General features: G+C 45.7%; 5 protein-coding genes and 1 pseudogene across 23 annotated transcripts; 5 read left to right on the top strand and 1 right to left on the bottom strand.

The window, feature by feature from the left end:
• Positions 1–25,110: 25,110 nt before the first annotated feature.
• On the top strand, positions 25,111–66,688 carry VSIG10 (V-set and immunoglobulin domain containing 10). Of its 5 annotated transcripts, none has more exons than XM_063785033.1 (9): positions 25,111–26,159; positions 34,228–34,509; positions 47,595–47,897; positions 50,413–50,673; positions 56,310–56,603; positions 58,834–58,944; positions 59,236–59,251; positions 61,688–61,899; positions 63,586–66,688. In XM_063785033.1, the coding sequence occupies exons 1-9, from the start codon at positions 25,844–25,846 to the stop codon at positions 63,639–63,641; spliced, it is 1,851 nt and encodes a 616-aa protein (XP_063641103.1). In that variant the 5' UTR covers positions 25,111–25,843; the 3' UTR covers positions 63,642–66,688. The 5 variants fall into 5 exon arrangements, with proteins under 5 accessions (XP_063641103.1, XP_063641106.1, XP_063641105.1 ...); XM_016924339.4 differs by lacking the exon at positions 25,111–26,159 and adding an exon at positions 26,162–26,566; XM_063785036.1 differs by lacking the exon at positions 47,595–47,897.
• Positions 66,689–69,099: 2,411 nt separating this feature from the next.
• On the top strand, positions 69,100–97,472 carry WSB2 (WD repeat and SOCS box containing 2). 3 transcript variants are annotated; one of them, XM_016924334.4, is made up of 9 exons: positions 69,100–69,249; positions 77,850–78,018; positions 86,981–87,225; positions 87,386–87,517; positions 92,004–92,104; positions 93,878–94,050; positions 95,066–95,176; positions 95,297–95,404; positions 96,019–97,472. In XM_016924334.4, exons 1-9 carry the CDS (start codon positions 69,237–69,239, stop codon positions 96,179–96,181), a joined length of 1,215 nt encoding a protein of 404 aa, XP_016779823.1. In that variant the 5' UTR covers positions 69,100–69,236; the 3' UTR covers positions 96,182–97,472. The 3 variants fall into 3 exon arrangements, with proteins under 3 accessions (XP_016779823.1, XP_054520651.1, XP_016779822.1); XM_054664676.2 differs by lacking the exon at positions 69,100–69,249 and adding an exon at positions 69,451–70,056; XM_016924333.3 differs by lacking the exon at positions 69,100–69,249 and having other exon boundaries at positions 77,816–78,018.
• RFC5 (replication factor C subunit 5) lies at positions 97,248–113,694 on the bottom strand. Of its 9 annotated transcripts, none has more exons than XR_010147795.1 (15): positions 113,450–113,639; positions 112,975–113,224; positions 112,289–112,347; positions 111,206–111,270; positions 110,574–110,710; positions 109,359–109,438; positions 107,984–108,057; positions 105,356–105,515; positions 104,541–104,622; positions 103,353–103,482; positions 102,345–102,422; positions 100,547–100,601; positions 98,710–99,188; positions 97,760–97,885; positions 97,248–97,432 (listed from the first exon to the last, which is right to left on the bottom strand). XR_010147795.1 is itself a non-coding variant. In XM_063785038.1 (14 exons), the coding sequence occupies exons 2-14, from the start codon at positions 113,142–113,144 to the stop codon at positions 99,148–99,150; spliced, it is 1,110 nt and encodes a 369-aa protein (XP_063641108.1). In that variant the 5' UTR covers positions 113,145–113,224; positions 113,450–113,639; the 3' UTR covers positions 98,131–99,147. The 9 variants fall into 9 exon arrangements, 6 of the variants coding, with proteins under 6 accessions (XP_063641108.1, XP_063641110.1, XP_063641109.1 ...); XR_010147793.1 differs by having other exon boundaries at positions 113,070–113,224; XM_063785038.1 differs by lacking the exons at positions 97,248–97,432; positions 97,760–97,885 and adding an exon at positions 99,462–99,535 and having other exon boundaries at positions 98,131–99,188; positions 113,070–113,224.
• Positions 113,695–160,816: 47,122 nt separating this feature from the next.
• On the top strand, positions 160,817–666,946 carry KSR2 (kinase suppressor of ras 2). Of its 3 annotated transcripts, none has more exons than XM_009426349.5 (20): positions 160,817–161,903; positions 269,535–269,675; positions 274,355–274,505; positions 371,715–372,228; positions 466,309–466,493; positions 551,148–551,217; positions 554,320–554,403; positions 574,940–575,007; positions 578,219–578,337; positions 593,854–594,022; positions 601,991–602,032; positions 602,684–602,756; positions 606,537–606,585; positions 608,435–608,802; positions 647,993–648,089; positions 649,135–649,268; positions 657,083–657,214; positions 662,362–662,491; positions 663,875–664,008; positions 666,480–666,946. In XM_009426349.5, exons 1-20 carry the CDS (start codon positions 161,724–161,726, stop codon positions 666,484–666,486), a joined length of 2,847 nt encoding a protein of 948 aa, XP_009424624.1. In that variant the 5' UTR covers positions 160,817–161,723; the 3' UTR covers positions 666,487–666,946. The 3 variants fall into 3 exon arrangements, with proteins under 3 accessions (XP_009424624.1, XP_063641101.1, XP_063641102.1); XM_063785031.1 differs by having other exon boundaries at positions 578,213–578,337; XM_063785032.1 differs by lacking the exon at positions 666,480–666,946 and having other exon boundaries at positions 578,213–578,337; positions 663,875–664,012.
• Positions 666,947–773,234: 106,288 nt separating this feature from the next.
• Positions 773,235–924,273, top strand: NOS1 (nitric oxide synthase 1). 3 transcript variants are annotated; one of them, XM_016924328.4, is made up of 30 exons: positions 773,235–773,349; positions 803,459–804,603; positions 823,529–823,655; positions 844,724–844,852; positions 846,931–847,076; positions 848,889–849,051; positions 849,820–849,911; positions 854,280–854,421; positions 857,054–857,193; positions 862,610–862,784; positions 867,045–867,146; positions 869,701–869,895; positions 871,209–871,294; positions 874,556–874,700; positions 876,028–876,132; positions 876,703–876,761; positions 879,123–879,224; positions 881,402–881,518; positions 887,640–887,814; positions 891,739–891,877; positions 892,471–892,549; positions 900,412–900,605; positions 903,028–903,197; positions 907,541–907,751; positions 908,412–908,499; positions 910,045–910,166; positions 912,321–912,469; positions 914,902–915,096; positions 917,006–917,124; positions 919,864–924,273. In XM_016924328.4, the coding sequence occupies exons 2-30, from the start codon at positions 803,879–803,881 to the stop codon at positions 919,877–919,879; spliced, it is 4,407 nt and encodes a 1,468-aa protein (XP_016779817.1). In that variant the 5' UTR covers positions 773,235–773,349; positions 803,459–803,878; the 3' UTR covers positions 919,880–924,273. The 3 variants fall into 3 exon arrangements, with proteins under 3 accessions (XP_016779817.1, XP_009424621.2, XP_063641100.1); XM_009426346.5 differs by lacking the exon at positions 879,123–879,224; XM_063785030.1 differs by lacking the exons at positions 773,235–773,349; positions 879,123–879,224 and adding an exon at position 917,214 and having other exon boundaries at positions 803,785–804,603; positions 919,864–920,333.
• On the top strand, positions 888,879–890,132 carry LOC107967710 (elongin-C-like; annotated as a pseudogene).
• Positions 924,274–924,503: the final 230 nt, after the last annotated feature.

Genomic DNA, 924,503 nt, shown 5'->3' with positions numbered 1-924,503 from the left:
CCTTGCGACAGTTTGCTCAGAATGATGGTTTCCAGCTTCATCCCAAAGGACATGAACTCATGCTTTTTTATGGCTGCATAGTATTCCATGGTGTATATGTGCCACATTTTCTTAATCCAGTTTATCATTGATGGCCATTTGGGTTGGTTCCAAGTCTTTGCTATTGTGAATAGTGCCGCAATAAACATACATGTGCATGTGTCTTTATACTGGCATGATTTATAATCCTTTGGGTATATACCCAGTAATGGGATTGCTGGGTCAAATGGTATTTCTAGTTCTAGATCCTTGAGGAATCGCCACACTGTCTTCCACAATGGTTGAACCAATGGTGTAAAAGTGTTCCTGTTTTTCCACATCCTCTCCAGCACCTGTTGTTTCCTGACTTTTTAAATGATCGCCATTCTAACTGGTATGAGATGGTATCTCATTGTGGTTTTGATTTGCATTTCTCTAATGGCCAGTGATGATGAGCATTTTTTCATGTGTCTGTTGGTTGCATAGATGTCTTCTTTTGAGAAGTGTCTGTTCGTATCTTTTGCCCACTTTTTGATGGGGTTGTTTGATTTTTTTTGTAAATTTGTTTAAGTTCTTTGTAGATTCTGGATATTAGCCCTTTGTCAGATGGGTAGATTGCAAAAATTTTCTCCCATTCTGTAGGTTGCCTGTTCACTCTGATGGTAGTTTCTTTTGCTGTGCAGAAGCTCTTTAATTCGATCCCATTTTTCTATTTTGGCTTTTGTTGCCATTGCTTTTGGTGTTTTAGACATGAAGTCCTTGCCCATGCCTATGTCCTGAATGGTATTGCCTAAGTTTTCTTCTAGGGTTTTTATGGTTTTAGGTCTAACATTTAAGTCTTTAATCCATCTTGAATTAATTTTTGTATAAGGTGTAAGGAAGGGATCCAGTTTCAGCTTTCTACATATGGTTAGCCAGTTTTCCCAGCACCATTTATTAAAGAGGAAATCCTTTCCCAATTTCTTGTTTTTGATAGGTTTGTCAAAGATCAGATGGTTGTAGATGTGTGGTGTTATTTCTGAGGGCTCTGTTCTGTTCCATTGGTCTATATCTCTGTTTTGGTACCAGTACCATGCTGTTTTGGTTACTGTAGCCTTATAGTATAGTTTGAAGTCAGGTAGCGTGATGCCTCCAGCTTTGTTCTTTTTGCTTAAGATTGTCTTGGCAATGCGGGCTCTTTTTCGGTTCCATATGAACTTTAAAGTAGTTTTTTCCAATTCTGTGAAGAAAGTCATTGGTAGCTTGATGGGGATGGCATTGTCAGATTCGACTTTTTAATCAGCACTAGTGCCTAAGGAGAAACAGCTGTTGTGAATGGTAAGAGCTAATGTAGAATGGAGGTGATACTTAGAGACTACAGAGGGGCCATCAAAAGCTTTGTAGGGCCGGGCAGGGTGGCTCACACCTGTAATCCCAGCTCTTTGTAAGGCCAAGGTAGGAGGATCGCTTGAGCTCTGGAGTTTGAGACCAGCCTGAGCAACATAGTGAGACCCTGTCTCTACACAAAATACAAAAAAAACTTAGCTGGGCCTAGTGGCATGGGCCTGTAGTCCCAGCCCCACAAGGCTCTTAATGGTCTCAAATTCCTGAGCTCAAGTGATCTCCTGCCTTGGCCTCTCAAAGTGCTGGCATTGCAGGCATGAGCCACTGCGCCTGGACAAACTGGTATTTTAAAAGAAGAAGGCCAGGTGCAGTGGCTCATGCCTGTAACCTCAGCACTTTGGGAGGCTGAGACGGGTGGATCACCCGAGATCAGGAGTTTGAGACCAGCTTGGTCATCATGGTGAAACCCTGTCTACTAAAAATACAAAAATTAGCCAGGCGCGGTGGTGGGCGCCTGTAATCCCAGCTATTTTGGAGGCTGAGTCAGGAGAACTGCTTGAACCCGGGAGGCGGAGGTTGCAGTGAGCTGGTATCGCACCACTGCACTCCAGCCTGGGCAACAAGAGCGAGACTCAGTCTCAAGAAATAAAAAAAAAAAGAAGAAGAAGAAAAGTAATTTGTTCATGTACTGAGATGCTGGTGGGTAATTGGCTTCAGGAGTGTCTGGATCCAGGGACTTACCTAATACCTTAGGTATCTGTCTCCCTCCTGTGTTTCCACCTGTGGGGTGGTTTCAATTTCAAGTAGACTCTTCCTTCATGTTTCCAGATAACCATTCTGGTAGACAGTTTCTAAGATGGACCCAGTGAACCCCACGTCCTGGTATTCATGGCCCCGTGTGCTCCCCTCCCCTTGAGTAACTTGCTTCTAATCAATAATATAACACGTAAACGGGATGTCACTTCTGATTAAGTTATGTAAGGCTGGGTCAGTTGCAGCAGCTCACGCCTATAATCCTAGCACTTTGGGAGGCCGAGGCAGGAGGATTGCTTAAGCCCAGGAGCTCAAGACCAGCCTGGGCAACATGGTAAGACCCCCATCTCCCCCAAAAATTTAAAAATTAGCCAGGTGTGGTGGCACACCTGTAGTCCCAACTACTGAGGAGGCTGAGGCTGGAGGATGGCTTGAGCCTAAGAGTTCAGGGCTACAGTGAACCATCATCATGCCACTGCGCCCCAGCCTGGGAGACAGAGCAAGACCCTATCTCAAACAACATATGACGTGCGGACAGGATGTCACTTCCGATTCCGTTATATAAGGCTGTGGTGGGCCGGGCGCGGTGGCTCACGCCTGTAATCCCAGCACTTTGGGAGGCCGAGGCGGGCAGATCACGAGGTCAGGAGATGGAGACCATTCTGGCTAACACGGTGAAACCCCGTCTCTACTAAAAATACAAAAAAGTAGCCGGGCGTGGTAGCGGGCGCCTGTAGTCCCAGCTACTCGGGAGGCTGAGGCAGGAGAATGGCGTGAACCCAGGAGGTGAAGCTTGCAGTGAGCCGAGATCGCGCCACTGCACTCCAGCCTGGGCGACAGAGCGAGACACTGTCTGAAAAAATAAATAAATAAATAAATAAATAAATAAATAAGGCTGTGGCTTCCATCTTGCTAGCACGCGCTCTCCATTACTTTCTCAGCTTGCAGGCCTCTGGGAAGCAAGCCATCGTGTGGCAGAGGCCCAGGTGGCAAGGAACCAAGGGCGGCTTCTGGCCAACAGCCAGCGAGGACCTGAGGCCGTAGCCCAACACCCCTCCAGGAACTGAATTTTGCCAACAACCAGCGAGTGACCTTGGAAGTGGATCCTTCCCCCGAAAGCCCGGCTTTCAGGTGAGTGGGGAGTACGGGTCGTGGCTGAAAACCTAGGTGAGATTCTTCAGGCCTGCCTGACTGTGGGCAATGACGAAGGCTTTCCCTGGCCGGCCTCGGGGAAAGCTGCCCTCCCCACACCACACTGGGTGCCCAGCCTATGCACTGCAGTGTCTGAAGGGAACTGGAGTCAGAGACTCCAGTGGCCCTGGCCGGCCATGTTCTTGAACACATTTGCATTCCTAGCCAGGCAGCACCTTTGATCCTAGGTCTCTTTATCTGGGGCCTTGGGCAGAGGTCTTCTATGGGGCTTCTGCCAAGGCCTCCTTCTAGGGATGGGAGCGGGAAACCTTGAACCCACTGTTTCCTACCCTGATTTCATACCTAGTGCTTTTCCACTCTTAGCCCTTATACCATCACAGTCAAGTGATAAAGCCTTTCCTCTTTCATTTTTGGCTTATTGCTTTCTATCTTTTTTTATTTTTTTTTTATTTTTTGAGACAGGGCCTCGCTTTGTGCAGTGGTGCACAAAGCTGGAGTGCAGTGGTGCAATCATGGTTCACTGCAGCCTCAACCATGTGGGCTCAAGTGATCCTCCCACCTCGACCTCTTGAGTAGCTAGGACTACAGGTGTGCACCACCATGCCCTGCTAATTTTTTGATTGTTTTTCTTTTTTTTTTTTTTTTTTGGAGAGACAGAGTCTCACTATGTTGTCGAGGCCGGTCTCAAACTCCTGGGCTCAAGTGATCCTCCTGCCTTGGCCTCTCAAAGCACTTGGATTACAGGTATGAGCCCAGTACACCTGGCCAATGGCTTATTGCTTAATTGGCTATTTGGACACCTGACACCTCAGCTTGCCCTCCCAGCTTGACTAAGGTTTTGACAATGAGACCCGAGACCTGGCTGACACCTTATTGAAACCTTGTGAGACCCTGGGTCAGCGGAAGACCCAGCTCTGGTATCCCCGAACCCCTGATCTACAGAAATTATAAGATAATAAAGGCCGGGTGTGGTGGCTCACGCCTGTAATCCCAGCACTTTGAGAGGCCAAGGCAGGCAGATCACCTGAGGTCGGGAGTTCCAGACCAGCCTGACCAACATGGAGAAATCCCATCTCTACTAAAAATACAAAATTACAGCTGGGTGTGGTGGCTCACCCCTGTAATCCCAGCATTTTGGGAGGCTGAGGCGGGTGGATCACGAAGTCAGGAGATCAAGACCATCCTGGCCAACATAGTGAAACCCCGTCTCTACTAAAAATACAAAAAAAAAAAAAAAAAAAGGTGAGCATGGTAGCAGGTGCCTGTAATCCCAGCTACTCAGGAGGCTGAGGCAGGAGAATTGCTTAAACCCAGGAGGCAGAGGTTGCAGTGAGCTGAGATCGTGCCACTGCACTCCAGCCGGGGAGACAGAGCTAGACTCCCTGGGTGACAGAGTGAGATTTTGTCTCAAAAAAAAAAAAGAAAGAAAGGAAAGAAAAAGAAATACAGGTAGGAAACGTAAAGGCAAAAGATGTCTTCTGCAAGTAGCAAATGAGTGATGCACACACCAATGCAGAGATCTTGTTAATCAGCCTAAGAGAGCAGCATCTAAGTAGCAGGTGAGTAAGCCCCTTGCGTGTGTACACAGCTAATATTAATTATGTATGATACTGGCCACTTAATTAAAACAGACTCCATCTCTACTTATCAAAATGTTATGAGTTTCTGCAAGCTCCGGAATTTTCCGCAAGCTCCGGAAATTAAGAAACTGTATTCATTAAAACACATCAACCTGGAATTTATTTCTACTTCCCCAACTGTTTTGACTTAGTCATGTTTATCTGTAGTGAACATTTGACCAAAAGTTCAAGGTAAGTAAACAAAGAGATTAGATTAAAAAGGGTTGCCAAGCCAATTCCCTAGAGTTGGATCAAAGTTCTAGAAGGGCAGATGTCACATATACAGAAATATGACTGGGCACCGTGGCTCACACCTGTAATCCCAGCACATTGGGAGGCCAAGGCAGGTGGATCATTTGAGGGTAGGAATTTGAGACCAGCCTGGCCAACATGGTGAAACCCTGTATCTACTAAAAATACAAAAAAGCCGCACATGGTGACACACACCTGGAATCCCAGCTACTCAGGAGGCTGAGGCAGGAGAATTGCTTGGACCTGGGAGGTGGAGGTTGCAGTGAGCCGAGATCATGCCACTGCACTCCAGCCTAGGCAATAGAGCTAGACTCCATGACAAAAAGAAAAAAGAAAAAATTCAAAAATTAGCTGGTGGGGTGGCAGGGTGCCTGTTGTTTCAGCTATTCAAGAGGCTGAGGTGGGCCAGTTGTGGTGGCTCACACCTGTAATCTCAGCACTTTGGGAGGCCCAGGTGGGTGGATTACCTGAGGTCGGGAGTTCGAGACCAGCCTGACCAACATGGAGAAACCCCATGTCTACTAATAATACAAAATTAGCCGAGCGTGGTGGCGCATGCCTGTAATCCCAGCTACTGGAGAGGCTGAGTCAGGAGAATCGCTTGAACCAGGGAGGTGGAGGTTGCGGTGAGCCCAGATCATGCCATTGCACTCCAGCCTGGGCAACAAGAGTGAAACTCTGTCTCAAACAAAACAAAACAAACAAACAAATATATATGTATGTGTGTGTATATATATATATATACACACACACACATATATACACACACTCATACACATACATACATGCCTGGCAAAGTGGCTCACATCTTTAATCCCAGCACTTTGGGAGGCCAAGGCGGGCAGATTGCTTGAACCCAGGAGTTTGAGACCAGCTGAGCAACATGGCGAAACCCCATTTGTACAAAAAATGAAAAATTTAGCCAGGTGTGGTGGCCCTCACCTGTGGTCCCAGCTACTCCAGAGGCTGAGGTAAGAGGGTCACTTGAGCCTAGGAGGTGGAGGTTGCAGTAAGCCAAGATCACGCCACTGCACTCCAGTCTGGGTGACAGAGAGAGGCTCAAAAAACAACATGTAGTGTGTGACTTTATTTATGTCTTTAAATATATATATGTTAATGTGTCCATATAATGCATATGAACATAAATGCATATCCGAAAGAATAAAAAACAAATAGTTAACTGTGGTATTTTTTAGAGTGAGATAAAAAATGTAGAAATATTTTTTTCTTTTTTTTTTTGAGACGGAGTTTTGTTCTTGTCGCCCAGGCTGGAGTGCAACGGCACGATCTCGGCTCACTGCAACCTCCACCTCCCGGGTTCAAGCAATTCTCTTCCCTCATCCTCCCGAGTAGCTGGGATTACAGGCATGCGCCACCACACCTGGCTAATTTTGTATTTTTAGTAGAGACAGGGTTTCTCCATGTTGGTCAGGCTGGTCTCAAACTCCCAACCTCAGGTGATCCGCCCACCTCGGCCTCCCAGAGTGCTGGGATTACAGGCGTGAGCCTCTGCTCCCAGCCTGCTGTGAGCTTTTTTGAGTAAGGTATGCAAAAGGAGAGAGCCCTGGTGATCAAGGCTGCTTGGGTTCCTGGGCTTATCAAACTTCTGGGTGCCATCAAGAAACTAAGGATCCGCCGGGCATGGGGTTTCACGCCTGGGAGGCATAGGCAGGTGAATCGCTTGAGCCCAGGAGTTTGAGACCCACCAGGGCAACACAGTGAGACCACATCTCTACAAAAAATACAAAAAATTAGCTGGGCATAAGGGCACGCACCTGTGGTCCCAGGTACTTGGGAGGCTGAGGTGGGAGGATAGCTTGAGCCAGGGAGGTGCAGGCTGCAGTGAGCCGCGATCACACCACTCAATTCCAGCCTGGGTGACAGAGTGAGACCCTGTCTCAAACAAAGACTTTATCTAAGAACTGTTTATCCTGAAGTAATTTAGTGTGCTGCCTCCTCCAGAGACTTCCTCTTTAAAAAAATAAAACTAGGCCAGGCATGGTGGCTCAGGCCTGTAATCCCAGCACTTGGGAAGCCAAGGCAGGTGGACTGCTTGGGGTCAGGAGTTTGGGACCAGCCTGAGCAACATGGCAAAAACCCATCTCTACCAAAATACAAAAATAAGCTGGGCGTGGTGGAGGGCGCCTGTAATCCCAGCCTCTCAGGAGGCTGAGGCAGGAGGATTGCTTGAAACTGGGAGGCGGATGTTGCAATGAACTGGGGTCACACCACTGGACTCCAGCCTGGGCGAGAGAGCAAGACCCTGTCTGAAAAAAAAATTATAAATAAATAATTAAAAATAAAAATTAAATTAAAATTAAAATAAATCCAGGAAGCACAATGTTTAGCCAAAAGAATAAATCTATGGCTGCAGAATTTTGAACAGAAACAGGCCAGCAACAAAAATTATTTGCGGCCGAGCGTGGTGACTCATGCCTGTAATCCCAGCAGTTTGGGAGGCCGAGGCGGGTGGATCACAAGGTCAGGAGTTTGAGACCAGCCTGGCCAATATGTTGAAACCCCATCTCTACTAAAAATGTAAAAATTAGCCGGGCATGGTGGTGGGTGCCTGTAGTCCCAGCTACTCAGGAGGCTGAGGCAGGAGAATCCCTTGAACCCAGGAGGCAGAGGTTGCAGTGAGCCGAGATCGCGCCACTGCACTCCAGCCTGGTGACAGAGCTTTTTTCAAAATGGGGGTCTCACTGTGTTGCCCAGGCTGTTCTCAAACTCCTGGCCTCAAACCATCCTCCCACCCCAACCTCCCAAAGTGCCAGGATTACAGGCGTGAGCCAGCCAGCCTTATTGTGGTTTTGATTTACATTTCTCTGATGATTAATGATGTTGAGCATTTTTTCCTGTTTGTTGGCTGCTAATATGTCAAGAAGTGTATTTATATTAATAATTATCAATTATTTATTATCTCCTCCCTGCTGGCAACTTTTACTGACTGCCATAAACTGAAGCTCAGAGAAGGGAAAAATATCTCTTCCTAAAGACACAGAGAAACATAAACAAACCTGACCAATAGGAGGACCAAAACCTCTGCACAGTGCCTCAGCCCTCGGAGGAGTTAACAAAAATGTAGGTAGCTGTTGGAACAAAGAAACAGTAGTCCAGAGCTATTTTGTGTGTGGGATAAAGGTCCTCTAATCTATCTAGTTCCCACAGATAGCACAGGACAGACACCAATGTTCCCGATATTCATACACAAAAGTTCATTCTTTGAATTATCACAAGAAAATATTGCATGGTGCATACTGTGCTTTGTTGAACGGGTCAGGGAGCTATATGTGATACATTTTAGAAATATCAGGATTGGACAAGCGGGTGAGCCCTGCCTTTGTCCATGAGCTGTGACCTTCAGCAAGCTGTTTAACAACTCTGGGACACTTTTCCTCCTCTGGAAGGTGAAGGCGATTGGTTGAACCAATAATCTCTGAAATTTTTGGAGTTCCATGAAGCTTGCACCAACTATTATCTCTGAGATGACCTTGGCTGTGGAACCCAGATTCTGTTCAGGGCCGAGAGCGCCACCTGGTGATTCCAGTTTGTAAGTGAGTTTTTTTCAGCCCCCCCACTTCCTGGGCCAGACTGACCCAGTTTAGAATTCCAGTTCAGACCAGCAGGATTGGCTTTTTTGTTTTGTTGGGGCTCAGAAATGGAGGCTTTGATACGCTGAACTGAAGAAGGATCTCTCTGATATTCCCTCCCATCCAAAAGCACAGGAAGTTCCTTTATCTACCTAAAATCCAGACCCCCCAATTAGAAACAATTGTTCTTTCTTTCCCTCTCTGTTATCTCTTTATCTATTGCAGAAAGGAAGACACAGAAGGTAACTGCACCTGAACAGATCCTTTCGTAAGATAATGTCAGGCTCATTCACATTTCAAAGACATCTGTTTACAAGTTAATTTCCCTTCTAGTTCCTGACCCATTCATTTCCGTAGTAATCCTTTATTTTCCCCGAATTCCTTTTTTCCCTCCAATAACCCGTTTTGCCAGGATGGAAGCCCCTGTCTTTCTGTAATCTCAAAATGATATTTAATGTTTCACATTCCCTTGAGGTGTGGGTAATTCCTCTGTAGTTTCCCCTCTTGCTCACGTTAATAAATCTAGATGCCTTTTCTCCAATTAATCTGCCTTTTGTTGAGTTGATCTTTCTTTCTTTTTATTTATTTATTTATTTTTAACCTAAAGCTGGCATCTGGTTCCAGGCTTCTTTCCTCAAAAAATTTCTAACTAGAATTTCTTTTCTTCTCTTTTTTTTTTTTTTTTTTTTTTTTTTGAGATGGCGTCTAGCTCTGTCACCCAGGCTGGAGTGCAGTAGCACAATCTCGGCTGACTGCAACCTCGGTCTCCTGGGTTCAAGCGATTCTCCTGCCTCAGCCTCCCAAGTAGCTGGGAATACAGGCGTGTACCGCCATGCCCAGCTAATTTTTATATTTTTAGTAGAGACGGGGTTTCACCATGTTGGCCAGGCTGGTCTCCTGACCTCAAGTGATCCGCCCACCTCGGCCTCCCAAAGCGCTGTGATTACAGGCATGAGCCAATGCGCCTGGCCTGTAACTAGAATTCCTATACATCTCTGAAATGCATGCATATCAAAACTCATTGTGCAAACCTTGGCTGACATTAAGGGACCAAAATGTCTACAAATGTAATCACGTATCGTGGCCTACACAGCTAATATGGTCCGAATTACCCTTAAGCTCCTGCTTTAAGGTCCATAAATACCTGGAAGGAAAATTCACCGCAGGGCACTCAGTCCTCTCGTGCTGAGGAGTCCCGCAGTACTTTTATGCAGTGTTCTTTCTAATATTTTTTTTTCTTTTTCAAACCTATGCTGACATCAGTAAATTCTTTGTACTAACCTACGACCTGCGAGCCCACCACTTGCCAATGCCGGGCCCTGACATCTCGTCCAGCATAGACGGTCTTGCTCTATTGCCCAGCTAGAGGGCAGTGGTGTGATCATAGCTCACTGCAGCCTCGAATTCCTGGGCTCAAGTGATCCTCCCACCTTAGCCTCCTGAACAGCTGGGACCACAGGAACACACCACCACACCCAGCTAATTTTATAATTTATTGTAAAGATGGGTCTAACCATGTTGCCCAGGCTTATCACAAAGTTCTTAATCTCCGTAACCCCCAACTCCAGTTTAAGAACAACTATTGGCCACGCGTGGTGACTTATGCCTGTAAACCCAGCATTTTGGGAGGCTGAGGCGGGTGGATCACCTGAGGTCAGGAGTTCGAGACCAGCCTGGCCAACATGGTATAACCCCGTCTCTACTAAAAATACAAAAATTAGCCGGGCATGGTGGCACACGCCAGTAATCTCAGCTACTCGGGACGCTGAGGCAGGAGAATCGCTTGAACCCAGGAGGCAGAGGTTTCAGTGAGCCAAGATCGTGCCATTGCACTCCAGCCTGGGATACAGAGTGAGACTCCTTCTCAAAAAAAAAAAAAAAAAGAAGGTGCCGGGCGCGGTGGCTCACGCCTGTAATCCCAGCACTTTGGGAGGCCGAGGTGGGCGGATCACGAGGTCAGGAGATCGAGACCATCCTGGCTAACCCGGTGAAACCCCATCTCTACTAAAAATACAAAAAAATTAGCCGGGTGTGGTGGCGGGCGCCTGTAGTCCCAGCTACTAGGGAGGCTGAGGCAGGAGAATGGCGTGAACCCGGGAGGCGGAGCTTGCAGTGAGTCGAGATCATGCCACTGCACTCCAGGCTGGGCGACAGAGCGAGACTCCGTCTCAAAAAAAAAGAACCACTACTGTAGGGAATGCTATAACCCAGGGCAGCATTTTATAAACATGGACTTGAGGCTATGACTTTATCTGGAAAGTTATTTCACTTCCCTGAGCCTCAGCTTCCTCATCTGTAAAACGATAATGTAACTGCCCATTGGGTTCACCTTGCCTGCTGCCTAGACAGAGCGGATTTATTAAGACAGGGGAGGCCGTGCATAGTGGCTCACACCTGTAATTCCAGCACTTTGGGAGGCCAAGGCAGGCAGATCGCCTGAGGTCAGGAGTTTGAGACCAGCCTGGCCAACATAGTGAAACCCCGTCTCTACTAAAAATACAAAAATTAGCTGGGCGTGGTGGCAGGCGCCTGTAATCCCAGCTACTCAGGAGTCTGAGGCAGGATAATCGCTTGAACCCAGGAGGCGGAGGTTGCAGTGAGCCGAGATCGCACTATTGCACTCCAGCTTGGGGGACAAGAACGAGACTTCATCTCAAAAAAAAAAAAGAAAGAAAAAGGAAAAAAAAAGGGAATTGCAATGGAGAAAGGGTAATTCATGCGGAGCTGGCTGTGCGGGAGACCGGAGTTTTACTGTTACTGAAATTAGTCTCTCGGAGCATTCAGGGATCAGGGTTTTTAAAGATAACTTGGCGGGTTGGGGCTTGGGAAGTGGGGAGTGCTGATTGGTCAGGTTGGAGATAGAATCAGGGGATCGAAGTGAGTTTTTCTTGCTGTCTTCTGCTCCTGGTGGTTGAGCCAGATTACTGGTCTGGGTGGTATCAGCTGATCCATCCATCAAGTGCAGGGTCTGAAAAATTTCCCAAGCTCTGATCTTAGGTTTTACAATAGTGATGTTATTTCCAGGAGTAATTTGGGGAGGTTCAAACTCTTGGAGCCAGAGGCTGCATGTCCCCTAAACTGTAATCTTTTTTTTTTTTTTTTTTTAGACGGAGGCTGGTGGGACCTCAACCCCAGCCAGTATCCACGCTCTTGGCACCATCTGGAGAAGGAATTCAAGAGTGTGTCAGAAAATGATGAAAGTACAAAGATTTATTGCAAAGCGAAGAATACACACTCAAGAAAGGGGAGTATGGGTGGACTCAAGACAGAGTCCGATGGGACTTGGGGTTTCTACCTTTTGGGTTTCTTTCTTTTTTTTTTTTTTTTTGATATGGAGTCTTGCACTGTTGCCCAGGCTGGAGTGCAGTGGTGCTATTTTGGCTCACTGCAACCTCCGCCTCCTGGGTTAAAACGATTCTCCTGCCTTAGCCTCCCAAGTAGCTGGGATTACAGGCAGGCACCACCACGCCTGGCTAATTTTTGTATTTTTAGTAGAGACGAGGTTTCACCATGTTGGCCAGGGTGGTCTCGAACTACTGACTTCAGGTGATCCACCCGCCTCGGCCTCCCAAAGTGCTAGGATTACAGGCATGAGCCATCGCGCCCGGCTCTTTTGGATTTCTTTAACCAAGCAGTGGAATATTCATGAAGATTCTTGGGAAGAGGTGGAGGTTTCTCAGAATTGTGGTGCTACCCATTTTTACACCAAATATGGGTGTTTCCGGATCTATCATGGCCCTGGTGTGTGTGGGATTTATTTATTATTTATTTATTATTATTATTTTTTGAGACAGAGTCTCACTCTGTCACCCAGGCTGGAGTGCAGTGGCACAATCTTGGCTCATTGCAACCTCTGCCTCCCAGGTGCAGGCAATTCTCCTGCTTCAGCCTCCCAAGTAGCCGGGATTACAGGCTCCCACCACCATGCCCGGCTAATTTTTGTATTTTTAGTAGAGACGGGGTTTCACCGTATTGGCCAGGCTGTTCTCGAACTCTGGACCTCAGGTGATCTGCCTGCCTCAGCCTCCCAAAGTGCTGGGATTACAGGCATGAGCCACCATGCCCAATGGGTGTGGGATTTAGTATATTAATGAGTGTATAATGAGGTCCTTGGTGAAACCTACATCAAATCCAGCACCGTGTTGGGTCCAGTCGGTCTTAGCCAGCTTGGTCCACACCCTGGTTTTTTAGGGTCTTATCGGCCCCTTACTTCTGCAGCAAAAGTTTCCTTTTGCTAGTCATGTGAAACTGCCACCTGGAATTTTCTATTCTCTAGTGACCACCCTGTATTATTCCTGTCTCACTGGAACCCTAAGAAATTGGGAATTCCAACTACACATCCAAAATAGTTTGACTAAAACTGTTGAAAAAAGAAAAAAATAATGGCATAAAATATTGCTTGACTAAATTCCAGCCAGGTGCATTGGCCACTTTAGGTCGGGCGTGGTGGCTCATGCTTGTAATCCCAGCATTTTGGGAGGCTGAGGTGGGAGGATCACTTGAGGTCGGGAGTTCCAAACCAGCCTGGCCAAAATGGTGAAACCCCCTCTCTACTAAAAATACAAAAATTAGCCGGAACTGGTGGCGGAAGCCTGTAATCCCAGCTACTCTGGAGGCTGAGGCACGAAAATTGCTTGAACCCAGGAGGTGGAGGTTGCATTGAACCAAGATCATACCACTGCACTCTAGCCTGGGTGACAGAGCAAGATTCCATCTCAAAAAACAAAAACAAAAATGAAAAACAAACAAACAAAAAGAAAGCCCATTCTATCTTTTTTATTTTTTATTTTTTTGAGACAGGGTCTCGCTCTGTCACTCAGGCTGGAGTGCCACGGCGTGATCTCTGCTCACTACAACCTCCATCTCCCAGGCTCAAGCACTCCTCCCACCTCAGCCTCCTGAGTAGCTGGGACCACAGGCACAGAAACCCCACTGTAAATAAAGAGAGGTAGGCTTTTAAAAATGTCACTCTGTTCACAGTAAGGCAAGCAAGGGAAGCAAAATCAATTTCTTTCTAGAGGTGGGATGATGGGTAGGGAGTGGAGGACTTTAGGAAAGAGGTGCCCCAGTTTCTGAGTCACTTCATGGCTTCAATATTCATTGACTATCAATCAACAGATGAATGGATAAACAAAAGGTGGTATCTCTGTTGCAGCAGGTAGTTTGTCAGAGCTGAGCAGGGAAGGAGAGGCTCCTCCGCCCCATCAGGAGATGATCAGGCAGTTGTTAAACTGTCTCTCTCAAATAATCATTGGTTGCAGCCGATGCCAGGGAAAGACAGTCTCCCAGTAGATTGAAACGCCAGAAACTGGTGATCAGCAGCTTCCCAGTAAGATCTCAGGAGGTGGGTGAGTGGGCTTAAGCATGTGCATGAAGAGGCAAAATGGTAGAGCTTAGCTGGTACATGACCTTCCTCTAGGAACACTCAACTGATAAGGGAAGAACACCTCAAGTGAGCACACATATAGCTTCAGTAAACACACTCACATGCAGCCCCTCCCAAGTGCTGGCAGGCCATTGTACATGCAGACTGCCAACATATAAAACCACAAGTCAAAGGTCAAACCATGCACTTGAATCTCTCAAGTTCCCTACTGGCCCTCTTTCACGTGTACTTTATTTCCTTGCATTCCTGTTCTAAAACTTTTTTTTTTTTTTTTGAGACGGAGTTTCGCTCTTGTTGCTCAGGCTGGAGTGCAATGGTGCGATCTCAGCTCACAGCAACCTCCACCTCCCAGGTTCAAGCCATTCTCCTGCCTCAGCCTCCCAAGTAGCTGGGATTACAGGCATGTGCCATCATGCCCGGCTAATTTTATATTTTTAGTAGAGACAGGGTTTCTCCATGTTGGTCAGGCTGGTCTTGAACTCCAGACCTCAGGTGATCTGCCCACCTCCCAAAGTGCTGGGATTACAAGCGTGAGCCACCATGCCCGGCTAAAACTTTTTAATAAACTTTCACTCCTGCTGTGAAACTTGCCTTGGTTTCTTACTCTGTCTTATGCCCCTTGGTTGAATTCTCTCTTCTGAGGAGGCAAGGATTCAGGTTGCTGCAGGCCCGTATGGATTCACTGCTACTAACATCTCCATACAACGGAATATAATTTGGCCATAAAATGAAATGAAGTATTGATACAAGCTACAATGTAGATGAACCTTGAGAACATTGCGTTAAGTGAAAGAAGCCAGTCACAACATATATTGCTTGCTTCTGTTAACATGAAATGTCTGGAATAGGCAAAACCATAGAGACAGAAAGTAGATTCATGATTGCTGGGGGTTGGAGGCAGTGGGGAAATTGTGAGTGTGTCTTAGCCTGTTTTCTGTTGCATATATACCACAGACTGGGTAGGGTAATTTATAAAGAGAAAAAGTATATTTAGTACATGGTTCTGGAGACTGAGAAGTCCAAGAGCATGGAACAAGCATCTGGTGAGGACCTTCTTGCTGTATCATAACATAACAGAGGGCATCACATGGCAAGAGGACAAGAGCAAGAGAGCCAGAGAGCGCTTGCTTTTATAACAAAACCACTCCCACGATGGCAACACTAATCCCTTCTTGAGGGTAGAGGGACTGAGTTTCCAACACATGAACTTTTGGAGGACACATTCAAACCATAGCAAGGTGATAGCTAAAGGGTATGGGGTGTCTTTTTGGAGTGATGAAAATCTAAAATTGATGGTAGTAATGGTTGTACAACCTTGTGACTATGCTAAAAGCCATTGAATTGTAGACTTTAACTGAGAGAGTTCTATGGGATGAATTATATCTCAATAAAGCTGTTATCAGCAGGGGGTGGTGGCTCATGCCTGTAATCCCAGCACTTTGGGAGGCCAAGGCGGGTGGATCACCTGAGGTCAGGAGTTCAAGACCAGCCTGGCCAATATGGTAAAACCCCATCTCTAATTAAAAAAAATACAAAAATTAGACGGGTGTGGTGTTGAGCACCTGTAATCCCAGGTACTCGGGAGGCTGAGGCAGGAGAATCACTTGAACCTGGGAAGCGGAGATTGCAGTAAGCCAAGATTGAGCCACTGCACTCCAGCCTGGGCTACGAAGGAAGACTCTGTCTCAAAATAAAATAAAATAAAAATAAAGCTGCTATCAAAAAAACTTTTACTGAATGTTACAAATCTGGATAATCACAATAGAGGGATCTTTATTGTTACATAAACTTTAAAAACACAAGTTGCCAGGCGCAGTGGCTCATGCCTGTAATCCCAACACTTTGGGAGGCTGAGGTAAGATTATTGCTTGACCCAGGAGTTTGAGACCAGCCTGGGCAACATACTGAGACTCCATCTCTACAAATTTTAAAAATTGGCCAGGCATGGTGGTGAGGGTCCGTAGTCTCAACTACTCAGGAGGCTGACGTGGGAAGATCATTTGAGCCCAGGAGTTTGATAAGTGTGCCGTGGCACTCCAGCCTAGGCAACAGAGTGAGACCCCAGCTCTCTAAAAAAAAAAAAAAACTGGAAAACACAAGTGTTAATGGCTGTATGATATTCCGACAGGGGCATATTAGGTAAACAGTAAAGACTGTAGTCTATGGAAGTTGGTGAGACAGCTCGTCACTGGGGAAGAAGACTAGGGGTTTGGGGTGGGCAAAAGGGTTTCTTTCTCTATTTTTTTTTTTCTTTTTTTTGAGACAGAGTTTCACTCTTGTCACCCAGGCTGGAGCACAATGATGCATTCTTGGCTCACTGCAACCTCCGGCTCTCAGGTTGAAGTGATTCTCCTGCCTCACCCTCCCGAGTAGCTGGGATTACAGGCACCCGCCACCAGGCCCAGCTAATTTTTTTGTATTTTTAGTAGAGACAGCATTTCACCATGTTGGCCAGGCTGGTCTCGAACTCCTGGACCTCAGGTGATCCTCCCGCCATGGCCTCCCAAAGTGCTGGGATTACAGGTGTGAGCCACCGCGCCCAGCCAAAAGGCTTTCTTTCAAGGAGAATTTCACTATAAATTGCTTGGATTTTTTCTTGTTTGTTTGCTTCACTTACTGTTTTTTGTCTTTTGAGACAGGATCTCACTCTATTGCCTAGGCTGGAGTGTGGTAGTATGATCATGGCTTACTGAAGTCTTGAACTCCTGGGCTCAAGTGAGCCTCCTGATTCAGCTTCCAGAGTAGTCAGGGCTACAAGCATGCACCACCATGCCTGGCTAATTTTTAAATTTTTAATAATCTATTTATTTATTGGCTTATGAACAACATAAATGTATTTCTTACAGTTCGGGAGGCTGGGAAGTCCAAGATCAAGGCGCTGGCAAACTTGGTGTCTGGTGGGGGTCCACTCTCTGGTTCATAGATGGCTGTCTTTTCACTGTATCTTCACATGGTGGAAGAAGTGAACAAGCTCCTTTGGGTGTCTTTTATAAGGGCACTAATCCCATTCATGAGGGTTCCACACTCATGACCTTATCCCCTTCCAAAGGCCCCTCTAGCTAATACCATTAACTTAGGGATTTGAATTTCAACATACGAGTTTTGAGGGGACACAAATATTCTGACCATAACACCATACAAAAAAAATAATTTGGCCAGGTGCGGCGGCTCATGACTGTAATCCCAGCACTTTGGGAGACTGAGGCAGGTGGATCACCTGAGTTCAAGAGTTTGAGACCAGCCTGACCAACATGGTGAAACCCCATCTCTATTAAAAATACAAAATTAGGCTGGGCGCGGTGGCTCACGCCTGTAATCCCAGCACTTTGGGAGGCCAAGGCAGGTGGATCACCTGAGGTCAGGAGTTTGAGACTAGCCTGGCCAACATGGTGAAACCTCGTCTCTACTAAAAATACAAAAATTAGCTGGGTGTGGTGGCGGGTGCCTGTAATCCCAGCTACTTGGGAGGCTAAGGCAGGAGAATCACTTGAACCTAGGAGGCGGAGGTTGCAGTGAGCCGAGATCGCGCCATTGCACTCCGGCCTGGGCGACAGAGCAAGACTCCGTCTCAAAAAAAAAAAAAAAAAAAAAAAATTAGCCAGGGGTGGTGGCGTATGCCTGTAATCCCAGCTACTCAGGAGGCTGAGGCAGGAGAATTACTTGAACCCAGGAGGTGGAGGTTGCAGTGAGCGGAGATCACGCCACTGCACTCCAGCCTGGGCAACAAGAGTGAAACTCCATCTCAAAAAAAAAAAAAAATTTTGTATAGGGTTACATACCTAATGATAAAACTTAAGCCATATGGCCGGGCGCAGTGGCTCACGCCTGTAATCCCAGCACTTTGGGAGGCTGAGGCGGGCAGATCATGAGGTCAAGAGATCAAGACCATTCTGGCCAACATGGTGAAACCCCGTCTCTACTAAAAATACAAAAATTATCTGGGCATGGTGGCATGTGCCTGTAGTCCCAGCTACTTGGGAGGCTGAGGCAGGAGACTCGCTTGAACCCAGAAGGCGGAAGTTGTAGTGAGCCGAAATTGTGCACTGCACTCCAGCCTGGCAACAGACTCCTCTGTCTCAAATTACAAAAAATAAAATAAGCCATACAAATTCTAGAAAAACACAGGAGCGTATCTCTGTGACCTGCAGGTAGGCAAAAGTTTATTAGACAGAACACAGAAATAATCATCTAATAAAAAATATTTATTTATTTATTTTTTGAGATGGAGTCTTGCTCTTGTTGCCCAGACTGGAGTGCAGTGGCGCAATCTCGGGTCACCGCAACCTCCGCCTCCTGGGTTCAAGCTATTCTCCTGCCTCAGCCTCCTGAGTAACTGGGATTACAGGCACCCGCTGCCATGCTCGGCTAATTTTTGTACTCTTAGTAGAGACGGGGTTTCACCATGTTGGCCAGGCTGGTCTCGAACTCCTGACCCAGGTGATACACCCACCTCAGCCTCCCAAAGTGCTGGGATTACAGGCTGAGCCTCTGCGCCTGGCCTATTTATTTTTTTGAGATGGAGTCTCGCTCTGTCACCCAGGCTGGAGTGCAGTGGCATGATCGCGGCTCACTACAACCTCTGCCTCCCGGGTTCAAGCAATTCTCCTGCCTCAGCCTCCCGAGTAGCTGGGACTATAGGCACGTGCCACCACGCCCGGCTAATTTTTGTATTTTTAGTAGAGACAGGGTTTCACCATATTGGTCAGTGTGGTCTTGAACTCCTGACTTTGTGATCTGCCCACCTCAGCCTCCCAAAGTGCTGGGATTACAGGTGTGAGCCACTGCGCCTGGCCTGATCAATTTTTTTTTTTTTTTTTTTTGACACAAGGTCTGGCTCCATTGCCCAGGCTGGAGTGCAGAGCCACGATCTTGGCTCACAGCAACCTCCACTTCCCAGGGCTCAAGCAATCCTCCTGCCTCAGCCTCCCAAGTAGCTGGAACAACAGGCACACACCACCATGCCCAATTAACTTTTGAATTTTTTTTTTTTGGCTGAGTCTCGCTTTGTTGCCCAGGCTGGAGTGCATTGGCGCAATCTCAGCTCACCACAACCTCCGCCTCCTGGGTTGAAGCGATTCTCCTGCCTCAGCCTCCTGAGTAGCTCGGACTACAGGCACATACCACTGTGCCTGGCTAATTTTTGTATCTTTAGTAGAAACAGGGTTTTACTGTGTTGGTCACGCTGGTCTTGAACTCCTGACCTCATGATCCACCCACCTTAGCCTCCGAAAGTGCTGGGATTACAGGCGTGAGCCACCGTGCCTGGCCCTTTTTTTTTTTTTTGGTAGAGACAGGGTTTAGCCATGTTGCCCAGGCTGGTTTTGAACTCCTGATGACTGCCTTAGCTTCCTGAAGTGCTGAGATTACAGGCATCTGCCAACGTGCCCAGCCTACATTAGTTCTTTCACAGACATATATTTTTCCATCAATTCTTTGCTCTCCTCCCTTTAAGAAGTGGGCTTAGCTGGGCGTGGTCACTCCTGCCTGTAATCCCAGCACTTTGGGAGGCTGAGTTGGGCGGATCACCTGAGGTCAGGAGTTTGAGACCTGGCTAACATGGCAAAACCCCGTCTCTACTAAAAATACAAAAATTAACCGGGTGTGGTGCGGGGTCTGCGCCTGTCATCCCAGCTACTCAGGAGGCTGAGGCCGGGAGAATTGCTTGAACCTGGGAGGCGGAGGTTGCAGGGAGCCGAGATCATGCCATTGCACTGCAGCCTGGGCGACAGAGTGAGATTCAGTCTCAAAAAAAAAAAAAAATCGTTTAGATGATAGATTTTATGTTATGTTAATGTTACCACAATTAAAAATTATTTTAGGGCCGGGCGTGGTGGCTTACACCTGTAATCCTAGCACTTTGGGAGGCCGAGGCGGGTGGATCACGAGGTCAGGGGGTCAAGACCAGCCTGGCCAACATGGTGAAACTCTGTCTCTACTAAAAATACAAAAATTAGCTGGGCATGGTGGTGGGCGCCTGTAGTCCCAGCTACTTGGGAGGCTGAGGCAGAAGAATTGCTTGAACCCGGGAGGCAGAGGTTGCAGTGAGCTGAGATTTCACCACTGCACTCCAGCCTAGGCAACAGAGTGAGACTCCGTCTCAAAAAAAAAAAAAATTGTTTTAATGCAGAAGAAAACTGTAAAGTGAAAGAATAATGAGGGAAAAAAAGTGACACATTTAGAAAACAGAGGATGGAGATACTCCATTGGTTTTTTTGAATTAAAAAGTGAATCAGGCTGGGCGCAGTGGCTCAGCCCTATAACCCCAGCACTTTGGGAAGCCAAGGCAAGAGGATTGCTTGAGCCCAGGAATTCGAGATCAGCCTGGGCAACATTAGTGAGACCCACCCCACATCACTACAAAAAATAATTAACTGAGGTAGTAGTGTGTGCCTGTAGTCCCATCTCTACTAAACAAACAAACAAAAAAATACAAAAATTAGCTGTGTGTGGTGGCACGTGCCTGTAGTCCCAGCTACTCCAGAGGCTGAGGCAGGAGAATTGCTTGAACCTGGGAGGTGGAGGTTGCAGTGAACTGAGATTGCACCACTGCACTCCAGGCTGGGAGACAGAGTGAGATTCTGTCTCCAAAAAAATAAAAATAAAATAATAAAATAAATACAAATACAAATACAAAAAAAATGATCCATGTGTGGTGGCTGTGCCTGTAGTCCCAGCTTCTCTGGGGGCTGAAGTGGGAGGATCATTTGGGCCCAGGAGGCGGTTGCAGTGAGCTCTGTTCATACCACTGCACTCCAGCTTGGACGACAGGGGAAAACCCACACATGCAGCACCCTGGACAGAGAAGTGTTTGAGCCCCATGGCCCAGATAGGATTGTGGGATCAGTGGCATATCAAATGACAGGCTCCAAAACCATGCTTTAGATTTTTGTTGAGTCTCTTCATACAAGTCAACCCAGTTTATCCTAATTATTTTTATTATTATTTTCTCAGAGACAGGGTCTTGCTCTGTTGCTCAGGCTGGAGTACAGTGGCATGATCATTGTTCACTACAGCCTCTACCTCCTGGGCTCAAGCAATCCTCCCACCTCAGCCTCCTGAGTAGCTAGGACTATAGGTGTGCCACTATGCCTGGCTAAGTTAAAAAAATCTGTACAGACAAGGTTTCACTATGTTGCTCAGGGTGATCTTGAACTCCTGAGCTCAAGTGATCCTCCAGCCTCAGCCTCCCAAAGTGCCGAGATTATGGGTGTGAGCTACTGCATCTGGCCCTGGCTAATTAAAAAAAAAATTTTTTTTTGGAGACATGGGGGTCTTGCTATGTTGCCCCATGGTGGTCTCAAGCTCTTGGCCTCAAGAAGTCTTCCAGCCTAGGCCTCAAAGCCCAACCTAGTTTATCTTTACAACATCCCATGAGATAAATATTAGGTCTATTTTGCTGATAGGGAAACTTGGGCTCTAAAAGGACCCTACATTGTTGGGGACCCCATGCAAAACTCCCAACTCACTGAACATTGTTCTAGGCAGGGTACTTTCTACTGTCCAGAGTGATCTGAAATGCAAGTGGACATCAGGGCAGCTCCTTACACAGCTTCTGACTCAGGGCTGGCTTGAGCCCCTGCAGTCAAAACAAAGAGGATGGTGTTTTCCAGGCCAGCTCTGCTCAGGTGAAGGCTGGTGTCTGATCATCCAGTGACACACAGAGCGTTCAGATGCATGTCCCCTTAGCCCTGGCAGCCTTTGCACATGTGACAAATGTGCAACTTTGTGGGGCTGGAGTTGCAGTCACACAGTCAGTCGTGGCTTTACCACCAGCCAGCCGGCTGTGTGACTCAGAGGTAACCTCCCAGAGCTGTAGGTTGCTCACTTATAAAACTGGATGGCCGGCCAGGCGTGGTGGCTCACGCCTGTAATCCCAGCATTTTGGGAGGCTGAGGCAGGCAGATCACTTGAGGTCAGGAGTTCAAGACCAATCTGGCCAACAAGGTGAAACCCCATCTCTTCTAAAAATACAAAAATTAGCCAGGTGTGGTGGCGTGAACCTGTAATCCCAGCTACTTGGGAGACGGAGGCAGGAGAATGGCTTGAACCCGGGAGGCGGAGGCTGCAGTGAGCGGAAATCATGCCACTGCACTCCAGCCTGGGGGACAGAGCAAGACTCCATCTCAAAAATAAATAAATAAAACTGATGGTATGTGGCACTGCACCTTAGGTCCAAGGGTTGCAGGGAGGGGCCAGTGAGATTAGAACTATGCGTCGACCTGGCCAATATGTCAGGAAGGCCGCCCTGGGCAAGCCACCATGAGGCCGTGGAGAATTCCAGGCCCTCTGCTGAAAACTGGCCAGTTATTGGTTTTATTTTTTTAATTAAAAATATTTATTTATTTATTTATTTATTTATTTATTTATTTATTTATTTTGAGCAGGGTCTCTCTGTGTTGTCCAGGCTGGAGTGCAGTGGCACAATCTCAGCTCACTACAACCGCCACCTCCCAGATTCCAGCAACCCTCCTGCCTCAGCCTTTCAAGTAACTGGGATTACGAGCATGCGCCACCATGCCCAGCTAATTTTTTATTTTTAGTAGAGATGGGGTTTCACTGTGTTGGCTAGGCTGGTCTCGAACTCCTGACCTCAAGGGATCTGCCCACCTTGGCTTTCCTGAGTGCTGGGATTATAGGCATGAGCCACCTTGCCTGGCCCAGTTACTGATTTTATTTACCACTTGTTTATTGCAGGTGAGGATGTAAGGTATTTGCCAGAAAAGCTGAGGAACTACAATATCAAAACTAATCAACTCTCATTTGTTTACTCAACAAATGTATATTAGAATGGCAACTAGCTGGCAGGTACTGAGGATACAGGAAACAGGTCTGGTTAGTATAGGATCTCCACAAGGTCAAACATGAAAAGCAAGAACCAAGTTGGGTGCAGTGGCTCATGCCTGTAATTCCAGCACTCTGGGAGGATTGACTTAAGCCTAGGAGGTTGAGGCTGCAGTGAGGTATGATTACACCACTGCACTTCAGCCTGGATGATATAGGGAGACTCTGTCTAAAAAAAAAAAAAAAAATTCCAGGCCGGGTGTGGTGTCTCACGCGTGTAATCCCAGCACTTTGGGAGGCCGAGGCAGGTGGATCACGAGGTCAGGAGATCGAGACCATCCTGGCTAACTGAAGGGGTGGGTTGCCCCTCCACACCTGTGGGTGTTTCTCGTAAGGTGGAACGAGAGACTTGGAAAAGAAAAAGACACAGAGACAAAGTATAGAGAAAGAAATAAGGGGACCCGGGGAACCAGCGTTCAGCATATGGAGGATCCCGCCAGCCTCTGAGTTCCCTTAGTATTTATTGATCATTCGTGGGTGTTTCTCCGAGAGGGGGATGTGTCAGGGTCACAAGACAATAGTGGGGAGAGGGTCAGCAGACAAACAAGTGAACAAAGGTCTTTGCATCATAGACAAGGTAAAGGATTAAGTGCTGTGCTTTTAGATACGCATACACATAAACATCTCAATGCTTTACAAAGCAGTATTGCTGCCCGCAGGTCCCACCTCCAGCCCTAAGGCGGTTTTTCCCTATCTCAGTAGATGGAACGTACAATCGGGTTTTATACTGAGACATTCCATTGCCCAGGGACGGGCAGGAGACAGATGCCTTCCTCTTGTCTCAACTGCAAGAGGCATGCCTTCCTCTTATACTAATCCTACTCAGCACAGACCCTTTACGGGTGTCGGGCTGGGGGACAGTCAGGTCTTTCCCTTCCCACAAGGCCATATTTCAGACTATCACATGGGGAGAAACCTTGGACAATACCTGGCTTTCCTAGGCAGAGGTCCCTGCGGCCTTCCGCAGTGTTTGTGTCCCTGGGTACTTGAGATTAGGGAGTGGTGATGACTCTTAAGGAGCATGCTGCCTTCAAGCATCTGTTCAACAAAGCACATCTTGCACCGCGCTTAATCCATTTAACCCTGAGTTTGACACAGCACATGTTTCAGAGAGCACGGGGTTGGGGGTAAGGTCACAGAATCTCAAGGCAGAAGAATTTTTCTTAGTACATAACAAAATGGAGTCTCCCATGTCTACTTCTTTCTACACAGACACAGTAACAATCTGATCTCTCTTGCTTTTCCCCACACTAACACGGTGAAACCCCATCTCCACTAAAAATACAAAAATTATCCGGGCGTGGTGGCAGGAGCCTGTAATCCCAGCTACTCGGGAGGCTGAGGCAGGAGAATGGCATGAGCCTGGGAGGCGGAGCATGCAGCAACAGAGAGAGACTCCGTCTCAAAAAACAAACAAACAAAATTCCTGTCAAGAATCTGATGAACAGTTATTTTATTTTTTATTTATTTATTTTTTTTGAGACGAAGTCTCGCTCTTCTCCCCAGGCTGGAGTGCAATGGCGCGATCTCGGCTCACTGCAACCTCCACCTCCTGGGTTCAAGCGATTCTCCTGCCTCAGCCTCCCAAGTAGCTGGGATTACAGGCGCCTGCCACCACACCGGGCTAATTTTTGTATTTTTAGTAGAGACGAGGTTTCACCATGTCGGCCAGGCTACTCTTGAACTCCTTACCTCAGGTGATCCACCTGCCTCGGCCTCCCAAAGTGCTGGGATTACAGGCATGAGCCAACGTGCCCGGCTGATGAACAGTTATTTAAAAATATTTGAGCAAAGAATAAAAAAGGGCTGAGCGCGGTGGCTCGCACCTGTAATCCCAACACTTTGGCAGGCCAAGGCAGGTGGATCACTTGAGGTCAGGAGTTCGAGACCAGCCTGGGTAACATGGAGAAACGCTGTCTTTACTAAAATTACAAAAATTAGCTGGGCGTGGTGCTGCACACCTGTAGTCCCAGCTACTCGGGAGGCTGAGGTGGGAGGATCACTTGAGCCTGGTAGTTTGAGGCTGCAGCGAGGTATGATTGTGCTACTGCACTCTAGCCTGGGCAACTGGAGTGACACCCTGTCTCAAAAAAATAAAAAACAGAAAAGTAAAAAAGGCAGAACTGTTCAGCTTCATTGCTCAGTTCACCAGGAGAAACATTTTTTTTTTAAGTGGTTTCAAGAGGATTTCCTCATGGAAGAAGCATTTCAATAAGGGGACCGTTGAACAACAGAACTAATGATTTTTTTTTTAACGTTAATATTTATTTTGAGATGGAGTCTCGCTCAGTCGCCCAGGCTGGAGTGCAATGGCGTGATCTCGGCTCACTGCAACCTCCGCCTGCTGGGTTCAAGCGATTCTCCTGCCTCAGCCTACCCAGTAGCTGGGATTCCAGGCGCCCGCCATCATGCCCGGCTAATTGTTGTATTTTTAGTAGAGACAGGGTTTCACCATGTTGGTCAGGCTGGTCTCGAACTCCTGACCTTGTGATCCGCCCACCTCGGCCTCCCAAAGTGCTGGGATTACAGGTGTGAGCCACCACGCCCTGCCATATTATTATTATTATTATTATTTGAAACAAGAAGTTTCTCCTAGGGCTGTTTTATGGATGGCTCTTCCTGAGGATATCAAAGCCGCATTTTCCCCAGGACAGAATGGGATGAGGGCATGGCAGGGAAGAGAGGAGCTTAGCCTGGGAATCTGACTGGGTAGGGGGTGGGAGCACTAAAAAGGGAAAAGCAAAAACAAAACTCTTGAGAAACACGTCCTGGGGACTCCTTGGCTCTCGCTGTCACTGTGTGGTCCCAGCCAGTTCACTGGAGAACCGGAGTCTCGTGGCTGCTTTGGCTGAAAGTCAGGGGATCATCTTTCTCTGGCTCCCTTTTGCAGAGGGTAAGGAAAGGAAGCGATGGCGGCCTTGGCGCCCGCCCTGCGCCCAGGGACACAGAGGGGAATCCCTCGAGACGCTCAGCGGGGACTGCCAGGGGGGTCCTGCGTTCTGCAGCTTGGCAACCGCTTCCTCCGGGTTCTGCAGCCCGGGACAGCGGCGGGGGGGTGCGTCCTGCGGCAGCTGCAGGGCTCCGTCCCGCCCGCTGTCCCCGCGACTCGGTACTGCTGTCCCGGGCGGAGTGGACTGGGGAGGGCCCAGCCTCCGCGCCCCGCCCCTGGCCCGGCGGGACCCGGCTCGGCGCGCCCTCGGCAGAAAGCCCTCCTCCCTGGCCAAGGTAGAGGAAGTTGGGCTCCCGCCTGGCTGGGAGGCGGGAGGGAGCCCGCTCCTGTTGTTTTCCGCCGGCAGGAGTGGGCAGGCGGGCGCAGGGGGCGGGGTGCGCCCTCCCTCCCCGGCCAGGGCGCTCGGGAGCGGGGACCCGAGCCTGCAGCCGAGCTCCGCTGCCGGCCCTGGACACTCGGCTCAGCCAAGCATCCTTCCTGGGGGCCACTCTGCCGTTCCGAGGACCTGGGAGGAGCCCTCGGTACCCCGGGCCCCGGGGCCCTGGGGCACACACGTCCAGCCCAGCCCGAGCCTGCGTTTCCTGAGCCGGGATCTGGGGCGAGATGGCCGCAGGCGGCAGTGCGCCCGAGCCCCGCGTCCTCGTCTGCCTCGGGGCGCTCCTGGCCGGCTGGGTCGCCGTAGGTAAGGGGCCGTGATCTGGAGGGAAAAGTTGAGTTTTCCCAGTCAGCGGTGGGGAGGGGACAGCGAGAGACCCAATTCCCTCCGACTCCGTCCGGATCCGTGGTGGCCCCAGCCTAGAAGCTGCCCCAGGAGGGTCTTGGTTTCCTGCTCGCAGCTCGGCCGTCTTTGCAGGAAGGAATTTTCCCGGGCGCCCGGTGCGGGGCGAGATACCCCCAGCCTCCTGGGGTGGGCAGCCGGTGAGGCTGCAGAGGAGCCGAGCCGAGCCGACGTGCGGGGGCAAAATAAAGAGGCACGTGTGCCGGGAAAGTGATTTTTTTTTTTAAGCGTCGGAGGTAAATTCGCGTTCTGGTTTTAGTAATACCTGATACGCTGGTGCTCAAACTCGAGACTCCCACTTTATTTTTCTCCTCCCTCTGCCCAAGGTTGAACTCGCCTTACACCTGTAACCGGTGGACTTCCCTACACACCTTTGCAAGTCTTCCTGTGCCGACCAGCGCCTTCAAAGCGGGGTCTTCCGCCTTTACTTTTGGAAAAGCTTTTTATTTTGAAATACTTGGCTGACTTATAAAAGACTTCCCCTCACACTTGACATGATTGACAAAAGGTCTGAAATGCTTCATCTATGGTCTGCTTTGCTACGAAAAAAGAATTGGGGGGGTGCTTACAAAAATATGTAGAATGTAAAAAGATTGAACTATTTATATATATTTGAATTTAATTCACCAGCATGCCTACTGTGTGCTGGGAATGTGACAAGCTGGGAGGAGGCTGGGGTGCAGGGAGAGGAGATGGAGCCAGGAGGTGGTGAAGTTTGCCAGGATGCAGGCAGAGCGCTACTTTTTGTGTTCCCGGGTCTGCTCCACCCAACGGGTCTCCTCTTGCACGTTTCTGGAGATGGGTTGTAAAGTATGCTGGAGCTTCTTAGCAGCAAGTGCCAAAAGTTCCTAATTATTAGGCTCATACAATTTTATTTTGCTTTTTTTTTTTTTTTTTTTTTTTTACCAACCATTTAAAAACAATAACATCTCTAGATTTCCAGTTTATCTGGAAAAATCTGAAGGTCTGGCAACACGGGGCCTGCTTTCCCAGTTGGAATTGGGCAGTGGTCATCCTCTTATCTAGGGCATGTGAGCCCAAATTTGTTCCACCTCTCCCTGTTGTAATATTTGCCCCGCCACCTTCAGTCATGGGTGTTACCTGCTGGCCCTGCAGGCATTTGGCTGAGTAATCACTGTGCTGGGGTGTGTGTGATGGGGGAGGACAGTTCCCAGTTGGTCATCTCTGGACGTGAAAGGTGGTTGTCAAGTATTCCCATCTCCCCAGCTGTTTGCAGTGTTTCCTGCACGATGAACACCAGGAACCTGGGAAGTGAGAAGAACCCTGGGATGAAGTCATCCTGCTGGAATGACCTGGCTTTCAGGCTGACTGCCACCCGCCCCATGGGGAACCTATCTCCACTGCTATGACCAGCTATTTTTTTCGAGCCAGGCTCTCGCTCTGTTGCCCAGGCTGGAGTGCAGTGGTGCAATCACTGCACTGATCCTCCCACCTCAGCCTACAAGTAGCTGGGACTACAGGCGTGCACCACCACGCCTAGCTAATTTCTAAAATTTTTTTGTAGAGACGGTCTCTACAATCGCTTGAGCCCAGGCTGGTCTTAAACTCCTGGACCCAAGCGATTCTCCTGTCTCGGCCTCCCAAAGTGTTGGGATTATGGGTGTGAGCCACCGTGTTGGGCCTTTGCCCAGCTATTTTGATGCCCAGACCTGCTTCACCTTTGTGTATGATGCCAGGGGGCTTCCTGAGCTTGGTGTATTTTTGTTGTGTGTTTGTTTTTTAAGTTGGGAGTTTTTGGGGAAAAAATTTTTTCTCCTGACATTCAATGCCAGACAACTTATATGCATCCACTAGCTACCCCGGATTGTAAATCCTAGGTTATTCTTGGGAAAAGTTGCTTTAAAAAAATAAATAAATGTTTGGGTATAACTCTTACTCTGTAAATAATAATACATGGGCAGCATCAGGGAGTTTATATTACTCCCTCTTCGGTTCTCTATTGTACATTTAAGGTTGGGGGGCAAGAAGGACCCTCTGGACACCATATGAATGACTTCTAAACTTGTTACTATATTTTATCATTGCATCCTGTCTGGTGCAGGAGACCAGAGTAACGTGACCTGAGTCACAATCCCACATCTCCCAGTGATTTGCTTGGGACTTTAAGTGATAACTTAATCTTCCTAAATCTCAATTTTCTCAGTAGTAAAGTGAGGAGGTTTAGGACTGCCAGGCAAGAACTACCCCCTTCCATGTCTATGTCAGACATCACTAATCGATGACTGTGTTCTTTTTCCACTGAGCCAGGACTCAATCTCATCTTCAACCCAGCCCACAGGGCAGCCACATCTCTGGACTAGATGATCTCCAAGGGCACCTTCAGATACAGTGGTTTAAAAAAGAATGGAGTAAGCCAAACCAGGAGAAGTGAAATGCCTTCAAATGGTTTCTTTTGTGATCATGTCATTCTATGCCTTGGAGGAGAAAACAATGTTAGCTCAAGTTCCAAGACTAAAGTTTCACCATGGCTTTTTTCCAAGCCACTGTTCCTTTATTTCTTTGCCAAGGAGTTAGGTTCATGCAACCTGCAGACCTGCCCCTTGCATGAACACATGTTGCATCTGTAACTCTAAAGTTCATCTTCCTTTCCCTTGTGGCGGTTGCCACTGGATAATTTGGGTTCCCAATCCTAATAATTTAAAAACAATTCTTGGCTGGGTGCGGTAGCTCCCGCCTGTAATTCCAGCACTTTTGGAGGCCGAGGTGGGCAGATCACCTGAGGTCAGGAGTTCAAGACCAGCCTGGCCAACACAGTGAAACCCCGTCTCTACAAAAATACAAAAACTTAGCGGGGCATGATGGCGGGTGCCTGTAATCGCAGCTACTCAGAAGACTGAGGCGGGAGAATTGCTTGAACCTGGAGGCAGAGGTTGCAGTGAGCCGAGATTACGCCTTGCACTCCAGCCTAGGCAACAGAGCGAGACTTCATCTCAAAAAAAAAGTAAATAAATAAATAAATAAAAAGAATTCTTACCTGCTTTTTTTTTTGAGACAGAGTCTTGCTCTGTTACCCAGGCTGGAATGCAGTGGTGCGATCTTGGCTCACTGCAACCTCCGCCTCCCAGGTACAAGGGATTCTCCTGCCTCAGCCTCCCGAGTAGGTGGGATTACAGGTGTGCGCCACCACGCCCGGCTAATTTTTTGTATTTTTAGTAGAAACGGGGTTTCACCGTGTTAGCCAGGCTGGTCCCGAGTTCTTGATCTTGCCCACCTTGGCCTCCCAAAGTGCTGGGGTTACAGGCAGGAGCCACCACGCCCGGCCATTCAGCTAATTTTTAGTAGAGATGAGGTTTCACCATGTTGGCCAGGCTGGTCTCCAACTCCTGACCTCAAGTGATCCACCTGCCTCGGCCTCCCAAAATGCTGGGATTACAGGCGTGAGCCACCACCCCCGGCCCTCACCTGCTTTTTAAAGTGATTGCTCAGAAGCATTTCTTGCTGTTTTGGAATCTCTGTCATCAGATGGCATTCTCCACCTTTCAGCAAGTGGCTTAGTTTTTAAAATTTGGTGTTTTGTTTGTTTGTTCGTTTGTTTTCATCCTGACTTGGCTGAACAGTCTTTTGGGAATGGTGTGGCCAAAATGGTGGGAGAATCAGAACTTCCTGGGGCTCCAGGCTGGCTTCAGATCTTTCAAAGGGAGCCCCTTCTAAGCAGACAAGAGGCCAAATACAGATAATGATGACTCTTTCACTTAAATGGGAAGGATTGCCAGGGGCAAGTGGCAGTTTATTTTTTCTATAACAGCTTTATTCAGATATAATTTACATGCCACAAAATTCACCCTTTTAAAGTGTACCCCTCAGGGGATTTTAGTGTAGTCCAGGGCTATACAGCCATCACCACTAATTCATCATTTTTATCACCCCAACAGGTTCTGCCCATCTTCCTATTCCTGCAGCCTCTTTGTATTGGGTCTTGATTGTGGAGGGGGCTGGACAATTGTGAAACTTCTCAGCAAAATGGGTTGCATTTGCTTCTTGTTACCTAGTGACAGTCTAATGCCCGTTAGCACCTGTCAGTCTTTTTTATGAGTCAGGGTTGGCTGGGCGTGGCGGCTCACGCCTGTAATCCCACCACTTTGCGAGCCCGAGGTGGGTCTGAGTGGAATGCTTGAGTCCAGGAGTTCAAGACCAGCCTGGGCAACATGGTGAGACCCCCCCCCAGCCCCCCCACCATCTCTAAAAAAGAAAAAAAACAATTATTTACATTAAACAAAAAAAAAGAGACAGGGTGTCTCTGCTGCCCAGGCTGGAGTGCAGTGTCACAATTGTGGCTCACTGCAGCTTCAGTCTCCTGGATTCAAGTGATCCGCCCACCTCAGCCTCCCAAAGCCCTGGGATTACAGGCCTGAGCAGGCACACCCACACCCGGACACTTGTCAGTCTTGAATGGGCGTCAGAATCACCTGGAGGGCTTGCTAAAACACAGATGCTGGGCCAGGTATAATGAATCATTCCTGTAATCCCAGCACTTTGGGAGGCTGAGGTGGGAGGATCACTTGAAGTCAGGAGTTCAAGACTGTCCAGGACATCAGAGTGAGACCCCCCCCCAACCCCCATCTCTTAAAAAAAAATAATTGCCGATTTGTTAAAAATAAATAAATAAAACACAAAGGGCTGCTGCTCTCCCGCAGTTTCTGATCTAGGTGTTTTGGGGTGAGGCTTGATAATTTGTATTTCTAACATGCTGCGGCTGCTGATCTGGGCTTTTGAACATGCTCCCTTTGCCTGGGAACCCATCCTCACCTTTTCTTGGCTGATTCCTACTTGTCCATCAGATCTCAGTTTGGCTTCCTGGGGGAAGTGTTTCCTGACATTTGCCCTAGTTGGACTTAGGAGCCCTTTCTCTGAGGCCTTATCTTGGTGTTTATCACACTGCATTGTACTTGCCAGTTTATTGTCTCTTTTCTTCACTAGACTGTGAACTCTTGGAGGTTTCTGTGTGTTGTGTCCACAGTGGGATTCCCAGTGCCTTGTCCAAAGTGGGCACACAGTCCCTACTGCCAGCCCATTCTTGCATGGGGCTTCTGAGAGAACTTGAACTCTAGGGCCATTTGAGATGGAGAGAGACAGAGAGGCGGAGAGAGAGGGAGAGGCGGAGAGAGAGGGAGAGGCGGAGAGAGAGGGAGAGGGGGAGAGAGCAGTGGGACAGTGGAAACAAAGCCAAAGCCGTCTTCTTTCTACCCCTTCTGGATTTCTAGGCAAATAAAGCCACTTGGGTTCTGTATCAATTATTGATCGCCACAGTAATGCTGTATAAGAAACAACCCCAAAATGACAGTAGTGCTTATTACCCACAGGCTGGGGTGGTTGGTTAGGTGGCTCTGCTGATCTGCCTGGGGATCGATGACTAGCTGAAGGCTGATCTAGAATGGGCCAGGCTGGAGCCACTGAGACAATTTGGGTCTGTACCATGTAGTTTGTTTATTTATTTATTTGAGACAGAGTTTCACTCTTGTCACCCAGGCTGGAGTACAGTGGTACAACATCGGCTCACTGCAACCTCCGCCTCCCGGGTTCAAGTGATTCCCCTGCCTCAGCCTCCCGAGTAGCTGGGATTACAGGTACCTGCCACCATGCCCAGCTAAGTTTTTGTATTTTTAGTAGAGACGGGGTTTCACCATGTTGGCCAGGCTGGTCTCGAACTCCTGAGCTCAGGTGATCCACCCGCCTCGGCCTCCCAAAGTGCTGGGATTACAGGCGTGGAGCCCGGCCTTTTGTTTGTTTGTTTGTTTTTTTCTTGTTTTTGAGACAGAGTCTTGCCCCGTCACCCAGGCTGCAGTGCAGTGGCACAATCTTGGCTCACTGCAACCTCTACCTCCTGGGTTCAAGTGATTCTCGTGCCTCAGCCTCCTGAGTAGCTGGGACTACAGGTGTGCGCCACCGCGCCTGGCTAATTTTTGCATTTTTAGCAGAGACAGGGTTTCACCATGTTGGCCAGGCTAGTCTCGAACTCCTGGCCTCAACTGAAACCGCCTCCCTCGGCCTCCCAGCGTGCTGGAATTACAGGCATGAGCCACGGCTCCCGGCCTCATTGCAGTTTTGATTTGCATTTCTGTAGTGATTATAGACAAACACTTTAAAGACTCTGCTTGTGTCACATTCCCAACATCCCATTGGCCAAAACAGGGCTCATGGCTGAGTCCTCACGAAAAGTGGGATGGCCCCCCAGTTATATGGGGCATGGATGGTGGGCAGACTGGGTGGACAACTGGGGCTATGTTTGTTACCTACTACAAGTTCATTATTGTCAGTGACTGGCCAAGAGTCCCAACATACCAGACGTTCTGTATGTGTTTTTTGTTTGTTTGTTTTGTTTTTAGACCGAGTTTCGCTCTGTCGCCCAGCCTGGAGTGCAGCGGCGCAATCTCGGCTCACCGCAACCTCCACCTCCCGGGTTCAAACCATTCTCCCACCTTAGCTTCCCGAGTAGCTGGGATTACAGGCATGTGCCACCACGCCCGGCTAATTTTTGTATTTTTAATAGAAACGGGGTTTTGTCATGTTGGCCAGGCTGGTCTCGAACTCCTGACCTTAGGAGATCTGCCTGTCTTGGACTCCCAAAGTGCTGGGATTACAGGCATGAGCCGCTACGCCCAGCTGCTCTGTATGTGTTATTGCATCTTAAGAACACATATGGTCAGGCACGGTGGCTCACACCTGTAATCCCAGCACTTTGGGAGGCCGAGGCGGGCGGATCAAGTGATTCTCCTGCCTCAGACTCCCAACTAGCTGGGACTACATGCCCAGCTAATTTTTTGTACTTTTTTTTTTTTTTTGAGACGGAGTTTCGCTCTTGTTGCCCAGGCTGGAGTGCAATGGTGCGATCTCGGCTCACCGCAACCTCTGCTTCCCAGGTTCAAGCGATTCTCCTGCCTCAGCCTCCCTAGTAGCTGGGATTACAGGCATGTGCCACCACGCCCAGCTAATTTTGTATTTTTAGTAGAGACAGGGTTTTTGCATGTTGGTCAGGCTGGTCTTGAACTCCCGACCTCAGGTGATCCGCCCGCCTTGGCCTCCCAAAGTGCTGGGATTACAGGCGTGAGCCACCATGCCCGGCCACAATTTTTTGTGTTTTTATTACAGACGGGGTGTCACCATGTTGGCCAGGTTGGTTTCGATGTCTTGACCTTGTGATCCGCCCACCTCGGCCTCCCAAAGTGCTGGGATTACAGGCATGAGCCTGACCTTTCCTGAGGTCAGGAGTTCAAGACCAGCCTGGCCAATGTGGTGGTGAAACCCTGTCCCTATTGAAAATATAAAAATTAGCCGGACGTGGTGGCACGTGCCTGTAATCCCAGCTACTTGGGATGCTGAGGCAGGAGAATAGCTTGAACCCGGGAGGCAGAGGTTGCAGTTAGCCGAGATAGTGCCATTGCACTCCAGCCTGGGTGACAGAGTGGGACTCTGTCTCAAAAAAAAAAAAAAAAAAAAAGAACATATACCTGATTTTTTAAAAAATCCTAATATAGGAGGACTGTCCAAAAAGGGACATTGTTTAGAAATTAAGAAGGGTGGTAACAGCCTGATCTTGCCTTGTACAGGATTGGAGGCTGTTGTCATTGGAGAAGTTCATGAGAATGTTACTCTGCACTGTGGCAACATCTCGGGACTGAGGGGCCAGGTGACCTGGTACCGGAACAACTCGGAGCCTGTCTTCCTTCTCTCGTCCAACTCTAGCCTCCGGCCAGCTGAGCCTCGCTTCTCTCTAGTGGATGCCACCTCCCTGCACATTGAATCGCTAAGCCTGGAAGATGAGGGAAACTACACCTGCCAGGAGATCCTGAATGTGACTCAGTGGTTCCAAGTGTGGCTGCAGGTGGCCAGTAAGTGGGGCTGGCAGGGACCGGGGCTGGAGAGGTGCTTGGAGCCTTGGAAAGGAGGAGACCATGGTCAGGAATATGGGTTTTGGGTTCGGATGGCCTGGAATTCATTCTGGGCCCTGCCACTTGGAAGCTGAGGGACCTCTCACACCTCTATTTCCTCACCTGTAAAATGGAGATAAAAAGAATTTCTGTGGCCAGGCGCAGTGGCTCATGCCTGTAATCCCAGCACTTTGGCAGGCCAAGGCGGGCGGATCACTTGAAGTCAGGAGTTTGAGACCAGCCTGGCCAACGTGGTGAAACCCCATCTCTATTAAAAATACAAAAAATGCCGGCCGGGTGCGGTGGCTTACGCCTGTAATCCCAGCACTTTGGGAGGCCAAGGCGGATGGGTCACAAGGTCGAGACATTGAGACCATCTTGGCTAACATGGTGAAACCCCATCTCTATTAAAAATATAAAAAATTAGCTGGGCGTGGTGGCGCGCACCTGTAGTCCCAGCTACTTGGGAATCTGAGGCAGGAGAATTGCTTGAACCTGGGAGGCGGAGGTTGCAGTGAGCCAAGATTGCGCCACTGCACTCCATCCTGGCAACAGAGTGAGACTCCGTCTCAAAAGAAAAAAAAAAGTTCGCCAGGCATGGTGGCGCACGCCTGTAATCCCTGCTACTTGGGAGGCTGAGGCAGGAGAATCGCTTGAACCTGGGAGGCGGAGGTTGCAGTGAGCCAAGATCGCGCTACTGCACTCCAGCTTGGGCGACAGAGCAAGACTCCGTCTCAGAAAAAAAAAAAAATTATTGCTTCTTAGAATTGCTGTGAAGAATAGATACCAGTTTATAAAGTGCATTAGGCCAGGCATGGTGGCTCATGCCTGTAATTCTAGCACTTTGGGAGGCCAAGCGGGCAGATCACCCGAAGTCAGGAGTTCAAGACCAGCCTGGCCAACATGGTGAAACCCCATCTCTACTAAAAATACAAAAATTAGCCGGGCATGGTGGTGGGTGCCTGTAATACCAGCTACTCGGAAGGCTGAGGCAAGAGAATCGGTTAAACCCGGGTGGTGGAGGTTGTGGTGAGCCGAGATCATGCCACTGCACTCCAGCCTGGGCGACAGAACTAGACTCTGTCTCAAAAAAAAGAAAAATAAACAAATAAAGTGCTTTAAAAGGCTCCTGGCATATTAATAAGCTTTTATTTTTAGCTTGTTGTTAATATCATCTTTGCTATTAATATCATTTTATTATGTAACAAAGTTACAGTATATCATAATCAAAGCCAGGTGCAGTGGTGTGGGACTGTAGTCCCAGCTACTCAGGATTGCCTGGGTCCAGGAGCTCCAGGCTGCAGTGCACCATAATTGCACCTATCAATAGCCACTGCACTCCAGCCTGGGCAACACAGGGAGACCCTGCCTCTAAAAAAAACATATGGAGTCAAGTCAGACTGCCTGAATTCCAGTGCGAAGGCTGTCACTGAGTTCTGTGTCACCTTGAATAAGTAGCTTCATATCTCTGAGCTCCAGTTTTCCTCATTTGTTAATGGGGGATAATACATTGCCTGCTTTGTCAGGTGTAGCGAGCACTCTTATTTATTTTTATTTTATTTTATTATTATTATTTTTTGAGACGTAGTCTCACTCTGTCGCCCAGGCTGGAGTGCAGTGATGCAATCTTGGCTCACCACAACCTCTGCCTCCCGGGTTCAAGTGATTCTCCTGCCTCAGCCTCCCAAGTAGCTGGGATTACAGGTGCCTGCCACGTCTCCCGGCTAATTTTTGTATTTTTAGTGGAGATGGGGTTTCACCATGTTGCTCAGGCTGGTCTTGAACTCCTGACCTCGTGATCTGCCCACCTCGGCCTCCCAAAGTACTGGGATTACAAGCATGAGCCACCGTGTCCAGCTATAGTGAGCACTCTTATACTACGGTGCTAAGTACAGGGCTTGGCATGAGCCACCTTTCCTATTGCACTTTCCTAAAACAGTCTGTCATATCTGCTGATATACACATATGGATTTACAGCAGGCCGGGTGCTGTGGCTCATGCCTGTAATCCCAGCACTTTGGGAGGCTGAGGTGGGAGAATCATTTGAGCCAAGAGTTTGGAACCAGCTTGGTTAACATAGTGAGACTCCATATTTACAAAAAATTATTTAAAAAAGGAATTTAGAGTGCGAGGTTGTAAACTACAGCCTGCTGTTGTATGGCCTGCAGATTATGAATTTTTTTTTTTTTTGAGATGGAGTCTCACTCTGTCGCCTAGGCTGGAGTGCAGTGGTGCAATCTCAGCTCACTGCAAGCTCCACCTCCCGGGTTCATGCCATTCTCCTGCCTCAGCCTCCCAAGTAGCTGGGACTGCAGGCGCCCACCACCACACCCAGCTAATTTTTTTTTTTTTTTTTTTTTTTGTATTTTTAGCAGAGACAGGGTTTCACTGTGTTAGCCAGGATGGTCTCGATCTCCTGACCTTGTGATCTGCCTGCCTCGGGCTCCCAAAGTGCTGGGATTACAGGCGTGAGCCACCATGCCCAGCCGATTATGAATATTTTTTATATTTTTAAATGGTTGGAAAAAAAAGGATATTTGTGACATGAAAATCATATGAAAGCCAGATGCAGTGGGTCACGTCGGTAATCCCAGCACTTTGGGAGGCTGAGGCGGACGGATGACTTGAGCCCAGGAGTTTGAGACCAGCCCTGGCAACATAGCAAGACCCCATTTCTACAAAAAGCGAAAAAACTAGCTGGGTGTGATGGCGTGTGCCTGTAGTTCCAGCTACTCAGGAGGCTGAGGTGGGAGGATTGCTTGAGCCCAGGGAGGTCGAGGCTGCAGTGAACTGTGATCACGCCACTGCATTCCAGCCTGGGTGACAGAGCAAGACCCTGTCTCAAAAAAAAAAAAAAAAAGAAAAAGAAAATCATATGAAATGAAATTGAAATGTTGGTGTTCGTAAATAAAGTTTTATTGGAATATAGCCACATTCATTTATTTACATATTATCTCTACCTTTGTTACTAACTATGGCAGAGGTGAGTGGCTGTTAACATAGATCCTATGGGCTTCAAAGCCAAATTTATTTGCTCTCTGGCCCTTTACAGAGAGAGTTTGCTGGTCACTGGATTAGAAGGACATCCATGCTCTGGATTCGGGGCATGTAGTTTAGTAGACATACCCATCGGAGGCCAGGTACGGTGGCTCATGCCCATAATCCTAGCATTTTGGGAGGCTGAGACGGGATGATTGCTTGAGCCCAGGAGTCTGAGACCAGCCTAGGGAATGTAGTGAGACCCCATCTCTACAAAAAATTTAGAAAATAGTAATTAGCTGGGCATGGTGTCATGCACCTGTAGTCCCAGCCATTCAGGAGGCCGAGTGGGGAGGATCGCTTGAGCTGGGAGACGGAGGTTGCAGTGAGCCAAGATGGTGCCACTGTACTCCACCCTGGGCTACAGAGTGAGATCCTGCCTCAAAATAAAAATAAAAAGAATAGGCTGGACGTGGTGGCTCACGCCTGTAATCGCAGCACTTTGGGAGGCCGAGGCGGGCGGATCACCTGAGGTCAGTTCAAGACCAGCCTGGCTAACATGGTGAAACCCCATTTCTACAAAAAATACAAGAAATTAGCCAGGTGTGGTGGTGTGCACCTGTAATCCCAGCTACTCGGGAAGCTGAGGCAAGAGAATCGCTTCAACTCGGGAGACGGAGGTTGCAGTGAGCTGAGATTGCACCATTGCACTCCAGCCTGGGCAACAAGAGTGAAACTCCATCTCAAAAAAAGAAATGATAATAATAATAATAAAATAGGGAAATACCCATGTGATCACTGTTCTGGATCCAAGATTCCTCATCTGTAAAATAAAGAACCTACTAATTCCTTTATTCAACATAGATTCATTGAGAGCTTGATGCCAGACACTGTTCTAGGCACTGGACCACAGGTGTGAAGAAGGCAGACAAGGTCTCTGCCCTTGAGGAGTGAGCAGCCTAGTGGGGCACACAGATGAGAAACAAGTTAATGTGATTTTTCTGAAACTTTTTTTTTTTTTTGAGACGGAGTCTTGCTCTGTTGCCCAGGCTGGAGTGCAGTGGCACGATCTCAGCTCACTGCAAGGTCCACCTTCCGGGTTCACACCATTCTCCTGCCTCAGCCTCCCGAGTAGCTGGGACTACAGGCACCTGCCACCTCGCCCGGCTAATTTTTTGTATTTTTAGTAGAGACGGGGTTTCACCATGTTAGCCAGGATGGTCTCGATCTCCTGACCTCGTGATCCACCCGCCTCGACCTCCCAAAGTGTTGGGATTACAGGCGTGAGCCACTGTACCCAGCCCCTGAAACATTTTAACTTGGGAGGCCAGAGGGGAGATTTTGGAAGTAATGACTTTTTTGTTGTTGTTTGTTTGTTTGTTTGAGACAGATTCTCCCTCTGTCGCCCAGGCTGGAATACAGTGGCGCCACCTTGGCTCACTGCAACCTCTGCTTCCCGGGTTCAAGTGATTCTCATGCCTCAGCCACCTGAGTAGCTGGGATTACAGATGTGTGCCACCAAACCTGCTATTTTTTTGTATTTTCAGTAGAGATGGGGTTTTTCCATGTTGGCCAGGCGTGTCTCGAACTCTTGACCACAAGTGATCCACCTGCCTCGGTCCCCCAAAAAGCTGGGATTACAGACATGAACCATTGCATCTGGCCTGGAAGTAGTGACATTTAAACTGATTGGTAAGTAGGGCTGGGCACAGTGGCTCATCCCTGTAATCCCAGCACTTTGAGGGGCTGAGGTGGGAGGATCGCTTGAGCCCAGGAGATCAAAACTGCAGTAAGTCATGATCACACCACTGCACTCCATCCTGGGTGACGGAGAGACCCTGTCTCTGAAAAAATAAAAGGAGAAGAATTCTGCCAATTCTCTTTCCAGGCAGAACAGGACAGGTTGAGCCGAGTGTGGTGCATTCACAGATAGGGAGAAGGCCGGCGTGGCAGGGGCCTCGCCTCGTGTGTAAGAGGGCAGGCCGTGTGAAATATGGGAGGCCAGGCCAGACTGGGGCCAAGTAGGACCTGTGCTATGGGTTGAATTATGTCCCCCAAAAAGATATGTGGAAGTCCTAACCTTTGGTATCTACGAATGTGAGCTTGTTTGGAAATAGGGTCTTTGCAGATACAGTCAAGTTAAGAAGACATCATTAGGGTGGGCACTAGCCCAGTTTGACTGACATCCTTAGTTTTTTATTTTTTATTTTTTTGAGATAGAGTCTTGCTCTGCCACCCAGGCTGGAGTGCAGTGGCATGATCTCGGCTCACAACCACCTCCGCCCCCTGTGTTCAAGCGATTCTTCTGCCTCAGCCTCCCGGGTAGCTGACTCGCACCACCATGCTCGGCCAATTTTTGTATTTTTAGTAGAAAGGGGTTTTCACCATGTTGGCCAGGCTGGTCTTGAACTCCTGACCTCAGGTGATCCGCCCGCCTCAGCCTCCCAAAGTGTGGGATTACAGGCGTGAGCCATTGTGCCTGGCTAGGAGTTGTGATTTTATTCTGTGTGCAGGAGAAACTCCGGGAGCTTCCAGCAGGGGTGTGGCACCATTTCATTTGCACATGGGAAATGTATGTGTTTGGTATCAAGAAGAGCTGATGAAATAAAACAGGGAAGCCAATTGAAGGTATACAGAGTCGGTGACCAGACAGGGTGGCGACAGTGGCCTTGGTGAAAATGCACAGGTTTGGAAAATATTTTGGAAGGAGACCAGCAGGACTCGCTGCTGGATCAGAAGTAGAGGATAAAGGAAAGAGAGGCCTCCAGGACACTTGGTTTTGGGTGATGTCTAAGGTTTCTGCCAATTCTCAAAGATTAGGGCATCGTCCATTACAGCAGTGTTTCTGTGTCTGGAGAGGCCATAGATAAATTCCTGGGTGATGCCAGGAATGAAGGGGGTGCATTAAAAAATGTCACCCATCTTGGCCCCACTGTTTGGTTCCCACTGTGAGCCTACGGGCAAGTGCTGGCTGGTCTCCCTCAGTCCACCTGCCCAAAATAATTAGTCATCACTTCCTGTCCATCTCATCAATGAATAACCTTATCTTTTATCCACAGTGGGGTAAGGTGACATTGCAACTTTTTGTTTCTTTATCATCACTCTCTTTAGTTTATGATGACTTGATCAGACACTGATTTGTTAATCATTGGCTAAGTTTATTGGAGGATGGATTAGTTTCATTATTGCCCTGTAGGGAGATAAAGGCAAGGTCTTGTTACAATGAACGTGAACTTGCAACTTTAAAAATGTCACTGAACTCATGGCTGGGTGCAGTGGCTCATGCCTGTAATCCCAGCACTTTGGGAGGCTGAGGCGGGTGGATCACTTGAGGTCAGGAGTTTGAGACCAGCCTGGCCAACATGGTGAAACTCCATCTCTACTAAAAATACAAAACTTAATCGGGTGTGATGATGCACACCTGTGATCCCAGATGCGTGGGAGGCTGACACACAAGAAAAGCTTCAACCGGGGAGGGCGGAGGTTGCAGTGAGCCGAGATGGCACCACTGCACCCCATCCTGGGTGACAGAACAAGAGTCTGTCTCACAAAAAAAAAAAAAAAGAAAAAGGAATAAAAATGTCACTGAATTCCAGTGGCACTTTGTACTCCCTCCAGGGAAGTCCTGTGCATGTCTTAGTTACTGTGCTGTGATTCATAGTATGGAAATTTCTTCACGTGGAAATACATGGGGTCCTTGACTGATGTAGGGCTTGTTTGTGAAAACCAGACACATACCCTTTGATTCAAATACACCAGAGCCGTCTGGGGTTGGTCTCCTGGTTCTCATCTTAGGAGGTCCCTGGGCTAAACAGCAGACTCCTCTCTGCCTTGGAAGCCTGTGTTGCTCCCCGACAGTGGCCAGCGGGGAGGGCGTGACATCTCTGATTGGAGTTGGCCCTCATTTTTGCGTAGATTTAGGAAAATAGATTAGGTTTGATTCAGCCTCTTTCTGGGATGGCAGTGGTATTTCGGAGTGGTCCAGATGACTGGGTTCAAATCCACGTTCTATTAGCTGTTGTTGTCTGTGTGACCTTGGGAAAGTCCCTTGAACTCCAGTGTTAGTTTTATTGTCTGTGAAATCGAGGGTAACGGTAGAAGGAGTTACGGATTTGTGTTATGCATTAATGAGATAAACTCATGTAGCCCTCAGCACACTTGAACTGGATCCAGTGGTTAAGCCAGCGATGGGATTCCCGTGGGATAGTCCATCTCAAGTTTTCAACAATCAACCAGTTTATATCTGGGTCCTTTTTTTTTTTTTTTTTTTTTTGAGACACGGTCTCGCCCTGTCGCCCAGGCTGGAGTGCAATGGCTCGGCTCACTGCAGCCTCCGCCTCCCGGGTTCAGGTGATTCTCCTGCCTTAGCTTCCCGAGTAGCTGGGATTACAGGCGTGCGCCACCACGCCTGGCTAATTTTTTGTATCTTTAGTAGAGACGGGGTTTCACCATGTTGGCCAGGCTGGTCTTGAACTCCTAACCTCATGATCCACCCGCCTTGGCCTCCCAAAGTCCTGGGATTACAGGCATGAGCCACCGCGCCCAGCCTCATCTGGGTCTTTCGAACAGGTCTTGCTGTGGGTTAGGGACTCTTTGTGCCCAGATCTTTTCACTGATGTAGTTGCTAGCTGAGTCACCTTACCTCCTTCTCTCTCTCTTTTTTTTTTTTTTTTTGAGACAGGATCTCACTCTGTCACCCAGGCTGGAGTGCAGTGGTGTGATTTCGGCTCACTACAGCCTTGAATTCCTAGGCTCAAGTGATTCTTTTATCTCACCGTCCCGAGTAGCTGAGAGTAATAGTGTGTGCCACCACACTCGGCTAATTTTTTAGTTTTTTTGTAGAGACAAGGTCTCACTATATTGCCCAGGCTGGTTTTGAACTCCTGGGCTCAAGCAGTCTTCCCTCCTTGGCCTCCCAAAGTGCTGGGCTTACAGATGTGAACCACCTCGCCCAGCCCCCTCCTTCTCTTAAGGAGAACAATTTGGAAACATTCTAACATGGCCTTGGAATCTAGGGGGAACAAATTCCAAGATATGACAGTTTGTTATCTGCAAGTGGCTGGGGATGTGTGAATGGACAGAGATGCTGTAGAAACATGGAAATGGAAGTAGGGAGGTTGCTAGATTTCTCCCTCCTTACCCCTTGGTCCTCTGTTTGTCCATCGGTGGGCATTTGGTGTCTCTGTCTTGTAGGAGGTCAGGTTTTCTGTAGGCCCGGGGCAATTCAACCTGCCTGGAATGGGCACCCGTGGTGTGATTTCATCACTCATCCCACAACAAGAGTATGCACTGCTCCCTGTTAATTGAAAGGTGAAGTTGAAGGGTCTTGCCATTAGGATTGAGACTCTGCTTCTAAATGTACAGAAATCCCTTGGTCCAGAGCAGTTAAGGGCTGCCAAGGCCGTTTCTTTCTTTCTTTCTTTCCTTTTTTTTTTTTTCAATTTTTAAATTTAGGCTGGGAGTGGTGGCTCACGCCTGTAATCCCAGCGCTTTGGGAGACCAAGGTGGGCAGATCACCTGAGGTCGGAAGTTTGAAACCGCCTTGGCCAACATAGTGAAACCCCATTTCTATTAAAAATACAAAAAAATTAGCTGGGCGTGGTGACACACGCCTGTCATCTCAGCTACTTAGGAGGCTGATGTGGGAGAATCATTTGAACCCAGGAAGCGGAGTTTGCAGTGAGCTGAGTTTTCACCACTGCACTCCAGCCTGGGTGACAGAGTGAGACTCCACCTCAAAAAAATACATAAGTAAATAAATTAATTAATTAAACAAATATTTTTGCAGAGACAGGGCCTCATTATGTTGCTCAGGCTGGTCTTGAACTACTGGGTTCGAGCGATTCTCCCGTGTCAGCCTCCCACAATGCTGAGATTACAGGCAGGATCCATCTCACCCGGCCACACAGCTGTTTATTTCATCAATTGAACCATCCCTGCTACCTCCAAATTGGAGTGGGTATGATATTGGAACAGCCATGTGTTTACCTGCAGACAGGCTGGTCAGATAGGGAAGGTGTCACAGCCTTTCCCATATCCTGGTACACTTTTTTTTTTTGAGACGCAGCTTTACTTGGTCACCCACACTGGCATGATCTCGGCTCATGGCAGCCTCTGCCTCCTGGGTTCAAGCTATTCTCCTGCCCCAGCCTCCCAAGTAGCTGGGATTACAGGTACCCACTACCACGCCTGAATAATTTTTGTGTTTTTAGTAGAGACAGGGTTTTGTTTTGCCATATTGCCCAGGGTGGTCTTGAACTCCTGACCTCAAGTGATCCGCCTGCCTCCGCCTCCCAAAGTGCTGGGATTACAGAGGTGAGCCACCGTGCCCAGCTGACTTTGTGCTTTTTTTTTTTTTGAGACAAAGTTTCGCTCTTGTTGCCCAGGCTGGAGTGCAATGGTGCAATCTGAGCTCACTGCAACCTCTGCCTCCCGGGTTCAAGCGATTCTCCTGCCTCGCCTCCCAAGTAGGTGGTATTACACACATTTGCCATCACGCCTGGCTAATTCTTTGTATTTTTAGAAAAGACAGGGTTTCACCATGTTGGCCAGGCTGGGTCTTGAACTCCTGACCTCAGGTGATCCACACGCCTTGGGCTCCCAAAGTGCTGGGATTACAGGCATGAGCCATCATGCCTGGACCCAACTTTTTTTTTTTTTTTTTGAGACGAAGTCTCGCTCTGTTGCCCAGGAGTGGCGTGATCTCGGCTCACTGCAACCTCTGCCTCCCGAGTTCAAATGATTCTCCTGCCCCAGCCTCCCAAGTAGCTGGGACTACAGGCGTGCATCACCACACCTGGCTAATTTTTGTATTTTTAGTAGAGGCAGGGTTTCACCATGTTGGCCAGGCTGTTCTTGAACTCCTGACCTCAGGTGATCCACCCGCCTCGGCCTCCCAAAATGCTGGGATTACAGGCATGAGCCATCGTGCCCAGCCAACTTTGTGTTTTTCTTTTTCTTAAAGATATTGTCTCTTATGTATGCATTTGAGGAGCTTAGCTATCGAGAGATAAATCAGCCCATGAAAGACCCCAGTCAGATTTCATGGCACACAGTGCCAGGCTCTCCCTGTGTCTGTTTTTCTCAGGCCAAACAAGTGTTTGGGGAACAATGGAACCAGCTCGCACGTGAGCAATGAGGAAGCTGGTCTGTGTCTACCTCCAAGAGGCTTAGGATTCAGTTGGGTTTGGGGGATGGGGAGCTCCTCTCTAGCCAGTGATGTGGCCTTCGGTCCAAACTTCCAAGAAAGGGAATCTCAGGAAAGATCCATGTTTCCTGGCTGATGGACCTGTCTGATATGGACCCACCAACAGCGCTTTGTCTGTGTTGGTGGTGGTGTCGCTATGTCTTCTCACAGTGTAGGCCCCTAGGGAAAGAGAATGCTGGGTACACCGAAGAAAACTTGTTTGTGCCTGGTCAGAAGGTGGGGTGATTCTTGCCCAGGGATTGATTAATTTAGGTCTTGCCAAGCTTATCTGTTTTTGTTTGTTTGTTCGAGACGGAGTCTCACTCTGTTGCCCAGGCTGGAGTGCAGTGGCGCGATCTCGGCTCACTGCAAGCTCCGCCTCCCGGGTTCACACCATTCTCCTGTCTCAGCCTCCAGACTAGCTGGGACTACAGGCGCCCGCCACCACGCCTTGCTAATTTTTTGTATTTTTAGTAGAGACGGGGTTTCACCGTGTTAGCCAGGATGGTCTCGATCTCCTGACCTTGTTTAAGTGATTCTCTTGCTTCAGCCTCCTGAGTAGCTGGGATTACAGGCATGCTCTACCACGCCCAGCTGATTTTTGTATTTTTAGTAGAGATGGGGTTTCACCATGTTGGCCAGGCGGGTCTCAAACTCCTGACCTCAAGTGATCCACCCACCTCCGCCTCCCAAAGCGCTGGGATTACAGGATGAGCCACCGTGCCTGGCCTGCCAAGCTTATCTGTAGCAGAGATTGGTGCTTATAGGAGCCTGCAGATCTCTGGGATGGACTCTTTGCATGGCAGTCACTAGGGAGATCAAGAGAAAGTGGGTTGTTGATTTTGCCTATAAAGGTGATATCACAGTCTGTAAGTCTTCCCACAGACCTTATCCCATTGGAGAAGTACACATTAACTGATTAGCACAGACTGTGTGGTGCATTCTGAAGTCATTTTCGAATAAAATTGCTGGTCTAAAGAGTAAATAGCTGAAGATAAGGTAACTTTTCCTGTTAGCAAGGAATTCAAGATACTGAGATGTAAATGAACCTTTTGCAGCTCTTGACTGGCCAACCTATATTTGTGGTGGGTAAGGAAAGAAGTGAATTCTGATGTCAAAGAGGACAGCAAAGAACAGGAAGGCAGCAGCTGTAGATTGTTCTAGAACAGGATTTGGCAAAGCTTTTCCTTTTCTTTTTTTTTCTTGAGATAGGGAGGGTCTCATTGTGTCACCCAGGCTGGAGTGTACTGGCACAATCACAGCTCACTGCAACCTCCACCTCCTGGGCTGAAGTGATCCTCCCACCTCAGCCTCCCGAATAGCTGGGACTACTTACCTGCACCACCACACCTGGCAAATTCTTTGGTGTTTTTTGAGATGGGGTTTTGCCATGTTGCCCAGGCTGGTCTCGAACTCCTGGGCTCATGTGATCTTTTGCCTCATCTTCCCAAAATGCTAGGATTGCAGGCATGAGCCCCCGTGCCTGGCCAGCAAAACTTAAAAAAAATTTTTTGGCCAGGTGTGGTGGCTCACACTTGTAATCCCAGCACTTTGGGAGGCCAAGGTGAGTGGATCATTTGAACCTGGGAGTCCAAGACCAGCCTGGGCAACATGGCGAAATCCTGTCTCTACTAAAAATACAAAAATTAGCTGGGTATGGTGGAATACGCCTGTAGTCCCAGCTGCTGGGGGCGCCTGGGACTATAGGCACATGATACCACACCTGGCTATTTATTTATTTATTTATTTTGAGATGAAGTCTCACTCTGTTGCCCAGGCTGGAGTGTAGTGGTGTGATCTTGGCTCACTGCAAACCTCTTCCTCCCAGGTTCAAGCAATTCTCGTGCCTCAGCCTCCCAAGTAGCTGGGATTACAGGTGTGTGCCACCACACCCAACTAATTTTGGTATTTTTTGTAGAGACATGATTTAGTCATGTTGGCCAGGCTGGTCTCAAACTCCTGACCTCAAGTGATTTGCCTGTCTCGGCCTCCCAAAGTGCTAGGAATTCAGGAATGAGCCACCGTGCTGGCCCTAATTTTTAAATTTTTTGTAGAGATTGGGTCTAGCTATGTTTCCTAGGTTGGTCTGGAACTCCTGGCCTCAAGTGATCCTCCTACCTCAGCCTCCCAAAATGCTAGGATTACAGTCATGAGCTACTGTGCCTAGCCCTTGCAGTGATTTTTTTTTTTTTTTTTTTGAGATGGAGACTTGCTCTGTTGCTTAGGCTGGAGTGCAGTGGCGCAATATCGGCTCCCTACAACATCCACCTCCCAGGTTCAAGTGATTCTCCTGCCTTAGCCTCCCTAGTAGCTGGGATTACAGGCATGCGCGACCACGCCCAGCTGATTTTTGTATTTTTAGTAGAGACAGGGTTTCGTCATGTTGGCCAGGCTGGTCTTGAACTTCTGACCTCAAGTGGTCCACTTGCCTTGGCCTCCTAAAGTGCTGGGAATTCAGGCATGAGCCACCACGCTGGCCCTAATTTTTAATTTTTTTGTAGAAATGGGGTCTCACTATGTTTCCCAGGTTGGTCTGGAACTCCTGGCCTCAAGTGATCCTCCTTCCTCAGCCTCCCAAAGTGCTAGGATTACAGGCATGAGCTACTGTGCCTAGCCCTTACAGTTTTTTGTTTTTTAAAGGAGCAGTGTATACTTTTGCTGTTCTGTAAAGATTTATCCCCCTAAAAAAATCTCACATAGTCACCCAGGATTAAATGAAATAATGTATCAGGGCACTTGGCATAGCATTTGTCACATAGTATTAGATAGATACCATACTCTTCATTGGCTATTTCCTGTTCATTTATATATTAGAGTTGGTAAGGCAATCGAATGAGCTCTTACATAATTAATGCCATCCTATTCCCCCTGTCATTCCCAGGCGGCCCCTATCAGATTGAGGTCCACATCGTGGCCACCGGCACACTCCCCAACGGCACCCTCTACGCAGCCAGGGGCTCCCAGGTGGACTTCAGCTGCAACAGCAGCTCCAGGCCACCACCCATGGTTGAATGGTGGTTCCAGGCCCTGAATTCCAGTAGTGAGTCCTTTGGCCGCAACCTGACAGTCAACTTTTTCTCACTGTTACTGATATCGCCAAACCTCCAAGGGAACTACACCTGTTTGGCCTTGAATCTGCTCAGCAAGAGACATCGAAAGGTGACCACCGAGCTCCTGGTCTACTGTGCGTAAGCAGCACTCCTCTGCCCCACTTCTTCCCCTTAACCCTTTGTGAACTTATGAACTGCACATTTGTGCCTCTCCCATTTGTCTTTTTTTTTTTTTTTTTTTAAGATGGAGTTTCCCTCTTCTTGCCCAGGGTGGAGTGCAAAGTTGCGATCTCACCTCACCGCAATCTCCACCTCATGGGTTCAAGCGATTCTCCTGCCTCAGCCTCCCGAGGTAGCTGGGATTACAGGCATGGGCCACTGCGCTCAGCTAATTTTGTATTTTTAGTAGAGACGGGGTTTCTCCATGTTGGTCAGGCTGGTCTTGAACTCCCGACCTCAGGTGATCCACCTGCCTTGGCCTCCCATAGTGCTGGGATTACAGGCGTGAGCCACTGCGCCCGGCCTCCCATTTGTCTTTAAGGGGGTGCCTGCTGCATGATTCTTCTGAACATGTATCTGTGGCTCCCTCAATACACATATCTGGGGCTGCTGCACTCAGGGAGGGAATCATCCCTTCTGGAAGCTTGCTGCTATGCAGGGGTGCAGGAGAGTGCTTGGGAACCATGGAAGAACACTAATGCATTATTTTTTTTTTCTTTCCCCTAAAATGAGGTGAAAGTACATAGCATTAACCATTTAGCAATGTACAATTGAATGGGCTCAGTGGCTCACGCCTGTAATCCTAGCTACTTAGGCTGAGGCAGAGAATCACTTGAACTTGGGACGCAGAGGTTGCAGTGAGCCAAGATGTGCCACTGCACTTCAGCCTGGGCGACAGGGCGAGACTCCGTCTCAACAAAAAGTAAAAATAAAAATGTATAATTCAGTGGCATTCAGTGCATTTATGCAACCATCACCTGTATCAGGTTCCAAAACATTTTGTTTTTCTTTTTCTTTTTGAGACTGAGTCTCGCTCTGTCACCCAGGCTAGAGTGCAGTGGCGAGATCTCTGCTCACTGCAGCCTCCACCTTCCAGGTTCAAGCAATTCAGTTCTCACACCTCAGCCTCCAGAGTAGCTGGGACCACAGGCAGGTACCACCACGTCCGACTAATTTTTCTATTTTTAGTAGAGACAGGGTCTCCCCACTCAGGCTAGTCTCAAACTCCTGAGCTCAAGTGATCTGCTCACCTCAGCCTCCTAAAGTACTGGGATTACAGGCATGAGCCACCATTCCTGGCCCTCCAAAACATTTTTGTCATCCCAGATAACCATTTTGTCATCCCAAATAACCCTGTACCCAATAAGCAGTCACGCTCATTCCCTCTTTTCCCCAGACCTGGACAACCCCCAGTCCGCATTCTGTCCCTGTGGGTTTGCCTGTTCTGTACACTTCATATGAATGGATCATACAATGTGGGGCTTTTTGTGTCTGGCTTCTTTCACCTGGCTTCATGTTTTTGAGGTTCATCTATATTGAGGCATGTATCAGTAATCCATTCCTTTTAATGGCTGAATAATAGTCCATTCCTTGCATGGATGCACCACAATTTACTTGTTCATCCATCCATCTGTATACATTCTTTTTGTGGACTTGTGTGGCTGTCATAGGCACCGGGCCCTCTAGCACTGTTATGAACAAGTAGCCCGTGAATCTTTATCTCAGGAGTGGGGAAACACCAACCAAACGCTCCCATACACAAATATCTTGGACGAAAACCACTGTAGAAATGCAGAGTGGGGCTGAGCGTGGTGGCTCACGTCTATAATCTCAGCACTTTGGGAGGCCGAGGCAGGTGGATCATCTGAGGCCAGCAGTTCAGACCATCCTGGGCAACATGGCAAAACTCTGTTTCTATTTAAAAAAAAAAAAATGAAAAAATAAATTAGAAATGCAAAAGTGAGGCTGGGCGCGGTAGCTCACGTCTGTAATCTCAGCACTTTGGGAGGCTGAGGCGGGTGGATCACCTGAGGCCAGGAGTTCCAGACCATCCTGGCCAACATGGCAAAACCCTGTCTCTATTAAAAAAAAAAAAAAGAAAAAATAAATAAGAAATGCAAAAGCGAGGCGAGACGCAGTGGCTCGCGCCTATAATCCCAACACTTTGGAAGGCTGAGGCAGGTGGATCACCTGAAGTCAGGCGTTCAAGAGCAGCCTGACCAACATGGCAAAACCTCGTCTCTACTAAAAATACAAAAATAAGCAGGGTGTGGTGGCGCATGCCTGTAATCCCAGCTACTTGGGAGGCTGAGGCAGGAGAATTGCTTGAACCTGGGAGGTCGAGGTTACAGTGAGCCGAGATTGCACCACTGCCCTCCAGCCTGGGCAACAAGAGTGAAACTCCATCTCAAAAACAAAGAAAGAAAGAAAGAAATGCAAAGGCGAATGAGACCCAGGTCGGAAATTTAACACCCAACAGAGGAAGCCTGACTGTTGTCAGGCATGAATTTGTGCTAGGAGCTATTAGATGCTAACACTAACTGGGGTTGATGTCTCTCTGAGACCCTGGTTCTGCCATCCTTAGAGCCAGTCCAGTGGCTGATCCTAGAGTCTGTGATTCAGCCCATGCTCTCCTCTGGTGTTTTGCAGACCCCCCTCCATCAGCTCCCCAGTGCTGGGCACAGATGGCATCAGGATCGTTCATGCTGCAGCTTACCTGTCGCTGGGATGGGGGATACCCTGACCCTGACTTCCTGTGGATAGAAGAGCCAGGAGGTGTAATCGTGGGGAAGTCAAAGCTGGGGGTGGAAATGCTGAGCGAGTCCCAGCTGTCGGATGGCAAGAAGTTCAAGTGTGTTACAAGCCACATAGTTGGGCCAGAGTCGGGCGCCAGCTGCATGGTGCAGATCAGTGAGTCTGTTTTGCTTTGTCTTGGGGTTGGAGTTTCCCTGCCTTCCTTTCTCCTAGGAGAAGCATTTGAGAGTTCTTCTGAGGAAGAAATCCCCGGATGTCAGGGTGGACTGAATTCCTTCCCTTTCTCCCTTTCTTTTTCTTTTTCTTTTTTTTTTTTTTTTTTTTGAGACGGAGTCTCGCTCTGTCGCCCAGGCTGGAGTGCAGTGGCGCGATCTCGGCTCACTGCAAGCTCCGCCTCCCGGGTTCACGCCATTCTCCTGCCTCAGCCTCCCGAGTAGCTGGGACTACAGGCGCCCGCTACCACGCCCGGCTAATTTTTTGTATTTTTAGTAGAGACGGGGTTTCACCGTGTTAGCCAGGATGGTCTCGATCTCCTGACCTCGTGATCTGCCCGCCTCGGCCTCCCAAAGTGCTGGGATTACAGGCGTGAGCCACCGCGCCCGGCCTTCTTTTTCTTTATGTTTCACTTTTTTCAAATTTTAGAGATGCTTAGCTCAAGCTTCTTCATTCTAGTCCCAGCTATTTTCCACTTGACAGATACTAATTGAGCCCCTGCTATGTGCCAGGTACAGTTTCTACGTGCTGAGGATGGAGCAGTGAACAAGACATATGAGGTTCATCGTCGTTTGTGTCTGTCCATTTACTGTTGCTGTAAAGGAATACCTGAGGCTGGGTAGTTTATGAAGAAAATATATATATATATATATTTTTTTTTTTTTTAGGCAGAGTCTCGCTCTGTTGCCCAGACTGGAGTGCAGTGGCATGATCTTGGCTCACTACAGCCTCTGCCTCCCAGGTTCAAGCAATTCTCCTGCCTTAGCCTCTTGAGTAGCTGGGACTACAGGCGTGCACCATCATGCCTGGCTAATTTTTGTATTTTTAGTAGAAATGGGGTTTCACCATGTTGGCCAGGCTGGTCTCGAACTGACCCCAAGTGATCTACCTGCCTCGGCCTCCTAAAGTGCTGGGATTATAGGTGTGAGCCACCGCACCTAGCTGAAAATTACTTTATTTGCTCATAGTTCCGTAGGCTGTGCAAGAAACATGGCACCAGCATCTGCTTGGCTTCTGGTGAGAGCGTCAGGCTGCTTCTGCTCATGACAGAAGGTAAAGGGGAGCCAGCTTATGCAGAGTTCCATAGTGAGAGAGGAAGCAAGAGAGAGAAGGGAGGTGCCAAACTCTTTTTAACAACCAGCAGTGGCTGGGCGTGGTAGCTCACACCTGTAATCTCAGCACTTTGGGAGGCTGAGGCAGGTGGATCACTTGAGGTCAGGAGTCTGAGACCAGCCTGGCCAACATGATGAAACCCCATCTCTACTAAAAATACAAAAATTAGTTGGGCGTGGTGGCCAACTACTCGGGAGGCTGAGGCAGGAGAACTGCGTGAACCCAGGAGGCGGAGCTTCCAGTGAGCCGAGATCGCACCACTGCACTCCAGCCTGGGCGATGGAGCGAGACTCCATCTCAAAAAAAGAAAATAATGACAAAAATTGTAATTACTTTTGCAGTAAGCTAATAGAATGAGAATTCACTTACCCAAACACCTTCCATTAGGCCTTACCTCCAACACTGAGGATCAAATTTAAACATGAGATTTGGAGGGGACAAACATTCAAACTATAGCTTCTAGTTATGTAACAAATTACTCTCAAACATAGTGGCTTAAAACAAGAATAACCATTTATTATCTGACGATTTCTGTGGGTCAGGAATTCAGAGAGGGCACAGTGGGCATTGGGGATGGTTTGTCTTGGCTCTGTATGTCTGGGGTGTCAGCCGGAAGAATTGAAGGTTGCAGGGCTGAAATCATCTGAAAGATCTACTTTTGAAGTCCTCACTCCCATGCCTGGCAACTATTTCTTCTCCATGTGGGATTCTCCATAAGGCTGCTTGAGTGTCCTTCCAACATGGCGGATGGCTTCCCTCAGAGCAAATGATCCAAGATGGAGTGAGTCAAGCTGATGCTATCCTTTCTATGACCTAGCCTCAGGAGTTACATGGGATCCCTTCTGCCACACTCTGTGTCTTAGAAATAAGTCCAGCCCACGTTGAAGAGGGCTGGGAAGAATTAGGCACCACTTTTTGAAGGGAAGAGTGTCAGAGAATGTCTGTACATATTAAAACCACAAACATTCCTCTTTCACAGAGCTTATATCCTGGGTGGCATGGGGGTAGAAGGAAGACAGAAAGTACAAAAACAAGTAAGATAGGTCCAGATATGATAATGATTATGAGGATAATAAAATGGTATATATAAAAGGGAGGCCTTTATAAGAAAAGGGGCACTTTTCCTAGGGTGGCAGGGAGGTCTCCGTGAGATGGTAATAATCTATCCTTAGAATGAGAAGGAGCTGGCTAGGTGAAGATCTGTGGGCTGAGTGTTCCTGGCAGAGGCAACAGCAAATGCAGAGGCCCTGAGGTGGAAACAAACTTGGTATTTGAGGACCCGAGAGAGAGAAGACCAGTGTGGCCGGGGCATCGTGTGTAAAGTACTGATAAAGCTGGATGGAGGTTGGGGGTTCAGTTGTGTCCCCCCAATAGATACGTTCAAGTCCAAACCCTAATACCTAGGGTGACTTTATTCAGAAAGAGTCTTTGCAGATGGAATCAAGTTAAGATAAGGTCATAGTGGATTAGAGTAGGCTGTAATCCAATGACTGGTGTCTTTCTTTGTAAGAAGGGAGAAGGCCGGGCGTGGTGGCTCACGCCTGTAATCCCAGCACTTTGGGAGTCAGAGGCAGGAGGATAGCTTGAGGCTAGGAATTCGAGACCAGCCTGGGCAACACAGACCTTGTTTCTACAAACAATAAAAAATAAATAAAGTAGCTGGGCATGGTGGTATGCACCTATAATCCCAGCTACTGGGGAGGCTGATGTGAGAGTATTGCTTGCACCTAGGAGGTTGAGGCTGCAGTGAGCGGTCACTCCAGGCCTGGGTGTCAGAGTGAAACTCTGTCTCAAAACAAAAAAAAGGGAAAGGTAAGAGAGATCAGAAGCGCCAGGATCAGTCAGATGTGGTAGCTCATGACTGTAATCCCAGCACTTTGGGAGGCCAAGGACGGGCATATTGCTTGGGCCCAGGAGTTTGAGACCAGCCTGGGCAACACAGCGAAACACCATGATATGGTTTGGCTCTGTGTCCCCACCCAAATCTCATGTTGAATTGTAACTCCAAATATTGGCAGAGGGACCTGGTGGGAGGTAATTGGATCATGGGAATGGATTTCACACAAACACTAACACTAACGATAGGTGATGAGCCAAAAAAAAAAAAAAAGGGACCGTGCATAATTTTCATGATATCCATCACACAGATAAACAAAAATGTCCTCACATTCAAAGCCATCCTGGGCCGAATTTAGCCCGCAGCTGCAGGTTGGATAAGCTTGCTCTGGAGCGTCCAAAAGGAACCAGCTCTGCCAACATCTTGATGTTAACCTTGTAAGATAGACTCCTGGCCTCCACAACTGTTAAGAGAATAAATGTGCTTTAAGCCACTAAGTTTGTCACAATCTATTACATCAGCAATTGGAAACAAATACAGCTGCCCTCTTGTCCCCTTGAAATCCTTGTCAGATATGTGTCCATTTTTATACGATCAGTACAGTTTTTATGTGTAGAAGTGTATAGCATAGAAGGAAGGCTTATGGATACAGTAGCCAGTTTATCCTGGTTTGCGCAGAACTCTCCTGGTTTTAGGACTGAAAACTCCTCATTCTGGGAATACTCCACGTCCTGGGCAGACTGGGACAGTTGATCACTCTGAATCCGAGCTGCATTGCCTATTTAGTTCTGTAGCATTCAGCAAATTACTTAACTTTCTCTGTGCCTCAGTTTCCTTATCTGCAAAATGGGCATAATAACAGGGTTGCTGTGAGAGTGAATTGGGTTAATACGTGTAATAGTGCCTTGCCCACAGTAAATGCTTAGTAATCTTAGGCTTATTATGATGTAAGACGAGGTGTGGTGCAGAAATTTCTGGAGTTGGCCAGGCGCGGTGGCTCATGCCTGTAATCCCAGCACTTTGGGAGGCCAAGGTGGACGGATCATTTGAGGTCAGGAGTTCAAGACCAGCCTGACCAACATGGTGAAACCCTGTTTCTACTAAAAGTACAAAAATTAGCCAGGCATGGTGGCGGGCACCTGTAATCCCAGCTACTTGGGAGGCTGAAGCATGAGAATCACTTGAACCTGGGAGGCAGAGGTTGCAGTGAGCCAAGATCACGGCACTGCACTCCAGCCTGGGTGACAGAGCGAGACCTTGTCTCAAAAACAAAAAAAGAAAAAAAGAAATTTCTGGAGTTGCTTCATTAGGAAGGAAATGTAGTGTTCCTGCCTTATCCATGAGGGATATGTTCCTAGATCCCCAGTGGATGCCTGAAACCATGGGTAGCACTGAACCCTATATATATATATATATATACACACACACACACACACATATATATATACACACACACATATATATACACACACATATACATATATATATACATATATACACACATATATACATATACATATATACATATATATACACTATGCTTTTTCTTATACATAAATACTTATGATAAGGTTAATTTATACATTAGGCACAATAAGAGATTAACAATAGTAACTAATAAAAAATAGACAATATAACTATACTGTCATAAAAGGTATGCGAATGTGATCTTTCTCTCAAAATATCTACTCAGCCTTCTTGTGATGAAGAAAGGCTCATGCAGATGGTGTGAGATTTCGTCACACGACTCAGAACAATGTGCAGTTTAAAACTTAGGAAATTGTGAATATACTTAAAAGTACTGCAAGAAAAGAAAAAATAAAAAATTTATGAATTGGCCGGGCACAGTGGCTCACGCCTGTAATCCTAGCACTTTGGGAGGCTGAGGCAAGTGGATCACCTGAGGTCAGGAGTTTGAGACTAGCCTGGCCAATATGGTGAAACCCCGTCTCTACTAAAAATACAAAAATTAGGTGGGCGTGGTGGCTCATGCCTGTAATCCCAGCTACTTGGGAGGCTGAGGCAGGAAAATCTCTTGAATTCAGGAGGCGGAGATTGCAGTGAGCTGAGATTGCATCACTGCACTCCAGCCTGGGCGACAAAGTGAGACTCCATCTCAAAAAAAAAAAAAAAATTGTTCATTTCTGAAATTTTCCATTTAATATTTTTGGACTGTAGTCAACCATGGTAACTGAAACCTCAGAAAGTGAAATCACAGATAAAGGGGACTGGGGCCGGATGCGGTGGCTCACGCCTGTAATCCCAGCACTTTGGGAGACTGAGATGGGCAAATCACCTGAGGTTGGGAGTTTGAGACCAGCCTGGGCAACATGGTGAAACCCTGTCTCTACTAAAAATACAAAAATTAGCCAGGTGTGGTGGCGCATGCCTGTAATCCCAGCTCGGGAGGCTGAGGCAGGAGAATTGCTTGAACCTGGGAGGGAGGCAGAGGTTGCAGTGAGCTGAGATCGCACCACTGCACTCCAGCCTGGGCAACAGAGCAAAACCTCCATCTCAAAAAAACAAACAAACAAACAAACAAAAAAAACTACTGCAGTTTTCCTGCAGATCTCAGGCCATGACTTGAATCTCTTTAAACATTTGTCTTTGTTTACCTTCTGATCACCAGGGGGTCCCTCCCTTCTCTCTGAGCCCATGAAGACTTGCTTCATTGGGGGCAATGTGACGCTTACATGCCAGGTGTCTGGGGCCTACCCCCCTGCCAAGATCCTGTGGTTGAGGAACCTTACCCAGCCCGAGGTGGTCATCCAGCCCAGCAGCCGCCATCTCATTACCCAGGATGGCCAGAACTCCACCCTCACCATCCACAACTGCTCCCAGGACCTGGATGAGGGCTACTACGTCTGCCGAGCTGACAGCCCTGTAGGGGTGAGGGAGGTGGAAATCTGGCTGAGTGTGAAAGGTGAGTGGTAGAACTGGGCCTGAAGGAGGAGGGTTCAGAGCTTCAGAGCACCCAGCATCAGCATGAGGACAGCCTGGTGCCTCCCTACACGTGGGTCACTGCCAACTGGGAGAAGGCATATCTGCTTGCTTATGACTTGACAAGGTGGCTGGAAGAAATTATCCAACCCTAAACTCACTAATATTTCCATAGGTAGCAAAAATTACATAATATCTATACACACCAACGAACAGATATCTAGTGTATGTCAGTTGTAAAGCATAACAGCAAAATGAACACCTAAGAAACTATCATCCCACTGAGGATACAGAATAGTACCAACATGCATTAGGTTACTTGTATGTCTCAGGGCCAGATTTGGAAACAACGATAGGGCTGGGCACAGTGGCTCACGCCTGTAATCCCAGCACTTTGGGAGGCCGAGGCGGGTGGATCACTTGAGGCCAGGAGTTCGAGACCAGCCTGGCTAGTATGGTGAAACCCCGTCTTTACTAAAAATACAAAATTACTTGGGAGGCTGAGATGGGCAGATCACCTGAGGTTGGGTGTTCGAGACCATTAGCTGAGCATGGTGGCAGGTGCCTGTAATCCCAGCTACTCGGAAGGCTGAGGCAGAATTGCTTGAATCTGGGAGGCGAAGGTTGCAGTGAGCCGAGATCACGCCACTGCACTTCAGCTTCGGTGACAGAGCGAGAATCCACTTCAAAAAGAAGAAAATAGCAATAGAACTTTAAAAACAGGATGCCTGCTTAAATTTGAGTTTAGAAAAATAAATACTTTTTTTTAAGTATAAGTGTGTCCCAAATATTTCATGGGACATACTTACACTAAAAAACTATTCATTGTTTATCTGAAATCCAAATTTCACTGGGCATACTGAATTTTACCTGGGAACCCTCCCTGTAGGCCTAGTCTCATCTTGGGCCTCTCTTGAAAGGTAACCATGGTCCTGAATTTTAAGTTTTACTATATATGTCTATACTTATTTCTTTTTATTTTTTTTTTTATACAGATGAGGTCGCACTGTGTTGACCAGGTTGGTCTTGAACTCCTGGCCTCAAGTGAGCCTCCCATCTCAGCCTCCCAAAGTGTTGAGATTGCAAGCATGAGCCACCACACCTGGCCTCTTTCTTCCCTTCCCTTCTCCCTTTCCCTTCTCCCTTTTCCCTTTCCTACCTTCCTTCTTTTCTTTCCCTCCCCTCCCCTCCTCTTTCTTTCTTTTTTTTTTTTTTTTTGAGACGGAGTCTTGCTCTGTCACCCAGGCTGGAGTGCAGTGGTGCGATCTTGGCTCACTGCAAGCTCCGCCTCCTGGGTTCATGCCATTCTCCTGCCTCAGCCTCCCAAGTAGCTGGGACTGCAGGCGCCCGCCACTGCGCCCAGCTAATTTTTTGTATTTTTAGTAGAGATGGGGTTTCACTGTGTTAGCCAGGATGGTCTCGACCACCTGACCTCGTGATCTGCCTGCCTCGGCCTCCCAAAGTGCTGGGATTACAGGCGTGAGCCACCGCGCCCGGCCCTCTTTCTTTCTTTGAGATGGAATTTCGCTCTTGTTGCCCAGGCTGGAGTGCAATGGCGCGATCTTGGCTCACCGCAACGCCCACCTCCCGGGTTCAAGTGATTCTCCTGCCTCAGCCTCCCAAGTAGCTGGGATTACAGACGTGCACCGCCACACCTGGCTAATTTTGTATTTTTAGTAGAGACGGGGTTTTAACATGTTGGTCAGGCTGGTCTCGATCTCCCGACTTCAGGTGATCCGCCCTCCTCAGCCTCCCAAAGTGCTGGGATTACAGGCATGCGCCACTGCGCCCGGGCTCTAGTACCAATTCTTAAATAGTGCTTCCTTTGCTCAAGACCCTGTCATATATCAATTATATTTACGTGTGGACCCGTTCCTGGACTCTCTGTTCTGTTCCGTTGATCACTCTGTTTATCATGGCATTGATAACTCTCACACTCTTAACTTACCGTGGCCTTAGAAATAGTCTCAATGTTTGGTAGACAGAGAGATTTTAACTTTCCATTGTTTGTTCACATTCCCTGCTCCATCTGATCCCCACAAACTCTCTGAGGTTGGGTGATAAAATATTTATCTGGCATTACAGACAGGTCATAAGCCTTACCCAGGGTCAGGAATCAAGACAAGAACTGGATCCACGCAGAGAAAGGGAGGTGTTGTTCTAATTGCACTCACATCTGATGGAAGAATCACTGGTGTGATTTGTCTTTACAGAACCTTTAAATATCGGGGGGATTGTGGGAACCATTGTGAGCCTCCTTCTGCTGGGACTGGCCATTATCTCAGGGCTTCTGTTGTATTATAGCCCTGTGTTCTGCTGGAAAGGTAAGGGCTCCCCGGGTCCTTTAGCTTCTTGTCCAGACTTTTGAAAAGGTGCGGGATGGGGAAGGATGGCCCCTGTCATGCTCCCACCTGAAGTTCTGTTCTCTGGGCTTCTTTGCTGGGTCAAGATATACAGTAATAAGTCACCTAAGTACCATCCCGGGACACCCTATCACCTGTCATATTGAGTCAGTTTTCTTATTTGTTCCTCTAGTAAATGTTTGCCTGATTAAGAATCTGTCAGGTTGAAGTGGATGTTACTGGATATTAATGATTTTTCCTTTCTCTCTTCAGTAGGAAACACTTTCAGGTGAGTGTTCCCTAGAATCAAACCAAACACCCATTCCCGCATCTGTCTTCACTTCTGTTTTGTTCCCTTCCTTTCCTAAGAACAATAATAGCAACTACCATTGAGGACCTACGATGTGCTAGACACTGGCCTAGGGATTTCATCAGGTATTCTTATAAACCCTTTCATCATCTCCTCAGGGTGGTGGTGACATCTCCATTTTCCAGATAAGGGGATGGAGGCTCAGTGAAGTAATTTCTGCAAGCTCATTCCAGAAGAAAGCAGCAGTGCCTTCCTTCAGGTCCAGGTCTAATCAATTCCAAAGTCTGTGTTCTTTTACAGCGCCAAACCTCAGGGCTGGACACATTGCAGGTCTGTCATTGAGACAGAAAGACAATGTGTACATTTTGAGCCAGTCATTCATGCATTTGTTTTATTTAATTTTCTAAAAAGAGCTAAAAGAAAGAATCAGTCATAGTCTTAAGTTTTTTTTTCTTTTTTTCTTTTTCTTTTTGAGACAGAATCTCTCTCTTGCTCAGGCTGGAGTGCAGTGGTGCAATCTCAGCTCACTGCAATCCCTACCTCCCAGGTTGAGGCCATTCTCCTGCCTCAGCCTTCCGAGTAGCTGGGATTACAGGTGCGCACCATCACGCCTGGCTAATTTTTGTATTTTTAGTAGAGACACGGTTTCACCATGTTGCCCAGGCTAGTCTCGAACTCCTGGCCTCAAGTGATCTGCCCGCCTCGGCCTCCCAAAGTGCCGGGATTATAGGCATGAGCCACTGCACCCAGCCAGTTTTACAGTGTTTTGGAAGACTACTATGAGCATGCCCAGAACCCCCTCCCAAAAGGAAACCCCAGTAGGGGCGAAGGAACCGAATGGAACTTGTGTATTTCATTTCCTAAGGAGATTCCGGGTGGGAGCGGAGTACTCTTCTCTATGATCCTATGGAAAAACAGTTCTTTACCTATTCAAAATGACAGGATATTATTGACCTGGGACCATCTTTCCTAGCAAAACATTACCTTTACTGCCCTGTATTGGAGGGCCATTCTCAGTAAGTCTGTCATTCCCTGGGCTTATTTCTCACTGGAGGCATCAGTGTGGTATAGTAGGAAAAGGCATTGAGACCACTGGACCTGGGTTCAAATGACAGCTGTGCCATTCCCAAGCCCTGTACCCATAGAAAATCCCTGACCCTTTCTGAGCCTTAGTCTCCTGATTTGTTTCACCAGGGGGTTTGTGAAGATTAAATGACAATGTAACACAGCTCCTTGGGCAGGTGACTGACCTGTGGCATTCATTCTTCTTCCTTAAGAAATGCATAGTCCAGGCCGGGTGCAGTGGCTCACGCCTGTAATCCCAGCCCTTTGGGAGGCCGAGGCGGGTGGATCACCTGAGGTCGGGAGTTCGAGACCAGCCTGACCAACATGGAGAAACCCCATCTCTAGTAAAAATACAAAAAATTAGCCACTTGTGGTGGCGCATGCCTGTAATCCCAGCTGCTTGGGAGGTTGAAGCAGGAGAATTGCTTGAACCTGGGAGGCGGAGGTTGTGGTGAGCCGCGATTGTGCCATTGCACTCCAGCCTGGGCAACAAGAATGAAACTCTGTCTCAAAAAAAAAAAAAAAAAAAGAAGAAGAAGAAATGCACAGTCCAGGCCGGGCACAACAGTGGCTCATGCCTATAATCTCAGCACTCTGGGAGGCCGAGGTGGTTGGATCACCTGAGGCCAGGCATTCGAGACCAGCCTGGCCAACATGTTGAAACCATGTCTCTACTAAAAATACAAAAATTAGCCAGATGTGGTGGCGCATGCCTGTAGTCCCAGCTACTTGGGTGGCTGAGGCAGAAGAATTGCTTGCACCCAGGAGGTGGAGGTTGCAGTGAGCCAAGATTGCGCCACTGCACTCTAGCCTGGGCAACAGCGCAAGACTCCATCCCGAAAAAGAAAAAAAAAAAGAAATGTATAGTCTGAAATGCAAAGTCTGGCTGGGTAGGCAAGCTAGTGAGCTGGTGATAAATAAACTATAGCATGGACTCTAAATGCAATCATTAATTTAGGTCTTTAGCAGGAGGGAGAGGACTTTACCTGGGTCTTCCAAAATGAGGAAGGGGAGAGATTTTGGTAAGTAGAGCAGAATGAGGGCATTTCAGAAAAGGAAAAACATTTGTCTACCTGCTGTAAGGGGACATGAAATGGTAGATGCCTGGGACAATATGGTCACCTGCCCAAGGAGCAGGGGAGTAATAAACCCAGCACGAGATACCATCATCTGAAGCAATTTGTGGCAGCATCTCTGCGGTTACCACACCATCACCTCATTACTTCACCAAGCTGTAATTTTCCATATTACTAATGGGGTTGCAAAGAATCTAGTGTTTCCTATTCAGTGAGGGCTGAAGTTGGGAAAAATAAGAAATCTTCTTGATTATTTTTCCCCTTTGGAAATTAGGGGACAAAACATGGATGATGTCATGGTTTTGGTGGATTCAGAGGAGGAGGAGGAGGAGGAGGAGGAAGATGCTGCAGTAGGGGAACAGGAGGGAGCACATGAGAGAGAGGAGTTGCCAAAAGAAATACCTAAGCAGGACCACATTCACAGAGTGACCGCCTTGGTGAATGGGAACATAGAACAGATGGGAAATGGATTCCAGGATCTACAAGGTAAGCTCTTTTTCCTTAAACAAACAAACAGAAAACAAACAAAAAAAGGCGCGTTGGCTCACGCCTATAATCCCAGCACTTTGGGAGGCCAAGGTGGGAAGATCACTTAAGCCCAGAAGTTCAAGACTAGCCTGGGCAACATGGTGAGACTCTGTCTCTACGAAAAAAAAAAAAAAAAGAAAAGAAAAATTAGCCGGTCATGGTGGTGTGCACCTGTGTTCCCAGCTACTTGGGAGGCTGAGGATCACTTGACTGTAGGAAGTCCAGGCTGCAGTGAGCTATGATCACACCACTGCACTCCAGTCTGGGCAGCAGTAGGAAACCTGCCTCAAAAAAAAAAAAAAGCCCACAAACCTCTGAACTGCTGCAGTGAGCTTCCCAGCAGGAAATCTCTAAGGGGTGAGTTTAGTTTTTTTAAAAGGCTGGGGAAGATAGCTAAACTTTAGTCTAGAACCTGAGACTACTATCAACTACCAACATGAAAATCAAATTGACAAACACTTAATCAAGGTCCTGGTCTAGGGTAGGCACAATATTGGCATTGTGGGAGAACAGAAAATAGAGACTGGTAGTGTCTGCATGCAGGGAGCTTTACAAGACCAGTTCAGGCCAGGTGCGGTGGCTCACGCCTATAATCCCAGCATTTTGGGAGGCTGAGGCAGGTGGATCATTTGAGGTCAGGAGTTTGAGACTAGCCTGGCCAACATGGTGAGACCCCCATCTCTACTAAAAATACAAAAATCAGCTGGGTGTGGTAGGTGCCTGTAATCCCAGCTACTTGGGAGACCAAGGCAGGAGAATCACTTGAACCCGGGAGACGGAGGCTGCAGTGAGCCGAGATCGTGCCACTGCACTTCAGCCTGGGTGACAGAGTAAGACTCTGTCTCAAAAAAAAAAAAAAAAAAAAAAAAAAAAGGCCAGTTTAGGGGAACAAACGAAAACCTGCAGGGGAAATGGAAACAGGAGCAAGATTGAACCAACACATTGAGAGAGCAGTAGAGGAGCTGTTGCAGGAAGATATTTGATTAATTGCCTGATGGACAACACATTTAAAAATTATAGGCACGGTTGCTCATGCCTGTAATCCCAGCACTTTGGGAGGCCAAAGTAGGTGGATCGCTGGAGCTCAGGAGTTCGAGACTAGCCTTGGGAACATGGCAAAACGTGTCTCTACTAAGAATACAAAAAATTAGCTGAGTAGGTGGCATGTACCTGTAGCCCCAGCTACTTGGGAGGCTGAGGTGGGAGAATCACCTGAGCCTGGGAAGTTGAGGCTGCAGTGAGATGAGATCGTGCCACTGCAGCAAAATTTATAGGACCTCAGAGAAAGATAAGAGCCCGGAGAGGTGTGCTGGTCAGGGGAAGCTTTATGGAAGAGATGGACATGAAGCAAGGCGTTAAGACAGCTGAGTTGGAATAAGCAGAAAGGAGAGAGGGCGTTTCAGGTGAGGGGAGGGGCGTGAGCTGAGGACATGAAGGGTGGCTGGTATCAAGCATGCCTAGAGGTTCTGAATGTAGAAAACAGGTGAAAAGGGGAAAACACACGCTGCCCTACCTTCTCCATGAGATCCCTTTCTGTGGCTCACCAGGAAAGGACTAGAAATCACTGAGATGATTGATGACTGATGGTGGAAATAGAATCACACTCTGATTACAAAGCATTGGGTTTATTTCCCCCCTGTGCAGATGACAGCAGTGAGGAGCAAAGTGACATTGTTCAAGAAGAAGACAGGCCAGTCTGAAGAAGAGGATGGTCCGTGGTTGTCTTGCTCCGAAAGCTTGGAAAGCTACATTGAAGACGAGCTCTTCATTCAGCTTTGACTCCACCTGCACCCCTGGCGGGGGCTTGCACTAACAACGTTTGGGTCTCAGCAAAAAACAAAACCAAGCACACACATCTTTCCTTCCATGTATTGAAAAACATTGGTTTGATTTGCTCTCAGTTTTCCCAATGATGTTTAAAAGCTTTGAGAAGGAAAGCTGCTTTGGTGTCTGAGGTGCCACTTCTGCTGTGAATCCTGGCTTTATCCAGGTTGATCTACTGTGATAGATGCTGATTTAGAGGGAACAGAGGTCAGGGAAGCACTGGGTCTTGGTGCCTTTTGCCACTTTTTTTTTTTTTTTTTTTTTTTTGAGACGGAGTCTCCCTCTATTGCCTAGGCTGGAGTGCAATGGCACGATCTTGGCTCACCACAACTTCTGCCTCCCAGGTTCAAGCGATTCTCCTGCCTCAGCCACGGCACCTTGCAAATATCAGCTCCTTGGAACAGGTGAAGTTCCAGGTACCAATGCCAATCAGAGGAAGGCAGTTTGGTTCAGGCTTTGGAGTTAGAAACACCTGAAGTTGAATCTGGGCTCTGTTGCTTCCTTCTTTCATGGGCTAGAGCACGACTCTTTACCTCTCTCTTGGCCTCAATTTCCTCACCTGTAAAATAGATGAGGAAATTGCTCACTTATTGTTGTCTCGTTCTGAAAGCTTGGAAAGCTACATCGAAGATGAGCTCTTCATTCAGCTTTGATTTGACCTGTACCCCTGGTGGGGGATTGCACTGGCAACATTTGGGTCTCAGCAAAAAAACCAAGCACACACATCTTTCCTTCCATTTATTGAAAAACATCTTTGTAAGATCCATTCATTGAAAAACATAATCCATTTATTGAAAAATATCTTTGTAAGATCACCTGCTAAATATGAAAATCTGACTTGAATTTGTACTCTTTAAAGTTGTGTATCTGCTCTAGTGGGCAGGACCTAGGGCTTAAAGGGGAACTTCCTTTCTCCAATTCTAAGAACTGGGACTCTAAAATGAGAAGCTGGTTGTCTGAAGTAACCCTGCAGGTGTGGTTGGGGAAGGTCTGTTTTCTTGGATGAAGGAACTAAATTAAGCATATCAGAGCACTGTCTTAACCAGTTTTATTTCCCTGGAGATAGAATTCTTTTAAAAAGAGTTAGGGAGCTGGTAATAGGAAGTGCCTTTCATTATAACTACATTTTGCAGAGCTTCATATTTATATACAAGCCTCCTAGGTGATACACTGTTAGCTTGCAGACTTTCCTATGCTTCATTTCTCCTGTTGCTTTCAAAGAAGGCAGGAGACACGTTTAATAACAGAGTATCTGGTGATAAGAATTGCTTGGGCAAGCAAACCAGCTCATCTGGACTGTTTCTTAGTCTTGGAAGTGGGAAGAGGAAAACTTGTTTCCTTCCTGCTTCTTAAGGATATTCTGAGGGTACACTGATCAATAACACTAAATTTGGAATGAAAATACCATGTGATGAGTTTAGCCTGCTGATGCTTCCAGTAGATCCTTGCATAGTTTCAAGATTTAAGTTTTCCGATTTCATATAAATTTCTTAAAGTCGAGGACCTTATAAGGGTGCAATGGATGTTTGCTAAATACAAAAAACTGACTTGAATTTGCACTCTTTAATGTTGCGTATCTGCTCTAGTGGGCAGGACCTAGGGCTTAAAGGGGAACTTCCTTTCTCCAATTCTAGGAACTGGAACTCTAAAATGAGAAGCTGGTTGTCTGAAGTAACCCTGCAGGTGTGGTTGGGGAAGATCTGTTTTCTTGGATGAAGGGATTAAACTGAGCAAATCACTAGAAGTATGCCCTGTCCCCTGCTCAGAACACTGGGGAGCTCAAGAGTGGGCTGCAATGTGTACCCCTCAGGAATAGCTGTGAATTGCAGGTCTACTGGCTTTTTGCTTTTTGTCTTTTGCTGCAAGGTACCCCATGTACTTAACCATTCTCAACAGTGTAAATCAGTGTCATTTTAGAATGAGATACTCAGCTTGCTTCTAAAGTCACTGAATTACTGAGTGAGTCTCTCCTTTAGAGTCTTCGGCAACCAAATTCCAGAATTGAAGAGTCTACTACTCAGAGGCAACAAGATTAAAAAAAGAAAACACAAAAACTGTTGAGGTGAAAAAAAAAAAACCCCTAGCTAGGAACACAGAGAATGTTTTGTAGGATCACTGGGATATTTTCCACAACTTCCTCTTCTCTAGCACACACATCTGTTGATAGGAAATATTTGAGGGTTTTTCCACTACCAAATGGGAGCTTCATGGTCCTGGTGTCAAACACTATAAACCTTTGACCAGCTGAGCTGTGACTGCTGTCACATATCTGAGTCCTGTGTGCACAGTAATATCCTGGGTCAGGTAAAATCCAGGTCTTCAAGTTTTAAGGATTTTTTGAAGAATTCGGGCTTCTTTAAGACGATCCATGCCCAAATCCACAAGCTTGTTGACAGTGGATTACAGTTTGTCTGGCAAAGTCCAAGTTGTTACACTGTGCTTTAAAAAAAATCTTATCTGCATGTATTGTTAACTTAGAGACCATGAGATCTATTTATCAGGACCAGGAAGATACACACTTCAGGTCCATTGCAACTGACTTTTTTCTTGTTTTTCTCAAACCCTGGTGGACCCTGGGAAGAGGGCCTCCACAATTCTGTGGCTTTGATATTAGCCCCAATTCTCACAAGCACATACAAGCCCCATAATTGCCGCAGGAAAACACAAGATGGAAAACTGCAATAACCCATGCACTGAGACTTAGAAAATCATCCTTACTAGGTAAAATGTATTATGATGCAATAAGTGCCAACTGATATTTCTCACGTTGGGACTGGCCAGGAACTGCTGCAAAGAAAAATAAGCAGCTCCTTCTCCATTATTTACATTTTAAGATGTGGTGGGGGGAGGTTGGGAGAAATTAGTTCTGAGGTTATCATATGCCTTTTTTAAAAGATAATGGAATAAAGCTATTTTTAAGTAAGTGCTTTTGTGATCTTGATTGAGACCTGGTTAGTAAATTGAAAGACTTGGAAACACGAACTTGCCAAAAAAAAATTTTTTTACTAGCTTTTTAAAAATTGGTAACAATATTCTTCTCACCTCAGCCCCGCCTTTTTTTTTTTCCTCCAGACGGAGCCTCCATCACCCAGGCTGGTGTGCAATGGCAAGATCTCAGCTCACTGCAACCTCCACCTCCTGGGTTCAAGTGATTCTCCTGCCTCAGTCTCCCGAGTAGCCGGGTTTACAGGTGCCCGCCACCACACCCAGCTAATTTTTGTATTTTTAGTAGAGATTGGGTTTGGCCATATCGGCCAGGCTGGTCTCGAACTCCTGACCTCAGGTGATCTGCCCGCCTTGGTCTCCCAAAGTGCTGGGATTACAGGCATGAGCCATCGCGCCCTGCGACCTTACCCTTTTATTCTTTTCCATGACGTGTACATAAAAACGAGGCCTGTAAGACTCCAGGAATCGAAGGAATTTGGGAGACAAAAAATGGAGACTCAGAAAATTAGAGAAGAGAAAAATGGGAGGGGGGAGGCTGGACAATAAAACGGGGGGTCCTCAGGAGGCAGGAAATTAGCGATTAAATGGGAGCAGAGGTGGAGGAGGCCGACACTGGTGCCAGAGATAAAAGTGGAGTCCCAGAAAAAGGGGTGCGCTGGGCCGCTTTTAAAATTGGGAAACATAAAAAATACCCAGTGGAAAATGAAGAGAGAGAACGGGGCATGCTAAAGTTAACATGGGCGGCGAGAAAGGGACAGGTAGCCAGCGGAAAAGGGGGAGACTGAGAAACCGGCAGGTTCAAAAAAAAGAAAAAAAAAACCGGCCAAGCGGGGTGAACAGGAGTGTAACCCAGGAGGCCAAACGGGACACAGGAAGGACGGGACACAGGAAGGACGTACCCAGGGCTCATAAAACAGGGGCCTGGGTAAAAAAAACCCGAAACATTAAAACGGAGAGACCATGGTGAAAAAGAACACGGGAACCTCAGTTACCGTAGAAAACATAGGTTGCGTTAGAAAGCAAAGAAATTTAAAATGGAACCACTGCGATCCGGAGCTCTGGGACCAGTGACCGGCAAATGGAGAGGGCACTTGGAGGGAAGCGAAGAAAGGCGGGGAGAAAAGAATGAGAGGCGGGAGAGTGACTTGAATGAAGGTGACACCAAGAACCGCGGGAAGAGCTTGGGCCCAAAGCAGGAAAGGGAAGCGCTCGAGTTGGGGGTAAGGGGAGGCATTTTGGGGACAATGAGCTGAGCTCAGTAAGAAATCCCCAAGCCACTGATACTACTGGGGACCGGACAACTAAGAAATGGGGTCTTTCAGGCATGAAAAGCCTCCATGATGACTCCTGCCCTGGCCCTGGAATGTTAAAAAGGGGGCGTCTGACCCAAGCGAGCCATTTCTTGAGGCTATGCAGGTAGACAGGGAGAGCAGGTTTCTCAGGGGGACGGGGACAGGCGAGGCTGTCGCAGTAGGTAGTTAAGGGGACAGTCTTCTTCCGAATCGCTCCTGCCCCGTTTTTTATCTCGTTCCCACCCCCACTCCGGTTTTCACCCTGCCCTCCTCTCCCCACCGCCCCGTTTTCTCCTCACTTCCCTCTCCCATTACCGGAGCCATTGAGTAGCCCCCCTTGTTTTACCCTAGCCTTGACCCTCGCCGCACCCCCCAATTCTTACGTCCTCCCCAGCACCTGGTTATTACACCTTCCTTCCACCCCCTCCCCATTTTCCCCTAAGCCCAGCTCTCCCCCAGGTTTCTTCTCGGCCAGTGTTCCCTCCACCCTATTTCTCCCGCCCCCATTTTTACCCGTTTCCCCCCTCATCGGCCTTCGCATGGCTCCATTTTCACCTGCCCCTCCCCTCGACTTCGCTTCAGCCCCTTTGGTTCCCCTTACCCCCACAGCCCTCAGTCCCCCTCTCTCCGTTCTCCCCGGATCGCCGCTTCCCCTGCTTGGTTTTTCCCTCAGCCCGGCTCTACCACTCTCCAACACCCCCTTTTCCCCTGAGCCCGGCTTCCCCTACTCCGGTTTCTATCGCTCCCCTTTTCCCGGTTTCCTTCAGCTCTGTTCACCTCCCTCCCTTCCCCGTTTTTATCCGGCGCTGGTTCCCCTCAGGACCCCGCACAACCCCTGGGTTTTATCCCGTTCGCGCCCCACCCTGTTTCCGCTCAGCTCCCCCCACCCCTGCCCCATTTTCATCTGGTTCGCGCGTCTTCCCCGCCCCCGTTTCCCCTCAGCAACCCCTCAGCTTTTATCCCGTCAGCGTACCGCCCCCCCGATTTTCCATCTTTTCCCTCAGCTGCCCCCCACCGTTTTTATCCCGTCCGCACCCCCCCTCCGTTTCCCCTGCGCCCCGCCCCCGCGCGTCTCCGCCCGCGCCCACCGCCATGTGACGGGAAGCAGCTGATGGCCTCTCCGGGCGGCGGCGGCGGCCTGGCCGGGGCGGGCGGCGCGGGGGCGGCATGAGGGCCCGCGGCCCGGGGGGCTGAGGCGCCCGCCGCCTGCCGCGGGGGCCGCTCGCGTCCTCCATGGAGGCCGGAGGTGAGTGGGGCCGGGCGCGCCCGTTCCCGCCCGGCGGGGCCCTGGCCCGTTCTCCCGGGGGAGGGGGGAGGCGACCCCGGGGCGGGCTGGGCGGGGTGGGGCGGGGGCTGGACGCGGCGGGGGCGTCCGGCCTGGGAGGTCCGCGCGGGGCCGGCGGGGGTGCGCGCCCGGCGACCAGCTTTGTTTCACTTTCGTTGTCAGTGGCCGCCACCCTGACTCCCGCCGGCGACAGGATCGGGAAGATCGGGCTTCTGCGGGAGGAGATCCCCCGACCGGGACAGAGGGGGCTCCCGGGTGGGACTCGGGGCGGGGGGCACCAAGCCCTAAAACGGAGATCCCCAAGGGGGTGGGTGCCCCTGGGTACCCAGGTGCCAGGGGACGCACTTGCATGTCTGGATGGGAGTCACCTCTGTCCCTCACAAGCTGTGTGATCGTGACAGTGGACAAGCCACTGAACCACCGCCACCCACGTCTCAGTTTTGATCTGCAAAATGGGATAATTCTAGTACCTTCCTCGGAGGGTGGTTGGGACCCGGTAAAAATGGGGTCTGGGGTCTGGGTTCCCTATTGAAACAATCTATTCCCAGCCTCTCCCACTGGAGATTAATTCAGTGGAGGTGGGGCGGGACTGGAGACGCTGATCCCTGGTGACATGTATGATCAGGCAAATTTAGGATACACTGATGGGTGGGGACCTTGCCTCTGTTCTTGTTAACTGCCATCCCCAGCAGAAGACAGCGTGGAAGTCAGAGGATATTGGATATACCTCAAGCCAGCCCAGATGAACATAAAATCTCGGTGGGAAAGGTGTGTCTCTTATGCAAGGGGAAAAAAACCCCAAGACGCATGCACGCCTTGGCCCTCTCCCCTCCAACGACCTTCCCTCGGAACCCCACTTGGGATAGATTTAGAATTGACTCCGGGAGTCCCAGGTCTTGAAGGACCCGAGTTTAAATGTAATTTCCTTAGGAGAAATTTTCAGAGCAGGTTCAAGGCCTAGGGCTCAGAATTTGTTCCAGAACTTCATTGTAATCTTGCAGCCAAGTTCAAGCTTTATCCTGGTCTGGAGGGTTCTGATTGCTGATGGCTTGTTACTGTGGGTGGGAAGGTTGAAATCTGGGTATTCCCTGGGGTGGTGTTACTTTTTAATTTAGGAAATGACATTTCTTTGTTTGCTGAAGTCAGGCATTGAGTTAAAGGCAGCTCTCTCTCCTTCCCATCTAGATAAGGGCTTTCTTTTCAGTGAGTGTTACCCGTAGAATTCTTTTTAAAAGGGCCCCTACTGTTTGTGTAGATCCTATGTGAATCTTTTTATAGCTTCCGTTTCATTTCCATTGCCTCCTTACAGTTCAATCTGAAAGCAATCTGTAGCTAGCCTGCCTTTTTAACAGAAATCTGTTTCCAGTTCTGGGGTTTTCCTAAAGATTGACAACTTCGTTTTGAGGGTGTAGGCAGGGTTGTTGAGAGCTGCCAAGTTACTGTACAAAAAAGGCCAGAGTTTTAACTTATTTTCAAATGGAATAAAGCCCATTGTAAAGGAAATACAATGGGCAACAGTTGAAATCTTCAGAGCAATGGTTAGACTTCACTTATTCATTCAGCAAATATTTGTTGAACGTCTACTATGTGCCAGGCACCCTCTAGGCCAGCCCCGACCAACAGAAGTCTAATGTGAGCCACGTATGTAATTTAAAATGTTCAAGTAGCCACATTAAAAAGAAAAAAGAACTAGGTGACAATTTAAAAACTCTTTCAATCCAACATGTCTAAAATATTCCTGCTACATGTAATCAAATAAATTGTAATGTTTTAGATTTTTTTGTGTGCTAAGTGTTCAAAATGTGTTGTGTATTTTATACTTAAACAGCCCATCTGAATTCTGACTTGCCACATTTCAAGTGGTTGGTAACCACATGTGATTTCCCTATTAGACAGTGTAGCCGAATAGCAGTGAACTGGCAAGTTTGGGTGGGTTCAGAAAGAGACAGACAATAAATACGTAAAAATGACAGGCAATCAAGAAAATATCAACCAAACGCGCTGGGGTGGCTCACGCCTGTAATCCCAGCACTTTGGGAGGCTGAGGCGGGCAGATCACTTGAGGTCAGGAGTTCGAGACCAGCCTCACCAACATAATGAAACTCCGTCTCTACTAAAAATACAAAATTAACCAGGCGTGGTGGTGCATACCTGTAATCCCAGCTACTCAGGAGGCTGAGGCAGGAGAACCGCTTGAACTGGAGAGGCGGAGGTTGCAGTGAACCAAGATCTCGCCATTGCACTCCAGCCTGGGCAACAAGAGTGAAACTCCATCTCAAAAAAAAAAAAGAAAAAAGAAAAAAGAAAAAGAAAATATCTAAGTGATGGTTATAAAGAAAATCAAATGGTTAAAGGAAAGTGAATGGTGCCAGGCGCAGTGGCCCAGCAGTTTGGGAGGCCAACTTGGGTAGATCACTTGAGCTCAGGAGTTTGAGACCAGTCTAGGCAGCATGGCAAAACCCCATCTCTGCAAAAAATACCGAACTATAGGCGCGTGCATGGTAGAATGCGCCTGTAGCCCCAGCTACTGGGGAGGCTGAGATGGGAGGATCATCTGAGCCTGGGGAGGTCGAGGTTGCAGTGAGCCGTGATGGTGCTACTGCATTCCAGCCTGGGCAGCAGAGCAAGACCCTGTCTCAAAAAAAATAAAACATAAAAAAGGAAAGTGTATGGTCACTTTAGATAGTGAGGCCAGGATGGTCTCTGAGAAGGTGACATGAGGACCAATCCCTGAATGATAAGATGGAGCAACTGAGGAAAGCTTTTGAGGCTGGTGGAATATCTAATATACATGTCCTGATGCAGGAAAAATCACCTAGCTTCCTGCTGGCTGGGGTCATAGCTTTCATCTCTGTGTTAAGGCTAACTGCTTTGCCTAGAAGAGGCTTATAATATATACCTTTCCACTCAGCCTGATTGTCCAAACACATCCCATTGTTTAATTAGAACACCCTGATCCAGGGCCAGGTGCAATGGCTCATGCCTGCAGGAGAATCGCTTGAGCTCAGGAGATCAAAACCAGCTTGGTCAACATAGCCAGACCCCCATCTCTACTAAAAATTTAAGTTTAAAAAAAAAAAAAATGCTGAGTGTGGTGGTATGCCCCCGTAGCCCCAGATACACAGGAGGCTGAGGCGGGAGGATCACTTGAATCTGGGTGGGAGGTTGAGGCTGCAGTGAGCTGTGATTCAGCCACTGCACCCCAGCCTGGGTCTCAAAAAAAAAAAAAAACCCAAATATATATATATATATGAATATGATATACTTGAAATTTGCTAAGAGTAGATTTTAAGTGTTCTCACCACACAAAAATAAGTATGTGAGGTAATGCATATATGGTAATGAGCTTGACTGAGCCATTCCACAATGTATACATATATCAAAACATGTTATATTCCATAATATATACAATTTTTATTTATCAGTTTAAAAAAGAAGAGGCTGGACGCGGTGACTCATGCCTGCAATCCCAGCACTTTGGGAGGCCAAGGTGGGCAGATCACCTGAGGTCAGGAGTTCGAGACCAGCCTGGCCAAAATGGTGAAACCCCATCTCTACTAAAAATACAAAAATTAGCCAGGCGTGGTGGCGCATGCCTGTAATTCTAGCTACTCGGGAGGCTGAGGCAGGAGAATCACTTGAACCCAGGAGGCGGAGGTTGCAGTGAGCCGAGATGGCGCCACTGCACTCCAGCCTGGGCGGCAGAGTGAGACTCTGTCTCAAAAAACAAAAAAAAAAAAAAAGGAGAAAACAAAGAAACCCTGATTCATAGGCCTTTTCACCAAGAAGGATCTACAAGTACCATACCAGTTGAAGCTAGATACCCCACCCCCAGCTCTGTTTTTGTTTGTTTGTTTTGTTTTTAAGTTCTGCACTAATTAGGGCTTTCTCTCCGTGTAGCCAAGTTTAGTTTGGGCCCAGACTCCAAGAGACAGGAGTCACTGGGTTTGTTCTTCTTTTAGCTCCTGGATTCCTGAACCTGAAATAGCAAGAGATTAAATCCCTAAATCACAGAAATAGAGTGTGAATTCTGAGTAGGGCTTGTGTTTAAGAAGCATTTCATGTGAAATGTTTGGCATAAGCATCATCAGAGTTTAAGGGGCTTTATTTATTTTTTATTTTTGGGGGACAGAGTCTTGCTCTGTCACCCAGGCTGGAGTACAGTGGCGCAATCTTGGCTTACTGCAACCTGCACCTCCCGGGTTCAAGTGATTCTCCTGCCTCAGCCTCCCGAGTGCGACTACAGGCACCCGCCACTATGCCTGGCTAATTTTTGTATTTTAAGTAGAGACGGGGTTTCACCACGTTGGCCAGGCTGGTCTCGAACTCCTGGCCTCAAGTGACCTGCCTGCCTCGGCCTCCCAAAGTGTTGGGATTACAAGCATGAGCTACCATGCCTGGCCAGCTTTATGTTACTTTTTTGTTTAAAGAGTTATACCATATGTATTTATTAGACAAATATTTACTCACTGCCTGCCCTCCACCAGGAACTCTGCCAGCTCTGGGGATAAATATACAAAGTTCCTGCTCCCTGGAGTTGATATCCTAGTGGAGGGGAGACAGATGGCGATCAAATGGTGATAGAGCTGTAAAGAAAATAAAGTGAGGGGTTGTGAAGGAGATTGACTAGGGGTCAGAAGAGTTCTCTAAGCAGTTGTCATTTGAGCCAGACCTGAATAAGAGTAGATGCCAGCCGAGGAGAGGCATTCCAGGTGAAGGGCATGGTTGGTGCAAAGGCCTAGGGTCAGAACTAATTGAGCATTGGCAGAGGGTAGAGAGAAGGGCAATGTGTTGGAGCCAGGGGCAGGGAGAGAAGTACAAGCCCAGGGAAGTTCAGATTATGCTGGATTTTGAGGGCAGGGTGAGGAGCTAGAGTTTTATTCTAACAGTGTTTGAAACTGACCACTCTGGAGGCAAGGAGAACCGATGGTGCGGGGCTAGAGGGGAAGCAGAGAGAGCAGCTGGAAGGTTGCCTACTGGGCCAGGCGGGAGATGATGCTGCATAGATGAGAGTAGAGATGGAGAGGGGTTAGATTTGGCAAGTCTTTTGTAAACAGACTTGATAGAACTTGCTAATGGATTTGGTTTGGGAGATTAAAAAAAAAAGACCAGACATGGTGGTTTACACCTGTAATCCCAGCACTTTGGGAGGCCGAGGTGGGCGGATTGCTTCAGTCCAGGAGTTTGAGACCAGCCTGGCCAAGATAGCAAAAACCTGTCTCTACTAAAAATACAAAAATTAGCTGGGTGTGGTGGTGCACGCCTGTAATCCCAGCTTCTTGGAAGGCTGAGGCATAAGAATTGCTTGAACCCAGGAGGCCGAGGTTGCAGTGAGCCGAGATCGTGCCATTGCAGTCCAGCCTGGGTGACAGAGCGAGACTCCATCTCAAAAAAAAAAAAAAAAAAAAAAAAAAAAAAAAAAGGATAATGTAGAGGAAGTGAACCAATTGTGAATGTTATCAGGATGGAAAAAAAAAAGACATTTTCATCCTGGTCATTTGATCCGGAACTCCTGGTCTCAAGCAATTCTTCCACCTCTGCCTCCCAGAGCACTGGGATTACAGGCGTGAGCCACTACCCCAGGCCATCCAGGTCATTTGAAAATGTTTCTCTAGATCAGTCAATGTCATTTAATACTTGACTGCATCTGGGTTTCTCAGCCTTGGCATTGTTGACATTTTGGGCCAGATGATTCTTTGCTGGGGGCTGTCCTGTGCGCTGTAGGGTGTTGAGCAGCATCCCTGGCCTCCACCCACTAGATGGCAGTAGTAGCAACTCCAGTTGTGACAACCAAAAATGTTATTGCCAAATGTCCTCAAGGGGCAAACTAGCCCCCAGTTGAGAACCCTGGGTCTATAGAAATAGCTATACACATGTGATTGTATAAATGAAACTATCACACATACAAACATACAGATTTCTAGGAGGATTTACCTGGGTCTATACAAATAGCTATTTACTCAGACCATATATATAAAAATATATTTCTTTCTTTCTTTCTTTCTTTTTTCTTTTTTTTTTTTTTTAAAGAGATGGAGTCTTACCATGTTGACCAGGCTGGTCTTGAACTCCTGGCCTCAAGCTATCATCCCATCTCGGCCTACCAAAGTGCTAGGATTATAGGCGTGAGCCACAGTGCCTGGCCTAGACCTAATACATTAAACCCAAATTTACACATAGAACCTCTGAGAATGAATAGTCTCTTTACAAAGGCTTGATATGATTTATTAACATTCTATTTAAAGACAGAAACTTCAGGAACACACACCTATTTTATATAACAAGATATACCTATGTTATTATTTTCCTATAAATGCATATACTAGAATTATTATTATTATTATTATTATTATTATTATTATTATTATTTGAGACAGAGTTTCACTCTTGTTGCCCAGGCTGGAGTGCAATGACACCATCTCAGCTCACCGCAACCTCTGCCTTCCGCCTCCCGGGTTCAAGCGATTCTCCTGCCTCAGCCCTCTGAGTAGCTGGGATTACAGGCATGCGCCACCACGCCCGGCTTATTTTGTATTTTTAGTAGAGATGGGGTTTCTCCATGTTGGTCAGGCTGGTCTCGAACTCCCGACCTCAGGTGATCTGCCTGCCTTGGCCTCACAAAGTGCTGGGATTACAGGCATGAGCCAATTTTTTTTTGAGACAGAGTCTCGCTCTGTCACCCAGGCTGGAGTGCAGTGGCACGATCTCGGCTCACTGTAACCTCCGCCTCCTGGGCTCAAGTGCTTCTCCTGCTTCAGCTTCCCGAGTAGCTGGGACTGCAGGTGCCCGCCACCATGTCTGGCTAATTTTTTTTTTTTTTTTGTATTTTTAGTAGAGACATGGTTTCACCATGTTTGCCAGGCTGGTCTTAAACTCCTGTCCTCAAGTGATCTGCCTGCCTTGGCCTCCCAAAGTGCTGGGATTACAGATGTGAGGCACTGCACCCGGCAAAAATATTTTATAAATATACACATATGCATCTCTACCATCTGTTTTATTGAATCCAAGATACCATGGATTGTATTATCATCATGTATAACTGAGAAAAAAATACTACCTATTTAACTATGAAAAGTCATTGATTATAAGATACATCCTGATTTCAGCGAGGTCAAAATGTAAGATGTATAAAGATGTGTCTTAAAATATATGAAATACGGGTTTTAAAAATGAGTATCTATCTGGTAACAGCCAGGGTCAAAGTCTTCCACATTCCACATTCCTTGTGTGGAATGTACACATCAGGAAGTGACCTTATTCAGGATGGAAGCCAGTTTTTATATTAGTAAGTATCACAGTCATAATGGTCAAAAAATTCATTCTGAAGGCCTTTAACTTATAAGCTTCATCAGCCATGAGAATCTTCCATCAGAGTAGAGAACTGAACTAGGAACTGTGGGTCAGTCAATGAAGAAGCTCCAATCTGGTGCCTACTCTTTAACAAGATGGTGTGCTAGGTCCTGGGAGAAACAAAGACAAAATGATCTGGGTGTTGGAACAAGGTGCTTAGACACTGATAACGAGGGCGGGGGGCAGAGAGAAATTGGTTACATAAGAGAGAATGAAATAAACAAGGTGCGACTTATTTCCGTTTTGATAGTGTGAGATCAGGGTATGCTTCTTAGTTGTGGATCTAGGTGGGATTATTACTTTTTTCTTTCTTTCTTGTTACTTTGAGAAGCTAGGGATTCTCATAAGCAAAAGTGGGTCCAGGTGTGAACGTAAATAAGCCCCTTGCATGTCAAGGAGATTTTGTGGCCAGAGTGTGGCCTGCAGGGAGGGGACAAGGGAAGGAGGTTGGACCGATGGGCTGGGGCAGATGGCATGTGGTGAAAGTCCTGGTCTCAGTTGCCTTTATGATGTAGGCAGGCGGGAGCTTTCGAATGTATTTGAAAGAAATGATGTGATGTATGGGTATTTCAGCTTTAGCAGCATCTCTAGGGGTAGGAAGACTGATCAGGAGACTGTAGCAAAAGATCTGGGTGAGATGAGATGAAGGTTTAACCCCAGACAGAGGACATGGAAGCAGGAGAGATGGGGAGATGGAATCCATACTTCTGAGTGTGAGGAAGCAGGGCAAGGGCTGAACGTTTTTAGCCTTGATGATGGGGAGGATGCAGGCGAGTGAGAGGGAGCCTTTGAGTTTCACATGTTCCTTCTTTGACAGCAGCAGGTTCTTTTGAAGAAACCTGAAATGCATTGGAAGGCCTTGCTATTTTGGCCCCATAATCAGCACCGTCTAGCATATTCCTGGTCTGGCTGTCTCTCCACTTTCCTCCCCTTCAAGTATTCATAGGAAAATGAGGCCTCCATTCACTGGGTTCATGGGCACAAAGGTTACTGTGAGTCATGGTTAACCAGCAGTGAGGAGTGCCAGGATTGAGTAACCGTGGTGGAATGTGGCCTGTGGCTGCTGTTATTGCCCTGGGTCATTTAAGTGACAACTCCCTCTGGGAATGGATAGTGTCGCTCTTTGCCACAGGGAGACAGTGGCTTTCCTGTGTCTGGGTGGTCAGGGAGCAAGGGGGTGTGTGTTTGAAGCATGTTGTCTCCTGCCCCAGAGGAACCGCTGCTGCTGGCCGAACTCAAGCCCGGGCGCCCCCACCAGTTTGACTGGAAGTCCAGCTGTGAAACCTGGAGCGTCGCCTTCTCCCCAGATGGCTCCTGGTTTGCTTGGTCTCAAGGACACTGCATCGTCAAACTGATCCCCTGGCCGTTGGAGGAGCAGTTGTAAGTATTCTCGTACTGGGGCCCCATCCGGCGCATTTCCAAACATTCCTTGTTCTTTTGCCATCTCTGTGCCCAAGAACCAGAGAGAGGGAAGGTGGCTCATGGTTCAGGAATTGATCATGGGGGTTTCCAGAGCCCCAAGTTCTGTATATGTGAAAGTCAATTCTGTCAAGATTATGTTAGCCCCAAGTTGGCTTTTTTTCCCATAGCTTTATTGAGATGTAATTTATATACCACACAGTTTGTCCATTTAAGTATACAATACAGTGGCTTTTAGTCTATCCACAGAGTTGTGCATCCATCACCATCATCAGTCTTACTTTATTTATTTATTTTTTGAGACAGTCTCCCTCTGTCTCCTAGGCTGGAGTGCAATGGCGCAATCTTGGCTCACTACAACCTCTGCCTCCTGGGTTCAAGCGATTCTCCTGCCTCAGCCTCCTGAGTAGCTGGGATTACAGGCACACACCACCACGCCTGGCTAATTTTTGTATTATTAGTAGAGACGAGGTTTCGCCATGTTGGCCAGGCTGGTCTCAAACTCCTGACCTCAAGTGATTCACCCACCTCGGCCTCCCGAAGTGCTGGGATTACACATTTCTCCCATGAGCCACTGTGCCTGGCACATAATCAATTTTAGAATATCTTTATTTCCTCAGAAAGAAACCCTGTACCCCTTAGTTTAGATCCCCCAACCCCCCTGCACTCTCCAGGCAACCACTAATCTACTTTGTCTCTCTAGATTGGCCTATTCTAGACATTTCCTATTAATGGAGTCATACAACACGTAGCCTTTTTTGACTAGCTCCTTTCATTTTACATAATGTTTTCACAGTTCATCCGTATTCTAGCATATACTAGTATTTCATTTCCTTTTATTGCATCATATGGAGATGCCAAATTTTGTTCGTACATTTATCAGTTGATGGACATTGGGTTGTTTTCATGTTTTGGTTATTACAAATAGTGCTGCTATGAACATTTATAGAAAACCTGTGTTTTCTATGTTTAACTATTTGAGGAGGTGTCAGACTGTTTTCCAGAGTGGCTGCACCATTTTACTTTCCCACCAGCAATGGATTCAGGTTCCAGATTCTCTACATCCAGCCGTTGTTATTGTCTGTCTTTTTTTATTATCCTAGCAGGTAGCCATCCTAGTGGTATGAAGTGGCATTTCATAGTGGTTTTGATTTGCATTTCCTTGATGGCTATGGATGTCAAGCATCTTTTCTTTCTTTCTTTTTTTTTTTTTCTTTTTTTGAGACAGAGTCTCACTCTTTTGTTCAGGCTGGAGTACAGTGGCATGATCTCAGCTTATTGCAACCTCCACCTCCTGGGTTCAAGCAATTCTCCTGCCTCAGCCTCCCAAGTAGCTGGGACTACAGGCACACACCACCACGCCTAGATAATTTTTGTATTTTTAGTAGAGACGAGATTTCACTATGTTGGCCAGGCTGGTCTCGAACTGCTGACCTCAGGTGATCCACCCGCCTTGGCCTCCCAAAGTGTTGGGATTACAGGTGTGAGCCACCACACCTGGCCGAGCATCTTTTCAGGTGCTTACTGGTCCTTTGTATACGTTCTTTGGATAAATGTCTACTCAGAGCCTTTGCTCGTTGTTGTCTTTTTATTATCAACCAAGTTTATTTTATTCATTTATTTTTTTTGAGAGAGAGAGAGGGTCTTGCTCTGTTGTCCAGGCTTGAGTGCAGTAGCTCAGTCATGGCTCACTGCAGCCTCAATCTGCTGGTCTCAAGCTATCCTCCTGCCCTAGCCTCCCAAGTACCTGATACTACAGGCGCGCCACCATGCCCAGCCAACTTCTAAATTTTTTGTAGAGACAGGGTCTTGCCTAGGCTGGTCTTGAACTCCTGGCCTCAAGAAATCCTCCCACCTCAGCCTCCCAAGTAGCTGGGATTACAGGCGTGAGCCATGGCGCTTGGCCAAGTTTAGTTTCTGATACCAGTTTTTCTTTCTTTGGGATGGACAAGCCCCAGTGTCAGAATGCCGTGAGCTCCCATTCAGATGGCCCAGCATCTGTATGTTTTCATTTGTCCCAGGGCAACTCTATGTCTGTATTTATTCATTCAGCCAGCCTTGGTTGCGTTGTTTCTTTTTTTTTCTTTTGAGACGGAGTCTCGCTCTGTCGCCCGGGCTGGAGTGCGATGGTGTGATCTCGGCTCACTGCAACCTCCACCTCCCTCCTGCCTCAGCCTCCTGAGTAGCTGGGATTACAGGCATGCGCCACCACCCCTAGCTAATTTTTTTGTATTTTTAGTAGAGATGGGGTTTTACTATGTTGGCCAGCCTTGGTTACATAGTTTCTTTGCGTAACACTGAGTTAGGGACTGAGAGTCGTGAGATAAATCAGACATGGCCCTTGCCCTTGAGGCTCTCATTTATTTTTCTTTAAGCATTTTTTATAAATAACATTAGATTTAAGGTTTTTATAAGTTGGATATGAAACTTGCCTTGATAAGAGGGAATGTTGACAGGAGTTTGTTGAGATGGGTACTCTGCATGCTGCTAGAGTTGAGGGGGATAAATTTGTGCAGTTTTTGGAAGGAAGCCTGGCAAAATGCATCAAGGACCTGAAAAATGTTCTTCTGGGCTGGGCACGGTACCTGATGCCTGTAATCCCAGCACTTTGGGAGGCCGAGGCAGGCAGATCACTTGAGGTCAGGAGTTTGAGACTAGTCTGGCCAACATGGTGAAACCCTGTCTCTATTAAAAATACAAAAAGTTAGCCAGGTGTGGTGGTGTGCACCTGTAATCCCAGCTACTCAGGAGGCTGAGGCAGGAGAATCGCGTGAACCTGGGAGGCGGAGGTTGCAGTGAGCTGAGATCGCGCCACTGCACTCCAGCCTGGGTAACAGAGCGAGATTCCATCTCAAAAAAAAAAAAAAAAATCTCAGAAATGGTGTCATCTATTTATATACACTGATCTTCATCATGAAATTAGTTGTATATTAAGAAAATTGGAAACAGTTTGAAATCCAGGGATGAGAGGATGGTTACGAAAATTTTACCATTTCCATATGATATTTTTGCAGCCATCAAATTTTGTTATGTGTTTTTAATCAGAGTTTTCAGTTTCTTCTGTGGTCAGTTTAATGATAATGCCAAGGTCATACATTGTTTACTAATTCCCTACCTGAAATACAAGGGATGCACCTTCATTTCTAGACTTGACATGTAAGTAAATTTACTATATGAATTATAAATTCTATAGTCTGCTCTTTTTAAAAAGCACAACATGGAAGATCTGTCAGTTTCCTGAAAATCACTCTTGTTTTCAAATTTGTATAGATAAATATGTCTTTTTTCTGTCACATGACCTAGAGCTGCTCCCGGGTAGAAGGAAGGGCCTGGGCTTGCATCTCCCTAAGGGCACTGTGGGTGGTTCAGGGTCAAGTGTGGAGCATGTGTTGGTTGGGGAAAGCTCCTTTACTTTAATTACTGGTATCAGTAAATGAAAATAATAACAATTTTTTTTTTTTCTGAATCCTATTTCTGAACAAAACAAATTTAAATCCTATTTCTGAACAAAACATAAATTTGTATAGAGGAATATATCTTTTCACTATTAGCTAAGGAAAATGAAAAAAGGTATTTGAGTATTAACCATTTTTTTCATATTTATTATTTAACATAATGAGCAAAGTGTTATTGTTTCATATGTTAAGTGAGAAGTTACTGGTTTTGGAGAAAAATCACATTTTTTTTTTTTTTTTTTTGAGAGAGTCTTGCTCTGTCATCCAGGCCAGAGTGTAGTGGCGCATCTCGGCTCACTTTAACCTCTGCCTCCTGGATTCAAGTGGTCCTCCTGCCTCAGCCTCCTGAGTAACTGGGATTACAGGCGTGTGCCACCACACTCAGCTAATTTTTTTGTATTTTTAGAAGAGACAAGTTTTCACCATGTTGCCCAGGCCGGTCTTTGACTCCTGGCCTCAAGGGATCTACCTGCCTTGGCCTCCCAAAGTGCTGGGATTACAGGCGTGAGCCATTGCACCTGGCAAAATCACATATTTTGAAGAACAGTATTCTGAGGAAATGTTTGCAGTATGAGGCTTATTGAAAAAAAACAGGCTATATGGCCGGGTGCGGTGGCTCACGCCTGTAATCCCAGCACTTTGCGAGGCAGAAGTGGGAGGATCACTTGAGGCTAGGAGTTCTAGATCAGCATGGGCAACATAACAAGACTTGGTTTCTACAAAAAAATTTTAAAAATTAGCCTGGCGTGGTGGCAGGTGCATGTGGTCCTAGCTACTCAGGAGGCTGAGATGGGAGGATCACCTGCACCCAGGAATTAGAGGCTGCAGTGAGCTCTGATCATACCAGGCCACTCCAGCCTGGGCAACAGTGAGACACTGTCTCTTAAAAAAACAAAAAAAAGCAGTTTGTAAAACCATGTATGCAGTATGATATCAGATTTGTTTTTAAAAGACATTTGTGTATATACACAAAAATTTATAGTGAGATGTTTAGAATGGTGGTGTTAGGATTATAGGTAATTTTTACTTTGTCTCATTTTCACATTTCTCCCATGTTTCGCTACTATTTTTATTTATTATTTTCATAATTTAAAATAATCGGGCTTTTTGGGGGGCAGAGAAAAGGTCTTGCTCTGTCACTCAGGCTGGAGTACAGTGGCATGATCATAGCTCACTGCAGCCTTGAACTCCTTGCCTCAAGTGATCCTCCCACCTCAGCTTCCTAAAGGCATAGCCGCCACACCCTGCCAACAATAGCTATTTTAAAAGTATTTTAAAAGAGAGAATTTGGGGCATTTATATTCTAGTTAGGGTAGTTATACATTTTTTAAAAATCATGTAGTGCTTTTGATATTGAGCAAATAATTGATATTAACCAAATAATTATACTGCTTTTTGAAATAAAGTTTTTAGAAACTTTAACTTCAGTGAAGCTAAATTCTGCCAATGAATCTGTCTTGCCTCATCAGCTCTTTCCCACGGTACGACCTCCCTGCTTTTCACGTAACTCATCCCTTGATTCATTAGCAAACTCAAAGTATTTGTTGAGCATTAGGCCAGGATACCTAAGACCTTAGTTCCAGTTCTGCCCCTGATTTTGTGACCCCAGGAAAGTTAATAACCCATAAAATGGAGATTTTAGTATCTCTTTCTAGAAAAATTAAATTTAGGATATTAAAATGAAATAATAAATATGCCTTAATTCTTTTGGAATAAAGTAGCTACAGGTGTATTCCTTAATTCAAATACAGAAATTAGGGCCAGGTTTGGTGTCACACGCCTGTAATCTCAGCACTTTGGGAGGCTGAGGTGGGGTGGATTGCTTGAGGCCAGGATTTAGTGACTAACCTGGGCAGCATAGTGAGACCCTGTCTCTGCAAAAATTAAAAAATTAGCTGGGTATGGTGGCATGCACCTGTAGTCCCAGCTACTCAGGAGGCTGAGATGGAAGGACTGCTCGAGCCCTGGAGTTCAAGGCTGCTGTAAGCTATGGTCACACCACTGCACTGCAGCCTGGGTGCCAGAGAGAGACCCTGTCTTAAAAAAAAAAAACAAAATAAATAAAACAAATACAGAAATCAGGATTTTATAACAAATAAAACAAATTTAACTGGTGGTTCCAAGCTGTCTTAAACCTCTTCCCATAGCCTGCCTCTTAAGTGCTGCTTCTCATGACAACAAACTCAGGGGCCAGTGCCAGGGCCAGAGCCAGGCAGGTCTGGACAGTCTGTGGAGAGGCAGCCGATCGAAGTGACATTCATGGTCACATTCAGATTGTTTGGCCAGAATAACAAGTTTTAGCCTATATTTGGCGATTTAGACCCAGAGGTTGACAAATTTTTTCTTTCTTTCTTTCTTTTTTTTGAGATGGAGTCTTGCTCTGTCATCCAGGCTGGAGTGCAGTGGTGCAACCTCGGTTCACTGCAACCTCTGCCTCCTGGGCTCAAGTGATTCTCCTGCTTCAGCCTCCCGAGTAGCTGGGAGTATAGGCACCCCCCACCACGCCTGGCTAGTTTTTTTGTATTTTTAGTAGAGATGGGGTATCACCATGTTGGCCAGGCTGGTCTCAAACTCCTGACCTCAAGTGATCCACCCGCCTCAGCCTCCCAAAGTGCTGGGATTACAGGCGTGAGCCATGGTACCTGGCCAACTTTTTCTATAAAGTAAATAGTTTAGGCTTTGTGGGCCATAAGGTCCCTGTCTTGACTGTTGAACTCCGCTGTCACAGTGTGAAAGCAGCCTCAGACAATACCTAACCAAATGCCTGTGGCTGCGTTCCAATAAAACTTTATTGACAAGAACAAAATCCTGTCATTTGCTACAACATGGATGAACCTGAGGGACTTTATCCTAAGTGAAATGCACTAGGCACACAGAGACAAATACTGCATGATCTCACTTACATGTAGAATCTAAAAATATCTAACTCATAGAAACAGAGAGTAGAATGGTGGTTACCGGGGGTGGGAGAGGGAGTGGGGAGATATTTATCAAAGGTATAAAGTTTCAGCTAAGCAGGGTGAGTAAGTTCAGAAGATCTATTGTATGGCATGATGACTGTGGTTATTAATAATGTACACTTGACAATTGCTAAGAGTGTAGACCTTTTTTTTTTTTTTTTTTTTTTGAGACAGTGTCTGACTCTGTCACCCAGGCTGGAGTGCAGTGGTGTGATCTTGGCTCAGTGCAACCTCCGCCTCCTGGCTCAAGCAATCCTCTGACATCAGCCTCCTGAGTAGCTGGGATTACAGGCACGCGCCACCAGGTCCCTGCCACCACGTCCAGCTAATTTTTGTATTTTTAGTAGAGATGGGGTTTCACCATATTGGTCAGGCTGGTCTCGAACTCCTGACCTCAGGTGATCCACCCACCTCAGCCTCCCAAATTGCTGGAATTACAGGTGTGAGCCACCGTGCCCGGCCCCTCCCTTCTAATTTTGTAAATGAGCTTGGTTAAAATTCTTTTTTTTTTTTGAGATGGAGTCTTGCTCTGTTGCCCAGGCTGGAGTGCAGTGGTGCGATCTCAGCTCACTGCAAGCTCCGCCTCCCGGGTTCACGCCATTCTCCTGCCTCAGCCTCTCCGAGTAGCTGGGACTACAGGCACCCGCCACCACGCCCGGCTAATTTTTTGTATTTTTAGTAGAGAAGGGGTTTCACCGTGGTCTCGATCTCCTGACCTCGTGATCTGCCCACCTTGGCCTCCCAAAGTGCTGGGATTACAAGCATGAGCCAGCGCACCCGGCCAGTTAAAATTCTTTTGTGTATTTCACCACACAATTGACAAAAATATGATTTACTTAGAATTTTTCAGGAACATCTATAATATTGGGTTGGTGCAAAAGTAATGGTGGTAATTGCAAATACTGCAATTATTTTCGCACCAATTAATACATAAAGATGTTCAACTACGTATGCATTGAGTTTAGGATTTCTCATGGAATCAAATCTGACCTCATCCTGGCGTTCAGCTTTCTCATCTCCATTTCCGCCAGTTTAACCAACCAGAGTGTGGTCAGGGTCACATGGAGACCTTTGTGCTGTGTACCGCAAACAGTAAGCTTCATGTTTTCAGGCTCAACCCCAGGGCCGGCCAAGTGCTTGTGCATTTGAGACATTGTTTCCTGGGCGCAGTGGTGGCCAGGGCCTCATGTTTTAGCTTATCTGGGCCTGTTTCACTGTAAGTTGAATTGTAGGAGAGGGTCGGATTAAGAGATCTTCCAGGACAGGATACCTCTACACAGCCCTGTGAATTCCTTTTCTCTCTTGACTACCTTGCTGTTTGATCCTTGTGCGGGTTACCATCAGTTAGGAAGTAAATGAAGGAGCCTCATTAATCAGTTGCAACATCGTGAGTGAAGGTGGAAATTAACATGTACCAAACAAACGGTGTTGGCAAGATGAGTTTATTTTCCAACTCCTTGGGGATTTCTAAGCTAGTGATAAGGGAACTCATCAGGCAGGAGAGTGGTGGATATTTAGCCTCTAAGTTCTGCCCTAGTTCCAAACCTGCAGTATGCTTTCTTACTCATGGGAAAAACTGAGTGTCTTTTTCCTTCCACTCATCAAAACCTGAGAGAACTTTCTGAGCAAGCATGTGACTCCCTGGAGCATCTGTTATTTAGTTATCCCACAAGGCAGGTCACCCCATTGCAGGGCTGTTGCAAATAGATTGAGCCATGGCCAGTATAGCCTGTGTTAACATCAACTCTTTTTTTTTTGAGACAGAGTTTTGCCTTTGTTCCCCAGGCTGGAGTGCAATGGTGCGGTCTTGGTTCACTGCAACCTCCACCCACTGGGTTCGAGCGATTCTCCTGCCTCAGCCTCCTAAGTAGCTGGGGTTACAGGCACCCGCCTCTACGCCCGTCTAATTTTTTTTTTTTTTTTTTTTTTTTTAGTAGAGATGGGGTTTCACCATGTTGGCCAGGCTGGTCTCGAATTCTAGACCTCAGGCGATCCACCTGCCTTAGCCTCCCAAAGTGCGGGATTACAGGCATCAGCCACCAGGCCTGGCCTACATCAACTCTTAAAAAGAAACAAAAAGAAAAGTCACAGCAGATTTCACCAAAGGCCAGCTTGTTTCTAGGATTTAAAGTCTTATGTGGCCAGGTGGGGTGGCTCATGCCAGTAATCCCAGCACTTTGGGAGGGCAAGGTGGGCAGATCACTTGAGCTTAGGAGTTTGAGACCAGCCTGGGCAACATGACAAAACTCCGTCCTACAAAAAATACAAACAAAGTTAACAGAGCCTAATGGCACATGCCAGTTGTCCTAGCTACTTGGTGGATCTGAGGCAGGAGGATCAGTTGAACAGGGAGGTCGAGGCTGCAGTGAGCCATGATTGTGTCACTGCACGCCAGCTTGGGTGACAGACCCTTCCCTCCACTCCCCAAAAGTCTTACGTGTCCCAGGATGAAAAGTTGATAGACTGGTAACAATTGCAGATTCATTAAGAAATCTCTGCTTCTCCCAGCATCCCTAAAGGGTTTGAAGCCAAAAGCCGAAGTAGCAAAAATGAGACGAAAGGGCGGGGCAGCCCAAAAGAGAAGACGCTGGACTGTGGTCAGATTGTCTGGGGGCTGGCCTTCAGCCCGTGGCCTTCCCCACCCAGCAGGAAGCTCTGGGCACGCCACCACCCCCAAGTGCCCGATGTCTCTTGCCTGGTTCTTGCTACGGGACTCAACGATGGGCAGATCAAGATCTGGGAGGTGCAGACAGGTAGGTCATTCCTGGCTGGCACAAGGTTCTGGGAGGCTCGGGTGCATGTTCTGACTATGTCGCCTCCCTGCCCCACTCATGTTGGCCAAGGGGTGTGGCCGTGGCAGGCACACCTCGTGCCCCCTCTCTGGCTGACTCAGTGCCCCTGCTCCCATGCCAGGGCTCCTGCTTTTGAATCTTTCCGGCCACCAAGATGTCGTGAGAGATCTGAGCTTCACACCCAGTGGCAGTTTGATTTTGGTCTCCGCGTCACGGGATAAGACTCTTCGCATCTGGGACCTGAATAAACACGGTATGGGAAGTGAAGGAACTACTTGGCAACTCCAAAAATACTGTATTTGCTTTCTCCACTTTACCAGTGTCATTTTTATCTAAAACAGTGTTTCTTGATGTTTTTTTCTGTGATTGCCCCTTAAGGAGCCTTTTAGACAGTTTTTTCCTAATCGCCCCTGCCCGCCCCAAAGATAATACTATACCAACTAGAGTTTAATACCAAACATATACTGTGTGTCTATTTAGGCTATTTTAATATCGAAGATATATTGTATATCTGCTTATGTGCTGAATGCATGTCTATGCTTTGTATGTAAAAAAATGTTAAGATTTTTTTGGCTACCAAGAACTAGTTTGTACCCTCTTGGGGTGAATTGCCCCTGTTAAAAATATTTGATCTAGAACAGGTTTTCTCATCGGCACTATGGATATTTTGGGCTGGATAACCCTTTGTCGTGGGCTCTCCTGTGCATTCTAAGACACTGAGCAGCGTGCCTGGTCTCTTCTCTTTTGATGCCAGTAGCATCCTCTCCAGTTGTGACAAGCAAAAAAGTCCCCATGTCCTGTGAAGGGCAAGGTCTCCCCAGGTTGAGAACCACTGATCTAGAAGTCCCTGTTGGGTGCTTCCTGTTAGAAAGAAAGACTTTCTTTTTGAAGCAGACTCTAAGCCTAGAATAATTCTCTCAGGCTACGGGGCATCAGGTTTTGTGAAATTCTGCCTCGAGCAAACTATATACAGGGGTGGCCCAATAAGGAATTCCATACATCTCTGGATTGATCCTTAACTAGAAAGGTGATATAAGAGGCCAGGCACAGTGGCTCACGCCTGTAATCCCAGTACTTTGGGAGGCTGAGGCGGGTGGATCACCTGAGGTCAGGAGTTCAAGACCAGCCTGGCCAACATGGCCAAACCCCATCTCTACTAAAAAATACAAAAATGAGCTGGGCGTGGTCGTGGGCACCTGTAGTCCCAGCTACTCGGGAGGCTGAGGCAGGAGAATCACTTGAACCTGGGAGGCAGAAGTTGCAGTGAGCTGAGATCGCATCACTGCACTCCAGCCTGGGCAACAGAGCAAGACTCTGTCTCAAAAAAAAAAAAAAAAGTGACATAAGAGAGGGGAATTTATTGCAATGCCATTTTTCAATTCCTCCAGCCCTGGATGGGGCTCAGGGGCTGGAGGGATTGGAAGGAGGCAGTGGTAAAGGGTCATGAAGAGGATCAGGGGCTGGAGGGATTGGAAGGAGGCAGTGGTAAAGGGTCATGAAGAGGATCAGGGGCTGGAGGGATTGGAAGGAGGGTCATGAAGAGGCCACTTGTCCCCATGGTGTGAAGGCACTGGCACTCTCTCCCAAGCTATGACTGTCCAGCTCCACACAGCCATGGGAGGGACCTTTCTCCTGCTCTTTTAGCAACGAGCCTGAAAACTTGTATCTTAGTCAATGCCAGAGACTGGGTGGCTTAAACAACAGACATTTATTTCTCACAGTTCTGAAGGTTGGGGAGTCCGTGAGCGAAGTGCTAGTAGTTTTGGTGTCTGTGAGCACCTGCTGCCTGGCTTGTAAACAGCCACCTTCTCTCTGCATCCTCATCTGGCAGAGATCTCTCTCTTTCATGTCTCTTCTTCTAAGGGCACTAATCCCATTCCCGAGGCTTCACCCTCATGACCTATTGACTTCTCAAAAGCCCCGCCTCCTAATACCATCACATTGGGGATTAGGGCTTTATGTGTGGGAGGCACATTTAGTCCATAGCAACTTGTCAAACAAACTAAGGCACTGCACATGCATCCTCATCTGAAGGCATCTGATCACCAAGATAACTCTAGGTGTTTTGTTTGTTTGTTTTTTCTTGAGACGCAGTCTCACTGTGTCACCCAGGCTGGAGTGCAGTGGCACGATCTCAGCTCACTGCAACCTCCGCCTCCCAGGTTCAAGTGATTCTTGTGTCTCAGCCTCCCAAGTAGCTGGGACTACAGGCGTAAGCCACCATACCTGGCTAATGTTTTGTATTTTTAGTAGAGACAGGGTTTCACCATGTTGGCCAGGCTGGTCTCAAACTCCTGACCTCAAGTGATCTGCCTACCTGGGCTTCCCAAAGTGCTGGGATTACAGGCGTGAGCCACTGCGCCTGGCCTACTCTAGGTGGTTTCTGCCCAGTACTGTGGAACCTGTAATCCCACAGTCTAAGATGTGCTGCTGATCAGGACAGCTTCTCCAAGGCAGTGCCTCTTTTTTTTTTTTCTGAGACAGAGCCTCCTCCAGGTGTGTGCCACCATGCCTGGCTAATTTTCGTATTTTTAGTAGAGACGGGGTTTTGCCATGGTCAGGCTGGTCTTGCACTCCTGACCTGAAGGGATCCGCCCACCTCGGCCTCCCAAAGTGCTGGGATTACAGGTGTGAGGTACCACGCTCGGCTGGCAGTGCCTTTTTAAATGCTGGCTTAATGTGTGTACTGAGGCAGCTTGCCACCATCTCAGGAAGGTCCATGCAGTGGCTCTGGAAATCACTTGATGACTTGGAAGGAAAGACCAAGTGAGAGTGACCAAGAGTGGGTGGGATGGAGTAGGCCAATTGTGAGAGCTTTTCAAGGAGAGGAGGGGATAAAGTTGTGTTCCCAGCTGCCAGGCGCTGCCCCACTGACCTAACATGCCTTAATTTATTCAGTACTCCCAGCACCCTGAGATTTGACAGCTGAAGAAACCATGATTGACCTTTATTTTTTGAGACAGAGTCTCACTGTGTTGCATGGGCTGGAGTGCAATGCTGCGATCTCGGCTTATTGTAGCCTCTGCCTCCTGGGCTCCAGTGATCCTCCTGCCTCAGTCTCCGGAGTAGCTGGGACTACAGGCACCATGACTAACTTTTAAAAAATATTAATTAAAGCACTTTGGGAGGCCAAGGCGGGCCGATCACTCGAGGTCAGGAGTTCGAGACCAGCCTAGCCAACATGGTGACACTCCGGCTCTACTAAAAATATATAAAAATTAGCAGGGCACGGTGGCAGGTACCTGTAATCCCAGCTACTCGGGAGGCTGAGGCAGGAGAATCGCTTGAACCCAGGAGGCAGAGGTTGCAGTGAGCCGGGATCATGCCATTGCACTCCCACCTAGGCAACAGAATAAGACTCTGTCTCAAAAAAATTAAAAAAAAAAAAAAATATATTAATTTTTGTGGATCCATACACCCGCATAAACTTAAATAAATTCATATATATGACCATGTACAGGCATATAACAATTATTTTTTCTTCTTTCTTGCTTGGCTCTTTCCTTCCCAATTCTCTCTCTTGCCCTCCCTGCTGTTGCCATCCTCCCTTCTTCCCCTGCATCCTGGTACCCTGTGTTAGGGAGTATATACCCTTCCATATTTTTCTGTCTACTTGTATAATCCTGTGCACACACGTTTGCATTCATGGCTTTTGGGTCATTGTTTGACAAAAATAGAATCATACATCTTCACGATTTTTCCCTGTATCTCGCATTTTTCATTAAACTGTAGGTACCCCATGGAAAATCTATCTCTAATTCCAACTGCATTAATGGGGTAGATATACCACCATTTATTCACCCATCCTCTATATGGATGGGCTTTTTTATTTTTAAAGCAAGAGCTGGAGAGATTGTGTGAGACACCCTGGGTTATGTGCTGAATTAGCAGGGGAGTCAGGATTCAAATCCAAGCTGTCTGACTCTAGAATGTGTGCCCCTAATGACTCCACACCACTGCTCATCTGGACATCCTGGCAAGGCTGGGAGGGTGACAGTCTGGAGCAGGATCCTTGTGATTACAGAGAAACCATTACAGAGTTTAAATGAAGATAAACACTCTCTTAAAATTGGGAATGATGCTTCAGGGTACTTGAGGTGGTTGGGGAGCCTAAAAAGAACATTCTCTGCTATCAAAGGTCCCTTTGATATGGTTTCCTATGAGGAAACCTTTAATGCAATTCAAGATTATATAAAAAAAGTGATCAGCACCTGAGGTCAGGTGTCTGAGACCAGCCTGGCCAATATGGTGAAACCCTGTCTCTACTAAAAGTACAAAAATGAGCTGGGCGCAGTGGCACATCCCTGTAATCCCAACTACTCAGGAGGCTGAGGCAGGAGAATCGCTTCAACTTGGGAGGCAGAGGTTGCAGTGAGCTGAGATCGCGCCACTGCATTCTAGTCTGGGAGACAGAGCAAGAGCAAGACTCCATCTCAGAAACAAACAACAAAAAAGTGATCAATGTACCCCTTCACCCTTACTGATCTTATAGATTGTGTTGAAGCCATAGGTACTGGTTTCCGTGGGGAATTAGAATATCATATTCATAGATTACAGGTGTTTAAATGACAAATCTGGTCATATTTCTTACTCTGAATTAAAAATTGGACCCTTGGGCCCAGCTGATAGGAGCTGATGGGTATACTGGGCTGGGGGCTGTTACCACCCCAGTTCTCCCGTTCTCCAGTCTTCCTGCTTTGTTGAGGATTGGCTCATTGTTTGCTTCTTTTTCCTGCCAGGTAAACAGATTCAAGTGTTATCGGGCCACCTGCAGTGGGTTTACTGCTGTTCCATCTCCCCAGACTGCAGCATGCTGTGCTCTGCAGCTGGAGAGAAGTCGGTGAGTCTCCAGCATTATTGCTTTAATTCACTGAGACATGGAGGTCTGAAGTGGTGGCCTGGTGTGTGTGAGTGTTCTCAAAATCGTTCGCAAATCCACCCCAATAGAAGGCATGCTGGTGGGCCGTGGCCGCCACCTGCAAAAGTCCCTTGTGACTTGCACTTTAACAAGAACCCAAAGACAGGAGGGATTTGGAAACAGGTTGCTCCTGTCATCAGAGGGCTGTTTCCCTTTATAAAATGGGAAAACAATTGCTTTTTAAATTTCTTTTCTTCTTGGAGTCTAAGATTTTAAAAGTTGCAGCCCACATGTGAATCCAGATTTCCTTTGAACCATCAAATTTGAATCCCTCTAATTCGGATTTCCCATTCAAATCATGTCAGTGCAGTTACTTGTTGAACTTTGTCCTGAAATCCTGTTAATTGAAAAAACAAACAGGTATTAGAAATCCAAGAACAATTTGAGAACAGTTCTGTTTGAATTTTGTGTTGCGTTGAGCCACTTGCTGTGACTGAAGGGAAGGTTGAGAGTTCACCATTTGGTACAGCCCAGGTGGTTCATCATTTATTTTTGTGGTTTGGAGGGTTTTCTTTTCTTTTCTTTCCTTTTTTTTTTTTTTAGACAGAGTTTCGCTGTTGTTGCCCAAGCTGGAGTGCAATGACGCAATCTCGGCTTACTGCAACCTCCGCTTCCCAGGTTCAAGCGATTCTCCTGCCTCAGCCTCCTGAGTAGCTGGGATTATAGGCGTGCTACACCACGCCTGGCTAATTTTTTGTATTTTTAGTAGAAATGAGGTTTCACCATGTTAGCCAGGCTGGTCTTGAACTCCTGACCTCAGGTGATCCGCCCGCCTGGGCCTCCCAAAGTGCTGGGATTGCAGGCGTGAGCCACCGTGCCCGGCCTGAGGGTTTTCTTAAAGGAATAAAAATAAAATCCTCTTAATGCTTCTCACAAAGGTTTAAAGTGATGAGCTAGGTCAGAGGCCCAGTCTTGGGACAGATTTCCATGGTTCCATACACAAGGTGGGGGGTGTAAAATGCCTTGGCAGCCTGCCACTACTTTGTGGGGTGGCCGCAGATTTCACTTCTGACCCTTTAAAAAAGAAATTTGAGACAGTCTTACTCTTTCGCCCAAGCTGGAGTGCAGTGATCTCAGGTCACTGCAACCTCCACCTACCAGGCTCAAGTGATTCTTCTGCCTCAACCTCCCAAATAGCTGGGCTTACAGGCGTGCACCACCATGCCTGGCTAATTTTTGTATTTTCAGTAGAGATGGGGTTTTGCCATGTTGACCAGGCTGGTCTTGAACTCCTGGCCTCATGTGATCCACCCACCTCAGCCACCCAAAGTGCTGAGATTACAGGCATAAGCCATCGTGCCTGGCCGCTGACCTTTATTTTTAAGTGGAATAAGATAGCACTTGGCTCAGGTCTTCATCAGCACATACTACTACCCTATTGGCAAACAGGACTCAGAAGCAGACTCAGAAGTCTCTGCACATGCGTTTCAGCAGGGGTCTTCCTAAGGCTGATCTGGTTTATTCTCTCTTATAGTGAGCTCCTTGAGCATGCCCATTGTTTTAAATCCTCAAGAATCCAGACCAGTTACCTTATTTAAACCTACACTACACATTCTGGAAGAGCTGTAGAAAAGGGATAGAGAATCAGCCCTGGCTGCAGGGCCTGCAGATTTGGTGGTGGTACCTTTCCCTCCCTCCGTTTGAGTCCTAAGCACTTTGCTTCTGCCCTAACCAGGCACTTCTTACTTTCCACAGGTCTTTCTATGGAGCATGAGGTCCTACACGTTAATTCGGAAGCTAGAGGGCCATCAAAGCAGTGTTGTCTCTTGTGACTTCTCCCCCGACTCTGCCCTGCTTGTCACGGCTTCTTACGATACCAATGTGATTATGTGGGACCCCTACACCGGCGAAAGGCTGAGGTCACTCCAGTAAGGACTGAATCCCTGCTATGACTTTTTTGTGGGGGGACTGATGAGGAACCTGCCTGGGATTAGACATGTCTCTTTTAGAATCTGGGACATGGGAGGGGACAAGCTGGATAAAAAGGCACAGTGGGTCTCTTTTTCTTTTGAGACAGAGTCTCGCTCTGTCACCCAGGCTGGAGTGCAGTGGCGCAATCTTGGATCACTGCAACCTCCACCTCCCGGGTTCAAGCGATTCTGCTGCCTGAGCCTCCCGAGTAGCTAGGACTACAAGCGTGCGCCACCAGGCCTGGCTAATTTTTGTATTTTTAGTAGAGATGGGATTTCACCATGTTGGCCAGGCTAGTCTCAAACTCCTGACCTCAGGTGATCCACCGCCTCAGTCTCCCAAACTGCTATTATAGGCATGAGCCACTGCGCCTGGCCTGGTTCATTGCTTCTTAGTGATGCCTTGTCAATTAAGCCCTCTCAAGTAGCTTTGAGTGTCTTCCAGTCTCCCGATTCAGGTGGCTGTGTGTACTTCTTCGGAATCAGCATTATGAAGCCTCAATATGACTCTTTATTTCCATTTACTAATAACTGTAGTAACAAGTTCAGAAAGAGCCTCTTATCGAAACTGTGCTTTCCAAAATGAGTTTCATGTTCTCACAAACTTGGTCTCCTTTTTCCTTTTGTGTCTGTTGTTTTATGAAGCAAATAATAGGCAGTCCTATAATTATCATGTATCTTAGCCTAAAAAAGACTTGCAGTTTCTACTGTGGCATTAAAGTGAGGGCTGACCTACTTTGCATAAGCAAATTAGCACAAGGAAGTGTTAGTAACCCTTCATCCACAGGACACCTGGAGCCTTCTGAGATACCCTTTTTTTTCCCAGTGTGCAAATCCCAAGCTTTTCCACGAGGGGCACACAATGCATCTCGAGCCCTTTTGTAGCCAGGGCAGTTTGGCTTCCTGCCTAGGGTGATGATGGAGGGTGGAGAGCAGCCATCACTCCAGGCCTGCCATCCTGTTTCTTTCCCAGCCACACCCAGGTTGACCCCGCCATGGATGACAGTGACGTCCACATTAGCTCACTGAGATCTGTGTGCTTCTCTCCGGAAGGCTTGTACCTTGCCACGGTGGCAGATGACAGGTAACGAAGAGAACTCTCTTTACATGGCCTCAGAACAAGTGCTTGCAAGTAATGGCAGCAAGGCCCTCTTGGTCTGGCCCTGGGTCAGCTAATATCCAGATGTTCTCTCTCCCCATCCAGACTCCTCAGGATCTGGGCCCTGGAACTGAAAACTCCCATTGCATTTGCTCCTATGACCAATGGGCTTTGCTGCACATTTTTTCCACATGGTGGAGTCATTGCCACAGGGTATGTATTAGCTGAACAGATGGGTGGTGCTTTCTGCTGAGTATACCATGGAGCTTTTTAAGGAAAGAAACCATCTAGAATTTTCTTGCCTATGAGGAAACCTTTAAGGCAATTCAAGATTATATAAAACTCAAATGATCGATTTTGCTAATAACGGTGTCCCATTTTCTCTGAATATTTAACCTAAATGTAATTAAAGATCTGTAAGTCATGCCACCTAATGGGCCAAGTTCACAAGGGAGAATAAAATTGAGATGATGCATAATATATGGGAAACGATTTAGGGCTAAAAGACCACTTTACAGGTAACATCTATAATTCAGTAGGTGGCACTCTTCCCCCTTATACTTTTGAACTAACTGTGGTCAGATTTAGAAAGGGCTGTGCCAAGAGAGAGCGCTTTGGTATCACAGGTGTCTTGAGTTTTTCTAATCCTATCAGCAGCTTTAATTATTCAGCACCACAACTTTTACATCCATTTCCACAGTCAGGGTTACATTTCACTCTCCGAAGTCTCCTGCTCTTTGCAGTCAAAACAGAAACATGAGTATTCATCCTCATGAAAACATGAACATCCAAGCTCTGTCTTAGCATCGGTTTCTGTTTCATTTCAGGACAAGAGATGGCCACGTCCAGTTCTGGACAGCTCCTAGGGTCCTGTCCTCACTGAAGCACTTATGCCGGAAAGCCCTTCGAAGTTTCCTAACAACTTACCAAGTCCTAGCACTGCCAATCCCCAAGAAAATGAAAGAGTTCCTCACATACAGGACTTTTTAAGCAACACCACATCTTGTGCTTCTTTGTAGCAGGGTAAATCGTCCTGTCAAAGGGAGTTGCTGGAATAATGGGCCAAACATCTGGTCTTGCATTGAAATAATAGCATTTCTTTGGGATTGTGAATAGAATGTAGCAAAACCAGATTCCAGTGTACTAGTCATGGATCTTTCTCTCCCTGGCATGTGAAAGTCAGTCTTAGAGGAAGAGATTCCACTTGCACGGCAACAGAGCCTTACGTTAAATCTTCAGTCCAGTTATGAACAGCAAGTGTTGAACTCTTTCTGCTCGTGTTGATTCAAAGTGCAGTTACTGATGTTGTTTTGATTATGCAACTAAGTAGGCCTCCAGAGCCTCTCTAGTGGCAGAGCAGCTCACACTCCCTCCGCTGGGAAGGATGGCTTCTGCCTAGTACCTATCCTTGTGTTTCTGATGCAGTGGTAGCATTGGTTCAAGTTCTCTCCTGCTGCGGTCAGAGTTGCTTCGATGTTGGCCAAGTGCTTTTCTTCTTGGGCTCCCTTCTGACCTGCAGGACAGTTTTCCTGGAGCCATTTGGTATGAGGTATTAATTTAGCTTAACTAAATTACAGGGGACTCGGAGGCCGTGCTCCTGACCGATCCAGACACTATTACTGGCTTTTTTTTTTTTTTAACAATGGTGTGCATGTGCAGGAAATGACAAATTTGTATGTCAGATTATACAAGGATGTATTCTTAAACCGCATGACTATTCAGATGGCTACTGAGTTATCAGTGGCCATTTATTAGCATCATATTTATTTGTATTTTCTCAACAGATGTTAAGGTACAACTGTGTTTTTCTCGATTATCTAAAAACCATAGTACTTAAATTGAACAGTTGCAAAGATGTCTTAATTGTGTAAAGAATTGGTGTAGTCATGACTTTAGCTGATACTCTTATGTACGAGATCTGTCTCTGCTGTTTAACTTCATTGGATTAATCAGCTGGTTTCAACTCTACTGCGAAACAAAAATAGCTCCTTAAAAGTACTGTTCTCCTTCAGTGGCATGTAGTTATCTAATCAAGACACCTCATTCAAACAAAACCTGCCTTAGGAAAATTTAATATATTTTAAATTATTTTAAAAGAAATACAACATCTTATTCTTTAGCTTTCTTAATCGGTGCTTTATGGAGGCCAGTGTAACGTTACATGACTCGTTGAGAAAGTTGAGGAATTTCCTCTACCACCTTTGTTGCTTGAAGAAAAACATGTCTTTTCAAAATGAGAGGCTTTCATTGAAGAAAAGAAAAAAAAAAACAGTTAAAAGCTTTTGGCTCTCTGTTTCATTTTTTTCCATTAAGAAAAAAAAAAGTCCCCTTTTAAAACAAGCAGGGCTGGGTGTGACGGCACATGCCTGTAATCCCAGCACTTTGGGAGGCTGAGGTGGGAGGACTGCTTGAGCTCAGGAGTTCAAGATCAGCCTGGGCAACAGAGTGAGATAAGACCCAATCTTTATTTAAAAAATAAATAAATGAATAGCCAAAAAAACTTAGTGTGGTGCTGGTGTGCATGGTAGCCCCAGCTACTCAGGGGGCTGAGGATGTGGTGGCATTTACCTGTGGTTCCGGCTACTCAGGAGGCTGAGGTGGGAGAACTGCTCGAGCCTGGGACACAGAGGCTGTAGCGAGCCACGATCGTGTCACGGTATTCCAGCCTGGGTGACTGACAGAGCATGATCTTGCCTCAAAAAATAAACACATAAAACAAGTAGTACAGCAGAAGAGCTGGGAATGGATTGGCCAACGTTTACATTTCATGGTTATCTTGAAGTTCCAGGTACAGCAGATGCTGAGCCTCTGGGTGGTTTGAGGCCTGGTTGGCCATCAGATAGTTAGCTTCATACTTTGCCGCTGTCCTTAAGGGGGTGAGTCCTCCATGAACAAAGGGAATAGTGACTTTTTCCATTTGACAGTTTAAGAATTTGACATTTTATAAAGGACAGCATCTAAAGAAAGTTTATTCTGTGATACTAGAGACAGAAGGTTTTCATATAAATGCAAGTTTGACAAAGTCAGCATCTTTCTAGCTGTCTAAGGAAGAGTCACTTGTAACACAGCCAGCCAGGAGGCTGCTTTGTTTTTTATTATAAAGAACACTAACACAAATGCAGCATGATTGCTGTAAAATAAATGTGAAATTTGTACAAAAGTCCCAGTCCTTCCGCAGTTCTAGATTTACAGTCAGGCTCAACCTTACTTGCCCCGCTCCTGCATGAAAACAAGTGCATTTTATACAGCCTCTACCACCCAGTGGCATAGTTTAAGGCTCTATATTATATTTAAAATTAAGGTTTTTTCCCTATCATACACATCAATTTGGAACCTGCTGGTGACTCTTCTACCACAGAGGGTAAATAAAAAGACCAGTTTTTAAAGTAAGAGGATTCAGCTCATCTTATAAAAGTATAATAGTTTCGGCCAGACGTCCATTAACATCTGTTTAAATTAGATACAGACTCAATGCCAAATATTAGAATCATAAATGTAATTTTGGAGATAATGTTTACCTTGAGTAGGAAGACACTTGGACCATATTAAATTTGAAAGTCTTCTGTTCCAGACCAAAATGGGGTAGGCTAATTCCCTGTCATCCAAGCAACTAAAAGGTAAAAACCTTATAACTTTAAAATAAAAAAGGTTATTTTTTTCCCCTATAAAAGACAGGCAGTATGAGTTAATACATTAAAATTATTTTGTACATCCCTGCTCCAAACAACCACAAAAACGGTACTTTTTAAATGCCTGCCCATCCTCTCCTGGAAGGGGTTTTTTCCAAGATTCGGGGTGACTGATTCATCCCACAGCCCCAGGCAGCAGTTTATCCTGGAACTGTCCTCTGTTCTCCCGTCACTGCTGAGCCCTGAGAATTGTGAACGGCCCTCAGAGCATCTAGGCCTCTGCAACAATCAGGTCTCTGGTGACTTGAAATGCAGCAATGAGGGAGCTCAGCTGGATCTTCTCGTTGGTGCCAACAGAAAGCCTGTACCTAACAGAAACCAAACACAGGGTAAGAAAAAAGACACCAAACACAGCTGCCTTTTCTTAAGGGACCAAGAGATCTAGGGCTGAAAATCTGTTGAAGGAGTGGGGATGGGAATTGATAGAACAAATTTGCCCTGGATGGCAATCTTGTATGTGTCCCCCTAACATTTTCTTCTCTGCCCTACACATTGATTTATAAATGTGATGTTTCAAACTTGTAAGGACAGATTCAATTTTAAAAATTATTAGGTATCAGGCCGGGCGCAGTGGTTCACACCTGTAATCCCAGCACTTTGGGAGGCGGGCCAATCACTGGAGGCCAGCCTGGCCAACATGGTGAAACCCCCGTCTCTACAAAACAAACAAACAAAAAACAAAAATTAGCTGGGCATGGTAGTGCATGCCTGTAATCCCAGCTCCTCAGGAGGCTGAGGCAGATGAATCGCTTGAACCTGGGAGGCAGAGGTTGCAGTGAGCCGAGACTGCATCACTGCACTCCAGCCTGGGCGACAGAGTGGGACTCTGTCTCAAAAAAAGAAACAAATTATTAGGTGTCAACAGCGGTGTTCTGAACTTAACTTTGTCCTAACTATACAGATATACAAAATTTATGTAATGAAGGATTATTTCGTCGGCAAAATATGTTAAGAGGGAAAGAACAGAGATTTCCTTCCTCTTAATTAAGCCATTTCATCGGGGAGTTTGGCTGATACATTGGTGGGTCTGTGGTCTAGTCAGTAAAGCAGGACACTGGAGTTCATCTCGCCACCTTCTAAATGCCCAGCCACTGATAGCAAAATCATCATATTCACAATGCAATGAGGAGAGGTGACCTAATTTGTGCCTGTGAAAGCCAATGCCACAAATTAGAGTTGGCCTATGCTGACGTCTATGTTGAACCCAATGCTCTGTCTACTTAAATGATAGCTGCCAGCTTCACTGGGGGCTAATAACAGTGTTTACGGAACCAGGCAAAGCAGAAAATTGAGTTTGTGTTTACTTTTCCCCCCAATATGCTTTAGTATGCCAAAATGCCTTAATAACAGCTGGGTGGTTGAAGCAAAGCAGGCCTCCCAAATAACAAGGGCATTTTCAGAATCAATGTGGGCCGAGCCTGTGAGGTCCAAGGAGAGGCCTTCATCTCAGATATGTAACTGATCTGTACTTGACCTGTGAATTTATCCCCATGTTCTTTAAGCAGCTCACACCCTTCCCCACATTCCATTCAATATCACCAGACTAGATTGTACCGTATGTGAACGATTTAGGAAAAAAAACTGAAACCAAGAAAGTTGAAACAAATAACTCACAACAGGGGAAAAAAGGAGGAAAAGAATTAAAACTGGGACAAGAAGTACTCACTCAATGTCTGCCATTTTGGTCAATAAATGTATTCGAACTGAAGATGGAAAGTCAACTGAGGGAAAAACAAAATCAAACGAGTTAGGTCACTCTCTACTGTCAAAAACCCACAGAGGACAAATGAGTTTCAACATCAAATCCTTAACACTGAACTAGTCCTGAGGCCTCAGCCTGCTCACTAGATACCAGACCTCTAAGAAAGTAGAAACAGTGCTGGTTTCATACTTTTTACCCACTCGATTTTGTGCTTTATAGGGTAGTCAAAAAGGAAAATGAGCAGATACCAAAGTGATCCTAAGAGCACCGAAGATCACACTGCTCTTAGCAGCTGGGTAGCTCTACAAGTTAACTTGAATGCTGAGTTCCCACTTGCTGTTTTTATTTTATATTTTACTTTATTTTGAGACGGGGTCTCACTCTCTTGCCCAGGCTGGAGTGCCATGGCATGGCATGATCATGACTCACTGCAGCCTTGACTTCTTGGGCTTGAGGGATCGTCCACCTCAAGACTCTTGAGTAACTGGGGCTACAGGTGTGCGCCACCTTGCCTGGCTGTTTTGTACTTTTTGTAGAGATGCGGTTTCACCATGTTGCCCAGGCTGGTCTCAAACTCCTGGGCTCAAGTGATCCACCCATTTTGACTTCCCAAAGTGTTGGGATTACAGGCGTCAGCCACTATACCTATCCTGTCCCCATTTAAAAACCAAGCACAAACAACTGATTTTTTAAAGTTGGTTTATGCTCAGCTTCCACAATCAAGGTGCAGAGCTGGGCCTGAGCCAACCATACCTTGGGCAGAAGGCATGGCATGGGCCAGCCAGGAAGAGGCCTGTGAAGGCCTGGGCAGAACCAACATTCATTGACCCGGTTAAGTCTCCATCTAGCAGTTGGCCACTGTGGAAGGAAGAGCTTCTCCGAAAGCCTACACAAGTCACCTGGGGAGCTTAGAGAATACGGATGCCTGGTTGTCCTCCGAGAAGCTGACTTAATTTGTCTGGAGTGCCCCTATCTGCTGCCAAGGTTGAGAACCAATTCTCTGTGTAGAAGGTACAGGCAAGTGTGGAACTTAAGATGTTTTCCTTAAGCCTGCTTTGGTTTACATGGTTTACATATCTTCTCTTTCTTTTCTGGGAATATATATCTAGATAGATAGATAGATAGACAGACTTTTTTTTTTTTTTTTTTTAGAAATCTGAATTAATATATACTACTTACTGCTATAAAATATAAACCCCTAGAGGAAATAAAGTTAGCCTCCAGGAGTTTTCACTTTCCCCAGCAGTTCTAGATATTAAAAGAGGGTTTATGGAACACGTTTTTTGTGTTTTGTGTTTTTTTTTTTTTTGAGACAAACTCTAGCTCTGTCGCCCAAGCTGGAGTGCAGTGGCAAATCTTGGCTCACTGCAACCTCCACCTCCCAGGTTCAAATGATTCTCCCACCTCAGCCTCCCACGTAGCTGGGATTACAGGCGTGCGCCACCATGCCAGGCTAATTTTTTGTATTTTTAGTAGAGACGGGGTTTCACCATGTTGCCCAGGCTGGTCTTCAACTCCTGACCTCAAGTGATCTGCCTGCTTTGGCCTCCCAAAGTGCTAGGATTACAGGCTTGAGCCACCGTACCCAGCTCTGGAACAAAATTTTAAACAGTGGCAAGACAGAACTGCTAACAAGAAGGGTCTGATTTACAATTCATTAGTTTCTTTGCTTCAAGAATGAAGCCTCCTGTCCTAACCATCCTTAACCCCAAAGCAGGCTACCTTCTCCACAGCTTCTCAGCTGGGGTATAATGTAAGTTACCTCTATGCACAAACAAGTGTATCTCTGTCAGGATATCATGCAGTGCCAACCCCTTCAGAGTTTTCAATTCTGTAATATCTAGAGGAGCAGTTAAGGCAAAGGGAACAAGTTCCAGAACAAACATACTGCAGAGAATTTTGAATCCAAACCCGGGCAAGAGACTTTAAAGTAGGGCTTTTAATCCCAACACAACTGTTTCTCTTTCAACTTGAAGCTGCACGTGTTGGACTCCAATTCTTTATTTTTCTTTGTTTCATCTTCAGTAAGGGCTTTCTGAAAGATAGAGTTGTAACTCCTTCTAGTAGAGAATAAAGCCAACTGCATTTTCTTTTTCTTTCTTTCTTTTTTTTTTTTAAGATGGAGTCTCCCTCTGTCACCCAGGCTAGAGTACAGTGGCATGACCTCGGCTCACTGCAACCTCTGCCTCCCAGGTTCAAGCAATTCTCATGCCTCGGCCTCCCGAGTAGCTGGAACTACAGGCACCCACCACCACGCCCGGCTAATTTTTGTATTTTTAGTAGAGACGGGGTTTCGCCATGTTGGCCAGGCTCGTCTTGAACTCCTGACCTCAAGTGATCTCCCCGCCTCAGCCTCCAAAAGTGCTGGGATTACAGGCATGAGCCACCACACCCAGCCCCAAATGCATTTCCAAAAAGGCTTCGTGTCACCATTCCTAGCCTTTCATTTCACAGCACAAGAGCTATCACTATCATGACCACTTGAAAATTCCTGCATCTTCAATGCCAAGGCCTAAGCTTTTCTCCCATCTGTGAGTGAAGCTGCTTCAAGCCTTACCCTGATTTGAAGGTCAGAGCCCTCCAAGAAGAACTCTGGAGTGCTAAAGACAAGTACCCACTCCACCTACAGACATCTCACTCCCACAACAAGCTGACCAGAGTCGCCTGCAGCCAGTCATCCTTTGCCAGCAAGGTGTGGGTGCTGGCTGCAACCTGAACTCCTGGGGCCACCTTCAGGTCTCGGTGGCCAGGAGGTCATGAGAAAGGATACTTCTGTAGGCTGTGGTGAAATCTCGATTCAACATCCAGTCCAGGATGTTGGCAATGTCTGACTTGAGCGGGTGCCCGGTGCAGGTGTAGACAGTCTCCTCTGTCACCTTCCCAAAGGCCATATTGGTGCTCTGTGCAGACAGAGGGGGAAAGGGGAGATCACAGTGGCTGTCACAGCCGCCACCAAGCTGCAGGGAGCCAAGAAGAAATTGCCAAGGCAGCAATGCAGGTGAGCAGCAAAGTTCTATGGGCACAAGGCAGTGGGAACCCACATATTCAATACCGGAAGAGTCACCTCATCAGAGGATGCCACAGCCTGTTGGCTATTCCAGTGCCAAATCCTTCCCTCCCTTTGCCTTCTTTGCAACAAATGATTCTTTTTGTTTTTAAAACATTTTCTTTTGCTCTCTCTTTGTTTTTTGAGACAGGGTCTTGCTCTGTTGCTCAGGCTGAAGTGCAGTGGCATGATCATGGCTCACTGTAGCCTCGACCTCCTAGGCTCAAGTCACCCTCTTGCCTCAGCCTCCTGAGTAGATGGGACTACAGGTGTGCACCGCCACACCTGGCTCATGATTTTTTAGTGGAGACAGAGTCTCACTATGTTGCCCAGGCTGGTCTCCAGCTCCTGGGCTCAGGCAATCCACCTCCCTCGGCATCCCTAAGTGCTGGGATTACAGGCGTGAGCCACCATACCTGGCCTGCAACAAGTGATTTTTTCAATTAATCAAAATACAAAGTGAGGAGGGGGAATCCTGCAGGTTATGAGACCAAGGTCTTACCAGCTGTAGATTTCAAAATTTACAGATTGATCATGCCTTTGCTTAGGTCTTTCTTCAAAAACTATTACAAAACAATGACTCAGGATTTGCTGGGACCAGGCTGGGCATGGTGGCTCATGCCTGTAATCCCAGCACTTTAGGAAGCTGAGGCAGATGGATCATTTGAGGTCAGGAGTTCGAGACCAGCCTAACCAACATGGCGAAACCCCATCTCTACTAAAAATACAAAAATTAGTAGGGCGTGGTAGCGGGCACCTGTAATCCCAGCTGCTCAGGAGGCAGGAGATTCGCTTGAACCCAGGAGGCGGAGGTTGCAGTGAGCTGAGATTGTGTTGCTGCACTCCAGCCTGAGCGACAGAGCAAGACTCTGTCTCAAAAAAAAAAAAAAAAGGATTTGCTTGAGACCATACCTGCAAAATGTTCAGAGCCCTGCGCATGTCTCCGCTGGAAAGAGTGACTAGTGCTTTCATTCCATCTTCACTTATATCAACTCTGAAAGAAATAAGCAAAAGGGATTTATGAGGCCCCCTGAGAGCACCAGCATTCACCAAAGGAACAAGATGGCCTGGAATGATTAAGGCTTTAAAGGGATGAAGGAAGGAGAGGAACAGAGTTAATAATCTCCTGATCTATATGATCTAGAATTCACTCTGGTTTTTAGGGACCTGGGCTTCACATTAGTAGTCACAGCCAACCAAAATCGAGAACAGCCTGTATTTAGGAACAAGCATTCTCCCATGGAGCCAGTCGCCTTGAATTCTGCTCTCTGGGGAGGACAGAGGCCTGGCACAAGCCATGATCACACAGCCGAAACTCCTTCACAACAAGCAGCTGCTCAGGTCGGCTACTTGCTTGGCATCTGACTACACAGAATGTGATGTCTTAGAACCTTCCCTTCTAGTCTAAAAAGGCTGGAAGCATCTTTGCAGAAGGGACTCAGCAGCCTGCAGTTTCCAATGACAAAGAAGAGTAGGAGGAAATTGGGACAGCTTCCAGGGGAGGAGGATGGAATCAAGAAAAATGAAGTACCAAATGACTTTTCTGAGGAATGGCCTTGAGACGGCAGAGAAAATGATAGCAGTGGACAGTCCCCAGTGCCTCCCCTGTGCTAGGCACTCTGCAAAGTCGTTTTCCAACATTCCTCTCCTCTACATACGAACCAGCCAGTCATCCCACAAGCCTGTTTCTACTACACTCCATCCCCAAAGGCCCACAAAATACTCACTTCTCTTCTTCCACGACATGTTCCAGGCGGGGAACCATGAGTTCAGGAGTCAGGGGACCGAACCGAAACCTCGTGCAGCGGGACTGCAAGGCAGGGATGATCTTTGACAGATAGTTACAGATGAGGCAGAATCTGGTATTTTCTGTGAATTTCTCAATTACTAGTAAGAGAAAATAAAACCACTTCATGTCAAAGTCCATTCTGATTTTTCAGAGAGCCCAGAAAACTTGAATTTTTCTGTGGTCACAAGGGTATAGGAAAAGATTCAATACTGCAAACAAGTGAGGATGTTGGCCGGGCATAGTGGCTTAGTGGCTCACGTCTGTAATCCCAGCACTTTGGGTGGCTGAGGCGGGAGGATCACTTGAGGTCAGGAGGTTTGGCCAACACGGCAAAACCTCTACTGAAAATACAAAATTTAGCCAGGTGTGGTGGCACACGCCTGTAATCCCAGCTACTTGGGAGGCTGAGGCAGGAGAATTGCTTGAATCCGGGAGGTGGAGGTTGCAGTGACCCAAAATCATTCCACTGCACTCCAGCGTGGGCAACAGAGTGAGACTCTGTCTCAAAAAAGAAAGAATGTAAACAAGTGAGGCTGCAGCCTATGACAGGGCAGCGCTGGCCTGTTCAGATCAGAGATTAGCCACTCCTCTTTTTTTTTGAAACAGTCTCGCTCTGTTGCCCAGGCTGGAATGCAATGGCACGATCTCGGCTCACTGTAACCTCTGCCTCCCAGATTAAAGCGATTCTCCTGCCTCAGCCTCCCGAGTAGCTGGGACTACAGACACGTGCCACCACGCCCAGCTAATTTTTTATATTTTTAGTAGAGACGGGGTTTCACCATGTTAGCCAGGATGGTCTCGATCTCCTGACCTCATGATTCGCCCGCCTTGGCCTCCCAAAGTGCTGGGATTACAGGCATGAGCCACTGTGCCAGGCCAATTTTTGTATTTTTAGTAGAGATGGGGTTTCATCAGTTAGCCAGGCTGGTCTCGAACTCTTGACCTCAGGTGATCTGCCTGCCTCAGCCTCCCAAAGAACTGGGATTACAGGTGTGAGCCACTGCGCCCTGCCTAGCCACCCCTCTTTGACAAACTGGTAAACATGCCTCCGTGGGATTTTACAAAATGCTTCCTTTTTACCATTTGCCATGATTCTGGCACTTTTGCCATGTAATCCCATTAAGATTATGAGACCTCTTCTTGTCCTTTTACATAAAATTATATTTGGCAGGTTGATGATTCTTCACCTTCTATGGGCAGGGAGGGGGGCGGCTTTTTGCAGACTTTTCCATGGAGACTGTCTGGAGGCCTTAGAGCACTCAAGGGAGCAATAACCCGAACAAAGAGTTGCTTATGACACCAGTTCCATTCTGTAGGTACCCAATGTTCTCACATGGGGATCTGCCCAGAATGACAGTCACTCGGCAGAACAAGATGCCGAAGAAAGGCTGCCAAGCTTCTAGGACCAGAAGATATTCTTGCTGTCCTCCTCCTCCTCCTCCTCCTCCCCAACCTCTCCTCCTCCACCTCCCCCTACCCTCCTCCTCCGCCTTCTCCTCCCCCTCCTCCTCCTCACCCCCTCCTCCTCCCCCTTCCCCCATCCTTCTCTTAACATGTGTTGCCATCTACTCCCTCCCCACAAACTCCTAAAGATCGTTCTTCTCTCAAAGCTGATTCACTTGGAATCTTAATGAGAGATGACAAGTGTCCTTTAAGAGAAAAGAACTGCACTAGGCCCCTGAAGACAGACAAATCACAGGGTGCTGTCCCTCCCCCTGCCAAATCATTCACTTGGCAAGCAGTGAAGTAATATCAGCTCTCTGGGCACCTCAACTTCAGATATGCTTTTCCTAGCCATTGTGGTTCAAAGGGTACCATTAGTAGAAAGGAAAGGGTACTATTAGCAGAAAGGACTATCTGATAGCTTAAGGATGAAAGATTTTCCACACCCCATCCCACGGAAAGATATGAATTCCCAACTCTGAAATTGAACCCAGTGTCAAAGGAGGTTGAACACCAGTGACTGGCCAGACTTAAAAGTCCCCGCAGGGCTTAGTCCCTAGGCTGCTGAAGGGGAAGTCCCGCTACAGAGGTATCTAGCCTGTATCATTAGATGGGAGACACAGAGAAAGGCATAGAGATTTCTCTGGGCCAGAAGATGAAAACTGAAAACAAGCCAAGCCATATCTCACATCCTAATTCTCCTGTCATCCCAGCACTTTGGGAAGCTTAAAGTTCCTAATTCTCCTGTAATCCCAGCACTTTGGGAAGCCGAGGCGGGCGGATCACCCGAGGTCAGGAGGTCGAGACCAGCCTGGCCAACATGGTGAAACCCCATCTCTACTAAAAATATAAAAATCAGCCGGGTGTGGTGGTGCATGCCTGTAATCCAAGCTACTCAAGAGGCTGAGGTCAGAGAATCGCTTGAACCCAGGAGGCAGAGGCTGCAGTGAGCCAAGATTGCGCCACTGCACTCCAACCTGGGTGACAGAGCAAGACTCTGACTCAAAAAAAAAAACAAAACTCCCCCCCCAAAAAAACAATAACAACAGCAACAAACACAAAGTTCCTAATTCTCCTTCCAGTGTGCACGCCAGCCCAAACGCTCCACAGTGCCTCTGCTTACCTCTTCTCAAGGCATTCTGGGCGTCCTGAGTCATGGCGTCTGCTTCATCCAAGATCACTAGCTTAAAGCCTTTCCTAGAAAAACAAATGGTGCTGTCTAAAGATTTCTTCAATCTCACCTCAACATCTGGGCTCAAACCTATATCTTCCCATTGTGCCATCGAGCCCTGTCTCAGAAACACAATTTCTTCTAGAACTTTGGCCAAGGCAGACATCTTTGGTCACTCAGAGAGGAAATGCCGCATCACTCCTTCAACCCTTGGTGGGAATGGAGGAGACTTCTCTACTTCTGTGCGCTGTGTCCTCTGGCATCTTCACTTTCCTCCACATGGCACCCTACCATGCTACTGCTTTTCCCGTCTCCCTCACTCACGCCTGAGTCCCTCACCCTTTTGCTTTTTTTGAGACTAAGTTTTTGCTCTGTTGCCCAGGCTGGAGTGCAGTGCCGCGATCTTGGCTCACTGCAACCTCTGCCTCCCGGGTTCAAGCGATTCTCCTGCCTCAGCCTCCTGAGTGGCTGGGATTACAGGCGCCCACCACCATGCCCAGATAATTTTTGTATTTTTAGTAGAGACGAGGTTTCACTATGTTGGCCATGCTGGTCTTGAACCCTTGATCTCAGGTGATCCACCTGCCTAGGCCTCCCAAAGGGCTATGATTACAGGTGTGAGCCACTGCGCCCGGCCCTCACCCTTTTTCTTTCTTTCTTTTTTTTTTTTTTAGCCACCATCCTAGTTGTCCTTCCTGATCTCAATTTATTTTTAAATTCAAACTAGCTCATCCAGTCTTAGGGCAATCTAACCAGTTCTCAGGAACTAAAAATGAAGTTAATGCTCCCTAAAGAACTTGGTAATACAGGCTGGGCTCACGTCTGTAATCCCAGCAGTTTGGGAGGCTGCGGCGGGCAGATTGCTTGAGCTCAGGAGTTCGAGACCAGCCTAGGCAACATGGCAAAACCCCACGTCTACTAAAAAATACAAAAATTAGTTGGGCGTGATGGCTCACGACTGTAGTCCCAGCTACTTAGGAGGCTGAGGCTGGAAGATCGCTTGAACTCAGGAGGTGGAGGTTGCAGTGAGCCGAGATCATGCTACTGCACTCCAGCCTGTACGATACAGGGCGACCCTGTCTCCAAAAAAAAAGAAAAAAAAAAAAAAACTTGCTAATACAAGTGTAGATAACATTTTATTTTAACAGTTGCATTATAACGCTTCTTACTACCATCCCTCTCGTTTATCTCTTTTCCATGGTTGCTTTGGACAAAGTCACTTTTTTTTTCAACCCATATAAACTGGCTAAGGAGAGGATTAAAAAATTAAGCCATATCATCTTACTAATCAAAATCAAGGGAGCGAAATTACACAAATAATTCTTACTTAAATATTGTCCTTGTGCTAGCAAAGCTCAGGATCGGTCCTCGAACGATGTCTATTCCTCGGTCATCTGAAGCATTCAGCTAAATGTGGAAGACAGAAGCCAAAACAAAAACCATGTTGCTGCGCTATCTGTGAGTTCTTGGTGTTAGTGTATTTCCTCATCAGTCCAGCTCAGCAGGCTAGCTCTCTATGTCTAATGATGGCTAAGAGATCATCATAAAATAAAAAATCAGTTTTACACAAAATTCACTAAATTAATAAAGATGGCTATATTACCCCCACCCTTTGAGGACAATGACTGACATAAATCGGAGAAATAATTAATTGGTATGGTTACACTGAACAGCACCTCTGGTATGAGCAGAATGATACAAATTTCAGCTACCACAATCCTAAGTTACCAAGTTCTTAATAAACTGAAATAAGGACATTAGTAGCAGCAAAGTTCTGAGACCTGCGTCTAAAAAGTAAGTTAAACTTTTCTTGCAATAGACAATACTCAGATTTTTGAATCTAAGTATATTAGTCAAGGTCCCAGCAATATACAGATGGCATACTCAAATGCAGCAATTTGAAGAGAATTAAACAAGATCTTTTTAAAGGTGTGATATAGGAAAACCATGGGGCTATGCAATACCTGTCACCCTTGAGCCTGAAGGGCTTAGTGAAGGGAGTGGCTGTAGGCACCTGGAGAGGGCTGCAGGAAAGATACCACCTGTGAGATGTACCCTACAGGTGGGCCATGCTGCCAGCCTGTGTCAGCCCCCAGGGAAGGCCCAGGCATCACTCACTTCCTTCCCCCACCCCTGCCAAGGCCCCTATTGGCCAAACCCAACCAGGAGCCAGAGGGTAAGTGAGCTTATAGTCAGTAGAGCTCAGCCTTCCAGGCAGGAATATGGTGGAGAAACGTGGAGAATTGATCTAGAGGGGCCATGGCAGACAGGCAGCAACCAAGTCACCATAAAGTAAGGTTTGGGGAGAAGTTGGCAAGAGCAAAGAAAAAGGTGCCAAACCCTACAACTGCCCTCTAGCTGACCAACGCTAATCCAGACCAAAATGACCATTATAGGAAAAAGGGAATTAAAATATTCAAATTTACTTCTTTCCTAACTGTCCGTGGGGCAACTTACTTTTAAAGTAAAATAAAACCAGCAGAACTGAAATTAAGAGACCGGAGTCCTAAGTTATTTGTAGAGTAAGAACAATCTTATTTACCTCCAAGACCATGGAGCCAAATTCTTTGTCTTTATATAGCTGTTTCGCACAGGCTAGGATGGTAGATGTCTTGCCTGTCCCTGGGGGACCGTAAAGAAGCAAGTGTGGCAGTCGGTCTTCATTGATAAACTTCTGAACTGAGGATCAGGAAGGAAGAAGGGCACCATCAGTCTTTGGGAGCTGCCTCATTCACCCTGGGCTCCTGAGTTGGGCTGAAAGCTCTTCAACCCAATTCAATGTCCAAATCAGAGGCAGATACAACTTGATGTAGGGGCCTCATATCTGCTTTCGTGGAACAACTGGAATTCACTCAATAGCGCAGCCAGTCAACAAGTATTTATTGAGTGCCTACTGTGTTACAGGCACCTTTCGGGGTGCTGGCAACATCTGTGAACTTAAATGATTCTCCGTAATGCTATTTTTACTCCACTGTGTTGCAATTTTATGCTCATGTTTGTGACTTACCCACTGGACTGTAGCGACCTGAAGAAAATGAATGAATGATCTTAAAGCCACATTCTACAAAGCGCAATCAGATTCTTTGAAGTTATTACTTAGGAGAGACAACATCGCTAAGAAATTTATACAAGTCCCTCAACCAGGACAAGAGCAACTGACACATGGATACTTACTGGTACTCAGAATGTCCTGATGAGAAATGAGATCATTCAGGGTCTGTGGCCGGTATTTTTCAACCCTGAAATACAATTTAGTATGTATTATGACATATATAAATGCAAGAATATTTTATGTGCAAAAGAATCCTTGCAGGTCAGGCACAGTGGCTCATGCCTGTAATCCCAGCACTTTGGGAGGCCAAGGTGGGTGGATCATTTGGGGTCAGGAGTTCAAGACCAACCAGCCCGGCCAACATGGCAAAACCCTGTCTCTATGGGTACCTCCTAGGGTCTTTGTAAGGATAGAACAACTAACAGGGTGTCTGCTAACCCGATAATATGCCATTCAATAAAAAATACCAAAAAATACAAAAATTAGCTGGGCATGGTGGCATACCCCTGTAGCCCCAGCTACCCCGAAGGCTGGGGTGGGAGAATTGCTTGAACCCGAGAGGCGGAGGTTGCAGTGAACCGAGATTGCACCACTGCACTCCAGCACTCCAGCCTGGGCGACAGAGTGAGACCTTGTCTTAAAAAAAAAACCAGAATCCTTTCATATCCTAATTTCAAAAGGAAGAATAAGAAAGCACTTTAAGTTTGAACAGACCAGTGGTTCTCAACCACAGGTGATTTTGTCTTCCTAGGAACATCTAGTGATATCTAGAAACATATTTAGTTGTCACAGGTGGGCAGAGGGTCCTATGGCACTCAGTGTGTAGTCTCTAGGAATGCTGTTAAACATGCTGCAATGCACAGGACAGCTCCCCTAAACCCACCCAGAGTATCTGGCCCAAAATGTCAATAGTGCTGAGGTTGAAAACTCTGTTCTAACTTCATCTTTCCAGCTGTTTGCCTATAATCTCAACCTGATGGGCACCTACTATTGCAAAGTGCATTTGAAACTGAACTCCTACCCAAATAGACTTCAACAGAAGAATGGATAGGTAAAATCTCTTCTGTCCATACAATGGAATATGATTCAGCCATAACAAGAAATTAACTACTGATACAAGCAGCAACACGCATGAACCTTGAAAACATGATGCTGAGTGAAAGAAACCAGACACAAAAGGCCACATAGTGTAGGATTCCACTTACATGAAATGTCCAGAATAGGCAAATCCATAGATAGAAAGCAGATTAGTGGTTGCCAGGGGCTAGAGGAAGGGGAGAATGGGGAGTAACTGTCAATGGGTACAGGATTTCCATTTGGGGTGATGAAATTTTGGAACTAGATAGCGGGAAGACTCCACAACAGTACACTGCATTCTGAATGTACTTAATGCCACTCAATTGTACATTTTAAAATGGTTACAGGATGGGCTTGGTAGCTCGCCTCTAAAAGTCCCAGTTCTTCGGAGGCTGAGGCAGGAAAATGGCTTGAACCCCAATGTTTGAGGTTACACTGAGCTGTGATCACACCACTGCGCTCCAGCCTGGGCGACAGAGCAAGACCCTGTCTCTAAAAAAATAAATACGTAAATACATAAAATAGTTACAACTGTCAATCTTCTGGGTTTTTTTTTAACCACAATAAAGACAAATTGAACTAGTTACTAGACAATGACAACTTGCAGCTTTTCGAAGCCAAGTCAAATTGCTTCAAAGTCTTGGAAGCATTGCGAGAACATAGCTGTTTAAGTAGGATGGTTAAGAGTACAAGATCTGAATTCAGACTTCCTAGATTCACCTCCAAGCCAATTTTCTCCCTTGGACCATAGGGAAGTCATTACATCTTTCTAAAATGCAGTTTCCTCCTGTGTAAAATTTGAGGCGGTGCCTACCTCCTACGGTCTTTGTAAGGATCGAACATCTAACAGGGCGTCTGCTAATCTAATAATATGCCATTCAATAAAAGTTGACCAGGGAGCGTTATTACTAGTTTAAAATGTGACCAATAGTCGCATCGCAGGTTTTGAAGAGTGGGAAGAGGGCATTTTGGCATGGAGGCCATTGCAGGTGTCAGGAGACGCGGGATCGAACCCCTGTGCTGTCACCAGGTGCGAAAGCCGCCTTCTTCTTCGGCAAATGGAGCTGGGGGTGAAAGGGTGAGAACTGGCAAAAGTCCTAAACAGAACGGACGAGTCTGGGTAGCTGGGGGGTGTCGGGGGAAACCTCTGCAGCTCGGTCCCGGCTGCAGGCCTGGGGACGACGGGAAGAGGTCGGGTTGGGGTCCGGTCACCTGCCACCCCAGCCACCTCCTCCCCGCGCGGCCGCCTGGCCCCCTCTGCCCACCGCCGCCGCTCGGCCTCCTCCTACCAGGGCAGGTTCCTGATCTTGGTCGCCGCGGGCTGCTCCTGCTGCTTGAGTGCTGAGGTCTCCATGGCGGGGAGACGAAGGTGACCAGATCCGCTGAGATCGTCGCGTCACCCAAGCGCCTGCACAGTGACCAGCCGCGACCTGACCCTGAGACCCTGGCACTTACAGTTCGCGCGCAAAAGCAACTCTCGCGAGACGCGGCCACCAGTTTCCGACTTCCTCCCTCGGTCCCGCCCCCTCGCGTTGCTAGGGCGTCGGTTGCTAGGTTACCGGAGGCGCGGGCCGCCAGCCTCCCTCCAAGCTCCGCCCCTCCAGCCTGCTCTGAACTCTCAGATACCCAGGCGCTTCCAGAGCAGGGCAGCGGCAGAGGCAGGGCCCCCTGCAGCCCCAGTCATCATTACATATTAAGATCTCAAGGCTAAAGCCAATTCCTGCCATCGCCAAGCTTCAAACACTTAAATTCAAAGGAACAAAAGCTGCCGGGGCTCAAAAAAAAAAAAAAAAATCTAAGAAAAAAAACAACCCCGAGTAAAACGGCTGGGTCTTGAATATAGATGCCTTTGCGAAAGAAGGCTTGAGATACCTCTCGGCCCCCAAGCTGGGAGGTGAATATTTGGAAATGTAAAACAACCCCAAACAAACACAACTGCAACCCACCTATCTCCGGAATCCGTGCCCCTCGCCCAAAAAATTTAGGGAACCAACCTCCAGAAAACGACTCCAGAGAAAAACAAACAGAAACTTCCAGTTGGGTTAATCTGTGTCGCTGGAAGGGTCTAGTTCATGAACACAGAGGACAGGGTCCTTGTGATCTGAGATACTGAGGAGAATCGATATCAACATTTTAGGTTTTTTTCCTGAGGCGAGGAGAATTCTAGATCACTTTTATTTTCTTCTTTTTTGTTGGTCTGTATTTTCTTTTCTTTTTTTTGGTGTCTTGCTCTGTCACCCAGGCTGGAGTGCAGTGGCGCTATCTCGGCTCACTGCAACCTCTGCCTCCCGGGTTCAAGCGATTCTCTGCCTCAACCTCCGGAGAAGCTGGGACTACAGGCGCGCGCCACCACGCCTGCCTAATTTTTGTATTTTTAGTAGAGATGGGATTTTGCCATGTTGGATAGGCCGGTCTCGAACTCCTGACCTCAAGTGATCCACCCGCCTCAGCCTCCCAAAGTGCTGGGATTACAGGCGTGAGCCACCGCGCCTGGCCTGGTCTGTATTTTCCAGCAATGAGCATGCAAAGCATCCATATTGAAGTCTTTTCTTTTTTTTTTTTTCTTTTAACATGATGAGGAAGACAAAAATCCTGGGAGGATTTCTGAGGCTGGCCTGGGGTCAGCAGTGTTCTGATTAGGAGGTAGCAATACTCTTTGCATAGGATTACATCACTGTCACCTGCTTCAGGAACACAGCAGAGGGACAGTGGCAAGTATGTGATGGCAGTTATGGCTTCACCCTAGCCCCTGCCTGGGGACCCCGAAGAAGGGGATCAGCTAGGGCTTGTGATGTGACAGTGCCCCTACTCTGCTTGCTCCCAGGAAACTTTAACACTGGGGGCTTAGATCATTAGCATGCCATTTTAAAACTTTTCTTTCTTTCTTTTAAGATAAAACTGGTTTTATTCATTTTTATCTCCAGGAAGGGAATCATAAATGATTAACAAGTTTTTCTTAAATACTAAGGCTAAAAATCAGCACATGTTTACAATTAATTTGCTGACACATGCTGAGGTGAGATATAGATGCCTCTGAATTAAAGTTATAGAAACACATTAAATATTTGTCATGTATTGCCAAATTCTGGGGTCTTTGAACACTCCTGGGGTTTTGTTCTGTTTCATTTTTGAGAGAAGGTCTCACTATGTCACCCAGGCTGGAGTGCAGTGGCACAATCACGGCTCACTACACTCTCTAACTCCCCGGCTCAAGTGATCTGCCTGCCTTGGGCCTCTTAAAGTGCTGGGATTATTGGCATGAGCCACTACACCCAGCCCACTTCTGTTTTTTAAAAGGCATAAAATACAAGTGATGGGTATAAAAATAAAGGAAAACAGCTGATACAATTTTAGAAAACAACTGATAGAATAACTAAGCAAAATTATGAAAGATTACTAAAGAAATAAATGGTGCTATACCCTCCTCACCAACGATCTAATTGTTGAGACGCAGGCTTCACACTGGGGTAAAATCCTAAAGGGTGGCTGATATGGTTTGGCTCTGTTTCTCCACTCAAATCTCATCTTGAATTGTAATCCCCAGGTGTCCAGGAAGAGAGGTGAGTGGATCATGGGAGCAGTTTCCCCCATGCAGTTCTTGTGATAGTCAGTGAGTTCTTACAAGATCTGATGGTTTGATAAAGAGCTCTTCCTACTTCGCTCTTTCTTCTCTCTCCTGCCGCCTTGTGAAGAAGGTGCCTGTTTCCCCTTCGCCTTCCACCATGATTGTAAGTTTCCTGAGGCCTTCCCAGCCATGTTGAACTGTGAGTCAATTAAATCTCTTTCCTTTATAAATTACCCAGTCTTGGGTATTTCTTTATAGCAGTATGAAAATGGACTAATACAGTGGCTTTTGAAACTAAAGGAGAAGTCATCAAGAAAGCATTGCTTTGGGTGTCAGAAGACCTGCCTCGAATCAGTTCAACTCTAAAAATCTTTACACAGCCTATGGAGAGAAACCTAAGCAAGTCCCCAAATCCTCAAGTGTTCCAGGAGAATGAAAAGAATTATAAAGGCTAAAGAATTATTAGAATCAGTGCAGTGAACATGTAGACCAAAGCATTCCTACATGCCAGGAAAATGGTGCATTTGAATGTTTTTGCCTCTCATGAGAAAGGCAATTTAAGTTGCAAGGCGAAGGCAAACTTTTGAAGATGGCCACGTGGACTCTGGATCCTTCTCTCTTTGTTCATGATTTGTTCTCCCTTCAGTGGTTTTGCTCCTTGCCAAGCATTAGGTACCCTTGGGGTGGGATGCCACTTTTTCCACTTAGCCTTGGGCAGGTTTCTTCTCTCCTTATCCAATAATATTTACTCAAAGATTGTTGTAAGGATTAAATGAAAGAACAAATGTGCAGCATCCAATACATCGCCACCCTACTCTTCCCTTCCCTCCTAACACTCTCCACCCAAACTGTTCTGGTTTCAAATTTGTCCTCTGAAACAAAACCCAAAGGATTGGCTAGTGGAACTATGCCATAATCTGCCCTTATTGATGGTTAAGGCCATCCTTACCATCATGGTACGAGCCATTCATGGTAAGAACCATCCTTCTAAGGACCTTTGCATTAGAAGCACGATGCTGCCACCTCCTTGAGCTGGAAGATTCAAACAAGAACAGAACAACTTATCATAAAACTCTGTGTGCATCTGCTGTTCCGTTAACTTGGAATGTAGAATTCTCCTGTGTTGACATTAGATTATATGTTGCAAAGTCATCTATTGTATGCCTTCCCAGTGGAATGTAAGCTCATTGGAGGAGAACCTTTGACTTACTCACCACTGTACTTCTGGGGCCTGAAACATTGCCTGGCTCAAAGGAAACACTCAACTCATAACTGTTTGATGAATGAATGAATGAAAATGGCTCATATCCATTAGGCAGTTTCTATGGCCGAGACACTGTTCTAAGCGCTTTACGTTTATTATGATCACTCAATTGTTGCAAGAAGCCCAAGTTACTATCATTGGCCCCATTTTGCAGATATGTTAGGTACCTTGCTTAGGTTCTCACCTGTAAGGGGCAGAACTGGATCTTGCTAATATAGTCTGATTCTATATAGCCCATGCTGGGACAACAGCATCAACAGCAGCCCCTGGGAACTTGTTAGACATTCTAATTATTCTTCCCTCCTCCACCTCAAACCCAAGACATCTTAAACTTCACAGGTGGGGCCCAGCCATCTGTGTTGTGACAAGCCCTTGAGGGGATTCTGAATCGCTCAGGTTTGAGAGTCATATCACTATACTACCCTGCTTCTCAGTCCTCAAGCACTCCAGGAATTTGATTTCCTATTTATTTATTTATTTGAGAGAGGGATCTCACTCTGTCACCCAGGCTGGAGTACAGTGACACTATCGCGGCTCACTGCAACCTCCACCTCTAGGGCACAAGTGGTCCTCTTGCCTCAGCCTCCCTAGTAGCTGGGAATGCAGGCGCATGCCACAACGCCCGGCTAGTTTTTGTATTTTTTGTAGAGACAGGGTTTTGCCATGTTTCCCAGGCTGGTCTTGAACACCTGGGCTCAAATAATCCACCCACCTTTGCCTCCCAAAGTGGCTCATACTGGGATTACAAGCATGAACCACTGCACCCAGCTGCAGGACTTCACTTTCTAAGAAACACAATGGATGCTGTCTAAAAACAAAATTTTATCAAATTGAATTTAATGATCTCATTGTCTGTTATTTTCTGCTTTTTTTTTGAGATGGAGTTTCGCTCTTGTTGCCCAGGCTGGAGTGCAGTTGGGCAATCTTGGCTCACTGCAACTTCTGCCTCCCAGGTTCAAGCGATTCTGCGGCCTCAGCCTCCTGAGTAGCTGGGATTACAGGTGCCTGCTACCATGCCTGGCTAATTTTTTGTATTTTTAGTAGACACGGGGTTTCCCCATATTGGGCAGGCTGGTCTCAAACTCCTGACCTCCGTTGATCCACCCACCTCAGCCTCCCAAAGTGCTGAGATTACAGGCGTGAGCCACCGTGCCCAGCCATCTTTTATTTTCAATTCATGAATTGGGCAGCATCCCATCTGTAAAACAGAAAGGTGCTCCAGCGAGCTGAGCAAGGGATGGGTTTTATATGCAGAAGAACTAAAGAAGGCAGAAACACAGGCTAGAAAGTGAACTGATCATTTCAAAGCTACTTTCCTTATAAGATTAAAGCAGAGGAGACATTGTTATGCTTGTTCAACTTGACTAGGCCCTTTTGGATTGGTTGCTGTAAATCTGGTTTTTTGAATACTGGCCTTTTTCTTTCTTTCTTTTTTTTTTGAGATGGAGTCTTGCTTTGTCATCCAGGCTGGAGTGCAGTGGTGCAACCTTGGTTCACTGCAGCCTCTGCCTCCTGGGTTCAAGTGATTCTCCTGCCTCAGCTTCCCTAGCAGTTGGGATTACAGGTGCCTGGCACCTCACCCAGCTAATTTTTGTATTTTGGTAGAGTTGGTGTTTTACCATGTTGGCCACAATGGTCTTGAACTCCTGTGGTTCACCTGCCTCAGCCTTAAGTGGTCCACCTGCCTTGGCCTCCCAAAGTGCTGGGATTACAGGCATAAGCCACTGTGCCCTGTTGAAAACTGGCCCATTTTAAAGTTCCATTTGATTGCATGGTGGTTAGCGTAGGTGACTCCATTTTGGTTTGGTCTGGTCTATCAAGGCCTAGTGCAGGAACTTAGTCCAAACAATGCCTCTCATAAGTTTTATTTAATTTTTATTTTCTGAAAACTTGTCAGGTCCATACCATAAATTTTATTTAACAGTACTCACATGTCTATTGTGGAAAAACAAAGTTGTTCTAGTATTATTATGATTAAAAAAAATTTTTTTTTTGTAGAGATGGAGTCTCACTGCATTGCCAGGGCTGCTCTCAAACACCTACCCTCAAGGGATCCTCCTGCTTTGGCCTCCCAAAGTGCTAAGATTAAAAGCATGAGCCACAGCGCTTAGCCAAGTTTTCCTACTAAATGTCATTTGTGTGTGTGGTTTTGCTTATTTCTGTTTTTGCTATTAATTAAAGATATAGCCCTCTGAGCAAGTTACTTAACTTGTCTTTGGACCTCAGTATTCACATCTGTAAAATGGGCAGGGGTAGGGACTGGACTAGATCAGTGACTTTTAGCCCAGGCTGACACTAAAAGCACCTGGAGAACTTTATTAAAAAATTCCATTATCAGAAGTTCAGCAAGACCAATTAAACTTGGCCTCTGGAAGCGGGACCCTCTGCTGACATTTTATTTATTTATTTATTTATTTTAAATTTATTTTTTGGAGATGGAGTCCCGCTCTGTCGCCCAGGCTGGAGTGTAGTGGAGTGATCTCGGCTCACTGCAACCTACGCCTCCCAGGTTCAAGCGATTCTCCTGCCTCAGCCTCCTGAATAGCTGGGATTAGAGGTGCCGGCTACCACGCATGGCTAATTTTTTTGTAGTTTTAGTAGAGCTGGGGCTTCACCATGTTGGCCAGGCTGGTCTTGAACTCCTGACCTCAGGTGATCTGCCCACCTCGGCCTCCCAAACTGCTGGGATTGCAGGAGTGAGCCACCACGCCCAGCCTCCACTGGCATTTTATTTTTCTTTTCTTTTTTTTTTTTTTTGAGACAGAGTTTTTGCTCTTGTTGCCCAGGCTGGAGTGCAATGGCACAATCTCGGCTCACCGCAACCTCCACCTCCTAGGTTCAAGCGATTCTCCTGCCTCAGCCTCCCGAGTAGCTGGGTTTACAGGCATGCACCACCACGCCCGGCTAATTTTGTATTTTTAGTAGAGACAGGGTTTCTCCATGTTGATCAGGCTGGTCTCGAACTCCTGACCTCAGGTGATCCGCCTGCCTCGGCCTCTCAAAGTGCTGGGATTACAGGTGTGAGCCACTGCACCCGGCCTGGCATTTTAAAGAGGCTTCTCAGGTGATTATAATATTCAGCCAAAGTGGAACTACTGTGCTAAATAAAGCCAATCACAGCCATCCTGGACCTCTTGCTCGTGATTGGCTTAAGAGATGTGCATGTGACCCAGTTCTGCCCAATTTTGATGTAAGATGAAATGATGGGAGGGGCTTTCAGGAAGCTTTTTCTCATTACTTTGCTGATTCTTGCACTAGGTGGTCTTTACTTTGTAAGTACCAAAATGCTTTCACTGTAAAGAGAAAGAGAGAGAAAGACTGGAGTTGCAAACTCACATGTCTCTAAGTAGCCTGGAAGTTAATCTATAAAGGACTCTAGAGGGTTGGGTGGAAACTATGGCGTGCCTCAAGGGGGTTGAAGTTTTTTTTTTTTTTTTTTTTTGAGACGGAGTCTCGCTCTGTCACCCAGGCTAGAGTGCAGTGGCGCGATCTCGGCTCACTGCAAGCTCCGCCTGCCGGGTTCACGCCATTCTCCTGCCTCAGCCTCCCGAGTAGCTGGGACTACAGGCGCCCGCCACCACGCCCGGCTAATTTTTTTTGTATTTTTAGTAGAGACAGGGTTTCACGGTGTTAGCCAGGATGGTCTTGATCTCCTGACCTCGTGATCCACCCGCCTCGGCCTCCCAAAGTGTTGGGAATACAGGCATGAGCCACCGCACCTGGCCGGGGGCTGAAGTTTTAAATATAAGATTTAAGCAGACAGGGAATGTAATAATGAAATGTTGGATAGCTTGTATAAGCAATTTTTTTGAGACGGAGTCTCACTCTGTCACCCAGGCTGGAGTGCAGTGGTGCGATCTTGGCTCACTGCAACCTCCGCCTCCCAGGTTCAAGCAATTCTCCTGCCTCAGCTTCCTGGGTAGCTGGGACTACGGACGCCCGCCACCACACCCAGCTAATTCTTATTTTTATTTTTATTTATTTATTTGTATTTTTAGTAGTGACGGGGTTTTGTCACATTGGCCAGGCTGGTCTTGAACTCCTAACTTCAGAGGATCCGCCCGCCTTGGCCTCACAAAGTGCTGGAATTACATGCATGAGCCACCGCACCCGGCCATATAATCACTATTATACGAGGCTGGAGTACTGAGCTTGGAAAATGGGGCAGACAGGCTGTGCAACTGAAACCATGATCAAAATTACTCCACCAAATCCAGTCAGTTAAGAAACTGTTGCTGCTGCCAACCATGGAATACCACTGCCCCTACCGCCCTCGCTGTTCCTAGAAACTGGATTTTGCTTTCACCATCCACTGCCAGAAATAATTCAACAATTCTTTCTTGTCCTGGATTCTTCCTAAAATTAGCACCCCATTTATAAGCCTGGGAGACACGCTTAATTGGCCAAGCCTGGTGCATGCTGGTAAGTATCGGGTATATTGCTCGAACAGTGGGAAATGACATCTGCCTCCCACCAAGACTTGTGAATTGGGGACATCCTTGAATAAAGGAGAGGGGTTCAAAAGCTGGTGACCAAAGGTATCACAGGTGTTGATCACACCAGTATTCCGCCATGAGGGATTATAGTCAAATGTTGCCAGTTCTTCGGATTTTTCAAGCAAAATCAGAAATTTGGATTTTATCTTATTTTATTTTTGAGACAGGGTTGTGCTCTACTGCCCAGGCTGGTCTCGAACTCCTGGGCTCAAGCAGTCCTCCTGCCTCGGACTCCCAAAGTGCTGGGATTACAGGCATGAGCCACCTCACCAAGCCTATTTATTATTTTAGAGACAGGGTCTCTGTGGCCCAGGCTGGAGTGGGGTGATGGAATCCTAGCTCACTGAAGCCTTGAACTCCTGGGCTCAAGCAGTCCTCCCCCGTCAGCCTCCTGAGTGGCTGGGACTATAGGCATGCACCATCACGCCCTGCTAATTAAAAAATTTTTTTGGTAGAGATGGGGTCTCGCTATGTTTCCCAGGCTGGTGTTGAACTCCGGAGCCCAAGTAATCCGCCCGCTTTGGCCTCTCCAAGCATCATGACTACAGGTGTGAGCCATGGTGCCTGGGTGAAATTTGGATTTTATATGAAATCCTTGTATATTAAATGTTGGCAACTAATTAAAAACAAACTGCTGGCCAGGCACAAACACTATACGGATCACTTTGTGACTTCCAATTTGTCAGGACAGATGATCAGGCAAAGATGTAGTCATTTCTTTTTACTTTCCCCTTCTGCCTGTGGTTTAGCCCTTCTGGGGCATTACTGGCAAGTAAAGGTGACATCTCTGTGTGAATTGTAACATTAATGAGCACAAGTACAAACTTTTCTTATATAATCACCATCAGATTTGGAAACAGTTTAATAAAACATCAAGTCCTGGAGATGGCAGGATCATACCTTACAAGCAAAATTACCAACACAAGGCATTTGCGCTTAGTATTGGATTAGAGAAAGGGAGCCGGGGATTTCACTACTCTCAGCTTTGGAAGAAACTTGGGTTTGGACAAAGCACTTACTGCCTTTGTTTATTTTATTTATTTAGTTATTTTTTTGAGATAGAGTCTTGCTCTGTCACCCAGGCTGGAGTGCAGTGGCGCGATCTTGGCTTCCTGCAACCTCTGCCTCCCGGGTTCAAGCAATTCTCCTGCCTCAGCCTCCCGAGTAGTTGGAATTACAGGTGCCCACCACCACACCTGGCTAATTTTTGTATTTTTAGTAGAGATGAGGTTTCACCATGTTGGCCAGGCTGGTCTCGAACTCCTGACCTTGAGTGATCTGCCCGCCTCGGCTTCCCAAAGTGCTGGGATTACAGCCACCGTGCCTGGCCGCCTTTGTTTATTTTTAAGACTTCTTCTTATGAGAATGGAATTCAAGGCTATCTTTGGAAGATGCTGGCAGAAGAAAATCAAACTGGGTCTTTCTCCTGAATGTGTTTATACTGGTGAAATCATGTTTAAATAAACAGGGAGGACTTGAAGGAAAAAAACATCTCAAAAGGGCAATTTGAAGAGTGTGTATAATGGGAAAATCCATTGTCTTCGATGACCACGGCAAAACCCTAGACTGACTGATCAGGACTCAAAGACCTGAGGTCCTCTTTCCCCAACTACTTTCTCTTGTCGGAAACTCTCTTGTTCATCATCCTCTAACATGTGTTGATTAAGTAACTAATAGATGGTTATTTACCATGTCCTGAATCTGATTCTAATTTTCAGATTGGAAGGAAGGGTTAACTCATATGAATTTGCTCCATATACTGGGGCTCAAGAAAATTCACATTTCATTGTTTTTCTCAGTTAAATATATCCGGCTTAATGTCCTTCACTGTTGCCCTCTCAAGCTAAGGTATTTTGGAAATTGATTCTGTTGGGAATGACGGGTTGGGTTTCTTCCCTTCCCTGGGGCCATTCAAGATGCCTAGGAGGTTGTGGAAATAGGCCAGAAAATTTGGAGAAAGGCTTTTGGTCTTCAATTCTTTTACTATTATTGTTATTATTTTTAAATTTTAGTGATAGCATCTCACTCTGTTGCCCAGGATAGAATGCAATGGTGCAATCACGGCTCACTGCAGGCTCAACCTCCTAGGCTCAAGTGATCCTCCTGCCTCAGCCTCTGGCATAGCTGAGACTACAGGCATGTGCCACCACACCTGGCTAATTTTTAAATTTTTTGTAGAGATGGGGTCTCACTATGTTGTCAAGGCTGGTCTTGAACTCCTGGGCTCAAGTGATCCTCTTGCCTTGACCTCCTAAAGTGCTGGGATGACATGTGTGAGCCACTGTGCCCAGCTGTCTTCGATTTATTTATTTATTTTGATTCAGAGTCTTGCTCTGTCACTCAGGCTGGAGTGCAGTGCCCTGATCATGGCTCCCTGTAGCCTCGACCTCCTTGGGCTCAGGTGATCCTCTCGCCTCAGCCTCCCGAGTAGCTGGGATTACAGTCATGTGCCACCATGCCCAGCTAATTTTTAAAATATTTTTTTATTTTTATTTTTTTTTGAGACGGAATCTCACTCTGTGGCCCAGGCTGGAGTGCAGTGATGCGATGTCGGCTCATTGCAAGCTCCACCTCCTGGGTTCACGCCATTCTCCTGCCTCAGCCTCCCGAGTAGCTGGGACTACAGGTGCCTGCCATCACACCCAGCTAATTTTTTTTGTATTTTTAGTAGAGACGGGGTTTCACTGTGTTAGCCAGGATGGTCTCAATCTCTTGACCTTGTGATCTGCCCGCCTCAGCCTCCCAAAGTGCTGGGATTACAGGCGTGAGCCACCGCGCCCGGCCTTTTAAATTTTTTGAACAGATGGGGTCTCACCATGTTGCCCAGGCTGGTTTTGAACTCTGGGCTCAAGTAATCCTCCTGCCTTGGCCTCTCAAAGTGCTGGGATCACAGGCATGAGCCACTGGGCCCAGTTGGTCTTCAATTCTTTTTTGTGTGTGTGTGATGGAGTTTCGCTCTTGTTGCCCAGGTTGGGATGCAATGGTATGATCTCGACTCACTGCATCCTTTGCCTCCAAGGTTCAAGCAATTCTCCTGCCTTAGCCTCCTGAGTAGCTGGGATTACAGGCATCCACCACTACGCCTGGCTATTTTTTTATATTTTTAGTAGAGACAGGGTTTCACCATATTGGCCAGGCTGGTCTTGAACTCCTGACCTCAGGTGATCCAACTGCCCTGGCCTCCCAAAGTGCTGGGATTATAGGTCTTCAATTCTTTATATCATCTGTTGTAATAGATGCTCTTTGTGCAGGATGAAACGATCCCCTTGAAGATCAGCAGATCTGTGGGTAATAGTGTTAGTTTTCTCAGTGTACAACTTAGCCACCCAGAACGTTTTTCATTGCACCCAGTGCCACAAGAGTTTGGGGTTTAAACTTCCCTGTGCTCGTCCTTCAAAGTCCTTCTTATCACCTCTCCCCTCCTTTTCCTCCAAGAGAAGTATTAATCTATGAAGACAGGACGTGATCTGCACTCTTGTTACTCAAAGCAAGGTCCAGGGAGCAGCAGCCTTCACACAACCTGGGAGCTTCTTAGGAGTGCAGTCTCTGGCTCCACTCCTGACCTCCTGAATCCAAATCTCCATTGTAACAAGGTCTCCAGGCAATTGGTAAGCACACTTCAGTTGCCAAGCCCCAGATACCACTGCATTGTATCAAGTTTTTGCCATTGGCAAAAACCACAATTACTTTTGCACCAACTTGATATCTCTAGCCCACTGTCCTGCCTCTCAAGCCTGTTCTACACCCTCACTATGAATTCTTCAGGGACTTGGGCCACTCTGCTCTCATACAACACTCCCACCTCCTCCCCTTGAAGGGCCTGGCGTTTTGACAATTCAAATTTAAGTCCCAAAGTTTCTAGGCTTTCAAGTTCCCCTGGACTAGGCAAGCCCAATATTCCAGAACTCTAAGGCTTAATTGCTTGTGGGGAAGAAATCCTCCTTAGTCTTTTGTATTGAGTCTGCAGCAGTAAATATTAATAAGTCTAGTTAATTTCTCAACCATGTTATTCTGTCACACTAACAATAGTCCCTCTAGGCTGGTAAAATTTAAAAAAGATTTATTTTGAAATTTTCCCTTACTCTCCCTACATGGAATCCCGTGTAATTTCCCTAGGCTAGAAACCCCAAAGTCGTGGGGACTGAGAAAGATAAAAAGGTGTTAATAAGGATGTGGTCAAAGTACTTACATTATCCTGGCCATGTTTGGCAGTGGTCCAGCCTGAGACCACACAGCTTTTGGGTTTGTGACATTAAAAATGCGGAGATGGGCTGGGCACGGTGGCTCCCGCCTGTAATCCCAGCACTTTGGGAGGCCAAGGCAGGCGGATCACCTGAGGTCAGGAGTTCAAGACCAGCCTGGCCAACGTGGTGAAACCCTGTCTCTACAAAAATACAAAAAATTAGCCAGGCATGATGGCAGGTGCCTGTAATCCCAGCTACTCAGGAGGCTGGGGCGGAAGAATCACTGGAACCTGGGAGGCAGAGGTTGCAGTGAGCCAAAATCATGCCATTGCACCCCAGCCTGGGCGACAGAGTGAGACTCCATCTCAAACAAACAAACAAAAAAAGTAAGTAAATTAAAAAAGAAAATGCAGAGATGAAAAAGCAATTGGGTGCATACCTATTGTAAGCTCTGTGTGCACAATAAGGGGACAGTTTATTGCCCCTCTGCCATCATACTAGGGACCCTGGGGATGTAAGGAAGTGAGAAATAGACCTTAATATTGGCAAAAGACTGTAGAATTCATTTGAGAATGCCAAGTAATAAGAAAATGCAAATCAGTAGCATTATTATGTTGCATGGCAGAGTTACACAACATTTTGTTATATAGTAGATGCTACACAAAGAATGGCTGTTTATAGACATTTTATCCCATTCCTCCAGTTCCTCTAAACTCACTCTTTCAAAACATTTGGCCCAAGTTTAATGGCTTTTTTTTTTTTTTTTTTTTTTGACAGGGTATCACTCTTGTCCAGGCTGGAGTGCGGTGGCTCTATTTCAGCTCACTGTAGCCTCTGCCTCCTGGCCTCAAGCAATCCTTTCACCTCAGCCTCTTGAGTAACTGGGACCACAGGTACATGCCACCATGCCCGGCTAATATTTTGGTATTTTTTGTAGAGACAGGGTTTCACCATATTGCCCAGGCTGGTCTTGAACTCTTGGGCTCAAGAGATCCACCTGCCTCGGCCTCCCAAAGTGCTGGCATTACAGTTGTGAGCCACTGCACCCGGCCAGGCAATGTGATTTTTAAAGTGCATATTTTAATTTTTAATTTTTATTTTTTTGAGATGGAGTCTGTCTCTGTCATCCAGGCTGGAGTGCAATGGTGCAATCTTGGCTCACCGTAACCTCTGTCTCCCAGGTTCAAGCGATCCTCCTGCCTCAGCCTCCCAAGTAGCTGGGATTACAAATGTGCACCACCACGCCCGGCTAATTTTGTATTTATCAGTAGAGATGGGGTTTCAACGTGTTGGCCAGGCTGGTCTTGAACTACTGACCTCAAGTGATCCACCCCCGCCTCAGCCTCCCAAAGTGCTGGGATTACAGGCATGAGCCATCACACGTGGCCGCTAAAATGTACATTTTAAATAAATGCAATGCTGAAAATTACAGCAAGAGAGTAAGCATTGAAAATTGGGCCAGGCCGCAGTAGCTAATGCCTGCAATCCCAGCACTTTGGGAGGCCGAGGCAGGCAGATCACCTGAGGTCAGGAGTTTGAGACCAGTCTGGCCAACATGGTGAAACCCCACCTCTACTAAAAATACAAAAATTAGCCGGGCGTGGTGGCACATGCCTGTAATCCCAGCTACTCGGGAGGCTGCAGCAGGAGAATCACTGAAACCTGGGAGGTGAAGGTTACAGTGAGCTGAGATCATACCATTGCACTCCAGCCTGGGTGACAGAGCAAGACTCCCTCTCAAAAAGAAAAGAAAAGAAAAGAAAATTGGGCCAGGCATGGTGCTGCATACCTGTAATCCTAGATTTTGGGAGGCCAATGCAGGTGAATTGCTTGAGCCCAGGAGTTCAAGACCAGCCTGGGCCACATGGCAAAATTTCATCTCTATAATAATAATAATAATAATAATGAAAAGAAAACAAAATTGAGGCACCAAGTTTGCCCCAAGTCAATATGGAGGAGAATTTTTAAGCTTGAAGATGTTTTTTGTGGTTCAAATATAGACTATCAAAATATATTTTTTAAAATGCTTTAAGATTATTCTTTTAAATGAGAAGCACCTTAGAGTAAGTCTTGCTCTGAACTGAAGAAACTTGGCAGATCTGCAGGAAATTAAAATATCTGGCACATTCACTAATATGAAGATTGGACAATTGTGTCATGAAAAAGGCTTGAAAAACATTTGTTTTTTTTTGGTTGTTTTGTTTTGTTTTGTTTTGCGACAGGGTCTTGCTCTGTTGCCCAGGCTGGAGTGCAGTGGTGGCACCATCCCCCAGTTTTGCTCCATCCTCCCACCTCAGCCTCTCTAGTAGCTGGGACTACAGGCACATATCACCACACTCAGCTAGTTTTTGTTTATTAGGACTTGAAATTTAAAGATCATTTAAAGTACAAATTTTAACAAAAGCAAATTTCTTTCTTAAAAGAGTAACTAAAGTTTCCTGAGTCACATGAGAGTAAATCATTTTATATCCTCTGCTTTAGTTTTTTTCTTAATTTAAGAGATATTGGACAAAAATAACATATTCAATATGTCATATTTTGGGAAATGTCAACCAGAACTGGCTTGTTGAATATGGGTTATCGTCAGTTTCAGCCAATTAATTAAAAATCTGTCCTTAATGCTAAACTCGAATAAGTTCTTGGTTTTGATACAACTTCTAGTTTTCTTCTGTTGCTCAGGTGATTTGAAATTATAATTGAGAATAAATTTGGCAAAATTAACACATAAAAGGGCATCACTGAAAACATTTTCTATTGCATAATTCCAAATGCCATGGAAGAAGTTGGCATATTTGGATAGTCACAGAACTTTAATTCCATACATACATATTTCAAAATTATCCATCTGCTTAACACCAGGAAGGGTTTCAATGGTAAGATCTTGGTGTACCCAAATGTGCGGAACTTGGTGTGATAAAATTTGCGAAATCAAAATCGTGTTTTTTCTTTAAAAACAATTAGTAGGATTAGAAAGTTATTCCAAGTCTGCAATATGGTATTATGAGAATGAGAAAACAAGGCTGGGCATGGTTGGCTCACGCCTGTAATCCTAGCACTTTGGGAGGCCAAGGCGGGAGGAGGGCTTGAGCCCAGGAGTTCCAGGTAAGCCTGAGCAACAAGGTGAAACCCCATCTCTACAAAAAATTAAAAATTAGCCAGGCGTGGTGGCGCATGCCTGTGGTCTTAGCTACTCGGGAGGCAGAGGCAGGAGGAATGCTTGAGCTCAGGAGGTCAATGCTGCAGTAAGCTGTGATTGAACTCCAGCCTGGGCAATAGAGCGAGACCCTGTCTCAACAAACAAACAAACAAACAAACAAACAAAACACAAGAAAACGAGATAATTTATTCACGTCTTCCATACTCCTAAGTGACCACCAGGCAGAAGACACACACAGAGGTAATAAACTAAAGGTAACCCCTCAGATCCTAAAGACTAGGATAATTTAGCTTAAGCTTTAACGTTAATTAAGTGAGATTGCTCTTTCTCACTTAAAATTGTAAGTGTTAAAAAATAACAGTGACATTCAAACACCTCCCTAAATACATTTTTATTGGGAAAGTACCTTGAGGTCTTTAGTCAAAGTACTATAAACTGGCCAGGCGTGATGGCTTACGCCTGTAATCCTAGCACTCTGGGAGGCTGAGGTGGGTGGATCACCTGAGGTCAGGAGTTCCAGACCAGCTTGGCCAACATGGTGAAACCCCGTCGCTACCAAAAATACAAAAAAAAAAAAAAAAAAAAAATTAGACCAGTGTGGTGCTGGGCACCTATAATCCCAGCTACTCAGGAGGCTGAGTCAGGAGAATCACTTGAACCTGGGGGGCAGAGGTTGCAGTGAGCTGAGATCGTGCCACTGCACTACAGCCTGGGCGAAAGAGCGAAACTCTGTCTCAAAAAAAAAAAAAAGTACTACGAACTACCCTAATACTAGTACTAAACTATAGTTTATAAACATCCCCTTTGATTGGTAGCAACTTTTTAATAGAATGGCTGCTGTCTTACTGGGGGAAAGTGACTGTGTTAGATTGGTCTGCAAAGATGGCCACCAACAATTCCTTTATCCCAGTGGGTGCGTGCAGCTTTTTCTCTCAAGAAGTGGAATCTTTTTCCTCAATCCTTGAATCTGGGCCGGCCTTTGACTTGCTTTGGCTAATGGATTGCAGTGAAAATGCTGTTGCTGTTCTGGGACTTCCAAGCTGAGGTCTGGAAGTTTCTACTGTAACTCTAGGGAATACCGTCTGCCCTGTGAGAACACCCATGCCATCCTACTGGGGAAAGAGGTGAAGAAAAGGGGACCCGAGGAACCCAGATAACAGCCAGAACCCAGGCCCCACACTCATGAGGAAGTCCAGCCAACTCCACAGGAAAAGAAGCCCAGCTATCCTCACCAGTGCCCAGTCGTTGGAGCCAATTCAGCTGAAGTGACAGCCGTGCGAGGCCATCTTGGATCTGCCAGCCCCACAGGAAGCCACTAGAGCTGACACCACGTGGAACACATGTATTAGTCTGTTCTCATACTGCTGATAAAGACATACTAGAGACTGGGTAATTCATAAAGGAAAGAGGTTTAAGGGACTCACAGTTCCACATGGCCTCACAATCATGGTGGAAGGCAAGGAGGAGCAAAGGCACATCTTATATGGCTGCAGGCAAGAGAGAGAATGAGAACCAAGCAAAAGGGGTTTCCCCTTATAAAACCATCAGATCTTGTGAGACTTATTCACTACCACAAGAACAGTACAGGGGAAACTGCCCCCATGATTCAGTTATCTCCCACTGGGTCCCTCCCACAACCTGTGGGAATTATGAGAGTTACAATTCAAGATGAGATTTCGGTGGGGACACAGCCAAACCATATCAACACAGAACTGCCCCTCTGAGCTCAGCCAGAGTCCCAGACCCACAGACTTATGAGCAAATAAAACAGTTGTTCCAGCCTGGGCAACATAGTGAGACCCTGTCCCTACAAAAGTAACAAAAATTAGCCAGGCATAGTGGCATCCCTGTAGTTCCCAGCTACTTGGAAGGCTGAGGTGGGATGATCACTTGAGGCCATGAGTTAGAGTCTGGAGTGAGCTGTGATTGAACCACTGCACTCCAGCCTGGATAACAGAGCAATACCCTGTCCCTAAATAAGTATAAAATAACATAAATTAATTTTTATTTTTAAACTATTATCTTTAAATGTGGTCTGTTATGCAGCAATAGATGACTTATTAAAATGACAATTTTCTAAATCCTTAAAATTGGGATTTACAAACTCTTAAAACTTTTTGGAGGTTGAGAAAAAAAGGCAGGTAGGTGGCCAGGTGAGGTGGCTCACTCCTGTAGTCCCCGCACTTTGGGAGGCCGAGGTGGGCAGATCACTGGAGGTCAGGAATTCGAGATCAGCCTGGGCAACATGGTGAAACCCCGTCTCTACTAAAAATACAAAAATTAGCCAGGCATAGTGGCACATGCCTATAAACCCAGCTACTCGGAAGGCTGAGGCATGAGAATTGCTTGAACCCTGGAGGTGGAGGTTGCAGTGAGCTGAGATTGCGCCACTGCACTCCAGCCGGGGCGGCAAAGCGAGACTCTCTCTCTCTCTATATGAAGCAGGTAGAATGTAGAATGTTAATTGACCCAAGCTGACATAATATACGAACTTTTTTTTAAGGTCCTTTTGAAAAAGCTTTATAGGTGCATTTACAAACTGTTTCAGCTGCAAGTGTTTCTGTCATGAAGAGTGATTTCTTTGTAAGTTAGTTAATGTGTAACTTTGATGATAGCAGTAACAAAAGCAGTCACTGCAGTACTTAACTAATTTTCACTTGGTGTCATGTAAATGAGAAATTCCAAGTAAGCTATGTGTAAGAATGTGCAGTATTAATAACTGGGTGCCCTACTATGGCACTCCTAGACTGCAAATATGATCTATATGAAGTACACTTGATATACTTGTATAACAATAGAAATATTTATATGCATACATTCTTAGATCTAAGAGCAAAAGAAACTTAACTTATCTGGGCCCAAAAGGAAGTTTTAAGCAAGTCAAAATTTTCATTAGAATTATAAATATGACTTGTGGCCTGGTGTGGTGGCTCACACCTGTAATCTCAGCACTTTGGGAGGCCGAGGTGGGTGGATCTCTTGAGGCCAGGAGTTCCAGACCAGCCTGGGAAACGTGTCGAAACCCAGTCTCTACTAAAAATACAAAAATTAGCTGGGCATGGTGGTGCATGCCTGTAATACCAGCTACTCGGGAGGCTGAGGCAGGGGAATCGCTTGAACCCTGGACTGGGAGGCTGCAGTGAACCGAGATCATGCCTGGGCGACATATGAAACTCTACCTCAAAAAATAAAATTAAAAAGAATTATAAATATGACTTGCAATACTGGTATTGAATTTTTAAAAACTTAGCTACCTAGTGCTACCAAGTTTGCCAGCATTTTGACAATGGTATTATGGAAATACCGCTAGCAGTTTTGTTGACAACAATATATACATATATATTTTTTTGAGATGGGGTCTCGCTGTGTTGCCCAGGCTGGAGTGCAATGGTGCAATCTCGGCTCACTGCAACCTCTGCCTCCCAGGTTCAAGGAATTCTCTTGCCTCAGCCTCCCAAGTAGGGATTACAGGCATACACCACCACGCCTGGCTGATTTTTTTGTATTTCGTAGAGACAGGGTTTCACCATGTTGGTCAGGCTGGTCTCGAACTCCTGACCTCAGGTGATCCACCCGCCTCGGCCTCCCAAAGTGCTGGGATTACAGGCGTGAACCACTGTGTTCAGCCAATGTATGTATTTTTTTAACTTGCAAGATTGGGATAGTATTTTCTTTGAAAAAAGGCAATTTTAGCAGATCAAATACTAGCTATATTAGGTGTCTGTTTACTGGAAATTACATAAAAGCATTGTTAGGAAAAGAGATGAAATAAAACCAGTAATGATAACCAAATACTAAGGGGGAAGAAAGAATAGTTTATACGAGGAATATGATTAGCATAGGGCATTTCGTTCTGTAATGTAACTTGTAAATATAAGAAGAGAAAAGTGGTAAATATATAAAAAATAAGAGGGGAACAAAGTGACTTTTTATAAAAATAGACTTGTGAACACGAATGAGGAAAAGCCTAAAAATTAGTCTACTGGGTTTCTATTTTTGGCAATATTTTGAGCCAGATAATCTAAAAACTTTCATACCAATAATCATCTAGAAATGCTGGATAAAATAGAGCAAACACACCTTTTTTTTTTTTTTTTGAGATGGAGTCTTGCTCTGTCACCCAGGCTGGAGTGCAGTGGTGTGATCTGGGCTCACTGCAGCGTCCACCTCCCAGGTTCAAGCAGTTCTCCTGCGTCAGCCTCCCTAGCAGCTGGGATTACAGGTGTGCACCACCACCCCTGGGTAATTTTTGTATTTTTAGTAGAGATGGGGTTTCATCATGTTGGCCAGGCTGGTCTCGAACTCCTGACCTCAAATGATCCACCCACCTCGGCCTCCCAAAGTGCTGGGATTACAGGTGTGAGCCACCATGCCCGGCCAGATATAGCAAACACACTCTTAAATGCCAGAAAATGGGGATAATCCTCAGGAATCAGAAAAAGAGGATGTGAAAACCAGACCTGGGTTGGGTGAGGTGGTTCATGCCTGTAATGCCGGCACTTTGGGAGGCAGGGCTGGGAGGATCTCTTGGCCCAGGAGTTCAAGACCAGCCTGGGCAACATAGCCAGACCCTGTCTCTACAAAAACATTTTTAAAAAAACTAGTCTCAGCTTTCAGGAGGTTGAGGCAGGAGGATCACTTGAGCCTAAGAAGGTTGAGGCTGCAGTGAGGTATGATCGCAACACTGCACGCTGGCCTGGGTGACAGGAGACTCTGTCTCTACAAGCAAACAAACAAACAAAAACAGAACTGTGAGGATGAACTGGGTCCTTATGGAGGTGAAAGGGGTTGGAAGTTTTTTTTTTTTTTTTGAGAAGGAGTCTCGCTCTGTCACCCAGGCTGGAGTGCAGTGGCGCAATCTCGGTTCACTGCAAGCTCCACCTTCCGGGTTCACGCCAGTCTCCTGCCTCAGCCTCCCGAGTACCTGGGACTACAGGCACCCGCCACCATGCCCAGCTACTTTTTTTTGTATTTTTAGTAGAGATGGGGTTTCACCGTGTTAGCTAGGATGGTCTCAATCTCCTGACTTCATGATCCGCCCGCCTCGGCCTCCCAAAGTGCTAGGATCACAGGCATGAGCCACAGCAACCGGCTGGAGTTTGAGTTTTAAAAGTTCCTAAAGGGAGGGGACAAGGCTTTGGTGGAACTAGAACTACAACCTCCACCCAAATAAGGACCCTCAAAGAGTTACACCCTTAAGGAAAATGGTCGTAAAAATCTGTCCACCCAGTGTGGGGAGATGACAAGGAAGCTTATCTGTCTTATTCTGGGTCCTAGGTGGAAAAATCTCCCCCTCTACATTTGTCATGATTATACTCTCAGTTATAAATTGAGCACGTTCTGGGCATCTAATGTGCACCATGGCGGGTGATGGATGTGTTAATTAATTTGATTGTGACAATCATTTTATATCATATACATACATCAAATCATCATGTTGTATGCCTTGAATATGTATGCACAATCTTTATTTGTTGTTTTTTGTGCTTTTTTTTTTGAGACAGGGTTTCTCTCCGTCACCCAGATTGTAGTGCCATGGTGAGATCTCAGCTCACTGCAACCTGTGCCTCCTGGGTTCAGGTGATCCTCCCATCTCAGCCTCCCGAGTAGCTGAGACTACAGGTGTGTGCCACTATGCCTAGCTAATTTATTTTTTTTTCTTTTTGCCTGGGCGCAGTGGCTCAAGCCTGTAATCCCAGCACTTTGGAGGCTGAGGAGGGTGGATCACTTGAGGCCAGGAGTTCAAGACCAGCCTGTCCAACATGGCAAAACCCTGTCTCTACTAAAAATACAAAAATTAGCCGGGCATGGTGGCACATGCCTGTAATCCCAGCTACTTGGGCGGCTGAGGCATGAGAATTGCTTGAATCCACGAGGCAGAGGTTGCAGTGAGCCAAGATCACGCCATTGCACTCCAGCCTGGGTGACAAAGCGAGGTCTCACTATATTGCCCAGGCTGGTCTGAAACTCCTAGGCTCAAGGGATCCCCCTGCCTCAGCCTCCCAAAGTACTGGGATTACAAGTGTGAGCTACCACACCCAGCCAATCTTTATTTGTTAATTAAATATTTTAGAATGAGAAAACAAGACTATACTCACACAGATTTGGAGTTCAAATTTATGCTATGGAAACCCCAAGCCAAGAAATTAACTAAACACAAACTTGGAAATGACAAAGCTTCAGCCTAGATGTGTGGGATTCCCACAGATAGAGATCTACATGTTTGAAATTACAAAGCACACAAGGGAACACTCCACCATGAGCAAGAGGCAGTAGAAATAAACATTGGATCTCAATTACTTCAGATGACTGGATTATAAAAGACTCATTTAAAATAAATGGGTTGACAATGATAGAGCCATAAATAAATTAATAAATATGAGAAAATAATTGCATCTCTTAAAATGTATAAGGCACTTTTGAGAAAGAAACTAGAATACTTTTATTTTGGTAAGTGATTGGTGTCTTTCTTATCATTGTCATTGGAACCAAATATTCAACATGAGACTGCACCTACGTGCTTGGGTATTATCTAGAAGCAGTAAATTTCCCAATGAGTCACTCAGCATCACTGGTTCAGCAAAAAAATTATTGACATCTGCAATGTGCCACCCACTGTGACACATTGCACTAGGGATATAGCGGGTAAAGGAGACAGACCCTCCTTTTGTTTGCATGGAGAATTGCAGACAAAACAGACATTGAGTAAGTTAATTATAAGTGTGAAGATGCATGGACAAGGGTGAAGGAAAGTCAAGGAAGACCCTGGGGAAGTGATATTTCAATGGAGACTTGAAGAATGAGTAGCATTTAGCCTGGTGATGAGGGAGTAGAGAAAGTTATCCAGACAAAGAAGAGAGTGTGTTGGAAGATCCAGATTCAAGACAGGCTGATGCACTTGAAAGTCTAAAGACCAATAAGGTTGAGTGAAGAGAGCCTGTGGGTCATTGGATGTATGTGTAGATTGTCACAATGCAAGGTTTTTTGGGCCAGATTCTGAACAACCTTGTATGCTAGGCTAAGCAGTTTAGATTTGAATCTATCCTGTAGGCAATAGACAAGGGGAAAATTTGGGATAGGAGAGATTGTCGCACTTATGGTTTTTTTTTTTTTTTTGTTGTTGTTGTTTTTTGACACAGGGTCTCGCTCTGTCACCCATACTGTCACAATGGGTGCAGTGGCACAATCATAGCTCACTGCAGCCTCAAACTCTTGGGCTCAAGTGATCCTTTCACCTCAGCCTCCTGAGAAGCTGGGACTACAGGCACGCACCACCACACCTAGCTGTTTTTAAAAAAGTTGTCGTAGAGACAGGGTCTCACTGTGTTGCCCAGGCTGGTCTGGAACTCCTGGCCTCAAGTGAACCTCCCAACTTGGCTTCCCAAAATGCTGGGATTATAGGTGTGAGCCACTGCACCTGGCCCAGATGATTTAATAAGGGGTAGACCTGTCACTCTTCAAGGTTGTTGTAACCAGGACTTAAACTACAAAAGGAAGTTAGTACTCTGCAAATTTTGGGGGAAAACACTTGAAACAATTTTGACGAACGTCAATAGGGGAATTAAACAGCTTTTAAAGGGAAACTAGCTTGAAACTAGATCCACTGTGCCTTCCTAAATAGAAAAACAAGAGCATATTCCCATTTCTAAAAAGCGAAAATAGACCAGGCATGGTGCACAACTGGTAATCCCAGCTACCTGTGAGGCTGAGGCAGGAGAATCGCTTGAGCCTGGGAGGCAGAGGTTGCAGTGAGCTGAGATTGCACCACGGCTCCAGCCAGGGCAACAGAGCAAGACTCTGTCTCAAAAAAAAAAAAAATTGATGTCAAGAAATTGCAGTATAACTTTCTTATTTAGAAGCATGGCAGTAAGTACCAGGTGAAAAGGTATAAGGTTTGAGGGTGGCTGCCTCTGGGGAGCAGGACATGAAAGATAGGCTGGGGAAGGATAGGATTGGAGAGTCTTTTAAATAATGCACTTTGCAACCATGTTATTATTATTATTTTTTTGAGACGGAGTTTCTCTCTTGTTGCCTAGACTGGAGTGCAATGGCGCCATCTCAGCTCACCACAACCTCTGCCTCCCAGATTCAAGCGATTCTCCTGCCTCAGCCTCCCCAGAGTAGCTGGGATTACAGGTGCCCGCCACTATGCCGGGCTAATTTTTGTATTTTGTATTTTTAACTGACCTCAGGTGATCCCCCCGCCTCAGCCTCCCAAAGTGTTGGGATTACAGGTGTAAGCCACCACACCCAGCCAGGAACCATGTTATTTTGAATACATCATTTAATACTTTGAAGATAGTGATATATACTATGTGTGACTACAGTAATGAGCTAGTAAATAACATATCTATATCTGTATCTGTATCTATATCTATATCTATATCTATATCTATATCTATATCTATATCTATATATAGAGAGAGACAAAGTCTCACTCTGTCACCTGGGTTGGAGTGCAGTAGCGTGAACACAGCTCACAGCAGCCTCCACCTCCCAGACTTAAATGATCCTCCCACCTCAGCCTCCTAAGTAGCTGGGACTATAGGCATGTACCACCACGCCTGGCTATTTTTTTTTTTATTTTACATTTTTTGTAGAGATGGAGTTTTGCCATGTTGTTCAGGCTGGTCTGAAACGCCTGAGCTCAGGCAATCCACTCTCCTTGGCGTCCCAAAGTGTTAGGATTACAGGTATGAGCCACTGCACCTGGCCAATAATATTTTCAAATTTAAAAAATTAATTAAAACTTGCTTTGGTGCACATTTATCAATGGTTAGAATATTCTCAGGAAATCAAAGATTTGACAAAATGTTTTCAGCACAGTGATCAAGCATGTAGACATTGGACTCTGACAGCTTGCCTTTTAGCCTCAACTCTGCCATATGCTGTGTGAACATGGACAAATCACTTAACTTCTCTGAGCCTTTTTTTTTTTTGCTTGCAGAATGGGGATAATAATAATCATATTGTTATAACAATGTCATAGGAATGTTTTGAGAATTAAATGAGATAAAAATAACAATACCTAATTAATTGTGCAAAGCACTTTATACATGTTATTTCATTATTATTTATTTATTTATTTATTTATTTATTTGGAGACTGTGTCTCGCTTTGTCACCCAGGCTGGAGTGCAGCGGCGTGATCTTGGTTCACTGCAACATCTGCCCCCTGGGTTCTCCTGCTTCAGCCTCCTGAGTAGCTGGGATTACAGGCACCCGCCACCATGCCTGGCTAATTTTTGTATTTTTAGTAGAGATGGAGTTTCACCATATTGGCAGGCTGGTCTTGAACTCCTGACCTCAGGTGATCCACCTGCCTCAGCCTCCTGAAGTGCTGGCATTACAGACGTGAGCCACCACGCCTGTCCTTGCCCAGCTAATTCTTGTACTTTTAGTAGAGACGGGGTTTTGCTATGTTGGCCAGGTTGGTCTCGAACTCCTGACCTCAGGCAATCCACCCACCTCAGCCTCCCAAAGGGCTCATTTTAGGCATGAGCCACTGTGCCTAGCCTTATATGTATTATCTTATTGAATCCTCGTAATCTGTCAGCTTTGTGAAGAGCATAGTTATCACAGTGTCTATTTTTTAAATTATTAACTGTTTAATAAACATTAGCAGAATTCTGTTTGTATTTTTATGGAAATGAAGATGAATAGGAGAAACAGTGAAAAAAGACAGACAAACCCAGTAACATTCTGCTTATTTCGAGACCCGATTTCCAATATCGTTCGTTCTCTTATTGCACATAGTGTTGGACCTGCAATTAGAAGAAAAATATTCCCAGATCATCAAAGTTCTGTTTAAAAGTAACACTCTTTGGTGTAGTATCAATTTTTTTAAATTATGGTAAAATATACTTGACATGAAATTTATCATTTTAGGCAGGGTGCAGTGGCTCACACCTGTAATTCCAGCGCTTTGGGAGGCCAAGGTGGGCAGATCGCCTGAGGACAGGAGTTCAAGACCAGCCTGGCCAACATGGTGAAGCCCCGTCTGTACTGAAAATACAAAAATAGCCAGGCAGGGTGGTGGGTGCCTGTGATCCCAGCTACTCGGGAGGCTGAGGCAGGAGAATCACTTGAACCTGGTAGGCAGAGGTTCCAGTGAGCCGAGATTGTGCCACTGCATTCCAGCCTGGGCGACAGAGCAAGACTCTGTCTCAAAAAAAAAAAAAAATGGAATTTACCATTTTAACCATGTTATTATTTATTTATTTATAATTTCAACTTTTATTTTAGATTCAGAGGTACATGTGCAAGTTGGTTACGTGAGTATATTGTGTGATGCTGAGGTTTGGGGCACAAATGATCCCATCACCCATGTGTGAGCATAATCACCAATAGGTAGTTTTTCAGCCCTCACCCTCCTCGTTCTCTCCCTCCTCTAGTAGTCCCCAGTGTGTATTTTTCCGATCTTCATGTCTATGTGTGCTTGTTTAGCTTCTGCTTATATGTGAGAAACTGCAGTATTTGGTTTTCTGTTCCTGCATGAATTCACTTAGCATAATGGCCTCCAGCTGCGTTCGTATCACTGCAAAGGACATGATTTTGTTATTTTTTATGAGTGTGTAGTATTCCCTGGTGTATATATACCACACTTTCTTTATCCAGTCCTCCATTGATGGGCACCTAAGTTGTGTCCATGTCTTTGCTATTGTTAATAGTGCTGCAATGAACATATAAGTACGTGTGTCTTTGTTTCGCCATGTTGACCAGGCTGGTCTCGAACTCCTGCCCTCAGGTGATCCACCTGCCTCGGCCTCCCAAAGTGCTGGGATTACAGGTGTGAGCCACCATGCCCAGCCCTGGACTTTTTCATAATAGCCATTCTGACTGGAGTGAGATAGTATCTCCTTGTGGCTTTGATTTGCATTTCTCTGACGATTAGTGATGTCGAGCATTTCGTCCTATGTTTGTTGGCTGCTTGTATGTCTTCATTTGAGAAGCGTATGTTCATGTCCTTTGCCCGCTTTTTAATGAGGTTGTTTTTTGCTTGTTGAATTCTTCAAGTTCCTTACAGATTCTGGATAGCAAACTTTCGCTGGATGCATTTTAACCATTTTAAAGTACATTCATGGCAGGGCATTTTGGCTCACACCTGTAATCCCAGCACTTTGGGAGGCCAAGGTGGGCAAATCAGCTGAGCTCAGGAGTTTGAGATCAGCCTGGCCAACATGGTCAAACCCGGTCTCTACCAAAAATACAAAAATTAGCCAGGCGTGGTGGCACGTGCCTGTGATCCCAGCTACTTGGGAGGCTGAGGCAGAAGAATCACTTGAACCGGGAGGTGGAGGCTGCAGTGAGCTGAGATCTTGCCACTGCAGTCCAGCCTGGGCAACAAGAGTGAAACTGTCTCAAAAAAAAAAAAAAAAAAAGGGCCAGGCACAGTGGTGTCTCATGCCTGTAATCCCAGCACTTTGGGAGGCCGAGGCAGACCGATCTCGAGGACCGGAGTTTAAGACTAGCCTGACCAACATGGTGAAACCTGTCTCTACTAAAAATACAAAACTTAGCCAGGCCTGGTGGCATGCGCTTGTGATCCCAGCTACTCAGGAGACTGAGGCAGGAGAACCACTTGAACCTGGGAGGCGGAGGTTGCAGTGAGCTGAGATTATGCCACTGCACTCCAGCCTGGGTGACAGAGCGAGACTCCATCTAAAAAGAAAAAAACAACAACATAGTGCTGGGTGTGGTGGCTCAAGCTTGTAATCCCAGCACTTTGGGAGGCTGAGGCAGGCGGATCACCTGAGGTCAGGAGTTCAAGACCAGCCTGATCAAAATGGCGAAACCCCGTCTCTACTAAAAATGCAAAAATTAGCCAGGTATGGTGGTGTGTGCCTGTAGTCACAGCTACTCGGGAGGCTGAGACAAGAGAGTTTCTTAAACATGGGAGGTGGAGGTTGCAGTGAGCCAAGATTGTGCTACTGCACTCCAGCATGGGTGACAGAGTGAGACTCCATCTCAATAAATAAATAAATAAATAAACAAACAGACTGGGCGCAGTGGCTCACGCCTGTAATCCTAGCACTTTGGAAGGCTGAGACAGGTGGATTGCCTGAGTTCAGGAGTTCGAGACCAGCCTGGGCAACACAGTGAAACCTCATCTCTATTAAAATACCAAAAAAAAAAAAAAAAAACCCACAAAAAACTAGCCAGGCATGGTGGCATGCACCTGTCATCCCAGCTACTCAGGAGGCTGAGACAGGCAAATGTTTTGAACCCAGGAGGCACAGGTTGCGGTGAGCTGAGATTGCACCTTTGTGCTGCAGGCTGGGTGACAGAGAAAAGACTATCTCAAAAAAAATAATAAAATAAATAAAATAAAGTACATTTATGATGTTGTGCAAGCATCACTACCATCCACTCCAGAACATTTTCATCTTCCCAAATTGGACTCTCTTAAACACTAACTTTCCTTCATTTTCCTGCCCGTTCCTGGCCACCATCAGTCTACTTTCTGTCTCTATGATTTTGACTACTCTAGTACCTCATATAAAAAAAATCATACAGTATTGGTGTTGTGTGTGTGTGTGTGTGTGACTGGCTTATTCCACCTAGCATAATGTCCTTGTATTAGGCCATTCTTGCATTGCTATAAAGAAATACCTGAGACTGCGTAAGTCGTAAGAAAAGAGATTTGTCTAGCTCATGGTTCTGCAGGCTGTACAGGAAGTATGGCAGCCTCTGCTTCAGGGGAGGCCTCAGGAAGCTTCCAATCATCTGGAAGGCAAAGGGGGAGCAGGCACATCACAGGGAGAAAGCAGGAGTAAAAGAGAGAGAGAGCGAGAGAGGGAGGGGAGGTGCCACACACTTTTAAACAACCAGATCTCAAGAGAATTCACTCTCTGTCACAGATAGCACCAAGGGGATGGTGCTAAAGCATTCACGATAAACTGTTTTCATAATCTAATCACCTCCCACCAGGCCCCACCTCCAACATTAGGGATCTCATTTCTTTTTTGGTGGGAGGTTACATTTCAACATGAGATCTGAGTGGGACAAATATCTAAACTATATCAGTCCTCAAGGTTTATCTATGTTATATTGTAGAATTTCCTACCTTTTTAAAGGCTGAATAATATTCCATTATATGTATTTTATATATTTAATCCATTGATGAACATTTGAGTTGTTTCCAACTTTTTGTTTGGTTTTGTTTTTTTGAGATGGAGTCTCGCTCTGTCACCCAGGCTGGAGTACAGTGGCACGATTGTGGCCCACTGCAACTTCCACCTCCCGGGTTCAAGTGATAGCTGGGACTACAGGCATGCACTACCATGCCTGGCCAATTTTTTTGTATTTTTAGTAGGGATGGGGTTTCACCATGTTGGCCAGGCTGGTCTCGAACTCCTGACCTCAGGTGATCCACCTGCCTTGGCCTCCCAAAGTGCTGGGATTACAGGGGTGAGCGACCGCGCCTGACCGTTTCCAACTTTTGGTTCTTGCATATAATGCTGTATGGACCTTGGTGACTGGTACACAAATATCTGTCCAAGTCTTTGTTTTCAGTTCTTTTGGGTATGTGCCCAAAAGTGGAACAGCTAGATCACATGATAATTCTATGTTTCGTGTTTTGAGGAACCGCCATACTGTTTTTTGTAGTGATTGTACCATTTTACATTCCCACTGGCAATGCACAAAGGCTCTAATTTCTCTGCTTCACCAACTAACACTTGTGTTTTTGCACATACATCCTTGTGTCCATGTGGAACAGACCCCTTGGCATAGATTTTTTAGAAGTGGAATTGATGGGTCAAATGTTATATACATCTTAAATTTTGATGCATCTAACAAATTGCCCTCCAAAAAGTTTGTACCAATTGATACCCCCACCATTAGTGTAGGAGAGTGCTTATTTGCTGTATCCTCGACAACCTTAAATAACATTACACTTTTTAGTATTTGCTATGCTGATGGACAAAAATATCTTGTTGCTTTAATTAATATTTTTCCGATGACTAGTGAAGTATATTTTGCATTTTTATTTGCTACCTATGTAATGTTGCCATACTTGACTTAATCCGTTCTCTATTGGTGGACACTTAGCTTGGTTCTCAGCCCACTGCATATTCAAGATGGCCAAGAAGGAGGGCGAATATGGGAAGTTGTTTGAAATATGTCCAAATGACAAGAAAGTGACTATGGAAGCATTCAAAAATGATAACCGTGAGTCATCCAGTAGTTACACTGCATTTAGGAAGTAGAACAGTGCTTTACAAAGAGTACTAGTAAAAGTGGTTAAAAATATAAAGCCTTGGTAATTTTTAAAAGCTGCCATTTGTTGAACATTAACTATGTGTCCTCCGCTGTGGTAGGGCTTTTCATACATCATTTTATTTCATCTTGGCTTAAACAAGCATCAGCTTATTTTATAGCTGTGAAAAAAACTAAGGTTTCTGGAGACTTGCTTAAGTTCACAGTGAGTAAGTGGGTGGTCAGATCCTAACCCAAATCCTTTTGACGCGCTCACCCTTTGAGAATGACATCTGAGAGAAGTTCTAAATTTTCATGGCAACAGAATTATGGACTACATGAACCATGACTACCAGTGGTGTCTCCAATCGCCTGGGGTCATTTTTAGTTTTGTTCTTGTTTTTTTTTTTTTTTGCAAATGCAGAGTCAGTAAACTTTCAAAGACTTCATTGAAGTTCTCCACAAAGCATAAGCTGTGACTCACTAGGAAATGATTTTAGGTGGTGCTTAGACCCAACATTAAATGACATTGAATCACCCAAGGGGGAGGTGATTCCCCTTTTAATTCCCTTCCAATCATTTCATCAAGGAGAAAGTCTCCATGTGGTGTTAGTGAGCCTGTAATACCTCTCTAGCCCTTGCTGAGTTTCTTTTTCCTTTTTTTTTTTTTTTTTGAGATGGAGTCTCACTCAGTCACCCAGGCTGGAGTGCAGTGGTGTGATCCTGGCTCACTGCAACCTCCGCCTCCAGGTTCAAGTGATTCTCATGCCTCAGCTTCCTGAGTAGCTGGGATTACAGGCATGCATCATCACGCCTGGCTAATTTTTGTATTTTTAGTAGAGATGGGGTTTCGTCATGTTGGCCAGGCTGGTCTCAAACTCCTGGCCTCAAGTGATCCGCCCGCCTCAGCCTCCCAAAGTGCTGAGATTACAGGTATGAGTCACCATGCCCGGCCAGCCATCTTCTCACTGTACCCTCACAAGGTGGAAGGGGCAAGGGATCTTTCTGGGGCCTCTTTTGTAAGGGCACCAGTCTCCAAGCTCCACCCTCATGACCTAACACCTCCCAAATTCGCTCCCTCTAATATGCCATCACCTAGGGGGTTAGGATTTTAATATATGAATTTTGTGGGAACATAAACATTCGGACCATAGCTGCTGGATTCAGTAGGTCTGGAGTGTGTCACCTGCGATTCTGCAAGTTTCATATGCAACCTGGGTGCTTCTGGTAGAACTGATATGACATTTTAAGAAATTGTGAGGCCAGGCGTGGTGGCTCACACCTGTAATCCGAGCACTTTGGGAGGCTGAGGCGGGTGGATCACCTGAGGTCAGGAGTTTGAGACCAGCCTAGGCAATATGGTGAAACCTCGTCTCTACTAAAAACATAAAAAATGAGCCAGGCGTGGTGGGGGCACCTGTAATCCCAGCTACTCCTGAGGCTGAGGCAGGAGAATAGCCTGAACCTGGGAGGGGGAGGTTGTAGTAAGCTGAGATTGTACCATTGTACTCCAGCCTGGGCAACAAGAGCGAAACTCTGTCTCAATTAAAAAAAAAAAAGAGAAATTCTGAACCAGACCTTCCCATTTTAACCCAATTTCGATATTTTTTTTTTCTTTTTTGAGACGAGGTCTTGCTCTGTCACCCAGGCTAGAGTGCAGTAACATGATCTCAACTCACTGCAACCTCCATCTCCCAAGGCTCAAGCAATCCACCCACCTCAGTCCCTGGAGTAGCTGGGACCACAAAGGTGCACTACCACTCCAGCTAATTTTTGTGTTTTTTGTAGAGATGAGCTTTCACCATGTTGCCCAGGCTGGTCTTGAACTCCTGGGTTCAAGCAATCTGCCTGCCTTGGCCTTCCAAAATGCTGGGATTACAGGTATGAGTCATAGCACCTGGCCAAATTTTTTAATAGATTGGCAAGAATGCTAGCTGGATATAAATCTGTCATGCCACAGATATGCTTCTGCCTCTATAGTGGGTTTTGTTGCCAGGCGGCAGCAGTTACATGTAATTTTCAGGCAGTATTCTAAGCACTTTACACATGTTTAATCCTCGGTACAACCCTTTGAAGCAGGTTCTATTATTACCCTCATTTTACAGGTGAGGAGACTCAGATGCAGGAGATGAGACCACTAGCCTGAGGTCACAAAGTCAGGAAGTGGCAGAGCTGGGATTTGAACTCAAGCCCTCTGGCTTAGGGCCAATATTCCTACCTGCAATGCTCAACTTCCTCTCCTGGATCCCCACCTCTATTTGTGATGATGAAAGTTCATCACACCCTCCAATTCTGCAACTTCTTGTCCTTCTAGCCTGTCAGTCTGATTTCAATCCTATCATTGACAATCAGACTATGTGCAATCAGAAATTTATCAATATTTGAATTGGATGAATTAATGAATCAGTGACATCCCAGGATTGAGGACTATAAACTTTCTAGTTCAATGGAAATCATGGGCTAGGTCTGTCTTGAAAAAAGAAAAGCCAACATGTGTATTTCCTATGATGAAAATAAAAAGTGTTCTCCATTTACCAAGAAAACTAACCCGGTAACTGATTTCTGATTCTGTGCAGAAAAGCACAAAACAGGAAAATCTGTGACCTGCTTAGCTCAGCATTTCTCAGTTCCTCCCCCCATTTTTTTTCCAAATAAAAGGAAAATTGAAAACTTGCAGAAGATCCTTGTAAAGGACCTTCGGTTCATTTTGTCAGACTGGAGTACGGGGAGAGTTCTTAATAAACCCTGGGTCTGTACCTTTCAGAAGGCAATCAAATTTGGGATGATTTGAGCTCATCTGGGACTCTATGGGCTCTTTTGTCCTCACACTACATGCATTTCTTTTTTCTTTTTCTTTTTGCCAAGTCACAGATGGGTGCTGGAAGCCGAGTCAACACTGTGCCACAAGGCGAGAGGGTACAAAGAGGAGGCACTTTCTGCTTTCACCGACCAGGCAGACAACCCACATGGGAGCTGCAGGGCAGATGCAGGCTTCCTCTCTGACTAGGGCACAGCTGGCTGCAGGAAAGGTCTGTATTAGAGTAGAAAGCATACCTTGAATATGTCCAGCCTATGGCACAGGTTTTGCTTTTTCTTCCAGCAGTTGCTATCATGTACCATGGAAGAGCTCCGGTGTGCTGGGAGAGCGCTCACAGGCAGGAGCACGTGGACGATGCATGTCCAGGGTATCAGCCATTGTGTCACGGTTGCACTTTAAGAAGGGGTGACCACTTGGAAGAGCGCACGTGTATTTACATGACAAACCATGTAAATTACATGGCTCACGCCTGTAATCCCAGCACTTTGGGAGGCCGAGGCAGGTGGATCATTTGAGGTCAGGAGTTCGAGACCAGCCTGGCCAACATGGTGAAACCGTCTCTACTAAAAATACAAAAATTAATACCAGCTCCTTGAGAGGCTTTGGCAGGAGAATCGCTTGAACCTGGGAGGCGAAGACTGCAGTGAGCCAAGATCGTACCACTGCACTTCAGCCTGGGTGTCAGAGTGAGACTGTCTCAGAAAAAAAAAAAAAAAAAAAAGAATATAGCACACTATGGACTAGAGTCATTCACACCAGTTAAACAAGCGTGGGGTAACTTTCAGATTTTATGAGATTCTTTAGATGCTGTTTTTCTTAAATAATTGAATAAATAAATACTATATATTTTTTAGAGACTGGGTCTTGCTCTTTCGTTCAGGCTGGAGTGTGGTGGCGTGATCATAGCTTATTCTAGCCTCAAAATCCCGGGCTCAAGTGATACTCCTGTCTCAGCCTCCTGAGTAGCTGGGATTACAGGTATGCACCACCATGCCTGGCTAATTTTTAATTTTTAAAATTTTTGTAGAGACAGGGGTGGGGAGGTCTCATTATGTTGCTCAGTCTGGTCTCAAACTCTTGAGCTCAAGTGATCCTCCCACCTCAGCCTCACAAAGCATTGGGATTACAGGCATGAGCTACAGCCAAATGCTGTATGTGATAATGAATCAACAGATTCTCCTCCAAAAAAAAAAAATCTGAAAATAGATTATTCATATGTTTCTTGTATCTGCCAAGATGCCTGGTGGGCAGCTGAAGATAGAATGTATCTGTAAAGGTATATACCAAGAACAACAAAACACACTTGAGTTGAAACTAGAAAGATTTTTTTTTTTTTTTGAGACAGAGTTTTGCTCTTGTTGCCCAGGCTGGAATGCAATGGCGCAATCTCGGCTCACTGCAACCTCTGCCTCCCGGGTTCAAGCAATTCTCCACCCTCCCCCCGGCCTCCCAAAGTGCTGAGATTACAGGCGTGAGCCACCACGCCAGCGAAACTACAAAGATTCTTCTGTGTAGTTGGGTCCTCGTCATCTGAGGCCAACAGAAGACAATTTTTTTAACGGAAGTTGGGGCCGGGTGCGTGGCTCATACCTATAATTCCAGCACTTTGGGAGGCCGAGGCGAGTGGATCACTGGAGGTCAGGAGTTCAAGACTAGCCTGGCGAACATGGTGAAACCTGTCTCTACTAAAAATACAAAAAATTAGCCAGGTGTGATGGCGGGCGCCTATAATCCCAGCTGCTCAGGAGGCTGAGGCAGGAGAATTGCTTGAACCCGGAGGCAGAGGTTGCAGTGAGCCGAGATCACACCACTGCACTCCAGCCTGGGGGACAAAGCGAGACTCTGTAAGTAAGTAAGTAAGTAAATAAATAAATAAAAGGAAGTTGGCTGAGCACCGCTGCTGGCTAACATGGAGAAACCCCATCTCTACTATAAATACAAAAATTACCTGGGCGTGGTGGCGGATGCCTGTAATCCCAGCTACTCGGGAGTCTGAGGCAGGAGAATCGCTTGAATCCGGGAGACGAAGGTTGCCGTGAGCAGAGATGGTGCCACTGCACTCCAGCCTGGGTGACAGAGCAAGACTTTGTCTCAAGTAAATAAATAAATAAATAAATAAATAAATAAATAAATAAATGGAAGCTGTAAAGTGGTCATTTTCAAGTTTGGCTACACATTAGAATCACCGGGGAGTTTTGAAAAATTTTGATGCCTGGGTTGTACCCCAGACCAGATAAATCAGAATCTTTAGCAGGTAGGATCCGGGCATTGATAGTTTTTAACATTTCCTTGGCTGGGCACGGTGGCTCACACCTGTAATCCCAGCACTTTGGAAGGCCAAGACGGAAGGCTGCTTTGAGCCTTGGAATTGGAGATCACTCTGAGCAACACAGGGGAGACCCTGGTTCTACAAAAAATAAAATAAAAAATAAAAAAAAAAATAAATAGCTAGGCGTGGTGCCACACACCTGTATTCCCAGTTACTTGGGAGGCTGAAGTGGGAAGATCACTTGAGCCCAGGAGGTCGAGGTTGCAGTGAGCTGTGATCACGCCACTGCACTCCAGCCTGGGCGACAGAGCAAGACCCTGTATCAAAGAAAAAAATCAAGTTTCCCAGGTGATTCCTGAGTGCAGCTAAAGTGATGAGCTGCTGCTTTAAGGGGAAATTTTCTTACCCCTTTCAGGGTAAAGACTTCAACAGTCATATAGCATTTCGGGTGAAATGGTAACCCACTGACATCTCATTTAGAAAGGAATAAAAATGGAAGTCACCATGCGTTTTGTTTCATTTCTATACTTGATTATCTATCTGTCTTCTAATTGTTCTGTGCAAGTACTGGAAATTCTACACTTTAGTGCCTATGGGGACCAGGCAGTCACAGCAGAGGTGGGAGGGAGCCAAAGTGAGGGTTGGGGGAAGGGGATTAAAAGAACTGGAAAGCATCTGTCCCCAAGGAGAGAAGCCACTCCACCCCCATCCTGATGTTGCCAGTGGGAAATGCAGCTCAAGTGGGGCCAGATTTTGGGATTTTTTGAAAATAAACTAGTGGTCAGAATTTTTAGGTGAAACATCCCATTTCCTAAATGTTAGCAGCAAACTCAGACTCTTTTAAAACTCCGTGTAGCCAAATGAAACTCATGCGTAGGCTAAATTTGACCCTGAGGGCTGCCTGTTAGTGTATCTAGTTAATAAACCCTTTGAGAGGCAGGGTTCACTCTTTTAAAAATTATTCTTACATTTTTATTGTGGTAAAATACACTTACGAAATGTATCATTTAACCGAAGTATACAATCTGTGGCATTAAGCACATTCATATTGTGCAATCATCACCACTATATAGTTCCAGAAGTTTTTCATTACCCAATACCCATTTAGCAGTCACTCCCCACCCTCCTTCCCCTGCCCCCTGGCAACCACTAATCTGCTTTCCATCTGGATGGATTTGCCTATTCTGAATATTTCATAAAAGACCTGTACAGTGAGGTCTTCTGTGACTGGCTTCTTTCACTTAGCATAGTGTTTTCAGGGTTCATCCATATGGTAGCATGTATCAGAACTTCCTTTTGATGGCTGAATAATATTCCATTGTATATATGGGCCATTTTTTCTTTATCCATTCATTCATCAATGGACATTTCTTTTTCTTTTTTCTCCTTCTTCTTCGTTTTTTTTTGAGACAGTCTTGCTCTGTCGCCCAGGCTGGAGTGCAGTGGCATGATCTTGGCTCACTGCAACCTCTGCCTCCCGGGTTCAAGCGATTCTCCCGCCTCAGCCTCCAGAGTAGCTGGGATTACAGGTGCGCACCACCACACCCAGCTAATTTTTGTATGTTTAGTAGAAACGGGTTTCGCCATGTTGGCCAGGCTGGTCTCAAACTCCTGACCTCAGGTGATCCGCCAGTCTCGGCCTCCTAAAGTGCTGGGATTACAGGTATTAGCCACTGTGCCTGGCCCACTGATGGACATTTGGATTGTTTCCACCTTTTGGTTTGTGAATAGTACTGTCATGAACATTTATGTATGAGTTTTGTTTGCATGCTGGGATCCTTCATACATAACAGTGTGTGCTCTGGTAGCACCGATCCCAACTCCATGCACACTCTAGGTGCTCGTGAACTGGGGACTTATCTCTAGGATGGAGAAGTTGTCCCAGTTTGCCTTCATCTGTCCCAGCTTTAGCATTGGAGGTCCCACATCTTAGAAACCCCCTTAGTCCCAGGTAAACCAGGATGACTGGTCACCCTGTAGTGTCTTGGCTTAAGCTAATCAGTGAAATATCCCAGTTCAGAGTCAAGGTATGAGACTGCCACATGTGATTCACCAACATAATCCTTCTTAAGATAGAATCTGATAGATTAGTATTTCAGTTTCAACTTTAAAAATAATTGTGACAAGGCTGGGCGCAGTGGCTCACGCCTGTAATTTCAGCACTTTGGGAGGCTGAGGAGGGTGGATCACTTGAGGTCAGAGTTCGAGTTTGAGACCAGCCTGGCCAACATGGCAACCAGAAACTCTGTCTCTACTAAAAATAGAAAAAATTAGCCAGGCGTGAGGGGCACACCTGTAATCCCAGCTTCTCGGGAGGCTGAGGCAGGAGAATTGCTTGAACCCAGGAGGCAGAGGTTGCAGTGAGCCAAGATCATGCCACCGCATGCTAGCCTGGTGACAGAGCGAAACCCCATCTAAGAAAAAAAAAGTGACAAGCGTATGTTTCTTGTGATTGTCTGTGATCACCAGCGATTTCTGAACTCAGAAGCCGGGTCCTCTATGTGTACCTGAACGATTCCCATTCCTTTTTAAATCTTAGCCTCTGGATCATCTCGCCAGAGCCTTCTCAGAATCTTTCCCCTTTTCCTTCCAGGGTTAAAGGACTCCTCTCCTTTATTCTCAGAATTTGTTATAATTACAGGCTCTGTTTACACAGGTCCCCCAACTAGACTATGACTTCCCCAAGGATGGTGGAATATTGCTGATGTTTTTGTCTTCCTGACATCCATCCACGCTTCTTTTTTTTTTTTTTTTGAGACAGAGTCTCTGTCACCCAGGCTCGAGTGCAGTGGTGTGATCTCAGTTCACTGCAACCTCTGCCTCCTGGGTTCAAGCAATTCTCCTGCCTCAGCCTCCTGAGTGGCTGGGATTACAGGTGTGCACCACCACGCCCAGCTAATTTTTTGTATTTATAGTAGAGACAGGGTTTCGCCATGTTGACCAGGCTGGTCTTGAACTCCTGAGCTCAATCTGCCTGGCTCGTTCTCCCAAAGTACTAGGATTACAGGCACGAGCCACTGCGACTGGGCATCCGTGCTCCTTCTGATAACAGCATCCCCACCTTTTTGGAGGGAAAGATCAGCCCTCTCCTGATCTCATACCACATGGTTTGGGTAGTGTCAGTGCTACTCTCTAGGTTCCAGGGTGGCCCTACAACCCAGGCCAGGCCCATCCACACACACATTCCATCCCCTTGGTCAATGTGACTGGCTCAGGAGTATATATGTGTCCTGAACCAGGTCAGTGCAAGTTAATCGTGCAATTTATGCTAGAACTAATGGGAGACTGTATCCCTGATAGGGTTGCTCAGCATTCTGCGGTCATCCTTGTTACATCTAGGAAAAAGCCACCTAAAAATGATGCCAACAACAAAATAGTGCTGAGAGATGCAGGCAGAAAAGAAACGTACCTATCCAGAGTAAGAGTCATCTTTAAACTTCTTGATTATGTGAGTTACTTTCTTTTGCCTAAACTGGGTGTGTTGGGGTTTTGTTCCTTGCAACTAAAAGAATACTAATGCATACACTTTATTAATATTTTAATCTCACACATACTGCATCATATCCGGCACATTGTAGCCACTCAAGAAATGTATAAGTCAATGCATGCATGCTTTTTTTTTTTTGAGACAGATTCTTGCTGTGTTGCCCAGGCTGGAGTGCAGTGGCACAATCTCAGCTCACTGCAGCCTCCGCCTCCTGGGTTCAAGCAATTCTCCTGCCTCAGCTTCCTAAGTAGCTGGGATTACAGGTGCCCACCACCACGCTTGGCTAATTTTTCTATTTTTAGTAGAGATGAGGTTTCACCATGTTGGCCAGGCTGGTCTTGAACTCCTGACCTCCTCCTGCCTTGGCCTCCCAAAGTGCTGGGATTACAGGCATGAGCCACTGTGCCTGGCTGCATGTGTGCTTTTTAAGAAGTATGCCATTGCTATGGTTTTTAATTTTTTTTAGTAATGAAATAATATTCATGCATAAAGAGTCAGGAAGTGGGAATATGGAGAAGATAGCACCCTCATGCATTGCTGGCAGGAATGTAAAATAATGCAGCTGCTGTGGAAAACAGCTTATCAGTTCCTCAAAATGTTAAACAGAATTACCAAATGACCCTTCAATTCTGCTCCTGGGCATATATAGCCAAAAGAATTGAAAACAAGTGTTCAAACAAAAACTTGTGCACAAATGTTCATAGCAGCATGATTCAAATAGCCAAAAGACAAAACAACCCCAATGCCCATCATAAGAAGAATGGATAAACAAAATGTGGTCTATCCGTACAATAGAATATTATTCTGCCATGAAAAGGAATGAAGTCCTGATACACGCTATGACATGGATAAACCTTGAAAACATTATGCTGAGTGAAATAAGCCAGCCACAAAAGGACAAATATTGTATGATTCCATTTATATGAAATGTCTGGAATAGAAAATGCATAGTCAGAAAACAGATTAGTGATTGCTACAGGCTGATAAGCAGTGTGACTGCTTAAGGGTATAGGATTTTTTTTTTTTTGAGATGGAGTCTCACCGTGTTGCCTAGGCTGGAGTGCAGTGGTATGATCTCAGCTCACTGCAACCTCCGCCTCCCAGGTTCAAGCGATTCTCCTGCCCTAGCCTCCCGAGTACCTGGGATTACAGGCACGTGCCACCACGCCCAGCTAATTTTTGTATTTTTAGTAGAGACGGGGCTTCACCGTATTGGGCAGGCTGGTCTTGAACTCTTGACCTCGTGATCCGCCCACCTCAGCCTCCCAAAGTGCTGGGATTACAGGCGTGAGCCACCACGCCCGGCTAGGATTTTCTTTCAGGGTAATAAAAACATTCTGGAACTAGGTAGTGGCAATAGTTGCACAGCATTGCGAATGTACTAAAAGTCACTAGTGGTAAACTTTATCTTATACATGTTTTACCACAAAAAAAACAAAATAATCAGGAATTTCATCAGGGCTGTCTCAGATGGATGCCACACAACTTGTGCCTGCACAGGGCGCCCAGATTGGGGTGCAAATCTGAAATCTAGATTGGGCTCTGCCCCCTGGGTTCAGACCTCTGGTACTTTTGCAAAGTGGATGCCTTTTTCTGATTCATACAAAGACTCCCTTCAGGCTAATGCTGATCTTGAACTTCATAGACAAGATGGCGTAAGAAGTGAGTGAGTTGTGTCGATGGCATTACTTTACTGCAATTTTCAATGATATTTCTTTGCTGTACATCTTTAAGTACTTGGAGAGTACCACAGTACACATCCTCTCCCATCCTTAGGGTGCTATATGCGAAAATTCACAGTGCATCGTTGAGTGCTTAATTTGTAAAGCTAGCATAAATCACTGGACTAAATTGTCCATTACTGTGAGCTCAAATTATCTCACCATCAAGAGAGTGATCTGGTTGCCTTGCTCACAATGGAAATAAAGAGACAATGAGGCAAAAAGCCAAAAGGAGAAGAATTCTAGAAAAATAAGTTTTCCGATATTGTAAAGAAAAACCTTACCAAGTTCAAGATAGGAACATTTTGCCTATCCTCATCAATAGTAATTTCTTTTCTGGAGATGGGATCTCACTATGTTGCCCAGGCTGGAGTGAAAAAGCAGTTTTCTGATGTTAGAAAAACCTTACAAGGTTAAAGATAGGAACTTTCTGCCTGCCCTCATCAAAGGTAATTTTTTTTTCTAGATACAGGGTTTCACTGTGTTGCCCAGGCTGGAGTGCAGTGGCTATTCATAGGCACAATTATAACACGTTACAGCCTCGAATCCCAGGGTTCAAGTGATCCTTCCACCTCAGCCTCCCAAGTAGAAAGGCTTTGCTTTTGTTTTTGTTTTTTTGTTTTTTTTTTGAGATGGAGTCTTGCTCTGTCCCCCAGGCTGAAGTGCAGTGGCATGATCTTGGCTCACTGCAGCCTCTGCCTCCAGGGTTCAAGCGATTCTTCTGCCTCAGCCTCCTGAGTAGCTGAGATTACAGGCACTTGCCACTATGCCCAGCTAATTTTTGTATTTTTAGTAGAGATGGGGTTTCACTATGTTGGCCAGGCTGGTCTCAGGTGATCTGCCTGCCTTGGCCTCCTGAAGTGCTGGGATTACAGGCATAAACCACCACGCCTGGCCAGCAAGTAGAAGGTATTTTTAAAAAATCATTTACGTTTCGAGGATCAGTGAGTCAGAATGAAACAATAATAATCCTCTAACAGCTATAGAAGATTTGGTTGTCTCTTAGGGGATAGCATTCTGAGATTTTTTTTTCCTCCCCACAAAAATCAGTAGAAAAAGACAAAAGGAGGCCAGGCGTGGTGGCTCACACCTGTCATCCCAGCATTTTGGGAGGCCAAGGTGAGTGGATCACTTGAGCCCAAGAGATTGAGACCAGTCTGGGCAACATTGGCAAGACCCTGTCTCTGCAAAATTTATTAAAATAAAAAAAAGAAAAAAATTCCCTGGGAAAGCAATATGGTGAACTCTTCAAGGACAAGTCAATATTAGTTTTGTTTAGTTCCAGAGGCCTTGGTAGCCCCCTCTCCTCCTAATCTGCCATTTCCCCATTTGCGTCCTCACAATGCAACTTTGAAAATATTGGGGCCAGCTCATGGCTAACATAACTGGATGTGGAATGAGACTTTTCTTGTTGACCCAGAACTTCAGCTAAAGCTTCAAAGGTGAGGGCAGTGGGTGACGACACTTCCTCATTCTATTAAGAGGTAGCTAGACTGGTCCTTTGACCATCAATAACCATCAGCCTCCAGCCTATGTAAGACAAGATCAAGATTTTGTCCAGAAGAGGTTTCCTTGACAGGTCTTTGCAGGGGATTTTCTTTTCCTCTCCCAACCACAAGCCAAGAGAAGGGGGTTCAACGAAAAGTCACTTGTGGGACTTGGGTGCACCAAGCGGATATGCTGGCACCTCATTGCCGGCTGAAGGCTGCCTGGGGCTGCCCAAGATAGCAGGGTGCGGAGAGAGGGCAGCAGGAGGAATAGCCTGCGATTACCATTCTGCAGGGCAAAGGTGTGTCCTGTTTTCTGTGAGTCAGGTGACTACCTCTGAGCACACCTGGGCTTGAGCCATCCTGAAAAGACTTACCCAAGAGAGCATCCTTTCAGCAAAGGGACCTCAGAAAGAAGATGTGGGGTACTTGCTGGAGTATAAATGGAAAACTGGTCTGCAAAAGGCCACCCAGTGTGTGCATTGAGTCCCGATAAGGTCCCCATGACGGTCTCCAAAGATTCCCCCAGTGTGCCCCATGTTCAAAAGTCAGCCTGCAAGTGCCTGGCAGGACACAGTAGGGCATCTGACTCCCTTCACCTGCTCTCCGTTGAGGGTACTTTTTCCACTTAGCCCTCAGCTCCTGCTCTCCTGCAAGGTGAGATGGAGATCAGGAGGAGAAGGACATACACACCCTAGTCTCCACTGCAGATTCCTGAGCCATCCATGGGTGAAGCTGGAAGGGGCAGGCAACAAGGTATTAAACTGGATATGAGAATGAAGTTTTGATTGGACTGGACTTTTTTTTTTTTTGGCTGAGTCTTGTTCTGTCTCCCAGGCTTGAGTGCAGTGGCACAATCTTGGCTCACTGCAACCTCTACCCTCCAGGTTCAAGTGATTTTCCTGCCCCAGCCTCCCAAGTAGCTGGGACTACAGGTGCCCGCCACCACACCTGGCTAATTTTTGTTTTTTAGTAGAGATGGGGTTTCACCATGTTGACCAGGCTGGTCTCGAACTCCTGACCTCAGGTTCAGTTGATCCACCCAAACTGGCCTCCCAAAGTGCTGGGATTATAGGTGTGAGCCACCGTGCCCAGCCTGGACTGGACTTCTAATGTCTGATGAGACTCTTAGTTGAAACTAACTGAAAAGCTAAGAGATTTACTGAGATATTGCCCAGGGCATAGGAGAGAGCCCTGACAGTGGATCTTAGGGTTAACAAGCAGTGGAAGAAGGAAAAGAAAGCCAGTTCTTGATTCCCACGTGTCTCTTCTCCTGCCAAATCCAGCTCATTCAGTAGCCCAGTAACAATAATTTATTCCCGCTATTAATAAAGCCACTCTGACACATGTGGCCTTCAGAGGTAGTATGCAGTTTCTAAAGTGAAATACATCAACAATAACAACATCATCATCAACAACAAAATTATCATCCGTCAGCTCCCGTTCTTTGAAATTGATGACATTCTTATTAGTTTGAGGTGCAAAACCCTACACCAGAGGCATCAAACTCAAATGCCTACAGGAGCCAGGGAGGAGATATAAATAATGAATGTAGAGAACTGGGTGGCACTGTAGTGGAGAGTCTGTGCCCCCATCTGAAAGGACAGTTACCTCTCTTCCAACCAATTATTGCCCAATGTAGCCGGATCTTCCCATTTTTCCAGAAAGGCCAGAGATCTGCATTTTTGGGGTAGCATCTCTTAATTTTGGAACTACTGTCAAGAGCATTAGTCAGGGTTCTTTGTTGCCAATGACACAATCCACTCTAGGTAGTTTAAGCAGAAGTATTTTAATAGGGTGGTGAATTGTGGTCCCTCTTCCCTGCACCAAATCATATGTTGAAGCCCTAACCCTCAATGTAACTGTATCTGGAGATAGGATCTTTAGGAGGTAATTAAGGTTAGATGATGTCTTAAGGGTAGGGGCCTAATCCAATAGGACTACGGCCTTATAAGAAGAGGATGAGAGAGAAGAAGAGAGAGAGAGAGTGATAGATCTTTCTCTCTCTCTACCATGTGAGGACACAACAAGAAGGTGGCCATCTGCAAGCCAGGAAGAGAGCCCTCATCAGAACCCAGAACCTGATCATGCTGGCATCCCAATTTCAGAATTCCAGTTTCCAGAATAGTGAGAAAACAAATTTCTTTTTTCTTTTTTTTTGAGATGGAGTCTCGCACTGTCACCTGGGCTGGAGTGCAGTGGCGTGATCTTGGCTCACTGCAACCTCCACCTCCTGGGTTCAAGTGATTCCCCTGCCTTAGCCTCCTGAGTAGTTGGGATTACAGGTGCCCGCCACATGCCCAGCTAATTTTTTTTTCTTTTTGTATTTTTAGTAGAAACAGGGTTTCACCATGTTGGCCAGGCTGGTCTTGAACTCCTGACCTTGTAATCCACCTGCCTCGGCTTCCCAAAGTGTTGGGATTACAGGCACGAGCAACCACGCCCAGCGAGAAAATAAATTTCTGTTGTTTAAGCCACCCAGTATTTTGTTATGGCAGCCACTAAGACAGGTGGTTGAAAACTCTGTAGAATCTCCAGGAGGACAAGAGAGCCAGGTTCTGTCTGTGCAGCCAGAAATGACTCCCAAACCAGCTGTGGGGCTGCCCCTGTGAACACGTGACATGCCTTTCACCGTGGACACCAAGCTTACACAGGGGTGGAGTACCTGGAAGCAGATGGCTTGGCTGCCAGGCTCACTATCAGATAGATTCCTCCCTTTTGTTGCTCACTTCCTGGCAGAAATCTCATGTGATCTTCTAATGGCACAGCCTAGATCACATGTGACCTGTTTGCAAGGAAGATTCTGGAAAAGTGCTTTGGCTTCTCTGAGGGAAAGGTGGAACTCATAATGTGAGGCATTTTCCAAACATAGGAAGAGTATGCATTTGTGTGCTGCTTACAGCCCTGCCCATTGATGACATCTGACCCATGGGCTACTTTCATTGTTTAAACTTCCACTTCTTCTGAGAACAACTAGAAAAACAAGATTAAATCATCATCATCATCGTCACCATCTGTTAAAAGACATTCAGAGAACTGCTGAAATAACCAGGACTAAAGGGGCCAAGATTCTGGAGACAGGAACACCATGGTGAGGTGAGCTGATGTTCTGCAGCCGATTTTCCCTGGGGATATTTGCACATTTGGGCACAGGGAAAGAGGCCGAGGTTCTAGACTCTTCCCAGGCATGAAGGCTGCTTTGGGGGAACAGAGAAACTGACAAAACTTTTAGCAACCTCATGGGGCTAGAAAGACAAAACTGGGGACTTGAGAGGCCATTATCCCAGGGAGAAGACAGGGGCAGAAAAGTGAGCCTGATAGATGGTGGTTTCCCCTTGAGATATTTGGCAAAGTTTGAAATAGTGCAGGGCAAGAAGCAAAGAAGCCAAGCAGAAGGTCCCTCAAAAACAGAGCCATTCCCACAGTCTCGCCATGCTGTGGAGATAAGGGTTAGAGCTCAGGACCAGAGAGAGGGGCCTTAGTGAACACCCAAGGTTCCTAGCTGGAACCCTGGAAAGGCACAGCATTAGAGGTAGGGAACAGAGTGAAGTGGTGTCTTATCAAAACTATAACCTGGTCTCCACCCAGCTCAGCCCCTGATTGGATTAAGATAATTGATCTGTATGCCATTTGTCTTGCAGAGAAAGGGTGCGTCCTCTCCGCGTCCTCTCCGGAGTTAGATATTATCACCTGGAGACTGTACATTTTTTCAACGTCTGACATTCAATAAAAATTACAAGGCCTGCCAAGAGACAGGACCATATCACTGAAAATAAAGGGAAAAATAGTCAATAGAAAGAGACCCACAGGTGATCAAGTTTTTGGAGTTAGACAAATGCTTTAAAATAACCATAATTAACATGTTTAAGAAAAATGAAAAGATGGAGAAAATAGATGAAAACAGATAATTTTACCAGAGAATCGGATTTCATAAACTTCATCGTCCAAAAGATTGAGAACATAGAGAACTTACTTCACCTGCTCATTGACAGATGTTGAAAATACTGACTCAGTTCTGTATACCTATAAATCCCATGGCTTACAGTATTGTTTTTCTTTCTTTGTGTTTTTTTTTTTTTTTTTTTTCGAGACAGAGTTTTGCTCTTGTTGCTCAGGCTGGAGTGCAATGGCACAATCTCAGCTCACTGCAACCTCCGCCTCCTGGGTTCAAGCGATTTTCCTACCTGGGAGTAGCTGGAATTACAGGCGCCTGCCACCATGCCAGGCTAATTATTTGTATTTTTAGTAGGGACAGGGTTTCACCATGTTGGCCAGGCAGTCTCAAACTCCTGAGCTCAGGCTATTCACCCGCTTCAGCCTCCCAAATTGCTGGGATTACAGGTGGGAGCCACCACACCGGGTCAGCTTGCAGTCTTAAAAAAAAAAAAAGTGTGTTGAGGGAGAGCATCAGGAAAAATAGCTAATGCATGCTGGGCTTAATACCTAGGTGATGGGTTGATAGGTGCAGCAAACCATCATGGCACACGTTTACCTATGTAACAAACCTGCACATCCTGCACATTTACCCCAGAACTTAAAAATAAAGGTTGTCATTCAACGTGGCCACCACTGGCTCCTGTTCTCTCTGCTTTTCAAGTGGCTTCATTTAAGAGTGACATATTATACCATGTGTTCTGAGTATCACGTCTTACTCAGTCCTCAGCACAGGGCTCTGTTCACCTAGAGAAAGAGGTGCCTTTTGCTAATCATTCTAAATACATCTGTTGGGCAATGTGTGTTGGGAATACTATTAGATAAGGTGGTTAGGGAGATGAGGCCTCTCTGAGATGATATTTGAGTTAACAGTGACAAGAAGAAACCCACCAGGAGAGGATTAGGGTGAAGCATGTTCTGAGCACTGTGGACATAGAGTACAAAGATTTAATCAAGAGTCAGCAAACTTTTCTGTAAAGTGCCAGACAGTAAATCTTTCAGGTGTTGTGAACCACCGGTCTCAGCTGCAGCTACTCAACTCTGCTTTACAAGGCAGGAGTAACCACAGACAATAAACAGATGGGTGGTGGTACTCCAATAAAACTTTACTTGTGGACACTGAGATGTGAATTTCACATAACTTTCACGTGTCACAAAATGTTATTTTCATTTTTTTCCAACCATTTTATTTACATTTTTATTTTTTGAATTTTTAGTAGCGACAGGGTCTTGCTATGTTGTTGCCCAGGTTGGTCCCAAACTCCTGGCCTCAAGCGATCCTCCTGACTGCCTCCCAAAGTTCTGGGGATTACAGGCATGAGCCACCTCACCAGGCTTCCAAAAATTTCAAAAGGTAAAAACCATCTTAACTGTGGAGCCATCGTTTGCTGATATAACGTCAGTTAGGTATGCTGGGGTCAGGCCACACAGACCTTGTAGGGCATGGGAATACTCAGAATAAGGCAAAGGCCCTTTTCCTCGCCAAACGGAAAGCCATCAGGGCGGGCCAGGGTACCAAGTCTAGGAGGCAGCTTCCTGAAATTCACGGAAGATCATCAGGTTCGCTTTATTTTTTCCCCAGTAACAAGGACAAACGAACAAAAAAGGCACACACACACAAACACACACCCAAAGGACAAACGAACAAAAAAGGCAAACACACACACACACCACCCCCGAGCTAAAGACAGACGGGACGTGCCCAGGTTCACGCCGACGCCTCTCCGGCGCGCACCGAGGGTTTTAAAGTTGGGCGCACACCTGCTCCCAGCCGGAGCGCACCTGCTGAGCAGCACTCCGGCCCGGTCTCGCGAGAGCGGTGCAGGAGTAGTGGCCCCCACCCCCTCCCCGCCACCAAATCCCTCTCCCCGCCCCCTCGCCCAGCCTCCAGGCTCGGGCACACTCCCGGCCTCCCCCCGCCGCCCCCGGGAGCAGGCTGGGCCCGATGCGCGCGCTGTCTCCGCGCCCCCGCCCGCCGATCGCTCGCTTGCTCGCTCGCACGCACTCCCGGTAGTAATTTCACTTTGCCACGCGAGCTCCGCAGCCCCTAGAAATCCCGCCCCCCGGCCAGGTGCGCGAGTCTGCGCGCTCCTCCTCCGCCTCCTCCGGCGGGTCCCTGGCGCGCCGGGGCCGGGGCCCGGCTGGGGCGGCTGCGCGCACGGCGCCTCTCCACCAACCCGCTCCCCTGCAGGTCCCTCGCTTGGTCTCCATCCCTCTCCGGCGCTCCCTCGCTCCCCCCCGCCCTTTGATTGACAGGCAAGATGTCGGTGTGGAGCGAGGCAGGAGCGATTGCAGCAACCGTCACCCCCGGAGCCCGGCGGCGGCAGCAGCAGCAGCAGCAGCAGCAGCGCGGGGAGGAGACAGCAGCCAGCCGCAGTAGCCGCCGCAGCCGCGGGAGCAATGCAGACAGCACCTTGAGAACGCGCTAAAGCACTCCAAACCGTGGACCATGCCGTGTCCCTGCAACTGGGAGGGGGGAAAACCAGATTTTTTTTGACATAAAAGCAAGCCAGCCAAAAATATATAATTTTGTCCTTCAAGGAGCCGGTGTGTAAAGAGTGAGCGCTATTTTCCTTCTCCTCCTGCTCCTCTCCCTCCTCCTCCTCTCCCTCCTCCTCTCTCTCCTCCTTCTCCTCTTCTTTTTCCTCCTCCTCCTCCTCCCTAAGTGTACAGACAGCATCACATCACCTGGTTTGCTTCTGAGAAACAGCATCTCTCCTTTTCAGGGACCAGAGACTCAGAGAGAGAGGAGACATTCTAATGGAGTCCGCTTGATATCCCAAAATAAAATAATAAATTTTGGCTCTTGTCCCCTCCTCCCACTCCCACCCCCTCAACCCTGTGTGAGATGTTGGATTTCTTCTTCATGAGACATTGTTGAGAAGTCGCAGTGGTTGGAGAGGCGGAGGGTAGACTACCTCTACTCCCCCCCCCTTTTTTCTCTCTGGGAGGAGGAGGAGGGGAAGGGGGTTGCAGAGCAAGCGATGGATGAGGAAAACATGACGAAAAGCGAGGAGCAGCAGCCTCTGAGTTTGCAAAAAGCCTTACAGCAGTGCGAACTGGTCCAAAACATGATAGACTTGAGCATCTCCAACCTGGAAGGGCTTAGGACCAAATGTGCTACCTCCAACGACCTCACACAAAAAGAAATCCGGACCCTGGAGGTAGGTGTTGCCTACGAAAAAAAAAAAAAAAAAAAAAAAAGCAATCCTTCTTTCCCCCTCCTTTCTCCCCACGGTCCCCTTTCCCTCTGATTCTGTTTATTGGGGGCTGGGGGTGGTGGTGTGGGCAAGCAAGGTGGGCACGGTTTGCTTTTCTGTGATTTCTCTCCTTGCAAAGCCTGCATTGGATATCCTTTTACTGTGCTGCTGTCGTCTGCGCTTGGCTGGGTGGTGGTAGTAGTAGTAGTAATTGTTATTCTTTATTTATTATTATTGTTGCGGCTGTTACCGTTGTCATTCGCTTCCTCGCTGAGGAGGGAGTTCTCTCTTTTTTCCGCTTGTGGATTTGTTTATATGCCACGGGGGCTTGTGTGCCGGGTAATACATTAAGGAGCTGCAGAGAACCCACGTGACCTTGCGCATTCTGCAGGTGGTCAAAAGGTGGTTTTTGCTCACAGAATGGGGCCGCCTGTCAGTGTAGACCTCTTCTTCTCTTGGCCTTCTTCCCCTCCCTCCTTTTGCTCCTTAGATTTTTTGTTTTAAATCAGTGATATACATGTCAGGAGGCAAGATGCATGAAAAAAAAATTCCTATGGAACTACCCATTTCCAATCCAATCGTTTTGATGCAGTGAGCTGTTGCAGGCCTAAAACGTATAAAAGGAAAAAAAAATATGCCTCAATCAGCACACATAGGTGGTGTGGGAGAATACTCCTGAATCTCAGTGGGACTGTGAGGAAAGAGGAAAGGGGTCGGGGAGGAGGAGTTATCTTTGGCTTCTTGTAACATTCTCTCCGGCAGAACTTGAGGGGGAGTTTTTAAACAGTTTTTTGGGGGAGTGGGATGGGATGAAGGGTGGTTGCAAAGTTACTCAGAAAGAAGATGGCAGAAATTATTTTTTTCTGAAGGCCATTTGGTCAAAGGAGGAAGATTTAAAGAGGCTTAGGAAATGCCAAATGCCTGGTGTCCACGAGATCGTTGGACATCTGCATTGTTCAAAATGTTTGAAGGGTTCAGCTCACTTCCTTCTGTCAGATCAACCCAGCTATACGCATGGGTTGATTAAATTTGGGAACTTCCATTAGCTGGCATCCGCCGAGGGTGGGGGCAGTGGGGCTGAGAGAACAGGGGTTCCCTCTGTGGTGGAGTGGGCATGAGCAGTACTGAGACGTTCATCTTGGTCCTGGCACATGAGTTCCCAAGGCCTGAACTCGTCAGTCCGTAGTGAATCTTGTAGCCTTCCTGCCCCTGTTGTAGCCTGGATGGGTGCTTTTCTCGGATTCACTTTGGGTATTTGTTTTTCTTCCGTGATTTTAAATTTGGCTGGATGTCAACATGCAGGAGGTCATCCCTTTGAAAGAAGAGAGAGAGAGAGAGGGAGGGAGAAAGAGAGGGAGGGAGAGAGAGAAAGAGAGAGACAGCGTGTGTGTGTGTGTGTGTGTGTGTGTGTGTGTGAGAGAGAGAGAGAGAGAGAGAACATGCTGTTTGCTACCCTAGGATGCATGTCTGTGTGCACCTGTCATCTGGAAATGTGATCCTCAGAGATGAAATAAGATCAATGTCAAGGTGTATCGGGAGAGTGGGAATTGTGTTGGGAGGCACAGGTATTGCCTTTCCTGGAGCTTGGGAGAGCAGGTGAGGCCGGAGCTCTGTTGCTGGAAGAAAAAGTGTGGGATGTTCTGATCCAGCCTTCTGTCTCTGCCTGAACAGTGCCCAAGAGCAGACTCTTCAGACCTGCATGCAGTCAATAAATAACCCCAAAAAAGCCACCTGAGCTCTCTTCTGTTCCTCTGAATCAGGAGTCCCAAATGCTAGTTTGTGTATTCCTGTGTAAGTTTCTTCGAAGTTTTCTTTTTTTTTGTTTCAAACATGCTCCATCCTCTGATAGCTTCCTGGATGGGGATGTGCCGCAGTGGGCATTGCCTTCTTTCTGCCTAGTGGTTTTCCTTTTAAACTGGGGGGATGGAGGCACTGGTAGGATGGCTATGGGGGAGTTGCAGTTGTAGGAAATGCATCTGTTTTCAGTTCCCTTGTCCCAGTATGCTACAGAGCATGCCAACCACTTTCGTCCATCTTGCCCAGGGAATGCTCTTGAGCAATTATTCCAATTTGTATTTCCCAGATTTGCAGGGTTAGGGAGGGCCCCTGCAGAGAGGCTGGTAACTTAGGGTCCAGCCAAGTCCAGCCAACCCTAACATTTGGGTCCACGGAATTTTCTAATTCTGTATGTCAAAACCATATGAGGGTGCTTGTTAAAATGCAGATTCTTAGCCTCTAACCCTAGAGATTCTAGTTTAGCTGGGATTAGCAAGAGGGTCGAGGAATCTGCATCTAATAAACAGTACAGGTATTTCTGATACATGTTTTCAAATGGACACTTTGAGATGCTAAACCATTAGGAGAAAGATGTGATATTTCAGCTCTTTAATGGTGAAAACTCACTGCTTGCTAACACTAATGCAAGTAATAAATTGAATAGATGATCCCTGAACAGTGCTGTGATAATGAACAGCACTTAATAGCATGTATACGCTTCTGTAGAAACAAAAATATGCAAGGTGGACTTGGCCTTCAGGAAGCATACTTCATGATATAATAATGTGTATGTGAAATAATGATAAAGTCTAAGAGGTAAATAATATGGGGGACAATGTGTGAGCCCATTAGGCATGTGTTCAGCTGCGTGAAATGGAAAACCCAATCCTAGCAGTAAGGCAAATAATGGTTTCTCTTCATGTAACAAGAATTCTGGAGACATATAGCTGCTTCAGTTGGCTCAGTAGGTTAGTAATACCAGGGCTGATGTCTTTGGGAATTCTCATGGCTTTTCTCTTATGGTTGCAAGATGGTTCCTGCAGCTTCAGCGATTACATCTGAGTTCAAGGTAGGAAAGAGGAGGACCTGGTGAGTGTGAAGGAATAAAGGGTTCCCCAGGACATCTCTTCCTCCTCACCTTGCAGATGATTTGATTATATCTTCTTGGCCAGAACTGAGTCCTAGCTGCAAGGGAGCCCGGGAAGTGGGGAAGTGGGAACACCACCAGGATCGGCTTAGATGGATCATGATCCATTGCCTGAAATGACATGTTGCCACTCCATGCAAAATCAGGGCTCTGCTAGTGTGGAAGGAGGCATAGGTAGATATTAAGTAAGTGGACAGCCAGCGATGGCAGCCATGGCACATTATCAGAAGATATTTTGGTGGAAAAGAAAGTTCATGAACTTTGAGTCAGACTGATATAGTTGTAAATTCTAGCTTGTCTTTTTACTTTATCTTGGGCTAGTGATTTAAGTTTTCTGATTTATAGTTTTAAGTTTTTGGCAAAACAGCAATAATTAAATAATATTCCCTACTTCAGAGGATGGTTATAAGGATTGAAAGAGATAACGTTTTCAAGGGTCTAGCACTATCTGGAACAGAGTGGCTGCAGGTGCTAAATGAATGACAGCTGTGATGATGATAATGCTTGGCATTACATGGTGTTGACTAGATGGCATGGAAGGGAGCAGTTCAGATTGGACAGAGAGAAGGAGGAGCTTGAGTAGCATTTCCAAAGTATGTTCTGTAGAACCCTAAATCTGTGGGATGTTAGCGTTTTTCATTCTTTCAACAAATGCTGACATCCAGGCACTGTACTTAATGCTGGTAGTCAATAAGTGTTCTGTGGACAAAACAAATTCTATGGTTAATAAGTTTGGGAAGGGTTGAGTTAAGCAAAGGGAAACAGGCATCTTTACTGCAGGACTTTTCTCAGAGCCTTTAATATGCTACCTATGTGTATTAGGCCTCCAAGAGAGGATAGAACGGAGTCTCGCTCTTGTCACCCAGGCTGGAGTGCAGTGGCGCAATCTCAGCTCACTCTGCCTCCTGGGTTCCAGTGATTCTCTTGCCTCAGCCTCCCAAATAGCTGGGATTACAGATGCCCGCCACCACGCCCTGGTAATTTTTGTATTTTTAGTAGTGACGAGCTTTTGCCATGATGGCCAGTCTGGTCTTGAACTCCTGACCTCAGATGATCTGCCCGCCTCGGCCTCCCAAAGTGCAGGCATGAGCCACTGCACCCGGCCCAAGGATTTCTCCTGGGATTTTTGTTCCATAGAATACACCTGGGAAAACATTTGGCAAAGCAGGGAAACCTTCTTGGTTGGGGAGATGGGGATTTGGAGTGAAGGATGAGGAGGGTTTAGATTGCAGCAAAAGGGGAGAGCATGCTGGACAAGAACAACACACCAGATGAAGGTATTTGAATGCCTTCATGGGGCAGCCTAGAGACCATTTTGCCCAGAATGGAGGGTACCTGGTAGCCTGTCATAGGAAATGAATTTAGGCCACTAACTTCTGGGATCCAACTAAAGATTAGAGAGTCAGACCAACAACGTTTCATCCCTTTGTGGAAGGAGATAGAAGTCTTCAAAGGTTTTGGAATGAATACAATAGAAAAGTATAAGCTTTTTTGTTTTGTTTTTTTGAGGCAGGGTCTCACTCTGTAACTCAGGCTGGAGTGCAGTGGCACAATCATGGCTTACTGCAGCCTTGACCTCCAGGGCTCAAGAGATCCTCCTGCCTCAGCCTCTTGAGTAGCTGGGACTACAGGTATGCGCCACCACGCTTGGCTAATTTTTTGTATTTTTTAAATAGAGACAAGGTATTGCTATGTTGCCCCAGCTGATCTTGAACTCCTGGGCTCAAGTGATTCGCCTGCCTTGGATGGCAGCCTACGGCAGGGGCTGGCAAACTTTTTCTGGAAAGGGACAGATAGTAAAGAGTTTAGGCTTTGTGGACCCTGCAATTTTCATCAAAGCTACTCGACTCTGTGCTGTAGCATGTAGCAGCCATGGGCAGTACATACATGAATGGGTGGGGCAGTTTTCTTTTTATTTTGAGACAGGGTCTCGGTCTGTTGCTCAGGCTGGAGTGCAGTGGCGTGATCTCGGCTCATTGCAACCTCCGCTTCCCAGTTTCAAGCGATTCTCCTGTCTCGGCCTCCTGAGTAGATGGGATTACAGGCCTGCACCATCACGCCTGGCTAATTTTCGTATTTTTAGTAGAGACAGGGTTTCAGACCAGCCTATTGGCCAGGCTGGTCTCAAACTCCCGACCTCCAGTGATCCGCCCACCTCAGCCTCCCAAAGTGCTGGGATTATAGGCGTGAGCCATCAAGCCGGGCCTGGTGGAGCAGTTTTCTAATAAAACTTTATTTATGGACCCTGAAACTTGAAATTGATATACTTTTTGCATGTCATGAATATTTTTCTTTTGATTTTTTTTTTGATGTTTATAGTTGTACAAACTGTAGTTTCTGGGCCTTACAAAAACAGGTGATGGTGGCCAGGCACAGTGGCTCACGCCTGTAATCCCAGCACTTTGGGAGGCTGAGGTGAGTGGATCACTTGAGGTCAGGAGTTTGAGACCAGCCTGGCCAACATGGCGAAACCCCGTCTCTACTAAAAATACAAAAATTAGTGGGGCATGGCAGCGGGTACTTGTAATCCCAACTACTCGGGAGGCTAAGGCAGGAGAATCACTTGAACCCGGGAGGTGGAGGTTGCAGTGAACCAAGATGGCGCCATTGCACTCCAGCCTGGGTGACAGAGGGAGACTACATCTCAAAAAAAAAAAAAACCAAAAAACAAAACAAAATAAAACCCAGGCGATGGGTCATATTGGGCCCATGGGCTGTAGCTTGCTAATCCCTAGGCTCTAGGATAGATGAGAGGGGAAAAACTCTGAAAGACAGAGACCATCCTAAGGTGAGCAAGTGACACTAGAATGGGAGAGTACTAGCCAAGTAGAGGTAGTTTTGAGCTGGATTCTGTTTTAGTTAAATTGCAAGGGGAAAAAAATATTAGGAGTTGGGGTTGAACAAGTATGGAATCTCCTTGTATAGCAAGGGTATTGTAGCTTTTTTTTTTTTTTTTTTTTTTTTTAAAGAGACAGGGTCTTGCTCTGTTACCCAGGTTGGAGTACAGTGGTGCCATCATAGCTCACTGCAGCCTTGAACTTCTGGGCTCAAGCGATCCTCCTGTCTCAGCCTCCTGGGTAGCTGAGACTACAGGCACATGTCACTGCACCCAGCTAATTTAAAAATTTTTTATAGAGACAGTGTCTTGCTTTGTTGCCCAGGCTGGTCTTAAACTCCTAGCTTCAAGCCACCCTCTTGCCTTGGCCTCCTAAAGTGCTGGGATTACCAGTGTAATCACCACGCCTGGCCTCCCATCATTTCTTTGCTCTTCATATATTCCATCTCAATTTTCTATTGCTGTGTCATGAACTATCTTTAAACTTAATTTCGTTTGGAAAACTTTGGGCTTAAGACAACAATTTGTTATTTTCATGATTCTGTGGGTTGGGCTTGGTTGGAGGGTTCTTCTGGTCTTGCCTGAGCTCCACTCATGTGGCCACATTCAGCTGGTGGAAAGGGAGGAGGATAGGAAAGCTGAGACTTTCTCTCCCTGCAGCCTGTTGGTGCGATAGCTTGGGTTTCTTACAGGTCTCCAGTGTTCCTAGAGAGCAAGAGGGAAAGTGGCAAGGAGTCTTGGTATTTGGAAATCACAGGATGTTACTTCCACTGGAGTTGTGAGATAATATAAGTCCCATGGCCAGCCTGGGTATAGAGGATGGGGAAATAGACTCCCATCTTGGTCAGAGAAGCTGCAAAGTTAGTGTATTAATTAGGACAGACTGTAAGAAATAGACCCCTAAATGTCTTTTTCTTGTTCGCTAAACAGTCCAAGGAGGGTGTTCTTGGTTTGCAGGTGGCGGGCCATTCTCTCATGCTCCAGACCCCTTCCCCTCTGCAGCATTATCATTGGTGCATCTAGAAGGGGGAGAAAGTGCAGAGAAGACAAAGCCTTATTTCCCAAAGTTGCCCTCATCAGTGCATTCCCTTATGCTTGCGTTCCCTTAGCTAGCATTTAGTCACAACACTGCAAAGAAAATGGAGAATGAAGTTTAGCTGAGCTCAGGAAGAAGAGAATAGGCTGGATGTGGTGGGTCACACCTGTAATCCTGGCACTTTGGGATGCCAAGGTGGGAGGATTGCTTGAACCCAGGAGTTCAAGACCAGTCTGGACAATGTGGTGAAGCCCCATATCTACCAAAATACAAAAATTAGTCAGGTGTGGTGGCACGTGCCTATAGTCCCAGCTACTCAGAAGGCTGAGGTGGGAGGATGGTTGGAGACTGGAAGGTGGAGGTTGCAGTGAGCCGAGATTGTACCACTGCACTCCAGCCTCGGTGACAGAGCCAGAACCTGTCTCAAGAAAAAAAAAAAAAGGAGAAAGAAAATATGGTGAATAGCTAGTAGTCTCTGCCACAGCTAATGATAAGCTGTCATATCAGTTATGTATTGCTATAGAACAACCTACCTCAAAACTTAGTAGCTTAAAACAATCATCATTTGCTCAGATGCCTGCAGTTAGGTATGGACTCAGCTGGCCAGTTCTGCAGATCTTGCCTGACTCACTTGTGGTTGTGTTTATCTGATGGCTCAACTGTGGCTGGAGGGTCCGAGATGGCCCTGCTCACACGGCTGGTGGTTGGCTACAGTGCCTCACTTCTCTGCTCCATGGCTTTTCTGGCAGGATAGCCCGGGTTTCTTACATGGTGGCAGCAACGGTGTTCCTAGAGGACAGGCGCCAGTGTGCAAGTCCTTCCTAAGCCTCTGGTTCTGCAACCTTTGCTAATGTCCTCTTTGCCAGAGCATGTTACATAGATAAGCCCAGAGTCCGTGTGACTATGGATTCCAGGAGATGTGGTTTACTGAGGGGCTAATGAACAATCTAATGTCACAATATACCACAGCCATGAAAATCAACCAAAACAAAAAGAGCATAGGGGAGCAAGGGAAAGATATGGGATGATCAACACAGGCTCTTTCATGGAGGTTTTACTAACTTCAGGAAGCCAAACCATGAAATATTTGGGGGAAGAGTGTGCCAGGCAGAGGGAACAGCAGATGCAAACTTCTTGGATGGGAACAGGCTTGGCATGTTATTGGAACCCCAAGGAGTCCACTGTAGTTGGAGAGCAGGGAGTGGGCAGGGAAAGGATGAGGAGGGACGCAGTGGGAGACAGAAGCTGGTCATAGGGAGCTTTGCTAAGACGCTAAGGTACTTGAAGTTTTTTTTTTTTTTTCTTTTGAGACAGGGTCTCACTCTGTCACCCAGGCTGCAGTGCAGTGGCACTGTCATGGCTCACTGAAGCCTCGACCTCCCAGGCTCAGTCCTTCCTCCCACTTCAGCCTCCCGAGTAGTGGGGACTGCAGATGTACATCACCATGGCTGGCTACATTTAAAAAATTTTGTAGAGATAGGGTCTCCCTATGTTGCTCAGGCTGGTCTCCAACTCCTGGGCTCAAGTGATGCTCATGCCTTGGCCTCCCAAAGTGCTGGGATTACAGGTGTGAGCCATCATGTCCAGCCTTGGATTTTGTTCTAACTGTGATAGAAGCCCTTTGAACCAGGGGTTATATTTTTAAATGATCTTCTGATTGCTGCAGGGTAAACAGACTGTAGGAGGTAGGAATCAGAGCAGGGAGACAAGTTGGTAGTTATTGTGGAAGTCCAAGCTCTCAATGACTGTGCTTTTGACTGGTATGATTGTTGTGGGGTGGATGGGGCAGGTGGCTGGATTCAGAAGATCAAGTATGTGGAAGGTGCTGATGAATCTGATGTGGATGTGAAGGAGAATCAAGAATCGAAGATTATTCCTAGGTGTTTGGCTTGAGTGCTAGGAGAATGGGGGTCCCCTTGTTTGAAATGTAAGACTGGAGGTGGAATAGATTGGGTTTGACAGTCAAGTCCTGTTTGACATGCTACATTTGTCAAGTAGACAGCTGGATGTGTGAGCTTGGAGCTCTGAGAAAGGCTGGAGATACGAAGTTCACTTAATAGACCATGAACCAATTTTTCAAATTATTGAAGTATTATTATTGTTTAATTAATACATAATAGATGTACATATTTTCAGGGTATGTGTGATATTTAGATACATTCATATAATGTATAGTAGTCAAATCCAGGTAACTGGGCTATCCATTACCTTAGATGTTTATCTTTTCTTTATACTGAGAACATTCGGATTATTCTCTTCTAGCTATTTTGAAATATACAATAGATTATTGTTTACTGTACTCACTCTACTGGTTTGTTCAACACTAGGTCTTATTTTTTCTATATATCTGTAAAAAGTATTATTTGTAATGGCTACATAGTATGACATGGATGCCCCATCATTTCTCACTTTATTTTGAGACAGAGTCTCACTCTGTCACCCAGGCTGGAGTGCAGTGGCGTGATCTCCGCTCACTACAACCTCTGTCTCCCAGGTTCAAGCAATTCTTGTGCCTCAGCCTCCCGAGTAGCTGGGATTACAGGCACATTCCACTGCACCAGCTAATTTTTGTATTTTTAGTAGAGATGGAGTTTCACCATGTTGGCCAGGCTGGTCTTGAACTCCTCATCTCAAGTGATCTGCCCGCCTAGGCCTCCCAAATTGCTGGGATTACAGGCGTGAGCCACCATGCCCGGCCCCCATCATTTCTTTAACCAAAATTCTATTGTCAGGTGCTTATGTTCATACTTTTACATTTTTATAACAATGCCACAGTGGACGTCCTTGTGGTTAATTCTTATTTTCAGCTCCTAGAAATGGAACTGCTGGATCAAAGGATATGCAAAATTTAGGACTTTCCATAGGTTTTGCCAAGTTGCCCTTCACCAGCAGTGTTGGAAAGGGTTCATTTCCCCATACCCTCAGCACAGGTGTATATTTTATTTTATTTTTTGAGTGTGAGTGTTTTGATGTCTAAGAGCTCAGGGTTAAGGAGGCTGTTGTCTCAGGTCAGAATGAGATCTTTACTGTTTTTAACTGGGTAGGGCCTGGGTACCTGGGGTAATGGGGAATACTTGATCTTCTGCACAAAGTGGTCAATCTCAGCTGGGTGCCGTGGCTCACGCCTGTAATCCCAGGACTTTGGGGGGCCAAGGCAGGCAGATCACTTGAGGCCAGGAGTTCAAGACCAGCTTGGCCAACATGGCGAAACCCCGTCTCTACTAAAAATACAAAAAAATTAGCTGGTGTGGTGGCACATGCCTGTAATCCCAGCTACTGGGGAGGCTGAGGCAGGAGAATCGCTTGAACCCAGGAGGTGCAGGTTGCAGGGAGCCGAGATTGCATCACTGTACTCCAGCCTGGGCAACAGAGTGAGACTCAGTTAAAAAAAAAAAAAAAAAAAAAGGTGGTCAGCCTGTGAGGACTTGGCCCTTTCCTTTTGCCTTGTGTTCATAAAGGTGTGCGTGTGTGTGTGTGTGTGTGTGTGTAACTCACAATTCTAAGTCATGATAAATGTTATGTCTGAAGGGTTCACTCCTCCCTCTGGGTTTTGAGAGTGGATTCTACCAGGCAATTTGTAATCCATCACCTTTCAATGAGTAGAAAACTAGGAAGTCTTTCCACCCCCAGAGAATGGGTCATTTTCTGGGCTTCCACCCATGTGGTCCCAACTGTTGGGAAGAGGGATAGGGCCTGGCCTTCCTTCTTGCCCACCATGTGCTGCTCTGGGTGCGGGGACAGGGGAGGTGTTGAGAGGCTGAGAAGGACAGGAGACACATGGCGGCCAGGCAGGAGGATGGAGAAGCTGAAAGATGGGAAGGGAAAAGGGACAAAAATAGGAGAAGAAAGTAAAAAAATAGAACGATTTTCTTCAGCAGGGCTTCTGTGATGCTTGGAATGTCCTTCCAATGGGTCGTGACCACAACCGTGGTTGTTGCTCCTTTACAGGCAGGTTTATTGAGGTTTAGAGTCACCAATTTGACCCAAACTGACCGAGTAAGGCAGCCGCAGACACAGGAACAGACAGAGGTTTACTGCTCTCCTGTGGACTCCCCAAAGGTGAAATCTCCTGGAAGAGAAGAAAGAAAGATGAGGAGAAACAGAGGGCGAAGGGGAAGTGTAGACGTTAATGGTAATGATGTGATTATAGGTGGCAGCCATAGGATTAATGACAATCACGATGATGGAATACTTTCTCTGTCTCTAAAATGCTTTCCTTGGTGACTATTATGGATGACAATTATTTGAGAGAAATAGAGGACTGATAGAAACAAAGTAGAAACATAGAGACAGGGAAGGATGAGATAAAGAGAGGGAGATATTTTAGACCTGAGCTATCCAGTATGGCAGCCACTTGCCACATGTGGCCATTGACCAACGGAAAAACGGTGAGTCCTAGTTGAAATGTGCTGTTAGTGTCAAATACACACCAGATTCCAAACTTTTTTTAAAAATTAAAAAAAAAATTTTTAAGAGAGATGAGGGTCTCACTATGTTGCCCAGGCTGGCCTTGAACCCCTGAGCTCAAGTGATCCTCCTGCCTTGGCCTCCCAAAGTGCTAGGATTACAGGGGTGAGCAGCCACCCCCAGTCCAAACTCTTAGTATGAAGGAAAAAATATATAAAATATTGCATTGATAATTTCTATTTTCTATTTTTTATTTTTTAGCGAGACAAAGTCTTGCTCTGTCGCCCAGGCTGGGGTGCAGTGGTGCAATCATGGCTCACTGCACCCTTGACCTCCGGAGCTCAAGCAGTCCTCCTACCTCAGCTTCCCAAGTAACTGGGACTACAGGTACATGCCACCACACCTGGCTAATTTTTAATTTTTTGTAGAGGTGAGGGTCTTGCTATGTTGCCCAGGCTGGTCTCCAACTCCTGGGCTCAAGCAGCCCTCCTGCCTTAGCCTCCCAAAGTTCTGGGATTACAGGCATCAGCCACCATACCTGGCCTTGATAATTTTTTTTTTTTTTTTTTTTGAGACAGAGTCTTGCTCTGTCACCCAGGCTGGAGTGCAGTGGCTCAATCTCGGCTCACTGCAAGCTCCGCCTCCCAGGTTCATGCCATTCTCCTGCCTTAGCCTCCCGAGTAGCTGCGACTACAGGCGCCCGCCACCACGCCTGGCTAATTTTTTGTATTTTTAGTAGAGATGGGGTTTCACCGTGTTAGCCAGGATGGTCTCGATTTCCTGACCTCATGATCCGCCCGTCTCGGCCTCCCAAAGTGCTGGGATTACAGGCGTGAACCACTGCGCCTGGCTGGCCTTGATAATTTTTATATTGACATGTTAAAATGATAACATTTTAGATATATTGGGTTAAATAAAATATATTAAAATTAATTTCACCTGTATATTCTTTCCTTTTTTTTTTACCCCCTGAGGCTACTAGAAAATTTTAAATTAACAAAGGTGGCTCACTGTATATTGCTATGGAACAGAGCTGTTTTTGAGCACTGAAGCGATTTCTCTGTTTTGCCATAATAGAAATCTTGGTCTTGATGAGGACTGAAAATCTGATCCCCCGAGAGTTACCAGGCAGCCATTGATTAAAGCAGTGCATGCATTCCAAAGATGGATGCGTTTGATTTTCCTGAACCAGAAAAGTGAGATCAAGACTCAGAAATAATAACCTGACTCCCTGCAAATTCAAATGGATGCTTTAAGCAATATAGACTAGTAGTTAGGAGGGCTTGAGCTCTGAGGTGAGATTGTTTGGGTTCCAGTTTGGTTCAGGACTTAACTAGCTAAGTAACCCTGTGCCAAATGATCTCTCCTTGCCAAGCCTCAGTTTCCTTGTTTATAAAATCAGGATTGTGGCTCACACCTGTAATCCCAGCACTTGGGGAGGCCAAAGCAGGAGGATTGCTTGAACTCAGGAGTTTGAGATCAGCCTGAGCAACATAGGGAGATAGCATCTCTACAAAAAATAAAAAATTAGCTGAGTCTAAGTAGTGGTGCATGCCTGTGGTCCCAGATACCTGGGAGGCTGAGGTGGGAGGATCACTTGAGCCCAGGGAGATTGAGGCTGCAGTGAGCCATGATTGTGCCACTGCATTCCATCCTGGGCAACAGAGTGAGACCCTGTCTCAAAAATAAATAAAATAAAATGATCATTTTACATGAGGTTGTTAGGTGATTAAATGGAATCATGCATTCAGGGGCTGAGTAGATTCGAGTGCCTGTTACATGGCAAATTTTTTTTTTTTTTTGAGACAGGGTCTCGCTCTCTTGCCCAGGCTGGAGTGCAGTGGCGCGATCTCAGCTCACTGCAACCTCCGTGTACTGGGTTCAAGTGGTTCTCCTGTATCAGCCTCCCCAGTAGCTGGGATTACAGGCACATGCCACCATGCCCAGCTAACTTTTTGTATTTTTAGTAGAGATGGGGTTTCACCATGTTAGCCAGGCTGGTCTCAAACTCCTGACCTCAAGTGATCCACCCGCCTTGGCCTCCCAAAGTGCTGGGATTATAGGTGTGAGCCACTGTGCCCGGCCACAAATTCTTAATAATTCTTGCTTTGCAATTTTTGATGATCATCCCCACTGCAGATTGGCAGAAGGGAGCTGAGGGTACTTGAGCCCCGTGTGGTGCTGAGCTCTGCACTGCCATCTGGGGAGATACCGTCCTTGCATGTATCATTCATTTATTCAGTAAATGTTAGCTGAGCCCCAAATGTGTGAGAAGAAGAAACCCATAGAAGGCTTCTATAGCATAGTGGCACACCCACTAGGCTGCAGGTGACAGAAGAGAACAGGATTCCTGACACTCCGTCTGGATCTTTGAATTGCCCACAGACGATGCACCTCCCATCAGTGGCTGGCAGGCCTTAGTCTTTAAACCACATGCTCATCCCAACTCTAAGTTGGATAACAAAGTATGGGGTTGGGCCTTGCAACTTCTAGACTTGTCTTAAGCTTGCATGGTGAAGAGTTAAAAACTCTGATGTCTGAGCATCTGAAAAGCATATCCTGTAAAGGTAGGGGGGACCCTTCAGAGGTTGACCAGCCCCATCTTTGCCCAGTGTCCAGATTTAGGGTGAGTGCTACCTCATCAAGCTCACTCTAAATGATTTTTTTAAATTATTTTTTTATTATGGAAAACCTACATAAAATTTACCATTTTAACTTTTTTTTTTTTGAGACAGGGTCTTGCTCTGTTGCTCAGGCTGGAGTGCAGTGGTGTGATCACAGCTTGCTGGAGCCTTAAACTTCTGGGTTCAGGTGATTGTCCTGCCTCAGCTTCCTGAGTAGCTGGGACTACAGGTGCACACCACCATGCCTAGCTATTTTTAAATTTTTTGTAGAGGCTGGGTCTTGCCATCTTGCCCAGGCCAGTCTCAAACTCCTAGGCTCAAGTGATTTTCCCACCTTGTCCTCAAAGCGGCGTTGGGAATTACAGGCATGAGTCACTGTGCCCTGCCCATTTCAACTATTTTTAAGTGTACAATTCAGTGGCCTTAAGTACACTTATAATGTTGTATAACCATTACCACTATCAACTTCTAAAAGTTTTTTTATTGTTTCAAACAGAAATTCTGTATCCATTAAGCAGTAACTCCCCTGTACTCCCATCCCCTGGCCCAGCACATGGTAACTGTCATCCTACTTTCTCTATGAACTTAATACTCTAGGTACCTCATGTAAGTAGAATCATATGATATTTGTTATTTTGTGTCTCACTTAGCATACAATTTCAAGGTTCATGATGTATCAGCACTTCATTCGTGTTTATGGCTAAATAATAGTCCATTGTATGAATAGTCAGCATTTGTGTATTCATCTATCAAGTTGAACATGTTTTAGGTTATATTCACCTTTTGGTTATTGTAAGTAATACTGCTATGATCACTGGTATGAGAGTATCTGTTTGAGTTCTTGTTTTCAATTTTTTTGGTGTATACCAGGGGCAGAATCACTGGGTTATACGGTAATGCTATTTGTAATTTTTTGAGGAACCACCATAATGTTTGCCACAGTGGCTGCAACCCTTTTACATTCCCACCAGCAATTTCTCTACATCCTTGATGACTTTTGTTATTTTTCATTTTTAAAATTATAGCTATCCTGGTGGGTGTGAAGTAGTATCTCATGGTGCATTTGATTTGCATTTCCCTAATGACTAATGATGTTGAACATCTTTTCATGTGCCTATTGGCCATCTGTATGGCTTCTTTGGAGAAATGTTTGTTCAAGTCCTTTCACAAGGCAGCCTTTAAAATTTTTTTTTTTTTTTTTTTTTTTTTTTTTTTTGAGATGGAGTCTCACTCTATTGCCCAGGCTGGAGTACAGTGGTGCAATCTTGGCTAAAGGCAACCTCTGCCTCCCAGGTTCAAGTGATTCTCCTGCCTCAGCCTCCTAAGTAGCTGGAATCACAGGTGTGCGCCACCACGCCCAGCTAATTTTTGTATTTTTAGTAGAGATGGGGGTTTCACCATGTTGGCCAGGCTGGTCTCGAACTCTTGACCTCAGGTGATCCTCCTGCCTCCAGCTCCCAAAGTGCTGGGATTTCAGGTGTGAGCCGCCACGCACGGCCAAAAGTTGTTGTTGTTGTTGTTGTTTTTGAGACAGTCTTGCTATTGCCTAGGTTGTAGTGTGGTGGCATAATCTCACCTCACTGTAGCCTCCGCCTCCCGGGTTCAAGCAATTCTCCTGCCTCACCTTCCCAAGTAGCTGGGATTACAGGCGCATGCCACCACACCTGGCTAATTTTTGTGTTTGTAAAAATATTTTACAAATATTTTGTATTTGTAGAGACGGGGTTTTGCTATGTTGGCCAGGCTGGTCTTGAACTCTTGGCCTCAGGTGATCCGCCCACCATGGCCTCCCAAAGTGCTGGGATTACAGGCATAAGCCACCATTCCTGGCCCAAAAGTTGTTTAAATTAAATTTTTTCAGCTTTTCTGAAGCATACGTAACAAAATTGCGTGTATTTAAGGTGTATAATATGATGATTTGATATCTATTGTGGAATGATCACACAATCAAGTTAACACATTCATCACCTCACAGTTGCTGTGTGTGTGGGTGTGTATGTGTATGTGTATGTGTGTGTGTGTGTGTGTGTGTGATGAGAACATTTAAGATCTACTCTCAGCAAATTTTAAGTATGCAGTATAGTATTATTAACTATAGTCACCACATTGTATATTATATCCCCAGAATTTATTCATCTCATAACGGAAAGGTTGTATCCTTTGACCAACATTTCCCCATTTTCTCCTCCAGCTCCTGGCGGCAGCCACCATTCTACTCTATTTCTATGGGTTTGACTTTTTTAGATTCCACATACAAAATCATACTGTATTTGTCTTTCTCTGTCTGCCTTATTTCACTTAGCAGAATGACAAGGCAGCCTTTTGATCTGGATAACCTATGATGGTTAGAATTGTCCTCCTTCTGTTGAGTTGGATTCGCTTCCTGGGAACCTCCCTCCTTTGATTTTGCTCTCTGGAGAAGAGGGAATGAGGCCAGTCCCTCCTTTAGTTGAGGAAATAGTCTCAAGATCTGGAACCTAGCAGGTAGAGACAAGAGATGGCCACTCCCAAAGACCTCTGATGAGTCTCTGATCCAAACTTTGCAGCCAGCATCCCCCTGCTCTGTGTGTTCCATTCTTAATCCATCTGGGGGGTCTGGAGTTGTTGGAATGGTGAATTTCCCTTTGTCTGTCCACCTCCCCTACCCAGAGTATCACACCAATCAGAAATAGTCATGTGTTTCTCTGTGTGCCCACCCACGAAGGCACTGGGATGATCCTTGGTCAGGATTGGTGGCTTGGACTTGAGCACTGAAGCCAACAGGTATAAAAGGAGAACTTGTTAAGTGGGTACTTATGGACGTTGTTTTTATCAGGAGGCCGAGCAAGTTTAGATGCCACCGTTTTTATTTTATCTATATCTGACTTGGAGAAGCAGTGTTTTGTGATAAACTCAACAAGAAATATGCTTAAAACCTAAGCTGCAAGAATGAGTTTCTTACCACCAGCTCCAAATAAAGCCCTCTTAGAAGAACCGCTGGTTGCCGCCGGGCGCAGTGGCTCACACCTGTAATCCCAGCACTTTGGGAGGCCGAGGCGGGCGGATCACGAGGTCAGGAGATCGAGACCATCCTGGCTAACGCATTAAAATCCCGTCTCTACTAAAAATACAAAAAAATTAGCTGGGCGTGGTGGCGGGCACCTGTAGTCCCAGCTACTCGGGAGGCTGAGGCAGGAGAATGGCATGAACCCGGGAGCTTACAGTGAGTCGAGATCGCGCCACTGCACTCCAGCCTGGGTGACAGAGTGAGATTCCGTCTCAGAAAATAAATAAATAAATAAATAAATAAGAAGAACCGCTGGTTGGCAGGACCTTCCTTAAATACTGTCACGCTTACCTAATAGCTTATACCAGGAGAATAGAAGTGAATGCTAAATAATTTTGTTTTCCCCCAATATATTTTTACTTTTTTTCATTATTATTATTATTATTATTATTATTATTTTTACAGAGTCTTGCTCTGTCACCTAGGCTAGGATGCAGTGGTGCGATCTTGGCTCACTGCAACCTCCACCTCCTGGGCTCAAGTGATCCTCCCACCTCAGCCTTCCGAGTAGCTGGGACTACAGGTGCACACCACCATGCCTGGCTAATTTTTTTTGCTTGTATGTTTTGTGGAGACAAGTTTTTTCAGGTTGCTCAGGCTGGTCTCCAACTCCTGGGTTCAAGCGATCCACCTGCCTCAGCCTCTCAAAGTGCTAGGATTACAGGCGTGAGCCACTGTGCTTGGCCTCAACATTTATGTAAGATTTCAAACATATAGCAGTTGAAGGTACTTTACAGTGAACATCTGCCACCTGGTACCATTAACATTTTACTATATTTGCTTTATTACATGTCTGTTCATCTATCCATCCCTTTCTCTGTCCATGAATCTATCTTATTGTTTGATGTATTAAAAGTAAATTGCAGGCCAGGCGCAGTAGCTCACGCCTGTAATCCCAGCATTCTGGAAGGCCGAGGCGGGCGGATTGCCTGAGCTCAGGAGTTCGAGACCACCCCGGGCAACATGGTAAAACCCCGCCTCTCCTAAAATACAAAAAATGAGCCGGCCATGGTGGCACGCGCCTGTAATCCCAGCTACTCATGAAGCTGAGGCAAGAGAATTGCTTGAGCCCAGGAGGCGGAGGTTGCAGTGAGCCGAGATCTCCCCATTGCACTCCAGCCTGGGAGACAGAGCGAGACTCTATCTCAAAAGAAAAAAAAAAAAAGTAAATTGCAGACATCAGTGCATTTCTTTCCATATATGTCTGTATATTTATCATTAATTAGTTCAGTATTTATTCTTTTTATGTAAAATGGACTAACAATGAAACACACAGATCTTAAGCATATACTTACTGAGTTTTGGCAAATGTATACACCACTGTAACCTAAACCTCCATCAAGATATAGAACATTTACTGTCATGTAGCTAATTCTCCCTCCACCTTTAAATCAACCAATTTTTCTGATTCTTTTTCCACCATAGATGAATTTTGCCTGTTCTAAGGAAAAGAGCTGTATATAAATGAAATCATACATCATGTACTTTTTTATTTTTGACTTTTTTGGATGTACGGTCCTGTGAGCTTTCATGTATACATTTGTGTAACTACTGCCACAATTCAGGATACAGAATAGTTCTTGTGCCCACAAAATTTCTTTCATGCTTCCCAAATATATTTCTACTGTTAACCCCTGGCAACGACCGATCTATTCTCCTTTACCATAGCTTTGTCTTTTTGAGAAGTCTCTTGCCCATGAAACAAAATTATACTATTTATTTTCTTACTGTTGAACGTCAAGAGTTATTTATGTATCCTGGATACAGTTCTTCGTGAGATATGTGAGTTGCAAATATTTTCTCCCATTCCGAAGGTTTTCTTTTTTTTTTTTCCTCTTAACAGTACTGTTTGCAGAGCAAAACTTAAGGTATGATAAAGTCCAATTTATCACTTTTGAATTTATTTTCTCATAAAATGTTTATTTTTTTATGATTTACATTCAATCTGTGATTCATTTTTTTGTATTAGGTTGGTGTAAAAGTAATTGCAGTTTTTGCCATTACTTTTATTTATATATGTTTTTATTTTGATTTATTTATTTTTTGAGACAGAGTCTCACTCTTGTCTCCCAGGCTGGAGTGCAGTGGTGCAATCTCAGCTCGCTGCAACCTCAGTCTTCCGGGTTCAAGCGATTCTCCTGCCTCAGCCTCCCGAGTAGCTGGGATTACAGGCACCCGCCACCATGCCCGGCTAATTTTTATATTTTTAGTAGAGACAGGGTTTCACCATGTTGGCCAGGCTGGTCTTGAACTCCTGACCTTAGGTGATCCACCCTGCTCAGCCTCCCAAAGTGCTGGGATTACAGACGTGAGCCACTGCACCTGGCCTTTGCCATTACTTTTAAAATGGCAAAAACTCCAATTACTTTTGCACCAACCTAATACATTTTGGTATATAGTGTGAGTTTAAATTGAAATTCATTTTTTGTGTGTGTGCATTTAAATGTACAATTTTTTTCTACACCATTCATTGAAATGGTGATTTCTTTCTCCACTAAATTGCCTTTACACCTTTGTAAGAAATTAATTGTCTGTATTTATATCTACTTCTGGACTCTATCCTGTCCCACTGATCTATGTGTGTATTCCTTTGTCAACATCACATTTTTGTGGTAACTGTAGCTTTATTATAATTTTTTTTTTTTTTTTTTGAGACGGAGTCTTGCTCTGTCACCCTGCCTGGAGTGCAATGGCGCGATCTGGGCTCACTGCAACCTCTGCCTTCTGGGTTCAAGCAGTTCTCCTGCCTCAGCCTCCCGAGTAGCTGGGGTTACAGGCACACACCAACACACCCAGCTAATTTTTTTGCATTTTTAGTAGAGAGGGGGTTTCACTATGTTGGCCAGGCTGGTCTCGAACTCCTGACCTCAGGTGATCCACCTGCAGCTGGTCTCGAACTCCTGACCTCAGGTGATCCACCTGCATCAGCCTCCCAAAGTACTGGAATTACAGGCATAAGCCACTGCACCTGGCCTATTGTAATTCTTAAAATTGACCAGTCAAATCTAGGTAAGGAAAGAAAAAAATTGAATAGTGTGAGTTCCACCTTTATTATTCTTTTTCAAAAATTATTTTAGCTATTTAGTTATTTTGTCTTTTTATATAAATTTTAGGACCAGCCTGTCTATATTTATAATAAATATCTGATTTTTATTGCAACTACATTAAATCTGTCTCTCAATTCAGGGAGGATTGACATATTAACTATATTAACTAACTAAAGTCTTCCAAACTATGAACGTGGTATGTCTCTCCATTTATTTAAGTCTTCTTTTCTTTTTTTATCAGCATTTTGTAGTTTTCAGCCTATAGATTCTTAATATGTTTTGTTAGACTTACGCTCAAGTATTTGATATTTTTTGGATCTATGTAAATGTATTTACTTTAAAATTTTTGATTCCTGATTATTTTTAGTATTAAAAATATAATTGATTTTTGTGTTGACCTTGTATCCTGTGACCTTGATAAACACACTTATAAGTACTAGGAGCTTTTCTTCCCTGGATTCCATGGATTTTTCTATGTAGTTAATCATGTTGTCTGAGAATAGGGATAATTGATTTTTTAAAAATTGTATTTATTTTTGTTTTACTAGCCAGGATTTCCATTACAATGTTGGATGGGAATAGTGGGAGTATATATCCTTGCCTTGTTCTCAGTCTTAAGGGGAAAGTGTTCAAATTTTCCACCATTAATAATGATGTTAGGTTTAGTGTTTTTGTTTTGTTTTTTGTTTGTTTATTTGGGTAGATGCTCTTTTCTCTATAAGGTTAAGAAGTTTCTATTCCTGGCTCCTTGAGAGTTTTCAATAATGAATGGATACTGAATTTTGTCAAATGCTTTTTCTGTATCAATTAGTATGGTCATGTGGTTTATCTTCCCTCCCTTCCTTCCTTCCTTCCTTCCTTCCTTCCTTCCTTCCTTCCTTCCTTCCTTCCTTCTTTCTTCTTTCTTTCTTTCTTTCTTTCTTTCTTTCTTTCTTTCTTTCTTTCTTTCTTTCTCTTTCTCTTTCTCTTTCTCTTTCTCTTTCTTTCTTTCTTTCTTTCTTTCTTTCTTTCTTTCTTTCTTTCTTTCTTTCTTTCTTTCTTTCTTTCTTCCTTTCTTTCTTTCTTTCGACAGAGTGTAGCTCTGTCACCCAGGCTGGAGTATAGTGGTGTGATCTGGGCTTACTGCAACCTCCACCTCCTGGGTTCAAGTGATTCTCTTGCCTCAGCCTCCGAGTAGCTGGGATTACAGGCATGCACCACCACACCCAGCTAATTTTTTTTGTATTTTTAGTAGAGACAGGGTTTCACTATGTTGGTCAGTCTGGTCTTGAACTCCTAGCCTCAAGTAATCCGTCTGCCTCTGCCTCCCAAATTGCTGGGATTGTAGGTGTGAGCCACTGCACCTGGCCCATTTATCTTCTTTAAACAATTAATATGATTTACCTTCTTTAGACTGTTAATATGTTTGATGTAGAATTTTTGAACCAGCCTTGCATTCCTGGGATAAACTCCACTTGGTTATGGTATATTATTTGAATATACTGTTAGATTTGATTTCTTAGTATTTTGCTGAGAATTTTTTTTGTCTGTGTTCATGAGGGATATTGATCTGTGGTTTTCCTTCTTTGTACTGCCTTTGTTTAGTTTAAGAATCAGGATAATACTGGGCCTAAGTAATTTTTTGTGTGTTTGTGGAAAGTTTTTAACTACAAATTCAATTTCTTTAATGTTTTTAGGATTATTCATGTAGTGTATTTGTTCTTGGTGAATTTTGGTAGTTTGTGGATTTTAAGGAATTGGTACATCTTATTGAAATTGTTGAGTTTACATGCATAGAGTTGTCCCCAGTATTCTTTTATTACTCTTTTAACGTCATGGGGTCTATGGTGATACTCCTCTTTTCGTTCTTGATATTGGTAATGTGTGTTTTTTTCTCTCTTTTTTCCTTTGTTAGTCTGGCTGGAAGTTTATAATTTTAATTCATCTTTTCAAAAGACCAGGTTTCAGCTTCATTTATTTAATGTTTTTCTGTCTTCAATTTCATTGATTTTCATTCTTACTATTTTTTCTTTCTTCTGCTTACTATAGGTTTATTTTGCCCTTTTCTTCCTGTTTTGTTGAGGCAGATACTTACAAATAGTTAAGACTTGAGAACTAGTTGACTTGAGAACTCTTTTCTTTCTGATGTAAGTATTGCCATACATTTTCCTCTAAGAACTACTTTAGCTGTATCCCACAAATTTTGATATATTTTCATTGTTTTCCAGTTCATAATATTTTCTAATTTTTTTCTAAGGCTTCCTTTTTGATGCATGTTTTCTTTTGAAGTCTTTTGTTTAATCTCTAAGTGCTTGGATATATTTTATTATATTTTTGTTACTGATTTCTAGTTTATTGGTTTCTCTGCTGGACTTCCAATTACCAGAAGTATATCTCCTCTCCTTTGTTTGCACGCTAGCACTCTCCCTTTGATATGCCAATCAAAGCTTACCTATTAATTCATTGCCTTGGTCCTTTCTTGTGGGAGGATGAGTGCCAAGTGTCTTTAGTTAGCCATCTTGCTGACATCGCTCCTCTAGTTTAATTCAATTATTATTATTGTTATTATTATTTTTTTGGAGACGGAGTCTCACTCTGTCACCCAGGCTGGAGTGCAATGGCACGACCTTGGCTCATTGCAACCTCTACCTCCAGGGTTCAAGTAATTCTCCTGCCTCAGCCTCCCGAGTATACTCCCGAGCTGGGTGGGAGTATAGACACCCGCCACCACGTCCGGCTAATTTTTGTATTTAGAGATAGGGTTTCACCACATTGGCCAGGCTGATCTTGAACTCCTTTCCTCAGGTGATCCACCTGCCTTGGCCTCCCAAAGTGCTGGGATTACAGTTGTGAGTCACTGTCCTCAGCCAGTTTAATTCAATTATGATCAATGAACACATTTCTTATGGTTTCAATTCTCTTAAAATGTTTAAGATTTCTTTTTTAACTCAGGATATGTTCCTTCTTGGTGAATGTTCCATGTGTGCTTGAAAAGAACGCATGTTCTGCTGTTGATGGGTGGAGTGTTCTATAAATGCCAATTATATCCAGTTGGTTGATGGTGTTTAGATCCTTGATATCCTTGCTGATTTTCTCTCTAGTTGTCTTATTGATTACAGAGAGAGAAGTGTTGATGTCTCCTACTGTAATTGTGGATTTGTCCATTTTTCTTTTCAGTTCCATCTGTTTTGCTTCCTGTATTCTGAGATATTTTGTTAAGTGTGTACACATTTAGGATGGTTATGTCTTCTTGGTCAGTTGATCCTTTGTCATTACTTAAAGTTCTCTTTAATCCCTGGTAATTTTCCTTGCTCTGAAAACTATTTTCTCTGATATAATATGGTCACTCCAGATTTTATTTTTTTAGGTTTTAATTTATTATTATTATTTATTTATTTTTTGAAACAGGGTCTCACTCTGTTGCCCAGGCTGGAGTGCGATGGTGAGATCATACCTCACTGCATCCTCGGCCTCCCAGGCTCAAGCGATCCTCTCATTTCAGCCTTCTGAGTAGCTGGGACTACGGGCGTGTGCTACCACCCTCGGCTAATTTTTTAATTTTTTTGTAGAGATGGGGGTCTTGCTTTGTTGCCCAGGCTGGTCTCGATCTCCTAGGCTCAAGAGGTCTGCCTGTCTTGGCCTCCCAAAGTGCTGGGATTGCAAGCGTGAGCCACTGCACCTGACCATTTTTTTTTTTCAGGATTTTACAAACTGAGATAACATTTCACATAAAATTCAACCTTTTAACCATTTAAACTGTACAATCGAATGATTTTTCTGGACATCACATATAAATGAAATCATGCAATATGTGGCTGTATTAGTCTGTTCTCATGTTGCTGATAAAGACATAACCGAGACTGGGTAATTTATTTATTTATTTTGAACTGGAGTTTTGCTCTTGTTGCCCAGGCTGGAGTGCAGTGGCACGATCTCGGCTCACCACAACCTCCGTCTCCTGGGTTCAAGCAATTCTCCTGCCTCAGCCTCCCGAGTAGCTGGGATTATAGGCGTGCACCACTATGCCTGGCTAATTTTGTATTTTTAGTAGGGACAGGCTTTCTCCATGTTGGTCAGGCTGGTCTCAAACTCCTGACCTCAGGTGATCCGCCTGCCTCAGCCTCCCAAAGTGCTGGGATTACAGGCATGAGCCACCGCTCCGGGCCAAGACTGGGTAATTTATAAAGAAAAAGAGGTTTAATGGACTCACAGTTCCAACATAGCTGGGGAAGCCTCACTATCATGGTGGAAGGTGAAAGGCACAATCATGGCTAAAGGTGAAAGGCACAATCATGGCAAAAGGTGAAAGGCACGTCTTACATGGCAGCAGGCAAGAGTGAATGAGAACCAAGTGAAAGGGGAAATCCCTTATAAAATTATCAGATCTTGTGAGACTTATTCACTACCACAAGAACAGTATGGGGGAAACTGCCCCCACGATTCAATTATCTCCCACTGGGTCCCTCCCATAACGTATGGGATTATGGGAGCTACAATTCAAGATGAGATTTGGGTGGGGACACAGCCAAACCATATCAATGGCCTTTTGTTTACAACTTCTTTCACTTAACATAATGTCTTCAAGTTTCACACATGTATTAGTACTTCATTTTTTTCTGACTGAATAATATTCCATTGTATGTATCTGCCCATTTTGTTGATCTGTGAATCAGTTGATGGACATTTGGTTGTTTCCACCTTGTGGCTCTTGAGAATAATTCTGCTATGAGGTTTTTTTTTTTTTTTTTTTTTTTGGCTAGGTGGATAAGGACACATAAGGAGGAATGTTCTCTACAGCAAACTAATGTCCCCAGGTTCAGGCTGGTGCACAGTTAGGATCTCTAGAGTCAGAAGTTTCTTCTATAGCTTTTGTAGTTGTACATGATGGTTCAATGTGACAATTCCCAGGAGCTCTTAAACGTATTTGAGTGGCTACTCAGGTTATATATACCAGGTTATGAATTGTTCATACTAACTTCAGAAATGCAGAAAATAGTCGTTTTAAGAAATTAATAGTCATTAAGGCAAAGTACTTTACTGTAGAAAAAACAGAATATGTACTTAGTCAGAAAAATGAATGCTGTTATGATCCTACCACCCACATATGGACATTGTTGACACCTTGTTACAGAGTCTTAGAGGGTTTTCCTCATGCAAACATGTATGTTTATGTGTCTTAAGAGTAACTGTATGGTATGTATTTTGTAGTCTCCTCATTTCCCCTGAAAAGTTGACATAAGACATTAATGTCTTTCAGTGTCAAAACTATATTTTATAGCATTTCTAATGGCTATATAACATTCCAGCATACGGTACAGCATAATTGAGTTGAACGACACCCTTTTGTGACTTAGATTATTTCTAGTTTTTCACTCTCATAAACACAGCCTTAATAAATATTTTTGAAATGGAATCTTTGTAAAGCACTCTTATTTGTTTCTTTAAGAAATATAGGCTGGGTTGGGTAGTTCATGCCTGTAATCCCAGCACCTTGGAAGGCCAAGGCGGAAGGATTGCTTGAGCCCAGGAGTTCGAGACCAACTTGGACAACATGGCAAAACTCTTGTTTCTCCAAAAAAAAACACAAAAAAATTTTAGCCAGGTGTGGTGGCATGCACCTGAAATCCCAGTTACTTGGGAGGCTGAAGTGGGAGGATTGCTTGAGCCTGGAAGGTTGAGGCAGCAGTGAGCCATGATCCCACTACTACACTCCAGCCTGGGTGACAGAGCAAGACCTTGTCTCAAAAAAAAAAAAAAGGAAAAAAAAAGGAAAAGAAAAAGAAATATACATAGAGGGAACTTGAAAAATTCATCTTATGGAGATAGTGAGTAGAGTGGTGGTTACCAGAGGCTGGGAAGGGTTGTGGGGAAGGAGAGATGAAGTGGGTTGGTTAGTGGGTCAAAAATATAGCTCAATAGAAGGAATAAGATCGAGTGTTTGATAGCGCAGTAGGCTGACTACAGTTAGCAATAATTTATTGTATATTTCAAAATAGCTAGAAGAGAAGATTTGGAATGTTCCCAACACAAAGAGATGATAAATAAATGATAAATGTTTGAGGTGATGAATATTCTAGTTACCCAGATTAGATCATTACACATTGTATGCTTGTATTAAAATAGCACACGAACCCCATATATGTGTACAACTATTATGTATACATAAAAATTAAAAGTAAGCAAAAAGAGAAAGAAATATACCTAGAAGTAGCATGAATGCATGCATGTAAGACTTTTGTTCATCTATGGCCTAATGATCCCTTGGAAAGAGCATTCTACTTCATAACCTTCTCAGAGTTTAAAAGAGTAGGCTGAGCACAGTGGCTCACGCCTGTAATCCCAGCACTCTGGGAGGCCGAGGCAGGTGGATCACTTGAGGTTAGGAGTTTGAGAACAGCCTGGCCAGCGTGGTGAACTCCGTCTCTACTAAAACTGGAAAAAAAAAAAAAAAAAAAAAAAAAATTAGCCAGGCCTGGTGGCACATGCCTGAGTCCCAGCTACTTGGGAGGTTGAGGCACGAGAATCATTTGAATCAGGGAGGCGGAGGCTGCAGTAAGCCAAGATCGTGCCACTGCACTCCAGCCTGGGTGACAGAGCAAGACTGCATCTCAAAAAAAAAAAAAAAAAAAAAAAAAGGAAAGCCTGTGATTTTATAGCTTCAGGAATGACAACTGTAGAGGCAAATGTTTCAAATAAATCTGAAACTTAATAAAAATATGTAAAGTCATTTTACTACATCTGTGCATCAACTGATCATGATGAGCTAAGAGGCTGGAAGCAGGCTTGGTTTTAAAAAAATGTACACTTTGAGTTGAAATAAATAGATTTTGAATCATGTCAATGACAAGGAAGACTAATTTAAGATGATTTTTTTTCCCCAAATGGCATCAGAAAGAGGTGTGAGTTTTATGGATGAGGCTGCTTGATTTCTAGGGGGTCACACAGTGATTCTGGGGGCCAGGCAGGAAACCCACAGGAGGAAAATGGGGCAGGAGTGGAATGTTTGGGGGTGACGTGGTGGGGAGGTCATGGTGAACTGGGCAGCATCCATTTAGAGATGTCAGGTGTTGGCAATGAATAGGGTTTGGACCTAGCATTGTCAAGTATTTCCATTTTTCAATATAACCCCAGAAATAAAAATATTATTATTATTATTATTTTTTGAGACACAATCTTGCTCTGTCACCCAGGTTGGCATGCAGTGGCACAATCTTGGCTCACTGCAACCTTGCCTCCTGGATTCTAGCGATTCTCCTGCCTCAGTCCCCTGAGTAGCTGAATTACAGGTAACCACCACCATGCCCGGCTAATTTTTGTATTTTTAGTAGAGATGGGATTTTGCCATGTTGGCCAGGCTGGTCTCAAACTCGTGGCCTGAAGTGATCCACCCGCCTCAGCCTCTCAAAGTGCTGGGATTACAGGTGTGAGCCACTGCGCCTGGCTCAAAAATCAAAATCTTAAGTGTGAAATTTTTCATACAAAACAAAAAATGCTATAAAAGTTAAAAATACATACCCGTAGGTTGGATTCAGCCCATGAGCACTTTGTGCTCTTTGCCATATTCCTTAAAAACCAACAAACAAAAATTTATTTTAATTTCAGTCTTGACTACTTGACTATTTTAAATTGGTATTGAATGTGGTTGGTGAAAAGTGGCAAAAGGTTTATACATTATGTGTGTGAACACTGCAGTACACCACTGAATTCAATCCCTGGGAAAAATAAGAATTGTTCTCATTCTTTCAAATACAGATGAAAATAAGGCTGATGGCGTCCCAAGTTCATGTACCTCACAATCAAAATTGTGCCTCACAATAAAAATACATGGGTTTCTATAATATATGTTACACACATGGATAGTAGAGAATAGATATAAGTTGAATAAATAAATGGCTTGCAATTGCTCTGAGATACCTACAAAACAGAGAGTTTGCTGGGGTGTGAATAAAAGTTACCTAGAAATTCAACCTTGTCTTGTCACTGAAGATATGGCATTAAAGAGACTTCCCATTAGGTAGATTTTCCAAGTAATGTTATTTGTGATATCCTTGGTGAAGTTACCTTGAGGCCAGAGCAACAACTTACAATCAGTGGTTCCTGAAGGACATCCAGTATTGACGTTTTTAAGGGAATATGACCGAGCCTTTGTTTCTGGCATAAACTGGTAATTATATTCCTGGTATTTTATAAAAAGCAGACAGTACCCAGTACCTCTTTACCATCTGATCAAGAACCTCACCATCATGCCTGTTAATTAAAATGTGTGTGTGTGTGTGTGTGTGTGTGTGTGTTTTTAAGATGGAGTCTCGCTCTGTCGCCCAGGCTGGAGTGCAGTGGCGCGATCTTGGCTCACTGCAACCTCCGTCTCCTGGGTTCAAGCAATTCTCCTACCTCAGCCTCCTGAGTAGCTTGGGTTATAGGCGCCTGCAACCATGCCCAGGTAATTTTTCCATTTTTAGTAGAGACGGGGGTTTCACCACATTGGCCACGTTTCACATCATTTTTTGTTTTTTGTTTTTTTTTTGAGATGGAGTCTTGCACTGTCACCCAGGCTGGAGCGCAGTGGCACTATCTCGGCTCACTGCAACCTCCGCCTCCCGGGTTCAAGTGATTCTCCTGCCTCAGCCTCCCGAGTAGGTGAGATTACAGGCGTCCGCCACCACGCCCAGCTAATTTTTTGTATTTTTAGTAGAGATGGGCTTTCACTATGTTGGTCAGGCTGGTCTTGAACTCCTGACCACATGATCCACCCGCCTCGGCCTCCCGAAGTGCTGGGATTACAGGCGTGAGCCACCGCGCCTGACCCAGCCACGTTTCAAATCTATACAAAAGAAGAGAGAATAGCAAAATGTCCCCATCACACAAATTCACCAATGATCAAATCATGGTCAATCAATGCCTCCCCATGTCAAAAATCTCCCTGGATTATTGTGAAGCAATTCCCAAACCATTATTGCATTTCATCTTCAATACATTTCAGTATATGTTTCTCATAAACAGTAAGTGCTATGTTTTAAGCACAACCAGTGCTATTGTCATACCAACAATTCCTCAATCAGGTATTTCCTGAAACAACAAAATGAAATATTTATACACAAAAGAGGACTGTATTTATTGAAGTCGTCACTGTGATTATATCTGCCTTGCCCTAGCTCTGCTGGCAGTACTTAAAATATTCTTACACGCTGTCTTCAGTCACTTTACAGGAAAACAAGTCTATTTCCTTTCCTTTTTTTTTTTTTGACCCCAGATGGTAGCATTTACTGTGTCTGCTTGACTGATTCCCAGTGATTTTTGTTCATTTAAAATGCATAAATAGTCCAGTCCACTCTTAACAAGATGTGCTGCCATTGATGATGATCACGATAATGTTCTGGACACGGTATCTGAAAGGGAACTCAAGAAGCAGCGTCATAGCTTTGGTGTTGGGATAAGAATTCAGCCATTTATAATGTCTACTTGGTAGTTATTTTTGTTTGTTTGTTTAGAGACAGTTTTGCTCTGTTGCCTAGGCTGGGGTGCAGTGGCATGATCATGGGCTCACTGCAGCCTTGAACTCTTGGGCTCAAGTGATCTTCCTGCCTCAGCCTCCTGAGTAGTTAGGACTATTGGGGTACACCACCATGCCCGGTTAATTTTTTTTTGCCTTTATTTATTTATTTATTATTATTATACTTTAAGTTTTAGGGTACATGTGCACAATGTGCAGGTTAGTTACATATTTTTAAATTTTTTGTAGAAATGAGGTCTCTCTATGTTGCCTAGGCTGATCTCGAACCTCTGGACTCAAGCGATCCTCCCATCTCTGTCTCTCAAAGTGCTGGGATTACAGGCATGAGCCCCCACACCTGGCCTATGATGTCTGCTTTGAAAGGCAAGCTGGTTGTTGAGCTCAGCATTCATTCAGTCCTTCATTTATTCCACTTTACGTTAAATGCATTAGATACACAAATGTCAGTCTGGCATGTATGGAAATAATGATGTACAAATATGTGTTGCACGTCAGGCACCGTGCTGGGTACTGGGACACAGAATACATGCCTTCACGTCGTGGATCTGGTGACGTGATGCTAAAGTGAAGACCTGAAGGATGACAGCATTAGCTAGAGATGAGGAAAGGATGTTCCAAGCAGCAGGAACAGTATGCACAAATGCCAAGAGTTAGGAGATAGCATGGGGCATTTGAGGAACCAAATGAAGTCCAACATGGGAGGAGTCTAATATGTTTCAGGCTTTTTTTTTTTTTTTTTTCTTGAGACAGAGTCTGTCTTTGTTGCTCAGGCTAGAGTGCAGTGGCACTGTCTTGGCTCACTGCAACCTCTGCTTCCTGGTTCAAGAGATTCTCCTGCCTCAGCCTCCCGAGTAGCTGGGATTACAGGCGTGCACTGCCACGCCTGGCTAATTTTTTTTTTTTTGTATTTTTAGTAGAGATGGGGTTTCTCCATATTGCCCAGGCTGGTCTCGAACTCCTGACCTCAAGTGATCCACCCGCCTCAGCCTCCCAAAGTGCTGGGATTACAGGGGTGAGCCACTGTGCCCGGCTCAGGCTCATCTGGAGACAAAGGGATAGGACCACATATTTTCCTGTCTTTAAACTGGGTTCCTTTGCGTCTCCTTCCTGCCTCATCTCCTTATTATAGGAAAATAAGGCAGTCTCATTTGCCAAATTGAATCAAACTCTCTAATATATGATCTCCACTTCTCAAATATGATTTGAAAGTATAACATTAATTTATTGGTCCCCTAAGGTAGAGGCAGGTTCTTTAACACCAGAACAAACACAAGCCACTTCATAATGATAATAATAGTAATAATAATAGTAATAATAGATGGGCAAGATCTTGAGAAGGGTAGGGTGGAGGGAGGGGAAATAAAGCCAGGAGAAAAGAGGTGGTGAAACGGAAATACATTTGAAATCTCCTGCTTTGTGGTTTATGATTAACAGCAGGGCAGAAAATGTCTCTGCAGAGTTATGAAAAATTCATTAGTAGCATGCTACAGGTCTGAGAAGCTGGTCATTGTTTGATCAGATTAACTATAATAAGAGCAGTCTTAAATTAACTTAGATTAAGAGGAGAACTTTCCCCCGCTACTATTTAGTCATATGTGTATAATCACATTTCCTTGCAGCCAGTTGCCCCTAGTTGTCTGCTAAGACGGTAGCTCGGGTCTTCAGTAAGTTGGAACCAAGAGGGGAGAGGGTGGGCTGAGCCCAGATACCACCTTGAGGCTGGGGGCAGATGGAGGAGGCGTCCCTGGGCACCCTCTGGGCTCTGGCTCATGTTTGTCTAGTCTCCCGGACACCACCCTTCTGTTTTTCAGACCTGTTTCCTTTTTCCTGGGTCAGCTTCATCCCAGCTTATGGTTTCCCAGTATGGGGCACCTGCCATGTGCCGTGCAATGTTCTAGGTGCTAGGGATATATGTCTGAGAGCAAAACAGGCTAAGAGCCCTGTGCTCTTGTAGCTCACATTCTAGGTGGGGGAGACAGACAACAAACAAATAAAAGCTGTTTTCACAGTCACTGAATAGGGAAGCTGGCCAGGCACAGCGGCTCATGCCTCTAATCCCAGCATTTTGGGAGGCCAAGATGGGACCATCTCTCAGGAGTTCAAGACCAGCCTGAGCAACAAAGCGAGACCCTGTCTCTACAAATAATAATAATAATAATAATAATAATAATAATAAAATAATAATAATGATAAAGTAGCCAGGCATGGTGGTGTGCACCTGTAGTCCCAGCTACTCTGGAGGCTGAGGTGGGAGGATCACATGAGCACAGGAATTTGCAGCTGCAGTGAGCCATGCTTGCGCCACTGCATTCCAGCGTGGGCAACAGATTGAGACCGTGTCTTAAAAATAAAATAATTTAGGCCTGGTGTGGTGGCTCATGCCTGTAATCCTAGCACTTTGGGAGGTCAAGGCAGGCAGATCGCTTGAACTCAGGAGTTCAAGATTAGCCTGGGCAACATGGCAAAACATCATCTTTATGAAAAATTAGCTGGACATGGTGGCTCTTGCCCGTGGTCCCGACTACTCAGGAGGCTGAGGTGGGAGGATCACTTGAGCCTGGGAGGCAGAGTTGCAGTGAGCTGAGATCACACCACTGCACTCCAGCCTGGGTGACAGAGAAAGACCCTGTCTCAAAAAAAAGAAGTTTAATAAATGGAATAAGGAAGCTATCAAGGATGATAGAAGGTGACAAGTACTATGGAAAAAAGAAAAAAGCAGAGCAGGCTTCATGAAAAAGGTGACATTTGAGCAAAGACTTAAAGGAACTGAGGGAGTGATCCTGGGGACCTCTGGGGGGAAAAGCACTCGGAGAGAGGCCACCGCACCTGCCAAGCCCCTGAGGTGTCTGAGGAACAGCTAGGAAGCTTGTGTGACCAGAGTGGAGTGGGACCAGATCATGAGAGCCTTTATTTATTATTTATTTATTTGAGACTGAGTCTCACACTGTTGCCCAGGCTGGAGTGCAGTAGCGCAATCTTGGCTCACTGCAATCTCCACCTCCCTGTTCAAGCAATTCTTATGCCTCAGCCTCCTGAGTAGCTAGGATCACAGGCGCCCACTCCTACGACCGGCTAATTTTTGTATTTTTAGTAGAGGTGGGGTTTCACCATGTTGGCTGGGCTGGTCTCGAACTCCTGACCTCAAATGATCCACCCACCTCGGCCTCCCAAAAGTGCTGGGATTACAGGCATGAACCACCATGCCCGGCCCATGAGAGCTTTTGAGACCAGTGTAAACATTTTACCCCATGAAATGAACACATCGGAGGGTTTTGAGCAGAGGAAGAGTGGGATCTGACTTCAGTTTTAGCAGCATCTTTCTAGTCACTGGTTGAGAACAGACTCTAGGGGCCTGAATAGAAGCAGGTGGATGAGTTAGAAGACTGCAAGCAGGGTGTGGTGGTGCATGCCTATGATTCCAGCTACTTGGGAGGCTGAGGAGGGAGGATTGCTCGAGCCAGGAGGTCAAGGCTGCAGTGAGCTGTGATCAGGCCATTGCACTCTAGCCTGGGCAACAGAGCAAGACAAGACCCTGTGTGAAAAAAGAAGAAGAATAAGAAGGCAGGGCAAGGTGGCTCAGACCTGTAATCCCAGCACTTTGGGAGGTTGAAGCAGGAGGATCACTTGAACCCAGGAGTTTGAGACCAGCCTGGGCAAGGTAGCAAGAGCCTGTCTCTACAAAAAATTTTTAAAAATTAGCTGGGTGTGGTGGTGCATGCCTGTGGTTCCAGCTACTCAGGAGGCTGAGGTGGGAGGATCCCTTGAACCCAGGAGTTCAAGGCTGCAGTGAGCCATGCTCGTACCACTGCACTCCAGCCTGGGTGACAGAGCAAGACTCTGTCTCAAAAAGAAAAAAATTTAAAATATAAATAGAAGAAGAAGACGACTGTGGCTTGCACCAGGCCAGTGAGCCATGGTTGGATTTTGGTTATATTTAGAACTTACAGTGAACAGGATTTCCAGATGTTTTTGACCTTGCCTGTTGACTGATAGAAAATGTGATGATATTCACTGATTGTATTCATCTGAGCCCCTTTGTTTGCGAGTGTGAGAAACTTATCTCAAACTGGTTCAACAAAAATGGGGAGTTCTTTGGCTTGCGGGACTGAGATGTTTATGGGTAGCACTGGCTTCAGCGTGGCTAGATCCAGGTACTTGACAAAGCAAAGCCTTGTCTACACCTCTCAGTTTGGCTTTCTTTCTGGATTGCTTTCATCCAAACAGTCTTTCCTTACGGTGGCAGAATGGCCACCGGAAGTGCCACACTTGCATTTTATCACCTTGCTTGTAGGAAGAGCGTGATTATTTCTCAGTGGCTCCAACAAATTTCTGGGGTATCCTATTCACCAGCCAGGAGTGCTTCATTTCTCTACTCCTGGAGTCAAAAGGGAGCGGTGTTGTCATGGGTCAGTTCTGGAGCCAGGGAGCGAGATCAGTCCCTTCCAAGCCCTGTGGACCAAGCAGGGATGTTCTCCAAACAAAAGCTGGGATGCTGTTACTCAGAGATAATGAGCTTGGCTGGAGGATACAATAGATTCTGTTGTTCCAATGTAGCCAGAATTCTTAATCCAGAATTCCAGCAAATGCAGAAAATTCTAAGTAGGGCATAAGGATCAAAAGGGTAAAGAACATATTACTAGGAATGTCTGGATATTCAGAGTGGGATGTTTCAGAGTTTGCAACGTCGGCTGGATTTAAATAATAGCTCTCCCTCCACTCATGCACTCTGAAGCCAAGTGTGGTCACACATCTGCCCTCCCATTTAAGAGGCGCCGTGTATCTTTTTTGGGATGGTGAGTGGATGGAGAACTGGAGCACGGTGCTGGGTCCCAGCTCTGCCACCCTCTTGCTGTGTGTCGCTTGGGCAAGTTACATAACTTTACTGAGCCACAGGATACTGGGAGGATCAAGGGTAAGAAGATTTTTAAAGTACTTGGGAAACTGTGGCCCCGCAATTTAGGGCTTGGTTGTAGTGTGCCGTAACCAGGAGTACTTTATGACTTTGCTGTTTATCGGGTTTCCTGATAAAATATAGGATGCTCTTTTAAACTTGAATTTCAGATAAACAATGCATACTTTTTTTTTTTTTTTTTTTTTTTTTTTTTGAGACGGACTCTTGCTCTGTCACCCAGGCTGGAGTGCAGTGGCATGATCTCAGCTCACTGCAAGCTCCGCCCCCCGGGTTCACGCCATTCTCCTGCCTCAGCCTCCCAAGTAGCTGGGACCACAGGCGCCCGCCACCACACCTGGCTAATTTTTTGTATTTTCAGTAAAGACGGAGTCTCACCGTGTTAGCCAGGATGCTCTTGATCTCCTGACCTCGTGATCTGCCTGTCTCGGCCTCCCAAAGTTTTGGGATTACAGGCATGAGCCACCACGCCTGGCCAACAATGCATACATTTTTAGTGTAAATATGCTTGAATACTGCACAGAACATACTTATACTAAAAATTATTTATGTTTATCTGACATTCTCATTTAACCTAATGTCTTTTTATTTGCTAACTCTGGCAAATCTAGGTGATCATAACAAGTGGAATGTGTTATCACCGACCACTCATTACTAACCCCTGACAGCCACTTCATGCTAACATTGGGAAGAACCACCAAATGGTAGACGTCACTAGTATTTTCCGATTGGGTGTGCATGATCTTTTTGTTTTTATTTATTTATTTATTTTGAGACAGAGTCCCTCTCTGTCATCCAGGCTGGAGTGCAATGGCACTATCTGGGCTCACTGCAACCTCCACCTCCCAGGTTCAAGCGATTCTCCTGCCTCAGCCTCCTGAGTAGTTGGGATTGCAGGCACCCACCACCATGCCTGGCTAATTTTTGTATTTTTAGTAGAGATGGGGTTTCGCCATGTTGGTCAGGCTGGTCTCCAACTGCTGACCTCAGGTGATCTGCCTGCCTCAGCCTCCCAAAGTGTTGGGATTATGGGCGTGAGCCACCGCACCCGGCCTATTTATTTGAGACAGGATCTCACTCTGTCACCCAGGCTGGAGTGCAGTGACGTGATCACAGTTCACTGCAGCCTCGACCTCCTGGGCTCAGGTGATCCTCTCACCTCAGCCTCCTGAGTAGCTGGGACTGCAGGTGTGTGCCACCACACCTGGCTACTACTTTTTTTGTATTTTTTTGTAGAGATAGGGTTTTGCTGTATTGCCCAGGCTGGCTTTGAACTCCTGGGCTCAAGTGATCCTCCCACCTTAGCCTCCCAAAGTGCTAAAATTACAGGCATGAGCTTCTGTGCCTGGCCTGTTCTTATTTTTGACTGTAGTGTTATGATCAAGTGTGAATTCTGGAATTTGTCTGGCCTGTGCTTCTTGTGAACATATGTCAACTTTATAACACCATGATTAAGTATCATTTTAAGATAGGTTTAATTAATTAATTAAATTTTTTGAGACAGAGTCTTGCTTTTGTCACCCAAGCTGGAGTGCAGTGGCGCTATCTCAGCTCAATGCAACCTCTGCCTCCTGGGTTCAAGCGATTCTCCTACCTCAGCCTCCTGAATAACCGAGATTACAGGCGCCCACCATCATGCCCAGCTAATTTTTGTATTTTTAGTAGAGACGGGGTTTCGCCATGTTGACCAGGTTGGTCTCAAACTCCTGACCTCAGGCGATCCACCCGCCTTAGCCTCCCAAAGTGCTGGTATTACAGGCATGAGCCACCGCACCTGGCCAGGTTTAAGTTTCAGATAGCAGTGTTGTCTTTCTAAGTTACGGAGCCATAACCTTGGGCATAATGTCCTCCATGTCTTTGAATCCCCATCTGTAAAAATAGGATGTTTACCTCCTAATGTTGGCATGAGGATTAGACAATAGGTGCAAAATGCTCAGCTCAGTGTCCTGTATGTGACAGGCACTCAATGTTAGCCATTGCAGTTATAGTAAATATATAGAAATTAATCTGGCTGGTCTAGAATAACCTGGGTTTGGTTTTCCGAATGAACTTCTCAGCTCTATTTGGAAATTTTCTGGTTGTATTGTTCCTATGGTTTGGGCTCCGTGCCTAGCAGACTGAATTCCTAAAGCAGAATAACAAGATGCAGTCTTGAATCTTGACACGTATGAGCAGCTTTCAGCTCTAAATTTTTGGGAAGAGTGACGGATGGGAAGAGAGAACGTCTAGCAGTGGTTTGGACTGGGTTGTTCCTAGAATTGGTGGACATGATTGTGGCAGTCTTGACTCAAGGTTGTGCCCCACATCCAGGCGGGCACGACCTCTTTAGCAAGGGAGATTGGATACAGGAGTGTGACCTGAATCCGAGCCATGGTGATGTCCTTCTTTTTGAGTCATTCTCTGAAGCCCTGGTCCCTAACTATTCTCATCTATTCTTCACCTGCAGGCCCTGAACAAATGGCTGAGATAGTTAAAAATGAACTCCCAGGTCATCAGAAGTATTCGATGGCTGCCTAGGAACAGGGCATGGACTGGGCTAGGCCAAAGTGCTATCTGTGTCTTATGCTTGCTTCTTTTTGGTTGAGATCCTTTAAAATGAAAATATTTTTCAAGCTTGGTGTTTTTATCCATATGACACTTTGAGAGAAATGTTTTTAGATGTCTGTGGGAGACACAGCCGCTGAAGTCTCTGCTCCGCACGACTCTCTTGGAGTTTCTGTAAAAAGAGTGTGCTTGGGGGTTTTGAGATCTCAGAGCAGATCAAAATGTGCTGCTTTCTTCTTGAAATGAGCATTTACCAGTGAAAGACAAAGATGTTTGAAAGATCCACATCAACCCTATTATTTATTTATTTGTTTGTTTGTTTTCTTGAAACAGGGTCTTCTTCTGTTGCCCAGGCTGGAGTGCGGTGGTGCAATCTTGGCTCACTGCAACCTCCACTTCCTGGGTTCAAGTGATTCTCCTCCCTCAGCCTCCCAAGTAGCTGGGACTACAGGCGCGTGCCACCACGTCTGGCTAATTTTTGTCTTTTTAGTACAGATGGGGTTTCACTGTTGGCCAGGCTGGTCTCGAACTCCTGACCTCAGGTGATCCACCTGCCTTGCCCTCCCAAAGTGCTGGGAATATAGGCATGAGCCACTGCGCCCAGCCTACATCAACTTTAGTATTAATCTCATAACTACAGCAAGAATTTAGTGTTTACTATATGCTGGGCACTCAGTGGAGCTTTATGTATGTGGCTACCCAAAGTGTGGCCCATGGGCAGGTAGCATCTCTGCCACCTGGGAGCTAATTAGAAGTGCCACATCTCAGGACCTGGCCCAGCCTCATGGAATTACATTTTAATAAAATTGGGTGATTTCTGTGCATATTAAAGTTTGAGAACACCAGTTTAGTCCTCAGAACAACTCCAATATAATGAAGAACAACTTATTTAAGAATAATTTTTTTGGCTGGGTGCGGTGGCTCATGCCTGTAATCCCAGCGCTTTGGGTGGCTGAGGCAGGCAGATTATTGGAGCTCTGGAGTTTGAGACCCGCCTGGGCAACATGGCTAAAACCCTTCTCTGCTAAAAATACAAAACATTATCTGGATGGGTGGTGTGTGCCTGTAGTCTCAGCTACTTGGGAGGCTGAGGCACAAGAATCGCTTGAAGCTGGGAGGCGGAGGTTGCAGTGAGCTGAGGCCCTCCAGCCTGGGTGATAGAGTGAGACCCTGTCTCAAAAAAAATTTTTTTTTTTAAATTGAGGTATGTATACATGATATTTATTACTTCATCACTATCATTTAATTGTAAGTGTCCAATTCAGTGACATTAAATACATTCACAGTGCTATGTAATAACTTGCCACATCATCGCCAAAAGTTTTTCATCATCCCTATTAGAAACTCTATCCTCATTAAACAAGAACTCTCCATTTGCCCTCCCTCCTGCTCCCGGTAACATCTATTCTACTTTCTGTCTTTATGAATTTGCCTGTTGTAGGTACCTCTTGTGAATGGAATTAAACAGTATTTGTCCTTTTGTGTCTGGCTTCTTTCACTTAACCTAATGTTTTTGAGTTTCATCCATATTGCAGCACATATCACTACTTCATTCCTTTTTATGGCTGGATAATATTCCATTGTATAGATACACTGCGTTTCATTTATCCATTCGTCTACTGATAGACACCTGTGTTGGTTTCACCTTTTGACTATTGTGGATAATGCTTGTATTAGTCTGTTTTCATGCTGCTCATAAAGACATACCCAAGACTGGGCAATTTACAAAAGAAAGAGGTTTAATGGACTCACAGTTCCATGTGGCTGGGGAGGCCTCACAATCATGGCAGAAGGTGAAGGGCACGTCTCACATGGCTGCAGACAAGAGAAGAATAAGAGCTGAAAGAAAGGGGTTTCCCCTTATAAAACCTTCAGATCTTGTAAGACTTATTCACTACCATGAGAACAGTATGGGGGAAACCACCCCCATGATTCAATTATCTCCCAGTTGGGACTCTTCCACAACGCAAGGGAATTCAAGATGAAATTTGGGTGGGGACACAGCCAAACCATATCAATGCTGCTATGAACATTGGTGTACAAGTATCTGCTTTCAAATCCTAGAGTATATTCCTACAAATATTAATGCTGTTTCTAACCTGAAGTAATTGAGATGCAGAGATGTGAAGTAATTGAGATGCAGAGATATATGTCTGAAGTCATACAACTACTTGGTGATGGTGCTGGGTTTCTGGGTTTACTTGTTCCCTTCCATTGATCCCAAAGGACACATGCGAGACTGCCTTAAGGCGAAGTGTTTTCCTTCCTTTTTTGAGATGACAGTGTCAGCTTGTGGGAAAGGTTGGCATTGAAGTCTACCAGATCTGAGTTCAAATCCAGGCACTTGCCTTTGCTAAGCATGATGTCGTAGGCAAATTACCTGCCCAATCTCTGGCTCCATTTGCGATGTCTACCTCATGGGGATTGTTGAGATGATTAAATGTGAAAAAAATAATTCAAGTGCCTGGCTTGTAAATATTCAACAAATATTGGTTTCCATTAAATATAAGGAGGTTCTTTAAAAAAATTAAATGTAGAATTGCCATATGATCTAGCAATTCTACTTCTGGGTATATACCCCAAAGAATTGAAAGCAAGGACTTGAACAGGTTATTTGTTCACTTGTGTTCATGACAGCATTATTTGCAATAGCTAAAAGGTGGAACCAACTCAAGTGTCCACGAGCAGATACATGGATAAATAAAATATGATATACCCATACCATACCATAGACACACCCGTATTATTTAGCCTTACAAAGGAATGAAGGCCAGGCGTGGTGGCTCATGCCTGTAATCCCAGCACTTTGGGAGGCCCAGGTGAGTGGATTGCTTGAGCTCAGGAGTTCAAGACCAGCCTGTGCAACATGGTGAAACCTCATCTCTACTAAAATTACAAAAAATTAGCCGGGTATGGTGGCGCATGCCTGTAGTTCCAGCTACTCGGGAGGCTGAGGTGGGAAGATTGCTTGAGCCCAGGAGGCAGCAGAGGTTGCAGTGAGCTGATACTGCACCACTGCACTCCAGCCTGGGTGACAGAGGGAAACCCTGTCTCAAAAAAAAAAAAGGAAAGAAGGAATGAAGTGCTGACACATGCTACACAACATGGATAAACCTTGAAAACATGATGCTGAGTGAAAGAAGCCAGATCCTAAAGGACAAATACTGTATGATTTCAATTAAGTGAAATATCTAGTGTAGTCAAAATCAGAGACAGAAAGTAGAATGGTGGTTGCCAGGGGCTGAGAGGGGAGGGCAGTGGCGAGTTATGGCTTAATGGGTACAGAATTTCATTTTGGGAGGATGAAAAGGTTCTATGGATGGATGGTAGTGATGGTTACACAACACTGCGTATGTGCTTAAGGCCACTCCGCTGTACACTTAAAATGGTGTATTTTATGTTATATATATTTTACCAGAATAATAAGGGGGCAAGGAGGGCAGAATGACTTTCTAGATGCTAATTTTATACTAGTACGCATTGATGACTTTGCTTTCACATACCAGCTTTTAGTGGGTGCCTAGGAAAGGCCTGGTTCCTTTTTTTTTTTCTTTTTTCCAGACTGAGTCTTGCTCTGTCGCCCAGGTTGGAGTGCAGTAGCGTGATCTTGGCTCACTGCCAGCTCTGTCCCTCAGGGTCAAGTGATTCTTCTGGCTCACTCTCCTGAGTAAATGGGATTACAGGCTCATGCCACCACACTCAGCTAATTTTTGTATTTTTTAGTAGAGACAGGGTTTCACCATGTTGGCCAGGCTGGTCTTGAACTCCAGACCTGAAATGATCCACCTGCCTCGGCCTCCCAAAGTGCTGGGATTACAGACATAACCACCATGCCCAGCCAAGGCCTGGTCTTTTTTTTTGTTGTTATTTTTTGAGACAGAGTCTTGCTCTGTCGCCCAGGCTGGAGTGCAGTGGCATGACCTCAGCACACTTCAACCTTCATCTCCCAGGTTCAAGTGATTCTCCTGCCTCAGCCTCCCGAGTAGCTGGGTTTACAGGCATGCAGCACCACACCCAGCGAATTTTTGTATTTTTAGTAGAGATGGGGTTTCACCATGTTGGTCAGGATGGTTGCAAACTTCTGACCTCAAGTGATCCACCCGCCTCGGCCTCCCAAAGTGCTGGGATTGATTACAGGGAAGAGCCACCGCGCCCGGCCATGGTCCTTTTTTTTAAAAAATTATATAATGACAATAAAATCATTACCCCAAAATGATCAGTGTTGTGATTGGGTGCCAACGGTGTGCCAGAGACTGAGCTAAGGACTTTCCATATGTAGTTTCATACCTACAACAGTCCTGGGAGGTAGGAACATCACATTTGACAAATGACAAAACCGAGGCACAGAGAGATCAAGTAATTCCCTTAAGGACACACAACTAGGAATTGTTGGAAGCAAGATTTTAGAACCTCAGTCTCTGCTGTCCTGTAGGCCATGCTGTGCCATCTCCCAGGATACCTGCTAAAAGGCGGTCTAGCAAGGCCACCCTTGGAGAGTTTTAACTGTGCCTCCACATTGCAGGGACAGAGGTGGGTGGTGAAGGTCATTGGGCCGTCTCTGCCAAGAACAAGGCCATCTGGGGCTGTCACTGCTGGTGACTGCTGGGTGATTTTTCTCCTGTGGATGCATGCAAACATATGACAAGGAGGATGGATCTTTAGAGAAACTTCCAAGGTGCTGAAAAGAGCTCTTAGAAGGGCCACCCACAGAGTCCCTCCAGAGAGAGAGGCCAACCGTTTTCCTCATCTGAAGCAGCCCTGATATCTGCAAGTCAGACTTGCAATTCACCTCCAGAGCAGCAGCTTCCAGCTTCCTAATTGAGAGATGCTAATTAGGAATTATGGAGCATCCATCATCCTTGGGGTGCTTTGCACGTAATGTTTGGTGCTTACAGCATCCCTGTGAACACGTTATCAGGACTTCTGTTTTTGTAGCAGAAAACAAGATGGGCTAGTGAAGGTTCACATGGTTCACTAAGTAGAAAACCAAGGCTAGGATGGGGAGAGAGCTGGGTTTTCTCCTCCCCTTTTCTCTGTTGTTATTTTTCTCTGAGACGGAGTCTCACTCTATCACCTACGCTGGAAGTGCAGGGGCGTGATCTCGGCTCAGTGCAACCTCCGCCTCCTGGGTTCAAGTGATTCTCCTGCCTCAGCCTCCTGAGTAGCTGGGATTACAGGGGTGCACCACCACGCCTGGCTACTTTTTATGTTTTTAGTAGAGACAGGGTTTCACCATGTTGGCCAGGCTGGTCTTGAACTCCTGACCTCAAGTGATCTGCCCGCCTCAGCCTCCCAAAGTGCTGGGATTACAGGCTTTTCTCTGTTGTTTGATTCCAGACCTACATGAAGAATATCCATAGGCACCCATTACTTTGTTTCTGAAAAGGCTACATTGGGCCCTGTCCCGTACTGGCTAAACCCCTACCCCAGCACACACTTTGGAATCAGTCCTGGGTTCAAATCTGATTTGCTGATTACTAGCCATGCGTCTTTGAGCAACTGTGTACCTCAGTTTTTTCCATCTGTAAAATATAGACCATACTAGACCTACCTATCAGGGTTAGGATTTAATAAGATAATACATGTAAAATGCTTAACCTTATATCAGACATGCAGCAAGTAATAATATTAATAGCCATTGCTGCTGCCATTACTATAATTATTATTATGTAAAATACCACCGTATATTAAAATAATAGTGAACAACTCTGTAATTGATTAAAAACTGTCAGCATTAATGATCTTCTCCTTTAAAGAGTAAGGTCAGTAAGAGACTATTTAAAAAGTTTTCTTAAATGGAAAATTTAAATATAAAAGAAAATATAAGCTGGACGTGGTGGCTTATGCCTGTAATCTCAGCAGTTTGGGAGGCTGAGGTGGGTGGACTGCTTGAGGCCAGGAGTTCGAGACCAGCCTGGGCAACATGGTGAAACCCCATCTCCACTAAAAATACAAAACTTAGCTGGGCATGGTGGCGTGAGCCTATAGTTCCGGCTACTTAGGAGGCTGAGGTGGGATGACTGCTTGAGCCTGGGAGGTGGAGGATGCAGTGAGCCAAGATCAAACCACTGCACTCCAGCCTGGGCAACAGAGTGAGACCCTGTCTGAAAAAAAAAAAAAGAAAGAAAATATAGTATAACAAACTTCCTTGTACTTACCACCCAGATTCAACAATAATCAACATCTTGCCAATCTTGTTTCATTTGTTTCTGTCCTACTTGTGTGTGTGTGGGAGTGTTTTGACGCAAATCCCAGAGGTCACAGATTTTTATCTGTAAATACTTCAGTATGCATCTCAAACAGGTAAGGCTTTTAAAATAATGTTACAGAAAGCTATTACCACAGCTTATAAAACAAAACATTAATTTGTCAATATCATTTAATATCCAGTCCATGTTCAAATATCTCCAGGTCTTTAAAATGTCTTGCTGCAGTTGACTTGTTTGAATTGGGATCTATACAGGATCTTACATTGCATTTGGTTCATATGTCTCTTAAGTTTTTAACTTCCATAGTTCCACCTGCCTCTTCCCCACATTACTTATTTGTTGAAGAAACGGAGTCATTTGTACTATAGATTTTTTATGCCTCCTTAGGGGCATAGTTTAACTTCTTCCTCCATGCCCATATTTCTTTCTTTTCTTTCTTTCTTTCTTTCTTTTTTTTTTTTTTGAGATGGAGCTTCACTCTTGTCAGCCAGGCTGGAGTGCAATGACACAATCTCAGCTCACTGCAACCTCTGCCTCCCGGGTTCAAGCGATTCTCCTGCCTCAGCCTCCTGAGTAGCTGGGATTACAGGCGCCTGTCACCACGCCCAGCTAATTTTTTTTGTATTTTTTTTAGTAGAGACGGGGTTTCACCATGTTGGCCAAGCTGGTCTCAAACTCCCGACCTCATGATCCGCCCGCCTCGGCCTCCCAAAGTGCTGAGATTACAGGCATGAGCCACCGTGCCTGGCCTAAATTTTTTTTCTGTATAGTTATGTCACCAACTTGATATCTACAATAGATTGATTTCTTTTAGTTTTTCAGTTTTAAGTTTTAACCTCTATTAAAAAAGCAAATATAGGCCGGGCGCAGTGGCTCATGCCTGTAATCCTAGCACTTGGGGAGGCCGAGGTGGGCGGATCACCTGTGGTCGGGAGTTCGAGACCAGCCTGACCAACATGGAGAAACCCCGTCTCTACTAAGAATACAAAATTAGCCAGGCATGGTGGCGCATGCCTGTAATCCCAGCTACTCGGGAGGCTGAGGCAGGAGATTCACTTGAACCCCGGAAGTGGAAGTTGTGGTGAGCCGAGATCACACCATTGCACTCCAGCCTGGGCAACAAGAGTGAAACTCTTGTCTCAAAAAAAAAAAAAGCAAATATATATTAATGTCAACCCCTTTGTTACACAAAACATGGAATACTACAAATACTGAATACTCTAAAGTAGCATACCCCTGTTTTCTTCTTTACTTAGTTGTTTGTTTCATTATGTTTATAGATTTGGATTACAGTCAATTCTCATTATTCATGGCAGTTATATCTATGTATATATACACATACACATATACATATATACACACACACGTATATATATATTTTAAGACGGTATCTCAAAAGTCTGTGGAGTGCAGTAGTGTGATCATAGCTCGCTGTATCCTTGACCTCCTGGGCTCAAGCGATCCTCCCACCTCGGCCTCCTGAGTAGTTGGGACTGCTGGCATGTGCCACCATGTCTGGCTAATTTTTTAAGTTTTTAGTGGAGATGGGGTCTTGAACTCCTGGCCTCAAGCAGTCCTCCCACTTTGGCCTTCCAAAGTGCTGGGATTACAGGCATGAGCCACTACATCTGGCATCATGGCAGTTATATTCTATAAAGTTTTCCTGAATCCTGAGTTAACGAATATTGAATCTGCAAGGGAGATAACAGGGTTAGGTTTCTGCAAGCCTTTGGCCCTAAATTTACCAACCGATCATTTTATATGTGTTTCTGTTTAAAGACACCTTATTTTATAGATAGATAGATATAGATAGATAGATAGATGATAGATAGTTGATCCACTAACATTTAGCTCATAGCCAACAGCACTATAACTCATGCCTGAATGAAGCTTATCTAACACACACATTTTCTCTGTGAGGCACATTCCAGCCTTTTTGAGCTTAGGAACACACTAGGTAGCACTTTATCACTAACCGGGGGCATTCTAAATAGTGAAGTCACCAAAAAAGTACAAAAATATGAAGTAAGGTAGAGCGTCACCTTTCTGGATCTCAGCTGGCATCATGTACATCGGGCAGCTCATGTTTTTCACTGTATGTTCGTATGTCCCCAGATGACCGTGAAAAGACCATGTGTATTGATATTGGGGTTACAAATAAATTTCAGTGAGTAGACAAATCTCCAAATGGAATAATCCACAAATAATGAGGACGGACTATTTTCTTTATTCTCCATTCTCCACTCAATTGTGAGCTCCATGAGGGGCAAGATCTTGCTGTTGTGCACCTTGTATGTGGTAGATGGATGAGTGAATCCCCAAGGAAGAGTGGATATTTTTTGCTTTGGGTCTTAAAGCTCTAAATATTTGTGTTTGGCTTAGGTGTGTTTCCCTTCTTTTGAAATGTAGTTCTTTCTCAGCGGAGCACTCGTCAGGCACAGATCTGTCAAATCTACTGAGTCATCAGATCTATCAAATCTACTGGTTCTGGGTCTTTAGAAATATTTAACATGAACGCAACCTGATATAAAATGTCCCCAAGTGCTTTATTTATGACTGTTATTCACCCCATCATGTGATCGACCCAGATTTTCTTTAAATAGGGAACTCTGCTAATATATGTGAACGGTGCTTTCCTTTACCCCAAAGTTGATTGACAGGCACTTTTCCAGCCATGCAGGCTTTGACCAAGGGGCTCATTATGTTGTCCTGATAGCTGATCTTGAGCCATGAACTTTAGCCTGTTAGGGAGAATTTCTCACAGAATTTCTCTGGGAAGAAGTTAAAGCATTTGCATTAGATTGGCTGATGAAAATTTTGTAGGATGTTGCTAATTTGAGACTTGCTGGGTTTGCCCTGTCTTCAGATAGGTGGGAACGCTTCTGGGTATGATTAACAGCCTAAATATACCGCATCAACACGCCTGCAGAGAAGCCAACCTTCCAGAGAGCTTGGGAAAGAGCCCTGGCTTCTGTCTGGGGACTGCTTCTATTAGAGTCTTCATCATGCTTTGTTTACATTTAGTGCATCAAATTCTAGGCAAATAAAAGTATACAGCCTCCATAAATAGCTGTCACACAAACATACATTTGCTAAACTCTTCAGGGATTTGCATTTATATATGTAAGAAGAGCATCTACTATTTACCGATTACTTCTTTTTATTTTTGTCAAACCACTTTACTAGCTATGCATCTTCTCGTGGGTACATTCTGATATTATCCGGGATGGAAAAGGGGTAAGTGAGCCCAATGCAAGGGGACTGAGTTACTGGTAATGATGGCTGTCATTTAATGAGCGTGTATTATGTGCTGAGCATGGCACTAACAGCTTTACATTGATTGCATTTAGTTCTTAACAGCAGCTCTGAGGGGGTAGTATCAACATCTCTCTTTTATAAATCAGGAAGCTGACATTCAGAGACGTGAAGTAACCTCCCTGGAGTCACACAGTCCATCAGTAGCAGAGTCTAGGTCTGCTTGACTCCAAAGCCTGTGTGTTAACTGCCTTGATTAGAAGTGTCCTGGGAAGCTGAGGCAAGAGGATCCCGTGAGGCCAGGAGTTTGAGACCAGCCTGGACAATGTAGCAAGACCCCATCTCTAGGGGAAAAAAAAAGTGTCTTGAAAAGGCTCTCTATAATAAGATCTCACTGTGTGTGGCTTCAAAGACAGCTTTATTCAATTTGCTTAATATTTACTGAACATTTATCACGTAAGTATATATGCCACCATGGTTGACATTTGTGGAATTAGGAATAACAATAGCATGTCAGTCATTTAATATTTAATGTGCCTGCCACGGAGGCACATGTAAAGTTCTGAGGACTTTATGTATATTGGCTCATGCAGTTATTTTAATAACCTTTGAGGTAGGTCTGATTATTACCCTTATTTTGCAGATGAGGAAACTGAGGCCAAGAGTGATTAAATAAGAAGTTAAAGTCACATAAGTGAGCAAATTGCAAAGCCTGGGTTCAAATAAATATGCAGGTGCTGGGGTCTCTGAACCAGACCCTTACACTGTTATTGCCTCTCAAAGATAAAATACTAGTATCAAGACTAAGAACCGTATGCAGATAGCTGTAATTTAGAGTGAGGAGGGTTGTGTTTCTACCTACAGCGAGTCCACATTTTCTCAAGTTTGCCACCCAGGAGTTAGCCATCTGTTGGCCGCAAACCCACTTTGAAGCCAGGTGGGTGCCAAATTCAGAAACTCTTGCATCTTTATGCTTGAATCCTTCCTCCCCTCCACCCTGTTGTGTAGCGTGGGCAGCCACACTGGGAAGCTACTGGCTCTACCCTAGGCACTGAGTTTACTTAGAGAAGTTAAGAGACTGGGTTATAGAATACACTCTTGGGAAAAAGATTTCACCTCTCTGAGCCACAATTTTTGTATCTAAAAAACAGAAATTATAACTGTATCTCCCCCATGGGCCTATTGTGAGGTTTCAGGTTAATTCATGTCAAGTAGCTGGTTTAATGCCTGACATATAGTAAATGCTCAACAAATGACATCAATGTATTAGCATTATTTATCTGTTTAACTTAGGAGATGGTCTTGTTCTTTTCTTACTCCAGGTCAAAGCCACCATCATAAGACCTATATTCTTTTTCTTTCATTAAAATTGTTAAAAAAAAAAAAAAAAAGACCACAGTGGTTCAGCCCTGTAATCTCAGCACTTTGGGAGGTTGAAGCAGGGAGATTGTTTGAGCCCAGGAGTTCGAGACCAGCCTGGGCAACATAGTGAGACACTCATCTCTACAAAAAATAGAAAAAATTAGCTGGGCATAGTGGCTCCTACCTTTACTCCCAGCTACTTGGGAAGCTGAGGTCAGAGGATTATTTGAGCTTGGGAGGTCAAGACTGCAGTGAGCCATGATTGTGCCACTCTCCTCTAGCCTGGGTGACAGAGTGAGATCTTGTCTCAAGATAAATTGTTAAAAATTATTACAGGCGTGAGCCACCATGCCCAGCCTATTCCTTTAATTTTGTGGATTTTAATTTCATGTATTTTGGGGTTCTGTTGTTAGGTACATATATGTTTATAATTGTTAGTCCCATCTTTTAAAGTGCTACATTGTAATCTATAGAATGTATACCAATCAGCATAGGCTAGGATATGCTGCAGAAATAAACAACCCTCACATTTCAGTGGCTTAACGTAACAAAAGTTTATTTTCTTCTCATGCCACGTGTTCATTCCAGGTCTCTGCTACTCAGAGTTACCCATGGGCTTAAGCTAATAGAGGCTTCAACTCCACAATTGCCAAGGCAGAGAAAGGCGATGGGGAGACTCCCATGCTGGTTCTTAAAGGCTTCCTCTTGGATGTGGCATGTGTCATTTCTGTTCATGATTCATTGCCCAGAATAAGTCACATGACCATGCCTTACACTAAAGGGTATGGGGAAGTATAATTTCTTGTGAGAAACAAAACAGGAGTTAGTGAGTAGCATTAGTGACTATGGATGTTCCATAGTTTATTTAGCTGTTTTCTTATGAAAGGTCATTTTAGATACTTCTAATCATTTTGTTATTACAAACAGTACTGCAACAAACAGCCTAGCATATGCTTCCTTGAAGATTCACATTCTGCCGGGTTGTGTTCAAAGCTGATGATCCCTCCACTTATTCCTTGGAATGCTTCTCTTACCTATCATCCTATATTCAAAGCAGTTGACAGCTACAGAAAGATGCAGAAGTCCTGCAAAGCAACCTTATGCTTAGGGCCAGAGTAGAAATCTGGACTATCTCTTCATTGTTAAGGGTCTGCACAGCCTAGGGGCTCTCGGACTTGTTCACTAACAAGCTACAGTTGAAGCACAGGAGTTGTTCCAAGCAGCGGCAAGAACATGCCTGGTTTGAAGGACTAGAAAAGGTTTGTTTGTTGATTTATTTATTTATTTTGAAATGAGGTTTTGCTGTGTGGCTGAGGCTGGAGTGCAGTGGCATGATCATGGCTCACTGCAGCCTTAAACTCTTGGGTTCAAGCGATCCTCTTGCCTCAGCCTCCTGAGTTAGCTGGGACTACTACAGCGTGCACCACCACACCCAGCTACTTTTAAAAATTTTTGTTCTTTGTAGAGACACCAGAGCATGGGGGGGTAGGGGGCTGTGTTTCCATGTTGTCCAGGCTGGTCTTAAAGTCCTGGCCTCAAACAATCCTCCCACCTTGGTCTCCCAAAGTGCTGGGATTACAGGTGTGAGCTACCCCGCCTGCAGAAAAAGTTTAAAAGATACTTTCTTTTTTTTTTTTTGAGATGGAGTTTCGCCCTTGTTGCCCAGGCTGGAGTGCAGTGGCGCGATCTTGGCTCACCACAACCTCTGCCTCCTGGATTCAAGCGAATCTCCTGCCTCAGCCTCCCGAGTAGCTGGGATTACGGGCATGCGCCACCACGCCCGGATAGTTTTGTATTTTTAGTAGATACAGGGTTTCTCCATGTTGGTCAGGCTGGTCTCAAACTCCCGACCTCAGGTGATCTGCCTGCCTCAGCCTCCCAAAGTGCTGGGATTACAGGTGTGAGCCACCGCGCCTGGCCAAGAGACAATATTTGAAATAGGTATTAAAAGATAGTTAGGAGATAGTAGAGGAGAAGGAATAGGGCAGGCAAGCATGTGATAGGGGCAAGGAAGTTCGAAACTTGTTGCTGTAGTTTAGGGAAGTTGGCTATCAAGACTGGGGCCATATTGTCACAAGCTTTGAATACTGTGATGGGCAGTGGGAGCTAGTGTTCTTGAGCAGGAGAGTGGCAGATTAGAGACATGTTTTAGGATTTTGCACAAACACCATGTTGGGTTTATGTTTGCAAACTGAAATGCACGGAGGTGCCAGGGAAGCCATAATGAATGAAGCTGTGTCCCCCCAAATAAACGTAGTCTGAAAGGCAACTGCCTGTTGGCTAGGTCAAGGAGGTCAGGTCAGTTCTCAGCCTCCTCTTTCAATCAGAAATACATTTCTATTGCAGTTGCCATGACCTCAGTCTGAGGAAATAAGCAGTGGGAGGTGGGGAGTTAGAGATGGGATGAACTGAGAAGTGGAGACAGCCACTACTGAGTTCCAGCTGAAGTTTTCTTCCAGAAATGTGGGCTCAGCACGGTTGGATCTTCTGCTTCTTTTTCAAGAGAAGCCAGTTATTCAGGTTTTGTTATCTCTCCTAATTTTCAAAGTCTAGTAACTAAAGCAAAATCCGAAGGACTCTTATGGGCTGGATCTGGCCTGTGAGTTGCCTATTTTCATCCTCGGGTGATGGGGGAGAATGGGGCATGGCTCGGCCATGTACAGTAAGGCTTCAGAGTATTGACCATATTGTAACATATCCACAGGTAAATATATTCATCTGTGGGTGTGTGCATTATGTTGACAGTTTGAGGCCAGGACTTTAAGACCAGCCTGGGCAACATGGCAACACATAGCCCCCTAACCCCCATGCCCTGGTGTTTCTTCAACTTGAGACGTGTTCCTTTTATAAAGAGAAAATACTTTTATTGTATTCATTTATTAAACTTTTTTTTAGAGACAGGATCTTGCCATCATCCAGGCTGGAGTGCAGTGACATGATCACTGTAGCCTCAAACTCCAGGACTCAAGTGATCTTCTCACTTCATCTTCCTGAATAGCTAGGACTACAGGCATGCACCACCACACCCAACTAATTAAAAAAAATTTTTTTAGAGACAGGGTCTCGCTATGTTGCCCAGGCTGGTCTCGAACTCTTGGCCTCAATGGATCCTCCTGCCTCAGCATTCCAAAGTACTGGGATTACAGACATGAGCCACTGTGCTCAGCCTGGAAAAGACTTTAAGATATATTGTATAGTCTTAATTTTATTATAATGTTACTTAAATATCTATCAACACAAGACTAGTTCTTAACTGGGGGCAATTTTGCCCCCTCCCAGGGGACATTTGGCAACATCTGGAGACATTTTTCATTGTCACGACTTTGGGGAGGATGGTGTGCTACTAGCATCTCATGGGTAAAGGTCAGGGATGCTGATTAGTATCCTACAATGCACTGAATGGCCCATCACAGCAAAGGATTATCCAGCCCTAAACATCGTTAGGGCCCAGGTTGAAAACCTGTGTACAAACCCAGCTGTAAATGTCTTATGTTTATAGATATCAAACAATTATGCAGACAAAACAAATTTGCAAACATTAAATACGATCTATTTTGCAAAACCAGTTCATTCTAGTAGATGACATCAGTGATGAAAAAGATATTTTGGTGAAAGTAAATGGTGCGTTGAAACTTGAATGGGGCGCTTCTATTCTGGTGCACATTATTTTGTCTTTGGTGAGCCTCAGGTATGTGTCTTTGGTGGCTTAGTTATCCTGTGGCATGAGGAAGAAAGAGTGGTAGGAGTGACTTCATTGGCCTTCACTATGGGGACCTGTTGTAGAACCAAGTATTAAATGTGCCTTGGTTCTACTCTGATTAGACAGTGATTATTAAATCAGTGCAACTTGGCACCAAAAGAATCATAAATTATAACCACTGAAATTACCAGGCAGTATTGCTTTATAAAGCAGGCATCCAGATGATCCAGCAAGTGCATATACTGTGTTCCATTTAAAAAATTACCTTTGAAATAAACACTCAAAGTTTGGCTGGGTGGGGTGGCTCATGCCTGTATTCCCAGCACTTTGGGAGGACGAGGCGGGCGGATCACCTGAGGTTGGGAGTTCGAGACCAGCCTGCCCAACATAGTGAAACCCCGTCTCTACTAAAAATACAAAAATTAGCCAGGCATGGTAGTGCCTGTCTGTGGTCCCGGCTACTCAAGAGGCTGAGGCAGGAGAATTGCTTGAACTGGGGAGGCGGGGGTTGCAGTGAGCTGAGATCGCGCCAATGTACTCCAGCCTCGGTGACAGAGTGAGACTCCATCTCAAAAAAAAAAAAAAAAAAAGGAAGAAATAAAAACTCAAAATTTAAAAAGTCTTGTAGAGAACTTTTAGACCCCCAAGAATTCATCTGCAGCCCCTCAAAGTTTCACGTGTCCTAGTTTGAGGAGCATGAATGAGGATATCAGAATGCATTGGGCTAGGAAAAAAGCAAGAAAATGGAAGTAGAATGATTTGCTAGTTTTTTAGTTGGGAAAATGAAAAATTTCCTCAAAGTCTGCTTGAGGGTAGAGAAGGTTTTGTTGATTCTGGGTGTGGGGAGCTGGTGGTAGGGTGCGCTGGGTGTAGCTGGGACTACAGGCATGCACCACCATGCCCAACTAACTTTTAAAATTTTTAAAAAAATGAGTGAGAGGACTTTAATCTTCTTCAGGTCTTGGAGAAGGCTTCAAGATGGAGGTGATATCTGAATCAGGTTTTGAAAGAGGTGATATTTTTAGAATATATCTCGAGCCGAAGTTTTTAAACTTGTCAGGATCCGTGGAGGATATGGAGATAAGACTGTTTTCCCGGGATTTCCTGGGATTTTTGTCTGTGATCAGCCTGATGGCTGGGGCCCCATCTATGTTGTCACTATTTCCCCACCACATGGCCTGAATGAGTATTCAGTTAAATGTCAGTTAAAGGAACGAATGGACTGTCATCCCAGCTGAAAACTGCCCCAATGTCTTCTTAAGTGTAATGGACTGAATGTTTGTGTCTTCCCAAAATTTACATATGGAAATTCTAACCCTTAATGTGATGGCAGTAAGAGGTGGACCTTTGGGAGGTGATTAGGTCATGAGGGTGGAGCCCTCGTTTAGAGAGATTAGTGCCTTTTCATCAAAGGGCCCCCAGAGAGCTCACTTGCCCTCTTCAGCCATGTGAGGGGGGCCCTCTCCAGAACCTGACCCTGCTGGCCCCTGATCTCAGACTTGTGGCCTGCAGAACTGTGAGAAATAAATTTCTGTTGTTTATAAGCCATCCAGCCCATGGTAGTTTGTTATAAAAGCCTGAACTGAGATAATAAGTGTCTTGGGGCTTATCAGATCTTGAATCTTCATTTTGGGGTAAGAAAAGAAGTTAATACAGACACAGCCTGTTGCTGGTACAGCTTTAGGCGACCTTGTATCCCTGCTAACATTTAGTGTTGCTGACCCTCATTGCATAGCTGAGATCTTAAGTACCTAAGTGTGTCCTTTCTTGGCTTCTTTTCTCTGAGATGCTCTGCTCCCTACAGTCTTTCATAGTTTCAGATCCCTCAGCTCACACCGTATTCAGCCTCAGTTCACACCATGTTCACTTATGCATACAAAAATTGATTGGCTGGGCGCAGTGGCTCACGCCTGTAATCCCAACACTTTAGGAGGCCAAGGTGGGCAGATTACTTGAGGCCAGGAGTCCAAGACCAGCCTGGGCAACATAGTAAGACCCCTGTCTCTACAAAAAAATTAAAAATTAGCCAGGTGTGGTGGCACACGCCTGTAGTCCCAGCTACTTGGAAGGCTGAGGTGGGAGGATGGCTTGAGCCTGGGGGTTCAAGGCTGCAGTGAGATATGATTACAGCACTGCACTCTAGCCTAGGTGATAGAGATCCTGTCTCATAAAATAAATTACTGATTATGACAGATAAAACCAGTGGAGTATTTTCCAAACACTAAGTGCTATGCTGAAGAGCTTTGCATAGATGACTTCTTTTTGTTGTTGTTGTTTGGCTTTTTTTTTTTTTTTTTTGAGACAGTCTCACTCTGTCGCCCAAGCTGGAGTGCAGTGGCGTGATTTCGACTCGCTGCAGCATCCACCTCCTGGGTTCGAGCGATTCTCGTGCCTCAGCTTCCCAAGTATCTGGGATTACAGGTGTGTGCCACCACGCCTGGCTAATTTTTGTATTTTTAGTAGAGATGGGGTTTCACCATGTTGACCAGGCTGGTCTCAAACTCCTGGGCTCGAGCAATCTGGCCATCTTGGCCCCACAAAGTAGTGGGATTACAGGCGTGAGCCACCGCACCCAGCCATAGATGACTTCTTTGTTCCTCCTGATAACAGTGTACACCCAGAATGTTATTCTTCCCAGTTTTCAGACGGGAAACTGGATACACAGAGGGGTAGGTATACTGTTTCCATATTACATGGCCAGTAAGGGGTGGGACCCCTGGGAACCCTTCTGGAGCCAGTTGCCCCATTGAGAGTGAAGGGACGGACAGAGAAGAAAAGTCATGGGAGAGGTTGGTGTGTTGGATGCTGGATTCAACGTGGGCAGACAATAAAACATGCTGCAGAGTCATCCGGCAGGTCCCGAGACTCCAGCGTGGAGAACCTGGGGGAGAGGTATGTGTGTTAATTTCCTAGGGCTGCTGTACTAAACTGGGTGGCTTCATACAACTGAAATTTATTGTCTTACAGTTCCAGAGGCCACAAGTCCCAAATCAAGATGTCAGCAGGGCCATGCTTCCTCCGAAAGCTGTAGGGGACACCCTTCCTTGCCCCTTCCAGCTTCTGGGGGCTCCTCACGTTCCTTGGCTTGTGGCTGCTTCTCTTCAATCTCTGCCTCTGTCCTCAGATGGCTTTCTTCTCTCTGTGTCTCCTATTTCTGTCTCTTACAAGGATGCCTTCATTGGATTTAGGGCCCACCCTTTTGAGTATGATCTCCTCTTCACTCTTACCTTATGACATCTACAGAAGACCCTATTTTTCAAATAAAGTTACGTTCTGAGTTTCTGGGTGAACATAAATTTGGGGGAGATGGTATTCAAGCCACTATGGTGGGATGGACAGGGGGAGAGGTTAGATATGTGGAAAGGTAGAGGACAGACAAGTCCAGGGGTCATTACAGTTCCATGGGGCTTGGCAGTGGTGACTGCTTCCTTGGAGTGGGGACCTCTTATGCTTCCCTTAACACACTGACACATGAACGGCTCACAACAGCCTAAAGAAACTAGGTCCCTGAGTCCTGGTCTAGAAACTCATTGTGCAAATCCCAGGAGATTTCTCTTCTGGGGCCACCTGGGGGTGGAGCACCCTTCTTCTGAGGCCAACTCGGAAACGGACAGGATACACCATTGATTTTCTAGTCGGAGATGTCACGGTTTCCCTGTCCCCACCTTCCTGCTTCCTGCCCCTGGTAGGGCCTCTCACCTCTGGGCCTGCTGGAGACTAATATCAAAAGGTTAATTTGGAACAAACTGTTTTCAGAACTGGCTGGAAACAGTGTCTGCCCTGAGGGGACTGGCTGCCAATGATTTGTTTCTTTTTTAACTAGGTAAGCTTCCCTAGTTGGCATTTCACTATCTTTACGGGTCCCTACTTGCCGTCTTCCTAAAATACAACATCGGAGGAGCTGCGATCAGAGAACACTGTCTTCTCTGAAGTGTTAAGATCAAATCACTCTTCTTTTTAATTTATGTTTTCCTTTTTTATATTTTAAAATCCAGCTCCTTGTTGAACACTTGGACAGGATGTAAAAGTGTTACAAAGTACAAAACAGAGTCCCGTAATCCCACCAGGCCAAGGCATTTGCTGAAACATTTTTGGTATTGAGGACGTCTGGATGGAATACTTTGCATCTTCCTTTTCATGCTTAATCTTATAGGATTATTTGGAAATGTAATTTTTCTTCATTTTCAAAACTCTCAGACAACTTTAGAATTCCTGTGGACAAACAGAATTATGGTTTTCCATAAGGGTGTATGAATTATAACACGGTTCTTTACTGGCAAAGGTCTGCTGTACTTTTCTATAGTTCCAAATGGTCTTAAGGTCACAGGTACATTTTTTATGTCTCCCAGAGGAATATAACATACCATCATTTGAATCATATAATTCTGTTTTAGCAAGGAAGGCAAGATACAGCATTAAGCAGGGTCAGAGATCCAAGTAGCTAAATACCAGTGAAGTAGCTTTTCCCATTGACCTTGGCTGTTACCAATCATTGCTTAATTTGGTCTTGGGAGAACTTGGTTTTCATATTTAGTACATAATGGCTCTGAAAAATCCAGGACTTTCGTTTATCACAACACCTCTTAGAGGTTGAGAGAGCCCTACGCCACTTTCATTCTTTGAGTTTCCTGATATATTGGAAATTAAAAAAAATTTTTTAAATGCCAAACCAGAATGATGCAAGTCGGTGATATGTTTTCAATGTTTTCACTTAGGAGATCGACATGTTTAACACACATTAGTGACTGAGGATTCACGTCCTTTGGAGATAGCATCAGATGTCTAAATTTGAGGTCCCTTCTGGATTTGAGGCCCAGGGCAAGTGGTTCTCCTGGCCCGGAGACGCATAAGCCTTGGCTTCTTGCCAAGCAATATGTTGGAGTGTTTAAAATGCTCTTTATATATGTTACTTATGCCTGTAGCGATTGAGAGTTTGCGATCCTCATGAATTGTGGTATTTGGTCAACACTGTCATTTATTCAGCAAGTATATTGAATGCCTGCCATAAAAGAGATGGGAAGAGATATGGGTCTTGCCCTCAAGGAGTTAAGTTTCTGATCAGGACATGGGCTTCTAAGGAAAAAAAAAATAAAGTAGGACAAGAAGTCCTTGATAGAGATATGTCCAAGTGCTGTCAGAGCAGAGGAGGGAGGTTTTATTTGCAGAATGTATTAGTCAGCTATTGCTGCAGTGACAAATAATCCCCAACTTCAGTGATTTATGGCAACAAATCCTTTATTTCTTGCTCATTAGTCTGTGGGCCACTGAAGCAGCTCTGTAGTAGGTTGCAGGTTGGGTTCAAGTCTGCTCCATAGGATGATCATTTTGGACCCAGGAGGAAGGAACAGCAGCTGCCTGAACATGCTCTTCTCATGACAGATGTCAGGAATGCAAGAAGCCAAACCAAACTAAGTATTTGGCTCGGATGTGGCAAACATCATGTCCTCTGATATTCCATTGGCCAAAGCAAGTCACATGACCAAGCCCACCCTCCGTAGAGTAGGCAGGATTATTCTTGTTTCTTGAGCGTGTGTGTGTGTGTGTGTGTGTGAGAGAGAGAGAGAGAGAGAAAGAATGTGTGCAAGTGAGAGAGGGAGAGAGAATATTTGCAGAACAGTAAAATGATCTACCATAGATAAGGTTTAACAGAAGAGATGACCTTTGAATTGGGTTTTGAAGGATGCATAGTTCATCAGGCATGACTTATGTGTGGAAGTTTAGAAACAGATGGTATCTTAAAGGCAGAGTAGTGAGTACTATGACCTATGACCTTGCTCTAGTTGGTCTAGTAGTGAATTTCACACAGGATCAAGTTGGGAGGCACCAAACTGTGGTCTTTGTGAGTGATAGTTTTCCCTTGGCTCATGACAAAAGAACAGAGTTGAGCCCACATATGCCCTCTTCTTAGGACTGCGCTATAGTGTGCCACATGCTAGATTCACGCCTACCTTCTAAACTGACATTCAAACAAAGTTTCCAAAGCAACATACTCCAGCACTCTCTGGGGATCCCATGACGCTATATAATACTGCACCATAACAAGAGGGTACAGGTGAGTGCCTGGCCCTGCTACTCCAAGCATTTCTCTAGTTGTCTCTAGAGGAGCTTGTGAAATCTTGAAGCTTTTCTAAAGCAAAGTAAGTTTAATTGTGGTAACATAAAAAATAGTGCCATGACTTGGGGCTCTTTGAGGGCAGGGATGCTTTCATTCAACTCTGATTTCCTGATCCTTATACAGGAGCAGGTAAAAAGCAAGACTCTCGCTTGCCAACATTGACTATTTTCTATGCCAGGTACTGTGTTGAGCACTTTTCATACCTGATTGGAACCTCACAACCAGTCTGTGAGGCAGGTGTTTTTATTACAAGTGAGGAAATGGGCACTCTCCCTTGGTTAATAGGCAGAAGGTTAGCAAGCATTGGGAAGTCGTTAAGGATCTAATGGCAATAAACTAAGACTTTCTTGGCATACTCTTTTTTTTCTTCTTCTTCTTTGAGACAGGGTCTTATTCTGTCACCCAGACTGGAGTGCAGTGGTGTGATCATAGCTCGCTGCACCCTCAAACTCCCAGGCTAAAGTGATCCTCCTGCCTCAACCTCCAGAGTAGCTGGGACTTCAGGCACACACCACCATGCCTGGCTAATGTATACTTATTTTTTTTGCAGAGACAGGGTTTCCCTATGTTGCCCAGGTTGGTTTCGAACTCCTGGCCTCAAATGTTCCTCCTCCTTCAGCCTCCCAAAGTACTGGGATTATAGGCATGAGCCACCATGCCACCATGCCCTTGCCTTGGGATAATCTTTTTTTTTCTTTTTTAGAGATGAAGTCTTGCTCTGTCACCTAGGCTGCAATGCAGTGGCGTGATCTCGACTCACTGCAGCCACCACCTCCTGGGTTTAAGTGATCCTCCTGCCTCAGCCACTTGAGTAGCTGGGACTACAGGCATGTGCCACCATGCCCAGCTTTTTTTTTTTTTTGTATTTTTAGTAGAGATGGGGTTTCACCATGTTGGCCAGGCTGGTCTTGAACTCCTGACCTGAAGTGATCCACTTGCCTTGGCCTCCCAAAGTGCTAGGATTACAGGTGTGAGCCACCACACCCTCCCTTGGTATAATCTTGATGTAATTGAAAAAGAATTGGAAAAAGATATGACTTATGTGCTATGGGATTCAGGGTTAATGCCGTGTCAGTGCACCAGCTAAAATATTCCCTGAGATTAACAGGCATGCACATACCACACTTCGGTAAATAATATCTTGGATAATTGTGCTGGAGGATAAAGCCAGTTTGAAGTCATGATAGTTGGGGGGCAGTGGAAGGAAAACTGAAGCGCCAGTGTGAGCATTGTTTCCAACCTTACCACCATGCTTTTGGCAAACAATGTCAGGTGACTTAGACCTGGTAGGGGGAAGCTAGCTTCAGAGTGAATTTGTTTTAAAGGATACAACAGTGGGGTAGTGAAGTGATGTTCAAATTTTAGTCAGGCTGAAGAGCCCCCTTTCCAAGTGAAATCTTACTGAAGACCCTTATATATAAAGTAGGTAAAAGTAAAGTAATTGGGTTGAAGCAGTTGAGGGTGTTGGAATGCTGCCTGCTGGATTCCAGCATGGGACCCTGAAGTTCAAAAACCACTGGTATAAGGACACGCATATTGGTCTTGGGAATAAAAACTAAGTTTGAGTCTTGGTGGTGGAACTAACTTGCTTCTTAGCTGTGCCTATTGAAGCCACCTCTCTATGTCTTAATTTATTCACCTGCAAAATTGGATTGGACTAGAGGTCTTCAAAGGCTCACTTTCGGTTTCAATACTCAATGTAGTGATACAGAATAAATTAAATACTGCAATTGAGTAGGACATTTCACTGCCCAACTACCTCATTGCCTTAATAACTCAAGAGAACATCCTGCGACTCACTGTGGAAACTTGAGTGTGACATATTTGAAGTATTAGGTTGGTACAAAAGTAATTGCAGTTTTTGCCTTGGATGTGTTTGATGCGTTTTGCCTTTGATGGCAAAAACCGCAATTACTTTTGCATCAACTGAATACTTTTCTTTGTATTGTGTTAGAATGTTGGCGTGTTTCTTGCAGTTGTGTGATTTCACGTGCAATGCACTCTCATTCTTGTAAGAGTGACAGCACATTGAACTACCTTTGGCCTTAGAATCACTGTGGATTCTCTGTTCAGATCCCAAAGATTAACTTTGCATATTTGTGTCACAGAGATATGTAACGATCTAAGCTGTGGACATTCTCCGGATAGTAGAAAGGGCAGCTTTCATGAATTGTGCTATTCCTGTGGCTGGTTGTTTAGGAATATTTTATTTTGATGAGGTTCCTTAAAGGTGAAGGTGGGGGTGCGTTTATGCATTTGTTTAGATTTCTCACAAAGCAGCCTTCTCAGTACACATCCCAGTGGATTCTACAATGTAATCCAGAAGAAAGCCAAACTCGGTAAATAATTAGCCTTAAAAAAAAAAAGGCGCAAACAAAGCCAAAGTTAATGAGTTTTTAAATTATTTTTCCTGAGTTTTTCAGAAATATATGTAAATGGATATATGAGATATGTGATAAGTTCATTTAAATATGTTCTCTGTTTAGCTTTTCCATATATAAATCATTTTCATTTCAACACGAAATATGAATTAAAGATATTGATGCTATATTGTATATTGATCGCTGTCAATCACCTTCTTGCAAATAACCACCCCAAATGTTTCCTTTTCTTATTTACATTCTTCCTTCTTGGAAATTAATTATCCCTTTAGTTTTACCCAACCTGAATCTTCCAATATCTTCCAGCCCTCAGTAGAAACTTATAGTTGATTTTTTTCTCTCTATAAGACAAGCAGTGTGATTATTTTAAATACTTTTTCAGTAAATTGGCAGCTCTCAAAGAGGGGCAGTGAAAAGATGATTATGAAGCTCATATTATATAGCTTTATAGGAAGAAAAAAGAAAAAAAAACCTAAAAAATTGACGTGGTTACAATTCCCCCCTTCAGATACTTCTGGAAAGCCAGCACATTAATTTCTCTTCATTTGCATTTCATGACTAAATAGTGTAAGGTTAACTCACTTTAGCCTTGTACTCTTACAGGTGGTTGGTTTCCTTACAGATTTTTCCATTCACATTTTCTGATATTCTCTCTCTCTGTGTTCTGTGCTCTCTTAATCTCTAAACAGGTCAGGGCAGGAGAGCAGTTTCCACTGTGGCTGACGTCAATCCAGCCCCATAGATTAGTTAGCGGATGGTGTTGGGAGAGGGGTGCAGCTGTTGTGCCTTCACCTAGAAACCAGATCTCACCTGAGATACCTGCTGAGCGTCGTCTTGAGCACGCAGACCCAGCACACCTGGATTCACAGGATGGAGGACTCATTTCCTTGAGCTTTATAAATCCTGGCTCAAAGAGAGTGCACCTGTTTCGTCTCTGTGGCGTCAGCATGTCAGGACGCCCCCATCCAGAACGAAGGCAGTTTGGTGTAATGGCTCATCTAGACATTGGGTCAGAAAGAACCAGGTGTGAATCTTGCTGCTGTCACTTACTTACGGTGCTCATGTAAGCAAGTAATTTAATCTCCATGAGCTTCAGCTTCCCCATCTATCCAAAGGGGGGATAATAGAATTGTTGAAGGGCAGTGGTTCCCAAAGTGGGGTTCCTGACCAGCAGCAGCAGAAGCATCACACAAGCACTTGTTAGAGATACAGAGTTTTGGATCTTTTTGGACAGGGTCTCGCTCTGTCACCCAGGCTGGAGTGCAGTGGTGCGATCATGGCTCATTGCAGCCTCCACCTCCCTGGGTTCAAGCGATCCTTCTGCCTCAGCCACTTAGGACTACAGGGGTGTGCCACCACACCTGGCTAATTTAATTTTTTTGTAGAGACGGGGGCCTCAGTATGTTGCCCTGGCCTCAAGTGATCCTCTCACCTTCACCTCCCTAAGCACTAGGATTACAGGCATGAGCCACCATGCCCGGCCAGTGATGTGTATTTTAACAAGCCCTCCAGGGGATTTGATGCTCACTGAACACTGAGAACTGCTGCTGTAAGGAATCAATGAGAGAATCATGAGCACATCAAAAGATTGTACCTCCCTAGAGTAGAAACTGTGTGAAGGCAAGCAGTTTTTTTTTTTGAGACGGAGTTTTGCTCTTGTAGCCCAGGCTGGGGTGCAATGGTGTGATCTTGGCTAACTGCAACCTCCGCCTCCCAAGTTCAAGTGATTCTCCTGCTTCAGCCTTCCAAGTAGCTGGAACTACAGGCGCGTACCACCATGCCCAGCTAATTTTTGTATTTTTAGAGACGGGGTTTCCCCAGATTGGCCAGGCTGGTCTCGAACTCCTGATCTCAGGTGATCAAGGCAAGTTTTTTTTTTTTTTGAGACAGAGTTTTGCTCTTGTCACCCAGGCTGGAGTGCAATGGCCCGATCTCGGCTCACCACAACCTCTGCCTCCCAGGTTCAAGCAATTCTCCTGCCTTAGCCTCCCAAGTAGCTGGGATTACAGGTGCCCACCACCATGCCTGGTTAATTTTTTTTGTATTTTTGTAGAGATGGGGTTTTGCCATGTCAGCCAGGCTGGGCTCGAACTCCTGACCTCTGGTGATCTGCCCGCCTTGGCCTCCTGAAGTGCTGGGATTACAGGTGTGAGCCACTGCACCCAGCTGGCAAGCGGTTTTTTTAAGTGTTTCTCATCCCTGTATCTCTTGCACCTGGAACAGTGCCTGGCTCATACTTGGCACCCAACAAATATTTGTGGAATGAATGAATGAATGAATGAATATTAACTAGTATGATCACTACTATAATCATTTTTTTTGTTAATTATTATGTACTATCTTCCTACTTTTTTTTTTTTCCAGATCATGGAATCAAAGCAGAAAAAAGGGAACTTGGTATAATTTAGTTCAAATCTTTTCAGAAAGACAAGGGTATACAATTTCTCTTTTGTGGTTATTTTATTATTTTCCTTGTATCACGGACCAGTGTCTTGTCCCCAGGCATAAGGCAGAGCAGTGATCTGAACCCTCGTCACTTGCTTCTCAGGCAAAGTGTTTTCTCCTGCTGCACCACACTGTCCTTCAGGGAAGCAGATACAATCACAGCCGTTCTTAGTTCTGCATCTTTTTTCGTAGCTTGTATACCATAGCTGTGGAATGTAACCTGCACACTTCATTAGCTTTTCTTGTTTCTTCCTCTGAACACCTGCCTCCTTTCATTGTCTTTGCTGGTTCTAGAGGTGAAGGTGTCGCAGAATGTGGTGCATTGATCACTGATGGTGCATGAAGTGATTTGGGGCTGGAGTGGAGTCCGCGGGCAAAACATTTTGCATTTTAATAGTTACGTGCTTATTTTATTTGTATTATAACAAATGTAACTATCAAACATATGGCTCCCCAGATATTATTATTTAGGACAAAGCTAAAATAAATAGTGATAGTAGGTACGTGTTAGCTTGAATACACATTTTTTTAAAATTTTTTATCATAAGCTATCTCCTATGGGAAGAATACACATTATATTTTGTTTTTTTTTATGTTATGTTATTTTTGAGACAGAGTCTCGCTCTGTCACCCAGGCTGGAGTGCAGTGGTGTGATCTTGGCTCACTGCAACCTCCACCTCCCAGGTTCAAGCAATTCTCCTGCCTTAGCCTCCTGAGTAGCTGGTACTACAGGTGCACACCACCACGCCTGGCTAATTTTTGTACTTTTGGTAGAGACAGGGTTTCATCATGTTGGCCAGGCTGGTCTCAAACTCCTGACCTCAGGTGATCCATCTGCCTTGGCCTCCCAAACTGCTGGGATTACAGGTGTGAGCCACTGTGCCCGGCCAGAATACACATTTTAAATAAGTAACAATTGCTGATTTTAAATGAACAGCAGTGATTTTGGCAAAGGTCAGAAGGACGGTGTGCAGGTGACAAGTTTTGGAAACACTAAGATCATCTTCTTGGGGGCTAAATACAGCAGGGTTTGAGTTTGGAATCTGCCACTTATCAGCTCTGTGGCCATGGCTAAGTGATTCAGCATACTTAAAGCCACTATGTTCTCACCCATAAAATGGGAATAATAATATTTTTTCTCTCCCAGGGTGATGGGGAGAATTGAGCAAGGAAAAGTATATAAAACACTTAGTAGGGTACTGGCACATAGTGGGTGTCCAATATTCGGAAGGGACTGTGATTTTTATTTAGTGTGGAACAGGGGTAATAAGGCCACCGAAATCCATTTTCTAGTTTCTTAACGACCGTCTGCATTTAAACCAAGTGTTGATGTGGAAAATGTTAATACAAATGGCCCAAGCTGCACTTTTGAGTTCTCCTGTAATGCCAATCTCCACCTGGTTGGCTGAGAACTGGCGGAACTCTATACCAGACACTTCCAGTGACACCATTCTTAGAATTTCAAACTCATTCAACGAGTTTAGATACTGAATATATCAGAAGCACCTCCAGGCATGGAGGAGATTCCTGTGAGGCTGGTGTCCCGGATATGAACCCCTGAGGGTCTGATTAAGGGGCCCGATGATCACAGCTCTTTCTTCTTTGTATAGCATCAGGGCTGCCGACATATTTCTTGTTCGTCTACCTGACAGGCGATGTTTTCTCTTTCAGGGACTACTGTGTGAACCATTTTTTAAACTTTTGATTTCTTCATTTTTTTTCAGAGACAAGATATCACGGAATCTTTTTTGACCAAGCCATTCAAAGATTGATTGATTGATTGATTTTTGAGATGTAGTCTTGTTCTGTCACCCAGGCTGGAGTACAGTGGCATGATCATAGCTCACTGCAGCCTTGAACTCCTGGCCTTAAGCAGTTTTCCCACCCCAGCCTCCCAGGTAGCTGGGACTACAGGCATGCTCCATCACGCCCAACTAATTTTTTTGTAGAAATGGAGTTTCCCTGTGTTTCCCAGGCTGGCCTCAAACTCCTGGTCTCAAGCACTCTTTGTGCTTCAGTCTCCCAAAGTTCTGGGATTACAGTCATGAGCCACAGTGCCCGGCCTCAAAGGCTTATTTTTTAAATGTACATATTTCAGAAAATATGTTGCTTCTTTAAATAAGATGATGTAAAACATTGTTCTGGTCACCATCAGTGATACAGATTGCAAGCATTCTCCCACAGTGATATGGTAGAGGTTTGACTGGGATATTTGAGCTGTTTGCCCCCAGGCAGGACTGCCAGATAAAATATAGGAAGCCCAGTAAAATTTGAATTTCAGATAAACAATGAACACTTAAATAAAACATAAGTATATCCCATGTAGTGTTTGGGATATACTTTACACTAAAAAAGTATTTGTTTATTCAAAAATCAAATTTAAGTGGACATCCTCTATTTTTATTTGCTAACTCGGGTGACTCAATGGCCATACCCTATTTGTCACTATACTGTTATATGCAAATCCACACTGTTCTATTCCTTTGCTGTGTAACCCACAGCCAGCTGTGGGCCAGCCCTGATTTATGACTCCAGATGGTCATAAAGTATGAGAGAAACTCTTATTTTCACATGTACTTTGTTTATGAATTATAGTTTTTCTTACCATAATTCTATCAAACCTGACGACAAAATGTAACTGAAAGAAAATCAAATGGAAATAACTTTATAACTATGCCTTCAGTATGGAAATCAAACTCTCGCCTACATTAACACAACTCACCTTTGTGGGGTCCTTGCTGTGTTCAAAGCTCTATTCTAAGTGCTTAAAATGTATCAATTCATTAAGCCCTATGAAGTAAAGACAACAGTTATCCTCTATGTTTCAGAGACTCAGAGAGGTTAAGGAACTTGCCCAAGGTCACACAGTTCATAGACAGTAAAGTCAGGATTCACATCCAGGTGATCTGACTCCAGAGACTGTGTTATCGTCCTCTCTGCATTGTTCAGTATATGTTTCTGGTGAATTCATAAATAAAATGTTTGCACTTTTGGAGAAAGAAATGTTTTTACTGGAGCTGGCTTAGCAGATACCTTTTTTTTATACTTTAAGTTCTGGGATACATGTGCAGAACGTGACGGTTTGTTACATAGGTATACGCGTGCCATGGTGGTTTGCTGCACCCATCAACCCATCACCTACATTAGGTGTTTCTCCTAATGCTATCCCTCCCCTATCCCTGAACCCTCAGAGACATCTTAAAATATGAGTCTAATGACATCTGTACTGAAGGTGATTCCCTTTTACTTACCTGGTAATTCTCATTTTTTTTTTTTTTTTTTTTTTTAAGACAGAGTCTCACTCTGTCGCCCAGGCTGGAGTGCAGTGGCATGGTCTCAGCTCACTGCAGCCTCCACCTCCCAGGTTCAAGTGATTCTCCTGCCTCAGTCTCCCAAGTAGCTGGGATTATTGACATGCGCCACCACGCCCAGCTAATTTTTGCAATTTTATAGAGACGGGGTTTCACCATGTTGGCCAGGCTGGTCTCAAACTCCTCACCTCAAGTGATCCACCCACCTTGGCCTCCCAAAGTTCTGGGATTACAGGTGTGAGCCACCACACCCGGCCACCTGGTAATTCTCATTTAGCAAGCATAAACATATTTTACTACATCGAGAATTTTCAAATTTTTAAACTGAGTTCGAAATCACATTCATTTACTTAGAAATTGGCCATTCAGGATTTATGAAGATGGAAGTCCTTGACTGGTGACTACATGCTGGCTGAGAGAAAGGTAGTTTTGACAGTTTCTCCTAGAGCCAAGAAGTCATATTGGATCACGAGGCCAAAGAAAAAATATTTGCCCATCTGTATACCTATTAAAATATCCTCCCATATTTTGAACTCAGTGGAAAAGGTAATAAAGCTCTACAATTAAACAAATGACTATATATAAAGCCCTGTTTTGTCTAACCTGTTTGTACGCCACAGTGAACCCTCGTAAACCCACCCAGCAGCATATGTGATGGCCCCACAGGTCTAGGAATAATGGGCTGACTGGAAATGACGGTTCTTATTGCATGGTAATGTAAGGTCTTAAAACAGCCAACCAACCACACTCCATGTTTAAAAAAACTGAATATTTTGTTTGTCATAATTTTTTTCTTTTTTGCGTTTTAATTTTTAAAAGTATTCCATTAAGGCTAGGCATGGTGGCTCATGCCTGTAATTGCAGCACTTTGGGAGGCCTAGGCAAGCCAATTGCCTGAAGTCAGGAGTTCGAGACCAGCCTGGGCAATATGGTGAAACCTCATTTCTACTAAAATACAAAAAATTAGCTGGATGTGGTGGCAGGCGTCTGTAGTCTCAGCTACTCGGGAGGCTGAGGCACAAGAATTGCTTGAACCCAGGAGGTGGAGGTTGCAGTGAGCTGAGATTGCACCACTGCACTCCAGCCTGAGTAATAGAGTGAGATTCTGTCTCAAAAAAAAAAAAAAAGAAAAAAAGAAAAAAAGGTATGGCATTAAAATATTGCATAGTTTATTTGTATTTTGGTGTATATTTATTGTATCATATGTTTATTGTCTACTTTATTGTTTATTTATCATATTCCTGAGTTTTTTTGGCAGCCCTCCCATTTTGCACCCAAGCCGAGTGCCTCACTTGTGTCACCCGGCCCTGGTTCCTCTCCTTCCATGACGCACTGTGCACTGTTTCATTCATGAGCGTTTGTCACAATGCTAATCTCTTCCCCAATGTCAAGCTGACTTTTTTTGGAAGAGTCCTTGATGCCGAAATTATTATGCCACCAGGTTCTCTGCTGGGAAAGATGAAACCGTGTTTTGGTCTTAATGGTTTGATGGCCTGCCATGCTGTTCTAAGGAATTTGAAGAGAAAAGGTGTCTTTGCCAAAACGACTGCTTGGTTTGGAGGCATGTGAATTGACAGTATCCAATCAAATATCCATGCAATCCAGAATGTATCCACCTTACACGTCATGCTTGCTTTTCACAGTTAATAATATAGAGGCACTAGCCGCTATAGTGAGTGTGTGACTCAACACATTGTCATGTTGGGTGCATTCTTAAATATGGGATTGGGTCATGATGCAGATGTTCTTAAGAAAGACAGTAAAAAGCAGTGGGTTACAAGTTGTAAGTTGGGTTTACCTGTCTCTAATATCTCGGAAACCCAATTAATAGTAATTAACTTGTTATGCCTACTGTATGATGCAACATATATATATATATATATAAAGTCTCTAGCACTGTGCCTGGCACACAGTACATTTTCAATACATGGTAGTCAACACGATTGTTAATTTTATGTCTGTTTTCCTGTTTTATTCTCCTTTCCCTTGAGGCATCTATCTAATGTTCTTTGAGGACCCACTGTGTGCGAAAGACTGACCACAGCACCTTTCCTTTAGCTGCTGTCAAGGTTTCTTTCTTATAGGGTCTGTTCCTGATGGATATGTCTTGCTAGTATTATGATTCTTATTAGCTGAGTTCTAGAAAAATATACACCTGAATTTATGTATTGAGTAACAGTCAATAGCCTCTTTGCTGGGTATTGAGTAACAGTCAATGAGTCTCTGAATAAGTAGTCAAGGGCCTCTGTATTAGTTTTCTATTGCTGCATACAAATGATCACAAACATGGTGGCTTAAAACAACACACATTTATTATCTCACAGTTTCCGTGGATCAGACATCCAGGCATGGCAGAGTTGGGTCCTTTGCTTAGTGTCTCACAAGGATACAGTCAAAGTGTTGGCTGGGCTACATTCTCATCTGAAGGCTGGACTGGGGGAGATCTGCTTCTAAGGTCATTCGAGTTGTTGGCAGATTTCATGTCCTTGCAGCTTTCTGACTGAAGGCCCCAGCTTCTTACCACTGTTCGTTGGAGATACACTTCATGTCCTAGAAGTCTTCTCAAGTTGCTCATTGCTGTGTGGCTGTGGCTCTTTTCATGTTCACAATGTGGCTGTTTGCTTCTTCAAGGCCAGCAAGAAATCTTTCTCTCCAATGTGTTAAAACAGAGTTTTAGATAATGAGTCGTAATTATGGGAGTGATATCCCATCTCCTTTGCCATATTCTATTAACTAGAAGCAAATCACTTGTTCTGTCACACTCAAGAGTTGGGGTCATACAAGGACAATACCAGGGGCAGCATTAGATATCATGGGGCCATCTTAGGCTTCTGCCTACCACAGCCTCCTTGAAGAAAACACTTCATTGTTGGTGCATGGGCTTTGGCAAAACTATTTAACTTCTTCTTTTTAAAAATGCTTTATTCATTTTTTATTTTTCTAATTTTTTTTTGAGACAGGGTCTCTGTTGCCCAGGTTGGAGTGCAGTGGCATGATCATAGCTCACTGTAGCCTTGAACTCCTGGGCTCAAGTGATCCTCCCACCTCAGCCTCCTGAGTAGCTGGGACTACAGGTATGCGCCACCACGCCTGGCTAATTTTTTTTATTTTTGTAGAGACAAGGTCTTGTTATATTGCCCAGGCTGGTCTCAAACTCCTGGCCTCAAGTGATACTCCAGTCTCAGCCCCACAAAGAGTAGGATTACAAGCATGAGCCACCGTGCCCAACCGTGTTTAACTTGTCATAGGCCTTTATCTACAGTTTATTTCACGGTTGTATCCCAAAGTGGGGCGGGAGTTGCTGGAAGCTTGACTTTGGGATAAGCAGAGATTTTTAGGTATTTTTCACATATTAAGTATCAGTGATATATCCATGATGTACCTACCGAAGATGTAATGAGATCATCTGCGCCAAGATTCTGTGGAGGGAGGGACTTTAAATAAACAGTCTAAAGAGAAAGAAGAAACTTCTAAGGTTGTCGGGCCCTGCTCCCTGCTTCCAAGTAGGAATTTATGTTAGCTAGACCTTACCCCATCCAAACGAAAACAAAGAATTCAATTATTTTGATTTTTAGATCTCACAAATAACTGAGAACATGTGATGTTTGTCTTTCTATGCCTGGCTTATTCCACTTAACATAATCTCCAGTTCCCTCCATGTTGTTGCAAATGACTGGATCTCATTCTTTTTTTTTTTTTTTTTTTTGGCTGAATAGTACTCTGTTGTGTATCCATACCATATTTTCTTTATTCATTCAGCTGTTGATGGACACTGTACCCCATAAATGTATACATCTATGTACCCACAAATTTTTTTTTTTAAAGTTAAAAAAGGCCAGCCATGGTGGCTCACACCCGTAATCCCAGCACGTTGGGAGGCTGAGGCAGGTGGATCACTTGAGGTCAGGAATTCGAGACCAGCCTGGCCCACATGGTGAAACCCCATCTCTACTAAAAATACAAAAATTAGCTGGGCATGGTGGCAGGTGCCTGTAATCCCAACTACTCGGGAGGCTGAGGCAGGAAAATTGCTTGAACCCAGAAGGTGTTCTGAGATTGTACCACTTCACTCCAGCCTGGGCAACAGAGTGAGACCCTGTCTCAAAAAAAAAAAAGTTAAAAAAAAGGAGACAAACAGCCACATAAAAACCTCCTGTTTTCCTAAAGAAAGTGGAAGACAAAATGCTTCACTGATCTCTTCTCAAACCAGAGGGCTTTTGAAATGTGATTGCATTTAACTCTGTACCAAGACAGTTATTTTAAGGGGAAGTTTGACCATTCGCTGTAAGTGTTCATGATCCCGTTACTCTTTTGAAGTGCCTTTGAGTCGCCTAACCCTCAAGATGGGTAACTGGTTGGCAGGTAGTTGATGGGCAGGAGGCTGGACGCGTTCACAGGAAGCTGTTTGGTGTGTTTCTTAATGTTGAAATTGGCCAGGAAGTCACCTGGGAGTGGTGTTAGGTTGCTGATAGAGTATACCATATGACTGTGTGTGTGTACGTGTATGAGTGCACACAGACGGTGTGTACAATAGACTGCCAACCATTTCGCGTGGGTGGCCATATTCTCAAGCCAACTAAAACTTCTGTGGGGGTGTTTTCATAGGAAAATAAAACAATATTCCCAACAATTTGGGGAATTAAGCCCATTATATTTGTATGGCATCTGCTTGGTGGTTTCTGCTGCATTCAGGTTCTCGGATCAGCAGGTTTCTTAGCCTTGCAAAGAGCTAGCACCCAAGTCACCTAGCTCACATTTAAAAAAATAGGAAAATTACCAACCTCGTGCTTATTTTTGTACCAAAGGGGATTTCCACAGGGGGAGAATTTTCCTTCCCCGCTCCAGAAGGCCATTGTTACCTCAAAGACGTGTCTGTTCAGCCAGCTAATGGGGACAGCGTGAAGACAGAGTGCGGCCCCTCTCCTGGGAATCACAGGAGACACCAGTAAGCTTTGATTATATTTTTGGATGCTGCAAAGCTGATGTGGTTTCCTAGTCAACCTTTCATGCCTACTGATAATGGAGAGTGCTGGGTAGGCTGGAGTGCTTTCTTTTTTTCTTAAAAGAAGCCGAGATCTCAGACTTGCTGGGTCAGGGAAAGCAACCTTCTCACCTTTCAGCATAGTGTGCTGACTGCCAAAGGTATTCTTAGTTGGCAAGTATTTCCTTGGCACCCCTGCCCTGGCATGTTTCCCCCCTCCAGATCATTTCTGATGTGCATAATATGGCCTGAAACTGGCATCTGTCACAGCTTGGGAGCTGGATGTTAATGAAACAATAATTCCTGATGACGAACATGTGGCCGCTCCGCTACTCCCTCAAGCTGAGCATCAGTCCCTGTAGACTTGGGCGAAGAGGAACAGGGCAGAGAGGAAGAAACCTCTTCACTCTAACACCTCCTGGTTAGGCAGATGAAGTGTCACTGCCCTGCTTGGCACAGCACCTGTCTTGTCAGGCTTTTCCAGTGTGAACACTGGATCCTTAACCTCAGAGAAGCCCTCACCTAACAGGAGGGTGACGACTGCCTACCCATTTTATAAAGATGGAGACTGCATTCCTTGACTCCATATTAGAATCACCTGGGGAGAATTTTTAAAAAATGACATATAACTCATACACCATAAAATTTATCCTCTTAAAGTGTTCAGTGGTTTTTGAATGTATTTATAAGGTTGTGCAGGCCAGGTGTGGTGGCTCGTGCCTATAATCCCAGCACTTTGGGAGGCCGAGGCAGAGGGATCACCTGAGGTCAGGAGTTCGAGCGCAGCCTGGCCAATGTGGTGAAACCTCATCTCTACTAAAAATACAAAAATTAGCCAGGCGTGGTGGCACACGCCTGGAATCCCAGCTACTTGGGAGGCTGAGGCAGGAGAATCGCTTCAACCCAGAAGGTGGAGGTTGCGGTGAGCCAAGATGGCGACATTGCATTCTAGCCTGGGCAACAAGAGCAAAACTCCATCTCAAAAAAAAAAAAAAAAAAAAAAAAATGTTGTGCGAAACCACCACTAATTCTGGAACATTTTCATCATCCTGAGAGGAACCTCACATTAGCAGTCATTCCCTAGGCCACCTCCCACCAGCCCCTGGCAACCACTAATCTACTTCTTGTCTCCATGTATTTATCTTTTCTAGACATTTTATTTCAGTGGAATCATACTATATGTGGCCTTTTGTGTCTGGCTTCTTTCACTCAGCATAGTGTTTTTGAGGTTCATCTATGTTGTAGCATGTATCAGTACTTCATTCCTTTTTCATGGCTGAATAATATTTCATTGTGTGGCTCTGCCACATTTTATTTATCCATTCATTTGTTGATGGACATTTGGGTTGCTTCTACTTTTTGGCTGTTATAAATAGTGCTACTATGAACATTCACGTACAAGTTTTTTTACACGGAGTTTCACTCTTAGCCCAGGATGGAGTGCAATGGCATGGTCTTGGCTCATTGCAACCTCTGCCCTCTGGGTTCAAGTGATTCTCCTGCCTCAGCCACTGGAGTAGCTGAGATTAAAGGCACCCACCACCATACCTAGCTAATTTTTGTATTTTTAGTAGAGATGAGGTTTCACCATGTTGGCCAGGCTGGTCTTGAACTCCTGACCTCAGATGATCCACCTGCCTTGGCCTCCCAAAGTACTGGGATTACAGGCATGAGCCACCATGCCCAGCCTTATGTACAACTTTTTATATGATATTTTTGGTTTTCTTGGGTATATACCTATGAGCGGGATTTCTAGGTCATATGATAACTCTATGTTTAACATTTGGGGAACTGCTAAACGTTTCCACAGAAGCTCCACAATATTATATTCCTCCAGTGATGCAGGAGGGTTCTGCATTCACCACATCCTCACAGATACTTGTTACAGTCTGTGTTTTTGATTATAGCCATCCTAGGAGGTGTGAAATCCTAATGGGTGTGAAGTCTAGAGGTCTTTAAAAAAATGCCAAATTCCAACACTGCCCCCACATCTCTCCATTCTGAGAATTGGTTTTATTATTATTATATTTTTAATTCCCCTGGTTGAATTCCATGTGCAGCCAAGTTAGAGAACCACTGGGCTAGGGGAACTTACTTATGCAAGTGAGATATTTGGTAAGCTTCTACCCAGAGCCTGGAGTAGGGTAAGGCCAGTGAGGCACTCCCCTTGGGCACAATGTTTGTGTGGAGGCATCAAAATGTCGGTAATATATATTTTATATAGATATTTAGAGACAGGATCTTGCTGTCACCCAACCTGGAGTGCAGTGGTGTGATCATGGGCCACTGCAGCCTCAAAGTCCTGGGCTCAAGCGATCCTCCCAGCTCAGCCTCCCGAGTAGCTGGAACTACAGGCACAGGTTTGTGCCACCACACCTGGCTAATTTTTTAAATTTTTTGTAGAGACAGGGTCTGACTGTATTGCCCAGGCTGGTCTTGAACTCCTGGACTCAAGCAATCCTCCTGGCTCAGTCTCCCGAGTAGCTAGGACTTCAGGCATAGCTCCACCAAGCCCGGGATATTAGTCCATTCTCACACTGCTATAATTACATACCTGAGACTGGGTTATTTATGAAGAAAAGAGGTTTAATTGACTCACAGTTCCATAGGATGTTTAGGAAGCATTGGTGGGGAGGCCTTAGGAAACTTACAATCATGGCGGAAGGCAAAGGGGAAGCAGGCATGGTCTTCACGTGGCCAGAGTGGGAGAGGGAGACGGGGAGGGGGAGAGGGAGATGGGGAGGGGGAGGGGGAAGTGCTACGCACTTTCAAACAACCAGGTCTTGTGAGAACAGCTAGGGGGAAGTCTGCTCCCATGATTCAATCACCTCCCACCAGGTCCCTTCTCCAACATGTGGGGATTACAGTTTGACATGAGATTTGTGTGGGGACACAGAGCCAAACCATATCACTTAGCTAATTTTTTATTAATTTTTTTTAGGGATGAGATCTCTCTGTGTTGCCCAGGCTGGCCAGGAACTCCTGGCCTCAAGTAATCCTCCCGCCATGGCCTCCCAAAGTATTGGGATGACAGGGATGAACCACTGTGCCCAGCCATATAATATTTTAATGCACTATTTAAAGATAAAAATTAATACAAAAGTTCATGATAAACAAAATGTCGACATTTTACAAAGACACAGCCTGTGACCTGGCACTTGTACAATTCATCTCACTCTCCTCATCCTAATGCTGGCACTATTATATCCTGTCTTTATTTAAGAATTTTGGCCGGGCGCCGGTGGCTCACGCCGGTAATCCCAGCACTTTGGGAGGCCGAGGCGGGTGGATCACGAGGTCAGGAGATGGAAACCATCCTGGCTAACACGGTGAAACCCCGTCTCTACTAAATATACAAAAAATTAGCCGGGTGTAGTGGCAGGTGCCTGTATTCCCAGCTACTCGGGAGGCTGAGGCAGGAGAATGGCGTGAACCCGGGAGGCGGAGCTTGCAGTGAGCCGAGATCGCGCCACTGCATTCTAGCCTGGGCGACAGAGCGAGACTCCGTCTCAAAAAAAAAAAAAAAAAAGAATTTTGTTCTTTGTGGATTTTTCTGGCTATGAATTTTGACTTTTTAAAATGCTGAGTTAAAATATATTTATCTTGGTTACTGAGTTTTTGGAGCCTCCTTAAATTTTGCACCCAAAGTGAATGCCTCACTCTCCTTACCCTATTCTTGGCCTTGATTTTACCTCTCTCCCAGATATTGTGAAAAGCAAGCACCTACTTGTTTTTGGTAGTTCTGGGTACTCCTAGGTGCTCTCTTGATCTTGTTTTATCCCACCTGAGTCTCACAACAGTTCATTTGGAGTGGGTGTTAGAATTCTCAATTTATAGATGAGGATACAAGGTTCAGAGAGATGTGGGACTTGACCCAAATCTCACAGGTAGTGGGTGGTGAGTCGGATTTGGACCCAGGTCTTCATGCAGAGAGCTTACGTGCTTGGCACCTGCTAGGGTGTATGACACTTTCAGGTTCACGGGCCACAGCCTACGCTGCAAAGTACAAAGGGTGGAAAATGTTGGTTTTTCACCTATAGATGAGAAAACTGAGCCTCACTGATTCTTTGGAGACTTGGTCACTTTTTTTGAAAAGACATTTTTAGTCTATATATGGTCTCGCTGGGCACAGTGGCTCATGCCTGTAATCCCAGCACCACGGAGGCCAGGGTGGGAGGATAGCTTGAGCCCAGGAGTTTGAGACCAGCCTGGGCAACATGGTGAAACCCTATCTCTACCAAAAATACAAAACTTAGCCGGACATGGTGGTATGCGCCTGTAGTCCCAGCTACTTGGGAGGCTGAAGTGGGAAGATGGCTTGAGCCTGGGAGGTTAAGGCTGCAGTGAGTCATGATCACACCACTGCACTCCAGCCTGGGTGACAGAGTAAGACCCTGTCTCAAAAAAAAAAAAAAAAATTACACAGGGTCTCATCCCAGTTTCCCCCTTCATTTCATTAGTAATTCATTCATTTGGCTCAGCAAATAATTGTTGAGTCCAGTTGGGTGCCTTGTCTTGTGCTGATTAGGACATGGGACAGGGCAGCCACAGTCCTGCATTTGGAGTAGAGATGCAATACTATTTATAAAAATTCACTTTAAAAGCAACTTCTCATGAGATTGATTTTTTTTTTTTTTTTTTTGCACATAGCACAGATGTCAGCAAACTTTTCTTTAAAGAGACATATAGTAAATATTTTAAGCTTTTTGGGTCATGCAGACTCTGTGGCAACTACTTAGCTCTGCAGTTGGAGCACAAAAGCAGCCACAGATGATATATATACATTAATGGTAGTGGCTGTGTTCCAATAAAACTTTATTTACAAATATAGGCTGAGGGCCAGATTTGGCCTCTGGGCAGTAGTTTGCTGACTTTTGGTATACAGGAATTTCTACCTTTTCCCAGGAGCCAGTATGGGAAAAAATGCTTTGAAAAGTCTGAAATTGGCCTGTGAAGATGGAATCTTGAAAGGCTGGAGACAAAAAGAGAAGAGTTCTAAAAGAAAGCAATGGAAGAAGTGGAGATAATGTGTTGTGAGAGCTCTTTGTTTGAGAGGCATAAGGACAAATGAGAAACACAAAAGATATTCCAATTGGTTTTTCTATGTGTATTTTTGTTTGTTTGTTTTTGAGAAAGAGTCTTGCTCTTGTTGCCCAGTCTGGAGTGCAGTGGCGCGATCTCAACTCACTGCAACCTCTGCCTCCCGGGTTCAAGTGATTCTCCTACTCTCAGCCTCCGGAATAGCTGGGATTACAGGTGCCCACCATCACACCCAGCTAATTTCTTTTTGTATTTTTAGTAGAGACGGGGTTTCATCATGTTAGCCAGCCTGGTCTCAAACTCCTACCTTCAGGTGATCCACTTGCCTTGGCCTCCCAAAGTGCTAAGATTACAGGCATGAGCCACCGTGCTGGGCCGTGTGTGGTTTTTTTTGAGACAGGGTCTCACTCTGTTACCCAGGCTGGAGTGCAGTGGCATGATCATGGCTCACTGCAGCTTCAGCCTCCCGGGCTCAAGTGATCCTCCCATCACAGCCTCTCAAGTAGCTGGGACCACAGGTGTGCACCACCATGCCTAGCTAATATTTTGTTTTATTTTGTTTTGTTTTTGTAGAGACAGGGTCTCCCTATGTTGCCCAGACTGGTCTTGAACTCCTGGGCTCAAGTGATCCTCTCTCCTCGGCCTCCCAAAGTGCTAGGATTGCAGGCATGAGCCACCACACCCAGCCTAATTGTTTGTTTGTTTGTTTGTTTGGTTTTCATCCCATGCTTCCTTCTGAGCAATTGATTTTTTAAAAAGTCATATTTGTTATAATAAAACATTTCATTTTTTAAAAAATTTAATATTTATTATAGAAATGGAGTCTCATTCTGTTGCCCAGGCTGGTCTTGAATTCCTGGGCCAAAACAATCCTCCCACCTTTGCCTCCCAAAGTCCAGGGATTTACAGGCATGAGTCACTACACCCACCTGTCTAATAAAACATTTCTTTTCTTTCTTTTTTTTTTTTTTGAGATGGAGTCTCGCTCTTGTTGTCCAGGCTGGAGTGCAGTGACACAATCTTGGCTCACTGTAACCTCCGCCTCCTGGGTTCAAGCAATTCTCCTGCCTCAGCCTCCCAAGTAGCTGTGATTAGAGGCATGCGCCAGCACACCTGGTTAATTTTTTGTATTTTTAGTAGAGATGGGTTTCACCATGTTGGCCAGGCTGGTCTTGAACTCCTGACCTCATATGATCTGCATGGCTTGGCCTCCCAAAGTGTTGGGATTACAGGCGTGAGCCACCGCACCCAGCCATAAGAAGACATTTCTAATAAAGGGGTTATTGTCTAGTAATTTGAACTAGAGGACTAAAAATTTGGGAATTTCACTTATTTTTTTTGTCCCCTGCTTCCTTCATTCTGCCATTGACCTCTTATGTGACCTTTGAATGATTTAATTTTTCTGAAGGGAGGGATGACAGTGATGAACCATGTAGCAAGGTGACCCCATGGTAATTCCTCATCAGCAAGGGAATCCAGCAGCCCTTCTCGGGAGAATATGGGATGTTGCAATATTCCACTCTGAGACTTCTTTTTCCCTTCTGCTGGAACACAAGTCTCCTGACTCCCAGTCTAATGTTATTTCCATTACACCATCCAAGTGTGATGCAAGATATGGCAGAGAGATGTCCCACGGTGCATCTAAGTGGGAAGAAAAAATTTCTAGCTTATGGGTATATAAACAATGCAAGAAATGGATCAAATGCAATCAAATGCAATCAAATGGATCTGCCAAATGCATAGGTCTTCCCATTAAGTAAATTGGGCATGGAAGCATGGACAAATATGGTTCTTCTATGAAAAGTTCTTAGAACCTGCAAAAGGCTTTAACACCGAGAGGACCTTTAAGTAGTGAGCTTATTTAAAAAGACTAGACTTCTAAGCAGTGTTTTCGGGAGAGCACTACTGCAGAATTCTAAGGTTGTTCCCTTTACTCTGGAGCTCAGAAGCTCCATTTGTTGAGGATGGTAAATGTCAGAGAAGATTCACACCAAAGGTACTATCTGGTGCTCTGTGGACATGTGGCTGGGCTCTAAAGCCTGTGGACACCCCTAGAGGCTGGAGATTGTACTGATCTTGGTATGAAGATCAAACTAGTTACTAGCTTATGGGACCCAGTGTGACTTGGGTGACTTTAGGTAACACTTCTCTTCCTTCAGAGCCTTAGATCTCAAAGACATAAGATAGGAAGAACAGTACCATTGTCTCAAGACCTTTTCGAAGATGATCCAATACAGTGCTGTTCAAAATGCGGTCCCTGGACCAGCAGCATCAGCATCACCTGGGAACTTGTTAGAAACGCAAAGTTGGATGGTTCCCCAGACCTACTGAGTCAGCAGCTGTGGCAGGGAGTAGGGGTTGGGGGGATTCTAGCAATCTGTGTTTTCACAAGCCCTCCAAGGCTTTCTAATGCATGCTCAAGTTTGAGGACTCTTCGAGTAGGAGAGGGTGTTTCAACCTTGGCACTACTGATATTCGGGGGTGAATACCTCCCTGTTGTGGGATCTGTCCTGTGTATTGAAAGATGTTGAAGAGCAATTCTGGTCTCTACCCACTAGATTTTAGTAACAGCTCCCCATCTCCCAAGCTGTGACAACCAAAATATTTATAGACATTGCCAAAGTCCCCTGGAGGACAAAATCACTTATAGCTGAGAACTGCTGGTCTAGGATAAAGCAAGTTCCTGACATTTGGCAAGCTCTGAACGAAGTGTTAACTTCCCTTGTTTTCTTCTGCAGTCTATCCATCTGAATTGAAGGGGAGGGTGGAAGAAAGCAAGATACAAATGTTTTTTACCTTTTCGAGTGTGCTGACACTATGGCCCCACGTCTCGTTATTTAAAAATAGTCACACTCTTTCAACTTTCTAACAAAATTTTCCTTTGGGTTGAAACTAAACATGGAAAATCTCAGCCCTGGGACCTGTGTTAATTTTCCCCCAAGAGCTAAGAGGCTGCGAGTGAGGATTGTTGATGGAAAGTTTGAGGTCTCTGTAACTGCAGAGCTTGCTGCTGTGATGTGGGGGCATGAGTTCCCTCCACTTCACCTTGGCTTCCCCTCCCATGAGAGTTTCACAGCTGGTCCCCTCCACACCCGGCTGCTCGCCCTGCTAATAATAACCACAAGAGATCTGGTTTCCGTTGCTGGTGAACTGCCTCTCATGCTTGGATTTTCCTTCTACATGTGGCCTGAGTTGGGAGAGGCATCTGAGCTGCGGAAGGGGCACACCATCCTTGGAGTTAGGTGACCTGGGTTCCAATTCTACCTCCACCCATAACTTGCATGGAAGATGCTGGGTGCATCATTCAAGTGCCTGATTGCACTTTGGTTTCCATACCTGTAAGACAGACACTATAAGACCTGTGGGAGCATTCATTTTTAAATATTGTGGTAAATTATATGTAATATAATGTTTACCATTTTAATCATTTTTGAGTTTACAGTTCAGTGGCATTAAGTTCATTCATATTGTTGTGTAACCATCACCACTATCCATCTCAAACTTTTTCATCACCCCAAAATGAAATTCACTAACTCCCTGACTTAGTCAACTTGGGCTGCCGTAACAAAATACCATAGACTGGATGGCTTAAGCAATAGAAATAAAATATAAATTTATTTTCCCATATATAGAAAAAAATGGAAATTTACTTCTTACCGTTCTGGAGGCTGGGAAGTCCAAGACCAGGTTGTCAGCATGGTCAGGTTCCAGGTTCTGGTGAGGGCTCTATTCTTGGCTTGCAGACGGCCACCTTCTTTCTGTGTCCTCACATGGTGGAGAGAAAGTTCTGGTTTCTTCCTGTTCCTAGAAGGACACTGATCCCATCATGGAGGCTTCACCCTCAGGTCTTCATCTAAAGCTAATCACTCCCTAGGCCCCCATCTCCAAATACCATCAAACTGGGAGTTAGGGATTCAATATATGGCTTTTGGGGACACACATTCAGAACACTCCGCATCACTCCCACTCCTAATCTCTTGTGTACTTTCTGTTGTGAATTTGGCAATTCTGGGCACCTCATGTAGGTGGAGTCATAGAGTATTTGTCCTTTTGGAGAGCATACTTTTGATATATGGTGGAACATTTATTTGTATATTTGAATACAAATATACAAATTTGTGTTTGTGTCTTTGAATATTCCCAGAAGCATTGTCCAGGGTTGAATCTGGCCTCCAAGAGAATGGTTGAAAGTGCCCTACTTAAAAACTGAAGATCAAGTATCTAAATGAAAACTGAAGAATGCTGGTAGTTTGATGGTTATTCTCAAAAGGGTTTTGGGGCTGGAGAAAAGGCTACACTTGGAAATATTGTTACGAAGCATTAAGCCCTTCTTCAGGCAGGCACTGGGTGTGGAACACACTCTGTTTGCCTATCCAAAGTCATCCTTGCTTCCTGAATCCAGTTTTGTTCTTGCTCATCTGAGCAGCCTGCTCTTGAGACAATGTCGCTCATGACTGGTCTAGGCCAATGACGTTCCCTTTGCAATCACTGGTTGATCATAGCCATGTGGCTGCCCACTCCTGGCCAGTGGGATATGAGGGGTGGCCAGTGGAGGAGAGTTTTTTTTAATTATTTTTATTTTTATTTTTTAATGCATGAAAGGAAACATTGGTGAGAATGGTCATTCTTCTGCTGATGCCCACATGGAAATGCCACAGCCATCTCAACCCTACCAGGGCCCTTGATACTGCTGATGAGCCACTGAGTGAAGCAACCCTGGCAGCCACCATGCTGCTGGATTATTGCTGTGTAACTAAACAATTCCTTTGTTGAAGCCACTTTTGGGAGGGTTTTTAGTTCCCTAACACAGAACCTCCTGTTGAAACACTGGATTCTCAGGACTGGTCAAGGGCCTGTTCTGCTCCATGTGGTTCCACCAGGCCTGGGTATGCTGGATTTGACCTAGTTGGGTTTGCATGTAAACTTCACCTGAACCTCTCCCTCCTGGCCTGATTCTTAGTCTCTTGATGGAAAGGAAGTCAAGGGGCCAGGTGCCGTCACTCATGCCTGTAATCCCAGCACTTGGGAGGCCAAGGCAGGAGGGTTGCTTGAGCCCAGGAGTTTAAGACCAGCCTGGGCAACATAGCAAGACCTTGTCTCTACAAAACAAAATGAAACAAAACAAAACAAAAACGAAAAAGAAGAAAAGAAAAAAAAATCCGGCTGGGCATGATGACTCAGGCCTGTAATCTCAGTACTTTGGGAGGCTGAAGTAGAAGGATCACTTGAGCCCAGGAGTTCGAGACCAGCCTAGGCAACAGAGCAAGACTCCATCTCTACTAAAAATAAAAAATTTAGCCCGGTGTGGCAATGAGCGCCTGTAGTCCCAACTACTGGGGAGGCTGAAGTGGGAGAATCACTTGAGCCCAGGAGGTCGAGGCTGCAGCGAGCCATAATCACACCACTGCATTCCAGCCTTGGTGATAGAGTAAGACTCTCTCAAAAAAATATAACAATGAAAAAAGAAGAAAAGGTATTCTCTGTCTTTCATAGGGGAAGACTATTTTTTTTAATAAGCCAGGTAATACATGCACATGAGATAAAATATACATAGCAAAAAAGAAACAGAAAAAGAAGGATGTAACAATTACATCTCAACATCTATATGTGTGTATGTATATTGTTATGTATAGATGTCATATAATAGACATGTGTATATTATGTACATTTACATATGTGATTATATTATATATAATTATATGTATACTGTCATATGTCGCTAAATGACGGGGATACGTTCTGAGAAATGCATTGTTAGGTGATTTCATTGTGTAAACATCAGGGAGTGTACTTACACAAGCGTAGATGGCATAGCCTACTTCACATCTAGGCTATACGATAGAGCCTATTGCTCCCAGCCACAAACCTGCACAACATGTTACTGTACTGAATACTGTAGGCAATGGTAACACAATGGTATCTGTGTATCTAAACATAGCAAAGGCACAGGAAAAGTACAGTATTATAATTTTTTGGGACCACTATCATATATATGATTTGTCACTGATAGAAACATCATTATGGGGTGCATGACTGTATGTCTATGTAAATTATGTAAATGAAATATATACTACATATATTTATAGGTATATACCTGTATAATTACATATATTTATAGCTATATAAACATACATATATAATATAATACCTATACATTTACACAAATATATTTATATATACCTATATGTATTATTTATACCTATACAAATATTATATATACACATATATACATACATATATATACATGTATATTTTTATTTTAGGTTTCAGATACATGTGCAGAATGTGCAGGTTTTTTTTTTTTGAGACGGAGTCTCAGTCTGTTGCCCAGGCTGGAGTGCAGTGGCACAATCTCGGCTCACTGCAACCTCCGCCTCCCAGATTAATGCCATTCTCCTGCCTCAGCCTCCCGAGTAGCTGGGGCTACAGGCGTCCGCCACCCCGTTGGCTAATTCTTTTGGTATTTTTAGTAGAGATGGGGTTTCACCATGCTAGCCAGGATGGTCTCGACCTCCTGACCTTGTGATCCACCTGCCTTGGCCTCCCAAAGTGCTGGGATTACAGGCCTGAGCCACCGTGCCCGGCCAGGTTTGTTACCTAGGTATATGTGTGTCATGGTGGTTTGCTGCACCTGTCAACCTGTCATCTAGGTTTTAAGCCCCGCATGCATTAGGTATTAGTCCTAATGCTCTCCCTCCCCTTACCCCCCGCCCCCTGTGTTGTTCCCCTCCCTGTGTTCAATACCTATGTATATATTATATACATATAATTACATATAATACACATATATAATTATAGGTATATAAGCATGCACATATATGTATATATTACATATGTGTTTATACACACCTATAAATATATGCATATTATAAAAAAACAGACACACACTTTTCCCCAGAGATAACCCCAGCAGGGTGGTACAGTGGCTAGGAGCCTGGGTTCTCAGCTAGACCTGATTCATCTTCTGGCTCCACCTTTCCTGGCTGTGTGGGTAAACTGCCTAGCCTCTCTGTGTCAGTTTCCTTATCTGCAAAATGTGATAAGTGAGCATGAACCCTACTTTACAGAGTTATTATGTGGATTAAATGAGATCTGCATGGAAAGTGCTTGGCATCATGCCCTCTACGTAGAAAGCACTCAATAAATAGGGGCAATAGTGACCCCTAAGATCTCTATTGGAAAGACCTGGATTCCAGGTCCAGCCATGTCACTCTCAGCTGTGGAACCCTAGAGGGGTCACTTAGCCTCTCAGAGCCTCTCAGAGCTTCATCATCCACATGCAACAGGGCTGTTGTGTGTCCCCCGGGCAGTGGAAACTGAGGCCTGGGTGGGTGAAGTAACGTATCCAAGGATATTCGGCTTGATCTGTGCTCCCTCCTCTGGACAGGAGCATCCTCTGGTGTTACCTGCTGCGTGTCAGTGGGGAAGACAGAAAGGTGTTAGTTCTGTGCAGTTTTCCTACACGGCAGGTGCTATGGTTGTTTCTAATCCATTTGTTGCTGGTGAGGTTTAAAGTAAAGAGGAACGGAGCAGATGGTAGAGAAGAAGGAAACAGAGATGGCTGGTGAATTCTAGTGCCTCCTTCCCCAAAGTGGGTTTTACAGAGGTCTCGGCAGTGCAGCACTTAGACTCTACATCACTTCTTTCCACTCGCTATGCCACAGCCACAGAGGTCAAAGGACATCTAACTTGAGTTTGTAATGCTCTTGCTAGATTGCTTTTCATAAAGGTATAACAACTTGCACATCCACCAGAATTAGAAGATTGTGTGTTTCTTTGGTCTCAAGGCAGTGTTTTTGGCATCTCTTCTGAGTATCAACTTTTGGTGGAAACTTAATATGTGGAGCTTGCTGGTCATCAGGATTCCAAGATGCTTCTCCCCCTTGCTGCTACAAGCAAGAGAACTTTAGAAATTTCCCTTTCAGAAGACTGTGTTCAGTTCTAGCGAGAGCTGGCATGGTGGAGGATTTTGCCTCTCTGATGCAGAGCTGAAAAGGTTCATGCCAACTTGAGTATGTGTCACAGAGAACATTGTGCTGAGACCTGGCAAGGTCTCATTCTCATTCTCATGTCCTTTTTTCTCTCTTCCTTTTGCCTGTGTTGTTTTGCTCTGGGATTGGGAATTGTGCCCAGATGTAATCTGCAGGAGGGGCACTATCACTTAGAGGCGGGAGCGGGGAGCACACCTTCAGCCTGGGTGAGTTCAGAGTTTGAGGTCCTAAAGACATGGAGGAGGCCCTTCATTGTCTGGAGCCTCTGTTTTTCTATTTGTAAGATGGGCACAGTGACATTGGCCAGACCCATTTCTCACTAGGTTGCTTTGCAGGACAAACGGCATTATTTTCCTGTTTTATCAGATAATGTCACTCTCTGTTTAAAAAACTTCTGAAGCTCCCCACGGCATAGGAATGAAATTCACCTGCTTTCCGTGACTGTAATAGGTTCTACTTGACCCAGCCCCTGTCTCTGCTTCTTTGACCTCATTTCCTTTTTTTTTTTTTTGAGATGGAGACTTGCTCTGTCGCCCAGGCTGGAGTGCAGTGGTACGATCTTGGCTCACTGCCACCTTCGCCTCACGGGTTTAAGCAATTCTCCTGCCTCAGCCTCCCAAGTAGCTGGGATTACAGATGCCTGCCACCACATCCAGCTAATTTTTGTATTTTTAGTAGAGACGGAGTTTTACTCCTTTTTATCTCCCTTTTGCCCATAATATTCCAGCTCTGAATTCCCGAAACATACCAAGTGCTTTCCCACCTCAGGGTCTTTGCACACCTTTCTGTGCCTGGCTGCCTGATCCCCTCTGTAGGGAGACTTTCTTTGGTTGGTCCGGGTAGTAAACTGTCCTTCCCTGTTATATGCTCTGAGCTCTTTGCTGCCACCATAGCACTTATCAAATAGAAGTTCCATGGGGGCAGGGACCAAGCCTATCTTGTTCATAATTTTATCTCAGGATTTAACCCAATGGTTGACACTTACAGGAAATCAACTTTTCGTCATCTACTATGTGCCAGGCACTGTGAGAGGCATTTTAGAAACATTATCTTATCTGATTCTACTATGTGTTTGGTTGCAAACTGTTTTTATTATTAATAACAGTAATTATAATTTGTATCACTTGGATGTAACAGTTCTGCATGGCCTGATATGCCTGATGTGATGTAATTGGCTTTTAAGATGATAGTCAATCCCAGTTTCCTTATGTTTTTAATATATGGTGCTAGATGGGTACCAGGAGTGAAATACTTTTATTTGACAGATGGATAGATAGCTGAATGGATGGCTGGTTGAAGGGATGAATGAATGGATAGATGAATGGAGGGAGGGAGGGAGAGATGGATGGATGAGTGGTTGGATGAATGGATGGATGGTTGACTGTATGGTTGGATTGAATGGATGGTTGCTTGGATGTATGGTTGGATTGAATGGATGGTTGCATGAATAATTGGATGGATGGATGGTTGGATGGATGAATGGATGGGTGGATGGATGGATGCCTGCATGGATGATTGGATGGATGGATTGTTGGATGGATGGATGAATAAATGAATAGATGGATGGATGAATAAGTGAATGGATGGATGAATAAATGAATAGATGGATGGACGGATTGTTGGATGGATGGATGGATGGATGGTTGGGTGGGTGGTTGGATGGATGGATGGATGCTTGCATGGATGGTTAGATGGATGGATTGTTGGATGGTTGGATGAATAAATGGATAGATGGATTGTTGGATGGATGGATGGATGGATAGATGGAAGGATGGATGGATTGTTGGATGGATGGTTGGATGGGTGGTTGGATGGATGAATGGATAGATGGCTAGATGTATGGGTGTATGGTTGCAAGGATGAGTGGATGGATGGATGGATGGAAGAATGGTTAGTTCTCAGATCCCTGTAACCATAAAATTCCAGGGTTAAAAGGAACCTCAAAGTTCGTGCAGTTCAACATTCCTATCCAAATGTGACTCATCTCTGCTCAGGTGGAAGCCAGTGTGGGTGTGTTTGTGTGTGTAGATGGTAGTTGAACGGCAATTTGGAAATGGGAAGTTATGAGTGCTTGTCAAGGCCTGGCTTATATGCCACCTCCTCCAGAGAGCTTTCTCAGATTGTCTTTCCCAGAAACCATCTCCCTGTCCTTTGAACACTTGGCCTGTGCTGCTACTATGGTGCCTATTGCCCCCTGCAGTGTGCTGAGGGAGCTGTGCACGTCCCTGTCTGCTCCACTGGACTCTGAGCCCCTTGAGAGCCTTGTTGGAAAGTGCAAGGTACTTTCCTCTTAGAGTGGTCTGTCCTTCTCTAACTGCCATGGCATTTCCATCCTGAGACTTACAGTTGCTTTTGAGATTTCAGGGAAATGTATATCCTTCTGTAAATATGCGCAGGACACTCCAGCATCTCTTTGGAGCAGCCCTGAATAGGAGGACTTTGGTACTGGGTGTGTGGCCCTAAACCATTCAGTCTTCTGTTCTCTCTTCTCACAACCTCAAGAAATATTAATATTAATTGGGCAAAGATGCATTGAGTCACTAACAGACCCTGCTGGACTTCAGTTCTCAACCTTGGCCTATGGCTCTGTCTCTTCCCAACTCAGATGGTCACCATGGCTTGTGGAAAGACAGCAGCTTTGGAGCCAGACAGGCTGGGGTCAGCTCTGCTGTTGTCCAGCTGGCATTGTGCAAGGCAAGTCAGCTGACCTCCATTTCCTCATTTGTAAAATGAGGATAATGTGGCCAATGTTATAGGTTCATAAGAATTTCATAAGAAGAATTCAAGATATTATACAAAAAGAGCCTGAGCAAAATGGGGAATGTTGTTGTCACTTTCTAGCTGTTGAGATTCTTGGGAGAAATGACACAGCGGGGCTTATAGCACAGACTTGGTGGGACAGTCACCATACTAACAAGGGTTACATAGTGAAAAGGATCTTTCTCTCTGGAAAGAATTGCTTTTCACTTCTGTCTGCTGACAACACCTCATCTCTAGGTAGGAGCAGCTGGTTGGAGTGGCCGGTCTGTAGTGTTTCTGTCTCTTCCTCACCAAGCCCCCTCTGTACCCTCAAACAAACCAAAACAAACACTAACAAAAAGTAACCCGGAGTTGAGACCATGAATCTGAACCCTGGACCAATTAGGCATTTGTGGTTGTTGCTTATGGAAAAGGCCTTCATTCTTGCACATCATTCATTCATTCATTGATTCATGAATCCATTCCATAGTTTTAATTATTCCGGGGAAACTCATCATGTTCATTGTTGGGAGGATGCAAAGATGTCAAAAACAAGGCCCCGGCCCTTGAGATACTTGAAATCTGGTATAGGTCGAGTATCCTAATTAGAATGCTCCAAAATCTGCCCTGGGTGATAGAGCGAGACTCTGCCATAAAAAAAATATAAAAAGGCCAGGCATGGTGGCTCACGCCTGTAATCCCAGCACTTTGGGAGGCCAAGGCAGGCAGATCACCTGAGATCAGGAGTTCGAGACCAGCCTGGCCAACATGGTGAATCCCCGTCTCTACTAAAAATACAAAAAAGTTAGCTGGGTGTGGTGGTGTGCACCTGTAATCCCAGCTACTTGGGAGGCTGAGGTGGGAGAATCGCTTGAACCTGGGAGGTGGAGGTTTCACGTCTCAGAAAAAAAAAAAAAAGAATCTGGCAAAATTCTGTCATAAAATAATATGAGGAGGGGTTAGTGGATGTTTACGGCTTCCTCCGGCAGGTTTTCTGGGTCGTCCTTGGCCTAGGGTAAATTTCGTGGCCAGCATTCTCTGCCTTGTTTTCCATCCCTCCCAGCCCAGGTCTGCCTCATAACTTGTCTCATTTTCTTCAGGAGCCTGTATTTTCCATTAGGACAATTCTGAATATAATAGAAAGAGTTAAATTGTCTCTTTGTGGGGGGGGGGGTCTTGGGGTGCTTTTTCCTAAGAGATCTGCTAAAAAATTGTCTGCAGATTTAGAAGAAACTCCCCGTGAGACGATGGCTATATTCTGTATCTGCACCGTCTAGTACAAGAGCCACTGGCTACAAGCAGGTATTGAGCATTTGAAAGATAGTTGGTGTGATCCAGGAACTGAATTTTTACTTTCATGTAATTATATTTTGGTTTTAGAAATTAATATTTAATTTATTAAAGCAAAAATTCATTCTGTTTATTCCTATGCTTTCACACAGTATTGTTCTATTCATATAAATCTTTTTTGTTTGTTTGTTTGTTTTTTGAGATGGAGTTTCGCTCTTGTTGCCCAGGCTGGAGTGCAATGGCACGATCTCAGCTCACTGCAACCTCCGCCTCCCAGGTTGAAGCGATTCTCCTGCCTCAGCCTCCCAAGTAGCTGGGATTACAGGCACATATCACCATGCCTGGCTAATTTTGTATTTTTAGTAGAGACAGGGTTTTGCCATGTTGGTCAGGCTGGTCTCGAACTCCTGACTTCAGGTGATCTGCCTGCCTCGGCCTCCCAAAGTGCTGGGATTACAGGCACTGTGCCCAGACCTATTCATATAAATCTAATAAAATCCGGCAATCAGGTATAAGGAGATTTTGTATAATGTGTGCTCCCAATTACAACGTTGGTTAATTAAACATCTTCAAAAAATTTAAACTGCATTTATAAATTTGATATACAGTTTTTTTTTCTTTTTTGTTTTTGAGACAAGGTCTCGCTCGGGCGCCCAGGCTGGAGTGCAGTGGCACAATCACGGCTCACTGCAGCCTCCACCTCCTGGGCTCAAGCAATCCTCTGACCTCAGCCTCCTGAATAGCTGGGACTACAGATGTGTGCCACCACACCTGGCTAATTATTTTTTATTTTTTGTAGAGAGTAGGTTTTGCCATGTTGCCCAGGCAGATATACAGGATTTTAAAAAACTACTCTTTAATTGTTGACAGACAAGCCTTCTCAACTACTTATGTAACCCATAAGCCTGAAAAATTAAACTTATAAATATGCCTAGCCTTAAGTTGCTTTCTATTAATAATATTGTACATAAATTGAATAGAATTTCAATTTAAAATACATGTCTAAATTAGTTATTCAGTTACACATTTCAAATTAGACTTAGAAAGGTGAACTCTTACTCTAACTGGCTAAATTATATAACATTAAAAGAACATAAAATAAAATTCCCAAAATGTATGATCTCTTTAATTCAAATATTAATATCATGGGATTATTTATCTGAAATATACCTATAATTCATTCTGGATCTTCCTAGAACTTAAAGATGCACCCCATTAAGAATACTGGGTTATGTCACACAATTCTAGGGTTAAATTCTAACGAATTTTTTTTCCAGGCAGTAGGAGGGGAGTTGAATTCCCTGATTGCCTGAGGTCACATAATGACCAGTGATTTTGGTGGGCGTGTTGTCTGGATTTTTTATCCACGACCCCGATAGGATGCATGTTGATTCACTATGCGTCTATGGCCCTTGTTTGTTCACTATGTTGATTGTTTATGTAACTTTTGTTAATTCCAGCGTGACCGTAAATAGCTGTATGTGGTAAGTTGCCTCTCTGTTGGGAGAAGTTCCTCTCTGCAGCTCTAAATGGAACAGCCTCTGTGGCCAAAGTGGGAAGCTGCTTAGCAATTGCTGCAGTGAGACCTGCTTTCAGGGCATGTGTATTTTATCCCAGATTCATCTGCTCTTACCTCGAGTGTGGGATCTTAACTCTGCTTGCTTCTTAGTTCAGCCATAGCTGATAAGGCAACGTATTGCTTACAGTAGACCCAGCAGCATGTCTCTCTGGCTGCTACTTGGTGTCCAGCTCTCAGTACCCCCAGCAGTGCAGGGGCCACAGGCGTGGAAGTCTCAGAACTTCTGCCTACCTCCTCCTAGCCTTGCCTCCCCTAGTACAGCACCTGCCACCAATTTTTATTTTATTTTTAACAACATCATCTATTTTTTGCCACTTGCAGGAGGTCCCATGGTTCAAAATGTGGGTGCTGAGGGTGGGTCCCCACCCTGCAAGCTGATATTTCTCTGTCCAGCTTGGCCCCCGGTGAATGATTAAGAGGGGGCAGGTAGTGTGTGTGTTATGTGGGGTGGTGACCAGTGGGAGGGAATTTAGGCGGATTGGCTTTGCCCTGCAAAAGCCAGCCCTGGATGAAAGCGTGTGTTATTATTGATTTACTTTTCATGAAGGGCTCTTTGGTTCCAAAAAGGCCGGGAGTGATTAGTGCAGGTTAAGTTTGCCTGAATTCTTGCATAGTGGTGCAAGTTAAGTTTGCCTGAATTCTTATTTTGCCCCTTGCTTCTCTTCCTTCTCTTTGGGATTCTTGGTCTTGCATACCCAACTCAAAGCTGCCCTCTCCACATCTCAGCCCCTCAAGACTCATTCATTTAATCAGATCACCCAATGGGAACTGTGATATTTACAACAAATAAAGAACCCATCTCTCATAGGGCCGGGCGGCAAAGCCCCATGCAGTGGTTCTGAACTCTGCCTCTGTCTGAGCTATCTGGGGACCTTGTTGACAAGAAAAGAGAAGCCCCTGTCCCCAGGAGTGCCTGATTCCGTAGGCTTGGGTTGGGGCTGAAGCTGGGGCTTGGCATGTGTATTTTTAACAAGCTCCCCAGGTGATCTTGCTACAAGCTCAAGTTTGACAACTTTGAACTGTGCTATGGAAAAATAAGGAAGGGGACAGGCTTGGGGGCAGCCTCCCTCCTTGTTTTTATCCATGTGACCTTAGGCAAGTTCCATTGTTACTCTGTGCTTCTTTTTCTCATCTCCAAAATGGGAATAATATGGTTCTTAGCCCTTAGAGTGCATATGACAATTAGATAATATTCATAAAGCACTTAGCACATAGTAAGTGCTCAATAAGACTTAGCTATGATTGTGATTATGAATATATTTTATAATAATTTATCAGTAGCAGCGTTATTAACACAAAGCAGTAGGCACAGGGCTAGCATATAAAAACTATCAACAAATGTGAGTTTTATTATTATAAATATATAATACAGGTTGAGCATCCCTAATCCAAAATTTAAAAAGTAAAATGTCCCATAATCGGAAACTTTTTTTTGAGATGGAGTCTTACCCTGTCGCCCAGGCTGGAGTGCAGTGGTGCGATCTTGGCTCACTCCAACCTCCACTTCCCGAGCTCAAGCGATTCTCCTGCCTCAATCTCCCAAGTAGCTGGGATTACAGGCACCCACCACCATGCCCAGCTAATTTTTGTATTTTTAGTAGAGACGGGGTTTCACCATGTTGGCCAGGCTGGTCTCGAACTCCTGACCTCAAGTGATCCACCTGCCTTGGCCTCCCAATAATCGGAAACTTTTGAGCACTGGCATGACATCACAAGTGGAAAATTCCACACATAAAAACTTAACACAAACTTTGTTTAATGCAACACATTAAAAATACTGTACAAAATTACCTCCAGTCTATGTGTATAAGGTGTATATGAAACATAAATGAATTTCGTGTTTAAACTTGGGTCCCATCCCCAAGATAGCTCATGATGTATAATGCAAAGATTTCAAGACCTGAAAAAAATCTGAAATCTGAAACATGTCTGATCCCAAGTATTTCAGATAAGGGATACTCAACCTGTGTATGTTGCATAATATAAATATTGTTTTATATATATATAAATATATATTTCAAATTATGTATTATATATGAATTATCACATATGGGAGATCTATGACTACTATGATGACATTATACAGTATACATATATAGTATAAATATGACATAATGTATTATTGTGTAAATGTTAAAATTATAAGGATCGTGTAAGGAAGTTATTACTACTAGACCTGCTGTCTAGTAAGTGCTCATTAAATATATAAACCCTTTTTTCTATTGTTTGTAATATCCATCAGCAGTAATAACGTAGAGAAAAGGAAAAACCATCAGCAATAGTGAGGCAGTGGAGAGGGGGGCTCTTCCTTCCTGCAGAGGCAGCTGCCTGTGTTCCAGCATTCGGCGGGACTGCCCCAGACTGTTGGGTCCCTCTGCCTGGCCTCAGGGATCCGGTTCTCATTGGGATCCAGGGCTGGGGAGAGAAGGAAGGGCGCCTCTCCCAGGCCTCCAGCCCTCCCTCAGCAGGGGATTTTCCTGTGGATGCAAATTGGCCGGTTACTTGAGACGTTCTCCAGTCAAATAATTCTCTCCCCCGTCAGCTGGGCCGCCAAGCGCCAGGGATGTTATGACAATGGTCGCCCTGGCAACGGCGGGAAGGCGTCGGGGCTGCTGGCTGTGGCTGCCGCGATTTCATTACCCGCACGGGGTCTGATCACCCGAGAACCTTAATAACACAACCAGGGACCCGGTCCTGCAGGTGCACTGTGCCCGCTTGGAAAAGGACTTGGGATTTATTTTTAGTGGCCTGGCGTTTAACCACCAAGGATGTTGGTTTATTGAAAGACCAAGAAAAATGTATTGAGCACCGACTGTATGCCAGGCACGGATCTGAACGCTGGGGAAATGACAGGCAAAGCCCGTGCTCTCTTGAGCTGACATGATGGGTGTGTGGTGGTGGTGGGGGGGAGGCGTAACCATGGAAACCAATAAACAGGATGATTTGTGAGATAGCAAAGTGCCACCAAGGAAAGAAAGCAGGGCGGCGTGATGGTGGCATTGAGAGGAGCTTGGGCAGAGGTGACACCTGAAGAAACGGAAAGGGCTGTTTATGCCTAAAGCTGACAGAAGAGCTCTAGCCGGTGGGACAAGCAAGTTCAAAGGCTGGAGCTCTTTGCTGCTCATGTGTACCTTTAGGGAGAAGCCAGCGATTATGGGGTGCTGACGGGCAGTCCTGAGGGACACAGAGGGCTCTGGAGCCTGCCTCTGTATATGTGTGACCATAAGGGCAGCCCTGTTCCATTACTGAGCCTCAGTTTTCTCGTGTGTAAAATGGGCTGAGAGCCAAGCCCCTTCCCTTGGCGCTGCTGCGAGGTTTACACCAGGGATGGTTCTTGCAAGGGCCTGGTCCCTAGAAGGCCCCCATGGTGTCCTGCATTCCCTCCCAGCTTTCACGGACTCCGCTTTCGTTCCAAAAAAAAAAAAAAAAAAAAAGCACCTAAGGGGTGAGGATTTGGAGCTCTGTCAAACCCAACGGCCAGGACGTTCCCGGAGGTCTCTGGTTTGGATTTGGGTTTAGATTCGGAGTGAAAAGTTCCCCATTTCACATTAGGGATTTCAGACACAATTATTTTTAGCTCTGTCACATGTCTTGACTTTTTGATTTTTTTTTTTTTTTTTTGTTTATGCTGCTAAATTTACCGCCATGCTAATACAGAGTACAGTAATAAGGCGCTGCGGATGCTCGGATGGGCCAAGGCCTGAAAAATTTTCCATCTGTCGTGGAAGGTGCCAGGCTGCCCCCTGGTGTGGAGATGGAAAATTACACCTCCGGGCTCCAGCTCTGTCGGATTTCCGCAACCTGTGATCCCTCTAACCCCAGGCCCAGGGGACCTTACTCTACACCTGGGCAGTGCAGAGTCAGACGGTGGGCTCGGCTTAGATGTGCTATTTCCAAAAGTCCTGTGTTTCTTTATTTGAAGATGGAACCTTTGGGTTTTTTTTTTTTTCTTCTCCTTCAGTTTGGCTCTGCATGGACTTGAATTGAGGTCGACCTAAATATCAATTAGGCCGCCTGGCAGGGTGAAGCCATACAAAGGCCCTTTTCTAATTGTGCTTCTCAACCGTTGATGGTCTGTTTCAGCAGAGAATTGTGAAGAGAGCACGGGACTGGGAACTAGAGGTCCTGAGTTCAAATCACGATCCCGATGCTGCTTTATCTGTGTGATCACAGGCACAATTCCAGCAATTCCAAGGCCTGGTTTCCCCATCTGTAGAATGATATTCACAATCGGGCCAGGTACAGTGGCTCATGCCTGTAATTCCAGCACTTTAGGAGACCAAGGCAGGAGGATTGCTTGAGGTCAGGAGTTTGAGGCCAGCCTGGGCAACATAGCAAGACTCTACCTTTACAAAAAATGAAAAAATTAGCTGGGTGTGGTGACACATGCTTGTGGTCCTAGCTACTTGGGAAGCTGAGGTGGGAGGATTGCTTGAGTTCAGGAGGTTGATACTGCAGTGAGCTATGATTGTGTCACTGCACTCCAGCCTGGACAACAGAGCAAGACCCTGTCTCAAAACAAGTTAAAAAAAAAATCTAACACTCACTTCAGCATTGTCATGATACTCAAGGAACCATTCTGGAAAATAATTTATTTAGAGATGTTGGTAGATTAAGATGAATACCTGAAATTCACCGAGTAGAAGGGTCAGTGCCTTTCCCGCCTTCTGCGGTAAAGAAAGAATCAGCTTTATCTTTTCTGACATTTTGCAGCCAATACTTTTGTGAAATAGAATAAAGATGATTTGCAAGGGAAATGAAATGGAAAAAAACGCAAACAGCATCCAGTGCTCACTTTGAAAAAATTAGATTGAATAGACATAAGATTACTCCATCAAATAGCTATAAAAGTATCTAAATGCTCTCTCTTGATTTCTGTGCTTATCCAAAGGTACAGATAAGGCACCTGTCTTCAGGTGCCACCTGAAATAGCCCACCTTAAAGGCAGGGGTGGTGTGTAGTTGATTTTTGTATCCCTTGTTGTCTGTATTTTGAAAGCACCTCAGCCAGGCGCCGTGGTTCATGCCTGTAATCCCAGCACCTTGGGAGGCCAAGGCAGGCGGATCACTTGAGGTCAGGAGTTCGAGACCAGTCTGGCCAACATGGTGAAACCCCATCTCTACTAAAAACACAAAAATTAGCCGGGTGTGGTGGCACGCACCTGTAATCCTAGCTACCGGGGAGGCTGAGGCACGAGAATCGCTTGGACCCGGGAGGTGGAGGTTGCAGTGAGCCGAGGTCATGCCATTGTACTCCATCCTGGGCAACAGAGTGAGACTCCATCTCAAAAAAAAAAAAGGAAAAAAAAAAGCACCATGAACATCTTTAAATGAACGAATGAGGCCTTGCTTCTCTTAGAATAAATGTGGAGCTCCCATTATTATTATCCTATGATATGGAACATGGCCTTTTTTTTTTTTTTTCTTTTGAGACAGAATCTCGCTCTGGTGCCCAAGCTGGAGTGTAGTGGTGCATATCGGCTCACTGCAACCTCCGCCTCCCGGGTTCAAGCAATTCTCCTGTCTTAGCCTCTGGAGTAGCTGGGATTACAGGCATGCGCCACCATGCCCTGTTAATTTTTGTATTTTTAGTAGAGATGGGGTTTCACCATGTGGGCCAGGCTGGTCTCAAACTCCTGACCTCAGGTGATCTGCTTGCCTCGGCCTCCCAAATTGATGGGATTACAGGCGTGAGCCACTGTACCTGGCGGGCACATGGCTTTTTAAAAGGCGTCTCTCTTGACTTGGCATCCTTGATGCCCGCACTGAACCCTGGCTGCCCTTCTGTTCTGGTTCCTGCCACGTGGCCTTGTGATTTGCATTTGCACATCTGTCTTCCCTGCCCACTGGGAGCCCCTTCAGGCCTGGACAGGTGCTGACTGCTTTGGAAGCTGCTTGGAAAATGAGCCTATTGTACAAATGAGCCCACAGCCCTTGGAGAGGGGACTGATTGTTGAGGGTGCTGAACCCTGGCTTCTAGAATGGGGTTTCTGCCCTGTGTTTATTGCCCAAGGACCCAGATCCTTCGGCTTGACTGAGAAACTACTTTCATTATGTAATTGTTCAGACAGTAGAGGGATGTTTCTCATGCTTGCCTGATCCTTGGAACCATTAGAGTCCTCGGTGTTTTCACAGATTCCTGGGCTGTCTCCAGATTAACTGAATCAGAATTTCTAAGAGATGGGCCTAGAAATTTGATTTTTTTTTTTTTTTTGGAGACAGGGTCTTGCTCTGCTGTCCCTGTGGGACTGCAGTGGTGTGATTCATGGCTCACTGCAGCCTGGAACTCCTGGGCTCAAGGGATCCTCTTGCCTCATCCTCCCCAGTAGCTGGGACTACAGGTGCACAGCACCATGCCTCACTAATTTTTAATTTTTGGTGGAGATGGGGGTCTTGCTGTGTTGCCCAGGCTGGTCTTGAACTCCTGGCCTTAAGCGATCCTCCAGCCTCAGCCTCACGAGTAGCAATGTTTGATTTTTAACAGATATCTTCAGTTGAAGCTTATGATTGGAAACTGAGGAAAGAGGGAAATAATGTGAAATTATCTAGTACCTTGGGCGAGCTGCCTAAACCCTGTGGTTCTCTGTTTTCACATTTGTAAATAAGATGGGGTTATTATTGAGGCTATTGTGATGATTCAGTGAAATAATGTATCAAGTACGTAGCAGAATGCCTGGCATATTTATTTAATGCCTGTCATACTTATTTAATGAGATGGCTGACATTAAGGATGGCCTGTGTGTCTTTATGATTGGCAAATGTCTGATTTTCATGTGATTTGTAACTTACTATCATATAGGTAATTCAGGTTTATAGAAAAATAAATGGGGAATAGTGGCTTGTGCCTGTAATCGCAGCTATTCAGAAGGCTGAGGCGAAAGGATTGCTTGAAGCCAGGAGTTTGAGACCAGCCTGGGCAACATAGCAAGACCCCCTCTCTTAAAAAAATCTGTATCTTATTGAAAAATTATAAGATATAGAAGGACAGAAATAAGAAAATAAATTTCACCTATCATAACCCAGAGATGCAGTTGCCAGCCTTTTTTCTCTTTTCTCTCTCTCTCTGTGTGCAAATATATATATATATCTGTATAAATGCATTTTGCATTCAGAAACTAGGGTTATACTATACCTTTTGTTTTGGCTGCTGTGTGGTTTCATCTGACTTTTTTTTTTTTTTTTTTTTGAGACAGGGTCTCATTCTGTCGCCCAGGCTGGAGTGCAGTGGCACGATCTCGGTTTCCTGGTTTACTGCAACCTCCGCCTCCTGAGTTCAAACAATTCTCGTGCCTCAGCCTCCTGATAAATGGGATTACAGGTGTACGCCACCACACCCGGCTATTTTTTGTAGTTTTAGTAGTGACGGGGTTTCACCATGTTGTCCAGGCTGCTCTTGAACTCCTAACCTCAAGTGATCCTCCTGCCTCGGCCTCCCAAAGTGCTGAGACTACAGGTGTGAGCCACCGCGCTTGGCCTGGCGTGACATTCCTTGTGTGTTAATAAGAGTTTGTTAGACTTGGGTTCAAATCCCAGTTTATCCACTTAGTAGCTTGATGACCTTGGGCAAGTTATTTGACATTTCTAGGTCTCAATTTCTTCCTTTGTACAATGGGGACAGTGATTGGACCCATATCACATTCCTCCAGTGTTGTGGAAAATTAAAGAAGATAATTCATAAAACGTGCTCATTACAGCATTTGGCTCGAAGCATATCCCTGTTAACTGACAGCTACAGTTATTCTGCAACATTAATCCTGGAAAACCAGGAGAAAGAGCTGCTCTTTCCCAGGATCCCTGTTTGGGAAGCACTGCTCGATCTCTGCCCAACACAGCTTCACACTCAGTGCAGTTTTCTGGGTTTTTCCCTGCTCGGCTGAGTACACTCTTGTCCCCCAAGATGATTCTCATTCCCTTTTGCCTCAAGGGCAAGGCCAGAACTCGAGGCCACTGTCCCCACTTGTCTCCTTCACTCCATCTGCTTCCTAAACTCACTCCTCCCATTTCTAATGTATCATAATTGGGGTACCCCTTGGTTCTAGCTCCTTGGCAAGCGCAGGATCTCAGTCTCTTGGTGACCTGGGAAACACCTCCCCAGAATCCACATCCCCCTTCAACAAGTAGGACATGGGTGTATGGGGTATCTGCTGCACAGATAATTTTTTTTTCTTTTCTTTTTTTTTTTGAGACAGTGTCTCGCTCTGTCTTGCCCAGGCTGGAGTACAGTGGTGCGATCTCGGCTTACTGCAGCCTCTGCCTCCAAATCCAAGCGATTCTCCTGTCTCAGCCTCCCGAGTAGCTGGGACTACAGGCATGTTCCACCACACCCGGTTAATTTTGTATTTTTAACAGAGATGGGGTTTCACCATGTTGGCCAGGCTGGTCTCGAACTCCTGACCTCAGGTGATCCACCTGCCTCTGTCTCCTAAAGTGTTGAGATTAAAGGTGTGAGCCACCACGTCTGGCTGAGAATATCTTATGTAATGCCTCAGCAGGCCTGCGAGGAAAGGTGGAATACACCTGTTTTACAGATGAGAAAGTGGAGGCTCAGAGAGCTGAAGTGACTTGCCCAAACCTCAGAACTAGAATTCGGGAATTCACTTAGAAGGCTTCCTAAGATGAATAAGGCCCTCTCTCTGCCCCTGAGGGGTCGATGCCCAACTTTTGCACTTCCAGGTCAGTGGGAAGGAGCTGTGAACAGCTCCTAGCATAGTGTCCTGGTAAAGAGACAGAGCTTTGGGATCACACCCTGGTGCTCCCATTTCAATAGCTCTGTGGATCTCAGCAAATGATTTAGCCTGTTGAAGTTTCAGTCTTCCTGTTTGTAGAATGGGCTGAAAGTACCAGCCTCACAGCTAGCATTGTCACATGGATTAAAAGGAACAAACACATTCACAGCACTTGGCTCACGATGCCAGGCATACTGTAAATGTTTAGTACATGGCAGCTGTGATGGTGGCTGTTATTCCTGAAAATGCTTTATTGTCGTTGACAAAGACGTCCCAGCAGACATCACAGAACTGCTCACATCATGGGCTTTTCACCCAGGTATCAAAGGAATCCTTCATGCAGAAGATTAAAAAGAACGAGGCAGATCTGTATGAACTAACGTGGAAAGACCCTCAGGGCTTACTACTAAGTGAAAAAAGCAAGTGCACAAAAGTGCATGCTGTATGATATCATTTATGTGAGAGGAAAAAAGAAATCATCCACATAAAGCCACATTGCAGAGTTTCAATAGATCTGTATGTATTTGTGAAAATTCACAGATCAACATCTGGAAAGATGGGCACCTAACTAGTCTCAGTGATTACCCGCTCTACCTCCAGGGATGGGGATCTGCATTCGTGGGAGCGGTCAAAGGGAGCTCTGGCCTTATCTGAAATGCTCAAACTTTGTTTCTTTCTTTTTTTTGAGATGGAGTCTTGCTGTGTCGCCCAGGCTGGAGTGCAGTGGCGTGATCTCTGCTCACTGCAACCTCCGTCTCCTGGGTTCAAGCAATTGTCCTACCTCAGGCTCCTGAGTAGCTGGGATTATAGGCGCCCGCCACCACACCCATCTAATTTTTGCACTTTTAGTAGAGTTGGGATTTCACCATGTTGGTCAGGCTGGTCTCAAACTCCTGACCTCAGGTGATCCACCCACCTCGGCCTCCCAAAGTGCTGGGATTACAGGCGTGAGCCACCGCGCCTGGCCTGAAATGTTCTAACTTTCTTACAAGGAAAATATATGCGGCCAGGCATGGTGGCCCACTCTTATAACGCCGGCACTTTGGGAGGCCAAGGTGGGAGGACCACCTGAGGTCGGGAGTTCGAGACCAACCTGGTCAACGTGGCACAAAACCTCATCTCTACTGAAAATACAAAAATTAGTTGAGTGTGGTGGCACGCACCTGTGGTCCCACCTACTCGGGAGGCTGAGGCAGGAGACTCGCTTGAACCTTGGAGGCAGAGATTGCAGTGAGCTGAGATCATGCCACTGCAGTCCAGCCTGGGTGACAGAGTAAGACTCTGTCTCAAAAAAAAAAAAGAAAAGAAAATATATGCATGCATTTATTAAATAATTAAAATAAATTAAAATGAGGTTATCCTTTCTGTAACTTTGGAGTGTTTTAATTAGACTGGGTTTGAATCTCGGCTCTGCACTTACTAGCTGTGTGATTGTGAGCAAATGACTTAACTTCTGTGTGCCTAGTTTCTTCTTTGGTACAATGTAGATGTTAATAGGACCTAGTTCCTGGAAATGTAAGGATATATTGAAATAATGCATGTGTGACCTTCAGCATGGGCCTGGCACATGGGGGAAGTGCTCAGTAATGCTACTTTTATTTTTATTGTTTTTTCTTTTTAATTTTTTTTTTTTTTTGAGACAGAGTCTGGCTGTGTTGCCCTGGCTGGAGTGCAGTGGCGTGATCTCGGCTCACTGCAGCCTCCACCTCCTGGGTTCAAAAGATTCCTGCCTCAGCCTCCTGAGTAGCTGGGACTACAGGTGTGCACCACCATGCCTGACTAATTTTGTATTTAGTAGAGACAGGGTTTCACTATGTTGACCAGGCTAGTCTCGAACTCCTGACCTCAGGTGATCCACCCACCTCGGCCTCCCAAAGTGCTGGGATTACAGGCATGAGCCACTGTGCCTGGCCGTATTTTTATTGTTATATTTATTTCATTTACTCTTCCAAATCTAGCAAGGACACCTTAACCCTTTAAGGGATCTAGTGTCTTCTTTGTCAGTCAGTTATAATGCAAGAAAAATTGTGAATAATTCTATAACACAGTGTGTGTAAATAAAGTCCCAAGAAAGAATTTATAAGGTCCTGCTGGAGCAGGTGGCATTTGAGGTGGGCTTTGGAGAAAAATTCAGATTTTCACGCATTGATGTGGTGGTGTATCAGTTAGCTACGGGTCCCCATAACGCTGTGTAACAAACACAAAACCCCAGTGGCACATAACATAAGCATTTATTGGCCATGCCTCTGGGATCAGCAGTAGATTGGTGGCTCATCTGATCTGGGATGGCCTCACTTATAGCCAATAGCCAGGCAAGAGTTGGCTGTCAACTGAGCTAGGATGGTTTTGGCTGGGACGTCTGGGAAAACCTGACTCTGCACCATGTAGTCTCTTATCCTTCAGCTGACTAGCCTGGGCACATTCTTATGAAGATGACAGGGGTCCAAGCCAGCAGGTAGAAGCACACAGGCCTCCTATTGGCCGAGGCAAGTCACATGGCCAGCGTCATTGAAAAGGCCTGGACACAGACTGCACCTCTTTGGTGAATTAACTGCAAAGTGACATTGCAAAGGGTATGGACACAGGAGGGGTGTAAAGGATTCAGGTCATTTTTATAGCCTTCCTCAGGTGGGTATGGAAAGGACTTCCAGATAGGAGGAATCAGAGAGGTGACATTTGGGGTCCTGCATGTGTTTAGGGAATTTTCCCTTTTTTTTTTTTAAATACAAGGTCTCGCTTTGTTGCCCAGGCTGTAGTGCAGTGGCATGAACACAGCTCACTGCAGCTTCGACCTCCCAGGCTCAAGCCATCCTCCCACCTCAGCCTCCTGAGTATCTGGGACCACAGGCACACAACACCATGCCTGGATCATTTTTGTATTTTTAGTAGAGACAGGGTCTTACCATGTTGGCCAGGCTGGTCTCGAACTCATGAGCTCAAGCGATCCTCCCACCTTGGCCTCCTAAGGTGCTGGGATTGCAGGTTTGAGCCACTGTGCCTGGCCCTGTTTAGGGAATTACATGGAAATGAATGAGGCAAGGAAGGAGAAATGGAGTAGGGTTAAGCCCTAAGTAATAGTTTAAGGAGTCAGAACTTTCTTTTGTAGGACAGTGTTTCTCCAAATGCATCAGTTTGATACCACCATCATACTTTTTGCCATATCTGTGTATTTTCTTTAAATCGACTCATTTAAAAAAAATTTTTTTTGAGACTGAGTATTGCTCTTGTTACCCAGGCTGGACTGCAATGGCATGATCTCGGGTCACTGCAACCTCCGCCTCCCGGATTCAAGCGATTCTCGTGCCTCAGCCTCCCGAGTAGCTGAGATTACAGGCATGCGCCACCATGCCCGGCTAGTTTTGTATTTTTAGTAGAGATGGGGTTTCTCTATGTTGGTCAGGCTGGTCTCAAACTCCCGACCTCAGGTGGTCCGCCAGGCTCGGCCTCCCAACGTGCTGGGATTATAGGTGTGAGCCACTGTGTCCGGCCGAATCAACTCAATTTTTTAACATACATGTATTTAGAAATTAAACTATGTGTAACTATTGTAATGGAAAACTAGTATCACTTGGCATAAATGGAAGGCAATGAAGAAAATAAATGCAATGTAACCCAAGTGTCATGAAATTGTGTTGCATATTGTTATCTGCCCAAGGCTCTGAGACTGTGTCCTGTTCTCTGTTATAAAGAGAGCAGTGGCCCATGCCTATAATCCCAGCACTTTGGGAGGCTGAGGCAGGAGGAGTGCTTGAGTCCAGGAGTTAGAGACCAGCCTGGGCAACCAAGTAAAGCCCGTCTCTACAAAAAATTAAAAAAGGCATGGTGTGGTGGCCCATGCCAGGCATGGTGGCACATACCTGTTGTCCCAGCTACATGAGAAGCTGAGGTGGGAGGATGGCTTGGGCCCAGGAGGTCGAGGCTGCAGTGAGCCATGATCATGCCACTGTACTCCATCCTGGGCGACAGAGTGAGAACTTCTTTCCAAAAAAAAAAAAAAAAAAAGAGAGATTAGCAAGTGTTACAGAGGTTAGAGAGTTGTTAAAGACATAGTATCATTCAACAGAGACTGTCTCCTTGATATAGTCAGATGGCTGGAGAAAAATTTGGACAGAGAAGAAAGTGCTCGCTATGCTATATGATACGATGTTATTTAACACTACGCCTGGGTGCCACCTCTCAAGTTATCAGTGATACCTACAGTTGGGAAACACTACTATTCTCCAGCAGATGTTTGCATAAGGTAGTACCATGGTTCCACTGGTCCTGCCACTTAACTTCTGGTCTTAGCCTAGTTTTTCAATTTTCTGTGACTTTTTTAAAGGCACGAGGCATGACGTCACTGGCTTCCAAATTGATATTATCTCTTTCATTTAAGAAATTGAGCCTGGGCATGGTGGCTCACACCTGTAGTTCCAGCACCTGGGGAGGCTGAAGTGAATGGATTAGTTGAGCCCAGGAGTTCAAGACCAGCCTGGGTAACATGGCGAGACCCTGTCTCAGAAAAGAAAAGAAAAGAAGTTGATAAAGGATGGTCATTTATTATTATTTTTTAAAGGGACCAGATCCTTATTTCTTTTGCAATATTTGAAATACAACATAGGCATACATAGATATAGAATAATGAACAGTAAAACGTCATTTATTCAGAAGAAAAGGCTGAGGAAAACCACTTGGTAAAAAGCCCGATTTGCAGATATTGCCAATGATGTAAGTTTGTATATCTTTCATGTAATTTCTATAAATAGGATGGATTAAATTAAACCCTACTAATTTCAAAATCAGAACTTAAATTACGAATTAGGAAGACACAGTTTTCTATCCGATTAAAAGTACATTATCTTGCAGTATAACTGTAACCTGTACTTTAAACAAACTAGATAAATGATATATTTGGCTTCTAAAGAATGTTTAGTAATTTAAACCTGATTAGTTTTTTATTTTATTTTTTAAATTAATTAATTATTATTATTATTTTTTGAGATGGAGTCTCGTTCTGTCACCCAGGTCCCTTATCTAGGATGAAGGCAGTGTCTTTGCAGACAGATGGTCAGACTGGGGTGGTCAGGGCTTCATTCTTGCTTTTGGTGTCTTTCAAAGGTCCATGTTCTGGTTCCAGTTGTGATCCCTCAAGATTCAAATGTTGAAATCCTAATCCTCAATGTCTCAGAATATGACCTTATCTGGAAATAGGGTTGTTGCAGATGTAATTAGTTTAGATGAGTTCATACTAGTCCAATATGGCTGGTGTCCTTGTAAAAAGGGAAAATTTGGACACAGTCACACATACAGGGAGAATGCTACGTGAAGATTGAAGTTTGGCTGCCACAAGCCACGGGATTCTCAGAAGCGAGGAGAGGGGCCTGTAGCAGGGCCTTCCGCAGTGCCTTCAGCGGGAGCATGGCCTCACCGACACCTTGATTTCAAACTTCTAGCCTCCAGAATGGTGAGACTGGAAATGTTTGCTGTTCGAACCATCCAACTTGTGGTACTTTGTTACAGCAGTCCTAGTAAACTAATGTAGCCCAGAACTCACCTTTTGGAGTAAATCTCAGTCCCTTCAGTGGATAATCTAGGCTATATATATATGTGTGTGTGTGCAATGCATGTATGTATACATATACACACATTTACATCAACATTTATTTTTATATCTATATGTATGGGGTAACTCTTCCCAAACCAATACCACAGGGTTTAGTCCAGCTTTTCCCATCCCACATCCGTGTCACTCTTCTCAGACAGGAAGAAAAATAATGCTCAGTAGATTTGTTTATTTGCTCAGTTTTCTGTATTTACCTAATCTCCCCACTTCATTGGGCCATTGCTATTTCTGGATGCTCTTCTTGGATGGTTGTCTCATGGGGCCCTGACCTCTGCTGGGGCTGCCTTTCCTCAGCCCCTCCCCTCTCCTCCAGGTAGAGTTGAACCACTTGCCCGGGTAAGTGCACAGGTGTGGTGGGCTAAATAACAGTCCCCCAATCATTTCTACCTCCTAATCCCCAGAAGTTGTGATTGTGTGACCATACATGGGAAAAAGGACTTTGCAGATGTAAGATAAGGATCTTGAAATGGTGAGATTGCCCTGGGTTGTCTGGGTCGGCCCCAGATCATTGCAAGGGTCTGTATAAGAGAGAAGTAGGAGGGTAAGGGGCAGTAGCAGGAGATGTGGTGATGGAGGGAGTGGAGTGATGTGGGGAAGGGGCCAGAAGCCAAGGCATGCGGGCGGCCTCTGATCACCGAAAAGGGAAGGAAACTGATTCTTGCCTGGAGCCTCTGGAAGGAACCAGCCCTGTTGACATCTTGACTTTAGCCCCGTGAGACTGATTTGGGACTTTTGATCTCCAGAACTGCGAGATCAGTATGTTTGTGTTGTTTTTAGCCACTTAGTATGTGGTTATTCATGACAGCAGCCACAGGAAACCAGTATACCAGGGATGCCAAGACTCCCTCAAGGAGGTGGACTCGATGTTCTTTCATTTCCCTATGAGTCAGGAGGCTTTAGCAACAGAAATCCAGCTCACTGCAGCTTAAGCAAAAGAAGAGAATTTATTAGCACACATCACTGCAGAGTCCAGGGAGATCTGGTTTCTCCGCTCACTGCTGGGGCTCAGATGATGGGTGTGGCTGGGAATGTGACTCCATCTCTTGGCTCTGCTGTCTTCTAAATGGGCTTCAGTGTCAGGAGGCTTCCAGATGGCAGCAGGGACGATGGTCCAGGCAGCTCTTGTCTTCCATGACACCACCTGGCAGCTCTTTAGGGTGTGCTATGGCTATGTCTTGAGTGCTTGGAAGAGGTCCTGGTGGGGTCTCAGTGGCCCAGTTGGATCCGTGATTGCCCTTGACCCAAGTACAGCTGTTTGGTGGGGCCTGGGTCACGTGCGCACCCTGCAGCTGTGATGGGGTGATACAATGGGAACAGCCTCACATCAGCCGGATGGACTGTGGGCCAAAGAAGGGAGGTTCCTTGAAAGAAAGTTGACATGTTCTTTTCGGTAAAAGGGGGAATGGAAGGCCGGGCGCGGTGGCTCACGCCTGTAATCCCAGCACTTTGGGAGGCCGAGGCGGGCAGATCCCCAGGTCAGGAGATCGAGACCATCCTGGCTAACACGGTGAAACCCCATCTCTACTAAAAATGCAGAAAATTAGCCAGGCGTGGTGGCAGGTGCCTGTAGTGCCAGCTACTCGGGAGGGTGAGGCAGGAGAATGGAGGGAACCCAGGAGGCAGAACTTGCAGTGAGCCGAGATCGCGCCACTGCACTCCAGCCTGGGCTACAGAGCGAGACTCCGTCTCAAAAAAAAAAAAAAAAGGGGGGGTGGGGAATGGAGACTAGATAGCAAAAGCAACAGAAGCCCATGACAACCATCCCAGGCTCCAAGTTTTGTTTTGTTTTGTTTTGAGTGATGGTCTCACTCTGTCAGTTAGCATTGAGTGCAGTGGTATGATCATGGCTCACTGCAGCCTCCACCTCCTGGGCTCAGGTGATCCTCCCACCTCAGCCTCCTGAGTGAGGATTTTTATTTTATTTTATTTTATTTTTGTAGAGACAGGGTTTCACCATATAGCCCAGGCTGGTCTCAAACTCCTGGGCTCAAGCAGTCCTCCCGCCTTGGCTGCCCAGAGTGCTGGGGTTACAGGTGTGAGCCACGGCACCTGGCCCTCCGAATTTTTTGATCCTAGAATTCAGACTTTGTTCTTAATAAATGTTGGTTGACTGTGTTTTGAAATGCCACAGACACCTCCATACCTAATTCTAATTTTGTTTTATTTAATTATCTTTATTAAATACATTTTAAATTACAAAGATGATAATATAGGCCAGGTTTGGTGGCACTCACCTGTAGTCCTAGCTACTTTGGTGGCTGAGGCAGGAGGCTCTCTTGAGCCAGGGAGTTCAAGGCTGCAGTGAGCTATGATTGCACCACTGCACTCCAGCCTGGGCAATGGAACAAGGCCTTGTCTCTTAAAAAAAAAAAAAAAAAAAAAGATGATAATGTATTATATCTCAGGTAACTACTGAATGCATACAAAAAAATGTATATAAAGAAATACTTGACCCAAGTTAGAAGCCTGGAGTTTATTCTTCCAAATTGTTTTCTCTGCTCAGACACACAGGTATTGCCTTTCTTTGGTTAATGTTGTGAGATTTTACGAACTCAGCAATAAAAAACTTTCTTTTCTCATGTCATGGGATCCCTCCAGAAGCCTGGATTCAGGTCTATCTCATTTTAAAAGAGTTAATTTTGGGATGCTTTTGTAGGACTTACAGTTCAAACGGCACAAAAGAGTTTAAATAAAATGTTTCCCCCACCCTTTTTCCCCACCCTTCCTCTTCCCTCCCCTAAAGAATTGGGAGTCCTCGGCTGGGTGCGGTGGCTCATGCCTGTAATCCCAGCACTTTGGGAGGCGGAGGCGGGCAGATCCCCAGGTCAGGAGATCGAGACCATCCTGGCTAACACGGTGAAACCCTGTCTCTACTAAAAATACAAAAAATTAGCCGGGTGTGGTGGCGGGCGCCTGTAGTCCCAGCTACTCGGGAGGCTGAGGCAGGAGAATGGCGTGAACCTGGGAGGCGGAGCTTGCAGTGAGCCGAGATCGCGCCACTGCACTCCAGCCTGGGCGACAGAGTGAGACTCCATCTCAGAAAAAAAAAAAAAAAAAAAAGCGAATTGGGAGTCCTTGTGGACAGAGTTTCTATATTTACAAAGATATATACAGGGAAACATTTTCCTTATGAATGGGAGAGTATTTATTTTTATTTATCAGTGTACCCTGGAGACTGCTCTCTGGCAGTACAGAGCCTGCTTCGTGATTTGATTTTAGAGCTGTATAAGTTTCTTTGTTGGCTGTAGCGTCCTTTATGTAACGAGTCTCCTACTGATGGACTCTCAGAATGTTTGCAGTCCTTTGCTATTGCAAACAGAACTGTAGGGAAGTAGCCTCTTGTACAGTCATTCTGCACAGGATGGGTGTCTGTTGGAGGAGTTCCTGCAAATGGAATTGTTGGATCAAAGGATGTGTGCAGGCCGGGTGCGGTGGCTCACGCCTGTAATCTCAGCACTTTGGGAGGCCGAGGCGGGTGGATCACATGGGGTCACGAGTTTGAGACCAGCCTGGACAACGTGGTAAAACCCCATCTCTGCTAAAAATACAAAAATTAGCCAGGTGTGGTGGCGCGCGCCTGTAATCCCAGATACTTGGGAGGCTGAGGCCAGAGAATTGCTTGAACTTGGGAGGTGGAGGTTGCACTGAGCAGAGATCACGCCATTGCCCTCCAGCCTGGGTGAAAGAGCGAAACTCCATGTCAAAACAAAAGAAAACAAAAACAGAAAAAGACGTGTGCAATTGTGAGATCAAAAGGCCCTCCACTGAACTGGTACTAATGTGTGCCGCCTCCCCCAACCCCAAGCAAGATGCTAGAGCCGCCTGTTTGACCATCTTCACCAACGAGGTGGAAAGATGGGTGCCAATCTGGATCTCACTGTAGCGGAACCAGTCTTTAAAATAGAGTTGGCTGGGTTTAGGGTGGGGGTTCGTAGGGGGTTCTCGCCTCTCTTCCTTGTGTCACTGCCTCTGAGATGTGTCCTCTGTCCTCGTCTGTGTCTCCACAGAGCAAGCTGGTGAAGTACTTCAGCCGGCAGCTGTCCTGCAAAAAGAAGGTAGCCTTGCAGGAGCGCAACGCGGAGCTGGACGGCTTCCCCCAGCTACGGCACTGGTTCCGAATCGTCGATGTGCGCAAGGAGGTCCTGGAGGTGACCTGGGGGGCCCCTGTGTCCCCTGCCCCTTACTGGCCAGCAGCTACCCCCTGTGTTGCTCTTGAGCTGCAGGTTTCTGGCTGTGCCCAGCACAGTCCCTGGCACATAGCAGGCTCTCAATAAATATGTGCTGGACGAAAACATTCAGGATCACTGATGCTGTCTGAATGGGGTCATTGAGAGTGTGCTTCCAGAGTCAGTTAGAACCCTCCAGCTCTGCCACATATTCACAGAGTCACCTTGGCCAAATCACTTCACCTCAGTCCAGCGCTGTCCAGTGGAACTTTCTGCTACGATGGAAATATTTTCTATCTGTGCTGCCAGATGTGGTAGCCACCTGTGGTTAGGACATGTGATTGAGATTTTAAATTGTGTTTAACATTAATTAATGGGGCCCGTGGCTGCCATATCGAACAGTGCTTTCTTAGAGCATTAGTATTACCATCTGTGAAATGTGCATAATGATTGTCATCTCTTCTTAAATAGCCGACATCATAGAATGAGATGATTTTTATAAAATGTTCAACTCAGCTGGGCGCAGTGGCTCATGCCTGTAATCCCAGCACTTTGGGAGGCCAAGGCAGATGGATCGCTTGAGCACAGGAGTTTGGGACCAGCCTGGGCAACATGGTGAAACTCCATCTCTACAAAAAATACAAAAATTAGCCGGGTGTGGTGGTGCATGCCTGTGGTCCTAGCTACTTGGGAGGCTGAGGGAGGAGGATCACCTGAGCCCAGGAGGTTGAGGTTACAGTGAACTATGATCATGCCTCTGCACTCCAGCCTGGGTGACAGAGTGAGACCCTGTCTCAAAAAACAAAAAACAAAAAAAACAGGCCAGGCGCGGTGGCTCATACCTGTAATCCCAGCACTTTTGGTGGATCACTTGAGGTCAGGAGTTTGAGGCCAGCCTGGCCAACATGGCAAAACCCTGTCTCTACTGAAAGTACAAAAATTAGCCGGGCATGGTGGTGCACGCCTGCAGTCCCAGCTACTCGGGAAGCTGAGGCAGGAGAATAGCTTGAACCTGTGAGGCGGACGTTGCAGTGAACTGAGATCCCACCACTGCACTCCAGCCTGGGTGTAGAGAAAGACTCTGTCTCAAAAAAAAAAAAAAAAAAAAAAAGTTCAGCTCATATTCTGGCACCAAATAGCACTCAGTAGATGCCAGCCTGTTACTGTTGTGAGCATCTGACATCTTATGTCCGCTCTCAAAGATTAGACCACGTTCTTAACATCTTGAGGATCGTGAGATTTTCTTACCTCCTGGGATCCCAGAGACCGACTCATTTGCAGTGACAGGGCCAAGCCAAACCTAATAAAACCAGCGGACATCACTGCATCTTTCATGCCAGGCATTGTGCAAAGGGTTTTGCACTTAGGATCTCAACTGCTGAGACTGTTCAGCCTCCTCGCAATGACCTTTTGAGTAGGTGTGACTGTTATCCCCCTTGTACAGAGTGGGAAACTGAGGCTCAGAGCTAAGTGACTAGTCTAGCTGGTAAGTGGATGGGGCTAGCAGGATGTCCAGCTCAGATGGACAGCAAAGCTTTAGGTCAGAAGCACTGTGCATTAGCCTTGTTTTCCTGTTGCCTGGGTCCCCCAGAGCTGGGCAGAAGAGGAGCTTGCCTCCCTGCCAGTGAAACCAAGAGTCCTCTCTCGAGGCGCTCCCTGCTTCCTACTTGAAGAGGCTTCCTGTCTTTTTTAGACCTTGTCTGCAGGGACAAGAATCTCACCCAGCCCCACCAGATCTAAGAATCCCAAGTTAGAGGCAGCATCACCCCGCTCCATTCCTCCAGGCCCCCACCCCACCCCATCTTGCATATGCACATCAGACCATGCGCAATCTCCTATTTCCTTATTTCATTCCCAGTATGGCCAGATGAGTTTCTTGCAAATATCCTTAGAATGAATGGTCCTGTATAAGGACAGACAGTGTTGTATTTGCATGGCTCAGGGCATTTTTTTGGGAGGCTTCAGGATCATTTATTTATCAAGTGCCACTTGTGGGGGCAAATAAGGCAGAAACGATTCTAGACCAGGGGTGGAAAACTGGCAGCCCTCAAGCTGGTTCTGATATGCAGACATGTTGTTGTTGTTTGGTTAATATGATGTCAGGACATTTATTCTGAGCCAATACTTAAAAACCAAAAGAGTCTGTCTAAAAAACCCAGATCTCTGGCTTCACTTACAAAATCAGAAATGTTGACCATGCTGAATTGAGCTCCTGTCTGGCAGCGATTTGCTCATTTACCTGACCTGCAGGTACCTGAGTTTTGGCTCTTGCCTTAGTCAGTGAGCGTCTTGAGTCCAGGGACCCAGGGAGTGGGTGGGAGAAGACGTGGGGTTTCTGATCTTTGTCTGCAGTTCAGGTATGTGTCCACCAGAGGTCCCCTTTCTGTGAAGTGACTGAAGTATGGAGAAAGCTCCAAAGTAAAACAGCTGGGTTTGAATCCTGGCTCCACCAATGACTTGCTGTGTGACCTTAGGCAAGTGGTCTAACCTCTCTGAATTGTACTGTCCTAGTCTGTAAGTGGTGATGATAAAAGTGCCTGCTTTCAGTAGTTTTTGTGATAATAAAAGGAAATCTATCAAAAACCTTAAAACAGTGTTCCATCCATTTCAGCTATTATTATTACTGTTATTTTATCAAACAGAGGTGTGTCTGTCCTTTTGGCCCAGGTTTGTTAAGGGTTTCTCCATTTTTGATGTTATAAAAATGTTACTTTTATGATTTTTTTCTGATCTTAAGCTTTAGAGTAAATTGAAATATATACATATATAAATCATAAGATTAAAATGCACAAGTGAATCCTGAAGCAAAGAGGAGAATCCTTTTATGTTATGAATCACCCCCTTCAAACATGAGTCATTCTGTACCTTCAGATCCTGGACTGGGTGCAGTGGCTCAAGTCCGTAATCTCAGCACTTTTGGAAACCGAGGTGGCAGGATCACTTGAGGCCAGGAATTCGAGACCAGCCTGGGCAACATAGTGAAATCCTATCTCTACAAAAAAATTTAAAAATTAGCCAGGCATGTTGGTGCATGCCTGTAGTCCCAGCTACTCAGGAGACTGAGGTGGGAGGGTCGCTTGAACCCAGGAGTTTGAGGCTGCAGTGAGATATGATGGCCTCACTGCACCCCAGCCTGGTGACAGAGGGAGACCCTGTCTCTATTTAAGAAAAACAACAACCAGAAATAAACGGATCCTTGGTCATCACCTTTCTTAAAGGGGCCCACCAGCAATGTGTCCCTATTTGAGAAAGCCTCTAAGTGACTCCACTATTCTTCTCTCTCTGCCCCCTGCCTGCCCGGGTGAGTTGAAAAGGCACCATAGCTCATATTTTTGAAGATAATTTTTTGTACTGAGACAGTTTTCTTCTTTCTGGCTATCAGTTTAATGTGGGAGCTGTATCTTGTTGTAATACACAAACATGACCACAAGAGGGTAGATGTATTCCGCAATACTGCCCTAGAGTCACCATCTGTAGGCTATTTCACCCTTATTTACTTTCGGAGGCTGAGGTGGGCAGATCACCTGAGGTCAGGAGTTTGAGACCAGCCTGGCCAACATGGTGAAACCCCGTCTCTACTAAAAATACAAAAATTAGCCAGGCGTGGTGGTGGGTGGCTGTAATCCTAGCTACTTAGGAGGCTGAGGCAGGAGAATCGCTTGAACCCGGGAGGTGGATGTTGCAGTGAGCTGAGATCGCGCCATTGCACTCCAGCCTGGGAAACAAGAGCGAGACTGTCTCAAAACAAACAAACAAACAAATAAACAAAAAACAAAAAAAGGCAAAAAACCCTTAAGTAATAACAATATATGTTAAAATGTTGAGTAGTAAGTGCTATAAAAGAAGACTCATATATACATACAGATACAGATGCATAAATATAGAAGCTTGACAAATTTTGAGGTGTGTCCCTATGACGGTCTAGGGAGACACTGTTTTGGGAACATGGGGTGGCAGTGAAAGTTCACCTGCCCAACACGTTAAGTTGGGAATCCTACCTTTTCTAGGTCCCTTTCCCCCACTCCACGCTATGCTCCAGTGTTTCTGCTTTGCCTTAGGATGCAAAGCCATGCCCCGTGGGGCTCAAAAACAAACCTAGTTTCATTTCCAGCACGGGGCATGGACTTTCAGCCCCTTTTCCATTAGGGTTTCTGAAGACCAGTGTGAGCCCTAGACCCTGCAGCCAGAGAAGAGAGGAAGCAGAGAGAGAGTGGGACCCAGCCACCAGCACACCTGCTTTGTCCTGTGCTTGCTCTGAGTTTGTGCTGGATTTTAGATGAGTCCCTGCAGAGTGGGAGGCACTGAGAGCCATGCAAACATGAAAAAATGGGGCCCTGCCTTATAAACATTCGAGAGACAGGCACAGTGTTGACGCCAGACAGGGTAGTAATTATAATAGCACTAAGCACCTGCGCTACCTTACCAAGTATGGGCACTTAGGAGTCCCACTTTACAGATGAGCAAAGTGAGGCCCAGAGAGGTTGAGCGACTGGTCAGAGGTTATCTAGATAATGAGTGGCAAACCCGAGATTCGGAGACCCCACTGTCATGCAAAGCATTTACACTGCGGAGTGTTCTCCTCTAGGCACCACTACAGGGCAGCATGGAGGCAGAGATGCTGTTTCTGTCCCACGGTTGACAATCCTTCTCCCTTCCTCTAGGAAATCTCCCCCGGCCAGCTGAGCCTGGAGGACCTCTTGGAGATGACGGATGAACAGGTGTGCGAGACTGTGGAGAAATACGGAGCCAACCGGGAGGAGTGTGCCCGCCTCAACGCCTCCCTCTCCTGCCTCAGGAATGTCCACATGTCAGGTGAGCAGGCCCTGGGGCCGGGGATGTGGAGACTTGTCCCCAGCACAGCTGCCGCGGTCCCTCGGCATCCCGTGCCCGCCACTGCAGGCCAGGACGAGACAGAGTCAACCCTGGGGGGCAAATCCGAAACGCAGGAAGAGGCAGCGTGGACCTGGGATTTGGAGTCCGGAAGACACCAGCAAGGGCAGCTCTTGGATTTGAACTCTTGCCCCAGGAAGACCCGCTGAGGTTTAGGGTATCTGGTTCTGGATAATTAGGGTCCAGATATGAAAATATTGAGTGTGAATAGGAGACCACGGTCTTTTTACTTTAGACATGCTGACATGCCTTTGCATTTTGGGTCAATGTCTAGCTTCTAATTTTTTTTTTAACAGAAGTAATTTGCATTAATTGTAACATAAACCAGAAAATAGATTTAAAAAAATCACCCTTAAACTCCACCCTCTAGGTAACTGCTCTTGTTATTTTGGTATAATTTTTCCTGACAAATGGATATATGTATACTTTAAAAAATAGAATTAGAATTATCCACACATATTGCTTAAATTTTTTTTTTTTCACCTAATAAAATAACCTCTGTGACTTGTTCTATCAGTTTGGGGGCCAAATATATTGTCATCCCTCCTGGATCTTTTCCATTAATTGCTCAGATACCTGTTTGTCTTTATTAGCAGAACATCAGATATCATCTTCCTGAGGCTTCCTGCTTCTCTTTAGCCTCATGATTTTTCTGCAAATTCTGGGGCCTTTCTGTCCCAAGGGATCCGCTCTGCACACGCCAGCCACAGAGAAGTGTTAGTGGCCATCAGCACTGTTGTTTCAGTTCCCACCACAAGGTGTCACTGTTGAGCATCAGTCTGGCAGAGTCCGGTGGAGGCTCACAGATGCCCTTGCTTGATTCAACCTGCTCTATTCAACAAGCATTTGTTGAATATTGTTCTAGACCTGGAGAAGTCTTCTAATCTGAGTGGCTATGGGGTGCCAGCAGGGCTGAGGAGGCAGCGGTGAACAAAAGAGAACATACTTGAAACAGGTCATTGGCCCAGTCCTCCATGCGTGCCCTTTTGTATTTTTTCTTGCTGGCAGATCCTGATTCAGGTACAGTCAGCATCAAAAGGGACCATGCGGCCGGGCACACTGGCTCACGCCTGTAATCCCAGCACTTTGGGAGGCCAAGGCAGGAGGATCTCTTGAGCTCAGGAATTCCAGACCAGCCTGGGCAACATGGCGAAACCCCGTCTCTACACAAAATACAAAAAAATGTGCCATGTGTGGTGGCACACGCCTGTAGTCCCAGCTATTCGGGAGGCTGAGGCTGGTGGATCACTTGAGCCCAGGACATTGATTGAGGCTGCAGTGAGCCATGATCACACTGCTGCACTCCAGCCTGGGTGACAGAGCAAGATCCTGTCTCAAAAATAAAATGGGGGGCAGACCATGCACTGGGGGCTGTCTTATGCATTGAAGGATGTTTGGTTAGAAGCATCCTTGACCTCTGCCCATGAGATACCAGTAACATCCCCCAACTCAAAGTCATGACACATGGAAATATCCCCAGATATTTCAAAATGTTCCCAGGGAGGCAAAATCACTCCTGGCTGACGAGCTGTAAAGGTCATGTTACTCTTTACCTCTAGCACAATGGTGTTGACTCACCCAACATGAGTGTGGCTGACAGGGAGGGGCCTCTCAGTCACTCAGTACATACAAAATCTGCTCCAAAGGTGACTTTCTCTCTTTACCCACAGTGAGAAGCAGATGGCAGTTTTCTCTCTTCAAAAAAAAATTGCAGGCTAGGCATGGTGGCTCACACCTGTAATCCCAGCACTTTGGGAGGCCAAGGTGGGAGAATTGCTTGAACCCAGGAGTTTGAGACCAGCCTGGGCAACATAACGAGACTCTACCTCTACCAAAAAAAGAAAATTAGCTGGGTGTGGTGGCATGCGCCTGTAGTCCTAGCTACTTGGGAGGCTGAAGTGGGAGGATTGCTTGAGTCCTGGAGGTCAAGGCTGCAGCAAGCTGAGATAGTACCACTGAACTCCAGCCTGGGCCACAGAGTGAGGTCCTGTCTTAAAAAAAAAATTGCACCAAATTATAGTGTTATGTCATAAACATCTTCCTTTGTCAATAAATGCATTCACTTCTTATTTTTAATACCTGAATACTAACAATTTATTCAACCAATCTCCTATTTTTGGAAATATCCATATTTTTCCTATCATAAGCAACGCTGCTGTGAATACCCCTGAGTGTTATCTTTGGGGACCCCCGTGGCTATTTCTTTACAGTGAATTCATAGGAGAGGGGTCTTGCAGTGAAACATTTGCATATTTTGGCTGGACGTGGTGGCTCACACCTATAATCCCAGCACTTTAGGAGGCCGAGGCCGGTGGATCACCTGAGGTCAGGAGTTTGAGACCAGCCTGACCAACATAGTGAAACCCCATCTCTACTAAAAATACAAAAATTTAGTTGGGCTTGGTGGCGCATGCCTGTAATCCCAGCTATTTGGGAGGCTGAGGCAGGAGAATCTCTTGAACCTGGGAGGTGGAGGTTGCAGTGAGCTGAGATTGTGCCACTGCACTGCAGCCTGGGTGACAGCGAGACTCCATCTCAAAAACAAAAAACAACAACAAAAAACCCATATTTTAAAAATTATGGTGAACATTGTCATATATCTTTCCAGAAAGTTTGTACCAATTTATGCCCGCACAATGCCTGACAGTGAGCATTTGAGGTTAGGTTTTTAATTGCTTTTCAGAATTCACGTTGTCTCATCCGAGAGGCACTACTGAGGTTGGCAGCATCCTTAAAAGTAGAGTGAGATTCCAGTTTCCATGAGAGAGGCATTTACGTCAGCCTTATGGGGAAGAATAGTCATTTTTTTGTGACATTCTAGGCTGTGCGAGACCATGAAAGTTCTGGTACTCCGATTTTTATTTATTTATTTATTTATTTTTGAGACAGAGTCTTACTCTGTCGCCCAGGCTGGAGTGCAGTGGTGCGACCTCGGCTCATTGTAACCTCCACCTCCTGGGTTCAAACAATTCTCCTGCCTTAGCCTCCCGAGTAACTGGGACTACAGGTGCATGCCACCACGCCCAGCTAGTTTTTTGTATTTTATTTTAGTAGAGACGAGGTTTCACCGTGTTGCCCAGGCTGGTCTTGACCTCCTGAGCTCAGGCAATCCGCCTGCCTTGGCCTCCCAGAGTGCTAGGATTACAAGTGTGAGCCATCACACCTGGGCTTGTCCTCTGATCTTTTTAAAAATTTTTTTGATCCAGATGGACAGTACAATTTATATTGTGACCCCCCCCCACACATAGGTACACATACACGTACACACACAGCTACACATACACATACACAATTATAGCATGTTTCATGAAACAATACTCCTCCTTCTTATGCATGATGAAGATGTTGTAAATTCATTCCTGTTCTGTTCTATATCATTTAGTAGATGCTAGTAATAGCCACTTTCTTTTTTTTTTTTTTTTAAATGGAGTCTCTCTGTTGCCCAGGCTGCAGTGCAGTGGCATGATCTTGGCTCACTGCAACCTCCACTTCCTGGATTCAAGTGATTCCCTTGCCTCAGCCTCCTGAGTAGCTGGGACAACAGGCATGCGCCACCATGCTGAGCTAATTTTTGTATTTTTAGTAGAGGTGGGGTTTCCCTATGTTGGCTAGGCTGGTCTCAAACTCCTGACCTCAGGTGATCCATCCGGCTCCACCTCCCAAAGTGCTGGGATTACAGGTATGAGCCACCGTGCCTGGCCTGCCACTATTTTTTGTTTTTTGAGACAGGGTCTTGCTTTGTCACCCAGGTTGGAGTACAGTGGTGTGATGTGATCACAGCTCACTGCAGCCTCGACCTTCTGGGCTCAAGCAACTGTCCCACCTCAGCCTCCCCAGTAGCTGGGACTACAGGTGCATGCCACCACACCTGTCTAATTTTCGTGGAGACTAGGTTTCGCCTTGTCATTGCCCAGTTTGGTCTCGAAACCCTGGGTTCAAGCAGTCCTCCTGCCTCGGCCTCCTAAAGTGCTGGGATCACAGGCATGCGTCCCCATGCTTGGTCAAGCAGCACTTTCATTACACACCTCACTATCGTTTGAACCTACACTGATCCCCTACCTCCACATAGGCCTCCCTCTGGACTCTTCCCAGGCTGCTAAGACTCAGTCTTCTATGTCCTGCCTCAGATGCCAGCCTTAGGGCCACTGGGACCTTGAAAGCAATGACCAAATGCTCCATTTTAACCCATTCCTACAGCGCTTAGCACTGAAGTCAGCTCAACTCAGACTTCTTAGTAAAGAATTGTGTACCCAGTTCTGATCCTTAACACTGTACTTCATGTATGCTGTTCCTGCAGGAGATGGTGCCACTTAAAAACATTTTAATGCTTACCTGTTTTGGGGAGCAATTTGTTTTTAAATGAATGCCTCTCTTTTCCACTAGACTGTAAGCTGCAAAAGGGCAGGGATCATACTTGTTTCTGCTCACTATTCAATTCCCAGGATGAAGATCAATATCTAGCACATAGTAGCGGTTCAATACATATGTATTTTTTTTTTTTTTTTTGAGATGGGGTCTTGCTTTGTTGCCCAGCCTGGAGTGTAGTGGCGCAATCTTGGCTGACTGCAGCCTCTACCTCCTGGGGTCAAGTGATCCCCCCACTCAGCCTCTTGGGTAGCTAGGACTACAGGCGTGTGCCACCCTGCCTGGCAAACTTTTCTGTATTTTTTGTAGAGATAGAGTTTTGTCATTTTGCTCCAGCTGGTCTCGAACTCCCGAGCTCAAGCAATCCTTGAAAACTTACCAGTGGCTTAAAGAACACAGTCTTCCTCATGGATTGGAAAACATCCCAGGGTTTGGCTCCTACTTGAAGTCCTACCATTCAGATTTTCCCTTCAAGCCCTAAATATCTGCTAAATTCATGAATTACTTAGAGTTTTCTAGATGAGGCTTGGATTTCACATCTTGGTACTCACATCCCTCTGCCTAGAATTTTCTTTCCTTTTGTCCTTCTGGTGAATCCCTGCTCTTCCCCAGGCCCAGTGCAAAGCCTGGTTCTCTATGAGGCCTTTCCTGGGCTCTGCAAACTGAGCTGACCTCTTGCCTTGGCTACCGGAACAGCAGATACTTCAGTGACCACCAGGTCTACACCGCTGAGCCCCTCCCTACCTCTGAAAAGCTGTGTGATGTGCTTGCTATTAATGTCCACCAGGGGGAACCAGTGAGCCATCCTCAAAGTATCCTTCGTGTTTAGAATTCCCTCCTTCCCTCAAAAATAATAATTGGTTCCTTGAAGCTTCTAACCATCTTGGGAGTTGGATGGCTTCCCTTTACTCTAACTAAAAATGTTATCCCAGACTGAGGAATAAACTAGTATCTTTCCCATCATACTCTTACTTCTTGAGGGTGATATTGTATTCATCTTAATAGCCCCAGCTCAACCCAGAGCTGGCGTTTCCTACAGTGATGAAATCAGGTTTTTAAAATTCTGGCCCAAAGTAGGGCTGGATGCATGTTTGTTAAATGACAGAAGACAAGTTGTATTGAGGAACTCATATGGAGACCAAGGATATGGCAGCAAGGCTGCTTTGTGCCTGGCCAAGAATGTCATCTCTTTCTCTCTCTCTGTCCCTCTCTGTCTCTGACTCTGTGTCTGTCTGTTTCTCTCTCTCTCTTTCTCAGAGGATGGAGGTAGCTTTATTTTAGAGATGTTAATGCTAATCTTAGTTTTCTCCTTGGGTTTTAGGGATATCTTTATTTTCCAGTGCCCAAGGAGCCCCGAAGATAGGAAATCTTAACTCATTTTTCTCTTCTCATAGCTTGTTAGATCACCCTTAGCCTGAAACCAAAGAATACTCATTCATTCATTTAGCAAGATCAAAGGATCCCAGAGCCAGGATAGCTTAACCTTTCCTTATCGTGGCAGCTATGTCCTGAAACAAAAAAACCATTATTCACTCATTCAACGAAATTGGTTGCATGGTTATTCTATGCCAGGTGCTCTTCTGATCTCTAGAAATGCGTGCTGAGGTGTGTGTCTCCATAAAGTTTACTTTCTAGTGTGGGGGGCTGGGGCACAGACAATGAATTATTGTCTTAATGATCACGTACCTTATGCAGTGTGTGAGAATAAGTGCTGTGGATTAAAGAAGACGTGCAGCAGGCTAAGCGGGGTTGGTAGTGCCCTCTGGAATGGAGGGACTGGTCATCATATTAAATAAGGTGGCTAGGGCAGGCTCCGTTCTCTTTCTCCTTTCTCCTTCTTAGTCCTCAATCATCTTCTAGGAGTATGGAATCTGGAGTCCAACAAACTTGGGTTTAAGTTCTGGCTCTGCCACCTATTAGCTGTGTGATTGTGGATAGGACATATTATGATTCTGTGCTTTGTTTCCTAAGCAGCAGGATGGGGATGATGATCATGTGGGCCACAGTGGTTGCTGGGAGCATTACATGAGATGATACAGGCAAATCACCACCACCACCATCACTATTGTTAGCACCGTCACCACCATCACCACCATCATCACCATCACCACCACCACCACCATCACCATCACCACCATCACCGTTGTTACCACCATCACCACCCACCACCATCATTACCACCTTCATCGCCATCACCATCACCAGGCTCCTCCAGCCTTTTTCTTCCCCCAGCTCACTTTTCTCCACTTCTCCTCATCCTCCTCTCTTTTTTCCTCCAAGGGGCCCTTCCAAGGGGCTTCAGCCTTTCTAATTAAGCACTCTCATTCTTTGTTTCCCTTCCCTCTGAGCCACGGTCTCCCTCAGCACTGCTGTTTCTTTTGAGACTACTCCCCTTCTGTCTGGCTTGATTGTTCTCCAGAGGTAACCTACCATTCCCTGGCCACAAAAATAGAGGCAAAACCTCAAACCAGTTTTCTCTGGGCACAGCCCTAGTTTTCCTCCGTGGTTACTACAGAGCTGAGGTCCTAGGGTGAAACTGATTTGGCTGCAGGAAGAGCACATTCTCACCATTTGTCTCCATCTCCCACTCCATTCCAAAACTGGGAACTTCAGCATCTGAGGACAGCAGGGTCCCTTCCTAGACCTTCCTGTCCTGGGCCACAGCTGTCTTATCAGAAGAGAGCCTGGCGGAGATGTGGCCCAGCTATCAGAGTGCTGTTGCTGTGGCCTTCTTCCTCTTCTCTGCTGTTCTTTTTCTCTCTCTCCTCTTCTTTTTGGCATTTTGATGGTTTTCAGCCTCATAATTTGTGGTCATCTGTATCTTTCCTTTCCCAAGGAAAAACCTCTGGTCAAGATAATAGAAGATCTGTGTTGTGGATATTGTTTTCCTTTTTTAAAATGAATATGCTTATGTAAGGATAATGGGAGATATTGCTTTCCTTCCTCCTCACCTTCCTTCTTTTCTACCCTTCCCTCCTTTTCCCCCTCCCACTTGTGTTTATCAAGCACTTTCTCTGCATCTGGCACACACGGTGTTGGGTTCCAGGGCTCAGGGACTTTCTCAGGACTTCAGGATTGAACTGAGACCTGAAGAGGAGGGGAAGTCTTAATGACTGGGAGTGATGGAAACACTCAGAAGTGCCTTGAGACGGGAGGGAGGGGAGCATCCCAGGCACAGAGAGAACAGTATGGGTGCCCAGTGGGGATGCTGGGGAGAGCGGTGGGAGCTGGAGCCAGACAGGTGGGCAGTGCCTGCCCCCACGGTGGGCCATGGCAAGGAGCCTACACTGCAGAGTAAGCAGGGTAGGCTGAACAGAAGGTGTCTGGATCTCTTTTCCAGTTTTTAAATAACACTCTGGCTGCAGAGTCGATGGGTGGCTTAGAGCAGGTGACAGATGCTGGGAATCCTTCGGGGGCTCAGGGAGCCCGAGAGTGGAGGTCAGGGTGCTGCAGGCAGGCAGGTGCCCCTGCACCCCTGCAACCTCCTGGGAGCTTGCCTGCCTGGGCCCTCCTCTGGCTTCTTCTCTTGAGTATCAAGGGGGAGAACTGGCAGTCAGGAGGAAAACAGGATGCAGAGTGGCCCCCGAAATAGGACAGCCTCAGATGCCCTCTGGCTTCTTCCCAGTTTGGGCTTTGAATGAAGCCCCCCAGAATGCCGCCTGCCACCGTACGGTCTTCCTTTGACTGGAACAAAGAGTAAGAGTGGGTCTTGATTGCCCTATTGTTCTACTTGCTTCTAACTTGGGAAAGGCTGGGCTGGCAGAGGAAGAGCTGCTCCTCCCGGAGCCCACAGGGTCTCGTATGTTCTGGTGTTGACACTGATGTCTTTCCTTTCCCCTGTAACTGCTCCAGCCCTCCTGTTCTGTAGGCACTCAGGAATCCCTTACATGTAGATAGCATCAAATTAGGACTCTCGCTTACAAGCGGCAGAAACCTGATGCGAACGCGCTTAGGCGCAAATGGCTCCATTCATTCATTCTGTAAACACGGATGGAACTCCCCCTGTGTCAGTTGCTAGGAGGGGTTGGGGATAACAGTGGTGGGGAAGGCCGGCTGGCTGTGGGCTCTCCTCAGTCTGTGTCCCAGACCTGCGCTATTCAGTACAGTGGTCACCAGACTCGTGTGACCAGGTAAACTTATATTCATTAAATAAAAGTTAAAATTCCCTTCTTCATTCTCAGGAGCCATGTTTCAAGTTGTTCATCGCCACAGGTGGCTAGCAGCTGCCCTATTGCAACAGCACAGTTCTAGAACATCCCCATCATCACAGAATATTCTAGTGGACAGTGCTGCTCTAGAATATGTTGGAAGAAACAATGAATAAGAAAAATATCAAGTTGGGTGCAGTGGTTTATGCCTGTGATCCTAGCACTTTGTGGGGCTTGAGGCAGGAGGATCGCTTGAGTCCAGGAGTCCAAGACCAGCCTGGGCAACATAGCAAGACCCCATCTGTACCAAAAAATAGACAAAAAATCCATCTAACTGGGTGTGGTGGCACACACCTATAGTCCCAGCTACTTGAGGGGTTGAGGCAGGAGGATTGCCTGAGCCTGGGAGGTCAAGGCTGCCGTGAGCCAAGATCATGCCACTGCACTCCAGCCTGGGTGACAGAGTGAGATTCTGTCTCAAAAAAAAAAAAAAAAAAATCAAATGGTAATAGGTTTTATGCAAGAATGAAAACTGAAGTGAAACAATGGTGGCTTTGTGGCTGGCTTTGATGGGCTGATCAGAGCAGGTCAGTCAGGCTTCAGCCAGAGGAGTAGAACCAATAAGATATATTAAGAGATTTATTGGAAGGAATTGGCCTATGCAATGGTGGGGGCTGGCTGGGAAGGTCTGAAATCTGTAGGGCAGGCTGTTAGGAAGGGCAGGCTGTTAGGAAGAAGGGCAGGCTGTTAGGAAGCGTGGGCTGTTTGTTAGGAAGGGCAGGCTGTTTGTTAGGAAGGGCAGGCTGTTTGTTAGGAAGGGCAGGCTGTTAGGAAGGGCAGGCTGTTTGTTAGGAAGGGCAGGCTGTTAGGAAGAAGGGCAGGCTGTTAGGAAGGGCAGGTTGTTAGGAAGAAGGGCAGGCTGTTAGGAAGAATGGCAGCTGTTTGTTAGGAAGGGCAGGCTGTTTGTTAGGAAGGGCAGGCTGTTAGGAAGAATGGTAGGCTGTTTGTTAGGAAGGGCAGGCTGTTAGGAAGGGCAGGCTGTTAGGAAGGGCAGGCTGTCAGGAAGAACGGCAGGCTGTTTGTTAGGAAGGGCAGGCTGTTAGGAAGGGCAGGCTGTTTGTTAGGAAGGGCAGGCTGTTAGGAAGGGCAGGCTGTTTGTTAGGAAGGGCAGGCTGTTTGTTAGGTAGGGCAGGCTGTTAGGAAGGGCAGGCTGGTGGAATTTCTTTTTCTTTGGAGAGATCTCAGTTCTGGGTGGGTGCGGTGGTTCACGCCTGTAATCCTAGCACTCTGAGAGGCCAAGGAGGGTGGATTGCTCAAGTGCAGGAGTTCGAGACCGGCCTGGGCAACACAGCAAAACCCCATCTCTACTGAAAAAAAAATAAATACAAAAAATTAGCTAGGTGTGGTGTGTGCCTGTAATCCCAGCTATTGAGGAGGCTGAGGTGGGAGAATCACCTGAGCCTGGGAGGTCAAGGCTGTAGTGAGCTGAGATTGCACTGCTGGACTTTGGCCTGAGTGATAGAGCGAGACCCTGTCTCAGGAAAAAAAAAAAAAAAAAAAAATAGTCTCAGTTCCACTTTTCAGGCATTTCAATTTCAATGTGTTGAATCAGCTCACCCGGATTATAGAGGAGAATTTTTACTTAGAGTCACCTGATTATAGACTTTAATCACAGCAACAGAAAACCTTCACCTGATGCCTAAATTGTTGTTTGATTGAATAACTGGGGTCTGTCGCTTAACCAAGTTCACACTGAAACTGACAGCGAGCCTCTCTGGGGAGACGACATTTAAGCTGAGACTTGAATGACAAGAAAGCATCAGACAGGAGAAGATCTGGGGGAAGAGCATTCTGAGAGCAAACAGGTCTCAAATGCATGTCTCAGAAGCACTTTTAAGAAGCAGAAGGCAGCTTACATGGCCAGTGGTTCTGGGGACCCATGGCTGCGTGGGTCTGTGTCTCAGACCTGCACTTCAAAACCTAGTGGCTCAACACAACTGCCTTGTTATCTCTCATTGTTATCGAGCAAAAGGGGCTCGCTGTCTGATGCACTAGAAGCCAATACTATGATGCCGGTTTTTTGTTTTTGAGTTGGAGTCTCGCTCTGTCGCCCAAGCTGGAGTGCAGTGGCGCGATCTTGGCTCACTGCACGCTCCGCCTCCCGGGTTCATGCCATTCTCCTGCCTCAGCCTCCCAAGTAGCTGGGACTACAGGCGCCCGCCACCATGCCTGGCTAATTTTTTCTATTTTTAGTAGAGATGGGGTTTCCCCGTGTTCACCAGGATGGTCTCGATCTCCTGACCTTGTGATCTGCCTGCCTCAGCCTCCCAAAGTGCTGGGATTACAGGCGTGAGCCACTGTGCCTGGCCAGGTTTTTGAGAAAAGAAAAGCTTCTTATTGAAAGTTGACTCCCAAGGACACAGGAGTCAAGCTCAAATCTGCCACCCTGGGCTGGCTTCAAGGCAGTATTTTTATTAGGAAAGGCTTAGGGGGTAGATACTGGGATTAGCAGGTGGTTGGTGGAGGGAAAGGGGAAGTCTGGAAAGTCCTTGGGTGTGTGTAGTTATTTCTTTATGTTACTTCATAGGTTGCATATGCAAATTTGGGAGGAGTTAGTATGAAATATGTGGTGGAAATTTGGGCTGTGATGTCAGCAAACTTGTGCACAAACTCCAGTTGGTCATCCTGGTTCCAATTGATTTTAGCCCACTGCCAAATCTTTTTAAAAAACTTGTGAGTTAAAAAAAAAATACTCACAAGAGGAGGGAGTTTCAGCATCTCAGCAAGTTGTTTTTTTTCTTATCTGTTTCCTGCAAACTCAGTAATTTCTGCCATTGGTTTCATTAACTCTTTAGGGTATAGTTTCATCATCATAATTCCCTGGGCTCAGGGATTGGCTGGGCTCAGCTGGGTGGTTCTTCTGTTCCGTGTGTTGTTGGCTGGAGCTGCAGTCATCTGGGGCTTGACTGGGCTGGAACATCCAAGATGGTGCATGCTCATGGATGGCAGTTGGCACTAGTTGTTGAGTGGGTGTTCAGTTGGGGATTATCTGCTGGGGTGCCCACATGTTGCCTTTTATGTGACATGAGCTTCTCAACACACATCCCAAGGAGGAGGAAATGGAGGCTGCTAGTTCTGGAACAGTATCCCTTCTGCTAGTGATGATCTCAGTGATGGGTCAATCAGGGAAGCCAAATTACTGTGAGTATAATGGAAAAAATGGAATTTATTAGATATTAGACTTATACGACTGTAGGAAGAGCTGGGGAAGTACAAGCTCAAAAAAAAAAAAAAAAAAAAAGGGAAGCTTAAGATTCAGAGAAAGGTCTTGAACTTACCCTGACATAGGTAAGGCAGCCTGCAGTTTCAGGGACATCTGGCAGCCAATATGTCCAGCTGTTGGAAGGGACCATGCAGACAGGCTTGGATAGATGCCCAGGGAAAGTTATTGGCCCTTTGTGGCTATTGCCTCTGTGAGTTTGTCATGAAGCATCTGGTGGTGAACTTAAGGTCGGCTGTTGGTCATTGAGGGACTACTGTCAGGAAGAAGAGTTGGCTGTGAGGTAGGGAAGATGGAGGATAAACAGGACCAGCACCCCAGCCTCTGTTCCCCATTGCCTTCAACCCATGTTACTCTTCAGGGCATGATGGCTGCTTCTCTTTTGCCACCCAAGCCTTGTACAACTTCACTTTTGGCCAGCTCTAATCTGGAACCACACAGAGAAGGGGATTCTGGAAACGTGGGTGCCATGGAAGCATGGGTGCCAGCGTAACTGAGTTGTCAGTGGGCTAATCCATGGCTGGGAGAGGAGGCAGAAGATAGGAGATAAGGTCAGAGACATGGTCGGGGCTCAGTTCCTGAGGCCCCTTGTAGCCATTGCTGGCAGCTTCTTGGTAGAATGGGAAACCATTGGAGGGGATTAAAGAAGGGAAGGGACTTGGTTGGATTTCACTTAACTCGTTCGAGGCTAAACTAAATCCGTCAGTCAATTTCCCTTCCTCTCTCCCTCCTTCATCCCTCGGTGTTGCCTTTCTGTCTAACTACCTTGCTTTCCTCATCTGTAAAATGGGGATGCTAGTTGTATCATCCTCATGGAGTTGTTGCAAGGAAAGAAATGAAGTCATATAAACGCTGTGTTCATATAAACACTTGTCTGGCAAATTTGGCACTGAATATGCACTGGACTGTGATTATTTTTATTGTTTTTAAAGTCAGCTTCCCTCCCTCCTTCCTCTTCCCTCCTTCCCAAGCTGAATCTGAACCAAGGAAATCTTCCTACAGAGCCACTGACTGGTCCCCACTAAGGCAGGGGTGGAGGGAGGGGCAGGATGTTTTCCTCTCCAGCCTTTGTCTTGCAGCAGAACCCCTGTTGAGCAACCTGGTCCAAGGCTTCATCCACCTGTCCTGTCCCCCTGCAGCCCACTTTCTCTTTCTTGCAGGCCACCCCTGCCCCCTCTGTCTTGCCCACCTGCTGCTTCATGTGGCCAGCATCTGGCTTTTGTGGAACCCCCCAATGAGAACAAAGAGAACCCGACTCTCTGGCTGTCATCTCTGATCAGCGCTGTAGTCACTTTCTGTTTTTATTCCTGGCACCCACGAGGTGCTGAACAGAATTGGGTGCAGAATTGACATTGAACTTGTGCTTGGCAGGGACTGAACCCTTTGAGGTTCATAGGTTCCATGAAACTACATGAACTGAGTCAGATCCAAACAGACTGTTACATCTTAGAATGAGACCCCCAGTCCTGTCCCTGGGCTCCCGATCTGGTCCCTATCTGCTGATGTTTTCACTGGCTCATTGCACCCAGCTACCCTCTCTTCTTCACAACGCCTGCCCCAGGGCCTTTGCACAGCCCTTCTTTCTGCCTGGAATACCCTGCCTCAATCTTCCTCTGGCTGATTCCTTGTCATTTTGGACTCAGCCCAACTGCCAGCTTCTCAGAGTCCCACTTCAATCCTCGCCACTCTCTGTCCTATCATAGTCTCTAGCCCATCTAAAATGATTTTGTTTATTTTCATACCCCTTTCCACAAGAACAGTGGTGCTCAAAACCTCAACATGTATCAGAATCCCCCAGAGGGTTCCACCCCCAGAGTTCCTGCTTCAGCCAGTCCGGGGCAGTGCCCAGAAATCTGCATTAACAAGTTCCCAGGTGATGCTGGTGCTGCTGGTTTGGGGAACACGCTTTGAGAACCCCTGTGTTGGAATTCTCCCAGCATCTGGCTCAGAGTTGGAATGCAAGAAGTAGTCACGGAGTGACTGAGTGAATGCTAGTGGTTGATGATAACAGCAGCGACAAATATTGATTGAGTTCTTACTGGGCCAAGTCACGCAGCACCTGCTCATTTAATTCTTCAACAACCTCATGAGGTCCGTAGGATTATTATTCCTATTTTCTGGTAAGAAAACTGAGGCTCAGAAAGGTAGAGCCCTTGCCTGGGAGGGGGGTGGTGGTCACACAGCAACTAAGTGTCAGAGGTGGGGTTTGAACTCATTTCTGTCTGACTCCTGTTAAGCGGAGGCTTCCCACATAAAAAAGTGGTGGGAATGAATGGCTTTCTCCTTAACTCTGGGTGGTCCCTGTGTTTCCATTTGCTCAGCTTGAGGGAGCAACCCTTTGGGGCTTTTGTAGCAGCTTACACTGGAACTGAGATAAAAAGAAATTATTTAAAGGCTGCATGTAAATATCAAATAATACTGCACATTTGCAGAGCACCTTCAGTTTTAGGAAGCACCTGCATGCAGGTGATCTTGTTTTAGCCTCGCAACCATATGAGTGGTGGGCAGATTAGGCTGCGTGCCCAGTTTCACAGATGGGAACATTCCCAGCAGATTTGACTCTCCATCAGTATCTCTGTCCTTCCCAGCCACGGTCCTGAGGGAGGATGGGAGGCTTCTGTGGGCGCGTGATTATGTTTGAAACTTGCAGGGAACATGCAGGGGGAAGGCAGAAAGGGCAAGGAGGATGAAAATATTTGTTATTATTTGGAGCAAAATTATTCTTGCCTTCCTCTAAAATATGCCGAGGGGAGATGGCTCCAGTTCATTATAGTCATGATTTTCACTCAGGTGGCCTTTTGCTTTCTCTAATTATTTCCCTGATTACCAACTTATACTCTCATATGAGAAGGACCCAAGCTATTGTTTGGGAGAGAAAAAGAAAGCACCGCATTGACCATAATTTGCATCCACATTGGTATGTTACTTAGCAATTTTTTTTTTTTTTTTTGAGACAGAATCACTCTGTCACCCCGGCTAGATTGCAGCGGCTTAATCTCGGCTCACTGCAACCTCTGCCTCCCAGGTTCAAGCAATTCTCCTGCCTCAGCCTCCCAAGTAGCTGGGATTACAGGCACCCACCACTATGCCCAGCTAATTTTTTGTATTTTTAGTAGAGACGGGGTTTCACCATGTTGGCCAGGTTGGTCTCGAACTCCTGACCTCGTGATTCGCCCACCTCGGCCTCCCAGAGTGTTGGGATTATAGGCGTAAGCCACCATGCCCGGCTTAGTATTTTTTAAACCGTTGCATGGGGACAGGTGTGGTGGCTTACGCCTGTAATCCCAGCACTTTGGGATGCCGAGGCAGATGGATCACTGGAGGTCAGGATTTTGAGTCCAACCTGGCCAAAATGGTGAAACCCTGTCTCCACTAAAAATATAAAAATTATCTGGGCATGGTGGTGCATGCCAATAGTCCCAGTTACTCGAGAGGCTGAGGCAGGATAATTGTTTGAACCCAGGAGGTGGAGGCTGCAGTAAGCTGAGATCATGCCACTGCACTCCAGCCTGGGCAACAGAGTAAGATTCCATCTCAATAAATAAATAAATAGGCCAGGTGTGGTGACTCACACCTGTAATCCCAGCACTTTGGGAGGCCAAGGTGGGTGGATCGCCTGGGGTCAGGAGTTCAAGAACAGCCTGGCCAACATGGTGAAACCCCATCTCTACTAAAAATACAAAAATTAGCCAGGCGTGGTGGTGCACGCCTATAGTTCCAGCTACTCAGAGCGTCGAGGCAGGAGAATGGCTTGAACCCGGGAGGCGGATGCTGCAGACAGCCAAGATTGCGCATTGCACTCTGGCCTGGGTGACAGAGGGAGACTCCATCTCAAAAAAAAATAATAATAAAATAAAGTAAAATAAAATAAAATGGGAAAAAAAGTCTGGAAGGAAATCCACTTGGATATTTAGCATAGCTGTTCTTTGGTTAAGGGTGATGATTTTTTTTCTTTTGCCCTTCTGCATTTTCTGTCTTTCTGGGCAACAAATAAGTAGTTGTGTAACTTAAATGAGAAAGTTTGAAGGAAAAGAATCCTCCTCGAACCCTGTTTGCTTACTTTCATCTGTACTGTGATACTTTCTTCTCTGCTGCTGGTGCCTGGTGGGGCAGGATGCTCTGACCTCCCAGGTTTCAATGGTTTTCTCACTGATTCACCGTCCCTTTGCATCTGTTCAAAAGGAAAAACTTTCTGGGCTGCATCTTCCTAAAGTAAACCTTCCCATGGCTTAGGCAACTCCTGACCACTGCGGGGAGGATTTCCTTGATTGCACCTGTGTCGATCTTCGGCCATAGTCATTGGGCAGTTATCTTGTAGTTGCTTTGATATCTAAATCTCCCATATTAGACTGGAAATTCCTAGATAGCAAGGGCCATCTTTTAATAAACAAAATAATAACGATAAAATATTAAAAACATACTGAGTGTCAGGCGGTGTTCTGAGCTGATTTTGAGGGTTGTTTCACTTAATCGTCAGATATCCCCATGAGATAGGGACTTTTGTATTCCCCAGTTTTCAGATAAGAGAATGAAGGCACGGAGGGGTGAACCATGGTACCCAACCAAGGTCACATGGCCAGTAAATTGCGGGGTACCAGCACTTGAGCTCGGGCTGATTCCAGACCGTACACTCTAAACGCAGCACTTTGTTCGTTTCCTACAAACTACTTAGCATGGTTGCAAAAGTATCATTGAATGAATTAACGAACAAATGAACTGTCATAATCTAATCACAGAAATTATGCCCTTGGAGGGGAAGGTTGAAGCCTTTATAATTTGCCCTAGGGGAGAGAAGTGAAGCCAAAGCACTTTCTGTCTGTGTATCAGGAATGAGATCGTGTGGGAGGGATAGTGATCAGATAATGAGAGATTTTCTCTCTAAAACAGGGGTTGACCAAGTATAGCCCACTGGCCAAAGTCAGCCCTCCACCTGCTTTTGTAAATAAAGTTTTATTGGAACACTGCCATACCTATTTGTTTCCACTTTGTCTATGGCTGTTTTCACGCTGCAACATCAGAATTGTGTAGTGTGACAGAGACCGTATGGCCCACAAAACCTGAAATATTTACTGTCAAGCTTTTTAGAGAAAATGTTTGCTAACCCTTTTTGTAAAAGACCAAGCTAGAAATAGTGAGTGTCAATTAAAACAAATACATACATGTCTAAGTCAGGGGAGATTTTGGTCTGATGTAAAGAAGAACTTCCTTTTGGAGGAGGGCAATAAATACATGAGGAGGCTGGGGAGGCATTGACTGTGGAGAACTCTGTAGTGGGGGTGAATGAATATTTGCACAAGTGGTACAACATTTATAGGGGGCTGTAATTGATCAAGAACTTCCTATAGTAAGTGCTCAGGGGAAGGCAGGAAGGAGGCACACGCCCAGAGAGGGTGAGATGCCTAGGGTCACACAGCTAGTACCTGGTAGAGCTTGTGCTCAAACCCACATCAGTTTCACCCAAAACTTTCATTATACATGGTCCTGACTGGGCATGGTGGCTCACACCTGTAATCCCAGCACTTTGGGAGGCTGAGGTGGGCAGATCACAAGGTCAGGAGTTCGAGACCAGTCTGGCTAACACAGTGAAACCCCATCTCTACTAAAAATACAAAAAATTAGCTGGGTGTGGTGGTGTGCGCCTGTAATCCCAGCTACTCGGGAGGCTGAGGCAGGAGAATTGAGTGAATCTGGGAGGCAGAGGTTACAGTGAGCTGAGATTGTGCCATTGCACTCCAGCCCGGGTGACAGTGCGAGACTCCGTCTCAAAAACCCAACCCAAAACGTTATGCATGGTCCATTGTGCTGACTTTTGGGGTCTGTTCTGCATCAGACTGAGTTCTTTGGGGAGTGGGGACCACATCTCGTTGTCTTTGGAGTGCTGTACACAGATGCTGTCTGGATAGTACTCTCTGAAGGTCACTCCTATATGGGAGTCTGTGGCTTTCTTTGGGTGAGTGTGACCACCATCCCGATGGGATTCAGAAATGTGGGGTTGCTCTACACTCCGAATTTCCCCCACTGACTTCACTCTTCAAACAGGAAACCCTAAATGGTCCTCCTTTCCCCACACAGAGAACCTGTTGCTTTGAGTTGGGAGGGTGGGAGACGGTACTTCCCTACCCCCCACATCAGCCCTGTCCTTGGGAACAGAGCTCAGTTTAGCTTCATCATCTGATCATTTTCTTTCTTTAGCGCCTTTGTTTCTTTCCTTCTCTATCTGGTACTTCGTGGAGGAGAAATGAGGCAGACCAGCTTTGTAACCGGATACCAGGATGCTCTCAGTGGCTGGGGCTCCACTTGTAAAGACCTTGTGCCATCATGATCACGGAGGGTGGAGGAACTGAGCGTCAGGGCTGCGTTGTTGCTTTCAATCCTAGGCTCCTTGCTTGAAAAAGTTAGGGGCACGTAGCTGCTTGGCTGTAGACACTGGGATGCCTTTTCCTCCCAGTGTTTTCTTGGACACCATACGACCAGGGCCACCTCTTGATGGCGCAGTGTCATGTTTGGCCACCAGGAGGCGCTGCCCGATAAGCTTCCTTTAGCGGAGACGTCAAAATTGTCTTGAAATCGGTGCAAAAGATGCATAGTAATGTAGAAACTGGCAGGAACCTCGGTCTGATCATCTCAACTTTTAAGTAAGGAAAAACTGAGTCTGAGAGAGGAGAAGGGCTTGACCCAGCTACAGCAGGGACTAATGCTGGCTTAATTTTGTTTCACAGACCGAGCTTTCTCGGCAGGCAGGCTGGAAGCCAGGGGAGACCCTGGGTTTCTTTCCCGGCTGGCCCGTAGTGAGCGGCAGAGGCATCTATCAGAGCAGCCTACTCCGACGGGGCCTTGCTGCCACTCACCTTCCTTCCGCATTCATGTCATGATGCTCTTGCGTTGGTCTCCCTGCCACACTGCAAGACCAATTAAGAGGAGAAAATGAACTGTAAAGAAGGAACATTGAAATGCAGCCTCCAAATAATAACTAGTGGAGATGCAAAGGGAGCTCCGAAGCGACAGAAAAAACTCTAGGCAGTGGCTTCATTCCCTTGGGAGACATCTGGAAAGAGCTTGGGGCCCGGCCTGGGGCACCCCCAGCTGCATGGGAGCCCTCCCGAGAGGCTGTCTAAAGAATGGCTATGATGAGAAGTGGCTGGACTTGCTTCAGTTGAAATCAGTGTTCCGGTGCTTGCCACATTCCCTGCAGTGGGGTGCACTGATAAAAAAGACACGGGCCACAGTTGGCAAGGGGCTGGACCTCCCGGCTGCGTCATTCAGCTGCCCTGGTTGGTTTGTGGCACAGTCAGGAAGGCATATGAGTCCTGAGCCTGGGATGTGAGTCCTGCCTGGGCCACGGGTCCAGCCTCTTCCCTATCGGAACCTCTGTCTTTGAAACAGGCATCATGATAGCGAGTCTTTTAGTGTTGTGATGTTTAAGGGAGGTGATGTGTGCTTTTGCCTCTGTCTGGGACAACCTCTCCATCTGAGCGGGACTTTGCTGTGCTCCTTTTGGCTGGGGTGAATTGGAAATCATACAACCCAAAGAGAATGGTGAAGTGAAAGATTTCTCTCCATTTCCTAATAAGTACGGTGTTGGCATTGCCTGTTCTGCCTCCAGTATCTTTCTGGAAGGTAGATTCCACAGGAACTGAATGGTCTCGGGGCCCCAAAGCTGTTGAAGTCCACTCCATGATGGGTACCGACAGTTGAGGGTGTTGCCTGTGACTTCCATCAGGCCCTAAACTTGACGATGCTACTGCCCTGTGGATGGAAGACAGTGTTCTGACCCCTTTTAGTACTTTGGAGCAGAAAAAAGTTAGCACCCAATCGCAATCTTCTTTTAACATATTTGGGAGGTTGGGAAAAGTTTCCCAATAGTCTTTTATGGAAATATTTTTACTCCCCAAGAGTGGGCAAGTTTCTAGACTAAAGGGATTTTCCGTAGGGGGTTGTCAGTTTACGGAGGGTACTTCCTAACTGCAGACTGTCTGGAGGCTGTAGGGTAGGGGGCCTTGCTTAACAACAGTGCTCATTGTTAATCCTCTCTGATGTCAGTCATTACATCTCAGGTCCCAAGTAGGAGGTTTTCTCGGTGGTCTCCAATTACAGCACGAAAAGGGCTAGCCCCTAGGGTTTCTCAACCTTGGCACTATTGACATTTGGGGCTGGAAAATTGTGGTGGGGGACTGTCCCATGCCTTGGAAGATGTTTAGCAGCATCCCTGGCCTCCACCCACTAGATGCCAGTAGTATCCAACCCCTAGCCCCTGGTAGTGACCATCAAAAATGCCTACAGACACTGTCAAATGTCACCTGCGGCAAAATCACTCTGGGCTGAGAGCCACTGGCTTGACTGATCCTAAGCGCTCCAGGAACATAGCCGCTGTGGTTCTAAGGAGGAGGATAATGATTATGACGACACTGACGACAACTTCTGTATTCTGAGGCCAGATGAAAGCCAGGAGCTTTTGTGAACACTGAGGTTCTGTAAAGCACAGAAAACCATAATTGAGTTGGGGTTTGGCTTATCATGCCCAGAGCATGGTTTTCCCAGGGGTCTTTAGTCCAATTAACAGGAACCAGATGAAAGCGAGGAACTGTGATATACCACCCTCCCTCCACCTCGCCATGCACACACATACATGCACCATCTCTCCCTGTCTCCCCAGGGACCTTGTTAAAACTTCCATCAGTTTTGCAGATAAACAGCTCCTGATCACCCATGAAAGGGGGCAACAGCAGACGGAGCTCAGGGCTGGAGGCAGGATGCTTTGGTTCTGGCTCTGCCCCTGACTTCTCTGGTTATGGGAGCCTGGGTCAGCCACATGACCTCACTGAGCCTGGTGTCTTGGTCTGCCAAATGCCTGAGGACAGGATGGATGGCCCATAAGCCCCTTTTACCCTGGACTCTGTGTCTCGGGTTCGATTTTCATGCCCAGCCAGTGAGCTGCCAGCAGTAACTGCATCCCTGCCCTCGAAGACGGCTCTCTGGTTTACCCCCACAGCTTCTAACTGTTGTTACTATTACTGCATTGATCCCTATATCCACTCAGTGACACCTTTTTTGGATTCTTTGAACATAAAAAAATTAATTCCCACTTTTGCATTTGTTTCTTCTGCCTGCAATACTGTTTCTGTGAGCCAGCTCCTTTTCATTATTTGGGTCTCAGCTCAAATGCTGTAGGAAGTACTCAGTACATGGTATTAGTGTGATTATCATATATTACTATTAGTATGATTCTCATTGCTCTTCTCAGGCTGGGGAAGCACAGGGGCTGGGAAGCCCAGAGGAGGAGCCTCACCGCAGCCGGAGCGAGGTCAGGGGAAGTTTTCTAGGAGAATAAACCCCTCCATTGAGTTCAAAGGCTATGTTTGGGCTTCTCCTGTTGCCTCCTGGGTTGATTATTTTATTTTATTGCCTATCAAATGCCAAATCTCCAATCTACTCAGGACAGTTTCTTTTTTCGTTCAAATCACCATAGCTCAAAAAAAATCCCTACCCCGCCCACCACCCCCAGTATCTTTTTGGACCATTTTGTGATGTCAAAGCTGCCTGCAAACTTTCAGTATTGAAGTCAGTAACATACGGTGCCCTGGGAAAGGTGTACTTGTTTTGTTTGGATTTTGGGAAGAAGGACAGAGTCGTACTCAACTACATCCACTTTCCTTTGATCTTTGTACCAATGACCAGAGGGTGGAAGCAGAATTTACCTGAAACTCCTTTTAACTTCGGATCATGGTCTTTATTCAGCCGAGTCCTTCGGATTCTTGGGTGATGCCAGTTCTGTTTTTTTTTTATTTTTTTTGAGACAGGGTCTCACTCTCTTGCCCAGGCTTGAGTGCAGTAGCCTGATCTTGGCTCACTGCAACCTTTGCCTGCCAGGCTCAAGCCATCCTCCTCCCTCAGCCCCCAGAGTAGTTGGAACTATAGGGGTATGCCACCATACCTGGCTAATTTTTTTAATGAAAATTTTTTTTTTTTGTAGAGACAGGGTTTCACCATGTTGCCCAGGCTGGTATTGAACTCCTGGGCTCAAGCGATCCGCCTGCCTCGGCCTCCCAAAGTGCCCCGCCAGGTGTTGCCAGTTCTAAGACAAGATACTGTGATTTTTTGGGAAATCACGGTAGGGGAATTATGACATCAAGGTGGGTTCAAAAAGAGGTTGAGATGAAAGAGCTTGTAGATTTCTTCATGAAGGAAGGACTTAGTGTCCGGTGGTCTTTTCTGAATATTCATGATGCCACTGAATGTGGAAAAAGAGGATTTAAAATGCACCCCTGCCCAGGCACAATGGCTCATACTTGTAATCCCAGTGACTTGGGAGGCGAGGCAGGAAGATTGCTTGAGGCCGAAGTTCAAGACTAGCCTGGGCTACGTAGCAAGACCACTTCTCTACAAAAAATAAAAAAATCAGCTGGGCTTGGTTGTGTGTGCCTGTAGTCCCAGCTATTCAGGAGGCCAAGGTTGGAGGATCTCTTGAGCCTAGGTGTTCGAGGCTGCAGTGAGCTATGATCATGCCACTGCACTCCAGCCTGGGTGGCAGAGCAGGACCCTGTCTCTAAGAAAACTCCAACCCCCACCCCCAAATGCACTCCTGTCCCAAGGGTTTCTGCACAGATGTTTAACATTCCTCTACTATGTATAAGGCATTAGTCCACGTTTACAGTGTGCTAGACACATCATGTGTGAGGAATTTCCATGGATGACTTCCTTTGATTTTTATTACAACTTTCTAAGCTATGAGTTGTCCCGTCCCTTGTAAAAAGGGAGGAGATAGAATTCAGAGACGTGCCTGGGCCTAGCAAATGCCGCACAGCTTGGGTAAGTCACAAAGCCAGCATTGTGCTCAGAACTTAGGGAGAAACCACCACTACATACCGCCCCACCTTCCCGCCTCCGCCGCCCCCCGCCCCACGAAGGCTCTGAAAGAGCAAAAGGAAAGCAGGGTATTTGTTGGGAGCCCACGTGCTGTGCAGAAGCCACTTGGCCAGGGTCATGCCACTGGTCTCTCCTGGGTCTGTCTGAAAGCCCGTGGACTTCAAGAGTTCAGACTGATTTTCAAGGGACGTAAACCCATCACATGCAGTGACCTGTTGTCCCAGGCAGCAGTGCATTGGCCTGTGCCTAGGTAAGGCTGGTGGATGGCTTCATAGCCTAGGAGTAGGTTGGACCCAAGGCAGAAGATGAGAAGTAGGGAGAAGTGAGATGACTTAGGAAGGGCTAGAGACAAGGCCTGGGGTCTGAAGGAGCACCCTGCTCTCTAGGGCTCTGGAAAGGGCAGATTGGAATGCTGATGCCATCCTGCCTCCAGCTTGCTCTGTGATATCAGGCAGCTACTGGCCTGACCTCCGTGGCTCTCTGTAACAGGAACACTGCAACAATACCTGCATCTTCCTTAGATGGTGGCATTGAGGACGCGGTGAGGTGATGCAGATAAAAGCTTGCAGCTCAGCCCTGCTGCATTCTCTGTGCTCAACAAATGTCAATTGCTACTTTTGTTGATGACGCTGGGTCTGTAGCTTTATCTGTAGCCATTAGCAAAGAAGAGGTGGGAATTTCTCTGTTGAAATAAATTGCCTTGTAGCTCTGGTTTCCTCCCCTAAAACATGTGGATGCGGACACGGTACAAGATTTGTTTTGTTTTGTTTTGTTTTTGAGGTGGAGTTTTGCTCTTGTCTCCCAGGCTGGAGTGCAATGGCATGATCTTGGCTCACTGCAAACTCCGCCTCCTGGATTCAAGTGATTCTCCTGCCTCACCCTCCCCAGTAGCTAGGATTACAGTGCACGTCACCACACCCAGCTAATTTTTGTATTTTTAGTAGAGACGGGGTTTCACCATGTTGGCCAGGCTAGTCTCAAACTCCTGACCTCAGGTAATCTGCCCGCCTCGGCCTCCCAAAATGCTGGGATTACAGGCATGAGCCACTGCACCCGGCCACAGTACAAGTTTTATAGGAGGTGAAAAAACCCCCCTCAAGTATCTTAAATGGTGCTCCCTTGAAAATAGAACCAAGTTAGCTGTTCCTAAAGGTTATGGCAGTCAAGGGATGATGACATCTTAGTGGGCAGTTGACCTATGCATTCAGCTTTAACCAGCATTTATTAAGTACCTCCTGTGTTCTTGGATTGTGTGGGGTACTTGGCTGTGTGGCCTTTGGCAAGTGAATTCACCTGAGCCATCACTTCCATGTGTGGAAATTCAGATAATAACTGTCCCTACCTCTTGGGTTGTTTTGAGGATTAAGTGAAATCAAATATACAAAGTCCAATGTCTTGCATGGAGTTGCTGTGGTGCCTGATAACCAATACCTTGCTGTTATTATTATTGGGTAATAACTATTGTTACTAGTAGGTGTCTTCGCTATATGATTTCATTTAATCCTTCCAGCAGTCTTGCAAGGATTTTTCTCCCCCTTGCTTTCAACTTGACTTCATTTTCCCAAGCTGTCTCCTGTGTGAATTAAGTGCCTGGCGTTCCTGCCCCCAATTTATAGAAGAAGAAAGAAGGGCAGCTGCCAAGCAACCTGGTTCAGGTCTCAAAGAGGCAAAGAAGAGGTGCCCTGGGCTGTCCTGCCCCTGCTTCTAGCAAGGTGGGCCAGGTTGGAGATTTCTGCCCACATGGAACAAGCGGGAAACTTCTCCTCGAGGGAAAGAAATTGCTCAAAGCTGTTGGAGAGATAGCATCCGTTAAGAACCAGGATGGAAAAAGAAAGAGCTAAAAAATAATCCAAACTTCCTTTCCAAGTGGATTTTTTGGGAAAGAGAAAGAAAGAGTGAAATGAAGCAAGTTCTGCCCGAACAGACATGATTTAAAGCGGCAAGGGCATATTGATAATAATATCAGCGTTTCTTGCTCTGGGGGAGGTATTTGGATTTTTCATGCTCTGCCGGTTCCCCAGGAGACAGGAACATGGAGGAAGTTGGATCTGGGGACATGTCACATCTCTTTTCTCTCACAGCCAAGAAATCTATTTATTTAATTAAATTTCCTTGGAGTTTGGTTTTTCCTTTGAGCTAATTTTCTCATCTGTTTTCCTTCTTTCTCAAGGAAAATGAGGCAGAATTTTATCAGTAGGCAGACTTTATCAATAGAAATGACAGTATTAGTAATAATGATAGTAAAAATCATCATAAAACCCAAACAGTATCATGTCTTCTCTGATCTCCGGTTTGTGGTCAAAGTTGCAGCTGTCTTTTTAGAGGAATCGGTTGCTAACTCATAGCTTAAATTTGTTTCTCCCCACGTCTGCCTCAAGGGCTTGAGGCTTGAGGTCTGATAGAATTCTGAGAAAATCTTTTTAATCATCTGGAAATGACGCAGGCTTTCTTAGGAGATGGTATATTCTTTCTCTCTCTCCTTTTCAGTGTTCCTTTTCTATTCTAGCCTGGCTGGCTATTCTTTTAATTTAATTTAATTTTTAATAATTTCAACTTTTATTTTTTGATTCGAGGGTACATGTGCAGGTTTGTTACATGGGTATATTGTATGACACTGAGGTTTGGGATATGGATGGATCCCATCACCCAGGTAGTGAGCGTAGCGCTTAATAGTTTGTTTTTCAGAGCTTGTCCCCTTCCCTCCCCCTTCTAGGAGTCCCCTGTGCCTTTTGTTCCCATCTTTATGACCATGTATACCCAATGTTTAGTTCCTACTTTTTTTTTTTTTTTTGAGATGGAGTCTCACTCTGTTTCCCAGGCTGGAGTAGCAATGGCTTGATCTTGGCTCACTGCAACCTCTGCCTCCTGGGTGCAAGCTATTCTCCTGCCCCAGCCTCCCGAGTAGCTGGGATTACAGGCATGCACCACCATGCCTGGCTAATTTTTGTATTTTTAGTAGAGGCGGGGTTTCACCACATTGGCCAAGCTGGTCTCGAACTCCTGACCTCAAATGATCCGCCCATCTTGGCCTCCCAGAGTGCTGGGATTACAGACGTGAGCCACTGCACTCTACTTATAAGTGAGAACATGCAATATTTGATTTTCTGTTGCTGCGTTAGTTCACTTAGGATAATGCTGGCCAGCTATCTTTAGAGGGAAATAGAGGAAGACTTGCTAAGCATGAGCCTGTCTGCTTTATGCCACTTTGAAATGTGTTGAATAGTCTAATCCAGGAGCCAGTGAACTAGAGTGGGCTGCCTAGTTAAAGTTTTACTGGTACACAGTCACATCTAATCATGTATGCATTGTCTGTGGCTGCCTTTGTACCACAATGGTTGAATTGATTAGTTGCAACAGAGACCGTGTGGTCCATGAAGTCAACATCTTTACTGTCCAGTCCTTTATAGAAAATGTTTGTAGACCTCTGTCCTAGGCCTTGACTGTAGCCCTCTGTTGTTTTTCATCAGTTTCTGATGTGAGTGCTTGTAAACAAGTAGGCCCATGTACTTATTCATTCATCAAGTGTTTTGGGAACCCTTTCTTTGTGCCAAGCCCCATGTTAGGTACAAGAGATTTAGAGATGAGCACATGTACTTCTTGTCTTTAAGGTATTGTCATGATGCAATAAGATACAGAGAACTGTGTCAGCTGCAGTGGTGGCACAGAGGGTAAAACAAGCACTGTTTTGGAGGCTGAGCATAGGAAAAGGTTAGGGAAGCCTTTAGAGTGAAGGAGATATTTGAGTTGGGTATAAAACCAGAAAGTTACCAATCGGTTAGGGGAACATGTCTGCTCAGGCATACGGAAAAGCCTGTAGTGAGGCACATAGTTGTGATAAAGCGTGAGTTGGAAGTCAGCCTGGAAGAGGATTAGGGAGATGAAAAGAGGAGATGAGATTGGGGAGGGAGGTGAGAGGTTATATGGGAAGGATTCTAAGGACAGGAATGGTGACTCTTATGTCTTCATCTTCCATGGTGATTAGCTTCAAGGAGCAACTTAAGGGGTGGTGTGTGGTTGACTGAGTTCATCATACTGGAGTTACCCCAAGGTCACCCCATCCACAGGTAGCTTTGAAGCTGGCTGACCTGGACCCAGTTGGCTGTCCCAGACTCTTCAGAACCACGTCATCCTTTTGGAATTGACTCCCCACCTTCTGAGGCCAATGGGAATGTGAGCACTAGACTTCTCCAAGGCATGGTTCTTGTTTTCACAATGGGACACAGATGGCAGTTGGGAGGCTAGCTAAGGGACAAGGACCTAGAGTCTGGTGCATCCCCCAGAGGGTCTTGGAAAGTTTCAGAGGGACATCCAGGTGGTATGGATACTGGATGCCTTCTGGAAGCCTAAGGCCAGGGCTGAGGGGCCCCTGAATTAACAAGATACAGACCAGTCGGCCTTGGGTGCTGTCCACCCTTGTAACTCAGGACAGCCTGGCCGCAAGGGCAGGTCCGGGGTTTGTACATTTGCTTTCATAAAAGGGCTTAGTGATCTGTGCTTCCTTATCTGGGAATGCAGATCATTATAACACACACTTCTTAGGATTATGTTAAGTATGTAATGAGTTATAATACATAAAGCAAATACTTGATATACAGTAAGCACTCAATAAAAATGGTTTGGTAGCCATTTGTATGGCTACTAATGGTTTACTATTCAGGATAGCACGTTGCAAAGGATGTTGAGGGCTTTTACGTGCTGCCGTGTTCTGGATATTACATAACACCAGGATTCTACCTGAACTTGACTGTGGCTTTCTGTTTTTGCTGATCATAGGTTGAGACAAGTGATTATGAAGCAGGCTGTGGGATGTATTGTTTCAGGGAAGAGTTGCTATTGAGGTGACACTTCCCGAGTGTTACTGCATACCAGACACTGGGTAGGCCCTGGGGATGCAGCGGTGAACAAGTAGCACATTGTCCCATCCTCATGGAGTTTGGTGATGGCCCTGGAATCAATACAAGAAGTAGACAGAGCCCTGGGCTGCTCTGCTCCTTGGTGTTCGAGTCTGTGAAATAGAAATGATGTGAGTCCCTGCTACATTTTTTCTCCCCAGGAGATAGGGAAGATAATATGAGATAATGGTTTGGGTGGGGATTTAAAAAGCTGAATTGTGGAAGGGTCATACATAAGAATAATGCCAGAGTGATGAGCGTAGACTCTGGAATTAGTTGGCTGAGGGTTGAGAACCAGCTTTGCTGCCTACTAGCTGTGTGACCTTGTGCAAGTTACTTAACCTCTCTGTGCTTTCATCACCTTCTATGACATGAGGATACTACTACTACCTCATAGGGTTTAATGAGTTTAGACCTCATAGAATTTAATAAGTTATAGGACACTGACCTATCAAAGTGCCCAATATTTAACACTTACCTATTGTGTTATACATTGTAAGTGCTAAATAAATTATCCACAATATCAATAGTAGCAGCCAACATCATTGATCAACTATTTGATCTGTGATCAATTATTTGAAACCAAGTTGGCATTGATCAATTATTTGATCTGTGCCAGATACTTTGCATGGGTTGTCTAATTTATTCCTCACAATGACTTTATGTGGTAATTATTATTATCCTGATTGAATGGATAAGAAAACTGAAGCTTAGAGTTAAGTCACAGCCAAGAGCACACAGTGAGTAAGTCTTGGAGCCAGGTTGTTTGATGCCAGTGCCTGAGATCTTAACTTCCATCCCAGCCCTGTGTAGATAAGTGATTTTAGAGGCAGGACATGTTTACCAGGTGGAGGCTCAGCTTATAGATGGGAAGGGAGAGGAAAGTCCTGCAGCTGCAAAGGGGATCTGGCTGCATTTGGTTTAATGTCTCAGAAGATCACCCAAGTCCAGTCTTTCTTCCTCAGACTTCCAGGAGCAGGTACGCCTTCTTTTTTCCTTTCAAAAAGGCAGACTTCATTCTCTTTTTGCTCCTCCTCTTCAGTTTTTACCATGGCTTTTTGAAGTCAGGAGCAGAGCTCAGAAATCCCAAGAACACATCTATAAAAGAGAGCTACTGCCCATGATGATTATGCCTTTTTTTTTTTTTTTTGAGACAGGGTCTCACTGTGTCGGCCAGGCTGGAGTGTGGTGGTGTGATCTCAGCTCACTAGCTGAGACTACAGGCACGTGCCTCTATGCCTGGCTAATTTTTTTGTATTTTTTGTAGAGATGGGGTTCACCATGTTACCCAGGCTGGTCTTGAACTCCTGAGCTCAAAGCGATCTGCCCACCTTGGCCTCCCAAATTGCTGGGATTACAGGCATGAGCCACTGCGCCCAGCTGTCCATGATGTTTAAACAAAAAGTGCAGGAAAACCGGAGCCCTCATCCTTGAATCAGTTCTGTCTCTCTCGGTGTGTGTGTGTGTGTGTGTGTGTGTGTGCATGTGTGTATATTTTTAAAAAGATCTTGCTAAATGCTAATACCTGCATCTGCTAATGTCAGGCAGTGCTTCACAGAGGTCACCCTTCACACTTCATGTGTCTCTTGCTTGTCATTCTCTGAATATTTTGAGAGTGGAAGCTTGACCCTCTCTCTAAGAAGCAGTGTATTTTAAATAGTTTTTTTTTGTTTGTTCTCCTATTAGTGTGTTTTTTTCCCCTTAGTCTTCAAAAAGATCTTTTTTTCCTCCTTTCCAGTGCCCAGTAGCCTGACCCTGCCTTGCTTATCAAAGACAGTATAACAGGAACAGCTAACGTCAACCCCCAGGAGCAGGACGTTGCCACAGCTCTGGCTGAGGCTGCACAGCAGGACTGCTGTGGGCTTTGCAAAGAGAGAATTTAAGTCCTTTAGCACCTGGGAGGGTGTACATCTTCTTTGCAAGCCTTTGTAGGCTTTGGCAGATGGTGGCTGAGCAGAGGTGGATCCAGAGCGGTCAAGGTGGTAATTTTCCTGAGCATGGATCAGAAGGAAGTGGGGTGAATTCATTCATTCATTCATTCATTCATTCATTCACTCATTCTTCCTCCATCTCATTCTCTTCTGTTTCTATCCATCTCCCCTTTGCTCTTTCCTTCCTTCCATCCATACACCCACCCATTCATGCATTTATCAATCCGTCCATCCATCCATCCATCCATCCATCCATCCATCCATGCATCCATCCATCCAACCACCTATCCACCCACCTGTTCACCCATCTACCCACCCACCCATCCACCCACCTGTTCACCCGTCTACCCACCCACCCATCCACCCATCCACCCATCCATGCATCTATGCATGCATGCATGCATCTGTCCGTCCATCATCCCACCCACCCATTTATCCACCTACCCATCCATCCATCTATCCATTCTTCCATCTGTCCATTCATCCATCTAATATATAGACACTGAGCCCCTTCTATATCCCAGGCACTCTGCTGAGTGCTAGAGATTTAGAAATGATGAGCAAAGCTCCCGCCTTTGTGGACTGAACCATCTAACAAGGGAGACAGACAATAAACCATTCAGCAAAACAATGAGATGATTTGAGAATCTGACAAATACTGTGAAGAAGATAGTGAGGGAGCCATGTTAGCTAGCTAGGGTAGTTAGGGAAGGTCTTTCTGACAAAGTAATATTGAACTGAGATCTGAAGACTGCAAAGGAGAGAAGGGATGGCAGAAAGAGTGCTCAAGACAGAGGGAATGGTTACATGAAGAAGGAAAGTATTTTTTGCTTGGAAAACTAACCAGAGTTCTCCATGGCTGGAACCACTACATTTATGCCCCGACCCATGCACCTATCCATCCCTGCACACATTTACCCACCCACGCCCCCAACCATGCATCCCTCCATCCATCCATCCGCGTACCTACCAATCTTCCATGCACACACCCATCCACGGACCCACACATATGATCCATGCACCCATCTTATGTCCATCTGTGTACCCATCAATCATCCATTGACAACCTAATATGTGTCAGGCACTTTGTTTTGTTTCGTTTTGAGATGGAGTCTTGCTGTCACCCAGGCTGGAGTGCAGTGGTGCAATGTTGGCTCACTACAGCCTCCACCTCCTGGGGTTTAAGCAGTTCTCCTGTCTCAGTCTCCTGAGTAGCTGGGACTACAGGTGTGCGCCACGATGCCTGGCTAATTTTTTTGTATTTTTAGTAGAGACAGGGTTTCGCTATGTTGGCCAGGCTGGTCTCAGACTCCTGACCTCAAGTGATCCACCCACCTCAGCCTCCCAAAGTGCTAGGATTACAGCCATGAGCCACTGCTCCCAGCTTTGTCAGGCACTTTGTTTAAAAATTTTTTTTTTTTTTGAGATGGAGTCTCGCTCTGTCGCCCAGGCTGAAGTGCAGTGGCATGATCTCGGCTCACTGCAAGCTCCGCCTCCCGGGTTCATGCCATTCTCCTGCCTCAGCCTCCCGAGTAGCTGGGATTACAGGCGCCTGCCACCACACCCAGCTAATTTTTTTGTATTTTTAGTGGAGATGGGGTTTCACTGTGTTAGCCAGGATGGTCTCGATCTCCTGACCTCGTGATCCGCCCGCCTCGGCCTCCCAAAGTGCTGGGATTACAGGTATGAGCCACCGCGCCCGGCCTAAAATTTTTTTAAAATAATTTTTTATTAATGCATAATAAGTGTACATAATTTCAGGGTACATGTGACAATTTAATACATTCATATAATTTGTAAAGATCAAAAAGTGTAGGAATATCCATCACCTTAAATATTTGTCTTTTCTTTATGCTAGAAACATTTGAATTATTCTCTTGTTGCTATTTTGAAATGTATGATAGATTCTTGTAACCTATAGTCACACTACTGATCTGTTGAATACTAGGTCTTATTTTTTTCTATCAAATCGAATATTTGTACCCATTAATCCAACTTGTCTTCATACCCCCTCCCCCTCCCCCTGCCGCTTCCTAGCCTCTGGCAACCACCAGTCTACTCTCTATCTTCATGAGACCCACTTTTTTAGCTGCTTCATAGGAGTAAGAATATGTGATGTTTGTCTTTCTGTGCTTGGCCTATTTCACTGAACAAAATGACCTCCGGTTCCATCCGTGTTGCTGCAGATGACAGGATTTCATTCCTTTTTATGGCTGAATAATATTCCATTGTGTATATATACCACATTTTCTTTACCTATTCATCCATTGATGGGTACTTAGGTTGTGTCCATATTTTGGCTACTGTGAATCATGTTGCAATAAACCTGGGGGTGCAGGCAGCCCTTTGATATATACTGACTTCCTTTCTTTTGGGTGTATACCCAGCAGTGGAATTGCTAGATCAGATGGTAATTTTATTTTTAATTTCTTGGGGAAACTCCATACTCTTCTCCAGAGTGGCTGTCCTAATTATATGTCAGGCACTTTTGGATATCAAGGTGAATCAGAGAGACATCTCTCTTCTCTTACTTGGTCTCCTATCAGTATGTGCAAGGAGACCACTGACCACTTCTCCCTTTTGGAAATGATATCTTCTCTTGGTTTCCAAGAAAGCACACTCTCCTGGTCTTCCTCCTACCTCTTTGTCCACTCATCAGATGTATCACCTGCACCTTTAACTTAGCATCATGCCTAAAACTGAACTGCTCCTCTTTTCCCTACAGTTGCCCTTCCACCTGATGTTTTTTTCTTCTTAGTAAATGGTAGCACCATCTCTCTAGATGTTTAAGTTGGAACTCTGGGAGCCTCCTGATTCCAGCCCGACCCTCACTCCTCAAATGCTATATGCACTCAACTCACATTCATTTTGTCTTCAAATTGTATCTCAAATCTGCCTAGTTCTCATGACTACCACCCCAAGCTTTTGCCCGGATGACTGTAGCAGCCTCCTGTCTGGCCTCCTTGCATCCATTCTTGCTCCCCTTCAGTGTCTTCTGGACTTGGAACCAGATTCATCTCTTAAAATCCCAAAGCAAATCATGTGACTCTTGCTGGAGACCCTCCATCTACAAGACCCAGTCCACTCCTTCCTACCTCGGCAGCCACGTTTCCTTCTATTTTCTCTCTTACTCCACACCCTCCAGCCACACTTTTTTTTTTTTTTTTTTTTGAGTTCCTTGAATGCCATTCTCACTTCAGGACCTTTGCATATATTGTAGCCTCTGTCTGGAACATTCTTTTCTTTTTCCCTAGCTGATTCTGATTGGACGTTCATATTCTGGCTTAAATGTATTTTTCGTTGGAAAGCCTTTCTGTCCCCTGGCCCAAAATAGCACTTCTGTGTTTTCTCTTGGGATAACCCTTTTCTTTTTCTTGGTAGTACATGTTCCAGTTTTTAATCACACACAGACGGTCCCTGACTGTCAACTTAGGATTTTTCCACTTCATGATGGTGTGAAGGCAATACACATCCAGGAGACAATGTCCTTGAAATTGTGAATTTTGATCTTTTCCCGGGCTAGCAATATGCAGCATGGTACTACTCTCTCATGATCCTGAGCCAAATCATTTAACACAAACCCCATTGTATAGTCAAGTGTTGAATATCTCATGTATTTTCTTTTCTCTACCTTACTTTATTGTAGGAATACATATATTCATAACATATAAAATATGTGTTAACTGACTTCATATTATCAGTAAGGCTTCCAGTCAATGGAAAGTGTTCTGAGCACATTTAAGGTAGGCTAGGTTGAGCTATGATGTGTGGTAGGTTGGCTGTATTAAATGCACTTTTAACTTAGGGTATTTTCAACTTATGATTTGTTTTTCTGGATGTAACCCCTTTGTAGGCTGAGGAGCATCTGCATTTATTTGTGTGTTTATTTAACATCTGTGTCATAATGTTACAGGAAAGGGGTCTGGGTCCAGACCCCAAGAGAGGGTTCACGCATCTCGTGCAAGAAAGAATTCAGGGCGAGTCCGTAGAGTAAAGTGAAAGGAAGTTTATTAAGAAAGTAGAGAAATAAAAGAATGGCTACTCCATAGACAGAGCAGCCCCAAGGGCTGCTGGTTGCCCATTTTTATGGTTATTTCTTGATGATATGCTAAACAAGGGGTGGATTATTCATGCCTCCCCTTTTTAGATCAAATAGGGTAACTTTCTGATGTTGCCATGGCATTTGTAAACTGTCATGGAGCTAATGGGAGTGTAGCAGTGAGGACGACCAGAGGTCACTCTCATTGCTCTCTTGGTTTCGGTGAGTTTTAGCCGGCTCCTTTACTGCAACCTGTTTTATCAGGAAGATCTTTATGAGCCGTATTTCTTGCCAACCTCCCATCCCATCCTGTGACTTAGAATGCCTAAGTGTCTGGGAATGCAGTCCAGTAGGTTTCAGCCTCATTTTACCCAACTTCTGTTCAAGATGGAGTTGCTCTAGTTCAAACGCCTCTGACAATAATACTTCAGACTCCTTGAGACCAAAGACCATGTTCTTTTGTGCAGCGCTATGTCCCTATTGTCTCTCCCAGAGCCTGGCTTCCAATTCATATTTGTTAAAATAAAATGAAATGTTATCAGGCAGCTTAGATCTCATAAAGATATTATATGTCCACATAAAAAATACAGTTGGCCTTTGAACAACACAGGGGTTAGGAACACCAACTCCTCACACAGTTGAAAATCCACATATGACCTTTGATTTCCCCCGAAACTTTACTAATGGCCTACCATTGACTGGAAGCCTTACTGATAATATGAAGTCAGTTAACACATATTTTGTATGTTATGAATATATGTATTCCTACAATAAAGTAAGGTAGAGAGAAGAAAATGTTATTAAGAAAATCATAGGGAAGAGAAAATATATTTACTGTTCATTAAGTGGAAGTAGATCATCATAAAGGTCTTCATCCTCATGCTCAGTAGGTTGAAGAGGAGGAGGAAGAGGAGGGGTTGGTTTAGCCATCTCAGTGGTGGCAGAGTCAGAAGAAAATCCACATATAAGTAGACCCATGCAGTTAAAACCTGTGTTGTTCTAGGATCAACTATACTAGGTGGGAAGTTCTATTAAAAATAATTCAGACAATAATAGTATCTAACATGGATTAATCATTCTATGCCAGGCATTGTGCTAAGTGTCTTATAGGCATTATCTCATTTAATCCTCCCAACAACATTATGAACTAGGTGCTATGACTGTGTCTATTTTACAGATGCAGAAACTGAGGCTCAGATAGGCTGTCATTTGCCCAGAGTCTCACAGAGAAGGAGTGGCAGAGGATCTGAACCTAGACCTGTCTGGTTCTCAAGTTTTTACCCCTTAACCTTGACTCTTTAGGGCCTTAATGTAACAAAACCTCAGAAACAGAGACTCAGTAACATGGCTCTTCCAGAGGTCTTGCCTGAGAACTTGAAAGTTCTCTTGCTTTGAGACAGGGAGTAGGGCAGATGGACCACATGTAGACTTCTAATACTGGTGTCTTTTGAAAGGTCCTGAATTGCTGGTAGCACCTGGATTTTTTTTTTTCACACTGACTCTGACTGCTGCCAGGTTTTATGGCATATCTGAGGTCATTGTAAGTTGATGAACCTCTGGGTTGTAGGGGAAGGAGGGAGGTTCTTTGTCTTTGTTGTTGGGTGATGTTGGGTGGTGTTGGGTCAGAAGATGACCTCGGCACCTGCCCGAAGTCTTCCTATTTCTTCCGTTTCCTCCTTCCCCAGGGTCTGGAGCCAGAGCCTGGTTTTCAAATTGCAAGATAACGATCTGATTTAGTGATTTATCCGATTAGGCTTAAATGTATTTATTACATGCTTAAACATATTCCAGTGAGCTCTGAAAACGATCCGCAGGTCTGTCCTGGGCTGAATTTCCGGGACCCACTGGAGCAAGTTCAAGAAAAGCATAATCTACTTAGAGGAAAACAGAACCAGACCCTAATCCAATCAGCATCTGCGTTAGGCAGAACATCCCCCGCCTCCTGTCGATAACCTCAGTGCCCCCAAACCTTTATCTGGAGTTTAGAAGAGATCGCAGGGAGGTAATCTTCAGGGGGTCCAAGGTCACCTCGACTTTAACGCTCCTCTGATTTCTCCCTCTCATAGAACTGGGTAGGGGGGATCCCTTAGCTGTCTTCTAGTTATTGTTTTAAAGTAACATTTCTCTTTTTGATATTAAAATGGTTTTTGTTTGTGAAAATTTTGAAAAATGAAGAAATATGTAAAAAAAGAAAACCAAATCACCCATAATCTTGCTCATATTCGCATTTTCCGGTGAGTCTTTTCAATATTTAAAAATGCTTTCAAAATTACCCAAGTAAAGGGATTACATTTTAATTATAAAACCTTTTAGGCTTTTTTCCTATGCATTTTTAACAAAGCAGAAATGGTATCAAATTATATTGATTATCTTATGCCCTTTTTCCTTCCCTTCTTTTTTTTTGGAGGGCCATGTCATTAATTTTTGAAAATATCACGCTTAATAGCTATACCCCGTTTCCTTCCTGTGAACAGGGGGAATTTGCATAAGTATTGGGTTTTGGTTATATTATGCTTTTTGGTTTTTCTTTTTGCTATTGTTTTTTGAACGAGTGATTATTTTTGCTATTATTGACACTACTACTCTGAATATTTTTGTATTACCTATTCTCATTCCACTTCTTTTGAACGTGAGATATTTTTTGACAGCTTAACTGAGATATAATCAACATTTAATAAGCTGCCCAGATTTATAGTATGCAATTTGATGAGCTTTGACATATGTAGATACCCAGGAAACCATCACCATAAATCAAAAGAGTGAACATGGCTTTTACCCGCACTGTGCCCTCCAGCATCCTTGTTCTGTGTGTTGAAATAACCTCACCAGGTCTAGGAGACTCTCAGCAACTCTGGATCCCTGAGGCACCTAGGATGCCCTCTAGGACATGCCCTCACTTAGAAGATGCCGTAGTAGATGTTTGCTGGATGAAAGAATGCAACTAAACTCTGCTGGGTGTGTAGATACCTACCTGGTGTACACCTGCAGTGACGGGGAACTTCCTCCCAAATAACTCAGTCCCCTTCCACAGCTAGCTTGTTTTGGGTGGTCAATCCTTGATTGAGCTCAAACTGGCCTTATTCCCCTGAGCCTGATGCTACATATTTTGGCCACAGTGAGGGAGCGGTACAGACCTAGCCCCTGATCTCATAGAGCTCATGGTTTCTTGGTGGGGATGGACATTGAACAACTAATGATGTAAATCATGACTGAACCCCAGGGTGAGCAATGCTCTGGAAAAAAGGGGTATAAGAGCTATAAAAACCTGTGGTGGGGAGCTGGTGTTTTGGGGGCTACCCTGGTCAGCAAAGGCCTCCATGTCATGCTTCATGATAGCCTTTTATGCCTCTTTGTCATTTTCTCTTCCCTGGTCTAAACATTATGAGTTGCTTTGGCCATGTCTCCATTGGGCAGGATTTTCAGATTCTTCATCTCCTGCCTGCTCTTTTGTCATCCTTGCACCTGCAGCTGGGGAACACTAAGATCCCTGTCTCCAAGGACATTTGCCTAATCATGCAGCCAATGACAGCAGGCGTTCCTCCTCCTCTAGCCACAGAACGTTTTCAGCAGGATCAAAGGCTGGCTTAGAAACGACAATAACCACAATGAAAACACTGCCACCCATGAACATTTATCACATGCTTCTCAGGTGGCATGCCCTGCACTAAGCACTTGCTATGGGCTCATTCACTGCGTTCTCCCAGCCACAATATGAGCTCAAACCTCTGAGCCAACCTTTTACCCATAGGCTGTGCTGTGAGTCGTTTGTGTCTCTTAGCTCCCTTCTTTCTCATAGCAACCTTGCCATTTTTATTCTTCTCACTTTACAGATGAGGAAGTTGAGGGAGAGAGGTTAAGCCATGTGCCCTAGGCCACACAAACCCTCAGAGTCCTTGGTTGTAGCCTCTGAGCACATACTGTCTCTGCTAAGGTTCCCATTTCCCAGGTGAGGGGATTAAGGATCAGTGATCAGTGGGGTGGGAAATCTTCCAAGGGCCAAACGGTGACATTAGGATTTGGCCCTAGCAGTGTGACCCCAGAGATTGCCCATTGATCCCTATTCTACTCTCTACCTCTGATTTGAGGGACATATTGGATAAACCATTGGAACATTTTTTTTTTTAAATTTTTTTGAAACAGAGTCTCGCTCTGTTACCCAGACTGGAGTGGAGTGGTGTGATCTTGGCTCACTTCAACCTCTGTCTCCCGGGTTCAAGTGATTCTCCTGCCTCAGTCTCCCAAGTAGCTGGGATTACAGGCACGCACCACCACGCCTGGCTAATTTTTGTATTTTTAGGGTAGACGGGGTGTCACTGTGTTGGCCCGGCTTGTCTTGAACTCCTGACCTCAAGTGATCCACCTGCCTCGGCCTCCCAAAGTGCTGGGATTACAGGTGTGAGCCACCGCGCCCGGCCTGGAACATCTTGAAGAAAGGGATTTGGATGGAGGAGATCCCAGCCCCTGTGGGGAAAAGGAATCTCTCTTTATCCATTGTCATAGCCTCCTGAGGTATAATTCAGGTCTTGTGTATAGCATGTTTTTAATCGATGTTGGCACACAAATATGGGGACAGGGATTGGGGCCATTAATAGCAAGAGTTAATAATATCATATTATTAGTATATATAAATAGTATTATCAGGTAATATTATCATGAGGTCAGATCCTGGAGCGGGGTCCTTTCTTTAAGGAGGGGTGAGCTGGCTGTGGGAAGGTAACTTGTTACCAGCCGAAATGTGTGATCTGGAGTAAGTGTCCTGCCAACCTTTTCCTTTTCTCTTTATTTATTGAGTCATTAATTAGAGCCGTCTAATTTCCCGTGCTGTTTTTACTTGGGAACATCGGTGTGGGCGGGGGGCGGTGATTGAGAGAGACAGAAAGAGAGAGAGAACAAATCATTATCTCTTATGACACACTCAGAGTCTAATGAAGTTTTGCTAGAATGGTTTTGAAATTCAGATGCAAATAGACAGTAGGTCTTAAGGGACTGCTCTTTGTCAGCAAACTTTATTTTCCGGAGGAAGAGAGACTTTCACGGAAAGGCTGTAACAGTCCTTAAATGGCTTATTGAAACTTTTTCATGAATAAGAGTTGAAGTTGGTTGAAAACTGTGTTCTGGGATTTCTGGAAAGATTTGGCAAAAGGACATTCCCCTCCCCTGGCCTGGTCATTGCAAACAGAAATGCAGCCATCCAGCTGTTCATCTTTCCATTGGTTTCCTTGGAAAGCCAAATGGAAAAGAAGCCAATGGAAAGATGAACAGCCAGATGGATGTGCTGCCTTGTGTAATGGAATCACATGGGAATCCATCCAAACAGCACTGGGTTGGAATTTCAGCTCTTTGCCACTTATGAGCTAATGAACTATGGGCAGACTCACTTTACTTCTGGAAGCCTTGTTGCCTTATCTGCAAAATGGGGGTGATGATCGTTCTTTGCCACAGGATGGTTGTGTGAATTAACCAAAATAATGCCCTGCCTTCTAGTAAACACTCAGTGGAGGCAGCTGTTACCCTGGGTCAGTTTCTGTGCTGTGCACTGAGGATCCAAGGATGACCATGCCCTTAAGGATGACACAGGTTTCTAGAGGAAAGTGATGTGGAAATTAATTAGTATGATGAACAGTTGTACCTGCTAGGGTCCAGGGTCTGTGCCCTCAGCCATCATGGCCTTCCCAGGGTTCTATGATGACTAAGAAAAGACAAAGCCAGGTCACAGACACTTGTAAAATGTTATTGCAACAAACCACTCCAAATTTTGTGGTGTTAAACAGTAACCTTTTTCTTATGCTGTGGAATCTATGGATCAGCAATTGGGACAGGACACAGAGGGGATAGTTTGTCTCTGCACCATGATAGCTGGGTGCTGCAATCATCTAAAAGCTCACCCATTCACATGGCTGGAGGTTGATGCTGGCTACTGGCTAAAACCTCAGCTGGGGCCGTCTGCAGAACTCCAGGTGGCTGCTTGGGCTTCCTCACAGCATGCTGGTTGGGCTCCAACAGTGTGTGATCCAACAGAACCTGGAGGAGGTGCATGGCATTTTTATAATTTAGCCTGGTAAGTCATATAATGTCATTCCCACCATTCTTTATTGGTTGAAGGAGTCACAAACTCCTGCACAAGATCAAGGGGTGGCCTTCCCTGACTTCTTGGTTTACAATTGCAACCTTGCCCTCTTCTCACCTCCCCAACACACACACACACACACACACACACACACACACACACTTTATTTTTTTTTTTTGAGACAGAGTTTTGCTCTGTTGTCCAGGCTGGAGTGAAGTGGCACCATCTTGGCTCACTGCAACCTCCACCTCCCAGGTTCAAGCAATTCTCCTGCCTCAGCCTCCCGAGTAGCTGGGATTACAGGCCTATGCCACCATGCCTGGCTAATTTTTGTATATTTAGTAGAGACGGGGTTTCACCATGTTGGCCAGGCTGGTCTCGAACTCTTGACCTTGTGATTCACCTGCCTCTGCCTCCCAAAGTGCTGGGATTATAGGCCTGAGCCACTGCGTCTGCCCCCCCGCCACACTTTCTATACCCCTTCCCACCATACTTTTTCATAGTACTTACTTTTTTTTCATGCACTCTTTAGCATATATACTGTTTACTTAATACTCACATTCTTGGTATAGAAGCTCTGTGAAGATAATGATTTTGTCTATTTGATTTACTACTGTATCCTGAGCATCTAGCAAAATGCCTAGTACATAGTAGTACTTGGTAACATTAATAATAAATAAATATTTATAAATGTTTTATTATGTACACGGTAGATTGCTATACACACTATTCTGCATGTTGCTTTTTTTTCTTATACATGTATCACGGAGACTGTTCCATATCAAGACATATAGAGTGGTCTTGATCTTTTTCATGGCTTCCTAGTATTTAATTGTGTAATGATCCATAATTGTGTAATGATCCAACTGGTCTCCCATTGATGGGCATTGAGGTCGATTGCAATCTTTTGCTGTTACAAACACAGCTTCAGCAATATCTTTTTATGCTTATGATTTAACATGTGTGAAATATAGAATTGTAATTGCTGGGTCAAAGGGCTTGTGTGTTTTGCATTTGGATGGTCTTGCCAAACTGACCTTTGTGGCTAGGTCTAAGAGTGCTCTTTCCCGACCTTTCAGTGAGCCTTTCTGTTGTTATGAGTGAGGTTAAGAATGTTCATATATTTAACAGCCATCTGTATTTCCCTTTCTGTGAGCCCTTTGGCCATACCCTTTGATCATTTTGGCACTGGATTGTTTGTTTTTTTTTTATTGATTTATAAGAACTCTTTACTTATTAGGATATTGGCCTTTTGCTGTGACATGAGTAGCAAATATTTTTCCTCCTATAGATACTTATTCAGCTGGTCTGAGCTAGAGCCTGGAAATTTGTATCTTAAACATGTACCTGGGTGATTCAAGTATAGATGGTTCAGGACCCACACTTTGAGGGATCCTGCTCAAACTAGGGATCCTGCTGTGGTTAGCACAAGGCATCGAGGTAGAGTTCACTCTTCATGCCCCTAGACGCCTCCCGAGTGCTCTCTGAATGGAGCCTCTGTGGAGGAATGCGGTTCTGCTGGAACATTTTGGGGAGATAAGATCTCCAAAGGGAACTTCTTTTTACCTGGTTGGGAATATTTTGAGGTACCCATTGTGCAGTTTATTTAATCTCCGCCCTTTGTCAGGGGTCTTGGTGTTTGGGAGGGGTTGTCACAGTGAAAGTGGCAGAGCCCCCCACCCTTTTTATCCTGATGGCAAGATGATTGACCACCACATCTCCCACCCCCTTCCTCCCATGCTCCAGGCTCTTATTTATTTATTTTTAATTGACATATAATAATTGTAGATATTTATGGGATTTTGATACATACAATGTATAGTGATCAGGTTAGGGTAATTACCATATTCGTCATCTCAGACATTTCTCATTTCTTTGTCTTGGGAACATTCAATCTCTCTTCTAGCTATTTATTATTAACTGTATATATTATTGTTAACTGTAGTCATCCCACAGTGGTATAGAACATTAGAACTTATTCCTCCCATCTGGCTATAATGTATCTGTTAATAAATCTCTCCGTATCCCACTCTTCCCCTTACCCTTCCCAGCCTGTTATCCTCTCATCTACTTTTTAGTTCTATGAGATCAACTATTTTGCTTCCACCTATAAGTGAGAACACGTAGTGTTTGTTCTTAGCTTATTTCACTTAATATAATGCCCTCCAGTTATACCATGTTGCCACAGATGGCAGGATTTCATTGTTTTTGTGGCTAAATAGTATTCTGTTGTGTATATATACCACATTTTCTTTATCCATTCATCTCTTCTTGGACACTTGGGTCAATCCATATCTTGGCTATTGTGAATAGTGCTGCAATAAACATGAGAGTGTAGCCATCTCTTTGATAAGCTGGTTTCTTTTCCTTTGGGTAAATGCTCAGTAGTGGGATTGCTGGATAATACGGCAATTCTGTGTGTAGTTTTCTAAGGAACTTCCATACTGTTTTCTGTAGTGGCTGTACTAGTTTACATTCCCACCAACAATGTATGAGTTCCTTTTTCTCTGCATTTGTTATTTGTTGTCTTTCTGATAGTAGCCATTCTAACTGGTGTGAGATGATATCTTATTGTGGTTTTAATTTGTATTTCCCTGATGATTAGTGGTGCTGAGCATTTCTTCATATACCTGTTGGCCATATGTATGTCCTCTTTTGAGCAATGTGTATTCTAGGTCTTTTGCCCATTTTTAATCAGATTATCATTATTTTTTGCTAATGAGTTGTTTGAGCTTCTTAAATATTTTGGTTATTAGTCCCTTGTAAGATAGATAATTGGCAAATATTTTCTGCCATTCCGTAGGTTGTCTCTTTAATTTGTTGATTGATTTTTTTGCTGTGTAAATGCTTTTTAGTTTGATATAATCCCATTTGTCTGTTTTTTTGCTTTTGTTGCCTGTATTTATGAGGACTTATTCATAAAATCCCTTCCCAGACCAATGTTCTGAAGCCTTTTGCCTATGTTTTCTTCTAGTAGTTTTAAGTTTAAAGTCTTACATTTAGATCCTTAATCCATTTTGAGTTAATTTTTGTACTGAATGAGAGATGGGGGTCTGGTTTCATTCTTTTGCATGTGGCTATCCAGTTTTTTTTTTGACACCTTTGTCAAAATCTGTTGTCTATAGATATGTGGATTAATTTCTGAGTTCTTTATTCTGTTCCATTGGCTTATGTGTCTGATGTCTGTTTGTATGCCTGTACCATGCTGTTTTGGTTATTGTAGCTTTGGATTATATTTTGAAGTCTGGTGCTGGTGGTGTGATGCCTCCAGCTTTGTTCTTTTTGCTCAGGATTTTTTTTTTTTTTTTTGGCTATTTGGGGTCTTTTGTGGTTCCACACAGATTTTAGGATTTTTTTTTTATTTATGTGAGAAGAATGTTATTGGTATTTTAATAGAGATTGCATTGAATCTATAGATCACTTTGGGTACTGTGGACATTTTAACAATATTAATTTTTCCATTCTATGAACATGGGATATCTTTCCATTTTTCTCATGTCTTCTTCAGTTTCTTTTTTCAGTGTTTTATAGCTTTCCTTGTAGAGAGGACTCTTCTTAGCTAGCAAATGATGATGCTGGGAAACGGAGAGTACAGGACCATTTACTATCTGAAATTCATTGTAATAAATTCAAGAGGAGCTGAAGACTTCGCTTGGAATGAATTGGACTTGGCTCTCCTGTGTGCTCAACTGTCTAGATCAACTCTCTAATAGAAATATAAAGCAAGCCACAAATAGTTCAACATTTTTCTAGTAGCTACATTAAAAAAGTAAAAAAGAAACCAGTGACATTCATTTTAACATTATGGTTTTTTTAGCCCAGTATATCCAAAATAGAATCATTGCAACATGTCATCAATATAAAATATTTTTACAGAGACATTTTAAGTTCTTTTATTTTGTGTTAAGTCTTAGAAATCTGTGTGTATTTTATACTTACAGCCCATCTCAATTTGGTTAGCTATGTTTCAAGTGTCCAGTAGCCATATGTGTCTAGTGACTACCCTATTGGACAGGGCAGCTGTAGAGCTCTCAAAGGCAGATAGTTGGTGAAAATGAATGCCAACAAGAATCTTCTCACATTGGGACCTTATTTTTTTCCAAGAAAAATCCTGCCTGCTCCTTGAGCCCAAGCTCAGTGGTCTAACCCCCAGCAGAGACTGTCACTTGGCATTCTCAGCTGGCCTGCTGAAGGAGGCAAGAATAACCACACTTTTTTCTAAGTTCAGGCAGCAGGCAGGTTGTGAACTTCTAAGTGCTGCCTGGGAGTTGCCTCAGGTCCCTGCAGAACCTCCAAAACATCTTCTTTTCTAAGCAGGTGACTCTAAGTAGAGCTTGACCAAATTTAGAGCTGTCCTCTTTATAGCTATCAAACCTTAGCTAATTGTAGTGACAACATTAGTAACTAGTATTATCTTTTACTGACCTCCTCAGTAAGCTCCAGGCTTACCAGAGTCCCGGTAAACTCTGTCACATACCTTATCTCACTAATTTCTTACAATTACTCTGTGACGTGGGTACTTCTAATTGCCCCATTTTATGGAGGGGAAGTGGAGGCAGAGAGAGGTTAATCTGCTAAGTCCTGTCTTAATGGGAAGCAGTTCTTCTCAAACCTGAGCATGGATCAGAATCTCCTAGAGGGCTGGTGAAAACACAGATCGCTGGGCTTCATGCCCAGAATTTCTGACTCCATATGTCTGGGGTGGGGCCTGGGAATCTGCATTAATAGCAAGTCCCCAGGTGTTGCTGATGCTGCTGGACAGGGGGCCACACTTTGAGAAGCACTGTGCTAAAGTTATTCCTTCCCCCAAATTGTATCCCTTCTAGTATGGTTGAAGGAACTAGAGATAGTTTCCTGAAACAGAAGTGGGGAGGGGTATAGTCACGTCCCATTGTCACCTGTGAGAAGGGCTCTGCGGGGCAGAGGAGGCTGTGTTGTGTGGGTGTAGAGGGCAGAGCAGGGCCAGGAGGGCAGAAGTCACCCTGGCCATAGTTTGGGCTTCATTAAAGCAAGAACTTTCTATTTGCCAGGTCTGCCCTCCAAGTACGGGCCTTCTGAAGCACCAGTCACCAAAAGGGTTTCATCCGAGACCCAGGCATTGGTTGGGAAGCAACCAATTGATGGGTCTTTTGATGCAATTGATAAAGACTCATCAATTTATCAAGTTTGATCCTCTTTGAAAGATATCACAGCACATTTTAATTTCAATTTAACTTAATTTTATTTCATCCCACAATCATCATTCTCATGTCTTCATTTATTTTTAGCTTTGTTTTTATAAGCTCATTAACTTTACTCATCTCTTTTCATTTCTATTTTCCCTTTTCTAAAAGGAACCAAAAATAACACCACCACCCCCAAAACAAAACAAAACAAAACAAAGACAAGCTGGAGGTCTGGGATGGTTAAACAGTTAAACCATCTTCATACTGCAGCATCTGTCTTTCATTTCTTCTGCATATTAGCTTGGAATGTTAGGACGAGGGCTAAGAAATGATAATTTAATTGCCAGTCGGATATCACCTTTAAAATTGAGACAGGGCTGGATGTGGTGACTCATGTCTGTAATCCCAGCTCTTTGGGAAGCCAAGGCAGAAGAATCTCTTGAGCCCAGGGGTTTGAGACCAGTCTGGGCAACGTAGTGAGACCTCATCTCTACAAGAAATTAAAATAATTAGCTGGGCATGATGATGCCTGCCTGTAAGTCCTAGTTACTCTGGAGGCTGGGGTGGGAAGATTGCTTGACCTTGGGAAGTCAAGGCTACCATGAGCTATGTTGGTGCCACTGCACTCTAGCCTGGGTGACAGAGCGACACCCTGTCTCAAAAATAAATAGATAAAATAAAATTGAGAGAGGATTTATTTTCGTATTAAACTGGCAGTTGATGGAGATACTGTAGAGTGCAGATTAATAGAGTGATAGTTCCTGAATTATGTGGGTTCTTTGTTATATGACTGCAGTGAGGCAAAACAAAAAAACAAAACAAACAAAACAAAAAACAAAAAAACAAACCCAGACCAGTTTGTTAGGTTCCATTGGTTAGCAGCTCACTGGTGGCCAGTCCTTGAGGGCTGGGGGCCTCAGCAAAGGCTCATTCGGGCTCTACTTCCTCCCAGCTGAGAGCTGCTGTTGACAGAGCTGCAGAGACTGAACCTCACAAATGCCCACAGCCTCCAAAATTCATCTTTACCCTCTCTTCAGTCACTTGAATCACTTTCTGCTTTCTGAATCACTAAGTAAATTGGGGTCAAATTATACTGTCCATCCCCTGAGTTCTAATCCTCCCATCCCCATCCATTTCTCGCTGCTGGCATCTGATTTGCCTCTCATTCATTAAGTATTTATTGGATTATTTATTTTTCAGCTCCTGCTAGGAGCTGGATATGAGGGATACAGCAGAGAACGAAATGGACAAGGCCCCTGCTCATGTGAGACTTATGTGCAAGCTGGGGAGACAGCCAGCAAACCAGTCAACTGATTCATAACATAATTTCAGTGAGTGGCACTTTCTATGGACAACCACAAACAAGTGAGACAAAGCAACAGAGAGTGATGTTGATGAGGCAAGGGGGTTATTTTCGTTTAAGTGGCCAGGAAAATACTTTCTAAGAAGCTGACATTTATGTAGATTGGTGAATCTCAACTGGGGGTGATTTTTGCACCCCTGTTTTCTGCTCCCATGGACATTTGGCAGTCTCAGGAGGTAGGTTTGCTTGTCACAAATGGGGAAGGGGGTGCTACTTCGCCTTTCTAGTGGGTAGGAGCCAGGGATGCTGCCTAACATCCTTCAATACACAGGACAGCACAACCCCCATCAACAAAGAATTAGCCAGACCCAAAAGTTAACAATGTCAAAGTTGAGAAACCTTGGTGTAGAGGTATGAATAGGGAAGAAATTTCCAGGAAGAGGGAACAGCACATCTAAGCCCCTCTGGTGATGTATTAGTTAAGGTAATGCTGATTATTGTAAAAGATAAACCTTAAAGTCTCAGTAGCTGAATATGGTAGAAGTTTAATTCTAACTTAGGTAAAGACTAAAAATGGATGCTCTGGATTAGAGGTGGCGGGTGGGGAGTCTGCTCCACATGGTCATTCAGGAAGCCCAGGACCCATGCTCTACCATCTTCAATGTGTAGTTACCAGGGTTGCCCTGGATATTGACACCCAGAAGGTAGACTGGGGAGAAGGGGAGGGGAAAAGGAGAGGGTGTGTAAGATTGCACAGGAGTTCTTACTGACCATGTCTAGAAGTGCTCTAATTTGCTGCATCCGTATTCCATTGGCCAGAACTCTAACTGCAAAGGAGGCTGGAAATGTCATCTAGATGTGGCCTGGGAGGAAGGAGCTTGTTGTGGTCAGCTAGCCAGAGTGGGAATGAGCAGGTTTCATTGGAAGGATGGCAACGAATTCACCAGGGCTGGAATGGATGGGAGAGGAGAGGGGTGTAGGAGTTGAGGATGGAGAGATGGGCAGAGGCTTCAGATTGAGATGCAATTAGACATGCTACGTTTTCTTAGTGATCATGGAAGTAATCATGCTAGTGAGATCTAGCAGGGATTGGGTCCCAGCTGCGGACCAGGCCCTGGGCTATACCTTTTCCAAAGGAAAATCTCATTTAATCCTCATACCAACTCTTTGAGGTAGTCACTATTATTACTCCCAATTTAGAGATGAGGAAATTGAGGTTTAGAGGGGTTAAATAACTTCCTCATTTGATTTTCCAACCTTGATTTCCCACTTATCGAGGTTGGAGCTGGGATTTAATCCCAGGATCTAGGAGGCGGGGGTGGATACTGTAGGCTAAGAGGTTCTCAAGCTTGGCTGTGCATCAGAGTCACCTGGAATGCTTTGCAAAAACACTGATTTCTGGGCTCTGCGTCTGTGGTTCTGCTTTGGTAGGTCCAAGGGGCCCCTGGACAGGGCCATACATGACATCTAGACTCATTATAATCCACCCAGAGTGGCCCAAGGAAATGCCATACTTTGGGCTTTACACAATTGGAGTCAAGAGGGGAGAGAAACAGACTCCTTTCCTTCCTCCAAGGAACATGCAATGTGGCTGAGAAAACAAGGCATAAAGCCTGGAACTTTATCAACCCAAGAGATTATGAAAGTTCAACATAATTATTTGGGAGCTGTCACAGGCAGAGTGCAATTTATTACCTCCTGAATGGTGCAGACCATAAATTTGTAGGAGCTCAAAGAAGGAGACATCACTCTTGACTGGAGGGGGCTGGAAAGGTTTGAATGAAGGGAACTTTGAGGCAAACACGGAAAGAGCGGATTTCAGGTGTTGTTATTCTTGTTTACTTATTAGCTTGTTAATTACCTATCTCCACTTACTCAAATGTAGACTTTTTGAGGTGCAGGAATCACAACTATCTTTTCCACAACCACATTCTCAGTCCTTGAAACCGTGCCCGGCACATAGTAGGTTCTCAATAGATATTTGTTGAACAAAGAATTCAAGATGTGTAGGGATGTTTATGATGCATTTATAGGTCAGTGAGTTTCCTCCCCTAGAAATATTTCCTTGATCAGATGTATTAAATAAATGAGTATAGTTTTCTTTCCTGCAGGACTTCTCAGAGCCTTTAATTTGCAAACTTGCTTGCAGAATCTCCAAAAATGGGAGCTGATATTTGGTGATAACCCAAACTTTTTAGAGCATTGGGTCTCTCTTTCCCATAGAACCTGTTAACACGTTGTGGAATAGTATTATTCGGTGGAACCCAGTTTATGGAAATGTTCGAAAGTGACAGTGGGTTTCTTATGTCTCTTCTCTCCCTCTCTCTCTTTTTTATACGCTGCATCTAAGCCCTCACTCTGGTTTTTTAGATGTAGGGGAGATACCCTGGTGGTTGGTGGAATTTGGAGGTGGATTTCTAAAATACACTCGGTTTCCAAGAGGCCCGGGAATCACTTGCTTCATTTTCTCCCGGCTTTGTTTCTTGAGCAGGTCATCGGGTGAGAGTGAGGCTGTCTCACTGCTCAGCTTCACTCCTGTTAGGTTTGATCAGGGGCTTGCAGCTTCCTGGTGGCACTGCAGATTCCCCACCATGAAAAGGAAGTGTCACAGCTGCTCCAGCTGACGCTGAGCGGGGCTGAGCGGAACAGGCGCCTGTGTCTCCATCCTTGTCCCTCCGTAATGGATCCTGACAGGGGACGGGCGTGGGGACAGGCACTCTGGGAAGTGAGAGGCTTGTTCTTGAGGCCCCAGCCTGTAGAACAGATGAATTGGAGTTTCGATTCGGTTCACCGAGCACTACTGTCTCAATGTAACTTAAAAGAAATGAGATATGAGTGCATGCTGCAATGTGGATGAACCTCAAAAAGATTAGACAAAGTGAAAAAAGCCAGACACAAAAGGGCTTGTACTGCAGGATTCCATTTCTATGAAATGTCCAGAATGGGTAAACCCATAGAGCCAGAGCAGATGGGTGTTGCCAGGGGCTGAGAGGAGGGGACATGGGGAGTGACTGTTATTAGTGGGTCTGGGGTTTCCTCTGGGGGTGATATAAATGTTTTTAAGTAGATAGAGGTGGTGGTTGCACCACATTGTTGACTGTAAATGCCGTTGAAGTGTCTGTGTGAAAATGGTCAATTTCATGTTTTGTAAATTGCCTTAAGATAATTCTATATTGAAGTCCTTAGTCTGCTTCTGCCGACTTAAAGAGAGGGAAATGGAGCCCTAGACGAATTTTAGGATCTGGTCTAGGCTGGAGCCATGAGTCTCACTCCTGGTTGCAGTTAGTCACCTGGGGAGCTTTGAAACTCTGGCTGCCTGGGCTTCACTCCTAGAGCTGATTTAATTGGGCTGGGGTGGCGTCTGGGTACCAGGATTTTAAAAAGCATCCTGGGTAATTCTAACTTGCAGGGGATTGGAATATGCCGCATGTGAGCAGCAAAGCCCTGGGCCAGGGCAAGTGCCTCCGGAATCCCGTATTCCTATCCTGTGATCTGTCCTTATACTCATCTCCCTCCTGAGCCTTAACTTTTAGGAAATGCCGGACATTGTTTAAAACGGCACTCCACACACTTAATGTTCACATGCCTCAGCTGGGGATCATATTACATTAATTTGGCTGCAGCAGGTCTGGGATTGGGCATGGAACCTGCATTTCTTTTCTTTCTTTTTTTCTTGTTTCTTTTTTTGAGGCAGAGTCTTCCTCTGTCACCTAGGCTGGAGTGCAGTGGCACAATCTTGGCTCACTGCAACCTCTGCCTCCTGTGTTCAAGCAGTTCTTGTGCCTCAGCTTCCCAAATAGCTGGGATTACAGGCACACACCACCACACCTGGCTAATTTATGTATTTTTAGTAGAGACGGGGTTTCGCCATGTTGGCCAGGCTGGTCTCGAACTCCCGACCTCAAGTGATCTGCCCGCCTTGGTCTCCCAAAGTGTTGGGATTACAGGCATGAGCCACTGCGCCTAGCCTGGAAACCTGCATTTCTAACCAGCTTCTGGAGGATGTTGCTGCTGCTGGTTAGGGGACCATACTTAGCCAGGGTCTAAAATACGAGCAAATCAGGTTCAGAGATTTTGAAGCATAGCCAGCACAAAACAGTTATTGGGTACCAGGCTCTTTTGAATGGACTCTGGTTGTTTTAACTTATTTCATCATGACCTGAACCCTTTGAAGCAAGTATTTCTATTGTCCCCATCTTACAGATGAAGAAACTGAGGCTCAGAGGCAGGCAGTAACTTGCCCACGTTTATATGACTAGCGAGTGTAGAATCTGTGTTCTTAATTTCTACCCTTCTTAGTCTCTAGAGAAGTTACCAGGGAAGGCCACACCTGTGTGTCTTGGCCCAAGGTGGTTCAAAGATGGCTTGAGTAATATTCAGAGTCTAAATTCAGCACAGCCAAGTTAGTCCCTAAAAAGGTGTGTGTGGGAGATGAGCGTTTAACAAGAAGTTCTCCCAAATTAAAAGAGCTGTGGTTGACTTCAGCTGGACTTCCCATCTGTTTCTGGTGGGGTGAATGCCAAATGTCTTGGAGAGGGAGTGATCAACTCATCCCAGTTTACCCAGGGTGTTCCTGGTCTTAGTACTGAAAGTCCCACATCCCTGGAAATCCCTCAGTCCATCCGCGATGGTTGGTCACCCTACTTAGAGCCCAGGAGTTCTTTCATGGCTTTCAAGGATGCTGAGTGGGCTCTGGGCAGCAGGGAAAGATGGGCTAAGGTACCCCAAGAGGTCTGACTATTCCCATCTGTATCTTGGTAAATAACTTGGACCTTTTCCAACTGTGTGCCTTTGGACATCTCTAGAATTGTTCTGTAATGAGAGGGAGAGCAGCTTACATTTTCAGAAGAGCTTGTTGAAGGATGTGGTTGCAATTTAAATTCTCATTAAGAAGCTGGAAACATTGAAAGACCTAAGATATTATTAAATATGTTTAAGGATCTTATGATTTACTGCAGGAAACACAACGCTTATTATCTTGAAGGCCGGTTCCTTAATGGGGTGGCTGGAAAGATTTCTTTGTCTTTCTCAAGGAGATAAAGATGATAAAAGCAGTATAATAATAGTATAATACTAAAACAACAACCAGCAACAGTAGTAATTATTGTTCAGCTGCCATTTACTGGGTATTCAGTGTAGGGTATCCAGGTGGACTCTAAACTTGCTGGCAAATGGTATAGGAGCAGGGGTCAGCTAACTTTTTCTTAAAGGACCAGGTAGTAAAGATTTTAGGCTTCGAAGGCCATATGGTCTTTGTTGAAACGACTCAATTCTGCCATTGTAGTGTGAAATCAGGTATAAACAATAAATGGCTGGGCGTGGTGGCTCACGCCTGTAATCCCAGCGCTTTGGGAGGCCAAGGCAGGTGGATCACCTGAGATCAGGAGTTCAAGACCAGCCTGGCCAACATGATGAAGCCCTGTCTCTACTAAAAATACAAAATTAGCCAGGCGTGGTGGCACATGCCTGTAATCCCAGCTACTCCAGAGGCCGAGGCAGGAGAATCACTTAGAACCCGGGAGGCAGAGGTTGCAGTGAGCCGAGATTGCATCACTGCACCCCAGCCTGGGTGACAGAGCAAGATCCTGTCTCAAACCCCAAAAAACAATAAAAGAATGGATATGGCTATGTTTCAATGAAAGTCAGTTTACAAAAATAGCCCATGGACTATAGTTTGCCAACCCCTTATACGGTGGAAAGATAACTGTCTTTAGGAGTCAGAGTTAGGTTCCAGATGCAGCTCTGCCAGTTTCAACCACTATGACCTTGGTTAAGTATGAGCTTAACCTCTCTGAGCCCCAGTGTACTGCTCTGTAAAATGGGGACAATGATGGGCCCAGCCTCTCAAGTTTGTAGTGAGGATTAAATGCATGGCCAGAAAGACAGAATCGTAGTTAGTGCTCAATAAATTTCAACTCTTTTCTTTTTTTAATTTAATTTAATTTTTTTTGAGATGGAGTTTCACTCTGTTGCCCAGGCTGGAGTGCAGTGGTGCGATCTCGGCTCATTGCAAGCTCCGCCTCCCGGGTTCATGCCATTCTCCTGCCTCAGCCTCCCGAGTAGCTGGGACTACAGGCTCCCGCCACCACGTCCGGCTAATTTTTTTGTATTTTTAGTAGAGATGGGGTTTCACCATGTTGGCCAGGATGGTCTTGATCTCCTGACCTCGTGATCCGCCCGCCTCGGCCTCCCAAAGTGCTGGGATTACAGGCGTGAGCCACCGCGCCTGGCCAATTTCAACTCTCTCTATAAGCTCCCCAGCATGGGGTCGGGGGTACATAGGAAACATCTTGGTGCTCCTTGGAAGATACCTTGGCAAAAGGTGAATATATCATATAAACTCTTTTCTCTATGGCCTTCAAATGCCACCTCTCTGCCGTCCGCTCCCAGCTCTGGAATGGAACGCTGTGTTCCTTCCCCCAGGTGTTGCTTAATAAAGGAGAGGCTGAAGTCCTCCTCTCTCTTTGTTTTCATGCCCAATAAATCACTCTGACAAGGGCTTGTTATTACTTAACTCTGTACATTGTTTCAGCAATCCCTGGTAGGAGAGAAAAGGCATCATTTTGCCCAGAATCGCTTCAGGAACGGAAATATTTTTTTGTGAATTAATATTCATCAAATAGATCAGGTAAACATCCAGTAATGACAATGCATGGGCAATTTATCAATTCCAGCTTCAGAATGCAATTATCAGTCAAATGGCACCGAGGCACAGTAATGAAGCCTGCCTGAAAAATCCCATTACTCCCAGATTGGGGGGTGTGAAGATTCATTCTTCACTTTTATATGAAGAATGATACTGTCTTGTCAGAGCCGGGGCTGGGAGTCAATATGTCGCTCTCTCATGAGCCTCACACTTGGACAAGGAATTGGCAAACCCTGATTCCAAAGATGCCACAGGCCTCCTGGGGTATCTGTGGGGAAAAGGGGGTGGGTGGGGAAAGAAAGGGTTGGACCCTGACCAGTGTACCCCTCCCCACCCCTGACACTTGGTTTTTCCCAGGGGGCCTGCTAAGAGATTATTCTATTCCTGGTGTCATCCTCAGACAAACCCCAGATATCAGTGCTATTATTATTAGCCCCATTTTACAGATGAGAAAGTTGAGGCTCAGAGAGGAGGAGGGAATTCCTTGCTGTAGTAGTCAGAATAATGACCCCCTGTCCCCAAAGATGCCCTTGCCCTCATCCCCAGGGACATCTCTGAACATGTGATCTGTGAGTATGTGATCTGTGAATATGTGATATTACATAGTAAAGGGACTTTGAAAATGTCATTAAATGAAGGATGTTGAGATGGGGAGATTATCATGGATGATCTAGGCGTGCTCAAAGTCATCCCAAAGGTCCTTATAAGGGAAAGAGGAAGGCAGGAGGGTCAGAGGTCAGAGTCAGAGAGAGAGGTCTGAAGATGCTACACCAACGGCTTGGGAGAGGGAGGAAGGGGCCAGGAGCAAGGTATACTGATGGTCTCTAGAAGCTGGAAAAGACAAGGAAACAGACTCTCCCCAGAGGTCCTAGAACAAATACAGTTTTCTTTACACCTTGATTTTTGCCTAGTAAGACCTATTTTGAAATTCTGATCTCCAGAATTTTAAGATAATGAATGTATGTTGTATTAAGCCCCTAATCTTATTGTCATAGGAAACTTACACCATGCCTTTTTGCAAATGTATCCCACGCCCCTTCCATTGCCTTTTCAGTCACCCTTTTCTTAGGGACAAGTTTTCATGGTGAGCAACCCTGGTCATATACAATTCTTCAGCCCCAGGGCCTCTTGGGAATCCCAGGCCACCTGCTGTTCTTCTTCCCCCAGCCCACGGTACTTCCTGCTTCCCTGGACCTCCCTGGCCCCTTCTCCATCTGATATGGTTTGGCTCTGTGTCCCTGCCCAAATCTCATGTCAATTTATAATCTCCAATATTGGAGGTAGGGCCTGATGAGAGGTGATTGGATCATGGGGGTAGATTTCCCTCTTGGTGCTGTTCTTGGGATAGTGAGTGAGTTCTCGTGAGATCTGGTCATTTGAAAGTGCGTGGGACCTCCTCCCCACCCAACCCCACTCTGGCCATGTGAAGTGCTGGCTCTTTCTTTGCCTTCTGCTAGGATTGTAAGTTTCCTGAGGCCTCTCCAGAAGCTGAGCAGATGCCAGCCAACATAATCCTTCCTGGACAGCCTGAGGAACTGTGAACCAATGAAACCTCTTTTCTTCGTAAATTACCAAGTCTTGGCCAGGTGTGGTGGCTCACGCCAGTAATCCCAGCACTTTGGGAGGCCAAGGTGGGTGGATCACTTGAGGCCAACAGTTTGAGATCAGCCTGGCCAATATAACAAAACCTCGTCTCTACTAAAAATACAAAAAAAAAAAAAAAAAATTAGCCGGGCATGGTGGCAGATGCCTATAATCCCAGCTACTCAGGAGGCAGAGGCACAAGAATCACCTGAACCCAGGAGGTGGAGGTTGCAGTGAGCCAAGATTGTGCCACTGCATTGCACTCCAGCCTGGGTGACAGAGTGAGACTCAGTCTTAAAATATAAATAAAATATGTATTACCCAAAGGATTATAAATCATTCCAGTATAAAGACACAAATACACACGTATGCTTTTTGCAGCATTATTTACAATAGCAAAGACTCAGAACCAACCCAAATGCCCATCAGTGATAGACTGGATAAAGAAAATGTGGCATGTATACACCATGGAGTACTATGCAGCCATAAAAAATGAGTTCATGTCCTTTGCAGGGACATGGATAAAGCTAGAAACCATCATGCTCAGCAAACTAACACAGGAACAGAAAACCAAACACCACGTGTTCTCACTTATAAATGGGAGTTGAACAATGAGAACACATGAACACAGGGAGGGGAACATCACACACCGGGGCCTGTTGAGGGGTGGGGGAAAAGGGGAGGGAGAGCATTAGGACAAATACCTAATGCACGTGGGGCTTAAAACCTAGATGACGGGTTGATAGGTGCAGCAAACCACCATGGCACATGTATACCTATGTAACAAACCTGCACGTTCAGCACATGTATCCCAGAACTTAAAGTAAAATAACATTTAAAAAATAAAAATAAATAAATCACCCAGTCTCAGGGATTTCTTAATAGCAATGTGAGAATGGACTAATACACTATCCTATTGGAATCTGCTTTTCTCCAGCTGAGTAGCCACTGAACTTGGCTTCTCCAGCTCCCCAAGGCTTCTTTTCCCCAGGGGATAAGCACCCAGGCCTCTGTGACTCTTGGACGTTTTAGGCTTTTAGGGGGGCAGAATAATTAAAAATAGCACATGAGGAACCACAGACAGGAACCTGGCCCTGTGGAAAGGGCCACAGAGACCCCCCAGGACCCACCCAACATGTATAGTGGGCTCAATAAACCAGCTCATAACAGCAACCTTGGTCCCTCACTCCTATGGCCATCTGAGATGGTGTCCAGCAGGCACCTCCGGCTTCTGCCCTTCTTCCTCCTGGCCCTGCCCAGAGGTGAGCTGTAGGCCCCCAAAGCGGCCTAGTCACAGGTGGTGTTTGGGCAATGTACATACAAAGGGCCTTCAGAAAGGTTGATGTTCTTATGTACCCAACTTTGGAAGATGTCATTTGGATGTTTCCTTGAAGTCTCTACGTAGAGCCATTGTCACTGAATTATCACCTCTACTGTCGTCTTGCAGGCGTCCAGCCTCGTTTCATAGGGCTAAGAGCCTGAGTCTTGGAGGCAGATTACATGGCCTCCTCTTCTGCCTTTTTTACACTCAACCTAGCACAGCTCTTGGAGGTGGAAAAGAATTTTGGTGCCTTTTGGGTGCCCCAGAGTCTCAACAATCATCACTATTTATTCAACACTAAGAGCCGGGGACTGTGGTTTGCATCCATTATGCTCACAACCACCCTTAGTTGTGGGTACTATTATAGATTAGAAAACAGGCTCAGAGATGTGAAGAGAGTTGCCCAAGGTCACTCAGCTTGAAGTGACTGTGCTGAGCTTCAATACCAGTCTGCTTGATCCCTGATCCCAACCCTCTTAATTTTGCTGTTAGAAAGAATAAGGACAATGTCCATGCATCATCTATGATTAAATTTTTTTTATTATGGTAAAATAGATACAATATAAAATTGTGCCATTCTGACCTTTTTTTTTTTTTTTTTTTTTTTGGTGGAGTCTTCACTCTGTTGCCTGGTCTGGAGTGCAGTGATGCGATCTCGGCTCACTGCAAACTCTGCCTCCCGGTTCAAGCTATTCTCCAGCCTCAGCCTCCTGAGTAGCTGGGATTACAGGTGTGTGCCACCACGCCCAGCTAATTTTTGTATTTTTAGTAGAGACGGGGTTTCACCATGTTGGCCAGGCTGATCTTGAACTCCTGACCTCAGTTGATCTGCCCACCTTGGCCTCACAAAGTGCTGGGGTTACAGGCGTGAGCCACCGCACCCAGCCCATTGTGACCATTTTTAAAGTCTACAATTCAGTGGCATTAAGTATTTACAATGTTGTGCAATCATCACCACTATCTATTTCCAACACATATTCATCACACAAAATAGAGCTCCGTACCCATTAAGGAATCACTTAATACCCGTTCTTCTCTTTTTCCCAGCCCCTGGCAATCCACTATGGATTTGCCTATTCCAGATATTTCAGATAAGGGGACTCCTACACTGCGTGGCCTTTTGTGTCTGGCTTCTTTCACTCAGCATCATGTTGTTAAGGTTCACCCATGTTGCAGCATGTGTTAGAACATCATTCCTTTTTAAGGCTGAATAATATTCCATTGTATGCATATACTACCTTTTGTTTATCCATATTTTCATTGATGGACACTGGGGTTGTTTCTTCTTTTGGGCTGTTGTGAATAATTATTCTATGAACATGGGTGTACAAAGAGCTGTTTGAGTCTCTGTTTTCAGTTATTTTGGGTTGATATATGTATGTATATATATATATATTTGGACTTTTTGCCTACCTCCCCCTTTTCCTCCTCCTCTATTTCTTTAGTAACTTTTTGTTTTGTTTCGTTTTGTTTTTGAGACAGAGTCTCGCTCTGTTGCCCAGGCTGGAGTGCAATGGTGCGATCTAAGCCTACTGCAACCTCCACCTCCCAGTTTCAAGTGATTCTCCTGCCTCAGCCTCCTGAGTAGCTGGGATTACAGGTGTGTGCCACCATGCCCAGCTAATTTTTATATTTTCAGTAGAGACGGGGTTTCACCATGTTGCCCAGGCTGGTCTCCAACTCCTGGCCTCAAGTGATCCGCCTGCTTTGGCCTCCCAAAGTGCTGGGATGACAGGCGTGAGCCACCACACCCAGCTTCCTCTGTTTCTTTAGGAACTTCTTAGAGCCTCCTCTCAAGACTTGATTAGCCTGCAGCTGGAACAGGAACCAGTCCAGGCAGAAGCGCGGATATGAGAGACTGAGTAGCTGGCACCAGGCAGGGCAGCTTCTTCTCCACTTTTCCCTTCAGGACAGGTAGCCCCACCCCTGGTGCCTTTGCTTTCTTAGGAATGCAGTCTTCAGGCATGGGCTGTAGGAAGATCCCATTTGATGCTTCAAAGGTGAGAAGAAAAAAATTAGCTTTTGAGATAGCTAGTCAATCTGGTCAGTGACGCGGGATCAGGGCCCCCATGCTGCCCACAGCACTTCACACTTTCCGGTCAAGGCATTTACCCCTGTTCTACATCATCCAGTCTTTTTAAAATATCAAAGCGACAGGCTGGGTGTGGTGGTTCATGTCTGTAATCCTCGCACTTTGGGAGGCTGAGGCAGGAGGATTGCTTGAGTCCCAGAGTTCAATTCCAGACTATGAAACATAGTGAGACCCTGTCTATAAGAAAAACAATTAGCCAGGCATGATTGTGCGCACCTGTGGTCCCAGCTACTTGGGAGGCTGAGGTGGAAGGATGGTTTGAGCCCAGGATGGTTTGAGCCCAGGATGGTTTGAGTCCATGATTGCGCCACTGCACTCTAGCCTGGGTAACAGAGCAGGACCCTATGTCAAAAAAAAAAATTGAGGTGAAATTTATATAATATAAAATTAATCGTTTTAAAGTGAACAATTCGGTAGCATTGAGTACATTCACAGTGTTGTGCCGTTATGCCTCTGTCTAGTTCCAAAGTATTGTCATCACACCAAATAGAAACCCCGTAGCCATTAAACAGTCGCTCCTCATTCCCTCCTTCCCACAGTCTCTGGCAACCACCCTTCTACTTTCTGTCTTAATGGATTTACCTGTTCTGGACATTTCCTGTAAGTGGAATCCTGTAAGATGTGACACTTTGCATCTGGCTTCTTTCACTTATCAAAATATATTCCAGATTAACCCAACTATGGCATGTATCAGTACTTTATTCCTTTTTATGGCTGAATAATATTCCATCGTATGGATAGGTCACATTTTATTATCCATTCCTCTGTTGATGGACATGGTGATTGTTTCCACCTTTTGGCTATTGTGAATAGGGCTGCTGTGAACATTTGCATACCAGGATTTGTTTGAGCACCTGTTTTTAATGTGGGGTATATGCCTAGAAGTGGAATTGCTGTCCTGTGGTCATTCTATGTTTCACTTTTTTGAGGAGCTCTAACCCAGTCTTTGTGTGATGATCTCTTCCCCATCCGCATGGTGAGCTCTAGGGATCAGGGGCTGGGTTGGCTTTGTTCTTTGTTGTGTTCCCAGGCTCCAATTCAAAGCTCGGCACTCAGTAGGCACTTGGTGAATGCTTGTTAAATGAGTGATCAGGGGAATTAAGAAACTTTGGGCTGGCCTCCTTGGCTGTGGAGTGGCTGGGCATTTTGGAGGCTGGGCGGCAGGTCTGGGACTGAATGCCATGGGGGTTCTATCAACATATGGGTTGAGCTGGAGATCTACGGGGTTAATTGAGCCATAGTGTTTCTTGTTTTCTTTAAGCCACCTTGTTAAGGGGAAGCAGAGGTAAGTTGCATCTTGTGAGCCCTTCCTGGCATGTTTATCATCCCCTCTACTCTGGAAACTCCACATTTATTTCACAGCTGAGGAAACTGAGCCTTGGGGAAATCAAGGGTACATGCCTGGTAAGGGCAGGGCTGGGATTTGAACTTAGACCTGTTTGACTGTGAAGTCCGCAGTCTTCGCCCAACACGATGAGATTCCTTTGGGTGTAAAATATCACTGGGAGCTTCCACGAATGTAGCATGGGTTTGGAAATTTATAGGGCAGCTTATATCCCTTCCACGTTTGTCTAACGTGATGCTGATGGTAATGACAACTTGTTTTTTTACCTTATGCCTGGGATGTAATTTCCTGAGATCATTTCGTTTAGTCCTCACCATCACCTTACTAGGCAGGTATTATTCTCCCCAATTTACACACTAGGAGACTGAGGCTCACACATGCACTTGTTCACAAAGGCCTAACTAGTAAGAGACAATGCTTGTATTTAAATGCAGGCCAGCTGGGCATGGTGGCTTCCGCCTTTAATCCCAGCACCTTGGAAACCGTGGCAGGAGGACTGCTTGAGTCCAGGAGCTCCAAGGCCAGCATGGGAAAGATAGTGAGACCCCCCATCTCTACAAAAAAATTAAAAAATTAGCTAGGCATGGTGGCACACACCTGTGGTCCCAGCTACACAGGAGTCCGAGGTTGGAGGATCATTTGAGCCCAGATGGTTAAGGCTGCAATGAGCTGTGTTCATACCACTGCACTTCAGCCTGGGTGACAGAGTGAGAGACCCTGTCTCAAAACAACAACAATAACAACAACACAGGCTTTGGCCAGACGTGGCGGCTCATGTCTGTAGTCCTGGCGCTTTGGGAGGCTGAGGCAGGAGGATCACTTGAGCCCAGGAGTTTGAGACCAGTCTGGGTAACATGGTGAGACCCTGTCTCTACAAAAAATTGATGGCACACACCTGTAGCCTCACCTATTCGGGAGGTTGAGGCGGGAGGATTGCTTGAGCCTGAGAGTTCAAGGCTGCAGTAAGCTATGATTGTACCACTGCATTCCAGCCTGGGCAACAGAGCAAGACCCTGTCTCAATAAATAAATAAAAACCACAGGCTTCTGTCTCCAACCTTCACTCACTCTGAATTCTTGCCAGGAAGCTGTCGCAACCTCTTTCCTGCATCTTGGAGGCAAATGTCATTCTCTGGGAGCTGGGGACATCTGTGAAGATTCTGGGTCCTTTCCAGAGGGTCTTGGTGTCCTGACAATCCTGAGCCATTTCTCTGAATCTTGTGCTCTTCTGGCATTCCAGTCTGTTCCACTTGGCATGCTGAGCTCCGTGTGAAAAGGTGGCATCATCTTCCAGAAGGCTGAGGTGGTATCTGCCAGGAGGAGGCAAAGATGATGTCTCCAGGAAGGTGACACCATTGGCAAGTTGGATTTCGTCTATTTCTAAAAAGTCTGGAGGTTTTTCAAACCTTGTGCCCATCATCCCTGAAGTGTACAGGGAAGAAGAAAATGGTTCCAGCAATAAAGAATGAATTTCTTCCGAGGCACTGTCAACAGCAAGGGACCCGTTTCCAGAGGCTGGAAGAATGATGAGTCGGTGTCCTTTGCCGTGCAATCAGAATGATATGTCTTGGGGGCATTTCTCTGCTAAAGGAAAGAAGCATGACACCAACTTAGAATTAGGGGCACTCTTGTGGCAAATGAAGTCCTGGAAGTTACTGGGGCTGGAAGTCAATCACTTTGCTGCAGCTTGGGGAAAACCATTAGCAGTGTTCTCTGATACTGTAGTTAGGCTGTCTCATTCTGTCCCTTGCTGGGCCGCCTCTGGACAAGAGCCCTCTAATCAGCTGTCACTATCATCAACTGGCTGTTTAAGAGTGATGGGAGGGGTCGTAGCGAGGCTTTTCTCCCCCTTGATTAAAGTTGGTATATTTCCCCGTCCTAAAGTGACTATTCTGTGTGTGTGTGCACGTTGGGTGTGTGTATGCATGTTGGTATAAGTGTGTGCATATTGGTGTGTATGTGTGCATGTTGGTGTGTGTGTGCCTGTTGGTATGTGTGCATATTGGTGTGTTTTGAGTGTGTGCATATTGGTGTGTATGGTGTATGTGTGCATGTTGGTGTGAGTGTGCATGTTGGTGTATGTGTGCATGTTGGTGTGTGTGCATGTTGGTGTGAGTGTGCATGTGTGTGCATGTTGGTGTGTGTGCATGTTGGTGTGAGTGTGCATGTTGTGTGTGCATGTTGGTGTGTGTGCATGTGTGTGAATGTTGGTGTGAGTGTGCATGTTGGTGTATGTGTGTAGGTGTATGTGCATGTTGGTGTGCATGTTGGTGTGAGTGTGCATGTTGGTGTGAGTGCACGTTGGTGTATGTATGCATGTTGGTGTGAGTGCATGGTGTGTGTGCATGTTGGTGCGAGTGTGCACGTTGGTGTGTGTGCATGTTGGTGTGAGTGTGCATGTTGGTGTGTGCATGTTGGTGTATGTGTGCATGTTGGTGTGTGTGCATGTTGGTGTGTGTGCATATTGGTGTGAGTGTGCATGTTGGTGTGTGCACATTGTATGTGTGCATATTGGTGTATATGCACATGGTATGAGTGTGCATGTTGGTGTGAGTGTGCATTGGTGTGTATGCATGTTGTATGTGTGCATGTTGGTGTGTGCATGTTGTATGTGTGCATGTTGGTGTGTGCATGTTGTATGTGTGCATATTGGTGTATATGCGCATGGTATGAGTGTGCATGTTGGCGTGAGTGTGCATGTTGGTGTAAGGGTGTGTGCATGTTGGTGTGAGTGTGCATGTTGGTGTGAGTGTGCATGTTGGTGTATGTGTGCATATTGGTGTAAGGGTGTGTGCATGTTGGTGTGAGTGTGCATGTTGATGTGAGTGTGCATGTTGGTGTATGTGTGCATGTTTGTGCATGTTGGTGTGTGTGCATTTTGGTGTGTGTGTGCATGTTGGTATGGGTGCACAGTGGTGTGTGTGCATGTTGGTGTGAGGGTGTGTGCATGCTGGTGTGTATGTGTGCATGTTGGTGTGAGGGTGTGTGCATGTTGTGTGTATGTTGGTATGTTGCATGTTGGTGTGTGTGCATGTTGGTGTGTGCATGTTGGTGTGAGGGTGTGTGCATGTTGGTGTGTATGTGTGCACATTGGTGTGAGTGTGTGCATGTTGGTGTGCGTGCATATTGGTGTGTGCATGTTAGTGTGAGTGTGTGCATGTTGTGTGTGCATGTTGGTGTGAGTGTGCATGTTGGTGTGTGTGCATGTGCATGCATGTTGGTGTGTGTGCATGTTGGTGTGGGTGTGCATGTTGGTGTATGTGTGCATGTTGGTGTGTGTGCATGTTGGTGTGAGTGCATGTTGGTGTGTGTGCATGTTGGTGTGAGTGTGCATGTTGGTGTATGTGTGCATGTTGGTGTGAGTGTACATGTTGGTGTGTGTGCATGTGGGTGTGTGTGCATGTTGGTGTGTGCATGTTGGTGTATGTGTGCATGGTGTGTGTGCATGTTGGTGTGTGCACATGTTGGTGTATGTGTGCATGTTGGTGTGTGTGCATGTTGGTGTGAGTGCATGTTGGTGTGTGTGCATGTTGTATGTGTGCATATTGGTGTATATGCACATGGTATGAGTGTGTGCATGTTGGTGTGAGTGTGCATGTTGGTGTGTGTGCATGTTGTATGTGTGCATGTTGGTGTGTGCATGTTGTATGTGTGCATATTGGTGTATAGGTGCATGGTATGAGTGTGCATGCGGCTGTGAGTGTGCATGTTGGTGTGTGTGCATGTTGTATGTGTGCATGTTGGTGTGTGCATGTTGTATGCATATTGGTGTATATGCGCATGGTATGAGTGTGCATGTTGGTGTGTGTGTGCATATTGGCGTAAGGGTGTGTGCATGTTGGTGTGAGTGTGCATGTTGGTGTGAGTGCATGTTGGCATGAGTGTGCATGTTGGTGTATGTGTGCATATTGGTGTAAGGGTGTGTGCATGTTGGTGTGAGTGTGCATGTTGGCGTGAGTGCGCATGTTGGTGTATGTGTGCATGTTGGTTTGAGTGTGCATGTTGGTGTGTGTGCATTTTGGTGTGTATGTGTGCATGTTGGTATGGGTGCACAGTGGTGTGTGTGCATATTGGTGTGAGGGTGTGTGCATGCTGGTGTGTATGTGTGCATGTTGGTGTGAGGGTGTGTGCATGTTGTGTGTATGTTGGTATGTTGCATGTTGGTGTGTGCGCATGTTGGTGTGAGGGTGTGTGCATGTTGGTGTGTATGTGTGCACATTGGTGTGAGTGTGTGCATGTTGGTGTGCGTGCATATTGGTGTGTGCATGTTAGTGTGTGTGCATGTTGTGTGTGCACGTTAGTGTGTGTGTGCATGTTGGTGTGAGTGTGCCTGTTGGTGTGTGTGCATGTTGATATGAGCATGTGTGCATGTTGATGTGAGTGTGTGCTGTTTGTGTGTGTGTGCATGTTGGTGTGAGTGTGTGCATGTTGTGTGTGCACGTTGGTGTGAGCGTGTGTGCATGTTGGTGTGAGGGTGTGTGCATGTTGGTGTGAGGGTCTGCATGCTGTGTGTGTGTGCATGTTGGTGTGTGTGCACACAATGCAAACCAATATTTGCCTTGGTGTCTTCACTTCCACAGTTCTCAGTTATTTTTAGGGATGACGCAGCCCACATCAAAATAACTGGTTATTTTTATGATTGGGTGCATCAATCACATTATGACATATCCCAGGTCTGGAGAAATAGCAGCCAACCAGCAGTCAAGACAGGAAAGGGAGTAGGATGATTCAGACACAGGGACAGAGGCAGAGGGCAGGGGCCGCGGGGCTGGGAGAGGCTGCTGATTTGATTTAAGTGACTGAGGTTCCTAATAATAGCTCTTGTGGGCTTACTCTGTGCCTGGCACAGTGCTGAACACTTTGCATGTAGGATCCCTTGTAATTTTGCGAGAATCCTCTGAGATAGAGGCTCCCAATATCCCTGTTTTACAGATGAAGATGCTGAAGCCCAAAAGCTAACCAGCGTGCCCAGGTGTTGCATGTAGCGTAAGCAGGTCTGTCTGACTCCAGAACTGCAATTCTTCTTCTTCTTCTTTTTTTTTTAAGACAGTGTCTCACTCTGTCAACCAGGCTGGAGTGCAATGGCACGATCTCAGCTCACTGCAGCCTCGACCTCCCGGGCTTAAGCAATCCTCCTGCCTCAGCCCCCTCGAGTAGCTGGACTACAGGACAGGCACACACCACCATGCCCAGATAATTTTTATTTATTTATTTTTTTTGTAGAGACTGTGTCTCACCATGTTGTCCAGGCTAGTCTCAAAACTCCTGAGCTCAAGCGATCTACCTGCCTCAGCCTCTCAAAGTTCTGGGATTACAGGCATGAGCCACTGCGCTTGGCCAAAACCGCAATGCTTTATCATTGCTCCCTTTGCATCTTACAGAGGGAATGTCAGATCTTTCACCTTCTAGAAGCTCCATGTATTTATGCAGTGGGCACTCATTGTGGGCATAGTGCTGTGCAATCTGTCTTTTGGGAGTAGAGAGAAATATGGGGAGAGAAGTAGAAGAGAAGTTTCTGGTTCTAAAATACACAGAGTACGTTTAGTTGGTGAATTAAAATGTTGATATCGGTTGCAACACAATCCATGGATCTGGGCAGTGTAGGATGAACTGCAGTGGAGTTTTTGATCGCTGATGCCTCCGTTCCTCAGCCTCCTGTGTGTCTCACTCATCATCATGTCCCATTCAAATGTCCTTCAAGTTGGTATATGCCTCTACTCCCCTCCCACCTCCTCCAGCAGCCAGAGTGACCTTTCTAGAAAGCACCTCTCATCATGTCACTCCTTGGCTGAAAACCCCTCAGTGTCATTTCCACAGACTGGTTGTTCCAATCACACTGAGCTATTTTTATTTTTATTTTTTTTGCCATTCATTCATTCACTCAGTAAATATTCGAGGATCCATTATAATGTAACAAACTCCATTCTAGGCAATAAACAAGATAGACGAAGTTTCTGCTTTTAAGAAGCTTATATTCCAGTTGGGGGAGACAGATAGTAAATGAATAAACTGGAAAATATCAGAGAATGACTCAGGGCTGTGAAAAAGAATACATCTTTGATATAATCGGGAGTGACTGGGAGGTCAAGGGAGGCTTCCTGGAGAAGGTGACATGTAGGCTAAGGATCTGTGTGACAGGAAGCAAGCTCCTGAAGGATCTGGAGGAAGAGCTTTGCAGATAGGAAGCAACAAGTGACAAGGCCCTGGGGTGAGCTGGTGGGCATAAAGGAAAGAAGGAAGATCAGTGTGGCAGGAGATGAGAGTTGGGGAAGGGTAGAGGTGGGTGAGGTGGGAGAGATGTGGGCTATGCTCTGATTAGGGAGAGACTTGTAGGCAATTAGCAAGAATTTGGATTCTAAGGGAATAGGGAGCCATTAAGGTTGATAGGAGGGGAGTGAAGGTCTGATACATGATTACAAAACATCCATTGTTCTAGTCAAATGGGTTAGAGAGGAGCTAGAGGGGAGTCAGAGAGACCAGTTGGGAGGCTGCTGCAGTTGTCCAGGTGTGAGGTGAGGGTATTTGGGACTGGGTCACAGCAGTGCTGATGGACAGAATAGATGGATTCCAGGAATGTGCACAGAGGTAGTGTGGATGGGTCTCACTGTGGGGTGGGAGGAGGGAGATTTATCAAGGATGACTCCGTGAAGGGAAACTAAACCATGGGCTACCAGAAGCACTAAGCTAAGGCAAAAGTCAAGCTGGCAAACCTGCCTGCCATTTTATTCCGAAATAAGATAGCTACAAAGATTAAAAAGCGACATACTTCTCTCACAGTTTGTTCCTTGTGGCCCACAAGATCTTTCCCCTAAAACAGTTCTGTTGAATTTCACCCTGGCAATGTAAATGGGTAGCTGATCTTCACAGGTGCGGGACAGAAAGTCATCCCTCTGCTTGCTTGAGACAAATGCATATCTGATTGCTTCCTCTGCCCTATTGTTTATGTAAAAATGCAGATTCACGGAGCCAGACTGAATTGTGTATTTAGTGGAAGGCTGATCAAGAACTCAAAAGAATGCAACCTTTTGTCTGTCGTCTACCTGCCCCTTGCCTCAAGTTGTCCCACCTTTCTGGACTGAGCCAATGTACCTCTTACACATGCTGATTGATGTCTCCTGCCTCCCTGAAATACATAAAAGCAAAATCCTGACCACCTTGGGCACATGTCATCAGGACCTCCTGAGGCTGTGTCACAGGCACGTCCTTAACCTTGGCAAAATACACTTTCTAAATTGGTTGAGACCTGTCTCAGATATTTGGGCTCACAACTCTTATGTTTTGGTCCCATGCAGTGGAGTGGAAGGCAGTGCTATGTATGGAGTTGGGGAAGCTTGGGACCTTGGCAGGGGTCCAGGTGTGACGGTGGAAGTGTCAGCCCAGGGCGTTGGTCTAGGGTCCAGCGTGTCTTCCTCCAGATACCTCTAAGATGCATCAGCCCAGGGCATTGGTCTAGGGTCCAGCGTGTCTTCCTCCAGATACCTCTAAGATTTAGCAAAAACGTCATCTCCTCCCAGAAACCCTTCTGACCAGCAAGACATGCTGTGTGTCTGTGTGTGGACAATACTTTGCAGGCTTTATGAGTTGTCTGTTCACCTAATTTTGCTGTGTACTCAGCAGGGATGGGGACCTTGTCTGTTTTGTTCCCTGCTGTATCTCCAGGTACCTGACACTCAGTAGTGCTTTGTGCAACTAAATAGAATTGCTTATAGGAGGAATTGGTGGAGGGGAGGGGCTTCCCTCAAGCATTATGTTTTGACCAATGTGAGGGATAGGGAGGGACTGAAGGATAGGAAAGAGGCCAGCATGCAAGGTGGCAGGAAGAGTCATATTAAGAAAAAGATCCAAATGTGGGCTTAAATGATCTGGGTTCAAACCCTAGCTCTGTTTCTTTCTACTGTGTGACCTTGGCCAACATACTTTGCTTCTCTGATCCTCAGTTTTGCCACCAGTTAAAAGGGAATCGTGGTAGCTGCCTAGTAAGTTTTCCCTGGTGGATACATGAGGCAACAGAGGTGGAAGCATCTCAGAGGATGCCTGGGGGAAAAGTAAGTATGTGCCTGAATTCGAATCTGAAAGGTCTGAGCAAGGCTGGCTCCATGCAGCCTCCCCTAATAACGCCACCTGGGTCTTCTCTGGTCACAATTACTGACAGGAGAGGGCTTTGCAGACTGTATCTACTTCATTAAGGATCAGATTTCTCTTTTGCCTTACAGAAGGCATCCACCTACCATTTTACGGAGTGAGAAGAAAAGGTCAGAATTATAGGTGCTTGGAGACTAATTTGCAGTGAGATGTACGAAGTTTAGCAACTTCAAGTTTTTCAAACCCTGAACGTTCTTAATCTCCAAGTCTAGACAAATTGCAAAGTGAGATCACTGGACCAGCAGCAACAGCAACCCCTGAGAACTTGTTGCAAATGCAAAATTTCAGACTTCACCCCAGATCCCAGGTATGGGAAACTTAGGGGTGGAGCCTAAAGTTGTTTTAATAAGCTCTCCAGGGAGTTCAGATACATGCTCAAGTTTGAGATCCACTAGCCTAGAGCTTCCTTTTTAATGGAGAGAGAATCATAGAATATTCAACTTGAGAAGATCAGCGTTGTCTTCTAGTCCAGGTCATTTGAAATGTGTTCTGGAGGCCGGGCAATGTGGCTCACACCTATAATCCCAGCACTTTGGGAGGCCAAGGCAGGTGGATCATTTGAAGTCAGGATTTTGAGACCAGCCTGGCCAACATGGTGAAACACTGTCTCAACTAAAAATACAAAACAAACAAACAAAAAAGCCAGGCGTGGTCATACGCACCTGTAATCCCAGCTACTTGGTAGGCTGAGGCAGGAGAAATGCTTAAACCTGGGAGGCAGAGGTTGCAGTGAGCTGAGATCATGCCACTGCACTCCCGCCTGGGCAATGGAGTGAGACTCTGTCTCAAAAAAAAAGTGTTCTGTACAACATTGGAGCTCAAGTCCTACCTGCAGGATTTTTCAAAGCTTATAATATGCTAATGTGCTTTTTTAATCTCCAGGGGAGGGTTATAGCATGCAGTCTTTTTCAGATTTCCTTTCAGGACTCATATCCCATGGTACAGTTTGGAAAACACAGATCTAGTCCAATCTCCCAGCAAGTGGACAATTTGAAGTTACCTTCTGTAAATTTCTGGTTATTCAGCCTTTCCTCCAAGTCTTCTAGATACAGGGAGTTGCTGACCTTATGAAGTCATCCATTTCTTTTGTTTCAGAGGAGATCTTGGTAACTATTAGCATTTGCCTTACAGTAAGCTAAATCTGTTTTCCTTTAATTTCCTCTTGGTTTTACCTCTGAGTCCTGGAACCTCCTAGAACAAGTCTAATTCACCTTCTGCCTGACAGCGGCAGGAAGACAGCTGTTCATTCTCCATCTCTTTCCAAGACTTCTCCTTTCTGGTTCCCATCCCATAGACATGGTCTGACTTTTTTAGCTAGTGAAGTATTTAGAAATTGCTTCTTTAAAATTGCTTATTTCCCACGTACAGTTTCAAAGAGTGATTACAAAGAGCAAATGTTTATTATTGAGTTGAAAGGTATCTCAAGAATTTTCTGGTGTGGTGTAGTTTCTCTCTACTTCATCTATCTGAGACAGATGGCAGTTCATCCTGTTAATAAAGATCTGGGGGAGATCACACAGTCTTTCTGGTTAGTCTGTTTTGGTGAGTCCAGTGGTTTTGCTCATCTGAAAGCTCCTTCTTGTGCCTAGCCACATGGTTTACTTACCCTTCCACTCCTAAACTATATTTGCACTTTGCTTTGACCAACCAATTAACTGGCTTTCTTTTTTTTTTGAGATGGAGTCTCGCTCTGTTGCCAAGGCTGGAGGGCAGTGGCGCAGTGTCGGCTCACTGCAACTTCTGCCTCCTGGGTTCAAGCAATTCTCCTGCCTCAGCCTCCCGAGTAGCTGGGATTACAGGCATGTGCCACTGTGCTCGGCTAATTTTTGTATCTGTAGTAGAGGCGGAGTTTCACCATCTTGGCCAGGCCCATCTCAAACTCCTGACGTCAGATGATCCGCCCGCCGTGGCCTCCCAAAATGCTGGGATTACAGATGTGGGCCACTGCTCCTGGCCTACTGGCTTTCTTCTTATCTCTCATTTACCCATTTACTCATTCATTCCATGCACATTTGAGTATCCATTCTGTGCCTGGTATCCCACAAGATGCTACAGAGCCAAGACTGAACAAGACCAAACTGATCTGCACAGACCTTACAGTCTCTAAGGGAGAAGAGCAATGATCATATAAACACATAAATACACACTTTAAACTTGTGCTGAGTGGACAGGCAGTGGCAGAGAGTAGTGGGGTAGGGACAAATTCAGATGAGATGGTCTAGGAAGGAAGCTTGATGTTTGAGCTGAGAGCTGATATACATAATTTTTTTTTTTTTTTTGAGATGGAGTTTTGCTCTTGTTACCCAGGCTGCAGTGTAGTGGTGTGATCTTGGCTCACGGCAACCTCCACCTCCTGGGTTCAAGCGATTCTCCTGCCTCAGCCTCCCGAGTAGCTGGGATTACAGGCTTGCAACACCACGCCTGGCCAATTTTGTATTTTTAGTAGAGACAGGGTTTCTCCATGTTGATCAGGCTGGTCTCGAACTCCTGACCTCAGTGAGTTTCACTCTTGTTGCCCAGGCTGGAGTGCAATGGTGCAATCTCGTTTCACTGCATTCTCTGCTTCCTGGGTGCATGTGATTCTCCTGCCTCAGCCTCCTGAGTAACTGGGATTACAGGCACCCACCACCACGCCCAGTTAATTTTTGTATTTTTAGTAGAGATGGAGTTTCACCATGTTGGCTAGGCTTGTCTCAAACTCCTGAGCTCAGGGGATCTGCCTGCCTCGGCCTCCCAAAGTGCTGGGATTACAGCCATGAGCCATCATGCCCAGCCAAAAGATGTTGTTCTAAATAGATACTAGGGTCTGCTTAAGGGTGGAGGGTGGGAGGAGGGAGAGGATGAGAAAAAAGAACTATTGAGTACTAAGCTTAGTACTTGGGTGCTGAAATAATCTGTACAACAAATTCCCATGACACAAGTTTACCTATACATCAAATCTGCACATGTACCACTGAACCTAAAATAAAAGTTTAAAAAATAAAAAAAATCAAAACTATGGTAGTATCATGGGTAATATATGAGTGAGTGGGACAGCTTGAATGTCTGCTTAGTAAAAAGTGGAAAATACGATTGAAAAAATATACTTCTTTCTTAAATGTTGTTAAAATGGAATAAATGTCAAAATTTATCTGCAAAAAAAAAAAGATGTTCTAGTAACTTGTCTTTCATAGTCTTGATAAGAAATCTCCTATCATTCAAGTTGTTGTCCTTTTATCTATAATGCATCATTATTGTTTTTTTAATGGCTGCTTTCAAGATTTTCTTTGGCTTTCAACAGTTTGATTATGATGTGCCTAGGCATGGTTTTCTTTGAGTTTATCCTATGTGGGGTTTGCTGAGCTTTTAGAATTTGTGAATTTATGTTTTTCACAAAATTTGGGAATTTTCAGCCATTATGTCTTTAAGAGTTTTGTTTTGTTTTTTGTTGTTTTTATTCTGCACCAATCCTTTTCAATTCTCCAGTTAGATCTTTTGAATGTTAGATCTTTTGATATTGTCTAATTGCTCCTTGGGGCTTTTTTAAAGAAATCAATCTTTTTTCCTCTCTGTTCTTTGGATTTGATAATTTCTATTCACCTAACTTCACATTCACTGACTCTTTCCTTTGTCATCTCCATTTTGATATTGAGCTCATCCAGTAAATGAGAACATTTTCCAATGAATTTTGGATAGTGTATTTTTCGATTCCAAAATTTTCATTTGGTTATTTTTTAATAGCTTCTGTTTCTCTATGAAAATTGCTATCTTTTCATTTCAAGAGTGGTTACCTTTATCTTATGGAGCATGGTCATAATGCCTGCTTTAAAGTTTATGTCTGGTAATTCTAATATCTGGCTCATCTCAGTGTGGCTACCTATTGATTGCTTTTTTTTTTTTTGAGATGGAGTCTCACTCTGTTGCCCAGGCTGTAGCGCAGTGGCAGAATCTTGGCTCACTGCAACCTTCACCTCCCGGGTTCAAGCAATTCTCCTGTCTTAGCCTCCCAAGTAGCTGGGACTACAGGCACCCGCCACCATGCCCAGCTAATTTTTGTATTTTTAGTAGAGATGGGGTTTCACCATATTGGTCAGGCTGGTCTCAAACTCCTGACCTCAGGTGATCCACCTGCCTTGGCCTCCCAAAGTGCTGGGATTACAGGCGTGAGCCATCATGCCCAGCCTGTTGATTGCTTTTGCGTTTGAAAATTGGTCAGGATTTTCCTGGTCTTTGGCATATCACGCAATTTTGGAGTATCTTCTGGAGATTTTGAATATTTTTGTGAGACTCTGGGTTTCCTTCTGGAGAATATTGATTTTTGGTTTGCTTGTTTTGTTTTTCTTAAGCAGTCAGTAGTCTGGTTAGAGTCAGACTGTCGGTGCTGTCTTGTCTTCTATAGGTAGTGCTCCAATGCCAGCTGAGTTCCTAAAGCCTTTGCCATGCTTCTTAGGGTTTATTCCAAGTGTGGGCAGCATTTCACACACAGATTAGGGCTCTCCTCCCATTCTTTTCTTTTGGAGATAACTTGCACATTATCTGGCTTTCAGGGGCCTCTTTCTCCAGTTCTTTTGGCCAAAAAGATAGGGTTCTGTTAGAGTTTTAGCCTCTTGTCTTGTTGCACAGATCTGAATGACTGGCCTTCTCATTGGGGGTAAAGTGGTGAGAGAAAAGAGAGAGAAAAAAACCCATGGGTGCAATAGACTTAAAGATGATGCAAATAGCAGACACTGGGGACCACTAGATGGGAGAGAGTGGGAGGGAGCAAGTGCTGAACAACTCCCTATTTGGTACTGTGCTAATTACCTGACTGTATTAGCCTGTTCTCGTGCTGCTAATAAAGACATACGTGAGACTGGGTAGTTTATAAAGGAAAGAGGTTTAATGGACTCACTGTTCCACGTGGCTGGGGAGGCCTCACAATCATGGCAGAAGAGGAAGGAAGAGCAAAGGGATGTCTTACATGGTGGCAGGCAAGAGAGCTTGTGCAGGAGAACTCCCATTTATAAAACCATCAGATCTCGTGAGACTTACTACATGAGACACAGTATGAGGGAAACTGCCCCCATGATTCAATCATCTCCACCTGGCCCTGGCCTTGACATGTAGGGATTATGACAATTCAAGGTGAGATTTGGGTGGGGACACAGCCAAGCCATATCACTGAGTGATGGGGATTATTCATACCCCAAACCTGAGCATCACACATATACCCCTGTAACAAACCTGCACATGTACCCATGAATCCGTAACAAAAGTTGAAATTATTAAAAAATTAAAAAAAAATCTCATGTACTCTTCCTTACCTTATTCACATAACATTGGCCTCTATTCTGAGCTTCTCAGTCCAAAGGAATGGGATATCTTTTGGGGGCTTTGGTGCCTGTGCTGTTTCTGTGTCATATGAGTGCGGTTTTGTGTCTGGGCTGATTTTGGGACATGACTGGGATAGAAAAAAGACACACACACACATAAAAACCCCAAGGATTCTGCCCATACTCTCCTACTCACAGATCTTCCTTTCCTGGTCCTCTGGCCAGAAATATGGGATACTCTGAAGTGTTTACTCCTCATTTCCAAAGCACAGTTCCTAAATCCTGCCAACCTTTTGGCCAAAACTGACAGATGAAGGAAACTCACCACCGCCATATTGGCCATGCTTCAGATGTGGACTCCCCTGCCCTACCCACCTGCTGTCATTGACTTGTAGGAATCCTCAGGTTGTTGCCTTTTGCATTTTTTTCCCCAGAATTTTTGGGAAAGATAGGCTTTGGTGGGCTTGCTCTATCATGGCCAGAGCCAAAACTGGGATGGGTATTTTTTAAGTATAAAATCACTAGACCCTCAAAACAATCCTATGAGGTGGGTGACACTATCCCCATTTTACAGATGAGGAAACAGAGGCTCTGATAAGTGAATCAGGATCTAAGCCCTCACCCGATTGCTGTTGTCTTGCTACTTGGCACCTTGCTCAATGCGTTGACATGATGCAGAGGCTGTTTCCTTGCTTGCCTTATCTCCCCTATTCCACTATGGGACCCTTGGGGTCAGGGGCTACATCCACCTTGTCCTTCATCCATGAAATCAAGAAAATATTAATAACTACCTTGTAGTGCCGTTGTAAGGGTTGAATTAGGTAATATACATATGGTATTTAGAATAGTGTTGGGCATACGGTACACTTTCCAAAAAAGGGTGATCATGATCATTGTCATTGTTATTTTTTCCTTGGATATTGAATGCTGACAGCAAAGCAATTGACATAGGGTAGGGCTCAGTAAATATTTATTAAGTTCAGTCCTTGGTGAAACCATTTTTATCCTTAAACACCATGGATCTTACTTTGTTGTTTCTTTTAGAAACCCATGAGCATTTTTTGCGATTATTATGTGTAGTCCCCCATTCTACCCACAGGATGTTGCTATGTGGGGCGGAGGGGTCTAGATGTCCTGATCCCATTCTTACCCTACAGCCTTTTCTGTTTTCTTCTTTTTCTTGCTCAAGTTGAACTTTTCTCACTTCTCCCTTATCGAGAAATAAGAGGAACTCTGGGTTCAAATTTTGGCTTTTTCACTTAGGAGGTTTGTAGCTTAGAACACGTAAAACACAGACCCCTAGAATCTCATATATACTTTGTGAAGAATAGAGTCTACCCCACAGTGTTGCTGTGAGAATTACAATGAGGTGGTACTCGCAAAATGTCTAGCATAGTTCATGGCACATAGTAGATACTTTAAAAATATTTGTTTCTGGTTGGGTACAGTGGCTCACGCTTGTAATCCCAACACTTTGGGAGGCCAAGGTGGATGGATCGCTTGAGTCCAGGAGTTTGAGACCAGCCTGAGCAACATGGCAAAACCCTGTGTCTACAAAAAATAAAAAAGATTAGCTAAGTGTAGTGGTGCACGCCTATAGTCCTAGCTACTCGGGAGACCAAGGTGGGAGGATCGGTTGAGCCTACAAGGTTGAGGCTGCAGTGAGCCATGATTGTGCCACTGCACTCCAGCCTGGGCAACAGAGTGAGACCCTGTCTCAAAAAAACCTGTTAGTTTCCTCATTAACATTTGATAACAAGATATTCAGCTGCAGTATGAGAGGAGTTACTCTAGATACAGGAGGGGAGTTCTGGTCCAGATACTATTGGCCAGAAGCTGACCAAGGCTTCTAGCATCTCAAAAGAAAGTACCTGCTCCATAGTATGCACTCAACAAAGACATGTGGAAAGAATAATCAACAGAACAATTCGAATTTGCTGCCCTATCTCCCAGCATCAGACTGCCCTACAGGGTTGGTAACTAGGGGTGGAATGACATTAAGCATGAACATCTCTGTTGCTAGTATCTAAACATGCTTAGTTCCACTTTACCCGATGATTTTTTATCAGTTTCAATGGTTTAATTATTGTTTAGACCTGCAGGGATAGTTTTAGTTTTGCATTTGTTCTTTATCTCTGGGTTCGGCAGCATCTCCTTTTAGAGATATCCTTTAGAAGCATTGTCAACCTGACGTTTGGGCTCCAGAGGCAGGCTGGGTGCCAGGGAGGGTTAACTGCTAGGGGGACTCACTTGTGTTGGCTTCCTTCAGGTCAAGCCAGTAAAATATTTATTGGTGTAAATTTTGTGCCAGGGACTCAGACGGTTTGAGGATATGGAAGATACCAAGACATGGTCCCTGAGCATCAGGAGTTCATCATCCAGTTGAAGACACAGACAAGTTTACAACTCAAATGCAGTGGGTTTGGTTTGTGAGGGGTGATCATTGGTGCCATGACATTGCACATGGCACTGTCCTCTGGATAAATCCTCAGCTCTCCACTTTGACTTGTCCACCTCTTCTCTGCCTCACTTTCCCCCTTCCCTCTCCCCATGATCTGCACTCTACCTCCTCTGCCACTCTGAGCCTCCTCCGGTGCATCACATCTTTGGACAGACTGGTTCTGGCTGGGACACTTGTCCCTCTTTCTTTGTTTAATGAACCGCCACTCATCCTCCAGACCTGTATTAGTCTGTTCTCACGCTGCTAATAAAGACATACCTGAGACTGGGTAATTTATAAAGGAATGAGGTTTAATTGACTCACAATTCCACATGACTGGGAGGCCTCACGATCATGGCGGAAGACGAAGGAAAAGCAAAGGGACTTTTTACATGGCAGTGGGCAAGAGAGAGCGTGTGCAGGGGAACTCCCATTTATAAAACCATCAGATCTTGTGAGACTTTTTCACTGCCATGAGAACAGCATGGGAAAGACTTGCCCCCATGATTTAATTACCTCTCACTGGGTCTCTCCCACGATATGTGGGAATTATGGAAGCTACAATTCAGTGAGATTTGGGTGGGGTCACAGCCAAAGCATATCAAGACCCCAGTGCAAATGTTCTTCCTTAAGGAAACCTCTCCCTAACCCTCAGCTCTGGGTTACATTGCAACAACCTTTATGACATTGTGAGATGTGATTCCTTGTTTAGCGCCCATCTCTTCTTCCAGATGTGTGCTAGACATTGTATGTCCAAGAGAAAGATCATGGGAACCGTGTATGTAATTTAAAATTTCCTAGTGGTTACATTTAAAAACATTAAAAAATCAGCCAACATTAATTTTTTATTGTAGGAAAACACACCAAAGTTTACCATTTTAACAATTTTTAAGTGTACAGTTTAGTGGCATTAAACATGTTCACAAGGTTGTATAATCATCACCACCATCCATCTTCAGAGCTTTTTCATAATCCCAAACAGAAACTCCATGGCCATTAAGTAATCTCAGCCCCTGGTAACCCCTATTCTTCCTTCTGTCTTTATAAATTTGCGTCATCTAGATACCTTATGTAAGTGGAAATATACACTATTTGTCCTTTTGTGTCTGGCATATTTCATTTAGCATATGGTTTTCAAGGTTAATCCATGTTGTAACATGTATCAGAACTTCCTTACTTTTTAAGGTTGAATAATAAGCTGCTATATGGATATATCACATTTTGTTTATTTATTCATCCATCAATGGGCACTGAGCTGTTTCCAGCTTTTGGCTATCGTGAATAATGCTCCTCTGAACATTGGTGTATAAATATCTGTTTAAGTCCCTGCTTTCAATTCTTTTGGGTATCGACCTAGGAGTAGAATTGCCAATTGCTCATTGTGTGTTTAACTTTTTGAGGAATGACATTAATTTTTACAATATATTTTATTTAACCCAATATTTCCAAAATATGATCATTTCAACATGTAATCCATGTAAAAATTATTAATGAGCTGTATTACTTTTTTCATGATATGTTTTCGTAACTTGCTGGGTAGGGTGTGAATTCTGTGTGGATGGAGAAACTGTGCATCTTCAGATCAAAGTACCTGGTGTATAAGTAGGTGTCGGATCAAAAGATGCATGCACACATTCTGCCTGGGGAAGGGAAGAGAATTACTACTAATGATAGCAACGATAGTGTATTTGTCTGTTTTCACACCACTATAAAGAAATACTCGAGACTGGGTAATTTATAAAGGAAAGAGTTTAATTGACTTATAGTTCTGCATGGCTGGGGAGGCCTCAGGAAACTTACGATCATGGCAGAAGGCAAAGGAGAAGCAAGTACCTTCACAAGGCGGCAGGAAAGAGAGAGGACAGGAGAAACTGCTAAACACTTTTAAAGCATCAGATCTCATGAGAACTCACTCACTATCATGAGAACAGCACAGGGGAAACCGACTCCATGATCCAATCACCTCCCACCAGGTCCCTCCCTTGACACGTGGGGATTACAATTCGAGATGAGAGTTGGGTGGGGACATAGAGCCACACCATATCAAATAGTAACAAAGATAGCAGGCCCACTGCTTGCTTGGTTTTTCATGTTCACCCTAAGAAGAGGGTACTTTTATTATTCCCTTTTTAGATGCATGAACTGAAGTTCAGAGAGGTTAAGAAATTTACCCCAAGTCACACAGCTAGTAAGTAGTGGAGCTGGGATTCAAACCCAGCTCACTGGCCCTGCTGAGTTCTACATGCTGTGGCAAGAAGTTATATTGGCAGGTATTAAATCTAGATGTCTTGGAAAAGCCCCCTGGTGCCCATGCAGTTGTCTGCCTTAGTTAAGTGGAGTTAAAAAGGTTGATAGACGTTTACACAGCACCTTTCTCTTAGAAGTATCCACATTTCTCTCTGCCTCTAGGTCAAGACTATGTGGATAACCTGAGCAAATTGACCTCCTGGCACACCTGGCTCTGAAGGCTTCATAAGCACTGTCTTTGCAGAGGGAAATTGGGAGGGAAACCGGGGCAGGTGCTGGCCCCACTGAATCTGCACAGGGAGGGGAAAGCCAAAGGGATTTGGAAAACCTGCGCCCCAAGTCAGTTGTTGGGAGATAAAAATAGGGCACCTTGCAGCACATAAGGTCATCGAATGCTACTTTTAGCTTTCTTGAATTTGCCAACACAAGAGGTTATAAAACTAATATAATGCCTGTCACTCAAGGGAGGCAGAGCAATAGAACAACAAAGGGTTCTGGAATTAGGAGCATCTCAGAGGTCATCCCTCTCTAATGTGGCTTTCCTGGTGTGGACTCTCTTGTGCAAGCATGCGTGGGAGCCAGCCTGAGCCGGGTGGGCCTCCTCAGCTTCTCACCTCCTTCTCCCTCCCTCAGAGGCCCATGAGAGAGCCCATTCTTCCCAGCAGGTGGAGGCACAGCTGTTTCTCAGAGGATGCAGAGCCAGAAGAGGCAGGATCAAGATAAGGATGACCTTCCACCCTTTCTTCTGGTCACCAGGCCTTCATTTCTCAAGACTACCCATCTAGGGTAGCCCTATGCATGAATAGAATTTTGACTATAGCGAGTTGTCTCCCACTTAATTTCTTGCCTGAATTCAAGGTGCATGATACCAATACTGTTATCCATCAGGGCAGCTTTAATTTATGACTGTTCAAGGATTGTTTCGGCCGGGTGCAGTAGCTCACTCCTGTAATCCCAGCACTATGAGAGGCCGAGGCGGGCAGATCACCTGAGGTCAGGAGTTTGAGACCGGCCTGGCCAATGTGGTGAAACCCCATCTGTACTAAAAATACAAAAATTAGCTGGGCATGGTGGTTCACACCTGTAATCCCAGCTACTTGGGAGGCTAAGGCATGAGCCAGGAGGTGGAGGTTGCAGTCAGCTGAGATGGTGCTTGGACAACAGAGAGAGACTTCATCTCAAAAAAAGTAAAGAAGAATTCTTTCATTCCACAAATATTTATTAAAGCAACATATAATTTGCGCATTGAGACAAAAAATTATATTTATTTTAATATTTTTTTGAGACAGAGTCTCACTCTGACACCCAGGCTGAAGTACAGTACCACAATCATGGCTTACTGCAGCCTTGATCTCGCAGGCTCAAGCAATCCTCCCACCTCAGCCACCCAAGTCGCTGGGACTACAGGTGCATGCCACCACACCCAGCTAATTTTTCATATTTTTAGTAGAGATGGGTTTTTTGCTGTGTTGCCCAGGCTGGCCTCAAACTCCTGGGCGCAAGTGATCCACCAGCCTCAACCTCCAAAATGCTGGGATGACAGCAATTTGAGCCACTGCACCTGGCCAAAAATTAATATTTATTTATTGCAAGGCAGTGGGTGATACAGTGGTGAGAAGGTGAGTCCAGGGCTCTGCCTTCTTAGAGCTTATATTCCAATGGGAAAGATGGATGATAAACGGATAACAACAGTCGATCCTCATTATTTGTGGATTCTGTATTTGTGAATTTGCCTACGGGCTAAAATGTATTTGTAACCCTTAAATCAATACTTGCATTTGCAGAGTGGTAAAAAACTTTGAGTCGCCTGATGTGCACAACCCCTGAGGTTGAACAGGGCAGCATTCTGCCCTCTCATTTCAGCTCTCATGGTGTAAGCAGTGTCCTTTCTGTGGTCTTAAACTGAATGCTATGTTTTTCACATTTTGTTTGTACTTTGTGTGGGTGATTTTGCTGTTTACAATGGCCCCAAAGCATAGCGCTGAAGTGCTGTCTAGTGTTCCTAAGAATAAGAAGGCTGTGTGTGCTGTGCCTTATGGAGAAAATACCTGTGTTAGATATTCTTGGTTTAGGTTTGAGTGACAGTGCTGTGGGCTGTGAGTTCAATGTTAATGAATCAACTATATATATATATAGTGTGTATATATATATGGTGTGTATATATATAATATATATAGTGTATATATGTGTATATATATAATATATATAGTGTATATATATGGTGTATATATATATATAATATATATATATTAAATACAGTGTCTTGAAACAGGAACACACCTAAAACAGGGTTATGTGTGGATGAGTGGATGATAAGATGACCAGAGGCTCGCAGGAACCTAACCACATATCTCTCCTAGTCGCAACGGTTCAGCATTTGCCAATTCAGTATTTGCAGTGACTTTATGGGAGAGAACACAATTGCCACAAATAACAAGAACTGATTGTATAACAAAACAGTTCCACTGAGTGGTAAGGGTCATGAGGAAATGAAACAGGAGGAGGAATGAGAGAGTAGCTGGGATGGAGGTGGGTGGGGAAGCCTCCCCAAGGTGAAGAATTGAGATGAGATCCTCAGAGCTGTGTGTGCCCAAGCCACCGTGGAACCCGGGAATCCTGATGTTCAGGGTATTGTGCCTTTGACCCTGCCCTAACATCCATATTAGGTTGTTTAGGGCTGTAGTGAGATGACAGCGACCATCAAGGTTTATATCCATGACTCCCAGGGGCCTGTGGTCTCCAATGTCAGATCCAGTTACCCCCAGCAATGTAGATATACTTGGAAAGGGTTATTGAGGATGGTATCTTGAGTATTTCTTTTATCCTTGATCCCCCAAGTCTGGCCCCATGTGAGTATGGGCTGCAGTTTATAATTTTATGACTTGTAGTAAATACCCCAACTCTAAGATAGGGTTTATTTTATTGCAATATTGCAATACTAGGCAATGTTTTATTGCTGTATTCCTGATGTAGATTTTAACTGTGATTTTAACCAGGAAGGGCTTTGTGTTTTAGTTTAAAATGTCCAATGAATGATGATAATCATTCTCTTCATTCCAGAGACTGGAAGCAGCTGAGTCCCAGGTTTAATTGCACTTGACAATTAAAATGCTAAATATTGTAAAACAATTCTACACAGTGGAGGGGAAGGAATATGGGGTTGGGGCTGGATGGATGGATGGGCCTGGAACTTTCTAGATGGGTGGATCTTTTTTAAAAATTTAATTAATTAATTAATTTTTATTTCCATAGTTTTTTGGGGAACAGGTGGTACTTGGTTACATAAGTTCTTTAGTGGTGATTCGTGAGATTTTGTGCGCTCATCACCCGAGCAGTATACACTGAACCCAATTTGTAGTCTTTTATCCCTTCCCCACTCCCCACTTTTCCCCGCTGGGTTCCCAAAGTCCATTGTATTATTTTTATGCCTTTGCGTCCTCATAGCTTAGCTCCCACTTATGAGTCAGAACATATGATGTTCAGTTTTCTATTCCCGAGTTACTTCACCTAGAATAATAGTCTCCAATCCCATCCAGGTCGCTGTGAATGCCACTCATTCATTCATTCCTTTTTATGGCTGAGTAACATTCTAGATGGGTGGGTCTTGGGAAAGTTTCTACTCCTCTCTCTGTCTCAGTTTCCCCATCGGAAACATGGGGCTGATGATTCCTATCCCCTGGGTACTCGTGTCCTATTCAGATGTGCAGTATGTTTATAGCAGCCAAGAGAACGTGCTCTGTGGTCAGACTGCCAGGTTTTGAATTTCACTTTGAATCTTGGCCTTGGGCCAGTGACTCCACTTTTCCAGAGCTGTAATTTCCTCTCAATCTCACAAGATTGTTATGAGAATTAAATGAAACAAGGTGTGAGAATGAGAGGAGACGCTGCAAAAGCCCAGCCCACAGTAAGTGCTCGATAAATGTTAGCTATGGCCATTACTAAGAATGTTTTATTAAACACCCACTAGGATGGCTATGATGACAATGATGATAAACAACAAAAACTAACAAGTGTTGGTGAGGATGTGGGGAAGTCAGAAACTTTATATGTTGCTGGGTGGGATGATGCAGGCACTGTGGAAAACAGCAGGGTGGTTTCTCAGAAGGTTAACCACAGAGTTACCATCTGACCCAGCAACTCCACCCCTAGATATATGCCCCAAAGAACTGAAAACAGATGTTCAAACAAATACTCGTACACAAATGTTCATAGCAGCACTATGCACACTTGCCAAAAGTAGAAACAACTTAAATGTCCATCAGCTGAGGAATGCTTAAACAAAATGTGGTGTATACATATTATTCAGCCATAACAAGAAAGGAAAGACCAACACATGCTACACTTGGATGAACCTTGACAGCATTATGCAAAAGGAAAGAAGCCAGACACGAAAGACCACATAGCGTAGGATTCCATTCATATAAAATAGCTGGAATAGGCAAATCCACAGAGACAGAAAATAGTTTAGGGCTTGCCAGGGGCTGGGGGAAGAAGGGAATTGGGAAGGATTGCGAATGGGGACAGGGTTTTCTTTTGGGTGTGATGATAGTGTTTTGGAACTAGATAGAGGTGGCGGTTACACAACATTGAGAATGTACTAAGTGGTGCCGAATTCTGTACTTTGAAATGGTTAATGTGAATTTCACCTCAATAAATTTTTTCTTAAAAAGAGCTTTGTTAAAACAAAAAAGCTACCCTAAAGTTAGTGACTGAAGGTTAATCTTCCCAGTCTCTTGGTGGGTAATAAAATCATGAATCTCATAGAGCAGGACCTGGGAGGCATTACGGGGTCAGAGCCTGTGCTCCCTGCCCTGTCCCATCTCCCAGGTGACCTGCCCAGACTAAGGTCAGTGCATTTGTTTGGTTCTACCTGGGGACGTCCTGGGGCGGGGCTAGTGCCCAACGGGACCCAGGGTTCTGCTGAATGCCAAGCTCATTAATGAGGTCTTAGATTAAGATTCTTGCTAATGTTGAATTACTTTGGCAACTGTATGTTTTTCATTTGTCCTTATTCGCTGCTTTTTGCAAGGATGACCAACTCGAAACTCAAAAAATTTTCCTGGATTTTCGGTTTCAGGCTTTCTGGGATTGTGGCTAAAATGAATGTCCTATTTGACTTTCGGGAGGTCAGAAGGAGCTGCCCCAGGTGCTGACCCACAAGCCTGTGTATAATGGCTCAGCTTTCCAAGGGCTTTCTGGACGGGTCTCTCATTTCCTGAGGGGTTAGGGGGCTCCAGAGAACCCTCCAATGGTACAGATCTGGATCAGAAACCCTGATCTACCACTTACTAGCTGTGTAACCTAGGGCAACTCAGTCTTTCAAATAATTATCTGTTCCTAGCACTGTGAAGTGGAGACAATAGCGGAATTTTCTTCATGGGGTCTTGTGAGGATACTATGAGGTGATACACGTGAATACTTAGAATAGTATCTGGCACATGGTAAGGGCACAGCAAACAGTAATTGTCATTTGTACTACTAGTACTTATTGTACTTCGCTTTTCCCGTGATTGCAGTCAAATATTTTCAACCAGTGTCTAAAAGTTTTGTCTCTTGCCAGAAAGTTATGAGGATTTAAACCAAAAAACAGTTTTTTTCTTCTACCAATGACTTCAGCCTAATATTTTCAGCCAGCATCTAAAAGTTCTGCTTCTTGCTAGAGAGTTTTGAGGATTAGACTAACAAGTGCATTGAAGTATTCACAAAAGTTACAAGCAGTGTTGATCCTGGAATGGTAGACTCTCTGTCACTTCTGCCTCTGAAGAGCTAAAGAATCTACTGTGTAGATCCCAGTGCTGGCTCCGAAATTCAGACAAATTTAAGCCACGTGATTGCCTGTTTATAAAATTTTAATGGGAAGGGACAAAGAAGTTAGACACTTGCTTAGACTTTCTGAAATCACTTTTTCCCTTGAGAATGGCTTTTATTTCTCTTAGTCCCTTATCAGAGAATGTCAAGTGAAAAACCCCTACACCTTGAAATGTCTTTAATCAATCTTCAGACCTTTCAGTTCTTAAAAACCTATTCCCTTCTCCCCACCCATTTCAAGACTTGAAATAAAATGATTTGCCAGAAACGGATGACAAGATAGCAAGGGTGACAATTAATAACCCCCAGAGCCCCCTGCTACCACACCTTTCCTATTTAAAATGATAAATTACCTATTTCCCTCAGACTTTATTAAAAAGAGGATCAAAAGAGAGAGGGAAGAGTTGATACAATACAGCTCATCAGTGAAACGCTGCTGAAGCTTCGGCAGAGAGAAGTTGAATCCCTGTCAATTTAGAAGCCGGTAATTTGGATAATGAAATGAGACTTTTTGCATTTTTAGCCCCAAACTTCTAGTTTTGAAGTGTAGGGGTGGAGAGGAAGATAATTTCATGGGAAAGATAATTTGGCAGAGGGTAAGACTTTTCTTCCTCTCTGCTTCTCTCTCAGACTTCGAACAAACTTCAAGGAAAGAAAGTAAACTTGAGGGCGAGTCGATGTTCCCGTGGCCCCGGTGGAATGGTGTGTATGTGTCAGTGTGTGCTTGTGCGTCTTTGGTGGAATGGTATGTGTGTGTGTGCGTCTTTGGTGGAATGGTGTGTATGTGTGAGTGTGTGTTTGTGCATCTTTGGGGGAATGGTGTGTATGTGTGAGTGTGTGTGCGTCTTTGGGAGAATGGTGTGTGTGTGAGTGTGTGTGCGTCTTTGGGGGAATGGTGTGTGTGTATGAGTGTGTGTTTGTGCGTCTTTGGTGGAATGGTGTGTGTGTGTGTGCATCTTTGGGGGAATGGTGTGTATGTATGAGTGTGTGTGAGTCTTTGGGGGAATGGTGTGTATGTGTGAGTGTGTGTGCGTCTTTGGGGGAATGGTGTGTGTGTATGAGTGTGTGTTTGTGCATCTTTGGTGGAATGGTGTGTATGTGTGAGTGTGTGTGTGTCTTTGGGGGAATGGTGTGTATGTCTGAGTGTGTGTGTCTTTGGGGGAATGGTGTGTATGTGTGAGTGTTTGTGCGTCTGGGGGAATGGTGTGTGTGTATGAGTGTGTGTTTGTGCGTCTTTGGTGGAATGGTGTGTGTGTGTGTGCATCTTTGGGGGAATGGTGTGTATGTATGAGTGTGTGTGAGTCTTTGGGGGAATGGTGTGTATGTGTGAGTGTGTGTGCGTCTTTGGGGGAATGGTGTGTGTGTATGAGTGTGTGTTTGTGCATCTTTGGTGGAATGGTGTGTATGTGTGAGTGTGTGTGTGTCTTTGGGGGAATGGTGTGTATGTCTGAGTGTGTGTGTCTTTGGGGGAATGGTGTGTATGTGTGAGTGTTTGTGCGTCTGGGGGAATGGTGTGTGTGTATGAGTGTGTGTTTGTGCGTCTTTGGGGGAATGGTGTGTATGTGTATGTGCGTCTTTGGGGGAATGGTGTGTATGTATGAGTGTATGTGCATCTTTGGGGGAAAGGTGTGTGTGTGTGTGTTTTTGTGTCTTTGGGGGAACGGCGTGTATGTGTGTGTGTTTGTGCGTCTTTGGTGGAATGGTGTGTATGTGTGAGTGTGTGTTTGTGCATCTTTGGGGGAATGTGTGTATGTGTAAGTGTGTGTGCGTCTTTGATGGAATGGTGTGTATGTGTGAGTGTGTGTGCATCTTTGGGGGAATGGTATGTATGTGTGACTGTGTGTTTGTGCGTCTTTGGGGGAATGGTATGTGTTAGTGTGTGTTTGTGTGTCTTTGGGGGAACTGTAGGCTACGGGGAGGGGTGGGTCCCAGCTCAGCTGCAGGATGCCATGTGATTAAGGGGAAAGTGAGGGTGTAGGTTACTACCAACTATAAGACTTTAGCCATGACCTGTCACTTATCCATTACTTGTTGATAACATTACAGTTTCTTCATCAGTAGAATGGGGATAACAGCAGAGCTTTACCCTTGAATTATTCTGAAGATTAAATGAAACGATGCAATTAGAGCATTTAGCCCCATCCCAAGCACAGTAAGCACACAGCCAATGTTGTGAACCCTGAAAATCTGAGACAGACCTCATTAATTTAGAAAGTTTATTTTGCCGAGGCTGAAGATGCACGCCCATGACACAGCCTCAGGAGGTCCTGATGACATGTGTCCAAGGTGGTCAGAGCACAGTTTGCTTTTATACATTTTAGGGAGACATGAAACATCAATAAGATTATGTGAGATGTACATTGGTTCCATTCAGAAAGGCGGGACAACTCAAGCAGGGAGGGGGCTTCCAGGTCACAGGTAGGCGAGAGACAAACGATTGCATTCTTTTGAGTTTCTGATTAGCCTTTCCAAGGGAGGCAATTAGATATGCATTTATCTCAGTGAACAGAGAGATGACTTTGAGTAGAATGGGAGGCAGGTTTGTCCTAAGCAGTTCCCAGCTTGACTTTTCCCTTTAGCTTAGTGACTTTGGGTCTTCCAAGATTTATTTTCCTTTCACAATGTTGTATAAATGTTCATGTATAAAGGGAGTAAAAGCATCTATTTCACAGGATGCCACGGAGGATTGAATACATGCATAAAGTGCTTTATAGCATTACTTGTTGATAACTGTCTTTTTTTTTTGAGACGGAGTCTCGCTCTGTCGCCCAGGCTGGAGTGCAGTGGTGTGATCTTGGCCCACTGCAAGCTCCGCCTCCCGGGTTCACGCCATTCTCCTGCCTCAGCCTCCCGAGTAGCTGGGACTATAGGTGCCCGCCACCATGCATGGCTAATTTCTTTTTTTTTTGTATTTTTGGTAGAGACAGGGTTTCACCGTGTTAGCCAGGATGGTCTCGATCTCCTGACCTCGTGATCTGCCTGCCTCGGCCTCTCAAATGCTGGGATTACAGGCGTGAGTCACCGTGCCCGACCGATAACTGTCAATAACATCTACTTTACAGGGCAGGTGAGATCAGCACCAGTTTCCTAACACAGAATCTGGTGGCTGCACTCCACAGGCAGGCTTTTATGTGGCAGTCCCCCAGTCAGTGTCCAGCAAATGAATGAGTTATCTAGGGCTTTTGTAAAAAAAATCTACCGCAAACTAGATGGCTTAAACCAGCAGAAACATACTTTCCCACAGTTCTAGGGGCTTGAAAGTCTGAAATCGGGTGTTGGCAGGGCCACAGTGCCTCCAAAGGCTCTGGGGGAGAATCGGTTCCTTGCCTGTCCCACGGCTTCAGCGGGTGGCTGGCCATCCTTGGTGCTCCTTGGTTTGTAGCTGCATCACTCCAGCCCCTGCCTCTGTCTTCACATGACGTTCTCCTCTGTGTCTTCTCCTCGTCTTATAAGGACACAAACCATTGGACTTAGGATGCATCCTGATCCAGTATTAACTCATCTTAACTTGATTGTATCTGCAAAGATCCTATATGCAAATAAGGTACTGGAGGCTGCAGTTCAACCCAAAATAAAGGCTTCTGATAACCCTGAGCTTTCTTTCTGTCAGAGTTAGCACCTGCCAAGACCAGGAATAAGGACTGGATGATTCTTTTTTTTTTTTTTTTGAGATGGAGTTTCACTCTTGTCATCCAGGCTGGAGTGCAATGACACAATCTTAGCTCACTGCAACCTCACCTTCCCAGGTTAAAGCGATTCTCCTGCCTCAGCCTCCTGAGTAGCTGGGATTACAGGCATGTGCCACCATACCTGGCTAATTTTTGTATTTTTAGTAGAGATGGAGTTTCACCATGTTGGCCAGTCTGGTCTTGAACTCCTGACCTCAGGTGATCCACCCGCCTCGGCCTCCCAAAGTGCTAGGATTACAGGTGTGAGCCACTGCACCTGGCAGGACTGGATGATTCTTGAGTGTGAGCTCTGTGTCAGGCTCAAAATGAAAAGCACTGTATGCATTTATTTAATCCTCAGTGGCGTTCTGTGAAACAGATGGTTTTACACTCTTTGTACATGAACATTTATACAACATTGACTGTGTGCTAGGGAATGAAGCTAAATGCTCTGTTTGCATGGTTTTATTTAATCTTCAGAGCAATCATGGGGGAAAGCTCTGCTGTTATCCCCATTCTACAGATGAAGAAACGGAGTCACAGTGAGGAATTTTAGGGACAAATTCATGTCTAAGTGTTGGCGTTGACTTAGGAGAATTAACTCTTGTTCTTTCAGTTCAGAAAGCAAGTCTTCCATATGCAGAGGTATCTTCCTTTCTGGGGGAGTTAGTCAGTGAGTGACAGGCTCATGATCCCCCTCTTCCAGACCTGCATTACCAGCATGTAATTCAGGATCATGGGATGTTTACTCTGGAGATTCAGAGATCAGATGGGAGAGGAACAGTAGGTGAACGTGATGAAGTAATCATGTCTTTGTAGAAAAAAAAAAACCCACTAAGATGTGATTTTAGAATTTCGTGATCAATCTTTTCAGGCTAGAAAAATAACTTCTTCCTGGGGAGTGATCCCGGGGTTTCTGGGAGAAGGGGAAGTTAAGGTTCAGCTGCATCCCAGAATCTGCTCTTGGGTGTCCTGCAGGAAATTCAGACTCAGCCTGTCTGACCCTGAGCTTGCCACCTCATCTGTGCCCAATTTCCTTCTGCATTTCCTATTGCTGTGATCAGTGCCACTGGCCACTGTGTGACCCAGGCTAGCAACTGGGACATCAGCCTGGACTTAATGTCCTGGTTATGGGTCAGGTGAAGACCCAAACCCCACATGTCCTTCTTGGACAAGGCTCTGTGGCCTCGAGCAAGCCACTTGACCTCTCTGTGCCTCAGTTTCCTCATCTGTAAGACAGAGTAAATTCCACCCACTTTGTTGGATTGTTCCGTGGGTCTATAACTTTTTATGTGTAAATTCAATAAATGTTGGCTATTTTTCCTTTTTTCTCTTCTAATATACAGTCACTCCACCTCTCTCTATCTCCACTGCCATAACTATCCCGGGTCCCTGTCATCTCCCATCCAGATGCTTCAAGGAGCCTCAGGCTGGGCTCCTGCTGCTGCCGGGCCCTGTCCAATCCTTTCTCCACACCATGGTCAGAGACATGTTTCCATGATGCTCAGCTTCCCTAAACACAGGAGCCCTGTTGAGCCGCAAGGACGGATGCCCACACAGCCTGTGCACCAGGGTTTCTGGGACAGCTTTAATCACACATGGACAGGAGTGGCAGGTATATAGTCCCCACACTCACCATTGTCCTTTGCACCCTGGTCTAGCACACTGGGCTCCAGAAGGACTCCATGGATCCCATCCATTGGGCTGTGTGGCTTTTAAGCCATATGATCAAAGAAGCACCAGCCCCTCCCCTGGTACGATCAGGAGCTGGCATTCAGCAGCAATGTTGTGGGCAGATGCTTGGCCTCCAGCTCCAGTCCACTTGTCTGCATTTGCCCATGGGGAGAGCCAGCCCTTCCTCGGCATGAGCAGGAGTTTGGGGTCCAAGCCTCAAGGATACAGCAATATCGGCCCCTACAGAAAGTTAGCTTCCTTCCCATTATCATTTATGATTAGGGGAGTTTCAGCTCCTCTCCTGGCATGACCACGGGACTGGGGTCTAAACCTTGAAGCAGCTGTGTGGTGTGGTGCACCAGAGCTTCCACCACACTCATCACCAAGTTTGATTGCCACAAGCCCTCAGCTGCAGCAGGTCTCCAGGAGCTCTGGAGGACACCACCTCCCTCTCTGGGAGGCCAGTGGCAAGGGGATCAGTCACACCGGCCCTCAGTTCTCAGCGTCCCCTTCCGCCTAGAAGAGCAAAACCCTGGGAAGTCCTCCCTTCACTTCTTCTCCAGCCTGGCTCGAATTTTTTTTTGAGACGGAGTCTTGCTCTGTCTCCCAGGCTGGAGTGCAGTGGTGCGATCTCGGCTCACTGCAAGCTCCGCCTCCCAGGTTCACGCCATTCTCCTGCCTCAGCCTCCCGAGTAGCTGGGACTACAAGCGTGGGTCACCACAGCTGGCTAATTTTAGTATTTTTAGTAGAGACAGGGATTCGCCATGTTGAACTTCTGGCCCGAAGTGATCTGCCCACCTTGGCCTTCCGAAGTGCTGGGATTACATTGTGAACCACTGCGCCCAGCCTCTTTAACTAGACTTCACAATCATCTTCCCCAGAGCCTCATTTCCTTTTTGTGTACCTGTTTGTCTCTTTTTTTTTCCTTTTGAGACAGGAGTCTCGCTCTGTCGCCCAGGCTGGAGTGCAGTGGCGCGATCTCGGCTCACTGCAACCTCCGCCTCCCGGGTTCACGCCATTCTCCTGCCTCAGCCTCCAGCTCATCCTCCCGAGTAGCTGGGACTACAGGCGCCTGCCACCACGCCAGGCTATTTTTTTTTTTTTTTTTGGATTTTTAGTAGAGACGGGGTTTCACTGTGTTAGCCAGGATGGTCTCGATCTCCTGACCTCGTGATCCGCCCATCTCGGCCTCCCAAACTGTTGGGATTACAGGCGTGAGCCACCGCGCCTGGCCTAATTTTTTCCTCTCTCAAAATAACTCTAGCTTGGCTGGGCGCAGTGGCTCATGCCTGTAATTCCAGCACTTTGGGAGGTTGAGGCTGGTGGATCACGAGGCCACTGTAGTCCCAACTACTCGGGAGGCTGAGGCGGGAGAATCGCTTGAACTCCAGGAGGTGGAGGTTGCAGTGAGCCGAGATTGTGCCACTGCACTCCAACTTGGGCGACAGAGCAAGACTCTGTCTCACCACCCCGCCCCGCCCCATCCCGAAAAATAGCTCTAGCCATACTGAACGATTGGCAGTTCTCCAAACTCCCACGTCCCTCATCTCCTGGCCTTTGACCCTGCTGTTCTCTCTCTTACCATGCTTCCGCTGTCACCCACCTCACTGCCACCTTTCCTAGGAACTCTTGTTCACCTTCAAGTTCTGGGCTTAGGTGCCACCTCCTCCAGGCTGCCTTCTCCTACCCACCCCCACCTCCTGGCCAGTGGGGTTCCACTCTTCTGTGCCCCGTATGCTCCTGCACTTTTTCTAGCTTAGGATTCTGTTTGGTATTGTGAGTACTTACTGATTCATTTTATGTAGGGAAAATTCACATAACATAAAATTAATCATTTCAAAGTAAACCAGGATGTGACATTTAGTTCATTCACAAGATTGTGCAACCACCACCTCTATTTAATTCCAAACCTATTTCATCACCCCCTCAAAAACCCATTCCTATTAACAGTCACTCCCCATTCCCCACCAGCCCCAGCTCCTGGAAACCACGAATCTGCTCTCTTTCTCTATAGATTTGCCTCTTTGGGATTTTTCATATAAATGGAATCATATGATATATGACCCTTTGTGTCTGACTTCTTTTACTTAGCATAGTGTTTTTCAAGGTTGATCCACATGAATCAGTACTTCTTCCCTTTTTATGGGTGAATAATATTCCATTATATGGACGTACCACATTTCGTTTATCCATTCCTTAGTTGATGGACACTTGGGTTGTTTCCACCTTTTGGTGATTGTGAATAGTGCTGCTATGAGTATTTTGTCTACAAGTATTTCAGTCCTTGCTTTCAATTATTTGGGGTCTGTACCTAGGATGGAACTGCAGTGAGAGTTTTTTGATTATTGATCATTTTCACTAGACTGGGAGCATCTTGAGGGCAGGGGCTGGCATAGTGAATGCCTGGGGACAAAGGGGATGAGTCACAAGGCACCCAGAATAGATGTTTTCACCCATCTTCAATCATCTGCCATTTGTTGGCATTGACATGATGGCTCAGGCTCTGTCTGATGGTTTGATTGCTTTATCTTATTAATTCAGTCCTCACTTCACTCTGATATCTGCTCAAATGTCTACTGTCACCTCCTCATCCTTTTGCGATTAAAATAGCCCCCAACACTTTTTTTTTGTCTCTGTGCCCTGCTTTCTTTCCCTCTAGAAGACTTACTATCACTACATATATGATAAATTTGTTCATCTACTTGTTTCATCTGTTTCCCTACTAAGAATGTGAGCTCTGCAAAAATAGGTTTTTTTTGAGTGTGTGTGTTTTATTTATTGTTCTATTCTGGTGTCCACAACAGTGCCTGGTACATAAAGGGTGTTCAAATATTTGTAAAATAAATACATTTAATTCTCACTGCACCCTCCAACAAAGCCATAATTATTCCCATTTTATGAGCCCCCAAACTGAAGCTCAGGGAGGTTAAGTAATTTGCCCAAGGTCACAGAGCTGGTCAGTGGTTTAACCAGAATTCTATTGGGTTCTTCTGGTTCCCAATCCCATATTCTTTCCATTTCATTCAGGATGGACAACAGCTTGTCATGATAATGCCAAAAGCACTACTTTGTGGCTTCATGGTGCAGTATTTGATTAAGACAGCTTAGAAAATAGATTGACTTTCTTAAACAGGCTTTACTTAGGCGAACTTGACAACGAGCTTGTATTCCCTCAGCAAATACATCAATCCAGAGCTTACCATGCGATGGAGAAACTTGTCTTAACTTGATTCTCTGTTCTGTTCCGGCTCTTAGAGCTATTTAGCTTCAGCTAAATGTCACTTCCTCACTGTACAAAGGGTGAGAATAGTAAAGCTGTCAGAACCACTACACACTCTTTAAATAGCAGATATTGACGTATTACCACAGTGTTGAGAATTACAATGCCAGTAGCTAGCATTTATGGTGTACCTATTGTGTGCTGGGAGCTGTGCTAAGCACATTGCTTGTGTTTGTGCATCTGATCCTCATAGTAGTCCCTGAGTTTTATTAGGTTTTATTATTGTTTATTAGTCCCTGAGTTTTATTAGGTTTTCTTATTGTCCCATTGCACAGGTGACAAAGCTAAGACTTAGAGAGGTTAGATGAGTGCCCAAGGTCACACAGCCATAAGTGGTGGGGAGTCAGATTTGGAGCCCAAGTCATCCGACTCCAGCGTTGACTCTCTTACTCACTGGGCTAATGTGTATGTGTCAATATTTGAGAGTAGATACCGTAATGCTGGTGACTTTGGTAGAGTGTTCTTCTGGCAAGCCTAGGAGGAGGCTCATTTTGAGAAATGAGCCTTTGTTTCAGTATCTTTTCCCGTTTGAATGATCTATGATGGCAAATGGAGGCCCCAGTTCTCTTTCACAGACAGCCTCATGCCCTGCTTGTTGAGGTGGCCAAAGTTTTGGGTTTGAATCTGGCTGCCAGTTACCATCTCTCTTGTGACCTTAAGCAGATCTTCATCTCTTTGCATCAGTTTCCTTACCTACAAAATGGAAATAAAAATGACCCTTTGCACACAGAGTTACAAAAATTAAGTTAGATGTAAAACAGTCCCAATATAACAAGTGAAGAAAACAGACAATGAACCATTAAATATGGTCTTATGGAAATTTTTTCCTTAAAGAAAAAAAATCCGCCCCAAACCATCTGGAAGGCTCGACCATCAGTTATTGATAGGGATGATGGCTAGGCTGTAGAACAGCATTGCCTTTTTTTCTTATCTCAATTTTCTAATTTTTCTGTACTGAATATATAATAACAAAATGAGTTGTTTTAATTAAAAATGGGACCGTGAGTCAGTGTTCATGAAAGCACTTTGGAAACCATCAAATGCGCTATAAATTAGCTCTTGTTACAGTCGTTATAGTAATTATTATTGTTATTGCTAGTCAGCTAGGAATTTCTTTGCGCCCCAAATCTCCTTCCTTGGCCCATCATGGAAGTGGCCACGTGGTTACCTTCCTCTGGGTTCTGGTGGGTCTTCCTTCATTGACACCTGGCCGACTTCTCTCCATCTTTGCTGCCACCACCCAAACCAGAGCCAGCATCATCTCTTGCAACTCCCTGAGATACCCCTTAATTGGGCTCTAGTTTTCCCCGCAGCAGCCTGAGTGATCTTTGAGAAATGAACATTCAATCCATGCCTCCCCTGCCTCAAAACTCCCAATGGCTTCCTGTTGGACTTGGTATAAAAGCCAATCTGCACCTTAGCCCACAGACCTGGCAGTCTGTTTTCACCTGTCCCTTCAGCCTCTCCTTGAGTGTCACCCCATTGTCATCACACAGTTGTGAACACCACCTTCATGCAGGCACCCGGGAAAGAGACCTAGGAAAGTGACTGCCCTAACTTAGATGGTTTTGAAGCCTGCACATTTGGTATTGTTGGATCTTTATGCATTTAGAGCTCTTAGCATGGAGGACGCAGAAAGGCTTTACGTGGTTGCATGAGAATCTGTGTCTATAGACCAAATTTGTATTTGTACTGTCAATATGGCAAATGAATGAAAAATGTTAATACACCATTAGATTTTTAGATTTTTTTTTTTAATAGCAAAGACTTGGAACCAACCCAAATGTCCAACAATGATAGAGTGGATTAAGAAAATGTGGCACATATACACCATGGAATACTATGCAGCCATAAAAAATGATGAGTTCATGTCCTTTGTAGGGACATGGATGAAATTGGAAATCATCATTCTCAGTAAACTATCGCAAGGACAAAAAACCAAACACTGCATATTCTCACTCATAGGTGGGAATTGAACAATGAGAACACATGGACACAGGAAGGGGAACATCACACTCTGGGGACTGTTGTGGGGTGGGGGGAGGGGGGAGGGATAGCATTAGGAGGTATACCTAATGCTAAAGGACGAGTTAATGAGTGCAGCACACCAACATGCACATGTATACATATGTAACTAACCTGCACAATGTGCACATGTACCCTAAAACTTAAAGTATAATAATAATAAAATAAAATAATTTAAAAAAAAGGTTTTTTTGTTTTGTGAGACAGAGTTTCACTCTTGTTGCCCAGGCTGGAGTGCAATGGTGCGATCTCAGCTCACTGCAACCTCTGCCTCCTGGGTTCAAGCGATTCTTATTGCCTCAGCCTCCCGAGTAGCTGGGATTACAGGCACACACCACCACACCTAGCTAATTTTTTTGTATTTTTAGTAGAGATGGAGTTTCATCATGTTGGTCAGGCTGGTCTCGAACTCCTGACCTCAGGTGATCCACCTGCCTTGGCCTCCCAAAGTGCTGGGATTACAAGTGTGAGCCACCACACCCAGCCTACCATTGGATTTTTAAATTTTTTTCTCTCTCTTTTTTTAATTCAGTTTACACCGGGATGAAAACCTCATAACAGTGGGGATTTTAAAAAGTATCTTTTCTTTCTAACAAGCTATTGGAAGACTTAAAAAAAAAAAAAACCCTTCCTACTTCTAGGCCTTCGCCCTTGTTGTTTCCCGGCCTGGTGTGCTCTGTCCTTGGCACTCGGTGTGACCATCCCCTTCCTGTCCTTCACATGCCAGCAGGAATGTCACTTCCTTAGGAGGCCTTCCCTGATCACCCTACTAAAGTAGGCCCCGCGTATTCTTGTATTTTATTTTTAATTTCTTAACAGAAATTTTTGATTGAGATAATTGTAGATTCACATGCAGGTGTAAGAAATAATACAGACATTCCTTGTACATTTTTCTTTCCAATGGTACATTTTGCAAAACTATAGTACTACTATACTATACAATACAATATCACAGAATATTGATATGGTTACAATCCACCATCTTGTTCAGATTTCCCCAGCTTTATTTTCACTCGTGTGTGTGTGTATGTGTGCCTGTGCCTGTGTGTGTATTTAGTTCTATGTATTTTTCTTTTTAAGGCAGGGTCTCACTCTGTCATCCAGGCTGGAGTGCAATGGCATGAACATGGCTAAGTGCAGCTTCAACCTCTTGAGGCTCAAGCAATCCTCACACCTCAGCCTCCCAAGTAGCTGAGACTACAGAGTGTACCACCATGTCTGGCTAATTTTTTTACTTTCTGTGCAGACAAGGTTTTACTATGTCACCCAGCCTGGTCTTGAACTCCGGGGCTCAAGTGATCCTCCTGCTCTGGCCTCCCAAAGTGCTGGGATTACAGGCAAGAGCCACCATCATGGGCCTAGTTCTTTTTTTTTTTTTAATTATTATTGTACTTTAAGTTCTAGGGTACATGTGCACAATGTGCAGGTTTGATACATAGGTATGCATGTGCCATGTTGGTTTGCTGCACCCATCAACTCATCATTTACATTAGGTATTTCTCCTAATGCTATCCCTCCCCTAGCCCTCCACTCCCCCAACAGGCCCCTGTGTGTGATGTCCCCTGCCCTGTGTCCAAATGATCATGATCTCATTGTTCAATTGCTGCCTATGAGTGAGAACATGTGGTGTTTGGTTTTTTGTCCTTGTGATAGTTTGCTGAGAATGATGCTTTCCGGCTTCATCCATGTCCCTGCAAAAGACATGAACTCATCCTTTTTAATGGCTGCATAGTATTCCATGGTGTCTATGTGCACCATGGGCCTAGTTCTGTGTAACCTGATCACCTGTGTAGGGTTGTATATCTACCACAGTCAAGATGCTGGAGAGTTCCAGCACTCCAGGGTTCCCTTGTATTGCTCTTCTATCCCCACATCCACTTTTCCCCTACCCCCTTTTCTGCCATCCCTAACCCCTGGCAACCATCAATCTATCCTCTGTTTCAAAAATGTTGTCATTTCAAAAATACTGTATAAATGGAGTCATATAGTATGTAACCTTTGGGGATTGGCATTTTTTACTCGGCCTAATTCTCTGGAGATTCGCCCAGGTTTTTGTGTGCATTGGTACTTGGTGCCTTCTCCTGGCTGAGCTGTGTAGCACATGGTTTGTATGTAGCGCTGTCCGGTTAACCATTCTGTTGCCCATATTCTTTTTTTTTTTTTTTGAAAGCGAGCCTGTAGCCCAGGCTGGAGTGTGGTGATGCAATCTTGGCTTACTGTAATCTCTGCCTCCTGGGTTGAAGCAATTCTCCTGTCTAGCTTCCCCAGTAGCTGGGATTACAGGTGTGTGCCACTATGCCTGGCTAATTTTTTGCATTTTTAGTAGAGATGGAGTTTCACCATGTTGGCCAGGCTGGTCTCAAACTCCTGACCTCAAGTGATCTGCCCATCTCGGCCTCCCAATTGCTGGAACTACAGGTGTGGGCCTCCGTGCCCAGCTGCCCATATTCTTTTTATCACGTCATTCTGTTTATTTCCCTCCCAGCACCAATAACCATGTGAAATCCTTCTGTGAGCATGTTTTCTTGTCTATCATGGCTGCTTAGGTAGAATGTAAGTCCAGGGGACCAGGGTCTCGTCTGTGTTGCTTTTGTGTCTTTTCCAAGCGAAGGGCATAGTTGGCACTCACATAGTTGGCATAGTTGGCATGCATAGTTGGACAAATGCATGAATGAGAACATGGCGACATAGATCTGGAAGAAGTATGCAGTGGCTGAGGAAGTGGTCAGGGAGGGACTAAGGATGAACTTGACTTCCTTGGAATTTGTGTATCTCACATGAGGGTTAGGTATTAAAATTTCCATGTAAGGGAAAAGTTATCCTTTAAAGTCCTTTAAATCACTTTGAAACTACCAGAACTGGGACCTTGGGAAGTTCAAAAAGTGAGAATTCACTTCTTTGCTTTTCTGAGCATTTGGGCTGTGGGGTCTTCCCAGCTATGGGGCAGTGGAAGACAAGGCTGTTGAATGGAGAATAGGGTAACAGGGTCAACAAGGGGATTTTATTGTCTTTTTGGAGGAGCCAAGTAGAGGTGGTTGGCTTTATGTAAATGTACTTATGATGTAATGTGGGTATGATGTAACATGCATTTGATAGAATGTCTATAAGAGGTAATGGGCATATGAAATAGCATGCATATGATGTAATACACATATAATGTGACATGCATATGATGTAATGTGCATATGATATGTGCATATAACATGCATACAACATAACAGATATATAGTGTAACATGCATATGATATGATGTGCATATGATATAACATGCATACAATGTAACAGGTATATAGTGTAACATGCATATGATGTAATGGGCACATGGTATAATGTGCATAAGATATAATTTGCATATGAGATAACATGCATACGATGTAACAGGTATATAGTGTAACATGCACATGATGTAATGGGCACGTGGTGTAATGTGTGTATGATGTAATGGTGTGTATGGTGTAACTCACCTGGCTTTCTCATGGCTTACCCATTGTCTCTGCTCTTCTGTTCCAACTCAGGAGGCAACCTTTCCAAACAAGACTGGACCATCCAGTGGCCCACCACAGAGACGGGGAAGGAGAACAATCCCGTGTGCCCCCCGGAGCCCACCCCGTGGATCCGCACCCATCTCTCCCAGAGCCCCAGGGTCCCGTCCAAGTGCGTCCAGCACTATTGTCACACCAGCCCCACTCCCGGGGCCCCTGTGTACACCCACGTGGACAGGCTTACCGTGGACGCCTACCCGGGCTTGTGCCCGCCCCCGCCACTGGAGTCGGGCCACCGTTCCCTGCCCCCATCGCCCCGGCAGCGGCACGCGGTCCGCACCCCGCCGCGCACCCCCAACATCGTCACCACCGTGACCCCGCCGGGCACGCCGCCCATGAGGAAGAAGAACAAGCTGAAGCCCCCGGGGACCCCACCGCCCTCCTCCCGAAAACTGATACACTTGATCCCGGGATTCACCGCGCTGCATCGGAGCAAATCCCACGAGTTCCAGCTGGGGCACCGCGTGGACGAGGCCCACACGCCCAAGTGAGTGCGCTCGGTGGGTGCCCTGGGGCGGTCGAAACCCGGCCTGCGAGGGGCTGCCCCTTGGTCCCAGGAGCTGCCCAGGTCAGGGAAGCCGGAACAGACTTGCGTTCCAGACTCTGGTTGAATGAAAAATGGCTTTTCACAGAGGGTTCTGAGCAAATGAATAGAACAGAATTTCCCAGAATTGGCCGTTTAAAAAATACGATTAATATCCTATGGCCTAGGGGCTAAATCTGATACCCGGCCTGATTTTGTAAATAAAAGGTATTGGAACACGCCCATGATCATTCCTTTATGTGTTGCCTATGGCTGCTTTTGTGTGACAATGGCAGAGCGAGAATAGCCCACAAAGCTGAAAGTATTTACCATCTGGCTTTTTACTGAAAACGTTTGCCAACCCCTGCAGAGTCTAGCCTAGTGCCGCTCCTAGAAATAGGATACGAGGCATGTATTAACCTTCAACTTTCTAGTAGTCACATTAAAAAGAATGAAAAGGAACAAGTGATATTAATGATCATAATACATCATTCAACCCAATATATCAAAATTATAATATCTTAACAAAGAATCAATGTAAAATATCATTACAGAGATATTTTGCATTTTTTAAAATACAAAGTCTTTGAAATTGAATGTGTATTTTATATCCACGGCTCATCTCAGTTGAAGGTGGTAGGAAGCAGGACACGTTGGGGAAATTGACAGAGGACCCCTTTGGGGGAGAGAGCAGGTGTGTGATGTAGGGTGAGACTCGAGGATTAGGCAGGTTGCTGTGCTATTCACAGTAGCCAAAAAGTAGAAACAACCTGTGTCCATCAGTAGACAAATGAGTAAACACAGTGTGGTCTATCCATACAATGCAATATTATTCAGGCTTAAAAAGGAAGAAACTTCTTTTTTTTTGAGACGGAGTCTAGCTCTGTTGCCCAGGCTGGAGCAGTGGTGGGATGTCAGCTCACTGCAACCTCTGCCTCCCAGGTTCAAGTGATTCTCCTGCCTCAGCCTCCCAAGTAGCTGGGACTGCAGGCCTGCATCACCACGCCTGGCTAATTTTTTGTAGTTTTTGTAGAGATAGGGTTTCACCATGTTGACCAGACTGGTCTCGAACTTCTGACCTCAAATGATCTGCCCGCCTTGGCTTCCCAAAGTGCTGGGATTACAGGCATGAGCCATCATGCCCGACCTGGGAGGAACTTCTGATATATGCTACAACATGAGTGAACCTTGAAGACAGCATGCTAAGAGTAAAATATGCCAGACACATAACGACAAATACTGTATAATTCCACCAATATGAGATACCTAGAGTAGACAATATATAGAGGCAGAAAGTAGAACAGTGGATGCCAGGGCTGAGGGGAGGGAGAATGGGGAGTTATTATTTATTGGATATAGACTTTGCATTTGGGATGATGAAAACATTCTGGAGATGGATGGTGGTGATGGTTGTACAACAGTGCAAATGTAATTAGTACCACTGAACTGTACACTTCAAAATGGTTAAGATGGTAAATTTTATATTATGTATATTTTATCACCATTAAAAAAAGGCAGGATTCTGTAAGCGAAGGGTTGGCACAGTTTTTCTGTACAGGGGCAGATAGTAAATACTTTAGGCTTTGCAGACCATTCAGTCTCTGTTGCAGCTACTCAACCCTATCATGTAGCACAAAACCAGCACAGACAATAGGTAAACAAATGGGCATGGCAGTGTTCCAATAAAACTTTATTTATAAAAACAGGTACCTGGCCCGATTTGGCCCATGAACTGTGATTTACCAAGCCCTGTCTGAAGCCGTAGTGTAGAGAGTGATCTCTTTTCTGAAGCATTGGGAGTGCCCTACAGTGATTGACGTGGAACATGTGATTTTACAACAGTCATATTTAAGCTGCTATGTGAAACCTAGCTTGAAGACGTAGAATGCATGTTTGAGACCTCTGAGGGTGAAGCAGAGGATAGATGCTTTTCTGATTGGAGTTGTGTTTGATTTGCATGGTTTTGTGAGAGCCACAGAGATTGGGGCCTGCTGAAACCTCAAGGTGAAGATGTGGGGTAAAGTTCCAGGAAGGCTGGGAGTGCAGGTTGCTAAGGTGGAGGGTGGAAGAGGCATTTGGGGTTTGGTTGCTACGGTGGCCCCACACTTTGTGCTTCTCCCTGTCCCTTTCCCAGGGTGCACCACTTAGTAAGGCGAAACTTGATCAGAAAGCTGACTCTCCAGACACATCATCTTTTAATCTGCAAGATGGAGGCCAAGTGAGAGAGGCTGCCCTTTGGTTTTTAAATGCTATCCTTTCCCTAGACCCCTGAAGGATTTATTCTGCCTGGATAGGGTTGAATGGCCCACTTCTTCAAGGCCTTCCAAATTGACTTGGCCACCTTTAGTGTTTTTTGGAATTTGTATATCAGGACTCAGGTGGCGTTAAGCTTTGCCCTTCAGGTTTCTTCTGGCTGAGTTAGCAAGCTCATCACTTCCTCAAGGCTGGTAGTTCCCTGGCCCACCTTGGGGGATGCTGTGGTTCATGGCAAGGAAGCAGTAGAGGAGAGGAACAGAGTGGTCAGTTTGGTGATGTGGAAAATGCCATGGGACCACTTAGCCTGGGACCATGCCTCCAGGTTCACAGGGATATCAGGGCAGCAGGCCTGGGGGTGTTAAAAAAACTAAGACATAAATGACAGCAACCTGAATAATGTTGGCAGCGGGGGTCATGGATAGAGGTGAATTCTGATCGGGATTTATAAAGGAGGCGTTAGTTGAGGTGAGTCCCAATTATGAGACTGATAACAACAGTCATCATTTACCTGGGTCTAAACTAGTCCTGATCCTGCCAGGAAGTAGCCTTTTGACCTTGGATTTAACCTCTCTGAATCTTAGCTTTCTCAGCTGTGGACCCAAGAGGTTAGAACACATTTGTGTTTTTAAATTTGTGGTCATGACCCATTCGTGGTTGATAGCATTATTTTAATGGCTTGTGACCAGCATTAAAAAAATGAAATAGACTAGCCTAGACTAGAGTATATTGGAACACATTGCATCTGGTAAGCGTTTTAGTGTTGTTTTGTAAAACTTGTTTTCAGTAAGTACAGGCATACTTCAGAGATATTGTGAGTTTGGTTCCAGACCACCACGATAAAGATCCCAAAGTGAATGACACGAATTTTGGGTTTCCCAGTACATAGAATAGTTATGTTTTATACCATACTGTAGTCTATTAAGTGTATGATGGCATTATGTCTTAAAAAACAATGTACATACATTAATTTAGAAATACTTTAATACTAAAAAACACTAATGATCATCTGAGCCTTCAGTGAGCCATACTCTTTGCTGGTGGAAGGTCTTGCTTCAATGTTGATGGCTGCCGACTGATCAAGGTGATGGTAGCTGAAAGTTGGGCTGACTGTGACAATTTCTTAAAATACAACAATGCAGTTTTCTACATAGATAGACTCTTCCTTTCACAAAAAAGTTCTCTGTAGCATGTGATGCCGTTTGATAGCCTAGTAGAACTTCTTTCAAAATTAGAGTCGATCCTCTCAAACCCTGCCACTGCTTTGTCAACTAAGTTTATGTAATATTCTAAAATGTTTCTTGTCATTTCAACAATGTTCAAGGCATCTTTACCTGGAGTGGATTCCATCTCAAGAAACCACTTTACTTGCTCATCCGTAAGAAGCAACTCCTTGTCTATTTAAGTTTTATCATGAGATTGCAACAATTCAGTTGTATCTTCAGGCTCCACTTTTAATTCTAGTTCTCTTGCTGTTTCCACCGCATCTGCAGTTACTTCCTCCATTGAAATCTTGAATGCCTCAAAGTCATCCATGAGAGTTGGAATTAACTTCTTCCAAACTCCTGTTAATGTTGATATTTTGACCTCCTTCCATGGATCACGAATGTTCTTAATGGCATCCAAAATGGTGAATCCTTTCCAGAAGATTCTTTTTTTTTTTTTTTTTTTTTTGAGATGGAGTCTCACTCTGTCACCCAGGCTAGAGTGCAATGGAGCAATCTCGGCTCACTGCAACCTCCACCTCCTGGGTTCTAGCAATTCTCCTGCCTCAGCCTCCTGAGTAGCTGGGATTACAGGTGCCCACCATCATGCCTGGCTAATTTTTGTATTTTTAGGAGAGATGGAGTTTCATCATGTTGGCCAAACTGGTCTTAAATTCCTGACCTCAGGTGATCCACCCACCTCAGCCTCCCAAAGTGTTGGGATTACAGGCGTGAGCCACTGCACCCGGCCTCCAGCAGGTTTTTATTTTACTTTTCCCAGATCCATCAGAGGAATCACTATCTATGGCAGCTGTAGCCTTATAAAATGTATTTCTTAAATAATAAGACTTGAAAGATAAAATTACTCCTTAATCCATGGGCTGCAGAATGGATGTATTAGCAGGGATGAAAATCACATAATCTGTTTGTACATCTTCATCAGAGGTTTTGGTTGAGCACATGCATTGTCGATGAGCAATAATATTTTGAAAGGAATCTTGTTTTTTCTAAACAGTCGGTCTCAACAGTGGGCTTAAAATATTCAGCAAACCATGCTGTGAACAAAAGTGCTATCATCCAGGCTTTGTTGTTCCATTTATAAAGTATGGGCAGAGTAGATTTAGCATAATTCTTAAGAGCCCTAGAATTTTTGGCATGATAAATGAGCATTGGCTTCAGCTTAAAAGTCACCAGCTGCGGTAGTCCCTAACAAGAGAGTCAGCCTGTTCTTTGAAGCTTTGAAGCCAGGCACTGACTTCGTCTCTCTAGCTCTGAGAGTCCTAGATGGCATCGTTGAATGTAAGACTGTTTCATTTACATTGAAAATCTGTCATTTAGTGTAACCACTTTCATCAGTGATCATAGCTAGATCTAGGTAACTTGCTGCAGCTTCTCCATCAGCACTTCCTGCTTCACTGTACTTTTATGTTATGGAGACAACTTCTTTCCACAAACCTTATAAGCCAACCTCTACTGGTGTCCACATTTTCTTCTGCAGCTTCTTCACCTCTCTCAGCCTTCATAGAATTGAAGAGAGTTAGGGCCCTGCTCTGGATTAGGCTTTGACTTAAGGGAATGTTGTGTCTGGCTTGATCTTCCATCCAGACCACTAAAACTTTCTCCATAAGTTTATGCTGTCTCCATAACAGCAATAAGGCTGTTTTATTTTCCTATCATTCATGTGCTCACGGGAATAGCACTTTTAGTTTCCTTAAGAAAAAGAACTTTTCCTTTGCCTTCACAACTTGACCATTTGGCATAAGAAGGCTAGCTTTCAGTTCATTTTGGCTTTTGATGTATCTTCCTCACTAAGCGTAATCATTTTTAGCATATGATTTAAAGTGATAGATGTACAATTCTTCCTTTCACTGGAACGCTTAGAGGCTATTGTTGGGTTATTAATCAGGCTAATTTCAATATTGTTGTGTCTCAGAAAATAGGGAGGCCCAGGAAAAGGAGAGACAGATGGGGAATAGCCTGTTAGTGGAGCAGTCAGAACACATACAACATTGATCGATTTATTTCACTGTCATATGGGCACGGTTTGTGGCACCCCAAAACAATTACCATAGTCACATGAAAGATCACTGATCACAGATAACCATAACAGATATAATAATAACGAAAAAGTTGGAAATATTGCTAGAATGACCAAAATGTGACACAGAGGCATGAAGTGAGCTTGTGTTGTTGGAAACGTGGCAGCGAGAGGCTTGCTCAATGCACGGTTGCCACAAACCTTCAATTTGTAAAAAAATGTGATGTCTGCAAAGTGCAGTGGAGTGAAGTGCAATACAACAAGATATGCCTGTATGTCCTTTTCTTTTTATCCCGCTGGAGGCTCTTCCTACTCTGAACAGCTTTGATTCTAGAATAAACCCCATCAGGGAGTAGGTGAGAAGGTTTGAGAAGCCTTTGCCCTCTCTTCTGTGAAATGTAGCCAGAGATAGTTCCAGAGCTATTTGGTGCATTCTGGTTCCAGTTATCTCTCTTTCATGTCTGGTTTCTTCTCTCCTTCACCCCTGTAGTCCTGCTGGGAACCATCTCTGTGGCTAACTAGTATTCAGTCTGCTTTTATTTCCTCTGAGTGAAATGAATCAACAGTCACAGATCTTTGTGAACAGGTTCCAAAGCTTTCAAAACTGTTGGTTGCTGTGATTTTTCAAGCACACAATACCAAAGGAGGTCTTGGGTTGGAGGAAGGCTAGGAAGGCTATTTTTATTTTTATTTTTTGAAATGGAGTCTTGCTCTGTTGCCTAGGCTGGAGTGCAATGGTGCAATCTCAGCTCACTGCAACCTCTGCCTCCCAAGTTCAAGTGATTCTCCTGCCTCAGCCTCCCAAGTAGCTAGGATTACAGGCACGTGCCACCACCCCAAGCTAATTTTTTTTTTTTTTTTTTGAGATGGAGCCTCACTCTGTTGCCCAGGCTGGAGTGCAGTGGCACAATCTCAGCTCACTGCAACCTCTGCCTCCTGGGTACAAGCAATTCTCCTGCCTCAGCCTCCTGAGCAGCTGGGATTACAGGCGCATGCCATGCCGCCCGGCTAATTTTTGTATTTTTAGTAGAGACGGGATTTCACCATGTTGATCAGGCTGGTCTTGAACTCCCGACCTCAGGTGATCTTCCCGCCTCAGCCTCCCAAAGTGCTGGGATTACAGATGTGAGCCACCATGCCTGGCCGAGGAAGGCTATTTTTTAGGCCCTTTATCCTTGGTGCTCTCAGGCACACCCGTGGTGGTGTTTATCAGATGATCTGTTTGGGTTTTCCTCCTGTCCCCAGTAGTATCTCACGTGCCTTTTCAGAATGAGCATGACAAGAAAACAAGAATATACTGGCCATAGCATGTCTGTCATCTCCACTGGGAGATTTGCTGTCTAGGTGTGTTGGAATATGTTAGAACTGCTATGATTAGTCTAATCAAAGCTGTTTCCCCTGTTTTGTGTTCATTTTCAAAGAACTGTTTATTTTCTTCTTTTCCTTTCTTTTTATTTTTGCATTTAAGTATATGGTTTTATTCCTCTGGCATTCCTAAAACACACACACACACACACACACACACACACACACACACACACACACACACGCTCTATACTTTCCCCAGTAAAAGTAATGATTGATTATTGTGGAAGTTGAAACAACTTTGGAAATGTGATGAAGACAGTGGGAAGTATGTGCTGATGTTCTTGTTTTCCTTCTTCTTTTTTTTTTTTTTAACTTTCATTTTAAGGTCACGGGTACAAGTGCAGGTTTGTTACATGGGTAAACTTGTGTCATGGGGGTTTGTTGTACAGATTATTTCATCACCCAGGTGCCTAGTAGCCATAAGTTATTTTTCCTGATCCTCTCCCTCCTCCCACCGTCTACCCTCCGGAAGGCCCCAGTGTGTGTGTTCCCCTCTATGTGTCCATGTGTTCTCATCATTTAGGTCCCACTTAAAAGTGAGAACATGCGGTATTTGGTTTTCTGTTCCTGTGTTAGTTTGCCAAGGATAATGGCTTCCAGCTCCATCCCTGTTCCTGCAAAGGACATGATCTTGTTCTATTTTATGGCTGTGTAGTATTCCATAGTGTATATATACCACATATACTTATATACATAGATATACATAGAGCATGAATTCTCAATGGGGCTGAAATCACCTCTGAGGGGACAAAGATTGGTTATTGGGGAAAGACAGGAAAAATCTTGGATTTTTACAATAGTTTGTGCCTCTCCTTCACAAGGAGCCACCGTATGTAAACACAGATACACCATATCTGCGCTTATGAAAATCTCACTGGAGGTTAGGGATGGAGATTAGGAACCACCAAATCTAAAAATGTTCCCAAAGGAGCCATAATAGAAAACGGGTTGAGAAACACTGACATAGATTATGGATTTAATCCTATAAATGCAGTTAGCCATAGGCATGGGGAGTTATCAAGAATCCCTCTGACATTCTTCTCAGCCTTTGTTTTCCCTCTGGCTTTGTGGCCATACTTAGAAGGGTAAACAGGCACTGATTCCTTATAGTGAGCTGTTCAGAAAATTAAGAGGGAATGATCTCAGGGATTCTGGTTATCTTGATCTTCATCCCAAGGATCCCACACCCACAGCCACGTTGTTGGGGGAAGAAAGATCCTAACAACTCTATGTGTGCAATGATTTGTATGTCTTCAGATTTTCTCATTTGTCTGCCCACAATACAAATGGCTTGTTCCTTCTTTTCAGAAGATCTGAAAGGGTAAACTGCATTTCTGTAAACTGAATTATATTTTAAATGTGCAGGAGAAGCTCAGTATTAAAAAGGAATCCTATCACATATATATTTTTTCAAATCCTTGTTAAAGGTGATTTTTCAATTATAATTGCAATTACAGAAGTAATTTGCAGATATATCTTTATTTTGAAAATACAAGCAAAATAAAATGTAAGCAATAGATGATAAAATTCTCCATTTCCCTTGTCACAGAGAACTACTATAACTGCTATTAATACTTTGATATAAATCCTTGTGTGCATTTATTCATGTTTGTAGGCATATATGAAATATATCTAGTTCCCTTTCTTCATTATTGGAACCACACTATATGCTTTTATTAATGTGACTTGCCTTTATTAGTCCTGCACAAATACAAATATTCCATTTATGACCTTTTCACAATTTACTTCTTTGGAAATTCTTCTGTTTTCCCCAAAGCACATCTAGAACATTCCTTGGTACATGTCGCTGTGTTCAGACGTGTGTAGTTTGTGAGTGAACACATTTCACCTCCACCCTTATGGAACAGTATGTCAAAAACTTCAGCTGGCCTGTGAGCAGAGAGAACCAGGCTGGATAAGAGCCGTGTTTATTATACCTTCACTCAAACCCCATTCTCTCTGTTCCAACTAATTCATATTTCGTGCTTGGCCTAGGCTATATCATTTGTTGTTTGCATGGAAACAGGCTTTGCCTAACAGATTCATTATGTAAATAAGATTTCAGGAGGTATATTTTTGTCTGTTTTAGAAAACTAGGTATAAGCACTTAAACTCACTAGCACACACCTACAAATCATTGTGCTAATTATTACAAGGATCTCTAATATATTTATAAGGGCAAGAGAGGAATGACTAGTCTGTGGGTAATAGTATATTCATTAAAATAGGAAGACTTCTGCCATACTCATTTGGTAATTCCTTTTAGGCTAACTAAGCATTCAGACACGCTCAGCACCATACTGACTTAAGAGGATGCAGGCAGCATTGGGCATCTCTTCTGTGGATCCTCAGGGGCCATTCTTTTTTGCCCCCTACCTCCAAGTGGCAGTTTGGTACAAAGTGATGGGACCCACATTAAGCAGGTGTGGGAACTATCTTGTCTTATGGGACAATAGCTGTTGTAAAAACTCTATCTTCATGGCTGCCAGGGTGTCTGCAGGGGACATGCCCTGTTACAACAGTCATGCTACTTAAGGACTCCCAAAGCTGTAGATTCCTCATTAGATATTTCGGATCCATTCCATGAGCTCCCAGTCCAGATGCAGTCTACCAACAAGGGGCAATTTGATGAGCACTGTGGCCCACTAGCACAGTGATGTTTCCTCTTTATCAGGTGTTCAGCAGATCAGAGCTAGAAAGTTAACCCAGGGTTAAATTCTCATGCAGAAGAGGAAAAGATTGTGTTAATCCTTGATATACAGTGTATTAGTCCGTTCTCATGCTGCTAATGAAGACATACCCGAGACTGGGTAATTTATAAAGGAAAGAGGTTTAACGGACTCACAGTTTAGCATGGCTGGGGAAGCCTCAGGAAACTTACAGTCATGGCAGAGGGGGAAGCAAACATCCTTCTTCACATGGTGGCAGCAAGGAGAAGTGCAGAGCGAAGGTGGGGAAAAGCCCTTTATAAAACCATCTGCTTTCAAGAGAACTCACTCACTATCATGAAAACAGGATGGGGGAGACCACCCCCATGATTCAATTATCTGCACCTGGTCCATCCCACGACATGTGAGGATTATGAGAACTATAATTCAAGATGAGATTTGAGTGGGGACACCGCCAAACTGTATCACACAGCTTCACATGTACTCTTATGTTCATTGCAGCACTATTCACAATACCAAAGACATGAAATCAATCTAGGTCCCCATCCATAGTGGATCGGATAAAGAAAATGTGGTACATATATGCCATGGAATACTATACAGCCATAAAAAGAACAAAATTATGTCCCTTGTGGCAACATGGATGCAGCTGGCGGCCATTATCCTAAGCAAACTAACACAGGAACATAAAACCAAATACCACATGTTCTCACTTATAAGTGGGAGCTACACATTGTGTACACATGCACATAAAGACAGCAACAGTAGACACTGGGGATAACTAGATAGGGGAGAGAAGGGAGAGGGACAAAGGCTGAAAACCAAACAACTGGGTACCATGCTCATTAACTGAATGTTGGGTCTATCATACCCCGAACCTTAGCATCACTCAATATACCCATGTGACAAACCTGCACGTGTACCTCCTGAACCTAAAATGAAAGTTGAAATTATAAAAAATTGAAATTAAAATTAAAAAATAAAAATCTTATAATGCAGATTTGTCACCAATTCATGTTGAATGTCTTATTTTGAATTGAGATCTTTCACAAGGTATTTTATAATTTATATTAATAGCATTATATGTATATATTCTATAACATAAAATAATTATTTCTAGTAAAATGTATGCTCCTGAGAAATTTTCATTAAGTATTATTATTACTCTGCATAAGAAAGTTCTTCTTTTTTTTTTTTTTTTAAGACAGAGTCTCACTCTGTCACCCAGGCTGGAGTGCAGTGGTGCGATCTTGGCTCACTGCAATCTCTGCCTCCCGGGTTCAAGCGATTCTCCTGCCTCAGTTTCCTGAATAGCTGAGATTACAGGTGCATGCCACCATGTCTGGCTAATTTTTTTGTATTTTTAGTAGAGACGGGGCTTCACCATGTTGGCCAGGCTGGTCTCGAACTCCTGACCTCAGGTGATCCACCTGCCTCAGCCTCCCAGAGTGCTAGGATTACAGACGTCAGCCATTGCGCCCAGCCAGAAAGTTCTATTTGATCCCCCAGATTCCCATTCAGCGTTGACCTAGTACCCCCATCCTGGATTCTAGGCCCTCTTCCTTAGCTCTGGAGCAAGAATAGGTCCTTATCCTCTTAAAGACCCTGGCCCAGCCTCCATTAAGACCATGCCACAATCCCCTAGCTGCTGAATCTTTCAGGCCTGTGATGAGAGATTCAGTCCAGTAAGGCTCATTTAAAATATGTTTAGCTTTCTAAATATCAAATGGACTATCTTTTGGTGTTTGCCCCAGAGGCTTATACAGACAGCACTAATGAATCATCTATTGTCACATTCTTATTGAAACAGCAGCTCTGAAGTTCCACAATGGAAAATTAGCTCAAGAATGTGCTTCTTGACGAGTTTTTGTGGTGAAGTGTTCTGTGGGTTGGGTAACAGAGTATTTAGTTTGCAGTCCCTTATTATTTACAGGAACAAACTGATGATATTATGGTGGTGAGATTTTTTTCCTATGGTATATCGAGTTCTTTGACTTACCTAGTGCCTGCCTTCCTCTCGTTATTTCTTTTCAAGGAGTTGAGAGTTTCCTAGGAGGTGTTTTAGAAGGAGCCCAAGGTGAATCCCACCTTGGCTACTAATTAGCCTTGTGACTGCAAATAAGTCACTTAGGAATTGATGCTCCAGCAGTGTGGAGACTGTGTCTGCCCACTTCTCAGAGCTGGTGAGGTCCCCTTATACTCCCTAGCTGTACTTAGGATGTCACCTGCAGCTGTGGCGGGCAGTTTCTGTACACACCGAGGGCTTCCCATGTCAAGCACCTGTGTCTCGGCCTGGGAGGTTTTGTTTGTTTGCTTTTTTTTTTTTTTTGCCAGTGGAGCATGTTCAATCTGAGTGCAGGGCCGGCTGGAAATGTCAGGGGCTTGGTGTTGTCCTTGGGAACAACCTTCAGTTGCTGAAGGACAAGAGCTAGTGCATAAATATGCCCTCAGAGGGCCCATTCTGCTGTGCGTTCTATAGCCCTCCTGAAGGCTTCCCAGAGGGACAGCCCCAGTTGTCCCCAGAGGCATTCCCCGTAACACCCTTTATGGGCTATGTTTTCTCCCCTGCTTCACCTCTCCATCTCCTCATCCTGCTGCTAGGATCACCTCTCAAATATACTACATGGACGCCAAACCTTGCTTTAGGGTCTGCTTTTGGGGGAACCTAAATTAAGACAGGGATAAAGGTCATCATAAGTATAATTGCATTAAGCTCTTACACAGCTATGTGGACACATTTTCACTAACACAAAAGTTTTCTCGATTGATTTGTTATTAGAATATAAATGATAGCTGTCACTTATGAAAGGCTTATTGTATGCTGATACTTTGCATCATTTATTTGTATTTTTACTATTTTTATTTTAATTGACAATAATTGTACATATTTATGGAGTACAGTGTAATGTTTCTATATATGTATACATTGTGGAATTATTTAAGTCAGGCTAATTAACATATCTATCATCTTACATACTTATTTTTTTTTGTGATGAGAGTATTTCAAATTTACTCTCAGCGGTTTTGAAATATGTGGTATATATTATTATTAACTAAAGTCACCATGCTGTGCAATAGATCTGAAAAACTTATTCCTCCTATCTAACTGAAACTTTGTACCCTTTAACCAATATCTCCCCATTCCACTGCCTCCTTCCTGCCAGCTCCTGGTAACTACCATTCTATTCTCTACTTTTACGAGTTTGACTTTTCAAAGTGAGATTATGCAGTATTTGTCTTTCTGAACCTGGTTTGTTTCACTTAGCATGGTATCCTCCAGGTTCACCCATGGTGTCACAGATAACAGGGTTTCCTGTTTTTTAAGGCTAAATAGTACTCCATTGTGCATATATATACCACATTTTCTTTATCCATTCATCCACTGATGGACTCTTAGGTTGATTCAATGTCTCAGCTATTGTGAATAATGCTGCAATAAATATGGTAGTGCAGATATCTCTTTGACATACTGATTTCAATTGCTTTGGATACATATGTAGTAGTGGGATTTCTGAATCTTATGGTAGTTCTATTTTTAGTATTTTGTGGAACCTCCACACTGTTTTCCATAATGGCTGTACTAATTTACATTCCCACCAACAGTGTACAAGGGTTCCTTTTCCCCACATCCTCTCTATGACTTGGTAATTTTGTCTTTTTGATAAAAGCCATTCTTGACAGGTATGAAGTGAGATCTCATTGTGGTTTTAATTTGCAATTCCTCGATGATTAGTGATGTTGAGTATTTTTTCATAAATCGATTGGTCATTTGCATGTTTTCTTTTGAGAAATGTCTATTCAGGTTCTTTGCCCATTTTTAATTAATTAATTATTTTATTTTATTTTATTTTATTTTAAGTGCCAGGATACATGTGCAGAATGTGCAGGTTTGTCACACAGGTATACATGTGCCATGGTGGTTTGCTGCACCTATCAACCCGGCATCTAGGTTTTAAGCCCCACATGCATTACGTATTTGTCCTAATGCTCTCCCTCCCCCTGTCCCCCACCCCCCAACAGGCCCCAGTGTGTGTTGTTCCCCACCCTGTGTCCATGTGTTCTCATTGTTCAATTCCCACGTATGAGTGAGAACATGTGGTGATTTGGTTTTCTGTTCCTGTGTTAGTTTGCTGAGAATGATGGCTTCCAGCTTCATCCATGTCCCTGCAAAGGACATGATCTCATTCTTCTTTATGGCTGCATAGTATTCCATGGTGTATATGTGCCACATTTTCTATATCCAGTCTATCATTGATGGGCATTTGGGTTGGTTCCTGGTCTTTGCTATTGTGAATAGGGCTGCAGTAAACATACGTGTGCATGTGTCTTTATAGTAGAATGATGTATAATCCTTTGGGTATATACCCAGTAATGAGATTGCTGGGTCAAATGGTATTTCTGGTTCTAGATCCTTGAGGAATCGCCATACTGTCTTTCACAATGGTTGAACTAATTTACACTCCCACCAGCAGTGTAAAAGCATTCCTATTTCTCCACAGCCTCACCAGCATCTATTGTTTCCTGACTTTTTTTTTTTTTCTTTTTCTTTTTTTTTTTTTTATTATACTTTAAGTTTTAGGGTACATGTGCACATTGTGCAGGTTAGTTACATATGTATACATGTGCCATGCTGGTGCGCTGCACCCACTAACTCGTCATCTAGCATTAGGTATATCTCCCAATGCTATCCCTCCCCCCTCCCCCCTCCCCACCACAGTCCCCAGAGTATGATATTCCCCTTCCTGTGTCCATGTGATCTCATTGTTCAATTCCCACCTATGAGTGAGAATATGCGGTGTTTGGTTTTTTGTTCTTGCGATAGTTTACTGAGAATGATGGTTTCCAATTTCATCCATGTCCCTACAAAGGATATGAACTCATCATTTTTTATGGCTGCATAGTATTCCATGGTGTATATGTGCCACATTTTCTTAATCCAGTCTATCATTGTTGGACATTTGGGTTGGTTCCAAGTCTTTGCTATTGTGAATAATGCCGCAATAAACATACGTGTGCATGTGTCTTTATAGCAGCATGATTTATAGTCATTTGGGTATATACCCAGTAATGGGATGGCTGGGTCAAATGGTACTTCTAGTTCTAGATCCCTGAGGAATCGCCACACTGACTTCCACAATGGTTGAACTAGTTTACAGTCCCACCAACAGTGTAAAAGTGTTCCTATTTCTCCACATCCTCTCCAGCACCTGTTGTTTCCTGACTTTTTAATGATTGCCATTCTAACTGGTGTGAGATGATATCTCATAGTGGTTTTGATTTGCATTTCTCTGATGGCCAGTGATGATGAGCATTTTTTCATGTGTTTTTTGGCTGCATAAATGTCTTCTTTTGAGAAGTGTCTGTTCATATCCTTTGCCTACTATTTGATGGGGTTTTTTTTTTCTTGTAAATTTGTTTAAGTTGCTTGTAAATTCTGGATATTAGACCTTTGTCAGATGAGTAGATTGCAAAAATTTTCTCCCATTCTGTAGCTTGCCTGTTCACTCTGATGCTAGTTTCTTTTGCTGTGCAGAAGCTCTTTAGTTTAATTAGACTCCATTTGTCAAATTTGACTTTTATTGCAATTGCATTTGGTGTGTTAGTCATGAAGTCCTTGCCCTTGCCTATGTCCTAAATGGTATTGCCTAAGTTTTCTTCAAGGGTTTTTATGGTTTTGGGTTTTACATGTAAGTCTTTAATCCATTTTGAGTTAATTTTTGTATACAGTGTAAGGAAGGGGTCCAGTTTCTGTTTTCTGCATATGGCTAGCCAGTTTTCCTAGTACCATTTATTAAATAGGGAATCTTTTCCCTGTTGCTTGTTTTTGTCAGGTTTGTCAAAGATCAGATGGTTATAGATGTGTGGTATTATTTCTGAGGTCTCTGTTCTGTTTCATTGGTCTATATATCTGTTTTGGTACCAGTACCATGCTGTTTTGGTTACTGTAGCCTTGTAGTATAGTTTGAAGTCAGGTAGCGTGATGCCTCCAGCTTAGTTCTTTTTGCTTAGGATTGTCTTGGCTGTAAGGGCTCTTTTTTGGTTCCATATGAAATTTAAAGTAGTTTTTTCGAATTCTGAGAAGAAAGTCAATGGTAGCTTGATGGGAATAGCATTGAATCTATAAATTACTTTGGGCAGTAAAGTCATGTTCATGATATTGATTCTTCCTGTCCATGAACATGGAATGTTTTTCCATTTGCTTGTGTCCTCTCCTATTTCCTTGAGCAGTGGTTTGTAGTTCTCCTTGAAGAGGTCCTTCACATCCCTTGTAAGTTTTATTCCTAGGTATTTTATTCTCTTTATAGCAGTTGTGAATGGGAGTTCATTCATTATTTGGCTCTCTGCTTGTCTATTGTTGGTGTTTAGGAATGCTTGTGATTTTTGCAGGTTGATTTTGTATCCTGAGACTTTGCTGAAGTTGTTTATCAGCTTAAGGAGTTTTGGGGCTGAGATGATAGGGTTTTCAAAATATAAAATCATGTCATCTGCAAACAGAGACAATTCAACATCCTCTCTTCCTATTTGAATACCCTGTATTTCTTTCTCTTGCCTGATTGCTCTGGCCAAAACTTCCAATACTATGTTGAATAGGAGTGGTGAGAGAGGTCTTTGCCCATTTTTAAAATGAGTTATTTTGTTTCTTGCTATTGAGTTGTTTGAATTCCTTATATATTTTAGATATTAACCTCTTATCAGATGTATGACTTGCAAATATTTTCTCCTACTCCATAAGTCATTTCTTCACTCTGTTGATTGTTTCCTTTGCTGTGCAGAAGCTTTTTAGCTTGATGAAATCCCATTTGTCTATTTTTGCTTTTGTTGCCTGTGCTTTTAGAGTCATATGATGGTTTATTTTAGTTAGTCCTGAAAGTCCCATTTTATAGGTGAGAAAATAGGCTGTAAGAGAGTATACCTTGTCCAAGTTCATTTACACTGAGAATCAGAAGAGATTCCATTTTACCCGAAGTCTGTGGCAGCATTGGGGTAGGGGTAGGGCAGGGGCTCTGGAACCAGGTGGCCTGAGTTTGCCTCCTCTTTTCACCCTTCCTGACTGTGTGACCCTGGGCATGTCATTTACCCTCTCTGAGCCTTGGTTTCCTCATCTATATAATGAGGCTCATAACAGCACTTAGTTCACAGTTTTGTTGGGGGGAGTTAAGTGACACAGAGTAAACGCTAAATTAGTGCTGCCAATCATTATTATTTAAAAAATATTATTCCTAGTTGTTATTCAGAATCTGTGAATATAACCTTGGTTACTGGTAGGTTTCCTGCAGGGGAATGATCAGTTAATCAATAACACTGTGGAGGATAGGAGAAAGGATCTGATAGAACCCCCAATGCTTTTAAGGAGCTTCAAGTCTAGTTTGAGAAAACAAGAGATATTTATTGTTAAGATGTGAAGTTAATAATGGATCAAGCATGAAAACAGATTTGGAAGTAGAGAAAAACTTACAGATTTATTGCATCCACCCCCAGGCTCTAAGTGCTTCCATGCAGGGCGGCTGTCAGTGGCTGCAGAGTGATGGATTGCTTTCCTTTGTTCCTTCCCTTCCTGCTAGCCAACTTAGAAAACCTCTCTGCTAGATCTTGGACCCTCTATAAACAAAGTTCTAGGTTGGAACCATGGAGAATCTCTTATCGGGCTTTAATTCAGGCATTCCTTTCCTTTCTTGGGGAAGAAAAGGCTCATAAAGGCTTATGTCTACCAGCCAACAGTTTTTAACCCAGTTACAGTTGTGATGGGTCCTGGTACCCAGAACACATGGACACATGGGAAGATTATCACTTTATGTTCAAGGAGACAGGGAACTAACAATTTTTTAATACATAGGGTGGGCCTGTTACTCCATGTATTTTAGGGTAATTGATTCTCACAGTAAACAGGAGAAGTAGTTATTATTAGTCCCATTTTGTGGATGAGGAAACTGAGGCTCAGAGAGGTTGACCAGTGCCATGCAACTTTTCAAGCAGCAGAGGCAGGATGGGAACCCAGCCTACCACCAGAGGTCTTTCCGCTATGCCATGATGGATGGGGCTTATGCCAACTAGACAGCACAGAAATCAAATGCTATAGGAATCAGATGGAAGAGAGGACATGCAGAGCTTGTGTGCTGGCTTGGGACCAGTGACAGAACCACTAGGAGTGGTGAGAATGAAGTGAAGGGAGCTGAGAATTCATGAGGTACTCTTGGCACCTCCCCAGACATCATCTTGGCTTGGAATCTGGAGGCCAGGCATTGAAAGCAGCCAGGCATTGAAGAATCTTCTGCTTCTCTCTCTCTCCTCTAGAAGAGAAAGGACTTCACCTTGCATTGTTTAAGATGCCTGGTGATTGGCTAAGTGCATCTGAGGTCCTTGCCACTTAGAGTGCATTTGTATACCAATGACAGAAAAGCAGGATAGTGTAAAAGTTCAGGGCATAGGAAATAAAGCTGAACAGATCCCAGCCATGCCACCCATTGGCCAAATTTCCTTGGAAAAATGACTTAACTTGTCTGAGCAATAGTTTCCTTCTCTGCAAGATAGAGATCATTACAGCAGTTATAGTACAGAGTTGTTGAAGATTTACTGCACTGAGTGTATACATGTGGGTGTGTGCGCGTGCGTGTGCGTGGAACATATTCACAGAAATCATTGTGTATATTGTGCCGTAGCATAGTTCATGTTCTGGAAAACCTCAAGTCAAAGAAGGAGACATTTGCTGCTTTCTCTCCACTTCTCTCCATTTGTCATTTGGTTGTCCATACTTATGGTCTTCCCATTTCCCTCCGGGAGCACATTAAGCAAGGCTGCAGTGGCGGTAGAATGGGAATCCCAAGACAGATCGTGCCATTGCCATTTAAAGAAATGGAGGGTGATCAAAGTCCTGGTTAATGAAGACGAAGAGCACTTGCTTCTTTGGGAAGAGTTAGTAATGGGAAGTTGGGCTGAAAACCTAAATGGTGTAATGAAGAGTTCTAGTTGGCAGGCTTATTTTTGTGTTTAGTTGTTTAAGATGGATGGTAATTGGTGAATTGGATTGTATGGGAGCAGCAGGCCCTTGGCCTGGTGAAGCTGGAGGTCGGATACTCTTGCCACGGCATGGTCTAGCTGGGTGGTCATCTGTGATGGGACCCTTTCAGTAGTTTATATAGGCAATGGATACATGTGATGGTCCGAGGAAAGCGCTTACCAGACTAACCACACTGTGTAGAGATGGAGATGTTTATCACTCACATCCTGACCACAGCTTTAGGCCCAGTGACTCAATGATATGTGGATTTCTTCATGACATAACTATTCTTGCAGAGAGGGTGGTGACTTTTGTTAAGAGGAGAGATACTCTGAATGACAAGTCTTCTTTTTCTGCTCTACTCTTGTCTAATTTTTAAAGATTCAAATTCAAGGTTGGTTAAGCCTTCAAAATACTTAGCCGGGAAAAGTCTGGAACCTCCACCTCTTTAAAAATTGTTTTTGACATTATTTCAGACTTGCAAAAAAGTTATAAGAACATTACAAAGAATTCCTTTCTAATTCCCCTCACCCAGATTCCCAAATGTCAATATTTTATTCTACCCACTTTACCCTTTTATCTATCTGTTCATCTCCCTGCCCATTCATCCATCCATCCATCCATCCATCCACCCATCCATCCATCCATTTTATCCATCCATCCATATGTTTTCTGAACCATTTGGGATTAAGTTGCAGACGTAATGCCCTGTTACTCCTAACTTCTTCAGCGAATATTTTCTAAAATCAGGAGCATTCTCTTAAAGAATCACAGTACAATTCTCAACATCAGAACATTCACATTGATGAAAATAAAAATAAAAGACTGTGATCTAATCTCCAAACTTATTTAGATTTCAGTTGTCCCAATAACACCCTTGATAGTGAAAGAAAAATCCGCATCATGCAATGCATTCAGTTATCCTGACCCCTCAGTTTCCTTTAATCAGGAACAATTCCTGAGACTTGCCTTCTCCTGTAGACTATCTTTCAACTTGTTTTTTTCCTTATGATTAGATTAGATTTCCTTATGATGATTCAGGTTATACAGTTTTAACAGGGATGCTATAGAAGTGACGTGTTATTCTTCTCAGTGCATCACAGCAGGGAACACCTGTCGATCTGACCCATGACTGGTGATACTAACTGTGATCATTTGGTGAAGGTGTTGTCTGCCACATCTCTTCACTGTCCAGTTACTCTCTCACCAGTTGAAATTAATAAGTATCTTGTGGGGAGATATTTTTAAACTATGTAAATATTCTGTTACTCCTCAAAATTTCACTATGAGTTTTAGCATCCACTGATGATTCTTTCCTGAATCAATTATAATTATGATGGTTTCCAAATGGTGATTTTCAAATTCTGACATTTCTTCCACATTTACTAGTTAGTTCTACTGAAAGGATGACCTTTCCCTTCTCCTTCTTTATTTTTAATAATAGTAACACTATTTTTCTAAGAGACTGGGGTCTTTCTCTGTCAAGACCAGGAGTTTAAGATCAGCCTGGGCAACACAGGATAGAGTGCAGTGGTACAATCATAGCTCACTGTAATCCCCACTTCTGGACTCAAGAGATGTTTGAGATTTTTTGTAGTGAAGTGGTTTGTATTGTTTGTTTATGTTTGTTTTTAAAAGATAGGGTCTTGCTCTGTCGCCTAGGCTGGAGTGCAGTGGTGCAATCCTAGCTCACTGCAGCCTCGACATCCTGGGCTCAAGTGATCTTCCTGCCTCAGCCTCCTGAGTAGCTGGGACTTGACAGGTGTGCACCACTGTGCCCAGCTAATTTAAATTTTTTTTTTTGGTACAGACTGGGTCTTGCTACGTTGCCCAGGCTGGTCTTGAACTCCTAGGGTCAAGCAATCCTCCCACCTCAGTCTCCCAAGTAGCTAGGATTATAGGAGTGAGCCACCACACCCAGCTCTCTGTTTGTATCAGTGTAGACTCATAGATTCTTATTTCATTCAATAGGTTATACTCCTTTACTATCGCTATTTATTTTGATGCTCAAATTGTCCCAGATTTGGCCAGCAGAAGCCCCTTCTAGCTGGCCACTGCATCCTTTAAACATGTTCCCATCTTTCCTAGGATGTACCCTTTAACCTTGACCGTCAAGTAAGTTTTCAGAGATAGAAGTGTGAATAAGTGGTATGGCAGCTATATCTTTCCCTCCTCACCGCTTCCTCTTCATCTCAGATGGATGATGAGATGGGGGATTCCCCCAAGAAGAGCTGCCATGAGGGCCTCAGACATGGTGGCCTATCCATCAGTCTTTTTGGGAGTGTTTGCATTGAGCTGGTATGATTGCCACTGTCATTATCATCACCTGGCAGAGTGTGCCAAGTTCTATCAATTGAAAATAAAGATACTTGCACATGTATGTTTATAGCAGCACAAATTGCAATTGCAAAAATATGGAACCAGCCCAAATGCTTATCAATTGATGAGTGGATAAATTGTGGTGTATATATATATTATATATATAATGCATACATATATGTATATATCACATATATGTATATATCACATATATGTATATATCACATATATAATATATGTATATATCACATATATAACATATGTCATATTATATATATGTAATATTACATATATTATATATGTATATATTACATATGTCATATATGCATATTACACATATCACATATATTACACATATCACATATATTACACATATCACACGTGTATACATTACACGTATCACACGTGTATACATTACACGTATCACACGTGTATACATTACACGTATCACACGTGTATACATTACATGTATGTTATATATTACATATATTATATGTATATATGACATAATATATGTATATATACATATATTATATGTATATATGACATATATAACATATAAAATATATAATGTATATATATTATATATAATGTATATATGTATATATATTTTATATATCTGTATGATGGAATACTACTCAGCCATAGAAAGGAATGAATTAATGGCATTCGCAGCAACCTGGATGGGATTGGGAGCTATTATTCTAAGTACAGTAACTCAGGAATGGAAAACCAAACATTGTATGTTCTCACTCATTAAGTGGGAACTAAGGTATGAGGATGCAAAGGCATAAGAATGATACAATGAACTTTCGGGACTCGGGAAGGAAGGGTGGGAGGCCACTGAGGGGTAAAAGACTACAAATTGGGTTCAGTGTATACTGTTGGGTGATGGGGGCACGAAAATCTCACAAATCACCACTAAAGAACTTACTCGTGTAACCAAACACCACCTGTTCTCCGAAAGCTTATGGAAATAAGAAATTAAAAAAAAAATACAAGCTTTTCTAAGAGTGAAAAAAAAAACAGTAACATCCAAAATATGTCAGTCCAACCATGTGCCTGAGCTACCTCCTACTACTCTTCTCTGAGTTTGTGCCTTGGCTGAGATTGGGAGGTCTATTTCAACTCCCAGCACCCCTATCTTACCTCATCCTGTCTCTAGCGACCCGTCCAGTTGTTTCTAGTCTTTCTTCTTCCCTAGACTGTCTTTGCCACCAGACCCAGGCTCCTCAAGGACCCTGCATGTCTTGCTCACCACTGAGCTCTCAGTGAAAACACAGATGCTGTATATATGTTTGTTGAATGAATGAATGTTGCTAGTGATAATGCATTTATGATGCTGTTAATAACATCATTATTGAGGGCCAGTGATACGCCCGGCACTAATTGTACTCATGCACTGCATAATGACATTTTGGGCAAGGATGACCTGCTTATCTCAACGGTGGTCTCTACGATTATAATGGAGCTGGAAATTGCCTCTCACCTAGTGAGGTTGTAGCTGTCATAACATTGTAGTGCAATTACTTTATTTTTAAATTTTATTCAATGATATTTTTGAGGCGGAGTCTCGCTCTGTCGCCCAGGCTGGAGTGCAGTGGTGCGCTCTCGGCTCACTGCAAGCTCCGCCTCCCAGGTTCACGCCATTCTACTGCCTCAGCCTCCCGAGTAGCTGGGACTACAGGCGCCCGCTACCACACCCGGCTAATTTTTTGTATTTTTAGTAGAGACGGGGTTTCACCGTGTTAGCCAGGATAGTCTCAGTCTCCTGACCTCGTGATCCGCCCACCTTGGCCTCCAAAAGTGCTGGGATTACAGGCGTGAGCCGCTGCGCCCGGCCAATTACCTTATTTTTAAAATAAATTTAATGTAGCCAGAGTGTGCAGTGTTTGTAAAGTCTACAGTAGTGTACAGTAACATCATGGGCCTTCATATTCACTCACCACTCACTCGCTCACTCACCCAGAGCAGCTGCCAGTCCTGCAAGCTCAGATCATGGTAAGTGCCCTGCACAGGTGTAACTTTTTTTATCCTTTGTTTTTTGAGACAGAGTCTCTGTCGCCCAGGCTGGAGTGCAGTGGCGCAATCTCGGCTCCCTGCAAACTCTGCCTCCTGGGTTCAAGCGATTCTCCTGCTTTAGCCTCCTGAGTAGCTGGGACTATAAACGTGTGCCATAATGCCCAGCTAATTTTTGTATTTTTAGTAGAGACGGGGTTTCGCTGTGTTGGCCAGGCTGGTCTCGAACTCCTGACCTTAAGTAATCCGCCCGCCTTGGCATCCCAAAGTGCTGGGATTACAGGCATGAGCCACCATGCCCAGCCACATTTTTTGTCTTTAATATCTTTTTTTTACTGTACCTTTTTAATATTTATATATGTTTAGATCCACCAATACTTCCCATTGTGTTATAATTGCCTGTAGCATTCAGTAGAGTAACATGCTAAACAGGTTTGTAGCCCAGGAGCAATAGGCTACACCACACAGCCTGGGGGGATAGTAGGGTACGTCATCTAGGTTTGTGTCAGTACACTCTATGATGTTTTGCACAGCAATGAAATCCTCTAACGATGCGTTTCTTGGAATGCATCCCTGTCGTTAAGTGATGCATGATGGTACATAGAATGCATTTTCTTATTTAATCCCCACATTATCCCATATGAAGTGGATGCTGTTAGTGTCCCCATTTTACAGATAAGGAAACTGAGGCTCAGAGTTGGTAGAAACATTGCTTCCCGTTGCAGCTAGTGTGTGGGAGCCGGAGTTTAAATGCAGCTCTGACTCCAGATCCCTTACTCTCAATTGCTGAGTCCTTCTGCTTTCGGGATAGTGTTGTCTTCTGCCCAATAACAACGTGGGTTTTAATTGCTGTGCTTGGAGCCCTGTGGAGGGGACAGGGTGTGCCTCTGGAGCAATTCTTGAGGGCAGTGACTTGCACACCTTGGGACTCAAACTGTTGCAGCTGAGGTGACTTTAAGAGGTACACTGGCCAACCTTAAACATTTAAAATTATGTTAACATTTTAGTGTTATTAGAAAAAAAGTGTGGCCGACACGTTGGATTCAGTATTCATCAGATGTGTTCGTTGCTTAAGATGAGGCTTTAACAAAAAGTCTTTTTTTTTTTTTTTTTTTTGAGACAGGATTTTGCTCTCTCACCCAGGCCGGAGTGCAGTGATGTGATCTCAGCTCACTGCAACTTCTGCCTCCTGGGTTCAAGCCATTCTCGTGCCTCTGCATTCCGAGTAGCTGGGACTACTAGCATGCACCACCATGCCCGGCTGATTTTGTATTTTCAGTAGAGACAGGGTTTCACCATGTTGCCCAAGCTGGTCTCAAACTCCTGACCTCAAGTGATCTGGCTGCCTCGGCCTCCCAAAGTGGTGGGATTACAGGCAAAAGCCACCGCACCCGGCCTCAAAAAGTCAATTTAAAGAAATGGCCAGTAAATAAGATGGTTCTTAGATATGACAGAGCATGAGAAGATGGTTTACAGAATGACTGAAGTTTGGAAGGTACCACCTTAACCCATTTCCTGTTTAGAAATAAAAAAATGCAGTGTGCTGCCAGCCCTCATTTAATCTTACATAAACATACTCTTTGAGGCTGAAGCAAATCTCACTGATTTTCAGTGTGAAAATAAAATATAAAAACTGTTCTTGGAGTTGTTTCTAAACAGAACTTGTCTCTAATCCTAATGTGATGGAAATGTATATGATGTTACATTAGGATTAGAGACAAGAGTATTCTCAGGGCAAATGGGAAATAGTTTGAAGTCATACTCTCGCCACAAAGGATTGGATTGAATTTTCCAGTGTGGATGAAACACTCATGAGGCCACACAGGTGAAAATGGTGTTTGAAGTTGTATATATTATAGAAGATTTAAGTGTCGTTGGATAACAGGCTGGGAGCCATGCAGTTTTCCCTGTGTTTCTTCGAGGGTTAATTCCCATTCTCGCCTTTGAGCCATGGAGCCGGGTTCTTGGTAGGGAGAAGAAAACTCTCCTATTTGGGAATAAGCTCGTCGCAATTGCAATTTCCCCTCTGTAGACTGATGTTTACTCTTTTTAATTGTCTTTTATTTTTTTTTTTTTGAGACAGGGTCTTGCTCTGTTGCCTAGGCTGGAGTGCAGTGGCACAATCTTGGCTCACTGTAACCTCTGCTTCCTGGCCTCAGGCGATCCTCCCACCTCAGCCTCCTGAGTAGCTGGAACTACAGGCATGCACCACCACACCCAACTAATTTTTGTAATTTTTTTGGTAGAGACAGGGTTTCGCCATGTTGCCCAGGCTGGACTCGAACTCTTGGACTCAAGCCATCCTCCTGCCTTGGTCTCCCAAAGTGCTGGGATTATAGGTGTGAGCCACTGTGCCCAGCTGGTTCTTACTCTTTATTAGTTTTAAAAGTTTTTGGATGAGACGAGGATGGGATGAGACTTACTCAGATGAAACGTAAATTCAACGAATAGTTACTCGGTCCTTATTATGGGCCAGGCACTGGGAGTTCAGAGATGGATGGGGCAGGCTCTTGCCAGAAGAGGAGACAGACAGACAGGCAAATTCCTCCAGTCAGTTTATGAAGTACTAAAGGAGAGAAAGCTGTGAAATTTACAGACTTGATCACTTTACATTTTTGAACAGGCAAGGGAGTGTTTCATTTCCCTGAGCAGAAGGGAACAGTACCAAGGAAAACAAAGTGAATAAATGACCTGGGGGACATTTTAACAGGGCCCCGTGGGATGTATTTGAGTTGGCTGGGCCTAGAGAAATGGGTAAAAATTTCAGTACTTATTTTGACTTGATTCAACTATGGTCAAATGACCAAAAGTCAGGTTGGCATATCTGGTGTGTGTAAGGCTGACCATTTCCCTACCGTTTCTGGAGGCAGACATTCTTCATGGATCCCGGTATGACTTCAGAATCCTTCTCAACACAACACTCTGGGAAAATTACTCTAAGTCATGCATAAGGGGCACGTTCAATTAATCTTATTTCTATCCTTTCCCAAAGCCCTAAATTCTGTCATTTTGAGCAAATAGTTTTTCTCTTAATGGGGATGTATCTTAGAAGATGAAATGCAGGGAGGTAAGAAAATGCTTGGGGAAGAGTGTCATTTTTAAGCCGTTAAGCGTATTTCTTAACTACTATTATAGGGCACCCTGTGGTCTTACGGTGCTGTGACTATCTTATAGATGCACTTTCTCCAAGTCACCCAGAAGTGTCATCCTACAGGCCTGTTGTTGATGCAAACCAAGAACTGTTTTACCACAAGCGGAATGATACATTTTGCGTGACACTGGTATCTTAAATGCATGATTACAGTTATTATTATTAACATGATAAAAGAAGGAGCATTAGAATTAGTCTCAGGGGTGAGGTCCCTAGGAACAAAAAAGCCAGTCTTGTATACAGGAAAATGCAGGGTTTCCTGAGAGACATCATTAGTCCTGTAGAATTTATGGTTTCTTTTTATCTTTCTTTGTGATAATCGTGTTGAGTTCTTGCTTCTCCTCCCTTCTCTCTCCGCTTGGCCACTGGCAGGCGCCAGGCTTCTGGGAGGGAATGTCACTTGGTTGCCAAATTAAATGCCCCAGATCTATTCACTCTAGAGGGTGGTGTCATTTCTGGAAAACAGAAAGAGAAGGCTCTGCTCTCTATCTTGATATTTGACCTGTTTAATATAATTTGAAATGAACCTTTAGTGTGATAAATGGGGAGACAGAACAATTCCTTGCAGGGCCAACATCTCCACTGTGCTTTGGCCCCTGGGTGGCAACTTGAGTCAGAGAGGGCAGGTGCCCGGCACTTTGATTTAGGATAATGGGGGCCAGGCTGGGGTGGAGCAGTCACACTGAGGAAGGCAGGAACAAGTGTGGAGACAGCTGAGGCTCCAGAAACACACCCAGAAAGTGGAAGCCATGAGGGCAAAGCTGCTCAACACCAAGTGTATGGCTTCGGCATGATAGACACAAAGTAACCACAAAACAGTCCAGACCATCCTTAAATGAAGCTCCTCTGTGTTCTCTTCTGGGTTGGGAGCCAATCCTGGGTTCACACCAGAGTGAAATCAGGCCCCACCTGGCACTCTGTACCACTGTATGCCAGATGGAAGGACTTGATGGTTAGATTCCATCCATCCATCCATCCATCCATCCATCCATCCATGCATGAGTCCATCCATCACACATTTTAGGAGGGCCTACATGAAGCCAGGTCTCAGCAGGGATTCTCTGGTGAGCAAATGACCCTGCCTTTCAGGAGCTTACAGTTCAGCAGAAAAGAATGATAAGTCAGCAGACTGAAACAACAATGTACAATGAGAAGGATTAAGAGGGAGCGATGGGGCTGACTTGGAAGCAACCAGAGAATTTGGAGTATGGATTGTAACTTGGAATAGTCTTGGAGGACCCCGGGCCCCAGCTGTTAGTGAGATGTTAGTGAGATTTTCATCTCTTCTCCCTTGCATTTGGTCTAGGAGAAGCTCCCCAGGACACATTTTTGAGGCCTCTTTAATCACTGGATGGGCTAATGTTTAAGCCTTTCATTTTCTCTCTGTACATTCCAGAGAAATAATGCCTCTGTGTAGTCGTGTAGTTTCTCTCTCTCTTTTTTTTTTTTTGAGACAGAGTCTCGCTCTATTGCCCAGGCTGGAGTGCAGTGGTGCAATCCCAGCTCACTGCAACCTCCACCTCGCAGGTTCAAGTGATTCTCCTGCTTCAGCCTCCCGAGTAGCTGGGACTGCAGGCACATGCCACCATGCCCAACTAATTTTTATATTTTTGGTAGAGACGGGGTTTCACCATGTTGGCCAGGCTGGTCTCAAACTCTTAACCTCAAGTGATCTGCCTGCCTCAGCCTCCCAAAGTGCTGGGCACCAGCGTGAGCCACCACACCCAACCTGTGTAGTCTCTTGACATTAATCAATAGCCTGAGTTAGTTGAACTCTATTTAGTGACATCATTGGGCTTTCCAGCACTGCATTCAAAGACTCCTTCATTTGTTCATTCTTCCATTCAGCAAACTTATTTTTTGGTGCCTATGAGGGGTTCAGGGTCTGTATAAGAGGCCTGGGGCACCGAGTTGCAAAAAACCAGCCTTCCTTGTAAGGAGCTCAGAGTCTAGAAGAGAAAGACTGAAAATATCAATTATAATTCAGAGGGGAAAGGGCTGGGGTAGGGGAAGTAAGATTCGGGCACCTAAAACATTCTAGTGAGCCAGGAACAATGTTCTGAAGGAATTAGCATCTGTGACAGGGGCTGGCAAATTTTCCCTGTAAGGGTCCAGGGAGTAAATACAGCAGGCTCTTGGCAGCCATATGGTCCCTGTTGTATCCATTCAGCTCTGTTGTTATGAGCAAAAGCAGCCATAGACAGTGTGCAAATAAATGGGCATGGCTGTGTTCCAATAAAACTTTATTTACAAAAACAGGTAGTGGGCCAGATTTGGCCTGTGGGCTGAAATACGCTGACCCCTGATCTAAGATAAGACCTAAAGAGTGAGTGGGAAATGAATGGCCAGGTAAAGAGTGGGACGTGTTCAGGCAGGAGAATAGCAGGCATCATGGCCCGGGAGATAGAGCTGGTTTGGAAGAAAAATATTAACTAAGAGTGGTTGTGTGGCTGGACTATAGCATGCATGTGTGGTACGGCATGGGGTGACTGGAGGGTTAGGAGGGGCTGTTTTGGAGTTCTGAGTTTATCCTGAGGACAGTCAGTAGGAAGCCCCCTAGAATGGCTCTCAGCCTGGAGGGACAGGACCTGTCATGCATCATTTAAGCCAAGGTGCGTTGTGGCCTCAAGGCCTCAATCTAGTTGCTCTGAGCCCCTTTCTTCCTATTTTCCATTAATTAATTCTTGCAGGTATGCAGTGTGCCTCCCAGGACACAGCAGAGCGTGGCTCTGATGACACAGCTGAGCAGAAGTCAATGGGAGGCACTGCCATCTGCTCCTGGCGGCTGATGGCAGAGGAGGGAGCCCTGGACCCTCTCACAGGGCGGGGCACTGCTCTGCATGCATCTCCTCTCATGGCCTCCTGGCCTACATCCCCTCTGATGGACCCCGTTAGGACTCAGTAATTTAAAACGCTTGTGGTCAGGGGCTGTCTGGTCACTGGTAATGAGGCCTTCACCTCCTCCTCCTGTTCCCCTTAGGCTAGAGGCATTTATTAACTCAAATTAATAGAGGAAGAAGAAAAATATTAACAACTCTCTAGGCCTCCAGCTGAGGCCTCCTTCCAGCATGATCCACTTCCCAGAAGCTTCAAGGAGAGCAGGTGAGGGTCACTTTCTAAGTGCTGCTCAGTAATTTTCAGGGCCGGACGCTGTGGCTCACACCTGTAATCCCAGCAGTTTGGAAGGCCGAGGTGGACGGATCACTTGAGGTCAGGAGTTCGAGACCAACCTGGCCAACATGGTGAAACCCCATCTCTACTAAAAATACAAAAAATTAGCCGGGCATAGTGGCAGGTGCCTGTAGTCCCAGCTACTCGGGAGGCTGAGGCAGGAGAACTGCTTGAACCCAGGAGGCAGAGGTTGCAGTGAGCTGAGATGGCACCATGGCACTCCAGCCTGGGTGACAGAGCAAGATGCTGACTCAAAAAAAAAAAAAAAAAAAAAAAATTCAGGAAGCAGACACCGAGTCATCCCTCCCATTCTAGTTGTGTTTTGGGATCATCGCTCATACATTAAAGAGGTGGCCTTTCTGTGTCCATCAGCTGAATTAGGCACAATTTTAGCAGTTACCACCTCACGACCAGGGTTTTACCTATTAACTCAGGGTGGGATGCACCTGGGGGTAGAGATAGAACTGTGGCACCTCAGGGGATCTGAGCTTGACACCAGCTTTGATTTCACCTTTTTTTTTAAAATAGTATTTATTGATCATTCTTGGGTGTTTCTCAGAGAGGGGGGATTTGGCAGGGTCATAGGACAATAGTGGAGGGAAGGTCAGCAGATAAACATGTGAACAAAGGTCTCTAGTTTTCCTAGGCACAGGACCCTGCGGCCTTCCGCAGTGTTTGTGTCCCTGGGTACTTGAGATTAGGGAGTGGTGATGACTCTTAAGGAGCATGCTGCCTTCAAGCATCTGTTTAACAAAGCACATCTTGCACCGCCCTTAATCCATTTAACCCTGAGTGGATACAGCACATGTTTCAGAGAGCACGGGGTTGGGGGTAAGGTCACAGATCAACAGGATCCCAAGGCAGAAGAATTTTTCTTAGTACAGAACAAAATGGAGTCTCCCACGTCTACCTCTTTCCACACAGACACAGTAACAATCTGATCTCTCTTTCTTTTCCCCACATTTCCCCCTTTTCTATTCGACAAAACCGCCATCGTCATCATGGCCCGTTCTCAATGAGCTGTTGGGTACCCCTCCCAGACGGGGTGGCGGCCGGACAGAGGGCCTCCTCACTTCCCAGATGGGGCGGCCGGGCAGAGGCGCCCCCCACCTCCCGGACGGGGTGGCTGCTGGGCGGAGACGCTCCTCACTTCCCAGACGGGGCGGCTGCCGGGCAGAGGGGCTCCTCACTTCCCAGACGGGGTGGCTGCCGGGCGGAGGGGCTCCTCACTTCCCAGACGGGGCGGCCAGGCAGAGACACTCCTCACCTCCCAGACGGGGTGGCGGCCGGGCAGACACTCCTCAGTTCCCAGACGGGGTCGTGGCCGGGCAGAGACGCTCCTCACCTCCCAGACGGGGCGGCTGGGCAGAGGCTCTCCCCACATCCCAGACGATGGGTGGCCGGGCAGAGACGCTCCTCACTTCCTAGACGGGATGGCGGCCGGGAAGAGGCGCTCCTCACTTCCCAGACTGGGCGGCTGGGCAGAGGGGCTCCTCACATCCCAGACAATGGACGGCCAGGCAGAGACGCTCCTCACTTCCTAGATGGGGTGGCGGCCGGGCAGAGGCTGCAATCTCTGCACTTTGGGAGGCCAAGGCCCGCAGCTGGGAGGTGGAGGTTGTAGCGAGCCGAGATCAGGCCACTACACTCCAGCCTGGGCAACATTGAGCACTGAGTGAGCGAGACTCCGTCTGCAATCCCAGCACCTCGGGAGGCCGAGGCGGGCAGATCACTCGCGGTCAGGAGCTGGAGACCAGCCCGGCCAACACAGCGAAACCCCGTCTCCACCAAAAAATACAAAAACCAGTCAGGCGTGGCGGCGCGCACCTGCAATCCCAGGCACTCGGCAGGCTGAGGCAGGAGAATCAGGCAGGGAGGTTGCGGTGAGCCGAGATGGCGGCAGTACAGTCCAGCCTCGGCTCAGCATCAGAGGGAGACCGTGGAAAGGGGAGATGAGGGAGAGGGAGACCGTGGAAGGGGGAGAGGGAGAGGGGAGACGAGGGAGAGGGAGACTGTGGAAAGGGGAAAGGGAGAGGGAGAGGGATTTCACTTTTATAATAATAATAATAGAGACAGGATATATTGCATTCTTACCATGTTATGGGCATTGTGCTAAGTGCCTTATATATAGTATCAGCTTATAGCATCCCACGAGGTAGTTTTATCATCATCTGTTGTAGTGAATGAAACTGAGGTATGGAGGATTACATAACTTGCTCAAGATCACATCTCCTTGCTCAAGGGCACAGGGATCAGCAAGCTACCACCCTACCACCTGAGGCCCAAATCTTGCCCACCACCTGTTTTTGTAAATAAAGTTTTATTACAACATAGCCACACCTATTCAATGACATATTTTCTTTGGCTGCATTCATGCTACTATGGCAGACTGGAGTAGTTGCAAAAGACACCATATGGCCCACAGAGCCTACAATATTTACCATTTGGCCCTTTCGGAAATTGTTGCAGGCTCCTATCCTAGCTAATAAGTAGAAAATATGATACAAACCTAGGTTCCTTGGACCCAGAGGCTGAAGTCATGATCATCAGTGCTACGCTGCCTCTATATTACCATTTCTATGTTTACCACTTGTTCATACAGCAGGTTTTAGGTCCCTGTTGTTTTCCAGAATCCTGGACCATGAGTTCTTTGAGAGTAGGACCTGTCCTATTCATCTCTTTCATTTCTCGGTTTAACACAGGACTGGGCACATTGTTAAAGGCTCAATGAATGTTTGTCAAATGAATGAATGGATGGATGGGTGGGTGGGTGGGTGGATGGATGGATGGATGGATGGATGCATGGTTAAATGGTTTTTGCAGCCTTCCCAGCATTGGAAGCCGACTGTCAGTCTAGTGCTCTCCCCATTACGGAGTGAACGTGAGAGAAACTTCATAATGAGGGACCTTAGGTAGGGACGGAGGTGAATGACACTGTGTTGACTGAAGATACCAACCCCATCATTTCCAGCCCTCATCCTGCCAGGCAGAGTAATGTGGAGGTCCCTGGAAGCCAGAGGAAACATTCTTTATCATTCCATTCGACAGATCTCTTAGAGTTGTCCTTGCCTATAATTTAGACTCTGAACATTACTAATACCCTGTTGTCATATGCAACTAATATTTGTCACCCCCATGGCAAGCAGAATCTTGAATGTAAATTCATGTGGTCCCTTCCCTAGAGCTGAGGCAGTCAATGCATGAGGGGGGTGCTCTTCCCTGGGTCAGCTGGGAATTCCACGCAGAAGCACCAGCAGCATCACCCTCAATGTTAGGTTGTAGACTCCCGAGGGGCACTGATTCTATTTCTTACTGGTAAAAAAAAAAAAAAAAAGTTTCCTGCTGGTGACTTCATTTTCTGTAGCCATGGCATTTGAAAAACACCTTCATGCACAGCGCTGAGTTTGGCCCCCTAGCAGCATTTTGAAGTGGGTACCGCTAACCGCATTTTGCAAAAGGAAACTCGCATTTATGGAGTACCAGTTCCTTACATGCGTGTATCTCTTACAACAAATTATCATTTCACCCATTTGTCAGATGAAGAGATGGCATCAAGAGCCCAGGTAAGAAGCAAGTCTCAGCACTTGAACTCTGGACTCTCAGATGCCAAAGTTCATGATATTCAACCCTTCGTCACATTTGCAGTGACCCCCTGGCATGGCTTGGCCCTGAGTAAGGACAGCATAGAGGACTTTTGTCTAAGGCCACTTCTTCCCTACTGAGACCCTGTGAGTCTGCAGCTCAGCCCAAGCCCCCGCATCACCTGAGATGAGAGCTTAGTGCAGCTGAGTGGTGAGGGCGGCATGGCCGTTATCCATGCTTGGCGTGTTTTGCAGCGCTGGGGGAACACACAGGTTGCTCACCAGACACAGAGTTCTGAGTTTTTCTCAGTTGTCCATTTAGGTTTTCAAGATTATTCCTGAAGTGTGGGGCATCTGGGGGCTTTCTGGGAGCCAGAGGGGCCTCTCAGAAGTTAATGTTCCATTCCAGGTTATAATGGACAGCAGCTGGGATGTCCGCCTGGGCCAATTTGCTTTGAGCATCTCTGCAAACTTGGACTCTGGTGAAGAATTTGTGAGCTTACTTAACCATAGCGAGCACAGGTGTAACAAAATGACAGAAGTTGTCAGTGTGTTGGTCTTTTTGTCACATGACCGTTATTTGCCCCTTATCTTTACGGAAGAGGACATGCTTCCTGATTTACCTTTCTCTTCTCTTTAGCTTCTTTACCACTTAAAAAGCTGAGGCATAAATTATATACAATAAAAACCACAGATGGTAAGTTCAATGAGTTTTGATGGAGGTATATCCCTAGATACCCACTGCCCCAATCAAGACAGAATATTTCTCCTCCACCCCAGAAAGTTCTCTCATGTCCCTCTCCGATCATCTTGCCCCACCCTGAAGGCAACCCTTGTTCTGCTTTTTAGCACATAGCTTAGGTCTCTTGCAGAACTTCACGTAAATGCCATCATATAGTGTGTACCCTTTTGTATCTGGTTTCTTGCACTCAACATGATGTTTTTGAGATACATCCATGTGTTGTATCAGTGCATTCTTTTGTATTATTTTATAGCTACATATTACTAATATTTTCTTGTGTGAATATACCATCATTTATTGGTCCGTTCTCATTTTATTTGTTTCCTCGGGTTGCTGCAACAAAGTATCACAAACGTGGTGACTTAAAACAACAGAATTCCATTGTCTCACAGTTCCAGAGGCCGGAAGTCCCGAGTCAAGGTGTGGGCAGGGATGTGCTCCCTCTGAAGGCTCTAGGGGAGATCCTTCCTTGCCTCTCCCAGCTTCTGATGGCTCCTGGCAATACTTGGTGTTCCTTCCTTGTCTTGAGGCTACATGATTCTAAACTCTGCTACACATGGCATCTTCCCTCAGTGTGTTCCTCCTCCTCCTCTTCCTCCTTTCCTCCTCCTCCTTCTCCTCTTGTTCCTCCTCCTCTTCCTCCTCCTTCTTCTCCTCTTGTTCCTCCTCCTCTTCCTCCTCCTTCTTCTTTCTCCTCCTCTTCCTCCTCCTTTTGTTCCTCCTCCTCCTTCCCCTTCTTCTCCTTCTTCTTTCTTCTTTTTCTGCTCCTTCTTCCTTCTTTTTCTTCTTTCTTTTTCTTCACAGGGTCTGGTTCTGTCACCCAGGCTGGAGTGTAGTGGTGCAATCACGTCTCACTGCAGCTTCCACTTCTCAGGCTCAAGTGATCGTCCCGCCTCAGCCTCCTGAGTATCTGGGACTACAGGTGCCCGCCATCACACCTGGCGATTTTTTTTTTTTTTGTAGAGATGGGGTATTACCATCTTGCCCAGTCTGGTCTCAAACTCCTTGGCTCAAGCAGTCCTCCCACCTTGGTCTCTCAAAGTGCTGGGATAACAGGTGTAAGCCAGCACACAAGCTCTCTTTTCTTATAAGAAGACCAGTCATTAGATTTAGAGCTCATCCTAATCAAGTATGACCTTAACTTGATTATATCTGCAAAAACCCTACTTCCAAATGAGGTCACCTTTACAGTTACTGGGGGTTAAGACTTCAACGTACATTTTTTGGGGCTGCATTTCAACCCACTATACATCTGGAGTGCTTCCAGGTTGAGGTTATTGAGAGTAAATCTAAATCTACTTAGAACATTCTTGTACAAGTTTTTTTGTTGTTGTTGTGGAAATATATTCTCATTTCTCTTGGGTAAATAGCTACTAGGAGAATCCCTAGGTCCTAGCATATGTGTTTTTATGTAGCTTCATAAGAAACTGCCAAACTGTTTTCCAAAGTGCTTGCATATTTTACAATCCCACCAGCAGGTGTGACAAGTCAGTTGCTCTATATCATCAGTAGTTCTCAATATGGGGCAATTTTGAATTTTGTCCCCTAGACAACATTTGGCAATGTCTGAAGACAGTTTTGCTGGCCATAATTTGCAGTGAAGGGGACAGTGCTGCTAGCATCTGGCACCTGGGGAGAGACCAAGGATGCTGCTAAACATTTCACAATGCACAGGGTAGCCCCCATTCCCAGGCCCTAGTAGTGGGTTATCCAGCTGGAAAGATCCACAGTGCTGAGGCTGAAAAATCCCGCCCTATCTCCTTGCTACCACTTAACATTGTCAGGCATCTAACTTTATTCATCCTAATAGGTATGAAATGTTATCGTGTTTTGCTTTGTGCTTCTTTAATGACTAAATATGGTGAACATCTTTTTTTGGACTTATTGGCCATTTCTCTCCCATTTTATGTGAATATGTGAATTATCTATTCAAATCTCATGTTTTTTTTAAATTGGGTTATCTTTAAAAAATTTATTTTATTTTATTTTATTTTATATTTTTTTGAGATGGAGTCTCGCTCTGTCACGCAGGCTGGAGTGCAGTGATGCTATCTGGGCTCATGGCAACCTCCACCTCCCAGGTTCAAGCGATTCTCCTGCCTCAGCCTCCCTAGTAGCTGGGATTACAGGTGTGTGCCACCACACCCAGCTAATTTTTTTTATATTTAGTAGAGACGGGGCTTCACCATGTTGGGCAGGCTAGTTTTGAACTCCTGACCTCAAGTGGTCTGCCTGCTTCAGCCTCCCAAAGTGCTGGGATTATAGGCATGAGCCACCATACCCTGCAACCTCTACCTCCTGGGTTTAAGTGATTCTTGTGCCTCAGCCTCTTGAGTCGGGGGGCTTACAGGTGTGCACCACCATGCCTGGCTAATTTTTGTATTTTTTAGTAGAGACAGGGTTTCACCATGTTGGCCAGGCTGGTCTCGAACTCCTGACCTCAGGTGATCTTCCTAGGCGTTCCAAAGTGCTGGAATTACAGGTGTGAGCCACCACTCCCGGCCTAATAATTTTTTTAATGTTTAGTGCTTTTTGTGTCCTAAGAAATCTTTGCCAATCCCAAAGTTGTCAATGTTCTATTTTCTTTTAGCAGCTTTATAATTTTTAGCTTTTCTGATAGGTTTATTATCTATCTCACATTAATTTTTTGCATATGATGTAAAGTAAGGATGGAAGCTCCTTATTTTCCATAAGAATATCCAGGTGTTCCAGAACCATTTGTTGAAAAGACCACCTGTTCCTCATTGAATGACTTGATATCTTCATCAAATGTAAGTTGGCCATATGCATGTGGGTCTACTTCAAGACTCTGTGTTCTGTTCCATTGATCTACTAGCCTGCTCTTAAGACAATATCACACTGCCTTGAAGACACTGTCTTACCTCTCTGGCCTCTTGTCTTTTCATCTGTCTCCTCTGCTTTTTCCTCTTTCAACCTCCCCTCTTTCACTGGGCTGGGGGTGAGTGCAGTTGGGAGACAAAAACTAAGCTATATTTTGCTTCTTGTTATTTCTCATGCCTTTTTGCAGTCTACCTCCTTTGCCATCTTTTGTTTTTGGGGTGTGTGTGTGTGTGTGTGTGTGTGTGTGAGAGAGAGAGAGAGAGAGAGAGAGGGAATTAAGCCAGGGATAAAAAGTACCAGATGCCTTCCCTGAGCATCCCTGTTCTTGTTAACCAGTTTTCTTTCCTGTTTACAGTTTTCCTCTCAGCACCTAAGTTCTCACTTGCCCGAAGAGCATCCAGTCTAAACAGATTGGCCAAGTCTATTCCTCCTCTTGTCTTTGACTCTCTTGACTTCTTGAAATCCCTCCCTCCCACCCGAAGTCTTCCTGGAATCAATAGAAAAAAAAGTCATACTTCTTCTTTCCTAATGAGTGACTCATCAAGCCAGGACTGAACACTCACAAACAACCCTCGCTACAAGGGATCAAAAATGTGCCTTGTCTCTGTTGATTCCTCCCATTTATTCTTGGCATGTTCTTGTGCATCTGGGCTGATGCTGCTGGTTATGTCTGGGATTGCACAGACCCCCTGCCTGTTTGATGTGGATCATGAAGCATCCAACAGTCCAGAACTGCATGGGGTGAGGGGTAAGCGGGCGGCGGGGGGTGGGGAGGCAGGTTATTTTTTGCTGATGATCCAGAGAGATGATGCTTGTTGTGTGGCTACCAGCAGCAAAGCCGCCTAAAGTCTCATGACTCTTCAGAACAAAATGGCAAGATTATATTGCCCATTGCATCATTATTTAGAAAAAGTGTAGTTTTTATATTTGTAAATGGTGGATCAGAACCTGGGCTAACACCTCAGTATCTGAGGAACATTGCTACTTATTTTTAGGTATAGTTTGGTAGATATATGTTATTTTTCTTTTTTTTTTTTTTTTTGAGACAGGGTGTCACTCTGTCCTGTTGTCCGGGCTGGAGTACAATGGCACGATCTCAACTCACCGCAACTTCCACCTCCCAAATTCAAGCAATTCTCCCACGTCGGCCTCCTAAGTAGTTGGGACTGCAGGCACACACCACCATGCCTGGCTAATTTTTGTATTGTTTGGTAGAGATGGGCTTTCACCATGTTGGCCAGGCTGGTCTCGAACTCCTGACCTCAAGTGATTCGCCCACCTCAGTCTCCCAAAATGCTGAGATTACAGGCGTGAGCCACTACGCCCAGCCTGAAAGATATATATTTAATCCTATCTTTAAAACATATTATGTTTTAAAGAGTAAATTGAAATAAATAGTAAGAACAGGATTTAAAGACAGCTTGAGTTTAAAATACTTATCAAAATGTGAGATTTTCTTGATATCTATACTAGTACTTTGATGTGAGAAATACACAATAAATGTTATTTGCATAACTTCAAAAATCCCGTATTAGATTTTTTAAAAAAATGATATTATGAAATGGTTGAAGACTCACAAGAAATAGTGCAGATGCTCCTTGTATCCTCCCCCCAACTTTCCCCCAGTGACAGTATCTTACATAACCACAGTATGAAATTGACATTGGTACAATACTGTTGATTTAGGTACAGATCTTATTTGGATTTCACCAATTTTTACTTTTTTACTTGCATTTTTTGAGCTTTTATTTTTTTTAATGATGATTTTATTGTCCAAAAGATGGCCTAGCAATATCCAAGAAAATTTTGGAGTGAGAAAGATACGAGTTCCCATTCCAGCCTTGTCACTTATCTGTGAGATCATGATGATTCATTCGTTTTCTGAGCCTCAGTTTATTCCTCTGTAAAATGGAGTTGATAATATCTACCTCTTACGGTTGTTGTGAGGCTTAAATTCAGTGACTTATACAGGTATATCATGCTTGGGAACTGTTGTGATGGGTTGGTTGAAAAATCTAAACTCATGGAAGTATAAAATGAAGAAAGCAGTTTACTTTTAGTTTAATTAAGATACGTGGAATGTCTTCTTTTCCATTTTTAGTGACAACTTGGGCAGATTTATTCACTTTTGGCTGGAAGAGCTTAAAGCAGAGAAGGTCTCCCTGGTGTTGGTGTGGTTTGGTTTGATTCTTCGGTTGTGAGTGATCTCTTTGTGAATGGTGAGGATGGATTCCTCTGGCCTGCCTTCAGGGTCATCCTGATAACCTCCCCTGCCACTGAGGGGCAGCCTGGTCTCATTGACTTCCTGGATGGCACCCCTTTGGTCCTTTTTCTGGTGGTCACCTAGACATAGAGAACTCCTGCCATCCACTGGCCCTCAGGCTTTCCCTTGCAGCCATGGGAATACGGGATACTTCTCGCACTCTCTTGGTATGGAGAGATCTGGGATGGAGTGGGGAGTATCTGCATTGCCTCCTCTGACTCATTACTTCCATGTGCCCTTGTTACAGGAAAGGGGTCCTGATCCAGACCCCAAGAGAGGGTTCTTAGATCTCGTGCAAGAAAGAATTCAGGGTGAATCCATACAGTAAAGTGAAAGCAAGTTTATTAGAAAAGTAAAGGAATGAAAGAATGGCTACTCCATAGACAGAGCAGCCCTGAGGGCTACTGGTTGCCCATTTTTACGGTTATTTCTTGATTACATGCTAAACAAGGGGTGGATTATTCATGCCTCTTCTTTTTAGACCATATAGGGTAACTTTCTGACATTGTCATGGCATTTGTAAACTGTCACGATGCTGGTGGGAGTGTAGCAGTGAGGACGACTAGAGGTCACTCTTGTGGCCATCTTGGTTTTGATGGGTTTTGGCCAACTTCTTTACTGCATCCTGTTTTATCAGCAAGGTCTTGATGCCTGTATCTTGTGCTGACCTTCTATCTCATCCTGTGACTTAGAATGCCTTAGCTGTCCGGGAATGCAGCCCAGTAGGTTTCAGCCTCATTTTACCCAGCTCCTCTTCAAGATGGAGTTGCTCTGATTCACACACATCTGATATCCTCAAGCTGTTTGGATGTAGGTCATCTAGTGTTCCCCCACCTGCAGAAATGTCTAGGCCTGCATTGTCTAATATGGTAGCCACTAGCTATAGGTGTTCATTATTTAAATTTAAAAGAATTAAAATTAGTGTGTAGTGGCATGCAACTGTAGTCCCAGCTACTTAGGAGAACGAGGCGGGAGGATCACTTGAACCCAGTTTGAGACCAACTTGGGCAATGTAGCGAGACCCTTAAAAAATGTTAAAAAAAAATAAAATTAAATGGAATTACACATTTAATTCCTCAGTTGCACTAGCTGTATTTCATGTGCTCAATAACCATATATGGCTGGTGGCTGCCATATTGGACAGCACAGATATAAAACATTTCCATTATCATAAAGAGTTCTTTTGGACATTGCTGGTCTAACTAATAGATCCCCCATCTTATGGCTACCAATGTTAGTCTTTTCTAAGAACTGCCCCACCTCCCTCTGCTTAAAGGGTGGTACCAGTGGATGGCCATGAGATCCATAATTTCAGCAGACATCTACTTAAGAAATAAGATGCCAGTTTCTTTTCTTGTAGACACCCCTAGGGAGTAGGAATGCACTCTGCTTGTGAATCCTATGCCCTCAGAAGGTCAAAGACCGAAACTCAACCCATCTACCTCCTCTTCTTCTGGGGAGGAGGCAGCAGTGGTCATTGGGAAGTGGGGGCTCAATCTGCCCCCTCTTTGGATCCTTGTGGGAAGGAGTTTGATCTCAGCTCTGACTCACAGGTAGCTCTTTTTAGAAAGTAGAATTATTTTATGTCTTATTTTTAGATTTGGGTATAAACTATAATTCTGGGACAACAGTAGAAATCCCACTTGATAGCCAATTACACTGTTATCATTAATAGTATTATTCTGACCATATAGCCTTCTATACTATTCTACAACTATGGAAGTAAATGACCTTCCCTTTCTCACCTACATTCATAGATAGTTGTTCATTATATCGTAAGCATTTACCCACATTTCTATTTCAAATGGGAGTTTCCATTTTTAGATGGGCACATAATGTTGCATTGCATTGGTATCCATGCTTCTCCGACTATTTCTCTTTCAGATAAAGATTTCCGTTATTTCCAGAGGTTTGGTGTTACTAGTAGCACCACTGAGGGCATCTTGGTGCATAAAACTTCTTGCTTTTGACGACTTCTTTTCTTTGGAGAAATTTTCCTGGAAGTAGGAAAGGTATTGAGCTTATGAACTTCTTAACTCTTTGTCAAATTTAAACTCCCCTCCCCTTACAAATTACAGGTCTGATGGCCGAATGGGACCTAAGAGGATCTGTAGTCAATACCTGTCACTGTCATCTGTGTTATATACACAACTCTCCTCTTTCCAGCTTCATCTCATTCCCTCCTGCCTCAGGGACTTTGCTTATGCTTTTGTCTGTGCCTCTTCTTTGTGTTCCTTTCCTCCTTGTAATTAATTCCTATTTTTTCCCTGAGATCTCAGGTCTGGGCTCAAGATCACTTCTGCTGAAAAATATTTTCTTACTCTATCACCTTCAAATAAGCCAGACCCCCTTGTCAAGAATAGGGACCTGTTCTTTCTTTCATAGCATTTATCGTGATGTATGATTAGACGTTCATCTGTGTGATAAGCAGTCTGATGTTTGAGCCCTTGGTTAAGACCAAAGGGTGGAGCTTATCATTGCCTGGCACACAAGCACTTAGACTTTGTCGAATGAATAAACACATCTGATGCAAATTTACAGGGATGCCAATCAGGATGCTGGGACTTTCATCGATGTTGCCTCTGCCTCGTGTTACTTTAAACAATTCCTTTTTAGGCATGGGGCCAAATTAGGGATTAAAAACATCTGGAGCCTATTAATGGGCTTCAAGGGTTGGTGAACACCCTAATATTATATATACAAGTGTTGTGCAGACAGGTGCACCTGGGGAGGAAGGTGGTAGAGGGTCCATGGCTTCCATCATGAGATTTTTAAAGAGGGTAGCAAACCTTCTAAATGATAACAGCCATCAGCCTAGATCATTGGTGTGGTCTTCACAACACCCAAGAAACAGGCCTGCTTCCCTGTAATTGAAGGGAGTTACTCACCCAGCCCCTGGCTGTGCCCAATCAGGGCATGCCTGGTTCAGCAGGGATGAACCATCTATAGAAATTTGACTCTGCACTTCCTCCAGGCACTTTGCCCCTGTCTGAAGAAGAATAAGAAATGAGAAATGCTCCCTATACCCGGCTTCTCTCCCAAGCTTCCAAACTTCAAGTTATTGAGTCACTCTGTCTCTGCATGGAAGGAGTGATGGAGTGGAGAAGGGCCAGGAGTGGGATGCTGGCAGAATTTCTTTCACTTGGAAAAAGACATTGAGGATAAGGAGAAGCATTGCCCTTCGCCCCCAACACACTAACCTCAGAAGACTCTTATAGTTCTAATATTCTCAGACTCTGTTCATATAGTCATACAAGACCAATGTTTGAAGGAGGCTTAGAAGGGTCATCTTCTTTGTAATTGCTTGTTGGAATTTGGCTAAACAATTTATTATGCAATTAATGCATGTTCATTTTGCAGAACTTGCAAACTCTGATACCTAATAGGGCCTGTCAGGAAACTCAAATGGTTGAAGAGGGTCTAGCATAAGATGACAAATGGCAACTGACATTTGGCTTCAGGGTCAATGATTTACAATAGGGAATGGTGGGGAGTGGGGCAAACTGGAGCATCCATGCCTCATCTAAAGGGGGAAGCCACTCCTTCTTTCTAGCTGACTGTTGCCACATTGAATGCAAGACCTGAATTGTTGGCCAGGTGCTGTGGCTTACACCTATAATCCCAGCACTTTGGGAGGCCAAGGTGGGCAGATCACCTGAGGTCAGGAGTTCAGGACCAGCCTGGCCAACATGGTGAAACCCCGTCTCTACGAAAAGTTCAAAAAAGTAGCCGGGTATGGTGGCACATGCTTGTAATATCAGCTACTTAGGATGCTGAGACAGGAGAACTGCTTGAACCTGGGAGGTAGAGGTTGCAGTGATCCAAGATGGTGTCACTGCACTCCAGCCTGGACTGGGGGGCGAAAAAAAAGACCTGAATTGTTTCAATTTATCAAGAAAAAGTGGAAGCATGGAATTTTTAATGTGAAATTTTCCTGTTTTTGTAAATGTTGCCAATGAATCTATGTTTAAGGTTTGTATGAGCCAAATAAAGTTTGTCTGCATTCCAGATGTTTCTCCACAGGCCATAGCTTTGCATAGTAAAATTTAAACCTTACAAATCCATGGAATAGAGTTTTCTTTGAAGTCCACCTAAACAGAAATCCCTCTGGGTCCATTGATGAGCGGCTGTTTAGGAGACTGGAAGTCCTCTCCTTTTAGGGAGATAGTGACTCTAAATCATCACCTTAGACCTTGTCAGTCAGAGTCTCCATGTTCATGATGGTATGGCAGAGGGGACATAGCGGGGATCAACACGCAGCTGAAAGGCCGTGCCTTGCCAGAGCTGGTGTCGGCATGTGTATTCAAGCCCTATGCCGAAGAGGCTAAAAATAGTCCCAAGTGTTTGGGTGGCTGCTTTGTCTTAACTACTTCCAGGCCCTAGACAACTGTCACCTCATTAATCTTCATGGCAGGGTGCCTGGCTTAGAGGACAAAACTGAGCTTCCAATGCATATGATTTAATTCCAGCTGGGCATGTGCGAGCCTCAGTTTCCCCATCTGCCCCTGAGCCACTCATTCACCAACCTCATGGTCTGCCTGAGGAGGTGACAAGGACCAGGACCTCAGGGTACAGGTGGAGGTTTCCTGGGTGGCATTCCCACAGGAGGTTTCTGCCAAGCCGCAAGAATAAAACCCTGAAAGCCGTATTTATTTAAAGACCATTAATCCAGTTCTGGATCATTCCAACTGGAGTGACTTGTCTAAAATTTAGTTTTGCTGAGCAATCTCTTTCCTTCCATGGACAGTGAACAACAGGGTTTCAGTAAAGTGGTTCCAGAGGAAATGCCTTTGTTATGATCCTCTTTGCATTCCCAAACTTTAGAAGAGCTTCTTTGTATTTAATTCATAATCTAGTTATTAAAGATTTACAGCAGCACCTCTAGACAATACTCTGTTAATCCAGATGAAGTTACTGTATGAATTGAAAGTCATAAAAGTAATTTTCGAATGCATTATTTTTTATCTCTTTCTAAGTGTTTAAATCTCAACTTAAACTGGCTTCTCCCACAAAATGTATTTGTTGGCTTTTGTAACTGCAAAGTGCTTAGGAATGGTGGGCTTTAGGTACGGTTGGATCTAGGTGCTTACACAAATGTTGGAGAAACTCGCCCCCTGCTCCTTGGTAGCTTTGCTTTCTCATTATGGCCAGCTGCCTTCCTCCTCCCTCTGTGTCTCAAGTAGTTCCAGAAAGAGACTCAATTGCCTCAGTGGAAAGAGAAACTTCTTTCTCTAAGGTTGCTGCAAAAGTCCTGAGATTGGCCCCTTGTGAGTCAGCTTGGGCGTCTTGCCTATCCTGAAACCATCTTTGTGTCCAGAGGGATGGAGTAAGCTGATTAGGACAGGCGCACGTGCATGCACGCGCGCGCATGCACGCACACACACACACACACACACACACACACACCTGTCTGCCCTACACATGCCACATGGATGGATGGTAGATAGACTAAAGTAACAGATGTCATCTACATTTTAAAATAATGAAAACTTCAACTCCCAGTCAGCCTAAATCATATAGGGCCCTCTTTTTTTTTATTTTTATGTTTTATTTTTGAGATAGGGTCTTGCTTTGTCACCCAGGTTGGAGTGCAGCGGTGTAATCTCGGCTCACTGCAGCCTTGACCTCCTGGGCTCAAGCGATCTTCCCACCTCAGCCTCCTGAGTAGTTGGGATCATAGGCATGTACCACCATGCTTAGCTAATTTTGCTTTTTTGTGGAGATGAGGTCTCACTATGTGGCCCAGGCTGGTCTCAAACTCCTGAGCTCAAGCAATCCTCCTGTCTCAGCCTTCCGAAGTACTGGGATTACTGGCATGAGCCACTGTACCTGGCCTTGGGCTCTCTAAAAAGTGCAGCTGGCAATGTGCAATTATAAGACAAGAGGAGTATGTCTAAATCATCAAGTTTCCTTGGCATCATTGTTACTGGAAAGATTATCCCCAAGGTGGGCTGGGAGAGTGGATCACACACCAACTTTGGTGAACTTCAGGAGTCTGAAAACAGACTTGTCTTGCCAAACTCCTCAGCTTCTGCAATTCTGAAATTTACCTGGAAGGAGAGTCAATAGACTTGAAAAGTCAAACTATGAGCATCAGAAGTTGGGAAAGCTGGAGGAAGTTGGGTCATATCCAGGAGCCAGCGTGGGAGGAAATAAAACACTTGGAGATTTAGAAACAAAGCCAGAAAATCTCATTACAGAAGAGCTTGCATTTGTATAGATTTTTTTCCCAGGCACTTTCATATCCATTATCTCATTTGAGCTACATCACAACCCTGCATGGTTGGCAGGTCAGAAATTCTTATATTCATTTGTCACATAAAGAAACTGAGACTTATTGAGGTTAATCGACTGGACCAAGGTCAGAGAGCTAATTAGTAAGAAGTCTGGGAATAGAATATAGGCAGTTCTAGACCAGCACTACCAAACAGACATGTAATACACACCCTGTATGTAATTTAAAAGTTTCTGATAGCCATATTAGAAAAGTGAAAAGAAACAGTTGAAGTTGGTTTTAATAATTTATTTTATTTTACCAATAGATCCAAAATATTATTTCAATAAGTAATCAACTTAAAAACTTGAGATGTTTTACATTATGTTTTTCCATGTGGAGTCTTCAAAATCTGGTGTGCATTGTATACTTAGAGTACATCTCAATTCAGACTAGCCATGTTTTAGGTGCCCTCTAGCCACATGTGGCCAGTGGATGCCATATTGGGTGGCATAGTCTAGGCTGTGCTTGGTGTAATGGGTGGAGGCCATACTTCAGAGTAAATTTTTCTGGGTTTCAATTCATTCATTTAGTTCAATAACTATTTATTGAGCATATACTATGTGCCAGATGCTGAGGATAAAATGGCAAATGAGAAAGATTTGATTTCTGCCTTCATGGAAGGCATATGCTAATGGAAGAGGGTGACACAAAACAAATTTACAAGGAAGTAAATACAGTAATTTCAAAGTGTTCCAGGTGCTATGAAAGAAGCAGACAGGGTGCTGAGATTGAGACTTATACAGTGATCATGAAGACCTCTCTGTTCTGCTGAAGCTGAGGTCAGAGAAGAGGCCGTACAAAGAGTGGAGGTGTCGGGGGGATAGAGGAGCATGTTCCAGGGAGAGAGAAGACATGTGCAAAGGCCCTGAGGCAGGAAAGCATTTGCATGTTCTAGGAACTTAATGAAGAACAGTATGACTGGGGCTATTTGGAGGATGCCTTGAAAGAGACTCAACTGCCTTGATATCCAAGGTACCAGATATATGGCAGGTTGTTGATGAATATTTGTTACATAGATGGATGGGTGGATGGGTAGATAGAGTTATGGACAGGCAGAAGGATGCATTCATTTTGTATTGTCTGTGGCTATTTTCGTATGACAGTAGCAGAAATGAGTAATTGCAACAGACATCCTACACCCTGTAAAGCCTGAAATATTTACTTTCTGGCCCTTAACAGAAAACATTTGCTGACCTAAGATCTATAAAATGGGGAAAATAATAACTTCTTTAAACAACTGTATGGGGATTAAATGAGAGGAGGATATCTCTTGCCTGTCCCAGTGGCTGGCCCTTGGTACAACACGCAACAAAGGTGAATTTTCTCCCTTGCGCTCTGCTCCACATCTTTCTCTGGGCTCCAGCTCCAGTGCTTGGGCACCTTTCTTGTTCACAGGCAGCTGAAATGGGGACTGAGTTTCCTCTGTGGGTCCCTCAATTATTCCTGAATGTTGCATTTTATTTTCATGGGGGCTGCGAGCTAGAATGGAGTTGTCCATAGCACATAGACCCTGCTGCAGGGATCCCCGGGTGGATCGACTTAGGGGGTTTCATAAATGTTAATTACAGCTCTGCTTCATTTTGAGGGAGCACAGATTCTTATTGCCTCAGTGGAGAGAAACTTAGACTGTGCCCTTTAATAAGAAAATTGTGTCTCTTTTGCCACTGTGGAATTGTGAATGTGAGCATGAATTTAGATGAGAGTTTATGTATCCAGGGGCAACACAGAAAGGCAAGAATCCCCAAAATACCTGCTCACCACCAGGTGAGTTTTTTTTCTGGGGCTCTGAAAAAAATATCAGAGCATTGGGTGGAATTTCTAGATTCCTATAGTGACAGCCAGAAGCCAGGACACATGATGGGGTGACTGCAAATGCCCTCCACATAGCATAGAATTTCTCAACCTTGGCACTGCTGAGATTTGGGGCTGCATAATTTTTCGTGGTGGTGGCTGTCCTGTGCATTGTAGATGTTTAGCATCTTCTCCAGTCTCTATCCACTAGATGCCGATTGCACTCCTGCCCCCAAGTTGTGACACCCAAAAATGTCTTTTGACATTGTCCGATGTCCCCTAGAGGACAAATTTGTCCCCATTGAGAACAGGGACTTTGTGAGTCGTGAGGCAGCTGTTACAGAGGACTGGGCTGAGAAGCAGAGAGACTGGATTCCCATCCCCAGAGTGCGTGCTGCTAGCTGTGTGACCTTGGGCAAGTCACTTCACCTCTCAGAAGAGAATCGTTGCTTCAAAGGTTGTAGTAAAGATGAAATGCTGTCAAAGTTGCAGGCACAAAATAGGTTCTCTGCCAGTGTCATTTCTTTCTCTCCCTATGGCCCCTCTCCTCTCCTCTTCCTTTTCGCTCTTATTCCCAGGCTCTGAGAATCTTTCCCCTCTTTGCTGCTCCCTAGGGGGCAAACAGGTGCAATCTTCCCCAAGGTTTTTTTTTTTACCTCTGCTCTTTTTTCTTGCCTTTCCTCAGGAGAATCAGCATAAGAGGCGTACATGTTGGGGTGAAGAAAAAGTTGCATTTGATTACTTAAAGTTCCCTTCAGAGAACGGTGCAGTTTATCATTTGCAGCCTCATGAAAGAGTTCCACCTGCCGCTCCAAAAAGAATAATAGATCAGTAAGATTTGAACCTTAAATCGGCTCATCCTCCTGGAACAGTGACAGGCATTTGAATGAATATTTAACGAGCCAGACTTTGATAATGAAGAGCTGCTGCTCCCCCCGTCACTCCATTCCGCCCCCAAATCAGGAAAGAAAATTCCTCTTCTTCACTCTGACCTCTTAGATGAATGAGAAAAGGATGAAATGTAATTTTGGGGAATAATTAGCACTCCTCAGCCCCCAAACCTCACAGGTGATGCTGTGCTGAACTCATTTAACTCTGACTTAGAAGCAATGGGTTGCTGGCATCAGGGAGCTGGAGTCAGAGCTGTTGAAATTGACTCAGCCTCAGGGAGTAATTTGTGTTTTTGCCTCATCCCTTAGGGAGCGGGTCCACCTCACCTCTCACTCCAGAAGCCCTTCTCCAGCTCTCATTAGGGCTGACAGAAAATAGGAGAGAGGAGAGAGTGAGAGGACAGAATTTTGGAGGCTTGAAGGACTTTTTCTTTCCTGTCCTGTTCTGTCCTTCCTCTTACTGTCCCTTCTCCGTCCCTCACTTTTCCTATTTTAAATTATAAAAGTAATCTGTGCTGGTGTAACAAATGCAAACTACACAAACGTAGATAGAGTAAACCAGTGAAAGCCCCCATTCCCTCCTGCCCCAATTTTAGGGAGGCATTGCTGTTAACATTTGTTATGCATTCTCTCAACATTTGTTGCACATTCCTTTGAAGAATAATAACTAAGGTGCCAAAATCTATATCTGTATCAGAGTTCCCCAAAGAGACAGAAGCAATAGGAGACATCTCTATGTCTATCTATCTACCTATGTATCTACTGTCTACTTAGCTATATCTATGTATCTGTATCTATTATCTATAGACATGGATAATGATAATTGATATAGCTATATCTGTTTATCATGTATCTATCAATCATCTGTCTACTTAGATATATCTGTATCTATTATCTATCTATATATATCTATATAGACATATCTATAACTATCCATCCAGATATATCTATATCTACTATCTTTTATCTATCTATCTAGATATACATATATCTATATGTATCTATCCAAATATCTATCTATATCTATAATCTATCTATATAAGTATATATATATTTATATATTTGTCTAGATATCTATATACATATTTCTCTCTATATAGATACATCTGTATCTATACCTATTATCTATCTATATCTACTTAAATAATATAGATGAATGAGAAAAGGATGAGATATATCTGTATCTTGCTTCTATCTAAAGATATAGCTCTATATAGATATATCTATAGCGATCTATCATCTGTCTATCTAGATATATCTATATCTATTTACCTAGGTAGCTATCTATCTAGATATAGATATCTCTGTATCTATCGATCTCTGAATGAATGAGAGAGATTGATTTTCAAGAATTGGCTATGTGACTGACCCAAACCTGTAAGCCCTGGTGGTCTGCCGGTGGCCTGGCCGAAGTTGATGTTGAAGTCTTGAGTCTGAAGGTATTCTAGAAGTAGAATTCCTTACCATGTGCCAGACACTGTGTTAAGCCTTTTAAATGCATTTTATCATTTACTCCTCATAAGCACTCTAGGAGGTAGGGACCAAGCTCATTGCCCCATTTTACAGGTGGAGGGAGTGAGGCCCAAGAAGGAGCAGGTGAGAATGTCTTGTTGCTGGGTGGGCATCTGGGCAGGGAAGAGCTGCCCTTTCTGACTCCGGCTAGTGGTGTTTCTGTCACGGCTGAGGGTCTCAGCAGCTGACCCTCTGTCTTGTTCCTACGTGTGGTCTTTGTGGCTTCCCCCCCATTTCCCCATCTGCTTCCTTGGCCTGAGACCCTGTCCCCAGACTTCATCCCTTCTTGGGAAGATTTTCCACTACTTCCCAAAGCCAAGGCTTCAGAGAAGTCTACCCCCTTGAGAGGAGCATGCAGGCATCTTATTATTAGTAGAGATGAGGCTATTGCTGATGGAAAATAAGGAATGAGGCCACACCTTGGGTTTCTACCTCACCTGCCACTTCTTGCCTAGGAGGACAAGGACCAAGAAGCCTGGTCATTGCTAACATGGGAGTGAGACATGCATGAGCTCACTTGAAGCCCCTTTTCTGGACCTGGGAGGGTTGGCTTGGGTGATTCAAACCTGTGTCTTGGGTGCCTCACATGCAGGCAGTCCCCATGGGATGGAGCCTTGCCCTGAGGCCAGCTCTGCCTCCATGCAGGACAGCCAAGGGAGAACCTGAGAAAAGGGCATGGCTCAGCGGTGTCTCCCTGATCCCCACACTTCTGGGGCAACTCTTCATGGCACAACCCAACCACAGAGGGGTCCCTGGGGCTTCTTTCTAACCACAGGATTGCCCTCTGCTTTGTATGTTATAGCAGAGAGCTAAGGGCATCTCTGCAAGAGCTTAAGGTGATGTTGAATACATAGAACCATGGAGAATTTCAGAAAGATCCTTCCATGAGAAATCAAAGCAAGAAGTATAGCCAAAGTCCTCAGAGTTTCTGGCCTGTATAATCCATAGATCTTTCTGCATCCCAGACTCCTGTCTTCCTAGGAAGGATAGCAATACACATAATGGTAATTAGCAAGGCCTGTCAATTTCACCTCCAAAATCTATTTCAACTCCATCTACCTTTGGTGTGTCCATTCCCATTGCTCTGTCCAGGCCACCAGCATTTGCACATCTCCACGTGCTTCCCTCCAACTGCGATTGCCTTCCTCCAAACCATATTCCAGACAGCTTCAGCCACATTGGTCTTCCATGAGTTCCTGCAGCCTGCAAGTGCTTCCTGCCTCAGGGCCTTTGCACGTGTCTTCTCTCTCCCCATCCCCATTCTTTGCATGGCTGACTCCTTCTGATCCTTCTGATCTCAGTTTCAGCCACTCAGAGAGCCCATCCTGACCACCCTGTCATCCTCAATCTCAGCTCCTGGTGTGTTTCCTTAATGGTACGTGAGGCACTTTAAAATGGTTTTATTTATCTCATGTCTTTGCCCTCTTGAAATTTGGGGTCTGGAGGCTGCAATGGTCTTTAAATAGATAATTACACAAAGAGATATAAGTTATAAAATTATGATAAGGGATAGGAAAGAAAATGTAGAGTGCAATGAGAAATGAAGACAGGAAGAGGATCTGACTTAGACTAATGGTTGGAGATGGTGTCTCTGATTAGGTGACATTTGAGACAAGCGCTAAAGGATTGTAGATATGAGCCAAGTGGAGAACGGAGTGAAGACTGTTCCAGACAGAGGGAACGGCATGTGCAAAGGTCTTGAGGCAGGAATGATTTTAGAATGTTCATTGAAAGAAGGTCGACATGGATGAAACATGGTGAGGGAGGAATATGAGACAGTGCACCAGGGAATTATGAAGGGGGCAGAGCATGCATTAAAAAAATATCACCATCATGATAGTACTGACCATTTATTTAACCCTACTGTGTATTAGACCGTGAGCTAAAAGCTTTATATAGCTTCTTTAATTCTTACAATCATGGATATGATTATTCTCAAGGCACTGATGAAGAAACTGAGTCCCCAAAGGTTAACTTGCATGCCCAAAACCCCACCCATACAGCTGGCAGAGGTGAAGCTCAGATTTGAACCCATGACTCCAAAGCTTTTAGATACCACAAAACACTTGCCTCTGTTTACCCTCTGCTCCAACATCACGCTCCTCTGCCAAAGCATCCAGTATAGGGAGGTGTGAGTACCCCAGACTCTGTGATAATCCACCTCAGGACAGAGCTTTCTGCCCAGCCCAAATACACACTTTGCTTTGTAATGCACTTGAATGTTCCATTATTTCCATGCTCCCAAATGCTCTGAAACTTTCCCATTTCCTTGTTAAATAAAAGATGAGAGGCGGACAATGAAATCCAGATGCCCTCGAGGCCTTCTATGTCACCTGCCAATTTTCCCGTTGGTCATTTTTTTTTCTTTAAACAAAACGGCAGCGATGGTTTGATGGTTCGGAGCAAGAGGCCATATTCAAATGGCATCATTACCTGTCGGGGCTCGCTATTTTTTTCACTCATTTCTCTCCTCAGATTCAGGGCTCAGATTCAATATTCCAACATTCTTGTAGCTGGTTTTTCAAATACCAGTGGGATGCCAAAGGTCCTGTCCAGATCCATCGCCTCGAGAGCTAGGAGTAGATTCACTCCATGACCCTCTTTCTGAGGATGAGAACCAGTGTAGATCAAGACTTTTTACAATCAAGTGCGCTTAGTATCTTCTCTCCCATAGTCCAGTGGTTCTCAATCTTGGTGATTTTGTCCCCTCCCAGGGGACAGAGGGCAATGTCTGGAATCCATTTTGGTTGTCACTTGGGTTGGGGGTGCTACTGGCATTGTGTGGGAAGATGCCAGGGATGCTGCCTAACATCCTACAATACACGGGACAGCCCCTCACAACTAAGAATGATCTGGCCCCAAATGTCAACAGTGCTGAGGCTGAGAAAACCTGAATTTAGACCATGATTTCTGTGAGCAGCTGTTTTTCTAACCCCTGTGTCCCCAGCCTGGTGCACTGAAGTAGATAAAACAGAGAGCTGCCAGGCACAGTGGTTCACGTCTGTTATCCTAGCACTTTGGGAGGTGGAAGCAGAAGGATCCCGTGAGGCCTTCTGAGCAGCCTGAGGAAGATAGTAAGACCCTGTCTCTGCAAAAAGTAAAAAAATAAGCCAGGCATGGTGGTGCATGCCTATAGACCCAGCTACTCCGGAGGCTGAGATGGGAGGATCACTTGAGCCCGGGAGTAGTGAGCTATGATTGCACCACTGCACTCCAGCTTGGGTGATGGAGTGAGACCCTGTCTCAGAAAACAAAAATGAAACATATAGCCCAATGATTGTTGGGTGCAGATCATGTTCCCTGAGAAGCCTCTGAAATGGAGAATAGGATGCAGGAAGTTAATTAGGGGGTGCTTTGGGGATAAACACCAGTGGAAGAGAAATATGGAAGCAAAATGGGTGTGAGAGGAACAATAACAGCTCCCCCAAAGATGTCTGCACCCTTGGAACCTGTGAATTTATTGTGTTACTTTACATGGTAAAAGGGACTTTGCAGGTGTGTTTAAGTTAAGGATCTTGTGATGGGGAGATTATAAGGACAAAAGTCCTTATAAGGGGGAGGTAGGAGAATCAGTTAGAAAAAAGGAGATGTGATGATAGAAGCCAACATTGCAATGGTGGACTTTGAAGTTGGAGGAAGGGGCCATGATTCAGGGAATGCGAGCGGCCTACCATTTTAGGCTTCTGACTTCTAGAACTATGAGGTCATAAATATGTGTGGTTTTAAGCCGTTTACCGTTGTGGTGATTTGTTACAGCAGGAACAGGAGATGAATACGATTGGGAAGTGGGAAAACGCGAGCTATGATGCAGTCTCAACAGAGGCCTTAGCCAACCTTACAGCCAGGTCTCCTGCCGGAATGACCCTTTAGTACTGTTGCACATTGAAACAATCAGTATTAGATGTGGGCGGCTCCTGGAAGGAAATTGACCTTGGGCAAGGCTGTTGTTTTCAGCCTCAGTCAATTGTTGGAGAGACTGACAGCAGAGAGATATTCTCCGGCAATACTATCATCAGCTGGGGGTGTGAATCCTTCATTCTTCCAGGGGGTCCTGGGTGGCACATTACAGTATCCACTACACTAGGTATTAGCTACTATGTGATTAGTAAGTAATGAGGCATGGTGATTAGAATCACTGGCTTTGGGTCTAGTCTGGGCTAGATTCAGGTTCTGGTGCTACTACTCATTAACCGAGGCAGGTCCCTTCATCTCTAGTGGGGGAAATCTCAGCCACTACCTCCTGGTTCTCAGAAGGTTCCCATGAGATAAGGCACAGAGAGCCTGACACTAGAACCACTGGACTCCACTGGACCCTGGAGTCCTCAAGTTCCGGATCTGACTTAACAGTTTCAGTTATCACTATCTGACTTAACAGCCAAAAGCAGAATCACAATGGTTTAATTAAAGCCATGGATCCGCTGTCTCCTAACATTTATTTTGCCAAACTGTCATACCACATGAAACTCTCAAGAATGATTTGTCACTATGTTAATTTTGAAAATTCTGGGTGCTATATCCTTGTATAGATATCCAGTGCACAAGTAGGAGAATTAAAGGCTCTGACAAGGCTGGCAGCAGAGATGTCCATTTCACTTCATTTACACTTTGAATTTCCCAAGATAATTTGCATCGGGGACTCCTTTTTCATGCAACATCTATCAGCATCTCTTGGAACCAGTATGGTAAGGATCACCCTAGGGGAAATACTACCAGAGATCGTTGATCCAGGAAGCCTTAGAGAGCAAGCTTAGGCATATTTGCAACCCCTACCCCCTCCCAGACAGCCACACCTTGGTGCTGGTTTTGGAGTCAGAATACCAGTTGAAATAGATGGGTTACTGTGAGGCTAGTCTAGATGACTCTCTGTGTCCTCATTTTCTCTTGTTTGTCTTCAAGACTTTCCTCTGTTTCTCAAGGCCGGAGTGTGCGCCTGGCTCACAATGCTTAGTACTCTCTGTGCAGTAACTTCATTTGTTTTCTGCACAACCCACATGCCAAAATACTCTTATTCCTCATATCCCACCCCTTTCTATATAATAGGAAACCAAGGCTCAGAGAGGCCAAGGCACTAGCTCAGGGTCACACAGCTAGAAAATGATGCACCTCAGCTTTGAACCCTGGCTGTCCAAGACTACAACTAACCCTTCCTTTTTATTCTATTCTTTTTAAAACAAGTTTATCAAGATATAGTTTGCACATCACACAATTCATCCATTTAAAGTATAGAATTCAATGATTTTTTCGTATATTACCAAAGTTGTACAACCATCACCACAATCCATTTTAAAACATTTTATCACCCTGAAAAGAAACCTCAAATATCTTAACTGTCACTTCCTATTTTACCCCCATCCCTACACCCACCTGCTCCCAACTAGCCCCTGGCAATCTCTAATCTACTGTCTCTATGGATTTGCCCATTCTGAATATTACATATGAATGGAATCATACAATATGTGGTATTCTGTGTTTGACTTCTTTCATTCGGCATAATGTTGTCAAAGTTTATTCATGTAGCGTGCATTCCTTTCTATGGCTGAATAATACTCCATTTTGCACACACACAAATATATACATACACATACATATATACATACATGCACAACACATTTTGTTTATCCAGTCCTCAGTTGATGGGCATTTGGGATGTTTCAATTTTTTAGCAATTATTGCTGCAATGAATATTCATGTACAAGATTTTGTGTGGACATATTTTTCCATATCTCTTGTAACCCTCCTGTTTATTACAATGTATATTTTATTGTTATAGACAGTATGTTGACCAGGCCACTTTTTTGAAGTATAATTGTATTTATTTATTCGCTTAACAGCTTTATTAAGGCATAATTTATATGGCATAAAGATCACCATTTTAAGAAATAGAATTCAATGCATTTTAGTAAATTTACAGAGTTGTGCAACCTTTGTCTTAATCCAGTTTTAGAACACGTCTGTCACCCTGAAAAGATCTCTCATGTCTGTTTGCAGTGAATCCCCACTTCCAGCGGAGCTCCAGGCAACCACTGATCGGCTTTCTGTCTGTCTACATTTGTGACTGAGCTACTTTTATATCTGTTACCCAAGCAGAATGGCTAATGCAGAGAGAGAAGAGGTTACCATTTCTGAATGTCCACTATGGGAATGTGGACAGAAGACAGGCGGCTTGGCCAAGTGATTTCACCTCTTTGAGGCTCCATTTCTCCATCTGTGAAATGGGGTTGGTAATTATAGGTGATTAACAAGATTGGAAATCATAAAGAGTGGATGCATTCCAAACACTCAGCCTAACACTTTGGGAGGCCGAGGCAGGCGGATCACCTGAGGTCAGAAGTTTAAGACCAGCCTAGCCAACATGGTGAAACCGCATCTCTACTAAAAATACAAAAATTATCTGGGTGTGGTGGCATGCACCTGTAATCCCAGCTACTTGGGAGGCTGAGGCAGGAGAATTGTTTGAACCCGCGGGGCAGAGATTGCAGTGAGCCGAGATTGCACCACTGCTCTCCAGCCTGGGCGACAGAGCAGGACTCAGTCTCAAAAAAAAAAAAAAAAAAAAAGACCCGACAACACTCAGCCAACCACTCTGCACAGGGCAGGCACTCAGTTAACCATAAACACCATGGTCAGCACCTCACTTTGTCTGAACGGCTTGTGAGGCAGGTGTCACCAGCCCCATTTTACAGAAGAATACACTGAGGCTCACAGTGGTGAGTGACGATACTGGGAATGCATTCCAGATTGGTGGATTCAGAAGCCTGAGTCCTATCCACCTCTCCAGCTGCCCAGATTTCCCAGCAAGAATTCCCAAAGAGGGGAGCATTCCCGGTCCGTGCAGGGGCACCCCCTCTTCATCCTCAACTTGTCTGGCAGGTTCTAAGTGCTTCGTTATGGCCCAATCTATCAGGAACCAAATTAGGGCCCAGAGCACTTAGCTACAAGCCTGGTTTCTGGGGACTGACAGTAATGAAGCAGATGGAACCTGTCACCAGGCAGTGCAAGGCACATTCAGCTGTTCCATGTCAAGCCAAGGCCAAGTTGAGGCTGGGGCTGTAGGACCTGAAGTTATTGGCATAAGGACTGGGTTAGAGACCTCTGCTAGGTGTCCCATGGGGACCCAATCAGTGCACCTGCCACTGTGCCTAGTGGGGTGAGGAAAGTGGGGTGAACCCATTGTCCGGTGTCTTGTGTCTCTGATTCCAGGCTCCTAACAGGCCCTCAGTAAATAAGTGGGCCTGCTGCATAACCAGAAGAGTGTTGGAGCAAATGAATGGAGCTGGCATTTTTCAGTGCAGGTTGAGAGATGGATCTTCTCCTCTGGGAGCGTCTGTTGCCTGACCAGTTCCTGCTCTCTAGTATGGTCTTAGCTTCCTGGGAGAACTTCCCAGGATCCCTTCGCTAGGCTGTGGGCATCTTATCAGCCCTCAGAGTCCCCAGGACTGCCCTTCTGTAGCATTCACATTCACTGTAATGAACTCATCCTTTATAGGATGGACTCTAAGTCCCTTGGAGGCAGCCCCTGGCCTGCCTAGCTCATAGTCATATCCCAGCATATCCTAGCCCAGGGCCTGGCACAAAGGCGTCCCTTAATAAATATTTGTGGGGCAGGTGACTGAATAAAAGTTCAGACAAATGAGTCCTTCCCACCTTGTCGCACTCTTTAGGTTAGAGTCAATAGCTCCTAATCAAAATAATCTCATCCCCAGATCCTTCTTCATTGTGTATTTTTTTTTTTTTTTTTTTTTTTTGAGATGAAGTCTCACTCTGTCACCCATGCTGGAGTGCAGTGGTACAATCTTGGCTCACTACAACCTCCACCTCCTGGGTTCAAGTGATCCTCCTGCCTCAGCCTCCCAAGTAGCTGAGACTACAAGCGTGTGCCACCATGCCTGGCTAATGTTTTGTATTTTTAGTAGAGATGGGGTTTCACTGTGTTGGCTAGGCTGGCCTCAAACTCCTGACCTCAAGTGATCCACCTGCCTTGGCCTCCCAAAGTGCTGGGATTACAGCTGTGAGCCACCGCACCTGGCCCTTCATTATGTCTTGAGCTTGGTATAGAGAAGAGGTCAGCATACTTGTCCTGTAAAGGACCACAGAGTAAATATTTTAGGCTTTATGGGTCACACAGGGTCTGTTTCACCAGGGTTTTGGGGGATCCCTTCTCTCCCCAGTGGTCTGGGTTGCAGGTGAGGCCGTGTTGATCAATTATTAAAGAGACTGTAGAAGTAAGCTCTGAGATCAGTAGCAATTGGATTTTCTTGGCTTTACCCATTACCAGCTTCTCCTTCCACACTGAAAACATGCTTTTCCATTTGCCTGCTTGGCCAGAGACAGCAGTAGGTGGGATAAAATCTTAGTGGCTGCAGCTATTTGGAAAGTTGAGTTTCCATAACTAAAGACTGTTGATATGAAAGACTTTTCAGGGGCACCTGCAGCTCAGGAACCATTCACCACCAAGACATGAATATGCATTTGTTCCATCCACGAATATGAATATGAAATGCCCTCCCCAATTTCAGATAATCTTGAAGATTATAGGTCTTCTATTGGAACCCCATAGGAAGCAGTGCACAGATCAAATAACGCCCTGAAAATAAGGCTAAGCTCTAACCCAGAAATTGCCCAAATGCTTTCTGTTTATGTTAATGCATCCCAGTTGTAGGTATGTGCTTTTGCCCTTTTTCTCCTCAGTTTCTTTGCAAAGTAAAGAGACTTGCTGATTTCATCCTGTCTTATTTACACTGCATGGAGAGGGGGTAATTTCAGGGCTCACAGTCCATACCTCATGCAGTTGGAGTTCTCAGCATCCTGATTGGGAGGACGTATGCCCTGGCAGAGCAGGTCTGGAAGAGATTGGTATTTATGGAGTCTGTTTGCCTTAATTTCTTTTGGCCTGTAATCCTGCTCTCTGGGAGGATTGCTGGGTAGCTGTGTGTGTTTGATAAATTCAGCCTCACTGAAGACACACAAGTGGTTTTTCAGTGGGAGGTGGAATTGGCCTTTTAAGAACTTCAGCGTTCAATTTCTTTGCTGTTTTTATTGTGACCAGGAGATCAGTGTCATGAAGTTTAGGAAAGTTTTCTCCTTTTAGCTTGTAGACTTCATAGCAGGGAAATGGCCTTGATGTTTTTATTAGTGGATCCCAACATCTAGCACCAGGGCCAGGGGGAGGCAACTGAGGGACATCAGGGGTGGCATTTAGGGAGGTGCCCACTCTCAAGGTTGGGCATGTCTCTGAGAGTATCAACTTAAATTTAGTATCCTAGGCACCTCATGCACCTTACCCTACTCATAGTCCTGCCTAGAACACTGTCGTTGCTCCTTTAGTACTTGTTGAGTGGACAAATCATTCCTCTTCTATGTAACGAAGTGAGACTAAAAGAGGTGAAATAATTTGCCTAAGATCTGGCCAATGACAACTTCTGAATGTGTGATTTGAACCCAGGCCTGACTCCAGAGCCATCTGCCTTTCTCTTTGTCTCTCTCTCTCTCTCTCTGACCCTGGTTTAATCCTGGCTTTCTTCTGTTCCCCCTCGTTTCTTGGGTGGGCTTTTCCAAAGAGTCGATAAGTCTGAGTCTGGAGAGAATGAGAAGGAAACAAGTTTATTGCTGGAAAACTGTCCTTCCTCACTATTTTCCCCCTTGGGCTCCCTGAGGAGCTGGCTGGCTTCCACTCCAGTCAGTTGTCCAGCTGTGAAAAGAGAAAAATGGCCCAAACATGTAATAACTTAGCTCTGGAGGATCTCATTCTGAGCTAAGTATCCTAGTAGCCAGAGCGGAGCTTTCAAAAGGGCCACGGTGCACTGGCCAGCAGCTCTAGCCATTTCACTGAATTTCTGTCCATTTGAAAGTGATTGGAGACTTTGGCTTGGTGTCTGGGAATATTCCAGCTTGGTGGGGGAAGAGGGGATCCATGGATAAAAGTGATCCTTAATAGGGAAGATAGTTCTGTCAACACTGAGGAGTGTGTAAGTCAATGTCCCGGTTTGACACCATCCATAGGCACTGAAGTTGTCTCTGAAAACTTTGATATGGTTTATGGGAAAATGAATCAGGCTAAACCACCTATTCACCCCAGGGACTTTTCTGTTTCCTTCCTTTTTCAGTTTGATGGATCTGTTTGATATTTGGTTAGAGACTCAATTTTTGAGGTTCACTAAATTGCACTTCCTTTCATTCCAACAGTCATTCCAATATTTAGGTGTCTATTACACATCAGGCGCTGTGTAGATAGCTCGGTGATAGGGGTGAAGAAGACAGACATGGTCCCCACCCTCGTGGAACAGATCTGATAAGACGATTGAATCTCACACCTTTGCAATGGAACTGACAAAGGCTACCAACGCGAGGTGCTTGGTGTTGGGAGGGCCTGTAACAGGGAATCATGTTGGCCCAGTGACATTGGGGGAGGCTTACTGAGGGGAAGGAGGATAGAACTGCTGTCTGAAGTGTGGAAGAAACTACTGGGGAGCAGACAAGGGCAACAGCATGTGCAAAGGCCCTGGAGTGGGCAAGGGAGCATGTTGCAGTTGCACTTGAGTGACAAGGAAGGGTGGTGCGGCTGAGGAGAAAGAGCAAGTGGGAAGGGCCAGATCACATGGCAGCCTTGGAAGCAGTATTAGTTTCCTGTGGCTCCTATAACAAATTACCCCAAATTTGATGGCTGAAAGCAATAGAAATTTTTTCTTTTTTAGTTCTGGAGACTGGAAGTCTGAGCAAGGTGTTAGCAGGTCCATGCTCCTTCCGAAGGCTCTAGGGGAGGATCTTCCCTTGCCTCATGCAGCCTCCGTTGCTCCAGAAATCCTTGACATTCCTTGGCTTGTGGCTGAATCCTTCCAATCTCTGCTTCTGTCTTCACAAGGCCTTCTTCTCTGTTCTGTGTCTTCTCCTCTTGTGTCTATGTCAAATCTTCCCTGCCTTTCTCTTACAAAGACACCTGTCATTGGAGGTAGGACCCAGCTGGACAATGCAGGTTGATTCATCTCAAGATCCTTAACTTAATTACGTCTATAAGGACCCCCCTTTTGCCCCAAATAAGGCAACATTCACAAGTCCCGGTAGCCTTTTTTTTCTTTTTTGGAGAAGCACCATTCAGCCCACTACAGAGATGATGCTAAAGAATTTGATCTTTATTTTATATGCTTTGGGAAGATGCTGAAGGATTTTCAGCAAAGGTGTTGGCATGACCAGATTTATGATTTTATAAAGTCTTCCAGCCTGGCGCAGTGGCTCACACCTGTAATCCCCGCACTTTGCGAGTCTGAGGCAGGCAGATCACCTGAGATCAGGAGTTCGACACCAGCCTGGCCAACATGATGAAACACTGTCTCTACTAAAAATACAAAAATTAGCTGGGTGTGGTGGTGCATGCCCATAGTCTCAGCTAGGTGAGAAGCTGAGGCAGGAGAATCCATCCCCTTAAACCCAGGAGGTGGAGGTTGTAGTGAGCCTAGATCGCACCATTGCACTCCAGCCTGGGTAACAGAGCGAGACTCTGTCTCAATAAATAAATAGACAAACAAACAAACAAAGTTTTCCTTCTATTGTGCAGATGGAGGATGGATGAGCAGTCAGGTGGAGCTAAAAGGTTCGTTGGTTTGTGTTTTTCCCCAGTCATCTAGCAAGAGATAATGGTAGCTTACCTCCTGGAGTGATGGAGAGGGGTAATATTGAGAAATGGATAGAAATACTTAGGAAATACAATGGGAGTTCCTTTTTACCATCTGGAATCATTTATTCGGTGTTGCCCTGCATGGTAGCACTGACATTGGGAGTTGTACAAAAACCTGCTAAGAGGATGTTTTGGTCGTCGGAATGAACCTTTCTCTCTTATCTGAGAGATACTGACATTTGCTCCCGCGTTGAGGATTCTCCTCATTACATGGCTTTCTTGTGAATAAATGTTTTCTTTACTGTGGTTAATAGCGTCTTCACCAAGTTAAGCACCTACAGAGGCAGGAAGGCAATTATAGCACAGGCAGACTTTATATAGCTCTGTAGCATCCGTGAAGCATCATTATTTTTCAGTGACTTATTTTTTTTTTTATAATAACCAAACTTGTCCTGTGCAGGAAAAGTACATGAGGAAGGCAATTCAGTGCTCACTGTTGGTTGCACTTCATGTGCGTTTCATTAAGGACCTCGTTCTACTACAATGCTGTGGTCAGATCATGGCTGGATAGGCAAAGTGGTAGATGGACAATGACCTCGCTGTCACCTGGAATGCGTAGGTGAGGCTGAACAAGGGAGCTAGGCAGGTGGTTGAGTCTGTGGGCTCCAGCATCTGAGGTCCTGTTGTCAGATCCTGCCTCCACCACCCTGTAGCTGTATAGCCTTGGGTAAGTCCCAACCATTCTGTATCCCCTCTGTAAAATGAGGATAACAATACAGTCATGGGCCACATAACGACGTTTTGGTCAGTGACAGACTGCATATACGATGGTGGTCCTGTAAGATTATAATGGAGTGCTTTGGAAGGCTGAGGCGGGCAGATCACTTAAGATCAGGAGTTCGAGACCAGCCTGGCCAACATGGTGAAACTGGTCTCTGCTAAAAAAAGAAAATACCAAAATTAGTGAGGAGTGGTGGTGGGCGCCTGCAGTCCCACCTCCTCAGGAGGCTGAGGCAGGAGAATTGCTTGAACCTGGGAGGCATAGGTTACAGTGAGCCAAGGTTGTGCCACTGCACTCCAGCCAGGGTGACAGAGTGAGACTCTGTCTCAAGGAAAAAATCAAAAAAGATTATAATGAAGCTGAAAAATTCCTATCACCTAGTGACGTCATAGCCATTGTGACCTTGCAGTGTAGTTGCTTTGTTTTTTAATTTAGTGTCACCTAAGTGTACAGTGTTTATGAATCCTACAGTAGTGTACAGTCATGTCCTAGGCCTTCACATTCCTTCACCACTTACTCACTGACTCACCCAGAGCAACTTCCAGTCCTACAAGCTCCATTCATGGTAAATGCCTTATACAGGTGTACCGTTTTAATCTTTTATAGCGTATTTTGCCTGTACCTTTTCTATGTTTAGATGTTTGGATACACAAATAATTACATTGTATCACAGTTGTCCACAGCATTCAGTACAGTAACATGCTGTACTGATTTGTAGCCTGGAAGCAATAGGCTACATCACCCAGGTGTGTAGTAGGCTCTACCACCTAGATTTGTATAAGTACATTCTATGATGTTTGCACAATGACAAAAATCACCTAATGCATTTCTTAGGATGTATCGCTCTTATTAAGTGACGCATGACTACTTTATTGGGCTGCTGGGAGAATTAAATGAGATAATGCATGGATAATACTCAGTAAAAGGGTAACCATAATTCTCTCTGCCATTTTACATAAATGCCATACCATTGATTCATTCAGAGGTATTTATTGAATGCTGAGCACATGCTATGCACTACCTTAGGAGCTGGGCTTAAAGCAGAACAGATCATCCAAAGGCCCTGTCTTCATATAGCTTGATGAGGGGAGATAGACAAAAGGCACATAAACCAATGAATAGACAAAATGTCAGATGAAGATTATTGCCGAACACCAAATGACAGCAAGGTCAAGAGGTAGAAAGTGTTAAGGAGAGAGCTGCTCTTTTAGATGAAGGGGATGGGATGGCCTCTCTGATGAGGGCTTATTTAGGCAGAGAATGAAGTGGTGGAGCAAGCCATGGGGATTTCTACAGGAAGATTTCAGGCCATGGGAACTGTATGTGCAAAGGCCCTGGGGCAGCCAGTAAGACTCTGATGGGTCCAGTCAGGAGACAATCAGAAGATGAATAAACAGGAAGAAATATAATGTCAAGTGGTGCTAGGAGAAAACAAGGAGGAAAATAAAGCTGACGAGTGGATGGAACATGACACAGGGGAATTCTGGAGGCTTTCAGGGTTTGGAAGTGGGTTTGGAGCTCTGGATCTGGGTGTATGTGCTGTGGATGAAGCTAGGAAGGGATGACAGATGTAATGATTAAGAGAAAAAGTCTGGCTGGGTACAGTGGCTCATGCCTGTAATCCTAGTACTTTGGGAAGCTGAGTTGAGCAGATGGCCTGGGCCCAGGCGTTTGAGACCAGCCTGGGCAACATAACAAAACCTTGTCTCTACAAAAAATACCAAAGGAAAAAAAAAATAGCTGGGAGTGGTGGTGCATGCCCATAGTCCCAGCTACTTGGGAGGATGAGGTGGGAGGATCACTTGAGCCTGGGAGGTAGAGGCTGCAGTGAGCTGTGATTGCATCACTGCATGCCAGCCTATAGTGAGATCCTATCTCAAAAAAAAATAAAAAATCTGAGAGACACCCAAGAAGCCATTAACAGTGGGACCTCTCAGGAGTTCAACGAAGAGAGGAAGAGACCAAGGGGATATATTAATTTCCTAGAGTTGCTGTAACAAAGTACCATAAACTGGATGTCTTAAACAACAGAAATTTACTGTCTCACAGTTCTGGGGGCCAGAAGTCCAAAATCAAGGTGGGAGCAGGGTTGATTCCTTCTGAGGGCTGGAAGAAGAATCTGTCCTACGCTTCTTGCCTAGCTTCTGCTTCTAGTGATGTGCTGGTAGTCTTCGGTGTTCTTCGGCCTCTAGAAGCATCACTGTGGTCTCTGCCTTCATCTTCACGTGGTGTTCTCTCTGTGCGTGTCTCTGTGTCCGAGTTTCCCCTTTTTATAGGGACATCAGTCATATGGGAGGGGTCCACCCTACTCCAGTTATGAACTCATCTAAATTTAACTAATTACGGCTGCAATGACCCTATTTCCATATCATATTACATTCTTTGATACTGGAGTTTAGGGGACTTCACTATATTTTGAGAAAGCACAATTGAACCCAAATAACAGGGGCCACTGAAACCTTTTTTTTTTTTTTTTTTTGAGATGGAGTCTCGCTCTGTTGCCCAGGCTAGAGTGCAGTGGCACGATCTCGGCTGACTGCAACCTCCGCCTCCCGGGTTCAAGTGATTCACCTGCCTCAGCCTTCTGAGTATCTGGGATTATAGGCATGTGCCACCATGCCTGGCTAATTCTTGTATTTTCAGTAGAATAGGGTTTCACCATGTTGGTCAGGCTGGTCTTGAACTCCTGACTTTGTGATCTGCCCGCCTTGGCCTCCCAAAGTGCTAGGGTTACAGGCATGGGCCACAGCGCCTGGCAAAAACCTTTTTATTGAAGTGTAACATATATGTAGAAAATGCATACTTCTAAGCAGATAGCGTCTTGAACTTTCATTAAATAAACACACCTCTGTAACCAGCTCCCTGATCAAGAATCAACATTTTCTGCCCTCCAGAAGCCCTCTGGGGGTGGAGGAGGCTTCTGTTTTTCAATATGTACCTTCCTATACTGTTTTAACATTTTTTAAATGGTGTGGATTTACTTTTACAATAAAACTTGCAAATTAAACTTGCAAATAAAGAGCTCATATTATTAAGTTTAGGGACGCTGTCCTTCCTGAGCTGATAGGGAACCTTCCATCTCGAGGGGGAGGAAAGCAGCTTCGTTTGTTCTCTGTGCTGGGTGCTTTTCAAAGAAGCTTCCCAAACTAGCGTCCGCAAAATGGTTAAAGGCGCATTGAAATATCCATGTGCTCCGAACTCTGGATGCCTGGGGCAGCTGGTGTCCCCTCATCTGTCCACCCCAGTGCACAAATTATGTCATTTTCTGTGTGTGTCGTGATGTGAAAAAGATTGAAGAGCCCAGTTTAACACGTCCAGTCTCAGGAAACCCTCCCAGTGACCCAGGGAGGTAGGTGCTTCTAGTTCCATTTTATAGGTGCAGAGGCTGAGGCTCTCCAAGGTGACTTCCTAGAAACAGTTTCTTAGGTGTTTTGTGGATGTTATCTGGGCCTGGCAAGGGGAAGTCACAGAAGTCCTTGGATGCCTGGTAATCACTCATTAATGAACATAATAGGTAGTCTTAAGGTAGATTTGGGCTGAAAGGGCCCTTTGGGAGAATGGCACTATCTAACCCAATGCAATGCCTTTACAAGAAAGATTAACATCACTAAAATATCACAGCTGGTCAGCCGCAGAGCTGGATCTGAATCCCCTTCCAACTCCCAAGCCCCCCTACTTTGAACAAGACCATGATACTCCCCCCACCAGTGCTAGGATGTAGGTCACCTCTTCTTGCAGAAGGGAAATCTAAGGTGCAGTGAAACACATTCCAAGTTTGTCTCTAAACCTGTTTTTTTCTTGGCATCCACTGTAAAATTTATCCTTAAGGAGACAGCTCAGGGTATCTTAGGACACTTACTGCCATGATTACTTTTGAAAATGTGTACACTTTGTGCTTCATTCCCTTTTGGGGTTCACCGTCCACTGCTTTTCTTATGACCCAGGTAATGTGTGGATCATGGGTGGAGTGGGACCTCAGAGAAACCCAAGCCGGGGCCCAGCAGCCTCCCTGGAGTGGCAGGTGGCAGGTGGCTTTGAGCTGTACTTCAGTGGGCCGGAGTTTTATGGCTCCTTTGCTAATGGTCATAAACTTGGCATTTACTTTTGGTACTTGGGGAGTCCTGAACCTCTAATTAAATTGGCTCTGAGCAGGTGGAGAGCACACAGCTAGAAACGATATTTAACAGCTGCAGAGAAGGTAGAAGGGAACCAGCCTCAGCCCAGCCCGCCGATGGCTTCTGTCACTGTGCTGGCTGTCAGCTTTCACTTGCACAAGTTCAGCTTCCATTTGCCAACGGATGGCAGTCCTGTCCCTGCTGTGGGTCTTGGTGACCCTCTCTTTGGCCTTCCTGAAGAAGAGCGGTGACCTTTCCGGTGTCTTTCTCTCTCTTCCCCACAGGACTCTTTTTCCCCATTTCAGGTCTTCATTATCAGAGAGTGGGTTATCCCTTGCCAACAGATCTCTTTCTCTTTTTTCCTTTTTTTCTTGTTTTTTTTTTTTTGTTTGTTTGTTTGAGACAGGATCTCACTTTGTCGCCCAGGCTGGAGTGCAGTGGTGTGATCACAGTTCACTGCAGTCTCAACTTCCTGGGCTCAAGTGATCCTCCCACCTCAGCCCCCCAAGTAGCTGGGACTACAGGTGTGTGCCACCCCATCCAGCTAATATTTTTTTTTTTTTTTGTAGAGATGGGATTTCATCATGTTTCCCAGGCTGGTCTTGAATTCCTGAGCTCAAGGGATCCACCCGCCTTGGCCTCCCAAAGTGCTGGGATTACAGGTGTGAGCCATGGTGCCCAGCCCCAACACATTTATTTTATTGCAGCAAAATATACATAACAGAACATTTGTTATTTAAACCACTTTTAAGTGTACAGTTCAGTGATATTAAGTACGTTCACATTGTTGTGCAACCATCACCATTATCCATCCCCAGAACCCTCTTCATCTTCCCAAACTAAAGCTCTGTACCCATTAAATTTCTCATTCTCCTTCCCCAGCCTTGGCCAACCATCACTCTATTTTCTATCTTGACAATTTTGACTGTTCTAGGTACCTCATAGAAGTAGAATCATACGGCCGGGTGTGGTGGCTCACGCCTGTAATCCTAGCACTTTGGGAGGCTGAGGCGGGCAGATCACGAGGTCAAGAAATTGAGACCATCCTGGCCAACATGGTGAAACCCTGTCTCTACTAAAAATACAAAAATTAGCTGGGTGTGGTGGCGTGCACCTGTCGTCCCAGCTACTCGGGAGGCTGAGGCAGGAGAATTGCTTGAACCTGGGAGGTGGAGGTTGCAGTGAGCTGAGTTTGTGCCATTGCACTCAAGCCTGAGGCAACAGAGTGAGGCTCCATCTCAAAAACAAAACAAAACAAAAAAAGGAAGTAGAATCATACAACATTTGTCCTTTTGTCACTGGCTTTTTTAACTTAGCAGAATGTCTTCAAGGTTTATTCATGTTGGAGCATGTGTCAGAATTTCCTTTTTTGTCTAAGGCTGGATAATATTGTGTGGATAGACCACATTTTGTTCATCCATTCATCTGTCAGTGAACACTTGGGTTGCTTCCATTTGTTGGCTATTGTGAATAATGCTGCTGTGAACATGTGGACTGCTGTGAACCAGTATCGGTTTGAGTTCTTGCTTTCAGTTCTTCAGGGTATTTACCCAGAAGTGGGATGGCTGGATCATATGGGGTATCAGTCTGCTCTCATGCTGCTAGTAAAGACATATCCAAGACTGGTTAATTTATAAAGAAAAAGAGGTTTAATGGACTTACAGTTCCATGTAGCTGGGGAGGCCTCACAAGCGTGGTGGAAGACAAAGGAGGAGCAAAGTCACATCTTACATGGTGGCAGGCAAGAGAGAGCTTGTGCAGGGGAACTACCATTTATAAAACCATCAGATCTCATGAGACTTATTCACTACCACGAGAACAGTATGGAGGAAACGTCCACCATGATTCAGTTATCTCCACCTGGCCCTGCCCTTGACCTGTGGGGATTATTACAGTTCAAGGTGAGATTTGGGTGTGGACGCAGCCAAACCATATCATATAGTAATTGTTTTCAATTTTTGGAGGAACTGCCATGGTGTTTGCCACAGCAGCTGCATCACTTCACATTCCCACTAGCCATGCAGTGGGGTTCCTGTTTCTCCACCTCCACACCTTTTTGTAGCGTCCTTTGGTTAACCCTTTCGTTTATCACCTAAAACAAAGTTCAGTGGCCAAGTGATGACCCTTCAATCAGTGTTGTAGACCAAAGAATATGGAATTGGAAGAAAGTAAGTTATTCAAGAGGCAAGAGCAGAGTGATTTAGCTTAAGGGCATAGGCGTCAGAGCATGTCTTCTAGAAGCCTGATTTTACTGCTCAGTGGGCAGATAACTTGACAAACGAGTCTCCACTGTGAGCCGCAGGTATACCATCTGTCAGTGGGGATGACGGTAGGACCCGCTTCCTGGGGTTGGGAGAGCTCCATGAGATTGTGCATATAAAGCATCTAGCATAGGGCCTGGCAGTACACGAGCACTCCCAGAACATCACTATTATGGAAAGGAGGTATTTATCCAGCCAGAACTTATTAAGCACAACTTACTGTGTGCTGAGGACCATGCAGACATGCTAGGCTTGGGCATTCACAGACATCACTATTGTCTATTACGATTGTTGCTTCTTGAGACCCAGACCTTAAGATGCAGGGTCTTTTGAAGCAGCCACCCATCTTCAGTGACCTGAGCAGAGATGTTGGGGAGGAGGATGTGTAGTTTTTGGAAAATGAACTTCTCTTTCTAGTTTAGGAATGTTCTACCAAGTCAGCACAATCCTCTAGGCTTCCATGGAGGGTGAATGGGAAGTCATTTGTGGCCCATAGGTGGTTCATTGTAGATTGGTTCTTACTCTAAAGCATCGTCTATTAATATTCTATCCTTATTCAATTAAACAAGGCCAACAGACCCTTGGTATTTATCTCACACTGTGTTTTCATTTGTCTTTATTTATTTGTTCTGTTTCACTTTGGGGGTCAGTCTTGGCTGCTTGAGGATGGGGTGGCGGGTTGGTGGTAAAGACCTCCAGAACCTCGGCCTCCCAGGCTTCCTCTTAGGCAACCATCCTGCCTCCTCATTTCTTTGGATTACACAGTCTTTTTAAAAATGATTGAAGTGGAAATTCACATAACGTGAGATCCACCACTTTAAACTGAACAATTCAGTGGCCTTTGGTACATTCACAGTGTTGCACAACCACCACCTCTAAATAGTTCCAGAATATTTTCATCATCCCAAAAGGAAGCCCTATACCTATTAAGCAGTTACTCCCAATTCCCTAGCTTCCCCCTATCCCCATGGCAAGTGCCAGTCTGCATTCCGTTTCTGTGGATTTGCCTGTTTTAGACATTTCATATAAATGGAAATCAGACAATATGTGACCTTTTGTGACTGCTACCTCCTTCACTTGGCATAATGTTTTCAAGATTCATCATGTCTCAAATCGTGTTCTTTATTATGGGTGGCTAATATTCCATTGTGTGGATATGCCACAATTTGTTTATCTATTCATCTGTTGATGGACATTTGGGTTGTTTCCATATTTTAGCTACTGTGAAAATGCTGCTATGAACATAGGTGTACATGTATTTGTTTAAGTACCTATTTTCAACTCATATAGATATATATGTATGTGTGTATATATGTGTGTGTGTGTGTATATATATATATATATATATATATATATGAGTGAAGTTGCCAGGTCATATGGTAATTCTATCTTTAATTTTTTGAGGAACCACCAAACTATTTCACGCCAGCTGCACCATTTTATATCCTCACCTGTGATATGTGAGAGCTCATATTTCTCCACATCTTTGCCAATGCTTATTATTTTCTGTTTTTAAAATTATAGCTACCCTAGCGGTTGTAAAGTGGTATCTCCTTGTGGTTTTAATTTTCATTTCCTTGATGACGAATAATGTTGAGCATCTTTTCATACACTTGTTGGCCACCATTTATGTATCTCCTTCGGAGAACCGTCTCTTCGTGCCGTTCGCCATATGTTAACTGGATTGTCTTTCTGTTCCCTTTCCTCTTTTTGATCCATATTTGTAACCTCCCCTTCCCTTAAGCCTCTACCAGCCTGATAGCACAGGAGTGACACCCCGCAGAGGCAAAGGAACACAGACTCGTTGCCAGCCAGGTCTGGATGGAATGCCACCTCTATGTGCCCTTGTGCAAGCAGCTTCCACTATCTGTGCCTCAATTTTCTCATCTGTAAAATGGGGAATCCTCTATCACCTATATAGTCTCTGAAGATTAGAGGAAATGTAGGGGAAATGTTTATCCCAGTACCCAGTGTGGGGAGGGCCCTCAGGAGACATGAACACTTCTTCCTAGCTTGATTTTATTTCCTGCTCTAGGCTTAATTTGCAGCTACAGCATACCCCATGAGATATACTACCTTGCCAGATGCCTTAGCATCCATCAGAGATCTGGGATAGATGCTGTAGATAGTGCTGGAGCCAGCCACACAGCATAGAGATTCTGCACCATGGAGAACTGGAGGCAGGAGGGAGTCTTTTGGAAGATCTTGATGTGATGGCTCTGGCCTGCACCCGGCATGGCCTTCAGTGGGCAGCCGTCTGTCTATGTCAACCTGCCAAACCTCACTGATGCATAATTCATTAATCTTGGTGCTGAACATGGCTTGAAACTCACACCGAAGGCAACAGAACCAGAAGACAGGAGAGTTTGCCTAAGTGGGAGGGAGAAGGGAGGCTCTTATCCAGTTTCCTAGGTGCCTGTGGCTCAAGGCGAGGGTCAGTGACTCAGTGTCCCCTGGCACCATCTTTCTTTGCAGCAGTAAGACACTGGGTTGTGTCATTTCCCAAGGACCTAAAGGTTGTATCTGACATTGCTCCCTGAGTCTACCAGTTGGGATGCCCGTTACCCTGGATTCCAGGGCACTGTGGAACAAAGCGTCCAAAAATGCAGCAATTTTGTTTCTCCTCTAAAATCCACTTGCCCTTCCCATTTCTCCTCTTATCCCCTCAAAAATGCAGCCCAGATTCTTTTGAAAGTCACTTTTGCATCATTGTCAACCCACGCTGGGTCCCACTTGAAGCCCTGTCCCTGTGTTTGAGAGTAGGTTTGCCGATTCTCTTCTACATCAGAATCTGTTTGCCTGTGATCGGAAAACACTGCATTGCATTTAGAGATGTGGTTTCCTTGGAGGTGGGAATATTTACCTTTGGATCTGAGAACCTGCAGGACCACAGACCAGCTTTTGTGCATGGTGAGAACAGAGAAATAGGTCTCTGGATACAGAGCAAAAGGTTTTCTCAGCCACTGAAGTACCACAGAGTGAGCCACTTTTGATGTGATAATGTGAGGATGACAACTCGTTTTTGTTGTTGTTGTTGTTTTTAAGGTCACTGCCATTTAATTAACCTGTGTGCTGGCAGCAGTTAGTTCAAGACATTTAAATGAGTAACACACAGCATATTGCTTTACACATGCTCATGACAAGGGCTTAGAATAGTAGTTGAGTTGTTCGTTTTCCAAGTTGATAGGGAAAGACTGTGAGGTTTTATTTTTTTCGCCATTCTTTTATCTTTTTTTTTTTTTTTTTTTTTTTTTTTGAGACAGAGTCTTCCTCTGTCACCCAGGCTGGAGTGCAATGGTGTGATCTCGGCTCACTGCAACCTCCGCCTCCCAGGTTTAAGCGATTCTCCTGCCTCAGCCTCCTAAGTAGCTGGGATTACAGACACACACCACCACGCCTGGCTAATTTTTTGTATTTTTAATAGAGACGGGGTTTCGCCATGTTGGCCAGGCTGGTCTCGAACTCTTGACCTCAGGTGATCCACCCATCTCGGCCTCCCAAAGTATTGAGATTACAGGTGTAAGCCACCGTGCCCAGCCTTTTTCCCCATTCTTTCAACAACTAATTCTTGAGCTCCTGTTGTGTGTCAGGGTCTGTTCTATAGACTGGGGACATAATGGTGAATAAGATTTCCAGGACTTTGCCCTCGTGAACTTGGTATTCTAAACCAGAGGCTGGAAGACTGTGGCCATGGACCAAACTTGGCCCACAGCCTGTTTTTGTAAATAAAGTTTTATTGGAACACAGCTTTCTGTCTTCTTCCCTCCTTCCCTCCCTCCCTCCATTCATTCTTCCCTCCTTCTCTTTCTCTCTTCCATCTTCCTTCCTTTTCTTCTTCCTTCTCTCCTGCCTTCTTGTTTCCTTCCTTCCAAATCACACATGCATTACACACATGCTAGGCATTTTCACTGTAAAAGATTCTCACACATAGTCAAATTTGGGAGTTCCCCCAACCCCCTTACTCTCACTATCTTTCTCAGTTTAAACCCATCTAGCTCTTTTTCTGTGACCATAACTACCTCATATCAACATATAATGAAAGTGTCCAAACATTATATAAATGCATGTATACATATTTATATTTATATTTATTTGTATAAATACGGTCATACTATATGTGTTGTTAGGCAGTTGGTTTTCTTCATAAATCAATGTATCTTGGAGTTTGAAACATCTGTTTGTGTAGACCAGGGGTCATCCCCCCATGCCCCCCTGGGCCAAATCTGGCCTGCTGACTGTTTTTGTAAATAAAGTTTTATTAATATACAGCCACACCCATTTGTTTATATAATGCCTAGGACTGCTTTTGTAAAGGCAGAATCGAGTAGTTGCAATGGAGACTGCATGGCCTGCAAAGCCTGTAATATTTACTATCTGGCCCTTTACCGAGAAAGTTTTCACCCCTGTTATAGAACCACCTCATTCTTTTTAATGACTGAATAGTGTTCTATAATATGGATGTGTCATATTTTTATTAAATCACTCTCTTATTAAGACATCTCTGCTTTGCTGCACCTGGCATGGCCTTTGGTGGATGACCCCTGCTCTACACAAAGAGATGTTTAAAACTCCAAGATACATTGATTTGTGAAGACAACAAACTGCCAAACAGCACATATAGTAGGATCGTATTTCTACAAAGAGAAATAGATATAAACATAAATATGTATATATACATTTATATAATGTTTGGACATATTCATTGTATGTTGGTATTAGGTAGTTATGGTCACAGAAGAGTTAGAAGAGTTTACACTGAGACAGGCAGTGAGAGTAAGGGGGTTGGAGGAACTTCCAAATTTGACTATGTGTGTGAATCTTTTACAGTGAAAATACCTGCTATGTGTGTAATGCATGTGTCGTTTGCAAGGAAGGAAAAAGGAGGCAGGAGAGAAGGAAAGAAGGAGATCTGCGAAATGAGTTGTGACCGGGTGTCTAGAGTTTGACATAAACACTGTGGACTTTTCCAGTGGGGAAGGCAGAGGAATCTGAGTCATCCTCCAAACTTACAGCAGCAGTGACTTCATGGCGTGTGCAGTTGTATCCCTATGGCCATCCTGGAGAGTGTCCTTTGGCAGCACATTTTCTTCTTGCTTCTGGCACACTCGAAACCTGATGGAGCCTCTATGGACTAAACCTTCAGGCCTTAGAGTCTGGTTCTTAGAGGGCCTGAGCAGACACTAGCATGTGAAAAGTATTTTGCTCCAGAGCATCAGCCAATGTCAAACCTGCCAGCTGGACACTGGCTGATGTTATCGGTGTAGAATTATGATGCAGAGAGTGGTTCTGGGGAGCTTGAAATGATCTTTGGAAAGCATGATAAAATGCAGATTTGTGGGCCCCACCCCAAAGGACTTGAGAAACTTTGGAGTTGCGGGTACTTAGTCTGATTTAGTGAAAAAATTGAGCTATAGACTTTTTTTTTCTGAGACAAGGTCTTGCTCTGTCACCCAGGCCGGGGTGCAGTGGCGTGATGGCTCACTGCAACCTCCGCCTCCCGGGTTCAAGCGATTCTCCCGCCTCAGCCTTCCAAGTAGCTGGGATTGCAGGCACCCACCACCATTCCTGGCCAATTTTTGTATTTTTAGTAGAGACGGGGTTTTACCATGTTGGCCAGGCTGGTATCGAACTCCTGACCTCAAGTGATCCACCACCCATCTCAGCCTCCCAAAGTGCTGGGATTACAGGCGTGAGCCACCACACCCGGCCAATAGACTTTTTTTAAAAAGGGAATTCAGCTTTAAAGGTTTCAGAATACATTAGAGATGAGATCTTTGGTTGCAAACAACAGAAGCCGACTCTATCTAACTTAGGCTGAAAATGAACTTGTTTGGGATATTATGGGATAACTCTCAGGACTGACAGGAAAGCTGGAGACCCAGGCTCAGAAAGGGGCAGGACCCAGATGTCTTTGGGCTCTAAGTAGCAGGAATGACTTGACAGCTGATTTTGGGAGGAACCACTACTAGATTGAGCTTCAAATATTTTTTTCCATCGTGTGTCATGCTGTTGAAGATTCATATTCCCAAGAGAGACTCAGATTGGTCTGATTGGCACCTGGTGAGTTAGGGGAAGGCAGTGTCCCCTAGTTGACACCCCCAATAAGGTTGTGCACAGAGTAGGAGAGAGAATTCCCTGAGGTGGAGTGGGGTGAATGCTAGACGGTCACAAAACCAGTGTCCTCTGCAAGACAGCAGTACAGGCTATTGGCTCAGATATTGAAATGCCTGAGTCCGGCTGAGCAGGAATGATTACATAGATGAACACGTTAAGTGACAATTTGCAGCGAGCCCACCCTCTATACTGTTTGATCGCAAATAAGCAAATTTTCTACCCTAACAAGTTCATGCTGGATGCAAAAGTTGAAAGCACATCAAAAGCCTGGCTTTGAAGAAACCCACTAATTTCAGGCAACAGTTCTTCAAACTCTCGTGGAAAAAGAGATTCAGACTTTGTTTCCTGGAGTCACAGTAGGAGAGCCACGACTGAATTATTAGCAATTCCACACTGGTGGGATCATACTTGCTGATGTTTAATTGCACTCTCTGCTGAGCTCACACTGACTCACTTGCCCCCACAGAAGCAAGGGGCAGACAAAGAGGCAGGAGAGGTTATCCTGTTGTATAAATAAGAAGACCTGAAACCACACAGATTCTGACCTGCCCAAGGTCGTGCTGGAAGCTTGGAAAAGAGGGAGCAGCATCACAGAATCGCCGCTTTGAGGGTGGATAAGCTTTTAAGGATGAGTTGCTCTAAGCCCCTCATTTTACAAGCGAGGAAGCTAAGAGCTCACTGAGGTTAAGCAACTAGCCCTGGGTACCCAGCCAGCCAGCCAGCCAGCCCCAGCATCTTCTGAGTCCTCTCCAAGCCCTCAGGAACTGGTAGATACTGTTCGTTGTCTGTCTCTCGGGCTCTGATGCGTGGATTTCAGCGTGGATCTCATAGAATCATAGATTGAAATATATTCCAATTTAGGCATGTTTGTAAGGATTCACTCTCTGTTTATTTTTTCCCAGGATAAAGGAAGCATCTGTGAAATATCCCATAGGTGGCAAAACTATCAATTTCCTTGAGTAAAACATTTCTGGCTGACCTCCTGCTTGCACAGAGAAGGGTCTTTACGGGCTTACCACCTGAGTAGACAATGATCAATGATGCATTTGCTTAGAACACTGACTCTGGGTGCTTTCCTATGGAGATGCTGGAGTGTTGAGAATCCAGATGACAATGAGCTTTTTTATCCAGGTGTTACAAGCAAATCCAGGTCCTAGGGAGTCCGTGATATATTTTAGGATTAAGACCTTTGGGGTCAGACAGAACCAGGTTCAAATCCTGGCTCTGCCCCTTATATGCTGTGTGACCTTAGACAAGTCGCCTAGCCTCTCTGACCCTCTGTTTCTTCATCTGCAAATGACAGATCCCATCATAAAGAATAAAATGAGGCCAGGCATGGTGGCTCATGTCTGTAATCCCAGCCCTTTGGAAGACCAAGGCAGGAGGATCACTTTAGCCCAGGAGTTCAAGACCAGCCTAGGCAACATAGCAAGACCTCATCTCTGCTAAAAAAAAAAAAAAAAAAAAAAAAAAAAAAAAAAAAATTAGCTGGGTGTGGTGGTGTGTGCCTGTGGTCCCAGCTACTGAGAAGACTGAGACAGGAGGATGGCTTGAACCCTGGAGATTGAGGCTGCATTGAGCTGTGATCACACCACTGCACTCCAGCCTGGATGACAGAACAAGACTCTGTTTCAAAAAAAGAAAAAAAAAGGAATAAAATGAGCTGATGCCTCTAAAATGCTTAGCACAAAGCCAGGCATGTAGTAAGGGTGAAATGAATGGCAGCTGTCATAATTAGGACCAAGGTACCTGAAGCAAAAAGGGATATAAAGGGACCTTCCGCAAATCTTTGCTTTTTACAGGAGGGGAATCAGCATTAAAATCCAAGGTAACTTAGGTAATGACAGAGCTAGGTCAGGCATTCATCCTCCTGCTTCTCTATCCAGTGATCTTATCCACTCAACATGTGGCCTCTGGTGGTGGGTTGGGGGTGGGGCACCTGACAGGCCAAACCACTCCCTGCCCCGTGGGTCACGTGGGCTGGAGGTGGGGATGCAGCTATTTCCTCTTCTGGGCCCCTCCCCTCTGCTGTCTTCTACAGCCTCTGATTTCGGGAATGTTTGTGAGTCAAATGACTCCCCGTTCCACTCTTTGGCCCCAGAGGGAGGCCAGGAGATGCGGGCAGAAGCTAGCACTGGCCATTTCTCTGGGGGCCCATCACTTACTGGGCTGACGGAAGCCTGCCCACATCCCATCGGCCCCGGGGAGACAGTGAGAGCAGACCTCTGCGCCAATTTATCTTGGAAATTGTCTTTTCTTCAGGCAAGGAGAGGAGGAAGGAAATCTAAAAGAAAACATCCAGCCACATGGCCGTGAAATCTCTGCCCCAATCACTCATCCTTTTTAATAATGAGGGCTGTCACGAGCTCTGGTTCCGTCGGAAATGATGGCCTGTGTAAATATTTGGTCTGTAACTGATTTATGGGTTTGGGAACAAAAAAATAAGATTAGTCACTAATCACAGGGATGCAGGAAAATCAACGGGCCTGGACGCCAACACAGATCAGGCCTAAGAGGCAAAGTCCGGGTCGCTGTCTGGATGAGCTCAGGGGATGGTGGAGGAGGCTGGGCTGTGCCGTGCAGTGGGTCTTCACTGGAAGAGGGAGCCATGGGCTTCTGGATTATTCCATGGGGCAGAGGCAGCATTGTCAGTGTCCAGTTAAAGAACTGGCTGAGACCAGCCCCTACCCCTCCCCTCCCAGATTGCAAGTCTAAGATTGATTCTCCTTGGCTAACCCTGAAATTGACAACCTGTTTGCACAGGTACCTCTGTAAAATGGGAACACATGCGATCAACTCTTACGGTAGAATTAATAGAGTGATGAGGAACTGGCTTTGAAATCCGCCAGAACTGCCATCACACTCCAGCCTGTGTTGAATTGTGATCTGCATACATTAATTATTGGGAACGCCGGTTACCTTAACTACAAAATGGAAGTCATAATTGCTCCAACCCCGAATGAGATAATGTGTCATGAGCACAGTGTCCGGCCCCTGGCATGTGACACAGAGAGAACTTGGTGCTGACATAGGCATTTGTATGAGAATTGGAATTCCCTCCCCGAAGTGGGCTGGTACAGGCACTTACCTCTCCTGCCAGCTAACCCCCACATAACCACTCTACACAGTAAATGCCTCCTATTGGAAATATGTATAGAGGGTGGGTGCCAGCCTTGCCTCTCTCATGGCATTGAGGAAAATTGGATCCACTGGAGTGCCACCCCCTCCCTGCTCATTTCCATGGAAAGCCCATGAGCATTGTATGTAATAGTACAGTGGAAACACTTGGATTTTCATGTATTTGTTTAGTTAAACTGTTTTTATGGAGCTGTTACTATATGCCAGGCTTTGTGCTGGGTGCTGGGAGCCAGAAAGAAGTTAAACACAACCCCTGCCTTCCCAGCACTCCCAAACCAGTGGGAGAGGCCCATACTCATCAAGTCATCAGAAAAATCAGTGTGTACCTCAAAACTGTGGTCAGAGCGGTGGAGAAGACCTAACCCATCCCAGGAGGGGTGGGTCAGGATGAGGAAAGGAGAGACACTAGATAAAGTCCCAGTGGCAGAGATGAGGGCTCTAGGGGAGCCAGGTGATGGGAAGTGGGATTCAGGGGCTACTCTTAGTGTTTTGTTTTCACTTCCTGACTTTCAGGTAAGTCTAGATCCTATTAGAACAGTGGTTGGGAAACTACCCAACCTACTGTCTAGCCCAGGGGCCAAGTTCAGCCAATTGCCTATTTTTGTAAATAGCTTTATCGGAACATGGTCATACGTGTTCACTTACACATTGTCTGCAGCTGAGTTTCTGCTACAAAGTCAGAAATGGAGAGTTTTAGTAGAGAGCAAGTGACTTGCAAAGCCGAAGGTATTTCCTCTCTGGCCCTTTGCAGAAAAGATTTGGCAACCTCTGCATCAGGACATCTTTCCTTTCCTCTCCCTTTCTTTATTCCTCTCTTGCCCTAGACCTGAAGTGTGTCTTAGTGGACAAGAGGGGAATATGTATTTAAGGGACATTTTGTTCGTTCTTCAAATCTAGCCTTGGTAGAAGGTCTGTCTGTTAGGTATCAAGAGATGATTTGTCACTGAGCGAAGTTTAATCTCTAAAATAAGCACTATCTAGCTGTTCTTCAAACATCTTGCATATTTTTCAGGTGTAAATGTTCCAATAGACATATAATATACACATTTATGTAGGTATAGGATATGTGTTTAATTTCTAGGAATTTATACACAACTACATTTTCATTTTTGCCAACTAAATCCAAGATACCAGTTACCAGCTGACTTATAGCAGCCATTTAGGAAACAAAAATCCAACTCAAGTTTGATCTTCAATGTGTAACTTCTTGAAAAAATAATGAAATAGCATCAAAATATTAAATAACAGTTGACTGTGTTATTTAATGTCTGTTTCTCTGTTTTCTAGAATTTTTTTCCTTTGACAAAAATAAAAAGAAAACATTCTAGGCAAAAAAATAGTATATGTCATATACTATTTATATATGACTACTATATAACTAAAAATTGTGTTTTATTTTTATAAAGGAATGCTTCTGTTACTAAATTCAAATGGTAGAGACAAGTCTAAAAGTAACGAAGTATCTACTCCCCAAATCCACAGCCCTCTCACCTGCCAACTGCCTCTTGCCTGTCTTTCTAGAAAGTGTTGATACGTATATGTGCCTGCATCTAAGACTGTACATCTATTTGAAGCTTCAACTTAGGAGGCATCTGACTCCTCTGCCTCTCACCCCTAACACACTGAAACTGCTGGCAAGTCCTGGGAGAGCTGAGTCCCCTCCCTCCAACCTTATGACCTCCACCCTGCTCCAATCCTCCATCCTCTCTTGCCTGGGTGACTCCAACACCCTCCTTTCCAGATCCCCCAATTCCATTCTTGTTGCCGTTCTTGTTCCATTCTTGTTGGTCAACTCTCTACACATCTGGCAGAGTGATCTTTTTAATTTTAATATTAAGTTCTGAGATACAGCCAGGCGCGGTGGCTCACACCTGTGGTCCCAGCACTTTGGGAGGCTGAGGCAGCGGGTCAGCCGAGGTCGGGAGTTTGAGACCAGCCTGACCAACATGGAGAAACCCCGTCCCACTAAAAATATGAAAAATTAGCCCTGGTGTGGTGGTGCGCACCTGTATTCCCAGTTACTTGGGAGGCTGAGGCAGGAGAATAGCTTGAACCTGGGAAGCAGAGGTTGCGGTGAGCCGAGATTGCACCGTTGCATTCCAGCCTGGGCAACAAGAACACAACTCCGTCTCAAAAAAAAAACCAAAAAATACTGAAGTACATGTGCAGGACATGCAGGTTTGTCACATAGGTAAATGTGTGCCATGGTGGTTTGCTGCACCTATCAACTCATCACCTAGGTATTAAGCCCAGCATGCATTAGCTATTTTTCCTAATGTTCTCTCTCCCCCCGCCCCCGCAATAGGCCCCAGTGTGTGTTGTTCCCTTCCCTGTGTTCACATGTTCTCATTGTTCAGCTCCCACTTATAAGTGATAACATGTGGTGTTTGGTTCTGTGTTCCTGCATTAGTTTGCTGAGGATAATGGCTTCCAGCTCAGTCCATGTCCCTGCAAAGGACATAATCTCATTTCTTTTTATGGCTGCATGGTATTCCACGTTGTATATGTACCACATTTTCTTTATCCAGTCTATCATTGATGGGCATTTGGGTTGATTCCATGTCTTTGCTATTGTGAATAGTGCTGTAGTGAACATACATGTGCATATATCTTTATAATAGAATGATTTATATTCCTTTGGGTATATACCCTGTAATGAGATTGCTAGGTCAAATGGTACTTCTGGTTCTAGATCTTTGAGGAATTGCCACACTGTCTTCCCCAATGGTTTAATTAATTTGCATTCCTGCCAGTAGTGTAAAAGTGTTTCTATTTCTCCCCCATTTAGCAAATGGTGCTGGGAGAAGTGGCTAGCCATACGCAGAAAACTGAAACTGGACCCCTTCCTTACACCTTATACAAAAATCAACTCAAGGTGGAGTAAAGACTTTAAAGTGATCTTTTAAAAGCAGAATCCAATTCTGTTATCTTCCTTCTTAAAGTCCTCCAACAGCTTCCCAAAGTTCTCAGCATAAAACCCTACCTCCTAACAAGGACCTGCAGTGATCTGGCCCTGCTGCCTCCCAACTTCACCTCTGCCCCTCTCCTCGTCACTTACTCTGAGTTTCCCTGTCCTGGCTTTGCACCAGTTCTGTGGACTCTGCGACATTCCCCCTGCCTCAGGCTGCCTGATCCTTCTTCCTTCAAATCTTTCAAATCTGCCTTCTCCTTGACATTCATGTCTCAGCCAAAATGCCAGGTCTGCCTTCCCACCCAGTTACTCACTACCATATCACTGGATTTTAATTCTCTATGTAGAAGCTCTTATTATTGTCATTTATTTATGTATTTATTTTTGAGATGGGTTCTGGCCTTGCCACCTAGGCTGGAGTGCAGTGGCATGATCTTGACTCACTGTAGCCTCCACCTCCTGGGCTCAGGTGATCCTCCCACTTCAGCCTCCCTAGTAGCTGGGACTACAGGTGCGCACTACCATGCCTGGCTAATTTTTGTATTTTTTGTAGAGTTAGGGTTTCATCATCTTACCCAGGCTGGTCTCAAACTCCTGAACTCAAGGGATCCACTTGCCTTGGCCTCCCAAAGTGCTGGGATTACAGGCATGAGCCACCACACCTGGTGGTAGCTCTTATTCTTAAGTAGCATTTCCTCGTTGCTATCTGTTTGTCTGTATTCCCCCATCAGGATATAAGCCCAAGGAAAGTATAGCTCTTGTCTGCCTCCTTCATTGCTGGAATCCAATTATTTTACTGTCCTAGTAACACTTACCAGGTCATTTTTTTTTGAATTAATATATATCTTTCAAAGACACAATGAGGCCATATCATATCCATTGTTTTTTCTCCTCCCACTTTCACTTTATAATAAATGTTGGTGTTTCCTCTCTCCTGATTCTTTTTTAACACCTACATAGTTTCCTTCAAATGGAATTACCATAATTTAATCGACCAGTCCACTATAATGCATATTTCAGCTGCCTCCAGTCTTTTGCTAAGCACAGTTAATTTCACTATTGTTGGGAGGGGTGTGAAAACCAGACTTGGAGAGGAGGAGAGGAGAGAGAGATGAGATGGAGCAAATGATCTAATTGCAGAACAATGCATCATCTCACCCTTCAATGCTGGGGGCAGGGATTGTTTAGAGCAGCTGTGTCCAAAAGAAATGTTACAAATGATGGAAATGTTTTCTACCTGCTTTGTCCAGTGCAGTAGCCACTAGCCACATGTAGCTTTTGAGCATTTAAATCATGGATGTAATGGCTGATGAGAAGAATTTTAAATTTTGTCTTGCTTTAATTAAAATGTTAATATCCGTAAAGAACAGCATAGATTTAGACAAAGGGATTTATACTGATCATTAAAGAATGTTCCTGTTTACTTCCCTCCCCATAACCCAGTCACAGTGGCATACAATTCAGGGATATGGGGAGAGGAGTGAACAGGAATAGAGAATGTTCATTATTTAGACACAGAAGGTCAAGAGAGAAGCTGTATGCTGAGGGAAAATAAATCCCAAGCAGACCCTTAAAGCAGGCTCTCTTACAAGTTTTCTCTTGACATCTGTGGACAGGTAGTGTAGAACAGGGATCAGCAAATTTGTTCCACGAAGAGTCAGATAGTAAATATTTCAGCTTGGGGTTATGCCAACTCTGTCACAACTAACCCTGCTATTGTCAGGCAAAAGAAGCCACAGACAATATATATATAAATGAGTAGGCATGACTGTGGTCCAAGGAAATTTTATTTACCAAAACAAGGTGAGGGTTGGATTTGGCCATTGGTTGGCCCATAGTTCTTCTAGAACCCCTGTTCTAGAAGAACCTGGCTAGAGCTGCCCAGTTCAGACCACCAGGCAATCTTCCTGAGAACAAAGGGAGAACCATGCCCCAGCCATAACCCAGGAATTCTTGAGTTTTACACACCCAGATGGGCTAAAAGACAGCATGGATAACCGAGTCTCAGTGAATCAGTTACTGGTTCACCACATCTGATTTGAGATTTCTGCTGTCTCTTAAGATGCCCGTACCCTTATAGCAGGTGTCAAACAGACCCCTGCCTCATGGCCAGGTCTGTGCTGGTGCAGATGTGATACACAAGTCAGGGTTGCTGACAATGGAAGCTGTGTCTTCTATTTCCCTTTAGACCTCTGAAGTGTAAGAACACAGTGCATCACACTTAGAGTGTACTTGGTTGGTGTGTGCTGAATTTTTAACCAAGTGCCACATAACCTCTCTGAACTTCAATTTCCCCATCTATGAAATGGGTATAACTCTAGTACCTTCCTTGTAGGGTTGTTGTGAGGACCGCATGAGTTAATGCACATGGGGAGCTGGTACCTGGACCATAGGAAACGCTCCGTGCACGGTGCTGATGCACATGGAGTGCTGGTGATAGCAACCTAAAGTTCGATGGTTCTGGGAGCTTCAAGGGAGCTCAGACTTGAGTTCAGCCTTTAAGGATACATGGAGAGAAGACGGCACTGGGTCCTAGGAGAGTGAAGGTACAGAGAAGCTGAGCCAGAGCAGGTTCAAGGTGAAAGGAGACAGGGAAACAGAGTTTGGGCCATGTGCCTTCATGAAGTAGGAAATTTACTAGAAACAATACGAATTCATGCCAAGAGGGCGATACCAGTCTTTCCCACTGATGCCATGCCCCACCCCTTGCAGACCCCTCAGCAGACCTTGGCTGCTGTGACCATCATCACACTTGGGCAGTATCCCTCTTTGAGAAATGAGGAGACAGGCCCAGAGAGGAGAAGTGACTTGTCCAAGACCACACAGCTGGTACAAGGGGAGCAGGACCATCATCCAGGGCCATTTGGAATTCAGTCCCTGCTGCCCACGTCATGTTGTCCATTGTCCTCACCCACAGAAAACCTGCCTTTGCACTACAGAGGTCCCTTGGGGGTTACTTGGCTCAATCTCTGAGAGCTGCATTACCCCCAAACAGATCCCATGACCGTAGGGGAACCATATTCCTCCCAGGCCAGATCCTGTGTCATGGGAGCTTGGTTTGAGAGGACAGATGCAGGTAACACCTCTTAGGTACCTCAGCAGTTCTGTTTTGTACCTGGAGGAAAACTCCTTTGCTTCTTGCAAGAAATCTGTTCTTCAGTCCAAATCTCCCTGTGGTCAAGCTCTTGGGTCATAGTGAGGAGGAAGCCATGTAGGTCTCACCCAGAGAGCCCCAGAATCCTAACTCCTAGTACATGAAGATGTCTGCGATCCAAAGCTTGGCAAGGGTTGGTGGGGGCGGGGTGGGGGTAGTATCCTCTTTCTGGCACCAGAGTGGGATGGAGCCTCATGTAGCTGTGAGAGCCTGGGCTCCGGATCTGGACAAATTGGGTTAGAAGCCCAATACTGGCCCGGCGCGGTGGCTCATGCCTGTAATTCCAGCACTTTGGGAGTGTGAGGTGGGTGGATCACTTGAGGACAGGAGTTCAAGACCAGCCTGGCCAATATGGTGAAACCCCATCTCTGCTAAAAATACAAAAAAAAAAAAAAATTAGCTGGGCTTTGGTGGCACATGCCTATAATCCCAGCTATTTGGGAGGCTGAGGCAGAAGAACGAGTTGAACCCATGAGGCGGAGGTTGTAGTGAGCCAAGATCATGCCACTGCCCTCCAGCCTGATCAACAGAGCGAGACTCTGTCTCAAAAAAAAAAAAGGAGCTCAGAACTTTCTGGACTCAGTTTCTTCATCTGTAAGATGGAACCACCTGCAAGGCTTGATGTTAATATTCACTTGTACATTCATCCAAAATATAGTTTTGGAGGACACACTGTGTGTCAGACATTTTTCTAGGCCTTGGAGACAACATTGGTAAGCAACATTGAGATAGAGCTCATATTCTAGTTGGCAGACAGAGAGCAAATGAAGAAATTCAGACACCGCTAGAATAAGAATCTCATAAAGTGGCCAGTCCTGTGTGTGGCCCCTAGTAACTATCCCATTAAAAGTGGTAGGTATTTTTCTTGTTCGAGTTATGGCGCCAAAGAATCCCTTGAGACAAGGGTACTGTATTAGTCTGCTAGGGCTGCTGTCACAGAATATCACAGATCGAGGGGCTTAAACAATGGAAATGTATTTTCTCACAGTTCTAGAGGCTGGAAGTCCAAGATCGAGGTGTTGGCAGGGTTGGTTTCTCCTGAGGCCTCTCTCTGTGTCTTGCAGATGGCTGTCCTCTTGCTGTGTCCTTACATGGCGGCTTCTATACATCCCTGGTGTGTTGTCCTCTTCTTAAAAAGACACCAATCCTATTGGATTGGGGCTCTCCCTTATGATGTCATTTAAGCTTAGTCACCTCTTTAAAGGTTCCATCTCTAAATACAGCCACATTCTGAAGTCCTAGGGGTTAGAACTTCAACATAGGAACTTGAGGGGGACAAAATTCAGCCCATAACATGCATTGATGGTGAGAACCAAGAGAACGTCTTAAGACCAAAAACGCAGTGTGGGGAGAAGGGGCATTTTGGCCAAGTATTCCTTGCACACCTTTTCTCTGGATGCCTTTGATGATGCTGTTGTATGCTCCCTTCTTCAAGGAAGGCTTCATGCTTCCCAGGCCTGGCATCATCACCTTATCCCGATGATGGACACCCTTCTCCACTTGTCAGTGTCATTCTCAGACTTTGTGTGTTTGAGAATTCAAGTCATAGCATTTGTACACTATGACTTATTTATCCCTTCCACTATTGATGGTCACTGAGATGTTCCCAGTGTTTGTGTGGCCCTTATGAATAACGCTGCCATGAACATTCTTACAAAGGTCTTTTTTTGCAGACATGGGCCCTCATTTTGGTTAGATACATGCCTGGGAGTAAAATCGTTGGGTCAGAGCTTACTTTCAGCTTTAGTAGCTACTGCCAAGTCATTTTTCAAAAACGGTTGTACCAATTTACACTCCCACCAGGATTTTAGGAGAGTTCTGTTTGCCTTATATCTTTGCCAATATTTGTAACTGCCAGTCTATTTTTAGCCATTTGGGTGGGATCTATACTATAGTTTACTTAACATTTTTTTAGCCAACATCTCCTCCCCCTCATTTGTCTTCTTATTCTTCCTTTGCTCTTCCTTTTTCTCCTTTGTCTTCCTTTTTCTCATCCTTCTTTCTCTTCCTCCTCCCCTTCTTCTTTTTCTTCTTCTTAGTATCTTTTGCATATAGAAAATAATTACTATGAAATTATAGATTTGACGTGCAAAGGCTATTTCTTGAATTTTATTAAAATGCAAAAAGATGCATCCATGTCTTCTCTAAAAGGACTGCGTATTCCTCCACACTTGGGGAAATGCAGCTTGTGCTATTTCACAGGCTCATCATGCCCCTTTTTTTTGCCAGGGCCCTGGTTGATTAATGCCATGCTTGGGGAGTGCTCCAGCCAGAAATGAGGGCTATCACCTGTGGCCAATAACAGCAGATTCTCAATAAACATCCCCTTGGTGTTACACTTAATGGGGCTTTGCTTTTCCAAACTGCTCCCTTTCCTGGACTCTGAGCAGCTGAGCCGAGAGCTCGTAAGCTCTGCTGCCCCAGAACATTGTGCATTCTTTGATTTTGAAAAGTCTTTCCTGGAGGCCTCCTCTTGGGTCATTGGATCAGCCCAAGAGCAAAGGATTTAAAAGGGCCAGTTTGATAGGGACAGCTCATAGCCCTGTGTAAGACCACTGGGCATTTTTCCTGTTTGGGGAAATGGTTACTGGATTAGCATTTTGCTGTACAGGGCGGTCTGCAAGAATGTGTGCTCTTGCCTGTCCTCAGTGCAGGCTTGTGAGGAGCTTGTCTGTTCCCAGCCCTACCATTTCCTCCCAATTGGCTGGGCCAGATGCTCCAGACACAGTTAATGAGATGCTGAGGGATTTGGCCGGGTAAAGGCTTCTGAGTTCAAGGGGACACAACCCACACGCTCAAGGAGGCTGAGGCCATGTGAGCCAGCGGCTCTGTTTCACTCAGACCCCAGCACACTTTGGGAAGAGGAAATGGTGCAAAGACTAAACATCAGTTTGGGGCTTCCCTTGACGATCTCTGTGATGAAGGCTGGGAGAGGTGGGCTGGCAAAAGGGTATCGATTCAGTTTTCTGAATGTGCAACCACCTGCCAGACCTAGGCCAAGGGTGGCTGGGGGCTGACAAAAGAAATTGTCAGAAAGAAAAAGAAATTGTATTTCTGTCCTTGAAGAGCCCTTACTTGGGAATTAACTGGGAAGATGCTGCTAAACCAGCCCTCCTGATTTGCAGATGGAGACTGGGTCACATTCCTTTAGAATTCCCCACAAATAGAAGATGTCACATAGTCCTTGCTTGAGGTGGGATACATGGGCTAGGGTGAGCATCTGTAGACCCAGCTTCTGGGTCCCTGTCTTATGCTAGATGGTGAGGATACAGGCCCTTTTTGTGTGATGGGCACGGGCCCTAGGGGAGACAGACATTCCTCTGGTAACCACATAAGTAAATGCAGAATTCCAGCTGGGATGCATTCTAAGAAGGAAAGCAGGTGGTGCTGGGAGCAGGTGTAACCAGGAGATCTGACTGGTTTGGGAGTTAAGGATGGCATCTCTAAGGAAGTGGTACCTTAATGATGAGTATGATACCACTAACAAGCACAATGGGGAATAATGTCCCAGGCAGCAGGAACAGCATGTGCAAAGGCCCTGAGGTAGAGAATTTAGTGTGGTCAAGGACCAGAAAGATGACCCGAACAGCTAGAGTCCAAGATGACACAAGAAGTTGGAGGGTAGGTGTGGAGGGTCCTAGGAAGCTTTTATAGACCACAAGAAGAGAGAACAACTGGAAACCTTTGTGGGGTTTTAAGAAGAGGAGTGACATGATACAATGTATACTTTTTAAAGCCTGCCTTTGACTGCTGGGTAGAGAATACATTGTAAAGAATCCAAAGTGGGATCCAATTACTCAACCATAAAAAGTCATTTAGTGATGATCCATGCTAGAACATGGACGACCCTCAAAAACATTGTACTGAGTGAAGAAGCCAGACACAAAAGGCCACATCTTGTAGGATTCCATTTATATGCAATGTCCAGAATAGGCAAATCCATAGAGCGAGAAAGCTGATTGGTGGTTGCAGGGGCTGGAGGAAAGGGGAAATGGGAGTGACTAATGCGTAAGGGATTTCCTTTTGAAGTGGTGAGCATTTGGAACTAGATAGAGGTTGTGATCTTCCAATATGAATGAACTTAATGCTACAGAGTTATTCAATTTAAAATGGTGAATTTCACGTTATGTGAATTTCACTTTAGTATAACAAAAAAGCAAAAATGGAACCAAATGCAAGTGAGTCTGCGATTCCAGCGAGGAGGCAGCGGCAGCCCAGGTGAGAAGAAGGTGGTGGCTTGGACCAGAACATTGGGGCTAGAGATGGAGAGTAATGAACTCATTCAAAGACAATGTAAGATTTCTTGGGATCCTTTTAGTTTTGATACTGTATGTAAATTGGGCATCAGAAAAGTGGGAAGAGTTTTCCCAGATTCCAGCACTGGAAGAGTCCTTTGCTGTACTTGGGAAACATGCATTTTCCTAAGCATAGGTGATGGCCTGGAGCTGAGTGTCTTTCCCTAACACAGATGTGCAGCCTTGGCTTAGCCCAGCCCCTCTGCACAGCTTACCTTGTCAGGCAGCCCTGACTTGCTGGCCCATCCAGAAAGCACCATGGTACACCCAGGGCTGATATAGCCCCAGAGGATTTGGCTTCCCTTTCTAATGTTTTGTGCCACCTCATTTTGTTGATTTTCTCTGAATTGGCCTTATTTCCAGATGAGACATCTGTGTGACAGATATCTAATATCCTACAAAGATCACGGGAAAGAATGCTCTTTTTAATTGCATCTGTGAGATATATTGCAAAATATTCACTAAATCTTAAGTACACAGTCACAGTCATTAGAAACAGTCATTTGTGTCTGTTTTTTCCCCCTGACCATGCCTTGGTAATGAGGGTGGATGGAAAGGTGAATCCCACATCTTGTCCATGAAGGCTTCCTTGATGGGTAGGAAGCAATATGGGATTTCTTTCCACGCTACTCTAATCAAATAGCCATGTATTCTCTCGTTTTCTTTTACTCCCATTCTCTCTTCTGCCCTTCTTTCTCTCCATCTTTTCATCCCACCATTCTTCCCTTTTCCATCCTTCCTTCCTCTTTCCATCTGTCCATCCTTCCATTCTCCCATTCTTCTCCGTTCCTTTATCCGTTCTTCTGTCTTCCCATTCTCACTTTTATTCCATCCATTTATCCTTTAATTCTTTCATCTTCCTCCCCCATCCTCCCTTCCTTTTATCTGTGTTCCCATCCTCCCATCCTCTCTGTCCTTCATCAATTCCATCCTTCCACTTTTTCACCCTTCCTTCCTTCTTTCCATTCTTTTATCCATCCATCTTTTCATCTATCCTTCTGTCCAACTAACCCTTATTTAGATATACCCCTTCTCCCCTCCATCTGTGGCCATGGTTGGTAAAACAGATTGACTCTGAGGTCATTGAGCTCCTGCTAAACTTGTGCCGGGTCAGACTTGGTTCTTCTTGCCAGAGGATCTGGTCTTGTCACTTAGCTCAGTGCCTCAAGGCTCCTGTCAGGGTTTTGGAGATGACGGTGGTTATCTATCACCAGAGGGTTTTGCTGTGTCCTCTTCACTCACTAAGGGCCATGGTAGATTGAAAGTTTGTTGGATATCGCCAGGCGCAGTGGCTCACGCCTGTAATCCCAGCACTTTGGGAGGCCGAGGCCGAGATGGGCAGATCACAAGGTCAGGAGTTCAAGACCAGTCTGGCCAACATAGTGAAACCCCGTCTCTATTAAAAACACAAAAATTAGCCGGGCATGGTGGCACACGCCCATAGTCCCAGCTACTTGGGAGGCTGAGGCAGGAGAATCCCTTGAACCCTGGAGGCAGAGGTTGTGGTGGGCCGAGATTGTACCACTGCACTCCAGCCTGGGTGACAGAGCAAGACTCAGTCTCAAAAAAAAAAAAAAAAAAGTTTGTTGGATATTTCGGGTGAAAATTGCAGCTTGGCTTCAATGTTGGCTTCTTCAAGTCTGCTTCTATAGCTATACAGACATCTGATTTGACCTGGTCATAGTGACTTTAATAGCAGGTGACATCACCTGAACCCTCACTCTGTGCTGGGTCCCCTGCCAAGCTTGTTATCTCATAGAATTCTCACAATAGCCTTCTGAGATTGGTATTAGTATTCTCCCCATTGCCCAGATGAGGAAACCGAGATCACTTTCTCAAGGTCACAATCAGGACTTAAGTCCCAGTCTCTCTGACCCCAAAGCCCATGAGTTTAACCACTAGATTACACTGCATCTGTGGGATATACTGCAAAATATTCACTAAATGTTAAGTACACAGTCACAGTCATTAGGAACAGTCATTTGTGTCCGTGTATGGATGTTTCTTTGAATCTTGAACATTGAGCATTTGCGTGGGATGAAATGGCACCCCTCCCCCCGCCGCCTTGCTTTCCTTTCTTCTCTGACCATGGGCAGGAAAGAGTCCGCCAGTGCGTGCTGCTATAACTGGAGGCTCCTTGCTGGTCCTCGCCGTGGGCCCCTGGGGAGATAAGCAGAGTTGGCGTTCCAGGCACTAAGGACTTTGCAGGCATGCTTAGACTCCCTCAAGCCAGCGAGCAGCAGGCCTCCTTCACAGTGGGGCTTTTAACCTGCTTGTGTGGGATGCCCCCAGGCTTAAACCAATAGACTTTTCTGAACTCTCCATCCAGGATTCTGAAAATCTGCAAGGAGGCTGTGCTCTGGCCACAAGAGGGCGCCCCACTCCTGGGCAGGCAGGATGGGAGTTTGGGGGAGGTGGGTGGGAGGAGCTGAGAGATTCCTTTTGGATGCAGCTTTGAACCAAGCGCTCTTAAGCGCACTCCTTGGGAAGGGAAGAAATGTTTTCAAGCCCACAGAAAAGTTTCATTTCATTCAACTAGTACCAAGCTAAGGGATGAAGGATCCAACAGGGTAAAACCACATAGTTCCTGACCTCAAGGAGCCTACAGTCATGTGTGGAAGGCAAAGAATTAGAAGGGAATGTGATGGGTGCCAGAGTCTTAATCCAGAACAGTCATTTAGTAAGCATTTAATGAGCACCTACTATGTGCCAGGCTTTGTGCTGGTTGCCAAGGATAGGAAAATGAACAGCACAGAGTCATTGCCCTCAAAGACCGCAGTCTACTTGGAAGACAGCAAATTTGAAAAAATAGGAAACTGTTGCCATCAATCTGTCTGTCTCTCTGCTGTCTGTCTGTCTGTCTGTCTGTCTATCTATCTATCTATCTATCTATCTAATGATCAATCAATCAATCAAGAGAGAGAGAGAACTGAGAAGGAACACCCAACCCAGTCTAGGAGGGAAGAGGGAGTATTAGGGAATGCTTTCTGGAGGAAGAACACCCAACCCATGCCAAAATGAATTAGGATATCAAGGAAGACTTCCTGGAGGAGAGGACATCAGAGCCAAGTCATAAAAGACAAGTAGGGTTTATCCAGGCAAAGCAACAGAGTGTATTCCAGGTGGTGGAGACAGCATATACAAAGAGTGAGAAGCCCCCAGGGCCAGACCAAGGTGTGTGTGTGGGTAGATATTGGGTACCATGTTAAGGACATTGGGTCTTTTCCAGCATGTGATGGAAAAGCAGGTCCTAAGAGAGTGAGGTGAGGGAATGATAAGTTACCCCGACTCTGTGGGTAGGAGAGGGCATTATACACGTGGTAACATTTGAACTGGACCATGGAGTATGTGTAGGGGTTCACCAGGTGGAGGAGGAAGAGAAACGATAGAAACACTCTGTAAGGGGCAGCTTTGCCGTTCCGTGGGGGCCACTGAACAGGGACTCTCCTGGGTCCCTGCCCTGTCTCCTTCATCTATTACAGCATTTTTCTGTTTAGTTACTCCAGAGCAAAAGGGCTCAGTGCTAGACACAGGGGGGCAAAGGGAAATATCTGTGTGGGGTTTCTGGGTGGTTCTGGTGAAAGGGTTCCAAGAAAGAGGTGGATGAAGCAAAAGTGAACATTTGGGGCTCAGTTCTTGGCCACCCCAGTGCCTCTGACCTGAGCATGTCCCAAATCGAACTTCTCAGGATAGTGGCCTCGGGGTGGGTGATGATGTGGGGTTGGGACTGACATGCAGGGTCTGGTGTGGGTGCAGTTGAGAGATGCACCCTGGTGCCGTACTGCCTGGTTTCAGGGCTGGCACCACCTTCACCACATCCCTTATCTTCTCATTGCTTTGGTGTCCTCATCATTGGAGAGAAGATAATAACAGCATCTCCCACCTAAGGTTACCATGGCGCTTAAGTGAGGTCATACATGAAAAGCACTTGATACAGTCCCTAGGACATGGTTGGCACTCAAATCAAAGCAGCGGTAACAGCGGCTGTTGTTGCTGTTATTATTATGATGAAGCCTCCTGTTTGATAAAGTTGAAAAATTTTGAATGTCCATGTTTTATGCTTATAATTTCAGAGCTGTTTTCTCTCCGTTTCAGATCAAAGCTTAATCAGCACCTTGCTGGAATCCTTGTTTTTAGTGTCTCCTTTCCATCTCTTTCTCAGTATGAGAGGGCCTGTTGGAAATGGAATAATTTCACCTCCTAATAATCTGTTGGCAAGGAAGATGCCTAGAAAAAAAAGAAACAATTCAAAAAGAATCTTAAATACCCTATTTTTTTAATTTCAGCAACAGACTGTGAATAATTGCTAAGCCCCTCACTTTCTTTATCATTTTTTAATTTCATTATTATCATTATTATTATTTTAGAGACAGGGTCTCACTATGTCACCCAGGCTGGAGTGCAGTGGTACAACCGTAGCTCACTACAGCCTCAAACTCCTGGTCTCTAGTGATCCTCCCACCTCAGCCTCCTGAGTAGCTGGGACTGCAGGCACATGCCTCCAAACCCGGCTAATGTTTTAATTTTTTATGGAGACAGGGTCTTGCTATGTTGCCCAGGCTGGCTGCAAACTCCTGGCCTCAAGTTATTCTCCCACCTTGGCCCCCGGAAGTGCTGGGATTATAGAGATGAGACACTGCACTCAGCCCTCTTTTTTTTTTTTTAATTTTAGCAATGTATTTTACTTAACCCAACATTTGATGCATACAAAAATATTGTTAGGTATTGTCCATTATTATTATTTTTCATTCTAAGCCTATTTCAGTCAAGCCTTGCCACAATTCAAGTGCTCATGTGGACGAGTAGCTCTGTTATTGGACAGGGTAGCTCTATACTAAGAAATGGCCAGGATGTGACAGATCCATTCTTGAGGGCGTAGTTCTTCTCAGCCTTCAGTATACATTGCACTTTTTTTTTGATAGTATCAAATTTTGCCATAAGCTTAACTCTGATGGATACTTGCGCTCATAACACATTTCTATTAATTAATTGTTTAAATATCATACTATTACCCGTTTCAGTGAGTTACCTATACATTTCCTTACCTTTATGATTCTGTGTAAGAGACAGTCCCTGGCTTTATTGCACAATTGTTGCCATGAATGTACCATGTTGTAGGCAGAAGGCAGATGCTCACCCACTGGTGGGGTGAGACCAATGCCCGTGTGTAGGATTGAGATTAGACATCACCCCTCTCTCTTCTCTTGAATGAATCTATAACTGGCCATGGATCAAATGCTGTGAGCTGAGGGGTCCCTGGAAGAGCTCTTCTTTACCTTCCTTCCTTTTACCATTTAGAGATCATTCAACAAATATTTAAATTCCTGCTCTATGTGACTCGTTTTGCTGGGCACAGAGTATACAAAGAATACCATTCAATCTCCTGGGTCTTGAAGAGTCCCCAAGAGGAGAACCAAACTTTCCTGAAGCTTCTGCTTGGTTTCAGCTGCAGATTCTTTCTTCTGAAGGAACTATCAGACAGATATCCATAATATAATAATAATAATTCATGTTTATACTTTGTATTAATTCACTTACGGGCATTTTTAAATCCTCTCCACAATTCTCCAAAGAAGGACTCTTTTGTAGGCAAGAGAACTGAGGCTTGAGAAGTTTAATGGACTCACCCGGGGGTGGTGAGACCAGTTATTTGAATCTGGGGAGTCTGGCCCCAGAATAGTGTAATTCCTGCAAGCTGCACCTGCTTTTCTCCAGCAATGCTGCTATGGTGGACACAGCGATGAAGGGTGGGGGCACCCAGGGTCCCTTGTCTATATCACTCTTCTGATCTCTGGCAGCTGCCTGTGAGGCTGTGAGGCACCCCATCAGATCCAGCCTATGATCTGGTGGAGCACCCTCCCTCCTGAACTCCTAAGGTGGGCACCATCTGAGGCTCCTGGTAGGCACTGGACCAAGAGCTAGACAGAGCCGTGGGTGGGCTGGGAAGAAGGAGCCCGGCACCAGAAGTCCTGAGCAAGAGGAAGCATTTCCAGAAGAGGCACTGTGATCCTACCGAAGGCTTAGTCTACTTAGATCTCTTGAAAGTCATCAGGCTTAACATCTACAGAAATGCACTGATTATTGTTACATGGAGGAAGGGCAGTGGATTTGGGGATTAAACACGTAGATGGTGAATGCCACCTTGACACAGATCTGGACTCACTTGAGGACAGCCTGGGATTTGCTGTTTTTGTCAAATGGCCAAAGAGCAGCTTGGCCACGGGTTGGGGGCTTGGAGCTCTGGAGACTCGAGATGTTTAGGCAAAAGTTGCGGGATTGGAGTTGGAAGCTGAACTTGACACTGGCTCTCTAGAGCTTCTCTAGGGAGCTGGGCAAAAAAGAATGGCTGAAGTGTTTGCTTGTGCTCCATGGTAGAATGAGCTTCTTAGAGGGACCTAGGGGTGAGAGGGTAAACCCTTTTTGCCCAGCCCTTGTGTCTCTACCTAAAAGCCTGTGGGCTCTTCTAATTTCTCCCTGTGGGTTTTGGACCCCTCATGGGAAACACAAGGCTGGGCCTCCCTGCTGTAACTTTGTGCACCTATGGATATATTTCCTTTTCCTCTTTTTCTGTCTCCCTTTCAGAGCCAAGAAGAAGAGCAAACCCTTGAACCTCAAGATCCACAGCAGCGTAGGCAGCTGCGAGAACATCCCCTCTCAGCAGCGCTCCCCGCTGCTGTCCGAGCGCTCCCTCCGCTCCTTCTTTGTGGGACACGCACCTTTCCTGCCTTCCACCCCTCCTGTTCACACTGAGGCCAACTTCTCTGCAAGTAAGTCACCCTGCCGGGCTGCACTGGGAACGCTTGCCATGCCACCTCCTTCTCCCCAGCACCTGCTGTCCTCTGTGCCAGATGCAAACTCTCTCTTCTTTATCTCAAGGGCTTGTGAAATGCTCACTGATAGAGCTTCACCCATCCTCTGCCCACAGCCCCCCCATCTGCCTATGCCACTCATGCCCATTTGGATGGTTTTGGAGGGGGGCATAACTGACGCTGGGGAGGTTGACTGGGTGTTGTCGTTGGTCCCCGGTTCCTGCTCTTTCCCCTGAAGTTGTGAAGAAAAGATAGAGAAAAGCAAGCAGGCATTCAGGGAGGCACCCGCCCTCTCTCTCCCTCTTCCCGGCTGTCTCTCAGCTGCCTGATTACAGGATTTTTCTTGGCTGCTGTGGCTAAGGCATCTATGATTAAGTTTTGTATTTTTTTCCCCACTCAGGTCAATATATATAACCTTTACATCTCAAAGATGTATTTGGGTTCAAATGGGGTTGAGCATGGCCTGAGGTGGTTTACTTTCTGCTCTTACGAATTTCTGCTGGAGACAGGGTGGTTATTACTTAGAGCGGAAATGGAACTTTTTGGTGATGGAGGGCTGGTTTAATCTTCTCTACCCAGAGGCCCGATTTGCTGAACAGGCACAGATGTGGTCAGAGGGGCACCCCCCCCTGAATAAAGCCCAGCCAGTCCTCCAGCCAAGACAGCAACTTTTATTGATTGGTTGCTCAAGAGAAGGAAGGGCTCTGAGAATGTAGAAGAAATAACCCCTGGCCCTTAATTCAGCCACAGGCTGTGCACGTTGTGTTGCTGCTCTGAGAAATGATGAGACATGTTCACTGAGCCCTGATACATGCTAATCACTCACAGGCAGGGCCCCATTTAGTTCTTGCAAACAATCCCTCGCGCAGATGGATTATTCCCATTGTACAGAAGGGGAAACTGAGGCCCAGGGATGTCAAAGAACTTGCTCAAAGTCACACAGGTGTTGAGTATTTGAGCTGGGATTTGAATTCGGTTCTTTCTAACACATCACACATCATTTGATAACCATGACCGCTCAAATACTCAGCAGAATGCCTTTCTCTAAATATGGGGTTTCCTTCATTACTTTTATCTAAGGGTTCTTACACTTTGAGAATTTGACAAGATCTATTAATTCTGTGCCTGGAAAAAAAGGCAGGCACATGTAATATCCAACATCCCACTAGATGGTTAGGCTGGGGCCCGAATAGTGAGCTTGGTTTATAGCCCGTGGGTGTTTATGGCGCATCCGTGGTAGGAATCAGCTGAGGGTATGGACTGATGAACCATGTGGACATCAGTTAGGAGTCGGTCCAGAGGCTGCCTTGTCTTGGTGCCCAGGTTAGGCAGGCTCTAAATCGAGCAAACTAAAATAGTACCCTCGACTCCCAGGTCCATACCAGAAGGCCAATTTATTAATTTGTCCAGAGAAATCACTGCCAGAGAGAGCACCCTTCATGACGGTGGGCCTGCATGGTAGTCAAAGAGACTGGCTGCATGAGCGTGGATGAAGAAAAGCGTGATAGTGACAAGTCCAGTGTGTAGCAACAGCCAGGTGAGGCAGATGTCATGACCAGGAGCAGATGCCTGGGTTTGAACCCCAGTTATTCTACTTTTAAGCAATTATGTGTGACCTCAAGTGAGTTCAAAGCCTCTGAACCTGTTTCCCCATCTGTAAAATGGGGACAATAAGAGGTTCATCTTGCAGACAGTTGTGAGGATTAGATGAGCTCATGCATGCCAAGCCTTCTGCACAGTTCCTGGCACACAGTAGGTGCATAATAAATGGTGGCTTTTATGATGATGTTTTATTCTTGAAGCATTTACAGCCTGTGGGCTGATGGTTAATTTGGGGCTTCTGTGGTTAAATGCCTTGCAGTTTACTTCCCCTCCCCACTTCCCCATGGCCCGAAGAGTGCTTGGCATTTACCTTGGCATGACTCTGGGTGACTGCCTCTAGCAGCCATCTGTCCTTGGTCATCGCCATCCTATGAGTGAATGTCAGCCGGGCCCCCTCCAGGGGTTGGCCACTGCTCTGCACTTTAGTTTTGGCCAGAGTAAAAACATCTCCTTCCTGCTTTAAAAAAAAAAGACAACAAAACACAGATTTAAACATTTGAGCCCCCGTCCCTACCAAAGAGTTTTTGAGGATTCATCATGGCTTCTAACTTTTTGTTCCCGCCCTGGTCTCCACCTAAGAGGAAAAGCTTTTCTGCTTGCCTGTGGACAGGAGCAAAGTCCTTCATTAAAAGGTGGCTCCCAGCAGTCAGAGGCACCAGGAGCACAACTGCCCCTTGGACAGTCTTGGTTCTTCAAAACAGTTGCTCTCTGAGCTCCCAGAAAGAAGAAAGACAGCATTTGAGTCTCAGTGGAAGAATGAGTGCGTAACCCAAATATTAGCTGAAACCCCAGGGACCAGTTCCCTATCTGTTGATTCTAACAAGTAATAGAAACAGAGGCAGCCTGGTGTGGGGCAGGCAGGTTCGTTTGGGAAACGAGATGCTCTCTGTTGGAATCTCAGTGTTGCCGCCGGTTGCCTTTGTGGCCTCTGTCTCTGCCTGGTGTGTCAGCTGCACTAATTCAGTTAAGACTCACCCCAGTCTGTGAGGCAGGTGCTAGAATTCCCATGTTACAGATCAAGAAACTGAGGCTCAGAATGGTGCATGAATTTGTCCATGGGGTCCCTTCTGAATCCAGATCCAATCTAGCCTGTGTTGTATCACTTCAATGTGGCAAGTTCCTTCCTCTATCTGGGTCTCAGTTTCCCCAGGGGTATGCACTCCCTGAGGGTCCATTTCAGTGACTCTGAGGTCTAGCCACTGAGTTTTCCTAGGCAAATCTTTTGATGCAATTAGAATGCTGGTTTTGGGGACTCTGGGTGGGGCTTGGGGTTGGGAGAACACAGCTATCAGGTGCCGACTCCTCCTTGTTGGTAATAGTTCCCATTCCCACGCCACTGTGAATTCCAGAAGAGAACTCCCTGCTTTTGGGCCCTGGTGGCAGCCTTCCTCCTGCTGAGCCAGCCAAGGGGGCCCCTGGGGCTGCATCCCTGCCAGGCTCAGTCTGTCTGCCTGTTTGTAACTGTCGGCTCTGGCTCTGGTCTGCACTGTGAAGGGTGGTGACACGTCATCTTGTTACCCCATGATGGTAACGCCTGGGGACAGCATTAGGCAGATCTGGCTGTAGTGTGGCCAAGCCTCACAACCTCAGGGTGCCCAGCCACCTTGAGTGGGCTGCGAGAAGGACATCACCTTCTTGGGGCTTACCCTACTCCCCTGGCCTGGGAGTGGTGAGTGGGGAGAGGGAGGGAGGGGAATGGCAGGAGCCTTCGCTCATGGAGGAATCTGTCTCCAAGGTTCACCAGCCCTTGGGGTTCATAGCCTCACTCAGGTAGGGCTAGAATGAAAGACGTCAGATGCTTCTGTTCACCATGGGAGATATTGACTCAAATGAACCTGCTTCCCAGAGAAATAGAGAGCAGTGGACTTATCTCTCCACCCTTGCTGTATTTATTCTGTGTTGCATTTGGGTGGGCCACCATGCTCTGGTGGTTTGCTTAGGTGCTCTTCACCAATGGATCATCTTTACCCCAGCAATCTGCAAGCTCGTGGGCTCCTTGTAGGCTATCTCTGATCCCAGCTGATGGAGGTCAGGCTTTCTTAAATCCCCTAAAGAAAGGCTACTTCACAGTGAAAGAGTGCCACCTAGATGGAAGGAATAGTTGTCATCATTCATTACCAGCTGGTAGAAGTGACTTCGGGTTTAAAGCAACTAACTGGATGCTGTTAAGTCGCTGGACAAATTACTTAACCTCTTGAGTCTATTTTCTACCCGGCAACAAGGCAGTGAGGATACAATGAGAAACGCATGTAAATTCCCTAGCATGGGGACTGGTACTTAGAGCACTGAGTCTCAATAAAGGGTGGCTTTGGGAGCCATTGCTGTATGTTACATGATGAAGTGGCTTGCAACAATGATGAAAACCATGTTAATAATAGCAATCGGCATGTATTGTGTTGACGATGCTCCAGGCATTGCACAAAGCAGTTCACTTTTATTATTTCATTTAAACTCCATCATCCTCTATAAGGTAGCTACTACTATTATTCCCATTTTACAGATGAAGAAACGGGTTGAGAGAGTTTAAGCAGTTGGCCCAAGGTCACAAGGTCAGGAAAGAGGTGAAGTTTGCCATCCTTTTGCATCCTCCACTCTGCAGTGCTCGGTTGTGAAATTGCAATGTCATCTTCATTAAAACTTGCTTGCTCATTAGGTAGGGAACTGAACATGCTCACGTTTTCTCTCCAATGCACTTGCATCACGGGGGGACTGTGTTGTGGGTGACAGCCTTGCTCAAAGGACGCCTCTTTGTCAGTGCGCTGTGCTCACTTAGAAAGCAGCACCCACATTGACTAACCATTTGCTGCTCCACCTAGACTCTGTTGTTATTATTCTAGGGATCTGTCGTCCCAGGTTGTAGCCATCCCCGTAGGGGCCAGGCAGTTGCAGAAAGTAGCCAAAATTGCAAGCTGCAGGAAGCTCCTGCGACTCATTCATCCTGGACATCTCTGGTGGAAGATGAGGAATGACATAGTAATTTTGCCACCTGCAGTTTTCTGGGTGTTTCTTTATTAGCTGCCCATGACTCACTTAGAATGCTGGTTTTGGAAACTCTGGGTGGGGCTTGGGGTTGGGAGAACACAGCTACCAGGTGCAGCAGCTTCAGGGCAGCAGTTACCAAGGGGAACAAGTGACTGATGGTTCCAGAACTTCCCCATCTTGGTCGTAATGACACCAGCTGGAGTTACCCACAAGGCCTGGGTCTTATGAAATATTGTCCTTCATGAGGTGTCTTGAAAGACGGCAGCCCCTCTGCTCATCCCTACTCTAAGCAACTCCTGCTCTTGTCCTGGGGACAAGCTAAGAGAGAGTTGACCCTCTTTTGATAGCCTGGCCTTGCGTGTACCTTGAGGCTGAGTCAGAAGCCTGGTTTGTCGAGGAAGGCAGCAGGTAGCAATAAAGACTGATGGAGCAGAACTGCCTACTCCCAAGAAAGCGGCCGCTGGAAGGGTTATAAAGAGACTCAGGAGGGGGGGTGATTATATAATGGGGTTTAATGAGGCTTAAGGCCAAGGTTCATTACCCCCCAGAAGAGAGGGAGGAGAGGCTCGTGTCTTGACAGAAGTTTGCTGGCTGAACCACAGTTTTGTCTCAGAAGTGGAAGATATTTTGAGCAGTTTGGGTCTGACCGGACTCAGTGGTGCCAATTCCAAGGGGAAAGTAGATATCCTATTGGAGTTACCCAGAGAACTTCGTTCCCCCAAAATGAGCTGGGGTTGGTGCTGGTATCTCCTCTTCCCCTGGGGACTCAGCAGACACAGGAGGTTCCACGTTGCCTGGCGTCTTTTAGAAACTCAGGCCCCAGCAGCTTTTTAATGGGTACTGACCACCTGCTACATGCCAGGCAGGATGTAGATGATTTGCAGGCATTAAAATATATAAACCTGGAAATAAACAAAATGCTACAGAACAGTTCCTAAAGAAAAGCACTGATCTCTTGCACTATTCCTCCCCAATCCTGCTTCCCAGAAGCAACCAGCTTAACTCCTTCTGCCTAGTTATTTTGGTGATCACAACCACAATTTAAACCAGGTTCTACCGGGGGTTCTCCAAGTGTGTTCCAGACCACCATCACCAGCAGCAGCAGCATCCCAAAGCTTGTTAGAAATGCAAATTCTTGCTCTTCCCTTCCAGCCCTATTGAATCAGAAGTTCTGGGGAGAGGTCCAGCAATCTGAGTTTTCACAAGCTCTCCAGGGAGTTCTGCAGGCTGGCATTTCAGAATCCCCGGGTTATATGACAGTTTTTTTTTAAAGCTTTCATTCTGAAGTAATTTCAAATTTACAGAAACGTTGCAAGAACAACACAGGGGACTTCCAGGCCCCTCTTTACTTAGATTCACTGGTTTTTAACATTTTCCTACATTTGCTTTTTTCTCTCCCTCTTTCTTTCTCTTTCTCTAATTTTTGTGAACCATTTGGGACTAGGCTGCATACTCTCTTACATAACCATGTAGAGTTACCAATTTCAGTAAACTTGACATTGAGTCAGTACTTTCATCTCGCCAGATTCCAATTTCAGCAATTGCCCCAATAGTATCCTTTAGAGCAATTTTTTTTTTTTTTCTGGTACAGGATCGAATCTGAGGTCACATATTGTGTTTAGCTGTTATGCAAGCTAGAACAGTTTCTCAGCCTTTTTTGTTGTTGTGTATGACTTTGGCCTCTTTGAAGAGGAGGGGTCAGTTACTTTATAGAACATCTCTCAATTCGGGTCTGCCCGATGTTTCCTCCTGGCTGGACTCAGGCTAGATGTCCTTGGCAGGATGCCTACATTAAGTGGCGTTGAATCTTTCTTAGTATATCACATCTTTATAGACAACTCCACTGTGTGGGATCAGGAGACTTAAGGTCCTTCTGTGCCCTGCACACTTGCCCCGTGGATTTCCAGGAAGCCAGGAGCCCAGCCCTCATCCTTCCTGGTGCTTCTCTGTGATGGGATGGGAGTTATTCCAGGTGTAAGTTGCTCTCAAAGTGCAAGAAACTGACACAGAAGATAAAGTCTGGATGTAAGCAATTGGCCTTAAGGGACTGCACGTGTGTCAAATTGTCATGATTCATTTGCAGATGTATCTATTAAATATCTTTATGTTTCAAAGGAGTTTTCAACCTCTTGTTTTGTGTGTTCATTTCCACCCCTGTTTAATGAGGTGGATTCGGCCTTGTCATGGGTTGAATTGTGGCCTCAAAAAGATGTGCCCAAATCCTACCCCACACACCTGTGGATGTGCCTTATTTGGAAATAGGGTGTTGGCAGGTGTGATCAAGTTAAAATGAGGTCATTAGGATGGGCCCTAGTCCAGTATGGCTGGTGTCCTCATAAGAAGAGGGAAATTTGGACAGAGATACCAGGATGGCACCAGGTAAAGATAGGGACAGAGATTGGACTGATGTGTCTACAAGCCAAGGAACACCAAGGATTGCCAGAGCCACCAGAAGCTGGAAGAGACTCATGAGGACATGCTCTCCTCAGAGCCTCCGGAAAGAACCAACCCTGCTTTGAAAATCAAGAACCTCCTTAATCTTGGACTTCTGGCCTCTAGAACAGTGAGAGAATAAACCTGTCTTGTTTTAAGCCACCAGTTTTTGGTATTTTATTATAGCAGCCCTAGGAAACCAACACAGACCTCCTCCTCATTTTCCAAATAAGAATAAGGAAAGGCAGTACCAGGTCCAATCTGTATAATCATGGCAAGTCAATACCTATTCAAAGTCTCAGTGTCACCTTAAATGCCAGCTGGAACAGGGCTTTTCCTCTGAGATACCTACTGGGTTCTGAGAAGTACCTGAAAAGAGTGTAGCAGCCTGATGTGGGGGAGAGAAGAAAGAGGTGAGGCAGGGGCAGCTGCTCTCCAGCCCCAGCAGGTGTGGCCGCGTGGAGATGTGGGCCCAGCACTGTGCTGCCAGATTGTTTGATTTGTTCAGAAGTTGGAGATCCTGACTTTTACAAGCACTCTCCCATTTTAAAAATGTTAGCAACCAATTATACATCCTTTGACACTGTATAAGCCCATATTGGATAACTCCACAGATTTGCGGGTTGCATTTTGTTTGGGGGCTGCCAATTTTTAATCTCTGTTCTAGGATAGATGTCAGAGCTGGAAAGGGCCTCAGAAATCACTGAGTCCAGCCCCTTGTTTTACAGATGGGGAAACTGAGGCTGGAGAGTAGAAAGGACTTGCCCAGGGCTATAGAGCTGGGGCTTGAACCTGAGTCTCCTGATGCCAACCAATGGCTCTCTCCATTATATCAAGAGGGTTGCAGAACAGCAGTCTCTGCTGCCACTCAAAGTGCTCAGCAACAAGGTGGTGGAAGTTCAAAGGAAGTTAGCGTGTCTTTGTTTAAATGGTGACACTTTTTGTATGTATGGAGGGCTGCTGAAGCATGCGACGTGAGCTGTATGTGTGTGTGCATGTGTGGGTGTGTATGTTCCATGAGAGGCGACTTCTGGGTTCTTATCATCAGTCTTCTCTTGTCCCTGCCTACACATTTTGTAGTTCATGCCCTAGCAAAAACAGTTTGGGCTCAGCATGCAGTAGACAACCTCAGACCTTTTGTTATGATTGCTCTCACCAGGAGTTGTGGCGACCAAAATTGGTAGGTAACTGCTTGGCGTTAGAAAGCAAGGGGGCCATTTGTGTCTGTTGGAGTTAAGTCCTGATCCTCAGTCAGGTACATGCTGTCAGAGTGGGCAATCCCATTCCCCCTCATCAGGACCTGTGTCTGATCGTTCCTGCCTTTGTCCCAGTAACCCCTCTCTTGAGCATCAGCTGATTTCAAAACATCAGCTGATTTCTATCTGTGATAGAACTGTACGGTGTACACAAGGCATTCGTATTCCTTATCAATGCCCCTGCATCCCCATTCTGTGGATGAGACAACTGACGTTCCAAGAGAGGAAAATTCCTGGCTGGCAGTTACATAGTGCATCAAGAGGCAAGACTAAAAACCATAACGCCTTCAGACACCAGGTTGCACTCTTTCTGCACATGACTTGGCCTGACCTCATTTCTATGAAGTGGTAACGCTGCAGGGGGGTTGGGTTTGTTTCAATCAAATTTACCCTCCTCCCCAACAAGCCAGGTCCTCTTCTGGCAGCCTCGTCTTGCCCATCTATCCAGCTGGGTAAGCCTATATTTAGGTGTGAACTTTGACCCTTCTTTTCCATGATGCCCTATCTTCCATGTCTTGTTGAGTGAGGCTTCTAAATCAGGGGTCAGCAACCTTTTTCTGTAAAAGGCCAGATAGTAAATATTTCCAATTTTGCAGGCTGTATGATTTCTGTGACAACTACTCAACTCTGCCATTGTAACACAAAGCATCCAGAGACAATACCAAAACAAATGGCTGTGTTTCAGTAGAACTTGACTTACAATAGCAGGCGGAGGGCCAGATTTGTTTCGTGGGATGTAGACTGTGACCTCTGTCCTTCCACTTTTTTTCATCTCCTCCTCCATCATCACCACCCTTGTCCAAACTATGCAATAGTTTCCAAATGGATCGTCCTGTATCCACTTTGACCCAAATCCAATCCATTGATGTAATCTTCCCAAAGTGAAAATCTGGCTCTCAACCCGAATTAAGATAAGATTCTACCACAATCTCCCACTGTTCATAGTCTACAGCCAAGATCCTTAACGTGTCACTCCAGACCCTGGCTGGCTCCTGTGCTCTCTCTAGCTTCATTTTTCTCTCTCTGCCCCGTCACATGAATTCCTTCAATGAACTATGCTCTCTCTTGCCATGAACTCTTAGGCTAATGGACACATGCTCATTATTATCACTTCCATCTGAATTAATGTTTCCTTGGGAAAGCATTGCCTGACATTCTAAGTTAGATCAGTTACACCTTTTCTCATCTCTGTACTTTTCTTTAGAAGCACTTAGCACAATGTGCAGGTATATGTGTACTTATATGAGCATTTGTTTCATGCCTCATTCCCCTAATATCAGTTCCATGAAGGCAGTGACTACGTCAGTCTTGTTCATCACTGTGCCTGGCATGGAGCTAGCACACACAAAATAGTTTTGAATAGATAGCAACGAACATTTTTGAGCATTCACTTTGTGTCCAGCACTGTGAACCTTTAGCTACTCAGGACCTAGATGGCAAAGGACAAAGAATTCTACTTGTTGCCCTCCAGAGCTGCAGGGCTGGCTGGGCTTGGCTTCACCCAGGCAGGAACTGAAGTCTCTGGATTTGGATGCAGTCTTTGGATTTATGGATGGTTCTCCTGCTTAACTGACTAGGGAAGCAAGTGTCCAAGCTGCCCCCGAAACCATTTTGTTGATTGAAAAATAAGCAGCTCTTTATCACTGCATGGTGGTGTTGGTGATTGGGATTCATGGTTGGTTACAAGTGAGAGGTAACCCAACCTAAGTGTTTTGTTTTGTTTTTAAATATAAAGGTAATTTATTGACACATGTAACTAGAAGGTCCATAGGCTGTGTAGCCTTCAGGTATGGCTGGATCTAAGGGCTCTGTTCATGTTGTGACTTAGTCTCTATCTCTCAGCCCTGCTGTTTTTAGGTCGGCTTCACTTTTATGCTCTATTTGGTGACAAGATGGCCCCAGCAGTCTCCCCTATTCTAGTCCATAGCGGCAGAGTAAGATTGTTTAGATCTGAGATTCACTCTGAATCCACAGGCTTGACTGTGTACTCATCTCTGAACCAATCAGCAGAGCCAGAGAAATGGGATGGATACTTACTGGCTTTATTTGGGCCATGATCTAAGCTACGGGCTTAGAAATGGAGAGTTTCGCAGTATTAGTCAGGATTCTTTTAGAGGGATAGAACTAATAGGATATATATATATATATATATGTATATATATCCTATTTTATATATATATATCCTATTATATATATATCATATTATATATATATCCTATTATATATATATACACACACACACACAAAGGGGAGTTTATTAAGTATTAACTTACATGATCACAAGTTCCTACAATAGGCTGTCTGCAAGCTGAGGAGCAAGGAGAGCCAGTCTGAGTCCCAGAACTGAAGAACTTAGAGTCTAATATTCAAGGGCAGGAAGATCCAGCAAGGGAGAAAGATGTAGGCTGGGAGGCTAGGCCCATCTCTCCTTTTCCATGTTTTTCTACCTGCTTTATATTCACTGGAAGCTGATTAGATTGTACCCACCCGATTAAGGGTGGATCTGCCTTCCCTAGCCCGCTGACTCAAACGTTAATTTTTTAGATTCAGTTTCACTCTTGTTGCCCAGGCTGGAGTGCAATGGCACGATCTCGGCTAACCACAGCCTCCACCTCCTGGGTTCAGGTGATTCTCCTGCCTCAGCCTCCTGAGTAGCTGGGATTACAGGCATGTGCCACCACGCCCAGCTAATTTTGTATTTTTAGTAGAGGTGGGGTTTCTCCATGTTGGTCAGGCTTGTCTCGAACTTCCAACCTCAGGTGATCCACCCACCTCGGCCTCCCAAAGTGCTGAGATTACAGGCGTGAGCCACCGTGCCTGGCCACAACTATCCTTCATATAACCAGAAATGCACCAATCTCTAACCCAAATACTATTATATAAAGTTAACAATACTTAAATGCTGATACGCAGACAATAAATCTTATGTCACATGATAAAGGAAAAGGAAATAAAATGAAGATATTTTCTTAGTACAAGGGTATACGTACACAAACATGTGTTTAACAAAAGAAGGAGGAAATACTCATGACAGTTATAGTCCTCATTGCTGCAGCTGGTCACGTGGTCATAGCTAGTATTGATGACTACCTTCTACTACCCATTCTGTATTCCGTTTGCCTTCAGCAGGCACCTCAGCAAGTCATGGTTTTTTTCCTGCTGGAGTGACACAAACCTTCATTCCTGAAGGGTCCAGGTCATTTGTAGTCCTGCCTGGATTGGGCTGTTGTAGTTTCCCATTGATCTTAATCACAGTGCATGGTAATACTCAGAGATGCCCTAATGGATCTCCTGTATTCCATGCGTACTCTTCCTTACCTCCATTGTGGAGTAGCAGACTGGTTTCATCTTGATAGTCTGGGTCATTCACCCCAGCCAGCATTGTAACTCCCTTCTTAGCCTGTTGACTTAAAGGTAGGAGGAGCTCAAAGTGTCCAGGTGGCAATTTTAACTTCCAGTTTAGTGGAATCGTTGTGTCTCCTGGTGGCAGCGTTCCTCCCTCTGGAACTAAGACCTCTAGGCCAGCAGAACGTAATGTCGTGGGATCAGGAAGCAAAAACTTTGCTAGTGGATCACTATGGGTGATGGCGGGTGGTGCCACTTCCGCCCCTTGATTCCTGGACCTGTGAATCCTGGCTATGGGAGAAAGAGTACCATATATTGGATGCCGATTCAGAGCATACACGGCCTTCTAGAGAACTTTGCCCCAGTCCTGCAGAGTATTGCCACCTAGTTGGTGTTCTAATTGTGACTTCAAAAGGCCATTCCACCGTTCTATCAATCCAGCTGCTTCAGGATGATGGGGAACATGGTAAGACCAGTGAATTCCATGAGCATGAGCCCATGCCACACTTCTTTAGCTGTAAAGTGAGTGCCTTGGTCAGAGGCAATGCTGTGTGGAATACCATGATGGTGGTGGATAAGCCATTCCGTGAGTCCACGGGTGGTAGTTTTGGCAGAAGCATTGTGTGCAGGAGAGGCAAACCCATATCTGGAGTAAGTGTCTATTCCAGTGAGGACAAACCTCTGCCCTTTCCATGATGGAAGAGGTCCAATATAATCAACCTGCCACCAGGTAGCTGGCTGATCACCCTGAGGAATGGTGACATATCGAGGGCTCAGTGTTGGTCTCTGCTGCTGGCAAATTGGGCACTCAGCAGTGGCCGTAGCCAGGTCAGCCTTGGTGAGTGGAAGTCCATGTTGCTGAGCCAATGCGTAACCTCCATCCCTGCCACCGTGGCCACTTTGTTCATGGGCCCATTGGGCGATGACAGGGGTGGCTGGGGAAAGAGGCTGAGTGGCGTCCACAGAATGGGTCATTCTATCCACTTGATTATTAAACTCCTCTTCCACTGAGGTCACCCGTTGGTGAGCACTCACATGGGATACAAATATCTTCACAGTTTTTGACCACTCAGAGGGTTCCATCCACATACCTCTTCCCCAAATTTCTTTGTCACTAATTTTCCAATAATGCTTCTTCCAAGTCCCTGACCATCCAGCCAAACCACTGGCTACAGCCCACAAATCAGTATATAATCACACATCTGGTCATTTCTCCTTCCAGGCAAAGTCCACAACCAGGTGCACCGCTCGAAGTTCTGCCCACTGGGAAGATTTCCCTTCACCACTGTCCTTCAGGGATGTCCTAGAAAGGGGCTGTAGTGCGGCAGCTGTGCACTTTCGGGTGGTGCCCGTGTATTGTGCAGAACCATCTGTGAACCAGGCCCTGGTCTTCTCTTCCTGTCAACTGATCATAGGGAGCTCCCATGAGGCCATCGGTGTAGGCTGGGGAAGAGAAGGCAGGATGGCAGGAGTGGAGATCATGGGCATTTGAGCCACTTCCTCATGTAACTTACTTGTGCCTTCAGGACCTTCTCAAGCCCAATCCCGTATATGCCACTTCCATTTGATGATGGAATGCTGCTGTGCACGACTCACTTTATGGCTACATGGGTCAGAAAGCACCCAGTTCATGATAGGCAGTTCGGGTCACATAGGCAGTTCAGGTCACATTGATGACCCATAGCCAAATGTACAGTTTCCACCAAAGCTTAGTAACAGGCCAAGAGCTGTCCCTCAAAAGGAGAGTGGTTATCTGCAGAAGATGGCAGGGCCTTGCTCCAAAATCCTAGAAGCCTCTGCTGTGATTCACCTATGGGAGCCTGCCAAAATCTCCAAACAGCATCCCTGTCTGCCACTGACACCTTAAACACCATTGGATCTGCTGGGTCATATGGCCCAAGTGGCAGAGCAGCTTGCACAGCAGCCTGGACCTGTTGCAGAGCCTTCTCCTGTTCTGGACCCCACTCAAAACTGGCAGCCTTTCGGGTCACTTGATAAATGCACTGGAGTAACACATCCAAATGAGGAATGTGTTGCCTCCAAAATCCAAATAGGCCCACTAGGCGTTGTGCCTCTTTTTTGGTTGTAGGAGGGGCCAAATACAGCAACTTATCCTTTACCTTAAAAGGAATATCTCGACAGGTCCCACACCACTGGACCCCTAGCAATTTTACTGAGGTAGAAGATCCCTGATTTTAGTTGGATTTATTTCCCATCCTCTGGCATGCAAATGCCTCACCAATAAGTCCCGTGTGTTTGCTACTTCTTGCTCACTGGATCCAATCAACATAATGTCATCATGTAATGGACCAGTGTGATATCTTGCAGAAGCAAAAAGCAATCAAGGTCTCTCTCCGAATAAGATTATGACACAAAGCCAGAGAGTTTCTATACCCCTGAGGTAGGACAGTGAAGGTATATTGCTGGCCTTGCCAGCTGAAGGTAAATTGCCTCTGGTGGGCCTTATGGACAGGAATGGAGAAAAAGGCATTTGCCAAGTCAATGGCTGCATACCAGGTAACCAGAGATATGTTAATTTGCTCAAGCAATGAAACCACATCTGGTACAAGTACAGCAGCTGCAGTTGGAGTTACCACTTGGTTAAGCTTATGATAATCCACTGTCCTTCTCCAAGATCCATCTGTCTTCTGCACAGACCAAATGGGAGAGTTGAACAGGGATGTGGTGGGAATCACCTCCCCTGTGTCTTTCATGTCCTTGTTGGTGGCACTAATCTCCACAATCCCTCCAGGGATGCAATATTGTTTTTGATTTACTATTTTTCTAGGTAGAGGCAGCTCTAATGGCTTCCATTTGGCCTTTCCCACTATAATAGTCCTCATCCTACCAGTCAGGGAGCCAATGTGGGGGTTCTGCCAGCTGCTGAGTATGTCTATGCCAATCATGCATTCTGGCACTGGGGAAATGACCACAGGATGAGTCCGGAGACCCACTGGATCCACTGTACATCAGACCTGAGCTAAAACTCCATTAATTACCTGACCTCCATAAGCTCCTACCTTAACTGGAGGACCACAATGACGTTTTTGGGTCCCCTGGAATGTGTCAGCTCAGAGTCAGTGTCCCTGAAATGTCTGATCATTTCCCTTTCCCCAGTGCACAGTTACCCTGTTAAAAGGCTGGAGGTCTCCTTGGGGAAGGATGGGAGAAAGATTCACTGCATAAATTCTCTGTAATGTAGTGGGGTCCTTCCACAAGGGACCCAGCCTCCCCTTCATTCAAAGGGTTCTGGGTCTGTAAACTGGCTCAAGTCTGGAAATTGACTGAGGGGCTGTGATTCTCTGTTTTTATAATTCAAATTAGTCTTTTGTCCATCCTACCTAGAAATTTTCCGTTTGTATAATTTAAGTAGGAATGTAGTAGGCTTCCTATCAATTTCACTTCTAGGAACACTGTGATTAATTAGCCAATGCCAGAGATCTACATGAGTCAGAGTATTCTTTTTTTATTTTTTCCATAAGTTATTGGGGTACAGGTGGTATTTGGTTACATGAGTAAGTTATTTAGTGGTGATTTGTGAGATTTTGATGCACATATCACCCAAGCAGTATACACTGTACCATATTTGTAGTCTTTTAATCCCTCGCCCCCCTCCCACACTGCCCCTGAGTCCCCAAAATCCACTGTATCATTCTTATGCCTTTGCGTCCTCATAGCTTAGTTCCCACATATCAGTGAGAACATACAATGTTTGGTTTTCCATTCCTGAGTTACTTCACTTAGAGTCAGAGTATTCTGATTGCCACTTTGCCTTTGCTGTCCATTACAGTAGCTACTCTCACCTTGCCTTTGACAGTTGAGTGCTGCCACTTGGCCCTTGCCACCTTGGGATCCAAGTATTCCCCTTGTATGTAGATTTTGTAGTTGAGTGACTGTGGTTCCTACCATTAGATCTGACATACAGAGAAGAGCAATTACAGGGCTCTTCAAAGATGTAGGTGCTGCCCTCACAAATCTATTTCGTAAGACATTGGTCAAGGGTATATCTTCTGGACCCTCCCAGCTGGGATGAGTAGGTCTAAAGTGACTAATCTACTCCACCATCCCAATCTCCCTGAGCCTTTGGATCTCTTCCTCTACATTAAACCAAGGGAGATCAGGCATTTCCAACTCACTCACAGTGGGCCATCTTTTAATCCATATTTCGGCTAACCAAGCAAATAAACTATTAGAACCTTTTTTTAACTCCCCAATATGCAACATTAAATGCAGAGTCCCTACTTAGTGGGCCCAATTCAATAAATTCAGCCTGATCCAACTCTGTGTTCCTTCCCCCATTATCCCACACCCTTAATATCCATTCCCATGCCTGTTCTCTAGATTGCTGTTTATATAAATTGGAGAACTCAAACAGTTCTTTTAGAGTGTAGTGCACCTCCTCATGGGTCACACTCTCAACCTCACCTTCAGGGACCCACTGGGACTTTAGTGTGGTTATAGGTCTAGAAGCAAACCGGGGTATTGGGGGTGGCTCCTGAGGAGAATCAACATTATTTTGCCTGGCAACTGCCTCAGGGGAGGCCATCACTGTTGCCTCAGGCAGGGCAGGGTTTATCCCCTCAGACAAAGGTGGAAAGGCTGATGGCAGCATGGATTGGGGAGGGGATGTTGCCATTTCTGGGGATAGGGAAGTTGTTCCTTCTGGCAAAAAGGGTCCATCAGAGTTTACAAACTCAATGTCCCCAGCTTCATCAGGGTCCTCCCACAAATCCCCATTCCAAGTTTCAGGGTCTCATTTTTTTCTAATCAATGCCCTCACTTTAACAGTAAACACCTGGTGAGGCTGTGCAAGCACCTTTCATTGCAGGTTAACCAGCCACTCACATAGTAAGAGCTTATGTCTGTTTTTCCACAATTTCAGCTCTTTCTCTACAGGAGATAAGACTCACTCAGGGCAACCTTAGTAGATTTGAGGTTCAGTATCTGTTTCTGAAGCTGGGAGACAGAATCCCTGAGTTCATAATTTCTTTCATAATTTTATTTCATCACTTTGTCTACTGAACTTAGGAGCAGCCAACCAGCTTCATTGTGTTCCTTGGGTCTCCACATATGGTCAAAGGTATTATGTATAGCGTCACTAAACTCCTTGCCTTTCATAAGCAGTGAATCAGGAGTCTCAAATGCATTTATTCTGCATAACTCTCTAAACAGTTCATGCCAAGGACTATCAGTGTTCTCTATACTATTAGAAGTAGAGTCCTTAGCATTTTTGGGTCTAATCATATTAAGCAGCCAACTCCAGAAACCCCCAAATCAATGAAAGAACTCCATCCTTAATATTCTGTTCCTCTAAAACCACTCCTGGTACCAAAATCTATATTAGTCAGGGTTCTCTTAGAGGGACAGAACTAATAGGAGATATATATGAGTTTATTAAATATTAACTTACACGATCACAAGGTCCCACAATAGGCTGTCTGCAAGCTGAGGAGCAAGGAGAGCCAGTCTTAGTCCCAAAACTGAAGAACTTGGAGTTGTATGTTTGAGGGCAGGAAGCATCCAGCACAGGAGAAAGATGTAGGCTGGGAGGCTAGGCCCATCTCTCCTTTTCACATTTTTCTGCCTGCTTTATAGTCCCTGGAAGCTGATTAGATTGTGCCCACCAGTTTAAGGGTGGATCTGCTTTCCCCAGCCCACTGACTCTTTTGGCAACACCCACACAGACACATCCAGGATTAATAATGTGTATCCCTCAATCCAATCAAGTTGTCACTCAGTATTAACCATGACATTTGCTTAAAAGAGAGAATGAATGCTGGGGAGGCTGACAATCAGTGTTCACTAGAGCAAGCATGAATAATGTGGGGTCCCTGTCTTCAAAGACTTTGAGGAGCACTCCTCCAACCCCAGGCCAGATCAGTTCATGACCTGAATTAGCAGGCTGTGTCTCTACCATTGTACAGAAAACCATTTCAGTTCTCTGTTTCTGTTGGGCTGCATTCCCCAGTGATCCCTGGAAAGGAGTTTCTTTTTTCTCCCATCCCCTGACACTCCTCTAGGAAGCACATAGCCTTCTAGGGAGAGTTAATCATGGTACCAAGTAGAGACTCAGCCCCACTCCCAGGGCAAAGCCATGGCATCCTGGCTTTGGCCAGGCAGGCAATTGAGAGTTGGACAAGCCTGGGTTCAGATCTTATCTCTGCCCTGTATTACTTACCAGCTCCAAGCCTCAGGTTCTCCATCTTTAAAACTGGGCATCATATCCCTTTCTCATGGATTGATTATTGGGATGAAATGAAAGGATCCTAAGCACTATGCCTGCTGCATAGGAAGCAGTACCTAAGTGTTGTGATTGTTGATACTGTTGTATGGTGTTTGGATTTAGGTCAGCTTTAATCCTCATTGGTTTCTGCTGGATATCGCCCCACCCTACAGCATATCTGAATGCAGCAATCAGTATTGATTGAACATCTGAAATGTAAAATAAGATACTGAGTATCAGGGAGGAGTCAAATAAATGTACGTTACAGTCCGTGACCTCAGTGAACTTGCAGTCGAGTTGGTTAGAAGCCCTCTAGGATGCAGGCAAAACTCTGGTCCAGGAGTTGGGAAATCTTGGTTTTCCTTCCAGGGCTGTTACCCCTGGCTGTCTGGCTCTTGTTAGATCACTCAACATTTCAGAGCCTTGGTTTCTTCATCTGGCAAATGTGCATATTGATGCCATCTGCCTACCTCACAAAACTGTTGATTGTTGGGAGGTGGGTGATCACCATTTGGAAACCAGAAATTGTTCAGATGGACAAAGTGTCATTATCCCTGCCTAGTAAGACAGCAAACAGACAGGCAGGGCAGACATTCAGCTGTTGCGCATCTGTAGCATTGTTCAATCTGATTGGTTGGGCATGTTTTTTGGGTGTATGTTCTGATTGGTTGAGTGTATATTTTGATTGGCCAGGCCTATTTTCTGATTGGCTGGGCATATTTTCTGTTTGGCTGAGCATATTTCCTCATTGGCTTGGCGTGATTGGTTGGATATGTTTCTATTTGGCCCATGCCAGCCCATAAGGGTGGTTAAATATTTTCAGTAACACCCCTAAACACAAGCACTTACCTCACTAAGCATAAGAAAATATTCAAGCCTCAGTTTCCTGATGTATACAGTGATAGCAATACCTTCCTGGCAAGGTTATGGTGAAGATTGTAGGAAATGAAATGTTAAGGATTATGATCTGTCCCATCCACAAGACTGTGCTCTGTAAAGGCAATATCTTATCTTTTCTGTTGACTGCCATATCCTCATATCCATAGCCTGCTACATTATAGGCTCTGAACAAGTATGTTTTGAATGCATAAATGAAGCCCCAATGCCTTATGCTAGGGGCACAACGGTTACTCAGTGAATCCAGATTGAGGACCTTAGGGGTCATCAGAGATGAAGGATGCAGTTGGTGTCAGACAATGGGGTGGGGGGTGAAGATTGTGGCAAACAGGAGATCACCTCCTCCTCCACTTCTAAAGAAGGCAGTCAACGTCCAGTCCAAGTCAGTCATTGCTCTATGGGAAAGGGAAAAATTGTCATCACATTATCCAAATTTTCTGAGAGAAGCCAGACATCTAGATTTTTGTAGGTAATCTCAAAATTTTTAAAATATTGGCAATGGAGTAAAATGTTTTTTATAAAAACCATCACAGGTTAAGCAATATATATATGGGGCCACCAGTTTGTGACCATTGGACCTGCCATAAATGGTATGTCCCTTGCTGATTCTTGTAACTGGAACTTTTGTCTTTAAAAAGACAGGGTTAGGCTGGGTGTGGTGGTTTACATCTGTAATCTCAGCACTTCGGGAGGCCAAAGCAGGAGGATTGCTTGAGCCCAGGAGTTTGAGCACAGCCTGGGCAATGTGCTGAGACCCCCATATCTACAAAAATATAAAAGTAAAAAAGCCAGACGTGGTGGTGTGCACCTGTGGTCCCCTCTACTCAGGAGGCTGAGGCAGCAGGATTGAAGTTGCAGTGAGCTATGATCACGCCACTGCACTCCAGCCTGGGCGACAGAGTGAGACTCTGTCACTAAAAATTAGAACAAAAACGGATGGGTCAGACTTCCTTCTCATCCTTAGGACTGTGCTCCTGGCCCCTCTCCTGATCTCCAGCATCACTAACATGCCACAAAAGCCTGTCCTCCCGGCTATGATTATGCTCCTAGGATGTAGCTTTGATAACTTGGATTTTCACCTTGGGGATTTACCTCTTTGTTACTCATTTGAATGGAGGGACTCTTCCTTCTCCAAATAACAGGCTGCTTCCAAGGCCTCGCGTGGACGTGCCACAGCCTCCCACCCATGGCACCCTGGGCCCGTGCTGGCTCCTGGCACACACCTGCACTCTGAGGCTTGGCCCCATCAGTCTGTGGGCAGGATCTGAGACCCTGCTTTTCATCTCAGGCTGAATTCTTCTTGGCCGGGGATAAAAGTGAAAAGTGTTCTACCGTGTCCCATGCTGCTCTGTTGAAGGTCTCTGTTAAAGCCATTCTTTCCTCTGCTAAAAGTCAGGGCATGACCAGGCAGGCGGAGGTGGGCACTTAGCTTCTTCGCCCTTCACTCTCTCCTACCTTAACAGGGAGAGTAAAACCCTCCTCTGTTTACTCTCTTTACTCTCTTCCTCCGTCACATCTGTCTTCAGGTCTGTCTGTCTGGATCATCCAGTCTCTTTTTCTGTTACTTTCTTCCTTGAGCCCTGTCTTCCTCTCTCTTTTCTCTGTGTGGCTTTCACCCTCTCAGTCTTTCTTTCTCCTGGTCACCATGTCTCTCATCTCTGTCTCTGTCTCTGCCTCTCCCTGGCTCTTTCTCCCTCTCCTCTCCCCGCTGGCTGTAATCATCCACCCTTCACAGCCTCATGAACACTGGCAGCCCTTCTGCGCTGCATTCCTTAAAAACCCTTGCCGCTGACAGAGAAGACTTGGAGGTGGTGGCTAGGGGACTGGGGGAGGGAGGGAAGACTAAGCCCCCTCAGAAGTCAGAGCATCTGTCTCTTTGGGAGCAATGCCGGGGCTTTGATGCTAAATACTGAGGAGTGAGAAGGAGGGGGCAGATGGCAGAGGAGGAGCTCTGTAGGGCGGGTGCTGGTGCGCCCCTTCAGAAGAAACTCGATGCTGACTCCATCATGACAAGCCTGGGGTCCTGGATCCCCGGGGTTAATTGGCCTGCCTTGGCCTGCTTCCAGCTGGAGTATTTATTTTCTATTCCCCAAACCCGCCAGGCTTTGGCTGCAGCTTTCTCTGGAAACCCTAGGAAACAGCACCTTGTCCTGCAGTAGCTCTTTCTGGGAGGCTGCGAGCCCTGGTAGGGTCACCTTGGGCTGCCGCCTCACCTGTCTGTTTGTCCATCTATAAAATGGGACTAATTGATGTAAGTGTTCCCGGCCTCGCAGAGCTGCCACGAGGACCCAATGAGCTGATACTGCATGTTATGGGCTGGAAATGGCTGGGTAGGTTCAGCTGCTGCTTCTGCAGAGGGCCAAATAACAAGTATTTTCAGCTTTGCAAGACAATAGCCCTGGCCCTCTGTATTCATGGATTTTACATCCATGGATTTAACCTACTTCAGATCTAAAATATTTGAAAAATCATGGATAATTATGTCTGTACTGAACATGTACTGACTTTTTTCTTGTCATTATTTCTTAAACAATAGAGTATAACAACTATGTACATAACATTTACATTGTATTAGGTATCATAAGTAATGTAGAGGTGATTTAAAGTATACAGGAGGCTTTGTGTAAGTTATTAATATATGAAGACTATGCCATTTTATATCAGGGACTTGAACATATTGGATTTTGGTATATGTGTGGTGTCCTGGAACCAACCCCCTATGGATACTGAAGGACAGCTGTACACACACACACACACACACACACACGCACATACACACGCACATTCCAGAAGACATAAGTGTTTTTCAGTGCTATATTCGGAATTGTAAGAAAAGTTCAAGCAGAGTGGTTTTTGATGAGGCTTCTCCACCCACTGTATTTGATGAGAACATTTCATGCTTAGCCCTCATGAGAAACTAAGGCGTTGATCTAAGATTGGCCACACCGTTCCATCACAGCCCCTTCCAAACAGTCAGAGATTTTGCTTCCAGGAATGTTGGGTGGGGAGGCAGATTGTGAAATTGAGGTTTGCCCAAGGAACAATATGACCTCTACATGGGTGTAAACTCAATTCTGCTAGCAGGTATGTGGTTGAAGTTGGGATTCAGGGGTCTATAGTGAGGAGATGATTTATTACTTAGCTAACTTCTTTCCCTTTGGGAAATCCCGTAGAACTTGGGCAGAGGAGTGGGGATTGTTATCAAAAGAGGGACACCTGGCATGGAGGCCTCCAAGATTGCATTTGTAGAACTTTTTCTGATATAAGTAACAGAGAACCACCACATACTGGTTTCAGCAAATACAAGTGAACATGATGTTCATGTACTAAAAAAAAAAATCCAGTTCTAGAATAAAGGCATCAGGAATGGCTGGATCCAGGAGCTCAATGTCATCAGCACACGTTCTTTCTCTTTCTTCATCTCACAGCCTTGTTTTTCTCCTTGTGAGTTTTATTCCCAGTTAAGCTTCCTCTTCATAGTAGCCTTTGACTGCTCCAAACTTCCATCTTCACAGTTCTAAGTGTATCAGAAAAAGAGTCTCAGTATTAGCTCTGATTAGATGGATGGGAACACATACATGTTTATCCTGAACTGATCACTCTAACCAACTGTGGCCCAAGTTATTGGTCCACTCTTGAAGCCATGGAGTGAATCAACTCCACTGAACCAACTGGGTTGCAATCAAGCGGAGTGGATTTCCAAAGACCTGGGTGATGTAATTACCAGAATAGGGATGCCGAGCACACGAGAGCAACTGCTGCCTATAGATACCAACTGGTCTGTGGGTTGGGCACCTGTGATTCATGCTCTTGTTTGTTTGTCCCCCCATGGAGTGGCCGGGGGGAATATGAATGATTATTAATTCGAAAGTGGAGCATGAACCTGTTTGATGAGTATTTCTCTTTCTGATTATTCAAGATTGTACTTTCAGAGAGTGTCAGGAATCCCTCTTTTCCCCACTTTCACCATGGGCTTTCTGCTGACCATGAAACAAGAAGAAAGCGCTTCTTGCCTAGTGGTTTCCAACCTTGCTTTCACATTCAAATCACCTGGGATGCATTTTAAAATTCTGATCCCTAGGCTGCACTCTGGTCCAATGACATCAGAGCCCCTGGAGGATAGGGTCCAGGGGTTAGTACTTTTTAAAGTTCCCTGGGTGATTGCAACATGCAGACAAGATCAAGAACCACTGATCCTGCTTTAGTAGCCTGCATATTCAGCAGCTGTCCTAGACAGGTGGAGCTAAACTCTAGTAGGATTTTCTGAATACCTATGACTTCCATGTAGATGCTGCGAACTTTTTCTTCTCATCTCAAACCATATCCAAGCCCTAGAAATAAAAACAGGTTTTAGACTGTGATATGATCCATGTAATTTACAGGTGCAGAGGCCTCGCTAGGACCATAATTCACCAGTGCTCTTCCTGCTTACTAACACACTGATTACTGTCAGATTATCTGGTCTGCTTGCTATATCTTCAGCCGAACTGGCACCAAGGCAGCTGCTCAGCCCCTTGAATCCACATTTGCAGAGGTGGAGACAGTGAGTGGCCAGGCAGGCAAGAACTACATACACAACTGTGCTTCCTGGGGTGGAAGACAGACAGATCAGCCCGTGGGGACAAGGCCAAAGAGGAGGCTTCAACAGCTGTCCAGAGGGCCTAAAACATCTGCCACACCCCATCCAAGGATCATTCATTCATTCATTCAGCAGATGCTTATGGGAGATCTGCAAGGTCAGGCATCATGCGGTAGTGTTAAGAATAAAATTGTCAAGCCCATACCTAAGATTTAGAGTGAGATGAGGCTCTGGAGGTTCCTAAATGCTGGTTCTGTGGATCCACTGCATTTGAATCCCTTTCCCATCTTATACCTGCTGATCCCAGTCTCTGAGGCTGGGCCCAGAATCGGGGGGCTATTTAACAAGCACTCATGGAATTAGGATACAGAGACCAGTCTGCAGACCAGGGTTAGGACCTGGTGATGATTTTCACCAACTGCCAACCACCTGAGAAAATAATGGCAATGTAGTGAGTGTTTCCATAAAGTATGTTCGTGCACTTAATAAACAAACTTTTAGTTTAAGATCATATCCTGCATCCTTTTTTGGTGTTAAATGTCTTTTAAAAATGAAATGATGATAATGATAAATGGCTATTTTGTTGTTGTTGTTGTTTTGTTTTGTTTTTGAGATGGAGTCTTGCTCTGTTGCCCAGGCTAGAGTGCAGTGGCACAATCTTGGCTCACTGCAGCCTCCGCTTCCCGGGTTCAAGCGATTCTCCTGTCTCACCCTCCCGAGTAGCTAGGACTACAGGCACCCGCCACCATGCCCGGCTAATTTTTGTATTAATATTTCTAGGAGAGATGGGGTTTCACCATGTTGGCCAGGCTGGTCTTGCGCTTCCGGCCTCAAGTGATCTGCCCACCTTGGCCTCCTAAAATGCTGGGACCACAGGTGTGAGTCACCGTGCCCGGCTGATGGTTTCTATTTAGTGTCCTTACTAGGAAAGAAAAGTTGCTAACTCTAGGTAGTCCCCTATTTATTAATTTCATGGGTGCATAAAATCCAAGTCAGAAACCATTTCTCTAGATTGGCATTTTAAAACTTTCTTCTTATTTAGCAATAAAACCTCTCTTCTAAAAGAATCCTGTCTAAAACCTCAGTATATGAATGAGCAGATAAAAGTGGAATCATTGTGGGTTACATGGAGCCTGGGGGCCTGGTTTCCCATCCCCTGGGTCTCCCCTTCCTTCCGTTCCCTAACAACAGTGGCCCCTGAGACACCTCCTCCTTAAAACTCAACTTGGAAACTACTCTCCTAGAAATTTCTTTGAATGTTATAAATGGGAAAATCAAGGCTCTAGAAAGGAAAGTATTTTCCCCAAACTTCTAATTCCTATTTGAGTTCAGTCATCACAAGATCAGCATATCATTGATTAATGAAAAAGGTCCACCCAAACTCCAGTATGGCTTAGAGCCTGGTAAGGTATCAAGGGGCATGGTCTTCTTTGTAACAACCTTGGGGGAAGGTGGAGTCTGAGTTTTCTCCTTTTGTAAATGAGGACAGCATGGTCCAGCTAAGTTAAGCAGCTTTCTCAGGGTCAACCAAGAGGGAGGAAAGATTCAGGGACAGGTACGTTTACCTTGAGGTCCAGAGCTCTTTTCTGCTTTTTCTGGTGCTACAAAGTTGGCTCTGGATCCTTGAAGGAAGCCTTGAAAATATATAGAAACTATGGCTTTTCCCCTAGGACAACTTCCAACTCTGTATCTTCAAGAGTCATTCCTCCTTCTGTTCGTCCAATCACAAATATTTTTTGAGTGCTCACCCCCTGTGATGGGCAACGAGGAAACGGATGAATTGATGTCCAAGATCTCCATTCTCATAGAACACCCAGGCTGCTGGGAACACAGATACAAAAGGGCCGATTATGACAGTGTTAAGAGCTGCAAAGTGGAAGTTCAGAATGCTACAGAAATCTACAACAGGGGAGCAGCAATGGTGAGGGGACAGGGATGCCTAATCTAGCCGGGGATCAGGGGAGGCTTCCACGAGTGAGTGTCGTTAAACTGCAAGGCTTCAAGGCTGAGTAGGGCCAGCCAGATGATGAACGGGGATGGGATGGAAGTGCATTTAAGGCAGAAGGAATAGCCTCTGCTGAAAGAACTTGGCAGGTTTCAGGAACACAGAAGATTCTGTGGATGAAGCAGGGGAGAGAGAATGTTAGAGGTGGGACTGGAGAGGTGGGTGGGAGTCAGATCCAGATTTTAGTTTAGTATCCAGGCTTTCATCTCGGACCTGAGGGAAGCTTGCAAGCCTTAGCCTCAGGTGCTAACTAAACCGTGCTGTTTCTATTCTTCTCTTCGGGGGCAACTTTTGCTACCTGACAGGTAAGTCTGCTATGGGTTAAATTGCGCCCCCCATTAAAAAAGATATGTTGAAGTCCTAACCCCCAATACCTTGGAATGTGACCTTATTTGGAAACGGGGTCCTTGCAGGTATAATTAGGCAAGCTAAGGTGAGGTCATACTGGAGTAGGGCGGGCCTTTAATTCAGTGTGACTGATGTCCTTGTAAAAAGAAGGAAATTCAGACACAGAGATGCACAGGGAGAAAGGTCATGTGACAACAAAGGCAGAGATTGGGATGACACAGCTGCCAGTCAAGGAATGCCAAGGACAGCCACCAGAAACTAGGAAGAGGCAGGGAAAGATTCTACTAGTGGTCTTAGAGGGGGTGTGGCCCTGATGACACCTTGAAAAATAAAAACTTCTAACCTTGGGAGGCAGAGGCAGGTGGGTCGGCTCTGAGGTCAGGAATTCGAGACCAGCCTGACCAACATAGAGAAACCCCGTCTCTACTAAAAATACAAAAATTAGCTGGACGTGGTGGCGCACGCCTGTAATCCCAGCTACTTGGGAGACTGAGGCAGGAGAATGGCTTGAACCTGAAGGCAGAGGTCACAGTGAGCCAAGATTGCACCACTGCACTCCAGCCTGGGCAACAGAGTGAGATTCCATCTCAAAACAAAACAAAATAAAACAAAAAAACCTTACAGCCTTCAAAACTGTGAGAGAATGCATTTCCATTGTTTTAAGCCATCCAGTTTGTGGTACTTTGTTACAGCAGCCTAGGAGACTAACACAGTGTCTATCAGGGGCATGTCTTCAGCCTTGGCTCAGCAAGTGGCGTGCTAATGAGTCCGTTTCCCAGTGACTGTATAATCAGTCTGGGAGTAAACTGGGTGCTTTTGGGGGGAAGTGACATGAGCTCTTCTCAGCTGTGAAATTGCTCATCAGTCAATGTGTTCGAGTGATCACCTCGCAGATGGCCCCCCAGTGACCATAAAGAGTTACATACTCTTTCCCAAAATGGCCCATTGCTCTGGGCGGCTGTTTGCCATGGAGGGATATCTGGACGTGCTGTTCACGGGGGCCCAGGGAGGAGGAAGGGGTGGGAGCCAGTTAGACATGACTGTTGCTGCTGCTGCTGCTGCCCAACCTCAAGTGCATGAGTCTATACTGCCTGCCACACTGTGGGAACACGCTCTTTGGATGAAACTATTTTCCCAGTTAAAAGAGCTTCATCAAGGCTGGGCACGGTGGCTCACACCTGTAATCCCAGCACTTTTGGGAGGTCAAGGCGAGTGGATCACCTGAGGTCAGAAGTTTGAGACCAGCCTGGTCTACATGGTGAAACCCCATCTCTACTGAAAATACAAAATTTAGCCGGGTGTGGTGGCACGTGCCTGTAATCCCAGCTACTGGGGAGGCTGAGGTGGGAGAGTCACTTGAACTTGGGAGGTGAAGGTTACAGTGAGCTAAGATGGCACCACTGCACTCCAGCCTGGGTGACAGAGCGAGCCTTCAAGGCTGAATAGGGCTCCATCTCAAAAAAAAAAAAAAAAGAGCTTCATTGGAACCCCCCATCTGCTTCCTCTTGTCACCCCAGTTTCTGATGTAATAGTAAACTAGGTGAAGCGTGTCTTGATTCAGAAAGGCCACCCGTCAGTTGGCCATGATGGAATGCATATTGAATGGATTCGATACCACCGAAGAGCCGGGCTCTGCCACCCCTTGCTGTGCAATGTTGGCTGGGTTAGTCAACCTCCCTGAGACTCAGTTTCCCCATCAGGAAAATGAGGATTTTTCCACTTCCCCTGCAGCATTGTGACAAAGCTTAAGCTCTGGAATGCATGACAGAGTGGCTTCTAAGTTGAAGATTGCTATTCTACTGTCGGGGAGGTGGTGGAGAAGGTTCCTAGCCCAGGCTGGCAGAAGCTGCGGTGAAGCTCCTGATCCATCTGTTTGGAGTTTGTGGTGGGAAACGCCCCTTGATCTTCCTGGTATTGACGGATACATCTGAAGAGGACATTTCTCCCACCATGAGGGAGGGTGCCACAGGAGACATCTCCCACCTCAAGTATTGTTTTGAGTTTTCTCGCTGGCTTTCCCTTTCAGTAAAATATTAAAATAATAATAATAATAATAATAATAATACGCTGGGTGCGGTGGCTCACGCCTGTAATCCCAGCACTTTGGGAGGCTGAGGTAGGTGGAGTCCTTGAAGTCAGGAGTTTGAGACCAACTTTGCCAACATAGTGAAACTCCATCTCTACTAAAAATACAAAAATTAGCCGGGCATGGTGGTGCACACCTGTAATCCCAGCTTCTCAGGAGGCTGAGGCACGAGAATTGCTTGAACCTGGGAGATGGAGTTTGCAGTGAGCTGAGATCACACCACTGCACTCCAGCCTGGGCAACACAGCAAGACTCTGTCTCTAGTAATAATAATAATGATAATAATAATAATAAACTAGTGTGTCTACATACACACATATGTGTGTATGTGCTTATATGTATATGTTTATAATCTATTAATATGTACGCTTTAAAAATAAAATGCAGGGCCAGGACTAGGGTGGGGCTGGGAATAAAGGCTTGCCTTGGATGCAAAATTTAAGAGGTGCCCCAAAGCTCAGATATCAAGATGAAAATATTTTAATACAATATTTTCAAAAACTAAGTGGGCAATGTACGTGAACCAGCTGCCTTTTTGGTAAAATAAAGTTTTATTTGAATGAGGGCCGGGATTAGGGTGTGGCCTGTGAAGCAGTGTCAGGTAGGTGCAGGGCTAAATCCCGTCTTTATGTAAAAGTCTTTATCGATGGTACTTTGTTGGTCATGGAGTTTTGGGGGGCATTCATTTTGATTTTTAAAAAATTATTGCATTAAAATATTTTTATCCTGATACCTGAATTTTTTGGATATCCCCTTAAATTTTGTGCTGGAGGTTTTTCCTCACTTGCCTCATGGTAGTTCCAGCCCTGATAAAATGAACACCTGAGTGCTCAGTCCTGAATTTGAACTTGAGAAATCGAATATCACAAGCTCCTGGAAGCCCCGATGTGCATTTCCTGATTACCTTCCCCTTCCTTTCCTCACAGAGATAGCATCATCCTGAGTTTGTTTGACCAGGTCTCACTTTCCCCTGTGGGAAACCTCACATGTACGTGTCCCTAAATAGTATATCTTTTAATTTTGCATGGTTTTGAACTTCATAGAAATGAGATCATATTTCACGTATTCTGCAGCTTTTTTTTTTCCTGAATATTGTTTTTGAGATTCGTTCAGGGCTATGTGAACAGTTCAGTATCTCTGAAATAGGGCTGTGAATTGCACTGTGTGGCACCCCACAGTGGCTGTCTGCCCAGCATGGTGAGGGTGTAGCTGTCATTGCCTGCTCATCCAGGGCCCATGGACGTGGCTCTTCATGTTATCACTTCAGTCGTGTTGTTCATTGTTGATCTTACATGAGTTTAACCGGAATTTAAAAGGACTTCAAAACTATTACACTGTAACTTAGCATTAAAACAAAAAATCACCTATAATATTGTCTATGCAGGAAGACATGGGAACAGAGCAGCATAATATATGACAAAATATATCTAAATAAATCAAAAAGATTTTAAAATAACACTTAGGCAAAAATGTTAAGTATGAGAAAGCAGTGTGTCCTAGATTCATTGGCAGCCTCTTTTTATCTTAGTGGTTTGTAAATTAGTGATGTACTTCAGTCAATGTCGTGTTAGAGTGGAGGAAATATAGTAACACTTCGTTCTATGAATAGGCTACCATTAATATAAGCATTCCTCTGTTGAAAGACATTTGGATTCTTTCCTGTTTTTTCTGTTTATGTATGTATGTATTTATTTTTTACCTTGAGGCATTCTTGGACATTCTTCTTGCACACTTGAGTATTTAGGACAGTTTTGCAAACTTCTCTGGTGTTACCAGTTACTTAGGCATTTATGTAAAAATACAGAGGCTGAGGCAGGAGAATTGCTTGAACCTGGGAGGCGGAGGTTGCAGTGAGCCGAGATCGTGTTGTTGCACTCCAGCCTGGGCAACAGAGCGAGACTCTGTCTCAAAAAAAAAAAAAAAAAAAAAAAAAAAACCCAAAACTGACTGCTGGGTCCCATTTCTAGCCTCTTGAATCAGCCTTCCCAGGGACCTGACTGACATTTAGTCATTGATTCAAGTGCCCTTCTTAATTTTTATCAGGAAAAGTGTTGGAAATATCAATCTAGGAAATACTCCTGGAAATAGATCTGCTCAGTCTGAGAGTCTGCACATCTGCAACTGGATGTGATCAGTTTCTCAACCTCAGTGCTATTGACAACTGAGATGGATAATTCTTTGTGGTAGGGGCTACCCTGAGCCTTGCAGGATGTGTAGCAGCATTCTTGGCACCTACCATTACAGGCTGGTAGCACTCTTCCCCTACCATCTACACACATACTTATGAAACCAAAATGTCTCCAGACATTGTCAAATGTGCCCCGAGGTGGGGATGAGTGTCAAAATCACCCCCAGTTGAGAACTACTGGAACAAATGATGTATAATTGGCTGACAAAATTGTCGCATCAATTTATATGCTCACCAGCTTTGTTTAGGTTGCTCCATATCCTTGCTAACTTTCATTTGGCCAGGCTGTTTAACTTCTGTGCCAAGAAGGCGAGAAGGAGATGGTACCTCAGTTTAATTTCAGTTTGCATTTCCCTAATTGCTGATGAGGTTGAAGGTCTTTTCCCAAGTTTATAGTCTTCTTAGGTTTCATTACCTGTGAAATGTCTCTGTCATTTGCCATTTTTTCCTATTAAATTACCTCTCTTTTTTTATTGACTTTTAGAAACTAAAAAAGTATTCTGAATTCTAATGCTTTGGTATATATGTGGCAAATGTCTGCTGGTTTGTAGTGTGCCTTCTTATTTCCTTTATTGGCTCTTTTGATGTATAGGGGTTCTTAACGTTAATGCAGTCAAATGTATCATTTCTTTCCTTTATGGTGTTGACTTTTAAAAAATGTTATTTAACAAATTCTTCTTCCCTGAGGTCATAAACGTATTGTTCTATATATTCTTCTAAAATCTGTGAAGTTTTGCCTTTCACATTTAAGCTCTTAATCAACCTGGAATTGATTTCAGAATATGGTATAAGTTAGGGCCCTATTTTTTTTCCAGATGAATAACCAGTTGCCTAGTGGCGTTTATTGAATAACCTTCCTTCCTCTACTCATCTGTCATGTCAACCTGTCATTGATCAGGTGTCTACCTTCACTCAGGACTGTTTCTGTACTCCCTATTCTGTTCTCTTGGGTGTGACTAGTTTCTTTATTTCAGTTTTCCTCTTTCATATCTACCTGGATGATCTTAAATGTTTTCTTATTATATATATCCTTACATATATATATATCTCCATATACATATATCCATATATATATATTTGGAGTACATAAGATTTATTTTAATTTTTTTATGTTTTAACTATTTTTCCAACAAACACGGGAGTGCAGATATTTCATTGATATACGGATATTTCCTTTTTTTGTTGTTTTGCTTATATACCCAGCAGTGGAATATTTCTCCCTTCAATGAAATGTGGTATTGTAGAATGGATCTTACAATAGACAAAGACATTAGTGGAAGACGAGTAAAATCCAAATAAAGTCTAGCATTTAAAAGTAGTAACATACTGGCCAGGTGCCCTGGCTCACGCCTGTCATCCTAGGACTTTGGGAGGCCAAGGCAGGTGGATTACCTGAGGTCAGGAGTTCAAGACCAGCCTGGCCAACATGGAGAAACCCTGTCTCTACTAAAAACACAAAAATTAGCCAGGAGTGGTGGTGTGTGCCTGTAATCCTAGCTACTCAGGAGGCCGAGGTGGGAGAATCGCTTGAACCTGGGAGGTGGAGGTTGCAGTGAGCTGAGATCGCGCCACTGCACTCTAGGCTGGGTGACAGAGCGAGACTCTGTCTCAAAAAAAAAAGTAACATACCAATGTTGGTTTCTTTGTTTTGACAGATGTATTGTGGTTATGTAAGAGGTTACATTACAGAAAACCGGGTGGAGGGTATATGAGAACTCTTTTGTACTATCTCTGCAACTTTTCTGTAAATCTGAAAGTATTCCAAAATGTAAACCTTGATTAAAAATATTTATCTCATTAAAAAATTATATTTTCTGTTCTTTATTTCTTAATCCTTAAACCCATCACTTACTTTGGCATCTTATACTGATCATCTCTTGGGTTTAAACCATGTATCTTAACCTTTTATCTCTTTTGCCTTTCATCTTTTAAATTTGGCTTCATTGACTGGCAATCTTTGTTATTTTAAATTCCTTTTCTTTTATCTCACTAGTTAGAGGAAAAACGGTTAATGTCTTCTATTTATTGGAATTCTAACTCATTTTTAACTTCTAGGTTATTCATCTCTTTTAGTTTGCTCTTAGTTTTAATCACTTCATAATCACCTACCCTCCCTTTGTTATTTAAAATATAGGGTGTTTCTTTCCTCTGCCCCTTTATGGCTGTAGTCCATTATTTTTAGTGGTGTTTTTAATAGCAGAAAAAGTCTGGCTGTGGGGAAGACAGGAAAGAGCAAGTCCTTATCATGAATGAGGGGACAGGAGACTTGCTTCCTTCTGCCCCTGAATTTTAGCAGCAAACTCTGACTTTTCCAGAGAACCTCCATGCTGGGAGACTGGCCGTGGGTTAACCTGCAATTTGCTGTGTGTGGATGTCTGATTGGCTGGAACAGCAGCCTCCACAATACCTTGGGCAGGTCTTGTATGTGGCATTGCCTCCTTGACAATCCAGGGCTCAGGTCTCTGGAGCCATTGCATTTGGGCCTCCCTAACCTCTGCTGGGTGGGCTTAGGCTGGATAACTTCTCTCACATCTCCATCTTTGGGGTGGCCAGAGGGTCTGCCTTCTGGACCCAACTCTGTTTCCCAGGAAGATGAATATGATTTGTCTCAACATTTACATTCTCCCAGCCAAGAAAAATATCATCTACTCGGAAGTAACCCTGGTTGATTTCAGATTTCTCAGGGCAGGCCAGTCGTCTCTGGAGTTCTGAGTGCTGAACAGGACTTGTCTGATGGGATCCAGCCCTGATTCCTGCCTAATGACATTGCTTCCCTGTGGCCGGTTCTCTTCGCCATGCGAGTGTCACCCGAGAGGGCAATTCCTCCTTGCTTGTGTGTGTGAACCTGGGAAAAGGATGACTCCCATAAGGCTTTATCCTGGGGGCACCTCACTCTAGCCCTTTTTTGCTTGGAGTGAATTTTCTTCTTGTTTTAATTTTGGTCTGGCAACTGACTGAATTCATGGGTGTTGTCAAAAAGTTTGGTACTTGAGGAGGGCCAGGTAGACTCAGGGGCTTTCAGATTCTGCAGAGGATCTGATGCATGCAAAGGCTTTTGGAAGCTCCGTCTTGCATATTTTGTCTTTCTCCTTCCATTAGATGAATGACAACTTCAAACCAGTTCAGTGTGTGTAGTTTTCCTCTAAACGAGGCTCCCTCCCTCTCCCTACCTGATCAGAGCTACCTTTCTTTTTGGCTTTTGTGGACAGGGATTTGTTATGGGATACGCTGTAAGAGGTCAAGGCTGGACCTTGGTTGCTGACTCTTGGATAGAACCTGAACTGCCATTCATTTGATGTATAGTCATGGATCGCCCACCACATGCTAGGGGCTGGGCTAGGCTCTGGGTATGTAAGACAGACACAGCGTCCGCCTTTATGGACTGATTGCCAGATAGGAAATGGGAAAACAAATCATCCAGATAGTTCCAAAATTATGTGAAGCAGAGTCAGGCAGGGCTGCCTGGTCCATATAGCATCAGTTAGAAAAACATACTTCCCTGGACAGCATCACCCCACACTGGGGCACGTCTGGAGGAGCACAGTGCAGGTGAAATTCCACCCCCAATTTGTCTCTCTGTACCAGGTTGAGTAGCATCCTCCCAAAACTTATATCCATGCAGAACCCCAGAGTGTGATTTTATTAACAGAAATAGGGTCTCTGCAGATGCGATGAGTTAGGGTGAGGTCACGATGGATTAAGTGAGCCCTAAACGCAATGACTGATGTCCTTGCAAAAAGACACAGGAAGGAGACCATGTGAGGACAGAGGCAGAGATTGGAGTTATACAGCCACAAGCCAAGGATTGCCAGCAACTATCAGGGGATAGAAGAGAGGCATGGGATTTATCCTTCCTAGGGCCTCTACAAAGAACCAATCCTGTCAACACCTTGATTTCAGACTTCTCTAGAACCGTGAGAGAATAAATATCTGTTGTTTTAAGGCACACAGTTTGTGATTTTCTGTTATAGTAGTTCTGGGACACTGATATTCCCTGACCCAGGAGCCCTTGGGCAAGGCGCAACCCGCACACCTGTTCCTGGTGGCTCCGCTGAGAAGGAGACATTCAAGCTGAGACGTGAAGATGAAGGAGGAGCCAGATGTGAGAAGAACCAGAAGAAGAGTGTTCTCAGCGGAGAGAAGTGGAACTTCCAGGGACTTGAAGCAGGAAAGAGGTTGGCAATATTTAGAGAATTGAAAGGAAATCCACATCACTGGAGGATAGTGAACATCGTAACTTAAGTAACATTATGAAGGCAGGAGTTGATGAAAAATGTCTTTTGATAAATCAAATCACTATTTCCAGTAGCCATGCAAAAGGGGTATGCTCCAGCCTTTTAACAATTGTACCTGAATGACTTTATTCCCCCTTGGAATAATTGGATGAAAGCTCTCCTGCAACTAAAAATAGAGCAGTTCATTACAGCACTATTCACAATAGCAAAGACATGGAATCCACCTCAATGCCCATCAACAGTGGACTGGATACAGAAAATGTGGTACATGTACGCCATGGAACACTACACAGCCATAAAAATGAATGAGATCATGTCCTTTGCAGCAACATGGTTGGAGCTGGAGGCCATTATCCTAAGTGAACGAATGCAGGAACAGAAAACCAAATACCGCATGTTTTCACTTATACTTGGGAACTAAACATTGAGCACGCATGGACACAAAGAAGGGAACAACAGACACCAGGGCCTACTTGAGGGTGGAGGGTGGGAGGAGGGAGAGGATCGAAAAACAACTTGTCAGGTACTATGCTTATTGCCTGAGTGATGAAATAGTCTGTACACCAAACCCCCATGACACGCAATTTACCTGTATAACAAACCTGCACATGTACCCCTGAACCTGAAATCAAAGCTAGAAAAAGGAGTAGGTGGCAGGGCATGGTGGCTCATGCCTGTAATCCCAGCACTTTGGGAGGCCGAGGCAGGTGGATCATGAGGTCAGGAGTTTGAGACTAGCCTGGCCAACAAAGTGAAACCCCGTCTCTACTAAAAATACAAAAAAAATTAGCCAGGCATGGTGGCGGGCACCTGTAATCCCAGCTGCTTGGGAGGCTGAGGCAGGAGAATCACTTGAACCTGGGAGGTGGAGGTTGCAGTGAGCCAAGATTGCGCCACTGCACTCCAACCCAGGTGACAGTGTGAGATATCATCTCAAAAAAAAAAAAAAGGAGTAGGACTAGAGCCATAAGCACTCTCTTACAGCCTGTCATATAAAGGACTCAATACTGGTTTAATGAAGTTGTTGAATAATGTAGTTTACTGCTGTAAATTGAGAATGGTCTTAATAGACAACTAGCCTCTCCTGTTAATAATTCTAGTCAAAATTAAATGTTCCTGGACAGCTATGAAAAAATAGTCAGAATTTTGGCAGATGACTTCCTATATTTCTGACTTTTAGTTAATGGTCTTTTGTACTGTATTACTCCATCCTGATACCAGGAATATATTTGCAACTAGTTTATTTTTGTGGGTATACCAGGAACTTGTTGCTGCTCAAAATAAATGTTTTATGGGGACTCTATGCTTTGCAATTTTGTTTAATGAATGATAATAACAGCTCACATATTGCATACTGCTTTTGGTTTAAAGGTACTTTTTGTGTATTATTTCATTGGATAAATAATGGTAATTATCCCTGCTTTACCCTCAAGTCACTCGATTCTTCCTATTGATCAGTACATGACAAACACTGGGGTTTCATTTGGATTCTGGTTGTTAATGAACTCTTGGTATGCTTGAAAAGGAGCCAACTAAAGATTATCTAGCTATATTATCATAATATTTAGCATATTGGAATATGGATGAAGAAAAATAATTAGGCATGAAAAATGTAGATAAAAGTCAAGATTGTTTCTCTGATGGAGAAATAAAAGACCTAGATTTATGATAATCACAAAGAAGAATCATGAAATTGTTGTTTAGTCATAAAATAAAAGTCTAAGATATTTTTCAAGCACAGAAGTAGTTACAGGAGGTCAGGCCATCATATAGGCTTGCCTTTTTAAAATTGCATCTCTCTAGCAGCTCCCGACTCAGCCAGGAGTCATTTAATCACTCAACAAATTTTTATTTATTTCTTTATTTAGAGGCAGAGTCTCACTCTGTTGCCCAGGCTGGAGTACAGTGGAGTGATCATAGCTTACTGCAGCCTCAAACACCTGGGCTCAAGTGATCCTCCCATTTCAACCTCTCAAGTAGCTGGGATTACAGGTACAGGCCACTATGCCTGGCTAATTTAAAAAAGTTTTCTTGTAGAGACAGAGTTTCACTGTTTCCCAGGCTGGTCTTGAGCTCCTGGCCTCAGCCTCCCAAAGTGTTGGGACTATGGGTGTGAGCCAGCACGCCTGGCTTACTCAACAAATATTTACTGAGAATCTTATTCTACAGCCCATCTCTTGTCAGCTTGGGGAGCATTTTTACTTCTCACAGAGCTCATTGGCTTGGATTGTGAATCCTCAGGTCTTTGGAGAATCTATACCCACAGGAAACAGTACCATTGTCCTTTATCAGCAGGGTTCCCGCTTTTTGCAGAAGATGTAACCCCAGTCCCCAGTTTCTCTACCCATCAATACCACTCATTGGTACCACTCATTGGTCCCAATCTCTTTCATCCATTCAATGACTGCAACTCCCAGAGAACCTTGCGTCCCTACCCTCTGCCAATTTGCATTTCCTAATTAGCTCTCAAATCACTTCTCTCCATCCACCTTTCCACTGCTGGGTCAGAACCATCACCACCGCCCACAGTCTCCTAACTCCTCCTTTCCCTTTGCCTTCTTCCAATTCATTCCCCACTCTGCAGACAACGAGATCTTTGAAAAGGCAAATCCGATCAGGTAGCCCCTGTTTATAATCCTTCCATGGCTGTACAAAACTCAGTCCTTGGCACACTAGGCTCTGTGTGCACTAGTGCCTACATCTCCAGCTTCATTTTGTACCATATCTCCCCCAACCTTCCAACCCCTCTTCCTTTACACATGCACACACATGTGCACACACACATACACATGCACACACACACACACATTTTCTTCCTTTCCTCCCCTACTGGCATTCCTCATACCACCATATTGTCTTCAACCCCAGGGCTTTTGCACATGCTATTCTCTCTGCCTAGAACACAATTGAGCATCGAGCACCTACAGTATGTGTCATCTGTTGGCCTGCAGTTTGGTAGATAAGTGTTTCCACAAATGAGAATCACTGGGCTGCTGAAAGACGTCACTAGTGGGAGGACATTAGGCATGTGCAACACCTGTTCCTTAGACCCCAGGGATTTTTCTCCTTCCTCTGCGGGGGAAGGAATACAAAGCCACTTGAGAATGGTCCTGTTGGCCTGTCCATGAGCACTCCCATGACCCATTTCTGCATGAGTCCAGCAGGCTGAACAACAAAGCAGATGGTAACATCCTTGGTAAAGCTGCTGGCAGGCCACTTGGTAGGGGACTTGCTGTTGCTTGTTTTGCTAAAGGTTGAATGATGGGAGTAGACTTTATGGAGGATATGTACAACTCTTCTTGTTATGCCAGAATTAGTCTTTGGGTGATGCCAGAGCTGCATTATTTTAACTTCTCATTGAACTACTTCCACAGACTTACACCTTGGTTCTTATATTCTTCACTATCAATTAAAGGACATTTTAAGACAATTCCAAGAGTTGTTGAGGATGTTGATTGCTATAGTAACTAGTGTCCTATTGAGGACATATAGGAGTAATTTATTTCTGATGTCAGGAACAGGAAGAGTTCTGATTCTCATGCACTCTTGTTTTGCAGATTATGGAACTAGTGACTGAGTCAGATAACTGCTGTGTTTTCCTTTTTGCTGTGATCAACGAGGAAGCTCAAAATCAAATCTGTGACCAACTTATTGCAATTGTCAGCATAGATTTTGTGTTCTTTTCTCCCTTTTGGTTTCACATATTTTTCTTACTCTTGTTTCCTTCTTGTCCAGTTTTCTCATTAGACCACAAAAAACACCTTTTTTTTCTGTAATGTATGAATGTAAGCAGTTTTAAGTATATTCTGACATAAACCAAAGGCATAGAAAGCATTCCAAGATGGCCAAATAGGAATAGCTCTGGTCTGCAGCTCCCAGCGTGATCGACACAGAAGACGGTGATTTCTACGTTTCCAAATGAGGTACCTGGTTCATCTCATTGGGACTGGTTGGACAGTGGGCACAGCCCATGGAGGGTGAGCCAAAGCAGTGCGGGTCATCACCTCACCTGGGAAGCACATGGGGTTGGGGGATTTCCCTTTCCTAGCCAAGGGAAACCATGACAGAGTACCTGGAAAAACAGGACACTCCCACCCAAATACTGTGCTTTTCCCAAGGTCTTAGCAACTGGCAGACAAGGTGATTCTCTCCCATGCCTGGCTTGGTGGCTCCCATGCCCATGGAGCCTTGCTCACTGCTAGCGCAGCGGTCTGAGATCGATCTGCCAGACAGCAGCCTGGCTAGGGGAGGGGCAGCCACCATTGCTAAAGCTTGAGTAGGTAAACAAAGCAGCTGGGAAGCTCGAACTGGGCGGAGCCCACCGCAGCTCAACAAGGCCTACTGCCTCTAGACTCCACCTCTGTGGGCAGGGCATAGCTGAACAAAAGGCAGCAGACAACTCCTGCAGACTTAAATGTCCCTGTCTGACAGCTCTGAAGAGAGCGGTGGTTCTCCCAGCATGGCGTTTGAGCTCTGAGAACAGACAGACTGCCTCCTCAAGTGGGTCCCTGACTCCCGTGTAGCCTAACTGGGAGGCACCTCCCAGTAGGGGACAACAGACATCTCATATAGGTGGCTGCCCCTCTGGGATGAAGCTTCCAGAGGAAGGATCAGGCAGCAATATTTGCTGTTCTGCAGGCTCTGCTGGTGATACGCAGGCAAACAGGGTCTGGAGTGGAACTCTAGCAAACTCCAACAGACCTGCAGCTGAGGGACCTGACTATTAGAAGGAAAACTAAAAAACAGAAAGGAATAGCATAAACATCAACAAAACGGTCATCTACACCAAAACCCCATCTGTAGGTCACCAACACCAAAGACCAAAGGTAGATAAAACCACAAAGATGGGGAGAAACCAGAGCAGAAAAGCTGAAAATTCTGAAAATCAGAGCGCCTCTTCTTCTCCAAAGGATTGCAGCTCCTCGCCAGCAACGGAACAAAGCTGGACAGAGAATGACTTTGACGAGTTAGCAGAAGTAGGCTTCAGAAGGTCAGTAATAAACTTCTCTGAGCTAAAGGAGGATGTTCGAATCCACCACAAGGAAGCTAAAAACCTTGAAAAAAGATTAGATGAATGGCTAACTAGAATAAACACCATAGAGAAGACCTTAAATGACCTGATGGTGCTGAAAACCATGGCACGAGAACTTCGTGATGTGTGCACAAACTTCAATAGCTGATTCGATCAAGTGGAAGAAAGGGTATCAGTGATTGAAGATCAAATTAATGAAATAAAGCGAGAAAACAAGGTTAGAGAAAAAAGAGTAAAAAGAAACGAACAAAACCTCCAAGAAATATGGGACTATGTGAATAGACCAAATCTACGTTTGATTGGTGTACCTGAGAGTGATACGGAGAATGGAACCAAGTTGGAAAACACTCTTCAGTATATTATCTGGGAGAACTTCTCCAACATAGCAAGGCAGGCCGACATTCAAATTCAGGAAACAGAGAACACCACAAAGATACTCCTCGAGAAGGGCAACCCCAAGACACATAATTGTCAGATTCACCAAGGTTGAAATGAAGGAAAAAGTGTTAAGGGCAGCCAGAGAGAAAGGTCGGGTTACCCGCAAAGGGAAGCCCATCAGACTAACAGTGGATCTCTCAGCAGAAACCCTACAAGCCAGAAGAGAGTGGGGGCCAATGTTCAACATTCTTAAATAAAAGAATTTTCAACCCAGAATTTCATATCCAGCCAAACTAAACTTCATAAGTGAAGGAGAAATAAAATCCTTTACGGACAAGTAAATGCTGAGAGATTTTGTCACCACCAGGCCTGCCTTACAAGAGTTCCTGAAGGAAGCACTAAACATGGAAAGAAGTAACTGGTACCAGCCACTGCAAAAACATGCCAAATTATAAAGACCACTGATGCTAGGAAGAAACTGCATCAATTAATGGGCAAAATAACCAGTGAACATCATAATGACAGGATCAAATTCACACTAACAATATTAACCTTAAATGTAAATGGGCTAAATGCCCCAATTAAAAGACACAGACTGGCAAATTGGATAAAGAGTCAAGACCCATCAGTGTGCTGTATTCAGGAGACCCCTATCACGTGTAAAGATGCACATAGGCTCAAAATAAAGGGATGGAGGAAGATCTACCAAGCAAATGGAAAGCAAAAAAAAAAAAAAAAAAAAAAAAAAAGCAGGGGTTGCAATCCTAGTCTCTGATAAAACAGACTTTAGACCAACAAAGATCAAAAGAAGCCCATTACATAATGGTAAAGGGATCAATTTAACAGGAAGAGCTAACTATCCTAAATTTATATGCACCCAATACAGGAGCACCTAGATTCATAAAGCAAGTCCTTAGAGACCTACAAAGAGACTTAGGTTCCCACACAATAATAATGGGAGACTGTAACACCCCACTGTCAATATTAGGCAGATCAATGAGACAGAAGGTTACCAAGGATATCCAGGACCTGAACTCAGCTCTGCAACAAGCAGACCTAATAGACATCTTCAGAACTCTCCACCCCAAATCAACAGAATATACATTCTTCTCAGCACCACATCGCACTTATTCTAAAATTGATCACATAATTGGAAGCAAAGCACTCCTTAGCAAATGTAAAAGAACAGAAATCACAACAAACTGTCTCTCAGACGACAGTGCAATCAAATTAGAACTCAGGATTAAGAAACTCACTCAAAACTGCACAACTACATGGAAACTGAACAACTTGCTCCTGAATGACTACTGGGTAGATAACAAAATGAAGGCAGAAATAAAGATGTTCTTTGAAACCAATGAGAACAAAGACACAATGTACCAGAATCTCTGGGACACATTTAAAGCAATGTGTAGAGGGAAATTTATAGCACTAAATGCCCACAAGAGAAAGGAGGAAAGATCTAAAATCAACACCCCAACATCACAATTAAAAGAACTAGAGAAGCACGAGTAAACAAATTCAAAAGCTAGCAGAAGACAAGAATTAACTAAGATCAGAGCAGAACTGAAAGAGATAGAGACACAAAAAACCCGTCAAAAAATCAATGAATCTAGGAGCTGGTTTTTTGAAAAGATCAACAAAATAGATAGACTGCTAGCAAGACTAATAAAGAAGAAAAGAGAGAAGAATCAAATAGATGCAATAAAAAATGATAAAGGGGATATCACCACCGATCCCACAGAAATACAAACTACCATCAGAGAATACTATAAACACCTCTACGCAAATAAACTAGGAAATCTAGAAGAAATGGATAAATTCCTGGACACATATACCCTCCCAAGTCTAAACCAAGAAGAAATTGAATCTCTGAATAGACTAATAACAGGCTCTGAAATTGAGGCAATAATTAATAGCCTACCAACCAAACAAGTCCAGGACCAGATAGATTCACAGCCGAATTCTGCTAGAGGTACAAAGACGAGCTGGTACCATTCCTTCTGAAACTATTCCAATCAATAGAAAAAGAGGGAATCCTCCCTAACTCATTTTATGAGGCCAACATCATCCTGATACCAAAGCCTGGCAGAGACATAATAAAAAAAGACAATTCGCATTGATGTCCCTGATGAACATCAATGTGAAAATCCTCAATAAAATACTGGCAAACCAAATCCAGCAGCACATCAAAAAGCTTGTCCACCACGATTAAGTCGGCTTCGTCCCTGGGATGTGAGGCTGGTTCAACATATGCAAATCAATAAACATAATCCATCACATAAACAGAACCAATGACAAAAACCACATGATTATCTCAATAGATGTAGAAAAGGCCTTTGACAAAATTCAACAGCCCTTCATGCTAACAACTCTCAATAAACTAGGTAATGATGGGACATATCTCAAAATAATAAGAGCTATTTATGACAAACCCACAGCCGTATCATACTGAGTGGGCAAAAACTGGAAGCATTCCCTTTGAAAACTGGCACAAGTCAGGGATGCCCTCTCTCACCACTTCTATTCAACATAGTGTTGGAAGTTCTGGCCAGAGCAATTAGGCAAGAGAAAGAAATAAAGGGTATTCAATTAGGAAATGAGGAAGTCAAATTGTCCCTGTTTGCAGATGACATGATTGTATATTTAGAAAACCCCAACGTCTCAGCCCAAAATCTCCTAAGCTGATAAGCAACCTCAGCAAAGTCTCAGGATACAAAATCAACGTGCAAAAATCACAAGCATTCCTATACGCCATTAACAGACAAACGGAGAGCCAAATCATGAATGAACTCCCATTCACAATTGCTACAAAGAGAATAAAATACCTAGGAATCCAACTTACAACAGATGTGAAGGACCTCTTCAAGGAGAACTATAAACCACTGCTCAGTGAAATAAAAGATGACACAAACAAATGGAAGAATATTCCATGCTCATGGATAGGAAGAATCAATATCATGAAAATGGCCATACTGCCCAAAGATTCAATGCCATCCCCATCAAGCTACCAATGACTTTCTTCACAGAATTGGAAAAAACTACTTTAAGGTTCATATGGAACCAAAAAATGGCCTGCATTGCCAAGACAATCCTAAGCCAAAAGAACAAAGCTGGAGGCATCACGCTACCTGACTTTAAGCTATCCTACAAGGCTACAGTAACCAAAACAGCATGGTACTGGTACCAAAACAGAGAGATACACCAGTGGAACAGGTCTCAGAAATAACACTACACATCTATAACCATCTGATCTTTGACAAACCTGACAAAAACAAGGAATGGGGAAAGTATTCCGTACTTAATAAATGGTGCTGGGAAAACTGGCTAGCCATATGTAGAAAGCTGAAACTGGATCCCTTACACCTTATACAAAAATTAATTCAAGATGGATTAAAGACTTAAATGTTAGACCTAAAACCATAAAAACCCTAGAAGAAAACCTAGGCAATACATTCAGGACATAGGCATGGGCAAGGACTTCGTGACTAAAACGCCAAAAGCAATGGCAACAAAAGCCAAAATAGACAAATGGGATCTAATTAAGCTAAAGAGCTTCTGCACAGCAAAAGAAACTACCATCAGAGTGAACAGGCAACCTACAAAATGGGAGAAAATTTTTGCAATCTACCCATCTGACAAAGGGCTAATATCCAGAATCTACAAAGAACTCAAACAAATTTACAAGAAAAAAACAACCCCATCAAAAAGTGGGCAAAGGATATAAACAGACACTTCTTAAAAGAAGACATCTATGCAACCAACAGACACATGAAAAAATGCTCATCATCACTGGCCATCAGAGAAATGCAAATCAAAACCACAATGAGATACCATCTCACACCAGTTAGAATGACAGTCATTAGAAAGTCAGGAAACAACAGATGCTAGAGAGGATGTGGAGAAATAGGAATGCTTTTACACTGTTGGTGGGAGAGAAAATTAGTTCAACCATTGTGGAAGACAGTGTGGCAATTCCTCAAGGATCTAGAACTAGAATTACCATTTGACCCAACAATCCCATTACTGGGTATATACCCAAAGGATTATAAATCATGCTACTATAAAGACACATGCACATGTATGTTTATTGTGGCACTATTCACAATAGCAAAGACTTGGAACCAACCCAAATGTCCATCAATGATAGACTGGGTTAAGCAAATGTGGCACATATACACCATGGAATACTATGCAGCCATAAAAAAGGATGAGTTCATGTCCTTTGCAGGGACATGGATTAAGCTGGAAACCATCATTCTCAGCAAACTAGTCACAAGGACAGAAAACCAAACACTGTATGTTCTCACTCATAGGCAGGACCTGACCAATGAGATCACTTGGACACAGGGAGGGAACATCACACACCGGGGCCTATCAGGGGGTGCGGGGCTGGGGGAGGGATAGCATTAGGAGAAATACCTAATGTAAATGATGAGTTGATGGGTGCAGCAAACCAACAAGGCACATGTATACCTATGTATCAAACCTGCATGTTGTGCACATGTACCCTAGAACTTAAAGTATAATAATTTTTAAAAAAACCCAAAGGCATAAATAAGTAAATGTGTAAATGTGAGATATTGTTATGGAATTTAACTAGTATTCACCTCTGAGTGTTCATTGGTATCTACCATGTGCGAAGCACATTATCAAATTTGCATTATGAAATTTAAAGCAGAGGAAAATGAGGCTCAAAGAGGTGGGGTAGCTTCCTCTGAGCCTCATACCAGCAGCTGGCAGAGTCTGGTTTTCATGTCAGCTCTGACTGTTAATACCTGTGCTTTGAGTCACTACCTTAAACTTCCTCCATTGGAGTGCATGCCTACCTCAATATGCTATAATTTTAGGGCTATTTGTCTTTCTCCCAGTCCCAACAATGCATTCCAAGAGGGCAGTATTCATGCTTTCTTCTTATATTTCTTGCATTCAGCACCATATATGGAACATAAAAGAGGTTCAAGAAATATCTATTGAGTGTGTAACAGCTTGGATGGGTTTGGGAAATTATCTCTTCTTATTCCTAAAAGTGGAGTAAATGACATATCTAAACAATTCAAGATGCTGGAAATCCCATTGAATTGAAGCTTTATGGCACAGAGTGGATCTGGAAGTTTTGTGCAGAAAAATCTCTCCACAAGATTTTGTGTGGAGAATCTTTCCAACCAGTGTGGGTTAGATCTGGTGTTACCTTTGTTTAAGTCAGTGGAAGGTGTGAACATGCACATCCTGCTTGACCTTGTCTGCCAGGGACAGGAAAAAAAGAACCTTGATAACTAAATTGCACAACACTCAAATTGCACAAATAGGCTCATTGAGAATAAGATGCCAGTTGAATAAAGTAACTTTTATTGTCTTATCAAAGAGGTTCTCTGAGATAGACTCTTTCTTTTGCTTTGCAGATGTTTTGAGTACAGAGTCTGTGAAGGCTGATTGTAAATTTCAACAGTTTTGACTCTCTGAGTTCTTGAATTATGTAAAATAAGATGCAGGAAATGATGATTTAATCCTGAGTGAATCACATCCCAAATCCTGGATTCCCAAGAGGATTAGGCAGTTTTCCACCATACTTAAACAACAACAACAAAAAAGTAGAAGTGCAGAGAGATGTAGAGATATGCCTAAAGTCACATTGGGAGTCACTGATGAAAATGGTCTCAAATTCTCCCATCAACTGCCCCATCAAGAGTTTGCCAACTGTTGCCATCCTGCTTGTGAGGTCAAAGCAGTTCCATAACTTTCATGTGCTCAGTGAGATTATTCTTTAGCTCCCTAAGTTAATGTAATAGGATGTGCAAATGCATCCATAAGGTGCCCATGGAATGTGGATGGTCCCTTTATCTTTCATCCTTTGCAAATTTGTGTTGTGCAGCTACAGCATGGAGCTGTAGGAGACAGTGGTAGAGGTTGGCTTGTGGGGAGAAGGTCTGCATTATGATTATTATTTTTATATTTGGTTTTGAAATTTTTAAAAATATGTTTTATTTTGAAATAATTTTGGGCTCACAAGAAGTTGCAAAAATAGTATAGAGTTCCTATGTACTCTTCACTTAGTTTCTTCCAATGATATTGTCTTACATCATCACTATATATTACCTGAACAAGAAAATGGCATTGGTATAATACCATTAACTAAATTACAAGAGAAGGTCTGTGTTGATGACATGCACTTATATGTGGATGCAATCACTAAATTCTTGCTCCGTACCAGCCCCTTTTCATGCCTATATCATTTAAATCCTTGTAACAACCCTATAAAGCACATACTATATTTATCCTCATGCTACTGATGAGGAGACTGAGGCACAGAGAGGTTAACTAACCTGCCTATGTGAATGCAGCTAGTAAGTCGTGGCGTCAGCCAAAATCATTACAGATCCTGTGCTTTTAATCTTTCTTCTTTACTGCAGTATTATTCCATTTTCACACTGCTGTAAATAACTGCCAGAGGCTGGATAATTTATAAAGAAAAGAGGTTTAATTGACTCACAGCTCTGCATGGCTGGGGAAGCCTCAGGAAACTTAGTTATGGTGGAAGGGGAAGCAGGCGTGTCTTACCTGATGGCAGGCAAGAGAGAGCATGTGAAAGCACAGGAAAAACTACCATTTATAAAACCATCAGATCTCATGAGAATTCATTTGCTGTCATGAACAGTATGGAGGAAACCACCCCGATAATCCAGTAATTTTCCCCTCTTGACACGTGGGGATTACAATTCAAGATGAGATTTGGGTGGGGACACAGAGCCAAACCATATCAACTGCCTCCAAATTCAATAATAAAATTCCTTAGAAGTGGAGACTCAGATTATATATCCTCTAATCTTCCCACAGTAATTTACAGATGGAAGGGGCTTACTACATATTTAGGTTTTGTTTTGTATGTATTTAGTGAATATATAAGCAGAATCAATGAAATATGACTAGAATGGTCTCTCCCTGCTTTCCCAGAACTTATTGTTAAGTCTAAGTCATGATAACTAGGAATGGCATAATCAGAAAAAAAGAAGAATGATAAATACCCACACATTGGTTATTGGTCACAGCTCACAGAGAAGTGTCTTCACCTACATTTGAGCCATGTAAGCAGAGAATGAGTTCACTCTTCCAGTCTTTGCTGCTGATATTGGAGCTAGGGAGAAACCTAATTCATCTCTATCAGGGCACAGATATCTGCTCACTGGGAGCTCTAGAGTGCATAAGCTTCAATAGTGGTAAACTCACAAACTATTTGTGCTGCATGTACTTCCATAATGTCTGTATTTCTTTTTGTTTCCTTTGTGTTTTTCTTCTGTCAGCCATAACACAAATGTGTGGTCCCTAAGCAAACATCAACTAATGGCAGGCAACAGGAGGTCACTCAGAATGGTGTTTGGGGATGGTGAATTGGGATAGAAGCAGGAACTAATATAGGATAAATTTGTTTCAGTTTAACAAAGAACTCCTGTATATCCACAATGGGGCAGACCCTTTGCTCACCACCCAGGGTCTAGGAGCCCATGGAATATGACTCTGACTCCCAGGAAGCTCACATATGATGAAGGTGGTTTTGTAGGGAGAAAAAGCTTTTAGACGTGGGTTCAGATCTTGGTGTCCTTATCTTTAACCAGCTGATTAACCTCAGGCAAGTCTTTTAATCTCTCCAATTCTCCATTTTCTCATCTCTAAAGTGAGGCTAATAATACCTACATTAAAGATCAACTATGATAAATTAAAGAAGGCAGATGTAAAAGACCACACACTGTAGGGTTTCGTTTGTTTGAAATATCCAGCAAAGGCAAATATATGGAGACAGATAGTAGATTAATGGTTGTCTGGGGCTAGGGTTGGGAATAGTGAGTAACTTTTGCACAAAGTGTCTTCTTGGGGAGATGGACATGTTCTAGAATTGGATTTTGATGATGGTCACATTTCTGCAAGTTTACTAAAAATGATTGAATCGTGCACTTAAAATGAGTGAATTTTATATGTACATCATACTTCAATAAAGCTGTCTTTATAAAAAGTATCAATTTTGAGGCTCACATGAGATGATTAATTGGCCTCATATAAGGCATTGTGACATACTGTATATGTGTGTGTTGTTATTAGTATTTTTAACATTGAAAATTAATGTTAAAAATACTAATAACAACACTCACATATACAGTATGTCCCAAATGTCCAACAATGATAGACTGGATTAAGAAAATGTGGCACATATACACCGTGGAATACTATGCAGCCATAAAAAATGATGAATTCATGTCCTTTGTAGGGACATGGATGAAGATGGAAACCATCATTCTCAGCAAACTATCGCAAGGACAAAAAACCAAACACCACATGTTCTCACTTATAGGTGGGACTTGAACAATGAGAACACATGGACACAGGAAGGGGAACATCACACACCGGGGCCTGTTGTGGGGTGGAGGGAGAGGGGAGGGATAGCATTTGGAGATATACCTAATGTTAAATGACGAGTTACTGGGTGCAGCACACCAACATGGCACATGTATACATATGTAACTAACTGGCACGTTGTGCACATGTACCCTAAAACTTAAAGTAGAATTAAAAAAAAAAGAAAATTGACTGTTTCCTGTGGCTGACTGCACACAAGAAATGTTGCCAGGGAAGAGCTATTGCACCAGGTTGGTAGCCTGCCCATCTAGCAGACAGCATTGTAGTAATTCTTAAGGTCTCCTAGAAGGTTTCTTGAAGGTGGGAGTTATCTTTGGATCTGTGTCCCCCTAGGGTCCTGCAGAAATTTCTGCTTCCAGAAATGGTGAATTGTTTTGCTGTAGACCAATCCTCCTACCAAGAATAACTGGAAAAGCTGGATAAAATATATTTTTAAAAATGTTTGAAGGTATTATCAAGCTACCAAGGAAGTGAGGGCTTGAGTGTGGCCACGTATTAGTCCGTTTTCATGCTGCTGATAAAGACATATCCGAGACTGAGTGATTTCTAAAGAAAAAGAGGTTTAATGGACTCATAGTTCCATGTGGCTGGGGAGGCCTCACAATCACGGTGGAAGGCGAAGGGCACGTCTTACATTCTTACATGGTGGCAGACAAGAGAGAATGAGAGAACCAAATGAAAGGGGTTTTCCCTTATAAAACCATCAGATCTTATGAGACTTATTCACTACCATGAGAACAGTATGGGGGAAGCCAACCCCATGATTCAATTATCTCCTACTGGGTCCCTCCCACAACATGAGGGAATTATGGGAGCTACAATTCAAGATGAGATTTGGGGGGTGGGGCACAGCCAAACCATATCAGGCCATGACTCCAGAAAGAAAGGAGGCACAGAGGAAAGAGCCCAAAGTTCAATGCTGCATTTCCTCTCAAGATACTTGCTAATTCCAAAATGGCGGCTGAGAGACTAAGAAGCTGAATAGAACTTCCTGCACATCATGTTGCTGAGGAACAAATGTTGGTGCTCAAGTTCCATCAAGCAGAAGGGGACCTTGGTAAATATCAATGTGTCCAGTAGGGACTCTGAGGGGCTACACTCTGAGAGTAAGGGTAAACTAGAAATAGACCAGTGCTTATAAAAATGAAGTCCAGTATCAAATCTGCTCAATCCTTGATTGAATTAGTGTTATTTTCCTCTTTTCTAACTGCTTGCCAGAAGGAAAATTTAAATCCTCTGTGGAGAAAGATAACATCATCCAGAAACACAAATTATCTCCTCAAATTTTTATGCACAATTTTAAGAATTCAATAAAAAGTTACCAGAAATATTAGGACATAAAATGACATGACTGAAAACCAGGAGCAAAAATCAGACCCTGAAGAGATCCAGATATTTGAGTTTATTAAACATGGACTTGATCTTCTTTTATCATAATTTAATTTATTCTTAATTCTTGTGTTCTGGGATTTTCCAGAATTGGGAGCTATCTCCTCAACTCGTCTAGGTTTAATCTGGGTTTTTTAAAGCAACACTATTGAGGTATAGTAAATTATACCCATATATAGTTGGATAAGTTTTGGCAAGTGCATACACGTTTATAAATGCTACCACAATGAAGAAACAGAACCTTCTAATCACCTCAAAATGTTCTCTCATTCCCTGTGCAATCACTTCATCCTCCTAGACCCATCAACTACTTATCTGTCTTCTATCACTATAGATTACTTTACATTTTCTGGAATTTCATATAAATTGCTTCATACAGTATATACTCTTTTGCATCTGGCTTCTTTCATTCAGCATTATGCTGTTGAGATACATCCATGTTGTTGTATTTATCAGTAGTTTGTTATTTTTAATTGCTGTATTTTATTATAAGACATGAACTTTAATTAATATGATTAAGATATATAAGACATTAGATGACTAGATAGAGAATTACAGCAGAGATCTAGAAATTATGAAAAAGTCAAATGAATATTTTAGAACTGAAAAATTCAAAAACTGAAATGAAGAATTCAATACGTGGGTTTAATAGAAGATCAGACACACTTGAAGAGAGAATTAGTGAACTAGAGGAAGGATTAGAAGAAAATACCCAGATTGAAACAAAAAGTAGAGGGAAAGATGGAAAATACTGAAAAGAATGTGTGCAACTCATATAGGACCCATTGAAAAGGTCTTCTTGATTGAGATTCCAGAGGGAGAGGAGAGGAAGAAGGAAGAGAAGCAAAATTTGAAGAGATAGTGATCAAGAATTTTCCAAAAGAGACAAAAGACATCAAGCTTTGGCTTCAAGGAGTGCCTTGAACCCCAAACAAGATGAATACAAAGGAAACCACATCCACAAACATCTTCATAAAACTGCTAAACCCAGTGCCTTGAAATGAATTTCTGGTTAATGCAGGGCTCCTAGCTTTTGTTCATTACATTAATGCACATATGGATGAATGAATGAATGAATGAATGAACAAAAGAATGAAAGAAAGCAAGGAGAGAAGGAAGAATAAAAAGATGAATCATGGAGCCTGGCTTTCTATCCAAGAATTGCCAGATATTTCAAGTTGTTTGCTAGGAAGCAGAATCTGAGAAAGAAATGAGCATATCAGAAGGTTGTTAGGGAACACTGTTGGAATCAAAAACAAGGGGAGTAAAGGAAGCAAGGTTGGGCAGAAGGAGAAGTTGGGCTGTGATACAGTCTCAGTAAAGACCTCATCCAACCTCACAGTGTGCTCAGGAGCTGAGCTGGCAATGCAGAGTTGTTCTGAATTGGGACAAAAGGCACAGGTCTTTATATGACCTCACTGACCAGTATTTAGTAGTGGGCTGACGCCAAGGAGAGAGTGATTTTGGGCAAGGCTGTTTTCTTTAGTCAAGGGCAGGTACTTGGAAGGGATATCTGGATGGTGCCTCACATCTCCAGAGAAAAGAGCAGGCATAGGAACCCAGCATCCCAAGTTCTGTAGCCTTCTGAAGTTATTTAGTTATTGAACAGCCATGCGAAATAACTTAAACTCTCAAATATGTGAATGGAGAAAATGCAATTCCTCATAGGCCTTGTGGGCCGGACAGCTACTTATAGTGACTTTTGCTGATCTTTTTCTTCTCTTTTTTTCCAAATTGATTGATTGAGTCATCATTATTTAAATATTTATAAAAATATTTTCAATTTACTAGGCACTAAAAGTTCCTTCTTTTTAAAATCTGTTTTTTTTTTTTTTCGAGATAGGGTCTCACTCTGTCACCCAGGCTAAAGTGCAGTGGGTGGCATGATTATGGCTCACTGCAGCCTCAACCTCTCAGGATCAAGCAATCCTCCTCCCACCTCAGCCCCCCGAGTATCTGGGACTATGGGCATGTGCCACCACACCCAGCTAGGTTTTGTGTTTTTTTGTAGTGGTGGGGTTTCACCATATTGCCCAGGGTGGTCTCGAACTTCTGGGCTCAAGTGACCCACCTGTCTCAGCCTCCCAAAGTGCTGGGATCTGTTTAAAATCTGTATGTATTATCTGCTGCATAACAAATTATCTTAAAACTTACTGGCTTAACAAGCAATACACATTTATTATCCCACAGCGTCTATAGGTCAGGGATTTTGGAGCAGCTTGGCTGGGCAGTTTTGGATAAGTGTCCCTCATATCCAGTCAGTATGTCGCTTGGGGCTACAGTCTCATCTGAAGGCTTGACCGAGGCCGAAAGGATCCACTTCCAGGATGACACACTCATATGGATGGCAAGTTGGTGCTGGCTTTTGGCAGGAGACCTCAGTTCCTCTCTACATGAATCTTTCTATTGGTCTCCTTGAGTTTCCTTATGACATGGGAGCCCTAGTTTCACAGGAGCTAGTCACCATCTTTTCACATTGCATTGGCTCTCATCTTTGTCACTAGGTGGACATAGTAATAAGCTGATTGTGTCATAGTCATGAGCTTACTGAAGACTGAAGACTTGGAGATGGGTAGGTAATGGGGGCTGGTAGCAAAGAAAACAAAGCATTTAACATTGGTTGGCAGATGTCATCCTTCCTCAAGGTTTGAGCTAATGGGCAGGATTTAACTCCTGTGCCTGAGCTTCCCCAACATCTTTAAAGCACTACACATTTTTCTAGACAAAAGAGGAATCTGATGTGTGTGTGTGTGTGTGTGTGTGTAACTGAAGAGAGAAGGGAACATGCTTCCTCAGAACTCTGAGTGTGTCTTACCAGGAGAAGAGAGTGGGTGCTCACCTCTACCGTCTTACAAAGATTCTTGCTCCCAAAGTGGGTAGACTAGAGAGGAGAACACCCTAGGGGCCAAGGGTACCCTGGATATCTCCAGTGTGGCTGTGGTGAGAAGAGAAGGGACGGCATCCTAGGTCTCTGAAAGATAGAGCATGGAATAGATTTTCTTTTAAGACAGTTTTTTTCCCTCAACTGCCATCATTATAATCAAATTCAGTCCAAGTCTTAGCACATCAAAAAAGATGTCAGGACAAAAAACAGGGAGCAATTCTTTCCAGGCTCACATATTAATAGGGAGATAACACTCAGAGAATATCAAAGTAAATTCCAGAGGCAATGGTGACATTTCCAGAACAAACATTAGTTAAACACTTATGAACAATCGTCAAAATTATTTCACAGGCGTAAATTAAAAGGCAGTCCTGTAATGTTGATTCATTTTCCTCTCCCCAAGTTTCCACAGCTGAATGCACAAAAGTATGACAGAAAACTATTTAGGGACCTTTCTCCACATGGAGATGTCAATGGCCTCCCCTTTTATCTTCTGTTAGGTTCCTTTTTCAACCAGATTCATCATTTACTCCTAATAGTGATATTAAATTCACATTTTATCAGCTAATGAACTGGAGTTCTGAACAGCCCACCCAGGGAGATATGGTCCAGAAAGTTTCAGAGCACTTTCCATTTAGCCCAAACAAATCCAATCAATTCTTAATTATTCATTTGTATCCTTCCATGTATCTTATCCTTAGAATAAACTTTCTCTAGATTTTAGGACTCACTCCTTATTTAAATTATAAAAAGTAATTTATGCTTATTGCAACAAATTAAAACAATACACAATTATATAAAGTAAAAAGGTCACATTCTGCCACCAGAATATGTCCACTTAGAAACCAGTCTGGGTACATCCTTTTTAAGTTTTTTTCTGTACATATAGTAGTGTTCTATTTATTTAAATAATATGAAAATACGTCTTATTCTTCACCTTGCTTATTATCACCTACCACTATATTAATTATATTTTTTAGTATCAGTACATATATGTATATGGCATTAACAACATGTAATATTTCATACTGTGGATGTACCATCATTTATTTATTTGCTACCCTATTTTGCTGAACTTTTCACTGTCTCAGCACCACAATGGCTTGCATATAGATCTCTGAACATCATGCTAATTGCTTGAGCTTGCCTCAGAATACAGAGCCTGAGGCAAGGATGAAGAGCTAATACATTACTTGGGAGGTACAATTCAAGGGCATGGAAAGTGAAGGATGGAGAAGCAGGGAAAACCGTGCAAGATGATGCATTACCACACTGGCCACCACTTCACTGTGAGCCACAAAGAGACACAGCCAGTCCATTAGCAGATACATCAGCTCATCCACATGTGATGTCCTTAGGATAGACTGTGCAGAGAAACCATGCTTCAAGAATAGTCCATTGAAGAGAGGAAGGGAGAGAAAATGGATCTGCCCAACTGCTTTTTACATCCTGTCTTCCAGTGACCAAGGTTCACCCCACAGGGCATTAACTCTCCCTCACTTACAGGTTGTGTCAGCTAGCCCATGTGGCAGTAGCTCACAGAGGCCAAATCCCATGCCCTGTGGTCTCATGTTTCATCTGAGTCCAGTGCAGGAGGGGCCAGAGACTCTAGAGGTGCCACTGATCAGCCTCGGGTGGCAAAACCACATGGGTCACATGGAGTTGGGGTGCAGGGTGACAACTTAGACAGGGCCAGTAGCTGAAAGTCTGGGACTCAGCTGGGTCTGGGACTGAGGCTGGGGAATTCTGGGGAGGCCAATGGGGGAGCTGAGTCTGATACACTACTATTTCTATGTGATATAACAGAAGTAGAATTGTTAGGTCAAAATGTATGTGCATATAGAGCTTTGATAGATTGCAACAAATTGCTTTCCAGTGAGGTTACGTGGAATTACAGCCCCAATAGGGAAGTATGAGAGAGTCATTTCCTATACTGTTACCAACTCTGGATACTATCAGTCTTTGTCAGGATTTGCTAGCCGAAGAGCTGAAAAATGGTTTTGCCTTAATCTGTCTGTATTAGTCTGTTCCCACACTGATGTAAAGATACCACCAGAGACTGGGTAATTTCTAAAGAAAAGAGGTTTAATTGACTTGCAGTTCCACATGGCTGGGGAAGCCTCAGGAAACTTACAATCATGGCAGAAGGAAAAGGGGAAGCAAGGTACATCTTTCCAGGGCAGCAAAAGAGAGAGAGCAGGGGCAACTGCCACTTAAAAAACCGTTAGGTCTGGTGAGAACTCACTCACTATCACCAGAACAGAATGGGGGAAACTGCCACCATGATCCAATTGCCTCCCTACATGTTTCTCCCTTGAAACCTGGATTACAATTTGAGGTGAGATTTGGGTGGGGACAGAGAGCCAAACCATAGCACTGCCATTATTATAGTGAGGTTCAGAATTTTTTTCATAGGTGTATTGGCCACTGGTTTTTCTTCTGCAAATTGCTTATTTGTGTATCTCAGAACAAGTTAAATTTCATATTTCCTAGCAACCTTCTGGGTTGCTTTTTTTATTTTTTCAGGGAGTACTAAGGCATTTAGATATTGTTCTGGCTGACCTTTGAAAAAGGAAACTTTCTGGCAAGAAGAATTGCATCATGCCTTCCAAAGGCAAACACAAACGTGATTTAAATTTTTTTTATTATGATGAAATATACATAACATAAGATTTACCTTTTTTTTTTTTGAGACGGAGTCTTGCTCTGTCGCCAGGCTGGAGTGGAGTCGTGCGATCTCGGCTCACTGAAATCTCCACCTCCTGGGTTCAAGCAATTCCCCTGCCTCAGCCTCCTGAGTAGCTGGGACTACAGGGGTGCACCACCACGCCCGGCTAATTTTTTGTATTTCAGTAGAAACGAGGTTTCACCATGTTGGCCAGGATGGTCTTGATCTCCTGACCTCATGATCCACCCACCTCAGCCTCCCAAAAGTGCTGGGATTACAGGCGTGAGCCACTGCGCCTGGATGAGATTTACCACTTTAACCATTTTTTAGAGTACAGGTCTATGGCATCAAGTACATTCACATTGTTGTGCAACCATCACTACCATCCACTTCCAGAACTTTTTCATCTTTCCCAACTGAAACTCTGTACTCATTAAACACTAGCTCCTCATTCCCTCCTCCCCATAGTCTCTGGCAACCACCATTTGACTTTCTGTCTCTATGAATTTGACTGGACTAGGTACCTCATTTGAGTGGAATCATACAATATTTGTCCTTTTGTGACTGGCTTATTTCATTTAGCATAATGAACTCTAGTCTCATCCATGTTGTAGCATGTGTCAGAATTTCCTTTCTTTTTAGGGCTGAAATCACAAAGGTGATTTTAAGTTATCACTGGTTAGAATTATCTGTACTTCTCCAGTAGAATATGAGTTCCAGAAATGATTGTTACAAGAGGTTCCCAGCTGCTACTTGAGTGCTGAGCTCAGCTGTCATTTCTACTCGGGACCTGTTCTTGGCCAATCATGAATCTTGGCTCTTGAGTACCCCAGATGTCCACTCACTTTCCCCATTGTATTCCCCAAGAACATAAGCTTTCTATAACGTAAACGTAACCATGCTACGTCCCACCCACTCGTCACCCTGCTGACTGATAGCAGGTAATCTGCAGTGGATACACGTGTGTGTGTGTGTGTGTGTGTGTGTGTCTGTGCGTGCATGTGCCTTTTCAAGTATTGACAACATTCCATGAAGCTCAGATGCACACCTTGATTTGATTGCTTTGGAAACTGTCTTAGATCCCGTATCCAACCCTGGTCTTGCCACACCCAGTGTGACTTTCTAAGCTTTCCTGAGTAAATCAGAACCAACCAAGCTTCATCCAGGAGCTCCTGCTTCTCCCAGAGTTCATCTCACAACTCCCAAGCCCACAGGAGTGCTGAGATTAGGAGGAAGAGAGGCAAGAGAGATGATTGTCATATTCTTTTAAAAATGAGAATCAGAACATTTTTAAGTCATTGTCATTACTATTTTAGGTTTATAGACAACAAATTTTTTTAGCAGGAGATTATTATAACTTTTATAAGGACTTAGGTGATATAATCTTAGACAGTAGCGTAAACTATGCAGCCTGTACAAATCATTGTTATTAAAACCAGACATATTTTAAAAATTAGAATTGGCAACATTGATGTATTTTTTACACAATACTATGATTTATTGCAGAAGTAGTTTCACTAGAGTTCTTAATAATATATTGAAATAGATATGTCTCCAGGGTTTTTCTCTCTCTTTATCTTTCTATATGTCTGTCTGTCTGTCTGTCTCTATCTACCTACCTACTTATACATGTATTCGGAATACTGTGTGTGTGTGTTTTATTTTCTAACTGGGATCTGTTTTTGTTTTTGTTTTTGTTTTTGAGACAGGGTCTCACTCTGTCACCCAGGCTGGAGTGCAGTGGTGCAATCATGGCTCACTGCAGCCTTGACCTCCTGGGCTCAATTGATCCTCCCACCTCAGCCTTCCAAGTAGCTGGGACACAGGCACATGCCACCATGCCAGGCTAAATTTTTGTAGAGACAAGATAGCACCATGTTGCCCAGGCTGGTCTTGAACCCTTGACCTCAAGAGATCTGCCTATCTGCCTGCCTCAGCCTCCAAGAGTGCTGGGATTACAGACGTGAGCCACCGTGCCTGGTCATAACTGGGATCATTTTTAATGGCTGCATAGTATCTCACAATACACCCTGTGTGTTATTACTCATTCTTTTATTGTTTGAAATTTGGGTTGTTTTCTGATTTGGGGGCATTTTAAACAATTCTGTTATTCTAAAACAATCTGCCCAGCTACAGAGCTTTGCGAGCATCCGTGATTATTTCCTTAGGTGGCATTTTTAGAAGAGTAATTTCTGTGTCATAAAGTGTGCTTATTTCCAAGGCTATTGAATTATATTGCCAAATTATCCTATAAAAATTTCATTGATTTATACTCCCTAAAATCCAAAAATCTTCTTACCCAGGAGGCTGAGTAATATCTAGAAAGCATACTCAGAAAAAAATATAAAAATAAGAAAACGATATAAGCAGACTCCAAGCTGCCGCCATCCGGGGTGTATCTGGGCGAGTCATGCATGCGTCCCTGTGTCTCAGTTTCTCTTTTGTGCAAAAAGGAAGTTGGGTCAGCTCAGGAGTTGGCAAGCTTTTTCCATAAAGGGACAGGTAGTAGATATTGTAGGTTTTGTGGGCCATATGGCAGTAGTTTTCAACTGGGAGTGATTTTCCACTCCTAGTGTCTGGAAACATTTTTGGCTGTCACAGCTGGGGAGAGAATGCAGTGGAATGCCAGTGGGATGGGACCAGGGATACAGCTCAATATCTTACAATGCCCAGCACCATCCTCCAACATGAGGAATCATCCAGCCCCAAACATCGCTGGTGCCACCCTTGAAGGACCCTTGAGAGCCCTGTCGTATGGCCTCTGTCACGACTACTCAACTCTGCCATTGTTGTACAAAAGCAGCCACAGACAACACAAAAGTGAGCAGGTGCAACTGTGTTCCAATTAAACTTTGTTGATGGACACTGAGATTAGAATTTCATATAAATTTTCCATGTCACAAAATATGATTCTTTTAAAAATTTTTAGGCAAGCCATTAAAAATGTAAAACCATTTTAAGATTGCAGCCATACAAAAAATAAAAAATACAGGTGGCAGGCTGGATTTGGCCTTGGTGCCGTAAGTTAGCTGACCTCTGGGTTAGTTAGATTCTAATGCTTGGAGATTCTATGAGCTGGGGCAACTGATATTCCTCATGGAGCACTGATTACAGGCCAGGCACTGTACACGGATTCTGATCTTGTTTCATTTCACGTCAACCCTGTGGAACGTTGTTATCCCCATTTTAAAGATGAGAAACTTGAGGCCCAGAGAGGTGAAATAATTTGCTCAATATCTCTCAGCGACAAAGTGGCTGAACTGGGATTCGAGCCAGGTGTGGCCCATTCTGGGGCCAGGGTGTAAAATCTGTAGGCCACTTGGTTCCAAAATTGTATGACCCTTCCCCAAGCCTGGATGTGTCTGTCTCAGGTTGGGGCCAAGGTGAGAAGTGGAGATGTGGTGAGGGATAGACCAAGGGGAATAGGAGTAAGGGAAGGGGCTGCTACCTGTGGACAGAATATAGTGGGGAGACTCCCTGGCTGTGGACAACCTCCCAGAATTCCCTGTGCACCCCAAGTCTGAGCTATTACCCCCCAACTGTGTACATGTCAGTTCCCACAGTGCTTAACCCTATTCGTTAGCCCGCCCAGAGCTCCATGCAATTTCCCATGGATGTTTTGCCACAGAGGCCTCATGCTGTTCAGTGTGGGCCCAAGGTACTTTGGCTTTCATTGGTCCCTTCTCCATTAAAAAAGGAAAAAGGAAAAAATTAAAAATTATATTTTAAACTATGTTGGTTTAAAGATCATATAATCCATCCTGGAATCATTTTGCCATACTCATTATTATTTTATTTATTTTTTCTTCTGTTTGTAAAATAAATGAAAATGAAAGGATTTTCATGGGCACCTATACATAGGGTGGGCCCCAGGCACTGTGCCTCCGGTGCCGATGAGAGAGGCCACTCTGATTCTATTCCCCACAGTTCTGGAAGCATGTAACAGCTGCAAAGCCCTGCATTCTGGAGCAAGTTTCTTTATTCTCTGAGCTGATATCTCCTTGTTTTAAAAATTATAATAGTGATGCCTTATTAACCCAGAGTCTGGAGGCGACGATAAAATCATCTGTGGTTTTGTACATTTGTTTGCACATTTCTTTGTTCAGTGGATATTTTTTCTTAATCGAACAGCTACTATATGGCTGATACCTCTCTGGGCACTGCGTAAGACACAGCCATGTCTTCAAGGAACCCGTGGGCTAGGCAAGCTCATGTTATTGGACACCATTAGACACTTGAGATACTATTTTTGGCTCCGCTGTACAGATGAAGACACTGAGGGTCAGAGAGGTTAAGTACTGTTCCCTGTTTGTAAGCAGCAGAGCTGGGATTCAAGCCTTAATCGTTTGCTCCAATGCCTTGCTGCCTTCTCTCCACAGTTTGGTAAAAGCATCCAGTTTCCTCGCCTCAAGGAGTGGTTGTCTTACAGAGCTGAGTTGACCCCATGTGGGGCTCCGTTCCTGTTGGCCGGGCTGCAGTGCTGAGGACCGGTAGGTGCCTGAGCAGCAAGGAACCGCTGCTCACGCTTCAGTGGCACTGGGGACAACCAAGCCTCTTCTGTACCCTGACTCTGCCCTGCTGTCTCCAAAAGGGCACCAGTGGTGTCAGAAACCCTGTGCCCTCCTGTCACACCTGTCTGTCGGCCTCAGATCCGCAGAACCCCCAGGTTAATCTCCTGTCAGCAAAACACCTGGCACTGTCACCCCTGCTCATCAAGGCTGCTCCCTGCTCCTCTGTGCTTCCCTCTCCTCTCCTCTCCTCTCCTCTCCTCTCCTCTCCTCTCCTCTCCTCTCCTCTCCTCTCCCCTCCCCTCCCCTCCTCTCCTTTCCTCCCCTCTCCGGGAGGTCTGTGGATGCAGGCGGGGTGGTGGAGCATGAGCTCAGATAGTGCTGAGCTTTTTCTGATTCTCTCTTGGAGATTCTCCCACTGCTGGAGAAAGGGGGCCCACGGAGGCATGCAGAGTCCAGGGTTCCCAGCTCCAGCGCTGGCTGATGGGATGGAGGGCAGTGCAGACTCGGCACTTCGGAGGCTGCCCAGTTTGGGTTCAGTTCTGGCTTTGCCTCCTACCAGCTGGGCATCTCTCTGGGCTCATTTCTTTATTTGCAAAATGCGGAATAGCTATGTCTCTTTCCCCATAGTCACGGAGAAGACTAGAGGAGGCCTCACAGCCCTTAGCACAGTGAATGCATCTAAGTTCTTATCCTTAATTCTTATTAGGGGAATTTCCTGTATATGCAAACTAGCCTTGCCCTACCTTAGTTTAATGCAACTAGGTCTTCGTTAGTGACTGCTCTGAGCCAGACAGGTCCTGGACCAGGCCCAGGGGCGGCTGAGATGAACCAGACACGTCCCTTGCCCTTGAAGAGCTCATCGTCATTGAGCTCAATGAGCCAGTGGACAAATCACACTGCAGGTGCCCCACAGGGACAAGATCAGCTACACGTGGTCCCATCACCTACAGAACTCCCCAGGGACTCCAGGGAGGTCAGAAGTCTGCGTTGGCAAGCAGGAGTCTGCATGGGCAGAGAGAATCTTTCAGTGGTCTCTTCTCTCCTAAGCCAGGGAATCTTTTTCCCCCTCTTCCCAGTCCTGTGTTTATTTGTGACTGTATCTTCACAGCCGTCATCGTTTTCTTCATTGAGGAAAACAGGGAGAGAGGGAGAGAGAGGAGAAAGGAAGGGAGGAAGGGAGGGGGGAAAGAAGGGATGAAGGGAGGGAAGGAGGAAGGTAAGGGAAGGAGAGAGTAAGGAAAGAAGGAAGGAAGAAGGGAAGGGAGGAAGAAGGGGAGGAAGAAAGGAAGGGAGGCAGGCAGGGAGGGAGGAAGGAAGGAAGGGAGGCAGGGAGGGAGGAAGGAAGGGAGGGAGGAGGGAAGGAAGAAGGGAAAGAAGTAGGGAAGAAAGGGAGGGAGGAAGGAAGGAAGGAGGAAAGAAGGAAGGAAGAAGGGAGGGGAGGAAGAAGGGGAGGAAGAAAGGAAGGGAGGCAGGGAGGGAGGAAGGAAGGAGGGGAGGGAGGAAGGAAGGAGGGGAGGGAGGAAGGAAGGAGGGGAGGGAGAAAGGAAGGAGAGGAGGGAGGGAGGAAGGAGGGGAGGGAGAGAGGAAGAGAGGAAGGAAGGGAAGGAGGAAGGAAGAAAGTAGGGAAGGAAGGAAGAAGAAAGGGAAGGGAAGGAGGAGGGGAGAGGGAGGAAGGGAGGGAGGAAAGATAAGCAATTTGAAAGTCATTAGGAGTCAATCACTAAGGAAACTGTCTATATCTGCTTGAGTATCAGGGCCTTAATGCTGTATTTAAACTTTTTAACTGTTGAACTTTCACCTATCCATTCCTGCATGCCAGGTAAGCCCTGTCCTAAGCACTCTGCATGCATCTAATCACAGCATTTCCTATCAGCCATGGTCACCACCCTGGGATGTAACACTTAAGAAGAGCCCTTCTTCCTTTTATGGGTGAATCTTCCTCTCTTTGGTCCCATTGTTTCTTGCTTTGGTTTCTTTTTCTCGTTTCTGGAATCTAACTGAGGCATAAAATAAGCCCTTTGTTCATCTCCCACTTATAAGTGAGAACACGCTGTGTTTGGTTTTCTCTTCCTGCATTAGTTTGCTGAGGATAATCGTTTCCAGATTTATCCATGTCCCTGCAAAGGTCATGATCTCATTCCTTTTTATGGCTGCATAGTATTCCATGGTGTATATATACCACATTTTCTTTACCCAGTCTATCATTGATGGGCATTTGGGTTGATTCCATGTCTTTGCTATTGTGAATAGTGCTGCAATGAACTTACATGTACATTTATCTTTGTAATAGAATGATTTCTATTCCTTTGGGTATATACCAAGTAATGGGATTGCTGGGTCATGGACACAGGAAGGGGAACAACACATACTGGGGCCTGTCAGGGGAGGGTGGGGAAGCAGAGAGAACATTAGGAAAAATAGCTAATGCATGCTAGGCTTAATACCTAGGTGATGGGTTGATAGGTGTAGCAAACCACCATGGCACACATTTACCTATGTAACAAGCCTGTACATCCTGCACATGTAGCCTGGAACTTAAAAAATAAAATAAAAATTATGTAATGAACAAAATTAATTTAGCTCAGTATATCTTCCCTCCTGTTGAGGTCGGACATTCGTGGTCTTTGCAGCAACATTGGAGGAGCCTTAATGAACCTAAGAGCCTTCCTGGGTTGGAGAGAGTGTCCTTAACACCCGTGCCAATGAGCTGGTCACAGCCACACTCATTTAAACTCAGGATGCCCATATCTGTCCATCCACAGACACTTGGGAGAACCTTAGAACACCCCATTCCTCACAGAGGGCAAAATCCCCTGAGAGCCCAGTGAATTCATTCCATCTCTTCTTTAGAAAAAGCCACAAACACGATTACAAGAAAGCACAAGAGATTAGAATCCTTGGATATAGACTGCAAATATTTTTTGCTTGGCTCAGGTAATTCATTTTTCCCCTGAATTAGTTGCTAATATTTAAAAATTGAGAAATTTTATATAAAAATCTGAATTTCTGGCTTCTCTTGGAAAAAGAATGAGAAAATGCAGTGGCCCTGGACCCTCATTCTTGCTTGGCCACAATGAACTAGAGCTGAGCAGTGGGCCACCCCCATCAGATGGGTGCATAGTTTCCAACTTGCTGCAGTCCCACTCTTCCTGTAGCATCTCCAGTAGTGAGGCCAAATGCCACATACCAACCTAGCATGACATGCACACTGCAATTTTTATATATTATATAAAAGATTATATATAGTTGAATTAACATATTCATTAACAATTACCTGCATCTCTGCTTCTATAAAAATTAGGAAAACTGTGGGTAGATGGAGAGGATCCCCCTTTATCATGAAAAAAACTTGCCTTTTTATTGTCTAACTTGTCTGTTTCATTTTTCTGACTCTTAGGCATTGAGATTTCTTACCCTTGCTCTAGGGCAAGGAGTAGCAAACCGTGTGGAAAACAGTTTGGTGATTCCTCAAAAAGTTAAACTTTGAATTACCATACAACACAGCAATTTCACTCCTAATTCAATTCTTATGTACCCAAACGAATTGAAAACAGATTGTCTTTTCTTTTTCTTTTTGATTTGGAAAGGAGAGTTTTATTTTTCACAAAGCTTTGCAGCCGGCAGGGTGGCCATTCTGACATGCTGGGAAGTGTAGCCTCCAATAAAAAGCTGGAAACAGACACTTCAAGGGAGAAGTAAAGGGAACAGGAATTTATGCTGAGTGGGGTGGCCGAATATACCTATTCAATAAGCTTAGGAGGAGTCATGAATATTTATGAAAGGAGAACTGTGCACATGTGCAGTTGAGCCGCTTGCCCCTTCAAGGGTCCCATGTCAAAAAAATGGCGGTATTTGATCTGAAGGTAGAGTTTTTGGCCCTCTGATGTCAATAAGTGAAGCAGAAGACATGGAAACCCCAATGTGCATTCTCCATAGACCAGGCAGAACCACTCCATGGTTGGTGATCTCTTTTCAGGAAGAAATGTTAGTTGGTTGCTTTGTTGAAATTGCAGAAGGAGGGGGTAGCAGCCAGATGGTTGATATCAGCAGTGGAGTCTGAAAGGGCTGGTTTCTGTTTAGCCCTTAGGGAAGAAAGCCTAAGACAGTTAGCAAGGCAGGAGTTTTAATGAGGCGTGTCTGACCTCCCATCCTGTCCTGGCTGAGAACTCAGTTTTCAAGGTTTTTTTTGGGATCCCCTTGGTCAAGAGGGAGTCTGTTCAGTTGGTTTTGGAGAGGGTTAGAATTTTGTTTTTATTTCTCATTTTGCCCCTTTTGGCCAAGTTTTGCCAGAGGCAGCATTGATGGCTAAACTTCTATTTCATCCCATATGATTGCTGGGGTGGTGTGGCTGCCTGCCCTGGGTCCTTCCTGGCCCTTGGTGGGTTCTCTATGACCAACGGATTTAGAGCCAAAAGACTAACAGCCAATTTAAACATTCCAGGCCAGACAGGAAGGGCGGTGGGCAGGCACTCATCAACTCTGAAAACCTTTTCAGCAATGTAAGAGACAAAAATCAAAGCCAAAAACAAGGTTACAAAGTTGACTTATCTGTAAGTTCTGTGCATAGGGCTACTGTAATCTTGGTTTCAGTTAGACTTGTAGCAATTAGCTATATAAAACATTGGCTAAAATCACTTAAGCTAAGGAGGTTGGAGACTTTTGTTGTGTAAGGAAGTTAGAGATTTTTGTTGTGCTGCAATGCTTTTTGAAATCACTTTAGTAATTTGTGCTAAGGTGGCTGAAAAATTTCTTATCATATTTCTATTTGCATAAATCCCATAACTTGGAACAACTATACCCAGAAGGCTCTGTCACCAGGTATCTTGATATCCTCTTGGTAATTCTCTTAATTCTATGGAAAGTAGGAATTTTTCCATGATTGAGATGGATGGAAAAGAGGCCACATAATGGCCAAGGAAGCAAAGTTCCTCAATTTGCCAGCTGTTTAGGCATCTGTGTGCCCATCCTCGATTTGCAGACTGAACTAATTCTATCCCTTGAAACCAGCCCTTACAATCTCAACACCCACCCTTTCCAAGACAGTTCCTGGGCCTAGAGGGAGGGTGCTTCTATATAGTTTTAGCAACAGGGCTGTGGCAATGAAAAAAAGCTCAGGCCCAGTGGGATTCCAAATAAGGGAGGTTTGCAAGCTGCATCAAATCATTTCTAGTCTTCAGAATGCCATAATTCTGGGGAAATAGGTTTTCAAACAAATACCTATATGCAAATATTCATAGGAGCATATTCATAATAGCAAAAAGGTAGAAACAACACAAATGTTCATCAACAGATGAGTGGATAAACAAATGGTGCTGTGTGGGTATGTGTATCACACAATGAAATATTATTCAGCCATAAAAAGGAATCAAGTACTGATACATGTTACAATATCGATAAACCTCAAAAATACTATACTTAGTAAAAGAAGTCAGATGCAAAATGCCTCATATTATGTGATTCCACTTAAATGAAATATCCTGAATAGTAAAATCCATGTAGACAGGAAGCAGATTGGTAATTCCAGGGACTGGGCGAAGCTGGGGTGGGAGGAATGAGGAGTGATCGCTTAGTGGGTACAGGGTCTCCTTAAGGGGTGATGAAATAGTTTGGAACTATATAGAGGTGATGTTTGTGCACCACTGTGAACGTGTTAAAGGCAATGGAATCATACACTTTTAAATGGTTAATTTTATTTTATGTGAATTTTGCTTCAATTGAAAACAAAACAAAAAAAACCTGGCCCACTGCCTGTTTTTATGCAGACCACAAGCTAAGAGTAGGTTTTTACATTTTTAAGTAAGTGGAAAAAAAGCAAAAGAAGAATATCTAGTGACACAGGAACATTACATGAAATTAAATTTTAGTGGCCGTAAATGCAGTTTTATTGGAAAACAGCCATGCTCATTCATTTGCATACCGCCTATGGCTGCTTGCATGTGATCACGGCAGAGTTGAATAGTTGGGACGGAGACTGTATAGGCCGCAAAATCTAAAATAGTTACTATCTGGCACTGTACTGAAAATGTTTGCTGGGCCTAGCTCTAGATCCTTCCCAGCCAGATGATGGAAGTCAGGTGGGAATTCTGGAGAGACTGGAAGGTTGTCAGGCTCTTGTCTGGAGGCAGAGAGTTGGACAAACAGGCTGCCTTTGATATTAGGTGTATTGGTCTCCTAGGGCTAATGCCAAAATTACTGCAAACTGGGTGGCTTAGGACAACATTTATTCTTTCACAGTCCTGGAGGCTAGAAGTCCAAAATCAAGATGTAGGCAGGGCCATGCTCTCTCCGAAGGCTCTAGGGGAGGGTCCTTCCTTGCCTCTCCCAGCTTCTGGTGGTGGCCAGCATCCTTGGCATTCACTGGCTTGTAGATGCTTCACTCCAGTCTCTGCCTCCGTGGTCTCATAGTGTTCTCCCTATCTGTGTTCCCGCATCCTCTTCCCTCTGTGTGGGTCTCTGTGTCCATTTTCCCCTGTGCTGAGAAGTCTTGGATTAGGGCCCACACGAACCCAGGATGGTATCATCTTAACTTGATTACATCTGCAAAGACCCTATTTCCAAATAAAGTCACATCTGGAGGTTCCAGGTGAATGTAAATTTTGGGGAAGGACACTATTTAATCTAGTAATTAGGTACCCCCCCCCCCCAAGATCTTGGATTCTAAACAAGTAAGCACAGACAATTTATGTCTTGTCAGATGCACTCGGAGGCTGAGTAGAAATGAGCAGAGAGAGACAAATATCAGCTAAGCACCTACTAAGTGCTAGGCACTGTTCTAAGCACTTGGTTGATCCTATGAGGAACTTAAGAACTTGCCTAAAGTTTTATAGCTGACAAGTAGCAGAACTAGGATGCCAACCCCAGCAACTAGACTCCAGATGCTCATGTAATCCTACAGCCACCAGGCACGGTAGCTACTTAAATTCTCATACTGCAGGTAAGTAAGTAAACAGTCTTAGAGGGGGCAAAAGACTCATCCAGGGGCAAAGCTGAGATGTGACTTCAGGACAGTAACCTCGCTCTTTCCGGAACATAGGAGTCCCCAGCCCCCACTCGACCCCCATGCCTTTACCATTTCTTCCTTGCAAGTACAGAGAACATCTTTTGCCTGCCCTCTCCCCAGGGTGATATCTAGGGATGAAAGAAGCTCACAGATGCAAAAAGAGTCATCTGGAAGCTTTGAGTGGGGTTTGGAAAACCATGAGCTGGCTCTAAGCATTCACCCATGAAAACACCTTTCAGCCTTTAGAGAATCAAGGTCCTATTGACAAAGTGCAAAGATGTTGACATTCCCTTGGAGGCTGTACTTGCTGCCTGCTCCAAGGTAAGAGGCATAGATCAGGCCTGTGAATGTGCTTCTTTAGGAGTTCATCAATCCTGCCTTTGTTTTGTACATAAGCGAGAATGATCACATTGAACAAATCCATCATTAGGCTGTGTTCCTTTCTACAAGAATAGGAACGCCAGGTAAAGGAGACAGAGGGCGTGGTCCAGGGACGCATTCAGAGCCAAACTCTGTGGAAAATGGGGGCAGGTGTCAGAGCACAGTGGCTCTGAAAACACGTCTGATTGCCTCTGCACCCATCCATCAGGCCTGGATTCGACACCTCTTCCTTTCCCCACTGACTATCAATCCCATGGCTTTTGAAAAACCTGGGAAGATTGCACGTTAGGATTTGGTTTGCTGACTTTGAGAACTGGCAACCTGGGACTGCTTTGTGAATTTGTTTTCCTCCTGGAGGGTTGCAATCAGACCGTCTTTGAGCACTGGCCCTGAGTTCCTTTTTGGGCTCAGACCCATTTCTCAATGATTAGCCAGGATTGGCCATTTTGTCCTTAGGTACAAGGCTGAGTCACTACAGCTGGGAGTGGTGGCTGCTCTGAGAACTTGCAGGTCACTCAAAGAAGACAATGAGCCATTTGTCTGGTAGAACCTGTGGCAGCTTGACCGACCTGGGAGGGCTACAGGAGTGACAGGCTTAAGCATTGTAGTACCCAGGCTTGCTCCAGGTCTGAACAATATTAGGTGGGATGTTTTGTGATATTTCCTTGTTCCCCGTCTCCTTCCATTGTCTCCCCCACCATGGTCACCGTTCAACCCACCTGCTTAATAAATAGTTGGCAGTACAGTTAAGAGCTTTAAGATATTGGAGTCTTCTTCAATGATCTCCCTCCTTCTTGTGCATTCTTGATATGTTTGATCTAGGGCAGTGGTTTTCAGTCTGGGGAAATGTTGCCTCTCCACCCCCAGGGACATTTGGAAATGTTTAGAGATATTTTTCTTGGTCACAGCTTAGGGAGGACAGTGCTTCTGGCATCTAGTAGGTAAGAGGCCAGGGATGCTGCTGACTGTCTTACAATGCACAGGACAGCCCCCACCAGAGAGAATGGAGTAGCCCCAAATGTCAACAGTGCTGGGGTTGGGAAATTCTCGATTTAGGTCAGTGGATCTCCAAGTTCAGTCCCAAGAGGAGTGCCATTAGTATCATTCATCTTCTAGAACTTGTTAGAAATGCAGATTCTTTGTCTCACTGAATCAGCAACTCTGCGGGAGGAATCCAGCAATTGACGTTTTAACAACCTATCCTTCCCCCAGGAATCTGATGCGTGAAGTTTGGGAACCAGTGACCTGGAGTCATTAGTGCTATTAAGGGCCAAGAGGGGCAGTTGCAGGTGGGGGTCTCATTAAATGGCTGAGATGCAACTGACTTTGGAGTCCAGCTTCTCAATCCCTATCGTGTTTCCATCCCATTTGAAGTTGTGTCAAATTATTAAGTTGGCACACAAGTTATTGCAGTTTTTGCCATTATACAAATAGCTAACACTCAACATCAGTGCCTCTTATCCGTCTGAGAGGCCAAATCATTTTCTAGGTAAATTAAAACACTGGTAAATGACTGTTACAGATGAGAGCACACCTTTGTTTTTTTCTGGTGGCGCCTTCCCTTGTAGACTTAGTAGATTAAATTGTTTATTTCCGGGAAAGGTCGGGGAGGACTTTATTTGTTTTGATTTTCATGGAATATTGAATCTTATTCACAGATACTACCAGGGCAGACCCATCACTTCAGGCTGCTAGGTCACATACAGGATAAACAGACTTTTTTTTTTTTTTCCTGTGGGAAATTCCTGAAAAGAAAGTAGCAAGAAATTCCTTGCTCCTCTGCAAAGGGCATGAATATACTGTTCTCAAAATAAGATATACATATGAAAAAATGCTCAACATCACTAATTATCAGGGAAATGCACATCAAAACCACAATGCAATACCACCTTACTCCTGCAAGAATGGCCATAATAAAAAAATTAAAAAATAATAGATGTTGGCATGGATGTGGTGAAAACGGAACACTTTTATACTGCCAGTGGGAATGTAAACTAGTACAACCACTATGGGAAACAGTAAGGAGATTCCTTAAAGAACTAAAAGTAGAACCACCGTTTGATCCAGCAATCCCAGTAGAGAAGTCATTGTATGAAAAAGACACTTACACATGCATGTTTATAGCAGCACAATTCGCAATTGCAAAAATATAAAACCAAGCCAAATGCCCATCAATCAACAAGTGGGTAAAGAAAATGTGGTATACCTATATACACCATGGAATACTACTCAGCCATAAAAAGAAATGAAATAATGGCATTTGCAGCAACCTGGATGGAGTTGGAGACCATTATTCTGAGTGAAGTAACTCAGGAATGGAAAACCAGCAATTGTATCTTCTCACTTATAAGTGGGATCTAAGCTATGGGGATGCAAAGGCATAAGAATGATATAATGGATGTTGGGGACCCAGAGGGAATGGGAGGGGGCTGAGGGATAAAAGACTACACATGGGGTGCAATGTCCACTGCTTGGGTGATGGGTGCACCAAAATCTAGAAATCACCATTAAAGAACTTATCCATGTAACCAAAAACCACCTGCCCCCAAAATATATTGAAATAAAAAAAGAGAAATTCCCCACTCCTCCTTGTGTTGAGAAAGTTACTGAACTTCTCTGATCTGCGGTTTTCTCTCCTGTGAAATAGGAGATAGTCCTGAACCCTCAGGTTGCTGTGAGGATCCTGGACATAGAACACCAGGCATGGAATAGGAGCTTGATAAATAAATGTCCATTTATGCATGTTATTTGAAAGAGTTGGGAAGTATTAGGTTGGTGCAAAAGTAATACTAGGTTGATGCAAAAGTAACTGGTGAATATTTAATACATGGCTACGTTGGTTTCCTGTTGCTGCTGCCACAAATTATCATAAAATCAGTGGCTGAAAACAACACAAACATATTTTTTAATCATTCCGGAGGTCGTAATTCCAAAACAAGTCTTGTGGGGCTGAAATCAGGCCATTGGCAGGGCTGCTTCCTTGTAGAGGCTCTCCGGAAGAATGAGCCTCTACATCTTTCCCATCTTCCAGAGGCAGCGCTTCTTCCTTGGCTCACGGTTTTCTCCCTCTTCTTCCTTTGATCCTCTTGCCTCTCTTTCATAAGGATCCTTATAATTATATCTCAGGCTCACCTGGATAATCCAGGAGGATTCCCCATCACAAGATCTTTTATTTAATCACATCTTCAAAGTCCCTTTTGCCATATAAAGTATTATGTTGGTGTGAAAGTAATTGCGATTTTTGCCATTACTTTCACACAAACCTAATAACAGTCACTGATTCCAGCGATTAGCACCTGCAATCTTTGGCGGGGCTGGGGCATTATTCAGTCTACCACAGTGACTAAAGTCATTAGCCACTCTATAAATAAACTCCTCAGGTCACCAAGGAAGAAGGATTGGCTTTGGCCCAAGAATTCAGCTGTCTCTTGTTTGAGACATCTGCTGCACACCACTACTACATTGATGATATTTTCCATGCCCTTGCACGGGAGATACGTAGGAAAGAAAAAGAAGGCAGTACTGGCCATGGAGAAAAAAATCTAAGCCCAAAAACGGTGTATGGAAGAGGCTAAAATCACCATTCCAGAAAAAGAAAGATTCAGTAACTTGAAGGGAAGATATGAAGTGTTTATCTGCGAACCACAGTGCTTTGTCAAAGCAGTCCAGTAATGCAGTGCTTTATCAAAGCAATAGTGAGCATGGTGCTTGCTCCTCCTCCTGTTATGACCCTTATTTTAGCAGTAACTGATTAGAGGGACATGCCTACTAGGAGATTTTAATGATGTGGTCTTTAAAGTATTGTTTCTTAGTTAATCATGATTCATAAACCCAGTGGGGCATTGTCTATTTTTAAATTGCCACCTTAGAATTTGATCTACCAATGTTTTGGGTTCTGTTGCGCTGACGTTAATTAATTAATGTAAATTTGTTTATACCCAGGAGAATGTGTAAAATAAATATGCAAATAAATAAATAAATGACTCATTTGTAGGAGACCCAATAGTGAAAAGGCCCTGACGCTGTGTTTCGCTACGAGGTGATGTCTGAGTAGGTGTTCGCTGGTGCGTTATGGCAGGTGGGAAGTGCAGACACTACCCATTGGTTGTCAGAGTGAGATGCCTGGTGATATGGTTTGGCTGTGTCCCCACCCAAATCTCATCTTGAATTGTAGCTTCCATAATTCCCATGTGTCATGGGAGGGACCCGGGGAGAGGTGATTGAATCATGGGGGCAGATCATTCCCTTGCTGTTCTCTTGATAGTGAATAAGAATCATGAGATCCGATGGTTTTATAAAGAGGAGTTCCCCTACACACATTCTGTCTTGCCTGCTGCCATGTAAGACGTGCCTTTCGCCTTCCGCCATGATTGTGAGGCCTCCCCAGCCATGTGGAACTGTGATTCCATCAAACCTCTTTTTCTGTATAAATTACCCAGTCTCAGATATGTCTTTATTGGCAGCATGAGAACAGAGGGGAGGGGAGGGGAGGGGAGGGAAGGGAAAAAGGAAGGGAGGGAGGGAAGGAAAGGAAGGGTAACTGGAGAAGCTCCAGGGGCTCAACTGATGTGTCAGCCCTTCGTTCCTATGTCTTTGCCTGAAGCAATCACCATGGTCAGAATGCTGTGGCCTTACCAAGCCTTGGTCAAACACCCTCTTCTGAGACTGGAAGGGACTCAGCCTGTTGTGGGACATTGGAACGGTAGTTTCCCAGTGGAAAATCAGGCTGCTGCTACTTTCTTCAAAAGTAACTGATAAGAGGGACAGGCCTACTAGGAGATTTTAATGAGGTGGCCTTCAAAGTATTGTCTGTCAGTTAATTATGATGTATTAACCCAGTGAAGCACTGTCTGCTTTTAAATGGTCACATTAGAATTTGATCTAGCAATGTTTAGGGCTTTGTGGCACTGGTGTGAATTAATTAGTATAAATTTGTTTATACCCAGGAGAATATGTAAAATAAATAAGTAAATAAATAAATAAACTCCTTTGTAGGAGACCCAATAGTGAAAAGGCCCTGTCACTGTGTTGGACTACAAGGTGATGTCTAGGTAAGTGTTTTGAAGAAAGGGGAGTGAGCTCTGAGCTTGCGCGTGTGTCCAGAGCCATAGAGCTCTGTCCCCTGGATGGGCTGGGAGGGTCAGGCTCTGCCTCTCCTTCCATGGTGACTGAGCCTGTTTTTAGATCTGTCCATGCATTTAATGGATTGTATCAGGCGATGGAGATCTAGGTCCTTTCCTGTCTTTCTGGGCAGGGATTTCCAGTTAGGCACTGTTGACATTTGGAGCTGGACAGTGTTCTGTCGGAGGAAGCTGTTCTGTTCGTTTGTAGCATCCCTGGTCTCTACCCAGTAGATACCAGTACCACTCCTCCCCCTCAAGTTGTGACAATGAAAAATGTCTGCACACGTTGCCAAATGTCCCCTAGGGATCAACAGGGCTCACGATTGAGAACTGTTGCTCTAGGTTAACTTTGTTTATGTGTTAGGGGTTGGGCTGGTTTAACTCTTGTTGCGGGGGAATTCCTTCCTTATCTCCAAGTTCTTGGGGGTATGGGGACTCTCTGTATCCTCCCTCTACTGATAACACCTCTCACTGATAAACCATGGCCCTGTTGCAGCAGAGGTATCCTGCCCCAGAGGTCTCACTTTCAGGGATGCAATCAGCACCTGTCACAACCCTGTCGCCTCAGCAGGCTTCCTGGCCTCACTTGGGATGCTTCAGAAAGATTGGCTTTGGAATATGGATACCCAGTCTTGAACTTATATATTATTTATCACGAGGCTGTCCCCACCATGTCTGCAAACTACAGACAGTGTGACATCTCTTCGGATGGCACTTTAAGTCTCAGGAAACTGAGAGAGAGAGGCAGTCTATTGCCTGAGGTCCAGAGCCCCACGATGCCTGGTGTCTTGGGTTTTTGAAAACCTGGCTGGGGTCTTTGGCAGCAAGCTTGTCTGGTCTGTCCCCGAGCAGTCCATCCAGGCAGTAAATTCCACAGAATGGTTCTGTAGGGGGAACTTCTCAGCAGCCCTTTGTTCTGTGGACAATTAACTTCCACTGAACATTAACTAGAGAGTGGCTACATAATGAGAAACATCATATTTCCATCAGGGGAGAATTTCAGCTCAGACAACTCCGATGGCTCTGATTTAAGATCCATAAACTCAGTTCAAGGCAATAAATATGTAAGTAATTGATGATGTAGTGTGTGAGGAACTTAAGACCCATCCATCACACCCAGGCAGGCAAGTGCTGTGGACACACTCTGAGAACAGGATGATAGAAGGGGAATAAATGGTCAGAAGGACCTAAACAGTTCTGTCCTCTGCATAACTCACTGCAGCTTCTCTCTACAGTCATGGCTTCTTTCCCAAAGGAGCCTCTTCCCATATTTTGTCTTCTCCAGCCAGGAAGAGAGACAGCTAAGAAAAGCTAAAAACAAGCGGCTGAATTGCTCTAGGGGCCATCCGCCTCTTAACGCACACCTACCATTGCCAGGTACCTGCTTCATTTCCCAGTGTCTGATCCTCAGGTAAACCCTGCAAGATGGATTTCATTGCCCCCATTTTACAGAGGAGGAGATGCACAGAGGGAAAGAGTCAGGTGACAGAACACACAAGCACAGAGCTAGAATTCTGACTCAGGCCCGCATCTGTAAATTAATTCCATTTTGCACATTCCAACTCAGGCAAAAGAGGGGGTTTGCGTCCCCCCGGTTGCCTGGACTTGGGAACATGCAATCCACAAACAAGTCTTCACCGGTTTCTGGGTCCAAATGTCAAGCCCAACTTGCAGATTCCAGGCTGTGGTCTGCGTGTCTCCCATCTCCCCCTGCTCTGCACCTATCAAGCTACTGCTGTTTCTGTTGGTTTATTTCAACGTGAGGCCATTTACAATGGAAATTGATGGAGCACAGGGCTGGCTGTTTTTCTCCCTTCACAGGGACATTTGTGGTGATGGCAGTGTGGGGCCTCTGTCAGCTCTTGTTTTGTCCTCGTTTAAGTCCGAGCCAGGCAGGGGAAGCCAGCTTTGAATTAGCATTTTCCTTTGGGTCAAGGAGACAGTCCTGTATCTATGTGGGTTGAGATGGCTCTGCACCGCTAGCCAGGCCCCGTGCTTCTCCAGGTCTCCAAGCTGCCTCTGCACATGCTCAGGGCTGCTCTCCTCTTTCCAGACCATGTTCCCCTTCTCTTTCCAGATCATAGCAGTAAAATTATATCAAGGGGAAATTCGAAGGGAAGGTTTGTGGGTGGGGCCAGGAAAGGGAAGAAAGATAAGTTTTCAAACATGTCTCATCTTTAGATTCAAATGAAGATTGATAATTAATGACACTCCCCTCTCTGATCCATGGGATGTGTCTTGTGCCCCACCCCCTGATTGGCCACCAGTGTCCCCACACCCCTTGCCCTACCCGACCTAGTGTTACCATCTTAGATTCTCCATCCATCATCCCCACAAGGAAGATAATTACTCCTGTGGCACCCAGGTCTCCCATTGTTTGGTTACAAGGTTAAAAATCCCTGATGCATTTTAATAAATTCAGCAGTGAGCACATTATGAAACTGTAATTAAATGCCTCAGCCATCTTTTCTTTCTTTACCGGCAATGAAACTTAATTGAGGCCATCTGAGAAAGGCTGAAATAAATCACAGGTGATGACTCTAGGATTCGCATTTCTCACTGGGAGAGGGAGGGATGTTATCACTGTCCACACATTTGATTTAGAGCAAATTAAGGGGATCCTAGCTTGATGGTTACCTGCCAGGACTCAGACACCAGGTGCTGGTGGTCTTTTCAAAAAGGGGAAAGTGGGCCAGGCACGGTCGCTCATGCCTGTGATCCCAGCACTTTGGGAGGCTGAGGTGGGAGGATCACCTGAGGTCAGCAGTTAGAGACCAGCCTGGCCAACATGGTGAAACCCCATCTCTACTAAAAATACAAAAATTAGCCAGGCGTGGTTGTGGGTACCTGTAATCCCAGCTACTAAGGAGGCTGAGGCAGAAGAATCACTAGAACCTGGGAGGCGGAGGTTGCAGTGAGTGGAGATTGCTCCATTGCACTCCAGCCTGGGTGAGTGAGACTCCATCTAAAAAAAAAAAAAAAAGTTGGGGGGAAAGCGATTTTGAGGGTGAGTATGTGAATATTAGAATAAATACATTCATATATCTTCACTAGATCCTGAAGGTTTTTCTAGTTTAGTATAACCTTTTTTTTTTTTTGAGACAGAATCTCACTCTGTTGCCCAGGCTGGAGTCCAGTGGCACAATCTCAGCTCACTGCAACCTCCACCTCCTGAGTTCCAGCGATTCTCATGCCTCAGCCTCCCAAGTAGCTGGGATTACAGGCATGAGCCACCACACCCTCCTAACTTTTGTATTCTTTTTTTAGTAGAGATGGAGTTTTGCCATGTTGGCGAGGCTGGTCTTGAACTCCTGACCTCAAGTGATCCACTCACCTCTGCCTCCCAAAGTGCTGGGATTACGGACGTGAGCCACTGCATCATTTTTTTTTTTTTTTTTTAAGCAGAGGTGGGACCAGGTGGAATGGGTGATGGAGGAGAGTGATGGTGACAACTTTCCTGTGATGTCGTCCCTCACATCCTCTCCAATGTCCTACCTCTAGCCGCCACATACCAGCCCTTCATCTGCTTTGCTGCCATTGGTGCAGTGCCCTCACCACTCACTGGTCCTACCAATATCAGCTGCTACCTGGAGACACTCCTAGCAGGGCATCTCCTGTCTCTATCTCATCCGTCACCACCACCACTGCCTCCAATTGTAACTTAGAGAGAAGACTCCCCCAGGTCTCAGCTATGTCATGCCGCTTTATCAGATGCAGGGGCATTTCTTCCTCTTCTGCCTGGGATCAGCATGTTCCTTCCCCTGGAGGAAGACTCCTCCAGGTCTTCTCTCTGCTTTGATAGAGTGACAACTAGAAAATCAAATTCTTTAATCCAGACAGAAGCAGTGAGAGGAAAGAGTTAATTTTTCTTTTCCTCTGCCCCCATGAGTTGACCCAGATTTCAGAAGTTGCATGTAGAGACATTGCCCGCTCATGGACTATTCTACGAAGAGACAGTGAGGGGTTGAAAGAACACAGTCTTGGGCTATCATCTTGACTGGGCTGCTTGCATGTCCTCCTTTTCTGGCTCTTCTCTTCTGCAAAACGGGGATCAAAACAATGCACCTCACAGGGTGCTGGGATTAAGTGGGCAGTGGGGTGACACCAAGTGGTTATACGTATTTTGGCTTGGAGACTACAGACCATTTGTCTAAGGATTCCTACCATGTAAGTGGCAGAAGGGGATCTTGAATCCTGGTCTTCTGGCTCCATGGAAAAAATCTTTCTGCTGATTAGCCAAGAAAATGAGTTTCACAGCTCTAAATCAGGACTTGGCACACTTTTTCTTTAAAGGGCCAGGTAATAATTATTTTTTGTTTGATGGACCATACTGTCTCTGTTACAACTACTCCTGTTGTCATAGACAGTGTGTCAATGAGTGGGTGTGGCTGTGTGCCAATGAAACTTTATAAAATTAGACAATGAGTTGAATTTGGCCTGAGGGTCAAGTTTGCCAACTCCGGCACTAAGTCATAGTCCATACAGAGCTTTGTCATGTTCTAACTGATGTGTTAAATTCAAGAGGCAGAGTGATGATGACAGTGACAAAAACAATAATAACAATACTACATCAGGCACTTGGCAGAGCACTGTTCCAATTATATCACCCCACTTAATCCTCCTACCAATCTTATGAGGGAGATACAATGACCTCTTTTTTTATAGGAGAAACCGAGCCTCAGAAAAGTAAGAGTACCAAGATCCCATAGCTCGTAAGTGGCAGAGCTGGTGTTTGTCACAGGTGTGCTCACGTCAAAGCCCCATGCTCGCTCTCCTACACTACACCGGGCAAGTTGATTGCCCTTGAGGCCCTTCCTGTTCAGAAATAAAGTATGCTACTCTGTCTCCAGAGGAGGTCCACACTCAAGGTCTTGTCTCTAACTTAAACTCCACACATGCATGAATTGCGTTGACCCTAATACTTGCATTCCTGCAATGGACAGGAACTGAGGCCATAGTCTCAATAGCTTAGCCATTGCCCATTGTTTTGTCTCAATGTCATGGGAGCCCCAGGAAACTTCTCTGAAATCCCTGTATATGATCCCTTCCATCAAGAATCCTTGCTCACCCCTAGCATCTCTTATCACTGTCAGTCCCCTCTGCCTTATTTCTTCCCCGATGACATGAAACCAAAGCCCACCCTGGTCTATGCACTCACCAGTTTCAAGGGATTCCAGGGAAGCCTCCATAGCCTTCAAGGGCCCCAGATGATGATGTTTGGATCTTGGGAGGTGAGTTATCATTGTTTCAGGGAGAAAATTATGTCCAACTCCATGAAGAAGCGCTTGGCCCTGAAGCATCATGGAGCTGTAACCTTTAGAAACTGCACATAATTAAAATACTTTCAGATCTGATATATTTGAGTTGGATATTAAAGCAAATAGAGTTATCCTCTGCTATGTGAATGATATCATGAGCAGCTTTAGTCTAGGATTGGTTGGCGCCTTGGATAAATCAGTGGGATTTTAGCTGGTGACTGGCCTGTGACTCCAAAGAAAAGTTTAATGATCTAAGTTTTATTAGTTTCAGTTACCTTTAGGCCCAATGAATTTGCTAGTTGATTTGAATGCAACACCTCTGCTGAGTTCTCACTCAGTCTGTCATGTCCCTGGGCTGGAAGCTTAAGGGCAGTTTGGAACTTCCAGTTCCTTTGTGGTATTTCTGAGGATGAGCTCTTGGGTTCAAACCTGAGCTTTAGCACCTAAAAGGGAATTATGGAGACTAAGTGAAATAATACAACTAAATCACATAATCTAGGTCCCACTGGGTAATAGGTGCTTAATAAAAGTTAGCTATTATTTTTAATAATATTATGTGCTCAGAGGTCTTTATCTCCATGGAAACATTTAGGGTAGAGTAGCTCCTTATGTATCCAACAGGGTTTAGCGATTCAAAGACTGCAATAAACTATTTCTTGTGGTCCTTTTCAACTCTAGACTGGCATGGCTTTTAAGATAATTTTTACATTTATCTCAGAAGGGGACATGGTATGGAGCTGGATAGAAGGCTTTAATTTTATAGGAAACTGGGTTCAACTCTAGAGTTCATGATATTTGGTGAACTTTAGCTATATGACTTTGAACAATTTAGTTATCCTTACTTTCCTTATCTGTAAACTATGGATACAAACTCATAAGATTGTGTGGATTAAATGAAGACGTAGCTGCAAGATACATACGGTAAATATGTCTGAGCATTGCTCTCATGCTCAGAATACTCTGTGTGCATTATCCCACTTAGTCTTCAAACAACACAATGAGGTACAGTGGGCACTGATATTTACTCACAGTTTTTGCCTGAGAACACTGAAGCTCATGGGGTTGTCACTTGCCCAAAGACACACAGCAGGTCACATCCCACATCTACCTCAATTTGCCATCTGTGAAACAGTTATAATGTGTACTTTCTTCCCTACCACACAGAGTATTTTGAGGATAAATAAGTTCAGATTTGCTCTGAGTCTGATAAAGTTATCTCTACGATCTCCCAGGGCCATGTAAGTTTCTCATTAATCAGAAAAACACCAGGTTCAGCCAGGACTTGACTATCGGTCCATTCATTTGTTCATTCATTCATTTGTCCATTAAACACACATTTAATATTCTTTGAGCAGATCCTGAGCTCGACACTTGGGGATACAGTGACAGATGAGACCCAGGCCCAAACCCCAAAAGCTCCCAGCCTAGTATCGTTTGTCCCCATAGCAGATAAATCGCAAAGAATAATTTTTTAAAACTGGCTTTGCCTTCTTCCTATGGCTACCTTTTTATCCTCCCCTGCTTGGGTTTGGGAATGCAAATCCCATGAAAATTTCTTCAGGAACTGTCCTCTAAGATCAGTCTATGCCACAGCAGATATTCCAGTGCTACAAGTTGGTAGGTTTGGGACAAAACCCTTCTTTATGGCCAAGGAAGTAAAAATACTCTGTTGGCTTCTGAAAAATAATACAGGCTGTGGGGCCAATGGGTACACCCCCTTTGCTTTTCCCAGGGACATTGAGGAGTGATAGGATGCGGATTTTTTATGAGGGGCTGTGGGTGGGATCATGATAGCTCCGGTGGGAAAGGCCTGTGCTGGGAGAATGACCTTGGGAAGGAATGGTCTTGTCAGGGTTAGAGCTGTAGCATTGGACCTGGGTAGGGGTTGGGGTGATGATGGAGCATTGATGCAGGGATAGGGAGGCGGGGAGGCCCTCCCTGTTTTTTCCAGTTACAGCCTGGCAGGCTATATTCGCCTGGACCGCCAGAGGGAGCTCTTAAATGCATACTGCCCAGCACAGCGTCCTGCTGCTTCCATTCTAACGCACATCGGGGCTCCCATTGCCTTAAAACAACCCCAACGTTGGTACGGTTTCATTTTCCTCATGGACTCTTATTTCTTGGCTCATTTACTTTCTGATTTCCCCCTGTAGACTCTAAACTCGGGAAACATGGTTATCTTGTTCACCGTATCCCCTTGAAACCATGCCTGGAACAAGATAGGTGCTGTGTCAGTTTCCCATGGCTGCTGTGACAAACGGCCACCAACTCAGCGGCTGAAAACAACACAGATTTATTATCTTACCGTTCTGGAGGTCAGAAGTCCGAAATGGATGCCAATGGGATTAAGATCAGGGTGTCGGCAGAGCTGGTTCCTTCTGGAAGCTCTAAGTGAGAATCCATTCTCGCCTTTTCTAGCTATGTGCCTTGGCTGCTGTCCCCCCTCCTCCTTCAAAACCAGCAGTTGCATCCCTCTGACCTCGGCTTTCATTGTCACGTCCACTTCTCTGACCTCTGACTCTCACCCTCCTCCCTCCATCTTATAAGGGCCCTATGGTGACCTTAGTTCCACCCGCGTAATCCAGGGTAACTTCTCCATCTCAAGATCCTTAACTTGATCACGTCTTCAGCATCTCTTTTTGCCGGATAAGATAACATACTCCCAGGTGCCAGGGATCCGGACGTGGGCATCTTTTGGGTGGGAGAGGAGCATTATGCTATTACATCACTTCCCAGGCCTCCTTGGTCCTTCCCAGACAGAGGTAGGTAGGAGGCCTTGGCAGTATAGGATGGGTTGAGCAGGGTGTTGGAGGGAACTCTGGACTAAAAGCATCCAGTTTGTTTCTGTCTGCAGTTTAAATCCCAACTCAGTCACTTATCAGCTCTAGACAATTGCATATTGCTTCTAAGCCTCAATATTCCCATCTGTGAAAGGGAGATGAAATTCACTTCCATTAATTGAGCCACAGCTCAATTAAAAATCCCTGTTCTGGCATTTACTTGCATTTACCTTGGGCAGTCGGGATAACTTTTTAATTTCCTTGTTGAAATGGCACTAATGATCATGGCTGATACGCTATGTGTGTGTATACTCTGTAGTGTTTGTATTAATGGGATAATATATGTCAAGGGTCTGTTTGACAGTAGTGCTTGGCACACGGTAACACAACAGACAGCAGATTTACTATATCTTTCTTTCTTTCTTTCTTTTTCTTTCTTTTTTCTTTTCTTTCTTTCTTCTTCTTTTTTTTTTTTCAGAGTTTGGCTCTTGTTGCCCAGGCTGGAGTGCAATGACGTGACCTTGGCTCACTGCAACCTCTGCCTCCCAGGTTCAAGTGATTCTCCTGCCTCAGCATCCCGAGTAGCTGGGATTACCGGTGCCCGCCATATACAAAAATAATTTTTTGTATTTTTAGTAGAGACAGGGTTTCATCATGTTGGCCAAGCTGGTCTCGAACTCCTGACCTCAGGTGATCCACCTGCCTTGGCCTCCCAAAGTATTGTGATTACAGGTGTGAGTCACCGCACCCGGCCCTATTTTTCTTATTTCTTATTTTCTTCTTTCTTCTCCTCCTCTTCCTTTCCTTTATCGTCACCCATTTTTACCTGTGTCTCTGTGTATATCCTCACGTATTTTTCCCGTGCCTAGCTCATCCGTCAGGGAGCTTTCAAATTCACCAGGTCAGAGCCTGATTTTTCATCAAGAAGCTGTGTGTGGTGTGGATGCTTTGTTAATGTTGGTTCCTGCTGTTGGGCCTTCTGTTTATCCCTCTGACTGCTAAGGTGATTCCAAAGACCAGGGTTCCCGGCTTTTCCCTCTTCTGTGCAATGCCCCTTCTGGGCAGATGCATTTCTCAGAAGGCATCAACAGCTAGACCTGTGCAAGGGGAGAAGAATCCTCCCTCCTTCCACCTCTTTCTCTTTCTATGCACTAGAAATGAAAATATCTACGGAGAAATGTCTATTATTCTACTCCTGAGACCATAGGCACCAGGGATGCACAAAATTCTGCCTCTGTGTCTGCATGACTTGTTATCAGAAAATTAGAGTAGAAAAGAAGCTTTTGTTCAGCTATGGAGACATTTTAATAGGTGCTTTGATTGTTAAGCAGAAGTTTCTGTATCGGTTTAATTGCTGTAAATGTTGTTTGCCTTCTCTGTTATGATAAGGCCTGGATTTTCATATATTTTTTCCCCTTCCCTTTCAACAGTTTTCCATTGCTTTAAGGCTTGCATTACCAAGTTTAATAAAATCCAAACGAAGAAAGCAAAGAGAGGATCTCAAAGTTCAAATCTTCTTGCCCACGTAGGAAGCTGTGTGGAGGTTATTATTGCTTGAGACTAATGATGCTGCAGCCACTTAATGTAATTGACAGAATTCACCCCTTCAACCAGATATTGGGAAATGAGACCAAACTACTAAACTTAATTACATCTATTTTTTGAAAGGAGCTGTAATTGAGAATAACTGAATAACTAGGCTATGAACCTAATAGTGAGATGTGCTTATAATAAAAGAGGATTTGTTCTCTGCTGAGTTGAGCCTCAGAAGCACCATCTGGGGGATTTTTGATGGAGAGGTGGTGATAATAAGGGAGGGAGTTGGCTAGACAAGCAGAGAAGCATCTAGATCAGGAATTCTCTACCTTGGTGCTATTGACATTTTGGGATGTTTAATTCTTTACTATGGGAGTCTGCCCTGTGCATTATAAGATGTTAAACAGTATCCCTGCTCTCTCCCCACCAGATGCTGGTAACACACACACACACACACACACACACACAGACACACACAGTGTGACAACCAAAAATGTCCCCAGACATTGCCAGATATCCCCTGGGGGAAGAGCACTCCTCTGGTTGAGAACGGGGGTGCGGGGGCTCCTGGAAGACTTTCAAACAATTGCAGAGTTATTCATTGAGAATCTGCAGGTGCCTGGCTGTGTGGCCTTTAGCAAGTCACTGCACTTCTCTGAGCTCCTTTTGTTTTCCTTTGCACAACGGGAATAATGATAGCCTGACTACACAGAGGAATAGCTTCCAGGTATAAAATGCATAACATAATGCCTAGCACCTATTGAGTAATCAATAAACTTGGTGTTTCTATTATAATAATCTTGGATTCAGCAAACATGTATTAAGTACTTTGCTTCAGGCACGATGCTTTGAGGTGGTGATGGAAAGATGAGATGTGGTTCCTGCTCTTGCAGAGGTGGAAAATGTATGTGGACCTGTTGGTACAATCTTATTCTTCACCCGTGGCAGACATTGCTAATCAGTTTCAGTGCCCTTTCCTGTTGAGCCTCAGAATCCATTTTGACACACTTCTTTGGGCAGCCACTACTAGTGGCCCCTGAAATGAAACCCATTTAGCACTCCTAGTTTTGTAGATTTCCTTGTGAGGACGCTAACCCTTCCTCCCCAGCGCCATCCTCCCATTCCCACCCACCCCTCGCACTGGAGAAAGCACCTTAAGGAGTTAATGGGTGGAATCCCTCCTCCCACATCTGACTTCAGTCCCCAAAAGAGATAGGAATGGAAAGAATGCTCTCTTAAAATTTTTTTTTTCTCTTGTCTTTTCTATTTCCCTCAGAAATGGAAACAAGTAGTAAAATGTGCTTGAGGTTGATGACATTTAGTTTTTAGTTAAACTAAAGGAATCCCACAGGCTATAATTCTGATTGATAAATCATGCTGTCTCCCTCTTAGGTTTTCTCTGCCCTTTGGGGCTTGGAAAATCATTAGCTCTCTCATAAAGGATCCCAGCTTTACAAGGGCAGAATTGGGATTTCTGGAAACAGCTTTCAGACGGCTGCCGATGGTGTCATTAGACAGAATAGAGGAGCGAGTAGGTCGGGGGTTAAATGCTCTGTGATAGGTTCTGACATGCCCGGCTCCCCGAAGAGAGTGCCACTCCATAACAATTGCTGTGGAAAATGAGGCATGCATTTGCAGCTCCAAAAACGGGGAGCTGGCTCCATCCATCTGGCCTGAGAAATGAGAACGGGCGTGTAGGGTCAGGCACTTGCTTCTTCTCTCCCTGTCCCCTGGAGATTCCACAAGCAGGACGAGTTCCTTGCTGCCATTGTTTCACAGCTCTCTGGGGCCTGCAAGCTCTGCCAGGAGGATGGTGTGGGCAATGGGCAGTAGGGTGGAGGTGGGACCTGGTGCACAGGGTCTTCAGGAGAACCAGAACTCAGTCTGTAATGGAGTGATAGTACAGTTCGCTGAGATTTAGCCTAAGGGATGAAAGAAGAGACCAGATGGGGACAGGCATCTCATCTGAAGTCATTTTTTTGTTTCTTCCTCATTCCCATTCATCATGCATCCACCCACCCACCTGTCTATCCACTCACCTACCCATCTTTCCATCCATCCATCCATCCATCCATCCATCCATCCACTCACCCACCCACCCATCCATCTATCTATCCATCCACCCACCCATCTATCCATCTATTCATCCATCCACCCACTTACCCACCCACCTATCCATCCATTCATCCACTCACCCACCCACCTCTCCATCTACCCACCCGTCTATCCATCTATCCATGCATCCATCCACTTACCCACCCACCTATCCATCTGTCCATCCATCTACTCACCCACCCGCCTATCCATCCATCCTATCCATCCTGCCCATCTATCCACTCATCCATCCACCTACTTACTCTAGCATAACTTTAGGTGGTACATGGTTGGACATTATTAAAATAATTATCTATAATATACAGAAATTGATATGGCTTTCTGTATAGGGTTTGCTTTTAAAATAAGTGTACTTAAACAAAAAAAAATTGGAGTCTGCCTAAAATGTTAAATAAATAACTTGGCAGTTGTACAGAGGCATGGCAGAAATGAGAAAAGCATCACTTGCATGGCTGGCACTGGGAATCCACTGCACTCTAACTTTCATGCAAGGGCACATGTTCATTTCAGGTTCCTCGAACCCAAAATCACAGCTGCTGTGCGGCTTCTAAGGTATATGACCTAGAGCAAGTGACTTCCCCTCTCCAAGCCTCAGTTTTTTCTTCTGTAAGGTGAGGACGCTAGCAACCCCTATTCTTGGGTTTGTTTTGAGAATGTAGCAAACTAAGTCATGCGAATCACTTAGCACATGCTTGGCACACACCAAGCACTCCGTAAATGGAAGTGATGCTCACTTTTATTCATTCCACAGCTGGCTTCATTTAAGGCATCCCCTGGCAGCCCTGCCCAGGGGCCCTTGCGTCAGTTGAGGTGACAAGCTAAACCAGTGTTCCACTTGGCTTTGGTTTAGCAAGTGATGGCAACTGGTATCCTTCCTGAGGGTGACGAGCCCCCCTTTTCCTTCCAGGGCTTGCCAGAGCCCACCCCAGTCTCTGGCCCTCTGTGTAACAGGCTGTTCTCTTCTCTCTGTAGACACACTGTCAGTGCCACGCTGGTCCCCGCAGATCCCTCGCAGAGATCTCGGCAACTCCATCAAGCACAGGTAGGCTGGATTCCTGTGTGCACTGGTGCCTACTTCTCAGCTCTGTGAGGGGTGGGGGCTCTGGCCCCTGCCCTGGGGTGAGAGAAGGCTAGGCTATTGAGCTCCAGCACCTACATCACCATGTCCCTTTCTCCTCTGCTCGGCTAAACTTTAAAGTGGCAACCAGGGGACTGAGACATCTGCTTCTTACTAATCTGACCCTTATAAAATTAGCACATAGCAGTTAAAAGCCAGGGCTTTGGAGTCAGACTGACCCGTGTTCCAATCCCAGCTAGTAAAGCTTTGCAACCTTGAGGAAGTTACTTAACCTTTCTGAGGCTCAATTTTTTCCTTAGATAATTCTGCCTACCTATAGGGTGACTGTGCAGATTAAATGAGATAATATATGTAAAGTGCTTAGCACAGGGCCTGGCACATAGCAAACACTTAATAAACAGTATCATTCTGAAGATTAATGCTTTATGTCCTAATTTTTGGTCTTCTCACCCAGAATACACAAGACTGCAGGTGCACATTCTCTGGTGTGGTGGAGTTCAGTCCAGAGCTCTAGCCCTGCTGGGTGCATGGGACAACCTCTCCAGGGCTATACCTGCCCTTTTAGGGAGGGGGGTTTGCATATACCAGGCATCCCTTATAAGAAGTCCTTTAACTGCCTGAATTAGCTTTCCCCATTTTGTCTTGGTAGTTGCAGTTTCCTCACAAACTTAGCAGGGTGAGCGGGGCAAGTGTGCTCATGGCCATTGGACAGATAGGCAGACTGAGGCCCTGGAAGATTAAGCGATAGGTTGAAAAGCTAATTAGCCTCAGTACTTTGTGTTCTTTTGACACCCTGCTGAGTTTTCCTAACACCAGGGCCTCTGTGAACTCACTGGAGGACCCGTTCCCCTATTCATGGATTCTTTCCTCTTATATTTCCAGAGTTTCTGTGCCACGGTTGCAGCTCTGACCAAGACATAAGGCCTGTTCCCTTGGGGAGCTCGTGGTCTAGGGGAGGGTCAGATAGTTAACAGACCATGACAGTATGGAGAGATCAGGGTGACAAGGTGGGGTGATATCAGGGGCAGATGCATCACCATAGCTGGGGGCATGGAGGAGGTGAGCATTCTCACGATGGGGACTCATGGAATGGCATCTCATCAACAGTTTTTGAAAGAAGTATGTTGACAGGATAGTTGTTAAGACATAAATGAGAAAACGTTGGAGGAAGCAGTGAGAACTGTGTGATAGACACGTCAATGGTCAGGCCTTGAGCTGCAGAGAGAAAGGCATCAAAGACAAGGGCCTTTTTTTGTATTTTCCTCCTCACTGCTCTCTGGCTCTGCTCCACCCCGGATTGGCCACGCCCCTTGATCCACCGTGCCCCCTGGACTGGCCCTGCCCCTGGCTCATCCCCATTCTTGGATTGGCTACGCCCCAGGCTCAGCCACGCCCTTGGCTCGGCCACACCCCTGGGTCAGCCACTCCTCTGGCTCAGCTCGGCCCCTGGATTGGCCATGCCCCTGGCTCAGCCCCACCCCCTAGATCGCCCAGCCCCCAGGCTCTCTGGTAGTCCCTAAGATTCAAAAGCTGATGCCCAGAGGAGGGAAACAACCTATTAATTTTAGGAATGTCTTCCCAGAGGAGCTGAGACTTGGGATGACCTGCTACTCTTCAGTCTCTCCCTATGTTTCTCCCTGGGCTTAATGCCAGGAGGTAGAGAGAACTGGACTCACCCCAGCCTTGGTGAAGAAATGAAATTAAAATCCCATCTGCTGCCATCAGAGTCACTTCAGCCAGAGCTGGGGAAGAGGCAGAGCTGATCCCAAGCACAAGAGAGGTCTGGAAAGGAGAAAAAACTGTCACCCACTGCTTATGAAGCCTGTCCGCCACTCCTATGTGGCTGGCTGATGAGTGAAATACACGCTCCGTCGCCGCCATTCCCCAGAGCTGCCAAATTCTGCAAAACAGAGTCTGCTAAACTCACTGGCTCTGCTGAAGGGAAAGAAAGGGGCTTGACCAACTCACAAATCCAAAACCAGAGAGGGAGAGTTTTCTTGGCAGTAAGCGTCTTTGCTCAGAATGTTGCTATTTGCTTAGATTTGGAGGCTTTGGGCTGTGGCTTATTCTGTTTGGAGAGTGACTGACCCAAATCAGGCAAAACGGTCCAGCAGAGGGATGCAACCTTTCCCTCGAAATTCTCAGACTCCAAGTTATATAATCACTTCCGATTTCCCTTTTGACACTCTGAGGCAGTGGAGATTAGATATAACTCCTGCTGACGGTGACACAAATTGAAAATTAAAATTAACTGTGACCTGGCAACCTTCAGTACTTTTCTTGGGCCCAGTCCTGCTGCTGCCTCATATCTCTTGGGGAAGAAAGCACCCTGGCAATATCGAGGGGAGATGTGCCCAGGGAGTTAATCGAATGCACCTCTGCTCCAGTTGGTTTATCACTGTACACGGGAGACCTCCAAACTGCTCAAGTTTGCAGCAAGTGGATGGGGTTGGAGAGCGAGATGAGCTGATGGTCTGAATGGCTTTCACTTTCAAGGTTTCTTCTCTGCCACTAAGGTTTGGCGTCTCAGCTCTTTCAGGAGGGGAGGACTCCCTTTGATACTCCCCAGGTGATATGACCGGCAAGTGATGGGAGATGGTTCAGCTGGTCCCCCAAGAGGCTCCACCTTGCTTTGTAGCTTTCTACAGGCAGTTCCAGCCCTATCCATTGCTCTGTCCCAGAACCGACCTTGGCATATAGTAGGCCACCAGGCAATATTTGTTGAACAAATGAATGACCCTTACGAAAGTTCAAGGTAATAGTATAGTCACAACCCAGTTTATCGAGTGCTTACTATGTACCAGGCACTGTACGAAGCCCTTGACATGCCTGACCTCGTTTAATCTCTCCAGCAACCTATGAGGTCAATACTACTATTATCTGGACTTAACAGATGGGGAAACTGAGGTTCCAGTGGTTTAAGCAACTTGATTAAGTCACACAGCTCGAAAGAAACAGGACTGGAATCCAGGGTTCATGTGCTTGCTCTTCAAGTACTTCATCCCTCTAGAGATAGGTCAGTCGCCATTTCCTTAACCTTGAACATTTTCTGTCTCTTTTCCACAGGTTTTCCACCAAGTACTGGATGTCTCAGACGTGCACAGTCTGTGGGAAAGGGATGCTTTTTGGCCTCAAGTGTAAAAACTGCAAGTAAGTGACTGTGCCCTGCAGTGACTTTTCGCAGCACCCGATGTCAGCTAGAACCATGCAGGGCACTGAACAGCCTTTGGGAGTTTGATTTCTTCACTCTTGGGAGAGTTGTTTGCTTTGTTTTTCAGAAATACATTTGAAACGCACCTGTAAGTTTGGGTAGGGGGTCAAGGGAGAGCAATTCTGAATAAGAACCAGAGTTAATGGAAGATCCTGGAAATGTCTAATGCTGTGTGCTGAGGCACAGTGATACTTCTCGTTTTTGTAACATCTAAGGCCAGGGGTTGGCAAATTCTTACTCGAGTTGACCAGATAGTAAATATTTTAGGCTTTGCAGACCATAAACAGCCGTAAACAATACAGAAACAGTCTTGACAACTTCATTTATTCCAATAAGACTTTATTTGCAAAAACAGACTGCAGGCTGGCTGTGGCCCTCAGCTGTAATTTGCTGATCCCTGAGTTAGAATTTGCCAACTCCTTTTCTCTGTCTCTTTTTTTTTTTTTTTTTTTTGAGATGGAGTCTTGCTCTGTCACCCAGGGTGGAGTGCAGTGGTGTGATCTTGGCTCACTGCAACCTCCACTTCCCGGGTTCAAGCAATTCTCCTGCCTCAGTCTCCTGAGTAGCTGGGACTATAGGCCTGTGCCACCATGCTGGCTTTTTGTTGTTGTTGTTGTTGTTGTAATTTTAGTAGAGACTGGGATTTACCATGTTGGCCAGGCTGCTCTCGAACTCCTGACCTCAAGTGATCCTCCCCCGTCAGGCTCCCAAAGTGTTGGGATTGCAGGCGGGAGCCACCGTGCCTGGCTCCCAAGCCTTTCTCTCCTTTTTCTTTCTCCTCATGGTACCTTTTTAAACCAGCCTTGTAATTATCCCCATTTTACAGATGTGAAGGCTGAGTCTAGCAATGAAAAGTCACTGTGAAGAAGTGACAGTCAGGACCTGAACCCAGATCCCTAATTCCTTTTCTGCTCACCTTCTGTAGTATCATATTGGTCTGGAGTTTTGATGAGAAGGCCATACCACCCAAGCTCCGCCTCACCAAGCTTCCTTTCTCTTCCACACCCCCATTCAAGGTCATGGCTAGCAAAAGGTAGGGAGGAAGAAGAAAACTGAGACGCCAGATGTGGGCTCTGGAGTCAGACTAAGCTGGTTTTAAATCCTGGCTCTGCTACTTGGCAGCTGCCTGACCTTGGGCAAGTCACTTCACATTTCTGTCCCTAGTATTTTCATCTGTGTGAAAGGAATAATTGATATGGTCTGGCCGTGTCCCCACCCAAATCTCATCTTGAATTGTAGCTCCCACTATTCCCACATGTTATGGGAGGGACTTGGTGGGAGATAATTGAATCATGGGGGTGGTTTCCCCCATACTGTCCATGTGGTCGTGAATAAGTCTCACGGGATCTGATGGTTTTATAAGGGGAAACCCCTTTTGCTTGGTTCTCTCATTCTCCCTTGCCACTGCCATGTAAGAAGTGCCTTTTGCCTTCCACCGGGATTGTGAGGCCTCCCTAGCCGCTTGGAACTGTGAGTCCATTAAACCTGTTTTTCTTTATAAATTACCCTGTCATGGGTATGTCTTTATCAGCAGCATAAAAACAGACTAATATAATAATCTTGCCTGCCTTGGGTGGCAGTGAGCATTTGATAAATCAGCACGCTTGAGAACATAACACAGTGCCTGGCTCAGTCCAGTCCTTTGTAAGAAATTGCAATGCCTTGCTGTCTGGCCTCAATCTCTCCCCCTCTCTCTCTCCTTCTGTGAACATGTATTACATACCCCTTCAGGTCCAATACTATAAAATAGTAACAGTCAACTTTATGTAATAGTTACAGATGAATGTGCATCTGTTTGCCTTATAGAAGTCATTTAGTTTAAAAGATTCTGAGAACTCCTCCTTCTGCTCTAGGCTTGCTCTTCCTTGTCTAGTCCAGTCAGAGGCCTCTCATTTAGGCCCTTTCAGGCCTCCCCACATCCCTGCCCCAAGATAGAAGTGAGAGAACGGCAAGGGCAAGCTCTCACTCTACCCACTCTGCCCCACCCCTGTCCATATCCTCCACCTGGCAGTCTCACCTGAGTAATGATAAGGTTGAGCATCCTTTCCTCCTGGAGTTGTGAGGAGCCTTAAGCCCCAGTGGTATAAAGAGAAGCACAGGCCAGATGCAGAGTCTCATGCCTGTAATCTCAGCACTTTGGGAGGCTGAGGCAGGAGGATCACTTGAGCCCAGGAGTTTGAGACCAGCTTTGGCAACATCGTGAGACCCCCATCCACACACACACACAAATAAATAAAATTTAAAAATTAGCCAGGCATGATGGTACATGCCTGTTGTCCTAGCTACTTGGGAGGCTGGGGCAGGAAGATCACTTGAGGACAGGAGTTCAAGATCAGCCTGGGCAACGGAACCAGACCCTATCTCTACAAAATAAATTAAGGTAAAAAATTAGCCAGGAGTGATGGCACATACCGTGGTCCTAGATACTTGGGAGGCTGGGGCAGGAGGATCACTTGAGCCCAGGAGCTTGAGGTTGCAATGAGCTGTGATTGCACCACTGCACTCCAGCCTAGGCAACAGAGCAAGACCCTGTCTCAAAAAAAAATTTTTTTTTAAGGAGAAGCAGGGGCAATAATTACCGAGCATTAGTACTTCAAGGCCACCTTCCTTGCCTTGGTCCTCTGTGAACCTAGGCTCTCAGGTGGTCTTTCTAACAACAAAAGGCACAAGGCTGGGCCTTTAGGTCTGGCCTCCAGGCTGACTGATTTTCTCCATACACCAGCAGCTCTGAAGTCTGAAGATACAGACTCATCTGTATCTAGTCCCACCACATTCCATGGGGGTAATGGCAACTCTTACATCCTCATACCTGCCGTGCGGAGGCTTTGAAGGCAGGTAATTAGATGACAGGGATGTAGCTGGGGTAGTGAGGCTGAACACTCCCAAGCTGTTTTAATTTTCAGCACTAGAGGCAGAACTCAGAAGTAGCCTTTGCTAGTGCTCTCTGTTCTAAAAGTCATGAGCAAAGCCTTAGGCCCTGCCAAGGATTGGGAGAGGAGGTTGTGGGAAGGATAGGGATAGGGTGGTGGGGGGTAAGCTTCAAGAACACAGACTTTGGAAGCAGTCAGAACTGAGTTTGGGTCCCAGCTCCATTACTAAACTCTTGTGTGAGCTTAAGCAGAGGTGTGCCATCATAGGGCTCAGTGTCTCTCTCTACAACACAAGTGTGACATTAGTGCCCACCACAGGGCTGTTGGAAGGAGTCAATTAAATGTCCATGCTCCAGATGGCAATGTTTTATCAGAGAACATTCCTCCCTATTCCATCTTGTGCAAAAAGGACTCCTGGCATATAAGAGACAAAATTCAAAACATGAAGATCTGACATGCTTCAGGAGTTTTGACATGGTGCTTGCAGAAACTACAACAGAATTGAGAGCTATCTCCAGTACGTAATTATGAGCATGCATTGCTAATATCACCAGTTGAAGCTGAGATGTGTTCTACAACTAAATTCCTGCAGTTTTTGCATTAGTTATAGTGAGGATAGAGGGTTATTTATATGTGTTTTCAAAGATTGGCAGAATTTTGGATGCTCTTATGAGCTGATAGAAGGGCTGGATGAGGGCTAGAAATGGGAAATGTACAGACCCCACTGTCAAGGAGTTTATAGGAGACACACCTATGGAAACTGAATGTCAATAAAATGAAAGTGTACACATAAAGAGCCGTGACAGGCGACATTTCAGAGAGGTGACACCAAGGATGGGGAGGCAGCTTCTTGTAGAAAATGAGCGGAACCATTTGTTCACTTATTCAACTAATATTTATTGAGCACCTGCTATATATACACCATGCACAACTCTAGACGCTGGGGAAACAAGAGTGAATAAAAGAGACAAAATCCCTTCCCTAGTTTCTATGCCGGGGCATGGGTAGGAGTTGGGCAGACAGTAAGTATATTAGTAAATTAGGTCATATGATAAGATGATGCAAGAGGCTAAGAAGGTGGACAAAGCAGAGAAGGATCAGGATGGGGGCTGCAGTTTCAATTAAAGTGGTGAGGGATGGTCTCATACCTGAGTGAGAACTTTGCAAAAGTAGTAGTGTGTGATCTGGGTCATTTCCTGTCCTCTGAAAGCCCTTCCCGAAGCCTGGATTTGATCCTTCCCTGGAGGGAGTGATTTTTTTTTTTTTTTCACCCAGAGCAAATCCAGTTCTGTTACTGCCAGAAACTCCCTGGGTGACAGGGATTGGACTGGCCTCATGCTATTCTACACATGGTCCCTGGACCAGCACCATCAGTGTCACCTGACACCTGGCTAGAAATGCACATTCTCGGGGCCCACTCCAGACCTGCCAAATCAGAATTTGCATTTTAAGATGGTCTTAAATGCAATGGCTGTGTTCCCACCCAAATCTCATCTTGAATTGTAGCTCCCATAATTCCCACGTGTTGTGGGAGGGACCCGGCAGGAGATAATTGAATCATGGTGGCCATTTCCTGCATACTGTTCTTGTGGTAGTGAATAAGTCTCAAGAGATCTGATGGTTTTATAAGGGGAAACCCCTTTCGCTTGATTTTCATTCTCTCTTGTCGCGGCCTTTGGGCTTCCACCACGATTGTGAGGCCTCCCCAGCCACATGGAACTGTGAGTCCATTAAACTTCTTTTTCTTTATAAATTACCCAGTCTCAGGTATGTCTTTAACGGCAGCATGAAAGCAGGCTGATACAGTCCTAGTGATTCTTTTGCACATTAAAGTTTGAGAAACACTTCTCTAGGTGATCTCCAAATTTCTTTCCTGAGCTACTTTTCATTTTCTAGATAATGGTTCTCAAACTTGAGTGTGCACAAGAATCCCCTGGAGGGTTTATTAAAAAGAAAAAAAAAAACAGTTTTCTGGGCTCCACTCCTAGAATCTCAGGTTCAATACCTCTGGGGCAGACTCCTAGAATGTCTATTTCTATCAAGTTCCCAGGCCATGCTGAGGCTGCTGGCCCTTGGACCCCAGTTTGCAAACCACCACCCTACATTAGAAGTAGTGGTTTAAAAAACAAAATCAAGCTTTATTGCCCAGCTGGACATTTCATAATGTGAGATGTTTGTGTAAGTCTTTGCTGACGGTTTTTCAGGCTCTTCTGTTCTTACACGCTTTAGCTTCTCTCTATAGATAGGAATCTTTTTCATCATCATCTCCCCAGCAAATTCATCCAGTAAATATTGGTGTGATGAGACCAAATGATAATGTGTGATTAGGAGCCAGGCACGGTGGCTCATGCCTGTAATCCCAGCACTTTGGGTGGCTGAAGCAGGTGGATCATTTGAGGTCAGGAGTTCGAGACCAGCCTGGCCAACATGGTGAAACCCCATCTCCACTAAAAATACAAAAAATTAGCCGAGTTTGGTGATGGGCGCCTGTAATCCCAGCTACTCAGGAGGCTGAGGCAGGAGAATCACTTGAACCTAGGAGGTGGAGGTTGCAGTGAGCCAACATTGCACTACTGCACTCCAGCCTGGGTGACAGAGTGAGACCCTATCTCAAAAAAAAAAGAAAAAAAGATAACATGTGACAGGAACACAGGCTGCAGGTCAGACACGCCTATATTTGAACCCTGACTCTGCTGCCAACTGGTTGTGTGGCTCCCTGGAGTATCAGTTGTTTTGTAGAAGGGGGATAATAATATCCACCTTACTAGATTGCTTAATGACAACGACAACGACAACAAAAAACAGGTAAGGTAATTGTTCAATGACATGTTCATCCTAGTACCCAGTCCATTAGAAGTGTTTAATTAATGTAAGCTAATGCTGTTACTAACTTTATGAATTAACTTTGGGGTACCCCTCCACCCAGGAAGCCAGAAACATCTCCTTCATGTCTAACCCCCTTCCCTCCTGCTCCGATTTAATGCCCACTTCCTCCGGAATTATCATTAGCTGTCTTGTTGGCATTCTGAATAGAGAGATTAATGAACTAATAGGAAATTAAGACTCCGAAAGCAATTTGCAGTTATCTAAATTGAGGCGTTTTCATCTAATAGGTTCATGAGAGCGGAATGGAGTTTAGCTCTGAGTGTAGAATGTCAGCACAATTCACATATTGTCTGATAACTGGATTCAGCTGGCAGAAGTTTGCTTTTGCAGTAAGATGCTGATGGATTTCCCAGCCTTCAATCATGTGTTATCTGCATTCTTCCCCCTTCTCAGGGTCCTTCCACAAGTTTCTGCAGAGCTAAGATCTGGTTCCTTGGAAACCTCTCTACCCCTATCTGCATTTCTTGCAGGAAAATGCACAACGTGATTTGGGTGACACCTGCTCTAGAAAATGAGAGTTTAAACAGAGGTGCTTTTTCCTTTTTCTTTTCTTTCTTTTTTTTTTTTAATGGGCTGGAATGTGGAAGAGGGGAACATCTTCCAAAACCACCAGTGGATAAGTAGCATTTCAACTGTCTCCTATGCTTGTTTTAGCTACCCATTTTCTCTTCTCAGAGTATGTTTTGGTTCTGGTTAGTTCAGCCATCTCTGAGCATGTGGGGATTCTTTGCTGCCACTCGGGGTATGAGGGTGAAAAAGACAAACTTGTCCTCGAGATGCTCACAGTCACTGTCAGTTCTCAAGGTGTGGCCCCACCTATCTCGGGATCAAGGTGCAAGCTTAACATTGCCGCTTCCTGAGCCCGTCTGCAGATTTCCTGGACCAGGCTCTGAGCATAAGGCCTAGAAACGTGCATTTTACTAAGCATCCCAGATACTTCGTATTTGTACTTAAGTGTGGAAGTGCTGTGGTGCTACATCAAGGTCGGGTGGATGCAGTAATGCACATCAGGATACTCTGCTGGAGGACCTTGAAGCTAAGCCTTGAAGGAAGAGGAGTTAGCCAGGCGAAGCAGCATCAAGGTGCTCTGGGCCGAGGAAACAGCCTGAGCAAAAGCTTGGACTGGGATGTTAAAGGCCTTGAGCATATTTTGCAATTGTTTGCACCAGGCAGGGACTAGGGGAGAGCGGAGATGGATTCTGCTTTGCAGCTGCAGGGTGGGCCAGTTATTGCCATGATTCAGGCTGCTGCTACCTGAGGCTCCAGGCAGGGATAGGATGGGGGTGGGAGGCGTTGCTCAGTGCCCAGCCAGACCCACTCCTAGAAAAGTGATCTTGGACTCAGGCTCTCATCATCCCAAGAGTGCGTTGTTTGCCAAGGACAGGACCACGGGGAGGAGCATGCTGGTGTCAAGATCACCCTTCCTGTGGGTGGCAGAGTGAGGAACACACACTAGGAGTTGTGATATTCTCTGAGTCACCTGCTCTCAGGGCCTTAGATTCGAAGGGTCTGATCAACTAAGGGATTTCAGAGTACTTCATAGATGCTTGAGGCTTATTCTTCCCTAGGACCAAGGAGCGCTCACTCCTCTGCTTTGAAGACAGGACGTTATTATAAACTCAGCGGCCAGCGGTCACAGTCTTACATCACCCACTTCCATCTTGTGTTCTGATCAGATTTCCAGTGATCTCTTTGACCAGCCGCTGCTACAGAGGCTGCAGCAAATGGCTCGTACCTTGCAGCTGCCTCACCCAGGTACCTGGGACTAAGCCCCTCCCCCTTCCCCAGGTGGTTCAGAGCCAGTGACTACCTTTTTCAGGGGTGCAAAATCCCAGCCTCCTTACCTTGAGACAAATAGATTTTATGGTACAGTTTTTCCTGCAGAGATCCCCGTGGGATGAGGCTGAGACTGGATTCACCTGAAACCACATCCATGCCTGGCTTCTCCCTACTCCCAACCTTGCTTCCTCCACAATGGAATAGGTTTCTTTTTTTCTTTTTTGAGACAGAGTCTCACTCTGTTGCCCAGGATGGAGTACAGAGGCATGATCTCGGCCCACTGCAGCCTCAACCACCCGGATTCAAGCAATTCTCCCGCCTCCGCCTCCTGAGTAGCTGGGATTACAAGTGCTCACCACCATGTCCGGCTAATTTTTGTATTTTTAGTAGAGACAGGGTTTCACTATGTTGGCCAGGCTGGTCTCAAACTCCTGGCCTCAAGTGATCTGCCTGCTTCGGCTCCCCAAAGTGCTGGGATTACAGGCATGAGCCACCGTGCCTGGCTGGAATAGGTTTCTTCTGAGCATACTTCCTCAATAAATCATTTGCAAGATTATTCATTTCAGGATCTGCTTCTACAAAACTCAACTTATGACAGTGAAACAACAGCAAGGATACAGACTGCAGAGAGAGAGCTGAGTTCAGGTCCTCGCCCTGCCACTCCCTCGCTGTGTGACTCTGGGAAGGTTTCTAAACCTCTCTGATACACAGTGAGGCTAACACATTCATTCCATGTGATGAGGTATGTTCATGCCCCGATAATAATGACTTGAGAATTCTTTCAAATTAGAATCTTTAAATACGTTGTTCAGCATTTATTTCATTGCAAAACCCGACTTTATATGAATGCAAAGTATAAAAAGAAACAGACCCACTAAATCGCTTCCATGGGTTGAAGCAACATCGAAGTTCTGGAAAATTTTAGCCCATTTTCGCCTTTTCTGTAGTTCTTGTTCTCTGCTTTTCTTTTAGAATTTTCTGAATCAGCCAACTTCTTGGAAGACATGTTATAGGGTTTATTTCAGTTTTTCTCAACCTTGGCACTATTGGCATTTGGGGCCAGATAATTCTTTGTTGTGGGGGCTGTCCTGTCGTTGGAGGATGTTTAACACCATCTACAGTTTCTACCCACTAGACACCAGTAGTACCCCCTCCTCACTCCCAGTTGTGACCATCAAAAACGTCTGCAGATGGCTCACGCCTGTAATCCCAGCACTTTGGGAGGCCGAGGCGGGCGGATCACGAGGTCAGGAGTTTGAGACCATCCTGGCCAACACAGTGAAACCCCTTCTCTACTGAAAACACAAAAAATTAGCCGGACACGGTGGCAGGCACCTGTAGTCCCAGCTACTGGGGAGGCTGAGGCAGGAGAATGGCGTGAACCTGGGAAGCGGAGCTTGCAGTGAGCCGAGATCACGCCACTGCACTCCAGCCTGGGCAACAGAGCGAGACCCTGTCTCAAAAAAAAAAAAAAAAAGGTCTGCAGACATTGCCAAATGTTCCCTGGGGGTCCAAACTGCCCCCAGGAGAGAGCTACTCATTCCTAAGCCATGGGTCTATGGTGTGCATTATTCAGTTTTAGAATGTGAACTTGCAGTTGCTTGACCTGTGCTTGGACTCATTACTCAAACAGTCAACTTATAGGGTGAATCCTTATATATATTTCAGGTTATAGGGTGAACTACAGGGTGATCCACTCTGTAGTTATAGGGTGATATAGGCATTATAATCCCTATTATACAAGGGGGTGATCAACCATCCCAGTTTGCCTGGGACTTTCTGAGGTTTAGCACTGAGATTCCCAAGTGCCTAGAAACCCTTTGGTCAGGCCTAGGTTAGCCACCTTAACAATAGACGTAGGTCTTTACTAACTAAAGACATTTTATATGTTCCAATGTTCCAGTTGAGGTTACTGCCCACTTCTGTAGGAGTGAGACCCATGTTCGTTCCCCTAGTAAGGTAAGACATGGTGATTGGAAGCCTGAGTTAACCAGCGCAAGATTTCCAGTGTATTTCAGTGGTGTTTTCATGGCCTTTATACGAGTCCTCTTTCCTCCTGCCTGCAGTAGCTGGCCAGACATGCTTGTACCTACTTCTTTTTATGTAAACAGTCACTTTACTAATTTTTACTTAAATAAGCCATGCACTTCTCAATTGACTTTTGCAGCGTTAGTGGATCTTTTCACTTGGGTTTGTACACATCAAAATCCAAGTGAAAATGTCAAATAACACAGCAAAACCAAGCACATCTTGATTTTCTCTCTTGCCCTGTGCATTCTGCTCTCCTATGTTCTTGCATCAAAATATATTTTACCTAAAAATGTCCAATTTTTTTTGCAAAATCGCTGCAGCCACAGGTGATGAGGAGATAAAAGTGTGAAGTAAGCCATGGCTGGTTTGAGCCGCCATTGCACTAATTTACCCAGACCTTAAAAAGTGGGGAAATGATGAGTGCTGATGTCGCAGCTGCTGCGAAGTTCCTGGAAGCTTTGGGAGTTTGTACAACAGGCAGGATATTGGCAGGATATAATTATGAGCAAGTATTTCAGAGATCACCAGCTTGAATCTTGAACTTACTTTTCTATTAATAGAAACACTTCAGTTTTTGCAATAATTATAATGGGAGTTAATCATCCTATATATGCGTTTTTACCTATGATAAGCAAAAATTTAGGTCTAATTATAGTTGTATCTGAGGGATGCTTATAATTCTACTGGGGGCTGAGGTGGGATTAGATGTGATAATGATGATGATAATTATGATGATGCTATCATGTATTGGGGGCTCACCCAGGTGCCAGACATTTTGCTAAACACTTTACATGCATGATCTCATTTAATCCTTGCCACAACTGTGGAAAGTAGGGTCTATTATTACCCCCATTTTACAGATGAGGAAACAGAGGCCTTCAGAAGTAAACAGCTGGCTCGAAGTGTCACGGTGTGTGGATCTGTTACTCAAACCCACTGATCGCTCAGATTCAAGATCCCAGACTTTTAACCGCTTTACATGGGCAAAGGGCTGGCTACACAGCAGGCCGGCAATAAATGCTACATGTCACTCTGCTTGCCCTTTAACTAAACAAGCAGAACAGAGTATAAGAATTTGGTCTCAATTCCAACCTGGACCAAAGCTTTTCCTCATCCCTCCCCCAGCCTGCCACACGCTCCCATCATCCTTTCTTGAATTGAAAGACGACAAATGGATCTTTGTGTTGTGATGAACACCTCTGGGTTCAGAGAGCCAAGAAGACTCTACAGTCACTTTCTTCTTTTTCAGGGAAGGCGAGGGAGAGGAGAGGAGGGAGGGTACAGTGAGTAATACATTTACAGCTTCCCTTACAGTGTCCTTTTATGGAGAGAAAATTGCTGGGGGTTCCTGGTGATTTTTCATGATGTCCTTGGAGCCCGAGGTCTGATTTATATGTCAATACTTCCTACCGCCCTTTGCTCATTTGTATTGTGGTTAGCTATAGACTAAAGAGCTAGACCCCACTGAGTTGTTAGCAGTGAGGGAAAGGGTGTTTTGATATCCTGCACTTGGAGCATACGGAGGCATTTCTAGAAGCACTGGCTCAAACAAGAGACCACAGGGGAACTCACACGAGACCAGAATGCTCAGTTGGTATGCAGTGAACCTGCACTTTTTGTTTCGATATCCTGCACTTGGAGCGTACGGAGGCATTTCTAGAAGCACTGGCTCAAACAAGAGACCACAGGGGAACTCACATGAGACCAGAATGCTCAGTTGGGGTATGCAGTGAACCAAGCCCTGCTGCAAAGGGGGCAAGGATTTGGTTTCGTGATTTTTTTTTTTTTTTTTTTTGCGAGAAGCCTTCAGAAACACTTAATGCAGTGACCTGGAAAAGGAAAGCAGGTACAGAGAGTAGGGAAGATAATGAGAGGGGAACTTTGCTGCCCTTTAATTGCAAGTTTCTGCTGCCAGAGGGGGTCTTTTCAAAATGCTTAGCCAGCATTCCCCTCCCTGTTTAAAATCCTTCATTCGCTCCCCCTTGCTCTCGGCGAAATCCAACTTCATGATGAGACTGTGCGCCATGTTTGCTTACTCCTCTGTCCCCTCGCATCTCTCCCCTCTTCATGCCCAGAGCTGCAGCTTCTCTGAGCCATCAATCCCCGTGGCAGGTCATGTGCCCACTCATTGACATGTCTTTGCACCCCATTGCTACTGCCTGGATCTTTCTTGCACACCTCTGCTGGCTCTCATTTATCTTTCAAGCTCAGGTCAGCCACCACTTCCCTCTAGGAAGCCTTCCCTGACTCCCCTCAAATCTGAAGTTCCACCTTCTGCCCTTTTCTGTCACACCATATTACATACTACTATGTTTTATTTGTCTATTTACCTGCCTGTCTTCCTGACCAGACTTTAAACTCTTTGAAGGCAGGGCCATCTCATTTCTGGACGGTTCACTGTTTAAACCTCTAGCGCCAGCACAGTGCTTGGCACATGGTAAATGCTCAGTAAATGCTTGTTGCTTGAGTAGATCTCAGTAGGGACCTCTGGAGAGAGAGCAGTTCTTGCCAATACAAGCTCCCCAAATCTGGTTCAAATCCAGCTGGGCTCATTTATAAGAGGCAATTTGGGCGCAGTAGGATGAGTAGAGAGACGTTCATGCTTGAAGCCACAAGAGATGGGTTTACATTCTTGGACAGTAAATTTCTTGCTAGACTGCAAGATCTTTAAAGAAAGAATTCTTGTCTTATTTAATTATTATACCCCCAGTGCCTAGCATAGCCCTTGGCACAGAGAAGGAACACAGTGTTTTCTTGTGGGCATGCAGGGATGAATTGTCCCAATTCTGCCCATCACTATCTGAATGACTGAGCTTGTTACTGGACCCCAGTCTTCTTGACTTAAAAATGGGTATACATGGAATACTATGCAGCCATACAAAAGAACGAGATCATGTCCTTTGCACGAACATGGATGGAGCTGGAGGCCATCATCCTTAGCAAACTAATGCAGGAACAGAAAACCAAATACCACATGTTCTCACTTATAAGTGGGAGCTAAATGATGAGAACACATAGACAGAAAGAGGGGGGCAGGCCAGGCGCAGTGGCTCACGCCTGTAATCCCAGCACTTTGGGAGGCCAAGGTAGGCAGATCACGTGAGGTCAGGAGTTTGAGACCATCCTGGCCAACATGGTGAAACCCTGTCTCTACAAAAAATACCAAAATTAGCCAGGCGTGGTGGCGCACTCCTGTAATCCCAGCTACTCAGGAGGCTGAGGCAGGAGAGTCACTTGAACTGGGGGCGGAAGTTGCAGTGAGCTGAGATTGCACCACTGCGCTTCAGCCTGGGGACAATAGACATGGCGGCCTACTTGAGCAAGGAGGGTGGGAGGAGGGAGAGGTTGCAAAAAAAAATAACTACTAGGTACTAGGCTTAGTACCTGGGTGATGAAATAATCTGTACAACAAATCCCCCTGGCACGACATGAGTTTACCTATGTAACAAACCTGTACATGTCCCCCTGAACCTAAAATAGAAGTGAAAAAGCAAAAGAAAATACTGGGGGGAAAAGTAATAGTTAAAAAGAGTCTTAAACTTCAAGTCTTAAACTTGATTGCAGTCTGAAACTTGAATTGAGGTTTTAAAGCCATGCACATAGAAGACTTAGAATTATATATCACATGATTACACATGACTACACAATGGGGCCACATCAATGAGGATTTATCACTTCTGTTTTCTGAAGAATGAATGAGCAAAATGAATGTATTAGATCTGCAGTGAGAGTAAACAAACAGATAAGTTATCTCAAACAGAATCTAATAAGGGTTAAAATATATATAAAACATTTCACACAGTTTATCTCACATGGTAAAGGGAAATAATTATTATTCCTATTCTCATTGTCAATATTGTGATTCCATAGCCATATATAAATTGATATCCACTATTTTATTAACAAAAGTAAGCCAACAAAAGCTAGATGTTCAGTACTTTTCATATATTACATGGGTGTAACAATATCCACCTCTTAAGAGATTGCTGTTCAGGGGAAACGGGTTGTGTAATTTAGCACCTGGCTCAAAGTTTGTGCTTGTTTAATGTTTCCTCAATTGGATATTAGGAGCCAGGTTTTTAAAATGTTCCATGTGCACTCTGGAAGGAAAGACTGGGCCCTACTCAGACAGATTATTGTAAAGTTAGCTGGTATGGAACAAGAAAAAACAGGAGAAATGAGAGATCGAAGCTGATCGGAGCAAATTTTCATCCATTGGTTAGAATTGCCCAATGAACAGTGAGAAATTGACGTGACAGTCTTCCCTAGGAGGGGTCTTGCCTGTCCCTCCTGTGAACGCCAGCATTCGGATTCCAGCTCTGTGCCAGGCTCTAGGCTTGTGACTGCTTCACAGGGGGGCATGACACATCTTTCAAGAAAACAGCAGAGCTGCTTGTGAAAGAGACCATTTGTCCCCCGCAGTTCCCATGGAGATCCAGTTTGCTTCTGGTCAAATCCTGCCCCCCAGCCCCGCACTGGGAAGAAGGGAGGGAAGAAAGAAGGAAATGCAGAGGGGGCATCATTGCATTTCACAAACAAAGAGGGATACGATTTATAAGAAATAGAAATAGCCTTTCAAAAACGTTTTGATAGGGATTAGAATGTTTCTAAATCTGCAGTGTTTGACAGATTTCCCCTTCTGCCTGTTCTTCTTTTTCTTTCCTCCTCTTTCCCTCCGTCTCTCTGATACTTACCCACCAGATAATAAGCACCAGGCACCTTTCAATGAAGGAGGAAAGGAAAGGGAGGTAGCACATGAGGGAGACCTAGATTCTGCCCTCAAGATAAATTCACATATTTAATTTTCAGACAGAGATGATGTCTCATTTAGCCAGCAACTCCCTTGGGGGAATGAGATGTTCCTCGTAAGCAACTTTTCCTGATAACTGAAGCTTGTCCTATTAAACCTTAGAAGTTAAAAGAAAAAAGAAGTTAACTATTTGCAATGAAAGTTTTAAATAAATCCTTTCCAAGTTTGCAGGCTCTATGAGGGTGGCAGGGCATTTTCTGCGTGTGCTCAGAGTGGGTCTTATCCCTGCCTGCTAAAGCGTTGACCTATTTGGTGCCTATGTGGTACTACTTAGACGTTCTCTCATTAGATGCTGCCTTGCCCTGCCAGGAAGGGCAGACCTGTGATTCAGGCTCAGGTCAGCTTGATTCCAAAGCGCAAACTTTTGACCATTTCTGGAACCATATAGGACCTTCCCTGGTGCCTGGGAATCCTTCAGACCCACCATCTTGAAACATGGGGCTCCTCCTGGCCCACATCTGGTGTGGAGGTTTGCCTTCTTTCACGTTACTGGGGGCAGTCTGTTGTGTCCACCTCACCTCTTCCCTTCCTCCTTCGGGAATGGAGCACCTGGAGAACCAAATTCATTAGGGACTGACAGCATGAGGAGCCAAGGGTTTTGGTGTGAGAGCCATGGGGAAGGCCACGTTCATGCTCTGAATTTCTGTTAATAATCCTGGTGTTTTAATTGGGCTCCCTGTTTCCACAGACCCAGAGACAAGGATGTGAGGGCAAGTGGTTTATTTGAGAGGTGATCCCAGGCCACACCAATAGAGGAATGGGGAAGTGAGACAGAGAGTTAAGGCAGCTGGTAATGGGTGCATCAAAGAGCAGGTGCTTGGGGGGATTGGGGGTGCAGTCCTAAAATGAGCATGCCTCTGGGTCATGCCACCCATGAGAGAGGGGGCTGGAATATCCATCAACCAACGCCCACCTATAGTTGGTTGAGGTCTCCAAGTGTTCCAGCCAGCCCATGTTTCCAGCCAGAGAAAGTCCTCCGGCAGAGGATCTTAGGGGCTTGCTGTAGAAAGCTGCTGCACAAACTAGCAATAATTATGGTAACTACCATAATAAAGATAACACCTGCCACTGCTTGAGTTTCTACTGTGTGCCAAATATTTGTTCTGGGCACCTTACTTGCATTATATCATTAGTCCTCACTGCAACCCAGAGAGGCAAGAGGCTACAATTGTCCCCACCTTACAGATGGGGAAACTGAGGCTCTGAGTGGATCGGCAGCTTGCCCAAGTTATCACAGCCAGGGAGTGGTGGTATCAGGATTTGAACCTAGGTTTGTTCTATATACTTTCCCCATTTTCCTTTCGGAGGAGAACATTGTATTCCGAAAGATTCAGGCTCCCATTCATCTCTCATCTGGGAAGTAGAATGTATTCCTCTGATATGGTAGTTCTCAAGTTTCACGTGTGCTTGCTTAAAATTTGCATTCCCAACAGACACTTACCCAATCAGGACCTTGGAGAGTGAGGCCTGGGAATCTAATTTTGAAGCAGGTGGTCTCCTGGTAAATTACACGCTAGTAGCTCTTTCTTCCATGGGTAGGGAAAAGGAAAAGCCACATTTTGGGAAAATGATGCACATTTCCAGCTGGAAGAACAGTTTCCATTAAGAGGGACATAGTGTGCTTTGCAAAGCCTTGCTGTGGTCCCTCTTCCCTCTGTCTCCAGAGTCTGTGTAATTTCAGGGTTTGTCTAATCCTGCTGACTCTATTAGCAGATCCTGGATGTGCAGGCTCTCGTTCTTGACATCTGAACCTAAGTGCAAGGTTTAAGTGCCTGGGCATTGGAGATATTTCCCTTGGGGATTTCTGCATGAGCAAGGCTGTGTTTCCACTGCTAATGCTGCCCACTGAAGCCCCTGGCTGGAAGGAAGAGTGTTTGGTCTCCCACTCCTGGGACAGAGGTCAAGGAGGGCTTTTCCATTACTGCAAGAGAGAAGCAATAAGGGACTCTGGAGAGGAAAAATGCCAAGGAGGAGAGCAGGAAACAGGCCAAGGTCATGAGCAGCCTTACCTGTTCTGTCTTGGGTTAGCAGTGGTCTACAGGTTAAACTAAATTGCATGCTCCTGATTCAAAGTGCTGCCCACGAGACACCAACAGGGCTTCTTTGCATCTGCAAGGCACTCTTCCAGCTGGGTTTATTAGAGATGACTTTTAGGTGGGGGTGTTAGAAAGGAAAAATATTCTTTCTTGAAGTTTCTGGGGTGGAGTCCAGCTATTCCAAGTGCAGAAACTTCTTGGACTGACTCCCCTTTGACATCAGATTCCCCACAGCTCAGGGCTTCCCAAACATCAGTCTGGCCATGTCATGGTCCTCAGAAACCTTCAGTGGCTTCACAGCACCTGCAGATTCAAATGCAGACCCTTTGCCTTAGCTTTTGGGGTCCCCACCCCCTCCCCTTCCTCGTGTCCCCACCATTCGTGTTGTTCTCTTCACTTTAAAAGTTCTCATCACTTTCAAAGCCTCATTGACCTTTAACTTTTGACCCTTGAACTCACCACACTTGTTCTGCCCTCCAAACCTTTGTGCTGGAACTCGGCTTCCCCTACCCTTGACACCTACCCAAGGACCTCCCTCATATCCCATCATTCCCCCCAACCCATTTCCCTGTAATATTTTTTCATGATCTTATGACATCTGCAATTATTTGATTTATCTGCTTATACATTTATCATCCCTCCCCATAAACAGAGAGGCTGCATTAGCCTTGTTCATTGTGAATCTCCGGTATCTGGGGCACTCCAGGCCAAACTCAGTGTTGAATGAATGAAAGGCCCGTTTCACATTTAGCAGAGCTCTGCATCAGGGCTTTGAAGCATCATGAGCTTTCCCATGGGGGCTGGGACCTTTCCCATAAGTCTGAGAGTCTGAGGGTCTTAGAAAAGGAATAGACAAAGAAAGCCAGGTCACAGTAACTTGGGATTTTGATTATCCTTGTGAAGTCAAGCATCCGTATTGGGAAGAGTTAGGTGTTATCTTAGGCTTGTCTCAAAGAAGGGCATTTTGACTCAGGTAGTTATAGCTCCCGGGAAGCTTCTACTTTACCCACACCTACCCCCAAGATGTTAAAGCAAAAAGAGTGCAAGTTAGGAAGGCATTTAGCATTGTGGTTAAAAGTTGGGCTTGGGAACTCTGTCTCTCATAGGCCATTTGACATCAGGTAAGTTATCCAAATTTGATGAGCCTGAGTTTCTCACTCTGTAAAATGGGACTAACAATAATTGCTACTTCTTAGGGCTGTTATGAGGATTAAACGAATGATGTAAAGCACTCAGGATATTACCTAACACATCAAACATGTTAGTTCTTGTTATTTTCAGTGTCCTACAGTCTTTATGACATTCATGACCAACAGCACTTCCAAATGTTTTTCAACCATCTTAGACTTTCTGGTGCCAAGAGCTATGTCCTCTTTTTGTAGATTCCAAAATGTCTAAGTCAACTTTTCCCAGTCTAACTCAGACATTTGTCTAACACTCTGTCATGATTTTATCATAATTACATATCCGCTCTACTATTTTTACTTATTTTCTATTTATGGCCTTTTTAAACTTAAATTTATTGAAAGATGAAAATGTATCTCATTATCATAAATGAAAAATCAACATCATTTGCCATTAATATAAGGTGTGTTAGTCTGTTATGCATTGCTATAAAGGAATACCTGAGGCTGGGTAATTTATAAAGAAAATAAGTTTATTTGGCCCACGGTTCTGCATGCTGTACAAGTATGGCACCAGCCTCTTGTTGGCTTCTGGTAAGGTCTTATAGCAGAAGGAGAAGGGGGAGCAGGGGTGTCACATGGTGAGAGAGGGAGCAAGAGAGATAGAAGGAGATGCCAGGCTCCTTTAAACAATCAGATCTCAGGGTCTCTAATAGAGTGAGAACTTACTCATTACCATAAGGAAGGCACCAAGCCATTTGTGAAGGATCCACCCTCACGACCCAAACACTTTCCACTAGGTCCACTTCCAACTTGGAGGTCACGTTTCAACATGAGATTTGGAAGGGACAAATATTCAAACCATCTCATAAGGCAACCTGGAAAAAATAAATTTTCAAATGGAAAAATCATTGATAAAATTCCCTGTGGATACTGCTACCTGTCGAAATCTGGGACTGGAGATAGCACCTGTTGGAGAGACCTCTCTGGTGCCATCAGATTGAAAGAGAATTGGAGAAGGGCTTACGTCTCACCCTGTGATTCAGCATTGTCTCATATTTCCTATGTCCCTCCTTGCTCCCCTTCTGCACTCTTGGTGGTCCCAGGTCTAACTTTTTCAGAGAGGAATTCAGGGCCCCATCAGAGCCATGAAAGACCAAACAAGAGAAAAACTGGGGAAATGTGCACAAATATTCCAAAACAATCAGCTAGGCTGGTGTTTCTCACACCTGAGCATGCATCCAATTCACCTAGAGGGCTTGTTCAGACCCAGAGTGCTGCCTGCTGCAGCCTAGCCTCCAAGTACTGATTCAGCAGATCTGCCAGGGGGCCCCAGAAAAGTTCCCAGGTGGTGCTTATGCTGCTGGTCTGAGAACACTACTTTCAGAACCACTGAACTAGACTAATTGGAGGAATCAATGTTGAGTCTGTGCCTGCATATTCAAACCATTATTTTAAAGAGAACTATCAAATCAGGAAGAGAGTAGGGGGCAACTGTAAAAGTTCCTACTTCTGAGTTTAGTGTATACGTCTATTTTAATACTAAATCTCCAAGCAGCCTGAGGGCCACCATCTGGCAAAGATGTTGGCTGCTGGAAGTTAGACTGGTATGTGCAAAATGGTAAGATAATCCAAGGGGATATGAATGGGGCACTTATGGCATCTTCCACAGCGTGTATCTATCCTATTGACATAAAACTCTAAAAGAAAAGGACAAAGCCAGGCTGCAGTAATTTGTGATTTTTATTATCTTTGTGAAGTCAGGCAACTCCAGGGGAAAGAGCAAGGTGTCCTCTTTGGCTCCTCTCAAAGGAAGACATTATCATTCTAAACTCTTCAACTGTATGCCTCTAAAACTTAATACCTGGCACCGATTTCATTATAATTGGAAGCCCTGGTTGAATGTGTCCTACAGCGTGAGGCTTTAAGAAAAATGAGCGGCCACCTTTGGGACCCCTGACCCTGGTTTTCTGTCAGGGCAAGTCAGTTAATCCAAGTTTTTCCATCTGTGAAATGGGAATGATAATAATGCCCATTTCGTGAAGTTGTTATGAAGATTAAATGACATAGTATAAAATGAATCTTCAAGTAAATGGAAGATGATGAGAAGAATTGTGATGATGATCAAAAATACAGGCTGATGGGAAAAGCATGATATTTGATATTTTTTAAAACATGAAGTCCGTGTGGGCAGTGCTAATAAAACAGCTGCCATCCACTCTTGGACCACCCAAGACTTACCTGAGAGAGTGGGATACTAGAAACCTCTCTCCAGAGATAATTTCCTGGTTTGCTGAGGATATGCCTTTGCAGTAGCTGCCCCATCTCATCTCACATCTTAGTATCCACAGCACCCAGAGCTTTCCAGACCACTGGGGGCATCCCATCTATCCACCTATCCATCTACCTACCCATCCACCATCCATCCATCCATCCATCTATCCATCCATCCATCCTTCCATCCATCCATCTGTCCATTTATTTATCTATTCACTTCCTTATCTATCCACACATCAACCATCAATCTGTCTGTTCATTCATCTGCCATCCATTCATCTAGTCATCTATCTATCCATCTATCCACCCACTCATCCACCCACCCGTCCATCCACCTACCCATTTATCCATCTATTCATCCACCCATCCATCTACCATCCATCCATCTGTTCAGCCACCTATCAATCTATCCACCCAGCCATCCACCCACCCACCCATGCATCAATCCATCTACCAATTTATGCATCCACCTACCCATCCATCCATCTGTGAATCCATTCACCCATTCATCTACTCACCCATCTATCCCCCATCCATCTACCCATCCATTCACCCATCCATTCATCCACCCATCCACCCATCCATCCATTCATCCACCCACCCACCTACCCGCTCACTCAGCCATTCACCTATCCATCTTTCTCTCTCTTTATCTTTCTCAGGTTAAAGTGCCACAACAAATGCACCAAAGAAGCCCCGCCCTGTCATCTTCTGATCATCCACCGAGGAGGTAACTATTTAACACTTACTGCCCTAGGGGTAGGGGTGAGGTGGGGCTCCTGCAGGTCCCCCACATAGCTGTCCCATCAGGTTGGTTCTGAATACCTCTTGATCCCCACATACTTCCAGCATTGTTTCTTTCTCTCTGATGCCATGTTTCCTGACATCTGTCTCCTTTATCCTCCCCTATGCCTGTTCTCCCTGTTTCTTGCCCCTCTACTGGTCCCTCTGACACTTTAGCTCCCTTTGTCTCCCCACTTAACCCCTGCTCTCTCATCCTGTCTCCTCTCCTAATTTCTAGCCTCTTCTGTTTACCAATCCCATTGCTTTTCTTCCCACCAAAAAAAGAGCACTGGCTGGGTGTTTTTCCATTGTGTGTTCTCTAGATTTAATCAATTGGCCTTGCAAAAGTAGGCATGAGGAGGGGTATGTCTTGGGTCTGCTGGATTGGGCCATTTGTGTCCCATCTCCTGGGGCCCTAGGAGTGTCTGGGTCAACCTGTCCACATAGGGAAGTAGCAGCCCTGGGAGAGCCGCTACCAGGATTCCACTGCAAAAGCAAGACGAATCTGGCTGGAAGGAAAGACAGAAGGAAAGGCTTTTTCCTGGCTGCCAAGGACTTACTTATAAGGGACACTGCCTTGGGAACTTTTGTAGTCCAGCTTTCAAAATAGTTCCCCTGATCCTTGCCCTATGGGGTGATCACCCCCAAACTCCATTATCCATATTGAAATTTATCTCCAAGGGACTTTCTGGACCTGTGCTGCCCAATACAGTAGCTACTAGCTACATTTGACTATTTAAATTTGATTAATTAAAATCAAATAAAAACACAAATTTAATTACTCAGTCCCACCAGCCACATTTCAAGGGCTTATATTGGTACAGATATAGAACATTTTTTTGACTGCAGAAAGTTCTACTGCACATCGTAGGCCAGATCCTTGCTATTCAAAGCATTGTCCATGGACCAGCAGCATCAGGATCACCTGGGAGCTTGTTAGAAATGCACGATTTATGGCTCCACCTCAGACCTACTGAATGAGAATCTGCTTTTTAAACAGGATCTGCAGGGAATTCCTATGCACCTTAAAGTTGAGAAGCACTGCTCTAGAGCAGGAGTCAGACATAAACTAAGATGCCTACGAGGGCCAAGTAGATGTCCTAAATGAGAGAAGTTGGCCAGAGCGGGCTGTGGGACACTGGAAAACCGAAGTGCCATCTAGAGAGGGTAGCCAGCCACTCCAGCTATGTGGACCTACATTGCCAGCATTTCTGACATTTCCAACAAAAGCCCAAATAGAGAATTTTATGTGCCATATGCTTATTTTTTATTTATTCAATATTTTTTGAGATAGAGTCTCTCTCTGTTGCCCAGGCTGGAGTGCAGTGGTGCGATCTCAGCTCACTGCAACCTCTGCCTCCTGGGTTCAAGCGATTCTCCTGCCTCAGCCTCCTGAGTAGCTGAAATTATGGGCACCCACCACCATACCCAGCTACTTTTTGGATTTTTAATAGAGACAGGGTTTCACCATGTTGGTCAGGCTGGTCTTGAACTCCTGACCTGGTGATCCACCCACCTCTGCCTCCCAAAGTGCTGGGATTACAGGTGTGAGCCACCGCGCCTGGCCCATATGCTTATTTTTAAATGTAAGCAGTTTATTGAAATATTTTAAAGTCATGCTGGCTGCCTCCCTGCAAGCCCCTCATCTATAGGATGGACAGAGCCTTCAAATCACCAGGGAGCAACTTTAGGGTACAGCAACTTGCTAATCTGACACTGAGTCCTCCTTCCCTGTCCTCTCACTTTCCCACTCCCATCTCCGCTGGCCTTGATCGGTGCATATTCCTGGGAATCTGCCCTAATTTAGAATGAACCCAAGGGAAACTTAAAGAAGGAGGCAAACTGCTGCTGAAATCACTGTGATGTGTCCCAAAGCCAACGGGCAGTTGGTTTTCGATGATCATTGCATTGTTTATCTCCAAAAACAGAGAAAATTGCAAGTGAAGTCAAAGTCTTCAGCTCCCTTCTCTTGCCCTTCCCACCCCACATCCTTAATTGAGAACCATCTGTTCCTTGAATAACTGTATACACTCAATGAGGCTATTTTAAAACCTGAATTCTCACCTCTCTTGAGACCCTGCCTTGGGTCAGCCTCATTGGAAAAATTGCCTCCCACCAAATTCTCCTCTGTAGAGGGTTTTGCTAGAGGCTGATTCCCATATGGACAGAAGCAGCCTGCTGGAAGGTGATGGCTTTCAGAGGCTGACATTTGAAGAAGGGCTCCCTCCCACCCACCCTCAAGGCCATGCCGCCTTTTGTTCAAAGGTGGCAGGTGTCTGTACATACAGAGTGAACTGAACTTTGCAGAAATCCACCAGCTTCTTGCTTTTTCTCTCCGTTGGTTGGAAGTTGAAAATATAGTCAGTTTCCATGGTGATGGCAGCTCAGGCTAAGCAGAGAAATGAAATCCCTGGGTCAATCCGGAGCTTAAACTTCTCAACCAACACCCTCCCCTCACCGCTGCAATAAAACAACAACAACAACAACAACAGCTAACAAGTAACAATACCAGGCATCAAATTTGATTTTGAGCTTCTCATTTTTGCCCCTTGCTGTGTTCCCTGTGAGTAATAGAAGTAACAGAAGGGAGAGGGGCTTGGGCGATATGATTTGGATCAGGAAGCATTTATTTAGCATCTACTATGTGCCTAGCTTCCTGGAACATCTGTCTTTCTTTCAGGGATCCAAAGTTGTTTAGGACAAAGTGTTTCAATGTGCGGCAGGCTGCTTAGGCCTGAGAAATCCCAAAAGGAATGAAAGATGATCCTAACACAGAGGTTAGAAAGTTAGGGACAGGGCACCATGATGAGCTTGTCCACTCATCACAGGCCCTGAGAAATCAGGAACCTCGTGTATTTAAAATGAGTTTTGAATCTGCCAATAAGAAACAATTATGGTATTTTTTTAAAAACCTGATAGCTTTAGTTTTATTATTATCATCTTAATTGTCAAAAGTCATATATGGACAACAGAAATATGTTGCAAACCACAGAGTATACCCTGATCCCACCACAGAATCATTATCACTTTTAGTGAATTGTCCTCCAGTCTGGAGGGTGGGCCTAAGAGGTGGGATCTGAGCTATGCCGTCCTGGCATAACCAAAGACAAAGTGATACTTAAACTCCCAAATCAATGTTTTTACCCCTACGGATCCAGCAAGGTTAGTCCGGACAGAGTCCGTTCCGTGTGACATCAACAACCCTCTACGGAAGCCACCTCGCTATTCAGACCTGCACATCAGTCAGACGCTCCCCAAAACCAACAAAATCAACAAGGTAAGGCTGGGCTTCCCCTGGGTCTCGGCATGTGGGGCTGGCACTGCTGGGTGAGGGGTAGGAGGGAGGAAGGGTTGATCTGGGAGTATGGAGCTCCCTCCTAGCCCGTCTCGGCTCCCCTAATTCTGTGATGTTTGTGTTGAGTAAAGCTTGAGGGACGTCCAGAGATCAGTGGAGAGATTTGTGTGCCAGAAATCTTATTTAGAAAGAGGGCATGTCGGAATGAGAATGGATGAGGGTGTCCAGGAAGGCACAACGGATGGGAGGAGAGACTTAAAAGGAGTTTCCTTAGTGGTCCAGACCTCACTTGCTTTGCTCTTTGAGAGGTTTTGCCATCTATATTAGTCTGTTTCATGCTGCTGATAAAGACATACCTGAGATTGGGTAATTTATAAAGAAAAAGAGGTTTCATGGACTCACAGTTCTATGTGACTAGGGAGGCCTCACAATCATGGCAGAAGGCGAAAGGCACATCTTATATGGTGGCAGACAAGAGAGAGCTTATGCAGGGAAACTCCCCTTTATAAAACCATCATATCTTGTGAGGCTTATTCCCCATCACGAGAATGGCACAGGAAAGACCAGCCCCCATGATTCAATTACCTCCTACTGGGCCCCTCCCATGACATGTGGGAATTGTGGGAGCTACAATTCAAGATGAGATTTGGGTGGAGACCCAGCCAAATCATAACACCATCTTCCAGGACCAACTTTGCAGATGGTTCTGGGCTTTCTGACACATCTGTCAGATCAGACCTCCAAGGAATAGGGGTCTATTTCTGAGCTTCTGGTAGAGGCTGGATGGGTGGGTTTTCTTTGGAGGCTCTGAGCTCTGAGCAACAGGCAATTTGGTTGGCTTCTACCCTCAGACAGGTGGTCAGCAGTGGGCCCCTCTGTGCATCTTTCTTTCAATTGTGGCCTAGAAATTTCTGGCCTGATTTCCATATCCTTTATTTGGTCTGCTGATGGGGCTGTACCAAATCTATCCTGGGGGTATGCCCAGCCTCACAGTAGGAGGCAAAGTTTGCACACACCAGCAGGTGATTTTCCAAGCATCTCAAAGCTTGCATGCATTATGTCGAAGGTAGATGTCTTAGTCCATTTGCATTGCTATGAAGGAATATCTGAGGCTGGATAATTTATAAAGAAAAATGTTTATTTGGCTCTCAGTTCTGCAGGCCGTACAAGAAGCCTGACACCAGCATCTGCTTCTGGGGAGGCCACAGGCTGCTTCCACTCATGTTGGAAAGTGAAGGGAAGCACGCATCACACGGCAAAAGGAAGGAAGGAAACGTGCATGAGAGAGAGAGAGAGAGAGGAGAGGGGAGGGAAGGGGAGAGGAGGGGAAGGAAGAGAGGTGCCAGGCTCTTTTAAACAACCAGCTCTAGCAGGAATTAATAGAGGGATAACTCACTCATTACCGCAAAAAAAGGGACCAAACTCTTCATGAGGGATCCACCCCTGTGACCCAAGTACCTCCCACTAGGCCCCACCTCCGACATTGGGTTCAAATTTCAACATGAGATTTGGAGGAGACAAATATCCAAACGATATCAGTGGAAAAAGCACATCAGCCCAAGGATTGGGAGGGCACTGACCTGTGTTCAGGTCCTGGAGGAACATCATGATAGCTGAGTCACTATTCAATGGCAACACACAGAGAGAGGATTGCCCCCTTCCCAATCCATTTCCCACACAGCAGCCAGAGTGATACTTAGTGAATGTAATTTGAATTATGTCATGCCCTGCTTAAAAACCGTCCAATAGCTTTCGACTGCATCTAGAAAACAAATCAGACTCTGCTGCAGCCTGAAAGCCCACGCATAATTTGGTCCCTCCTCTATCTCTGACCTCTCCTTCCATGTCTTCCCACAAAGCTTGTGTGTCCCTTTGCTCTTAAGCTATCTCACCCGCCATTTTTATCTCGAAGCCATTTACCATCTGGCTCCTTGTGGCATAATTTCAGCAGCTGAGTGAAGTTGGCTTCTGGAATCAGGCAAACCTGGCAGCCAGCCAGGGCTTCCTTTGCTTATTAGCTGTGAGACTGAGCAAGTAACTTAATCTCTCTGAGCCTCAGTTTTCCCGTATGTAAAATGGGGCTGTTCCAGTTATCTACTGCAGCACAACAAACCACCCAAACTTAGTGGCGTATGACAATCATCCTTTTATTATAGTCACAGAATCTGTAGGTCCGGAATTAGGACAGAGAGCAGAGGGAATGGTTTGTCTGTGTTCCATAATGGGAATCAACTGGGAAGACTCACACAGATAACGGCTGGAGTCATCTAAAACAGGGATTGACAAACTATGGCCCACAGGCCAAATCCAGCCCACAACCTACTTTTGTAAATAAAATTTTATTGGAACACAGCCATACGCATATTTCTGTGGCTGCTTTTGTGCTATGATGTCAGAGTTGAGTAGTCATGACAGAGACTGCATGGCCTGCAAAGCCTAAAATATTTACTGTCAGATTCTTTACAGAAAAGGTTTTCTGACCCCTGATTTAGAGGCTCTTTCACTCCATGTCTGGTGCCTGGGCTGGGTTGAGTCAAAGCCTGGGTTCAGCAGAGATGTCAACTAGAGCACCTGTATATGGACTTGCTGTAATGCTTGGGTGTCCTCACAATATGGCTGCCTCAGGGTAGTCGGGCTTCTTACATGGTAGCTCATGGCTCAAAGAGCAACTGAATTAGCAAACAGGTGGAACTTTGACAGTGTCACTTCTGCTGCACTTTACTGATGGAAGCAGTCACAAGCCTGCTCAGATTCAACGGGAAGAAACACAGACCTCAACTCTTAGTGGGAAGAGTCCACGGATTTGTAGTCATGTTTTAAAGAGCCCGTGGCAGGCAATAAGAACACCAACCTCAGACAGTTGTTATGAGGATGGAATTCAATAATCAACATTTAAATGCACTCAGTGTACTTCCTGGCCCATAGTTAATATCCAGGAGATTCTAGCTATTATTATCAGCTTAAATTTGGGGGCCTCCGATCAAAACATCAGGCCGCGTCCACTTTTCCTTTGTTATTGGCAAAAGATATAGGTCTCTAGGAGAGGGGATCCCCACTGCTGGGAGGGCTGAGCAGTGGGGAGGCTTCTGGGAAGTATAATAATTGTGCATCCCTTAGAACCCATTCTTTCCTTTGTGACATTTTGAGGGACGAGGAGCTCAGAACCACCTTGAGACCTTTCTCTCTGGCTTTACAGGCACAGTGAGCCTCTTGGTGTCAGATGAGACTGAAACATAGGTCAGATAGATCAGTGACTGTGACATTGTTCTGCTTGTCTGCCAGCAGGAGAATTTGATAAGGGAAATAAATTAACCTCTATTAAGAAAGCAGCTTTGACATGAAGGTGGACAAGATCTATCATAGGGCTGGGTTATTTTTTCCCCTCTTTCCCTTCTCACTGGCTTCACACAGATTCTTCTTGTCAGGCAATGATGTGGTTAGTGCAATAAATTTCTGAGCCAATTTGGTCTGAAGATTTTTTTTTTCACTGCTCTTTGTCTTGTCTCCTGTCTAGTTCAGTCAATCCAGGTTCACAAAGGCCCTGCTTTTTCACCCAGCACAGTGGTTAGAGTGTAGATTTTGGAATCAGGAAGTCTGAGCTTGCAACTCAGCTCTTTAACTTGCTGTACGACTGTGGGCCAGTTATCTCAAGATCTGTCTGCCTTAGTTTTCCTTTACGTAAAATAGACATAATAGGAGGTATCATTGGGGTTGCAGACAGGATTAGATGTATGATATGTATAAAGGATTTTAGTCAAATTCTGAATACTCAGGGCATGGAAGTAGCTTGATGATGAAGAAGACAGAGAAAGAGGAGAAGGAAGAGGCAGGAGAAATAGGAAGAAGGAAGGAGGAGGAAAGGAAGGAGGAAGAGGAAGAGAAGGAGAAAGAAGGAGGAAGAAGAGGAAGACAGAGTGGGGTGGATGAGGAGAATGGAGGAGGGGGAAGGAGGAGAAGCAGCAACAGTAGCATCTGCCAATTCCTTATGGGACCAAGCTACAACCCTTGTACTTCCACATCAAGCCATCAAAAATACCATCTGCAGTAGTGGCAGAGGCTGAATCTCTGCCTGCTGTATTCAAGCTGTTTGAAGTGGCTGCATGCTGGTTTGCTTTTGTTGGTTGGTTGCAAGGTACAGAGACCCACCTAGGCTGGCTCAGCAAAATGAGTTGTCTTTTGTAAAGGATGGACATGGGGGCAATTCAGAGAAAGGGAAATCATCATTTAGGAGCTGGGCCTCATGAAACTAGACATGGAGGATGGTCTTTAGCTCAGTCCAGCTCCTTGGACCCAAAGCAAGCCCATAGGCCATTGTTCTGGTCTTCCATCATGACCCTGACTTAGCTACTCTTTATGGGTCTGCTCTGATGTGTTGTTACTGTTGGCTGGTTTCCTCATCTTCTACTTTTGTCTTTCTTTCCTCTATCATTGCTTCTGCCTCCATATAGTTCCTACTCCTTATGACCTTTGGCTTCTTTGTTTTCTGGCCTGTTGTGGCTCCCCTGTTCTCTTTGAACCTCATCTTATCTCAGCCTTTGCTCCTAATGCTCTCTGCTCTTCTTCCTAATGGCCTATCTCATCATTCCATCCCATATTATAGGTCACTGGTCAGCTGCCATTATGCTCTGGCCTATGATCCTGTGTTGGGAGTGGGCTATGGAGGTCACAAGACAAGTGTGTCTGTTTAGGACAGTCCATTGAACAAAGGCTGTTGGGTTGGAGGGTGAGGACAGTTTCCTTAGAAAGTGTCCATGGGAGAACAATGACCATCACCGCCATGTCCAAATCAGTGCTCAGCTGGCTGAAGTGGAAACCTGGGTGATGAACGTGCTTCTATTTGAGTTTCAGAGTCAGATGTGAATTTCTTATTACTTGGCACAACCTTGTGTTTCTGCTTCTGAGCCATGACTTGGGACCTGTGCCACTAATGCTCTGTGTGACTCCAGGAGGCCATTCCTCCCACCTTACAGTCTCAGCATCCCCTCCTACAGAATGAAGTAGTTGTACTGGATGGTCTCTGATGGATGTTTCCAGCTCTCATCTATGTTCAGAAAGAGGAATTATGCCATTAGCCTTTCCCTGCATGAACTAGTAGAGTTTAATAAGTTTCCTTCTGATGGAACACAACCGCCAGCTGCTGGTCCCATTCAGACACAGATGTGGGTTTAACCTGCAGAAGAGATTTTCCCTCCTGTTGTAACAATTCTGCCAGGATAAGTGAGTACCATATGTATTAATGAGTCTGTCCTCAAAGAGGTAGAGATAAGTCCTTCCACCATAAAGACAATTTTCTCTCCTTCTCTCCCTCTTTCCCTCTATCCTTTCTTCCTTTCAATTGCTTAGTTCATTCATTCATTCATATAACATTGATTAGTTACCTCCTATGTTTTTGTTTCTGTGCTTAGTTTTGCAGATTCCAAGATGAGTAAATAACAGTCTAGTGGGAGGAAATAGATCTTCCTCCTCTATTCCTCTCTCCTGTTCTTCCATACAACCCTTCCTCTTTTCATTTCTTCCTTTCTTTTTTCTTTCATCCAGCACACATTTACTGAGGGGCCACCATGTAACTGTGTGACTGGCTCATTGCTAAGTGCTGATGCATATAACATACTCCCTGTCCTCAGGGAGTGCCTAGTCTAGAGGATGAGACAGATAAGCTGACAAATGTCCATGTAGAAGCACAAGCCTATATGGTTTTTTTTTTAAAGTTAGACGATGACCATCTTTTTGCAGAGCATCTATGGAAACTTCTTGAAATTTTCCAGCAAGTTCAAAGAGCAAGGCTTGGGAGGGTGGATAGATGCCTGACTTTCTTTTCCTCCTGTAATATAATTGGCCCCCAACTTCCTTGAAAAACCTCACCTGCCCCCTGGGCCGAGTGGGAGCTTCTTTCTATATCATAGTCATAAATGATAAATCTTCACTCCACACGTCACTGACATATTATTCCTTACACTAATATGTCCATTGTTATGGAAATGCAATTACCATTAGATAAATTAAGATAGAGTGCGAAGGCTTCCTGATGCCTTTCTACTAATGTTGGATCAGAGTTACCTTCAAGGTGGTCTTGCGTGGCAGGTGGTTAGAATGAACTGGAGCATAACCTTGCCTAAAATAGTAAGACTATGTCCAAGTGGACAGATGTTCCCTGCCTTCTACTGGGACTCACATTTATTTCTCCCACACAGGGTCAGAGATCAAATTGGGGAGATCTGTTATTCCAGGGAAAATTCTATAGCTTGGGAATGTTAATTGTCCATGGGGCCAGTATCCATTTCTTTGTCTACACAATCATAGTTGAGTTTCCCTTTCTCGGAGACTCTCTGGAGAGAGTCTAGTTTCTCCCTCCAGAGATAAACACCTAACTTGCAGGTTTGCTGCCAAGATTAAATGAACTAACAATATTAGTTACTCTGCTTCCAGGAAGATGGAGTAATTGTACTTTTCCATATTCTTCCCACTAAGTACAGTTGACCCTTGAAAAATGTGGGGGTGAGAAATGCCAACTCCACCCCCACAGTTGAAAATCCACATATAACTGTTGATGCCCCCAAAACTTAACTACTAATAGCCCACTGTTGATCAGAAGCCTTACCAATAACACAGAGTTTATTAACATGTATTTTGTATGTTCTATGTCTTATATGCCGTATTCTTACAATAAAGTAAGCTAAGGAAAAGAAAATGTTATTAAGAAAATTATAAGGAAGAAAATATATATTTACTATTCATTATGTGGATACAAATCATCATAAAGGTCTTCATCCTTGTCATTTTCATGTTGAGTAGGCTGAGGAAAAGGGGGAAGAGGAGGGGTTGGTCTTACTGCCTCAGAAGTGGCAGAGGTAGAAGAAAATTCACATATAAGTGGACCATTGCAATGCAAACCTGTGTTGTTCAAGGGTCAACTGTACAGCTAAAAACAGTGGACATTGTATATAAAATAAACATAAGACCACTCTGAAAGAGGGCAAGAAGGAGGCAGACCAGCTAGGGACCCAAGCAATGACACAGTGGTGAGTTCCCTAAGACTTTTTTTTTTTTTTTTTTTTTTAAGATGGAGTCTCACTCTGTCACCCAGGCTGGAATGCAGTGGTGCAATCTCAGCTTACTGCAACCTCTGCTTCCCGGGTTCAAGCGATTCTCCTGCCTCAGCCTCCCAGGTAGCTGGGACTACAGGCACCCACCACCACGCCTGGCTAATTTTCAAAATATTTTTAGTAGGGATGGGGTTTCACTATGTTGGCCAGGCTGGTCTCGAACTCCTGACCTTGTGATCCACCTGCCACGGCCTCCCAAAGTGCTGGGATTACAGGCATGAGCCACTGCACCTGGCCGCCTGAGACTTCTTTTAGCTTCATGTATCCCAGACTTAGAACTGAAGAAGCTGGCAACCTGGATGTGTCAATGAGTAAAAACAAAAAAAGCCCCAACAAAAGCCTGCCCCATCTAGTCAAAGGCCCAGGAAAGGGACAGCTTAGCAAGAAAACTTTTACCCAATAACCATCCTACCCCAGCCAAACACCACAGAAAAATCTGTTGCCCTACCTACCCATAACAGCAAAGATCAAGTAGGGAGTCTAGACTCCCATCCCTGTCAAGCTGAACCCTGGCATCCCAATCCTCCTGCCAGGCTGGTGTTAGAGAAGGCTGAGTAGGGACTGTCATCCCTGCTGGTGGGAAAGAACACCCCCCTCACCCAGCAATAATGCAGCACTCCCTCCCACACCTGCTGAGGTAGGATTCAAGGAGACCTAGTGGAGAGTCAGAGCTTTTACACCACCATCATTAACAAGTCTGCTCCCTGCTTTTTGGCATTCTTACCCCTCCCAGCAAGAGTGGTATCAGCAAAGGTCTATGGGGGAGCTGGATTTCAACCTCTGCCCAGCAATAATGAGGAACTCCTTCCCTCTTCAGGGACTAACAGAAGCTGAATGCAGAACTTAAATTTCTACCCATCCCTGGCAATAGCAAGGCAGTACCTCCCCTTTCTCTGCTAGAGCAATGTCAGAAATCCAGCAAAAACAAGAGGTTTAAATAACATCCAAAGTCTCACAACATAATACTCACATGTTCAGGCTTCAGTTGAAAATTACTTGTCATAGCAAGAAGCAGAAAGATCTCAAGCTGAATAGAAAAAGAAAGACAATCAATAGAAGCCATTGCTGAGATGACTGGGATTTTAGAATTATCTGATGACACTTTTAAAGCATTCATTATAAAAATACTTCAATAAGCAATTATGAACATTCTTGAGACTAATGAAAACATAAGAAGTCCCTGAAAAGAAACAGAAAGTGTCAGCAAAGAATTGGAAGATAAAAAGAAGAAGCATTTAGAAAATTTAGAACATACAATTAGAAAATACAATAACCAGATAAAAAATTCAATGGATGGACTCAATAACAAGATGGATAGGGCAGAGGAAAGAATTTGTGAACTTGAAGATAGAATGATAGAAATTACACAGTCTGGATAACAGAGAGAAAATGGCCTGAGCAGAGTATCAAGGACCCTTGGGGATTATAATAAAAAATCTAACATTGGTGTCATCGGTGTCCTGGAAAGAGAGAAGAGGAGAAAGAGGACAGAGCTGAAAACATTCTTAAAGAAATAATGGTTGAAAACTTCCCAAACTGGGCAAAAGACATAAACCTACAGATTAAAGAATCTCAGAAAACATCAAAGAAGGTCAATTCAAAGAAATCCATGCTAGGATATGTCATGTCAAACTTCTGAAAACTGAAGACAGACAAAAGCATCTTGAAAGCAACAACAGAGAAACAATACCTATGGGAGAAACCATTCAAATGACAACAGATTTCCCATCAGAAACCATGAAGGCCAGAAGAAAGTGGCACAGCATTTTTTCAAGTGCTGAAAGAGAAGTTTTCAATTCAGAATTCCATGCATAGTGAAAATATTCTTCAAAAATGAAAGAGAAATCAAGACATTGTCAGATGAAGGAAAACTAAGACTGTTTGCCATAAGTGCACCTACGCTGAAAGAATAACTGAAAAGTATTTTCTAAACAGAAAAGAAGTAATAAAGAATCTTGGAAAATCAGAAAACAGTAAAAAGTGTACAAATACTAGTAGATACAATAGTACATATACCTTCTCCTCTTAATTTTCTAAATTATGCTTGAGAGTTGAAGCAAAAATTGTAACACTTTCTGATGTGGTTCTATATATATGTACAGGAAATATTTAAGACAATTATTAAAGGAGGAGGGTAAGGACATAAAGGAAAACTTCACTCAGACTGGTAAAATATCAACACCAGTAGACTGCAATAAGTTATGTATATATAATATACTACCTACAGCAGCCATTTAAAAAGCTATACAAAGAGATACACTCAAAAATACTCTAGCTATGTCAAGATGAAACTCCAAAAAATGTTTAACTCACAGGAAGGCAGGAAAAATAAAACAGAAATTAAAAATGAAATTGATAAACCTGTAGCAAGACCAACAAAGAGAAAACTCTGATTACAATTGTCAGGAATGGGATGGGACATCACTACAGACCCTGCAGTCATCAAATGGATAAAAAGAGATATGCTACACATATACATTTTATAGCTTAAGTGAAATAAACCAATTTCTTGAAAATCACAAACTTCCACAACTCACCCAATATGAAATGTATAATTTGCATAGCCCTGTAAACATTAAGGAAACGGAATTTGTAATTTTAAAACTATCTTACTCCAAAAAAAGAAATCTCCAGATGGTGTCACCAGAGAATACTACCAAATGTTTAAAGAAGAATTAACACCAACTGTACACAATCTCTTCCAAAAAATAGAAGAGTATACTTTCCAACTCATGATGTATACCAATATTACCCTGATACTAAAGCCAGAGTACAAAAAAGGAAAACTACAGACTAATATTCTTCATTAATATAGATGCAAAAATTCTTAACAAAATATTTAGAAAATAGAGTTCAGCAATATATACAAGTAGAGTTTATTCCAGGGATAAAAGACTGGTTCAATATCTGAAAAATCAGTTAACATAATTCACCGTATTAACAAGCTAAGAATAAAAAATAACATGGTTATATTAATTGATACAAAAAACTTGTTGGACAAACTCCAACAACCATTCATGATAAAAGAAATCAGAAAAGTAAAAATGAGGAAATTACTCAACTTGATAAAACATCTAAAATAATACTACAGCTAACATTATACTTAGTGATGAAAAACTGAATGTTTTCCTCTACAGCTAGGAACAAGCTAGGACATCCACTCTCACCATTCTTATTCAACACAATGCTGGAAGTTCTGGCCAACACAGTAAGGCAAGAAAAGGAAACAAGACATGCAGATTGGAAAGGGAGAAATAAAAATGTCCTTATTTGCAAATGACATCATCCATGTAGAGAATCCCAAAGAAAATACAAAAATCCCAAAGAATATATTTTTTAAAAAGTTCTTAGAACTAATTAGTGAATTCAGCAAGATCACGGAATACACAATCAATACAAATTAGTTATATTTCTTCTTCTTTTTTTTTTTGAGACGGAGTCTCATTCTGTCACCCAGGCTGGAGTGCAGTGGTATCATCTCGGCTCACTGCAACCTCTGCCTCCCAGGTTCAAGTGATTCTTCCGCCTCAGCCTCCCAAGTAGCTGGGACTACAGGTGTGTGCCACCGCACCTGGCTAATTTTTGTATTTTTTAGTAGAGATGGGGTTTCACTATATTGGCCAGGCTGGTCTTTAACTCCTGACCTTGTGATCTGCCCATCTCGGCCTCCCAAAGTGCTAGGATTACAAGCGCAAGCCACCGTGCCTGGCCCAAATCAGTTATATTTCTATATACTAGCAATTAACATATGGAAACCTAAATTAGAAACATGCCATCTACAATTGCTGAACAAAATGGAAATACTTTGGTGTATATCTGATAAAACATGTATAGGGCTTGTACGCTGAAAACTACAAAATGCTGGTGAAAGGAAACAAAGATCAAAAGAAATGCAGACAGATACCACTGTGGTTCAGCCTGTATTCCCCACAAAGATATGCTAAAGTCCTAACCTCCAGGACCTGTGAATGTGATCTTTGGAAATAGGAACTTTGCAGATATAATCAAGTTTAGATGAGGTTATACTGGAAGGGTGGTCCCTTAATCCAATATGACTTTCGGCCTTATAAGAAGAGGAGAAGAGAAACAGAGACACACAGGGAGAGCACCATGTGACAACAGAGGCAGAGATTAGAGTGATGCAACTGCAATCTAAGTAATGACAAGAATTGCTGGCCACCACCAGAAGGTAGGAAGAGGCAAAGAAGGATTCTACCTAAAGTCTCAGAGGGATCCTGAGACACGGCCTTGCCAATACTTTGACTTGGGACTTTTGCCCTCCAAAATTGTGAGAGAATAAATTTCTGTTGTTTTAACCCACTCAGTTTATGGTACTTTGTTACAACAGTCCTAGGAAACTGATACCCATACCATGTTCATGGATTGGAAGATTCAACATAGTTAAGAAGTCAGTTCTCAAAATTCATATATAGGTTTAACACAATTTATAACAAGATCCCAGAAAGATTATTTTTATAAATAAAGACACGATTATTCTAAAAGTTATGTGAAAAGACAAAGGAACTAGAATATCTACAACAGCTTTATTCTTTTGCGAAATAATAAAGTGAGAGGAATCAGTCTACCTGATCTCAAGACTTCTTATATAGATACAGTCATCAAGACCAAAATGGATATACAGATGGCAAGTAAGCACACGAAAAGATGTTGAATATCTTAGCCATTAGGAAATGTAAACTAAAGCACAATGAGATATCACTACACTCCAATTAGAAAGGCTAAAATAACAAACAGTGACAATACCAAACACTGGCTAAGATGCAGAGAAAAATCAATCATTTGTACATTGCTGGTGTAAAATGGTGCAGCTACTCCAGAGAACAGTTTTTGCATTTTCTTTTAAAACTAAACATGTTATTACTATATTATCCAGAAACTACACTTCTGAGCATTTATTCCAGAGAAATAAAAACATATGTTCACATAAATCCTGTTAATAAATGTTTATAGCAGCTTTATCCACAATGGCAAAAAATAGAAAACAACTTAGATCTCCTTCCGTGGGTAAATGTTTAAACAAACTCTAGTACATCCATATCATAGAGTACTACTCAGCAATCAGTCAAAAGGAAGAAACTCAGCAATCAAAAGGAAGAAACTATCGATACCTGCAACAACTTGGATGAATCTATGGAGAATTATTCTGAGTGAAAAAAGGCAATCTGAAAAGGTTACATACTGTATGATTCCACTTATAAAACAGTGAAATGATAAAATTATAGAAACAGAGAATAGAGCTGGGCACCAGGGTACACATCTCTAATCCCAGCTACTTGGGATTGAGGTTGAGGCAATGGGATTGCTTGAGTCCAGGAGTTTGAGACCAGCCTGGGTAATGTAGCAAGACTCTATCTCAAAAAAACCCACATACAGCTAGTGTTTATTATACTGGACAGATATGGAGAATAGATTAGAAGTGCCAGGGGTTAAATATGGGGGGAGGATGGTGAGGAGAGAGCAGGAAATGGGTACGGCTATAAACGGGCAACATGAGGGATCTTCGTTTTGATGGGTCTGTTCTGTATCTTGACTGTATCAGTTCAGTATCTGGGCTGTGATATTGTACTAGTGTTTCATAAGATGTTATCAGTAGAGAAAACTGAGTAAGGGAAACATAAGATCTCTCTCTTCTTACAACTACATGTGAATCCACAATGATCTAAAAATAAAAAGTTTAATTATAGAAACATACTATCATTAACATAATAGCTACCATTTATTGATGACAAAGCACCTCTACTCAATACGAAGGAGGTGGGTACCTACATAACTCATTTAAACTTCACAACAGACCTACAAGGTGGACGTTCTTAGCCCATGTTAAGGATAAGGAGGCCGACCGCATTGACCCACACCTGTAATCCTAGCACTTTGGGAGGCCGAGGCGGGAGGATCAGATCGCATGAGCCCAAGAGTTTGAAACCAGCCTGGGCAACACAGTGGGACCCTGTGTCTACCAAAAAAAAGTGTTTTAAAGCTGGGCATGGTGGTGCTTGCTTGTGGTCCCAGCTACTCAGGATGCTCAGGTGAGAGGATCGCTTGAACCCAGGAAGCTGAGGCTACAGTGAGCCGTGATCGTGCCATTACCCTCCAGCCCAGGCCACAGAATGAGACCTCGTCTCAAAAAACAAAAATAAATAAATAAAAATAAAATTTAAAAAAAGGATAAGGAGAGACTCACTGACCCAGAAGCAGTGTGGATCTAGTGGCAGTGGAGTGGGCTTTGGGAAGGTGAAATTTACAACCCGGCTGGACACCCAGTAAGCATCTAGACAGAGAATGTCCATTTCCCCTCTGCCCTTGACCTCCTTTGCTATTGGGTGTTCGCCACACCTACTCTTGGAGTTGGCAGATAAGCATACCTGTTGACCACACTAAACCATCTTTGGGTACCTGGTCCACATGAGTAGTGGACCTCTGAGTAATGGAGGGATCAAGTGACCACTGTCCTGTGGGTGAACAGATGAAGGCTTCCCTGGGAACACTTAGCTCTGCTGGCTTTGAGAGGTAGGAATCCCTTTTATGTTATGTGGAGGTTTGCTGCTTTTGCTCATCTCTTGCCATCTGGTGAAAGCAAAAAGTCCCAAAGAGGTGAAAAGCTTTTCAAGCTTCAGGCAGCACCAATCTATCCCTTTCCAGGAGAACATGCCTGCAAATGCATACAGCTACTGTTCCTCCCTGCCTGCCTCCCTCCCTCCCATGCCTCCACATCAGCTACTGTTCCTCCCTGCCTGCCTCCCTCCCTCCCATGCCTCCACATCAGCTACTGTTCCTCCCTACCTGCCTCCCTGCCTCCCATTCCTCCACATCAGCTACTGTTCCTCCCTGCCTGCCTCCCTGTCTCCCATTCCTCCACATCAGCTACTGTTCCCCCCTGCCTGCCTCCCTGCCTCCCATGCCTCCACATCAGCTACTGTTCCTCCCTGCCTACCATTCCTCCACATCAGCTACTGTTCCTCCCTACCTGCCTCCCTGCCTCCGATTCCTCCACATCAGCTACTGTTCCTCCCTCCCTGCCTCCCTGCCTCCCATTCCTCCACATCAGCTACTGTTCCTCCCTGCCTGCCTCCCTGCCTCCACATCAGCTACTGTTCCTCCCTGCCTGCCTCCCTGCCTCCCATGCCTCCACATCAGCTACTGTTCCTCCCTGCCTGCCTCCCTGCCTCCCATTCCTCCACATCATTTAATCTTCATGCAGCCCTGTGCACTTGATGTTATCATTATTCCCATTTTACAGAGGACAAAACCAAGGAATGGAAAGGTTGGGCATTTTGCCCAGGATGTACAGAAAAGAGGTGGCTGTGGAATTTGAGTCCAGGTTTTCCTGACTCTGGATCCTGCTGATACTAATTTCCTGGTGCTGCTGTAACAAAAGAGCATAAACTGGGTGGCTGAAACAACAGAAATTTATTCTCACACAGTTCTAGAGGCCAGAAATTCAATGTCAAGATGTCAGCAAGGTTGCCTTCTAGAGGCTCTGAAGGACAATCTGTTCCATGCCTCTCTCCCAGTCTCTGGTGGCTCCGGCAGTCCTTGGCTTGTGTCTGCATCACTCCAATCTCTCCCTCCATCTTCACATGACTTTCCTCTCCATATGTCTGTCATTGGATTTAGGACTCACCCGAATCCAGGATGATTTGGATATTTGACATTGGATTTAGGATATTTGTCATTGGATTTAGGACTCACCCGAATCCACGATGATCTCATCTCGGGATCCTTACCCTAAATTATGTCTGCAAAGACCCTTATTTTAAATATGATCAGATTCAGAGGTCCTGGGTGGACGTCTTTTGGGGGACACTGTTCAACCCACTACTCTGCTCGGAAGTCCACCCCAGCAGGCCATTCCGAAAATGCACACATGGATTCTCTCTCTCTCCTTGTTTTTGAGCTGGTCTAGGGTGAGGTGAGGCAGTGCTGGTTCCAGCTGTGACCCAAGCTAAGATGCTGAAGGCTCACTCTCACATTCTCTCTGGAGCTGTCAGACTGTTGATTCTTTAATAAACACTTGGGAGGAGAGGTGTTGGGATGGGAGGGGTACTCTGGACACCTCTGCATGGGGTTTTTCAGAATCAAAGAGGCACAGGGTGAGTGGCTGTCACCTGTGTGGTTTTCATTACATGGTCACCTTTCACTCTGGGGTCCAAGCAGTGGACAGGAATTCGACTCCAGAGGCTGTTCCTTCCACAGCTGGATGCAGCCCAATGGGGCTGATGAAGCGGGAGGGACTTCAGAAGGATCTGGTGGCTGAGGAAAGGGCAAGAATTGTTGCAGGGGCTGGGGTGGGGGCCTCTCCTGCTCAGCCCACTCTTTCTGCTGTGTTTCTGCTTCCCTGCCTGTCCCTGACTCCTACCCTGTTTTCTCTCTGCAGGACCACATCCCTGTCCCTTACCAGCCAGACTCCAGCAGCAACCCCTCCTCCACGACGTCCTCCACGCCCTCCTCGCCAGCACCCCCCCTCCCTCCTAGTGCCACGCCGCCTTCTCCCCTACACCCTTCCCCACAGTGCACACGGCAGCAGAAGAACTTCAACCTGCCAGGTACCTCCATGCTTGGGGAGACATGGGGGGTGCAGCGTTGGAGGGGCAGAGATTAGGGAGGGGGTGGGTTCATGCCAGAGCCCTGATGCAGCAAGTCTCTGCAGGAAAGCGAATGGGTCAATGACCAGAGAGGGGCAAGGAAGTATGTGGACTGACCCTTATCGTACCCTAAGCAATTACCCTTATGTCACTTATTTAATCTTTGGAACAGCCACAAGGTAAGCATTATCAGCTCATTTTACAGATGAAGAAACAGAGGCTCAAAGAGGTGCAGGAACTCTTAGAGACTCTGTCTTTTGGCAAGCTACAACCCAGGGTCTTCGCCTAAGTCTAAGTCACAGAAGGGAGCCATTGGCTCTGGAGATGACAGTTGTCTTATGAGCTAAATTGGTTAAAATTGGCAGTGAGATCCTGTGCTGGAGATCTTAGGGGCACATGTATGAGCAGGGCTGCATACTGAGTCTTAACCCAGATGTGAGGACAGGGCTGTCACTGAGCAGTCTGGATTCCTGGAGTCAAGATCCAGGTCTATTGCATTCTTGCTGTGTCTCACCTCTGAAAAGATGTAGTTGGACAAGATAATCTGGAAGGTTCCTCTAGCTCAGGAATTCCAAGGTACCTGGACTGTTGACCAGGGAGTATGCACTAGGCTGTGAGATGATAGTAGAGAAGCCACTCATGGGACACTGTGGTTTCCTGACCTCCTTTGTCATTAGACCTAAGAATGGGATTTTTTTTTCCTTCAGGTAGACGAGACCTAAGAATCTCCCCATCTCTTCCAGGGTCCAGCCTGGCCCGGTTCCTCTGCTAGGGCCCTAAGAATGCTTCCAACTCAGCCATATTTATGGCACTGCAGCTGGCTTCAACAAGAAGGCTGGTGGGACTGGCATGCCCAGTTGGAACCAGAGTCTACATCTGTTTTGTTCAATATGGTATCCGCTAGCCATGTGTGGCTATTTACATTTAAATAAATTAAAATTAAATATAATTTAAAAATTAGCTTATCGGTTACACTAGCCACATTTCAAGGGCTCAGTAGCCACATGTGGCTGGTGGCTGCCATACTGAATGGCTCAGGTGTAGAACATTGCCATCATCACTGAAAGTTCCATCGGATGCTCTGGTCTAGCGCCTGATTTCCTCCTGAGTCAACAAGCTTCACACTATGAAAAAAATCCCAGGACCTTGGCCACAGCTCACACCTCTAAGCTTAACCAGGCATAAGTGAGTGGCCAGGAGGCAAATAGAGGCCCCGCCCCACACCTGGGCGGCACCCACATGCAACCATCCATCCATCTGAGGACAAGCCAATCACAGCACCTGCCCACACTGTTTTGATTTGGGTTATATCCACAGAGATGGCACATATTTTGAATTCTTGGAACTTTGGGTTTTTTGTTAAGTTCAAGTCTGAATTTAACAGTCTCATATCCACCTAGTGTAGGGGCCACTCATCTGGCAGCCACCAAGGACTGCAATGTGAGTCACCAGCTGAATCGTCTTAGTAAATGCCGCCGATTCATTGCCCGGCATTTCCACAGACAGAAGGCTCCCACCGCCATCTCCAGGGTTGTTCATTTTTTACTTCTTCAGAAGGGGATGAAGGGAAAAAAAAGACCGTTAGACTTCCCATGACCACCCACACCTGGGGGAAGTGGGCCCGATGCTTTCCAATAGCCACTTCACTCCCTGGAGACACTGACTTCAGGAGTATTTTCCCTGAAATTGTTTGGCACTTGTTTTATGGACCAAGGGATGGGGAAAGGCCATTTTATGGGAGAACTGTGGACAAAAGGACCACAGCTCTTTTCATCCCTTAAAGACTCTGCTGGCATCTTCAGACAAGAGACCTTCCTAGCCAGGAGTAATCAGGGTGTCCCTTAGCTCCTTCCTTCCCTCAGCCAGAGTCTTCGAGAAGGGGTGCCTGACAATTGGCTGTTCTAGCGTGCCACCTTATCCCCATCTGCTCCATGACAGGCCATGACAAGGTCCTGGCCCTCTTTGGGGACTGGGCTAAGGGGTCCTTTGGGTAAAAGCACTTCAGCATGGCAGTTAGAGTATGGGTTCTGCAGCCAAGCTGCTTAGGTTCAAATCTCAGCTTTACCACTTAATGTCTGTGTGATGTTGGACAAATAACTCGCCTCTCTGGGCCTCAGTGTTCTGATCTATAAAGTGGAGATCATAATAGTACCCACCTTAGATAATTGTTTTAGAAAGAAATGTCATAATACATGGACAAAGCTTAGCAGGGTGACAGTTTCATTGAAGGCCTCAACAAATCTGGGCTCCTTGGATTATTATTAAATACAATAATAATAAAGTACAGTGGCTATCTTTATTTGCATTTCTCATCATCACTGCTAATTAATATGAGGACCTAGACAGAATTGTAGAATGAAAGATGAAATCCCCATATACCTTGACATAGGAGTATGAACTGAACTCAACATTTGGGGAAGGTAATTTGGCATTTTCTGTTAAAGTTTTTTTGTTGTTGTTGTTGTTTTGAGATGGAGTCTCACTCTGTCACCCAGGCTGGAGTGCAGTGGTGCGATCTTGGTTCACTGCAACCTCCACCTCCCGGGTTCAAGCAATTCTCCTGTCTCAGCCTCCCGAGTAGCTGGGACTGCAGGTGCACACCACCACACCCAGCTAATATTTGTATTTTTAGTAGAGACAGGGTTTCACCATATTGGTGAGGCTCATCTCGAACTCCTGACCTCAGGTGATCCACCCACTTTGGCCTCCCAAAGTGCTGGGATTACAGGTGTGAACCACCATAGCCAGCCCTGTTAAAGTTTTAAATGTGCATTCCTTTGACCATTATATCACTTCTAGGACTTTATATACAGAAACGCTTGCACTAGGGTGCAAAGATCTGTGTGTAAGGACTTCACTGTAACAGTGAAAACTGAAATTAACCCAAATGCCCATCAAGAGTAGGTGGTGAATGGTTGAATACACACATATATCCATATAACCAAATATTCTGCAAACTTTCAAAGGAATGTAGTACTCTATATAGATTTCCTGACATGGAAAGATATCCATAATGTTTCTTAAGTATAAAATAAGTGATTTGCAAAGTCATCAGTATAATATTCTATTTATTGTAAAATATTTACATATATATATGTCTGTGTACCAGTGTGCATATATGTGTTGGCATGTGTGCGGTAAAGTCTGGAAGAACTTCATGGCAGCTGTTGAGGAGAGGGACTTTATCTCATGCACTTCTACGATATATATGAGTGTGCATCCATTTTAGAATCGAATAATAATAAAATTCAGTGCTGAAATGGAAAACAAAACAGAACCTTTTGGAAGTACAGTTGGGCCTACCCTGTGTCTTAGGTGGTTTTAGCAAAACACTCCCAGGGTCAAGAGTACCTGTCGTGTTTGTACAAAGATCTGGCTGGCTGTCCCACTCTTGACTGGGAGCTTCTGTTGATGAAAAATGGAGCTTTGCCTGTGGGTCCCTGCCAGATGTTGAGTTTTCTGAAGGCTATTTAAGCTAAAGCTTAGGCATAACAATGTCCCCAGCACTGATTCATCTAGAACATTCTTGTCCAAAAGGGGCTGGGGGGGTTGACCAGCCATTTAACTCATCTGTTAATCTCAGGACATGTGGTGAAAAGGATATAAGAACCCCAAGAATGGCGTGTGCAGCCTCGGTGGTATTTGTGACTGTGTGCTGCTAGTCGGGTGGACCTCCTGTTATCCGCCTTTCCCTGAGTCCTGGGGCCATGTGGACATGGCTCAGTATAAGGTGACATCAAGAGTGCTGCATGGACAGACAGACCTGGAGTTGGATCCCAGCTTTGCTCCTTGCTAGCTGTGTGATTTTGAGCACGGTATTGCTTCTGTTTAGGTCTGTTTCTCATCAGTAACATGGGGCTAGTTCACTGCTACCGATGAGCAGAGTTGTGGTAGCATCCATCATGGCAAGACAGATGAAGAGGCTTCGAAAATGATTGTCTTATGGGTTTCTGAGGCTGGAGTGTTCAAATACCTTCTTTCTTTGGAGCCAAATACCTTCTGTCTTTGGAGCCACCTAGAGCCATCTTGAAACACACACACACACACACACACACACACACCCAACTCCAGGAAATGGTGAATTCTAATGGCTCAAAGGGAGAAGAAAGGAGGTGGAATTTGCAGGATTTCTGAGACCTCACTTGGGCCATGTGGGCTCGTGAGAGTGTTTCCTCCCTTTCCCTTTCCATCAGTCTCTCCTGAGTGCCTCTTTTATGCTCGTCACTCTGTGCCATGATCTGGTTTACATACTCACTTGTTAAGTGTCTGTCTCCTCCATCAGAATGCCAGCTGCATGAGACTAGGCAATGTGTCTTCATTCATCACTCCACATTCAAAGCCCAACATGTTGCCTGCAACTGAAGGCACTCATTACATGTTTGTTGAATGAATGAATGACCTGAATTTCATGCACTGCCCAGGGCTGCAGTTTCTTCTCTTCAAATTTTCTTCTTGGCCCTCAGACTGTGTTCATCCATTCATTTTGTTAACAGTATTTATTACGCATCTACTGTGTACCAGCTACTGTACTAGGCACTAGGTTTGGACCAGGGAACAAACCAGACATGGCCCCTGGATTCACTTCCTATTGTTATTGTAACAAATGACCACATACTTCGTGGCTTAAAAGCACACAGGTTTATTATCTTATGGTTCTAGAGGCCAGATGTCCAAAACGGGCTTCACTGGGCTAAAAACCAAGATGTCAATAGGGCTGGTTTGTTCTGGAAGGTCTCGGGGAGAATCCATCTCCTTGCCTTTTGCCAGCATCTAGGGGCTGCCCACATTACTTTGCTTGTTGCCCCTCCTCATTCCGGCCTCTGCTTGCATGATCACATCTCCTTCTCTGACCCTGCCTTCCTCTTCTGAGGACCCTTGTGGTGTCATTGAGCCCACCCAGATGATCTAGGATAATCTCCCCACCTCAAGATCCTTAAGTAATCTCATCCAAAGAGTCCCTTGTGCCATGTAATGAAATGGATTCACGGTTTCCAGGGATTAGGACCTGGACATGTTGTAGGGGCAGGGGCAGGCATTATTCTGCCTACAACAGCCCCAGTTCTCATGAAAAGTATAGCTTAGTGAGAAAAAAAGGTATTAACCAAATAAACATATGCATGAAAATAGGATTATAGATTGTGATGAAGGCTGTGATGGCTAAGAGCCTTTGCAAGAGTCCTTGAGCAAATGCAAGAGAACAGATTTAGGTTGGAGGGTCACTGGATGGCTGAGTTCTGCAGGTGGGGGAAGTAAGGCAAAGGCCCAGCCACAAGAAGGGGCCCAAGTGCCATAAACAAGGGAAAGTGGCCTCCAGAGAGACTCAGAGCTACAGGGTCTGGGCCTGGCAGGATTTTAGATTTTATGTGAGACTCCATGGGATGCAGTTGAAAGGTTTAGGCAGAGAATGACTTGACCTTTCTTCCTTCCTTCTAGAAGACCACTCTGGCTGCTCTCTTGGGAGGCCTCAGGGTAGGCATGGGGGCTCCAGAGGGGAAGCTCCTTCAGAGTGGCCTGCTTGTCTCTTTGACTTCATCTGCAGCCTCCCAGGTCCTGAGTCATCTTGGATGCCAGAAAGCCCGGAGCCACTCGGCTCTCCTGAGCAGCCCACTCAAGGTCACCAGCTGTTCTTTAGAGCCACTTCTTGATGGTGTCTGTCATCAGCAGGAAGAACAGGTCTCCCAACAATGTCTTTCCTCCTCTTCTGGTCATGTGTTTCCCTTTCAGTCACCAGGAACGAGTTGTTCCATGGCACATGGGGAGGAGTCAAGGAGGGCCTTGGCTTCGGGTGTGGAGGCATTTGCTGGTGTCCTGTTGCCTGACACCTGTCCCTTCTCGGACTCTCTGAAGCAGCTCCTGCTCTCTGTTGCCCAAAAAGAACATAGCTGTCAGCGAACCTTTTCTGCAGACACTGAATCCCCCATCACTGTCAGAGCTGTGGAGGGAAAAGATCAGCCAAGTCTCTTGAGAGCCTCGGGTAGTTTTTCCTGTTTTAATTTTAGCCCCTTGTTGACTAATAAAGTAGTTGCATGTAATAAAAAACTTCTGTTATCTAATAGTAAAACAGTCCCTGAAGTCATGGAGGGTGATTTTCTTTTAAAGCTTTGCTCTGTGACCTTGAATAAGCTGCTTCTTGCCCTGGACATCCCATTTTCCAGAATCAAAAATGGACTCCAACTATTTGATATAATCTGGAATTGGACTAAGCCCAAGGTTTTTGCTGTTTCATCTGTGATAAAGAGAGTTGGTTAATTCAACAAATGTGTGTTGCACACTGACTGGTGCAAGGCACAGAACCAGGAGTTTGAGGTCCTGAGATAGTAGGACTTATTCCCTGTCCTGAAAGAATCTATCAGTAAATTTCAACCTCAGGGAGAGTGTTCCATCTGCTTCCCCAAAGCAGAAGATTTCATTAGCACTTGGAACTATGTGATTGTCTCGTGGTGATAAATCGTTCTTGTCTATTAGTTAAGAGAGCTTAGAAATGTGTTTGTTTATCTCACAGCTAATACGAATTCAGCATCTTCAATACACTTTTATCTCGTAATGATGGTCCTTGCCCTTTGAGGAAGGGACTGTTATTATCCTCATTTTACACGTGTGGACAGTGAGACTTGGAGCTTCTACAAATAGCCAAGGGCAGAGCAAAGATTTGACCCTAGAGGATCAGCTTCTAGACTCTAGGCTCTGAGCTACTGTGCTAATATTTGATAAAGCAACTCCAGTGGTGGCTTGTCCCTGAATGTCATCAAATTGTTTCTGAAAGTGGATTCACCAATACAGACTCATCTGACTATATCCCTGCCCTCTTCATTTACTTGAGGATGCAAATCTCTGTGTCCCCTGCCCCCAACACCGCTTGGCCCCCTATTCCAGGCACTATTCCCCAACGGAGTAAGTGCTAATGTTAGAAACCTTCAAGTGTCCAAGACCCCTGGCCTCTGGCGAGTAGATTAGAAGTAAAAGGAATTGTCAGGGAACTGGCAGTGAAGTCCAGAAAATTTCTTTTATATAATTTTTTCCTAAATACAGAAGTTAATTCATGCTTGTGGTAGGTAGAATAATTCGCAAAAGATGTCCATGTCTTGATCTCAGAATCTGGGAAGATGCTGCTTTACAGGACAGTAGGAACTTTGAAGATATGATTAAGTTATGGATCTTGAGATGGGAGGATTATCTTAGCTTATCTGGGCAGTCCCTAAATATAATCACAAAGGTCCTTATCAGAGGGAAGCAAGAAGGTCAAAGGCAGAAGAAGGAGATGGCACAACAGAAGCAGAGGTTGGAGTGATGGAGCCATGAGCCAACAAATGCAGGCAGCCTCAAACAACGGAAAAGACAAGGAATAGATTTTCCCGGAGCCTTCAGAAGGAACTAAGCTTGATTTCAGCCCTGTAAGACTTATTTCAGACTTTTGTCCTCCAGAACTGTAAGAGGATACATTTGTGTTGTTTTACTAAGTTTGTAGTAATTTGTTACAGGCACAAAAAAGAAAACTGATACGATGCTCGTTGCAGAAAATTAGGAAAGTACAGAAAAAGCACAAAGGATTTTTTAAGCCACTGTAATCATTCTGCCAAAAGGGGAAAAAATTAATATTTTGGATTATGGCTTTGCAGAGTTTTTCTGTGTGTGTGTGTGTAATTATGCATTTCACAAAAATGGTATTGTAGTCAGAATGTCTGTTTGAGTTGGAGCAGTCTGATTTTAGGGAGTGTGAGATGTCAGATGGGAGGGTTGGCATGGATGTTCAGAGTTCTGGTTTCTTTACACATGTTTGCAGTCCCTTGTCTGCAGGGATGTCTGCAGAAGTATGGAAACTCTTGAAGGTGGGCAGAGAATGACCATGTGGTGGCTGTAAGAGCTCAGTCTGGTCCCTGAAGCGATGTCTCCTTGGGGACACTCACTTTGATGTTTTCTTTCTTTTGCAAGCATCCCACTACTACAAATACAAGCAGCAGTTCATCTTCCCAGGTGAGTTTCATGTGAGCTGGAAGCAGCCCCTTCTGAACAAGCCCCGCTGCATTGCAGGAGTTTCTGGGATGAATGGAGGCAGATGTTGTGGGGGTGCCTAAGATCAAAGAGGGTAGTGGAGTCACCACACTCCAGGATAATGGCTGAACATGGAAGTGGAGAAGAAAGAGTGGGCACAGTGGGACCCAAGGAGGTCCCAAGGCACCGTGGAAAGGCCTGAGAGGGTGGAGTGCTGTAGAACACTGGGCGAGGGTGAGGAGGGGTCTAGAGCCATGTGGCAGGAAAGAGATGGTCATAGGGTCCTGAGCTGGGTACTGAGAAGATGTGAAACCAAGGGGCTTTATCATCCCAAAGGGAATCCAGGAGAAAGAAAGATTCAGAGATGACCAATGAATGCTTCAGGCTAGATATTTGGGGGTTCTGGCAGCCCCCTACTCAACAATGAGGAATTTTGTTGAGGATGTCATCCAGAACCCTGGTCCAGCTGAGCAGGTAGAGTTCAGGTGGTCCAGGAAAGGAGAAAGGAGATTGGCCAAGGGCAGAGATCCAAGATCTGGTGAAAAGTTGGCTGCCATGTCGCCCAGGAATCAGGCCTTTGTGGGGGTTGTGGACTTCACATTTTTTTCTGAGTGTCCAATCTCTGGTTTTCAGATGTGGTGCCAGTGCCGGAGACGCCGACCCGGGCGCCCCAGGTCATCCTGCATCCGGTGACCTCGAATCCAATGTAAGTGAGACAGAGACATCTTCCCCCTTTCCCAAGCTTCCCAGCCCTGGCCCTACAATCCACTCAGGTTCCCTATCTTCTTTCCTTCTCTTCCTGGAACTGATGGAGTTGGGGGCAGAGGGAGATGTACAAGGGGGTCAGAGAGACATAGGGAATAACTTAGGCAAAGAGAAAGGGCGTGACAGCTCAGACAGAGAGATGGAGAGAGAGGCAATGCTGTTCCTCACGAGCAGCTATGCCTTGTGTCTCTGCCCCTGCCTGTCAAATGCAATTTCCAGGGGCTGGACCGTTTCCTAAGGACCCATAACCTCCCTGTGATTAGGAAGAAAACTTTCCCCAGGTGATAGCTAGTACTTAATGAAAGGGCAATTATTCCATGTCACTGAACATGGAATAACTTTCAAAAGTCTCATTTAGGCTTATGGAATCAGCAAACTATAGCCCATGGGACAGATCCAACCTCCTGCTTGTTTTTATTTAAAGTTTTATTGGAACACAGCCATGCCTATTTGTTTACAATGTATTGTGCATGGTTCTTTCTCCATGCAGCAGCAGAATTGAGTAGTTGTAATAGAATCTGTATGGCTTGCAAAGCCAAAAATATTTACTCTATGACCCTTTGCAGAAAGAAATTTGCTAACCTCTGGTTTATATTATTATAAAAATAATATAAGCTAATTTTGGAAAATTTGGGCTATTCTTTAAAAAGGGAAAGGCAAAATAATCACTCATGATCTCACCACTGTTAGAACTTCTATGTGTGTTCTTTCCATTTATATTTTACATAGTTATGACCCACAATATATGCAAGCAGCTACCATCCTGCTTTGTTATCTTTATGCTGAACATCACGTTTTATGAATATTATTTTAGCCTCTCCATAGACATTGTTGGTTTTTGTTTTTTGTTTGTTTGTTTTGAGACAGAGTCTCACTCTGTCACCCAGGCTGCAATGCAGTGGTGCAATCACGGTTCACTGCAGCCTCAGCCTCCTGGGCTCAAATGATCCTCCCAGCTCAGCCTCCCGAGTAGCTGGGATTACAGGTGTGTGCCACCACACCCAACTAATTTTTGTGTTTTTTAAAAAATTTTTTATTTTTGTAGAGACAGGGATTCACCATGTTGCCTAGGTGGGTCTCAAACTCCTAGGTGCAAGTGATCATTCCACCTCAGCCTCCCAAAGTGCTGGGATTACAGGCATGAGCCACTGCACCTGTCTGATATTGTTTTTAATGGCTGTAAAATGACATATTGATGTAGAATAATTTTCTTAACCATTTTCCTATTGCTGGATTTTACATTGCTTCCCATATTTCACTGTTGTAAATAATGCTGCAATGAACATCTTTGTGCATAGCATCCTTAGGAAACAGACCCTCTTTTCAGGTGGTTTATTGCTTGTGCAGCAGAAGTGAAGTCACCTTGGCCAGGCGCAGTGGCTCACGCCTGTAATCCCAGCACTTTGGGAGGCCAAGGTAGGAGGATCACCTGAGGTCAGGAGTTGGAGACCAGCCTAGCCAACCTGGTGAAACCCCGTCTATATTAAAAATACAAACATTAGTCAGGCGTGGTGGCACACAACTGTAATCGCAGCTACTCGGGAGGCTGAGGCAGGAGAATTGCTTGAACCCAGGAGGTGGAGGTTCAGTGAGGTGGGATTGTGCCACTGCACTCCAGCCTGGTCAACAGAGGGAGACTCTGTCTAAAGAAGAAAAAAGTGATGTCACAAAGTCACCTCCTTAACTTCTTTGGTTGTGATGGAAGCCTGGGGCTTGCTAGGATTTGACCAGTTTCCTAACTCACCTTTGTGCCTACTTAGTTTTTCTTCTGGGTCCCCTAACTGCTTCATTTTTTCTGACTGGTCTTATGGACTTTGTTAAAGACTTACATGGTACATCTCTGAAATCAAAGGAGCAGCAACTTGCCGGGGGATATGGTGCTGACATCTAGCTCGAGATCATTTCTCTGCTTCACATAAACCAATTCTACAATTTGTGCAAGATGAACTCCAGGTTATTAACTGACAGCCCAGAGGTACCAGCGAAAAACAGAGTCAATAGCTGCTTGCGATCTGCTTAAATGTGCGTGGAGTGATGGCAAGTCTTTGCAGAAGGAAATACTTGAATAGCCCTGGCTGCTGGAATCACGCCTTGATGCAGAGAGGAGGGTGGCCTGTTTTGGTTTTGGGCATGAGGAGGGACTCCAGCTGCATTGTCCCAGCCAAGTCTCCCCCAGGGCATCAAGTTCTCAGCATGTCAGCTGTCATCGTGCAGGTTCATTCCACTTTCCCAGGCTGTGCTATGAATAATTGGTTAATACCATGGCAAATGCCACTTTGTGGTTGACCTTTCTTTCTCCTTCTTTTAGTTCTTGTGGTCTTTCAGACTCTTTCACCAGGACCCCCTCCAGCAAGTGGATTGACTCTGTGGAGTCAGCCACTTCCTGCAATCTGAGGGTCAGGATAGGGGAGGTCCCCCAAATGAGGATGGAGAAGGGGGAATCTACTGGGGAAATAGGAAAGGAGGGGTGGGGTATTCATTGTGATTCTTTTTTCTCACCTGTCTCAGCTCTTCCATGCCTTCAATAGCCCAGTTCTGTCTCCCTGCTGCACTTCAAAAACACGTGCACATCCTCAAGTCTAAACCCTGCAACATACCTCTAATGCACACTGTACCCAACATCCATCACATGTCAAATGTCACATGCATTTGACAGTCCCCTCACACCTCTAATGCACACCCAATTATACTATCGGCATACAGCATCCCCCTTGACATCCTGTGTGTACACCCAACTCACATGCACATAAGACAACCCTGCACAAAGCACATCCCATAATACCTACGCAGTGCTCACACAAATTGTGACGCCCCGCCAGCATCTATACCCAACATGTTTGCTTACTAAGAACAGAACTGCAGCTCATGAGCTTATGAATGCATCTCACACACACACACACACACACTCACACACACTTGTGTCTTCCAGCTCAATATGGTCTTTTTATTTTCATTCCACACATCCTAATTCCATGTGATTGGCAAGACCTACCTCAAACACTGGGAACTTTCAAATACACCCAGTAATTCTCTCATCTTGGAATTCCCACGACACTCCATTTATCCAATTCATACCTAACTTTTGGCCTTATTACTTTTAGCCTCCCTGCATAGTATCTACATACTGGCTTTAGTTCCTTCAGTAGGAACACAATATTCCTGAAGGTCAGAAGCCATGCCAGTTTCAATTCTATATCCCTCCAAGGGCCTAACACTGTTCCTGGCACACACATCTATTAAATAGTCGCATGAATGCATGAATGAACAGACAAACAAGAACACTGAGATCCTTCCAAGAAATTCCAAATTTGTGTGAACTTCGGAGATCTGATTAATTCTTTCCTGGCAAACACATACAGCTCTGAGGACTTATCTACCCAGGGCATTTAGGCCAATTTATAAGAAAGCTGCTAGATAAGTTGAAACCAAAGCAATGAAGAAAAATGAGCCCTGAGCAGCCCGGAAAATCAACTTAAAACAAGGTCCTTGCGCACTGTGTTGTGTGTGTGTGTGTCTGTGTGTGTCTGTGTGTGTGTGTGTCTGTGTGTGTGTGTGTGTGTCGAGGTTATGCATTATTTCAGACACACCTGTTGAAATGAAATGTGAGATAAAGGCTTGGTGGTAAAGACCTCCGATCTGGGGATTCTTCATACATAGCTAAACTCAGTATATAGACCTGCCTTTTCACCTAGGGATCACGTTTATTTTTCTTTCTTTACAGCTTGGAAGGAAATCCATTACTTCAAATTGAAGTGGAGCCAACATCGGAGGTGAGAATCAGAGAGCAGTGAAGCGACATTTTCCAGGGACTGCCCAGAACTTGGCAAAGCCGACTGACGTTTTGGATGACGCAGAGGGCTTGGGGTCAGGTGGGGGCTGTGGTGGCCCTGACTGATGGATATTCTAACTCTGGGACAATTAGCAAGCAGTGGCCCTCCCAGCACTGAGTCTAATGGGCCATTATATGGCATGCATCATGGAAAAGCCAGTTGTGCGGAAATTGTCAAGAGATTTGCATTCTTAGTTGAAAGATCAGCTCAGGGCCGGGTGAATACCAAGGGGGATGTGCCCCGCTGCCTTTGAAAGAATATGTGGGAAGAGGTGGGGGCCTCAGGGATGCTGGGCTTAGAAGTGTTGAGAATGCTCTGGGGCTTCTTCCCACCTGCCTAAGTGGCTGCAGAAATACATGAAATGCCCTGGCTGGAAACCATGGAGTCCTGGCCCCTCAGCTCTGCGACTGCTCTGGGTCTCATACTGAAAGGAATCGAGTCAGGGCTTCCAAGGAAAATCATGTTCCTTTCTGGGACTATTTTGGTTGTTGAAAAATGATCCCGGGAGAAATCAATGTCCCCTGTATTGTTTCTCCTGAATGTGCCATCAGGGGCAGCTTGCCCAGGTATTTTGGGTCAGGAAGAGCTGTACCCAGTCAAGAAGCCACGTTCTCAGGCTGTTTCATCAGGTCCCAGGGTCTCTGGGAATCCCCGCTGGCCCTGGCACCTGCTGCTCCCACAATTCTGCAGGAGAATCGAAGAGGCAGTTCGCCCCCAAGCACCCCTAGATATCATGCTGGTAAGGTGGGTCCCTACACCTTGAGCATTTAACTCTAGTGGTAGTTACGCCAAAGTATGCCTGAGTCGTGGGTGTGCATGATAAAAATGCAGATTCCTGGTCCTGGCCTGCTGATATTTTGATCCAATAGTGCTGGGTGGGGCCCAGGAATCTGCATTTTCTCGGGCCTCCCAGTCGGTGTTTAATACAGATGGTCAGGTCTGTACAAAGAACTTAACAGGCCTTCATCTAAAACCTCACACCGGCCCTGGGGCAGATTTTATTACCCCCACTTTACAATGAGGAAAGGCAGCCTCAGGGAAGTAAAGCAACTGGCTCAAGGTCATACAGAGGCCAGATTTCAGCTCTCTTTGTCTGATTGTTAAGCCCATTCTGTTAACCCCTCACTCTCATGTCTCCTACCCTCCCAGCTGCTGTAGGAGCCTCAGACAGCTAGCTTGTAGCTCTGACCTCTCCCAATTTTTGAATCATCAATTCCAAATTCCCTGGGGGAAGCAAAAGATACTCCATGTTGGCAGTTGTCATGTGTTACATGCAGATGCACGATGTACCCATTGTTTTAGCCTGTCTAGCCTGTCAACTTTATCACATGCACGTAAACAGCCAAACCAAAAGACTATGGAAGAATAGGAAGGCCATCGGATATTCAAGTCCAGAGACCTGGATCTTAGTCCCTCTTCTGCCTGGCTGCATGACCTGGAGTGAGTCACTTCCCAGGGCAACATATGGGACTTTCGGTGCTAAAACCAGGAAGATTCCAGCAAACTAGAATGGGCGATCCCTATAACACTTCTCTCTGAGCCTCAGTATCCCCCCATTTAGCACAAGAGAGGTGGATGATCATGATCTCCCTTTCAGCACCTTCACTGTAGTATGATTCTAGACCACATTCTAGAGCTGGGGAAACAGAGGGACGTATGTCTGCACAAGCTCCAAATGCATGTAGAGATGTGTCCAGACCTACGCATGTGCACGGGACCCAGCAGGACCACGAGGGAGGCTGGGGCAGTGGCAGACACAATTCTGACCTCTCTCCCACTCCGGCCACAGAATGAAGAGGTCCATGATGAGGCCGAGGAGTCAGAGGATGACTTCGAGGAGATGAACCTGTCCCTCCTCTCGGCCCGGAGCTTCCCACGCAAGGCCAGCCAGACCAGCATCTTCCTTCAGGAGTGGGACATCCCCTTTGAGCAGCTGGAGATCGGCGAGCTCATTGGAAAGGGCCGCTTTGGGCAAGTGTACCACGGCCGCTGGCATGGCGAGGTGGCCATCCGGCTGATTGACATTGAGAGGGACAACGAGGACCAGCTCAAGGCCTTCAAGCGGGAGGTGATGGCCTACAGGCAGACACGGCATGAGAACGTGGTGCTTTTCATGGGTGCCTGCATGAGCCCGCCTCACCTGGCCATCATCACCAGGTCAGTTCCACCTGGGCTTCTACCCAGGGATTGGCAAAACTCTGCTTCTGGCATGGTTGAGAAGTGGTTTTCTGCTTACTTGACCACTCTGGTTAATAGACCATCTCTAGTTCTACCATGCACAGTTTACTTACATGGTTTAAGATTTAAGATTCCAGAAAATACTTTATTTATTTGTTTTTTTAGAGACAGGGTCTCCGTCTGTTGCCCAGGCTTGAATGCAGTGGTATGATCATAGCTCACAGCAGCCTTGAACTCCTGGACTCAAGAGATCCTTTCGCTTCAGCCTCCCAAATAGCTGGTGCTACAGGTGTGTGCCATCACACCTGGCTAATTTTTTAATTTTTTGGTAGAGATGGGGTCTTGCTATGTTGCCCAGGATGGTCTCAAACTCCTGGCCTCAAGCAATCCTCCTGCCTTGACCTCCCAGACTGCTGGGATTACAGGCCTGTAAGCTACCATGCCTAACCCCAGAAAATATTTTTAATGCTAAAACTCTTTAGCAAAACCAAAGACTACTAAATGGGGAATTAGAAACATCGGGTCTAGTTCCCCCTCTATTCCAAGTATTTGTGTAACAGCTTCTCCAAGAGTCACTTTCTCCGTATGTGAAATTAGTATATTCAACTAAATCAGGAGTCAGCCAACTTTTTTTGTAAGGGGCCCAATAGTAAATATTTTCAGCTTTGTGGGTTGTACAGTTTCTGTAGCAGCTACTCTACTCAGCCACTGTAGTCTGAAAGCGGCTATAGACAATCTGCAAATGAAATTGCAGGGCTGTGTCCCAGTAAAACGTCATTTACAAACCCAGGGAGTGGGCTGTATTTGGCCCATGGGCCGTAGTCTGCAAACCCCAGATTAAGATCCTTTTTCTTTTTGAGACAGAGTTTCACTCTTCTTGCCCAGGCTGGAGTGCAATGGTGTGATCTCGGCTCACTGCAACCTCCACCTCCCGGGTTCAAGCGATTCTCCTGCCTCAGCACCTAAGTAGCTGAGATTACAGGCATGTGCCACCATGCCTGGCTAATTTTGTATTTTTAGTAGAGACAGGGTTTCGCCATTTTGGTCAGGCTGGTCTTGTTCTCCTGACCTCAGATGATCCGCCCGCCTTGGCCTCCCAAAGTGCTGGGATGACAAGCATGAGCCAAGATTCTGATAAGTGTTACTCTGGTTTTCATGAAAGTTGCAGAGCACATTTGCAGTCTTTACCATTGTGGTTTGGAATATCCAGGATCTGTGGTCTATGGGTACAAAGAAGGGATAGTTCATAGAGAACTAACATTGTGAAAATGTTTCTTGGACTTTCCCAGATTTGCTCTCTGGCCTCTCCCAGAGGCTTGAGGCATTGGGAGAAAAATAGCTTTGGTTTTGATGCAACAGTTGTGAAACAATCCTTTGGTTTGTTTTTAAACTCTGGCACTGACTCCCCTGTAACATAAGGACTGGCCTCTGCAGTGGCATTCTTAGTATGACCTGTGATGCCAAGGGCCTGTTAGGAGCTCTCTCCTTGCTCTACTCAGTGAGACCCCAAATGCACAAGTCTTGCATCTTACCAGGCCCAGAACAGATGCTGTGGGCTCAGAGAAGAGCTGGTGTGTCTTTGATCTCTTCCCTTGTGAGACAAAACCTTCTTAAGTCCACTTATAAGAACTTGGTGATTGGTAGAAGGTACATTATATTCTGTATCCATAGATGATGCAGATGGTGGGTTGACTGGAGTGACTCATGCTTTGAATGATAAGCGCTGGTGAAAGATTAGAGATCTAGGGATGGGCCTCCAAGCCTCCTTAAATCAGGGTAAAAATGGTGGTTCTCAACTCTGCACAAGACAGAAGTGGCTCTGAAGCAATCAGCCCAGGTAATCTTCAGGGGCTGAGCTGTTCTGAGTTTAAGCTTTTGCTGAGTACTACTCCACAACTTAGTGGTTTCTCTCTATCCTATGGATAGTTCTGGGCTGAGCCAGACTCAGTAGCTGGGTTCTTGTAGTTGGCTATGGTCAGCTCTGGGTCAACAAGGGGATAGTCAGTCTTAGATGCCCTCATTTGTGTGTCTGCTGGTTGGCAGATTGTCAGGGGATATCCTCAACAGCCTAGCTCAGGCTCATTCTCATGGCGGTCTCAGGTTTCCAAGTGTAGCAAGAGGTCAAGACCTACATCTGTTGGCCAAAGCAACTCCTATTATCCACTAGATTCAAGGCATGGAGACACAGCCTCTACTTCTGAATGGGAAGATCTGCAATGTCCCACTGCAAGGACATGGATGCAGGGTGGGGACAATCTGTGGCTATTTTTGCGATTTACTACAGAGAGGCCCTTAGCTCCCTTTCCTTCCCTTTCTTACCCAGTATATATCATCATCTTTTAGCAGCAGTCAATAGCCTGTTACTTGGGATACACAAGTCTGGTTGGAGGGTGGTCTTTTCCCCACCCCTGGCCTTCTCTCCATTGCTCCCATCTTAAGCTCTTATCCCATCTTTCTGTCTGGTCAGTTCCTTACCACCCTCCTGCCTCCCTGTTCAGCATTACCTATGAAGCCTAATCCCCATGCCTCCCTCACCCAATTCTCAAAGGCTAGCAAGTTGGAAATAGACAAACTCAGCAGCCATCCTTGAAAAACGAGTGGTCATTATGAAAATGTGTTGCTCATCCTGCAAGCCAGCTGCATTTGCGGCCCTCTTCTATTATGTACAAAATTCTGAGCCCCCCTCCCCAAGCGCCATAACTGCCTACAGATTTCACAAATAGCCCAGCCTTTTCCTGGCACCACGATAAAGACTCTGCAGCTTTGGGATGTGTAATTGGTCTCTGAAGTGTTTTGGTATTTTGTGTGAGGATGCCAGATGAGCCCCAAAGAAGTGGCATTGATTCCATATTATTGTGTTGTTATATATTTATCTTAGGGAGGGGCTCTGTGCATCCCTCCTTCTGTTCAGCACTGTCCACTTGTTGGCTCTCCAGGTTTCTTATCTGCACGTTCAGTTTGAAACCAAATATTTGAGTAATTTGATTAATCACTTGCATTCGCACGATTGGCTGGCAGAGGTTGATGGTTGGACAATAGCCAACCAACTGGAACCATTTTTGGACCCTAGATTTATTTTACAGGGGACATAAGACCAGATAATTACCTGGCATATTCTGGATCAATTCACAGTGGCACATTCTAGCCAATTACTTAGTAATTATCATCGAAGTTAACAAGTATTTCTAAGATTAGCTTCCTTGCAATGCAATATGTGTGGCTCTTGGGGAATGAGTAATAACCAACTAGTTACCCAATTGCTATAGCCACAAATGCTATTAGCAGCAGGATTGCTAAATTGTTTCACAATTGGGTCGTTATGGGATTATTGCAAAGCTATCGACGGTCTGCGCAATCACTCATGTTAAAAACTCCAAGTGAAATCTGAAAGCCAATAGAGTTGAGTGAAAGTGTCTCTCACCCTTCTACCTTGCTACCTAGCGTTTCACAAGCCTTAGTTTCTCCTTCTGTAAAATGAGCAGGTGGAAGCGGATGTTTCTTGCAGTGTCCTGCCAACTCTGACAGTATTCTTTGCTTGTCTGATAATGAGCTGTGTTTGAGAAGCAGCTGGGAACAGTGCATCTCAAAGATGGCGTACCTGGACCTTCCTGCACCAGAGTCCTAGGAGAGGAAAGTTGTAAAAATGCAGATTCCAGAAAAAAGACTGTGATGGTGGCAGGTTAGGGCAAAGGGGAGAAGGTGAGGGTAGAGAAGCTGTCAGGAGCAAGACTGGAGAGGGCAGGGGTTCTCAAGCCTGGTGGAGGAAGGGGAGCTTTTAATACAGTAACAGTGCCTGGCCCTGCCCCAGAGCACAGTCTCTCATCTTCAGCACTACTGATATTTGGGGTCAGAAAAGCCTTTGTGGTGGGGACTGTAGGATGTTTGGCAGCGTCCCTGGCCTCTACTCACTAGATGCCAGTAGCACTAAGCCTCAAGTTGTGACAACCAAAATGCCCCCGAGACATTGTCCAGAGTGCAGGGGACTCTATCACACAGCCAGGTTTGAACCCTCAGTTATAGAATCCCTGGTGAGGAGTCCTGATTTTATGCCAAGGGCAGTGAGCAGCCATTGGAGGGCTGTAGGCAGGGGTGTGACATGGTGTTGTTGGAGGACAAGAATGAGGAAGCCTCAAAAATAAAGGGTGGGTGCACAAAGGGAGATATTTTGCCTAGTGCAAAGGCAACAACAGTTTAAGGAAATGATCTGCTTATCTGCCCTAACTTCCCATTGTAATCAAAGAGCTGATGATCTTGGTGGACACTCAGTGTCCTTGCTTTCACCCCATTTTGCTGCCCTCGGTCAGACTGGCAAACCCTGTGTTATGAAGATCACCATATTAGGGTTGCTGTTTTGACAGTGGGTAAGGCTCTGAACCAGCAGAAGCCAAGCCATGCTAGGTGGCATGGCTGAGCCTTTTTGCTGAAATCAGTTCCCTGGTTGTGGGGTAGAACCAAGACAGAGCCCTCAAAAATAAACCAAAAGAGCAGCAGATTCCATCAGCTTTCAGCAAGTGCTTTGCTTCAGGCCAGGCGTGGTGAGGTTCTCCGTTTATCCTTGTGCCTATTTTACAGGTGAGAAAACTGAGGTCAGAAAGGCAGAGGGAGCCCTTGCCCAAATCATAGAACAAATAACTGGCAGAACTGGGAATAAGCAAATGTATATCTAAATACTAGTCTGGTAGGTTCCTTCTTTGCCAATGGCCGCCTTAGCTACACCAAGGGGAATGGGCTTCATCTGTGAGCACTCTGGTGACACAGAGATTCTGCATTTTTGGTCATATCACAATCACCTGGAGAAATTGATCACAATTCAGGGCTGAGGCCCCATCCTACTTCAATTAGCTTGGACCTCTATCCTTTTTAGTAAGTGCCAGGGGATTTTGTTCACGCCACAGTTTAAGAACCACTGGCCTATTAGAACTGAGTTTCATTTTTGTAGCCTTGATTTTCTGGTGTTTATGTGCTTCTCCAATACCCTGTAAATTCCTGTGGCACCAGCACAACCATGCACACGCACACGTGCACACACACACGTGCACACACACACTTGCTCCTCTTCTATATATACGCTAAATTACACACCATCTTCTCTTCTTTCTCTCCTGTTCTCTTTCCCACATCCCCTCAAAGAAATGCACACACTCTATCTTTCCCTGCAAAACACTCATTCCACAAATATTAGCAACTCACAAAATTGCTGTGCAGAACTCAGAGAACGTACAGTCCCTCACAGAAGCCCCCACGTCACCCCCTTCCCCACTCCCCAAATTATTTTGTAGAACTCTAAAATTATGTAAATCTGTGCTTCGTATCATGTGGTTCCCTAACAAGCCTTACCTGTGAACTTGTTAGAAGTGTTAATTCTCTCTCCCACCCTCCCCCGCTGAATCAGAACCTCTGCGGGTGTGTCCAACAAGCTGGGTTTTAAGAAGCCCTATATGGAATTCTGGTTCATGCTCAATTGTGAGACTTGCTGCTTTAAAGAAAGCGGGTCCTTCTTCCCACCTGGAGCAAACTGCCTTTACAACTGCCAAGAGCTTCGGGCACACCTTGGAAACCTCTTCTCTCAGGCACTACTGAGAGGTGTGCAGCTGAGTCCAAAATGGGTGAGGGCCTAGAATGACCCAATATCAGCACCTGCAGGGGCCTGAGAGCCATCTGTTAGCTTCAGTGCTAGCACATTCCACTAACGCGCCTTCCACAGACATTCATCGGACCCCGGCACAGTGCCAGACCACATGATAGACACTCAGAACACAGTGTCTACAGTTTGTACCGTGGACTTTGCATTCCAGAAGAGACAGACAATAACAAGTTAAACAAACACGTAAGATCATTAAAGCATCGTAATAAGTGCTGTGAAGGCCACAGTCAGGGTGATCGATGGGTCAGAGTGATGGGAGGGCTACTTTGAAGAGGGGCTCAGAGGGGGCTTCGTAGGGGAAGTGACATTTGAGCTAGGATCTAGCAATGAAGAGGCATTGGCCATGCCAAGAGGCAGAGAAAGAGCAGTTCAGGTAGAGGTACTGCAGGTGCAAAGGCCCTGGGGTAGGAATGAGATTGGTACGTTTGAGGAGCTATAGAAAGGGGCTGCAGAGGCCAGATAATTGCAAGGCTTTGAATGCCATAGAAAGGAATGTAGCGTTTATCCTAAGGCAATGGGAAGCCCACGTAAGGTTTTAAATGGCAGCTGCCCACACTACTCTGGGGGTTTCCTGATGGCCAAGATCCTACCTCCTCTTGCACTCAGCTGGTTGGTTCAATGTGTCAAAATGCATATGGGTTAGAATAGTGATGGCATCAAGGAAACCCAGTGCCAAAGGGCACAAGCCGAGAGAAAAGGCTCTGGGGTATCCTGTCAGTTTGCCATTTCCACCTATGTGGGGCTCTCAGGAACGATACCCGTGAATTTCATCAGGATCCTTTCCCAGGGATTGGGGTAGGATGGGGCGAGGTATTAGGGGCATTACCTAAACATCTTGTAATTGAGGGGCTCAGACTGTGTGCCCCAGGAAAAAAGAGGAAGGAAGAACTGGATTTCCCCATGCCCCGCAGGATGATTTTTAAAATTTCTCATTTGGCACATGTCACCAATCCCCTCGCTGGGTTCCCAGAGTCTGAGAGGCATCTTCTCAGTTATGTGAGGTTAACTGTTGCCTGCGTGCATGAAATATCCAGCACTTACCCATCTGCTAGGGACAAGGTAGTAATGAAATCCCATGGGGCCTCATTTGCACAGCATTTTAAATCCAGTAAATATCAGGAACTACTTAGTAGATTATTTATTTCCAACTCCAAATCAGTTCCTGTTCCATGCTTTCAAATATAATAGCACCAAGCTGCTATATTTGACAGACGCATGGAGAACCCTGCCTTCTGTTAAGGTGGTAACTCAATCAACTTGCTTTTTCTGTAACTCCTGTACTTGTGGTCTTTCTAATTTTTGTTTCCCTTCAGGCCAGTTTGATTGTCCTAAATATAACGTACAGGAGTTGGGGGGCCTGAGCACATGAAGATTCCGTCCCCATCATCGAGTGGAAGCGGCTTCCTTTTATGTTCAAAAAGCTGAATCGCTTTCCCTTTATAAAGCACAGCTGAAAAGGTTTTTTGTCTGTGGCTGCCTTTAATTGTGCTGAAATGTAAAGCACCCTGGGACTTTTGTGAAGGAAGCGCTATAAATGTACAGCATCATTATCATTATTATTATCAGCATCATCTCATGTACATTGCATACGCCTGTGTAATCCATCCTATGAGCAGCAGAGGATTTGCATGGCTGAAGACCTCACCACTGGCCACCACTCTCCTCGAATCTCAAAGTTCCTGAATTAGCATGTGTGACATCTGTCATCACTTTAAAAAACTGTGTATCTTATTACACAAGTGAATGACTTGTTTGCAATTGCAAATGCAGATCAGCAGAAAGAAGAAAATGAAATTCACCCATAATGCCTCCAGCCAGAGAGAATGACATTAACATCTTAGTGTATATCCATCCAGGCATTTGTCCCAGAATATGTGTAAATTCACACTTTGTATTGGTCAGGGTAATGGTAGCTGCTGTAACAAATAAGTCTTAAAACATGAAGTGGTTTAACGCAATATAAGTTTATTTCTTGTTCATGTAATAGTCCAAGATGCAAGTTTTTGGATGGTAGGTGGCTTTTCTCCACGTATGGGGGGATCCAAACCATGTCCTTCTTTTGGATTTGCCTTCTTCTAAGCTGCACAGTCCTCTGCCTCTAGCTGAGGAAAAAGGAAGGGGCATGGAACATCCTATGGAGGGGAGTGGTCTGTGAGCCGCCTACAAGTGGTACACATCACTTCACTTATGTGCCATTGGCTGGTGCTGAGTCTGTTGGCCATACCTAACTGCAAAGAAGACTGGAAAATAGCTAACTGTATTCCCAGGAGGAAAACAGTGGGATTTATGAACAGCCAGGAGCTCTGAGACACACATTCATCTTTATGGATAGATCTTCTTCTCCCATGAGAAATAGACTCATACCAGCAACCCTGTTTCATGACTTGCTATATTCACTAAACAGTATGTGTATGAAACACTCCCCTTTGGCATTTGGGTCTATTGCAAATTTCTTCACTCCTGCTTGTCTTAATTTCTCCACATATAGAATGGGGATAACATTTATCTCTTTTGCAAGATGGTGATAAGAATTAGAGATGTATATGAAAAGACTATAGCATAGTGCCTCCTGTAACTGGAGTGCTCAATAACTTTTATCTCCTATAAAATGATGCTATAATAATAATGATATAATAACAACAATAATAATAATGGTAGCAGCAAATGGTAGAAGTCATGTATTTTCTCTCAGGTGCCAAAACATCTTTGACACTACAAACAGCAAGTGTTTTGTGTTTATTATAATACCAAATGATAGGAGTCAGTGGCTGCAGTTTGATTGCTTGGATTTGTGTCCCAGCTGTGCTCCTGGCTTGCACCCTGCCCAAGTTACTGAACCTCTGTAAGCTTTGAGCCATCCAGAGGGAGATCTCGAGTAGGGAGCTAGATATCCTGGTCTCAAGCTTGGACAAAAGGTTGGGACTAGAAATAACCATGTATGAGTCATCTGCATAGACATGGTGATGGAAGTCATGGACTTCCTCTGAAGCTGAGGTCATCTGGGGAAAAGAGGAGGGTTGCCTGAGGATGAAGCCCAGACCACCTGAAGCCCGGAACACCTGCAGCATTGTGGCCCGGTTGAGATGGGAAATTCCGCAAGGGGACCAAGAAGAAGTGGCTGGATGGTAGAGGCAACCAGAGGAGCATGAAGTCAGGAAGCCAACCCAAAATTGTTCCCACTGTGCAGCTTCTCCCATCTCTGTCTCCTCTTATTACATTGCTGTGTTTTATTTTATTTTTGAAACAAGGTCTTGGTCTGTCACCCAGGCTGGAGTGCAGTGGCACAATCTCAGTTCACTGCAACCTGCGCCTCCTGGATTCAAGTAATTCTCCTGCCTTAGCCTCCCCAGTAGCTGGGATTACAGGCACATGCCACCTCACCCAACTAATTTTTGTGTTTTTAGTACAGACGGGGTTTCGCCATGTTGGCCAGCCTTGTCTCGAACTCCTGACCTCAAATGATCTGCCCGCCTCAGCCTCCCAAAGTGCTGGGATTACAGGCGTGAGCCACCACGCCTGGCCTGCATTTTATTTTCATCAAGGTGCTTCTCATCATAAGATAATTATTATTTTGTTCTTCTATGTTTGCTCAGTTACTTTTTCCCCTGCATCCCCTCCCCCACCTTAGAACATAAGCCCCAGGAGAGCAAGGATCTCAGCTATTTGACTCACCTCTGTATCCCCAGCCCCCAAAATACTAGGTCCTCCATACATACTTGTTGAATGGATGAATACGTTTACAAAAATGCATTCACACGCATTAGCACAGCCTGCTCCTCTAGGCAAGTGTAGCAGCAGACAATGAATGGTGCTATTTACTTAGAATCACTGGGAAATGAGTAGACATAAAGAAAATATAGTACGCACTGGAGGGATGACTATAGGATGTGGGAGAAGTAACAGTGATGAAAAGAAAAGAGATGCCAAGTATGTGATGTAAGTTATAACAGTGCAGTAAAGGAGTATTTCCCCACTCACTTACTGTGTATAGGGTCCAGTGCCTGATGATGGAAATAGAGAGAGGAAGGCATGATGTCTGCCTGTCATGGAGCTCACAGACAAGGAAATTAACTGGATGATTCTCCAACGGTGTCGTGATCTCTGCAATAAGATCCCAGGGGTACGTGGGGACCTGGAACCTGCCCCTTATCCAACCAAGTAATTAGGCAGATGGATAAGAAGGGAGTGACATTCCTAATGGAGGGGACAGCATATGCAAAGGCTTAGAGGTAGGAGGTAGCAAGGCCAGGGGAGGGGCAAGAGCTGGAGTAGAGGATATATATGGGGAGTAGCAAGAGATATGAAACTAGAGAGATCTGACCGGGTGCGGTGGCTCACACCGGTAATTGCAGCACTTTGGGAGGCCAAGGTGGGAAGATCTCTTGAGCCCAGGAGTTCAAGACCAGCCTGGGCAGCACAGGGACACCCCATCTCTACAAAAATTAAAAAACTAGCCAGATGTGATGGTGTGCTCCTGTAGTCCCAGCGAGTTGGGAGGCTGAGACAGAAGGATTGCTTGAGCCTGGGAGACTGAGGCTGCAGTGAGAAAGCCATGATCATACCACTGCACTCCAGCTTGGGCAACAGAGTGAAACCCTGTCTCAAAAAAAAAAAAAAAAAAAAAGGGGGAGAGAGAGAGAAACCAAAGAGATCTTAAAGGACCTTTCAAGTCAGGCTAAGGAACTTGAACCTTTCTCCCAAAGGCAGTCAGGGGAGCCACCCAGGGATTAAACCAGAGGAGGGACACAGTCTGGTTTGCATTTTATAAAGACTATTTTGGGACATTCCCTCTTCTTAAGAGAGCTTGCAGTAGGGTTGGTGATGTATTCCCCTCCTCCAAAAATGGTGTGGACGGTTAGTGTTGCTCCTAATCAGACATTAGCAGGAACAAATGCAGGCTTCAATGCCCTAGGTTCTAAGAGATTTTTGGCATGCCTCCCGTAGGGGAAAGCAACAGGGAGTTGGCAGGCCTTTGGAAATGAAGGCATTTTCAACAGCTTTCACTATTTACCAACGTTAAAAATAGCCAGCTGCATTTGCATGTTTTGAAGGCAAGTGTGGGCAACATCGGGCCCTTAACATGTGTTCCAGAAAGCAAAGGGATGGTTTCCTCAGTATTGCCGGCAGGCAGTGGTTAAACAAAGATTTGGGAGTATGGGGACAGCTTTACATAGGGAGACAACGTTGTAATTAACAACCCTCTGAAGTAGGTACCATGCAATCCATTTCCTTGTCTGTAAATAGGGGAATTGAACGGTACCTGCTTCAAGGGATCATGAAAGAGATTCAAAAGACAGAAAAACCAGTAATTCATGCAGGTTGGTCAGATTGCAGGGAATCAGCTTTTAATTACGATTTTGCCCAAGGTCATAAGCTAGGAAGAGACTGTCTGATTCATACTGAAGCTTGTATCCATCCACCCTCTCGTCCTCTTTCCCTTTCTAGCCGTGCCTGAGTCCATCCCACTTTCTTATGTCCCACGGACACCTTAAGAACTCCCCACTGCTGGGTCCTATTCCCTGGGAAGGACAACAACTGACCTACCTCCAAATCAGGTTCATTGTCCAAACCACCAAACCTGCCTGGCTTGTGACTTGTTGAGTTGGCAGCAGGCACAAATTGAAACCCTGCCACTTGTCCCTTTCCCTCTCCTTCCCCAGCGGCAGATGCTGGGGTGGTGAGAGTGGGAAGGGCAAAATCAGTGTGTCTGCACTGTTCAGAAACTTGCTGGGCCCCAGACTTTGGTTTGATGTATTCCCAACCTGGCTCCAGTTGCTTGATCACTGCTCAGCTTTGGCCTTGCCCCCTGCCTGATCATGTTTAAGATAATTAAGTCCATAAATCAAATAATAAATAGATATTGACTCCTTGTCATGGAGTATATCAGGATTGATTGACCACTGGGAATACTGCTTTCCTCAATCAATGGGGAGCAGTGAGGATAAATAAATCTTGATAATGACTGGCAAGAGGAAAATCAATAGATGTATTAATATATGCATTGAGATCATATATCTTTGTGACATAAGAATTTGTTTGGCAGAAGAGGGAAACGAGATGGAGGGAGGACAGACAGAATGACTCAGTATCCCCAGACTCAAACACAGCACCTGCACAAAGTAGGTGCTCACTGATTTTTTTTGGGGGGGGGGTGGGCGGTGAACTACAGAAATCCTAGGAGAGGTTTTCCTCCGAGAGAAACTGTATTTAGTGTTTGCTTTTTTTTGTTGTCTAGATGTCCAGTGCCCAGAAATCCCTTCTGCCTATGGGCAGCGAGGTTCTGTTAATGTTTGGCCTTCTGGTGTCACTGGAAGAAAATAGAGGAGGGAAAGGTGGGACATGATGTCAGCTTGGGACCAGGATACTGAAGTTAGGCTCAGGGAGCAAAATCAAGAGACTTTGGCTGGGGATGTTGAATGTGAGGTGCCTCTAAGTCTAAGTCTATTAAGAGGTGATGTTAAGTAGACATTTAGATATCTCGCTGTTCAGAGATGAGTTCTAGACTGGAGATATTAGCCTGGGAGCCATTCATGCTGGGTGGTATTAGAAAGCATGGGTATTAGAAGGCATGGATTTCACGCTGAAACGTGCATCAGAAGCTTATGGAGGGCTTTTGAAAATACAGATTGCTGGGTCCTACCCCCAGACTTTCTCATTCTGTAGGTCTGGGAGGGGCCTGGGAATATGCATTTTAACAATGTTTAACAGTCATCCCAGGTGATACGGATGCTGCAGGTCTGGGGACCCCACTTTGAGAACCAGCAGCTTTGTTAGGGGAAAGAAAAAGCTGAGAAGAGAAGAGGACACAGCATTCCTGCGAGGAAGACTGATAGGAACCAGAGAATTGAGCAAAACCAGGAAGAGGGTATTGTCATGGAAGCTTGGGACACTCAGTGTCCAGCAAGGGGAGTGGTCAGCAGCTTAGAGGCTGGTGTTGAAAGGACAAATGGGATGCAACTAGACAAGCGTCCCTCAGAACTCTTGCAGCCTTAACATCTTGTTAGGCTGTGGTTTTACCACTGCATGCAGACTTCCTTTATTCACCTGCCCAGTGACATTTGACAACTCAACCTGTAATTTGACAATTCAACCTGTAATTGCATACCATGTACATTTCCAGTGTAGGGCTAGGGTTCAGTTGGGAGTGGAGCTCTTCACCCTCTGAACCAGGTTAGTGGGACTATTTCAGTTATCGGAGTCATCGGAGGGATCAAGGACAGAACTGGAAGATCCTTTCCCAGCAACAGTTCCCAGCAGGAGAGAGCTAAAATTCACCAGAATGGCAGTGTGGGGTCGCTGAGACAGGAAATGCATTGACTTCCAGGAGACATGTCCTCTCTGGGGACTGAGCAGTATTGTTTTCCAAACTGATCATTGATGTTTGCCACCACTGTCCTTTAAAAATACGGAAGGGAAGTTGGTCACTTGGGCGAATCATTTTTCATATGAAAGAGGGCTTCCTTGTGAAATGGCACTGTGGATATTTATTAAGGAAACAGATTCCTTGAGCAACTACTGCACACTAGGCACTGTGGTAAGGACTTTGTAGATACTGCTTTTTAAAATCGTTATCCTGTTTTACAGATGAGAAAGCTGGGGATTAGAGAGGTAAGGTGGCTTGTTCAAAGACATATAGCTGGTGTCAGGCTAAGCTAGGGCATAACCTTGACCTCTGATTTCAGAGCTTGAGTCCTAACCCTGCCAGGCTGTACTGGGTCATCTTAAAGAATGCATAAAATCTTTGTTTGGTTATTCTTTTTGGCTATTCTCCATGCCTTCCCAAGATGAATTTCATAGGTCATTGCCGTAGTCTGGCCACTTCTCTTACTCTTGGGTATAAAGTAAAATTTGTAAGAATTTTCCGCCATATAGAAATTTTGAACTGGAAAGAAATGTTCTTCCACATCAGAGTTGAGCACCTGTGTGTCCGCCAGTGCCTGGCCTTGTGGATCATCAGGAAACAGAAGCCAAGTGGTCACCAAAAGAGCCTGTAGGGGAATGCTTGGTTTGCTAGTTGTTCTGGGTTTTGAGTAATTGAACTTTAGTGCAGATTTGCTAACACAAGTTTTTCTTTTGTGTTGGTAATCACTTAGACTATCTGAGCCTCAGTTTCTGCATCCGTTCAATGGAGGTAGTAATAGTCTAACAGTCCCTACCTGGTGGGATAAATGTGAAGATTAAATGAATTGATAGACATAAGGCTCTGAAAATAGTGCCTGGTATACATCAAGTGCTAGATTAGTGTTGACATCTGCTGCTGTTGTTGTGGATTTATTTATTTTTTTATTTTTTGAGACAGGGTCTCAGTCTGTTGCCCAGCCTGGAATGCAGTGGTGCGATCTCAGCTCACTGCAACCTCCACCCGCCGGGTTCAAACAGTTCTCCAGTCTCAGCCTCCCGAGTAGTTGGGACCACAGGCACATGCCACCATGGCTGGCTAATTTTTGTATTTTTGGTAGAGACAGGATTTCTCCATGTTGCCCAGGCTGTTCTCAAATGCCTAAGCTCAAAGCAACCTATCTGCCTTGGCCTCCCAAAGTGCTGGGATTACAGGCATGAGCCACTGCTTCCGGCCTGTCGCAGATATTGTTACTGCTAGCACTGTACCACAGGTACTCAATGGAGGTGACGTAAATACAACACTCTTGTCCCTTGCTGCAGTAGAAAGAATATTGGGTATGGAGTTAGATGTCCTGGATGAATGTTCTAGCCTTGTCACTTGCTGGCTGTGTCACCTTGGACAAAATCACCTCACCTCTCTGAGACTTAGTGTTCTCATCTATCATGTAGAGGTAACTGTGCATTTCTCTAGGTGGTTGGGCAAAACTGAAAATTCTTCATAAAGTAACCAAGACTACAGAAATGTGGAATAATCTTTTAAATCACGTAGTAATAATAATAGTTTAAGAAGTATTGACTGTGTGTCCAGAACTGTTCTAAGCACTTTGACTTTTTCCACGTATCAGTGGGCTTGGTGCTTTTGGTATTGATGGAACTAGGATTTGAGCTCATGCCTGCTGTTGTCAAAGCAAGTATACATAAGCACCTTATTGCTGAAGAGAACTTTCTTCTTGAGTTGGCAGGTGTAGGTGACCAAAATTTAAAGTTAGAACTGCAACTGAGGGGACCCACAGTCAGTGCCTCTATAGTCTCCAGGGAAGTGTCTGTCCTTGCTCTGAGACTGAGTGATGAGAAGCAGAGGCCCTTCTCCCCAGCCCTCTTGTCATCTTCTCCCTTTGATGGCAGTAGAAAGTGTGCAGCTGAGAAGTCACTCTTGCTTTAAATCAAAAGATTCGACTTCGAGTCCTCTTCAAAAGAAGATTGTTTCTTCTAGGTGTTTAAAAGACTGAGAGGAACCTCGAGAAGGGAACAGATCAGGTATCTTCAAAGGCAAAGAAGGGGGTCACAAGCATCCTCAGAATTTCCCCAGCTGAGACCAGTCCCTCCAAGGCTGTTATTAGCACAGCCCTTCGGGACTTGGAGGCGCAGATCAAGGATTCTCGGCAGACTTGTTTGGAAGTGTTTGTAGACCATTGAGGACTGTCAGAGCGTCTCAGTTCCCTGGGTCTGATCTCTCTCTGAGCAACAAGGGCTGCCTTTGACAAGTTCTCATAGCTAGAGACACAGCACTGAAGCTCAGTGGATTATTATTCTATCTTGTCAATAAGCTGCAGTTGCTAGGCTCAGCTGGCCTTGCAGCCCTTCCTTCTGCAGGGTTTGGTTTGTGTGCTTTCCTACCTCCCTGCTCTCTTTCTTTCGGTCCCTTTTCCAGCCTTGGTGCTGCCCTATCCCTAGGCCTTATCTCACCACCTGGCTCCTGAATTGGAGGGGAAAACACGGTGCTGTTTGCCTGGCATTCAGAGGGTTGGGCCTTCCATCAGGTGCTGAATACAAAGAGGGAAGGGGATGGAAGGAGGAGGGGGCCAAGAGTTCACGTTCTTCTTCTACCACTGTGTGACTCTAGACAAGCCTTTCAACCTTCTAGCTCTGTTTTCTTCTTTTCGAAATGATTATAACATTATCTGCTTCATCTTTAGCTGGACCTTGCACCTCCTTGTCTGGACCTGTTTGACCTAAGCTGAACCCTCAGAAGTGAATGATCACTCATCCATCCATCCTCCTATCAATTCAACCATCTTATATCCCCCAGACCCCTTACCTGTCCCCCTGCCCATCCAATCACCCTCTGAACCATCCATCTATTCAATATAAGCCCACCTACCATCCATCCACTCATCCATCCCATCCACCCACCCACCCTCTCATCCATTCATTCAACATCCATCCACCCACCTTCACATCCACCCATCTGTTTAACATCCACCTATCCATCTACCCATTCACCTACCCACTAACCACCTATCCAGCCACCCATCCATCTACCCACAATTAATCTACCCATCCACTCATTTATCTACCCATGCACCCACCCTCTCATCCATCCATCTGTTTAACATCCACCTATCCATTTACCCATTCATCCTCAGTCCACCTATCCACTTCCCACCCATCCATCTTCCCACCATTAATCTAGCCATCCACCCATCCATTCACCTACCCTCTCATCCATCTATCTGTTCAACACCCAGCTATCCACCTACCTACCCACCCATCTTTTAATCACCATTAATCAATCCATCCATCCATCTTCCCACTCTCCAACCCTCCCACCTATCCATTCATGCACCCATCCACTCACCCATCATTACTCTAGCCACCTAGCTGTTCAGCAAATAGTTGTTGAAATCTTACTCTCTAACGTGCAATCCCAGGTGCTAGAAGTTTGTGAGTGGAGCTTTTCTTCTGGGATGTGATGAAAGCATGCAGTGTGTCACAATTAAAGCCAATTCCTTGAGGCAAGACATGATGGCCAGTAGCATGGGAAGGCTGTGGTCAGCATCATTCTGGTATCACGTGTTTAGAGCCAACAACAAATAAGTCTAGGGGAGCATCAGTAGATGGGAATTTTAGTGAACTGCACATCTGTGGATCACATTCCCTGATATAAACATAAAACAGACTCCCCCTCAAAGGAAAATACAGGCAGCAGGACTAAAATAATCAGAATTGTCTTTTCCTGCAGGTTTCCTTCCCTTTGGATCTAACTTTTGTGGAACTCAAGGCTGATGAGTGTAGAGGTCTAAGACCCTGGGAAGATGACAAGGGAGGGTGGCTTTTTATCTCACCCTGGGAGGTGATGATAAATGGAGGGGAAAAGGATAGACTTGGGCCATGGGGACAGGGAGAGAAGGTGCCAGTTTAGCAGGCCCTGAGGTAGTTCAGCCTGATTTCCAATAGGAGTGGGGGTGGGGGCTGCTCACTGCCTATTTTATACCCCATTAACTCCCAACTCATAACAATTTATCAGCAATCAGCAGCAGGCTGGAGTTTACTTACTCATTATTTATAGAGAAAGTGTTTGCTAAGCAAATCAGTAGTTCAAACAAGATCGCAGGGGGGTAGGTTTAACCCACTCAAGAAAACCAATCAGAATAAGAGCCTCAGCACATTCCTGTCTGAAGGCAGATGGGGCTGCTGGTGACAGAAGGACACCAGCCAGCCTTCACGGCCCTCGCTTTGCAACTCCAGAAGCCTTCACTTTATCTCAAAATGGTCTCTAAGGAGTACACCTTGGCCTCTTTCTGCCCCATCCAGTCTGAATTTGACATTTGGCTCTATGTTGCTGTTTCAGTAGCCTAGTAAAAGCCTTTGGTCAACCCTAGAAAGAATGAATGTCCTTTGGGGTCAAGTCTCAAAATCAGGACCCTTAAACTCATTCCGTTATGGGAGATGAATGGCCATGGCCTTCTTTAAGTGACTTAAAGATCTCTGGTCCTTTCATTTCAGGAAAGCCTCTTGGATTTGAGGTTAGAAGACCTAGTTTGCCATCCTGGTGCTGAATGGCCTTGGGCAAGTCACTGGGGTTCTGTGATCCTCAGCTTCCTGCTGTATAGAATGGGCACACTGCTGCCCATCCCACAGAGTTCAGGCGGTAGATTAAACCATGTAGGTGAAAGTGTTTTGTAAACAGAAAAATGCAAAGCAGATGTGAGGGGCAAATAGCGTTTCAGGTGGATTTTAATGAAAATGAGAGACTTTTTTCCTTTATTGAATCAAAATGAGTGTTTTCAGCTTTTCCAGTGGTTCGCAACCTGGGTAAACATTAGAATTACCTGGGAGTTTTGAATTCTAAGTAATGCCTGGGCTCCACCCTCAACCCCAAAAGATCCTGATTCAGTGCATCTGGGTTGGATTTTTTATTTATTTATAGATGTGTGTGTGTGTGTATGTGTATATATATATATATATATACACACACACACACACACACACACACACACACATATAAATAAATCTATCTATCTATTAATCGACTGACATATATACATCTCCAGGCAATCCTATTATGGAACCAGGACTGTGAACCACTGAACTATTCCCAGAATAAGCCATGCCAAACCAAATTTCTCTTTCCTCCCATCTCAGAGTCAGAACTGCATAGCACTCTGGAATCCTATAGACTTTGGTGCAGCCCCATCTCTGTCACTTCCTGGCTACTACATTTATTCTCTAAAAAGGTGTGTGGTCTTGGCAGCTATGCTGGGAGGAAACAGTCAGGCTTGTGGATGACCCAAAACTCTTCTGACACCCAGAGGATTTTATTTCTCAATCTCTGAAGCAAACAGACTGTCACATGGGTGCACCAAACAGGGATGGAAATTGCAACCTGAAATTAACAACTCAGGAAAAAAATATATCAAAGTTTGCTAAGTAGAGAAAGAGGTGATATTGGCTGGAAAGAGAAATGTCATTTTCAGGCTGCCAAAAAAGAGTATTAACATATAATATGGAGAACCAATAAAATCCATAGTCTAATTCTTCCAAGCTGCCTGGTTGAAATAATTTACAAAATTGCATCTGAAAGCCTTGATATTTAGCTCCTAATTTTGACAGAGAAGATGTTTCGTTGGGCCCAATACTGGTGACATGTGTATTGACTTTGAAGATTCTTTCTTAGTGGTAGAGGATCAAGATCTGTGTCCCCTGATCAAAATGTTCAGAAATAATTTTGTTAATAATTTGTGTATCCATTCATTCACTTGTCCAGTCATTCATCCAACATAGCCAGGAGGTAGTAGGTACTGGAGCTGCGGTGCTTTATAAGACATGCTTGTCCTCAGTAGCCTCTCAGCCATGGGGAAGATAGGAATTCAGGAATCATTATACAGGGAAGGAAGTGTTGAAACAGAGGTGTGCAAAGGGCATGAAGAGAATTCAGAGAAAGGGACTGACTGAGTGGTGAAATGGGCTGTTTCTTGTGGAATACGACATTTTGGAAGAAATGGGGATTAGAGGAAGGGTGTTCTTGGTATAAGGAACAGCATAGACAGAAGCAAGAAGGTGGCAGAAAGAAGAGGTCACATTTGCAAAACTTCAAATAGCTCAGTTGAGTCGGAGCAAATGGTGCCAACTGGGGGATGTGCAGTGAGGGACACCAAAGCCTAATGTATCCTGACTCTCCTGGATGAGTAATTGTGATAAGAAGAGTGGATAGTTGAGCCTTGTCAGGTGCTATGCAGTGTGCTGAGCACATTGTACATACTTTACGCTACTGGATGCTTGCAACCTGAGAGGAGAATGTGATTGTCACTGTTTTACAGATCAGACTCCAGGAAATGTTATTTGCCCAGGGTTCCATGGGTGTAAGCAACAGAAGCACAATTCTGTTTGAGCAAGAGGCTGGGGTGATCTGATGAAAAATAAAAGGGCATGAAAACAAAACGTTTGGGTTTTGGTCTTGGAGGGAGGGCGACATCCACCATGTGCTGCCTCTAGGGTTTGAGTTAAACCCATTTCCTTGATGGACAATGGGGCCAGCTATTCCCACCCACCTTCAGTGTGCTCAACATGATGTGATAGCTTCCACATTGGTGAGGGGACTGCATAAGGACTGACACAAGGTCAGGATTCTGGTGCGGGCCAATTCACAATTGCCAAGACACGGAACCAACCTAAGTGTCCATTGACCAATGAGTGAATAAAGAAAATGTGGTATATATACACCATGGAATACTACTCGTCCATAAAAATGAACTAAATCATGTCTTTTGCAGCAACTTGGATGAAGCTGGAGGCCATTATTAAGTAACTCAGGAATGGAAACCAAACACCATATATTCTCACTTACAAGTGGGAGCTAAGCTATGAATACACAAAGGCATACAGAGTGATATAATAGGCTTTGGAGACTCGGAATGGGGAGAATGGGAGAAGGGAGTGTGGGATTAAAAACTACATATTGGGTACAACATACACTCTTCAGATGACAGGTACACTAAAATCTCAGAATTTGTCACTGTATAATACATCCATGCAACCAAAAACCACTTGTACCCCAAAAGCTACTGAAATTTTAACAAAGATTTTTTTAAAAGATTCTGGTGCTGGGTGGGCTGTTTGAACAGTCTGGCTGATCTTGACTCTTTTTGTATATACTGTGGCACCAGTCCCAGTCACCCCTTCCTACTAACCTTCCCAGAGCATCCAAAAGCACAAGAACCTTGGATATCCAGGTAGCTGGGCATTTGCTTGTTAAGATCCCCATATCTCCACCCTCCACACTTCATAGATAGAAGCTAGAGTGCCTATAGAATTTAAGGAGGCCTGAGAGGACAAGGTTACCTTGGTGAACATTGGGGAATAATTCTTTTAGTGCCCTGGAGTTAAGAGATTAAGGGAAAAAAGAATCCCAGATGAACTCAAGTGATGATTTTTGCCCATCTTTGAGAAATTGGCACAAACTTATATTTTGTCCCTGCACCTTCTAAATTGGGTTTTGGGGAATGACAGGACTTTCAATTGAAACAGATTACCAAGGTGAGACTTGGTGGCTAATGGAAATATTCGTAATAGGATTACATGGAGTTTTCATCTTTCCCATGGAGATGCAACATTGTCACATGACAACTTTTGGGGCACAGGACCCATGTTTTTAATCTCTCTGGACATTTATTTTCTGTTTTTAAATGATTGAGAGGTGAGGTCACATCCCTAGAGTGGCTTGCTTTCTATCTGTGAGAAGTAGGAGAAAGCTATTAACAAAAAAATGAAATTGAATCTCACCAAGCACAGATTCCCATTTGCCTGTTGGTTTTTAAAATCATTGTGCTGCCCATTTATGTACAAATAGAGGTAAGTGTTTGTGGGCATTTGGAAAAGAACTACGTTTTTTCAACACAAAGGAAAATACAACTCCCATCCCAGAGTTTGCTTTCCCAAAATAGTGATGTTTATTATGGAAGTTTGATCCTAGCTGCAGTCTCTTATTTTTGCTGATTTTGCTATTGTCCCTGTCTGTCTTCTTTTCTCATGGCCTCACTCACTTTGTATTTTGGGGTCTATCAATCAACCATAATTGTCAATATTTATTGAGTGCTTTTAATGATCCAACCTCTTTGCATGTCCTTTTAGGTAGGATGGGATAGGCTTGTGCTGCAATGACAAACAACCCTAAAATCTCTGTGAACATTTATTTCTCACTACTCAGAACGTTTATTTCTCACTCATGTAAAGTTGGCTATAGGTGGGGCAATCCTCCAGGGCAGCTGTCTTCCATGCAGTCACTCAGGGATTCAGGCTGTTCTGATCTAGTGGGTCTGCATATCATCCTGGAGCCTCCTTGGTCGTGGATGGCACAAGAAAAGAAAGTGGGGATTGAGCAATGCACTTTAAAATACCCCAACCAGGCCAATAAAAACATCCTACTTTTCACTGGCCAGGGCCAGTCACATATGCAACATAACTGCAAAGAGATTGGAAAGTGTAGTCTCCTGAGTGCCTAGGAGCAACAGGGAGGAAGATCTGATGAACACTGGTGTTGTCTGTACCACATGAATCTTCTAATTTAACCCTTCCAGACCTATGACATAGACTCTGGTCTGTCTACCTGCATTGATTTTTAAGCAACTTTCCCAAAAGCTCATAGGTAAAGAATACAAAACTGGGTCTGAAACCTGGCTTTGACTTCAAATTCCAAGCTCCTAACCTCTAGGTGCTACTGTCTCCCCTAATAAGTTCTCTCCCCTCTCCACTCTCATTTCTGTTCCTCCTTCTCAAAGAAATGATTCCTGCCAGCACACTCCCCTGGCTTCGATTTTTCTCCATTCCTCTTGGGGTAATGAAATGATAGTTTGTTTTCCTCTCAGTGTCCACCCCAATATCTTGCCCACCCAGGCCTCTTCAAATCTCCTAGGTCCTTCAAGTTCTATTTACAAAGCTTCGAGGGCAAAGAACAGAAATGTTCTTTGTTGTCAGGCCAGCAGAGGCATGGGTTGTTGAAACTGGAAGAAGTTCCTTCCCTGGTTGACAAAGCTGTGAAATCAGGGTGTTTTATTTTTACCCATTGCCCGGCTAAGGGCTCCTCAGCAAAAGCAACAAGAAGTGAGTTGGGATTTTTGTAAACTTCCATTTGTTTTTTTCTTTTTTAAAACAACTTTATTGATATATAATGTATATACCCTAAAGTTTAGTCACTTAAAGCGTACACAGTGTCAATAGTTTTTAGTATATTTACAAAATTTTGCCACTATCACCAAAATCTAATTTTAGAACATTTTCTCTCTCCTCAAAAAAACGGAATCGATTCTATACCCATTACCAGTCATTCCCCACTACCTTCCTCCCAACTTCCCCCACCCCTAGGCAACCTGAAGTTCCAGTTTTAGACAAAGAATTGATTTTCTTATTGGAGCATTTCAAAGTCCAGGGAAAATGCAGACCCAGAGTGCTTTCTGAGGGATGAGAAAGGCCAGTTCTGCAGTTGGCATGATGGAACCCATATTGCTGTCCCCAAGTCAGGTCACAAAAAAACATACAGATACATAGACATAGATGGGCACATAAATGCAAAGACCCCTACACACGTGAATGCACATACATATGTACACACACATGCGCCTACAGTCATGCACATGCATGCATTGACATGTCTTTACGTGTGTTCATGTGTGCATAAATAGTCACAGACGCAGACATACACCTGCACTCAGAAACAAGAATGCCCATGTAAATACCTGTGTGCACAGACATATGTCACACTTGTGGCTTTTGATCCAGTTACAGTGATTCCTTGTGTGGTGACAGTGGGTCAGGTCATTTCCTCCCAATGGCCGTTCTGAAGTCAGTGGTCTGTAAGAAAGACATTCTAAAGCAATTTTGGATTTGTCTCACTTGGGTGAACATTTGTCCAGCTAATTTAATGTCCAGGAGCTGCCTGGGAAGGCTCTGTGAGGATGTGATATAGGAGTTTGGGCAGGGAATTAGGGAAAGGAAGAGGCAGAAAACATGGACTTGACATATGCTTCCACGTTTGAGTGATTGTGTGGCTGGGGCACGCCCCTCCCTGATGGGTGGCAGCGGGTAGTTCAGTCTGTCTCCACCTTGCGTAACACAGGCTTGCAGATAAGCTCCCTTATTTGGCTACATATGCACTGGCCCGAGTTCAAGCTCCTTCTCCCTCTTTAGCCCAACTCACTCCTAAGCAGAACCTTGTCCCTAGACCTATGACACTTGCTGGCATTTTCTCATGTAATATGTGCCTGCCCACCAGACTCAGTATCCCCACACCTGGCACAGTGCCTGGCAGGGCTCTGGAAGTGTTAGCTCAGCACATGCATAGAGGCACAAATGTTTGACTGAGTGAGCAAGTGAATGAATGGAAAATCCACGTGACCTTAACCGCACCCCAATGCAGAGGAGAATGGCTGAAATTGAAGAAAGCCCTTCTAGTTTGAGTAGCCCAATTTCTGTTGGCTCCACCCTGATTTCTTAGAGCAGGGGTCAGCAAACCTTTTCTGTAAAGGGCTAGACAGTAAATATTTTCAGCTTTGCCATATGGTCTTTGTTACAACTCCTTAACTCTGCTATTTTAACATGAAAACAGCTGTAGACAATTTGCAGACAAAAAGTATGGCTGTCTTCCAATCAAACTTTACTATGAACACTGACATTTGAATTTCATTTAATTTTCACATGGCACAAGATATTACTCTTCTTTTGAAATTGTTTCAACCATTTAAAGGAGTATCAAATCATTCTTAGCTAATGGGTCATGCAAAAAACAGGCTTTGGGCTACATTTGGCCCGCGGGCCGTAGTTTGCAACTCCCACCTCAGAAGCCTGATTCCACCAAGCCTCAGTATCTGCAGTCTTGCAAATTCTACACTCTGCAAACCCTTGACCTACAGCAGTCTGAATAGTGGGCTAGTTGGGCATGTTCTGGGGTGGCCCAGCGCTCAAGGCCTTCTCAGAAAAGGGGGAGGCAGTGGAAGGCCCAGGGACTTTGGTCAAACTGGACCCAGCTCCTGCTGCATGTCCTGGCAGAGAGGATTACTGGGCAAGTCATTCAATCTCTTGAGCCACTACTTCCTCATTGGAGGGACAGGAGGATGAAAAGCTCCCCCTCAGGGCTCTTGTGTGGGTAGAATGAGTACAAGGCTTATCTCAGGAGCTTGGGAAACTTTGATTCCCTTGTTCCTCAGCCTCTGTTCCTTCCATTTCCAAAGAGGTCATATAGCTTAGTGGTTAAGAATAAGGCGCTAGTATCAGATAGAATGAGGGTAGAATGCCAGTTCTGTCTCATATATCTTAGCTACATGACCTTGGCAAATGACCTGAACTCCTTGAGTCTCAGTTTCCCCATTTGTTGGATAGGAATAACACCTGCCTTATGGGGTTAGGTTAGGATTACAATCTATGGATATGATTTATGTAAAACCTTCAGCAGAGTCCTCGTGGGGAGGTTCACAAATGCCATTTATTATTCTGAGAAGGCAGCATAGCTCTGTGTCTACAAGCATTGGGTTTAGCTTCGGACAAAGCTGGGTTGCAGCCAGCCTGTGTCACTCAAAACACAACCTTGGGAAATTCCATCCCCCTTCTGCATTCCGGTTTCTCCATCTCCCCTGTGAAAGGAGCAGATCCAGTAATTCCTAATGTTAGTCTACAACCTGAGTTCAAAACATTTCTATGCCTGTTTTCTCTTCTACGCGTGATGTCTTACACCATGGCCAGGTAGGTTCCGTGCTCAGATAACTTCCCAGCCTCCCCTTCCTCTTACCTCCCTCCCCATCTCCTTATCTTCCCATCTCCTTCACCAAGCAACGGACCTGACCAACAGATCCAGGGTTGATTCAGCCCCAGTGGCAGAAGGGAGCAATGCCCCACACACTCCACCCCGGCTGACTGCCTTACACAGGCCCTCCTCCCAGTGTCCTCAGCCTCCCTTCCTGTGCCCTTTTGGGCTGTGGGGCCCATGGGTGGAAAGAACACAGCCATTTGAGGTGGAGGTTATGCCTACCACGCGTCTGCCTGCCCTTTTGTCTCTTATCAGCTACACAGTTATTAGAAAAAAAAAATCGAACAGTAAACTCTGTCTTCCTCATTAGGGACCGAACTTTCCTGAGCCAAGAGTGTTATTAGGTTTCTCCGTAATCACCAAGCATTTGTTGTGTGCCCACTTCCAAAGAGGACCAGAGTGGGCTAAACCCTGTGCAAAAGACAGAAGGAGCAAAAATGTTTCCTCTCCTCGCAGAGTAACAGCCAGAAAGTCTCTAAAGCGAGGCTGAGCTGCTTGGAGTATGAATTTGGTTCAGACTCCACTTTCTCATTTCAGTTCCCCACCGGTTCAATGTTTTCCAAACCGTCTACAGAATAAACATATGTGTCTGGTTTTACTCTAGTCAGAAGTCAGAGGTGCTTTTCTCATTTCTTCCTTTTTTCTCGATTTACAAAAGGAACATGCATTTATTGGAGGAAAAATTAGGAAAGAAAGATAAGCAGCAAGGGGAAAAAAAACCTTATAAAACCTCCTAATCCCAGTAGCCAGAGATAGCTCTGCTAACACCCTGGGGGCTATCCTCTCCCTGGATTTTTAATGCATATGAATTAGGTGATATATGTGTACAGTTTTTAAAACAGTAATTCAGGCTACTGTTGAGTTGAAAAATAAGTGTGATTCTGGTGAGTCAACAAAAAGAACTCAGCGTTTTGATATCCTTTGATGTCTAGCCCTAGAGGGCAGGACCAGTGGTCTATTTGGTCTTTTTGCCCCTGTGGTACCTTGCTCATGGAAGAGGCTCAAAGTTCATTACTAATTTGAGCTGGGCTTGGCTCATGGTCTATTTCATGTGTTAAGACAGCAGGTAAAGGCGTATCTTAGTGTATTAGTCTGTTTTCACACTGCTGATGAAGGCATACCTGAGACTAGGCAATTTACAAAAGAAAGAAATTTAATGGACTCACAGTTCCACATGGCTGGGGAGGCCTCACAATCATGGCAGAAGGTGAAAGACACATCTCACATGGCGGCAGACAAGAGAAGAAAACTTGCGCAGGGAAACTCCCCTTTATAAAGCCATCGGATCTTGTGAGACTTATTCACTATCACGAGAATGGCACAGGAAAGACCTGTCCCCATGATTCAATTCTCTCCCACTGGGTCCCTCCCAGAACACATGGGGATTATGGGAGCTACAATTCAAGATGAGGTTTGGGTGGGGACACAGCCAAATCGTATCACTTGGCATGAAACACAGCCCTCCCGAGCTACAGGGGACACAGGATGCTTATCCCCAAGAAGACAAAGGATAGGAGTCATTCATTGCTCTGTTAATCCATGCGCTCATTCCAAGAGCAGTTCCTCAGCCCCTCCCCTGGGCCAGTGTGGACAAGCATGCATCCAGCAGCTCTGAGACCTTCTAGCTCTAGCCACCTGCAGCCTGCTTTGCTTGTCTCTGGGTAGCAGCTGGGAATTCCCAAACAGAAGCAGCAAATGCATGATAAGGATTAACATGGCCCTGCCCTGAATTTGCGGGGTGGAAGGAAAGGCCTAGAGTTGGAGCGGCGTAGTCTCAGCTGAGCTCAATGAGCAAATGAGGGTTCAGAGGTCAGGCTCTCTGAATCTCCGGAGTCACCTGCTCTGCTAAGTCATCTTTTCCTGGCGATCTTATGAAATCCTGAAAAGAGGTGAAGGTTTGAGTCCTGAACTCCAATCCTGACCCTGTTGCCTACTCACTGTAGGACCCTGGCGCAGGTAATTTTTACCTTCCTGCACGTGAATTTCTTCATTTGTACATCATGTCTCTCCTACTAGGGGAGATGGTGCGAGAAGTTCTCAGGACAGTGCCTTGCAGGAGAAAACTCCATCAACGGAGACCATCATCTTATCTCATTTAACCTGCAAGTACTGCTGAGTAGTGGGCATTAAAGTTGGACATAAAATCACACGCACTTGTGCAAAAGACAGAAGTGGCAAGATGCTTATTTCCTGCTCTCAAAAAATAACAGCTAGGGAGTCTCCAAAGCAAGGCTGAGCCCCTTGGAATATGAATTCGATTCAGACTGTACACCCCCACCTCAGAGGTTACAAAGCACTGTGAGTTCCAAAGGTTTTAGGTAACTTGCCAAAAATCACGTAGCCAGGAAGTGGCGGATTATCTCAGGTTCTGATTCTAAAGTGTATGCTCCTAACTAGGCTGACTTATTGCCCCAGTCTCCTGGTCTGTACCCACTTTAGAGAGTTATAAGAAGCATGTAATGAGGTGCTGCCCGGAAACCTTTTGCCTCTGTGCCTGGCATCCTGGTAGGCCCTCTAAAGATGGTCGTCATCCTAAACAGGATGATGATGCTGCCCTGTGTGGAGGGATTTGAGAAGGAGTATTATGCTAGATGTTGTCACAAGTTAATGAAGAGTCTTTGCCTTGAAAGAACACAATGTAGTGGGAAGGGGGCCCCTGCTGCCTCTCCTTAGGCACATAGCCCGGTGATCCTATTAATGGAAGCATCTAGCACCTAGTTTGTTTCTCTATTGCCCTAATTATAACTTGCAATTATTTTATTTGCATATTGTCTTCTCATGAGAATGTCAGCTCATTCGAGCAAAGAGTCAGCCCTTCTTGTCACCTGCACACACCGTCATTGTGACAATAAGGAAAACGTCTTTGACCTGGCACAGTGGCTCAAGCCTATAATCCTAGCACTTCAGGAGGCCCAGGCAGGTGGATCACCTGAGGTCAGGAGTTTGAGACCAGCCTGGACAACATGGTGAAACCCTGTCTCCACTAAAAATATAAAAATTAGCCAAGCATGGTGGTACACACCTGTACCACCATGTACAGGTGTGTACCACCATGTACAGGTGTGTACCACCATGTACAAGCTACTTGGGAGGCTGAGGCAGGAGAATCGCTTGAACCTGGGAGGCAGAGGTTTCAGTGAGCTGAGATTGTGCCACTGCACTGCAGCCTGGGCAACAGAGCGAGACTCTGTCTCAAAAAAAAAAAAAAAAAAGAAAACATCTCTGTTCAGTGCTAGTATTTGATACCTTTCTAACTCTAACTTGCTAAACTAGTTTTGTTGTTTTTTTTTTTTTTTACAAAAAGAGGAGCCCTCAAACTTAGGGCCTTTGGCAGACCACAGTGCCAAACTAGGATTTCACTTTGTTTTTTAATATATGTTTGTTTTCATTGTATTTATTTTTACTCTTACCTGGGGCTAGGGATTCTAGCTTTCCATCTGGCAATGATAGAAGGTAATGACAGAAAGTATCTCTTTAAAATACACTGATTTTTCCCCCAAGGGCAGTACATTTAACAAAAGCTATTAAGTGATAAATAGGAGTTGGCTGATCTGGCAAATTCATATAAATACAAGTGGGCGGATCTTGAATGATTGCAATGTTAGAGATACTGAATGAGATGTGCAGCCCCATCCTTAGGAGATGCTGAGAAAATATGATGCAGGATTGGGGAAGAGCATGTCTCAGGGTGTCTTTGGACAGTGTCAGCAAAGGCAGGTCCCAGGCTGGACCCCACAATGTGACAAGAGGTAGAGGAATGCCAGGTTACCATTTCCCTGCAATTCTTCCTGGAGTGACCTGGAGGCTTACACCTCCAACTTGGCTGCCTGTGGGGTGGGAATACTCCCTCCCTATGAAGCCTAGACCAGAGAGGGCAGAAGGTCACCCAGATGCCCAGCAGCTTGGAGTCATACAGTCTGGGGCAGAAGGGACAGCCCCTAATGGGCAGAACCCCACATCTCAGTCTTTGAAGAGCCCAGAGCAGCCAGACTCTGACCTCTTTTTTTTTTTTTTTTTTTTTGAGACGGAGTCTCCCTCTGTTGCCAGGCTGGAGTGCCATGGTGCAATCTCGGCTCACTGCAACCTCTGCCTTCCAGGTTCAAGCAATTCTCCTGCCTCGGCCTCCTGAGTAGCTGGGACTACAGGCGCACACAACCACGCCTGGCTAATTTTTGTATTTTTAGTAGAGACAGGGTTTCACCATGTTGGCCAGGATGGTCTCGATCTCTTGACCTTGTGATCCCGCCCACCTTGGCCTCCCAAAGTGCTGGGATTACAGGTGTGAGCCACTGCGCCCGGCCGCCTCTGACCTCTTGACTTAGCAAAATCAGATTCAGTTCTGGGGAGAAGAACTCAGCAAGACAGAGAGTCTGCGCTTCCTTTTTCCCTCCCCACTTCTGAGCTTTGCAGCAATATCAAAGGCTGAAGGAGGGGAGGGAGGGCCTGCATTAACAAAAGCTCAGTGCCCTCGTGGGCAGCTAGGCTCTGTCTTTGCGTATTCTGATGCCTGGCAGGCCACGGTCATCTTTCTTATCTGGCTAGGATGTGAGCCTTCCCCAGCCAGCCCCTTACTTAATGGAACTCTATAACTCTTCATTTCCTGGACACACGTTGAGTTAAGCAGGTGGCAGACAGCTGGCATTTCTCACTTGCTTTCTGGCATGTCCCATTTTTATAGGAAGCTAACCTGGCATTTTTTATTATAAAGCCCCAGAGTCCCAAGGTTTAATATCTTGAGTGTTAGATTCATGAGCAACTTGGAAGTTAGAGATTGCCGGAGGCTGGAATTTGATGGAGTGTGCGACCTGTAACTTGGAATGTGATTTATTTACTCAAGGGGTCGGGGGGAAAGAGCATGGGACAATTAACTGGGATTTAAGTTTCAAGAAGTGGGGAATGCTTAAAAGGGAGTGAGCAGCAGAGGGGTTGTAAATCCCTCTGACAGCTCGAGTGTTTTTTGAAATAACAGCTGACTTTGAAACCAACTGCCTTGGGAGCTCAAGCCAGGCAGCGCCAGGGACTATTTGCACCCAGCTATCTATGTCTTTTATTTGGAAGGCAAACACCTGTAGAGAGTAGCCACTGGGAGACATTCTTTGGATTCCAGCCAGATGGCCTTTGCCGTGTTACTCAAGCATGCCACACGTTGTCCTACCTCAGGGCCTTTGCACTGGCTGGTTTCCCCAGCTTGGAGTTCTCTCCGCAGATTTCCACATGCCTGGCTTTTTTCTTCATTCAGCTCTCAGAATAAAGATTACCTCCCCAGAGTGGCTTTCCCTGGGCACCCTGGCTAAAGATGCCCCCAACTCCATCTACTCTCTATCCAATAAGTCTCTGCATTCTCTTTACAGCACTTGTATCTCTCTGAAGTCTCATTTATTTGTTTATTGCCTTCCTTCTCCACTGGACCTTCAGCTTGTAGGATTCAGGACTAGGTCTGTCGTGCATACAGTATCTCCTGCACCTAGAACACTGTGCCAGGACCATTCTGGCATCCAGGTAGTGGAGTTTGAACTTAAGAGATGACCTCTGGGCCTCCATAAAAGGAGAGTGGGCTTGAGCGGTGGTTCTCAAAGTGGGGTTCCCTGGACCCCCAGCATCAGCATTATCTGGAAACTTGTTAGAAATGCAAATCAGAAACTCTATTTGCAGGTTAAAGGTGGTTGGGGTAGTGCCAGCCACCTTTGTTTTAACAAAGCTCCCCAGGAGATTCTAGTGCCTGCTCAGGTTTGTTAACCACTGGCCTAGTGTTTAAACACCTACGGGGTCTAGGTAGGTGCTGTAAATGCAGGAAGTAGACCAGGTGTGGTACACTACAGAGTGGTGAGGACTGTGGCAAAGGAGACCGCAGGTGCAGACCCCCATAGAAGCTGTTATGTTTTATTGGTTGTCACTCCATGATGGGGATCTCACTCCCTGGAATACTGGAAGGGAAGGTCTGGCCGTGGGAAGCAGCCTAAGGCACTGCATCCATTCATTCATTCATGTGTTCAGCACCTGTAACATTAACCAGATAAACCCAGTCCCTGCCCGTATTAGTCCATTTTCACGCTGCTGACAAAGACCTACCCGAGACTGGGAAGAAAAAGAGGTTTAATTGGACTTACAGTTCCCTATGGCTGGGGAGGCCTCAGAATCATGGCAGGAGGCGACAGACACTTCTCACATGGCAGCAGCAAGAGAAAATGAGGAAGAAGCAAAAGCAGAAACCCCTGATAAACCCATTAGATCTCGTGAGACTTATTCACTATCACGAGAATAGCACAGGAAAGACTCACCCCCATGATTCAATTACCTCCCCCTGGGCCCCTCCCACAACACATGGGAATTCTGGGAGATGCAATTCAAGTTAAGATTTGGGTAGGGACACAGCCAAACCATGTAACTGTCCTCTTAAGGCTTACAGTCTGGAGGGGGAGACAGTTCGTCATCATAGGCTCCAGGCAACACCTGTTCAATTACAACTACAGCAGGTGTTGCAAGGGTGGAGTCCACAGTGCTTCAGGGACCTATTGGGGGGAGTGACCTAGTTGGAGAGGCCATGGGAGGCTTTTGAGGCAAGTGGGAAAAGCATTGCAGGCCAAGGAAATGGCAGAGGCAAAGGCTCGGAGATGGGCTGGTGTGATTGGAACTCCGTGAATGGCAGGGAGAGTCATATGAGAAGAGGGAAAATGGTGTGTAGGAACCAGACTATATGGGACCTCCAGGCACTGGGAGACTCTCTATCCAGAGAGTGCTGGGGAGTCATTGTAGCAGTGGAGTGACCTGATCAATTGTGCATTTTGAAGCAATCGCTCATAGTACTGGACGGAGAATGAACTGGGGAAGCCAGAGGGACAGTGAGGAACAGTTGTCATCATTCAGGAAGAAGAATATTATTAGCAATAATATTCATGGTAATATTATTAGTGATAATATGAGCAGCTGGTGAAGGAGTAGACGCTTTAGCTGGACACTGGATGAAGCGCTTGTGTGCTTTCATCTCAACCTCCCACCTGCTCACGAGGCAGCACTTACTGCCCCACTGTCTTAGTGGCTTGAAACAACAAACAACAAGAACATGGTTCTGAAAGTCAGAAGTCCAAAGTGGGTCTCATGGAGCTAAAATCAGGATGTTGGCAGGGCTGTGCTCCTTCTAGAGATTCTAGGGGAGAATCCATTTTCTTGCCTTTTTCCAGCTTTTTAGAGGCTGCCTGCATTCCTTGGCTCGTGCCCCCTTCTCCATCTTCAAAGTCAGCGATGGTGGGTTGAGTCCTTCTCCCCCATCACAACCATTCAGCCCCCTCTTCTATCACATCTCCTTCTGCCTCTCTCTTTTGTCTCCCCCTTTGCTTTTGAAGACCCTTGTGATTACATCCATCTGGCCTGCCTGGCTAATCCATGATAATCTGTCTATCTCAAGAGTATGACTCAATCACATCTGCAAAGTCTCCTTTGCCATGTAGGGTAAATTTTCACCAGTTCCAGGGATTAGGATGTGGACATCTTTGGAGCCATGATTCAGTTCACCACACTCCTGGTTATAGAGGCAGAGCCTGTGCCCCCATGAGATGCAGTGTGCCCCAAGGTCGTGGGGGCTTCAGGTGACAGAGCTGGGCTGGGAGCCAGGGTGTCAGTCCGCAGAGGTGGCTGCTCCCAGAAAAAGCCCCTGCTCCCCACTATTCATGCCTGGCCCGGGCACCTGGGCTTGGTGGCGAGGCGTTTGGAGGAGGGAAAGGACATGGCTGCCACAGGCATTCAGACTTCTGTCCCAGCCACTGTTTTGGCAGAATGAGCCAGTCTGGACAGAGGCCCTCAGAGACAAACCTTCTAGATGGTTTTATCTCATTGTTTCTGACAAGCCCCTTTTAGGTTGGTTTATAATAAACATCTTGTACCCACAGTGCCATCTTAGCCAAAGGCTCTCTGTGTCACCTGAGATAGGGACTCAAAGGGCAGCCTTGAGGGTACTGCCTGAGGCCATGCTGGGAGAGGTGGGGTAGCCTGCAGATAAGATGGAGAATTCCCAGGCCTTGCCCCTCTTCTTGGAGAAAGATGATTTTTGGTGTACAGAAATACCGAGAGGTGCATGTGTGCATGTGCACTAGAAGCTAGAGAGATAGTAAATACACTATTGAGCCACTAAAACACTTTCTGCTGACCTCCAGATGGACTGTACTACCAGCAGGCCTCGTTAATCTTCATTGCCATAGGCGATGGGGATAGTGACATTACAGCTACCACTTTCTGAGGGCTTATGACATGCCAGAGACTCAGAGAAAGTTGTTAAGAAGCAAAAGATGGGTTTTAAGAACATAGCCTCCAGATCCAGGTGGCCTGCATCCAAACCCCAGTTCCTGCAATTCCACGATTGGGTATTTATCCAGAGGAACGGAAATCAGCATGTCGAAGAGAGATCTGTGCTCCCCTGGTTCATTGTAGCACTCTTCACAATAGCCAAGATATGGAATCAACTCGAATCCATCAACAGATGAATGGATCAAGAAAATGTGGCATATAAATGCAACAGAGTATTATTCAGCCTTAAAAAAAGAAGGAAATCCTATCGTGTGTGACAACATAAATGAACCTAGAGGACATTATGCTAAGTGAAATAAGGCAGGCATAAAAAGACAAATACCAGCCAGGGGCAGTGGCTCAGGCCTGTAATCCCAGCACTTTGGGAGGCCGAGATGGGGGCATCACCTGAGGTCAGGAGTTCAAGACCAGCCTGGCCAACATGGTGAAACCCCATCTCTACTAAAAATATAAAAATTAGCCAGACGTGGTGGTAGGCACCTGTAATCCCAGCTACTCAGGAGGCTGAGACAAGAGAATTACTTGAACCCGGGAGGCAGAGGTTGCAGTGAGCTGAGATGGCGCCACTGCACTCCAGCCTGGGTGACACAGTGAGACTCCATCTCAAAATAAATATATTAATTAAAAGACAAATACCACATGATCTCACTTATATGTGGAATCTAAAAAAGTCAGTCATAGAAATTGAGTAGAATGGTGGTTACCAGAGGCTGGGGAGTATGGGGAGTGGAGAGACTTTGATCAAAGGCCACAGAACTTCATTTAGACAGGAGGAATAAGTTCAAGAGATCTATTGAACATCATGGTGATTATAATCAATAACAATAGGTTATATACTTGAAAATTGCTGAGGGAGTAGATTTTAAGTGTTCTCACCGTACACAAAAAAATGTGAGATAAATACAATAGCTTGATTTAGCCATTCCATATGTATACATATATCAAAACATCATGTGCTACACAATAAATATGGACAATTTTTACATGTTAAATTCATCCCAGCTCTACTTAACCCCTGAGCCTCAATTTTGTCATCTATAAAATGAGATTGATACCATGCTTCATTAAATCATTGAAGATACCTTCAATTAGAATATTCACCATTTAGGCTGGGTGCAGCGGCTCATGTCTGTAATCCCAGCACTTTGGGAGACTGAGACAGGAGGATCACTTTAGCCCAGGAGTTTGAGACCAGCCTGGACAACATAGTGAGACCCCATCTCAAAGAAAAGAATATTCACCATTTATTTTATGGGCTACAAAGAAAGAAATGCAGTGCCAATGAAACTATGATCTGTCAATGATTGCAGGACACATTTTGATTTTAGAGATGTGCATCTTTGGAATCAACAAGACACAGCAAGAATACCCACTTTGTAAGACTCTTATCCTTAGGCTAGTGTCTGGCACATAGAATGTGCCCAGGACATGTCAGCCTGTATTGTTTCTGCTGTACCCATTTTACAGACATGGAAACTGAGGTTGAAGTCATTTCTAAAGGTCACCCAGCAAGTAGTGAATGCTGGAGTTGGGATTTGGACTCAGTTTGTGCTCCTCTGTTCCCTTAGCCGTGATACCTAATTAATGGCTCAAGAATCATGTCTGATAACTGGGCACCCACACAGTGGAGGAGAAGATAGGAAGAAGATCGGGAATGGGTTCCCATCAAGGCTATGCATCCACGAGCTGGTCCTCTAGGTGTCCATATCCTCACCCATAAAATAGATATAATAGGGTTTGCTATTATATATATAGGGGTTGCAGCATTGCTAGAAGGAATCATGGAGGTGATATAGGTCCTAAGCACATACTCAGTCAACTTTCATCCTCTTCTCCCTTCCTTTCCCCACATCCCACACTGCGAGTGGCTTTTAGGCCACCTTTATAGTCATGAGGAATTCCAAGCTCAGAGCAGTTGCTGTGGACACTTGGACTGACTTGCCGGGACCGCCCTAGCCTCAGTCATCCTGGACATCTGCCTGAGGCCTGCTCATCTTTAAAGCTCAGCTTTCATCTTGAACTTGTCTCCAGCTTTGTTCCTGATAAACATCCAGGTGGGCACAGCCAGGCCTGGAGCCCCAAATTCCTCTGTAGACATTGCCCATCTGCAAATACTCTTCACTGTGTAAAGACTTTAGAAAAGGATACCTTGGGTATCAGTGCCGCTTTACATTTTTTACAGATTTCAACACCATACATTAATTATATTAATTGTTAATTCTTTCCCTGCTTACTTTTTTTTTTTTTTTTGAGACAAGGTCTCACTCTGTCATCCAGGCTGGATTGTGGTGGTGCAATCTCCATGCACTGTAGCCTCTGCCTCCTGGACTCAAGAGATCCTCCCTCCTCAGCCTCCCAAATAGCTGGGACTACAGGCATGTGCCACTACACACAGCTAGTTTTTTTGTGTATCCTTTGTAGAATTGGGGTCTTGCCATGTTGCCCAGGCTCTGACTTTTTAAAACATTTTTTGGAAGGATAACATACCTGCAAAAGTGTCCAGATCATAAAAGAACAGCCCAATGAGTTTCCACTAAGTATGTATCCATGTAACCAGCGCCCAAATCAAAACACAGAACACTGCCTTCCCCCAGCCCCCTAAGCTCCTTCCAGCACCCCCGCCCACCACACACACACACACACAAGGGCCATCACTGTGCCGACTTTCAGCACGTAGGTCAGTTTCATTTGCTTATGCACTTTATATAAATGGAGTAGTCTTGGGTGTCAGGCTTCCTTCACTCAACATTATGTTGGTGAGCTTTATCCATGCTTTTTGCAGTTAGCAGTAGCTTGGTTATTTTTATATAGTACAGCATGAACATATTTTGTTATAAGTATATATCATATTTTATCCACTTTTCTGTTGACGAACATTTGGGTTGCGTCTTAGTTTGGACTACCGTGACACAGTACTGCAGACTGAGTGGCTTAGAAACAACAGAAATTGAGCCTGTAGTCCCAGCTACTTGGGAGGCTGAGGCAGGAGAATCACTTGAACCCAGAAGGCAGAGGTTGCAGTGAGCCAAGATTGCGCCACTGCACTCCAGCCTGGATGACAGAGCGAGACTCTATCTCAAAAAAAAAAGAAAAAAGAAATTTATTTCTCAGAGTTCCAAAGGCTGAAAAGTCAAAGATCCAGTGCTAGCATGGGCAGATTCTGGGGAGGGCCATCTTCCAGACTTTTGACTTCTCCTTGTATCCTCATATGGCAAGGAAACAGCAAGAGAACTAGCTGGAGTCCCTTTTAAAGGAGCACTAATCCCATTCATGAGGCTCCGCTCTCATGACTTAATTATCTTTCAAAGCCTCACCTCCTAATACCATCACATTGGGATTAGGATTTCAACATACGGAATTGGGGACACAAACATTCAATCCATTGCAGGTTGGTTCTAGTTTGGGATTTCAACAGATAGGTTGCTGTTAACATTCTAGTGCATGTGTAGGGGTGAATATGAGAATTCATATCTGTTGGGTACTTACTTAGAGGAAGAATCACTGGTTGTGGATTTGTATTAGTCTGTTTTCACGCTGCTAATAAAGACCTACCGGAAACTGGGTAATTTATAAAGGAAAGAGGTTTTATGGACTCACAGTTCCACATGGCTGGGGAGGCCTCACAATTATGGTGGGAGGCAAAGGGGAAACAAAGGCACGTCTTACACGGTGGCAGGCAACAGTGCTTGTGCAGGGGAACTCCCCTTTATAAAACCATCAGATCTCATGAGACTTATTCAATACCAGGAGAACACTATGGGGGAAACTGCCCCCATAATTCAATTATCTCCACCTGGCCCTGATCTTGACACTTGGGGATTATTACAATTCAAGGTGAGATTTGGGTGGGGACACAGCCAAACCATATCAGGGTTATTTGTATGTATATTTCACTTTAGTATCTGTGCCAAACTGGTGCAGTAGTTTCTCCAGAAGCTCTTGAGGTCATACGGGAGTGAGAGAAGCAAAGACTTCAGCAGCTGCTGAAGGGAAAGAGGTTGTAAGGAGGGAAAGAAGACAAGGGGTGGAAATCTGAAGCTTGAGACTTTCCTGCAGTTACCCTGAGCAGGAGACTCCAGGGAGTCTTGGAGCCTGGTGGGGGTGATTTGCTCTGCGGTCTGCAGTGGGGAGGGTATTTTCTGGGATCTGGCCTGTGATGAGTGTAGGTGGCTGTTCAGGAACTAAGTATCCAGGGGAGGGATTCTGCCCACAGTCTCAAATATTGAAATGTCAACATGGAGTAATTGGCTGCTCTGCCCACCCTTCCTCCACCTCTGCTCCAGCAGCCACAGCAAATGCCCTGCCTGGGACAGCAACCTGGGGGATGCAGGGTCAGCCCTGACTCATTCTGGGCTGCCTCCTGCCAACTGGCTGGGTGACCTCCTCGGACATGTGAATCAGACTTTCTGTGAGTCAGCTACCCGGGGACTGTCGCCTTAAGCAGATGAAGAAAAAAATGTTAGTCAAAGATCATGGGTGGCTATCAGTGGCATTTTAGATTAGTATACGGATGGGTGGACAGATAAACAGTTGTGATATGTGTATAGATATATCACTTATATATATTTGTACAAGTGTATGTGTGTCTGTTTACTATTTTATTAATCACTTACAACTTTTTATAATAGCCAGTGATCTCATGGAAAGTTACCATGAAATGTACTAGGCATAGAGAGGTGCCTACACCTTTACATGCCTGATTTCATGTGGTTCTCCTGACAACCCAGAAAGGCAGCAGCTGTTGGCCCCATTTTGCAGATAATAAAACTGAAGCTCAGAGAGGTTAATGCACCCACCCAAGGTCACACAGCCACTAAATGACAGATCAGGATTCTAACCCGTTAGTCCTACTCTAAGCCCCCATGCTCCTAACCACTGTGCTATACTTCCCACTGGATGCCAAGGCCTGTTTCCAACTCTTTTATCTCATTCAATCCTCGTATTCAACTACAGGGTTAAGTATTATTAGTTTCCTTTGATCGATGAGGAAACTGAGGCCCAGAGAGGTAACCCACCTCAAGACATACAGTAAGTAAGGAGCAGAGCTGGGATTCTGAGATCCCTCTGATACCAGCGCTCTTGCTTCAACCACAGGAAATACAATCTCAGCAAAGCCCAGTACACAACAAGGGCTCAGTAAATACCAAATGAATGAACACAATGCCAGGAGTATTTTAGCAATAACATCACAGGTTAAAAGAGGAAAATTCAAACTGTGATTTTGATGTAGATGGAAAATTAATTTTCACAGTGACGTTCTTTCTTCTTTTGGCCCACATTGGATACTCTGAGCCAGTCACAGTGCTAGGGGCTGGGAGTGCTATGATGAATCTAGAATTCATTCATTCAGTGACGGCTTGTGGGTGCCTGCTCTGTGCGTGCTGGGAATTGTGCTCACTGCAGAGGAACAGAACGGATGAGCATACAGGCAACTAAATGAGAAGGTGTTACTTTCAGTGCATAATGTCCTTTTTCATCCTGTCATTCATCTTAAACTACTGGTCCTCGAAATGAACTCAATGAGGCTGAACATAGTTTGAAAAACTCTTTATCTAGACAGGCGTCTGGTTTGGGGGTGTTATTACTGGTGTTTACACATCCCTGTCCAAACAATTGACTGCATCGTTTGCTGATGATACTTAATACACATCAGCCACCACTCTGCTGGTCTTTCATCACTGTCCTCACACACTGACTCCTGGTAAGTGCATGCAGCTGGTGTGAATGGCCAACAGAATGCTGTCTGAGTGGCGTCTGAGGACCCAGAAGTTGTTGATTTATGTGCTGCTTTCCACCTGTGAGCCTCTGGGATGGACTGGACATGGCAAACCCATTTCTGGACTAGGCTAGATTCTGTGGGTGTCCTTGTCGGTCAGCCACATTGGCCAAGTTTCTAAAGAATCTGCAAGAACTTCCTCTCAGATCTCTATCCCAGAACCAGATCTGAAGTCCAGTCCCAGACTTATTATCTCATAAGCACAATAGTGGCATGTCCACGTGTCTATGCCATCATTTGTCACTTGTAGTAACTGTTGTGGGTCACCCTCTTCTGAACGACTGCCATTAATTTATCTTGTCCTTTTGCTTTTCAGCCTCTGTAAGGGACGGACGCTCTATTCCGTCGTGAGGGATGCCAAAATCGTTTTGGATGTCAACAAAACCAGGCAGATTGCTCAAGAAATTGTGAAGGTACTGTCGGCTCTTGGGCCTCCTATCTAAATCTCAGAAAGACCCAGTTTCCCCCAGGGAAGCCCCCCTACCCCAGGGCTCCTAAGATTCATGGTTGGATTTCAGACTACCAATCTGGACTTAAAAGAAATTAGACTTGACCTGAAAAATGCCAGGCCATGTATCAGTAAGAATTCTGCCTCGATACGATCTTTAGGAACTATCCACCAATGTTTGGTTTCCATCTGGTGTCTCATCACTATGGTACTTGGACCTATGCAAGGACCAGGGGTCACATACAAGCTATTCAGCCCTCTTGGTTAGGATCCACCATCCTTCGAGTCCTTGAATTTCCAAGAGTGGAAACCATCTCTCTCCACCGCTGCTAGGGAAACATCAAATTGTTGGGTGTTGTTTTGGATTAAAACAAACAAGAACATTCTGTGTTTTCTGGCAGGGGCCTTATTAGTCAGTTGTACTCAAGCTTTTATTTCTCATTTGGAGGTGTTAGGACTGAGCTGCAAGAGGAAATAAAAGATGTGACTGCTCACAAAGGCAAAAATAAAGAAACCACCACAACTCTAGATGTTTGCCCTTGAACGAGGCCTCCAATAGACTCTTCTGTGTGTTCTTAATGAGCGGTTGTGAACATCTCTTTAGGAACTCATTGCCTTCTGTGGCAGCATAGGTTAAGTAGATCTGGCTATCTAGTCTTGCAGAAGAGTTAGTATTTAAAGGGGAAGTGGATGAAAATGGTTGGTTGAATTCCTTTCCCTGGGGATCTTTTTGTTTCTTCTTCAGGAATCAGATGAGCAAATGGGGCTGGCCTTTCTGTGGTCTAAGAGTGGCAATGGATTTGTGTCTTGGGGGCCCTGCCTGTTCCCGCTTGCCATGCCTTCCCCGACCTCACCCCCAGGACCCACAGTCAGACCCCAGGCCCTGCCACTGTTGAGTGTGGTCCCATTAGGGAGCCAAGTCTTCAGGACAAGGAATGTGAACTCAAGCCAGGGTGGCAGCAAGCTTTTAGGTTTTTCTCTGGCAACTCTCTCTTCGTTGCTTCTTGCAGGGCATGGGCTACCTCCACGCCAAGGGAATCCTACACAAGGACCTCAAGTCAAAGAATGTCTTCTATGACAATGGCAAAGTGGTCATCACGGACTTTGGACTCTTCAGCATTTCTGGGGTGCTGCAGGCTGGCAGGTGAGAGGCAGTGGGAGGACCCGGAGAGTTTCCTGACAGATGATGGTCAGGAGGTGGGAAGTTAGTCCAAATGGCTTTAGTGACCTAGACTCAGGGTTGGTCCTGAGGTTGCTGAGCTGAGTGGGGCAGCTGCTCTACTGATGTGGGATGCCAAGGCCCTGCTCTGTTTCTCCCTGGGGAGGCCAGCACCTTGCTCACCTGTCTTGTCTTTGAGTGTGTGTGATTGGACACAGAGCATCCCCAGAGCTTTCAAAGCCCCTACCCTTTAATTTAACTGGAGGACTGTCCTCTAACCCTAAGTAATTCACTTGGAAATTGAGATCACCCAAGAGGCCTTGCTCAAAGTTTTCTTAGGAATTAAGTGATTTTAGTACAGGAAGAGTACAGTTAACAGCAAGAGATTTAAAGTCAGAGGCACCCACGGCCTGACACAGCTCTTCCACTTATTAAATGCGACTTTAATCAAGCCGAACAACGTCTCTGAACTTTAGTTTCCTTGTCTGCAAGAAAAGTGGTAGGTTTGTTGATGCCTTCCTCTGTCAGTTCTCGTGAGGATAAAATGAGAACACGCATCAAGCATCCACCCAGTGCCCAATGCACCTCAAAAGCTCCACAAAGGGTAGCTGCTGCTGAGTTGTAGTAATTAGTATTAATTTGCATATACCTCCCAGTATCACCCAGGAGAATCATTAACCATCATTAAGTAATTAACTCTCAGCCACTACTCACCCTAGAGCAAGCCGCATTGAGTTGGGCACATGAAAAACAGCTTGATCTCAAATAAACAACCCATAATTCAGAAAGTCTACCCTTGTGACTTTTAATTTGGACTGCACTCTCTCTCCTTCTCTCTCTCTTGCTGTCTCTCTCTCGCTCTCTCTCTCTCATTTTAAACCTCTGCATGTTTTTTATAATCCTGCATTTTATAACGAATGGTGCATCTTTCCAGAAAGCCCCACAGTTTCTCTCATTTTACTTCAGTTTCAGCTGCTTTTGAGAACCACTGATTTTTTTTTATTTTATTTATTATTTATTTATTTTTTTGAGGAATGCCCCAGGGACCCGGACAAAGTGAATCTTGTTTGTGTTATATGACACCTTGAATCTGTTATAAGTTGGACCATTTGGAATTTGACAAAACTTCATGTAGCTGTTTCTGTGTGATGAGGACCAAACAGGCGCTTGTTTCTTTTTCAGATTTTGCTCCACCCAAGAAAGATTAACCATAGTCTACAAAATTATCTGTAGTCCCTAAGATAAGGCAGTAAGTAGGCAGTAAATACATAAATATATTAATAGATACTTGAAGAGAGGCCCTCCAGTTGGAACCCAAGAAGCCCGGGAGGGCAAGACTGTGTAGAATCCCTTCTTCCCTCTGACTCCCCAGCAGCAGTTAAGTTCCTGGTTCACTGGCAGGGAACTCATACCCTTCCCAGTTTCCCAGTGTCCCAGGGGAACTGCAAGGACGCAATGTTGGGTGACTTCACTGTCAACCCAAGTATTTGCATCAAGACAAAAGGAGGCCCAGTAAGAGTTTTCTCTAACTTGCTTCTGGGCTGTTTTATAAAAAGCAGACATTCTTCCCTCCTGGTGGCATGTCCATACCTCTCTCTTTCTCCTCAACAGTGGCTTGTCCCTGAGGTGGAGGAAAGGGGTGCAGGACCTCTGATTTTCTTCCTTTAGACTCAGTTTTCTGAAGCCACAAGGAGAAGAGGAAGAAAAAGAAATGGAATGCCTCGGGCATCACTTCCTTTAGCTCATTCATGGAGACCCAGTGTCAACCAGGAAGTTAGTTCAACCAAGTCAAGGGCAAGGTAGCTTCTGGTCTCCTTGTCCAGACAGCAGCCCCTCCCACCCCTGCCCCAGCCAGGTTGTCAACACAAACCCAGGGAGTGCCTTCAGCAACATCTCCCAACAGGAAATTCACATTTCCTGGCCATCCACAAGTAGCCATCAATGACTTCTTGTGCTTTTATCCTTTATTCTGCAATGAACCATCTCAAAACTTAGTGGCTTAAAACAAGGTATTGTCATCCCTTATGGTTCTGTGGGTTGACTGGGCTCAGCTGAGCTCTTGTGCTCGGTTTGTCCTGTAGGTGCAATCAGATGGTGGGCAGGGGGTGAAGTTGGAGACATCTGAAGGCTTCCACATTCACACAGCTGGGCTGGGCTGGCTGAAACATCTGGGGGGCTGATGGGGTCTCTCTCATCTCCCTGCTTTTCCCTCTTCATGCAGCCTCTCTGCTTGACTACATTGGGCTTCCTCACACCATGGCAGTCTCAGGGTAATCAAACTTCTTATGTAGCAACTGGGCTCCACCAAAGCAAGTGCGTTGCAAACTATGACAGGGAGGTGGAACTCTGGGGTGTCCCATGAATCCCAGGACTTTTCCCAGGTTGTAGATTTACCTCAATATTTATGAATACCACCAGTGTAGCTCTAGGGATCCACAGGGTCCCCTCAGGGGTTCAGGTCCATTTACTCCCTCTTGTTCATGAAAAGGCATCTTCAGTAATTGCCCCCATTGCAGCCTGGAGCCCCTAGTGCAGCCGCCAGAGGCCAGGAGACACCCCTTGAATAAGGGGCATCTATGGCCCTGATCAGCAACCTGGGGTCTGGATTATAGGAGTGGAGAGAGAAGGGAGCTGGCCAGGCTTTGGTCTTTGCAGGAAGCGGGGCCAGTATCTCTCAGGAGATAGGCCTGGAAGTTCCCTCATTCATTACTCACTCAGCCGGTCAGCAAATAATTAGGGAGTGCATGTATTAGTCAGCTTGGGCTGCTATAACACAATACCAGACTCAGGGGTTTAAACAACAGACATTTATTTTCTTACAGTTCTGGAGGCTGAAAGTCCAAAATCAAGGTGCTGGCAAATTTAGTGTCTAGTGAGGGCTCTCTTCCCGGCTTGTAGATGGCCGCCTTCTTACTGTGTCCTCATATGGCCTCTTCTCTGTGCACCGAAAGAGAGAGAGAGAGAGGTCTCTGATGTCTCTCCTCTTAAGAACACCAATCTTATTGGATTAGGGCCTCAAACTTACAATCTCATTTAACTTAATCACCTCCCTATAGGCTTTATCACTAAATACAATCAAATTGGGGGTTAGGGGTTCAACATAATAAATTTGGGGGAGGCAAAATTCAGTCTATAATACCTTAAGATAGATTCCAGAAACTTGTGTTTAACACACACCTGGTTCCCTGATCCTTAGTTTCCTCACCTGTAAAATGGGAGTAGGGGCAGGCACTAATAGCACCTATCTCATAAGGCTGTTTTGATGATTGAATGGGATAGAGATGTGGAAGGTTATTTTAGCATTTTGCTCTTTTTTTTTTTTTTTTTTTTTCGAGACAGGATCCCTTGCTCTGTCACCCAGGCTGGAATGCAGTAGTGCAATCACGGCTCACTGCAGCCTCAACCTCCGAGGCTCAAGCGATCCTCCTACCTCAGCCTCTCAAGGTCCCGGGCTTACAGGCATGCGCTACCATGCCCAGCTGGGCTTTACTCTTTAATGGTTCTCTCCAGAAATTCTTGTAGAATTGGGTTGAGGTGCCTAGTCCCTGGGGTTTTAAAGACTTGTGTTCAAACAGATCTCAGCTCTGTCCGTTTGGACAGGTCACCTAAATGTTTTGAGCCTCCGTTTCCTTATCCTCATAAGCCCTCAGATTGTGGGCTTATGAGGTCTAAGTGGGATGGACAATCTGGCAAACAGTAGGCACTCAGCAGGAGTCACTTGCCTTCCTGCCCTCCCCTCAGTTAGAGCTTGGGGTATGGATAGCCCTTGGTGCCCAGCAGGGAGAGACCCCCCCGCCACCAAGCCCGAGGCAGGGATGGGGCAGCCCAGTGATGTGAGTGTGTTCTGCACATCCAGACAGACCCCAGCATCCAGCTGTTCTGCCGTCGTCAAGAAAAGGTATAGTTTTAGATGCCAGTGCTGTCATGCCAGCCTCCCAGAGCCTGTTATTAATCATAATAACCATAATGAAGATGATTTGGGTTTGTCATCAGTGGGCCCATCGCCATGGGAACGGGGCACCCCAGGGTGTTAGTACCAGGCCTGTCTCCCGGCCCCCTACCACACCCGTGCCAGGCGTGGTCACCACTCTACCTCCTGCCCTGGCCCCAAAATGCCAGCTGCTGACCCCATGAGTCAGGAAGAGGTGGCAGGGGTGTTTGCAAAAAGATGGGAGCAGAGAAGCTTCCCTTTGGCAGGGGCACCCCAACCCACCCCACCCCCAGTGGCCCAGTCATTGCAGGAGGATGTTGGCTGGCCTATGCCAAAGACTTTCATGGAGGACATTCCTACTGTGGGCTCTAGTCTCAACTCCACTTCTGAGTCCTCGAGATAAACACACACACACACACACACACACATATATATACATGTGTAATGATTATGTCCAGTAATTGCGTGTCTCTGGCAGCTGACACAGTCCTGTGCCACGCACCGTCTCATTTTAATCCTTGCAACAGCTCTGTGAAGTACAAATTAATGTGCCCATTTTATAGATGGGAAAATAGAAATTTGGGTCTGCTCAAGGTTCCATAGCTAGTAAGTATGAGCCTTCAACCTCTGTGGGTGTTCCTGATTCTAGAAGCAAGAGCTGATTTAACTCTGCTGACTCAAGTGTTTGCTAGTGAGTTTGAGTAGTAGTTTCTAGCACAGGATGTGTTGTATCATGTCTTTTGTGTAGAATGCAGGAGCAAGTCATGTGCTATTAATCCTGAAACACTGAGATTTGGACCATTTCCTTATTTTGTATAAATTAGAACAGTGATTCTCAACCAGGGCCATTTTTCCCCTCCAGGGGAAATTTGATGATGTCTGAAGACATTTTTAGTTGTCATGATTAGGGGGAGGGGGGTGCTAACGGCCTGTAATGAGTAGAGAGGCCAGGGATGCTGCTAAACATCCTACAATGCCCAGGACAGCCCCCGTGTCCCCCAACACCAAAGAACTGCCCAGACCCAAATGTCAATAGTGCCAAGGTTGAGAAATCCTAAATTAGAACAAATTTAATGGTGTCTGCCTGGCCACATTGCTTTCTGTTGCATGCATGCCAGTCTGCTCCTAGCCTGGGAGTGCAGGAGGTGGATGGGTGGCCCAGGGTGGGATACCTGTGGTAAGCCACCATCCAAATGCAATTAAGAGTTGTGATTGCCGCAGTTACCCAGCTTTGCTTCCTTTCCTACAGTCCCTGTTTTGGGTTCTACAAAAAGTTGAGTATATCCAAATGGATGCTACCTTCATGTGTAAGATGGAGGGGTTATGAAAGAGATCTTAAAGAATTGCATGTATGGGATACATCCAGCCTTACCCAGCTAGTGAATGTCACTGCAGCACTGGAACCCTGAGCCCCAAACTCTTGGAGCGTCATTCAGGGATCTTTCCTCCACCCAGTGTTTCTACAGGTGTGATCTGCAAGTTGATGTGGGGGAGGACATGAACAAACATTTTCTATCTTAATTTTAATGTGTATTAGAAAATCACTAGTCTCCATTTATGGCCACACTACAGAGTGACCTATTGAAATATATTTAAGCTAAAAATGCATTTCTTAATATATAATAGCCTAGAACAGTGTTGTCCAATTTGGTGGCCACTAGCCAGATGTGGCTATGTAAATTTAACTTTAATTAAAATGAAAAGTTCAGGGCTAAGAGCAGTGGCTCATGCCTATAATCTCAATACTTTGGTAGGCTGAGGTTGGAGGATCAATCCCTTGAGGCCAGGAGTTTGAGACCAGCCTGGGCAACATAGCAAGATCACATAGCAAGACCACATCTCTAAAAAAAATAAAATAAAATTAGTAGGGTGCAGTTGCTCACGCCTGTAATCCCAGCTACTTCATAGGCTGAAGATGAGAGGGTCGCTTGAGGCCAGGAGTTCAAGGCTGCCATGAACTATGATCTCACCTCTGCACTTCAGCCTGGGTGATAGACAGACTGTCTCAGCAGACCTTGTCTCTAAAATTAAAAAAAAAAAAATTAAAAGTTTAGTTCTTCAGTTGTAAGACACATTTCAAGTGCTCAATAGTCATGGTAGTTAGTGGCTGCCACATTGGACCATATAGAGGATATTTCTGGCATAATGGAAAGTTCTATCGCATAATGCTGCTCTTGAAGGTATTTAGATATGGCAAAAATCATGATTATGGGATATGAATGAGTGCGTTTGAGGGAGCAGCATGTCACAACTTCTACATCTCAGAAACCCTCTCTGGAAGAATCTAGCTAGCCCCAGGTCCCCACAGAGACCTTCATGCTGGAGGCTGTCATCCTGAATGACCTCACTTTTGAGGATTATTCGAGATATGCACCCCCTCTCCCGCTGACTGCTCCCTTCCCCTGTGTTAATGAGCCAGTTCCTAGGAGTCTTGAGTCAGTGAAGATCTCAGAGGGGGTCTGCTTAGATTTCAGACCCACATGGAAAGCTCTGTCTTGCTAATGACTTCCAGTGAAAGAAGGGAGCCAGCCTCCTTCCACATCTAAGAATTTACCTAAGGAATAAATAAACATGGATGAAGGGAGATATTCCCTGTATCTACCCAAAGATGTTCATGGCAGCATTGTTCATAATGGCGGAAGAGGGAACCACCCGCCCAAAGCCCATCAGCAAGGAGTTGGTTGTATACACTTTGATACATAGGAAGGGGTGATGTGTTCCAATTACACTGGTGTTCTTTAGGGTTCTAGAACACCCTGAATGGGGCCCTTGTTGGAACTTTGTCCTAACTTCCCCTTCTGTCTAGATATTCTCCTTGTTCACATAACTGGATCCTTTATGTCATGTAGATCTTAGCTCACAGTTTACCTGCAGTAAGATCCATCTTATCTTTGATGCATCCTCTATTTTAATTATTTGTACGATGCTTATCACAATCTTTAGTTTTTCCTATTTATTGAACTCATTTGTTGTCTTCTTTCCCTACTAAAGTGCAAGCTCCAGGAGGGAAGGGACCTTGTTGGTCTTGTTCTGTGCCAAGCACAGAACCTAGGCATCATAGGTGATGGAAAAACACAGTAGATTATCATTATTTGTGGATTCACTGAAATGTATTTGTAATCCCCCAAATCCACACTCACAGCACTTTCACAGTTATTCAGGGACATGCAGAGTGGGGAAAAGTTTGAGTTACCCAATGCACATGTTTCCAGCTTAGGTCAAACAGGAGGATGTTCTGCCTCATTGTTTCAGCCTCATGCAGAGAAGCCTTGAGGATGGAGGTTGAGACAGAGTGGGCAGTGCAGAGTAGCATAAGAAGCTCTAGCTCTGGGGCCAGTTGGATGAGATTTGAATCCCAACTCTGGCACCTGTTAGTAGGGCTGCCTCAGACAAGTCACTTAACACTTCTGAGCCCCATAGTCTATTATGTAAAATAAAACAGAATCTGTCAGATAAGTTGTTTTTTAGGGGTTAAAATTATAAACTATGTGAGGGGTGTGTGCATGTGTACATATTTCCCCAGGAGCAATGATTCAGTATTCTGCTAATTCCATGTTCCAGTGACTTTATAGAACGTAACTGCCATGAATAACAAGAATCCACACTGTCATTGAATGAAGATGGGCAAGAAGGTGGGTGCCTCAGAGGCAATGGAATTCGATGATGGTTTGGGTCCTGAGTGTTTCTCTAGAGCAGCCTTCTCTGCACCTACTACTGGGTCTCGGCCTCCAGTAGGTGGTCAGGCAGTGCTCAATGTGGGAAGCAAGAAGGGCAGCAGAGATGGCTCCAGGGACGTAGGGTCAGTGCCAGGGGCACTGGTCTGCCCTGGGCTATGAAACAGAGCTCATCCTGTGCTTTGCTTCTCCAGGCGGGAGGACAAACTGCGCATCCAGAATGGCTGGCTATGCCACCTGGCACCAGAGATCATCCGCCAGCTGTCCCCCGACACAGAGGAGGATAAGCTCCCCTTCTCCAAGCACTCTGACGTCTTTGCCCTTGGGTAAGTGGGCCCTGCCCTGGCCATTGAGAGCCACAGCCTGGGCAGAGGGGCACTTCTCAAGTCTTTCAGTGCTTTTGGAAGGGCCAGGGTGTACCTGTCTACAGGGCCAAGGTGGCTGGATTTTTGGGTGAGAATGGAGGAACCTGAGTAGGGTATACTAGAAAGAATGACCCTAACAAACTTGTGTGTCTGGTTTCTAATGGATTATGTGGCCTTAACAAGTTACCCAACTCATTTACTTATTCAATAGCTATTTGTTGGCTGCCTACTATGTGCTAGGATTGTAGCAGATGCAGGGGATACAAGATTCAGTGTTGCCTTCATTACTACTACATAACAAATTACCCCAAAACTTAGCCACTGAAAACATTTCTTATCTCAAGTTTCTGTGGTCAGGAATTTGAGAGTGGCTTAGCTGAGTGGTTCTGAGTGGGCTTTTATGAGGTTGCAGTCAAGATATTGGCTAGGGCTGTGGTCTCATCTGAAGGCTCAGCAGGCTGGGGATCCACTTCCATGGTGGCCCACTCACACAGCTGTTGGAAGGAGGCCTCAGTTCCTCAACCCTTGGGCCTGCGTATAGGTTACTTGAATGACTTCACAACATGGTGGCTACAAGCCTCATTGTCATTTATGATCTAGTCTCAGAAATTTACATATCATTGCTCCTACCATATGCTGTTTGTTGAAAGCAAGTTGCTAAATCCAGTCCACACCTAAGGGGAGGAGAATTAAGCTCTATCTTATACATAATGGAATATCAAAGAATATACTGGACATATTTAAAACCACCAGAGGCCCCTACTCTCTCTTTCTAGTGGAAGGCAGATAAGGAAACATCCAACTTTAGCAAAGTATGATAAATGCTATTCTGAGAATAAACACAGGACTGTGGGAATAAAAGAGGAACCAAATCCAATCTGGGAGATCAGGGAGGGCTTCCAGGAGATGATAATCCTGAGCCTAAGTTAAAGGTTGAGTACAAGGGCAGGGTGAGGTGTTCCAGATCAAAAGAATGTGCAAAAAGTTTCAAAAAGAAAAGAGAACACATTGCCCACATGGAATAATATATAGAAGGGTTGGGGGAGGAAAGGGAGCTGATGGATGAAGAGTCAGGAAAAAAATTAGGCTGGGGGTGGTGAGATAAGAGACTAGAGAGGGAAGCACGGTCAATCCTGCAAGGACTTAAAGGTTGAGTTAAGGAGTTTTCATTTCATCTTCAGTGCACTAAGGAGCCATTGATGGTTATTAAGCTCTGGGGGAAGGGGGAGTGACATAATCCTAATTTGAGTTTTAGATCAATCAGATCACTCTGGCTGCTGAGTAGAGAATGGAATGAAGAAGGAGAGGATGGGGGCCGGGTGTCCAGTACACAGGTAAATGCTGGCAGCCTTCACTGAATCAGAGCCTGTGGGTATGAAAGCTGAGAATGGACATCAGAAGCACACATAGGAGGTGGAAGCAATAGAGCTTGATGATGGATTGAATTTGGGTGGTGCCTAGATAGCTGCCTTAAGCAAGCAGGTGGAGAGTGGCATCATTCACTAAGGTGGAGACCATGGAGGTGCAGCAGGGTTGGGGCATGCCAGGGAGGAAAAGAGGTCAGGTTTAGACACAGTGAGTTTGAGCTATCGTGGAGATGACAAATGAAACCACCAAAACACAGCTGCCTCTACACGACTGGTATAGAAAAGAGGAGTTTAGGACTTGTCAGAAAATAGGTAACTGCAGCCACAGACAGAATGAGATGTCTTTGGAAGTACAGAAGGAGAAGAAGGGCCTAGGACACAGTGCCAGGATGCAGGGCAGAGTGCCCTGAGAAAATATAGCCAGAAAGGCTTCTAGGCTCCCATGGCCATGCAAATCCTTGCCTAACCTTGTCCACATGTGGTTGCAAGGGCTGGGGGAGATAACACTGGGGAAGCTGTTTGGGAAAGTTGCAGGCCTGCAGATGAGTGCAATTAGACTTAGCACCACCGAGAGACGTTACAGAGACAGTCTTCCTTGGAAAAGGGCCCCCACCGCATCCTCACTGAAAAACCCTGAGGAGATATTTCTGGAAGATCAGAATTCTCAACATCTGTTGCTTGGGCCCCTTTAGAGGATGTCAGTTGGCCTGATTATTTTATGCCCAAATCTTTATCTAGTTAGATATTGTTATCTGAAACCAAATTGCAATAATTAAGTTGGTATAGTTTAGTGTAAATTTAGCAAAAGAAAAAAAATGTGATTAACAAAATGTACCAGAATAATTGGTTTTCTGCTGGAGTTTTCATCTTCAGCAAATCTTTTTTCCTTAAAGTGAGTTTCTCTTGAAAGTTGGGTTTAAAAGGAAGTTTTAATGAGGCTTTTATTTCTGACACTGCTGAATTCCGAAGGACCCGGCGCTCTGGTTTCCTGCCAATTAGGTGCATCCTGTTGCTTGGGAACCTCGTGCTCAGAAATGACTTAGAACAAAAATGAACTTTTTAAAGAGGATTGAGCACTGTGTTAAGCCTTTTATGTGCATTGTCTCACAGTTTTTACAAGCACCCTTGGAAGCAGATACCATGTTGCTCCCAATTGACAGGTGAGAATACTGAGGCTTCAGATGGCTCAGTGACATGCCTTACAGTGATGAATGATGGTGCTGAGATTCACCTGGAATATCCTGTACTCTAGAGTTGGAGCTTTTAACCATAGAGTCCCAATGGGTTTGGGATTTATTTTGCCACTCAAAGCCCTATTTCTCTCAACTGTAAATCAAGGATAATAAATCCATTGAGGTGTTCTAAGAATTGAGTGAGAAAACATTTGTAAGGTACCCAGCACAGGGAATAACTCAAAACACCCTTCCCCGTTTCACATGAGTAGTGGATGAGTCTGTTTATGCCTCCTTCACCAGACTCCAATCACCAACCACAAGCTCGCACCTCCCGAATTGTGCACTTTCTTGATTACAAAGGACTCTTAAATAGGATGGAGTCTAAGCTTCCTAGGATAGCACGTTGGCCAGTGGCACCATCTTGGAGTTAGATGGACTAAGTTCAGCTTCTGGCTGCCCTTCTTGTTTGCTGTGTTATCTTGGGAAAGACACACAACCTTTCTGGGCATCAGTTTCCTCATCTATGAAAGGCGGATAATATTAATAATAATGCCTCCTGTTTTAAAATGTAGGTTTTGTTATTATTCAGGCAGCATGAGGCCAACAGTCGCCTTTGAAAAGATGGTTTGTTACTCACAGTTCCCAGAGGGGGCATGCCACACCATGCAGTGTCCACAGGGGGCAGCACCAGGGTCCGTCTGGAGGCAGAGGAAATGTGAGGAAAACGTTGGGAAGAGCCTTTATTGTGGCTCTTGGGAAGGAGCAGGGGAGGCAGCGTAAGAAGACTTAGGATTGGCTTGTTTGAATGATTTCAGCAGGCTCTGGTGTATAGGGGCTGGGGAATATTGGCCTGGAACTTGAAAGCCCAATTAAGGAGGTAGTTGGCAGTATGAGTGTGAGTTCTGGATTATCTGATTAGCCTGTGAAAGCTGTGCTCACAGGTGAGCACTTTACTATTTCCAGGAATTGGCTGTTCCTGGAAGGGGCAGACCCTCCAGGGTCAGCAGAGCCCCAAGTAGTCAAAGCATCAGAATAAATAGACATGATGAATAGACCTCCCTCCACAAAAAAACTTAGAATAGTGCCTAGTGCAGAGTAAAACCTCAATAAGCATTATTATTTCTTATGATAACTATAATCTTTTAGCACCTTCTCTTGAGAGCTTTCTGATCATCTAACTTGACATCCCAACACCTGAGCATCACCACCCCTTTCCCCAGCCCAGAGGTATAAGGTTGTCAGGTAGAAGGAAGATGTAACTACGAAGTGAAACCCTAGCAATAGTTGATTTGACACAGTGCTCTGATTAGTAAAAAGGATAGCAGAGTGCTTTGTGTTCTTTAAAGCAAACTGACATGAAATCTTAGAGTGGAGGAAAGATCACTTTCTAGGATTGTTTCAGATATTTCCTAAGTTGGGGAATCTTGTGCTCAAAGCGCTGAGATCTGTCCCCATGATACAGCTCAGTGACACCCTAGCATCCTGTTTCATCCAGTGTGGTCCTCACTGCTATTCACACTTCACAGCATCATTTATGCACCACCCGGCCCATCACCCCATTCATGGCACATGCTACTCACTAGAGCAATCCTCTCTCCATTAATTACAATGTCATGACTTATGAAACAGAAAATAATGTGGTAAATCCCTCTAGAATAATCCTAGCATGGAGTTGTTTTGGCATTCTGAGTCCCAGATAAACATCCTTCCACTGCAATGTTGTCATTATTCTCATTTATCAGGTAAGAAAACCTGCATTTGGAGAAGTGAAGTGACGTACCCAGGAAACCTACCCTATTATACTACTAGTATAAATAGAATCAGGACTTGAACCCAAGTCACTGTCAAACCTCTTTTTTTCTTTCCACCATTCCGCAGGGTGGTTTATACTTAGAAAAAAAAAGAACAAGTATAAAAGAAAAAAAATCCTAACCTGTCACCCAGAGTTAGTTATTGTTAACATTTTGCTATGCTTTACTTTATTCTCTTGTTCATACATATATAATGGTTTCTTAAAAAGCAATATCAAACCCTACATACAGTCTCATATCCTGCTTTTTTTTTACCTAAGGTTATATATTGAGCATTTTTTATGTCAGCAAAATTTATTTGAAATGTTTTAATAATAATACAGCATTTCATTTTATTTTATGGATTTACCATAATGCATATAACCAATTCCTCTTATTGGACAATTGTGTTATTTTTACTTTTTTTCAATATTATATATAATGCTTTAGAGAATATCCTTATAAATAAATTTTTGTATCCCTCATTTATTTGCAATGATTTCCTAGAATCATTGCAAGTAGAATCAGGGACAGAGATCCTAACCACATTATATTTAACTATTCATTAGAAGATATCCTGGGATAAACATGACTTCTAAGACATTAAGAAAGCTTTAGGTATGTCGCACATGGCAAAATACCAACCCCATGAGGAAGAAACTGGGGAGAAGAATCGGTGCCAGGAGACTGGCTGGGCGGGTGTGTGCTAATAATGGAGGTACAGGGTTGCAAGTGACACACCACACCAACACCCCTTTAACAACGTCTGCCAACAGCACAATCTGGTATGAACTCCACGCCAGGGAATGGCCTTTCAAGACCCAACCAGCAGAGGCAATAATCTGGCAAATGGGCACAGGCATGAAACCCAACCTCAGCCAGATTGGCATGGGAAAAGAAATCTCGGTAAGTCCCAAGATAGGGCCAGACTTGGGGGATGAGGGGAGACACAGACACAGTCATGGGCCTTCTTTTTACTATGTGTTAAGGTTACAAATTCTTTCCCATAGGGTGACCAAAAAAATATGCATTGCAACCTTGTCAGATGGCAGTTTGAAGCTTAAAAGGCAAGGCTGCTGCACTGTGCCTGCAATTTCAGGTACCTGCCACCAGGGGCACAGTAACACGTGGTCAGGTTTTTCCTAACTGTGGGTTGCTGAGTTAGGTAGAACCAATATATCTCTCTTTTTCTGGTATTTTTAAAAGATATGAATTAAAACATCACAAATATTAATGGTTCCAATTTTATTTGCATCTACATAATAATTTTAAGGCATTATCTAACTCAGAACAAGACATACAGAAACAGAGAAGCCTGGGTATATATTAATATTAACAATCTTCCTCTGAAACACAGCAGGAGGAATCCTCTCTTTTGATCAGAAGACACATAAGTCAGAGAAGGAGTAATTATGTGGTATGTTTCTAAAGATGACCTGCACCTAGGTGATGAAGAGATTACTAAAAGTAACTTTTCTCCTCTGACTTTGAAGCGCTCTTATAGTATTGAGATATGGATGGAGACCCCAGGATTCCCTTTTATCCCTTCTCTTGAGAGAAATGTCAAGAAACTGTTTGGGAAGTATTGTTGATCTCAGTGTATCCTAGACCTTCTAGAAGAGAGCTTACCTGGTTGTTATTTGGGCTCAGAAAGTACATGGGAAGAAGGATGGATGGATGGTAAACAGATGGATGGATGGATGGATAATGAAGGACGAAGAATTAATGAGATAATTGACATAGATGGGTGGATGTATAGATGCATGCATGATGGGTGGATGAGTGGATGATATATGGGTGGATGGATGGATGAAGGATGGAAGAGTGAATTGATATGGATGGGTAGATGTGTAGATACATGCCGGATGGATGGATGGATGGATGGATGGATAATGAAAGATGAAGAATGAATGAGTGAATTGACATAGATGGGTGGATATATAGATGCATGCATGATGGGTGGATGAGTGGATGAATGGATGGATGGATCATATATGGGTGGATGGATGGATGAAGGATGGAAGAGTGAATTGACTGGATGGGTAGATGTGTAGATACATACCGGATGGATGGATGGATGGATGGATGAAGGATGGAAGAGTGAATTGATTGGATGGGTAGATGTGTAGACACATACCGGATGGATGGATGGATGGATGGATGGATGGATGATGGAGGAATATGGAAATGGGGCAGATGAGTGGACAAATTGGCAGACCAAATGTGATGCCAAAGAGTAATCAAGAAATCACCATTTATGTGTAATCACCACACATTGGTTTCATTTAGGACATTCTTCTCTTCTGCTGGGCCTTTGAACAAGAAGAGAGACCTACCTTCACCAAGCTCATGGACATGCTGGAGAAACTGCCAAAGCGAAACCGTCGCCTGTCTCACCCTGGACATTTCTGGAAGTCTGCAGAGTAGGTTTTCTCCCTTAGCGTCTCTCCCCACTGCCTTGTCCTCTGCCCTTTGTCACCTTTTTGATCCCCTCTGCATCTTTTTTACTCCTCCCCCAACAAGCTCCTATCCATGTGCCCACCCTTCGGCAACCACTCTTCCCTACTAGGTTTCTGTTCAATGGAGTCTGTTTTGGGGTTTGGGTGCTGGAGTCTGTCCTGTGGGTCTTGGGTCCTGCAGCTACCCTGGGTTTCTCATTGCTTATCTCTTCCTGATGAAGATTGATGCCTTGATGAGTCTGAGCATCATGCAATGAGGTGATGTCTGAACCTGCCAAGCCCCCCATATGTCAGGTATTCAGAGTACCCCTCCACGAGGCCCAGCTTTCTGGAACTCTTCCTTCTGAGCCAGCAGCCTGCCCCTGTCATGGCAGATCTCAGCTTCCAGCATTCTCTATTGCATGAATGCCAGAGCAGGAAAGGCTCTGAGCTTCTCACCAGAAGTATCTCTGATTTCCTCATAAGAGGCTCCAGACCATGCTCCTCCCCCTTGTTTCTGGCTGGAGATCAGTAGCTCTATCTGAGATAATGAGTGTGGCATCTCTTTCTGGGACCTCCCTCGCCAGCCCCAGCTTCCATGACTGAGCTCTCTAGAAGGTAAAAGGGAGACAGGCCCAGATGAGGCTGCTGAGGGCTCCCCATGGCTCTGCCAGTTGCTCCCAGGTATTCACGGTTGGCACACTCACACAGACACTGTCAGGTACTCACACTCATGCAGACACAGGAGCAGTACTTAAAAACATACCTCTATACAAATTCATTCACACACAGCTGCACTCAGATCTATACTCACACACATCCATATACAAAAACATTCCATGAACGCACATCCCTGCACGGAAGCCTGCATACATAGCCAGACTCAGACACATACACACACAGGTACACAATCACATTACATGGTACATGAAGACATGTGTATATACACACTTGCACTGCCATGGCTTACCCTCTAAAGACAAGCAGTACCCACAGATACAGATACTCCCACCTGTGTGCGTGGTGTACCATAGCCATTGTCAGAGTCTTCCCATGAAGTTCCCCAAGGCGGCGTCCTGAAGAGCAGATGTCCCTGGGGGCTGTGGACATTAGGAGGCTCTTTTTTACTCCCTTCCCCTGCCATTTGAGCTTGCTGAACCTGAAGGATGGAATCTCTTCTTTCCCCAGGGGCTTATCCTTCCCCAGACCATTGGAAGGAGCATAAACTTTACAGACAGACATAGATTGAAATTGCCACTCCACTACGTAATAGCTGTGTGGCCTGGGGCACATCACTTGGCCTCTCTGAGCTACAGTTTCATGCTCTGAAAGGTGAGGGCAGTGAAACTGCTCTAGCAGAAATGCTGTGCAAGTCCCATGTGGCCACGTGTAGAGCACCTGGTTAGCAGGTGCCTCTCAACATAGCAGGTACTCACTGTAGCTCAGCTGCTGTCATCTGCCAAGAGGGAGACCGAGCCCTATTGTGGCAGCCTGGCAGGATTTACAATGGATTGGATATGAAAACAGACAGAAGGAAGCTTTAACAAGGAAAAACTCTGCCCAGCTAAAGGAGTGCTGGCAAGTTAGAGAATTAGTGTTGGAGCTCCAGGCAGGACCCAGCAGTTCAACTGAAGAGAGGGACTTAAAGCTTACTGGTTGGAGGGAAAGGCAGGAGGCTTCTCTTTTTATATTTTATTGTGGAGTTGGGCTGGAAAAAAAACAAACACAGGACCAGAAACCCTGTGGTCTAGCAGAATAGGATGCTGGGTTCAGTGGAATTTTCCATTCATTCCCTCTTCCATTCATTCATTTTTTTTTTAATTCAGCCTATGTGTACTGAACATCTTTTATGTGCTAGACACTGTTCTAACAGTGAGAATACAGCAGTCAACAAAATAAATGAGTTCCTTTTGCTGCAGTGGACATCAAAGTCTGCTTATAGCAGGAGGCTGCAGTGTGGATCCCAGTCCCACCCCCTCTTCCTGCCTCTCTAGCTGTTACGGAGCTTTATCCCAGCCCCATACACTAGATGACCATTCCTAGTCCATGCCCAAGTGGGAAAAGTTCTGGGTTCAAATCCTGACCCTGCTGCTTCCTGGCAGCGTGCCCTTTGGCAAAACACTTAACCTCCCGGAGCCTCAGTGTTTTCATCTGTGAAATTGTATGATTCTGTCGTAGAAGTTCGTCTCTGATTATTTTCATCTTTGAAAATATTAGTAGCCTGTATTGCAGGCTCATCTCAGGCTTAAATGGGATCAGGTGTGTGGCACTTGGTGCAGAGCCCAGCATATAGTAAGAACTCAGTTAACAGAAATCTCTTCCATGTCGTCTTGCAGAAGACAGGAACAGTTCATTTCAAGCCACCTGGCCCTCTGAGAGGGTGCTCATTCACAACGGACGACATCATCATGTCCTTGTGACCTCTCACCACTCTCTCCCTTCTCTCCCCACTCCAGGCTGTGACCTTTGGACATCGGGACGGCGCCCAGCTGCCTGGGCTCCCGTCACCTCTCCCTCCCTACTCTGTCCTCTGCCGCTCAGGAGGCCAGAGACTCAGCATCAGAGGGTACCAACCCCGACCGACCTGGGAGCACTGGACAACTGCTCGGCAGCCTCCCTGCACCTCAGACTTGAGCCCTTTTCCTCGGGCAGGGTTGGGGACCCCCGAGCTAGGACTGAACCGGACCAGCCAGGGTGATGCGTTATTGATCAGTGCGGCCCAGGGGACAGCACTAATGAGAGCACTGCAGGCTGCACGTGGTGCCTTTGGGCTATGGGACTAGGACAGGAGACCCCACGTGGGGGGGCTCACAGACGGGGCTATGTGTGTGTGTGTCTGTGTGTTTGACATTGTTCACCCTTGTTTCCCCTTGACAAGCAAGAGCCAGACTGTCCCAATGATGGGGCACTCCCCAGTTCTGTCTGTGTGTGGTAGGTTCCAGCTGTGCCATCTGGGAAGCTAAGAGGAGGGTACAGAGCCGAGTGGCAGCTTAGTCAAGGCTGCTGAGCCAAGATCGAGTAGGGAAGGTCGGGAGTGGCTAAGCTCGTTCCTTTGGAAATATCTGTTTTCAGACACCCCAACCCAAGCCTGTCATGGCGTGTGGCACCTTTGCATAGAGCTCTGAAGTACAGTAGGAAAGTTAGAACATCTTTTGAGTTCTGGGTCTCTCTGGGGGACCTATTCCCCCATTTCTGCTGTTTTCTCCTGCTCTCTGAGAGTAGCATCCCTTTTCACCTCACTGCCTGCACCTCCTTGCCATTTGGAAAGCCAAGATGACTTCTGAGGGGCTTCTTAGAGCTCACCGTCATTCAGGGCACCCCCTGAAGTCTGGTCCCTGAGAATCAGGGCTCTGGGCAGGGAGTTCTAGGACATTCCTTTTCTTCCCTCTTCTCTGCTACTCACACCAGTGAAGCTTATTCCCCCACCAAGGTGGATGCAGGTCCTTGGGATACGTCCATGTTGGGTTATGTGGTTGTACCTATGATAACACGTTTGCAAAAGATTTCCCTGCCTGTCACCCTTGAGGAGTCCTGTTGGGGGAGCACAAAGGGAGGATGTTTGTTACACTTCTGTGTTCTTTGCTCTAGCCTGGTGCGGGGTCCTCAAGTAGCTTCCCCATCGGAAGCCTGTGTCCCTCACCTGTGTGTGTTCCCTCAGTGCCCCACCTTCCCTCCCTCCTCTTGATCCCAACCTGGGCCGGCGACTCTTCCTGACCATGTTGGGGAAGCCCCTGGTGTTCTGTAGGAAGGATGCCGAGAGCAGGCCGGGCATGCAGATGGGAGAGGAGAACCTCTGGGTCATTTGCCCATGTTTTCAAAGCCCTGACCCCCTGCATGTGACCTGATACAAAAGGGAAATCTGTCCCCAAGCAGAGCAATAGCAGGATTATCTGGGCAGTGAACAGGAAGCCCAGGGCGGCCACAGCCCCTCTGTGTTTCCTGGGTACTACCTGGGCCTTAGTTTTCTTGTAGCTACTATCTGTCCAGGCATCTCGCTCCTAGAGGGCCAGAGAGAGGAACTGGAACTTCAAAAACCCTACCTGATCTTACTTTCAAAATCCAAATAGACCTATGAGGATCTCTTCCCCACCTTGGGTGGCTCCCAGACTGGTTCATGCTCTGGGGGCCAAACCTGCTTCCAAACCGGGAAGAATGGTGAGATCAGTCATGCTTCCCAGGAGCCTGGCTACAGGAAACCCCTGTGTTTCCCAAAGGGCCCTCCTGAATTGCCTTTCCAACACTCCCAGCTTACTGGGACTAGAGGACTAAAGACCCCGGCTTGGGCTGCTCCTAAGCGGACACTGCTCTTCTGGGGACATCTATGGCTCTTGGCTTGACGATGTGTGTGTGTCTTGGAGGCATTTTATATATGTTTGCCTGAGCCCCAGCCACTCTGGGGTTGCTGGGGATGGCTCTTGTCAATGGACACCTCCCCATCCCAACACAACACTCTGTGTCCCAGCCCTGGGCCTGGACTTGTACCTGTCTTGGCTCTGCCCAGCAGCCTACTGAGTGCCTGAAACCCAACCACTCACTTCTCTTCCATCACACCAGGACTTCTTGGGTCCACAGGCTCCGGTCCTTGTCATGTTCCCTTGTGCCAAGAGACAGGATATGAGGAAGGGAAGAGGCAGCCAGGGTCTACTACCCTGCAGCTGAAATGTCCACAAGAACTGGCACCTTCTCACTCTTGCCTCTCTTGTTTCCAGAATTAACTAAAATGTCCAGCCACAGCCTTTGGCAAGGCCTAGCATGATCTCCAACAGCTGATTTTTCCATTCATTCATGAGCACCAGTTTGGGATTAAGGACAGGGCCTGAGTGATCCAGGGGGAAAACCCAGCCCTTTGTGGAACAGGGTGCCTTGGGTCCATCCCTGAATCTGAGTCACTTGCTCTTGACTTCTCGATCTTTCCCCACTTCACTACTCTGTCCCCACCTGCATTGGTCTCTGCTGCAGCCAGGCCAGGCTCCTGGCCTTCAGTGCCTTCCTGACACCCCTACCCTGTCCCCTCTACACCGCCCTGACTTGTTGAGAAACCAGCTTTAATTTGCACACATTTAAATCCAGGAAGAACCAAACCGCTGCTTTCCCTGCTGGCTTCCATCTTTATTCACTGATGAGGTTTTGGGAGGAGGTTATATTCATCTTACGCAGGGAGGAAAAAAAAAGAGGAAAGAGGCTGTATATTTTTACATCATCATTACCAGCCTCACCTGCAACTCATTCTATACAATGACACGACCAAGATTTGTGTGTTTGCCCTTGTCCCATCACAGCTGCACACAGGTGCCCTGTACACATAAGTCACTGACTCAGCAGCGAGTTGTTCCAGTCAGTCTTGCTTTTAGCAAACCCTCATATACATGGGCTTCCCAAGGGGACCAGTCCACAGGGTGAAGATTCACCAGGAAGCCTTGCCTTTGCAGAGAGAAACATCTCAGCTTTCTTTAAAGGGCATGTGGATTTGCACATAAATTTCACCCAACTCTTCCAGGATACAGATTGTTCATAAAACCAAGGAGCTTCCTTCTTGGCCCCCTGTGGGAGGACATGCCCCTTGTGTCCCCATCCCCAGAGCCAAGCTGGAAACCCAAAGTCATTGCTTAGATCCATTTTGTCCTGGTATTCCTTTTACTGATCAAAGAGAAAATTTTCATCTTGCCATGGACCCCCCATCCTCACCCCATCCACTTGTCTCCACAGCTACCTTGGATTGTCAGTCAACAGAAGCCCTTGACTGATGTTGATCACTAGACTTTTGTATCCAGGGAACCTAGTTCTTCCCTTTTTCTCACCTCCCATGCCATATACACACATCATGCCCCTCCCCACAAACACACAAAACCAGCCTTATCTCACCTTCCACCATTCCCATCCCCACCTACAGCTGATCATCAAAGGCACACAGAGGAAGTAGTAGACACAGAGCTCAGGCCAATCATTATCTTGAGAAATCTAAACCCAGGGCTGTCAGGCTATGCCCCATAGGCCATACCCAGCCTGCCAAATGGTTTTTACATGTTTTAATTGAGGAAAAATCGAATAATATTTCATGACATGAAAATTCTATAACATTCAAATTTCATGTCAATAAACAAAATGTTATTGGAGCACAGTCACCTCTCCATTTACACAACCACGGCTGCTCCTATGCAACTGTGACAGAGCCGGCTATTTGCAACAGAGACGATGTGGCCCACACAGTCAAAAACATTTACAATCTGGCCCTTTCCTAACTTTGCTAGCCTTTGATAGAGAGGATTGGATATGGCTGTCAGGGGAGGAACAGGAGCCTTTGATAGAGAGGGTTGGATATGGCTCTCAGGGGAGGAACAGGAAGTTGGAGGGGGAGAGAACTTGTTTCAGCGGAAGAAGGCCAGCTTGCCCCAAGATGCAGCGGGCTGCCTCCGGAAGTAGAGAACTCCCTGTCCTTGGATAGGGTGGAGCAGACGTTGACTGCTTGGCCTGTGTGATATGGAGGCAATTCAGGCCCTGAAGGCTGGACCAACTCCCTGGACTTTAAAACTCTTCGTTTGCTAAGGGTGGCCATAATAACAAAATGTCACACACTGAGTGGCTTAAACAACACAAATTTATTCCTCACAATTCTTGAGGCTGGAAGTCCCAAGATCAAGGTGTCAGCAGGGTTGGTTTCTGGTGAGGCCTCTTTCTTTGGCTTGCAGACAGCTGCCCTCTGATCATGACCTCACGTGGCCTTTCCTCTGTGACTGCACATCCCCAGTATCTCCTCCTCTTCTGATAAGGACAACAATCTTATTAGATTAGGGTTCCAATGCTCTGTGATTTTATTCCCATCCCCGGCTTTCTTTCCCCACACTGGTTCTCAATCTTGAGTCCCGAAATATGCCCTCCCTATCCTCATCCTGTGCCTACCTTCACTTCACCCATCCATCCCCTGCAGGCTGGTCTTGTTCTACTGTGCCACCATATCCCCAAGCCCCCCTCACCTCCGTGAGGCTCCTAGGACTGCTGCAGCAAACCACCACCCACTGGGGCCTACAACAACAGATATATCATCTCTCACCCATATGGATGCCAGAAGTCCAAAATCAAAGTGTTAGCAGGGCCATGCTCCCCCTGAAATCTGTAAGGGAATCCTTCCTGGCGGCTTCTGAACTCCTGGTGCTTTCCTGGTCATCATTGGCATTCCTTGGCTTGCAGCTGTGTCAGTCCAATCCCTGCCCTCATCATCTCTCTGTGTGTCCCTATCTTCATATGGCCATCTTCTTATAAGGACACAAGTCACATTGGATTAGGGGCCCACCCTATTTAAGTATGACCTCATCTTAACTAATTATATCTGCAAAGACCCTCTCTCCAAATGAAGTCTCATTCTGAGGTACTAGGAATGAGGACTTCAACATGTCTTTTTTTTTTTTTTTTTTTTTTGGTTGGAGAAGGATCTGGGGACACCACAACTCATAACACCCTCTAAGACATTTTCTCTTGTGCCTTGACTGGTCCTCCACTGTAGAACCCAGGTCCCCTTGAAGATAGATTCCCCAGAATTCCTGGTCTACAAGGTCAGGCTGTTGCTGTCATGCTTACCAAGCTTGCCCCAATCAACATGTCCCATCACTGAATTCCAACAGCTCTGGATCTCAGTTTTGTGGCTGTATGGGAACAGCCTCTGTGTAAGTGGCTTGTCTGTAGCAGGACTGTCACTTGACCCCTGAATGTGCCTCATGACCCTATCCAAAGCAGTTGGTGACACAGCATCTGATTTTATCTATACTCTTGTTCATTGACAAAGGAGTGGATTTTGGTGAGCTACATTTCGCTGTTTCCTTTTTTGGCTTTGCCTGTGATGTGGGGAAGTTCCTAGGCAGACACATGCGGCCACTCTCCCTGGCTCCCAGCCTCACCTCCTCCCATACCACCTCACCCTCACCTGCACACACCTGCAAGGGAATCACTTTGAACTCCAAGGGGAGTGACAGGCAGCAAATGTCAGTCTGGGTCCTGGAATGTGGAGCCACAGTGAACCTCTGTCCTCTCTGGTCAGTGCCTGACTATGATATTAACCCAAATCCCAAACTCCCTTCTCGAGGCCCTGCAATCCATACGCATTCTGTTACCAGTTTAATTTTGAAACCAGTAGTGGGGCAGGAGGTTGATGGAAAATCTGCGGTCCCAGTGACCTCCTGGACTTGTCTTAGTAGTGCCTGGCACATAGTAAGTGCTCAAGAAATGTTTACAGAATGCAGACAGACAGGGTTGCTGGGTAAGAGTAAGACCCTGGCACAGGGAGTTAGAAGGGCACCATTGGCAGGGCTGGGTGGTATTGGGATTCCCCTTTGCCAGACCATGTTGTGGGTGCCATATCAACCCCAATGAGTTTGTTAGGTTTGTTGTTGTTGTTTAGAGTTAGAGTCTTGCTCTGTCACCCAGGCTGGAGTACAGCATGATCATAGCTCACTGCAGCCTCGAACTCCTGGCCACAAGCAATCCTCCCACCTTAGCCTCTCAAGTAGCTGGTACTACAGGTGCACACCATCATGCCTGGCTAATTTTTTATTTGTTGTACAGACAGGGTCTTGCTATGTTGCCCACGCTGGTCTTGAACTCCTGGTCTCAAGCAATCCCCCTGCTTCAGCCTCCCAAAGCACTGGGATTAGAGGGCTAAGCCATTGTGCTGAGCCAGTTTGCCAGGTTTAATATCTGTGACGTATGAAGCGACCCATTGAGTCAGGTGGCCCAGGATGTCTAGGAGGCAGAGTAACAATCCACCCTGAACAGCCTTCATTCACAGAGCACTTACTACATGCCAGGCTGGAATTCCTATGATGGTTTGGGGAGATAGGTAGTCTTATTCTCGTTTCAATGGGGCAACTGTGGTACAGGGACAGAAACCAGCCTCCAAATTGCAGACCCAGCATTTTAAAAACGAGTCTTTGGGCTCATCCATTCCCAGGAACCCACCTCCAGGTCGAGGGGTTCATGCCCAGCTGCTCATGGGGATGTTACAATCCCAGCCTCTGAGACTTATTGGCAACTTGGAACCAGGAAAGAGAGAGAGGAAAAGCAGGAAGTTGTGGAAGGGAGGGTGCAGGGGCTGGCAGGGACCATACTGGGAGTTTGCACGGAAGCTTGAACTTATGTTCTCAAACTGATAGGCTGCCAGCAGCAGCCCGGATTTCCAGGAAATGTACATCTGGGTTGGCGGAGTCCCTCCTGGGTCCCTCCAGTATCCCTGCTCCAGGCTTCCTATCCCCTCCGTCTCTCCTGCTGGATGTTGCACTGTGGTCCCGTGTTCCTGAGAGGCGTACGTCAGTGAGTGCTCTTCCCTCTCAGGGGTGAGAAAGGGCCCTTCCTTCCCACTCATTGGGATCATGCAGCTCCCATTTCCTAACAACAAGAATATGAAGGATTCATCTCATGGGGTTGAGAATGGCTGTCCTCCTTCCACTGAGGACTGAGCTGGAGGAGATGGACTCTGTCTAGAATGTGCCTGATCTAAATAAGACCTTGTTTCCCAAGCATGTCCCATAGACCTTTCATTCCATGGAAAACTAGCTGGATTTGCATTATCGAAAGGGTCCTGGGACAAGCATGCATTGGAAATGCTTAGGTAAAATGAAACTAATTTCTTGATTGCAGGACTTATCAGAACTTTTAAGACACTATTGTGTGGTTGAATCTCTAAATGCCTGATAGGAGGCTGTTCTTCCCAAGCTTTCCCAGGCTTGTTTCTGAATCTCCAACAAGGTCAACCTCTGTGAATGAGACTTGATACCTTACATGGTGCTGAAGGAGGCAATGTCAATGTACTGGCCCACAGAAAAGAGCTGACCACTAGCATTCATAGACCCTGCTAGGAGATGAGAAAGGTAGCTTAGACCCCGATTCCATCCATGTGGACAGTGGTTCCATGAACAAGAACACCACATCTGGCTGATGGTGTCTTCCAATGGAGGGGTCAAATTTGCTGTGTGTTGGTGGCTTCTCCAACATACCATGGCTTGGAGGCCAATGTGAAAAGTGTATAAGATGTAACACCCTCAGAAGGGTTAAGTTTTCACCTGAGTTTTCATCTTCAACCAAGTCATTGAGATGGTGATCTAGAAGGACCTCTAAGATCTAGAAGGATAAAGATCTGGTCCAAGGAGTACAAATATGTAATGGATCTACCACCAGTGTCCCCTCCTGTACTCTCGGCAGACATCACTAATCCATCACAGCATGCCTTCCCACTGATCACAGATGTAGCTTCAGGGCATTCAAGTTACCACTTAAGATGGATATGAGTGACCCTCCCTTATCTCACTCTTCTCCTCCTTTCACAGAAGCAGGATCTGAGGCCCAGAGAGGGAAGCTATAATAAACTCCCCTAAGTCAGGTCCCTTCTAAGAGGCAGAGGTAGGTTTAGAACTCAGGCCTCAGAAACTTCCAGAAGCCAAGCCATTTGGGCTGTAGTTGGTGGACAGTCTATCAGCGCTCTGCAGATGTTTCTTCTCAGTTAGGAAACTTGGAAAATGCAGAAAGAAAGTTTCTGTCTCTAAGACTCTGTGTATGATCCTACTCGGTAATCTGCCTGCTTGGAGAAAAATCATTTATCTTCTGGGACGGCTTCACCACAAGGCCTGAATGCTACGCCCAGTCTAGTAACAGCTGGGCTGGAAGTCACGGCATATGGGGGCCTTAAGGAATAACAGTGTGCGTGGTGGTGTGCAGGAGAGCTGCAAGGGCTTTTCTTTCTTGAGGAGGTTTGTAAAATTTCTGCTGTTCAGTCTGGGCTTCTGGGAAGTCAGGGGGTGCTGCATATAAAGGGCAGGAAAAGGAGCCTGACTCCAATTGCTCTTTGGTTTCTTCCCTGAATGGAAGGCTCAAAATCAAGTTTCCACCCAGATAAGATCTTGAGGTCCTAGTGGACCACCAGCTCTACTCCTGAGCTCTTGAAATACCTCTAATCACCAGCTCGGTGGCTGAGAGTACCTTCTTGTCCACTGCCTCTTCTTTTCCTTCTCGTCTTCACTTATCCCCCATCCAACTTCTGCCCGATAATATCTCCCCTGTATTGTAAACTGAGGAGAAAGTTGCACAGTTGTAGAGATGAAAAATAGCTGCCATGTATTTAGCTTAAATTAGCTCGGAAGAAAGGCTGCCTCCCTCCATTGAGCGGGCAGCACTTGTTTATGCCAACATGCTATTTGCATCGCGCCTTCTTAGATTTGAAAGTCTAATGATTAAAAACAAATCTTAGTTTTTCTTTTCCACCACTTAAAAAATAAACAGCTTGGCTAGTTCTTCTAGTTTAAAAATACCCTGACCTCCAGCACTACAGTGAGAATTTTGGAAAGGCTGGTACCAAGATATCAGGAGGAAATAAATACAGGCCAACAATAACCAGAGGCCTTTTCTGAGTGGTGGGCGACAGGATGAACAAGGTAGAAGAGAGGTCTTTGTGTCCTCACACAGATGCTGGCATTCTGGGTTTGTCTGGAATTCAGTGAACCTCTGTCCTCTCTGACAGAGATTTCTTCACCAACCATTCATTCAGTGGGTGATTTGTTGAGCATCTACTATGTGTTAGACCCTGGGCATTCAGTGATGAGTGATACAATGTCTCACCTGTTCTGAAGCCTAAAGCCCAATGGGGAAGAGAGACAAGAAGCAAGCCAACCACAAATATATAAATTTGCAACTCATGTAGATCTATGGAAAGAAAACTCACGGGGGACCAGAAACATGGGAGAGGGTATACTGTGGGAGAGCTGCTGGCAAAGGTCTTTCTGAGGAGGTGACATTTAAGTCAAGATCTAAAGGAAGAGAAGGATAAAGAGATGTTCATTCTAAGCCAGGGTTTCTCAACCTCAGTACTGTTGAGCTATTTGGGGCCAGATAATTCTTTGAGGTGGCGACTGTCCTGGGCATTGGAGGATGTTAAGCAGCTTCCTCAACTCTCCCCACAAGATACCGGTAACACCTGGTACTGGTGACATCCAAAAACAACCCCAGACACACCCTGACTTTGCTGTCTGGAATCAATCCTCATAAAGCCCCAAGCCTTGGAGCACAGAGGCTGGAAGCCCATATGGTGGCATGTCAGGCATGGTGTCACCTGAGCTTCTCTGACCCCCACTTCTGATATGGCGTCCAATTTGGAGTCTCTGTTCTCCGTGAGCTCCCATAGCTGTCCCATATTCCACAAGGCACTGCTTCTGGGCCACGGTCCTCTAGTTCCAGCATAGCCCTATTTTTGGGTACATTGGTGGATTTCAAAAGCCTCCAGTTGACATCCAAAGTGTGACATCCAAAACCATCTCCAGACATTGCCAGATGTCCCCTGAGTTGTCTCCAGGCCACACGACTAGGATTCAAATCCGGCATCCTGCCATCTGCAACCTTCCATGGGAGAAAGGAAATCAGAGGAGAACAGGAAAACACAAGGAGGGGACTCCTTAAGTGAACATTGCGGGGAAATAGGTTTTTAAAGCACTAGTTAGCATCAACAGTGGTTTGAAGGCTGTCTAGATAAGGAGAATGTGGACTTGCCTTTCACCGTCTGCATGGACAGGGGCTGAAATCTCCAGTCATTCTCTCCATCCTTCCACAGCCCTTCTAAGAAGCAGATCCTCTTGCTGAGCTGAAATCTTGAGACTTGCATCCGGCAATCTTGGTGTTGCTTTCTGAGGCTACTCAGGGAAAGCCCTTCTGTATTCCCCAGGAAGGAAAGTCTCCCAGATAGTGAAGGGCCTTTTCTACCTCCCTTGCAATTCCCAGTTCACTGTGAAGAAGAGAGTCAGGCCAGGTTAGAATGGCTGTCTCTGGTAGCAATGAAGCAACAACATAGACAGTCTGGACAAGATGTGGCAGTTCTGTCCAGTCCCGTGTGACTGATTTGGGCATGGAGACAGGCAGTGGGTGAGGATGGCCTCTGTAGGTCCAGCTGTTTTACCCCTAGAATCAAATCCCTGGAGCTTCCGGCAGTCCCAGGATTGGGAAGGGTAACAGAGAGGACGAGTCGGGCACTGCAACAGACCAGATCTTGGAAAATTGCTTTGGGAATTGGGACACCTTCCAAGAAGACAATTGAGTGGGCTGGGGCTCTGCCCTAGATGGGGTCAACCTCTCCCCAACACAGCCCTGCCCAGGCTGGGGCATTGGCAGCTTAAGTGCGTCCTGGACAATTAATGTAATGTATTGGTCCTGTAAGATTCTAGCCATTTTCCTCTGCTTATTTTTCTATATGTGTTACAAGTAATAATTTTTAGATGGGTACATATGAACTTGTGTAAGTTCAAGTAACTGCTATGTAGCTACAGCATGGGCATCAAGGTACTCTAAGGTACTTGCCCTGCCACACCGAGGCCCCCTGCCCCGGCCCCCTTTCCCTCCTAGCCAGCCTTCTAGGGAGCACTGCACACCCTGCCCCTTCAAAGCTATCTGGACAGTCCTGGCTCGACTGGAGCATTAAGGGAGGGGCTGTCCTTGGTCAGGCTTCTGCACAACTGTGAGATGCATAAATCTTTGCCTGGCTCCTTCTTCCTTCTTTTCAGAAGTCTATCTCCTCCTGAGGACCCCTGCGGTCCTTACCTATCAAGGAATATCATAGATTGTACTCCCCACCCCATCAAAACACACCCTGACTTTGCTGTCTGGAATCAATCCTCATAAAGCCCCAAGGCTTGGAGCACAGAGGCCAGAAGCCCATATGGTGGCATGTCAGGCATGCTGTCACATGAGCTTCTCTGACTCCACTTCCAAGATGGCATCCAATTTGGAGTCTCTGTTCTCCATGAGTTCCCATAGCTGTCCCATATTCCACAAGGCACTGCTTCTGGGCCCCGGTCCTCTAGTTTCCTCATAGCCCTATTTTTGGGTACATTGGTGGATTTCAAATGCCTACAGTTGAGCAGCCAAAGGATTCTAAGAAAATTTTGCTTGTATTTCAAAGGCTCATGTCCCCAGCCCCATTCACTACACCCTCAGCAGAGCCCAGCATGGAGCAACCTTGTCCCTTCATTCCCCAAATCTTCATTTTATATAGTCATTTAGTAAATATTTGTTAAGTGCCTCCTGTGATTCTGGAAAAAATGGAGAAAAGTGGGTGCTGCCTTCAGGGTACTAGGAGTCCGATGAAGAGAGGGAGGAGTTCCAGTAGGGTCCCGAGGCCCCACAGGAGCTCCCAACCCAGAAAAAGTCCCTCCAGGAAGGATTCTCAGAGGAGGAGACTTCTGAACCCTGTCTTGAAATTTGAGTAGAATGGTAGGGAACGGTGTGTCAGACAGAAGGAATAGCCTATGTGTGGACTCAGGCAAGATCATGATTTATTGAGGGTAACTGCAAGTGGCTAAAATCCTGCCCCCTGGCACTTGCCTGCCTTTCCCTGCTTTCCCCAAAGCCTGATTTTGGGACCCTGGAGTCTCCATCTCCAAACAGAGGGTGCCCTGGCTCAGATGTGGAGACCTTGACTTCTTTCCCCAGCATGCTCTGGTTCCTACTGTTAGCCTTGGTGTCCTGTGGGGGAAGATGTCTGAGGAGAGTTTTGTGCTTGCTGGAGTCAGACCAGTACTCAGGCCACCTCAGGCCTGCTCTGCATCCCTCTCTGGCTCTACAGACCTCTCTCTCTCTCTCTCTCTCTCTTTCTCTCTTTCTCTGTCTGTCTCTGTCTCTGCCTGCCTCCACACAGTGAAGGATGTGTCTCTATTTCTTAGTGCCCTGCATTGGGTCCTGAAGTCCATGGGCATCTTGGCTATAGATGGGTTGGCCATGAGCCCTTCTCTCTAATGCATTTTCATTCCTGTTCCTCTTTTGCTTCACTTTCCCTCTATCGACTCTTGCGACCTGTGTCTCTGATGTCTCTGGGGCCCCCAGTTCTGTCTTGCCATACCAAAAAACCTTCTTCAGCAAAAAACCTCTTTCTGGGACAGTTCATATCACTCTATGAATAGGCCCCTGAAGTGTTGAGGTCAAGGACATGTGTGAACGTGGAAATGTATTTATGGAAAGACCCTACACTGAGGGTCTCTAACTAAACATTTCAGGTATGATGGGCAAAATGCTGGTTTGTTACAGAAATGACTGAAGAAGACCTAGGGGCCATAGTGGGCCACAGGCCAAGCCTGCAATACAGCCTGAAGTGTGGGAAAGAATGTATCAGTCCTGTTGATGGAATGGTGTGTTTGCTGTCCCTATAAATATATGTCAGGGTTTGAAAGACAGAAAACAAAGCATCTTTGCTGACCGCCAGACTCCCAGGGTATATGTGGCTACTGCAAATTAGCGAGGCTTGTTTATCTGCTTCAACTTGACTCAATTTGCATTTCTTGAGCCACTGTCTGTTGTGGATAATGATTTCATCAACACTTTCTCAGCATCAGCAGCCCCTCCAGAGTATTCCTTGAATTTTCTTAGCTTTGTGCAACCCACGAGCACTTAATATATCACTAACCCTTGAGTTTATTGGAGGGAGTGAATGAAATAATGAATGTCAATAACGTTACGCAATACCTGGCACACAGTAGGTGCTTCATCAATGTGGCTTTTCTTCTCAATCACCCAAATGAACTTCCCCCAGAATCCCACCTCTAGGGGGACATTCCTGAAAAATAAGGGACTAGAATAGCAAGGTGGTGGGTGTTACCCATTTATTTAGATATTTGTGTCCTGGTGAACATGGGGAGGGATGCTCAAGTGTCATAAGGACACCCCCTCCCCCCGTCTACAAGGCAGAGGTCTCTTAGGATGTGAGAGAGTCTCTGGCAAGACCAGCCCCCACCCCACCAAGGTCCTCATAGAAACAGAACATTCTTCCTCCAGATCCCAAAGCAGAAGTTGACTGGGGCAGATAAGGCAAGTCACATTACATCTGTGCCCTTGACCATACCTGGACCAGGCAGAGAAGATCCCAGACTTAGGCGGTCAACGTTTCCACCCCAAGCCTCTCATTTCTCGCTCTCTCTGAGACTTGATCTTGTACCAGGATCCACTCCACAGACTTAACGCATGATTAATTTGATTGATTACTCTTGAAGTTACTGACCTTAGGAAAATTCCTCAATTGTAAAAAGGCTTTCTCTATATGTAAATTATGCTGTTATCTTTTTCTATACACAAAGTATATAGACCTATAAATATTATACATATATATTATATATATAAAGACTAATTCTTGTACAGACCAACGCGGACCGATGGTCCATATTCTTTTCTCCATGTTTGTTTGTGTCGACTGTTGCAGAGTGAGTTGATGTAAGAAGGTGGTTTCATGTTTTCTTTTTTGGGGCCACTTCTTTCTTTTCCTTTCCGTTTCTATCTCTGTCTGTCTCCGTCTCTGTCTCTCTCTTTCTCACTTGTTGCCAATGTCTCGTTGCTGAGAAAGAACACTCTATTCAGATGCCATCCAGGAAAGAAAGGCCAGATGGATGGAGGGTCCACTGTGTATATTTGTACAGAATCATTTATAAAGTTTTCTACACTTCTAAAAAAAGTATTTCTAACTTGGGCTGTTGGACAGTTTGTGTGCCTCTGAGCCGGCAAGCCTGTTGTTTCTTGTGTTTAGTGCAATGTTTAGTGAGAAACCAATGTCTGAATTATTTATGCCAATAAAAAATTTGAGAATTACTGCATTGCACTACCGCCAAGACAGGTCTGAATTCTATTGTTGTCTGTTGTACAGAAAGAAGCTTGAATTATGACATTGGCCAGTGTATCAGCCAGCTATCACCACGGTAATGCTGTGTAACAAGCCTCCCCCAAACTCCATAGCTTACAACAGCTAACATTTATCCTCGTGCTCGTGGGTCTGCGATTCTAGGTTGGGTTTACCTAAGAGGCTCCTCTTTAGGCTTCAGGTCAAGTTCAAGTCAGCTCCACATGTCTCCCTGTTTCAGGGGCCAGGCTGAAGAAGAAACTCCCTGGGGCATGCTCTTCCCATGAAAGATCATCAGAACATATGAGCCAAACAAGGCTGGGCATGATGGCTTAAGCCTGTAATCCCAGCACTTGGGGAGGCTGAGGCAGGCAGATTGCTTTAGCCCAGGAGTTTGAGACCAACCTGGGCAACATGGCGAAACCTCCTCTCTACAAAAAAAAAAAAAAAAAAAAAAAATTAGCCAGGTATGGCAGCAGTCACCTGTAGTCCCAGCTACTCAGGAAGCAGAAGTGGGAGGATCACTTGAGCCTGGGAAGTTGAGGCTTCAGTGAGCCATGATTGTGCCACTGCACTTCAGCCTGGGTGACAGAGCAAGACCCTGTCTCAAAAAAAAGAAAAAAAAAAAGCCAACCAGCCTGTAGAGACACATTCATGACATCATCTCAAACCATATGCACTAACATTTCATTGGGTCAAGTAAGTCAAATAACTGAGCCTTTCAATAGGACAGTATTGTAAACTCCACCCAGAGTGGGAGGGGGAAGGAAGTGAATGTTTCCTGCACTGTAATCCAAGTTATCACAGTCTGGCCAAGTATTCTTCCAGCCAGCCCGGCAAAAATGCATTCTCTCCCCTAGGGACAAATGCAGAAATTCGTCCGTGAATTTGTTGTGTGAATGCAGAAATATACACGGATGTGCACACAACTCCAGCTCTCCACATTGAGCATGTGATCTGTGCCCAGATTAATCCCCACAACCACACAATTCCATTTTATAGATGTGAAGGCTGGGTGCAGAGGGATGAAGTAACTGGCCCACCCCAAGTTCAGAACCCAAAGCTCATAGCCCTCTTGGGGCCACACACAGCATGATGGGCTTCTAAGTACCTTGGATTTTTAAAAGCCACTTTATAAAGTGCTTTTATGAAACAAGATCTCACCTGACCTGGAAAACCAGTGAGGCTGGGACTATTCAACTCATTCGACAGCAGAATAACTGAAGATGGAGAAACAGGCTATCCGGCAAATCTGACTGCAACTCCCAGGCCCCTCCCTAGAGGAGCTGCTGCTGAGAGATGGAAGAACTGGCCTCATCTGTCCTGGTAAGTTCTTCTCAGCATGCGCTGGAAGGGAGCAGATTGACAGGCTGGAGTCTAATTCTATTAAATAGCACTGCCATGTGCAAGCTATGTTGCCCTGGCCAGGTCACTTAGCTGCTCTGAGCCTCCCCTGTCTCATCTGTAAATGGGCATAATTATTGTACCTGTAGTACCTACCTCCCAGCGTTATGAGGCTTAGATGAATTAACATCAGTACTTGGAGCAGTGACCAGCACCCAGTAAGTGTTCTTAAATACATGAGTTGCTAGTTTGAATATTTATTGCTAGGCTGGGCGTGGTGGTTCACACCTATAATCCCAGCACTTTGGGAGGCCGAGGCAGGTGGGTCGCTTGAACTTAGGAGGAGTTCAAGACTAGCCTGAGCAACATGGTGAAACCTTGTTTCTACTAAAAATACAAAAAAATTAGCCAGGCATGGTGGTGGGTGCCTGTGGTCCCAGCTGCTTGGTAGGCTGAGGCAAGAGGATCTCTTGAGCCTGGGAGGTGGAGGTTGCAGTGAGCCAAGATCGCATCACTGCACTCCAGCCTTGGCGACAGAGTGAGACTGTCTCAAAAAAAAAAAAAAAAGAAAAAGAAAAAAAAAAAAGTATGACTGTGGTTCATTTCTAACATTAGTGCCTAAGGGCAAACTCCACGGTGAGTGACCGTCTGCACCCTAGAATGCAAATCTCTGCTGAGTTAACCCAGATCTGTCTCACCCTCAATCTCTCTCTCAGAGAACAGCAATTGGTATCTAGCACTGTAAACTTTTCGACACACCTTCACAAGCATGATTTCTTTGCACTTACCACGTTCAGATGGGGTGGGTGTATGAGTTGGCCCATTTTACACAAGGGGAAACTGAGGTTGCAAAAAGTGAAAGTCTCCTACAGTATCTGCATGTCTGTCCTGGGCTATCTCACTCAGACCAGCTGGGTGACCCAACTGGGCAATGACATCAACTGTCAGAACCTCAGTTTTTTTTTTAACTGTAGAATTGGGATAATAACTACATTCATTTCAGAGAGTTATGGTCAGGATTAAAAGCAGGTAAAACATGTAGCACAATTCCTGGCATAAACAACCAATACACATCAGCTATTTCAAGCCCAGATCTGACATTAAGCTCTGGGAGAGTGTTGACGTGGGGAGGCGGTGTGAGACAATACCAGAACCTTCCATCCTCCTCTCTCCTTTTGCAGGTGTAAGAGAAGGGGAAGAGTCTTTCCTGGGGCCTGGAACTAATTGATTATCCTGGTTCTGGCTTGTGGTCTTCTGTGGCCTTGGGGTCGCCATCAATCAGGCACAGCAGGTGCTGAGCTGAGTGAGGGAAGCCTTGCGAGTAATCGGAACTAAACAGCTCATTAACCTCTGTGCACGGGCTTCAGGGCAAGTGCCTGGTAACCAGAAACACAGGCACAGATGAGGTGCCTGCCCAGCTGCCTGGGTGGCAGGGACAAGGCCTCTGAAACCCCTCTAGTCCTGGACTCCTCTTCACCTTTGCCCAGAATGAGACTCTCCAGAGCCCACCCACATCTCCCATCTCCCATCATTCAGTTCCCAGGAACAGTGCTAAGCACATTACATTTGTCATCTCACTTAACCCTTACCATGGTCCCATGCAGCAAATGCTATATTGTTCTTGTTATGCAGATGAAGCTCCTGAGGCTCAGAGAGGTTAAGTGACTTGCTCAGCATCACACAGTGGGAAGTGTGGAGCCAAGATTCATACCCAGACCATTTGAATCTGGGGCCCATGCTCTGAACTGCAATTCAGTTTTTTTGTTTGTTTTGTTTTGTTTTGTTTGAGACAGGGCCTCACTCTGTTGCCCAGGCTGGAGTGCCGTGGTATCATCTCAGCTCACTGCAGCCTCAACCTCCCGAGCTCAGACGATCCTCCCACCTTAGCCTCCCAGGAAGCTGGGACTACAGGTGCGTGCCACCATGCCCAGCTAATTTTTTTTATTTTTTGTAAGACAGAGGTCTCTCTGTGTTACTCAGGCTGGTCTTGACCTCCTGGGCTCAAGTGATCCTCCTGCCTCAGCCTCCCAAAGTGCTGCAATTACAGGTGTGAGCCACCTCTCCTGGCCTGAATTGCAATTCTTGATGACTTCCAGGGAAGACAAGAGGCAACGAAAAGCCATTGCAATGAATCAATGCTTCTCAACCAGGGACGATGTTGCCCCCCCACCGCCCCCCCCCCCCCGGGGTACTTGGCAATGTCCAACTGAGGGATGCTAACGGCATCTAATGGCTAGAGGCCCAGGATGCTGTTCAAATCCTCTAATGCATAGGACAGCCCTCCACAATAAGAATTATCCAGCCCAAAATGCCAGTGGTGCTGGGGTTGAGAAATCCTGCAAGTACAGGACATGGTGGGGCACATGGGCTTGGGTTACAGTGGGGAGCAATTGGACAGTGTTCACGGAAGAACTGAAAGACCTTGGTTGGAGAGCAAGTCATCTGCTTTCACTTTACAGACGCAGCAAGAGAAGTGATATAAATTGCTAAGGGACAGACTGAAATCTAAGCCAGCATTCCTAAACACCTTCTATGCAGTGGGCACAGGGCCAGGGATGCTACCAGCTCACACATTTAATGATCATTCATTCAGACATTGCCCAGCTTAGTCAAGACCCTTGGAGTTGAAAACAGTCATCCCCATTCTGTAGTTGCAGAAGCCAAGGCTCAGAGACATGTGCTATGTGCTCAAAGCCACACAGCTAGAAAGGGCCAGAGCTGGGATTTGAACCTGGGTCTCCCGTCAATTGCACGGTCACATTTTCAGAAAAGCAAACCAAAGACACTAACCTCAGGGAGTCTGCCGCCACCTCTGAGCAGGAGCATCTTGTATGCATAGTCAGGAAACCCCCGATATGAGTTTGTGTCGTGGCCAAAACACCACTTAGCCGCTGTGTGACCTTGGGTAAGTCATTTCACCTCTTGGAGCCTTGGCCCGCTCATCTGTAAAATGGAAATCATGAAAGTGCCTATTTCAAAAAATTGTGAATCCTCATTGACTTAATGTAAAAAACTTTCAGTGTTTAGCACAGAGTAAGACTTCAGTGCATGTTTTAGTTCAGGGCATTCTGGGAAGCAGCATTGGGACTTGGATGGGGGACGTTTGTTGAGGGCCTCGAATGCCAGGCTAAAATTTGGGGCTTAGGCTCATAGGCAGTGGTGGTCCAGAGGCGGCCAGTCAGTTGATGTGGTCAGCCGTGCAAACCCCACATGCACGGTGCAAGCAGTTCTTCCCCCATCCTGAAATGAGCTCTGGGGAAAGGTCCATGTCCCCCTTGAGCATTTCATACATCTTCCAGGAGGCTCCAGGGAGTTCAGGTAGGGTCATGTCCAGGGTGAGGCAGGTATGGCCTGTGCAGGTGGCTGGAGCTCCAGGTAAGGGTGGAGTTGGCCAAAGCGGGGACTCTCACTCCTGGCTGGGACCCTCTTCTCATAGGCCTACAGGTTCCAGAGGTGGCCCCACCCTCAAGTCCCCGCCTTACCTTCCGGGAGCTGACCCATGTGCTCACACATGCACACACACACGTGTGCACAGAGATACTCTATCGTCCACATGCACACCCACATCCACACTTGCCCAACTTTAGGACATGTAAATTCCTACTGCTCACCCCACACACTCTCACACGCCAATCCCTCCCCACTACCTCTGGCCACCACTGCCCTCTGGTTGGGGCTGGGTCCCTGCAGGCCTCACCTGACATTAACATTAGTTTCCAAAACATGCCCAACAATAACTGTTTGTCTAAGCAGTCTGCAATGGTTGCTCCTGGGGTGAGTTGCTTGTTCCATGGCTGCAGGCAGGCAGCTGGGAGTGCCCAGGTCCAGCTCTAAATGTAAGCCCCTGCCCTTCCCAGGGCTCCAAATTACAGTAGTGTTTGACAATTGGGTCATTGTTTTTCCTGCACCATTTATAACTCCTGGAGCTCCCCTGGGGGTTTATGAACATGGAAAATGTCATCTCAGCAGCTAACAAGCCAAACAAGGAAACACACATCCTTAAGCTCCAAGATCAGCGGCTTCATCCAGGACTTGGAGTTTTCCTGAAGTGTGTTCATGGGAGGTTAGTGAATATGGTCAAAAAGCAAAAGGGGCCAGGCACGGTGGCTCACACCTGTAATCCCAGCACTTTGGGAGGCCAAGGCTGGTGGATCACCTGAGGTCAGGAGTTCGAGACGAGCCTGGCCAACATAGTGAAATCCCTCTCTACTAAAAATACCAAAAATTAGCCGGGCATAGTGGTGGGTGCCTGTAATCCCAGCTATTCAGGAGGCTAAGACAGGAGAATTGCCTGAACCAGGGAGGCGGAGGTTGCAGTGAGCCAAGATGGCGCCATTGCACTCCAGCCTGGGCAACAAGAGTAAAACTCCATGTCAAAAAAAAGAAAAAAAAAGATAAGAAAAAGGGCACTAAGTGAAACTAAGTTAAGTTGGCTCTTTGCAGCAGGACTTGTCACTCTTCTTTTTTTGAGACAGAGTCTTCATATTCATTTTCATGCTGCTGATAAAGACATACCTAAAACTGCGAACAAAAAGAGGTTTAATTGGACTAACAGTTCCCCATGGCTGGGGAGGCCGCAGAATCATGGCAGGAGGCAAAAGGCACTTCTTACATGGTGGTGGCAAGAGAAAAATGAGAGAAGCAAAGCGGAAAGCCCTGATAAACTCATCAGATCTTGTGAGACTTATTCACTATCATGAGAACAGCACAGGAAAGCCTGGCCCCCATGATTCAACTACCTCCTCTGGTCCCTCCGACAACACGTAGGAATTCTGGGAGATAACAATTCAAGTTGAGATTTGGGTGGGGACACAGCCAAATCATATCAGTCTTGCTCTGTTGACCAAGCAGGAGTGCAGTGGTGTGATCTCAGCTCACCACAACCTTCGCCTCCCGGGTTCAAGAGACTATCCTGCCTCAGCCTCCCAAGAAGCTAGATTACAGACATGTGCCACCCACCACACCCTGCTAATTTTTGTATTTTTAGTAGAGATGGGGTTTCACCATGTTGGCCAGGCTGGTCTCCAACTCCTGGCCTCAAGTAATCCTTCCACCTCAGCCTCCCAAAATGCTGGGATTACATGCGTGAGCCACCGTGCCCAGCCTGTCAGTTTTTAATATGCCCATGAACATTATAACTCCCTTAGGAGAGGCTAGAGTAGGTAGGTTTCTCAACTTACTTGGCTTCAGAACCCTTTTTTCACTATAACTTGGTGGATTCATGCTCCGTGGAATGCTTTGAGAAACACTACACTCAGACATGGGAACAATTCAAAGTATATTCTGAGACCTTTTACAAACCAGGCAGCCTAATAGTCCATGTTTCCTGGACCATTAGATGAAAGGAAAAAAAAAAAAGAAACTTCAGAGATACTGATATATTGTCTCAGCTTTTTATTTTGCCAAGTAAAGACATTAAAAAAACCAAAGCAAAACAAAAACAAGATCTTTCCAACGTAGTATCAACATTGTTTTATAAAAGAAAGGCAATCTATTACCCCAAGATTAGTAGGGCCTTAATTTGAAGAATAAAAATGTAAATGCTCTTATATTTTCTCATTTCTCCAAATGCCAGTGAGGTGGAGACCACAGTTCATAGACAAGTGTTTGGGGGCCACTTTGATCATTACACATTCTATGCATGTAACAAAATATCGCACCTACACCGTAAATATGTGCAAATACTATGTATCAACTTTAAAATGTTCTTTTAGAGTCCCTGGATTCTGGACTTAGATACCAGGGGTTTGAACCGCAGCTCTTAGTCTCACTGACTTGGGACTCTTAGAGGTTGCCATGTATGTGTGCCCTTCCCCCACCTCTGCAGGCTTTTGCTTCTAACATTCTAACAGCCGCTCCTGTAATTGTCATAGGATCACTTTTTTTTTTTTTTTTTTGAGACGAAGTCTCACTCTGCTGCCCAGGCTGGAATGCAGTGGCGCAATCTTGGCTCACTGCAACACCCACCTCCTGGGTTCAAGCGATTCTTCTGCTTCAGTGTCCTGAGTAGCTGGGATTACAAGCACATGCCACCATGCCCAGCTAATTTTTGTACTTTTAGTAGAGACAGGGTTTCACCATATTGGCCAGGCTGGTCTTGAACTACCGACCTCAAGTGATCCACCCAACCTGACCTCTCAAAGTGCTGGAATTACAGGCACGAGCCATGAGCCCATCCACCAAGCATGTTTTAAACATAAATTCCATTGCATTCCATTGCAATCAAACAGCAATAATTGTTACCATTTATTGAAAGTTGCTGAGGGCTCATTGAGTCCCCTCAAAGGCCCCATGAGGTAAGCACTGTTGTTATGCATGCCCATTTGAGAGGTGAAGAAACTGAGGCTTAGAGAGGACTGATTTGCTGTAAGTCACACAGCAGGTAATACAGCAGGCAGAGCTGGGATTTGAACTGGGGTCTGAACTCCAAACTGTGCTCCTAAATCATTGCTTTTAAGAGTGTTAGACAGACTCAGGGCTGCATTTCATTTAGGGCTAATTATTTCCCACTACTCAGGCAAGACCCTTCTGAAGAATCTGACCGATGCTCTGTGAATTATGAGGCTTTCCAGTCTGGCTCGTAGCAACAGGCACTCTTCCCAGGACTGTGTGAGAGGCTGTTCCCTCCCCTCAGATGGTGTCCCCAGCCTTGGGCAATTTCCTCTCAGTCACCATCAGCAGTCAGCTGAACCCTCAAGGGGACCTCCACAAACAATCATTGAGGACCCACCCACCAGGGGGATAAGGCACCAGGTGCTGAACGCCTGCTCTGTGCCACGGGCTTTATACTTAATCCTCCAGTAACTCTCTGAAGCTGTGCTGTCCAAGGCAACTGCCACGAACCACAGGCAGCTACTTCCACTTAAATTAATTACAACTAAATAAAATTTGAAAACCAGTTCCTCTGTCACACCAGCCATATTTCAAGTGTTTAATAGCCACGCGTGGCTAGTGGCTACCACCTTGATGTCCATGTGTCCATTACGGCAGGAAGTTCCAGGGAATAGCAATTCATCCCCAATTCACAGATGAGGAAACTGAGGCTCTGGCTCAGGCACCTGTATGATAAAGCCAGGATGGCGCCCTGGCCTCTGATTCCAGCCACTCTGATTCCAAACTGCCTCTCCTACAAAGGCCCACAGTGGAGCTCAGCTCCAGGGACAGAAAGACAGATACACACAGAGGAGCCCAGTCGAGCTTTAGAGACAGACAAGTAATGGAAAGTGACGGTAGAGTGTGGCAAACCTCAGGATCTGTGGGCTCAGGGACACGTTGCCCATTTTGCTGAGAATATCCTGCCTCCTGTCTTCATTCCCTCAGTCAACAAAACTTTCCAGATCGGCATTCCCCAAATGGGAGCCACTGACCACACGTGGCTACTGAACCCTTGAGATGTGGCTGATCCGAATTGAGTTGCAAGTGCAAAACACACACCAGATTTCAATGAGGTGCCAAAAAAGACTAAACTGTCTCATTAATAAATTTTAATTAATTACGCACTGACATGATAGTTCTCAATGATACTGGATTAAAGTGTATTAATTACTATAATTAACGCTGCCTGTTTCTTTTTACCTTTGAATGCAGCTACTAGAAAACTTACAATTATATCTGCAGCTTGCAGTATTTTTCTGGTGGTCGCTGCTTCTCTGAAGGTCCCAATCCCTGTGTTCTGCAAGAGGCCACAGAGTAGAACCAGAAGAGAAATCTGCAAAAGTCCAGGAAAGAGACTCGCTGCTCTAGGCTTGGTCTATGCAGCTGCGCATGGGCTCAGCATGGCAGGTGCTGGAAGCCGCGCATCAGAGGGCTAGGTGCACCGATTGGGAACCATAAGCAAGTGACTGGTCTTTCCTGTTTCCTCCTCTGTAAAATGGAAATAGTAATTATCCCTGCCTCCTGGAGTTATTTTAGATGTTAAGTAAATTAATGAATGCAAAGTGTCTGTCGCATAGTTGGTGCTTAATAGATGACTATGATTTCCAACCAGGGACAATGTTATTACTCCTTCAGGGTCACTGGCAATGTCTAAAGACATTTTGGGATGTCATAAGTGGAGGCGGAAGGGAGGTTATTACTGGCATCTAGGGGGTAGAGGCCAGGGATGCTGCTAAAATCGTACAATGCACAGGACAGCTCCTTGCCACAGTTATCCAGCCAAATGTTAATAGGGCCAAGGTTCAGAAACCTAAGGCAATGGCTATCATTGTGATTAATATGATTAACACCTGTGGAAATTACCTAGTTAAAAGTCCAGTCGTGAGTGAGACCCCATCTCTGAAAAAGATGAAAAAAATTAGCCAGGCGTGGTGGCACATGCCTATAGTCCCAGCTACTCAGGAGGCTGAGGTGGGAGGATCACCCAGGAGTTTGAGGCTGCAGTGAGGCATGACCACACTACTGCACTCCGGCCTAGGTGACAAAGCAAGACTCTGTCTGATATGGGTTGGCCATGTCCCCACCCAAATATCATCTTGAATTGTAGCTCCCATAACTCCCACGTGTTGTGGGAGGGACCCGATGGGGGGGTCATTGATTCATGGGGGTGAGTCTTTCCCATGCTGTTTTCATGATAGTGAATAAGTCTCATGAGATCTGTTGGTTTTATAAATGGTAGTTCCCCTACACAAGCTCTCGCTTGCCTGCCGCCATGTCAGACGTGACTTTGCTCCTCCTTCACCTTCCACCATGATTGAGGCTTCCCCAGCCACGTGGAACTGTGAGTCCATTAAACCTCTTTCCTTTCTAAATTACCCAGTCTCAGGTATGTCTTTATGAGCAGTGTGAGAACAGACTAATACCCCGTCTCTAAAAAATAAAAATGAAATTCCAATCGTGAGACGGTAGACTTCACGAAGGCAGAAATTTTTATCAGTCTTGATCACTACTATATCCCCAGTGCCTAGGAGACAGCACATAGTAGGTGCTCAGGATATATTTGTTGAATGAAGAGACAAATGAATAAAATGGCAGGGCTACTTGTTGTCAAAGTCTCATGTGGTCAAAGCCAGAAAGAACATTCTGATCTGTGCAGATATGAATATAAGAAATATTTGCCGACTGCTACGTGATGTGCTCTGTGCCACACACTGGAGGTATGATGGTGTAAACAAGACCCAGAAGGTAGAGCTCAGTCTTATGGATACATCTGACAGATGAACAGGCAATTCCGGAGTCCCCTTTATAGCATCCTGCTGGAGTTATTTAATTGATGAGAAGCTCATTCGCTCACAAGGCCGCATACTCTGTGATTCTTATAAGAATATTCTTGGCCAGGCGTGGTGACTCATGCCTGTATTCCCAGTACTTTGGGAGGCTGAGGCAGGTGGATCACCTGAGGTCAGGAGTTTGAGACCAGCCTGGCCAACATGGCAAAACCCCGTCTCTATGAAAAATACAAAAACATTAGCCAGGCATGGTGGTGCATGCCTGTAATCCCAGCTACTCGGGAGGTTGAGGCTGGAGAGTCGCTTGAACCTGGGAGACAGAGGTGGCAGTGAGTAGAGATCGTGCCACTGCACTCCAGCCTGGGCAACAGAGCGAGACTCCTTCTAAAAAAAATTATCTTTACTAGAGACAGCCACCACCACCAGGGTGCAGTCACCTGAGCTTAGAGCCCTTCCCTTGTCATCTCAAAGCCCCACTCTGTCCCCCAGGCACCTGCCCTATGCCTGGCTTGGGAGGGCCCCATGGCTAACAGCCCAGCCAGCTGCTTGCTCCCTTCTCATCTCTGCTTGACAAGCCAGGCTGGCTGAGTCACAGGCTCAGCTTCTCCCAACCCACGTGGGGTCTGGGTCTATGCCAGGGGGATGAGCGCCTGCCAGAGTGCCCGCGAGTCAGACCAAAAAGAGCCCATGAGCTTCACTGAGGATCAGACCTAAGAACATTCTGGAATCCCATGCTCTAGCTTGGAGCTCCCAGAGGGCCAGATGGCAGCAGACAGGTATGTAATTCTACCAGTGAGAAAACCAGGGCATCCAATGTGTTGGGGAGAACCTGCATTGCCTGAGAATAGTAATATAATAATTATTATTGTTATATGTTGTCATGGCTAGTTATTGCTATTTATTGTCACGGTTAATTATTAAAGTGGACAGCCATGTCTGTATTGGTCACTGCTATATCCCCAATGCCTAGAAGAGTACCTGGCGCATAGTAGGTGCTCAGTGAGTTCTTTTGTGGAATAAATGCATGAACAACAACAATAATAGCTACTTCTCTTTGCTGAGCATGTAACACAAGGAATTACATATTTATTTTTGTGGGGTTTTTACATTTGTCTGTCTCCACCACAGGGGCATGAATGACTGACTTTGGTTTTTTGTTGTTTTTTGTTTGTTTGTTTGTTTGTTTGTTTTTTGAGACAGAGTTTCACTCTTGTCGCCCGGGCTGGAGTGCAATGGCATGTTCTTGGCTCAGTGCAACCTCCACCTCTCAGGTTCAAGCGATTCTCCTGCCTCAGCCTCCTGAGTAGCTGGGATTACAGGCGCCCACCACCATGTCCGGCTAATTTTTTTGTATTTTTAGTAGAGATAGGGTTTCACCATCTTGGCCAGGCTGGTCTCGAGCTCCTGACCTCAGGTGATCTGCCCGCCTCTGCCTCCCAAAGTGTGTGAGCCACCGCACCTGGCCAACTGACTGTTTTTACAAGAATATTGTTCCTGTAAAAATTATATCCCCAGCACAGTGACCCATGTCTCGTAGGTGCTCAATAAATGTTGTTGAATAAAAAGGCAGGTGCTGAGTATTATCTCATTTACTTTCACGCAGCCCAGGCAGGGTGGGAGCGCCCGGGAGCACATTTTTAGAAAGGAGAAATTGAGACTAGAGAGTAAAATGACTTCTGAAGGTCACGCAGTTTGTGAGACTCAGATCAGAGCCAGGATCTGAACCCTGTGCACTTGTGGAACCTGTATACTCCTCACTGCTGAGTCCTGCTGCTGGCAGTAAAGAGAAAGAACAGGGTTGGGGGCCTTTGGGAAGGGCTCCCAGGGCAGAGTGGGGCTACTTTGGTACTCCCTCATCCTGCCCTGTGAACCCAAGTCACAAAGCCTTTTCCATGTGATGTCCCATTTGGGGTTCACAGCAGCTGCAGCCAAGCCCAGAGAGGTGGAGTAACTTGCTCAAGGTCACACAGCAAGTTGGGCACAGGTTTTCTGACTCTATGTCCAGTGCTCTTTCTCCTAAACCCCAAACTGTGGCTCAAACCTGGAGCCCTAATATAAGCAGGAACACATGTGAGTCAGGGAAGAAGGCTTGTATTTTAGCAGTGGACTTTACTTTCCCTGGCAACCTGCCCCAACACACCTGGTGGCAAATCCACGTTCCGTACTTTGCTGTGTGACTTTGAAAACTGGCATCCCCTCTCTAAGCCTCAATTTCCTCATCTCAAAAATGGGGATGACATTATCTACTTTGCAGGTGGCCATGAAAATCCCTGACTCAATGTCAGATACAGCTGAATGTGTGTTCTGGCTCTTCTACTGTGTGACCTTGGAGAAGAAGCTTAGCTTCTCTGAGTCTCCGTTTCCTCATCTTGCAAAGTGGGTTAATAAATGCCCACCTTTTGGGGACACATGAGATTTAAGAGGGGACAGTGTGGGCACCATGCCTGGCCTGGTGCATAGTAAGAGTTCAATAAAAGATAGTTCATGGGATCCTTTGTGACTGCCGTGGGTGGCCTCACTCAGGATCCGGCGGGCACAGCCTGGTCCCTGCAGACACAGTGCACTTGATCCTGGCTGTCCCCAGCCAGCTGGGGGGAAACCTGAGCCACCCTCCTCCTGGGCAGACGCTGCCACTGCTGCTGCCACCTTTAAATGAAAGAAAGGTCAGAGCCTAGGGAAGCCAGGGCCATGCCATGGAGGCAGCCGGCAGGAGAGGAAGGGAGGGGTGGCCGGTGACTGCCTGACTGCCCTTGTCTCTCCCGGGGAAGCCTGAACTGGCCTGGTCTGGGTGCAACCCCCCTGCCCAAGGCTTGGCCTCCCAACCCGGCAGAGCCGCCTCCCAGCCTGCCCCTGGGGAGGGGCCACCTGGTGTCAATTAAACCCCAGTCGCTCGGCCTGCACCACGCCAGGCGGCTGATTAGTGCTGCTGGCCTCTCCAGATGGGGAGCACTGTCTGAGAGGGGGTGACCGCCACCATGCCAGGGTGAGGCCTTGCCGGAGCTGGTGAGTACCCAGGCGGGGGCTCAGCTCCCCAGGCAGGAGGACCTGGTGTGCCCGAGCTGGGCATCATGGGTGGAGGCTTACCGTAGGGCTCATTTTCCTGAAGCGTTACAGGGCCTCACAGCATCCCTGACCCCGTCACCTCAGCCTTACATTAAGGGTACCCAAGGGGACCGTAGGCCAGCCCCGTGTCCTTCCCCTCCGGTCACGCAGCCGCAGGGGCTCCCCCCAGACAGTGTCAGGAGACCTGATGGGTGAAGGAGGGATCAGGCGGCACAGATGAGGCTTTAGGGTTTCCACTCTGCCCTCATCATCCCCAACAGAGCTGGTTCTCCCTGCTGGCCTGTCTGGGACTCTAAGCCTGGGTCCCTCCAACCTGCCAGCCTCAGAGCTCATGCTGTGGGTGGCACCATTGCTCGGCTGGCATGAGACCCCTGTGGGAAGCAGGCGTGGAGAGGCTGCTGTACTGGAGGCCGGAGCTGAGGGGGAGGCCACGCGCTTCAGAGGGCCACATGTCCTGGAGCACAACTGAGGGCCAAGGAGGGCCCTGGCCAGGATCCACAGATGCTTTTAGGGGCACCAGTCCAGCCTGCACACCAGGCCACTCTGCAGGATCTCAGCCACCTCCTGGTTCCTTGTGGAGAGTTGATCCCAGCAGGGACAGAGGAGGAGGTGGCTGCCTGCTCATGGGACAGATGTTGGGGTGAGGGGGACACAGGGAAAGCTCACCAGTGCCTCCAGGAAGTGGGGGGGACACATGACTCGTCCTTGAGCCTGCACTGTCTGTAAACGCTGAGCCTCAGCTCCTGGCTGGGAGAGGTTCCGTTATCCATGAGAGGGTCCCCCGTGGTGACAGACAGTGTTATCACTTGGTGGTACCACCTGGTGGTCTGTGGCCACTGCCTGCCTCGGTGGAGGCAAAGTATGTTTGAGATAGGATGGCAGGGCCTGGCCTGGGGAGATGGAACATCACTGAGTGTCCGTCCGCATGCGCGTGCTATCTGGGGTGCACATCGCTGAGTGTCCTTCCGCGTGCACATGCTGTCTGGGGTGCATTTTGGTCATGCACATCCCTGCAGCCCATTCTGTCCAGCAGGGCATAGTGCCTGCTGTGTGTGTGTGGGGCGGGGGGGGGGGGGGTTGCATTTGATGCCAAAGCCATGCAGAGGAGGGCTCCGTGACAGTGTCACAGAATCACTGCAGACGGCTCCTTCCAGCTCAGTCTATCTTGGGGGTGTTTCCCGAGAGCAGCGCCCCCAGAGCTTCCTGGAGAGCTGGCTAGAGACTCTCCCAATTGTGCATCTTGGGGAGTTTCACTTGCTTTCTCTCCCAGATTCCTTTCCCAGCTGGCTAACGCCAAGCTAGGCTGGTGGCTGGACCCGAGGACTGTGAGTATGAGACAAGAGGAAAGGGATGGGGGCAGCTGCAAGGGAAGCTCAGCTGCTTTCTGGGAAACAGTGGATCTAGTTCATTTCTGCTATAAATATTCATCAGAGGCCTCTGTGCCAGGACCTAGGCCCAACGCTGAGGATATGATGGCAAACCTAGAATGCATTCATTCATTCCAAAAATATTTATCAAGAAACATCTAATGCCGGATGCTGAAATTACATGGGAGATCTCAAATCCATTTATTCCTGTATTCCTTTGCTCACTCCATGGCATTTATTGAGGATACACTATGAGTGAGCCCCGTACTAGCTGCGGTAGATACACGGGCAGAGCTGGGATATGAGAAACCATGGCCTCTTCCAATTTTCTCAGCTGCCTTTGCACACTACGCCTGGATCTAGTGGAAATCTAGGTGTCTAAGAAACAGCAGGACATGGGATTCTTTTTGTAGCAAAGGATGAGGCCCCACTTGGCAATACCATGCAGAACATCTCCAGTGTCCACCCAGAATTAGTGGCTTTTGCTAGAGGCCAGGGATTATGACTATCACATACCGTCTTAGGCCTCTGGGAAATAACCACACCAGAGCAAACTGAGCTTCACATACATCCATGGTTTAACTTCCTTTGCCAAAGGAAAGTATGATAATTTTGATAACTAATTACTAGGCAAGCCCAAGGCACTTGCTTGGGTAATTTAACAAATACTAGAAGGTACCATTTATTATTTGCCATGAGCCAGGCGCTGTGTTTAGCATGAGATGATTCATTATTTTTGTTTTGCGTTTTAGCTTCTGTTTTTTGTTTTGTTTTGTTTTGTTGAGACAGGTTCTTGTGCTGTTGCCCAGGCTGGAGTACAGTGGTGCGATCACGGCTCACTGCAGCCTCAACATGCCAGCCTCCAGTGATCCTCCCACCTCAGCCTCCTGAGTAGTTGGGATTACAGGTGCATGCCACCATGCCCAGCTAATTTTTGTATTTTTTGTAGCGATGGGGTTTCGCCATGTTGCCCAGGCTGGTCTCTAACTCCTAGGCTCGAGTGATCGCCCGCCTTGGCCTCCCAAAGAGCTGAGATTACAGGCGTGAGCCACTGAACCTGGCCTGAGATGATTAATCTTGTTGAACTCTTGCCCAGTGCTCAGATACTAGTTCTATTACTTTCCCATTTTACAGCTACAGAAACGGAGGCTAGGAGGGGTGAAATAACTTGCCCAAGGTCTTTGTGACTCCAGAGTGCACACTTTCAACCTCTAGGCTGCAGCCCTCCTTGAGGAGTTCCAGTCTAGATGGGACAGAAGCAATTTTCTACAAAATTTGGATGAGGCAGTGTGAGGAAGGGTGTGCTCCCCATCAAGGGAGTGGGTGGGACAGAAGGAAAACACAACGTGTCAGAGGGCTTCTCAGTCTTTGCAGGCGCAGAGCACTTTCGTCTAAACAAAATCTTGTGGAAATTGATAGAGGCAGAGTGTTCCAGGTTGAGCTAGGGTGGGGATCTCACCACCTCCCTCAGCTCAGACTCCCTCTCACCCCCTATATGCAGCTGAATTCCTGAGGTGTACAGGTAGCTGACAAAGCACTTTGCTATGGAGTCAAGGCCAGCTGGGGTGAACACAGCAGGTGAGGATACCTGGCAGGTAAGGAGAGGATGGCCTTGAAGATTTAGAGAAGACCTGGATAGGAATTGAGAAATGCAGATGTCTAGATGGGGGGAAGAAGAGACATTCATTTATTCATTCAACAAACATTCACTATGCTCCTGCTATGCACCAGGCATTGGTCTAGGACCTCATGATGAAGTGGTAGACACAGAAAACAAAAGGGGGCCGGTTTTTTGTACGCCTGTGTCAATCAGTCATTGACTTAGGCTGTCCTCAGTTGGGGAGGTGGGGGAGGTGTCATCATCTCCCAGGCAAGCCAGCTTCCCGACCTAAGGCAATTCCCAGCTGGGACATTGCCCTAGCCTAGCAAAGACACCACTGTTGTCCACTCCACTGCCCGTGAGTAGTTTTTGGCTCAGTGGGGGAGGCATGTGAGGGGACAGATGACGATAGCAAGGAAGGTGCATTGCTTGGATGGGGAAGCCCAGAAGGGGGTGCCAGACCCAGTGTGGGAAGTCGAGGAAACTTGGCCAGGAAGAGCTGGGGGCCTGAGTTCAAATCCCAGAATCACCACTTGCCCATTGTTGACCTTCAGCCAAAGACTTTGCTCTTAGAGCCTCTGTTTCCCTAACTCTAGAATGTGGCTGCCACCAGGGCCTTCCTTCTAGATGGTTGGGAGGATTTGTGTGCAAATCACATAGCCCAGTTCCTGCACGTAGTAACTACTGGGGCAATGAAGATGGTGGTGTGGGTGTATTGAGGCTGGATTGGATCACAGAAGGCCTGGGTTCCCAACGAAGCTAGGTTCCTTCCCACCAAACTCCAGAGGGACCCGGGAAGACCTGAGAGGTGAGTCAGAAATGGCTGCTGGAGGCAGGTTCCAAATATTACCGAAACTTGGGGTCATTCAGGAGGAGGCAAGGATGAGATGCACATAGGGAGGAGGATCTGGCTCAGGAGGGGCCTAGGGCTTAGCCAAGAGCTGGGGAGGGAGGGAAGCCTTGAAACTGGCTGAGAAGGGCACCCTCACATCCTCTCCCTGCACCTCACTCCCAGAGCCCCGAGCCCTAGCCTAGGTAGATCATCTCTTTCTCCACACCTCACACCCTCGTTCCGTCTCATTCAGCAAATATTTATTGATCGTCGGGCTCTGAGGATACACATATGAATAAGACAGAAGGGGCCCCTTTGCTTGGGGACCTCAAAGTTCATGACTGGGGTCATCAGATACCAAGGATGGGGAAGAAAGAGAGACATCACCCAGGGGTCAGGAGAGTGACAAGCATGTGTGTGTCCATTGAAATTTGGTTCCATGTGGTCATTGGAAGCCCAGAAGGAGCAGTTTCTGGGCATCCGTGGGGCAGAGGCCTGGTGGCAGAGTGAGCAGACACTCTGTTCTCCACCATAGCTTGGCCGAACCCTCAAAGTGGCTAATTTGAAGGACATGATGTGTGTGAGGCTGTGTGGGGGGTGGCTGTGTGGACGTGAGGAGTAGGAGTGTGTGTGCATATGTGTGAGAGGTGTGTGAGGTTGCGTGCATATGTGTGAGAGGTGTGTGTGAGGTTGTGTGCATATGTGTGAGGGTATGTGTGAGAGCGAACACATGTGAGGATTGTGGGTCATCTGTGTATGAGAGTTTGTGTGCATGTGACGGATTGTTGGGGAATGTGTGTGAGGTTGTGTGTGAAGGTGTGTGTGTGTGAGGGCTGTGTGCATGCAAAGATCTGTTTAAGGGTATGTGTGAGAGGCTGTGTTGAGCATGTACATGTGAGGATGTGTGTATATAGTGTGTGAGGGTGCGTGCATGTGTGAAGGTGTGTGTGTGAGGGTTGTGTATGTGCAAACGTGTTAAAGGGTGTGTGAGAAGCTATGTTGAGAGTGTGCATGTGAGGGGTGTATGTATATGGGCTATATGTAAGAGGGTGTGTGTGTGTATGAGGGTTATGTGCCTGCAAAGATCTGTTTAAGGTTGTGTGTGAGAATGTGCACGTGAGGGGGTGTGTGAAGGTGTTTGTGTGAGAATTTGGGGGTGTCTGTGTGAGGGTGTATTTAATAGTGTCTATGGGTGTGGAAGGGTGTGTATGTCTGCATGTGTGTGAGAGGGTGTGGCTGTGTGAGATGTGTCAGAATGCATGTGAGAGGTGTGTGCATGTGTAACTGTGTGTGAGAGAGTGTAAATCTGTGAGTGTGATACACATCTATGTATGTTCATCACTTAGGATTCTTAGACTGACCTAGGAGAGTCTAGAAGCTCACCCCATCTACCCACCCTACATGTAGCACCCTACATTTGTGTATATATAGAGTGTGTGTGTGTGTGTGTGTGAGGGTTCTGTGCATGCAAAGATGTGTTTAAGGGTGTATGTGAGAAGCTATGTTGAGAGTGTGCATGTGAGGGTGTATGTGTGTATGGAGTGTGTCGGTGTGTGTGAGGGTGTGTGTGTGTGTGCGTGGGAGGGTTCTGTGCATGCAAAGATGTGCTTAAGGGTGTATGTGAGAAGCTATGTTGAGAATGTGCATGTGAGGGTGTATGTGTGTGTATGGAGTGTGTCAGTGTGTGTGAGAGGGTTTGTGTGTATGGAGTGTGTCGGTTGTGTGAGGGTGTGTGTGTGAGGGTTATGTGCATGCAAAGATGTGTTTAGGGGTGTGTGTAAGAAGCTATGTTGAGAGTGTGCATGTGAGAGTGTGTGTGTATGGAGTGTGTCTGAGGGTGTGTGTGAGAAGATATGTTGAGGGGGTATGTGTGAGTGTTATGTACGTGCAAACGTGTTTAAGGGTGTGTGTGAGAAGTTATGTTGAGATTGTGCATGTGAAGGTGTATATGGAGTATGTGTGAGGATGTGTGTGTATATAAAGTGTATGTGAAGGGAGGTGTGTGTGTGAAGGTGTGTGTGTGAGGGCTGTGTGCATGCAAAGATGTGTTTAAAGGTGTGTGTGAGAGGCTTTATTGAGAGTGTGCATGTGAAGGTGTGTGCGTGGATGGAGCGTGTGTAAGGGTGTGTGTGTAAAGTGTGTGTGTGTGAGGGTGTGTGAGAGAGAAGGTGTGTGTGTGTGAGGGTTCCGTGCATGCAAAGATGTGTTTAAGGGTGTGTGTGAGACGCTATGTTGAGAGTGTGCATGTGAGGGAGTGTGTGTGTATGGAGTGTGTGTAAGGGGGTGTCAAGTGTGTGTGTGAGGGTTCTGTGCATGCAAAGATGTGTTTAAGGGTGTGTGTGAGAAGTGATGTTGAGAGTGTGCATGTGAGGGGGTGTGTATGTGTGAAGCATGTGTGAAGGTGTGTGTGTGAGGAGTTGGTATCTGTGTGAGGGTGTGTGTATTTAATGGTGTGTCTATGGGTGTGGAAGAGTGTGTATAATGAGTCTGCAAGTGTGTGAGAGAGGGTGTGGCTGTGTGAGATGTGTAAGAATCCGTGTGAGAAGTGTGTGCATGTGTAACTGTGTGTGAGAGAGTATAAATCTGTGAGTGTGATACATATCCATGTATTGTCATTACTTATGGATTCTTAGAGCTAGGAGAGTCTGGAAGCTCACCCCACCTTCTTCACCCCTCACGCCACCCACCCACCCCACGCGTAGCATCCTACTGCTTGCATTTTCCCATTCATCATTTCCTGAGACCCTCAGCAGCCATATGAAGATGGCTTCATCCCATTGACAGTTGTAGAAACTGAGGCCCATGGGCTCAGAGGGAGATGGTGGCAGTGCCCCTGAGTCACAGAGAATTGGTCTTTGGCCAGGTAGCAGCTCCGACTGTTAGTTTCTCTATTTCTTCTAACTCGAGTGCTTATGTACAAAACAAGATGCTTATTCAAAGCCCACTCACATTCATCGTATTCTTTCTTTCCTCCTTTGGTTCCATCACTTTCCAGTATTCTTTTTTTATCCTATTCCTCCCCTGGGTTCCATTTCCCTTCCACTTCATTAGGAATAAATGAGACTGTAACTTTAACACATCCCCTGTCCCCCTCTGCCAAATGCATTTTAAAAATCACTTTTCAATTAAGAGGAAAATTATTATAAAAATGTTTAATCAAAGTAGAGTTCATCATTCAAGAAAGAAAACAGGATAAAATGGGTTTGCAATGCTCACCATGACTCCTCCAGAACAATGAATCATAAAGAGACATTTAATACTTGCAAGGGAAAACAAAAGATCTCAAATAAAGACCAAATATTTTTATAGAGTCAAACCCAAACCAGAGAAAACAAATTCAGTCTTTGGGAAGCTGGTAGTGCTGTTGGCCAGTAATACCCACAGATTTGAGAAACCAGATGCATTTTTCTACTCCTTTTGCTCCTGCAATCTGAGCTTATGCCCCAAACCAACCTTCCTATTCATCACGGACACTACTATGCATATAGTTAATCCTCTAGGTGCCCATATGAGTATATAAGCGGTGACAATATTAAATTCTGATCTCGCCAAGCAAAAATCCCCCAGGCACTGACTCATTCCTGACAAATAAGTTAGGTGTGAATAGTCTTGAGCCTTTGAGGAACTCTCGTGGCCATTAAAATCTGTGGCCTTTAGAGCATCTGAAAGATTTAGATCACTCCTTCTAACCCTTCACACACACACACACACACACACACCATCCAACCACCCATGCATCTATTCATGCATCCATCCATCCACCCATGCATCCATTCTTGCACGCATGCCAACCATCCACCCACTCATGCATCCACCCATCCATCCATCCATCCATTTATGCATGAAACCATCCATCCATCTATGTATCTATCCTACCAACCAACCATCTATGCATCTATGCATCCATCCATGCATCCATCCATCCACCCATGCATGCATGCCAACCATCCATCCATGCATGCATCCATCTATCCATCCATCCAACCATCTATTCATCCATCCAACCATCTATTCACCCATGCAACCATCTATCCACCCATCCATCCATCCAACCATTTATCCACCCATGCATCCATCCATCCATCCATCCATCCATCCATCCATCCATCCATGCATCCATGAATTCATCCATGCATCCATCCATCCATCCATGCATCCATCCATCCACCCATGCATGCATGTCAACCATCCATCTATCCTTGCATTCATCTATCCATCCATCCAACCATCCATCCATCCAGCTAACCCTCCATGCATGCCATTCATCCATCCATCCATACATACATATACCCATCCTATTAGTCATTTGTCTGTCCATCCATCCACCTAGTTATTCATCTGTCTGTCCATCCACCTGTTCATCTACTCATCCATACATTTATCAATAGCTTATCAGACATCACTCATCTATCTACCTTTAATTTATCCATTTATTAGTTTATCTGTCCATCCATCCATCCATCTGTCTGTAACTGGGGTCCCCAAGAGCATTCCCAGGTTTGTTGATTCTCTGAGAGGACTCAGGACTCAGTATACAGTTGCACTCATGAATTTATTCCAGTGCAAGATACAAAGCAAAATCTGCAAAGAGAAAAGATGCATGAGGTAAAGTCCAGAGAAACCAAGAGCAAGCTTCCAACAATCCTCTCCAAGTGGAGTCAGACAGAACACACTTAATTCCTGGAGCAACAAGTTGTGACAACACGTGTGAAATGTTTTCTGCCAGCGAAGCTCATTAGAGACTCTGTGCCTAAGGTTTTTACGGGGGTGGGCCATGTAGGCACACTCTGCCTAAAATAAACCAAAATTCCAGACTCTCAGAAGAAAAATGGACATTTAACGTAAACCATAGTGAGCTACTCTTATCAATTCTAGGAACTTTGGAAACCCTCCCAAAATCCAACTTCCCAGTTGTGAGCCAAGGGTGAGCCTTGCAAGGAGGGCTCTCAGGAGAGTTGTCTCAGACCTGCTGTATTAAAGCTTTCCTTCACTCCATCCAACTGTCCTTTTATCCATCTGTCCACCCACTCATGCATTGATCCACCACCCGTTCATGTATCCATCCATCCGTTGTTCTGTCCATCTGTCTATCCACCTATCCATCTTTCCATCTACTCGTTTATTTCACCCAACATGCATTAAACATTTACTCTCATCCTGTCTTACTGGGCTCGAGACTGCAGAAATGGATGAGACATTCCCCACCCACTCTCATCAAGTCGCTCACATTCTGAGTGCCTTTAAAAAGAGCATCTCATTCCATCTCCTCCTCCATAGAGGAAGTAAGACATGTGGAGAGAAGGGCCCTCCTGGGGCACATGTCTCTGGGATGAACCAATGGTCAATGCTGAGCTTCAGGCCCTCAGTGAGCCCAGTGTGGTCTGAGCTGAGCACAACTCAGCCATGGGCCCCCTTCACTCTGAGCAGCCGTGCCCCTCACCTGTGTCCTCCCTCTTTTTCCTATGGTGCTGCAAGGTAACTATTCCAGCTTCTCTACTGGGACCTCAGCTGCCACCAAGGCAGCCTTAGAGAGTCTGTGTGAGCTGAACCCAGTTGAGAGAAGAGGCTGGGAGGAAAATTTATAGCAACTGTATATGCCTGAGTTAGCTCTGGAGAAAAGACAGACAGTGAAGGCAATAGAGTTACTCTTCTCTTTCTCTATCTTTCCCTCCTTTGCCAGCTCTCTGAGCATCTCTCCAACTCTGCCTCATCACTGTCACTCTAGCAATAATAATGGCAGCCCCTCAGGTCACTGTCACTTCCACCTTCCACATCCCTGACCTCATTGATCCTGCCGCCTGCTCCATGAAGTGAGCAGGGCTAGAATGATCCTTTGTCCTATTCAACATAGCAGAGCTAGAGGCTCAGAGAGGCTAGGTGTCTTGTCCAAGGGCATACAGAGCTGGGCCCTACCCTTAAGTCTCTGTTCCCTAATCCAGAATGTTCTTTCCCACAACATGATGGAGGCTCCCAAAACTCATTCCCAGGCATTTTTCTACTTTGAATAACACATTTACCTTGATTTTTCTTCTATTCTCATGATCAGGCTGTAAGATGCAGAGACAGGAACATCAGGAGAGGGGGGTTTATGCCAGCACATGTGACATCTCTTTCTGCAGTCTCTCGAAGAGGCAATCATGCTCATATTAATAGTGGTTATCATTTAGCAGACACTGATCAATGTTGTAGGTGCTAGTTTGAGCACTCAGCACACCCCATCCTTAATTGTAGGTGAAAGTACCACACAGACGACTCGAAGGATGTTATATCTACCCATTTGACTGAAGCAGAGGATCTGTCCACCACCCAGCAGGATACGGAGGCCAGGTGAAGCATGTGAAGCATTAACTCCAAATGGGTGACAATTTGAACAGTAAATGTAATCTGCAAAGTGGCAAGCGGGTCAGCATCTTCCAAACATGGGATGCTTTAAAAAATTTTTTTTAATTTTATTTTATTATTATTATACTTTAAGTTTTAGGGTACATGTGCACAATGTGCAGGTTAGTTACATATGTATACATGTGCCATGCTGGTGTGCTGCACCCATTAACTTGTCATTTAGCATTAGATATGTCTCCTAATGCTATCCCTCCCCGCTCCCCCCACCCCACAACAGTCCCCAGAGTGTGATGTTCCCCTTCCTGTGTCCATGTGTTCTCATTGTTCAATTCCCACCTATGAGTGAGAATATGCGGTGTTTGGTTTTTTGTCCTTGCGATAGTTTACTGAGAGTGATGATTTCCAATTTCATCCATATCCCTACAAAGGACATGAACTCATCATTTTTTATGGCTGCATAGTATTCCATGGTGTATATGTGCCACATTTTCTTAATCCAGTCTATCATTGTTGGACATTTGGGTTGGTTCCAAGTCTTTGCTATTGTGAATAGTGCCGCAATAAACATACGTGTGCATGTGTCTTTATAGCAGCATGATTTATAGTCCTTTGGGTATATACCCAGTAATGGGATGGCTGGGTCAAATGGTATTTCTAGTTCTAGATCCCTGAGGAATCGCCACACTGACTTCCACAATGGTTGAACTAGTTTACAGTCCCACCAACAGTGTAAAAGTGTTCCTATTTCTCCACATCCTCTCCAGCACCTGTTGTTTCCTGACTTTTTAATGATTGCCATTCTAACTGGTGTGAGATGGTATCTCATTGTGGTTTTGATTTGCATTTCTTTGATGGCCAGTGATGATAAAAATTTTTAATTTTTTTTTTTGAGACAGGGCCTTGCTCTGTCACCCAGGCTGGAGTGCAATGGCATGATCATGGCTCACTGCAGCCTCAATCTCCCTGGGCTCAGGTGATCCTCCCACCTCAGCCTCCCCAGTGGCTGGGACTATAGGCATGCTCCACAATGCCTGGTAATTTTTAAAATTTTTTTGTACAGACATGGATTCCCCATGTCTCCCAGGCTGGCCTTAAACTGCTGGGCTCAATCTACATACCTCAGCTTCCCAAAGGGCTGGGATTATAGGCTTGAGCTACCATGTGACCTCTGGCCATTTTGTTTTGTTTTGTTTGTTCGTTTTTTAACTGAGACAGCGTCTTGCTTGGTCACCCAGCCTGGAGTGCAGTGGCATGATCACAGCTTACTACAACCTCAACCTCCTGGCCTCAAGCCATCCTCCTCCCTCAGCCTCCCAAGTAGCTGGGACTACAGGCACGCATCACCATGCCCGGCTAACATGGGATGCTTTTAAAGGGTACCTATTCTCACAGACACCTCCCCTTTGCCAATGTCACCATAAAATATTTCTATTATGATGTTTTTTAAATGTATGTTGGCATAAAAGCAGATATAAGTTCTTCACTTATATCTTATCTACTGCTATAAAACCAAAACAAATCTGCAAATTAAATATAATTCCAATTACAAAACCAATAAAATTCAAATTAAAAACATGTCTGTGGTGGGCACAGTGATGTCTTGCCGAGACAAAACTGCCACTCACAATCTGAATAGTGGACACACTCCCCAGACAGTTCTTTTTTCAAGAGCTTAATCAGCACATATCATTTTTAAAATGTATTTATTCCAGAGAGTTCTTTTGATTTTCCCCTGCCTCTGTGAGGACCTCTGTGATTTTCCACTTTCCCCTTCTCAGACTTCTGTGAACCTTCTGTTCATACCGCATGGCATTCCATTCTTGAGCCTTTACCAGGCACAAAGAAGAGCATTTCTGTATCATGTCCATGGTATTTTCTTGTCATTGTGCAGTAATTAAAGTGAGACAGTTCAGCACAGTTGTCATCACAAGCACAAGTACAGAACAGATACCAGAATCATGTGGCAATGCATGATGATTAGATAGTGATCAGTTAATTCAGAAAAGGATGATGGTAATATCCTATAACTTAAAGCAATTACAACGTGATTAAAGTGTATTGTGGACCCCCAGGGGACCTCAATTTGAGAAACTCATGTTCAGACACATCTCGCATTCATGGGGAGCATGGATTAGAATTGGGGAGCTGAATTAAGAGGCTATGATGTTATTTAGGCCTGATAGCAGGAGGGCTTCAATGGGTAAAATGGGAAGGAAGGGCCAGGTGTGGTGGCTTACGCCTGTAATCCCAGCACTTTGGGAGGCCGAGGCAGGAGGATCACTTGAATCCAGGAGTTAGAGACCAGGCTGGGCAACATGGCAAAACCCTGTCTTTACAAAAAAATAAAAATAAAAATTAGCCAGGTGTGGTGGCATGCTCCTGTAGTCCCAGCTATTCAGGAGGCTGAGGTGGGAGGATTGCTTAAGCCCCAGGAGGTCAAGGCTACAGTGAGCCATGATCATGCCACCACACTCCAGCCTGGGTGACAGAGTGAGAACCCATCTAAAAAAAAAGTTGGAAGGAAGAATCTGAGCCATATGTTGTGTTAAAGGAAGACTAGGCAGGATTTGAGCTTTGATGGTGATGCCCAGAGAACTGGCACGAGTTTCCTTGAGCCTCCCAGGCCCTGGAGGTGCCATCAGGGATAAGGAAGGAAATCAGTAGCAGTGAAGCAAGGGAGAAATCTCAGCTGCTTTTCCTAAGCATATTGAGATCCTGGGCTTGGCTTCACTTTACTCGTTCTGAGCCTTAGTTTTTTCATTGATTAAATGAGAATAAGACCTTCCCTGCGCTTGGCAGAATGGACGAGTGAGTAAGGGCACAAGCTGGGGAATCAGGCAGCCCGTGGCCTGAATTCTAGCTCTACCACTTGCTAGCTAGGAGACCCGAGAGTAGACCCTGGACATATCTGGGGCTGTGTTTCCTAGGCTGTAAAAGAGAAATAGCATTCACATCTTTGTACAGTTATTGTCAAAAGTGAATGTGATCATGTTTGCAAGGGGCTTAGTCAGCGTCTGAAACTTTGTGACCCACTCGGTAAATAATAACTGCTGTGTTACTGTTACCATCAACCTCATTCATATCATCAGTGATGACGTGTTACCATCATCATCATTCCCTCACCAGCTTTCTCTATCTCTCCATCATTCTGGGTCCTAGCTTCCCTCAACATGTGAATCCTGCTTCTCTGCCTATGAAGACTTTGTCCGGTGCCTTTACCTCATAGCTATTCTCCTTTTTCTAATGCAGGTTCTCAACCTGTTTTATGCCATAGACTCTTTGATAGTCTGGTGAAACCTACAGACTCTTCTCAGAATAAGGTTTTTATTTCTTTATTTTTCTCTTCCAACTTCTTTTTCTTTTTCCCGCCCAAATGTCCAACAATGATAGACTGGATTAAGAAAATGTGGCACATATACACCATGGAATACTATGCAGCCATAAAAAAGGATGAGTTCATGTTCTTTGTAGGGACATGGATGAAATCCAACTTCTTTTTTAGGTTCAGAGGGTACATGTGCAAGTTTGTTACACAGGAAAATTGTGTGTCACTGGGGTTTGGTGTACATGTGATTTTGTCACCAAGTAGTGAACATAAGTACTCGATAGGTAGTTTTTTGAACCTCACCCTCCTCCCACCCTTCGCCCTCAAGTAAGTCTTGGTGTCTATTGTTTCCCTCTTTGTGTCCATGTGTACTCAATATTTAGCACCCACTTATAAGTGAGAATATGTGGTATTTGGTTTTCTGTTTCTGCATTAATTTACTTAGGATAATGGCCTCCAGCTGCATCCATGTTGCTGCAAAGAAGGTGATTTCATTCTTTTTTATGCCTGTGTAGTATTCCATGATTTATATGTACCACATTTTTTCTTTTCTTTTCCTTTTTTTTTTTTTTGTGTGTGTGGAGACAAGGTCTCATTCTGTTGCCCAGGCTGGAGTACAGTGGAGCAGCTCAGCTCAATGCAACCTCTGCCTCCTGGGCTCAAGCAATCCTCCTACCTCAGTATCCTGAGTAGCTGGACCCAGAGGTTCTTGAGCCACCATGCCCAGCTAATTTTTGTGTTTTTTGGAGAGATGGGGTTTCACCATGTTGTCTAGTCTGGTCTCAAACTGAGCTCAAGTGATCCTCCTGCCTCGGCCTCTCAAAGTGCTGGGATTACAGGCATGAGCCACTGCTCCCGGCCCAAACCATATTTTCTTTATCCAGTCCACTGCTGGGCATCTAGGTTGATTCAATAACTTTGCTACTTTGAAAACAAATAATGTTTTTAAATGCATAAAACATAACACATAGGATTGCAAAGGAAGTAATTATACTGAAATATAGTTACCAAATTTTTTGGTTTTGTTTTTGTTTTGAGACAGAGTCTCCGCTCTGTCACCCAGGCTGAAGTGCAGTGGTGCAACCTCAACTCACTGCAACCTCCGCCTCCCGGGTTTAGGTGATTCTTCTGCCTCAGCCTCCCGAGTAGCTGGGACTACAGGTGCCCACCACCATGCCCGGCTAATTTTTGTATTTTCAGTAGAGACAGGGTTTTACCATGTTAACCAGGCTGCTCTCAAACTTCTGACCTCAGATGATCCACCCACCTTGGCCTCCCAAAGTGCTGGGATTACAGGCGTGAGCCACCACGCCCAGCCAACATGTGTGTTTCTTTATTAACGCATTAACAAACGAGCTAGCTGTGAGTCTAACAGATTCTATAATTTTGAAGTAGTAATGAACATAAACATTTCAAGATATTTGTAACAAGTGTAAGGTGATATGAAAATACTTATGATTTCTTTTGGTGGTAAAGTCACAGGTACGATAATACTCCTGTGGCTATTGGTCTATATTCATCATGAAAGCTAGTGCTACATTTCAGTTAGAGGTTAATGTAAAATAAAGATGTAATTTTTTCCCATCCAGGTTCACAGCTTCTCTGAATTGTATCCACAGACCCCTTGATACAAATCAAATAGTGCTGTCTGCCTCATGCTACCGATTCCGTTTAGTTAAGACTTGTTTCTATTTGAACATTCAGAATTATTTTTATCTACCAACATGCACATGGTGAAAAAAAGAATCAAATGAGAGAGAACCCCGTACAACAGGAAACAGTTCTCCCCCCACTTCTTCCTACTTTTATTCTGCTTCCCAGGGGCTACCATTCTTAAGTTTTCTGGGTGTTTCTTCTGTGGTTATCTCCAAATCTCTAAGCACCATGCTAAAACGTGGTCTTCATCGATTTACAGACCTTAGACCTCATCTATTGATATTTCTTGCCCTGTCCTCCCAAAATAGGTTTATCAGTATTTTTAGTTCCACCTTGGTTACCTTGGCAACTCTAACAAATGTCTTTATGATTTCATTTTTTATTTCATCCACTACAGGTGTTATATTTTGACTCCACACTATTTCAGATGAGATGTTGGTGCTTCAACTTCCTTTGTTCTTCCCCTTTCTCTGCATTTCAAAATATTGACAACAGGCTGGGTGCAGTGGCTCACAGCTGAAATCTCAGCACTTTGGGAGGCCAAGGCAGGAGGATTGCTTGAGGTCAGACATTCGAGACCAGCCTGGGCAATGTGGCACAATCCCATCTCTACAAAAAATATAAAAAAAAAATTCACCGGGCATAGTGGCGTATGCCTGTAGTCCTAGCTATTCAGGAGGCTGAGTCGGGAGGATCACTTGAGCCTGGGAGGTGGAGGTTGCAGTGAGATGAGATTGTGCCACTGAACTCCAGCCTGAGTGACAGAGCCAGACCCTATATAAAAATATATATATATTGACAACTTTCTTTTGATGCATAGGTCCTGTATACTTAATATAACTATAAGCTCCTGGAAAGCAGGGACCTGGTTTGATTTCTCTTATATCTCAAGTGGATCTAATGGCACATAGTAGGTGTGCAGTAAATCTGTGTCCCGTGCTCTGCCCCTTGGCTGTAGTATGTGCCCCCTAACCTGGCTGCTGATCTGGAAAATGAGCCCCCAGCCACCACTATAGCCGGGAGAAGGAGTGGAGCTGATAGATGCATGCAAGCCCATCCCCAGTGACTGGCCAAAGCATAGTCATGGGGGCTATTATTGCCCGCAGTTACGCACTATAGAAATTCTCCTGGCCTTGGGGGTCTGATTTCCCCTTAGAGCTTCAAGGAAGCTTCTTCAGGGAGAATATTAATGACTGTCTGAATCATTAGCTTCCCTCCCACCAGCATCACTAGATTTTCAACCAGCCATAAAATGGTCCTGGAAAAGGAGACAGCAAGACCAGATGTCAGAAAGAAGAAGGCTTTTGCTATCATTCCCGAGTCTGATGACTTGTTTCCCGGGTCATTCTCTTCATAAAGAGAATCTATTTCCTACAAGAGAAATCTCCTGTGTGAGAGATCTTTCTAAAGCCTGCTGTCTTCAGTCAAGCCTCTGATATCAACCCAAGCCTCCCCAGTCCCTTGGGATAAAGTCCAAGTTCAAACTCAACCCAAGGCCCATTGTGACCAAGCCCTGGTCTCTAGCCAACCCTATTCCTTCCAGCTTCACCTCCCATAATCAAGCCAAATATAACCACTTGCAATTTCCCCAGATCTGTAGACATCCTCTTGTCCTTGCTGTTCTTCTACACGGAAAGCTCTCCTCCCCAGGAGCATCCTCTACTTGTCTTTCCTACCTTGGCATAGACAGCACCTCTGCCGGTCTTCCCTGAGGCCTTCTAGGTCCTATGTCCTCCCACAGCCTCTTGAACTCATCCCTATCATAATTTACATCATTGAACTGAGATGATCTATTTACTCAATGGTCTCCCCCTCTAGAGTATAAATTCCTTGAAGGTGAAATTCATATGATATTCGGCATTAGGTCACAACAATGCCTAACAGTGCCTGGAAGCTAGAAAGTGTTCAATAAAGATGTTTGTGATGAGTGTATGAGTGGATAAATGTATGAATAGATGGTGGGTGGGGATGGTTGTTTGAATGCATGGATAGATGGATGAGTGGATGAGGGGATGGTTGCATAAATAACTGGAAGGCTGGGATGGATACACAAATGGGTGAAAAGGTTACTGGTTGGGAAGATGGAAGGCACATGACCTTTGGTCCCTGATAAAGTGGACAAGTGCCATCAAAACACACATCATGGAGTAATAGTTGGCCCTATTGCACGTAGCCCTGAGGTTAAGTTCATACCCTAACTTTCCCCAGCTCTCCCAGTAACCCATGGAGGATCTTTCACTCAAAAGTGTCTCTGGGCTGGGCACAGTGGCTCATGCCTATAATCCCAGCATTTTGGGAGACGTAGGAGAGTAGATCACTTGAGCCCAGGAGTTCAAGACCAGCCTGGGCAACAAGGGCTCGACATCTTGTCTCTACAAAATTACAAAACTTAGCCAGGTATGGTGGCATGCGCCTATAGTCCCAGCTACTCAGGGGGCTGAGGCTGGAGGATTGTTTGAGCCCAGAGGTTGAGGTTGTAATGAGCTATGATCATGCCACTGCACTCCAGCCTGGGTGACTGAGCAAGACACTGTCTAAAAAAAAAAAAGAAAAAAAAAAGTCTCTGAAACTTCCTGGAACTTGTACTTTTTTGGAGCAGATTTGGAGCTCTGAATGTTACATGTATATTATCAATTGTGTAAGTGGGACTTTTTTGAATTTCTTATTCAGCAACAAACATTTCCTAAGGATATATTATGCTCCAGCAACTATGGCAGGTGCTAGAGATATGGAAATGAAAAATCACTGCCTTCCGGGAGCTTAGGGTCTGGGGGAAGTGGTGGATGTAAATGTGCACTCAGCTAATAATAACACAATTACAATAGCTGAGATCACTGCTGCCATTTATTAAGTTCTAACTAATAGGAGAATAGGACGTAGATGGAGAATGAAGAGAGGATGCCCCTGATACAGAGTACAAGAGAAAAATATCATACCCTATCTTGTGAGGTAGGTCCTATTAGCTTCATTTCATAAGTGTAGAAAGTGAGGCTCTGAGGGGTTAAGTGAATAATTCAAGGTCACATAGCTGATAAGTGGCAGAGCCAGAACTCCACCTGCCTCCAAGACCCAGGTTTTTAACCACTCCATGGCCTCTGACATAGCACACAGCCAGACCATGAGAGAGGAAGCAAGATGGGTATAAGCCACGTACCAGAGGAACATGGAAGAGAGAGAAATGGACTCTTCTTCAAGGAAAGGTGGAGACTTTACCCAGGAGGGGGTATCAGAGTTTGGGTGGGACATTCTGTGTACTTGAGAGTAGATACTCATAGATTTAAAGAGGGATTGTCTCATGGTCTCTGAAACTTCAAAGCCTGGTCTCCTGAGGGCTCTGACAGAAGACAGGGTATGCATTTCCTGGCTAGATCACCTCACTCCATTCCCCAGAGGCTGCATGGCACCAAGGACAGGACCCAGCTTGGGATCACATAGACACAAGCTGAAATCCCAGCCCTGTACCAGCTGTAGGGTAAGTGATAGAGCTCAGTGTCTGTCTCCTAATTTGAACTCTCCAAGCCTCAGTTTCCTCATCTAGAAAATGGGAGCAATGATGCCTACATTGTCTGATTGTTGTTAGTATGGGGATAGTGTATGTCAGCCTGCCACTTAGGAGGGTCAGTAAAGAGTGGGTCCCTTCTCCTGGCTCCTGGACATAAGCAGCCTGTTCACATCATCCTCACAAGCTGATCCTTTTGTGGATGGAGAATCCCTTTGAGTATCTGGTAACAGTGAAAGCCTTTCTCTGCAGAAAAACACACATATACCCTGAATTGTTTCTCGCATCTTGCAGAGGAGGTTTGCAGACCTCTGCGGGCCCAGGGTCAGACCTCCTGGTCTTAGGGCTAAAATTGGAATCATGCAGTTGTTCATATTAACATTTGAGTGATCTTGGATTTTGGAAACCAAGGGCAACATGGATGCTCTGGTTTGAAAGCCTCTCTATGGACAAGCAAGAAAATGCTCTAAATTATCTGTGAATTGATTAAAAAAAAAAAAACCATCACCATTGCATGGACATTTCCTGTGTTTCTGGTACTATGCTGAGCCATCTCTATATATTAGCATTTTTCCCATCCCTTCGATTTTTCAAAAAGTTTATTGTATATATTTGAAATGTACAGCCAGACTCAGTAGCTCAAACCTGTAATCCCAGCACCTTGGGAGGCCGAGGCAAGAGGATTGCTTGAGCCAAAGAGTTCAAGACCAACCTGGGCAACATGGTGAGACCCCATCTCTACAAAAGTAAAAATTTAGCTGGGCATGGTGGCATGCATCTGTATTCCCAGCTACTTGGGAGGCTAAGGTGGGAGGATCCCTTGAGTCCAAGAGGTCAAGGCTGTAGTGAGCTGTGATCGCACCATTGTACTCCAGCCTGGGCAACAGAGTGAGACCCTGTCTCAATAATAATAATAATAATAATAATAATAATAAATAAAGTGTATAGCATGATGTTTCGATATATAGAGAGAGACTGAAATAATTATGATAGTCAAGCAGATAAACACATCCATCATCTCACACAGTTACCCTTTTTATTCCTGTGGCAAGAACACCTTAAATGTATTCTTTTAGCAAAAATCCTAAATACAATACAATACAATACAATACACCATAATCAGCATGTTGTTCATTAGATCTCTAGAATTCATCCCACATATCTATCCCTTTGTATCCTTTGACCTACAACTCCCTACTTCCTACCCCTTTCACCCCTGGTAATCACTGTTTTTAACTCTATCTCTGTGTATTCTACTTTCTTTTAGATTTCACATATAAATGAGATCATGGGGTATCTGCCCTTCTGTGCCTGGCTTATTTCACTTACCATAACGTCCTCTAGGTTCAACTGCATTAGTATCTTTGAAAAGATGAGGCAATCCCCCCTATAATCCCCATTTTACAGATGAAGACCCTGAGGCTCAGAGAGGTGAAGTTACTCTCAGGGTCATTCCGTAAGTGGCACAGCCAGGATTTGAACCTGGGTCCTTTTAATTCTAGAAGTCATGGTCTTAATGTGAAGGGATTCTACTTAGGGCCAGTTGTCACTCACACCCAGAGGTAAACGTAGTAAGATGGCTCATGGGGCTAGATCAGAAGCCATTGGATATGGTAGGACTCCCCAGTGAGATCTTAGAGGTGGCTATGGTGATGCCGGCTGATGCTCTGTGCTCAGCCTTTGTACACATCATAGGGGTGGCTGCTGAGCTTCACCTCTTTGAGGCCATCACTCTCAAAGTCCTTCAAGGTTTCCAGGGTAGGGCACTCCCTCCTTTTCTCACAGTGGCAGAGAAAGGTGAGACAAACTCATTAATGACAGCACATGGGCATCCCATAATTAGATGGCCAGTCTCATTCCTAGAATTCTGAGACTGTCTAATAATAGGAGGAACCAGTGGGCCATACAGTCATTGGTAATTGTTGCCTAGTGGCTTTGTCTCCTGGAAGTGACACTTCAGCGGGTTTTCTCCATTGTGACTTTGATGGGCAAAGAAATACCAGGCTGACAGCCTGATGGAGATGCCCTCCCACGCACAAGGCCACAGGATCCCCTGTAGTGGGTGACTTTGGTCCAGGGCCCCTCCTCGGAACTTGGCTGCCAGCCACAGGGGGGTTCACCTGAACAATTAGCTACTGCCAATTAGAGCCTTTGCTACTGCATGCTTTGTTCCCACTGTTGTCTACACCCATGGGGACATAGGGGATGCATCAAAGCAGAAAGACAGAAAAGAGGCAGCCCCCACCCATTCCAGGCTGTTCCTGCCCAGACATGCTCCAAGCCCAACCCTTCCTCAAGCCTAGAAGTGCTATGGGACACCAGACATGTGATTGGCATCTCCAGGTGCCCGTGGTCCCACCTCTGAAATGTGATGGGCAGTCACAATCCACTTTGCAGTTGGGATGTGAGATACTGACCGTCTTGTATAAGAGATGTATTAATTTCCTAGGGTTCCCCTAACAAGCTACCACAAACTAAGTGGCTCCAACAAGAGAAATTTCTTCTTCCACAGTTCTGGAGGCCAGAAGTTCAAATCCAAGGTGTCAGGGGTGCAGATGCCTTCAGAGAGCCATGAGGAAGAATCTTCTCCAAGCCTCCCTCTTTGCCTCTGCAGCCTCAGGTGTTCCTTAACTCATAGTGTTCCTTGTCCCTGTGTCTTCACATCCTCCCCACTCTATGCATGTCTGTCTCTTCACACAGTGTTCTTTTTTGTAAGGACACTCGTCATATGGGATTGGAGTCCACCATACTTTAGTGTGACATCATCTTAACTAATGACATCTGCAGTGACCCTGTTCTCAAACAAGGTCACATTCTGAGGTACTGAGGTGAGGACTTCAACATATGAATTGGGGGTTGGGGGACAGAATTCAACCCATAACAAGAGGGGACTTCACAGCAATTCAGGAATGTGTAAGAATGGCCTTAGAATCTGTCATCCCTTCCTTAAGTGGTCAAGAGCTAGATAAGGAGATAAGGAGAAAGGAGGATTGGAGAGGGGAGAGAATGTGATTATAAATGAATGTACAGTCTGGGCATGGTGGCTCACACTTGTAATCCCGGCACTTTGGGAAACCAAGGTGTATTAAGCCATTCTCACGCGCTATAAAGAACTGACGGAGACTGGGTAATTTATAAAGGAAAGAGGTTTAATTGACTCACAGTTCCGCATGGCTGGAGAGGCCTCAGGAAACTTACAATCATGGCAGAAGGGCAAGCAAACACATCCTTCTTCACAGGGCAGCAGGAAGAAGAAGTGCCGAGCAAAGGGGGAAAACCCGCTTATAAAACCATCAGAACTCATGAGAACTCACTCACTATCATGAGAACAGCAGCATGGGGGTAACTGCCCCCATGATTCAATTTCCTCCCACCTGGTCCCTCCCACGACACATGGGGATTATGGGAATTACAATTCAAAATGAGATTTGGGTGGGGACACAGCCATACCATATCACAAGGCAAGTGGATTGCTTAAATTCAGGAGTTCAAGACGAGCCTGGGCAACATGGCAAAACCCTGTCTCTACAAAAAAAATTTTAAAACTAGCCAAGCATGGTGACACATGCTTGTGGTCCCAGCTACTCGGGGGGCTGAGGCGGGAGGATGGCTTGAGCCTGGGAGGTGGAGGTTGCAGTGAACTGGGGTCATGCCACTGCACTCCAGCCTGGGCAACAGGGTGAGACCCCATCTCAAAAAATAAATAAAAAAATAAAAATTTAAAATTAAAATTAAAAAAATAAGTGAACATACAGAACATAAGTAAAACACACAAGGCTCGTCACTAGAACTCTGCTGTGGTTCCTCTCCCCCTCCTTCCTCTTCTCCTCTCCCTCCTCCCCTTTCTCTCCTTCCCTCTCCCCCTCCTCTCCCTCCTCCCCTTTCTCTCCTTCCCTTTCCCCCTCCTCTCCCTCCTCCCCTTCCTCCTTCCTCTCTACCTTCCCTCTCTTCAAATAAGTGGAGCATGAAGTACTTGGGCATTTTGAGGCTGATTCCTTTATATGAAAGACAATATATAATATATATATGGTCACTGCCCCTGCCACAGACCAGGGAGTTGAGTAACCAGGGACAGGTGGGCAAAAGGAAGCTGTTGGAAGTTTTGGGGAGAAAAAAAAAAAAAACACAACGGTGTTCAATTTATTTTACCTTTTTCAATGGGAGAATTTTAAACCTCCTTTTTTGCCTACTGTAGGTTCCGCAGAGCAGTAGCTCTTAAATTTTAGCATGCATCAGATTCACCCGGAGGCCTAGTTTTTTTAAAAAAAAATAAGGAGCTTTCTGATCCCCACTTCCAGAGATTCTAATCAGGATGGGCTACATAATTTTCAGGGCCCCATGCAAAATGAAAATTAGTTCAAAAACTAATAAGAATTTTAGGACAGCAACAGCAGCTGCACAGGTCACAGGCTCGTGATTCTGATTCAGAAGAGCTGGGTGGGGCCTTGGAATCTGCATTTCACCAGGTCCTTGGGTGATTGTGGTGCAGGGGGCTGCAGACCATCCTTGGCAGATGGTCTGGCACAGAAGGTGAGCTGGGAAGTTTCCAAGAGGTTTCTGGGTAAGTGGGTTTGAGCTGTAGCTTCCTGACCACCCTCCCTCCCCACTAATCTCTTAAAAGTAGTTCTGAAAACTGTGGCCAGAAAGAAAGATGTAAGAGCTACTTTCAGAGTTGGACATGGCCATGCTGTGGAAGAGGGTCCCTTCTTCTTCATATCCTGGAGGCAGCTGGGGGAAAGGTGATACCTGAAGCCCAGCCTCTGCCTCTCCCACCTCTGGAGAGGGATGTGGCAGAGTCCAAAGGACAAATGTGTGTGCCCTGAACTCTCAGTCCTTCACCAACTACAAGTCCTAAACCAATTTGTGATTTGGCCTAGGTCCACCACAGAGGGTTATCAGGAAGGTCAGCTTGACTTTTCTGTGTAATTTTCCCACGTGGGAAGATGGACAACAACTGGTGTCCCCTGTGAAATCAAGTCAAGCAGGCATCACAGGTGGCAGGTGGCATTGTAGCCACCATTTTTAGAGAGACCCTGCACCAGGACACTCCAAGGAGGAAAGAGTGCCCTGGAATTTCAAGAAGATCCATACCTAAGATTGGGTCTGAAAATCGCCAGTCCTCTTTCTGAAGCCTATGGTTGCCATCAGATCTCTCCTGGTGCCTGGCGCATGGAGGGCGTGGGCAACTAACATGAAAGAATAAAGCAAAAGGAGGCTGGTGGACAAGGGGTGCTTCCTTATGGTCCTTATCTCCCAGTGCTCAAATTAGCCAGCAGTGGTCCAGCCTAATGCCAGAAAATGAAGAAGGGATTTTCTCAGGTTTGTTGTAGGGGGCGGCGGGGGAGGTTGAGCAGTGACCAGTCTCTGCATCCTGACTGCTGATGCTGATGCTGGAGGTGTGCAAACCTTTGACACCCGCCCCAGGTAGCAAGGAATGTTGTGTCTCCCAATCACCACCCTAGCCTTAAGCCCTGACTCCAGAACCACCTGCTCAACATGCAGCTGGACCCTCAGGGGGACAGTCCGCCTCTTCTTGGCCTGGTCTTGGACCGCAGAGAAGTTCAAAGTTGGAAACCAAGTCATTCCAAGGTCCCAGCCTCTACTATCCAGGAGCCTGCAGCCCTGTCAGTGATATTTGATTCTGTAGGAAACTGCCAGGACATGAGATGATGTAATCGGCACTGAGGGGTGGGGAGTAGAGAGGGAAGGCTGGTGTGACCTGGACCCACTACTGTTGGGGTCTCCTGGTGATGCTGGGGGTCACCTGAGGCTGTCACCAAGTCAGTAGCCTTCAGAATTGAGTTGGAAGTTTTTTGTTTTTTGTTTTTGAGATGGAGTTTTGCTCTCGTTGCCCAGGCTGGAGTGCAACGGCACGATCTCAGCTCACCACAACCTCTGCCTCCCGGGTTCAAGCGATTCTTCTGCCTCAGCCTCCCAAGTAGCTGGGATTACAGGCATGCACCACCACGCCTGGCTAATTTTGTATTTTTAGTAGAGACAGGGTTTTTCCATGTTGGTCAGGCTGGTCTTGAACTCCCGACCTCAGGTGATCTGCTACCCTTGGCCTCCCAAAATGCTGGGATTATAGGCGTGAGCCACCGCACCCGGCCAAGTTGGACGTTTTTAATTCTATTTCCTAGCCCCACCTCCTGCTAAGAGAGGCTGTAAATGGGTTGAACAGTGTCCTCAAAATAGATGCATCTAATGCCTGGTGCCTGTGAATATGACCTTATTTGAAAATAGGGTCTTTGCAGATGTGATTAAGTCAGGGATTTGGGATGAGATTATCTGGACTAAGGGTAGCCCCTAAATCCCATGACTGATATCCTTACGAGAAAGGAGAAGAAAATTTAGGACACAGAGAAGAAAGGAATGTGAATATGAAATCAGAGATTGAACTGATGCATTTACAAGCCAAGGAACTCGAAGGCTTGCTGGCAACCACCAGAAGCTAGGAGAGGCATGGAATGGATTCTCCCGTGAGCCTTTGCGGGGAGCCTGGCCCTGCCAACACGTTGGTTGAGGACTTCTGGCCTCCAAACTCTTAGAGAATAAGTGTCTGTTGTTTTAAGTCACAAAGTTTGTGGCAATGTGTTAGGACAGTCCTGGGAAACTAAGTCAGAAGTCACAGACATGGGCCTGCCTGGCTGGTCTGGATCATAGTAAGTTCTCAATAAATGTGTGTTGATTTTAGGGAGTTCCTTTTCATTACACAGACTTTTAAAGAAGATTACAAGGTGTTGTTTTTTTTTGTTTTGTTTTGTTTGTTTTTGTTTTTGTTTTGACAGAGTCTCTCTGTGTTGCCCAGGCTGGAGTGTGGGCTCGCTGCAGCCTACCAGGGATCTTAAGATCAGAATAATTGGCATTCCTCAGACACATAGGGCATAGGACTGCATTTGAAAAAGGGGGCTTTGTTGCTACATTTGAAAAGCACTTAGCTGGTGCCTTGCTCCTGAAGCAGGAGCCATAGACTCACAGCATCGGCATCACCTGGGAATTGGCTAGAAACACAGAGCTCAGGCCCTGCCCCAGACTCACTGAGTCAGACCCTGCCTGTGAGCAAGACCCCCCTGTGGCCGGTGTGTACATCACTGTTGGAGAACACCCCAGTTCAAATCGTGGCCATGGAGGAAACTGCTGTGTGGCCTTGGGCAAAACGCTTAAGCTCTCTGAGCCCTGGTTTCCCCAACCACAATCTAGATCTAGAGCTATCATCCCCCTCAGCTGAGACAAGAGCTATCCCCATGGTGGACCGTTGGGTGATGTTGAACCCCAGATCGAGGCTATACCTTGGTAACAAGAACCAGATCCTCCTTTCAGTGAGAAACCAAGCGGCAGTTGGGGGTAGGGAGAGGCAGTAAAATGCTGGAGGCCGTGAGCCAGGAAGAGGAGGAGGAAGGAGGGGCCACTTGGGTCACTGGGGCCTGAGAGAATGGGCTTGCAGCAGCATTTCTAGGATTTAGGGGGCAGGGATAGCGAGATGGAAAGGATTGAACTAAACTACCCAAGCTCACCCAGCTTCACTTTCCTGGACTCATGCCCAGGAGTTTAATTTTTTACTTAGTCATTCACTAAATATTAGTTGAATGCCTACTATGTGCCATGGCCCATGATGATGAATATCTTTGTATGGCTTTTTTTTTTTTAATTTAATTTTATTTTTTTGAGATGGAGTCTCGGTCTGTCGCCAGGCTGGAGTGCAGTGGCACGATCTCGGCTCACTGCAACCTCTGCCTCCTGGGTTCAAGCAATTCTGCTGTCTCAGCCTCCCCAGTAGCTGGGACTACAGGCATGCGCCTCCATGCCCAGCTAATTTTTATATTTTTAGTGGAGACGGGGTTTCACCATGTTGGCCAGGATGGTCTCGATCTCTTGACCTCGTGATCTGCCCACCTCGGCCTCCCAAAGCGCTGGGATTACAGGTGTGAGTGACCGCGCCCAGCCCTCTGTATGGCTTTTAGCAGCCCCTATCTACAGCGGCGTATTACCATAGAATGTGATCAGTGCTGTGCTTGAAGTACAGGAGGCACCACATCAGTCTAGGGGAGACAGGAAAGGGCCTCTTAGAAGGCATGGTTTCTAAGCTGAGATCTGAAGGTTGAGTCAGCAAAGGGAAGGCAGGAAGAGTGCTCCAGGCAGAGGGAACAGCATGTGCAAAGTCCCTGAAGTGAGGGAGTGGGAAATATAAGTACAGAATTGAAGGCAGCTAGGTTTGGCTGGACTAGGGAGGCTGGAGGGGGCTGAGGAGGAGAAATGAGCCTGGAGACAAAAGCAGGTCTGGGTCAAAGAGGGCCATCAGCCATCTTTAGGAGGGTGGGCAATAGGGAGCCATGGATGGAATTTGAGCAAGGGGAGACAGATTCAGATTGATACTACAGAAAGATCATGTTGGCTGCTGTGAGGAACTTCAGTGGGGGTACAAGAGCAGGCGACAGACCAGCTAAGAGGCATTCACCATCATCCTGGCCAGAGTTGGTGGTGGTCTAAGGCTTTCAATTAGGGCTGAGGAATTGGGGTTTAAAATGATGCCCATCTTACCTCTGAACTCCCAAACTTCACCTAGTCACCAGCGGGAGTTAGGCACACGCTAGTTCAAATCCTGTCCGCAGAGGTACTTGCTATGTGACCTTGAGCAAAATTCATAAGCTCTCTGAGCCTTGGTTTTCCCAACCACAAAATAAGCACTATTTTACTACCTCACAAGAATTGTAACAGCGTATAAAGCCTTCTATTCATAAGGCCGTGTAAGAATTAAATGAGAAAATACACAAAAAGTATGGTGCCCAGCAGAATAAGGGCCCCACAAAGAGCAGCTGTAAGTGTTTCATTGATCAACTGTTAATTCTCCAATGACCCAGAACCTCCTTTGTGCCAAGTTCTGGGGACCTGGTGAGGAAGATGCTTTCCCTACCCTCAAGAATATCACAGGCTAGTTGGGGAGATAGACACTTACATAAAAGGAAGAGGAGAATCAGCCATGCCTGGCGTACCTCCCAGGCTGGGGCAATGGCCAAGGGAATGCTTTTGGAAAGAGGAAAAACTACGTGTGTAGACAGACAGTGGGAACAGCCCCTGGTATCCCCAGCTCTAGTTGCCAGCCCAGGAAATACAGATCAGGGTAATATGATCAGGCCTGGAATTCTCCCATTGGCATGGAGAGAACAACGGATGCAGCGTGTGTGTGTGTGCGTGTGTGTGTGTATGTGTGTGTGTGTGTGTGCGTGCCCACACACACACATGCATGCATAATTACCTAAATAGCACAGATCCCAGGGCTCATGGCATAGGGTTAGTGACAGCCACATGTGAGGGTCACGGGATCTGCCGGAGGTGCCACCGGAGTTGAGAAAGGCATCCTGGGTCTGGCCTGGCCCTGGGCCATCGTGGAAAAGGACAGGGGTGAAAATAAAAAATCACCTCGGAGCGAGAGAAGCTGCAGGTTGGGATGGCCTTCAGGAGGGCGCCTGACGGGATCTATTAAGCTGAGAACTATGTCTGCCTCTGACCTTTCCATGTGTAAAGAAACCCTACCCCAGGGACACATTGTAACAGTGAAGAACCGGAAATAGCCTGAGTGCCCATCCAGGAGCAAATAAGTAAAATGTGGTCTCTATCATGCATATGGCAAGTTAAAAGAAAGAGCTAGATCTATAAGTATCCACATGACCCGATCTCAAACACATCCTGTGGAGTGAGAAAAGGAGGCAGTAGAATAAGGTTAAAAGGTGATAATATGTAGATATACTTGAACATTTGTCCATCTACAAAATGAGGCTATCTATACTACCCTGGTGCATATATTCATATGTATCAGTAGAAAGCAAGCTTGGAAAGATACACAGGAAACTTACAGCCTAGATTACCTCTGGGAAACAGTGACATTGGAGGACACCTGGAGAGGATCATTTTTTAACCCTCCCCTCCTCTCTATGACAAAATTATTTTCAGTAATAATCCTCTAATAATAAGTATTCTTTTCACAGTTTCTTGTTCTTTGGCTTTAAACCCAATTATTTAAAAATAATACATTTCTGTGTTAAAGTTATATTCAAATTCAGTAAAATAGATGGTGTGTAAACTATAAATTTGTGCCTAACAACAAACCCAAAAAATTTCTTTGGAGTTGGTTGAAAGTAAAAAAAAAAAAAAGATACCTCACAGCTTGTACCCCATTTCACCATTTTAAATTTTAATCAGAAATAAATGTTCAACAGCATTCCCAGTGGTGGCAAAGAATGACAGAATTAACTCAAGCGCTACTTCCTTGTGTCTATAATCACTGTTTATGTTGAATCTATTGTTTAAACAAAGGAAGATATATTATTCCAGAGGTTGAAGACACAGACTGGGCCCTCAGTGACTTCGAACGATTCCAAACGGTTCTGAACTTTCCAACTTCTGAAATAATTGCATGTTGAGTCTGCCTGTGTATAACCAGGGGGTTCTCTGAATTCACTTCCATGTAGAATAATGTACTATGTTCATTAAAGAACAACTAGGCCGGGCGTGGTGGCTCACACCTGTAATCCCAACACTTTGGGAGGCTGAGGTGGGCGGATCACCTGAGGTCAGGAGTCTGAGACCAGCCTGGCCAACATAGTGAAAACCCGTCTCTACTAAAAATACAAAATATTAGCCAGGCGTGGTGGCACGCACCTGTAATCCCAGCTACTTGGGAGGCTGAGGCAGGAAAATCACTTGAACTGGGGAAGCGGAGGTTGCAGTGAGCCGAGATCGCACCGTTGAACTCCAGTGTGGGCAACAAGAGCAAAACTCCATCTCAAAGAAAAAAAAAAGAATAACTAATAAAAATGTGCTAATTAAGTCATATGAATTGAACTAGAGGTCATTATGTTACGTGAAATAAGCCAGGCACAGAAAGACAAATATCGCATGTTATCACTCACATGTAGGAGCTAAAAAAGTTGATCTTGTGGAGGTGGAGAGTGGAATGATGGTTATTAGAGGCTGGGAATGCTGTGTGAGTCGGAGAGGTGAAGAGAGGTTGGTGAGATAGTAACATACAGCCCAATAGAAGGAATAAGTTCTAATGTTCGATAGCAGAGTGGGGCGACGATAGTTAACAGCAATGTATTGTGTATTTCAAAATAGCTAGAAGAGAGGAATTGAACTGTTCTCAACACACAGGAATGATAAATACTCTAGGTGATCGGTACCCTAAATACCATGGCTTGATATTACACATTCTATGCATGTAACAAAATATCATATGTACCCCATACATATGCACAAATATTATGTATCAGTTTTTTAAGTGTACTAATTTGAAGCTTATTAGTAAAACTTAATAGTAATGCAGCAATGGTTTAGAATTTAGACAAACAGAATACTTTCTCAAGGTGAAATATTTGATCCCTGATATTGGTTAAAACATCCAGTGCATGGTGATAAGAAAAAGCAGACTGACTTTTGTCAGGTTTATGGTTGTTGTACATTTTTCTACCAACAGCCCAGCCCCTTATTACCTGCAACCAGGGTAGGTTACTCCCTCAGCCCCGCCCTTGGTGCCTGTTGCTGGGGAGGGGATACAGAGGACCAGAGTCAGAGCTGGGAGTTAAAAGGGACTTTAGCTTTACCTATAATATCCTGATTTTTTCCAGCATAGTGGTTAAGAGCGTGGGTGCTGAAGGCAGATTGCCTGAGTTCTGATCCTGGCCCCAAGGCAAGTTACTTCATTCATCCCAACCTCAGTCTCCTCATCTGTAGAATGGAACTGATAATACCTATATCATAGAGTGGTTGTGAGGATGACAAGAGATAATTTATGTAAAATGCATAAAACACCTCCTGGCATAGGGTAGGTATTCAATTAATGCTAGTCATATTTTAGAGGATAATATGTTCATACACTAATGATGTAATATTAAAAAGCATATGCCTAGGAAAAAAGCTGGATGCAAACATGCACAATATTAACCCAGGTTAGTGCTGGGGTGGGACCATGCGGGAGAGTTATTTTTATTCTTTGTACATTTGTACTTTTAAAAAATTCCAGACCCTCCCTACCTTTCAGGCTGGAAGGCAGGGGTAGGGCTGTTCCTGGGGCCTCAGTGGCTGAAATGAGCCCTGGCCCCCAGCCACCCTTCAGCTTGGGTCTGATGCCTCCAGGCCTGCTCAGGACAGCTCTGTCCTGGCCTCCAGAACTCTCTGGCATGACCTCAGGGGCAGCTTTTCTCTCTGAATAGATTTTCTTTGTCTGGAAATGGACAAGGGGAGTGGCAGGCTGCTGGGGAAGTTGGAGGGACTTGGGCCAAGTTGGCAGAGGGAGTGGAGGCAGTCTCAAGGCTCCGAGGGCCCCTCAGGGCCTCGATCCACCCATCCACCCATCCATCCATCCATCCCTCTATCCACTCATCCATCCATCCACCCCTCCACCTCTCCATTCACCTATCCGTCCCTCCATCCACCCATCCATGCTTCCATCCACTCATCCACCCATCCATCTACCCTCTCTCCACCCCTCCGCCCCTCCATCCACCCATCTATCCACCTTCCACTCATTCATTCCTCTATCCACTCATCCATCCATCCACCCATCCATCCCTCTATCCACTCATCCCTCCATACACCCATCCACCCATCCATCCACCCATCCATTCATCCCTCCCTCCATCCCTCCCTCCATCCACCTTCCACCCCTCCATTCACTCATTCATCCCTCTATCCACCTCCCTGTCTGTCCACCCTCTCACACATCCATTATTTTATTCATTCACTTATTCCACAAGTATTTATTGAACACCTATTATGTGCCAGGCACTGTACTAGTCCTGGGAGAGAACAACAAACAAGTCAGACACAGTTCCAGCCTCCCGGGGCTGACATTCTAGTAGAGGGCACAGCAATAAAGTAAACAACAAATAAGTGTATAATTGCAAGTAGGTCTAAGACTCAGGGAAACCAACCAGGCTGTAGCCTGGCTGGCTGACTGTTCACTAGCTGGTCCCGACTACCCACCTCTCCTGACACTTCTCTGTCTAGCTAGCAGCCTGGGCCAGCCCACAGGGTTCAAGGGTTCCAGGCTCCTTCCCAGAATTTTCCTTCACCATTGCCCAACTTGCCAAATTGTGAGAATTGCTGGTATACCTGTTAAAAACACGGATTTCTGGAACCCTCCTGGAGACACCCATTCAGACTGGGAATCTGTGATGGGCGGACGAGCCTTGGGGTGAGTGAGCCACGTCTCAGCTCCACTTTCTCCCGAAGCCTCATGTGCAGCCCAGGAGCGTGGGGACAGCTGGGCCCAGGTGACGGGGCCCCGGGATGCACCTGGGCTGATTCTCACGGCCCAGAGCCCTGGAAGGGGAGGGCTCGCTGAGGCCAGGGGTCAGACCTGCTCAGTGCCAGGCTGCCAGGAGCCTGAGAAGGCCAGGCCTCTGGGAGAACAGGCAGAGGTGACCTCAGGATCTGCCCGGATCCTAAGAAGAAGGAGGAGGAGGAAAAGGAGGAGCCTTGGAGGGACTCAGCCGCCTCAGCCAGGTAGGAGGCCTGGGCAGGGAAGATTCCAGTCATCCTTCCCAGTAGGAAGGGGCTTTCTGCCAAGACTGTGCAGTCCCGAGCCCTCGGTGAGGCCTGCCCTGGCACCACCACTCTTGCGATCCTGGGCAGGGTCTGTATTTTGTTAGGCAAATGCCCATTGTGGGCACTGGAAAGATCAAGAGCAGCTCCTGGGGGAAGAGGGGGGAGGTTTGAATGGTCAGAGAGGAATTGGAAGCAGGAGCCAAGAACAGGCCTCTCGGAGTTTGAAAGAGATCCAGGCCGCTCCCACTTCCTGAAGCTCCTGGTATACGAAAAAATGAGGGAGTTTCAAAACAGCGTTTTAAAACTGGCTGCTATATTTTTAAGCCTTGAAATGCACTCGTGAGGCTGCGCTGCACGCCTTTCCACAGCAATGGGATAGGAGGATGCTGGTCATAAGAAAGTGACAGGAATCGCTTTAAATATTAATTCATAGTGCATTACAGCTGGCAAAGTCTGGGACAGGGCAGAAGTTAAAACTTGTTTGGTAAATGTCATCTGCTTGGGACCCTACCGCTGCGTTTTGGTGACTGTATGAATAACTACATTGGGAGATAATTTCAGATGCCTGGATTTGAGACCCCCATTCCCTGCAGTTGGCAAGACCTGTGGGCAGGTCATAGAAAGACATGAGGGACTCCTTCTGGTGGGGGGACCTAAGAGATGTGATTGGATGAGGCAGTGCACTGCGGGAGCATGGAGGGAGCCTCTCACCTGCCTGGGAAAGCCAGGGGGACTTCTTGGAGGAGGTGGATCTAACCTGGGACGTGAAGGATAAATGAGCGTGAGCCAAGTGGAGGAGGGCAGGTAACGGACAGATAAGTGTGGCGCCTTGGTATGAGGAGAGAGGAGGGAGAGGCAGGTGGGCAGGTGCAAAGAAGGAAAGACTCTTAGTTATATTTGGGGATGGGAACCTTCATTCCTGAAGTCAATTCAGCCAGACTTTCTGTGCTTACAGATCTATCAAGACTTTGTTTTTAATTGTATACCTGTGTATTCTTTGTAAATGAATTAGGAAATACAGAAAAGCAGAATGATCAGGGGTGTTTGTTATCAGGAGTCTGAGATAACTTCAGGGCTCACTTGAGTTTTTAGCTACCCTGACATAGGTTCCCAAGCATGTAAGGAAGAAATGAAACCCTCACCTTGGCCTTGTTAACAATACGATCGGCCACTGTGCCAGCCTGCCACTAGGAAGCCACCAAGAGGGGATGTGGTTCGTTCATTCACAATTTTGGTGCACACCTTCTCTGTGGCAGGCACTATATTGTTACTGCCCTCCTAAAGCTAAGGATGGGGAAAACAGAGGGACATAAATCCATTAAACAGCAGGTTATAATAACAGGAATCATGTCCTGTATTAGAGGTGATGAGGGCTGGGCCCAAGAGCTTAACACCAGATTTCCTCTTTAGAATGAACAGACACTGAGCCAGAGAAGAAGGGGGTGACAGAGGGCATTCCAGGCAGGGGGAACAGCACGTGCAAAGGTACAGAGGTGCGAAATGACTGTGGTGTATTTGAGGCAAGGTGAAAAGTTCATCAGTTGCAAAATCTCTGGCGAAAGGAGGTGGCAGGGGTGGGGTGGGGCCAGCTGGAGAGAGGAGAAAGGAATGGAAGAGAGAAAGAGGCACTGGTTTTCTTAAAGTTAGGGTCCTATAAAGTAAGGTTTACCATTATGGTCTCCCCATTTCCACTGCCATCTAACTGTCCCCATTTCTTCAACCCAATAAGCCAGTTGTCACATGTAAGTAGCTCTCAGGTGGGCATGTTTCATGTACACTGTAATGTTTTGCCTGATTGGGTTTGCTTTTTGAGGTTAGCCATCAAGATTTATAATTTGGGATTTCACATTTTTAACAAAATAATCTAGGTGTCCAGCTTCTTGTGAAAAATCAGAGAGACTGATGACACTGAAGGCTCCATGTTCCCACCTGGGGACAAGCAGTCAAAGTGGAAGGCCAGCAATAGGTGCCCACCGTAGACGAGGTCATAGGCTCTCCAGTTCAATCCAGCCCCTAACCTCACCCACTTCCTCATTTACACCTCGGTGGAAATGACCTCAGACCCCAATGCCTCCGGGGGCCACCCAGCCTGGCTCCTAGAGGCATCGGGGTCCGGGGTCCCTGCCTTGGGAACCTCCATGACCCCACAAGTCACCCTATTTCCTGCCACCCCAAGTGCTCATCCAGCCTCCCCTAGGTCCGAATCCTGAGGACTGCGGGGTTGGGGGTCAACCATTCCTTATGGCCCCTTCACCTAAAGGAGCTGGTCTGGAGCTGCTCTGCATGGGCCAGGCTGGCTGACACTGGTTTAAGGCAGCTTTTAATTTTTCCAGACAGAAGGAAGCAAGGGCAGGAGAATGGGGACATGGAAGGAAAGGCTGGGAACCCAGCAGCCCCAGCCTCTCTTTTTGCCTCATCTAAGACATACGTCTAGGTTCCACTTCTTCATCTGTATCTCTCTTTCTCTTCCCCATAGCCCGGTAGTCGGAATTTAGTGCCAGGGGCCAGGCATGGTGGCTCATGCCTGTAATCCCAGCACTTCGGGAGGCTGAGGTCAGAGGATCCCCTGAGGTCAGGAGTTCGAGACCAACCTGGCTTCTTAAAAACACAAAACAATTAGCCAGGCATGGTGGAAGACACCTGTAATCCCAGCTACTCAGGAGGCTGAGGCAGGAGAATCGCTTGAGCCCAGGAGGCGGAGGTTGCGGTGAGCCAAGATCATGCCACTGCACTCCAGCCTGGGCAACAGAGCTAGACTCTGTCTCAACAACAACAACAAAAAGAATTTACTGCCAGGAAGAGCTGAGTTCAAATCCTACTCTGGCACTTTACAGAGGTGTGACTTGAGTAGTCATTTACCCTGAAGCTCATTTATAAACAGGAACAATGACAACCAACTCATTGGCTTATCATGGGCATGAGCTGGGGTCATACATTAAGTGACAGGCACAGTACCTGGCACTTAGTATGATAAAAGGCAGCTGCATATGTGTTCTTGCTCTTCAGTCTACTTCTTTCTCTGGGTGTCTACAGCAGACACTGTCATTATCCTGTGCACAGTCACTAAGATTTCTTCACCATGTTTGCATAACATGCCAGCTCTTGGTGCGCTGTTACTCCCAACAGCCGGCAGCTGCGTCTCTTTGCAGCAGGCTGTCCTCAGGCTTTGCCTGGGAGAGACCCTGAGTTCCTGGGAATGTGCATTCTTCCATGGGTGACTCGTAAAGGGTGAACTTCAGTGACTGGGGGGTGCAGCTCCCTTGCCACTAACAAGAACACCTCTAGGGTATCGCCTACGCTGTCTGCAGTACTGCCCTCCAGGACTGAGCCTCCAGGGGACTTTGCTGATATCACAGGCTTGCTTGGCTCTCTTCCCTTCGTGGTTCTACTTCCCCCTCTTCTCTGTCATTTTTCCTGAGGACATTTCCCAGTAAATCACAGTGGCAGGAATCTTCATCTTAGAATGTGCCTCTGGGGAAACCAACCCAAGACACTATCCCTTTTCATCTCAGCCTTCCAAATCCCCCTCCCTCCCACCTTGGTTCCACTTATTCCCCACTTTCCCCATCTCTTCCCCATTCTGCCTTCCCCTCCAGGCCAGCTTACCCAGGCATCTCCACCACCAACTTGGAAACAGATGGCATCATCTGGGCGAGAGCACTCCCTTCGTGGTGATTTATAATTCTTGATTGGGCAGCGTTATTTTTAGCTGCCTCTCTCCACCTTCTGCCGTCCTCAGCCATGGAGGAAGTTCTGCCCTGTTTCTTGGGCATCAGAGGGTGGCTATGTCAGTGGTTTTCAACCAGAGACAACTGTATCCCCCAAGGAATATTTAGCAATGTCTGGACATATCTTTGGTTGTCACAACTTGGGTGGATGGTGCTACTGGTATCTAGCAGGTAGAGTCCAGGCATGCTGCAAAACATCTGTTCATTGTGCAAGAGGCATTTGTGGTCATAACTGTGGAAGCAGATTGGGGGATCTCTAAGAAGGCTGAATACAAGACAGCATGTATTGAGGCTCTGACCTCCCAAGAGAGGAAGGTCCTATCTCTATGGATACTCCTAGTCTGACATGTTGGGTCAATGATGGTCCTTCGAAACTGTCTCTCCTTGCCATGTATCAGTCAGCATTTGCTGTGTAACAATCCACCCCACAATGCCAATGCTTGTTATTTGAAGTTATTTAAGTTCACAATTCTGCAAGTTGGCAGTTTGGGCTGGGTCAGATGAGTGGTACTTCTGGTCTCAGATAGGTTCACTCATGCGCTTGTGATCAACTACCAGGTCAACTGCAGCCTGGCTGATCCAAACAGTTCTTAGCTGAGGTGGGTCATCTCTGCTCCATGCGGTCTCTCATCCTCCAGCCTTCTAGTCCAAGCTTGTACATGTGGTAGTGGCAGCATTTTAGGAGCATGAGAGCAGCTACACAGATTCTTGAAGCCCACATTGGGAACTGAGAAATATCATTTCTGCTGTATTCTCCTGGTCAAAGCAAGTTCCGTGACCAGCCCATATTCAAAGGATGGGGGAACATACTTCCCCTCTTAGTGGGAGGAGTCACAGACTATTGTCATCATTTTTGCAATGTACCACAGTGACATTTTCCTTCCAGGCTGAGTTCATGCACTTATTTAGAGTCCTCACAGTTAGTGGCACCAGCATGCAATTTGGTGCTAAGAAACTGTCAATTACTTAGCTATGTGGCCTTGAGCAGTTCCTTAGCTTCTCTGGGCTTCAGTTTCCTCATTTATAATTCAGGCAAATTATGCCTAACCTTCCTGCCTCACAAGTTGTCAGAAAGCTCAGATAAATAGTAGAGGTAGAAGGGGCTATTATTTTATTATCAGTCCTTGAAACAAAACGAGGCCCGAGTGCTCCTGCTGGGCACGGGTATCTCTCCCCTCTGAGCCAAGTTCTCTGTAATTTATCAGTAGCCAAGGTCTGGCAAGCCCCTGGTGGATCCTCCATCAATCCTCCTGTCTATTTTCCCAGGAAAAACCCAAGTGATTTTGCCAGAAACTCTCACGACCCTTTTCTTTTGAGCTTAAATACTAAGCATCAGCCAAATGCCCCTCTGATAATTCTGTTAGCTGGTCTAAAAGCAAACTTTGAAATTTCTTGCCCTAAACCATTCTCAATGAACTCCTTTCCGTGGCAAAGGTTCGCTTTCATTCAATAAACACAGCCTGTGTACTCTGAGATGTCTCATAGCCACAGGTTCTAAGATGCAGGAAAGAGACGTGTCCTCCCTGAATGCGGCCAGGTTGTCTCAGGCCATCTTGGTGCCTGGTGACTTTCCTACAAGAGTGCCAGTGATCAGCCACCAAGCATCTCACAAGCCTGGGAAAACTGAGATCAGAAGTGTTCAAAGAAGAGGATGATTAACCCAGCCCTTGGCTATTTGTGTTGTTTGGAGCAGATGCAAGAGAACAAACACCATCATTTAGTTATTATGATGATCGATGACAGTTATTGAAAGCTGACTGTGACAGTGTCCCCTGTTCAAGGCCAGGAACCATACCTGTCCTATTCACTGACGTTCCCTGGTGCCTTCCATTAGGCGTAGCCCATAGGAGGTACAGGCAGTGTGGAATGATCTCATTTAATCCTTCACCAACCCAACCAGGCAGGCACCATTATTATCGTCCCCATTTTACAGATAAGAGGAGTGACAGCATATGTCCAAGTCACACAGCTAGGAGGCAGCAGAGTCAAGACTCAAACTGGGTCAGTCTGGCTCTGAAGTCCATGCTCTCTGTGGCTACACCGTGCCCTCTTCAACTCTGCTGACTGCATAACGGTCTAGGCCTGTGGGTGAGGTGTGGGAAGGTTACAAACACGTATGTGCAAAGCAGACAGGTCACTGCAAGGGGTTCTTTCCATAGTGGGGGGCCCAAACCACCACTATCTCCACCCTCCTCAAGGTCAAATGGACTCTGCCCTTCTTCTCCTGGTGTCAGTGTGGCATGAAACACCGGGGGAAAATTTGCCTTTTTAACAAAATTTTTTTAATTTCTTTTTTTTTTTCGAGACAGAGTCTTGCTCTATCGCCCAGGCTGGAGTGCAGTGGCGTGATCTCGGCTCACTGCAACCTCCACCTCCCAGGTTCAAGCAATTCTCCTGCCTCAGTGTCCTGAGCAGCTGGGATTACCAGTGCACGCCACCACGCCCAGCTAATTTTTGTATGTTTAGTGGAAATGGGATTTCACCAGTGTTGGCCAGGCTGGTCTCAAACTCTTGATTTCAAATGATCCACCCACCGCCGCCTCCCAAAGTGTTGGGATTACAGACACGAGCCACCGCGCCCAGCCGGCCTTTTTGTACTGATTTCACACTTACTACTTTCTTGCTTATATTAGGCCCTCTTCCAAACACTTCCCCTGAATTATTTCATTGACGCCTCCAACACCCCTAAAGAAGAAGGTTCTATAACCCCCCAGTCACCCAAAAGTAACTGGCATCACTGGGATTCAAAGTCAGGCAGATTTAGCAATAATAATAATAATAGTAATAATAATAATAATAATAATAATAACAACAATGGCAGTTACCATTTTATCTTATCATCATATGCCAGTTACAAGGCTAAGTATTTTATGTGCACAAATCTATCAGCTCTACGAGGTAGGTACCACTAGGATCTCCATTTTCCAGAAAAGGAAACTGAGTCACAGAGAAATTAAAGTGACTTCCCCAACATTACCCAGGGAGTAAATGGCAGAGCCAAGATTCGAACCCAGGGCTGGCTGAGTCTAGAGTCCATGATCTTCCCCATTGTGCCCCAGCACTTCCCCTGTGGGAGTTAAACCTGTTGAGGTTGCACATTAGATGGCATTGAGTAAATAAATTTATGAATGAGTGAATGAAGGAAGAGAGTACTTCCAGGCACCCTCCTGACTCCCATCCCTAGGGACAGCAAGAGAGGAAGCAGGGGTCTCAGTTAACGAAGTCTCAGCTCTAGAGCAGCTAGGTTTCAAAGGCTGGAGAAAGGGGTTGGACCTTTGGAGAATCCCTGGGGGAATGTTTCATGACACAGCATCCTCTTCCCACCAAGCCCCTGGGGAGGGGTCCCAGCAGGCCAGTACTCCTGAGGCATAGACACCTTTCCTGGTGAGGCAGGGAAGAGCAGGCTACTTCAGGGAAGTGTTGTCACCCTCTGCCTGCAGAAAGGTCATCAGAGGCTATGTGGACGAGAACTTGGTAATGACCCTTCAGTCCATTTCTACCAATGGAGTTGCAGAGAGCTTGGCAGAAGCCACACAGAGCAAATCATGCCGTGTCCATTGGAAACAGTCTCAGCATAGGCAGAGCCCTGTCTCCGGAGCAAAACTAGAAAACAACGGACCAAATCAAGATTTTGGTTTCCTCCCTTCCCATCCCCCACAACAGAAAGAACTCTACTTTCTCCTAGGTGCAAGTGGAGTTTCAAATACATTCTTTCAGCTGGATGTAGCAGCTCACACTTGTAATCCCAGCACTTTTGGAGGCCAAGGAGGAAAGATCATTTGAGGCCAGGAGTTTAAGGCCAGGCTGAGCGACATAGCAGGACCCTGTCTCTACAAAAAGTTTTTTAAAAAATAAGCCAGGCATAGTGGCGAACAGCTGTAGTCCCAGGTACTCAGGAGGCTGAGGTGAGAAAATCACTTGAGTTCAGGGGTTCGAGGCTACAGTGAGTTAAGATCCTGCCACTGCACTCTAGCCTGGGTGATGGAGCAAGACCCAGTCTCAAAAAACAAAAACAAAAACCCTTATTTCATGATGGTTGTGTACCATATTCTGTCAATCCCTTGACCCCGTTGTCCATGAATCCTTGAGTGACCCTACATTTATGATCCCACATAGAAGAATTCTATTAGAATAGTAGTTGGATGACATCATTCCCCTACTCAAAGCCTTCCAAGGGCTCCTCATTTTCTCATCTCTGTCAGGTCTCTGATGAAGTGATTCTTCTTCAAAGAGGTATTTGCTGACCACTCCAGCATATCCTGTCCCCCTCTGTTTCTCTACCCTGTCGTAATGTTCTCTGCAGCACCATTACCTCCTTACACACTAGAATGTGAGCTACATGAATGCAGGACCCTGGTGTGTTCGTTCTGTGTTCTGGGGACCTTCCACAGTGCCTGGCACTTAGTAGGTGCTCAATAAATATTTGTTGAATGAATGAATGACCCTATTTTACAAATGAGGAATCTGAGGCTCACTTGAAGTCACCTACCCTGTAATTGAAAGAATCCAGATGAGAAAAAGGACATAATATTATGGACTGTGTAATATTCTGTCATATAGTCCTCCATTATGAAAATTTAGATCATTTCTTCTGCCTGGTCAATAACTCCATAACTCTCCGTGAACATTCATCTTTTTTTCCTATAGCTGTTTATTTCCTTAAGATTTATTTCTTCTCTCCTTTCCCTAGTTTCAGAATTTCTTTCGTTGTATTCTAAGAGCTTAGATTCAAATTATTAGTATTAATAAAATAGTTTTATTTAATAGATGCCACTTTAGATAATTATTTTTATATTTGCATTGTCAGTAACTATTAACAAAAATATACATAGATTTATTTTTCGTTTTTCTGGTTTTGTTGCTCAATATCAGTTCTTAAAATCCACGATCTCCCCATTCTTGGATTATTTGTTTTGATTTATTGTCGGGTCAAAAAGGGCTTGCATTTGAGTTTTTCGTTTTGTTTTGTTTGAGGGCACACAAGTGGCAGACTTTCCAAGTTTTTGTCTGAGAATACATTCGTGGCACCTGAAAGGTAAATATAAGAGTGGAGAATTCTTGGACCACAATCTGAATATTCCTGATATGGTTTCACTGTGTCCCTACCCAAATCTCATCTTGAATTGTAGCTCCCATAATTCCCATGTTGTGGGAGGGACCTGGTAGGAGATAATTAAATCAGGGGGACATTTCCCCCATATTGTTCTTGTGGTAGTGAATAAGTCTCGTGAGATCTGATGGTTGGCTCTTATTCTCTCTCTTGCCTGCCACCATGTAAGACATGCCTTTGCTCCTCCTTTGCCTTCCGCCATGATTGTGAGGCCTCCCCAGCCATATGAAACTGTGAGTCCATTAAACCACTTATTCTTTATAAATTACCCAGTCTCAGGTATGTCATTATCAGCAGCATGAAAACAGATTAATACAATTCCCATGACCCAGGAATGTCCCCTTATCCTCCTTTGCAGGCATTCTTCCACCCCCAGGTGCAACCACCCTTAGGATCATAGCAGTTTAGTTTTATCTATACTTGAACTTCATATAAATGGAATCACACAGTCTGGACCCTATGTCTGGCTTATTCTACTCCACATTAAGTTTTCATTAATTGATACATAATAAATGTACATATTTTCATGTGTGTGTGATCGTTTGTTACATTTCATACCATGTGTGAAGGTTAAATCAGGGTAATAGGGATATTTAGCACCTTGACTATTTTTTTTGAGACAGGGCAGTCTGTCATCCAGGCCAGAGTGCAGTGGCACAGTCATAGCTCACTGCATCCTCAGTCTCTCAAGCCCCAGGGGTCCTCCTGCCTCAACCTCCCAAGTAGCTGGGACTACAGGTGCATGCCACCATCACACCTGGCTAATTTTTTATTTTATTTTATTTTATTTTATTTTTTGTTGAGACAGTGCCCCACTATGTTGCCCAGGTTGTGTCTTTTCTTTTTACTAAGAACATCTGTTTTATTCCATTCTAGCCATTTTGAAATGTACAATAGTATTATTGGTAACTAAAATCACCCTACTGATCTATCAGACACTAGGTCTTATTTATTTTAGATTCACCTATATTGTGTATATCACTAATTTGTCCCTTTTAATTATTTTTTTCTGTCTGAATATTAGTCCATTGAATGACTGTACCACAGTTTGTCTATCCATTTTCCTCATGATAGATATTTGGGTGGTTTCCAGTTTGGGATTACTGTTATTATACAGGTGTTTTCCATAGACACTGAATTGATTTCCCCAGGTATGTATGTAGGTGTGAAATTGCTCAATCATACAGGAGGTGAACAGTGTAAGAACCTGTCAAAGAGTTTCCCAACACGCCTGCACCATTTCCCACCATCCATGCATGAGAGTTCCTCTTGCTCCATGTCCTTGTGGACACTTGGAATTTGCCAGGGTTTAAATTCTTATTTTGTTTGGTTTGGGCCATTCCAGGTGTGTAGAGAGAGCTCACTGTGGTTTTAATTTGTATTTCTCTAATGTCTTATGACTTTGAACATCTTTTCACATGCTTACTTACCAGTCGTTTGGATATATTCTCTCATGAAGTGCCTGTTCAACTCTTTTGCCTATTTGCTTCTTTTGCTTATGGTATCAAGTTTTAGAAATCTGTGGCAAGCCTGATTCTGTTCCTTTATAAAGATCACCTAGGTAGTGGTGGTGGTCATTTGGGGTTTGGGGTTTGGTTTTGCTTCACTTTTTTTCTTAAATACTTGCAGAAACTTTTTCTTATTCTGAAATTCCTGACATTGATTTTTTTTTGATTTGGCTGAGATACTCACTCGGCTCAGCCAATTATAAACTGAAGCCTCAAGAAAGTTTTCTATTTTTTTAAATTATTTTTCTCTTTGTTCTACTCCCTCTTCCATAATATCTGAATTGATCCTCCATGTTTCTAAGGTTACATGAGCCCTATTAATCCTATCAAGGCCAACAGAAACAAGAAGGGGATAATTGGACTTATCGCAGTTGAACATTTCTAATTGGGGATTCCAGCCCCCGAGGAAAGCAGAATGGGGGATGGTTATCGTGGGCAACCTCAGCAGGAGGCTCAGCCTTGGGCCAAATGGTGTCTTTTCTCTGGTGATTGTGGAATCAGAGAAAAAATGAAGGCAATGCCCTTACTGTCTGCCGAGCCTGGCTTCCCTCAGTGGCCACCAGCCAAGGATTAACACCCACTTGGGCTTCTCCACAACATGGTGGCCCATACTACATCCTTCCCAGAGGCACCAGCTGGATTTAAATGAACCTATTTGTTACATCCCATTCCTGACAGTTGTATGCTCTGGGGTCTCTTCCACTAACTGGAAGGTGACTTACTCCTTCATGACCTTCTACAAATCTGTTCAGACCTTCTTTCAGTCAAATCTCATCCACACTCTATTTTGCATAAATTATATGAATTTATATGGATGCCAATCTTCCCTAGTTTCCAGCACCAATAAAGGCTTTCCCTGATTTGTATATTCCTTTGGTAATTTCAACAGATGCCCTAGAGAGGGACATAGATAAATCTTACTGCAAAATTCATCCCCTAACCCATAAGTCCTTTTCTCATTCCCTGAAGCCACATGAAGCTAGCATCTAATTAAATAAAGATCAGGCCTCACCTGGTAACATGCTCCTTGTATTTTATTATACAATCCAGGAGCCCTCTTATTAAATCTAAATTGCACACATAACAAAGCATATCGTAGATATTTAATCATGGCCTAGGGCCTGTTTTTCCTCCAGACCTCAGACATCTTCAGGTTTTGAGAAAAGAGATAGATGTCCCTGTATAGCTTTGGAAGGGCTTTTGTTTATATATGTCAGAAGGGTCTGGGGTGGGCCCCTGCCTTAAAATAGTTTCCTCCTTCCCTAAGTAACCTGCAGTTAATGCAGCCAGGGCCCACTGGCTCCTACACAGAATCCTCCACCACGTGGTCCTCCCCACCAGCCTCAAGACCTGCCCACACTCCTCATACTCTCCCAGGCTGAATATGTAAGTCCTAGAATTTGAGTTGCTCCTTCATGCCCCATGCCTTGCACACACTGTTCCCCCCACCTGGAATGCCACTGCCCTTCCTTACCCTAGTAAACACCAGGTCAGCCTTCACATTTAATCTAAGACATCAACTCCTCTGAAAAACACATCCCTTTCCCCAGACTCCCTAGCTGTAAGCACAGGGCTCCGTTTCACCCCTGTAGCACTTTCCATGGTGCATCATAGAGGTGGGTTTGGGTTCTGTCTCCTGAACTGAGCTGAGAGAGGGCAAGGATGGTGATTTCTTCATCGTCGCATCCTCCTAGTTGAGTTGGTTCAATGCCTGGCATATTGCAGGGGCCATTACTAGTTTCTGAAGGAGAAAAAGGATGGATGAAGGAAGAAAGGAAGGATAAATGGATGAATTGGTGAATAAATGAATGAATGATGAATAGAAGGATGGATGGATGGGTGGGTGGATGGATGGACCGAAAAACAAACTGGTGGGTGGAAGGGAGGGAGGGAGGAAGGAAGGAAGAAAGGAAGGAAGGAAGGAAGGAAGGAAAGAAGGAAGGAAGGAAGGAAGGAAATATGGATGGAGGGTGAATGATTACATGATGGATAGATCGATGAGTGAATGAATGGATGGCTGGATAATGGAAAGATGGATGGATGGAAGGAAGGATGAGTGGGTAGATGAATGAATGGTGAATGGAAGGATAGATGGATGAATAGATGGATAGATAGAAGAAAAATAACTGGGTAGAAGGGGCAGATAAGGTGTTTGATATCAAGAGTTATAAGGAGAGTTATAGGCATAACTTATACCCAGTTAAGTGTGCTAATATTAAATGTACACCCTTGCTGGGTTTTAACAACGATCCTGTGTATCTGCCATCTGCCACCTGCATCAAGATGCAGGGCACTTCCAACACACCCTACAATATCCCTGTGCCCCACCCAATTAATAGCCCACCCCTTGACCAGGTGCAGTGGCTCACGCCTATCATCCCAGCATTTTGGGAGGCCAAGGCAGAAGGATTGCCTGAGCTCAGGAATTTGAGACTAGCCTAGGCAACATAGTGAGACCTCATCTCTACTAAAAAATCAAAACAATTAGCAGGGCATGGTGGCACATGCCTGTGGTCCCAGCTACTTGGGAAGCTGAGGCTGGAGGATTGCTTGAGCCCAAGAGATTGAGACTGTAGTGAGCTATGATTGTGCCACTGCACTCCAGCATGGGCAACAGAGTGAAACCCTGTTTCAGAAGAATAGTAAAAAATAACCCACCCTTATGGGTCAGCACCATTCTGACAGCTACCACCATCAGTAGGGTTCTTCTTCTTGAACTTCATAAGACAGAATCATACAATATGTTTTCTTTGTGCCGTAGGCCCCTTCTTGAGAGTTGACCAATTTATTTTTTATTTCTCATCCCATCTGAAAACTCAACTTGAGTGACCATGTCCATTGAAACTAGCTGATGTCTATCCCTCTTCCTCTGTGTAAAGTACATTTCCCTCACGATCTCATCACCCATGGCTAGACAATGGCTTCCATAGCATCCATTTCAATTCACAAAGCAACCCTGTAAGTAGGTTGTTTGTATTCCGCCAACTTACAGATGAGGAAACTGAGCTTCAGAGTGGTTAAGTCATTTGTCCCAAATTCTACCAGCTGTAAAAAAGCAGCCTCAGGCAGTTTGAATCCAGAGCCTACCTTTAGCTCTGTCCTATCTCCCAGCGGAGACCTTGTGACCCAGTAGACATGTCTGTTGATTGACTGAATGATAGCACCTGTCTTGCTGGTTTTTGGAGTTGCAACATTAGAAGTGCCTAGGATTACTGCACAGGGAGTGGCTCAAGGCCAGGCCAGCTTCACTTGCAAGGTGAGCAGTAGCTTCTTGTACCCTGATGGTCTAGTCTTGATTTGACTCATGCCTGAGCAGGCCACTATGAGAGGCTGAGTGGTTTCCACTATGGGAACCTGGAGGTTTGGCTCAGTGTTCAACACCCCCAGGAGCTATCAAAGGCTGGAAGCACAAAGCTGTTCATTTGGGCTGCAGAAGAAACCCTTAAGGCAGTTGAGCCGCCAATAGCATTTGCGCTAGCAGAAGAGATTTTAAAAAGGATGTCAGAAAAGTGTAATTTTTTTAATCCCCCAGTTTTTTTGAAGAGGAAAAAAAGAGAGAAAGGGTGAAATGGGTCTAATTCTAAATGAAGAGTGGCGTGCAGTTAATGATGACTCATTTTCTAAATGGGTGTTTGACAAGAACGAGAAAGAACTAAAATCAGGACAATTAGGAAGTAATGAAGAGCTTAAAAACACAGAAAAAAGCAGGTAAGGAAATCACCCTGGGAGCCTATGATTAGATATGACTCAGTGTGACGCGGGGCCAGGCTGGGGGGTGGGCGTCCCATAGGGTATCTATGAGAATGATTCCAAAGAGTGGGCGCACATGAGACGGCCTCTGAAAATTCAGCTGGACCACAGTCCTCGCCTCTGCCCACTCCTTGCCTTGTCCAGCATCACCACGCTCACCCAGTCCACTGTCTTCTCTCGCCTGGAGCCCTTACGTCCTCTTTCACCCTATGTCCCAGTGCGTTTGCCTTAAGCAGGCAGAGGAATCTGTCTAGACACAAGGCGATTGTCATTCCTTGTTCCAGATCCTTCTGTCACTTTCCAGGGCACATCAGAGAAAATCTAAATGCCTCACCTTGATCTCCAAGTTCTAGGCTAAGATATGTGCTAATGTCCAGCTCTGTCTCAAGCCAGGTGTTCCCTCGCTCTGTACATGCCAGGATTCCGGCATCTTCACACATACCAAGCTTCCTCCAACCTCAGGGCCTTTGCATATGCTGTTTCTTCTGCTTGGAACACCTCCTCTTCATTGGAAGGGCAGGGGTACGTCTTCTCAATCTTCAAGTTTTTGGGGTTTTTGTTATGGGATTTTTTTCTGAGACAAGATCTCACTCTGTCACCCAGGCTGGAGTGCAGTGGCATGATCACGGCTCACTGCAGCTTTGACCTCCTGGGCTCAAGCAATCCTCCCACCTCAGCCTCCCAGAATGTTGGTATTACAGGCCTAAGCCACTGCACCTAGCCGTCATGTGACATTTCTTTACAGCCTTTATCATGGCTAATGGTTATAGCTTTTGTTAATTTGCTTGCTTTTATGCTGCCTTGTTCCTCCTCTGGAATATGAAGGCAGGCATCATGGATGTTTATTTGCCAGAGTATTACCAAGCACCTAACAGGTGAATTACTCATAGTAGAATAAATGAGAAAGCAGCCATCTAAGCAGTGGTTCTAGTTCTGGCTTCAGACACAGTTGGATCCAGATGACCAGAGTTATCAGGAATCTTTCTCTGTTCACCTCTCAGGTCTGCTTTCTTCTGTGCAGTCTTCACTCTCAGGCAAACTCTTCTCGGGGCAGATTTTTGTTCTATCCCTTTAACAACGCCAGTGAAAAGAAAGGCTCTCCTTTAGACTCTCTTTTGCCAAAGTCAAGTCACCATTTATTCATTTGACAAGTCTTTATTGAGCACTTACTATGTTCTAGTCACCATTGTAAGAATTGAGGCATCATGAGTAATCAAAATGGACTGAGTCCTTGCCATCTTAAAGCTTACATTCTAGTGGGCAGACAAAGTCAGACCCTAATAAGCTCTCTGAAACAATTATGATTGAGGTGGAATTGGAGAGTATTGGAAGAGGTGGGGTAGAACTCAATTAGTGTGTGTTGCCTCCGATTGCCCTGCTTGGAGGCACTTGTTTCTCCTCAACCAATCCCATGGCCATGAGAGTAAAAGCCAAATTGTTCTCCCAAGGAAAATGGGGTGCTGTTATCAGAAAGAGGGGGGATAGAGCTGCTCAGGAAAACCCAGGAACTGTCTTAAGCAGACTTGTGGAGGCAACAAGCTCAAGGATTCAAGATTTCACTTCTAGAGCAAGTATTCACGGTGTGTAGGACTCAGTACCAGGCATTATGGAGGAGGCTCTGGGCACTAGAGAGGGGAGTGGTCATTTCTGGCCTCCTGGCTTAGGGCAATGGTTCTCACTGCTGGGGTGGGACACTGATGTGTCAGGACCAATCAAGAGGTGCCAGAGCACACAAGTCTTGATACTTGCTTGATACACAAATACTTGATTCTAGAGAAATCAGAGCAGATTCTAGGAGGTCCTTGAAAGAAATGTCACTTTCAGTCACTGACAAACTTTTCTGAGCAGGAAGAAAGGACGTGGACTCACCATGGGTAGATACACGGGGGTCTGCGCCTACCTTCTGTCCTATTTCAGCCACAACATGCCTGACGCCATGAAGCTATCACTGGTGGGAGTTGGCAGCCCTGGTGGCTATAGGCTACTAAACTGCTTTACTTCTCTGCAAAATGTTTTTCCAACCTTGAAATCTAGGGATGCCCATGAGAATGCTTAGCCTCGTCTGTCTTTGCAGGTCTCTGAAGAGTAAAAGTTGAGAGTTGCAATTTAATAGCCCTGAGGTAATATTTAATCCAGAAAAGGCAACTTCCAAAACTGGTTGTGTTTGGGGAGGAGGCTAAATTTTGGGTTGGGTTTTTTTTTTTTTCAGCAAGATTGAGGGGTTTCTTGATTCCCTCTTGTTACTGGTAGGCCATTTGAGGTTGAGATTGGAGACCAAGGAATCAGAAGTTGTTGCCTTTTCCTCAAGATGACCATCACAAGAGTGGCATCTGTTTTTGTTTGTTTGTTTGTTTGTTTGTTTGTTTGTTTTGGTTGTTGTTTTTGTTGTTGTTGTTTGGAGTTTTTTTTAGAGACAGGGTCTCTCTCTGTCACCTAGTCTGGAGTGCAAGGGCACGATCATAGCTCACTGCAGCCTTGAACTCCTGGGCTAAAGCAACCCTTCCACCTCAGCCTCCTAAGTAGCAGGGATTATAGCCATGCACCACCATGCCTGGCTAATTTTTATTTTTATTTTACTTATTTATTTATTTATTTTTTTGAGATGGAGTCTCGCTCTGTCACCCAGGCTGGAGAGCAGTGGCACGATCTTGGCTCACTGCAAGCTCTGCCTCCTGGGTTCATGCCATTCTCCTGCCTTAGCCTCCCGAGTAGCTGGGACTACAGGGAGCCCGCCACGATGCCTGGCTAATTTTTTGTATTTTTTAGTAGAGATGGGGTTTCACCATGTTAGCAAGGATGGTCTTGATCTCCTGACCTTGTGATCCACTCGCCTCAGCCTCCCGAAGTGCTGGGATTACAGGCGTGAGCCACCACACCCGGCCTAATGTTTATTTTTTCATGTTGTAGAGATGGGGCCTTGCTTTGTTGCCCAGGCTTGTCTCCAACTCCTGGACTCAAAAGATCCTCCTGCCCTGGCTTCCCAAAGCACTAGGATTACAGGTGTGAGCCACTGCACCCAGCCTGGTTTTTACGTCAAATGTCATCTCAAAGGGTTTGGTAATGATGGCCTAGACCACGGTATTGAGAGCAGATCCAGGCTCAGCAGGAGAGTGTACTGTGATCCACTAGTAATGTCTGCCAGGGACATGAGAAGGGCAGGTTGTGCACATATGACAGATACTTGCCACACCTGACCAAATGGTTAACACTGTGAAAAATGCCCAGCTAGAAATAGATGCAAAGCAATAACAGACTGATCATCCTGAGGTGACATGTCACTATGAAAACAGACCAAGATTGGCCAGGCGTGGTGGCTCACACCTGTAATCCCAACACTTTGGGAGTCCAAGGCAGTGGATCATGAGGTCAGGAGATCGAGATCATCCTGGCTAACATGGTGAAACCCCGTCTCTACTAAAAACAAAAACAAAAACAAAAAAAATTAGCTGGGTATGGTGGTGGGTGCCTGTAGTCCCAGCTACTTGGGAGGCTGAGGCAGGAGAATGGTGTGAACCTGGAAGGTGGAGCTTGCAGTGAGCCAAGATCGCGCCAGTGCACTCCAGCCTGGGGGACAGAGTGAGACTCCGTCTCAAAAAAAAAAAAGGAAACAGACCGAGGTCAGACCATTCCTGGCTCTACCACTTGTATAACTGGGTAATCTTGGGCAAGTCAAATACCTTTCAGCCTCAGTTTTCTCATTATCTCATTATAAAAATAAAAATAAAAAATAACCACATAGGTTTTAAGGATTAAATGAGATCATATTTGCAAAATTATTCATAGGTAGTAGGAACTCAGTAAGACTTACTTCCCTCCTTCTCAGTCTGTCCCAAATCCACCCAAACTGAGGAGCTGAGAAGTCAGGAAGGAAAGGGAGAAGGCCCTGGAGTAACTGGGATAAGGGAAGTGCAAAGGGGCTGACCTGGAAATGAATGGAAATTGGAACAATTAGAAAGCAATGGGAACCAGGCATGGTGGCTCATACCTGTAATCCCAGCACTTTGGGTGGCCAAGGAGAGCAGATCACCTGAGGTCAGGAGTTTAAGACCAGCCTGGCCAACATGGTGAAACCCCGTCTCTACTAAAAATACAAAAATTAGCTGGAAGTGGTAGGGGATGCCTGTAGTCCCAGCTACTCAGAAGGCTAAGGCAGGAGAATCGCTTGAACCTGGGAGGCGTAGGTTGCAATGAGCCGAGATTGCACCATTGCACTCTAGCCTGGGCACAGAGCTAAAAGAAAACAATGGGGAGTTTAAAAAGCCAACCCCGAAGCTTCCAGAACTGGAGATACAAGCTCGTCTGGCTGGCACAGAGTCCCCTGGAGAGACTCTTGGTGTGATGGTTAAAAGCGTGTGTATCAGAGTCAGACTACACAGGGTTAAAGACCAGCTCCACCACCTACTGGCTGTGTGATGTCACCTTTTTGTGCCTCAGTTTCCTCATTGTAAAATGGCAGTGGAAAGAGTACCTTCCCCATAGTGATGATGCATTAAATAAATGAGCTCTACCGAGAGGTCTGGCATAGCTCCTAGCACGTCGTAGGTGCTATTATAAGGTAATGATGATGATGTTGATGATCTAGCAAGTATCTGCTTCCTCTGTGGCCTGGAAATGCATCACTAGGCCCCTGTCTGTCCCATTATCTCCATGGGATAATGGGGGATATTGAAGACATCGCCACAGAGAAGAACTCCCCCAGCTCCTTCCAGGAAATGTGCCCCTCTCATGGCCAGGAGTTGGAGGTGTCCCAGCCTGCTGGGTGACTGTGCCATGTGGAGGTCTCTCAGTCTCATCCGGGCAGATGGCATCCCCGGGGCCCATCATTCATTATCACAACAGCAGAACCTTGCCACTTTCCACTCTAATGCCCCTGTAATCAGCCAAGAAACCCTGCGATTTGATATTTGGAAACAATTAGCCCAGTTCACGGCCTCTGCAGCATCAATTAATGCGGACGTGGCCATAAATTACAGGGAAGCAGGAACTGGTGCAAGAGGATGAGGTCACAGCAGCCACAAACCTTTGGCTCAGAGGAGGTTCCCTGGGAAGGGGAATGACCACGGGGGGTCCTTGTCTTCTTCAGTCACACAGTTGGGGCCCCTCTCCCCCAGGAGTCGCCAGAGACCCATAGCCAGAAGCCTGTGGCCAGGGCCTCTGAGCTCAGGAACAAAAGCGCGTGGCCAAGAAACCTGGAGTGTCCAAAGCTCAGGCAGGCCAACTCAGCTATCCTGCTGCCCCCACGCAGGCCTGCCCCCATGCTCTCCTCCAACTAAGAGGAAGATGCTGCAAACGCCCAATCTCTGAGTCTCTCCAGAACAGTCTCAGCTCTGCATGACCCTCGGTGCAAAATAACACTGGCACCCCCAACAACCCTGCCGCAGTCAGAGGGTGCTCCCTGGAGTGCATAAAAGGCTTCTTGGGGCTCCTTTCTCAGAAGCCTCAGCCTACACTTGTCCAGAAGCAGATGCCAAAAAGTCAGGCTGACTTTGCTTTGGGCCCCCTGCTCAGCCACATGCTGGCTATGTGACCATATGCAAGACTCATCCCTTTCAAGCTTCAGTGTCACCTCTGTAAAATGGGATTTAAAAAAAAAAAAAAAAAAAAAAAAAGGTAGACAAATGGGCCGGGCGTGGTGGCTCATGCCTGTAATCCCAGCACTTTAGGAGGCTGAGGCAGGAGGATCACCTGAGGTCAGGAGTTCAAGACCAGCCTGGCCAACATGACAAAACCCCATCTCTACTAAAAATACAAAAATTAGCTGGGCGTGGTGGTGGGTACCTGCAGTCCCAACTACTCGGGAGGCTGAGGCAGGAGAATTGCTTGAGCCCAGGAGGTGGAGGTTGGAGTGAGCCAAGATTGCGCCACTGCACTCCAGCCTGGGTGACACAGCGAGACTCTGTCTCAAAAAGAAAGTAGACAAATGGGTTTAACACAGTGCCTAGCACATAGAAAGCATGTGGTTAGTGGGGCTTGCTGCTGGCAGATGCTAGAGCAATAGTTAACAGAAAAATAGCAAAAATCACAGAGGGCTTCAGAGCTTACAGAATACCATCTATTCTCCCAAAGGTGGGGAAAAGGAAGCAGATAGCTCACTTCATTTCCAAGCTCACCCACGTGGTTCTTGGCAAGCCTCAGGTTTGTGCTCTCTGGCTGCAGGCCTGAGGCATCAGCTCCGTGCCACGTGGGCCTCTCCCTAGGACAGCTCACAACCTGGCCTCTTGCTTTTCCAGGGCTCTTAGGAGAGCAATGGCAAGAGGAAAGGACAGAAGCCACTGCCTTTTTGTCACCCGATCTCAGAAGTGCCAGCCCGTCGCTTTTGCTGTATCAATTCATTAGAAGCAAGTCACAACGTCCCACCCACACTTGAAGGGAAAGGAGTCACAAGGGGTCTGGCTGTGAATACCTGGCTGTGTGACCATATGCAAGACTGAGCTGGGGCATCTTGAAGGCTGCCTACCCCTGAGGGACAGTTAATGTCCATACCAAGTGCCAGGCCCTGGGTAAATGCTTTTCAAAATCGCTGGAAGGGCCAGGCACAGTGGTTCACACCCGTAATCCCAGCACTTTGGGAGGTCAAGGCAGGCAGATCACCTGAGGTCTGGAGTTTTGAGACCAGCCTGGCCAACGTGGTGCAACCCCGTCTCTACCCAAGATACAAAAACTAGCTGGGCACAGTAGCAGGAACCTGCAGTCCCAGCTACTCAGCAGGCTGAGGCAGGAGAATCACTTGAACCCAGGAGGTAGATGTTGCAGTGAGCTGAGATCACACCACTGCACTCCAGCCTGGGTGAGGGCGAGAGCGCAACATTCGTCTTAAAAAAAAAAAAAAAAAAAAGAAAGAAAGAAAGAAAAAAAAAAAAGAAGCTGGAAGAAAGGTTTTCAAATATTCCCATTGCAGGCATCACCCTGTTTAACTCTCTCTATGACCCCATGGGGTGAATAGTACCTGCCTCTGGATTGGGAAAAGCAGAACCCGTGATCATCCAACAGAGAAAAAGGTGAATTCTCTCCTTAAAACTATGGGGAGAGGGAATGCTGGCCAAAAAGCAAAATGGATTCTAAGAGACAAAAAGAAAAGGAAAAGAAAAGTCTGCCAAACACCATGACTATCCCTATTTTGTAGGTGAGAAAGTTGAGGCTCACAGAAGTTAGATAATTGCCTAGAAATTGGGAGGAGCTGCTGGAATTCAAACCTGATTTCAGCGTTAGCATCTCAGTCCACAAAGGTCAGGCCATGGTCCTTGGGACAACTACCATGGACTGTGTAGGCCGCCCTGCACTTGGAAAGTTGAATCTCTGATTAATGGGGTCAGAAAGCCAGCATCCTGGCTGGACAGGGGAACCTTGCAAATGAACCATAATTCAGTAATGTGATTTCCTCGCCTGGGGCAGACTGGGTGTTCTGGGCTAGGAGAGCAAACTCCTTGGCCTGTCTGGCTTGGTCTCGTTGGAGACTTGAAGGGCCCTTAATGATTGTAGCCAGAAATTTCCATTTGGGTTAATATCAGAACAGAGCTAATCCCACTGGGAGGAAAACAGCCTTGAACCCCCGAAGGTAGCAAAGCTAAGTAGCATAACCCAGGAGGCAAATGAAGAGGCCCTCCCCATCCTGACCCCAGCTCAGACCAGGATAGTCTTCCACATGTGGGTAGCGATCATACCCAGAAGGGATAAGGACTTATGCCCCAGCCAGGCCTGGGTCCCCATCCCACCCCTGCCACTATCTGATTGCAGGACCCTGATCAAGCCACAAAACTCTTCCAAGCCCCAGTCTCCTGACTTGTAAAATAAAAGTGACGATTATCTAAACTCACAGGACCGCCATGAGGATAAGGAAGTGGTGAGTTTGCAAAGCCACTCAACACATAGTAGGTGCTTTGTAAATAGTCACCCTTCTCGGTGAATGGACACACCAGGCAGAGACCTCCACCACCCCCATGCCTTCATGTTTGTGTTCCTCATGCCGGGCTCAGACTTGGTCCACAGTCACGTTTAGTTAATCAGGGAGATAATCAAGGAAGAATGCAACTTCTGAACCGGGTGAAGGCTTGGAGGATGCAAATTCAAGAATTTGAGCCATTCTCAGATGTTGAGTCCATATGAAGTGGGTCATGCTCCTATTTTTAAAGAAAGCTTTGACCAAATGAGTCAACAATGTTTATTTCCTCTTTACCTGATGATAAGAGTGTATTTTAACCACTGCAAAAAGCCACGTGCCCCCTAACACCTGAGAGGTAGCCCTGTGTGAGACTGGTTATAAGCAGCTCTTGTCTGTCACTGAAGAGGGTTCCCTAATCCCCTACAAGGACATAGATGAATCTGGGGTGCCCTAATCCCCTACAAGGACATAGATGAATCTGGGGTGCCTGCCATATGCCCTGCTCTGCACTCTTCTGCCTGAACTATGGCAAGTCTCAACTTCCTAGAAAACCCTGAAATAATAATGTACTTTGCTCTGTGACCTTGGGAGAAAGACTGCACCTCTCTGAGCTTCAGAAAACAGGGTTTATGTCAACATCTCTCAGAACTATCACAGGACTTGGAGGAGACATGTGCATCACAGCCCCGGGTGCCTGATTTAAATCCTCAGTGAATGGTAGTTCTCATTGTTCTAGGATGATTCAGTAACTCATAAAGACTCTCTCGGGTCCCAAAAAGTGAAGCTGGTTGCATTTCCTTGGAAGCAGATCAGAGAGGAGAGGAGCACTTGCTGAAGACTCACAGGACTGAGAGGAGAACAGGTATTCTGAAGGCACAGGGTAGACTCAGGACAGGTGAGGGTGACCTGCCCCTTTGCCACCCCACATGCCCTCTTGAATGCATCGTGCCTCCAGTCATAGCAATCTTGATGTTTTCCCTTCTGCTTGGCACAGGGGGCAAATAAATCCTCCATTGTAGGTAAATCCTGACCAGTTTCCTAAGGAGAGGCACAGAGAAAAGAGCAGGCATATGACAGAGAGGTGGATGGTCCAATAGTTGTGGTCACCAGTGGTCTCAGTGCCCGTCAGAGCCCCTGGCACCTGAGAGGTGGAGGCTGTGTGCAAGCATGTGTCTTGTGTGCATATGAGCACATGCATGTTTCAATCACATGTGAGACGCTCTATTCCCCAAAGTCCAGTCTTCCTAGACCAGCAGCAAATCCAGCACACAGGGTTGCAGGAAGAATCTTCTCATCCGCCAGGAGGGGCTGCCTGCTGCATTTGGGGGCTGCTGACTGCAGATGGCCAGATATTACATTCTGCTCGGTCCCCCATCTGGTGGCTGCTCTGGCCAGCCAGGAAAATTCCCCACAGGCTGTCTCTGGGCTCTGGACAAGCCACTCTGCCATGCCCCGACCCTCCAGTGACCCTCAGACAGGACTGAGGTGTTCAGCAGTCCAGAGGATCCAGGCCCTCCAGCAGAGCAGCCCCCCTGCCCCTGCCCAAGGCAGCCTCTCTGCCCTCATCTCCCAGTCGGCTTCCGCAGAGCAGGGGTCAAGAGTACGGGATTTGACACCCGATCATCCAGCAATCACGTCCTGGCTCCATTGGTCATTTGCCTAACCTGTCTGATCCTTGGTTTCCTCTTCTGTGATCCTACATCACGGGGCCACTGAGAGGATAAAATAGGAGATAATGCATGTCATGTAGGGTCTCCCCACCTCTGCACTGCTGACATAATGGTCCAGATAATTCTTTGTGGTGGGGGCAGCCATGCGCACTGTAGGGTATTGAGTAGCATCCCTGGTCTCCACCTCTCCCTCAGTTGTGACAACCAAAAATGTCTCCAGGCATTGCCAAGAGTCTCCTGGGGCACAAAGTCATCCTGTTGAGAATTACTGGGGTAGACTGTTTCCTGTTGCGTAGTGCCGTGTCAGCACTGATGGATGGAGGCTACCTGGGGCCGGCAACGATTTTCTGAGTTAAAAGAAACTGCACTGCTGTAGGGTGCTTAGAACATTCACGGGCACACAGAAATACTCAACAAACATTAGTTATTATTGTTGCCTTCTTGCCAAAAGACCTTTCTAGTCCCCCCTAGACTAGAGAGTCAAATGAGGCTTTGAAACCTGTAGTGTGGTTCAGTGTTCATTCATCAAACATGTATGGAGAGCTACAAGGCAGCCTGGGAAGGATATAGATACAGGCCCAGTTCATAATTAGGTAACAGGAAGGGGTACAGGAAGAGCAAACACCAGAGGCTGGAAAAGTCCCCGCTTTCATCCCACAGGGCAGCTGATACTTTGGAGGAGATATGTAGAAATAGAAACAGCTCCAGCACGGTGGGTGGCTCACACCTGTAATCCCAGCACTATGAGAGGTCAAGGAGGAAGGATCACTTGCTTGGGAGTTCGGGACCAGCCTGGGAAACATAGGGAGACCCAATCTCTACTAAAATTCAAATAAAATTAGCTGGGCATGATGGTGTATGCCTGTGGTCCCAGTTATTCAGTAGACTGAGTTGGAAGGATCGCCTGAGCCTGAGGTCCAGGCTGCAAGGAGCCCTGTTTGTGACACAGCACTCCAGCCTGGGAAACAGAGCAAAACCCTACCCCCCCGCCCCCAAAAAAAAAAAAAAAAATATATATATATATAGAGAGAGAGAGAGAGAGAGAGAGAAAGGGTAGCAGCAGCCCTTCCCCTTCCCCCTCTACTTTCTCCTTCGCTTTGCTGAGACCATATCCCGCCTCCAGGTACCCCCAACCAGCAGTGCCAGGTGCATTGGACAGCCCCTCCCCAGCCTCCAGTTCCCATCCCAACCTCATTATCCCCAGATCAATTTCCCAGAAACATGATGATCCTGCTCAGTGGACATCTACTGATCCCAGAACAGAGAGGGTACCTGGAACATGGAAGTTTCAATGCTAAAGCCAGGAAAGTCCTGGGCACATCAGCAAGGTTGGTCACTCCACCTATGACCTCTCAGCTTGCAGGCCCTTTACCCATGCCCTCCTGTGCTTCTGAAGGCAAATCATCCTGGGATGATTCAGGCCCACTGCCCACCTTCTCATCCCCCACAAAAGGGCAGGCTCAGGGCCAGGCAGTCCAACTGCCACTTCACAGCTGCTCAGTAAAGCCCACTCATCTGAAGCTCTGAGGCAGGAGAATTCAAGAACAGAGGGGGAAGTGCAGAGAGGGACAAGGACTTATCCAGGGCCATCCATAGGGTTAGCAGCAGAGCTGGGACCAGATGCCAGGACTTCTGGATAAGCAGAATAATTTAAATTTAAAGGAGAACAATGATAATAACTGAGTTCTACTAAGTTCTTACTCTGCCCCAGCTCTGTACTGAACACTTTACCGGCATCGTGTTGCTGAATACCCTCATCCTGACCCCAAAAGTTAATATTGTTATTATCAAGACCATTTTACAGAGGGGGAAACTGAGGCACTGATGCATTCAATGACTTACCCTAGGGTACCCAGCTGGGAAGTTGTAGAGTCAGGATTCAAACCCAGGAAGTCAACACCACAGTTACAGGAGACAACCACTGTGCCACACAGCCTCCTATGAGCAGCCTCTCACCCTGGCCCCTGGCAGTATTGATGTTGGAAAGTAGGAGTTTGGGACCCTTGCAAAGTGCTGCAGTGAGGAGCATGCACACGCACACATACACACACACACCTTTCACTTATTATGGGTCTCTGTCTGAGGATCCCTCAGAAGAGGGCAATTCTTACCTTAATGATTTGCTAATGGTAGTGGTTCAGCTACTGTGGTAAGCTAGAGCTATTGCAGACAGGGGCCCTTCCCAGAGCCTTTCATCCCTACTGTAGTGGAGTCATTAGCGCTCTTTATAATTCACAGGGTTCTGAGGGATGGAGGCAAGTGACAAGAGACAGAAATAAAAGGAGAGATGGTATCCATTTAAAACTCTTTATTGAGACTCTGTTAGGTGTTGGAGAACCAGACATCAATATAACACAGAGACAGAAAACAGACAGGCAACCAGGGAGCCAACTGTAGTGTGATCTATGCGGGGCTGGAGGTGAGCCCAGGGGACTCTGGAAATACCAGAGGGGCCATTTCACCCAGTCTTTGGAAGTAGGAGAGGCTTCCTGGAGGAAGTGATATCTCAACTGAAATCTGAAGGATAAGTAGGATTGAGCTAGGTAAAGAGCAGGGGTGGTGGGGGGCGTATTCCAGGCATAGAGAAGAGCTTGTGCAGAGGCCCAATGGGGGAAGACAGTGGCCCATTCCAATAACTGTCAGTCACTCTGTTCAGCTGGGTCACTCTATTCGGTTTGAGGATGGTCATGAGATGGGAGAGGGGAGAGGCAAGGCTGGAGAGATGGGCAGGGGCCATGTCAGACAGTGGTCTGTCTGCAGCTCATTCTATCATGAGGGCCAGGGATGACCACTGGTGGGCTCGAAGTAAGGAGGTGACAGGATTATATTTGTGTTAGAAAATTATTCCAGCTGTTGGATGGAGAATTGGACAGGTGGGGTGAAGCTAGTGTGGACATGCACTGTATTCTTGATTCTCCGATTTCCTTCAGTATTTACCTCAGTGGATTGATGGGTGCAAAAAAATGAATGAAGAAAGAAAAAGAGGGAGGGAGGGAGGGAGGAAAATGGATGGATGGGATAGATTGATGGATGGATGAAACCCAAGGGAGGCCAGGTACACTGGTTCATGCCTGTAATGCCAACACTTTGGGAGGCCAAGGCAAGCAGATTACTTGAAGTCAGGACTTCGAGACCAGCCTGGCCAACATAGTGAAACCTCATCTCTACTAAAAATACAAAAAAATTAGCCAGGTGTGGTGGCATGCGCCTGTAGTCCCAGCTACTCGGGAGGCTGAGGCAGGAGAATCACTTGAACCCAGGAGATGGAGGCTGCAGTGAGCCGAGATTGCACCACTGCACTCCAGCCTGGGTGACAGAGGGAGACTCCATCTCAATTTAAAAAAAAAAAAAAAAAGAAGTAGAAACCCATGGAGATAAAATAGAATCAATGAACACAAGTCCAAGGAGAAAATATCTCAACTTGGAATATGAAAAACTTTCATAATAATCTAAATAGTCCAAAGGTGGCAAGAACTGCCTTGAGAGACAGTGAGTTCCCTATATGTGGGAGTATGGAGGCACAGACTGAGATGAGGCATACGCATCATAGGGGTAAATAATAGTACTAGTACCTTACTTTTATATAGGGCTTTACATGTCTAAGACAGTTTCGTGTACTTTATCTCCTTTAATTGTCATAACAATCTTGTATCTTGAGTATTATCCTCTTTTCGCAGATGAGGACATTCAAATAGAGAGACATTGAGTGACTGACTTTCCCAGCTAGTAACAACCAGAACTTCCCCTAGAAGCCTCCTGATTCCAAGTTCCCTGCTCTTTCCAAAGAACCTCAGCTGAACTCAAGTTCCTTCTAACCCTGAAACAGTAGATTTCTTAGTTGGGGAGACATTCCTGCCCTACAGTAATAATAATGATATTTTGTGTTGTTAGCTTGCTCTAACCCGGACAACTGGTTTATCAAGACAGGCAGAGCAACACAATGGAAATAGAGCATCCAGAGTCATCAAACCATCCTCTTAGTGGCTGTGTGGCCTTGGGCAAGTCACTTCACCTCTCTGAGCCTTAATTTCCTAATCTATAAAATGAGGGTTATTGATATCAGTGTCACAGGGTTCTTAAGACAGTTCAGTATGACAATGTATATAATGGGCTGTATCTGTCAGGATTCTTTTGGTTGTAAATGACAAAAACCCCACTCCAAGGAGACACATAAAGGAATGCATTACATCCACAGTTTCCTCTGTTCTCTGCTTGTCTCTCCTCTTGATTTGTATAAACCTCAGTCTCTTCTCCTGCAGATGAGCCTTTCCCAAGCGGCAGTAACTATACCACTAATAGCTTCAGCTTAGCAGCCTCAGCAGGAAGACAGCTTCCTTCACCCAGCAACAGTATATTAGTTCCAGGGAAGAGGCCTGATTGGCCCTGCTTGAGTCACTTGCTTACCTTTCAGACCAATCACTTTAGGGGAAGGGTATGAGGTGCTATGATTGGCCAGGCCTTAGTCATGTGTACTCACCGCTATGGCCAGGTGTCTAAAATGTTATCATTACAGACATCCAGGACAATGTTTAGCAGGTAGTAGTTGTTCATTAAATGGGACTGTTATTGCTGCTATTATTGTCTGGGGGAGTCAATAAAAGCTTCATATGTGGTACAGTCTAGAGCTACAATTTAAAGGCTGGAGGGGAATTCTAGCGGGGAGAGAAGGGAAAAGAGAATGCCAGGTCAGCCACACACAGAGCTTGGTAACACTAAGTTCATGTTCCTCAATGGGAACCGTCGTACATTCATACATTGCACCAGCATCCTATAGATATCCTCTTCAGAGAATAATTTCGATGTAATAGAACTAAAATGTGGGGCTTGGGAAACCACTGGGCCACCCTTCCACACCCTGAAACATGCAAACTTGGCTCTGTGACTTTTCTACTTTTATTCACCTTTCCTTTCATTCAATACTTTATTCAGCAACATTTTTTGTGCACCCAGCCCTGGCTTACAGCAGTGGATAAGACACACATAGCCCCCATGTTCAAATTCTAGCTCTTTCTTGAATTCTAGTTCTTTCTCAGTCTTTATCTTTTCTTTTTCTCACTTGTTGAAAAACTTTAAATGTTACCTAATTAAAGGAGGAATTAAAAGAACCATAATTATAGCTCGCAATTTCTGTGGCTGAGTCAAAGAGCGTGTGTTGGTTCAATCACAATTCCCAAATGGTATGTCCCCTTGGACAGCTGATTGAGAAGGAGGCACACGTCTGCTCCACAGCTCCCCAAGGGTTTCAAGCTGATTGCAAGCCCAGGCATCACTGGCACCATGTACAAATTCTTTGTTTGGCCCCCCAGTGCCCTTTTTAAAATGGAACTCTTTGCCAGCATTTAAAACTCAGAAAATTTCATATCAAATCTGAATTTGGGGCTTCTTTTGAAAATTCAGAAGACCCACCAATACTGGACTTGTGTTCCATGTGGTAACAAATGGGCTGGAGCCAAATTGTACCAATTACCCATGACCTGAGTTCTCTGGTTCTTAAGGTCCCCATGTGACCCATTTCTCTGACTCATTGACTGGTTGACTCCTGCAAGCGTCTGAGTTTACTACCCTGGGATTATAGGCCATCTGGGTGACAGCGTCAACTTTGCCTGGAGTTTTCTTCCTAGCCACACTGCTTCCTGGCCTACCCAGAATCCCACCAAAACCCCCATGGAGTAAAATACCTGTAGCCTGGGAAGGGCACAAGAGGCCTCGCCAGAGGCAGGTGAAGTCCAGCCTTGCCTTTTTTACACTGTTTCAAATCCTGGCCTATGAGGTGAAGCTGTTTGAAGGAATAAAAGGCAGACATTCAAGTGGTTTTCATTGCATCAAAGATGAGTGTTTTACCCAATGCAGCGGGAAGGCGGTTTTAAGCATCATCAGCATTACCTTCATTCAGCCTTTGAATAGCTTGATTCTCAGGCTCCTATGAGCTCAGAGAGGCTCTTCAATGGGCATACAAGAGCAAAGCAAGGAATTGATAGTTCTTCAGCTTGCTGCAGGGTTTTTGGGGGGCGTTTAAATCACTTTTGGATGATTCTTGCCCACCTACTTCCAAAGGCTCGGTAGAAGTGAGGAAAAGATGATTTACATCATCTGATTCAAAGAATGTTTATTGAGTACCTACTAAGTACTTTAAATACTACCTACAAGACAATAAATCCCTAAACTACGTCACCAGCCCAGACCTCTTTTGAATCCTTATATCTAACTTTCTACTTGATATATCCACTCAGATGTCTCCCAGACATTGCAAACATCCATGTTCTAAACTTGACTCTTGATTCCCATAAAGAAAGAAAAAACGAATTCTCTGATATCATCTTCAGCTCAGAAAACATCAACTCCATCTCCATAGTTGTTCAAGCTAAAACTTAGAAGTTATTCTTCACCTCCTTGCTAATTCACAATAACCAAGTCCTGCTGGTTCCATCTATTCAACTAATCTGTCCATGGGTTGGTTACAGTAGGGCTAGCTGCTGTAACGAACAGACCCTGTAATCTCAGTAACTCAATATGATAGGAGTTTATTCTGCAACCAAGTGAAATCTAATAAAGTGTTCAGATGGTGATTCATGGATGTAGGGAGCTCTCATCTATGGCTCTGCCATCCCCTATGGCCTTTGCCTCCAGCTAACAGACAGGAAAAGAGAAGGCAGGGAAGACACACCTGCTCCTAACCACTTCAGCCCAGAGGTGATGCCATCACTTCTGCCCTCATTTCATTGGTGACAACCAGTCACATGACCTCATCCAGATGCAAAGGACTCTGGGAAACGTAGTCTCTGGCTGCTTCCCAGCCACAACTATAAACTAGGGAAATAGAGTATGAACCCTTGGGGGACTGACAACCATCTCTGCTTCAGTTTATTTCCTCCACCTACACAGCCAATACTCAGGTCTAAGCCACCATCAAGTCTCACTTGGGCAACTGTGGCAGTCCCTGCTGGTCTCCCAGACTCTGTTCCTGTCCCTTCCCTAGTCTGTCCTTTACATACCCGCCAGAGTGGTCCTTCAAGCCACAAATCAGACCTTGCACTCAGAATAAAATACAGATCCCTCACTGAGGTGTACAAGGCCCCGATTGGCCTGGTTCCTGCCACCTGCCACCATCTTCTACTTCCCCATCACTCATGGTTCCTCCTACAATCACCTCCACCTTGGGATGTTCTGTTGTCTATACGTGGGTCACCTTTCCTACCTGGCTAACCTTCCTTCTCCTCCAAGACTCAGCTCAAACATCTGTCACTTCCTCAGAGAGGATTTTTCCATCCAAATGGAGCCCCTCACAAGAGGGCTTTTCACAGTGAATAATTGGATATTTATTTGTGCGGCTCTTTGCTTACTTACATTTCTTTCCCTGAGGGTAAGAGCAGTACCTCTTCTTTTCCCTACTGTGTGCCCAGCACTCAGCACATTCCCAGACACATAGGAGGACACAATACATATTTGTTGAATGAAGGAATAATTGAGTGAATGAATGACAGGATGTCATAAACTCCCCAGTACAACTCGATACTGTAGGCTCTATTATCATTTCCATTTTACAGATGACAAGATAAGACTCAGAGACAGGAGGTGATTTTCTCCAGGGCCTCACAGCAAGGAAGTGTTGGGCCTCTGTCCTCTGACCTACAGCTCCAAGCTCTTTCTAGTGGAGCTCTACTTAGAGCTTCCCATTGCATGTACTTTCAGAGACTTTTTGTCTGATGCTGGTGCTTATTCTATTGCTTCTATTCTATTGCTACCTCCAGACCTTCTATCCTATTGCTACCTCCCAGGAGCGTGGAAGACTCACCACAGCTTCCCATCTCCTCTAGATCCTAAGTAGGCATGGATCATGGCAGAGACCTCCCCCGTATCAGTCAGGGCCCTGGCAGGAAAGGGATATGCACTCAAACCATGTAATTGAGGACAGATGAATGAAGGGCTAGTTTACAAAGGTGTGGTCAGGGGCAAGGGAAACCAACAAGGAATATTCAAGACCCAGGACCATGGGGCACCTCAAAGAATGAGAGGGAGAGAGCAGCTGGCAGAACTTGGTAATGAGCTATGTGGCAAAGACAGCCTTTAACAGAGGGACAGAGCCACTGCTCTTTCTAGCCCACAGCAGAAACCCAAGAGGGAATAAACCCAACCTCACTCTCCTCCCACCCCCCATTATCCTACCAATGTTTTCTATTGACCGAATCCAACTGGAAGAGAGGTCTGTTGATTGGATCAGCCTCCAAGGGCACCTAGCATAGTGCAGAAGTGTAGCGAATTGACCTGGAGGGGCAAACCAACAATTGCCCGTGCCCCTTCCAGGCTGAAAGATGAGAGGTGGCCCCATTCATTAGGATTTATTTGGTTTCAGGCACCATAAACTGACCTGGCAAAATTCCAGCAAAGGAGGAAGGAGTGTATTGCAGGGATTTGAGGTAGCACCAAGATGTTGAGGAAAAGCTGAAAAATTGAGCCTCAGGGACAGGGACCAGAGTCCCAAGACTGTGAGTGAAGGAGGGTGGAGGCATCCCAAAGAAAATTAGGGTGCCACTGCAGAAGGGATGCAAATGCTGAGCCTACGAAAATAAGAAATGTTCTCACTAGGCTCCTTCCTACCAAAAAGAACATGAAACGATGTCAGTTGAGAAGCAAATGCCTCATCAAACCTAATAAGGATCATATATTGGTGCTCAATCAGCATTTGTGGGTTGGAAGAATAAATGAACCAAGGGATGTTACAGAATCTGGGCTTTATCCACAGGTCACTGGGGACTCTGAAGTACTTCCAGATCTGGAGATGGCATGGTCAGATTTGCACCTTGGAAAGATCTTGCTGACTTGGGCTGGGAGATTGGATTGCATGGATCAGGGAAGCCTGTTGGGGCTGGTGGCATGGCTCAGGCGAGGAAGATGGTGGCTCACACTGCAGAGTGTTTATAGAGAAGGAAAGATGGGGTCAGGGCCTTTGGGACTTTATATGTGTGATAGTTAATTAAGCTGATAACCACAGCTCAGAGCCCTGTTGGTGAGCTTGGGTAGGAGGCTGCAGCCCTGGGTGGAAGTTGAGGTGCTCTAGATGCCAGCATCAGCATCAGCATCAGCACCAGCATCAGCATCAGCATCAGCATCAGCACCAGCATCAGCATCAGCATCAGCATCAGCATCAGCACCAGCATCAGCATCAGCATGTGCTAACAAATTTGTCAGACCCTGCAGCCACCCTTAACCCACCGCAGCTGTTGACTCCAACGCCCCCGATAACCCAGGGATGCAAGCCAATCCCATAAGCTGATATAAAGTCCCCTCTAGCTGCCAGGATGATGGTAGCCCAGTCACTGACCCCAGAGGTCTTCCACTCTGTTGGCGCAGGGAGATGGGCACAAGGCTAACCTTGCCCAAAGAAGGAACAGAGAATCACCTGGGAGGTGCCCACACCCTCCACACAGCATTTCCCTGGGGTATGGGGAAGCCTAGGATTACACCGTGGCTCCAGAAACGTGACTTTCATCCAGCCAAGCCCTGAGCTGCACAAACTCTTGGACAAGGGGTTAATTCTACCTTCAGCAAAATATAAGCTCCTGGGGGTTTCTAAAAGTGCCAACACTTCCAGATCTTTGCATACCTCTAGAATGAGTTCCTCTCCCTCCTCCCTGCTCACCTTCCCTGAGCCAACCCCAATCCTTCTCCAGCCTTCAGCTCAGAAGTTATGTCCAGGAGGTAGGCATTGATTTGCCCCAGGCTGGGTAGGCATGCCTCCTCTGTGCCTCCTTCGCCATCATTCCCCATCATGGCCCTGAACACACTGCATGGTCACTGTGCAATGTTGAGCGAGTTACTAATCTCCTCATCCCCTGGAAAATGGGGTTATAATAGTAGCTGCCTAACAGGGTTATCAGAGCCTTAATGGTGCGGCCCTCATAAGGTACTTAGCATGAAGCCTACAGCAGAGGACGCAGACATGAAGTATCAGCTGTTGCTGGCCTTAGCCACTTCTCAGTTATAAGACTTACTGCAGAATCTGTTGCAGACTCTGTTTGTACCAGCGCCTGTGGTTTCCTGAGACCTCAGATGGCCCCTTCATTGATTCTGGCAGCTCTCCTACTAGTATCGATCAATTATCAGTGCCGCCTTCTCTGGTGGTGGTGATGGGGGGGTGTTAGTTGGCACAAAAACTGTGTGCACTGGGGACCCAACAGATTTCTGAATGACTAGACAATTCTACATGGTCTTTTCCCATTTATTTATTTATTTACGATAAATTTATTAATTTACAGATAAATGTCGCCCAGGCTGGAGCGTAGTGGCACCATCTCAGCTCACTGTAACCTCCACCTCCTGGGTTCGAGTGATTCTTGTGCCTCAGCCTCCCAAGTAGCTGGGACTACAGGCGTGCTCCACCATGCCTGGTTAATTTTTTTGTATTTTTAGTAGAGATGGTGTTTCGCCACATTGGCCAGGCTGGTCTTGAACTCCTGGCCTCAAGTGACCCATCCACCTCAGCCTCCCAAAGTGCTGGGAATATAGGCATGAGCCACTGCATCCAGCCCCTTTTCCCTTTTACATCGAGGGTGTTATCCTCGTCTGTAGTATTATTCACTAGCTGGATAGTTAAAGATGATACTTCCTGTATTTAACAACACTTTATGGAGCACCAACTGTATGCACATCCTCCAAGGGGCCTGCCACATAATCTAAAATTGGCTCCAGCCCAGTCCCTTCTCAGCCCCCTTGTCCTGGTGTTTTTGCCAGAGTCCTCATCATCATTTGACATTATATTATCTGTTTACTGGTGGACTTTTATATTATTGATGTCTTTACTTGTGTACGGTCTGCTTCCCTAGCTAGAATATCAGCTCCATGAAGGCTGGGTCCGTTTCTGTTAGCTCAGTGTGGTCTCCCCAGGGCCTAGGACATAGTCATGCTCAATAAATATTTATCATATGAATGAACACAAAGCGATGGGCCAGGCATTTTGAGTGGGGAAAAAAAATTATGAACAATGAGACATGATTCTGGCTTCAAAATGCTTATTCATTGAGTGGTCAAGAAAAGGCATGAAAAGTTATTACAATTCTGGAAAGAATCAGATGCATCCTAAGACAGGAGCCTTGACATTCTCTGAAAGACAGAGAAAGGGAAGAAAACAGGCCTCGTATCCTGCAGTTAATTCTTTTTTTTTTTTTTCCTTGTTTGAGATGGAGTCTTGCTCTGTTGCCAAGGCTGGAGTGCAGTGGTGTGATCTCAGCTCACTGCAACTTCCACCTCCCAGATTCAAGCGATCCTCTTGCCTCAGCCTCCTGAGTAACTGGGATTACAGGTGCGTGCCACCACGCCCAGCTAATTTTTTTGTATTTTTAGTAGAGATGGGGTTTTGCCATGTTGGCCAGACTGGTCTCGAACTCCTGACCCCAAGTGATCCTCTCACCTCGGCCTCCCAAAGTGCTGGGATTACAGACGTGAGTCACTGTGCCCAGCCTCCAGTTAATCCTTTATGAGTTTCTTCATTTAGTGATTGATTCTTCTGATGGCCTGAGTCTTTGCATCCTGACAGCAGGGACTGTATATGTCTGGTTAATCCAGGCATGAGATGGAGTTCAGTGGGTGGCATATGATAGGAGTTTAGTACATGTCTTAGCTTCACTTTTATTTGAGTCCTCCAGAAGCCAATTCCAAGATGAGGGTTGGGATGCAAGGAATTTCTCTGGGAGGTGATCTCGGGAAACACAGATAGGAGAATGGAGAAGTGAGACAGAGAAGGCAAGGAGCCAGCGAAGGATGTATTATCAGTCATGGGAACCAATGTAGAAAACACATCTCAGAGTTAGTCCACTCAAGGGGTGTATTAGTCTGCTCTCATGCTGCTAATAAAGACATACTCAAGACTGGGTAATCTATAAAGAAAAGAGGTTTAATTGACTCACAGTTCCAGATGGCTAGGGAAGCCTGAAATCACAGAAGAATGTGAATGAGAAGCAAAGTCATGTCTTACATGGCAACATGCAAGAGAGAGCTTGTGCAGGGGAACTCCCCTTTATAAAACCATCAGATCTCATGAGACTTATTTATTGTCATGAAAACAGCATGGAAAAGACCCACCCCCATGATTCAATTACCTCCCACTAGGTTCCTGCCATGACAGGTGGGGATTATTAAAATTCAAGGTGAGATTTGGGCGGGGACACAGAGCCAAACCATATCAAGGGGCAAGGAAGTATTCGGGTATTTATACCCCCAATCTTGTCAATCTCTGGTTAAGTGTTCTTGGATGAGGAGGGGGGTGGGGGAGTATGAATTCCCTGACATTTTTTTAGCAAAAGAGTTGCAGATGCTGATAGCTGGCAGCTAGATCAGCATGCATGGGAATGGCAGGTGTCAAGGTGATATGGGTGGGGCACCACCAGAAGGTGCTTCAGTAAATATTTATTGAATAAATAAAAAAATGGACATTGGTTGGGTGCCTAGTACATACTAGGTATCTTGGAGTTGTTAGTTCATGTGATTTTCAAGGCTTTTGACAGGCAGGTAGATTCTGGGGCTCAGAGACGTTAGGTAACTTGCCCAAAGTCACACAGCTAGCAGGAGGCAGAGGCTGGATTTGGGCTGAGTCTTGCCTGGCTTCAGTGCCCACCCTCTCTCTCTTTTCATAACATTGATCAGTGGGATACAACAGTGATGTGCATACCCTGGCTGGAAAGTTTAGGAAGGGCACCCATTTTTCTCATTTTCTTCTCTTTGGCTCCAGACCTAGGTCAGCTTAACCTTGCCTCAAAGTCCAGTCAATGAAACCCCTTCCCTTGAGGTCACCCCAACCCTCTAGGACTTCACCTCAACCAGACTTTCCCCTTTAAGAATACTGGGCTCTGGAGTCCAACCAACCTGATCTCCAATTCTGCAGCTGCCACTGCTTAGCCAGGTATCCTTGAGCAAGTAATTCTACCTCTCTATGCCTTAGTTTCCCCCAAAACAGGCCAATAAGACCCAACTAATAGGGTGGCTATGAAGAATAAGGAGGATTAGCGTGGCCCATAGTAAGTGCTCAAGAAATGGTAACCATGGTGATCTTGATGAAGTGATGCTTAGCTTATTTTTTAGTTGCTACCCCATCTTCCTGTGTCCCAAGCTGCCCCCTCTTATCATTCCCTCTTCAACTTTAGCAATCATTGTGTAGCATTTAAGTGCACAGACCCTGCAGCCAGTCTTCCTGGGTTCAAATCCTGGCTCTGCCACTCATTAAGTGGGTGACAGCTAATACACTAATATATCATTCACCAAGTATGTGACAGCGAATATACCAATATATGAATATAACACTTCCCATTTGGGTGAGAGCTTAGGACCGTGCCTGGCATATAGTGAGTGCTAAAGTGCTACTAAGTATTTATGACCATCATATTTCTTTTATCATCATCATTAATATTACCTGAAATTCTTCCTGTGAGTCAGCAAACCTTTTCTAAACACCTACTGTGTGCCAAACACTGGGTAGAGTGCTGGGGCCCAAGAGATGAAGAAAATGTGGTCTCTGCTCCAAAGAGTGCTCAGCCAGGTAGAGAAGCAGAGACAGATGAGAGTGAACACAGAGCAGTGCAGGGACAGAGGGAGGGGCAGAAGAATGCTGTTGTCCTGTCCAGAGACCTTCCCTGTGGACTCCTCACAGATGTGCCCTCCTCTGGACGTTCTGCTGTCTCCCAAGTCCAGACTTCTCATTCTTCCAAAAAGCTCCCACTTTCTGCCTGACAGCATGGCTAGAGTGTTCAGTGGGTCTCTATCTTTCACCTTGACAAACCAACTGCAAGCCCTCTGAGGCTAGGACACGATTTTCTTTTCCATGCCTGGGGTAGCCAACACACTGTGCTGAAGGAATGAAAGAGTGATGGGGAGGGAGGCTGACTAGTGTCAAGAAGTGTGAAGGATTGGAGGCTTTACCCTACATGCAAGCCAACAATTTAGCTGCCGAGTTTTATGGATGTTGGCAGAAGACATGAGATTCCTGGGTCAGAGACATAGGATTTTATTACTCACAGCAATAGTAATAACCAGGGTATCAGCATTTGTGCCAGTTCCTCAATCCCCAACACAAAGAGGATCAGGTGACATGGATTGGATTACAAGAGAGGAAACCCCATCCTGTATACTGGACAAACCTGCCCTTTTTTCCCGAGATAGTATATTTATCATCCTGGAGAGTACACATGCCTGCCCTTTGCTCTGAATTGAAACATTATTTCTGTCTTCCAAAGCTGTTCTCTATATAAGCATCCTTAAAAGGATAGTCTGATAAAAAGGCAATCAGTGCCTCTGCTGGCAAGACATAGAGAAATGCAAGAGACACATAATCTCCCAGCAGATATGGATGGATGGAGGGATGGATGGATGGATGGAGATGGATTGATGGATGGATGGATGGATGGATGGATGGATGGATGGATGGATGGACGGACGGATGGACGGATGGATGGATGGATAGATGGATGGATGGAGGGATGGATGGATAGATGGATGGATGGATGGATGGATTGGTGGATGAACTTCTGGGTTGGTGGATGGATAGATAGATGGATGGATTGTTGGACAGACAGATGGGTTGGTGGCTCGTTGTCTGGCTGGATAAATGGATGGATGGGTGGGTGGGTGGGTGGGTGGAAGAATGGATGGATGGATGGATGGATGGATGGATGGATGGATGGATGGATTGGTGAATGAACTTCTGGGTTGGTGGATGGATGGATAGATGGGTGAATTGTTGGACAGACAGATGGGTTGGTGGCTGGATGGATGGTTGGATGGATGGATGGATGGATGGATGGATGGATGGATGGATGGATGGGTCAGTGGGTGGCTGAATGGATAAGTGGGTAGATGAGTAGGAGGATGAAAAATTGTGAGGAAGTGCTTTTTAAGCTGTGTTCCTGGAAGTCCTAAGTGCTCCAGGGGCTCCCCGAAGGAGGACAGGGCAGTCAAGAATCTTGCCCCCTGCTTCATGATTCCTCAGTAGCTCCCCTTTCACCTATTTTATATACTGGCTTCTGCATACAATCCCATTGGAATTTTTTTAATGCCCCAGCTAAAACAAGTTTGAAAATTATTGATATAGATAACTGATTCCCAAATTTGAAAATGCACCAGAATCACTGGAGTCTTCTCGAAATGCAGATTGCCAGGCCCCATGCCCAGGGCTGCTGATTCACTAGGTCTAGAGTGGGTTCATAAAATTTGCATTTCTAGCAAGTTCCCAGGTGATGCTGGTCTGGGGAAAACACTTTGAGAGCCACTGGTCTAGAGAAATTGTCCAATTCCTCCATGCAATTGATTTCAGTAACTGAATGCCTGGGATGTACTGGCAAACTGCTAGGCATACTAGAGAATGTCAGAATAGATTCGGACATGGCTCCTACCCCTCAAAAGGCTCCTAATCTCAAAACAGAGGCAGGACCCTCACACTGGTAATAATAGGAGGAGAAGGAGCTACCATTTGTTGTGCAGGTACTATGTGCCAAATACTGTGCTAAGGGCTTCAAATCCACTATCTCATTTAATCAGCACAACCCTATGAAGTAGGGATTATCATTTTCCCCAGTTTTGCCAGATGAGAAAGCTGAGGCTCAGAAAGGGTAATTAACTTGCCTAAGATTGCACAGCTAGGAAGTGGCAAAGCCCGGGACTGACTCCAAAGCTTTTATATCACACCCTATCATTGCACCCTCCCCTCTTCCACACAATTAGAGAAGAGTCTAAGACAGTTTGCTCGCATGTCTGTTTGAATAAATCAAATGTCAAAGCATATGAAGCTAACAGAGCTCTAGGCTGTCAGGCTGTGGAGAAGAAAGTGGGTTCTCTCATTAAGGCTTTAAAACTCAGGGTGAGGCCAGCAGGATCCCTTTCCATGGTTCTGGGCAGTGTAGGCTGCAAAGCGTCAGCACACTAGCAGGCTTGGTTGTTACGGCCTATGGACTGTGAGCTCATCTGCCTTCCCCATTGGCACTGAGTGCTTCATGAGCCAGAAGCCTGCCTGGGGGTCTTGGTTGCCCCAGCCCCCTGGCATAGTGCCAGGCATGTGGACCACCAGAAGAGGGGAAAGAGAATGATTATATGTATGCTAGAAGATGCCGGGCCAATAGCTCTCAATGAAAGCTGAATGAAGAAGCCAGATACACAGACAGATTAAAAACAGAACAGCTCTGAGTGAGCTCAGAGCTCAGCTCCCCAACCTTTCCCCTTGACCTGCATGACAGGCAGACCCCAAGACACTGCTGGAGAGCCCAAGGTGGTCCTAGAACAGAGGAAGAAGCTATGCTCCAGTCTACCACTTCTTAATTTTATACATGGTGAAGTTAAGGCCCAGAGGGAGGAGGGGACTCGCCCAAGGTCACACAGCAGATGGAGGCTAGAGTCAAATAAAGAAGTCAGATACCCTGGCCCTGGTTTGGGAGCTTTCCAGAACACTTACCTCTTCCTCTTTCAACCACCTCCCCATTATCCTCCCCTAGGGACTGGTCTCAGAATTTGCCTAATTCTTAGAAATAAGTCAACCCATGTCATCTTTTTTGCACATGTCTGTGATATGGTGGGGAGGGCAGAATTGTAAGAGATCTCTGCTTTCATCTTGAGGGGATGTCACTGGTGCTGAGAAGCTCTGTCATTGAACTCCAGTTATCTGCTGAGCAAGGGTAAGGACCCAGTCCAGCACACTGGGGTGGCCTTACCAGCTCAGGGTAGCCAACTTAGAACCAGAAGACAACCTGCCTCAGTTTCCCCTGGAGATCTTATTAAAAATACAGCCTCTTGGGTACCACCCAAGAGCTATAGACTCCCAGTCTTTGAGGGCAGGGTCAAGGAGCTGGTGTTCCCCTTCTCAGGGAATTCTTATACATCTGAGAGTTTGGGAGTCACTATTTTACATTCTGATTAAGACCTTCTTTGCCACTCAAACAGCTCCACTAACCAGGCTGAAACCCATTTCCTTGGTCAGAGCTCCTATACTAGTGGCCCAAGTGATTTAGTTGGATGGAACGCTACTTTGGAAACATCTGAATGTGAATGTCTTTAGGAGGGGCATGTGCTCCAGTTAGCCACAGGCTCCACTACTCCCTGATGTCTCCCACCCAGCCCACTTCATGTTCCCTGGAAGTATGTACATTTGCAACACCCGTTAGCACTGGCTTCTCTCTAACAGTGCCTTCAAAATGCAAATACTTTGACCAGCCCTTCATACCCCAGTGCAATTTAGACCATCAGAACTCCAGGCTTAGAGAATTTTTGCAATGTGTTGCCTTTAATTGGGGCGAGATGACCAGGGAATTCTGTAATGAGGGTGAAGGGAATAACCGACGGACTCAATTGAGGGCATGAAGAACAAACTTAGGACTCCTCTCAATGTTTTACTTGGTCCTCTGGTGTGCTTGCAACCCCCACCCCGTTTCCTGCCTACGCCCTCACATTCTTTTTAATGCCTTCTCTATGTGGACAGATGCTGGGAACTAGGAGATGCAGACCGTTTCTGGGGTGATCCAGCATTCTCAACCCACCCAGGTCAGCCCAGCTTAGCGGGGACCTAGGTTCTGGTCCTGAAAGCTGAATATAGGAAGCCATGGACCTACCTGGCTGGTCTCCGGGAAAACAGGAAGGCTACAGCGAAGGTTTAGCGCGCCATCTGTTGGTCATTTCGGGAACTGCATCTCTGACAAACGGGCTGCATAGAGCTTCAGGCATCTGCAAATTTGCCAGCCGGCTCTCAGGCAAGAAATTGTTTTTAACCTTTCCAAGGTCTCACACCCTTTAAAAAGCCGCTGCACACTTATGAACCTTCTACCCCAGCAAAACGCACTTGCAATTGATTTTGCATATAATTCCAGGGACTTGGCCATCTTCAGGTTAAGATCTTCTGAGACCCAGAGACGCCGAGGAGTTTCCTTGAGCTCACATTGCACATTAGTGGAAGTGCCAGGTCTGGAAAGCAGGTGTTCCAGCCACAAATCTAGTGTTTTTAATGCTCAGGCTGCCTCTTTAAGCCTTAAAGTGTTCTTCCCTCTTTATTCTCTGCCAGAGTCCTGTAAATATCTGGAGGAGTCTTTGACATGCCCAGAAACTATAATGCTCCTACCTCTCCTGGGGGTTCTGGGCTCTCAGACAACCCTGTTCGCTGTTCATTTTTCCTGGGTCCTACAGAAGCATGCCCCCGGCCACTTTAGTGACACCCACTCTGCTCTCAGGAGGCTCAGACCCTGCATCCTGAACTGGGAGTTAGGACAGGAAACTGATCTGTCACTGATAGGCTGCTGCCCCTGGATGAGTTGTCAAACCTTCCTGGATCTTGGCCTCCCCAGTGTAAAACGCTAGGTTGGAGGCAGCCATCTCCAAGGGCCCTTCCTTACTCTAACTGCAAAACTGACCAATGGGTGCCATCCTTCACAACAAGCAGGTCCAAATCACTTTCCCAGCCACATACCCAGAGACAGGGTCAAAAGCATAATTCCTTTCCAGAATCAGAAGCCCTGGGTGGACGGGGCTGCTTAAGGGAGACAGGGGACCTACGCACCATGGGAACAGGAAGGACACAGAGGAGGCACCCCATGGGTCTTCCAACACCTCCAACGGGCCAGCAAGGCAGGACAATGAGGCAGACCAAGGGGCGTTTCTTGGGGATGAAGTAGTGTGGGAAATGGTAAGTGATGGATAAAGGGATGGCTTGGTAGGTTCAAGGGCATGATGCAGAGGACTAGGTATATAGTTGGTGTCTAATAAGGGAGACATTGTCATCACATAGCTGAACCCCAGCTTAATAGTAAACTCTTCTTCTACTTATTTAAACAAACATTTGTTCGGTTTTTGGTGGGAACAGAGGTTCTCAAACTTGAGCAGGCATCAGAATTACCTGGCTGGCTTGTTTAAAATGCAGATTGCAGGGCCCCACCCTGAGGGTCTAATTCAGGTGGTCTGAGGTGGGAACTTGGAATCAGCATCACTAGCAAGTTCTCAGGTGATGCTGACCTCATCATTCAGGGAACACGCTTTGAGAACCACTGCCTTGGAGTGACGGATGAGACAGACCACCCTGCCCTCATGAGGGCATTGAACAAATAAATATCACAGAACTTGTATGTTCTGAAGAGGGACATGCAGAGTGCTTGGGGCTGCTCCCAAGAGGAGGAGTTCACGCTAAGACTTGAAGGCCGAGTAGAGCCAGCCCAGGAAGAGGGATGAAAATTTTGTGAAACACTTACTTAGAATGTGCCAGGCTCTCTTTCATATCATTCATCCGCTCCTCCCAGTCAATGTCAGGAAGGTAGGATTAACGCCCATTTTACAGATGAGGAAGGTGAGGCTGAGAGAGAGAAATAACTGGCCCCAGAACTCAGGGCAAGAAAGAAGCCCAGGTCTGTTTGTGCACAGGACACCTACCAGCAGCCACATCCCCTCTGCTGCACCCCCAGGAACCCCCTTCTTCCCAGGGGAGCTGCCACCTGGACACAGCTGCCGGACCCGGCCAGCCGCACTCTGTCCATTTCCCCCCCACCGAAGCGCTTCAAGTGTTTTCACTGCTGGGTGAATTCAGCAGATGCCTTTCGATCACAGCCTATTAAATTAGCCCCTCTCTGCAGCCAAAAGAAGATAATTATGTTTTCATTAGCCCTGGATAATGTATTACCCCCTCAGTGACAGCCACATCAGTGAGGCCAGCCTCCTCCCTTCCTCCTCCTGCCCAGGGCTCCGCCAGAGCACTCCACTCCCCTGGGGTCCACCTCTGCACTGAGGGGTGGGCACCAGTGAGGGTCCAGAGTGGCTGGGAGGCTGGGGGGGAAGGGACACCCTTTACACCCATCAACCATCCATGCAGGGGTTGAGGGGTGTGGTCCTGAGAGAAGGACCAAGAATAATTGTTATCATGGTGACCATTTATGAAGTGCCTGCCCTACGCTGATGCCTGGACGGGTCTCAGCTGGTTTGATCTTCCAATAGCTCGAGAGAAGGGTGGCACAACCCTCATCTCCCCCTGAACCCCAGAGAGGTCCTGGTGGAATCAGGTTATTGTGACAGCCCAGAGCAGCTTCCAAGGCACTACACCCAAGGGGCATTTTGGGGACTGTCCCAAGGCCACCTGGTTGATGGTAAAAGTCTCTTCCCTCCACTTGCTGGGGATCTCTGGAGACACTGTCCGTACTCATGTGGTAGGGGTCCCCAAACACCAGGAGCCACTCTCCCCAAACCCTAGACACTCCCCGGATGGCTCTGACATCCTCACTCTCCCTCTTTCTCCACAAGACAGCGGCGAGGAGGCAGGAAAAGCTCCACTTTGGGGTCCCGAGTTCTAATATCTGCTTTACCACCAATTACCTGGGTGACCTGGAGCAAGTCACTTTGCCTCCAGAGCCTCTATTTTCTCCCTCTGTAAAATGGGAATAAGAAAGGGAGTCATTTCTTACCATTTTTATGATGGTTCAGTGAGTTATACTTATTAAATGCTTGGCTCAAAACCAGCAAAATGGGAAGTGCTCAACAGAAGATGGCCATTGTTCTCTTTACTACCGCAACTAGTGTTGTCCATAGTTCCCGTTAATCCTGGGGAAACCACCAGAGGGAGGGAAGGGAAGTATCTGGCTCTGTCTGTCACTGTCCGTCTTTCTCTGTATCTCTGTCTCTCTTTCCTGTCTCTGCCATTCTCTCTCTGCCAGTCTCTCTCTCTCTCTGCCAGTCTCTCTGCCAATCTACCAATCTCTCTCTGCCTCTCTTCTCTTACTCTGTCTCTTTTTCTCTCTGCCAATATGTCTCTCTGTGTATTTTTTCTTTCTGTCTCTGCCAATCTGTCTCTCTCTCTGTCTCTCTCTCTCTGCAAATCCCTCTGCCTCTCTCTTCTCTTACTCTCTTTCTGCCAATCTGTCTCCCTCTGTTTTCTCTGTCTTTCTCTCTGTCTCTGCCAATACGTCTCTGTCTTCCTGTCAATCTCTCCGTCTCTCTCTTTTTCTGTGTGCTTTTTCTATCTCCGTCTCTGCCAATCTCTCTCTCTCTGCCAGTCTTTCTGTGTGTTTTTCTATCTCTGTCTCTCACTGTCTCTGCCAGTCTCTGCTGTCTCTGTCTCTCTCTTTGTCTATAAATCTCTCTGCCTCTCTCTCTTCTCTGACTCTCTCTCTGTGTGTGTGTGTGTGTGTGTGTGTGTGTGTGTCTGTCTGTCTGTCTGTCTTCGTCTCTCATCTACACACACACACAGAGGGCACCTCATGGTCCCTGGCTCCACCCGTGGGCTCTGAGGCTCTGTCTTCCCAGATCTCTGTCTCAAGAGCTACATTCTAAGGCTCTGCTTTTAATCGCACCAGGGCACCTGGAAGTGAGGAGAGAACTGAGGGGAGTGGGGTTTCTGTCCCCCTCTCCCCAAACCCAAGCCAACTCTGCCTTCTGCAGGCACAGCCAGCCTTGGCCCCGACCCCACTATCTCCACCATCTCGTGGCCGTGCATCCCCTCCCAACCACCCTTCTCCCCAATTTCAAAAGAGCTTGTGCTCCCAGAGAGGAAGTGCCCCTACTCTGAGCTTCTTTTTAGCCTCGACCCACACATAGGCAGACGTGGACTCTGTTTTGAGCAGGTGAACCGCCAGCCCAGTGGAAGAGCAGCTTCCCTTCCCCTAGCTTCCTGATTTTCCCCAGTTGCCATGGTAATTGAGGGAGCAGCGTTCTGAGAATGACACCACTGAAACCCAGCGCTCAACTTTGAAATGGTTCGGGCAAGGGACGCTGGACCCCAAACAGGAGGGGACCAGACTGCAAGGACTCAGCTCCAGCCTCAATTTTCTGGGACCCACCCCCCATCCAGCCTGTATGCTGGATTATTCTCATCATCATCAAAATCACCATTATTGTTGGCAACTGTTTCCTGAGCATTTACTATATGTCTAGCACCATGTCAAGGGCTTCACCAGCATCATCTCATTGTGTATATCCTCACGACATCCCCAGGCCCATCCATGGCTCAGGAAACAAGCTCTGAAACTTGCCCTTGTGGCAGCCAGGAAGTGGCAGAGCCCTGGGGCTGGTGGCATTTCTCCAGGCCTCCTTCCAGCATGTGGAAGACAGCATAGACCTCCAGGCACCCTCGTCAGCTTATTCTTTATTCCTTCCTCCCCTCCTCATCCCCCACACCCTTCTTCCTGCCCCCAAAGTCACACACCCCCTCCCCTGCTGGATGTGCAAGACGATCTGAAAAGCATTTATTAGTGACAAAGGGGGTGGTGGTTTTCCTCTTTGCCTCTTCTCTGCGCAACTCGAAGCCTGAGTGGGTTTGCTCCGCTTGGCAAGGCTGGGGAGGAGGAAAAGATCAAATCACCCAGAGCCAGGTGCCAAGTGTGTGTGTGTGTGTGTGTGTGTGTGTGTGTATGTGCGCGTGTGCGAGTGCGCGTGTGTGTCCTCTCTTTCCTTGATTTTCCACCGTTTTCCCAAGACTGTGTGAGCAGCAGCAACAGCAACGGGGAGATGCAAAATCCTTTGCAATCTGCCCAGGAAAAGACAGATTTTGAGTCGGGTTTATATGGTTACCCATATGTTAGGGCCCCTAAGAAAGGAAGGGAAGCTGCGTTCTCTGTGTCTTCCCTCCTCCAGCCCAGACCTTGGCCTCTCCACACCTGTGGGGCTCCCAGGCCACAGATGAACATGTGCCCTCCATCCTTCACTCTCCCCAGATGCCAGGCCTGAGTGTGGCTCCAGAAAAGACCAGAACCAGGCAACATTTCCTGAACAGGCTGCTTTTCTCCGTCTGTCCACCCGAGAGCCAAGGCCAGAACCCAGGCTGCAACCTCTGCGGGCTCCTGGGAGGGGCTCCCAGCACTGCCCCGGCTGGGAGGCTGTGTGTTCCACTGTCCCATTAAGGAATGCTATCCCAACACTGATGTAGAGGCAGAAATAACCATCCCTGCCTCCCATGGGGCCTTCTCTGCCCAAATAGACCTGCCCTCCCCTACGTGGCTACTACATTCAGCCCTATCCAGGCTCCCAGAAATTGTCATTGTGTGTGTGTGTGTGTGTGTATGTGTGTGTGTGTTTCCTGATAGAAAAAAAAAAATGGAAATTAGGTTATATAAAAGATGTATGCTTTGGAGCCCAGAGCGGCTCTTTTAATGAGGGTTGCGACGTCTCCCTCCCCACACCCATAAACCAGTCGGGTTGGACGTCACTGCTAATTCGTTTCAGTGATGATAGGATAAAGGAGGGACATTAAGAAATAAATTCCCCCTCACGACCCTCGCTGAGCTCACGGCTCAGTCCCTACATATTTATGCCGCGTTTCCAGCCGCTGGGTGAGGAGCTACTTAGCGCCGCGGCTCCTCCGAGGGGCGGCCGGGCAGCGAGCAGCGGCCGAGCGGACGGGGTGAGCCAGGGGCGCGCGCGGGGCGCCCAGCACTGCGCCGGGGAAGCCCGCAGCCTCCGTCCCGAACTTGGGTTCGCTGAGGCTGAGGGAGGGGACGCAGGGGGAGGGAAGAAGAGAAGGGAGGAGTGGGGGCTAGGGGAGAGGGGGTGGGGAGGGATCTTGGAGGCACAAAGCGGAGGGGAAGGGGAGGGACGCGCGCGGCTCCTACCAGGAGGCGAGTGGGTGCAACCGGCGCCCTCCAGCCGCGCGGGGCGGCGGACTCGGAGGATTCAGAACCCGGAGCGCGGCGGCCGCGGGCGCCCGGGAGGAAGAGGAGGAGTACAAGGCGGGCGGGCGGGTGCGCAGCGCGAAGAGGCAGCCTCGGCGCTGCCCGGCTCGGCGTCAGGTGAGTTCCTGATCCAGGCGTCCCGCGCCCCTTCTCCGTCCCCAGGGCTCCCCGCTCCCACCCGAGACCCTGGTGTGCGCGGAAGGCTCGGGCTTTGCTGCGCGTCCCAACTTGGTTCGGGCGGCCTCATTTTCCTCCTAGCGGGCGGCCTCAGGCCGGGGGCTCCGGTCCGGGGGTCTACGCGCCCAGGCTCCAACTTTGCAGGACCCCAGTCGTTCCTCAGCCGCGCGCTTGGCTCCGAGCTGTGCGCTGGCGGTAATGGCGGAGCCCTTGGCACAGCTCGCTACCCTCCCGCGGGCAGCCCGGGCTGGGGGATGCCAGTCCCTGGGGACCGTTGTACCTGCCCAAGCTCAACTTTACGCCTTCCTCGGTGCCCGACTCTGCGGCCGAATCGCAACTGCGAGCCGCAGGTAATGGCGGAGTCTTTGGCACTGCCAGCTGTCCGCGGCTGGGGGCCCGAGGCTGGGAGGGCTCCGCTCCCGGAACCTCGCTCCGGCCTGGCCTCCAACTTTGCGAGGAGCCTCCTTGCGCTCTCCTCCCGCGGTCATGGCGGGGCCGCCCGCACCTCTCACTTCTTCCGTCTGGATGAGATTGGGGTGTAAGAGCGCCGTCTCCAGAACCTGGGAAAGTTGTGCTTCTCCCGCAAAGGAGGCTCTAGGGAGGCCGAGGGGCGCGCTCCGCCGCGGTTCGGGGCTGGGCAGTGGAACGAGCGCTCGATGAGGTTGCTTCCAGGTGGCCAGGGGTCGGAGCAGGGTCCCCGGGGGATCCAACTTCCAGGGCCACTCAGGGGCCTTGCGTCCGAGGTCCCGGAAGGGGCTCTGTCGGGACTGCGCCCCAGAGGACGCCAGACGCTCGCCCCCACCCCCAGGGCACTGTGACCAGAGAGCTCATGGCTCTCCAAGCTCCGCATCAGGCTGTCTGGGGTAGACATCTAGAGAGGAGAGGCTCTCACGGAGAAGGCAGCCGAGGAGGGCAGGAACCTTTCCAGTGACTCCCCTGGGTTCTGGTCCTAGATCGACCCTTTACTTGTTGCGTGACCTTCGGTAAGTCTCTTCATCTTTCCCAGCCTCAGTTTCTCATCTGTAAAATGGAGAAACTACCTTTTTCGTGGGGCTGTCATGAGGACCTTAAAAAATCATAAATGTGAATATGAAGTCAGGGTAAGCGTTCATAACGCAGGAAGTGTTGCTGATATATATATATATATATATATATATATATATATATATATATATATATAAAACCATTATTGTAATGCTCTGGGACCGGATCTGGGAGACTCGCACGCAGGTCTAGGGTTTCCCCACCAGTAGGAACCGGGGGGTCTACCCCACAGGGTACCACAGGCTGCGGAAGATTGCTCTCGCCTCCATCTCTACCCCAGTAATCCTGGGGAAGACGCATGGGATTCTTCCCTCTACTCCCATAGCCCAGCTCAAACCCTGCGCTCAGGCCTAAGAAAAGCGCGCACGCAGCCACCACGGAGGGAAGGTCCCCAGGGACGCCGCTAGGCAAGGGTGCGGTGCAGGCGAGCGCGCCCATAGGCGCCTCATCTCACCTCTGGCGGCCCACGACATTGGGAGACAGCAGAAAGGAGCCCCCAGACCTCTCCTCCCGAGAGGAATGAGGGAAAATTGCTCCCTTTCTTTAGTGCTTCTCTAATTGGGGTCGGGGCAAACGCAAGAAATTCGTAAACACCAGGGAACACTGACGCAGCTCTATGGAGCATAGATTTTTTCCCCCGTTATTTTTTCAGAACTGAAGATAAAATAGGAAAAGGGCTCTTGTGGCAGCTCCCCAAGTGCGCAGGGGTGGCGTCCATTCTCCGCCCTCAAGGCATCTCAGCGGATGGTTTGAGAAGCCTCGGCAGGTCCCTGAAGGAGGGGGTGTCTGCCCCACCAGCACCGCCACGGCGGGCCCCGGCCCCTTTCCACTAGTCTGGATTTCAGAAGCCCCCTGAGGGGCGCACAGCTCTGCCACTGACAGCTCCAAGGCACTGTCACATGTATTATTCACCTGGAGCCTCTTAACAACTTTCAGGTTGCCAGTGCAGCCATCTGAATTCCATTTTGCAGCTGCGGAAATTGAGGTGGGGCAAACCAAACTACCTAGCCATAGTCACCTAGCTGGTAAGTGGCACTACCCGAGACCTCAACCCCAATTTTCGGCTTCTTAATTGGGGCATTTTGCATGCATCTGGGCATCTACGCAGTCTGGCATGTGCCTGAACCTTAGCACACACAGCTGTATTTCCTGATACATCTGTTCAGCCAGAGGCCAACGCTATGGTCAGGGGCATGGCTTTGTCTCCACAAATTGTGTGATTTTTTTCCCCAAAGTCCCAAATCATGTAGAGAAAGAGTGAGCAGTGTGGTAGAGAGACCTGGTGAAGACCTCAGCTTGAGGCCAAGCTTAGCTCACTCCATGGCTGTGTGACCTCAGGTTGATCACTTAACCTTTCTGAGCTTCAGTTCTGTTATCTGTAAAATGAGAACAGTAACTCCCACACGGGGCTGTTTTGAAGACTTTGTGACGATGTATGTGAAAGGGGTTCTGGAAACAATGCTGGTATGCCAAGACTGGTGATTGTAAGGAAGGAAGGGAACCCAAAACAGAGGGAAGAGTGTCCCATGGAGCCATTTGGGGCCAATAGTGTCATCGTGGCTTTCAGAGCAGCCCGCTTTTTGCCCTTTCTGTCTCCTCTTTATTTTTCCCAAATGGCCAAAGCCAGTCCCCAGGAGCCTCCATCTTCCTTGGGGAAGGACCGCACGGAGAAGAGTGAGAGGGCGGGGGTATTGTGATGGGTTAGGCTGCTCCCAGTGGGTCTCTGTGAGTAAGATGCAAAGAGTTGTCCGAGGTACCATTCAGTCAGTAGTCCAGAAACTTCCCCACTGGGGGGCCGCTGATTTCCCAGGAGGCAGGAAGATTTGGAGGTCCATTCGCCTGCATATTGTGAGCACAGACAGGTTTGGCTGCGCCTGTTGCGCTCACAGTCTGCAGATGTTTTGGGGTGTCTTATGACAAGACTTCATGTGTTGCCTGTCACTCAGGTTCTGTGGGTCTGTGCAGGGCTTGGAATGTGGTTAAGAGCCACAGGCAACAATCCGTGCTCATGAGAACTGGGGCTTTTTCCCATTAGAAACTGGAATTTGTGGAAGTTGAATTTGGCATTTCAGGACCCATTTTAATCTGGATTGTTTGAACAGAGGGGCATGTTTCCTGCCACGGATCAGTGTGGGTTTGTGTGGTTAACACCACATAGGTTACAGACATGACCATTTTCCTCGTTCTAATATATGATAACATTTAAATGTCATCTAATCCAGCGAACGCCAAACATCAGCCCAGTGGACCTTTAGTGTCAGAATACAGCAAGTCCCTGGTTAAAAGCAAAGATGCCAGACCCCACCCTAAATCTACCGAATCAGCATTCCTGGGGGAGACTGGAAATATCTCTACTTTTAACAAGGTTGCTCCAGGAGATTCTAATACTCTCAGTTCTTGTCTGTCACCCTCGTTGTACAAATTGGGAAACTGAGGCCCAGAAGAGGCATGTGACTCGATGAAAGTCACACAGCACATTACTGCCAAAGCTGGGATAGAACCTCAGTGTCTTGACTTATTGTCCAATCCTCATCGATGATAACTTCATGTTTCCTTCAGTACAAGCCCCGTAAATGCCGGACTTTAAAGAAATTTAATTTCATCTCTCTGGTTGTTATTCTAAATTAGACCAACTGCTCAGAGGAGACTGAAAATAATTCCTCCCACCTTGACCTTGCTGGGTGTCAGCCCTGAGTTCCCATCTAATCTTGGACATTAGCCCCACTATTTGATCTCTCCCTTTCAGAGGGAAGGAGCTTCGACCTCCTGGGCTCAAATGATCATCTCTCCTCAGCCTCCCGAGTAGCTGGGACTACAGGCCTGTGCCACCACACCAGGCTAATTTTTGTATTTTTTGTAGAGACGGGGTTTTGTCATGTTGCCCAGGCTAGACTCAAACTCCTGGGCTCAAGCCATCTGCCTGCCTTGGCCTCCTTAAGTCCTGGGATTACAGGTGTGAGCCACCACGCCAGGCCTAGAAAAATTCCTTTTATAAGTGACCTATCAGGTATAACTTCTGCAAAGAAGTAATCACAGAGCTAGTAAACCCAGTTTAACTACCATTGATTTCACCAAAGCCATTGGTTTGAGTTCATTTCCACAGCCCATCGGCCTTCCACTCAGCCTTTGCAAGTGTGTTTATGTTGCTCACATGCCCATTCTTAAGGTAGAAGAATGATGAGCAGCACCTGGCAATGCTGGAAAATTGAGCCCATTCGAATCTTTTAAATGAAAATGACGTGTCAACAGAAAGTGCCCCTAAGTCTCTAATTCAAGTATGGTTAACAGGGTATAGTGGACATGGGTCTTGGCACAGTCGTATGATGCTAAGGATGAACAGCAGTTATCGTGGGCTGTTCGGCAGCAGATGTCAGCACATTTATTGTATGTGTCATGACACGTGTTAAATGGCAAGGCCAGTGCTAGACCCCAAGGGCAGGTGCCCAGATAAAGGTGGTGTGAGCCCCATTCTAATGAAACCTGCAGTCTGGCTAAGCGGTGAGCACCAGACAAACCCTGTACCTGGCGTGAAGTTTCTGCAAGAGAGGTGGAGGTGAGGTGCTGTGGTAGGACCCAGGACAGGTGGTTGAAGGAATCAGGGAGGACTTCTCAGAGGAGGTAGCATCAAAGCCCATAGCCTGATTTGTGGCACCCTCTCAGGGTTGGGGTCCCCAGTGCCAAACTGGGCCAGCAGCAGCCAGGTTGAAAGGGAGGGCCTCACACTGAGAATCATGTTAGGAAACGTCAGAGGCCAGCTTGGGCACTTGTGGATTCTGTGACTCAGAGTGAGAGAATTAACATCTCTGACTCTCCGGCATGTCATTCATACAGCAGAGATTATAAGTACTACAGGGAGTTGTTAGGAGGATTTAATGGGATAGTGTGTGTTTAACTCTGGAAAGGAAACAGCATCCAGCCCATCTCAGTGATCATAACAAAGAAAAGAAATTTTAAAAAGAGCCAGCCAGACACAGTGGCTCACGCCTGTAATCCCAACACTTTGGGAGACTGAGGCAGGAGGATTGTTTGAGCTCAGCGTTTGAGCCCAGCCTGGGAAACAGAGTGAGGCTCCATCTCTACAAAAAAATTAGCCAGGTGTGGTGGCGTGCACCTGTGGTCCCAGCTGCTCAGCAGGCTGAGGTGGGAGGATAGCTTGAGCCCAGGATGCGGAGGTTGCAGTGAGCCGAGATTGTGCCGCTGCACTCCATCCTGGGTAACAGAGCCAGAACCTGTCTCGAAAATACATAAATTAATTCATTAATTAATTTTTTAAAATAAAAAAGAGTTAGCCAGTTGGTGTAGTCTGAGCCCCTTTCTCTTGCTCAGCCTCTGTTTTCTTATCTGTGAAATGGAGTTGGAACTAAAGGGCATCTCCCTTCAGAGACCTGCAGATATGTTCTGTTAGTCTGGCAGAGGGCTTTTTTTTGTTTTCTGTTTGTTTGGATTGGGGGCATTGTTTTGTTGGGTTTTGTTTGGAGAGTATTTTTTTTCCTTTAGGTCACCAGCCTCACCATTCAATATTGTTTAATTTGCTTGTCCGGCCCTTCGAGGCATTTTAGTTTACAACCCCAGGACTCACTTCCCACAAAGACCTTTTCAGCTTTAACATCTTCTGCCTTACCTGAGAGCAACATTGGCCCAATTATCATCCATCAATTGCGTTTATGATTTCTGCTGACATTTCCTAAGAGAAAGGTGGCCCTATTCAGGTGGAAAATACAGAAGTCCTTTGCAAGGGGCGAAGTTCCCATTTCCAGCCTGGGCATTTCCCACCCCTTATTTGTATGTTCTGTTACCTACTAAGACTGGGATTTCCTGGGAATGATGAGCCTTTTCTTTTTGACCATCCAAGATGCTTTGGGAGCCTACAGATTTTCAGAGGTGCCCTGAAAAGCATTTCAGCTTCTGCTGGGAACATTTGCCCACTGGCATTAAATAATACTCGAGAATCTCTTCTTTATTCAAAACCTGACAGCTAAATTTTGCTACCATGAGGATTAAAAAGGTGAGCCTTTCTGAAACCCATTTCCAGTTGGAAATGAAGAAGGAATATTGTGAATTCAAAAAGCTTACGCAACTTCAGATAGTATCCGTGTACAACTGTCGTTTCCCAGCTAAAGTATTTCTTGTCATAAACGAGAGTGAAGTTAACCACTTCTTCATTTAACAAACACACCCTGAGCTCCCAGCTCTGTGCCAGTCCCCACAAGAGAGGCTTCCTCATAAAGAAAGGGAAGACAGAGTCCCTACCCTCAAGGTAGCTCATGGTGTCCAAAACAGGCATCCACTCACCAATAACTAGATGTAGTGGGGTAAATGATGTGGGCAGTCCATCCTATTTAGTCACTAAAACAGCCACATGGATCACATTGGGCTCTATGTCGTTTCCAGGAATTTTCAGCATAAAAAAAAGTAACCTCCGGGGATAAATCAGAATAGTACTCGATAGCAACTGACATATTTTGGGCATATTTTTCTCTTTAATTTTTTTGAAGCAGTATCTCAGCTCTGGAATATTCAGTAAGAAAAATGAAAGCCAGTTATGTTCATGTGCCAGAAAACAGGTAATGAACACAGTCAATAGCATCGATGTGCTTGTTTGTTATAAGTCTTAGCTGGCAATACCTTCAGTTATCATTTTGCCTCTAATATCATGGTAGTCACTGAAATGGAATCTCTTTCTTTCTCCCAAAGCATGGTATAAAATAATGGGACTGGGTGGGTTTCTTGGCTTGATATTTTTATTGATTTTGATGATTTTTGTAACAAACATGCCAAACTCATATACGTAGATAAATATTTTCGCTTCCAGCTGCCGGCAAGGTGTAGGATTTCTTGAGGGTCCCTTCTTCAAGACTTGCCTTCAGAAAGCATGATATCTCTTTCTGAATCTCCCTACTAGTGATATCTTATTGGGCTTTTGAGGATGCAGTTGAATTTCAGAAACAGCAAGAAGTCACTGAGAGCCACATTTTTTTTTGGCTAAAATGGGTGATGACATTGGATGAAATGTAGAGATTTGGTTTTTGTTTGTTTGTTTCGTTGGTTTTTTCATTGTTGTTTTGTTTTGCTTTTGTAGAGATGGATTCTCACCATGTTGCCCAGGCTGGTCTTGAACTCCTGGGCTCAAATGATCCTCCTGCCTCAGCGTCCCAAAGTTCTGGGATTACAGGCCTGAGCCCAGCCCAAAATGTGGAGATTTAGTTTTAGTTTAGAGGAGGGCTATTTTAAAAAAACAATATGGTGTGATCAGGATTCCCTATCTGGTTCAAAACTGACATCTAAGTCAAGCATTGTGCCCCATGTACTTCGTCTTGTGACTCTGATGATGGGAACCAGCCTACATGGCGCTAAAACCCTTCCTTCGCAAGAACCCTTGACACCTATTTCTGGGAAACAGCTTGTCTGCTTCTCTCTCCTAACCAACAGGGATGAGATTTATGACTTGAATTGTCATTGTTTAGAAAACAACCTTAACTGAGTATTTGGGGAAGTTGTGCAAGTACAGTATATAGTTAATTTTCTTAGGTGTAATAATGGTACTGTGGGTTTTGTGGGAGTCTGTCTCTACGCTGAAGATATGTGTACTTAAGAATTTAGAGCTGAGACATCATGATTCTGCAACTTGTTCTAAAATGGTTCATTGTGAAGATAGGTAAGTAGGTAGGTAGATAGATAATAGATGGAGAGGTAGGTAGATAGATGATAGATAGATAGATAGATAGATAATAGCTAGAGGATAGAATAGGTAGGTAGATAGATGATTGATAGATGGGTAGATAGATGAATAGATAGATAACAGATGATAGGTAGGTAGATAGATTGGTAGGTAGATAGATGGATAGACAGATGATAGGTATATAGGTAGGTAGATAGATAGGTACATGAATGGATGGATGGATAGATAACTAGGTAGGTAGACAGGTAAGTAGGTAGATAGGTAGGTAGGTGGGTGGATGGATGGATGGATGGATGGATGGATGGATAGATAGATAGATGACTGATAAAGAAAGACAAGTAGGTAAATATGAAAATGCTAATAGCTGTTGGATTAAGTTGAAAGTTTATGGGTGTTTTTACACCGTTCTTTTACATTTTCTGTTTAAATACTTTATCATAAAGTTGGGAGGCAAGAATGGCTTTCAACTTTCCTCCATGTTAAATTTTTCCAAGTTTCTTAGGAGAATAATATTTAGCCTTCTCGTTTGTATCCCCTCACCTCCTACACAGGAATACACGTGCACACGCATATACACACACTCATGAACACACACATCTCTCTCTCTCTCCCTCTTTTTTCCTGGAAGAAATAATCCTGCAGTTTAGCAGAATGTCACTGTTTTTCATGGCAGTTTCTCTTTACATTTTTCCCTCAGCATTTTAATTAGGGCTGTGAGTCACCATGCTTTATGAAGGCTGGTGACAATGTCATTTACGGCTGTTTAGCATCCCAATCGAGCCCTCTTTGGCGGTGCTCATTACATCAGGGGCATTGAGCAGTGAGCAGGCGACAGTTCCCTCTGTCAGCAACAGAACAGGCTCAGGGCCTCTTGAGGGACTGAGAAATGAGCTTGAGGTTTGTTCCTGGAATAGCTTCCAAAGTTGGTTTTTCCGTGGCTGGCGGTATAGCCCAGGCGTGCCTGAATGCACTTGAGCTCGAGAGGGTTGTGCAGAACTGAAGCTCTGACCTCCTTCTCAGTGATAGCAAGCTTTCCCCCAGGCCCACGCCTCTCGCCTCCAGAGTGTTCAGTGCCATGGCATCGGCTCTTGAACACTGTATTATGTATGCATGTATGTATGTATGTATGTATGTATGTATGTATTTCTGAGACAGCAACTTACTCTGTCACCCAGGCTGGAGTGCAGTGGCGTGATGATGGCTCACTGCAACCTCAACTTTCCTGGCTCAGGTGATCCTCCCACCTCAGCCTCCTGAGTAGCTGGGACTACAGGTGTGCACCACCACACCTGGCTAATTTTTTGTAGCGACGGGGTCTCACCATGTTGCCCAAGGTGGTTTCAAGTTCCTGGGCTCAAGCAATCCACCCACCTGGGCCTCCCAAAATGCTGGGATTACAGGCGTAAGCCACCATGCTCAGCAGGTTCTTGAACACTTTAGACCCCTCTGGATGATGGAGAAGAGGCAGGATTCTGAAGCCCATCAAAGCTGGGTTCAAATCCAACCACTGCCATTTATTCACTCTGTAACCTTGGCAAGTTATTTAATCTCTCTGTAAATCTCATTTTCCTCTTCTGTAAACACAGGAATAATTCTACTTCACTGCATTATTGAGACCATTAAATGCTTGGCACATGCAGCTACTCCATCAGTTTCTCGGCAAGGTTGAGGTTGGTGATTAGGATGACTTGGCTTAGACATGTCATGCCCTTGACTATCCAGGTTCCTTCTGATATTCCTCATCCCTCCTCCCAAGGGGCAATGGAGGTGAAGATTTGTCAGTCAGGGTCTAAGCAGGAAACAGAAGGCACCTGCAGCTGGGATTTCCAAGTAATTTAATTAAGGAGTAGCTTATGGACATAGGTTAAGGCACCAACAAAGGGGTGCTTAAGTACTCAAGGACTAGCAACCAGGGCAGCAGTTGCCACTCCAGGCCTGAAGGAGCAGGGGGAAGCAACAGTGTTACCGAAGCCCTTTGGGTGGTGGAATGGAGTGGGGGTGCTGGCGAAGGGAAGGGTCCCTGTAGAAGCTATACTTAGAAGGGAATGCAGACCCTGCCAGACTACAGCACTAAGAGAGGGAGAGAGCAGAGAAAGAAATACCCTGGCTTCTCTGCTTCTCCCTCATCTCCTGTCTCCACATCCCATTGGCCAAACCCAATCAGATGCCAGAGGGCAAGAGACTTTTTTTCTTCTTCTTCTTCTTTTGAGACGGAGTCTTGCTCTGTCGCCCAGGCTGGAGTGCAGTGGCGCGATCTCGGCTCACTGCAAGCTCCGCCTCCCGGGTTCACGCCATTCTCCTGCATCAGCCTCCTGGGTAGCTGGGACTATAGGCGCCCGCCAACAGGCCCGGCTAATTTTTTTGTATTTTTAGTAGAGACGGGGTTTCACCGTGTTAGCCAGTATGGTCCCCATCTCCTGACCTCGTGATCCGCCCGCCTCGGCCTCCCAAAGGGCTGGGATTACAGGCTTGAGCCACCGCACCCGGCCAAGAGACCTTTTGATGTCCATAGAGGTCAGCCTTTTCGGGAGCCCAGATAAGTTTGGAGAATGAATCTGGGGGCAAAGGATGGCAACTAGCACAGATGGGGGGAAAGAGGAAGAGTTCACCAATAATGGTGAGTAAGACCAATCCCAGTTCATCAGCTCTGAGCAAAAAGAAGTTTCCCTGAGTTGGGACATCCTGGAATGTCTCCATTTTGCTTTCTGGATCCAGGACATGCTGGTGTGTCTTCAGTTTTCTGTAGGGTCCTTATGAAATCCTTAAAATAAATCAGGCATTTGCTTTCATTTCAAACACACAAGGTACTTTGAGAAAATGGGAGTGGGTACTATAAAATCAAGTGAACAGTGCCAGGGCATTGCAACTTAGCCTGCAAATTGTAGGGTGGAGTCCTAAATAAAGCACCCAGTTAATTGAGGAGGTGTGACTCATTGAATAATCTGTTGAAATAGCTTTGGTGTGCAGTCAACAGGTAACTAGTAAGTGCCTGTTGAATGCCCACTCTGCATTGTCCCTGAGCACGTCACACATCGTCCCATGGCAATGGCGTGCTGTGCCCTGCTAGCCAGGAATGCAAGTCTTATCAAAGCACAAAAGGTTCATAGATTTCAAAGCAAGGTTTTCTAATGATAGCATCTCAGGAATCCTGAGATTTTACTGCTGACTTCCAAGGAGAGTTGTAGATTAAACTTGGAGAAACTTTCTTGGTGGAAATGACAATGATACTGTAGAAAAAAACTCTGAAGTGGGAGCTGAGAGTCTGTGTGTCTCTGGCAGTAATAATAACACCAGCCGGCCAGGCATGGTGGCTCACACCTGTAAACCCAGCACTTTGGGAGGTTGAGGAGGGAGGATCGCTTGAGCTCAGGAGTTCAAGACCAGCCTAAGCAATGTAGCAAGACCCCCATCTCTACAAAAAAATAAAAAATTAACCAAGTGTGGTGGCTCGTGCCTGTAGTCCCAGCTATTCAGAAGGCTGAGGCAGGGGTATCCTTGAGCCCAGGAGTTCGAGACTGCAGTTAGCTATGATCACACCACTGCACTCCAGCCTGGGCAACACAACAAGACCCAGTCTCCAAATAATGAATAATAACACCAGCCAATGTTCTTCATGTACTTGCTACAGAGTAGGTACCATGCTAAGCCCTGGGCCTGTATAAGCACAGGTTTCCAAAATATGGTGGATACTCCACTGGTGGGACCCATTTTTTATTGTTTTATTTCATTGAGGTAAAATTCATGTAATATAAAATTAACCATTTTAGAGCAGCATTTGTGTTGTGTGATCATTGCCTCTATCTAGTTCCAAAACATCTCCATTACCCCACAAGGGAACCTTGTACTTCTTAAGAATTGAAAACAAGTATTCAAACAAAAACTTTCCCATGTGTGTTCATAGCACTATTCACGATAGCCAAAGGGTGGAAACAACCCAAATGTCTGTCAATGGATGAGTGGATAAACTAAAAGTGGCTTACCCATCTATCTAATGGAATATTACTCAGCCACTAAAAGAAATGAAGTGCTGATCTATGCTGTAACATGGATGAACCTCAAAAGCGTGATGCTGAGTGAAAGAAGCCAGACTCAAAAAGCCTCATCTTGTAGGATTTCATTTATATGCAGTATCCAGAATAGACAAATCCACGGAGGCAGAAAGCAGATTAGTGGTTGCCAGGGGGCGAGGAGAAGGGAAAAGGAACAACCACTTTACTGATACTCATTTTTTGAAAAACTTTTATTTTGAAGTAATTTTAGATTCACGGAAAAGTTGCAATATGGTACAACGAGTTTCTTTATACCCTGACCTAGTTTCCCCAATATTAATATCGTACATAACCATAATCTAATTATCAAGAACAGAAGATTGACAATGGCATGATATTAACTAAACGACAGACCCTATTCGAATTGCACCACTTTCTCCGCTACTGTGCTGTTTCGGTTCCAGGATCCCACATTGCTTTCGGCGCTGATTTCTCTCTGCCTCCTCTGATCTGTGACAGTTTGTCAGTCTTTCCTTGTCTCCCACGGGCTTGACACCTTTGAAGATGACTGGTCAGTTACAGTGCCACTTTGTGTGAATTTGTTCCATGTGTTTTCATGATTAGATCAAGGAGCCATTTTTTTAAAAATTTACTCATTAAATATTTGTTTTGATAGATCATAGAAAAAAGCAGCTAGCAAATTTATACGACGATTTCGTGGATATTAGCTTTCAGGATGAGGCTATAGTATCTAAGATAGAAAGTGAGTTCATTGTAAGGGAAAATATTAAATAAATAATTGCATAGGTGAGACACGGGTATGGTGCAAAGATATGATGTTGGTAAGAGCAGCATGGGAAACATGACGTTACTTCATGGAATCTTCACAAGAGTCTTGCAAAGTAGATTCAGGACTATTGTTTTTTGCCATTTTATAGATGAAGAAACAGAGGCACCAAGATGCTGAAGCCCTTGACCGAGTCACGTGTCAGTAAATGACAGAATCAGGGTTTGAATCCCATGCCTGTGATCCTAAACCATGACATTCCCCTTTAACCCTTCCTTCCAACCTCTGCGACATCAGCTTATAGACTGTTGTCTATAAGTGACACTGTTCTCTTCTGTGATTTTTATTTCAGGGGTTATTTGCAGAGCTCTGTTCAGTAAAGCTGACTCAGGTGGGGATGTGTCCCGCAGTGTCGAGGTAGGGTGTCCTCCAGGGGCTTCCCAGGTGTGCTGGTGCAACACGAGATAAAGACCAAGCCAGTTCAGGTAACCCCCAGGTAGAGTCACTAAAAAAAAAAAAAAAAAAAAGTAGGGGATCTGGGACTGAATCTTCCCTTGGAATGGAGGAAGGAAGTTGCATTCCACTCAGCTCCTGTTAGAATGAGTATGCAAGGACTGGTTTGACATCAAAAGAAAAAGCCCAATTTAGATAGAAAGGTGTCACTCCAGGAAGGGCTTTGGTGCACACCCAAGGTGAAAGAAGAAACAGATACAGACTTCAAGATGATCGTGCAAAGTGCTGCGTCACTCTCAGTAGATTTAACCCAGGGAGAACAAGGTCAGTGTTGAGCATCAGCCCCAGGGCACAAGCTGGGGTGGATGCTGTGATCTCATGCGGAGGTGGGGATCCCATCAAACACCTGGATCGACTGGAACCACCCAGGACAAGACCCAAATCACTGAGCATGCTGTCCCTTCATTGAGTAGCTTCTGAAGGTGACCTTCCTTGTTGCCCTTTAAAACTCACTCACTAGCAGGGGTCCCACAGTCAAAGGCCTATAGTGAAATACTTATTTGCAAGAAACAAATGAATGACGGGGGCCACAGGGTTTTGCAGGGGAACCAGAGAGCTCATGCCCCACCTAAAGGTGGGGGGAGGTGCCACCACCTACTCCAGCTGTTTGGAGTGTGCTCAGGAACACAGGCCCAGTGTAAACATATCTTCCATGGTTCCAAGAAAGCCAGAAATTTCTATCTTTGATGAAACCTCCAGTTTTTTGTTTGTTTGTTTGTTTTTCTTTTTTTTCCTTTTTTTGAGACAGGGTCACACTCTCTTTCACCCAGTCTGGAGTGCAGTGGCGCGATCTTGGCTCACTGCAACCTCCGCCTCCCAGGTTCAAGCAATTCTTCTGCCTCAGACTCCCAAGCAGCTGGGACTACAGGTGTGCACCACCACACCCAGCTAATTTTTGTATTTTTAGTGGAGACAGGGTTTTACCATCTTGGCCAGGCTGGTCTTCAACTTCTGACCTCAAGTGATCCACCTTCCTTGGCCTCCCAAAGTGCTGGGATTACAGGTGTGAGCCACCATGCCCGGCCTGAAACCTCCAGTTTTTAAATGGTGATAACAAATTTGGGGGAAAAAATTTAACTGTATTAACCAAACGCAATTCATTTGTATACCTATGGGCTGTCTTTGATAGAATCTGACCAGAGCCTGATTGAAGAATGTGATATCCTGGATCTGAAGCATTTTTTGTGCAGAACAGGTGATAGTTTGAGTTGAAGTTGAAATTGCCTTTAAAATGGCCATTTGTGTAGGTCACAAAAAGTCACACCGGGCTTTAGAAGCAAGCTGTACCAGTGTTTCTCAAACTCCAGTGTGCACGTAAATCCACTGGGGGATCTTCCTAAAATGCAGAGCCTGAGTCATAGGTCTGGGCTGGGCCTTGGGATTCTGCATTGCTGACTTGCTCCCAGGTGATGCTGCTGGTGCTGGTGCTGGTGCATGGACCACGCTTTGGGTAGCAAAGCATTAGACCATGTTCATCGCTGGTGGTTTTGCAAACTCCATTAAGACCCACCCCACATTGTCGTTCCTTTTTCTGAATCCAAGTTTTGTTTTTGTTTTTGTTTTCTGAGACAGAGTCTCGCTCTGTGGTCCAGGCTGGAGTGCAGTGGTGTGATCGTGGCTCACTACAACCTCAGCCTCCCGAGTTAAAGCCATTCTCCTGCCTCAGCCTCCTGAGTAACTGGGACTACATGCACGTGCCACCACGCCTGGCTAATTTTTGTATTTTTAGTAGAGACGGGGTTTCACCATGTTGGCCAGACTGGTCTCAAACTCCTGGTCTCAGGTGATCGGCTCGCCTCAGCCTCCCAAAGTGCTGGGATTACAGGCGTGAGCCACGGCACCTGGCCTGAATCCAAGTTTTGTTAACCAAGTGTCTGAAGTCTCATTCATTCACTCATTTGTAATGGGCCAAGCCATCACCTCCCTGCAGCTGCTTTCAGGAAGTGAAGTGAGACCAGTCTTGGCTTTCTGCATGGCAACCACTGGCTGGAACTGCTCTCCAGACATGGCATGGGCCCTCCAGTTCTCTACAGTCCCCACTGCTCCCTCTCACCTCTCACAGGGCTGCTTCATTCAATAGCTTTAGACTTAGAGATTGAGACCCTGATTCACTGAGTACCTATTATGTGCCAAGTCCTGTGCTATGCACAGGTGGTTGTTTTTTTGTTTGTTTGTTTGAGACAAGGTCTTGCTTTTTCACCCAGGCTAGAGTCCAGTGGCACAATAACGGCTCACTGCAGCCTCAACCTCCTGGGCTCAATAATCCTCCTGCCTTAACCTCCCAAAGTGTTGGGATTACAGGCATGAGCCACTGAGCCCAGCCCTAAGTGTTAATTGATAAAAGCTGAGTAAATGAAGGAATTGTAGCAGACGTCTCTGATACCATAATCATTATTTTTATTTGATTTTTTATTTGAAGAAGTACATTATCATCTATGGTTCCCTTACAACACTAAATATATATTTTAAGCTTCTTATCCTAATTATGAAATTGATTGTTTAAACATTTACTTTGACAAGTGACTAGAATCTGTTAGCCTTGTCCCCTCATCTCACTTGTAGTGGTATCTTCAGATACCCTGTTATCGATCCTCAGGAGGCAGATAATTTTTGGAGGTATTTCACCAGGAAGGGAGGTGAGCCAATATTTGACTGTTGGGCAATAATTTAAATTGTTAAGCTCCAGCATAACAAGACAGAAAGAGCATCTTGCAGCCGGGCGCGGTGGCTCACGCCTGTAATCCCAGCACTTTGGGAGGCCGAGGCAGACGGATCACATGAGGTCAGGGGTTTGAGACCAGCCTGGCCAACATGGCAAAATCCCATCTCCACTAAAAATATAAAAATTAGCTGGCAGGCGTCTATAGTCCCAGCTACTCAGGAGGCTGAGGCAGGAGAATTGCTTGAACCCAGGAGGCGGAGGTTGCAGTGAGCCGAGATTGTGCCACTGCACTCCAGCCTGGGCAACAGAGTGAGACACTGCCAAAAAAAAAAAAAAAGGCAAGAAAGCAACCAAGCAACCAAGCAAGCAAGCAAGAATGAATCATAATAGCCCGCGTTTGATCTTCGTTCTGACTCTGTTTCTAAGAATCTTAGGCAAGTCCTTTCCTGACTATGAGCCTGTAGCTCCTCATCTCCAAAATGTAATGTTAAACCAGTGACTTCTACCCTTATTATTTATCGTGTAATGGAATACTTGGAAAATTGTATTAATGCCATGGCCTGTTTTCCCCATATAAATGCACGTGTCACAAAAGTTGTGCACACAATTTCAGGATTTTCAGGGTTCCCTGAGCCCTGTAGGAGGTTTATAAAATCAATATTGTGAATTGGAGTAGAAAATCCCTAGCATCTCTTTCAACTTTCAATTACTAAAATTGTAGAATTGAGCTAAAAATATATAGCAGTACTTAGAACATTAGAAAAGCAAAGACGTTGAGTTCAGACAAACTTGACTTGAGTCCCCACCACTGACACTAGCTGCATAACCTATGACTTAATGTCTTTGAGCCTCGATTTTAACATCTATAAAATGGGAATTATAATGTCATGTCACGTTCATATCGTGTTGCAAGAATGAAAATGAGATCTTCTAATAAAGTGCTTACATATAAAAATGCTCAAAATATTAAGTTGAACTGTACGAAATTGAAAAAGTTGATCATTTGCAAAACTGTTAATTTCATATATTTCAACCTAATAAGTACTCAGTGTGAATAGTTGAGCACTTATTCACCAAATACTTATTTCATGCTTACTAGGTGCTAACATATTCTAAGAAGAAAGTCAATTATATTGTGCAGATGAAAGCAGACCTGTGGTGCTTTAGCTCCATGTGGCCAGCAAATGTCTACTAGGCTCAGGCCTGCCTTAATGAATATTTTCCCTCCTGTTCTTGGTACTAGTCTACACATTCATGCTAAGGTAGGGCAACTGCAAATACATTTTATACAATTGAAGAGTCTTGATCTTTTACTCAAGTTTGACCCAATTGCATTTATTGTTATTACTGGTATATCTGACATATGTGGAATTATTTCTGCCATTGTAGTTTATGTTTTCTATTTAACATGTTTTCCCTTTACTGAAATTCATTTGTAACTGATTCAGGCCCATATGGATGTTGTGGATCTATTTAAAGGCAACTTTCAAGTGAAGGGAACAAATCTTATTACTGCTCTCTTAAAATAGTTATTCTTACTTCTTTTTTCTTCCCTGAGCACCTTTTGTCAGCCTTTTGACTCAGCTCCCCTACACCAGAAAGCACCCAAGGATGCCAGGCATGAGAGGAGAAATTTGGTTGAGCCTCAAGTTAACATTGATGTGCAATTTGGAGAAAACAGTTATTATGTTCCCTGAAAAATAAACACTCAACGTTGTCATTATAGTTGACATTTACAGTTCGCAAAGTGCCCTTTACAGTGTCCATCTTGCTTAATCATTACAAAAGCCTTGGCAACTAGTTGTTATTACCGTTTCGATTTCACAAAAGGAAATTGAGAGTCAAAATGTTAAATGACTTATCCAAGATCAAATAGCTTATAAATGGAAAAGCTTGGAATTGAGCCAAATTGAGCATATATTTTGTAGCTGAATTCTCAGAATTATGGAAATGACGTTATTAGGAAATGTTGATTCTTGCAATATACTAGACCACAACTAAATTATTGCTATTCATGAAAGACAGTTCTATGAAATGAGTTTCATTCATTCTTATTCTTTCTTTCACCCCCATTTTCCTTCCTTCCTTCCTTCCTCCCTCCCTCCCTCCCTCCCTTCCTTCCTTCCTTCTTTCTTTTTGACAGAGTCTTGCACTGTCACCCAGGCTGGTGTGCAGTGGCACAATCGTAGTTAATTTTTTTTTTTTTTTTTTGGTAGAGATGAGGGTCTTACTGTATTGCTCAGGCTGGTCTTGAACTCCTGGCCTCAAACAATCCTCTCGCCTCAGCCTCCCAAAGTGCTGGGATTAGAGGCATCCAGCCCTTTCACCCTATTTTTACCCCATTGTTCAGGTTTCCCTCTCTCAGGAAATCCTTCACACTCCTTCTACTAGTGGAAGCCAGGAGCTGGGAGGTCACTGCAGACACCTCCTTCTCTGTTAGCTTCTGTATCCAATTAGTCACCAAATCTTGTTTGACTCAATCTTGTAAACATCTCTTAAATCGACCCACTTCCTTCCTTCCTCCCTTTCACCACCTGATCCTTAACCACCATCATTGCTCATCTCTGGCCTGCAGCAGCCTCCTAACCAGGCTCCCCATACCCAGCCTTGCTTTTCCCACCCATTTTCCATCCAGCAGCAGCCAGAGTAATCTTCATAAAATCTAAATCTGACCACTCTACTTCTTGTCTCAAAACCCTCCAATGCTTGCCATCGCTCTAAGAATAAAGTCCAAAATCGTTAACTTGCCTTTCAAGAGACCTGATGATCCAGCCCCTGATGACCTCTCCAGATTTATCTCGTGACATGGCTTTCTTCTGTCACCCCAATGCCAGCTCCATCCTACCACAGTGCCTTCTCACACGCGGGTCTCTGTCCTCCGTTTCTCACTTCCTCCATCCACCTTCTTATCTGGCCAACTCTGGATCCTGACTCTTCCTCCAGGAAGCCTTCCCTGACCACCACCACCCAGACCATGTTATGTCCCTTATGCAAGGTCTCATTAGCACCCTGTATTTTCACTTTTGTTCTACTCATTGTTTTTATCACTAATATTTCTCTCCAACTACCTCCACCCTAGGTTGTAAGCTTGAGGGCAGGGATGCTGTCTATCTTATCCACCCCTGTAATCCCAATGCAAGCTCCACACTGACTGCCCTGACCTGGGGAGAGCTATGTATGAGTAGGCAAATGAATGGTTGGCATGAAGGAAAGAAAAGGAAAGACGAGAGGAGGCAAAGGAGAGAAAGAGGGAGGGAGGAAAAAAAAAGTAAAAGGGTATAATGTTGATGGGGGTTAGAAAATATGTGCCATCTTATTTTAATGATTGTTAAGAAAAGTTTCCGAGACCGCTGATAATATGTTTCCTTTTTATAGTAATGAGGCTGTCCTCTTGGCCATGATTATGTTTGCATATCTAGCCTGAAATGGTTCAATTATCTTGATGTGTAATCTAAAGTGACTCTAAAAATAATAGTCAACAGTACCACATGCTATAGATGAATTATCCCCTCTAATGCACTTCCATTTAAATTATCCCATGTGATTTATTGGTTTCCATCTTTAAGGCAGAAACCAGAATTGTTCCCACTTTACAGATGAGGAATCTGAGGCTAATAGGCAGCAGAGGTGGGTCACAAACCCTGGTTTTTCTAGCTCCAAATTCTTGCCTTTGACCCCCACACAGCATTTACAGCAATGGGGCATGTATGTAGGGGCAAGGGTGGGAGGCAGAAGTGCATCTGTGCCACTTTTGTGCTTTTGTGCCACTGAAGCGTCCATGGATAGAAGGAACTTAAGAACCTTAGCCCCAAACCCTGAAATTTTCTGTCATATGATGAATGGATATATTGGTCTCCCGTCGGCCGAACTAGCTCATGTAAATGAGCTCTGCAAAACGAAGCTGAAATGAAGACTCTGTGATTCCCCAGATCTATTCTAACATCGGGATGACAGCCCTGCAGCTCTCTCCTTGTGATGAACCAGACCGTCCTCCTCATCCCGCCCTAGTGGTGTTGACTCACCACCAAGTTCTGGGGCCTCAGTGCTTCTGGATGCATCTTTCATGTGCCGTGTTCCGACAAACTGAATCCTGCTTTTGCAGCATTCCGAAAAGGAGCCAATGACAGTCATCGACTCCCATGGGAGACAGGACCAGTCCACGTGTCCGTACCTTTTACCTGGTCTTTCAACACAAAGTGCCTTAAGCAGCACATCCACCAGACACTACGGATGCTCAATAGAAAAATGACTGCTTACGTGATGATAATTAGTAATAGTGGTGGTAAAAGGATCCATTTCCTGGGCACTTACCTAGTCTATGGTGCATTGTAATAACATAGAAAACGTTAACTATTGGCTGGGCACAGTGGCTCATGTCTGTAATCCCAGCACTTTGGGAGGCCGAGGCAGGTGGATCACTTGAGGATAGGAGTTCGAGACCAGCCTGGCCAACATGGTGAAACCCCATCTCTACTAAAAATACAAAAAAAAAAAAAAAAAAAAAAAAAAAATAGCCAGGTGTGATCTCAGCTACTCAGGAGGCTGAGGCAGGAGGATCACTTGAACCTGGGAGGCAGAGGTTGCAGTAAGCCAAGATCACGCCACTGCACTCAGCCTGGGCAACAGAGCAAGATTACGTCTCAAAAAAGAATAAAAATAATAGAAATTTAAAAATTAAAGTACAAAAATTAGCCAGGAGTGGTGGCAGGTGCCTGTAGTCCCAGCTACTCAGGAGGCTGAGGCAGGAGAATCACTTGAACCTGGGAGGCAGAGGTTGCAGCGAGCCGAGATTGCGCCACCACACTCCAGCCTGGGTGACAGAGTGGGACTCCGTCTCAAAATAAATAAATAAATAAAAAAGGAGAAAACATTAACTATTATCTCTTTCTATCCTCAGACACCCTATCTATATAGGCACTATTATCACCCCTATTTAATAGATGCAGAAACTATGACTCAGAGAGAGTAAGTAACTTGCCCACAATCACAAAGCCAAGTAGAGAATCAGACAGTCTGACTTCAAAGACCTTACTCTTTTCTTAAAATTGATGCAAAAAACATTGTTAAAAAATAATAATTTAGTCCAGGCACAGTGGTTCATGCTTATAAACTCTGCACTTTGGGAGGTCAAGGTGGAAGGATTGCTTGAGGCCGGAAGTTTGAGACCACCCTGGGCAACATAGTGAGACACCGTTTCTACAAAAAGTTAAAAAATTAGCCAGTCACGGTGGTGTGTGCTTGTAGTCCAGTTACTCAGGAGGCCAAAGCTTGAGGATAACTTGAGCCCAGGCCTTGGAGGTTGCAGTTAGCTGTTGTTACACCACTGCCCTCCAGCCTGGGCAACAAAGCGAGACCCCCTCTCAAAAATAAATAAATAAATAATAGCAATCTAATATGAAGGAATATACAATAAAAAGTAAGCTTCCTTCCCACCCAATTTCTAGCCTTCCAGCCCCCTTTCCTAGAAGTAACCACTGTTACTGATATCTTGAATAATTTTCCAGAGCTGTTCAGTGCATCTCCAAGCTTATGTGGAAACATGGATGAATGCATGATGAAGCTGTAGGATGGACATATAATTATATTTCCAAATGGGTGTGCTCCACCTTGCTTTTAAATTTAACACTGTATCTTTAAGAGCATTCCTCATTGGTCTGGTCTTTTTAGCTCTAATATCCTGCTTATTTAATGCCTGCCCAGAATTCCGTTGTATGGATGGGCCATAGTTGACTTAATAGTCTTCTATTGATGGGTACTTAAGATTTTCTCAATCTCTTGATATTCAGATATTCAGAACCCTGCAAAGAAGAGTTTTGTATGTGTTTAAGGATGTTCCTTTCAGGTTACCTGCAGGAGAAAGTCCTGACATTTGAATTGTCAGGCCAAGATATATGTATTTTAAATTTGGAGGTAGATATTGTCAAACTGCCATTCAAAGAGGTTGTATTTAGCAGCAATGTAAGAGAGTGGGATTTCCCAAAGCCTTGACAACAGAGTGTGTGTCACATTTTAAACAATCATTAATGCTCGTGCTTGTAACTCTAAGCTGAGCCTGTTACTACCTCTGAGATATGGGCATCAGAGGTGGGAAGATTGACATCATCATAGGCAAACTGTAGCCATGAGACTGGGGGAATTCCATGGCTGAGGAGACTCAGGATGCTTGTGTCTTTGGGATCCCCAAGGCAAAGAATGCCAACTTAACCCCCAGATTTGTGGGGACTTGTGGGTTTGCCGCCATGACTTACCGGCATGGGAGAAAGCACTTCAGCTTGATTCCTGGGTGGCGACCTCTCTGGGGAAAGACTGCAAATTAGCAGTTCAGGAAATGTAAAGAAGTTGGTGGTTTTGCATTTTTTAAAAGAGCGCAGTTGGGTTTACGCTTTCAGTCTTTTGTTTGTGTTGGGGGTGGCAGTATTTTGTTTTGTTTTTGAAGACTTGGAGGACTTGGAGTTTGTTTTTAAATGAGATTGGAGGGAGATGGGAAACAGGGCTGAAACTCCATCAGAGATTTTGTGGGTGTATAAACTGAAAAGAGTCAAGACTTCACAGGCAGGCTGGGTTTTGTTTTCTTTGATATTATTCATGTAAAAGGTAATACATATGTGATTTCAAAAATTTACATGATACTTAAATAGAAAAAAAGGTATTCAATACAAAGTATATCTCCCTCCTACTGACTTGTAACATTCCTCTTAAGATGCAACCATTGATATCCGTTTCCTCCAGAATAATCTTTACATTTGCATATACAGAACCGACTTGCTTGCACCTTAATGGTATACCTTGGAGTTCATTTCTTATTTGCAGATAGAGATCTGCCTCATTGTCTTTAATGACACATTTATTGTACAGATGAGTTAGATTTTTTTTAATTTTATTATTATTATACTTTAAGTTTTAGGGTACATGTGCACAATGTGCAGGTTAGTTACATATGTATACATGTGCCATGCTGGTGTGCCGCACCCATTAACTCGTCATTTAGCATTAGGTATATCTCCTAATGCTATCCCTCCCCCCACCCCACAACAGTCCCCAGAGTGTGATGTTCCCCTTCCTGTGTCCATGTGTTCTCATTGTTCAGTTCCTGCCTATGAAACAGGGTCTTGTTCTGTCACCCAGGCTGGAATGCAGTGGTGCTATCTTGGCTCACTGCAGCCTCAACCTCCCAGGCTCAATTGATCCTCCCACCTCAGTCTCCAGAATAGCTGGGACTACAGGCATGTGTTACCATGCCTAATTTTTATTTTGTTTTGTTTTGTTTTGTTTTGTTTGAGACAGAGTCTCACTCTGTCGCCCAGGCTGGAGTGCAGTGGCACAATCTCGCCTCACTGCAACCTCCGCCTCCCAGGTTCAAGTCATTCTCCTGCCTCAGCCTCCTGATCAGCTGGGATCACAGGTGCCTGCCACCATACCCAGCTAACTTTTTTGTATTTTTAGTAGAGATGGGGTTTCACCGTGTTGGCCAGGCTGGTCTTGAACTCCTGACCTCAAGTGATCCACCTGCCTCGGCCTCCCAAAGTGTTGGGATTACAGGTGTGAGCCACCACGCCTGTCCAAATTTTTGTGTTTTTTGTAGAAATGGGATATCACTATGTTGCACAGGCTGATTTCAAGCTCCTGGCCTCAAGCAATCTGCCTGCCTCAGCCTCCCGTAGTGCTGGGATGACAGCCCTGGGTTAGATTTCAACTGACACTTAGAAGCAAGATTTTGGATACTGGACTATTAGCCCAGGGGACATTCTACTATGACCTCTCTATTCATATGGTTCTGGGTGGATTTTCTCTCTCTCCATGCTACCCCCACCATGCCTATTCCCAGAGGTCAGTTTCAAAAGGTGACGTGATATTTGCAAACCCTCTTTGTCATTTTTCTGGTTTCTTTAAAAGGGAAAACTTTAAGAAGTGTCTTCTGCCTGGCTGTTACCAGTAGGTTCTTGAGGAGATCCAGGGACGGTAGGCTACAGAAAGAACAACGGTCACACTCTAGACCCATGCTGCCCAATGGCAATATAATGCAAGCCATGTGTGTAATGTTGGGCTTTATAAGTCACATTAAAAAGAGTAAAAAGCGCAGCCGGGCACGGTGGCTCAAGCCTGTAATCCCAGCACTTTGGGAGGCCAAGGCAGGCGGATCACGAGGTCAGGAGCTCGAGACCATCCTGGCTAACACGGTGAAACCCCGTCTCTACTAAAAATACAAAAAAATTAGCCGGGCATGGTGGCACATGTCTGCAGTCCCAGCTACTCGGGAGGCTGAGGCAGGAGAATGGCGTGAACCTGGGAGGCAGAGCTTGCGGTGAGCCGAGATCGTGCCACTGCACTCCAGCCTGGGCAACAGAGCAAGACTCCGTCTCAAAAAAAAAAAAAAAAAAGAGTAAAAAGCAGCTGGGTACAGTGGCTCATGCCTGTAATCCCTATACTTTGGGAGGCTGAGGCAGGAGGATTGCTCAAGCCCAGGAGTTCAAGGCCAGCCTGGACAGCATGGCAAAACCTCTTCTCTACAAAAATACAAAAATTAGCTGGGCATGATGGCGTGTGTCTGGAGTCCCAGCTACTCAGGAGGCTGAAGTGGGAGGATCACTTGAGCCTGGGAGGTGGAGGCTGCAGTGAGCCAAGATTGTGCCACTGCCCTCCAGCCTGGGTGACAGAGTGAGACCCTGTCTCACAAAAAAAGAAAGAAGAGTGAAAAGCAATGGGGAAAATTAACTTTCATAATAATTTTATTTAACACGATATATCCATAACAGCATAATTTCAAATGTAATCAGTAAACATCGTGGAGATGTTTATGTTCTTTTTCTCATACTAGTCTTTGTTTTTTGTTTTTCAAATTTTTTTATTTCAATAGGTTTTTTGGGGAACAGGTGGTGTTTGATTACATGACTAAGTTCTTTAGTGGTGACTTCTGAGATTTTGGTGCACCCATCACCTCTCATACTAGTCTTTGAAAGTCAACGTGCACTTTACTCTTGCAGCACATTGCAACTGAACCTGCCACAGTCCATGTGCTCAATGGCCATGTGTGTCAAGCGGCTGCCATATTGGACAGCACAGGTCTGGACGCTCCAGCTATGGCTAGTCCATGTTGAATGAGCCCTTTGCTTCTCCAGGCCTCTGTTTTCTCGTTTCTGAATGAGGAAGCTAGACTAGATAGGCTTGGTGGCTCCTCTTCATCCTAACATTCTTCATCTTTCAATGCTAAAAATGGAAAGCACGGGTAAACCAGGACAAGCAGGCTTCCCTGTGGGAGCTTTGTTTTCTCATCTATAAAATGGGGCAATCAAATATGACCCAGATCCACAGGCGAGGATGTGCTTTGTGGAGGAAAAGGAGGGAGGCATAGTGTTGTGAGATTATTTTCAGGACTGTGATTGACCACTCCCTTAGACCCAGATCTACCTCCTTGATTTATGTCCCTGAACCTCATCTGCCTTATCCATCCGTAAGGTGCAGATAAAAATGGCGCTTACAAGGCCCAGCATGGAGGCTCATGCCTGTAGACACAGCAACTCAGGAGGCCGAGGCAGGAGGGTCACTTGAGCCCAGGAGTTCGAGAACATAGTGAGACTCCGTCTCTACAAATATAAAAACAACTAGCTTGATGTAGTGGCATGCACCTGTAGTCCTAGCTACTCGGGAGACTAAGGCAAGAGGATCACTTGAGGCACAGAGTTTGAGACCAGCCTGGGCAAGATATCAAGACCCTGTCTCTCTCTCTCTCTCTCTCTCTCTCTCTCTCTCTCTCTCATATAGTCTATAACAATTAAATAAAACCCCTATGCAGAGGGCTCAGGCACCAATGCTTAGTGCACAGTAAGCTCTCAACCACAGGAGGCTGCTGCTGTTACCTTTCCTTCTGTTGCAGAAATGAGGTTCAGGGTGGAGAGGGGCTTGGCCAAGGTCGCACAGAGAGGAGGGAGTAGCAGACGCTGGCCTATTTGGGCTTCCTCCCTCTCACTGGCAGGCATCCCCGATAGTCAGCTACTAATTTCCTCACAGCAAGGTAAATGCAATAAATACACCCGAAGCCACTGAACTACTTGAATGAGGCTTGGGTCCAAGTATTGTTTCCATGGTATGTACCCTGGCAAGCATGCGTATGTGATTTGTTTAAAATCCCAGCTCCTGAGGGCGGAGGCAGGGCTGTCAGGCAATTCTATCCAGCAGCCGTCTCTCCGTAGACAGTGCCCCCCACCCAGACCGGCATGAGATGCCTCGGTGTGATTTCAAGGGAAGGGCCCCCTTCTACGTGGCGCCTGAAGTACCTTTGGCTGGACAGTGACAGAGTAGAAAGTGCACTGAATTAAAAGCCAGGAAGTCCAAATCATTATCTATTACATAACAATAATAGGAAGCCACTTTTCTGAGTTCTCACTACTCTATGACATTGCCAAGTTCTCTGCATTTACTGTTTCATTTAACCCTCCCCGTTACTCAGAGACGAGGTGATTACAAATGACCGCGTTTTGGAACTGAGGTTTAGAGAAAATAAAGAACTCACCCAGAAACACCCGGATAGAGCCACGAAGGACCTTAAAACTCTTCCCTGGGGCAGGAGGCGGCCAGCTCTCCCTACGGAGCCTCATGGAAACTGGACATTCAAAAACCGGGACAAGCGGGTGTCCTTATAGCAGCTTAATTTATTCATCTGTAAAGTTGGGGGACAGCCGAACCTGATGTTGGTCAGGACAAGGATGAAAAATAGGATAGATGAGGATGTTTTGCAGGAGGAAAAGGAGGCAGAGAAAGTGTTGTGGAATTGTTATTAAGATAATGATTGACGACCAGGTGCAATGGCTCACGCCTGTAATCCCAGCACTTTGGGAGGCCGAGGCAGGCGGATCACTTGAGGTCAGGAGTTCGAGACCAGCCTGTCCAACATGGCAAAACCCTATCTCTACTAAAAATACGAAATTAGCCAGGTGTGGTGGCGGGAGCCTGTAATCCCAGCTACTCGGGAGGCTGAGGCTAGAGAATTGTTTGATTCCAGGAGGCGGAGGTTGCAGTGAGCTGAGATTGCACCACTGCATTCCAGCCTGGGCGACAGAGTGAGACTCTGTCTAAAAAAAAAAGAAGCTAATTGACAGAGCTCAGACCCAGAGCTTGCTGTCTCCCTCCCTCTCTGTCTCTGTCTCTCAGCAGACAGAAAATATATCTGCCTCTTCCCAGCCCAGCTTCCTTCCAACTCCTTCCAAAGATCAAGTTTCCTTTCTATGGCCAAGGTGTGAGAGAGAAACAGCACACCAATTTCCCAAGCACCAGCCCAGAGCCCTCCCTGATTCTAGGATGCAGCAGAGAAAGAGAGAAGAACGTGCTGAGAGTGGCCAGGGGCCGTTGCCAATTGCTTCATTTCTGTTTTCTTTTTTCCTTAAGCAAAGTACACCAAAGGCTAATTCCCGCCTCTGTCCTTTAGTAAGGTCTGGCCCAAGCCAGAGTCTGGAGGAAGTCAGCTTGGGGGCCTTGCCTACCCAAGAGGTCGCTTTTCAGTTGCTTCTTTCATTAAAGAATTAAGCCCTAATGCCAAACGGGATGCTCAAGAGAGCTCTGGAGGTCCCGGCTGTCTCTGCCACCAACTGAACAGTGAGCATCCTGGGTTTGGTATCTGCAGGACGTGGGGCTTGGGGAGGGTTAAGGAAGCAAGGAGAGAGAAGGGCACAGCGGTCCTGGATGGGTTTCCCTGCAAACCAGAACCCAGCAGCAAGATGCCGAAAGACACTCAGCCGGTCGACACCCAGGCCACACACAGCAGAGAAATGACACAGCACGCGGGCGACGCGTGAATACACAGAAACACACACACAGAGCAACGCCAGATGGAGAACGCAGCCCAGGCTGAGCCCGGGGATTCATTATTTCCTCACCCACACAGAGGGGCTGACAGAGTTACGTAATGCAGGCTGCAAAGGGGAGGCTGAACTTGCTAATTAACCCCCCCCACACCCCCCCATTGAGGGGATCCAGGAGGTGGCATCTCCCTCTGGGTGGGGTCTCTGCACCCACCTTCTGCTCTCAGAGGCAGCAGGAGCTTGTCAGCTGCCTCAGCCCTGGGGTGACCCTGGGAAGTCGCTAAAAGGGAAACGAGGAAGTGAGTGTCAGTTTGTTAGTCATGGCAGATGGGGGCTCCCTCCTGGTGCTGAAGCATGGTGAGGATGCTGGCAGGAAGGGGCTTTGGGACAGAGATGGAAGTAGCACTTGAGTGGGGAGTAGGGAAAGAGATGGAAGGGTTCTCTGATGTCGCCTACCCATCTTGCTGGTATTGATGTTTGTAGTGTGACCAAACCTATCTTTTTGAACTTGGAACAAACTAATAATTACAAGTAGGGACGGGCAGCTACTTCCCACCCTACCCACACCCACAGATCACCTGCCGCATCCCAGATGTGCCACACTGTGCGTGTACACGGCCCCGTGGGCACATGCTACAGGTGCTTGCCCCTCACCTGGGCCACAGCATCTCCAGCTGGGCCCCCGTTGGCCTTTGGTACCCCAACCAGACCCCATTTCTTTGAGCCTGAGGGAGTCAGTGACTTGGAAGATGCCAGCATTTCAGGGAGAAAGTTAGGAGTTAAGAAAATAACTAGAATATAAATTTGATTTTGGAGGGGGCAGGGGAGACAGAGTTTCACTCTGTTGCCCAGGCTGGAGTGCAATGGCGTAATCTCAGCTCACTGCAACCTCCGCCTCCTTGGTTCAAGCGATTCTTGTGCCTCAGCCTCCTGAGTAGCTGGGATTACAGGCACCCCCCACCACGCCTGGCTAATTTTTGTATTTTTAGTAGAGACGGAGTTTCACCATGTTGGCCAGGCTGGTCCCAAACTCCTGACCTCAGGTGATCCGCCGCCTTGGCCTCCCAAAGTGCTGGGATTATAGGTGTGAGGCACTGTGACCGGCCTGATTTTTTTTTTTAAATAAATAGAGAAAGGGTCTTGCTATGTTGCCCAGGCTGGTCTCGAACTCCTGGGCTAATGCGATCCTCCCACCTCAGCCTCCCAAGTGCTGAGATTACAGGTGTGAGCCACCATACCTGTACTATAATATAAATTTGAAAGAGCTAGAGTATAAGTTTAAAAGCTCAGGCTCCAGGTCAAATCCTCCCCCTGCCATTATTCTCTATGTGACCTTGGACAAGTTACTGAACCTTCCCAAGCTTCCCTTTCCTCTTCTCTTGAGGGGTTATCGTGAGGATCAAAGGAGAATAACAAATACGTGTTAAGAGCGAACGTGCTCAAAAAGTGTCTGCCGTGTTTAGTCTTTGGGATTTTTCCTTCTTCAATCAACGAATGTTCATTGAGTGCCTACAATGTTCCTATGTTTCCCCTTCTCCATCAGAGTTTCAGCTGTCTGTGGAGCACAAGTGTCTTCCACAATTTTGTGTGGACCCATCTTCTTAGTATTTATGTTTGTAGTGTGACTAAGCCTATCCTTTTGAACATGGAACAAGCTAATAATTACAAAAATGGTTATGAAGGCCAACTGACATTCGTCATCATTGGGTCCATGGAAGGCAGTGTCATTCCCGTTCCACTGGGCTTTGGGAGTGGCTGGAACAGAGAGCCCAAAAATCTGTGCCAGCTGAGCCCCCGAGCTATGGATGGAAAATGTATACAAGACACAGAGAGCAACTAGAATGCTTGACAAGTTGGACTGATGACTTCTCGTGGTGGGAAAGAGATAAGAGAGGTCTTTTGATTCTCGTCACTTGATTTCTGGGGCTGACTGTCCATGTTTGCCCAGGGAGACCCTTTTGTCCCAGAGGGCTTTGATCATGGAAGTGAAACTAGGTAATTTGCAGCTAACCTTGAAAGGTGGCCCCTCCAGGAAGAAGGATTTTGTTTCTAGGTTGGCTTGAAATTCTGGAGTGTCTTGTGTCTAGACTTTGTCAATTGGCTGCATTTTCTACCTCAGTTTTCAAGGTGGTGTTGGGCACTCTACTTCAATCTCTTTTTTTAAATTCTTTTCATCCCCTCCTGTTCTTCCTCTTCAGCTCATGATGCCTCAGATCTGATCCGCATCTAACAGGCTGGCAATGAAGATACCCAGAGAATAGTTCACATCTATCATGCGTCACTTCTAGACACAGCCACCAGACGCATCTCCTCCCCTTTCTGCCTGACCTTAGGGACACATCCCACCGCCTCTCTTGACGTCTGCCTGGTCAACCATCACTTCCTTAGAGAATAAGGAGAGAGGCGGACGCAGGAAATCATGCCACCGACGGGCCACCAGCCATGAGTGGGTGACGCTGAGCTGACGTCAAAGACAGAGAGGGCTGAAGCCTTGTCAGCACCTGTCACCCCGGCTCCTGCTCTCGGTGTGGCCTGAAGCCTGGATCCTCCTGGTGAAATCATCTTGGCCTGATAGCATTGTGAGGTCTTCAGACAGGACCCCTCGGAAGCTAGTTACCATGGAGGATCACATGTTCGGTGTTCAGCAAATCCAGCCCAATGTCATTTCTGTTCGTCTCTTCAAGCGCAAAGTTGGGGGCCTGGGATTCCTGGTGAAGGAGCGGGTCAGTAAGCCGCCCGTGATTATCTCTGACCTGATTCGTGGGGGCGCCGCAGAGCAGAGTGGCCTCATCCAGGCCGGAGACATCATTCTTGCGGTCAACGGCCGGCCCTTGGTGGACCTGAGCTATGACAGCGCCCTGGAGGTACTCAGAGGCATTGCCTCCGAGACCCACGTGGTCCTCATTCTGAGGGGTCCTGAAGGTTTCACCACGCACCTGGAGACCACCTTTACAGGTGATGGGACCCCCAAGACCATCCGGGTGACACAGCCCCTGGGTCCCCCCACCAAAGCCGTGGATCTGTCCCACCAGCCATCGGCCGGCAAAGAACAGCCGCTGGCAGTGGATGGGGCCTCGGGTCCCGGGAATGGGCCTCAGCATGCCTACGATGACGGGCAGGAGGCTGGCTCACTCCCCCATGCCAACGGCCTGGCCCCCAGGCCCCCAGGCCAGGACCCTGCGAAGAAAGCAACCAGAGTCAGCCTCCAAGGCAGAGGGGAGAACAATGAACTGCTCAAGGAGATAGAGCCTGTGCTGAGCCTTCTCACCAGTGGGAGCAGAGGGGTCAAGGGAGGGGCACCTGCCAAGGCAGAGATGAAAGATATGGGAATCCAGGTGGACAGGTAAGCTCCACAGGGGTGTGTGTGTGTGTGTGTGTGTGTGTGTGTGTGTGTGTGTGTGTATGCCTGTGTGTGTGCATGTGCGTCTACTGAGACTCAGCCTCATAGCCCAGAAGCCAACCTGGGCTGTCTCAGATACCTGTTTTTGCATAACCACTTCACGTCCCCCTTGATCTTCACTTAAAATTACATTCACAAGAGGCCACAGGGCATAGCTTCTAGGATGCTTCTCTTGTCACAAAACCCAGAGCAAATTAATCATCATGGTAGCAGACAGTGTGTCTTCTCATCTTTATCCCCTATAATCCTCCAGGAAACTTACTTGCATTTTTGCAATCTATGTTTCCCAAGTGAGAAGACGGAGGCTCGGAGTGGAGGCTGCCCTTCCTGAGGTTGCCTAGCAAGTGGGAGGCGTGTGTGCATGGCACCCTGGGGTGTGTGGCTCTGCAAAAACCCTTGGAAGACAGGAGGGAAGAGCTGAGTCCTGGGCAACCCTTAGCTTAAATCAGCTTTCTCCTCATTGCAGCCAGTCCAGGATGTGTAAAATTCTAAAGGAGGAGAAGGGAATCAAAGTCTAGAATTGGCCCCGGTTCCTAAAAACCGCAGTCTTGCTGGGATTATGTGGGAGCTGGGACTAGAACTTAAAGAACTGGGTACCAGCCCTCTGTGTTTGCCAGATTAATGTTTTCAATTCTCTGCAGGAGGAAAGCTGGCAACAAAGTGGGTGATGCTAGCTCCTTCTATGGGGAGAAAATCAGCAGCTGGGCCAGGCAGTCAAATAATGGGTCAGGAGATTAAACACAGAGAGAAGTTTCTCTGTCCCCCTTCCATTTGCATCTTAGGTCTGGCACTGACGCTACAGCCCCCAATGCTGCCAGGGTGGGTCTAGGTATACCCAGAGGGAGGCTCAGTCTGGGGCCACCAAAAAATCCAGGCCAAGATTTCCCAACCCTTTCCCCAAGAACCCCAAATTGTCCTCAGAGCACTTAGAGATCTTCAGGAACATTCCACCCCCCACAATCTGGGGGCCTGGATTAAGGTAGCTCCCCAGGCCCCTGCATTCACTCATTTAACAAATGTTCATTGAGGACCTACTGTGTGTCAGGCACTGTCCTAAGCTCTAGGGTAGAGCAATGAATGAAATCAACAAATCCCCTGCCATTGGGGAGCTCACAGTATAGTGGGGAGGACTGGTGGTAAATAAGATAAATATATAAATATGTAATGAGGTCATGCGCTACAGGTACATAATGATGTCTCAGTCATCAAAGGGCCGCTTATGTATCAGGGATCGCATTAGATTATAAAACTGTATTGTTACTGTACCTTTTCCATGTTTAGATATGTTTGGATACACAGATCCTTACAATTGTGTTACAGTTGCCTGTAGCATTCCGTACAGTCACATGGTGTACAGGTTTGTAGCCTGGAGACAATAGGCTACACCGTATAGCCAAGGTGTGGAGTAGGCTCTCCCATCCAGGTTTGTGTAAGTGCACTCTATGATGTTCCCACAATCACTGAATTGCCTAATGATGCATTTCACAGAATGTGTCCCCGTCGTTAAGCGATGCATGACTGTCTGTTAGGGATATATGTAAAGGAGATAAAGAAAGCAGGAAAGGGATTAGCTGGGCGTGATGGCACATGCCTGTAGTCGCAGCTACTCAGGCGGCTGAGGCAGGAGAATCACTTGGACCCGGGAGGCAGAGGTTGCAGTGAGCTGAGATTGCGCCACTACACTTCAGCCTAGGCAAAAGAGCGAGAGCGAGACTGCGTCTCAAAAAAAAGGAACAAAAAAAAGCAGGGAAGGATGGGATCAGAAATATTGAGAACTTTTAAATAGGGAGGCTAGGGCAGGTCTCACTAGGAAGGCAACATTTAAATACAGCCGGGCAAGGTGGCTCACGCCTATAATCCCAGCACTTTGGGAGGCTGAGACGAGCGGATCACCTGAGGTCAGGAGTTCAAGACCAACCTGCCAACATGGTGAAACCCCATCTCCACTAAAAATACAAAATTAGCCAGGCGTGATGGTGGGTGCCTGTAATCCCAGCTACTTGGGAGGCTGAGCGAGGAGAATCGCTTGAACCCGGGAGACAGAGGTTGCAGTGAGCCGAGATCGCACCACTGCACTCCAGCCTGGACCACAGAGTGAGACTCCGTCTCATAATTAATTAATTAAATGCCAGGAGGAAGGGAGAGAGGGAGTCTGGCAGCTTTCTAGGGGGTGGGAAGGGGATGGGGACTCCAGGTAGAGAGAAGATCTGTGCAGAGTCCTTAGGTAGGAGTGTGCTTAACGTGTTTGAGGCACTGCATGGCATGCACCTTCCTCCCAAACTGCCCTTTGGTGGCCCCTCAGTCTGTCGCAGCCCACCTCAGCGTGCCAGTGCATCAGAGTTTTCCTAACTTCTCACACCTGGACAAAAATGGGGCCAATTCCAGTGAAACCCAAGAGCCCCCCAAGGAGTAAGACAGGGGCTCCATCACAAGTCCCTGGGCAGAGGGGAAACCAGGGTCACTGGCCTCCCTTTAAGCCCCTTCCCTCCAACCTACTCCTTTTTTCCTCTGTACATTCCCTGGGGACAGCCTGGAGTCCTCCCTGCAGCTTTGGTCCTCATCCCTAGGAGGAGGAAGACCAAGAGTCTTGGTCCGAATACACACAGCATTGTGTGATGTCTCAGTGAGGTAGATGCATGCGTGGGGAACTCTGTGGCGTTGGATGTCCGTTTCCAGAGTGGGTAGCCAGGATTAGTCTTCAAGATTCTGCTGGCTGGGGGAGATTTGAAGCCTGGTTTACCCACAACTAGCACAGGAGGCCTCCCAGGCTGGAACCCGGGCCTCAGGAAGCTGCCACTGCCCATGGGTCCCTCCAGCAGCACATCCAGTGGAGGTGGCATCTTGAGGCCTTGCTGTGTCTCCCAGTAGTCCAGCTCATGCCATAGAGTTAAATCCTAAGGCAGCTGTAGGATCCAGAATGGAAGGCATTGGCCTTATTTGCCAGGAGGCTTTGGGAAGTGTCCCTCCCGAAAGGCTGCCCCCAAGCACCACCTCTGCCTCCCAATCCTCTACCACCCTCCCTGTCCCTCAGTGCTCCCTGTCCCTCAGTGCTCCCTCTCCTGAGAAGAGCAGCACCAGTGTGGAATGGGAGCTCTGTCTTACTTTATATAAGCAGAGTCCCCTTCCCATGGGCAGCTGAATCCCAGCCGTATCTAATGTCCATGCACTTGATTGCAATTCTCAACTGGGCATCAGGTGGGCATGGAGGGGTGAGTATCAGAGTTCTGAGGGGCTCTATTTCAGCCACACCCCCAGAACCCCAGGAGTCTGAATCTCTGTATGCGATGTGGAGACGTCCCCCAGAGGATCCCAGTGCACCCTCTCTTCCAGAACTGGGAGCTGGGTCCTTCCCCTCCAGGGAGTTCATTTGATCCTCTCCCCCAGCCGACAGTCTGGGACACGAGGATTGGTGCAGAACTCTAGCCTTGGGTGTGATGTGGAGGACTTCACGGGAGCCCTCGTGTCACCAAGCACCAAGGGGCTCCTCTCCAAATGCCATCTCAGGAAGCAATCTCCTGCCTTTGTTTCCCCAAGGAAGAGGGAGGGACAAGCCGGCCTGCCATGGAGTCCTGCCCCAGCAGACCTATTTTCCCAACTCAGGAGGCTGCATCCAAGCTCTCAGCTTCCCTCATCCCTTGCGGCCCTCCCACTAGTCACCCATCTCAACTGTGACCGTGATGAGGTGGTTTGCCCGAAAGCGGCCAAAAAACCTGCTTCAGAGGAGAGACAAGGTCTAGAGAAGGTGGCTTAGAGCGAGTACAGGGCTCTGTGAGACCCACTTAGGTGAGCAGTTCTAAGGATGAGTGATATTTAATAATAGTGTGTGTCCTCCTTGCTCAATGGCTTGGACTCAAAGCACCCCCATTTCTTTTTGTTTTTGTTTTTGTTTTGTTTTTTTTTTTTTGAGACAGAGTCTTGCTTTGTCACCCATGCTGGAGTGCAGTGGTATGATCTCGGCTCACTGCAACCTCCGCCTCCCGGGTTCCAGCAATTCTCCTGCCTCAGCCTCCCGAGTAGCTGGGATTATAGGCATGTGCCACCACGCCTGGCTAATTTTTGTATTTTTAGTAGAGACAGCGTTTCGCCATGTTGGCCAGGCTGGTCCTGAACTCCTGACCTCAGGTGATCCGCCCGTCTCGGCCTCCCAAAGTGCTGGGATTACAGGAGTGAGCCACCATGCCCGGCCAGCACCCCCATTTCTTAACACATATTTTTAAATGTCTTTACTAACTGGATGCTAATTCATGGATAGCAGTTTAAATGTCTTTACTAACTGGATGCTAATTCATGGATCCAGTTAGAAGTGCTACTCGCACTTCATATTTTTAAAATCTAATATAATGCCATTAACTATAAAATGAAGGGGACCTCATAAAAGTAACTTATAATTTCAAAAGCCTGTAATTTAACATATCAGTGCTCAGACACGACTGCACTGGAATGATCAGATGTTTGCGCCTAAGCATAGAATCACAGCAAACACAACAGCGTCAGAAGCAGAGACTGACACAGGTGTGTTGTTTTGGCAACTCAAATGCCATGAGCAGCGTCGCCTTGGTGATGCAATTTTCCAAAATGGTGAATGACTCCTGATAAAACGATGGGTAAATCAATTTTTCCTTAATTTACCCAGTGGATTTACTGCACGGAAAATTCAGTCTGTTTTAAAGCCATATTTATACAAGAGAGAGTTGGGATCTCAGCCCAGGAATATAAGCTTGCCTTTTATATGTGTGAAGTCCCAGAGATCGTGTGGCATGCAAGACTCTCTTCCTTCATGTTCCTGGCGTTGCAGGATGACCACCACCCCTAATGCCACCTCCCTCCTACTACAATGCCAGGAGCACCTCCACCTGCATCCTTGTAACAACCAAAACTACCTCCACAAATTACCAAATGGCCTCCTAGGGGCTGAAATAAGGACCTCTTTAGGCATCAGTGTCCCAAGTTAGGAATTGGAATCCCAGAGCTAGAATGTTCTTCGGGGTCACTCTTGTGACGGGCAGCCCTGGCTTGATTCAAGCCGCTTAGAGCACACGGCTGCCTGGAAAATGCTCATCCTCCCGGTGACCTCTCCATCCAGGCTGCATGTCAGGGTGGGCATCAGCACTGGCATCCTGGATGCTGGGTGAAGTCACTGGCCCAAGAAAACCCACTGACTTGGGTGACAGTGAAGCCCACCAGTCCCAGAGCCCCAGATCCAGGACACACACGCCAGTCGGGGAGCCAAGCTGAGGTGGAAGCCATCACTGCTTCTCAGAAGTGCCTTGTCTCTCCTGCTCTGTTGTCCCCATTTTCTTTCTTTCTTTCCTCTTGGAAACAGGCTTAATCTCCTACCACATCTCTTCCATTCCCCCATGGGATGTCCCTGTAGTTTCAGGATGGTGGCACTTACGTGGGAGGAGAAGCGATGTTTACTCTAAAGACAGTCTTATCCCTTCATCCCAGGAGGAAGGTGGCTCCAGCAGGCAGTGGCAGCAATACGAGGGGGTTTGGGGAAGGCAGATAGTGAATCCCAAAGTTTCAGCACCTTCTGTACTTGGGAGCAGTCACTTTATTTATTTATTTATTTATTTATTTATTTATTTATTTAGAGACAGAGTCTTGCTCTGTAGCCCAGGCTGGAGTGCAGTGGTGCCATGACGGCTCACTGCCATCTCTACCTCCTGGGCTCAAGTGATCCTCCCACCTCAGCTCCCCAAGTAACTGAGACCATGCCCAGCTAATTTTTTTATATTTTTTGTAGAAACAGGGTTTCATCATGTTGCCCAGGCTGGTCTCAAACTCCTAGCCTCAAATTATCCGCCTGCCTCAGCCTCCCGAAGTGCTGGGATTACAGGCGTGAGCCACCGTGCCTGGCTGGAGCGGTCACTTTAAAATGCTGCGTGTAAGAGAATATCCAGGTTACTCAGCTTGCTGCCCTGAAGGAGGGTTCCAAAGAGGCCAAGGTCCCCGATCCAGTGTCCATCTGGACCAGCAGGTCAGCCTCGCCCTGCTCTGATAACCCCTCCCTCTTGTAGAGCACTTGGTTACTTACAAAGTCTCTTCACAATAGTTGTCAACCTCTTCCGAGAGTGTCTGAATTCTGCCCCGTAAGTAGGATGTGTAGTTTCAGCCTACTTTCATAGATGAGGGCGAGGCTCAGAGAGGTAAAAAACTTACCCAGGGTCACACAGCACTGGCCACAGGATGCTCTCCTGGTTCTACCTAGAAGCCTCATAGTGAGTGTCTAGAACTAAAGAGACAGGCCAGGTGTGGTGGCTCATGCCTGTACTCCCACATCTTGGAAGGCTGACGCAGGTGGATCACTTGAGGTCAGCCTGGCCAACATGGCGAAACCCCATCTCTGCTAAATATCAAAAAAAAAAAAAAAAAAAATTAGCCAGACGTGGTGGTGCGTGCCTGTAGTCCCAGCTACTTGGGAGGCTGAGGCAGGAGAATCACTTGAACCTGGGAGGCAGAGGTTGCAGCGAGTTGAAATCGCCTCACTGCACTCCAGCCTGAGTGACAGAGTCAAACTCTGTCTCAAAATAAAATAAAATAAAATAAAAAATTAAATGGACACTAGGCAAGAGAATATGGCTGGAGGAACGGAAGTCAATTTCAACCCTAGAGAATCAGCTCAGTTGTCGGAGGCAGAGAAGAAAGCTCCTTCTGTGGCAAGCCTACGTTTTATAATTATTAGTCTGGTCAATCTCTATGGAGCACTAGAAGTGAGCCTGGCTCCATGCTACAGTCTCTATGTCAATTAATTGGTTTTCTCTGCACAGCACTTTGTTTTCCTGATGGCGAAACCAGGGCTCAGAGAGGTATGGTCACTTGTCCCAGATCACACAGCTAGCAAGTAGCAAAGCCAGGACTTGACCCCAAATTCATAGTCTTGGCCTCTACTGACTTTCTGGATTGCACTGTTGGCCACAGTGCACTTGGCTTCTAGCCATCACATTTTTTAGGACACTGGAATATTTTCTCAGAGTCTGAAAGGGAAACTGAGGCCTTGGGTGCCATCTACTAAAGAAAGTGCCCCTGGCCTGTTGTAGCGAATGCAGGTCACCCTGAGGGATGCCTGACATTGAGATGCCCAAGACCTAGCTTCATTCAAGCAACAGGAGGGACTCCCCCATTTATGGAAGGGCCCCTTCATTTGCTCTGTGGTCCTCATGCCCTTTCTTCTTCACTGCAACCTTGGTGGGCAGGGAGGCTTATCCCATGGCTCTTCCTCAGAATAAAAGGCTGGGTACCCACCTGACAACACGGCAGGGGCACAGATGGAGAGAGGGTGAAGGATGGGATGAAAAAGCCCATCCTTCATCCAAGGCTGGTTCCCACCCATGGTCTCACCATTTAAGCACCACATTCCATTCTTCTCTGAATCCCCATCATTTAGTTCCAAGCTTGACCCCAGGGTAGGCCTTAGAGGAGGGAGGGAGGGAGGCAAGGAAGAACGCATGAAAGAAGGAGGGAGGGAGGGAGGGAGTAAGGAGGGAAGCAAGGAAGGAGGGAAGGAGGGAAGCAAGGAAGGAGGGAAGGAGGGAAGGAGGAAGGGAGGGAAGGAGGGAAGGAGGAAGGGAGGGAAGGAGGGAAGGAGGAAGGGAGGGAAGGAGGGAAGGAGGAAGGGAGGGAAGGAGGGAAGGAGGAAGGGAGGGAAGGAGGGAAGGAAGGAAGGAAGAAAGGAAGGAGAGAGGGAAGGAAGGAGGGAAGGAAGTGGGGAGGGAAGGGAGGAAAGAGGGAAGGAGAGATGAAAGGAAAGGAGGGAAGGAAGGAAGGAAGAAAGGAAGCAGGGACGGAAGGAGGGAGGGAAGCAGGGAGGGAGGAAAGGAATGAGAGAGGGTAGGAAGGAAGAAAGGAAGGAGGGAGGGAAAGAAGAAAAGAGGGAAGCAGGGAGGGAGGGGAGGAGGGACAGGGAAGGAAGGAAAGAAGGAGAGAGGGAAGGAAGGAGGAAGGGAAGGAGGGAGGGAAGAAGGAGAGAGGAAAGGAAGGAAGGAGGGAAGGGAGAAAGGAAGGGAAGAAGGATGGAGGGAAAGCAGGAGTGAGGAAAGGGAGGAGGGAAGGAAGAAGGAAGGGAAAGAAGAGAGAACGAACGAGGGAGGGGAGGAGGGACAGAAGGAAGGAAGGAAGGAGGGAGGGAAGGAAGAAAGGAAAGAGGAAGGGAAAGGAAGGAGGGAAGGAAGGAGGGAGGAAGGGAAGGAAGGAGGGAAGGAAGAGGAGGGACAGAGGGAGGGAAGGAAGGAGGGAAGGAAGAAAGGAAAGAGGAAGGGAAAGGAGGGAGGGAAGGAAGGAGGGAGGAAGGGAAGGAAGGAAAGAGGGAGGGAAGGAAGGGGAGAGGGAAGAAAGGAGAGAAGGAAGGAAAAAAGGAAGGAGGGAGGGAAGGAAGGAAAAAGGGAAGGAAGGAAAAGGGGAAGGGAGGAGAGAGGGAGGGAAGGAAGAAGAGAGAAAGGGAGGGAGGGAGGGAAGGAAGGAGGGAAGGAAGGAGAGAAGGAGGGAAGGAAGGAGAGAAGGAGGGAAGGAAGGAGAGAGGGAGGGAAGGAAGGAGAAAGGGAGGGAAGGAAGGAAGGATTCTGTTCCCCCATGGCTTTCTCTACAGCAGGGAAGATGACTGGCTCGGTTTTTGCTTCGAGGACTCACGCTAGTTAGAATTCTCCATTAGAACTGACCTCAGCATGACCAATGGCAGTATTGATTCCAGGACTGCCTGAGTCAGAAGCACTCCTCCCAGACCACACTTGATGCATCTCAGAGCTTGGAATCCCTCTGCTGGGGCATATTTCAATTAAGGAACTAAGCCCAGTAACAGCCTTCAACCTGAATTTCCACCTTTTATTCTGATCTTGCCCACTTGAACGTAAGCAGCTCCCCATCCACCCTTCCTGGGGATTACTCTCACTTTGTACCCTCTCCCCATCTGTGTCCCTGCCGTCTTGCCAGGTGGGTACCCAGCCCTTTATTCTGAGGAAGAGCCATGGGATAAGCCTGCCCGCCCACCAAAAATGATGGGTAACCAGGGGGCTTCTCACCGCCTTTCATGGAATGAATGTTCTATGAGCATCCATTCTGCCCCTGACACTGTACTCAGCCCTGGGAATTCCATGGTGAACCTCTGCCCTTGGAGAATCATATCAGAGATGAGAAATCAAAAATAAATAGGCCGGGTGCGGTGGCCCACGCCTGTAATCCCAGCACTTTGGGAGGCCGAGGCGGGTGGATCACCTGAGGTCAGGAGTTCGAGACCAGCCTGGCCAACATGGTGAAACCCCGTCTCTACTAAAAATACAAAAATCAGCCAGGTGTGGTGGCACACGCCTGTAATCCCAGCTACCCAGGAGGCTGAGGCAGGAGAATCGCTTGAACTCGGGAGGCAGAGGCTGCAGTGAGCCGAGACCGTGCCACCGTACTCCAGCCTGGGCAACAGAATGAGACTCCATCTCTAAATAAATAAATAAATACACACATGCAATCATCTTAGATAGTGGTACATGCTGTGAAGGAAATAAAACAGTGATTTGAAGAAAAGGGGCTTGGGGTTTGGTAGAGCATTAGATAGGGGGGTCAGGAAGGGGCTTTCTGAAAAGCCAACATTTGTACTGAGGCCAGAAGATACCAACCATGTGACATCTAGGGAAGGGTGTTCCTAGCAGAAGACACAGCAGGAGCAAAGGCCCTGAGACAGGAACAGGGTTGGGACGTGCAAAGGACAGAAAGCTCGAGGGGCTTGAGCATAGTGAGTGGAGGGAGAGTGGTGGGCAGTGAGGCTGGACACATGGGTGGGCCCATCAACCACCCTACTGTCATCCCTGTCCCCGCCCCCATTCACTCATTGTATCAGCTTCCTATGGCTGCATGACAAATCACCCCACACTTGGTGGCTGAAAGCAATACACCTTTATTCCCTTATCATTCTGATGGTCTTAAGTCTGAAGTGGTCTCAGTGGGCTGATATCAAATCAAGGTATCAGCAGGACTGTGTTCTTTCCTGGAGGCTCTTGAAGAGAACTCATTTCCTTGCCTCTTCCAGGGTCTAAAGCTGCGTTCCTTGCATCCTTTAGCTTGTGGTCCCTTCCTCCATTTTCAAAGCCAGGAGCAGAGCATCTTGCTTCCGTGGTGACATCCCTTCTGTAGTCAGAGCTCCCTCTGTAGCCCTCTTATCAAGACACATGATTAAATTGAGGGCCCACGGAGATAACCCCAGGGAATCTGCTCATCACAAGATCTTTAACATCCCATCATATCTGCAGAGACCCTTTCTCCATCTAAGGAAACATATACAGGTTCAAGGGTTTAGGACCTGTGGGCTGTTATTCAGCCTACCACACTCATCTAACCAACACCATTGAGCAATGCTGTGGCCCGGCCCTGGGCTAACCAATGGCTGTCTCTGTTGCCATCCCTATGAGGTCTCACTGGACTAAGTCCACTGACCTTGCTTCTAGCCCCTCCTTCCACTTTACCTCTCACCAGCTACGTACTTTAGGAAAGCCCTTTGACTTCTTTGGGCATCAGTTTCCCCATCTTTACAAATGAGATGTGGACCAGGTGAGCCTTAAGGTTTCTCCTAGAACTAGTGTTCAGGTTCCTTGTGAGGGCCAGTGGCTGGCACGCTCATCACAGGCCAGGCCACACCTGGATCGTAGGAACTACCCCATTCCACCTCTCTGGAATATTCCTCCAAAGAGAGGAACTCAAAACATCCTTTTAGGGCAAGGGTTGCATACAAGGTTGAGGACCACACACAGTTTTCCCATGAGTTTTATTTGGCCTGCAGTTTTCTAGAAATGTGAATTTGCGGCAAAATCAAGTTTCCAACCTCTTAAAAAAAAATCCACAGAACTGTTAACACAGAATCTACATCTTCGTGAGGCAACCAGTGGCAGGAGCTGGGAACGGGCCACTGCGGGGTCTCTCATCCTCCAGCATCCAAACAGCCCAGTCCACACATTGACCTCACTAGCCTGTCTTCTGCACACATATGAGTTTGAGAATCCTGCCCAGCTTTGGTGATATTAGCAATTAAGTCACGATTGTGACAGAGCCCAAAGGCCCTCTCCTCACTTCCCAGCTGTGGCATTCATGGTAGAATTCCTCCTCTTGAAAGCATACTTTTGGCCAGGTGTGGGGGCTCACGCCTGTAATCCCAGCACTGGGAGGCCAAGGCAAGAGGATTGCTTAAGCCAAGGAGTTTAAAACCAGCCTGGGCAACAACAGAGCAAGACCCCATCTCTACAAAAAAATTTTAAAAACTAGTCAGGGATGGTAGTGCATGCCTATAATCCCTACTACTCAGGAAACTGAGACAGGAGGATCACTTGAGCCCAGAAGTTCGAGGCTGCATTGAGCTATGATCATGCCACTGTACTTTAGAGACCTTGTCTCTAAAAATAATAATAATAATAAAGCATACTTTTCTGTTTAACAAGAACTTCCCACTCCTCCCACTCCAAGCATGATGAAATCTAGAAGAAAAGCTTTGCAGGACCCCAGACCCAGCCTCCACAGCCTCCAAGGCTTCCTACTTTAACTCAGCTCCCAGCATTCCAGCCCAGGTGGAGGCAGAAACCAAGGCTGTTGGAGCGTGCAGGGCCAGGAGAAGCAGGAGTCAGAGAGAGTGGAGTGTCTGCTGAAAAATGTGGTCAGGGCCTCCTGCCAGCACCAGCTGCTCCTCGGCGGCCTCCTTGTCTGGTTGGCCGGAACAGGCAGTAGCCCCCGCCTCCCTGTGCCCAGCACACAGGCATAGCCCACCTGCTCCCCTCTCAGGTCCTCGGGGTCCATAAGTGGTCAGCAACAGGCCAATCGACCCACCTTCAAACTTCCTGGGGAATCAAGCCCAGGACCCCTTTTCCTTCCGTGCAAGAGGTCGGGGAACCTGGTTCTTAGGAAGCCTCAGTTGGAAGGATCTGGCAAAGATTCTCAGAAGGTTTAGAGATGCAAGAGCAACTTTTGGCTTGGGTATGATCATCCAGCTAGTGAAGTGGAAGAAAAAAGGGTTTAGTTTTGCTCTTGCCAGAAAGCATAGAAAATGCTTGCCAGGAGGGAGGCAGAGCTCCACACCTGGCCTTACAGGAGGATGGGAGTGAAGAAAGGAAAGGAGAAAGGAAAGGCTGACATCTCTAACCCAGAAGGAACCTTGCTGCCTACTGCTAGAGCCTGGCCAGAGAGTTCCCAGGGAAATGGGTCTCCCAGTGTGTCCATGGACCACCTGGGGTGCTTCTGATGATGCAGATGCTAGGGTTCCCTCCTAGACCCACTACTCAAACTCTCTAGGAGGAGAGCTCAGAAATCTGAGGGGTGTGTGTGTGTGTGACAGGGTCTGTTTCTGTCTCCCAGGCTGGAGTGCAGTGGCACAACCTTAGCTCACTGCAGTCTCAAACTCCTGGGCTCAAGTGATTCTCCTGCCTCAGCCTCCCCAGTAGTTGGGACTATAGGCAGGTGCCACCACGCTCAGCTAATTTTTTTATTTTGTGTATAGACAGGATCTCACTTTGTTGCCCAGCCTGGTCTGGAACTCCTGGGCTCAAGCAAACTTCCCACCTCGGCCTCCTAAAGTGCTGGAATCACAGGCATGAGTCACCATGCCGGGCCAGGAATCTGAATTTTAGCAAGCCCCTCAGTTGATTTGGATGCACCCTGGAGTTTGAGAACCACCAAATGTGACCACCTGATAGCCCTGGCCACACTGGCCACCAGAATGCCAAGCTCATTGGGGGATGGCTTTTCCAGAGGGAGAAGGACACCTGAGAGGGGTGGGTGAGGGCCATTTAGTGAAGGCGAGCTCCTCAATTACATCTGGGAACAAGGGACAGCTGGTAAATAAGTCCTTGCAGATCCTTGGGTGAGCATAGAGAAAGGATGGGGAGGAACTTGGAAGCATTGCGTTGAGATGCTCAGCCACATCTAAACCACTGAGAGTGCCTCTCAATGGTTAGGAGTACAATTTTGCCTCCCAGGGTGCACTTTGCAATATCTGGAAGCATTTTTTTTGGTTGTGACAACTTTGGGGGTAGGGGTGCTACTGGCATCTAGTGTGCAGAGGCCAGGAATGCTGCTCAAACATCCTCCAATGCACAAGACAGTCCTGGCAACAAGAAATTATCAGGCCCAAAATACCAGTAGTGGGGAAGTAGAGAAACTCTGATCTAAACTAAGATTATTCCAGGCAGCTGGGCAAGACCAAGACTCATGAGCACTGTTAAAGGGGAGTTACCATCCAGACATCTCAGAAGTCAAAAGAGGCCCTGTCCATCTCCTTCTGTGAGCTCTCAATATATTTTTGGTGAATAAATAATAAAACAGGCCAGGCGCAGTGGCTCACACCTGTAATCCCAACGCTTTGGGAGGCCGAGGTGGATAGATCACTTGAGGTCAGGAGTTGGAGACCAGCCTGGCCAACATGGTGAAACCCTGTCTCTACTAAAAATACAAAAATTAGCAAGGCTTGGTGGTGCACGTCTGTAACCTCAGCTACTCAGGAGGCGGAGGCAGGAGAATTGCTTGAACCCAGGAGGCGGAGGTCGCAGTAAGCTGAGATCGTGCCACTGCACTCCAACCTGGGTGACAGAGTGAGACTCTGTCTCAATAAAATAATAATAATAAAAAAACAGAGTTACTAAATTTATATTTCACAGATGAGTATATTCAACACATCTACCACATTTGGAGAGAACATCTAACATCCAAGTTTGAGGTTCTTCTCAGATATGAGGTCTAACCAAATGCTGCCCTCCCAGAGGCCCCCCACATAAGCCCTATACACAGTGACTCTCAGCTGGGACAACAGTGAAGAGACATCTCATCTGCAAGCTCTTGTTGCCTGCTGTGTGACCTTTGACAAATTACCTAATCTCTCTGGGCATCCGTTTTCTTAGTTCTAAATGGAAATATACATCACTCATGTTTAGTTAGTGCCGATTATGTGCTAGGCATTTTACATGCATGATCTCATTAAATTCCCATGACAGGTGGGACATGAAGTGGGCCGTCAAGGCTGAGTAGGAGTTGGCTCTCAGCAGAGGGAACATGAAAGAGCAACCTGGGGAGCTTAAGTATAAAGGTAAGGGTGGACGTGGTGTGCTCCTTGGGAAGAGGGAGGAGTCAAGAGATCAGGGCCAAGAATGATAGGAGGTAGAAGTCTGCAAGGGTAGTAGAGAATTATCGAATTCCTGGGCTCTGTGAACAAGACATGGCAGCTCAGAAAGTATCTGAGTGTAGACTTCCCCACGTGTGCCCCAGCCCCCAGCAAAGATGCCCCCTGGTTGGAGCCACGTGTGCCTTCAATTCCCAGTCTTTGGAGACATTAATAGGTTTCCAGCGGCTGCACTGTCTGACAATATAGCCTTAAGCCACATGTGGCTCTTTAAATTTAAATCAATCCAAGTTAAATAAAATTTAAAATTTAGTTCCTCCATGACAATAACCACATTTCAAATGCTCAATTGCCACATGTGTCTAGTGGCTATAACATGGGATTGTGCAGATATGAGACATTTCCATCATCACAGGAAGTTCTACTAGACAGGGATGACTTAGAGGAATAGTCAGTGTTCTACACAGAGCTAGAAGTTTCTTTCTCTGTTTCCTTCTGATACTCCATAAGCAGTAAGACTGATAGCAGGTGCCACACTGCTAAGTATTATAAGCTTTACCTCCTTTAATCATTGCAGATATTATTGACCCTATTTAACAGATGAGTAAACTGAGTGTGAGACATGAAGTGTCCAAAGTTGCACAGTTTATAACCAGCAAAGCCAGGACTTGAACCCAGTTCCACCCAATCCACAGCCACATCCTTAACCAGCATGCTACACTGCTCCTGCAACCCCAGCAAACAGGTGGATCCAGGTTGAACAGACTTGTGGCAATAAGCCAGATATTTCCCTCAGACCTGGTTATCACTGACAGATTGTGGGCTGAGAATTGAACTAAATCTCCTTCTGATTTTGCTTCTGGGTGAAGGGAAGCAAAATAGTTCAACCTAGATGTTTCTCATGGTCACATATTAAAAATATCCTTCCTGGGTGGATCACTCGAGGCCAGGAGTTCAAGACCAGGCTGGTCAACATGGTGAAATCCTGTCTCTACTAAAAATAAAAATTTTTTTAAAAATTAGCTGGGTGTGGTGGTGTGTACCTATAATCCCAGCTACTAGGGAGGCTGAGGCAGGAGAATCACTTGAACCTGGGAGGTGGAGGTTACAGTGAGCCAAGATCACGCCACTGCACTCCAACCTGGGAGACAGAGCAAGACTATCTAAAAAAAAATAAATAATAAAAATTTTATGTGCTCATCACACAGGACTCCAAAATTAAGTTTTTGTTGGCAAAACACTTCAACTGCATTATTTAAACAAAAGTCTTAATGGATTTTTTTTAAAAAAAGAATGATGGTAAAAGAAACTCTCTCTGCAAATTCAAATTCACATAAGACGAACCATGTGATCATTTCCAAGTTGCCTAGGTAATTTTGCTTATAATTTTTGTAAATTGGCTGCACTTAGCAGGAGATGTTGGGTTACTTGCTCTGTAGCCTCTGGCTTAGAATAAGCATCCTAACCAGTTTTTCCTACCTCTGTTTTAAAAAAGGAAGGATCTCCTGTAATCCCAGCACTTTGGGAGGCCAAGGCAGGTGGATCGCCTGAGGTCAGGAGCTCGAGACCAGCCTGGCCAACATGGTGAAACCCCATCTCTACTAAAAATACAAAAATTAGCTGGGCGTGGTGGTGTGCGCCTGTAGTCCCAGCTGTGTGGGAGGTTGAGGCAGGAGAATCACTTGAACCTGGGAGGCAGAGGTTGCAGTGAGCCGAGATCACCCCACTGCACTCCCGCCTGGGTGATAAAGCAAGACTCCGTTCAAAAAATAAAAAAGGAAGGATCTTGGCAGCCCATCAGTCACACCTAGTTTCAAATCCCAGCTGTACTATATGCTTACGGTGGGACCTTGGGAAACTTACATAACCCCTCTGGGTTCAGTTTTGTCATGTGTAAAATGGGGGCTTTTAATGTCTGTTGAAATTAAATGAAATAACTTCTGTGCAAGTACCCAGAATATTATAGAGGCTCCAAATGCATTAACCTCCTCCCTTCTCTGCTGAATCCTCATTTATGGTCATGTGATATAGGATCAGTAGTTTCAGAGCTGAAAGGGAACTGAGTGACATTTAGAGCAGCACTCTCAACAGACCATACTTCTGTTTATGATCATGTAGGTAGCCGTTGACTTGGGAAATGCCTGTAATCAAGAGCCACTCTGGGTATGTTTTGGTGACATTTTAAAGGGTAAAACAGAATGTTCCCTCTGATGAATGCAAACCTCTCCAGGCAGAAAAGCGGAAGTGGTTTTGATGTGGGCCACAGGGACGGCGTGGAACACTGCAGGCAGGGGATCTGGGTGGCTCAGAGGGAGCCGCTGGAGGGGTCACTGGGGATCGTGCTCTCAGAGCTTGGACTGTGGCTTCTGATTCATCCCAGGTGACTGTCATTGTACAAGATTGGGGGATGGGGGAGTCCCCTAAGCTAGGCACATAGAACAGAGGGCAAGACAAGGGCCAGTCTTAATGCCTGGGACCTAAACCAAGATGAGCCACAGGGCAAGCTGCATTGCCCAGTTAGGGAACAGACAGAGGCCATGGTCAGAGTCAAATTGGATAAGGGAGCCAAAAGGAGAAAGGCTGTTGGGAAGTAGGAGGGCAGTATTCAGAGAGTAGAAGGACTCAGAGAGTGAGACAGGTCTGATGAGGCCATCTGGATTTTGGTGCCAACTCCTATCTCCATCTTAGAGGGTGGCCAGCCTGTGGAACCTAGCTGAGATCACCTCATCCTGAGCCCGTTAGAGTTCAGGGACAGGAAGCCAGGAAAACTTAGTGGGTAAGAAGTTGGATTCTGGCCGGGCATGGTGGCTCATACCTGTAATCCCAGCACTTTGGGAGGCCGAGGCAAGAGGATCACTTGAGTTTGGGAGTTTGAGACCAGCTTGCACAACACAGTGAGACCCTGTCTCTACAAAAAACTTAAAACATTGCCAGGTAGGGTGGTGCGCGCCTGTAGTCCCAGCTACTGGAGAGGCAGAGGTGGGAGGATCGCTCAAGCCTAGGAGGTCAAGGCTGCAGTGAGCTATGATTGCACCACTGCACTCCAGCCTGGGTAACAGGGCGAGACTGTCTCCAAAAAAAGTCAGGCTCTAGCATCCAGAACAAGCCTGGGTTTGAATCCACCATCACTAGCGTGTGACTTAGGCTAGTGACTTAGTCACTCTTAACTATAGTTTCCTCGTGTAATGATGATTGTGAGGATGATGCTGGTGGTCGTGAAGATGCTGGTGTGGTCCTGATGCCGAGGAGGAGGAAGAAGATGGTGATAATGGTGATGCTGCTAATGAAGGTGATGGCACTGATCATGAAGATTAGGATATGATGAGGTTGAGGATGATAATGATGAGGGTGATTATGGTGATGATGATGGTGATGGTGATTATGGTGGAGGCTGATGAGGAAAGTTAGATGATGATGATTACAATAATCATGATGGTAACAATGAGAATGATGGTGGCTATGGTGATGATTGTGGTAGTGGTGGTGATAAAGATGATGGTGAAGGTGGTGGTGGTGATGATGATGATGATGATAGTGACAGCCCCTACTTTAGAATGGATGTGATGAGTGGGCTGGAATACTAGGCTTTGCCACTGTGTGACCTTGAGCAACTTAGCTTCTCTGTCTCCCTTACCCCATCCATAAAATGGTGATTAACAATCATTCCTGGACAGGTTCAGTGGCTCACGCCTGTAATCTCAGCACTTTGGGAGGCTGGGGTGGGAGGACCACTTGAACCAAGGAGTTCGAGACCAGCCTGGGCAACACAGTGAGACCCTATCTGTACAGAAAATTAAAAAAAAAATTAGGCAGACATGGTGGTACGCCCTTGTAGTCCCAGCTACTCGGGAGGCTGAGGCAGGAGGATCACTTGAGCCCAGGAGATCAAGGCTGCAGAGAGTTGTGATTGTGCCACTGTATTCCAGCTGGGATGACAGGACAAGGCTGGGGGAAAAAACGAAAAACAGTCATTCCTGCCTCAAAGGGTTGTCACAAGAGTTAAATGCACTAAAACACATGGCCAGGCATGGTGGCTCACGCCTGTAATCCCAGCACTTTGGGAAGCTGAGGCAGGGGCATCGCTTGAGCCCAGGAGTTAGAGATCAGCCTGGCCAACACAGGGAGAACTCGTGTCTAATATAAATAAAATAATATTTTTTAAAAACCCACATGTAAAGTCCTTGGCACATAGTAAGTGCTTAATAAATGCTCTCTCTCCTTATTAATAGGATTATTATTTTTGTCATTATGTTCCCTTTATTTTCCGAATCATTCTGTTTGTCCTGAGCTGCTATTGTTCAAAGCCGAAAGTCTTAGCCAGGGTCAGAATAACTTACTACCCAAAGCCCACAGGACCTCTCTATCCTTCCTACCTCCTACTTTTTCCACTGGTAGGTGTCATGAGCAGTAAGTTGTCCAGGGGTTCATGGTACATGGAGTATTACTAGGAAACAGGCCTCCTGTGTTCCCAGATCCATGGAATGAAGAAGGGAGAAGGACAAGCAAAATCCTTCTCCTTGCCATCCTGAAATGATGTCCACAAAGATAGGGATACATCAGCTGTCAAGGTCACCTTGGATGAGCTCCCTTTGTGATTGACACCCAGAGCTGCCTTCCCACATGTCACTATCGGTCTTTATGAAGCAGCAGGATGGGTACCCAAAGTTCGCTGGCTCATATGGAATTATGTGAGTGAGCCACTGAGGTTCTGTACAGACTCAGGACTTCCAGATCAAAGCAACCAGCAGTCCCTCCTGATGTCCCCTTCCTCACCTGCCCCACCTTGCCTTTCAGAGATTTGGACGGCAAGTCACACAAACCTCTGCCCCTCGCCGTGGAGAATGACCGAGTCTTCAATGACCTATGGGGGAAGGGCAATGTGCCTGTCGTCCTCAACAACCCATATTCAGAGAAGGAGCAGGTAAGTGCTTGATGCCAAGCTGGTACCACTGCCTCCCACGCCTTCTCGACCCCCTCCCAGGTGGGAAGCTGACGGGAGGGAAGCTAAATCCTACACTGTGTCATGATGGAAATCAGCCGCCGTGGCTGGAGAGCTTGGGAGGCCGAGGCCAGGAGTGCTTATCCTCGGATGTGGATCTCGACTTTGTTTTTGTGTGGTTTGGTATTGTTTGTGAGCTTGCCGTTTTTCACATTTTAATTCTGTTTCTTCTGGGAAAGGCATTCACATGATTCCAAATTTAAAAGATATAAAAGATACATGGTAGCTGGTCATAGTGCCTCATGCCTGTAACCCCAGCATTTTGGGAGGCCAAGGCGGAGGATAGCTTGAGGTCCAGAGTTCAAGACCAGCCTGACCAACATGGTGAAACCCCATCTCTACAAAAAATACAAAAATTAGCCTGGCATGGTGGCGGGCACCTGTAGTCCCAGCTACTCAGGAGGCTGAGGCAGGAGAATGGCGTGAACCTGGGAGGCAGAACTTGTAGAGAGCCGAGATTGCACCACTGCACTCCAGCCTGGGCGACAGTGCAAGACTCCATCTCAAAAAAAAAGACAACCAGCCTGGGCTACATAGTGAGACCCTATCTCTATTGAAAAAAAAAAATTTTTTTTTTAATTAGTGAAGCATAATGGCATATACCTGTAGTTCCTAGCTACTCAGGCTACTGAGGCAGGAGGATTACTTGAGGACAGGAGTTCAAGGCTGCAGTGAGCTGTGATATAGCACCTCTGCACTCTAGCCTGAGTGACAGAGTGAGACCCTGTCTCTAAAAAAACATTGAAATAAATAAGCAAAAAGATATATGATGAAAAGCTCTATCTGTTCCTAATCCCAGTCACAGAGTTTTCCTCCCCAGAGTCAAGCAATATTAATGGTTTTTGTGTGTTCTTTTAGCCGTGTTTTATGCATTGACAAACACACACATTATTTTTGAATATTTTTACACAAATAAGAGCACATTACACATGTTGTTTTATATCTCGCTTTTTCACTTATTAACATATCTTAGAGATTAGTCCCCATTAGTGGGTAAAGAGGATCTTGGTTCCTTTTTTATAGCCATATAATATTTCATTGTGTGATCATCCTGTAATTTATTGTATCAGTCCTTCATAATGAACCATTGTCAATATTTTGCTATGACAGTGCTGTGGTGAGTGACCTTGTGCCCATACCTTATTTGGCACATGGGCAGGCTTATCAATAGAATAAGTTCCTAAAGGCCAGGCATGGCGGCTCACGCCTGTAATCCAACACTTTGGAAGGCCGAGGCAGGAGGATCACTTGAGCCCAGGAGTTTGAGACCAGCCTGGGCAACATGGCAAAACCCTATCTCTAAAAAAAATACCAAAAATTAGCTGGGTATGGTGGCACATGCCCGTTGTCCCAGCTACCCTGGAGACTGAGGTGGGAGAATCACCTGAGCCTGGAAGGTCAAGGCTGCAGTGAGCTGTGATTGTATTACTGCACCACTGCACTCTAGCCTGGGCAACAGAGCGAGACCCTGTCTCAAAAAAACAAAATAGAATAAATTCCTAGAAGTGGAATTGTTGGGCCAAAATTCACGCACATTTGTGATTTTTGTGGTACTTGCCATAGTGGTTGGATCAATCTTACCAGCTAACTAGGAGACTGACTGTTTCTTCACAGCCTCGCCAACTCCATCTGTTATCCAACTTTTTAGTCTCTGCCAATCTGTTCAGATGTGTTTTGACAGCTAAGTCAATATCATTTCCAAAGAGTGGCTAGATTTGGCTGGAGATCAGCAGCGCCTTTGTCTTACCTGTCCAGTAAGCTGATGGGCCAGGCCAGGGCAACCCTAGGGAATCATGTGAATTTCACACCCATCCTCTGCATTGCAGTGAAGTCGGAGTGACCGGTGGGAGGTCGAAACATGGGGGTGGCCTAGGCGACTCAGCAAGTGATGACCTGCTTCATTTTCCTGATGCTTGGCCTACAGATGGCAGCTTTCACTGCCAGCGCATCTAAACAAGGCCTCAAAGTTCTCTACACAGCTTCAGCGGGGAGGATGAGACATTCTAGAGCCTTGGTGGCAACTGCTTTCCTTAGCCGCTGATGGCTGGCCGGGAAGATAAGGACATCAGGGATTCTGTGGTAGGTCGACCCATGGTCCCACCAGCTGAATGTCCCTCTAGCAGTCCTATCTGGAAATGTTTGGTGGAAAAGCGCAATGGTAGACTTTTATTATGTTGTCCTCAAAAGTCAAGACCACACTGAAGCATTAGGAAACTATTCTCCATTCATGATTAAATGAACAAATATGGTTTAAAGCTCTTCTATATTTTCTTTCTTAATTGAAAACAAAGAGGTATGGCCATCATATGAGCCCTCACAAGAGAAAGAAAGACAGCAAGAGGCAGCCTCGGGCCAGATCTAGCCTGCAGACCTGATTTGTTAGGTCTACCCCGTATTGTATTAAGAGATAATTTATAGTTATATTTTAAATGTATTGCCAATGTTTCAAATTTTTACATAAATATATCTACAGCTTCTCTTTAAAATTTACATAATCTATGGCCAGGCACGGCGGCTCACACCTGTAATCCCAGCACTTTGGGAGGCCAAAGGGGGCAAATCACGAGGTCAAGAGTTCAAGACCAGCCTGACCAACATGGTGAAACTCCGTCTCTACTAAAAATACAAAAGTTAGCTGGGCATGGTGGCGGGTGCCTGTAATCCCAGCTACTCAGGAGGCTGAGGCAGGAGAATCGCTTGAACCCAGGAGGCAGAGGTTGCAGTCAGCCAAGATCACGCTACTGCACTCCAGCCTGGGCGACAGAGCAAGACTCTGTCTCAAAAAAAAAAAAAAAAAAAAATTATATAATCTGACCACATTGCACCTATACTCTGTTTTTTTTGCTTGTTTGTTGTTTTTTAGAGACAGGTCTTGCTCTGTCTTCCAGTCCAAGGTACAGTGGCACCATCCAGGCCAAGGTACAGTGGCACCATCATAGCTTACTCACTGCAACCTCAATCTCCTAGACTTAAGAGATCCTCCCACCGCAGCATCCCGAGTAACTAGGACTACAGGCTGGTGCCACTAGACCTGGCTAATTTTTTATATTTTTTTGTAGAAACGGGATCTTGCTATGTTGCCCAGGCTGGTCTCGAACTCCTAGTTCAAGCAATCCTCCCTTCTCAGCCTCCCAAAGTGCTGGGATTATAGGTGTGAGTCACTGCAGCCAACCATATTCTTATGGGGCAACAATCTGCATAGACTGAATAGCAGCTGCCCCCTCTAGACAGGATGTGGCTTTCTAGTTGGCCACAAACCTCACCACTCCCTATTGTCTCCCTCTTATTAAGGCCAGTGTCCATTGTCATTTATAATAGCATTAGTGCTTTCGATTTCTTATACTAGGAGGAAAGTTAAATCTTTTTGTACCCATGTCTTTATTATTATTATTATTTATTGTGAGACAGAGTCTCTGGTGCTATCTCTGCTCACTGCAACCTCTGCCTCCTGGGTTCAAGCAATCCTCCCCCCTCAGCCTCCCGAGTAGCTGGAATTACAGGTGTGTGCCACCACACTCGGGTAATTTTTACGTTTTTTGGAGATGGGGTTTCACCATCTTGGCCAGGCTGGTCTCGAACTCCTGGCCTCAGGTGATCCACCTGCCTCAGCCTCCAAAGTGCTCGGATTACAGGTATGAGTCACTGCACCTGGGCCCATGTCATTTTTATAAGTGGCAGGTAGAGATGGACCAAGAGGTTCATGTTTTAAGAAAGATCTTTTTGGCTGGGCACAGTGGCTCACACCTGTAATCCCAGCACTCTAGGAGGCCAAGGCAGGTGGATCGCTTGAGCCTAGGAATTTAAGACCAGCCTGGGCAACATAGCAAAACCCCGTCTCTACAAAAAAGTATAAACTATTAACTGGGCCTGGTGGCGTGCACCTGTAATCCCAGCTACTTGGGAGGTTGAGGTGGGAGTATCGCTTGAGCCAGGGAAGTTGAGGCTACAGTGAGCCCTGTTAGTGCCACTGCACTCCAGCCTGGGTGACAGAGCAAGAACCTGTCTCAAAACAAAAACAAAACAAAAAAAAGCACCTAACAACATTCTTCATTTCTACACACACACAAGTCTTTCTTTTTAAATATGCAACTAAATGTCCTGTTTTGAAGTTACCCAGCCTTCTTTACTGATTTAGCTTACCCACCTACCACCTCCAGGTATCCATTTGTAATTCCTGGTCTGCAGTAATCCTTGAGATCTCGGTTCGAAGGAAGAAGCAGGGGAGGCCTTGACTCTGCAAGAAAGACACTAAAAGTCAATGCAGAAATCTGAGCAATGGCAGACTGGTCATTTCCTTGCACACGGCCCACCTTAGTTAGACAATGCCAACTTGCAAACATAACTTTGGTCTTCAAGCCTGAGGAGTGGAGCTCAACATTGAGAACAGGACCTCAGGGTTTTGAAGATCAGATAAGTGTTTGCCTAAAACAAAAAGGAAACAGGCATTACAGTAAAAGGAATGCGCGGCCAGGCGCGGTGGCTCACGCTTGTAATCCCAGCACTTTGGGAGGCCAAGATGGGAAGACCCCCTGAGGTCAGGAGTTTGAGACCAGCCTGGCCAACATGGCGAAACTCCATCTCTACTAAAAATATAAAAATTAGCCGGGCATGATGGTAGGCACCTGTAATCTCAGCTACTCAGGAGGCTGAGGTGGGAGAATTGCTTGAACCTGGGAGGTGGAGGTTGCAGTGAGCTCAGATCAGGCCACTGCACTCAAGCCTGGGCGACAGAGCGAGACTCCATCTCAAAAAAAAAAAAAAAAAAAAAGGAATGGCTGTGGCGGATAACATTGCTTTTTTTTATTGCTGAGGATCATTATTAGTTCTCTGATGTTGTCTTTGGTGCTCACAACACCTGAGACACTTGCTGAGTTTTGACATCATCAAAGGCTGTTATCGTAATCATCATCTTAAGTGAAAAGCTACCCTAGATAAATAACATGAGGACCTACCTGCTGTTGGGCCATTCTCCCTGCACAAACTCAGCACTGGAAGAAGGACCGCTAGCCTTTGCAGGATGTGACGATGAAAGGACAGGAAGATATATGGAGAGCTTGCCTTAAGGCCTCTGCTAATATAGAAATTCCGTTTGCTTGGAGAAGGGAAGGACTTTGAGGGTGCTGGAGAAAGGGGGTAAGACTGAATCTTCCAAGGTGAAGTAAGTGTGCTGAGCAGTTTTAGCCTAGAGCGTTCCTGGGAGCATGACTGATAGACCAGCAGAGCTTGGGATTTACGTTCGTCTTTGCCCAGCATCAAATCCTTAATGTAGGATTTGACCCAAAAAGATTTAAAACCACGGGCCAGGCCAGGCAAGGTGGTTCTCGACTGTAATCCCAGCACTTTGGGAGGCTGAGGTGGGCAGATCACCTGAGGTCAGGAGTTCGAAACCAGCGTGGCCAACATGGTGAAACTCCGTCTCTACTAAAAATATGAAAATAAGCCCAGGCGTGAGGCGCACACCTGTAGTCCTAGCTACTCGGGAGGCTGAGGCACAAGAATTGCTTGAGCCTGGGAGTTGGAGGTTTCAGTGAGCCGAGACTGCACCACTGCACTCCAGCCTAGGCAAGAGAGTGAGACTCCGCCTCAGGAAAAAAAAAAAAAAAAAAAAAAAAAAGTCACGGGCCTGCGAAATCATCCTGGCTCTGTTGTCTGAGATTCAATTTTCCAAATGCCTCTCAGAAATAGAGCTGTCAGGAGGCGGAGACCCTAGCGCTCAGATATATTTGAGTCCCAGCTCCAGCGCAAAGGAAACAGCCCTATTACCACCTGCTAGACATCTCCATAGGCACAGGCTTCAGAAATGCTTCCCAGGGTGAGCAAATTAATAGAAAACACAATGTTCTTTTTTCCATCCTGAAAGACGATCTCCTAACCTCGCCTCTACCTGCTCAAAGCCACTGTACCTGGAGCTCCTGGAATCAGCTTCTTTTTTTTTTTTTTTTTTGAGATGGACTCTCACTCAGTCGCCCAGGCTACAGTGCAATGACGCGATCTCCGCTCACTGCAAGCTCCGCCTCCCAGGTTCACGCCATTCTCCTGCCTCAGCCTCCCGAGTAGCTGGGACTACAGGCGCCCACCACCACGCCCGGCTAATTTTTTTTTGTATTTTTAGTAGAGACGGGGTTTCACCGTGTTAGCAAGGATGGTCTCGATTTCCTGACCTTGTGATCCACCCGCCTCGGCCTCCCAAAGTGCTGAGATTACAGGCGTGAGCCACCGTGCCCAGCCGGAATCAGCTTCTATCCTTCCAGTTGTAACCCACATTTATGGCTTGTTTAAGCATCCACAGGGGGCCTAGCATTGTTAATGTCACAAAGAGGAACCCAGCCACTACCTGCAATCCTGAGTCCGGAAGCGATAGGTGGGGGTTGAGAAGCGGCTGGGCAGGGCAGCAAAGCAACTGCCAAGGACTGGGCAAAAGGCAATAGAATGCAATTGAAGCAGGACGAATGCAGGTTAGACATGAGGAAGAACTTCCTAACACAGGAGACTATAAGTTCCTGGAGGAAATAGTGAGGTCTGACTCCTTGGGAATCCCAGAAGGGATCCCCACCCTCTTCGATGCTCTTGTTTGTCTAGATTCAAAGAAAATCAGCCCTAGAGGCATCTTCTTTTAAGTCCATCTCAGGAGGCTGAGGCATTAATCTTTATCTAGCAGTCATTTCTCTTGCCAACAGTCTGGGTCACTGTGGGTGGGGCCAGTGAGACGAGTCCCCAGTCACAGAGTGCGTTGTGTGTATGACTTTGTGACCCTCATCTTCACTACCCCCTTGCAAATTGCATCTGGCCTGGGATAGTAGATAGAACAAATCAGTTCATCTGTCACCATTCACTTGATAACCTGCCGTGTGCATAGTTCTGGGGTAGAAGCAAAGCTGAGCAAACACAGGCCTCCCTGCCCTTGAGACCCTCACGGATGTGTGTGGGGAGAGACTCACATAAGATTCAATTAGTGCTGAAATAAAGAGGAACACAAAATGCTTTGGGAACATAATTACCTCAGCAAGTAGGTACCAGGGAAGGTTTACCCCAAGAAGTGACACCTGGTCTGGGTTTTGAAGCTCAGGTAGAAGTTTGCCTAAAAGAAAATGGAAAAAGGCATTATAGGAAAGGGAATGGTTGTGGCTGATATGTTGCTTTTTATTTTTTTCGCTAAGGATTATTATTAGTTCTCTGAGGTTGCCTTTGGTGCTAACACCACCTGAGACACATGTTGTGTGTTTTTTTTTTTTGTTTTTTTGAGATGGAGTCTCGCTCTGTCGCCCAGGCTGGAGTGCAGTGGCCTGATCTCGGCTCACTGCAAGCTCCACCTCCCAGGTTCACGCCATTCTCCTGCCTCAGCCTCCCCAGCAGCTGGGACTACAGGCGCACGCCACCACGCCCGGCTAATTTTTTGTATTTTTGGCAGAGACGGGGTTTCACTGAGTTAGCCAGGATGGTCTCAATCTCCTGACCTTGTGATCCACCCGCCTCAGCCTCCCAAAGTGCTGGAATTACAGGCGTGAACACATGTTGAGTTTTGACATCATCCGAAAGGCTCTTATAATAATCGTCTTAAGTAAAAAGCTACCCTAGATAAACAACATGAGGACCTGCTGTTGGGCCATCCTCCCTGCACAAACTCAGGATTCAAATCAAGCCCTTCTTGCCTTCCTTTCTTATTAAGCATCGTTTCCCTTGCCTGTCTGGTTTGCCTTCCTAAGAGAGAAGGGGTAGAACTGTGCCCTGTTTGGGGATGGAACATCTATTTTCAGATACCAATTAAGCATCAATCAAACCCTTAGTACGAGGTTCGAGTGGGGACGGGGCTGGACCTGGGAAGTGGTGTTTTCATTTGGGGTTCTCTCCTCTTTTCCATCCTTCCCATTGCCCTTGCCCCTCCCTCCAGCCTCTAGCTGGTAAAGGTGATCAGATAGAGAGATCACTGTTATATCGAAATCCCACTCCCCAAGCTCAGCCGCCTGAGGATCATGGCATTTTCTCACCCCTGGGGACGTAGGGCTTGCTAGCTGCTTTCAAAATGTCAAAATCTGTTGAGAAGATTTTCCCTATTTCCAGGTAAATGACAGCACCCCCCAGCTTCTCTAGAGAGCTCTAAATTATGAGAAAGGTGGGGGACAGGCTTGTGGGCCGTTTCTTTCCCAATCTTTAGGGGATCCAAGGTCACCAGGATGACACCAACTGGCCTGCTACTGCTGGCCTTGCTGAAAACCAAAAGGGTGTAGCCAGCCCCAGCCGGCCTGGGTCTGAATGAAGGCAAACCAGTAAAATGCTCTGCCTCTTGGAGACAACCCAGCATGCTCACCAGGAAGCCTTCTAAATCAGCCCTGACTCATTGTACGGTAATGATGTCAGGATAAAAATAACAGTAACAATGGCCCAGTGCGGTGGCTCACACCTGTAATCCCGACACTTTGGGAGGCCAGTGAGGGTGGATCACTTGAGATCAGGAGTTCGAGACCAGCCTGGCCAACATGGTGAAACCCTGTCTCTACTAAAAATACAAAAATTAGCTGGGCTTGGTGGCGTGTGCCTGTAGTCCCAGCTACTCAGGAGGCTGAGGCAGGGGAATTGCTTGAACCTGGGAGGCGGAGGTTGCATTGAGCTGAGATCGTGCCACTGCACTCCAGCCTGGGCACTGGAGTGAGACCCTATCTCAAAAAAATAAAAAATTTTTAAAAAGTAACAGTGATAACAATATCACGGTGCAGGTGTGTAGCCATTTTAACCCTTGGACTCACGAGCCCACAGCACTGAGGCCAGGAATCCAGCGCCAAGCTGGTGACCTTGGTCAGACAACTAATTTTTTTTCTTTTTTTTTTGAGACGGAGTCTCGCTCTTTCACCCAGGCTGGAGTGCAGTGGCCCGATCTCGGCTCACTGCAGGCTCTGCCCCCTGGGGTTCACGCCATTCTCCTGCCTCAGCCTCCCGCGTAGCTGGGACTACAGGCGCCCGCCACCTCACCCGGCTAATTTTTTGTATTTTTAGTAGAGACGGGGTTTCACCATGTTAGCCAGGATGGTCTCCATCTCCTGACCTCATGATCCGCCCACCTCGGCCTCCCAAAGTGCTGGGATTACAGGCGTGAGCCACCGTGCCCAGCCGACAACTAATTATTAATAGCATCTGTGCTGAGCCTCCCTTTCCTAATAGGGACTAATAGGCTCATCAAGTTGTGGGGAGGATGAAATGAGATAACGTATGAGATAATGATGTCAACCATAACAACGGGACCTAATATATTTATTGAGCAATATCAGGTACTGTGCTAAGCACTTTAGGTCCATGGCCTCATTGAACCCCCAGCTCAACCCAATGAAATACTGTGATTGTCTCCATTTTACAGATGAGGAAACTGAGAATCACAGAGGGTTTTGTGGCTCAACGAGGGTCGCATAACCAGTAAGTGATGGAGATGGGATTTGAACCCAGGCCATGGAGCCCTGAGCCCACTCTACAGGGCCTGGCACAGAATAAATGCTCAACAAATGTTGGGGTCATTACTATTGTTTTTATTTGGCTAAATAATATATTGCGAATTTGAGGCAGATAAGAAGCATTGTGCCCATTTTACAGGTGAAACCCTTGTGGCCAACAGGTGACCCAAAGCCCAAAGTGACCACCCATTGACTCATGACAAGGCTGCATCTCCTCCCCTTTGTGACCACATCATCATCTTTGTCACTCATTGAAATCAATGGGACAGATGTGATTTATGCCTCCTGGGGGCCGGGCTGTGGAAACACACAGAGAAAAGAGCAGGAGGGCCTTGAGTGGAAAGAGGGGAACTTTGAGGGCCTGGATTCCAAGCCCAGCTCTATTGCTTGTTTTTCATTAATTTGGGGATAGCCACGTCACCTCTCACAGCCTCTATTTTCTGATCTGAAGAATGGGTTACCATGAGGATTCAATGAGCCCATGGATGTGCAGTGGCCTAGCCCAGGTCAGGCACCAAATAGGCATTTACTGAATGTTACTCAAAATGAAATGAAGGCCAGGTGTAGCTCATGCCTGTAATCCCAGCACTTTGGGAGGCAGAGGCAGGTGGGACACTTTAGGTTGGGAATTTGAGACCAGCCTGGCCAACATGGTGAAACCCTGTTTCTACTAAAAATACAAAAAATATTAGCCAGGTGTGGTGGCACACACTTGTAATCCCAGCTACTTGAGAGGCTGAGGCAGGAGGATCGCTTGAACCTGGGAGACGGAGGTTGCAGTGAGCCAAGATGGTGCCACTACACTCCAGCCTGGGTGACAGAGTGAGACTCTGTCTCAAAAGAAATGAAATTGAGTATGATCACTGCCCTGGAGCAGTTCACAGCCGAGCCATCCCCTCTTCTCATTTAATATGCACCTCAACTTCTGAAAACTTCTACTTTCAAGACAAACTACAGATGGAAATACACACAGTAGTCATCATATTGTGATATTTGGGGTTTCATAGACTCATGCACAGATATTACCCACAGAGCTGCCTTGGCTGGCTTTGGCAGAGTCCATTGGCTCCCTTGAGGCTGACATCTCAGGGTGCTTCTTGATTACTCCTTTCCCTAAGTCTCTCTCGAAGCATTTGAGAAACCTCTTGCATTTTGAGATTAATTTCCCTCTGTAGGAGGATGCCCCAAATCCCTAGTTCTAAGCTGCGGTCCAACTCATTTTTGCCCCTACTTCAATTAGGTCAGGTATCCCTTGCCTTGGTCTAGATACCCAAGTTGGATTTTCCCCAAGGCATCTTCAGTGCCCCACTTCTTAGGGTGATCCAACATTCCCAGGGTGCCCTCAAACCAGCAGACCCCCCAAGATGCTTTCTAGGGATGTATACTGAACACAGTCTCTCTCCACCCCAGAGGCATCTTCCTTCCTTCCACCTGAGCCATCGCCTGCTCAGTGATTCCCAGGTCTTTATAGGTCACTGAGCCAAGAGGCCAGCAACCAAACTTGCTGTCCGGGGTGGTCAGAGCCAGGGTGGAGCCAGGAAGTGGTGCGTGAATTGACTGGTGTTTGGGTTCAGCCCTGCTGGAATTTCCACATATTTTGCTAACTGTTTGTTTTAAGAGTGAGTATATTCAACGCAGGCTGTCCCGACTGTTGTCCAGGTCTGACAATGACACTGTGGTTCACAATCAGTGACACCACTCTGCACGCTCCTTCACTGCGTCACCCCATATTGAAATGCTTTTCCCAAAAAGGGCAAGCTGGGTCAAAGTCATTTTTCTTCCTCTCTGTAAATTGGTATCAGTTGCCAAAACCAACCTCCCACCAAACAGAGGCTCTTACAGGTCAACAGCCCCAGCCTATTTCCATTTCCTGAGGTTCCCAGGATTTTCTAAGATACAAGGGCCAAAACATAAACATGAAACTTGTTGTGCATTTTCAATATTTGCATTTAGCAAGTTAAGGCTTTCAACAAACAAACACAGTACGATGCAGTATCATAGGGCAGGCCACGAGATAATTACGGGATTGATGTTAAGATTAATTCCTAGTGTATATATACATTCTGGTCTGGTAATGGGACCAAGCTGAAAGTTGTCCAGTAACATCTGGCTATACTATGATATCACTGCAATTTGGAGAAAGCTTAAAAAATTCAGCCTTGATGCCCCTTGGTCCTCCAGAGGTCTCCACTATCACCCTGAATCCTTAACTGGGGTGAGTCTGACTCCCAAGCACCCCCTTTTTTAATCACCTTCTACAGATCTACAGACTGTTGAATTACAGAAGAGAGAGAGAGAGGCAGAGTAAGCAATGTCAACTTTTTTTTTTTTTTTTTTTGGAGACAAAGTCTCAGTCGCCCAGGCTGGAGTGCAGTGGCGCGATCTCGGCTCACTGCAAGCTCCGCCTCCTGGGTTCAAGCCATTCTCCTGCCTCAGCCTCCCGAGTAGCTGGGACTACAGGCGCCCGCCACCACGCCCGGCTAATTTTTTTGTATTTTTAGTGGAGGTGGGGTTTCACCGTGTTAGCCAGGATGGTCTTGATCTCCTGACCTCGTGATCCGCCCACCTCGGCCTCCCAAAGTGCTGGGATTACAGGCATGAGCCACCGCGCCCAGCCAGCAATGTCAAGTTTATATGGAGTTATCTTAAGGAACGAATCACTTTAGACATAGTGCTTTGAATACACTAAAGGAAATTATATTCCAAAGTACTAAATACACTTGGTTAAGTTCTATACACAGCAATTTTTTAATTGTACGGATAAGTGGGTACCTTCTGGTTTTGTGAGTCTGTGGGCCTGGACCCTGAGCTGCCCCAGCTTGTAACCAGGTTATGCTTGCTGCCCGGGAGAGGTGGTACCCACAGGTGGGTGCGGTGCCGCCCAGGGCTGCAGCAAAGGGCGCAGTGTGTGGCGTCTGGCCCCTGGTGTGAATGGCCCTCTGCCCAGCTCAGCCCCGGTGTGCTGCCCTCATTTCAGGACAAGCCAAACAGGGCAGGTTGCTGCAGGCCTCTAATAGAGGAGCTGTCACTGGTGCCGATAGCATAAGAATAAGAAGCGACTTGCTTTGTACAAGTTTAGGCCTTAGCTCTTAGATTAGTTTACTAGGGCTGCTGTAATAAAACACCACCAACTGGTGGCTTAAACAGCAGAATGGATTGCCTCACAGTTCTGGAGGCCAGAAATACAAAATCAAGGTGTTGGCGGTGCTGGTTCCTTCCGAGGGCTGGGAGGGAGAAGCTGACCCAGTCCTCCCTCCTTGGCTTGTAGGTGGCCATCTTCATGTTCACATGGCGCTCTCCCTGTGAGCACATCTGCCTTCAAATTTCTCTTTTCTGTAAGGGCACCAGCCCTACTGGATCAGGGCCCATGCTGATGACCTCATTTTTAACTTGATTTCCTCTGTAAAGGCCCTAACTCCAAAGAAAGCCATATTCTGAGGCAGTTTAGGACATCAACATATGAATTTGATGGGGATGGGGAGGGAGGACATGGTTCAGCCCATAATACGGGGGTCCCCAAACCCCAGGCCACAGACCAGTACTGGCCTGTTAGGAGCTGGGCTGCACAGCAGGAAGTGAGCGGCAGGCGAGCAAGTGAAGCTTCATCTGTATTTACAGCTGCCCCCATCGCTCGCATTACCGCCTGGGCTCTGCCTCCTGTCAGATCAGTGGTGGCCTTAGATTCTCATAGGAGCTCGTACCCTACTGTGAACCACACCTGCAAGGGATCTAGGCTGCCTGCGCTTATGAGAATCTAATGCCTGATGATCTGTCACTGTCTCCCATCTCCCCCAGATGGGACCATCTAGTTGCAGAAAACAAGCTCAGTGCTCCCACTGATTGTACATTCTGGTGAGTTGTGTAATGATTTCATTGTATATTATAATATAATAATAATAGAAATAGTGCACACGATCAATGTAATGCCCTTGAATCATCCTGAACATGCCCCCGACCACCAGTCCATGGAAAAATTGTCTTCCACAAAACCGATCCCTGGTGCCAAAAAGGTTGAGGACTGCTGCCATAATAGCTCCTAAGATGTTGTATGTCTTGGAGGCGCCTGCCTGCCTCCCCTGGTGTAGCTGTCAGTCCTGGTTTCACTGTGAGGCTCGTGACAGTGACAGCCACTACTGGGGAAGGGCAGGTGCTTGGCCTCTGTGTCTAGGTGTTCTGAGTTCTGGTGCTGAGTTTCTGTCTTCTTGCCTAAAAAACCTCCCTCCGTCCACTGCCCAGCACACCTGCTTCTTACTTCCTAGCGTCTGCTAAAAAGCCCACCATCCAGCTGGGTGCAGTGGCTCATGCCTATAATCCCAGCACTTTGGGAGGCCAAGGCAGGTGGATACCTGAGGTCGGGAGTTTGAGATCAGCCCAACCAACATGAAGAAACCCCATCTCCACTAAAAATACAAAAATTAGCCAGGCGTGGTGGCACATGCCTGTAATCCCAGCTACTCAGGAGGCTGAGGCAGGAGAATCATTTGAACCCATGAGGCAGAGGTTGCAGTGAGCTGAGATCGCACCATTGCACTCCAGCCTGGGCAACAAGAGCAAAACTCTATCTCAAAAAAAAGCCCACCATCCTTCCACTTACCCAATCCATGTTGACTTTATCCTTTGCCCCGATCCTCTCCTACCCAGAGACTCTCAGTTCCACTTCCAGAGCCCCCAACCTTCAGTTCCCTGCTTCCAGTCCTGCTGCCCCTGCAGCTGCATTCCAACCCCATGGCTACTCCTGGCCTCATTGTACCATCCTCCTCATGGGTCTCTCTGCCTTGACCCTCTCCCTCTTGCAATCCTTGCAATCATGTCTTTCCTAAAATCCAGCTGAGATAAGATCACTCACTCTATGAAATCAAGGCCAACATCCTTGGCTTAGCATTTAAGGAACTCTATAGTGTTGAAACTTTTTAGACCTTGTGTTAGTTTGCTCAGGTTTTAATCACAAAGGACCATTGCCTGGGTGGCTTAGACAACAGAAATTTACAGCTCACAGTTCTGGGGGTTGGAAGTCCAAGATCATGGTGCCAGCATGGTCAGGTTCTGGAGAGGGCTTTCTTGTCAGCTTGCAGACATCTGCCTTCTCTGTGTCCTCACATGGCAGACAAAGAGAAAGAGCTCTCTCTTCCTTTTCATATAAGGCCACCAATCCTATCAGATTAGGGCCCCACCCTTATGATCTTGTTTAACCTTCATTATCTCCTAAAAGTTCTATCTCCCAACAAAATCACATGGGGGTGGGGGATGGAGGTTAGGGCTTTGTATTAGTCAGGGTTCTCTAGAGGGACATAATTAATAGGATAGATGTATATATAAAGGGGAGTTTATTAAGGAGTATTAACTCACACGAACACAAGGTGAGGTCCACAATAGGCCATCTACAAGCTGAGGAGCAAGGAAGCCAGCCCGAGTCCCAAAGCTAAAGAACTTGGAGTCCAATGTTCAAGCGCAGGAAGCATCCAGCACAGGAGAAAGATGTAGGCTCGGAGGCTAAGCCAGTCTGGTCTTTTTACGTTCTTCTGGTGCTTTTATTCTTCTGGCTGCACTGGCAGCTGATTAGATTGTGCCCACCCACATTGAGGGTGGGTCTGCCTTTCCCAGTCCACTGACTCAGATGTTAGTGTCCTTTGGCAACACCCTCACGGACACACTCAGGGACAGTACTTTGCATTCTTCAATCCAATGAAGTTGACACTCAATATTAACTATCACAGGCTTCAAATAAATTTGGAGGAAGGACAGAATGCAGTCTCATGCAGATCTCATATGTTTATTGAACATATACTGTGTGCTGGGCACTGTTTCAGGGATAGAACAAACTGAACAGTGGGTAGGCAGAAAACAAGTATTATCTAAATGCCTATATAGGTAAATGTAAATCTATATCTACAAGATATAGAAATGTAGGTATGCACATACATGTCCAGGTACATATATGCTCATGATGACCACAGGTAGTGTTAAGTGCTATGGGGAAAACAAAGCATGGTAAGGGTGATTGGGGGCAGAGAATGACAAGGAAGTGACACTGCTTTAAAGAATGATCACAGCTGGCACAGTGGCTCACATGTGTAATCCTAGCACTTTGGGAGGCTGAGGTGGGCAGATCACCTGAGGTCAGGAGTTCGAGACCAGCCTGGCCAACATGGTGAAACCTCGTCTCTACTGAAAAAAAAAAAAAATAGAAAAATTAGCCAGGCATGGTGGCGCATGCCTGTAATCCCAGCTACTCAGGAGGCTGAGGCAGGAGAATCACTTAACCCAGGAGATGATGGAGGTTGCAGTGAGCCAAGACCACACCACTGCACTTCAGCCTGGGCGACAGAGTGAGACTCCATCTCAAAAAAAAAAAAAAAAAAGAATGATCAGGAAAGATCTCTAACATGACAGCATTTGAGCAAACTCAGTGATCGGGGTCAGCCACTGGAATTCAACCCTTTACATCAGGCATCCACAAACCTTTTATCTAAAGGACAAGATAAATATTTTTGGCTTTGTGGGCCACATGGCCTTGGACTCTATCAAAATACTAGCCAGCTCTGACATTGTCATGTCAAAGCTGCCACATGCTATATGGACTCAAATGAGCCCCAATGAAATTTTATTTATGGATACTAACATTTGAACATCATATAACTTTTGTGTGTCACAAAATATTCTCCTTTTGATTTTTGCATTCAATAACCCAAAAATGGAAAAAATCCTTCTTAGCTCAGAAGCTGTACAAAAACAGACAGTGGGCCACGCCGTCTGCAGATCTCTGCTTTAGAAGAAGCAGCTGTAAGATGCTTTTCCCAGTTGTGGGATGAGAGTCATTCAGTGGCTGCTGAGTCCTAGAATACTAGTCCCCAAAATATAGTAGGTGCTCAATATGCACTTGTTGAAGGGGAGAAAGAAGGGAGAAAAGGAGAGGGGAAAAGGAATCAGAGCTTCAGCAGTCCTTGGAAGTGGCATTCTCAGCTCCGGAGTCCAGGCTGACATGACCGCACCTCCCTGCCTCCTTTTGAGCCTGGCTGCAGGACCATTTCCTTTCATTCCTTCAGGGCCTCTGCAAGCTTCCTAGGCAAAGAGGTGTTGACAAGGCTATGAAAATGCCCATGAGATCATGGCCTCCTTTGCACACTTAGGGGCGGGTGTCCCAGGGGTCCACAAAGAGCGAGCCAATGTCTCCTCCCACCTAAAAGCTTCCATTGTCCCCACTGCAGACATAAAGCCAGAAAAGGGAGTATGTAGCCACAGCCCAAAGCCCACTTGTGCCCTGTGCCCAACATAATAACTCACAAGTGCTGCTAATCTGCATTTTGACCAGGAGAACTTTGGTGCCCACTCAGAATAGTCATTTGCATCCTGCATGCAGGGCCCCTGACTGCTATATTAATCTCCCCGTTTCTCCCCTCCTGAGTCATCTAATATTGCTGCTGGCTAATTAAAACATCAAAGCGCCAAGTACAACAGCCCTGCCAGAAGCCTCCTAATGCCTGGTTTCAAGTGTGCAATCCAGTGAAACCCAGGGCGGAGGGTGGCACGGCTCGCACTCGGGCAGCCAATTACTTGACTCGTAACGACCACCCCTCGCACATCTGGGACCTCAACAGATGGCCTCTTTTATTAGTCCTGTTATCTCACTCCTCCCCCTCCCTGGCGATGAAGACTGTCGGCTGCCGCCCACAGGCCACACCCTGCTCCCCCTCCTCACGCCTGGCCCCCCACCCTCTGAGTCCTGGGCCCAGACCCGATGTCATCACCACATCTGTCATCCCCGCCCTGGGATTTCAGCTGCTCCTCAGCCTCTACAGTGTTCACATGGGTGGCCGAGAGGGTTTCTAAACTGGCTGAGTGAAACTGGGTATGTAGGGAGAATGGCTGGGGTGCCTTCCTGTGGGCAAGGTAGGATTATTTGGTTTTTTTCTCAATGATACAGGTTGTGGGCACAATCAGAGGGATGTGTTTACTACAAAGCCCTGCCCAGATGTGACTTTCATCACCTCCAAGACTCCTCCTGGAAGACACAGGAGGGGAGACAGGATCTTAAAGAAGTGTTTAGGGTGCCTGGCCAGACGTTTGAACAAAGTGGGGTTGTTTGTATCCAACTTCCTAGGGAAACATGGGCACAATAACTTAGACAGGCTAGAAAGTATAAATGAGGAACAAAGGAAAGAACTCGCCCAAACCTTTATCATGCTCCCAGTGTGGTAGTGTAGTAGTAATACTTGCAGAAGTAATAATAATAGTAATACAAGTAATAATATAAGTAATAATAATACAAGTAATAATAGTAATACAAGTAATAATACAAGTAGTAATAATACAAGTAATAATATACAAGTGATACAAGTAATAATACTTGCAGAAGTATTGCAGTACTACAAGAAATACTTATACTTCTAATACTGTAAATTGGGCTAGTAGTCACATAATAATAACATTTATAATAATAAATAATGGCTAACATTTAGGGGGTGACTATGATCATCCAAGTAAGAGATGACTTAGTCAGGGTGCTGGCCAGTGGAAGGGGAGAGGAGTGAATGGATTCTAGAGCTAGTTAAAAAGCTAAAATGGGGGAGAGTCAGTGATGAGTTGGGTGTGGGAGATAGAGAAGAGGCTGATGATTAAGATAGCTCCCACCTGTGGCTTGTCCTGCACAGATGGTTGGTAGCGCCCGGCACTGAGGAGGACCAGATCTGGTGAGGGCCGGGAGACGTGGAAGATTATGAATCCTAGCACCTTCCATGTGTTCCCTGTGCTGCCACAGCCTGCACTCTTCCGGAGCAGTCTTTAACAGTGGCACGCTCTTCCCCACCTCCTGTTCCCCAGGCTCCAACATGGCGCCATGAATGCTTTAACACAGAACTCAGAACTCTTATTCCACTGGCTGCAAAGGTGGCCATGATAGTTCTCTTAACTCAGGACCTCTGCATGATCTGTTCTCTCTGCCTGTAAGACCTTGCTTCCTCTTCCTTGCCTGGCTAGCACATACTCATCTTCTGGTCTCGATCTAGAAGTTAGATGTGTCTTCTATGTGCTCCCACCTCCCCTGTGCTGCCAAGGTCCCATGTAATGGCATCCATTGTGCTAAATCGATTGCAATGGCTCATTCAGTTTTCATCACCCCCTACAGGACTGTGACTCCATGGGAGCAGAGATCACATCCATCTAGCTTGTCACTATAGTCTTGGTCTCTGCTGCCTCACCTGGCACATAGGAACTACTCAATAAGCATATGTTAAATGAATGAATTATTCTTAATGGCCAGGAGGCAGGATAGTCAAGCTGTTAAGGGCATGGTTTGGGAGCCAGACTGCCTGGATTGGACTCCTTTCTTCAGCTTATTAGCTCTACAATCTTGGGCAACTTAACCTCTCTGTGCCTCAGTTTCCTAATCTGTAAAATGGAGATAATAAGGTTGTTGCTTGGCACATAATCAGTGCTCATTTAATGTTAGTTTTCAGTATTAGTCCTTCGCAGTTCTCTGTGACTTCTATCCTGGACTTCGATCCAGCTCATTTGTTCATAATTCACAGCTACCCTCATCAGGCTGAGCTCCTCCAAGCCAGTGAGATGAGTGCCCTGCCTCCTTTCTGATTTTATCTCCTTACACTTGCCCTCATGCATACACTCCAGCCACACTCAACCTCCTTGCTGGTCCTTTGAACTTAACAAGTTCATTCCCACGTCAGTGCCTTTGCACTTGCCCTTCTCCCCTCCACTTAGTTACAGTCACCTCCCCATTTTCTATTCTTATCATCACCTGGAATTATACTGACCCTATATTAGTTTACTTACTGTTTATCTCCACCTCTACCACATAACACTCCAGAGGGCAAGGTCCCTGTCTGTCTTCTTCACTGCTGAATCCCCAGTGCCTATTTATTGAGCATGTATTATAATAGGTGCTCAATAAATGCTAATTGAATGTATGAATGCCCTGCCTCAAGGCCACTGTGCACTGATGTACTCTTTGCATGAGTGTCACTTAACATTGGCTCATCTTCTCCCTGATCTTGCTTGGCTTTCGCATCAGGGTGCACCTGCTGCCCCTCCCTTAGAGTTACTAAGTGACCAATGCTTGCCTGATGCATGTGTGTGCCTGTGCCCAGGCAGGTAGACAATAACCCAGGAGCATCCAAGACAGATGTGATCCTAGGCCAGGCACGATGGCTCACACCTGTAATCCCAACACTTTGGGAGGCTGAGGCAGGAGGATTACTTGAGTCTAGGAGTTCAAGACCAGCCTGGGCAACATAGTGAGACCCCTGTCTCTACAAAATATATAAAAAATTAGCTGGGCATGGTGGCACGCACCTGTAGTCCCAGCTACTTGGGAGGGTGAGGTGGAAGGATTGCTTGAGCCTAGGAGGTCAAGGCTACAGTGAGCTATGATTGCACCACTGCACTCCAGCCTATGTGACAGAGCAAGACCCTATCTCAAAAAAAAAAAAAAAAAAAAAAAGACAGATGTAATCCTTATCAGTGAGGTCTACAATGAATGGGCCAACACTGGTCAGCCTGAGATTTATCCCCACTCACCTACTAGCCAAATCATTTGCAGAGTGAAGACAAATGGGGGACTAAAGGTCCCCATAAAGAGGCTCTTCCATGGTTTCTTTCCATGTAGGTGTTCAAGACAGAGGGGACGGTAAGTGCAAAGGCCCTGAGGCAGGAAAAAGCCTGGAAGTTTTAAAAGTCCCCCAGAAATTTGGGGACAATATTCTTTGCTTCACATTTTTTCAATTTATTTTATTTTATGTCATTATTATTTTTCTGAGATGGAGTCGCGTTCTGTCTCCCAGGCTGGAGTGCAGTGGTGCAATCTTGGCTCACTGCAGCCTCTGCCTCTCGGGTTCAAGTGATTCTCCTGCTTCAGCCTCCCAAGTAGCTGAGATTACAGGTGTGCACTACCACACCTGGCTAATTTTTGTATTTTTTAATAGAGGCAAGGTTTCACCAAGTTGGCCAGGCTGATCTCGAACTTCTGATCTCAAGTGATCCGCCCACCTCGGGCTCCCAGAGTGCTGGAATTACAGGTGTGAGCCACTGTGCCTGGCCCAAAATTTTTCAATTTAAATCTTTCTGTTTTCTCAGTACTCGCCAGAAATGGTGAGTTTGGACTGTCACAGAAAGGCCTAGAAATCCAAGTAAATCGACCCAGCTTTAGGTTTGATGCCTCGGTGCTGGGGGCTATTATCATTCAAAGAGGCTGATGGTGTCCTTTCAGTCATGTATTCATTCAACAAATATTCACTGAGTCCTTCCTCAGTGTGTCAGACCCTGTTGAACCAGAGAGACCACCTTTGAGTTCCTGACCCCTCTCCCCAGAGCAGAATCCTAGAGGCTCTTCCATGGTGTTTCTTTCCATGTAGGTGGGGAAATCAGGTTCCCAGGAACCTTGTACATGTCAAGCAGGAAGGGCTGGATCTTACTCTGGATGTAGACAGTTGGTCACTCAAGGCAGATCCCAGGAAGAGCAATGGCTCTCCCAGCCTCTGTGGAGACAATGTTACAGTCCACTCAAGGCCCTGCCTCATCTTCCACCTTCATTCTCTCCTGCAGCCCCCTGCCTCAGGAAAACAGTCCCCCACAAAGAATGGCAGCCCCTCCAAGTGTCCACGCTTCCTCAAGGTCAAGAACTGGGAGACTGAGGTGGTTCTCACTGACACCCTCCACCTTAAGAGCACATTGGTAAGTATCCCAGCAGGGTGTAGATGAGAGGGTGGCAGCTTCATCACTATCCACATTTGGAGTCGGATAAGTCTTTGTTGTGGGGGCTGTCCTCTGTTGTAGGGTGTTGAGCACCACCCCTGACCCATACCCCCTAGATGTCAGTACGCCCCCTTCCAGGTTATGACAACCAAAAATGTCTCTGACAGAGCAGGAGCACTGCCATCTTGGGCAAACACTGCCATTTTAAGTTCCAGCTCCCTTTCTAACTTCATGTATTTCAAGGAAATCACCTCCCTTCTAACAACAAGCAGCCAGAAAAAGCAGATAGTAAAACACAGATAAGACAGCTCGGGCACACAGGGAGGGGGGAAAGTCTCTTGGGTAACCACCAAACTTCAAACTCATACAATGGGCTCCAGTAAAACAGTGGGCCTTAATAAGCATATTCCTTTCCCTTTAGATGCGCAAAGATAGGGAAGCTAAAAGCAGACTTGCGGGGTATGCCTGCAGCTGCAAGAAAATATATGGGAACAGACACAAAAACTCTCCCTCCCAGATAAGCAAGACAAAGAGACACAGAAACATTCCAAGCTTGTGATAAGCTCTACCACCCTAAACCCTTAAATACTCTTAGTCTGTAAAAAAGAGTGCTCCTCATTAGGACAAACACCTAATGTATGTGGGGCTTAAAACCTAGATGATGGGTTGATAGGTGCCCACCATGGCACATGTATACATATGTAACAAACCTGCACGTTCTGCACGTGTATCCCGAACTTAAAGAAAAACAATAAAGAGTGCTCCTAACCTAACTTGGCCAGAAGCCCCTCTCAGGTTTATTCTTTAAAATAAACCTGTCTCTGACTGTTAAGCCACTTTTCATGTTTCTTTCTTCCTTCTTCAACTCTTACAGTCTCCAAGACATTACCTAACATTCCCTGGGCAAGAAATTCACCCCTGTTTGAGAACCACTGGTGGATTCTCACTCTCTTATGTAAATGCTTTTTATTTGTGAACCCAGTACACAAAAGAATCTAAGGAGAGTTGCTGCTTGTGAATATCATCTCTGTCTCTCACAGTCTGACCACTGGTGGAGTATTAAACAAACCCTTCCTTGATTTCACAGTGTGTCCTCAGTATTTTTATTTCATATTTTTAATAGTCAACAAACCATTATATTGCTTTAAATTTTTGTTGAACCTGGGCCTCTTGGAAGAATGGTATTTGCAAGCTATTACAATGTAACAAATTGCCCTGAAACTTAGTGGCTGAAAACAACTATTAAAACTATGTATTATTTTTCAAAAGTCTACGGATTGGCTGGGTAGATCAGTGATTGATCTGGTCCAGACTCTGTTGATTTTGGTGAGGCTTTCTCATGCATCTGTAGTTACATCTGAGGGGTCAGCTAAGGTCAGGGTGGTCTAGGATGGTCCTGGCTGAGATAACTCAACCCTGTTCCATGTGGTCTCTCCTCTTCCAGCAAGCTAGCTTGGGCTTGTTCACATGTAGTTGCAGGGTTCTAAGAGAATGAGCAGAAACATGCAAGAACTCTTGAGGCTTAGACTCAGAGTTGTCACAAGGTCATTTCTGCCACATCCTAAGGGTCAAAACCAGCCCAGAGTCAAGGGGTTAAGGGATAGGTTCCACTTCTTCATGGAGAATTACTGTAAAGCCACATCTCAAAGGGTGTGAATACAGGGAGGGGAAAAATTAGGGTCCTATTTTGCAATCAGTCTATCATAGATGCATTCAAATGAGTTACTGTAGCCACTCTATTAGTTCCTCCTTGATCATCATGCAAAATCTAAAAATATTTCAGATTTTAGTACCAATGATTCTGATTCCTAGTCAAAAAGCTTCTGTTCCCAAGATGAGTAGAGCAAATACTTTAGGAACCTTAAAATGCTACTTATTGTTCCTTAACATGACTATGACCATATCCAGCAAGGATTTGAAGCTGGTACTTGAGAAACTGCCTCTGGGAATTAAGGGCCAGATAAACTCAACCATGAGTACGAGATCCAAGCCCACAGCCTAACACCTGCCACTCTTGGGTAAAACCAAGCAGTACCCCAAATCTCTTGATCTTCCAGGAAACGGGATGCACTGAGTACATCTGCATGGGCTCCATCATGCATCCTTCTCAGCATGCAAGGAGGCCTGAAGATGTCCGCACAAAAGAACAGCTCTTCCCTCTCGCCAAAGAGTTTATTGATCAATACTATTCATCAATTAAAAGGCAAGTGTGTGTCAATTCCGGGGAGCCCGAGGTGAGTTATCGAATGCTGGAGAGAAAGATGTCAGCCCCAACTTTGCAAACCAAGGCCAAGGCACAAGGCCTCTGCCATACACAGAGGCTTAAAACTGGCTACCCATAGGTCACATCTGTTCCCCAGGAGTGCTTTTGTTTCACCTGCAAAGGGTTGCTTATAATTTGAAAGATTTCAAGCAATTCCATGCCTAGATACATACTCTGAAGAAATTCTCACACCTGTTCACAAGGAACCATCAGTAAGAATGTTCACTGAAACATTGTTTATAGCAGGAAAAAATTAAATTAAAGAACTAACAAGAGACCAGGTGCAGTGGCTCACGCCTGTAATCCCAGCACTTTGGGAGACCGAGGCGGGCAGATTGCTTGAGCCCAAGAATTCAAGACCAGCCTGGCCAAAATGGTGAAATCTTACCTCTACTAAAAATACAAAAATTAGTAGGGCATGGTGGTGCACACCTATAATCCTAGCTACTTGGGATGCTGAGGCATGAGAATTGCTTGAACCCGGGAGGTGGAGGTTGTAGTGAGCCAAGATCACACCACTGCACTCCAGCCTGGGTGAACAGAGCGAGACTCCATCTCAAAAAAAAAAAAAACAAAAGAAAGAAACCACATAAACACCATCAACAGGAGAATGGGTAAGTTATGGTATATTCCAGTGATGGAATACTATACAACTGTAAAAATCAAAGGGATTAGCGCTCTGCATGTTAATGGAATTGAAGTTCATGTTCATAGCTAACTTTGAGCAAAAGAAAGGATAAATTGTAAAAGGATACATCCAGTATAGCACCATTTATATGAATTTTTTTTATTGATTTATTTTTTTGAGACAGAGTCTTGCTCTGTCACCCAGGCTGGAGTGCAGTGGCATGATCTTGGCTCACTGCAACCTCTGCCTCCCAGACTCAAGCGATTCTCTGCCTCAGCCTCCTGAGTAGCTGGGATTACAGGCACGCACCACCACACCCAGCTAATTTTTGTATTTTTTGTAGAGACAGAGTTTTGCCATGTTGGCCAGGCTGGTCTCAAATTCCTAGCCTCAAGTGATCCACCCTCCTCGGCCTCCCAAAGTGCTGGGACTACAGGTGTGAGCCACCATACCCGGCCTATATGCCTATATGAATGCTTTAAACATGCAAAATGACATTGTACATGGTTGAAGGATAGATATACATGTGGCAAAGATATAAACAAGTGTATGAGAATGGTAAATGTCAGGTTCAAGATAGCAGTCACTTCTGGGGACAGAATGGGCTACAGTGGGGAAGTATTCCCCAAGAAACTATTATAGTATTTTTTAGGCTTGGGACATGGGAGTTTATTATATTATCCTGTATACCATTTTGTAAACCAAAAATTTTTCTAACTTTCTAAAATTGAATTCATTGCCAACATTTAAAAATTATAAGAGTTCCCTTTAAAACTCAGATTTCCAGTTTCTCTGGAAAGATTTAGCAGTCCTGGGCCCCCACTCCTGTCAGGTGACAACTGACAGGAGTGGAGCCGTGGCTGCCCGCTTTGGACAAGGCCTGGCTCACTTGTTTGCCACAGTCCCCACCCAGCTGGTTGACTTATATCTACAATGTTCAGCCTTTGTGGCCATTTGAGTTTACAGTGTCTGCTTTATCTTGCATCCAGAAATCAAACTGTTGCATCCAGAAATCAACTTGGAATTTTTTGTAGCTTCCAGCCTCTTGGAATAGCTCTCCCCTTCCACTAACTTCTAATTCAGAAGAGGGGGTGATGTTCCCATGTCCCTTCCTCTTCACTCAGATTTGGCTCCAAAGCCCACATGGAAAGGCTGGAAGAGGTGAACAAAGAGATCGAAACCACTAGCACCTACCAGCTCAAGGACACAGAGCTCATCTATGGGGCCAAGCACGCCTGGCGGAATGCCTCGCGCTGTGTGGGCAGGATCCAGTGGTCCAAGCTGCAGGTAGGTGGTGAAGTCAGATACCTTGAAGAGCCCTTAAATGAGGGAAGAGGGGAAGGGGAATGGATGGAGCTTTAAAAAGGATAAGCTTCTACCAAGGGTACCTGGTAGCCATGGTGACCTATCAGATGATGGTCACGAGGTCCCACATTCCAAGATCACAGCCAGCTCTAGATGATAATCATGTCTTATTTAGCCAACACAGTGCTTTTGCAAAAATGAACTTGCATATCTCTTGGAAGGGAGGGCTTATACTTTTCAGTTGACTGCAGACCTTACCACTCCCTTTTGTCTTGCACCTGCTTAGCCTATTTATCTGCCTACTCCCTGAAGGCATTAGTTTCTGTGTCCCTTGGTTATGATTTTATTTTAGAAAATAGTTTAAAGTTGGAAGTAGATTTGTTATCAAGATCAGGGGGGTTTTGTTTGATTTTTGTTCTGTTTTTTAATCCCTAATCCCTAATAACCTAACAGAAAATGTAACCAGCCCATCTAAACCCCCTCCTTCATTTGCCATTCCTTTCCCACGTTCACTTTCATGCCGTGCCTACTTTTAGGGGATTTTTTTTTTTCTGGTCAAATTGGCCTTGGTTATTAGGATAGAAAAGAGAAAATATAAAATGCAGCCTGGGACTCAGTAATGAGGTGCCCACTTCACCAATGTAGCAGCAGCTGGAGTGGGATCTGGGTTCTCCTAAAATGGGAAGATTGCGCTGGGGGAGCTGGGGAGGGAAAGAAGAGGCAATCAGTTCCCCCCTGTGCCTCTTCCAGGTATTCGATGCCCGTGACTGCACCACGGCCCACGGGATGTTCAACTACATCTGTAACCACGTCAAGTATGCCACCAACAAAGGGAACCTCAGGTGAGCTGACCAGCTGGGCACTGGGGAGCAGGAGGTCAAAAGTCCCCACAGCATTGTACTTTGACTCTGGAGTCAGCTCACCTGCCAGGGAAATGCACCTCATCTCAGGCACACGGGCCAAGCTGGGAGAGGTGTCCTGGCATCTTTTTTTTTTTTTCATTTTTTTTATTTTTTTGAGACAGAGTCTTGCTCTGTCGCCCGGGCTGGAGTACAGTGGCATGATCTCGGCTCACTGCAACCTCTGCCTCCCAGGTTCAAGCGATTCTCCTGCCTCAGCCTACCGAGTAGCTGGGACCCAAGCACCCGCCACCACACCCAGCTAATTTTTTTATTTTTAGTAGAAACGGGCTTTCATGATGTTGACCATGCTGGTCTCAAACTCCTGACCTCAAGTGCTCCACCAGCCTCGGCCTCCCAAAATGCTGGGATTACAGGCATGAGCCACCGCGCCCAGCCCCGGCATCTTTATTCCATACACCATCCCATTTTCCTTCTTTTCTGGGACAAGTGGATTCCTGTGTGGTTTGCAAAACTACAGCAGCGAACATCACGTTCAACCCACAGTTCAGTATCTTTCCTGGAGAGGACAGGAACAAATAGTTGAGATTCCCGGGAATCAGAAAATCCTATTGCTGGTGGTGACCTGCTTTTACTGTGTCTTGCTCTGTCGCCTGGAGACAAACCAAACCAAATCTCCCTTGGTTTAAAAGGCAGTTTCTCTTGCTGATACAATGGGAACTGCTCCTTCAGGTTCCACCCAGCCAAGCCATGCCTTGGACTCGTCTTCACCAATACAAAGAACAAAGCCACAGGGAGCAGGCCGAGGCAGGCAGACATCCATGTGGCTGGTGGCGGCCGCGCTGGCAAGTCTCAGCTGGGAGAGGGACAGGTGGAAATGAACAGCTGGGGCCCCACAGACAGCCGGCTACACTTGTTGACTCTGCCCGCTCACTGCTGCCACGGCATCTGTTCCCAGCCACTGAGCACTAGCCCCATCTTGGAGCCACACAGGATCACTGCAGAGATATTCCCACAAGCGCCCGGGCTTCACTGAGTTCATCCAAAAGTGGCTTCTCTGCATGAAACATGGGTTTTCTTAGATGTGTCTCTTCTCTTCCGTAAGAAGGAAATGGTGTTTGCCAATTTTCTGAGTCCACCAGTAAGAAAACGGCCTGTAATCTAAGCCTGGGCCTGCATGAGAAATTGGTATTTAGGTCTCTTTCCCAAGACAACTCTTTTCCAAGAGACCTCACCCCTTAAAGAATATTAAAGAACCCTCTTGTGTATCCGGACCTGGTCGAGATTAGGCCCTCAAAGAGTTTATGGGCTCTTCTGGTGGATTTCCTTTTTTTTTTTTTTTTTTTTTTTTGAGATAGAGTCTTGCTCTGTTACCCAGGTTGAAGTACAGTGGCACAATCTTGGCTCACTGCGACCTCCACCTCCCAGGTTCAAACAATTTTCCTGCCTCAGCCTCCCAAGTATCTGGGATTACAGGTACACACCACCATGCCCAGCTAATTTTTGTATTTTTAGTAGAGACAGGGTTTCACCATGTTGGCCAGGCTAGTTTCAAACTCCTGACCTCAGCTATCTACCTGCCTCGGCCTCCCAAAGTGCTGGGATCACAGGTGTGAGCCACCACGCGTAGTCTCTTCTGGTAGTTTTCAAATGGGGCTCTGAGCAGGCTCTGAGCATGGGTCACCCCAGTCCCAGCAGTGCACCTCCACTTTTTTCACTGCTGTATTAAGGGGTCTTTGTGAGATCTTCTATTAAAGAAAACATTCAGCAGATTCTTTTTCTTTCTATAGTTTTTAACCCTCATGTCTGAAAGCAATGAGAACTGTATAAGAATGTATACCATGCAGCTGGGCGCTGTGGCTCACGCCCGAAATCCCAGCAAGGTGGGAGGCCAAGGTGAATGGATCACTTGAGCTCAAGAGTTTGAGACCAGCCTGGGCAATATGGTGAAACCCCATCTCTACAGAAAATGCAAAAAATTAGTAGGACGTGCTGGAGTGTGCCTGTAGTCCCAGCTACTTGGGAGGCTGAGGTGGGAAGATTGCTTGAACACAGGAGGTGGAGGTTGCAGTGAGCCGAGGTTGCACCACTGCACTCCACACTCCAGCCTGGGTGACAGAGTGAGACTGTCTCAAAAAAAAAAAAAAAAAAAAAAAAAAAAAAATATATATATATATATATATATATAATGTTATAGGAATAATCTGTGCATAGAGGGGAAGGACAGCAGAGAGAAGAAGAGAGGGAGAGATGCAGGTTTACGCTGTGCTGAGGGAAGCAGGAGAGTACAGGTATAGATGTGTGTTCTGGTTCCTCTGTTGGTCTCAGTTTCTGCACATAGAGTAGGCATCACACCCCACTCACTGGTGTGATTCTAGTGTTTCTAAACACACTTTTAAAATATACACATTACACAAACACCCTTTATCGGATGTTCAACCAGAGAAACAGCAATGTGTTTTAGTGCTGGAGGGAAAACTGTTTGACTCACTCTGTGTTCATCTCCAAGATGGCGCCTCTGTTAAGAGATCTTTAAGAGCATCTTTGACTCTATGTGATTTTGGCCTCCAGTCTGGATTCTAGACTCACCCTCAGCTGTGATGCATCACCCCAGCAGAATTACATGCTAATTGTCTTGTGTAGAGAGTAAGACCTAAAAACCGTGCTCAGAAAGAAGGCTCTATGAAACTAGATGAGACAGGGGTTGCTGTATGGAGGAAGCAGATTTGAGTCAGGTCTTGAACTTGGACATAAAATGGAAGAGGGAGATTCCAGCTAAGGGGATCAGCAGGGACACAGTTTCGGACAGAAATGTATATGTGAGAAGATCTATAAGTAACGAGTTGGACCCGAGATACCATCTTTGTGTTGACACAAGAAGCCAGGACCATGTTTCCATAGCCTGGGATGGGGGACCAACGAGTCCAGCTGGCAAGAGCTCCTGCTGTGAGATGACATTGAACTACATCGTGAAAAAGTTATTTTCCTTTCCTTTTTTTTTTTTTTTTTTTCCAATCCTGATGATGATGTTGAGGAGAAAGGCTCAGTTTGGTGCTAAGATATTGTTAACACCTAATACTTGCTGATCTCCCTTTTAACATAGAGACCAGGGCTCCAGCTAGGACCTTCAGCAGACAACATCTTTCCACAATTAATAAAAGAATACAGCCTTCACTGTTACCTATTTAGGCAGGCGAAGCCAATGGCTGGTGACCTGCAATTTTCTTTTAAATAAATAAATGTGAATACAAATGCAAGCTGATTGCTTTTTAATGATAAGTCTATAAACTTTGGTAAGGAGGGTGGGTAAAGTGGATAAGAATTAATGATGGCTGGGAGAAGACTGGAATCGGGATTCTGTAGTGCATTCTTTTTTTTTTTTCCCCCTTTTTTTGAGATGGGAGTCTCGCTCTGTTGCCAGGCTGGAGTGCAGTGGTGTGATCCCGGCTCACTGCAACCTCTACCTCCCGAGTTCAAGCGATTCTCCTCAGCCTCCCGAGTAGCTGGGACTACAGGCACCCGCCACCACAGCCAGCTAATTTTTGTATTTTTAGTAGCGACAGGGTTTCACCATATGTGCCAGGATGGTCTCCGTCTCTTGTCCTCGTGATCCGCCTGCCTTGGCCTCCCAAAGTGCTGGGATTATAGGCATGAGCCACCATGCCTGGCCTGTAGTGCATTCTTTTTTTTTTTTTTTGAGATGGAGTCTCACTCTGTCGCCCAGGCTGGAGTGCAGTGGTGTGATCTTGGCTTACTGAAACCTCTGCCTCCCAGGTTCAAGCTATTCTCCTGCCTCAGCCTCCCAAGTAGCTGGGATTACAGGCGTGCGCCACCACACCCAGCTGACTTTTTGTATTTTTGTAGAGACGGGGTTTCACTATGTTGGCCAGGCTGGTCTCAAACACCTGACCTCCTGATCCACCCGCCTCAGCCTCCCAAAGTGCTGGGATTATAGGCATGAGCCACCGCGCCCAGCGCGTAGTGCATTCTTAAAGGGAAACAAGGTCTGATGTTTCCGTGGAAATGACTGGCTGCAAAAGAACTCTTTGGAAGACTGGCTCAAGTCAATATTATTTAAAAGTCTCCAGCTAGAAAGAGATTCTTTCCTTCAGCATGGTGGCATGGGAGCTCCCACCCCCTCCACCGTTTTCCTCACACCATAGTTCTGGTGGAGGAACAGAGCACGGCCCATCCCTTCCGACCGCTGCTCCATTGGCCCTGGGGACCTTGGCACGGAGGTAATCTACCCTGAGCCTCAAGCAGCTGTCGCCCTGGGTGGCGCCATGTTTAGTATGTTCCCACAGCGCAAGTCCCGCCCTGATGCCGGGTGTTCCCCTCTCTCCACCACAGGTCCGCCATCACCATATTCCCCCAGAGGACAGACGGCAAGCACGACTTCCGAGTCTGGAACTCCCAGCTCATCCGCTACGCTGGCTACAAGCAGCCCGACGGCTCCACCCTGGGGGACCCAGCCAATGTGCAGTTCACAGAGGTGCGAGCGTTTCCGCCCCCTACCCTGCCCCAACATGGGCTCTTATGTCCCCAGACTTTTACCCACAGACTTTTTCGGGCTTAATACTATCATCACAGGGAGATCCGCTGATGGGGTCGTTTACTCTTCTCCAAACCTGCTTCTCCATCAGGCTGTTCCCCAATCTAATTCTTTTACAGCTGGACATTTGGTCACTTTCATGCCATTACCTCACTCAGCCCTCCTGATGGGAACTGTTTTCCCATTTCACAGATGGGTAGACCGAGTCTCACCAAGGCCAAGTGAGTTACTCAAGACTGCCAAATGAGTAGAGAAGAAAAGCTAGAACTACAGTCCAAATCTCCTGCCTCTCACCAGGAAGGGAAGAGCCGAGAAATGGAAGCCATATCTGGCATCCACATTTTCTGAGTTACGAGATAATGTCAGTTTCATTTCATTCCTTCATTTGTTGATACAACAATTTGAGCCACCCAAGCCTTTGAGTAGGCTTGACTTTGTCTGTCACCAGCATCACTACAGTTACTGGTAGCCCAAGTCAATTCATAAAAGCCACCAGGAAAGTGACTACCACCATCTCCCTGCCCAGAGTTCCTTCCAGGTGGTAGTGCGGGCAGGTAGCACAGGTAAGATATGGTAGCTTATACGGACCATGCCCACATGACAGCACAAGCACATCCCATGTCTAGAATGATCTCAGGCACACAGGCCTGCTACCACCTTTCCTTTATCACCCAAATCATACCCCGCTGAATTTCACCGTTGTCCTTTGCTCAAGCCCCTCCCGGGTGGTACCTCCTTGAAGATGTAGCTGGCAAGGCTAAGGGCTGCTCCACTCCCTCCTGGCTGCCGACTTCATTTGCATGTGGCTTTTCTTATGAAAATGTTATTCTCATAAGGAGGGGACTGTAACCAGGGCAACCAGGAGCTGCACCTGTGCTGTTTTAGAGGCAGCCAGGCTCAGACTCCCTGCTCCACTTGGCTGAGCACTAACTGTGTACTTGGCTGACCTTGTCCTCGTGGTCACCAGAACATAAATGCCCCAACCTCTTCCTCTCGCTCCATCTCTGGAAACCTTGCTGAGCGGGACATGTTCTCCTGTTCCATGATTTGGTGTTTCCTCTTTTTACTAAGCACAAAGAATCATTCCAAACCTAACCATGCAATTTTACCTTTTGAAACCCTCTAACCCTGCCCTGTCTAATAGGGACACATGTGGCTATTGATCACTTGAAATGTGGCCAGTCCCAGTTGAGATGTGCCATAAGAGAAAATATACACTGGATCTTGAAGTCTGGGTCCAAAAAAGAGAGGGAAATAACTCATTGATCTTGGTTTGTTTTTTTTGGGTTTTTTTTTGTTTTTTGAGATGGAGTCTCACTCTGTTGCCAGGCTGGAGTACAGTGGTGCAATCTCAGCTCACTGCAACTCTGAGTTCAAGCAATTCCCCTGCCTCTGCCTCCTGAGTAGCTGGGACTACAGATGCGCACCACCACGCCCGGCTAATTTTTTGTATTTTAGTAGAGATAGGGTTTCACCATGTTGGCCAGGATGCTCTCGATATCCTGACCTCATGATCCGCCCACCTCTGCCTCCCAAAGTGCTGGGATTACAGGCGTGAGCCACCACGCCCAGCCCATTGATCATTTTTAATGTTGAAATAGTAATAATATGGATACATTAGGGTAATATATTTATTAACAAATTAATAGATTCACTGGATTAATAAGTATATTTTTATTTTTAATGTTAAATATATTATTTAAATACACTCATATTGATACTTTATTATTAATAAATTAATGTTGATATTTAATGTATTATTTGATATATTAGATGAATAAGTGTTACATATTTAATTTTAATGTCAAATATATAATTAGAATATATGATAGTAATATTTAATATACTATTAATAAATTAATATTAATATCAAGGACATTGTTGAACTTTAAGATGAGTATATTATTAATATTATTTTCTCCCATGATTTGAAGAAGCCTAGCAAAAAAAAGATAAAATCAAAATTATTTTCACCAGTTGTTTTTTTTTTCTAATGTGGCTACTAGAAAGTTTTAATTACTTAGGTGGCTTGCATTATATTTTTATTGGACAGCTGCTCTAACAAATGCATTTTATACTGTAATTCTAATACATCTGCCTTCATCAAATTCAGCAGATTTTCTTTGTATCTTACAATACCTTATATTATTACAAACACAGAGCTGGCAGCCTGCAGATGCACTTGTTAGTCAGGTTCAGCCCTTGCCCTCTGGGAATTCCAGTGGGCAGGGAAGACCTGGAAAACAAAGCTCAGTACTAGAGGAAGGGTTTGCCCTCTGTCCTGTGGGCCCATGAGAACTCATGCTAGTTACTAGGTTAGTGCAAAAATAATTGTGGTTTCTGCTATTGAAAGTAATGGCAAAACCCGCAATTACTTTTGCACCAACCTAATACATAGTGATGTCAGGGAGAACTCTATAAAGCAGGTGATGTGGTCCAAGAGCCTCCAGAGGAAATGTCTCCTGGGGGCTTGCATTTGGATCTCTATCCACCCCACCCCCACTTCCCACATAAGGGTTGTGTTTGTAGGGTGTGGGGTACAGTGGCATTACCTGGCCGGGTCTGCTTGCAGATATGCATACAGCAGGGCTGGAAACCGCCTAGAGGCCGCTTCGATGTCCTGCCGCTCCTGCTTCAGGCCAACGGCAATGACCCTGAGCTCTTCCAGATTCCTCCAGAGCTGGTGTTGGAAGTTCCCATCAGGCACCCCAAGTAAGAGGGACTGGCAAGGGGTGGGAGAGGGTGAGTGGGTTTGCCCAGTGCCCCTCTTTGCCCAGCCCCATCCCCCCTGGCTTTCTTTCTAGTCCAGACCGAAGCTGAAAAGGGAAAGGAGGGCTTGGTTCCTGTCCTCACTGCGGGCTTGGGCAGAGTGAGTTCCCTCAAGGAGCAAAAAGACCTCTTTGACCAGCCTGGGGACCACCACCTTTTCTGAACCATCTCACTCCTAAGCCATTAACAAGGACCTGCCCTTCTTCCAGCCCTAAGCATTGAAAGAGCAGAAGCACCATACTTTCTTGTTGTGAGCACACTTTTTATTTTCCTGTTCCTTTTTCTTTTTTTCTTTTTTTTTTTTTTTTTTTTTTGAGACAGGGTCTGCTGCTGTTGCCCAGGCTGGAGTGCAGTGGCACAAACATGACTCATTGCAGCCTCGACCTGCTGGGCTCAAGTGATCCTCCCACCTCAACCCCTGCAAGTAGCTGGGATTATAGGGTTACAGCCACACACCACCATGCTTGGCCAATTTTTGTATTTTTAGTAGAGACGGGGTTTTGCCATATTGTCCAGGCTGGTCTTGGACTCCTGGGCTCAAGTGATCCTCCCACCTCAGCCTCCCAAAGTGCTGGCATTACAGGCATGAGCCACTGTACCTGACCCACATTTTCAATTGAGAGAACTGTTTAAAACTCTATAGGATCTGAAGATCAAGATAGAGTTTTAAACAGTTCTCTCAATTGAAATGCAAATCAAAACCACAATGAGATAGCATCTCACCTCAGTTACAATGGCTTATCCGAAAGACAGGCAATAACAAACGCTGGTGAAGATGTAGAGAAAAGGGAACCCTTGTACACTGTTGGTGGCAATGTAAATTAGTACAACCACTATGGAGAAGAGTTTGGAGATCCTCAAAAAACTAAAAATTGAGCTACCATATGATCCAGCAATCCCACTGCTGGGTATATACCCAAAAGAAGGGAAATCAGTATATCGAAGAGATATCTGTACCCTTTTGTTTGTTGCAGCACTGTTTACAATAGCTGCAACACTACGGAAGCAACTTAAGTGTCCATCAACAGATGAATAGATAAAGAAAATGTGGCACAGATACACAATGAAGTACTATTCAGCCGTAAAAAAGAATGAGATCCAGTCATTTGTAACAACATGGATGGAACTGGAGATCATTATGTTAAGTGAAATAAGGCAGTCAGAGAAAGACAAACGTCACATGTTCTTAGTTATTTGTAGGATCGAAAACTCAAAACAATAGAGCTCATGGGCATCAAGAGTAGAAGGATGGTTACCAGAGGCTGGGAAGGGGTAGTGGAGGGGGTGAGGGGAAGATGGGGACAGTTAAGAGGTAGAAGAAAAAAATAGAGGCATGGTGGCTCACGCCTGTAATTCCAGCACTTTGGGAGGCCGAAGCAGAAGGATCACCTGAGGTCAAGAGTTCAAGGCCAGCCTGGCCAACATGGCAAAACCCTATCTCTACTAAAAATACAAAAATTCCCTGGGCATGGTGGCACATGCCTGTAATCCCAGCTACTTGGGATGCTGAGGCAGGAGAATCACCTGAACCTGGGAAGCAGAGGTTGCAGTGAGCCCAAGTTGTGCCAGTGCACTCCAGCCTGGGCAACAGAGCAAGACCCCATCTCAAAAAAAAATAGTTAGAAAGAATGAATACAACCTATTATTTGATAGCACAACAGGGTGACTATAGTCAATAATAACATAATTGTATGTTTTAAAATAAACAGTGTAATTGGATTCTTTGTAACTCGAAGGATAACTGCTTGAGGGGATGGATACCCCATTCTCCATGATGTGCTTATTTCACATTACAGGACTGTATCAAAACATTTCATGTACCCCATAAGTACATGCACCTACTATGTACCCACAAAAATTAAAAATAATAATTAAAAAACTCTACAGAACCTGGTGTGGATCAAGTTCAAAAGGAATTTGGAGTCATGAAGTTGCTGCAAGGTCTCAGGCCAGCAACACAAACAGCATTTGCCCTTTGAGAGTAAAGGACATCCACCGTGAGGCACTAGACTCAAACCTGGGATTGAATAAAATCAAGGGGAGTTGCTAACACACTCAATAATAAGATAAATATAAGAATGCAATATTTTTAAAATCAAAATTAATGTTTCATTTTATTTTTCTAATTGATGTCTAATAAGTGCATATATTCATGAGATATATAATGATGTTTTAATACATATAATGTATAGTGATCAGATCAGTGTAATTAATACACCCATCGTCTCAAACGCTTATCCTTTGTATTGGAAACATTCACTATCCTTTCTTCTAGCTATTTGAAAATGTATATTAATGTTAACTATAGTCATCCTACAGTGGTGTAGAACAGTAGAACTTATTCCTTTCTAGCTATAATTTTGTATCCTTTAACAAATCACTCCCCATTCCCCCTTCTCCCTCCCCCTCCCAGCCTCCAGCATTCTCTGTTCTACTTTTTACTTCCATGAGATCAACTTTTTTTTTAGCTTCTGCCTATGAGTGAGAATATTCAGTGTTTAACTTTCGGTTCCTGGTTCATTTCACTTAACATAATGTCCTCCAGTTCTATCTATGTTGCTGTGAGTGACATGGTTTCATTCTTTTTTATGGCTGAATGGTATTTCAGTGTGGGGAGAGAGAGAGAGAGAATTAATTTGGAGTTCATGACTCCAAATTTCTTTTGAATTTGATCCACACCAGACCTGGTAGAGTTTTTTTTTAATTATTACTTTTAATTTTTGTGGGTAGATAGTAGGTGTATATATATATATGTATGTGTATATTTATGCGGTACATAAGACGTTTTGATATGGGCATGCAATGTGAAATAAGCACATCATGGAGAATGGGGTATTTATCCCCTCAAACATTTATCCTTTGAGTTACAAACAATTAAATTACACTCTTTAAGTTATTTTGAAACATACAATTGTGTTATTATTGACTGTAGTCAGTATATGTAACATATCACACATTTTCTTTATATCACACCGTATATATAAAATATCACACATTTCTTTATCCATTCATCCGTTGTTAGACACCTAGGTCGATTCCATATCTTGGCTACTGTGAATAGTGCTTCAATAAACACAGGGTTGTAGATATCACTTTGACATGTTAATGTCCTTTCTTTTTTTTTTTTTTTTTTTTTTTTTGAGACGGAGTGTCACTCCAGCCCAGGCTGGAGTGCAGTAGCGCCATCTTGGCTCACTGCAACCTCCACCTCCCAGGTTCAAGCCATTCTCCTGCCTCAGCCTCCCAAGTAGCTGGGATTACAGGCACGAACCACCACGCCCAGCTAAGTTTTTGTATTTTTAGTAGAGACGGGGTTTCACCATGTTGGTCAGGCTGGTCTTGAACCCCTGGCCTCAAATGATCCACCTGCCTCGGCCTCCTAAAGTGCTAGGATTACAGGTGTGAACCACTGTGCCCAGCCTGATTTCCTTTCCTTTGAATAAATGCCCACTGGTGGGATTGCTGGATCTCGTGGTAGTTCTATTTGCAGTTTTTTGAGGATCTGCCATACCGTTCCGCATACTCCTGTACTAGCCTATATTCCCACCAACAGTGTATGAGAATTCCCTTTTCTCTGCAACCTTGCCAGCATTTGTTATTTTTTGTCTCCTTATAATTGCCGTCCTAACTGTGATGAAATGTTATCTTATTGTGGGTTTCGTTTGCATATCCCTGATGTTGAGTGATGTTGAGCATTTTTTCCTGTATTTGTTGGTTATCTATCTTCTTTGGAGAAATGTCTGTTCAGAGCAAGTGCCCATTTTTTAATCCAATTGTTTGGGTTTTTTGCTTTTGAAATGTGTGAGTTCCTTGTATATTCTGGATATTAATCCCTTGGTGGATGAATAGTTTTCAAATATTTTCCCCCATTCTTTAGGTTGTCTTTTCACTCTGTTGCTTGTTTCTTTGCTCTGCAGACGTTTGTTAGTTTAATATAATCCTGTGTGTTTATTTTTGCTTTTGTTGCCTGGGCTTTTGAGGTCTTATTCATAAAATCTTTTCCCAGACCAATATCCTGAAGCATTTCCCTGATGTTTTCTTCTAGTAGTTTTATAGTTTCTGGTCTCAAAGTTAATTTTTTTAAAAAACAGCACATGATGAACAATATATCAACATTTTCAATAAAGATAGGATCCAGCTCAGGACTGAGATTAGGGTCAGATGAACGAGGTGTCATACAAGTGTAGGGTGGAATCCTACATTATTGTTCATCATATATATACATAAATTTTGATTTTTTAAATGTTTCTTTAAAATATTGTATAAATAAATAATAGCATTGATCCTAATTATTGGGTTTTTATTAGGTTGATGCAAAAAGTAACTGTGGTTTTTGCCATTACTTTTAATGGCAAAAGTAAACTTAAGAGGGGGAAACTATTCAGTTGGTGCAAAAGTAATTGCAAAACCACAGCTACTTTTGCATCAACCTAATAGCTCCCCCCACTTAAATTTTACACCCAAGGATAGTGCCACACCTGCCTCACCCTAGTCCCAGCCTTGGAGAGGGAGCCGGTGTCCTGAGGCTCCTGACACTGCCTGATATCTGGGAACTCACCCAGTTCCTTGGTGAAATGTAGCCTATATTTATTCATTCATTTATTGGCTCATCCAACACAGTTCCCCATGCATGCCAGGCATTGTGCTAGCTTTTGGAGCTGACTCAATCCCTGCCCCCACGGTGCTTATGATCTCAAGGAAGAGAAGTTCTTACACACATAATTACTCAAATAACCACTTAATTTTAATAAAGTGCTGCAAAGGAAATGTATGGTGCCTAGGATGAAATCCCCTGACCAGCTGGGCCTCAGGGAAGGCTTTCCAGAATAAGCATGATTTTAGCTGACAATTAAAGTATGAGTAAGAGCTGGAAGCACAGAAGGAAGGGAGAAGGTCCCAGGAGGAAGCCTGCATGACAGAGCGAGACTGCATTCCCCTACCCCCCAAAAAAAAGAAAGAAAGAAAACGTTTGGGTGACAGAGTTTGGCTCTGAAGTTTGGCTGCCTGTGCAAAGGCCCTGAGGGTAGGAGGGTGCTCAGTGGGGGAAGGGGGAGAGAGGTCCCCACACTTTCTCCTGGACTCACTTTCAGGGTGGGTTTGAGAGAGAAACGGCAGCCTAAGGCAGTAGTTTCCAGGCCTGGATATCCATCTGAAGCACCTGAGAAATACGTTAAAAATGCACATTCTCAGGCCCCAGCTGCAGAACCTGCGATTCCACAGATCTGAAGCAGGGCCCAGGAACCATATTCTGACCTTGTCAGTCCCAGTCCATCCTTGGCATTTCAGCATCTCTAGATTCAAGCTGTCCCGCCCATGAGACACCTGCTCCAGGTGAGCTGGGCCCTGTTGCTCCCTGCAGGTTTGAGTGGTTCAAGGACCTGGGGCTGAAGTGGTACGGCCTCCCCGCCGTGTCCAACATGCTCCTAGAGATTGGCGGCCTGGAGTTCAGCGCCTGTCCCTTCAGTGGCTGGTACATGGGCACAGAGATTGGTGTCCGCGACTACTGTGACAACTCCCGCTACAATATCCTGGAGGTAAGGGCCCTCTCTGGTCACCACAGGGGAAAAGCACATAGCAGAGGGTGCCAGCTCAGCAGTCCCCTTCCCCACGGCGAGCTTGGTGGCTTGGAAACTTGAAGGGGTTAGAATAGAATTGCAATCCCAGAGAAGCCCCTGGAAATGCCAGGGGCATCCATGTCTTTAACAACAATGAAAATAACAGCAAACACGCACATAGCACATAGCACGTGCTAACAGCATTCAAAGCACTGTTGCTGTGTTCCATTCTCATTTCATCCTCACCTGAACCTTGAGGTATGAGAATCCCCCTTCGACAGATGACAAGCTCAAGGTCACACAGCTAGCGGGCAGCAGGGCTGGGAAATGTGTCTGGTTTGACTTCATGCTCCAAGTTCATTACCACTCCACTCCGCTGCCTCTCGGTCTTAAATCTTGTTAGAAGAGCTTGAGGATGACTGACAAACTCGGGACATATTTAGTGTCTTTTCTAAAAAACAAGGGAGGAGGGTTGGCAGTGGTTCCCCACTCTAAGCATTTCTCGGCAGAGGGTCTGATTCCCTCCCGGGCTGAGTCATCCGTATCTACTAAAAAGTGCTGGAGCGGTGCTTCCTGAAGCCCAACTTTGGTGAAAGCATCATGATTGCTGTGTTTTTGTCAGCAAATGTCTCTAACAACACTCTGCTGCTGTTGGATTTGTTTCAAAAGAGGGCACTGAGAAACAGAGAAGTTAAGCCCTGGGCCTGTGTCACACAGGAGCTAAGGCACAGAACCAAGATTAGAACCCAGAACCGAGCATCAGGCTTGTGTTGTTAAAAATCCACCGGTTGGCTGGGCGCGGTGGCTCACGCCTGTAATCCCAGCACTTTGGGAGGCCGAGGCAGGCTGATCATAGCCTGGAGTTCGAGACCAGCCTGACCAACTTGGTGAAACCCCGTCTCTACTAAAAATACAAAAATTAGCCAGGCATGATGGCTTGCGCCTATAATCCCAGCTACTCAGAAGGCTGAGCCAGGAGAATCGCTTGAACCGGGGAGGCAGAGGTCACAGTGAGCCGAGATTGCGCCACTGTACTCCAGCCTGGGCAACAGAGCGAGTCTCCATCTCAAAGAAAAAAAAAAAAGCCACCAGTATCACTGTGGAAAACAGATGCCAGGGATCCTCAGCTTTGCCACACATCGGCGGGTATCTGGGGGGCTTCGTAATGCCTGGATCCCATTCATCGGGGTTCTGATGTCATAGGTCTGGGGTGGGCCCTGGGTATCTGCATTTTGCAAAGTTCCCCAGGAGATTCTTCTGGACAACCACTGATGCAATGCAAACTTTTTTCTTTCTTTCTTTCTTTTTGGAGGGGTGGGTAGGGGAATGGAGTCTCGCTCTGTCACCCAGGCTTGAATGCAATGGTGCGATCTTGGCTCACTGCAACCTCCACCTCCTGGGCTTAAGCAATTCTCCTGTCTCAGCCTCCCAAGTAGCTGGGACTACAGGTACACACCACCACACCTGGCTAATTTTTTTAATTATTATTTTTAGTAGAGATGAGGTTTCACCATGTTGGCCAGGCTAGTCTCGAACTCTTGACCTCAGGTGATCCACCCACCTTGGCCTCCCAAAGTGCTGGGATTACAGGGGTGAGCCACCACGCCCAGCCTAAACAACCACTAATGTGTGCAAACTTCTAGCAGGAAGGAAAAAATGTTTCAGGCAGTTTTCTTAGATGTGGCTCAAGTTGCATTTGGGGATTTTTTTTAAGGGTTTCTTTTTTCGCTACAATTAATTTCTATTCTTTTAACCAAATAATGCTATAGAATAACAATAGCATTGTTCTTCTATACATACTTTCCTCTGTGTGTGTATACTTTCCTCTGTCATACACTCCAGTTTTATATGTATTTATGGAAAGCAGCATCAAATTTCTTACTTCCCACAAATGTGTCGCTGATAGAGACCCCAAGCAGAAACTAATGCCTCAGCCTCAAAGAGTGAGTTAATAAGTCTGCTCTCTGATCTCTGTTTACATTTCAGTTGCAAAGAGTAGTCTCTGGGTAAATGAAATGAGCCTCTCTCCCACCCCGACCCTCCAATTCCACCTGTCATTATGTACAAACGTTGATAGCTGGGTCTAGGAGCAGTTTACCCAAACCAAAGAAATTGCTGCATTTTAGCCCCATAATGAGACCTGGGTTCCCACCAGTGACTAGTATTGACAGAGGAAGTGAAAAGCAGGGCTTTAATTAATGCACTTGCTATTGGGTCTTCCCTGCTCCTGACACCAGCTCCTGCTTCTGCCTTGGCTGTAACATGCATGTCATGAGTTCTTTTTTTGCAAGTAATTTTGCCACAGGCGTCAGCTGCTTAGAGAGCAGCTCCAAGGTCTTAGACGTTAGGCATCTCCCTGGGCTCCAACTCTGAGGCTAGCTGGTTCTGTGGACGTTGGACAAGTCCAGGCACCTCTCTGAGCCTCAGTTTCCCCATGTGTCAGATGGAGTCTGGCAGGGGCCTCATGAGCTCAGAGCACCCATGGCCTAGATGCTAGGTCGTGACCTAGCATCTACTCTGGGGGTAGAGTAGGATAGATGAAGAGCTTTTCCTGCTAGAAAGCAGATGATGCACTCACAGACCTACATCTCTGTTAAAATGCTCCAGAGGCCGGGTGCAGCGGCTCACGCCTGTAATCCCAGCACTTTGGGAGGCCGAGGTGGGTGGATCACGAGGTCAAGAGATCGAGACCATCCTGGCCAACATGGTGAAACCCCATCTCTACTAAAATTACAAAATTTAGCTGGACATGATGGTGTGTACCTGTAGTCCCAGCTACTTTGGGAGGCTGAGGCAGGAGAATCACTTAAACCCAGGAAGCGGAGGTTGCAGTGAGCCGAGATCACGCCACTGCACTCCAGCCTGGCGACAGAGTGAGACTCTGTCAAAAAAAAAAAAAAAAAAAAAAAAAAAACTCCAGAGATCCTGCCCCCTGGGCCCGTCACATCTGGAATAACATCCTGACTCCTTGGCATGTCTTTCAAGATCTTACACCAGCTAGTCCTGTCTCACTCTCACCAATTACCCCTTATGTACCACCCTCCAAACACCCTCTGGTCTTCTTTCCATATCTAAGATAGCCCAAGCCTGATCCCACCCCAGGGCTTTGCTCTTGCTGCCCCCTCTGCCTAGAGCACTCTCTCCCCAGATCTGCAAATATCTGGCTTCTTCTCATCACTTAGGGCTCACCTTGCATGCTGTCTCCACAGTGGGCCTTCCCTGACTACCCTGGCTGAATTAGCCCAGCCCCCATATCCCTCTTCATCCCATTTCCTTATTTTCTTCCTAAGAATTAGTACCTACCACTGTATTAAGTATCTCTCTCTTCCCCATTAGAACACAAGATTAGAAATTAAAGGGCCAGCCGAGTCTCTAGTTTCCTGCTGCTGGTAGGTTCTCGATAAAAATTTTAACTTTTTAAATTTTTTAACATTTTTATTTCATACCTAGTCCAACAGATCAATAAAAACTTTTTGAGGCTGGGCGCGGTGGCTCACGCCTGTAATCCCAGCACTTTGGGAGGCCAAGGCGGGTGGATCATGAGGTCAGGAGATCGAGACCATCCTGGCTAACACGGTGAAACCCCCTCTCTACTAAAAATACAAAAAAAAAAAAAAATTAGCCCGGCGTGGTGGCGGCCGCCTGTAGTCCCAGCTACTCAGGAGGCTAAGGCAGGAGAATGGCATGAACCCAAGAGGCGGAGCTTGCAGTGAGCCAAGATGGCGCCACTGCACTCCAGCCTGGGTGACAGAGCAAGACTCCGTCTCAAAAAAAAAAAAAAAAAAAAAAAAAAATTGAATGAGTGAGTTCATTAGTCTGTGAATGAGTTGATTAATTAATTAAGAAATTCTTGGCCAGGCAAGGTGCCTCACGCCTGTAATCCCAGCACTTTGGGAGGCCAAGGCGGGTGGATCACTTGAGGCCAGGAGTTTGAGACCAGTCTGGCCAACATGGTGAAACCCCGTCTCTACTAAAAATACAAAAACTTAGCCAGGCGTAGTGGCAGAAGCCTGTAGTCCCAGCTACTCAGGAGGCTGAGGCAGGAGAATCGCTTGAATGCAGGAGGCAGAGGTTGCAGTGAGCCAAGATCACACCGCTGCACTCCAGCCTGGGCGACAGAGCGAGACTCCATTTAAAAAAAAAGAAAAGAAATTATTTCACGCCACTAGCCCTGTCCGTCTTCAATCTGGAATCCAGAGATACCCCAGCCTGTGTACCTGTGTTTCCTTCCTCCTTCAGGAAGTGGCCAAGAAGATGAACTTAGACATGAGGAAGATGTCCTCCCTGTGGAAGGACCAGGCGCTGGTGGAGATCAATATCGCGGTTCTCTACAGCTTCCAGGTAACACCAGGGCCCGCACCACCAGGGTCAAGCTTCAAATGAGAGTTCAAACCTTTCAGAGCCTTGATGCAGAGGATCAAGAGACCTCACTGCCAGACACCACCTTTGCGGGGATTGTGTCCATGAGTATGGTCTAGCTTCCATCCTGCATGCCCTCCTCTCCAGTGTGGATCTTGGGTGGGGACCATTTGATGAAGAGATGAACAGATGGTGGCAGGGGTACAGGAGTGTTCTGTCTTGTTGCTTAGAGTTCTTTAGAATTCAAACAAGAAGCATCCTCTCTGTCTTGTCATCTCTTAGGGCCTCAGACTATCACATAACAGAGACAAATACTCTTCAACATCATCAGAGACATATAGGCTCCTAAATAAATGCATGAGGCTGTGCTAAATGGCATTATAGCAGGATGGATGGAAAATGTATCAACTAAGCCACAACACTTTTTTTTTTTTTAAGATGGAGTTTCACTCTTGTCGCCCAGACTAGAGTGCAGTGGCACAATCTCGACTCACTGCAACCTCCACCTCCCGGGTCCAAGCAATTCTCCTGCCTCAGCCTCCTGAGTAGCTGGGATTACAGATGCCCACCACCGCGCCCAGCTAATTTTTGTATTTTTAGTAGAGGTGGGGTTTCACCATGTTGGCCAGGCTGGTCTTGAACTCCTGACTTCAGGTGATTCACCTGCCTCGGCCTCCCAAAGTGCTGGGATTACAGGCGTGAGTCACGCCTGGCCACCACAACACTTTTGAGAGCCAGAGGGCGACACTAGTAATAACTATGCCAGGACAATGGGCATCACTAGGATTCTCCTGGGCCAACCAGGAGATCTAGAAACTAGAAGTTGCTCTCTATAATAGGGACCATCACTGTCCTCTGGGGGCTTCCAGTCTAGGCAGCTAGACCCCCGTAGATGCACGTGAGAGGCACACACAGCCAGCAGAATGAATGTGTTAAATCAAGCCATGGATGGATAGGAATAGAAGCCATAGGTCCCCATGTCAGATGTGGATGGAGTGGGTGCACTGAGGAATGTCAAAGGGAAGGGACAAGTTGAGACAGGGCAAGAGGGAAGGAGGCCACCTCCCTTCTCCTTTAACCATGGAGAATGAGGTTTCAGGAGTGTGGCATGTGGCTTGATGGACTGGTATGAAGTCTGTCAAGCCAGAGACAACAGGGATGTAATTGAGATGAACAATGAAAACTAGCCAGGCGCCGTGGCTCACACCTGTAATCCCAGCACTTTGGGAGGTCGAGGAGGGTAGATCATTTGAGGTCAGGAGTTCAAGAGCAGCCTGGCCAACATGGTGAAGCCCATCTCTACTAAAAATACAAAAATTAGCCGGGCAGTAGTGGCATGTGCCTGTAATCCCAGCTACTCAGGAGGCTGAGGCAGGAGAATCACTTGAGCCTGGAAGATAGAGGTTGCGGCGAGCCGAGATTGCACCACTGCACTCCAGTCTGGGTGACAGAGTGAGACCCTATCTCAAAAAAAAAAAAAAAAGAAAAGAAAAGAAAAGAAAAGAAAAGAAAAAAAAACCTAAAAGAAGTCATTATACAAAAAAGATACTTGCACACACATGTTTATAACAGCACAATTCGCAATTGCTAAAAATGTGGAACCAACCGAATTCATGGCATTCGCAGCAACCTGGATGGGAATGGAGACTATTATTCTAAGTGAAGTAACTCAGGAATGAAAAACCAAACATCGTATGTTCTCACTCATTAGTGGGAGCTAAGCTATGAGGACGCAAGGGCCTAAGAATGACACAGTGGACTTTGGGGACTAAGGGGGAAAGGGTGGGAAGGGGTGAGGGATAAAAGACTACAAATTGTGTGCAGTGTATACTGCTCGGGTGATGGGTGCACGAAAATCTCACAAATCACCACTAAAGAACTTACTCATGTCACCAAGCACCACCTGTTCCCCAAAAGCCTATAAAAATTAAAAAATATAAAAAGAAAAAGGCCGGGCACGGTGGCTCACACCTGTAATCCCAGCACTTTGGGAGGTGGAGGCAGGTGGATCACGAGGTCAGGAGATCGAGACCATCCTGGCTAACACGGTGAAACCCCGTCTCTACTAAAAAATATAAAAAAAAAAAAATTAGCCAGGCATGGTGGCGGGCGCCTGCAGTCCCAGCTACTCGGGAGGCTGAGGCAGGAGAATGGTGTGAACCCGGGAGGCAGAGCTTGCAGTGAGCCAAGATCGCGCCACTGCACTCCAGCCTGGGTGACAGAGCAAGACTCCGTCTCAAAAAAAAGAAAAAGAAAGAAAGAAAGAAAAAAAAGATGGGGGTGGGATGGGAGAGAGGAAGATTGGCAAGATCGACACGAAAGGTGTTAAAGACACGATAGCACCCAACGAAGGCTTTCTCCTGGGTCTAAGTAGAAGGACTGGACAAGAAATGCAAAGAGAATCACCATCTCACTTCACACCGCTCTAAACCATCTCAGGGACCACCCTTTGGGAAATGATGCTCTTTGGGGCAGGGAGTCCCAAAATACCCCAGCTTCTCATACCTCCTGACCCCTGTCCCCTCTCCTCCCACAGAGTGACAAAGTGACCATTGTTGACCATCACTCCGCCACCGAGTCCTTCATTAAGCACATGGAGAATGAGTACCGCTGCCGGGGGGGCTGCCCTGCCGACTGGGTGTGGATCGTGCCCCCCATGTCCGGAAGCATCACCCCTGTGTTCCACCAGGAGATGCTCAACTACCGGCTCACCCCCTCCTTCGAATACCAGGTCCTTCCCTGTCCCTGCCTCTTTTCATATTAAGTGTCCTGTATGTGGTGTGTGTGTCACATTTAGGCTCATTTCAACCCAGGCTAGTGCTCTGGACACTCAATAGCCACATGTGGCTGGTGGCTACCATATTGCACAGGTCTAGCTGAAAGAACAAGAGAGACTATATGAGGCCGACATGATGGCTCATGCCTATAATCCCAGTGATTTGGGAGGTTGAGGTGGGAGGGTGGCTTGAGGCCAGGAGTTTGAGACCACCCTGGGGAATATAGTGAGACCCCATCTCTAAATTTTTTTTTTAATTAGCAGGCTGGGCATGGTGGGTCACACCTGTGATCCCAGCACTTTGGGAGGCCAAGGCAGGTGGATCACCTGAGTCAGGAGTTCGAGACCAGCCTGGCCAACACGGCGAAACCCCATCTCTACTAAAAATACAAAAAAATTAGCCTGGCGTATGCCAGCTGCTCAAGAGGCCAAGATGAGAGAATCGCTTGAACCCAGGAGGTGGAGGTTGCAGTGAGCCGATATCAAGCCACTGAACTCCAGCCTGGGCAACAAGAGTGGGACAAAAAGAAAGAGAGAAAGAGAGAGAGGGAAAGGGAGAGGGAGAGGGGGAGATGGGGAGGACGAAGAGGGGGAGAGGGAGAGAGTGTAGAGGGAGAGAGGGAGAGGGGGGAAAGGGAGAGAGAGAGGGAGAGAAGGGGAGGGAGGGAGGGAAGGAAGGAAAAGAAGGAAGGAAGGGAAGAAAGGAAGGAAGAAAGGAAGGGAGGGAGGAAGGAAGGAAGGGAGAGAGAGAGAAAGAGAAAGAAAGAAAGAAAGAAAGAAAAGAAAGAAAGAAAATAAATAAGAAAATTAGCTGAGTGTGGTGGCATATACCTGTAGTCCCAGCTATTTGGGAGGCTGAGTTAGGAGGATCCCTTGAGCTAGGGAGGTCAAGGCTGCAGTGAGCTATGATCACACCACTGCACTCCCGCCTGGGCAACAGAGTGAGACCCCTGTCTCTTAAGAGAGAGAAAGAGGGATGAAATGAGAGTGAGTAGTCAGGGGTCACAAGAACAGAGTTTGAGAGGGACTGGGGGCCAAGGGGAAAGAGCTAGCAGGACACTGCCAAGGCCAGACCACCCACTGGGCAAGGACCCCCCCCCCCAAACCCCACATCCCTTCCCCCATGGTGGTCACCACTGGGCAGAATTCTTCCCTTCAGAGGCCGAGGGTCAGGCAGTCACAAGTCCCAGGTGGTCCTGAGCATCCCCAACAGGAACCAGATGCCCTCACTGCAGTGAGTGACCATAGCCCTCTCCTTCTCTTCCCAGCCTGATCCCTGGAACACGCATGTCTGGAAAGGCACCAACGGGACCCCCACAAAGCGGCGAGCCATCGGCTTCAAGAAGCTAGCAGAGTAAGTTTCCTGCAGTGGGCGGGTGGGGTGGATGTCCCCAGAAACTCAGAGAACCCAGAGAAGGAGGCTGGGCAGACTCCTGTGCCCTCTGACCTCTCTACAGAATATGATTTCTTCATCTTCTTCAGCCGCCTGGGCCTTCTTTGCCTCTGAGTCTGAGCTGTGAATGTCGTTCCAACTCTTCTCCTTCTCAGCCTCACTTTCCTCACACTGGTTTCCTAAATTCTTGTCCTGGGGGCAATGGTGTGTTGGTGAACCAGCCCTCCTAATAATAATAATAATAATAATAATAATAATAATAATAGTAATACCTTGATTTTCATGTTTGCCAGTTTCCATGATGTAAACATTCCCACTATGACCAATTTCTTTTCTTTCTTTCTTTCTTTTTTGAGATAGGGTCTGTTTCCCAGGCTGGAGGGGTCTCACTTTGTTGCACAGGCTAGTCTTGAACACCTGGCCTCAAGCGATCCTTCTGCCTCAGCCTCCCAAAGTGCTAGGATTACAGGTGTGAGCCACTACACCTGGCCTAGGAAGTCACTGAACCCAGACTAGGGAGGAGCTGGAGTTAGTCAGCTCCAGCACACTACTGCCTGGAGAGCACCCTCGTTCAGGGCTGACCCTTAATTTTACTCATTCATTCATTTACTCATTCATTCATTCATTAGTTGGGTGTCGCAGCACACGCCTGTAGTTCTAGCTACTCAGATTCTGTGCCAGGCACTGTGTGAGGCTTCAGGGGGATCATGGCAAGCTAGACAAACGCTGTCCCTGCTGTCATGTAGCTCACAGCCATTCCTTTGTCAAAGAATCAACAAATACAGTAAACATGGCAGCTGTGGAAGGTACCATCGAGGAATGGTTCCTGGAAATAATAATGGTTCACGGAGTTTGGGAGGTCAGGGAGGGCTTCCTAGAGGAGGTGACAATTGAGCTAAAGAATGAGATTAAGAAAGTTTAAGCAAAGAGGGGAAGGAAGGGGGTTATGGCCTGAGACTACTGAGGAGTGATTTTCCTGAAGAATGCCTGACCAGCCAGGGGACCAGCTGACAAGTAGGATGGGGTTAACTAAGTTGATTTAACGGGGATGCCAGCCTTCTGCCCAAAAAAAAGGAGAACCCCACTGATCCACTTACCAAAGACCACTGTTTGGAGCTAACTTTTTGTCAGAAGACACTACTCTGTTTCCTCAGCTCCCTCAGGTCCAGAATTCTCTATGTATGATAACTAGTTGTACAACAGGTGTCATCTAAGCCATGGGCCCCAGAGACAAGACACTGGTGGGTCTTGCAGGAACCCAAACCTAGGTCCTGGCTCCATTAATAGAGCCCATAGAATCAATCAATCAATCTCTCTCTCTCTCTTCTCTCTTCTCTCTCTCTCTCTCTCTCCGCCTTTCTCTCCCTCCCTCCCTCTCCTCTCTCTGTCTCTCTCTCTCTCCCTCCCTCCCTCCCTCCCTCTCTCTCCTTCCACCCTAATCCCATCCCCCAGCCAAGCAAGAACACATCAGCAGCCACCATTTCCCTAACAAGAATATCTCAGATATTCTCAGGGAGGGCAATTGTTGGCTTCAGTTCAGCTCCACTGTCTCTGGGGGGAAAGGGGAGGGAGAAATCTAAAACATTAATTGCACTATTAAGTTTTGGGTAGTAACAATGGGAATTAATTATAGATGCATCTTTATGCTCAAATTATTCAAAGGGAACCCTCCAGGTACCTTTTATTCCTTTCTGTTTCTTCCTCTTAGCTAAGTCTTCCTGCAGCGTGGGCGGTTTCCCTGATTCTAAAAAATAATGAACTTAACGCCGATAATCCCAGGTGGGGGGAAGTTAGCGATTTGTCTGCACTGAGATTTCTAGTTACAACAGGGAGGCTTATTAAGGAGTCGAGCCTGGGTATTTCTGAGCCTCTGGCCTGTCTGCTAGTGCCCCTGGAACTCGCCCTGCCCAGTAGAGCAGAAGGAAGAGACACTGGTTTGGGCTTCTCTGTTTAGCTAGAAAGAGGCTGGATTTGATGTTCAGACTTCCCAGGGTCTCAGTGGCAGCATCTTTTAAAATTCATAACTTCTTTTATTTCTTTTTTGTAGAGACAAAGTCTCACTCTGTTGACCAAGCTGGTTTCAAACCCTTGGCCTCAAGTGATCCTCCCGCCTCAGCCTCCCAAAGTGCCAGGATCACAGGCATGAGCCACTATGCCCATCCCATAACTTCTTTTGATAGATATTTATTTAGTGCCTATTGGGTATCAGGCTCTGTGCAAGACCCTTGACATGCATTGCTGAATAAATCAGACCTGGTCCTTCCCTTGTGGACCAATAAACCTCTAAATCCCATCAAACTCAATGCCTGGTGACTAATTCGTGATTCATTTCTCTCTCTCTTTCTCTCATTCACACATGTGCATACACACACACATTAGAATATGAGCCCCATGACAGCTGCATGCCATAGCTATGTTCTCTGTGGTCTCCATTTCCTATAACAATACTGACACATAGTTAAGCACTTAATAAATATTTGATGAATGAAAGAGAGAGGAAATGGATGAACGATCATCTTTTGAGGCAATGCTTGGCAAACCAAAGTTCTTAAGCCTGGGATCAATCAAGTAACAAGCTAACAAAACTAACTACTCCTTTTAATTCATGACTAATTGCTCTGGTGGGATTTTTTTTTTTTTTTTTTTTTTTTTGAGGCAGAGTCTCACTCTGTCGCCCAGGCTGGAGTGCAGTGGTGCCCAGTGGTGCGATCTCGGCTCACTGCAACCTCCACCTCCTGGGTTCAAGCAATTCTCTTGCCTTAGCCTCCCAAGTAGCTGGGACTACAGACGCACGCTGCCACTCCCGGCTAATTTTTTTGTATTTTAGTAGAGACGGAGTTTCACCTTGTTGCCCAGGCTGGTGGCAAATTCCTGAGCTCAGGCAATCCACCTGCCTCGGCCTCCCAAAGTGCTGGGATTATAAGCATGAGCTACCACACCCGGCCTCTGGTGGGATTTAATAAAGGATTTAATATCCAGCATTATCTCTAGAGAAGTTAAAAAAATAAAATAAAATAAAGGATTTAATAATACTTTAATAATACGGTGCTTAAACACAAAGGCTTCAAGTGCCTCTGAGGAAACCCCTGAAGCCATCAAAGATCAAGAGAGTTCTCTTCTGTTATATTTCATGGATCCTGGTTCTTGCACGAAAGTCCCAATCCAGCATCTTCTCTCCCCTTTTCTGTTGCCCATTTTTCATCTCCATCCTCTTCCCTCCAGAGCTGTCAAGTTCTCGGCCAAGCTGATGGGGCAGGCTATGGCCAAGAGGGTCAAAGCGACCATCCTCTATGCCACAGAGACAGGCAAATCGCAAGCTTATGCCAAGACCTTGTGTGAGATCTTCAAACACGCCTTTGATGCCAAGGTAGGTGGGGGGTAGCCCTAGCTCCACCAGCTTCTCATGGTGAATTAAGGCAGGAAGGGGAGAGAGGGAAGTCAACAGAGAAGAAGCCTTCGGCAAAGGATGAAAGCACACCTGACAGGGCCTATCAGCTCACATACACATTTGCATAAATTTCAGGGGACTGTGATATCCCTGTCCCCATGAGTCCAGGAGTCACAAAATGAAATTCCCCTCTTTAGAGCAAAATGTTAGAGGGTTTATAAGAAACCATTCTGAGGTCAGTTTGGGAAGCTTTGCCTGAAGTACAGCTCAATGGTTTTTTGGTTTTGATTTTTTGTTTTTTTTTTTTTTTTTTTTTTTGAGAAGGAGTCTCACTCTGTCACCCAGACTGGAGTGCAGTGGCGCGATCTCGGCTCACTGCAAGCTCCACCTCCCGGGTTCACGCCATTCTTCTGCCTCAGCCTCCCGAGTAGCTGGGACTGCAGGCGCCCGCCACCACGTTCGGCTAATTTTTTGTGTTTTTAGTAGAGACGGGGCTTCACTGTGTTAGCCAGGATGGTCTCGATCTCCTGACCTCTTGATTCGCCCGCCTTGGCCTCCCAAAGTGCTGGGATTACAGGCGTGAGCCACCGCACCCGGCCAGCTCGATGGTTTTCATTGCTGTGGCAGGACTTCCCAGAGCCTGTAATCTATAAGCATGTCTTCTAATCTCCAAAAGAGGCGAGGATAGAATATAGACGTTTCCCAAACATGTTGGATCGTGGATCGCTTGTTTTCATGGAGCATCTCAGGAGACTGGGATTTTCTAGAACCTATTTTGAGAAATGTTGCTCAGACGATGATGAGACACAGGGCAATCATCTTTCCAGAAGGCAGATATCTCAGACTTGTTTGGCCAGGTGCTCCACACTGCTCGGGGGAGGATTAGAGAGGAGGTTGAGAAGACTTAGTCAGCTCTAGCCAGATCATTCCCGGCCTAACTGGGGTCAGGAAGAATCCAAGACCAATTGACTATAAGAATCCCATGGGATTCCATCAAGCATTGTTTCTAGTATCTGCCAATCTCTTGAACCATCGCTTCAGATTCTCCACAACCCTTCAGGCCACAGTGACCATAGCAAGGTCCCGCGCTACCAAAAAGCGTTCAGTTCTACCCACTTGAGCCCACTGAAGTACTAACACCTCAGATCTTTTGGTTCTCCCTCCAAAGGAGATGACCCAAAATGACTCACATTTTTCCTTTCTCTCCTCTTGCCCTTCCCCCGTCACTTTTTGTCTCTCCCACCTCTTTTCTCTCCTCATCCCCTTCTTCCTCTCCCCATCCTATACCTGTGCCCCGCCCACCTAGGTGATGTCCATGGAAGAATATGACATCGTGCACCTGGAACATGAAACTCTGGTCCTCGTGGTCACCAGCACCTTTGGCAATGGAGATCCCCCTGAGAATGGGGAGGTGAGATGAGCTTTTACCTGTTCAAGAGTGTGGTTCCATCATCGGGAAGAAGTAGGGGCCAAGGTTGAGACTCTTCCTACACCTGCTATTCAGTAGCAAACCCTCCCAGAGCCTGAAAGCCAGTAATTTCCATTTGGATCCAAGTTATACAAAGGTTGGACAATTCCAAGTACTCAGTCTACTGGCGTCCATTAGTTAGCAAGTCCCTGGTGAAAATATTGTCACCTAAGTGAGCTATTTGTTTGCAATGGCTGCTCCTATCATTAGCTTGATGTTCCCTGATGTAGATGAGGAACGTGGGGACAATATTTTTATAGAAGGAAGGCTCCAAAGGGAAGTTGTGTGCTGGGGGTAGGGAGTCCACACCTGTAGTCATTTAAACAGCAGATGTATCCACTGCGTCTGTAGCCCAGGCATTACTGTCCAGCCTGAGCCCCTGACCGCTCCTGACATCCTGGCCTCCGGGCATCAGTCTCCTCTTTGACAGCCAGGACCCCAGACCCTCAGTATCCGACCTGATTTCCCATTTACTAAGATGTGCTAATTTCACCCATATGTTTTGGCTTCCAGAAATTCGGCTGTGCTTTGATGGAAATGAGGCACCCCAACTCTGTGCAGGAAGAAAGGAAGTAAGTGAATGACCCCTCCGACGTCACCCGCCACCCCCTGAGGGTAACTGGACATTGACTTTTGGCACCTGGGGTTCACATTTGAGTTCTGGATGGTGGCTGTAATCTGAAGTCCATTTGTAATGGGTCTTAGTTGTGAGGTGTCTGCAGTCTACTGGGGCCAATATTTTGGTATCTGGGTCACTTCACAGCCTTGTGCCTCAGTTTCCTTTTGTATCAAATAGAGATTATAGCACCTACCTTGACTTTCTAATTAGTAAGAATCAAATCACAAACTAGATGTAAAAGCACTGTGTGCTGGGCGTGGTGGCTCACGCCTGTAATCCCAGCACTTTGGGAGGCCGAGGCAGATGGATCACAAGGTCAGGAGTTCGAGACCAGCCTGGCCAACATGGTGAAACCCCATCTCTACTAATAATACAAAAATTAGGCGGGCGTGGTGGCGCATGTATGTAATCCCAGCTACTCGGGAGGCTGAGGCGGGAGAATCGCTTGAACCTGGGAGGAGGAGGTTGCACTGAGCCAAGATCGCACCATTGCACTCCAGCCTGGGCAACAAGAGCAAAACTCCATCTCAAAAAAAAAAAAAAAAAGCACTGTGTAAATATTGTTCTTATTCTTTTTCCCTCTTTGAGAACCTACATTCAAAATCAGTGCAAGGCAGTCAGGCATGGTAGTGCACACCTATAGTCTCAGCTACTCTGGAGGCTGAGCCAGAAGGATCACTTGACCCCAGGAATTTGAGGCCAGCCTGAACAGCCAGACCTGTCAAAAAAAAAAAAAAAAAGCTAAAATCAAAGAATGGAACTTCTTTCCTTAAAAGCTTCCTGTCTGATGCTCACAGTGAAGTTGCAGCTAATCTAGAAGTTGAGTTCAAAAGATAAGATACCTTGTAAGACAAAACATACCTGTAGTCAAAAATATGTTTGTAATGGAACTGCATCTCATGTGGGATTGAGTTCTAAAGGTATTTGGTAAAGTAAAAAAGCATCTAATCAAACTTACCATTGATGGCTGGGCATGGTGGCTCATGCCTATAATCCTAGTGCTTTGGGAGGCTGAGGCAGGAGGATTGCTTGAGGCCAGGAGTTCAAACCAGCCTGGGCAATATAGCAAGATCCCATCTCTACAAAAAAATTAAAAATTAGCGGGGCATGGTAGTGTGCACCTGAAGTCCCAGCTACTCCAGAGGCTGAGGCAGGAGCATCACTTGAGCTCAGGGGCTTGAGGCTACAGTGAGCCATAATTATACCACGGCACCCCAGCCTAGACAACAGAGCAAGACCCTGTCTCTAAAAAATAAAAATAAAAAAAATTTTTTTGAGATGAAGTTTCGCTGTTATCACCAAGGCTGGAGTGCAATGGCACGATCTCAGCTCACTGCAACCTCCGCCTCCTGGGTTCAAGCGACTCTGCAGCCTCAGCCTCCCGAGTAGGTGGGATTACAGGCACACACCACCATGCCTGGCTAATTTTTGTATTTTTAGTAGAGACAGGCTTTCACCATGTTTGCCAGGCTGGTCTCGAACTCCTGACCTCAGGTGATCTGCCTGCCTCAGCCTCCCAAAGTGCTGGGATTACAGGCCTGAGCCACCGCACCATGACAAAAAAATTTTTGTTAATGACCCTTGAAAAGCCCTTGCATCCCCCATAAGGTATAGGACACATGGTGTGTGCACGCTGAGCTGCCTTTCCATGAGGCCAACTCAGTATTTGCTCCAGCATGGAGCAAGCAGATCCCTGTGTCTTAAGGTGAACATCAAATGCTCTAGCTGGCTGGTGTTTTTTGGCTGTGTTAAGCAGAAAATCCCTTCTGAGGCCAGACACAGTGGCTCATGCCTGTAATCCCAGCATTTTGGGAGGCTGAGGCGAGAGGATCACCTAAGGTCAGGAGTTCAAGACCAGCCTGGCCAACATGGTGAAACCCGTCTCTACTAAAAACATAAAAATTAGCTGGCCATGGTGGAGTGTGCCTGTAATCCCAGCTACTCAGGAGGCTGAGGCAGGAGAATCACTTGAGCCTGGGAGACAGATGTTGCGGTGAGCCGAGATTGCGCTACTGCACTCCAGGTTGGGTGACAGAGTGAGACTCCGTCTCAAAAAAAAAAAAAAAAAACAAAATCCCTTCTGATTTTCTTTGTGCAGAGAACATGCTGCCATATTCACATAAGTTTGATACCCAGGAGACTGACCATTGCTGAGTCCTTTGTGGTCAGCCCTCGTTCTACGCCCAACTCCAGCATCTTAGTCCTCACTCTCCTTACCTCTCTCCTTCCCACCCCATCCTAGATGGCCTCCCGGCAGGTTCCCTCTCACCCCTCCTTCAGGCAGAGATAGGGCACCATCGATTCTCCCCTCTAGGTACCCGGAACCCTTGCGTTTCTTTCCCCGTAAAGGGCCTCCCCTCCCCAATGGTGACACAGAAGTCCACGGTCTGGCTGCAGCCCGTGACAGCCAGCACAGGTAGAGTGTGCATGTGTGTACACGCAGGTGTGTGCGAGTGTATGCATGCACACCCAATGCCTGAGCATCCCAGGCCACACATCTAGGTCTCAAGGAGATCCGAGTTCTAACCTGAGCTGTGTCACTAACTCACTAAGTGACCTTGAGCAAGTCGCTTAACCCCTGTGGGCCTTGGTCTTTCTCATCTGCTGAATGGGGAGAAATTAGCTCTGCCCTACCCACTTCTGTGGCCTATTGGCAGGGTCAAAGGGTAATAACAAAAAGGAAAGCATTTGAAAAAACCTCCAACCTCATACAAATGCACGTGCTGTTATTTTTACCCACAACCATCAACCATTCCTCCCACACTAACAACACAGCCACCCCCTGATATATTGCATGACTCAATGTGAGACTATTTTAGAGCAGAAAATACACTTACATATATTTAGAACTTTCCTGATGCTGGAGCGAAAACTTTAAAGAACATCCAGCTTAGAAACCCTGCTGCTAGAATGCACAATTTCTTTTCTTCTTTTTCTCTCTTTTTTTAATTTTCTCATTTCTTTTTAATTTTTTGTCATTAGATTTGTGTGTTGGGTTTGCTTCTTGAGTTTTGGGTTTTGTTTTGGAGTTTGGGTTGCTTGTTTGTTTGGTCTCAGATTTTTTGTTTGTTTCTGTTTGCTTTGTTTTGTTTTGCCTTGCCTGAGAGCACAACTTACCACTTTTGGAGGAAAACGGAGAAATTGGATTTTTTTTAATATCAAGGTTCCTGAGCCTCTCATGCTGAGAGCTGAGTCCCGAAGACATCTTCCTTCACCTTCCAAATAATTTATTTTTTTAATTTTATTATTATTATACTCTAAGTTTTAGGGTACATGTGCACAATGTGCAGGTTAGTTACATATGTATACATGTGCCATGCTGGTGTGCTGCACCCATTAACTCGTCATTTAGCATTAGGTATTAATTTTAAAAGTGCAGTCTCTTTCCATGCCAGGCGTCAGTGCTGAACATTGTTCATATTTACTTGAAATGTGAAATTTGATAGAGCCCTGAAATGTCTAAGGACCATAACTTTATGGAAGGACAGTACTGAATGGGATACTCCAGCACTGTCCAGAAGAACTTTCTAGAGAGATGTAAATGTTCTATATCTGTGCTGTCCACTATAGCAGCCACTAACCAAACGTGGCTCTGGAGCCCCTGAAATGTGGCTGGTGCAAGTGACACCCTGCTATGACCCAGTGGTTCTCAAAGCTGAATGCACATCAGAATCACCTAGGGAGGTTTGCAGTGTACCAACCACATTGACTTGTATTTAACTCAAATTAATTTAACTTTAGATAGCCACACTTAGCCAATGGCTGCCATCTTGGACAGCATGGTCTAGTTTCTAGCTACTTAAAATGAAGTCTGGAGACACTGGCATCTCCTGGGAGCTCGTTAGAAATGCAGAACCCCAAGCCAGGTCCCAGAACTACTTAATCAGAATCTGCATTTTAATGAAATCCCAGGATGATTCTTGTACACATTAAAATTTGAGAAACAGCCAGGTGCAGTGGCTCACACCTGTAATCCCAGCACTTTGGGAGGCTGAGGCAGGTGGATCACCTAAGGTCAGGAGTTTGAGACCAGCCTGGCAAATGTGGTGAAACCCCGTCTCTACTAAAAATGCAAAATTAGCTGGGCATGTTGGCACATGCCTGTAATCCCAGCTACTTGGGAGGCTGAAGCAGGAGAATCACTTGAACCCAGGAGGCAGAGGTTGCAGTGAGACGAGGCCGTGCCATTGCACTCCAGCCCAGGCGACAAGAGTGAAACTCTGTCTCAAAAAAAAATTTTTTTTTTGAGAAACAAGGGAGCATGGTCTCATGGTTTAGGGGAGTAGTTAGTTCTGTTGCTGACTTCTTACTGATTAAATCATTTTAACTTTATGGGTCTCAGGTTTCCTGAGTTAAGCATGGCCAGAAACCTTTTTAGTACCAGTAAGACCAAGTGCAGATGAACAGTTACCACTGTGGTGGACATGGGTAAGTTGGTAGATTATAGAAGAGGCCATGGGAGTGTTATGGTTTGACTCAACATACAAGAGAAGGCCCTAGAATCAGGACTGGTCACTTGAAGATCCATCAAGGGTGTTGACCTCAGGAGGGAGCTCCAGGCCAGAGCTCACAGGTTCTCGTTGGTTTTGGCAGGAGCTACAAGGTCCGATTCAACAGCGTCTCCTCCTACTCTGACTCCCAAAAATCATCAGGCGATGGGCCCGACCTCAGAGACAACTTTGAGAGTGCTGGACCCCTGGCCAATGTGAGGTGAGCAAGGGGATAAGGGGGTCGGGGGTCAGGGAAGACTAAGGCTCCTGGGGAGCTTGACCTACTTACAAAGTGAGCGCTTCGTTGTGGAGAGGTAGTGTCCATTCATTTCTCATAAAACCAGCTGCATCCTGGCTGTCTGGGACCCCTCCCACCCATTAAGTCACATTGCCTGGTCTCCCCGTGCACCATTTTTTATCCTTTCTGTGACTTCTTTTCATATACACACTCCCTCAGAGCCCCATTACCCAAGGTTCACCCCATTGTTTGTGCTGAAGGATATCAATCCCTGGATATTGCTCAATGAGCTGCCCTTCCCAATAGCTACGGTGTATACTTCATAGAAGCTTCTGTAGACACCCTGCTATGACCCAGTGGTTCCCAATCCTGGAGGCTCCTCAAAATCACCTAGAGAGGTTTGCAGTGTACTAATACAATAACCAAGACCCATCTCCAGAGATTCTGATGGAATTGATCTAGAATTGGGCCCATGTGTTGCTTTTTTCTTTAAGTCTCTCCAATTGACTCTAACGTGCAGTCAGATTTGACAAATACTGCCCTAACCTCACATTATCTCATGGCGTAGTCACATACTATGAGATAATTTTAGGAAGCACGTGGGCAGATATTTTATATTACAGTAGTTGTGTATTCAGTTTAATGGGTTCTTGGGAGGAAAGAAAACAGGGATGTCAAACCCTTGATTTCGTGGATATTGATCAAGACAAGACTGATGTGAGTTGCCCTGTAGGAAGAACCTTCAGGCCTGGCCACAAATCTCTCAGACTTTCACTAACTGAGCCTTCTCCGTAATTACTCAGAGCAATGCTTAGTAGATGATATAGATCACTGGTTTGCTAGCTATTGAAATATCTGTTATGTCCTCCAGGACATTTTAAAATAGGCTTTATGTTTTAAAGCAATTTTAGGTTGACAGCAAAATGAGCAGAAAGTACAGAGAGTTCCCACATCCTCCTGTCCCTACACACTCACAGTCTCTCCTCCTATCAGCATCCCACACCAGAGTGGTGCGTTTGTTAGAACTGATGTACCTACAATGACACATCATTATCAGCCACAGTCCATAGTTTACTTTAGGGTTCACTCTTGGTGTTGAACATTCTATAGGTTTTGACATCAGTACTTTTTTCAGCTCAACATTGAAACGTCAGTTCTGGAGTTTGACAGTCAGACCCATTTTTCCCTTATTAAATCTATCATGGCAGGAGCTGGCAAACTAACACCCGTGAGCCAAATCCAGCCTGGTCACTGCATATTTTTTACAACCCATGAGCTAATAATGGTTTTCTTACCGATGAACATTTGTAATTAGTTTGATGGTAGAAAACATTACCTTTGAACCCGAATAAAGAAAATGTTATTATTCTCTCCCAAAAAATGAATTCCAGTCTTCTCATAGTAGACCTGTGTTAAAGTATGCTTAATTGTTATTATTATGTTTTTAATTTTATCAATTGAGAATGTTCAGGAATTTGTTTTCTTTCTTGTTTTGTAAGTACCTACGTAATAGCTTCAATTTTGCTTCTTGGCCTGTAAGCCTAAAAATATTTGCTGTCTGACCCCCACATATAAAAAGTTTGCCAACGCCGGGCACAGTGGCTCATGCCTGTAATCCCAGCACTTTGGGAAGCCAAGACAGGCAGATCATTTGGGCTCAGGAGTTTGAGACCAGCCTGGGCAACATAGCAAAACCCTGTTTCCACCAAAAATATAAAAACTTAGCTGGGCATGGTGGCATGCACCTGTGGTCCCAGCTACTCTGGAGACTGAGGTGGGAAGATCGCTTGAGCCTGGGAGGCAGAGGTTACAGTGAGCCGAGATGGCGCCACTGCATTCCAGCCTGGACGATAGAGCAAAACTGTCTCAAAAAAAAAAGTTTGCCAAGACCAGGCACAGTGGCTCACACCTACCATCCCAGCACTTTGGGAGGCCAAGGTGGGAGGATCACTTAAGCCCTGGAGTTTAAGACCAGCCTGGGCAACATATTGGGACCCTGTGTCTACAAAAAAAAAAAAAAAGAAAGAAAAAAATTAATTGATTAGCTGGGCATAGTGGCACATGTCTTTAGTCCCAGCTGCTTGGGAGGCTGTGGTGGGGGGATCGCATGAGCCTAGGAGATCAAGGCTACAGTGAGCCATGATCACACTACTACTACATTCCTTGAAATCATAAGCTGAAGATTGTGATGGAAATGTGACTAGAAGTAACTGTAGTCTAGGTCCTCAGGCCCACCAAGAAGAATATTAATGAATCAACCGCCTGAATCATCATCTGTTGGTGAACACAAGAGTTGGGAGCCTTGGTCCATTGGGGCTACTATACCAAATACCATAAACTGGTGGCTTGTAAACAACAGAAATTTATTTCTCACGGTTCTAGTGGCTGGGAAGTCCAAGATCAAGGTACCAGTAGATTCAGTGTCTGGTGAGGGCCCACTCTCTGGCTCATAGATGGTGCCTTCCAGCTGTGTCCTTACATGGCAGAAGGGAAGAACTCTGATCTCTTCAGCCCCTTAAGAGGCACTAACCCCATTCATGAGGCTTCACCTTCATGACCTAATCATCTCCCAAAGGCCACTAATACCATGACATTGGGGGTTAGGTTTCAACCTATGAATTTGGGAGAGACACAAACATTCAGACCATAGGAGTGATGAGCTAGTGAGGAAAAATTAAAAGCAAGTTCAAAAACACAAATGAGTGATTGACAGTGTCAGTGGTAATTGAATATGGCAGACATCACAAACATAAATCACAGAGATTCAGGAAACAACACCTTAACCAGAAGGCATGACTAGTGCTGGAAGTTCCCAGATCTGCACTGGGCTAAGGCTGAGGCAGGTGGCTTTGGGTAGGGTTTCCCTTTCCTGTCACCCCTCCAATCAGTCCACACCCAGTCACCATCTCTGTCTACCTGTCAGGCTGCCACCCTGCAAGAAAAGGGTAATGTTTTTAGATCCAGGAAGATCATTGGTTAAGAGTAAATGGCAGGCTGGGCACAGCAGCTCACGCCTGTAATCCCAGCACTGTGGGAGGCCAAGGTGTGTGGATCACCTGAGGTCAGAAGTTCGACACCAGCATGACCAACATGGTGAAACCCCATCTCTAACAAAAATGCAAAAATTAGCCACGCGTGGTTATGGGGGCCTGTAATCCCAGCTACTCTGGAGGCTGAGGCGGGAGAATTACTTGAACCTGGGAGGCAGAGGTTGCAGTGAGCCAAGATCACACCACTGTACTTCAGCTTGGGTGACAAGAGCAAAACTCTGTCTAAAAAAAAAAAAAAAAAAAGTAAATGGCAAAATGCTATCTAATCCCACATACTTTATTTGGAAAGGCTCTGGAATTCTAGGGAAAGGAGGGCAAGGAAGAAGAGGAAGATGAAATGATACAATATGAGTGTAGATTTGAGGGGAGTGGATATTAACCTACATTAACTTTCACCTGTGAGGCACCTGGACCCACCCCAAGTTCATACTCCAATGATGGAGGGTGCCTTTCCAACTTCTCCTACCTTCTTCCTTCCTTCCCATCTCAATCTGTTACCATTTTGTCCCCATCGTCCTAAAAAAGAGATTCAGGGGCAGGGCCTGATCCTGTATGGAGTAGGTTAAGTAGCCCCACTCCATGGTTTATCTGAGGTGACAGTCTACAGCAAAACACTCTGACCTTAAAAAGTGGGGCAAGGTGGGGTGTATTTATCCCATTGGTGAAGCTGTTGTTCCTGTCCCTGTGAGGTCTAGACCTACAGCCAAGACCAAGTTCTGGAAATGTAGCAGAAAGTGTCTGAAGGACTGTGTACCAGCCCTACAGGAGCCATCTAGGACACAGCCCTCCATTTTCCATACTTCAGTCAAAGTGTCCCCACCTCAACATAGAGAAATAGCTCATGAATTTGACCCCACTGGTTCAAGCACCAATATTTTCTTGGTGGTGTCTATGCACAGAGGGTCTGTGAAGCAAATTAATTTCACAGACCTTACAAGGAATGGAACCAGAATACTTGTAACTATTTCATTCCCTTTTAGAAGAACCTGTTTGATGTGTTGATGACAATTTCTTCTGGTCTTTTCATTAATACAAGTCCCTGAGGACCATTATATTATAGTTTCATTATCTTCATATTTAAAACTAATCTAGTTATGTCACTTGTAGAATTCAAGCCTTCCACTAACATAGACTAATTTCCCCAATTGGTCCAGCTTAGAAGCATGCAAGAAACAACCAGTGGTTCCAGGTCATTGCTGTCCCTAACTCGTCCTCCTTAGAACCAATTAGAATATTCTCCTGATGATGACGATACTTAGAAGAGACCAAAAGAAACGAAGAGAAACCCTTGAGAGCCCTTAGGTTTCAAGTGCCCTTCCACAGATGAGCTTGGGGTTGCCTGACCACCAACAGCTAAACACTGTTCTTCTTGAGATACCAGATATATTAGTTCAGGCTGTCATAACAAAATACCACAGACTGAGTGGTATTGGCTGTAATTCTAGAACTCACAGACAGCTTATCTGACAAAGGGCTAATATCCAGAATCTACAATGAACTCAAACAAATTTACAAGAAAAAAACAAACAACCCCATCAAAATTGGGCGAAGGACATGAACAGACACTTCTCAAAAGAAGACATTTATGCAGCCAAAAAACACATGAAAAAATGCTCACCATCACTGGCCATCAGAGAAATGCAAATCAAAACCACAATGAGATACCGTCTCACACCAGTTAGAATGTCAATCATTAAAAAGTCAGGAAACAACAAGTGCTGGAGAGGATGTGGAGAAATAGGAACACTTTTACACCGTTGGTGGGACTGTAAACTAGTTCAACCATTGTGGAAGTCAGTGTGGCAATTCCTCAGGGATCTAGAACTAGAAATACCATTTGACCCAGCCATCCCATTACTGGGTATATACCCAAAGGACTATAAATCATGCTGCTTTAAAGACATATGCACACGTATGTTTATTGCGGCATTATTCACAATAGCAAAGACTTGGAACCAACCCAAATGTCCAACAATGATAGACTGGATTAAGAAAATGTGGCACATATACACCATGGAATACTATGCAGCCATAAAAAATGATGAGTTCATGTCCTTTGTAGGGACATGGATAAAATTGGAAATCATCATTCTCAGTAAACTATCGCAAGAACAAAAAACCAAACACCGCATATTCTCACTCATAGGTGGGAATTGAACAATGAGAACACATGGACACAGGAAGGGGAACATCACACTCTGAGGACTGTTGTGGGGTGGGGGGAGAGGGGAGGGATAGCATTGGGAGATATACCTAATGCTAGATGACGAGTTAGTGGGTGCAGCACACCAGCATGGCACATGTATACATATGTAACTAACCTACACATTGTGCACATGTACCCTAAAACTTAAAGTATAATAATAATAAATTTAAAGAAAAAAAGAATAGAAATTTATTTTCTCATGGTACTGGAAGCCACAAGTCCAAGATCAAGGTGCTAGCAGCGTTGCTTTCTGGTGAGGTCTCTCTTTCTGGCTTGCAGATAGCCACCTTCTTGCTATGTCCAGAGAGAGAGAGAGAAAGGAAAGAGGGAGACAGAGAGGGAGCTAGAGAGAGAGGAGAGAGAGAGAGAGCACTCTGGTGTCTCTTCCTTTTCTTTTTCTTTTCTTTTTTTTTTTTTTTTTTTTTAGACGGAGTCTCGCTCTGTCACCCAGGCTGGAGTGCAGTGGTGCTATCTTGGCTCACTGCAAGCTCCGCCTCCCGGGTTCACACCATTCTCCTGCCTCAGCCTCCAAAGTAGCTGGGACTACAGGCGCCTGCCACCATGCCCGGCTAATTTTTTGTACTTTTAGTAGAGACGGGGTTTCACCGTGTTAGCCAGGCTCTTCCTCTTCTTATAAGGACACTAGTCCTATCAGATCAGGGCTTTACCCTTATAACCTCATTTAACCTTAATTACCCCTTAAAGGCCCTATCTCAAAATACAATTTTGAGGAGATTAGAGTTTTAGTGTACGAAATTTGGGGGGACACAGTTTAGCCCATTACACCAGACACTCCCCACATTCCCCACAGTCCCTTAGCATGAACATTCTGTCGTCTCCTTGACAGGTTCTCAGTTTTTGGCCTCGGCTCACGAGCATACCCTCACTTTTGTGCCTTCGGACACGCTGTGGACACCCTCCTGGAAGAACTGGGAGGGGAGAGGATCCTGAAGATGAGGGAAGGGGATGAGCTCTGTGGGCAGGAAGAGGCTTTCAGGACCTGGGCCAAGAAGGTCTTCAAGGTAATCTGGATCTCATGGACCTACAGGAAAAAGTAATGCTCCCCACACCCCCAAAGACAGCACCTAAACCATCAAGAAGAGAATAAACTTGAGAGAACCCTCAGTACCTCTCCCATGTATCCAGCCAAGATACAGCTTTAAACAGCTCAGACAAATTTGGGTGTCCTGAAAACACATATTTTCTACCCAGAATCCAACATTCTACATTACAGGCAAGGAGTTAGTCCATAAAAAAAATTATATAGAGTCTTGGAATGTCAGGGCTGGGAGGAAGCCATCCGTCACTCCCATTTGGTGTACAGGTACACAAAGAAAACAAGAGATGGTCAACCAAACCAAACCTAACATCTTGGTAGTCTACCAATTTTGACAAGCCTACCCCTCTTGTACTAGATCTTCACTAACCAATATGGTAGCCACTAGCCACACATAGCCATTTAAATTTAAACTTAAACTAATTAAAATTCAGTATGATGAATGGGTAAATAAAATGTGGTACATCAATGCAATGGAATATTCTTCATCCGTAAAAAAGAATGAAGTGGTGATACATGCTACAACATGGATGGACCTTGAAAACTTTACACTAAGTGGAAGAAGCCAGTCACAAAAGAATATGTATTGCAGGATTCAATTTATATAAAATGTCCAGAATCAGAAAATCCATAGAGACAGAAGGCAGGTTAGTGGTTGCTAGGGGTTATGGGGATGGGAAATGGAAGTGACTGCTAATAGATAAAAAAGTTTTTCAGTGTTGGGGGGGTGATGAGAATGTTCTGGAAGCAGGTAGTGGGAAGGGTTGCATAACCTTGTGGACGTTCGACATGCCACAGGATTGTGCATATTTAAACAGTGAGTTGTATGTTATATGAATTACATTTATACCTATCTATACAGTACAAAATTAAATAAGGCTGGACATGGTGGTTGATGCTTGTCGTCCCAGCACTTTTGGAGGCTGGGGCAGGAGGATTGCTTGAGTCCAGGAGCTCAAGACCAGCCTGGGCAACATAGTGAGACCTCATCTGCTTAAAAAATAATAATAATTAATTAAATTAAACAGGTTTAAAATCCCATTCCTGACTTCCTTCAGACAGAATAGAGTGACAGACTCTGCATCCCCACCTCACCAGGAAACCACTAAAGTTCCTGGGGAAGCAAAGTAGAATTTCATTAGAACATAATGGATGGAGAGGAGAAAGCCTATAGTGGCTGTGAAGTCCCTGGTGCCATGCATGTCTAACTGATACCTTCTGATGGTCAGGAATGTATTGTAAAAATAGAACATGTGCTAATATCAGGAATGATAAAAGCCATGTTGAGTGGCCCAGGTCAGTTAGCTGAAAATAAAACAAATGAAGTTAATTTGAGAGAGAGATTCCTATCCCTATATTACCAAAAATATACATGTTTTGTTTTGTTTTGTTTTTGAGACAAGAGTCTTGCTCTGTCACCCAGGCTGGAGTGCAGTGACACAATGTCGGCTCACTGCAACCTCCGCCTCCCGGGTTCAAGCAATTCTCCTGCCTCAGCCTCCCAAGTAGCTGGAACTACAGGTGCCTGCCGCCATGCCCAGCTAATTTTTTGTATTTTAGTAGAGATGGGGTTTCACCGTGTTGCCCAGGCTGGTCATGAACTCCTGAGCTCAGTCAGTCTGCCCCCCGGGGCCTCCCAAAGTGCTGGGATTACAGGCGTGGCACACATTTTACATACAACGTTCACTACAGTCACAGCTCTACTGAGATTCCAGAATCCCCAGTTATACCTGAAATTGCACTGGAACTTCCTAGATTGTTAAATAAAATAAATTATAATAAACTGTTATCTTTCTTCAGTATTTAAAAAAAATCCCATTGCTCAGTTGCAGTAAGCACATTTTGTATGCTCAGTAGCCACAGGGGTAGGGGTTACCCTATTAGACAGTGCAGAACCTTTCCATCATGATAAGACATCCTATTGGCCAGAGCTGTTTTAAATTTAAGGCCACCAGGGAATAAATGAACCATGCATGGCCTTCTGTCTGCATATGAGGATGATTAAACTGGCCATTCTGGGGTGGGAGGTGGTAATGAATGTAGACTGTGCCAGTTTTACCCACTCCATGCTAGCCTTGGAATACATTCTCCTCAGCAACCCCAGGGGAAAGGGTACTATGCAACCTTCTGTCATTCAATTGGCGCTTTTCATCCTGAAAGCAAATGCAGGTAGAGAGCAAATGGGGAAGCTGAGGCCCCTGGGCTATAAAGATTTCCAGGTGGGGAGGCGCTGTTCATCAGCCTGTTCCTGCATTTCCTCCCAGACAAAGAGAGATGAGATAACGGCTTTTTATACCCATTGAGATAATTCTGTTGCTTGATTTCCCTCAGCCAACCTTGACTGAGCAACCAGGAAGCAAGGCCTGTTAAAAGCCACTGTACCCTTTAGCTGTCAACCTCCTGTCCTCCCATCCCACCCCCAGCTCTCGAAACCACAAATCTACTTCCTGTCTCTGTAGATTTCCCTGTGCTGGACATTTCGCATGAATGGAATCATATAATATGTGGTCTTTTGTGACTGACTTCTTTCACTTAGTGTAATGTTTTCAAGGTTCATCCGTGTCATAGCATGTATCAGAACTTCATCCTTTTCTATAGCCAAATAATATTCCATTGTATGGATGTGTCAAATCTTGTTAATCCATTCATCCACTGATGAACATTTGGATTGTTTTGAAGTCCACATGAGGTCAAACAATGGTAAAAACTACTCTTAAAAGTTATCATTATTTTGAATTATCTGTGGTTTTATCTTAAAAAGTAAATCAGGACATTGGCTGGGCATGGTGACTCATGCCTGCAATCCCAGCACTTTGGGAGGCTGAGGCGGGCAAATTGCTTGAGGCCAGGAGCTCGAAACCAGCCTGGCTAACATGGCGAAACCCTGTCTCTACTAAAAATTAGCTGGGCATGGTGCACATGCCTGTAATCCCAGCTACCTGGGAGGCTGAGGCATGAGAATAACTTGAACCTGGGGAGGAGGTCGAGGCTGCAGTGAGCCAAGATCACACCACTGCACTCCAGCCTGGGTGACAGAGTGAGATTCTGTCTTAAATAAATAAATAAATAAGGACAGCAATTCTTAGAATTGTTAAAGTCAAAGAACAAGTGAGCTTGACCAAAAAAAAAAGAAAAATGTATTTACAGTCATCCAGACATTCAATATGCTCTGCCTTTATGTAATTCTTAAATATTTAGAGGAAGATGGATTGGGAAATTCCAAGATGTTTACTTTCTTCTTTAATGTTAAACCTCTACACACATCAGTTTTAGGAATAAATGACGCAATAGAATTATATCTTAAGTACAGGTTAGGTCCTAAAGTCAATGTCAAATCCGACGTGTCCAGCACATCGCAGACACTCAAAATATATAGGATGGATGGATGGATAGATGAATGGATGGATGCATGCCTGCATGGAAAGATAGATGTATAGGTGGGTGGGTGGGTAGATGAATGGAAGGATGGATGCATGGAAAGATGGATGAGTGGGTGGGTAGATGGAGGGAAGGATGGGTGCATGGAAAGATGGATAGGTGGGTGGGTGGATGGATGGGTGGATGGGTGGATGGATGGCTGGATGGAAAGATGGATACGTGGATGGGAGGGTGGAAGGGTAGAAGAATGGAAGAGTAGATGAGTGGATGGGTGAATGGATGGAAGGAAGACAACGAAAGGGTAGAGGGAAGAAAGGAAGGGAAGGAAGAAGGGAAGGAGGGAAGGGTTACCGGATGGATGGATGGATGGATGGATGGATGGATGGATGGATGGATGGTTGGATAGATGGATGGATGGGTGAATGAAGAGATATGTGCCATGACTTGGAGCTGTTGGAGAGGAGATCCGCTTGGCTGAAAGAGGTCACTGAAAGCCTTGTGTACACCACAGGCAGCCTGTGATGTCTTCTGTGTGGGAGATGATGTCAACATTGAAAAGGCCAACAATTCCCTCATCAGCAATGATCGCAGCTGGAAGAGAAACAAGTTCCGCCTCACCTTTGTGGCCGAAGCTCCAGAACTCACACAAGGTACCTCCCACCACCCTTCCAGGGAGGTATTCGTGACAATGGGGGAAAGGCAGGTGATCTCACCTCCAGAAGGTGCTTAGAGAAGATGGGCTTCATTGCTTTGATCTCCCTTTAGTGCAGTCCTACCAAAATGAATACTTTGCTGCTCTCCCACACTCAGTAAAACAAGTGCTGGTAAATGTTTCCCTCTCTCTCTCTCTAGTAATGTACTGTGTTCTTCCAAACCATCCTCTTCTCAACTTAACTCAACTATATTTTCTTTTTGTTCTGCACTACCCACAACCCCCCCACCCATCCCAACCAATGCCTGCCTCATCTCCTCTCTTCTGTCTCTCATTCTACTCCAGAGAGCAGTGGAAGTGTCAGTAGAGGGTGAATACAATGCTGCAGAGTGTTTGTTTGTATTAATATTCTGAGACAAGATCTCATTATGTTTCCCAGGCTGGTCTTGAACCCCTGGCCTCAAGTGATCCTCCCACCTCAGCCTCCTAAGTAGTTGGGATTATGGGCGTGAGCCACGTTGCCCCACCTGGGGAGTTTTTAATGGAACATTCAACCCCTTCTCAGGAAGACTGTTGTTTTTCTCCCCACAGGTCTATCCAATGTCCACAAAAAGCGAGTCTCAGCTGCCCGGCTCCTTAGCCGTCAAAACCTCCAGAGTCCTAAATCCAGGTAGGAACATCTTGGTTCACTGGGTTACCTACGTCTTCTCCCAAATACCACCCATGATGAAGGACAAGCCCTGTGGACTCCAAGGACTGGCTGTTCTCCAATCATTGCAAAGTGCCATAGAGACCCCCTTGCTGCTTTATAGTGTCTGGGGTTCCTGCTTTCCTTTTGCCTAGCTCCAACCTGAAGGAGTGGGAAAAGGAGATGGCACTGGTCTCATGAAAAGAGGAAAGAAAAGGGTTTTCTGAGTGATTGTTAACAATAGACCACACCCCTGTAGATTCGCCACATGTTCGTTGTACCACAGCATCTTAGCTGGAAATCACTTAGTCCAAGTATTTCCTATTATGGATAATTTTTTTTAATGGAGTGCTAACAAGTGGCTACCCACACTCTGCTTAAATTTCTTTGGGTTGATGGGAGGTTCATTACCTCACAAAGCAGCCCACTCTGTGTTTTGAAGTCCTAAGTGTTAGAAATTAGCTTAATATCCAATATAACCAATATCTTTTTATCTAATGTAACCAAAGCATGTCTTCCTAGTACTTTATTTTAAACCCAGTTTTACTCTCTGTGACACCTAAAATAAGTTTATTTCTTTCCAAATGAAAGACCTGGAAATAGCCAACAACATTGACCAATCTCCTGTGGGGCCTGATTCCTTCAAGTCATTCTTCCTAAGAGATGGTTTCCCAAGCCTCTGGCTTTAGTAAAAGGACACACTCTGTCCTGCTGGAAATGTCACTCTCACCTGGTCACAGTGCAGTGGAGAGCATGTGATCACTGCCAAATGTGCTGAGGTTATTATTGCCATCACCAATTTGAACAGGACGCGCTGATGCTGCCTGAGATCGCAGGCGCGGTTCTGATGGCCGTTCTGCTCTTCCATTAAAAGCGGTCGCTGCTGTTCTTAGACATCACGTCTTCTCAAAATGATCACACCAGGTCTGCTCATCTCTCTACTTGTATAAATAATTTTTCTAGCACTAATGAAAGTCTTTGCATAGATCCCTGTTGAATGGAATCTTTTTCACTTTGTAGTTACAGCAGAAGATCTTTTCAAGTCTTGATTCTTTGCACAGCATAGTTCACTGTGCTGTGCTTGGTTCACCGGGTTACCCACCTCTGCTCCCAGGTGCCACCCACAGTAAAGGACAAGCTCTTGTTGATTCCAAGGACTGGCTGTTTTCCAATCATTGCAAAGTGCCATAGAGACCCCCTTGCTGCTCTGGGAACAGAGGTGGGTAACCCGATGAACCAAGCACATTGCAGTGAGCTATGCTGCGCAAAGAATCAAGACTTGAAAAGATCTTCTGCTGTAACTACAAAGTGAAAAACATTCCATTCAATGGGAACCAATGCAAAGACCTTCATTAGTGCTAGAAAAATTACTTGGCCAGGCACGGTGGCTCACACCTGTAACCCCAGCACTTTGGGAGGCCAAGGCGGGTGGATCACGAGGTCAGGAGTTCGAGACCAGCCTGACCAACATGGTGAAACCCCGTCTGTACTAAAAATACAAAAATTAGCCAGGCGTGGTTGTGGGGGCCTATAATCCCAGCTACTCAGGAGGCTGAGGCAGGCGAATCGCTGGAACCCAGGAGGCGGAGGCTGCAGTGAGCCAAGATTGCACCACTGTAATCCAGCCTGGGCGACAGTGAGACTCTGTCTCAAAAAAAAGAAAAAAGAAAAAGAAAAATTACTTATACAAGGAGAGAGATGGATGGACAGAGCCGGTTTGATCAATTTGAGATGTGATGTCTAAGAGTAGGCTCTTGAGTTGAGCAGTCCTGGGTTCTAATCCCAGCTCTGCCACACACTAGCTGTGCGGCCTTGGCCAAGTCATTTAGGTGGTCTGAGTCCCTGTCTCCTTACCTACAGAATGGGAATGATAGCTCTGAAGATTGCTAATGTTTTTCTAGAGCTTTCTGTGTTCCAAGCACTGTGCTGAGTCCTCTGTCCAGGATCTTTTATAATTCTAACCAGCCTGGGAAGTAGGCACTCTTATCATACACATTTTAAATAGGAACAATGACAGCTAGAAAATACAAGTGACTTTCTCAAGGTCACACCGACCCGGTTATCTGACGCCAAAGTCAGTGTGCCAAATGGCTACACAGATGGCCTCATCAGCATTGCAAGGCTGCTGAGTATTAAAAATAAGCTACATAAAGCAACTAGCATATCATAGAGTCCCATCCGTATTCCTTATCCATCCCTGCTTCATGTCACCTGCAAATTTAGTGTGTGTGCTTTCTATGTAATCCTCCAAACCTTTGATAAAAGTGATCAACACAGCAGAGCCCCAGGGCTCTCATATTCTCTCTTAGATTCTCAAACATTAAAGAAATGGAGTGGGAAATTAATCTCTGAATAATTAGTTAAGTGCAATTCAGAGCATAATGGTCCCTGATACAGAGAGGGGCTCCATATTTGAAATATATTTCTCACTACTTATTTTGGTCCTATGGGAAGGGATGATTTAAGTAGCATTGTATGAGAAGGCCTAATAATCTACTGGAAATTTCTTTCAGCAACAAACTATGAAAGACCAGCTTACAGAATTTACTCCAAAAGCCATAGTACATAAGTAGTAAGGAAACTTACAAATGTTTTGATACTAAGTGGAACCAAAAGTCCCAAAATCAGCCCCCACCCCCACCAATCCAGAGGAGGCACCTGACTCTAAGCTACGAGTCTAAAAGTGACTAGCAAGAGAATATTCCAAACAAGGTTAGAACTGGAGTGTAGAATTAAAATCAGTTATGAATTAGCACAAAAAGGACCCAGTCACACCTCCGTGTTTATCTCTTAAAAAGTATGTTCTGTATTTTCAAGCTTAAAGTGCTTTAAAAGCACTACCTATTTTCAAGCTTAATACCATTTCCAGCTTCATAAGGCTTATAAAAAAAAAAAAAAAGAAGAAGGAAAAGGATAATTGAGTGGAAAAGCATGACTCTCCTGTTTTTCTCCCGCCTGAGGCTGAAGTTGGGCTGTCTGGCCCAAAAGGCCACAACCAAGATATCACTAATCCCCCTGTGAGAGACCATTAATTGCAGACAAAGTGCTTATGAGGAAGTAGGCAGCCTTTTGAGGGTGATCCTTGAAAATCTAAAGAGAAAAGTGACCGCAGTCACCATCACAGCCTGGAAATAAATTTTCTAATGCACGTACAACAATTAGCAAACGACACAGAAGAGAGAACATAATGGATCGCTAATGTGTGGGGTGTAGACACTAAGTTCTAGAAGTCAGGAGCAAGAGGGGAATGCAGGACTTGAGATGAACCTCTTAAGGGAGGGTGGGCTTTAGAAAGGCAGGAGAGAGGAGGGAGGTCCAGAAAGAAAGAACAGCAGAAGTCAAGGTCAGCACCGGGATGTCTGGGAGAATGGCAGACATTACAGTGGAGAGTTCTTGATGGGGAGAATGCTTCAGTCTCATCCCCCCTCAAGTAAAATTTCTTCTCTCCAGCCTTCCCCATCTCAACAGAGGACATCAACTTTTGGCTTCAGCCAAAACTTCCAGTGTCATCCTCACTCCTCTCTCTCCCTCGCCTGGGTCATGCAGTCTCTTAGCAGATGCCCTTGGCATTGTCTTTCAACTACATCTCAGACCCACCACTTTGAGCAAAGCCATAGGCATCTCTGGTCTGAGTGACTGGAATAGCCACCCAACTTGTCTCTTGGTTTCTAAGCTTGTCTCTAAAAACATCATTTTCCGAAGAGCAGACGGAAGAATCTTTCCTTTTTTTCTTTCCTTTATTTTATGTATTTATTTATTTGAGGTTAAAAGTGGAAGTTTAATAGGTGAAAGGAAGGGCCGGGTGCAGTGGCTCACAGCTGTAATCCCAGCACTTTGGGAGGCCGAGGCAGGCGGATCATGAGGTCAGGAGTTTGAGACCAGTCTGGCCAGCATGGTGAAACCCTGTCTCTACTAAAAATACAAAAATTAGGTGAGCGTGGTGGTAGGTGCCTGTAATCTCAGCTACTCAGGAAGCTGAGGCAGGAGAATCACTTGAACCTGGGAGGTGGAGGTTGCAGTGAGCCAAAATTGCACCACTGCCCTCCAGCCTGGGCAATAGAGTGAGACTCTGTCTCAAAAAAAGAAAAGAAAAGAAAAGAAAAGAAACAATAGCTCTCTGCTGCACAGAGGGGTCCTGGAGAAATGGGTTGCCAGATCCACGGTGAAATGCAGGGGTGTTTATAGATGCCTGGTGAGGAGGCAGTGTTTGATTTACATAGGACGCAAAATATTGGTTGGACCAGGCGTCCCATTTGCATAGGGCGCGAAAAACTGGTTAGGACTAGGTGTCCTACTTGTATAGGGTGTGAATTTCTGGCCACCCCCACCCTAATCTTTTACTATGCAAGTGGGTCCTCAGACAGAGGCATCTTTTAAAACCATAAATTGAAGCCTGTCACTCCCCAGCTTCACAGCCCCTGATGGTCTCCTGCTGGACTTCAGGAAACCTCCAAACTCCTTGCCATGACAGGTCATCATGAGGCTCTTGTGATCTGGCCACTACCACCCTCCAAACAAACACTCCAGCCTTCTTTCCCTTCCTTGAACATGCCACCTTTTCTCTGCCTCTGGGCCTTTGCACGTGCTCTTCCCCATCCCTGGAATGCTGTGCCTGCAGGTCTTTGCACGTCTCTGCTTAAGTGTCAAATCGCCAGAGAGGTCTCCCTGACCGTCCTGTCTGACATAGCCTGCTCCCCTCAACCCATCGCCACCCACTCATCCACATCACCAACCCCACCTGAGATCCTTTAAGTGACTTCTCAATGAGAATAGGGCACTTTGCTGTCCTTCCCCTCTCTCACCAGTGCCTAGAACAGTGCCTGACACATGATGTACAGGTGTGGAATGAATGAACCTTGTTAACTTGAGCAGTTCACAGGTGACAATATTTACTCTTTTCACTGAAGAATGCACATTTTCTGTTTTTTTTCCATTTAATGCTGGACATTAGCAAATTATTCTTTCATCTGCAAACCTATCATTGAGCCACCGCCAAGCATGTGTGTATATGTGATGCTTCTGGATGTGGCTAGACATAAGTCACACAGAGGGGACACTCGGGGGGAGAAGGGAATAGGGCCCAAATGGCTGCTGCTGTTCCATTGCCTCTTCCCTTTCTCCCTGTACTTCTCATATGGCCCATAAGTGTCCCAAGCTTGAAGAAAAAATAAAAATAGGCTAGGCGTGGTGGCTCACACCTGTAATCCCAGCACTTTGGGAGGTTGAGGCGGGTGGATCATCTGAAATCAGGAGTTTGAGACCAGCCTGGCCATCATGGTTAAACCCTGTCTCTGCTAAAAGTACAAAAACTAGCCGGGCATGGTGGCGGGCTACTGTAATCCCAGCTACTCGGGAGGCTGAGGCAGGAGAATCTCTTGAACCCAGGAGGTGGACTGCACTCCAGCCTGGGCAACACAGAGAGACTCCATCTCAAAAATAAAAATAAAAATAATAATGAAATGTTAAAAATTCTCCACTTACAAAGCTCAGCAGAACTGAGATTTAAGACAATTGGTTTCTGAGCCAGTGCTATCGCCCAGAGGGTCGGCTTCCCAGCAAAGCATCAAAGACCAGTCCACCAAGGTGCCCTGGGGCCCCACAGCCATTCTGCCAGGGTTCTCAGCAAGCGGCATGCAGAGTCAGTCCCCTTGGTTAAACTCCCAGCAGGGCCAGAGCCTGGGCCCACCTTGTATTCTAGCCCACCTGCCAGCCACGTTCCCATGCCTGCTCCTTGTCTGCACGGCCACCCTCTGCCTCGTTCAAGAGGACTTTGGGGGAGGTGGCTGTGCTCATGAGCTAGCTCAGCAAGTTTGGGTCCTCTGCATTTCTATTTTGTACAAATCGTGATGATCTGGGAAGAAAGCGGGAATTGATTTGCGGGCCTTTCAAAGGCTTCCTTTGGGTAGACTTAGGAGGCTCCCAAATTAGAAACCCCACAGCGCCCCCTGCTGGCCCCGGCTTCTGCGAGTTCCTTCTTGCAGCTCTCTGGAGGTGTTGTCTTTTTGCTCCCCAGGAACCAAAGACTGGTGTGAGCTCTGAGAAGGCTCAGTCGTGCAAGTTCCCAGACAGGGCAAGATCTGCCCATGGAGGGCCAGTGGGACTCCAGACTCTAATACTGCCATTCACAATTATGGTCGCTAAGTTCCCCACTATGCTAAGGGCGGGGATGCCTTGCTTCAAGAAAATACTTGACACCCTTTCCTCCCCCAAAATAATGTGCCCGCTCAACTCTTTTTAATAATGGTGGCTATTTGTAGCACAAAAGGTTCTCGGTTGAGCCAAAAACTCCTTTAAATAGCGAGTCCCATTGGGCTATTCAAGTGTTGATTTACATACCATAGAGAATATAGAAACTTCATGTTGAATATCAAGCGTCTCTAGCCACTGAAAATTAATTGGCAATGAAGAAAAAGCAGATCTGAAAAAGCAATCGTAGCTCAAAGGGTGCAAAGGATTTGATTTCTCAAAGTGTAATCGATCCTCGAGTTTGCAGGTGTTGGGTGAAATGCAGTATATCTGTACGGAAATACAGATATGGGGTTTGTTTGTTTTTTGGGTTGGGGTGGGAGGATGTAGTCTCGCTCTGTTGCCCAGGCTGGAATGCAGTGGTGCAGTTTCTGCTCATTGCAACCTCCACCTCCTGGGTTCAAGCGATTCTCCCGCCTCAGCCTCCCAAGTAGCTGGGATTACAGGCACATGCCACAATGCCTAGCTAATTTTTGTGTTTTTAGTAGAGACGGGGTTTTGTCATGTTGGCCGGGCTGGTCTCAAACTCCTGACCTCAGGTGATCTGTGTACCTCCACCTCCCAAAGTGCTGGGATTACAGGCGTGAGCCACCGTGCCCAGCCTGTACTGAAACTTTTTAAAGGACCAGAATAATCACATTCTGAGAGTTTATTATTGAAAGCTGTTGGATTAGCACAGGCCTCTTGAACTTGAAACACAAAAATCAATGCAGAAAGGTTATAACCCGGTGGCATCAATGAGTTTCCTTCTGTGTTTTCTTTTTACATCTCTCAATTTTGTAATATTGATGAATTTATGCATAGGAGGAACCCAAGCTTAAAGCCAAGTCTTTTTCTTTTACCATAACAATACGAGGAACCCTGGTTGCCAAAGGGGGTGGGGCTTGGAATTCCTAGGAGATATAGAATTTCACAGATTGGGGATACCACAGCCTATGGTCCCAGTGAAGTGCTAGACACTGAGAGAACCCCTATTAGTACTGAGAATGGGGTGCTAGAATCCAAAAGAAGGGAGTTAAGAAGGAGAGAATGAGTAGTTATGCCCAATACTGCTTCCAGATCCAGATGAACCCTAGGAACCAGCCACTGGATTTGCAGTGAGGAGTTCACTGGTGACCTTGATAAAAGCCTCAGTGTAGAATGATGGCTGAGCATTGTGGCCCTTACTTGTAATCCTAGCACTTTGGAAGGCCGAGGTGGGAAGATTGCTTCAGCTCACAAGTTTGAGACCAGCCTGGGCCACATAGGGAAATTCCATCTGTACAAAAAATTCCAAAATTACCCAGGCATGACGGTGCCTGCCTATAGTCCCAGCTACTTGGGAGGCTGAGGTGGGAGGATCATTGAGCTTGGGAGATAGAGGCTGCAGTGAGCCGTGATCGCACCACTGCACTCCAGCCAGGGTGACAGAGCAAAACCCTATCTCACCATAATAATAATAATAATAATAGAATGATGGGGGCATAGGCTTGGTTAGCACGGGCCCCAACAAGAATGGAAGGAGGAGAATTGCAGCCAACAAGGACAGACAGAAGAGCAAAAAAAGGAGGAAGTAGCTGCTGGCCCTTGTCCTATGATTCCTCTGCAATTTCCTGCAGTCGGTCAACTATCTTCGTGCGTCTCCACACCAACGGGAACCAGGAGCTGCAGTACCAGCCTGGGGACCACCTGGGTGTCTTCCCTGGCAACCACGAGGACCTCGTGAATGCCCTGATCGAGCGGCTGGAGGACGCGCCCCCTGTCAACCAGATGGTGAAAGTGGAACTGCTGGAGGAGCGGAACACGGCTTTAGGTAACATTCCCGGGGACCCTTCCCTGCTCTAGGGAGCTGCAGAGGCAGTGGGTGTCTGGGGAAGAAGATACCCTTTCTTCCCAATCACCAGTCCAGGCAGGAGAGTGGGTCTCTGTTGCTAACAGCCTATGAGACTAAAGATTTCCCCCTTTCTCATGACTGATCAACCTTGGCCCAACCAGCTGAGCAAATAAATGCACATAGTGCCAGGCCATTGATGGCTCACCATTGAGAGAAGGGGGCTGCTACCTTCCTTCATTGACTAGACACGGACTTTAGCAGTAGCCATTCTTTTCACTTTCCATCCTCACCACTAGCCCTCAGGAAAATCTCTAGTACCCCATTGTCCACCAAGTAAATAACAGCTGAAGTCTGATCCTGCCTCCTCTTAGAATCAAAAGGTACTATAGGAAGCTCGATGGCCAACTAGGGATTGAGCCCACGTTTTTTACCTCATTAGGTCAAGTTCTCACCTGCTTAAGTGTCCATCCTTGACATTCATATTGAAGAACTTTCAAAGGCAAATGGGTCTCAGTGCTTCATCCAGGAGCACAGGTGGGCTCAGGAGTCAGGTACAAGGAACTGCAGTGAGCTTACCTGGCAGACCAATACAGGACTGTCACTTTTACAAAAGAGCTAGGATGTAAAGTCAGGATAGAATGTGAAGTAGCATGTAGTCAAAGCCCTGCTGAAAACCTCTCAGGAAGGCACTACTTTAGAGAGACATACCCTCTTTTTTTTTTTTTTTTTTTTTGAGACAGAGTTTTGCTCTTGTTGCCCAGGCTGGAGTGCAGTGGCGCAATCTTGGCTCACCACAACCTCCACCTCCCAGATTCAAGCGATTCTCCTGCCTTAGCCTCCTGAGTAGCTGGGATTACAGGCGCGTGCCACCACACCCAGCTAATTTTTTGTATTTTTAGTAGAGACAGGGTTTCATCATGTTGGCCAGGCTGGTCTCAAACTCCTGATCTCAGGTAATCCACCCGCCTTGGCCTCCCAAAGTGCTGGGATTACAGGCATGAGCCACCGCACCCGGCTGAGACATACCCTCTCTTAATAAATCCTGACTGAGTGAGGTGGCTGACGCCTGTAATCCCAATACTTTGGGAGGCTGAAGCGGGCAGATTACTTGAGCCCAGGAGTTCGAGACCAGCCTGGGCAACATGGCAAAACTGCATCTCTACAAAAAAATACAAAAATTAGCCAGGCATCAGGCCGGGCATGGTTGCTCACTCCTGTAATCCCAGCACTTTGGGAGGCCGAGGCAGGTGGATCACCTGAGGTCAGGAGTTTGAGAGCAGCCTGGCCAACATGGTGAAATGCCATCTCTACTAAAAATACAAAAAATTAGCCAGGCATGGTGGCACATGCCTGTAATCCCAGCTACTCAGGAGGCTGAGGCAGGAGAATCGCTTGAACCCAGGAGGCAGAGGTTGCAGTGAGCCAAGATCACACCATTGCACTCCAGCCTGGGCAGCAAAAGCGAAACTCCATCTCAAAAAAAAAAAAAAAAAAAAGTAGTGAGGCATGATGGCACACGTCTGTAGTCCCAGCTACTCAGGAGCATGAGATGGGAGGATCACTTGAGCCCGGGAGTTCAAGGCTACAGTGAGTTGTGATCGCACCACTGCACTCGCCTGGGCAACAGAGTGAGACCCTGTCTCAAAAAAATAAATAAATAAAATAAAAATAAAAATAAATCCAACCCAGACAGTACTTCCTCTGTGTTGAAATAGAGCTTTTTATTTGGGATTGAACCCCTGATGGAGAAGAGGCTTATATTTAGGGATGTATTGGATGAAGAGTATATAGAGGGGGTACAATATGGTAGTCAGAACAACGTCTGAAGCCACACTGCCTGACTTCACGCTTATGAGCTGTGTGATCTCGGGCAAATTTCTTAACCTCTCTATGCTTCTATTTTTCTCAGCAGGGAGAAGAATAACACTGTCTTGGATTGTTGTGATGATTAAATGAGCTAATATAAAATACTAATAATAGTACTCGGCATATAGAATGTGTTAGTGTTTATAATGACAACACTAACATCCCATTCAGGGGGTGAGGGGCTGATACCATGCAAAGACACATGGGGCCGAAATAGGCTTATCTCTGTCACACACAGCTGGGGGCTCATTGTATAGAATGCCAGTGGACTATGTCATGCTATTTTAGTATTTTTCTCCTCTCTTCATGTATTTTTCTTAATTTTTGGATTCATTTGCCTAATTTGGGATTTGCTTCTTGCACACATGAAATCCCCTGGATTCTGGGCATGGAAGGTGGAGAGCTAGAAGGTTGCTTGGCTCTGGAGCCACCCTCCTCTCCTGGCCCCATCCTCTGCTCCAGGAGCAGACCTGAAACACCGACTTGGACTCAAGCCCTCCCACACCCACCTGTCACCTGCCTTGTACCTCCACAGGTGTCATCAGTAACTGGACAGACGAGCTCCGCCTCCCGCCCTGCACCATCTTCCAGGCCTTCAAGTACTACCTGGACATCACCACGCCACCAACGCCCCTGCAGCTGCAGCAGTTTGCCTCCCTAGCTACCAGCGAGAAGGAGAAGCAGCGTCTGCTGGTCCTCAGCAAGGTGTGTCCCCAGGCTTCGCACAACCCTAGGGGGCGCATTTCACCTCCTCGTCATTAAAGAGTTGAAAACTGTTATTACCAGGCTTCCAGCAGATGGAAGTCTTGAGCCAAGGGGGCCATTATTTGCTGTAGATTGCCATATTGGCTGGTCCAACGTGGCTGGTCTTCCACCAGTTCTAAGGCCTGGCAGAGCAAGAGTGACTCCCTTGAATCAACAGTTCCCTGGCTACAACAGAAATTGCTATTCTAACTCTTTCTGTCTTCTTCTGGAACCTTGAGCTTCCATTAGTGCCATCTTAGCCCATGCTTAGGAGAAAAAGAAACAGGATCTCACCGTGCCTTGGTTTAAAGATAAGGTTTTTTCTTGTTTTTTGTTTTTTTAATTTTTATTTTTATGGGTACTTGGTTGGTAGGTATATATATTATGGGGTACATGTGATGTTTTGATACAGGCATACAATGTGTAATAATCACATCAGGGCAAATGGGGTATTCATCCCCTCAAGCATTCATCATTTCTTTGTGTTGGGAACATTCCAATTCCACTCTTTTAGTTATTTTTAAATATACAATAAATTGTTGTTGACTACAGTCACCTTGTCTAGATCTAGGAAATACTAGATCTTATTCTTTTTTTTTTTTTTTTTTTTTTTTTTTTCTGAGACAGAGTCTCACTCTCTAGCCCAGGCTGGAGTGCCATGGTGCAATCTCGGTTCACTGCAACCTCCATTTCCCCGGGCTCAAAGGATTCTCGTGCCTCAGCCTCCCGAGCAGCTGGAATTACAGGTGCCTTCCACCATGGCCAGCTAATTTTTGTAGTTTTTTCTTTAGTAGAGATGGAGTTTCACCATCAAACCCCGATCTCAGGTGATCCACCCACCTCGGCCTCCCAAAAGTGCTGGGATTACAGGCATGAGCCACTGCACCCGGCCTAGATCTTATTCATTCTATGTGACTGTATTTTTGTACCCATGAACCATCTCCACTTTCCCCCACTCCTCCCCACTACCCTTCCCTGCATCTGGTAGCCCTCCTTCTACTCTCCATCTTCATGACTTTATTTGCTTCTAGTTTTTAGCTCCCACAAATGAATGAGAACGTGCAAAATTTGTCTTACTGTGCCTGGCTTCCTTCACTTAACTCGATGTCCTCCAGTTCCATCCATGTGGCTGCAAATGATGAGCTTTTGCCAATGCAGAGGAGCTGCAGGGGGGACTATTAGAGATCAGAGGTCTCTGATTGTAAAATGAACCAAACGTAGCCTCTACCACCTTGCTTAGAAACCCTGGGATCACCTGCCCCAGCCCACTGCAAAGCCTTGCTCAATAAAAATTCTACCCAGGAGAACCACCCACGCTGCTCCCAATGGGGGCTCCTTCCCAGTGAGCAAGCCCCCAGCACAGGATGGCTTAGCTTTCTTCTGCCGTCCAGGAGAGGGGATTGAATGGTGGGCAGCAAGGAAGAGGCTAATTAGCGAGTGCATAGTATTTAGAAATATGAAAATAAATAGCAGAAGGAACACTTAAAGGGCTGTAAGTAGTTACCTCCGAGGAGTTGGAAGCAGATGGCAGAGGTAGAACAGGAGACCATTATTTTTAATCATAAGCTTTACAAAGTTATTTAACTTTTTAGACTATCTGCAAGTATAATTTTGATTTAAAACTTTTAATTAATGGGGGAGGGTGGCTAATAGGAAGAAGGATCATAGATTGTACTGTTGGTACCTTATTAGATTGCACTGTTTTTATCTTATTTAAAGCAGAATTTGGGCACAGTGGCTCATGCCTGTTATCCCAGCACTCTGGGAGGCAGAGATGGGAAGATTGCTTGAGGCCAGGAGTTTGGAACCAACCCGGGCAACAGAGACCCCATCTCTACAAAAAAATTAAATTAGCTGGGCGTCATGGCACATGCCTGTAGTCCCAGCTCCTCAGGAGGCTAAGGTGGGAGGATCACTTGAGCCCAGGAGTTCGAGGCTGTGGTGAATCACGATCTTGCAACTGTACTCCAGCCTGGATGAAAGAGCAAGACCCCATCTCTATAAGTAAATAAATAAATAAAGCAAGACCCCATCTCTATAAATAAATAGGCCGGGCACAGTGGCTCACGCCTGTGATCCCAGCACTTTGGGAGGCCAAGGCAGGCGGATCACCTGAGGTCAGGCGTTCGGGCCCAGCCTAGCCAACATGGTGAAACCCCGTCTCTACTAAAAATGCAAAAATTAGCTTGGTGTGGTGGTGGGCACCTGTAATTCCAGCTACTCGGGAGGCTGAGGTAGGAGACTTGCTTGAACCCAGGAGACAGAGGTTGCAGTGAGCTGAGATCATGCCACTGCACTCCAGCCTGGGTGACAGAGCGAGAATCTGTCTCTAGATAGATAGATAGATAGATAGATAGATAGATAGATAGATAGAAGAATTTGATATAACCCATATGTATTAGTTCATTTCTTCCAAAAAGTGCAGACTTCAAGACAGGATTAAATGAGAAAGGATTTTTATTAGGGGAAACACCTGTGTGACAGAAAATGGAAAGGGATCAGATAAGGCTGGGAGAACCATCAGACCTCAAAACAAATCTAACCCCAACCAAAGGAAAAGGAAGAAAGGTTGGATGGGAACGTTCTAGATAGCAGTGCAGTTTAAGGAAGGCCCAGCAAGGTCCTTGAGTAGCCCTGGAGACTCCTGTGCTTGGTCATTGGCAGGGAGCAGCCTGTGGGAAGCCAGGCCTGGCACCAACAGGGTGACGGATGTCAGTTTTAGGTGATGTCAGTTTCAAAGAGTTGAGAGGCCAGGGCTCTTGGTCCATGTTGCTCCTGCAACTGCAAGCCAGTCAGGCTGGAGGTCTGAGAAGCACAATGTCAAGGATGCCATCGCCTATTAATAGGGCCAGAACAGGCCGGTCGCAGTGGCTCATGCCTATAATCCCAGCACTTTGGGAGGCCGAGGTGGGTGGATCACGAAGTCAGGAGATTGAGACCATCCTGGCTAACACGGTGAAACCCTGTCTCTACTAAAAATACAAAAAATTAGCCGGGCATGGTGGCGGGCGCCTGTAGTCCCAGCTACTCGGCAGGCTGAGGCAGGAGAATGGCGTGAACCCCGGGAGGCGGAGCTTACAGTGAGCCAAGATCGTGCCGTTGCACTCCAGCCTGGGCAGCAGAGTGAGACTCCATCTCAAAAAAAAAATTTAAAAAAATTTAAAAAATAGATAAATAAATAAGGCCAGGACAGTCTTTAGGAACATGGTGAAAATCTTTGTTACACAGTGCACTCGCACCCTGGTCTCAGAAACTGAGCCTTCTGTTCCAGCAATCAGAGACTGCCTAGGGCGTCTTCTGAGATTAAGGAAAAATAACTCCAGAGCTCCAGAGAGTTCCTCTGTTGCCTGGTTACAGCTGGGCTTTGCTGTCAACACGTCCCCTAACATGGTCCTCCACACACCCCAACCTGATTTTCCGGGGCTGTCACTCACCATCATGAACATGACCCAAGCTCTCCAAAGATGCATCTCCAGACTCTGCAACCAACAAATCATAGGTCTCCACTGAATGCCTGCCACTCCCTGCATGAGTCATGACTCCCTTCCATAGTGCGTCTCTCTTGACTTCAGGAGTGTGTAGTGACTAGGAACACAGATTCTGAGGACACACTGTCTAGAGCAAGGATCAGTTTCACCCAGCATCACCACCTAGTAGCCATGGGACCTCTATGACCCTCAGTTTCCTCATCTAGAAAATGGGGAAACAGTAATACCTATTTCATAAGGTCCTCATGAGAATCAAAACTTAGCACAGAATAATTGCTATTCAAGTGTTAACTATTATTGCTCGCTTTTTCTTTTCTTTCTTTCTGTCTTTCTTGCTTTTTTCTTCTCTCTCTTTTTCTTTCTTTCCTTCTCCTTCCTTCCTTCTTTCTTCCTTTCTTTCTCTCTCTCTCTCTCTCTTTCTATCTGTCAACAGGGTCTCACTCTGTCACCCAGGCTGGAGTGCAGTGGCATGATCATAGCTCACCACAGCCTCAAGCACCTGAACTCAAGCAGTCCTCCCAACTCATCCTCCCAAGAAACTGGGGTACTGCAGACATCCACCACCACATCCAGCTAATTTTTCTTAATTTTTTGTAGAGACAGGATCTTACTATGTTTCCCAGGCTGGCCTTGAACTCCTAGCCTCAAGTGATCCTCTCTCCTCGGCCCCCCCAAAGCACTGCAATTACAAGCATGAGCCACTGCACCTGCCAACTGTTACTTTTATTTTGCCTTCTTCCTGGACCCCCTCAGGTCCTCATGGGAAGTATGTGGCAGCTGGGTTCAAGCTTGTCTCTGTCCATCTCCTTGGCACAGGGTTTGCAGGAGTACGAGGAATGGAAATGGGGCAAGAACCCCACCATCGTGGAGGTGCTGGAGGAATTCCCATCTATCCAGATGCCGGCCACCCTGCTCCTGACCCAGCTGTCCCTGCTGCAGCCCCGCTACTATTCCATCAGCTCCTCCCCAGACATGTACCCTGATGAAGTGCACCTCACTGTGGCCATCGTTTCCTACCGCACTCGAGGTGGGCGGAGGCACTGGGAGAGCCTCCTCGGCTGCATTTTCCCTCAAGGGGCCTCTGGAGGGTTCCCTAAACCACCGTCTGCAGGCTAAGTCCCAAATCCCTGGGAAGAAACTCATCCCCAAGACCAGAAAGCTGGGGGAAGAAGCAGCAGGTGAACTGTCCCCTGGTGCAGAGCCAAGCCTGAGCAGAATTAGGAAAGAGGCAAGATGTGTATTTACAATGGCGCCCCCTAATATCCCCAAAGCACCAACTAGAACAAGCCACCACTACTCACTCCCTGGGAGAGCGCTCTGCTGTATCATGCCCAGCTGGTTGTAAGTCAGATAACCCAAGCTCTGCCCTGTATTTTTCCTCCTAGATAAAGCAATTAAAATGCACAGTGCCCGTCCCAGGAGCCCAGCAAGCCACCAAAAGCACCCTTCAATAGGGAAGGATTCGAATCCGACCCACCCCTACCCAATAGAACCCTGGGTGGTTGCACAGGCACAAAGTCACCCCAGCTATACCATTTCCTCTTGCCCTTCAGAGGAAGGGATCCTGGGGAGGAATTCCAAAGGATAAACTTGGCACTGGGCCTGTGGGTATTTTGCATTGGAGGGAGGAGGGGAGGCCGTGCTCGGGAGCAGTGGGTGGCCCTGACTGCCTTGGTTATTCTACTAGATGGAGAAGGACCAATTCACCACGGCGTATGCTCCTCCTGGCTCAACCGGATACAGGCTGACGAACTGGTCCCCTGTTTCGTGAGAGGGTGAGTAATAAGTGGAGAAAAATGAGCAATCATCTCAAATCTGCATATTGATGTCACAAGTTGGGGTAGGTGGACCAGTCTGAAGGGTTCTAGAGAGATGGCTGGGTGACACAGGATGGAGACCAATGTCCTGCGTCTCTCTTAGTTGTTAAGGAAACAAGATCAGAGCAGCACAGCAAGCTAGGCAAGTCCTCTGGTCAATGTCAAGTCAATGCAACACACATTTCATTTGGGCGTGTACTGGGCTAGGTGCTGGAGCTATCGGGGAAAACCATGCAAATACAGTCTCCACCTTCATGGACCGTATGGGCTAGTGGAAATTCTAGCCAAATTCTACTGCTCGCTCCCAATCAGTCCCAGTTTCCTAGAGATGGAAAAAATCCAATCACCCCCATTCATTGGAGCTTTTCCTCCCAAATTCAGCTGTAAAGGCTATAGCTGATCTTAGACCAGTTATAGTTAACCTGTTTTGTCGATCAATAACTTCTCTACCTGAACAGTGACTTTGGCCCATCATTTTTCTCAACCATTGAGGTTAGAATGTTCACGATATGATCCACATGCCATTGATAATGATCCAAATCTTATTGGCATCAGAGTCCTCTGGGGTGTTTCAAACATAGAGTCCTGAGCCCAGATGTACCGTATGGCCCAGGAATCTGCACCTTGAACATCCCCAGGTGATTCTTTTACACACTGAAGTCTGTGACTCCTTGATTTAAAGATTTCATGGTTGGTTAAACCAGTGGCTCTGGGCTGGGCGCAGTGGCTCACGCCTGTAATCCCAACACTTTTGGAGGCCAAGGCAGGCAGATCACTTGAGGTCAGGAGTTCGAGACCAGCCTGGCCAACATGGCGAAACCCCATCTCTACTAAAATACAAAAAAAAAGTAGCCGAGGGTGGTGGCGGGTGCCTGTAATCCCAGCTACTTGGGAGGCCGAGACATGAGAATTGCTTGAACCTGGGAAGTGGAGTGCAGTGAGCCAAGATCACACTACTGCACTCCAGCCTGGGTGACAGAGTGAGACTTCGTCTCAAAAAAAAAGAAAGAAAAAAAAAGGGTGGCTCTCAAACCAGGGTGATTTTTGCAGCACCCCACCCCATCCCTGCCACCCAGGGATATTTGACAATGTCTGGAGACATTATGAGTTGTCACAACTCACATGTACTCCTGGCATCTAGTGGGTGGAAGCCAGGGATGTTGCTCAATACCCTACCATGCATAGGACAGTGCCACGACAAAGGAGTGTTCACCCCAAGTGACCAGGGTGCCAGCGTAGAGATACCCTGGGTTGAATTTGCTGAGCTCAGCAGTGAGAAGAATTGGGGAATGGAGAAATAGCCAGAACTTGAGGACCCCCCATTTTTGGAATTCCCCTAATCGATGAGACTCCTACCCTGGAAAGGGGCACCTGGCCCCGGCTGAAGAGCCTTAAGTCTCATTGTATGTCTACCGAAGATGGCCACCTGGTCTACCTAAGATTCAATTGTTCTTGATTGGATTTGAGCTCTGCAAGACTTCTGACCCCCTCTTCCTTGCCCAGAGCACCCAGCTTCCACCTGCCCCGGAACCCCCAAGTCCCCTGCATCCTCGTTGGACCAGGCACCGGCATTGCCCCTTTCCGAAGCTTCTGGCAACAGCGGCAATTTGATATCCAACACAAAGGTGGGTTACAGTCCAGTGGCCACTTGGTTCCCACCCCCGGACCTGGGGAGGTCCAGCTGTGTCTCAGCAGCCCTAGAGAACAGTGAAGGTGTCTCTCCACGGCGTCACTGCCTCAGAAAAGCTGGGGCGTGTAGCACCAGCCTGACCTACAGGTGAAGTTCATGGTGTAATCCAAACAGCCTGTCCCAGGGGCCTGAAATTCCAGGCCCAGAGGACATTTCTTTGACTGTTAAGATGTGATCTCTTCAAAAAAAAATCCAGTAGCCTGGAAAAGATAGGCATTAGTCCTTATCAAATGGCTATGCTTATGTAATTATTTCAAAGACTGTTATTCAAGAGCAAGTGCTATGTGAAAGACACAGCAGATCAGCTTTGGGAGGAGAGAGAGAGAAAGAAACCCAAATTGTGGCATGCGTTAAACAAGGATTTATTGGCTGGGCGTGGTGGCTCACGCCTATAATCCCAGCACTTTGGGAGGCCGGCGGATCACGAGGTCAGGAGATCGAGACCATCCTGGCTAGCACGGTGAAACCCTGTCTTTACTAAAAAATACAAAATTTAGCCCGGCGTGGTGGCGGGCACATGTAGTCCCAGCTGCTTGGGAGGCTGTGGTGAGAGAATGGCGTGAACCCAGGAGGCGGAGCTTGCAGTGAGCCGAGATCGTGCCACCGCACTCCAGCCTGGGTGACAGAGTGAGACTCCGTCTGAGAAAAAAAATAAAATAAAATAAAATAAAATACAATAAAACAAGGATTTATTGAGCACCTAATGAGTGCCAAACACTATTGGAGGCGTTGGGGCATAGCAGTGAACAAGACAGAAAAGCAACTAAAATAGAAATGAAAACCTTTCCATTGATTCGAGGGATGATTACAAAAACAAATCAATCAGTCAGTAAAAACTTGCCCCCATGAAACTGTCATTCTAGCGGAATAGCTAACATTTATAAAGTACTTGCCAGGTATCAGGCAGAGTTGTAATGTTTCACATTCATTTCTCACAACAGTCCTGTTACTTCCATTTTGCAAATAGGGAAGCAGAGGCTTAGAAAGTTGAGTACATCGTGGCCGGGTGCAGTGGCTCACGCCTGTAATCCCAGCACTTTGGAAGGCTGAGGCAGGTGGATCAGTTGAGGTCAGGAGTTCGAGACCAGCCTGTCCAACATGGTGAAACCCTGTCTCTACTAAAAATACAAAATTAGCCAGGCATGGTGGCGCACATCTGTAATCCAAGTTACTTGGGAGGCTGAGACAGGAGAATCGCTTGAACCCAGGAGGCAGAGGTTGCAGTGAGCCGAGATAGTGCCATTGCACTCCACCTTGGGCAACAAGAGTGAAACTCTGCAGGTTTCACTCTGCAGGTTGCAGTGAGCCAAGATCACACCACTGCACTCCAGCCTGGGCAATATAGTGAGACTCCATCTTAAAATAATAATAATAATAAAATAAATAAATAAAAAGGCCAGGCACAGTGGCTCACGCTTATAATCCTAACACTTTGGGAGGCCAAGGCGGGCAGATCACAAGGTCAGGAGTTCGAGACCAGCCTGGCCAACACAGTGAAACCCCATCTCTACTAAAAATACAAAAATTAGCCAGGCGCAGTTGCAGGCACCTGTAATCCCAGCTACTTGGGAGGCTGAGGCAGGAGAATGGATTGAACCCGGGAGGTGGAGGTTGCAGTGAGCCGAGGTCGTGCCACGCACTCCAGCCTGGGTGACAGAGCTAGACTCCATCTCAAAAAAAAAAAAAAGTTGAGTAAGTTGTTCATCACAGAGCTGAGATTTCAACCAGGCCGTCTAGCTCCAGAGGCTTGGGTCTTAGGCCCAGAGTCTGGGCATCAGGTGGGGGCTCCTAAGTAGTCAAGGAGCAGAAGGAAGGATTGAGACCTGGGAGGGAGATCCACTAAAATCTGAACACACTTCACCTCCTTCCTCAGCGCGTGCATGTGTATGTGTGTGTATGTGTGTGCATGTGCGTGCATGTGAGCACCTGTGTGCATGTGTGTGCACGCATACATCTGCCTGTCCTAGTGTTTGTGAGCCTCTATCCGCATGGCACACGCTAAGGTCTCAGTACCCCATCCCTGGCACCTCAGCCACCCCGCACATCAGGCAGAGAGCCATCGGTGACATAAGGTCTTCCTGGTCCCCAGGAATGAACCCCTGCCCCATGGTCCTGGTCTTCGGGTGCCGGCAATCCAAGATAGATCATATCTACAGGGAAGAGACCCTGCAGGCCAAGAACAAGGGGGTCTTCAGAGAGCTGTACACGGCTTACTCCCGGGAGCCAGACAAACCAAAGGTAACCCCCAGCAGCCCACCCCCTAGCCCAGCCCAACACACATGCACACTTGCACATCCTACTCTCAGAAACCCCTCACCCTCACTCTTAAGCTTCCTGATTTCCCCTCTATGAAGTTGCTCTGTACTTCAGAAAGCATGGGTAGGGAAAATATCTATGTAAAATATTTAACAGGCCGAGCGCCTGTAATCCCAACACTTTGGGAGGCCAAGGCAGGTGGATCACTTGAGGTCAGGAGTTGGAGACCAGCCTGGCCAACATGGTGAAACCCTGTCTACTAAAAATGCAAAAATTAGCCAGGCATGGTGGTGCACACCTGTAGTCCCAGCTACTTGGCAGGCTGAGGCAGGAGAATCACTTGAACCCAGGAGGCAGAGATTGCAGTGAGCTGAGATCGCGCCACTGCCCTCCAGCCTGGGTGACAAAGTGAGACTCCATCTCAAAAATATATATGTGATGAAATAAAATATTTAACAGCCTATATTATAAGATTCAACTTATATGTAATATCCAGAATAGGCAAATCCATAGAGACAGAGTAGATTAGTGGTTGCCAGGGGCTGAGGGAGGGGAGAATGGGGAGTAACTGCAAATGGGCATGTGGTTTCCATCTGACGTAAAGAAAAAAGTTCTGGAACCAGATAGTGATGATCCCGTAACACTGAGAAGGGTAGTTAATGCCACTGAGTCATACACTTTAAAGTGGTTACAACCGTAAATGTTACATGACGTTTTTACCATAATGAAAAATGTGGGGCCAGGCACCGTGACTCACGCCTGTAATCCCAGCACTTTGGGAGGCTGAGGTGGGAGGATCACTTGAGTCTGGAAGTTCAAGACCAGCCTGGGCAACATACTGAGACCCTGTCCTTACAAAAAAAAAAAAAATTTAAGTTAGCTGGGCGTGGTGGCGTATGACTGTGGTCCCAGCTCCTTGGGAGGCTGAGGCAGGAGGGCAGCTTGAGGTGGGAGGGTAGCCTGGGAGGTCAAGGCTTCAGTGAGCTGTGATCATGCCACTGCACTCCACCCTGGGCAACAGACCAAGACTCTGTCTCTAAACAATAAATAATTAGAAATAAAAATTAAAAATATTTTAAAACAGAAATTAAAAAAAATAAATTTAGGCCGGGTGCGGTGGTTCACACCTGTAATCCCAGCACTTTGGGAGGCCAAGGTGGGCAGATCATTTGAGGTCAGGAGTTCGAGACCAACCTGGCCAACATGGTGAAAGCCCATCTCTAATAAAAATATAAAAATTAGCTGGGCGCGGTGGCACATTCTTGTAGTCCCAGCACTTTGGGAGGCCGAGGTGGGTGGATCACTTGAGGCCAGGAGTTTGAGACCAGCCTGACCAACATGGTAAAACCCCATCTCTACTAAAAAAAAGCCGGGTGTGGTGATGCATGCCTGTAGTCCCAGCTACTCAAGAGGCTGAGAGGCAGGAGGAAGGCTTGAACCTGGGAGGCGGAGGTTGTAGTGAGCTGAGATCATGCCACTGCACTCCAGCCTGGGCAACGAGCAAGACTCTGTCTCAAAAATAAATAAATAAATAAATAAATAAATAAATAAATATAAATTTAACAGCCCATAAGAGGCAATACTAGTCAGAATGGACACGGGCCACAGAACTAAAGCTCCATTGGATCTTGGGGAGGTCTGGGGGTCCCAGGGAAGGAGTCAGGACATCATGGCATGTTGGGGGGGCACTCAGAGAGTCCGGGCAGTGTCTGACTACTAGGGTGGGAGTATCTCAGTCTTAAGAGTCGCTACAGCCATGCCAGCATGTTCCAGCTAAATATCAGCTTCAGAGTGGGAGTTTCCTGGACAAGTTAAAGACATCCTGAACAAATGAGCTCCCTGGAGCTGTACTGGACACCCCTTGTGCCCACCTCACACCTCCTTAGCCCACCTTTTCCTTCTGCTATCGCTACAGCAGCCAGCTTTGCAGAGGTGGAAGCTGGCGGCCCCTCACCTCACCCCCATCTCTTGCTATCGGCCCAGGGCTTCCCTGGCACTGTAACATAGGATGCCCTGCAATAACCAGCTGCACACCTGGAAATGTGCAGGTGTTAACACCCGGTGACCATTGGCCACCAGGAGAGAGAAGTGGGTAGTGAATGCTCCCCGTCTTTCCCCTCTCCAGGGGATGATTCTGGGAAACAGTCTATCCAGCTCCCTGGAGGGTCCTTAGCAGAGCTGAGCTCCAGTTATCCAAAGAGGGTAGCAGTGCATTCCCGCACCCTCCAATTGACTTTCCCGCCTTCTCTATCTCACTCTTCCCAGTCCCTCACTCTTGTTCCCTGGGATCAGCTCACAAAAGATCCTACCTGCCCACAAGCCCCTGAGTCAGGCTCTGCTTCCTGGGCGGACATGGGCTATGGCAGGCACGTTGCACAGCCCAGCCCCTTCTCACTGCTCTCTGCTCCTTGCAGAAGTATGTGCAGGACATCCTGCAGGAGCAGCTGGCGGAGTCTGTGTACCGAGCCCTGAAGGAGCAAGGGGGCCACATATACGTCTGTGGGGACGTCACCATGGCTGCTGATGTCCTCAAAGCCATCCAGCGCATCATGACCCAGCAGGGGAAGCTCTCGGCAGAGGACGCCGGCGTATTCATCAGCCGGATGAGGGTGAGTGGCAGGCTGACTTCCCAGGTCCCTTTTCCTACATCCACTCTCCTATCCCCCCTTTTTCATCCAACCTGTCTTGATGATTAGGGGAGCCACGATGATATCCCTGCTCCCATTCGTTGCACTTACCACTGAGGGGAGAGGATATAGATGGTCCCAAACAATGGCAGAGAAAGTAGAAGGATGGCTGGGCATGCAGGCAGGTGTAGCAAATATGACTGGAGGCTGTGTGTGAAAATAACGAGTGAGTGGACCTCTGGTAGCTAGACAGAAACCATTCTAACCTAACTTCTCCTGCCCCAGAAGCTGCAGCACTGCCCCATGTAGTTGTGCAGGTTGGGCACTGCACAAAGAGATCCGAGGAGAACTGTGGAGCCCTCTATATACTCAGTCTCTTTAGTGTGACCCTCGAGACACACTTTTAAAGATTCCCCAGGATTTTGCAGAAGAGAGTTTAAAACTCACCCCGGCTGGGCTCGGTGGCTCACACCTATAATTCCAGCACTTTGAGAGGCCAAGGTGGGAGGATCACCTGAGGTCAGGAGTTCGAGACCAGCCTGACTAACATAGTGAAACCCTGTCTCTTCTAAAAATACAAAAATTAGCTGGCTATGGTGGCGGGCACCTGTAGCCCCAGCTACTTGGGAGGCTGAGGAAGGAGAATTGCTTGAACCTGGGAGGTGGAGTTTGCAGTGAGCCAAGATTGTGTCATTGCACTCCAGCCTGGGCGACGAGAGTGAGACTCCATCTCAAAAACAAAAACAAAAAAACAAAACAAAACAAAACAAAAAATGGCTGGGTGCAGTGGCTCACGCCTGTAATCTCAACATTTTGGGAGGCCAAGGCAGGTGGATCACGAGGTCAAGAGATCGAGACCATCCTGGCCAACCAACATGGTGAAACCCCATCTCTACTAAAAATACAAAAATTAGCTGGGCATAGTGGCGCATGCCTGTAGTCCCAGCTGCTCAGGAGGCTGAGGCAGGAGAATCGCTTGAACCCGGGAGGTGGAGGTTGCAGTGAGCCGAGATCACGCCACTGCACTCCAGCCTGGGTGACAGAGCGAGACTCTGTCTCAAAAAAAAAAGGAAAACAACTAACCCCAACTGAAAATGAACCCACTCTACAGATGGGGAGGCTGGAACCTAGTGCACGATTATGCCTGCCTTGCCAGACGCACACTCCCAACCACTGCCCTTCTTCAGCATTGAGATGCATTTTCTCTTTGTTTGATCCTCTTGCCCTTTGAGAATATTGACTGCCCGCCACAGGAGCTCCCATAGCTTGGTAAATTCTCAGATGTCACAAGTCAGTCGTCGTTTGGGCTGTTTCTTGAGACTCCAGGGGAGGTTCTTCTCTTTGCTTGCTTCTTTCTAGGCAATGTTGAGCAAAGATGCTCATCTTCAGAAAAACTCACGCATGCCCACGGAGTCTCCACTGTGGGTAGCTGTGGGGAGTTCCCTGAGTGCTATGTGGCCACTTGTTCCTTCCTCCCCTTTCTTCTGGTCTCATGGGCTATTTCACACTAAACCCAGTTCTACCCAGACCTGAACTTGCAAGAGCACGTTGGAGGGAGGAAAGGGGGAATGGTGAGGTTTCCATTTGACCTCATCGCTCCTTTTCACCTGAGAATCCACCAAGCAGCAGCAGTGTTTCCAGATGGCAACCTAAATGTTCTTTGCCAACTGGGCTACGTCCCAGAGAACAGTTGCCCCACGTCCCAGAGAACAGTTTTGCTGAGCAGAGTCTTCGAGATCAAAGGTACCTCGGGGACACTGGCTTCAGCCTCATCTCTTTGGCAACCATCTTCCTTAGGGATATTCCATTCCAGGTGTCAGGCGAGTCTGCCCCTGCTCCAAGCCTTTATCTGGCATTTGAGAGCTGTTTTCTGGCTGTTTCTGTCTTCTAGGATGACAACCGATACCATGAGGATATTTTTGGAGTCACCCTGCGAACGTACGAAGTGACCAACCGCCTTAGATCTGAGTCCATTGCCTTCATTGAAGAGAGCAAAAAAGACACCGATGAGTAAGCTGGCTCCATCCCTGGGTGAGGGGCAGGAAGAGCCCTCTCTTCTAGGTCCCACTGGGCAGGAATGTCTGGCTTTCCCACGGCAGGGTCCCCAAAACAGCAGCATCAGCACCATCTGGGAACGTGTTCAAAATGCAAATTCCCAGACCACCCCAGACCTGCTGGATCTGAAACTCAGGAGTTAGGATGCAGCAGTTTGCCTTTTAACGAATTCTCCAGGGGAACCCTGAGGCCCTGTCCAGTGTGGGAGGAAATGCCTGCTTTGGGGGCCGGCTTCTGTTTGGGGCACCCCCTAGTGTAATGATGGCTCCTACCTCTGGGAAGTTGCTTTTTTTTTTTTTTTTTTTTTTTTGACGGAGTCTTGCTCTGTACTCCAGGTTGGAGTGCAGTGACACAGTCTCAGCTCACTGCATCCTCCACCTCCTAGGCTCAAGCAATTCTCGTGCCTCAGCCTCCCAAGTAGCTAGGACTACAGGCGTGCACCACCACACCCGGCTAAGTTTTGTATTTTTAGTAGAGACGGGGTTTCGCCATGTTGGCCAGACTGGTCCCAAACTCCTGACCTCAAGTGATCTGCCCACCTCAGCCTCCCAAAGTGCTGGAATTATAGGTGTGAGCCACCGCGTATGGCCGGAGCTGTGACATTTCTACCGGAAGTATCTGTCTTGTTTGTTTTTTACCTACTGGGGTTTAGCATCAGATTTAGGGCAAGGGTTTCTTCTACAAAAGTGTTTGAACTCTGCTCATTTAGGAAAGTGGGGAGAAGAATGGGATCGCCCCTGGAGCTAGGTGGAGGTGTGGCGCTCAGTTTTTGTGTCCTTTCCACCAGCTCTCTCATCCCCTAAATGGCTGGGGGCTTTTTCATCAACACAAATTATAATTCACATGATTTTGACAATTTCACTGAACCTCTAGAAATTGCTGGAAACAGGCTGAGGCACCAGGAGACTGTGACCGGGTCTCATGATTTAAACCTTACTTGAATTCTATGGCATGGCAACCTTGATCGTAATTTCACTTCCCAGTGCTCCCCGCCCCAGTCCCTGCCACAGAACCCCTGGAAAGCACCCCTGGACGCCCTTTACTTTAAATTGGGTGGGGACTCAGCTGTCTCTTTTTTTCAACAACACAAGGCATACACTCATTTCTTGAATTTGGCATCTTCTTTGTTTTCCCCTTACGATGACACAGCAGTCTCTAAAACATACTGTCATGGCCAGTAGACTCATATCGTTGCCTTTAAGGTCACAAGTCCCTGGGTTGTCAAAAGCCTTTAAGGCCAGGTGTGGTGGCTCACACCTATAATCCCAGCACTTTGGGAAGCTGAGGTGGGTGAATTGCTTGAGCCCAGGAGTTCAAGATCAGCCTGGGCAATGCAAGGAGACCCTGTCTCTACAAATAATTTAAAAATTAGCAGGGCATGGTGACACGCGCCTGTGGTCCCAGCTACTTGGGAGGCTGAAGCAAGAGGATGGCCTGATCCCAGGGGGATCGAAACTGCAGTGAGCCATGATGGCACCACTGCACCCCAGCCTAGGCAACAGAGCAAGACCCTATCTCAAGAGAAAAAAAAAGGCCAGGCGCGATGGCTCACCCCTGTAATCCCAGCACTTCGGGAGGCTGAGGCGGGTGGATCATGAGGTCAGGAGATCAAGACCATCCTGACTAACACAGTGAAACCCCGTCTCTACTAAAAATACAAAAAATTAGCCGAGCGTCGTGGCAGGTGCCTGTAGTCCCAGCTACTCGGGAGCCTGAGGCAGGAGAATGGCATGAACCTGGGAGGTGGAGCTTGCAGTGAGCCAAGATCCCGCCACTGCACTCCAGCCTGGGTGACAGAACAAGACTCCATCTCAAAGAAAAAAAAAAAAAAAAAGCCCTTTTGACGGGCCCAGTGGCTCACACCTGTAATCCCAGCACCTTGGAAGGCAAAGATGGGTGGATCACTTGAGCCTAGGTGTTCAAGACCAGCCTGGGCAACATGGCAAAACCCTGTCTCTACTAAAAACACAAAAGTTAGCCAGGTGTGGTAGCATGTGCCTATAATCCCAGCTACTCAGGAGGCTGAGACACAGGAATCGCTTGAACCTAGGAGGCAGAGGTTGCAGCCAGCCGAGATCACGTCACTGCACTTCAGCCTGGGCGACACAGTGAGACTCTCAGTCTCAAAAAAAAAAAAAAAAAAAAAAAAGTCCTTTTAAATGTTTCTCTTCCTGGCCAGTTGTACTTGTGAGCATTCATTCATTCATTCATTCTTTCAAAACAAGCCCCTGCTAGGTGCCAGGTCCTGTCCAAGACACTAAGGCTACAGAATAAATGAAAGAGACGGGCCGGGTGCAGTGGCTCACGCCTGTAATCCCAGCACTTTGGGAGGCTGAGGCGGGCAGATCACCTGAGGTCAGGAGTTTGAGACCAGCCTGGCCAACATGGTGAAACTCCATCTCTACTAAAAATACAAAAATTAGCCAGGCATGGTGGCAGGCACCTGTAATCCCACCTACTTGGGAGGCTAAAGCAGGAGAATCGCTTGAACCCTGCTGGGATTGCAGTGAGCTGGGATCGTGCCACTGCACTCCAGCCTGGGTGACAGAGCGAAACTCCGTCTCAAAAAAAAAAAAAAAAGAAAGAGACAAAGCCCCTGAGCCCAGAGCATGGGTGATTTTCTCTGGGGCACTCAGAGGAAACAGCAGCCTTGCCCTTGGGGCACTAACTGCCCCCCAACTTCTCCTTCCACAGGGTTTTCAGCTCCTAACTGGACCCTCTTGCCCAGCCGGCTGCAAGTTTTGTAAGCGCGGACAGACACTGCTGAACCTTTCCTCTGGGACCCCCTGTGGCCCTCGCTCTGCCTCCTGTCCTTGTCGCTGTGCCCTGGTTTCCCTCCTCGGGCTTCTCGCCCCTCAGTGGTTTCCTCGGCCCTCCTGGGTTTACTCCTTGAGTTTTCCTGCTGCGATGCAATGCTTTTCTAATCTGCAGTGGCTCTTACAAAACTCTGTTCCCACTCCCTCTCTTGCCGACAAGGGCAACTCACGGGTGCATGAAACCACTGGAACATGGCCGTCGCTGTGGGGGTTTTTTTCTCTGGGGTTTCCCTGGAAAGGCTGCAGGAACTAGGCACAAGCTCTCTGAGCCAGTCCCTCAGCCACTGAAGTCCCCCTTTCTCCTTTTTTATGATGACATTTTGGTTGTGCGTGTGTGTGTGTGTGTGTGTGTGTGTGTGTGTGTGTGATGGGCCAGGTCTCTGTCCGTCCTCTTCCCTGCACAAGTGTGTCGATCTTAGATTGCCACTGCTTTCGTTGAAGACCCTCAATGCCAAGAAACGTGTCCCTGGCCCATATTAATCCCTCGTGTGTCCATAATTAGGGTCCACGCCCATGTACCTGAAACATTTGGAAGCCCCATAATTGTTCTAGTTAGAAAGGGTTCAGGGCATGGGGAGAGGAGTGGGAAATTGATTAAAGGGGCTGTCTCCCAATGAAAGAGGCATTCCCAGAATTTGCTGCATTTAGATTTTGATACCAGTGAGCAGAGCCCTCATGTGACATGAACCCATCCAATGGATTGTGCAAATCCCCTCCCCAAACCCACCCATACCAGCTAGAATCACTTGACTTTGCCACATCCATTGACTGCCCCCCCTCCTCCAGCAATAGCATCCAAGGGGCCTGGAAGTTATGTTGTTCAAAGAAGCCTGGTGGCAATAAGGATCTTCCCACTTTGCCACTGGATGACTTTGGATGGGTCACTTGTCCTCAGTTTTTCCTAGTCATAATGTCATACGAACCTAAAGAATATGAATGGATTAAATGTTAAAGCTTTGGTGCCTGGAAACAATATCAAGTAACAATATGATTATTATTTTTTTATTCCCCCAAAGCGGGCTTGCTGCTTCACCCTTGGGGATGAAATAATGGAAGCTGGTTAAAGTGGATGAGGTTGGAAAGAGTTGCCATAATGAGGTCCCACATGGCTTCTTCGATAGGAACCACAACTTGGGGTGGGAAGAACTTGTCCCTCAGGCTTGTTGCCCTCTGCGGTTGATCTCCAAAGTTTTAAACCTGTTAAAGTAATTTTGACAAATAAGTTACCCTCAACTCAGATCAAAAATGGGCAGCCAAGTCTTCGGTAGGAATTGGAGCCGGTGTAATTCCTCCCTAAGAGGCAACCTGTTGAATTTACTCTCTCAGAGTAAATGGTGGGAAGGGATCCCTTTGTATACTTTTTTAAATACTACAAATTAGTGTCAGGCAGTTCCCAGAAAGAGACAAGAAATCCTAGTGGCCTCCCAGACTGCAGGGTCCCCAAGGATGGAAAGGGAATGTTCTGCTGGTTCTACCCTGTTTGTTGTGTCTTGCTATACAGAAAAACCACATTTCTTTTATATACTGTACGTGGGCATATCTTGTTGTTCAGTTTGGGTGTCTGCTAAAGAGGAAGTGCACTGGCCCTCTTTGAAAGGGCTTTACAGTGGGGGCACCAAGACCCCAAAGGGCCCAGGCCAGGAGACTGTTAAAGTGAAAAGGCAATCTATGACTCACCTTGCTCTACCATCCCTGGCAGCCCCCACCGGTGTCCTGTTCCTGCCACATGGAGCTTGACTTCATGCCAGCTATAATCTCCCCTGCCTTCCTTTAATCCCAATTTCCCCTGCTCACTCTTCCACAGATATAAAGAACAAACACTTAGCATCCCACACTCACCCCTTCTAATCCTGAAGGGAAGCCCATTCTAAACTCCTTTCCTGCAAACCCATTTCCAGCTCCTAGTAGCTTTCCTCCCAAAGGCTTTCTTTCCAATCCTTTATAGCTTTGGAGACGCCTCCCCAATTCCCCAGGGAAGGAAACTGTTGTGTCCAATCCCCATTAAAGACAAATTGATCAGTGCTTCCCACTCCAAGTCAAGCTTTATGCAGGAATGCTTTTCCATCAGGGAATAAATACTTAGAAGAGCTTACAAGGTGCCAGGCACCTCCTTTCTGCATGTGCCTGCCTTTCTAGTAGCAGACAGATGGAAACATTGTCTCATTTTGTCAAGGAGTCCAAAGAAATGATTATAAAACCAGGATTCATCCTTCTTCTCCAGAAAGATTTTTTTTTAAGTAAACACCTTTCAATCCCCAACACAAGCTGCTTCACAACTCCAGGCTAGAAGGCAGGAGAGCGATCTGATGTGTTTCTTTCATTTGCCAGAATTCCTGATACCAAAAGCCTATCTCTCTGTTGAGTAACCTCTCGAGGACCAGAGTGGAGTCCAGATTGTTAGGCTCAGATCAAGGGTGGGGAAATACTGCCCTCTCGTGGTGGCTTTTCATCCAGGCCTCGTAGCCAACCGTAAGTGCAAAATAGAATTAAGCAATGGGTAAGCAAAATAGGGTTGACAAGATATTTGGGGGTTATTCGGGTAATGGCCCATTTATTTCCCTCTTCCCCCTGAATTGACCAGTAGCAGCTCCAGCCCCATTTCACAAAAGTGAGTTTGGCCAGGAGGAATGAGACGTCTCCTGAAATAGGAACACCGGAACATCATGCTCACCTGCCATCACTATGCATCCAGTTCCCACAGCTTGTGTCGTGAAAGAGCAGAGAGATGATGTTAAACTCCTTGGGAGGAGAGAGGGCTTCTTTTGGTTTCCCTGGAGTGAGACAGCCAGGTGTCTTTCTTTTGCGGGGGGACACTTCAGACCCATCAATATGGAATTTTGGGAGCCGACCTGAGTGCAAATCCTAATTCTGCCCCTGTTGGTGCAGATGGCTGTGGGCGGCTCACTTGACCTTTTAGAGTCTGCATACCCACCTGTATAACAAGGTGGATTGAATGAGACAATGCCCACGAAATGCCCAGTTACAGTACCTGGTTCAAAACTTACTGCATTTTAATTTTTCACTTAACTTATAACATGTCTTGCTTCTCCAGTGTGTGGAAGGCACCGGGCAGTTTGCAGAGATAAGCAAAACACAGTTCCTCTCGTGCAGAAGGTTAGAATCTATTTTTTTTTTTTTTTTTTTTTTGACAGAGTCTTGCTCTGTCACCCAGGCTGGCGTACAGTGGTACAATCTCAGCTCACTGCATCCTCTGCCTCCCCCAGTTCAAGTGATTCTTCTGCCTCGGCCTCCTGAGTAACTGGGACTACAGGCGCCTACCACCACGCCCAGCTAAGTTTTGTATTTTTAGTAGAGTCAGGGTTTCACCATGTTGGCCAGGCTGGTCTTGAATTCCTGACCTCAAATGATCCACGCACCTCAGCCTCCCAAAGTGCTGGGATTACAGGCATGAGCCACCACGCCCAGCCAAAGGTTATAATCTGATGGAGAGAGACACCATTTATGTCAGTCTTGGAACTGACATAAATTTCTGGGGTTTGAGAAATGGGCGGGATTTCACTGGTAGCTTCTGGAAGGTAAGAGTTGTCCAGGAATTGGGAAGAGTGAGAGGAAAGGCACGGACAGGGAGCATGTAAGATAAATTGAGGCTGGCTTTGGAAGGCTGAGGAGGGTGAGAAAAGGTGGGCTGGGACCAGACCGTGGGGAGAGGTGAGTGGCATTACAAGAAATTTAGGCTTTATTCAGAAGGCAACAGGGAGTCCCTAAGAATGTTTTTCAAAAGGGACATTAAGGCGATTGGAGTTATACTTGGAAAAGAAAGTTCTGGCCACAGTACAGAGCATGGCCCGTTGAGCTGTTGGGGGGTTATTGCTGCAACCAAGGCTTGAGTGAGGGAAGAGGCAGATGTAGTGATAAAGAGACTCCAGGAACTGAATCAGCGTACCTGGTACCCCATCCATTGTAGAGGGTGAGAATAAAGGAGAAATTAAAGCATCTTGCAGGCTGGGCGCGGTAGCTCATGTCTGTAATCCCAGCACTTTGGGAGGCCGAGGTGGGTGTATCAGTTGAGGTCAGGAGTTGGAGACCAGTCAGCCAGTTAGTAGAAACCCTGACTCTACTAAGAAAATACAAAAATTAGCTGGGCATGGTGGCATGCACCTGTAGTCTCAGCTACCTGGGAGGCTGAGGAAGGAGGATCGCTTGAGCCCAGGAGGTAGAGGCTGCAGTGAGCCAAGATTGTACCACTGCACTCCAGCCTGGGTGACAGAGCAAGACTCTTATCTCAAAAAAAATAAAATAAAATAAAATAAAATAAAATAAAATAAAACATCTTGCCCCTAGCTGAGAGAGAGGTCTCTGAAGAGCAGGCTCAGGGAAAAGATGAGTTTTCAGAGCTGATGTGATAGTCAGCTTCTCTGGAGTCGACAGGGTGAATCCTTCCCAAGTCCAGTCATGCCCAGATGCCCGGAGGGAAAACTGACCCCCAGCCAGTAGACATTGGCTAAGAACACAGAATCTTCTGACCAAACACGCTTTCAGCAGCTGCCTGCTCTGGAC

This window comes from Pan troglodytes, chromosome 10 (assembly GCF_028858775.2).
Source record: "Pan troglodytes isolate AG18354 chromosome 10, NHGRI_mPanTro3-v2.0_pri, whole genome shotgun sequence".
NCBI lineage: Eukaryota > Metazoa > Chordata > Mammalia > Primates > Hominidae > Pan > Pan troglodytes.
Note: the sequence above shows the minus strand (reverse complement) of the source record. Positions and strands in the feature narration are given on the sequence as shown.

Coding starts and splice junctions, on each gene's coding strand:
- RFC5 (XM_063785038.1), bottom strand. CDS start 113,144: ATGGCCTCCATGCCAAAATGCCCTCTTCCCACTCTTCAAAACCTGCGA. Junction 111,271..112,288: donor GCCTATTCTGGACATTTCAT/GTAAGTGGAATC, acceptor ATTGTATTTCAG/GGTTGAAAAATACCGGCCAC. Junction 108,058..109,358: donor AGCACAAGGACAATATTTAA/GTAAGAATTATT, acceptor TTGTTTTTCTAG/GAAAGGCTTTAAGCTAGTGA.
- NOS1 (XM_063785030.1), top strand. CDS start 803,879: ATGGAGGATCACATGTTCGGTGTTCAGCAAATCCAGCCCAATGTCATT. Junction 881,519..887,639: donor GGACCCCTGGCCAATGTGAG/GTGAGCAAGGGG, acceptor TCTCCTTGACAG/GTTCTCAGTTTTTGGCCTCG. Junction 892,550..900,411: donor CTCCAGAGTCCTAAATCCAG/GTAGGAACATCT, acceptor AATTTCCTGCAG/TCGGTCAACTATCTTCGTGC.
- VSIG10 (XM_063785033.1), top strand. CDS start 25,844: ATGGCGGCCTTGGCGCCCGCCCTGCGCCCAGGGACACAGAGGGGAATC. Junction 26,160..34,227: donor AGCCCTCCTCCCTGGCCAAG/GTAGAGGAAGTT, acceptor TGCCTTGTACAG/GATTGGAGGCTGTTGTCATT. Junction 56,604..58,833: donor AATCTGGCTGAGTGTGAAAG/GTGAGTGGTAGA, acceptor TTGTCTTTACAG/AACCTTTAAATATCGGGGGG.
- WSB2 (XM_016924333.3), top strand. CDS start 77,831: ATGTTGTCTCCTGCCCCAGAGGAACCGCTGCTGCTGGCCGAACTCAAG. Junction 92,105..93,877: donor CTGCAGCTGGAGAGAAGTCG/GTGAGTCTCCAG, acceptor TACTTTCCACAG/GTCTTTCTATGGAGCATGAG. Junction 95,177..95,296: donor GCCACGGTGGCAGATGACAG/GTAACGAAGAGA, acceptor CTCCCCATCCAG/ACTCCTCAGGATCTGGGCCC.
- KSR2 (XM_063785031.1), top strand. CDS start 161,724: ATGGATGAGGAAAACATGACGAAAAGCGAGGAGCAGCAGCCTCTGAGT. Junction 575,008..578,212: donor TCTGATCATCCACCGAGGAG/GTAACTATTTAA, acceptor TTACCCCTACGG/ATCCAGCAAGGTTAGTCCGG. Junction 578,338..593,853: donor AAACCAACAAAATCAACAAG/GTAAGGCTGGGC, acceptor TTCTCTCTGCAG/GACCACATCCCTGTCCCTTA.